The following is a 1135663-nucleotide window of genomic DNA, read 5'->3' as shown; positions in this document are numbered from 1 at the left end:
AATATGAGGGGGCACTTCTCTACTGTGAGGGTGACGGAGCACTGGGACAGGTTGCCCAGAGAGGTTGTGGAGTCTCCTTCTCTGGAAATATTCAAAACCCACCTGGCTGCCATCCTGCGCAATGTGCTCTAGGTGATCCTGCTCAGCCGGGGGGGTTGGACTGGGTGATCTTCAGAGGTCCCTTCCAACCTCAGCCATTCTGGGATTCTGTGGTTTTATCCTATTTCATTTTTCTTTTTTCTTTTCTTTTCTTTTCTTTTCTTTTCTTTTCTTTTCTTTTCTTTTCTTTTCTGTTCTGTTCTGTTCTGTTCTGTTCTGTTCTACTCTACTCTACTCTACTCTACTCTACTCTACTCTACTCTACTCTATTCTATTCTACTCTATTCTACTTTATTCCATTTAATTTTTTTTCCTGAAAGTTTCTGGCTTGTGATGCGGAGGGAAACTTGCACAGCTCAGCGGCAGGAGGCAGGTGAAGGTCACCAAGCTGACTCTTGAAGAAAGTCGCGTTATTTTAGCGAATCTCATTATTGAAGCTGATACCATGATTTCAAGAGATTCATTTTTTATTATTGCTGTTGTGGTGGTTTTTTTTAGACATCTGATGCTGGCAGAGCTCAAAAATGAGCTTGCAGGGTCTCTCTATTCGCCCGTGTTAAGCACATGAAGTAGATGAATGCAGTGATTACTCCTGGAGCTGAGATTTGTGACAAGGGAATATTTTTGCTCTATCCCTTAGCCAAGGTTTTTGCCCGTGCTTGCCAAGTGACACCCGGTGCACACATTCCCGGCCTCCACTTGGCTGCTAGCTGGCAGCTGCCTTTTCACAGCTGAAGATGGGTTTGTGTGCACGAAAGCCCGATTATTTTTATTACTTATTTTTTTGTAACTACATCAGTTGGTCTCACAAAACAAGTCTCCTCTTGGATGTCCCTAGACCATCATGGCCGCATTTCTCCAAATGCATTTTAGGACAAGAATAAAGCAATTAAGATGCAGGAGATGTTCAGGCTCCCAGGACAGATTTAACTTTTTCATTGAAATTGGCTCTTTTGTTTCCTCCCGACCTTGTTTCCCCACTACTACCTGCTGTCATCTCCAAGACCTCCCAGGGGCTTTGAAAGACAAACCCCACTAAATGAAAGACCTGAAAGAAACGACAAAGCCACAAATGCTGTGTTATCATTTGGTTGGGGGCCCTGTTGCTGCTCACCCCTCCATCCAAGGTCTCCCTTTAACCACTGGCCGCTGCTCAGAGAAGCTCTCGAGCAAGCGAGCCATGAAAGCAGCCACTTTTCTTGCGAAACATTTCAGCCACAGAGGTGAAAGTGGTGCCGGTGCTGCTTGGCCCCGGGGCTCGTGCTGTGTACACAGGGGCCCGGCGCCACTTGATCTCCACTCAGCCTCTCGTGGTCAACGCGCTTGAAGACCAAAGCACCGCAACTTCAAAGCTGAATGATACTGAATTCAAGCAAGGACAGAAAATTACCAAGCTTCCTCCTTCACTTTGTCTTGGGCTTGACTTTTCCCTGAGCTGAAGTGTTGGATGGAAAGTCAGAAACACCTCCCGTAACCCTCCGGCGTTTGCTCCCACGCTCGTTGTTTGGTGACAGAGGGTCTTCAGGGCTTATGGAGAGACTCTTCATGTCACCTTGATCTGCTCAGAAGAAAAATCCCACGGGGTGAGAGGTGTTTCCTACTGACATGCAAGTGCTCTTGACCTACGGAAATGTCGCAGTTGGGTTTTCACTGATTTTTCAGCACTTGCATGTATTCCCAAGCACCCTCTGGGCTCTGCCCAGATAAATACCGAGGTTTGTGTCGGGTCTGGCTGGAGGAGAGGGACCATGGAAGTCCCCTGCATCACATACTGCATTTATGCTTGGAGTTACAGCTCAAAATGGACACAACCATCTTCAACAGCTATTGACTAATCACCAATAATTAAGAACAGATGCAAAATACAGCCATAACCTGATGAAAACACAAACTATTACTTGTCCATGTAAAGCATTAATAAATCAGATGAAGACACCAACCAATGGCACTCAAACACACCCTACAATAGCTGGTTCCCGTAAGACCAGTAAAACCATTTACCTAGTGTTCACCATTGGCTTCACTTACATAGCTCAGTACCACACCTCAAATATTGTGTTCAGTTTTGGGCCCCTCACCCAAACTGATTTATGTCCCTCTACGACATAAATCGACACAAAACTCCCTTTCTATTGTTTCCTTCCTTACCCATCATCAGTGCCTCCAGCATGTGAAGCTCTAAGATTTTGGTAAGAAGGCGATCTCTTAGACTGATCAGGAGTAAGAAGACTGGACTTCATCTATAGATCTCTAGAACAATATTTTCTCTTATCAAATGCCAGTAGATAACATCCACTAGGTTGACCTCCACAATGCTGTAGTCTGTGGTCTGCAGAGATGGATCACAGTCCTGGTGAGCCAGTGCTATGGTGCCTACAGGAGCAGCACCAAAGTCACAGGGGCGGTTTGTGATAGCTGGTGCTCCTGTGAGCTGTCACATAACCCTGGGACAAGCCAAACACACCCTGAAGGGCAAAAAGTGCTCAGGTGTCCATGCTGCTGTCAGAAGAGGAGAGTTACTCAGCCCATGGTTTGCTGGAATATCTCATTTTTTTGAATGCTACATGTCTTCTTAACCAGTCTGCATCTCCCGCCTGGACCTTGGGTATCAAATGGAGGTGACACGTTCCGTTAGGAGGCAGCAACCCTCATCTGATGAGTGCAAATCGGACTGAGCCATTAATGCATCGGATCCAAGAGCACACAGCAGATTTAGCAGCTGACTCAGCCGAGCATCTGGTTTCATGGCACAAATGGCTCGATAGATTGTGTTTCTGTCTCTGGGTGACACTTGTTTGGCAAATGCTGCATCTTGTTGAGCTGGGTCCTCCTCAATAGGACACGTTTGGATCATTAGGTGACAAATGTCCCGTGGGAGCCGGTCTGCTTTTCCATGAGATCCTAGTCCGTGGCAGCAGTTATCTCAGCGAGACCTCTGGTTCGTGCACGTGGTCCTGTTCACGAGTTTCCTTCTCTCTGTCAGGGCACGATGCAGCTGAATTCCTCCGGAGGCTGGAGATGAATGACTCTTTGTAGCAAGAGTCCGCAGGGAAGGGAAAAACACAAGCTAAGATTCAAAAGTTTCTTTGAGAGATTGTTTATTGAGGGCTGTACAGGAATAACAGCAGTGAGAGCAGCGCGGGCGTATCAAGACTCATCATTCATTTAGGGACTAACAGGGATTTCTACCCCAAGCTGAGATTTGTCTGTCATAAGTGGAAAAGGAGGAAAAAGGTTTCTGTGTCAGTCATATGATATTCATGAGCTGACGTGGTATAACAGAGGCAGAGGCTGCTGAGATCCTAGGTGAGGAATTTCCACAGGAAAAAGGAGTGATTTATGCCACCGAATAAGCTACCAGTGAGTTTCCATCTGGAGTCTTGGCATCATTTTTGTCACTCAAACTCAGGACAGACTACTCCGTTCTGCAACAGGTCAGAGAGGAGCTCAGTGGTAGGATGCGTGATAAGGCAGGGTCTGTCCTACATGGAAGGAAGAAAAAGCTCAGCTTGGTTAGCCTGGCAAAAGAGAGGCCAGGAAGGGATACTGTGTTTTTTATTACACAGCGCAGGAAGGAATAAATGCTAGGGAATGAGATAAAATGTTTAAGCTAATGGTTTATGCTGGCACAGAAACAAATGGCTATGAGTGATGTACCTGTAGTATCACGTTCAGACTGGGAGATTTCAGTCAATCGAAGGAGGGAAGCTTAGGACAGCCTCTTAGGTGGAACTGCGGGAGCAGAAAACCAGATTGCTTTAAGGATGGAGTTTGATTTATGAGAAGTAATATGAGGTGTGAGAAGGGAATTGGCCTGGAAACCAGACGTCCTTTTCAACCTGAAGTCCTCTTTCTACAAGTGCAAGCTCAGCAAAAAGATCAATTTGGCAGCAAGCCCTATTCCACCCGCTGCACTTTAATGCATTTGGTGTGGTCCCACTCCTGCAGCCAGAGCTCCAGCAGCAAACCCTGCCGACATCACGAGGCTGATACACAACTCTTGAATCCAAGACCAGGATCAGGCTTTGGTACGGCTTTGGTTTTCTCTCACATATCCACCGAGCTCATATTTCAATGTTCAATGTCAAACTTATGAAATCTTCCTTGGAAAATAGGACCATGCCTCCAGTCCTGGCACGTGTGGTTGAAGACCTCTCTACCTTACCATTTATGTTAGCACTCAAAATACATGTCTCATCCTCAGTGCAAATGCCATAAATGTCCCTAATGGATATTCCATACCTTACATTGTGGGGCAGCAATGCAGCATGGGCGTGCAGGGTGGCTGCACAGTGTTTCCACTGATGCTCACAGATACAACAGGTCATACAACAGAGCTGTGGTTAAAGCTTTCCACCACATTTCAAAGCTTAGGAGATCCTCTGTGTCCTCTTTGCTACGTGACAGAAATGAACAACTGATAAAAAGATCTGCCCCATTTGCTTAGTGATTTTTTTGAAACTGAATCAGGCTCTGTTGTCTGAAAATAAAAAACAAGCTGCTACCATCAAGTTCAAAACAAGAACATTTACAGAATCCCAGAATGGTTTGGGTTGGAAGGGACCTGAAAGCCCACCCAGTGCCACCCCCTGCCATGGGCAGGGACACCTCCCACCAGCCCAGGCTGCCCAAAGCCCCATCCAGCCTGGCCTTGGGCACTGCCAGGGATGGGGCAGCCACAGCTCCTCTGGGCAGCCTCGGACAGGGCCTCACCACTCTAGGAGGGAAGAATTTCCTCTTTATAGCTAATCTAAACCTACCCTCTTTTAGTTTAAAGCCATCCCCCCTTGTCCTATCACCACACCCCCTGACACAGAGTCCCTCCCCAGCTTTCCTGCAGCCCCTTCGGGCCCTGGCAGGCCGCTGTGAGGTCTCCCCGGAGCCTTCTCTTCTCCAGGCTGAACACCCCCAGCTCCCTCAGCCTGGCTCCACAGCAGAGGGGCTCCAGCCTCTGATCATCCTCGTGGCCTCCTCTGGACTCGCTCTGATACATCCCTGTCCTTGTGCTGGGCCCAGAGCTGAACGCAGGCTCCAGGTGCGGTCTGAGGAGAGCAGAGCAGAGGGGGACAATCCCCTCCCTGCCCTGCTGCCCATGCTGCTTTCATAGAATCACAGAATCATTAGGGTTGGAAAAGCCCTCCAAGATCACCTGGTCCAACCATCCCCCTACCACCAATGTCACCCACTAAACCATGTCCCTAAGCACCACGTCCAACCTTTCCTTGAACACCCCCAGGGACGGTGACTCCACCACCTCCCTGGGCAACCCGTCCCAGCGCCTGACTGCTCTTTCTGAGAAGAAATGTCTCCTCTTTTCCAACCTAAACCTCCCCTGGTGCAACTTGAGGCCATTCCCTTGTCCTATCACTAGTTACCTGTGAGAAGAGGCCGACCCCCAGGACGCAGCCCAGGACACAGTTGGCTTTCTGGGCTGCAGGCACACATTGCCAGCTCATGTTGAGCTTCCCATTAACCAGCACCCCTAGGTCCTTCTCCTCAGGGCTGCTCTCCAACCATTCTCCACCCAGCCTGTGTTTGTGCTTGGGATTGCCCCAACCCAGGTGCAGGACCTTGCACTTGGCCTTGTTGAACCTCACGGGGCTCGCACAGGCCCACCTCTCAGGCCTGCACAGGTCCCTCTGGATGCCATCCCTTCCCTCCTGCATGTGGACTACACCACACAGCTCGTTGTTGTTGGCAAACTTGCTGAGGGTGCACCTGATCCCAGTGCCCACATCACTGACAGAGACATTAAACAGTGCTGGTCCCAATACTGACCCCTGAGGAACACCACTTGTCACTGTAGAGGGCCACCAAATTTGTCAGGCATGATTTAACTGCCACAGTTTTGATGCCCTGTTAGACTGAGTCGCTTCTTTCTACAATATCATTCTTCAGTGAAAAGCAGGTAAGCTTTTCTGGTCAGAAATAAAAGCCTAACTGTTATTTTGTTGTTGTTGTTGCTGCTGTTTTTAATGGCTAAAATAATATATAAAGAAGTCTCAGATGGTTTAATATGGCAATGGTTTGTTCTGATCAGGCTAGATACAGTTTCCCTTCCCTTGCTCATGTTTAGTATGCTTTACATTTATCACAACCGGCTGTGTTTAAGTGTCAGAGCTGTTCCAAGGCTATACACTAAGCTGAAGCTCTCCTTTCTCAAAAAATAGTCCTGGCATTGCTTCCAAGAAACAGATTTGGCACATAAATTGCAGAGAGCTTTGGAGTCTTTTCAGAACATCAGCTCCACCGATTCATAAAGAAAAACAAATTCTCTCCTCTAATATTTTATTTATTCTAAAGGCCATCATGTGGTTTTCCCTGTTCTCTGGGTGAAGATTTAATTTGGCACACGTATGAAAATTTCAACATATCCCAAAGCTAACTATATATCCTTGCCGTTGATGCTGCTGCCCCTGTAACTCCTCAGCTGGATGCCAGCCGGCTGCGCCGTCCTTAGCTCTGCAGGTCCTTCCAAGTGGTCTGGTGCCCTGGGTTTTGTGATGCGTCACTTTGTTCCGTAGCTCTTTGTTTGTGCTGGCTCTCTGCTGCGATTTATCTCAGTCCTGGCTCCAGCAGCAGCAGCCACTGCTCTGCCATCTCCTTCCCCGTAGCGATTTCAGCTTCTCAACATCACAGTTAGTGATTACAGGCTGGTAATTGGGTTTTGCACCATTAAATCAGCCCCCAGCACGATGGCCTTTGGGCTGTTCTATTTGACATGGTCTTTTTTTTTTGAATGGATGTGGTTTTCTTTGGAGCTTTCTAGCAAAGCTTCCACAAACCAAAATTCCTGGAGGACCCCAGAGCTATTTTTGCCTTTGATTTCAAGTCCAAAGGAAAACTGATTATCAAACCTGCTTTGTTAAAATGGACTTTAAACTCATCTTTGTCCTAACAAATAATCAAACAGCCACCCCAAGGAAATGCTGTGGAAAAAGAAAGAAGTGGACAAACCATCTTGACACTGGGATCTCCCAAAAGAGGTGTGTTCATCTCCATCCATGGAGAGTTTCACTCAACCCTGGCAGACCATCAGTGGGAAAAACAGCTGGAGGACTTGTGGCATTGCTGGTGTCACCTGCATAGAAAAGGACGTGAGTTGTTCCATCAAGTCCTGCAATTCTGGGGTTGTACATTTGCCTTTGCATGTGCCACAGGGATGTGCCCTGCTGAGAAGACATAGGATTTCTGAAGTTTGCTTGTAGGAAGAAAACAGGAACCAAACCCTTTATGTACTGCAGTTCCCACAGTCAAGTTTACTTAGTAGCTGCCTGTAAGGACCAAAGAATCTCTAAACTGACATCAAGCAGAGTTACAGACATCTTCAAATGGAAACAACAAACCCCAAATTCAGCAAAACTATTTCTGCATACTCTATCTGTAATCTAGAAATCTAGCTAAAGCTCCTTGCTCGCTTCTCTTGGCTTATAGCAAATTTATTTGAGTCTCTCCCTTACTGTTATTGGAGACTTTCCTTTAAGAAATTATGCATTATTTTAGGGTGAGTGGAAAAATCCACCGGCAGTCAGACCCAAAGGGGAATACAGCATCACCAAAATGGTACGCATCAGCACTCGGCGCTAGGGCTGATGTGAGGAGCCCAAGACAACCAGCTCCTCCCAGCACATGGACATTGTGGGCACTGGCTGGGACATGGAGAGGACATTAGCCCACCAGCAGGAGAAAAAAAATAAATAAAAATCACAGGTTTTATCATATGCAATAAAGGAAGGGTCTGGGGGAGCTGCAGGGCAGTCAGCAGAGGGAGATGTGGGCTCACACATGCAGCACGCAGCCCCAGCCCGTGGCATCCCTCAGAACTGGAGCAATGCAGCAGGTTTTAAGTGTTTCACCAGAAAGCAATTCATTTTACTTTTTGCACATCGATGTTTTAATCTTTGAGAGATTGAACAAATAAAAGAGTTGAGACATTCAGAGTCAGGGATGTGCTGCCTGAATTATTCATTATAATCAAATTTCTCCTTTATGTTTTCCAGCAGTTTGAGTTTCACCAGGACTGTGGATTCTCCCTCTCTCACATTATTTTATTGAATGTGTCACAGAAGCTTTCCAATCTACTCCTTCATGCTCAAAAATCTCAACTGAAAGAGGCACGGCATTTAATAGATTTAGAGAAATCTTTTTTTTTTTTTTTTGAGAAAAAGAAAAAAAACTTCAAACAGAGAAATGCTTCATATTATATATATATATAATATTTCTTTATATGAATATAAAGAAAATGTGAAGAAAATGCCTCCAACACAGATGGATCTTCCTGCTTTGCTCTGATACAGAAAAGCAGGAATTAAAAGAATTTGCTGGTGGGTTTTGTTGTTGTTGTTCTTTGTTTGTTTACTATCTGATAGGTGCAAATAATAAAATAGATTGATAAATGTAAATGGTAAAGATAAAAAGATAGATGCAAGTGGTAAAATTGTAAATAAAAGAGAAGCTCTTCCTAAACTAATGTTCTGAATGACATTTTAATATCTTATTATCTATAGCATAATTAAGCTTTTACATTTCATCTGCTTCAATTGCCTTGTGTTGTCAACAATCTGCTCGCAACACTCATTTTATCAGTCAATATCTGTTCTAAACACCTCTTCTGAACTCATCCTTCAGGTGTATAAATCTAGTTACTCTGTTGAAATAGCGCTCCGGCCTGACGAAATTTTAATCTGGTGACCTTTTATATAAATCTCTGTAGTTGCAAGCGTTATGATCTTTCACACTGAGCGTGCACAGCACCAGCCCGTCTCTCGATGCACATCCTAGCACCTATGTCCTGGTGCCTGCAGCCCACCAGGTGGCTCTCCCCACCTGTGTCCCAGCACTGGGGGGGTTCCCCCCGAATCCATATGTTTGGGACAAGCAGGCCCTCAGGGCAGCTGACTAGAGGGAATGGCCTCAAGTTGTGCCAGGGGAGGTTCAGGTTGGAGATGAGGAGACATTTCTTCTCAGAAAGAGCAGTCAGGCGCTGGGACGGGTTGCCCAGGGAGGTGGTGGAGTCACCGTCCCTGGGGGTGTTCAAGGAGAGGTTGGACGTGGTGCTTGGGGACATGCTTTAGTGGTGACATTGGCGGTAGGGGGATGGTTGGACCAGATGCTCTTGAAGGTCTTTTCCAACCTTAATGATGCTGTGATTCTATTCTGTGATTCTATGAGGTCTCGCAGGCACCCTGAGCAGCACTGAAGAGCCAGGCTCGCATCAAGCCCGCCTGCTTTTCACTCCGTCCCCCTGCCAAGCCCGGCAGCTGCCAGCAGCGCAGCGCCCAGGCAGGACACCTTCCTCTGGCTGAGGCGTTGGGGCGCTCCTGCCAAGGGCAAACATCTGCGGCGAGGAGCTGGGCCCACGTCCTGCTCCCCAGCCAGGGATTGCTGAGCGCCTGCCAGCGAGGGAGGAGGTTTCTGTGGTACAAAGTCTCTCCAAGGCACTGCCTGGTTGACTGCCCACACATGCTCACCCTTCCCTTGATATGTGCCCTGTTCCCCTCCCTCCCTTGCCCTCCTCCTTTTTTTTTGAGGCGTTTCTTTCCCCCCGTGTGAGGATGTGAGAAATGAGAGCACCTGGGGCAGTGAGCTGTTGGTGAAGGAGGATTCAGTGCCACAAAAACACCAAACAACAAGGGAAGTGCTAAATTAACCGCGCACAAACATCAACGAGCAGGTGATAGCAGTGAGGGTAATGAAGGCCAGGATTCCTCAGGCAGCACCTGGTGGGAAGTTAAAAGAACAAATCCAGCTGTGATGGTGGTCAGCCTTGGTTTGTGACTGTTAAGAAGGAGGAAATATGGTTAGTGTGAGTACTATGGGTTATTTGAGGGGGCTTGGGGCACTATTTTCTTAGAGTCACCCCAGCGTAAATATCATTCAGTCTTTTAATTTAAAAGCAAAAATGGATCTTTCTGTTACCTTCTTAAAAATAAGCGACAAGTTTATTTATTTTGTGAGGTTTTAACCCAGATAGCTATTTTGCAAGTCTTTTCTCAATTTGTTATCTTTTAGAAAAATTCAGAAAGCGTAGCTGCCTGCCAGGATTACTAACATCATTCCTACTCCTTGAAGGTCTCTTAAATTGATTTCTACAAGATGCAAAAACTTGGGAGTTGCAAGTTCCTTGAATGTTTTAGGGGTTTCATATAGTTCCTAACTCATCCTTGTACATTGAGGGAATGGTGACAAGAGGTATCCCAGGTAAATTAATGCACCTGGTTCCTATGCTGAAAAACAGGGAACTCAGAACTGCCTAAAGCTTGCTATGGGATGTTCAGGGGAATGACCAAAGACATGAAAAGGGCACAATCAGGATGGAGTATGAGAAGATGGCAAGGAGGAGGGTTAGAGGGACACTCACCTGTCCAAGCTTTGCACCTGACCCCCACAGTCTGGCCTGACTCCTTATTCAATCCCCTTTTTACCGTCTTTTCTGTGTCATCTCCCTGTTTGACGACACCTGCAGCAGCCTGGTTTTCTTTCCCTAGTGAATTCAGCCCCACGTGCCTGCAATTTGCTTGCAAACTTCAGCTGCACTGGTTGGTGAGTAGAAGACCTGCAGCTGGAAAGGATCAAGGTCTGGGACAGGTCAGGGAGCCTGGGTGCAGGCACTGGACAGAGCTAGAGGCCTTACTGATTTTCCAGGGATCTGTGAAGCCAGGAAGTGTGTGAGCGAGAGCACACACAGTGATGAGCCTCTCTAGAGCATGTGCTCAGCCTTGCTACGGGCTGGACTCCAGCAGAAAAGGGCAGCCCCATCCATCTGCTAGGGGTGGAGAGACTGCCTGGGTCCCTGGGGAGGTGCCCCCAATCTTCCATCTATAACGCATGGAAGAGTATTGAAGCTTTTAAGTATGGGAGAGAAAAAAAAAAGAAAAAGAAAAATGCACGAAAGCACCAAAGAGCAAAGATTTTGTGTCCCAGCACTGAGATATGTAAATGCACTGGCTGAACGGAGTACCCAAAAAAATGGTTATGCTTGTTCAAAGTTACACTGCACTTTTTTTGGTGCCAGCCTGGAACTCTCCTGCCAGCAGGCATTCCCCTGCTTCTTGGAAGTGCGCTGGACTCCAAGAAAATGCAAAGTCTCAACTTCAACAAGAAAGAAAACTTTTTATTGAGAGCAGTGTAAGTCATTACAAGGTGAGCACAGGCAGGCTGCTAAGAAGCAGCTCCCACACGTAAGTAACAGTCAGTGGAACGAGGGCAATATGAGAGAACATGCAAAGAAAATAAGGCAACGTGATTCAAGCTGCTTTCAGACAGGCTCCCCCTCTTTTCTGAAGTGTGAGGCCCAGCGACATCAACAGCTGTTGAGTTAAAGTCATCTTTACTGAGTCTGAAGCCAGTCAATCATTTTCAGCATCTTGAAACAAGGGAACTATGTCTAAACATTGAAAAGTTGAGGTTCCAGTGTCTTCAGGGCTGGAATTGTCTGCTCAGGCACCAAAGTGAGTATTAAAATGTTCATACTGTCATTCTGTGTGGTAATGAGCTGCCGTGACTGTAAAGCAATCATATAACTGTAGCATCACTTTCAGACAATACTGTTGCACAATGAATTCACGTAAAGGCTGAAAACATTGAAATTCACCCAAGAACACAAAAATACAGCCTTTATTCCCTCCTTGTAGCTGATGAATTCAGAGAGGCTGCAACCCTGCCATTTCCCTCTTAACTGTTGAATACAAAGCCTAAGAAGTAGGTCTTGGAAAAGCTTGTTTTACCACCTTCTAGGAGCTTCAACAAGCACAGAAAACATTCATCCTTGCCTTGCACAAAGCCGTGGAGTGAATTAGAATGAGACCACTTACTCCTGTGGGTAGCTGGTTAAATACTTGCTAAGAAGGAGCCCTGCCACCCGTTTGTTCATTGCAAGCACTGCAGTGTGCCCTGCGGTGAGTACAATGGAAGTACTTCCACAGAATTACTTTTGCTTTGGAGTCTAATTAACAAAATGGCGCATATTCTTATCTCCAGGCAATAAAATGGAGAAATGTGTTTTCCTTTCTCTTTTTAAAGTTACTAAAATTGAGTATGGAGTTTCTGTAACAGCATCCAGAAGCACAAGTTATTTATCTAGATAATCCACACGAACTGGAGCGTCACCCTGAAAATGAAGCAGAGCTTCCTCGATAGCCCCATTCCGATCCCTTTTTTTGCAACTTAAAGACCTTAAGCTAAGACACAAGTAAGCTGACAGCCTTCAATATGCTTGAAAGACCCGAGGTGACAGACATTTCAGTTAAAGATTTATGAAATAAGATAAATATTGACACTTTTTTTTTAATAGCTTTTTGACTAAAAGTGATACATCCAGCATGACAGTAACAGAAGACTTGTTAGTGCTTGCGTATCAACTTCACGCTCAGCAAGCAGAGCTGAATACCAACTCCATGCCAGGAAGAGTAACTCCAGCAAACATCGTTACGCTAGATTAATGTTATCTTGAGATCACAGACACATTTGGGCAAGAACCCCATAGTTGCTTCTTTTTAAACAGAAAATGAGCCCCTTTGACTTCACAGCCCCAGATAAAAATTAAGTAATTGAATAAATGAAAGGGGTTGTAAGGAACCTTAAATTTAGCATGAACTGCCTTGAAATATGAATACAAACTAGATGTCAAAGGACAATTATAACCAAAACTGTCACTGTCAACACAAGATCTTCTGGTTTATAATGAAGTGAGCGAACTCTCAAATACAGCATGAAGGCTGCCAAAGGGTAAACTGGTCTCCAGCACTAATTACAAGGCTTTTCTTTCCTTTTGACTGCTAATCTTTTAAATATGACAGGGAGATTCAACCTTTCAGCACACACACTGTGCTTAAAAGTTTTGGTAATAAAATCTAGGCAGCTCGCTCTCTCGATGCCAGAAGAATCTGCCAACTCCTACAAAAATCAGCATTTCCGAAGCAGGTGAGGCTGTTTATTTGTCTGACTTAAAATTGGCTGACTAGGGGCCTTGCAAACTTGGGATGAGGAGGAAAACAAAAAAAAAAACCAAGCACTTACAGACAAAGCCTGACCAATTGGTGTTAACAAAGACAACGACCAGAAACAAACCTGGTGGGTTTCACTCATTGATAAGGAAAGAAGTGGCATGTGGGAATGTTCATTCCAGCGGGGTTATCTGATTGAGGACTTCCAAATTACAAAACAAACACCAGAAACAAACCTGCTCAGTCCCAGTGATTGCTAAGTGTGAGAATGTTTATTCTAGCAGGGCTGGCTGATAAACGGCTTCTAAATTGGGATGCAAAAGGGAAAAAAAAAAAAAAAAAAAAAAAAAAATGGAAGCAATAAGCAAACACGCTGGGCTGGGGCATAGATCCGACAAAGCGATCACGAAGACATAGACAAGAAACAAACCCTGCCTGTCGCACTAAGAGCTGGGCCATCCACAAGTCAGAGCCACTATTCCTAGGAAAACCAACCAGGATGTTGCAGCTGCTAAGACTGGAAATCAGGAGGACGCAGGACAGGGGCGGTGGTGGGATCCACAGGGCAAAACTTACAGGGCAAGGCAGATCAAAGAGGGGCAGTAGGCAGAAAAGCGTGTGACAGGGAGGCGGTTTCGTGTAAAATGGCGCTGGTCATTATGCTTGTCTGGCTGAGCCCTGCACCTGACCACCACGGCCTGTCCTACCTTCTTACTGAATCTTTTCTTATGAAATCTTAACTCTCTCTCTGTGTCATCGCGCTCTCCCTCTCACGTGTGCTGCAGGGACTAAGTGCCAGCTACTTGTGAGTCCTGCGTGTGTGTGAGTGGAAACTGGTGCCAGGCAGTGGAACCAGTGGGGATCCCACCGGGACGGGGTCGGTGTGTGTTCCCAAAACCAGCTACTGGCGGAGAGCTGAGTGAACGAGGCGAGTGGCACACAGAGGGGCCGCGCTGGTACTCAGATCATTTGCAGAAGTGCGTGTGCTTGTGAACCTGGAGCGTGGCGCGTGTGCACCTGCACCACTAACTTGGCCCTGCCAGCTGGAGAGGAAGAAGGGAGTCTGCTGGCTGTGCTTATGTTTTATAGGAATCCTTCCAGGCGGTGCTGCTGAAGGCATCACGTTGTAGCAGTCTGTGTGACGGGCCATGTCAGCGTCCTGTATGTCTGTGCGTCTCTGCGATGCGCGCTCAGCTTTGCTGCTGGCTTGACCCTGCACAAGGAAAGCAGCAGCCACGTCCCGCAGGCTGAGCAGAGACCCCAGGCGCCAGGCTGCTGTGCTCCGGAGGCCTGGCTTTGGAGCAACTGGAGGAGGCGGCTGTGCTCTCACTTCGCTTAAATACTGCTTCTGAGGTAAATAAAAAAAAAGACTTTGGGTGTACCTTACCTATTGCTCAGAAAGACGTTTCTTGTTGTAACTGTTTCTATCACAATAACCAGTTGTTTAAATCTGCAGTTCAGCACTGGTCCTTGCGGCTTGGCTGTTCAGCGTCCTTTATGAAAGTTTTCTGCTTGTTATTCCTGCTGTTCTCAAGGGAACGTTTGTTTGCCTTTCGGCCTTACTTTGGCCCCCTGGAGCCTCGTAGTCCTTAGCTACACCAAGAGACCGTGGCTGACATTAGCCATTCTCAACAAGAGCATATTGTTCAGAATAAAGATTAATGACTACCTGTAATGGACTTCGCACACAGCCCAAATACATGATGTCCCTTTGCCATGTTTTTTTTTTTTAATTATTATTTTTTTATTGTTGATTTTTGATATCAAATCATTTGTAACTAGGAATAATAATACTTTTAATTATAACAGGAAAAAAAATGAAATTCCCCTGTCTATAATTCCAGGTCACTCTACATTTCCTACATTCCCCATTCTATCTACGAATGACATCTGTACTTAAGTCAGATTACACAATTCTCATTTACTTACAGATCCTAACCAACAGATTTATAGAACAACGCAAACATTAGAACAGTAACAAAATTAATAAATATAAACTTTCACTTTACGAACTTCTTTGTCTTCGCATTCTCTTTGCTTATTGTAGTAATAGAAGGTATTGTCCCTTCTCTGAAGCTTCTTAACAAATCCAGTTTCTGGCCAACACTCTACCTACAAATAGAATAAAAGGATATACTTTCACCAGAACAAGCCTGCATTGAATGATGTTTGTGCATTATATTGCAGAAAATATAGGGTACACTTCCATCGGAAAACCTCACTGCATCTGAGCACTACTTTGCTATTAATTTGCTTGACTTTTACAGAAGATTAAAAGCAGGATGCCAGAAACCAGTTTTCTGGTCTGGGCTAAAGATTTTTTTGATCAGAAAAGTCTAGAAATAAGGATCTAAGAATATTTGATAAAGTCATTTAGAAAGTGGGCCAGTCAAAGCTTTTAGAATATATCTAGGAATAAAACATTGATGCTATTCATTTATTCAGTAATCGGGGATGCTGTAAAATTCCACTTCTCTACGACTGACACAGACTTAAGTGGTTCTTCAGGATTCTTCTGACCATGAAAAATGTGTACATCACACATTTCATTAGTGATTTCATAAAGATAAAGTGAGCTACGTGTACTGTAAAAGCTGGTCTCAGAAACAGCAGGATCAATCCTGCAGGACACAAGCATCATCTTGGTGCTGTTCGGCATTCACAGTGTGAAGCTTTGAACATACAAGTGCTCAAGCCTTTAGTTTAACAGCTTTAGGGCTTGGGTAGGCAGCTATCTGCAGCTTGAACTGTGATTGTTTCTGATCAATTTGAACCTAAAAAAATCACGTAATGAGAATCTTATTTCTCTTCCAGGCAGAGTTGACAATAGGATGTCTACGCAGAGCATTCTCTAAGGGGAGAGTTCCAGAAATAGTAGTTTCCTTACCTTATTACTTAGACACACAGCTATCTGCATTCCCTGTCTAAAGCTAAAAGCCTTAATATTCACTACACCTACATTATAATTGCATCATTAATCATGACTGCATTATGGAAACCTAATACGGAGAAAATAAGACATTTCAAATGTGTAACTTGAAAGAGAACCACTACCAGATCCTGGCAAGTCTGAACAGAACGCACAATTATTTTAAATTGGAATAAGCGACGTTCTTCAACCTTTATGAGGTTTTAATTGTTTACACCCTGCCATAAATCTTGAGCATACTGATCCTACCGCACTAGTTACAGGATTTCCTGTCGCACAGGAATTTACACTACAGCCTTTACGGTGGTATCTGAGCCCACGACAAAATAAATAGCTGTGTTTTATTATGCACATTGACATTTTGCTATGTTTTAATGGGAATGAGGAGTGACTTTCTTAGGAACATTCCGCACTTAGGTGCGCAGGAGGTTAACGTATTTTAAACTGTATATTTCATGAGATTTACGGTGCTTTGGAAGAGCAATTACAGAGATCTAATAAAGATAACAGGTTATTTACTGAATTAAACTCTTTGTTGCTCTTTTGAATCTCAGGTAGCCACTGCGTATCTGGCTATTGACCTCATCTGATGTGCTAAGGAATATTACCAGTAACTGTAGCGACCAGAGGACCAAGTCCTTGATGTGCTCAGCTGACAAATGCCTCTGCCACAACTCCCTTTACCACAGTTGCCGTCAAACATTTCTACTTGGGACAGTTTCAGAAATAGACAGAAACCAAGTTTTGGGTGCGCATGGTCTGATTATCTATCCTACCATGTAATTCAGCTGTAAAAGTGAAGCTGGTAGCAATGACACAGGACTGAGTCCCCTGACAATGGATGTGTTTACTCTCTTAATAGACCTGTTAGGAATGGGGAAACTTTACAGAGAATTACCTTTGATATATTCCTTCCCTCAAAGCTGAATTAGTCTTTCAGATGGCAGCTACATCTATTCAAACAAATCTCTAACACCTCTAAATGCATAAGAGATGTGGAACAAAAACACAGGCTGGTGAGTGTTTCTATTTCACTTCTGCAAAATAAATTACTCTGCACAGTTAATAATAATGCAAGAATTCAAGCCAGATCTGGAAGAAAAAACCTACCAGAAGCTAGCCTGAAGACAGGAAGTAAGAGGCACCTTCATTTTTACTTAATAATTAACGTGAGACAAAAGTTTAATGCAATAACCCTTGCAGAGTTCTAAATCTTACCGTATCAACTTGTTTTACTTGTTTATATTCAAACTCATCTCTGTATCCAGCTTGCTGAAATCTGTATAAGTTCTCTACCTCATCTGACCAATTTTTGGCATGACGTATAGATTTTGGCTTGAGGTCAGCTTTAGCCATGACTGCAGAAGCTTCAGCCTTTTTCCTGAAATTAGATTTTTGAAAATGAAATAAGAGAAGGCCAAAGTAAGTGATTTTGTTAGGGCGGAATATGGATGAGTAGAACAACAACAACAACAAAAAAGTATACACAATACAATAATGTCTTCAACTCAAAGTCTGAGGTTAAAAAATTAAAAAAAAACATTATAAACAATCAGAATTAAATTAAATGCACTCGATCTCAAACAAACCCAAGTCACCTACACTTCTACATCTAGGAAACTGTTATCATGATATTTTTGCCACCCTGAGTTAACAGCGGTGCCTAAAATTTATTGGTGCCCACTGATGCATAAAAAATAAACAAAACCCTGTGATTGTTTCTAATTTCATGTTTTCACAGTCACTGCCCCCAGGGCCAGGCAGCTTTTCAGGTTTTTCTTTCTTCCTATTGAAGGAACACCAAACTGGCAACCACAAAATGAAGAAATGGGATGTTACTGAAGAACAGGAAGCAGTCAGGATGGAAGAGAAGGGAGAAATACACCACCAGTCATATGGCCACCTCCAGTCCTATGGAGAGTTGATTTTAAGAAATAAGTTGGGTGGGGTAAGGAAAAGGAAAGGCACACAACCTACCAAACTTCATGTTAGCCTGCGCTTGCCCAGCCCAAATCTGCACTGACTGTCACTGACGTTCTCCCCACACCAAACCCATTTGTTCAAATCTGCTGAGAAATAGCAAATAGGTCAATCAACTCTAAACCTGGGAGGTAAAACTCAAGGTGCAAAACTCAAAGAAACAAAAATTTTACCAATCAAAAAAAAAGTGAAAATTGAATAATGAAGGATCTGAACTGTATTTCAAAAAACATGAATTATTTGATTTCTACCTTAGATCTGAATTTCACTGCATTTGCTTTCTTAAGTATATCTTATTCTGCTATCAAAACCAGAACTTTATATTGCTTCTGCAAGCAGCTATACAGAACTCTACCATATGTACAAGATATAACCAGAAATGGGTCCTCTCCTAGTTTTGTAATGTCACCAGGTTTCAGCTTTGCAATTAGGATGACATTTTGAAGGAAGGAGAAAAAGCTTATGGATTTCGTAGTGAGGGGATGAACAGTCTCGCTCCCTTTGGGTAGTATGCTGCCTCCAAATCCTACACAAAGTAAAATTTCCTTAATTAGCAAGTTCCTGTATCAACTGAGGGCTGGAAAAGTCGAAAGCTGATGCCTTTTCAGATGCTTTTAGTCCGCTAAAAGAAGCGGGAAAGGAAAAAAAAAAAAAAGTCACGCTGCAGCATACACATCTTTGGGAAAATATCAAGAATTATCATTATCATAATGTAGAATCAGAAGTCTGCAATTCTGCCGTCTGACAGTATAAGAGCCATTAGCAAAAAAGGGCTTTTCATCTCTTACCATATATGCTTTATTAAAGATCAATAAAAAATACGCACAAGGACTCTTTTCTGGCAACACTAAATGTCTGGCAGTTCAGCACTGCAAGCATTAAGCAGTAAGAGCTCTGCAGCTCTTTACTGGCATTTTGTAATGGCAGACGGCCATTTACTACTGAAAAAAAAAAAAAAAAACAAAGTAAATTTTCCCACCCAGTTATGAATTATCATGTACAAATTATATGCTCAGCATATATCCTTATTATAAATCTTTAGTGTAGTCTTGGAAATATTTATCTCAAAATATATATATATATAAAATAAAATTAATCCCTCGCTGCAAAGTGTCCTTTTGCAGCCATTACAGAGCTGTTCCTATCACGTATATGCTCGACTGTGCTTGAGAACTGCTGTCAGTCTGGGACTCGACACAGTTAACGTTATTAGTGACGACATCAGAGCTACAATTTGTAATAGTTTAGTATTTCTTAAGTGTTTTCTGGTAACTTATACGTTACTAGGGTCAAGTACTTCATCACGGGATGTGCTGAGTTCATCTAATGCATGTGCTTCTCCAAGACATCGAGACATGCCTGGCACTTCCTGACTCACCATTGCTGGTGGCCTGTCCACAGGCGTTCCTGCTCAAAACCAGGCACAAAGGTCACACAGTTAAAGTGCCACCGTGGTGACTTCAGATAATAATAAAAAAATCTATCCTTTCTATGCTATTTAAGCCCTTTGAAAATCGTGCTCTTTGTCTATTGCAGTGCCCCCGAGCTGCAAGCACAGAGCTGGTTTCGCTGTACGGGAGCGTGAGATGAGCCATACTACGGACAGCCTACAGAACAGAACCGTCATTTCCATGATGGTCGCCCCTGAGCCTCCTCTTCTCCAGGCTAAACAACCCCAGCTCCCTCAGCTGCTCCTCACAGGACTTGTTCTCCAGGCCCTTCACCAGTTTCGTTGCCCTTCTTTGGACAAGCTCCAGCACCTCGATGTCCTTCTTGTACTGAGGGGCCCAAAGCTGAACACAGTGCAAGACAACAGTAAGAAAATATAATTCAGCATAACACTAATGCTTTTTATGTAAATGGTATTGTTCAACAGTGAACTTTGCTAAAACAATGTCTGCCTACTCTTACTGTAGGGGAAACAGTGACATTTCACATACCTCTGTTTTGTCCTTGGGAAAGTTTTTTTATGTTATTCACACCATAATTTCTAAGGAATCCCAACTAGCCTGGGCCTGCGTATATTTGTTTCCTTAATGCTGATACAAGGCAGCATTCACAGGACCTATCTGGGGTCCTAGAACCAGTCAGGTATTTCCAATGACTTCAACAGACTTTACATGAGACCTTTTTGTATTTGCCAAGGTACTGAGGCAGACATCCAGGCCCCTGGCCTGACGTTACACTGACTAAACAGAACCACAGAACGGCTGAGGTTGGAAGAGACCTCTGGAGATCCCCTGGTCCAACCCCTGTTCAAGCAGGAACACCTTGAGCAGGTTGTCCAGAACCGTGTCTAGATGGCTTCTGAATATCTCCAAGCAGGGAGACGCCACAACCTCTCTGGGCAACCTGTTCCATTGCTCAGTCACCTGTACAGTAAAGAAGTTTTTTCTTATGTTCAGAGAGAACCTCCCGTATTTCAGTGTCCAGTGCCTCTTGTCCAGAACATGAAAGAAACTACTGTATGTACGAGAATTTGCCAGATGTGAGAGATACCGGTGTAAAAAGCTAATGCTTGAAGGATTCACAAATGTGGATGTATTTATGATAAGGTAGTTGTGGTGGTGGTGGGGTCACACGTGAACCTCAGTCCTGATCAGCTGGAGAGGGAGGAGAACAGGACGAACAGTCTGTGTACTTCATGTTTATATGAGTTCTGTTTGTATGTATGTGGGTGCCAGTAAATGCAGTTTTCGGTCTGTGTGTCCGGCTGAACACATAGCGTGCAAGCGTGTGTGTGCAGGCACACCTATCAGGAATATCCTCATCCTGGCTACTTGCCAGAAAAGGGAATACAGCAACCTACTTCTGGGGGGCTGGAACAGGAGAACTCCCTGGTATTTGAAGTCCTGGGCATTTGGCTTCTCTTAGCTATATTAAGCACCACTAAAAGCTGAGAAGCAAAGAGCATCTCACTACTTACTTTCAAGTTCTCGAGACAGTGTAGTATTTGTGTCTTACTACAATGGTTGTTCCACAATGCTTCTTTTAATCTTCTTTCTCCAATTCTGTTTCCTCTGCTTCCTTAAAGTTCATAAAGAGAAATAAAATGTCTTCTAAAAGATAAGACTGCACTTAAACTGTCACCACAACCACCAAACTGCTCAGCATGCACCTTGTGTCCAGTCAGCTCCTTGCTATCGTTTAGAGACCAACAATGACAACAGACCAAGAAAGAGCAGGGCACCCACCACACAATCGTGACATCCAATCCCTGCTCTGAAACCTACAGGCAAGGGGCAGCCAAACCCCAACCAACGCAATTCCTGCTCTGCCTCTGTTAAAGAGGGGGTGTTTTAATGGTCAGTGACGAAATAAATTGCAATAATAATCTACAAAATTTCTGTTTTCCCCTTTCTACGTGCAGAGCTTTTAGACAGGAACATCCCTTCAAAAAACATGGGGTGTACAGAGGTAGTGATGAAGGGCAGACGCTGGGATTTCCTCTGTCCCAATGACCATAAGCCGGAGCTGCAGAAGGCATTTATCCCAGCGCATGACCATAAGACTACCCCACCACCACGACCTTAACCCCAAGCCCCGTGGCCATGACACCAGCCTCCAACCCACAGCTGTGACTGGACCCCAGTCTCTCCACCATGCCCACAAATGACTTGCAGACCCCAAACCCACCCAAGACCCCATCCCACGGCCCCAACCCCACATCACGACCCCCAACCCCACAACAAGACCCCATCCCCACCCCACAACCCCCTCCTTACCACCATGCCGGCGTCTCCAACCCCCAACCCGCCACCCCAAGCCCCCACTCAGCACCGTGCCTCACCCCACAGCCCCCCCACAGCCCCCCCAGCCGCCGTCCCCCCCCAGCCGTCTCCCACAGCCCCGACCCGGCCCTCAGAGACCTCGCGGCCCGCCCCGGGGCCTCCCCCCCGCCCCACACCGGCCCCTCCGCGCCCCGTTGCTAGGCAACCCCTCCCGCCGCCGCCATTTTGAGGCGCTCGTCACCCGGCCTGATTCTGATTGGTCAACAGGTAGGCGGGAGCAGCTTTCCCATTGGCCGAGCGCGCGGAGGGAGGCGGGAGCAGCTCTCCCATTGGCCGAACGCGCTGGGAGGGGGCGGGACTAACTGGAAGAAGGCGGAAGAGGAAGCGGCCGCCATGAGCCGGTTCGGGGGCCGGCTGCGCGAGTACCCGGCGCTGTCCATCGACCGCTTCGACCGCGACAACCTGCGGGCGCGCGCCTACTTCCTGTCGCACTGCCACAAGGGTGAGCGCCGCGCCCCCGCCGCGACCGTCGCCATGGCGACGGCGCTCCCCCCCCCCCCCCCGTCTCCATGGCGACCCCTTTTCCCGCCTCCCGCCCGTCTCCATGGCGACGCTCCCCCCCCTCCCTTCCCGCCCGTCTCCATGGCAACTCCCGCCTCCCGCCCGTCTCCGTGGAGGCCCCTTTCCCGCCTGCCGCCCGTCTCCATGGCGACTCCCGCCCGTCCCTGTGGCGGCCCCGTGTGACCGCCATGTTTCCTCGCAGATCACATGAAGGGGCTGAGGGCGTCCGCCATGAGGAGGAGGCTGGAGTGCAGGTACGGTGTGAGGGGAAGAGCCCCCTCAGGGCTCTTTGAGGGGCGGTGGCTGGAAAGAAGTGCAGCGAGAACTATTATTATTATTTCTGACAGGGAGGCTCAGCGCCAGCGAGAATAATAATAATAATAATAATAATTACTATTATTATTATTGACAGGAATGTTCAGGGCCTGCGAGAATTTTTCTATTTTTCGAGGGAAAAATAACGTTTGAGGCATGCAACAGTGTCTGGCTCTTGCTGTGTTGCTTTGCTGGAGGAGGCCTCCTAATTTTTTGGACCTTCTCTTCTTAAATCCTTAACTTCGCGTGTGTTTTGGCCAAAACATCGACGGTTTAACCAGAACGTGTGGAACATCAGTGGTTTAAGCACTAATGTCAATGCTTTACGCACTAGATGCTGTTGTCCTCAGGGTTACGCCACACAAAACTAGGCAGCTTAACGTCTGCAGCCCGTTTACCAGCAGGGGAAGGCTCCGAAGGGGCACAGCACTGGATCCCAGTTCTTCCTTGAACTTGAAGCACTGTTCTGAAAACATGCACCTTGCACAACTTCAGATTTTCCCATATTTCTTTCTCCGACTCCCAAAAGCTAAAGTATGAAGGATTTTGAGTCAGTTTCCAACCGAGGATCACCTGTGACTGGAGGTGGCTTGACTCCCACTGAGGTCTGTGCCCCAAAAACTCAATATTGCAAACTACAGAGAGCTCCATCACTTGGGAAGGGCAGCAGGTATCCGAGTGGTGCTGATGGTAACAGCACGGTCCTCTTGAGCTCTGACTGCTCCATTTGGACAAGGAACTGAGCAGTGCTTTAATAAGTGTCCTTGTATGGAGAAGGACTTAAATTCTTGGGTTTTGAAGCAGTTGCCTTCATGCAGACTGCCTGTTCTGTGGGATTATCTGGCTCTTGAAGCCATGAATTCCATGGACAAGTTAGTTGGCATGGACCAGCAGTGGGTTTGAAAGCAGTCTAACATCTGAACCTGCAGATAATTGAGTTTCAGTTCCTTGGCATGTTCCTAGACACTGTTACATTTATTAGAGTAGGTGTTGCATCTCCTCAAATGTGCGCAGGTAATCTCTTTGCTCATCAGGTCTATCTGTGCACTGTGCAAAAGCCAGAGCTTTGTAGGAAGCTGTTCTGCTGCATGCTAGCTGCCCCAAGTCTCAGGGAGACCATACTTGTCTGGAGCAGACCTTGGTGGGTATGGAAACGAGCAAAGATGTACGTACACGTGGCCACGTACCAAAAATGCGCATCCGTGGGCACACATGGGTAAGACTTTGGGTCTGCTGTGCTGAAGAAAAGCCCTGCAAGGTGGAGCAACTTGTCTTGGCCCCATGTCAGGCTGGGGCAGAACAGCTCCTGCGGGCTTGCTGTTCTGCAGGTTTTTTTTGGGTGAAAGAGGGAGCTGCCACTCGTGTTTTGGTGTACTTGGTGTGAGGTACTAATACATCATTATATTACTCCCTGTCTCTGCTTTAAAAAAGCACGCTCCTTTCTTGTCTCCTTTCAGCCTGAATGTTAAATTATATTGCTCACCGGTAACTAAGGAATTGCTGCTGACTAACTGGAAATACAAGTTCTGGGAGAATCACATTGTGAGTATTTTTTTATTCTTTATTTTTTAAATTAATAATTTCCAAGCAATGGCTCCAGGGAAGAGGAAGCTTCCCCTCCTCAAAGTTTCTAAATATTGGTTTTGATACAGTATTTCAGTTCTTAAGTTCCTACATCAGTAGGAACTTTCCTTGTTGCCTGCTGTGTCGGATCGGTTTATTGTTTACTGCTCAATTTTATTTTTCTCTCCACAAAATTGATCCTTTTCTCTCAACTTCAGCTTTAAATGTCTTTCATCTCTGCAGCTGTTCTGATGGTTTGTACTGCTCCCTCCTTTCCTTACCTCACTCATGTCTCTTTCCTCCTGTCCTTCATCTACATCTCTCTTGCTTCATTCAAAGTCTTGTATTATTTGGGGTATAATCTTTTAGTTACATTATCTTCCTTCTCCTTTTCGGAAGATGAATTATCTCTAGCAGGAAAATGTTGTAGTGACATAAAATCGCTGAGGAACCGAATTACCTGACTTCATTTGTTTGGAGCCAACCTTCAAGTGGTCAGTTGTCATTTGTAGATGTGGCTTACCTGTAGTTAGATGGATGTAGTTAGTTATTTCCTTCCCTTTGCAGATGCAGGCTTTGCAACTGGGCACGATTCCTTTCACATCTGACTGTGTGTACGTACATCGTCACACAGTGTAAGGATTTTGTGTCCCCCAAGCAAGGACAGGAGAGTCTTCTAGTCAAGTGACAGCTCAGGAACTTCAGGCAAGCTGAAACTTCTTTCCTTGGGGCAGTTACGGCTCAGAGTTGCCTTAAATAGTTTTTATAATTGTGGGTGTTAAGCTCCATATTCAGAGAAACTCTTACGAGTTTCTTACCTGGGAGCTGGGTCTGGGTAGGAGGAAAAAGAAGTAGGGGACTTCTGTACGTGTCCTGCTTTAATTGTGAGGCTGAGGAGAACGTGACTACCTTTATACAAAGTCTTGAGTGACTGAAAGATTTAATTATTCTGGGGGGGTGAACGTGATCCTGGGCTCTGCACGAAGGACTCTGAGCATCCCGTAGCCATTTGATTTGATGTTCAGACTGAAGAAGCAATCACGATGTCAGCTTCCAGACAAATGTTTTTGTGGTTTACAGTCTGACCCTTATTTGTACACGTGACATGAGAGGCTTTCCGAATCTGCTGCTGGCTCTAAAATTTAAACTACTGAAGATCAGGGGAGAGCTCTGCTGGGGACATTGTCACGTGTACTCATGGAGCAAACTGTGGCTGTCAGCGAAGAATTCATCAGGCAGTTTAGATCTGAAACTTGACAATTTTTTCACTGCAGTAGGAAATTTGAGCTTTACTGAGAAACATTGAGCATGCAGGGTTAAGAGCAACCTTGTGAGTTGATTCAGCTTCAGAAAGAAATTGCAGATGGTAAAATTAATACTGATATTTAAAAAGACAACTCTCGCTGATGGCTTGAATTCTTAGTGGAAATTGCATTTCGATGTGTATATGCAAGTTTTGGAGCAAGCCAGGAGTTTGGTAGTTGTCTGTTCGATTAGCACTGTGGTTTATCGTGGCGAAGCCAAACTTTATGAGCTCGGCGTGAGTACCAGCTGGGTGGATCTCTTGGAACTGCTCAGAAATCTGGAGTGGGGACGTGGTGTCTTGTGAGTCTGGATGCGCTGGGACTGGGAAGTCTCGAACGTTACAGTTACACAAAACCAAGGCAGATGGTCCAGCCAGAGAAAACTGTGCTGTTGCTGTTAAACAGGCCAACAGATTGTACTTTTTGTAAGCATACAGACACTGGGATATCTCCAGTTCATTTTTTGACATCATTTTTTTTTCCACTGGGAATGGAAACCCATGATTCACTAGAAGGAAGTGAGCGCAATTTTACAGGCTCAGAATTAGCCACAGTGCATGCTAGAGATGTCTGCGAAGTGGATTCTTAGCCCTAAACATGAACCAAGATGTTCGGTAAGTCATCTAATGCATTTACTTGTTTTGCTACAGGTTGCACTGGAAGTTGAAACTCCAACTCAGATTTCTTTAGTGGATGAAACTTCTGGTGAGGTAAGTTACAAAAACGATTCGTATGTTTTTAATGGCCAGTAACAATGTTTGTGCGAGCAGAGAAGCAGATCTTACCTGTGACATCAGAAGTGGACAAACTATGTTTGAGATCTGGTGTTCTTCTTCTCTCCAATGTGCGTAGCCACATGAATTCTTCTTCACTTTATTCTCACTATCAGAGTGTTTTCACTGTATTAGTGGTCTCCAGCTCACCTACTCCCCTTGTGATTTTTCACCTTGTGTGTAAGTGCAGGACTTACAGGTCTCGTAGAGCACCCCAAGGTTTTTTTCCAAGATGTTTTTTTTCACCAGGAAGCAGGGCTGTCTCCTGGCTGACTGGCTCTCACGAGCACCTTACCGTCCATCATCTCTTCTGGCATGACAGGATGGTCGTTGCTGCTCGGGGCTTGTTGCAATGTGAAGAGACGCTCTTTCTCTTTATTCAAAAGTAGTGCCAAGTGCTGCGTTGCCTGTGAAGAGCAATGTGGTGCTTTCACCGTGTCAGTGAAGGTACCAGCAGTACTCACTGCAGTGTGAAAATAATGCCGACCCCTCTCTTCCAGAAAGAAGATATAGAGGTGACGCTTCTACCAGCTGGTCACTGCCCAGGATCGGTCATGTACGTCCTTCCAGTACTCTAAATGTCTCTGCTGGCAAATTAGTCCTACGGAGTCTCAATAAATACTGTGGCTTTGTCTCTTTATTTATTTTTCTTCCTTTCCTAACTGGAAAGAGCTCCTGAATTTAAAATTCTTACTTGATTATAGCTCTGTAGTCGCAGGGTCCACCAGCTTCAGTCAGTGTTAGAACCCAGATCGTACAGGGCTTTTTTGTCCACGCAGAAGGTACTTGTTACCACAGGGTACTTTTTCCTGTGCCTTGAATAATAACTTTCTGGACTGCAACTGCACATAAAAACGGTGCACAAAACTGTGGTTAAAAATAAATCCCGTGCTTCCTAGATGTTAAAAACAAGTTGCCCAACTTCCTGGTACAGATGCCTAAAAACTCCTTTGGGTGCAGGAGACAGCTGGGCTTCCCTTAAAGAATCTGTAAGGCTTTTGTCCTTTGTGGGCTCTGACCAGCCCATGCACAGGGCATGTCCCAGACGTGTTGAGTCTGAATCACTGGGTTTATTTGAAATTAGTCTAGGACAAAATTGAGCCCAGTGTTTCTATTATGTCATGTTTTAGTCACACAGACTTCTCTAAGCAAAAGAAACTGACAGCTGGCAGTTAATGCTTTATATTGTTGAGTTTGACTGGAGTGTTTCTGTTTGCAGGTTTTTGTTTCAAGGTGAAAATGGCACCGTGCTGTACACGGGGGATTTCAGGCTTGCAAAAGGAGAAGCAGCCAGAATGGAGCTTTTGCATTCAGGGACCAGGTATGAGAAAAACAATCGGCATTTTTCATTCAGCTTCTGTAAAGTCTTTGGCTATCCGTGGGGTTTGGAAAGAACAAAAAAATCATACAGGCACGGACAATTTGTGAATGTCATCTTTTTTCCCCTCATTTTTTAAATTGTGTATTAAATATACTGCAGTAAGACAAGCTTGTATTGCCTCCTTTTGAAGAGAGGAGGCGATACATCTTAGTACTGTGGTGCATTGCTCACAATATCACATTCTTGTTTTAGAGTAAAGGACATTCAGAGCGTGTATTTGGACACCACTTTTTGTGATCCCAAATTTTATCATATACCAAGCAGGGTAAGTCTAAATAAGCCGTGAGAGGAGAGGTCCAAAAGCCACTAATTACTTAACCAGCCCTTCTTTAGGTAAATCCTGAAAATGCAAAATGGCATTTTAGGCATTTGCCTATCAAAGCACGGCACTTTGGGAGTATCTTCAAAGACGAATCGCGATATTTTCTGAATTTTTCAGGAGGAGTGTCTAAATGGGATCTTAGAGTTAGTGCGAAGCTGGACCTCGCTGAGTCGCTATCACATTGTGTGGCTGAATTGCAAAGCTGCTTATGGTTACGAATATTTATTCATTAACCTCAGTGAGGAACTTGGAATCAAGGTAATGCTTCCGTACCAGTAATTCTTTATAACCCTACCGGCGTTTTTTGAGAGCAGAACCACACCTGTATAGTTGCTCTAGCTGCAGTTTGGCAAATTCATTAAGCTAATCAAGAGTTAACTCTGACTTTTTTTAGGTGCACGTGAACAGGCTTGATATGTTCAGAAACATGCCAGAAATCCTCTACCATGTTACTACAGACCGGCACACTCAGATTCATGCCTGTCGACATCCTCGGGTGTGTATCATTTTGGAAAGCCACTGCTAACCTCTCTGTGAGCGACTGGTTGCAGTTGTTCTCGTGCTGTTGTTCTACAGCAGGCTGGGGCCGACTGGTTGCTTAATGCAGAGGAGAACGAAAACTCCAGCTGGTGGGTTAAGGTGTGTTTTTAGAAAAGCTATTATCTGATACCAGACACGGTTTAATTGTATTTGAAACTTAGAAATTGTTAAATGAGGTAAGATGAACAGCGGGTTAAATCAGTGAGGTGTTATCATCCCCTCAAATACATCAAAAGCAGCTCGTGTGATGCCTCCTGCAGCCACGCGCTGGGTGCTTGTAATTGCTGGCCTTCCCTTTGCAGGATGTCTGAAGCTGAAGGCTGGGCCTAAGAGGAGTGCAGGTAGAACTGGAAGTGGCACAGAGGGGCGCTGGTCTCTGATTTGCTTCCTCAGCTCTGGAAGCAAGAGGCAACAGCAAAGAGATAGTGTTCAAAGGAGCTGGAAGTGAGATGAGAATATGGTCTGGCTGGATACCGCGTTGCTTAATTTCTGGGGGGAAAAAGCCAGGATTGCACTTAATTTTTATGTTGCATTTGGCAGGATGATGACTTCTTTCGAGGAAACAGACTGCCCTGCGGAATGACTTGCCAAAACGGAACTCCCTTGCGCATAATTAGCATCAAACCCTCCACTATGTGGTTTGGAGAAAGGATCAAGAAAACCAGTGTAATTGTGAGGTGAGCGTTTGGGCCGTGCCAAAACCTGTTTCAGGTGTGTGTCTTGCCTGAGGTTTGTAAAACTGAATCTTAAAGTGGGCTGTTTAAGAGCAAGTTATGCTTGCCTGATGACTGAGGTTGAAAACCAGCTGCCTAATTTATATGCCTCCTGTTTTTTTTTTTTTTTTTTTCTTTTTAGGACTGGGGAGAGTACATACAGAGCTTGTTTCTCTTTCCACTCTTCATTCAGTGAGGTTTGTATGCTTGTAGTACTAAGTAGACACTGATCATTCTGGAGTGGATGATGTGACTTGTCAAAATTAACAAACAAAAAAACCACAAAACACTACATAAGGAGATACGAAGTTCTGGATGTTGGAGACAGAGATATCCCCAAACTAGTAATGTTTCAATATAACTGCAGAAGAACGTGTTAAGGTAGGGCAGGATTACAAGCCCGTTTTTGTTTTCTCTGCTTGAAGCACAGGTCACCACTACAACTGTTTTGATTATTCTGTAATTGTGGTGTGCTTAAAGCTCGGCATTTGGGGTTTTCAGTACGTCGGTTGTCTGCTGTGGCTCAGTTTTGGGCAGCTTTGACTTCTTTCCCCTGTCCACACATTCAAGCAGAAATTTTCTCCCATCGTAGCTGCCACTGTTACTCCTCTTTCTTTGCTAAAGGCTAAAACGAAATCGGTCCTGGCAGCATCCTCTCTAGAATCACACGCCTTCATTTAATATGACGATCCAGTTCGTCAGGTACTTCTCTCATAAGAAGCTGAACTGAAACTGGATTTGTGCCACCAATCAACCTGTCACAAAGCCTTGCGTGTGCAAAACGGAGATTATTCCGAGCTCTAGGAAGGACGTCCTGTTTTGAAGGTCCCAGTAATTGTTTGAATTTCCCCTGCCTTGTAGAAGAGGAACATCTTCCTAGAGTTCGGAATAACCTCTGGATAGAGGTGCTAAGTAGTACATAAAGCATGGCAGCTCTGCTGGCAGAATGTGCCGGGCAGTATGTTGTGAGTAACAGACTTGGACATGCAAAAATAGTTGGGTTGTACTGGTCTGCGTAGGTGGGAGTGCAATCTGCAATCACGTAGCTGTGGTCAGTGATCAGCACTGGTAGAACCTCAGCTGGAGTGAAATGCTCACACGTTTGGACGCCATTTTCAAGAAACTTTCAGACCCGGGGTTTTGCTACACTTAGCGTTTGGCTTATGACACAAACTGTTGTTGGTGTAAGTTAAACCGCTTCTCTCTTCTTCAATTTAGATTAAGGATTTCTTGCGTTACATCTCTCCGGTGAACGTGTACCCCAACGTGCTGCCGGTGGGTGGGACAGAAGACAAAGTTATGGAACTGTAAGTGGCAGCTGGTGAAAGGAGTTCACCTGGTCCCCGTTCTAAGGACAACTCTCCTGAATCCCAGCCTCTCGAGCAGGCCAATGTCTTCTACTTTACTCTTCCGATAATTCAGTTCCCTCCCTGCCACATTCAGTCCTGCAAACTTCTTCCCGAACACTAATAGGTGCTGCAGAGTCCAAGAGTTTGCATTCCACACACTGGTTAGAGCTATGTAGAGAGGCTTTTCTGATCGCTGGATTTGGGTGGCACCTGTGTGCATTCATCTCACGTCATCCTTCACCTGTTTCTACTCGTCAGCGCTGTTTCTGGGAAGTTTCTTATAAAGAGAATTAATTTCTTTGGGCACTTGAACTCCTAGTCTTTGTGCAGGCACAAATGTACAGTATCACGCAGACCTGTACTCCCGTGCTGCTAAAGATGCTGGCAGCTTAGCAAGTGCTTTTATGGAGTACAAGAGTCGTGGTGGCACTCAGTCTGAACAGAATGAGGACTTGTTTCTTTGCTCCTTTTTGTTTTCTTCCTTAATAGGAAAGGAGACACTTTACAATAACTGAATAAACCTGCAGTCAGATTTTGAACCCTGTCATCTTTCCTTCTCTAGGCAAGGGGCTAAAAGATAAGTTTCCAAATGGTGTACGTTTTAAGGTAAATACCTGGAAATGACAGATTTTCTCCCTTTAAGCTGCCTAAGCTCACCAAAGTATTAACATTGTCCCTAGCTATTGCTGCATTTGCTTTAACGCTTTTGCCGCAGCGCCTGTGAAAGGCATGAAGCAGTGTCAAAATATTTACTTTTGTGCCTGAAAATAGCTGCCAAGTTCTAAATGTTGATTTTTCTTCATTCACCTCAGATTGCAGCCGCTATGCAGATCGTACAGGAGAAATACGGAACCCAGGTACAAGCCCCTAGGAACACTAAAGAGAGTCCACAAAAGAGATTTATCTGATACAGGTAAAAAAAATGCTGCTGGTGCTTCCATCCTTAAAGGAAAGCCTAAGACAAAACAGAGGTGCCAAAAGCCATGGCATTCACTAGTTTGTGTAGAAAGCAAGAGAAATACAGTTCGGAAGGAGAAATGGAAATTAAGTGAACTTAGGTTTCAGGAGAGTGGTAGTTAAGTGTGCTTGCTTGTGATCTTAAAACGTTCTTAAAAGCCCTGTATGTTCTAGAAGGGTTCCATTCCACAGTCCTACGCCAGCCCTAACAAAGCCGTTTTCTGACTCTACCTCTATCACGTCCTGTGCTGTGGAGGAACAGTGAGGTATTTCAGAGGAATTGCTTCTCTCTGTTATCTTCAACACCTGGCTGCTTAGCACCTGCTATTTTTTTTAATTTATGACGGTTGCTTCAGCAACGGGTGCTCTGTATAGACTCTGGAAAGCCACTGAACCAGGGCAGAACTGCAGGCCTGCTGCGTTCTTTTCAGCTGTTTCTGAAATGCCAAGCGTGCAAGGCTGATGTAGTCGTGGCAAAACAGGACGGGGCTGAGTACACGAATCTAGACCAGCGTCCATGAGGGCTCCGTCAGATCCGCAGCATGCGTGTGGAGGCCAGGGGCAGGCACCTGCTGGCAGCTTCTAACTGCTTGATGTTTGAGTCAACCTTTATTCAAAGCATGGAAGCAGGGACACCAGCTTCTTCAGTAACTTCAATTGTTTGACACCCCTACAGCCCCCTTACTGCTGTCATTAAATGTCTCCTCGCTCTAACAAACACAGCGACAGTGCTGTTTGTAAGTGCTACTGAGCAGAAAGAATTTTGCGCATGTGCATCCCACTTTCTTCAACCGGTATCTGATTTATTTTTTGCCCCCTTTTTTTTTTTTTTAAAGTGTCCGACCTGGCAAATAATTACTGGCTCTGAGAGTCACTGTATAGGAGCCTCTTTACCAGTGTAGTGACAGTTCCAGTAGAACGCCTAGAAATTAAGGCCTCCGATGAACAAAGAAGGCCCTGACAGAATCCACTAACGTGCTGTTTGAGTAATGCCAAACCAAAACAGTAAAATTAACTGCAGTAGCTTGTAAGGCACCCTGCAAGGCAGGGCAAACACGTCACTGATGTCCTGCTAAGCCTCCAAGTGGGTTAAAGAACTTTTTCTTCTCTTTAATAAATGTTTTATTTTTGTTGAAACTTTGCTCGCTCTCAAAAAAAAAAAAAAAAGTCCAAATCTCTGCTAAAATCTTGTTAATTGTTCTCTTGACAGATGAAGATGATCTCTTTGATACAGACCTGAGCTCTGCAAGGCCTAAGATTTCCAAGCAGCAGAGAGAAGAGAGCAGGCCCTCCAAAACAACGCGGCCTGAAAATGCTGAAGGAAACACGAACGAGAGCACGGACAGCTACAAAGCGCCCCTAACTTATACCTCCCTCCAGGTGGACTTCATGGACTGCGAGGAGTCAAATGATGATGATGACGACGATGACGACGAAGAAGACGACACAGAAGATTCTGAAAAAAATACAGCTCACGTTCTTCCCCAGGAGTCAGATGCCACTTCTACAGCAAATTCCAGTGGCGTACCTGGCGACCAGCAGGAGCCTAAAGCTGACGTCCCGTGCTGGGATGCGTTTTTTAAGTGTGACAGGCTGGATGAAAGCTCTGAAAACGAGGACAACTTCCCGTCCTCAGCAGGTGCTGGTGGGTCCCAGTCACTCTTCAGCGATTCGGATGGGGTGAGCGACTCCACCCACATCTCCTCCCAGAACTCCTCTCAGTCGACACACATATCGGAGCAGGGCAGCCAGGGCTGGGACAGCCAGATGGACACGGTGCTCATCACCTCCCAGGAGAGGAACGCCGCTGACTTCAGCTGCTTCAGCAGAGCCGGGGGCAGGACGGTTCCTGCGCCACACGAGGCTGCCAAGGAGAGTCAAGCTGACAACAGCAGCTGGAAGGCACCGGGTCAGAACAGGCCTTGTGCCTCTGATGTCATCTGTGACTTGAAAAGCAGAGACTCGGAGAAGGAAGCAGAAGCTGGCACTGCTCGTGTTCAGGAGGTGCTGGTGGAAACGCGTGACACTTCTAGGGCTCCCGATCTGGAACTGAAGAGGGACTCCCAGAGCTCCTCGGACTTTGAAATTCCCTTGACCCCTGACGCCGAGTTACCTCAGCCAGACAAGCTGTACTGCCTGTATAAGAAGCTAGCAGCAGGTGAAAGCATAGTGAGAAAACTCCCCTGAAGACAGGTAGAACGGATTACATCGTGAGAACAGGGCCATTTTTCTTTGAGCCCCAAATTATTTTTCTCTTTAGTGCCAATTACTACTTGCACTTAAGGTAACTTACACAGTTTTTCAGTATTACTATCATAAATATTCTGCAGCCCCTGTAACTTCTGTTGTTCCTTCCATGAAGTATTTTAAGAAAGTACTTCCAGAGGGGACTGTAAAAGCCTTCTACCTCCTAAAGTTCAGTTCTCCAGGGCTGTAAGTAGGTAGATAGATAGAACAGACAAATTTAAGGATGGGACACTAAGTGAAATTTAGTGTTTACTTTTATCATGAGCTCTAAGAGTTTACCTTTTATGCACGTGATCTCAGGTTTTAATACAATACTACATTTTTAACTGGGGGGGGGGGGGGGGGGCAGAATGTGGCGTCTTCCAGGGATGGCCACGTAAATAATGTGAAGGGCTGCACTGCGGCTTTAGGAAATCCCGAGTTTGCACTGCAGCCATTTTAAAGGACTGCAGAACTGAGCAGAGAATGACTGAGCAAAGTTTTGGCTGCCTTTTATTTTTGTCTGGTCGTTTCTTTAAATCAAACCGCTCTGTCTTTAAAGCGAGCGGGTACTAAACACCACTGCCTATGGTTTAAATCTAACTCACTACAACCCACTTGTCATCAGTTCCTCTGCTGTGGTTCATTCTCAGTCTTTCAGAGCTACCTGAAAATAAAATGCCCTGCGTTTGGTTCCAAAGCCGGCGGCAGTAGCTTGCTTTGGAAGCTACGTCACAGCAGCAGAAGCCAACCTGTTACCTCTGCTACTCAAGGCTCTTGTATTACCAAATTTTACCTCCTCTCCACCATCTCATTGATGTTACTGAACTCGGTCATGTTCAGATCTCTTTTTTTTAAAGCAAGACAAATTCTCCATGCACGTTTGCCATCATAACTAACTTCTTGCCAAAATTCTTAGCTTTTACAACGGAAATGTGGCTTCAGGTTCTTAAATTTCAGTGTCTAGGAAGAAATGCCTAAACAACAGAAGTTATCTGAGTGTTCTATGAGCTCTTAGGCCCAAAGAATTAAGAAGACTTCTATTATGACAGCTCTCCCTTTTGCGTACATCAAATTTTCTGCTGTTTTTAGTGAACCATGAACGTTAAAGCAGCCAGCGTTCTGCTACTGGGAACGGGGCAGGAAAAAAAAAAAAGAAAATTTGCTATCGTCTGTGTATGACTTGAAGGTTATTCAAATCCGTGTGTTTTTCCACTGTTCCTGGGATTTATTAACGCATATTCCAAGCACAGATTTTTATTTTGCTTTTTAGCAAGGTTAAAGGGAACCAAACCGCTGTTGTACCTATCTACCTCTGTGAATAAAGTCATACAGAGCAGAATCTTGTCTGTTGGCTTGTTCCCTTAACAGTAGAATACGTTTCCAGTGTGTTTAAGTACACAGGAACCCCATCTGCTTTAGGCAAGTCAATATTGCAAATTTAGACCGGCTCCCCTAAGCCATAAACTGAAAAGGAAACACATGACTTCCTCCTGAGTGCTCAGCTACAGTCCTTTCACTGCTAAAAGCTGGGAATTAAGAGGGGGCAGCTTTAAAGCAAGCTGTTCTGTTCCAGCTAATTCTGAGAGGGAAACTTTTTTTTTTTCTTTCAAGAATGACAACAACAAGAGAAAAACTAAATTTAATTTATTTTTATCAAAAACTATAGGAAGAGAGCAATACTAGAGATCACACATTATGAAAAGAAAATGTTCCTGAGCTTACAAACTGCATATTCTAACGTACACAGTCCTAAAACATACATTAGAAATAACCAAAGGATTGACTTAACTTTGAGATTAAATAAATAGACAATAGCTTTCTTACAGATGATCTTGCAGCATTAGTTCTGCTACCTCAAAAACAAAACAAAACAAAAAAACAACAAAAGCTAGAGGATAGAGCACAGGTTACCGGACTCTTAAGTGCATGTACGCAACTGACCTAGTGGCCGTGACGGTGCTACCAGACCACAAAGCAAAACAAAGGCAGAGGCTAGGCTGGTTTAGGCTCCTTAAGAAATTGAAAATAAGTTTCTTCTCCTCCCATTTGGCAATTTTCCCCCTGAACTCGTAAGAACAGCAAGTTTTAAAAGTGACGCAGTGTAACATCAAGCTAATTCACCAACTGCAATCCCAAATGCACTGAATATGTAAATATAAACACTGTTTGAACTTCTAAACTAGGAACAGGATCCATGGACTAATAACTTCAAATAAATACAAACTACTGTTACCTCCCAGGATATAAGTTAAAGGTCCTTTATTTGTCGCACAAGAGGTAACATACACATCCTTAGAGAACAACAGTGTTATTTCAATGCTGGTGATAACACATCCTGCCTTGGGAAAAAGGCAGACACTGAACTCAAGTACAACCAGTAAGACTTTAGCTTTCAAGATGCATTTACTTGTGATTCTTTAAATCGAACTGGGCATAAACATAGCCAAAAAGGGTGTCGGACCGTCCTGTCACCTCGCACAGGAGAGGCCAGAGGAACTGATTTGGTAAGGAATCTACTTCTTGCCGCCGCCGCTCCTGCACCGACAGGAAAGGCTGCGGACGGCAGCAGGTTGAGCAGCTGGAGATGGCAGATTCCATCCACGTGGAACGCGCTGCTGACCTGGGCTACATGCAAGAGAAAGCACAACTCCAGATGAGCAAGGATCGTCTAGAGCTCGGTAACGTTAAAGCTCCGCATTCCACCGAAATAAAAAAAGCGTGAGAGAAATGGCATTTTAAAAATTGGCTAGATTCAGTGTTTATTCAGGTGTGTGAATACAGGTGAGCCTGGTAAATGTCAGGTACTCTGAAATCTAAGCAAACTTTCTCCATTAAACAATATAAAACATCGATTGCAACGCGGATCTCTGTATTGTAGACTACACAACTGAGCACTTTCGGTGGCCTACGCTCTTCACCCCAACCGTCAAACTGATTTTGCTGTCTCGTAGCATATAAAAATGTCACTTTCCGCCAAAGAGCCGGATGTTGAGTGCCAATGCAACTGTGCTTCTTCATCAACAACCAACCTGTATTATCCTTTGAAACACTCTTCTTGGAGTGCTAGGAATTAACGTGAAGTTTAAGGCATTTTCTAACTAATTAAGTAAACTGATATATGCTGGGTACTTGACTTCATTCACCTGAGCCAACAGCAGTGCACCTTATAAAGGTAACTAGCTGACCTATGATACATAGCTCGCATCCAGTTATGGAGCAACATAATTCTGCCTGACCCTACCGACATTTATGCCGTTTGTAAGCAACATGCAAGCTTTACAAGCGTTTTATCCGTGAGAATAAAGCCCTTCGATCATCCCCGGACCTTGGCTGGAACTTCACTCATAACCTAACTCAACTGCTCTCCAGTGTTTTGAAGCCAAGCAAAAGTTAGCATACATTACGAACAGATCAAGTCAACTTGAAGATAATCAAAAAAAAAAAAAAAAAAGATTCAAGCAGCTGAAGAACTGTGTGTTTCTCAGCCTTTACATTCAAGAACATCTTACAAACATCTACAGCAAATGGGTAGCTCATCCCTAGTCTAACTTCACTGAAGTTAACATTTTTGCAACAAGAAAAAATAGGCCTAGTCTCTTAAAAATCTGTCACTAGGTAAAAAAAGTCACAGTATGTAAAAACTTAATCAGAACCAACTGCTAATACGAATCAATTCCCAGGCTATTGCTGCACCTAACAGGTAACCATCTCCAGAATGCATCAGCTTTGCTAGACAATGGGCTGCTTTCCCTCTTCGTTATCTATTTCCAAACCGTAGCCAGTAATTTGTTTCAGCAATGACTGCCAGCTCTCTGCAGCGGGAACAGAACAGCGTACGTTACTGGTAACAGTGCGGTATTTACAAATTCTGTACAGAACTGCAGATCCCCTCTAGAATCTTAACTGAAAGTCAGAACCTAACAAGTGGCAAAGTTCTATCTGTAAAACTTCTAAGTAACGTGACATCAGCTAAAACTGTTCGAGACCTGACCTTACATCTGGACTCTGCTAATACCGATGACTTGTGCGGAGTTCAGCGGACGTTTTGCAGTCTGCATTCCTGTGAACGCTCATCTAGCCACACTCCGACGGCCCTCCTTCATCGTGGGGCCAGAAATGTTATTGCAAATCTCTCCGAGCCTTTCTTTTGTTCAACACCACCAATGGAAAAAAAGCAAAGAAACTGTCCGCTATGATTCAGGACTCGAATTGGATGTCTCCAGACTTTTTAAGGTACAGAAAATATGCAACACGACTTCATCCCACTGAAATCAGCTCCTAAAATGCCTACACTTTGTAAGCTCACACTCAATATCCAAATCAAGGTACGTTTTAAAGAGTTTTCTTACCACACACCTTTCTCCCTCCTACAGAACAGTGCTATAGAAATCAAACTTTAACCTCTGATATCAGTTTCAGCCTGAAACACTAGATCGCTTTCTTTGGCCAATGCCATTTCAGTTACAAACAGAACACCTTCTTTTCATTGTATTCGTTTACATTAGCTGTAAGAATAATATATGTGTGAAAGAAGAGTCTTCTTAAAACACTTTTAGAAGAGAACAAAGTATTTGTGACGTTGGATACCCAAACTCAGTTGAGATAACCTCTGCAACACACAGCTCCACATTTACACACTGTTCTGATCCTCTTTCTGGAGGGGCTGAGACCATCTGCAGAGTCTGAAGACAGATCTATCGAACCTGCGGCACAGACAAAGACAAATAAGCAAATTTTAAAAGAAAGACCGAAACCACGCTAGGTATGCAAGGCAGGCAAACGGCTTCCAGAAGTCTCCTACCACCCCAGGTCTTGAAAGAATCGTGTGTGAAGCTATGCTGCGTTCTCCTGACACCCCCATTACAACTACACAACAGAGCGTAGGTAGCAGCAGAATCCAAAGCTCAACAAACCCGAGCTATTCATCCCAGTCAGCTGAGACTGCGACGGGCCTTCAATGTCAGTGTCAGACACACCAAAAAAAAAAACCAAAAACGGGGACTGTCACACACACCACAAAAAATGGAGTTTTTAAAAGAGATTTAAGATAAATTTGTCAGTTCTGAAAGAGAGTTTCTGCAAGAACGAGGTGCAGCTCTGGAGCATAAATATACTCCTTTGGGATGTTAAGTAGCTGGGCTAACAACACTTCTGTTGTGGCTTAGTGGGTTGCAGGCAAACACAGCTTAACACACAGAACACGAATGCCAGACAGACTAAAAAGTTTTAGATTGTACTGGGGGGAAGAGAGCGCGGAAGAATTCCCAAATGGAAAAATCAACTATCAAAGAGCTAGTAATATTTTACCAAGAACTGTGTTTCCTGAAGTCAGTAACAATCCCTGCATCCAGCCCAGCAAACGACACTCAATTTTTGGACTTTCCTTCTTCCTAAACATCTGCAGCACAGGACCTACATCCACAGCTGATGTCTGCAGGCACCACAACACAGTGACGCACCTCAGACCACACTCAGCTGTTATAACTGGCTTCTTGGCTGCCACTAGCAGGTGCTTGCAAGGAGTTTCCTCAAAAAGTACCGGAAATGCCACTTGGAATAAAGATGATAAATTTTTAAAGGTATCCAAACACATTTTTTTTTTTTACCCTGACCACTATATTGAGCACCCCTGCAACAAATCTTTAAAATAAGCTGCCTTGTCAGAGGTTCCAGCCACAAGCCCCTGCTCTGAGCACCTAAAATGCCGATACCAGTCAGCCTGCAGCAAAGTTAGCCAGTGCCCCGTACCTCCCCCGAGAACAGGTTTGAAATCTGCAGACCTTTCATCTGGTAGTCGAAGGTGAGCTCTTCTCCAGCCTTGATGGTTCTCGTGGAAAACAGCGCTATTCGAGGAAGACGCAGGTCGAGGTTGTCGATGAACACGTTGAAGACTTGGAGATTTGGATCACACTGTAAAGAAAAAAAATGATGTAGTTTCTGGTAAAAAAAAAAACCGCAAGTTTCACTGAAAGGAAGTGGAGGGAATGGCTCTTCTCTCAGCGACAGAAGTCCTAAATGAAGTCATCTGAAATCAACAAATTCCAGTTTTGAAATAGCATTAAAGGAGAACATTCAGAGTAGAGCTCTTTCAAGAAGATAACCTTTGCACAGTGCAGGGACTACAGGAATATCTAACAGCCTACTTAAAAAAATGGTACCTTCAAAACATGGCAATGAAAAAAGATGGCAAACAAAACAATTTAACCTACATTCGGGGTTAAGATTTACTTACTAAACCCACAAAAATAATTAAAGCTGAGAAGAGAAGAACAACCTAGCATTTCAAGCCACATAAACCTAAACATAGAATAATGAGCGTGAATGTTGCTTCCAGGTCAGAAAAAAAAAACAGAAATAACATTCTCATACTATAGGTATTTTTTTTATTTCTAATCGCTAACCTGCTTGGCTTTTGAGCTATCTGCTACAGGTGAGGAGGAGTGTGTGTGTCAAATAAACCAGGCAGGAACTATGAACCACTTTTTCAGGTTTTCTAGATTAAGTTTAAGCAGTCTCTGAGACAGTTTGTTAAACTGCACGCACACTTTTCTGCTATTCAACAGTAAAATATATCTCACGTTACAAAAGCAGAACTCAAGTTAGACTTTTAACTCCGCGCTCAAGGGCAGGAATAATTTATTGCCATTTCCAAAAGCGAGCAATTGCAATTCTAAAACTCTTCTTCATCCTCCTCCCTAACAAGCCTGCATGACACACAAATGATGTCATCAGCTCACCGACCTGAAGACGAGTTTACTTTATTTGTACAACAGTGACTGCAGACCTCGTAAACACCACGTTGTTCAGAAATACATCATTCCTGAACTAAAAACATGTAATTCCTTTACAGATGCAGCTCAGCCTTTGTGTTGTAGGTACTTGAATTGGATAGGAAATAAAACACAACAAAAGTTTCCTATGGAAAATGTACTTTCAGGTTCTCTGGCAAATTTAGATTTGATACTAAGAAGGGGAGAAGGTATCTATCTACACAAGAGAAATGCCAAAGAAAACAGCATTTTTTTTTCATCATCTACTAAGGTTTGAAGGATATTTGACGCACCCTCTCCTACCCTGCCCTGCTACAAAACAATGCAGCAGCTCCGTCGTCTTTAACTCCTCACTGACTTGATGAAGCGTTTCTCATGTGTTATGCCTCTTCGTTACTTGAAAACCAAACAAACCCTATTTTGGTAGTGCACCGACTCCCCTAGAACTACCAGCTGTCCACCTGATGCAGCCTCACGTTCCCGGATTTGTGTAGGCAGTCTCACTCTGAGCAAGGCTCAGTATGCCACTCTGTTTATTATATTCTGCTACGTGACTGGACTGTGTTGGAATAAAACACGCTACTTCAGAAAAATGGTGAATACGACACTAAAATATTCGCAGTAGGAGAGCATTTCTGGCACAATTGGGGTGATTCTGTCAGCAGTTGGGATACAAAACAAGGCCTTACGCTGTGATTCACAAAGTGGGACACATTTCCATAGCGAGCCGCATCCACTGTAAATTCATCTGAGTCATAGTCCAAATCAAACAAGTACGTATTGCCCTGGTTGTCATAGAGCTGGCCCCGTCTCTCTGCTTCCTCACTTGTAATCACCTAAAGAGAGAGAAAAAAGAAACCTGCATCATATTATTAACTATTACAAAATTAAAACAAACATCACAATCAAGTCAGGAAAACTTTGCTTAGGAACAACACCACGTTTGCTGTCTGGTGTAACTTGTCTACGGCCGGTGCACTACTTTGTCTCAGGAAAAGAAAAAATCATCACCTGCATTACGTGTTTTGATGAAGCCAAATAAACCGTTCCTACCTGGAGTTTCTAGACATACTATTCTTTCATTAGACCCACAAAGCCTTTTGTTAACTTCACGTAAAATTTGGAACGGCAGTTACCAGTCTTTAAAACTCTTCCTATGACTTTTGGCTGTAATGAAAGATGCTGTCGCCTCTGTGGAATTCCTGGTTTCACGATAACTTAGGTCTCCACACCACTTTGCAAAGCTGAATTTATGAAGTTAAGCTTTAAAAACTTCACCTGCAGCCTGTTACTTTGAATGTATTCTGTTGTGCACCATCAGAAAAAGAAAAAAATATATATATATCACAATTTGGCAGCAGGACAGATAAAAGAAGTAACAGAATTGGACAAAATAACTCAAATTTTTCTGACAGACCAAAGTTGAGAACTTATTTGAGAACAAAACAAATTTTGAAAACAAATTTGAGAACAGTAGGGAATCACCAGGTTCACAGGAGAGGATAAACGTACTCTTCGCTTTCAGCAACAGAATTCTGCACTCACAACAGTCTCCTGTAAGTTTACAAGGTTTTCTTAATAGGCTATGAACCTGACAAGTTAGCAGATTTGGGGCAAGAATAAATACAATGAAGACCACAAACATTTGTAAGTGGGGACAGAATTAATTATTTTGAATCATCTTATTAGCAAGGCAGATACGTGGCAGAAGCACACCAGAGCGGATCAGAGAGGCTGCCAGGAGCTACTGGTGTAAAGATCCCTGAAGCAGGCAGAGGCTGAAGGAGATAACACAAGGCAACACAAAATCTTGAGAGTAACTAACTCGAGGTCTGCACTTCACAACATTAAAGTTCTGCTTTGGAACAGCATGAGACAGATTATCCAGACAAAACAGAAAAGGGACGGAGACTGGGTGGGGAGTTTGGTAACAACTGTGCCTGGGGAACAGCAAAAACTACAATAAAGATAAGGGAAGAATGAGGAATGTGACTGCCAGGAAAGAAAAGGACTCATCTTTTGAAATACTGCTAGAGCACAAATCTACAGGAATTCTGTAACGACACAAAGGATGAGTGTTCTCCTCACATTCAGCCTTTTACAATTGCTCTGGAATGGAGAACATATTGGTCAACGTAATTTCACTGCCAGCTTGAATGTCTAGTCAGTGTACTCCCCTGCCCAAAAGCAGACTTCTCTGTTACACAGCGAAAGCCAAGAAGTGTTAAAACCAAGAGAGGGCTCATCAAGATTTTCTCCTATTTCCTCCTTCACAGTAAATAATCAATCCGTATGAGATAAATACATACCTCTCCGACATACTCCATCACGAAACTGTTGGTTTTAATTTTCTGGAGGGTTTTTACTCCCCAGCCTCGTCCGTTGTTAGTTCGGAAGATGCAAAGAGAATACTGCGTGCCCTTCTGTACTATCCTATTAGGGCAGTTGGGACCGCACCTACAAAACGAGTTGCATTCATAGATGGGCAAGCCAGGCTGGATTTTCAGCTTCTTTTTTTTATTATAAGCCAAAATAAAGCCAGCCTCCTTTGGACAGCACTTCTCAGCAGGGCAGTCTGAGCATTCACAGCCAGTCGTTATTCCATTGATTACATTTATTCCCGGAGCAGGTTTATACTCGTTAATGTAGTAGAAGTCTAAAGGAGGACCTTCGAGATCCACAGTGTTTTCTACGAGAATCATTCCTCTATGATTCTTTTTCCTGTTGAGTTCTTCTTTCCATCTCCGCAGAGCTATTCTTTGCTTAGCCTTCCTTACAATGTAATCTGCGACCGCAGGTTTCAAGGCTTTAACATGGTTTCTCACTTTCAGTGCTTTGCCTTCTTTCACTCGAGATAAGTATTCGTTCTTGTCACTAAGAAAGTTTTGAAGAAGCAACGGACACTTCAGATTTTTCTGAGGCTCCCAAGTATTTGAAGACTCTGGCCATCCTTTCCATTTCACAAGATAGTATTCTGTGCCCTTGAAATACAGAAACAGATACAGATTTAGCCATGCGTCTGTTTACTGAAATCCAGAGTTCCGCAGTTAAGAAATGCCACACAGTACAGAAGGTCTTGATGTCCCCAAAACAATTAGAACTGGGGAGAAAGGGAAAAATCAAGTTTGCTGTTGGCAAGTTAGCTTAGAGCACAACTTCGGATACTCCACGTACCACCTCTAGGGGCAAAGAAATACACAGCTGTGAAGAACTCAGGTCACTAATCTTACACCAGGAAGAAGCTAGTTTCTTAAAGCAGTTAAGCAAATTAAACTATCTAGTTGTATGACTCGTACGCATGAGCAGAATATAGTCATATCACATAGAGAACAAAAAAATAAAATCCTAAACTTACCAAGCAAATGTCTAAAAAACACTATTTGCCCTGTATCAACCATGCTCCTAAAGAAGCAATCTGTTTAGAACACTTAATATTGTATTTACAATCGAGAAGCACACGCTTTGCATGTATTTTAGAAGGGCCAAATAACCATAGTAAATGTAACAAGGCCAAATCCTGATACTGAATTTCACTGGCAAGAACAAGCCGTAGGAATCCAGTGGCAGCACATGGCCCTAACTCTTCATCAGACAGACTACAACATTCAAGAGAAAAACAAAGTTAACCTGCAAATAAAGAAGCATCGTAATACGTACCAAGCTACAACCTAAAAGCATCAGGGTTTTGCTTCTAGATATGCAAAGGTGAAGCATTTTGTATTCCAAAATCTCCATAATTTCAGAAGAAAACTTCCTTCAACATACCGAAGGAGGTAACTACACCGCTTTCTGTTTACAGTTCAAAGTTTAAAAGATATTTCATGCGATGTCATCAACAGCTTTGTACTTGCAGCCTGTTTCTTTATATTATGAGCAAAACTACCTTTGTCTTGCTTCCAAATTTCAGCTGAAAGAGTGATCAAATCGGTCTGTGTTTCTCTTACCTCTTCTACCTTGTAGTCACACAAATATTCCACCTCATAACTCTTTAGACTCCTGTTGGTGATTCCAATGGATTTACATCTGAGATTTTCCTTCCTACATAATTCTTGGAGGGTCTCAAGTGAAGCTAGACATGGCACATACCAGGCTACAATAAGAAAATCGGTAAAGAATCCTATTTAATGTCTCGGCTGAGTTGAAACCGTTATGCACTCCACGTGCCTCAACCCAAAGTCCCCGCGGTACCACCTGTGCCAGCAGCCTCTCGCACACCTACGGCGTCTCTCCAACTTCACCCTAAGGCTCAAAGCAGAAGCACGGCAGCGATTCCCTCCCTGAACCTCGGCTCGGCGTGCCTGGCCGCATACTTACAAGGAACAACCAACGCTCCGGAGGGCAGGCACTGCGGCAACACCCTTCCAGGGGCGGAAAGCGCCTTAAGACCAAGGGAGAGCGTTTCCCTACGGTGAAAGCATCCCATAACAGAGGCACAGCTCCAAGAGAGCCTCCCTTCTTCAACGGGACCTCCGAGGGGACCGCCAAAGCCCTGCAGCTCGTGAGGGGCACGGAGGGGAGCCCAGCCCCCGTGACGGGACCATGGTGACCGATGGAGTCATGGCCCCGAGGCTCTTCCAGAAGGATCGCAGAGCTGGAGGGAGGCTGCTGGGGGCTGAAGGGGCAAGGGCGGGGGGGGAAGTTTGGGAAGTCGGTGAGGGGCTGGGGGAGGAAGAGGAGGACGAGGAGAAGGTGGAGGATGAAGAGGATGAGGAGGAAAAAGGGAGGGAAGGGGGGCGGCTGCCTTTCCCCCAGCCCCCCTACAGCAGCCCCAACCCCTCTCCCTCACATTTACCTCAGGCACCCCCCCCACAGCACCGTGCTCAGCCCTCCTCGGCCGCCGGCGAGGCCTCCAACCTCCAGCCTCCCTCCCACGACCCCAAAAAAACCTCCCCAACCCCAACCCCGACCCCACCACCCCCCCCCACCACACCGCCGAGCTCGGCTGCAACGCTCCTGCTACGGGAGGGGGGGGTGGGGGTGGGAGGGCTCGGCGGCGGTTCCCTCAGCCCCGAGCCTTCCTCCTCCTCCTCACCCCTCAGCGAGGCGGAGGGGAAGCGAGGGGTTTGGTGTCCGGCGGCCTCACCTCCTGGCCAGCCCTCCATCTTGGAGGGGGCCGCAGGCGCCAGGCGCGGGTCGGGGCCCGCCATGCTCCGCCCTCCCCCCCCCCCCTCCCTCCGTGCAGCACGGGGCGGGGCCATGGCGGGGCCTCAGAGGCGGCCCCTCAGAGGCGGCCCCGTTCTCCCCCCTCCCACCCCCCGTCACGGTTAGGGAGGGTTTTTTTTGGGGGTGTGAAGGGAGAAAGGAGAGGGTTAGGGGGCGCGGGTGAGGACAAAGGTTCAAGGTTCTCTAACTACGTTAAAAAATTAGGAATGAAGCGTTTTTCACCCTGCTTTAAGGTACACTTCCCCCCCCCCCCCCCCAAGACACTTCTCTCCCCCCCACGCTCCTCAGGACTCCTCCACAGAAACAAACCCACAAAAGCAGCAGCTATACGGAAAATTAACCCCCATCAAGAAGGTATAGCAAGACTTAAGCTCTCCCCTACTAATAATAAAACTCTCACATCAAGTTTTAAACCTAAACTGTGTGTTAAAGCAGCTTTTACAGATCTTACACGAGGTTTTAAACCTAGAGCATATGCTGAAGTGGCTTTTACAGACCCCATCTTTTTATCGTGTGCCAGATGAAGGAAGGCCCAGGCTCCTTCTCTTTGTTCACTCTCAGCATCCACACGTGGGGCAGGGGGAACGGGAGGCCCCAGGAAGGCTGCCCTGAGGCCCCTCACTAGTGCTCTGTCAGATACTGACCTCCACAGTCAAAAGGGAATATTTCAGGCACTTTGAACCAAAAATGTATTCTCCCACCACAATACACTTCCCAGAAATGAGGTCTGCTGTTCAAGTCAGCCCCAAACCCCAGCAATTTGTACTGCTGTGCACAAAATACACACCCCTCAGAGATGTCCAGCCACTAGCTAGCACTCCAGTCTCTCCACAAGGATTTCTTCCAAGCTGATGTTAAGGTGCAACAGTATGGGGCTAAGGGACTCCACTGCCCACACCAAGTAAGACTTCGGGTTTTCCAAGACTCCTTTTAAAAGCTTCCAGACAGGAACTGATGAACTATTTATTCACTTACCTTCAGGAGACCAAAGAGCCAGTAGTAGGTGAGGCAAAATTTTCCGAGTATTACAAGTTCAAATCAAATGCTTAGTCTGGTAAGCCAGTCTTATATTTGAAATGTAGTAAGATTTATATGTACATAGGATATATTGCTTTTGTAAGGTAAAAAGGATACTAAAATGGATGTAGGTAACTGAGGTAAATGCAACAGGTAACTGTGGAGCTCAAGACAAACTTGGGAAATCTGTCAGAAAGTAGTAATTGAATCCAAGTCTCTTAAAAATCCAGATTGGCATCCCTCTCTCTAGTTTTGGTTTATGCCTTTGAGGTACTACAGGGTCACTCTGAATATCTGACAAAATAACATCTGGCCCTACCTAAGGGCTGAACTGCTGCTTTCCTCAACTGTATGTAAGACCGAGACCCTCAAATCCTGGAACTATAGTTGCCTGTTCCACTTTCTATTACTTCCCCTCCTAAATTTAAAAAAAAAAACAAACACCACCACAAGATGTCAGATTATAGCCAAATATATACTGATATACAGATTAGAACAGTGCCACAGTATGGAAAATGCCAGCATCTGTATAAAATTTTTTATTAATAAACACATAAATAAGCACATATAACCCTTACACGTTTTTCAGGTAACATCACAAAACCATCTTACAGTAACTCCACAAAAAGAGAAATCCTGCTCAAGAGGCCAGCTCAAATGGGCACCTCCAGGGTTTCAGGCAATATTGAGACCACACAGGTTAACAATAATTTGTACAGATATTTGGGAGTGGATTTTCACATATCTAGCTCTTGCTGGTTCAGTGCTATGCTGGTTGAAGCCACAGGTATACTGTTTGAATTGGTACAGGACCTGATTAGTCTAAGGAGAAGTCTTCAGACTACAAAATATGCTTGTTGCTAAACCAAAAACCTGAGATATGCTCTTTGAAAAAAAATTTTGAAAGGTGCTGATAATTCAATGCTGTGTTTTCTTCCTATTTAGATTAACATTCTGCACCACATCTTCCACTCCAAACAGACTTGGTGGCAAATTAATGTTTTACTTCAGTTTATTACAATTCTCTATGAATCATTAAAGACACTTCAGTCACCACTCTGGTGGACAAGCCAAGGAGAGACAATATCAACTCAGGGTAATGTTGCCTTTCAAATGAGACTATGAAGCCACTTCAACAGTGATGACTTCACACTTTCCAGTATCTTGATCTGTGCAGGTAACATGCAAAGATCCATCCCTAGGAAAAAAAAAAAAAAAAAGTATGTTTAGGATCATCTCATTTAGTATGTTATTACATGTTCTACTGAAAACAAATAGTAGGCTTCATGCAGAACAAAGGAAGCCAGATTAGCATCAAAATGAGTAACAGAGTAACATACTTATGAAATTAGTTTACTGTGTTTGGTACTTAGATACATACTTCTTGTTCTCCATTAAAGCATGCATCTTCTCCAAGTATGATGGAACAGATTCAGGAACACGTTTATATTATTCCTGTAACTAAGTTATTTAATGCAGGTTTGGAAATACAATATGTAGTAATACTCAAAATAATTATATTAAGAACTCAGCCTAATGGCAACCAACAGATAAGTGCATCTTCTCAAATCACAAGAACTCTTAAAAAGCAGTAGTCTATAAATACCAAGGATCTTCTTAAAGAAAAAACCCTTCATTTAAAAAAAGCTAACACTGAATCCTACTTCACCTAAGCATATAAGTCACACTTGAGATTTAGATAGAAATAAAAGCATTCCAATGAACTTTCACTGATCTGTGCGATACTAAAACCCTTAAAATAATGCAAGCATTCTGTGCCTCACAGTTGCATGCAAATAGCCAAAAAGATTTTTCTCACCAATGCTAAGTGAAAATTTCTGCATGGCTAAGGAGGTATTTAAAGTTAAGTCTATTAATACAGAATTAATAAACCTGATAGTTAACTTAAGAAAATAAAAGTATTTTGTATTCAAATAGCATGTAGGGATTTAGTTTCTCAGCAACATCTAGACAACTTACTTATTAGCTAGAAAAGCAGTAAGAATTCCAGTACAGTCCTCAGAAGACAAACACGTTTTGAAATACTTGGAACTCCACCTTCTGTTACCTTTATAAACTACTTTGACTATTTCACGTAAGCCAAAGTACTCAACCATTAGGACCTAGGGAAGTCTGAGAAATCACTTCTATGTCAATTCCATTCCACCTCTCCTACCACAACCATATGACGCTTTGTATTTTCCTTCTGGTAGTTCTGTAAGAAGTAGATTTATAAAACCTGATTTCCCATGGCACTGCTTTTCATGCTTCACAACCCTGACTCTAAAATGAAAAGGCCACAGGTCTTTTTCATAAATGCAGCATTATAAGTCCTTCAGGGATTCATTAGCATTCATTAGCGACTAATAAAAGGATGATTTAACTTCAGTTAAGCATAAGTGTGCGCGTTCTGCAGAACTACCTGCTGCTCTCAAGCATGGTTAAACTGATCAGCAGCTCTGAAGTTGCTAAAAGTCATCTATACAACTGTGTTAGGTTTTATTTCCATAGCAATCAAAGAATGCAAGCACAGGAAGTGCTGCCTTAAAAAAAAACACCACCACCAACAACAGAAAAGCCCACATTCCTCACATTCCTACAGAATTTGCCCCAGCTAGGGCGGAGCAGAGTAAGCAAGGAAATGCTGAAATTTCTCAATACAAAACTAAACTTTCTGTAACAGGAAAAAAGAGGTTTTTCCGAGGTGTGAAGCAGCAAGTTAAACATCAGAACAAGAACTATTTTAGGTACCTTTTCATAGTGAGAACAGTTAATATATCATGTAGGCCATCCTCCTTTTTATCTAAATCCTGGAGTACAATCTGTTTAAAACAAAAAATAAAGTTATAGTTTTTCTAAATCCTTACACAGAAGGATAATGAAAAAAGTGATATGCGTAATAATTAGTACATACACTAGCAACATTGTTACCTTGAGCAGTTTTATTTCTAAAGTGTTGGTGATCTATATACTACTGGAACACCTGGTCATGGTCTCTTGTCCCAGATGAGCTGCACCACAGTAGTGCCAATACATCAAAGTCAGGTATTTAGAAACTCAGGAGGGAAATTTCTTTAAAGATACTTCAATAATTCATAACACATTTGTAGAATAACGTTTAAGGACAATTTCTAGACAGATGCATTCAATTCTGATTTTTTTTTTTTTAAACATAAGGTTCTGGTAGGAGCGTGGCTGGTTCTTTTTTTTTTCCTCCTCCAGATCCACTTCAATTCCAAGTAGTTCACATTAAGAACTTGTATGTGTAGACAGACACTCACCTGTGCAAATTTGTTTTCTTCATTCATAGGACTTTTCCCTAATGACTCGTATAGTTCAAGGCATACAGAAGACGTGTTTCCAGGAGCATGCAGGGTATGCTGCCTTCGAGCTGGTAATGGTGTCCCTGATGGAAATAGCACTGTGAATTTGTCAGCCCCTGACTCGTCTACTCCCTTTAAAAAGAAAGAACAAGTTCACGCCTTTCTAAGTACTTCAGTGAGCTAGAAGCTTTGTAACAGTGCTCCATGAGCAAAGACATCCAAGATTCACTCTTTCTGGTGTATTTACCATAGCAGCAATTCAATAAAAAACCCGAAGTTTCTATAAGTGAAAAAAATCCAGCAGTGACAAGGAAATAGCAATTAAGGAAATAACAAGGATGCAATCCATCTCTCCTTTGAGTCAAGAGGAATTTCTCCAACAATTTGGATAAACCTATATTGCCACTTACAGCTGATTAACTTATTAAAACAATACTATTTCTTTAATATCAAAGCGTAACTGGTTTTATGTATTCATTATAGCAGTAAAATTTTCGAAGGCTAAACAATTTTAGCCTTACCTTATAAAGAATATCTTTGGCAGAACACTCAATAAAGAATGCTTCTTCTTCTAATGATGGATTCTCTTTCCCTAGCAGAATTCCTGCCTCTATTGCTGCACCAATAGGAATAACTTCATCGGGAGGAATTGAACTCAGGAGTTCCACATTTGGGAAAATGTCTTTGATCAGCTGCTGTAGCTTTGGGATTCGAGCAGACCCACCACACAGAACTACCTGGAAACAAGACAATGCTTTCAAATCTCGCTTCAGAAGTTAAGAAAAAGCCACAACCTGCAATATGGAAGTGTAAACCCCTCTGGGATATTTTAGAACCTGTAGATGTAAGTCACCTCATCCAGCCTCCTGCTCAGAATACATCCAGTTACAACAGGCAGCTCTACAAATACAGATTCCAAAAACCTCTGCAAGTATTTGATTACCCTCACACTAAAAATTTTTCTCCTGGCTCCCCGTGTTGCAACTAGATTTTAAAACCAAGCTAATTCACTTTTCTTAGCGTGAAGCATGACTGAAGAGTTGTAGAATTAAGCTATTTTTAATACATTTTAAGCATAAAACAAAAAACAAAAACCACACCATTAAGGCCTGCGCAAATAGCACAATGAGCAACTTTAAAAATATTTCCACCAGAAAACAGAAGACACTCACTGAACAATGGCCTAGAACACCTCATTATCCTACAACTGTAATTCAGATGTGACACAGCTTTAGTGGCAACGCTAATTAGGAGTCTGAAATAGCATCCAGTCTCATTAGAAGTTAACCTTTGCTGCAGAATTTGTGCACCAATTCCACAAGTAATACGTGCAGCAATACTTACCACAGACGGGTGCACAGGAATTTAGAAGTCACTTTTGTACCAAATAGAAAGAGACATTTGAAGCAACCAGCAATACTTATAACTTTAATCACCATCTTTGGCATTAAAGCACCATCTTCGGCATTAAAGGTTTGGCATCTAATGTGTTCCCAAGTTTAAGCTAACAAGGAGGAATGAAGGGAGGAGGAACACAGACACCAAGCAGACAATGAGTATCTTGTTCAACTTGTAAGACCGAGCTGAAACTCAGGAATTCTTCAAACGTCAGCTAACCCAATCCAAAACTCAGCGACGGCAAAAGAACTTCTGAATATTAAAGAAAGTACTCCTCAGCTCCACCAAAAGTTACACTAACACACCTAATGGAGATGAATCCTCTACCATTTACTCAATATACGTCAGTAAATGCCATTATTGACTAATTTTACCTTAGTCCAAATAACCTCCAAAGACCTTGATTCTACATACACTGTTGCATTTGAGCAAAAAATGCTTGAACACATTCAGAAATAATCTCAGTCCAAGGAAAACACCCTCCCCAAGTCTGCGCAGTGCTCTATAGCTCTACAAGAACACAAGTGATTTCTATTATTACCTTATTAATATCATCTGCTGTAAATCCAACTTGCTGCAGGAGCTTTTTAATTGCTTCTACACACTTACTAAAAAGTGAGGAACAGATAAGTTCAAACCTGGCCCTAAAAGGGTAAAAAAAAAAAAAAAAAGCCATCCATTAGACAAACACCCAGAACTGCAAAAGAATCGTTTTTAGAACATACTTTGTTTCTCTAGCTATACCTCATATTGAGATCTTTTTTTTAAGCAGTCAAAAAAATTTTATTTCCCAACTATTAACCTCAAAGAAGTGATTTTTGTTGTGAAAATCTCTCTCCTATTGACTGCATCACTAACATGGAATGCGGATTTTTTTCTTAGTGCATTCTTGGGAAAAAAACAGTTTTCACATCTGAGTCAAAACAATAAAGAAGCAAAAAGTCCTTCATCTTTAAAATAGACACATCAAAATGCACCTCTTGAAGTTTTAGAGGCGAGTCAAGCTGCTTCCTGATTTGCACGGAGGAATAGTTACTTAGCCAAATTAAAAGAAAATGTGCTTGCTTCAGGCTCTTTCAAGCCTGAAGACAAAAGTTACTCTGCACAACTGCAGTAAGTCAAATTCCTTATCTCAGCTGAACCAAACAAGCTCCACAGTAGAGCTTCTCACGCTTGCTCACCGTGCCTTACTTCAACAGACCCAACTGCTGCAACAGCACAAAACGATTTCATTTTGCTAAATTCTACTGGTGACTGGAAGAACAACTGAAGTTTACCTAAATACTTCAAGAAGAGTTCATCCTAACAGAGAAAAGAGACTTAAGAGTAGGACACAGCAGTATAAACAAAGAGACAAAACATATTTTTCCACTCCACCTGTCAAAGACAGACACTAAGATATCCCTGACTTCTACCATTCTGGAGCTCATTTGGATGAAAGAGCCCCAAACCCTCTTCTGTAAGAAAAAATGCAGCAACAAAACCAATAATGGGAGGAACAAGAGAAAGCACCTCGATTAATTACAGGGTTTATTTCCCTTTCATTAACTAGACTCCAAAGATGGGGTCTCCGTGGACCTTTTCAGAGTGTATTTTCTAACCACTTACAAGAATATCTTTAGTGTTCCTCTCAACTACTACAGGTCATGCACTAACAAATAATGTGAAAGAAAGCTCAAAAAAGCAAGTTGGCCTTCCAGCATCACCAAAAATCAAAGCTTATTAATATCCTAAACACAAACTAGAAAAACTTAAAGCCTACTTCTATGTAACAGTAGTAGCTTCAAGATTTGTTTTACCTGGACACATTACAATCAAAATCCAATCCATCATACAGTGAATCTACAAAACAGTTTGCACTTCCCAAGGTTGATAACGAGTGCTTTGCAACGTCAGCGCTGTTCATTAGCTTCATCATAGCCCTGGGATTTCCTCTAATATCATGCTTACAAGACCTACATTAAAAGAAAAAAAAAGTCTATTTAGAAAGGCAGGCTTTTGAGCGGTAACACTTTCTGAAAGAAAAAAATGAGTTCCAGATATTAACATTTTTCCGTAGACATTTTCCCGTTACCTACAGTGACACTACAGAAAGTTCACAGAGAATAAGAGCATGTATTTCAATTTAAACTAAAGAATGCTGAGTAGAAGTACTGCTGTGAACTCAGTGTATTAATATTTATCATACAGATTTAAGGTATGTGTGTTTATCATACAAATTTAAGTCTTTCCAAACTGTTTCTCAGTTGAATGGATCCTGGAAGTGCCTGGAAGAAACAGCAAGAACAGGCCTACAAGTTAAACAATTTTAATCACATATTACTGTAAGAAATAGAACACTGAACATTAGACACGTTGAAACAGTATATTTCATCCAAAGTCTCCTTCTGTAATAGCATGCAGTTGGCCACCCCAGGAAAAAAAAAGCACTAGATCTAATGCTAGTACATTTATGAGTGCAGTTTTGTTTGTTACAGGACAGGACACACAGGCTCCGGCCTGATGAAGCTGACCCCTCCACGGTCCTCCATGTCAACAAGAGAAAACAAAACCCACAGAAGTGAATTCCTCTCCTCCCTCCAAACACACCCACCTTTGTGACGGTAACTATATAATCAAGCCTACATCACTTAAAATAGTTCATAGCCGAGCCCTTACAGCTCACCACTGACTTCAGGCAACGCTCACCCAAAGCGACTATTTCCCCATCTCCCCCAACAGCTGCCTGTTCCTTTAATATCTTTATCTGAGCCATTTCCCTCGGACAGCCCACTAGCTCTGCCAAGCTAGTATGAATTCTTTTTTAAAAGCCAGCATCACACAATGACATTCTTGTCCCAAAAGCATACTTGGGATTCAAAACCTACCTCTGGAATTCAGATGCTAAGTGTTGTGCTAGAGCTTCTGTGAAGCACACTCCGCCGATGCTGTCGTCTGTGTTTGTAGCAAGCACGCGGTATATTCCGCTGTTTACTTCTACGACCGTGATAGAAAGCGACGTGCCACCAAGTTTATAAACCAACACGTTGCTGCCACAGTGAAAAAAAAATGAAAGTAGCATTAACACAGCACCTAAAATTCTGTTTACTTTGACACACTAATACGACCACCACCAAGCAATATATTGCAGGGTTTTATCGGTTTGGTCCGGTGAATTTGATTTGAGCAGTTCGGATTTAGCATGTCTTGGTAGCACTGACTAGTGACAACGTTCCCTAAAGAACAGGTCACTGTCACACAGCGAGAGTTAGCCAACGTTTATCCCACAACATAACCTAAAACGTAACGCTGAGTTCTCAGTTGTGGGCCCCAATTATATGAGAAGGGTAAAAAAAAAAGATACCAACAAGAGAAAGACGAGACATCTGTTCTCACTAACAGCAGTCTTGGCTATTTTGAAAACCTTGTGACTTATCTGAATACTCTTGAGGGAAACTGAATGCACCTCCTAGGCAGGCCCTTTAGTTCTTCAAGCATATGCAAAATAACCCCATCTCCCACAAGTAAAAACTAGCTACGCCTAAGTCTGCTTAAGAAATTCACATTTCTCCTCAAGCCAATCAGCTCATTAAAAAGCAAGACACAAACTGGGGACAAATCTTTAAGACAATTTCTTACAAAATAGAATAAGGGAGTTAATTAAAAGTCACAGATTTATAACTTTTAAATTTCCACTGGCTCTGAGAGCAAGAGAAAAGCAGGCTTCAAATCATTAATTTTGTATTGGCTGTTAGGGCAACACATCATTCCCTCACCTAAGATTTCTTTGCACAGAATGTGGTGTGTTAAACTACAGCAGCTTAAATTTAAGGAGTAAGATCTTAGGATTTTACCTTTTCCCAGTGGGTGAATCTTGGCCAATTCCGTAGGCCAGGAGAGCTGCAGATGGTTCGTGAATTAATCTCAGAACATTAAATCCAGCAGCTGCAGCTGCTTCCCTGTGATAAGGCACAACAGCATTGCATTTTACTTTAGTGATTTCACTGTAGTTATGCACACTATTAAGACTTCATCAGAACTAGATATGACATCAATTCAGCACTTGGTTACAGCATGGCATTAACCAAGAGAAGTGACTGGGAAAAAAAAAACATAATGAAGTTCAATTGCAACTGCTTTCTTCAGGGAGTTGGATCTGCTGTGTGCTTATGTCAAGGAAAATAGTGATGCTTCAGACTTGCATACCCCATTAAAAACAGCAGAAAAAAACAAGATTAAAAAACCACCCTCAAGTAAGCTTGGGTAACGTGTCTTCATGTGTGGCATTAAATGTCCTCAGTACGTTATTTCACCAGATGTCAATTTGATTTGTTTGATTTTACCTCCAAATCAAGTTACCACAGCTCATTTTTAACTTTTCTTTGTGTGTTTTCTTGGGACTCGGTGGCCCTGAGACTGCCCTAATAGTTTCCTCCACTCTGGAGTCATTTTGAAACTTGTATGCCGAAGCGGCAGAAAGTTTCATTACACATACCGCAGATACCCAGTGCAAGTGGTTTATGACTAACTTTGAGTGTATTTTAAGATTTTCATGACAATTCACCATAAGGTCTTCTACACACCGAAAGTAGAAAGAAATGCTGCTATTTATGCACAGCTTTCACTTCTGTCGTGGCAAGAGTCTACTTATGTTCTCATAGAAACGAAGTTCTACAGCTGCACTTCCAAGCAGAACAGTGGTGTGTATTCACTCTGCTCTCTAATATCTGCTATATATCTGTATAATAATATCTGTAATATCTCTAATATCTGTATCTGCTCTCTAATAGAGTCCTCAATAAAATCATATAGCACCATTTAGTTTGGTGAGAAGTGGAGAAAAATTATGGAGGAGGGCTGAAAAAAAAAAAAAAAAATAAATCGCCATTTGCATTTTAAAGGGGGCACTGAAGAGGCAGCAGAAATACCACATCTGAAATGACACTACAGCCACGATGATATAGTCAAAGTCCAGCAGGAGAACTCCCGTTGCTCATCCGCCAGAAGGTCTGCTTTAGGCACGTTAAAGAACAGAAAAATCTTAATCCTCTTACCCAAGGGCATTTTTCTGATTCTCTCCAAAATCAAATGGTACGGTGATAACAACGTCATTTACATCTGAACCCAACGCAGACTGAGCAGTTTCTGTTATAAACATAGGCAGAACATGTTGATTAAAAGCAAAAAAACCAACAGACCACAACTTAAAAACATGAGGACAAGCTTAAAAACATTATTATTATTATTATTATATGCTTTTACTCGTTACGTACCTTTCATTTTACTGAAAATTAGCTTTGCCACATCTTCTGGATTAATAAGCTTATTATCTATCTCATATTGAAGTTTTCCATTCTTCTCAACTATCTGTAAGCAAAGACAACACACCCTTGTTAGAAGCATAATTTGAACACTAGTTTTTGTTAATAACTTTTGTTAATAACCAATTAAGTTTCTGTTCAAAGTAATGAAAAAAGGGGAAGAGCTTGTCGATACTTTCTACTGTATCTAGAATACTTTGTATTCTATGACAAGAAAATACTTCCAAAATGTTTGTCAAAGAGCACAAGGAAACCTCGTATTATCCAACAAACGTTGGAATGATATTCACAGAGACTCAGAAGCTCCTGACTTCCTTCGTCTATTAAAATGTTCTCTGTAGTACAACAGCTCAACAACTTGTCCGCTTCTACAATACTGTTCTGAAAATATTTTAAAAGAATTGTCTCTTTTATGAATGGCCAAGAGATACATGTATTTTTTTTTTTCTGCTGGACTACATTATGGCAGCAGGTCCCAGAACAAGAAGTTCTCTACTTTTTAAAGAGAGAAAGAAACACGTGCTAGAGGAACACATTCCATACAACAGCAAACAAACTTCATATTGGGAGAGATGATCGCTGCAGAACACAAAACAGCGTGGCACAAAATGCAAAGCAGCACGGTGTAAAATGAGAAGTTATTCTGAGAACAACAACAAAAAAAATCAGCTCATACTCACTGAACATTTGCTTTCTGTAATGTACTTCTGTGCTTGTGGGTCACCAGAGCTGTCAAGACAAAAGGAGAACAGCAAAATAAACCATATGCTCCAGAGTAACTGCAGGAATTCATCTTGGTGATGTTCTCTGGAGTGTTGACAGTATACAAAGAAGCTACACTCTAGCCAAGATTCCTCTTTTCACACTATGGATACATCTATCTGGAAAAAAAGATCACAACGTCATGGTTCCGTCTGCTGGTATCTGTCAAGCACCATTCCCCACACTAACAATAGCAGAAACACCTGCTAGTTAGTGGAAAGTGACAAAAAAAAAACTACCAACATGTTTTGTTTCAACCCACTATCCCCAACGTTCAGTTATAAAAGATTTTGGCGGCACTTTAATTGCCTTTACTGAAATAAGGTGACAGCAATAAGCTGCCTGCCCTCTATTTTTGACAAAAAACTACGTATCTGCAGAGAACTAAGACACGCAGGGCGGACATGTTCTCGTCCACTCACTTCAGCGAAAGAGCTGCAGCACGCAGCCACGTCATCACTAAAATGTTTTGTGGCAGCTCCGACGCCAGACCTAAACCTGAAAGTTCAGTGCTAACACCCCTGGAGCCGTCAGTGCAAACTGGCACAGAGGCCCTGAGCGAAGGGGCACGGGAGGCACAACCCCAGCGCGTTCCACTGCGCCAGCAAGAGGCGGCACAGAGTTTTGGTAACTGAAATCCTGGTGCATTTCAGCCACTGGGAGACGTCCAAGTCGCAGTCTCAGTTGAGAAACTTAAGTACATACCAAAAGTCACACACGCGCAATAAATTCTTGTCACAGCTTGATTTTGCAAATGAATTCAGGCCCAGAATTCTTTGCATCTCTTCACTTTAAAATGAAGCGGTGGGTAAGGAGTTTCGGTGATACAATCGATGTTTAAGACCAGGGGAACCGCGCTGTTAGCTCCAGATTCATTTTACTGCTACTGCTCGACAGGAGACGTTTTTCGTAGGTTGCCCTTGACATCAGTGCCTTTGCCGCTGAGCAGCTTTAATGGGGAAAACCGCGCTTCTCGGCTTCCCTCCCCCACCCGTGCGCCCAGGGGTCCGCTTACCTTCGCCCCAGAATCTGCTTTACTTTCACCACGGTGTTGGAAACATTCCTTATCCTGCTCTGCTTCGCCGCCAAGCCGACGACCTGAATAAAACAGGGAGGAAATCAGCGAGCCCCACGCGGAGCGGCTCTCCCAGGGGCCCCCGCGCAGCGCAGGCGGGCCTCACCTCCTCGCTCTCCGTGAAAGCCACGACAGCAGGGGTCACCCGGTCCCCGGCGTCGTTGGCCACCACGTCCGCGCGGCCGTCCTGCGGGGAGAGGCAGCGGTCAGCACGGCCCCTGCACCTCCTCCTCCTCTACTACCTCCTCCTCCACTACTACTGTCATCTCCTCCTTCCATCACTACTACATCCTCCTCCACCTCAATCTCCACTTCCTCCTCCTCCATCATCACCTCCTCCACCTTCTCTACTACTACTACCACCTCCTTCTTCTGCTACCACTCCCACCTCCTTCACCACCTCCTCTACTACTACCACCATCTCCTCCTTCTATCATTACCTCCTCCCACCTCCTCCTCCATCTCCACTTCCTCCTCCTCCCACCTCTACTACTACCTCCTCCTACTACCACTACTACCTCTTCCACCTCCTCCTACCACTACCACCTCTTCCTTCTACTACCATTACTACCTCCTCCTCCCACCACCTCCTCCCTCTACTACCACTATCTCTTCCTCCCACCATCTCCTGCTCCTCCACCTCCTCCTTCTACCACCACCACCTCCTCCTTCTACCACCACCACCTCCTCCTTCTACCACCACCACCTCCACCACCTTCTCTACTCCCACCACCTCCTCCTTCTACTACCACTACTTCCTCCTCCACCTCCTCTACTACTACTCCCACCACCTCCTCCTCCTACCACTACTACTTCCTCCTCCACCTCCTCCCACCACCTGCTCTACTACTACCTCCTCCTTCTACTATCACTTTTACCTCCTCCACCTCCTCTACTACTACCACCATCTCCTCCTCCACCACCTCCTCTACTTCCTCCTCCACCCTCTACTACCACCATCTCCTCCTTCTACTACTACTCCTACTACTACTACTACTACTTCCCCCCGGCCCCCCCGCACCTTGTACACGGCCGCGCACGCAGAGGACGCCCCCAGGTGCACGCCGATGGCCGCCATCAGCCCCTTCCTGCTCCCCACCCGCCCGCCGCCCCACAATGCCCCGCCGCCAGCCAATCCCGCCCCGCCTCTCTCCGCGAGCACCAATCAGCGCCCGCCTCTCATACACGGCTCACGGCTTCCCCGCCTCCTCTCCCCCGCGCCCTCGCGGCTTCGGAGTGACCAATGAGAAAAATCGGGGGGGGGGGTGTACGTCATCAGGCATAGCAACGCGGCAGACTTCGTCCCTGAGGGGCGGGCGGACGGCGGCTGAGGGGAGGTCGTCAGGGCTGGGCTTGAGTTTATTTAACCCCCAAAATAAAGATTAATGCAAAGAAAGGCGCAGGAAGCTATTTCCTGCGTGTACAGGGCGGGGGTGGGCGGTGGGTTTGTGTATTTTATGCCGTTGGCTTCTCTCAATGTTTAATTGCAGGCAATGAAGCACATGCAGGCAGTATAAATATATATATTTTTTAGCCAAATATCGTTAAGGAGGCGGTGGAGCTGAAGTGCTGCCTCTGCATGACCTAACCAGCCGTGACCAACATCTGAGCGTAAATCATGCCACGTGGGGATGTTGCACCACCGCTGGAGAAGCCCATCTGCGTTATCACTGAAGAAATAATATAAAATACAATAAAAGCCAACAAAATGATTTCTAGTCGGTGTGCTTTTTAACTCAGCTCACGGTCTGGGGGACTTGAACACCGGTCAGACAGAGCCCAACTCCTGCCACCGTGCTGAAGGCTGCTCAGGCTCTGGTGGTCTGGGAGGGATGTGCAGGGGAAGGGGCAGCAGGATGAACGAGGTGGGGTAGGGAGAAAAGGGTGTAAGGGGTTATAGGATCGCAGCCCCTGTGCCGGGTGCTGGGTGCCGGGTGCGGACCGAGTGCATCTTCCCCAACCTGGTGTGTGTGGGGCGTGTGTGGGCAGTTAGGGTGATTATCCAGTACTGTGTCCAGTTCTGGGCTCCCCGGCACAAAAAAAAGACAGGGATCTCCTGGAAAGAGTCCAGTGGAGGGCCATAAAGATGATACGGGGCCTGGAGCATCTTCCCTATGAGGAGAGGCTGAGAGACCTGGGTCTGTTCAGCCTGGAGAAGAGAAGACAGAGGAGATCTTATCAATGTTGACAAATACCTGAGGTGTGGGAGACAGAGGGATTTGGCCAACCTCTTTTCAGTGGTTTGTGGGGACAAGACAAGGGGCAATGGCCACAAAATGGAGCCCAGGAAGTTCCGCCCCAACATGCGAAAGAACTTCTTCACGGTGAGGGCGACGGAGCCCTGGGACAGGCTGCCCAGGGAGGTTGTGGAGTCTCCTTCTCTGGAGATATTCAAGGCCCGTCTGGACGCCTACCTGGGCAACCTGCTCTAGGGAACCTGCTTTGGCAGGGGGGTTGGACCCGATGATCTCTCGAGGTCCCTTCCAACCCCTACAATTCTGTGATTCGGAGATTTGGATTTTATTTCCCTCTAAATGCCACATGGTACCACCTCACTGTATTGCTCAGAAGTAAACATTGGCCTTATCCTTTGTTTATGTATGGTATGCTGACGGGTCAAGAGAATGAATATGATCACGTGGAGGTTAAAGGAGTTATCAAAACTTCCAAAGGGATTTTGTGTCCCCAGACTGATCCTGGGTTTCTTAAGTCACAGGACTATTCCCCTTGTGATAACCAAGCTTGGGGAAGTCTGACCAAGGGCTGGAAGTCCCTGGCTGGAGCTCAGCTTGCAGCAGTCCGTGCTCGTGAGATGATCCCAGTGTCGATAAAGGAAACTGGTACAGCTGAAAATGATACCTTTGCAGTGTGTCCACATTGCAGCTCCTTTCTGTTTCCTCTTGTAAACAGAGTAATGGAAAGAGAAGGGTAGAGGTGAGCTGGAGAGACCTGTGGGAACTGGAGAAAGGCATTACAGAAGAAAGCAATGAATGCAAAGGCATCTTTGGCACAGGTAATGGAGGAGGGAGTCGGAGAAGAGATACTAAAGTTAGGAGGGTAAAGGAGGACAGAAGCTTCTAGTACAGAAACCTGATTTTTCCTGGCTTTCCCTCGGATCCTAATGCCAGTTGCACCATTTATGCCAACAGACTGGTAATGGGTTTAGAGCCTAAAACGGTATGTACAATCTGTGTGTCCAAAACTGCACTACTAACATCTCCTACATGCCTCAGCACATCCATGGTTGCTTTCCAGATGTCATGCCGTGGACACATCAGGACAGATGCACACAAGTTCTGTTTATCTTAACTGAAGCAGTTAATGCTCCTTCCAGCTGTAAGTGAACCTGCGTGGAAGCAGGCTAGAAATGCCTTGGCAGAGGTTTATGGTGGCCAGTAGTAGATGTTGAGGAGTGAAAAGAGCTCCTCTGTCTGCTCTTTGTGTATCTGTTTTCTGGTGGCATCCTTAGTTAACGGGGAGCCGTGAGGTTGCACTGAGCTTGAGTGAGCTGAGAGGTGGGGTTAACAACCCGCTCCTAAAGAAAATGAAGGCTGCCCTGTTTGTTACAGCAGTTCTGTAAATAAGTGAGAGCCTTAGTATGCTCCCTGTCTCTTAAAAGCGGGATTGAGGAGGGGAGCACTGACACCAGCACGGCCTGGCCTTAGGGAGTGACTGGAATTTAGCTTCTAACCCCTCCAGGGAGATGTTTCTCCATGACAGGAACAGGAGAAATATCCAGCCCCAGTCTGCTGAGGGTACTGCACATCCCCAGGTGCACACATCAGACAAACCCACCACGTTCCCTTGCCACGACCCCCCGCTAAGATAGTGATTCTGCTGCAACCTGCAGGCAAGATTTCCAAACCAGTGGCCCAAACCTTCACAGCGTCAGGCCAGGGCAGGATCTCAGAGGTGCCCGTGCTCTCCCAGCCTGTGGCACATCTGTCAGCCTTCTGAAAACCAGACCTGGCACAGGGAGACCAGCTGTCAGAGCTGCGAGATGTGAACTTGCCCAAGTTACTCCCGTGCCGAGAGCTCCCAGGCAGCCCGAGAGGCTGGAGAGCAAAAATAGCTCTGTCCGCAGCAGGCTGACTGCAGGGAAATCACAGAGATTACAGCAAAAAGCAGCAACATCTGTGAAGTATTTAGAGTGGAACCGGGCATCTCTATTGAACAACAGGCTGTTTTGTGGCTGGTAAAAGTATATACTCTAAAATGTCCCTAGGGGTGAGGAAAGAAGGATGAGAGAACTCCTTTTAATTATCTTGTGCATGTTCTGACTTAATTATCAGGAAGTTAAGCTCCAAGGAGGCTGGAGATAGATGGCAGCTGCAGGACCTGTGATCCAGCCTGGGGATGCGGATGGGGTCAGTGGATGCCCAGGAAAGCTCTGGGGAGAGCTTGGCTGTGGAGAGACGTGGACAGCAGTCCACCAGGTGGCACCTCCCTCCTGGTTTTCAAAAACCTACTTTTCCCCAAGAAAACGTGAGACGGCACAGCCCCACTGGAGGTGTTGACGTCCTGCTGATGGCTAACTTCTGCCCCCTTCGCTTGCCTTCATGAAAGCATCCAGATTATATATATATATTTACATAAGAGAGGCTGCTCAAACTCCTTGCCTAAATCCCCAGAAGTAGTTACACCATCATGATTCCTTGCATTGCTTACCACCCCCAAACTGCTGGGTTTTGGGCTGGAGGATGCAGACGACTTCTGGGTTTGCTTTAACACTTGCCACCCATTACGAAGGGCACACAAAAAAGTTGATTCCGGTGTCCTCATTGCTTCATAATCACAGTAGCCAAGTGACAAAGCAAGTTTGGTTAGTGGATCAGATGAATTAAATACTTGTCTTAATATTTAATAAGCTGAACAAAATGTTTTTATGGGTCGAGGGTCTGACTGCTCCGGAGTCATTCACTGCAGTCCAAAAAAAAAAGAAAAAAAGTACGTATTTGGCACAAAAAGTACATTGAAAGCTTGGCAGGCAGACCTGTTGAAAGGCTGGTATTAATGCCTGTAGGTGGCATCAACGCAGCATGTAATTGCAATGCTACAAGTCATCTGCAACGCTGAGCCAGCTTGGCAGCTCAGCAGTTTTGGAGTAAAGTTGAAGCCAGATTTTTTTTTTCTTTCTTTTTACTTACAGCAGACTGCTTATTAGAGAGTATCCAGAGAAAATTTTTATATTTTAGGTGACATAAAGCATATTAAGCATCTATTTGTTTTTGCTTCTAAGTCAAGAAGGTCAGTTTTCTTTCCCTTCTTGAAAAAGCTTTGAGTGCCTGCAAAATGACCCGGCCTTTATTGCACTCCACGTCACAAGCTCGATCGCGAAGTGGGCAAAATGTGGTTGCCTTACGACCTGAACCAACCAAACCCTGGGCTGCTGAGCGGTGTTCAAGTGATGAGTGGACAACCCACACGCTGCAGTTTCCTGAGGGATTTGGTGAGTGACTCCAGCAGTTTGTCTGAAAGCAACCTTGTCCTCTACAAACCTCTTCCAAGTTACCCTGACAAAAGTAGAGTGTCTACTCATCGAGGAGATGCTCTTCCAAGTTCTCTGCCAACATTCATCCAATTGCAGATTATCCTTGAGAGGAATAACAAGGCAGTGATGGCTAATTAAACACGGCAAATACACATCATAGCTAGAGCTGAGAACTCACACAATCACCTTTGAAAAGGCTGTGTTGGTGATCATGAAAGTCAAACACGTATAATTTTCTTTAGAGCAAGAATAAGCCTGTGCTACAGATAATTGCATGTAGTCTATGCTAATAAAACAAGAAATGGGCAATATTCTCATTGCTGTGTTGAGAATTGCTATAGATTGTGTTAGGCACTGTCATCTCTGGGCACATTGATGATGGTCATGGTTGGCCAAAAGATTTTATCACTTATGTTGAGTCTGAGAACTTTTAAGCATACATTCAAATTATTATTATTATTATTTTTATTCCCCAAGGAAAATAATAGAAAAATCTCCAGATTTTTAACATTTAACATTTTTAACATCTCCCTTTTAACATTTTGGCCTTTTTCCTCTCCATGTCCCAGTTTTTCTAGCTCCTAAAGAATGCCAAAATCACTTTACAGGGATGTTGGAAAGCTTTAATAACAGATAAGAAGCGTGCTGAGGTCCTTGCTGGAGGGTGCCGTGTAAATATAACCGGTTATGGTTAATAATGCAGACCCAAGTGACAACACGAATTACAAAGGGTGCCGGGGTACAATCCCGGAGCTTTGCAGGCATGTTCTGAGGTATGAAATTCACATTTGTGCTCTGGTGGAAAACCTGGTGTTCTCTGAGCTCTGGGGTGAATTTTGTGCTCTGTAACATCACTTCCCTACAAAACAGATCAGCGTCTAATCCAGCTGCTTAAGAACTGACCACCAAAATGGATCACGCTCAGCATCAGGTCAGTATCAGGACAGATACCTTAATTTGGGGCATAAAAAATGATTTAGGGGTGGGGGGTCCCAGCTGGAAACAAGAAGTTAATTTTGCGTGCTGTCGGAGATTTACTGCATGACCTCGAGGAAGTCATTTAATTTTACTGTTTCCTGAGTTCTACGTCTGAAAAACAAGCCAAAAGTTGCATTTTCCCTTCCACCTAAGGATAACAACATTAATTAGTTGCCTGCTTAGAGGTGAGTGTTATAGGACGGGGTAGCTAGAACATCACTCTTGCTTATCTCTGCTGGCCAGTCCTGGTCAGTATCATGTCACCTAAATTGATTTTTGCAGACGGTGATTAAACACAATTAAATGTCCATGTTAAAACCGACTCTGAGATTAGCTTTATTGAGCTGAGATCAAAGTGTTGATAGATTCTGAGCTCCTTTTATTAAAAAAAAAGTGTTAGTGGGATCCATACAGAGCCGACAGAACAAATTCCTTTCCCACAAACCCACCATTATCTGTAAAAGATGAAATTAGAGTTCTTTTTTTAAGCTACAGAGCCGTCTTTTTTTTCATTTTGCTTTGTTTTGTTTTGAAGTGTTAACGATCCCTGTCTTTAGCTAACTTGCTAACATTCCTTTGGCAGCTTTTCCAGTTTCTGCTGTTCAACTTAAGGTTTTTATTTTCTTGGTGCAGTATGTAAATTTATTTTTTTTGGACAGATTTTTACATTTCACTTAAAAGAAATTCAGACTTCGCCGTGGACACCGTAGCTGGTCAGCAGCTGTGGGGCTACAAAAGGAGCAGAACAGCATCTGGACCCATCCTCTTTTATTTCGAGTTCTGAGAAAGTCCTCCCTGCGTGGCAGGATTGCTGGTAGAGAAAAATCTCCGTCCATCTGCACTCACGGGCATTCATTCAAATCCCGTAATGACAATAACAATGATAATTGCTAGTACCAGAGGACGGTCCTGCGGCCCGGTGTGAAACGAATTCGGAGGGTCTGCGTTTAATTTTCGGCGTACACGGCTCCGTGGTGTTGGACAGCCACTGAAATCAGTGGGACGCTTTCCAGCAGCTTCCCCGGTCGTTGGCTGGGACCCCAAACGGTCCATTACAGAGGGGGAAAGTTAGCATAGCTGCTGGCAGTGCAGCAGCTGATGGCTGAGCAGATACACCGAAATCCCCTTTTGCCTTTCCAGGCTGAAACTGGGGGAGGCAGGGGGTGCAGAGGAGGGGAGCACTTTAGGGCCCAAGTATTTCAAGCACCTGATTTTTTTTTTTTTTTTTTGCTGCGTGATGTTCTTGTATTACCCACCTGGGTCCAGAGGGCTGCACATAAAGAAATGGCTGTCATATCTGTGGGAAGCTACACGTGCTTTACGACTCCCATTTCGGGGCAGAGGTGAGGTCGATGCCATTGGGACACGCCGTATCGGCTGGTCCTACCGCAGGAGCTTTGTGCAGCCACGGGGTTTATGGTGTGAAGCCTCTCCGTGCTCTGATGTTAATCTGTCTTTCTGCAGGGACTCTTCCCGTCTTCGGACGTCTCTTCCAGCTCAGCGGACACCACCTGCAGCATCCCTCCCAAGGACCTACCCTTTCAAGAAATGCATACGCGAGATTCTCAGCTCTGGATTTTCCCAAGTTACCATTTGGGGATTTTCCCGGGTTGTTCTCCTGCCCAGATGTTATTCTTCAGAGTTCTGTTCTGCCACAGAGCAAAAACACAAGATCTCGAAGAACTTACAGCCATAACAAAGGCGAGAAGCAAAGACGTGAGCCAAACCAACAGAAATTCCCTGGGGAGCAGAGCAACGCTGAATCAGCCTGGCCAGGGGATGTGCAGAGCTCTCAGCGGCTCAGCCTCCAGCTCCTGCCCTGAAAAGTGCTCCTTCTCCACGGGTCCTAGTGGGACGGGTTAAACGGGCAGAGGCAGAAGGCTCTCAGCCTTCATTTAAAACCACGGGGGTCTCTGTGCCTTCCCCACGCTGTAAAAGCCAGCAGCAGTCCCCCACTGCTTCCAGCGTGATGCACTCCGTCGACCCTGAGAGAGGAGTGCTTCACTGGTGTGCTGCCTTGTTCATTAATTCATTTAATTGCACGTTCATTGTATAAATAGTCCTGTTCTCCCTCCCTCCCTGCTCTCACCTGCTTTCAGACTATGCTGGGAGAAGCTGAGTTTGGGGTTTGCATTCTCACCACTCTGTCCGGACCCAGACGTGCCGACGGGCACCTTCCCAGCTCTTCAGCAAAGCTGGAGCTGTGCTGAATCCTTGAGAGAGAGGCTGCTTGTTCCAGCTGAGCAGCTGCTAACAAAGACCGAGGGCTTTTAAATAACCTGAATAAACGCAATCCCTCCGTCCCCTTCATTTAATTAGGCCTTGCTTGCTTTGCGTGTCAAAAACCTGCTTGCTTTCCTCTTCCCCAGACAGTTCGGCGGGGCAGTAAGACCTGGGTGTGGGACAAAACCAGCCAGTGCAGGGAGTGAGTGAAACCCCATTTCCAGTGGCTTTGTGTCCTGTGGTTCTGCTGCTTTTGTCCTAGGGCTGGCGTGAGCCTTTCTCCCAGCTGGCGGCTGATAGGATTTGCTCTCCAGCCCTCCTCCTGGGGCCGGGAAGGCTGCGGGGAACCCGAACCGTGGGGAGTGAAGGCAGACAGAGGAGCTGGTGCCACCAGCTCCAGGGAGACCATGGGACGACGAAGCACTGGGTCTAGGCTTTGAATATTTGGAGCACAGGCGGCTTGAGGGATGAGGGCTTCAAGGAAAGGGGTGGCTTTTTCCTCTCTGGCAGCATGGAGGAGCTAAGGACAACGTGAAGAGTTACGTGCTCTCCAAAAAGCATCTCTCGCATTCTTTCCTCCTGCAGAAAGGAAACTGGACGTGAAATCCTTGGAGCTCTCCAGGCTGAGCGAGGCTGAGGTTACTGGCAGGCTGGGAAGGAGCGAGCAGAGCCTGTGAGGAGGAAGCAGGTCTCGTGAGCCTCGTTAGGGAGCCGGTCCCTACGTGTCCGTGCAGAAACCCCAGGTCAGACCTTCGGCTGGCACCTGTATCAAGCCCATATTGCTCCGGGATACTGTCTAAAGGAATCGTTCAGGGATTTATCCGGAATTGCCTTTGTGATACTCTAGCAGCGCGTGACATTTTTTTCAAACACTTTCCAAAAAGCCCACCAACAGACTTTCAGTCGTTAATGATTTACCTTGCCCTAGATGAGCAGAGGTCTGATATACCACAGCCTGTACACACACAGACGCACGCACACAAGCTGGTTTCCTCCCTTCATTTCTAATGCCACGCTGCGAATAAAGCCACAGAAGAAATCCATAATTAAATAAGACTTGAGGGCTCTGCCCTATTACTGCCAAAGTCAAGGGTCTCCCGCTGATGATACCGAGGGCAGATGTAGCCATGGGGTTTACCTGGAGCACACGGTGCTGTGGGATGGAGGTGGGGAAGGAGGGAAGGGAAGCAGAGGGAGGTGAAAGCTGCAAGCCCCATGGCACGAGGTCCAGACCTGAGCTCATCACACGTGGCAGGAGCGAGCACCTCGAGAGCTGCTGGCAGCCCAGCGGCGTTAGGAGTGCTGCTGAGTCCCTCGCAAGCAGACATCTCACCTCCAGACGCCTACTATAGCACGGACAGATCCCAGCCCATGTTCCCTGTTGTTTTTTTGGCATGATGGGCAAGTGAGCAGCAGAGAAGTGTGGCTATTAGCCAGAGAAGGCTACCCAAAACTGCCCCCCTAAAGCCTGTGCTTTAGGAGACATCTTCCCCGTGCTGTGCATCGCCACTGCTTGCATGTGCACACTCTCCTGATTTTTTTCTTCTTCTTTGCCTCGGACCCAGTAAGAAATCCCTGCCGGAAGCTGTCAGTGAACCTATTCCTCCCCAGGTCCCGTGGGCTGATGTAAACCCTGGGGCCAGGCCCGCAGGGACGTCTGACCTTTGGAGGAGCAGGCGGCGTGTCCCACCTCCTGCTTTGCCAGCCTTTTGGGGAGGTTTCTTCCTTTCAGCAATGCTTCTGTCCCTTAAATGTCTCAAGGAACCAACTCACCTGCTTGTGACAGCCCAACCCTATCCACGGGGAAACCTGGGCAAAAAATGAATCCTGCTGAGATGATTTTTCTTCGGACAAGCTACACCGGTGGAAGTACCTCTAACCTGGGTTTCTGTGTCAGTGCTAGGGAGCTCCACTGATTTACTGTATCTGAATTTAAGTCAATGGAGCTCGATCGATACCCAAGCGGAGCGGAGATTAGGTTCCCCATTGATTTTAAGCGTGGCTGACACGGGCAGAGTTTGTAATTTACAAGCACGAGATATATCGATGTGAGCAGGGTTTCAATCACTGCGGCCACGGGGCAGGAGCCGCATCCAAGCTCGGCTGTGGTCCGGGCTGGGAGATGGAGGGGTTTTAACAGGGAGGTATTCCCGGTCTGCTGATGGCTGTCGATACGTGTCTTCTCCTGACAAGGTGTGACACGCCACTGCTTCCTCGTGCACTTCTAGCAGAAAACAAAGTGTAGCAAAAATCACCTTGGAATCTGCACCTTCCATGGGCAGCATCTGGCCACAAATCCATCGTGGCTTTCCTGGAAGCCTCGTGCCTTTCGTCTTGGTGCTGAAGGAAGGAGGGAGGGACCCTGCAGGTGACCTTTTTTACTATATGTTACTAAATAAGGCTGAATCCTGAAAAAAAAAACAACAACAAAAAAAACAAAAAACCATCCTGACTGCATTTGTAAAGTCTGACCACAGAATTAAGGTGTTCCACTTTGCCCCTGGAATCTTATAACGGGCAGGAGGATCGATGTGGAATAAATACATGCAGTGCTCTAATTAAAACAAAGGTTTCCAATGCCAGGGTGACAACGTGATATATTCTGCAGCTGTGCAGCAGAAGCACAGACCAGTTTGAAGATGAGGACCCGTTTGATTTACTGGATTTCTCCTGCCAGTTCCTGCCTGATCCGTATCTGTGATTTACCTTGTGGGGATTATTCCATACTCCGCAGGTCTTTACTGTTGGGGAACAATTCTTGAACAAGCCTGCATTTTATTTTACGTGTTGTCTTTGCAGCAGCTTGCCACAAATACCCAGTCTAATGCACTTTAGAAGCCTTCATAAATTAAAACAGAAACTATTTAACCTCTTTTGATCCATCACAGAATTCTTTTGATCCATCTCTGTCCACCTTGGTGCATTAGATGTTGCCAAAATCCATAGATACCCAGGGATTTCGCGACCTCATTTTACTCTGCTAAACTGAAGTTTTCAGAGGATTTCAATACATTTTGAGCTCTCATCTCTTTTATTTCAGACCAAGATATATTTTAGCCCGTCACTTTTTTTGTTTGTTTGTTTGGCATTCTTCCAATCCCTTGCAATTTGGTATTTATACGATGGATGGCCACGCAACCAGAAAATCCCACTAGCCAAGGACATTTTGTTCATATAAAGGAATTATTTGGCTTGCATACAGGTAGGGCCTGCTGAGCTTAATATTAAGTAGAGAAAATGAAGGTGTGGGAGGATGAGCAGAAGGCCACGGTAAAAGTCCTAAAAAGACAGCAGAGTGCTTGCTCACCGTGCTTCTACCTCAACGTGCCCATCTCCTTGTGGGCGTGTTTTCTGTCTTGGTGCATCGGGGTTAATGAGCTCGTTGTGCTGCTGTAACTTTCATCGGGCAATGATGCAGTCTCTGGGCAGCCCCATGAGCAGGCTTCATGCCTGTGTTCTCCTTGGAGGCTGGGCCGAACATCAGGATTGTTTTTCTATTTTTTAATTTATTTATTTTTTCTTACGTGTACCCCAAAGCGAAGTCACTAAGATTTGGCAAAGACCGGGGAAAGAATAAGAAGAGAATCAGGGTGCATGTCTGTAGCATAACCAGTAGGGAAGAAAAGGGTCTTGGCTGTATTCCCAGGAGCAACGAGCAAACTTCTAATGTGTTATAAATTAAGAAACGCCTGCAACCTCACATCTGAACCTTGGCAGCTTTGGGTTGTCTGGAAGAGACGGAGAAATGGATAGAGATGGATAGAAAATTATACGTATATATTTGTAAGATATTTCGGTATATCTGCTCTAAACAAGGAGGTGCAGGACTGCATGGAAATTAATCTTTCAAACGTGTCTGAAGTACTCCAAGAAGCAGGTAAAGACGCTCAATAGACTTTACAATGCCCTATATTTTTATTACAGACCACTTGGCTCATCCTTACCTAACTGGAGGGCCAAACCCACTTGCCCACTGGCGCCGTTCTTGTACGAAGGAGAGAGGTGTTGTGTTCATAGGGACAACTCTCAGGTCTCACAGCTGGGAGAGGAAGGTCATGGATGTCAAGGGTTACATTATCGTAGGCCATCAGCAAATCCGTCCCCCTGAAATGATAATTTGTTGTTATAATTCTGTTGACTTCCGCATCAACACAGTTGACCATTGGTTTCATTGAATTCAATAAGAGCCCAACATTTGCAAATCTGCTTAAGATGGCTCACCCGGTTAGGGGTCCTCTGCTGTCCTCCTGTCTTTTCAGACTTCCCAAGCTAACCTAGAGAAGATCACAACTGCACTGAACTGAAAAAGAAGTTAAAAATGCAAATTCCTCCTCTCTGAGAAAGTGACTGAGGAAGCATCTTTAATGTAACATAGAACTTTCAATTCTGTGTAGGCTCAAGAAAAGCAAAGCAAGGTATTGAGAAGCACCAGGTTTCTTCTCTTTAGTCATTAATTATCAGTTATCAATTAGGCTGCCTTCCTGACGAGATCTGCCTGCACCTTCAGCAGGAGAACAGTCACACCATCTGGTCTGGGACACGGCTTGGGGGGATTGGTGGGTTCTGCTGCACGGTAAGCTCAATACCAAGAAACTGAGTAGGATTTACAGGCTGGTGTGTGAAATCTTAGGTTTTGGGGTGTCAGTCAGAGCCGAGGGCTCTGTTTCTCAGCAGGCCACGTGCTGGTGGCCAGGCCAGCTCTGAGGCGTTGTGCCAGAAGAGCTCTGCAAGCACTCCACTGCTGGCCACCTGCATCGAGGTGGCAGCACAACCCCACAATAATACTTCTATGAGTCATGTTTTGGAGGGGACAGGGTAGACATTCAGTATCGGCCAAACCGTGTAATTCAATCTTCATGCGGGTAAAGATAACTTTGGAGAGGAATTGCTCCTACCACATCAGTAACGAGCCAAGGCCCTGCTTTATTGGTGGTGTTACTTGTCTCTCAGACATGCTCTGTTGCAGAAGTTAAACCCCTGTTCCCCATCCTTCCAGCTTGTCAAGACTTTCTAGCACTTTGTAAATGAGCAGTTAATACTCTTCGACCTGGCTAAACACACCTTATTTGAAACTTTCCTGCCTACCTCCATTCTCCTCCCAGGTTCATCTTGGTAAGATATTCTGCATTTCCTATCTAAACCTACTATATCATTTTGCAGTGAGTTAAAGCTACGTACAAAGCACACAAATATGTATATCATTGCCAAAGCATTTCAATCAATGAATGAAACTGTTTGTTTAAAGTTTGCAAAGGACCAGTTTTCCTTGTGGCCAAGGCCATGTATTTATTCGGGGGTAAATATTTAGATCTCAGTTCAAGATGTCTTGTCTGCTCAGCCGTGACTTCATTTGCCTGAGGACTGATTGTGGAGCCAGGTGTGCACACGAGGATAAAATCACTGCTGCCACGAGTCAAATGAGCTCAGCAGAGCCCCCAAAATTTCCATTGTCCCGTGGCTTGGTGGGGGCTCCGGCGCAAAATGATTCAGAGGGAAAGGCACTCGTCACGTACATGCTTAAATAGCAGTTTTAAAATTAGGGGGGGAAAGCAAATGTTTGCTCTGGAAATGTTTTGTGTACCAGGTGGGACTCCCATGCCCAACTAAGTGATGCAGAAAGAGCTGCCATCAGCCTGCAGCGCCCTGGAGCAGCCTCGCTCTGTAAGCCGACATTTGCTGATGCCAGCAAACTCAGCGGCCCGAAAAGCTATTTTTTTCCCCTACTGCTGAGACCACCATTTCAGAGACTCTGGCAAAAGAGATGCCTTCTGTCTCCCGGCATCCCGTGGCGAGAGCAAGCCTTTTGTCCACCTGCAGCGGGGCTAGCAGCGGGGAGGGAAGTTGGGGAGCACTGGTTAACGTTGCTGGCAAGTGAGCCGTGAAGGAGGATTCTGCCAAAAGGACACAGGCTGGGATCTGCCCTCCCTGCTGTGCTCGTGGCTGTAGAAATTGGAGGTGGAGCAGCCTCCTGGTGGGAGCGATGGAGGCGTGCTGAGCCGAGCCAAGAGCTCCTCGGACATGAAACTGTTGTCAGTGCCCCTGCAGAGGTCTGGGTCCGGGTCAGAAACACTGGCCGTGTTTCCCCGCAGTCATTCCTCTGAGGGGTTTCTGCAATTTGGGCATTTACTGTGGATCTCAGCTATGAAACTGGTAGTTATCCTAAAATAACTAATATCCTGGGAGAGGTCGCTTGGAGCAGGGCGTGGATGGACTCAGCACTGGGCAGCTTTCAGGCCAGCTGAGTTTGGCATCTATTTTATTTCCTGGAATCCACCTTCTTAACATCTCCTGCCTGTGCCTGCCCTCTCTGTCTGCATGCCAGCAGCTCCAGAGGGTCAGAGCAGCAGTTTTAAGGGTGTTTGGGTGTAGGAGACATGGTGCATTAATTCCCTATGGAGCCCAGTAGCCTCAGCTGCTCCTCTCCCACCCAGTCACCCTTGCTCGATGCAGGCGGACACAGTGGGACACACCAGCGATGGGGTGACCTTCTGAATCCTCTCTGGGGGCACAAACCACAGGTTACTGTGCTCTTCGCAGCATGGGACAGCCTGATAGCACAGCAGCAGCAGGACGACAGCCCTACAACCGCTTGACTCAGCTCTTCCACACCTACATCACTCTGGGTTGTTCTCACATCACATCTTCAGAGGACACTTTGCTGCAATAAGGTTTTCAAAGTTGCTGCATTTTGGCTGTTATTTTCCTATTTGAGGCATGTAAAGAAATGGATTTTCCAAGATTTTCCAAGCCTGAAGCACCTGGAGTGTGCCGGTGACTTTTGTTCTTGCCAAATATTTGTTCCTGAAGGTAGAGCAAAACGCACCCGCGCTGTGGTTTATCACGACCTGATTATACCACCGTGAAGTTGAAAGTGAGGGGGAAAACAGCTATTTCAAACCATTTTCATAGAAATCGGAGCAGTCTGAGATGAAGACAGCTGTTAGATGCGTTTGGGGCACTGACACGGCAGTTCCTGCCCGTTCAGTCGGGCAGCCTGCCGCAGCCAACAAAACCCACCCCGGGAAGCCAAGCGGTGGAAAGCTGCACCTGCAAGCTGTGTGTGTAAGAAAATAGGATGTTTTAAGAGTGGAACTCAATCAAACAAATCAAACCTGGAGGGTGGAAGTGGTATGGAGGTGAAATGGCAATAGCTCTGTCTCGTGGTGAGGAGCCATCTGTGCTTAGGAAAATTTCCTAAAAATTTCTGTAAAAACGACAACCCTCTGTTAAAACTTGTGTAGAAGGGTTACCGTGCCCACTGCCTAAAGTTCTGGATGATTAGTTTTTTATGAATATTACAATGATGCCTTTGGATCGTTGCCCGTGAGGGTTAAAAAAGGAACTGAGTCAGCAAAACGCCTGCCGAGGCATGAGCAAAACCCACCGTCTGCATTTCGATCCAGCATGGTAAGCAAATGTTAAGCAAGTGCATTGCATAAAAATATGTCTTTAACATCATGGGTCCGATACTGCCTGCATTGCACACGCAGCCAGCACAGCCTCAAAGGGCAGCCCCAGCGATCAGGACCCCAGTTTTGCTCTGGGAGATGAGGCTGCCCATCCGACGGTTGATTGCGGTGGGTCCTGGCCTCGATGGATGAAGTTTCTTAAGTTGCCTGCTTCTACTTGAGGTGATTTTTGTGCAGTCATTGGATGTTGTTCCTTGATGAAACAGAGAATCCAGTGGCTCAGCTCTCCATTTTCCAAGCATCAAGCATGGATATTGCAAAGTGAACAAAGCCAAGCAATGTGCAGATACAGCCAAAATTAAATCAAAAGCACGATGGTTGTGGACCCTGTTTGGAGTCCTGGCTCTGGTCAAAGCCATTGCAAATGCAGCTTTAACTATTTTATTTATTTATTTATTTTTAATATAGGCTTCCAAATAACAAAGATCATTTACCAAAATAATCATTTTGTGATGTGATAATTGTTTTGGTAGATTCTCTCTCTCTTTTTTTTTTCCATAAAAATGTTTTTAGCAAGAAAGATGACTTCTTTATACAGCGGAAAAAGAGAAGGTGTTTTTCTTTATGTAAATGAAGAAAAGGTTGGATGGGGCTTTGGGCAGCCTGGGCTGCTGGGAGGTGTCCCTGCCCATTGCAGGAGGGTTGGAACTGGATGGGCTTTAAGGTCCCTTCCAACCCAAACCACTCTGGGATTCTATGATAAATGAAAGGTTAACAGTTTTGAAGTGTTTCTATAAGGCACCCAAAGGTTTACAGGAAAATACAAACCAAAAGACAATTATATGTTTTAAAAATATCTCATTATATTGCCCTTTTGATTTTATTTTTATTACTTACAAATTATTAATGTGCTGAGATGAAGGTCAGGATTTGTTCAGTAGGCGTACGGGATGCAAGGATCAACATATGGCTGATATCCTACACGAGGGTGTCTTTTCAAGCCTAAATGAGGGAAAAAGGGGAATACAAGCACTTCTCCCTAAATCAGGAATTTCAGAGGGCAATTTCATGCCTGTATGAGACACATCTGTGGTTCCTGGTGGCTCCCAGATGCATTGGTTAACTCCCAGACCTCTTAGCCATGGAGACTTGGTTGATGATGGGATCTCAGAGTGAAATTAATTGGGTGAATTTATATGGGGAGCTAATTGGCACAGCGTAATTAGCATAGTCAAGCAGCAAGAGGCATTGAAGGGTCAGAGATGGTGACAGTGCCTTGCAGCGGCACTAATGGTATTTTTCAGGTGGATATGGGTAGGGTTCAGAGAAGAGGTCAGTGGGGATGGCAAGATGCTGGAAACAACTGTTCCTGCCAGGGGAAATCCCCTGAGGGGATTGAGGAGTGAGAGGAAGGTGAAAAAAACTGGAAAGGACATCCAGCGAGGGCAGCTATTGCCTTGGCATCCTCCTCGGGCCCCTTTATCCAAGACAGACGCTCCTGGACATCCTTCCCTCCTTTTGCACACCCAATCTCTGCATCCTCCATGCCCGAATTCAGCTCACCAGAACTCGAGGACGGGACTGAGCCGCAGTCCCCCCCTGCCTGTATTTGCATGCTGTGAAGGCAGAATGCGTTACGCTGACGGATGTCAGCTGTGTAACGACGAGCCTGTTCCCAACACAGAAGGCCCCGAGCAGCTTTCCTCTCCCCATGCCCCTAATTAGCCATCTGTGGTGTGCGGCTGGAAGGGGTTTGGCTCAGCCAGCAGTGCAGGAAGGGGCAGCCAGAGGATGAAGCCCCAACCTCAGCTTGCGCTGTGTTGCTGCTGACACCGGAGCCTGCCCGTTGCTGCAGGGAGCAGGAGCGCGGCCACCGAGGGAAGGGTGAGACCCCCTTCCACGTCTCACTCGTGCAAAAGCTGGGAAAATCAGATCTTTTTGGGAAAATCCCTGCTGTGAAAGCAGCCATCAGTGTGTGCATTTCCAAAAGGGCTTCTGGCAACCTGCTGCAGCTGTATGCCAAGCTGTGCAAGCAGCACATCGCCCCACAGCCGGCCAAGGACTATTTGCTTCCACAGATCCCAATCCAGGAGTCACAGCCAGGTGCTTTGTGGACTGGTTGGGTGCTGGTTCAGCCATGAGGGCCCCTGAATTCCCCTGCTGCACCCCAGATCCATCTGCAGTCTGAGGAAGTGGCAACCAAGACAACCACCTTTCTTTTACTCCTTGAGGGTGGCCTGCCTTTTGGCTAAAAATTGGTAAAATATTAGTCACCAAGCAGGCCTGTGTTATTTTAAAAGGGCTGCACCGAGGCTGGCATGCTTGTTTGTAAATTCACAAGGAATCTCTCTCTAAAATAAAACAATTGAAGCTAAGGAAGTGTTTTGCCGTTGATCTTTTGTTTTACATAATGCTCTGATTTGCTGCATGGTCACACCACATTAATGTTAGTGGGCAATAGTAAAAAATGGAAAATTGCTAGAGACATATAAAGTTGTGAAGGCTGTCTGTGTCGCTGAGGAAAGCGCAGAACATAAACTAACCTGATCGTTTACGAAGCATCAGTTATATTAAAATGTTCTTCTGGCTCCGAAGCTTCAAGTGTCAACAGTGCCTGAAAGGCCACTTAAAAACAATAAGATTTTTAATCTTGAGTCCTTTAAACTACAAACAGAAGAGATTCTGCTCCTGTCTCAAGGACAACCTGTGCTCAGATGGAAGTTTTATTTCATTTGCTGTTAAACCAGCTGGATTTATACAGATAACTTTAAGAATGAGGCTTTAAGTCCACCTCAGAAACTACTAAATCTTGGTATAAAAGAACTCACATATTAAGCACCCTTCAGATTTTCTCAGCTCTCACTGATGGGAGCAAGCTGCCCAGCTGGAAGATGGCTAAGTAAACATTATCATCTCGCTCATACCCATTTCAACAGCAGAGCCAGGACCTGGGTCACAAGAGCTGCTGGCTCCCGGGCCCAGCACTTCCATCTGGATGGGTATGAATATTATTTGTGTGGCTGGAAACTGAAAATCTGAACAAGGACTCTCTATTGTTGTTAAGAGTACACGCATGCATCTGTTACCATTTTGCTATCATCCTGCTCTTTGTCCAGTAATGCAGGATGGCACAATTTGTTGAGAAGGATTTAAGTTTAGCCCTGCATTGCCAGCCTGCTGGAATCCTACCAGCTGCTTTTGGCAGCTCTTTTTTTTTTTTTTTTTTTTTTTTTCCCCCCAGCTACACTGTGTCCAGCATGAATCCTTAAAGAATGAGCATTTTCATAGCCCCTTAACATGATAGCCCATCCCAGGAAGACAGAGAGGAGGCATACTTGGTGTCTACCTCCAGCTGCTCATTTAGTCCTGAAGAGTTTTAAGTGCAGCAAGGAATGAGGTTTTCACAACTTCCCAGGAGCAAGATTTTGGGGCTCACTAAACAGACCTGCTCAAGACTTTCAGAATTCAATGGGACAGTATTTATTTTGGAGGAAAAAAATGTCAATTTTTTGTTGAATGGTTGAGCTGTAGAGAGAGTTGGGATTCTTTGAGCATTAGACACTGTTATGAAGTTTTAAAAATGTCAAAACATTTAGAAATTTCAGAAAATGATTATGAAAACTCAAAAAGCTTCCTGCAATTAAAAAAAAAAAAAAGTATTTAGAAATACTTTTAAAAGTATTTTTTTTTTTCCTAGTTGGCCTAAATTTTTCCTGTCTAGAAACACAGGAACTGCCATAACTGGATGAGATGAATGGTCCCTCTGACCCAGTCGCCTATCCCCAGTGATGCCTAATAGCAGGTGCAATAGAAGATGAAAGAAACTGAAGAACTTAGAGAGTGTTTTGGCTACTCTAGTCAGCTTCTTTTTTAACCTCAATCCTTACTTTTTTGAGATAAACGTAGTGCATCATATCTTATTGCTTTCTTGTTGCGTGTCCAGCTAAGCTCTTTAAACCTTCCCTTGGAGCCTGTTGCTCTGACATCCACATGGCTCTTCTCTGATCTCCCTTCCATTAAGCTCCATCTAAGTAGTGCCAGGTTGTTCCTAGTTGTATTTCATGGTTTAGATACACTCTTTTCACATCCTACTCATCTTTTTCTATAGAACATAAATGTTATGTATATATTGAAAATATATATTCAGTAGGGGAAGCCAGAACCTCGACTGACTTTCATCTAAAGCTTGGGCAGTCTACAAAAGTGCATCAGCAGGAGGCTGGATTCAATTCCTCTGAACACTGTTTCTGACCCCTGTACTTTGAACACAGTGGAGCTTTACTGGTCATGAATAGCTCAGATTTAACCTAAAACATGCTTTGGCACAATGAACATTTTGTTTCTGCAAGCAGCACGGTGGGAGAAGATGCAGGCTGGGGCTTAGAGCAGGATGAGGAAGAGGAGCAGCTGGGGAACACCAGGCTGTGGATAACCCCCAGCAGACAGACATGGCTTTGGGAGATGTCTGGAGAATCAGCACTACTGTAAGGGCACAATGGTGCGGAAAGAAGGACAGCATTTGAACATGCAAGCAGGATGACGTGCTGTAAAACAGGCTCCTCCAAAGTAACTGAACAAGCTCAATCCTTGCTGGAAGCATGGGATGCCTGAGCCAAATCTAGCCCAGTCTCCTGCTAAGAAAAGAGTATAATATTAACCACGTGAAGGAAAATTTTCTGTTGAAGGAATGATACTGAAGAGAGGTCAAGAGTTGGCTGAAATTCACCTTCTCCATTTACTCGAAATGTCCAGCTTGCTGAGGCGTTAAGCCAGTACATTTTAGCTCATCAGTAATTTATGAGCACACTCAAGAGAAATAAAGCAAGTCTTGTCACTTGCCCTAATAATATCTCCTCACACGTAAAACTGTGGTTAGCACACTGCTTGATTGGTACAGGGAGATCTGTTCAAATGAAATGAACCTTGAATCATGTCTTCAGTGTTAGCTAGAGTGATGAGCTCAAGCCAAAATCAAATAACCTCAAACTGGGAGAAGACTGGGGGCAGGTATGACTGCTGGGGCTCATGGCTGTCACCTATTTCCAGGTCTGGGGCCCCCAACACAAGAAGAATGGGGATCTGTAGGTCTAGAGAAGGACCCAAAGTTGATCAGAGGGCTGGAGCACCTCTCCTACAAAGAGAGAGCTGGGGTTGTTCAGCCTGGAGAAGAAAAAGCTCCAGGGAGATTCTGTTGCAGCTTTTCAATACTTAAATAGAGCTTATAAAAGAGATGGAGAGCAACTTTTTGCTCGGGCAGACAATGACAGGATGAAGAAGGATAATTCTAAACTAAAAGAGGGGAGATTTAGATTAGAGGTTAGGAGGAAATTCTTCACTCAGAGGGTGGTGAGGCCCTGGAACATGTTGCCCAGAGAGGTTGTGGATGCCCCATCCCTGAGGTGCTCAAGACCAGGTTGGATGAGGCCCTGAGCAACCTGATGTAGTGGGAGACATCCCTGCCCATGGCAGGGAAATTGGAAATAGGTGATCTTTAAGGTCCTTTCCAGCCCAAACCATTCTATGATTCTATGATATGATTCCATTAGATGCCATTACCAGTTCATTTTGGAAGCTCTCCACTTGTGGCGATTTCTTATAATGTCTTGAAACTCAGGGCACAACTCACAGGTTAATTACACGTAGCCTGACCACTTCTCCTGTATTCACTTATGACAAAGGAGTATTTTGTCCTTTTTAATGACTGAAAAAGCAATTGATATGCTCTCTCCTCAGAGATAATACAGGCAGACATTTTTAAAACAACCCCTCTTCACAAAGGCATACATATGCGTAGCATGGTGATCATGACTCATCTAGCCTTCACACAGCCTATTGTCCCTACAAACTCACAAGGATCTGAGAAAGGCGAAGAAAGGCGAAGAAAGTTGTTTGCAGGGCCAGTTAAAGGGTTGGAAAGAACTGAATGTAAGTTGTTGGCTGACTTGCTGAAATAATTATTTTAATTCTAGGGACACCTTACTGTGTTTTTAAAGATGTGCCTGAAGTCTTGGTTGAGTATCACCAAAATTACAGTTTATATCTAAACATCAAATGCTGTTCCCATAAAAGCAGCTGTTCTTTTGGTTGAAAATATCATACTTTGGTAGAAATACCATATCTAGCCCAATCAAGGAACAAACACTCATAAATGTAGAGCTAGGCTTAGAAGATAACACAGAAAAAAACTCCTAGAGGACTTTATTAATTTCTCTCAGACGTTTTTATGAAGCCTAAGAATTAGAAAGGGAAATGTCCTTATAGGGTACTTGCTTTACAAGAAACGAGACAGTCTTTAAACTTGTTTATGTTTAGACTCAAACTGAACTTCTTCTGAGGTTCTGAATATTTGAGCTGTTTCTTGAAAACATTTTGCCTGTGCCCTTTGTCCTGCAGGGGCCCAGGAATGAATGGAGGCACCAGAAATCCCATGAGAAAGTTTGTTCGTAGACATAGGGCCACTTTCACATGCTCAACAAGTCTGTAAAACTCAAATAAATACCCAGGCTTCTGAGTGCTTCCTCAGCTTCTGAAGATCCCTGATATGTGAGATTGATCCTGCCAGGCTTCCAGCTCTGCAATACTTGAACAACTCACAATTCTTAATGTCCTACTCCTCTGAGATAGATCAGTATTTATCTACCTTTGATAAATTAGAAACTGAGGGACAGAAGCATCCACAGCCAGATCTAATAAAGGGAAAAAGGTTAGGAGAAAAAACTGCTGAACTTTCATCTACCTGCAGCCCAAAGCAGAGCCCAAAACTTTGAGACAGGGACCCGTGGTGCCATGCAGAAGAACAGGGCATCCAGATGGGTGCCAAACAGATCCATCTGCAATAGTTCTGCTCCCAGATGGATCCGTGTCCTTCCTGGGGGTTACAAAACAAGGGGAAGTTGCTTCATATCAGCACAACCAGTATTCTATCTCCTGGCACTCACTGAAGGGGAGTACTGAGATTGCTGCTGCTGCTTTCTCTTGCTGATGAGTGAAGCTAGATGGGCCCAAGCCAAAGTCATTTTCTTCCATGTCAGTGTGAGACACTTCACTTAAAGAAATTCCAATTTTCCAGCAATATTTACAAATCAAGGCACGTGACACAGATCAGCAAGAGCCCCTGCAACTCAGATTGCACTTTGGGCCTTTCTAAAACCAAACGTTGGACACTTAGACAAGCTGATGTAAAGAGAATGGTCCCACCTAAGAGTTATGGGACCTGGGGGTTCTGTTTGACTTCAAGCTGAACACGAGCCAGCGGTGTGCCCTGGCAGCCAGGAGGGCCAACAGCACCCTGGGGTGCCTCAGGCATGGCATGGCCAGCTGGGTGAAGGGAGGGATTGTCCTGCTCTGCTCTGTCCTGGGGCGGCCTCACCTCGAGCTCTGTGTGTGGTTTTGGGTGCCACAGTATTAAAAGGACATAAAACTATCAGAGAGTGTCCAAAGGAGGGCTACAAAGATGGTGAAGGATCTGGAGGGGAGGACGTATGAGGAACGGCTGAGGGCCCTTGGTGTGTTCAGCCCAGAGCAGAGCAGGCCGAGGGGAGGCCTCATGGCAGCCTGCAGCTCCCTCATGAGGGGAGCGGAGGGGCAGGCGCTGAGCTCTGCTCTCTGGGGACAGCGACAGGACCCCAGGGAACGGCGTGGAGCTGGGACAGGGGAGGGTCAGGCTGAGGGTTAGGGAAAGGTTCTGCACCCAGAGGTGGTCAGGCACTGGGACATGTTTTTCAGGGCAGTGGGCACAGCACCGAGCCTGCTGGAGATCAAGAAGTGTTTGGACACCGGTCTCAGACACATGGGCTGATTTTTGGGCGGTGCTGTGTGGACCCAGGAGTTGGACTTGATGATCCTTGTAGGTCCCTTCCAACTCAGGATATTCTGTGATTCTGAGAGCAGTCCAAACACCATTATCAAGTGGAAACACGATGCCAAGACTCACATCTGCCTCTGTATCTCCTGATGGGTGTGTGCAGGTCTCCATTGCAGCAGGTTTTCAGGAGTTCTGTTAAACATCAGAGTGTCTGACAGATCTCTTTAGTGGCACTCATCTTTTTCATTAAGACAGCTGGAATTAATGTGTGTGATAGGGGAGTGAGGAAATCAGGACACACGGATGGGTGAAGACAACCTGCTGGATGAGGGACTTGAGATTGTTCTGTTGCTCTGGGAGCCTCAGGCACTAACAATTGACAAAATGGGAATTTAACCCTCAACCTTCTGTAGTGCAGTTCCTGATGATCTACCGGAAACATGAGTTTCTCTCCATATATTATATTTTTGCTCAATGTCAAGCCTTACAGTACAATCAAAGGCCCAGTTACATGGAGGCTCTGACAAAAAAACAAAACAAACAAACAAAAAAAAACAACTAACAACACATCAGGAGTAAGTGGAAGAGAACAGTTTTTTTGGGAAAGACCAAAATTCCAGATTTCACATTAGGTGCTATTAGCAGGTAGGTGCCACATTTGAATTTGGAGATCTTTTATACCAGCAGCTTGAAAACAAATAAGGGCAAGACGTTTCCCTCAAGAGTTTATAACCTTTTACAAAGAGACAGGAGCTGTATAGTGGGTGGAAAAAACCAAGTGATTACTCTCATCCTTTATAGAATGGGAGATAGAGATTGAATAACTTCATCACTATCACACAGGAAGCCTGTGGCAGCACAAAAAAGAAAAGACCTGGGATTTTCTGGAGGCAGATGCCCTAACTATGAACAATCCCTCCCTCCTTCCTTCCTTCCTATGTATTTTTGTTTTAGCAGCCAGCCTCAAGCCACTGCACGCTACGAAAGGAAACATCTCCTCTTACACCCACCTGACACTGAGTTTCAGTAGGATGCTGCCCTGGTTTTCCCCATGGAGTGGAGGGTCAGAAGAGCAGTGGGTGCTGTTGGAGAAGAGCTGGGAGCAGCGGTGCTGCGTGGTGGTGGAGGAGCTCCCACTGGCCATGCCAAAGGAGAGGGGCTGTGTGCTGGACGTGAGCATGAGATGCCCACACAGCATCGTCTTCTCCCCAGGTAGAGCCACCTCCCAGCTTCCCTTTTCAACAGCGAATGACCCCGCCAAGAGTCTGAAAAGTACGTTTTTGGTCTAAGTCAGTGATAGATGAACAATTTTAGTGTTTCTGGCTAAAAATATCTGAGTGGTGTAACTGGAGCCAGTTATACTATTGTTATGATGACACCGATACACATGATGATGCTTTTATGGCTGGAGAGCTCGGGCTACATTATCTTTTTGCCTCCTTCACCAGGTAACTTGAGGCTGCAGCACTATTGACTGAAGACTGCCTGATGCTGTAGCCTCCGCTTCTGTAACCGTAGCCCGCTGGGGTTATGGGGCTATTGTGAGGGCTTTGTGTAGCCGCTGACAGCTCAGAGGAAGAGCATGCAACTGTTGCAAACATTTTCACTGTGTCGGCACTTCTTTGGCTTGCAGACAATAGGAGCGGACGGCCGCGAGGAGGGGGATGTGCAGCACCCCACTTCTGGGTGCACCTGGCTGCTGAAAAGGGGGTTCTCGCTCTGGGAAGGCTGGAATGACATTTTGCCGGGGCTTAAATTTGGGGATCTCTTCCGGATGTGAGTGCAGCCTGTTGATTATGCTGATGTGGAAAGCAGGCTAAGCGGATCCGATAACCTGTCATCCAAGATGCATCCTTTCCCTTGCTCAGCCCTGCTCACCTGCTTCGGAAATGCGCACGAAAACACCCCGTTTGACCAGCCCAACACGAGCCCTCTAGCCATGGATGAGCAGAAGACCGAGGCGACCTCAGCTGTGTGCCTGCAGCCAGCTCCAAGAGCAGCCAGCAGCCTCAGGCAGGCAGGAGAGAAAGGCAGCGAGGAGATGTTCAAAGCTTTTAGACACTCTGAAAAACACAGCCGCACAAACAGCAATTCTAGCAATCATACTGCTGTTCAGTCGGTGTCTGCTGTCACAGAGTCATCAGTGTTTGCTGCTAACGAGCTGAGCCAAGATGCTATTGTACTCTGTACTCACATCCCCAGACCATCCATCATCCATGTGCCAAAGGTGAGTGCTCTAGAAGTCGCTGTGTAACAAGGTAAGAGAATTGGTTCACTTTAACAAGGTATAAAAAAAGGGAGAAAAAAAAATCCATAGGAGCATTTATCTTGTATTGAACGGAATGCAGTCAAGATGGGACTAATGGCTATTCTTACCAAAATAATACGACAGCTATTGCTTTCCTGCGCTCTTATCAGAAGCCTTGGGGGATGTTTGTAATAATACTGGGCACTTTTACTGTACTTCTCATTCCCAGGCTTCTTCCTATCTTTTGGTGATCCTTACTTGTTTTGGAGCTGATCTCAAATCCCTTGAAAGGAGCAGGCATTTTTTCCACTGACTTGAGTGAACGCTGCATTTTTGCCACTTCAGCCAGGTGTCTTGAAGCTACAGCAACAGTGGTTGCAGAATACTTTTTTCCATCTTATTTTAAGCTTGTGTGTGCACGGAGGCAACAGTAAGGGTTTTGAGTACACTTTTGGTGAATTCAGTTTGTTCTTGCCTGAATACGTAGATCACAAAGCTGGGTACTTTGCCTTTGGTACTATTGAAATAATGAATAGTGATAGGCAAATAGCGCTGTTCTCATTTTCTCTTGGTTAGGTAATTTGAGATCAGGTACTTTTTTTTCCCTCCTGATAACAGGAATAGATGCCACATGTGTGACTCAACTTCTTTATACCACAGCTTTTATTTTAATAGTCCATTCCTCTAGCAAGTTCCCTGCCAGATGACATGTACAGACTGCCTCTCCTTGTTTCCTCTTCACTGTCAAGTAATATCATGCTTGGCAAAGATACCTATCTTTCTTGTAGAAGCTTTAGGAATAGTTTTAATATGAAATAGAGCTGCTGGAATTAAGAAAATGAACAGAACCAGATGACCTACTGGGTTTTCAGGTAGTTTATGGTGTTTTTATGAGGACTGGGGGCTCTGTAGACCACTCTTTCAGTCCTGTTGCCATCAACTGCAGCCCCTACATAGAATATTAGGAACAACCAGAGCTGCCTGACAGAGCAGTAATTTGCTTCAGTGTAAAAGGAAGGGCTGGCCATGGAGGTGCTGGGACCCCTCCTTCACAGGAGATTTTGGGAAAGAGCTAGCTGACCGTTTTCTGGGGAGGGACTAAGTGCATTCAGTGCTGCTGTCAGCCAAACCAGAGGATGTCAAGGTCTCCTTCACCAGCACGTTTCTGCAGTTTCACTTGTCACGTCCTATGGTTGGGCTGCTTCAGTCTGGTGTGGAGAAGTGGAAGGTGACCTAGCAGCAGCCTGAAACTGACAGAAGGACATTTCTAAAGCAGATGGTTCCCAACTCTTCTCAGCAGCACCAAATGGTATAACTAGAGGCAGTGGTTATAAATTTGGCTTGGGGATTCATGCTGGGTGTTAGGCAAGACTTTCTCATCCAGAGGGTAGCACAGCGTAGGAATAAGTGACCTAGAAGTGACGGGTGTGCTGTGCTTGGAGGATTTCAAGGCTTGGCTGGCAGAGCCAGGGCTGACCTGATGTAGGCAGCAGTCCTGCTTTGAGCAGAAAGCTGGACAAGAGGTCTCAAGAGGCTCCTTCCAACCAACATTTCTGTGATTCTGATGTATGGATTTTGATGCTTGTGTGCTGCTTATACGCACAAGGAACCGGGATCAGACTGACACATCTCTTTACTGACACTTCTCTTTGCTATCACTGAGACAGCAACACAGCTGGTTCTGCGGATTTTACAACATTTTCGTGATAATTTCTCCCCTTCTGCCCCTGCTCCCTTCCAACCACTTCACGTTGCCTTTGCTCACCTGCTGCTCTTCTCTGTGCTACCAATGCCACCACCGATACTTGTCTCATCCCACACTTGTCCACTGTAGCAGAAGAGATTCCCTGTGTTGGGAGCAGACATCTCTAACCTCCACAGGTTGTTGGTGGTGGAGCAGGCCGTGCTGAAGGGCTGAGGCTGTACTGAAGCAAAGATATGTCCATCAGTTATTTTTTTGAAGGACAAGCTACAAAAACATCTCTCAGGATGACATGTGGTCCTGCCCTGAGGTCCTGCTGTCCTGCTGAACCTCTTCTCTATGTGCCTTGATGTTTTCCTGTCTTTAGGAGAAGAAAATCCTCACTACAGCTAGGAATTGGGTTTTCTGCTGCCCTTTAGAATTCAGATCTTCCTGCCAAGATCTGTGGGGTCATGTTGGTGGTCATTTTTCCCTCTGTGGCACACACAGCCTAAAAGTCACATCTGACCAGTCCCAGAATGCCAGGACACTCTGCTGCCACTCTGAGCTGAATGGATGTTGGTGGCGTGCAGGAGAGAAACGAGACCCACAAAGGTCTCAGTGTCTGAGTATCTGCTTCCAGCTTTTCTGCAGGGGTCTGGATGTTGGAGACTTGCTTAGCAGCAGCTCTCGGTGCCTCCTTTCTGCACAACAGTGTCCTATTTCTTATCTCCGCACATCAACACAACTAATATAAAATGTTAGTACCTTGAGTGATCGCCTTCCCAGGCAAAAAGACAAGACAGAAGCGAAGCAAAATAAGAAAACGGAAATATTCACGAAGGCTCTGTGGTGCGCTGGTTGGAAGCAGGAGCGCAGTGGGTGGAAGAAGGCATGCAGAGCGTGTACAGATTCTGATGGGCTGAGAATAAAAGTATGGAAAATGGAGGTACCGGGGGATTTGGACCCTGTCACAGAAGGAAAGGAAGAGTGGTAAATACGGGGAGGCAGAAGAGGGTGCCAGCAATGGCACTGCAGCACAGAAGGGGGACGAGCCCTGTAATGAAGAGACAGAGAGGTTATGGTCATGGTGCCTGGTGGGATGGAGGCCACCCACAGCTCCTGGCATGGGAAGGAGGAAGATGTAGAGAAAAGATGGTGGGAGGCACACAGGACATCTGGTATACATCTAACGGAAGGGACTGGAACGTGGGACTGAGGGGAAATATGGGCCAGGGGGTGGGAAAGACGAGCACAGGGTCCTCTGTGAGCAGGGCGTGGGTGGCCTTGGTGGGAGGACAGGGAGGAAGGGAAAAGAGAAAGCCCGGGGCAGCCTGAAAACAGGGGACGAAGGGTCCCTGAAGCAGAGTTCATGCCTGTCCTAAAACGTATTCCCTCAGCCCATCTCCTGCCCTCCCATCCCAGGAAACCCGAGCGAGCCCCTCGGTGGCTGGTGGGCTGTGGGGGCAGCCCCCGAGGTCCTGCTGCCTGAGGAGCATGCGTGTAGTTAAATACCACACCAAACATTTACCGACCGAAAATACCTACTGCTTCAGCACCGGTATTGCCACTGAACACATTTTTAATTTTCAGCGTGACTGATACATACATAAATAATCTCCAGACATTGCTAAAGGACCCAGTGAAGCCCAATGGAGAAGACATAAATTTCTGTCCTTCTTGGCATTGCCGACCTTCCCCTTGTATCGCAGTTTCTCCAGCTGTGAAAGGGACAAGATCTGTTCTCTGTCCTACACAGTCAGGCTGAAATCATTACGTGAAAATAACATTTAATTGCTAAGTGGCGAAAAGCAAAAATTACAGGAATCTCACAGTACTACTCAGGAGACTTTTAATTCATGATCTTGCATCAAATTCTTAAACAAAACTTGAAGTTATATCAGGAAAAATGCATATATTGTTCTATCTCATTTTCAAATTTACATCAGCAAGGCTGAGGACAAATATACTGAGAACTTCCAGCACCAAGAGACCTGCTGCCTACCTGTCAGCATATTCCCGTTCAGGCAGAGGATCAGTCCAGTTTTAACAGCAGAATAAAATTCTAATTTGAGCACATAATACACTAATTAACGAGTTCTTCCAGCTGACTCTCCCCACCGGGACATGTAGTCACACATTTTGGAGTACAATGGAGTCGCACACATGTAACCAAATCCAGAATTTGATCAATTATTCCTTTTACGAGGAGACTGCATCTGTTTTAGATGGAGCCAACTGTAAATCTGATATAAACATGATTCCAACAAAAATTAGATTTGAATATAATTACCAAAGAGATTGAGTTAGACCCTTTGATCACAAATTACTGTGGCAGCAATATGCTTGTAAATAACTGACCGTCATTTTAATATTTAGAGATTGCCTCGGTAATAAAGCCTGATTAAATGTCAATGAAGTTCTTCACATTGAGTGTCTTTGTCCCGATTCTGACATGTAAAGAATTAATTCTTTTGTGTTTTCTATGTTGCCTGGAGGGTCTTTATCAGCCTTTGCAAGGCCATAAATCAAAGCTGCCAGAACTACACACTGAAACATGCTTGCTTAGTCTTTCAACCCCTGCTACAACATCAAAAAATTTCCTATCTTTTATTTCCTAATCCAATTTTAGCCACTGATAAACTCGGGGGTGGAAACTTAGAAGAAAGGCTTATTGTTCTGAACCAACAACTGTGGTATGACTCCGATAAATGTTTCATGTCAACAAAAGTACATTAGTGATTGCTTTCTAACTAGTGATGGCATTCACCTGACTTGAACTTTGTTGACCTCTGGACTTCAGCTTGTTTTTTTCCAAAACAAAAGAAACCCAAATGTCTTCTAGTGCATCATGGAATCATTGCTGCTATTCCAAGCTGTTTGGGACTCCAGAAACTCAGCATTGGTGACCTTAAATAAGAGATCTTGGGAATGATATATCTGGTGAAGCAAGCTATGCTTCCCGTTGCACCTGGAGAGCCTCCCTGAGGTCAAATGCCCTCACCTGTGATTTCCTATAAAATGTCAGTCATACCTCTAGGGTAGGTAGATTTAATTAGAGGTGGTTATGGTTACTTTCAAGCCTTGACTGTGTAGCTATGTCTATTTTTCCCCTGTGCCTTTCTGTTGCCTAGGTAAGTTGTTTGCTAGAGAATCTAGAGAGTGGATCCAACCCAATGAGTCTCGTTTTCAAGTCTTTGGAAGTGAACAGGGAGGTTGTTGATGCGATATTGACTTACATTGAGCAAATTTTGGATCAGAACTGATCCGAGTGGCAAGATAATGATGACAGACTCCCAAATTCACAGATACAATTGCAGATGTCTAGGAAATTGAAAAGAAATCTTATTAATATACCTTCACGTTTAGAAGAAGATAAATTTCTGTTATCATCCCCATTTTGTTCTGTGGATCTTCCTCTGGCCAATTTGGAGCTTTGGTTTATGCCTAAGAGGATCAAGTAATGTAGTGCATTGAGGATTCAGGAGCCTGAGGGTCCAGCTGCTGAAGGGTGCATTTCAAGTGCACTCCCAAATTTTGTGAGTGGTTAAGTGCTTTGATGACTAGTTAACAGCTAAAGATTAGCAGGAAATGAGCAGCAGTAGTTGGTGATCAGTGACTAGTTGATGCTATTTCCTTTGCTTACCTTTGTGAAGGCTTCCTTCCACCCTCCAGCAGAGAAGCATTACAGTCATTTTATCATGGGAGTTGCATGTGGACAACCTTTTCTCCATTACAACAAGCAAAAACTCTACCTTTATTTTCTCCAAACTTACTCTGGTGCAAATTTGCCTCAATTTAAGCAAATTAAATGCCGAGGGTGAATCCCATCCCTTTAAAGTGCTCAGTCTGGGCTCTTGGATATGCACTCTGCTTGCCAGAGAAATGTTAACACCCTCGACTTCTCCAGTAGCTTAGCACCTCAAAAATGTTGCCATTTATTTAAATGATGTTTATATTTTAACACTTTGGCAAATTCAGCTGGGAGTTTATGATCTTGGTTAGTTGGGCAGAGCTTCCATGGAACCTGAAAGAGTCCTTGGATAGGATTCAGTTTTTGTGACTCCGCTTTTTTGTGCTTTACCACCAAAACTTCTCTTAGTAGCGCAGGCTACTGTAAAGTTTTCCCTGCATCTCTTCCTCTTAATCTTTATTCTTTAGCTGTGTGTGTGGGCTGGGAGGTCTTGACTCCGTATATAAACAACACCTAAATGAAACCAGACTTTCTCATTACAGTTCTGCTTTGCTTTCCACTCCCACATAAATACAGAGGTAATGGCACTGCACGGCGCAGAGCCTTTCATCCTGACCAACACACAACTCGATTACTTCCGTGGCCTGCACATAGACAAAACCCATCCTGCTAATAGAAGAAGCAAGTTCTGATCAAAGGGACCCTGGGCTGGTGTGCAGCAGTGCTGCTAGCACTTGGCTGGTACATCTCTGCACTGCCACCCCTCTCCTGCCTGCAGGATTCCCCATCCAGCCATCTCCCCTTTCATCTTTCGCATGAAATTGCTTTAGTTGATCCATAACTACTCCAGCTGTGACCCTGAGCAAAATGGTGCAGTTTCTTCTATTGGACAAGAAACTCTCTCCCCATCTCTCCCTCTCTCTCTCTCTTTTTTCCTTTCTCTACACCTAGCTCCTACCCCCTCGTTTCGCAGCTCCCATCAGCTGTGTTATTTTCGCAGAGGGGTCAGGCAGCTTTCAGCTGCTGTTCTGTGACAGCTCCTGCACACCCGAGTGATGAGGGACAGCCTGAGAGCTTCTTTCATGCCCCCTCTCACCCTGAAACCTGTTCCAGCAGCTCTGGGTAGTAATGAGCCTCCTGTGTGCCAACAATAATAATAGAAATAGTAAAGCTTTCAGGGAGTTCTTGGAAGTCATGAGAGCCTCATTTAAAGGGGATTAAGGAGGAGAATTTGTAAAGTTTCATGAAAACTACTTCTGAAAACAAGGTAATGCAACATGAGCTCTTTGAAACCTCCATGTGGAAACTGGAGACCGCGTGAAACTTGACAGGTTTTGGGTTTCATCACCGGCACAGAATAACCCAGGGTCACTGAAGGGTTCATACACCTTCTACTCTTCAGGTGACCACGAGGGTCTTGGGATTCTGCGATGGAAGTAAATACTGGCATCCCATCAGCATCGTTTTTGCTTTTGCAGAGTTTAGCACCTGCAAAATTGGTGTTGTTCAGCCTTCGTAGGCTTTCATGCCCCACTTTCGTGTGCTCCATAGCCTTGCTGTGCACACATCATGAATGTCATGTCAGCATTCTCTTTCTTCCCGCCTCTCGGTAAATGAAAGGGTATTAGCGGCTCTTGGAGGGGAGATAAGATGCAGTTTGAATCAACAGAGTAATTACAGAAGAATATGATACTAATGGAGCTGATTTGAATGCGTTTCTAAGGATGAATGCCATGGCTCCATGCCCAGGTGGCGCACCCTTTCCTCACGATGAGTTATTTATGACTTGACACATCATTGCTCGGCAGTTTTGTGGCTCAGGTCATGTCACTGATAAAGCAAACTCTGTCAATATTGTGCTTTTTTACTGATTCAGGCTTGGCTGCTGAGCAGCCTTCCCAACTGGTACAGCCACGGCCACCCCCTTCCTAGCAGCAAGAGACAAAGAGAAGGGCTGATGCTTTGGGGGGCACCTTTCCTTAATAAAGAAGAAGGGCTGAGCTCAGTATACCTAAAAGGACAGATGGCTTCCCAGGGACCTTCAGAGAGCTTGGGAATGTGCAAGTCTTGACTATTCTCCCAGCCAGAGACCTCAGGTAAGACAAACCCAGCCAGGGAAACTAGTGACATCCTTGACTTGCACAGGAGTCTGGGGGTCTAGCTCCAACTACAAGGCTCTTTTTTCCCTATCAGCAGTGGCTCCAGGTTCTTAGAGCGGCTGAGCACAAGAAGATGATCAAGATCCTGGCTCAGTTTTGATTGCCTCTTGGGACCGATGTTTTCACTAAGGCTCTTCTGTGCTGTGTTGTTTTGGGGTTAGTTTCAGGAGCCAAAGAGGAGTTCTGCCCCTAAAGAGCCTGATCCAGCACCAAACTGATCATCATCCCCTCAGGAAATCACTTTCCAGCCTGTAGGACCTTGGGAACTTTGCCTACAAACCAAGACTAAGCCTTCTATGAACACGGGTGTATGGTGCCTAGAGACACAGACCTCAACTAATTAATAGATTAATAGAGCATGTATTTATCTACTATGTGTATCATTAAAGATATGTCACTATATCCAGATGTAGTAGACTGTAATGTAGCCATTATGGACCCTTCAGAGACTATTCCCTGTGGCATCACATGCTTCTGGCATGAGTGCTTGCTTTCACTTCTGCTTTTCTTATTCATCCCATAGCCATAGGTTGAGGAGTATAGTACTGAGAGATATTCCAATACTTAATACACTGGGGCTAAGTGGTAACAAAAACAGCTATCTGAAAGGCAGTAGCTTGACAGCAGCCCAGCTGTACGGTGATGCAAGCATTCGGCCTCTTCCCAACCAGCATGCCTACACAGTGATGTTTAGAAAAGTCATGTCCTAAACCATAAGAAGAAAGTTCAGATTTCTTGATTGTTTTTAATGGAAGCATTGAAACCACAAAATAAGTGTGCCAACAGTGGCAAAAATAAAAATAAAAATCATCTGAGCCACTAGTTCCCCTAATGAAACAACTGGGCACAGCCAGACCTAAGTGTTTGATGTGGCGGGTCCTTCCCAAGAGGCATGATCATTGATTTCAGTGCCTGAGCAGCAGACACAAAATGCTGTTTTTTGAGCTTTGCAGGCCTCAGAAAGCCTCAGAATGTGCACGGGGAGCTTTATTTTGGGTAAGGATTGTACCCAGAGACCAAAACCCCTCCAGGAATAATGGTAGGTTCCTGTAATTTGGGACCAACCATACATTTTGAATGTAGTCCTCCTTTGTCACCTTCTTTTCCATATGCTGGTGGTCACGGCTCTCCAGCTGCTCTGTTTAAACCAGTGCTTTTTTGTAACTCTTTAATTAAGCACGAGAGTGTCACAGCAATAGCAGAAGGGACCCTTAGCTTTGCTGCCCTGACACAAAGCAGACGTACCCTGGCTAACAAGACAATGCCTTCTCCATGCACAAGATAGTCTTTTCACCTCTACACATTCATAGCTGCCTCTAGTCCTGCTGTTGTTCCAGCTCTGAGAAGAGAAGCTAAGCAAAGGTGTATAGCAGACCCTACAAATAATTCGGAGGATAAAAATTGTTGAATAATATTTAGACCCACATATCATAAAACACATGTTCCTTGCTCTTCAGTTTCAAATAATAATGGTGGGAATGGGTAAAAAGGATCTCTTTCTTCTGACTGACCTGTTTGATCATGGAATTTGTGTCTGTCCTTTGGCATATTATGAAGAAATGTAATTGGATGCCAAAATATTCGTTTTTAGATACCTAAACTGAAACTTGGACAGATTTTTATTGCTGTTAAGGAGTGTTAGACCTTCACTCAACATCTTTAGGAAGCAACCCCAGGTAATCAAAATTGGCCATCCAAAACTAGTCATAGTAAAGGACCTTGTTGGCTGTTAACTTAATTCTTCTAAATTCTAAAAAATAAAAATACAGAATTCAAGTTTACTTCTTCCTGTCTCTTCCATGGCTGAGAAGAGTGATCTAGATACTTCTAGGGAATAACCAAAAATAGTTAAATGCAGTGTGACTCTGCTGTCCAGGCTTCAGCTCAATGAGATTTCAAGCCGCTCCAATACAATTTCTTGCTGCCTGGTGTCTTCCCTGGGAAGAGCAATTGCTGAAGCACAGACTCAGACAGGCGTTGGCACCCACATGGGATGAGGCCCATCTCCCACCACAGAGGGGTATTTTTCGGGCCAGAATTTACTTGTGTAAGCACAAACTTGCCCTCTTCCCCATCAGCAGTGAGCACAGCCATGCGTGCACCTGCATAACCCAGGGCTGGCACTTGGAAGTATTCAGCTTTTCTGGCTGACTTTTTTTATTGCTTTCTTTTTCCTGTTCCAGTGACAAGCTCAACTTTTTCTCTGCTTCCGCAAACCTGTCTGCATTCTCTTCTGGCTGCTGCCAGCCTCCCCTGTGCACCTGCATCCCTTTATATGTCAAAACTTCTTGGTACCAGCTACCTCTTCTGCGGAGTTATGTGGCCTCAAAAAAGTTAAAATCAATCAAAAGTCCTGTACCGAAAAAAAAAAAAATCAATTCTGCTGCTCTCTACACAACTTCAAAACCTGAGTGAACTTCAGTCCCTCATGTTGCCTTTTCTTCCACTCTCTGGAGTACGTACGTAAGATTTTTTTCTTTTCCAATTTGTCTGCAATTATTCAATCAGATATGATCCACAGACATATGTCGTCTTTGACAGAAGCTTCTAATATTCATTATACTGTTACCACAGAGTTCCTCTTATATACAGCCTCCACCCTTTGCAGCTTCTCTTAATCGTGGCATTTGTAGATGAATAATTAAAAACACAATAAACCAACCAACCAACCAACCAACAACAAAACCAGCAACAACAACAAGACACACCAAACAAAATGAAGGGATTTTTCTTGTTTCAGGCAAATATGGTCATATGGAATGTCGCAATCTCACAATTTTCAGGACAAGACTGTTTCCATTGCACAAGAATTCTGCAGTATGTCATCTGGTTTGTTCAGCAGAAAGGCGTATGAAATCAGCTCCTAAATCTTGAAATCCTCTGGTCTAAAATCATGTAAATTTCAGAAAGGAAACAGTGGCAGTCCTGTCTCTCAGGAAGGTCGAACAATAAACTCAAGCTGTAAGTGAAAATTATTTATACTGAGCCGTCATCTACTGGTAGAAGATTAACGGTAGTTTCACATGTAGGATTTGGGTCTTTTTGCATGTAACTCAGAATAGTGAATGTTTAAAGTCCAAAAATGGTCACAAGGTGATACATGATGCATAGGTAAGGTAGGAGGGCAGGAGAAGAACATTTCTGTATCCACAAAATCTGCTCTTAAAGCCATGATAAGTGCTGACACGTCTTGACATGACTCTTCCTTGCTGGAGATGGGTATTTCTGGGCATCTTTCTTTACCTTAGAAATGGTGTCACAAAACTGAGCAGTTTCACCTTGGAAGTCTTCTCCTGCTCTTGGTTCTCACCCTGCCAAGCTTTTGCTGGCCCAAACTCAACAGCAGAAGTCATCCAGCATCACAACATGTTGGGACGTTTCTCAGACTCTTTTCAAATACAGCTGTGGCCTTTCTTGTCTCCCCACTCAAATCAGACTGTTCCAGCTCACAGGAGCATGTTTTGAGTCCTCACGGATGCTGAGAAAAGCAGGAGCACCCCAGAGACACAGAAAGCAAATAAAATTAACGTTGTTTTAGTATGAAAACAAATATTATTCTGAGCATGCCTGGCTTTTGATTTGAGCATCCCTGGAGTCGAGCACACGTGCACACATGCAGAGAGCGGCGTTTGGAGGCCTCCTGGGAAGAGAACCCAGGTTGCATTTTGCCATCCTCAGCCTCCCAAGAAAGGGAGAGAAAACCCCCAGAGAGTAAAGGTGCCTGCTGTCCTGTTCCTAATGCTTCTCCAGGGACAGCATGGGCCAGACTCAGCTTTCCAGGCTCTAGCTGAAACTCATGGCCTTCAGCAACTGCCCACCAAGAGCCTGCTCTTATACATTTATTTTTTAGTGGGCTTTCCAGTTTCCAGAGGGATTTGTCTTCTCCACAGGAGGATTTTCCCAGTGGGCTTTGCTTGTACGTGTAGGAAGAAAAATGACACAAGCAGATTTTAATTAAACCATGCTTGCAGCTCCCCGGGCTAGCGTAATTTAATGTTTTCTCAGAGATAATATTAACACTTGCGTCACTTTTCATCATCACTAGTTCTGCTTGTGGAGTTGCACTGGAGAGAACCCCCCTGGATGCAAGCACTGGTTGAATCCCATTGTTTCAGTTTGTTTTCAGCCATTATTCCCCAGCCTGAGAACAAATGTTACCAGCAACAGGGAGGAGCTTGATTTTCCGACAGAATCAGCAGAATCACACATACACAGCATGGGCATAATTTTTCAGTAAGATCTGCCTGGTTAGGTCTTAAACCCCGAGAGGGAGAAATGCACAAATTCAGATGTAAAGGAGCATCTGGAGCCCAGCTTGCTTTAACACTGATCCTAGGAGACTTACTCTGGGTGCTAGACAAAGCCATGTATTTCCTGCTGACATTATGAAGCCGTGCCTCGCTCTTCCCATAGGGGTGTGTAACCAAAGGGGCTGTGCTGGAGCTCCTCCGTGTTACAGAGGGAAATCTGGGGGGTTTGGGGGCGGCCCTGGGCTCACATTCCCCCTTCACACCCTTCCTGGAGAGGCCGGGGCAGCAGGAGCAGCTGGGATCCCTGTGTTTGGTTTCCATCTCCTCACCCTAAACTTATGCCCTAAATTTCCTGATCGTGCCCCAACCTGCACCTGCCCTTGCTCCGCTGCAGCTGGGAGGGAGGTATTTCAGACCAGGCAGTTTTAGCTCATCCTGAACACTCTCTGTAACCTGCAGGACCCGTGGAAATAATGCAGACTATTTAAAGAAATGAGGCAGTTTCCCTGGGCAGGCTGCTCAAGGTGGCCCTGCTTGAGCAGGGGGCTTGGAGCAGATGACCTCCAGCAGTCCCTTCCAACCTCAGTCATTCTGTGACTGTGGTTCTGGGATGCATCAGATTAAAAGAAAGAAGTCTATACAACCTAATATAATGAATTTCTTTTCTAATCTATAGTGTCACTAATTTAATCCTGCCTCTGCTCTGTTATCTCTTGCAGTAGGTGGATCTGGCCCCTTGGTGCTTTCCCACATGCCTTGCCTTCCCCTACTCTGAGCCTGCCTTTCATCATTTATTTCTTCATGTTTCTCCCTTAAGCACACTTGTTTCACAAGTCATAAACCCTAACCTGGCAAAGCTGTGTAATATCCAACAAGAAATGCGGAGCAGGGTGTCTGGAGGGCTGGGACTCCTGGCATGCTGGAAGCCTCCAGCTCTTCAGGGTGCAGCTCCTTGGGCTGCCACCAGCCCTGCTCATCCCCTCCAGAAGAGACCAAAAAAAAAAAGTAGGTTTGGGGCTGATGATCTCCAAGAGCTCTTTTTGCTCACAGCTTTAGAGCCAGTGGAGTTGGACCAAGCACAAGGGTGGAGGGTTTAGGTAGGAAGGGAAGGGCTGAGAGGTGAATGCAGGGAGGTGCGAGCCTCTTAAGTCAGTGGTTAGGCAGAGATGGGAGGGAAAGAGAAACTCCCTTAGTGCTGAAACCTGGAAATGAGGCAAGGTTTGGGAGGTTACCGAAACCGGTCCTGATCCTGCTTCCCCTCCTGTTCTTCCCAAAGACAACGTGGTTTGGGTGGGAGCAGCACGCAGACCTGAATATGGACTTTGCAGTTTCAGTTCTTTATTCATTTCCCCAAAGCACAAGCATACATCATGTCTGAAATGATTTCTGGTTTTAATAAAGGATTTCTTGTTTGCTTGTTCTTTTTGGCAAACAAAACCAAACAAAAAGCCAAGATGGAAAACTTCGATCAGCTCTGATAGGATTATTAATATTCACCATAGCAGGTACATCCAAATCCTCTAATTTCATAATACAGCTTCAAAAAGTATTGGTGTCTGAAACCAGCATGAATATTTCATCTCCCTTCTTACATTTCTTGGTTGTGTCATAAAATGCAATGTGGCACCTGCTAACCTCGAGAAATACCCAACTGCAATGATGCTGGTGATTTTCTGTAAATGATTGGTTCAAAAGCTTTTAATGTGTTTTGGATCTTAGTCATTATGGATTTCTGGAGATGGCAAAGCGTAATAAGATAATGGATATGTATTTTCTGCCACTGTGCTTTACTCGTAGTGCCAGCCTGCTCTGTGCAGGTGGAACTGGAGGGCACGTACCCAAAGCAGTTGTATTGCACATCGGGTTTGTAAGTGGTATAATGAGGAGAGGCTTAGCAGAGCTACTGAACTGATGCAGGAATTTGGCATCACAGAGGCTTTCTTACCTAAGCAGAGTGTGGTGGTGTACATGCTGATGTTCTGGATCTTTCTGGAGATATGGGTAATTTAATATGGCATTTACATTTTTTTTTTTTTTCAGGAATAAGTTAGAGATGAGCTACTCTGCTTTCCTTTTTTATTTGTCATTGTCCTTCAGCTGGCTTGCAAACAGGCAGGGGATGTTTGGGAAGGAATCTGTCGGGTAAGCAGGATGCTGGGATGTATGAGCCTCTACAACCTCATGCGCTTCCAGGGCTGGCTTAGGAGCACTGGAAGTTTAGCTGTGATTTCAAAGGGAGATGTTTAGCAAATAACTCTTTGCAGGCTGGCACAGGAACATGGAGGCAAGGCATCTCTCCATGGAGGGACTGACAGTTTTCTCACCCTGCTCCTGAGCCCTCGGGTACAGAGTGAGCACCAATTTCTCCCCCATCTTTGGCCTGCAGATGGACACATGGCTCAATCTTGCGCCTGTCTGCTCTGTCCTCTTGTCTGTTCTGCTCCCTATGCCCCAGATTTCCTGGCACAGCATGGGACCCAGAAGGTCTGGGGCAGGTTTTGGTGAGGCAGGGCATGTCTTACTGCAGTAATCCATAACCAGTTGTTGCTGGCGTTGCAACAGAGCTCTACCCCACCCTGTGCAAACACTGGGGTCACTGTGGTCATCGGTAGCTGCTATGAAATGCTACAGAAATAACAATATGCTATAGAAATAACAATTTGCTATAGAAATAACATTAAGAAGATGCCCTAAAGCAACGTAGGGGCAAGTGGCTTCCCTACCGAGTGGCATTATATTACTTGTGCAATAGGGATGAATCCCACCCACCCAGGAGGACTGGCCCATCCTTTTATTTCTGCCTTTCTGCCTTAATCCAGGATATGCAGGTCCCGCAGATGGTCTCCAGACTCAGATGATCCTGTTGGCCTCAGTCCACAGCTTGCATAAACTCTGCCAGGAAGTCTGTCAATAATAAATCGCCAAGTAATGAATCTGTAGCGAGTCCCTTTGATCTCTCATAAGATACCTGAAATCAGAGTGCAGTTGGCTGTTAAAGGTTTGTCCACTTCATGTTCTTGGGAGAAGAACTGCCTTCCTTTACATCTTGCATATCAGGAGCCCCTGATGTATGGCAATCCCGCGTCCTTGTGGGGTAAAATTGCTCATTTCTGCTGGTGTGGCCACATGAAATCCTTTACAGAATTAGAAATCACTGCCTCTCTTCAGAATCTTGATGTAATAAGTAGAGGCACTCTAAAAGAAATCCATATGACGAAGTGAATAGCCTTTAAGGGCAAAAGGAATCTTTACGCTCATCTGATCTAATCTCTCAAAGAGCAAAGCCATTGACAATTGCATAGTGATAACCCTACAAAGATCAACAAGAATATTCAGCACCATTTCATCTTGGTTTTGAAAGAGATGTCCATTTTATTCTATTGGTTTTGAAAGGGGCATTGCTTAAAGCTAAGGATTTGATTCTGGTCTGGAAAAAAAAAAAGGGGGGGGGGGAAGAAAGGAGAGGCAGTCTTCTTCTCGGTGCTGGTGACTTGAGTTTGCTTTTCTTCCTTATCCAAATTTTTCATTTTTTAGCCTCCTGTAGGCATTTTTGCTTGGTTAACTCCCAGGAATTGGTTCCTCGGTAATGACAGATATTTTTTTAGCAGCATATTAACCAACACATTCCTGATGGGACTTTGAACTCATGGGAAGGTAACACCTTCATTTTCTGGAAAGCAATTCTCTTGAACTGCAAGGAGTTGAAGGTTATTTGTGTTTGGAAAGTAGAATACATTTGACAGGAATGCAACTGCTTGTTCCCAGCCAAAAATTGCACCTGTAAGCCTTTGATTCAGGGAATCCTATTGTGATGAAAAAGGATTTGTAAAATAGAAGCGCGGTCTCCCCCTGTGAAATAAAAGATTAAATCTTGATCACCCTGCTGTTGACTCAACTGTTAGCAGCTGAAATATTATTTGCTCAACACACTTAACTGGGTTATGATCTGCAGAAAGATGCTGTGGTTAGAGAGCCTCCAAAACACAATGAAGCCTCACAGCTTCCCCATTAAAAGAGAATTATTCATCTTTACCAAAGGGCAAAATTAAAAGCAGGTTTTCACGAGTAGTTCAAGCCAATCCAAGTCTGCCTGGCTGCCAAAAGGGGCGGTCCTGCTCCCCCTGCCCCATCCCACCCCACCCCACCCCTGGCTGTGCATTCCTGTCACCACCCCGGCCATGACACCACCCGGTGAGGCAGGTCAGCCCATTAATCTGGCTGAAAAATGACCCACCGAGCTGATCCGACTTGCTGCGTAGCTGCACGGCACAAGGGAGCGTTGTGTTGACACAAGGGAGCGGCCAGGAAGAGGTGGCCAGGACAAGGAGTAGGCAGAAGCACACCTTTTGGTGACAACGTGGCCTTAGGTTGACTTAAACTGGCTGTGAACTGGTGTAGCTGAGGGGACGTACAGGTTTCGGTCCTGGTTCAGGACAGTGAGGTCCTGTCTTGCTCAGAGGGTTCATAAGCAGACACCAAAACATCTCTTGACCAAGGTCATGTGAAGGGGCGGTGTTGACTGCAACCATGGAGAACATGGGCTGAGCGTGATGGGACCCAAACCCAGCAGCCTGGCCAGCACCCAAGTGCAGGAGCACGTCACCAGCTCTGCACTGCCAAGGCTTGTCGTGGCCAGGAGCTGCTTGATAAAGCCCCGACCCCTTGCACTGACGTGGCCATAAAGTTGTAAATCCCCTTGAGAGAGGTGTTGGTGTCTCTCTCCCAGTGGTGTATGTGCAAGAAGGAACACAGGGAGTCCCCATCCCCTTTCTTCTCACGAACTGCCTGTATTTCTGCATGCAGACACCGAAGGTGGGTTTCCTAGGGAAATAAATGAGGTGGCAACCCCTCTCCCCATTACTACTACCCAGCATAACACGCATTTAATGAGTCGTGCAATGCTAATGACTCCGTTCCCGTTGCAGCTGTGTCCTCCCCCACCACGCACACTACAGGGGCTGTTCCTGGCTCCCAGGCTTTAACACACCCTCAGCGTGGGGATGCCTTTCTCCAGATATCATTTCTGTGGTCTGCATTTTTGCACGCTCCGTGCCGTAACGCGTGCTGTGCTCAGCCCCCAGCTCTGTGGCTGGCGTACTACAGCTCAGCACCCCACGTGCCACCTGCACAGGAGGGGGCTGGAGCAAAACGGGAACGAATTGCTGAGAACGAACGTGCCTGCAAACGGGGGACGTGACAAAGCCCGGCACTAAGATGCCGTGGGGCTGTGCATGTTGTTTGCATCTTTTTGGATGGTATTTCTACCAACACATCTGACGATTAAAGATGAAGGAGTTTTTCAAGGACGTTTCCCATGTGCACATGCCCTCAGGTTGTTCCCAAACCACCACTGGGGCTTTTCCACTGGGCAAATCCCAGCTGGAAGTATGGGAGCCCCCATTCTGGGCCATTCAGAGATGCAGGGACAGAGCCACAACGAAGCAAGGGAGCAGGCGGAGTGCTTGAGGCCGAGAAGCCATCCTTGAAGGCTCCCACCAGCATCAGATCAAGATTGAATTTACTGTTGTAAATGGCACCAGAAGGGGCAGTCCATGCCCTCTCCACCTCTGGCTCCCCCTCATATCCCAACATTGTCTTTGTGCTGGGATGAAGTCTGTTGCATTTACACAGCGACCAGGAACAGCGAACTCTTTTCTGGCACTGTCAGAGGATTGCAAGGCTGCAAACGAAAGCAACAAGAGAAATCTTTCACTCTAACCCGATTCGCTCCCCTGAAGCTCATCCTGTGGCTTTTAGTATGGGAGGAAAAGAGCGCATCCATCCACCCTGAGCCTTCCCAGGCCCTCCCTGTTCCCCCCCAGGCTGTGTGATCGCTGCCCTGTGGTTCCCGATCCCCGAATGTGGGTCACGCAGGACCCAGATGTTGCCCGTGCCTCCTGCTGCGCTGCCTGGCCAGCGCTGGCACTGCTCTTGGCACGCCGCAGCAGCCCTGCTGAGAGGCCCGACCACATTCACCACGCAGCTCTGGCTGCTCACGGGGATGAGCCGTAGTCTGAACACCAGGCACACCGCCGCAGCCGGTCTCAGTGCTTTTATGTCGAAGGCTGCTTTGAAGACTCCGCTCTTCCGCAGAGAAATTGCAGCAGCCCAAGTTCCTAGAAAGCAGGTTGACTCTTCTCCCACACCTCTTTTGGAACTGGTCTGAATCCAACCCCAAACTCCTCATCAGTTTTCCCCTATCCTATTCAGAAAGCTCGACTGTAAACTCCCCATAGGATTTTTCTGCTAGACAATGCATTTACTGTTAGAAGCCTTAAAGCTGCTCTGCTGATAAAGGTCTCACCCCTCCTCCCCGTGAAAGCTCTGCCAAGCTCCCACAGACACAAGAGCACCAAGACTGCTGCCATTTCGCTCCTGGCTGGCCCATCCCATGGTATATAGTTGCAGAGGGTGGTTGGGGTGATGCCTTCATGGCTCAGGAGGGTCCTTCCAGCTGGGCACCGCCATGTGCAGGGACTTGGTCCCTCTGCAGCCCACCTCTGATCAAGTGCACAAGATCACTGGCCTGCTCCTTCCAGCCTGGGGGAAGAAGTTCCTGCGGGGCTGACATCTCACTGCCCTTTCCATGACCGAGGCTGGGTCAGGCTCTGCAGAATCAGACCATCCTACCAAATGGAAAGAAAAGAAAACCTTGTTGCAGAAAGTACACCATAACATTAAAAACAAGTGCATCAAACCCTGGCTTCTCATCGCCATTTTCTTCTGGTAGCCTCCAGGAGCTCCTCCTGCCCAGGAGCCCTGGCCCATGTGTTTAGGCTCTGCTACCCACGGACCTCAGTTCATCTTCTGCACTTTGGCAGCAGCGGAGTGTGGGGACACTTACTGAAGAGTTTTTGGTTTGGTAGTGGCCCAACCTTCACAAGGAGAGAAGAGCAGATCAGAGAAGTTCCTATGCAGAAAACCATAGCAGATTTAAAGCAAGTCACCTGGGGGACGAAAGTACAAGGACCTCTACCTCAGTGACTAATTAAAAGCCAAGAAGTTGTTCTACTAATTAATTTATTAACAGCTAAGTACCACTCATGAAAGAAAAATATCTGCCTTTCACCGACACTTATCCAAATCTTTTAAAGTTGCATGACTAATTTGCACTTTCGAGCAGACCAAATTGGACATTAATCCCAGTGCAGTTTATGGCATGCAGCACTTTTTCCATGGTGCGGTTCAACCCCAGTTTTTCAGCACTGTTAGACATTTATGATTGCAGAAGTGAAGCTGAAAAATAACCAGAGACTGCAGAACGCTCTTTACCCTGAGAGTTTGGTGACTTGAGCAGGCCAGACAGATTTATGTATTTCCCCTAGTGGAGGTCACGTATTTTTAGCTTACAGATGATTTGTGAGATGGAAAGGACCTGAATCCCTCGACTCTGAGAGAAAAGTAACCTGAGACTTTTTAAGGTTGACTCTGGTGGCTACGGCTCTTGCTCTGTTTTCTTAATTATTCTCAGAATAACACATCACTGGATGCATACCTTGCCTCTAGACCTTGAACACAAAAACAACGCAGTGTGGGCAAGGGCAAGCATTTCAAGAACTTGGCAGTGTGGTGATGGGAAGGCACATGCAGGGATCCCTTGCAGCTCATCTTTGGACCTTGGGAAGGTCCAAATGCATCTGACCCAACACAAAGCACCCGGAGATGCCCCCTTTGCCCTGGTCCATGGGCTGAAGTCTCTGCCTGCCAGGCAAGGGGTGGTTGGGATTCGAGGTGTGTGCCACTTTTGGGGGTCTCCTCTCTTTCCAGGTCTTCTGGGGGATATGAAAATGACCCCATTCCAAGGAGCCATTAGGAAAAACTGAGTCTGCCTCTTTTTATCTCCAAAAATACCTCCACTTAATACGCTGCCATGCCTCTTTCTTCAAATATGCTGGGCTGTGCGTGGTGGAGGGCATTGAGGCAGTAAGAGCCAAAGGGGAGAACAGTGGGGCCAAGAGAGCTGGGGGGGGAAGTCTGCAGTGGGGAGGAGGAACACCTCGATGCCAGGGCATGTAGGTAGAGAAACCTGTTGAGGAACGCATAGAAGAGACCCAGCGTGTCTCCAGGGCCAAAGGGGAGGTGTCTGCTGGGTGAAGGTTTGTTCTGGAGAAGGAGCCATTGAAAAAAGATAAGAGGAGAGGGAGGCAAAGATGACTGTGTTTTGAGTTTTATGGCCAATAACCCAGATGCTAACGCAGCACAGGTGGTGTGTGACTGCCACATTCACATCCAAACGTGTAATTATGGCTGGTTTGGACGAGCCTTTGGGCTCCTCTGATTTCCCTGGGGGCTGCAGTGACTTCTTGCGAGTCATGGGCGATGCTGCCTGCACCTTCCCTCCGCGTGGACCCATGTCACTGGGGGACAGGACACGAGGGGACAGTGCACCCAGCGGGACATTAATCCCCGCTCCTGGCCCACCCTGGCATGGAGGCTTCCGAGGCAAAGGGGCAGGTGAGGCTGGGCTGGTGCAGAGACCCAAATGCCCCAAGCCTCTCTGCCCCGCTGTGGCTCAGCTCACGGGACACATGCACGTATTCTCCTCTGCCATCCCCGAGCAGAGTTTCCACCGCTGTCACCTGATGGAGATCGGCTGAGTGTTACAAAGGGAAAAATGCAAAGAAAATCTCTCAGCTGTTCTCCTGATGCACAGGAGCACAATAACAACTGCAAACGGGTTTAGCTCCGACCTTCTGGAAAAGGGCTTAATGGGAAATGGTAAACATCCCCCCACGTTTATAAAGCCATCAGGGGGCAGTTAGGGGGAAGGGCAGTGCTGCAGACTTCAAGTTTTGTTTTTATAAACTGATTACCTGTGGGGTTTTGCTAGGAAAGAGAGCCAAAGCGCAGGACCTACACGCCCTTGGCTAAGTCAGCCACCTCCACACCTTCATGTGGCCACTTGTCTTTGGGTGAGCTGTGGTCAGGAGGTCCTGTAAGATCTTAATTCCTGGATATGGGAAAGCAACTGATTTGATTTATCTACCAAAAAAAACATTTTTTGAAACAGTTCCCCTGCACTCACCTGTAAACCTCTGAAGCCTCCAAGTCTTCCACCAAAAGGAGAAGTGAAATGTTGCTCCCCCTCCACCCATTTCCTCCCCTTTTATAGCAACATGAAGGGCAGGAAGGAGAAGGGAGCCATCCGTTTGTTCTTAAAATAAGCTCTAATTAAGAAATAAGAGAGAGAACTGCAGCTTTCTCACCACCTCTTCCCCAGAAACCCCCCATGCTTCCTGCATTGATTAATAAGCATGGGAGCATCATGGTTGGACACAGAACCCATACCCCTCCACCTTTCATTTTCCTCTGCTTCTTCGGTGTGCCTAAAATGCTGGAATCTCTGTTTTGCAGCTAGTATGGGATCTGAGAACCTTGATTTTGCCTCTTGCAAAAGGGTATCAGCAAAAGGGGCTTTGTAGGGAAACCAGAGGTGGGACTGGGTCTGGGGTGGCCCCGGAGCTCTGCAGGGCAGGGGGAAGCTCCCCAAAGGAGTGTAGGTCTCTGCAAATTTGGAGAAGCTGTGCCAGGGTGTTAAAAGCCTGAAATTAGGCAGGTACAGCCCTGATGTTGGACCTTTTCTAGTCCTGGGTGTCGGGCAGTTGGGTTTAGCTACAGGAACCAGAAATTTCTACTTTCTCAATCTTTATTGCAAAGTCCTTTGCAGGATTGCACAACTTGGCCTCGCGGCTCAGTCATCTGGCAGCATTGCTGCATGAAGTGCAGATATATAAAAGAGGATTTGATAAGGGTTTCCTTTCTTTCCCTCCTCTTCTTCTTCCCCTTTTGCTTTCAACCCTGTCGCTCGCTTTAAGCCAACTCGCTTGCCTGCCTTTGGTAGCTGTGGGAAATAGCGGTGTCCTTTAACACTGATACAGCCACAACCTGCCCTCCTTTAGCATGATCTTCTGCTGTGATCGAGGCTGGATTTCATTTTGTGTTGGTGCCTAATTAAAGCACCAAATTAAAGCATTTCTGGAAGCTGCTTCTTGCCTGGAGCTCTCCCGACATGGTCAGTGTCCAAGTATCTGCAGCAAATTCAGATCCACGGGTGATATAAATCTTGGCACGAGCAGGACGCCAGTGCAGGAACAATTCCTTGTGCCTTGGCCCTTCCAGTGGAGATTACCTCAGCTACAAATATGTGAAGGATACAAACAGGGGGAGGCAGCCGAGGGTGGTCTCAGCTGGAGGGATGGCCGTGCTGGGCAGGGCTGCGTCCAGCAGCATCTTCCCTGAGCACTGAGGCTGCATTCATACACAGTGAGGGTGAGAAGATGCAGGAATATGTTTATTTGAGCAAATTATGTTTGAGGATGTGCACCTTAAATGCCAATTCTCTCAAATAAAGCCACGCATCGGTGGGATCACCAGAAGTGATGCGGGATGCAACAGAAGTTGAAAGAGACTATCCCCAAAAAACAAACATTGCAGGAAGATTTGGAGAGAAATTTGCTGAATCTTGATCCTGGGACACAAATAGAGAATAATGCAACACAAAGGTTGTATAGAGCAGATAGATGTACTTATAAAATGCAACAGAAAACAAATGAACAAAAAATTACCCTCAATATTTTAGATTTTGCATTCTGAGAGTCGAAGAAATGCTATCAGGGAGCCAGCCCGCAGCAATCATTCATCATTCTCCAGAGATTAAAGATCTTCACCCAGCACAGGCAGGGAGCACCTTGGCCTTCGGGAAGCAGAGAGCACGACCTTCCTCTGCTGTCTGCTTCGTAAAGCAGCACCAACACCCATGTGGCAAGCAGCTGGGCCAGCTTCGGTATCTCATGGCCAAACAATGGTTAAACCACACCGGCCTGTTATCACTGAACAGTTTATTGCTTCCAAGATTTCTTGCCAAGGAGCACTTCCCTCGGTCTACGTCCTGTGACACCTTTTCTTTGCTAATTTTGGCTCGTGCCTGAGGTAGGCTGTGGAGGCTTATCAAGTCCAACAAAGGTTCAGCAGAAGGAACATCCTGGGGTGCTCCTTTAGCACAGATGAGGACAAGATAATGTTTTCGAATTGGTCATTCATGTTCACATGCTTCCCAATGCCCCCTGCTGTGTTACCTAAAAAGATTAATTTATGTTTCTAGCTTGAAATGGTGTTACGCTTCTGAGCTTGGAAGTGGGAAGAAGATTTGTGAGCTTTCTCCCCTCTTTCTGATTTGGGGAGAATTTGTTGTGGTGCTGTAAATGGCTTAGAAAAGGGATGCAAAGGGATTTCTCTTTTGCACAAAAATTAAGCAAGATTTTCTGTTGTAGCCTCCTGTCCCCTTAACTTCCCACATCAACAATACACAGCTTTAATCTCTCCAATTCCTTCTACTCTCTTCACAGCTTTGGCCACTCAATCACTGTGAACAACTTGGCTCTTCCAGGCGGCTGTCAGTGAATTCTGTCCTTGGGGAACAGGATCGGCCCTCAGCCAGTTGTTTGTGTGTCTTTTTGCAAGCACTGAAGTAAATATTGCAGGAAAGGCAGAAACTATGAGAGTAAAAACCACAGAAATCAACGAGCTGAACCAGGGAATGTGCCATGTTGTAGCAGTGAGTTCATTGTAGGTGAGCTGTCTGAGAAACACAGCATTTCTAGTGGGTATTTTTTCCTCGAAAAACAAAAATACCCAAGAATTTGCTCCAAACTGGTCCAAAAGGAAGAGCTCTCAAAATTTTCCATGAATGTCTTGACAGAAGCCAGTAATATTCCAGGTTCACAGGAAAGTTTGGCTTTGGGGTAAGAAAAAAAAGTGCTTCTGGCATGAAATGGTGGATCCAGCCACCCCTCTGTGGTCGCCTTGGACCCCATTGAGGTGGTCGTGGATCCACTGCCCATGGGGCAGAGCTGCCAGCCAAGCCCCAGCAGGCTCCGTGTGGTGCCCAGGAGCTGAAGAGGGCTGGAGTAGAGGGCCAGGGCTGCTGTGGTTGTCCCCAGAGGTTTGGTGATCAGAAAAAGGGTTTGGAGGCTGCCCCAGGAGACGCTGGAAAACTCAGACTCCCCATTCCCATCCATGGCAGCTCCAGCTGGAGCGATGCCCTGTGAATCTGCCAAATCCTGCTCAAGGTACCCTGCTCTAACCCTTCAGCTTTAACAAATACCTCCTTACGAGCATTTCCCAGGAGGTTACATGACACATTTTTTAGGCACAAAAGTGGTGCAACTCTTAGGTACCAGCCCGAGGTCAACCTCAGAAGCTCATGGACTCGGGGTTCAGTTGCAGGAAACAAAAAGCCTGTGCCCAGCGTGCGTGTATTTGGTGGGGCACAGTGGGAAGGGGGGACAAGAAAGTGCCTGTGTCTCCCACTTGGGACACTTCTGACTTCTCCCTGAAAGCAGCTCAGCTGCGTGTCTCCATCCTCCCACCACTTCTCTGCTTGTATGAGGACTACCAAGTCCACTCCATAGAGGTGCTGGTCGGTTCTGCTTCCAGATATATATATATATTCCTCCATTCATTATAAAACCAGACATCTTTCCCCCTTCATTCAGTTTATATCTACAAACCCCTTCTCAATATAGAAATACCCCAAAACTGCAGACTCTGCCTACTCCCAAGGCCACCTTTGAGACCCGAAGGGTGGAAAACCAGGATTTACTCTTTGAATGTCTGCTCTGACGCAAAGGATGGAGACTGGAATATGATCCCAAGCTGAGACATTAGTGCTAAGTGTTTGAGAAGCCTTTTTTATCTTGAGGTGGAATTAAAATTTGTTGATGCATTCAGTGCATTTTAATACAATCAAGAGGCTGAGAGGCAGCCAAAGTGAGGCTTTTATTTCAACGGGAAAGTGGTTTCTGCCCAAAGAAATTGTGAGAAAATGTGTCTGTAAGGAGACAAAGAGGTTTTCCAGGCAGAAAGTACAAAAGCTGTTTATACGGGCTTGAGCATTTGATCACAAAGCCCAGGGCAAGGCTGGGGAGAGCTAGTGACAAAGCATTCTTGCTTGAGGAAAACCAGCAAGGGAGCAAACTGCAGGAAGAGATCAGGCAAATCCAGTCTGACCAGCCCTAACCCCCCTGAAAATGCCTTCCCTCTTTATCAAAAACCTTTCTATCATAAAGATGACACTTTACAATGCTGGCATTCCCGCTGACCTCGTAACTCTGCCAGCCAAAAAATAAATGAGGTGAGGAGTGAACCCTCTCAGAATCAAAAAGCTTCCTCCACGTATAATTTTGAGATACATTGGACGTTTATATACATGCATATGTATATTAAAAAGAAAGAGAAGCAACCAAGAGGCCAGGAAATTCCCCAGTGACTTGCAATCAATTTTATGCAGAAAGAGCTCAGATCCCCTAGCAATGGGCAGCGTATGTACAACCCGTAACACATCTGGAAGCTTCTTCTGGAGCTGAAAACCCCAAGCCAAGAACAACCTCTGGCTTCCACATGCTTTGGGCTGTGTGACTTGCATTGTTTAAAGAAAAATGTGTCTGCCTTAGACCCGCACCCTAAATTAAACACAAGGGGAATCTCTGCTTCTCAAGGACCTCTGACCTGGGAGAGAGATGGATGGCTGTGTGGCCCAGGAACTGGTTTCTGATCTTGAGGTGAGGATGGGACTTTGGAAAGGACAGCAGATGGGAGACAACACTGGTGGCAGACCACATCCATAACGCCTTCAGAACAGTTTGTCCCGCCACGGGACTGCAGGGCTGGCAGTGTACAAAGGCTGAGCGCAAGGATCCAGATGGCCACGTGGGTTCCAGATGAAGGGGAAGAGTGTCCCTTAAAACCAGAGGTGTAAGGAGGTGCCCACGCTGGCACCAACCGTTGCCGCAGCAAAGGTGAGGTCAGACAATGCTTTGGTTCTGCTGCCACTTCACAATGCATCTGAGACCTCCAAGAGGAGGAGGTGGGTGATGGTGTAGACCACTGCTCATTCTTGCTTAAATGGCTGCTGGCACTGGTGGTCCCTGATGGCTATCATGACAAATCAGAGTAAAGACCACTATTAATTATAGCAGGTTGCTTTTTGGATAGTTTTCAGCCTAGTCTCCCTTTTCTCCATAGGGATGCAAAACCCTGCAAAGGTGCCTAATGTATAAGTGTACAGATGCTGTTACCTTCTTACAAGCTAACAGGCAAAGTGACAGTCATGATGTCTCTCCTCTTAACTTTTGTCTCCCTCATTTCTACACGTCTCAGGTTTTTGTCAAACTCACTGGTCAAAGCTCATTAGTTTTCCTGATAAGAGGCCAAAGTGGAGAGCATTTCCTTAAAAAAAAAAAATAATCAAGACTTTTATATTAAGGGAAAGAGATGGGATTTTTTTCCCCAGTTTATATCAAGTTTTAAATATGTAGAAATAAACTCAGTTATAACTAGATCAGTAAATCCAACTGTATTGTTCATCAGGCTGTGGACAGAGGTTATTGTGCACTGATGCCCATAACATACAGATGAAAATTCAGCTCTGATATGAGCTGGGCATGTTGTGTGGGTATGATGATATGCAGAGTAAATGTGTTAATAACCTGTCCTCAAAATGAACTGGACGTCTGATTTAGCCAACCTCAAGCCTACAAAGGCCAGTGTCTGGTCAACCAAACACACAGCTCTGTCGGGCACAGTCTGACTGTTCCTACACCTTTTATTAATCTGCAGCATGCCAAGCAGCACATTCTGAAAGGTTTATGGGCATTTCTTATTAAATTAGTAGGTTAAGCCCTTTTTGGTGCTCGCCATAAAGAGCCTGAAGCCCAGCTATGGTGATACCAACTAGTAGTGAACTCCAGTGGGGCATTTTGGTGATCTGGTGGTTCCAGCAGTTCTGTTGCTGTCATGAAACCCAGCTCCAGACACACTGCTGAGCATTCACTATAGCATTCTCCAGACTCTGAGTGATGCAGAGAATCCAGAAAGAAGCTGGATCTGGTTAGGTTGTCTCCCTATCCATCTCTTCATCTTTGAATCTCTCATTCTTTGCGGAGAACTATTCAGCCGCTGTGGCTGGTGCTGTGCCCCACCTCCTGGGTCCTGGGTTAGGGAGCTCAGCTTGGCTTTAGACACCTCTTTCATGGTTCTTTTGGGGAAAATTCAAGTTTGCATAAGCAACTCACAGGCTATTCTGAATTATTTGGAGGTCAGCATGGTGAGGGTCCATTCTGTAAATAAGAATCCCCATTGCAGTGGCATCTTCCTGCCCCACCAAGGAGAGAAGCCATGAAGGGGACACACAGAACACATGTTGTCTTCAGGGGTTTTGGTCAGGATGAGCCAGAAAGTCCTTTCTCCCTAGCAGGAGTAATTATGGCATTTCTCGGAGGAGGATGTGGACGTTTTGAGGGCAGCTACTAATCTCCAGGCGTTTGTGTGAAAGGGCAGTGTGGTTCCTGGCTGGGATTTGCAAGAGCCTGGGAGCGGAAGCTGGGAAGTGTGGGTGGGTGTGATATCCCCTCGACGTCCCTTGTGGCCTGTCCAGGCTGAAGGAAACCAGCTGTCAGAGCAAGTGCTCCCTGCTGGCCTGGTGGGCAGTTGAAAGGAATGACAGCATGTATCTGAACAGCCATCCTCCAGCCTTTTTGTGCTTCCCAGTATCAACGAATTTTTCAGGATGCCGCAGGTTTCTGCAAACTTTACTTTTATCCCTGAAGACATGGTGGGTTTTGCATGTCAGCAACCAAAGAGTCTGTGTCAGAGAGAAAAGAAGGCAGATTTTACCAAGGGGATGCTGCTGTGGCCTGTCTCTGAGCGGTAGGAGCACCTCAGAAGGAGACGGGGAGAGAGGCTGGAAGTCTAGCCAGAGCCGCAGTCCTCATATCCTCATACCCTCTCTCTGCTTCCCCTTGACCTGGGCTTGGAGAAGTGAATTAGGAAGGGTTAGGGATCATTTGTTCGAGCTCTGTGGATGGTTACTGATCTGCCACTTGACACATCCTCATGCTCCCTTCTCGATGTGTGTGACTGAGGTGTCCCTTTCTGCGCTGGACCACATCTCAAGACCACATACAGAATGGAGTCCTATGTCCATGGGCCACAAAGCAAAGGTGTGTGAGGAGCCCCTCTTTCCCTGTATTCAGGACAAGAGTAAAACATGCTGCTTTTGGGTCTCCCAGAGCATGTAGCATCCCTGCCATCCATCTGCCCCAGCCTCCAGCTTGGCTCTGGGTGCTGCTCTCAGGTGACAAAAACCAGAGGTGTTTCCCCAGGGGGTTCCTGACCAGGAGCCACAGGCAAAGGAGAGGTGAAAGAACACCTGAAGCCACACTGGGAATGGTCTGGCGTTGTTAAGAGAAAACCTAGAAATGCTGAAAATTCTGGTCTGGACATATGGTTCTGGCAGAGACTTGGGGGGGGGTCTCTTGTATCCTACTGCATCCACATTGGGACTTCTCCATGAACAGCTGAAATGGAGAAGGGAAGAAAGAGAGACTGTGGGGGAAGGTGCTAATGAAGGAAAAGTCATTTGGGTTGGGGTTGTCTGCTTTGACCTCTAGGATAGGCCTAGGGCTTTAAAAAACAAACAAACAATTAAAATATCACTGCTCATTGTGCCTTAAAGGGTCTAGCACCTGTCCAGTGGGCCCTGCCAAGGACTAATTTCCTCCCAGGCAGGGCATGAGGTGTGATTGCAAGGCTGAATTTATCCAACCCCATCTTCCAGCCTCTGAATCTTATCAGGTCTTTGTCCTTGAAATTACACACCCCCAAACCTGAGCTGAGGAGAGGGGCGCAGCCCTCATCCAACTAGGGGAAGAGTGGACGCTGTGATCACATCCCACGGGGCCACGAAGCTGCCCAAGGGAGCAGGGAATGACTCTGGGAAGGGAGATAAACCCGTCTCATCCTCCCCAGCCACTAAACCCTGTTCCCATACATTTTCCTCTCTGCCCTGTCTCCTCTCCTCCTTTTTGTTGGGTTTTGTGGGGGTAATCTTATCCCAGTTTTGCACAGGCTCCAGCAGGTCTGAAATAGGAAAACTGAGGGAAGAATTATTTACCCTACAGCCTCGTACAGCTCTGTGTACACGCTGATACAATATACCCATCCTAATACACAGGGAAGAGGTCACCTAGCTCATGGCTGAGGCTCAAGTCTCAGATGAACTGCTGACAGCGAGGAAAAGGAAGCCCTGTGCCCATGTGTGATCCTGGGCATGGCACTGGAAAGTCTCCCTTGACTGTAGGTTTGGATTTAAGCCACGGTTATGAGAGGCAGCTGAAGATGCTTCCCCAGGCAGAGCACTTTTAGGCTCTGGCTCTCCGTTGGACCAGCTGGTGGGGGGCAGAGGGCTCTGCTCCCAGGGGCTCTTGCCTTGCTTCAAATCTCTGCCCAAATTCCCAATGAGTCGCAGCTGCGGGATGGAGACGACTGCCTTTTGGATAGATCCCCAAATAACTCTCCTATGAGAAAGGTGCCACTGATGCGAGCTGGATTTAAACCAGGTCTGGTGGTGGGAAACCAGAGGTGATTTACCAGGGGAGGTGGGTCAGGAGAGGGCCTGGATGGACAAGTCCTGCTGTGACAGACATGTGTCCTACTGCCGGAGCTGGGGTACAGCCCCATCCACGCAATGCACAAGGAGGACGATCTCTCAGGGGGGTGGTACAGCTCGGCAAGCAGCAGGACCAGAGGATCAGCTGTAATTGTTACAGCCTACATTACACAATGGAATAAGCTGATGGTGGAGCTTGTCTCTATGTCATAGTTGGCATGCGAACTGAATGCATGCATTTCTAAGGCTTATAGGCCAGAAATGTAGCTATTATAAATCCTCTTATCTATCCCAGAAGGCCTATAAGAAAACCTTTTCTTTTTATCTTCGAAGTGCTGAAATATGTATGAAACATTCCCTGCCCCGTGCACCCATAAATATGGCTCTTGCCTATCACCACACTTTCACTCAAGACATTATTTCATCCCCTTGGCATGTCATTAACTGTGTTGTCCCCTCCTTATCAGCCCTCTCCTGGCCGGGAGGAGCAGCCCCGTTGTCTTTGTCCGACTTCATTTTCTGGTCCGTTTGGGTAGGGGACACGTCCCCAGCTTCTCGCATTGGGGCAGAGGCAGGCGTGCATCCCACGGTCCTGCCATGCAGAGGGGCAGAGCCCAGTAACTCCTGACTGGCGAGGCTGGGAAATCCTAGCTCTGAGTCCCAGGGAGGCTTCACAATATCTGTCTGGTTTCAGATACCAAGATGTGCACCAGGAAGGATTCATTCTTCTAGATGTTAAAGCTACACCTCCAATGACCTTTATGTATGTATAAAGGAAAGCACAGAGAGGCATTTCTTGCCTCACTTGCAAGTAACTTTTCTGGAGGATGGGATGAGCTGGAGGAGGTTTCCGACTATTCAGAAACCCTTGGTTGACTTCTCTCCTGGGTACTTGTCTAGCTGCCCCATTTGAGGCCACCCATCCTTTACGTCCTTCCAACTGCCCCTCTCTGAACATTTTCCAGTCCTGTTATAAATATATAACACAGAAATGTTCTTCAGTTCCCTCACAAAAAGGAAACGTTCCTTCAGATGAAGTCTGATTAAACTTTGCCAGGAGAAGGTGGTAAGTCTATTTAGTGGTAAGCCACATTTTTCCAGATGCTTTGACATTGCACCTACCTCTGATACAAAATGTCACATCCTAGAACAACGAGAAATGCCTCCCTTACCAAAATGCTTGTATTTTGGTGTGCTACAGAGAAGATTCATGGAATATAGTTCCCTTATTTCTGATCCCACTGTGTCTTCCAGAATATCTGGAGTCTTTCTCCCAGGGTGCTTCTCAGCCTGAAATTTTCACAGGCACTTCCAGCAGAAGATAAATGGTTTTGGGGATGGCGTGTAGCTTAGAGAGGAGAACAGAGCATTTATAGCATAACCCCCTCATTTATAAGCTCAAACCCAAACTAAACACCCATGAGGCATACTGGCAACATTTCCAGATGAATACTGTTTATTTTTTTTTTAATTTTCACCAAACATTAAGGGTTTTCCATTGAAGATCTTTCCATGGGGAAAGTTCAAATTGCAGCGAGTTAATGGCATTGTTATTGGGGTGGCCAGGCAGCTATCAGGCAGGGTATGAAAGATGGGGTGGGTGACCCAGGGGGATGTGCACTGGGTGCAAGACCTTTCTTTGCCTGCAGATTGCATGACTCCCTGCTTGTCATTGCACTGGACACCATCAGCTTTAGGCTATTAATGTCACCGTGGCCAAGAAATGTTGCACCAGGTGAAATACCAGTATGCTCTACAGCAGATACAACAGTGGAAAGCCAGGGAGATACTGGAGAAAAGGTTTTCCCGGAGCTAAGCCTTCACCCAGCGTGTCCCAGCTGCGTCACCGACTCTTCCTCTCTGCCATCGCTTTGGCCTTCTCCTCCCATTCACCCCCACAATTTCCTCTCTCACGTCTCTCCCCTTCTTACTCTGCCTCACTAAACTGGGTTTCCCAAGAAAATGCGGGGCTTCATTCTCATTCACAGCCATATTTCCCCATCGTGAGATGATAACCAAACCTCCAAGCAGACATGAATGCTCCTTCCTGGCCCCATACACAGCTCCTTTGTGCAATTTCTGTCAAAACAGTGCTGAATAACAGCAAACTGTTCCCTGACTTGTCACTCGAGCGGTTGTCGTTGTCAACAGGTTCTCTGTAAGCACCTCATCCATCCTCCTGCTCCACTCGGTGGCTCGAGTGTGTGACGGGTTGACAATCCACGCTGCATTTTTCATAAGCCTCTCATGGATGTCAGAGGAGCCATTCTGAAAGCGAAGCTCAGCCCCTCTGACCCCTCTTCTCTCTTATATTTAGTCTGGAAATACTGCTCTGGAAGCTGAATATGATCTCCTGCTTGCTTTATGCTCTGGCAGCTCCTGCTTGGTGTCATTGCCGGGGCAGAGCCCTCATGGCTGGATCACTCACATTCGTGGCCAGCTCACCACCAAATATCCCACTGGAGGTGTAGACAGGGCTTACAGGCCGGTGTTATTTGCTTGTGGGTGGAAAACCGAGGCAGGGAGAGATGAAGTGGTTTGGCCTGGTGTCACGCAGGAAGCGTGTGAGGAAGAGGGGGGGAAACCCGGCCTGCAGGCTGACCGCTGGGCCATGCTGTGGTTTTGATGCTTGAGGTCAAGTTGTCTGCGCCACGGGCTATAATGAGGCAAAATAAAGCAAAAAATGTACTTATTTTAAATACAAGAATGTGATTTACACCAGGGAAGGGCTGCAGGCTGCGTTGCCAAAGCTGCTCCGAGTTCCCCAGTGCAACATTCATCGGCAGAGGGGCACTAGGGAACCTGAAGCCTCCATCCAGATCTCTCGAATGTACACCTTCTTTCCCCCTTTTAAATCACACGGACACTTCTGGCAGGGCAAAGAGACTTGAAAGACCCAAAGAGACTTGAAAGTGAGGAGAGAGAAATCTCGATTTCTGCTAGCCTTCACTTGCACTTCACTAAGGGAATTGCAGGCCGCATCGGCCTGCAGCCTTCAGGAGCTGCAAAGCTCCATCCACGCAGCACCTGCTCGGGGTTCGACACGGATTTATCTCATGGTGGAGAGCAGGGATCGCTGGCTGTGTCACCAAAGCCATCTGACAGCTTTGTCTGGCCGATGACAGTCTCTGCTGTTCATCTCAAACCACCTCCAGACTCACCCCACCCAGCGGAGGCCATCAGGTTACCCCATGGCTGACATTTACCTATTTATGGGAATTACGGGGTTCCTCCTCTCACCTAAGCTTTGGGACATGTCAGAAATTTAGCTGTGACCAGATTTTTCTTCTGAATGTGGCAGACAGTCACTCCCCAAGGGGCAAAGTCTCAGAAATAAAACGCAATTGTTGCTTTTGCTTTGTTCTGCATTTGGCATCAATGGGTTTTTCAGATGACCGGAGTTAGTATTTAATAAGAAAAAGTTGAATAACTCTAGTAAAATTTTATTTCTTTTTCCGAAACGGACAGAGAAGCTTCAGCTGGAGCATGAGACAGGCAATGTGGGGTTTTAATGTCAAGATTAAGTCTTGGATTTTCATCTCCAGCCAACATCCATTCAAATTCTGGGTGGGTTTTACAAAATTTCACATGATTTCTGGGATTCAGACCCTCCATCTGCATTAGTGGCGTCACGGAGAAGTGAAGTCTGACATGGCTTACTTTCATGTTAGTCACGAATTACAAAACTGTTTTGATGAAAGATGTTTTTGATGTAATTCATGTTTCTATTTGTTATTAGTACCATTCAAAGTTGTCTGCCTCTTTTTGACAAATGGTTTAATAACTTTTTTTTTCTTCTCTCCTTTTTTTCTGCTTTCTCTTGGGAAATGCAACCTAAAAGGAAGAAGAAGAGGAAGAGGAGGAGACACAGAAGGAGCTGGATATGCCAGTCTTGGAGAATGAGCCCTTACCAGGTACATGTGATTTGTGGAGCTCTCCTGTCTGTGGTGCAAATTTAAACCTGTCTTTTTGTAAATTGAACCGAGCCGAGTTGATAATGTGATGACATTCAGATCATGGCAAACAAAGTAGAAATATATCTGTGATAACAGCCCAGGGACTCGTTACATATCTATTATAGCCCGTCTAGGATGTTAGGATTTTTTTCAGCTTGTTAACACAGTAGATCTGTGCCTGGATAACAACAGGACAGGCACTTGCAGCTCTCCTTGACCTCATCCCTTGCAAAAAGACAGTGACTACAGGCAGGTGCAGTATTTGTTCTCTCCTGCAATCCTTGTACTGCAGAGGCATGTCCTTGCAGGGGGAATGGGGAGGAATTTGTCCATCTCTGCCTGTAAAAACTTCATTCTCTGTTTTCTAATGAGAAACGATGGGCCACGAAATTTCTCTATAAAGTTTTGCATGTGAGTCACAGCCAGGCTGAAGGTTGTTCGCTCTGGCTTGGCAGAGCTGGCTGCGAAAATCATTGGCAGCTCCCAAAACGCCTGTTAAAAAGGTATCCAGCAGTGTCAGTTCCCTGCCACACCTTGGTTGTTTTGGTGGGGAGCTCCTCCTTTTCCTACCCTGGCCTGACCAGGCTTGTTTCTGGGAGTTGTGTGCACCTCCTGCTCCAGACATGCACTGCGGGCAGTGGACAAGAGATATTCCCTAAAAAAGAGACCTCAGGCCTTATAAGAGAGCATCCATCATAAACGTCAGCATCACTCATCAGGTCTGGCTGCTGCTTTGTAGATTTGAAATGCAGAGAGGTGATTGCTCCTGTCCTGTGAGTGATATGTAAGGCTGCATGTAAGTTTGGGGTGGTTTGGTAAAACTGTATGAATTCTGTTAGTCAAGCTTGATGTAACAGCTCACCGAGTGAACAGAAGTCCTAATCAAATGTCCTCATCCTTGGAGACACAGACTCCATTTTTCAACAGCAAGAGGGATGAGATCCTACATAAAGGTGATCCCAGGTAAATATGGGTCTGAACGGATATTATTCTTGCGTGGACACATATAATTACAGCCTTCCATAATCTATACAAGTGCTGGACACACGTTGCTGGCAGGGGAGCTCTGTCTGTGAGGTTGGACCCCAGAGAAACCCTTACAGCTTTCTAGAGAAGGTAGAACAAGAGGCCAGCACGTTTCAGCTGTGCATGGTTCCCTTCTCCTTTCCCTCCATGGTTTGCTATGAGTTTAGCACCAAAATAAAAAGTCCTCAGCAGCACCGGCTGAGCTGCTGCAAGGCGTCTCAGGGCTGCCCATGGCTTGTCATTGCTGCGCAGCAGGGCAAAGCTGCAAAGGGAAGGCATTCGTGCTGATGCAGCAGTGGAAAAAGAGCAGGGGAAAAAGGCTATTTCTGTCTTCCCCACTCATGTCAGAGCTGAGTCTGCTCTGTTTGGACAGAAAGGGCTTCGTGTGCGGTGTCTGTACCATGTCCTGGAGGCAGCGTTGCAAGGCAGCGGTGATGAAATGAAATGTTTCTCCAATGTAATTTTTGCCTTTCATCGGTTAGAATCAGTCTCAAGGTCGCTTTAATTTTTTGTGGCAGACAAATGAAAGCAAACCTCCAGGGTCTTGCGTTTGCAATCTAACAGGCAAATTAATGAGCAGGGATGCTCTGAGAAGCACACGGCTCTGGGACTGGTGTGTGGAGGGTCAGCTGGAGATCAATACCGAGCTGAAGAGTTGCCCCCCGGACTGGGGTTTGTTGAGATTTCACTGGAAAGAGAACCTAGGCAAGACTTAGTTAATTTTCTGGGCAGAAAAGTAGCAAATCTTTGCCATCTGAAGTCTGAAAAGATCAGAAAATACATATATATATATATATTTTGATGTTGCTGACAGGGATGTGTTGTTTTTGTAAAATGAAAATCCGCATATTTTCCTGCCTTAAAATCAGGATGGTGCCAAAAGAAATGAAATGAAAGTGGCCATCCTCATCTGCCTGCAGGTGGGTGCAGGGCGGAACAGCCTTCCCCCACCCAGATGTTGATGTGAATCTGGGGGGAGATGTGCTGGGCGGCTGCGTACCTGTATATTGCTGCGGACCCTGCTGGTAATTCTTCTTCTTCTGTCCTCCCACCTTGCTGGAGGGCTGCTCCACCATCACCTGTGGGGTTAAAGCAGGCTGCCCACAGCTCCCCATCCTGCCGTCATTCACTCTGAGCCTCTGCTTAAAGGTCTGTGGCGTGGGGATCGGTGCCAACGGCTTAGGGATAAGCCAGTGTGATGCAAAGAGCAAGTTCCCGCAGCCTTCTCTGCCCTACTTTGCGATGGCATCTCCTTCACCAACCCCATTGCAACCCCTCCTGGCACCGAGAGCAGGAGCAACGCCAAGCAATGCTGTCGGTGCCATGGGAAAGATAAACTCCACGGACCAGCCTCAAACCACCCATCCCGCCTCTGCGAAGCCTGGGAGCAGAGCCGGAGTAGGAAACCGAGGGAGAGGGAGAAAAAACAACGTGCTGGCTTCTTGCTAAAGAAAACCCACAGGGTGGCTCCTCTCTTCTTGCCGCCGTGGTGTGGCTGTGCGCTGCACCACAAGTGAGCTGGCTGCCATCCAGGCAAAACAGAAAGCACGTTTCGGAGCCGAAATCAGAGTTCACAGGTAACTCACAGTGGACGTAGCTGCAGTGGTTTAAAATATTGCGTTGTCCAGCTGGCCTGTCTGCACTGGGGTTGGAGAATGAGGATGCTTAAGTTAAGTTTATCACTTTAGGTAGTGATAAAGAGGACAGGAGTGCCAGCACTGTATGGCGAACTGGCCAGTAGGACGTGGGCATGTGGTTGTTTCTGCTGCCTTTTGGGCCAGTCTGCTGCTGGCAGCACAGAAACAAACACACCACCATGCCTTATAAAATAAAACTGAATGCCTGCACCATGCATGTTCCTGAGCGTTTCACAATGATTTTCCTTTAAATGCCTTCCTGATGTGCAGGATCAGGCCACAGGTATTTTTAACAAGTAATTTATATCCACATTGCTGTTTTCCTGGTGGCCACGGTTCGGCATGTCTGTCTGTCTGTCTGTCCGTCCTCAGCTCACGGCTTGCAGGACTTCTCCATTAAGCCACAACTTCCTTCTTCAGCTACTGGGGAATGAAACATTTTGCCATCTGGGACTCCTTCCTTTTCTGAGGTAGCAGCTTACTGAAGGAGAGCCTGAACTGGCCAAGATGTTTATATGCTTGGCAAAGAAAGAGCTGCTGTAGCAGAAATGGAGCAGCAGGCTAACAAACGACACATGGAGCAGGGCCTAAGAGAGTATTTTGCCGAAGGAACCTGCTGGTGCCAAACAGAGTTCAACCAGAGATGGATTTGGGTTGTGCAAACCAGAAAGTACTGCATGGTTCAGATTTACCTCCCTTCTGCTTCCACCAAGCATGTGTGAGGTTTTCTTTGTGTGTGCGAGGGGACAGTGAGAGCAGTGCAGCACCCACACCTTGTGTGTTTCTGTCTGCAACGCCGTGTACAGATTGAAAGCTGAAAATCACAAGAAGTGCTGGAAATCAAGGCAGACACAGGGCGCAGGGTGCAGGGATGTTTTATTAAAAGGAACTCCCTCAACATGGCTTACCACCCAGTAACAAAATTTGAGTATTTTTTGCTCAAAGCACCACCATTGTCACAGATATACTTCCAAACTATGACCCATGTGTTTATGTTGAGATAAAAATAAGAACCTCAGAGACCCTTCTTCTGCAGTGTATGCAAGTACACATTGCCCACCTTGAATGCTATTTAAAACAAACCACCATGATCCAAAATAAAAATGCCATATAACATGCCAGGGCTCATAAAGCAGATCCTTCCATACGATTTGCAGGTGAGCTAACTCCTATCCTGGCCATCCCGAGAGCACGAGCCTTTCCAATTGCTCATCTATTAGAAGGTGAATGGGCAGAGGAAGGGGTTTCCATGGTCCTTTGGGACCACTCCACCAACACAAGTGCTGCTGATGAGCTGGGGACACCTCCTTTGTGGGGTTCCTTCTTCATCCGTAGGTGTCATGGGGAGGGTGCAGGGCACAAAGTCACTGTCCAGCGCAAGAGGGAACTGCATTGGGTATCGCTTTTCAAGCAGTTTCCCTTCGGTGTGGCTGACAAGCAAGCAGATGTTGGGGGATTTATCAGTATTTCTTGAAAGGAACAAGTGGAGCTGGGAATCTTGAGGGATTTCTGGTATTTCCTACTTCCAGTCAGGCTAAATATATTCCAGGATGACCTTTATCTCAATATCTTAACCCTACCTCTTCTAATCGTGGTGTGAAAAACAAAGCAAAGAGATTACTGGAAATGGAAGTTAAAAAAAGAAAAGAAAAAGGTGCTGGTCCATCTTTTTTCCATCTCTGGAAAGGGAACATGGTCATTAAGAGGTCTGGCAGTTCAGCCTGGTTATTATTTTATTCCATATAAATCCAGAGCTCTTTCATTGTGCTCAGCTAGGCTTTCTTCACCTCCTGCTTTTTTATAGAAAGTGGAGTAAATCACTTCTTTTAAAACTCCTCTTGGACCACCACAGATCCCTAGACATCAAAAACATCTTGCTGGAGGATCTGACACTCTCAGTTAAAACACCAGTATCCATGAAACCAAGTCAGCAAAACTTCTGACCATTTAAAAACTTTTGTTTTAATCTTAAAAGCCATTTTCCAAGGCAAATTCCAGGGGAACAATCTGTTGTCAACATGGCCTTTAGGTAGCCTTGAACCTTTGGCAGACCTACTAGGAATCCTCTTCTGGAAGCTCCTCCAAGGAGACTTCCTCCAGCCTTTTGTTCCGCACAGATCTGTCCTCTCCAGAACTAGGTCTTCCTCTGTGCCCAGTGGGGAAATTGAACATTTTGCCCCTAAGGACTTGGTTGATCCAGTCTTTTATTTCTTCCTCTAGCAATCTGCTTTCTTTTAACACAAGACCATGAAGTACTATATAGAGAGGAGCTGAGGTTCATACAACATTCAGAGATCTCGAATTCTTGAGTCTTTAGTCCCTATTTTTATTGGGAGATCAGGGCTTTTATGAAGCCATTTAGGGCAGAAGAGCCGTAAAAAGACCCAACTGAAGTATTTAAAGTTATCAGCACTTCTGGAAGAGAAATATAATCCTCATGGCTGAAGGCACATGCTTATCTGCTCGTGAAGTCACTTGTTTTGGCCTTATTGGAGACTGGATACTGAGCTAATTGGACTTCAGATCAGATCAGATCAGATCAGATCAGATCAAGTTCAGTGATTCTCATGTTCCTTTTCTTTCCATTTGCACACCACTGTCTCTATGGGTAAACTTCCTGATGAGTCAGGTTTGTACTTTCATCAGATCTTGCAGTGTCTCTAGTTTTAAAATTTTGGTCTTTAAACCATGTGTGTATGCAGCAGAATATATATCCAAATACTCTACGGAGGATGGGCTTTGCCACGTCCCTTTGGTGACCGAGGGTTCAAAGTCAAAGCCATTGCTCCTACAGCAAAGCCTCAGGCCCAGCTGGGGCTTCAGGGTGCTGCTGGAAAGCAAATTGCAATTACAAGGAGCTATGTGCAAGACATCCAAGGCTTTGGCAGCTGTTCTCACCCAAATCAGGAGAAAAGAACATCGTCGCCTTCCAAACTTCGAGTATTGCTTTTCCAGCTTAGTGGCGCTGTGTTTACCAGGCAGTGCTGGCGTTATTTGTGAAAGGGGAGCTGCAAACAAAGCTCCAGCCATCACCTTTGGGAGGGAGGAAGGCTGGATTTCCTGCAGGGAGGAAACGGGGCAGGTGGTGAAAACCTTGTGGAAAGATTTGTTTTGCCAGCTGTGGTGCAGTGGGATACATCCCAAACACCCCACACCTCCTGCGCCTGCTGCTTGTCATGCAGCAAGAACAAACGCCAAAGCCTCTGTGGGTCTGCTCGGACTGGAAAACAGTTTCTTAGTGCCAAAAAGATTAGCGGAGTATTTCCTGTGTCCACCCTGCAGAAAGTGTGGTGCTGCAGAGCGGCAGCACCCCTCTTCCCAGGGCCAAGAGGAGATGGAGAAAAACTGAGAAGTTGCAAAGGGGTCGGAGCAGGCAGGACCTCTGCGTGCAGGACTGCTGCCCTCAGGGGTTAGCTTGGCCAGGTTAAACAGAGATGTAAAAATGTTCATTTTTTTCCCCAACCTTCTGTCCAACTTCAGTGAGAGGATGGGAGTGATGCTGAGAGGTACCTGCACATCACCAAACGGCACTGATGGAAGAGTAAGTAAAGAAGTAGGTGAACTTAGGTGCTCAGGCAGTGAATTACTATTTTTTTTTTTTTCCCTTGACCGTCTACTGGAGAAAGGGCATTTCTTGCTGACATCTGGACCTGCAGGAAGCCTCCCAGCCCCAGGTCCTGCCTGGAGTGGGGTAAATGAGATGCTCTGCAACATGCGGTCAGGTTTCAGGATCGTATCAGCTAAATGTGCTTCTGAGGCAGCTGGGTCTTCTCCACGCTAGACTTTGCTGATGTGTTTAAAACAGCTCCTACATTTCAGCAAAAGCTGCTTCCTGCTGTCGCTGAGGCCTCTCCAAGCTGTCTGAGGAGGGAGAAGCCTTCTCCCTGGTGTGGCACGTGAAATAAATTCTGGCTCTGCACTGATTTCCTTGGGAATGCTGCTACATCTGGCAATAATGCCCTAGATCAGTGGAAGCGAAGAGCCACAGTTAGGAGCATGGTCAAGGGGTTAGAAGATCCCCAAATTCGGTTTTGGTGTGCCACGGACTCTCCGTATGAACCCAGAGGATCAAAAGGGCATGTGCAGAGGGACACCTGCTTTTGTGCCCAAAAGATGTCCAAGCTTGGTGTTTGCAAAGCACCAGGCCATACAGAGAAGGCAGATGGAGGTGAAGCCCAGCTTACCTGAGCCTCACCACCCCGTTCATGTCTCAGTGGCCCAGTGTTAAGATGAAAACACGCTGCTTCCAGTGCTTGCGAAGCAACGTCGCCTCTCGCTGACTTCTGCTCAGGAAGCTCATGCTGAAGAAAGGTGTGATGTGATCTTCGAGTACCTCACTGTGGCCTCGCTCTGCTACAGCTCTTAACTTGTACCTGGAGTACTGTGTCCAGTTCTGGGCTCCCCGGCACAAAAAAGACAGGGATCTCCTGGAAAGAGTCCAGCGGAGGGCCACAAAGATGGTACGGGGCCTGGAGCATCTTCCCTATGAGGAGAGGCTGAGAGACCCGGGTCTGTTCAGCCTGGAGAAGAGAAGACTGAGAGGGGACCTAATCAACATTTATAAATACCTGAGGTGTGGGAGACAGAGGGATTTGGCCAACCTCTTTTCAGTGGTCTGTGGGGACAGGACAAGGGGCAATGGCCACAAAATGGAGCCCAGGAAGTTCCGCCCCAACATGCGAAAGAACTTCTTCACGGTGAGGGCGACAGAGCCCTGGGACAGGCTGCCCAGGGAGGTTGTGGAGTCTCCTTCTCTGGAGATATTCAAGGCCCGTCTGGACGCCTACCTGGGCAACCTGCTCTAGGGAACCTGCTTTGGCAGGGGGGTTGGACCCGATGATCTCTCGAGGTCCCTTCCAACCCGTACAATTCTGTGATTCGGTGATCTCTTGCTCCTGCTTGCCTCATACCACAGCCACTTTTGGACATATCTGCCAGCACCACTGCCCAGAAGCAGGCATCTGCCCACGCTCTGTGTCTACAGAAGGACACAGCAGTGCCAAGAAGGCCTCAAAGGTCTCTCTGTATTCCTGAGCATCTTCAGGGCTGCCTTTGGCTCCTTTCTGGGTGCCGACCAACATCACTTTCTTATTTTCTGCTTCAGGAAGCAGAAGTCTTTCAAAATTACCACCTCTTTCCCCTTTTGTCTCCTACCTCTTGCTGATGAGGGCAGTCGGCCTTCAGGAGGGACCCCAAAAGTTGTGCTGGGAGGCTGAAGCCGAAGAGCTGACCTCCGAAGAGACACCCTGACCTCCCTGAGATCAGCACTCTACAAGGTGCTACATAACAGGCAAATTTTGTTTCGGGGCAGAGGAAACCTCGCTGGTCTTTTTGGCTCAACACAGGCTATTTTTAACCGAGTCTCAAGGGCTCAGCAGCGTGCAAGTTTCAAGTTTTGGAAAGTGAAAATGAGCTGAAAGAAATCAGGAAGACAACTTATCTGGGTTTAGAGTAAGAGGAGGGGACGGATGCCTAGAGGTCAGTGGGGAAGGAGGTTTTAAATGACAAGTGTTTGTCTTTCGTTGCTCATAAGTGTTCCTTGTGAGGAGGGGATGGGTGGGGAAGAACAACATGTTTTTATACCCTCTGAAGCCTTGAAAAGAGAGAGACACCTTGTTACAGCAAATAAACGTGCAAGACTTGACAGCCACGTGCAGTGAGGAAGAATGGAGCTTTTTTCTTCTTTTTTCTTTTTCCTTTTCCTTTTTTTTCTTCTTTTTTTCCTTTTCCTTTTTTCTTTTTTTTCTTTTTTTTCTTTTTTTCTTTTTTTTTTTTTATTTTTCCTTTTTTTTTCCTTCTTTTTTTCTTTTTTTCTTTCTTCCTTTCCTTTTTTCTTTCTTTTTCCCCTTTTTCCATACTACACCCCAAGCAAACACCCTCTCCACTCAGGCTCCTGCCCCGACGCAGCACGTTGGGCTGTTTCAATAGCAATCCGTGTTTTCAAAGCTGCAGAAGATGAAGTGCGAAGAACTTCCAGGCGTGCTCGCATGCTGGTGCCCCGAAGGTTCGCGGCTGCTGTGCAGAGTGATGCTCTTCCTGCTCCACAGCTGCGAACACGGGACGAAAGGAGGAAACAGATGTGGAAATCCCCCCCAGACCAATACTCAAAAGCAGCCAAAAGCAGGTTCAGGCTCTTTTTCGATGTGGTGGCAGTGGCTGCTTCGTTTTGAGAACGGAAAAGGGCTGCAGATCCCGATAGTGGGGTTATCATGTAGCCACGCAAGCAAACAACGGAGGAGGAAAACAAATTTTGCTTTGTTCTCCTGCTGCTTGTGGCTTTCCATCAGTCAGGTGAAACCTTCACAGGGCACCTGGGTGGGTTTGTGAGGTGCAGTCAGTGAAGCACTGCTCTCTGGTGCCACTGACAGTGGCTGGGATTTGCCTCCTGGCACCTTGTAATGCCAGAGCATGCGGTGGGGCTCAGCCAGCTGACGTGAGCAGGAGCTGGGTTTATCTCCGAGGGCAGTCAGCTTGCACTGTCAGCACCTCTGCTCACCAGAAAGGAACAAAGGCACCACTCCCGGGCACAGCCTGGGCACACCAATCCCAAAACATTCATTGAGGTTTCCTCTGAAAATGACGTTTGACAAGCTCCTTGCAAACGTTTTCTCTAAAGGAAGGGGTTGCATTCTGCACAGCTCTAAGCAGAGGTTTGCACATGCTGTTCCTCTCATCCTAACGTGTAACATTAGAGAAAAGCCAAGATGGAAATACCTGGAATTATTAGCTATACTCTCAGAGTTAGTCTTGGTTTGTATTGGAATGGGAAAAGAGGTCTGATAAGGTTTTGGGAAAGGGATTTACTTTCATCAAAGTATTTTATAGAGTATAAAGACATGAGGGGGTACATACAGATTTTTTGTTTGATATATTAGAAGGATGGTGGTGAAAACTACAGACACTCCTAAAGGGCTAGCCAGGATCCAAGCTCTGCTGTAGAGAAACCAACTGGGAGACGAGCCTGAAGATGCCACCATCTAGTGAAAGGGAAGATCGACCAGCCCATTTCCCAATGGCAAATCTGGCTACAGAGAGACACCCAGGAACTGAAGCATTTCTTCCTGCAATGCCTGTAAGATACAAGAGCACTCTATATCTAAGGGAACAGCTAAGGGAATAGGACCTGCAGCCTGGGCCAGCTGCTTTGCACAGCCACAAAGGTCCTTTTGAGGTAGCCAGGATCAATTTGGCCAAAAATTTCATTGGACAAAAGCCTTGACATGTAGAAAAGTCTTCTGTGAGTCTCTAGGTTAAATATCTCTGCGTGATCCCGAAGCACTTGTGTAGCTCCTGCTTTTGGTGAATTTCCCCAAAAATTCCCGTTAGCTGGTGTAAACCTGCCCAAACACCTGGAACCCCAGAGTGCTCCCAGCGCAGCCACCTTCAATCCGAAAAATAATTGCAAAACTAAGTAAGCTCTGCTGTAGCCATCAAAACCACTGGAAATTCTATCTCTAGTGTCGCAGGAAGCTGGATGGGCCCCTTAATCTTCCTTATGCGGGGAGGAGTCGGGCTGGGAAAATACAGCTTTCGTTAAGGAAGAAAAAAAATGCTGCAGATAATATGTAGGGCTTTTGTCAGGTCCTTAATTGTAGTTGCCAGGGAAATGTATCCTCCTGGGTCAGGGGAGTGTAACGACAAAATGCAAACAGCTTGATTCATGTTTATAGAGGGACAGCGCCAAATTCATCCCTGGTGCAGCTTGGCCAAAACGTAGAGCTGGATTTGGCTCATTATTTAGCTAGCAGTTCTGTACTAGTGTGCTCTCCCAGGCTATTTTACAAACAACACCTAATTTATTAAAAAGGAAAGTTTAGGAAATGTTATTTTCATGATTTATTGCTACTTGCCTGCCAGTTGTTCGAACAAGGACTCCGCCAGTCTGTTCTTTGCATTTTTATATGCTAAAACAAATGCTCTAGCTTTGGGATTTTGAATCTGCCTCAGAAAGCTTTTAAATCAACAGCAGTAATCCTTTCAGCCTTGATTATCACTTATTTCTACATATTTTTTACAAGACAACATTTCTAAAGTAATCAACAAGTTATTAAGCTCCCATTTGCCATATTGCACTGGCTGTCTCAAGATAAGTAAATACTTTTACTACAAATTTACTAAGTATAAATTATCACTGTAGACCATGGCTATGTTTTTAAAGCAAGGGAGTGTAATTAAAATACTTATAAAGCTTTGTTGTGTATTAAGTATTTTCTCAGCCCCCACTCTTTCAGGCCCTCATCCTACATAATGAAGATCCACGTGAGCTGTGCTATGCATGTAGGATCACATCCACCCATCATGAAATAAGCTCCAGGTCTCTGGGTCTGCACAGGATCCTCTTTGACCTCAGTGCAGCCCCAGGCATGATTCAATCCTTGTTTTGTAATTTCTCTCTGCACTTGATTCCTCTTCCTTTGCTACACGAAGAGGGAGAACAGGAGCACCCAGCTTGTAGGCACAAAGAATTTGGGGATGCTCAGCTATTTGGCTTTCAGCAGAATTGAAGAGAAAAGGTGGGCTTGTCCAAAACCAAAATGTGTTTTTAGGGGAAATAGATTTTCCAAGAAACCTCTGATGTAAACGTCATTAAAAAATGAAAATGCTTCTAGGTTTGCAACACAAAGCTGAAACAGGTCAGATTGTCAACAGAAATGTTTTGATTCTTTGGGTTTACAGGGAACCCCCAAAGATGCCTGTAGAGGAAACATTTAATGAACAGACTGGATTCTTGCAACCCATACTGAGTATTGATATGGAAAGTTCTGGGGAGACAAAACCTTTCTCTAAAATGCCAAAGATGAAGCAAGCTGAGAAAGAAGTCAGGGAGAGGTAGAAACAGATCATTCTTAATGAAGAGCTTTTAGCTGTGAAATGAGCTTGCAGTCCAGTTAGTGGGGAGCCTCCTGCTATCTTTAGAAACCAGGAAGCAGAGAAGATTAGTCTTAATGTTCCAAAATGCCTTGCTACCTCAGCAGAAAATGATAGAAACTACTGCAAACTTGACATTCTTCACTCTAATTGCCACCAAAAGTGCCCACAATGTTCTTCTGAAAGGTACAACTGGAAACAAAACTAAAAAAAAATATGGAAAATTAGTCGACGTATTATACAAAAAGAAACTAAAAACTGTGAGAAGTTTGGTGAGGACTTCTACATCTGCTTTATATTTCACATGGAAGATGCCCACGTAGCGCAGAATCTGATGGCAGGTGGAAATCACGAAAGACGGTGCAGGCACCACCAGCTCACCGAGGGCATCTGGGATGGCAGCACAGGTGCTGTTTTACACAGTTTAAGGACGTGGAACATCACCATAACCTTTCTTACAGACGAAGGGTATTTATAAGCAAGGTGGAGATTTGCTGCTGACCTGTCCTTTGTAGATCTGCCCTTCATTTATTCTGCAAATTGCCTGTATAACTCTGGCGGTGTGTTTGTGTAAGCTGTTGCTCAGTTATCTGCTACACAAGAACACCGGGCAAACGTAATTCCAAGCACTTTGCAGTTTTCAATAATTTGGATGCTCTGGAGAGATCTTATTTTAGTGGTTTTGTTTTCAGTTTCAAGATGACGTTACATTTTATAGACACATAATACCACATTTAAAAAAAAAGACTGAGGGTCATATTAGGCTGGCCATGGGCAAACCTAACCAAGTTTTTCTATTTTCTGTCAGACACACGGACTGTTCAATGCAGGAATTTGTGCTTTTCAGTCCATGTTTAATTTCATTTGCTGTCTGATTTCTATTTATAATGCACAGAGCAATATTATTTGCCAGTAATACTTTAAACAATGCCAGCAATACACTGCAACGTGAGTGGCACAGGAAAGAGGAGAAGGCATTCCTAAATAAGTTAACTAACTACATTTCTGTCTCGTTTGGATGCTCAGGGAACCGCTGGAGTGAATTAGAAGTATTCAAGGTTCACAGAGGAGCCTGATAGTTCTTCATTGACAAGGGGCTGGGGAATAAAGATTCTGTGCATTGCATGGTGGTGGGGGATGCCCCTTAAAAAGGGACCGTGTCTTCCTCAGTTTTTAATATTCCCATTGTCTGGGACTTTTATTAATTCTGTGCACAAATTTGAATTACAAACTGGGCTCAAACCAACCTCAGTCACGGTGTTTTTTATTTTTTTCTTCTTCTTCTTTTTCCAGCCTACTGGCATCGCTATCTATTACTACACCTCTGCACACGTGCCTTCTCCAGACCTTTTCAAGACCACTCATTTTCCCTCTCTCAGCGTTGGTTTCCTCTTCTCTTGCAGTACATCCCTCTACCTTCTTTCATGTTTCTCCTCATTGTTTGAGCATCCAAACCTTTGTTGAGTGCTTCAGGTAAAAGCAAAGTTCCTGGACCATTGAGCTTATGACTGAACATCCATGTCTTCAGCTGATTTCTTCTCAGGCAGACCCTTCGAACACATTGGTGCTTTCCCCAAGGGGAGTTCAGCTTCGGGTTTGATGGCCAGCAGTCAGAGCTAATCAAGAAATGGGACAGTTGGATCTCTGGGTCTGGTCTCAGGAATATAATTCTGTCAATTCAATTATGCTACAATTTGTGCTTAAAAGAAGAAAATCACCTAAATAATGTTTTAAGGTGTAGTAAGTGACAAACAGCACATACAAAACAAATGAAAGAAGAGAGCTCTTGACGCAAAGTTTGGTCAAGTAGTGGGATGTTTGTGCTGCCAGTGGTTTATGTGAGTTCATTAATGGACAGATTCATAAAAATCACTGAAATCACTAAAAGTTACTAAAATACAAAGACATTATGTGTGGCTCAGCATGTGCCATAACTTACTGAGGACTGGGGAAGCATTGCAGATTTGCTCTCCTCCTACAGTCTTCTGCATACCTTCACTGTTGGCTCTTGTTGGAGACATGCACTAGAAAACAACCATAATGAGACCAGTCTCATCTTTATGTGACACTTAAATGACAACTAAACACAAACTGCATAAAACAAAAAATGCTGCATGTTCCATACCCTCAGAAATGTGAGGTTAAACCAGCGGCGTCTTACGCAGGATGACCATCCCTCTTTGGCTTTGCCGTGCCTTTAGGTCTGCTGTTCAATAACGTTATGGTAATTCGGAGCAGAGACGCTCACAGGCCAAAGCAATTAGCTCTGAGTCAGGAAGTTCCCCCCGTGTCGTGAGCATAAATCTCCCAGCCCACGCAGAGCTTTGCATTCCTGGAGCACATGGGGCCCATTAATGCTCCCTGCAGCCCTTAGGAATGGCAGTGCCGGAGCAGCTCTGCTCCGGTGTCTTTCAGCTGCTGCTCCTGCCCTGTGTGCCCCTGCTCCCTTTGGGGCTACCTCTGATTTGGTTAGTGCACCAGATGCTGCCACGATGGCAGACTCCTCAGTAAAGCTCAGTAGATTTTCTGCGCTGACCCTGAGCCGCTGCCACATGCTGCAGGAGGGGCTGGCAGCTCTCCTGCTTTGCTGGCTTTGAGGATGGTCCTGGTGGTGAATTGCTGAGCAGTGCCAGCAAACCTCATTGATTTTGCCTCATTATGTTCTAATGAAGCAGGGCGTGATGGAGCTCCAATTCAGTGCTGTTCTTTTTCAGTAAGGCTGGTGGAGAAATGTCGTATTTTGCTAAGAGGTGGAGCTCAGAGGACGCAGCAGTGTCTGAGCTTAGATTCATCCTGATCACATTAGTTCTTTAGATGAAAACAGCTCTCACCATAAAGAAAGTCCCAGGATGGCTGAGGTGGGAAGGGACCTCTGGGTCCATCTGGTCCCACCCCTGCTCCAGCAGGGCCACCCAGAGCAGGGTGACCAGCACCACGTCCAGGCGGCTTTTGGAGTTCTCCAAGGAGGAGACCCCGCAGCATCTCTGGGCAGCCTGTGCCACTGCGCCGTCACCCCCACAGCACAGAAGTGCTGCCTGGTGGTCAGATGGATCCTCTTGTGTTCCTGTTTGTGCCCATTGCCTCTTGTCCTGGCACTGGGCACCACTGAAGAGAGCCTGGCTCCATCCCCTTTGCATCATTCCTTCAGGTATTTAGAGACATCGAGGCTCGATCCTCTGAGCCTCCGCTTCTCCTGGCTGAACAGTCCCAGCTCCCTCAGCCTCTCCTCATAGCAAGGTGCTCCAGTCCCTTGATCATTTTGTGGCTCTTCATTGGACTCTCTCCAGTATGTCCAGGTTCCCCTTGTACTGGGGAGCCCACTGGAACTGGATGCAGCACTCCAGGTGTGGCCTCACCAGTGCTGAGCAGAGACGAAGGATCACCTCTCTCAATCTCGAACCTAAGATAGAACCCTCACGGTCAAGAACCTGCATCAGCAAAACTGTATGGGAGCCATTGACCTACCTCACCCTCATCTTCACCCCTCAGCTGTGTTGCAGCACGGAAAGGGAACCCAGAACACCTGGGCAGGTGAAGGAGGGGCAGACACCTCTTAATATGGCTTTGCAGCCAGGCTTCCTTCAGCTCCAGCTGGCCAGGGCTGTCTGCTAAAGCCTCAAGCAGCTGGTTTCTTCTCATGTGGTTACGGTCTTCTCATGTGGTTACGGTCTTCTAGGAAGAGGGAACTGGGCTGTAGAATATATTCACTGTTTTCTGACATGAAGAAAAATACGTGCATATGTATCTTGCTACTGGAAAAAAGCAGGCGGGTATGGGCCACAGCACACTCATGTGTACCTAGACCCACCTGGACTAAGATTGCCTGAATTTCAAAGTTATATGTTATATATGATTGCCTGAATTTCAAAGTTATATGTGTTTACTGACAGGCGTCGAAGGAGCCAACACTAGCAAAGCTTTCTTTTGCTCTGCATCAAGAAGGTGGGATGCATGGGGCGATGCATAATGTGTTCAGTGCTTTCAAAGTTTTATACCATTCTCGTTTGAAGAATTTGCTCTGAAGTTGTGTGTCTGGGCTTTGCCTGAAGATAATATGTTTTTAGGCAAGTTCCCAAGCTGTAAAGCATATCGGGAGCTTCTTTGCTCAGTGTGAACCCCCCCTAAAGCCCTAAGCCAACTGTTGGAGGGAGGCAAGCACCTGGAAGCTCAACTCCATCATTTATGGCTTGTCAGAAAGGTTTGCACATGCACCATACAGGGTTTCACCCTGTCTAAATGAAGATCCAGAAGACCCTCAGTCTTATAGACTATATATTATAAGATTTTATTATAAGATTTATATTATAAGACCGTATTATAAGACTTAACAAGTCTTGTGAGTACTACAGTGGAGTCAGTCGGACTTGCTAGATTTGACCCATTATTTTAGATGAGACAATTCCAAAGGCATTGGGAAAGAACCACGTAGAGCTTTGAAGGCAGAGCATGCACTGGAGATGTGAGACCTCAGAGTCAACTACTTGTTCTGAATTAGGCAAAGCCAGATTTTGTGTAGGCACCCACATCTTCCACAAAGACTGCTTGCCCAGAGGGGTTGTGGATGTTCAAGGCCAGGCTGGATGGGGCTTTGGACAACCTGCTCTAGCGGGAGGTGTCCCTGCCCATGGCAAGGGAGTTGGAACTGGGTGATCTTCAAGGTCCTTTCCAACCCAAACCATTCTATTATTCTATGATCTTAAGCAAATGCTCTAAATTCTAAGTTCTTGATATTCTGAGCTTTGAAAAGCTGATCATTGTGCTGTGTTTTCCCCAGAAATGCTGAAATGGGTGTGGACATTCCCTCAAAAAAACTCAGCTCAGGTACATCAGTTTTGTTGCCTTCTTTTCCCAGCAAAATGCAATCTCACTGGAAAATTCCCAATCTTGTCTAAGCATTATCCTTATAGTTTTCACCCACATATACATAATTGCAGGTGTGTTTTGTTCTCCAGAACTGGGCACAAAAGAAGCAATGCCTGCAGTTTTGTTAAACCCTCCGAGAGGCACAAATTATACTCCTGTATAACTGATGACAGCAAATCACGCCCACAACCACTTGCAGGTGCAAAAAATAAAGATTAAAAAAAAAAGGAAGAAAGTCAATTTGAAACACCTTTGAAATTTAGGATCTCAGTGGTCTGACAAACTAATTCATCTCTGATTTGCACCCAGTCTGTTTTCCGTGAGGTGTCAATGTGCACAACAACTGGCCGCTTGGACCTGAGCTGTGGAGCATCAGCTCTGCTCAAACTGAAGCATGAAGTCCTCTTCCCCAGGCCTTTATCAGCCTCTCCTACAAGGCCAATGTTTGTTTTGGCACATCGTGCCACTGCTGCACGGCAGGGCCAGCCCCTTGTGTCTTCCCACCGTGCGTGCTCCCAGCTGAAGTTGCTGGGGCATGGACCCGTGTCTGCCCGGTGTTCGGAGTGTGAAAGGGCACGGGGGAGTGAAAGACGAAGATGTGGGTGGGAAAGACAAGTAGCATCGTCAGTACCATGAGGAATTTAATGGCATGACAGGAAAACAGAAAAACAGGAAAGCAAGCTGAGAAGATAAAACAGTGTGGGAGGCCGCATGCTGATTAATGAACTTCTTGTCCTTGACGTCTGCCACTGACCAAAAGACAGTCACAAGAACGTCCCGTAGCTGAGCATCTGTGCAAACAGCTGTTCAGTGTCTTTGTGAGTTTCTTTCACTCCTCTAAAATTTCCATCCCTTTTAATTCATAACATTTGTGACTTTGGGAAGCCCAGCTCCTGCTCGACTAGCAATGAATTCATGCCATAGTCCAGGTAGGTGAGCAAGGGTGTGGGGTCTGACCTGACCTCTTCAGACCAAAATCAAGGTGGGGAAACCCATGATGGTGTGATTCACACATTCTTCCACACCTGTGCAAGTTTAAACAACTAGGACTCATTTTCTTTTCAGGTTAGTTACCCTGCGTGCAGGGCACCTCACTCCAAATGGACTGAGGATGCTAGAAATGCCTGAATGCTCAGATTAATGGTTCACGTGCAGGTCTTCCTCCACCACCTTCTCCTGGTGGACTCGTGAATAACTTTGTCTTTGGACCTTACCCATGAACCTTGAGAGGTTGTAAACCCTAGTCATGTCCCTTCTCAGCTGCCTTTTATCCAACCTGAAGAGTCCTGCCCATTCCTGACTCCCCTGTAAGGCTGCTGCTCCATCCATCTGTACCTTCTCCAGCTCCTCTAGGTCCTTGGCTGGTTTTCATAGATCAGAGCTTTCAGTCCACCACTGAGATGAGCTGTGCTGCTTTAAGTCCCGCAGAGCCATCTGACTCACTTCACACAGTTACACGATGAGAATTATGACTGCCACACTATCCTGCTTAGTACAATTTGGATGCCGCGAATTATTTCTAATTCATAAAGTAAACCAATTATTCCAATAATGAATAAATGTTTTCTTGTTTGTTTGTTTGCTTTAATTTTGCAATCTGTTCATGAACAGTTTGTGGACTTAATTTGTAAAAAATCCATGGAAGAAAATATATCCTTGAAGTTGTTTTCTCAGCTTTATGTTGGTTGTGAGTTTCCTGCCCTTCTTTTGGCTAAGTTCTCATTGTAATTTCTTGAGTGTTTCTTGTTTTTAATTGCAGCCTTGTGAGAATCCCCTGGAAAGACCTTGCTTGCCCATTTCTAGCAAATAGATCAGCTTGCAGCTGGGTTTCAGTAGAGTTGATGAGAAAAGCATTTCATTGTTTCAGTCTAACTACCCCCTTCTCTTTGTTTCCTTCCACTGTGAAGCCTCTAGTTAGCAAAAGAGAGAGCCACGAGGCCTTTGGTAAGGCTCCAGCTGTGCTAGGGAAGCTGTTGTGCTGATGGACCCAAAGCTTCCAGCTCCACCTTTTTCCTCTGCTCTTTCTTCTAATCCCTTCAGCACATTCCCGTGATCCCCAGGACCCAAGTGGATTTGCAGACCTAAGTCCTGTATCCTGTAGCGGGACAGAGCCATGCCAAGGGACTTCTGTTTCCATCAATCTCTTTAGGTGCTGGTTTATTAAGGAAGTTGGAACTATTGCATCACATCTGAAATATGCCAGCCTCTGAACCCGTAGGAGCAATTTATTCGGGATGGCTGAGATGAAAGAAAATAAAGTGACAATACGGATATTCATGCTCTGGAGGTCTGAATGATCTAAAATGTCAGAAGCATTGAAATTTAGTCTGCTTCTGTAGATCTAATAGCTCAGGATTGTTTTAATTGGGTTATGTATTTAGTTTAAATGAGCATGAGATGGCTCTAAGCAGTCATTGAATAACAAGATTAACAAAGGAGATGGATGGAAACCAGAACCATTTATCTAACTCTTCCCAGTCAGGGAGCTTTAATTACGTCCCAGTCATTCCCACTTTGGATTTTGCAAAATAAAACTCATCTGGCATAGATTGTCGTATGCAAACAGTGCTTCAGATGCAGTGCTTGGGCTGGTAAAACCACGTTTGGAGGCAAGACTTGGCCTGGGAGAGCTGGTGAGGCATGGTAAGCTCCAGTGTGCCCTCCCTGATCCCTTAAGCTTGCAGTCTGTGAAATGAAATGTGCCATGAGAGAAACTTTTGCTAGCCATTTTCCATTCCTTTTATTACTAAAAAAAATGTGTGTCTCGACTCTGTATGCTGTAAGACCAGGACAATGAAATCAGTGGACAAAACCAAAGTGCCATGACTAAACACTTCCCTCCCCAAAATCTGCCCCACAAGACACACACGCACACAAAAACCCAAACATTGCTTTGCCATTCTCTCTCTTCTGGGAAGGTCATATGGAAAAACACTGCTCCTCACAGGGGATGAATGAAAGATCCCTCCACTGCCCATTAAATCCGGGGAGCACAAACAATGAGATGCACACAGGGGAGGGCTTGGTGTTAAAGGCAGGGGATATGCCACTTGTCTGGGGCTTAGTGCTCAGGGGGGCCCCATAAGCTGCCCGCAAGGAAAAAAGCAACGACAGTCTCCCACGTTATAGGGTCTGCCCAGGATCACTGCAATTCTAACATTAGCTTTTGGAGAAGAACTTGTATATCCAAAATATATCCATTGTTTTTTGTTTGTTTGGTTGTTTTGTTTGTTGTTGTTTTCCCATATATATATTTTTAAAGATTAAAGTGAAATATTTGTCAACAGTTTTAGGAAGGCATGTGTTTTTTTGTAATTGCATGAACAAACCTTGAAAAATGTTTGTTTTTAAACTGGATCAAAATTGTTTTCAAATATTCATTGAAACATTTTGCAAGAAAACACAAAATGTATGTCTAAACAGCTCCTTTCATCAGATCAGAGTCAGCTGGAGTATTGCATGTGCATCAATAAAGACATAAATTTGCAATTCAGTCCAACAGGGCAGAGGAGTTTATATAAACTACAGGCAAAAAGCGCCCTGTAACTATGAGTAAGGACTAAGGACCAAGTGCTTTCTGCAGGGTTGTGATGAGAACCGAATATACTGGGAGAACTCCATCCATTTCTAAAGGCAAGATGTTTGCTGTTTCTCTTCTGTGCCTGCATTTTTGTAAAGGTTCATTTCTGATGTTTTCTAACAACGCTTTATTATCACAGGACACTAAAGAAGAGAATTATTCCACTTCTGTGCTTCCAGGAAAAGCTAGCAGGAAGCTTTTTGTTTCCTTTTCTTCTCCTTTTGTGCTTATGGGGATTTATTTAATACAGCTGGGAGGCCAGGGCCCCCTGAGATCTATTTGTACGTAACATTACAACTGACTTGCATTATAAAAGAATGCAAATGCAACACATATTGACTATATGGGTCACGTTTAGTTTGGGGAAACATTTATATTACCTATAAATACATAAATAACAGAGTCCTCTTCACTGAAATCTGCTGTACTTACAGGGCACCTCTGCCTTAGTTGACAGCACAACAGCAAATAGCTGATCAAAACCAGAATACAAATGGTATAAATTTGAGGGAATTAGAAAGAGATCATCCAGATTTAAATCCTTTGATAAAAAGGGCCATAATTTAGCTAAACGTGCACTATAGCCATGCAAATGAGAACAGGGCTTTTCATTGGACCTGTTTGTTTCCATAATTGTTTCTAGCAGGGCAGCTCCGCTCACCGTTCATCAGCGTTAATCCTTTCATCTTTCCTTAAGAAACTCTTTGTAGCTTTTTTTGAAACAAAATCAACATTTTGATGCATTCTGCTAGAAAACAAAGCAGCATTACAAAGCTAGAGCTGCACTGAAGGACAGTGGCTGCTTAGGGAAGGTTGAATCTCACTTTGACTAAGACATAGTTTTGAAAGGCACTATAAGTATTTTGAATCTTCTTTTTTTTTTTTTTTTTTTGAATTGTGGACCTAACTAAAATGAAGAATCTCTTAATGATAATCTCTTAATGATATTGAAGGGGCCTGGGTTAGACCATATTGTTGAGATCCAGAAGCAGAGAAGACTGTGAAGGTTGCCTTCACTGATTGTAGGATCAGGCTTCCTATCAGATTTTACTAAGTGCTAGTGATTAACATTTACAAAACATATTTCGTACCGGTAGTAGCAGAGTATCCTCTTCCACGAGAAAAATAGCGAGCTTTTATACTGAGCTAAAAAGGTATTGCTAAAATTTTCCATGAATTTAAGGGGAGGCTGGGCAGTTTCACTGGGAGAAGACCTGTTGAGAGTTACCGGACTGATAGAGATCTGCACCCAGCTCAGGAAGCTGCAGGAGGCTGGAGGCTGTGGGATTTCTGGGCTTTCAGCTGTGCCCTGCTCTCGTTCCACTCCCTGGGCATCTGCGTTTGTTCTCTGCCAAAGATGGGTCTGGGCAGATGTGCAGTCTGAACAGTGCAGCTCCTCTTACAACCTTGTTACTTCTTTATACTAGGACCAACCAGAAGGAAATGCAAGAAAAGAGGTTTCTGAGAGGACAGACAGCTCTTCCTTGTGCTGGCAGCGGAGGCTATGGTTGAGAAAGGATGGTCTGTGTGTAGTTGCAACACATCCCCACAAGCACACTCCTCTGTCTTTCATCTGGCATCCCAGTCTGGCTTGCTCTCCTTAGCACAAATTAATGATCTAATAAACAGCACACACAGATGATAGCAGCGATCACACAACATGTTCATTTCCCACCAGAGATGGAAAAATCCACCCTGTATTTAGGGCTGGGTGAATAATAAACTTCCCTTAGGAAAAAAATATGCTGTGCAATAAACACAATTTGGGATTGTAATGCACAATTAGAGTAATTCATTAATGTTACATGGAGTCAAACTGCCTTCTAACCTTGGCTTGGCTTTACTGCTTCCATTAATTTAGTTGCTAGATGCAAATTTCCCCTCGAATGAAACAAATCCTTCTGTTTCTTTCTGTTTATCCAGATGCAAATATGAAGCTGTAAATAAAAGTCATTTACTGGTGTTGAAACGTAACTTGTTAGATTTAAGACAACGTGCTGCTTGCTGCTATCTCCAGTGAAAGGGTGCTCCCCAAAGGAAAGCTGGAGCTCAGTAGGGCCCTGCAAAGCTGTCCTTCTGTGTTATTACATGTGTGGAAGGCCACAGACAGTGGTGGTGGTGTTTTTAGTGTCTGGAACTTGCAGCAGGTACTGATCCAAGGGGAGCACTGACAGGCCCCTTAACTCAGCAAGGTAGGATGCAGTTGCAGCACGAGGTACCTTTTTTCGTGGAGCTGTACACTGATGTACACACCTCCATCAGCACGGATGTGTTGAACTCATCCCCCAGTCCAGGACATCATTCATCTGCCTAAAATACCAAGATAAGCTGTTGCCTTTTCCATTTGCTTATGGCATTCATCGATCTCACAAATGAAATGTCTTCCTGCATCTTGGCACGGAGATGAAGCCGTCTTCCAAGGCTTTGCATGGCAGATCGGAAAGTCTAAAGCAAGTGACTTATCCGGAACATTTACCAAGGTTATCACCTGAACTGTCACCTTGGGGACAGAAATACTTACAGAAATACTTCTACTGACAAGTGTAAGGACATCCTATTTTTAACTCTTTTTTTTTTTTTTTTTTGTGGTGAAATAGCAGCCGACATTAACAGGAACGGTGATGTGTTATTCAGTTGGAAACCATGTGGAAATCAGAAGGAAACTGGCCTGGAATGCTAGCTTCACTCCTGGGTATTCATGTTTACCCTACTTAGGAATGGTTTATCTCATTTCATGTTCACTGGGGAAGCCACTTCTTGAATTGTACTCTCCAATAATTGAAGAGACATGCAGGATTAGATCAGGTTTTATAATGAGGGGAGAGCAGCCCTGAGGCAGATGCTCTTAAGCAGAGCTATAATTTACTGGCAACCTTATCTAAGAAATGGTCAGTCAATAAGAAAGCCTCAGAGGACTTTGGGGTAGCCACAGCCTCAGTCAACCTGCTGATTTCTTTATAAGGAACACCAGCTGGTTGCTAAACCACAGGGGGTGGAAAAAACTAAGTAAGAATAATGAATTATTTCAAGTGGGAAAGCAGGAGAAACGTTGGCAACCTATTCTGTTAATTGCTCACGTTCCTGTCATTACTTTTTATTATTCTTTGTATTAGAATTTGTGACTGGAGATCAGCTAAGAACATAAGCTGATTAAGCTGAAATGGATCTATTGTGTTCACCGTTGGAGGCTTGATACAACATTTCCCACGTTTTCTTTCTTGACCGTACACAGTACACTCTCACCTGACTTTGAAGCCATGGTTGGAAGTGCAGGTTATGGCCAAGGCTCTGCTTTCCCTTGGGATGCTAACTCATTTACTTTGTCTCATCTAGTTTTTCCTGTGTGTCTAGAGAACAAGACAAGTCTTCCCGTGATTAGTGACTCACGAGAAAGAATCAGAGAGGCTTTGAACTCATTTTAGCACAACTTCCCCAGGAAGAATGACCCAGAAGGTCCTAGGAGCACGCGCGGTGCCAGAGATAATGCAGGCAGGAGGTCAGTGAGAGTGCCTATGATGTCCCTCAAACTCAATGGGTTGACTTGGGTGCCTCTGTCAACTCTACCTCATCTCTGCCATCCTGTGGCTCTTGTACTCAACACCTGGAGATGGAAGTCTTTGCTTTTAAATATCAAATGTCAGCAGGCATTATTTTTTTTTTCTCCACTGTTTTTATTTTATTTTCAGATCTGGCGACTTCAACTAGAGGTGGCAATTCTTTGGAAATGAACATCTTCAGTCTCCTCATTTCTAAAATAGACGTGCTTATATTTTGATTGATTTCTGCTTGATTTCTGAGAGTGATAAGGTTTAGCCAGCACTTTGAGATCCTGCGATGGAAGACAGTGTAGAAGCTCGATCCAAGTGCATGTTTCTCTGCAAGAGTGTACGTGGTTCATGGAAGATCTTTGGAGTGCAATCATTACTAAATGAAAGATAGGAAAAAAACTACTTGCATGGACTTTGTGGTTCAGAGTGCGGAGGATATCTGTCTGTCTTTCCTTTCATGGAGGAAAAAACCACTGTTATTTGCTTTTAGTGGGAAATGACATGAGATGGTCTCCTCCTATTGCTGTAAGGCCAACCTGAGTACAGGATGCTAGCAGCCTGTCATCTTCAGTAAATAAAACAGCCTGGAAAAAACCAAATTGCCCATCCTGTGCAAAAATCCAGATGTGTCCTAGCTGGAGATAGGGACAGACCTTCTCAGAGGCCGTGTCACGTTTTCCTGTCTCTCCAGCTATTACAGCTGTGTTTTTATAGACTTTTCTATGTCATCCCTGGGAAGACAGCTGGGTCTGTCATTATTGGCCCAATCCAAGCAAAATTCCTTGTGATCTTCATGGGAGCAGGAGCAGCTCCCAAGCCTTCATCACGCTTTGCTGCTTCATCTCATCTAGGAGGAAAGCAGAAAGGAGGGCTCAATCTAAACTCACCTGAGGGCAATTTTAGCAATGGCTTTAATTAGCTTCAGATAAGGTGTTTTGTGTTGGACCTGACTCTAGAGAAGTCAAACGGAGAGAAATTCTGGTATTATTAATCACCTCAAGGCTTTAACCCTATAGCAGATGTCGGGGACATGTTGTCTGAATCTGTTACATATTCTACATCCCAACTCTGAGCCCAGCTATTGCCATATGTTTGAGGATCTCATTTCCCCAGAAAAGTGCAGCGGAGTGCTACGAGCTGTGTATTTGTAATATATGGGATGCATATTATGTCCACAGAAAGACTGGGCCTTCAAGATCAAACTGACACACGGGCACGGAAATCTTGATGCCTGCTTCTCTGTATCAGGGCCAGTGATAAAATTTATGGCATTAGAGTATAGAATTAAAATTTATGGAATTAGAATATAGGTATATAGAGTGACCAAAAATTCTACAATGACGTGAGAAGGCAAACAGACTCTATGGACACAGAAGAACTGCAAGTTAAGTTCAGAAGGAGCTCAGAAACCGTCATCTGAGTGCACCTCTGATTTCCTGACCTAATCCTATGAAAGCTCTAGGTTCTAAAGGTCAGTATTTAATTTTGTCAAGAGGTGAACCTGTTGTTTAGTGTCTCCTACCTGCAAACTTCAAACTGTGTCAGCAAGGACTTATTTTTGTTGTTCTGCTAGATCAGAAACTGAGGGAAAATGACTTTTTTCAGGTTGCCCAGCCAGCCAGTAGCAGAGCCAGTACGAGAAGGTGCGTCTTAAGAGTCCTAGTTCAGGAAGAGCAGAAGAACTCTTCGGAGGCCAGCATATAGGCAGGGAGAAAATCAGTCTCCAAAAGAGCGATCAAACATAATTCTGCTGTTGGAAGGTAAATGAAATCCCCCTTTTTTCCTGCAGCCTGGGGAATGAGCATATTTTGGATCCAACTGTGCAACATTAATCACAATATGGAATATTTGAGCCAAAGGTCAGCCACAGGGGGCCAACTATTAACATATGGGATTTATCTGTCTCCTTCTTCCATAAAGATGCAGCATGCTGGATAATTAAACTTCTGAGTGCCAGCGTGGAGTGTACTCTTTTTTTCCACTGCTCTTTGTGATTCGATCCAGAACCATTTCCTTTCATTTCCTTTCCTTTTCAGAAGGGGAGGAAACAAAGGTGGCATCCTGATCTTCATTATTAACATACAGGAAAACTTGGAGGAAATCCCTTTTATGCCCCTGGCTTTGTGTGAAGAAAACCCTGCAAACTGAAAAGTCATGTTGTTCAGCTCCTATATATATTTATACATCTGTGTGCACAGCAGATGTTTCTTCAGATACTCAACTGACGTTTCTGCAGAATTATGGTATGGAAAAATCTTTATAGCAGCTTGCATTCCAGTTGATTTACTTTGATTAAATTAAAAAAAAAAATCTAGAAAAGGCATTTAAATGAATATAATTGAAGAAAGAAAACCACTTTCTCATACAGTGTAAATCAGTGCTTCTCCATGTTATCTGGAATAAAACTATTGGTATACAAGCAGCGCTCATCTCATGTTTATAAATGGAAGTAGGAAACGGGGAAGCATTTTGCCACTTTGGGTAAAGAAATTACACACAGTTAAAGAATTTATGAGGAAGGCGTCTAGGTGAAGCTTGTCAGGCTGCTGCCTTTTATAACTAGCAGAGGCAATTTGAGAAGCAATTAATCCAAATCTAATACAGACACCTAAGGAGCCACCCTCTGGTGGTACCTACCTCTCCCCCACTCTGCCTGACCTGCTTAGACTAGACCTCTGTTTTCAGATAGCTGAAATTAAGAAGGGGAATCCCACAGCAGCCAACTCTCTAATCCACTTTGTTTCTGCCACACACACAAAAAAAGCTACTGTTATTATTTCTGGTTATATTATAGTAACACTCAAAGGCCAGGTATGGTGCAGGCATGGAGTAAATCTCAATCTCTACCGCACAAAGAGATCAACTCAAGTAGTTAAAGGATGATTTTGCTTTTCATTCTGCACTTTGGCTGAAAAGAAATATAAACAGCAACAGGCAAATAAAATACATAATATAAAGATTTGATTCATAAGATGCCAAAAGGCCAAACCAGTCACATCCTATGACACTTATACAATAGAATGGCTATATACTTTTGGCTATAAAGTTAATGAAAAAGGGATTTATCTTAAGTATTTCCAGTGCATCATTCTGTCTGAGAGTTGTTCTAAAGTGCAGCGAATTCTTTCACGGTTTGGATTTCAATACATCACTTTTCATCTAAAATAAAATGGTAATGGCTTACATTTATATAGTGCTTTTCATCTAGAAAGATCCCTGAGGCTTTCTGAAGCACTTTTTGGAGTTTCAGTATCCACAGTGCTGGAGGAAGAAGGCTTGTCATGAGTAAAATGCAGTTGTGGCCAAATTTCCTTATCATATCTATCATGCACTGTGATTTCCATGTGGTCAAGAGCCATGAGGCACACACTATGTGCCTTAAAGAAGCAAGGGGAACTCCTGAACCTGAGTGGCTCATGGCTGGGAAACAATACTGACCCCATCCTCAGCTATGGTGGGCTGGAGCTGAGCTGGGCTGACTTGCTTTCTCCCCATCTAAGGCTTTGGGATACTGAGCAGCTCTTGTGTCAAAGCCAGGCAAAGAGGTGACACAGGCCGACCCCTTAACTTGCTTGTGAGATGTTTGACTCAGAGTTATCATTTGACCACAGTTGTGTTTTCGGTAGCCTCAGCAACATGTTAAATTCCATTTAAAGGCGTGGATATAAGGTATCTGCTGTGGAGATGGTACATATTGCAGCAAAATAGCTGTCTGAGCCCAGAAAGGGTTGGGAAACACTGATGTAAAGTGTCAGATTTCAGAGCAGGGACAACTGCCTGTGCAGTGTCTAAAGCAACGGCGATAAAACTTGATCAGGACTACAAAGCGCCTTTACAACATGAATGGTTAATGCTTACATGCAGAATGATACGGAGAGGTTGGAAAGGTCAAGAATGTAAAAGATAGGGAAATCCAGCATTCCAGCTGGCTTTGCAGTTCATTTTCTTCCTTTGCTGTTTGCATGTCTCCGGTCATACACCATTTCCTTTCTTGCTTGCTTCAAACAGAGTGTTGTTCACAGAACAGGGAACTATTCAATATTTATACTCCCTCACCTTTCTAGGCACATTATTTTACTGCATTTAATAAACAATAATCAATTTTTATGAGGTTTTTCTCTGTGTAGTATCCATGGGCTCTGCATACAGGAGCAAATGTATCTCACACCAATCTTCAGTCCTGTGAAGAAATATGCACCTGGGGCATGAGGCAAGTCATAATCAGGGCTGAAACTGTGGATGTGGACAGCACAAATGGGTGTCCCAACTTGTGGTGCTGCTAGTGACTTTTTGAGGAGCATGTTGGATTTCATAACATCTCATTTGTCCACAGCATAGCTCTGATTGCGTACGTTGGCACTTGGCAACAGACTTAGATTGAACCAGAACTGATAGTGGCCACCCACACTCTGGTTTTCATCCATTTGCTACGTTTCACACAGGCACTTTGCGGCTGCCTTTTTTTGCTAGTGAAAGAACAGCCACACACAAAGACCTTAGCAGACTTTTAATACATACCAGCACTCAGGATTCCAGCTTTTCCCCACAGAAAACAAATTTCTCCATACCCACTAACTCCCCAGGACAAGCTGGGGCAGTGGATTATTAGGACAGAGTCAGTGGAAATAGCACCACCTGCTGAGCACCCAATATCTTTCCTACAGAGACTTCTTGGGGCTGGGGGTTTTGGAGGACTCTCCAGAGCCCAAACTATGCTGAATGCTCAGCATTACTTGGCTCCTCAAGCTCCAGTCTGTTGGGCCCAGAAGCTTTCCATCCCTGGCACGATTCAAGATGCTTCTGTCACTTTGCCGTGATGCGAGTCATCTGCTCCAAAGAAACTCAAAATAATCCTAGTGATAAATATACAAAAGAAATTGATTTAATCCAAGTATGTACATCAATATATAAACACACATTTCATCCCCAAGGGTCATTTTTTGGTTCATACCCAAAGTCTCCACATGCTATGTTACGTTCCAGATTCTGTCATGCTTGTATCGTTTATTACTTGCTATGAAACAGATTTCGAGGCACGTCTCACCATTTCAGACTAACTGCTGTGATTGCTTGGCCTTTCTTCTGCCAGTGAATTGTGCTTGTATGGGTCCATACACGGAGTGGGGACCTTAATTCATATTTAGTGGGAATATCCATAGGGGACAAGGTTGAGTTTTAGGGGTTTGGGACAAGGACGAGGGAAAAGAAATGAAGACAGGGAACTTAGAAAAAAGCAGTTGGAGACTCCTAAGGGAAGAAGAGTCACTCTTGCAGGTGAAGGAGACCACTGAGGGACCTCACCACCTTGGCATGTGCCCTAAAACCACCACGGCTGCTGCCCATAGCGGGCCCGGCCTCTCTCCCCCCTCAGCGCGGGGGGCCAGGGGCAGCCTCATGCCGGGGCGGGGGGCCACCCCCTTTTATCCCCTCACTCTTTCAGGCTTTCCCCCTTGTCTCCCCCTCGCCCTGAGGGAGCCCGACAACAAAGGCGGCTCCGTGCTCGGGGCCGGAGGAGCCGCCTGGGCGCTGACTCAGCGCCGGGTCCGCCCCCGGCCCGCCCCCGGCCCCGCCGCTCCCCTCAGGCGAGGCCGGGCCGGCTCCGAGCGGGCAGCTGCCGCCTTCCCTCCGGCTCTGTGTCCCTCCTTCCCTCCGGGTGTCCCTCTCTCCTCCTGCCGGTGCCTCTCCCCGGCAGCTCCGGGAGAGCAGCCCCCGCCGAGGTAGGTTTTTTTGTGGCCGGGGATCTCCCGCACACAAAGGCGCTGCGATGGCGGGGCGGGACAGCCCGGGCGGCGGGGTGAAGGCGGGGATCGGGGGAGATCCCCCCCCTCAGGGTGCACCCCGGTTCCCCGCAGGGTGCACTCCGATTTCCCTCAGGGTGCACCCCATTTCTCCTCAGGGAGCACCCCGGATCCCTTCAGGGTGCACCCAGCTTCCCCTCGGGGTGCACCCCGGATCCCCTCAGGGCACACCTCGAAGCTCCCCGGGTGCCTGAGGGGGCTGAGGGGCCCCGGGGGGACATCTTCGTCTGCCCGATTTCTCTTATTTTAGGATGGGAGACTTGAGGGGGTGAAATTTGAGGGTGTCCCTCTCTCCGGGCTGCTCTGGAGCATGGCTTTTGCCCGTGTTGGATGGTTTTCCTCTCGCTTTTGGGGCTGGCGGAGGGGTTTTGCTCTGCGGAGTAACTTTTATTCTCTCCTGGGTTGGTTGTGGTGGCTGAGTGTCCGTGTGCGGTGCTGGATGTGAAGAGATGGAAAAACAAACACATTGCTTTGCGATGGCGGGATGACCTCTTTTATCTCCTGCCCCGATAAAGGTGAGCTCAGAGCAGCGGCCGCAGCTGAACTTCGGCTGTGCAGTGGTCGTCTCCCTACAAATACCCACTTTTTAGTAAAACTACAAGCCTCAGAGGCTGGTTAACTCCCTCTGTGCTTCCACCTCTCTTACTGTGGCTCTATCAAAAGTTTCCCTGAACTGCTTGGACGATCCCAATGTCTCCATTTCCCTACGTGTTGGATTGAAAGGCTTGACGACTGGTTAGCTTGACTGCACAGATAAGTGTTTTCGGAGAATTTGAGCATCCAGACGGGCAAGGCATGCAACATAGAAGGTCTGTGTGACTTACCTACGTGTTTCCTCCTTCTGTTTAATTTGTTTTAATAGTTTAAGGAGTGCTGGCGTATGGCAGTGCCTTGGTGTCGGAGCAGAGTCCGGTTCTGCAAGTTCAGGGCACGCTTGAGAAGGAGCCAGGAACACGTGAACTTTTGCTTTTCATTGAGAATCTGCACAGTCAGACAAAAATGCAACAAAACGAGGAAAAAAAACTCGTTTGAATGAGCATAATGTGGTTGCTGTATGTGGATTGCGGTGGGGGTATTGTCGAATAACTCCCTGGCAGCACTGTGGTACGTGGGTATGTGCGCTAAATCCTGCCGCTCCAACTGGGATGTTTAACTTTCGTTGACTTGGCAGTGAATTAGGAGCGTGGAAGAACATTGTTAAAATGGAAATAATTACTTGTGGATCTTGTGGGCAATTGGAGAAGCAGTTAGTCTTTAATCTCCTCGTGATTTGAACAGGACACTGAGAATCTTCTTCCTGTATTGACGGTTGTTTTCCTAAGCAATAAATGGACAGACAATGTGTACTGCAAATGTGATAGCTGCTTGCTTATTGTCAGTGATATTTGCTTAGTAACAATAAGCAATTGTTTGCTAGGCTTTATTAAAAACAACCACAGATACCCTATTTCTCCTAAAACAAAGCCGTTATTGTCTTAAAGCAACTGTGGGCCAATTTCATGGTCGGTGTAGTTCCACTGATGTCAGTGGAGTTTTGCCAGGGATGGTTTTGGCAGGTGAAGTGTCATTTGTGTTTTCAGGGTCTAAAATGCCTGAGAGTAATGTTGCTACTTTATATCCAGCACTGAAGTATTGTTAATTAAAATGTTACGCTGATGCTTCCTGAAGGTAAGGGGTAGAAGTGAGACAGTCTTCTAATCAGATCTTCTAAACACACTCCAACTTGCTTTCTCCTTTTTGCTCCATATCAGTTTGTGATCTTCCTTCTCTTTTCAGTCTTGAGATCTTTCAGGAATTCTCTTCAAAAGTCAGAAGTTTCTGTGGCTCAAGTTGAGCACTTAAAGGTTTTGGGATTAGCAGCGTTGAACTGTCCTATAATAACACCGCACAGCTAGGTCAGTGAAGAACTGCACGGCAGCTGCAGTTTGGAGACCTTTCGTTTCTCACACATGCACAGGCCTCTTCTTTGCAAGCTGATTTGTGCGTGGTTATGGTCAGTGCACTTGCTGAAGTGGCAGATTGTTTGAGAGAGTCGCGTTAGTGTAACAGCCAGGCTTGAGATGGACTGAGAGAGCAGATCAGGGGGTGTGGGGGGGAATTCACTGAGCTTTTTACATAGTGCCTTGCTTGTGGTGTTGAGAAACAGACCTGTTTTTGAGTAACATCAAAACACCAGTCGTGTAACAGCATTAAAGAAAGAAAGATCATCTAAAGCGGGAGCAGCAGAAAATTGGTAAAGTTATAAGCAAGCATTCTTGCTTATTAGCTGTGGGAAGAAGAGTGGAAATGTTTAACCAATAATTGGCCTTAACAGAACTTTGGCTTCATTACAGTTTTAAAAAAAGATTTTATTGAACCGAATTGTTACCTTCGTATGCAGTTGACAATATTAAATGCATTTGGCCAACGGTGAGGCTGTTCTGGCACTGTGGTAGCTTTAAAGAGAGCGAGTCAATACTCAGCTTTCCAGAATCTTTGATGGACCATTTTTATATCTGGCGTTTTTGCACGGTACAACTTTGGATCCGTCTGTTTGCATCTCCGAAGTACCCAAAAAGAGCATGTCAGACACAATTCCCAGCTGATACTGTTCTGATGTTTTTGGAAAAAGCAAGCACCAAAAGAACAAGTTCCACACACAGTCTTAACTTTGGAGGGAAAAAAACCCAAACACTATGCTTAATGCTTCTTCAGCTCAGTGACTAGTCAAAAGTTTATGCTGGTTTCGCCAGACCTGGCAAGTTCTGAAGTATAGTTTGAAGCTTAATATGTTGCGAAGAGCCTGAAACTCTTTTATTTTATTTATTTATTTATTTATTATTTTTATTTAAACTTACCCAAAGAGTGTATAAGTCGAGGTTTTGATGTTTAATTCTAACACAAGCCAACGTAAAGGCTAGGCTGTGGAAAGGTCACACAAGAGCCTGAACATAGAGGTGCAAATTTGCTAAGAAAGCGAGAAATGAAGTCCTGCCCAGGTAATTTATCTTCCTTTTTCCACATCTTTAATGCTCTTGTCAGACTTATCTCTGTGAGCGCATTCTCTGGTTGAATTAATCCTCTCAAAACCGTGCTGAAACGGAAAGGTGTCGTGTCTTTGCACGGCGGGGAAGACTCCTTCCCTTTGCAGATGGAGAATAAAAGCGCAAAAAAAGTAACTGGCTTTTCTGTGATTGCACAGGAAATGTGCGGTGGTGCAAGAGCTTGAACTTGGGTCTTTTGAACTGCTGGCTAGTGCTGAAACGAAAGAGCTTCCTTCCGCCTGCACAGAGCACGTGGAGTGAAGAGAAGAGGCACGGTCCAAAGTGGCTGAGCAGAGGGTTATGAAAAGCAGCCCGGTAACCTGGCTGAGGCGCAGTTAGTGGTCAGCTGCTTCTTCAAGCATCAGCGTGCCTGCTGGTCTTTGTTAGACGATGGAAAATGGGAGGTTTTTGTAGTTGTGAGTCCTTAAGCTAAGACATTCAGCACACACGGGGAGGGAGAAGGATAATAACATTTTTTCTTCCCCTTTCTACACCTGCCACCACCTAGTGGGTGCTGCTTTCACAGATATGTCTATGGCTGGACCTTTGGGGAGGCCCTTCAGCTGCCGGTGAGCGAGTGCTGGCAGAAGGGAAGCACAGGCTCTGCAGAGCCAGGAGGGTGCTGATGGGACCGTGGTGCCCCTCCTTAACCCCCTGGGGGGCAGATAATATGCGAGTGCAGGTCCCCAGCCTGAGAGAGGAGGCTCTGGGAGGATCTTCCTCAAGGGGTGGCCGCTCTTCCCTGCGTGCTGCTCTGCTCACCCTCCTGCTCTTCGCTTCAGGGTCTCAGTGTGAAGGGCCACGCATGGCAGCGGGGAGCAGCACGGTTCTCCTGTGGCAGAAGTGCTACAAACAAGGAGCGATCTGTGAGAAATGAAGGCTGTGGTCAAACGGAGCCATTTCCTCCTCCTCCTGCAGGACCAGAAAACACAGGAGGGTGCCTGCTGCCTCTGTGCATGTTGGCGCTGGGTGGGAGCGCTGAAGTTTGAACTGGCGCTTGGTTGCGGTGCTGTTTGGTGACTGTGCCAGCTGCAAAGTCCCTTGTGGCCTTCAGTTTAATTTCAAAACACGTTTTGGGTCTACGTTCCGTGTTTGGGCCAACACCGCAATGTTTTGTGCAGTGAAGGCTAGGAAAATCCCAGGTGAGAGAGCAGCCTTTCCAAGTCTCCCTAATATTGTTAAATCACATTTCAGCTCAGTAATTACTCTTTTAACCTGGGTCCAAAGCAGGGCTTGGTGCAGTTTGCATTCCGGTATAGATCTACTCCAGCTGAGCCAAAATTGAGCCTTTAGCAGGTCATCAGCCTGCTTGGATGGGACAGGGCTGCTAGTTTCATGGTGAGAGCTGGGAGTACAAATGCGATAGGGCTAAATAAAGCAAAGGTTATTTATCCTACAAACAAACCTCCTGGATTTGCTTGCGTTTTTAAAATTTCTCTGGCAGCACGGAACCAGAAGATTGCCTTTGGTGCAGATACACGCTCTTCAAAGAGCGATGCAGTAAGTTAGGAACAGTGGAACAAACTCCTTTCTTTCAGCCGAGATTGGTTTCTTTCTTTATTTTATATTAATACTGAAATTTCAGGCAGCCTGCCTGCAGGATAAACTGTTAAACCCTTGGTCTGTCCTCTAGCAAATCTCAGCCTGACACATTTACAGCTGCATTAAGCATCCTGTGGAGAACTGCCTATAGGATGATCAAGCGTGGAACGTGCCTGGACAACAACGATCTTATGTGGAGCCAGGAGTTGGACTCGGTGGTCCTCGTGGGTCTCTTCCAACTCAGGATATTCTGTGATGGGTCTCGGTTTTATCCTCCGCGCAGGAATTAAAGTCACCTGTAAGGTAGAGAGCTAAGACCTACAAAAGCTTCTGAAGGAGAAAATGCCCTCGTGTTTGCCGTGACGTGGTCCTCTGCTTTGCAGCACAGATAATTTTAGGGAGGGAAATCAAGTCCTGAAACTGTTTGTTATTGTGTGAAGGGAAGCTCATATTAAGTTACTTTTCGCACTTGAATACTGAGAGTTTTCTCCCATCCATATCAGAAGGACGCTCAGTTCACCGTGCTTGTGCCAGCTGGTGCCAGCTGACTCGGGAGCCCAGCGGCATCTGCTCGGACGGGGAGCCCAGCACTGCCAGTCAAAGGTATTCCTACAGGGATGGCGTTTAGTGGGTCTCTTGGTGGGCTGGCCAGAGGAGGAGGGTGATGGGAAACAACAGAATGATTCTTGTTCCTTGCATCTGCAGTGAATGGGCATTCAAAAGAGCTCGTGGCTAGGCACAGGCCTTTGTTCTAGAGCTAATGATGAAATGGAGTTCACAGCTCTGAGCGTTTCAGACGGTGTGACAAGAAGTGGGTCAAGACCGTTCGTGTGTGCATAAATGCTCTCCTAACGTGGGCCAGGGGCTGTGCTGGGTGCTGCTGAACAGGCTAAAAAGGTTTCAGAGAGGCTGGAGTTTGCGCTGTCAGGTGGGTGAAGTGCAGGGTGCTTAGGGATGGGGATCAGAATGGATGGCCTTGAGTCGCTTTGCGTGTTAATATGACACAGAAGACAAGCTTTGTTGTTTGGTACCTCTGGACAGCAAGGGGTTTAGCTGGAGCCAAAGGAAACTTTCTTTGCAGGGGCAGGACGAGTTGCTGAGCAGCCCGTTACATACGTGCAGCGCTCCGCTCTTTCAAATGAAAAGCATCTCCGCTACCTCAGTTTCCTTATAGGTTTCACCAGGGAAAAAGATGACCTGCTGGGCATCCCGGAGTGCTGCTGGCGCGTCCTTCCGATTTCCTGCGGTAGCTGAGCTCCTCGCTGCCTTTCATGGAAGAGTGGATGAGGCTTCCCCTTCCTGGGCTCCCCCGGAGATACACAGCTTGGTGCTTGGCTGTCGGCAGAGGAAGAAAGCCAGTTTTCACCTGAAGCTGCTGAGACACTGGGTGGTTATTTTTGGAGATGACATGGAGGAGTTTGATTGGGTTCTGATAGTCTCTGCATTATATTATGATTCTTTTTTTCATCCTAGAGCTTTCCCAGGTGACTTGTCCTTGAAGATTAGCTATGTCGTGTCATGAGGGCTGTAATACGTGGTGTAATGTGAGCTGTAGTACGTGGGGTTTTACTTGCACAATGTCTCGGACATCACCGCTGCTCCCGGAAAGTATTCTTGCAAAAAACCGTAGTGAAGTTTGGGTCTCTTCAACGAATGGAGGAAAGGGTGGGCAAATAGTCACGATGGTTTTGTTTTTTTGGGAGCCTGGGAGGCGGTGATTTTTGGCGTTTCTAAAAGTAAACCAACTTTTTCCCCCCCCTTTCCAAGCCTCAGAAGTACTTCTGCGCAGCGCAGAGAGCAAACCGGAGCGCCGTGCACTGTGCCTCCAGGTGTGCCTTTTGTCAAAGAAAGCTGCACGAGGACGCGCTGACCAGAAACGCCCAGGCACGGGGAGTTTTGTTTATTCTGGAGAGAAGCCCTGGCAGTGCCTGGGGCTGTCCTTACAGTTCTGTTACCGCAGCTGCGGAGCCCTCCAAAGACAGTCTAGGCATGCCCATGGCTCTTCGTTTACCCACGACACCTCTCAAGTTCAAGGAGACTGAACAAGTCATAAACTTCTTCCGTAAAATACAAACATATTCTTTTTTTTTCTTTTTTCTTTTTTTTTTTTTTTTTCTCCCAGGAAATAACTTAAAAAGCTAGCTTTAGGATTTAAGAAATGTTATGTCCCTGAAAAGCAGAAAGGATTCATCTCTTGGGCTGGTGCCATATTACACCGAAAAGATGCACAAAAACGGCCCCGAGGTTCCAGCAATGAGAAAGCCAGCCTTGAAGCTTGTTATGAGGACTGTAGTTGTGGATGTCCATGCTAGTCATTTCCTTTTAGTTTAAGGGGCTGAAACACGTTACAGATGTCCTTCTATCAAAGCATTCTCTTTTTTGAGAAAAATCAAATCCAAGTTCGGGAGCCTGTTGTGTTTCCTCTTTGGTTAGTGACCGAGTGAAAAGAGGGAGTTTTATGTGGCTGTTTTATGTGCTGCATTCTTTTCCTAATCATGCTGAAGTGCCATACCTTCAAAGTTCCCTTTAAATCCACGTATTTAGTGCATGTTCAGTGACTTTGATATATTTTTTTTTAATCTAGTAAGCAAAATAAATCTCCTTGCTCAAGGATGCGAGGAAAAATTACTACCTCAAGTTAGCAAATAAGTGTGTGCCGGCTCTTGTTTTGTTTCCCAGGGGCCCGAGGGCCTTTCCTGCCTAGCACTGTCCTGCCACTTCCAGAGACACTCTCTGCCCTGGGGAATTTACGATTTAAATAGGGAGGAGAGAGTGAGCGAATGGTGATCGGAAACGCAAAACGGTGATGTGTGGCATTTTTTGTGATGCTAGCGTTGTGTTTTTGCAAACCTGGAGTAAAAATACTTCTTGCTTTTGCGATCAGTTTTGCACTGAATGCAGCTGCTTTGCTGGACAGCCAGATTGTTACGGAAACTTCAAATTTTAGATGTATCTTTATGTATCTGTATAAAAGTGCTTTTTCACTCATGCTCCGTGCATTACAGGAATAACTTTCACTCTGTGAGCTGGCTTACAGGAATCCATATACTTTCCAGCCACTTAAGATCTTATTTTCTCTGTAGAAGTACCAAGAAGACATCTCCCCAACCTGCTGTCTGCATCCAGGGAACTCACAGGATTAACAGATCCAAGATCCAACATGCGCCTTTAGTTAAAGGTAATCCAGTTGCCAGCATCAGCCAAAAGCTGTTGCAAGGACATATAAGTGCCTATACACCTGTACAGGAGCACAGGTAGATAAAAGAAGCCCACTTTTCTAAGAAAATAGGACTTCAAGAACCCCAGAGCAGTACTTTTCACTGGAAAACTTCTGCAGTGGATGTCACTTTTCTTGTGAAATTTTCTAGCAGACCCCCCAAAGAAGAAGGGTCAGTTCTAGGGGCAGAGTCAGAGATTAGTGCGGTCAGTGAGGCTGGGATAGCTTTTAAAGGACCTAGGTGAAGAACTTTAGAAGAGAGGAAAGTGTTTAAATCCTGGGAGACTTCTTGGATGCTCTAACATTGGTATACGTAGCTAACTTTTCCTGTCCAAAGTGTAATTCAGGTGTCTGCCTGGTCTCTTCCTAATCCACTGCCACGGTTTCCTACAGCCAAGTAGTTCTTCGCTTCCTTTCTTCAAAACTATCGCGCTGCTGCTGGCATGGCACAGCATGATTGCGGGCAGCATCAGCCACAGAAACTTCTGTTTCTTCCCATTTCTGTGGTGCTGAGCCTGTGGGCAACTCTTTGGGATGTCCTCAGCTCTCCACCCAGAAGGATGCCCAAGTTTTAGAATACTGTGCTAATTAAGCTCTTAGCGTCTGCCACGTGAAATTCTTCATTACCAAAGCATCCCAGGACCAGCTTTCAATGAAACTGCTTTTACCCCCCCCTTGGAATTATGCAAGAAAAAAGACTCTAGCTGCTGAAGCTGTTTTACTTTTCTGTGTTTCTCTATATAAGAGTAAGACTTTGTTTATGTGCTTAATTCCTCTGACTTCCATCATCTGGTAGCGTGAGGGGGAGGGCTGCGTTTGTAAGGAGCTGTTCTGTGCGCTGAAAGGCAAGGGTTTAGTAATGAACTTTGGGGTAGAGGAGCACGTGCTTCTGAAGAGCCTATTACTGCCAGTATCGACTGAAAACCAATTAATGGCGAGTCCCATGGAATGGGACACAGACTGCTCTGATAAAACGGTGCTCTGTTAAATAACTGCTCTGAGGGGTCATTCCAACGCCTCCCTCCTGTTTGTAACAGTGGATCTTAATATCTTTATTACTAGTAACAGAAGGACTGGTAGAATTAAATATTAAAGTTTGAGTCAGTGGTGAGTTCATTTAATATATTTTTTTTAACCTTTAATGGTGCAGAAGCCTCGAGTGATTCCCTGCTCAGATCTGATAGTCCACCAGAAATAAGATTCATCTTTATTTTGTCTACAGAATCACACTTCATTCAAAGGTATTTTTTCTTTCTAATGGGAAGTTGATTAATTGACTGCTAAAACAACTACAGATGAAGTTAATTTACTACCCAAGATGTTTAGAGTGCCATGAAGTTGAGCTGGATTTAGAAAGCACCACGTTATACATACTGGTCAACAAAATACTGAATATCAGAGAGAGCTCAGTACTGTAAAAGCAATGAAAGAAGGAGCGCCTACTCCCATTCCTACTGGGCATTTTCCTTCAGGAAGGAGACTGGAAAAATGCTTTTTTTTTTTATACAGCCATTCGGATTATAAAGATTTATATAATTGATGTATCATTTCTCTTAAAAACTTCTCAGAGTTAAGATGCCTCAAACTCACCTTGGAGTACCATGGTTTGCAAAATGGGAGGCTTAGAGATGTGTTGTAAGACACGGTTTCCTTCCAAAAGAAGAGGAGGTGAAAGCTCAACAAGCCATTTACAGAAAATTATTCTCATTTTATGTAGTGTAGCAAAACTAGGTGATCTCTGCTTAGAATTTTACGGAGTCGTTATGTACTTGAAAAACAAACCGTGTCAGGGTAAACAAATTGTTCCAATATGTATTTGAATAGGTAAATATTTATTGTTGTCCTGTTTTTTTTTTAACTGATGAGGAAGCAAAGACTGAATCGTCTTGCCTCCAGCGATAACTAATTAGTGCAAGGCTAGAATTTTAACTCAGGACTTTGAAGCAAGAGAAAAACAAACAGGATGAGATGCTGCAAACAGAAACATAACGAACGGATAATATAAACACGTTAAACTTTGTATTTCAGGCAGAAACTCACTACCCCGAGATAGAAATCCTCTTCCCATCTTCCCATGGAGGCCTTCAGGCAAGTAGGCAGCCTAAAAAGCTGCTGCCTCGCGAAAACAGGATCTGGTTGGGCCGTGGTCATTTCCGTACGTGCCAGTTCTGTGCCTCTTACGTTACCCTGATTAAGCTTGTGGCTTCTGAGAAGATTCCTTAAGACAAATGGGAATTCAAATTAAATTTCCAAATAATTGAAGTTCAAATAAGGAGCACCAGGCAAATTGCGCTTCATTTTGAAAAGCTGCAGCAGAATCATGCCGGAGATTTTCTTTACTCATCTCCCAGGTAGATAATTTGTGTGAGTCAGTCGCCCGAAGCAGTTGTGCTAAATGTGGAAACGTAGCTGAGTCAAAGGCAAGTGATTGGCATTGTTTTATGGGATGCCACCAGCTACAGATGCATTAAATTGCAATTTTTCCTCTGTCCCGGCCAAATGTTAAATTTCATTAGGATTTGGACTGAGCATAGGATAAACGTTGTGGTTTTTTGGGGGGTTTTGATAAGTTCTTTGGATCACAAGGGCCATGACCTTAACGCGTTGTTTTTTATTTGTTTGTTTGCTTGTTTTTAATGCAAAAGAAGATTCATCTCAGCACAGTGCTCACTTGCTGGAGGGGTGGTAGCACTCCTGCAGTCACTGCGCGTGTCAGTATCTGTGTTGTGTCAGAGCAGTGTGGTCCCGTAACAGAGTTTGGGATTTTTTCTCCCTTTTCTAAAGAAGCATTTGGAAGGCCCGTGGTTCATGCCAGTACCTAGTGTTTGCGTCACTGATGGAAATGAAGAGATGGGGAGTTTTTCGTGGTGTTTCTGTGCAGTAATTTGGGACTTTCTTAATGAGCATTTCTTGTTTCTAAACATAGTCATTAAGAAGCAAAGCAAACTTTTTGTAGTTTTCTGGACAGTTAAATGTTTTCTATGCTGGATGCTGTCTGAACCAGCTCCCTTTGCCTTAACTGCCTTGTTTGCTCTGGTGCTTGTGGCTCATTTGAACGGGAACTCATCAGCACTTGGCTAATTTGAAAATCTAAGGTAAGTAAGTGATAGGGCGTGCTAGGGAATCAGGAGGTCCTGCAGTGAACCATGGTGCTGTTTGAAACAATTTAAAAATATTTCTGGAAACTAATTGTTGAATGAAGAACGAATGGCTGGAAGTTTAAAAGCTTGGAACAATTCAGGGCATTTAAAGCCTAGGCTGGGTTTAAGCCTGCCGAGTCTCTTTTAATGGGAGGCTTTAATTTAACTGTGCAATTCTCCCCTTTCACCTGTGTGATTTTTGTTCAGAATATAAAACTTTGAATCTAGAGCCAGCTGTTCAGCAGCTTAAATCCTAACTTCAGAGCTGGCGGCCCTTGGCTGACATCCAACGAAGGTGTGCACATTAACGGGCGCACTAAAAACCGGTATGGAAAAAATCTGCCTTGCAGCTGGTGCTGGTGGTGGCACCACGCTTTCTCTCCTCCCAGCCCTGCTCCGGACTCCCCGCGTTGCTTTTCACAGGCAGGGCGTAAAGCAGAGGGCAAAGCTGCGTGCTGGTGTGGCTTCCAGAGCCAGACGGCGTGATACTGGGCTGCAGCTGGATCCCTGCCTGCTTCTGCTCCGGGCATGAACAAAAGAAGCAAGGAAGTAAAGGCAAAGCAGACAGCAGCTGGAGGAAAGGCTTTCAGTGACAAGACTTGTCCTTCGCTGACTGGCTGCATTTATTCTTGCTGCAGGAGAACCTTTTGCATTATCCAGCATAAGACAATTTACTACGGGTTTTTTAAGTGAAAGATGCTTTGGAGTACAGGTGTCAGTTACGTAGCGGGCAGACACCAAAGTTTGTGAAAGGACCAAAAGTGCTTCTAGCAAGAACATGGATGAAGGTCACCGGGGCAGTGCTTAGTGAGAGCAGAGAGAGGGTGGCAGTACAGCTCAATCACACCCAGCAGGCTGTTGTGCTTTTTCTTGTAGAAGAGGTCTTTGCACTTAAAGCTCAAATCATTTGAGCATTTTGTGTGTTTCAAATCTGCCACAGAAGCCAGAGGTATCTTGCAAGACGCCTTCTTCCAGGTGGAGCGCAGGCAGGGTAAGAAGGCGAGTCAGATTATGGGACTAGCTTATTACGTGAGCCCAGAAAGAAAAGGAAGTGAGAGAATTTGAAAATAATAATAATTCTTTGAGGTGTATCTGTTTGTACCGTATGCATTTTCACTACAAGCTGAAGCTGTGAACTTTCAGGCTGATCTGTGGGAGATAAGCTTGCAGGAGTCCTTCACACCAGCATCACAAGCTTGAAGTCTCCTGCTCCGCACAACTAAATCCCTCCTGTCATCCCGTTCACCTGCAGATCCTCCAGTCTGGACTTTGTTTTGGTTCCCTGCTGCTTTGTTTCCTCTTGATCCGAATTCTTCGATCAGAATTGTGTTTTTTTTTAGTGTTAACCTGCTTCGAAAGGCTGCTGCGTGCGCGTCCCATCCCACAGTGCCGGAACCAGCCCTGGCAGGTTTCCCTCCTGGGTGGAGCCTTTCTTGACTCAGCCACCAGCTTACAGGAAATCTGGGGGAGCTTCCTATCTTGAAGGCTTCAAAACCTTGACAAATTAGGCTGTAACCAGCCAAAATTTCAGAGGAGAGGTCTAAGAAAGTCACTTAACTTAACTACCTGACCCGATCCTTTATTTGCTTCATGGTTATGAATCAGTTTCTCTTTCTGTTTATGTTTTTGCTGCTTACCTTTCCATTAGGATTCCCCGTGGTGGCTGTGGTAGCCTGCCTTTTGCAGGCTGGTTTTGCTGATTTAACTAAAACATTAACAGAGTAGCACTCTAGGTTCTTCCTGCGTTGTGTCTAGCTGCTGTACGACATGGTCGCTACCTTTTTAAAAGGCTGTCGCGCAAGAAAACCGCGCTGATTTCCTCCAGCACAATCTAAACTGTCATTTTGTGGGCAGCTGCGATGGGAAATACTGGCTACGCTTTAATTCTTGCTAACTTTCTGACCAATGAACCGTACGAAAACTTAGTGAGGCTGAACGGGGAGGGGGGGAAAACCCAGGCATTTCTGCCCCCTCGTCCCGTTACCGCTGTAAAGATTTAACGCTCCTTTTTCGGTGCCTTCTGGAAGCCTTTGTAGCAGAGCGAGCGGTTCCTGTGATTCGGCGACACGTGCGCTGCAAAGCCTTGAGAAGCAGAACGGGTAGGAAACTTGTTATTTCAAACTGTTACGTGTTTGTAAACCAACTCGAGGCCTTTTTGTTGAAAGACTAACAGGCGGGTTCGGCGTGCAGCTGGGTCGTATCACCGAAAAAACCAGAACTTGCTTTTGCATGAAATGGAAACTTAAACACACCAGTAGGAAACGCGGCGAGCCCACGGAAAATACATTGGCCGTGCGTTTTGCAGTCAGGGATGATATTGTGAAGCAATTTCTGTGGGTCGTTGGCCTGTCACATCACGCAGGATCAACCTTTGCTAACTGGGAAGTGCTCGTTACGGAGGGCGGCTGCAGACCCGAGCGGGTCTCGTAGCTGTGTGCTCTCTGCTGGCCACTAACCATCTGTTTTGTCTGGTATTCTTCCCAGGGCGTGAACAAGCCTGGTGAGTAACACATGACAAACAAATACAACGAGGATTGATACATTTGGCCAACGCCTGGAGTATGGGGATCTTGTTATTTTTTTCCTACTTATCCAAATTTTACCTTTTCTCCCTTAGCAACCTAGACAAGAAAGGTTCCTGCCCATTTTTCCTGCATTTTTTTTTTTTTAATTTTAGCAGCAGCTTTTTTATTTGGATCTTGCAAGGAGTTGCACAGGCTTTTATTTTTCTTAATTTTCTTTTTTATTAGTACATTAGAGGAAGGCTAAGGGCTATATTCTACTGGGGAAAAAAAAATGAAGGATGTCAGAAACATGCTACTTGCTACTTTCAATAAAACTTTAATTAACTAAATGTTCTGTCTGGCCTCCTGCCCATGTAATAAATAAGGACTAGAGACACTCGCCTAAGCCATTATTATCTGTTATCAAAAATACTGAGGTTTCCATTTCCGTCCCACTGTGGAGCTGAAAAAAATGGCCAGCAAGTGTCTATATGCCAAGAAATCTTGATGACTCAGGTTATGTGGTTCCCTACATGTGTGTGTTTGCACTGTTGTCCTAAAGGGTCGCTGTTATCAAGCTGTTCCGTGTTTAAAGCTGCCTCTGTACATACAACGTATGAAATCTGTGCTAGGACTCCTGTTGACTTCACTTGTAAGGTCTGCCCAGCGTTGTCCTGAGTCGCTGCAAGATGTGGCTGCCCTCTGCAGAATTTCGTGGAGGGGGAAATTCCTGTTCAAGCCTGGTAAGTCAGGATTTACACCACCGAGCTGGAGCTGGGCTGCCTGCAGCAGAAGCAGACAGCAGCTTGTGTTCCCCAGGAGGTACCAAGCCCCCCTGCTCCCACCTTGTGCGAGGTTTTCCTAGTTCTGCTCATGTTTATTTTGTTTTTCTGGGGACTGATGCTGGCCTGCCCCCTCTGTAGAAGCGGCTGAACTGGTGTAAGGACTGTCTGTCCGTCAGGTGGTTTCCTTTGAGTGCAGTTGCAGTGAGGAATTAATGAGGAAGGAAATAAGAGCTGCTGTTGCCTTTGTTTACCCTTTTTGTTCCTGAATCTCCTGCTTCTTATCTCTAATCTTCAGCCTCAGCAAACGGGGTTTAACTGCAGATCCTACCACCGGGCTCGTTAGGTGGAGACTGCAGACGAAATGTTAAGCTGTCAAAGGGGAGCCTGGCATTTAGGCCCTGGCTGCGTTGCCTGTGATGAAACATCATTTTGTTAGCTCCCCGTCAGGAAGCCACGCGTTGTGAGAGCAGCTTTGGTCCCAGAGCATCTCACCCTTCCAGAGCACTGCGTGCTGCAGCCGGAGCTACGAAGGCCAAGCATTTACATCGCGAGCTGTGTCACCTTCAGGGAGATTCCTGGACGTGACCCCGCAGCGCACAAGGGAAGGGCACGATGGCAGCATCCTCTCCCTGTTGAAACGTGAGTTGAGACCTGGCTTCTGAAGGCTAAATCCAGCCTTTGCCCGGCTTGATGGCACTCTAAACATCTGCTCAGCGTGAGCCAGTGCACGCTGCCTCTCCTGGAGCCATCCTTTGGTGGGACAATGATGTCCTGTGGTTGTGGTGGCCTTTTTCTAAGGGCCCCACGTCACCTGCTGCCCAGATGGGTGGCTTCGTGCTCAGGTTGTCTTCTGGCAGCGCGGATGCTGATGGCCACAGCTGAACTCCAGGCAGCTGAGCTGTTCTGGCTGGCTTGAGCCTACTCCTCTGTTCCAGTAAGTTGCAGATGCTGTCAGAGTTTCCCAGCCCTGCTTTTTTGTTGGCATCGCTGCAGCAAGAAAGCATTTTAGGCGCTTCTTTTCTCTGTCAAAATTATTACTTTGCTATGAATCAGACCTGACTACTAAAAAGTGCGGATGCAGGATGATTCCCTAAACCGGAGTGACTCTTCTTGCCTCTTAAATGAGCTGAAGTCTACTGCATTTGAGCTGTCCTGAGCTGCCCTACAGCTTTCTCTAGGCCCCAAAGAGGCATTCGTAGCAGCAGAGAGCAGCCCCTGGTGATGGGAGGGAAAGGAAACATCATCTTGAAATCCCACTCCCTGCAGACAGAGAGCCCTGGCGACCGTTACGTGGGATTCTCTCTTGAGGGCAGGAACGTCCCAGCGCTGCTCCTTGGGGCACAGGAAAATCCATTATTTTTTCCAGCCCACTTCTTCATTTCCTGGTTCACCATTCAAGTAAAATTTCCTTTCGAGTGCCGTTTACGTTCGCAGCTTTAAACAAGTGGGAAATGCTCTCCCGTGGCAGGCTGCAGTGTAGTGCTAGTCGGTACTTCGGAGCTGGCCTCTGGGTTGCCTCTTGCCCCCTCAGCTGTCATCAGCTCGCTCTTAGGTTTTTCTGAAATTTTTGCTTCGCTGCTGAAGTCCGCTGCTGATTGTGGCACGGCAAGAAGTGAGCTCATACAGGGCTCAAATTACTGTCGAACCAGTTCACATCGCTTTAATGGAAACCTTCCTTCTTTCAACCATTCTGCACTCATTTTACTTTAAGTCATAAAACTTCTTCTGTTTGAACTTTTATGAAAACAAACCCAAACCCTCGTCTGTGTTAGTTACAGGACGCTTTGGTTCCTTTCCCTGTTTTTGTTTCATGTTATTTACTTAACTGCTGCTGGAGTAGCTTCTTGGGCTAAAAAGACACAGCTTCTTAGCTAAATGATTTAAATTTTTCATAAAGGGAGATGCATAACCAAACTCTTTGTGAAATGACTTAAACATCCACTCCAGCTCAAGCTTTAAATAGGAAGCGTGGATCATTTCAAAAGCCAGGAAAGTTTGGACATAATCGAGTATGGATGTGATAATACTTTTTAGCAGCTGTGGAACTGAAGGAAAACGTCTGACTGTATCTGGCAAAAAACTTGCATGCGTTTGTAACTTGGGGTGCATACATAGGAGCTCATGAGGCAGAGCAGATTTTTGCAACCACATGCAACACCAGCCCATATTTACAAAATCCTGCAGAAAGTATCTTCTCTCTCTCTCATTTTCTTTCATTTTTTTTTTCTTTTTGTGAGGCTGAGATCTGCCAGGATCTGTTGTAAATTCCGTCTTCTCCCGTGTTCTTGTTTTGCTTTTTGGCTCTCCGTGCTGCTGGCTGATCTGTTGGTGATGCTTAAGTTTAAGGAGACCCCCGTTGCACAGTCATTCACGTGGAAAAAAAAAATTGTATATGCTTCTGAGCTTTTCTCTGAACTCCTTACGTTTCCTGAGTGTTTTGAAATGGCACGATATTGCCCAAGTTATTCCAGCAGGTTGTGAAAACCAGTTTGAAATAGTAAGCCTGGTGTTTTGGCAGAAAAAGCTTTGGTATCTTCTACCTTCACGTTTCCAGCAAACCTGTGGTCACCGCAGTCTGTGGGTTCCCTCCAGTTGTTGTGCTCGAATTTCTCAAGGTACCGTACTTTTTTTTAAAGGCATTTTAGCCCTCCAGGCCCAGTGCTCTGTCCACGTTCAGTAAATGACTCATATGGAGATCAATGGTTTCCTGTGTTTTATTAGCACTCCAGTTTCGGCTGGTCCTGTAATCTCATGTTTCTTTTTATAACTATTTTATAAGGAGAAGGACCCAATTAAACCAGTTCGGGTTTCTCTGTTCCACTGCTGTTATCCTGTCTCCTCGAACCAAACCTGCCTTGGCTGTCTGCAAGCCTCTGGCATGTTCCCCCTCACTTCTACGCGCGTGGTGAAAGCTGCTGCAGCCATTTACACAGCCCTATCTGGCCATCTCTGCCTCCTTTCGTCCTGATGTTTGCACAGAAAGCACACGATCTCGTGTTTGGTTTGTATGTTTTGCAAACAGAGGCCTAGATTTGCTGGACACAGACATTTTTAAAAAGAGATTTCTGCGATGAAGGCTCCAGCAGCAAACTCTCCGTGCATCTCATCCTGCTCCGGGTGCCCGGCACGTGGTCAAGCAGCCCTGCTGCGGGCTTCACCGCCCTGCTGTTGAACTGGAAACTAAACGAGGTGTGGAAGCAGCCACTGCTGGTGCCTTCACGTTGCTGTGCGAGCATCCTGCTGGTGTGGTGATGCAGGAGCGAGTCTTGTCCAGGATCAGGCCGGGAGAGCAGACTTAGATCCTCTGCTGGGGATGAGGCGTAAACACTAACTGTAAATTCAGGTCTGGCACAGAGTCGTCCTAGGATGAATGTGCGTGTGGGGGAAGCTCTCTGGAATTGCATGGATCGAAACATTAAAGTTCAGCTGGATTAGAAATACATAAATGTAATGAAGGGCAAAAAATATTGTTTACAAATATGTTTGCAGCTAAATTTCAGATTTATTTCAATGAAGTCTTCAAACTAAATTCCCTACCCCTGATCCGAGCAACATGGGGCTTCCCTCCCACCACAAATATCTGTAACCTGTTGGAATTTGCTGGTTAGAAGATTTGAACCAAATTTCGTGAGAACCAAGCAAAATTTGTTAGAAATCTTTCTGTTGAATTCAGGAAGAACATTGTCTTGATTTTCATTTCATTTAATGAATTCAGTAGCTAGTTCTTCCAATTCAACAGGTATTTCTAAACTCCTCACTTTCTCAGCTTAGAAAGCCAGGAACGTGGTTAAGACAGGGAAGGATAACTCTACGAATTTCCCAATCTGGAATAGTGACAACAATAATCAAGTTGTTAACTTTAGATAACTTCATTCATTTTATAAATTTGATCTGTAAACAAAACGTCTGTTACATTTCATGCCCAGTCTGCTTCAGGCGACTTTATTTAAGTAATTAAAACGTTTGGCGATAGAGACGTTGGGAACTTGCTCTGCCTTCGCTTACCTTAGTGCAACCTTGGTATGAGAAACAGCTGAAAACGTGTTTGCTTTTGCTTTGAACATTAGAACCGAATCGTTTTCTCTGCTGTGATAATGAGTTTGAGTAGGTATTATGTGTGACCAATTAGTATGTGTTTTACCTGCCTGCTAAGCAAATAAAAGGCTCATTTAACAGCAACCTTTCTGCAGAGTACAGCTGAAATGTAGAAAGAGTGAGGAATATTTGACAGTCAAGATTTCGGCTGAAATCATTTCGATTTTAGCATCCGTTCAGCGCTAGGACACAAATCAATGCCAGGGTTTCCTCCCCTGGTACGTCGTCTTGAATCCTTTTAAGTGAAGTGGAAAATGGGGTTGTTTTGAGCCCGTGTGCACCTTGCTCTCGATGTAAACCATTGAAACCAACAGGCTACAAGCTTCGAATATGCACAAGTCGCCCCAGCAATGCATGAATATATTTAGGTGTGCAGGTTGTGAAGAACCTTTGTGGTCTTTCAAGGGTCTACCTTGGGTAAAAGCAGGTTTGAAAACCGAAGCTTGCTGCGCGTTCTTTCCTAGATCTAATAGATGCCTGGATAAAGGGAATTAGTCATAAGAAGGAAGTCTTAAAACTGGTTTGAGTTAGCTTTCGAAGGTGAGGGTTACGCTGGTGATTTAAAACTTGGGATTTCTCACCGCCACCAGAGCCAATAAATGGTAATCTGACATGAGCTTCTGGCAAGATACCGGCCGGTCTGCAAAGGGTTTCAACGCGAGTTGAAACAGATGTGGTTTGGGGTCAGCTGAAGCCTACTTCGCAGCCTTCCACTGTGCGTCTGAGGCTGGTGATGGAGGAGGAGAAGCGAAGAGATGACTTGTGCTCATCAGCACGGGTTTGTAGGGTTGGCTGTAACGGACCTGTTATTCGTGTGTGCTTTGGCTAGTCCTTAGAGGCTGAGCTGGAGAAGGAGCCTCACTGGGGCAGCTGAAGGACAGGTTTCTGATAGACAGCTGCCGATCCCATCCCAGTGCCTCTCTCCAGTACCCTTTGAGCTTTCACAGTACCACTTGGAAGACTCCTGGACAAGCCCTTTCCTTGTTCTCTTCGGCTCTGAAGACTGCTACCACAGATGTCACCACTGAGAGGAGCAGAAAGGAAACTTCTTCGGGTCTGTGCCTTCCCGTCTCATTACCTGCATCCTGTGCTGCATACGAGACCAAGGAGCAGGAAGGGAGCGACTTCTGCACAGCTTTCTTTCCCAGTCCGTGTGACCCTCTCACGTGCCTCTTTGGCTCGCCGGAGGAGAGCACGTGCTTCCTCGCACGTTTGCTCAGTAAATAAAGGAAACGGGTATCGAGTGCCTTACATCCTTCCAGGGCTCTCACGTTTTTTTTTCCCCCCCTTAATATTCATCTGAACGCTAGATATTAACAAAACCGCAGTAGATTAAATAGCGTTTTCAGCCCCATCTGGATGTGATTGCTGTAATTGTTGCCAGGCAGCGTTTGAAGCCGTTTTTATCTCAAAAGAAAAGCCACCCAATGGCAGGGGGCGCGGGAGGCAGGCTGCTAATGGGATTACGGCGTGCGACATCCACAAATGAAATCCTCCGCCGGGGAGGCTGCCGAAGGAGGAGAGCAAATGATGCAAGAGGAATGCAAAGAGGCCTGGGTTTGCATCTTAATTAAGGCTTAAAATTTATAGTTTCAGCAATGGGCCTCAATCTGCTAGCTGGATCGCGGCTTTATGGCTAACGTATGGGAAACAGTCTGAGTTGGGAAGAAGTGTTCAAAATGCAAATGTTGAAAGCATTTAAGCCAGATGCAGAGGGAGGAAGGGGGAGAGGTAGGAGGCAACTCGGGGCTCTCTTCATAAGGCTCCGATCAGGGCTTGTGCATCTGACTGACTTTATTTGTTTATTTCCCTCAATCATTTGGATTATCGAACGTTGGTTCTCTTTTAATCATCGTTTTAATCAAGCAAAACACAGCATTTTATCTGAAGAGAAGCTTGTCCTATTTTTTAACTTCAGATTTTTAGATCCAAAGGGAGAAAGCTCACATTTTTAACGAACATTTTGTATAAGAGAGTAAAATAAAAAGCTCCGTCACTAAAACAATATTTCAACACTTGCTTTGGATTTGTTTTCAGCTTCGAATGACTCAAACAATTTCCTCAATACAGTTTGATTCTATATAGCAGTTCTTAAGTTAAAGCTGTGGTAGGCTTCCCTGCAACTTCAGGTGTCTGGACCAGGTGGGAGGAAGTGCTGGGAGCAGCACCTGCTGTTGGGTGAAGGTCCTCCAACAGCTTTGGACCAAGCTCTCCGTTGCCCTTGGAGGACACAGAATGCACTTCTCCTTTTCTTCTTCTTCTTTGAAGGGTAGTTAATAATAAATATGACTTCTCTGAGAAGCCAGGGATCGCTGATAGACCAATGAGCCAAGCTTATCAAACGAAAACATTTTAATTTGCTTTGCAATTTAAAACAGCAGAACGCTTCAGCCTCCGTAGCACCTAGCTCCTATTGAATTGCTTCAGCGTCAAAGGGCTCTCACTGGGGATAAGGTTTCTTTTTGTTTTACGTGGCCCACGTGTCGCTTCGGTTCTTGCATTCTGCATACGTCTGTGTCCTGTGATGACCTTTTTCTATGGGACTTGCAGATATTTCTGCTGTTTTTCACACGCGTCCTTCTGTGCAGGCTCCCGGGGGGGATTGAGGCCGTTTATGACTTGATAGAGGGTTGTTTTTTTTTCTGTGTACTTCAGAATTAATCAGTCATTATTTTAGAAAACATTTGCACAGCGATGGCACCTATTAAGCATAGTATGCTTCTAAGATATCCACTGGAAAGAATATCCATGAATAAAAAATGAAGCACTTGAATCGATATTATTTCTTTTCATTCCCTGCCTTCTCAGTCTTGCCTGTTGCTTTCATGTTTCGTTCTTTTTATTAGCTTTTCATGCTGGTGGAGTTTTCCCTTCAGAAGAGGCGACGTGGCCCTGTTTTTCTCCCTTGCTTTTTTCCATCCACAGTGCACTCAGCAAAGTGAGAGGGAAGTTGGGAGTTATAATTTCAGAACTGGGCATGCAAAGAGTTTCTTTAAAACATCCCTTTTTTCCTCTTCTTGTTTTGCTTGGTTTTCTCGGGGTCTTATTTTTTGCCACATTAGCTCTTTCCCATTACCTGCTTTTATTATTTTGTTTTATGGTCTGTTCTACACACCGTGCAAACACAGTGTAAATCAGAGGCTATTACAGCACACTTCTAATCACGTGAGGTCTCCTGGCCCTTGCTCATAAAAATCTTAAATAGCACAGAGTGCTTTAGATGTAAGTACAGTTTTAATAATGAGACTTAACCCTGTGCTAATGTCCTGGAGATCTCTGTCCTTGTAACAGCAGTCCTCATCAGGGCTGTTAACATGGGGTTATAACTTTCTGATGTTCACTAAGGCCAAGTTTTCTTTCCAGTGTTCTTCTACTGATTTAGGAAAATCACAGTTGTATCTTCACCACATCTGGGTTTGTCTCTTGTGTGCCTGGAGTAGTGCTGACTTACTGACTGTCTTAATTTCCGAATTTTATGTTCAATTCGTTGGCTCGTGTTCATTGAAGCTATCAGCCTTCTCCAGTCGAGGGTTCGTCTGGTAACGACGTAGAAATGAGGATGGGGATGTGATTCACTGGTTTGGAGAAGTGGGTATTAATTACAGGCAAAGAATAACTGAGCATACAATGGACAGGTGGTGAGAGTAACCTTCCTGCACTTCCTTCGACACACTCTGGTTTTGTTCCCTCATTCTTTTCAGGATCACAAAACTAGATTTTAACTTAGCATAGATGGTTTTTCTTCCCCTTCTACTTCTTTGTCAGCATGGAGGTGGACACAGCCCTGATAGTGATGAGCCCACGGGCTGTCCAAAGGCAGGTGAGACAGTAGTTTGTTGCCAGTGCGCTGGACCCTACTTAATTGATTTTTTTCTTATTTTTTTGAGGGTATGCAGCAGTACAGTGTGCCTTTCGTGATGCTGACAGAGCCTGTGAAGTTTTAAACGCACTTTCTTTCCAGAAGCGTGGCAGCGTTCTCCTGCAGCCTGGTGCTGCTCACGGTTACATCACCGTTTCCATTATATAAAGCCCTTGTTTCCAGTACCGGTGCTGTGGGCAGTGCTGTTAGACAGAGCTCTGTGCGAAAAGGTTTTGCTGAGAGTAAGAAAGGAAAATCTTTCTGCCTTTTCTAGTGTTGCTTTCACCAAAAACATTACAAGGGAAGAAAACTTCCACGTACATTGTTACGATGGGCTTAGATGTAGTTTCGGGTGCTTGGAATGAGAAGCACCTGCTTGTTGTGCTGTGGGAATGTAGGGAAGGTTCAGGGTACAGTGGGATGGCTCTTTGCAGGAACTGAGGACCGGTAAGTTCCTAGAATCAGAGAATCCCAGCATGGTTTGGGTTGGAAGGGACCTTAAAACGCACCCAGTGCCACCCCCTGCCATGGGCAGGGACACCTCCCAGCAGCCCAGGCTGCCCCGAGTGGGGTCTCCCCGGAGCCTTCTCTTCTCCAGGCTGAACACCCCCAGCTCCCTCAGCCTGGCTCCACAGCAGAGGGGCTCCAGCCTCTGATCATCCTCGTGGCCTCCTCTGGACTCGCTCTGATACATCCCTGTCCTTGTGCTGGGCCCAGAGCTGAACGCAGGCTCCAGGTGGGGTCTGACGAGAGCAGAGCAGAGGGGGACAATCCCCTCCCTGCCCTGCTGCCCACGCTGTGTTGGTGCAGCCCAGCACACGGTTGGCTTTCTGGGCTGCAGGCGCACATTGCCGGCTCGAGTTGAGCTTCTCCTTAACCCACTTCTCCTAAGAGCTGCTCTCTATCCATTCATCACCCAGCCTGGATTTGGGTTTGGGATTGCCCCAACCCAGGTGCAGGACCTTGCACTTGGCCTTGTTGAACCTCACGGGGCTCGCACAGGCCCACCTCTCAGGCCTGCCCAGGTCCCTCTGGATGCCATCCCTTCCCTCCTGCGTGTCGACCGCACCACACAGCTCGGTGTAAGCAGACTTGCTTGGGGGGGCACCTGATCCCACTGTCCATGTCACCAACAGAGATGTTAAACAGTGCCAGTCCCAGTACTGAGCCCTGAGGAACACCACTCGTCGCTGATCTCCACCTGGGCACTGAGCTGCTGACCACAACCCTTTGAGTGTGACCGTGCAGCCAGTTCCTTACCCACCGAGTGGTCAAATCCACGTCTCTCCGATTTAGAGACAAGGATGTTGTGTGGGACAGTGCCAAAGAAGCGCTGTCTTTGCTTGACTTCTAAATTGTCTGTATTCATTCCCAATTTCCTGGTTTTAGTGCAAATTAAATGAACAGTTGAGTTAGGGCTAATAAAGCAAATAGTAGGTCACATGTCAGAGTGAGAGAGGATCTTTTAGGATTAATGCTAAACAGGCTTAAGGCTTATTTAGCCTACAACTTTAGTCTGCCGTTCAGACTTGTATTTCCCACATATTTTGTTAATGGCTTGCACATTTGGGAAATTGCTTCTAAACAAGACTTACTGTAAAAAGAAATCAAATAGCGGTGATTTATTAAAAGCTGTTCCAATTATTAACACAGGCTATACACATATACAGATACAAATGAACATATAAATATGTTTATTTCTGTGTTTTAAAACAGCAGGCTGCAGGCTTTAACCGCACGTAGAATGCGCTCCCATTGTTTTTGCTTGGCCACAAACATCTTGGACTTAAAAGGAGAATAAATAGATGTACGCAAGAGGGACGCTTGGGATTGTAAAGTTTAGTCTTCCCTCCCTGAGTTAGGGTCATCCCTTTCCAATGATGGAAAATCCGATCTCTCTTCTGTGAGAAAGAGGTAAATAGGCAGGACTGAAAATTTAATAGGCAGGATTTAAATTGCTGCACATCCTGAGGTGTACCAGATGGTCAAATGCAGAAGGGCTAACCTTTGTGGAGCTCAGCTGAGACTCTCAGGATCTGCCTTTAGTTTCCTAAGTTCTGACAGCGTTTGCATTTCTTTCTTTGTGGTCCACATCTTCGTGTGCTCTGCGGGGTGCCACGAATCAAAGCCGGGAAACGTTCGGGGGACGAACGCAGGCTTCTGCTCTGCACTTCAGCCCTGGTCTAGCTTTATGGGCAGTCAGGTGGAGAGAAACATCTCGAGGAGGTGATTCTGTATTTAAATGAGCCAGTGCACGTGAGCTGCTTGGGAGCCGTGCTGCCTTCCAGCTTTCTTCACTTTATTTTTGTCTGATGGGGTGGCTGCTCTACGCTGGGTGCCCGGGTGTGCAGAGAGGGACCCGGGGTTGCACTCGGTGCAGCACCGCGTGTCCTTGCTCCTGCATTGCATTTCTAATCCCGACACCGTGTTTAAGGCTAAACCAGCTATATTTGGGTCTGTGAACCGTGGGACATGTTTGTCGCTCACTGCGTGTGGGGCACAAAGTGCTCAGCAGCACCGCAGCCTCTTCGAAGAGATTCGCTGCTGCACGGTGTTGCCGCTGCTGTTGGCAGCAGTAGTTGGCCCAAGGCACGACCTCGTGCTCTGTATTACACTGCAGCCTGCTGCACAGGCAGGGTCCAAATAGCAAATAGGGGCTCCTGCAAAAAAATCTTGATCTCGACCTTTCAAATGCGTTTTTTCTTTCTTTTAAAAGTGGCTCACGGGGCACGAGCTTCCTTCCAAGCAGCCAGGGAGGCAGTGAGCCAGGCTGGCCCCAGCGCTCGCTCCACGTGGGCTCCTCTACACTCCTCCTGTTGGCTCTGCTCCTGCACTTTGTTCCTGCAAGTCACAGAACCATTAAGGTTGGAAAAGCCCCCCAAAATCACCTGGTCCAACCATCCCCCTACCACCAGTGTCACCCACTAAACCATGTCCCTAAGCACCACGTCCAGCCTTTCCTTGAACACCCCAGTGGAAGATTGATGCACTCACATGAAGGGCATCTTTCGCAGCATTTTGTGAGCTGGAGGCTGATTTGGCACGTTCCTGTAGTGCTACCAGCTATAACAACAAACTAAATCCTTTTTTGAACCTGCGTTCTCGATGCGCGTGCACGTGTGGGTTTGTCAAGGGGAGCCGTCCCGCTGCTACCCGCACAAGTACGTGCTCCTGAGCGTGGAGTGTGAAGCAATTCAAAAAAGCTCTTAAAATTGGGGGGGGGGGGGGGGGGGGGAGGGGGAGAAGCTGGTGAGAAGTCTTACGCTGATTTAAGCGTGCATATGATTTGAATTTATTTAAATAACTGTGAGAACACGTACTAGCAGAGCCACTTTTCTCAAGACCTAATTGCTTTTAAGTCTCAAAAAACTCATCGTGTGCGTGCACGTCTGCGGCTCCAAACATCTCTAAGAGAAACGTGGATTAATGAAGCGTCTTGAGAGTGCTTGCCTATACACGCATTTAACCTAAACCCGTGATGAACTGAATGTCTGAATGCTTCATTACAGAGACAGAGGCGAGCCTAAAGTTTTTAATTTAAATGAAGGAAGCCGGGGCTGACTTTCATACGTGTCCAAATCGTGCTCTCATGTCTCCTCGCGAGGAGTCTGTCACGCATTGACAGGCTGATCTCATTCTTCTCCGGCGGGCGCAGATGGGGATTCTTGAACTGGGACCAAATTCCTCGAAAGTCGCTGCGCTGACATCTTGTGAAGGTGTGAGAGGAGTGGGAATTTGGATGGCAGAGGGTGCAGCAGCAGAGGATGCGACGAGGCAGAAGCAGCGACACTTCCCTTTGCTTTATTCAACACCACGGTGATGACTGTGAATATAAAGCATCTCACAGGGGTGGAATAAATGCTTCTCTCCCTTGCCATCTAGGTTCAATATCACACAGATCCTCGGCTTGATTTCCCGTGCCCTCATGTAATTAGCTCAGAGTTACAACTCTCAACGCCACTTTCTTTATGAACATCCCAAAATGCGAGTCTTTTTCCCTCCGGTTTGTATTTGCGTGGGAATCTTGGCTACCTTGCAGCTGTTTTGACAAGACCTATGAAAACCACGGGTCTGAGAGACACACGTAGGTATTTCCTCTACCTCCCCTGCACGTGCTGGCACCTCTCCCAGGGCTGCAGTGTTGCTGCTTCCTTTATTCCTGGGAATAAAGTGCTCAAAGCCACCCGCGGGTGCCATCAGCCGTGCACTGAAGTGTTAAAAAGTTTGAGCAAGAGGTGACTTTGCTCTGCCTGTTGGTATCAAACGGAACAAGCAGAGGTGTGCGTTTGGATTATTGTAAAAGAAAGGGGGAAAAGCAGGGGAAAACACAAACCACCGGGATGTTAGATTTAGTCGTAACAAATCAAAAAATTTTCCAGATGGCGATGTGCTCCTGCCCTTTCTGACAGACTCTTCTCACTTCCCCGTCAGGCTGGTAATCCCGTTTGTCCACAGCTTTTCTGATTGAGCTCCTCTGGCTCTGTCGGAGAGGCTCGAGGTCTTGTGAGCAGGCTTGCGAGTTGGTTATCCCTAATTTAAAACATGCGGCGTTCAAGAGCACAGCGTGTGCTGCCGAGGGAAGAGCTGCTCAACGCTGAATTCTCGCACTTCTCTCTGAACATGAAGGATTCACACCGGAGGGGGTCCGGTGGCTTTCCTTCAAAATGTGTGGCTGCAGCCACAATGCCAGCAAGATTTTGGGTTGAAGTTGCAGAATTGTGTCAGACTGCAGTTGTCTCTTGTATTTATTAGACACCTGCTTGCATGATGGGCTTTTCAGAGGAAAGTTAGGTGCTTTTTTTTCTAGGTAGGATTAGTTTAATATGTGCAAAAACTGTGTGTGTGCGTGTCAAGTCCTACTAAGCTGAGTCACTGCTTTGGCAACAGTTTTTACTTTTAGCCAATGTTCTTTTTTTTTCTTTTTTAAAGTCGCAGTTTATCAGCTATCTTGTTTCACTCTTCTAGCAACAACCAAATATCGCTGCCTTATTTTGCGAGTCTCGTGGATCTGATGAAGCTGCACAGCAGAAGATTGAAGCAGGGAAGGGAATTGCTGCTGGTGGGCGACTGGCTGTAGGTGGGTGTTCGGTATCCAGCAAGAAAACTGGCAGACGTGTAGGCTGCAGACGTATTTATATAACGCAGACTGTTTGAGTCCTTGTCTGTGATGCCCCGCTCTGACTGGCGTTGGCTAGTTGGGCACGCACACCCGCTTGCTCCCGTGAACGCACGGGTTTTTGTGTCTTCTTGGCGTTTCTTTACAGCGGAGGAGTGGGAATAGACTGGCCGGGAAACATCCCATTGCCTTGCCCATTGTAACCAGCACTGAAAACAGCTCGAGGACATCACCTTGTGTACTGAGCCTCATCCTGACAAGTTCTCAGCAGCTTCCAGAGGCTCTGGCATCACCACGGCGCCGTGGGCTCCGCTTCTGCATGCCATAGAAGCCACGTGCAGTTTTTGCCAGGCGCTAATTCAGCCTGAAGGCACTCCGGTCCTGTCTGAAACGCCCTGCGTTTGGCACTGCTGCGTCAGCAAAGCCGTTTGGCTACAAGGCACACCAAAGGAAAGGAGAGGAAGAAATAGTCGGCCTTTCAAGCCAAATGCTCGAGCAGCTGCTTCGGAGCAGCAAGCGTGGCGCTTCCCACAGGACTCGTTCCCTGCGTGCAGTAGATAACACAGTCCCTCGCTGTTCAGTCTCCTTCCTAGTAAAGAGCAGACCTCACTGGTAATTTCTGAGGCTTTTTACTGCTGTTTTCAGGCAGTGTTTGTGTTTGTAGCGTGGTTTTCTTTTAAACCGTACGATACAGTTCCTGTTATGGGTCTTAATTTAATTCTCGTCCGACAAAGCCCCTCCTGTCTGTTTTACACGAAGCGCATGCTGACATCTACTCCGTTCCTTTCAAGTTTTTGGCAACATAGCGATGTGGGACGAGTTGTTCAGACCACGCTGACTTGTACCTGCTGAAAGGTCTGCCTCCCAGTTTGTCTGTGTTGGTGGGTTTTGATTTACTCAGGAAGATACCTACAAATGTTTTTGGGGAAATGATGTTACCACCAGAACTCAGAGTCTGCACTGTGTCCTGTATTTCACTTCAAACTATCAGGGTTGTGTTTAGTTTGGTAACACGGAAATAAAGGCGATCTCCATCCATACTCGTGGACTGAGAAGGATAGGAAAACGTTTCATGTGCAAAAGGAAACTTCAGGAATTCTGGGTTTTGGTAACTGCGAGGTTAGTGGTGCACGACTGAACGCTTAAAATTGCTTTCTGTTTTGGAGGAACTGGGCCTCAAGGGAACCACCCAGATACAGGAGGGTCTTTGGGTCCTGCCTGCCCTGTTACTTTGTTCAGCAGCAAGTCAGGACCTAAGAAGAGATCCCCTGGTATTGTTTTGGCCTCTTGTTATCAGGGTTTTACTTAGCTGATGAGCTGTGAGGCTGTCCAGAGGCTGCCCTGGAAATCCCCCGTCTCTTGCAGCAATGAGAGTTTCTCCCATCAGTAACCTGTTCGGTGCTTGTCCGAGCTTTGCACATCTCCATGACCCCATTTCCCCGCCGTTAACATGGATGCAGGGGGTTTTATGGAACAGATGTAACATCTGATCGAGGCTGACAGCTGGGCTGAATGGCCGGGCTGTTGGTTTTCCCGGTGCATCTTTGCTCTAGTTGTGGTCTCTGCTTCGGAGTCAGCATCGGACGGGTCAGGATCTCGAGGGGGAGCCCTCCAGGTTGGTACGCCACCGAGGAGTAGCTGGGAAGAGCTCAGTGTCACTCCACCTTCTGGGTCTTTTTGTTTGGCTTTTGCTTTTCCCAGCTGTTTTATTTTCTAAGCGAGCGGCAGGCACACCGAGCGAGCAAACCCAGCGCGCGGGGATGCGCTCCCGGGGGAGACGCAAGGCGACACTTCTGTAGCCAAGACGGCTTCTGTAGCCAAGACGACTTCTGTAACGAAGATGATTTCTGTAGCCAGGACGGAGAAACGTCACCGTTTGCCACTTGCACGGGCTGGGGCAGCAGCTGCCATTCCTGGGGGCAGCGGAGCAGATGTCCTCGCTGCAGCTGCCGGGGTTCGAGCGGTGAGACCTCCGGGCCGGCGCGGCTGGGGCAGGCACCTCCTGCCTCGCTGGGACAGCCTCTGCTGCCTCTCGGAGACCGGGGCGGGCGTGCTGGAGGAGAGCAGGAAGGTGCCAGGAGCGGGCAGCTGGGAGAGTTTGCTCGTGGGGAATTCGAGCTCTGGGCTGGAAAGGGGCCAGCGTGACTCCCGCGCCCCAGTGATGAGTACAGCATCCCTGGGGGCACCGAGGGGTTCTCATACTTCTCCCCGGGGATGCCTCGCATGCCAGCTGTACAAAAGGAACGGAGCCACTAGAAATACTCCTCGCTTCGTACTTCAGAAGATTTTTAACCTGGGGAACCAAATTGCTCCGTTTTAGTTTTGATTTTGTGTGTTACTGCTTCTAAGAAAGCGCTTCGCAGGGCTCCGTCTCATTAGCGCCTCCATTCAGAGCGATGATCCAAGCAGGAGGACTAATAATAGAACTTAACACTGCTGCTTTTGATTTGAGAACTGCGTAAAGAGCGATGTCAAATTAAAATACTTGGTGTTTTGTGTGTTGCCTTTTGTAGTCGGAGCCCTTTTTGTGACAAGCGACATTAATTTTCTTACAATTCTGGAAGAAAGAAATCGGATATCTATTTCTAATTGCTAGTGCTTAGGAATATGATACATGCGTAAGGCAGGAGAGATTGATTAGACTCATTATGACATGAAAGGAAAATGTCAGCCTGCAAAAATAAGCAATAGAGTTGTTGCATTTTTTATTACACTTTCGCCTTGGGTTCTGTATAACTGGAAAAGGAACACGCACGAAACAAAAAACGCCACCAAAAAACCCTTGCCCTGAAAAATAGAGCAGCAGAGGAAGGGAAAAAATCTTAATTATTGGGGAAAAATTGAGTCCCGGGAGATTGAAGGGTATGACTTGCTTGAATAATTGCTTGCAAATAAATATATGGAGGGGGGAAAAAAAAAAGGAGAAATACGTATTCTGGCTTGGAATCGCCGAGAGGCTGGGTACATGCACGAGATTGTGCTCGGGTCTGGCGGAAGCAACAGAAACATTTCCAAACGGGCCCAAGTGGTGCCGTGCCAGGGAGATGTGGGCAAGTCAGGAGGGCTGGTGAGTTCTCCTCCTGTGCCATCACACGGGGACTTTGAGAGGAGCTTTTAAGGGCCAGGGGATGGAAGATGATAGGCTCGAACAGAGCGGGACCGTGGGGACAAAGTGGCCTCTGCTCTGTCCTTCGTGCATCCTCCCTTTGCCACCCGTCTCTGCAGAGGACGGCCTCCAAGGGAACGCTCATCGAGCGAGCGGGTTTGCTTGTGTCCTCTGTGCTCTTCTCCAGATGTGCCAAAAAAATTCTCCTGCAAGGAAAATCTGTTGAACAGATTTATATTTTTCTTACTTCTGGTACGTTTGACTCTTGCTTTAAAAAATAACGACTCCTCCCTGTTTATATCTGCTATCCCCAAGTTAGCAGAGGCGCAGCTCTGCAGGCTCCGCTGCTTAGGGGCTAGCCAGCTACTTGGATGCTTTGTATATTTATTAGTGTTAAAGGCCAAGCACCTGGAGCTTAAAACAAGCTTAAAAACCAGCTTTTTGGACCAAGATCAGGAATGAAACATTTTGGCTGAGGAACTCGTGAGGACGGAGATGTCAGGAGCAGTTAGGTGCTGCCACAGCTCGCCGTGGGGCAGGGAAGGGCCGGACGACCTCCTGAAGTTCCCTCCAGCTTAATTTTCTACGATTCTGCAAAAAAATGGGATTACAATGCTTGTTAGCTGGGCAAATTGCTGTAGAGAAGCTGCTTTCAGCAGCTCGCACGTGCTTTACGGCTGTTTTCCTGACTTTAGTCAACGCACTCGGGTGGGAGAAGCGGGCCGGGTGCGCACGTGCAGGTCTCCAGCATCGCGCTGCTGCACGTGAAGGTCATCCGAGGCCGCTGCCCTTCCTGGCAGCACTTCTGCAGATGTAAGTCCCCAGGGAACTGCGATATTAATAATTGTGCTCGGTCCATCGGCGAGGCAGATAAGCCGAGGAAGATTAATTGAGTTTGGGAGACTGGCTCCAGCTCGTGCCAGCTGAGGGTCTAACCTTACGTTATTTATAGTAGGTCTTCATCTAATTGTGTAATGTCGGTGTGAAAACGTGGAATTTCTGCAACGTGTGGCTCTCCTCCAAGCAGACCTGTGATTTCTGAGCTCCTCAGTCCTTGGTACCAAGCTAAGCTTCAGGTAAAGTGGCCTCCATTTAAGGGAGCAGATGCTTTGCTGTATTAAAAAACAAACACAAAACCATCCTGCCCAAACAAAAGCAAGAAAAAAAGGCCTCCTAAATAAACCCCACATTTAGACTTGAAGAATATCAACTCTGGAAACAGAGCCGTGTAAAACGCTGCCTTCAAATTTTCCACCTATTTAATCCTGGGAACTATCTGTTCCAATATATTTTTAAACAAGTGCTCTGGGAATGGCAGTGAAAACGTCTCAAGTATTTCCATGCAGCCCCGTTTTGGTCGCATTTATTCTGAAACTCATCTTAGTTGAAAAACATCTCGGGGCCAGATTTACCCCCGGAGTAATTTGCCTTGATTTTAATAGCGTTGCAGGAAGGGTGATTTTGGCTCGTGGTTTAATTTATGGCACAGGAAATATGTATAGCTACAGCCCGTCTTTGCCCAGGGTATGGTACACGAGGGGAAAACAAGCCTGATTCTATCAGTACTTTGTTAATTTAATTATAACAACAGATGCAGCATTTAATCCGTTTGTCTTTGTTGTCGAGTTACCAAATCCTACTCAAAGAATATTTTTATTTTCCCCAGCTCCAGCACTGAGTAATAAGCCTCGCAGCTTCTTGAAATGTTAAGCAGCTTTGCAACTTCCTCTCTCTCTCTCTCCCTGCATCAATAATCTAGTATTTTAGCTGATAGCACTTTGTTTTGAAACCAGGAGATGTAAATCTGTCTTCCTTTCCGCTCGTACCAACACCTATTTCCTCCTTTGTTCGCAGAAAGAAAAATGCCACAGAAGAAACTTTCTTCCTCTTTTCCTCTTTTCTCTCTCTCTTTTTTTTTTTTTTTTTCTCCTTTGAAGCTAGAAAACGCTGGAGTTAATTTAAAAACACAGCTCTCTGCGCCACAGTTTTGGCACATTTGTGCTCAGTGGCATTTGGTACGTGTTCAGGAAAGCACTTCTGTCCGAGGCGTTTCTCGAGTTGAAAACCAGCGCAGTAAACGAGTAAGTGCTCCTCGTGTTTAGCGGCCTGGAAATAACAGAAATATTTCCATCGGTATTTCCAGCCGTGCAGTTTCTGCCTCCTGCAAACAGACATCTCTGCCTGCTGGTTAATCGGGATGGGACGATGGGACACGTCCAGCTGCTGGTGGCAGGTGCCCACGGTTTCTTTTGGGGGAGCTGCCTTCAGGGGCTGGCAGAGGTACGAGGGTTCGGGGGGCTCCTTCTGCTCGCCGTGGGCACCCCTCAGCACCGGGCTGCTTTTGGCAATCAGTACAAACGCTCTCGAACCCACGCTTCTCCGATCCTGAGATAAGTGGGGTGAGTCACTTCCTGGAGGTGCTGTGGTTTTTCTTCTACAGAAGAAGCGTAGATTGGCGCAGAGCAGCCCGAAGCACCAGCTTAGCCCGTGTATTCTGCCTTTTAGTCGGTGGGGGATGAAGTGGGTCACGGCCGATGACTTTTCTGGGGTGTTTTTACCCCCATCTTCTGTGCCCTGCTCCTAGTATCTGACTGGCTCCCTCTGTGCGAGGAGCTGAGCATTTCATAGGATCACAGAATATCCCGAGCTGGAAGGGACCACAAGGATCATCGTGTCCAACTCCTGGCTCCACACAGTACCACCCAAAAATCAGGCCATGTGTCTGAGAGCGGTGTCCAAACACTTCTTGATCTCCAGCAGGCTCGGGGCTGTGCCCACTGCCCTGGGCAGCCTGTCCCAGTGCCCGACCACCCCTGGGTGCAGAACCTTTCCCTAACCCCAAGCCTGACCCTCCCCTGTCCCGGCTTCTGGCCAGGTGTGGGTCTGGGAAGAAGCAGCGGGTACATCCTGTTACTGGTGGTACTGGGGAGCCACCGGGCTCAGCACCATTGATGGTGTGGCACAACTCTTTGGGATTGTGCGTAAAGGACTGAAAAAAAATTGTTTTCACCGTTCTTACTGCCTGGTAATTTCACGTAGTGATTAATGAGGTGCTCGGGCTCCTTGCTGCATTTCAGACGAAGAGAAACTAGATGTGTTACACTTGGTGACCCTTCCTTCCCCTCGGTTGAACAGTTTGTTTTCAAGGCATGAAAGCCCTTTCCTCTCTCCTCTTTTCCCAATCACGGGGACTTTCCACGGTTGCATAAAGGTTTAATTACCTTCCTGCACGGGGACGAAGGGGATTTTGTCACCCGTGTGTAGCAGGTGGGAAGGGTTCTTCCTCGCTTCGGCTTCCTCCTTAATGCAGCAGATCGCAGGAGCACATCGCTCTGGGGCTTCAGATGACTCCTTCAGCCTGACAACTCGACTGCTAGCTGCAGTCATGTTGTTATCTGGGTAATTAATCCACGAGGTATTGCGGACAATGCGCTCAATAATACAGGAAATGATTAAACTGAATAATTTCCACGGTTTTCTGTTAGAGAGTGTGAGAAGCTGGAAATAGCTGGCACGCTGGAAATATGATAGGAAGCAGTGACAAGCTGGATTTGTTCGGTATTATTGTAATTTATGAAACTTGGGGTGGAATTTCTCACTATTTGGATATTTTTTGAAGGCACTTTTCCCACTACTGATACATACCAGGTTTGGGAGTCTGTCCAGGCTCCCTGGACTTCCCTAAACCCCCTGGAGGAAGGTGAGCGTCTGGGAGCTGGTTGACAGCGCTGATATTTGACATTAGCACTCAGCATAGCTGCTTTGGTTTGCCCTCTGGATAACCATGCTAATGCTCTAAGGAGCTTGCTTTCCTATTTTAGCTACAGCAGTTGAAGGCCTGAAGGTAGGTGACATGAATGCTTCTATAAATATGGATAGTTTTAATCAAGCCTTTGTTTATATTTGGGTAATATCATAATGGTGTAAGCAAGGGAGAGAGTGGGATGTATAAAAGGTGTTGGGCAAGACAGTGACAAGTGATGGATGTCTTCAATTTTTAGCTTAGGTCTTGAGTGAGATTAATGGAAGGTGTCTACGGCTGCACCACACCGAGCCATCTGAAGTATTTCTTGCACTGATGGAAAGAAGGGGAGAGTGAGACGTGAGAATTTGAAGGAAATTCCTGTTGCCTTGGTCTTGCACGTGTCTGCCTTATTCATTTAGCATGCTGTCTTCTCCTGTCTGTCAAAACATTTGTTGGAGTAACGCAGCTGTCCCACGGCAGATTTTGGGGAAGGGATTTTTTTTTTTCCTTTAAAATGGATGACACCACCCTCTGGCCACGGAAATAACCCTCAGCTGTGATTAAAGGATTCTGAAACGTTGCATAAATCTCTTTTCCCTGATAAGAGCCTGTGCTCCAGCCTCTACAAACTTCTCATTTTTGACCGTGTGGGAAACAGCTAGCAAACGTGCTCATCTCCCTGGCAGTGGGGCTGGGACTTCTGGTGGTGGACACACACTCTAGTAAACCCACTGCTGCTGACTTTCAAAATTCATCCATTTACTGTCATTTCTATCACTGTGTGAATTTAACTATAAACACAGTTTTCCTTTTTTTTTTCAGAGGTAGTGTTCGTGTTGAGTAGAAGCCGTAGGAAAGCACCGAGCACAGTAGGATGTGAAGGAAAATTAATTTGCAGACATACACTTCCCATCTCAAAATGTTGACCGCTGGAGAGCCACGGAGATTTATTGTTTGTTCTGCGGGCCCTGAGGTGCAGGTGGGGTTAGGTGTGCTTGTGAAGGGGGAAATGGCTCTTGAAAGAAGGTGCTGAGCCTGGAACGGTGGAGTTATCACCAAGTGATGCCGTGTTAGTGGGCTGTGCTGGCAGGGGAAGGTTTGGGGATGAAGGTGTTGACTGACATCTTTTTTTCACTGGGAAATCTGAACTAAGCAGTTAGCTAAAGCGGGAGTGGGATGGTGCCTTGGCGTGAAAGACAAGCTGAGGGTCGTGTGTCTCTGGAGGAAAGCAGGAGGGAGTGAAAGCAGTCAAAGGTAAAACTTTGAAATGCTCCAAAATCCACTGGGGATAACGGTACAGCCCTTTGGGCAGTCCGTAGGTTTATGGAGCATTGAGACTCTGTCAGCGTGCTCGTGGATGGTGAAGTTGTTCCCTCTTAGCTTCTGATCACTTGTAAAATCCATTTGTGGCATGAGCTCTAACAAAACTTAAACAATAATAGAACTATTGTCATTCCAATCAGCCTTCTGTAACCCCTTCCTCATCCCTGAATAAATCACGAGAGATGAAGGAGCTGGAATATTAAATTTCTTCCCCGATGACGTCGTTAGTAGAGAGATTTCATTTTTCCACCTACACTTCCTAGTCTGATCTCCGCTGTTACAGGAATTCTACCCTTTTCCTACAAACCGTACTGCTTTGTCTGCTGTGTTGAAATAGCACAATTCCCCGTGATAGCTGGCCGTGTTTGTGCTGGCACAGCTGTTCCCAGTCTGGAATAACTTTGATAGTGCTACAAGTAGACCCGTGTGCCGATTTTCGTTCCCGTGTTGCGCTGGTAGATGTTGCACAATCCCAGCTGACGGCGCCTCTTTGTTCTGGGGGTTTTGCTTCCTTGCAGGGCCTGGGTGCAGCACGAGCTGATCGCCGAGATAAGGTTTCTCAGATTTGGGACTGGAGCAAGCTGTCGTCTGCGGTAAAAGATCTTTTAAGACACGTCAGGTTGAGCTACACCCAGTTCACACCATGTCCACTGTGCTCAAGCATTTCCCAGTTTGGTTTAGTGCATTCAGTGCCTGTCATGTTGCCCTTGGTAGCCCAGGTGAGACAAGAAGAAGAAGAATTAAAGACAAACGCGTGCAGGGGAAGGCTCCTGGGTGACTTCTGGTAGCCTGTTTGCTTTCATAGCTAATGCATTGCAAAACCGCTGGTGGATCCTTTGCTGTCTGGCAGTAAACATGCTGGTTTTTTGTGTTTCTACACCTCTTTTCAGATACCTTTGTTTGGATAATATTAAAGCAGGTGGGACAGCATCCCCTGTGCAGACAGGCTGCCGGATTAAATGGAGTGGGTAGGAGATCTGTGTGTACAACATTGTATATATAGGAGATAAGGAATGAAAAATAAAATAAATTAAGGCTGACTTCATAGCATTCACTTTCCAGGATGGTTATTAACATGCCCGTGATGAAATGGGACTTAACTGTAGCAAATGTTAACAGGAATCTTAGACGCTACTGTAGAAAGCAAACTTGTATTGATGTAGTGTCTGAAGATGCAAAATTTGCACCCTGCTGAGCCCTGAGATTGCTGAAGAGTGCATGCTGTTTTGAAGAGGACAGATTTTGATAAATGAGTCTCTGTCTTATTACTGACGTGCTTGAGAAGAAAGTGCTGTGTTCACCAGTGGGGTAGGAAAGCCTTCGGGCTCCCAGCTCTGATTCCTGCCTTTCACTGTGGCCCTTCATCCTGGAGATGTTCCTGAGAACATATTTACTAGTGCAGCGTAGAAAAAAACATGTCTTTTATGTGACTGTGGCTGTTTAAATGGTAAATCGATAGACACATAACAACAACAACAACAAAGAAAATTAAGAAGAAAAAGCCAGAGACTGCTAATAACTCAGGAAGGAAGAAATTCATAAAAATAGATGCAGAGTGAAAATGTCAGCATTGGTCCTTCAGGCACAAGAGCCATAAATCCCTGGCATTTCTTTTGTAACACCAAGAAAACCTTCACAGCCTGTGCGTTATTAACTCTAATCTCTTTCTTTAACTTTTTAGCTTATTTTAAACATCATCAGTTTCATTTTCTAAACTCCATTCAGCGTGTTACCTCCTTGGATTATGCCTTTTGATTCTAAAACATGCATTTGTTCCAGCATAAAAAAAAAAAAGAAAAAGAAAAAAGAGTGCTTAACATGAAACGGCTCCAAAACTTTTGACAAAATGCTGCCTATAATAGAACAAAGCATAGCATTCGCCTAATTTATGATGTTTCTTACTGCTCCGCTCACCCAAAAAAAGCCTGTTTTGTGCTCTCAGCATTTGGTATCCGACATGTCTTGTGCTGACAACCACAGCCTGTTCCAGATTAATTTAGGCCCAAGTGGCTCGCTCGGCATCATGAGTCCAATTTTTGGTGGAGCTGAAAATAGAGTGTCTCTCTTCTGTCGTGACTCGGTCCCTCGCTGTAATTACGGGGCAGCCTTTCTTCTGAGCGACGGAGCTGCTGTTGTGACCAAGCCCTTTGTAATGAACAGGTCCCACTTGATTTTCCGATGAATTCCCCTTGCTCAGCGGTTCTTTTGCACTTTTAAAACACATTTCCTCAGTGAAACTTGGTAAAAAATGATCGTCTAATCTAAAAAAAAATCTAAAAAAAAAAGGAAATGTTAAATTTCCGCTTTAACAATATTTGTTAAGCAAGCAGGTTGAGAAAGTGATTATGTTGTAAGGAAATGGACAAGCTCTGGTAGGTGTAGGAACTTGAGCAACCTGGGTTGAAGTGTTTACCCCGATTTACGGGACTAGTAACAGGTGAAGAATTTACAGTAAAGTAAAAAAGCTTCCACCTCCCTTTATTGATAAAATAATGCTGTATTTGTAGACCGCCTTTCTTGTAGAGAAGCACAACTCAGCCTTGAGAAGAGAAGACTGAGAGGGGATCTCATCAATGTTTACAAATACCTGTAGTGTGGGAGACAGAGGGATTTGGCCAACCTCTTTTCAGTGGTTTGTGGTGACGGGGCAATGGCCATAAAATGGAGCCCAGGAAGTTCCGCCCCAACATGCGAAAGAACTTCTTTGCAGTGAGGGTGACGGAGCCCTGGGACAGGCTGCCCAGGGAGGTTGTGGAGTCTCCTTCTCTGGAGATATTCAAGGCCCGTCTGGACGCCTACCTGGGCAGCCTGCTCTAGGGAACCTGCTTTGGCAGGGGGGTTGGACCCGATGATCTTTCAAGGTCCCTTCCAACCCCTACAATTCTGTGATTCTGTGAACTCAAGAAATCAAGAACCTTCCAGATGCCTACCCCTGACGTGACCAAGCACGATGTGTTCACTGAAGTGCTCCGAGTATTTGCTGGTGACTGTTGTAGTCCCTTCTGCTTCCAAAATGGAGGCACGTGTTTAAAAAACATGGTCATACAGGCTCATTGGAATCTTAATTGCAGCTTTTTTGTATTTGTGTTTGAAAAAAACCCTTTTAGCTATTGAAGGAGAGCAGGAAGAGGACCACATAAACACTCCTTAACTCTTCTTCCTTTATTCTCCAAATATCTCAGACAGTAAGGTGACGTCCTGCTGGGGACACAGTCTGGTGACGTTTTTAAGGAATCCTACCATGCAGTTTATTGCCAGCATATAGTTTGCTGGCCTGAAAGTTTCTCTGTTGGTTGTGGGCCCAGCGTGTGCCGCGAGCCCAAGTCCTCCGTTCAGCAGGGGAACAAAGACTGGCTCCAGGCCTGGAGAGGTGCAGCTGGCAGTGGGCAGTTATCAATAGGTATTCATCCTATTAATTAATTCTTGTTAAAGAATTTTTTTTTGTTTCTGTTCTTGTTAAAACTGGAGTTAGGGGACAGCTTTTCAGTCAGCCTGAGTAAAAGAAGCCGAGTGACCTGCTAATCCGAGGGCTGTAGGGCCTGTGAGAAGGCCTCCTTCGAATCCTTTTCAGGCCGTCGGAGAGCTAGCGGTGCTCAGACACGGCTGCCTGGCTGTGTGCGGATGACAAATGGCATTCTGCTCTCTGAAACCTCTCTGCACTGCTTCCTCAGACCTTGACTAGCAAGAGCCAAGCCGTGACCTAATACTGGTTTTGTTCTCCAGCCACAGTCTGTTGAGGCAATGGGCCTCTAATGCCAGGGACTTTCAGCCCCTTTCTTGGCTCTCCGGGAGTCTTGTTGTGCAGACCTTTGCATTTTTAATCTTCATTTTTATTTTATTTTCTCACATGAGCAAGAAGAGGCAGGAACACGCCCATTTTATGTTCCTTTATCAGACATTTGTAAGCTAGCATGTGACTTTTAGGAACGCAGGTAGTTTGTTTTGACAGTATGCTGGAGATCCTTGCAGTGCCTCTTAGGACTACTGAGGTTTTTTGTTTGCATTTTGCTCTGTTTATATATTTGGGAGTTCTCCCAGTTCAGGTTTCAGCCCAGTTCCATTCCACTAGCACGTGGAGCGAGCGAGCCGTCCTCTTGAAGCCCCCAGGGAACGATGCAAGGGGCAGAGCTGAAGGGTCCTCCTGAGGCTGGTGGCACGGCTGGCCCCTTCCTCAGTGCTGCTGGGGGATGGCAGCCCGGGACTTTCCTCAGGTGGTCTGTCAAGCAGCAAGGTAACAACAATTGTAGGAAATTCCTTTCCTGCCACCAGCTCTCAAGCTCAACAAACAATCCCTTTGCGGAGAGACTCGGGTCATCCCTCTGGTTTCTTAGTTTTCTTCATTAACTCTTTGGAATTTGTTGAGCAGTTCCTTTTGGGAGAAATTAAGGAGTGGTGGTTTCTTTCTCCCTTCTGAACCTCCTCAGGCCTTTCTAAGGAACTGAAAAAGACATTAATGTTCTAGAAACCATCCTAGAAACAGTCCAGCGTCACCATACTACTGCCAGAGTATGAGCTGAAATCTCACCTGCATACTTGCTGACCTGGTGCGACTGCTTTGGGTTTAGATGTTGACATTCTGGGTTCTTCATTCGAGTGAGGCTAAAGGCCAAAACAGCTCAGTTCAGTGAGGAGCACGTCAATATGCTGCTCAGATGGGGGCATGCTGCTTTAGAAAACAACGCCCTGCTTCCCTCCTTTCCCTTGCTGCATCCCAACTGATGCTCAGCCCTGCCCCACTGTCAGAGCTTCCTGATTTATGGGCTTGCGTTGGAAGCTGCTGGTTGTAGCTGCTCATAAAGACCGTGTAAAAAGTCACCAGCTTTGACAGATGTGGACCAGTGTCAACATTTATTTTTATTTCTTTTACAGTTCTAGTTTTCTCCAAGTTCTTGTTTTCCAGGACTCTCACTCCTGCCATCAAACAGTGAAAAGGTGATGCTCCAATAAACGCACCGTGGCATGTCATGTTCTCTGCGGGTCTCCTGTTAATCACCACTGCAGTTTAATAACTTCACGTGTATCTAACTTGGCTGTCCTAAAGCTGTGTGATGTATGCCTTGGCTCTCGCATCAGACATTTTCCAAAGGCTTGTTCTGACTGACATACATTCTTCCACCCACTGTTTCCCTGTAAATCCATTAGGGAATTATGGTACCTTTGGTTAAGGTCACGAATAGGGTGTGAAGCAGCCTACTCTTTAATTTCTCGCTCTGCCTCCCTTTAGGAAGATCAGGTCATGAGTTTTACTGGTCTCATTTTGGCCTTTTCTTTCAGGTCTTTTCTTCCTTGCCTTTGTAGTGGTGCCCTTTCCATCTGAGTCGCAGTGAGGAGCCTCATACCCAAAATACATCTCTAAGAGCTGAGAGCAGACAAAAACAGGTCTGGGCAAGGAAGGGTGTCTCTTTGTGGACACGCTGCAGACTGGAATGTCGATGTAGTTGCCAGAGCCAAGACTAACTTGCAGAGGTGAAGGCTTTATTTCTTTCCTGTGAGTAAGCTGGGAGTGTATTAGCTTGGAGTAACGAGATGTGTAAGAAAAGTGTTCCTTTTTGTTTCCTTTTCTCTGTGTCTAAGAAAGGATATTCCTTGCGTTAAGCAATCGAAATAGAAGCTGGATACCATTTGGAGCTGCTTGCCAGCACAGAGAGAAGAACTTGGAAAAAGCAATTTTACTAGTGCACATTTTCTTTATTAATTTATTTCTTTTAGCTAGGGAAGGGGTTTCTTCCTAGAAAATGAAGGGAACTGGAGTGGTTGAGCTGGCAAGTAATCAATTCATATCTGCCTGATCTGAAGAAGTACTTAGGCTTTACATAAGTACCTATGAATACGCTTGGGGAACTGGCATGCTGCAGTGGACTGTGTGTTTTTCATTATGTCAGTTTTTTAAAAATTTGGTGAAAACAGCCGTCTTTTCTGGGTGGTAGAATTTCTTTTCAGTTGTCACTCGGAAGCGGCGTAAGGCCATTATTAACGAGGGGAGGCGTGACAGCTCAGCAGATCGTGCCGGGCAGGATGCTGGTGTGCCCCCAGGACCAGCACGTGGCACGAAGCAAGATCTGGAGGTGCACCAACGCCATGACGCTTCAACAGGCAAGACCTGGAGATTTACAGCTTTAACTGAAGCAGCATGTGAAATACTTAGCTCACTCGGTCTTGTTCTTGCTGCTGCTTCCACTTAATTCATAACTACCTGATTAATGCGGAGATTTTCATTTTCAGCTTCCATTTCAGATGCGTATTAATTGCATTCATAGATTTATAATTTGTAAGACTAGAAGAGATAATTATGATCTTGTAATTTGCTCTCTTCATGCAATTGAGCTGCTTCTGACTTCTTACCACAAGTCGTTCAGTAACTTTAGCATTTGATTTCCGTCCATGTGTGCCTTCTTTTAGGAATGAGTATTCTAGTCCCCGTCTCCTGTCATTGAAATTCATCAAACCATTGTTGAGCGTGTTGCTTGTAGGATAATCACAGCTGGTCTTAATCTTCCCATTTTTTAAACTGAGTGGACTGAGCTCTTTTGACTGTGTCAATACACAGCGTGTTCTCCAGTTCTTAGATGTTGCTGCTCTTCAGTTTTCTTTTTAACATCCTATTTGTTTTGTACATAGCAAAGCTGTGCTTGCTGTGCCGATCATGCTTACAGGGGTGCCAAGTAACCTACCTTCTCTTATATATATATATCTACATATATATCAAATATCATTTCACCTTTTAGCTGTCATACGCTTTGGTTTAGGTAAATATTTACCAGGTCTCTTGGTCATCCTCACTGTTGTCATCGTCGTAGCATCCAGAAGAGGATTTCCCCCTAGGCAGCACGACCCACGTTCCTGTGCTCCTGGCCCTTGCTTGGCCTCCCTGAGACGTGCGTTACTCCCTCACCTCGCTCACCAGGTCGTGGTGCACAAAACAGAACAAATGCAGCAACAACCACCGCCAGCATGTTGCTCTCCTGTGCGGAAGAATCTTGCTGAAATCTTGTGAACTAGATCTGAAGAGCGTTCAAGATTCACCAGTCTCCTTTTGGCACCCCATGTCAGATGTTTGAAGTGTTTCCGCCCTCCATATTAATAAGATGCTGCTGGCTGCTCTGTTTTATTTTTATTTTTTTTATTTTTTCTTCCAGACCAGAAATAACTCTCTTTAGTGTTAAACCTTTCTATAACAGAGGAATGACTGGCCTGTAAAGCTGCTGTGCTTGCAAACAGAATGTCCTAAAAGTAAGATAAAACCTTCTGCAAAAAGCTGTGAGATTTTTGTTTATTTGCCCAGAAGTCTAACAGCTTTGTACAAAAACATTAATTTTAGTCCCTCTCTCCCCCCTGCCTTCTCTGTGGCAATAGCTTCTGTTCCTGTCTGTAGGAAGTCCTTTACCACTGGGTGACACTGTTTGATAGTTCTTAACATTTGCAACAGCAAAGTCCTGAAGAAACTGTCCTCTGACTCTTTGAACTTCCGATTTTGAATTAATACTTTGTTTTCGTATGAAATCCCATGTTTTAATTTAGCTAAACTTCATTCGACCAAATCTGACCCGGTATTAAGTTTGGTGATCCAGACTGACTGGTCTGGAATGTCGATGATGTGCTGTAGCTTCAGGGTGTAAGAACTGATCTTACTTGCCTTTTGAAATTTGAATTTTCTTGAAAAAAAATGGTCATTTCAGAATTGCATCCGTATTACTCTTGACCTGCGTGTAAGTAAATTGCTGGTTACCTTTTGGGGTGAATCTAGCTGCGAACTATGCAGTGGAGTTTGTTTCCTAGGAGGCGTAATTTCAATGACCTACTTCTCCTGAGCGTCATGTTTAGTGCGGTGTGCGGTAATTACCTGTGCAGCGCGCTGGGGGAAGCCACATGTATGCGTTCAGTTGCATGCCTGTACTCGTCATGATTTATCCCTGCCAGATGAATGACAGAGTTGGAAGGGAGGGCGTGTGTGCGTGGCGTGCTGCTGTACTGCAGGAAGAAGGCGATACACCAAGGCGGGAGGTGGAGGGAGTGCAGCATCTTTTCCTTGCCATCAAAACAGCTTTCCACATCCCCACTGAATCCAGGGGTTTCAGTAAGCACAGGGACCTTGATTATAAACTGGTATGGAGAATATAAATCCTCAATAAACAGGCAGGGCTTTGGGGGACCAGAAATGATGCCAGGTGCACAGTGTGCTTTATTTGCTGTTAATTCATGGTGTGCCGGTGGGTTGGGCATGGACTGGCATTTAGGGAAGATGGGTGCCCTTCGCAGCCTGCTAGTCTTTATCCTGTGTCTTTCTGCTCCTCCTGCACTCTGTTAAAAATCAGATGCTAAGTAGTTTCACAGGGGAAGTCCCTATCTGAGTATTGCCTATCTGGCAAAAAGGGCACCGGAGGGGGCGAACAAGTCTACGTTTCCTTCTTCCCTCCCTGTGCTCTCCCAGCCACCTGTGTGTGGAGATCTGCAAGAGGCACTTCCTTCTTCAGCCTCTAATTACACAGCTTCCTTGGTACCTCTCCAGCCTTTTAACTGAGCAAGAGAAGAAATGCGACCGTGCAGAGCTGCTGGTACGTTCACTCAGCTGGTTTCAAAGCTGCTGACAGAGAGCTTCATAGCAGAGCTTGCAGCTGTAGGGAGAACTCTTGTGGATCACCGTAAATTCCTGTCCGTTGGTTCGTGTGGTTTCAGCAGGTGAAACTATTCTTAAAGTTGCTTGTCTCTCTTTCTGCATCTCTTTTCCAGGTAGACTGGAGACCAAGAGAGACGAGCAGTTCTGCATTACCAGCAGTGCTCTTTGTCCCTCAGCCTCAGTGGGGAAGTAGGCTGTCCCCTCAGCACCCAAACTTGGCTGAACTTCAAAGCACAGAAACAGAGATTGCTGGTGGTGTTCAAACCTAGTGAGAGCCACAGGCGGTGCTTTGCACTGAGAGAATTGTGACAGCACGGGGCACTGCCCCAAATCTTGCGTTGTCTTTCCTTTTCTGTCTCGGTGACAACGCAAACATCTTTAAAATGACCTTCTGGTTTGTCATCCAGTGGATGTTTTCTCTGTGAGTTGTTGACATTGCATTCTCAGTAGATCATAAGGGAAGAAAATGAATGTTAACTGGGTATCCTTGAGGTCTGGAGTGCCGCAGTTCATTTTCATATCCTCTAAAGCGACGATAGGAATAGTTTCAGTAGCCGGTGAGCCCTGCTTTTCTCCGTATTCTTGACATCACTGAGGTTGCTTTGGGCCGCCCTGGTCAAGTGAGCAGGAGCAGCAGCAGAAGTCTTTGTGGTCTTTCAGTCTCTTGGCAGCCGTGTAAGTAATGAAGCTGTTCACTGCTGATACCATCACCTTGCTCCCTAGGTTTGAGGCTGGAGCCCGGTTGACCCTGTTCACTGCCATTCTAATCAAGAAAATGTTCGGAGATAATGTGATTGTGTTTATGTGGGCCTAATCGCAATGTCATCTATCAGGCTCATGCTTTTTTTTTTTTTATTAGGAACGCTGCTGTAAGACCTGTCGTCAGACTGCAGTGAATTAAAGGAGGAGGGTAAAAAATACTTTTAAGAGATTAACCATTTCTCTCTGTGTTTAATAGCAGAGCTAAGATTGGGAGGTCTCTACCGGCGCATTCCAGTGAAGTCATCCCAGTGTTATTGCAAAGGAGAGAAGTTGGGTGTGTTCAGAGAGTCCATGAATTTCTCAGTGTAAGGAAGGTGCTCTTAGTTAAAGTATTCTGGCATTGTATGGACAAAAAAAAATTCAAGCTTTCTACTTCATTTTGTCTGCTGGAATCTGGAGATTTTAAAGTGCATGGTAAAGAGCAGCGAGATTGGTCTTGAAAGGAGCTCACGGTGGTTACTACAATTCTTTTTCTTGTAGAGGAGAGAGCTGGGGCGTGAGGGTGAAATAACTTGCCCAGGATCAGGGAGGCAAGGCCAGAACCAGAAACGAGAGCAGCCAAAGGATTAAAAAGTCTGCCAGTCTTCGTTTTGTCGGCAGAACGGTAATACAGCAAGTGATGGGCAGCAGGAGGGTATGGAATGAGTGGTCCCTATGGCACAGTAAGTGCACACAGCCCTTTACGTGTTCAGTTTTGCAGCAGGTTAATGCACTCTCCTGATCCGGAAGCAGATTTCTTGCTCTTGGAAGGCAGCAGCCTGTCTGAACGAAGCATGAAGGGCTGGGAGGAATCGAAACCTCCAGCCCACCCCTTCTGTCCTTCCCTCTCCCCCAGGGGCAGGCTGTGCCCGTGTTTTGTCACGACCCAAACCTCTCCAGCCCTTTTACCTGCCAGCGACTGGGTGGATGAAAACCAACCTGTTGGGACAGCGGCTGGCTTTAGCATCCTGGCAGGAAGGAGTGTTTTGCGTTCTGTTTTCAGCAGCTCTCACTTTGAATTAAAGGGTGAACCGTGGGAAGTTATTAATGATGTCTGTAATCATGGATTAATCAAGTAAATCTCTCCAGTCAAGTGCCTCTCGCTGCACCGAGAGCATATAGATGAAGATGATAGTGGTGGTGAGCTTTCACGTACAAACAGAGCTGAGAAGGTGACTGGGAAGTGCAACGTGGATCGAAGTGGCCCTTTTCGTTTCCACACAGGGCAGAGCTAGCTGTGTTTGAGCAGAGACACGCCGAAAACTTTTTATTCCGATTCCTCTCAAAATCAGAAGGGGGGAGAGTAAAACCCTCTTTCTTTCCAAAGAATGCCTTTGGGTTGCTTGTAACAAACCGCAAGTCTACGCAGTAGTTTAAAGATCTAAAAATGTAAGCCTTAAAAAATGGTGTTTGATGGCTTGCAGTACAGCATGGAACAGATGTTCAGGCTTCTTCAAGAATAAAATCTTTCTTCAGGAGGTATTCAGTGTGTGAGCTAATGCTTCTGTGGAAGATATTAATTCAAGAATTTATTAAGACAAAAAGGAAATGGCATGAATTTAGCTTTAATGTAATTTTTGGACCCGGACTAGTCTATTATTTTGATGTTCATCTGTATGCTTAGGCATTTATTTATCTGCTTTTTAAGGGGCCTCAAGCCTACCTCTGCCTTCACAGCTGGAAATAATTGTGGGAACCATTTGAAGGGTGAAAATGCCACATATAAGTATAATAATAGAAATACGTGGTGTCTCTCAGGAATTTTTATATTCAGATTCCATATGTGGAGGGCGATTTCTGGGATGAGGAATACCAGAGAGCAAATAAATGCGATTCCCTGGATGCCATATAAACACTGGGGTTTTCTTGGCATGAGCTTGCCTCTCGTTGTGAAGCCATACGAGCTCTGTTGTAGCAAAAGCTGTGGCGGCTGCAGGAACCTTAACCCGGTGTTGTTAAGAGCTACTCTGGATCTGCTAAAAATTCTGGGGTCTGTCTGCAGCTCTCTTTGCATGCGTCTTGCAGTGTTGCTATCACTTTGGGACTTTTGCTGAAAAAAAACAACTCTTTAGATAGAATAAAAAATGAAGAACATCAGAAGCAGACGTGCTTGTTGGAGATGTTCCCCCACGTGGAACTTGCATTCTTCTGGCACACCCCAGTTCATTGCATTCTTTCACTATTATCAATTTGAAGGGTCTCTGCTGCTCTCACAGAGCTTACTTGCAATTATTTCCTGTATTTTCCTTGGAAAGCAAGTATGTGATGGCTTGGTCCTGGCTTTCCATGGCTAAGGTGTCACTGTGGTTCTTCTTTGTTGCTCTGAAAGCATCTTGGCATCTGAAAACATTACATTTCTACCTGGGAGGATACTCGAGGTGATTTTTATATGGGGACATTTTCTTTGTCTGGTGGGATATTGAAGTTGTTTTGTGGTTCTGTTTGAGGATTCAAAATTCCAAAAACCAAAAAATTTCAAAATTCAAAATCCAGGATCCCTAGTTAATTATTTGTGGATTAAAAAATAAATAAACATCCTCATCTCCAAGAAGTCAGGGACAAAGTCTGAGCGAGTTACTCAGGCAGGACGAGACACTGCAGATGAATGCTTTTGTGCTGCTTGTGCAGCAACAGCTGATTCAGAACATGCACCGAGGAAGCGCCTGCCAAATTAGTGGGCGTATTAAACTGGAAACAAGCTCAGCTAAAACATACCCGAATCCACATCTCTTTCCTCGTGCTCTGGAGTAAGGTAGCAGTGAGTCACCGGAATGGGTTGCACCTTCTCAGTCGATGTGTAGATGAGTGAAAGGAGCCTCTCACGTGCTTTTAAAGCAGCATATTCCTGCTCTGTGATTCTTTGGGTTAAGGTATGGGGAAATATAAAATTCTTTGTCTAGATTTACGAGGCAGAATTGCTACAGAGCCACTCCAGTAATGCTGGTAGCAGGGGGCAGTGCTTCGTGTTGCACTGTGATGCTCTGAGAGCAGCTCTATGGGTGGTGGCTTTTGTAGGGATGAGCAGCAGAGACATATTATATACTTATACATATAAATTTCTACTGTCTGAACATTTATTAAACTTTGTTTTAGGACTTTAAGGCATTCTGTCACGGAGCTGGACTGCTCTGCTGATGTGAGGGCTGAACCTCAGAATGAAACGCGGAGGTGCCGCTTCCAGCCCAGCTTCTGTCTCCTGTTGTGCACTGAGTCCTTGGTGCCTCAGTTTCCCTTTCTGTGAAACTTAACGTGCTTTCGTAGACGTTTGCTGTGAAGGGGTGTGGGCTGAAATCACACTATTTCAATTGCATTGCGTGTGTACCACGTTGCAGAGTGACTACGGGACTGCGACGGTGGCCTCCAGCCAGGCTGAGGTTTGCAAAGGGTGTGAGGGGATTCACCGAGTGGGAGCCGGGTGCCCTATTTCGCTGGCTTCGTTTGGAAATCCTAGCTGAAATCATTTACAGCCTAATCACATGTGGAAAGCGTCTCCAGTCCTCCAGGGAGCTTTATTCATTCACATTTGCTGCTAGTAGAGTTCATGTTACGTTAGGAAACCGCGGTTCCTGACCTCAGAGCTGAATACATGTTTTTAAAAATAGGGATGGGACAGAAGAAAGGAGAATAAATAGGCTTCATTTTAAGTCATTGCCAAAAGCAAATCTACAGGCTGCAAAATATGACATCAGGCTTTCTGGGAAATGATTGAATCCAATTGTTCTTTTTGGGGGCTCGTGTTAGACCAGTACGTTGGCTATGACTGTTGTGGGTGATTCTGTTTTCCATCTTCACCTAAGCAAAGGGAAGGCTCGTCTGAAAAAAGCAGCAGGTCAGTTCCTGGTGTACTTTTATGGAGAATCGTGGATGATGATGAATGCCTTCTGGGAGAGTCACAGTTCCTTCAGTGCAAGAGAAGTGAGAGAGGAGCACAGGGAAACCCAAGTTTATATCCAAAACAAACCTGCGCTCTGAATACCTGAGCTCTTTTAGTTGGGAAAAGCCTGACATGAACACCAAGGAAATATGAACTGCTGCATCCTTATTTCAAAAAATGAAATAAATAAAGTTTATTTAGAGTCGTTGATGGATAGACTTGCACACGCTTGCTCATGGCATGGAGCTAAGTGATGTACATTGAAATGTAGGCTGTGTTTCGGGTGCTTTTTGTTTTTTTTTTTTTATATGACATGCAATTAAACAGCGTGGGATTTGAGACAGATCATTGGATGGCCACCAAGTCGGGCTGGGGGCCGGAGCAGCTGAGGGTGCTGGGCTTGTTCAGGGGGACAGCCTTGGGGACCTAACATTTAGACTTAAATTAGATTTAATAGAAGTCTTCCAAGTTTCTTCAGGCAAGAATTTTCCAACGATTCTGTATATTTGGCCTTTGTGCAGATAGGTGCTCGCTTGAGATAAGCAAGAAGGACTCCGAAGGGCATCCCATTGATTCGTCCCCGTAAAACCCACATGCTGTGAGATTTATTTATTTATTTTGTCCTATCGAAGGAGCGATGTTTGCTTCATCGAACTGCTAACTGCAGCGTGCTGGATTCTGCACGCTGGTGTCCGTGACAGCAAATGGAGAAGAAGTGCTCTGAATGTGTTTTGTTTCAGGTGCTGAATGTTTTGTGGCTGAGGCTCTTTAATGCAAGGGGGGACGAATGGTCATGTGTAAATTACTTGAAAGCTATAAATTACTTGAAAGCTATAGTTTACTTGTCATCTGTTGCTTAAAAGTGCTGCGACTTGGTGTTTATGTTTTCTATGCTAGGATAGGAAAATGCCAGATTGGGAAATGATATAAATCATGGGGGTTTTATTGTCTTCAGATCAGTGGACTTCTTTGGACTTTCATTGGGTGAAATATGGCCTTAAGAAACATCCAACTTTTTCTCCCCAACCTTTCTGCTCAAAAACTGCCAGCCCCCATCCCAGCAATGGCAGATTTGGCAATTTTCACCCGGAAACTTTTGCTTAGTTTGGTACTGCTCAGGGCTAACCAGCACGAGGTATTTTCCCATAGCTGGCATGAGACTGGTGGCAGAAAATGAGAATCTGTAAGGTTTTGAGATGCATTCATGGTATTTGATATAGTCACTATTTAAAACATCTTTTGGATCTTAGCATTGCTGATATAAAAATGTTTCATCTGGTGGACTTATTAAAATCAATCGGGCTCTTTGCATGCTTAACCTCAAGTATTTCTAGTTCTCAGGATGGAAGGAATCTGCGCATCCAATCAACGGATGAAGGTTTTCAAAGATAACTTATGAAATTGCCATCTATTTTAAAAGACGTTTGCTCTGAGCACCTTCTCTTACTACAGACAAAATCTGTGTAGAAAAGCATAAATGTTATCGGTGTGGAATGCTGCCTTGATGTGTTTTAAGACAGCTTTAAAAGGCCTTTCAATGTAGTTTTACCATAGTTCTTCCCTTCCCCCTGTTTTGCAGATACTGTGAGTAAGGACACCGAACCCAAAGATCCGTATCCCACTCCAAGAAAGATTATGGCTGAACCAGACTACATAGATGATGACAATCCTGAATTAATTAGACCTCAGAAATTAATTAATCCTGTGAAGTCATCCCGGAATCATCAAGATCTCCATAGAGAGCTGCTTATGAATCAGAAAAGGTAAAAGCCTAAAACTCACATGTACCATCCCTTGACCCCAGAAACACAGCTTGAGTTTTAGTTTCATCAAAATGGCATTTTACCCCAAACCAAGCAGATGCATTTTGTTGATTCAAATCTTGTAGAAGAAAAGACTCTGATTCTTAACCATGGTATTTGCTTGAATTTTATTAAATTGGTCTAGTCCTTCTTTCTGTGATAATTTTACCTTCTTGCCTTTATTTAATTGTTAATTTAAATTAACAATTTAAATGTTAACTTTATTTTCAAACAGCTTTGCTATCATTGTAATATTGGATAATTATTTTCAGTATAAAAGCTTTGCCCATGTTGCCTGCTGATTGTTTGTTTCCTGTTGCACAATCGGTGGTGCCTACACCAGCCTCAGGTGGGGTACTTGCAGACTAACAGCCAAACCTGCGTAGATCAAAAAAATCCAAAAAATGGTAGAATAATAGTTGTGTAAGAAAGCTGTAGGCCGCCCCACTGTTTTACCTAAGTGTTGATCCAACTGTAGGCCTTCCATGTTTGGCCCACCACCAGACTACGTAGAGGATATTGAACACAAGATCAGCTGTTGATAGGTGAAGCTCTGTAAAAGCTTCTTGTAAAAGACTTTTCACTTTGTTTTTGTGAATACTCACTAAGGGTTGGCTTCATGAGGAAGCAGTTCAGTTCTCCCCTGTCACATTTTGTATTTGGAGCACTGTAATTTGTCTTGAACTCTTATCAAATATCTGACAAAATTCAGTTGTTACCAACAAGATCATCAAATCTGCAAGTTTTCACCATTCCCAGTACACGCTGAGTTTATGGGGCCACTTTTTAGTCGAAGAAATCCTAAATTTTATTTCAGATGAAGTTGTTCTCTGGTTACTTGATCTTTCTTACAATGCAGTGTGGTAGTCTGGGGCCTGCTCTGCTGCCGCACAAGTGTTTCTTTGTATATTATGCAAATTGTGCTTCCTCCTTTCTGGGGTGGGATGCACAGCTGTTGCATTATATATTGCTTCTGAAGAAGTAAAGAGCTGGAACTTGATTTCATCAACTTCTGAGATGCAGGGATTTGGCCTCGAGGTAGCTGAGGGTTTGTTATTAAATCTCTTCAACAATGGAGGACTCATTTAAAAAAACATACTATGAAAACAAGCACCTGACTACACAAAGGAGAAAAAAGCCTCCAGGCCTGTGAGACTCCTCCATTTAAACAAACAGACACTAACATCTATGTAAATTAGTGATATGGCCAAGATACCAATTGTTATCTTGGTGTCAAAAGCATAATCCTGCATGGCCATCCTAGCAGGAATAAGGGAAGACTTGGTGTCTTCCTCCCTATTCTGGCAGATGAATTAGAATTTACAATTCAGGAATCTTATTTATTAATCCATTAATAACATACATAATTTGAGTCCTAATCTAGACCGTGGAACTCATGTTCCTTGGCCAGTTGCATCCAGTGTAAGAATAGATCATTTAATGCCCATTTTCACGTCTCTTCCGATAATTCAAATGGTCCAGGGGATTACGGCTGTTGCTTTGGCTACTCCACCACAGCTGGATTTGTGTGTTTGGCAGAGAAGTCTCATTCTGAAAATTTCTCTTTTTTTCCCTTTCGGCATGGTGGTATTTTGAGAAAAGTTTTTTTTTTCCTATGTGTAATAGCAAAATCCTCACAATTTCTAGGCGTAGCTACTTAATTCTAAATGAACAGCATTTCTTTAGTGTTGAAGAAGTAGAAATGTTTTACAGAATATCAACTGAATTGGAAAAAAGTGGCCTAAATAGGTGTTCGACCTATTTTTTTTTTGTTAATGGGATTAAACTTCAAAGTTAGATCCTAGCACCACGAAGTTTATAGACATGGAAAGAAAGAAAGGTAAAGTTCCCCAAATTACAATCTTGCTCTGAATGATGTGTAAGCTGCACTAAATTAAGTTTGTGGTGGTGTTTTTCTTTTCCTTTTATGAAAGTATAAAGCACTTGAAAACTGTGGAGCTTTTTTTTCTTCTAGAAGAATATCTTATTACACAGAACAGTTGTGCTGCCCTCAGTATCTGCTCTTCTTTTATTGTGATTTTGATGAGCTGCAGCTGTTAATTTTAGACGTGTATTTATTGGTGCAGAAATGAAATACTTTGAGGGTTTCACCAGCAGAAAAAAATGATATTTTTGAAAAGAGGGTTAGGCTTCTGTGCTTTATGCCATGTACCACCTCTGATAGGAGGCTTTTCAGTAACATAGCTGCGTGTTCTGCTTTGTTACGGCAAATTGCCATGCGCATGGAAGAATTTTAGTGCCCTGATAGAAGCCCGCTTCACCATATTTTATTGTGAAGACTCAGTGTAGGCACTGTGAGCTTTCATTTTTGACCAGACAGTTCTTAGCAGCATTTTTTAATGGTAGAAGGAATTTCCCCATGCCTACATGCCTTCCCCATACCTACTGTAAGCAGTGTCTGTTGGATCTTGAGCTGATGTAGCTGATGAATCCCATCAACTCTAACTTGTGGTATAGCACAGTATGCTTACCCTAGACTAAACTTTTAGGATTTTTTATTTAACCAGAAAAATCATAAAGAGGTGATTCAAGATTCCCAGTTAATCCAGTAGCAGCCTATTTGTTGCTTTTCCCTCCTAAATATGTTAGTGAAAACAAGTTCAGATATCTTTTACAGATCTGACTGCCGATCCCATTTGATCAGACTGAGGGGTCTTCTGCCGGTGTTTATCATAGCTAGAGCACACCTAAATCAGGAAAAAGTAATGTTAATTAGCAGCTTGCGTCTGCTTCGTGGCTATCTTTATTGCCAATCACCAGCCTGGAAGTTCCCATTGATCCAGCTCTCATTTACCCAGTAGTAATAATAATGGTAATAATAAAATTGCTCCAACTTTTCTCTGCCTGACTTATTTTAATTATAATTTAGCCCTTAAAAATTAGCATGAAACATAAAATATTAACACAATCCTGTAGCTTCTGTTGTGTTCAGGCAATGAGATATATTATGAGAAATATGGAGCAGCATTTGGTGTTGCTAAATATTTGATTTTGCTGCCAGGATCTGTACAGTGATAGAGTGTCACATAATATATGGAGTCATTCATAGATGGCACCATAAAATGGCATTTGAATATATTATTAAACATGCAGTCAGATACACAAGTTATGGAAGAATTAGGCACCCACATATTAAGTAGGGAAGGGCACAAATATGTTTTTTTGAAAGCTTATGCAGATTATTGAATTTCTTGAAGTTGAAGTTAAAATGGTTGATGTTAAACTTATTGCCAGGTGTATTCATATAATAGTCTTCATGGGGAAGATGACAAGAACAGGCACGGTTTGGGTCTTTTTGCTCCAACAAGTTCTGCTAATAGCTGAATAATGGGGATAGCTCGGAATCTTATAACAAATATTTCAAACTTCATAGCACAATAGAGACAAAAGTCACCAAAATAAGTAGGAGTGAGTGAGTGTGTGTGTACACACCCAAGCCTGTATAAAGAAAATTAAGCACCTTCCCAAAGAGGAAGGTTTCTCATTTCGAAGTAGTTGGCGTGGAAAATATTTTGTGCTGAACGGACTCGAAGCTGAAATCTCATGAGAGGAAGGATCCTCCGTCCTTTGTCTGGTCTCCAAGGTGACCGCAACTTTTTTTTATTTGGGGTTTTTGTTGTCTTAGCCTCTTTCTGTGTGATTTTCAGTGTAGCCTGGGAGCTCTCGCTGTTCTCAATGGAAATAACTTGGCAGCCAGGCATGGCTAAAGCTCTCGTATTTCCAAGGAAGGACAGAATTCATGATTTCCAGGAACAATGTGACAAAATCCAGAGCGACACCGTGTTTTAGCTCTGCCCGTGCAGTCTTCTCTGTACATAGTACCCTGTGTGGGACTGTCTGAACACAATCTCTCTGAATTATCAGCCAGCAAGGGAAGTGTTTTTTTTTTTTTTTTTCTTGCTGTTGTGTCTTTTTTTTTCCCCTCCAAAATCAGTTTTCGGCTTTGCTAGAGTCTTGATTTTTGATGGTTTTTTTAATCTGTTTTTCTGGAATGGAGAGAGCAGAAGGAAGACTGAATATGAAAGCCATAACAGCGAATTATCCTGGAGAAATACTAGCATGCATGTTGAAGGGAAATATTCTCAGTCATAATATAGCTTAAACTTCAGCTTAGGGTTTAGGTTAGAAACCAATAAAATTTCTGCCCATTTTTTTCCTTTTAATTAATTATTTGTATTTCAAAGTACCTAAATAGGCAGCCAGTTGACTCGAGAAAACTTACCTACAGTTTTGTGTGAATTTATGCATATTAAAAGTGATCTTTCTCCCTTGTTTCCCCTGCCCTTCTACTCCTCTTATTTAAGGGGTCTTGCACCTCAGAACAAACCAGAGTTACAAAAGGTGATGGAGAAAAGAAAACGAGATCAAGTTATTAAACAGCAAAAAGAAGAGGAGGCGCAGAAGAAGAAGTCCGACCTGGAAATAGAGCTACTGAAACGGCAGCAGAAGCTGGAGCAGGTAAGATGGGAAACAACACTAACTTTACACATCTCCTTCTGAGCTCATCACCCAATGCTCCCTTTGTAGACAGTAGAGAAGCAGCAGCAGATTTTTGGCACGGTTCCTCTGATTGAATGCAGGCACCTCTTTTACAGTGACTCAAATCACACTCTACAATTACCTCTTTGTTTTCACGTATTATATAGGAACTCTGTGTAGATCTCTGCCTTTGGTCAAATGAATCCTGTTTTGAACAACAGGAATGTGTGTGGAGCACTGGCCACATATAACCATTGAAGCTGTGGTGAATTAGTCAACTTCTGTAGCCTTTGTATTAAGAGTTGATCACTAAGAATGGATGTTAGACTCTAGTGCATCGAAACAGGATGCTTGATGAATAAAACATCGATTGTTTCTTTCTCTTGGGTTGTGTACAAAAACTAGGTGACTTTTTAAGGCTGCAAAAGCTCTTTTGAATGAATGAGTCTACTGGCTTTTCCAAATGAAGGAAAACATTCTTGGACCCCAAGTAGAGAGATTATTATGGAGTTGCAACCCTTTGCTGGGAAGCTTACTGCTAAGCACAGGGCCAGCCAAAGGTCTCTGTGCCTCTTAAGGCACTTTGCGTACTTGAGAGGCAAAATTTTTTCAGTGAAACACCTCATCAAACAAGTCAGCGTGCATAAAACATTGCATTTACCTTTAAATAAATGAACGCTTTAGAACAGTCTCTCCAATTTTTCTCGACAGAAATCAATTAAATCGAGTAACTCTATTGAGAATGAGGTGTAGTCAAATCAATGTTTAGGTTTAGTGTTTTTTATCATAGTTTTTAACTAGGCATAGAAATAATTTTGGAGGGAGAAAGCTATTGTAATTTGAAGTATATCGTCCTGTCACTTCTCCTTTCTGCTCTTAGAAAGATAAGGCCAGCTTCAAAAGATGCCTGATTTGGAATTGAGCCACTCAAGGACATATGTAGAATAGAGAATTCTCTTAGAAGAGGAAAAGCCTGTCCCCTGCAAACAATGTTGTGACTTTGTAAGCACTATGGGAATGTCATTAATTAACGTGACACATGGAGGAATGTTGTCATGAGCATGTCATGAGCATGTCATGTAACAGAGCATGTTCTTTGTCCGCGAACCAGAGACAAAGGAGAGATTATTTAAGAGAGTTAAATAGAACCAACAACATGGTCCCCGTTAATCAGGGAGACCTTGGTTTGTTCTAAGAAAAAGCTCCTTTCAGGAGCTTTTGTTAGTTTTCTGAAGGGTTATTTCTTCCGTTCTGGTGACCTGACCTGTCTGCCTTCACTGAGGATTGCTAAGCAATCCTTACTCTGTGCAGTGTGTAATGCTCTGTACTGGCACTACATAGCTTTGCCCTGTAGTGCAGAGAGTCTGACCTCACAGGGTAACTTTGAGAGTCTGCATAGATGAGAGCTTCATCTGGGTCAAAAATGTCAGTGAATGGACTTTAAAAAATGAAAACCTAAGGGCCAAGGAGGAGCCTTAATTTTTGTATTGATCTCTGTGATAGAGAAAGCAGATCTACCAAAAGATGGTCAAGTTAGATACAGAAATCCATACCTAGGCACTCAGAAATAAATTCTGCAAGTGTGCTCAGTAGTAGCTGTTCACACGTGTTCTTCCACAAGGCACATTTGGTTTCGTCCTGTTCTAAAAGCCAGAGAAGGGAATTATTGTTGTTTTTTTAATGAAGATGCCCAAGAACTTCTTCAAAAATGCTTCATTTTATGCTCTTACTGGACTAGCAGAGTTTTTGTCCATCTGGCAAAGGCATTTGCAGGCCTGCTGGAATGAGCTAGAGACAAGGATTTGAAAAGACTGATGTTTTACGAGAACAGATACTCCCAAAGAAATACAACTTTACCTTTTCCTTGAAAGAAAGAAAGGAAGCAGTTTAAATTGTTATGCATGGCCAGTTATTGAAGCCGTCTTTTGTCTTTTATGTCAATGATCTATTTTATACGCTTTTTAACATGAGAATCCCTTTTCAGCTGGAACTGGAGCAACAGAAGATACAGGAAGAGCAGGAAAATGCACCCGAATTTGTCAAAGTCAAGGGCAACTTGAGGAGGACGGTCCAGGAAGCAACAGAAGCACCAGACTCCTAGAGCCAGCACCTGCTAAGACTTCCAGCTTTCCTGCGGTGGCTCCAGAGAGGCTTTTGCAAGTTGTCTCAGATTTCCTTGTCAAGAGGGAGAAGAACAGCATCCAGCTGACACTTACTGAAGATGAGATTTTTAATTCCTGGGAAGTGTGGATTAAAAAGACTGTTAACAGAAACAGATCGACTTGCCAAATGCAGTCCTGAGATTGACGGATAAGGAGTCTGTTTGTCAGTTCAGTGTCATGGACCGGTCTGAAGTGCTCACTCAGAGATTTTAACCAGGGATACTAGGGAAGTTTCTTCAGCGTTGCACTGCTTTCTCTCTTGTGATCCTAGTTTAGTGGAGATACACAGATTATATTTTGCTTTAAAACAAAACAAAAGTCCTCCTGTGGTATCTTAATGAAACTTTACTGTGCAGGTAAATTTCCTCCATCTAGACCTACACCGTGTGTGCGTATCACAATAATTTGTGTTCGGTTGGAATTCTTAGCAAGTTTCCGAGGAGATGAGGTATGATGATCGCTGCTGCCCATCCCCAGTGGGATAGGCAGATGTAGGCCAGATGGGAATGCTTAAAATTCACCAGCAGTGAACTGTTGAGCAGCCTTAAAGCCCAGTTCTCCCTGTTGAACATGCAGAATTTGGGCTATGAAAGAGCAGAAATCTGTTGATCCTCTCACCAGAGAGAATCCAGAAGCTGATTTATCTTTAAACTTCTCCCTTGAAATGTTGTGTGAAGGTCTGTGCAGTGCTACCTGTGTATTTACCTCTCTTATCTGTCAATGCAAAACGACCTGTCTTCTACCTTTGTGTTTTGAAATCCTACCTACTTTGCTGTCGTGGCCTTTCTCCTCCAAGAACATGCTGGCCTGAATGCAGTGTTAGCACATTACTTGCCGAAACGTCTTCAGCTGAAATGAGGAGTCTGGTGTGCCCTCAGTTCCTGCTCAGTTGTTGCAGGAACTCGTTGCAATTGCTGCAACAGAGCTGTGCTGAAACCAGACCAAACTGATCGTTGCAATCTACCAAAATGGAACAAAAATCCCTAAAGTGAGGCATAAAGTGAACCTCATTTTATCCCGTCCATCCTCTAGCCTCAAGGAAGAGGGGAAATGTGTTACCACTGAGCCTTCGGGTCCAGTTCTGTCACCGTCTGCCTTTCTGCGAGTTGCCTCTGTGACTTGCCGTTAAATAAATGCTACTCAGCTTGCATAGGAATGGCAGAATCTGATCCTTCATGCTTATGACTACTAGTTACCCAGGGAAGCCTGGGGTGAGGAGGGGGGAACAGATGACTCACGTAGGATTATAGGACTGGATTCTCACCTGGTGTGACTGGGTGCAGATATTCTATCTTCAGAAGCTGGGGAAAAATCCTCCTCTTCTTTGACCGGCGTATTCCTAGCTCTCACTGAGGCTGTGCTCGTCCATATCAGCTGGGGATCTAATCATGGTCTTTGCCTTAGGATGCTAAACAAAATAATTTCTACTTTGTAATTACATTGGACATAACTGAGAACACTTTTTTCCTGATATCAACAGTGGCGTGTTTGTGTTGTAAAGGTGGTGGGGGAGGGTTTGTTGGTTTGTTTTTTACTTTCTTTTGCCCTTCCTGTAAGTATTGGATGTTTTAAATACAATTTCAGTGCAGCACTTGGGACAAAATGCTCATAATTAGCAATGTTCCCTAGTTACAGGCTTCGATTTGTCAAGATCCAGGCATTTATTATGAGGGCATAATCAGATCAAGAGTAAATTGAATTGCGATAAGTGTATTGCCATTGATTTAGATTTGCAGTGTGACTCACGTCTAGAAGATTAAACGTGAAGATGGTCTACCAGACCGTTCTGATTATGGGCATGCAGCAGACAAAGGCCAAATGTAAGACTTTTCCATGTATTTTCTCAACAGAGGAACACCCGGAGTGCTGCAGATGCTTCCCTCCCTCCCTCCCTTCCTTCCTCTGTTAGGAGAGGATCTTCCTCTCTGGGCAGCACATTATTCAAACACTTGCACTGACAGTTTGTTTCGTACTGCTGATTGTTGAGGCAGTGCTATCTGCTGGATTTCCATGCCACACTCACCTTTATCGTAACCATCCCCAGCCTACCAAACTTCACGTCTGTTGGCTTCCACTCTTCAGTTAACCTCCTGCTCAGCATGGAAGTGTCTCGAAATCGGTGAGGAAACCCTCCTCTGGCTCGAGAAGACCATTTCTTCTCAGCCATTTGGCCTCGGTGACCGCGGCAATCCTCCTGTGCAGGCACAGCAAAAGGGATGAAGGTGGGTGCAATCCACATGCCACCGGAGTCGGTGGGGACGCCGGCTGCTCCTTGACTTCGGTGAGTGCTGGGTTCGAGGCTGAAAGTCTGTGGCTTTCTCTCCGCATCACCTTGTGATTCAGGCGGAGTTTCTCTTTCTGAAACACAGGAGGCCAGAGAACTCCCTTGTACATACAGTGTGAAGCAGATTTCTTGTTGTTTGTTTTCACTTGGAGTTAATTCTGTGTACAACCACAACATCAACGTGTCTGTTACGGCATCTCTGAACCCTGCTGACCTTGTAGTGTAGGAATCAAGCCACCCGTGTCATTCTGATAAGCAAAAGCTTGTCTTTAAAGTCAGGATTGGGCTAGAAAGGGCAACCCTACGTGGGTGGCCAGCTAGTCACACCACGAGTGTCCTGTGCAGCTAGTCAAGAAACCCCTTGCCAGTAAGCGATTCCCAGCCTGCCCTTTAGCTCTATGGGATTTGTAGCAATCCTGCAAATACTTCAGTGATTTGAAAATGGCTCACTTTTACCACTTTTGCCTCTAATAAGGCAGAACTTTTTAAAAATTCTTGCTTTTGATAGTACAGTAGTAAATTTTTAGAATTTTTTTTTTTGTGGCTTTAACCTTCTGTTAATATCTGCACTTGTTTGAGTGTACATATATAAATATATATAAATATAAAAAGGGAGCCTTAATGGATTTGTTTTCATAATTTAATATTTTTTGTATTTGCTCTTGTATAATTGTTTTTAACTAAAAGTATTACAGAAACGAGGAACACTTAGAACCAAAGCTATGCTTAATAAAATCTACTACATGCTTGGAGAGTGCAGTGGTGTCTGTCACGTCCTGCTGAACCCAAAACCTCAGGGACCACCCTGAAATAACCAGCTTCGTTAAAATCACGAAATGCAGGCAGGAGTATCAAGATCGTGGTGGCTTCTGGGTCCTTACAACTGTGTTTGTACATGCAAAATTATTGCTAAAATCAGTTGGCAGAAGTTTGCTCTGTCTCCTAGGCATGAATATTGAATTTTAAAAGGACATAATTTTAAAGGACATGTGAAAGAAAGTGCACACCCAAATGATTTGCTGGTTTAAGGTCAGGTTGTTCAGTGCCTTTACAAAGAGCTAGATCTTACGGGAAGAGCAGCAGGAGAAAAGTAGCAGGGAATGGAAACAGGGCTGGAAAAGACAGGGGTGATCAGATCAGCCCAAGGAACCTCGGCTCGTCCCGGTGAGCCCCCATCAGCCGGGGCCAGGTGTTGGTGGCTGGGGAGGCAGGGAGGAGAGCAGGGTGAGCTGGGGCGGGAGGAGGAGCGCAGTGAATTGGGAGCAGATGTCAGGAAGGGCTTTTTTCCTTCAGAAACTGCTCTGCGTGTGGAAGGGGTCCTGGCAGGAGTACTGATGCAACCCTGCTGGACCCCCTCCAGGAGCTGTCAGACGTGGGGGAGGTACGAAAGGAGGCCGAGTTAGGAAGGACTGGGTTTATGGGGCCTGGTGGAGAGATTGTCTTCTGCTCTCCTACCTCGGGCACAGCCAAATGTGTTTTAAATTATCCTTTGATATTTCACTCCAGCTCCAGAGAGAAAACGGAGTGGAGGACGTTTGATCTGCTGTAGCCGCAAGTCCGGGGGAAAAGATGGTCTTCCTTCTGCACGCTTTTTCAGATCGTGTTGAGCCAAAACATCTTGTCATGGGGCTTTGTAAGCACAGGTCTGCTGCCCGGGGGCCTTGAGGGGCCCCTTGGTTGCTGTTGCAGGAGCCACAGGTGTCGTTTCATAGCTCAAAAGGCCAGGTGGCACTTGGGCGACCAGTGATAAAGAACTGAGCAAGGTGGCTGGGGATGGGACAGCTTTGGTGGTGCCTTTTCTGTAGGGTCAGAACTGACATCTTCAGGGTGTGTGTAGGGGAATTGAATGCTCAGCACCCAGCGATGGGAAGAACACCCACAGTTGATGAGATCTGGAGGAGTGGAGCTACAAGACATTTTTTTGCCCCACCCCACCTATTTAAGCTGTCTTTGATCTGGCAGAGTAAGGTTTGTGGTGCCCTTGTAGACGTCAGTGACGGCTCTCCATGGTGGAAGCCATGACCAGAGGAAGTATTTCGTGGTGGTAAGAGAGCACAGATATTCTGACTTCCACTCCTTGCTTGTCTTCCATGGTCCACCATCTGGCAATGCTGTAGACTCTGCTAAAGGCTGCCTTCCGTCCATCACAGTCGCTTGCTGCCTTCGTTGTCTCTCCAAGGCAATAACTTTTTCTATTAATCTTTAACTGGCTACTCAGGTTCATTTTGCTGAACATCAGGTGGGTACATCTGAGCTAACCGCCTGGATTTGATGTGTATCCCTGCAGAGAAACCGGCCCTTTTCCTTTGCTTTGAGTATAAGGGCACCTGCAGCACCCGACTTGGCGAGAACATCTTCACTGCAAGGACTCTGAAGCCGGGTGATCTGGATGCTGCCCCTGAACACCCGCTCGCTCATGGAATTTTGTTCCCTGGTAAAACATCAGGTGCTGTGGCCCCTGCGAAGGGCTGGGTACAAGGGACCTGCCCCAGGTCAAACACCAGGCAGCAAGAGGGGAGGTGGCATCTCCACAGCGGTGGCAAGGGAAGAGGAGGGGAGATAAAACACCTGAGAGGGGGCTCCCGTAGCCAGAATCCCTCACTACAGCTCCAGCACTTAATTACCTGAGTAATCATGTTCCGCATTAACTTCTATCACGTACCCAGGTCCACTCTCTCTGGTGGATGGCACGAGCAATTTAGCACAGATTGAGGTTGGCACCGGGAAGCTTCAGCCTGATCAGGTGGGAAGAAGAAATGTCCTTCTTGCCCCCTCTCCAGCTGCTGTGAAACCGCTTTCAAAGTGGAATTGAAATGCCAACTCTGCTTTGTCGTGCCTGAAAATTAAAGGGCAGCCAGCAAGCCTAAGCCCCTTACCGAGGGCTCATTGGCAGCGGGGACCACGGGTACGAAGGGGCAGAGGGTGCTCAGCTGAACCCCACTCGCTCTGGACTCGGAGCTCGGCAGCCCGGCGCACCCCAAACCATCTCTGCAAAAGGGGATTGCTTTGTCTGGGGGCGTGGGGGCCTTTTCGGTGTTCCATCCAGCAGGATGTCTGCCTTTGAACTACTCTTTGGCAAATGGAGCCTAAAGGATTCTCTGATGAAAAGCTGATCAGGAATTTGCTTTCATCAGTAGCAGCAGGGAAAGAGAGAGACTCTTTACACTTAGGCTGTCAAGCCTTCATCACGGAAGTTGCGGACCGTAATGAGTAATTTTCCCTGATGTAGAATTTCAGCACTTGCCTACAGTCAGCTTATTTCTGGGCTCGTGGTTCGGGTGAATCGTCTCCTCTGTGCATTTCAGGGTACCGCTCTGACAAAGCTGAGCTAAGGCTCTGCTTTTGGAAACGTGCTCATCCGAGCAGTACCTGTGCTTCAAGACTTCTGCTTCATTAGAGAAATTATCTGTGACCGTGATGAACTAACTCACTAAATACAAAGGAGTAAAGCCTCTTCAAAACACAGATTATTATTTTTTTTTTGGTAATTTTCTTGTTCCAAGGGAGTGCCTTCTGATTTCCACCGCAAACTCCCAGCATATGCCAGGCAATCATGCTCCTGCCCAGGCCAGAGGTGACGTGCAAGCTACCTACAGTGTCCCAAGGCCCCTGCTGACAGAGAAGAGCAGGGCTTGCTGCTTGGGGACAGGAAGGTGCTTGCTCTCTGGGGACAGGACTGTCCCCAGGCTGCTCAACAGGACTGGGCACTCGCAAGGTGATGAAGATTTTCACCCTGTACCCAAGGTTAGACACCAAGCCTGTCTCAAAAGCTGAGGGCAGAACACAGCCCCGTGTTCCTGTGTTCAAACCTAATGTACCATGTGGTTTTTCTGGTTTTTTTTTTCTTTCTTTTTCTTTTCTTCTCCTCCCCCTGCAGCCTCATTGTGCTTTTCATTCCTTCCCCGTTGTTCCCTTTCACCCAAGCTCTTGCTGCCCATTCAGGCCTCCCTGCCCTTGGATAATTTCCCAGGGTTTGTAATGAAGAGTGTTTAATTAGTGAGGAATTTTTGGGATGGATCCGGAGCTGATGGATCGGAGCGAGGGGAACCCAGCCCCAACCCTGGGCATGCGTGGGGACGGAAAATGGGACCTACTGGGTATGCAGGGGCAAAGAGCAGACAGGACTGAGAAAAAAAGAGGGAAAGACAGAGAAAATTCAGATTTGATGTCTGACAAAGCATAAGTGAGCAACCAGGACACTTGTAACTACATTTTGGGTCTCAGAGCCCCACTAAAACCCAAGCGCCGTGATGATAAAAACCTGTCAGAGGTGAGAAGGTGGCTGTAAGAAACACACCGCGTGATAAAAGCCTCAAATACACAGCACCAGTCTCGGGGCAAGGTCGAAACATCCCGTCGAAAGCACCAAAACACCTCCCTAAATAATGTATTTAGCAGCCAGGTGAGGGTTGTGCCCTTCACAGGGGCGGCAGAGCTCGCACACGCTGCTGCCATCTCCTGGGCACATGGAGGGGAGCCGGGAGGCTTTTCTTCCTTCCTCTAAAGTTTTCCTCCTAAAATACCCCCCTGCCGAGCTCTGGAGGCTTGCTGTATCATAAACTGGTGCTTTCTTGGGGAAAGGCAGGGTTATTTAGTGGTTTTGTCAGGCCAATGTCGTTGCAATCCCTTTGCACTAAGCACGCTAAAAAGCCTTGAATGCATTTCAAGATTTCAGTAATTCAGGGTCTGGCTTTACAAATATATATATATATATTTATGAATATATACGTATCTATTTACAAATATATATATTGCAGTTCTGGTAAATGCTCAGTCTGGGCCAGAGGGGCTGGTTGGCCATGGAGAGGGCTGTGATGGCCCTTGTGGGGTTTCCAGGGCTATTTTGCACTAGCAGACCACTGCAGAGACCTGAGATGTGACCAGGAGGGGCGATAAACCCACCTGGGCTGGGCCACCCATCTTCATCCCCCATCCCTCTCCCCCAGCAGCACCTTCCCCTCGGGGCAGCCAGCAGGTAGGGACCCTTCCAGCGCAAAGGGGCTCCGTGGGACCCCATAAAAACACAGGGCTCCTGCCCATCCCTCTGCAGTTTCCCCCCTGGTCTCCAGCCCTTCGGCTTCACCCGTTCCAGCTCCCTCCTTCGCTTTCTAAAAAATTTCCCCCTTCCCCATCCTCGCCGCTGCCAGCAGGCTCCTCCAGTTGCTATAACAACGAGCAGCAGCCCGGCCAAATCGGCCAGAGCCCACCACACGTCCCTGCCTGCATCAAAACCACCTCCCCATGTGCGAAAACACTCCCTTCCTCCTCCGGCCTCCGCCATCTGCCTACCAGGGGGAGACTGCTCCGTTCGGGGGGCTGCCGGCCCTCGGCACCCGCCGTGTTCCCCTTTTTGCCTCCTGTATGGCCGTGCCTGTCCCTACTGGTGTGGCTGCCTGCTGGTATGGCCAGCCCCACCACACCAGCGTCGGGGTCAGGACACGCAGGTGACAAGCACGGTGCAGGGCTGAGGTCTGGTGATGCTTGAGGGAAGCCCATAAAATCCACGACGAAAACAAATGGGAGAATTGCCTGAAATATGGTGGAAAAAAAAATGTATGGCCTGAGCTGTGTCCTGGTCTGAAAGCTGGCGTTTCAAAGAAGGTCGTGTCTAGCACATAAGTAAAAAAAAACAAAAAACAAACAGAATCCAAAACAGGAACAAAACCCAAAAAATCATCCTCCAAAGCAATGGCTTTTCAGAGCAAATCGAGGAGTTACACAAAACAAACTTTAAAGCAGGCATTTTCGTCCATGAGTCCCAGGGGCTGCTCTCCTCCTGCATCGTGTGCAAGGAGCAACGAGCCTGGGCAGAGCCAGAGACCCGCTGAGGTTTTGTTCCCCCAAAGTACTCCCGTGCGTGTTTTTAACTTCTCCAGCCCCTTGGCATTTGTGTCTGATGCTCACTGCCTAACTGACATGAAATCACTTTAAAACTAAATAATTAAAAAGCAACTTGGAATACTTATGGCAATTTCTGTCGCTTGTAGCAATGAACTGTTTTCGCAGTCTTGCCTGCAGCTGGAACTGAATATCAGCTACTGATACTTTTGGTGCTTTTGTGCCATTGACCTCAATATAACATTATTTTTTTATATATATGTAGCTTTGGATTAAAAAAAAAAAAAAAAAAGTTCTTTCAGTTCAGCTTTGATTGCTGGATTCAAAAGCTCCCTTACTCCAAAACTACTGATCTTTTTTTTTTTTTTTTTTTTTTTTTTTAAAAAAAAAAAAGCATCTTCTAGGTACAAAATGCTTTTGGCTGAGTGTACAGATGGGCTTTCCACACAGCCTGGTTTTGATAATTGGGAAAGGGCTCAAGACAAATTTGAGACGCTGCTACCACTCTTATATCGGGAGGCAGCGTATGTTCTTCGTGCAACACCGGGGTTGGTGCCCCTTTGTGCTGAGTTTGTCATCTGTAAAGGAACAAGTGAGGCTATCTTTAACGAAGCCAGTAGGCACTATGTGTTCTCTTGCCAGACAGAGATTTACTCCTGTAAGTAGTGAGCCTCGGCTGCTTTTTTTTGGTGCTGCTTCAGAGGTGTGCTCTGTGCCTCCCTGCAGGCACAGCTGTAGCCATGGCAGATGGGGGCTGCAGCCCCTTGACAGCAGCGAGCTGGCTGAGGTTCTCATCCTCACTTTGGTTGGAAGGGACCTCAAAGCCCCCCCAGTGCCACCCCCTGCCATGGGCAGGGACACCTCCCACCAGCCCAGGCTGCCCAAAGCCCCATCCAGCCTGGCCTTGGGCACTGCCAGGGATGGGGCAGCCACAGCTCCTCTGGGCAACCTGGGACAGGGCCTCACCGCTCTCAGAGGAAGAATTTCTTCCTTATATCTAATTGAAATCTCCAATTTTTTAAGTTTAAAGCCATCCCCCCCTGTCCTAGCACCACACCCTCTGACACAGTGTCCCTCCCCAGCTTTCCTGCAGCCCCTTCAGGCCCTGGCAGGCCGCTGTGAGGTCTCCCCAGAGCCTTCTCTTCTCCAGGCTGAACACCCCCAGCTCCCTCAGCCTGGCTCCAGAGCAGAGGGGCTCCAGCCTCTGGTCATCCTCGTGGCCTCCTCTGGACTCGCTCTGATACATCCCTGTCCTTGTGCTGGGCCCAGAGCTGAACGCAGGCTCCAGGTGGGGTCTGATGAGAGCAGAGCAGAGCGGGACAATCCCCTCCCTGCCCTGCTGCCCACGCTGTGTTGGTGCAGCCCAGCACACGGTTGGCTTGCTGGGCTGCAGGCACACATTGCCGGCTCATGTTGAGCTTCTCGTCAACCACCACCCCCAGGTCCTTCTCCTCAGGGCTGCTCTCCATCCATTCCCTGCCCAGCCTGGGCAGATTTGGGCTTGGGATTTCAGTCCCAACAGTGCCAATGAGAGATACAGTGTGCTGCAGAAAAGATAGCCTTCGACCCAAGTTCCCTTACCCAGTGAAATGGAAGAAATCCCTGCAGCAGGTCACCTTGGCACCAGTGATCCTGCGTCACCCGTTTTCTCTGGAGAAGGTATCATACTTTCTTTGGACCCATCCAAATAGGTTTGTATGATAGTTGCTGGCTTTCCACCTACCATTTCAAGGGCCTTTGCAGGAAAATAGCACTTTCTAAAAACATCCTTATTTCCCCGTAGCCGAGGCTCTTTGCTCCTGACTAGCTTTAGGAGTGCCTGTCTGATCCCAGAACAAAGTGTCTGAGTGTCACCTCTTCCTGTAGATGAAGTGTTTGTATTCCCATACACTGTCTCCTGTAAGGATTTAATCCCACATAGACCCCTGCTACACTTCTTGATTATAGGAATCTTGGGCTTCCTATTCTACCAACACACGACCTATTTTACTGTCTGTCCATGATTTATTCCTCTGTCAGTCCCTGATTTCTTCTAAAGCTTTCATTCCATCCCCAGTCAGATGAAGCTGAACATACGGGCAGTGGATGGTGCATTATTTCAGTCTGGACATTAGCACATTTGCCTCCACATTTGCCTCGCTTTTCAGGAAGAATCAGACAGAATCTGCCTCCAGCCAGAGACTACCCAAATGAGTTTCATGCTATTTAATACCCCAAATCACAAAACAAGGATGCTTCCAATAAAGCCAAGCAACATTAAGCTGTGGCATTGTGGGGCTGTGTATTTTTTCCATTTACAGCATTTTACTCGTCATGATGATTAGAGCCACTGCTAGGAAAATAAAAGGGTGGTAAGCCTCAATAGCTCGCATGCCTGTTTAGTCCTCTCACTGCAAGCTTTAAGGTCTGAGCAATGCTTCAGGAAAGCTGCTTTATAGGCTCTTATCAACTAAGATGTGTCAAAGAAGATCTCCCAAATCTGCTTGTTCTCACCTCAAGAGGAATCTGTGCAATTAAGTGTTCACAAAAAGAGAAGGTTATTTATCAAATTATTCTAATTCCTTAGGATCTTAACAATCTACTGCATTTTGTTCTGAATTCTGAGTTTGTAGTTGGGTTTTGTTACCACTGAGTGTACCAATGGTGGCATCCCTGTGTGTAGACTGATTTAAAACTGAAGATATTTGGAATGTCTAAGCTTCCAAATAAGAGGAAATCATCTAAGAAAATGCCTGCACAGTTAAGTGATGCTTTTCAGTGAAGACATTTTTAATGAAGCATTCCTTGAAAGCACCTGTCTTCATAAAGGCCAGGATTCAGCTAAGCAAGCTCCAAAAATCACTCATTCTCTTGCAAATGTCATGATTATCCCAAACATAGTAAGAATGGGACTAGAAGACATTCATGATTCTTCTTCCAGCCATGACTGGTCGTGGTGTTTCATCTCTTGTGAGGCAGTAGTTAGCTGATGGAGAGATCACTGCAGCCGGGTCAGAAATACCCCAGTTCAGGGCAGGCAGAGCAAACATGAGTGTTTTTCAGAAGGTGCCAGTGGCAGTGCTGGAGATGTTTGTGGCCAGTACTCCGAGCACATGCAGCTCCAGCACTCTCCATTGTATTTAAATGTGGCCTGAATCCACTGCAGTACAACCATGGCTCAGGCAGGGCAGGATTTTGTGTGTGTGCCAGGGGAAACGTGCCTTAAGAAAAACAAAAGTGGAGAGGGGTGTTTGGTTCTTTTTACATTTGTAGTTTCTTCTTTTCCTTTCTGTTAAAAAAATGCTTCAGTGAGTGGCTTTGTATCGTGAATGGCCACTTTAACAGTTTCTTCAGTACAAAATGCGATGTTCTTTTTCAAGTATTTAAAAAATACCTATTTTGGAAGGGGGGTTCAGTAGCATTGAAGGAAATTAAGCCTCATGCAAAGTTGTTTATGTTCCTGCGAATCCTACAAATACCACACTCTCAGAAATCTAATGTTTTGATCACATATTGCTGTACAAAATAATATTGTGACCTATGTATTTCTTTATTTTTAGATAATAACTTTCAACCTTGTTCTTTGTGCAGCTCCATTTTATTATTTTTTACAATTAACTGTGTTCAGATTTGGTTACCTCTGTCTCCTCAGATATTTTCTCTGCAGCTTACCTGCAGCATCATTCACTGTGAATGCAAAGATGCTCTGACCATCTCCAAATAACACACTAAGAGTTGGGGAGCAGCCTGCAACTATCATCTCTTGCTTTCCCTTTTACGTGAAATCAACGGAGAGAGAAAGCCTGGTTCTGTGGTCTGAATGGGGAAAAAGAGAGGAAAAGCTCCTGGGTTGTATTCTTGGCACTTTTTCTAGCTTGTTGTGTGGTCTTGGCCTCCTCCTTTCTGCTCCGATTCAGCCAGACATTGCAGCTCCTGACTCCTGTGTAGGCTCTCAACAGCCTGCTCATTTCAGTGGGACACCCGGAGTCCGAGTGCTTCTGTCTTTGTGCCTTCATCTTTGGGTGCCAGGAGTTCTGGTGTTAGTACAACAAATATATCATGTACCTGGACCAAAAAAAATATGAATAAGAATGAGAAATGAAGACGAATATACTTGTATCTGGGTTTCTTGTTGTTATTTGTGATAGTTCAGAATGCAAAAAATAAGGATTTGCAATTAAAACAAAAGCACAGCATGAGAACACAAGTCTAGAACATCAGTTAAGCTGACGTCTCGTCTGCAGCAATGAAAAAAAATAGATGTTGTTTTGGCTGACGTATTGTTTATTTATGTAGGGTCCTGCTGCACTACTTCACCCTAAGTTAAAAAGCCAAAGAAACTCTGGTATTTCATGGAGTGCGTACTTCAGGCCACGGGGGACAAATACAGGCCCAGAAGAGGACGTGGGACTGGGGACACAGGTTCTAGCCGTTTCTGGGATCTTTCCTACACACGTACAAAGAAAGCGGGTTCCTTAAGCAAGAGCTTCAGGATTGTTCCTGCACCCAGAGCTTTTTGTCCTCTGCCTGGACAGGAAAATGAGCTGCCTTCAGGTCACAGTTTTAAATTGGTCATGGTGATGTAGGGATGTAAATCCTGGTACTTTTTAACGTGGTTCGTCTGCCTCTAAGTGCCACTTTGAAGATGTATCCCCCAGTGATTAAATTGATTAGGTAGTCTAGAAGAGGGAAAATGGTATTTGATAGTCCCTACTTTCTGATTTTTGGAAGGTTACCTGGAAATATTTCTAAATTGCAGTAACCTTCTGTGAAAAATATGTAAAATTGGAAAGCGAAAGGAGAGTTCAAGTGACATTAATTATTTCTATGCCTAGCTAACGAAAAATCACATAAATACACTTGTTCTTCAGCTGTGGTTCCTCTCTGTAAAATCAAACCATAACATGCCACTGGGTGGGATGCATGTAATTCCCTCGCAAGGTGATGGTGGGGCCAGAACAGTCTCATAGTAGGCCTGTAGGCCTCGCCTCAACTTTTCCTAGCTGCGGATGCCTCAGGCAATCTTAACCACTTGCTTTTGTCTGCTCAGCTTCTCACATTTACATTTCGGTCGCTGGTCACTGCTCCTTGCTGCTGACAACCTCCTCTGCCCTTTCTGGAGTTTTGTTTTCAGTTCCTACCTGGCAATATGGACCCTGTGGCCTTTCTTTACCTCAGGAGAGGTTGCTCATGGCCTAATCCAGTTGAGTTTTGGATATCTCCAAGGTGGAGATTTCACAGCCTCTCGGGGCAGCCCGCTCCAGGGCCTCATCATGTTCTTTGTTCGGTACTTCGCTTGCTTTTCCGTATTCCCCTTTTGGGCTTTTTTAGGTAAAGAACTTGGGGATTTAAAATTGACTGAACATTGGTATTCAGTCCTGTTTCAGTGGGGAACCCACCTAACCTTCAGGAGGCCATTTTGGTCATCACTGGGGCTGGCAGATGTGACACAGGGCATGTGTGAAACCTGCACCATTTAAGGTTGACAGATGTTGTCTGGTGACTTACATGGGAGCACTGAAGTAGCACGAGGCAGCAACACAAAGACACCTGAACTCCATCTGCTGACTCCTGCCCAATTGCCTGCACCGTGACAGAGTGTCCCTGATAACGCCATGCTTGGCAAAGTCATCTGTGGTCATGACTTTGAGAAAAAGGTTCTGGAAATGGTTTTGGACAGGGGAGGCAGGTGAAGGGATGAGGCCCGGGGGCATGGTCTGAGGAGCAACAGCAGCAGGAGGCAGCACGGTCTTCAAAGGAAAAGGTAACTCAAAAGTGTCTCCTGCTGGTGGATACTGGTGTCGTGGCATCACAGAGATGTTTAAGGCACGCAATGGCAGAGCATGGCCACAAAATCTTGTGGCCAGCCGTGGAGTCAAAATGATATTGCATCCTCTCTGTCTACAGTCAGGTCAAAATGTCAGTGGCCTCACAGCTTTCCAGCCTCCCCATGCCCAGCAAGGATCGAGCATCCTTCCACTGGCTATGAGACAACTGACATTGTCTTTTTAACTAGTTAAAGACCTGGTTTGTTATGGCAGGAGTAGCACGTAATTCCTGGAGCTACAATCTGAGCAGGACATGACAAAATCTCTTTGCAAGGAGTTCTAGAGATTTAATATACACTGTAGATAAAAATTTCTTATGTCAGTAATAAAATAATATATATACATTTAATGTTTAATGTTAAATTTATGACATGACCAAGAGTTTATCCTCTGATAGATGACATCCTCAGCTGTATGGAGGACTGAGGGTATGCAGCATGATGAATAGTCAAATGAGCTGCAGGGTACAACCACAGGCAGGCAAGCCATAAATTTAAGCTCTTTATTCTCCGCTGAATCCAACCTGCAGTGATTATACACTTACACAGTGATGTAGGTGCATTCTCCACCTGAAAAGGAGGGGCTGACAACATGAAGATTTCCCTGCACAGAGCCTCTGTCCCTGCTGCAGGTGGATTGCCACAGATGCAAACATTATCATTTTCTGCTTCATAAGGCAATTGCAGGATGGGGAATTTTTCACCCAATAACATGAAAATAAAAATGTCTGGTGGAGGCACAATTTGATTGGTGTGTACCAATAATCAAAGGCACCAGCCTGCATCTGAGGCTTACGAATGACTGTAGCATGCTGAAGTTTTTCTAAACAGCCTCCTTGAAGTTTGAATTCGTAAGCTTTGAGATTTTTCAAGGCCCAGAGGCACTAAAGAAAGAAAGATGTAAAAACAGAATTTTAAATAAAGGTCTCTCCAGAGAGAAAACTGAAAAAAAATAAGGCTTTGCTCCTGTGAGGGAGAAAAAGAGCAGAACACACGGGTCCTTTGTTGCGTTAGACCCTTGAGCTCACCTACCAGATGTCACTTCCAGTGTCTTTGACCTGGGATGGCTAACACCAAGAAAAACAATGCACAACTTCATCAGCCAGCTTTAGCTGGAGGGAGGCTTCTAGAAGCTGAACTGTAACGGTTTTATTTTCGTGAAGAAACAAAACAAAGTCTGGAGGAAGGACTCCCCATGGAGTCAGTCAATGGAACAGCTCGTTCCATGCTAGCACAGCCTGCGCATTTGGCACAGGACAGGAGACCCAACGCAAAGAGTTGACAGGCTGCTCGAATTCAGAAACAATTAGAACATTGGAAATGTGTTGTACATTTCGACACCAACGCTCTTTCTTCATTATGTAAATCTCAGTCCTGGTGCGTGCAATTTGTTTGTGACCATGGCCTAGGCCTTAAATTCGTGTTGAAATCACCAAGACATGAGTATACATTTAACACCACCATCTAGAAGGACACCTAACCATGGATGAGACCACCATGGGTGAGATCACTTGCCTTCAGAGAGATCCAATTGAGTATATCTCCTCAGTTGGGTTTAATGCTTGGAAATCTTTGAAAACACTTTTCTCTTACAACTGATTATGAAAGAATTATGGATATTTTATGAAGAATTATGGATATTTTAAGGGGATTTTTCATGCGGAGTATCCAGTTTGAGGAGTCTGGTGCCTGCTCAGCATTTCTGGATGGAGAATTTAAGGATGTAATAAAGGTTGAGGAACTTCAGTGGAAATGTAGCACCCATTTCAGAATAATCCTGCACTGCAGAGTCTAGGTAGGATGGAGCTCATTGCAAGAGACTACATGCAAACTATGAGCGGGGAGAAATCCAAGGTTCCTACGAAGGAAAAGCTCATCCACAACAAGAAGTCACAGTCAATCAGCTGGAGCCTAGGTGAATTTCGCAGAAAAACTGACTTCTTTCAGCACAATAAGACATCAAACAACCAGTCAAAGATTTTTCCCATCTTCTGGCACAGTGAAGTTTTGACAAATGGGCAAAAAGAATATTAAGAAAAAAGAAAAGAAGGGCAGAGAATAAAAAGATGCTGTTGCCTCAAAGTGCTTTAGGTTTAAACAGCTCCTTATACATCTTCATGTAAGCATTTTGATCCCTGACAAATTAAGGATCACATGCCCTTGGAAAAAATGTATGGAATTATTTTATGGGAAAACTCTTTGGGATGATTTGCATGCTAGAGGGAGGAAGTAATCTCTGCTGTGCAATTCCTTTGGTATTTCAAAATGACTTGGGATGTACCTGTGCTCTAATGGCTCCCAGGATTATAAAGCAGAGTGAGGGGGATAAGGCGTGAGCCTGAGGCCATTCCTCTGGGAAATTCATTGTCCTGTGCTAAGCAAGAAGACTTTAACCTCAGCGAATGCAGATTGTGGCTGTGAAAAATATTCCCTGCACAGTAGTTCTTGTGTGGGAGCTAGCAATAAAATGGGACCATATTGCACCCCACATCATTATGAACAACTGCTGTAATTGTTGCTGAATGTAATTTCCTTCCTGCCTGGCATTAAAAATGACTAACATCTGATCCCCCAGCGTTGGTGGTGAGATGCCAGTGATTTTTTATACTTCTCTTTCTGCGTCTTTTGTCAAAGGGAGAAAGGCAGAGCTGGCCAGTGCCCTTCTGCTGTCCTTACCTGAGGTTTCTCTTGGCAGGTCATTGCACGTGCTCCTGGGGTAGAGCAGGCGCCAGAGACCATCTCTTCCTAATTCTCCTCCCAGAGACAACTGTGTCAAGGACCCAAAGTTATTGATCCCAAACACTCAAAGCAAACAAGAATTAGGAAACTTGTGAAACAAGTCTTAGATATAGAGCTTTAAAAACGCCCAGTGAGAATACGTTATTTTCCACTTACAGTTTATCTGCAGATCCGGGAGCCAAAAGGTTATGTTTTAAAGAGATACGTGTGCTCTCCATGCAGTCATGAAAGGTCATGAGACAGGTTTATTGATAAATATGCCAAATCTTTCTAAATACCAAAGTATTTAGATAAACCAAAGTATTTATTATACCTCTTATTTACCCACAGCCCTCTAATTTGTTGTTCTGTTGGTGAAAAGTAGGGAGAAGCAAATCTGGAAAGTCTTTCTCCACAGTGCTCATTTCCAAAGAGCTCCTGATATTGCATTCCTTTCTGCCTCACCTTGGTGGTATGTGAACAACTTCTCATTGAGCCTCAAGCACATGAGTAATATCTGTCAAAATTGATTACAGCTTCACTGCTGCTAAGACAATGTAATGTCAATTCTTTTTACATTTAGCTTCTGAATAGCTCCACTCTGAATTCAGATGTTTGGTGTAATTTAATAAAATACTCTAACAAATATATTTGTGTCAAGCAGAAGTGTCCTCAGTGGTAAGTAATAAAACACTTAATCCAGCTGCAGAAGCATGAAGCGTAATATTTCCTGTAATCATTTCTTTTTTCTGTGTAGCGAGATGACCTTAAAATCTCACACAACTCATCAAGCTCCAGTACCAGAACAGTTGTGATTCACCTTTCATCACCTAATGGGAATTTTTTTCTTCTCTGGTCTCGAGGCTGAAAGGAGAAGATATAAAAGAAAACCATTGTGTCTATTACAACGCTAAATGATCTCAGCTACATATGGCTTAGTTTAAGGAATTTAGTACCTTCTTTTTCCTTTAAATTTTTTTTTAAATGCTCCAAAATCTGTAAAGGCAGGTTAAAATTTACTCTCATTTGAAGATAATGTATTTTGCTTTGAATTTTAATTCTCTCAGTTAGGCATTAAATATAATCTTATGCAATAGGGCAAGAATCTCTTTCCTCCTACTGCTTTTACTTATTTTTTTCTTGCTTCTTTTTCTTTTATCCCAAATAATTGCAGAATTATCCATTAACTGCCACAAGTCCGGATTCTCAGGAACTTGCTGGGAGAGCTCTTTATGTTTTGCCCTACAGCTAGTGAGAAAGACTAGAAGGGGGTTAGGTGGCTTCCCTGAATTTTGGATCAGTAGCAAGTAGGAGAGTATTCCTTCTGTGAAGTTCCCTCCCTGTGGCCTTTGAACATGAGGAAGATTTCAATTAGGAGCTGCAATTAGTAAGTAGAGCAGGATATGGTTGGGTGCACCACAGAGGTGTGACCATCCAAAGAGTACCCCTCAAGCTCGTTATTATTAATGACTGCTCTGAGAGAAGCAGCCATGCAACATAATCTTAAGGTTTGATTCTTCCTTTTATTACTTTATTTACACAATCATTTAATATATAAGTATATATATATATATATATATATATTTTAAAGAGCATAAGACAAAAAAGAGGGACTCGCTAGCTAAATTTCAAAGCCATTCTTTCCTGCTGCACATTTATTAGTCCTGAAATGCCCACGTTTCATTTAACTTGCTGCCATGAGCACAGCATGACCTTCACATGCATATTCTGGGTGGAACCAAGAAGCTGCATCTCAAGGAAGCACAACGGGAGCCTGCATGCTGCTTGGCCCTTCCCAGCATGCAGACTTAGCCCACCACTGAGGTGACCCACCCGGGAAGCAGCAGTGACTTGGTAGGTCCATGCTGTGTGGAAGTGTTTGCACCAAGGAAGAGAAGTCCTTTCCCAGCTGGCCCCTTCTCTTGCCACCGAGATGTTGGAGCTGTCACAGGATCCCAGAATGGCCCAAGTTGGAAGGGAGGAGGCCACCTGGTCCGACCCCTGCTCCAGCAGGTGTCAAGACATAGTGAGGCTGACCACTGGACTTCAGGCAAGCAGGAAAGAAGATAAAAATGGAGGGATGGTGGGGATCAACCTCTACTGTTTTTATAGCTATCACATATCGAATCACATTCAGCAACAGTAGGTTGTAGGCCAGAATTTGAGTAGGGTCAGCACTTGGACGAGTGAGAATAAGGGAGCTGGCAAGAAGTAAAGGAGGTTTATGCTGGATATCCGTGGGGGCTCTCAGATAGGCATCACAGCCTTATAAAACACAGGAATCTGACTCTGAGGCAGATGTTTGTGGTCTCCAGAGTAGCAGTAACATCTCTAATGGGCGATGGGCCTACTTACGAAAGCTTACGAGTTCAATGCACCTTAAAACTCAGACAGAAAATCCTAAGACCGTGTTCCCAAACAAACATAACCCGTGTCATTGCACTTTGGGCACGTAACTGATGCACGGGATAAAGGACAGGGCCGGGTCTCCCCTGGCTTATCGCTTACAGCTAGTTCTACAGCACTGCTTGGGCACCTGATTGTAATTTCCAGTGATTTGATCCTGGCTTTAAATTTGGTGAGAGGAAGAGGTCCTGGCACTGCCAGACTTTCAAATCATGTAAATAAAGGGCTGATAGCCAGCCATAAGATCATTCTCTGGAGTGTGAAAGAGCCACGTGCTGCTCCCTCCTCTGCCTTTTTGGAAATTTGCAGTGACCTCGAGGCTCCTGCCTCTGCTAAGACCCACCTAGCTCTGGACCATGTAGAGATGTCACAAGCTGGATCTGCTCTTGCTGGCGTTTAGCCACTTTCTACGATAACTGAGATGATGGAAGAAAAGAGGAAATAAATGAGAAAGCTTGGGAGGGGCTACAAATGGAAGACATTATCAAATTTTCACATGTATTTTAAAAGGTGCAAATGATCTAAAGGCCCGATAATATAAACCCAGGTAATAATATGCCCTCAAGTATTCTCAGAGAAAATTCAGGGCTAGATTTTCCATTGATATAGTCTATTTTGTTGCCAAAATTTTTAAGGTAATTATGCAGATCATCACTTTGTGAAGAATCGGTTGGCAGAGTGACACCAGCTGAAGCTTTAAGGCTGAGCTTATTGTTCGAGCCACAGTTTTCTGATATCTGTAGAGGTTCAGGTTAAAACCCAATTTTGTGGCTCTTGCTTTGGGTTTCTGGTGGCTGGGTAGTGTGGTCAGCACGAGCAGCAGCTGGTTTACTGTGAGATAGCTTCAAAGGTTTTAGCTTAACTAGATTGCCGTGTATCAGCAGAAGATCTCAGCCATGATATTCAGTTTTTTTTCTCTAATTTTTTCCTGCTCCCATGAGATTTGGAGAGACATCAGTCCCCTGCATGTAAGGTACTTTTTCTTAAAATATTGGAATAATTCCTCAGGATTCAATTGAGTCCAGTGCAATTTCAATTGCAGCATCTAAGTAGAATTTGATCCGTCGATATGTTTAATTCTCTGCTAAGATTAAATAGACACATCAGCACATCTCTATTCCCAGCCACAGACTCCTCTGAGTTTATTCTTCAGAAATGTTAATTACTCCAGTGCTCCATCCTGGGAAGCCCCTTTCTCGTTTCCCATGAATTGCTCTTCCTCTCCTCGGTGCCCATTAAATCGAGCGGTGTGGTGGGACGCGGAATGAACTGCTGGGAAAGCTGCACGTTCCTGGAAACATCTGGGAAGGGAACGGTGCTCCTCTGCTGGTTTATCGCCCTTACTGCTTCGCATAAGGAGCAGACTGGGGGAAAAATCAAATAAACAGACAAGGAGACAGCCAACAATAAAGCCCTTCACTCCTTGGATAGGTCCCTGCAATATATCACTTGAAAATGAAGCACAGGTTTAATTGGCGCTGAGGCTTGGGAAATAATTTGTCTTTCCTGAATCTGACGACACGAAATGATGTATAACTACCTCCAGTCTTCTGATGCTGCTATCAATTCAGATAAACCTACTTAGTTGGATAAAGGTAAGTATTATATCAAACATCGCAATATTTGCTGATTTCAGCATTTTTTCAGGGGAAAAATGGGTGAAATATAAAGAGCATGGGCACTGCCTCCTTTCCAGATGTACACACAGACATGCAAAACCATTCTCGTGTGCTCCTTCTGGGGACAGCCCATTAGGAAATATCATGCAGATTTTTTTATATAACATACAAAGCTACCATTGGAGCCTGATTTGTGACCCCACAGTTTTTGGTGAAGTAGGAAAGTTCTAGCTACATTATCTACAACACAGCTCAATTCTCAGGATAATCGGTGTCCTCTCATTTGGATTGTTGTGTAGGGTTTGGATCCAGAGCTGCTGGTTCCACAGCGGTGAACACCAAGCATTGGATGCAGGGTCCCGAAGAGCAGCTGCCCCAAATCACAAAACACTGGACACTTACAGCAGACTTCTGACCTCCAGATCAAAATGCACAAAAAGTACCAGCAGAGACCAAGTGGAAGGAAGGGGTCTGGAATTTTTGGATACACTCGTTTTTAAGTAGCCCAATTTGAAACCTGTTTTACAGTTGCCAAGAAAAATGAAAAATAAGAAAAAACATTTTTTCACACTACCTTTCCAATAATAAAAAGAAACAAAAAGAAAAATGATGATGTTAAGCAATGTGAAATTTGAAGTACTATTCAAAGTCAATAGCTTTTGCCTCCTTTTCTCATATAGAACAAACATATCTTTGAATCCACCAAATGGAAAAAAATCTGAGTCCCTTCCAGTTGTAACAGCACGTGCAGACTGGGAACTGAGCTGGTGACCATAGCTGTGAGTGCAGCCAACACCGACTCACAGCCTTAAGCTGGGAGCTGGGGTCCCCAGCTCCAAATTCCTGTTTGAAAAGAGACGATGTTAGTGATGGGAGATGAAAGCAATGGGCTATTGCCCTGCTTCAACAAAACGATATGTTATTTGAATTATTTGGCAGGATTTAACACGTAGCCTTCACCTTTCTCACAAACTTCTGAGCTGTTGAGTTCGATGTTTTCCTGCGTTTATGTAAAGAAGACAGCGATTTTTAAAGGGGCTTGGGAAACATGAATAATATCATAAAATATGATTTCCACCTGGCTTTTTGTCCTGGCTACCAAGGGGATGGTGCATACTTCCAGGCTGGAGCGGGACAGCTTCTAGCTCCATTGCCCCAGGTGCAATGTCAAATCGAGGGGGGGTGAGAAGTGTAGATATGGCTCTCCCAAAAGAGCCTCTGCGTATCTTACATCCCTCTTTGACCACTGGAGCAGCAGAAAGGGGCTGTGCTGTAGCTAAGATTAGCCTATGGTTGGAATTAGGAAGAAACCTTGCATAGGGTTGGGAGCTTGTCTTTAATATAGTGGCACATAGCATCCAGGGTGTTCTGAAGGCAGGAAAATAAAGCCTAAAGATGTCATCTGCCTCTGGCAGGCAAAGTCCCCTCTCTCCTGTCAAGGTAATTGCAGGATTTTATAGCGGGCTCCCGTGATCCCATACAAGCCTACCTCCATGCGTTGCCCTGCTCTCTGTTCCCCCAGGCCCCCCCTTGTGATCAGCCATTCAGACGCGCACAGCCTGCTCTGCCAAAGGAGAAATGTCGGGGCAGGAGGAAGAGAAAAAAGCCCTAATTGACAGGAGTGGGAAAACCCAATTACAGAGATGAAAGAGGCAGGCCAGGCATATGTTTCTCAGCTTTGAATCATCGGACCTGCCAGTTCTCATTATTTTCTAGCAAGCCTCACTCTCTCCCAAGAAGGGGCTCTGGCAGTAGGTGGTTTTTGGAGAAACACCCTGCCTGCCCGGCTCACCTGATCCTGGGTCAGCAGAACTCCTGGTGGCAGAAGCACCAGTGAAGGTGCAATGCTGCTAGGCAGGAAAAAAACTGGATTAATGGTAGACCAGAGAAAGACGGAGGAAATAAGAAGGTAAGGGGAAAAAAAAAAAAAAAGCATGTCCCAGGAGAATGAGCTAATCAAAACCGTGGCATTAAATAAAACAAAGCATCTCCCATTAATAATTGAGGAAGCACGCCAGTGTGCCGTGTGCACCGTGGGCATCTCATTTGTCTGAAGAATGGAAGGAGCAAAAGCAGGTATGAAAGGCATCATTTCCCCGTGCCTCTAATGAGCAGTGCCGGTTCCTTCTTTCCCCACCACCTCCTCCCCCATTACGCTCCCTTTTTCCCTCCCCTATTTGTCATCTCCAAACATCTTACTCTTAAGAGGACAGCGGCATTGCATCGGGTCTGAAGGAGGCAGCCCAATCTGCGTTGTCCTTGGGAGCCAGGCAGACAGGTGTGCACGTAGATAGCGCCTGCATACAGCAAGTAAAATACACCTTTGAAATATTAGGTGGGAGAAATCAGGCATCTGCCTTTAGGATAGGGCAGAATTAGCATAATAACAAACCTGATCAGTGCGCTTGCAGATACAATGCTTTCTTTTGGGAGAGTTGGGCTGGGTTGCAGGGGTGCTCTGCTGCCGGCACCTCGCCCTACTTGCTTATGGTGATTGCAAAGGCAGTGAGTAATTGGGGTTTCATCCTGCACCAGTGATGCTGGATATTGCCTTGCAGAGCTGGCTCCTGCCCCTGCCTGTTTCCCGTGTGTCCCCAGGACAGCTCCCACGCTGGGGGTTTCTCTGTGGATGGTGGCACACACATCCCTCACTCCTAGGAATGTGCTCCCCGCTGCTCTATGGAGTCTTTCGTTTGGTGCATCTGTGTTTTATTAGTTATAGTAACCACCAGAGCTTGCGTGAGAGACAGATTAATCGTGTTAGAGCCCGGCCCTTTAGAGCTGGCCTTTCTGTTTGCACAATCCCAAATATCAGCACCAGGCAGAGGCAGCAGCAGGAGTGCCGTCCCGCTGGGCAAGAGCTTCTCTGACAGAGGGGCAGCCATGGGCTCTCCTCCCCTGTAGGGCAACAGGTATATCTCCTAGCCACAAACTGGTGTATCCTCGGGAAAATGGCAATTTAATTCCTTAATTCCTAATTTAATTCCTTTAATTTAATAAGTGCTACACAGAGCAATTCTTTATTTAGCCAAAGCAAGCTGCTCCTAAGAGACGTGGACAAAGCTGTCTTCTCCATCATTATAGCAACACATAGTCTGTGCTTCCGAACTGAGCCTGAATTTGAAGGACCTGATGGTGTCCCATTGCTTTCTGAGTGTCTCTGGGATGTTGTATGACCACTGCGATGACCTCCTGGAAATCTCCAGAGGTTGGTGGCATAAATCCTGCAGGCAGATGCGTTGTCCTCTGCCAGCCTCATGGCCCTGCTACTCAGGTGGGATGCACAGTACTGAGCTGTGTCCACTTAATGGAAGAGATCCCTGGTTATATGCGCTGGTAGCACCCCAGCTCAACCACTGTGGCCTGGGAGAGGGCCAGGGAGTATCCCTGTGGGTTTCTGCTGCATAGCCTTGCCTGAGAAATACCTTGTGAAGGGTCTTAGGCCATGCAACCAACGTGGCTTCTCTTCATACAATAATAAGGAATGAGCGACAAATGTATTTTGACTGGGCTTAGTTTGTTTTAGAGATTTCTGTGGTGGGCCTGACCCTATACCCACTGAGGTCAATGCAAAAGTTCTTCCTCCTTCTATGGAGCTTTGGGCTGGATGCAATAGTCCCAAACTATCCTTCCATTGGTGCAGGTCGGGAGTACCTCAAAGGAGATCGCCGAGTTTGTACGGATTCGGAGGAGCAAAATTTGGAGGAGCAAAATTTGTATGGATTTGGAGGAGCTGATTTGTCCTGTTGCAGTGCTCTGGAGGAGTTTATCCCTGTATTACTGTGTGTCTGCTCTGTTCTGACTGATCTAGAGGTCCTAACCAAGAAGGCAGTCCGTGCTGAACTCAGCACTACATATAGGCATCACCCTCTGATGAGACAAGAGAGAGCCAAAATAGCCCATCTGCGTTCAGGTTCCTATTTGGATTTCCAGAGTCTGACAGCTGATCAGTCGCTGCCTGGTAAAAGAAGAGAAATAGGAACCTCCTGACATCTCCCAGGCAGGGAGATTCAGCCGGCCCCGTGGTGCGAGCCGACCTCTCCTGTTTCAGGAAATTTTCATGCTCTTACTATTTCAGGTTACATAAATAGAAGCAAAACCAGGGCTGTACATTACTACTGAAGGGCAGCTTGGCATTTTGAAGACAGCAATTTATACCAAGGATCAGGGCCTTGCTTTGATAAGATACAGACTTCAAAAATCTTGTAGCTGCATCTATGATAGCCAACTGGTTCAGAGCCTTGGTGAGGCTTTGAAACAAATCCCCCAGCAGCCCCCATGCAGAATTTAGGTTGGGTTTGGTGTGCATCGATTAAATTCCTTCTGCAAGACACTCGGACTCTACTACTCCTCTCCATCCCCTCATGGGGACATATGGCTCCGGTAAGACAAATGATCACCCTTCAGACATCCTGCGTGGTGGGAACATTCAGTGCAAGGCAAAAAACTAAATCAAACTCCCCTGAAATGCCTATAGTATGGCTGCAGGGACTTCAGCTTACATCTCGGGACCTGTGTCCACCATGCTGAATTATTTGTCATTAAAGAGGAAGAGTTAAAAAAACCCATACTTTTCAGTTGGTCTCAGGTTCTTGATTTGCAGTCCCTCTGACGGATTTTTGGGTGGAAGCAAGCCAAGGGAGGTTTTCAATTTAAAGGAACTCAGAGAGTAAATTGCTAAAACTACCTGCACTGGTGTGTAACCTATTGCTGGAATCAATTGCACTAGCAGAGAACAAACAGTTCTGCATTAAAAAGGACTCTGGGGAGCCATGGAAATATTACCTGGGCTGAAAGAGTTATTTACTGTACCTGTGTAAGTATGTCAGTTTGCTAGAGTGCCTGATGAGTCTGTTTGACTTCCACACCGGGAAAATTTGCTGCAACTGTAATATAAAATAATCAGCAGACACATGAATAAATATATTGGGGAAATATACATGACTTTATGTAGAGAGAAATCGTGCATAGCAGGTGTGTTGGAGCCCTTCAAGGTTCGCAGAGAGGATGTGTAAAATAACTGAGCAGTCCTGGCTGGAAAAGAGGTGTCTGGGGAGCTGAGGGTGGAGCAAAGCTGCAGGAGAAGGTGCCTAAGGTCCAGCTCCTCTAGTTTTTGCTATCAAGAATTGCACCAAAAGAAACCCACAAGCACCAGGCTTTAAAGAAAAAAAAAATGCTAAAAACATATGAACAGCTGTACCGTGAGAGTGCACAGCAGTGAGAGTGATGCTTTTTCACACAACATAGACCCGAAATTATGGAAAATTATGGGACTCCTCACCACAGGATAGTCTTGAATATTTGCAAGGCTTCAAAGAGAAATTGGACAAGTTGATGGAAGAAAACCCATTAAAGATGATTAAATACAAAGACACTGAGTCTGAGTCAGGGAGCCTTTCAGCTGCAGATTTCAGGGGTGCACCACAACCCTCTCAGTGTCCTACCCTTGTTTTCTTTCATGAAAACTCTTCTTGGTCACTGTCAGAGAGCACCAGGCTGGGCCCTTTGTTCTTGACCCACGTATCCATCCTTACGCTTCTATTGCGCAGTGCTGAGGAGTCGTCTTCAAAATGACTTAGCAGTACATTTTAAATAAGCAATGGCAATAGGTTTTCTCATAACACCAGTGAAAATCTGGCTGTCCTTGTAACAAGTTATCAGAGTAAAAAAGGGTTTGAAGAGGGGCAGGAAAAATTCACAGCAAATGTATCCACCCTGGACTATTAAACCTGCCACCTGCATGTGACTTGGAAGTGATTAGAAACTCCGTGGAAGTGCCAAGGCTAAGGATCACCCTGTTTCTTATCTCCTCTCAAAAACTTATCTCCAAAACTAGGTCAGACAAACTTTGGTCCAGACTATTAGGGCTGTTCAAATATCCCATGTCCATTTCAACAGACCACATTACAGGATGTTATTTTAAACTGCACGAGTCCATCAAGATAGTTGCTGTGACGACCATCCTGTGAAACCCTCCTTTTAACAACCTCAAGCTTTTTTCTGTGCTGGGGAATTTTACTCCAGCCTAAATAAGCCGGAAGGTGAATGATGTTTTGACATAGGTGCAGCCATGTTAGTGATTACGGACTGTCTGAATGTGGTATGCCTGGTGTGAGAGCAGTCTGAGCCTCCAGTTTAAGCTAAAATGCTAAATTATCAGCTTTTTGGCAGACCCAGAGCCGGCCTCCTGCAGACAGCTTGTCTCTTCGAGTGCCCAGCCTTCTCTGGGAAGGAAGAACCAAAATTCCCACAAAGGGAATTTTGCTCAAACTGAGCCCGAAACACCGAGAACGATTTTATTTTCCCTTAGCAAACCATAGGCATTTCTGCAAGCTGCACAGAAATCTGTAATCGCTAGACACAAAAACAGTTCTTGTTACGAAGGAAGCCTGTTTTAAAAATGCCTTGTCTTTCTGAAGAAAGTACTGTGTTATAAACCCAAAATATTCAGCATTTCTCTAAAAACATTTTTCTATCAGGCAATCATTTTTCCACCCTTTCTCTCCAGCTTTTCTCCCTGCATCCCCAGCTTCCCTAATTTTTGAGGAGGTGTCTCTCTCTCTCTCTCTATATATATATATATATATTTCTGTAGGAAATCTTTAATTCACTGAATTTTAAGAAAAGGTGCTTTTATTTCAATGAAAAGCAGATGGTAAATATGCTTAAAAACCTTTATTTCCCTAGACAAAAGGATAGGGGATCTGCCCACAGGTGAGCTCTCTGGAAGACAGCAGTATGAAAATGGAAACAGAAGGTTTTATTGTTTTCATATTTGCAGCACTGCAAACCTCATTCCTATAGTGAAATAATGCAAATTTCTAATCAAATTGGGCCTTATAAAAACTACTGGAATTGGGAGGAAATTAAATGTGTGTTTAACTGTTCTTTTTAATATTTAAAAGGCTTGCAAGGAAACATGTGGGGTTCTCTTTTCTTACGACTGACATTTCTAAAAAGGATGCCGGGATTCCTGTGAGAGCAAGGTACCTTCAGTCTCTACAGCAAGTGTACATCTTGGTCCTGACATATTTTTGATTCCAAAACCACGTATTCATAATATGTCAGACATGCTAAGAAGTTGCCGAAAAATGTGTTGACAGAAGAAATATGAGTTGAACTCCTGTAGACCCCCTCCAGAATACCAATGAATAAACTGATCCATCAGAAATATCCGCAAAGACTTGATGTATTTAAAAAAAAGCAACCCTGTTGCTGCAAGTTGTATGATTAACATATCTGTCTGATTCATGTCTTTATCTCTCTCCCTTTCCAAAATCATAGTTTAAAACAGATTTTTTTTGCAGTCATCTTCCTCCAAAAGGCAATCCAATAATATTATACACTCTAGAAGTAGCTTCAGTTGGAAGAGCTCAAAGCACCTTACAAATAATCCCCAGGCACTGGATGAAATCAATAGACCTACTCCAAGGCGGATGAGAATGACTTAGGATTGCAGTCGAAAGACACACAGCAATTTCACAGCAAAGCTGCTGACTTCCAGGTTCCTGTCTCCTGCTTTCCCTCTTAACAGGGGAGCAATAAGAAAACATGAACACCAGCAAAGCAGACAAGACGTGATGCAGTTGTCTTCTGTGCCTCAGTGGTGGCATTCTGCAGTAGTGTAACTCACAGAGAAAGAAATTATCCAGGATTTTTTTCCCATCCTTTGCTTCCCTCTATGTGTGAAAAAAAGATCTGGAAATTCTTTTGTCTTCTTTGTCTTCAAAAAGATGCCTTTTTTTGGCATCTTGATACATTAAGAAAGTACTTGGGTTCTTTTATTTTGGAGATTGACCCAGCAAACTTTGATGTTTATTGTATGTTTTTTTCTAACCTTTATTAAAAAGGTAGGGACATAATAACATCCTAATAAAGGCTTTTTCTGAGCAATCTTTCCTCAGGTGTATGAACAGAAATTAAGGGAATCAAACAGAAAAGTTAAGGCAGAAATCCTGAGCCTGGTGGCAATATTTGTATTCCGTAGATTGGATTTTAGTAGTGTTCTAAAAAGCTAAAAATCATCTCCCCTCTTAGCCATTTCATTTGCGTTTTGTCTTTGATGTTAATTTTCCAGACTTTGAAAGACTGTTTAATAAAATGCAGCTTATAAGAGTCCATAATTTCTAGCTAAAAAGACAAGACTTTGTTCCAAACTCTTCAGCTGTGGTTGGAAAGAGCTCCATGCCCTCTTTTAAATAAATCTTCTGGGAATGTCTATGCACATCCCTTCTTTCAATGCTGATCAAGAACATTCAACGCACCATTGTGTCTGTGCAGCCTCCAAATCAGCATAGGTCATAACAAATCCCAGGTTTTAAAAAGTCCTTTTTAATTCCTAGACCAAGATGCTGACTTCCATGCTGTTAGATATATGCCCTTATGAAAACATCAGAGGCCCAAGAATCAAGAGGTTCATAAATAAGAATATGAGTTGTTGTGTTTTTGTTTGTTTGTTTGTTTTTTACATTTGTGCATTCTTAATTTGCATCTCTGAGCATTCCTCTTTGATCTGAAGAATGATGGAAACTCTCCTTTCTTTAAATCATCTGTAATATTCAAGGCCAACGGTCTCAACCCCCTCTGACAAAATAATGCAAATTTCTAAGACTTCAGCTTATTCACTCAAAGCAAGTGGCTAGAGCAAAAAGAAATGTTTCTTCTTAACATCACTCCTGATTAATATTATCTCACATGTTATATGTAGAGCAAACAAGCTCTTGTCCATGTAAAGGTATGATGCCAAGACAGACACCAGACATCATGAATTGTTCCTGGGGATCAGGCTTAGCGTTGACCCAACTTTAAGATGCGAGCAGAAATGCTTCTGTCAGCAGGAAATCTTTATTTGGTGGGATGACAAAGAAGAGCTTCACAAGGAACTGTACTTCAAGCTAAGGTCTGAATTCAGTTAATACATATCTTGGACACCAACAATGGGAAGACATCCCTGCAAGTTATGACAAGATGAATCTAAGAGAGAAACGAAGGATTAAGGCAGGTTGCAGCAGACAATAGGAAATGTTCTCATGCTGTATGTGTTTGACTGCTTCTGTCTTACCCGTAATAAAATCGTAAACTCTTCAGTATGGAGACAGTATGTGTTGGCAACCGAACAAATAGGTTACATTTTTTTTTACAATGAGGCTTTAAACTGCTACAACCTCTGGAGATATAGCCAATAATACTCAAAGAAAGATTAACGTGGGGGAATTTTAACAGTCATGGAAGTAAGACAAAGCCATGCAGAGTTTCAAAGGTGAGATCTGAAAGCCGAGAAGGAAATTAATCACTACTACTGTTGTTATTATTCATTTATATTGGGCCATAAGTGCAAGTGTCAAATCTGTAAAGCGGAAGTCAGAAGAATCAATATTTTCTTATTGCGTTTATGTATTTTTGTCAAAGCCTCATAAATTGCTGCCATTTTTGGAATCAGACTTTGAGCTTCATGCCAAATCCAGTTGTTGTGCATTGCTAATAGAAAGCATCACTGCCATTTATTGCTAGGCATAAAATTGAGAAACTAACCATAAAAGGATGCTCAGCACTGTAACTCTGACAAATCCATCTCAATGAAGGCTGTTATCTAGGGATATATAAATATTGAATGGGGAGATGTTTGTTTCCTTTCCTTTCCGTTCTTCTGGATAATCCATTTGGCATCACAATATCAAAAGCTTTATTTTATAGATTAAATAGATTCGTTTCTCTTGTCCCTACTCGCTCTGCCTGTGGTTTGCCTTCCCATTAAACTAGCTGTGTTTCAATCGCATGCACCACAGGTAGGAGAGAGAGTTATTAAAATCCACCACACCCTAAGCAGATCTCTGCCAGCCTGCCATTTGCTCATAAGAGCTGCCACTTTTTAAAAGAGCTTTTCTAATTACTGCTGGGCTCCTTGGGCTACACGAGAGGATAAGGCAGTTAGCCACCGAGGGGCTTGCAGGGTGTCCTGTGATTGCAGTGGGGGGACCTGTGCTGGGAGAATGAATTTCAGGAGATGTAGGGAAATCATTAACTCACTGAAACGCCAGCAGACAATATACATTTGAGCAGCCATCTGCATTTCGAGCCCTCCTCTGCATGGAGAAGCACGTATTTGGATTAAATATGTCAGACTTTCTCAGGGGATGAAGGGATTACATGAAGCTGGGATGGGGGGACTATGTGCTATAAATAGCAGACTTCTTGAATATGTCAAGAGATAACTAACTGGTTTGTTACGTAGATAGGCACATCACAGAATCACAGAATTGTAGGGATTGGAAGGGACCTCAAGAGATCATTGGGTCCAACCCCCCTGCCAAAGCATACGTGGGAAAGCCACACTTAGAGTCCCATTCTGCATACCCAGTGATCCTGCACAAGGCTCTGGCTTAGGTGGGCTTCTCTCCTCCACCCATTTAGTTACCAAAAAGAGAGCTGGTAAAGGAAGACTGAGAAAATTTTTGAATTTTTGAATGAGATTATATGACATGATTGTCCATTAGAACAATGCCTGTCTTCAGCTGATGAGTCAAGGGGTTCCTTCAGTCCTATGCTCCTGTAAGTAGGGCTGAAATTTGACAACTTCTGGTGCTAATACTTTCCTGCTGAATTCCCATATCCTCTTTGGCTTCACAGTCTGCTTTGCTGAGACGAAGTTTCATTTTGCAGGTCAGCAATCTTGCCTTTATCTGTATGTATAAAATTAATCCAAGTGTGATTTCCTCAACCACTTCCAAATGAGTGAAAATAGGGTAGCATTATGGTGTTCAGCATTGGGTTTGGCATGAATAGGGCGAGGAAGGAGTGCACAACGGGAACGTATACAATGGCGAGATAGGAAATAAAGGTTTTAATGGGTTAAGACTGTAATGGCCACTTCATACTTTATAATTATTGCAAAATCTGAAGGCTTCAGAAAACTTCTGTAAGTATCATTCAATGCGTGTCATAAAACCTTGAAAGTGGGCAACAAGAAAAGACATATAGAAGAGTGTTCTGTAAGTCTGAAGACTTGAGTCTTACTTCCTGCTTTTCAGGTGAAAATTTCTGTGAACAATATATGCAATTTCCATTTTCTGTGCCTCTCCTTCCCCTCCTGCAATTTCTGTAACATAGTTTGAAAATTCCTTGGGTTAACCTCTTTAAGACAAGCTTGTTTTGCCCTCCAGGAGAGTGCAACACCCATAAAGCATCACCTCTGGGTGTGTGGTGCTGCTGGATACTATTTTAAATTAGGAGTATTAGTAATAGGCCGCATATGCTATAAGTTTTAAGGAGATGTTATTTTGCAAATGTTTAAACAGATGTACCAGGAATATATTTATATTTTTACTGTCTGACCATCTGCAAAGCCAGGTGTCCAAATTACATGACTTAGGAAGGTTAAAACACAGAAGTATATAGCTAATGCATTTCGAAGCTGACAAACTCACTTAAACTGGCTTTCCTGCACACTACTGCATGGCAGATCTGAATGAAGCCTGGTGTCTTGGATACGTCTAGAAACCTTGTATTTCTATTCCAGGATAATGATTTATTAGTAAACTGGAGAGAGCCAAGGGCTACTACGGTATTTAGGGGGATGGATCACGATATAGAGGAGAAGCAAAGAGAACTGGGCTTCTTTAGTTTGGAAGAGATTAGCAAGGATGCAATATCAGCTTTCTGAGACCTAGAGTGGCTTGTACAGAAGATGAAGCCAGGTGAAGACAGAGATGTAATGGTCACATTCTAGATGGAAGAAAATTCTCAGAGACTTTCAAAACAACTGCTGTGGCCTGGAGCAAGATGATTTAATTAGGAAGCCAGCCTACCTTTGTACAGGGGACCTAGAGCCCTCTGAAAGACTCTTCAACCTAAATTGTCCACTAGGTCTGTGCTTTTGTGATATGAAGCGCCTCTGTGTTTTTCCAAAGGGGTGTATATGATGCTTATTTCTCATGCACAGCTGGTTCTGGCTGCCAGAATAACAAAATACCTCAAAATGTTTATTATGCCTCACAGCTCCTGATGGGATATGGCAGTGTTATTATTTCATTAGGAAAATTAGAAACTCATGTCAACCTTTTTTTCCAAAGGGGAATTAATTTCAGTCACCTTTAGCCTTTAGTTAGGAGTTTGATTGAATTGCAGCTTCGCTAGTGACTGCGAGCCAGCCTTCCTTACACAAAATCACCTCCTCATCCAGCACTGACAGTACAAGATCCTCTAGGGCTGGGAGAGGTTCCTAAGTTAACTTTGCATTCCTTTAATGTTGAACAAAAATTTCTGAGTGGGAAATAATGGTCTTATTCATTGGCTTGTCTTATTAACCACTGCTAACTTTCATAATGTGATTGGGGCTGCTACGTCTGTGGCCTTGGGGAGCGAATTCCACCTTATATTATTTATGAATTTATGAAAGGATCTTCCCAGTTCATGCCAAATTCTGCACATTTTCCCATTCTGTAAAGTTCTTGTGGTATTAAAACTTTGAAGTTAGTACCTGTTAGTGGAGCATTATCCATCCTCCAGAGTTCCTACATGCTGAACCTGGTGTCCCCAGCTATGAGTGCGGCTCCTACTGGTATTACTGAAGGTTTTGGTTAGTTGGCAGAAGCCTGGCAGAAGCATCAGAAGATTCCTCCAGGCACATCTTTTGAGAACTGGCTCTTTAAATTTGGCAGACTTTAATTACTTCAGCACTAGGTCTACTACAGTATAATTAACTCTAGCTTTACTGCATCTATCCCTCTTCATTCTGAGAACCAGCTGTTTCCCCTCTGCTACTGTCAGGGAAATTGTAATTGTGTCCTCACACAATGAGAAATGGCAAGATATATTGCTTGGGTGTGTTGGTAAAACATTTTAGCATGTGCCATTCCCTCACATTTTTTCTTTTTTTAGATGACATAAAGAAAATCCCCTGGCAAGCTCTTGCTTATGATGAGATATGGACAGTGTAGGAAAGGCACTGATATGGATAACACCTTATATGTGGCTCTAAGCAAGTCGAGATGACTTTCAAGGGTATTTTACATGTATTTATTCGAATCAGAACATTCTCAGGACGTTCCGAGATGACGAGGGGTTTAGTAAAGATCAACAATGGGTAGTGACTCAGGCAAGTGGAGACACCAAATTTATTCCTTTCACATGAAGAACACCATTACTTCTTGTCCCATCTGTCCAGTCAACACCCATATAAACTGCACAGGCTACAAAATTCTCTGCTGTTTGTGCTCTTTTTGAGGCCCATCACTGTGAGTGTGGTCCATAGCCAAGTATGAACCATCCATGAGTCACTGAGTTCTTTCATTCTTTCAGCCTGAACTTGCTAATAATAATGAGAAGAGTAATTCCAACACAGAAATTCACTGAGCCTAGATAGAGAAATACAACTAGATTAATAAGGAATTTTGTAAGAGTTCTGTTAGAACAAAACAACGCAGGAAGAAAAGGACTGAAGACAAATTAACTTTTAAATCTATGCTAGTACCATTAAAATCCTGGACAGCCTAATTTATGTTTCTTTTTGAACGACCCCAGTATACCGATATGTGTACTTCTGTGGTAAAAATATCTGTGAACTGGTACAGAGATCATAGGATCAAATTACTTTGGAACAAAAGAGCTGAGTTCTCTGAACTTTCATGGAAGTTTCACAGTGGGCAAGCCATCTATTTGGATAAAGCTGCTGTGTGCTCCTACAGCTCTGCTCAGAGGAAGCTAGTTCTTGTGCCCTCACAGAGCTTGGGTGTTGGGGGAATGGCCAACAGCAAAATCCATTTGCCCAGTAGACCAGTGGTGTTTATATCCAGCTGATGTTACTCTGAGTAACTGTCCTTCTCTTGTGCAAACTGGGGAAATTTAGCTTCTGTTGTCCAGCAAATCAGATTAGAGTGGACTTAATCTGTCATTTGGGGCTCTTCTCCCTTTCTGTTGTGTCCTTACCACTGTCCTTTAATCCATGTGGCAGGCTGAGAGAGGGATTCAGCCAGCCATGAAGAAAGGAAGGACAGCCAGCTAGTCAGAAATACAACCATCCTTGTACCTGATCAGGTGTAAGGTGAAACCCATCTGGAAGGGTTTGGTAGAGAAAGCAGTTTGGCTTTTGCTGGAATAACTTAATGGGTATTTAAGGAATGCAAATTATGGGAAAAGGGTCACTTTGGCCTCCACCAGCTTTTGAGAATTACAGATTTCCTGGTGGTTCAGATTGCTTGGAGGGGTGAGATTTGTATTACTCTTAGGCAAAATCCAGCTTTCAATTAACAGCTGTGCTATGGAATCGGAGAAGACATATAGGATAAATGCCTGGTGTAGGAATTTGGCCAAGTGACTTAATGACCTCATTTAAACTAGCTTGTTCTTTTTCCTGAACAGCAGAACTGTGTGGCAGCAAGTTATTTCAGTTGCAGAGCAAGCTTCACTGTCAGCAGAGAGCCCTTTAACTAGAGCAGCAATTTGTACATCACAACTAATTGTGTACACCATGTGGTGATGTTCTGACAGTACCCTTGGAAACAGCCTCCCTGCTTCCACTTCCAGCTGAAGGACACTATACTGTCACACACAGAAGCAAAAGGACAAGCAAAGAGTTAGTCTATGCTAAGGCTCACCCAAACCTTCCAAGCATACCTAAGATTAAAAACAAAATCAAAAACCACTTTTTGAAAGAGCCTGATCCAAAATCGGGCTTCTTTAGGTGCCTACAATTTTGGAGTAAAACTCAGCTTCCAAACTTTTGGTCCTTTCAGTATTGTGGTATGCAGCACAGCCTGAATTGACATCTACACGCCCATCTATCGATGCTCTTGGAACCTAGGAAGTGCGGTTCTGCTCTGCAGATATAGGGCATGACTCATTCGCTAATTAGAAAGGACACCGAGAGTGTGCGAAATTTTATTGCGCTGCATACTTCCATTTGTGGGTCAGGCATGATCAGCAGACCATGAGATTTAACAGCTTGGGAACATGTTACAATTAATAATGAAATACAGCTGCATTCATTTGTAATTTGTAATCTGTTATTATCTAGTAGGGGCATGGGTTTTGTAAATACATGACAGAAATTTGCTACAAAAGGCATTTTCAGCAACACCAACTTTAAACTTCTTGTATTATTTTGCTTACAAATGTTTATGGCTAAAGTCTTCAAGGGTGTAAGCATCAACATGGAGATGTGAATCCTGGACTTATCCTAGAGCTTTTCTTCTGTTTCTCATCTTCTCTGGTAGGTACCTCCAGTGAAATGATCATAAAATGTGTTATAAGAGTGGCAATGTTTCTCTGATTGTACGGTGACTGTACCAGTTGAAAAATGAGGGGAAGTCAAGGATGCTATGTTCCATTTGGGTGAAGGGCAGTGTTTAAACACAATCCAGTGTTTAAAGGCCACATTTGAAAGTTAGCATCTGAATATTAAAATTCCTTCCCATTCTCCTTCCCTTTTCTTTGTCCCTTCTCATTCCTCCTACCCTCTCTGCATTTGTTTAACCGAGACCCATTAATATTGATAGAAGTTGCACATAAACAAAGATAAAATAAACTGTATTTCCTATTAATATTCCTGGCCCTTACCAGGGCACACAGGCTTAACAATGAGCTCAGGAGTTAATGGAGTTAATACATGACAAAATGAGGATAACTGTGTTAATCTTAACTTTTCCCCTTTGCTGGGAAAAATGTGCTTTCAGTGTGCAGTGCAGTGGTTTTGCATTTCTTCAGATCTTTTTCACTCAGTGTATGAAACGCAGTGTACTTATGCCTCAACTGGCCATTTTAGGGCCAGTTCTCCTCAATGTTCATATAACTGACCTGGATGCAAGACTTGAATGCATACTAAGTTTGCAGATGATACTAAATTAGGAGGAGTGGTGGACTGCCTTGAGGGTAGAGAGGCCTTGCAGAGACATCTTGACAAATTAGAAGGCTGGGCAATCTCCAGCCATACGAAGTTTAATGACAGCAAGTGCTGGATTCTGCATGTGTGACAGGTTATTCCTTGCTATTTGTACGCGTTGGGGGCTGAGAGGCTGGAGAGCAGCCCTGCGGAAAGGCTGAGGTCCCTGGGTTTGTTCAGCCCAGAGCAGAGCAGGCCGAGGGGAGGCCTCATGACGGCCTGCAGCTCCCTCACGAGGGGAGCGGAGGGGCAGGTGCTGAGCTCTGCTCTCTGGGGACAGTGACAGGACCCGAGGGAATGGCATGGAGCTGGGACAGGGGAGGGTCAGGCTTGGGGTTGGGGACAGGTTCTGCACCCAGGGGTGGTCGGGCACTGGGACAGGCTGCCCACGGCAGCCTGACAGAATTCAAGAAGTGTTTGGACAACACTATCAGACACATGGCCTGATTTTTGGGTGGTCCTGTGTGGAGCCAGGAGTTGGATACAATAATCCTTGTGGGTCCTTTCCAGCTCAGATATACTATAATTCTAAGTCCGCTTGCACTGAAAATATGGATCTTTCTGTATAAGCTTTGTGAAGCTCCTCAATATGATACTTGAACATCTCACAAATATTACTTCTTTCATCCTAAAGCATTCCTCTGAGTTTGAGAAATATCATTCCCACTTTACTAGTAGGGAATTGAGGCACAGAAGGAATACAAAAGACATGCCAGAAGTCACACAATAAATGGGTAGGACAGACAGAGTTAAACATTCGTCCCCTCCTACGCCTTCCCCATGAATCTGACTTTGGTCATTAGACTTTGTAAAACCTGACATTAAGAGTTCAGACAATTCACCAAACAGCTTGACCCTTTTTGTCTAAGGCAGATCCTACATCTTAGGAATCCTAATAAAGAGACGGAACAGAGATTGAGGAGGCAAACAGGATTTTCCTTTGTATGCCTTCAGGTCTTGGCTTCCCTTCATCAACTGTATAGGGACACTTATGTTAACAGAACAGCTTCACTGGCACCAAAAATCCAGATGCAACTTAGATGCCTACAGTAGATAAAATGGCTTCCACCCTTTTCTGTCAAGACACAGGCTGAAAACTCCTGATTTGAGTTACCTTTTCTGCCCCACACTCTGTATTTGTCTTTGAGGAAGGTGGTTCAGGACCATCTTGCTTGACTAATGACATTTACATAAAGCCCTCAAGGTCTGTTCTCTCCAGACATTTCCAGGAGGAAATTAACCTTCTCTGAGATCCGGATTGCCCACTGGACATACGTCTTTTTCCAGTGATCTCAAAGCGAGCAAGTTACTGATTTGGGAACACAGTAGTGCCATCATCTCATCTGAGAAACTGTAAGAACGACCAGGATAGAAATAACATACACAGTGGCTACATGACATGTATTCAAACAGCTTACCATCTTCCTGCATTGCAGTCCCACTCTGGACAGAATTATTTTGCTCTACAAAATGATATGTCAGGCATATCCCTTATGAACTCCTTGTAACAGGAGTCTGTCCACTATCACACATGCATACAAGTCACCTCTTGTTACCCAGTGCATAATGCTACTCAATGCACAAAGAGTATCCAGGGATACCTGCGGCAGGTATCAAGTTTGATCACACCTTTCCTCCATGTGAAACTATGCCTCTTCTTGGATGTCACATCCAAGCCTGTGCTATGTACTTGGTGATGGCAGTTCATCACTTCATTGCTCATATTTTAACTGGTGTGACTTTGGTGCTGATGTAACAGCATGAAACTGGGACAAGGTGATGGAAAACGGAGGGTTGCAACTTCAAAGGGTGTCCAGGAGCCAATTAATTAGTCTTTTTAGAAAAGTTGTGATAGGAAAATAGGTCATTTGCTTCACTCATTTATACCATTGTAGGCTTTTGACTCCAATGGACCAGAATTGATTTTTCAACAGCAAAGTCTCAGGACTGTTGGCTGTATAAACTGCTGCTCCCATCATCAATGTGAAGTTTGCCTTTGCAATGGTTTACATCCCTTGTACTGATTTAAAAAATACTATGTGAAGTCAATAAAGAATAGACCCTTTTTCTCACTGAGCATTTCCCGTTTCAGGGCCAAAAGAAAAAAATTACTGTGCAGACAATAGCAACGTATATGGCCATTGAAAAGATGAAGCCTTGCCTTAAAGCCGGTATTATTGCTTCTTTCAGACCTCTCTGTGAGCAGTAATAAAAGCTGCAATATGTGAACCTAACTCCTTTTGTACCTGTAACAAAAAAAAAACATGTATGTCTTAAAAGGTTATGTGGGCATAAAAAAATCCAGTATAGCAGCCACATGAAAGTCAAGGTAACCTCATGAGAAATGTAACATAAAGTAGCAAACAGAGGGCAACGTTTCACAATAGAATATATACATCATGTGGAGCATATAATGAAACACATAGATTTTACAGTGAAATTGCTTTCTTTACTGATACATGTGTTATGTAGTGTATGGTGTTTTAAAGAAAATGGATGTGCTTTCCAGGCAATCATGCACAACACTTCATAATATGTACAGCTGAAAAACATGATGTCAGAGTGAACTAAGAGTATGGGGTCACAGAGCTGGGAGAAAAAAAAAATCAGATCATATGGCGTGTATGGGATAACTAAAGCTTCCCCAGCCTGTTCCACAGGGTAGAAACCTCTCATATTTTTGCTGCAAAAGATGTAGCTGGGAAAGCTGAGGTAAAATTACAGGTGGAAGCCTAGGGAATGATTTGACCTGGGATAATCAAAGGCATAGGCAGGACTTGGCAATTACGCCTCACGTTCTGGATTCACATTTCAACACCTGATCCCCGCTGTTGGGTTAACATATGTGCATTAGCATTGTTTAATGTTAATATGTTTTGCACTCTCCTAAGAGCCCCTAGTGAATTCAGGGCAGGATGTGGGTTTGCTGTAGGACTTCTCTTCCAGCAGAAGGTGTGAGGTCAGGACACTCTTTCTAGGGTAATTTAGTCATGTGATGCTGAAAAACTAGGTCAATTAGTCCATGCTGAGCAGTGTGCTGCCATTTCAGAGAGTGACTAACACCCTCAGCCTCTCCATTTACTGGTATTTCTAACAACCCCACCTTTTCCCTCTTTTTTTTTTTTTTTTTTTTGACTTGAAATGCAATATAGTTACAGATTTTGCATGTGGGATATGTCACATCCTCTAAATTAAGGATGTAATCAAGACATCCTTCAAAGAAGGGTTTGGAGATGACACTATGTTTAGTTGTGCCTACAACTATGGCCTCCAACTCCTATTATCATTGTGACTTGATTTAAAGGAGCATCAGCAGTGAGACGTACAATATAATTCTTTGTTTATATTTAAGTGTTGTTGTTTCATGTCTTGATATGAACTATCATGCATAGAAAAGGTTTGCACTGAGATATTGACATGGTTTCCCAAGCAAATGGAAGTTAATCCTCACTAGTACTATATGAAGTCCATAAGATCTAGTCTGCCCAAAGGAGCACAGGCATTTCCAAAGTGAGGACAGCTACAAGTTTGGAGTGGGGTTCGCTGAACCTGCCTGCTCAGGAGGTTAAGGACTGATGTGGAAAGAAGAGTCTGAAATGAAAACCTAGGAGACGCCAGGAAAATGACTGAATATAAAGATCTACAGTTAAATGGTTTCTCACTTGCAATTGCACCCTGATGTACTATATACATAAAGACTGGCAGACCTAACTATGAGTTAGATGTTCAGCTTCACAGATGGACAGAAAGAATAAATGAATTAATTTGCTCTTTGAATAAGAGATTGGTTTTCTTTGTTTATTCTGAGATTTAGATTTGTGATTAAGCTTCTTCTATCTTAAGTTTAGGTTGAAGTTAAGAGAATAAGCTAACATCAGGACGTTCCATAATTCTAAATATGTTAACACTGGCAGCACAGTTTCTGAACCACCTATGGAGTCATAGTCTTACTGAATAATATAGGTCGAAGAGGCCCCAGGGAGTTTGTAGTCCAACCTCCTGTGCACAGCAGGCCTAACTTTCAAATCAGGTCAGGTTGTTTGGGGCTTTATGTCCAGCTGAGTTCTGAAAATATCCAAGGATGGAGATTACACAGCTTCTTTGGGCATCCTGCTTGACTGCTTAATTATTCTCAAGGTGAATAATTGTTTTCTTATGACCAATTGGACTTTTCTTATTTCCAGTTTCTGCTCAGTACCTTTTGCCCATCTTTCATGGCGCATCCCTGAGAACAGTTTGTCCATTTATATCCTCACCACTAGAAAGAACACCAAACCCCAGCCTCCTAACACCTCCACCAAAGCATTTATGGAGGAAGGGGTTATGACCCCTTGTACAGGTAGTTTAAGAGCTTATACCAAAGAGGTTAGAGAAAAATGAGTGTCTGCACTGGCCCAGTCTTAGCCACGCAGCCCTGAGGCATCCTGTAGCAGATGTGCTCTCCTGGAGCCTTAATGCAGGTTTTGGCAGCTGGAGCCTGAAAATATTTCTGTTTCCTAATGCCAGAAAATGTTGGCATCTCTTCCAATAGAAGGTTCTTAGAGAATACAGAAAATAGCCACAGGCACAATAGTAGCTAGATGTGATGTCAGTAAAAGATTTCCAGCTATTTATGACCTGCAGGGAATAGGGAGCAGATTTTCAAGGGAGATCTCACAAGCCCAATCCACTCCCTCTTGAGCCTCTGCATATAGCATTCACTCAGTGTGCTTTGCAAATAGGGCTTTTTCTCCTTTGTGCCTCCTGGCACTGCATGTCTGCACCTAGCAGGATGCTGGGCATCCCATTGTGTGTGGTTTCCATATGCATCTGGAGCAGCACTGAAGAAAACAATAGATATACTGCATGGATCTCTCCATGGAAAGATTTCAAACCTCCTCCCACTCATCTCTGCTCAAAGCTGCAATGACCAAAGTTTTCAGTTTAGTTAAACTCTGAAAGGGTGTTGGGTTGTTCCTTCTGAAGTTCATTTTCTAATGTCCCACCTGTCGACAGAGGGACACCAGCAGGGGGAAGGTGAAGCAGGACCAGTCTTGCTGCAGGGCAGCAGTGAGAAGTGGAATTAGGTCTCTGTCCATAAGTCAAGCACTAAACCCCCATTAGTGAAATGATGACAACCTATTAGGGCCATTCAGATGTGTCCCTTTGGAGCCATAGAGAGCTGTTTAGAAAAGATTAAAGCTTGCTACAAGGGCTGTAAATGAGAATTATCATCACATGATGATTCCAGGCTTCCTGTCTGTAGCACTTCATGAAGCCATGGGCCCTGCTGTGAAGCAAGTTCCTGCTCCAAAAAAGAGTCGGATCCAAAGGGCTGAGGTTTCTTATCCCTGGCAAGTGTGTGATCACCCAAGGGCAGGTCCAGCTGTGGGACAAATGCATGTCTGTGGAGAGCCACTCTGGACCTGAGACTTGTCAGGGCTGAAAAAAACAAATAAAAGGGACCGGGGATCCTGCTTTGGGGCAGCAGCAGGACTGCAAGGAGCAGTAGCAGGGCCCCTTAATACTGCTGGCTTTGATGATGCCATCTCCAGTGCTGTAAATATCAGCAAGCAAAACTCCAGGCATACAAACACTGATGGAACAACTTGTTTTTGTCAGTTTGGTTCGGGTGTGTATATACTGACTCTCTGCACATTGTGTGATACCAACCAGAAATTGCAAGCTAGTAGGCTGAAAAATTGGAAGAATATATATATATATATATATTTGCATTTAAATTACCTACTGAAGAAGTCCAAATATCCATGCAGAGCTAAGACCTTTCTGTGAGGTTGTTTTCCAGAGTGTCTTCCCTCATTTGATGCAGTAAAATGGATAGTAACTCATGGAGAGTTGGAGCATAGCAGAGTAGCAACACCGCATGCTCAGCAAGGCACTTGATTGTTTTTACTGCTTTCATCCAACCATGCAGCTCCATTTCTCACTGTGTCTCAAATATCATTCTGTCGATCTACGAGGGATGGAAAATTCATAACGCACTGTGGTGCAGGGGAAATTTCTTCCTTCAAAAAACAAACCACTTCCACCCGATTAAGTTTTGTGGGTTTTTCCCTGCCATAGCTAGTGATGGATTACTGGAGGAATGTACCAAAGTGTGAGAACAGCAAGGAACTTTGTAGTAATGTCCATAACATCTTTTGAATAAAATCACAGGGAGCAAAGTAAGGGCTGTGACTTGCAAACTTTACGTCCCCAGCTGACATTGATATCTATAGGTCTGCTTAGGAATAGAAATAGTTGTCTGTATGAGACTTGGTAGGAGGAGGATAATGCCACAATTTGCTATTATGAAGTGCAAGTATGAATTAATGAACTTAGGGCATTTTGCATCTACTTAGCCCCCCAGTGCAGCTTGGTTTCAGGTACCCTTAAACTACTTGGAGATGCCTAGCTTGTGTGTTAGAAACAGCCCAGCTGCAACTGCACTTTCTTCCACACAGCACTGCAAAGACCCACATATTAAGCTTATAGAAACAAAGGTTGATCTTTCATATCTTTTCATGAAAACCATACATATCTTACCGTGTGATTGATATCAGTGGTAGCAGAGGGCGAATTTCCATCTATCCATCTAAAAGTCTTGACCACCTGCTGATTCACGAGCAGGTCAGAGGAGTCGGGCTGGGGCTTGGGAATGGAGACCTTGTTCCAGGAGAGCCCTCACTGAATGAGCTGTGCTACTCCCCCTGCATTTCTACACAATGCTTCTTGGCAATGCCAACCATGAGGCTGGTGCCTCCTGTGTGACAGTCTAGCCTCTGTGGTGGCAGGTGTCCCTACAGCCCCCCTGTAGATGGCTTGTTTAAGAGCGCCTCAGAGAGGCACATATAACAGGGACAATAACAGGGAGCGTTTTGCCCATATTTGTTGCCAAAGAACGGGTGAAGACCTGAAAAGGAGTGGATGAGACCCAAAAATCAGTTGGATGTGGTTCTCTCTGTTTAGATTTCAAAGCAGAGCTCATATGGGCAGATCACTGGTTGCTGCACATCTCACAGTGCTTATTCTAACTCTGATTAATATGCCACACTGACCAAAAAAGATTCTGTAAGTCACTTCCCAGATGCAGCCCTCAACTTCATGATTATAACTGAAGTTTCTCAAAGGTCACCACTGATTTTTATTATTTATCCAGATTTTGGATAGCTGCATCCCATCAAACTCAAGCAAGCACAAACAGCTTGAGGCTGTTAGGTGATGACATGCAGACATACCTATCATATTGCAAAAACAAGCCATGTCCACATTAATTTCCTTTTCCAGCATGATCAATAGCTATGAGGTTTATTGACTTTACACAGCACCAAGCTTGACAATAAAGTATATATCATTAACTGTACAGACCAGTCATCGCATCTATCCTTATCTTTGTAGTGAGACAGCCCCTGTCTGAAGCACTGTAGCAATAGGGATAGAAATTAAAGGACAGGGTCTCAAGGTAAGAAAAAAATAACACTTTTTTTTTTTTTTTTATAATTCCAGTTGCAAACAAGTTTTTATTTAACCCTTTTCTCTCAGTAAAAAGTGTGGTTCAAGGGACTCATTTCCTTTCACCTGCACCTGAACTCCTGCAATTTTGTGTTTGGACTAAATATAGGATTTCAAATTCCACATCACTTCAACCACATCATTGCTGAAGTCCACCTGCTGTGATCTGAACAAAAGTAGTTCAGTGTCTCTATTTATTTTGGCTCTGAAAAGGTAAAGTACCAAAATGTACCCACAGGAGTTAAGTTCTTAAGTAGTTAACACAGATCTAAAAAAGACAAGTTCTGGGCTGGCTCACAGCTCAACTCCTTTCATATATTTTGCATGAAACAAACCCCAGGAATAGTCCCTACTTGTCAGTCCCAGGATAATGCCCTGCTACTGGGTGTTACTTGGTTCTTCTTGGCCTTGGGTACTTCTCTCTGCCCTGGGACTGGTATCCTGTGCTGCACTGACCCTGCGTCTTCAGGAGGATAGAGCACACACTGCTCTGCACCTGTCCTTGGCGTTATTTTGTGAAAGACAGCTTTGTCCTGGTACGTACATTGACCGTAACTCTCCTACAGCACAGGCTGGCTGGGGAGTAAAAGACAAGAGGAAGGACTGTATCACCATCTGTATCTCAAAAAGATAAGATTGAGATGTGCTCAGTCCTTTTGAGAAGTGAAGACCTCCTTGGCTTGAGAAGTGATACTGATCTGGGCAAAAGATCTGCAAAAAAAAAAAAACCTGCTCAAAATTAATATTCTCTTAACAAATACATTAATTATGTCTCTATCTTTTAGGAATTTCTAGAGAATTCATCATCACAGCAGCAAAGAGGCTAGGTCCTTTCTGAACAGACATAACTAAGAAGTAGGCCTGCGTTAGGTCTCTAGAGGGCTGCAGCCAAGGCCAAGGAGGACCAGGCCGAAGGACAAACAGGCCTCGGGGAAGCTTCACTTAGAGCTCATTTCTGCAAAGTGTTGAGCCTCCTGGCCTCTGTCCAGCAAAGCACTTAAGAACATGTTTAATATTAAGCGTGCAAGTAATGCTAATCACTGCAATGGTCTTTTGGCAAAAACAGCCTCCTTTGATAGTGATTTTTATTGCCTCCCTTCAGGTGTTTCCTGACCTTACTTCCAGTGGTGTGGCAAACGCTGAGCAGTCTTTGCGATGGGCATGGACAAAGGTGACTTTTGAATACAACTTCTAAAAATCAGCAAATATCTTCAATGAGCTCAAGGGACTAAGTTTCTTCTACATGAGGTACTGCTCTTTCCCGTACTCACAGTCACAGTAATAAGCTTGTTTTCCAGCTGTTTCTGAGACTGAGGTATAAATGCAGTGAAAGTGAATTAAAACAGTCTGAAATCCACATCCCAGGTCCTTTTCCATTATATTTTCCATTCCACTCCATCAAATGCCTTCTAACTATACAGGGAAAACTAGTGAGGAAACTTAATTTTAGCAAGGGTAATGTTAGAATATCTTCTCTCTTCTCATTAGCAAACACTGGCAGGGAGATGCATCTTTTGGCTTAGGTTACGGTGGAGTTCAATTGGTTTCAGCTGAGCTACATCAACGTATCTCTAAGTAATGTATCTGGAGCACAGTAGCTACAGCCTCCGTTCAGTAAGTACATGCATATAGAGCTTATGGTTCTTGAGGGGCTCCTGTGCCCACTTGTTCATCCCCTTTTCATCATAAGAACAGAGATGTGTGATACGTGGACAGTAAAAAATTACCTTTGACTTCTAAATGTTTTATTGACATTGGCCATTTTACAGATGAACATTTTTTTATTGTGGTATTTCATAGATCGTCCTCATCCAGACATTTCTCCAGTACTGATAAGAAGCACTAGAAAATTATTTCAGGTATTTCCATCTGAAGGTTAAATTTGGCAGTGCAGCTAAGCAATTACACTTCATCATTATGTGCGGTTTACCTGATTAGGATTTTCCTCCCATGTTATATTCTGGAAATCTGCAACGCAATGTTAAAATGTAAGCCATGAAAAAAGGTTTTGTCTGATTATCTCTGTGAAAATTTGTATTCTCAGAAGCTGTGTTTCTGTGTGCACACACCTTGAACAAGCTACTCTACTCCTGAATTGCTAGGATGCACAGATCAAAAACTCCATGCTCAATTTTAGTTGATTTACGAAAAGCAACAAAACAGAATGGTTGTGAATGGGTAATTCCTCCCATGGATCTCTGCAAATAATTACTGATTCAAATTACCACAGAGAAGTGTATTTTCAGTTCCTCACCTCCTGCTTAGAAAAAAGGAAACCTAATCGTATTCAATTATTGTATAGTGTTGCTACATGTTACAAAGACTTAACTCTGTTTTAGAGGCAGGAATAATTACATTAGCAATATTGTTACCATGGTGTCACCACGGCTTTGGAAATTTATTATACTGAAGTAAATAAAATTCAGGCTCCACAATAGCTTCCACAGACAAGTTTAATAAAAATTCCACCTCATTATGAATATATGTATAAAACATCTGTAACTCCTGGCTTAGACAAAAGTGTCATGTGCTATTAGTATAGCAGCTGCAGAGATAGGTATGAGCAAAAAAGAAAGGAAAAAGCACTGATTTTACATGGTCCAAATCTTCAGCTGTCTGCTCGTCCTTTTGGGGCTGAAAGATTTTCCCTTCTTCCCCGTGCATTGCCCATCATCTACTGTGGAAACCTTGTCCAGCAGAACTGGGGGGATTTTTTTATGTATTACTTTTTCATCTTTTTCAGTCTCCATCCTCCTCTCACTCCTCAGCCCCCCCAGAAGCTACGGCTGTGCGAGACAAGGGATTTTAATGACAGGGCTGTGACTTTGTGGCTGAGGAGGGCTCCAGCTTCTTTTTGTGGAAAGATTTCTATGGGGTTTTCTTTGTGATGCAAAGTTGTACAACTATTAATTTATATATATATTTGCAGTTTATTTCCCATCGGAGTAGTTGTTTCATATCAGTAGAACAACACCTGTTATAAATTGCTTCATGCTTTTGAAACAATTTAGCTCTTTTTTTTTTTTTTTTTTCCCACCCTTCAGTAAACAAGGAAAATGTTACCATAGAAAGGTTTTCTATTGGACAAAAATGAGGGAATAAATTAATGCTCAGATGCAGTCACTGCAGGATTATTGCTGAAATGTGACCCTGCAGGCCATCTCGGTAATGATATTGAGTTAGCAACTATGAAGAGTGATGGTATTTAAAAAATAAAACCAGGCAATAAACTTTGTGAGAATGGTGATTTTGAACTGGGGTGTCTGCCTTTTACAACAGGTCTTTAATTCACACCCCTAAACACAACGCTGCTAATTGCCATGTGTTAGTGTTGTGAGTCGAACTCTGAAGGACTGAAAATAATTCTACATGTACAGATTACACAAACAGGGCTGGGTGGAGAATGGATGGAGAGCAGCCCTGAGGAGAAGGACCTGGAGGTTAACAAGAAACTCAACACAAGCCGGCAATGTGTGCCTGCAGCCCAGAAAGCCAACCGTGTGCTGGGCTGCACCAACACAGAGTGGGCAGCAGGGCAGGGAGGGGATTGTCCCCCTCTGCTCTGCTCTCGTCAGACCCCACCTGGAGCCTGCATTCAGCTCTGGGCCCAGCACAAGGACAGGGATGTATCAGAGCGAGTCCAGAGGAGGCCACGAGGATGATCAGAGGCTGGAGCCCCTCTGCTCTGGAGCCAGGCTGAGGGAGCTGGGGGTGTTCAGCCTGGAGAAGAGAAGGCTCTGGGGAGACCTCACAGCAGCCTGCCAGGGCCTGAAGGGGCTGCAGGAAAGCTGGGGAGGTACTCTGTGTCAGGGGGTGTGGTGGTAGGACAAGAGGAGTGGCTTTAAACTAAAAGAGGTGAGATTTCAATTAGCTATAAAGAGGAAATTCTTCCCTCTGAGGGTGGTGAGGCCCTGTCCCAGGCTGCCCAGAGGAGCTGTGGCTGCCCCATCCCTGGCAGTGCCCAAGGCCAGGCTGGATGGGGCTTTGGGCAGCCTGGGCTGGTGGGAGGTGTGGCAGGGGGTTTGGAACGAGTTTTAAAGTCCCTTCCAACACACAACATTCTATGAGTCTATGAAATTATTTTGGTAATGGAAGTGATTCATTTAGATTCAGGTTCAAAGGTTAATTAGCATTCTTGGTACAATGATTTCTCCAGAAACAGTCAAGAAGGTAAGAACTTCCCCCATTTATTTTTTTTTCTCATATATGCCTTAAAATGAGTTTTTAAAAATGCAGGTTGGAATTTTTGATTCCAACATGTCTGTTATGCACTCTGCATCTTTGTGAATGTATTTTCCAATAACTTCTTTATAATTACGTGTGCCCTTAATTGAAAAATATTTCAGAGAAAGTTAGGTCAGAATAAGCTGCTTCTCTTAATAAATAAGCAAACTTAAACAAAACAAGACCAAACTCCTCAATTCCCAAATGCTGAAGATATTTAATTAATGTGAGCATTGTTTGCGTGCTGATAACCGCTAATGAATATGAATGACTCTGAGCAATCCAGGAAAGGATTTCTGAGAATTTTGTTTGCACCTAAGGCATTGTTCGAGGCGGCAGTCATCTGAGCTGTGACACGCAGGACTGCCGAGAAAAGACTGATCTTGATTTCTCCCTTTCGGTCAGATAAGGTGATTCTCCCTCACATCCCCACGGGATGAAGCTGGTACAGCCTGGAGGAGCGAGGCTCTGGGGATGCTCTGCTGGAGCGAGCAGGAGCCAGCTTAGAAAATGCGGTTGTGATGTAGCTGGGAGGGTGGCAGTTGGGGTTCCCCCTGTGTTCCCAGAGGGAGAGGACTCAGTTTTCAGTGTGCTTTGGCAAAATGAGTGGGACCACTCACTTCTTTCTTCTAAATACCCGCTCCCCTGCATCTGGGGAGTGGGAGAGGATGAGAACAAGCCTCAGGTGCGGCTTTCTTTGACATTTTCCTGTGGATGCTTCACTTCTGTTGGTTTTCCTCTTTCCCATGTTCTGTAACTTTGTGTTTTTACAGTCTCAGGAGGAAGACTTCAAAACCCAAACCATGCAGCCAATTCACCAATTAAACCCCCAAATATTTTTAATTTCAGCCTTCACTGTCTGTGGGAATAAATGTCTTTATTTCTTCTAGAGATGGATATCTTCACACCTTTGGCATATCTGTCAGCATGTAGGGCCTGACTCCACAAGACCCATATATGTCTTTCACCTACTTGCGGTGGGGTTTTGATCAAAAGAAATGTTCCAATATCTTCTTACAACTGCAGTGTAATGTAATTAGGATTGCTTTCAGTAAGATAAATTATTTTATATTCCCCATAGAATTGAAAGGGTGTCCAACCAGTAAGAACTTTGTTTTACAAATCCCCACCATTTACTAGAGAACAGATTTTTGATAGAAAATTTTCCATATCCATATACCAGAGGACAGATTTGTGATAGAATTTTAAACGAGTTTGTATACGTTTAGCAAATTGACAACCTGCAAATTTGCTAAAAATATAGAGCGACTATTTTTCAAAGCACTTTCTGTATTATGGCTTTCTGTATTATGCAAGATACGAAGCTAGCAGCAACTACAAGAATAAAATGTTGACATTTATTTTATCCTCCTGGGACAGATGGGCACAGCGTGGATCCTATATCTGACTCGGGCTGCTCTTGGGCACAGACACACTCACACGCCTTCCTGCAGGGGCTTCTTTTCTGCCTGCAGTGCCTAAGCAATGCAGTACCTCTACATCCTGCCTTGGGAAGTATATAAATACCTGTGTCAGCTGTTACAGCTGCCAGCCTGGCTATGAAAGCTGGTCCTTGCATGCTCACAGCTCCAGCCCATGGCTCTCAGCTTTTGGCGAACTTCAGACTTCATTACATCTCCTTTTACCTCTTCCTCTCCAGCTCATACTAATGGCTCTGAGTATTTCACATGTTCTTCATCCAGAGTTTCCTTTTTGAGGTGTCTTCTCACTTAAAAGTGTAACTTACGTGGGGGGATTACTGTTTCCTAACTTCAGGCGTCTGCAGGATAGATGACTAAACCTGAGCCAGCTGGCCAGGCTGCCGGTAGTCTTTTCTATCACAATCCTCCCTTCCTACTGCTGTTTGACAACCTGGAAAAATATGGAGTGACTCAGTTTATTAAGACCTACTTACTGAGCAGGTAATTCATTTTATTCAAAAAGACCAGATGAGTTGTTCCTTACAAGTTCCTGTTACTCTCCATTGACTATAAAGGAGACCAACTCTCATAGCTGACTACATTTTTGGATTAAGGGGCACAAAACCCACCCCAGGTTCAAGAAGCATTTGGACAACGCTCTCATACATATGGTTTGATTTTTAGGTAGTCCTATGTGGAGCCAGGGGTTGGATCCTAGTGGGATCCTTCCAACTCTGGATATTCTGTGATTCTATTCTACAGTTCTACCTATCAATGGACTGGAAATGTGCTTCAGCACTGAACAGAGCTATGTAGCTATGTATGAAATTGTAGACATTAGTGCAAAACCGAACAGCTATGGGTTAAAAAGTGCTGCAAAGGAAAATGTGGAATGGAGGAAAACACATGGGTTGCCACGAGCCCATAGTAGACATACAGAGAAACCCCGGTAACAGTGGCAGGAGGAGGCAGCAAGGATATCAAACCCAGAGCTTGCAAAGAAATTTCCTTCTCTCTGAAAGGAATACACTCCACTTACAAGTAAAATCTGTCTTTATTAATGTTATTGCTTCTTCTATCAGTTTAAGTGTGTCTTATCAGCTCAGCCACTCGGTATTTTTCCTTGGTCGTCAGATAGCAGCAAAAGCGAAGGAGAGTTCTGCAAACAAGCCATGGGGCACAATCCAAAAACGACAGAGGAGCGCAGACCGCCTTGTCCAGAGTCTGCCCACCGTAAGGAGCCCTCAGCAGGTTTTCTAACTCAAACACTGTCGGAATGGAAAATAAACAGACGTGTTTGTCCATGCTGATAGCCAGCATTTGCCCACAGCAAATGCATCTATATGCAAAGGGCTTGCATGGTGGATGTGTGCTGTGCAAGTCTGGATAATGAGATGCATGTTGCTTCATTGGCAATTCTCCACCAGGCAGCAGTTTAAATCTTTGCCCCCTATTTGTGTGCTGTGTTTGGTCCATAATGTACTTATTTTCAAGTGTCATTTTTAATTTAATGCATGAGAGAACTCATTACCCCTGGCAGAGCTAAATAGTTAAACCAGGATCTGTCAGTTCCTCCCGAACTGTTGACAAGTGGAATAATATTGCACCGTGATTAGTTTATATTGAGACTTGTGGGCTAGTGGAAGCCTTGGAAATCAAGCAATGCTTTCTGCTCTGCATGCATCAGACAAAACTGTAGCCTCCTACAGCAGAAGGAAATAATATGAACTTTGAGACACGTTCAGACCCCCGAGCATCCCAAAGATTGAGGCTGTTTAATTGTGTAACTTTGCAATGTTTGGAAGATGGTCCCAAATGCAAAGCTTAACGCCAGTCTTAACCGCAGCCTTTAAGCATCCTTGATGATGGCAGGTATGGATCTAAGTATGAGCTGCAGATAAAGGTGTTGAAAGACACTTCCAAGGAGATTGTTACAACTTCAAAACTTGTCTTGGGTGTATCCCTCATGGTCCGGACAAGACTGCAGAACCGTTTTTGGGGACCTCTCTCCTGTTCTCTTTCCTTGACCACGTGCGTTGTGTGCTGCACATCGTTTTGCTGGAAGGTAGTTGGTGAGCTGGAGGCAGCTGCCAAGTTTGTTCAGTCTTGCCTGGTAGAGTTTCCTTGTTGGATTTTGGGGTACTCTTCCTACCGGGAAATAAAATGTCATTCTGTCTGAAATAGCCAGTGGCTCCTTATTGTATAAGGGAAAACATGGCACTTGCTGCTGATATGAAGAATCCTTATGCAGGAAATAAATGAGAAGGAAAACCACATCCTTCAAAGAGATCCTAGTACTTGAGGTCACTCTGAAGACAAGCTGTCATGAAATGCTTCCATAAAGAGCTAGACTCAATAAACAAGATCACATTTTCTTTATTGCTAAGGATAATTGAAAAGAGCTTCATGGTTTGAGTTTGGGTGAGGACTGATAATAATACCAATTCTCATATCTGATTTTTCACCAGTAGGGCTTACATCACATCAGTACCACTGGCCCCATTCCACAGGAGGAGGAACTGAGGCACAGAGCAGGCAAACAATGTGGTCCGGGCCACTGGTGTCTGTGCCAGAAACTGAGCCTAGGTCTTCTGATACCTAACTCGGCTCAGCCTAAGTCGGAGACTTCTGATCTCTCTATATACTCTCACTTAGTGTTTTCATTGATTTCTTTTTGTTTGAAGTGAGCAAATGTTTATTTTCCAAGAGCAGAGCTCTTTTGCTTCCCACATAACAATTGTGGTGGCGGATAATCCCACCTTGCTGCTGTCTGAGACCATAGCAGCCTCTCAGGGAGATTTGTTTCAGACTTCAGCTTTGCCTCATCCTTGGCACATTCCCTGGCTTTGCAGTCACGGTTAATGACAGTGCTTGTTCCTCGGATGGCGATGTGGAGAAGTAGGGAATTGTGAAGTCCTTCAGCACATCCTGAGAGAAACCAGAACTTCGGTCCTCCTTCACCTCAATGCTGATGGCGAAGGTCTCATTCTCCTGCCTGGGAAAGAGGCCTGGAGCAGAGGGCATCTACGTGGTGGATATCTCTACGCGGTGATGAGCTGGGACCCTGCAGGCCCAGCCACTCGGTCCTTCTTCTCTATGGGCATGCAGGATGTAGATGTAGCACTGTGAGCTCAGCAGGGTTGTGCCTGATGGAGAGCTTGTGCTCAGTCATCTCACGAAACCCCTCTGCCCTTGTGACGGGCAGCATCAGGACCTGGCATGGAAGAACCCAAGGAGCTGAGGAACAATGGTTCTCCATGAACACTAGCGGATTTGGGTATTTCTGCTGACAAAGACGTTGCTCCAGTGGCTTCACTGTGCTCAGCAGTGAATCCATAGCTATAAAGAACCAAAAGACATGGGTCATAGCATTGAATTTCTGAGAATAACTTTCCAACAGCCAGCCTGAGAACTTTGTGAGGAAGAAATCCCACAGCAGGTGAATCTCTTCTTGGGTTCCCAGCATTAAGGTGCAATATTTTTAGTAGGAGACTGGTTTGAAAAGAGGAATAGCTTTAAGTTTTTCTGGTTTAGTTCTTGCCATTCCAAATAAAGCAGATTTCAAAGGTCTCTGCAATAGGAGGTGCGATACAGAAGGAGTCACTGCATAGTGAAAGCAGTAATTGATGATGCTTGAAACTGTCAGATTTGCTAGGAGCACTGATCGTCTACTCAAGGGAAGCAAAATAAATTTCATTGAGACCGTCATGTTTCATTGGATGTGATCGGAGTGAGGGAGCTTGCAGTTCAGCAGCCACCACAGGCTGCAGTACAACACGGTGCAGCGATGGATGAAGCTTCTTGCACCCACACCTGGAGCCTTCCAGGCTGAGACTGTGGGGATGCGGCTGCAAGGAGCAGTATTTCAGCCTTGCTCCTCACATGGGCTTCCTAGGGATTGCTGACTGCTCGCAGCCCTAGAAGGAGGCTCGTAGTCAGTCACCATCGTCACCGCATAGAAATGTTGATACTGTGGTTGCTGTTGTACACGGAAATATCAAAGGTAAGGTTCAGCCTGTGGATGTGCTTCATACTGAGAGGATGGAGGGAAATCTTCCCCCACAGTGAGTCAAGGACTGTTAAGGATGTGACATCTGCCCTAGCCAAGCTGTGCTCGCCTCTCCAAGGAAGTGGAACAGCGCTTGTTGTTGTTAAAGTTACATTGAGGTTTTCTTCTAAGGACGTTAGAAAGAAATATCTTTCAAAAGGAAAGATTAAACCTGGCCAGACGTTCCTGAGGGCTCCAAAAAGGAAATTATCTATAAAATCTAGTGTCATCCACCGTGAAGAGGTTCTCGGAAGAATGCAGCCCAGACTGAGCCCCTGACAAAGGATGCATCAGGATGGTGTGTGCAGCAAGTCATTGGGATGCAGCGGGAGGAAGACAGAGAGAGACCAGGCAGAATTAACCTCCCCATAATCAGATTGTTCAATATTGTTCTTTTGTTGCTTCGAGCTATGTCTATTATAAATATTGATGGCTACAATGCATCTCGCATGTGTGTGAAGAAAGATCTGTACTTTCAGTTTACCTTAATGTAAGTTAAAGAATATTTCTGCTTGCATGGGAAGTGACAAGACATCCTTCATGCACGAACCTAGAGGGGTCAGGAAGAGGAAGAAGTGGCATCTGGTATGCAGGGACGTCTAGAAGGGTTGGAGTGGGCAAGAAGCCCAAGTGTCCTCAGGGTGTCTGTTATAAACTTTCCAGTGGGCAGGTCTGTATTTTTACAAAGAGATTAGCAGCTGTTCCTGCTGCTAAAATCTCTGCGGGACTTGTAGGGTGCTGTCATCCCAAGACAGAGCTTCTGAGGATGCTGTTGAAGGTGTATCCAGCTGAAGATGTGACCCCAGGTCCCTCCCTAGCTCAGACTGAAGAGGACCAGGACCAGACACTTGCTGCTCACACACACCTCAAGCCTTACGCTGCGAGTCACCCAAATCTGACTCTGTCACCTTTGCTGAACCCTCGATACTCAGAGAAATAAACAATCCCATGCATGTCCATTTTCCATATCTGTGGCAGTTTTGGGGTGCCAGGTGATTGTGCCTTTGCTGCCCATCTGTGGGAAAAGGGTGTTTTAAGCTCAGCAGGGGGGAGTAAAGGAAGTGTTTTTATGATGCACTGATTTGTTCTCCTTTTGTACCGCCCTTTGCTCATAACTGGCGCTGCTTGGTGTCCCTGTGGAGCAAATAAGAGATTCAGCCCATAAATACTACATATTTGATGTACAAGACTGATTTATAAGATCAGAAGTTAATTAGATTGCAGTGATAAGGGTGTAAGTACTGTGTCACTCTTAATAATTGGGTGATTAATGACAGTTAAAAATAAAGCTACCGTGATAAAATGCAGTGGAGCTGAAGACAGTCGCTTCTCGTTAGCTATCCAGGACAGAGAACCTGATTTTGCAGAAGAGGATGCTTAGTTGCATAGTAGAAAACTGGAGGGGATCCAGGGGAGCAGTTGAGGCTTGGACGACATGTGCTGGTCCCAGCTGAACATGCAGGGCCATGGCACGATTTGTACAGAGTGCAGGAGATGATCTTAAGTGGCAAAAGCTGTGCTCATTACCATCTCCTGTGCAGGAGGTTGGCACTAGACCTGTTTTCCCACAGAGGTCCTTGCATTGGCCTGAGCAGAGCACTTCTCATGATTAAGGAGTTGCAGGGTTGATGTATACAACCCCACATTTGTTAGCAGACTTTGGAACATCACTGAACGCCCACGCTGGCTCCATCTATCTGCTTTTCACCCTTTGTTTGTCCTAAAGAAGTAAAGCATGACTACTGGGGGTGCCTACAGCACACTACTGATGATGTGTGGCTTGTTTCTTGGCATGGGATGCTGCCACAGATCATTTCTGCCCCTTCTCTATTCCACGACCCTAAGGACATGTGGCGTATACGTAAGATCCCGTCTATACTTCATGCATTTCTATTTCTGTCTCCCAGATAAGGATCCCAGCCCTTATCCCCATTTGTTGGGGAACAAATGTAAACTCACATTTGGCCCTGTGCTGTTGCGTAAATGTCAGCCTGCTAGGAAGGAGCCAGGACAGCATCAGGGACACGTAAGAAGCAAAGGAAACTGGAGAAATGCGAACCTGGTGTTTTCAGAGCCTGGTGAGTAGGAGTCTGCTCCTCTGACTCTGTTATTGGTTAATAGAATTTGAATGCTTGACTCCCACACACAGCTTTGAAAATTTACTCCATCTGCTCCATTTCTTATTATCTTGCCCTTTTTTTTTTTTTTTTTCCTCCCAGCAGAAAAGACAGTGCCCTCTCTGTTCCTGAGATAAGCTTTGAGAACTGAAAAAATCTGAGTACAAATCAAAGCCACTTTTAATACCAATCAGGAATTTGGTTTCATCTTTAGGGGGACTATATCTATATTTAAAAATAGATCACCACAGCCAATGAATGCACAAGTTCACAGGCACGAGGCAGCAGTAATGGGCAGATTAAAACCCTGTTCTGCACTGATTTTATCACCTAACTCTGACAAATGGACAGGGATCACCCACAAGGTCAGAGGGCTACGTTTTATCGACCTCCTAGAGCTTGTTTTATTTTTCTTCACGTCCCTCTTATTAGATATCTGGCACACACAAACACATAAGTTACCAGAATGCCTTCAAAGCACCCTGACCAGCATCAGCTGAGGCCAGGTGACTTACTGGTGCTGATGATTTGAAATGCTTGTGGATGAAGCAACAGCCAAAATCTGTATTTTTCTGCTAAAATCTGTTTTCACATTTTGTTCTTTCAATGTCTTAATGTCTCTCTCTTTTTTTTTTTTTTTAATCTTTTGGAAAAGTGTTCTCGGAATTGATTTCTCTTTATCTCCCCCTCATTCCTCGTCCTCCCTCTCCCCCCACCTTTTTTTGGGCCTTCTTATTAGATGGCTCTAGCAATGTTCAAGATTGAGAACTTCAAAGTAAACCATCAAAATGCAGTAGCAATGACATGACTCCCCATTTCCCTTTCAGCATTTCACAACTCCTCATTGAAAACTTTATCCAAGTGATTGATTTCTACAGAATATCCTACAAATGCTGTAGAAATGTTTTCCCTCTCTTTACATCTCAATAAGTGAAATTCAGTCACTGTAGTGCTAAGGAAATACATGACATCTCGTGCTAAGTTAGAGACCTGAACTAAACTTTGTATTAATTAGCAAAGCAATAAAGACATTCTGGATCATTATTTTTTAAAAGGCATATGGCACTTATGCGTGCGCAGCAATCGCTCAACCATTGGTAATATCAAGGCTACAAATTGCTTTCTAGATGTATTCCCAGAATGTAAAACAAATACATCACATTTTTGTTTAACAAACATCACTACCTAATATGAGCTATACGGGCTTCTATTTATGCCATTTGCAGTAAACATAGCATTAAATATCTTGTCTGGATAAGAACTTGCCTAAGAACACTTGAGTCATAATGCAAGCTGGGAGGACTAAATTGATTTAAGTTAATCTGACATTTTAAAGGAAATTGTCATTATCTAATTCACAAAAAGCTATTTGGAATGGCTGCAAAGAAAACTGTTTTCATTTTGCTTAGATCCGGCGCTGTAAAAGGTCACACGCATCTAAGGAGACCTCCTCAAATTACAAAATATACTTGAAAAGATTTGCATCAGTAGAATTAGAGTATTTAACTGTGTTTTAATGAAAACAGTCAGTGTTCTTTGTCTCTGAAGAAAGGGAGGATGGAAGGATAAATCCAAGAGGCTGAAGTTCAATTACCTGTTTCTGTGTGTGTGTCACTCACAAGGCTTAGCATATAATTGACTTTTTTGATTTTTTTTATTTGTTTGATTGAATTCAGAAGTAGAAGGAACCTAAAACAGAAGTAATCTTTTGATATATTAAAAAGCTGAATTAATTAATTTCAAATCAAACAACCCCCCAAACCACAAGTATTTTTATCATTGGGGAACAATATTAGCTACAACTCTAAATATAACCTCACAATAAAGTGTAGAAATTGCTAAAATGAAATAGTTTGTTTCAACTCTGTTTCCTTCCCATTAATTTTCTCCAGGAGACCTCGTGCCAAATGTGACTATGACTTACGAATACCTTCAGTCATTCTGGATCAGTATTTTTTTTTGGTGTCTGGGTGATGTGGATGCATTCCTCATAGCCTTCAGTGGAAGCCATCTAAATACTTTTAAACTTTGCTCTTGTTTTAAGTTCATTAGCTACAGAGTGGGAAATTTCTTGCCTCAGACAAACATTCAGTGACCAAATGCATTCAGGAGTAGGTGCTGAGATGCTCTTACCATGGGAAGAATGAGGCACGTGTGACCTCCCTGGACTCGATGCCATCCTTACCGAGAGCTGAGCTGAGGCTCTGCAGGACACTGATTTCAGCAGTCCCCCAGCAGCCTCCAGACGTGACGATCCAGGTGATGTACAGTGGGAATTCACTGGCTCTCTGTTTGAGAACTCATCCCTTTTTGGTGGTCTTTCTTTGCTGGTGTGAAGCAGAGAAATTCCATACTTTCTTCCTTGACTTTACCTATCTGCTGGGGAAATGAGAGCTGTCGAGTTGTGATAATAGTGCAAAATTCATGGTCTGAATATCACATCATGACCTGGCCTTTGCACATCTGAGCACTTAGGTGTAGTAGCACTGGGACAGTGCAATATCAGGGAGATAACACTGTCCTCGGCACAAGCATGTGCTTCCCTGAGTGACAGCATTTCAGAAATTAACAGGCACTGGCTTATTCAAGGGAAGGCATGCCAAGTTAAATGTATGTCTCTGAGCTACCAGCTGTTTTTGTGTATAGAAAAGCTGAAATATATTTTCTTGGTGAGAAGTTGATTCTAAATCCTCCTTAATTTCGTCAGAAGACTGCTTTGAGCTCAGCAGACTCTAAAGTAGAGAGCAGCATAGTTAAAAATGCAGAATAAAATATTATTTTCCATTTATTTGCCTTGGAAGGCATAAATCATGCTTTTTTTCAGCCTCCTGCGTAAGCCAAGTGGCACACTTAAACTTCTGGTCCAAGCTGTATGGTACTTAGCAAATCAAACTGCTGTGTCTGAGTTGGGGGAGAACTTGGTGCGTTAACACTGTGTTCGAATCTGGAAAATCAAGGAATGAAATGCAACAGAACAGCACTACAAAGCAGCAGGGTTAGCTGTGTGTGTGTGTGTGTGGAACCACTGATACGCCCAGGCAGCGTGCCATTATTATGCCCAGTGCCATGTCCTGTCCCTCGTCGTGTAGGCTTTGCTGTTCTTCTCCTGGGAGAGTGAAGTGCAGCTCTGCCACCTCCACCTTGTTGTTAAATGCTCTCTAGAACGTTGGTGGTAAATAACTTAATACAGGAGCCTGAGCTCCCGTGGTGCTGCAGGCACCAGACCATCACTTCCTACACTGCCTGGGGATGTCCTCGCTCTTGGAAACTGACTGAAGCAACTGCCTCACCCATGTCCTCCTCTACTTGTTGAATTTCTGAACGAGCAGCCAGGGTGCTTGAGCCCAGGAAGGCTGCAAACTCCACATCAACCTGGTTGGATGCCAAAATCTCCAAGGACAGGCAGATGGAAGAACTTTTTATTTCCTCTGCTCAGAACTCAGGGCCTGCTGTCCCTCCATTAGGCAGTCCTGGGCTGTCGGAAGGAAGCTTAAAAGCACAGTGACATCCCTTGTGTTTATGTGATTTGAGATCTCCAGCCCTCTGTTGGCATCCCCGTGCCAAGTACTAGATGCTAGCATCTGGTAGCTGCAGCTGGTCTCTGGTCCTGGGGTAGGAGCCAGTAACTAGTGGCTGGGTGGTTACTCTGTAGGCCAAACTGTTAGTTGCAATGGTCTAGAAAAGCATTTAAGCCCTTCTTCTTCCCCCAAAATATGAAAGCTGCTGTGAGTACGTGCACTATGCTCACCCCTGATTTCTAGATATAGGTCACCCCAGCCATCCATCTCACCTCTCAGAGATACCAGATGTCCAGAAATCCCTGGCTAACGTGGTAACTTCTCAATATTCCACCAGCTGATGTTCCTCAGAAAGAAAAAGAGGGCACATCTAGACAAAACCTGGGCATACAATGTCCCTACATGGGCCTGGAGCCCAACTCCTGGCTGCCCAGAAGTGCTGTATGGAGGAGCCGATTAGACAAAATGAAGACCAGAAGTATCTTTCAAAAAATTAACTTATACGGACAACCATAAAAAAGTAATGACTGGACTTAGGATTCATAAAAACAATATTCATTATGAAGCTGCTTTACTGTGAAATCACTGTTGGCTCTTTAATGCGGTTAAACATAAAATACAGTAACTGTTTGCAAACTAATTGCCAAGAAAGCAGAGGCAGTCTATCTTCGCATTTGTTTATATGCAATGAGGTTTTTATAATCTAATTTGCAGATTACCAGCCATGATATTTAGGGCAATTAATGGACTGAACTGAATTGTTCACTCCCTTCTGAGAGGTTTTCATGGAACATATTTCTAGGCTGAGGAAAGGTACTTAGAATTCTGCTCTCCTATTTATTAATGGTCATACCCTTCCCCGACTGTGGTTGTTACCTAGTGAACACAGTTCTGCTTTTATTACTATTCCTATAAATTAGTTGCTTGTAACAGTAATTCTTAAGCAAATAAAATTAATTTTCCTTTTCATTTTAAAGCTGACTTCTGTTAAATATGGCACTGTTACTCTGACTACATTACGAAATAGCTACTGAATGCTTAAGTCCTAATGCTTTGAATAACTTACTCTGGCAACCATCAATATACAGATTCCTGTAAATATCCTGAATGCATTAAACCTTTACTTACTTCTGTGAGTGGAATCTTGCCCTCCCTCCCCCTTCGTAAACCACTGCTCTTGTTTCTTCCATCTCACTATGGATTTTCAACTCTTCAGGGCGAGTAATACATCTTACTTAGGTCATGCTACACTAATCACTTCTGAAATAGCCATGATAGTTTGAGAGGTTACAGTACTTTGCTGGAAGCCAGGCGAACAAATTTTGCAGATATTCATCAGTTAAAAAAGTTATTATTATTATTATTATTATTATTATTATTATTATTAAGCCCAGATTTTGTTCTGAAGCAGGTGAGTACACATGATTTGTTCTGACATGGGAGTGGTAACAAACGGTCGATAACATCCCTGGTCTAGTGCAGTATGGTATACATAAAATGCCCAGCACCACTGGATCATTTAAACCTCTGACGGACATCCAAGATGCAACTATGGCATAAATACATAATTTCAACAAGGGGATCATGAGTGGTTGTTCATGCTTTCACAGGTGAGCTGGTGTTATTTTTATTCCTCAATCCAACATAAGCAAGCTACCCCTTCAAGTACCCTGCCCTTGCCATAGCTGTTCTTACGTTTTTCTTGTTCCTCTAAGAGAAGCTTCCTAAGAATCACTTTTGTTTGTTTCTGGGCTTACCCCAAGCTGCAGTAGGTGGAAAAGATAAACTTCAGGGTGTGCAGACAGCCTCTGGAAGCTGAGATTGATGCTGGAAGCACCCTGAGGGATCAGTGACCTCCAGTACCTGGATTCACTCTGAGCCTGTGGTTTGCACACCCAGCACTGGAGCAGATTTGAGATGCTCACAACACACGCAACCAGCAATGCTGGTAGCTGAGAGTAAGTCCCAAGGCTGATGCTCTAGATAAGATTTGCTGACAATGTTAAAATAGTCATTTAAGATTCTGTAGTAGCCAATGAGGAGAGTTCAGGCGCTCCAAAGAGCACTCATCCCACTTGCAAATTAAAAGGATGTATAACCTACCTCTGGAGGCACACATATTAGACCACTGGGTGGTGAAGGAGCCTTGGTGGGCTGTCTTTGGCTAGACATCTTACTCACAAATTGTGTATTCTGGGTTAGGTGACGCCTGGTCCAAGGACAGAAGCTCAGAGTTGATTGTTCTAGGTAACACTTGCATTCAGGTTGGTGCTATTTGCTTTAACTTGGTTTTCTTTCTGTCCTAAGACATTTTGTGGCAGTAGCCACTTTACTTACCATCCAGCCAACCAAGTCTTTATGAGATCCACACTGTGCAGAGGCTGTTCTGAGGCCAAAAGGCAGAAGATCTGAGGAGAAGAAAGGCACTTCACAGGGGACATAGGTGGGACTGAAGAAATAGATGTCCCATTCCTGGTTGCATTACAGGCTCTCTTTGAGAATATGGGCAACTCATAGCACTGCCCTAAATGGACCGATGGAGCTCAAGTTCAAGGTGTAGAGCCTTCAAGTCTTCAGTTTCCAGACATTGAATGTTGGTCTACTTCACATGTTTTTGTTAGTAATTGTTGAATACACATTTCAGATCCAGGTTGTATTTTGGACAGCACACAGGGGCAAAGACTGTAAGTCCCACTCCCTTCATAAAGCCTAACCACTTGCTTGTAGTCTTGTACTCATACCTGTTCATTCTGTGATTTTAGGATTTGGGTGGGCCTAAAGATGGATGCAATACATTAACCTGAATGTGGTAAAACATGAATGAGGTGCACAGAAGAGAAAAAGATTCAAATGCTCCAGCCTGGCCCAGACAAAAAGGTATTTGTATAATATTCACAAATATGTGGCATAGTGTAGTGAAGATGTCAGGACTCATCCGAAATAAGGTAGATAGTGTTTATCAGTGCTGTTCAGGGAAGATAATTTCTAGTTGGTATGGGTTGTACAGGATTTATGATTTTTCTTTTCCACGGAAGACTGCGAGGAAACCCACACATGGCTAAACAAAGGCGCAGAAGAAATTTGGTTATCTCAAGTATAACTAGATATAAATTGCTAGGAGCTAGAGCTGCTTCAGTTGAAATATAGTGTCAGCACAAAGATTAATAACTGTTTATGAATACTTGTAGATTGAAAGTTAAAAATGCATGGCAAAACAAAAACTAATAAGCTTTTCATCATGGTTCAGTCTATGCAGAGGCTGTCTGTGGAAGAACTAGCCTAGCTGATGACAGATCACTCCCCCCCACAACATTCCCAGTTAAACTCTTTTAAATGGATACTTAGAAAAAAAATAGTTAGAAAATGGAACTGTTTGAAAAATGCTCTTTTAATTCACTAAAATGGCACTAGCAAAGGTACAAATCAAGTTGAGCATCACAAGTAGAGCCCAATAGCTCACATGATAGCACTGAGAGAAAGCATTTTCAGAAAACAAATTTAACTGCAGTAGTGATGCAGACTTGCAGGCTCCAACACCCTGTATTGGCCTAGTTCAGCCAGCCTCCTGATATCCCAGTCTGCTGAGGTCACCATCCTATAAATGTCAAATTAGTATTAAACAATCATAATATGAAACCCGAGGTTTTTTAATTGAGTTAGATGGTTATTGAATGTTAATTACTATGCCATTATTAAGTCATACTTTAAGTTATGATATGTTTATTTTCTAGTTATTAACCTTCAGTTTTTTTAATTTAGAGATGTCCCAGAGCACCGTTAGTCTTAAGTTCTTGTATGCTAATTTAAACAGAATATAGGCTGGAAGGACTTTAGAGGTCAGTTTTTTGAATAATTTCTTTTTATGTTAAATTTTTCTTTTTATCTACCTTCCCCTCCATCACCCAAAGAAAAAGAAAAAAAAGTTGAAATGCTACAGGCTGCTTCATGAAGTAGAGGCAGTTCAGAGTTTTGCTTGGATCTGCAGTCTTCTTCTGGCTTGCTTGGTCTTGGCTATGATAACTGGGTGGGGATGTACCGGGGAACTGGAGCTCAGACAAAAATCATAGATAGGTCTGAGATTTATGAATGCCAAGAATTTACAGAGGTCAGCCCAGCTGGGGATGAGGCAGTTGCTGCTTCTTACTGAGGGAGATGCTAGGTCTGGCTAAAGGAGCTGTAACCCCCACCCCATTCAGGACAATAAGAACTCATTGACCTGCATGCCAAGGCTGAGCAGTCCCTGCTGAGGTCAGAGTGGAAAGGTGGCACTGATGGTTGGGAGATGCAGGAGATGCTGTTGGATGTCAGTTCCCACTGACCAGAGCTCAGCTTTGCATCCCAAATACCCAGTGCAGACTACTCGGGTCCCTGAAGTCTTGCACAGCACAGGCTGAAGTGGGAAGTAGATGACAGATATACAGAGAGGCAGAAAAAAGGAGGCCAAACTCATCTTGTAGCGCCTGATGCAACTGGCCATGTGCAAGAGCAGTCAGTGTGTCTCCTCATACATCAGTGTCCATTCACCTCTTCCGATGGGAAGCCACCTGACTTTCACCAAATATTTCTCGTATGTCACTGCGGTGTACTTCTGTAGGCGAAGGGCTCTTCCAGCCCTTCCACTCATGACACTCTCTGGACATTCCAGTCATCTTGCTTTGCTGGGTCTCACCCTTGCACTTGTGGCAGAGGTGTGCAATGACCTTGTCTTGTAACTCTTTTGTTCTCCACCCATTGTCATTATCAGGAAGAAGTGTCTTCATAGGGTCCAAGCAGTTTTCTCTGCCTCTAGCTATGGCAATATAACAGGAAAGTTCTGTACTTAGGCCTTGTCCTTATAATAAAAATAATTTTCTAGAACTGTTATTATTCCAAAGCAGTACCTATCATAGCTAATTAGCGTTCAGACATAAGTCATCCCGGGAGTGGGACTGCTTAGCAATGAGCAGCCTGTGGATTGATTGCACAGCTGTAAGGACAAACGATCCAGAGAGGTTCAATCAGGGAAGCACTCAGATGGAGGCAGAGCCTCTGGTTTATACCAGTCATGACTGAAATATCTTCTTAATGATGAGTTGCCAAAAAAAAGTAAGGCAAGGCAAATGTGCCAATCAACACATAAAATGGAAATCAGAGATGAGTTTCAAATCAATTTTTCTTTTAGCCTGTGCCTTAAAAAGGCTGGCACTAAAGGACATGGTTTAGTGATAGGACTCTGTAGGTCGGGTCACGTTGATGGTTGGTATTGATGATCTTGAAGGCCTTTTTCCAACTTAAATGATTCCCAAAGATGATCCCTCTCCAGACAGCAGGCAGCATCAGGCAGCATCAGTTGACTGCTGGCTCCAGGAATGACATTTCTCTTCCTATATAGTTCCTACGTAGTACAGCTTTGGCAGCTTGGAGGATAATACTTATCACTGCAATTGTAGTTATCAATGCCTTCAGGAGAGTTTTCAAAAGAAACAGCTCCAGCCCTGGTGGCATCTGTTTGTGGGGCAGATGATTTTTAGTGCAACTGGACTGATGTAAGGAAATGCAGGAAGGTAAGGATAAGAGTTAATGCATTAAATTCTTTCCAGATCTTTATTAAAGCTGAGTGAATAATTCATAATGAATAATTTACTTGTTGGCATCAGCCTTTTATCTTCTTTGGAGATATGCTACAAGCGAAATATAGGTCCACATATTTGTCTGTTTGAATTATCTAAACATTTCCTTTTGTGTAATTCTCTATAGCTTGGTTTGGCATCTTAGACATCCCAGCTGTGTTGTTTTGTTGAAGTTTGCTTTATGAAGTGGTTCCTCCTTTGTGGATTAAAGCAGAAGCACTTCTGCCATGGCCATTCTTAATGCAAATTTGGTTTCTAACACTAGCATGTACTTGAAACCAATCCCTTAATTTCCAGCAAACAGTTGAGATGCACAAGAAATGTGAATGGCTGAAGGAAACTCAATAAACTCTGACAGCTTTCCATACTTTTACATCACCTATTCTTTTCACACCACTGAAAGCCTATTATCTTTCAAAATAAGTTAAAAAACTTAAAAGCACAGCATAAACTTTGATGTATGTCAAGTTCAAGAAATGCTTCTTGGTTTCTCCCCTGGTTACTCGGGTGGTGAGGTTCTTGTAAATGTGTGTGATTCTGGTCACAGTGGTGCTTGTGGTAGTACCATCAACCTTAACTGACTATTTTCTTGCCAAAACAATAACATGACTTGTTTTATTATGTTCTTTTAAATTGCATTTAAAAAGTTGACTCTTCTTGATCAAACAATATTCCTTGTACAAGCCTATTTAAGGACATGCTTGTCCTTAAATAAGTGACCTCCTGGCAGTTGTCATCTCACTGGACATTTCACTCACATTTGATGGAAGAAAGAAAATTAAAGTTCAAAACTTGATCCCTTCAGGGTTGAGTGGAGGAAGAGCTTTGATTTTTAGTGGTTAAAATATATATGGTAGCAATACACGAGAAGTTTACACTGACTCCATTGAAAACAAGAGCTCCTGTTTGCTCATTGAGGAAAAACACAGGAAATAATTTTAATAAGAAATATAAGCTCTGTACCAGCTGAAATAGTCTTGCAATTAATACAAGCTCCACATTGCCTGGGTCTATACCATTAATGATGCCTCCAACCCAATGTCTCCTACTGAGGACGATAGGTGCCTGTCAGGTTCTGTATGCCCATGAGAGGTCACTGTAATGTACTCTTAGCTGAGGGTTTTCTTACTGCATTGCAGCACCACAACCTCAAATTCCAGCCCCAGCAACCAACAGCTCTAATGATGGTGACCCACCATGCCATGGTATGGCATATCCATACTTGTCCATGTCAAAAGAATGCCTGTGATAACAGGATCCCTCTCCATATATTAGCCTCCAAGTGCTTTATGTCTACCTACTGGTATCAATTCTTCTATTAATCCAGTGTTTATCAGAACAGGTTTTATTTGAGCAATTCTAAGCAGTTACTTTTACTAGACAATAAACTCTTTTTTTTTTTTTTTCTTTTTATTCTCTTTCTCTCTTTATTTTTTCTTCAAATGCCGTTGAAACAAAACCACATAGCAGTTTTAACCATCTATCCAATAAGTTCAATTTTAAGATTTTTCTTATCTCTGGACAACCTGAAGTGAATAATGATCTAATTCTTTTTCTTCTTGTACTATGAAATTTATTCACCTAAATTATAGAAGTGGCAAACCCATAAGCAAGTTTGCAAATGTACCTTGAAGCCATAGATCATGTACTTGTGCACAGATGGTTTCCTATGTATGATCATTACCCTGAGACTTGCAGAGCTCAGGACAAACCTTGAATTTTTCAAGGACACCACAAATCATAACTAGATCCTATTGCTTGACATGGATTTTACCCTACACAACTGCGTAACAAACTCAGGAGTTACGGATGGAAGAGTCATCTGCACTTCAAGATTCTTCATTTTAGCCAAGTCCAAAAACTCAGGGATAGATCGGTCCCTTAAAATCACTAAGGAAAGGAGAAACCTTACTTGTTGGACATAAGAGTTACTGAACGCCTCTTTTCTGCAGCCACCTCCTCACAGTACTTCAGCCTGGGTTAATGTAAGAAAAAGAAAAAAAAAGTAATAGCCTGGGGATATTTGTCATGGTACTGTTGGAAAAGATTTAGTTACATATTTTATAAATTGATGCCTGGAGATGTTTTTTAAAACTTGCCTTCATCTTTTGCTATGCCTATTTTCCCCTTTCAAGAGACATTTAAGCAGCCCACTTCTCTCTTCCTTTGTAAGAGCCAGCAACCTGTTTATTGTCAGTGGGGAGACGAAGCCCTTTGGAGGGAAGGGAGCGGATTGTGTTGTGTGATAGCTGATAGCTTCAGATGAGTGCAAGGCAAAGAATAGCTCAGTGCAGACAGCCGAGATGGGCCCTGTGGGTCTGAAAGCACTGGGAAACTGCTCCAGCTCTCTGGTCTGATGGAAGCAAACTGCGGAAGCCCAGAGCCCTTTGGTGCTCAGGCACCTTAATGCATTTGAGAAGTGGGGACTCCATCCTGCATCAGTAGGGACGAGTTGCCTCCAGCTGTGGAGCTGCTGCTGTAAGTGTGTTTCACTCCTCTTGGTGGAGAACCTGGCAGGGGAACAAGCCCCTGTGGTCACCCTGTGTCACCCAGGCTTGGTGGCACAGCTTTGCAGGGTGGGAGTGGCTCACTCACCTCTGCATTTACATGGAAACAACCAAGCTCCTCTATGCAAGACAAGAAGGATGGCGCCCTGGCTCATGGGATAGCGTGCTAGGAGGCACAGGTCTGCAGCAGATGTCTTGGATGACCTTCCTAGGGCAATGTCTGCAATTCTCCCATATCTCCATGTCCGTAAAATATCGTGACTGGTGAGCAATGAGAGATTTGGGCAAACAAGTACTCCAGTACCCTAACTGACCTGCCAGATGTGGCTTGCAGAGCACGAGGGCTGGCTTACTGCTGCCTGCCTTCATGGAGACAGCAATTTGATTTTCTTTTGTACCAATTTCTATGGAACTTGCAGGAATGATGTGCGTCAGAGACAGTTTCTCTCCAGTTGAATTTGTATGAAACTTTGAGTTGGGTTCCAAAATGATGGTGGGGGTGGGGAGGAGCGTGCAGGTGGGAGCTGGAAGCTGCGCTGACATTAGCATTACATGAAGCCTAATATTTTAAGAAATAAAGCCCAAATCCTGCTTGTTTAGAGGCGTGACACAAGAGTTGGTGCACTGCAGTGCAGGATGCTTTTGAGCCCTACAAAACAGGACTCCTATAGATCTGGCAGGGCCCTCCAGATGCTCCAGCTCCGCTGAATCCCCAGATACTCACTCTGCCACATCGATGTGACAGTGGTGGCCTTCCCACGGGGGTGCTGCTTATTTTTCCTAAAAGCTTTAAGAAATCCATCTTCTATCTAATATTTAAACCAGGTGCTAATTTGTCTGGGCATCTTAACCGGCTACATTTCCCCAATTTGCTGTCCCTGGGCTCCGGAGCTTCAGCGTGCAGCCCTGCGAGGGGAGGGAAGGGGAGGAAGGGAGGAGGGTGCCTGGCTGCCGTCTCCATGCGGTGCCAGCAGCCTGATCAAAACGCTGACAGACCAGGCTGTGTAATTACATGTTTCTAGGAAGTGTGCTAGCTCCACGGGGAGCTGAGTCTGGAAAGGAGGAGGAGGAGGAAGAGACTTTTTTTTTTTTTTTTTTTTTGGGTGGTAAGGTGAAAGGGGTCAGTGAATAACGTGGCTCTTGCTGCAATATGCTAAAGGTGATCGTTGCTGTCAAGTGAACGCCAGGTGCTCCCCGGGTCGGGCTCCTCTTGCTCGTGTCTGTATTATGCAGGCATCTGCTTTCACAAACGGGCGAAGCAGGGCTTTGCAAGAAGAGAGAAGAGGTTTGCCCCTGTTGGAAGCGGTATGTTGCGATATTTGACATTGCTTTTGCGCTAGCATTGCCAGGGCAGAGAGGAAGATGCAGGGGCACGGCAGTTTTATTCGACTTAAGCGTTTATGTAGGTGGAGGAAGGAGAGTGGCAATTAAAAAAAAACAGTTAATTACGGTGTGCCGGGGCAGGGGAAGGATGGCATGGACCTAACCTGTCATGTAGGTGTTTGATGTGTCCTCTGCTGCTGCTGCTCGCTGTGGCAGGCGTGCATCCGAGCTTTAAATATCCTGCAGCTCCCGATATCTCGTTTCTCCAGCAGGCTCTGCATTTCATTTTCCTCCTCTCTCCAGTGTAAAATTTGGCCTAGCTTAAGCCTCTTTCCCTGGCTGAGAAGGTTATTCCCTTCCCTCCTCTCCTCCCCACCCCTTCATCCACCCTCCCCTCCTCTCGCGAACGCTCTCCGACCCCGATTTGGGGTTTCTCTCCCTGCAGCCTGCCGTGGGCTCTGTGGATGCCGTGCCGTGACGGAGGGCCGAGGGCTGAGCGCGTCGCGGGGAGGATTTGTACGTAGGAAGAGAGGCGATGGCCGTGCAGCGTGCTCCCGAGGCTGCTCTGAGCCTGCTGATGGTGAGTGCCTGCTGAAATCCGCTCGGGAAGGAGGGGGGGTGAGGGATGCTGCGCTGCACGGATTCAGGGCACAAAATCCACGGGAGGGTTTTGCCTGAGCCACCTCTTGGCTTTTACAGGTCCTGGGGAACTTTGCGAGGGACTTGGGCGGAAGCGCTCGTCCCTCGATGGGTTTTAATGCATCCTGACCAAAGCTGAGAGCTAGGCACTCGTGGCAGGTGTTTGAAGTCTCCTTTCTGACACAGCTGGTGCTCGCATTCGGGGTTTATCCCGAGCTGTAGATATTTCATTTTGCTCCTCATATCAGTGAATTCTCATGTCCTGCTGCTCTCCCCTCCTTCTGCCCTTGCTGACTGTGCGACCACTTACCCGCAGAGCAGGAGACCTTGATTTCTGTCTGACGGGCATGTTGCTCACTGCAGCCAGGTGCTTTTGGTGCTGTGTCACTTGGGGACCGGTCCTCTGATGCAGTGAATCGCCATTCGGCTCGCTGCAGACCGTGTCAGCCCTGCTGCTGACTGCAGACTGCGGTAATGACCAGCATTTACCTGAGGTATTTGCTACAACGTGTTGAGCTACTGACCTACTTCTCAAACTTTTGCATATTTATAATATTCCAAAGCAGATTATTTAGCATAACACGTGGCTGAGTCCAGAAACATGTCCCCGTCCTGCTGCAATTAAAATAAAACCTTTCGGTAGGGTATTAGAGAATTGTTTAGCTTTACTGATTTTTTTTTTTTTACTCTTGTTGCCATTTTCTATGCAGCAGCACCAAGGGACAGTTTTAGTGTAATATCTCTGCTGGATGCTTTTCTGCCTAAATGTCACTGTAATATTTCTGCTGGAGAGCTGTTACAAGCAAAGAGCATGTGTGTGTGCATGGATGCATACATATTTATTCTCTATATATAATTATTATCGCTGATCTCTTTTTTGATTGCAATGGGAAATGGTCCCTAGCACTCAGAGACATGATGAGTTTCGCAAGGGCATGCCGCAGGATAATAGCTTTATGGTGCCCAGGGCTGGTGACAAAGGTCAAGTTGAGAAAAGTAAATTTTATGTCCATTACTCAAAATGCTAAATATGCTATTAAACCTCTGCATGGCTTGTTTTATACTTGCCAGGGACTAACCTGCTGTACAAGCTCATTTTATTTCCTCCTGCTTACCTCTGGCCTTCCTGGCATTTTAAATAGCCCCTTTCTTTTTGTCTTTTAAAGATAAATTGATGGGTGCCAGCTACCCCTTGCCATTGTTTGGGCTGTATATGTTTTTATTTTAATTATGCTTTTAAGCTCAAGCTAAACCTCTCTTTCTCTCCATCCCCCATCTATGCATTCCTTGAGCTGACCCTGTCAAGCTCTGGTACAGTGCCAAGCTGACCACAAAAAAACTTATTTCGAAATGTGATTTTCTGTGGTTGCATGTCATTGGCCCAGTTAGCATTTTGTGGTGTTTTGGGTCTTTCTGCAGCTCTGACCCATAGCCTGGACCCCTTGGGTCTGCTCACCTTGGGCATGGACCTGGACAGGGTTATTGTGGCCTCCCAGCCCCCTGCAGATGGGTCAGATTAGAGGTCTTTGTTTCCTACCCCATGGATGGTTGGGGTGGAGGTGGTGGGGACATATTTCTGGGGTGGGAGAGGACTTGTGTAACTCCTTGGGCTCTGCTCCGGTATGGTCTGGTACTAGAAGCATGTTATGGTTGCAAAAAATGTGATTAGGTATATAAAATACTCCGCTTTGCCAAGCTCTCTTTTGCCTTAGAATTTTCTTGGGCCATGAATTAGTTTAGTTAACTGTGGAAACCTGGTTCTTTCCCCTCTGCTCTGCCTTGGCTTTGGTTGCATGCTTGAGCAGGCTCCCCTTGAATCAATAATAAATTCTTGCATAATTCATCCCATAGTGAGCGGCTATAATGGCATCTCTTCTAAAACTGCTGCTCTCCAGAGATTAAAGGATTAGATGTCTTCGGGAAGTCCACAGAAGTAGCTTTTAGTACTTTGATGAGGCTTTCTCCATTGAGAGAACTGTCTTTTAGCATTGAGGAATATTTCAGTACAGTATTTCCCCTGCAGTAGCATGCAGAAGGTGCATCCGACCCTCTGCTTTTTATGAGATGTAATTGGCAGCAGCATTTGGCAGTGCTGCATCATACTCGGTCCGAAAATATCCTCTTCTCAATGGGATACTGCAAAGCACTTTGCAGGTAAAGAGACTAAGTTACAGAGCCATTAATTGACTTTTTCCTGGAATTAGATGCGTTGAATTGAGTGACCTAAATTAGGAGTTTGCTCATCCAAAACTATATTTTGGTCAATTAAGAGAGATGGGCATCTCCAGGGCTTCCTTCCTATAGGACCACCTATAGGACACAGGTATCTAGCATCAGCATGTCCCAACAGAGAGAGCTGCACAAGGGAGGGCATTGCTTTTCCGAGTCCCAGCCATGCTGACGGTTCACAGCAGCTTGCCTGTGCCTGCTATGTGCTACCCAGCACACACCGCTGAGGAGGCCTAAAGCAGCTCCCAGACCAGCTGCTCCTGTGTGCAGCCAAAAGCACACTGCAGAATCTCATTAAACCCGTAGCCTTAAGCGGATGGCTCTGACTTTGGTTTAGTGACATAAATATTGAGGATCCAAAGGCCTTGATTAATCTGGATTGAATCTGTTTTTAATTTGGTTTTGTTTTCACCATTCAGATGATTCTTCTTCCTGAATTTTTATCTATCTATTTATTTATTTATTTATTCTCCTAGGCCAGGGAAAAGTCTCAATAAAGGAGAGTCTGATTCTTAAACATGTATTTTCCTAACATGTTGTTTTCATACAAAGACTGTAATTGGAAATTATAACCATATTTTGTCCTTTCTGGTGAATGACTTTTATTGCAAATAACTCTGGGTTGTGCCTGGCCTTGCAGGACTCCTGCCTCTACCTTGCAGAGATCACAGTAGACAAGGGCACAGTTTGGTTCATCATGGGGGAAATTGGGCTGAACTGTGCCCAAAATGGCTCTGCCTATAGCATTATCTAATGAATAAAATGGGGCTTCCTCAGCTTCTGTGAACCAAGAGGAGGGAGCATCTAAGCATGCAACAGCACCTACTATGTCTTGTTAGGAATGAAAACACCTGCTATGTTAAGATCATTAATGCTGATGGGAGCAAGTGCAATACTACTAGGATTTTATGTCTATCTTATTAGTCTGTTGTAAAATTTTAAAGCTGCAGACATACTGATTGTACAGATTTTAACAGCACAATAAGTTATGATACTGGTGTCTCTCAAGACAACATTATCGCGTGTCATAAAAACAGAACTTAAGGATCTGACCATCTAACAACTGTGGGTTGTAACGGTAACTCTAATTAAATGACAACAGAGGTTCAGACGAACAAGATATACAGCTTGGTGTATACCAATTAGTCCAAAATGTTCTTAAAATGGTAGGTAAGAGCAGCATGTCTTTCTGCTTTCAGAAAAGCTAGCTCTGGCTAGTTTTTCTCACCCTCCCCATAAAAATCAAAGCCCTCACATGTTTATAATCCAGCCTTGTCTTCTGGTCTGTATGTATAATTTTTTTCCTTCAAGAAATAACAGCATACAATTTAGAAAACAGGTGCACTTAGTAAACGCTAACTGTTTGTCTTTGGAGGAGCATATTTCATTCCAGAGCACTCTGTGATGCTTTCATACTCAAAACTGTATTATTTTGTGTCTGAGTTACATTCGAAGCTGAGGCTGGAATAAAGGTGTATCTGAGATATCCTATGCAACCTTAACCACATTGGACTTGGTTACCTCTGTAGTTACAGGAAAAAAAGAGGCTGCCAACAGAGAATTCAGAGCATTATCTCAGGCCATGGTGTTCACAATGCACAGGAAGAAGCACAAGAATCTGGTGGCCTGTGATGAGGGCTGCCTGCCTCAGTGTTCCCTTGTTCTCCTGGGCTGAAGTCTTTGCAGTGTCTGTCTGAGACAGAACCTGGAACAGGAGGCCATATGAAAACTACCCCATGTCTAAACTTTAACATAAATAATTGGTGTCTGAGTACTGCTGAAAATCCCAGTTTAGTGCTGTGCTTCCAGTTCCCCTTTTAAAAGGGGATTCGTCTGGGTTATCCTTCCTCAAGCAAAGCTAAACTGAAGTCCTCAAAACAACATCAATGTCTTTAACCTGATCATTCTTCTGAAACATTACAAAAACTCTGTAGGATCTCCCTTAAAAATACTCATACATATTATCTGTAATGCTACTAAGTGCTACCAAGGCCATGCCCTTCTCTGTTGACTTCAGAGGTGTTGGACTTGACAACATTCTGGATATTTCATAAAATATTTCACATTCGATAAATATTTTTATTATGCCAGCTGTCTGCCCTAGTGAAGCCAAAATGGGGAAACTAAGTAAACAGAGAACAGAAGCTCTGTATTTTCTTAAACCACAGGACTGGACACCCTGCCTCCTCCCCACCCCCCAACAAAACAAAACAAAAAAGCAACGACTATTTTCTCTATCTCAAACCTCTATACAGATCTGCAGCAGTGCAGCTGGGCTTGGAGGATCAGATGAAAGCCCTGGGGAGCAGCAAGGTTTCAGTGACAGGATGAAGTCATTTTTCTGCCTGCCCCACCTTGGCCTTAAATTATCTCCACCTTTATGCAAAAGCCCTCGACCTCCAAACCTCCTGGCTGCAACCTCACCTACAGGCCACGCAGCCCACAGGAGGCGAGCTGTGGCTAGCATGGTCCTTCCATAACACCAAATCCTGCTCTTTTGTCACCCCTGTGCGGGGAAAGGGACGACACAGCTCCTTTTTGATGGCTGAGGCTGTGCGGCCTGTCAGCTGGCAGCGGCATTGCTTGGCAACGAGTCACACCTTCCCCGAGGGATCGGCCGCACAGCTGATGTCGGGCCCTCTTCAGCTTCACGTCCAAAATGAGATCTTTGGGGAGGCTTGAGCAGTGAGGGAGGTGTTATGCAGCCCTCCCTGTGCTCCTTTTGTAGATATTTCTGCCATGCAGGTGTGTGGGCTTCGTCCTCAGCCTTCCACGAAAGGCCTGAGGCAGAGCTGATGATGTGTGGTGGCACTTGGAGGTCGCTCGGGGAGGAGTGGTGCCTTCAGAGGTCCCTGCCTCATCTCATTCCTCGTTTCATCGAGGCACTAATTTTCTAATAGGCTTCACGAGCAGCAAATAGCTGAGCTGTGCTGGTTGCTCTTTTGAAGGATGCAGTAATTGCTACTCGGTGGCTGCTTGCTACCACAGACCAGGAATTTTGGTATTTCTTATTGATAAGTTACTCTGAGTTGCATCTGAACTTGCAGCACTGAATTGTACCTGAACTACACTGCGTGCCTCCTTAAACTCACAGTAACACTTCAAAGAGTGATTTAATTCAGCTGAATGAGATTAAACACCTCCCAGGATTGCTCTTGGCTTTTTTGTTGTGGTTGTCACCTTTTACCCATCTGAGTTGCAGGACTACAAAATCATTATCCCTTTGATTCTGCTGTACTGCATGCCAGCATTTTGCTTTTTCCTTGTTCCTCTGCACATAAGTTTTTTTAAAATCTTGAAATGTTGTAGGAGAAGCAGACCAGAATGCTTGCACATCTGAATTCTCCCATTTATTACCACACTTTAAAACAAAGTAAGAGGGATTACAGGTTTATTATATTTTTTTTTTCTTCATTATGAATATTGCCATGCCTTTTATTCCAGCTGCTCATTCGGAATGTCTGAGAAAATTATCTTGTCAGAAATGCACAGCCATTGATTTTTTTTATTATTATTTTTGTATCATGGTATAGAGCATGGCTATTTGTGGAAATGAATTAGTGGGCATTTGAGTAAATGATCATTAAGTTTAATTAGAGCCTTTCTGTGGTTGGGGGAAAGTAATATATTAACAGATTGAATAGATCACTAAAGATGACAACTGCTTTTGTCCATATATGAAAGAATAACGTCACTACTTTTTTTTTTTTTTTTTTTTTTTTTAATGAAATGTAGTGGAAAAGTTGACTGATATCATCAAACCAAAATAAAATGTTAGAAATGCTGTAATTACCATAATTAATATGCAGGGCTATGAATAGCTACTCATACATAGGAAGGACTTGTAATATTGGGCAATTGCAATTATTCAGTTCTCTGCCTTCTGGTTATGAATGTCATACTTCCGTAATTACTGAACTCTTAACTTCTCAGCATGGCAAAGATCCAGCCCCCGCCAGGCTAATGTGGTTAGCACACCAGGGCTCAGAGACTTACACAAATCCCACATGGATCCTTCCCCAGTAAATCCCACAAAAATGCAAATTTTTTTGATTTGGCGCCTGTAGCTGTTGTGCTCAGGTGGCTGGTCACACATAGTCATCAACTCCACCAACAACTGCAACAGCCACTTCTTTTCATGTGTCTTCCTGAAAACAGAAGCCCCCAGATGGATGTTGGGTGGGCAGGGGGACGGGACCAAGTTTTAGTCTCTTTCCAGCCAGCGTGCTGTCCCCTGCTCTACATAACCCCTGTAATTGCTGCCAGAGAATGGGTGTTTCCACTCTTGCCATCAATGGCAAACTTCAGGTAAACATCTTCCCTTCAAGGAGATACATCAATTTTTCCCCCATATCCCTCAATTATCCCTTTTTAAAATATCAACAAGCAGAGAAACTTGCAGAAGGGGGTTGAAATCAGTCACTTCATAAAGAGATTTTAACGGTGGCGAGTAACAAACTAACCCAAACACATCATCACCTTCAAATGGTATAAATTCTTTTGTTTAAATGAATTCCTGGCTTGGCCTGAAGCTGAAATTCTCAAAGTTTGTAACAAAAAGCTCCTACTTTCCTTCTGAAGGGTCACATCTCATTTGCTAGCCTCACTGAGAGCACAGTTAGCACACACTTGTCCAGCAGCAATGCCTGGGACCAAGTGGCATTTCCAAAACCTTGCTGGAAGGCAGAGTGGTACCAGGTCTTCCTCAAGAAGATTCCCAGACATGAAGAAATCCACAGAAATCTGTTTGTCTGTATTTCATGGAAAGAAAAGCAGTAGTGAAAACTATAAACTTATTTAGAGGGACAAACCTATACACAAAATGTTAGCAGTTTATCACATCCTTCATGGGATTAAAGTTAGGAATCCCCAGATTAAAACCAGCACCTCCTAATGTTATCCCTAGTGTCTGGCTTTAGTCTTTTAAGACTCCAAAAAACTAGTGATAATGCTAAAATTCCAACAACTCAATAGGAACAATGAGATTTGAAACTAAGATGCTTTGTTTTCAGGACACGTTGCTGAAATAATCAAATGTAACGAATGGAAGGAAGCCAGGAGAGTATAAAGCTGGGTGCAAAACTAATCTACCCTGATATTCTTTGTAAATCTGTTTTGGGTACAGAGATATTTTAACACCTTGGTAAAAGCAGAATATCCCTTCCCCTTCCTGTACCTGCCCCCACTGCTCACTGCCCACCCCTTGCCAATGAAGGGTTGTTCTCTGCAGTGACTCCTCCTCTGGCATCCCTTCTCTCTGCCCATTTACAGCCACCAGAGAGCTGAAAATTATTTCTGGGGAGGTTTTGCTAGTACAGAAGCAGAATTCACCCAGAGCCCTGCTCCACAATATTTTTCCATCTGTGGGCTGGCTGTGATGATCCTTGTATTGCAAGACACTCTGGTTTGGCTCCCTGTAATTTGTAATTTGTGTGAAGCTAATGGAGGAGTGTTGTAGAACATATGTTTGGCTTAATATAGGTTCTAGCTATTATTTTTTTCTCACTAATATGTTAAAGTAAAATCTGGGACAGCTTCACAGTAAATAAGATTGAGATGTTTTTCATTTTTGAATAATATGAGGCTAATTGAGCTGTAGTGGTCAGAGCACATTGTATTTCCTGGTAATTAATTGCTGGCTGTGATAGCTGACTGCATAAAACTATGCTTTGGGCCATTAACCCCAGGTCATTAGTACTCAAGGAAATGTCTAGTGAAGGTCATTATTACTGCTGTTATATAAGCTATTGAAATAGAAAAAAAAAAAAAAAAGTTGGCATGAGCTCTTCAAAAACCCATTTTCCCTATTCTGTTCCCTTTTCAGTGATCAGGGAGCCAAGGCTGTTCTCAGTTGTTCTGCACTGACATTGATTTTTTTGGAGGATTAGAGTTTGCCCACATTCTGAAAAACAGAGACCAAATGGCTTAAGTGTTTGAGAGGATGATCATCTAGCTTTACAGGGCGAAAAATGCCAGCCTTTCCAGAGGATCAGCGCAGGTTGTGTTCTTGCTGGCAGTCCCAGGGGACAAGGACTGAGCAAAAACCTCTCCGCTCCCATTTTTTGGTTTCTTTAGCAGCAAGGCATGTACTCCAGGGAGCTTGTTGCTGTGTGTCGGATCAGTGGTGTTTGTGTCTTGATATCTCTGGCTTGGTTTGATTTTATTTCATTATTTACTTATTTATTTGCCTTCAAGTTTTTGTTGATGGACCAAAATCAGCCTCCTTATGAAAACCAGCAACAGCCTCCTAGTTATCCTACTGCCTGCAAAAGGGTTTCTAACTTCCAGCTCAGGCAGGAGCTATGGGGAAATTTGCTTTTTGCTGTCCCTCTTCCCGTGGCAGACTACTGTGGTTGAAAACTAATTATTTTCCAGTTAAAGACAAAGGAACTGCTAATGAAAGGAAAAGAATAATAAAAAATATATTTCAGTTCCTTCTTTTGAAAAGACAATAACACTATCACTAACTTACTACTTGCTTACTATTATAAATACAGGTTTATGCTGAATGCTGTTTTCTTTAATCATGTTTAAGGCAAGGGTGAGTATGTCACGCAAACCAACGTCCTTGAATCAGTATACGAAAGCTTTCATGAGATTGCAAGGAACCACTTCAGGTCTAATTAAACAAAATTAGAGACAGCAGAAGATACAGTGATGGCACAAGAAAAATGATGGAGATGTTTTGTAACTTGCTGAAGTTCCTAGCAGTGTTCTTTCCACCTCTTTGAAGTTTTGTTTTGGAGTTAGGAGTTAAACAATTCCTTAAAAAGAGACCTGTATTATCCTCTTCATTGCTGTAGAAACAATTTTTTTCATTATCTGTACTGCAGTATTTAAGCAAAAGCTTATTGGTTCAGAGTCCTCTACTTCTGATGTATTGCTCCTCTTGAATTCTCTTCCTCCTTTGTATCTATCAGATATAGCCTCTTTGCTGTCCAGTGCCCTGCAAGAGGAAAAAAATTAAATGTGCTTCTTGCATTGGTTCCAACAGAAATGATTTTGTATCATGGGGATATTCTGAGCCATTATTTCAACAGATTTACTTCTAGGCTTCTTTGGAGAGAGAATGCTTACGTCATTTTAGGGAGCTTCCCATTTTTTGAAGCATCATTTAAATTCGAGGAGTTAAAGAATCATCCATGAGAAATTTCTCTGGAAGCTTTGATTCACCAGTAGGAGTTAAACCTTTGCTGTGAAGTCCAGAGGGTGTCTGCTGTCTTGGACATGGATGCTATTTTGAATGTTTTGTTTTGGTTTGTTTATGTTTACAGGTTTCCCTGAGATACCGCTTCCAAATACAGGTTTCAGGCATTGCAATCCTACATTTCTCCCAACAAAATATATCTGTGCTCATGCTACAGATAAAAAGTGTCTGTTGCGGCTAGCCCCAAATATTTTTGGTGAGGAGAGGAGGAAATCTGGGGTATTCTCAGAATATGAGAATGTAAATGTACGTACAATGAAATGTAAACCAATGCCAGAGGCTTACTGGACATTTTTAAGATTGTAGGACTGTGCGAACTAATGACTGTGAATAGACGACAAAAACAAAACAAAACAAAATCGAAGCAACCAACCAAAAGCAAACAAACAAACAAACAGAAGCACAGGAGTTCTGTATATAATGGGAGTAAGAAACAAATTTGCTTCAAAATCTGTGTGTAATAAAGTAGGGGTGGATTTATTGTCAAAGTGTACACACACACAATAATAAATTGTCATCTCTGAGTAAAAGAACAGTCAATTTTAATTTTTAATAATCTTTAATTAAGTAGGCATTTGCAACACTTTGGGTATTTGTTCATTAATACAACTGCCTCTGGCTAGCCAGAGTCGTTCTTTCCATACGTAGTCTCATGTGAATTGATTTCTCCATGGTCAATAGTTGCAGTATTGAGTCTCTTTAAGTTCCATAAAACTTGAACCATTGCAGAAAACTATTCCTGTCTGAAGAAGGAGGATTTGATCTTTGTTCTCTTACAATCAAGTGGGGAAGGGAGTGTAAATCCATATTATTCTACTTATCTCTGTGACATTTCTTCCAAATTCTGCTCTTAGACAATTTCACACTCTGAGCTGAGTGATGTGACCCATGCAGTTGCCCTATTGCTTTTCATCAATACAAGTCCTTACCTACATCAAGATAGCAGGATTTGCTGCCTGAGAGTTACAAATCTTGCAGATGATTAGTGGTTTACTGGTGGAATATTTATTTTCAAAAAGAAATGAATTCTTAGTGATGAGTCATTGCGTTGCATAGCCTGCCTTGATATTTTAGGTGCTAAAACCACTATTTCAATGAGGCTGGGTTGGGGAAAATTGTCCATAATGTTTCTGATGTACAATTAAAGTGCCATCTGCCTCTGCGATGCAGCAGATGTATAATTGATATTCACTGCTGATTTGCCACTTGATTTTTTGCAGACACTGAATGCTGTAATTGTTTATACAGTATGATCCTAAATACCCATGTGAGAATTTTCCTCCTCACGTGTTCCCTACCAGAAGTATAACTACCTCCCTAATACTCGGAAGGTGGATTCATTAAAAGATAATTTACAATTAGCTAAACCAAAATCTTACAGGAGTCTAGTGAGTAAGTTAGGAGCAAGTTTTCAGAGGGGGGGGTCTTATTTCTGCAGAACCACAGTTTAATACAATACAGCTTGTTGGGAAAAATTAATATGCTGATCACAAATCTGTTTACCGTTGTACGCTGATATAAATGTAGGATGCTTCTAAGATTACTGAAAAGGGTTGGATTTATTTTTACATCTTTTGCAGGGCTGGGAACATTCCTCAGAGAAAAGAAAATTATGTAGAGTAAACGCAAAGGTCAACTCTAACATCAAAGGGACTCTTTTCTCCACAACAAAGGCTATTTAAATAAAAAATAGAGGTAAAAACCACAGTAGTGAATTCTGAACACACGGAAAAACAGAGATGTGTTACTTTATTTTTTTTGTACTGCTGTTAATTAAAGGAAATGCATTTGCTAAAATCTTGATTTTAATTTTAAGTATGGCTGGCTTCTAAGATTTTCCATCTGCAAGTACTCTAGGCCTGAATCTGTTCATGCTGAAAGAAAAGGAAATGTGACCAGTAACTTCAAGGGCAGAAGGTTAGCAGCTCTATTTTAAACGCTGCCTTTCTTTTTGACAGCAGTGGCTTTTACTCACATCAGTTAAACTCACTGTGGAGCAGCAATGATTGTCCAGGACTTTGCATTCAGCTTCAAAGGAAGGCAAAACTGGTGACATGGGTCTGAATCTGACTGCATTGCAAGTGACGTTGTGAGCAATCATTTCCTAAGCCAGGAAAAATCTGAAGTCAGTTCTCCAGGCACTCATGTTCATTTTCTTGCAACTTGTTCCCTTTTCACAAGCCATTGCCTGTACATGGCACCCAGTATAATGTAAGAGGATCCCCTGTGTCTTCCCAGGGCTGAGTACTTGCTCTCATATTTCAGTGAATTTATTGGTAGCAGCGTAATTGTACCTAAAGGACATTGTGGCTGATGGTTCTGGCTGGTGATGACCTTAACTCAGGTGGCAGCATAAGCAGAGGACCGAGTGAGGGCCTAAGGATGCTGCAGAAGGAAAGCAAGGGGGGTGTGGGGAAGGATTTGGGGAGGGGAGGTGGTATGAAATCAAAGGAAATGGGGCTGCAGGAAACTGCAGATCAAGCCTGTTCTGTTCAAGGAGAGGAACTGCTCTTCTCCATGAGACATTTAATCACAGCCATGGTGGGTGCTCCCTGGGACAAACAAGCAGAAATGCAGCTAAAGCACAACGTATGGTTAATTTTACCCATGTATCTTCTTGTTGAGGTTTACTTGGGCTCTTGAATGTGGAGTGATGACATCTGAAGGAGAGAAACTTCATATTGTTGTTTGTGTGATTGTTTTTGTTTAATTTAGTTTGGTTTTCTGACTTCCAGTATCTTTCTCTAATTCCTGTAACAAGCTTTTGGATATGCTTGTAGTATAAAGGCTCATCTTCAGGTGATAAGGTTCATACTTTCTGAGAAGGAAATGAGGAGACTGACTGATAGAGAGGGATAAGCAGAGGGGACACAGCTCTGATTAAAGGGAGCTGGAAGCTTGTACAGGTACGGAGACAGCATGGAGCTGGGATCCCAGACCTTGGGAGGAGCAGGTTGAGCATTTGCTGTGTGACATCCACCTGCTAGCTCAGCACTGCAGTTGTCTCACTGCTACCCCTTTGACTTAAACACCGAGTGTTCTCTTAGTCACCTGTACTACAGTTAAGGAAATCAGCCATAGAGAAAATGGTTTTGAATATGTCACTGACTGGCTGAAGTGTTCAGTTCCTATTTGTACAGAATGTCAACAAAATGCATTTTCCACCACTGTTTAATTTGCATGCTTAAAAGTCAAACTTCAACAATACTTTTAAATGTTTATTATAATTTAAAAGGGTCAAAATTCATTTTCATTGGATACTTAACTGTTTCACAACTCATAAAAAATGACTTGAATATGTGGGACTGCTTTCCTTCCTGTAACACAGAGGACTAAGAGAGCAGAGCAGTGGAGGTGAGAGGTTGCAGTACACATTATGGAGCGGGAATGTGGGGGGAGCAACTGTCCCAGCTCCAGCACTGCAAGTGTGTTTGCATAAAACAGGTTCTAGGAAAGGTGGAGAACTCATCCAGGGTGCAAGGAAGTGGACCACTGCCACCCAGATGAGAGCTTCCAGAACCAGGACACTTAGGGGCATGGTCAGCAGACAAGTTTGCCTTCTGGATCCTTCCTTTCCTTGTGGTACAGCTCTGGCAGGAGAAGGGAATGTGCTCTGGGACACCTAGGTATGGATTCTCCTGAGAGCCCATGTCTCTGGAGGTGTAGGAGGGCCAGTGATGGAGCTTTCCTTCTTTTGGGGCAGAAGTCCCACCATGGTAACAAAGCAATGTGTTTGCGGATGCTCAGCTGCGGAACCGTGCCTGATAGCCATTCAGAGGTGATGCTTTAGTCCTCTGAAGAGGTCCCATGCAGGTGACAATACATGGCCACCAGAGGGTTTTCAAATTGTTTTGGCCCTCCCTTATCTCTGCAGCACTGCTTGGTTTATTTTGTTAACAAGGCGTAGCTTGTGATTTCCACTGAATCTCCAAAAAGACATCATGTGAGCGATCTAAGGGACTAGTTGCCTCCTTTGTCCTCCAGACATCAGGCTGAAAGGACCTGGAAGAAACACATTTTCTCTCCTCCTCACTTGTTTCCCATCTCTCCTTCCACCACAGCTTTATTAGTTTCAATTCTGGTTCTGCCAGTCTAAATGCGAAAGCAGCTTCCCCTTGGAGCGGCATTCAAAGCTTCACATAAAGTGTCTTAATTTTCACCTTGTATTCCTATACAGAGCAGCTATGAGTTACAGCACTTACAAAGGCACCACAGTGCGAAAAGCCACATGGAGGGCTTCCAGGGCACAACATCTGGTGGCGGAGGCTGCTGTGATTAGAAAAAATGCTATTGCCAGAATCGAGTTATCTGAAGGTGTCCTGCTGGTAAGCAGCAAGTACGAGCTGTGCTGTGTCCTAAACTGGTGTGTGCAAGAGGGGTCGGATTAGATCTTTGACTCCCTCTTTGTGTTAAGTCGGGTTTGTCAGTATTCCCGTCTAAAACCCAATGCAAAATATCTCAAGATGCAGTCCTCTTATGAAACAAACTTTATTTTTGGTTCTACATATCAATATCACAGTTTGGAGGAAGGTTTCCTTTTGGAATCTTCCATTAGCAGTGTGACGGACTTTGCTGGGAAGCAGAAAAAGATGTCTCTCCTGTCCTGGGAGGTCTCTGCCTCCTTTCTTAAAAATAACCTCTTCTAGCAGTGACAAAAGTCTTCACGGGACAGATATGGAGGCAACTCTAGCTGAATATTAAGCTTGCAGGGAATGTGGAGTGGTAGCCCGTGGGATGATCTTTGCCATCCAAGGGATCAAGCCAGTGTGGGAGGTATTTTTTTCCCAGCTGAGGTGCCGTAGCTGGCCTTGTGGATACTCCCTGTCATGCCCTTCTGCTCTTCATGCTCTTCCATGACAGTTTGGGTGATTTTTTCCTTTGCTTTGCAGGAAATAAAATTTAACTTCTAGGTATCTGCTGAAGAACAGCAACCTCAGCTGCTTCAGCTCTGGCAGTTATGGTGGGCTTATCCCCTTCTGTACTCTTCATGCCATCATATAAAACAGCAGAAATGTCAAGGTTGGAAGGTATGCCAGCATTTTTACCACAGGATGGGACATCGGTGGCAGCGGTAGATAGATTTTCTTTCTTTCCCCTTAGGAAGATGAGTCAGCTTCCTGCTGGGAATTCACCACTCATTTCCCTCTCTACGTCCCAGCAATCAGCCAGGATCACCCGGAACTTATTCCCTTGCTCCCAGTTGTACCTCTACATGCCACCATGCTGTTAGTGTGTTTGCATTGGTACAGCACCCGGATTCTTATTGGAGGTACAAGCTTTATTTTATTTTAACAGAAACTCCACAAACATCGCAAAAAATAATATTTCCTTTTCATCCTTGAGTCCAAATCTTTTACAACATTGTAAATTGGACTTCTGTTTCCCTTGGTGGGTAAGGATGACTGCATCCTCTGCAGATTTTCCTCTAGGAAAATTTATAGTAAGATTTAAATATGATATGAATGGTCCTCTTTAAAGTTACATATGCTAAAGGAATGTGACTTATGAATCCTGTTAGCAGTAATGGCTACATGAGAATATCAAACAGTTAGTCAAAGCAAGATTTTGCTGTGATGCATCTTGTACTAAAAGGGTTGCCATAAATTTTGTACTGTGCCAAACGTTTTTATGTAACTCGAGTATGTGGGCTGTGTTTGATGCCTATAAAAGTTGAGTCTGTTTTGCTTTTGTTGCTGACTGCTGGAGGAACAAGTGTGTATGTTTGTGTAGCTGAACAGAATTAAAACTCATCTGGACTGCAGTGTCAACAGCAGAGAATGCTGCTGCCTGCAGTAAAAACAGGAGAGGAGAATATTAAACTACAGATAAATCATCCATCTTGCGTTGGGAAGACCAGCACTATTTCTGTAATTTCTGGTGGCCAGCACAGGTGGCAACTTCTGGGTAGAGCAGATTTAACTAAATTGCTACTCTCCACTGAAAATTGCCTGTATGAAATATTCATGTAAAATTTGCTTCATGCAGGGAATATTTGAACAATTACAGGTCTGTTCATAGCCCCGTTCTGGCCTGGGGCTAAGCCAGGGGGCTGTTTGAGGATGGTGGTGTTTGGAGCCTGCCAGCTGACTGGTACCAGTGGGATCATACTGGAACAGACGGAAAGACCAGCAAGCCTAGAGGATAAGGTAACAGCTGAGAAGCTCCCCCTGCACCCAGAGTGTAAAAACTGAGGAGTTTTTAGTGTTTTGATACACCTTACACACCAGACGGCATAAGTCCAAGCTCCACCAGGAGATCTCCCTCTCCTCAGCTGTCCCACTTCCAGGGACATTCATGGGGACCAAAGAGCTGGCAGTGCCTGAGCACTGGTTGGGAAAGGGGACTGTGTGTGCCTGAGTGGCCTGGAAAGTTGGACATGGGTCCAGATGTCACAGCAAATAGGTTTGGAACCTTTTGCATGAGGGTGGGTTGTCACAGCTTCCCAACTCCAGGAGAGCAATGATCCCAGCTCTTGTGGCCAGCACATCTTCAGAACACATTTGATGACATTTTCTTCGGTTTTTAAGCAACGTGGACTACTTTAAATGGGGAAAACAAACAAACAAACAAAAAAGAGTTTTTTGGGAAACGAACAAAGAGTTTTTTGGGTACCATTGGGGTCACTCTCTTCTTCTCCCCCAACACCCACTTTTCCTTCTTCAATTAAAATAAAGGAAAAAGACATACCATTTAAACTTTGCCTACTTGATAAAAATTCTACCTGTGCAAATTCCTGGAGCTCCTGCTTTTTTGTGGGTTTATTCTCTATGAAGACATATCTTTCTCTTAATGTCACATTGATTGCTTGGCCACAGCTGGGATTTTAGGGCTTCTGCAAGGTGTGGGAGCAACAGCATGATCTGAGGGGACCCAACCTGTCCCTCAGCACCTTTCTGAGCTGGGGCAAAAGTGTGTGCAGAAGTTGTCTGCTGGCAGATTACTTTTTTTTTTTTTTTTTTTTTGATATTGTCTTAAATTGCCTCTTTAAGGATGAGGCCATTTCACAGTTGAACCGCTGAGATAGACAATCCTGTGGCTAGATCTGAAAGATATTTTAAAACCGACTCTCAAACATGCCACTTAAAAATTACGCGGGGAATCAGGAGGTGGTGATTTCGCCTTTTAGTTTGTTTTTCTGACCAGGGCTATGGTTTCTTTGGTTTGCCCCTTGGAATCCCGCTGAATCAGGATGGAAAATGACTGCACGCATGAGAGACACGCTGTAATCATTCGGGGTCAGTGAACTACAGATTGCAATATTAGGCAGAGTTATTGCGCTGGCCCGCGAACCGCAGCCGTGTCCCCGCTCTCCTGCTTTCAGCCACGGGAGAGGAAGGGAAACCTGCTCAGCCTCTCACTCGCTTGGCCTTTCCCATCATGGTCCTTGAGTCATCAGCCCTCCCTACCTGCTGAAGCCGTCCATGCTGCATTGTTGATTATTTTAATCACAAGGGTCAGAGTTATTTTCTCTGGTTGTCGGTTTGGTTCATGTCACTCTGCTGATTATTGCAAGTCATCGAGGTGATGAGAATAACCACACGCATCACGAATTTTAGAGGTAGAAAATAGGGAAAATCTGACTAGCCAAGTCCACTAGTTTTTTTTTGATTTGGTGTTTGATATTTTTTTTTCATCATCTCTGGCTCTGTCTGTATGGCATGAAGTATTTTATTCTGCTTCCCAACAGCAATCTACAGATAATTCAGTGACAGCTGCCTGTTTTTACTCCTTGCTTCCTAGACCTCAGGGCACAAGAATTGAATTTTGAGGACGGGATTTTGTAAAAGTCCAGTAATCCAATAACAAAAACGAGGAGAAATAAAATGGGTGGCTGACCTATGCTCAGCGATGAATATATAGGGGAAAATGAGATCTTACTGGAGTGGTTTCAAACTCTGCCTCTTCCCTGAGGGATATTTCTGCAAGTGGAGGTTCATGCAGCAACGGGCAAGCCCCAGATGCTAGATGTGACTTCCAGCTCCCTAAAACCTAAATTAGTCATAACTGGGCATCTCATCATTGCTACCGTGATTCAAGCTGTAACAGCAATGGGAACTTCCACAGAAAACTTTCTGACCAAACTGTGCCAGGCCCCTTATTAATGGCATGCAAATTAGAGAAGTTCAAACATTTGCACTTGGTGCTCGTAGCTGTTTCTTTGATTGCTAATGGTGTTGATTCACGAAGAAAAACTTTCTAAAACAGGGACTATTTTCATGTACCACACCAAAGGCAAATGAAAGGATGCTGTATTAGCTTTATTTGTTTCTTTGTTTGTCATGATAAGCCCTTTTTAAATACCTCAGGACTCAAAAATTACGAGGGAGTAAAATGAGAAAATGAGATTTAGCAGCTAATGAGCTAGTCTTTTTTGTTTGTTTGTTTGTTTTTTACAGAATTAAAACCTAAAAGTAAACATGAAACTTGCCCATCTAGTCATGAACTTTTGTCCTGAATTTTGCTGTACAGTTGTCACAGATCTTTTCTTTGGATTCATTTGCAAGATCAGTGCAATGATTCCTATTTCAGTCAAGCCTGGAGCAAGTTGCCCTCCTATAAACTTATGATATGGACTGCCTTAGCCACCCATCCTCACAAACAGAGGTTGTTTGAGGGTAAAAGACAAGTGACCACGCCCCTACCATAGGAAAGATCCCTCATGACCTGTTGCAAGCAAAACCAAAGTGAATTTCTTTAAGTTGAATTGCATTTTTGGACAGGCTTTCATCATATCCTCCAGCAGCTGATTTCTGTTTGTGTGCCTGCTGGTGGAAGGTGCTGAGGAATGTTTAAACTAAATGCATAAATAAAAATGCCTTTTTATTCTAAGTTTAAGTGGGAGCCTGGAAAAATTTGATCTTCCATGCCCAAGCTGGTCTACAAGAAGTGAATGAATCTGCCTGTCTGGTTCAGAGTTTATTTAGGCTGTGAACATCACTTGACCATGGGTAGGGAAATTGTGCATAGTGTTGGATTCATCTGGGGCTGTCACCTGCTTTCCTGTGTGAGCCAACGAAGGAAGATGGATATATACTGCACTGGCCTGTTTTGGAGGAAGTAGATCTCTGAAGCTGGAAAGATTGTGGCTTTGGAATATCTATTTTTCTTTCGTTTACTATAAAGAGAATGTAAAGGTCTGGCTTAAAGCTAAGGGTTATTAATCCATATTTGGTGATTCCTGGATGCAGTCCCTGGCTTCTTTTGGACATAATTTTGTAGAGGTACTATCTTGTAAAACCACCAAGATGCATCACTTGCAGCACTGCCCCAGTTCTAACATTTATTCCTGGAGTATAAGGCTAACCAGTAGTTTGTTAGTGCAGTTTGACCTTCTGAACAATTTAGGCAACAGAGTTTTTAACCAGAAATTCCAGTATTTACTGCTCAGAAAGAAGTTATCAGTTCAAAATATGTCATCTCTAGTTACAAGGAACTTGACTAATTTGGTGTATGGGTATGTGCATACAAGAATGATGGCATCCTGAATAACTAGGAGGAGAAGAAACTCCATTGAGATAAAATATGTGAATTTTAGAAGGTAGGGAATAAATATCTAATCTTGAAGCCCATTAAGAAGACTGATCAGTAGATCTTGGTGATTCAGCTAAGTCCTGTTTGAAGTTTAAGTTATCAGACAGAGGAAAGCTTTATCCCCAGAGATTCTTCTTTAGAGTCTTTACAAACAATATGCTAAAGCTGAAATGAGATGATGACACTTGGGACTGCAAATACTAATGCTATTACTTGAGAAACGCAGCTACATCAGGGATTTTTTTATTTTATTTTTTTTGCTAGGTACAACATAGCATACTGCTTGGGAATTTAGAACCATTTTGCTCTTCATAATATTGCCTTTGTCTCTTAAGACACTTTTAATCTCTTTATAAGCCTGTATTTTGCTATGAAGAGGCTAAAAACTGGCAACAATAAATATTAATAAATGGAAACTGGACCAGGAACGTTGTTGTGGCAGACAGCCAAGTTATAAAAGATTGTCTGCTTTGAATCTGAGACAAGGCCACTGAGAAATGTACTGTGAAAACTATTTTGTGGCTAAAATTAAATAGTAATCTGGGTGGCTACTGGTAGAAAATACCACCAGGATTGACTTGATTCTTGTGGGCTTTTGTTTTAAATCTACCTTGACAAGTATGAAGCAGAGAAATGATACCAGAAATGTAATCAAAGATTGTAGAATAGCTTTTTTTTCCAGATGTTTAAAGCAGGATTCTTGAATATGAACTCCCAGAGGAGACCAGGTTCACAGGCACCTTCAGTATGCTAGTGACAGTGGTAAAGGAGTAAAAGGTTTAATACATTTTGGAGGGTGAGCCTTTGGACCTCGCTGTGCATGGTGACCCAATTAAAATTTGCATCTGAAATCCAAAGAAACTTGAAAAATCAATTGCCAGACATCATGTTGAGTTCCTTAGGCTGGAGTCCATGTCCCCTAGGGAGCAGCTCACAAATGCAGATACTCAGTTAAGATACCTACATGTACAGTACAAGTTTATGCTATTCCCATCTGTGAAGATCCAGACAGTAGAGTTGAGACATGGTCGCATCAGGAGGCACCTGCTTTAGGAAGAGCTGAATCCCACTGATGGTATTGACTAACGTTCAAAGGGTGAGATTCCGTGACCCAGTCATAGGTGTCCAGCTCCATTTGAGATGCCTTAAGATAACCAAGGCATACATACACATATTTCTGGTAGATGTGATCCAGAATGTGACCAGAAATACACCTTCAGACCTCTGGAGTAGCAGCTGGTGGCAGAGCAAAATCCCAAAGGACATCTCAAATGGGCCTACACACCTGTGTGCGTGCTTCTGAAGTCTGTTCAGGGGCTTATGTTACCTGCACACCATGTAGTAAAGGGAGAGTTGAGGAACCTCAGGCTTTGAAAACTTGCTCTTGACCATAAAACCATAAGCTCTGAGGACATTTTCAGAGTTGTGTTGAGTTTACTGGTGATTGATCTGCACGTACATTTCTGTGTCAGCCTTGCCTTTTGTTCTGGGCTGAGGCTTAAGTCTGTGTCCTGGGGTCCAGAGCAGGATACCAGAGCCATTCTGCCAGATCAGTGTTGATGTGCGTCTCTGCAATAATTCAGGGCAAGTTTGCAGCCTGGTTCTGTGCAATACATGGGCATGTCTGCCACAGGCTAGACCTAGGGAGTAAAGACTGTTTTGCTGGTATCTCTTCTCATTCTATCACACATATAAGTGGGTCAGGAATATTATAGACTGTGAAGATAAAAGTTGCAATTTGCACCTAAGGGAAAAAGCATTGGATATAGCAGTGTTTCTAAGGCTCAGTCCCCTGCTGGAGCAGGTCACCTGAATGCTAACCCTTCCCTGGGGAGGATGGGAGGAGATTGTACCTAATGACACAACTCAGCCCTTGTGAGCAAGTACAGGTGACCCTCATTGCCGTCTTCCCTGACATTATTAACATTTTTCTATCTGTGTGTGTTTATTAGCTTTGAACAGACTATTAGTAACACAAAAATCTGTGGCAGGAAAATGGTAGCAACAGACACATTCTTTAAAGATTGTGCAGAAATGTTTCAAATTCATTGTTCTTTTAAAATATTTTTCCTACCCTCTCTCTACAACAGTGCTACAGGCAGGACATAACTGCAACATTGCACCTCCAAGACCCAGAATTTGTATTATGTTGGTGTTAGCCACTAATAGGATTCCAGTACAAAGCATTTTAATCCACTGCTAAGCAAGTGACAGTGTAGTAATATGGTCTGAGGTAAGGACATGGCTAACACGCTGCTTCTGCTCTTCAAATGCTTGGTTTTATAATCCTCTGCAAAAGTCTTTGTTCAGGTTTCTGGAAGTATTTTGTAACTGCCCACACATGCCTTTAAATATTGTCTCAAGCCCTACCAATGTATTTGCTGCAAAATTCAGTCTATAATTAGTTATGCTTTCAGTCTGTGAATCACCATATAATGGTATGTTGTTAGAGCTGTAACTATTATCTTTAATATTTCAGCAGGCTAATTGTTAATGCAGGTTTAAGGACCGATAGAGTTGTCACCAACAGATCAGTAATTTTATCATCACCACTAGCTAAGTCCTCTGAGCTTGAATTTGACATCTGGTCAAGTATAGCATGTCAGCCTCATGTCTGAGTTAGGGATAAGGGATACTTCCAGTCTCATTTTAACCTCACAGGTTTCAGTGCTTGTGCAGGAATATATCAGTATGTTTTCTGATGATTGTGTTAGTGCTTCTGAGCTGGTGGATTTGGGGGGCTTTAAAGCAATATGTGTTTGTGTGGTTGAGGACTTAACTCTTTCCTCACCTTGATTTTATATTGGGTAATTCAAGCTGGATCAATTGAATCCTTTTCTGTATCCAGGAAATTAAACTTTAGTTGTTTGGGACACTTGCTTGGGATTCAGCTGAAAAACTGCAGTGTCTATCAGATATAAATACAAGTATGTCTAGGATCCCTTTATAATATGTTATATTCAAATACAGACTTGTCAGTGGAGCCTACTTTTGGCTACATGAGTTGCACCCTCAACTCCATTGACTCAACTTTGTATCCTGCAATGGAAGCCTCAGACATTTGTTCAGATGCTCAGCCCTACTGTGTGGATGCATAATCTTAGGTGACATAGATCCTACCATTGATAAGATTACTAGACTGGAAGCTCTTTCTCCTCTCATTAACTCATTAAAGCTGCACATCATTATGGCACTGCTCAATATACTATTCCTTGTGTTCTGTTGAAAGAGGCCTTGCACCTTTCTTTTCATGGTATCTGTATGACTGTCTGGATGCCAAAGTCCCATCCTGAGAAAGACTGAGTTCTGCCCAAGAGCATACTCAAACCTGAGGTCTTACACAGTTCTGCTGAACTGGATGATGCTCAGCATCCCTTCTTCAGCCTGGTGAGTCTTTTCTAAGTGTCTCAATCACATGGAATCAAAGCTGGGAAAAGATCTGGAGAAGCCACTTTGCTAAGTTACTCCTTTCATTTTCTGATCCATATGGACTGTTAAGCTGCAGGGGAGGTGCATATGGCAAGTAGGCAACAAATCTGTTATTGTTAAATCAACAATGCATGCACTGGGGCAAGCTGGAATTGCATCTGCTTTAATACTCTATCTCCAACACCATGGGAGATGGGGATATGCTGCGGTGAACAAAAGACAGCTTCATCTTGTCCCTTGTTCAGAGACTTTTACAGAGCTGTTGAGTGCATGATAATGAACGTGTCCTGTAATGCTCCACAGCCGTGTTTTTGCATGGCCAGGTCATGGACTGCCAATACTTGCTTCTTTCCTACAGGATGCCAAATGAACTATAAAGGTTGGTGTTTTCACAGATGATTCAGAAAACATATCCCTTTGGTGCTCAACAAAAATCAGGCTATTAAATTGCTATGTAGCTTGTGAAAACATTGTAGTCCCTTTAATATTACTGGATGGTGTTAAATAAATATCCTGGAGGTGTTAGCCTTACAGTCACTGGGTCTTTAGCTTCTAAATGCTATTGAGAGTCCAGTGAGACAGGCTTTGTAGGGAGAATAAATATCTTCTGAAGCAAATGATATCCAAGGAAAAGAGAATAGTCTTTGGGGCATATAAGCCATTCTTTAGGTCATCTGTATTGAGAATCTAGACCTTAGTTTCAACATGATGTATGAGCCCTTCAAAATGCCACTCAGTGAAAAGATTTACAACGTCTGACGGCTCCCTCCCTCTCCCCTTTTTAGCACTGGTGTAAATCAGAAGGGGTTCAGTGGAGCTAGACTGTGTCAGGCTGTCCAAAAGACACGGGCTGTGCAGTATATTACTGCTCCTTGCTTGGAGAGGGACGGTAACTCTTACCTTTTCAGCATGTCTTGAAAGCTGCTGGACATGTGCTCCAGGAAAACTCCCTGTCATTTGTTTTCCACTAGTAACCTCAAAATAAAGTAACGTCAATAACTCTAGCAGAAGGAAATGTGCGCTTTGGTTGGAAGATGGAAGTTAAAACACCTCTTTAAAAATACTGTTTGCTGTTAAATCCATCAAATAGTCCATGGCTATTTTTATGAATGACTGTGGTGTGGTTTTTTTGTTTGCTTGTTTGGTAGCTTAATTGTCTTTGTTCTGCTCATACAAATCACAACGATACTTGTTGGGAGGATGGATCTAAAATAAAGTCTAGTTGCCCTACTGAGAGCTGTGAAAGATGTAGATGAACCTTTTTATTTATTTATTTATTTTCTTTAAAACAATTATAGATGTGTTCTGTGGCCTGCCCTTATCTTTCTCCGGCTTGTCTGCATGCTGCAAGGCTTGTCACAGGCTGCGTGGGTCTCTCTGCCAGCCGTGCGTGTAAAGGCTGCGAGGCTAAATGGGAGCTCTGAAGCTGGGCCCCGTCTTGTTGCCAGGGAACAGTGATAAAGAAGTGCCTGAGCTAAACTCGAATTTAAGAACCTTCTCTGCAATAAGCTGCTTATGTGACTACGGCAAGAAATTTGTGCGGGGTGAGATTCCTCTCTTCCAACACCAGGCTCTCCAGCTTCTCTTTGATGGAGGACTCTGCCTATGGACAGGGGAGAGAAAACAGGGAGACTGGTCCCCTACTCTAGATGCTTGTCTAAAAATGGGACTAACTATCCACTGCGTTCTAGCCTCTCTCCAGCTATAGCATGAGCTCAGATGGCTACCTTGGGCTCATACCCAACATCTGGATTTCTGCAGGGCTGCCAAAGTGTTTGATCTCTGCATTAATCCCTATCTGACCCAGGTACAATCGCTGTTGTCACAAAGGTTCTGCTCTGTGTCTGGTGTTATGTGACATGTAGCTGCAACATCAGCAAGATGTTTGATGAACATTCAAGGGTCGCTGAAGGTTAGCTTTGAGGGGCTGAATAGTTCCTTCCTCTTCTGCACTGTATTTCTGAAGCCTGAATTATGCTACTGAAAATACTTCATGGTCATGATCAGTCCTTTTTTTCCAACGCTTGTTGACCTGACCCGTTCTCTGAAGGTACTTTTCTTACAAGGAAAGCAGCAGTACTGGGGTGTTAGTGGATGGCTCGTGGCACCCATCACCCAACTGTGTCAGGAGCCAAGTAAATCAAGATGAGAACAAGCACAAGGCCAGTCTATGGTGGAAAGTTTATTCTTGAACAAACACTGAAAATCTGCCTTGAGGAGTTTGAAAGGAGGGACTTGCAGTTAGAACAACCTCATTCCAAAATCATTTTATCCTGGCAGGATAATTCTACAGCTGTAAGTGCATGTTCTGCATGTAAGTGTGTGCCTCTTGGCCTAAAGGATTTCACACGTCCTCTTTCTTCAGCTTTGAAGGCAATTGGATACATTTCAGGTGAGAAAGTGAATGATCAGTTCATAACTTTTGATTTCAGATCAAGCAAGTTCTCCCCATTAGGAGGAGAATTAGGAGACTTCTTTCCTTATCGACACTTCATTTCAAATTTTCTTCTATTTGATTTAAACCTGCTTCATTCCACCAAAGGGGAACTGCTTTTCTGGTCTCTTATGAACTAAAGCAGAAAGATTTTTTCTGTCAATGTTTTGACAGTTCGCTGAAGTATCTACTTTAGCTTTGATCTCCTTCTCTGCTCTCCCTATTAGTTTTTAACACTTGTTAAGAGATTTATTCTATTTGTGAGTTGTGAGAAGGTGTCTTAATTTATAGACAGCTTGCATATGTCGTGCTGTAATTTCAAAGAGTAATTTTCTTCCTTTCAGAATTTACTCATGTCCTTAGCTACCATACACCAGCATGGCCACTTTGAATTTACTGAAACTATCCTGATTTGTAGATGACAAGGTTTCTGACCTCATTAGTCATAAAATTTAGACCTGATTCCTCATGAAGAACTTTACACCTGAAAGAGTTCTCCGTCACCTACAGAAACTCTATTGCTTTTCATTACAGGAGAAAGATAAAACAAACAAACAAAAACCATTTCTGTTTATCTGGGTTTCCAAGAAGTACCAAAGTTATCAATGTTCAAATACTGAAATATGTTTTCTTTTTTTATGAAGAAAATATATGAAAATCCAATTTTCCTTTTGGAAGACAACAACATCTTCAGCCAAACTCTCAAACCTATGCTTTTGAAACCTTCTGTAAGTGCTTTTCTCATCCACTTCCCTGTTTTTCAATACTTGCTCAGGATATGAGTAGTCAACACATGAAAATGAAATGAATCCACAGTACAGGCCTGATTGAGACCTATGTGAGAGATTATCAGTATTATCAGTATCATTCCTGATTTTGATTCTCCCTTCTCTCTCTCTCTCTTTCTCTCTCTTTATTTTACATAGTTTCCTGTCCTTATCCTTCAATAAAAATGAGAAATTCATTTTTTCATGCTTTTTGGGTGAAAAACTCAGCAAATCACAGGACAACATGTGGGCAGTTTTGACTGTATTAACTGTGATAAAGCCAATCTTGGCAAGATAGTGATAAGCCACACATGGGATAGAGCTTCAGGTTGTTGTCTGAGGGGTAGTACACTATAGTTTAATGTCAAACAAATCTGTTTTTGCTAGAGAAAATATTCTGTGATCCATATGATGAACGAGAGGTTGCTAAGGTCCACCAGCTCAGTGTAGGTCTGTGCTACTGCTGCTGTATCTTCTTGTGAAGCAGTGAGGATGAAACAAGGAGGCTGTACTCCCAAGGGACCATGCATCCCATGCATTGGGAGGGGGTTCAGAGCCCCTCTGAGAGGGTCTGAGATGGCTCTGTGCTGCCAGTATTCTCCTGCAGCCCATGGTCTCTCAAAGGTGAGCTTGACATTTATGAGTAACCTTTGACTTGAGATATGCTCCCTGGGCAGTGAGAGAAGGTTAAAACAGCAGGAGCAGACCCTGTCGTCCTGCCCTGTGCTACCTAATAAAGGGCAGATCACAGAAACAGTTTAAGGGGACTTTTCAACTGTAAAATTCACATCAAGATTTCTCCCTCTCTCTTTTTTATTTTTCCCTCTGTGATATTTGATTGAAAAGAGCTTTGACTGAAACAAAGCTTTCATTCACATCCTCACCCTGTTCTTTTTTAATCTCCAAACTCACAAGGCTGAATGCCCAAGCCCTGCTGTGGGGCCAAGTCACTTGCTGGATTTTGTTACTAGAGCACCACAAGCTCAGGGTTCACCTGCCTGGGGCTCTCCTTGCTTTGGTCCATCTCCAGAGACAGACCTGTCTGCAGCCATTAACCCTCTCCTTCCATCAATTCATTGTGTGATGAATTCATTGTGTGAATGAAAATGAAAAACTTCAAATACCCCAACATCTAAGCATAGTGAGCATCACTCAGTCACCCCAATGGCTGGTCCTGGTGGTATGGAGAAGCTTAAAGTGTTCATTTGGGTAGTACCTCAATTCTGTTGCTTGTTTGGGATGCTGGAACACAATTTTGGAGGCAGAAATCTTCTATCAGTAACTGGTCAAAAAAGGTGACATTGAGATCTAGTTGTGTTGTCCTCTGTCCTCATCTGGGTGGCAATTTAACTCCTCAGGAGCACGGCACAAGTGTGCACACTAATACCCAAGCAATAGACTTGTTGTTGCTGGATCTAGAGAATAAGACCTTCCTCATATTTTGTTGACTTCCTCTTCCTTCCTCTGGCATTTTTGGCCACTTACTTTGGATCCTCTTTGGTGGAACAAGATTTATTTTTGGTGAACCTCTTGGTTTGTCTTATTGAACCCTCAAGTACATTCAGCTCAGTTCTGACCTACAATGTACATTTAGTTATACTACTGTGTGGTTTATTCCATCTTCTGCCTAAAGCACCATGTTTTTCTTCTTCTCCTTTCTTCTTTTGTGAGTCCTTTCTAAATCTTCTGTCATCTCTGTTCTTTTGCTTTAGATGTGAATTTCTATTCTCCAGATTGCTTCAGAGGATGGAGGGGTGGAAAGGAGGTACACAATCACTTTTTCTAACATCCAGACCCTCCTAAACTTGCCAGTTGTTGACCTGGTCTCAGCACAACCATGGAAGTTAAGTTCTTGGCTAATTCCAGTTTAGAAGTACACAATATCTTGTCAATAGAAGTGAATAAAGACTGAATGGGATATATTTCCTAAAACTACAGCTTTCCTAGAAACAAAATCTTCATGTTTCCTAGAATGTACTTATTTTTTTGATGGATCCATATCCAAATTGTCACATTTAAGAGCATAAAACTTTTTTTTTTCTGTTCATCCCAAGAACACTATTTATTCCTTGTGAGCTATTTCAAATGAAACAAGAAAAAAAAATTACAGAAAGCTTTGAAATGCAAAATGTCCCTGTATCAATGGCCTAAGCTCTGTGCTAAGCAAGCAGGAGAATCCCAGGCTCGTATATCCTGAAAACTTCACACCACAACATTTCTCAATTTCAGCCTGGATGCAGACATGAGGTATATATTGATAATAGCAAGCTGAATCGGTTTACATCATTTTTCACAAAGAGCACCAGTAGGAAAGATCTTGTTTCTTATGACATTATTATTGACTGAGAATTTCATATCAGAGCAGTTTATAGTAAAGTTATAAAAATCAAAGCTCGTTTTTCTTCCTTGTTCAAGAAAGGGGCACCTTTGATTGCATTTATTTTGTTTAAATATATATTCAATTGCAAGACCACTGAAATATCCCATTTCAGTGTTTCCATAAGGGATGAAAAATTCTTCCACATATATGACACTCTTCTGGGGCCTATGCCATAGCACTTGCATATGCACAAACCTTGTCCATATTTCTTTCAAGTATTACATATTTTCATCCTCTTTTCTCCTCTAGTTCTGCTCCCTTAGATCTGAGCCTCGGAGTCACCATCAGGCTCAGCTGGAAATCTGTGTTTCCCCTACATTTTAGGACTGTGGGCTGTAGTCTTGTGTCACCACCTCAGCAAGTCTGAGTTCAGTTCAGCATCTTCACCTCTGTTTCTTTGAGGGGCAGCAGATGGTCTGTCAACCTTCATAAAGCCAAGTGCTATTCATTAACAAAAAAATCTCAGAGAAAATGATTTTAAATGATAGTGCCCTTATCTAAATTGCTCTCATAACAAGGTGTCACTTGCACTGCGCAAGAGCTGTTGTGTGTTCAGTGGTCCTTTGAGAAATCTCAGCCCTTCTATTCTGGCCAGACTTAGTTGTGTCCATAGCAAGTCTCCACCTGATCTAGATACTCTGGCCTCCCTTTACAGCAGGGCAGAGAAACAGGCAGCTTTGGAGCATGGCTGTCCCTTTCGACTTGAATTTAATACAATTCTATGGCTCAGACTGGCCATTTGATGTGCCTTTTTAGGATGAAACGAATTTGAGGTCATATTTCTAACTAAAATGGAAGCTAAGCAAGAGCCATTTAGATGTGGGAATGTGTAAGTGGCTTGATGGATACCACGCGAGTTATCTTTATCTCACTACCATCTAGGACATGTCCAATATAGCTCAATATGTAATTTTTCTTGAACTAAGCACTGCTAGTCAATGCTTTCTCAAGTCTTTTGGTACCTCCTGTCAATATGGACATTCAATGTTATTTATGTCTTGGAGCAATATTTCCTCTGGGAAAAAGTCTGTATCTGACTTAGTCTATGAAGAGTGCTCTCTTTAAACTAGGACAGAAGACGTGTCACCGTTTTAACACTGATAAATTGTTGAAGCATTCTCAACATCTTTAGCATCTGCCACATTTCACGTGTCCAATCTGAGTACTTTAGGATCAAGAAATTGCTGCCATGCCCTGTACAAATTAACATTTGCCAACTCTATAGATGCAACATACATCAAATAGTACCAAGAATGAGATGTATTTCTCTTGCCAGACAACTGTGCTTCCTAATTTGGCACTAGTCAGGTTACAAAGGGAGGATGCAATAAAAAAATGGGAGGAGTGGTTGATATGCCACATGAGTTGTGCTGCCATTCAGAGGGAGCTCAACACCTTGGCATAATGGGTTGGCAACCTTGTGACATTCAGCCAAGCAAAACACAGTCCTGGAAGAACCCCATGTGCCAGTAGAGGCTACAGCCAACCGGCTGGAAAGCAGCATTGCAGAAAAGAGCCCATCCAGAGGGTCCTGCTGGACCACAAGATGACCAAGGGCCAGCAATGTGCCCTTGTGGCAAAGCAGGCCCAGCAGTCTCCTGCATTGAACCAGGCAGAGCAGGTTGAGGGCAGTCCCCTTTTTCTGAGCACTGGTGAGACACCTCTGGGGTGCTGGGACAAAGTACGGGCTCCTAAGCACAAAGGAGATGTGGGCATATGGAGCCAGTCCAGAAAGGTCCAGAAAGATGGTTACCATAGTGGTGCAATTGTCATACAAGAAAGATGGGGTTGCTCAGCCTGGAGAAGAGAAGGGAGATGTTATCAGTTGTGTATAAATACCTGATAGGATAGAGTAAGGAAGAAGTAAGGAAGAGAGAACCAGGCTCTTCTCAGTGGTGCCCAGCTGCAGGAGAAGGAGCCACAGGCACCAGCTGAAATGCAGGAACTTCCAGTTAGGTACAAGGAAATTTTTATTTTTATATATTCTTTTTTTTTTTTTTTTTTTTACTATGGGGGTTGTTGAACACTAGAACTGGTTACCCAAAGAGTTCATGGAGTCTCCACCCTTGGAAATATTCAAAGCCCAATGGGATGTGTCCATCAGCAGCCTGCTGCAGGTGACCCAACTTTGAGCAGGGGTTGGATGAGATATCTCTAGAGATGCCTTCCCAGGTTAAGCATCCTGTGATTCAGTGGACAAAGCTTCAGCTGACATACTGAGGACAACCAAACTTGTGCTCCGGAGGCAGGGTGCAATTCCTGCTTTGGCAGCCTGCTGAGAGTGTCTGCTGATACTGTTGTTCCCTTCTGAGAGCATCTTCCTGGGGCTTGCACTGACATTCCGACACTCTGAGATGTAGGACATCATGATATGTGTGTTCAGGAGTAAGCTTTGCAAGCTGCAGATGCCTTTGTGGCATCAAAAGGCAGAATGCAATACACTTTTTGCTGGTCTAAAAATATTATTTTTTGAGAATCCCTTTGGAAATATATTTAACGCAACCACTGCCTAAGGAAAAAAAAAAGAATTTCATCATGTGACATAGGTTGATTTATACACTGCACAAAGCACTGTACTACCTGTAACTCGCTTCATTGTTTTAACTCCTCTGGAACGTGCCTTCAGACGGTCCTGCTCTATGCACACTGCATAGCAAATCAGTCTATACAAAGCTTCGCATTTCCATGGGGACAGAGGCTGTAGATATTCCAATACATAAAAGAACACAGACTTAAACCTTTCTTTCCACATTTTAGATACTCTCCATTTATTCACTAGAGCCCAGAGTGCAGCGGGGAGTGCAGGGAGAACTCCAGCAATTCTCATTGCCACATTATTTTATGAAGATTAATGAACGGAGAAGCGAACAGGAGAGCTCCGCAATCTATTAAATCAGGGTGTTCAGGCCTGTTTGCAATGAACAAACAGGTCCTGGGACAAAGTGATACAGATGAGAGGTGTTAAGATGCACTCACTGATTTCAGAGATCTGCAAACAAAAATCCTGCTGCGTGATCTGTCATTCGTTTGGATTATGGATTGCAGCCATCAGTCGGAGACATCTTTGCAGGGTACTGCAAGGAACCATTCTCTTTTACTGACAGAGTGAAATGCAGACTCGGTGGACTGAAATAAGTGGTTTCTTTTTAAATGTGGAGTGAGCAGACAAGAGAAATCTTTTGGAAGCTCCAAGGTTTTTTAATTTAATTGTATTTTATTTTTAATTTATTATTTGCAAGCAACTTTAATTTTGAAAGTCTTTGTAAGCACCCCCACTCCCCCTTCTTTTAAAGGCTTGCTTGCTTGAAATATCAGAATTATTTATTCATGCTGCAAAGCAAACTGCCCACTATAGCATTTGCAAGACCAATACCTGACATTTTTGGTGAGTTAGAAAGTTGCAATTAAAATAATGTGCTTAATGTCTCAGACAGTAAATTTCTTGCTTAGCTGTTTGCCAGATCTATGCTTAATAGTTAACAGAAACAAATTATAGCCATGAATGCTGGAATAATATCATGATAAAGAGTTACCTAATGCAAAGAAGTGTTCTTGGCAATAGCATATTAAGGCTACCTTGAGAGGGCCCAGCTTTCTGCTGCTCGCTGACATGCTCGTAGTGGTAGTCAAAACCCCGGAGGACTTTATATCTAAACAGATAGGTAAAATGGGAGGTGTGAGTATGTATGGCAGGAGGAAGCCTCTCCAACAAGGACTGCTTCATAGGACTGCTGTCTCCCTCCATCTCCATCTTTGTCACAGTCTGGGAAAAAATTGTGAAACTTGCCTTTTTAAGAGTAAAGTCCATGGGATTTTGCAGGTCCATGCTTACCAAGGGAATGCTGAGGCTGGGCAGGCAGCTCTTATCCCTCCACTCTATCTCACTAGCTTCCAGCCCTGATGGAGACCTGGAGTGACACTGTCCCTATAGAAAACCCCAGGTCACGCTGTGCAAAGTAGCATGGCTCAGTGATGCAGGAGCTCTCTTGCACCAGGGCAGTGCCTTTCCATTATCTCAATGCTCCCCATGTCCGATGGACCCCTCAGTGCATGCAGTGGAATCATAGCACAAGCTGGGCTTGTTGTGGTTCACAACATCAGTGTGGACAGCAAGAAGTCCCATTAGAGTCAACGCAAGGCTCGTGCAGTAAACGTCCATTTCCCAACCACCCCATAGAAATAGAAGGGTCTGCTTCTTCACCCCAGGGGTAGGCTAGGAGGAGGCAGTACAGCCACTGCTTTAAAGACAACTCTTCTGTGGCAGAAAGAATGAAACCCTCACCACATGCATGCACAAAGCGATTTGTTCCTTTCATCCGATCTTGATCTTATTTTGGTAGAATTGCTTTCTGAATTCCAAATGATTTAATCCGTTAGTTCAGAGAGGGAAGGCATATTAACCGCTGCTTGGCAATGTGAAGGCTTCTTGTCTGTTCACATCATCTTTAAAGCAATTTCAAAGGACACATAGCAGTGTCTGTATCTTCTCTCACTGACGAATAGATACCCCTTTCTCATGAATTTATCAGGCTGGTTTTGTTCTCCAGCTTTCAGATGAGGACATGGTATTACAGGTACTGGGGGTCAGTGTTAGCTCATGCGCTGCTTTTCAGTGATGTACAGATATAACTGACTGTTTTCTGCTTCCCTTTTTCTGCACAGTGGGCAGAGTTATTTTGACAGATATCTGATTATTTATATTTTTTACCATTCTGTGCTCATAATGTTCATGATAGAAATTGCAGACAAATTCAGACATAGATGGCTTATGACTGTTATGGATACTTATTTTCAAAAACCACCTCTTGAAATAAAATCATTTATATGGTGAAAGAAACATTAACTTCATGAGGTGGATGATTGAAATCTTGCTTTATGGAACTTCAGTTCAATGGTGCAAATGCATAGACTAATATATTTGTGTGTATAGATGCTTGTTTCAAAATGAAGAAGTTCTACTGCCAACTGTACCAAAGCAATAAGTTCAGGTTGTAAAATGTGGAATTATTCCCATGTAATTAATTTTTCATTGTCTGCGTGTGCATATATGTTCTTTATTACCTCTTCAGAAGACAGAATGAAAAAAAAATACAGTTTTACTTATGGGCAATTCAAGACAGTGATGAGATTTCTCAGTTATGAAGAGGATTCAGCGCTGCAATCCCTGCCTTGACCCGTCCCATGCAGTGCCCTACAGAAACCAGTTCCTGCCCTTTGGAAAATGATTCCTGTCCACCTAATGCCCTTCGGTGAAAATGAGGGTATTTGTTTGCATTTAGTTCTGTATTGCTGTGTGTGCTGAATGATGTGGCTTTGGCAGACAAAAAGCGAACACCGCTTTACACCTCCTTGAACCTGGACACCTCTAGATTCAAACATCTGTTTGTATATTATATATATCTTTTGAATTCCTTTGGGTCCATGTCTAATGATATATCTCCGCCCTCTTACCTGCAGCAAATAATGAAGGGAGGCAACTGCGAATATCTAAATTGCCTGCCAAAGATAAGCCTTGTTCCCACCATTTTTGTTAAAGACTTACCAAAATCAGACCACAACAGGCTCGAGCGACCTGTGAGGGTCCCTGTAGTTTAGCCTGTCTTTGCTGACTGCCCTGAACCCATGCTTAATTAATTTGAATGCCACCTTCAGATTTAACAGAGTCATCAGGAGACAATTTAACTTCTTCAATAATATTTTTGTGCTCGGAGCAACGCTCAGTTTCACAGAGGAGTCATCTTGCAGAGAGGGATGGCAAATGTTAACCTTTAAAAGCAAAATAATATATTCCCCTAATCCATTGCAGACTTCTGCTGGTTAGCATCAAGGGCCAATGGAGCTGTTATATTCATAAGTTAGTGCTGCTACTGGGTACACTAAGGTTTTAAGACGTATTCTTGGGAATTGGGCATGAAGCTCTGTTAGACAGAGGTATATTACAGAGCTGCCCAGGAATGGTCATCATGGCCATTCCTATCTTTCTCTGTTGTGTCTGGTATCGAGCACAGTGAAGACAGCAGGTTTGTGGTAGGATCGATGATTTATCTTACTGCACAAAGTGTTCCCATTTTCCTTTGTTATTCTTTTCTTCTGCCGAGGAAAAGGAAATAGTGCTGTAAATACTGTAAAATACATCAGCATGGTTTCCAGGAATGTCTTCTCAGAGAAATTATGTTCATTTCATGGTGTCTTTAACTGTTGCTTATAGAAAATCTTTGAAATGCATTTAATATTTCTCTAGTGCACCTCTCCCGCCGAGAAACCTCGTGCCTTGCTGCAGACCTCGGACGTGAGGTTGTGCATTCCCCAAGTGACCGGCCTGACTCCAAATCCTAACCGTGTTTGCATTTGCACTTGTAAGGGCTTGCAGTTCACCTATCAATCATCCCTTGCCACCTTGCCTCTCCTCAGAAGTCAAGCCTTTGATACCTCTTTCCGAGAAAGCCCGAGGGAACTCTGAAAACCTTTCTTTGGATACACCCAAAAGATTCTTGGGAATTTTTTATTGCGCTTCATACTTCAGATGGAAAAACACTCTAACAGCTGATCATATACATTAGGCAGCTTACCTGTCACTCACCATTCTCTTATGACCTTTTCAAGAAAAATCAGGATGTCAGGAACTCTAATGATTATAGTCAGGGGTCTTCTAGCAATTGGGCACGATGTAATAAGCTATTAGGTAAAGTACTTATTGCAATAACTTTTATCTGGTCAGTGACAATGATTTAAATGGTTTCTTCTCTCTTCATCTTATTCCTCCCATTTGGAAATCCTAAATCAAGAGAACAAGTTCATTAGAGAAAAAAAAAGAGGCAGAAATCCAGGCTCCTTCAACTATGAATAAAGTTTGTGTAGTAAATTGGAGCGGCAGGAGGAGAAGAATTCCAATTTGATTTGCAAATTGACTCTCTTCCGCTCCCATTTGCAGAAATCAGGCCCATATGCCCAGTAAGCAATTGCTGTTCAAGGTAAAGCTCAGCACCACAGAGGGTTTCTTGGCAGCAAATGAAAGGAGCATTGCCACTCTGTTATGTATGCCAGCTCTAATAAATCTGTGGATTAGTTTCCTGGCTGCGGCAGTCGAGCCAACTCAAAACCATATGGTTCTCCTTTCTTAAACATTGCCATTTGAAAGGAGCATGACCGCCTCCCTTCCAGGCTCATTTTTGTTCTGAGGGGAGCTCTGCAACAATAAGGAATCATAAATATAGAAGTCTGTGACTTTATTTATCCCTGTTGCCTAGTCCGGCTGATGGTATGAGATCAGGATTGCGTTCTATTGGCCTTCTTGTAATTTCCTTCTGTTTGCAGTCTGCCCTCTGGTTCTCTTTATGAATTGCAGTGTGGCACAGCATGCTCATCTGGCTTATTTATTTGCAAGGAAGAGTCCCTGGGACGTATTCTGAATCTCACTTATTATGCTCTTAGAGAGTCTTATGAAATAGTTTTAGTGGTTCTTGGGCTGAAAATAAGATTTTGGTTCAGAGATATATTATTTATTCTATTTTTCCCAAGTCTCAAAGATACAGTCTTAGCCATTAAGCACTAATCTCCTTCTGTAAGTGTGCTGGGGCCTGACCCAGATGTTGTTCTTTTAAGTACAGCTCTCAAATAGCCTCCATCAGCTAAGAGGACAATCCCTTGTGTGAGAATTATACAACAAAGCCAGAGGAAAAGGCAATGAGGGATGCTTAATCTGTTCATCTGCAAGACAATGTGTATTGTTCCTCTTGAAATCAGTCCTTAAAGTCTCTTATAAATGCTACACTAAAATGAAGGGTCTCATTCCCACCTGTAGGAGGTTATAACCTGGACGATTGGTGCAGCTACGTTGGCAGAGCCTTTTGTCAGGGGTTGTGAGCCTCCCAGCTGGACACCCTGATGGAGGATATATTTACTCTTGAGTTACTGTAGTTTAAAATCTAGTTAACACTAGCTGAAATGACATTTCAAGAAACAGAAAAACATCTGTATTTAGTCCTAGTCCTGGAGTGGTTTAACATTTTATGTAGTGCTTTAACTATTTTAGTTCAGATTTATTTTCCGTTTTTATTTTTTTATTTTTTTATTTATTATGCAAGAAAAGTTTAACCTAAACCAAAATAATCTCCACAGTGAACATATATATATATAGAAAAGTTGCTTACTCTTCTTTCTGATTTCCTCTATTTGAAATAAAACCTCTTTATAGCAACATAATTGTGTCCACATTGGAGAGCTTGTACACTTTGACCAAAATCAATACCATTAAAATAGTTCAATGCTTTTATGGAGACAAAGGTGTTTTTGCAGGGGCAGCAACAGAATTCATTAAACGTGCTGTGTTTTTGCCAGGCAATCGCCGTAAGAACCATTTTCTGATTTGCCTGGGTTGTGTCTCTCCCCTCACCTCTTGTTTTGTTGCTGTTGATTCCTCTGTTCAGGCCAATCAAGAAGCATTGCTCTAAAAAATGGGGCAGGATTTGTGTGAATTCCTTTTTCTGACACCAGACACTGGTATGGTCTTCACCAAATTAACATCAGCTATTTCCTTTTTCCTGGTATCCGTTAGCATTAATTAACCTCTTTCTGCTTATATTGTAAGCCTACTGGGGACACAGTTGCCCACTCCTCTGTGACTGCCTTGTACACACACATCTCAGCCATGGTTTCCACATCCTACAAAATGCAAATAACAGGTTCAGATTTGTCTTTACTATTTCCCCTAGTCACTTCAGAACTAAATATCCCAGCAAATCATTAAGCTGAAAGGACTGAAACTGAAGGCCACAACAGCCTGAAGCTTCAGTGTCTTGGGCGCCCTAAAAGGTGGGAAAAATAAAAATAAAAGAAAATAAGGGGAGTTTTGATAAACTGAAATAACAGATGAAGAAAGATGAGCATATGAAGGATGGAAGATGACACAGAGAAAGTAGGAAAGATTGGTCAAATTGCTCTGGAAAAAAACAAAACTGGAAGCAATTGGCAGCTCTGTGGGCCCACTGGGGAACACCAGGAGAAGTAGGTGTTTGAATCCCAGACTCTGTTTTACAGACTGCTCAATTTTAGTTGTCCTGAAGTCATCTACCAGGGTAGAAGGAATAGTAAGACAGGCAATGTGTGCAGCTCATGCCTATAGTTGAATGCACATTGCTTCTATAAAATGGAGCATTGTTTTGCAAACCTGCCTCCTCCAGAGTCCTCCCCTGCACGCTCGTGTGTCCTGATACGTGCTAAATTCAGACAGCAAGGTACTGACTCTCCCCTGTTATCCACATCAGAGCTGTGATCACGTCCTCAGGGACAGCCTATTGCTTTGGGGCAGATAAATTCTTTAAGGAAAACATATGGGACCATATCCATCCCTGGTGCAATTCTGTTGAAATCACCAGGGTTTCTCACCTGAGAGAGATATAAAGATTATTGTGTAAAGGAAGTTTTTTTTTTTTTTTTCTGTATTCCTTTCATTTACCTCTCTATGAATCTGTAATGAGCTCCTCTGCTCATGACTTATTTATGTTGAGCCATACATTTAAACTCTGTGGTTTCATTCATTTTTTAAACTCGATGTCCTTTTACACTATTGTTCCTAGAGGAGATGCTCAAATGATTAGCCAGCAAAGGAAAAATGTTGTGGGATGGCATCAGCTGACACCTCGCTTTCTCCCGCTGCAGCACAATAAAGGGACTGCACAGTTTGTGTCTCTCTTTATTCCTCAGCTCTCCAGGGAGGTAACTTTCATCATTGATGGGGAGGCTGTTTTACTTTTAAGAGGAAGCGCATCCTGCAAAGCTCCCCTCAAATCTCTCTAACATAGATGCATCCCAGCATCACTGAAATGCTCTCAGCTGATCTCAGAGCATATTTTTCTCACTGTGATTTTGCGAGTAAGGGAAGGGGTCGGGGAGACAAAGATAGAGGTTCAAAAGCAACCTTGAGGCCTCCTTTTATCTATGAACTTGCAAAGTGGGAGTCTTTCATCACCTTTTCCTTCTATCCAAGCTCTCCTTTCTCATTGCTCACATAGACGTTTGCTTCCAGAGGAACAGGTCTCCTCAACAGAAAGAGACAAACAAATTTCAAGGAGGACTAAAGATTGGGAAATATGTATAAATATAAAGAAGGGCTCCTCAGTACAATTGCATGGCTTTGCATGGATGTGATCTCCCTGATTTGCATGCAAAGTCCAATTTCAGCACACTTCCCTCCCACCAACATGCCCCTCTCAGAAGTCAGCTCATTTTGGAGAAATTTTTGGTGCTCCATTTTTAAAATTCGGGCAGAACCATTTCAGAAGATTAAAACAAATCCTAGCATTTAGCTGTGCTCCAGAGCCATAAAAAATGCCATCTCTATTCTTGTCTGGGAGTGTCACAGATGCTTGGATGTAAGGCCTTCTTCTGAAGAGGAATCTCCCAAAAGGCATCGGAGCAAAACTGCTCAAGCTAGGTGTCTGTACTACCTTCTGTAAGCTGGCCCACATTCATCAGTGTTACAGTAAGCATTGCTCACTTTGTTAACATATATTGCTTCTGTGTTGTAGGGATGTTGAAGGTCTTCCAGGCATCTCTTAAAAGGTGGAGTGTGCCCTAAGAAGTTCAGACTATTGGACCACAAGTTGTCTGCTGCTTGGCAGCTGTCAGGAAGAAGAAACAACAATAAAAATAAAAATAAATAAATAAATAAGGGTTTTCCTTAACAAGTCAATAAGTGTTGCTATTGAATACATAAAGGGAATAAGTTCTTGAGATAAGTAACAGGATGAAGGCCTGTCAAATATATTCAGGGGATAGGTTTTTAGCAGAAAGGTGGGATAAACCAGGAACTTGGATAATCAGGTTGAATGCGACTTGGGAAATAAGTCAAGGAGGACAGATTTCTATAGCACTTCAGTATTTTGACCAAGCTAGAAGCTTGGTACATTCTCTGTTAGATTTTTACTACCATCGCTTAGTGAGGCTAATTTTGATGCTGAGCAGTGAAGTCTTCCCAATGCAGTCCCTACAACATATATGCTTACATGTGAGCTATTTACCCCAACACCTTGTATTATCTGAGGAGAGAAACAGATGTTTTGAGGACCTGACTCATCCCAGTTTAGCTAAAATCAGATGAGCTGGTTCATGACTTAAACATGCCTCTTTCCATTAACAGAAGAGGGAGCCTGTGCAACCAGCCTGGCTCAGGTGTCCCAGCTGGGAACATCCCCTTCTAGATTTGCAGTACAAAACTATCTTTTTTTTGTATTCAATGGCAGTTAAGGAGAAAATCAGGTTATGAATATGCTGGCTTGTGCCAAAGGCCACAGTGGGTATTTTAGAAGTGTGCACTGTGTACTTTGAATAATGATGTTTGTATTTACCCACAACTATGGGAAAGAGCTTTATCTCATCCTATAAATGTCTCTCTCTGTAAGAAGCTGCATCTTTGCTGACAGAGAGAAGATTTAGTGGGTGTTTAGTGTAACTGATTATCTGCTGATTCAATCAATTATGTGAACCCGGAGCCAAAGAGAACATTATGTGGCTTTATGCTGGTATTGAAGCTTCTCTGCTGCTTGACCTCGTGACATGTTTGCTATCTGGTGTAAATATTTGCATCTGTCAGAGAAACCTGGCCTGTCTCCAACTGCCAAATTGGTCTGCAGCAGAGACCGAAATCTGTCTTATTACTTTGCATTAGGAAAAGCACAACCTGTTGGAACAACAGGTTGGAATAAATGGAGGGGAGGGAAAAAGACATTTTTGGAAAAATAAATGCTGGGTCAGCCTGCAATATAGCTGAAAAGGCTTCCAAGGTAGAGCCCACTCAAAGCCCAATCTTGCCTTTAGTGGCCTTTCAGTCCCACCTTTGCACATTTACCTTTCATACAAAAGTTGTTTTTTAAGTTGTCCTGGATGTGAAAGCAAAATAAATGAAGCTGACATTGATCCTGTGTGGAGCAAATCACAAAGGCAGATAGTGATAAAAAAGATGTACAATCCTGCATCGATAAGCCTTGGAAAGCCAGAATCCTTCCCTGCAGACAAGATTTCTCTCTTTGCAGCACGAACCGTGCAACCACACGTGATCCAGCCACTGCTTCAGCTGCAGTGACCTTCTGCAAGTGATAACTGACAAAAAGACTTTAGCACACACATTTTTAGGGTATTTCTATTCATCTGCATGGAGAACAGGGGAGAAATGTTAGTATATAACCTTCAATAGATGGCTTACACTCACCAACAGAGCAAAAGCATCAACACCTGAAAGCCGTGGTTTGGAAGCACCGTGGCTTTGCCTTGCAGCTTGACCTCTTTGTCCACCCTCATCCTCTCTACTGCCTGAAGAGCAAGGGAGATCTCAGGAGCTGGGTTTGCTGAGAAAGCAATACCCCTGGTTTTCCTAATCAGAAACAACAGCCTCAATGATTGCAAAAGCTCTGAATTTGCTGGCAGAATTCATTGTAGTTCATCAAACACGTTTGTTATGTCTGATAGGGATGCGGTGTACAGACTCTGAGGTTCTCCATCAGCATACCTTTGGGTCTCCCCTGGGAACACTGTCAAAGCTGGAGCTTGGGCTGTGGACTGATGCAGGGCAGCTGCAGTTTTTGGCAGGGCACAGACTTTAAAAATACATATCTTTCTAGTGTCTTAGCAGCATGCCAGCTTCTTCTAAATACTGCAATAACATAGATGAAGAATTGAAGTGTGGGGGTCACTCTGATATGAACATGAGCAAAAATCAACATCTTAGTCCCACATCTTACCTTGTCTTCATTTCTCAATTACTCTGACAAGACTGAAGGAGGGTGAAAGACAAAACCACAATACTACTGTTAAAATAAATGTGTTTTACTGAAAAGGCACAAGCTGTCATAGACTGGGAAGAAGGGGTCACTCTGTGTTTACAGTTGACATTTTTATGCTCACAAGCTGACAAACATAGGTAAATGTTGAAGAAAGTCATGTGGCAGCACAACCTGGAAACAGACTTTTTGAGGGGTATGTGAGAAAGCATGGAAAGAAGCACCTTTGGCTATAGTACTTTGAAAGCTCCCTCAAAATTCTCCTCTGTTTTCCTTTTCTTAAACGCCTCCTTTCAAAGAGACCATTTCTCAATAAATAAATAAATAAAAATAAAGGTTTCTTTGGTATTGAATTGTTCCAAGAGAGTTTGAACTGCTTGAGTGAAGAGAGACGAAAAGACGACATTCTTGAAGGCACTGTGGTGGGAGCCTGAGGCATCTGCCTGGAGCCCCATATCTTCCCATGTCATTAGGAGGACCTTGTGGAGGCTAATAATGAAGATTATTGATTCTGTCAGTTGAGGGAAGGGGTCTGAGGTCTCCCCTAAGAAGGGCATCCGGGGTCTTACAAGCATGATGTTGCTTCTGATTTTCCGGCAGCCGCTGCTGGACTGCAGAGGTGCTTCTGATCACACAGAAACTAACAGCAGGGTGATATGTGCTGGGGGCTAAAACCAGAGCACCTTCTGTGGAGATATGGTTGATGTGCATGCGCTTTCAGTGCTTAAATACAGATTCGATCTTTTTTTTTTTTTTTTTTTTTTTTTCCTGAGGAGCTCTTGACTGAGAAGGAACAGTGCCTTCCTATCTTTTTCTCTGGCTAATCAAGCATGCTCTTTCCTGGCCTTAAAATGCTTGGGCATAAGGACCCACAATGGTACAGACCTCTCAATTCTTCCACACATGAGGGCACTCTGGGTATAGCCTCATCTGAGATGCTGAGCCATTGCTCATGAGATAAACATGCTTTTAATTTAAAAATGTTCATTAAAATTCTCTGCTGTAGCCAGTCGTGGAATCCAGATGGTGTAGAAGTAACCTGACTGAAAATATAAGGGAAGGATTTTAGACATTTAGACCCTTTTAACCAATGAACCCGTGCTGATAATGTTGATTAGTTGAAATTGCTTTAAATACCTGAGCACACAAATAGATACACTCATAGACATGTGCGAGGTCAGATCTATCTGTAAGTTTTCCTACAAAGTTCTGGTGTAGGTACTTAGTTGTGGATGTTTTCTGAGGTCTTTTCACCTCCTTTTCACCTGTTGGTCTAACAGATACCCTGTCACATATCTGAGAGGGGCTTTACTGGGATGGCCAAAGGGGTCTCCGCTACATTAGCCATCCCTGTTCCTCTTGAGCATGTAGTCTCTGTGCAGATTTGGCTAGATGGGAGAAGTAAGAAAAGCCAAAACTGCCACTGCTGAGGAGCACATGCTTACCCTGGGAAGCCATCCTAACTAAACAGGTGGAAATTATGGGAAAGAGCCATGGTGAGCAATTAAAATCTACCTGCAGATGTTCAACACTCAATTTCGTAAGTAGTGCAATGCAGAAATAATGACAGAGGATCACTTAAGGAAACATAATCTCCCTAAACGATAAGATCTCTGCTGTTGTCCAGTTTTTCAGGGAAAACGTTGCCTTGACAACAATGCACTTGGCAGGGGTCTGCTGTTGTTTAATGGAAGCTGATCTGGAAGCACCTGAAAGGTTTCACGGCAGCATCAGCTGAACCAGATGCCCCTGTGAAAACCTTTCAGGGCTGGAGCCAGGCTGAGGGAGCTGGGGGTGTTCAGCCTGGAGAAGAAAAGGCTCTGGGGAGACCTCACAGCGGCCTGCCAGGGCCTGAAGGGTTGCAGCAGAGCTGGGGAGGGACTCTGTGTCAGGGGGGTGTGGTGGTAGGACAAGGGGAGTGGCTATAAACTAAAACTTAGATTAGATATAAGGAAGAAATTCTTCACTCTGAGGGTGGCGAGGCCCTGGCTCAGGCTGCCCAGAGGAGCTGTGGCTGCCCCATCCCTGGCAGTGCCCAAGGCCAGGCTGGATGGGGCTTTGGGCAGCCTGGGCTGGTGGGAGGTGTCCCTGCTCATGGCAGGGGGTGGCACTGGGTGGGCTTTGAGGTCACCTCCAGCACAAACCATTCTGGGATTCCATGAGAGATAAAAGGTGGGAAGAGAGCTTATAGGAAGGATTTCCAGGGCATGGGAATGACCACAGCATTTGGCCATAGGTTCTTATCGTTGCTCTCTCCCTGAAGAGGAAACCCCAAATCTGGGATGGGAATGGGAGGCAGCAAGGCCCTGGGAGGCCTCTTACAGAGGACAGGGACAGACCACAGCTCCAGGCTGGGGATACACAATGTAGACTTCAAGTCCCATGTCTCAAAATGCTGAAGAAGACAATCTCATGTTCCCCCACCACTGATGTGATGCAGACAGTGAGCCTTGTGCTGCCGTGTCTGGTTATTTTCTTTTGCTTTTAACTTAGCAGTATGAAGCATGCTGAGCATTGGCAAGATTGTCTGGCTTCTGATTCATTCTGTATGTTTCCTGTGCATCTTAAACTCTGATTACATCCCTTCACATGCGTTTCAAGCATCTTCACAGCATAAACTCTGATAATTAAATATTTTTATAGCTTCCATATCAGAGTAGTGCAGCCTTTCCAGAAACACCTATATTGTAGTGAGGAAATAAAGAATGAGTTACAAGCTGTCCAGGGAGGAGGGACTATGTGGTATTTATTTGCCTGTAATACACTATCTACCTAATTACCTCACATCCTAGGACATCCTTAATGTTTGACAACACAAGCACAAAGAAATGAAGGTACAAAGCATGCTCTTATAGCTTATGCCTTCTTGCTAATAAACACCTAATCTCCTCTTTGAGTTGATTTATGCAGCTGTGAATATTTTGTATGAACCATCTATTCAAGTTTCCCTTTAATTTAGGACATGATAAAAGCAGCTTTGTTTGCAAAATTAAGAGAATGGCATACAGAGTTCGGCAAATGGGGCTATAAAACTACAAAAAACATGGAGAAAATGCCATCTGCAGAGAAGAGAAAAGACTCTTAGATCATAGGAAATGACTCCAGTGTAGCCCATGCACATTAGCTCTTAGACACTGGACATTGAAATGCCCAATCCTTCAGAAAAATCTGATATTATTTATAGGGTATAGCTGATGATGAATCCTCTACATCTTTAGGTAAGTTGTTTCAATAATTAACAATTCTTGTTGTTAAAAATACACCTCTCTCTATCTCAATATTGCAAACCTCAGCTTTTTGGCCAGTGGATATTGTTACAGTCTTCCATGGTAAATCAAAAAGCTCCTGAATGGAATTATTTTTTGTTGAGTGAATTCTTCAAGATGATCAAAGAGATTTATTGTATTCTATTGGTGATTAAAAGTCTACAAAGAAAAGAAAATAACAAATAACGTGTTTGAATTTCAGTTTGCTTGAAGTTTTCTGAAAACTGAACTACTTACACAAGGCCATGTGCTCCATAAAGTTCCTGTTGTATGTATGTTCATAGCATTATGTGCTCTGAGCCTTGGCAACCTACTCCTCTATTTTATATTAAATAAATTAGATTAAATAAATTCATGATTAATTCCAGCCCTGCCCTTTGCAGCTCTGCTCATTCAGCAAATGTTATTGGTCACCTGAGGTTGCAAGAATGGCTTTTAGCTCTTTTGGTAAGGGACCCCAGTTGCCTTGCTAATTAACAAATGATCGTCACCAATGCCTGTCAATGGCTACAACAGTCTCAGTCTCGGGGAAAGGCTGCAGTTCCCTCCCTTCTTGTAACACAAATTGCCTGCATTACCTCCCAGTGATGGCAAATGCTGACCGTGCAAAAGCAGACATTGTTCCCATCACAAGCAATCAGATTCACAGTCAAAAGGTAGAAGATAAAACAATGTGGATGTAAAAATGTCATATATTGCAGCCCACTCTTTGGTTTATTTAACTTTTTTTTTTCTTTTTGTGAGGTTACCAGTCAGAATAAAATTGCTTTTTACAGCTGCAGTTAATCACGTTTATTACTGTAATAGCTGGAGACCAACCAGACCCCAGGAAGGGTGTTTCACTGTGGCTGACACTGTGCATATGGAGAAGACATTTATTAAAGGTCAGCTGTGCTTCATGGCAGAAGTTACGATCTGAAACAACGAGCCAGACACGGCTGGGAGTTGGGGGCCCCTCGACGGCAGGAACCACGTGTGGCAGCACCACCCCGGCACACATCCATGCTGGTGGCACGGAGGCTAAAACCTTAACTGGCAGAAAACATTTTCCATTTCTTTCCTTGGGTATGAAGACACCCAGTTTGGTGGCTGGAACCCAAATCAGTAGGCACCACCATTTTCAGCCTGCAGTTTTAGCTTTTCAAATTGATTTGCTTAAAATATTGTTGCTGAGGTTGTTGCCACTAAAGGACATCAATGTCTGCTTGCTCCCATATCTGTTTGCCTGTTGAGCTTTGGGTTTTGATTTGCTTGAGTGTATCTGCTTTTCTTTGCCCTAGGTCAGAAAAAAAATCAGTTCTATTTTCAATTTGTACTAAACCAGGTGTTGCTGGTCCGAGGTCATGGCCACCTGCTGGGAGAAGTGTGACTACAGAGGCAGTTTGCAGCTTGGCCAGCTTGATGCTATCCACTTCTGTCCTAATGAAATTGTGGGATCTCACAGGGGCCATAAATACCTCCTGGTAGAGATCCTGCAGATATTTATGCAACTGGCCTTGCTGATACTGTCTTTCATCTGTACTTATTTTAAAGTTTCCTCGAGTAATTCTGTGAGAGTAAGCGTACCCTATTTGGGATTCAGATCAGACTCTGGCACTTCTGCACTCCCGGAAAAACCTGTACCACTTAGTTAATGTTCTCAGAACTGAAATCCATACCCAGCAATGAATAATCTTTCTCTACTTCTCAAATCCTGCTTCAGGTGCTAGGATGGCCTCAATACATCACTCTGTCTGTGGTCATGCTTTGTGCCCAAAGCCAGAAGGGCTCCAGAAGGTGTCTGCACGCAGACTGCTCTCGCTCGTGCCTATATTGAGCCCTGGTGGGTGCTGAGCTGGCAGCAAACTTGCTATATTGCGTCTATAAACCCCATATCCTGGAACAGGCTGCCACAGTGAGCTCTGATGGACCCCAGTCCTTGTCATATTTTATCTTACAAACCGCTTATTCAACTGCCGTTCTAACAGGGGAAAAAACCTACCCTTTCTGTTTTGAGCATGTGATTACTGTGTTCAGTGTCAGCTTCGTCTTCACCGCAGTTCTTGTACCTGCTAAGGGGAATCGATTAGCCTGTCACCTCCTGCTTTGGCAGTACAAGAGCTCCACTGCTCAGCACCTCCAGGACAGGCACCACAGAGGATAAAGCCAACCAGCTTTGGGTTTGGTTGGTACCAGGATACATCCACATCCGCAACAGCCTGCTGTGAGTTTGCTGTCATTACCTGTGCTAGATGCCAAATATGCTGCATCTTCTGCACGATTCACAACGTGCGCTGATTCTTGCCCTGCTGCTGACCCATCATCGTACATCAGTAATCACAGAATTAAATACAGCTTCCTGCAACAAATCCTTGGAGATTCCTTTGAGAGATTTTGCTTTTGCCTCAAGAAACTCTTTTGTTCTTTGGCTTTAAATGCAGTAATTAGAAAAAAAGAAATGGGAAGAGCAGTATTATGCAGCACAGTCATGCATTTGAATGTTAGGAAATGCTTCAAGCTTCCTTGTGCAACTGGAGCAACTAACCCATGCAGTTGTCCTCTGCTATCCCCTGCCATGCTGGTGTGTGCTTCTTCTCCCACTCCTCCTCCGACCTCTCCATCCCTGATTTCAGCCATGTCCCACTGACCCACATTCCCTGCTCCCCCTTGCTCTCCATCATTATTTGTTTAATCACATCCCAGTTTTCTTCTCTCGTTGGGTCCTTGCTGATATTCTTTGACCAGATAGACAAAGTTCTGTCCTCCAGACCTTTTCCTCAGTGGCTCCAGGTTTTCGCCCAGATCCTCAACTCATAACAGCTCAGATATAAGCATTTTGAATGAGCAGCAATGTCTTTTCTACTTCCGGGCTTTTCATACCAACATTCATCTGGTCCCATCTGTGGAGGGAATCCATTTGTGCCAGCTATACTTCTTTTCCTAAATACAACCAAGCAACACCTCTGTGCATTGTTGCACTTTTTTTTCCGTCTTTCCAGCACTATGCTTAGCTCTGCACGAATTCCACTGTTTGTTTTCAGACTCTTTATCCTCTTCTGGGACATGAGTGCTACTTTCAGCACTGCCCTGCTGATTTAGGACTAGTTGATTTTTCCTCTTTCCATCCAGATTAGGCATTATAAGGGGTGATTTGTTTAGAGCATGTTTAAACTAAAAAAAAACCCACACCAATACTGCATTTACAATGAGCATAAAAAGAAGCTCTAGGATTCACACACAAACATGATGCCTTGAAAGATGTTCTGATTTGCAGATTGGAAGAGATGCTGTAATGTCTCTTGGACCAGAGCTGTGGCGTAAGTAGACGCAGCACCTTTGTATGGAAAAATAAGTACATAAATAAAAAACAAAACCCCAAACCAGCTTAAAATAATTAATCTGTAATTCTGCCAGGAAATTTTTTTCTTTCATGTTGATAATCCAACTGAACGTAGAAAGAATACTCACTTCTGGAACCAGCACTGAATAATCAGATCAGTCTTCATAATGCAGACACCAGCACAGACAGTAAAAATGAGTGCAAGATTGATATGTTTGGAAGCTGTGTGATACACTGCTGATAGTCTGGAAAGCTCAACTGTAATGTGAAGGAAGCAAGATCAAAGCACGGCTACTGAGCATTTTTCAGCGTTAGCAGACCATGTCTCTGTTAGAGTGCAGCGCACTCTCAGAAGTCTGTGGTTATTTCCCTGTGAACCTGCATTGATTTTCTTGCAGATCGCATTAGTTCCAGTCACAAACGAAATTGTATCTGTTTTACAGTTAATGCAAACCTACAGCTAGCAGTTTCCTGAAGGCTGCTTCTTCATGTCAAACACAAGAAGTCAGATACAACTGGGAGCATGCATGGGCTTATGGAAAGGTCTTCCACATTAAGTGTACCAAAGAGGTGGTACCAGTGAGCGGTAAGCATACCAGTAAGTATAGGTTGTACTGTATCACAGCTGTCTTCCCAAACTTACTTGTACCTAGAAACTTCAGTAAAAAACAAAAACAAACAAAAAAAAAACCACCCTTAAATTCAGTTTGTATGGGTGTTTAACTACCAGGATACTTAAAACACTGTGGATCCCTCCGGCATCTAGAGACAGGGTTCTGCAATGGGCACACTGGGTGAAGCAGCCTTCTCCACTCAAGGCAGGGCATCTCTTTCCAAGGCTGGTTAAATGGGCTCCTTGCCCATTCAGTCATTTCTATATCTGGCTCCCATTGTCTCATTGTACTGACAAGATATTTTTTCAACTATAGGTTTTCTTCCTTTGACTTTTTTCATTTTTCCCTCCTCTCCTTGCTCTTTTTATTCCTCTTTTCCATCTCATTCTTTCCCCAGAACTCAAATTGCTTTGCAACGAAGGCTGAACCAACCTGTGAGCATCCTGTAAGCAACCAGGTGGCTCTGATCTCTCAGAAATGAACACAGTGCCTTCCCCTGCTCCCTTCAGTTGCTCATAATATTCAGGGAAAAAAAGGGTTAATAGGCTGCTTCTGCTGTTCCCATCACCTCCACACGGACATTTTTGTGTCGGAAGTATCCTGCTGAAGCAAGATGTTGTTTTTCTCAGATAATCTCTCACCCTCATTCGCATGGGGGTGTCTGTGTTATTGTGAGTGGCTGGGCTCAGCCCCGGGCTCTGTCAGAGCATCATGCAAAAATCCGTCCCAGGGGAAGTTTGCTTGGGGCTGGGTGCTGTGCAAACATATCCAAAGCATGGTCCCCTCCCAAAAGAAATCCAGTTCTTAAAGGCAAGACAAACACTGAGAGAAGAGAAGGATTTCCCAAATGGCAAGGCCTGTGACTAACTGTAAATTGCTTGCATAAAGTCAAGGTACAGCAGAGTTATTTTATGATTTTTTTTTTAACACAGTCCTGCTCTTTCTCTCAGCTGTAAAGGCCTAAATTTTGACACATGAATGTCAAAAGGGACCATCATCTCCCTTTACATCCAGCTCACCCACAGGGTGGGTTGCTGGATCTCACTCCTTCCATCGACTCTGGGAAAGGGTTGAATGCCTGGCTCAGAGTTAGGCTATAACGTTTACATTATAGTGCTGTAAAACAAGAGAGTTGAGAAGATCCCTCACCTAAAAGCCTCTGAAACCTGTGAAGAGGAGCTGTTAAGCTCACTGATGAATCCTGAAAATCTGATCAGGACTACAAGGCTGAGAGGTACAGGGGGATATTTAACCAGCTGGGGTTGAGCAAGTGATGCTAATTCCAAGCTAAGCAGAACGAGTCCTTGTCCAGCAAATACAACATGAGCTTGAAATACCTGACTAGGTCTCATGGGAGGGAGCAACAAGACAATCATGTTTCAACTGTAGGATAAACACGGAAATTCAAATTTACATCTGACATAGGATCCATAAATCAACCAGCGATGCCAAAGTATTATGGCAAATAATATTTCATCTCCTATACTGATCTGACAGCTGTGCAACTGCTCATGAGGAAGAGAGTGTCACCCGCAACTTTGACACATCTTGCTCTTTTTGATTGGGATCTAAGTATTGCTCCAACGTGGGGCTTGGTTTAAACTTGCAGTATTTGCAATATTTGCAAGTTTAAAAGGGAGAGGGGAGAAATTATTCCTAGAAGACAAATAGAACACAGGGAAAATGACACACCCCCTAATGAAGTAATTTAAATGCAAATGAGCAAAAAGGTATGTGAAAAGTGCCAGAATTATTTTTTAAATAATAAAAGTTTGCCATTGATCAAAACGTGATTCCAGGGTAAGCCCTTCTGATGTCAAATTTCAGACCAGAGGTATATTTATTTTATTTTATTTTATTTTATTTTATTTTATTTTATTTTATTTTATTTTATTTATTTCATTTCATTTTATTTTAATTTTTTTTTTGTTTGTTTGTTTTTTTTAAGACTGAGATGTCAGCAGCCTCGGAATGGGGTTTTAGACTGAGGTGGCTGACAGCCTTAAGGGCAGCAGTGGGAATAGCAACTCAGTAATTGATTTGGGATGAAATATTCATATATTCCCTGGAGAAGAGGCAGCCCAGTACCCTTCTCAGCCCGTATCACAGATGTCATCATTAAAGCTGGCATTGCTCAATACACTCTTTGGTTTGATTGTCATAGAACCCCCATCTCTTTTTCAGGGGGATTTTACCAGATATTTTTTTCTCCTTTAATCCAGAAGCATTGCTTCGTCTGGAGAGTCCTGGATGAGAAGGACTGGCTGTGTTCTCACTCAGGAAAAAAAAAATAAAACAGCATCCTGTAAAAATGGATGCAACGTAGCAGTTCCTCTTGCGGGGAATGCTAAACAATTAGGAGATGGCACGAGGCTACAGCCGGAATAAAAAATTAAAGGAGCATTAAGATCATGGCCGTGCTTTACAGGCACACACATTGAGCCACGCTCCGGAATTGCCTCGGTGACACATCTCCTCAGGGGACCAGTAAAGGGGTTTCTTTGTCCCACACTACAGAGGTTCCCTAGCCCACTTCAAAGACAACATGGTGAATGTTAAGGAGGCTGGGGAGAAGGCAGGGCTGCTGGCCTCTTGCAAAACCAGCTGATAGCCCTCTCGTGTGATAGGAGACGGGATGCATCATGTCCACGTTGGGATCGTGCTAAATAGATAATTTTTAATAATTGCTGAGCCTTACGTGCCGTGCAGTGCCTCTCTCCTGGTAGCGTGGGCTTGTGGAAGGGGGAAGGGAGGCTCTGTGTTCTCTAGGGTATAGCTGGAGCCCCCACCATAAGCCCGTGGAAGCCTGGTTGCCGCTGAATTCGACGAAAGATGCTGGATGCTGGTGTTGCCACTAGCAACTGTTGCTAAGAGACTCCTGCCGGCGTACAGAAGGATTGGAATCGCTGCAGATTATGGCCCTATTTATCATAGTTGTACGAGTAGTCTTGTTAAGGGGATGCATGACATAAATTTAGCGCGTGCATGATGGAAACACAACGCGCACGTGGCGAGAGGAGACGGAGTTATAGCGGGGTATTTGTGGCTTTTAAGTGGTTGTCTCCGTCCGTATTTCCCTCTCGCCGCTTTCGTAGTTTCTCATTAAAACTTTTGGGAGAGTCTATGAATTATAAAGCAGTGAGTAACTGCTTAGCAAACGGGCTTTTTATAGGAGAGTCTAGCAGGGGATGAGGAGCACCGGCAACATCGGCGTAACGTTATGATTAGGTGGCAGCAAATGACGTATCCCGTTGGCCCAATTTTGCTGCCAATTGCTGCAATTTAGGAGATGAGCGAATCCCTTAGCATAAGCATCGAACCTGGAGGATCCAGCCTCCACGAGCCTAAACCTTAACTGGCCACAAAATGAATGGCTTCTTTTCATCATTAGATCACTTTATTAGTAAATTACTGTAGACCTCCTGATATAATTCACTTCCTGGGGTGAAAAGGGTTTATGCCAATACTTGTTTTGTGTTTAATGGATTCATTATGCTTTTCATCATAAAATTCATCAATGTTAATTGAATGGATTAGCTAAATGTAATTAGAAGAGGGCTATGTAAGGGGGAGGGAATGCATCTCCATGCCTCTACTTTCTCCTCCAGCTCTTTGCTTTAACTACTGCCTGAATGTTAATTTCCCTCTTCCTATTACCCTTTCCAGTTTGGCTAATCAATATAATCTCTGCATTCAAGTCAGGGATCATATGATGTGCTAGACTGCAGGTTAATTTGGGACTGATAGAATCATTATCAACTTTTTAGGGACAGGACTTTTGCTGGTGGAGGTGTGGTATCTTTAACCAAATGCTTAATTTTGTATCAGGTTAGAAAACAATGCCAACTTGACAGAAATGGCCATGCAACCCAATTATTCCCTTCTTGGTTGTGCAACGGTTGTTAGCACACCTGGTAATCACTGGCAGTGCTTCCTGGGGGGATGATCAGAGTGCCAAGTGCAGTTGCTGAGTGGCCTTTTTTTTTTTGGCTGGCTATAAGTAAATTAAGCAGTGATTAGGTTTCTGTAGCCACTTTTCCTGCAGATAAGATAATTGAAGCTGCAGTGGCTGCCTTGGGGAGAAATGTCATACCTGCCTCACCATTTTCTTCATGTCAAGGATACATTTGTGTCACATGTTTATAGGTCAATAAACAGCTACAAGGGAATTTCAGCTGTGAGATGTTAAAGTAATGGAACTTCCATCCTCAAAGAGCATTAATGCTTCTTAATAGGCTAAACCCAGTTGTTTCAAATCTCAATTACATTTACTCCAAGATAGGAAGGAAGATCACAGATCAATTCTTGCAAGGCAGAGAGCACAGTCTGAAGACCCTTGGGCTAGGTTCAGTAATGAAATTAAGTGCTTAAAACGTAATTGCTGCAGCCACCAAAGCGGTGAGACCTTTGCAATGGGAGTGTTAAGATGCCTTCAAACATCAAGTCTTTAAAGATTAACTGAGCAGGGGTTTCATGATCATACGTGGACTACGCTTTGAAGGAAGGCCTGTATTTGATCAGCATGTGGCACGGCAGCCAGGAGAGGCTGGCTCAGCATTTGTGTCCTCACAAGCCCCATATCATTGCACCAGGTGAGGCTGTTTGGGAATGCGAGACCATTTTAGGGAAGCATCAAATCCCTTTTGTCTGTTTGCTGGCTCAGAATCTGGCACGTGTCACAGGAGTGGGTTTACAAGCCAGTGACAGAGCTGTCAGCACTGTGCACAGCTGTGGAGCATGTCTACACCACAAGCCCCTGCATGCACCATTGTGTGACAGCAGGAGCCAGAGAGGCTGAATGGGACCAGCCTGGCTTCCTCTGACACACAAAACAACATTTGAATGTTCTGAGGCTGCAGCTCTTGCAGGAGAGGTATGAAATCCTGGATCTGGTGCCTTCAGCTTGGCAATGTATCCTTCTTCCACCATGGAGTACAGGGCAATAGTGGCTGGTGCATTCACTTGCCCATCTCTTTAAGACTTGTTTGCACAGGAAAGCAATAATTTCATGATGTACCCCGTGTGTGCTATGGCATCCTTCTTATCCATTCCTCTGCCCACGAGGAGGGATGTGCCTGGCTACCCCAGGCACTACCCCAAACTGCCTGCAGGAAAAGCTGTTTGCTGCTTAAACCACTTCCCTAGGGTAAAGAATCATTCAGGTTAGAAATAACCTCTAAAGTCATCCAGTCCAAACTTACATAGTAATAAAGTCCACTACTAAACCACGCCACTAAGTTCCACATCTACACATTTCTTGAAGACCTCTAGGGACGGTGACTGAACCACGTTCCTGGGCAGCCTGTTCCAATACCTCACAACCCTTTCAATAAAGAAATTTCTCCTAAAATCCAACCTAAACCTCACCTGGTGCAACTTGAGGCTATTTCCCCCCATCTTTTCACTTGGTGCTTAGGAGAAGAACCCGATCCCTCCCTCGCTATGGCTTCCTTTAAGGTAATTGTAAAGTACAATAAAGTCTCCTCTGAGCCTCCTCTTGTCCAGGCTAAACAACCCCAGCTCCCTCAGCCGCTCCTCATAAGACTTGTTTTCTAGACCCTTCACCAGCCCCACCAGTTCATTACAGGCAATTTCTTATTTTCTGCTGGCCTGCTTCCAGAGCTCAGGCATGAAGATCCTGTGTTAGCAGGCAATTTTTGGACATCATAGCAAAGGTACAGTCCAGTGTCCTCCCAGGTCCTCAGTGGTAGAGCACTGATCCCTCAAGGGAGTACAGCAGGGACCCCTGAAACGCAATGTGTTTAGAGTGTATAAAGCTTGCTTCCGCTTGGAGGTGGGTGAGACTAAAAATAAATAAATATACCATGCTTCATTTTTTCCCCAGGGTTTGGTACGCTAACTCCAAAGTGGGCTGTTGGGTACCAAAATGAAGCCCCACTCACTACCAGTTTGTCTTTTTATTTTCTCCCCCAAGAGGCTTATGGTATTATATCCAGACAATTAAGATACTCATTTTATTCCACTATTTCTCTGTCCAGGGCATAATAAAAGTCGTCATATCTGTTGTAACAGGAGGCTGCTGAGCTTGGTGGGGCAGCGGAGCTGGGCTAGAACAGGTTCTGCTCACCAGTGATTTATGTAGCACAGCCTCTGCCACCAAAACCTCCCTGTCCATACCCACAACTGTTGCCTTTCAATGAAACACTGCTTTAAACCACCTTCAGTAAACATGAAAGGGCAGCTAAGGAATACCAGCTGGAAATTGTCTGCAAGGAAATGTTAATATGCACCTTTATTTGATTTTTACCACCTATTTATAACTGCTTCCATTTTCCACCTTCACATTCTTTTCTGTAGACAGCATAAGAGTGATGTTTTGTGTAACACCTCCGCTGTGAGCAAGTGGGAGCTTTTTTATCATCAGAGCCAAGCAAGTGTCTCACAGAAAAAGAGATCTGGTGCCACAATCTTCCTTCTAACCACCAGCCAGTGCTGGTGAGGAGCTCTGTCCGCAGCTTCCCATGTTGCTTGGCGTGTGAAAACACTGCTTCCATCCTAAATGTGTTTGGGGAGACCCCATACTGTGTGTACAGCATGGTTTGTGTTTAGAAAGTGTGCCAGATTCACCAAGGGAGGATGCTTTTAACCAGCCTGAAGAAGAGCCCACAGAGGGAGCTGCAACACCAGCAGTTTCCCATGGGGTCTGTGAGCCAGGAGCACACCCATGTCCTCCCCGTCCTGCATCTGCAGCCCAGGGCTGCATTGTGTTCTGGGGGACTCTGTTGCTCGTCTACAAAATGAGTGACTAATTACAAAAAATTAGGAGGAAACAGATTTAAGCATGCAGGCTTCTGCCTGGTGTCTTACTGCCTCTGTCCGTAGGGTGTCTATAGGAGCAGCTCTTGCAGTGCCTCCTTACTCCGATGGACAATTTATAAGGTAAATGTAGGGATTTATAAATCTCCACATAAAGTGGATTATGGCCAACACACATGAATAGAGACATACAGCAGTGAGGGAGCAACTTTCTGACCAAGTTGAGGCAGGTGGCCTCACCCCCACGAGCTCGTTTCATCATCTTAAAATCCAAGGAAGGTTATTTCCCTTCTTCAAAAAGTGTGCTGTGATCCTCTGTTGAAAAGAGCTGTGGGAGAGCTAGTTATTTATCTTCTGAATCTGTTTATGGGAACTTTTAATTTAACATTTCATCACTGATGTTCCGTAATAGACTTTTCTCAGCCTGTCTTGCAAGATCTATTATCAGTGTTTACTGGACCAGATCGAAGAGTGAAATTGATGTCTTTTATCGCTTGATCTATACACGGTTTGGTACTTGGGAAGATAAAATATTCCATGCTTATTGCAAATATACATTATTGAGAATTGTATCAATGCTTGTTTTATGTTTATTGACGTTGCATTTAGACTGGCTATTTGACAGCTGTGTTGCATTTGACCAAGCTTAACTTTGTTTCTAGGTCACAGCAATTTCTTGCTCCGATAAAGGTAAAGGGAGGAATTCGTATTTTAAAAACAAAATAATTATATATATAATTTTTTTTTTGAGATACGCACATTGATGTATACAAGCCTTAATATCTGCTCAGTCCGCTGGGGAGTCATTTTGACTTTGAAGTGCAGAATTGTGTTCATATTTAATAATGAGATCTTTTTAAAGTGAGGCTTAATGGAGGTTTGTTGATAATTATTCTGCCTCATTGATAAAGATCCCAAACACACGAGAGTTTCAAATGATTTCACAGCTGATTTATATGCACAAAGCATAATTAGGATCATGTAATTTCCTTGCCAGCTTGGTTCTCATTTGAATATAGAAAAATGTCACTTACTTAGAAAAACTTTTATGCTGTGCTGTTTGACTGACACTGAAAAATAAAATAGGAGTTGTAACAAAGCAAAATAAAACAAAACAAATACCAACATGTGTAAAGTGCTGCACGCTGTTACTAAGCACTATTCACATACAGTTCTGAAGGCAGAACTATAAATTTCCTCACGGGTGTGTTTAATGTGCTCCCCATACTTTATCAGGGACCTTCACAAATGTCAGTTTTATAAACACCTCTGTGAGAAGCAAAGATGCTATTACCACCATTTTACAGATGAGGAGCTGCAATACAAGAGAGTTTAAGGTTAAAAGTGTCCACTCAATTTAGCTACATTATTGGAAACACCCAGAACTCATTTTTTTCAAAACATTGTTCAACACAATATAGCTGTGAAGCACTACTAAAATGGATTTTTGTGCTCAGTATTATGTCAAATCAAATTCCAGGCTTTCCTCTTGATTTCAGCCTGGAGAAAGGGAAAAACACAGAAGTGAAGTTCCCAGTGCCACATAAGTAGAGGTGGAGGTGGAGGTGGAGGTGGAGGTGGAGGTGGAGGTAGAGGTAGAGGTAGAGGTAGAGGTAGAGGTAGAGGTAGAGGTAGAGGTAGAGGTAGAGGTAGAGGTAGAGGTAGAGGTAGAGGTAGCATCCAAGTGTTCCCAGGGTGTTTAGCGGGAACACTTAACAGCACTGGGAAAATATGTCATGGTCAGGTAAAAAGGTGGTTGGCTAAAATGGAAGTTTTAATGGAAAAGGATTATGTGAACAGATTTTCATATTTGGAAAAAAAAAAAAAAAAGTAAATAAATGAAATATGTATATGTGAAATTTTCAGTTGAATAGTTTCTTCTACATTTTTCTTTTGCTTGGAATTTTTTTGTCATTTCTAGCAAAGTTGAAATCCAAGCTGGTGTAGCCATGGAAAGAAAGGCGTGCTTAAACTAGTGCTTTCAGGAAATTGAGTCATAGAATCATAGAATCATTTAGGTTGGAAAAGACCTCTAAAATCATCTAGTCCAACCTTTAACCTAGCACTGCCAAGTCCACCACAAAACCATGTCCCTAAGCACCACATCTACACGTCTTTTGAAGATCTCCAGGGACAGTGACTCAACCGCTTCCCTGGGCCTGTTCCAATACCTCACATCACTTTCAGTAAAGAATTTTCTCCTAATACCCAAACTTAACCTCCCCTGTCACAACTTGAGGACATTTTCCCTTGTCTTATCAATTGGTGCTTGGGAGAAGAAACTAATCCCCTCCTCACTATAGCATCCTTTAAGATAATTGTAAAGTACAATAAGGTCTCCCCTAAGCCTCCTTTTCTCTAAGCTAAACAGGAAAAAAATTCAAGTTTTGAACTTGTGTAAAATAGCGCTTGTTCAGCCCTATGTATAAGTAACTTCATTTGCATTAAGCCTAAACAATACTTTTCTTTTTCCATGTACATTTGTGGCACACTTTGCATACTCCTTAGGCTCAGTAGTCCTGCAGCATCACCCTTCCAGATTACTCAGCCTAGATTCATCCTCAGTGATTGACCATTCTGTGTCCTAAATGGTTTTTCTCTGGGGAGAAAAAAACACGTGAATGTGTAATGAAAGACTGTTTCATAATATATAAGTACCAGGTGTGGGACTGAGCCTGCCTAATTTAAGCTCCCAATTTGTATCTACAATTTAAGTGCCTAGCAACCCCATCCCAGAAGGGAGGGCTGAAAATCCCTATATGACTGGCAGAGAAGTAGGTGCTTTTCGATATCTCCAGAGGGAGATATGAACCACCTTTCCCTGCATTTAATGCTTGGTTTTCCTCCAAACTGCTTGCTGTTTGGGCTCCTTGGCTGGAACCCTGGCTGGGACATGGATACAATACTCCCAGAGTGCTGGACTGAGGTTGCCAGTGACGTGCTGCTTGAAAGTGCTCCAAAATCCCATCTGGGTTCAAGTGTCCCCATGAATGCACCAATCTCTCATATCCCAGTTCCTGGACTCAGGGAGTTAACCAGCCTGCTACAGCCACCCAGGCTGGGAGAATGCATCCAAGCAGTTTACATCAGTGCAAACCATAAGAAAGCAGGAATTTATGATAAGAAAACAGGCAGGATCCAAATTGGACAGGATATGCAAGAACATAAGTATTTTTTATGAAATATGTTTTTAGAGAAGATGCAGGAAAAGTCTTGATACACTCATATCTGTGACTCCTGTCCTAGACTGTAAAGGATAGTGTGCTGAGACACCTAGGTGGTGACCCCTTCTCTGTTATTCCTAACTCAGTGACATTTTCCTCTTTCTTAGAGGTGCATGGAATTAATTTTTCAATTTCTCTCCACCGTGGGCCCCTTCTGGCTATAGATGGCCTATTGAATTGTTGCAGGTTTTGTTACACAGCTTGTTTGACACCTGGGGTCAGATTTGGACCACAGACAGACTGAAATTGAATTTTTCCTCCGAACTTCCCCTTTCTTATTTTTCCGCAGATCTCAATTGCATTTAAGTCATGCTTCTACCGAGTGTCATACAGGGTCTAACAGTGAATGTACAATAACTATGCTCCCTTTTGCAGACAGATGAACTACCATATGAGAATGGGCTGATTTAAATTTTGCACTATAAAGGAGTACCAGCTCCGTAAACTCAAAATCATGAGTCATTTTCCTTCCGTAATTATACCAGCTTAAAAATTATATTACTAAAAGGGTTTTTCTTTCCTTTTTTTTTTTTTCTTATTTTTTTTCCTGCTGCTTTTTGGAAATTTACGTTTGATGCCTTATTCTTCAAGATCAAAGGTTGGGGACTTCAATGCTGTCTCCCAGAGCTTAGGTTTAAAAAAAAAAGAAAAAAAAAAAAGAGCCACAAAGCTGAGGGGCCCAGATGATGTGTCAAAAATAAGTGCAATTCCATACTGATTTCACCAAAGAAAATGCCTGATATGTACTGTATATAGCCCACATTCTGTTTATGCTACTCTGTTCCATAACAGACCATATGGAGCTATCACAGCTGTGTAGGGCACAGGAAAGCTCTCAGCTCCCCAGTGAACTTTCCTCTGTCCCGTATTTTAGCCCAAGTCATTCGCCAGCCCACAATTCTCCTAGTTTTTCAGTGTCTGAAACCAGCATTTTCTATCATGTTTACTAGTCTAGAGCACTTCAATCTGTTGACATCCAGACCTGATTGTCTAATCCAACCTCTGAAATGTTTGGAAAGTCCTTGACAATTTTAAACGCTATATAAAGCAACAAAAGGGAGCAATTGTGCATCACTTTTGCAATAACTGGGGGGAAGAATAACAGAGAAGATGCAGTAACAAATGATTTAACATTTGTCATTGTACGAATCTGGGGTCCCTGCCATGCTGGTCTCATGAGCATCTCTTGTGCGCCTCTTAGGCTGAGCCGGTATGGATGCATTGTCTTATTGCACCTGTGCTTTGACTTGGTATCCTCTTCTCTGCAAAAGGGTAAAATTGCCTTGTAATCAAACTATTTCAGAACATCACCCTATCATACAAATAATGAGATTTATGCTGGAATGAGAGTGCTTGAAGTCTTTTGCCAGGTTTCCGTAGCAAGTAGAATCCCAGAATTCCAGAATGGTTTGGGTCAGAAGGGACCTCAAAGCCCACCCAGTGCCACCCCCTGCCATGGGCAGGGACACCTCCCACCAGCCCAGGCTGCCCAAAGCCCCATCCAGCCTGGCCTTGGGCACTGCCAGGGATGGGGCAGCCACAGCTCCTCTGGGCAGCCTGGGACAGGGCCTCACCACTCTAGGAGGGAAGAATTTCCTCTTTATAGCTAATCTAAACCTACCCTCTTTTAGTTTAAAGCCATCCCCCCTTGCCCTATCACCACACCCCCTGACACAGAGTCCATCCCAGCTTTCCTGCAGCCCCTTCAGGCCCTGGCAGGCCGCTGTGAGGTCTCCCCAGAGCCTTCTCTTCTCCAGGCTGAACAACCCCAGCTCCCTCAGCCTGGCTCCACAGCAGAGGGGCTGCAGCCTCTGATCATCCTCGTGGCCTCCTCTGGACTCGCTCTGATACATCCCTGTCCTTGTGCTGGGCCCCAGAGCTGAACGCAGGCTCCAGGTGGGGTCTGACGAGAGCAGAGCAGAGGGGGACAATCCCCTCCCTGCCCTGCTGCCCACGCTGTGTTGGTGCAGCCCAGCACACGGTTGGCTTTCTGGGCTGCAGGCGCACTTTGCCGGCTCATGTTGAGCTTCTCGTCAACCACCACCCCCAGGTCCTTCTCCTCAGGGCTGCTCTCCATCCATTCTCCATCCAGCCTGGATTTGTACTTCAGTATTGTGGCCCAAGAACAGCAGGTGTGTGAAGTGAAGCAGTTGGTGCTGAGGAGCCCTCTACACACTGTTGTTTTAAGTCTTTTACTTCAGGCTGTCTTAGCCATGTCCTGTCACCCACCTGATCCATCAGTGCTAGGACACTGTGTTTGCACATTAAGTGTTTTTCTACAACATTTATGTACCACCTTTCAGTTGAGCCTCACCTGGAAGGAATCCCGCTCATGTGCTCCAAGACCACTCCGTGATGTGAACCCCATTGTAGTAAGGGGAAAGAACCAGAAAATTCACTCCAAAAAAGCACTCCCCCTGTGAAATATAACACATCTGTAGACACACTGCTTGTTGGAAAGGTGCTGTGGCTGGTATGGGCACAGGCCAGGCTCCATGCCTGTGCTCTGTGGCAGAGCTGCAACGGCTGTGCTCTGGCATTTGGCAATACCTGTGCTGCTGGCCCTCAGGCTGGGTAGAGATGCTGCTGTTCCTCTTAGGATTTCTCCCGGGTTGAGTGGTTCATCGGTTCAAATATGAGAGCTGCTAGAGCAGGTGTTGTTAATCACCAGGGATTGTCCTGTAAATCTCACAGAGAGTGATGTTACTAAGGTATTTATAAACAGCCCAGAACAGGCTAGAAATGGGCAGAGTCAAACCGAAAGTAGGAGAAATCACCTTGGTCAGTTGTCCTAATAGAGAGAAGCCCAGGAGCTCTGTCCTCTGCTCTGGCTGGCACAGTAGCTGTGTAGTCCACAGAGGGACATAAAATAGGGCAAAGATCATCCAGACTGACAAAGACCAGGTCACCAAGGACGAATTAACTTGTTGTCAATAATTTCAGGCTGCTGTGAGACTTCAGCTGACCTGGGCACGGGGGAACTTTCCTTCTTCATCTGTTCTAGACTGGCTCCTCTCCAGACGCTGAGATAGACCTTAGCACCTCCATACAGTTCTCAATAGCCATTATGGTCCTTCAAGAGTTATGATTTTGAGACCTTTATTAATTAGGTTTTCTGCTTTTCCAAGTCAGATTTACTGTCTGGAGGAAATTGGTTTATTGTAATCTCCTTGCAAATACGCTGCTTCCCCTGATCATACAATACAAATGAATGGAACTTTGTCAGTGTTTTATGGGAATATGTGTCTTAAATTTATGAATGTTAGAGATTGTTAAAGACAAATGGTTTGCAATGTAAACCCTACCAGGTGCAGCACTGGGACAAACTGATAGTCATATGAAAGGGGCATTCAGAGTCTGGCACTGAATTCCAGACCAGAGTAAGAAGAGGAGAAGACATACTGTTATGTCTGCTTTGCTAACTCAAATGTAGACACACTGTGAGGGATGTACTCAGAGCAGTTTAAAGATGTTTTTGCATTTGTTGGGCTCTACCCCCCAAACTCAGCTACCTTAACAGATCACACAAATGCCCCTAGACAATCTCAGTAACAAGCTCAGTCAGGTTGCGTAACCTTTTGCCCCATAGCAATCCTGAGTTACCCAAGACTTATTTTTAATCACACGTGGTGCCTCTCACTACAAGTGATCCATGCAGCCCCAAAGATCAGCACGCATCAGTCATCTGCAAACCACTCACATACCGTATGAAAAATGTAGCTCGTGACCTCCTGCTCCCTGAAGAACAGTCGATATTAAAAGCAATCCCACAATATTCAGTGGTACAGCAGAGGTCAGATCATGCTGGCCCTTGCTAATGCACTGTGTCAGTATTTCTTTAGTGACCTCATCAGTTCTCACAGAATTATCTTCCTTTAAAAGATGTCACGTCTGTCTCCTTGTGAAGAAACCCTTATGGATGAGATTTGATCTCATGTGTTACAACAGCTAGAGAGAAGCAGTGTCATGGAAGAGGCAGTCCGACCCCTCTAACTCAGGGGGATTTTAACTCTGAAGCTTGATGACACTTTAATTGCTACCTGTCCTTAAATAGAGAGAGCTACAGCCATTCTAGGACCACGGGCTCCCGAGTGGTCTGTAAGGGAAGCACCAGGAGATGTCAACATTCAAAAATGTTAAAAACAGGGCTGCAAGCATCCGAGCTGGGATTCCAGAACTGATGGTCTTCTACGAGAATGAGGGATCAGGGACTGCTTCACCCACCCCACGAGTTCAGTGTTACTAGTAGCAAGAGTAAGTGATTTACGCTGAGCTTATATTATTCATCAGAGGGGGTGCATGTGTGTGTTTTTAAATAAAACATGATTATGTTTCCTTGGGTTTGTTTCTGCATACTTTAAAGCTGACTTTAAAGCTTTCATCAACTGGTTCGGCTTTCAGACTTTGCATTTTTAACTGAATTAAATAAACACTCTCACATTTTCTTAAATATCAGTGCAGAAATGCTCAAAAAGTGTAATTTGCAATTAATCCTCTCTTTCCACAGAGTTCTAGGATAGCACTTGAATTCAGCAATCATGCATTTCAAGCTGCCAAACTCCACATATAAATCCCAAGGGAAGAGGATAGTGGGTTAAAAAGTTTCAGGAGGGTTTGGTTTATTTGCTTGCCACCTTCTGTTTGTTTTGTTTGTGTTTTGATTTGTGTTTTGTTGGTTTTTTGTTTGTTTGTTTTGGTGTTTGTTTTTTTTTTTTTTAGATTCATGCAATAATTTTCATTGTTTTTCTTGCAAGAATGAGACATTTATGTCTTGTATTTTCTGGGGCTTTCAGAAAAAAAAAAAGAAATTCTGTAAGATTTGCAGATGGAAGCTGACAGTTCTCTTTTTTTTTTTACTATTCCTTTGACACCTTTGCTCTACACTTGACAGATGCAATCAAACCACAGAGCTGAGCAGAGCTGGTAAATTAAGGTGCTTAAGACACAAGTTGGTTTCAGAAAACAGCCAGATTTTGTGAGGTTTTCAGACAAAACCTACCGAACAACTGGAAGTTCACACATCACGCTGCAGCCAGCATTGCCAGAACATTAGAGAAGAGCTGTGGCTGTGGGAGAGGAAGCAAATTGTTGTACTCATATTTCTGTCAGCTTATTATTTGAATTTTCCCCCAAGAAACAGTCTGGAGTTATTTAATTACTGCCAGTTGCTATTCACATGAGAGCTTCTTCAAGGAATCACACCTCTTCATACCCTCTCCCACAACACATACATTGTGAAGAAATAATTGCACAAAACGGCCGCTTCCTATTGCCTCCGGGCTGGCTGCACTTGGGAACAAGCGCACTCGAGGAGTCACAAAGTGTAGGCCCTGTGGATTTGAGCACAGTTCTGTCCGCACATCACCATGAAGAATTTTTGCAACCCCTCTTGTTCACATCAGCATCTGCTCTTGTAAATCGTTGTGGATGGCCTGTGAGATCCATGGACCTTGGATCTGCTCAGCAGAAACCACCAGAGTTGCTGGTTCTTCCAACCAACTTCAGCCCCTGAAGGGTGGCGTTGCTTTGGAAGGGGCCATCCTCCATCAGGGCTGATGTGCAGGAAAAACTCACAGAGAGGGATCTGTAAGAAAACCCCAGCTTTTGTCTCACCTAGTGACCCTGCCCATATTACCCAAGTCATGGTCCCTACTATAAGGAGGTGGGACGACAGCCTTGACCAACCTTTGAACTCCTCAGATATGAAAGATCCCCACATGGGGAATTTTAAGGGCAAGGCAGCTCAAGGCACCTGCAATGAGCTGCTGCTCCCATGTGCAGCATGGAAACTGATGTGTAAATAGAGCAGTTGGTACCAGGCAGCGTGAGCCATGGAGAGGCTTAATGCAGACCCAAAATGTCATCTATTTAGGCAGGCTTGTTCATGGAAAGTGGCTTGATGATTTGGGGGAATGTTTTGTGCTCTATGAATGTTAAATGACCCCTGATAAGTAAAGAAAGCCTATTAACAGGCAGTTCTGAAAGCAATCAGGCTTAATTATCTGAAAATACAAGGTTTTGCAAGACTATAAAAACCTGTTATTTATTTTTTTAAAGTTTTGAAAACATCTGTAAGCTAAGTATGTTTGAATATGTATTTGTATATTTATATGCACATATATGTGGTGATTATGCAACCAGCATGGACATTTGCTATTCATTTTGACTATATCTTCCTTTCTCTTTTTTGGCTCTAGTTGAATTTTCTGACTGCAACATTTAAATGCTTGATGTCAGCAAAATGCATATTCTCTCCCTGCGTTTTCTTTTTGGCTTTTGAAGGAAGATCTGTTCTCTCCGTCCCAAAACAAAATCCTCACCCACAACCTACTTGAGAAGTCCTTTGATGTCTGCTTACTCAGTATAAAGATACAGGGCTCTAGATCTCAACCCTTCCCTGTTTGCCAGCTTAAGCACTAATTCTCCCATTAAGTAAAACTTACTAAGGGGGCAGAGTCGAACGTCACATCTAATCATTTATCAGACCATAGTGAATTGCTTATATTATATTAACACATGTGCTTTATTTCACTGAGCACTTTTTTTTTTTTTCCTCTCTCTCTCTCTCTCTCTCTCTCTCTCTCTTAGAAAGGAGAATAAAATGTTTGTTGGTCTTACTGGGACTAAAGAGTGAAATTATTTCAATTAAAAGCAAAAAAAATTCCAAACACCACCTTTTCCCGCTGCAGTATTTGCATACACAAAATGAAAATGCTTATCTGATGGCTCATGCTGAGTGCGGCATTGCATGCAGTCATTAATGATCAAAATCTTTCTAATTCAGGTGTTAAATTTTAATTACGGCAGAGTGCTGATTAATACCAAATATCACCAGGCAGGAACGACTGCGCTTTGTGCACGAGGGACTGGCTGCCATGCAGATCCTGTGCTGTCAGAGCACCCTCATTAAGTGTAGCTCAGCTGTGCTGCCCTACGCTCCCAAATCCAGTGGTGCAATCCCCATTTCCAGCCTTATGGATACCAATTTGTCCTGTATTCAAAGCATTGTCCTCTGCCTTTCACAGGATTAGCTAACCAGGCTTTCAAGCCTCATCTATCTTTCTCTTTGTTACAGTTTTCTGAATGAGAAAGATATTTTTTTTTGTTCCTAAAGGTACACAAGTAAGGAAAAAGATAACTAACACAGCTTTTTCCAGCCCCTGGCCTTCTGATGGCAAATGCATTGCCTGTATTTACATATTGCTTTGGTGGCACTCACGTGCTTTTTTTAGCAATGTCAATCCTGGGAAGCAGGTCAAGACCAGTGCTGAAAGCTGCCACCTGGATCAGCTGCTATTCCAGGTCAGTAAAAGCCATCGGAGTCCTGGCTCTCCTTATTTACCCATCCGCTTGAGCTGCCATCCAACTGGATTAAGTGATCCAATCCATCACGTTCGTGATAATCTCACTGAAGCAATTGATTGAGAAAGAGTAGATGAATGTACTCCCATGAGCTCTGCTTAGCGTTAGCTCATGATGCAACCTCTCTCTCTGTGGCTGCTGCAAGCCCTTTGCCAACGGAGGATGTTAGGGTTGGTTTCTGCTCTCTTCTCACCTGCTGGAGAGCTTGCCAGGCAGACAGTGCTCTCTAGAATTTGTTGTTCTTCATACATACGACCTTGCTAGTCACCAAGGAGCTGACCATGATGTTGAAATGGCTCTTGTTGCTCTTTGGATGCATATATACTCATATTTATTTCTATATAAAACACAACATACTAAAATGTAAAGTTAGTCATGACCCTGACTTTCATTATACTGCCCCAAAGTAATGAAGTCCTTTGTGTTTACCCATTATCCCTGAAATGCCTTTAAAGCATTGCTTGTTAAGCTGCAAATAGACAACACCACTTGTTTACAAAACCCAAGGCAGACAACACAGACACAAAGCTGCAAAGAACACGTGAAAAGAAATAAAAGACCATATCATGACCCTGCACTCAAATTATCCCCAGTGGCTTCTCTTCTGCTACATTATCCACCCTCAGTACTCTATCATCTTCAGATTGCATTCATTAGAGCCCCAAACTAGTGCAACCCATTTGATTATTCAGTCTGTATCTGTCACCAAGGTCACTCAGGTTTGACTCTCCTTCACCCCAATCAGGGCAAAGAGCATCCCAACTCTTTCCTTCACCTGCTGCCACCACCCACTTGGGTTGTGCTTGTGTCCCTTGAGCACTGGCCCAAGCAGTTCAGCCCTGCCCATGAGGATATTTTTCTGCCCCAGTTTAGGACATCTGAAAAGTAGACATCTAATTCTGGGCTAATCAGCCTACTCTCTCCTTATAGTTGATGAAAAGTAGTAGGCACCTCTAACAGGTCATTCATCTTAACCCAAAATTGGCTTCTAAGATCAGACAAGTTGCCTGTGGTCACCTGTGGCTAGGAGGAAACTCAGTTAATGGTGACTAGCTTAAAATTAACCATCTGGCTTCAACAAGTCTGAGTTCAGATGAGAGAAATGCTTCCCTTAATGACTATTTTCACAGAGAGTAAGGCTAACTCACACCTTCAGGCTGGACTCAGGAAAGCTCTCTCTCGGACATCTGAGGTCTTCCAGAGCATATTATTTTTTTTTGCAGAGCTAAACAATGACTGTCCCTTTCTTTTTGGATAAGGTAAGGGAGAGAAAAATTTTTGGGAACTTTTTTATCAGAGTTTCTACCAAGAGCTGTGATTCGTGGCACTGTTTTGTGCTGCTCCGCAGAGGGACAGAGTAGGGGAGCAGCTCTTCCCACCACCAGCCACAGTGGCTCGTAGGGGAGAGGGTCTGCCAGCTTGATCTGCATCCCATGAAAAAGGCAGGACACTAAGATAAATTGTAAGGTCCCTCGGTGACACGAGGTGCTCCTTTCTGCCCCGCTGCATCTGTAGAGCCAGATGGTTGAACGCTACTCCATGTTGGCACCGTAGATCAACTTCACCATCACTGAAGGAACAGTTTGCTGTGAGCCCCTGGGCCATCATCAGAGGCTGCGAACTTCCTACCTGATAAGCAGCAATGACAACGGAGGTGAGGATGCAGCTGTACCTGGCTGCCGAGTCCAAGCACACGTGACTGCACAAGGATTAATCTCGGGCAGCAAATGCACATCATGCAGAGCTGATTATTCACGGCTTGTAGCAGAACAGGTGGTCTGCTGTCAAGCAGAAGGACAAGTGCTTTACCCCCACAGAGTCTGGCATCCAAAAAAATGACTTTTTTTTTTTTTTTTTTTTTTTTTTTTTTTTTTACTTTGGCTGCTCTGGCAGAACAATGGGTTTTCTGAGCTTCCCCTTGGGGGCTCAAAATTGGGGAGCATTGAGGTCCTGTGCACCCCTGATGCTTCATCCAGGGCAGAATAAAATCGCTGGTTGATGTCACAGGGGAGCAGTGGCAGCACTGCCATTCACACCAGCAGTGGCGGGGGGGGATGAGGATAGTGTTGCCTGCCCTCCCTTCTCTCCACTCTACATAGCAAGCTCTGCACAACATCCAAGCAAATACATTTTTGTCAAATGCAAGAGGTAATGTAGTTGAAAATATTACGGTTAAGGGCTGATAGGTTTACAGAGAAAAAGAAAAGGAGGAGAAAGAAAAAAAAAACAACCCACAAGCCTGCCAGGGTTTAAAATTGCAATGGCTTTTAATGTATTTCTTGTCCCAATATTTAACTTTCATGCATTGAAAGCAGCCAGGAGAAACTGTTAAAGGTGCAGTTAGAGGCAATTGTCAAATTGTAAATCAAGTGGGAAAAGCATAGTGGGTCAATAAAAATAAATAAGTGGGATGGTCCCTTGGGTGGGAAGGAAAAGCTAGTGCTTTTGCTAGCTTGAAAATCACCTATTTCTTCCCCATTAATCAAGAGTATTTTATTATATAGGAAAAAACAGGTGAAGTAGTAAGGAAGAGACTCAGTCTGAGATTGCTCCCTGTCCAGTGCACTACAGTAACATAAAAGTCCATACAGTCCAGTGCACTACAGTACATAAAACCCAGCTGCTATGAAACAAATAAACAAAAAAACAGCAAGAGGGACGCCCCCAGCTGTAGTTCTGGATGGATGCAGGTACCCACTCACTGAAACATGCCACATAGATAAGCACCTTTTCCTCACAGTTCTCTTCTATACCCTGTATGCCTTCTTCTGGAGATGCAGATTTCCTACTAGAAGCTTATTCTTGATCAAATACTCTCAGCCCCAAACTTCATACCCTTCCCAGGCTGTAGCTCTGCACATCTCCTGAGCAGAGATGCTGGTTCATCGCTTCCTATGTACCAGGCTGGGCTCCTCAAGTCATTTTCACTCCTCGGTGCAGACAAATTTGACCTCTGGCCTTTGGAGATCAAAGGCTATGCTCTGACACCATTGTACACTCTACCTTTCACTTCATTTGGTCTGTTTGTCTGGCCACTATTTTCCACACCATTGACAAGGCGCTGGGTGGGTGATTTGTCACAAGGTTGACAGTTATAGACTGTAATGTGTATAAATAGCCCCTGATTTTTGAGTTAATCAATGGAAAAATGAGGATCAAAGTCAGAAAGGTTACGTACGTGTGTATATATTCCTGCATTGTGCACACACATGGTATAGAGGTCTTCACTGGAAACTACTACACAATGCAGTTATTTTCACGAGCCACCCATGAGCCAAGTCCTCAGCTGCTGTAAGGGAGCAGCAAGTCTGCTGGTGACACAAAAGCTGTATTTTTATGCCACACTTCAGTTTTCCATCACAGAGAACTGTGCTTTGCAGTTGTGCTACCCCATAGGACTGGGTCTGTAGTGTGCAGGGGTGTAAGGCACCACACAACCATAGGACAAAAAGCCATCGAGATCGGTAATCTCTGTCCGCTAATGGGTGTAAAGAGAAGAAGAAGGATAGTTTATCATACTGCTTCCCAGCAATGAGTAAATTTTCTTCCTAAGCTAAAAGTCCTGCTCAGCCCCTTGTGTTTAATGGCCATTGAGAGGACTAAAACCACTCTAAAATTATCTGTTTCCTTCTGAATCATTTATACCTTGGACTCCTCAGTATCTGTGGGCAATATAGATTCCAGTTTAATGATGTGCTGTATGAAAAGTGCTCTCTTAGGTTCATTTTAAACCAATGTTTGATGATATCGCTGCACGCCTACTCATTCCTATATTACGAGAAACAGATCAGCATTCTTTTTCTATTCCTCTTCGTTACACTATTTATGATTTTAAAGACATTTATCTTTAGCTCCTTCTTTTTATAATTTTTCTGATCCTATAAGTTCTCTATTCACCTTTTTTTTTTTTTTTTTTTTTTTTTTTGTGAAAGCCCTTCTACACCTTTGATCAACTCTGCCTCTCGTCTCTCTCCTTCTTCTTTAGCTTTTTGAGTCATCAGAACAACACAGAATCTTTAAAATATGGGTGCACCGAGATTTCTATGGTGGTATAATGAAATCTGTATTTTATTCTCAATCCCTTTTCTTAGAATCCCTAATGTTCATTTAGCTTTTCACTGCTCAGATTGGGCTGATCTTTTCAGAGAACACACATAGGCAGGTTTAGTTTGTCACTTGGTGTCTCACCTTGCACTAATTGACACATAATTTCATCTGGCAATTTAATGCTAGGAAAACCTGTGCCCCAGTGTCCTCCTGTAGCCCCCCATGGTCAGCACTGGACTTGGCCCTCCTGAATGCTTCGTGCCATCTGCAAGCTGTGGCACTTCAGTGCCTCTCCTTCCCAGTCTCGGTTAGGAGCAGGGTGGATAGCAGAGGTGCCAGCACGGACCTTATTACCCTATTATTACCCTTCCTCAACTGCAAAAACCTTTGGTTTCTATTTCTACCAATTATTCTTCTGATTTCTACCAATTATGAATCCCCTTTCTATTTCTATCTATTCTATCCTTCCTATTTCTATCTATTCCCTTTCCATTTCTATTTCTACCAATTATTAATTGGCCAAATATCTTCACAAAATACAGATTTTTCCCCCATTCTTGTCCAGCCTTAGGCAGAGGGTGCCTGGTTTCTTTGGGGGTCTTGCTGAGCATGTGGAGGCAACAAAAGGGAAAGCAGCCTTCACGGCGTGTGGGCTGCGAGAGGAGCACTGTAGCTGTTACATATTGCATGCACACAACGGGATTTTTATGGCCTCATTAAAGTCAACGGGAGCCTGCCATCTGCTTCGGCAGGGGCAACATCAAGGTATAAAAACATTACGCACTGTTTAGGTGGTGCTTTTTCCTGAGCACTGGCTGATCCTTGCCTTGACCCCAGAACTAGGTATGAGTTATCGCTTCTTTTCTTTAGGAGGGGAAGCAGAAACTGGGAGTAACGCAGAGATTTCAAAGATTATGGCTGTCTCTCATCTGGCCTTATGTGTGTGAGCAGAGAGAATGAGAAGCAGGCGACGGAATTCTTGGCAGCCCATCTGATGTGACATCCCCCATCAGCAGGTCTCAATTTCCGTCTGACTTTATGATCTCTCTTTCTCAATCTTGCAACTCCAAGACTCCACAGTGAGCTCAGAGTCTGCCAGGAAGGCTGTGAGCTAACTAGGTGACAGAGATAGTGAGGCACAATTGCAGAAGCTGTAATAAGCAGTATTGATTTTGAATAAACACGTGAGTACTATTGACTTGGAGAAGCTGCCTCTTCGCAAGTGGAGGGACTGACTGGCTCCAAAGGGTGGAAAAGTGGACATCTTTTTCTGGAACTGGGTAAGATGAGTTTTAGTCACAGGAATGAAAGTACAACCTGCTTCCAGCATCCTTTTTCTCAGGTCTGTTGGCAGATAAAGGTATAAGAACCATAGGGCTTTGTAACAGGATGAAGAATAAAGGAAGTGGTTTAGGTGGATTGGTGGAAAAGAGCTGGTGAACAGAGCAGTGTAAGCAAGTGGTGGGTACGGCATGGTCCAGTGCTTGAGCTGAAGTTTATATCTGAATGATGCAGAAATGTTAAAGAGAAAGAGAAGAAAAATTTTGGTCAAGCATAGCTGTAAGAAGCTGGGAAAGACAAGCAGTGAAAACTTAGGACTGTCATTTTCCTCCAATGGTTGAAGAAAGAATCTCCCTATGTCTTATGGATGGATTCCCAGGAATCCTCAAGGGTTGTTTGGCATGAGCTGTGGCATGTTTGGCATGGTCTATGGATAGACCAGCCTTGATGCCCTCTCCCAGAATTCTTAAAGCAGCCCCCACCTCCTTGCCGTTTAAAGTACAGCAATCTTCTCTCTTTTATTCATAATGCCAGATACTATCACATCCCTGTTGCACAACATTCCCATGGTGACACCAGTCCTGGAAAAGGAACATGCAAGCAATGCTTGAAGATCTCTGCAAATAACATCCCTCCAAGATTAATGAAGAGCTACTGTGGACTCAGAGGACTTTGAACTTATCAGCCCTCAGAATTTAGCCCTGAGCTTGACCAGGTAGCACTGAAAGTAGTCAAATAAGATGATACATAGCTGAAAATGGTCATGTTGGCAGCTTATGCCTTGGACTGAGGCAGAAGTGCCTTAATACTTCCCAAGGTCAAGGATCCAGCTTTCACCTTTGCAAAGGCACTATGCAAAGTGCCTTAATACTTCCCAAGGTCAAAGATCCAGCTTTCACACCTGAGACTGCTCAGAGTACCTCACTGTACTGGAAAACAGGCCTAGAAATGTTTCCATCCTGGATGTTGCTGCAAACCAGCTTCAGATTGCTCACCCTACCCCTAGAGGTCATCAGTGGCCCCTGGATCTCCACATGGGATCCAGTCAGCCTGACTGGTTATGTGGATTATAATATTTGCAGTAATGCCATGGATACCTTGCACAGAAATGAAAGAGATTGAGCTCCTTTTCATAAAACCACACATAATGAAAAAGTAGGGCATCTGGGAGACAAAATCCTCTATTTCTTACTATTCCCTAGTTATTCTTTTTGTATGGAAGTAAGAATACTGCCGAATGCAACAGGGGTCTGCTGAAATGAGGGCATTCCTTTCACACATGCATATTCAAAGATTAAAGAGAAAGCTTTGAATTACTTTCAGAAAAGGGGTCAATTATGTAGATTTTACATGGCTTGTTATTAAGGCCAAAACTCACATCATTTTCACAAGGGCTGGAGGACAGCAAGGCAAAGATGTAAAGACCTGAGTCCAGATCCACCAGGAAGAAGGGAGGGAGAATCAAAACACTGTTAATTATATCCTCTCAAGAAAGGACTTGTGGTGCTAGGAATTCATCCCAGGAGGGTAATTTCAGGGCTACAAGTTGTAATGTATATTATTGCTGGTCTAAGCAGAAGAAGGGAGCAGCTCTGGCTGTGGCACCTTCAGTAGCTTTTTGTAGAGGACTCTACTGGAATTAAAGGCTTGTAACTTAAACAGCCTGCTCTGCAGAATATGATATCCTTTCCCCAACCTACTTGACATCTTTCAACGCCAATACGATAATAGGTTGAAAGAAAACTGGTCAACAATTGTTTCCTTGGACTTTGCAAGCTCTTTGATGAAGTTTCTCACAAAGGCTGTTAGGGAAACCAGAGGTATTTGGTGAAAGATTAAGTATTGTGCCATTGATTTAGAAACTGGCCAGGTCAACAAACAGAGCAGGAATGACTAGTTAGCTCTTACAATACCAAAAGCTTGATAAAAGGCTGTCATAGGGAACATATTAGCTATCTTTTCATGCATAAATAAAAGGCTTTGTTTAGGGGAATTAAAACTATTACATTTCCTTGAAATCCAGCTAAAACTCCAGAAGTGTTGTTAATATTTAATTAATTAATTAATATTTTACACTTTCTTAGATTATTAGAAGGTTACTGAAAATATGGTCTCTTCAATGTAAGGAAAAGACAGATTTTATAATGCCCTTCCTCGTGTTTGATGTTTTTCTGGAGTTTGGGAAGGAAGGTTGGGCCTTATTTTTGGAAAAGTGTATTTGGGTTCATAGTTTCCATAGTGCAAAAGAAAGGAATGGAGAATGGGTGGGAATGATCAGTATTTTGTACCTGGATCAAAAAATTCACAACATGAGTAAAATAATCTATTTGGATCCTAATTGGATGCCAATGAAAATTTAACATCCTAATAGAGCAGCTTGCTGTTCAACAGCTGATCAAAAATGATGCCATAAAATCACTTTTTGATGGAAATGTAGTTTTCAACGGAAGGTTTAAAGATCGTGGAAATTATCGCTTTCCAGAAGAAAATATCCAAACTTTTTTCACAAAAACCTAAAACATTTGGGCCCAAATGGGGCCTTTCTCAGATAAAATTGTAGCATCCTATGATGCCCACAATTTACATCAGAGGGAAAAACATTCTCTGATCAGCTTTGTAAATTGTGTTTCTCCTGACTTCTTAACATGAATTAAATAGGAGTACAGAAATGATGGATTTGTGGTATAACACTTTTCTTCGAGGGAAGTCAAAACATTTTACAAAGGCATTGATGTCTTGTTAGCATAGGAAAGCTGAGGATAAGGAGAACTGAAGGAGGTACCTACTGCCTGTGCAAGACCCTGGAAAGGAACCTGCACATCCCAAGTCCCTGTACAAGTGCACTCTCAAGTAAATCGCAGGGTACATTATTATCACATGAAAATTTCTGAGCTGATCTTTCAGATTTGGCAAAAAGAGACAATAAACAGTCATAATTAGGAAGCTAATTCTGTCTTTTTCTAAAGAGGAAAAATATAGGACTGCACGTTTATCTTCAAATTAAATCGAAGACTATACAACTCCATGTGAGCATTGTTATTTTCCTTTATCAGCAAGGCATTGTTTGTTGCATGAAATCTGTATGTTCAATAGATTTGATTTTCCAAGCACCTGGGTTATCTTGCACTGTGAAGGCTCTCTCTTAATCTCAATTGCTGTGCTTTTCTCAGTGCCGTTCCCAGCTGCTCAGAAATGAGCACAGTGCTTTCATCTTTCTTTTCGTGCTTTTATTAGGTGTGACAGTTTCAACAATACCCGTATGTAGAGAAATATGCAGGTTTTAATTTGGTTTTTAAAAATGCGATTATAAAAAATATAGGCAGAAAGATGTTGTTTTTAAATTATAAAAGTCCTGCCATGATCACACGCTAACGATGTTGGATTTTTTTTTCCAGATTGTTCTAACATGTAATTGCAGCCAAATCTTATTTATCCACAGGAGATGAGGGAACAGAAAAGAGATGAAATATGCAAAGTTGGGCTATAGGTGCTTTTCAAGTGATGGTGGCACACAATTAGGATTAATGTATGTATCTGATTGTTTGGTTTCTGGAAGAACCTTTTTGAGAGACAAGATTGTTGATTATCCACTTTTCTATGTCTTGTTAAACATTTATAATGCAAAGAAAGGTTCCCCTAGCATGATGGGGTCATGGTTTTAGAGAGGATCTATTGGTGTTGTTGGAGCACTAACATGAGAGGAGATAAAGGAAAGCAAAAATACATGGAAGGATGGGATCCTTCAATGGAAGACTCTTTGCTTTGAACCTAAACAAGTCAGAGCAAAAAACAAAAAACAAACAAACAAACAAAACCCTGTTTGTAATGCTCATTTTGTTCTGAAGGGGTGAAAATGAGGAATCTGAATTTGTACCCAGGAGGTGGGCAGATTACTTCTGCTGCCAGTGATGCAGTCAGTGCTCAAGCTGTACCTTAACTCAATGTACAGTGTACCAGCAACTGCTTCAAAAACTGAGCTGGGAGTGCCTGAAAATTCACATCAACCTCAGTGCTGTCCCGGAGGCTGAGCGTCTGTAGTGGGAGAGACAGATCTCTCTGCTGCAGACACCACACAATACCTTGTCATTTCTGTTTGGGTTTGCTCTCTCATTGCAAGGAAGCATTTCACAACCTGTCCCCCATTAATGCAGAACTGACAGTGTCCATGTGTGGAGAGGGCCACATGTGCTAAGTCATGAGGTGTGATAAAGTGGTGGCAGTGCACAAGTCTGGACATTTTTCATTCTTCCCCAGGGCTGCAAGCTGCAGCAAGGCTGCAGGCTGTTCACTTTGGGGTATTTTCCTGTTTTCCCACTGCAGCCACATTTACTAGCTAGATGCTAAGTGAGTCCTTACAGTGTGAATTCACACTGTGGACTTTGTCATCATCCAACCAACCAAGTATTTGATTTGGGTATTTTAGAAGATAAAGTGATGCTGAAATTCTAGGTACTTGAGGCTGGAATAAGGACTCTAAAACACATTTTTTCCACATCAAACTCAAGAAAGCAGTGGATCAGCACAATAGCCTGGTCTGCATTATTAAAGACTGTTGGTAAAGGTTTGATCTACAGCCCAACCCTCCTGGGTTGGGCAGCCCAGGGCAAAAAAAGGCTTTTGTCTGATGTAGTTTACTGAAGTTTTTCTAACAAAATAGATTACCAGCAAAAGCATTATTCTGCTAGTGCAAGAATGCCTAAGGACTTTGTCTCTATAAGAAAAACTGATTTAAAAAAATACAGCAAGCTACTTCTTACCAATGATCTGAAAAGCGACAATATTTCATGCAGAAACTGGAGCCCTGTGATAGATTTTCTGTAGCAGCAGATGAAAACCTTCTCCTCATGGCAGGTTGATCCTTTTGCTGCAGCTCACTGCTCTTCACGGGGCAAATAATATAAACCTCATTTTTTCACCTTTTTGTCCTTGCACATTTTTTTCTTTTACCTGAGACTATTTTTTTTCTGATCCAATACCACCTCTAAGATAAACAGGCACACCAGGCATGGGGGCTGGGGGATGGATTTGGGTTTGGGGAGTCTGTAGGAGGGCAGGGGTCCCTTAACTTGCTGTTGCTAGACACATCGTCACACAAAACTGCGTGTGCTGTGCATGCCTGATGCTCGTGCTTACAGGCTGCCTTGCTGCAGGATGAGCGTTCCTACGGTGAGATATTTTTACCTCCTGGGTGTTTATCACTTAGTGGGTGATAAATCTGCCGATGTTTCTAAGTGGCTTTTTAAAATGAGGACCACTTAATTATCTCTTGGGCACTGATTTAGAGAAAATCTATACAGCCTGTACAGTTCCTCAAAATCCCAGCTGTTAAAGATACCCCTGAGGGGTGTCCCCAAGCCCAAGCACAGCATGGTCATGGAGCTCAGCTCCAGAAGCACACCATAGAGGCGGCTTCAGAGGAGGGTGGCTGGAGGAAGAGGAACTCCAAGGGAACAAAGAGATTGTCATTAACAGCTTCGGGTGATGGTTTCCTGTAATTTATCTGCTCAGGTGACTTAGCCTAGGAGCATCATCTAACTTCTTAGCAAGACCCTGCCTATACCCTAAACTTACCCCGGGGCCCAGGGAGAGTAAGGAACTTACAGCAAGTCACAAATGCAGGGTCCCCTTTGGCTCAGTCCACCTCTGGAGCCCAGCAATGAGCTTTCTGCATCCTGATTTGTTTTTCTGCCTGCTTTATGTCCATGCAGACGAGGAGAACAGTTGTTGTTCCTTGCATCTGCAGTACTTTGCCAGGCAAAGGCTGTAGAGAAAGGGTCTCTACAGACCACTGGTGACCTCCTGCCAGGACAAGCTCCCTGGGTGAGGGTGCTGAGCCTAGATGGCTTCACTCCCATCTTTGCATAGTCAGCTACAGGTGCAGCAGATATTGGTGCAGGTGCCACATTAACAGGCTAAGCAGGGCTGTAAGGAGCATCTTGCTACTAATTCTCAGTTAGGGGGGAAAAAAGGATCTAAAAATGTACTTGTGCCTGGAAGGGTTGCTCTGCAGAATGAATCCTTTGCATTTCTTTTGCATCTTCCATCTGTGATTTCATGGTTAATTGATTTATCCATGCAATGTTCCTGTGAGATATAGATTATCTCCACTTTCAGAGTGATAAAACTGAGTGCGTAAGGGTTTGCGATTCAATTTGCCCTAAGCCCTCAAGGGACTACAAGGCAGAGTAGACCTGGGATGCCCTGGTCCCTGCTCCTCAAACCTAAGGTGGTCTCCCTCTCCTTGGGGAGATGCAGAAGAAATCACACCACCACGTGCTACACCCAGTGGACCAGAGAACTGCCAAAAATGTTCAGCAAGGACTTGCTGGGCCTGGCCAAGGCATGAGGCATGGAGCTGCCCTGGCCCCATGGATGAGTGCTGAAGGACAAGCCACTAGTGGGGAAATGCCATAACCACCTTCACGTGGTTTGCTTTTATTTTCAGTCATCCCAGTGTCAATGACTTCACCACAGCACCAGCTGCATCGATTGTGCTGAAGCTTTGAAGATCCATGTCTGTAACAATCCTGGCTACAGCTCTTCAAGGGGATCAAAGCTCAGTCCTCAGGTCATGCAGCTGAATTTTATCTTCCTGGAAGCTGTCAGAGACTTTTACCTGCTGCTGGTTAGACGAGACACATAATGCATATTTTGGGTTACATCTGCATAGATCCTATAAGGGCTAACATAATACAAACATCAGTCTCCTTCGAGTCAATAGGAAACAAACACACACAACAGATTTCTTTCTTTGACTAAATTTAAACCTTCCTTAAATTTTGAATTGTGTTTGCTGAAGGATGCTGAACTGCCTTTAAATTGTTTTCAATAAGCAAAGAAAGGTAAAGAGAGAAGGACTGTTAAGAAATGGTGAGGGCCTTGCAAATGTAATAGCAGATAAAAAACAGGTGAGGAAACACTTAGAAAAATTGGGTGCCCAGCAGACATTACATCCAGATGATGTTAAGACTTTGGTGTAAAATGAATTAGCTGATTAACTTATTGAACTGCTGTCCTATATCTTTGAAAATGTCATGTACAACAGGCAGGTTTCAGGCAACATGTATGCTTTTGACCCCATCTCCCCAGGCCAAAATTTTTGGCTTTTGTCCCAAGATGCACATATCATCTGCCTTTATTTAAAAATTTTGGATCCACCATCACAGTGCCTGCCCCCTTACTGCGTGCCAGATAACTCAGATGAGCAATCACAGGATTAAGATAGTGAGCAGGAACCATAATGAGATGTTTTCATCCTTATTTCTGCCAGGATTATGGCAGAGAAAACATAAAAAATGCATTTTTGTTAGGCAGCTTGGACACGCATCACCTTATTCTAACACAGGTCAAGGGAATAAAGCCTTAGAAGTGCCAGTTCACTCCACATACTATAAAGAAATGATAATGAACCAGCTGCGCTGGAGGCAGCCATAAGAGTAGACATTTGAAGTTGTCTGAGACAAATCCCACCTCTGAAGATTGACCCTGATCCATGTGTTTTGTCGTTGTTTCCAGCTGAAGAAAAACTGGGGTCCCTGAATTTTAACAGCATCTAATAGTGGCGTGAATTCCAGCTTCAGATATTAATTCAAATGAGGCTTTGATGTAAGTGGGGATCATTGCTTAAGCCGAAAACAGGCTGATGATATGTATTCATTATATGTAGAAGCTCTCCTGTGCCTTGCTGGGGATGTTGTGCCGGCATCATTATTTTGCATCTTTATTGACATTCTGGGAGACAGAATAAATGTCCCATTAGGCCAGTAAAGATGGAGAAATTAAACAGCAGGGAGACCTAGGATCAGCAGTATTAGGAGAAGAATATCTCTGTAGCCTGTTGCAGTGAAAAGAGTGCCCAAACGGGGCTAACACAAATGCAGATACTTAGATCCCCTGCCCCAAGGTGATGTGTCTAAGGGGTTAAAAGTTTTGAGAGGACCTAGGGTTTAAATGAGCTGAAAGGGCTCCAGAAAGCAGATGGGCAAGACAGCAGGAGGCTATCCCAGACCTCTGCGTGTCTTTACCACGTAGTCCTCACCTTCTTCCCAAAGCCAAGGAAATTTCCTCAGAAACTGTCACAGACGGGATATGAAGGGACTGATAGCTGATGAGCCACAGGGAGTCCCCAGGGAGGCTGGGAGCTCATGGGATGGTAAGATAAGGAGGGTCTTACAGACACCTAATGGAGCAGAAGGACACATGCAGCAAGAAATATCCATTACAGAATAAAGCAGCCACATGCTGCTGGCATCAGTGGGACAGGGATTTTATCTGGGGGGTCCACAGAAGCCCCACTTGAGTGGCAGGGGGAGGGCTCTCACCTCTTCCAGAAGATAAATCTACCAGAGTTGGTGATGAATCCAAGCTTACCAACAGTGCATGGACCACAAGATTTGAACAAACCAAGATAAAAATACGTAAATGAAAGAAAATGTAGGCACATCATGGGGGAAAACAGGCTCCCCTGTTTCCCAAGGTCCTGTTTTCAGGCACATGATCATGTCCTGTGAAGCAGCCTGTCTCCATTAAATAAGGGACATGCTGGATCTTCCTCAAACTCTGCCATCCTCTTGTCTACAGGGGTCATAGTTTTTCATGCAGTTGTATCTTCTAGAGTTGGACAGGCCAAAATTGTGCTGACATTTTGGAGAGGAGATGGCCCCCAGCTGCTCTCTTCATTTTGGGTTCTAATTTGCTTCAAAACTAACCCAAACTTCAAAGAAGATAAAAGCACCTTGTCATGACACAATATTTTACAGGACTGCTTTGGGACAAGACAAAATTATTGTTTTGTATTTTGCCAGCTCTGTCTATCCATCTTCTCTTTCGGCTTTATCCCAAGCCTTTGTGTTCACTCCCTCCCCATCTCCTTTTTTACAGGCCAAAATAACCAAAGTCCAGGATTTTCACAGTTGTAATGACATTATCCTTCAGAAAAATGGCTATTTCTCATTGAGTGCCTTGCCTGCCCCGCGAGAGCTAGACCTCCTCTCCCCATGCACACACAGACGTGTCTATAGAGCAGCAAGTGCATTTATGAGAATCTGCGAAGTATCTGGGAGTCACCTTGCATCAGAGGCTGTGTTTTTACAGACATAAAATGGCTATAATCAGGTTTCTAACTGAGAGCATAATAGCCGTGCTTTACCAGACTTGCAGCTTGGGGAAACGGCATTTAATTTGACTGCGATATTAACAGGGATGGCAGTGGAGTCCTTTACATTGGAAAAACAGCTTCTGTTATCTTGTTCTGTTGATTTGTTCTTGCAAACCAAACACACTCAGTGTTTGTTGCTTTCTACACTGGAGTGAACACCGTGCCCTGTCTGGATGGTTACTGAAGTGGATGAATAAATCATCTACCTGGCTGTTGGAAACGCATCTACAGACCAAATGCTCTAGTAAAATGCTCTGAATATGTCTTGACTTTTAACACCCAGAACAGCAAATACACCTAGCAGAGAAAGGAAAATACAGCTCCGGTTACTGTGTGGGGAAGAAAGCGCTATCGTATTTCCAGTACATGCTTTGTCAGAAAACTGAACATGAATTTCAGCCTCGTGGTTATGCATCCAGGGAGCCAGGACATCCAGAGGCCATCTTCTCTGCTGCAGCAAAATCTCTGGACAGCACCAATTATTTTAGTCTGTAAGCCTCATCTCTACAGCTCCTATTTTTCATCTATAGATCGTCAAAGCACAGATGTGTTGGGATAGAGAGAAGGAGAAACAGGGTGGTCAGAGCCTTGTCCAGGTCACCAAACGAGAGCCTGGTTCTGGAGACCCAACCAAGCTGGTGGCAAGGCATTGAGGTCCACATATCTGCTGGGGTGATCTTCTTGCATGTCGAGAGGCAGCTTTTCTTTCCTAAACTACCACATTGACTTAAGAGGAATAGTAATAATAATAATAATTAATAATAATAATGTTTAGGTTGTTGACGTGTCGTAAAGATAAATGCCCTCCTGTTGCTGGAGGAGGATGGACAGACCCTGATGGCAGAATGCTTAACTTGCTTTGCCATAAGTCAGCCTCTCTCTCAGCTTTGTACAGATATATTCAGATATGATTTTTTTAATGTCTGTCTTCCAAATCTGGAAGGCAACTAAAACAATCTTAGTAATGCCTTGAGACCTTAAAATTCATTGCATTGCTTTGCTTTCATGGAAAAGGCATAACTGTCCAGGAAAAAACCAGGTCATTAGTGCCTTAAAGATGAGCTCACAGAAGGTGTTTCTAGCCCTCACTACAACCAGAGCCATATGAGGGTAAGTTGGCAAACGATTTTGACACCACTTACTCATGCAAATGCTGCATCAGTGGAACAGCTTGCAAAGAGCACGGGGCTGCCCTGTGTTTACTTCCCCGGAGGCGGCTCTGCCTCCATCCGGAGCCCCGGGGCACATCTCAAAGGACTGCAGCCAGCAGCCTCAGAGGGGAAAATCTCCCTTCTCCGATTTGAAAATACGCCCTATAACCAACAACAAATAAACACGGCTCTGGTTTCTCAGGGCTGCCAAAACAAAACACCCAGTGCGGTGCTGTTCCTCCCCTTGCATCACCGACAGAGCTGCCAGCTGAGTTGCGCCCGTATCCTTGGTGCCTTGGAGCAGTCCCAAGCAGGAAGCACACAGATAAGCTTTCAGGAGCTGGGCAGCTTTTGTACTGCTGGTCGTCACAAAATAAATAAATAAAAGACCCCAGTACCTGGCCACTAGCTAGTAAAAAGATCACATTTTAACTCCAAAAATCACTGTTGAGAATACAGCCTTTCTGAGAACAAAGCTTTATATATGCCAAGAGATGGCTTCAGAAAGAGAACTGAAAGATGACTTTTTTGAACCCTCTTTATAATTTAATCTATAGCTGCAAAGGAGCCTGGAGGAGCAGTGCCATCCCCGGTAGGAAGCATCCAACCAACAACCTGTGCCCATGCTGCACCTCTCGTATACCAGGATACTCATGCAGGCAGCAGCTGTGAGCGCCTACAGCTCATTCCACTCCAGCCAGAGTGGGTTTTGCTGGCTCCCAGTGCTTCCCTTCGCACTTTTCAAAAAATCAGCTTCCTCACTGTCCAGAGGTCTCAGTCTGCTCCCCAGAAAGCAGGGTGCACAGCCCTGGCAGCAGCGAATGGTGCTCACCACCGTGCCCAGCACCTTTGCATTTTTTTGGCAGTGTGTCATATAAAAAAAGCTCAAGAAAACATTCAGAATTTGGGATTCCACATGGTTTCACCTTTTTTTTTTTTTTTTTTTTTTTTTTTTTTTTTTTTTTTTCCTTTAAGGAAAAAAGACAGCAGAAGAAAGGAATTTCAGGACATCTTCAAACATGTGTTTTGTCCGGATGAATGAAACGAAGTTAGGTGTGGTGATTTATTTTTTTTTCACAGCAGAGAGATTAATTGCTGAAAGCAGCTATATTTAACCACAAGTAATAACATAAATAAATAAATAAGTAAAATAAAATAATGTTATTCTATCTGTTGACTTGTAGTAAAAGCAACAACCTAAATACAAAGCTCTCAGTTCCCCAACCAAGCCCCAAGCTTCTGCAGGTGCTGATTCTGATTTGCAAATGGTACTTTTAGGAGACCTGTCTGCTGCTTTTGACTTTTATTCATAGAAATGAAAAGCAGGGTAAATCTGGAGAAGTGGTGAAGAGAGAAGCAACAATATCCCTAACATTTGGAGGCAAATGTTACACTTATGGAAAGTATGCAACAAAAATGAAGCGAGGGTGGAAGGCGCTCCAAACGTTAAATATTCATTAGTATTCCCTACGCTGCGTGTTCTAAATATAAGATGCGTTTCAGCACAGCCCATGTGTATGGCTGGGATGCCTCCCTCTCCCATATATGATGCCAGAGTGATTCGGATGGTGGGGAAGTCGCCATGGCAACACCCAGATGCTACATTTTGTTCGCCGGATGAAATGACCAGGCGTGAGGTCGGCATGCAGCGTGTACACGGGATGCTGCCCAGCCATGGCAGTGTCTTTTGTCCTGCCTGGGGGCATGGGCTTGGCAGGGGTGAAAACCATGCGGGGTCTTGCTGGTTCCCCTCCCTCATTTAGTTTGAGGGATGACTACTTGGCCAGCTTGGGGTCAGGGAGGCAACAGTGGATTTTGGCAGCCCCAAAGAGGGGATCAGTGCTCTGTAAGGGAGGTGGGACCATGGACTGGGAGATCTTGGCCACCAGCAGCTCTGGAGGATGGTAGGCAGGAGGAGGTGGCTGCTCTGAGGGCAGTGGAGATCAGGTCTGGATCCAGACTCCTTCTGCTCTTCAGGACATCAGGGCAGGCAGTGTAACTTCCCCTGTGTTGGGATCCCCACCCCAAAGATTAGGAAGAGTTTCAATTCACAGAAGTTTTATTCAGGCTTGGGTGCACACACAGCAGATGAACAGGAAGAATGCTGAGGGTTCAGATATACACCGTAGGGTCTGACTGCTTCCAGGCCCCTTGGCCAAGAGCTGAACGCCAAATATACCACTTTTTGGACCATTTTTCCCACTCCAGGGTCAGACAATGAAATTCAGACATTTATCTTTACTTCACTAAATGTCAGCTAGATCTCTCTGCTCTCAGGCCTGTGGAGGTGTCTCAGTGCAGTCAGCAGGGCCTGTAACGAGATTCGGCATCTACCTTGGTCATTCGAATTATGGCAGTATAAGGGGCTTTCAAGGTACCTATCTCACTCCCATGATTAGTTACAGAGCTCAGAGTAATTACATTCCCATCTCTAACACTTCTAGCATGGGTTGGTTGAACCCAGGAGCGGACGCACATTGGTGCAAACCAGACGAGCAGCTCCCCTCTTCGGTAGGTGGAGAACCCGAGATAGGCCGGGTGCTGCTGACCAGGCTCTCAGTCAAATGCTGCTCTCCTCCCCAGTTAAAAAAAGGATGGGAAAGCAAGCGTTCATATGCTCCTTTTGCCTCTGCAGTGCCTTTGATCTGAAAATGGCAGGAAGGGAGGCTGTAGAACAAGTCTGTGGTAACCTGAGCACCGCCGTGCGTCGTGGCCCAGGGGAGGAACGAAGTGTCGGGCCACAGCCCATGCTATCGCAGCACCACTCTGCTGGCTACCACAGCTGAAACCTTCATGTTAAAGCAAATACACACATCTCTGGCTCCCACAGGTGTAGAGGCGTTGGTCTGAATGCGACAGGGAGTTGCAAAGAGGTTTGGATATGTGCAGGGATGGTGGTGGTCCTACTGCTGGTCACTCAAAGGACAGGTCGGTGGCTGTGTGGGCTGAAGCCGAGCATTGGCCCAGACAGTGGCAGAGCTCAAGTCCTACCTGGTGCCTGGAGACTGAGAGGAAGATGAAATAGGACGCATGACCCCATCCATTTGCTGTCACTCCAGCTCTTACATCTGCTGGAAATGACCAGCCCTGGTGCTTTCTGAGATAACCACATCAAAATTCACCCAGGCAGAGCCAATTGGGTCCCCTGGCCCCACTGCTGGAGGTGGACGTGGACAGATCTCACTGTCACACACCACTGCAGCTGTGGCACACAGTGTCCCTGTGGGGCTCATAACCATCCTTGAGAAGTGCCGTGGAGAGACAAGGGTCCCCAGTGTGCAGGCTGAGCTGTGGATCTGCTCAGACAGCCCCGTCCTCTTCCTCGTTCCTGCCCGTCCTGCCAGGCTGGGCTCTGCTCTGACTCATGCAGTATCAGCAATTCCCTGGTCCGTTCACATCAGAATCTTTGAGTGCTGCTGAACCAAAAAGGCCCTGGCTTGCTTTTCTTGTCCCAGGCTGGATTACTCCACTGGCCTTCAGGAAAACCATCTTTTTTTTCCCTTGTAAACAAAGATAACACAGGAAGCTTCATGAGGCACTGTGGTTTAGCCTAGTTCAAAGCAGAATGAGCTTTAAAAAGAACTGAGCGTTCATGCTATCACAGATGCACCATATACATTACTATATTGCATTTGCCCACCTGGCCTGAGAGCTCCGAAATTCCCAAATAGTGTTCTCTATTAGATTCCTTTGGGCACTTTGGAGTGTCAAATTACTGTGATGGTTTGGAAGCGAGGCTGTTTCACAGATGCTCAGGCTTGTGAACCTCACACCAGCGTCTGACACTCCATAGTACACCAGAAAAAACACAACCGCTGTGTTTTCCTGGAGCCTGCAGTTCCTGCTGCCATTTATTCGCCCACTTTTTAAAGTCCTGTAAATACCAACAGCAAAATATATTTGTATACACCCAGCAAGAAATAGATGAACCTGACAGAGGTTGCACAGTGGCTTTTTAGCTCAGGAAAACTAATCGCTGCCTTCGACACAATATGATCAGGTTCCTTCACATTTAATAAGGAGCTGAGTTTTGCTGAGAACAGTTAATTACTTTGAAATTAATATTAGTGATTCATCAGGGGGCACCTCCCCTCCCTGGTTTTACCCCACAAGGAATAATAAAAAATATGTCCTCAAACTGCAAGATCTACAGGGTTGAAAGGATGGGAAGGGAGAGAGAGAGAGGAAAAGTATGTTTGGGGCCAAACACCCTCATCCATTTCCCTGCCTAGGTGCACTTCTGCTGGGACTTGCCAGGACAGGGGTCCTGTATTTCTCTGTGTTCATCCCAGGCTTTGCACCCCACATTCATGGACACCACCATGAACAGATTCCCTTGCACCCCCTCCATTTGGATGTAGCCTCCAAAAGCCTTTGTGGAGCATGAAGGATGTGTGTAGGCAGAGGTGGTTTCTGCTCCCAAAAAACATGAAGCCACAGCAAAAGGAGAGGTTTATGGAGGGGTGAGAAGCCACGGAGGACCTGAGGAGAAGATGTACTTGGAAATTTTCCGTTTGGAAATTTGGGTTGAAGCACCGTGGGAAGGAGCCTTTCTCTCTGGCGGCCTTGCAGGAGCCTTGGAGGCTGACTTAAAGTGGAGGCAGAGTGTTGGATGATGAAAGCTGAATGAGGTGAAACCCCATAGTCATTCAGGGAATATGCAGCATCATTAGAAGTTTAACCAGACCTACTGAATCCCAGACTGGTGCCTTCATCACATGGTGACTCTTCCTCAGAGTATCACTTTGGGGCCTTAAAGAGCTGGTGTCATAGGGCATTAGAAATTTCCACCTGTGATACACTCCAGTCAGCCTGGCAATCATTTTCTAGCACCTAGGTGGTGTAGCAAGGTTTTTGATAAGGTGGTGTAGCAAGGTTTTTTATTTCATTTTCAAAAAACAGTTGCTGTGTGGAAGGTTATTCCCAGGGTCAGGGAAGGGGAACCCAATTTCTGTCTGCATGAGGAAGCAGGGCATGCACTGGGAAGCGATGGTTAAGAGAGGTTTTGCTTCACACTGCTCTGGTTCATCCCCAGGGACTGAATGCCCATGTGTTTGGAGTGTGTGGGGTGCAGGGCTGAATCCCATTCCCAAAAGACATTAATTCCCTGCATTACCCTGTGCTGGAAGCCAAAATGCAGCAAGCAGGGGCAATTAGGGATTCTCCATAAAGGCGTGCTCCGATCTGAATTAAAATGCTAATAGAAAGGCATTCACCGAGTATCTTTGGCTGAGCAACTTTGCAGGACTGTATTCCTTTTGTTTCCCCCTCTTTTCTTTCTTCCCCTCATTTCCTAGCTGACGATTGAAAGGAACTGCCTTTTGGTGTGGGTTTGGTCACTCGCCCACAGCCAACGTGCCCAGCAGAAAGCACTCCAACCGCTGCCAACCCCGAGTCGGCACGGGGGATGAGGGATACACCCTTTTAAAAGTAAATCCCGGGGAATCCGCAGCCTTTCCACGAAGTTTCGGCGGTGATTTCCTAGCTAGCTGTCGTGCATCAGCCCCGCGCGCGGGGATGCTGCTGAATTAAGCCCAGCGTGAAAAGCCAGCGGGCACAATAGGCAGCGACTGGTCCCATCCCTCCCGCTTGACCCGATCCCAGCGGCAGGGCTGGGATGGCTTGTCCTGAATGCATTACGTAAGGCTGGGCTCGTTTGTCAGCCGCGATGGTACAAACATAGCTGCAGGCAGATTATGCAGAGAGGGAGAGAGAGAGGAGCGCGAGGGAGAGCAGGAGGAAGGTCTCTCCAGGAACCCCACTCCGCACCACCAAGGGCTGCAAGTTGGCGGGCGGGCGGCCGAGCGGCCGTCAGGGGGTGGCCAACGGCCCCTGACATGCTCTTGTTCGTGTGGGATGCTTGAGGACGGCACCAGAGGCTAAGCTGGGGGAAGAGGATTGGCATGAGGATCGGACCAACATGGAAGGGCTTCTGTCTCCGATGAGAACGAAGGTAGGGGAAGATGTTAACGGCTTTTGAGGCTGTTTTTACCCGGGGAAGGGAAGGGGAGGTGCGGGGCTAGCTTTGTGAATAGGGGGCTTGCCGAGCTTTTGTCTCTGTTTCTCCTCTTCCTTTATTTATTTTTTTTTCTTTTTCAAAACTCGTGAATGCAACTCGGCAGAGGAGCGACAGCAGTCGCCTCCGAGAGGGGAGTAACCCATCACTCTTCCTCGACAGAGCTGACCTTTGTAAATGAGTTTGCCTTTTTGGAGTAGACAGCCATATTTTTGTTTGAATTTCCAGTCGGAGGCTCTCATTGTGTCTGTGTGTCTGTGCGTGCTCCCTGGGGAGCGGCTCGTGGAAAGCGTACCTGCGGCGCGGGGAGGGATGCTGCTGCTGGGCTACCTGCGCAGGGCATTTTTGGCGACAAGGGGTGCACGGACATGAAAAGAGGGTGCTTTTATGCCCCACAGACCTGCCAGGGTGGGAGACCTCTTGGTGTGGACCCAGACAAAAAGCTGTAAAAGAGAAAGTGAGCATGCAGACCTCAGCGGCTGCTGCACTTGTCTGCTGGCTTCTCGTGCTTCAAACTCTCTTCAAAGGTTTGCCATTAATCCTCGTTATGAAAGAAACTTGGATTCCTGCAGGGAAAAGCCACAGGCAGAGAAATACAGTGGTGGTTTGGTTTGCAAAATGTCTTTCCGTACTGTTATTTCTGCATGGTCCTGGGGGATAGACTGAATCCTGGTTGTATTTTATTTGGTCACTGCCTCCATCCCATGTGGTATCTAGCTTGCGTAAATCTCTCTGATTTTGGTCAGTCATAACATGCAGCCCCATTGTGTTATATCTCAGGACTGGGAGAAGTGGAATTCAATGGCAGTTATTACTGGCAAAAGGGCATCTTCATATGTCTCAAATGCAAGCAATTGTGAAGGTATAGCTGGACCAGAGTTGTTTCGTATAAATGCAAGACAAGAAAAGATTCTGAGAAATCGTCTGGTCCAGCCCCTGTACAGAGGCAGATCGGCTGGTCTGGTCTCCTATATTACATCTCTGCCATCTACTATCTTAAATTAAAGGCTCTTCAATGATTGAAAGTATTTTCAATATTAAAAGCTAGGAAAGTGATTTAAATAATAATAATTTGCCAGCAAATTGCTGTACTGTAATTCTCCAGGGGAGTGTTTTTTCCCGCTTTAATTCAGTTCCTTTTTGTCTTGCCTCATAAGTTGGGCATTAAAAAAAGGACCTACCAACTTCATACAGCTCTTCATTATACAAGAATAATGCTAATGGGCAGTTGATAAGATGACAGATTTATTAGGGGCTGTAGAACCAGACATTCATACCCCTTGTCACTGAGGAATATGTACATTACTACTAGTCTTTCTAAGGCATTTCTGAGTACTACTTTGTTATTAAATCACAGAATATAAAACAAACAAACAAAAAGCCCAGCAGATCTCCTTTCAGCATTATAAAATGCAACTTCCAGCATTTTAGTTGATGTTTCCATTCTGCTTCTTTAACCAAGCTTGAAATGATTGCTGGAGGCAGTCTCTCCCGGCACTGGTGCGCTATCAGGTTAACGCGTGAGTTAAGTCAGATGTGTGTACTATCAGCACCTGCAGCATGCACATGGATATAAAAATGACAGAGTAAGGGAAGCGGACCGGGACTGGATATTATGTTTGTTCTTCTGACTTGCTTCGTAGCTGCGGCTGGAATGTAAATCTTAATAATGCCATTCATAAAGTGTAATCTCAATTACCATTATCAGGTTATTTATTGAACCTACAGAGGAATCTGCTCAGGAATATAGCCTTAATTCTTTGGATCACAATCTGCTTTCAGGCCAAAGCAATGAAATTTTAAAGCATCAATTACAGTGGTGTAAAACTGGTGTGAGTCTCATGAAGCTCCAGCCCCTGATGTTGATGTTACATTGTGTTAATCTGGGGTAACCCTGTGGCAGCTGCTGGAGATATTCAAACAAATTCTGCGTAATAAAGATCAGGATTGGGCCCTTGTGTCTTTACCTTTCAAAGAAATAACAATGAGAAGATCACTTGAATTGATCTGAAACTAATCTCATTTCCAAGATATTTCATAGTTGGCAGAGGCTCCCTGCTTACTTGCCAGAAAATCGGGTATAAAATCTATAACTCTCCAAATACAACCTTAATACGTGATGCCTTCAAAAAAACTTGCCAACGACGAGGCTGCGGATGTGCCGAGACCCCTTCCTGTCACACTCGCTAATATTGCCTCCTTTTTTCCCCTCTACTCCCCCGTCTGTCTTCTCCCATCTGTTGTCACTTACTTCACACTTAGGCTGCAAGTGTTTGAGGTGGGTTGGAAGTTTTTTTGTCCTTTCGTTTGTATGGTGACTTGAAGAATGGGGAGTTCCTGGTCACCTCCAGCAGCACTGCCTGAAGCAAGCCTGGAGCATCTGTGGGCTCCCAGACTTTATCCTGCATAAAAAAATCCCCATGTTATGGTAAAATGCAAATAAACGTTGAGCTTTATCTCTAGTGTCCCAGATAGCTGTGTTCAATCTGCTCAAATCTAGACAGAAAAATCAAAACACCCCCAAGTTTCCTTAGCTTCCATGAGCAGTTAGGGGTCAGGGCTGACTACTGTGGGCACAGCTCACGATGTCACCAAGGGGTGAGAACAACTGGCATCTGCCTGCCATAGCCAAAGATCTAAAAAGCCCAAAGTCCCTGAAGGTGGAGTTGGGAGAATCATGGTGGCAACCAAAAATATGATTGTCTTTGGTCCCTTTTTCTCGTAGAGGTTGTAACCTCCCTTCCCTTCTGCAGAGGGTCAATATATGGTGCAGGAGGGCTGGAGCTGAGGCATCAGCCACAGTATGGTAGGGCAGAGACATAGACAGATGCCCTTGTTTCCCCAGCCAGCTCCACATCAGGGCTTGCTAACACAAGGCTGGGAATATGCAGCCAGGAACATACTTCATAGGGGCCTCATTTCCCACTCCACAAAGTGATAACCCATTTGGTTACTGGGCCATGCTGGATGATCACAGAGTGGGGTGCTTAATAACTTAGAAACTCTTTAAAATATTTGTTGAGTTAAATTGGATCTCGAGCATTAAGTGCATTACACCATGTAATGGACTCCACTGCAGTAAGTCATGGGTGGTTAATACATTTCTACTTTTACATAACTGGGATGCACAAACGCAGGAATTTAAAGGAAAGTGGAGGAATATGTGGTAAAATGGGCTGGCGTATCAAAACTGAAGCAGATAGGTGGAATGCATTGAACAGTAAATTTATGCTACATTTTTTGCATTGATGGTTAGATTTCACATGATTAAAAGTAAAAATGGGATGCAGCTATTTGGTGGTTTAGTTATGATACTGATAAATATTACCAAAATCAGTTGGTTTATGTAGCTTAATATGTCTGAGCCCCTTTTAAGAGCAAATGAATGTACACAATAGCAATGTCCCCATGCCACCTTAAGAGATTGTGAAGTTGATTGAGTACCATGGAGTGAAAAGAACGAAGAAATGCATAAATATTGCACTCCTTTTGTTAGCCTCCATTTTAATTTGTTTTATAATCCTCAACACATGCACAATTTTCCTTAACCCTCAGTGCATTGCCTTCAGCAAATTACACTGGCATAAGAATTTCAGTAATTTCGGTTTCTCTGCCGCTGACACTTGCCAGTGCATGCTACTGAATTTGCAATGAGCACCTGGCTTGAACCATGCAGAGCTGGCTAGCTGTTCTATTTTCCTTTTAGAAGCCTGTGTTTGATGCTTTTTTTGTTTATCAAAGCTCTGCTTTTCTTTCAGACCCACTGAAAGAACTTTTTCAATGAACTTTTCGTCTGTTCACAAACACACTTAGAGGGTAAATGGAGATTAATTACCGTTGAATTTACTAGGCTTTGCACCCAAAGATAATGAATTTTGAGTTTTCCTCTGCACAGAGAATTCAGCTAGGGAACTGAGCAAATAATGTGTGTAATGTTTAGATAGTGCTCTTAATACATTAATGGTGCTCTTCTCTGTTATTGAATCTTATTAACTTTATCTGTTTATTATAGATTTTGGGGATTAGCAGACTCCCATGGTGTTACTATTTACTTGCTAAACTGTTTTGGCTCTATTTTCAAAGCAGTTTAGTTTTTGACCGTTAGATCTCTCAACAAGAGTGGTTAAGTTGTCCTTTGTGCCTGACTTGCAGTTCACAGTTCCTTGAAGCAGAGAAACTTTGGGAGCTACTACGAGAAACTTTGTGACCTACTACATCCACTGGGAGTGTTAAACAGCAGAGGGCTGGGACTTCTGGCCTTTGGGATTGTCAGAGGAGGAAACTAGAAGGGAAAATTGCCCCAGAGAAAGGCAAGCCTGGAGTTTGGATTACACCTACAGATGGAATTGCTGCAGTATTTCACTCCCTTGGATGATAGCTAAGATGAGCTTTACATAAGCAGCTGTTTTATCATATTGTGAGGCTGAATCCTGCAAAGCACTTGATCACTCTTAGCTCACAAGTTGTCCTGTGGAAGTAAAAGTTAAGATCCTGCACTACATGGAGAGCTACACATCTAAAGGAACAAAATGGCACTCTTACACAAGTCAAGAGGCAAAATAAGTCCTTTGCATATGACATGAAACTATTCCTGGTGCTTTTAATAATGGGGAAAAATGGCAAAAGAGGGTGTATGTTCCCTCAAAAGTATGCACATTTCTCTTCTGGAGTCTCAGATCCCCGTTTCAATACCACTGCATGTTGAACTCCCATTTTGAACGTCGCATTGACATAGACACACACGGGTGCTAATGACACTTAGAGGCTGGGATTTGCAAAGTCACCTGGGAGATTCAATCCTCTAGCCCGGAGTAATTCCCAAAAGTGCAAGCTCCCATGAGCTGTCCACATGAAGTCCATGACATGCACTGCGAAGCACTGGTGCCACCTCGGCAGCCCTTCAGTAGGGCACACACAGCCTGCCAAGGAGCGTAGCAGGGCTCCTCCTTCCCTGCCTGATTAGGAGTTTGACTTGCAGGTTAATGAGGCCATATGTAATTCTCTGAGCTTGTAGACGGTGAAAAAGGAAGGCAGTTCAAGAAATGATGAAGTCCTGTGTCTGTTACTGTTAATCATGATTTTATAAATACCTGGGAGAGGGATTGTAGGGGCATAACTCAGAGCAGAGTTTTGGGGTTGTAGGGGAAAACTCAGAGCAGAGTTTTGCTTCAGAAAAAACTCTTCCATAATGTCATGATTCTGGAGGAGCAGAGCCCTTTCTGTTCTTCCGTAACATTTCCTAAATCCATCCAGATTTAAGAACAATATATCACTGAACATAAAACGGAAAGGTTATTTTTTCTCTCCGGCTGTGCTTTGTATCAGCGCAGTGAGCCACCATGCCTGAACGGTCCCTGCCCTTGTGCATGGTTGCAGCAGGAGCGGGTTATTTACCAGACACAACACAAGCACCATTGCACCTAGGCAGGAGCTGGATGCTGTGCTGCTGGTGAGACTTGCATTGCAGTAGCACTGGGAGGTCACAGTCTGGTGTGGGGTCTCACATGCTTAGTGCTGGCCAAACGTGATGAGAAGAACCCATAAGCTCCCTAGAGAGGCTTGGGAGTAAAGGGTGGTATTTTGCTTCTGTGTTTTTTAAGATTCTGATATCTTGCCCGTAATTCAATGATTAGGTGATGCTGTCCTTTCTCAGCACCCTCAGTGGCACAGCTGCATACAGTCTAGGCCCTTTGCACCCTTGGGTGCATGCTGGGTTGAGCTGGTTCAGCTCTTGCTGGTTTCTCCCATGCTGACCATCAAACAGTCCTTAAGATGGGCCAGGATGGACTCAACGCTGGGGCTGCTTTGCCGTTCATAAACAGTACGGTCACCTGGTTGAGGTCCCTCCTCTCCCACTGCCAGTCTAACATCAGGACCCACGTTGCTAGGGGACACACTTTGGCTTGGCATCCTGTCCTGTTGGAGCCTGGGATGGTCACAACATGTCTTAATGACCAAAGTTCTCATATGCATGTATCCTATGTCACTGGGTTCTTTCAGGGAATAGAAATAGGAAGGTACCTTGCCCACCTCCCACTGTCCAGGTACAATGTCCCAAATAAAGCCATCCTGCACCCTGGCGTTAATTCTCCATGTCTTTCCACAATGCAAAACCCAGGCTGTAGCAGAGGTGCCCAGGAACATCTCAGGTCCCCCAAAATCTTCCTGCAGCTGAGCTTGCCTGAAAGTGCCCAAGAACCTTCTCTTGGCTTCCATGGGACCGCACAGAAAATCAGAGGCACTGGGAGGATATGCAGAGACCACAATGATACCAAATTAAAATGAATAATATTAATAACAATACTAACAACAACATCAATAATAATAATAATAATAAAGAAAATAACACCAGTATCATAATGATAATAAACTTTAAAATACAGAAGGACGAGGCATGGAGTGGAGGAGTAAAAGAACAGCAACAATGATGGCATTAAGAGCACAGATCTCACTAGATCACCACGTGGGTTACAAGCTTCAGATTTTTTTTTAATAAGATGTACTGGTGAACACCCATCTTTCTAGTCATTTCATTAAGCAGTTTTCTTAATGGGCAGCTGTTGGCAAGGCAATTTGCCATGCTTTTCAAAAGCAAGATCCAGACAGTGCCGCCCTCTGCTAGCTGTGAATCACAGGTTACGCAGGCATCCACAGGGGAAGGTTGTAAAGTCACAACTGCTGCACAAATGGGAAAGTTGCAAGGGTGACTATGAAACAAAAATGATGATCCTTCCAAAATACCAGCGTAGTGGTTGTCTTTGGAGGAAAAGGGCACTCCTGCATGGCTGCCTGATACACAAGATCAGTCTGAAGGCCGTTATTGGCAGGGGCTGTTTAATGTCTGGGACTACCTGAAATGCAGTAAAGCACTTGCACAATGTGTGTTTCACCTACAAGAAGTCTGGTCTCTGTTCACTGCATACCTGCATAGCTCGAAGCCCCTCAGCACACACTTCAATAGTGATCTGCTCTTCCTCTCCATATTGTACTGGGTTTAGATGAATGTCGGAGTATGTGCACTGCTCTGCATGTGGGCTTTCTTCCTGAGAATGCATAATTAATGTATTTGTACTTTTCTTCATTGTTCCTTCATCTATGTTACCTACATTGCAATATAAACACCACCAAGCCTACAAGTGTTTGGGATCCAACCAGCAAGGCAAAAATTCCAGGCCCTGTAGGTTGTTCCAGTTCAGAGGAGACCCAAGGGCAGATAGAGTCGTCTTTTTGATGCCTTCTATAAACATATGATAATATCAATAAACTTACAAAGTCCCGTTTCCCTGAGCACAGCAAGAATCAAACAAATGAAAACAAATGAGAGGGCATTTTTCTGCTCAAGGTGCCTTCCCACATGCAACGCCCATCCACACCCATGTTTTCCCCTTGATGCCTTGGTCCTTGGTTTGGGTGCACCACATGGGAGCTGGTTTTCCCTCCCTAATACGGTCACAGGTTATCACAGCACATGGCAGGCAAGCTAAGGGAGTCAAGCCCTTCTTTTGTTCTTTTTTTTTTTTTTTAATGGATTTTTTTTTGTCCCTTTTGAGAGGATATTGGCTTTTTTTTTAATTATTTTTTTTTCCAGCCTCTCTCCACCTCCAGAACACCAAAACTCTCAAAAATGCAGCCGCCCCCAGGCACAGCTATTGACTTGGGTCACCCATCACAGGCTAAACACTGCTATTAAAGGCTAGTTTAATAGTAAATACAGAATAAACAGCAGTAATAAAAACCCACTGCTCCTCTTTTAACAAAAGCTTGGTCTTGGGTCTCCCGTGCAACAAAAAATGGGGGAAAACGGTGGCTCTTGTGGCATGTCACAGTGTCCCCTGGCCACAGTGCTGATGATGCAGCAGCCAAACCCATTCTAGTCATGCAGATATCATCACTCTTCTGCTCACACGGGGCATGGTAGCACCAACACTTGCAAAGCTTGAATCTGCTGAAGCAACATGAAAGGTAGAAGCAATCTCCTGGGTAGACAACACTCAAACCACTTGGGGCTTTGTAGACAGGAGGTCAAAAACAATATATCAAGTCAGTTATCAGCCCGTCCTGGCTTCCCTTCCTCCCCTCCCTCTGGCTTAGAGCTGCTGGAGCTCAGGTCCTTTGATGTAAACCTGTCAGACACTTTGGTCTCATGCCTGCGCTGCCCTGCCCTACTCTTCCACATACGCATTTGTGTGAAATTTTAATTATAAGTATGATCATAGTGGTAAGAAAACCCTTCCTTAATTACACGCTCAATTAACTCTGGTAGCTCAGGAGCTGAACGAAGAAGTTAGGTGAAATTGTTACTGCTTCATCTAAAGCTGGATCTCTCCACAGACAGGTTTGGAATAATGCAATGGAAGTTATTTTTCCTTAGAAAAATGGATTTCATTTAGAGGAGATTAAATTATTTTGGATAGAATGAATTAGAGTATTATCTGGTGCCACTGAAACACTTTTGCAGCAAGACTGATTACTTACAGGACTAATCTTTTCAGTAAATATTCCGTGATCTGGCGCAAGAAATATATTGTATTTATAAGGCAATATTCATCCTCATAACAGATGGCACAACCCCTCCCCTAATGTGTTGTCATCGTTACAGAGAGACCAGGTGAGACGAGAGATTAGAAGTGTCTCCATATTGTGATGATACCACCCCATGGCACCAGTGCTTCCACATTTCCCCTCACCCCTTGTTGGCTGTTGGGTAGCACATATCTGGGTACCGATGGGACTGGGGTAGGGATGCTCAAAAACAACCAAACTGAAGCCAGCTCTTCTGAGATTTAAGCCAGGATCTGCCTCTCTCTCTATTAGATTAGGTGATATCTATCCTCCCCAGTGGCAGGGAGCCTGCTTTGGATCCCCAGGATCCCTGCTAACGCCCACAGCAGCATGGAAAATAAGGCAACAGGCTGGTGGAGGTGGAGTGGAGAAAAATCCAAGCTGGAACAAACAATCAAGGAGCCAGGGGAGGATGCAGACTGAGGAACAGGGTTGGAATAAGTTGTTTGAGAAGTGGTGACCAGAACTGGATAGATGCAGCTGGGAGAGGATGAGGGATGGAGGGGCAGGGGCGTGTGATGATGCACCCATGGTGTGGGAAACTTCTTCTGGTGGCAAAACATGCCTGTGCAGGGCTGCTATGTAACACGTCAGGACACAAAGTGGGGAAATACCAGAGCAAGGGACATCCCTGCAGCCCTGTCCTGTTTAATTATGCAGTCCCGCGCTGTTTTTCCACAGGTTCCTTCTCATCTCACACATAAGATGGTCAGTGCTCAGATAATGAGCAGCTATTCGTTATTTTGTATTCTCCTTCTTTGTCACTGGGTAACCCTGGGTCTTATTTACTGAGCACTGCCCTGAAAACAGAATTAGTCATTTTCTCTCTCTCTCTTTTTTTTTTTTTTTTTTCCTGCGGCACTAATTGCAACAGTATCAAAGTTCATCAAAACCTGCAATCAGATGCTGGGTTTATGTCTGTTTAACTGATGCAGAACTGAGCCATGAAAGAATTGTTAAAGGTTTCCTCCAGTTTTGGGCCATTTCTGACTTTTCCACATCCTTAGCTTTATACAAGACTTTCTGCATTCACTGTGCCCCTCGTCACTTGCCTCTAGCACAGCCCAGTTTTTTTTCAAGCCATGTGCTGGGGGTGTCTCTCACAAGCCCCAAAATAATTTGTAGATGTCAGGGATCATTAGTAAAAGTTTGGGATGTATAAATCGCCTATCACCAACTGACTTCACCCAAAGACTTTCATCTTCTTCAGTGCTCCTCAGCCTCTCTCTCTGCACACCTTGTGGCTTCCACAAATGCCAAAGAGCCCTTTGGAAAGCAGACGTCTTCGCTGAATCATCCCTACCACAGCTACACCCTGTACAAGGAAGAAGGAAATCGTCGGGGCAGAGGTTAGGGTGAAGGGAGCATATGATCACGCAATTAAAACTTTCGTCATGAAATATCCACTTACACCTGGCATTTTCTAGCTTTTCACCCTGGTATTCATCCAAAGCAGTTTTCATGTGCATAATACCAACGTGCACATGGCTGTTGTCATGTGGCTATTTTTAATTTAACCCCATGCTATCATTTCCCTCTAAGAACTCAAGATAAATTGACTGCTGCTAATCATTCCTCCTTGCACCTTTCCCGAATAACCCAGACTGACAAAAGAGACGATCGTGTGAGATGTCAGCAGAGCTGAGCTGCCTGTATGAAAAGGCTAGGCAGCTTGTGAAAGCACAAAATAAAAATGTGGCAAAGCCATACACCGAGGGTGGGGTGTGAATCTACGTTCTTCCCCTTGCATCTCTCCAAGGGCCATTTTGCCTGGAATAAATCTCTTTGCATATTACATATGAGGAGCTGTATCTGATTATTGCACTTGTTTGATAGGGTGGTGAAGAAAGCTTTATAAAATGGGTGTGACTTTTAGCATGTGTTGCAACTCATTTTGGAAATATGTGTCTGCATATGCGAGCAGCTACCCTGCCTTAAATCCCTCCTGCACATTTACTGATGGCACTTTCTTTCTCACTGAGGGTAGATTTTGTAATTAACAAGCACAATTTTGTTATGGAGGTAGATTGTCAGGTAGATTAAGCAGAAAATGTGATTTTTTGGCATTTCTTTAACCTACAATGAGCTCTCTTCAGGTTCTAAATATAATTTTTGCTTAGACCACAGTTTTTTCATGGAGAAATATGCCTGGGTTTGAAGTTTTTTTTTGAATATCCTCTTAAATTGATGATAGCAGTGTTCTGGTGCTTTAGCCAATGCAAGGGGAAATGTCAGCCAAATGTTTCAAACCCTGTTTACAGATATCAAACACCTCTTTCACGAAGTGAGCTGGTATTTCTCCCCAGTACAAAACAAAACAAACAACCAAAGCAAACCAAAACCAAAACCAAAACAAGGGAGATGTGGCAGAACAAAGGCATTAAAGAGATTACATTACATAGAATCAGATTCTCTGCTGGCATAACTCCCAAAACTTGGTGGAGATAAATTGTAATTTCTCATATGTGCAACCAAGTCCCAGGCTTGTTTGTGGGAATGACTCACATTAATATGGGAACATCACAGATGCACAGAAAGATGGTAAAGTTGTTTGGGAGGCCATCTAAGGCTGGAAAACAACAAATACCAAAGGGGAAAAAAAAAGAAAAAAAGAAAAAAAGAAAAAAAAAAAAGAATATTTTTCAATCTTGACAGAAAAAGATGTGGGCTTTTTTTTTTTTTTCCCTTTTGTTTGTTTGTTTGTTTCTGTGAACAGTAAGTACACCATTAAATCAGCTTTAGCCATTAATCTTCCCTTGGAGATATCACCCACCATAATAACAGGGAGATGAAATAAAGCTATGTTGCCTATTACATACGGTGTAGAAGAATTAGCGTCAGCGGAGAAAAGACCAAACCTAGAGGGAGTGAAGCACAGGCCAGAGGTTCAGCAATGCAAGCTCATGTTTTAACGCCTACCTTGAATGAACTCTAACAGTTGTTACTCAGGCAGGAAAGTGGCTACTCCTTTGTCTTTGAGATGCTCCAGACAGCACAGAATAAGGACCAAGAATTAGGAATTCTTTAAAACTTTTGCTTATCCTATGGAATAACTGGTCAATTCTTACCAGTGATGATTGCTCTGTAGACAAGCCAGGGAAACCTTTAGCAAAGAATCAGGAATATTTTCATTAGTAACAATAAACAAAATTAAAATCAAACTAAACCGAGACTCAGAACCAAGGAGAGATACAGGACAATTCATGAAAATGAGAAATCTTCAATATATTTCTAAAAACATAAGGAAATGGTTAAAGTTTCCCAGAAGAAAAAATTAATGCTAAGCATTTACATTCATTTGATGGAATTTATCTACTCTTCTGCTCCATAAAACCTAAGTGCAGTACTTAACCTGCAACCCCCAGCGATGTCTGGTGTGTGTTACTTCCCAGCTCCAGCGATGCTCAGAGACGTGCTCTGGAATGCAGAATGAAGTATATTGTGGGGTTTGTGGGCTGAAGGGAAATCATTACTACACAGTAATCAATACCATGCATCTTGCGTGGCTCTTCACCTTCTCTGGCATCCTACCATAGCTGTCAGAGGTTGGGATTGTTTTTTTTTCTGATTTGAATAAGGTCATAGTTTGTTGTGGGCTTTTGATTCGAATTGATTTTCTTCCTTTTATGATGATGACAACACTCCTAAATTAGCCAGTGGCACTGGAGCCTTGATGTACATCATTTTAGCACCTGGGGACAAACACATTGGTCGTGGAGGTGAATCTCATTCTCTTCAAACCAGAGCAGCTGAAAGTGCAATATTTTGAACAAATTTATTCCATATGTTCTGGGGTTTTTTGAGTATAGGAGAGAGACAGAAAGACAGGAGTGGGATCGAGTGCTTTCCTCCCTGTAATATGTTGACTAAGAGGATAGACACAGTCTAGCTAATGCCAGACTTGCGAGGGCATATTTTTGTCATTCCAAGGTGGTCCTAGAGAGGGCCGTCTGGACATAGCTTGGGATGGACCGTGATGCCAGGATCCCTCTGCCAGGTAGTAATGGGATTCACTGAGTGCCCAAGAGCCACATAGGGGGGAGATTTGGCATCAAATTTCCCTGTCCAACTGTTTTCAGAGTGCTTGCTTCCAAGATATTTTGGTCAAAACAGGTAAGGCTCAGAGTTTCTTCAAATCCATATCAAAGTTTCACCATCATCCCAGAATATACAGAGGATGGACCAGGATCAGAGGCTCTGTGATTGCCCAAGGAAATTCACCCACAGGTTCCCTGCACCAAGGCAGTTCTTCAGTGGAAAGGACATGATGAGGGCTTGGTCCTGGCAAAAGACAGGTGTGCAGGAGCACTGGTGTCTTTGTGGCAAGTGTGTCACGACTCCTTCCCAGGAGGAGTGAAGTCCTTGATACCCTTTATAGAGTTAGATCTCTTTTAATTTCCATATTCACTGCCATGGAGCTGACACTCGGAGCTTGGGAGCACTGAAACAGGCATTTAGAGGAAATCCAAACTGTAGACTTCACCCTGTGGCTCACTGAAAATATAACTTCATATCTGGGATAATGTGTACTGGTGAAGCTCTTGCTGGTTTAGGGTGACTCATGCTTTCCTCCAAGACAGATGTTCTGTTGTGCTTCCTCCAAAAAGATTTAGCCAAGTATATGAATTAGGCTGTGGCACCACTTCAGACGTACACAGTCCCAGGGACCTGGAAAGGACAGACCCACATCTGAGCAACTGCCGTCACTGTACTGGAGCCTGGGTGGCTGAATGGATGGAGATAAGGCAGAGGAAGTCATCCTTTTCATCTGCACTCCACTTCCATCACGGCTAAGATGCTCTTCAGCAGCACACAAAGATTGACCCAGTATGGTCACAGTATGGTTACAGTCCTGCAGTTCTCGTCGTATGGGTAGTAGCTGACTGGCTGTGATACATCGACCCTCCATGGTCCCGTGGGGTTTCTAAACTTTGAAGCTTGCAAAGATCCCAAGAGAGGCGATAATCCTTGTCCAGTGCAGGGTCTGGTGGCTTCACAGGGATGTAACTGATGGGCATTTTGCTGGGACTAGAAGGAAAATGAGAGGTTGCAAAGACTCTAAAGAAGGTGGGCACCCAGGTTCCAGAAAGAACAGACCACTGTAGAAACACCATCAGTGCCCCATGCTGCATCATCTTGCAGCAAGCAGGGACTGAGAGATTTCCTCTGTGGCCTCGGAGACGACTTTGTGCTGGCTCCCTGCCCAGCTCTGAAACATCCTCACAGATTCATAGAAATACTGTTGAAATAACACAGTCCCATGGATAACACCCTATAAACTTCTGCTGCCTTCTCCCACTGCACTTACTGTGAGACGAGAAATGTTAACGCCTGGAGGGCGTCCTCTTAATTGCATGGCGCCTGTCCAATGGAAGCATATGTACCAATTAGCCGCGATTGCCGGTGTGCGCAGTGCTGGTGCTGCTCGGGAAGGTCTCCACTGGTATTAACTCAAATACGAGAACTAATTCCATGGAGAAATCCACCAGGGTTTGGTATTAATCCATGGGCACAATGCATGAAGATTTTCTGGACTCTAATGCAAAAGAAACCGTGGTTATAATAGGCTCCCCCAGCCAGCTGATAATGAGAGATTAATTAATACCTAGAGCAACGTGAGTATATTTCATGCCTTATGTAGAAAGGCAGAAGAAAGTTGAAGGATGTTTTGGTGAATGAACACGTAAGTGTTGGTAAGGAATAGGCGAAAACTACGTCTGCTTTGTTCTTAATGTGATTGTTCCTAATCCTCCAAGGCCATGGATGTCTTAATTGGGAAACAAAAACAAAAACAAAAACAAAAACAATGAGGCAATAAAAAAACAATGGCTGCAGGTCTGAAGTGACACCTCTGATGGTCTTGCTAATTAAGTTAAATCCAAAGGATTTTTTATTCACCTTTGAAATTGTGAGTTAGCCAGGATTTGTCATCCAGGGCTCTTGCCGTGTGCTTCCAGCAAGAAAGCATCATCTTCTCCAGCTGTTGTCAGGTCATGGTCCGAGAGTCTCAGTACCAACAGTGACCCATAAAAGTGTTTTTTGCAGCTCACCTGAGCTTTGAAAGTTGGTTAGCATCTGCATTCACCTGCAGCAAGGCAGATACAGGACTAGGGTAAGCAATTATTAACGTGGTCGCTAGCAAAGAGCTCAGGAGAAAAAAAAAAAAAAACAACACGGAAGCCGCCAGGCAATTGCATGAGATAGAGCCAGATGAAAACCAAGCCCCAAGAGGCAGATCCTCTGAGGGGGAACGGGTGGGTGTGAGCTCCTGATAATTGCTGGATTCAGCAACATTAATAGGTAAACTTCACCTCACATGCAAGGTGCTTCCCTGGCCTTAGGGAAGTTAGTTAAATCTCTCTCTTTATCTCCCCCCAGCTTTCTAAATTGAAGTTGTGATACCTGCCCACCTACTCACCTTTCAAAAGAATATTTTGAAGCTCTGTTTGTTCGCAAACTACTCGGGAAACAGCATATGCCAAACACTCTTAGTATACAGTAAAATTATTAAAAATAGGGCTGGAAGGCGCTCAGGCTTGGAGACAACATAGCTGCATTTGCACTGTTTGCAGTAGGAATTTGTCCAAACTGTTCTCAAGACTTCCAGCACAGGAGATTTGACTCCCCAGGTAACCCAGCTCCTCTTCCAGTGCTTAATTAGTCTTACAGCAAAATGGGCTTTTCTAATGCCCACTCATTTCTTGCTGCAGAGCAAGCCAGATTGTTCCTCCTCTTACAATTAATCCTTGCCCCATCTACAACTGTTGTGACAAACTGCTTCACGACCCCTCAGGCTTCTCTCCTCTGGACCACAGAAACCTACATCATTTAACCTTTCTTTGCTGGTCACTTTTTCTAAACCATAATCATTCTTATTGCTCTCTTCCCGAAAATATCTAATAATTTCTTAGGAGCTGATGTCCAAATCTGAACACAATCTCAAGGTCATATAGATGTCTGTTACATCTTGAACACCTTCCTCTGATTAAATCTTCTGTATTTTATTTCTTCATTATTTTTTATTTTATTTATTTATTTTTTTTTGCAATACAACTTCATGCTTTTGAGTCATGTGCAGTTTGGGATTCAAAATGCTATAACCTAAATTATACTCTACATGTCATGGAAACTTACCCTCCCAGTAAGCTGCTGCTTTTTATTGTTGTGAAACCTTTCACATCTTTTCTAATTTGCCAGCCTCCAATATTTTTTTCTCTTTGCACCTAGCTACATGCCAATTTTCATTGACAAAGTGTTATAAAATTTAACAGAAAATGTTACTATTGCTAGAGGTTTATTTTCAGCATCCTATAAAAATTAATATAAAATAAAAGCCCTGCTGTAAAACACTTTAAAACACCATGAGCAGAATATTCACCTCTGTTACATTTTATAGGGCTTTAGGGAGATTCCAACAAAACCTTATGAATTTAGGGCTAAAACTTTAGCTTGTGTATCTTGCCATATCTGCTTTGACTTAATTTTAGCTTTATTAATTCAGAGCAAGCAAGGAGTCAGGCTTTAATGTCTAATGCAAGCCGTAGGGACTGTGCTTCTTGGGGCTACCCCATGTGCAGCTGAGATCAGATGTTGTCTTTCCCAAAGCATACTTTGACACTTTGGGCTAGATATTCTCACACCTCATGAGCCACGTGCATCAGAGGAGGGAGCAGCATAAGTGATGGGAGGAGAAGAAATGTTTGCAAATCTGCAGTGTGACCTTGATTTCTCTTTTCCACAACAAGTAACAAAAAGCTGGCACAATAATGCAGACAAATCTCCCTCTTTCAAGCATGAAATAACAAAGGTATCTTCCAAAACCTCAATGCTCTAAGTAGTTATATGAGGTGCTGATACTTTATTGATAAGTTCTAGATATATGTCTGGCTTGTGGCCAAAGCAATCCCAAATCCTGTACCAGGGTTGGTTGCAGACCTTCTCCTTATGCTTTCAGTGGCTCCTTCACACCTGATGACAGCAGGAGCCAACATTCAGTCTTTGAGCCAAGCCTGAACTTCTGCTTGGCTCGTGGTAAGTCATCATGTGCTGGGACGTATAGTCCTTGCTGAATAATTAAGGGAAAAGATGGCCACAATTTGGTAAATCACCCATAAATTAAGCCCAACACAATGGCTCTTGGCAGGTTGCAAGCGCAACATTTAATTGAGGAAAATTTGGTCCTTGCCATTGTTCTCTGTGAATTTACCAAGTACCTGACATATTGATTATTTACTAATCAGGAAATGTACTTTAGCATGTTTATTCCTGTATAAACTCCTCAGATATGCAGATGCCTTAAAGCAGGCTGCAATGCTACCAATTGTATTTTTAATTGCTGTGTTTAGAGAGTCTCATTGATCTAATCAGAGCTAAATAAGCCCCATGGTATTTCCCATAGTAAAGTTTGCTGAGGACGTGTTTCTTCAATTTGCTGTAATGAAACCTTCTGCTGCGCTATCACTGGTCAGATGTGTAATGCCAGTGAGCAGAGGGGGAGAGAGACCGTACCTTGCTTTAATAAATTTGTTGTTATTTCTGCAGCTCAGAAATCCCGTCACCCAGGCAGTAGGAAAGCAGCTGGGTGACATTATCAGTAATTGCTTAATATTGTCATTGCATTTGTTTACAAGGAAAAAAAGGCGCAGACTATCAATCAGCCAACAGAATATTCATAGTCTGTGATAATAGCAAGTGCTTTTTGAATGTCATGGCAACAGTCACACAAGCAACGTGATCTTGTACTTGATTACTTCCTGCTGCATTCCTGACAGTGTCCATATTGCTCCATTAATTTTGTGCCTTTTTTTTTTCTTTTTTTTTTTAATCTCGTTTGCATTTGGCAAGTATGCAAAATAACACAGCTCCTTTTCCTGGAGACTCCCAGTGAGCAGGACCTCTTGGGGAGCCTGCAGCTCTTCTAGATGCTTCCTACACAACCCCCCAGCATTCCTGAGTGTATTTTAGGAATTATGTTTGGATTACTACAGCAGGTAATCTCCGAAATCAGATTTGAAGTTGACTTTTGTGAAAAAAAAAGACTTAGAATAATCTCATTAAATAATTTGTTGGAGGGTCTTTTCAGACAAGGGGAAATAAACTGATTTGTCTTAGACACATCTGGGCTTGCCTCATTTCCAGTTTTTCCTGGTGGCCTGTGTTATTCAGTTTCTTTATCTCATTCAGACTGTGGGCTCACACCTTTTAAAAAACAGAACATGAGGAGCATCTAGTCTTCTGCATTAGAAACTTATGCAGTAATTTCTGCGCCAAGCCCTTAACTTTTCAATGGGCTGTGGCATGTACTTTTAGAAGGAGCTGCTGGGAGGACTGCAGCTGGTCAGTAAACTTTGGTATCTCCTACTAAGTTGTTCTAGCTATTAGTCACCATTCTTCTGAAACCAACAAAAACAAGCTAAAAAAAAAAGTAAAAAGTTGAGATCCTTATTTGCAGTCTGAAATTGCTCACCCTCAAGTGCCACCTCTTAGATCTCATTAGGACTTTTACTTTAGCTTGAAGAGCTGAGTGCCGTGTGAAGTCTTCTAATGCAAGTGCTAATAGGTCATAATCGAGTTATCTCTTAACCTTCCCAGGGATAATTTACTTCAGATAAACTGGCTTAACAAAAGTGAGCAGTCCTGCTGGGTGCAGGGATCTGAACTCCTGTTGGACAGCTTCTGACTCCAGTTTGGCCTCCGCTGTGTTTTACCTTAGGGCCTTTTCTAGTTCCACCAGGACCAGAACTGCAGGGTCCCAAAGGAGAAAACTCTGACAAGAAGGTGCAAAGTGGTGAGGGAACCAGCAGGAATGGGTTTAGAAGCCTTTCTTTACAGCACTTGAACCAACATCCCAGTTCATCCAACACCCACCACAAATGATCCCTGCTGATGAGAATGTTCTACTTCAGTCTGCCTACTAAATGCATTGAAAGTACTTTGAAAATACTTTGACAATTTTATTGTAATACCCTTTCTGTTTTCCTTTTTAAAATAAATAAATAAATAAATAAAAAGAAGAAGAAAAGGCTATGTTTGGCCACTTAAGCAAAGGGTGTAACTAGCTTAGTCTACTCTGGAGGAAGAAAAAAAATCCAGCTTCCAACTTTACCTTTCCTTTTAATTCGCATTACTATCAGTACCTTCTTATGTCATTTCTTCATTACATTGCTCGTGTGTTTGACTTTCACGATGACTGTAATAGAAATAATGCCAATTCTGTGGCATTCAGTCCAGCCCTATCAGCGTGGCCACCTTTGGGGCAAGTGACCACTCGTGTGATGCCCAAGGACTCTGCTGCTCCTCCACCAATGGATTATTTGGTTGTATTATTTATAAAGTGCTTTGATAGGCTCGTTTACCAGGAGCTAAGTAATGGCAAGGCCTTTGAGGCCTGGATGCTTGTCAGTTGCTACTACATTAAGTCTACAAGCAAAAATCAAACTGCCTGGCTTCAAAGACGTTTGGCTGGTGTAAATTAACCTGTATTTTAGAAGTTCTGGAGCAGATGTCATACTTTGCCCTGGAGATCTCATTACTGCTCAAATGTATGCACCGATTTTGCTACATTAACGAAGCAGCAGGCTCTCCCTCCCCCCCAAAGCAGGATTAGCTGCTCATGTCTGTAGTTATTTTTGTCAAAAAATCTTTTGAAAGCTCGTGTGAGGAGAGCAGGAGGGAAAGTTCAAAAAAAGCCAGGATCTGTCTTTATTAATTACAGTATGATTAATTATTTAATCTGCCCAGATATCTGTATGCACAACTCAGCCGATTCTCGTTTATCAGGCTTTCAGCACCATTAATCAGGGGAAGTTTTAAATGGGGAGGAAGACAGGTTGATTTAAGGTGTTGCGCCGCGGTGACCCCTCCCCGTGCTGGAGCCATCGATCACTGCAGGCACCAGCAGTGCATCCCAAATGCCTGGTTCTCGGGCCGTGCTGTGGTTTGCTTCAGCCTCCTCCAGAAATGAGCCCAAAGCCACTTCTCTGAATCATGTCACCAACGTTTGAAACCCAACATGGGTTTCAGCAGCAAGGAAGGGTGGGGAAATGGCATTGACTTAGGGCGGTTGAAGGATGGTTGACCCTCTTCATCCCTCTGCTTGCTTTGGGAGCCTGGGATGAGTGGCTGCACGCAACTCTTCTCTGCCACGGTTCATTAACTTGAGAGCAGGACAAGCTTGCAGCATGCACACAGTCAGCAGTGCTCGCGGGAGACGCTGGTGATTTGTCATGCTGCCACGAGGCTGATCGTATCTGCTCGGCTCCTGGATTACACATCCAAGCAGAAGTCACTTTGCTGCCTTCTTTTAACTCCTAGGCAATAGGTCCAGATTTGGGGTTCAGAAAGGCAAGGAACAAGCAAGCATGGACTATAACACGTCCTTCTTTGCTGGGGTGCAGGGGGGGTTGTGAGGGTGTGAGGAAGAGGTAGGTAGGTGTTAGCTTCAACCAAGGCACAGACTGGTTTTCCTTTTTTTCTCCCTGCCTTCTGCTAAGAATTTAGAAAAATGCCAGTTTATCTGACTGCAGTTGCCAACTCCCATAATTTTAGAATAATTTTAGAATGAACCTTATGCTGTTGGAATTGTTTTTAGATCCTTAGCTCCCAGAGTCAGGTTATACTGGAAGTCACTGCCGGATTTCTTTTTAAAGCACACTTTAGCTTTTGTGATTGCTAGAAGCTTAACAGTAAAACCCAAAGGATTATTAATGGCATGAAAGTCAGATGGCATATACAAACTTTTTTTTTTTTTTTAAAGTACTTCTTTTTTCCATTTAATAAAGAATTTCAATGGCTTGGGGTATGCAGAAATAGTCATGAGCAATTGAGTCAAGGTGTCTGGAGCACTTGTACACTCCTTTTTCATGGCAGAAGCTATCCATCTCCAGGGCTGTATATCCTCATATATGCTATATGATTGGGTTGCATACCACTCTGTGTCCATACCTGGCATTGGCTGGGCTAACCTTTGCTATTCATCCTTGTTCATGTGTTTTGAGAGCTGGATAGTAAAAAAAGAATCAGTATCCAAAATTGCCTGGGCTGCACTGAAGGTAAATATATGCCTTGTCTTTATGTTGAAATCTCTGCTTAAAAATACGTAGTCAAATAGTAAGAAAGTCCTACTGATCTATTCAGTTTTTATTATAAAATAAAGAAATTGTTGGGTGATTAGATTCCTATTATTGGAGAAAATTCAGCAGTCCCAGACTTTTTAGCCATAGCACCTTAAAGTTATCTGTAAGGATCATCTCCCAGCATGCTGCTAGTAGCAGAAGGATGTGTGTCCTGTCTGTCAGGCAGAGCAAGGGTTTTCCCTTTTAAGAAGAGTTAAAGATCACCTTTCATTAATGTACTGACAGCACGTGAAGTGTCCTCCTATCATAATGGTCAGAGAAGGGCAGCTTGTGTTGGCCAAGGACACTGTAGACCCCATGATCTCATTAAAAAAAAAAAAAAAGAATTCCTGTGGCTTTACCCAATTTCTTTTCAACTTTTCCTTTCTAAGGTGGACCTCCCTCTTTTCCATGCACACAGATGATTTTTAGGAATGACCGAGCATCAGTCTTTCTTGCAGTGTTACTTCATTGAAGTTACCCAAGTATCACATCAGACCCTAGTATATACAGAGCTCTTTAGATGCCGTGCAGACACTGGTATGGCTACTAGGGGTAAGGTAGGTGGACTGACGTGAGCTGGTCTCCAGGAAATACCTGAACGTGTGCTCTCACTCCCTCCCTATTCCCTTCAGTACACCACAGAAAGTGGCCATTCCCACAGACTAACCACAGTAGAAAGCACATAAAATGAAGACTTAAAAAGAGACACCAGTTAGGAGCTAAGTGATAGGTGTTCTGTTCCTATTTCTTCGACAATTTTTGGTGAATCACACAGATTCCCATCTCTGTCAAGGGGTGATAACACTTTTTCTCCTAATCCCTATTTTACTTAAGTGAGTTTTCATCTTCATTCTGCAGGGTCCACCTCTGATGTGCATGCTTAGTGCACTAATAGAACCTAATGTGAGCTGGGAACAGCCAGCCAATGGACAAGCATCAGAACATATCTGTGGAGTATTTTTTTGACCTCTGCTTCCTTTTTGTGTGTCAGTGATGGACTCGTGAGTCATAGGACTCACCAACACAGCCTCTTCCAATCTTAAAGCTCTAATTGCAAATTAACCTTTGTTGGATTCCTTGTAAAAACATTATTATCTCTGTAATTGAAAAAGAATTGAGCACAACAACAAGTGCCTGTTTATTGCTTGGCTTTCTCTGAAATGTTAAATGCTGTGTTATCAACTGCTGCCTAACTTGTGAACTAATTAAAAATAGTTCTTTGAATAGCACAAGTATGTAGAATTCTCAGGGATTCAATAAGTAATAATTGGACTGCCAACATACTTTGACATCTTGGAAATGCTGCTTTTGCATGGAGCTAGTACAGCATGTTTTGGATTTTTAACATGATTACATTAAGAGAAACGAGGAAGAAAATTTACCAGTGTGTATAGCTAAATTATCTGCTGCTATTAATCATTCCTTTACACTGGCATCAATTCACTTGTCCTAAAAGTATTTATGTACTGAGGACTGATTCTGCAATTTCTTTGCATGCAATGCTCTCAGTGAAATCATTTGAGATTTTATGTACCATCGGCTTGCAGGACATTAATAATCTGACTCAAAGCCTTGTGTAATAGTGGGAAGCCTCCTATTGATATCAACTACTTTTTCATCCAGCTGCAACTGAAAAGCAAAGACATTTTTTTCTGTTGAAGTTCTTTAAGTACTTTGATATGAAAGTTCCAACAGATGCCAATAAACTGAGCATGTCTGTTGTTGTGGAAAGATCTGAAGAAGCCTTTTAGTGGAGGATTATATCCAGTATTTTCCTTCCCCTTTTTGTAGACTTAAGCCAACATGTTTGATGATTAAAAATATCTGTTGGAGCAAGTTTTGAGTCTAATGAGGAGGAAAGAAATATTTCAGCTCTAAGTTCTCGCTGTAATAAACAACTCTTTTTCCGAATCTATAATGGACTAGATCAATAAAACAATTGATGGTAACCAAGGGAGAAGAAGAATAACAGCCCCGTTTAACATTTATAGACTGCTGCTCCTGAAAGACTTTCTAAATGTTTTAATTAAGCATCACAACAACCCTATGATGTACAGTATAGGAAGAATTATTATTCGTATTTTACAAGCAGAGAACAACACAGAAAGATACCCTATCCAAGGTCACAAAGTGAATCTTTGGCAAAGCCAAGAGTGGCAGACGTGTTATTTCATTCCTAGTTGTATATTCCAGCCATTGGAGGACATCATCATGCTGTTTATAGGCCAACCTTGAAAGATCTCTGAAGGTAGAAGCCCTGGTGAACCCACTAGGAGTGAAGTACACAAAGTTTTCACAGGACAACAGGAAACCACAACCAGCATTTCATTAAAAAAGGGGTGAACAAGTTTTGGATGCACAGGTAGTACCCAGCTACTGCCAGGATGGTGGGGAAGGTTAAGCCCCTATACATATTTCTGTCTCTCTTTTCTTTTTTCCTGATTCCTGTCTGAATGTAAAGGAAGTAACTGAAGGCACGGATTATAGAAAAGTCTCTGTTACATTTTCAAGAGAGCTGCTGGTCAGAATTGCCACAGATAAGCTCTCCAGTGAGCCAGTTTTCATACACTTCACCTTGACTTTTTAGACTTCGGTGTTCTGGATGACTCTCCAAGGCTTTATAGGGAGAATATGCACATTTTTAGAGTGGCATCTCAGTGCTCTAAATTTGTAGCAGCCACTGACAAATCTGTGTTGGAAAAGTCTGGAAAATCTATCCAAATTACATAGAATCTAATATCAACCAGAGGATGTTCCTTTCTTATGCAAAGATTGTAGCTTAACTAATGAAATTACCATCCAAAAATTACTACAGAAATCCATTATATTTTCTCTGTGTATTCCCAGAATAAAAGGTTTCATGGCTAAGACTCAGATCTGAGAAAGGACTTTGACGTCTTGAGCAGAAAGTGGTGCTGATTTGGGTACCAAGACACTCTCTCTATACAGTGTGAGGGGAGCTTTGGGCAACTCAGAATAGAAATTATGAGCAGGCTGAGCAGGGAATTGTCTGAAGTCCACACTTTCAGAGCTATATTCAGATATCACAAACCTCACCTACGTGTCCCTATTATTTTTCAGTGTTTGTCTCCAGCTTAGCAAAACACCTGGCTTATAACAATCAGTAGGGATCCTGGGTCCCCAGTGTGATCACCTGCAGCTAGCCTGGAGACAATGAAGAAGACAGGGAATTACACCTGTAAATTTGATATATAAGTAGTTATCTGCAGCTTTCCCTTTAAAAATAAAAGGGCTTGTTTAAAGAAAAGTATTATGGCAGTGAAAAGATCTGTCCTCTCATCTTACACAGTTACACTCCTAAGAAAGAAGGGAACAAGGTTCAGTTTTCATCTCTGCCTCTGTCAGGAGGTGTCAAACATTCACTGCTCATCTCCCAGGATAATGAGTTAGATAATGGACAGCTCAGAGGGATTGGTGTGTTATGAAAAGTCAATAAAAAAGAAGCACTAACAAATGCAGCATACAAGGTCTACCAAGGACTGAAGCCTACTTTCTGTGCTGTTTTTTTCCCAGGCTAACTTCACTTAAAACTTCAGGCTCGTGACCTTAGTTGGCAATGGAAACAGTGGAGGAAGTAGCTGTGAATGTACTTCTGTGTATGCAAATATTTTCTTTCCAGGCACAGAGCCTGGAACCCATTCTTCAGGTATACTGAGAGCTGTAAAACGTTTATTTATTCAAGGATGTTTGTGGCATCTTCCATTACAAGCACACATGTGCCCAGAGACCTGAACTCTGCCTGCTTTTCTGCATCTCTGGAACATCTACAATGTGTTTCTCCCGGAACCATGAAATAACTGCAGGCCAAAACCCACGGCTGTGAGAGGGTGTCCTCTACACAGTGGGAGACACAAGCGCATCTCCTGGAGCTGAATTTGGCTTCTAAGGCATAAGATATGAGAAGAAACACTGTACATTTACTATGGTTGAGCACGGATCCTTCTCAGTGCTTCAGAGCAGTCGTCTGTTCAGTTTGTTTTGGAAACCTTTACTGACTAAAGGCAAACTCTACTGCAATGCTACACTATGGGACCAGCCTCATTCTTGAGGCTGTTCATTGACTCTTGATTCATTTTAGGCTAAAGTTTTGTACTGAGTTAAGCAGACATCTTTTTTCTTCTGTCTTCCAACTAAAAACTGTTTGGACCCATCATGTGTTTAATCTCTTCCATTATACTCTCCCTCTCATAACAGTACACAAATCTTTAGACTATATCCATATCCCTCCATTATGGCACATAGTGACTGCCTGGGCTATGAGCCTCATAGTTCCGCATCCTTGTCAATACCATAAAGTTTATCATGTGAAGACTGTGACCAAACAGTTGAAGGTCTATGCTCACCATTAAATCAAAGACAATTTCTTTTGTATTGATCTTTTTTTTTTGTTTTTTTTTTTTTTTTTTTATTTTTTCAGCTAAAAAGCACAGCAGCCTGCATTTAGAGAAAGAAGAGAAGCTGACAGGGGAATTTCTATTTCCCATGTATTTTTAATGCAAGCAGTGTTTGGAGTAGATTACATTTACAAGTATCATAATTGTCTGGAGTGCTTTTACCAAAGTGTGCCTAATAAAAATGGCCTTTTGCTTTCCCTTCCACAGCATTTGCAAATATCTCAGTGCAAAGTGCATCTTTTATCTTCCAGAAAACCAACTAAGGGACAGAATTTTAAGCAGAGATTTTTTTATTTTTTTTTTTCTGATTGGTTTTCTGTTGCTGTTGTTGTTATTTGGTTGTTTTTTAATTCATAAGCTAGTCTTTGGGGTTGGAGAAATGTTTTGACAGAGAGGGAAGGATGATAATAGATAATGGACTCATCCATTTGTTGTGGCTGCTTTACCACTGAAATTTGTATACATTGGAGACCGCTAATAAAAACGGAGCCATTTACACATAATTTAGTTGATTGAGTTAGTTCTAACTCTTTCACAGCTGCCTCTGAAGTGCATAGTTACTTAAGGTTATCATTTTGAGAAGGTTTTTAATTTAGATGGATGCCAGAGATGCAGGCCGCTCTTATTAGGAGACATTCCATGCTGTCCTTGTACTATGCTTTATATAATTATTGCGTACTTAAACAGTATGGCTATTTAATAACCCCTCTGTGTGTTCCACATAATGATTATAATTACGCCAGTGACTGAATGCAGAACCGGAGCATCCAACAGGATGCCCTTGTGACACAGAATGGCATGAACTTTAATCAATTCCTCACCCAGATTTGGCCTAGAAATTCCAGGTATAGGTTACTGGGCTGAATGTGTGAGCCACACAACGTTCAACCACATGTGGAAACAAAAGTATATGTAAGACCTTGCCAAGGTCTCAGTCTGCTCCTTTTCAGTGTCAGCAGCTAGAAGCAACATAAGTGAAGAGACTGGAGATGAATGGGGATAGAGTCTCTTAAAACCCATAGAAAGGACTCAAGATGAAAAGTGTCTTCATTTTATACTCGAGGTCTAGAAATAATAACAGAGCTGATCCACAAGCCACTAAATTAATGGTAATACTCATCCTATCTTCATGAAGTTTTGGACTAGGTATGTGAACAATAGGAACTGTATGCAATGGCTGAGTCAGTGGTGGATAAAAGCTAATGCTTGCTCCCCAGAAAGAAAATTTATTTGAATGTTTTCCCTCTTATAGAATCACAGAATCATTAGGGTTGGAAAAGACTTCCAAGATCATCTAGTCCAACCATCAGTCTACCACCAATATCACCCACTAAACCATGTCCCTAAGTATCACATCCAACCTTTCCTTGAACACCCCCAGGCACAGTGATGCCACCACTTCCCTGGGCAACCAGTCCAAATGCCTGACTGCTCTTTCTGAGAAGAAATGTCTCCTCGTTTCCGAACTGAACCTCCCCTGGCACAACTTGAGGCCATTCCCTCTAGTCCTATCACTAGTTACCTGTGAGAAGAGGCTGACCCCCAGCTCCCCACACCTTCCTTTCAGGTAGTTGCAGAGCGCAGTAAGGTCTCCCCTGAGCCTCCTCTTCTCTAGATTAAACAACCCCGGTTCCCTCAGCCGCTCCTCACAGGACTTGTGCTCCAGGCCCTTCACCAGCTTCGTAGTCCTTCTCTGGACATGTTCCAGGGCCTCAATGTCCTTCTGGTAGTGAGGGGCCCAAAGCTGAACACAGCACTCGAGGTGCAGCCTCACCAGAGCTGAGTGCAGGGGAATGATCACCTCCCTGGTCCTGCTGGCTACACTATTCCTGATACATGCCAGGATGCCGTTGGCCTTCTTGGCCACCTGGGCACACTGCCAGCTCATGTGCAGGTGAGCATTGACCAACATCCGCAGATCCTTTTCCTCTGCACAATTTTCTGGCCACTCTGCCCCAAGCCTGTAGCATTGCATGGGGTTGTTGTGACCAAAGTGCAGGACCTGGCACTAAGCCATGTTGAACCTCATCCCATTGGCCTCTGCCCATCGACCCATTCTGTCCAGGTCCCTCTGTAGAGCCTTCCTACCCTCCGGCAGATCGACACTTCCTCCCAGCTTGGTGTCATCTGCAAACTTACTGAGGGTGCACTCAATTCCCTCATCCAAATCATCAGTAAAGATACTAAAGAGGATGGGCCCCAACACAGACCCCTCAGGAACACCACTCTTATTAACATCCACTTATAACCAACAAACTTTTAATAGTTCCTGGCAGAGAGAGCTCTGTAAAGGATTGCAGATAAGAGTAAAAACTTTGAGTGCATGGATCTCCATGTGCCCACAGGCATTAAAATTAGCTTGCAATCCCCCCAATTCATTATGGGCTTGTCTGCAAACTACATTTCACCAGATGTCTCAGTAGCATTCGAGCCAAAGAAGGAGAAGATAGAAGCATATTTAATAAAAACATTATTTCTTCTCAAGATTATTTTCCCATTAGGAAAATCCAGGAAATCAAGACCACAGCCTTTAAAAGTAATGCTCTGCAAGTCTGTGTGAAAATTATACTTCTTCCAAGCCCATAGGTTGTTCATAGTCTGATCTGCACATTTCTAATGCAAAGTCCTGAAATGTTGTCTTGGCAGGAATCATATCTTCATAGTAAAAAATGGTTCAGCAGCACCTCTCCTATGCCTCTCTGAGTTCTCTGCTTCCTGGTGCTGGTGGTAATACTTGTCAAAGTAAAAAGTCACATCAGGGTGTTAAGGAAGAAGTGATGTTGATGCCATCTTTGAATTCATTACTAAGGATGGGTGTTCGTATTGAAAAAAAAATACAGACATCTTCTTCACAGCTTTGCCCATGATCAGAGACAGCATCATTTCATCGCTGTGGTCATCTACTCAAGATTATTGCACAGAGCTACAGCAAAGAGGCTGCTAACCAAATCAAAGCGCCATCCGTCACCTCTATGTTGTTTATGGTGCCAAATCTTGCAGAGATGTCACTGCTCAGCATTGTGCCAGGTGGATGCTGGCCATGGTCAGGGCACCATGGTCTGGTTTTCCTTGCAGTAATGCATTACTTACACCCAAGTATTCAGCAGTTTATGCTAACACACTTCAGTTAATCAGTCATTTGTAAGGGGTCTCACTCCCACCACAGACCCCACTGCAGCCACAGGAGATGCAGCTATTTTAGACCAGTGGAGGATTTACCCTCAAACTCTGACATCCCTGACTAGCTGCAATGTTCTTTTTATTTTCTCCTTCTAAAAAGGAAATTAGCAAAAAGCAAGTAACAGGTGATGCTGAATTATTCATGGTAAACGTCCTTAAAGCTCTTAGATATTCAACACATTCATAAACACCTGTTAATTCTTGAAATACTTCTGCACAAAGAGTAATGTGATGCTGAGACCTTCAGCTCACCCTCCTGCAATCCAGCCTGCTTCAGAAAGGACTCCCTTTGACACCAAGATTCTCTCAGCTGAAAAGTCTTCTAAGTTCTTCATTGACAACCCTCTACTCATTACAGCTGGGGCTGTCTAGTTTCATTAACTTGCTGATAAGAAGAATTACATTGGCACAGTAATTTTCATTTCTTTGGAAGGACAAAATAGAGCTCTAGATAGATTTCTAGTACAGGTTGTTGAGCTGGAAGAAAACCATACCTGCAGGAAGAAGTACTGAGATAAATGTATTTTGGTGTAGTGTCCTTTGGCAAAATTATACCATTTTCTGCCTCCTGTGGATGTAGACCTGTTTGAGATCAACAAGATTTGCACTGCAATGGGCAGATGGCGACAGAATTTTTAGGCTTTGGGGGTCCTAACAATGCAGGTAGGATTTTTTCTATTCATTATTTACAGATGTGCAAAACAGAAAACTGGCAATGTAGTTAGACAGATATGCCATCAGTATTATGCAGTTTGTTAAAAGAGCAAGGGCAGCACTCACCCAGACACCCGTACATAAGCAGGTTTAAGCCCAGATCTGAATGAACTCAACTGAGCTACACCATAATGTGACTTCACAAGGTGACTGGAGTTTTAATGTCTTGCTACTACCAAAAAGGACCCCTCTTCCACTCCAGTGCTGGCTCTGAAGCCCCTCTGCCTCTTTATTGTTGCTCTGGTTCTCACCAGGCAACTGAACCTGTGCAGAGCTCTAAACCAGTAGAAAAAAAAAAATAAATAAAATCATTTTTTTTCCCCAGCTTGGTTTCTTGCTGGCTTGGATGCCTGAACAGCCTCTGTGAGAACCTGGGGAATGCCAGAGCTGTGCAGGGAAAGCAGCATGAACGTAGCATTGCATAAATATGAACGTGGGCATAGAAAAAGCAAAGAGGGGGACAGCTTCTTGGTGTGCAGCAAGTCATTAGCTATGAAACATTAATGTCCTAAGAGCACAGTACTTCCAAGGAGGGGGTAAATTTTTGTCCTCAGCAAACAAAGAGCACAAGACAGTTGTACTCTGGATTGATCGTAGATGTTAGTATATGAAATACCTAACTTAGAAGTGCAGCAGGCTCCTTGTATGGAGAGAGACAGGCACAGCACGGATGGGAGCAGAAGTTAGACTGAATGTCACAAGTGCTTCTTTTTTCAATATATGTCTGCCCAACTTCAGATTAAGATCTGGCATTAAATTCTGATGTAGATCTTTGGCATCTTTCAAACCTACAGTGCTATCACTACCTATCAACTGTGAGCACCTTGAATATCAGACCTCAAAACCCCACTCAGCTAAGATGGGTTTTGCTCTAGTAATGTCAATAAAGTTGAGGGAATAACAGAAAAAAGGCTTGCTAAATTGCACTGTGCTGGTGAACAGAACAAATGTGTTTCATAGGTTAGCATGTTGCCCATAAGCAGAACTGACAGCTTAATTTTCTAACATGGTACATGGGAAACTTGAAATGAGCTTTTCAGTTAAGTGCAGGGCACAGTGTGTCTCCACAGTGGGTTTAATGAAGGCTTTCAGCCATAGCTCTCCTTCCATCACTTCTCAGCTTCTCATTCTCTCTATTTCCTTCCATGAGATGCATTTCCAGAAATAACTGCCACAGACCGTGTGGCCAATAGCCAATGTCTATTAGCTTGGCAATGGCATGGTGTGGACAGCGGTACACTTAGATGCTTCTTTTACAAGAAAAATCTTCAGAACGTGTATTCTGGGCTTCAGTGTTGTAGCTATGAGTGCTTCTAGCTTGGAGAAATGATGCAAAAAGGCTTCAGCAAGCATACAAATCAGATACTCTAATGGAGCCATCTTAGCATTAAAAACTAAATCCACCAAATTTTCATATCCAGTTTGTACAAGGCACCGACATCCTTGTTCCTGTAAGGTGGGAGATAAATGGGACGCCTCCTCCTGGCTCTGGGAGAGCTCTGAGGATCACAAAGCTGAGTGCGAGGCACGTTTGCCTCAAGGTACAAGGCAGAGAGCCAACTGCTCCGCGTCGTTTCAGGACAGCAGAGTCCTGCACAGATCCCAGGGGAACAAAGCCCAGAGACCTGGACATGTTCAACAAAGCATTTAACTTAAAACGATTTGCAACAATCTTTTCCAGTCTAAATAATCCTATGAGCCTATGACATCAGCTGACATTTCAGCACTTACAATCTTACTTAATACAATAACGACATGAATTGTACATTCTGGCTGAGGATCCCAGGGAGTAAGCAGTGATGGCAGAGAAGTTGCAGTAAAATGCAGCTGGTGTGATCCAGAGCACTTGTGGAAAAAATAAAAATAAAAAGTGCATAAAAATATACAAAATACAAAAATATAAAAATAAACCAATCAATAAAAAAATAAAAATTAAAAAAGGAAACCCAAGCAGAAGTCTCCAAACTCAGCAGAAAAAGAATAGGCATTGGCACAAGGGTTTTCCAAAGTGTTTGAGAGATGTTAAATAAAGTCTTTTGCTTAAGCCTGTAGCTCAGAAAGGGAATTCTCAATGCAGGCTGTCACTTTTTTCCACCTGAATTATGTGTGTGCAAACATTTGCCAGTCAGATGGTTGTGGATGTATTTAAATGTCTAGCCTAAGGCAGCCATGGGTTACAAGCGTGGACCTTAACTTCTGTGTGTATAAGGGGGTGTCTGTATCAAAAGGAAAAGAACTACAGCTCACTGCCTTCTTGCCTTGGCACACTTCTGGTGACCAGGACACCTCCTCTCAGTGTTGTTGCCATGTGTGTGTGAGGCCAACCCAGGTATGACGATATGAACCAGTTTTTCAACCAGCCCTTCCCTTTGCTGCCATCTCTCTCACTATGGAGGCACAGATTTTTGAGGCTGGCAGCTCTGTTATGAAAATCAAGCTGCGTGGCCCCTTGCTTTGCCAGCAGCAAGGAGTAAACATTGCTGTGGCCCAGGTTAATGGGGAAAAAGAAGAATATATTTCCCCAACATGTTACTTGCTCAGTAAGGTCAGACATAGGCCAGTGAAGACTCTTGTGAGTCCCCACGTAGCTCAGGATACATCCTGAGATCACGTTCTTTTCTCTAGGAAAAAAACTACAGTGATCTCTGAGCAAAATATAAAAGTTAAGCCTCAAGTGATGGCAAAACCATGATGAGACCATGGGAGACTCCTTCCCACAGCCAGCAGCCTTTCTGGTCAGAAATGAGTGCCACGTTTCCAGTCTCTCTGCCTGCAATTTCCAGCTGTCAGATCCGTTATCATGGCACCCCACTACCCTGAACCTTTTTCCAGTGGAGGCAACATGGGGCCATGGCGGTACCATGATCCCCAATTCCTCTCGCTCTCTGCACAGCTTAGAATTTGCTGCTGTAAAGGCTACATGAGCAAAAGTGTTATCAATCTGTATTGGAGGTCTGAGAATATTGTAGTTGAGCTTCTGTTTTATTTTTGTAAAGAGGCTAGCTCTGCCTCGCTGCCCAGAGTGATTTAACTTTGCAGACTATGAAGGGAGAATGCTCCAGTGTTTTTGACTGGGACTTAATCCATAAATTCCTCCAAAGTACCCTCATGTATCAATCTTGGGCTGCAGCTTGCAGCTTGTAATAAATTGTCAATTTGGGCGTTACTTCAAATGTGAAGTGACAAGATGAGAAAAATAACCAAGCAGAAAATACAGGTTTTAATCTTCATTATCAGCTTCCTCATCTGCAGAATCTGGGGCGCACCCAAAAGGTGGTCGTAAAGGGAGCTGCCCTGGGGGAGGCTGATCTCTGCTCTCCTGGCTTTGGTGACCACTGTGGATAGGATTTGCAAGAGGTAGAGCACAGCCAACCTTCCTGGCATGTAGCACAGATGGAAATCTTAAGTCTCGTGTGGCTGAACTTCTCATTATCTCAATGAATTTTATCAGTCAGTGCTGAGTAGCCAGGAAACAAAGCTACGTTCAGCAGCTCTGATTCCATTTAGATCCTTTAGAAGGAAGGGGAAATCCTCCAGGGAAGTCTTTGTTGGCTCTGCCTTCCTAGCCAGAGTCTTCAGGGCTTGAAACATGCTAAAATTTAGTAAGAAAAAAGAGAGAAAAGGATAGAGCAGAAGCAAGAGGGCAGCCTGGCCCTACCACTCTGCATTTTGGTTGTTCCCAACCTCTCCAGGATCATGGCAAGTACACAACTCTAGAAGAACTTCAGGACATCTTTGCACCAAACTGAAGGAAACAAGAATAATCAGGGCTTAATTTTGAATGTCATTATCCAACTACAATCACTGGTTTCATTTCTGAAGGCTTTTGATCCCACTAGTCCAAGTGACACTGAGATGAAACCAGGCTGGGATGTATCCATGTGTAAATTACAGTTTGGGATTCGAGATGGCTCTTGTATACCTGGGAGAAACGGATGTGCTGCAGCAGATGTGGAGGTGCATGTGTGTTTATAGCACATAATCGTTGTTTTTTAAACAGATGCCTGTTGCTCTTTAAAAGTGTGATTCCAAATATCGTGGCTTTCACATGGCATGAACATTGCTAAGTTATTAAGAACATTGTTCTTGCAGATGCACCAATTAACATAAAAATGAATCATACAGCTAAAGAAACCCAAAGCTAAGCTTTGCTCACGGACGTGTTCTGCATGCGGCCCGTTGGTGATCAGTTAGAATTACCCCTTACACAGATCTCGCTTTTGACTGCTGCTTTTCCCCAAAGCAGCATGAAGATACAAAGCTTTTTATTTTCTTGCTGAGATCTATCCCAAGGGGATGCCATTTCTTCCAGGAATCCTTCCTGGCAGAGTTTAGCTCCTGCAAGCGCATCTCACCTTTACACCAGAGAGACAGTAAGCATCTTAGGTCTGTTTTGTGCTGTAACCATGGCTTTGGAGTCTGATCCAGCTGATTGCTGAGCACCTTCACCTTCCACGAACATCAGAGCACGTTAAGAGGCACAGTAGGAGCTCAGTACTGAGTAGGATCAGACTGTGGTGCATCAGTATTAAGGTCAGACTCACAATGCATTAATATCGCTCAACAGAAATATTAGCTGTCAAGAAGCTCAGAATTGTTCTTTTTATGGCTTGGGGAAGAGTATTATAGCAAAAATGATGTGAATATAAATTCAGAGGGTGTTTACAAGATGGGAAAACAAGAGTCAACATAAATGGGCTATTATCTGTATTCTGTATTGCCAGATTCTCAGTGAAATGAACATGAAGAATTTGTGCTGAGTAGGCTTTTTCAAGGTTAGCAGAGACGGGGAGCTGTTCCCAGTGGAGGGTGAAGAGCAGGCGGTGATGGAGATGAGCCGCAGCACAAGACATCAGGTTTTGCACCCCACAGCAGTGCTTCCAAAAGTAAATGATGGAAGATGACTACAGCACTGATGAAGCTGTTTGTTTCGTTGCGGTCTATGAAACAGTGTCTTTCTCCCCTACACGAAGTCCCCAGCAGATCTGCAGAGGTTAGCAGGGTCAGCACCTTCCGTTGAAAATGCTGTGGCTTGCCAAAAGGAGGTTGAGGCAATGCAGAGAAAAGAGATGACATTTCTTCAGACTTTTTTCAAAAAGCACGCTCCCAGAATAGCTCCAGATAACAAAAATATTGTCAGTTCATTAAGAATGTTGCTTTTAGAGCTGTAACACCAGCAGAAAAACATCTGTCAAGAAATACAGGGGTGACACTGCAAGAGGCAAAGATGTGAATGCTGTCACTATTTCTTAATAAATCTATTAATGACATATTATTTTGCTCTTAGGTATGTTAAGCCCACTGATGAATTATCCCTTAAAGGATGTTACATATGGGTCTGGTGAGGTCAAAGGAAACATACTGGACTGGCCTTAAAAGGGCAAGTTCTGAAAAACTTTTGGCACATTGGAAAATACAATGACCTTCAATTTAACTAAAGACGATGACCCCAAATATTATAGTAACTTCCAAGTAATGGAACATTTTGAAGTTATTAAAATATGACAGAGGCAGTAGTGAGCCCTAAAAGTATATATTGTGTATATTGCTAAAACATTTTAACGTATTTACCAGTTTTTCTGTCCTTCTGGAAATGAATCCGTTTGTTGAACTCCAAACAAAATTGCAGATAGACTTGGTTATTTCTCAGAAATCAATATGTGTCTTTATTTTACTTCCAAGATAGGGTTTTACAAAAAGGTCATAACTTGAGTGCTTCTGGAAAAGTTTCTGGACTTGAAAACTAGAAAACTTGGAAAGTTTCTAGAAAATATTTCCTAGAGGACACTTCAAAATGTTTCTGTGGGAACAGGAAATTTTTCTAATTATCTGTAGTTCTGCCTCTAAGTTAATTTAAAAATGGTAATAGTCTCTCAAAGCAAAAATGATGAGGTGAAATTCTATAGCCTGTTGTCTATAGGTCAGACTAAACAATGAAAATTGTCAAACTGGAGCTTTAGTAGTCTATAAAAAAATATCCTTACGGTATCCCAAGAATGCAGCCATTCCTCTTCTCTCAAAAGTAATTTTACCACATTGTTTTTTCCTCTCTCTTCCTCATGATGAAATACTCCAAATTCCCAGTACATCATGATATTGCTATTGTCTCCAATTTAATCCACCAGTAACCGCACTGTCCCTCCCCTCTGTATTGATCTGGATGAAGAACTGGCTGCAGCAGCTCCCTTTGGTGCTTTTAGGCCCCACCAAAGGACAATATCTTCATCCACTAGAATCAAGTCTGGTGTAATTAAGGACCTGAAGTACAAGTCAGCATGCTGGAGACTGCCTTATACGTACTTAATTGCAGGCTCGGTATGCACACAGGCTGAATAGTTAGTCTTTATGCAGAATGGGACTGTAGATGGTGGGGCTGCTTTTAAAAGAAAGCTCGGCATCCGAAGAATTAATATACTTTTCCCCAGACTCTCTGGTGGTGTTAGCACTGCCATAAATGCTTGATCCTGAGGGATCTGCAACATGCAAAGCATCCCCAATGAGAAAGGACTGTAATGGGACTGAGTTATGGGTCTCAACCCATGTTTACAGCACTTGGCTAGGGCTGGACCCTGCGTACATGTTAATATAGAATGAGTTGGCAAATTCCTTCTATCATCCGATGATGTCTCTGATAGCTGCTGGTTTTAGAGAAATTTTAGCAGTCCTACTTCATTGAAACTTAGCATAGAAACTCAGCAAAGCACATTTGTCTGATGCTGATCATGTTTATTTATGTATTCATGAACTGTGAACACTCATTTCTGAGTATCTTTGTCTTTGCCTAAAATAACAGAACAAAGAAAAATCATCTACAATGCTAGAAAGCTTCGGCCCAATTGGTAGGACATCCACAGCAGGTCTTTTCACCCCTCTACCTCAGCTGTCACTGCTTCATTTGACTTGACCGTGTGAAAAGATAAAGCTTGGCCTCAAAACCTTCAATATCAAGACCTCAAGATTTGAGGGTTTCTTCAAAGCTGAGAGCTAAGTATGGACAACTTCCCCTTCTTAACCCCTCTAATGGAGCTCTTAGCAGACTCCTAACCAGTCCTGGCATGATCTGGCCAAGTAAATATCTCCTGGAAGGTTCTCATCACCTTCAACTCCCTCTTGACTTTTCTGGGGACTACTGTCCCTGTTTGGCTTTTTCATCTCTACCTGAAGTTCACCTGTCCCACAGTTTTGGGATAATATGTGATGTAACTCTGCTGCTAACATCTGTTGCACAATGTACAAAACATAAGCACGACCAATATTTGTGGAAAAACATCACTGGTTGTATACTTTCCAAGCAAATGAACCCCTACTTGTTGCCTTGCTTGGAAGATCTGGGATGCTCCAATTCTCTTCAGGGAGCATGCAGGGGAAAGACAGTTGGCAGCTTGAATTTCAGGATGTATTAAATTCAGTGCAAATGCTAGTTACAAATGCTATGTTTCTTTAACAATTAGCTATTTCTTATTTAAGTCTGGTGAATAAATATCTTTTTATATAGAAGAAGCAAAACACATTGTCTATGATTTAATGTAGCTTGCCAAGCTCTTCTTTTATACCAAAAGCTTTCTGATTAGGAGCTTGGCATAGCAAACATCTCTTTCTGTGTTTGAGGCACTGAGGTTCTGGGTATCTTCTAGCCCTTGGCAGGATGGCATCACTGCTCTTCAGACAACACTTTTTTTTTTTTTTTTTTTTTTTTTTTCCAGCCTACCATTCCCCGCTTTGAGTCTGGTTTTCACAGCCCTTTATTTCAGCACACAACTGCTTGTGCTTTCATCTACCCACATCCCTTACTTGGATCTCTCCCCAGGTTTTGACCACACTGATGTCCATAATTGTATTATAGAGAATAAACACAAACGAAAGAGAGCCCAGCTCCATCTTCCTAACCTGTTTTATGAAAACAAACTTTTTTTTTTTTTTTTTTTTTTGTCAGCTCCCCTTCACTGTCACAACCCCCCCACCAAGCTCTCTACTTGTCTAAATTAAATGGCCCATGCCTTTACCCATACTGGTGAGATGCACAGGGATGATCGCACGAGCAAAAGTCATGCAGGACAGCTGCTTAAACCAGTTGTTGATCTGAAATCTTCTCTGCAGAGTTAGTAAAGCTTTCAGAAATTTGAAAGTTTCAGAAATGAAGTGCAAAGCATCTTCTTATCTATCTTGCTGCTGCACACTCAGTTGCCTGGAACAAGTTTGCCTAAAAGAAATACTCCTCATTTTAATGCGCTTTTTTTGGTTTTGTTTTGGTTCGTTTTGAGCGGAGGGGGGAGGGCGGAGTCGTCTTAATTGTCTTCCCAGCAAGCTGCACTAGATGGCAGTAAGTAGAGGGAAATGAGTTAGAAACAACGCCTTGTAAGGACTCTGTAAAACCTCAGCGATCAAGCTGCTTACCCCAGAATTACACCCCAAAATAAGAGGCAGCTCCCTGAAGGAGCAGCTTCCTAAAAGAGATCAGGGCTTGTTTACAGTGTCTCTTCAACCTGTGGGAAGACTGTGACTGTGAGGACAGTAAAACTCAGCTGGAAAACTCCTGCCTTTGCCAGCTCTCCTGCAGCAATACAAAAGCTAGCCTCCCAGCCTCGGTCTCTGCAGGTTGCTGTTGCCAGATCCTTACACTTTTTTTTTTTTTTTTTTTTTTAATTTCTTTGGAGGCCCATCTTTGTCCAAAGGGCCAAAAGAGCCTCAAAGGGTCTCTGCATGCCAGACATAACAGCATCTGCCCTTTGGTTGGGGTGGGGAGCCTTCAGCTCAGTGTCTGTAACCCTTTAATTTGAGGCTGGGCACCACGCTCACCCGTCCTCTCCCTCCTTGGTGGCACAATTGTGGTGGCAGTGCCCAGAAGTCAGACCAAGGCACCATGTGTGCCACCTGGGGGCCGCTTCGCTGTGTCAGACGACGTGGGGATATCTGAGGCGAACCCGTGTCGGACTAGAAGGTGCTAATTGCTGCCAGGAGACTTTTCCCTGCGGGTTCCCCGTAGACATTGTCAAAGCAGGCTGAGGAGAGCAGGCAGGAGTCACCGTGGGATGTGCTGTCAGAAAGGGCAGGTTGTCAAAGGCAAGATTTGTCAAAATATGTTTGTTTTAACAAAAGTCTCCACAGGAGGCTTCCCAGGCCAGCCGGCGGGGAGGAGTGTGGCAGGGGGATCAGACACGGTGCTCTGGCCCAGTCAGGCCTTGCTCTGCTGACCTGGGCACACCACTTCTCCAGGCTCCTGCAGGAAGGGACAGAGGTCTCTCAAGTTTCATCTCCTGCAGAAATCCAACAAAATCTAAAGTTAAAACCTCATCGTTTTACTTGAAAGGGATTTTTTTTTCTAGCCAGCTCTCATCGTAGGCCCCACAAAGGAGCAACCCAACCCCTCTGTGCCATGAAGACACAGGGTACCCAGGGAACACAGCAGGGTCTCCCAGGTGGAAGCATGAGGCTTAAATGCCATTTCACATTTTGGTACTGAGATGAAAAAGAGAAGGAAAAGCTTGCAATGATCTAAGGCTATGTCACCACATAGCTCACTGGAGCAGCAGACAAGGAGGTCTGCTGAGCTGCAGAGTACAATCTGCTGTCATTTATATCCAATTTAGTGATGATCTAATGTGGATTTAAAGGACCAAAGTCTGGAATGCAACACTGGTCTGTCCCCAGCATTTTCCAAATTAAAGGGAAGAGTCCCTCTTAACATCTCTCTTCCTTTAGCTGGGACTGTTTCTTCATGGACAAGTGAAGATCCATTATCCACGTGAGCATCCATACCCAGAAAGCCCAGGAGCCTAGTACTGGGACCATTCTTCACGGACACCAGCTGCAGTCTCCCATGTCACAACCAGTGTCCCTAATAGATGGCAAGTGGTTAAAATTGGAAGATGAGTTAATTTAGTTGGAGGGTGATACCTACAAAGGTCTCAGGAGAGATCTACCCCTCCCCACTGGGCTTTAGGGGAATAAGGACTTTTATTTTAGGAGTGTTAGGTGACCTACTCAGGGCTAATGACTTCACATTCAGGTGATATAATGCCTGACTGAGGTAAAATGGATCCAAAAGGCAAGGCTAGATGTCTCGTATCAATTTTTCTTACAAACAGAAATAGCCTTGCAAGGCCCAAGTCTTCCTGATTTCATTATAGCCCTTGAAAGTTATTTAGAATGGAAAGCCCCTTCTAAAGTGTGATTTCCAATGAAATATTTGCTGTTTGAATTGATTTACAAGTTAGGAAATGCTATGCACAGATTTTCTCACCTTTGTTATCCTTCCTTTCCTGAGGGACATTGAAGTGTCATACAGATGAACAACACAATGTCGTTTTCAGTAGCAAAAAATCAACCTTAGTTTAATGGAGGTAACAACTCCCAAATGCATCTTGGTTGTCCCTGGGGGTTGGCTGTGCAAGATCCGTGCAGCCTTGCAGCCATAGAGGAAGATGTTCCTGTGACTTTCCAGGGCAAGAATAGGGAATGGGAAATGACTCATTTTTGTTCCATATGTCCACTTAAAATGAAGTTGTGATAATTAAATAAATTTATTAATCCCAGCAATTCCTTACACATGCTTGTTGTGAAACTGTGAGAAGTTTTCCCAAGAGGCCTCAGCCGTCTTTCAACCACATTGCTATTCAGCCTCTTAAAATTAATACAAGCAAGTAACACCAGTGCTTGGATTTGTTTAAAGTGAGAGGCAAAACTGAACTTTCAGCAATAACACTGATGTTGATAATATCAGACTCTCCAGTCCTGGGCATTAACAGCCATCTTCTGCTCAACCCAGCAGGGACTTCAAATCTGTATCAGTTACTTCAAATGCAAGGCTTTTGAAAGCACCAGCTGGGTCGTGTTAATTTGCTACTACAGAGCTTAGCAAGACCAGAGCACTGGATTGCTTGCAACGCTCGTGTTATTGATGTGGCTGATCACGAGCTTTCAAGGTTGGTTTGAGGTGATGTAATCTACACCTCACTAAGAAGATTAAATAACTTGAAATAAGGTTACTGCAAGCAGACTGCTGCATCTTCTGCAAGACTCTGATGCTGATTATTGCAAAGCCACGGGTCTCTGCTGTAAGGATTGTTTCAGCCATTGATTGCACTGGTATAGGAAGCAAAGAGATGTGGTATGTTTTAATACCCCAGTTAAAAAGGAAAAGAAGCAGAGAATACCACCCAGAAATGGACAGGATCAGTATTTTTTGTCCGTTCATAGGTGCTCTTTACAAATAGCTCTTTTCTGAAAGCTTTTAGGTTGCTACATAGAAAGATGTGCTACTTGCTAATGAGATTACAGACCTTAGGGCTTTCTAGAGACCAAAAATTGCCATTGAGAAGAGTTCTTAGAAAATACGGGTAGTGTGATTAGAGGTGAGCTCTTACACAGAAATGTCACTGCAGTGCTTAACCCCTGATAGGGAAAACCCAGTCCACACACCGAGGAATGCCCACAGACTCCCTCCTTCCACTGTGGTCAGCTTCTAAGTTACTCATAAATGCTCTTGGGAATATATTAATCATCACTGTTTTCTTGGAATGACATAATTCAGCAGAGGAGGGGAGCATATGGCCCATGGCACCAAGCTGGATTTCATATAGAGCAAGACTAGATTTGGGGTAAATGAAAACCAGCAGAGGCTCTGGATTCCCTTGTGCATCCCATGTGCCACATGTGCTTTGGGCCATAACATCTTTAGGGCAGCATGTTCCTACATGTTTGTTAGCCTGGATCCAAGTCTTTTGATGGCACAGAATAAATAAAGACAAACTTCTCGCCCAATTAATGTTCATAAAGACATTCCTTAGTGAAAGAAACATTTTGACCCCGATTTGACAGTGGGATTCACTTCAACATGATGGTTCAGGATCTTATTTATCCCAGTTGTGATACTATGGGAAAGTGTGGGATCAACTCTCTGGCCATCAGCAGCCTGCTGTTAGTTTTTCTGACTTTCTGATCCATTCAACCTGTTTTCATCACACGCCTCCCCTCGGCCTTATTGAAAAGACAGGTCTGTTTGTCCTGGTGCTAGAGCTCTCAGTGTTTGCAAAGGAGTCATCATCATGGTCCATGTTGGTTTAATTGTATTTATTCCTCACATAGATGGTCAAGACAAATGTAATCAAGTGTAAGGTCATGATTTCTACAGTACCATGATCCTAAGATGTTTAAGCAGTTTTCTCAATGTGCTGTGACATCTACACATTTATGTGTATTTGGGAGGAAGTTACTGTTAGTATCTTTTATATTAAAAAACTCTGATAGCCTAAGAAAGAAGACAGAAGGGCCCGGTATTATTAAAAGAACAGCCTAAGGTGAATTGAATGGCTTATGGCAGCTGTAATGAATGAATTGGAAGGAGAAAGTTTATCACTCAGGTCAGATTTCCTGGGATGAGATCTGAAGACCCAGCTCTAAGGGATGGGAAACTGCAAATCCGATGCTGGGTTTCCACCTGGTTTGGACCTGAACCAGTGTAAGTCTGTGTTTTTTTGTTGTTGCTGTTGTTATGTTAGTCCCTATTTTACTGATGTAAATGAGAAATCGGTGATACTTATTGTTCCGTTATCATCAGAGAGTACTTCCAGCTCTGAGTTGTTGGGGTCTTGCTCTTGGTATCTCCTCTCCTCCAGTTCCCATAGCTCTCAGGAGAGGACATTTGCAGTTCAACTGGTGCAGACCAGATCTTGGCTGCAAGCGGATAGGGCTCAGCTCACTTTCTAATGTGCTGCATAAAACTTGCCCTGAGCATAACTGTGCTGCTCTTGATCAACCGTAACATTTTCCTCTTCCTCTAAGAATCACTTTATGTTGCCAAAGTCAATATTTCAGGTGTTGTTTGCTTTTAATTCGACATTTATTTCCTGCATTCAGATTTTATTAATGTGACCCCTTTTTATTGTTGTTTGTCAGCGTTAATCCAGGAATGTACATCATCCGTAGCTAGAGTAGTATGACTACTAAAAGGCTCCCTGACATAATTCGCTGCCCTGTTAACAGTAGCAATAATTTGAGCAATTAGCGAGGCCTCGACATGGACTTTAACTTCTCTGTCACATAGGAATACCTCCTTGGTGAAGCTGCCATGCTACTTATACTCCCCCATCAAGTCCCAGCCTGAAATAGTGCCCCAGGAGAGCAGCCTGTAATCAGTCCCTTTGCAATGACTGGATGAGCACTAAGTAACTCCTGGCCTTGATTATATTAACGAAGCTGCATGGGGAATGCCCATCCAGAAATCCCCAGATGCCACGCTGATAGAGCAGTCAGTGTGCTCACAGCATCCCTTCCCCTTTCCCCTGGCCTTCAGTCCCTTTGCCAGCAGCCACAGCTTTGATTACAGGAGGGTCACTTCATCTCCTGGGGACCAAACGTGATGGGAACGTCCATGAAGAGGTGCTGAAGCAACCTCTCAGCTGCTCAGACTAGACTCTCCTGGGTCATGGCAGCAGTGGCACTGTCCCTGAAGCTACCCTTATCTCTGTGCCCCCTTGCATAAAGTGCAAGGTGACAATGGGAAAGGGCATCTCCTGAGCCAGTTAGCACTGGACAAAGTCCTGCAGACTGGCAGGACGTGGCCGGTACAGCCAAGTGGCACATCAGAGGGCTCCAAGTGGCACAGTCATGTGCTTTATCACCTCTTACTCTGGATGGGGAATCAAGGCAGGGATGTCTCCTGCTCAGGAGCATGAAAATTCATGATGGAGCTGGAATTGCCTCACATCCTAAAGGTACCTCTGCACCCTGATACAATCCCTTTCCATATTAAGTTAAGGCCTGAATCAGAAGAACCAAGAAGAACAACCCAAGTCCTTGACTGGCCAGTCAAGAGAGATTGAACCCATGGGTGCACTTCAGTGCACCACAACACCAAAAGAGATGCTCCATCTCTAGGAAAGAACAGCCTCACTAAATGCCCTGGAAAATTTCACAGGGAAAAAAAAATCCCTATACAACGTCAGAGCTTAAAGCCACCGCTTTAAAGCTCTATTTTTGGAACTCATTAAAATAGATACAATCTGCACATAAAATAAATTGCTTGCCTTATAATTTTCGCTTCAGTTAGAGATTTACCGGTAACAGCAGTAATTAACAAACTTGTTTTGCTTTCTAGTATCAAGACCCTGATTCAACACAAGGATTTGATGGGGTTTGCTGGCTGATCTTCCCTCACATGCCAGAGCACAAGTCATGAGCATCCTCCCAGCCTGGCAGAGGGCTGCCCCCTGCCTCTGTGCTGCAGTCTTGGAGGGCTTCACACTAGGTGATGCTCCATGAGCTCAACCGCCCACCCTCCCTCCGCACATCAAGACCCACACATCAGGGTCCAAAGCCACCTTCTTGGCTCAGCAGTGGCCTGGGGTCAGTGGACACATGGTGACAACATTTGCAGGTCACCATCCCTGAAGGATGTGGTTGGATGGGAGATAGCTGAGGTCCGTGTTTGTTTGCAGTTTGGGAGGCAAGTTTGAGCTGGCTTGTATTTAATATACCACGTTGATTAACTACAGGTTTTGTGCTTAGGAGGAATCATTATGACATGGGCCTGCAGCCTCACTCCTGCATCACCAGCAGCAGTAAGAAATTATCTGCTCCCAAGAACGTGTCCTGCAGGAAGAGTGCTTGGAGCCAGGCTCGAGCTGCCTTCTAAACTTAATCTATTCTCGCAGTGATCTTCATCAGCAGGATTTCGGTATGAGCTTAAAACTAAGCCAGGTCAGACCCAGTGAACTCACGGCTCAAATAGCCTAAAGTCTTTGTTGCAGAGGAACAGACCTCAAGACTGACAGGCTGAAAGAGTGAGCAAAGCAAGGGTGGAGTAAACAAAAGAGAGCAGTCTGCTTTTGCTTTAGCAAGCAATTGGCATCTGAAACGAGGAGCAATTTCATTCTTTTTCTGTGAGTTGCTGCATGACATGATCAAACAGGAATAAGCATCTGAAATTGAAGGCCAAAAAAACAGTGCAATTGAATTGCTGATTTCTCTGTAAGGCTCCCTGAGATAAAAGGGTTGTCCCCAGGGAAATGAGAGACCAGGGGAAAGCATTAAAGGCACGGTTGATGTCTTTTCTGCTTTGCATATAATCCCCTGAAAATTGGAATGTCCGACTGCTTGCGACGACACGAGGAGGACTAATACTCCGGGATCACATGAGCAATTATCTGATTCACAGGTGAATATGGTAATAAAGGGGCTGAAAAGCCAACTGCCAGAGAGAGGGCAAGAAACAGCAGGCTTGCTTGGTTGTGGGTCATGCCATGAACACCTCTTGAGATCAAGCAGTAAAAATAATTAGGGTTGGGAAGGCGAGGAGAGAGGTTCCCAGATGGTGTGGGTGATAGATAAGGAGTCGGCTTTTTATCTGCTGCCAGGCCATCCTCTCATCCCGTTTGGTGACTGACTCAGATCTCCGACACGTGGGGCTCTGTGCCAGTGGAGCTGTCAGGGCACTGGTGCTTCCAGCCTGGATTAAAGGTTAGGCAAGCTGGGTCTTGCTTTGAGGTCTGATTATTCGCTTTTGTATTTATACAACGGAGGAGAGAGAAATTCTTGCCAGTGCGGAGATGGGTCGGCTCCCCTTTCCAGAGGACTAGCAGCTGGGAGCTCGGCTGTGTCACACACGACTCCCATGCCATGCTGTATAAAGCAGGGTGTAGCAGGGGTGACCTTTGCCAAACCTGGGGCCCTGCAGGGTCTTCGAGAGCCCTGCCCAAATACTTGCTCTGTCCTTGTTTGCTCCTTCTTCTAATGACATACACAGCAACCATCCCCTTATAACCATGATGATCTGCAAACCAATCTGCCCTTTCCTTCCCAGCTCTGCCAGCATCCACAAACCATTTACAATTTGCCCACAGAGAAAATCACAAGCTATCTTTTACAGTCCCCTGTGTATCTGATTTTGTGCAGAAGAGAGGTCTGGCTTTGGTCTAATGGTGCATCCAATCCAGATGTTGGCTGAGGAGCATCCTCTGTTGTTAGAGTTCCCTGAATAGCAAGAACATTTGCAATTACATTGACCGCAACAAAAAACTTTAGGGCATCTTCAGGCTCCAGGGAATAAAGTGATCAGCCCTGAGGTCAGGAAGAAGCGCTGTTCCTCAGGGCAGCAGTGCACAGCTAAGGCTGCTTTGCGAATCCAGTGCCTTTTGTTTAAAGCACACAATCCTAGGTCTCTAGCAAACAGCCTGGTGGGTTTTTCCAGCATGGAGATGTGTCTTGAGAAGGACAGATCCTTACGAGCGGAACAGTAAGAGGCCTGATCAAAAGCAGATGCATGTCTTAAGGTCTGTCTGGACAGCAGTAGTCAGCAGCTACCCTCTATGCTACCCAGATTTTCCCTGGCGATGTTGGTGATGGCAGAGCAGAGCAGATCCAGCCTGTCTTGCATGTTCACACCAGGGTGCTTGTGGTGGACCCTTTCTCTGGGGCCAGGCTCATAGTAGGAAAGCTCGTGGGCAATCCTGTCACTGCAAACCTGCATGACCACACCAGCAGTGTAGAAAGTTTTAGGGTGGTGGGCTTTAGTTGAAGGGTCACCAAGCTAAACCAGCTTGCTGGAGAAGCCATTTGCCATAGAATTTATTTTATGGGTAAATTAATTTTACATGTGACATGCCTAGTACCATGTTTAAGGTCAGGACTGGTAACACCAAAACGCACAGCCTGCAAAAATGAGGTGCAGAGAGGTCAGGGAGTGCCAGTGCCTTGCTTTTCCTTGTGCCTCCTGCTGTTGCTGATGTTCATAGACAGCTAAGTGCTCGCAGGAGGAAAGGAAAGTCTATCAAAATCCCCTACAGTGTGACTGTGAAGAAGTCTTTCCCAACCCATGCTGCTTTCAAATCCATTCAAGCTGTACAGAATCATGTAACATCCTCCTAGTCTGGACAAAGAAGCAAAAGGCAGGGAGGCGCAACCCCCTAGAGGAAGACTTTCAGTGGGGAGAAAAAAAAAAAAAAAAAAAAGGAAATTCTGGGTTTGCAGAAAGAAATTCTGTTTTCCTGGGAGCTCAGTCTGGGCAGCAGTAGTAGGGAGCCCACAAACCATCCAGCAGCGAGGCAGTGAAGAGCAGAGGGAACACTAGGGCGTGCTGTTCCCCCAAATTCTGGTGCTGGTGCACATTTCTTTTGCCCAGGGTCTGAGGGTTATTTTCTGCTGTGGGTAGGCAGAGAACTTTGATCACACTGTTTGGCTGTTCTTGCGAGGAAATTAATTGCATTTGCTGCGTGAAAGGCTTTTAGCACGAAGGTAAAAGCAGAGGGCAGGTATTTATAGGGAACCAGAGCTCAAATGCGAGATAGCGCTGCTTATATTACAGGGAAGGAATGATGAATAACAGCAGCAGTTCGGAGGGTTTAATTAACCTTCCTGCTATTCCCATCAAGAGGGGAAAATAAGGTGGGAATTATCTTGGGGTACAAACTCGGCCATGCGCTGACGCCAGGCACAAATGGTGCCAGCTGGGTGCGGAAGGAGGGTGCTTTGTCCCCCTCCGTTGTACTGCTTTAAGCATGCTGGATACTTGATTTCACTCTACGTTTAAGGCCGAGCATTTAGCAAACTGCTGCAAAGTAATCCCGTGTCTCAGTAGGGAAAGAGCTCAAATGAGTGGCGCGTTGGCTTTGTTTCCCTCGCACGGTAAAGAAAACTTGCAGCTCCCAAAGAAGAGGCTCTTTGTGTTCCTGCTGTTAAAGAAGGGCTCGTGCCCCCTAAGGCTTCTGAACGAACACATGAAATCGGTGTGGGGATTTTGAGCTCCGTAAAATTCATTGCTGTGTGCACATTCCAGCAGCACACGGGAGCTCAGGGTATTTTCCTTTAATTTAGCAGGAAGCTGTTGCAGCTGCTGTGGCACTTCAAAGACCATTCAGTGCATTGCTCCTGCACCTGACGAACACAAGGCCACGGTGTTGTTAAACTGCCAGCGTGGAGGGAAATGCCTTTGCAAGCAGCAGCCAGGCTGCCTGATGTGTTTATGCTTGGCTATGGCCACACCGAGTCCATGTGTGCTACCCCATCACTCCAGTTTGGCCCAGTTAACCCAGCTCCATACCAGCTGGGACCACCCTGAGCCTCTTGCCTAAACACAGACTACCTGTGTTGTCTTTTGGGGTGCTCATTGATTTTCTGCAGCTCTTCCTCCTGCAGTGCAGTTCGGATAATTTCAGTGGGTTTGAAAAACCCTATGGGTTTTCGTTCTGGAAAACCTGTGTCACCTGCTGCTGCCACAGCCAGGCAGTCAGATTAAGCAGCAGCCCTTTCACTGCCACAGCCAATCAAGTAATTTATATGCAAACCTAATATTTACAAATCTGTGCTCTTGCACCTGCCTTTTTAACTTCATTCCTGAGCTGATGGCTGGAAAATATCCCGGGGAGGCAGCAAACTAAGAAAATGAGAGGTTTCTCCACTACAGGCCATGACACTAAGTCCTATCTGAGTCAGCAGCAGCCAGCAGATGCAGATGAGAAGGCAGAGCTTGGTCACGTAGGGGCACGAGGCAGCTGTGAACCTGGTCCATCTGCCTCACTGGACAAAGCAAAAGCATTGAATGGGTAAAAGTGGCCAATGCGTTTTTCTCTGCTTGGTCAAATAAATATAAAACTAGTGGGTCAAATAAATATAAAATCAGTGAGTCAAATAAATATAAAATGAGTGGATTTAGCTTGCTGCCTGTGAAATGAAAGCTGCCGGCCCTGTGAGGGGAAGTGCAGGTCCAGGAGTTGATGTGTTAGGAGATCCACACTTTTTTTTCGGTGTTTTTGTTGTTGTTGGTTGGTTGGTTTGGGCTGTGTAATGAAAAGTTTGAAAAGGACGTAGTTCCTTGTGCTTCAGCCCATAAGTCTGCTCTTATTAACGGGGTTCAGGACCCGTGTTTTGTGTTTTTTTACTTCCTGCCAGGTTTGGGATGAGTTTTTGATACAGGCACTTAACAGAGACCTGAATGAGCAGGATGCTCAGTTGGTCTCAGCTGGCAATTTCTAAGCTGTGTTGTGACCACTTTTATCTCAAAGCTGAGACACAGGGTATATTTTGCTGAAAACAGGGTATTTTCTTTTAAGAAATGCGGTCATATCTGTCAAAGACTATAAGGCTGTATTCCTTCATATGACATAATAACTGCACAAACAGGCGCTGAGGCACCGAAATAGAATGGCCTAATTGGTTTGCTTTCCCTAGGAGATGCAGCACCAGACAATGAACCACAACATCTTAAATCTACACTGAACAATAGCTTTGTCTGTAAGTAGGATATTTTTAAGCAATGGGGAGAACAATTGGGGTAGAACTAGGCAACATTTTTCAGATGGATAGTTTAGTTGCTAATAAATGCAGTTTCAGGCTGACTGGAACTATCCATAGACTCAGGCTGAATTCAGCTAATGTTTTCTGCAACAACAAGGGAGACTTCTTTCTTGACAAACCAGAAAAGCTCCAAAAGCTCCATTTTACTGTTTCAACATTGAAATCACTCAAGAGAGTGCCATGTCTTAGAATTTAGCTTGGTTTTATTTCTTTATTTTGAAAAGCATACCCCCAATTAATTGAAATATGTTATTTTGGGTCCATCCCAGATAAACTCTTCAACTTTTATACCAGGGAAAGCAAAAAATTTGGAAAGGATTTATTTAGTCTATATCCATAGATCTGCTCTAGGACTTTGCTTGCTTTTTCCATTGACTTTGGACTGTGAATATAATGTGCAGCTGGTGAGCTTGTCTTTACAGCTGATAAAGCAAGTTACACCAGGGGCACGTGCAAATGAACCCTGGACACAGGTCAAGTACATTAAATAGAGTTCTCCTCCAGTGGCCTCACGTTACAGACCTGATTTATGTTTCTGGTGCATGTGGTTCACTCTGGAGCCTGGCATGGTTGCACCTAAGCTGTCCAGCCAAGCTTCAAAGTTCCTCTTTTCTCATCTTGCTTGTATGAGGCGGGGAAGGTAGGAGGCATAAAGATCAGCTCTGAAAGTCAGAGACTGATGGAGCTGACACCAGAGTGTCTGCGTTCACTGTCCGTGGTCTGTGAAAAGAAAACGTGCTGAAGTAGTCCATGCAAACAGACAAAATATGCCTTTTTCAGACAATCTAATGTTTGAGAAGCCTCATTAATTATGGTTTCAAAGTGCAGAGAAGCTATAGCTTCTATCTAACAAGGCATTTTGCAAGTACTATCTCTGTTTCAGAAGATAAAAGGCAAGGGATCATTCTAGGCCTGATTTTCATTGAGATTTCATGGAGAGATTGTAAAAAACATTAAGGAGATTAAGGGCATGCAAGGCCTCTTAAAAGCAGCGGGGTTTAGACACCTGATTTGTTATTGCATTTTGCAAATCATGGGTAGAAAAAGGGGTATTTGACCTAAGCAACTTCAGGTGTCTAATGAATTTAATGCTTAAGTAGACTGTGATGCCCTGGCACTGCTCTGCAGTCCGTGGAGGCTGTGGAAGAGAAGAAGCTGAATTACACTCCTGCTCCAAATCACATTCAGGAGGACCCTCTCTTTGATAACACAGCCCATGTTGTAATGTTACAGCTCTGCTAGGTGAAACCTGCCCCAACACCCAGCCACAAGCCATCCACCATAAGCACACAGGAGAAGGGAAAACCAAGGCAAGGCAGGAGAGCTGCTTCCTCAGAGCAGCCTCCCACTGCCCAAGAATCAACAGTTCAGCCACTTCCTGCTTCCTCTGGTGGTACTTTCCCGTATTTTTGTCATATGCTGTGGAAAAATAAATAAATAAATAAATAATAATAATAATAATAATAATAATAATAATGATAATAATAATAAAGCTGTTTCTTTCTCTAAATCTCCATCAGGCCAAATATATATGACAGAGTCAAAATAACTCAGGGCTGGCAACTGCATCTAAAGTTTGGATGCATTTATCCTTTTGCTTCTCTCTGCTCAGATGTTATTCTCAGAAGCTGTAAGTCTAAAACTGCCTGCAAAAGACTTTCTTGAGCAATCCGACCTGCTGCCTTTCCCCATCCCATTTTGTTTTTCCAAAGTTGCCTTTCACAGTAGAAGGATGCAAACAAGACTCTTCCAACATGGGGAGGCAACAGCTGAAAAAGGGAGAGAGAACAAGAAAAAGCAACAGGTTGTAATAGTGGGCGGTGAAATGTATCCTAGAGATGTAGGAGAAACACAGTCAAGATGTCTTCTCCTGTCCTCCATCCACTCAGCAGTCTGCCCACGTGGGTTCTAAGGCAAAGCTTTCTGCCTGCTGTTTTAGCCAGTGACAGCCAGTGACTGCTGCGGTGACATAAATAAAATTTACATGCCATTGGTGCTTGACTAGGAGCACACCAAAACATCCTTTTGAAACGGAGCAGACCATACATTTTGATGTCCCCAGACATCAGAAACATGGGAGGTGTTCAGAAGAACAAATGGGTGATTGTTTGTCCTGGGGGTTGGATTCTCCTTGTGTCTCCCACCATCAACATCCAGGGCCAATCCAGTGGAGATGCAAACATCAAGACCGTCACAGAAGTTGTCCTTGAGGGTCTCATGTGCCTTAAAGAAAGGCTGAGTAGTTTTACCATGGCCAAAAACATCCATGGCAGACGTTAAGTGTGGTTCTCACATGCTTCAGCTGGTGGCTCAGGTGGCACTGAAGTCTTCTGTGATGCAATCCCAAAGCAGCAGGGACCTCCTGGGATATGGTCCTGACCATCAGGCTGTTTCTTTGAATGTTTTCCTCTCAGTTCTTACTGCACGTACCACCTCTTTGCGGTACATTTTTTAGTCTTCAGAGGTTTCTGTCCTGTCTCTGTCCCCACACTCCTCTCATGCTCTTGCCTTGGGGGATGAAGCATGTCCCAGAGCAAAGCTGCTCTCAAAGGTTTGAAGCTGAGCTGGTGAGCAGCTGTGAGTGATGAGAGCCTGTGCTCCTCGGGACACCCTTTACAACTGTGTGACCTCCAGCCAGGCAGGCAAATGATGTAGGGAGACATAAACACCAAGGTTTGTTGCCAGGGCAGTGAAAAGAATGGGGATTTTTTTCATTTTGATTTGGTCATTTTTCTTAAAGCGATGAATAAAGCTCAATAGCCCATCTCATACCTCCACACCTGCCTCAGCAAAATGGCACTCCACACCTGCCTGTTTTCCTCAGCAAAATGACACTAGTCTGCATGTATTTTCTGTCCATATATTAAATCTGATTGCTGTAAGAAGAGGGACATACCAGCATGTAATGTATGAGTTTATTTCAATTCCAAAATTGTCCCAGTGCCCCATTGCTTTGGATGAGCCAGCGGGACATCTGGGGCTTGGTAGAAACTGTGCAAAGGTAGAGACAGCAAGAAAACCCTTCTACAGGTATGTGTGTGACACCTTACAGCTGTAGGGACTGATCTGCTGAGCCCGGTGGGGACCCTCATGTGGGTGGCTTCCTAGGTACAAAAAGAAGAAAAATTAAGATGTGAGCAAACACTGCTGAGAGAGGGGCCTCAGTAGAGGGCATAAGCACCTTCATCTTATTAATAGTCTCTGTTTTAACAAAGAATAGGGTCATCTTGACTCTGTCTGGTGTCTGGGCTTTGCTATAGGGCAGCTCTTTAATGAAGGGCACAGCACTCCTGGAAGTGTTACAGGGCTGAAGGAATGAAGGCTCCTGGCTTGAACCTACAGTTGAAACAAAAATTGCTGTAGGGCTTAGACCTGTTTTTAACAAGTGTACATAGCCTGCCAGATCTGGTGAAAGATTAGCAATTTAATTATACAGGCCTTGGCTTCCTGCTTTCCATTAAGTGCCTAAAATCCCTCTAAAGAGGCCCATTATGTTGCCTTTTTTTTTTTTTTTTTTGCTTTTACATTAACTAGGCATTTCAGAGCAGCATAAACACGGAAGCAAGACAGGGATTCCCTTGCAGAGGTCTCGGGGGTTTCTAGCTAAGTGCCTCCTGATGGATCTGTCAGGGCTACCTGGGAGACCAAAACCTGTCACCCTGGAGTGAGCATTAGCTTCATTTCCAGAGTCCCTGCAAGTGCTTTCCATTTGTTCCCCATTGAACTCAACGAGTAAGCCCACCCATGCACATAACCATTGCAGTCCTTGTGGTTTGCTGACTCTATATCGACAACTTTGGACATAGCCCTGCTGTACTCACCCCAGATCCTTACATCCCCACCAGGCACCCACTGATCCACATGGTTTGGGTCCTACCGTTGTACCTACCAGAGTCTGTTTCTGCAGTAGGATTTCTGCTGGGTATAAGGGGGCAGATACCATGTGTTTTTAATAGACATTTTCCTGATAAATGCCCCTGTGACTCAGAAAAGTGGTGATTTCTGAGTCCTCTAAGCATTTATACATCCCCAAGGCTGAGCTGGGAAAGGATCAAACGCCAGAGCACCAGGTTGCCGCCGCCAGAGATGTTGGCTGTCTGTTTTACCTGAAATCCTTTAAAAAGCAAAGCGAGAACATCTCCTCTGCAGGCAGCACGGGAAGTGTTGTGAGGATGTAATGGAGCGTAATCAGTGACAGATTTGTCATCTGTATTCCACCCCGTAGCACTGCAGCACAGGGAGGGTTTGCCACTGATTGTTTCAGCGAAGCACTGCCATAGAGGAGATTGCTATCTCGTCAAGCTATTTCTATGTCCTGTTAAGCCAGTTTTCAATTTGGGGACAGGCAGGGAGAAACGAGGTTCTCTCTGATCAGCCATTTGGGGTCACTCCACTATGAGGGTCTCGCTGGGGTAAGAGGAGGGCGTAAGGTGATGCAGAAGCACTGCTGGAGCTGTCAGCATCTCCCCAGCGCCTGCCTTGTGTGACCTGATCACACCTTCAGAGATAAAGCAAGCTCCAGATGTGGCACCAGAAAATAATTTCCCCAGATCATAGTGTCCTGTCATTTACAGTCTGCCCACTGGAATAATCTGGGAAATTCAACTAATGCGTCTTTTGATTGAGTAGGAGCACTTTGGTTGCTCCTGATAGAGTTTCCAGCCTCATCCATGACAGAGCATCGGAGGATTTTGTGATAGAGGAGACACAAAAAAAGATGTCCTCTTCCCGAACTAAATGTCTTTCCTAGGACAAGTGGCAGGAGAGTGGAGGGGCTGAGCCAAGCAAGGTGGTTCCTGGTGGTCTTCCTCTTGCTGCTGGCCCTTGCCAAGGCTTTGAGGAAGGGACTCATCCGCCTGAGCTGCCAAGGCTCCCTCCCGGAGTCAGGAGAGGGAAAGCCTGAAGGCCCACAACATGAGTGCCCTTATTTTGGAAGTCCTTGTCGGTCTCCGTTGACCATGAAGATCCAGACAAGGCCCCCATAAGCCAGTAAAACACCCCACAGGGTGCCCTGTGAATGTCCCTTTGCAGGGACCAGACATCAGGTCATGGAGAAGGGCACCCTACAGGAGTCTCACAGATCCTGAGCCCTTCCTAAAGCCCAAGGCCCTCCAACCAAGTTATTATCGGACTAGGAGGCAGAGAAAGGACCGAAAAAGTATTTTAATTTTTGAATTTCGTAGGTAGAGTCTTTTGGTTTTGTTGTTGTTGTTATTGTTGTTGTTTTGTTTTGTTTTGTTTTTAGCCAAAAAAATCATACTGAGGTATGATTCATGTTTTTTTAATGCCTTGGAAGTCTGAAGTGTCATTCTCGTGGTTTGGCATCCCAATTCAAAGTGAAATACATAAAGTCAAAAGAAGCATGTCAAGGAGTTTCTCAAGCTTTCATCATCCTTTTTTTTTTTTTTTTTTTTTTTTTTCTGTGAGTAGATGCTGTCGTTTTTCAGCTGAGTAGCAGCGTGTAAAAAGGAATTGAGGGAAGGGTCTGATAATAAAGCGTTAAAGAGATTTTTGTTTTTATTTTTGGCAGTGTAAGGATGGAGTCTGTATGTATATGATATCAGCTACACATTCAACAGCTGAAACTGCTTTTTGCCAGGCTTATAAAAACCCATTCGCAGCGTCCAGGTATTAGGACGGGTAGCTATTAGCGACTGGATGCCAGCAGTAAGAGGAGCTTTGCTTTTACACAGAACAAGGGTATGAAGAAATACGCGAGGGTGCGGCGCAAGCTCCCGCGGCTCTGCAGGCCCTCACGGGTGCCGGCTGAGCTCAGGGTCTGCGCCCCCCTGCCCAAGGTGAGCTGCTCGTGTCGGGATGGAGGAGGTGGGTGCCGTGCCCGTGGATTGGAGAGGGCAGGGGGGGATTCAGTCCTGGACTTGTGGTGGCTTCTCCCAAGGATGAAATGCTCTGAAGGCAAAGGAAGGAGGGGGATGGAAAGGGATGGGGAGGTGGGCACTTCTTCCTTGAGATGTGGAGACCTCTGGGGCATCCTCTGGCCGGGTTAAATGGGAGATTGCTTTGCTACCAATGCTTTGAGATTGCTTTGCAGCTGAGGGAATTGGGGCTGCTTAGTCTGGAGAAGAGGAGGCTGAGGGGGGACCTCATCACTCCCTACAGCTACCTGAAAGGAGGTTGTAATGAGGGTGTCGGTCTCTTTTCTCAGGTGACAAGTGATAGGACACAAGGAAATGGTCTCAAGTTGTCCCAGGGGAACTTTACATTGGATTTTAGGAAGAACTTCATGGAGGGGTGATCAAGCATTGCAATGGGATTCACAGGGAGGTGGTGGAGTCCCCATCCCTGGAGGTATTTAAGAGATGCCTGGACATGGCACTGAGGGGCATGGTTTAGTGATGGGACTCGGTAGGTCAGGTTGATGGTTGGACTTGATGATCTTGAAGGTCTTTTCCAAGCTAGATGATTCCATGATTTTATGATTTTATACCTGAAGTCACTTCAAACTCAAGTGGGAGACCTCAGGGGCTGCTGAGAGCAGTCAGAAAAATGTGCTCCCTCATCCCCATCTGTGGCCAGCAGAGGAGCAGGGCTCACCTCCAGTCTGCCTCTGGAGAAGCTCTCCCTCTCACTGGCTATTTACAGACCAGCTACATAAATAAAGGGGTGAAAATCACTGAAAATCTTCCTCATCCCCCCCACCCCCAGACACCTTTACAATGTTTTATAGTGTGCATGGTTTGAAAGTTCAGGACATTGCTTCTTCTGGAGTTGTCAAGCTTTGCAAGCTAAAAACCCTTGAATCACATAGCAAGAAATATTGCAAATGTTGCTAAAGGCCCTGTTTTACCAGAAGTGCCCAGGAAAAACCCTGTCAGTGCCTGGGGATGATTTCTGTGAGCTGTGTGTGAGGTGAGCTAGAGGAGGAAGCAGGCAAGGGGACAAGCACAGGACATAGTTTGGGCACTTTCAGGTGCATTGATTTCCTCTCTGCCTCTGTGTGCCTTGCTGTAAGTGATGGCACAAGCTGAGAGCACTGCAACCACTGTGCTGGGTGGATTCATTCACTTCTGCTTGTGAAATCCCTGGGAATTTCAGAGCAAGGTGGAGGGGGTGTCCTGTGGTCTCTGGGGGAAACCCAGGATCACAGAAGGCTGGTTGGGCAATAAAACCCCTCAGTAGACATGAGGAAGTCGTGCGTGGACTCCAGTGGTTCAGGGATGAGGATGGCTGTTAGCAGTGTTAAAAGAGGGTAGGTTTAGGTTAGCTATAAGGAGGAAATTCTTCACTCTGAGGGCGGTGAGGCCCTGGCCCAGGCTGCCCAGAGGAACTGTGGCTGCCCCATCCCTGGCAGTGCCCAAGGCCAGGCTGGATGGGGCTTTGGGCAGCCTGGGCTGGTGGGAGGTGTCCCTGCCCATGGCAGGGGGTGGCACTGGGTGGGCTTTGAGGTCCCTTCCAGCCCAAACCATCCTGTGATCCTATGATTGCATGATCACTGGGGCCCCAGCCCTCATGCAGTACCAGATTTTGTAGAAATCCTAATAGCAGAATTACGGGCATGCATCACAAGGGGATCGTAAATATCATTTTTAATTAACTGGCTGTTCTACAGAGGAGACTTTGTGCAGTGCTGTGAGACACGGGAACAAAGTTCAGCCTGTCCCTGTAGCAGAACTCCAAATTTCCCCTTCCCCAGCCCAACACCAGCAAACAGATGTGCTCTGTGCCTCCTATTTATGCGCTCCCAAGAAATTAACACCCTGTTAAGCTGCACAATGCAGCACATTTATTTTTATTTCACTGTACTGCAGCTTTTCAATGTTAACTCTGTACTATTTCTTACTGGAAGCAAATCCAATCTAGTACCAAGTGTTGCTTAAATTAGTGGCCTAGGAGGCGATGAATTACGTGCAGCAGAAATAGTACCTATAGCTTAAGATAAAGCAGCTTCCAAGCAGCAAAGCCCAGTGTTTGCTTCAGGTGCAAGAGGCAAAGGACAGAGGAAGAAGACTTAACTTCAGAATACCTGAAGCTGAGACTGTGATTTGTCTGCAGACCCATTTTAAGGCAATAAACAGCAATAAACAGCTTATTTATATCTCCTGAATGTGCCTATTATTTCAAGATCTCACCCAAATGAGTGCAAGTGACATGACAAAGCAGCACTGTAGGGAGCCAAATAATGTATAAAAAGCAATTGATCCATTATAGATGCAGTCTCGGGCAAGCTCAGTCTATTTTTAATCATTTTAATAATGCAGCTGATTTGCTGCATCAAGGAGGGAAGCTGAAGAGGGACCCCAGCAAGCTAAATAATCCAGTGGGACATCTAATGGTGAGGCTGAGGTAAACAGGATTAGAAAAAGGGATGTTGTATGGTGTTTCTACATTAATTGTGTTGCAGAAATTGCAGAGATTTGGGTGTACATTAGACAAACCAAGGTAGAGGTCTTGATTTCTCCATGTTCTCCATGTTCTCCATGAGCACAGCCCTCTTTGTCTCGCTAAAACAGCCAAGACCCATCTGAGCATCACCCACTCAGCTCGCTTGTGCAGCAGATGAAAGGACCACACTGCCCTCCATCCGCGAGGCCCTGGGGGAAGTCTGGAAGAGAGAAAAGTTGAGGTTTTTCCCTCCCTTTCCCAGAGTGGCTTTTAAAGGAGAGTGGATGCGAGAAGGACAAGAGACAGATGCCTACTAGCCAAAAGGATGGCTTTTGGGGCTCTCAGTTAAAACACGAAAATAAAACGATGTCTTAGCTCCAGACAGTGGTGTGGGGCCAACCAGGGAAAGAGGGACCACCCAGCGAGGAGAGAGCAATGCAATGGGGATGGTGAAAAAAGACAGAGAGCAGCAGCCATGCCGAGGGAGGAGACGAGATGCTGGCTGCATGCAGCAACGATAAAACAGAAATTATAGCTCAGATTTTGAAGCTTGAAAGCCGGGCACCGCACTGCACCTGGGATTCTTCAGGGGCAGGGTGATCCAGGACTCCATTTCACTGAAGCTCGCTTCATAAAACAAACAAAAATGTCCATGCTCGAGGCTGTAAAAAGGCTGGGGTGAGCCCTGATGCTAAACCTGCCAGGGTTAGCTCCACTCCACTCATCTTTTTCTTTCTTTCTAATACCTCAGGGCTGCTGGCACTCCCCATCTGAGGACTTTCTTATAAAAACGTTTATCTTGTTGTCGTGTGGAAGCGGCATTTTTCCTCCGTTATGGAGTTATGTCAATCCCACTGCGGGCGAGAGGTCACGAATGGGACACCCACGCTCATTCTTCATCTGGCAGCGCTGGCCAGCCCTGGCCTGGCAAAGCCCTCTGCTGCAAAAAATGAGGGGACGGACAGCCACGTGGGGTCCCAGGTGGCCCTCTGAGCAGTCCCCAAACCGCCCAGCACTGCCCTGTGTACATGCAGTCTTGGTCCATGCAGCTGAGGAAAGGCATCTTTGTAACAGGTTGCCATCACCTGTGCTCAGCCCCTTTATCCACAGATTTGCTTGGCAACTTTGCCAGCACCCAATACAGCCACGAGCCAAGGTAGCTTCCCCTCTGTGGAGTGGCATCACTTTGGGAGAAAGGGAAGACTTATAAATAAAGGGAAATAAACATACATAAATGGCTCTTAAATAAAATAAAATAAAATAAAATAAAATAAAATAAAATAAAATAATAAAATGAAATAATAAAATTATTTTTAAAGCATTCCTTCTGTGAGAGAGACAGCTTTTGTTCAGTAGATGACAATTGTAGGTTGCTTAGGCTATTGACCAGCAACCAGCGTACCACCACTTCCATGACCTGAGCAGGCATATACCTTCCATGTAAGCTCAGCGGTAATATCTAAATGTCTGTCATCTTCATGGAGTATTTGACATTTCTGTCTTTTGCGGGCCAAAGTTCTTCATGGAGATTTCTATTCTGTGGAAACTGGAATCGGCTAAGGCATTTAGGAAAATTCATAATAAATTTGGGACAGCATCTCACATGGAGCTGAAACTCAAGTGCAGTTGTACTGGTTCAGAGCAAAGATCCATGCAGTGTTCTGTCTCCAGCAGTGTCCGTGTGTGATGCAGAGAAAAGAGTGGAATAAAAATGAGATATTTTCCCTGAATATTCTCCCACCTTCCAAATGTTTTCCACTGAGGGACCTCCTGTGTTGGATGCAGCCTCTAGATATCCAACATTTATCATCCTTTAATTTGTCCAGTCTTTTTCTGAACCCAGATAAAATATTGCATCCTTGCTGTTCTTTGGCAAGGAATACCACAGATCAGCTATTAGTTGTCTTTGAATCACTTCCTTTAATTTGTTCTAAGCATGACTCCTGCCAGCTTCTTTTGATGCACCCTTATTCTTGTATTGGAAGAAATAGTGAACAGTCAATCCCTGTTCATCTTCTCCATGCCACTCACCATCACTGAGTTGTTCTCCTTCATTTCTTTTTCAGGCTTTTTTTTCCCAGACCAAAGCCCACATTGACTGCTTACTTAGTCATTTCTTTATAGGGACAATTTTTTAACTTTGAATCATCTTTACTGGCCTTCCTTGAATCGTCTCTATTGCCACTATATCATTTCTGGAGATAAAGGGGTCAGGAGACACTATTTAAGATGTGAGTGAACCCTGGTTTTATTCAGTGTATTCAGTGGCACGATAATGTTCTCTCTTTTGCCTGCCCCTTGATAATTGTTAGTATTTAATTTGCTGATTCCACCACTACTGAGCAATGAACTGACATTTCATAGAACTAGTATATCTCAATATCTTATTCCTGAGTGAGTCCAGAGCCCATAATTTTATATGTGAAGTTCAGAGCATTTTTCCTTCCATGAACATTACTTCAAGTTTGGCTACATTAAATTTAATTTGCTGTTTTATTGCTCATTCACTTAGACTCATCAGATCTTGCTTCAGGCCTTTGTCCTTGCTACCTTGAATATCATAGTGTCGTCTGAAAACTGTGCTCCCTCATTGCTTATACCCTTTCTCAGATAGAGCAGCACACGTTCCAGGCCAGATCCCTGCAGAAACCCAGCAGGACATCTCCTTGTTGCCTTAATTGCACAAAGTTAAGGTTCACAAGAATCCTCTTCTGGAGATATCTTCATAGCTAGATCCACTCTTGAGATCAATTTGTTGCACTTCATCCTGGAGCACAGTGTTGAGGTTGGACCACAGGCTGATGTTTGATGCCTCCATCTGAGCCTTTGATGCAGCAATGGGTTAATACATTCATTGGAAAACCAAGGCCTTCAGCTGACGTTGAAAGCTACTGCAGGATGAGGTTGACTTACAACTCCCTGAGCCATGATGAAGGCAGATGGCTGTGCCCTTGGCCAGCTGGAGCCTCCTACAATTCACCATTAGCTCCAGAATCAGAGAATTACTGCAATCCACCTGGAGGTGTCAGGTTGATGAGTCTCTATATCCAGGGTCTTGTGTGGGAGGAAAGCTAGAGCTGGAAGGAGGGTTTGGGAAGCTTGGTGTTTCCCTGTCATCCAAGTTTATCAAGAGGATGGGACCTCTGTCTTCACCTTCCCCAAATGGAACAGTTTCACGTTTTGTTGCAACAGACCCATTTACTCTGAACAGGAGAGCACAGAAAATCCTGTGTAGGAGACCAAACAGACTCATCTTCAAAACCTCACCTCGATTATTTAAAGTAGGGAAGTTCATACAAGTTCTCTGCTACTCAAGTAGAACCATGGCCTGTCTTGCTCCAGCTGTCTTGCCATACCATCCCACTCCCATGGGCTGGAAAAGTGTCTCATTTTCTTTATAGTGGCTGGTATAGTGCCATGTATAGTGCTATGACACAGCCAGGACAGGTGATCCCAACTGGCCAAAGGGATATTCCATACCATATGGTGTCATGATGAACAACAAATATGGGGAGAGGTGTTGTGCATGTTCACAATCCACATTTACTGAGGACTTGAACCTTTACTAAATCAGTGGAGGTGATCCAGGGTCCCTTCTCTAGAGGTCTCCATGACCAATGAGCCTCATACAAGGACAATTTGCCTGTTCTCCTCCCCAAACTCCTCAGCTCCATCTTTGAAAGCTGGACCATCCCAAACATGGTATCCGGCGACTAATTAGGCTCAGATCTGCTCTTTAACCCTTTCTTATCAGCTTGTGGCTTTACTCGCTAAACTTTGTGCTCTGGTGTTAGCACCACTGTCTTTGCAAGCCAACCCTTGAGCAATCAGTTGCAGAGTGACTTTTTCCTACCATCGCCAATCACCTCCACCCCTAAAACTGCCCTAAGAAAACAATTCTGGGACCCATTGTGTCCCCACATAACGTTTCAGCTTTGAAAAACAGCATATTTTGCTGAAATCTCATTTTGGCAATAATGTTCCGGTAGTCACCACTTTTCAGCTCTCTTCTGATATCTTATTCCCAAATGGTAGAAGAAATCTAGGAAGGAAATGAAGGGAAAATGTGGGTGTAGAAGAACATCCTGTTCTGCACAAATACCCTGGTGTATTGTCAGATGGATACTCTGCTTTAAATAGAAGAGGTCTCATGCTCGCAAAGGCCAAAATAATAAATTCTCAGGAATTAGCAAAGATGGAAATAGTGATTTTTTTTTAAAGAAACTGTTCAGATTTACTGCATTAAAGAATGGCCCAAGTTAGAGCTTCTCACTATCACACGCAGTCTCATTTATGTCTACTTATAATGCAATGCACATATGCACAGTAGGTTTAGGAATAATCCCCAGGGAACTCAGTTAAATTCTGTTTGTTTTTATTGTATATAAGTAGCTGTTTCCGTAATAGAGGTCACTTGGGGTAAACCGAGTTAAAATGAGAGTTTGTACAGTCAACAGGATAGATTCAGAGGTCCCTGAGAACTGATATGTTTGAAAAAGTTCTGTTTAGATCCATTTGATCCATTTTTGTGATTCTTATTTCTGCTATCCACTTTCTACAAGTTTTTGTTTTTTGTTTTGTTGTTGTTTTTTTGTTTTGTTTTTGTTTTGTTTTGTTTTTTAACCAAAGTACCATTTCAGTTGTTACTACAACAAGGAGGCAAACTCTTCTCATCTTCTGCACATTTTCTTGAATTTAGTCCATTCCCCCATTGTGCTTTGCTATGAACCTGAAACTTTTATTGGAATTTGAAGAAAAAACAGAAAGTGATATGCCCTTGGGTACAACATACCCTGCTGTATAGGATTTAGGAAAATTCCAGAGAACTTACTTCAACAAAGCAACTTTTTCCACCAACACCCTTTTCTCCAAATTTCTGACCATCACTGAAGACAATTAATATTGATCAGCAGGGGAACTGCTATGCTGAATATTGCAAATGCAAGAGTCCAAGAGCTGGTATATCTCAGAGAGAATCATCTCTCTGTTATTTACTGGTGTGATAATGGGAAAGCCAGGTCATGTAGAGCTCAGCGTGGGTGAGAACCCATGAACGCCTTCATCCTCCTTGCCAACACCAGCAGAGCACATGGTGCTTTTAGTGCCAGGTGTTTCTGGAGTGGGAATCAAGGAAGCCATTATGTGAGCCCTAAAGCCATTTTCCTTTGCCTGACACTGCGTTCTCCATTGGTTTTGAAATAATCTTGAAATTCATCTTTGTGAAGAGAAAAATGGGCCTGTGTTGGTGTCAAAGGATCTGTCACGTGGAGCCTGTGTTCTGCCCCTTGGAAGATGTCCCCTGCTGTTTATCTCCATGGCCAATACAATGCAGACAGAGGGACAGCCAAGGGGAATGAGTGACATGGTTGCCCTGTGCTATCACACAGAGAGATACTACAGAGAAAGATCTTTAACCTCATATTTCAGTATCTAACACACAGCCTTTGTGCAATAAATGAAGGGTGTGGGGAGGGAAGAAGTGATCACATGCTCAGTTCCAGTACGGTTCTTGTTGTGGTTAGACTGGTTGGACAGTAGTACCAGTTAGGGGCAGACAAATGCACGATTCAGTCCTGGTGGACCCCTGTTAACTCATATTGACCCAGTTTGAGCACTGCTTGTTGTGGAACAGAAATGGGGACATGCAGAAGGAAACCAGGAGTCCTTGCACTCAGCCTGCTTTCCGAGATGGCTCTTGTAGAAACTCTGGAAGCTTCCTGGGATCTCTGAATTTCCATGGATGTCAGGTGAGACAAAGGCTTACCATCAGCCTGGTCTTCTTCTGGCAATACTTTCTATAGAGCAGAGCACATGAAATCCTGTTTGCAGGGAAACACATGTTGCCCCTTGCATGCCAGCTCCCTCACCAGCATACTGCATTATGGTCCCCTGAGTTTCAACAACCTCCATCATAACACCCTCCCAACCCATTTCTTTGTGTTTTACCCGTGCTCATTACAACACCCCTTCACTCAGACTGGCGAAGATAGGCACTTTGTGAAATCTTTAATGAAAGGGCATCACGTGCGTGATGAACAGGCTCTCCCAGCAGCAGACAAGCATCCCGTGCTGGGTTTATTTCTGGAGCAGCTAACCTATTATCTGATGCAGGGCCTTGTGTGGATGAGAGCTGGTCCACCCGGAAAATGAATTACGTGCCCTTCTTTGCTATTGAAACTATCCATCATATTGCATCCCAAATGGTCTATCATGTCGTTGTCTAGTAAAACTCAGCCATCAAAGGCAGCTCCTGTTTGGATGCTGATGCTGGATGTCTGAAAAGGTGATTTCAGCTATAACTCTGAGAACATTTACCTGAAATTTATGACTTGAGGTCCCTCTAAGCTCCATCAACTCTATCCATCTCACACCTTTATAAATAATACTGATCTTCAGTTTCTGAAACCTGTAGGGCAGCCTTCTGTGTTTTTTTTTTTTTTTTTTTTTTTTTTTTTTCCCTGGTGTCTGGAATACATCACATGCAAGATTTCACTCTGAGATTTCAGACTGTGTGTACTTAGTAAACAAATATAAAAGGCTTTGGCAGAGGAATGTGGATACCATGGAGTGCAGTTTGGTGAATTTGGCCCTGTCTAGGACCCAGGATATTTCAGCACCACTCCTTGCCATACCAAGACTTTCGATATTTGTCCTTTTTGTGCCTCAGTTTCCTTTCTATTCGGTTTCCAGCCAGCATTAACCAAAATCCTTGAAGTGTTCCCATTGGGTTTAGCTTTGGTTGGACCAGGTCCATCAGCACCTTTCTGCTCCATGAGGTGCTGTGAGAGGTAGAGACGAGAAGTGCTAAGTAAGCAGCAACGTCACCTCTTCTCCATTGACTTAAGCAGGAGCAGATGTGTGGAGGAAGATCAAGCACTTAGGATCATGCCTTAAGCTTTCCACAAATACAGTAACAGGAACGGTCTGGACCCGAGAAATGCTCTGCATCCTGCACAGGGATGCGGTGAGGCTTGGAGGACATTTCGGAGGGGGTGCCAGGGAGTTCGCAGAACCCGACCCTGTGGGATTATATGAGGTTATTCGCCTTTGTACATAACCCCAGCCGTCACCACAGTGCTTACTGTAGTCTCATGCCTTGGGGAGCGGGTAAGGGAATCTATTAATACTCTTAGGAAAAAATTAGCATCCAAACAACTTTTGTTTCCTTGTTTTTTACACGTCTGTGCTCCCCTCTGTCGCTAGCTACAGCGCAGAGCCTGATAGGCGCTGACAAAGAGCTATTGATGGGGAGCTTGTGTGAATTGGCCCAGCGCTGGTCACAGCCAACTTCTGTGGGACCTGCTGCCCCCGTCCTACAATACACTCCAGTGTGTTGAGCCATTTGTGAAAGGTCAGAAATGAACAGAGAAATGGACTGGAGTCAAAAACAAGTAGTCCTATAAATATCAGTCATAGTCAAAGGCGGTTTATTCCATTCCTCCCCTCGCTCTCCCTCTGTGTGTGTCTCTCCCTCCCTCTGTTGTGGTTTCCCAGATATAACTCCATGTTTCTGACTGTGAAGCTCTGAAGGGGAAGCAGCACGCACACTGCAGCTTCTGCTCCCATTTTGCACACATGGAATAAGCCTCGGTCCCGCGAGCAGGACTGGCAGCCAGCACAGAGTCCAGCCATCAGCTGCACTCAGATGCTGTGTTTTGATTTCTCGGATTTTCTTTATCTGTGAGAAAACTCATTTGCTGCAGCTTGAGAGTTAGCTTTGGCCACAGGCAGCTTGGATTGGGACTCCTGAGGGCTCTTCTCCGGCCAGAGCGAACATTTGACTTCACAATGACTTTAGCAGCTAAATTAGAGGATATTGAAGTGACGCTGGAGCACCTACTAATGGATGTGTTCGTAAGTAAGCTACAATTTCCTATTTAAAGCGGGATGCTAGCAATCCAGAAGGCAGCATACAAATTTAATGGTGTATCCAAGTGTTGCTTTGGCTTCGTTCCTTCACGTTTCCTGATAAACCGTGTGTCCCACACCAGCAGTGTGTTGTGGTACAGCTAAAGGGTCTACCACAAGAGGTAATATGTAAAACTGGAGCAACGTGACTCCAGGGCAGGATACGTTTTGCATTGGTTTTGTGTATCATCATTCATGAAGCACATGAAAAGGAGGAGAGATTTGGTCAGAACAGTTTGAGGAAGGTCTCTGTAAAAGAAGTGCACTGACAAAACTTTTAAGCTATGGATTGCTTAGCATCAAGTATCTTTGGCTTAAGGTTTTTAATAGTTATTAGATTAAATTCTTTTACTAGTTATAGTTTTGGGTTAGTTTTGAAAGAGATGAAGGAACAAGCATAAGTCTTTTCATTAAAATCAAGTTTATTCCTCCTGGATATGCTACACACTTTAAACTGCTGTTAATCTGGAATTGCTTCCTAGAGATCATTAAAGCTCAGTGAAGCGATGTATGACTTTCTTCTGCACATCTGAGATAAGAGTCTGTCTCTATAATCTCTTTTTAAAAGTTTCTTAAAAAGAGAAGAAAGAGGAATGATCATTAAAACTAGATTTAATGATCTAGTTTAATGATCTCAGAAGAGATTCCTGATTTTTCAAACACAACTTGGTGTGTGTTTGCCATAGCCAGAGTCAGCTAAATTTTGGAAGTTTTTGGAGGGGTTGTGGGGAGGGAAACAATGATGAGGGATTGTCAGGTCCTTTATCTCCTTCAAAAAAGTTATGCCAAGGTAATCTGCACACTTTGTAAATTCAAGTTATTAAAAAAATAAGAAGGCAATGGCATTCTGAATTTTCAAAAGAGTTCATTTTGGCATCTTTAAAATGAAATGCCTCAAATTTCAAGGTCTACTGATAAGGAATCTCAGGCATCAACCACAAAAGCAAAAAACAGGAGAGCCTGCCAGCTTTACAGCCTGTGGTCCAGCTACTAAGGTGCCCGTCTGTGCTGGGGGAGAAGTGGATTCAAGCCCCTCTGTGCTGACATCTCCCCGCAGTCCTCTGGGGAGTGCCCTGTCCCCTTTCCCAGAGGTTGCTGAGATGGGGGTGGAGGAAAACACCACGGGGCTGCCCTGTCAAAGCCTCTCTGTAGGGTTTGAAACACTTTGGGCTCTAAGATATGAATCAACCTAAAGCCTATTTACCACTTTCCCCAGCTAGGGGTACCATGCATGTTAGAGAAAATTCCTAAGTGTAAATCCCCGTGGCAAGCAAAGATTTAATGTTCATATCTCATGACAGCAGCACGCTGTGAAAGATGCTCTGTGTGGAGGGGGGACGATGCTTTCTTTGGACTATTGCACTTGCTGTAGAATGAGCTTGGCACCACGATGCCTCTGATTCTATTTGTAGCTTGGCATCATTTTGTCAAGCTGAGTGCTTGAAGCTTGGGAGGCTGAGAGCCCTGTCCTCTATGGGGCAGGTGCCATTGAACAGTGGGTGCTTAAAGGCATTTTGTTGCTGGTTAGGATCTGAGAGACTGCCAAGATCTAGGAAACCAAGGATGGCTGAATTGATTGAGGCCAGTGAGAGCCAAAATTGCAATGCTACATGTATGTGGTTGTGTTTGAAGGGCAAGAAAAGCCTCCTGCTCTGCTGGGAACCACCCAACCCTTTAGGAGAGGTCATAGGGAGTTATTCCTTCATGTCCCATCATGCACAGAGTTTTGGAGCTGTGCCTAGGTTTTGGCCATTCTTATGTCCACATCTTACCTCCATCCAAATGTCTTCCTCATGTTTTTTTGGTGGTGGTGGTGGTGTTTTTTTTTTTTTTCTTCTTTTTTCTCTTTTTCTTTGCTTGCTTGTTTCTCTGTAATGAGGATACAAAAGACCAAAGTAAAGTGTGGGCTAAATTCTCCAGGTGGCTTCAGTCCATGAAACCAGTGGATCTCTTCTCAGGTTGTGTTTTGAACTAAATATGCAGTATTTAAATATGCAATTCCAGAAACCCAAAGACACATCCCCAGCTGGGACACTGCTGTCACGGCTGAAACAGTGATGAAGGGACATTGTGCCATGTGTTGTGCAGTGCCATGCTGCGCTGCGTCGGAGCCCCCAGCTGGCTCTGGAAGAGCTGGGGTGTGTGTCAGAGCAGCATTGTGCAGGGACACAGTGCAATAGTGTCAGCTCTGTGCTTCTTCACCCCACTTGTCCCCCTGCAGAGGCTGAGGCTTTACGACTTAGCAGTGGTAGCACATCCAGACTTCATGGCTCGCTTTGGCTATCAGGGCTGTGAACCTAATCTAGCCTGTAGGCAAATCAAGAAAATAAGATTTCCCTGAGGAGCAATCATGTTTTCCGTTGCCTGGGTTCTTCTAAAAATTACTCAGGAGCTAAAGCAGGAAGAATTTTGGATAACTGAGACCAAATATTCCAAACGGAGAATCATTCTGCCTGGCACAATCAGGCACGACTTCCAAGCTTTACTCATGCATTGCTTTGCCTTGTGGCTATGTCTGGTCTTAAGCACCCTGTCCACTGAGTGATGCTAAAAGCAATATCTACAAGTGGATACAGAACGGAAAATATGAAATTCAGTATGAAGGAAGGGCAGAACATAAAGCTGTGGCTGTGATAGCTCATTCCAGTCCCCCGGTTCATCAGAGGTCACTAATCCATTACCAAGCACCTTGCTATCACCAGCAAGGCTAATACCTGGGTTAGGAGCGTGGGGCCAGGCCAGCTGCAGGCAGGTGGACTGCCAGGTGACAGGACCCTCCTGGGCATGATCTCAAAGGCTGCTCCACACTGTGCATCTTCATCCATGTCAGCTTTATTGCTCACAGAGTGCAGCGATCTGTCACCGTAATGTTCCTCTTCCAATTCTCTGGTGCCCTCCGTTGCTCCAAATCAAGCAATTACTTGTGAAACTGGGAAACTGTGGTCTGTGAAGCCTTGTCTTGTCTTTTTTTTTATTTTTTTTCCTTTGAAGAAATCTAGTTTTAATGATCATTGCACCACAGGGCCAGTGGCCACCGACAAAGCCTGCTTTAACAGCCTGTACCAAGCCCATTTTATCACAGTGCAGAAAGAAAGGCTACAGAAGACAACAAAAGAGAAGCAACCACTGGTTTCTAAAGAAGCCGAGCCCTAGCTCAGCTCAGGCTAACCCACCTTGATGTAATTTGGCTTCTGCAAGAACACAAACTGAAGAAATGCTACAGGGTTTGGCCAGTTTTACTCTGGACAAGGTTTTTAGCTAAGTGCTCCTGCAAGAACTCACCTGGAGTGAATTCGGCAGAGATTCAGAGTAAGGATGGCAAGCCTTGGCAGCAGATATGTTTAACGTTTCCCCTGGGATTTGCATCCCGATGGCATGAACTGCTGCTTCCTTCCAGGACATGGTGTACTCGCCGTGCTGTCAGCCCGCTATCAAGAAAGCAGCTGTTGCTGCACTGACACTTCCTTTCCTCCATTAATAAAGGGTGTCGGAGAGCTTTGCTGGCCTCTACGAGATGAGATAAAAGGGAAGCCTCTGACATGACATTCCTTAATTAGCTGTCATCACCGGCGGGCTGCCACCGAGCTGCTTGGACTTGGCTGCCTGCACAAACCCAGCCAGGGAGCCGGGGCCAAAGCAGGGAGGTGGTGTGGGGACAAGCTCAGCAGGTCCCCTTGGTGTGCTAAGGAGAAAAGGGGTCTGGGTGAGAAATACGGGCTCTGAGTGCTTATTTCACAGCTTGCAAAAGTTGTCCCTGAGCCAAACCCTCCTCACCCCTGGACTGGCTAATTATTGCTGTGCAGTCTGTGAATGGCGACCTCAGATGAGGTTGTAGCGAAGTGGCAGTCAATCTCTTCTCCAAAGCAACAAGTGATGGGACAAGAGAAAATGGCCTCAAGATGCACCAGAGGAGGTTTAGTTTGGATATTAGGGAAAAAATCTTCACTGAAAGGGTTGTGAGGCATTGGAACAGGCTGCCCAGGGAAGTGGTTGAGTCACCATCCCTGGAGGTATTCAAAAGATGTGTAGATGTGCTTAGGGACATGGTTTAGTGGTAGGCTTGGCAATGGTAAGTTAACGATCTCAGAGGCCTTTTCCAACCTAAATGGTTCAAACATCAGTTGACATGAAAAAGGAGACTGATTTCTGAAAGCAGGCATGACGGAGATGTAGTAGGTGACCCAGGTGAGAGTCTTAGATAAAGTCTTTAAACCATGGGCACTGTATCCTTAGCCCACTCCAAATAAAATGTGGGAAACAACAGGCAATGTGTTTCCAATGATTTATGGGGTCTTAGATATCATCCAAACACAACAAAGCTTGCCAAATCCACCATACTCTCCATCCATATTCCAGTAGCTACCTATTCCCACAGCCAGCCACTCAGCTTTCCTCTCACCACAATCCACAGGTAAATATATACATATACATATATCTCTATATAGATATAGATACGTGCTTAAATATATAGAAGGCTACCTCATGAAAATAACATGCATGAGGCCTTTCTGGATTGTGTCAGGGCTGTGGTTGCCTTGCTCTGGGTGGATGTAGCCATCAGGACTGGAAGAAAACAACTGATTAGTGATGCTCCAGCCTCCTCCATCACCCTGGGAAACAGCTGTTCTTCTCCCTTCTAACAAAATAACAAAGATGTGAAGCTTAATCTCTGTTTCTAATCTCATAACTTAGTCAGAGGAAGTCAGAGGAAAATACCTGGAATGCTGCAAGTAGTTTGGCTCATTCTTCTGACAGATAGTTATGAACGGGAACTGAGCTCTGACTCAAACTCCTGTCTCCAGCCAGATCTTAAGTTGTTTGTTTGAAGGAGCAGGCGTCAAAACCAAACCCTGAAGAGTCCAAAGTGAGGGTCAGCTCCCTTGCCAAGAGGGTGTTAAGAGGAGGCAGGGCTCCATGACACACCTTGGCAATGGGGATGTCACCACAAGGCAGTCAAAGCCACCATGTACCAGTAAGGATTTGAATTGTCCACTACTTAGGCCCATGTATTGCAGCCCTGAACAGTCAAGGGAGGGACATTTAAGTGCCCTGGCATTTAGTAACAACACAGGAGTTACAACAAAAACAGCTGTGATAACATCCAACTCTTTTCCTCATTACTTTACAGACAGGGAACCAGACAGAAGGATACAAAGAAAGACGAGCAACACCTTTCTCCCCCGTCCCACATTATAAAAGGGGGTAGAAATCCGACTTTCATAATCCCATTGTGGTGATTTGTTCCCTTCCAACTATAACACTTCACCACAACTGCAGAATAATCCAAACTGGCAATGTCTGGGGTGTACATCTCCAGTGTCAAGGACAAAGTGTGTGCCTTTGCATCTAGTCCAAGCATCTCTGAGTATCTCATAGATAGGTGTTATTCTTTGTCCATTCTTGTGGTGGTTACACCATTAAACTTGTTATTTTCTCACACCATCAACACTGGTAAACAAGAGCCATTCTCTTAGTGGTGTGGGCAATCTGGGATGAAGAAGGGTGTAAAAAGGTGGTTGCTTCAACCACCAACTGCACCCTGCACACAGAATTCTTCATCCCTGTTGTAACCAAACAAACATTCCTGAATTTACTATTGTCTCTCAGTGTCTATGCTACATTCTTCTTAATAACCAATGCAATAATAAGACGTTATCAACTTGTAAAGTGATTCATTAACCTCCATCGCAGGAATAAATTGTGTGGTTTTGCTAGGCTGCTAGGACTTGCTAATCAAAGAGCAAGGAGCAAGTTTATACTTGAAGCAGGCACAAATCATGCATAAAGGAAATATGTGTGTGTCAACCTCACCTGCTGCAATATAATGGGTATATTTCTCTCTGGCAACTACAACATCCTCCAGTTTATCCTCAGCATCCAGTTTACAGGAGATATAAAGGCCTGAATTTTGCCAGTCTCTTGACATGTATTGAAAGTAGAGTTTGTTAGCAATATTGTGACATTAAAGAGCTCCCCTTAGGTAAATGCTCATGAGGATTTGTTTAGAGAGGTGCTTCTGAACATGAGAATCTTAAAATGATCATACCAGGTCTTTCCAATAAATTTAGTCCAGCATTGTGTCGTTGGCAGCAGCCAACATCAGGTGCCTACAGATGAATGTAAGAACAGGGCAAGTACATAGCCATAGGCTCCACAGTCATTGTCCAACCACCAGTTGTGTGCATTCAGGGGCTTCCTGACCCAGAAATGGTGTCTTTGGATTCAGCAACCCACTGTAGATGTTCGTTTATGAATCTGCAAAGTAATTTTTTGAACACGGTCCAGGGATGTGAGTTACTAGGCACAGCTGCCACGAAGAGCTCTGGAGCAGAAGAAAAGCCATAGTGTTGTGCTGCAGCCCTGTGAACAGTGCAGTCAACTGCAGAAAACTCCTAGCCTCACCCTCACATGAGTCAGGTCATGCTGTTGGCCCTCAGAAACCCTCTGAGGAACAGAAGAGCTTTGTGGGGCAGTCCAGGCTTGCTTGCCTGCACTGAACAACGCACAGAAAGAAGATGGTGAGAATGAAGGGCTGGGAGTCAAGGTCTGTGAATGCCAGCAAGGATAGGAAAGGCAAGAAAATTAAACACAGCAGAACTTCTGATAGCTGGGAGACATAGACTGAGAGTGTCCAGCTATCAAACTTATTTTATAATCAATGAGACTTTTACTTATCATCCATATCCCACTCATGTAGGCAGCTGAAGTAGGTCCGGTTCCCCAAACCTTGCTAGTGCCCATTTCTCCTCACTGATGGCAAGAGGAGTGCAGATGACAAGCTCAGATGAAGGCAGCCAAAGCTAGAGGAGGTAAATGCCACTCCAAATGTCCCTTACAGCTGAGGTAGAGTGTTGTTACAACTTGGAAGGCATAGAAAAGCTAAAACAAAAAATACAAACTGATAAGAGTTACAGGGAGAGACCCCAGGACCGGACCAGAGAGCCAGACAAACTTTTCACAATTCTTCATCTCTCCATATAAATCTACAAAGTACAGCATATGACCAATTCTTTTTATATTTTGCCAGTGTTATCAGTTCCTCCTTCAGTTTTGTGCAAACAAAGTGTTCTTCTCACTCAGAGAAAGACTGTCTTTACTCCATGCCTGCAAGATCTCAGCTACAAACAAAGTTTGCCTGAAAGGCTGCTTACCAGTTCCGATAAGGCTTAAAAATACTCCTAAAGTCACCCATGAATCTTCCACTTTCCTCCTTTCTTTAGGGATATCCACGTGCTGTCCACGTGCTTTTTTTTTGGGGCACCATAGCTCTCTTTACTTCACAAGCACTTCCCTGCAATATATTAAGATTAATCAAAGCGATGTAACAAGAACGAAGTTTGAAAAGAAAGAGAAAATTGCACAGCACAAAGAGGCATTTATCTTCCCTGTGTTTGACACAGTCCATATGCCACGGGTCCTGTTTAAGACTTACATCTAGCTCAAGGCTGAGTACCTCCCATGCTGTGCTGAGAAAGCCCTAATTTCTCCAGGAACTGAAGCAAATAAGCAGTGCTGAGCACTACGTTTAATAACTCACTAACATTTTAGGACTTGGTGCTGAGATGCACCAAGTATGTGCGTGTTCCCCTGTAGTCTCTGGGATGTACAAAGCCTTTAGAGCAGGTCCCTAACAGAAATATTTCAAAGTCCCAGCTGAGTGCACGACTGCTATCCTGTGCATTGCATCCAGCCTCTGCTGCACATCCACGATGTGGGAATGTCGGGTCGCTGCCAAATATCTCCTCTGTTGTTTACACAAGCCCTGGAAGTCAGCGGCGGCCCCTCCGATCCCTTGGTGATGTTTACAGGGGCGTGTCTCAGGGGCAATGGGGTCAGGCGAGCTCCCTCCCTAATTAATTACTGCCCCTCTGAGTTATGTGGGAAAAGAGCCGACCTGCCGGCACACCAAGACACAAGGGAAATGTCCTTCCATCCAGCAGAGGCCCCGCTTGCTGTCTGCTGCTCTTCTTCTGGCTGGGGTTTGCCTGCAGCCCATACATCTGGGGGCACAGAGGCTGGGACCACTTTCCCCTACAAGGTCTGTGCATTGGGCAGCGGGTGGGGGGGAGAAAAGGTACAGAGACTGCTCCCAGAGCAGCAGGGGAAGAGGAAGGGTGCAGATTGCAGCACCCCTTTCCTGAAGACATCTTCTGGAGTGTCTACATCTGCCCTAGGACTTTCACTAGAGGTCATACCCCGCTGAGCTTCTTCCAAGAGCAGAAGCAGGTTTGCACACAGTGCTCTGTTTGAAGATGACATTTTGCTTTCTGACACTTCAGTATTTCAGAAAGCCTCTGACCTGTCAACCAAAAACCATTTTCTCAAGGACACGGGATCAATGAGTTCCCCAAAGTTATTACTCCTGGGGTCCTGCGTTCATACCACACGTGGACATTTCTGCTGAAACACTGATGGATGTGGAAATTTAGAAACATCTAACGTTACATATTGGGTTAACCTACAACAACCTACATCAGATATGAACTTCTCTGAGTCCAGAGGTGATTGGAGGAAACCCCTGTGACTGGGGACCACAAACAGCCCCTCTGTCCCCAGCAGGCTGCTGGGTTATTCCCAGCTCTGGTGGAAAAGGCTAGTACGGGAAGGGAGCACCACCGGGTGTGTTTTCCCACATCACTCCCTAGGCTAGAGTGATCATAATATTTCTCTCTGAAACACTGTGTAAGACTGGAAAATTGCTTTTTTTTTTTTTAAACTTTAAGACAAGCTGGATTAGTAATGACAACCAGTGCTTATCTTTCTCTCCCAAAGTGGCAGTTCCCCTTACAGTCTGATTCTGGGTGCAATAAATCCTAAGTCACCGCAGGGACTGTAGCCCCAAAGCATCTCCCTTTCTCATTGCCTTCCTATTGCTCCACCGTGCCCAACAAATCAGCTCAGGAGGATTTCTTACAGCAGGAAGTAAGAAATTCCAACAAAATGAATAAGAGCTGCTACAGAGCTCAAATACGAGTGGTTTCCCTATCGGGACTCCAGGGAAGAATTTGGCCTTGCTATTGATAGAAACTATAGCTATCACCCAGGATGGAAAGCGCTGTCAGAAGCCGCAGCTACCATTGTTCTCTTGTTCTGTTGCTGTACTCGTGTCTTCATGGAGTACAGCACTGAAGGGGGTGTTACTATACCAAGTGACTTTTCAGATTCGCAAAGCAGTGTCTGATTGACAGATGTGATAGATCCAGCATGCTGCACCTCAATCTGTGCCGCTGCTGTCACTGATTTCCATTCACCGATCTCCCCCAGCAGACACTTACTGAAGTGAGTCTTCTTTCCTTTTCATTAAAGACAAAAAAAAAAAAAAAAGCTAGTCCAAATAGCAATCTATTGGAATGTGCTTTCCTCTGATGCATTGTTACCACAAACCACTGCTCCTGGCAGCCTGCAATTAGCACTGAAAAGCATCCCCTGCTTTAAAGAGTTTTGTCTTTCAGCAGTTAGTAAATATAGCGTGCCTCCATTGAGGGTCTGTGGTGGTGAGGCCAGGATGTTCCCTTGCAATGGTCTGGCTTTCGTTTCCTACTGTGCTGGTCGGTTGGAGATGGTCTCTGCAGAACATGCAGATGTATGAAGCCTCAGCGGTGTCTGGTCATCTTAACCTGCCTCTGCTCCCACACACCGCTCTGGCACTTGGATCTGAAAAGCTCAGAGAAAAATAATTACATCCTAACAGCAACAGGGACTGCAAGGAGCCCAGGGAGAGCCATTATGTTTTGTGGCTCTAAGGAGAACAAGATCAAGGCACAGACCTCAAGTAAGATTATTTTCCACCTACGCTGTATTCCCATGAAACACTGCCTTAAGAGACTGTTTGATGTTCCCTGTCCTCTAGGTAATCTCCCAAACTAATCCTAATGGACCTATACACCTGCCTACCAATGTACCTTGAACAACTCTAAAAATAACACCAAAATCCAGATGATTTCCAGAGTCCTAATTGATTCTGGTTTGGCTTCCTGCATCCAGGTTCATGTCAACTGGGAATTGAGGAATGAGACAGAAAGAAAAAAAAAAGTTTCTTAATGGGTCCAGGCCTCCAGTTTTATGTGGTTCTGTAAATAATACTTGTAGGGTTGTGTCTGGGGTGCAGCACAGCAAGTAAAGGGGGAGTCAGGCCCACAATAAGCAGAGATCCTGTTGGAACTGGCTCCTGTACCATACATATGGATAGATTTCTTCTACTTCTCACATGCACCAGAGGCTTCCTGTAAAGAATATTTTTATTACTGTTCAGCTGCCTTAAGCAATATGCAGATTTGCATTTCATTTACAAGACCTAAAAACCTGCACAAAGAACTTGTGGACTGTGCAAAAGACTGAACTAAAGCTCCTCTCTCCCTTAAGGAGGAAAAGTCCATGTGGTGCTTCATGCTGGTACCAAGAGATTGCCTGCTTCTGGTCCCCAAGACTGATTGATCATAGACCCTGCTGGAGATGCATGCTATGGATCCTTATCCCCCCTAGTGGATAAAGATCTACCTACAAGGCTGGTCTAAGAAGTGGACCTGCAGGAGACCCTGCTTGCAGGAATACGAGAGCTTCTGTATACGAGAGGTCTGGCGTGAGCAGGAGTTCCCCCAGCCAAGGACTTCGGACTGGGACAGCAGAGAGATCTCTGCTGCCCTGCTCCCACTGCAAAACCTCACCACTGAGGTCCTGCCTCAGGTTTGACTCAGTTTTTGTCCAGTCGGAGCTCCCAGTAAAGCAGATTGCCCTCTCTCTCCACCAGTAGGTCCCCAGTGGCTCTGCTGGTGCAAGCAAGGGTTCTCCACGGGCAGCTGGGAGATGCCAGGAACCTGGTTATTAAATAAACAGGTACCTGGGTCTTAAATAAACAGGCAGGCATCCTGTGAGATAGCAGGGGGGTTAACGACCATTAAAAATACTGCAAGAAACAAAGAGCATTACTCTGCACCTATTCCACATAAAGGTTCTGTATTAGTCAGTCATGCTTAAGATATTTCCATCTTTTCCTGTCCCTCTCACTCTCTTTGGCAAGAGCCATATGGAACTAATTATGAACAAAGGCCGATTGTTTTAATATTTAGAGTTTCCCACATCAAGCCTCTGGGTTTTTTCTTTGACTGGTTTTAATGCATGTACATATGCTGAGCAGATACAGAGCTTCTCTTCTCTATTCTAAACAGTTGCTTTAATGTCATGTCCCTAACACCTTCATCCTGCCTTTTGGACTTCGATCAAAACAAAGTATTTTTAGTTTTGCATTAAAATGAGAATAATATACGGAGGAAGGGATTGGCTCCGTAGCTCAGCAGAATTTGGTCTCCCAGCTAGACAGCTTGAAGGGAAGGAGAGTGGGCCAACATCTTTTCCGTTTTACTAAGCAAGCTCAGAGCAGCACTATGGAGCTGGTGGATGGAGAAGCTCCTGCAATGCCCACGGTCACTTTAAAAAGTGGTCACTAAAAGTCTGGATCAGTACCCGTACTGTGCATGAAAATGAACACAACATCCAAAACGTACTTTTTACCAAAATGTAAAATCATACCTGGCGCTTTGGGGTTGCTTTTGGGGTCCTGGTGTTGCAGAAAGTCTGTGGGAAGGGAAAGGAGTTGCCTGTGTACCAAACACCTGTGTACAACTTAAAGTGCAAAAATAGTCTTGAACTTCTCTTCCATAGAAAGAAAATGTCATCGTCTGCTATTCTGTAATGGGGTTTTTGAAGAGAAAAAAGAATTAGGTGGTGAGGCTGACTCTTACAGACAACCCTACTTTCTGTAAGTACACACAGGAGTTTTAGGCAGCACTGAGCAGGCTTTCATGGACATAGATGTGCACAGAGTGAAAATCAGTGCAACGTGTGCTCTTTGCACTTCTGCATGTGCTGTGCTGCACCATGCACAGCATGGAGCCTTAACCCATGAGTGCCTGTGTCTAACTGAGCAGCCCAGGGGCTCTGTTAGCTCTGTGCATGTGCTCTCCAGCGTCTAGGGGAGAGGAATATCTGAACATGGGATTTAACATTAATCTCTGCACCAGATGGTGATACACCAGATATTCTTTTTGAGGTGAACATGTGATCGACTGTACAGCAAACCAGAGGGGTCTGCAGTCACATGACAAAACGTATAATAAGTCTGATAGAGCTTTGATTAGACAACTGACCTGGTTACCATCTGGAGCAACGAGAAGCAAGCTTGACATTTTTGGAACATTCTCCCCAGAAGCTTAATTCTTCCACCTCTGTGGCACAGCGATCCTGCTGAGCAAACTACACCGAGAAACAGAAGGGAGCTAAAGATACGCTGCTTGAAACATGTTGTTAAGGTTACAAGGCTTGGGTTTTCCTTTTTTTTTTTTTTTTTCATTTTTCCCTCTCTTTCCCCCCCTCCTTCTTTCAAACAAGCCACATCTTGACTCATACGGTCTGATGTGAAAACCCACTCAGCTATTTGATAGTTGGGAAATCTCAATGAGACTGTAAGTTATTTCAAAGGAAGCCTGTGTGTGTGTGTGTGCTGTGAACTCCCTCTCTCTTACACACGCACAGACACACACACACGAGTTTAGCTCCGCACTATGGTAGTGCAGACAGCTGTGACTCCGGGTAGGACCCGAAGACTTTTATTCAAAATACCATATGGATCACTGAGGAGACGCAGTGTGGAGAGGGTAAGCCACGATTTCTTTGTACTGAATGCATGCCCAGAGAAGGAGGAGGGTGCCATTTGATAGCAATTGCCTGCCCTGTTAACAGTCGGAGCTAACAGGGGTTATGCCACGGTGCACAGAAATTGCTGCTGGTGGGACGTGTATGGGGTTGTACGGGAATTAGTACTGGTGCTGTGTGATAATTTAAGGCATTAATGGGTGCCAACAGGAATGATGTGATAGCATGCAGTCATTACAACTGGTCAGAGGCTCTGTGATGATGTTTGGAGGCAATCACTGCTACAGAAGGTGGTTTCTGAGAACCAGTACCTGTTGAGGCAGGGTGATGGTGCATGGCAGCCACCACCAGGAGTAGCGAGGAGCAAATAACAATGTCAGCTAACAAATACCACTGGAAAGCTCGGGGTGATGCAGAAGGGCTCTGTGTAACTGAATGTGGTTGCAGATGCCCACCAGGGTCTGTCCCAGCAGAGATGTATAACAAGGAAGGGTGACAGCAGAGTATGGGTTATACAGTGCACGGTGGGTTACCCTAATCAGTTCCAACCAGCATGACACCGTGGAACTGGCAGTCCCTGCTCAGCCAAGCAATGCTTTCACTTTCTTGCTGTTTTGGGGGCAGCAGTGGGTCCCAGGCGGTGCCTGGTGGCAGTGCTCCCCAGGGGATGTGTGGTGGGGGGACACCATTCCTCCGGCATGGCACAGCGGCATCCAAAAGCTCAGGAGCTGCAGAGGGTGGAGTTGGCTGTCACCCAGACTCAAGGAGGCATTCCCAATTAATAAACCGGGCTGAGCATCATAATTACGTCATTAATTTCCTGAAAGCATCTCCTCAGTGTGGGAGAGCCCAGGCTGGCACAACCCAGCTCTTGGGGCTGCCCTTGCATTGCACGCTGCCTCCAGGAGGGCTGGCAGGGGGACGGGCACCTCGTACACCCCCTTTGCTTGTCATCAGCGATATCCCCTCTTCTTAACACCAACAATATCACCAAAATGATGCTGGGCTGGAGGCAACGAGCACTGGGGCATGGGCTGGATGAGGGTTCAGGACCTTCTGGTCCCTGCCAGGGTGTGGTGGCACCTGCAGGAATTCTGCAAGGACAGAGCAGCTCCAAGCTGCTGCAGGCAAAGCTGAGGGAAACCCTCAATCGAAGCTGTCCTGTGTTGCTGAGAAGCAGTTTCGTGGCAGCCAAAGCCACCTATGAGTTTACTTTGAGTTTGTTGCATGTGTCATTCAGCAAAAGTATGGCCCGGGGCACTGCAAAACAAATTCTCTTTCACCTTTTCTTTCCAGCGGTGTAATTTCATTCAGATGAACGTCTTGATTCCTTTTAAAGGGATCAGAAAAAATATCTCAAAATTTCAGTGCAGGTCAAAAACCGTTTCAGTTAGATGTAATGCTGCTCTTTTATTCTTCCTTCTGCATTTGGCGGAAGGGGAAGCAGAATCACTTTGTGTCAACCTGGAACATATTTTCTTTGCCTTTCCAGTCCGTCAAGCAAACCAAAAATAATCAATTATTCACACAGCTTTGGTCTGCTATTGTCTGGTTGTTGTTTGTTGCTCTGGAGCACATTCAGAAATGTCCCTCCTGGCAAATGTGGGCTTTGTGGTTCAAAGATGCTGGTCCTGAGAGGAGCCAGGGCAGGCTGTCCTGCCTGCAGTCTTACCCTTCCTTGGGAGCAGGGGTTTTATTTGTGTCCCCCATGCCCAACAGTGCAAGGATTGCCACTCCACAGAGGTAATTTTGTTCACCCAGATCACTGGAGGTAACTTTGTGGTTGCTCTTGCAAGCAAGGGGAGCAGAAGCATCTGCTAGCTTCTTCAAAGGTGGCTTCCCACAAGGTGCAAGCTCTCCACTGCTGTGGGGCCAACAATCTCTAGCATGTTTTCTCCCTGGCTGGAAGGAAACCAGCACCATGGCCAAGCAGAGATGCTGGAGGCTGAGCACAATTTCATGTAGATCAGTCTCAGGTTGCACCAGGGTAGGCTCAGATTGGATATTAGGAAGGATTTCTTCATGGAGAGGGTGACATTGGAACGGGCTGCCCAGAGAAGTGGTGGAGTCCCCATCCCTGGAGGTATTTAAGAGATATGTGGACATGGCCCTAAGGGATATGACTTAGTGGTGGGACTTTGCAGGTCAAGCTGGTGGTTGGACCTGGTGATCCTGATGATCAGTTATACAGGAGGCAAGAACAGACTGCAGATGGTGGTGGTTTGCGTCACAGGCAGGCATACACATGTAAAGGGGGAAAAAAACACACACACACGTAGAGAGGGATGGGTGGATGCATCGATATATAGACGTGTGCATAGGAAATGAAAGATATTAATCACAAGTGACAAGAAATGGGGTGTGGGTATAGGAAGCGAGGGCGATTAATCACAAGTGCCAAAACATGGGCAAAAGTCGTAGCTCATGCACAGGACAGCTAAAGCTGACATGTAACACTCGTCTCTCATCCTCATTGTGCTTCACAGATGGCAAGGGGCAGTGTGCCATCGGTGCCAGCACAGTGCCTGGTGTCGTCCCCAGAGGTTTTGAGCTGGCTGGAAGCCCATCAACAAGGGCAGAAATAAAGTGGGTGGGTGGGCAGAGGCACGTGGCCACAGCCCAGGAACCTGCTGCTCTCAGAGGGCTTTGTGTTGTTTTATTTTCGCTTGCATCCACAGTTTATTTCTCTCCTTCCCACTCTCTGACCTAGGGTTGGGGTGGTTTAAGCTTCTGGTTAGGCAAACACTGGAGCCTTCCTGTGAGTTATGCTGGGGAATTTGGTATGATGATCTTTGCAACCAGCTCTTTTTTTTTAGGTCCTGAATCTCTTTTCTTGTCATTATTCTCTCTGCCTTGTCACAGGGCTGCTCCATCAGGAAAATGGCCCATGAGGTAGGAGGTGGTGGTCAACTTGGTCAAAACACAGCATAGTGCTCCCTTTCCCTACAAGGTAGGGCTGGCAGGCACCGATCCCCTACATTTGGGTCCTGAAGCCACACAGAAGCTGCGTTTCTAAGCTCAGCGTCCATGAGGTACCACCAAACATGTCAACCATGACAAAATTAAGCACAGCAGAAGCTGATGATTTAGGCTCACCTAAGTCAATGTGGATGTCTATGAGATGTCTCCACCCTGGCCAGCACCTCACTGCAGAGGCAAAGTGCTCTGCAGAGGATGCTGTGGTCTCCTGACCACCAATGTCTGGCTGAGTTAACAACTCCATAAGCCCAAGCCAGCTCTCCTTTGGTCAGCAAAAGACCAAGGACACAGTGGTCGGAAGGGGACACCCCACTCAGCTGGCGTGAATCCCACCCCTCACACACCATTCCTCAGCACAGAGCCCTCCCTACCAGGCCATCTCTCTCTGGCTCTCCTTCCCCCACCAGCAGACGTTAAGTATGTAGTCCCTTTGCATTATTAATGCGAGACGGTTTGTGCCTGCGAGCTATCTTTATTACATCCATGTGCTGCGGATGTGTGTGAGAGGAAGATGAATAGAGGCCTGCTAATGCCTAACAAATGCCGAGCTCCATTCAGAGATCGCTGTCCGCTCTTGCGAGGCACTGGCAAAGAGGAGCACATACTTGCTCCCTCTCTCAAGACCTCGCTGGCTATTTTCCAGCCACAGGAATGTTTCTCACCATAAGCACAAGGCATTGTTTTTCGAGTTAGAAAACCTAGAGAAAGCATGCAGCTTTCTTGGATTTAAAAAAAAAAAAAAAAAAAAAAAAAAGAATGAGTCTGCCCTCTCTTCTGCCTTCGAGGCCCAAAGGATGGTATTACAGACGCTGTGTAAAAAAAGGAGGCCATCTCCAGACTAAATGAAGTGCTGTAAGAAATAAACCAAGCTGGAAGTGATATGGCTGGAAAAGCCATTCTAAATTAGGTCTTGCAGTTTTCACCCCAGCTTTAAGTCCCAGTTCTCAGCTATAATAAATCAAAGGCCCTGTACCCAGCTATATCGATGGATGCTTGCAGCTCAGCAGGATTTCAGTCTCGATCACTTCTGTTTATTTCTTGTGCCCCTGAAGAAGGTAAGCCAAGATTAAAAACGCCTCCACAGCCACAAGCCAGAACTCCACTGCCCAATACACATGTGCAAATCTACATGGAACCAGGACTGGTATTTACCTTTGACACTTTTGCTCTGAATGGATATCCACAAACACTCATTCGTATCATGACTTTATAACACATCGGGCAGAGATAAATCTGTAAATGGATATTTACTGCCATAAAAAAAACAGATGGTGAAAGACAAAGCTCCCATGTTCTTACCCCAAGCTGCAAGCACGTTAAGAATGCAGCAGGAAACGTCATTCCTCCTATAAATAAATTTCTCTTGAGAAGAGAGAACCCAGGGCTGAAAAAAAAATAAAAAAGAAGAAAAAATCAGTCTCTCTGCTCTGCAGGCCAAGTCTGAGGCAGGTTTTCCCACGCTGTTCTGCAGCTTATGGCGACCTTTGCTTTTGGCAAGAAAGTAGGTTGCCTTCAAGCAAATCCAGCAAAAGAGTTGTGGTGTGTATTGCTACTGCACAAATTATTACTGAGTTATTGATTTTCTTTTCCTACTGTACAAAACATAATTCAGCCTTTGGCTTGTTATTAATCATTTTCCAGCATGCATTTAAGACCAGAGTGGTTGGAAACCTCTCACACAAAGGGCTGTAGTGAGGGTTGTACCAGGGTGGAACAAGGCAGATCTCACGGCATTCGCAGTGCTGTGGTCCTCATTTGTTAAACTCTCTCGTGCAAAGCTCTGAGTGATGCTGCCAGCACTCACTCTGACATCACGACTAAGCAAGTGCTCCAGGGGAAGTTGATCTTTCCAGTTCGTGCTATTTGATTGCAAACTCTTAACCCTGGCATGCAGGTTCTGCAGACTTTTGTTTCAGTGACATTTTTTGGACATGCCTCTTACCTTGACAGCATCACTACCATCTGATAGACTGCCAAGGTGACAGCAGAATTACTCAGGTACTGTGGATAGCAAAAGAGTAGTAGATAATTGAGTGTAAAAGTTGCTCAAGAGAGAAGGGAGACCTTGAAGCAAAGAACTCCTGTTGTTTTAGCTTTCTCATGAAGTTACTCAAGTCTCAAGTTGATGAATCTAATATACAAACTTAGGGCAGTGGAAATATAAGAGGCAACATTTTGCAACACAGTTTATTTGCAATGAATTATTCACCAGTCCTATAGACAAATAATTGTGTCAAAAAAAAATGAATAAGAGGGTAAGCTTAAGTAGCAAAACTGTCACCTGTATAATGCTCTGATATAATCACTTGTGACTGCCAGAACATCAATTTTATCTGCTTCATCTGAGCTTTATCTTTCCTGACCTGTTCACAAGTATTTGGGGGGAATTGGTTTAATTTGAACTCTACCTAGACAGACAAATGCTTGGCACACGCTCTCAGGTGTCTGGAAGTTGTAATGTTTTGTGACATTTCTAAAAGGTGTAACAAATCAAAACAGACTTTTCGTGGAACAGATCAGGAGCTGTGCCAGACTTTATCCCCCCCATATTTAAGCAGGTTAAGAGTGCAAGAGGTAAGAGTGCAGCAGAGGCTAATAGATAGTGACTGGTGAACTCTGCAGAGCTAGGAACCAGGATACTGCTCAAATTGGTTTTCAAACGGTTGGAGCTTAATTGAATTATCAGAAGTTCTCAAAGCCTGGAGTCCTCATGAGCAGAGGCACTTCCGTGAAATTTCCAGTGCTTTGGAATCTTGTTTTTATCAGAAAATGAAAAGATTTTTTTCATTAGAGTTGGCATTTGTTGCCTTCATGTTGGCCAGACCCTGGGAGAGCAAGGGCAGGGCAGGGGACAAGAAAGAGCAGGGCAGGCAGCAGAGGTCAGAGCCAAAAATGAGCTGATTCTTTTCCTTTTTTTTCTTTTTTCTTTTTTTTTTTTTTTGGATCTGGGTGAAGGGAGAGGGTGGTCACGCAAATTCAGTTATATGGGTTTGGAGCAGGAGGGCTGTGGAAAGTCTCCAGTAGTTCATGGAACCTTTTGGCCATCCAGCTAACCAGCCTGCAACTAGTACCATGCCTGGATTGTGCAGCCTACCAGCAGCCCAAAGCTCAGGAGATGTGATGGTTTAGCACCAAACCTGTTGCCTCAAGGTAGTGTTCTACAGTCCAAAAGGCAGGAACTACACCCCTAGAGGAAACCTCCTAAAAGGCTTTTCCATACAAAGACTGAGTTTCATGCAAGGTCAACAAGTAAAAGATAATGCAAAGTGGTAGCTTGTGTATTTGAAATTCCTTACTCATTTGTGAGCTTCCAGTCTGCTGCATCCTGAAGACTAGTCCTAACTCAGCATCCAGCCAGGGCTCATCCCTAGAAAGACTTAGACATGCCTTCTGCTAGACTTGAAGGTCCAGACAGAATGCCTCTAGACTTCATCAATCTGTGATCCGTAGAAGGAGTTGCTTAAATGTTGCTTGAACTATCTCCTGAACGAACAGCATTTTCAGGCATCAAGTGCAAAGTACGATGCATGCATTTTTCTAGTTTTTAATATCTTGATCAATTTTTTCATCTATTTAGTTCATGATATAGTAAATGATCTTACATGGAAAAAGAAAGGTGGAAGAGCACCAACTCAGCCTTCAGAGCTTAGCCTTCATAGAGCTTTCCCATTTTCTCTTGGCACATCTCTGTTGCAAGCCAGGCACCAATACAAGGCTGATTAAATAGCAGCAGCAGCTTCAGTGAAGCTCACAAGCACCCAGACCCCTCTAACCAGCCCAATAAAAGTCATAAAAGAGGCTGTTCAGACCAAAAAGAAATCTGTTCCGAAGGCAGTCACGCACTTTCTATTTTGCTGATTCAAGAATTTTGGAAAGTTGGGCTCAAATTTCAAATACGCTTCAAAACTTATGGTCAGACTGTCTGAGCTTAGCTTATTTTCTGGTGAAATATATATTATCTTCATTGTCTCAGTCATTTTTAGTGGCATCAAAGAAATGGTGACTTTTCATTCTACCAGCAGATGGATACGAGTGATTCTTACACTTTAATTTTTCTTGTTGGGACTGAAGTAGCAAACTCTCCAAATTGCACAGGCAAGGAGCGCAATTAGTCTCCACTTCCCAATGATACCACATGAAAAGCTTTTGAAAAGATAATGGGCCACAAATGATGCGATTTAGTCACCCTCACACACTCCACAATCCAGCTGTACTTCTGGAATATATTTAGAAGGTGTAATTAGGGTTGCGCAGGCTTTGAAATAAGTGAGCCAGCTTCTTAGCCGAGATTGAAATTCATCTTAGCTTCCAGTACTGCCTCTATAAAAGCCGCCAAGACTTGATGGTGTGGGAACGAGGATGTCTATTTTCTCTCCATGTTTTGCATCATCACAGAAAAAGTAAACTCTCTGTGAAAGTAGAGCTAAGGACTGATAACCTGCAATTAATGTTGTTGCACTAAGCATCCACCCTTTGGAGATCGACATGCAGAACAAATACTGTGATACTGCAAATACTTGCAGTTCAGAATAGAAATCGCTGCAAGAGTGAACCCAACCGACCTTAGCTCAAAAGTTTCTGCCACAGGGAGTTTCCACCCTGCTAACTCCCAACAGATGACTTCTAAGATGATATGTGCTTTGGAGAAACTCATCTAAAAGATATTTAAGGCAGAAGTTTATGTCCTGGTTGGCTGGTTTGTATTCCCCACATCAACTGTCTTCAACTTCATCCAGCCTTGTTTTACAAGTTTATCTCATGCAACAGTAAGAGGTTTTACTAGCCCTTTAGGCATCTTTAGTAGAAAAAGAAGAGAGTAATATGTTTCTTTTGATGACAACCCATCCTCATATCTTCAAAACCAATTTAAGACGGGATGAATTGTCCTCTGTGTTGACATCCGTCTCCCATTAGCTTGTAGAGGGAACAAAAACTTTTCCATTTAGAGGAGATGAACACTGGCTACCATTTCTGCTCTGCATGATCACTCCTGGAGACCAGATCCAGTTGGGGCATCCAGGCTAGCCCAGCTCAGATATCAGCATCTCCACAGACAGCAGAAGCAGTCATTCAGTTTTGGGAGTCTCTGTGTTTGCATCTGGCTTGGGAAGCTTGTGGTGCTTGCTGCTTCTTTTGGAGATACTTGTATTCGGAGACCCTGAGGAAATGCCTGAGCCTGCTCTGAAGGACAGCCCCATGGCCATCTTCAGGGTTAATCTTCCACATTTTTCTTCTTACAGGCTTGAGGTAAGTGCTACCTCACTTTGATGATCATTAAAATGCACAACTTTATTACTGAGGGCTTGGTAAAGTGCCAGATACCTCATCTGCGTACGGAGCAGCTGGGGAAATAGGAAAGGGATCGGATTCTGTATTTGCACTTCCTCCAGTTGCCTCTCTTTCATTACAGGATAGCTATAACCCAACATTCAGAGCAATATGTATGCCATATCAGTTTCTCTGCATAGGTGCCTATGTTTACTGCATCTGAAATAGATGCTGAGATTTTGTTGGGTAACAGCACTTTGAGATGCTCAGGGGAAGAGCACAGGATCAGTGTGCTCCCCTTGATCAGTATTACCTGTGGGACAAGACTGCTCTTCAGAGAGAAAGCTAACATCCTTTTCCTCCTCCACAGCACTCCAAAAAAACTCCCCAACATCTTCCTTCAGTTAATCCTTTTGATACACAGTCAGTAGCCATAGTAAACCCCTAACCACAAGGGTTGTCTTGCATGGGTTGTAGTATTATCCACAATGCTTTGGAGTATCTCGGTAAGCTGAATGAGGACAGCAACAAGTGACTTTCTGTCCTTCAGTCTTCCCTTAATCAATCTGAATGCTTCAGCAGACAGCAGGGAGGAGAAGGAGCAAAGTTAAAACCCCACAGATGGTAGGTAGTTTGTCCTCTTTAGAAGGTCCAGACTTTCACAGAAAAACAAGAAGAGCAAGTAGTGAATGTTTCACAGGGTCTCCTTTCCTCGGAGCTGAGCTCAGAGCTGTTACCCTTGCCCACCTAAGGGCAGAGCATGAAGTTCCTAGTTTTTGAAAATATCAGCCAAGAAAACCTGTCAAGGCTAATATGGACAGATAGGGTACTGCAAGAGGGAAGCTTGGCAACCCTAGGCCACACTTAAAAATGATTTCTTAAAATATGTAGGGCTTTACATCTTCTAAGGGCTCTACAGACATTAATCTTCACCAAACTCTACAAGACCCAGCCAGTACTGTCATTCCTGCTTGGCAGCCAGGATGCTTTCAGAGTAAGAGCCAAGGTGAATTGGTGACACTGTCCTAATCTGGGTGAGTTTCAAGCAGGATCAAGCTTTAGGGCTCCTGATGGCTGGAAATGCACATCCACACTCCCTTCCTCCTTCTCCAGCATCTCTCCACCCAGCCCGTGCTGCAAACCACACCAGGGACTGGGAGGAGGCCTTCCAATTTTCATAATTTCCACACTGAATTGTTGGAAAGCTTCCTTTTTTTCCATCCTTGACTTTGCTAAGGCAGCCATCTAGTATCCTCCTGTAAACTTTCAAATGCACCAATAGTGGCAGTTTCCTGCAGATGAAAAAAAGGATTTGCTTCAGTTACAGCACGTGGGAACCTGGCCAAGAAGAGTCATAAAAACAGAGGACGTTGATTTTTAAGAGCACAGTCAGCTCAGTTATGTTAGCGCATGCCAGCGCATCTAATCAGTCACCGGAGAGCGGTTAAAATGGCCTTGGGGCCAAATTCCAGCTTCTGGGGGCTGCTGCCAGGGAAAAGATAAGTAGGCTGATGCCAGATGACGATTTAGCCCCTTTTCCTTAAAAATCAGTCGCAGCAGGTCGCGCAGCGCTGGCCGAGCTCAGAGTCACGGCAGCGTTTGAAAATCTTTTGCACTTGAGCTTTGTTTTGTGCTAACCCATGGGGTCTGTTATCCACCCGCATTGGGAAGGGAAATTGCTGAAAGATTCAGGACAAGGGTGTGGGCAGCATGAATGTTTTCCTGCAAAGGCCAAGAGATGCTGTGAGGTCTCTGAACACTCCCTACAGAGCCCGGCGCTGATGAAGCCGACAACTTTCCTTTCCCCAGGAGTCCTCCATCCCTGTTTCAGAGGGAAGGAGCAAAACTTTCTGAAATTTGGCACCTTTTAAAGAAACTCCAGACAGAAGCCCACAACTCCAGAGTCCAAATCACATGAAGATGGACCAGGCATCTTCTGCATCCCCCCATATGTGTCACCATGCTCCTGCGTGCAGTCCCTCTCCCACGAGGTCAGCGCTTTGCAAGGAGAGACTGCAGGACTGGCCTCAAATTCCCCAGGGATCAAGCTCTAGGAAACCCTTCGTTGTTTGTGTTTCGTAATGCTCGCCCATCAGGGAGGCTGTGACCCTCTCTCCCCCCTGAGTTCCTAGCTTGCCAAGCCAAGAAATGCTCACACAAAAAGGTCCACGTTCCCTTATCCCGGAGTGAACTGATCACGTCCGGTCAGACAGGGACAGAGCCCAGAATACCATTGACGTGGGCTTTTCGTTCCCATCACAGCTCCCCAGTCAGAGCTTGAGAAAACATGAGGTCATTGGCAATTTAAAATCGCTGGGGTTTGTTTCTCCTGTGATCACGGTTTTATAGAAACAACGATATGTTTTCGTTGCTGTTATTCTGTGCTATCTTAACCACTTTTCTGACAAAACTAAAACACTGTTTTGAAATCAGTCTGAGAGGGTGCTCCCTCCCAAGGCAGTGCTCCTTGTCTGACTGCACCACTGCCCTAGTACTGTTGATTTTGGTGGGTTTCAAACGTAAATCCTCCCAAAGACCATTTCTCTCACTGTCCAGAATAACAACCCTGTTGTTAGAGCTACAATGCATTTGGAACATGTCTCCATTGTCCTTTAGACCTAGGCTGTGGTTTAATATGTTCATGTCTGAGCATCCTGCTTCATCTCCTTTCATGAAGGTGCAGAGTGATCCCAAGGACTGTACCTGGGCAAGGGAGGGTGGCAGGGATGTTGTTCTCCATTCCCTGTTTTGCCTGAGCAATGTCTTGGAGGAGTGCTGGTGTTGCTCTGGTTTATACCAAAGCCTAGGCAACTGCACCCTCAAAAAGCATCATGATGGGAATGTACAGTTATCTATTCTCCTTCTGAATCCTGTAATAACCCAAATGAGGTCAGATAGGACCAACTTCGTCTTGAAGTGCCCAGTTCACACAGATGGACACCTCAGCTCTGTGGTGGAAGCTTTTCCCTGTTTTGCAAGGCTGTGATATGACTTTGTTAGCTGATGCGTCTCTGGGATGAGGATGAACCCCAGATCCTAACCCTGCTCTTAGAGTTTCTTCAAACCCATGTGTGAATGGCTCATTAAGGGTGAAGGCCCATGCCCTGCTACTTGTCTGTGGGATGAAGGTAGTCATGTAGGTACCAAAAGCAGCTCACCATCCTAAACGGAGATGGAGTGGGAGCCAAAACGGGGTGACACCAAGAGCTACGAGTGCAGACCAAAGGACCTTCAGCCCCATGGGACCTTCCAGCATGGGAAGAGACTGTGGTGTGACCGAATTGTGTCTGGAGTGGCACAGGGTGTGTGTGCTGCATCTGACCTACCGGAGAGGCAGAGCATGGCATTTCAGGCCAACACGGAGGGCTCTGCCACATCTGGCCTGGTGGCAACCACCCAGGAGAAATTAGGGTGCTTTTACATGTGGTTCAAAGAGAACTGAAGGGGTGGAATATATGGCCCTGAGCAGTGACGAAGTGAGTTCGTTTCAACCGCAGAAAGCTATTCGACTTATGAACAACATTAACTGGGTTTTGATCACTCTTTCTTTCCAAGCTACTGTGGCGCTTGGGCAGAACTTCCAAGTTCATCATTCTCTTAAAAGTTCCTGCATTTGTTTTCCTTAGACTTGAGGCTTCTTAAAAAAAAAAAAAAAAAAAAAAAAAAAAAAAAAATTCTGCCATATCCTTCAGCTGCAAATGATTTAATCATTCTTGGCTTTGTGTGATCTGAATATTTTCTTGTTCTCTTGCTTTGCAGCTGTGACCTACTTAATTACATGCAGGAAACAAACCCCAGAACCATTAGACATTCTGCCTGGATTGAAGAAGGGGAAAAAAATAAAATCTCATGTTTTTAAATACTAGGATGTCCTTCTTAATAACAGGAAGTCAAGTTTCAGTTAGCAACGTGAACATTTGAATTCTTTGTGCATCGAGATAAGGACAGCAAAGAGTTTATGGGTTTTATTTTTTATGGCTTGGCTGTTTTGGGGGCAGGGGAAATGACAGCCGCTTCGAACAACGACCGAAATGGGAATGAGTCATAAATTTCCAAGTCAAGAGTGTAAATCCTCTTTGTTTTAACTTCTGAACAGCTTCGGTCTTCTGTCCATAGAGACAATGAGGTGACTGACTTGCTGCTTCGATCCGTCAGTTTTCGATCCATTTTCCAGACGTATTAGCAAACAAGCAAGGCAGTGAGTTTGAATTCCACACTGTAAATCATCAGGTTGAAGGCAGAGCATGGGGGAGTTTGATTAACTGCACTCCACCTCTGCAGACAGAGTCTGGGCTGCTATTTATACCTCCTGGAGCCCTGTCTGGGTGTGCTGGTGGGTACGTGGGTGTAACAGCAGCTACAGAAAATAGCTGGAGAAGGGGAAACCAGCGACTGCTGTCCCATGCAGGCACATCAGGCCTCTTGTCCCAGATTATCCACAGCTCTGGTGGCAGAACAAAGATGCAAATCTCCCAAGGCATCGTGAGGCAATAGAGACTGATGTTTGTACAGAGTTTTTAAGTTGAGCAGCAACGTAAGCGCAAGTTATCATCTTCTGTCAACTGTGTGTGCATTATCACTTCAGATGGCACGGATCCAGTGCTGTCCTGCAACGCAAATGGAGATTTTCCATTAGCATCAACCACAGGGGTCTGTGTTTCGGGAGTAAATGGGGTAGAGGTCAGCTTCATGCTCTGCTGAGAAGGTCTGACTGGTCCCAGGCTGGGGAGATGTTCTCTGTGTGAGGATCTGCTGCCATACTTTAATCCCCTTGTGCTGACTCCCAAGTTTCCCATCTGCAGATTAATTGTTCTGTGGCAACAGAGATAACCACACCAGTCCCATGTGTCAGCCCCATGGAGATGCCATGAATGAGTGCTCAGGCATCATGCTTTCTGGTGTTAACAGCCCAGGCCATGGTATCCCCTGGGACCTCTGTACTCCAGAGTCAGCAGAGCCATCACCTTCCCCCACGGCACCCTCCCCACGTGTCTTTAGCACACCTGGATGTATACAGTGCTGCTACCACAGGGGGTGTGTATGTACATAACCAGTCTTCGCCTTGGGGATCATTATTCACCCACAGCTGTGCCTATTTGATACTCAGTGTAGGATCTTTTCAACGCAGACAGTGTATTATGGATCAAAGATATCGTCAGTATTTCTGTTTTTTTGCTACATAACTCTTGCAGAATAGGACCTTTTGGCTTTCCAGAAGGCTGAACACATATTTATTTTTTAATGTAAAAGAACTCCCATGCTATTTCACAGCACCTGACAAATGCCAGTGAATTAATCTACTGAGGAAATGGAGGACCCATAAAGTTATGTGACTGTCTAATGTTACTCAGGAAACTGATGACTTTTCTGGAATAGGACCAGATTCCTTCTCATTGCTACTTGGAAGGTCAAATTTGACCTGCTTATATTATATCCTCCTCTCTGCCCAGTGACTATTACATCTAACCAGCAGGCATTTATTTGAAATGATCGTGTATAAGGAGCTTCAGAATAAATTAAACATATGTGCTTTAACTTAGACAGCAGCAGGCTTTCCAACCCATAAGCAACATCAAACGTGAGAAATCTGGTCCATTGATTTTCTAAAATATGTTCCCTTTGCCCTCCTTCTCTTTAATGAAATGCTCAGCTCTTGTCTGTGAACAGAACAGACTTTGTATAGTCGCTGAATGCTGCGAGTGTTACCACAGGGTCTGAATCAGACAGACTACTTAAATATATCTGCAGGAGTAGTTATAAGAAAATGTTCTACTGAAACAGGACATTTGTACATAGACAGCAAGGCCGCCCTTTATTAAATTATCCTTCTTGCCATAGGGCAAAACTGCAGACTGGCTTTTTATGAGCCACCAGATTTGTCTTCTCCCCCAGGCAAATAGCGCCGGTTGGGAGACACCTGCAATGTGCAGCAATGTGTCCTCCAAACCACGGCCAAGGCCATGGACTTTCAACAGCTGTCCAGCATCTTCTGATAAGGGTTAGAAGCACATGCTAAATGTATAATTAGAAATTATGTGAATACGTGGGTACTGGGAACCCCTAGTAAATGTAAATACTTGCTCCAATTACCAAAGGGATAAAGAAAAGTTAGAAACAAGACAAGTGTAATTGAACAGGTGTGACTCCTTCGGTGAGCAGCCAGGTGTGTTCAATCTCATCTGAAATTCAGCGTCCGCCTGACAGCACAAACACAGCCTTGCCTGAGGTTCACATTGCTTCCCCGTGAACCTTGCCAAAGGCTATTTAAACAGCGGTGAGTAACGTGGAAGGAAAGCAGCTCAGCTGCTGGATGAGCTTTCCGTTGCCCTCTGTCTATATGTGCTTCCTAAGCAGGCTGGGATTTTTATTTTTTTTTAATTTTTCTTTCCTTCTGGCCAAAAGTAATTCTCCTGAGCATTTCTGCAAACAGTACCGGAGAGCAGCACGATGATGAACCTTGCGGTGATGGGCATGTGCGAGTGTGCACGGCTTCGACTGGGCACCCCCAGTCACAGGACGTTGCCGTCCCCAGCGAGATCAGAGTTAATCATAAGCTTGGGTTTCCAAAGTGAATAATCGTATTTAAGATCTCGCCATTCACTTTCCATGGCTGTTCTGCACTATTTACTTAATACATTGCTCTGACCTACATCCCCTCCCGCAGACTCATTCACTGCAGCACTCACAGAGAAAGAGGATTTAATAACAAATCTCTGCACAATCTCTTTCACATCTCTGCGCCGTAGAAGTGAAATCACTTGAGCAGTTTGAACATTAGGGACAAGTACGAGCCCAGCTTCGTGGTACTCGCTTACTTTTAAACCTTGTTAAATCACTAACGTAGCTTCCTTTAGGAAATTAAATGTGTATGATTTGAGGATATGACATACTCTCCTGTGTCAGTCAATAAAAATCCCTCTAAAGTGAGGACACGTACAGCCTGCCGCAGAAGGAGCTGCTGTTCGCATAATGATAATACTTAGCACTGCCAGAGCACTTCACATTTTCAGAAAGCTTTAGAGATATTATGATCAAGGTGGATGACTGGAATAGTAAATTTTCATTCAGTTATTGCTGCAAAGCAGCAGTTCTTTTCATTATGGAACATTTTAGGCCATATGGGCTCGTGAGAACATCTTGAGGAAATTGGCCAGGGTTTCCAACTCATGATGTTCATCTTAAAATGCAACTGGCAGAGAAGCCTTCAGTTTCTGGCATTTTCTTTGCAAGAGAGTTGCCTGGCTGTCAGTGGCCAGGGGGTGTGGGGTGGAAGCTCTTTAAATCTGTGGCTGGGGTACATGTGGTGGGTGAGGTTAGAAGGTGCGATACAGACGTGTCTCTCACATTTACATAGGGCAGAAAATCTCCAGGAGAATAATCCCCAAAATGACTTCTTGATCTGCAGCTCCAGAGAAGAGAACTAGGAGGGTTTGTGCCCCCTATACAATGCTGCACAGGTGCAAGCAGGATTATTGCCCAGGTCTCATGGCCCAGCCAGATGATGTTCATTATATTACAGCAATCCAAAATGATTGCAGGGTCAGCAGAGTTACTCTTCATTTTCGTTGCTCTAATGGGCACAGGCATTTGATCAAAGCCTTTAGCAGGCCAGTCTAGATATCCACACTTGATTTAACTCTCTTTTTAAATTTAGGTAAGTTTCCTTTGCCTAGAACATATATATTGTCTGTTATAGCCCTTGAAGTCTGAGGATCTGCTTCTTCAAATCAAACACCATGCCAAGCTCCTTTTATAACCCTTTCCTCCAACGTTTGCTTATACAAACTTCAAAACCTGGCAAAGCTACAAGAAATAAAGCCCCTGGTATCCAGTCCTTGTACTCTGGGAAGCTCCAACTGGCCTGCACTGACCTGAACACAAAGAAACCCTCCACTGTCCCTCCTTGGGTGGCGGTGAGGCCACTTGCCAGGGGAAAGAGGGAGAAGCCCAAATGGGTGACCCAAGAGATGAGACCACCTTGGTTGGGGTGGGAACAGGGCAAACCCAGAGGCTCAGACTCTCAAAGGGATTTGGAGCCTAACGCCCATCTGGAAATCTCTGCGGAGTTTGTGGTCCAGAGCAGTTATGGGAGGGAGCTGACTTTTGTAAGCCCCACCAAGGGTCCTGGCTGTAGGCACACGTGAAGGAAGGTGGTAGCTCCTTTCCCATGTGTTTTTGCACTTGACAGGGGGTCATCCCTATCTGATTCTGTCTCATCAGCCAAGAAAATGATGTGTCATTAAGGTATGAGGAGGAAAATGCAGCTAGCAAAACATCTCAGAAAACACAAGATTTCCAAGAAAACGATTGTTGGAAAAAAAGAAAAAAGAACAAAAAAATCCAACACAAGAAAGCATGAAGCTTCCACATGAAAGGGAACTTTACACAGGAAGATCTAACAACATTATCCTCTTAACATTATAGAGAAATAAAGATCAAAAGGATAATGGATTTGAAATAAGACTTAAAAGAGCCCATTGGCCTGGAGCTGCAGGGACCGTTGGGGCCATATGCTGAGCAGAAACAGGATATTTCTGGTACATCCACAGCAAGCTCAAAGGAAGCCGCCCTCCACCCGGCTCATCTGTCTGTCAACACCCCCAGGCACATCCACACCCACTGGAAAGTTGTGGGTAGGGACTTACTCGAAAGAGCACTGGAGATTAATGCTGCACTTCTCCTTCTGAGGGCAGAACACAACATCTGTCTAAAGGAAAAATGTAGATTCATCTCCTGAGCTCCCAGGGCAGGCAGCATCAACCTACACCAACACTGGTGTGGCTGTCAAGGGACCATGGTGAGGAGGAGCTCAGTGATGGGGTTGGGCGGAGAAACCCAACCTCAGCCTTCAGTGACAGCCCTGTGAAACAAGGCAGAAGCCCATTGTGTTTTTCTTTTTTTTTCTTTTTTTCTTTTATTCTTTTTTTTTTTTTTTTTGTGGAAAATAAGGAGCTATTTTTGTACCCTAGTAACAGCCCTTGGACTGTCAGTAAAACGTGGGAGGTTTTGTAGTAAATGTTTTGCCTGACATTTTCTCAGAGACAGTGGGAAATAATCAGTGCATAATTAGAGAGGCTGTGTTGGAAGGACCTGCAAATATCTGTAGATCTATGTAGAGTGCAAAGAACCTTTTTTTTTCCTAACTGAACTCAGAAAAGGTGAAACTAACTGTGTTTTATAGAAACGTAAGATGCTTTTACAGAAGGGACATGGCATGTACTCCAGCAGAAGAGCCAAGTCATTGAGTCTCGTTCATTTATTACTGTTCTCACTTCTGCTGCTCCCTGTAGCAAGGACTCCTTCTGGCCTCTTTGGATACACATTTGCACCTTCTACTATGTACTTCCAGAAAAGAATTTCATCACAAACCTACCTTATTTTGCTGAATCCACAGTAAGACAGTTTGCACCCTCCTGGGGGAGGGTTCCCAGGACTGATTTCCCCCTCAGGGTCCGGAGCTGCTGGGGTCTGGAGGGGACAGGTCTGCCTTTGCCTGAGAAACATCCAGGGCTGCAGTTCCCTCGGAAGCTGCTAGCTGGGCCGGGGTAATCTGTATTCAGGCAGCTTTTACCCCCCTCAAAAATAGTATGTGTCTAATCAGCAGGAAAACCTCTGCAGGAAACCAAACAATCTGCTCTAATCATGGAGGTCAATCTACACATTCAGATGCTCGCCGGGCCTCCTATAGACTCAAGTGACTCCTAAGGAGCCTGCTCCAGTCTATCAGTTAAATAAATATGTAGGAAAAGTGTTTTCTGAAAGTCTGATTATGTCATCAGCGGAGTGAAAATGCTCCTTCAGAGCTGCCTTCATCTGTTGAGTAATTACCAAGCTGGGACAGGGGGCCAAAAGTCTCCTTTCAAACACACGGAAAGACCAAATGCACATGTGGAGCAGCTAATTTTAAACCTGTGGCATATCCTCCATTTCCCCTCCTCTCCCCCTTGCAGAATACCAAAGGGGTTAGATCACATCCCAGAGCAATCACTCGCGATGGTTTCTTCCCCCTTCTGTTTTCCTTTATCAAACACATTTCTTTCTTTTCCTCTCTTGTGGTCCCAGGCAGAGATCTTATACACTTGGCTGTAGCCTGGGGCAAGTATTGTCTTGTCAAGCTATATAAAAAATATCTTTCTTCCAAATGAGGCTTTATAGTTCCTGGTCCCTTGTCTACCTCGCTACAAACGGAGGCAGTGCGTTACCTAGTTTACAGGCAGGCAAAGAAATCATTGAGAGGATGAGCAAGGAGGGACTAGGAACAGAGGCTGGACACCAAGAAAGCAGACACATGGGGTCAGAGGGAGGAGGAAAGAAAATAACACTTTGCATGATAAATAGCATATAATAAGGTTGAAATAAATATTATTTTTTTTTATGATGCCACTCTAAAAATGGTGCACTGAAGAAGCAATTATGTTGAAAACGTGATTTGGCAGCTGTAATTTTCCTGGCCCTTCACCTCCTTGTCAATGGGCTGATGAGCATCCTCACGTTGTGGTCATGATGCACCACTTGCTTTGTGCCTTCCAGTCCTCAAAGATCAAACCATGGTTGGGGTCAGCTTGGGACAAGGCTATGGAAACCCGACAGTAATGAATGTCCCTGCTCCTTCCCCATCCAGGGAGTTAAATCAGAGAAAAACCATGGAGACTTTGGGAAAAATGGTAGCTTCTCAGCTCCGTTATATGAGAACCCAGCATCTGATGTTTTAGGGGCTCAGTGTTTGCAGGTCCCTCAAAATTTCAGCTCAAATTGGGGTTGTCCTGTCTAACCCTCTAAAAAATGCCTCCGTGTAGGCAATCCCCATCTGGCTCCTTGCAAGTCCTTTTCCTGAACAATCCTTTATAGAGAGGGTGAAATGAGTGAAAAAAGACAGACAGCATTTGCCAAGATTGCTGATTTGTTCTGTGGTTTGGTAAAAACAATTCCACCTCAGTTTCCCCACCTGGTTATTAAACCTTAGCAGAAGGAGCATAGGAGAAGGAGCAGAAGAATTTAGTCAAACACAAATAAATAAATAAATAAATAAATAAAACTCTTTCAATTTACCCAAGTGGATTTTATGGTGATTTAATTGGACTGCAAAGGCCTTGTGCTGATAAATTATTTTTGCCTTTACCCAACCAGTTCCCTCTGTGATTACAGGTGCTGGCAGCATGAAGTCCCCACCCAGACAAGCTGCTCTGGGTTCCTGCAGGGAAGCAGGCAGGGAGCTGGTCTCCTCCCAACACCTATTTTAGGAAGGGATGTCAGATGCAGTTCCTCACATCCATAGGCTGAAAAGGGCACTTTGGTGTCCAGCTCAGATGGGAGAACTGAAAGACATTCTCCTGTGCTTGCTCGGATGAGACCCACCCTTACTAATTCAAGCTTGGCAAGGGTTAAAAATATGTCCACAGCAGCTGAATCAGACTGATTTAAAATGGATATTTTTTAATCCATGCAACTTTCCAAGATATCATCCCTTGGGTAAATAGGGTGGTTTTCAGACAGTTACATAAGTCTCCCATGAAGACCGAGTATCCTTCTGGGTCCAAAACGCGTAAAAGCTCCAAAAGAGACATTTGGGTGGAAAAAAGACCGGATTGTAACTGTGCAATGGCTAGTCAACGTGCGAAACAAAAGGATGAAACGTTGCATGTGGCAAAGCTGTCTTCTCAGCTGTTGTTTGGGAGTGGTTGAAAGAGTTAAGCCCCATTCTGGAATGTCTTGGGAATGTTGGCAGAGGGAGAGCAAGCGGCTTTTTTCCTCCCTCTGGATGGAGTCCCAGCGCCGAGCTTTCAAAGTGATGACTTTGGATCCGAGTTTGCTTTTTGGTTCTGCAGCGGAGAGCTGGGAAGTGATGCAGTGCATCCAAGAAGCCCTCCGCGAGGGATGTGCAATTGCCTCCTGAAGTCGGGAGGGGTATTTTTACCTCTTCCCTGCTCACCCCTGGGTGCAGCAGAACTCGCCTTGAGAAGACACACACAGGGATAAACCACATCCTGAAGGGTGTGTGCGAAGGGAGAAAGGCACATCCCCAGTTTATTTGGCTGCTGCTTTTTTTGTGTCGGGTTTGGTTTGGTGGTTTTGTTTTTTTGGGGGGGGTTTGTTTTTTGTTTCTGTTTTTTTTTTTTTTTTTTTAATTTTTCTTTTGCTTCTCCTCCTTTGATGGAAATGGCAGTGACTTTTTAACCTTGCAGTCCATAAAGGCGCCTGGGGACTAGCCGATCGCCCCCGAGCAGGGAGACACAGGCGAAACGCACGGGGAGCTGGCATGGCTGCTGTGCTCTTTGGCTTTGAGGATCTGCTCTACAGCTGGGACAGCCTGGTGTGGAGCCTGACGTCCCGGGCTCTGAGGACTTGCCGCTTTGGAAATCTGAGGGTCCTGCAGCTCATGCTGAAGCCATGGTGCATTTCCAGAGCCGTTTATCAGGTAGGGTTATAAAACACCAGGCCAGAACTTCAAATCCTGGCGCTGCAGAAGGGAAATCTCTTGGAGAGCCACATCGGCTCCAGTCCTGCTCCTACCACCCACTGTGGGTCACACTGCAGGTGGTGGGGCAGAGACCTAAAGTGGGGGAGAAACGCAGGATTTGAGGATGGTGGTGGGGTTCTCAAGGCTGAACACTGATCCCAACTCTCCTTCCCATAGCATGGTGGGGAATAATGGGAATTAAGGGTCACTCTGATCTGTCCCCTCTCCTTATGAAGCTTTATACTTGTAAGTATGGCCAGCCTTAGCTGTGCTGTGTCCTCGAGCTGTCCCCATGGTGGCACAAAAGCAATTTATAACTTGCATGGAGGAAAGGACACCTCAAGACATGTAACCTGCTGGTAGAAAATGGGCAGACATGGTTGGTTTTAAGCTGCAGAGGCACTGGTTGTCCCTAAGTGACTTGTGCAATGCCTTCCGACTGCTCAGTCTGGCAAGCCTGAGGCATCTGATTGCCCAAACCTTTTGTTTTATCCAGTAAATGTGTTACATGGCATGGAGGCTGCCTTCCCCTCTGCTGCTCTGAGCAGCGGACACAGAGGTTTGGGGCTGGCTGCTCTGTAGAACTAACCTAACAGCTCTAATAAGTTGTGTTTGTTACTGAGACCAACTAAACTGGGTTAAATCCTCTGCGTTAACGTCAGGGCAAAGATGTTGGAACTGGATGCCAAGTTGAGGAGGAACTTTTATTCCAGTCCGTAGGTGAGCCTAGGTTGAATGTTGCTGTAAGCCAGCCGGTATCCAGCTCATCTGCTTTTTTATTCAGACAACCAAGGCTAGACGTTTATTCTGCTGCAGGGACAAACCCATTACAATATTTATCGGCTTCACTGGTTTGGCTGATGCTGGACGTTGGATTGACTGATGGGTGTTTGCATTTGGAAAAGGCATTTTCTGCTACTCCTATTTGCTTAGTGTTTTGCTTTTCCTGTGCTTTGGAAGTCTCCATGTGTGAAGCCAAGTTATACAGAAGAGGCCAGATTAAGAGCCTGTAGAAACTGTGTGTGTTGCATAGAGGGAAACCAAGAGAAGGCTTAGGGTAATTTCAGCAAGTTTTGAACCAGCTTCAAATCACGCTTTGGTTTCTGCCGACTTCAAGAATAGATTTTATGGCTGCCTTTGGAGTTCAACAGGCATGGGCAGTGCATTTATTCTAAGTATTCATTTATCCTAGGGGGTGCCTGCAGCCAATAACACAAACCCATTGCCCAGAAGGACCCCTCATCCCACGGATAGCCCTGGTGGCACTGGGTACAGCTTGAAACCACCTTGGGATGTATCAGGTGATGGTTCCATGTGAACCAAGCTGCCCACATGGCCACGGGAAGGGGAAGCAAGGCAGCTCAGTGCTGAATCTCCCTTTACCCTCTATCCATGTAAAACCATCCCTAAAAACTGAGTAGCCATGAGATGCATTGAGGCTCAGACTATGAATCACCTACCCAGCCTAAAGACCAAGGGGATGTTGCTGCCCGTGGAAGTGTGACAGCTCTCCTGGGATCGGTGGTCTGTTACCACATTTACCCTGATGTGCACTGAGCACATGCACAAGTGCACTGTTTGCATTACAACGTGCACATCTTTCGCTGCCCTCCATGGCATTATATCATGTTCATGGCATGTTATCCCCCGTCCCTAGACCCATCAGGAGAACGGGACTGGCAAGGATGCCTCCCCTCCCACCCCATGACCATCAATGCAGTCTGACACTCACAGGACAGGGTGGGACATAAACTGGCTTGAGTGGTTGCCCATTTCTCAGACAGAATGGGTGAACATCTGCAGAAGCTTATTAAAACCATGCCACCTTATTTGCTTGAGGTTATTTGTTTATAACGCATGAGCTTCCAGCTTGGAGAGGGACAGAAATGGTGGGCCAGGTACTGGGAGATTGCTGCTGGGTGGGGTTTTGCTTGGGAAAGGCATCTCATAGCTGCCCTCCACAGCCAGCCAGAAGCAATGGTATTAGCAGTGACCAGCATGAGCTGATAACAGGCTCTGAACTTATGCATGTTAATCCTAGCCACATTTCCTCCAGCAGCCAGCATCTCCTGCTTAAATGCTGACGGAGTACTCTAGTGGAGTATTGCCAGGACAGAGAGCCTGACAGCTTAATAACTTCCTACCCGGACACAGAGAGTTCTTACATTGTTTGGTGTTTAGATGAACAAATAATCTCTTGACTGTGCTAGTTTTGTTGCTGCAATATATTAATCCCTGCTGCTACTGCATCTTGAGAGTGGAGTGTAGATCAGCTGTAGGACCTCTGCCTGGCACCAGAACTGAAACAGCCCTAAAAAGAAACATTAGATAACCTTGTAAAATTGAACAAAACATTCTCATACATCAATATATACATATCCCTTTCCTTTATGCTTTCTTCTTTGATCTAATCTCCTCCCAGTGACTCTGTGCTTCTGGAGCCACTTGCAGGCTCAGCTCTGCTGAGGCTGACTTGAGGGTATCGGTACAGCATAAAACATTTTTCTCATTGTTTCTCCTTATTTCTTAGAGACCAGGTTGGAGCAGGTGACAGGGAAATGTGTTTGTGTGATCATGTGGATGTGAGCATTGAGACCAGGCATGGGTTTACCTGGTCCAAGGGGTCTGAGCAGGGCGAGGTGCCTGGCTCTGCCCCACAGCATCAGTCTGGTTCCTGGCAGCTTCCTCAGCGCCTTTCTGTCCTGATGGAGATCTGTAGGTGCCTCCATCACAGCCTGTCCATGCATAGCCAGTACCTTCTGCACCTTCATGACACCTGGATTTACTTCGTGGCCATGGAGAACATCCATGCAGGTTCCCACCAGAGCATGGGATTTTCCTCCTGAGTGACATCAGAACCAAGGTGCCCAAATTCAACGTAACAAAATTTCTACCTTCTCCAAACAGAGAAAACTCAGAGGTCTTGCAGTCACTGCCCATCTCTGGGCACTATTTCCCTTTATTCCGGACAAGTGAGACTTTGCTTTCTTGGCTGTAGGGAATTCAGTGGCAATGCACTAGCAGAGGTAGATGGGATAGCAGTTTGGGGTGATGCTGGGTGTGCTGATTAGGACCCCATCCTGTCCACTGCAGATTTCAGCCGTCAGATCCATACTGACATGGCAATCACAAGTCTGCAGTTGCTCAGGCCGTGAGCAGTAGTTATAAGAGAGACTGAAAAAAAACAAAAATTCTTCCTTCATTCTTCAAACTGGATTTGACTTTTGGAGATGCTGAGTAAAGCCATTTCTCTTTGTCTTTAAGTGATGCTGTGGTACTCAGGACACCTGAGAACCTTTGGTACCCCGAGGCAAAGTGCCATAGAATCACAGAATCATTAAGGTTGGAAAAGCCCTCCAAGATCATCTGGTCCAACCATCCCCCTACCACCAATGTCACCTACTAAACCATGCCCTAAGCACCACGTTCAACCTTTTCCTGAACATCCCCAGGGACAGTGATGCCATCAGCTGTCTCAGACCACAGTTCTCTCCCCAGCAAGCAAATCCTTCTGCAAGTCCCCTGCAATTCCCAGGGGTGCGTTGGTCTGCTCAGTCTGAACAAACACTTGGCCCCTCCAAAGTTCTCCCTGTTTCCATTGGGCTAGTATTCACTACTTGCTCTATGTCAGTTGTGCTGAATGCTTGCTGTATTTTAATTGTGTTCTGTGAACCACCATTTGGCTTTCCAACAGCGTGATTGTAACCCATCGAAGAAAGGAGATTAGCAAAGAATAAACTTCCAGCTGAAGCTTTCAGTTGTGCAAGATGCCACTGAGCTGCCGGGTGTATTTTTACCCGTGCCCAGAAGATGTCTGGCTGCTCTGACCTACAAAAAACGGCCCTGTGAAAGAACACAGTGCTGGCTGCTGCGGAAACACTGCCCTTTTAGGAGCTGCTGGGGGAGGGCTGCTTTATTGCAGGGTAGGCAGTGAGCTCTGTACTTTAACATCCTGAAGATATTTCACTATTTATTTAATCTTCAAATCCATCAACAAATGTTTTAGCTTCCCGGCTCTGCCTGTGCAGTGTCAAAGAACATTAAGCAGACCGGGACCTACATCTTCAGTAAAAATGTGTTTATGTGACTGTCTGCTCCAAATCCCACCAACTACTCCCACCAAGTCCCAGGCAGGTTGCGGAGCAGCCTCTGGAGGAGCTGCAGGACCAAACCTTGCAGCCGTTTAATTCCTGCACACAGTAGTGCACTGCTTTTTATTCACCAACCACTTTGCAAAGGCATTAAGCAGCATCATGTCTATTTTACTGCCCTAGAAACTGAGGCAGAGACGGCCCAAATGACTCGCTTGGGGCTATAGACACAAGAGCAGAATTGCCTTCAATACCTCATTGCTCCCCACATATCCACTTATAGATAATGGGATTAAGAGGGGAGCTGGGCTGTAGCATCCGGGGGTTGAATGTTAAACCTGAAATGAAGAGTGAGAGACTGCTTTTGCCATGCTGGCAGGAGGACAAAGGGCCAAGGAGTGATGGAGGAGGTTTTGTAGGAACAAATGGAGAAGCCAAGGTCCCTTGGGGTCATCTAGGGGCTCTGGGCACCCCAGTGCCAGGACGGAGGTTACTGCAAGGCAAAATTGGGTTGCAATTCCCAGCTCACTAGCTGGTTTCCAGATATATCAATCACCCATGACTCCCGTCCCCTTAGCACTGAAGGTGCTTTTGCAGTGCTTGAACACACCGTTACTCCTCTTGGACCAGAGATGGCAGGTATCAAAGCCCAGAAGATGGTTTTTGTGGTTTCTGCCTTCCTTGCTCCACTAGCAGAGGAGGACCAGGTTGTCTGCCACCTTCCTCCCCACCCTGATACACTCAGCCACGTCAGCCTCCAACCTTTTTTGGACCTTTCTTGAGCCTGATATTCAGATAATTCACTCTCTATTTACCAGCCCACACCCACAATTTTATTTTCCCTGCAGAGGACACATCAACAGACGTTGAAAGCTTGAGAGAGGCTCACTCAGAGGCCCTGGTTTGGAAAGGAGCATAATGAGGTGTAGGACAATGCCTCCCCATTCGTGGAGAGGTGTAGTAGATCTGAAGGGAGCAGGGAACAAACCTATTTGCTTTGGCATCTTGCTGAAGTCACAGCAGAATGGCAAGCACACTGGAGCCTTTTGGTGAGCAGCCAGCTGTTGGGAGATGTTGTGTTTCAGCCCCAAACCCTTCTGCCCTTTCTCTGGGAGCTGGCTATCAGGAATGGGGTCTTTCTTCTCATCAGGGAACAATCTGGGAAATTCATTCTTGCCTCACTGTCGTTTCTCGTCCTGCTTGCCTTGGAGACATCTTACTGTGTCTATGAATAGTTAGGGGCTCAGGAGTAAAAGCAGCTTTTTGCAAGCCTGCCGTGCCGCTGTAAATGGCTCTGCAAATCAATGCTGGGCAGAAGAGAGGAAGGAAAGGGCTGGAATGTTAAACACATCTTTTCAGATTGGTAAAACTTCCAGGTTTTGATTTATAGCTTCATTGCCAAGTAGATTAATGCGGAATTCAAACACAACCAGCTCTTTGCTTTCCTTTCAGGCCTGACATATTAGCATGTCCCATTAATCTAGTCAGCTCCCAGCACGATGAAGGCTGAGGAAATGGGGGATTAGGTGTGTGAGAGTGTTGGGTGGGCAGCAGAAAAGGCCAGAAAAATCCACAAATAAGTAGCTTAAACCTTATCCAGGTCTCAGCATGTAGCTGAGGCTATCGGGAGCAACTCCCTTCAAGCTAGCAAACCCAAATCCTTCCTCCTCGTTCCAAGCAGAGGGCTTTTCAATGGGTTAGTTGGGTTTTGAGCTCTTTGCTGGGGGATGCTCTGTCCTCGGGGCACCATGGTGCTCCAGGGAATCCTCCAGGAGGATTCAGGCTCCCTAAAGCCACCCCTTGAGGTATCATAACTGGGTCAGGCCCCTCCAAGCTTGCAGTCTCCTTAATTCCCACTTTAGTAGGAGGCAATCGTGATTTTTTTTTCTCTATTACTTTGCTGAGCTAGTCCATGGCCTCTGAGGCTGCCCTTGAGAAATCTCAAACTTTATTGCTACATATTTAAGCATTTATGTGACTTGAACTGCTTCCCTTAAAAGAAACCAACAATGGCAACCGACACTAATCACAAAAAAAATAAAAATAAAAAAAAAAAAAAGAGGAAAAAGCCCTCTGTCCAAAAGCCCCAGAGCTGCAGAAAGGGCTAATGAGCCTCACGTGTTTCCAAAAGCTGCTCAGGAGCTTTTGGCTCACAGAGTTTCTCACCCCATCTTTGTTACAGGCAGAAGCAAAGAGGGTCAGACAGGCAGGGGAGGGGAAAGAAAATGCAAAAGTTAAAAATTCATCTTAGCCAGAGAACATATCCAAACAGGCAGGAAAAAAAGAAATCAGCTTATAGAGGAAGCCTGAGCTGGGCATGCCTGTTAATCACCCCCTGGGCATGCCAAGTCAGCCTGTCAAGGGCTGGTATCCATCCCACACTCCATCGTGCAAGGGAGCAATATGAGCCCAGTCCAGGTGAAGCCTGGGGGATAGCTGGGATGTCCTGCCCAGGGCTGAGGTTTTGAGATAAAAAGTGTTTGTGGAGCTCAAAGGAGCTTTCACCTCTGGGAAGTCAGGGGCAATAGCCCATTTGCCCCTAAATACCTACTCTCAGCAGCTCGTGCTGTCTCATCTTTCCTTCTGCTCTCCGAGGCAGCTGTGGGTCAAGGCAAGAGTCACAGGGATCTCCTGGAGGGCAGGGATGGGACGCCAGGGGTTTACTGGGCAGTGCCTGAGTCTGAGTCATTAAATTGCCTTGGGGTGGCTGTGGGAGGAGAGCGAGTGGTCAAGCCTCGTGACCGATGTCTTTTTCTCAGAAAAAATAGCAGTCTCTTAAATCAGGAGGAGTATTGGGTGTCCTTTTGTTCCAGCATAGATTTTTCCAACCTGTGTCTCTGTCAGAAACATTCAATCTCCAGCACAAGTCTGTTCTTGGAAGAGGAGCCTGGCTGCCCAGGGTTATGAACACGGGCATAGTCTTTCAGGGTGCTAATTCTAGCCCACTAATAAATGGGTTAAGATTGCCAATTCAGCTTCCAGAGGCCACCAGCCAAGCAGCAGACACAAGTGATGTGAATTATTTCCAGCCAGGGATGGGTTTGAATCTGACCCAAAGCTGAGCTCTTTTGAAGTCCATCGCCAATGATATGGGGGTTCCTGCCCCTGTCTTTGCTTTTGGCTTTGAGGGGTGAAAACTCTGCTCTCCACAAGGAATACAAGCCTTCCCAAACAAGGAGGATCCCCACGGAGGATCCCCTGCTTTGAAAAAAAAATGCACCTACCAGCAAGGCAAGGGGAATGTTGCATTTGCAGTATTCCGAGGCGCAACTATTTTCTGCTCAATATTTTGAACCACAAGATGGGAAGCATCTCATGCTGCTTTAGTTATTAAAACTTAGGCATTTCAGAATGCCCCAAGAAACCTCTTTTGGTAAGAGCTTTGCCTTCCCCGGAGACACATTTCTGAACAATTCAGTCCTCTGAAGCAACTGAGACCAGTGGGGAGTTTTCCTGGAGAATTTCTGTTCAATTCAACCCCTTCGCTGTGTTTTTCCCCCAGAGAAAGAAATCCGTCCTGAATTTGGGAGCCAGGGTAACCCCAGGATGGGTCCACTCCCATCAGGTTTCCGCTTGTTTCTTCTCCTGTGCAAACAGTAATCATCACGGGGAAAGCTTGCCTTTTCCTTCTCATTGCAAAATGCCTTTGTTGCTCCAACAAAGGCTCTGTTCAGTGGATGAAATTTCTTTTGGACGTTCTCAGGGAGCAAAGATGGAGCCAATTTGTGCCATTAATGCGATCCTGTACAGCATCCAACTGTTTGGAGAAAACAGCTGCTCTTGGGCATGGCAGTTTGGGGGAAAAAAAAGAAAAATAAAAAAAAAAAGGAACAGAGCAAAGACTTTTAATGCCATTGCAATGGCAGTAGCAGAAGGCACCGAAGTCGGGGTATGTCCTGCCTCCCTTCCCATTCCTCCCTCCTCCCAGGTTGGACTGAGGAGGATATTAACCTTGCCTGCCTTTGACACAAGCAAGAGGCTACAGTGAGTCTTTTACCAACATCCATACATGAATTACTTCTGCAGTTTAAGTATGAAGAGCCATTTTTAGTGTCTGCTCGTTTTGATTAATCTCTAATGTTTTTTATTTAAACCTACTACGCACTGCTTGTGTTCACGTGGGCTCTCCTAGGAGAGTTGTCCTTTTCTTAAATTGGAAGCTTATGGAGCTGAGCTGGAGGGAAATAATCACGGGTTTTCAAACTCTGCCTTTTTTTGTTACTCCTCTTTCAGTTTGGGAGGTATTTTTTTAACAACGTGAGTCCACTGAGGACTCCAGAACAGCTGACAAAGCGTACTTGGGGGCTGCTCCTAACCCCAGTCCCAATGAAGAGCTCCGCAAGGCAGCCAGAGCAAAGTCTCAAATGCAAAAAGTTATCCAAGGTCAAATTACTCCGCATTGTGAACTTCCTTCTGGCACCCCAACGGGGACTCAGTGTCTGTCCGGCACCTGGCAGGAGTTGGATGATGTCTGCAGCATTGCACAACCTGCAAGCACTGCTGCGTGCGACCACTTGGGCCGCGTGGGAGCCTTCAGCCACCGGCACTCAGGGGTGCTGGCAGCTCTTGTAAAGCTCCAGGAGGGCAGGAATGTGGGTTTTACAACCCTTGCAAACCCACTTTGCTCCACTTCCACAGGGCCTGGTGTCAACCCCTGTGTGCTTAAGGGCTGCATGTGTTTGTATAGTCACCTCCATCCTGGTGAAACAACAGCTTGTATGATGGAGCGTGAGCTGCTTGCAGGCTGAGAATTTTATGTTACTGTAAGTGGCTGTACTTGGGCTGAACTCCACTTTTGCTTTCTTTTTTAACATTTTTCTAATAGTTTTTAGGGCCCCACAGGAGCCTAGAGAGTCAGGCAGGTCATCGTGCATGGAGTCACAGCTGGGACAGCAACCCTGAGAGTCAGCAGGAGCATTGGCTGGGCTCGGCTTTGCAAAACCTCAGGCGATCAGTTAAGGATTTTGCAAAACCAGCCTGCAAATGAGGAACGGATTGTGCCAGACAAATTATATTACAGCAGTCATTGGGATGAGGAGGTAGGGAAGAAGGAAGGGGAATACACAGCACGGGGGTTGGATAGTTTCTAATTAAGGGGAGAACAGAGTCACTGTTCATCTTGGAAAAAGAGAAGTTCTGGGAAGTGTGCTGCATTGCATATTCTCAGGCATTCATCATCTGAAATGTCTCTTAATTGCCACTATTATATCACATCACAAACATTCCTGTAATTTCTCAGTCACAGCCTCCTACAAAGGGATCCTTTCATTCAAGCCATTTTCGCAGAAATCTTTTCCCCTCGGACCCCGGTCCTGTAACACGCTTAGAGCAGGAATCTGGAAGTGGGATTTTTTTCCCCCCCTTTTTTTCCCTAAACACCAGATGTTGCTTTGCAGACAATACATTTCAAGCAAGAAGCGTGTCCCATTTTCAACCTCTTTCCTCTTTGTCCCAAGATAATCAGCTCTTAACAGCTCCTCTTCCTCTCATGGTAAAAGCTGCAATGTAAATAGTCAGGAGGTTTGTAGTGTCAGGAGTCAGCTGAGTCCCACTAACTCGGGCCCAGGCTCCCTGACACAGGGCTGCCTTCAGTATTTGGCTCAGCCAACAGACAGCATTTATCACGCAGCCTCCCCTGCTCGCTTCCTAGCTCCTGGCTCCACTTTCAGAAACTTTCACATTTCTGGGGGCTGCATTTTCCCACCATTTAGTAAAGAGTCGGATTTTTTCCTCCCAGAAAATACGCTTACGTGTCAAAGGCCAAGGACCTTAGAAAATATCAGTAGTTGAGCAGCCTAAATATAGCACCGAGCTGAAATCCTGAATTCCTGCGAAGGAGCCAGTGTCAACAGCACTCGTCTGTGGGACTGGGGGTCTTGCTGCTGCCCGGGGTTTTTCTGTGTGTTATCATCACAGCGCCTGGATGTCCGGGCAGGAGTGAGGAGACATTCCTGTAGGTGTCCTGGCTAAAGCCCTTCATATCTAGGGGCTTCATTATTCTCAAGTGTCTGCTCCAGCAAAGGGCACACAGCTTCAGAGCCACCCAAAACTGAAGACACTGCCCTCCAGTTGACTTGCACCTATGTGTAGCGAGGGGATTGTTGTGTGGCTGGGTGTGCAAAGCCCAGGGTTCAAGGGCTGTTGCTGACTTTGACAAGGAGTGATAATGACACAGACAAACCCCATCACGAGCACCAAACCAGGCAGGAGTGCTTAAGCCTTGACCCATCACTCGATAAACTTTGGCTCCAAGAAGTTGTCCACCTCTGTCCCCCGACTGAAGACTGTCATTCCCAGCCACACCACTTCATAACAGCAAAACTGCTCACGTATTTATCTGTGGGTACTTTAACAAGCACAAAATTGTTCAGTTGACTCATTTCATCTTATAGTTGGTATGAAAAATAGACCAGAAGTGGCCCATCTGTCCTGCACTGGTCTGGGATTGCCCAATCCCACTCTGCCTTCAGCCTGTGCCAGCATCTATCATTTACTAATGCAAACGGGTGAGGCCTTATCCATGAGCTGTGGGTGGCGAAGGAGCGATCGCCCTTAGAGCTTCCTCTCCTCCTTGCATCAGACTTGGGAGGGCTGGGAGCAAATGAAACCTGGCCAGGAAAATGCAGCAGGGAATACGGCACACACAGTGCTGAAATGGCTCACTGATGCTCAAGGGTGGACAGAGCTAATTTTTGTAAGAGCTGATAACTACTGGTTTACCTCACCCCTTTTCATTTCACAAATCCGACTCTCAGTGGATCTCATTATCCTGGACGCTGTTCAAGAGCCTCCCCACCCTCTAACAGGGCTCCAGACACCTTGCAGGTCTCCAGGGATTAATTGCTGTTAATATAGCCCAGACATAATATTTCTCAGTGGTACATTTGCTCCTGTGTCTTGAAAGTTTGCTGTGTTTTAGGAATGAGTGCATCGGGATGGCTTCCTAGGATTTTCTCCCAAGGTTTTTTTGAAGGAAAGGTCTTCTCCAAAGCTTTCTGTTCACAGACCCTCTTTCATTCTCAGACACTATTTGCTTTGGTGATGTAAAGAGAGCACCTGGTGCAAGCAGACTCCTGTTTCAGTAGCTGGTATGAGACCTGGACAGGGTGATAGACCCGAAGTATTGACTAGCCTGTGACCCTGAAGAGCTCCACTGCCCTAGAAATACCATGTACCTGCCTTCTTACAGTATCAGCCAACTTGCTTCCCTCCCATCTGCTGCTTCTTCTCTTCTTTTTGAGTATTTTTTGCTCTAGCTCTTCTTGCCCAGAATTGCACCCCTATACCCACCCTCCTGTTCGTAAGCAAATTAAAGTGCATTGCTTTGAAATTTTATTGCAATTTGCATTTGTAAAGATGACATTGCTCCCAGCTCCTCCGAGGCAAAAGCCAAACACCACTTAGGATGCCAAGCACTGCTTCACACGTCCGTGGTGCACCCTAGGAGAGGGTGCAGCTGATGGAGCATTGTATTCCGGCAGCTGCGGAGCACACGACCCTTTGATGAAGAGTCCCTTCTTAGTCATCACTGCCCTAAATTGGATCACCCATACTACACTTTCTTTTTACATCAAAATACCCAGAAGGTCTTCATGCAAATTGAAATGCCCTCAGAAAACAAAAATAATAATAATAATAACCTGAAAGCATTTTGCTGGGTTGTTTGACAGTTTGGGAAATCTGCAGAATCACAAATCATTTGACAGCTTTGTAGCCATGAAAACAAAGGGAATTTTAAATTGGTAGCGTCACAGCAGTGCGAAGTCTGGAGACAGGCTGGGACAAAGCTGGACCTGAGATCAGCACTTTTTCTGATGCTGTTTTGGACTGGACAAGTCTTTTGGGGGGTAGCTGAATGCTGGGAAGTGGTGGATAAGCTACTTCATTTTGGAGGGAGGAGGGAAAATGCAGAAATTAGCAATGCTTTTAAGTTGATGGGTGAGATGTGCCTCGGGTCCATTGTCCTGGCCCAAAATGAGGATATTGTAGGTTCTTCACCCAGCTTTAGTTTGGGGACTGTAGGGTATTGGGATCTTGTATGTTCTTTGCCTCCTGCACATTGGTGTTTCCTGCTCTTGTTGTTCAGATCGGGTTTGGGATGGTCCAAGTTTATAACACAGTAAACTTTTATATCTGCTGCAGTAAGCATAACAGATACCTTAATGTGAGACAGCACAGCTCACATGGGCAATGCAGACTGTGTCATGGGCTCAGGTATTACAGATGAGAGAGATTTCAGCACCGTGGGCTGGTAGAAGTGAAAGTTGCTGTATAGAGTTGAGACCATACATGTGGAAGCAGGATTAACAGCCTTGGAAACTGTTGTATTCCCATGCACAATATACATATATATATATGTATGTATATATCAGGAGCAGGATTTTGTATTGACCTTGGTCTTCAACCTCTTTCACCCTCTTGTCCCTACATTAGGCAAGGATAGAGGATACAAATATTTCTGGTGGTGCTGGCTGGTGGCATGTAACATCTTCTCCTTGAAGCCTTTGAGAGGAGGAGGAAAGCTGTGTTGGCTTGCTTGCTTCCAGGGCTGGGCACTGGGAGAGGCTCTGAACACCCGTGGTGGCAGCAGGGAGAGGTGTGGGACAAGACGTGACACTGCTACTGAGGCAGGGCAGCCCTCAGCAACCAGCCCTGGGCTGCTCAAGCTCACCAGCACAAGGCATCAAAATTGCCCTTTCCAGGTTCTTTTGAGCCCCTTTAATTTAATTTGGGTTGTTTCCAGAAAGTTGAAAAAGCACAAAGAAAATCCAACCAACCTCTCTCTTGCCTTTTGCTGGGTAGTGATAGGACCAATAAAGATCTCTCAAACGGCTAAAGGTTATGTTACAAAGAGATTCACACATCTTTTTTTTCTTTCTTTTTCTTTTTTTTTTTCTTTTTCTTTTTCTTTTTCTTTTTCTTTTTCTTTTTCTTTTTCTTTTTCTTTTTCTTTTTCTTTTTCTTTTTCTTTTTCTTTTTCTTTTTCTTTTTCTTTTTCTTTTTTTCTTTTTCTTTTCCTTTTTCTTTTTACTTTTTTACTGTCCTTCATTTTTTTGGATTTTCCTCTCCTTTCACAAGCCTGAGCATCTGGAGACAAAAGGTGTCACCAAAAAGCTCAGCAAGGCAACATTAAACGTGTGCCGTTTGACAGCACAAACTCAAATCAGACACCAGCGCTGCATGTTAGCTGAGTCAGAAGTGTTTTATTGCCTTCAGCCTTCCTGTGTGGGAAGCACCCGAGAGGACGTGGACAAGAGGCTCCCTCTCTCAAAGCACAGCATTTACCAGCAAAACCTCTAGCACGGAGGATGCACAAACACAGCAGCGAGGAATTAGAGGCAAGCACCAAGCCGCGATGCACAGTACCACCTAGTGACTGAGCACAGCTACGTAGGAACCCCGCTTTCAAAAAGCATCTGCAAAATGCGGGGTCCGTGTCCCCACCCCGTCTTTAACCTTATTTCCCTTCCAGTTTTATCACACTACTGCCTTCTGTGGGCAAAGGCACAGTGCTGTTTGGGCAACCCTGATTTTTTTCCTGCTTTTTTCTGGCTTCCTTCTTGGGAGGAGGACTCAGGTTGGGTGAGATGGGGCTCCCAGTCCAGCAGGCAGCCCCGTTTTTTTGCCCTTTGGAGTTTGCAGGTTGGGCTTAGTTTGAATCCCCCACTGAATTACGCAGGACGAATTTCTCAGTGCATTGTGCAGAGGGGATAGGAAAAAATGCAAGGTCCGGTGAGCAACGCAGCCTTTCAGGGCATCCAAAATGAAAAGAAATAAATGCCAAGGCCTTGTTCCACTCGCAGTAACAATGTGAAAGAGCAGTCTGACGGGCTCAGCTCAAGAGAGGGCTTGTAACCTTTCCCATTAATTTCTTTTCAAAGAATTGCTTATTGAAGGCTAAGCTGTTTTCTATAAGCCTTAGGGGCTGAGTGTGTGTCTTTGTCCTGTTTTATTATTATTACTGCTCCTCTTCCTTAGTCTCTTTTAAGAGAAAGCAGTTACTGTACATTGCTGGCATTTGTCTCTCTCCCCAGCTATCTGAGATGAGCCCAGCACTGAGGTGGGAATTCTGTCACCTTTTGGCAAGGCTGGGATTTCATAAAGCACAGTGAATAAATCCACATCCGTGGGATTTCCCCGTACTGATTTACTCACAATCCAAGCTACTGGGCTTAAAATGGGTTTGATTCCTGCTCCTCATTGGAGTCCCTTTACATATAATCTGGAGTGGGAGCTAAAAGGCTCCGCTTGGTCTGTGTGTGTGGGTGCAGAGGTGGCTGGGTGGCTGGAGACGGATCTGCAGCTCGGGGGAGGCAGCAAACCCTGTGAGCCCTCACGCCACCATCCCTTGAAGGGAAAGCAGCCCCAGTACACAGCTTTAATTGTTTCATGAATTACAGCTGGGATGGAAAGAGCTGGGGCTGTGCTCTGTGCCCCGCATGAACAGACAGGAGGGGACATACACATCAGGTTAGGGTTGGTTTAGGGTTACGGTTGGGGATAGCATTAGTGTTGGCCCTGGGTTGCAGTAGTGTTCCCTTCCTCTCACCCAGGGAAAGCTGTCCCAGGGAAAGGAAACTCAGACCTCTCCTGGACCTTGGCTAGAAGCTGCACCATTGATAAGCAGCCCCTTACTTGCGAGCAAGCATTCAATATTTGTATGCCAGGCAAGCTGAGGTGGTTCTCAGAGAGTTTAGATGGGTGTCACTTCCCTGAGTTCATCAGAGATCCTCTGCTAAACACTGGCTGAGATTGCTAACCCCAATACTGCGTGTCATTCAGTCACTAAAATCTACCAAATCACCAGAGTACAGAGAAATAGCGTATTTGGTGTGGTCTCTAGCATGTTTCTTCCCCAGATTTTGTGCTGAGACAAAATGCACGGCCACCGAGCGCACCGATCCCACCTGGAACACCTCCTCGCTCCCAGCCGAGGGATGAGGGATTTCACACACGTGGCTATCCCATGCTTAAATACAGCTTTTCCAGCAGGATTTCTTCCTTGGTTTTTATCCTCCTTGAACTTATTTCTCCTTGAACTTTTTGCTTTTCTCTTTCCCACAATCCCTGATGCTACATCTGGCCCCCGTGCGTGGCAGCCCCAAAGAGGCTCCAGCAGCTGGGTAAACACAGCTTAGTGAGCAGGGCCCTTCTCTATAAGTCACCAGGAAAGCCAAAGGCTGCAAAGGCCAACAGTTCAGCAGGGACACGATTGTGTCATCACAAGACCTGCTCCTCCCAAGCACCAGGAAAACACAGCCTGAATGCTGCCTAAGCGAGTTGCTCATCAAAGAACGGGTTTTCCACCCCATAGCTCTCCAGAAATGGCTTTTTCTTGTTTTATTTCTTTCTGCCACGCATGGTGGTTGATCATGCTGTGGGAGACAAGTATCCATGGAGATACATTAGGAATTTCATTCCCATCTAGGATGTTTCAGCCACAGCAGGCTGTACCCATCCCATTCCTCTTGCAGGGCTGAAGTAAGTCCAGGGAAAGGACAGTGGGATGGGAAATGGGAAAGGTTAAAAGGCTGAATTCTGTCTGTGGTTGCACTGGGGTAAATGTGAATTATGGCAGTGGGTTTGCAGTGGACTGAGGGAGAACTGGGTTAGGTCAGCTGCTTCCATGGGATGTGGGAACAGGCGCCAGGGTGAGGAGCAGAGCAGAGGAGCCAGCACTCCCCACACTTTCCCTTCCATGTTGCAATGGATGTTGTATTTCACAACATACTTTAGTCCCAAAATTTGTCTAGTGGTTCTGCCCACTGTGGTCTCTTCTGGCTCTTGAGTTTGTGGCTTGGACCCATGCAAGCTCCCTTTGACCTAGGGCACTCACTAATTCCCATCTCCCAGCACGGAGCAAATCCTGCCCAGGAAGGAGGTGAGTGGGGTCCTGAGCCCCCAGCCCCATGAGCACACTCCTGCCAATGACCCAGGGCAGTGACTTCTGACCTGGGGAAAAGCCGGCCCACCCCCAGCTGTTGCCTTGTTACTCTCTGACATGGAAACTTCAAACTTTTAGGCTTCCAAATCACCTGGAAATATGCTGCAGGTTATAATCCAGCAGGGGGTCCTCAGATCTGGAAGCACTTTTTTATTCTGCGCATTACCGTTTTGCAGAGGCTTTGTCTAGACTCAGTTCATACATCGCAGCTTTGCAAAAACTCTCCTAGTATTGCATTAAAAGGAAAGCAACATAGGACAATTGTTGCAATTATCTCCAAAAGCTTGGGGGATGCAATGAATCCTAAAATCTTTCCCAGCAATGCTGATTAAGACCTGGACGTGATAGGTTATCCCACTTTGAGGAAGTTTCTCATGTTTTAACCTTTTGGATTCTGTTCTGGTTCTGAATGAAACCTCCTAGTTGTGCAATTCATCATGGCAGGAAAATTGTGCCTGAAGACAACTAGTGAAGACAACTAGACTAGTGGAACAGTGACCAAATCAAGTCTTCTTCTTAAAGGTTTCTCATTAAAATAAAATAAAATAAAATAAAATAAAATAAAATAAATATAGAAAAGCAGAAATCCTGAAAACAGAAAACATCCTGGGATTTTTTTCCCCAGATCTACAAATCTCATATGTTTTCCTGAAATGCAATGATTAGCATGCAAAGCAACTCATATTAATCTCCATCCATTGCTGCAAGGCAAACTTTTCCCTGCTGTAAATTGCTAATTTCACCAGGATCTGACCTTGAGTGCAGGAGCCAGTATAATATATGCTGATATGGCCAAACTGGCTAGGAGTCTCAAGCGAGCACATACCATGACAAGTCCGGCAGTCAAGAATTCATCAGCATTATGCTAGCAGAGGATCTGACTTGCCGTGGTATTGGCACATGTGAAAATTAATCATATCCTGCAACAACGTTCACAGGATGCTTTTAATTTATTACTAATTCTGCACACTCTTACAGCTGCTGAGCCACTGCCAGAGGGTATCGTAATGATGCAGCTGGCACCCCTGTTGGGATGGCCATCCACATGGCCAACGTGACGCATTGCATCCGTTGTCCCCACTGATACCATTGCGTTTGCCACCTGAGCTGAAAAATTGAGCCCTGTAGCTGTGGTTTCAGGAAGCTCATTTCCCGTGTGGAGAATAAGAATAAATTATGTTTCCTCATAGAAGGATAAGAATAAGAATATACACATTTATGTGAAGATAATATATAATCTGCGTAGGCTGAAGGAGAACGTATAAAATCTAAAATATTTCAAAATATTCAAATCTGCAGAATAAAGTAGCTCTTGGCTCATGCTATGAGTTTCTACCACCCAGCTCCCCCATGCCAGGTGTTCAGAGATGGAGATTTGTGGAAAAGCTGGGCTTATTACAGGCACAGCAAAAGGAGGATAGATTCATGCCATTCAGATCATTCTCCATGGAAGAGTTTGCTTTGAGCAGACCAAGAGAATGTCATTTTCATAGCAGCTGTGATGTGTTTGATGGTTGGACCAGATGATGGTGGTTGGACCAGATGATCTTGGAGGTCTTTTCCAAACTTAACGATTCTATGGTTGTAAGATTTCCAAAGTTGAAGGTGAAATACAAGGTGAAAAGAGGGTACCACTGAGCTCAAGGCTGGATCAGAAGACTTTGCCCCACCAGGATGTATAGTCATGTGATGATCTGGCATTTCATTAATTCCATCAAACTAGGACATTCAGTGGTAGGACTGGTTTAAGTTCACTTTGCCTACAGTCTTGGACGTCAAGATGTGAGCCTTTGCCTGCGTTTTCTATGCTGAGACTGCCTTCTTGCACAACCTCCCCATCTCCTTCCCCCTTGGCCACCAAAGCTGAGGAAAGGTGGTGCACAGCAGAAGACCCATGCATCACCCGGGAACGCTTCTCTCTTAGTCCCCCAGCCTTGAGGGTAACTGAGAGGTGACAGGGAAGGAGAGCCCACTCCCTGACCCAGGCATCTCCCTGGCAGGACCTCAGTGATGACACTGTAGTACTGGGGGAACCAAATGAAGAAGGCCTCACACACAGTCCTATAAACCCTGGAAAGAGAGATGGGATCTCACACCCACTGCAGGGGAGACCAAAGTGATGGAGCTGGAGGAATCCCCCCCTGCTCTACTTCTCTGCTGTCTTCTGGGTGCTCACCAGGAAGGACTTTTCCCCCATCACTGCCCACTTGGCATTACTCTATTCTATTTAATGATGTCTAAGGCAGGCAAGGAGCAGTCCTACAACTTCAAATGACCAAAACACAATCAGTCACAGCTGGGCAACTCCAGCTGTCTCTGGTGCATAAAGGCTGATGAAACTGTGATGTACGTAAAGCACAGCAGCTTCAGGATTGCCTTCAGAATTGCCTTGACACAGCCAGCCATTGGTTTTTGCTCGGATACATGCATCATTAGAGAAAAAAAACACATCAAATTTACCCATTTACATATGCATATAGATGAGAAGGTGGTCCACAGAACAAGAAACAAACTGCCACTCTTCTTGCAGCAAACTGAATCGAGTATGCGTGTAAATCCAAGGAGGGGAAGGTGGGTTCTGAGTTAGGGCATTGCTTCTTGTGCCAAGAATGCAGATCCAAGTAGAAAAAAAAGCCAGTGTTCAAACTCTCATCTTTGTAACTGCCTGGCACACAACCCCAGAAGGATCTGCCTCCAGGTTGGTGCAACCATGAGACTGGATTAGAGCAGAACTGAGACCTTCCAAATGAAAACCTACCAAGTTCAGCCAGAGTCCCGCTTTCACCACCTCTTTCTTTTATAATTATCCGTGGATAATTATAAACCATAATTACATCATTATAATGATAAGCCAATTACAAGAGTGAGGCATCTTTTCAAAATCATGTAATAGGAAGTCAAGTGCACATGTTCCCCAAACTCATGCTCCTGCAAAGCGTTTCTGACAGCCTCTCCTGCACTGACAGTCCCTTGCAGCCGTGGCACCAAGCACAACCGCAGCCTCAGCATGGGTCATTACCTACATGATGGCTGCATTTTGATTTTACTACACTGCCTACCTCAGTCCAGTCGAGTGTAAAGGCACCAGATGTGGATCCCATGTGACGTGGCTGTGGGGCTGGGACTGCTCAAAGCATTTTGCAGGTGCAGGATGATGGAGGGCACAGAGGTCCTGGGCATTTCCAAGGCAGGCAAGCCTGCGCTGTGTGTGCTTTTGCCCAGAGCAGCAGGCATGGAGGCAAGCATGTGGTGGTCAATGCTCTCATTCCCATCACATTCTTGTCTCCTTTAGTGTGCATGCCTCAAGCACTTGGCTTTTTTTTCTTATTTTCACATGAGGTTGGGCAATCTTCATGGGGAGGTGGCACCTTGAAGCTGACTGTGTCCCTAACTTGTGTGCTGAGCAACCAATCGCTCCTCTTGGCTTTCCTGAAGCCTGTCCCAATGCAAAGCAGTCTCAAGCGGTTTTTTGGAGTGATTTGAGGCATAGCTGTCCTAGGAGGTATCATCCCTGCAGGATGCTGTGATGCCCCAAGGATGCTGCAAGGAGCAGTGCTAGAGAAACACCCGTGCTTGCACAAATGTCTGTCTGCAGAGCACTGCACGGTGGGGGCCGGATTTGTGATATTTGCATCTCTTTAGGCTCCTCTGGCTGCAGATGAAGAAGGGGTTTGGGGCAGTCTGGCTCCCCAAGCTGCTCTCTAATTAACCCCAAATGCCACTTTTCACTCTGAGGCAACCGGCAGCCGCTGCAGATTGCACCAGGAGTGAGCCACAACCTTCAGAAAACCATGAGATATGGAAAAAAAAAAAGGAGCTGTGTTTGGCCATCCTTTGTCAAAATGCTAAGCAGCGGCAATGCCAAAGTTGGTAAATATTCTGTCAAAGGCCTGGGAGGCCACAAAGAGCATGTTTTAACAGTCGCCAGTATGAAATTTGCATCTGGCAAAGGTCCTGCTCTGCATGGGGAGCCACGTGAGCTCTTGGGGTTACCATTGTGCCTTGAATGCATTTTTCACCCGACCTCCTGGTTTCTAGGGATGCCATTACCAACGGAGGGCCTGGTTTTATTATTAAGTAGCAAATCAATCCAGCTCCGCCGAGCACAGTCCAGTTATTGCTTGTAGTTACTGTAGGCTGAAGAAGTCATAAATAAATGAGCATGCTGGAGGTATTTAACATTTTGGTACCGCCATGAGCACCCAGCTCCTTTTGCATTGATCCTGCTGCAGACTGCACAGTTTTGGAATTTGGGGAATTTTTGGTGGTCAGGAGGCAGGTGGTGGTGCTCTGTGCAGCCCCAGCCTGTTGCAGGGTAATCAGTGGTAAAGGCAGGCTGCTTTTTTCTTTTGTTTCCCAAGTGAGCTGGGGGCTGAGATAGGGCAGGGGCCTCTTCCTCCTCCTCTCTGCAGGAGCTGAGCTAAGCCCAGCTCATGTGTCAGCCGAGCAAGGAGCCCGGCAAAACCCCGCCGTCTGCCCAGGGGACAGCCCTGAGCACTCTCCCTCCCTTACCACCATTCCCAAAGCACCCCAGCTGTTTGTTTTTGCTTTTCAAACATTTTAGGATTCAGGTTGTTCAGTGGAAATAAAGCGTCGCGTAACACACAGGCACCTAGTTACTCATTACCTCGTTAGCACGATGATGTATGAGCAGCCACGCCATTAAAATGATGCTCGACCGCAATACAGGCACCGCTAAATGGACTCGTTTAAAAAACTATTCCCTTACATCTGGCTTTCTTTTTTTTTTTTTTTTTTTTACCACCTTCTTTTTTCTCTTCCTTCCCTCCAGCTTTTCTCCTTCTGCTCATCGGGCTCAGTTTGAATGCCCACCTTCAGGTGCCAGGGTTTGGGAGATGTGGCCGAAGCAGCGTGCCCACACCGTGCTAACAGCAGCAGGCTGCTGGCTTTGGCACCCGAGCTCATTAGCGTTCAGCCGTAGGGTCAAATGAATCGCTCTTCCTAAGCGTTTTTTTATTATGATTATTATTCGCTGTTTCTGCCAGGGAGTGTATAAAAATGACATTTACAACCCTTCACCATAATTTATGTCATTTTGTCCCTGGTCATTTGGTAATGTAGAAATCAGTTGTCTTCACTAGTTTAGCAAAAAAAAAAAAAAAAAAAAAAAGTCAATTTTATGTCAAAGTGGGTGGCAGATTCTCATTTTTCTTTGTCATAAGCAGCAAGCCATCTTCAGCCCCCCACTGGTTTAAGGATCTTTTTTTTAGGGGGAGAAAAAAAATGAGAGGGAAATAGGGTATTTCCTATGGATTGCCTTGTTTATTTGCTTGGGCTTTCTTGTTGCTTCGCAAGGGGAAATCAGCAGGAAAAGGAACTTCTAGTGAAAACCATGAAAAGGAATGACTTCCAGATTTCCCTCCAGATATTTTGCACAGCCCTACATAAAATACTTGGAAACCTGTTATTGAAATCAGCTCCTCTAAAGGGTTGTGCTTTCCTGCCCTGAGATGAGTGGAATGGCCTTGACATTCGCCATCCTCCTTGCGGGGAAACTCAGCAGCCTTGTAGCCTTCTCCTCATCCTCGTGGTGCCATGGAAAGCCACCAGGACAGAGACCAGCTAAGTCCTGATGCGCAGAGCTTCTCCACTGTGGCTGAAGAGCAAAGCAGTGGCTGCTGCATGCTTCCCCAATTTTTCTCCATCTACAAAGCATGAACGTACAGAGCATGCTTTGCAAATATCCAATATATGGCCCTTAAATTAGAAAATTAAATATGAAATATCTTCATTTTTCTAGGTAGGATCTAACCACGAGGCCTAAATTCAGAGGCCATAGGATTTCTTGACTCCGCTGCCTAAGTGGGAGGAGAAAGCAGCAAGTTTCCATCAGGTGTTATCAACGCAATATTTGCACTTTAATGAAACCACAAAGATCTGTGTCGGCTCAAAATCTGAATTTGCATGCTCTTCCTACAGGATTTATTGATTTTGGCCACATGCATTTGAAAGGACCCAGCCCAGCACTGGTGGCTGTGTGTGACAGGGATAGTGATGCTGTATGGCTCTGGGTGTGAGTGTGCAGGGACACAAACTACGTCACCACCACTGGAAAAACACCTCTGTTCACCACCAATGATCACACTCAAGGTCTCGAGAGAGGCTACAATTATCCCCTGCCTAGAGCCTAGAGCAAATCAGCATTTTCCCAGTAATTGCAGTGTAGTAACTATTGTAGATGTTGACTTTTTAATAGCAAACACTGCTCATGTATTAGATTTACAGTCAGGTTAGTTAGCTTTAGTGACTTGGGAATCAATTACTGTGCCGTACAACATGACCAAAGATTATAGGGTAGCCTATGTAATAATTTATACTGCCATCTAGGAGTGAAACTGTAACTTCATCGTCTCACATGGAAAGACGCTCTGTTTGTACAGCAATAATTCCAGTAATGATAATAATAGCCGTGAAGAGGAAGGAGGAGGAAAACGGTGATTACAATTTAGGGGAAGACCTGTGTACAGATAGGGCACTGGGAGGCACAGGCAGCTTTTTCTCTTTAAATTAGTTGTCAGAGTGACAATACCGGCAGCATTTTATTAATGGATAAGTTTTCCAAATTTAATCCTCTTGGGTTGACAAGCTAGGCTGGGCTGTCCCCATCCTTTGGTCTCTGGTCTGGGCCCACAGCAGTGGTGGCAGCCCCTGGCTCCTTGGTCCTGCTTTGCCCAAGGCTTGTCTTGGGTTTCTGGCCAAAATTTGGGCTACATTTTGTATTAAATGTGAGTCATTCCTTGGGATGTCATGTCTCTGTGCTTACGCCCATCTGAGTGGCTGGCGCCTCAGTATGAGTAGCAGCCCCCAGCACGTTCATCATGTCCTTGGGCTGGTCCCATTAATTTACCAGCATTACAATTATATTGCTTGATGGTGTGGTGTGAGATGCAGAGCATGGAGGGTGCTGTGCAAGTATAATCTCAGTGCTGGAAAATTGTCTTTTATGCTGTGCTCGGTACATCGCCAGTCTTGTCCCCATGCTGAGCCGTCATCAGCAACACAAAACTCATTGACTGCTCACCCTTTTGATTGATGTCAATACTGTCAATTTCTAGGATCAGTTTTACAGGCAGCATTTTTCCTGTTTTCTGCCCACCTCCTGGCCTCCCAGCACTTGTTTCCGCACTTGACTCCTTTCTCCTATTTGGGACAGAAAAAACTTCTGCCTGTTCCTGCAGGAATTCCACAAAGCAAACAACTTTGTGTCCTTTGAAACAAGACCACCCAGGTCAGCTTTTCATTCTGTGTTTCCAGGCAAATTATGGAGAAAGAGCTTTAATTAAAAACTTTTTTTTTCCTCTTACACAGGAGTTGCTATCTTTTAACTATTGGCCTTGTCCATTTTCCTTTCATTTAGTTCCCATTTATTTCAGTCTTTGCCTCACGTGAAGCTGGCAGCTGAACTTTTTGAACCCACCAAGAACAATAGTCTTTCATGAACCAAGAATAAGTGAACCTATATGAAAAGTGATTGCTGGTATTATAAAATGGACTGCGAGAGGGTCTCCTATATGCAAGTGTGCGTCACCAGACAGTAAAAAAAAATGTAAGCCAATGTGTCAAATTAATTCTTTCATTCTAACCAGTAAAGCAAGCTCTGTTTTTAAGAGTGCTAATGCTCAAAAAGTATAAAGCCCTAAAATAACATAATTAACTGAAAAGCATAGAGTTGGTCTCTCTTCTCCTTCACCTACTGGAAGCAGTCCAGAAGAGCAGGTTTTCGGGAGAATGTTATCTATCACGAGATTTGGCACCCCTGTGTAAGGTCACTGCCACGGCAGAAAGGCAGCAGCCTCTGGAAGCAAGGTGAGGGGAAGACGTGACTGCGGGCGGGCTGGGAAAAGGGGAAATGAGCATTTCTCTAATCCAGGAGCCTGAGCTGCAGTGGAGAAATTGCATTGCTGCCCCTCTAAGATGGTACAAAGCCACTGGGGGAGTGTGAGCCTGCTCTGCCCATGTGCCTGGTAGATGTGGGTGCATCCAAGCCCTGGTCCTTGGCGAGCAGAAAGTCCTGCCCCTTTGCTGCCAGGACATCAGCGAGGATGTGCTCAGACACCAGTGAGTCTGTGCTCTCCATCCAAGGTGGTGGCTCCCAAGCAATTAGCAGACAAGGCATGGGGGAGCCTTTTATCAATATTTTCCTTAGCTACATCCTGAATGTGCTTAGGGTCATGCACAGATGCAGTCAACTCCTCACAGGTGTTTGTACCCATTATGGTTTTGTTATATGCTGCAGTTAAGCAGTGATATTGCAAACATCAGGGGCAGTGGTGCATTCGAGTTTTATTTCCTCTCTTTCTCCCATGCAGTCTCCCATGAGAACTGCCACAGAAAGACTTGTTGTACCCAAAAATATGTATCTAGCCAACCATAAGCCTGCTGAATCATTTTAATAACAACCCTCTCAACACACTTAATCTGAAAATGTTTTAAATGTACTCAAAATCTTATAAACAAAGATTGCAGTCAGCATCATAGCATTCCTGCAAAGCCAAAAGCCAAACATTATTTTGTTTGTTGTGTAGCTTAATTGCTGTGTATTCTATCTGACCAGTGACATACGCTGCTATAGCTAATCTGAAAATAATTTCCTCCTTTTTTTGAAATATAGCAAGCCCAAGGAGCAAGAAATATCAGCTTAGCAAGTGTTGACTTATGTGTTATGCTAAAGTCTATATTCACTTCTCAAGGTTTAATGAGCTATAATTCACAGCACTCCCAAGAGACGGGGAAGTGTGTTATGATCAAATGCGGGTTATAGACGAGGATAGGATAGCGAGAGACAAAATGTCACTGAGAAATGGGTGGGAGAGAACAGACCTCATCACAAACCCATCCTTCCCCATCCAAAAAACACACACACCTAGTTTGCTGTAGCCCAGAGACTGCAATGATGTTGTGGAGTTGCAGAAACTACATTTATAATGGTCACCAAACTGTGTTTTTGATGGTAATTGAGCAGCTGATAGGGTTGATCAGTCTTCAGAGACCAAATGTCTTCTGCTTTCTGCTTCTGGGAGAGAAAGCTGGTGAGGGGAAAAGGTGCTTTGGTGCACATCCAGCATCCTGCCTGCAAATCCTAGCTCTCAGGTAGTGTTGGCCGGGTCAGATCTATACCCAACGTGGGTATTAGATGTTTAACACTAACTTTTTAGGAATCAGCATACTGTCTGGAGACAGGCACCTCCATTTCTTCCTGTAAAAGAGAGTAGGAGAGCAACCCATTCCAATACCTGACCACTCTTTCTGAGAAGAAATGTCTCCTAATTTCCAACCTGAAGCTTCACAGAGATTTTTTTTTGGAGCAAACTGGGCAGACCACAGGGTGCTCAGAAACCAGGCCACTGCTTATGGAGGGGAAATGAGCAACCTTTATGGAGGGAATTAATCAAGTGCTTCAATCGCCTTAGCTGAGGGTTAATAGTCTTGTGGTGACCGCCCTGAACAGCGTATCAGGAGAGCTGGGTTTTATTCCTGGTATGCTTCAGTAATGAAAAGGAAATTGTGGTCAGATGAGGCATAGAAGCCCATACTCCCAGCGACGTCAGATATGCAGCAATTAGACACAAGTTAAACAATAAATCAAGTAACACTGAGCTTTTGGCTCTAGCAGAGCACAATTATGACTATTTCTTTGTTTATTTAGAAGATGCTCAGCCCATTTTAAATGTTTTCATATTAAATATACTTTGAGCGCTTCCTATTAAAGCAATTGACTGGGCCTACATGGCAACATTATTGGTCAGATAAATATTTTCTGGCAAATGAGATCCGTTCATTGCTCTTTTATGACATGAGGGCTTACTTGCTTGGAGATTTATTTTCTGTTTGCTTCCTCTCTTTGCAAGGATTGCCTCATAAAGATTTTTAAAAATAAAAAATAAAGAAGCCAAAGCAAACCAAAGTGTGAAATAGAAATTACCATTTAAACTGTAAGAAATGGAGCAGCCTTTGTTAATCCCTAATTCATTAGCTGGGGGAAAAAGAAGGGTCTTGATTTTGCACAAAGGCTTCAGTATCACAAGGTATCTGATTTATTTCCAGATTTCTCTCTGATTTGGTATGGGACCTTACCCAGGTAAATTGATCTCTCTATGCCTCCGTGTTCCCATCTGTTCAACCTAGGTAATGATCTTGCCTCAGAGACAGCGAAAACTTTCAATACGGAGAAAAGGTTACCTTAAAAATCACAACTGCATCTGAAATTAGGCTACCCCCTGCTAACACCTACATCGGCTTTGGCTACAGCAGCTATTTCCTGCGATAGTCAGGAGGCCTCTCTGGTGCTGTTTTGAGGGCAAGCGATGGATGAGAGAAAAACATTTTTAAGAAACAAAACAGTATGCCTGAAAAGTAATAGAAATTGGCAAGCAAGCTTGCAGCACATTTTTTGTTTCAATTGCTAAGATTGTCATTTGGCTGTGTCACTTTAATATTGATGCTTTTTTTTGAGTATGGTGGCTGGAAAAATAATTTCACATAAGAAAGTAGAGTAGCTGAGGTTCTTTTCATTTAAAGACATTTGAAGTACTCATGAGCCTTTTTTGATGCTGTCTAAAAAGCATTGTCTAACTGGCTTTTGATTTTTTTTTCATTTATTTATTTAGCAAAACCTGTCAATAATTAATTCAATGCCATTTTGGAATGTCCTCAGGATTTCTGCAAAATGTGGTACTTTTTGAAATACAGAGCTTTTCCAACATGTGTAAGTTTTGTGATCCTCAGTGGAAGGCAGTGTAAAACTACAAAAATATTCTTCTTATCTGATATCATGCTAAATACAAAGGGCACAATAGCCAAATAAAATAAGAATTAGCTTGTTTTCCTCTTCTGTACAAGAAACTGCTTTGTTATGCAGCCCCATCCAAGAGCTACATGGAGACTTTGCTTTCAGAAGGCGTGTTTCTGGGCTCAGAGCACTCCGCTGACTCATTTTATGTCCTTCACAATTACCTCTGCTGCCTTTTGTCATCCGAGAAGGCTCCTGGGAGGCTTTCACCAGCACTGGTTAGCTGTGACATCTGAGGAAAGGGTGGGGAGAAGAACTCATCTTTCTTCACCCTTATTCTCAGGTTCTTGCCATTTTCACCTTTGCCATTTACTCAGTGGTTCCCTCGCAGACATGGAGGTGACCCACTAGCCTTTGTAGGAATGAGATTTCCTCTTATTGGTGGCATTTTATTTCTTTCCGTACCACATCACTGGTCTAAGAACATCCCTCCGGGCCTCTACTGTCAACAATGTGACTGGTTTCTGGTTTTCCTCCTTGCCTTCATATCCATCTCCGACACCCCTGCTCTTCTCCTCCCCCGGGGCAAGGCCTCCCCATCTCCTACCAGCATGTAGCCCATTTTAAGGACAGATGAGGCCCACTCTTTCCTGTATGGCTATGCTTTCAGGCAATTTCTGGTTTTATTCCGAGAACAGCAAAAATATCCTGAGCCAGAGCTTCACTTAGCTTAGAAGAAGGGCAGCAGGTCTCCATGTGTCTCCTCCACCCCGTGGGGGGAGAAGGAATTCCTATTACACAGGGGAACCCCTCACCCCTCCTACTCCTTCTGCAAAGACAGGAATGGGTCCCATCCCTTTCCATCAGGAAGATTTCCTTCTGTCTTCTCCTAGCCCCCAGCCCTGGATTGGTGCAAAGAAGGGGGACTGCAAGAATACCCCTTCCTCTGGCATCACCCCAGCAAGGCATGGATCACCCAGGGAGGGCTGGCGATACCCGCAGGTCATCTTAATTCCCTTTTATTCACGTTTCAGCTGCTTGTTTTGTTTGGCCTCTTAGAGGCTGGGATTACCCGGAGCTAACTGGGGCACGGGTGACTTCCACGTGACTCATGTCCCTCTTGTGCCAGCCCCAGGCTGGAGCTGGAGGCAGCAGGCAGGATTTGTGACCCCATGGGTCGTAGCACCAACCAGCTGGAATTGTCCCCACCATCCATTCTGGCTGCCTCACGAAGGCAGAAGGTTATAGATGGGCCAGCTCAGCTTCATTTGCTGTCTAATAGCTCAGCATCCTGCCGGCATGCACTTTCTTTGCCTAATGAATGGGGATTTATTGCACTGGCTCTTTGGGAATGTCAAGGTCTGCTTTCTTCCCTCTTCAGCTCTCCAGATCCTTTAAGCCTGTGTGAAAGTTAATCAGATGCCCTAGAGGCTTATTTTGTCCAAAGCTAAAGTCCTGCTTCTCCCATTCCCCCCCTCCTCTTGTGCCCCAATTACTTAAGGGATTGTGCTGGAAATTAATGAAAGTATGGCATGGGAAATAACACCCACGGTTCATCTCCGAAGTGAAGCGCTTCAGTGAAAGGCTTAATTAGAAACATCTCAGGGTCCACACAGCAAGCTTGGAGATATTCCCAGTCTGAAGTGTGCTGTGCCGTGACAGTTGGCATTGCTCTTCCAGTTATACGAGTCAAGTCTTGCTCCTGAGTGATGGCATTTTACATTTCTGAATGACATCCACCGTGGTCTCCACCTGGTTTCCAAAACTCAGCATGAGCTATCTCAAGGACATAGTTCATCCCAGTCTGATATAGAAGGAAAAATGAAGAAATGGGGACAGGTGGCACACGCAGCCCTTCATCTCTCTCTCACTGGCCATGGTCCATAGAAATGGATGAGAGCAGCTTTGTGGCTTGGGTGGCCGGCTGGGTCGTATCAGTCCAGTTTCTTCTTCCCTGTGTCAAGGCACATTTGCTGCATGGAGGATATACATTTTCTCAGCTGGACAGAGGGGAGGACAGTAGCTTCTTCTCCGTCCAACCTATATCAGAGCTCATGGACAGACAAGAGCTTGCTATACCAAGAATTTCAGAGGAACTGCATGAATTAACTCTAAGGCTAACCTGATGCTTCATCTTCCAGGGCTGGATGACACTTCATAGAGAGAATAAACCAGCTGCATTGATTCACAGTAAGATTCATGTGCCTAAAGGTTTATATCAGCTCTGAAAATGGTTTTCAGGTCCTAAGTCACTTAGGGCCATGTTGCTTTTTAAATTTCAGAACTTTTCAGAACCTTTTACTGCCACTCAAAAATTGCAGGTTGGGCAATCAATGGAAGTGAGGCCCTTAAACACCTCCCACAGGAAGCCTGGCAGTTAGATACCTTCAGCACATCCTAAATGTTCTTTGAAAGCCTTCTCCTCACCTCCCAGGGGTCTCTGATGTGCCATACGAGGGAAAGGCATTGACTCCTGTAACGCGCTGCGCCACTTATGGATGCAAATCGTCGTGTAAGTGTGAACATTGCTTGGTGACAAGACGTCTCCTCCAACTCGTTAGTGCTAATTAATGCAGTTCCAGGATAGACAATATTCATTAAGCTTTTCCGAAAACATGAGAAATGTTCATGTAACAGCTCACACATTTTGATGGCACCCGCGGTCCTATCCCCACGTTCTCTGTAAAGTATTTTGGTACTTTAATCTTTGCTAAAGAGAGTGGAAGTGAATTGTCAACAGTGACTCTCCAGCACAAGGCCACGGTGTTTCTTCCTTGCTTATCAGGAACCAACAAAAAGAAATCAGCATGTTGTTGTTTCGGCTCACAGGCAGCTGCTTGCTGGAGGCTTCCCTCTGCGTATGTCAAAGTTAAATATTTGGGTTACTGTTGTCTTTCTGGGTCTTGCCATGATACAAGTAGCTTGGAAGAGAGGCAGCTATTGCCTGCTTCTAATCATCGCAGCGACAACAGCTCTGCTGCCTTCAGACTAAATGTTTGTTACTGGGTCGTATTGTTTGGGTATTGACAGCTCCAGAGACCTTGTGAAATTACTGAACCTCCTTGAAGAAAAGTACTCTTGCTACCACTGCTGAATTATAACTAGGTTTAGAGTGGTATGTGCATGAGGTGAATGGTGTTTGTTGTGTGTGGGGGTTTTTTTTGTGTTTTTTTTTTTTTTTTTTTTTTTTTTTTCCTGAAAAGATGCTCTTGAGGAAATCTGAATTGCAGCATGCGTGTCTGGGAGAGGAAGAAGAGGATAGCAAAGCCTGGGTGGCACAAGGTGCTGTCCCCGCACTGCAGTGCAGCTGTCCTGCAGGCTTTAATCAGGCTGGTGTGGGCTTCAACAGCTGTTTTGCTGAGCCAACAGTGAGCCTCACATTCTTTGCAATGTTCCTCTCTACTTACAGGCCCCAGGGTGTCTTTGGGAAGAAGGTGTGCAATGAACCAAAGACAAGATCCAAAGCAAGTTTCTTGTCCTGTTCCAGGAGAAAACAACCTTTTTCTGGTTAGGCTTTCATGATGAACACTTGGCAGAAACAATGCTCCACTATCCTTCCACTTTATAACAGTCCCCAATTCAAGGTTCTTTGTTAGCTCCATCGGGTACCCAGAGGATATTATCTTCACTCAAACTGGTAATTTATTTTTATTACAAATATTTCATCATGAATTAGAGAATTAAGGAAACATGAAGTTGGTCTGTGACCCAGGTCCTTCCATCTTTGGAATATCAATCAATGCCCCAAAGATGTTGGTGTATCCATTATAGCCTCACAGTGATGGGATGTTCTTCGGGCACCTCCAGTAGACAACCCCACGATAACACCAGCTCTTCTTATCCCATGAGAAGGGATGCTTTCTGGCTGCCTCCAGACTTGTCCAAAACTCATACCTGCTTATCCAGGCTTTGTGTCGAAAGGAGAGGCTGGGAGCCTACAATTCCAAGCCAAGTCTGATGAAACTCCCCACACCTGCACTGAAATGTGATAATTGCAGTCCGGGCAGAGCAAGCCTTGCTTTCCAGTTTTTACTACTATGCATGAAACAAATTACTTCCCAATTAGAGGCTTCCAATCTCTTGCAGCCTCTTTAATCCACCAGGTGAACTCTTTCCCCACCAGCTGCATGAGCTGCACCATGCCCTGGCCTTGCTCCAGCTTTGGGGGCAGATCCTGCCAGGGCAGGGTGTGTAGGGAAGGAGAACGTGTGCCATGCAGCGACAGGTGGGGGAATTGCCTTTGGGCCCTGCTGCTTGAAGGATCTGCCCACCCCTAGGGCAAAACCTAGGGCCTTGGCATATTCCTGCACTGCAGCAAGCACAAGCAGGCACCCGCATGGTGAGCGCTCCTTTGAAGCAGCTTTTCTTTCAGTTTTAGTGAGAGGCAGGTTGGGAATGTGGTTTTTCATCCCTGGTCCTAACCAGGGGTCATGGTCTGGGCTGAACCACAGCTGGGGGCCAGGCTCACACGTGCTTCTTTGCTACTCCTGCTAAAGATGGAAGCGGTTGGAGGTTTGCCATGACCTCAGCTGAAGGAAAAGAGCAAAACCGAATTTAGGAGGCAGCTCTAAGTTTTGCCCTGGCCTGAAATTATGGGATTAAAATTCCAGGATGTTTGGAAGCTTGTGTTTTGCCGGTTTGCCCCTCATGGGTACTTCATGGACTGATCAAGACCCAGATTGGATGCAGCCAGCAAACCCCACCAGGACATAGCTTTAACCTTGCAACAAAACCCTTCCCCCCTGCTTTTCTCGGGGCAGAGATGGGCACTTTTGCTGCCTCCTGCTATGGTGTCCTGACCTCAGATGTCCTCCAGGGCAGAGGCAGGCCACCTCAGCCACTTGCTCCTGACCCTCAGCAGCCAGAGACCAGAGCTACCTCTATATTTAGGCCCTTTACCAGAGCCAGCCCTCGGGTGGAGTGAGCTGGACAGGGGGGGACTGTCTGTGGCTGCAAATGCGTCTCCATTTTGTAGTGTCTGTGCCCTTAAAGAAAGGATGGGGAACTGTATTGGTGCTCAGGTTTTTGGTATTTCCACCCAAAAGTACTTTGCAGCCCACTGAGGCTGTTGCAGAGGAGGGGATGTCCAGGCTTATGACATCTCCATCATTTATGGGGTGAAATACAGCTGGCGACCGGTCACCAGTGGTGTTCCCCAGGGGTCTGCGTTGGGATAAATCCTCTTTAATATCCTCATTGATGACTTGGATGAAGGAATTGAGTGCACCCTCAGTAAGTTTGCAGATGACGCCAAGTTGGGGGGAATCGTTGGTGATTGTCCCCCTTTACTCTGCTCTGGTGAGGCTGCACCTCGAGCGCTGTGTTCAGCTTTGGGCCCCTCAGTACAAGAAGGACATCGAGGCCCTGGGGTGTGTCCAGAGAAGGACTACGAAGCTGGTGAAGGGCCTGGAGCACAAGTGCTGTGAGGAGCAGCTGAGGGAACTGGGGTTGTTTAGTCTGGAGAAGAGGAGGCTCAGGGGAGACCTTATTGCTCTCTGCAACTACCTGAAAGGAAGGTGTGGGGAGCTGGGGGTCAGCCTCTTCTCACAGGTAACTAGTGATAGGACTAGAGGGAATGGCCTCAAGTTGTGCCAGGGGAGGTTCAGTTCGGAAATGAGGAGACATTTCTTCTCAGGAAGAGCAGTCAGGCATTGGGACGGGTTGCCCAGGGAGGTGGTGGAGTCACCGTCCCTGGGGGTGTTCAGGAAAAGGTTGGACGTGGTGCTTAGGGACATGCTTTAGTGGTGACATTGGTGGTAGGGGGATGGTTGGACCAGGTGATCTTGGAGGGCTTTTCCAACCCTAATGATTCTGTGATCTCCTGTCATGGCCCTGGCTTTTGGTCTGACAGCAGATCAACCCCAGAAACACCCCAGCTAAAATCAGACACCCAGCCCACCCACCACCACCATGCTGGGAGAGCGGCTCTGTCACCTTCCTACAGGGCAAAGAGAAAAATTCCTATTTCTCACTGACTAAAAACAAATGAAGGAAAGGGCTCACCTCCTTACCTCCCCTCCCAAAACAGACCAATCTGGGGCTGTTCCTGTGCCAGAGCATGGCACGATGGCAACCTTGGGGTTTTACGTGATGGGAATAACCCCAGGCCCAGAAAGAAAATGCTGAGGGGGGGCAAAGCAGTGGTAGCAAGTCAGAGCCATAACCGCAGGCATTGTGGTGTGGGTGCTTCTTGCTGTGTTCCCCATAAACCCACAAACCAGCACTTTTTGCTTTTGACTGATTTCTTTATTTAATAGCAATATCCTTGCGCTGGGGCCACTGCCAGTGGGGTTGTAAAGATGCTTTACAGACGGGTAGCATCCTCCACTGGTCCGAGTGCTTTCACAGCATCACAAGCTGCACCTCCTCTCAGCTGGGGGCAGGGGGGAATTGCCAGGAGAGGGTGGAAGCCCCCAGCCCTGCGACCACCCTGGTCCCTCGCTGCCCTCCTCTTCTTCCCTGCCGGGGCTGTGTGGGTGCTCAGAGCATTCCCCTTCGTGCAAGGCGTCCACACGTAGGTTTTAGGGGATGTGAGGCGGGGTGTGAATACCCCAACCCCTGCACCCTTCCTCCTTCCATCCCTTCATCCCGCCATCCTCCTCCTCCCAGAAGCGAGGGGGAGCCCAGATGTCGGCAGGCCCGAGCTGGGTTCATCTGTTCCACATGACCCAGCGCCAACTGCTGCTCGCTGCCCTCCTCCCGCCTTCCTCCTCCTTCCTCCCCCTCCTCCTCCTCCTCCTCCTCCTTCTCTCTCTCCAGCTCCAACCTCACAGCGCGGCGGCGGCCGTGCGGGAGCCGGGAGCCGGGGGCCGGCGAGCGGGGAAAGGAAGGGGAAAGCGGGCTGCGGCATCGCGGAGAGGAGCATGGGGCGAATGGGTTCCCCATCGCCCCACTCCTAGGGAGGCCGAAGACCCCGTGGAGGGCAGCAGAAAGGAGTGGCAGGGCTGCCGAGCCGCCAAGGAGGTGCGGGAGATGGATGCGAGGCGGTAGCGCCGCGGCCTCCGACGCTGCCGCAGCGGGATGCTCTCGCCCCCGGAGCGGAGCTGAGGAGCTACCGAGGGACAGGGAGAAGGTAACGGGGTCTTTGTCTGCAGTGGGGTGGCCCCAGGGTCCCCTTCATCCCGCTGGGAAGCCCAGCCGCAGTGTGCGAGTGGCTCCACGCCCCCTCCCTCCATTTATCTGAAGCGGAGAGAAATGTGGGCAGCTCTGCTCTGCCGCTTCGTTTCCTTCTCCTTTTTCCTCCCCACTTCAAAAAAAAAAAAAAAAAATCAGCCTTGAATTTGGTGGGCGAGTAACAGAGGAGAGCTGTGTGACCGGGTTTTGGGTGTTGGTTTGTTGTGTATTTTTATTATTTATTTTCGCACCGGAGGGAAGGAGAGGGTGGGGGGGAGAAGGGCTGGTGTATGATTCCCCCCCCCCCCAATCTGGATGTTTGTCCCCGCTAAGATGGACTGCTCCTTCCCTTCCCAAATGGCTGCAGCAAGTTTAATGCCGAGCTGGGGGGGCTTCCCAAGGGGTTAAGCCCCCGGCTTGTTTTTTCCCTTTCCCCGTGCACCTTTTGCGAAATCAGGGCAGAAAAGTTGCTGCGGATCCAGGGTCAGAAAAGACAAATAAATAGCCGTGTTTGCGAGCGGTGCCCGTAGGGGTGTATCTGCACGCCCCGCAGACATGCTCCGCGGAAGGAGGCTTTCTCGGCCGCATTGTTAGCCCGCTCGCTGCTGGGGAGGGCATGAGAAAAGTTGTTTCAAGCCTCTATGTAAAATTTCCAGGGGAGACAATTGTTTCTAAGAATAGCCCTGGCAGCGGTTTAGCCACACGGCGCACGCAGACGCGGGAGCGAGCAGGCAAATCTCCTCCCCAGGCAAGCCAGGTCGCAGGGAAATCTGACCTCCTCCCGGCTTATCGGTTCGGTTCGGGGTTTTAAAACCTCACCCTGAACAAAACCCCGGCCCCGTTCGCCCTTTCTGCCGGGAAGGGGGTGTGGTGCCCGCGCAGCGCACGCGGTGGCTCTATGGAGACCGGCTGAAATCTCAGCCCTGCGCTGTGCTGCTGGACACCGGGGTGTCCCCATCCGCCCCCTCTGCCTCTGTCCCCAGGCTCTGAAGAGCATCTCCTGTCTGTGCATGGAGGGGGACATCACTGGTGTGGGTGTCCATGCCATTTTTCCTGCCTGCCAGGCACCAAATAGGTCTTGGTGGAGCTGAAACTATCACACCGAGCCCCTTTCTCCTTGAACCCCGATGCTGACCCTGGCCAGGCAGCGGTCCACCAGCCTGCCTGCCTGCTTGTGCTGACCTTTCTGGTACAACTTACTGTTAACTTCCAAAAATATGCACCAAGTAATATTTTAAGGAGGTTTTAAGTTGATCTGTACCAGCTGAGGCACTGGCCTTGATGCGTGGGATTTGTTTGGGGTTTGTCCCTTCCACATAAAGCAAACTCTGTTTCTGCGTGCGTGTGTGCTAACCTTAACCTTAACCCAAGGGAGACTTTGGGGTTTGGTTCTGCAGGAAAGCCTTCGGGGGATGTCCTCAGGCTGTGGGGGTGCTCTTGCCTTTGGTTCCCCTTATCCAGGGCCATGAGTGCTGGTGTCAGGCGGGGACATGCCTCATGCTGCAGCAGGGAGAGCCCTTACTTTCCTATTTCTCCTGGCAGACAGTGCCAGGTGGTCCTGTTGTTGTGTATCTGCAGGTCTTGTTGTATATTTGCACCGATTATAGCATTGGCAGTGCGAGGCAGTATTTGGTGATGCTTGTGGTCACAGCGCTGTGTCGCTCGGGGCCGTACAGCACTGCAGCATCGCTTGGTGCAAGGAGGATCTCCTGCAGGGACCATGTCGCATTCCAGCAAAGTCAAGGCTTCAGATAGCGGGCTGGGTGCTGTTACCATGGTCATAAGTCCAGGAAGGACATCCCAAGTCATGGAGTCTCATCCCACACAGTCACAGGTTACCACAGTCATACACATCCCCCTTGTTGCTGCTGTTGCTGAGGGTCTGAGTGACTGCAGAAGGTCTGAGTGTGGCTTAAAGGACAGCAAAAGTACAACTGCATGGTATGGATGAGGGGAAAAAAGTTGTGTTAGGGAGAACTTGAGAGGAGCAGCAGAGTGTCTGAAGTCTCGAGACCCAGCCTGGCAGGGGAGTGAAGGAGAAGGAAGGGTCATGCGATGGAGGTGTGAGTCCCACAGGGAAGCTGTAGGAGGTTTTTTGATCCCATCCCAACCAGGTTTAGGGCTTAGCAGTGTCCCCTGGAGATACAGTAAGGCTCTGTGTGACCCACTTCTCACCAGCTAAGCGGGAATGGGGTGAGCTTGTGCTCATCCCAGCTCTCCTGGCCTTCGGGGCTGCTCTGGGCGAGCCGTAAGGTGAAGGTGGCTCTCTGAGGTCCCCGTGCTTCTTCACCAGATGTGGTGTGCCTGGGTGCCCAGCTGGACCCTCAAGGTCACCGGGCACTGCCAACCTCCAGCCGTCCCTGCTGGCTCGCTCCTTGCAGCAGCTGGAGATGCAGCTTGCCCTGCAGCCCCAGGGCGGGCAGAGCCCAGCACTCAGCACACTCTGGCCAGGTTAAGCATCGGCTGAATTGCTTTCAAGCCTCCTCCAGCTCCAAAGCCCAGGCTGCCCCAGCCTCTCTCAGGCAATTCGGCTCCCTAAGTCAGCAGCAGATTGTATGGCCTTGGGGACAACGGCAGCTGATAATGCCCCTTGCTATTTCTCATTCTCCCAGGTTTTTAAAAACTTAATCCTCAGCACCACTATAAATCTCAGTATGTCCTGCTTCCTAGAAAACCACAAATGATTTTCCAAAGCTGCGGAGTGAGTTGGAGTCCCTGGCTTCTGCGCTGGGAGATGAATGCCATTAAGGGGCCAAAATGACTTTTACTGGTTTCCTCTCTGATCAAATACTGAGAGGAGGTCCCAGCCAGAATTTCAATCAGCTCCAACCTTCTGGAAGCACTTTTATGTTGACAAATAACAAAGAGGTGCCTCCTTCTGTTCCAAGACACCTTTGCAGCCCACCTACTCATGGGTCAATGGGAGCCTGGAGGTTTTTTCCCTGCCCATGCCTGGCTCCAACAGGCTGCCTGTCAAGACAGAGAGAAGAAGAGCCTGGTGTAGCTTTCTCTCCCAGTGCACCCTTGCTTTGTGGTCATATTTTACCTCTCTGCAGCCCTGCACATAGTGCCAGGTGCCCTGGTGCCTCTCCATGGGGTGGGAGTTCAGCCCCTGCCCAGACTTAACTTGGGAAGGAGACCGGAGGAACAGAGACAGTCCGACTCCCAGTGCAGTTAATGATGTTCTTGCTTAGGATTTCCTCCAGCTTCGTTTTCTAGCAGATGCACGACCCTTCTCCTCTTGTCCTGAGCTGCTGTGTCATGTTCTCTGGTGGTATTAAACAGCTTCTGTGTCCCAACGTCAAGGCGTGGGTAGCAAAATGCCTTTTTCACCCTCTATCTACACTGGTAGGATGTGTTGTGGCTTAGTGTATTAATCTATGGAAAAGTCCTTGCGGGCACAAAAAGGGAGGTGGGATGACCTTTTTTACTTAAATTCACTTTAAAAGGGTCAACTAAAAATCTCCTAGAAAGCTGAAAACCTTAAAAGAGGTCAATACTGTCATTTTGGCCAGCAGAAATCCTCTGTGTGTGTACACTTCCACGTGTAACACATAACACTTCAACAAAGGCTGTTGGGCTTGCCAACCTGCAAGGCTCAGGCTCTGTGGCTGGATTATTTTTTTTTCCTTCTTAGAAGTTCCCAGCTCTCCCAACCAAAATAAATCTGACTTTGTTTGGGTTTCCTGACTGCATGGGATCCAGCGTGGCTGCAGCCGCCCCACACACACCGCAGCACTGTTGGCATCCCGTCCATCTGAGATGAAATGTTTTGTACCAGGTGCCACCAGCAACTGCTTTGTGGATGGGAGAGCAGCAGGAGAATGACCCTGCTACTTTCACACCAAGAAATTTATGTAGGATGGAAAGCCACCGCCCCAACTGAGCAGCCCCGAGAGCCAGCACAAAACCTGCAGCTGAAACTTTGCACCCCTCCTAGGGAGGACATGGATCGAGCTCTTCCCATATTTAAAGCTCGGTTTTGTCCTTGTTCTGCACGGAAGGTCTCTCTCCTGGCCATCTCCAGGGTTTTTTGGAGGTGCCCATCATCACAGCACGTGGCTGCCACGTGTGTTTGTGTACCGTGGGAGAGCCCGGGCGCTCATGTTTCCCAGTGAAATGTGCTCTCAGGGGGACACGGATGATTTAGGGGATGCCTAATGAGACACAGGGCCTGCCTCACGCACACACACAACCAGCACAGTATTGAAACACACTGGAAAACAAACAGCTTGGCAAGGCAATTTCCACAGCCTCTCGCTACTCTGAACTGGAAAGACTTAAAAAGTTGGGTAGAAAAAAAATAAAAAATCAATGTCTGAAGTGGTTTGGGCTCCCTGGGATGCTTCATGGCCCTGGAGAGGTGGTGGTGCTGCCACCCAAGGTGTCACCTGGGCTTGTGCTGCACGAAGTGGTGGAGAGGGGAAGGAGGTTGGTGCTTCCCCAAGACCAGGGAGGCTGGAGGCGAGCACTGAGTCTTGCCTTACTTCTGCACTGCACCCCAGGAGACGCTTTCTGAAATTCTTTTGTGGCACTAACAGAGAATCTGGGGGGAATTTGTAAACGCAGAGGTACCAGGCTGTGTCTTCTCTTCCTTTGTGCCCCCTCGCAAGCACTGCCAACTGCCTACACAGCAGAAAGCTGCTCCAAAACGGGCATCGCATCCTCAGAGAGCTGGGCTCTGGGGTATTGGGTCCAGCCGCTGAGTTTGCAGACGTTGCATCAGGCTGTTCCCTCTTCATCTCAGCTCTTCTTCATCGATTCTGCACAGTATTAAAGAGCTGCTGTGTTTTCTTCCAGAACAGAGCATCCTTCCCCTGCTCTTAAAAGGCAGAGGCACCTGGGAGAAAAGCTCAGGTAGAGAGGTTTATTCCTGGTTCCTCCTTTGCATAGGTTACAGGATGACCATATTTATTATTCTGTGTGTGTCTTCATGCAGAAAGGACCCATTTCTAACTCTTGCACTCTGTCCCTAGAGTTTTTCTGCACTAACAGGCAAAGCATTCCCAGCACAGGCGATACAAACTCCTGGCATCACTCAGAAGATGAGTGGGAGTGTAAAAGTGCAGGCTGTGTGTCCTAGGGGCAGTTTTCCCTGCTTGAGCCCAAGGTGGTCCTCAGCACACTCAGCACTGGGAGCTATCAGGGCAGAGGATGGCAGGATGGACCCAGCACCCTCCCGGGCATGCAGGAGATGTTCGGGGAGATGTCCCGTCCATGCCCATGGGAGATGTCCTTTCCTGCAGCCCTGGCTTGGAGCATCCAACGTCTGCCAAGGCTGCTGAGTAGCCATGGCTGGAAACGACCTGGTGACATGGTCTTGCACTGGAAGCATATCAGTTCTCACAGTGTTACTCAAAGCAAAAAGAAAAAAAAAAAAAAAGGCAATTATGTGCACAGATTAGTTGTGTTTTTTTTTCATGTCTGGAATGACTTTTGCAAGTGTGTTTTCCATTATGTATTATATATAACACTGTTTAGTGCAGTCTATTGACCCGCTCTGCTACAGAACAGTTGAGTGATGCACAGCCCAGTGCCTTGGCTCGATTGATCCGGGCAATCACCACTCACACCTCGAAGTACTGGTTGATACAGTAAGTACAAGAGACTCAATAAGCACTAAAAGGACACTTTAAGCCTTAAATCTTAATTAGTCCTTTAAAAATATTTCATGCATACTACTGCTTTCAGTGCCTTGGGTCACTTCGGTCATCTTCCTATGAACCTACATTGATTTGTTTTTTTCTGCAGCAAATCTCACAAGTTTCAGTAACAAATAAATCTCCCTGTTCTCTTCTATAACTAAACTAAGCCTCCTACAAATGTTTTCCCAGGAGACTTGGATGCTCTCATGTAATTACCACCCTGTCTGCGTGCACAAATGAATGATATCTGGAACAGTTTGCTGAAAATATGCCACGTTTGAAGTGCGAAACTGTACCAAAAATGTATATATATATATATATATGTATAACGTATATTTACAAGGAATTAAAAGTCAGATGTAGGAGAGCTTAACAGACATCCTAACATCTTTGGGAAAAATAGTAATAATCGATTGCTATGTGCATTAGTACCGCACAGTCATTATTATGCTGATGACTCATGGTGCTTGCCGCAGTACGGAGCAGGGAGTGAACCAGAAGGTGACCAGGAGTCCCCGAAGAGAGGTTGGTGTGACTTATAAAAGGCTGAAGAGTCCATTACTGCTAAAGGAGAGCCCTGACAATGAATTTAGATCCTTTTCCCTTAGACCATACTATGTCCTTTGTGCATAACAAGCAGAGCAGGAGCTCTTCCAGTATATGCTGTGCATGCATAGGATGAAACAACAGTCAATACCTTAAAGTGCTTCTTGTCTAGAGAATAAGTTTACCCTAGGAAAAAGAAATACAAAATAAAACAGGTGAGATTTAAACTGGGTATTAGGAAGGATTTCTTCATGGAGAGAGTGGCCAAGTATTGAAACGGGTTGCCCAGGGATGTGGTGGAGTCCCCATCCCTGGAGGTATTTACGAGGTTGTGGCACTAAGGGACATGGTTTAGTGATGGCACTCGGTAGGTCAAGCTGATGGTTGGACTTGATGATCTTGAAGGTTTTTTTCCAACTTAGATGATCCTATGATTCTGCGAATAAAGATGTTCTTCATACAGCTTAGTTGAGCTGAGTAAGCCCAGGGGAAGATCTCATGCGGTGCAACTTACCTGGAACTTTAACTGGGAAGCTTGCACAGAGGAAGATAGTTTACCTGTCATGCCTTATTAACATAGGGATGAGGAGTTTTACTTTTGCTACGTTTTTTGGTGATACTGACACTTTGATCCCCTTTTGCAGCCTTTGGGCAATACTTTGGAGTGGGGATGAATAGCATGTCCCACAGTCAGCACGGGGGGATAAGGCCATGGGTTGCCTGAGCTGCATGCCCGTCACTTCCCAAAGGATGGGACTGTCTGGTTGCAATGGTTTCATGCGGACCAAGTGGTTTCACCTCACCTCATCTTTAGATGCTCTGTGATGCTGGGTGCAAACAGCTTGCCATGTGACTCATTTAAAAATTGTTTGTACAACAGAGCTGTCCCAAGAGCTTTAGGAGCTCTGGCATGTTCTTGACCTAAAAACATTGGCCCAAAGCAGGTGTCTGTATTGGGCCAGCTGAGACAAGCTTTATAAAGACAGGAGCAGAACAGTTTTTCTGAATGCAGGAGGGGTTATAAAATGTAAGGTTTAAGATATCTGTGGCCAGTGAATCCTCTAGACTAAAAGCTCTGGGTCACCTCTCCCTGGTCTATGGGAGCTCCAGAGCTGAACGATCTCTCAGAGCTACGCTCTGCTCCTGCCTTGTAGGCAGTGGGGGCAAGGCTCAGAAGCAGACATATTTTTAAGCTGCCAATTGTTATTTTCTAGTCAAGAAAGGGAACAGCAAGAGTTATGTGGGAGAAAGAGTCAAACGTGGTAAAACAGCATGCACTGGGAATGCCCTCCTCTGCATCAGCTTCAGAAGGCAGAGAGGGTGCGCGGTGTCCTGGTTTCCTTTCCATCTGAGAAGATTGAGATCTGTATTATTTTAAAGAAACAAAACAATACGTGACATAAAACAGCACAACACTCACTCCAGTGAGGAAGCCGGCCCGGCCAGGAAAGGGCTTTCTTATCTCAGGATATAGCTGAGAGCAGATCTCTGTGGCCAGCTGCTCTCGGAGCGGTGATTTAGGCTTCTGCTGGGTACTGCCCTGCTCACTTTAAGACGCAGCGTTGGAATTAGATTTAATTCTAACTACACGGCTCAAGCACCAAGTGTTTTGAGGTTAAGAAGTAGCGTTCCCGGCTTTAAAGTTCGCCTGAGAGTTATTGCTTGATGTTGTAAATGGACTTAAGGACCGTAGGAAACGGTTTTTCATTTCAGCTCTGATACTGTAAGCCACTTAAACACTTGCTTATGTCACGCTGAAATAAAAGGGATTTATGTGCGCCGCTGTGTGCCTTGCTGAATCAGAGCATTTTTGCTGATGGCTGTTTGCAGACGGTATGAGAAACAACCTGTGCGGATGTCCCGGGGGGGAGCTGGGAGCTGGAAAACACTGCCTGAAGCCCTCAGGAAGCTCAGAGCCCCTGGGCAGGCCAGGAACTCTTTTTTCAGCTCTCAGGACAAAACAGGGAAGTCGCCAGGTCACCCAGCCTGCAGCTCTCCTTAATGTTCATCCCATCACTCCCCGATGGCACTTGCACAGCGTCTGGGTCGCACCAAGCCCATCCTGACATACCCACCATCCCTCCTTCTCAAAGAGGACTCTTTCTGCCTAATTACTGATGTTATTTTCTTCCTCCTTTGCTGGGTGTTTGCAGAAATGATTGCAACTTTTGAGGTTGCCCTCCTCAAACACATCCCACACTCACTGGGTCCCACTGGGTAACATCAAGCTTCTCAAAAGGACAGCAGCACTTTCCTCCTGCAGGCATGGAGAGGTTTTAAGAGCTTTATAACCATAAAATAACCATATTTTCAGCAATTTCAACACTATCCACACCTACAACCGCTATCCACACCTACAAGATCTCTCCTGGGCCTGTGCTCTGGGGTCCAAAGCTCTACTTGCTACCGAGTTGCTCCCATCTTCTTGAAAATGTGACATCTTTGTTCTCCTACAGAAATTCTGCTAAAAGATTGCAAACCTCTGAAGGTATGGCTGGGTCTCCTTCATAGGGAAAAAACATCTGGCTTACAACGGACCTCTCCTGCTCCAGGGCACCAAGTAGCCTTTCCAATAAGAAACCATTACAGGAGCCAATCTGGATGGCAGCAGTGTTCTGTGTTGGGTTTCAGTGCATTGGAGTGAGAAGCATTTGTCCTTCTGCGTTGTCATGTTTTAGAATGCAGCCTATGCCAGAAGCCTTCTGCCAAATTAAAATCACTTTTCTCCCTCTTGAAAAGAAAAATTGCAGACCAGACTTCCCGCTATTGGCTCAGGAAAGACTCGTGGAAATGAGTAGTAGAAATGAGGACCACATCCAAACTGTGTGGCAGTCCCTCCGCTTCAAGTTTCTCCTGGCTGTCTCCCCATCCTCAGAACTTCCATCCACCGAGGTTCGGGTAGAAATAAGCCCGCAGCAATATGGCTCTTTGTGGTAGGGGGAAGAGCAGGGAAATGAGTGTGCGGGAGGGCTTTGGACCTGGAAAGCAAGCAGGTGTGGACAGAGCTGCAAAGATGCTCCTTTCCTCCATGTTAAAATGTGAGAGTAAGAAGGACAGAAGATGACAGAGGGATGTAGACCAGCAAAGAGACCATGCTGGTCAGTGTGACAGAGCCACGGGCAAGACCAGCCCCAAATCGACAAAGCAAAGTGCAGTTATGTGCACAAACCAACCCAGAACACACCGCTTTCTCCCTCTCCCTGCTCACCAGCCTAGGAGCTCCCAGAATGGAAGGCAGTGAGAAGTGGTCAAGTGGGAGCAGGGCGTTTAATCTAATAGTTTATTTTAATCAGTGGGCTGTCATCTCTCTCTATCTCCTTTCAGTGGGTCTGTCCAACCGACAGGCAAATTGACACCGGTTTTTGTGTGTTCAGCACAGTAATTGCCTCCTATACATGCGGCGAGCATTTAGGAAATATTCTGCCTCCAATTATAATTTCTGATTTGAGTCATGGAAGAATACACTGTACCCTCTTTATTCCTGCAGTCACCAGCTAATGAAACGTACCGCGGGTATTTATAGAACTGCCACTGTAAATAGCATTTGCATTTGGTGCCTTGGAGTTATTTAGTGTGACGGTGCTTTCACCAAGAGGATTTCTTTTTCATTTTGAAAGGGAAAGGTTCCCTTTGGAGCCGTTTCTTCCCATCGCCTCTGCTGTTTGTGGTGGCTGCAGCAGTTCTGCGGACAGTTGCTGATAATTTAGTGACAAGATGACACGAGCACAGGGATTAGCAGAGTGCCGTGTGGGTTTTAGGGCTGCGTTGCAGACGGTTTGTAGGATGCTCCGAGCCTGTGTTTGGAGTTACTGCAAAGATGAATAGAGAGGAGGGAAGTCGCCAGAGCGGTTCATGCAGCAGTGCAAAACAGCTGCCAGCCTGTCTTTCCTAGGAAACCCGTCATGTAAATATTTGGGTAGGAGCTTCCAAATGAGATTTAAAGTCTGCTGCTCGTGACAAAGGTAACTAAAACGTCCTTTTCTTGAGAAAAGCATCCAAGATCCAGAAGATCCCACAAGTAAAAAGGAGAAATACTTGCTTTTGGTAGCATATTCAGAGCGAACAAGTGCACATGTCAAACCTTGTTGTCAGTGACAGCTCTCCAAGTGTCTTACAAAGGAGGTCAGCAGTGTTTCTCCCATCCTCCAGGTGCAGAAGTCATGGTGCAGATAGAGCACACATGCCTTGTACATCAGCCCTCCTGAGCACTCCTCCAGCACCTCGTCCACACAAACACACTGCTCCAGATCTCCACGTGCCTTGCAAGCACCATCTGTGTCTGTGTGGTGGAGATGCATTATCCCTAGTCTTTACATAAATGACAGAGATTTTTAAAAGCGTTAGTGTGCAGTTCTTCGAGTGCTCGGGGGTCATGCTGCATATGCAGGCACTAAAAGCAGCAGCAGATTTTCAGAAGAAAGTGATGTACTGAGCAGTTTGGGGGAAAAAAAAAAAAAAAAAAGAAAATCTGTTATGTGTTTTGGCACATAATTCCCATACAAGTTCGTGATAAGTCTGGCCCATGAAATGCATGTGGCCCCTCTTCACACATGAAGGATGCTGCTCTCTGCCATATGGTTAGCACAGGGTTTGTAGCACAGTCCCACTCCTTCACACTTCTTGAGAAGCATCAGAAATTTGGAGGGTGGATGTGGATACTGCATCCTGGCTCCTGTGTTGGAGAGCTTTCCTGGGCTGAGTGCTAGAGCCCAGCATCAGGTATGGGAAAACCAGGTTTAGGATGCAGCAGGATCAGTCATCCTGCCCAGGGTGCATCTCTCTGGTTTGAGCATCAAGGGTATCAGGACTGTCAGGATGGGTTAGACACCTGACTTTTTACTTTATGCAGCTAGGTTAGAGGGCTCTTTGCCTCCAGATGGGAACTGGGAAGCTGTGTGGATACAGGAAAACTCAGTAATGAGCTCACAGTGAAAGCCAGGACATGATTAGGAGCAAACCCAGCCACTTTCCTTCACATCAAGTGTCCTTGCCTACTTTTAACAGCTCTGCCCATCCACTAAGTCTTCTCTCTTTCCTGAGATTTTACTTTGCCGTGTCGAAGGGAAAGCCATGCCTTTGTGCCTCTCAGCTTTCAGTTCCCCCCATCTTTCTCAGAGAAAGAGCATGGGAGTGGAGAACCTCAATTCACTACTTATAGCTTTCTTCCATCCAAATTCTGGTGCTGCTCAGCTCACCTTTAGTGACCTCCCGCTCCCATGGTCCCATCTAAAGGGCTCTGCTGTTGGTTTCCCTTCTCATTACACAGAGAAGCAGAAGGGGTTCCTGGCCTTGTCCCACAGGAGCCAGCCATGGCCTCATCGCAGTGCAGCAGATACCACAAAGCAGTGGATTTGCAAAGCATCAGAGGCACCATTTTTCATGCAGACAGACTGTGCTGAAACAGTTCCCTTTCTTGCTCTGACAAACTAGTCGAGTTTGTATTGTTCTGACGATGGCAAAAAGCACACCGCGTGGGCTTCAGACACCTGGTAGAATAATAAAGCAGAGTGGAGGGAGGGAAGGACCATCATATTTTAGTTTATATCAGGTAGGAAGTCTGTCTTCTGCCTTCTTCTTTTCTTTTCTCTTCTCTTCTTTTGGAAAGCATCATTTATTTCAACTGGGAAATGAAATAGCCCCATGGCTGTGCATCGTGTCGACAAAAGGATGTGCTATAGCAGATTTCCAACCATGTAAATCACAGGTTTTTTGAGCACCAAGACAAAACTTGGAGCCTCCATTTCCTAAACCACAGGCTCCTTCACTATCTGTGAGGCTGGGAGCAGGAGCTGGTGCTGGGTCTCCTTCTCCCCCCAAGGCTGTGTAGCAGGTGGTGCATCCTCCCCAGCTCCTGGAGCAGCTCTTCACCTTCTCTCGTGTAGGAAAACCTGGATGGAAATGGCCTGCAGGCCACCAGTTGGGGTCATTAGCTAGTAACATAAACCTTCAAACTGCTGAGAGGCACAGAAGCAAAGTGTCACTAAGGAATTATAATATGTGCTTTGCTGTGTGCTCACACACTTCAAGTCAAACTGTAAAAATTACCATGGTCTTTGAGAGCCACCAAGGACTTTGCTGATGGACAGAAGTGCTGGGGGCAAGCTGATGTGGAAGCAGCATGCTTTCCCTCCCTCCACTCCTCTTCCCTCCCCCATTTCTGCAAGGGATGCTTATGAAATGCTCTGTTTGCAATTTGTCAATCATCTGTGCTACATTTCAGAGCTTCACTTTATTTAGATACTTCATGTTACCAGCTGTTTGCATTTGGGATTTCTCTAAGCAGCCGAAGCAGTAAGAGATAAAACTCTGGGTTGGAAAAGTGTGGAGAGCATGAGAAGTTCCCTAGCAAGTATTTTCCTGACATACTAAAGCACAAAATCAAACATCTAAGAAAATTTTCCCTTTTGCTTTCTTTTTTTCCTCATTTCCACTTTGGTGTAACCACTCGAGTACAGCACATGAGCTCTGGACTGTGCTCCTGCCATCGTGTGTTACTGCCATGAGAAAGTCCCAGCTTTATTTCTTGCCTTGGGTAAACTCATGTTAAAACTGCAATATCGATGCACTCTCCCCATCTTAGGGATGCTGCAGATACCTGACAGCAAGGGGGTGAGACAGAGAGGGAGAGACAGAAGCAGAGTTTGGCTGCTCAGAGCTTTATCCATGGCTCTGCTTGGTGGAAGTCCAGCACAGACAGCCTGTGGTTCCCTGCACCTACATGACAGCGCTGAAAGCTGCTTAATTCAGAGTTCATAGAGAAAACCTCTCTCACCAAGTAATATACCTTATGAGAAGCAATATTTTGCATAACATTACTTACAAGACGAAACTCCCGTAAGACGACAATTTATTGCCACAGAGGTAACCGGCTCACATTTACGAGGAGCCTTGTTTTACAAAGATTTTCTTTGGCTGCAGTGCCAGGGCTCCAGTTTTGTTCATGGAAAATTAGAGGTAAAGTGAGGTTGTGCATGGTATGCCAGAGCCACTCTGGTGCATGTAATGACCTGGGTAAAGTCTGCTTGGGCTGCATTGGGCTGAGCATGCCAGGACTGTAAATTTGGGGTGAGTTGAAGGGAAAAGTTCATTTTCACAGAATCATGAGATGGCTGAGGTTGGAAGGGACCTCTGGAGGCCATATGCTCCAACCTCTCTGCTCAAGCAGGGCCACCTAGAGCAGGTTGTCCAGAACCATGTCCAGGTAGTTGCTGGAGATCTCCAAGGAGGAGACTCCACAACTTCTCTGGGCAAGGCTTGGTCTGTCCTGACCCCAGCAGAGAAGGAGATGGACATGGGACAGAGCTGATGAGGAGGACAGGAGCACACAGGAGAGCCAGCAGCCAGCAGGGTGAGGGGGTGGTACTGGAGATGGTGCTGGAGATGGCTGAGTTTGAAGACCCCATGCCATAGCTATGCAATGCTTGTGCTATGGGTGCTGGAGGACATTGCTTCAACTCACCCAGTCATCAGGATATGCATTGGCTGGAGTGCATTGGGTCCCCAGGAGCCTGAATAGCAGCACAGCAGGGCCAAGTTTGGTCCAGGCATGCGTGACTGCCCTGGGGCTGCCTGCGTGCTGCCCAAGTCATGCTGGGGAAGAGATTTCCAAGAGCAAAAGAGGCTTAGGCTGCCCATATCCCATTAGGGGGATTGTGTGTGCGGCTGGAGGGCTTTACGGGGCTGAGCCTAGATCCGTAGCTGTGCAAAGCAAAGTTGCTCCTCATGATGCGCCGTGTGACAGGGAGTTGGGAACAGCCTTGGCTGAATGCAGAGGACTTCCCTCAGGCCACAGCTTATTTGTTTCTTACCACTCCAATCTACAGGACCTTGGAAGAAATAGTGTTCTATACACACAAGTTTTATTGATATTATTGTGCCTGTTAAGAGTTCAAGTAAATTATACTGGTGTGGAAGAACCTATGGACCAATATAATAGTTAAGGACATAAAACTATTAGAGAGTGCCCAAAGGAGGGCTACAAAGGTGATGCAGGTTCTAGAGGGGAGGACATATGAGGGGCGGCTGAGGGCCCTCGGTTTGTTCAGCCCAGAGCAGAGCAGGCCGAGGGGAGGCCTCATGGCGGCCTGCAGCTCCCTCACGAGGGGAGCGGAGGGGCAGGCGCTGAGCTCTGCTCTCTGGGGACAGCGACAGGACCCGAGGGAACGGCATGGAACTGGGACAGGGGAGGGTCAGGCTGGGTGTTAGGGAAAGGTTCTGCACCCAGGGGTGGTCGGGCACTGGGACAGGCTCCCCAGGGCAGCGGTCACAGCACTGAGCCTGCCAGAGTTCAAGAAGTGTTTGGACACCGCTCTCTGACACATGGCCTGATTTTTGGGTGGTCCTGTGTGGAGTCGGGAGTTAATCTCAATGATCCTTATGGGTCCCTCCCAACCTGAGATATTCTATGATGTGATGACTATGACTGTATGAATAATATGATTGGCTCCACTGGTACTTCGTAGGTAGCACACCCCAAATAGGATATATGGGATTCAGGGCCTTCACTATCCCAGGCAAACTATTGTTTGCCTTTTCTTCCTTCCAGCCTTTTGTTTCCCTGGTGCCAAAGAAGGGGGATTTAATAAATAAATAAATAAAACTGAAAGCAAGGTGGTGAATGAAAGCCTTCAGCTTGCACCAGGGGAGCCGGCTGCTGGTGCCGCGTGCCAAATGGGGAAGCTGAGTGCCTTAAACACATGCCTCTTCTCTCTTGTAGATGACGGAGGGCCGCAGATGCCAAGTGCACCTCCTCGATGACAGAAAGCTGGAGCTCCTCGTCCAGGTAGGAGCTGCGCATTTCCCCATCCCAGGGTTTGCTCCAAATAATCTGGGGAGAGAAAGGGAGAGGAAAGGGTTTTCAGCCGGTTTTCTCAGCAGCTTCATGCTGTGATTGCGTGCATTCGTGCTGGGGGAGGATGTGCACAGAGGTGTCTGTGGGGGCTGGTTCATGATGGGTTTTGCTTTACTTTGTGCCAAACCAGTCTCTGTCCCCACTGGTGGGAGGGAAAACCAGCCTGGGTCTTTTTTGACATTGTTTCTATATCACTTGGCTATTTTTTGAGGCATTAATTAGCCTTTATTGAGAAACACATTGCATCTGCTTAAAATACCCCTAACCTGGGTTTCTGTCTCCATCACTTGCCATCTGAACTTGGTGTATGATGCTCAGGGTGCATCCCATGGCAGAAGAGGATGTGGTGCTGGTGTCATGGGCAGACATCACTGGAGACATTTCAGAGGCTATAAATCATGCATTAAACACAAACATGCAATAAAATACACCTGTGTTCCATCCACCTTTTTTATTATTGTTTTTAAAAAAGGTAAATTAAGGAAAATGAGAGTCTGATGCTGGCTGTGTAACTACGGGTTCATGGATGCTGCCGTATCCTGAGCCTTTCTGACAATTTTGGCTCCCGCCTCAGAGATCACCAAGGGGTTAACAGCAGGAATTAGAAGAATGCCTTTCCTTTTACAAAGGCTGCTGGGCAGCCCCAGAAGCAGGAAATGAAACTTCCCATGGCGGCTGAATCACGGGCAGCTGATACGCTGAGGGGGGGGAAGCATCCCACCCAGGGAAACCTGAATGGGGATTGCTGAAGGCACGGTGAATCATCGGAACTGCATTCAGCCCCGCTTTCTGAACAGTGGTTTAATAATACCACTAAAAATATGTTAATGGGTAATGCAATTTTGAGTCCTTAGTCACCAAGGAGGTGAAATCCGGAGACGCATGGTGTGCACCGGGTGTCTGTGCGATCAGAGAGCGTACAGATGCCATGAACAAGCCAGAGTTGGAAGGAGAATAGCTAAATAATGATGACTAATTAGTTTGAGCAAAATGCCATACCAATGATGCCGTATCTCTGCGTGGTGAGCATCCCTGCACACGGCTTTCTGAGGCTTAGCAGAAGGTTCAGGGGTTTCTGCCCATCTTTGCATTGCATCCATACGCGTGTCCGTAAGCACGCCCGTCACAAGGATGAGACTTTTGGCTTCCTATTTCACAGAGATGCCTTTGATTTTTTTATTTATTTTTTTTTAGTTTCATGAGGATGAATTGGCTGTTTGGAGAATGGTTCTGCTAAAGCGCTGCTTGTAATATCAATAATCACAGTTCAAAATACACTGCAGTAAATCTGTATGAACTGCACTGCCCGATTGCTTTCCTGGGGCTTTTCTCAATAGCATTGGGCTTACAATAAAGTACACGAATAACCACAGTGAAGACAAAAGTGAAGGAGGCTGGATTTGGAAGCTCTAGGTCCATTCCGGAACCCGTTCCATGAAAGAGCAGAAACAATATTCACGTGATATATTTTTAAGTGTTTGATCACACCTTCAGTGGGAATTTCTAGTGATCAATATAGGAAGCGAATTGCTCTGTAAATCACACTAACTAGTCTGCAAGTGACCCGTGGCTGAATTTCATTCACACAATAAATCATCTTGCTGTTTTCAAATAGCGTATGAATGGGCAGAGCCAGGAGGTGTGATTGTGAAAAATTCGTACCCAGGAAAAGCAGCAACCTCTGTTGCGCGGAGGTTGACCCAGCGCTCTGATCAGTACCGTGCCTGTCTGTGTGTACGGGATTACCCACTGAGGATGTTTTTTTCTGCTTAAACGATGCCCTTTGACGGCGTTAGGTACCATCTGCTCGGAGAGTTAGTAAGTAGATCACTGTGGGGTGGAGCAGACAGCAGAGGAAGAGGATGTTTGGATTCACATCTCCAATACTAATATGTTTTGCAAACTTGGGCAAAACATGTTGGTTTGTCTGCAAAGCCACCAGCTCTGGGGTGGTCGCAGGGCTGCTCTGCTCTGGGCAGGAATGTGCTGAAGCTCCAGACGGAGCAGTGCTCTGTCCTGGCATGTCCCCGACCACTGGGAGTGCCATGCTCTTTGCCAGGGGAAATCTCTCCCCATATCACTTGGAACTGGTGCTGAGATTGTAGCTGGAATTGCCTTTGTAAGTTCTGAGCACCCTTATTTTGGTTATCGCCTTATCTCATGGCTGAAGTGAATAAGAAGCTGTAAATATAATGTTCATCCAACCCACAGCTACTGGCTGTCACTTCAAAGTTGTATTTAGCCACGGATGTCTCACCACAGGTTGAAGCTGAGGGATGATTTGCTGGTTTATGCTGTGGAAGAAATTCTTCCATTGCTGTGTTGGGCTTTATCATCTCGAGCTGCATTGGCTTGAATCGCATGTGAGCAGGGCTCTCAAATTCTTGTGCAAGATTTGTCCCTTCCCACCAAGCTCAACATTTCCTGGGAGCTTCTCCATAGCAAATTTCACATTTCTATGGTAAGTTTAAGGGAGACCACTGGGAATCAGCAGAACTGATCTCTCTGCTGAGGTGAGATCAAAATACCATCCTTACCTGAATCCAGCTTTATGCAGCACTTATGTCTGTGACATCAAGTGCTCAGGTCAGAGGATAGTTACGGATCCTACTGCCTGAATAGGAAGCTTATCTTGGGATGGAAAAAAGAGCAGAAGGAGCCGGGTCTGATGGAATGAGGGAGATGGGTACAGCTCCCTTGAAGGGTTGCGGGAAGGCTTCTGGAGCATCTTGAAACTGCTTTGGCTGGTGACTCTGGGGAGCTGAAATGATTTCCTCTCCTGCTGCCTCGAGGGCTGCTGGGCAGAACCAGATGCATCTGGGAACGATCAGCGTGTTTACAAAGAGCAGTGTATTAAGCAAATGTACTCCCTCTTTGTCTGCGAATTAGCTGCGATCAGACTTGGGGGGTTACGAATACATTGCTTGAAACGTATCACTTCATGGTTAATGAGGACCATACCTCAGTCTGCAGGGGGATGGCAAGTGGTAAATGTGCTCCTGCGGTTGCTCGCAGGAGTCAGCCCTGACTCCGTGCGACAGCTCCTCCAGACCACATTGAAACGCTTCAACACCACAAATCCTCTTCTCAATCTACAAAGACCTTGCAGGCTGGCCACACAGATGTTTTCAGTGGGACCCCCTCGTGCACATATGTTTTATTTGCATTGCTGAGCCCCAAAAGTCAGGTTCTGGCTCAGAGGCAGCATTTATAAGCCTTTCTGTGAATGCTGGCTCGCTTGGGTGCTGGCACATAGCACGAGGGCTTGGCGATACCACCACCAGCAAAGCCATCCTGGCTTTACTCAATCAAGCAGTCTGGACTAAAGTTGTTTTCCCCCAAGTTGAGTGGCTCCAGCTAAGGAAAGGCAAAACCACAGGCTTGGTGGATAAAGGAAAGCCCTCCCCGGTGCGTTGTGTCAGATAAATGCTGAAATTCAGAAGGTCTAATCATAAACTCAGCAGAGGAGGATCATATGGAAATCTCTTTCTGAGGGTCTGAAACTCAAAGCCTGTTTGACTTGGAATTAAGAAGAGGAGTTGCATTTGGTATGTGTTTCATTTGATAAATGCCTGTTGATGATGTGTTGTGTGTGGCAAGTTTACATAAGATTTTTTCTGATGGCATTTTTATCGTGAGCAGGAGCAGAGAGTGGCTCCTCGGATCTTCCTACAGCCACTTTTTTTTCCTGTTTCTGTTTCTGTTTGATGCGTGTTTAGTTTTTAATACAAGAGTTTTTTTTTAGAAAGTGTTTGGCTTTATCCAGCTAATCCAGCTAATTCTTGCTTCCAGAAAATGGACTTGTTCACATTCCCCACTCTCAGCCTTCCTAGCCGTTATGCTATTTCCACGTGGCCGCAGATCATTTGTCTGTTGCACATGAAAGGTTTGCACTGCTCTATTTAAAGAGTTTTGCGTAGTTGGCAATTCATTCCTTTTCATCTTGCTTTTTGTAAACACAGCTTTTTCTGGGCTGGCTGAGTCCCACGCCCTTGCCACGTCTGTGCCGGCTGCCGATGCCTGTTATCCAGCTCCAGTGACCATCATCCAAAAGTGCTAAGCCCCCCTAATTCCTTCTCTCTGCAAGAGTTATTGCAGGGATGGAGCTCATCCGAGGCTTGGAGCAGAGCTGGCTGGGGGGTCTGAAATTTGATCGTAGGAAATACCAGGGTTTGGGCTTTCCCCGAGGAGCACATTTGGAAGTCAGGACGAGGGAGGTGGGGGTTAACACCACGCTTGTCCATGGGCGTTTGGGTGGTTAATCCACATGTTGTCACTTCTTAAGTAACTTTTAATCTCGGGGTAAGATAGATGCGCATGTGTATCTCCCAGCAAAGCTGGTGACTGTCACCAGCAAGAAGGTCCTGATGGAGATGCTCAGTGCTGGTGATCCTCACTCCTCCAGGCTCAGCCTCACCAGAGCCAGGCAGGGGCATGCTGGTTTGTCCTGGGGAGCACACAGCACCTTTGGAGAGCAATAATAATAGTAGTAAGAGGGAGGAATAAAATGTTCCCGTCTCCTCCCAAGATGCTGCTGGAGTTTTTCAATGTTTTCAGTGCTATTCACGGCCAGGAAACTGCAATTGGCTGGGGCTTGCCAGCATTTCTTGCTGCCTCACTTTTACATGTCAGTAAGCAGGGTTGTGACCTGGCCTGGAAAAACTGCAAAGGTTCCTCTTCAGGTGGTACTGAGGATAGCACTGCCGGGAAAATCTGCCTAATTTTTGGTAGACGATTTGTGTGGGGAGCACAGCAATGCACCCCAGCCTCACAGCAGGAAAAGCAGGCTCCAGGATGGGCTGAACCTCCTCTGGGATGCCACAGAGATTGCAGAAGAGGGGCTCCAGCACTGTTCCCCTGCCAAAACCGGGTCTGGACAGGGCCGTGAGAGCTGGCCTGCTTTTCAAAGCCCCAGCTCCCAGATGCAGAAATGCAGCCGCGCAGCCCTGACCGTAAATGGAGACGTTTGGGTGCCAGTAGCCGGGCGAGAGAGCCAGCACGGCTCCCTGCAGTGCCTGCAGGCTCTGCTCCAAAAGCTTTTTTAACCATCTCTACCGCAGGAGGCAGCAGCCAGCACTGGGAGTGGGTGTGAGGGTGAGTAATATACCCGTCGCACGGGGTACGTATTGCTGGGGTTGCTTATAGGGCATACCTATAGGACATGGGGAGCGGGGATGGGCTGGCTCTGACACCCTCGGAGGAGGGAGGCTCCTTGCATCCCTTCTTCCCACCCAGCCTCTCCATGCTGTAGCACAGCAGCTGGAAAATGGCCTGTCCTCTCAAAGGGTGGCTTCGTGACAGTCCCCAGATTGGTTTTGGAGGTTGTGTGTTGGTCTGTAGCTCCTCTTCCTAAAAAAAAAGGTATGTTTTCTGTAGAGCAGAGAAATGGAGAGCTGATTGAGCTCAACCAGGGTTTTATGCTGTGAATCTAGCAGAATCCAGTCCTTTGCACTGATAAAATGTGCAAATATTAGATCAAAATTTGATCCAAATCGCATAATTTTAGATTTGTCAGAGCTGAAGGGATGCTCAAATCTGTGTTTTGGAAAAGAGGCTTTATTTTCCCAAATGGCAACACTAGGACTCTGGTATAAGTCTGACTTTAGAAACAAATCGTGATTTACTACAGCAAGAGTAAAAGCATAGTTTTGGAAAATTGCAAAATAGATTTTTGAGCATCTTTGACACTAAAAATTATTGAGATCCAAAGCTTTGGTTTGACCTGGGAACCGTCAAAGGACCCTACCAAGCAGTGTGTGGGGTTGGACTCACATCACCAGAACAAACCAAGCAACAAACAAACCACAGCCTGTCGCTCCTGATAGATGAACCATGTAAAGTCATCTGTCTCCTGCAGGAAAAGCTCCTCCTGACTTTTTACTGGCTCTCAGGTCTCCCTCAGAGGGGTTTGACGGTCAAGTGTGACTGCAAATGGGGCAGGTGTCCTGCTGGGTTGGGTCACCATGGGATGGAGAGGGACGGAGGAGAGGGATTGCTCTGCACGTAGGGAGGTGGGAGCCCAGACCAGGGGTTCAGGCCTGTGTTCTCGCTGAGCAGCTAGGAGTTAAGAGGTTTTCAGCTGAAAAGTTGGCCTTTTACCAAAAAGTAGCATTAGGAAAATAAGTTTAGCATTGCTCTAAGGGCAACACGGTGCTGGGGATGCTTTCACAGTCTGCGCACCTCCTCCAGGCATAGTTTCAGCACAATATGCAGATGTTGCCTTAGACCAGGTAAATATTTAAACAAAAAAATGGACTAAAAGTCCTAGGTCTGCTCCCAGATCCAGTTTTTCAGCCTGTGACTGAGTTGAGCTTCTCTGTGAGCCCCAATAAATGCCCTCAACAAACGTCCACTGCCGCCATCCGAAGTCTACAGAGCATCTGGTGTCAGTCTGGAGGGCACAGCAGCTCCACTGCGGGGACCAAGGGGACGCTGATGTCTGATGGAGACATATGGGGCCCCCTCAGCACATGAAACGAAACCAAGAACTCCACAATTCCAGTGAGTTGAAGGCAGATAAGAAAATTTCCTTGGATTTTAATCCATTTTGGTTTGTAGCTTGGGGGTTCGATTTCTCAGCTTAGGCTCCAGTGAACACAGCAGCCCACAGAAGTCAAGCCTGGAGGGGAAGGGTTTGCTGGGAAATGGAAACAGAAGAGCATGAGGGCAGAAGAGAAAGGAATTTGGAGCGTAGATGTGGGGAGCGAACAACTCGGCTTAAAACCCATGAGGGATCTCAGGCAAGGTGAAGGTGACAAAGCAGATCTGCTCAAGGGAAAAGGCTTGATGAGGAGGGCAAAACTGAAGGGCTTGGGACAGGAGGTGAAATGACCACTAAAAAGAGAAATCCTGAGCAGGGCTCAGGACCTTGTGGGTGGAAGAGATTCTGTTGTCCACCCTACCAAGGGTGGTTGTGCTAGGTGGTGAGGCTCACCACGAGCAGGATTTGGAGAGGGACTGCAGGAGAAGAAAGATGCAAAGCATCAGGGCATGGATCAGCAGTGAGCCCAGATGGACGGAGAGCATGGAGAGCCTCCAAGAGGATCTGTACACACAGCAAAGGTCATTCTGGCTAAGCAGCTCTAGAGAAAGGAAAGCTGCATCTAGGAAAGGCAAGATTGGAAATTAATGAAACCCAGCAGGGATAGCTTCGTTCCTCCAAATGTGCTCCTCATCCGCCTGCAGGTAGGCATGGGATGGGAGGAGAATTAGCAGAAGATGGGACAAGTGGAGGCAGGGGGCAATAGCTGCTGGGAGCAAAGTGACACTGGAGGATGAGTCAGGTTCTGGCTGACCTTGCAGCAGGGGAAAGAGAAGGGCAGAGAGGCAATCTGGTCCTTCACAAGGTTAACTGCAGGGGATGGCGCTTCCCTAGCATGGTAATGCTCCCCCTTTCCCAAGCTGCATGCTGGTTTCTAAACGGGTTTTGTCCTTCCATGATGAAAGACCCCCATAAACGAGACCTGCACGTCTATCAGGTGCCACGTCAGGAGCCTCAGGGTCTCAGAAAAGTGCCTACAGCCTCGTAGGAAAACGAGCAGGGAATGGCAATCATACTCCTCCGTGCAGCGAAATGAAGGTGTGATTTCCAGGGGCCTGCATAATCAATATCCCTATTATCAGTCTTCCAGAATAAATTGCATTTAAACTAATACAGGCTAGGGAGCTATCCGTGAGCTGTCAGGAGACAGATAAGCTAAAGACATATGTTTATTCATACCACATACGCCGAGAGCTGGATATATTTTACAGCTGGCCAAATATGGGTGAAAATATTCAGCGATTTATTTATTTATTTTCAGCTGCTCTGCTAAAATTTGTCAGATAGCCTTAATTTTGAGCAGCCATGGAGCTTTTCATACTCACTGGGAGGGCAGGTGACTGTCCCAGGAAAGTACCCGATGAAGGGAGAAAGCTCTTCCCTTTCTGATGAGTTAGTTTTGTAGAGCATCAGCTGTATAACTCGTCCTGGTGACCTCCCACCACACAAACCAGGACAGAAATGGAACAACAAGCATCTAATGGCTGCGTTACAGAGAAATCCTCTCCCTCACAATTGCTTGGGATAAGCTCAAACATTCACTATTGTTTCTGCCCGGCTCAGCTGCTCCGTGACTTCAGTGGAGCTATTGTTCGGAACCTGCTCGTGTCCAACAGGGGCTGTGAAATACGTCATTGTTGCCCCAAAATGTTGCTGCAGCCATGGACATCCCAACATCCCCCAGCACCGCAACGTCACCCCCTTCCCTTGGGTGAGGGCAGGGCTCAGCCGTGGGGCACCACCATGCACAAAGATGGGGAAAAATTGGATTTAGCAGCAAGATGATGGGGATAAAACGTTGGGGATAAAACTGCTTCTGCTCTCCTTCATGGAGTAGCAGTCCTTGTGTCAGTGCCCTGCCTGCTGTGTCCTGTCCCTTGTCCCCAGCCCAATGGCACTCCTCTCATTTAACCTGAGACGTGGCCATTTATGTCTGAGCTACTTTTGAAGGAGGTGGAGGGAACAGGGCACGGCTGATCTCCTCCTGAAATGGATCCTCTGAGATGAATCCTGACCCTTTTCTCGCAAGAGGATCCTCTGCAATCCACTCCTGGGTGAGTGTGCATGCAGTAGGCGTTCACGGGTGGGCACATCAGTCCCTCCTGGGCTCTGAGTCCCCCTTTTGCATGCTGCTGGATAGACAAGGAGGTAGTAAATTTAGATAGGGAAATGCTAAATGTGGCACAGGACAAAAGCTGCCTCCTGGAAGGCAATGAGAATGGAAAAAGAAAATTATTCTTTTATAATATGGCCTGAGCGAGCAATCTCAAAAGATAATAATGTACGTAGCAGATGATTTCAGGAGAAATTGAGTAGTCTAGAAGAGTGTAATTCAGGAAAAAAAAAAAAAAAAAGAGAGACAAGCAAGGTAGCATAGTAGATTTGCTTTCAATACAAGGTCAAAAAAAATGTGCATTTCCAATCCAATCTGAGCTAGCATTTCGGGATGGAGCATTTTTCATCATTGCTGCCATCAGACTGCACCATACAAATACGAGGCTGACAGTGAATGAGGGATGCCAGACTTGATTGTCTACGCGATATTACTCGGTTTGCAGAAAATTGTTTTCTTTTCCTTTCCCCTTTCCTTTTCAGCCCCCAGTGAATGCAGCTTAGACAAAAGCTCTCAGCTCCCAACCAAAAGACTCTTCCTCCTGCACTGCCAGCAAGAGCCTTGGCCACGAGTGAGGCTGTTGGGCTCAGGGGTGTTGCACAGAATGAGTAAAAAAATGATTTAAAAGGGTCCAGAGCTGTTTCCAGAACACTGGGAAACGGTTTTCTTCCCCTTTGCCTTGGTGCAGGTGACTGTAGCAGGCAGCTGGCTGTGGCTGCATGGTGCCAGGTTCAACCAGTTTGCCTGAAGCAATGAATTTGGGCTGGTTTAGGGTAGCATGTGTGTGCTTGGGTCTGTGAAAGCAACTGGAAATGGCACTGAGCAAGGCAGAAAGGAGCCGAGTCCAGCATCACAGTGCTACCTGCCTCCGCGTGCATCGTGCGAGGGCAGGGGGATGTCTGCCTCCTCCCAGCCCCCTGCAAGGGCCTTTACCAAGGAGCTTGTCAAAGTCTTTCCTTTTTTAGGCCCAGTTTCTTTGGAAATGATGCAAAATACCATCCCAAAGCGATGGAGCAAGCCTCCATCCCCCAGCCTTCGCTGCGTTTCCATGCTCCACCAGCCCTTTCCATCCCGAGCTGGGGGAAGCACCTACTCATGCCACTCGACTAAGAGGGGGACTTTGGAAGATGTGATGTCAGAATGCATTTGTCTCTCTTTGGTGGATTATTTGCCCGAATTCCCCCTCCTCCCCCAGGGATGTGCCAGCTTGCTGGCTGCAGCAGCACGGGAGAAGGAGCGAGGCAGGCGCAGCACAAAACGGTGCCCGTGGCGTCCGCGTGCGTGTCAGCCACAGTCCAGGCTGTCAGCAGAGAAAACATCAGCTTTTCTAATTTTCAGGACAGAGGAGATGGCTCTTGGCTTATAACTGGCCATGTTTAAAAAAAATAAATAAATAAATGCATGACCTCATCGTGAGAAGCAAGACATGTGCTCATTCTCCTCTTGCATTCCTCTCCCGGAGAAGCAATCCTGTTGGATGAGAGGCTGTTAATACAGATAGGGTGCCTTTTCCCTTCCCATCTCTCTGCTCTCATAGCCGGTTCATCACCATTATGTTTGAACGATACCTCTTCTGTTATTACCTTTGCCATGAAAGTGCCCATATTAGGGCAGGAAAAAGCACAAATCTAAACCTGCCGGGGAGGCGGCTTCAGTCTCTGTCCCGATTGTGCTGACGCTGTCTTGGTAGCAGGTTGAACCAGATGCTGGGAGGTAGAATCATCAAATCCGACAGTTCTGGAAGGTGTTTTCCTTTGGGAAAATTAACAGCACATGTTTTGGTTTAGTGATGCATCCCTATTTTTGGAGAGGACTCTCCCCTCAGCTGTGCTGGCTCGGTGCTAGGGACATCAGCTTGCCAAGATGCAACCTACAGGGTCTGCAAGTTATGCTTGTCTCCTTGAACAAAAAAAAAAATAAAGAACCTCGCACCTGCCCTTTTTAAGAATAAAATAAAACAAACCAAGCAAGCCATTTACGCTTCATTCCCACCTCTTATTTTGAAGCCAGGAAGAGCATTTAATGCATGGAGTCATCCTGACACACAGCAGTGCAGAAACAAGTTGTGCATGATGCCCCAGCCCCTGGGATGCCCAGGGAAGGAGGCTGCACCATGAATCAGCCTCGTGTAGCAGCCAGGGTGTTGCACGGGATGGGCACCAGCTGCTGAGCAGCTCTAAGGCAAAAGCATGGAGGGATTTGACTGTGGCAATGGGCTTCTCTTGGTTGATGGGAAGAACCATTTTTGGATTAGTTTGGTTCCTTCTTTTGGTGACATTTCAGCAGTAGATGCCTAATACAAACATCTTTCTATTTAAACTTTGCCCTCTCTTCTTCCCCATCCCTCTTGGTAGCAGGCAGGGGATGGACAAGCCCATTTCTTGGGGCCCATTCCAGGCTTCTCTTCTTTACTTCTTTGATTTTTCTTACCTTTTGAGTGCCCAGAGTGTTTATACAGAGAGGTAATATGCACTAGCAAGCTTTAAAGGTGAGGCAGCACACTCTGCCTTCCTCACTTGGTCCATCTCATGGGGACAGGGCTCCCCACTCCACTGCTTCCCTCTGCTCTTCTCATGGGCAAAACCAAACTGGGACCATGGCTGGGATAACCTTCAAGCCCCATTGATCCTGATGCCCTTTCCCTCTTCATCCACACCCCATTTGCCAGCCTCATGCCTCTCCTTCGGAAGCCGTGGCTCAGTGGCTGCAAATATCTGTGTGCTGCTGGCAAGGCTTTGGGACCAGGCTTTGGGAGGGAAGGCGAGATGTGACAGGACTCCACATATCCCTGAAGATGGACATGTGTGAGCCAAACGTTTCTAGAGACCAGGGTAGCCACTAATATATTTTCAGGATTTTCTTGAATCATTCAGCAAACATCTCCGAGATACAGAGACTCACGGTCAGGCACTTTGGGTATGATTCAGAGCTTGTCACAAGCATTTTGCACAGCTCTAGCTCTTGGGCTTTAGAGAATGTTTTTAACGCTCTTTGCAATCCTTTCCCTGAAAAACACTATGGAGGCAGATAGCATGAATTATTATTTATTTTCACTGTGTGGACAGTTGATCAGTGGCAGATGTTTCTAATTGCATTAAGCAAGTGGAAATAATGAGAATTAGATAGCAGATTCTCCAGGAATTTACATTTAGATTGGGTTACATTTTGCTGTTAAAATAGCAAATTCAACGTCAGATGCACTGGTTCTTCGGCAGAAAGGGGGGCTGATTATTTTTAATTATTATTTGATTATTTAAAAAATGAGCTGTGTTACTGTACTTAAAAATATTTGACTCAAGGGAACGATTTAATAGGTGTGTCTCTCGAGAAAGATGTGGGACAATGAAGCTGTTCATCAGCCAGCATTTCCTCCACTCCCCGATTCTGCTCGGATTGAAGGGCAGATGAAAAACAGGGGATACCGGGCGGCCACAACCCCTATCCCAAAGTGTTGCTGAAAGATTTCACCGACGCTGGGATCGGGCTCAGCTGAGCCACCCGCATCCCTGACAAATTGAATTAAGGGGCGCTGATGGGAGACAAGCTGCATGTCCCCATCCAGGCACCACACTACGCTGAGCTTGGCAGGAATTTGGGGGTGATTTTCTCCCCTGGCCGATGGCAGCCGGTGGGAGAGCAGAGGAGCGGGGCTTGGTGCGGGGAGGAGCAGCATCTGCTGCCTCCAAATGACACGTGTATGACAGCCATCTCCCAATTCGTGCCAAGAGGAAATGAGCTGTGTTTCAAACCACTGGAGGTTTTCCTTTGGGGGCTCTCTTGCGGCATTTTTTTGTTTTGTTTTGTTTTCTCTCCTGGATTTCAAGTTCAGCTTCAGACACTGAAATGTGTGAGTCCCCTGTCAGCAGAGAGGGGATTTATGTGCGGTGCAGATTACTGTACGTGTCTGTTAAGTGCAGAATCCAGGCTATGATATTCTTTTAACTAACTAGCTGGCTCAGCTTTTTATTTTTCTTTTTTTCCTTTTGCTTAATGAGAGCCTTATCCCAAACTCCTTGAAGTCAGAGAGTCTGTCTATCAGGTTCAGTAGGCTTTGGATCAGATTTCAAATCACTGATTCATTATTAATTACACATCTGGGACTCCCTTTTCAAAGAGTTCATTGTTAAATAAATTCACTTTTAGACATTACAGACTTGGCATTCTTGTGCATTTAATAAAATTCTGGCAAACCAGCCAAGAGCCATAGGCCAGCTTCTCTTCTGGTATTGATGGATGAGTCTCTACTGAACAGCAGTGGCTTACACCACACGGATATAATATATCTTCTCACTCTCATTTAACCACTTTCCATCTAAGACCAAGTCTGCATTTGAAACTTCTGCCTGCCTAGTACCATGGCTTAACCCTGTGGTTTCTGCTCACTTTTCTTTAACGTTTCTCTACCAGTAAAAGTCCCTTTGTGGATTTAGGCACTACAGGGCAAAATGTTTTTGCCTGCTAGTTTCTTTTCTCTTTGAAGAGTTACTGGCATCTCCTTCCTAGGACAAACTGCAGCTGCATCTTTAGAGCCTCCTGACAGAGCAGGCGGGCAGGCAAATGTTTTCCAGATCCCTATGGCAAGAGGAATGGAAAATGTCTTTCTAAAAATATTGTGTCTTTCCTGTAGTCCTTAATAATCTAGTCCGAGTCCAGCCACTGAGACATTGAACTGACCAAGGAGCAGGTCTGGAAGTTCTGTTTACACAGAGGGACCTTGTTTGGGGGGGATATGTGGAAATATTTTCCTACTGAAGTCAGTTCAATAGGAGTCTAGGCCTGAGGTGAAAAACCAGGGCACGCTACCATGAGATTTAATGGCACGTGATACTCCTCTTCAGCTGAATGCACAGTACCCAGCTTCTAAAGCCTGCACTTAATCTCCAACTGCTTAAGTTATTTGGAAAAGAAAATCAATGGAAACGCGGTTCCCACCAATTAAAAAATGAAGTTCTGAATGTTTATTGAAGGCACAGGCATCCGCTCAGTCCATGCCTTGCTTTGAATGCAAGGGATAAAAATCACCTCATTGATCACATCATCATTGCAGAACGGAAAATGAAGCAGGAAGGACTGTTTCACTGGAACCCTTCAGTGCTCAAAGCTAATTCCCCACTGCGAGTCAGATCTCCATCCTGTTTTATCACAAAGAAAGACAAAACCCTCTCTCTGCCCCAATTCACCTTCCTCAGTTTTTCATAGATCACATTAAATACGATTATTCTGCACAAACTTGTGTATGAAGCGCAGCTCTTTCCAAAACTGCAGTTCTTCAGCATTAGCAATGATGAAGCCATTTATTTACTCCAGGTGTTGGGGTGCTCTGCAGAGGAAGGGCTCCAGCATCCCCCAAGGGCAGACAGCCCCTGTCTTACCCACGAGGGAAGTGTGGCCTCAACACCAGCCATGGTGAAGGACATCGTTCCCTGGATGTGCTCATGGAGGGACGTGCTGGGGCTGGAGGCACAGTCCTTGCACAAGGAAAGTGCTGGCTGCTGTGTAGGGTTTGGGTCAATGCCACACGAAGCCATCTTCCCGTTCCCTGCAGTGCTGAGGAAGCTTTTCGATATTTTAAGGGACCAAGAGCCATGCTGTCCTTGGGTTAAAGCTGACTGTTCATTTTGGCAGCATACTTCACATCCCACAACTCCAGCTGACTCAGCCCATGGCTAGCAGATCTCTCTGCCATGCCACCAGCCTGCTCTGCATTGTTCCTGAATACGAAATGCCCCAAATGTCCCTGTGGGGACACCAAGCCTCTGGACAGACACACGACATTGCACCTCAGAAACCAGACCACCCACTGTAAATCCCAGTCCCAAATCAGTGTGCGAGGACCACTAGGGCCAGTTACGGACCCTCTTCTCAACCTTCTTTCTGCAAAGACGACAGAAAATGGGGCAGCCAAGGATTCCCTCTACCTGAAACAGAGGCTCATGGGGTGTCAAGTGGGTATAACCATTTCTGGCCATTCCCCTTCCTCCAGGCCTGGACACACTCCTTCCCTCAAGCATGGGTAATGGTGGAGCTGGTATCAGCATCCCACCCTAGATCCTTTCCCTCTTCCGATACTATACACTCGTCCTCCCTTTCCCTCTTCCCATGGGACATTACCAGCGATGGGATTACTTCTTTTCAGAAATCAAATTGCCTTTGTTGCTTCCTACGCCTCCTACTTAGAAAACCCTTCCACAGTTCTCTATAAAGTCTCCAAGCTTCTCCTTCCACGGTTCATTACATTTATTGGCTAATTCCGCTGTTGCCCCAGTACATGGGTCATCATCCACATTTGTATGCTTTTACATTTTCCAATTATTTCCTCAGTCGCAGTTCATCACTAACAGTTTTTGCCCTGCCTGAGTTGTCTCCTAATCACTCCATCTTATTTCTTCTTTATTCTTTCTGTGTGAAAAACAGATTTTTTGTTTTTTGTTTTTAATAAAAGAAGCTGACTATTTCGTCTGGTCTAGAAGCGTCACTCATTTTACCCTCCTCCTTTTTAATGGGCCTGGTTTATCACCAGCACTTCTTTGCACAAATATCAGGGGAAATAATCCTTTCTCATCCCCCATTAATTCCTATGGTGAGCAAGTATTAGTTTGCTTGCTTCCCCTTCGAGCTGCGGCCAATTATCAGTACTCTCTGTTGTCTCCTCCTTTATTTATGGGGGTCGCTGTGTGAGAATGGTGAGCCTGCGGTCGGGAAATTAAGCCGAATGTCAGAAAATAATCTCATCCCCTTCTTGTCCACCACCAGATTGTGTCTTCAAGGGTGTAAGGAGCAGAGCTGCTTGGAGGGGGCAGTGGTTGGACCCACTGGAGATGTGCACCGGGATGGTCCCCGTGCTTTGGCTGTGCTGTTTTTAGTGTTCCCTGTGATAGTTCTTCAGGTATCACAGGAGAAATGACTGATAAGAATGGACTGAAGGAGGTCAATGGGCTAATCTGTGGTTTTGATTCGAGGGAGTATTCTCTTGCTCGGGGCACAGAAGGGATGCAGAAAGATTTCCAAGAGAAGCCTTGAGGTGGGCAGTAAGGCCTAGGCCCACAGCTTCTCACAGTGGAGGTGCTGATATCTGTGTCAAATAAAGGAGAAAAATTCCATGTTTTCTCAATTCCAGCAGACTCAATATGTTCTCCTGTCAAGTCTGCATGTGTGTAAATAATGGCTCTTCTCTACTAAATTCCTCAGAAGTGAAATTTGTTAAGTTCAGTAAGGCCCCACAGTAGACTAACAACAATCCCAGCACACACACGTGTACCATTGCACATTTAAAGTGGTGAAAAAGAGCATTAACTGCATCTTTCTTCAAGTATCAGGGGAATGCTTTAGTTTTAAAAACCCACGGTTTATAAAAAAAATTCAGACCACCCAGAAGTGGAAGCAGGACTTGCCTGTGTCCAGGGTTTCTCTATTGCAACTTGCTCTGCTCCACCAAGGGCCCCATCCCTCTTCTGCTGCCCAGGGGACCCAGCCAGCGTCCTCCCTGTGTCCCAGGACATGCTAGGCAAGGACACCTCTGCTTCTCACGGCACAGGTGGTTGGCTCCATGTATAGGGTCTTAATGTATGGATGCATTAGGGAAGACTGCAGGCTGTGTTTAACATGAGTAGCTGAAGGGATGGGGGTTTCTGTCCTTTTTTAGGTGACAAATTGTTGGCTTCCCCAGTTCCCCTTGAAATAACCATGGTTTTATCACTACGGTTTTGATCCTTGCTTATATCAGCACCTTCTGCTGGCTCAGGAAGTAAAGGCTGCCTTGGGGGCTTATGAGGAATCATAAGGACTTTCTGTCTTGCAGGACAGGTGTGTTAGACCACCCCTCATAATCCATCAGAGTCACAGGCAGCTCCTAGCCATCACATGGGTGAACCCAGGGGCCATGCTCATGCAAAGGAATTTAGAGGCCAGACTATCTGTGGGCATGTAAGCGGAGAAGCACTGAGTTACTGTGCTGTGGGAGCTGGACCTATGCAAAGCATCATTCCTTTATTCAGCTCCGAGGTTAGAGTAATTTATGTAGCGATCCCATTTCTTGCTTTCTCTGACCAGTCAGCTCCCTGGAGTGTCTGAGTTTTGCCACCAGGCATTAAGCAATGCAACCAACATCTGGCAAGTGAGGTTCAGCTTCTCTCTCCTGACCGTCCTAGGGGAAGAGCTGTCCACCTGATGTGCGGTATTTTCATGGCATGTTTTATGTTTAGGTTTTAAGCCAGAAGCTTCAGAAAACCATGGTATGTTCTTAATATGGCAACTGTTTATACCACAGGTGATTAAATTGATGAGAAGATCCAGGAAGACCAATACAGCTCAACTCTAAGCTGGTTAGAGAGGAGGTATCTCATATTGCTGTATATTTGCAGAATCTAACAATGCAGTCAGCTCTCATGACTACATCCCTAGGTACAAGAACAGATAAAGATAAATGCACAAAAAATATGCATCCATTATCCTTCTGAAGGCATCCCCCTTCCCCACTCCTAGAACATCAGGACTTAGCTCTCTTTAAGTTTAATTAGTCTCGGGAAGATCTAATTCTATGCATCAGACCTAGTGTTATCATTGATTTTATTTATTTTAATTGCCATTGGATTTGCTAAAATCTGCACTAGCTTGTCATGATTCATAAGATAGTCTTGTAGGTTTTCCTGCTGTTTTAATAAATGATTTTAATGTGTTTAGAAAATGTGCTACAAAAATAAGCATTCTCTTACCTTATCAAACACTTTTAGCAATGAAGAAGTGACTTTGAGTCATGATGGAAATAAACATCCTTATTCAGGAGAGACTTTTTAAAAACAAATAGAACGTAAGAATGCTGCTAAGCTTATATGTCTTGGGAAATTATTTTTTTCTTTTCCACATCAGCAATAAGAGACCGAGAACATTTCCAAGCACCAATTTCTGTAGCCTGGGTGAGGGACATGGACATTTCTACACTTGATTTGAAACTGGATGAACTAGAGCACTTCAGAGGTTTACAGTCGAAAAGATAAATGGATTGTGTGAGCTGTCCAATTTCATTATGTGCCCTAACCAAAATCTGTCTTTAATGTTTGATAGAATTATGATCAAATATTTCAAAATAAAAAATGCTGACCTCCGTAAAAATTGTTGTTGACCTTGTCAAGGTAGCTTTAATACTTTGAAGGAACACCAACAACCTCTCAGTGATATAAAACTTCAACAGATGCTCCCAAATCAGAATATATATAGAAGGCAGCTGGTTATTCACACTGACCGAGCTCTTATCAAACCCTGTTGTCAGCTGAGTGTGAAATGGATTCCTGCCACTGAAAGTTGGCTCTGAAACTCGCTTCATGCTCAAAGTTTGATTTGCCACGTGTGATACAGTTGGGAGGCTTAACACACAATTGATTTTCTTGCAGCCGTTGACTACCCTTTTGCAAAATTATACAGATCTCCAGGAACTGAAAGGCAAGCACACGCAAAGACCCAAAATTCTTTAAGCCAATCATTTATGATACAGATTATCTGCATAAATTTGTCATGTCAGAAGTGCTTTCTCAAACTAGGCCATATAACTTTCAACCCAGCATGCTGCAAAGAATGCCATATCCATGTCTTTTCTCCTCTGCATTTAGACAAGGGTTTGAACCAAAGCCCTGTACACAAACCCTCTTAATTCCACAGCATGTGCAATTTACATCTTGAGCTGCTTCAATTTGTATTAATTTAGCACCAATCTCCAGTTGGAGTGCTCCATCTAATCTGGGCTCTGTATCCATCACTGCTCTATGTCATGTGCAAAGGAAAGTGAAAAATCCTCTGCAGCCTCCACTTCTGTGATAAAAGCATGAGATATGCTTACTCTCACTTCATTCTTTGCTTGCTTAAATTGATTTCAGATAATGGCAATGAAATCCAAAATCCAGTCACTGTCTCTGCTAGCATGGCCCAGTGGCAGCCTCCACAGCTTAGGTGCCTTTGTGCTGCAGAACAGACGCAACCCGCACACGTCTCTGTTGCTTGGCCAACTTGGGGTGCCCTTCGCTGTGGGACCAAACCAAGGGAAGGGGACAAAGCCTCGTGCTCTGCCAGCTGGATTTAAGACAGCATTGTGCAGGGCTGGCTGGCTGTGGTTAGGTGACAGGCAGAAAGGATGGGATGCGCTGTGCATGTCTGTGCTGTGTCTTGTAATCTGTGGAAAACATTGCTACAGAGCCTGATACCACGTGAGCTTACTATTCTAGGAATATGTGCAGTCTGGGTTGGTTCAACTCATTGTGACAACTGATGGCCAAATTGAGCCCATCCTTTCTCTTACTTTGCTCAGAGGGGAGGAAAATCAATGATTTTTTCAGTTCTAGTGGATGAAGAAAGTCAGAACTTGCTCACTGGCTCATGGGCTCGGCTTGGATCCACCTAGCTATATTCTTTTGCCCTAGAATGAGGTGGATGGATCCATACTGACATCTAGATATGGTTCCTGGGCAAAGCTATCCCACAAATGGTGCTTGGGCATTGTCTAGGAGAACAGAACTGGCAAGTGATGGCTGTGCAAGTGATGCTTCAGACTGGAGATAAGCCAAGTCCAAGCCTTCCTCAGTTTCCTGGTCCTGACATAGCCAGGGCTGCTAAATCATGGTGATAGGCATGCCAAATAAACCCAGGCCCAGTTATCTGGCATATAGGTGAACTGGGAGATGCTTAAGCCACTGTGACCTTGAAAATAGTGTTTTGTTTTGAGTGAGAGATGTTTCTGTCTTCCACTTATCTGAAACTGATGGTCTCCAACTAGGGCAAAGTCTTCCTGTATGTGGGTATCTTCTTTCTGCTCCACGAATCTATTGTCCATATGCTTTTCATTTATAACTGGAAATCCCACAGATGTTTCATGCAGAAGGAAACGGGAAGCTATTCAATAGATCATTAATGAGTTCAAGACATTGACAATGATTTGTGAGAGCGAATCTAGCCATCGTAGCTGGGAATGTTTTTATCTGCTCTGTGGGAACTAAATTTGCTCGAAAGCTGATTGTTTGGGTTCACATAAGTGGGCACCTTTTTTTGTACCAGCCCTTCCAGGTTTGTACCTCATAAATTTGCTCCAAATCCCCTGAAAGTTCAAAGAAACTCCCAGTCAAAACTGTCAAAGTTGGGATGGATTTTCATCAAAGCCACACTAATCCACAGAACGCAGACCCTGACAATAACTATAAAATCTTCCATGGAGTCCAGAGTAGTCTCCTGAAAACACAGCGTTTGCTCGAGTAAACACATAGCACAGCAAGCAGCCAGCCAGGCTCATCCTCAGGATTGCCTTGTAAAGGACAAACCAGATTTGACATTGTGCTAGGTTTTGGGAGAAACCCAAAGACAGAGAGTAGGGGAAGGATCCGTTTCCTCCAACCCTCTGAAAACAAACCTAGAAAGTTTAAATAAAGGATAATAAAAGTTGCATGCACAAATTGACTCGGGGCAACTTTTAAACTCGCTCCAGTGATGTTTTCATGGCTGACTGGCCGAGCCAGCAGTGACCTTGGCAGTGCTACAAAAGGAATTTTGACATCAGTTAGCATAAGGAATTCCACGCTTTCCATCAACCCCCTCCTAAAGAGCCAACTGCTTGCCCATGCAGACTTGGTTTCCTTCTGCGTTTGGCCAGACCTTCTCACTCTGCTCCTGGCCAGTATTCAGCTGCAAAGGACTCGAGGGGAGCTGCAGTGCTGAGCCAAGGGCACAGACGAGGAGGAAGGGCTGTGAGGTGGGAAGGCAGCATGGAGGAGGAGAGGAGGACCGTAACAAGTGTGCTTCTGTGCGAGGTCACATCCCTGCAAGGGGATGAATTTGGGGTTGAAATGAGATGGTGCGAGTAGCAAAGCCACCACACAGAGTATATTCTCTGCTATCAGATAAAAGGGGATTTGTCTATGTATTGCCCAAACCGGTGGATGGATTAGATACAAGACAAGCACGTGATGGATATTACCTTGCACAACAAACCTCCTTTGCTGCCCAGAAAGTTTATCAAGGGGGAATTCCAGGATTTGGGCCACTTGCCTCTAGTTCTCAGGCCTGTGGAAATCTCGTGCAAAGTGCTGTGTGTGTGTGCACAGATCAGCTCTCTGGCATATGAGAGGCACACTGAGACATCAGACCTGGCTGAGATGCTCAGTGAGGATGATGTGTGCCCAGCCAGCACTCCCAAAATACACAGCACAGAGATCCAGGCTCTTGGGGGACCACAGGCAGAAATACCTGATGGTGTGATCTTCCTGCTGGCATGCTAGACCACAAAACTCAGCTCAGCCTTCTCCTATCCACAGCCCATTAGCCTTTCTGCTCTACATGGGAACGGGAGCTGCTTCCAGCAGGGCCAGGAGGAGGTGGAACAGGCAGAGGGCTGAGGGGGGCAGAGGGGAGCACCGAGGCTTTTGTCACGCATGAGAGACAGGCCTGAGCATGGGGCTGTGAAGACAGGCAGATTTCCCATCCCAGCACCAGCAGCAGCTGGCTGGTCTTTTCAGATGCAGTCACCTGAAAACGCTGTTGGAGTTGCAGGGCTATACAGTGGGCAACAGACAAGGAATGGGGTCACTGGGCACCCACGCGGATCCAGCTGAATGGGGCAAGCGTGCAGCTGCCTCTGCGTCGGGCGAGAAGGGGAGGAGGGATGCTACAGACCCCAAAGTGTCTTTTTCCTCCGACTAGCTGTTTCTCATTTGGGCTTTGACCTGAATTTGCCATGCAGATGTGGCAAACTCACGCTTTCTCTGACTACAGAAATATTTAAGCAGATTCACGTTGCTAATATGTAGGGGAATTAGAGGTTGTCAGCAATGGTTTTGAACTTAAGATATGGAGTGTCAGGTATTAGCTGAACTCAGAAATGCAGCTATCTGTGAATATTTCTAAGGCGTCTTGTCAGTAGGGTGTTTCTAATCCTTTTACCAAACAGGCTTTTTTAAAAAACTTGGGGATTTTTTTTTGTCTTTGTCTCTCTGACCCTAATAAATCTAAATTCCCACAACTTGCGGGTGTTGACTTTCCAAGAAAAACGTCAGTGGCGCTCTGTCAGCGCCCTCCACGCTCCCAAGGAGGTAGCTAGAGGCAAGTTGTCTCATTTTCCTGAATAAATGAAGGAAAGAGACTTGCCAGCCGCTGACTCTGGAACGAGGTGCCGCGTGTGCCAGCAGGAGCGGTGCTGCCATCGCCGGCCCCTGACGCTGACAGGGTTCAGCTGTTTCATGATAAAAAAATAAGGCATTCCCTCCCCGGGCATCTTGCATTTCAATGAATAATTTTTCCCGTAATTATGTCTCAGCCTGTTTTAATTATATGCACTCCATGTATTGACATGGAGTTAAGAAATGGATGGTCATTCCCATAAGGGGAATTTCAAAGCCAAAGCCCCCTAAGTCCCCAAGCCTTCAGCCTGAGCAATTTTGTACAATGTTATCATGCTGTATTTGGATGAGACAATAGCTGAAAGGACTGTTATTTAGTATTTACACATTAGTATGGAAAGACTTAGGATTTTTATTTCCTCCATAGTACATAGAATGCGTTAAACTAGAGGATGTTGGCAGAGCCGATTTGGCAAGAAGAGACTTGGGAGTGGGTGACAGTTCGGCGGCCCCTGGATGGGAGATTTCAGAGTTTCAGGCACATGAAGGCAGGGATGAGAGGGAGTTACGGTCCGTAACACACCACGGGGAGATGCTCTGCCTCTTGCACGGGGGTATACGTGTGCTACTGGCCGAAAGCAGATAAGGCTGCTGGCCACTGAATAACCAATGCCTCGAGAAACAGAGTGGGATCAGAAAGGGTCCACACGGGCATCTTCACTGCCCTTCTCCCTGTGGTGCTGCAGCTTTGCTCTGTGGCTGTTTTTAGCAGATGATCTAATTCAGTGGAGGTACCTGGACATTGCTTCATTAGCAAATTATAAGGGGTGGCGGAGGGGAAGAACTGTGTGTGAGTCACCATTTTGCACTTCTCTTTCCTTCTGACTGCACTGCCCAAGGGTCAAGACAGACGAGAGCTGCTGCTGGCTGGCGATGGAGCATGGCACCCTGAGGCATGTGAGCCCCAATGCTGCTTGGGGCATGGCCCGGGCAGGAATTACTCCGTGTTCGTGCAAATTGCTCCTTTTTCCACCTCACCCGTCCAGCTGATGGATGGGCTGCACCACAGCCCCCAGCCTACGTTTCAACTCGAGCCACCAAAGATGTTTTTCAAGTGCCCAACCTTTGTACGTTAGCGAAATCAGACTGAGTCAACACGACTCAAGAGGATGTTTTGGACCAGACACACTTCACAGCATGTCCTGCAGAAACCAACCTGTTGCCAGACAGCATATGCTATATCTGGGCTCATAAATAATATATGTTGGGGCTTACTGGTGGGGCTTGGAGCCCTGTGGCACAGCCAGGCTTGTGTTCCTGGGGGTCAGCTCCATCTCTTCCCAAAACCTGAGGACCTTCCTGGGTCTGGAGGGATTGGAGGGTGCTGGTGGGCCAGCCTGCACCAGTACATGCTCACAGCTTAATGCCACTGGTTAAGACAGTCCTAGAGTCTGCGCCTGACCACAGCAGTGTTTTTGGCACACAATTTCCCCTCCAGTTGAAGCGAAGATGACTGCAAATGCCAGGTTTGCACAGGCAGCTGTCTCCATGCTGCCAGAAACCAAGTCCGGGATTTTAGACCAACACTTTGGCGTATGCATGTCTTCAACTCCTTAGATTTTGGGGATGCCACTGTTAATGCCACGAGGAGCTGAGATGTTTATCCCAACACTGGAATAAAGGCTGAGCATGTGTTTTTTCGGTACAGCAAGCAGCCTTTAGCATTGCAGCACTTGGCGCAGCAGCGTCTCGGTCCCGTTACATGTCTCACTGCAAGTCCCCCCAGGAAGGAGACAGTGGAGGGCGGCGGATTTTTTAATCTAATGAAACGAAGTATTACTAAGCATGATCTAGTTACCTGCTTCCCACAGTTCAGCGTGTCTCTGAGCTGGATGGATGCAGGCGGCGTGCGTCTGCCCACATGTTGAAACCGTGCATTTCCCAGAACCCTCCTGCCACGGAGAATTAGGGAAAAGTGATGAAACGGGGGAGGGGAGAACAGACAGGCTTCTTTGGCTGTTAATAAAACAATGAAATATACTTTGTGTGTGCCCACATTTCTAGGGACGTACCAGCAGCTGCTAATACCATGTCATCTGTTTTTTATTCATGGCCCTGCTGGGCTGTGGGTAGATAATCTCGCTCCATAACTCACTCATTTCTAAACGTAATGGGAAGCTGTCAGGGAGAAACATGCTCCTCGGCCAGAAGTGGGCAGCTCATCTCTCCTCTGAGGAAACACACGGCTTTGGAGTTCCTCGGGCTGCTCAAATCCCAGTAACATGGCTTTTTAATCATATCAAATCTTTAATGCTGAAATGTTTGTGTTTATGCTGTGTTTTCCACAATGGCTGGCAGAATGACCTGCTGGAGGTGCGGAGCAATCCTTGCATTTCTCAGGTTTTGCTGACTGAGACGGGCAGGTGTTTGTTCTTCAGGGCCTGAACCAGTTGAAAATCCAGTGGCCCACTGAGGTGAACTCCAGCCGTAGCTGTGGTGGTGCTCGTGCCACCAGGCCTGCGGCCCCCAGGCCTCCTCAGATGGCAGCACTGCCCTCTCGGGGCAGGATTTGGCCTGGATCAGGTTAGGTATTTGAGAGGTTGATCTTCAGCTGAGTCCACCACCAAGTCCTTACAGACTTTGGGCCTGCTTTAGATGAGATGAGCTGTCCTCAGAAGCAGTCTGTGCAGAGCATGGGAGCACGGGTCCCTCAGGCCTTCCTCCTCTGGGGGCTCTTCTTCCCCCAGCTCCCTGGGACCACAAACCCTGTGGATTTTTCTATAAAAACTATCCGTCCCACATCATTCTTTAAGTGCATTTTTGCAGAGAGGCCCCTTCAGGAGGAGGGACCGGCAGGGGAATCCCTGGCCAAATAGGATTTCTCTGACAACTTACCCCTCCAGCAAAGCACGGTCAGCCCTTGGTCCCCCATCTGCAGGGTTTCTGCTGGTGTACCCTGTCCCAAGCTCAGGCCAGCCAACTACAGCTCAACACATGCCCCATTTTGCTTTTCCTGAAGCAATTTAGATGGGGGACACCAAGAAGGCATGGCCAGGAAGGAGACAAGGAGCAGCAGTGCCCTGGCAGGTCCCTTTACGATGGTCCAGCTCTGCAGCAGTGAGGACACAATTCAGTGGTTGAATGCCACCCATTATTCATGATTTATGCATGTGGGATTCACAAGCTGGCCTGCAGTTTCCTGATATATTAGCTGCAGAAGGTCCTGCACCCACTTCCTATTGATTTCCCTGCTCTCAGAGACCAGTCCCCATCTTCCTCAATGTGTCTGCGACAGGAGTTTTATTAATGCAAAATGAATATCCCTCTGGAAAATGAAGTCCAGAAATTAATAATGAATTAAAACAACTTGCCACAGGCATCGCTAATGAGCTCTTTGTCTGTGCAGCTGACATGAAAGGAGGTCATTGCTCAGCCGATCCCAGCAGCAAGCAGATTAACCACTAACTTGGAGCACGTGGCTCTCTCCGGAGACAGTAGGATGGGCTGCAGCTTGCTTGGTGCCTGTAGGGTTTTCCTGCCCTTATCCCTGCTCTGCAGGCTTGTTTTGAGGAGCCTTCGCTACCTGGAGAAGGCACCTTCCTCCACTCCCACTCCAAAGACTCAGACTGCCCATCTGTGTGTCACGGGACTCATCCTACAGGAAAGGACAGTAACCTTGCAGAGCTTAAGAGCAGAGTGGCAAGTAATCTTGGAGGGGGCTAGCAGGGCTTAACTTCACCGCTGTAAGTCTCTTTGGGGATGCTGGCCCCGTAACTAACCTGGCACCGCTCCAGGGCTGGGTCTGTAGCTATTGTTCCTCTCCTTTGTCTTGCCAGGCAAAGGGTTATCCTCCCTTATCTGGCACCGTAGCCCTGGGGCACATCCTCACAGCAAGGGCACTTGTGCCATGCCAACCATCTCTCCAGGGCTTTTCCAGCAGCCAGGTCTCACTCAGCAGAGAGAAGGAGGCAGATCGTTGCATTTGCCCATCTTGCCTGGGGAGGTGACTGAAGGCTGCTCCTCACTCAATGCCTGGGGAGGATGCCAGGGGAAAAATGCTCTTTTCTGCTTTCTTGCAAAATTTGAAAGCTCAGCCTATCCCCACCAACTGCTTATTCCAGGCTTGGGAAATGCTGCTGTGTTTGAGGCATGCTTTTCCACCACCCTTGCCCTCTCAGGACACCTAGCGAGGCTGGTGGGTGGCTCGCTGCCCTGCTTGGATTCTCCAAAGAGACCAGCATAGCTGGTATGCTCCTTTTTTGGTGTCATTGAAAGGATCCAAGGGGACAAGGGTCATGACCACAGCCCCATGCCTGGTCTGCTCAGCTCTGAGCACCATTTGGGAGCTAGCTCAAGGGTATGTGAAAGGTAATGCAGCAGGTAGTGTGCTCATAGCAAAACTCCAGGAGTCCTGCCAGAGAAGTCTGACTTGGGAATGCTAATGAAGCTTGTTGCATGCCACCTAATTAATTATCCACCAGGCTGTTCTTCCTTTACAACAACAGCAGGGTTCTCAGGTCCTCACCACTCCTTTTCTGCACAGCATCATCATCTCATCTGCCTTTAACAACAGGTTCATGTCTGGGGTAACTCTGACTCAGCTGCTTGGCTGACTTGTTGGGGCTGCCAAGCCTGTGGACAGATTTATTTCCACCGAGGCTGCAGCACAGAGATTTGTAGACCAAATCCTTATGAGAGGTCATCAGGGATCTCTGCGCCAGCTGTGCCAGTGCTGCTATTACCATTACAGCTCTGGGGTCTGGGGCTAGTACAGGTCTGTGGGATCACAGGAGCACCCACCTGGATCCTTTTTACCCCTGTTTGCTACCAGTGAGAGCTAGGACAAGAGCTCTGTTATGGCCAAGACTTCACTAGCCCAGAAGAAAACACAGGAGCTCAGCAGAGCGGGTGGAGATTCATACATAAAAGCCAAAGAAGGTTTTGCAGGAAAGGCAGAATTGCCTCGTGATAGTAACACACCTTTTTATATATGAGGTGAGCAGTTTCTTTGAGCTTGGCTTTTATGCTTTTACCAAGGGTATTTTGAAAATGTGTGTTACTTTCCTTTTTTTCCTTTCAGCCGCCTACACTTTAGGATGCATCTTTCTCTGTAAATGACAAGCAATGCTGAATGGGAAACTATTTTGTTCTGTCATTTACTCCTCATTTGGTCCTGTCACATCCTATCTTTTGGCACTACGTATTTTATTAGTCTTATGAGAACGTATCTGTGCTGTGCATGTGAGAGTGGGTGTTTGAAATGTGCTTGCAAAGGTCCTTGATAAAAAGCTTTAACAACTAAAATTATCAGGGAGGCATGAGTGAGCGGGTCATGGCAAATCTGGACACGGGCAGGAAGCAGGTCTTCTGTCTGCAGAGACTTTAAGCACTAAAGAGGTCAGAATCACCTGTTTTATATTATTTACCTTGAAGAGAAACTAGTGCTTGTTTCAAGGAGTTAATGTTGCTTGAAGATTTAGCTTGAACACCAGAGGGAACATAAAACCAACAGCAGTGGAGTACCTTCAAGGACGACATGTCCGTCCAGAAGCACGGTATCACTATCCCAAATTTCTCTTTGTTAATCACTTTCTTTCATTCTTGTTTTCCAGCCAAAGCTTTTGGCCAAGGAGTTGCTTGACTTGGTGGCATCTCATTTCAACCTGAAGGAGAAAGAATACTTTGGAATTGCATTCACAGATGAAACGTAAGTGCAAGGAATCAAAGACCTAAGAGGTACCTCTTAGATCATAGGAAATCCAGGGGAGTGTTGTCCAAAATGACCAGTGTAGAAGACTTCTGTACCCCAAGGTCCCAGACCACGGTCTACAGTGGCATGTCCCACATCTGAGTCTGACCTGTACAGCCTCTCCTTCAGAAGGCTGGAGGCCTCTCACAAAGGGTTCAGCATTTCTGGAAGCGTACAGGGACAGAAAAAAATCCCTTCCTTATCCCATGTTCAAAGAGTTTGTGTCACTGGGAAAATGTTAGCTTAAGCTCCCTTGAACTTAAGATCCACTCGCTAGTTCCAAGATGTCAGGTTGGCAAAACCTTTCAGTTAAAGTGTTAATCACTCAAGCAGGTTTAAGAGTAATGCTAATTTACTTCAAGTAAAAATAAATAAATAAATAAATAAGTAATTGATGTTTTAGATCCTAGATTAGAATTTCTTAAAAAATTGAAAGATGAAAGGATGAGAAAGGAAGGGATTGCCAAATTTAACATGAAGGAAAAATATTTATAAATATAAAATTTCCATTTAAAAAAAAAAAAATAAGAGGATTTGACCTTGCCAGAAATCACACAGGAGCCTTATGGCTGAGCTGAACCAAAGAGTGGGCTTCTGCCACTGCAGTCACCTCAGGCAATGCTGGCTGCTCACCTTCAACCCCAGCTCCCAGAGGCCTGTGTTCACCACAAAACTCAAGTTTTTCTCTCACGATAGGACATTCATATCCCTTGTTTAAAAGGCATGTATAAAATTAGCACTGGGTAAACATTAAATATTTGGCAAATGCTATGATTAGTCCTAGACTGTGACCTCCCAGTCCCTGCACAGTCCCTGTTTCTTTTTCCAGCTGCCTGTTTTCTCTCTGTAGATACGCTTTCCTCAGCACAACGTTTGTGTCCTGTAACTACATCCACTCTATCTCACCCTAGTTTGCAGTAGGTTTTTCTATAAGGTGAATCAGAAGGAAGCCCCACGCACTTATATTGTCTTAAAAAACAAGGGTGCCAAGCCAGTGATGGGTTCTGGGGACAGCTGAGTCAGCAGCACTGCTCTCATGAGCCAGCTCCACTCTCCTGCAGAAATGGCAGAGAAATGGAAATTATCTGCTGGAATAATGATTTGGGATGGGGTAATAAGGACTGCTGGATAATTGCGCAGACATACCCACACTGAGCTGAGCAGTGACCGCCCCTCTAGAGACAGTTCCTTTGGCAAGCACCTGCCTGAGGCCATTTCAGGTCACAGCTCACAGGGTGAAGGGATGCATGGTGTCAGACACGTGCAGAAGCAGGACCTGAATCACAGGGGAGCCCACAATCTGCCCCATTTCACTGTGAGGCTCAGCCTTGTAGGAGATCTCCAACCCAACACACATCAATGAGACTGGCCCTCAAAGGAGGAGCATCAGGAGACGCTGACAACTTATAAAGCAGGGGGAGAAAATGGTTTCACCAGCGTGTTATTTCTTATTGGAGACAGTGAGTTACTCAGTGGGCGCTGCCTGAGGGGTGCAGGGAAGCCAAAGCAGACTAAGAGATGAAAATTTTCTTGAAAAGCAAGAAACACAGGTCAGACTGCAAAACACGTAGCAGCTGAGCAAGTCCCAGCTCTCAGCTGAGAAGAGTGGGCACAGGGCTCCCCTGAGAGTGCAAGGCAAGCTAATGAGGAGGTGTCAGCAACAAGGCAGAGTCTGGCCTCTCCAGGGGCCTCCAGGTTTAACACGGAGCAGTGTGAGCAAGGATCTGGGTTAGCAATGGGAAGAAGCAGGAGAGGCTGACAGCGGCTGTCAAGGCCTAGCTCAAAGATGCACAGCAGATGCAGACAGACACACACTGACCAGACAGGATGCCAGAGCCTGAGGCATCCTCTCACTTGGTCACCTTCTCAACCCGTGGTCAGGATGGAGCAGGATGTATTTTAGCAGATGCTCAGCCAGCCCAAATGAAAGCTTTGGGAACACCCTCATTAAATCTAGCCAGCCCAATCCAGCGGCAGGTTGGCATATGCCAGCTAATATAAAACTTGGTCTGTAGCCTTTCTGCTGCCCCACTGTGAGTCTGAACCTTATACTGAGGCTTCCTCACTGCTGTGGTAGTAACCTTTACAAAAATAATATTTGTGTAATACGTCCTCCTCAATTGTAAAAAGCTTTGAGCAGAGTTGACACAAACAGGCGACTTTATTTGACTGAACACAGCAAAATAATGATATCTGGGGTGTTGGACTGGGTCTTGGAGACGGATGCCCCATGTCACCTTCAGAAAGTAAACTGGTCTGCTTGCACCTCAGATCCCAACCTGTAATGTGAAATGGAAGTAAAAAGAATCCTTTTCTTCAAAACCAGGCAAAAAACAGTTTCTTATCATGTGTTTGCAGAGCACCGAACGCAGCCTTATAACTGATACAGGCCAGAAATGCAAAGAGCAAGCCGTTAATTCTGTGACACAGGCCCTCAGGGGTTTCCTTCCCTCTGCTGATACCGTTCTGCTGAGCTTTCATGTGCCTTCCTTGAAAGGTGCCCATAAGCAGCTAAAACAGGACAGGCTGGGTTCATAAATGTGGTCTGGGGTTGGCTAAATTGCAAGTTTAGGAGGAAGAAAAGCCACTAAAGTATTAAATCAATTCTTCTATTTAAGAGTAAAAGCTCTATAAGAGTAATTTATTTAGAAATGATTTGGACTGGGGATTTCCATTCATTAGTTGCGCTCTATCATGACAACCTGAGAAGAAAATCAATAGGAACAACCTTTGCGTTGGCGACTTAATAGTTTCTTGTGATAATATAGGGTCATTACTGCGCTCAGTGTGACTAAAATTAGATTGTCAGGCTATTACGGAGGAAAAAATAACGCCTCCTTTTTTAGTGATCATAGGAACGCTTTACGGCGTGAGCCATTAACTGAGGGAGAGCACAGGTCAAAAGGGTGTCCTTGTATAGCACGTGGGGCCAAGCTTCATGGGAAGCCAGCAGATCTATACATTGGTTGATTAAGAGTGAAAAGGAATGGGGAATGGGTTCAGCTGAGTATGAATCTCCACTAGCTGCTCTCTCCCTTAACACCAGCCCTTACAGCGTTCAAGGAGAGAAAGTGGTCAGGATTCCCCTTCTGTCTGGGGCCACACACGAGTTTTCCATATCCTTTGCTTGTCCTTAGACAGGCGTCACCTGCTCCATGGATAACTACCAATTTTTGCATCCCACTGCTCCCTCTCTCCGTCCACCCAGACAAAAGCTGGTCCCAATCCTTTTGCTGATGCCTGTCCTGCCTTCATCAGAGCAGAACCCGCAGAGAAGCTTCTTTAGCTTCATAATATAAAAGATAAAAACTGCAAGGGACTGGGCCCTAATTGTTTGTGTTACAGTTGTGTTAGAGACTGCAGTAACATGCTAAGGGAATGACAGAGCCCTTACTCAGCCCAAGATCCTACGGCCCAGTGAACAGCAAGAGAAGAGTATAAGAGGGAGAGCAGGGCACCAGGCTTCTTGGGAATAATCTCATCTCCAGGAACTGAAGGAAAAACCTATTTGCACCCCCCAGCCATGCATCAGAGCCAGAACTAGGGACTCATATATCTCCCTGAGCTTTGCAACCCTTTCAAAAATATTTCTGTTGAAGGCTGAAGACCTTAAGTGAGAAAATCTGTGAGCTTATGGGTAGGGTTTTTTGTTCGTTTGTTTCTGCAGTGATTGACGAAAATGTAAAATAGCATTTATGGCTTCTGTTAGTTGATTTGGTCTGTCTCAGCGTCCATTCAGTTCAGTGAGTCTGACACTGAAGGGGCGTGAGTTGGTCTATTGGTCCAAGTATCTTCATAACACAAATCAATGTGGATCCACTTCTCAGAAAACTGGACATTAACCAGGAAAACTGTATAAACAGATCCACCTGGAGGCAAAGTACTCACTGATGCACCACTCTTTTCTGAAAGCCCTGATAAAAGAAAACAGAAACTGCTGCTTACAAATGACAATGCGGACACTGGGCACCAAAATCCATACTCAGTCTGTAACCTAAATGGACCGAGTTTCTCTTTCTAAAAGCAATGATGTTTTTGTTATTGACACACCAGTTTAACTGCCAAGATGAGCACAACCAACAGAGAAAAATGAGCTGGTTTCCAATATTCAGCCGCCCCATAGGTCACCCAAAACTGTTTGCACCATTATTATGAACACACTGATGTAAATACCTAAATGAACAAATCAATGGAGATAATGAAACAAAAGCTACTTTGTGTCTCTAAATTGAACTGTAAAGGAAATCCAGCTAGACATAAGCATGTATGAATGGGATCCCAGTGCAAGCTGCCTAAATTGGTCCACGAATACCGTCGGGATTACTACATGCCTAGGGTTGTATGCCCATACTCTTCTCTGTTCTACATGGGATTGTGCTCCATGAATAGTTCTGCTGAAGACAGCAAGACAGCTTCCAGAGCAAAGCGTTTTGTGGTGTGACAGCATTGGAGCTCAGCTCCGCGATAAACCACGTTCACAGGCGGATGCCAGGGACTGCTCACTGCTGCTGTTCTGTACGTGCCACACATGAATGCTAGAAAACAAAGAGTTAGGTGACAACCTGCAGCGTAGAAGCCCTCAGCGATGAAAGCTTGTAAGTGGAAACTGAGTACAGTGAGCGGTTAGCTCCTGGCAGCGACTTGTGACCTTCCTCCTCTGAAGGAGCTTTGGATTTAAGCTCCATGCAGATGAGAGTAATGAAACTCTTCAACCCAAAACTCAGTGGACACTTAACATGAGTGTTATCCGCACCCATGATGTGTGTAACATGCACGTGTAACCTGGTATGCACACATACATACAGATATTCTTTTTGTATTGATTGTATCAATCAGTTTCCCAAGGTAAAAGGCAGTGAGAATGAAAAGAGCAAGTCTTTAAAATTTGAAATACCTTGAAATTGTTTATTGTTTTGTGCACCGTAGCTTCTCAACACCTCATTGTACGTGTTTGGCAAACCCAGACCTTCCTGTTGAATAAACATAGATGCAGGCAGTAAGTCCTTTGTCAACAAATCGGTCTTGGAACTAGTGTGTAGCACCGGCAGCCACTGGTGGCTGCTGCTTTGGAGGCACAAATGAAGATGGACAGGTTCAGGATAAGATGCCAGGCTTAGAGTGGCTTTTCCTTGCTCTGACAGTGTTTCACACTCTGGCCTACATGGATAAATGTGGCTAGGAAAGGGGGAGTGTGTCTAGTTTCAAGCCCCGTGCATGCTATGGCCTTCACGGTTAATTTCAGCCTTTCTGATTCCCCTTAAAAGAAACATAATGGGAGTTCAGGCCAACAAAAAAAAAAAAAAAAAAAAAAAAAAAAAAGTAGTAAGTAGGAAAAAGTCTGGATTTCAAGAAGAGGGATGCAGCAGAAAATGCCGACTTTTTCAGTGCCCAGGCTGAGAATCTTCTGGTGGGGCTGCTTTTCTGACAGCCCAGAGCATCTGTCCTCTAAAACCCATGCCTTGCTAAGATACGTCTGTGCTGAACAACAGGACACAATGCGGGGATCCCACAGGAGCTCTGGGTGACCACATCCCATTAGAGAAGAGAGAGGGAGCCCCCGTCACACCTTCTAACCTACTACACAGCCAGATGAGAACAAGGGCAGCCAGCCCATACACCCAGCCCCATTAACAGGGCCATCCTCACCCCGATCCTGGGCAGCATCTTTGTGCGGCACTGTCCCAGGCTGGGCAGACTTGCTGTCAGCAGAGACGTATGCATTGATTAGCTGGGAGTGCAAATCTGCATCATGGCATTGGTACAGCTTTTCAGTAGCCAAGCTGCTAGCAGGTTTGTGTGCGCCTCATACACTGCTCAAGCTGCCTTTTACCTAGAGGGAAAAAAAATATATATATATATATAAAATATTTATAAGATTTATCTAGAGAAAAAACCTACTAAAAGTTAAAAATATCCCGGAGATAAACTTTATGAAACTATATTATTTATAAGTATATAAAGCAAGGGGACAAGAAAGGTTTTGATACTTTTGTGTACACTGAAAGAAGTCTAGGATAAGTTTGGATAGTCCCCAGTGCTACATATCTCACTCATAGCTACTTGAGACATGGGGAAGGAAAAATGGACCAAGCAAAGTAGATGCAAAAGTGTAGACAATGCCAGACTGCTACATGACAAAAATTGAGGTGAGATAGTCTCCTTATAAATCATAAAATCCCGGAATGTTTTGTGCTGGAAGGGACCTCAAAGCCCCCCCAGTGCCACCCCCTGCCATGGGCAGGGACACCTCCCACCAGCCCAGGCTGCCCAAAGCCCCATCCAGCCTGGCCTTGGGCACTGCCAGGGATGGGGCAGCCACAGCTCCTCTGGGCAGCCTGGGCCAGGGCCTCACCGCCCTTACAGTGAAGAATTTCCTCCTAATATCTAATCTAAACCTACCCTTTTTTACTTTAAAGCCGTTACCACTTGTCCTATCACTACTAAATGTCTGATCCTGAACTCGCTGGTGTGACGAGTGGAGTTCACCAGCCAATTTGAACATCTCAGACAGTGCAAAGCACGATGCTGAGCCAAGGCAGGCACAGGCGATGTCCCAGCTGGTCTCCAGGACAGCCCGGAGCTGCCTGGGCTGCTAGATCCCCGCTCTGCCCACCCTTGTCTGCATTGACGCAAGCCAGGGCAGCTGTCTGGAAATTCAGATTGAACCCAGGCGATTCAAAGCATCCTGAAATTGCTACTTTCCCCTTTATTTATTTTTCTAGAAAGGAGAGGGAGCTACAAATCTGGTTAAATTGCTAAAGAGCTGTTGTTGCTTAATTGCCAAGGGAGTTTCTCAGTTGCCCCAAGTACATGCGCTGCTAAGGAGTAATGGGCAGGCACTTGTGAAAGCCAAGTGTGTTTGCTGACAGAGTACATTGTTGAGGCTTGTGGCAACCCTAGAACTTAAATTAACACTTTTTTTTTTTTTCAAACCAAGCTTTTTTCTTCTTCTTCTTTTTTGGTGGCGTGAAGAATTAATCTTGAGGATTAGCTTGAGCTGGTGAATAGACACTGGAATAGAGCTCAGGACATCTGAAAACCATTTCCTGCTTTATTTGCTGCATGATTCCCCCCTCCCACCCCCCCCCCAAAAAAAAAAAAAATCGCTCCAATTCTCTCTCTCCTTGCTTGTCTAGACAGCAGAGTGCTGAAGGCACGGGCTGCCTCTCCCTCTGGGTGAAATCTGGTCTGCCTGAAATCAATAGCAAAATGATCACAGGATGCAGCCCTTGCATCACTTTGTGCAGCAGCAAAATTCCTGCTGACTTCAGGGGAAACCTGAATTTCACCCTATGTATTTCCACAGCCCCTAATTTAACGGGTCCTTTTTCTCAGCTGGGGAGTGAGATGTGCCCCCGTAAGACAAATAATGGTATTTATAAAATGCTGCTCACATGTGCACAGCCCTTTACGATGCGTGGAATGTGACAAAGAACAGAGCTGCTGCCCAAGAAAGCTTCCAGCTGCAAGGCACAAATGGGTAAATTGCAGGAGAAAATAACAACGACAGGTACCATCGAGATTCGAGAAGAGCAGCGTGTGGTAATTGGGGCTGGAACATTTCACAGAGCAGCTGTTTTTCAGGAGCTCTCTGAAGGAGGAAAAGCAAAGGCTGGGCAAACCTAGAGAGGCTACTGCAAGCATGTGGGTGGTAAATAAACTGTCTGAGGCTGTAAACAGTCAGGCTTAGCCTTGGGTGAAATATTGCAGGCCTTGTGGAAACTCTTAACAATAAGGATTTCTAATGAAAATCTTGACAGACTTTCAATGATACAATTGTTCCAGGGGGTTGCAATAAAAAAGGTGAAGCTCATAACATTTGGGGCTGCCAGCTTGCCCCCTGACACATTGAACTTTAGCTGCTCGATTCCCAGACTGAAATGTTGCCAGGCTGATATCGCCCCCGCTCCTCAAACATTTGCTGTGCGTTTCTCAAATAGTACGCAGTGGCCAAGGGCAAACAGCAGGCACTTCGCTTCATCTTTTGTACCACCTCTGACCTCGCTGCGGCGAGATGCAAGCGCCGGGCTCACAACTCTCTCTCTTCTCTTGCCAGGGGACACTTGAACTGGCTTCAGCTGGACCGCAGGGTGCTGGAACATGACTTCCCCAAAAAGTCAGGACCTGTTGTTTTGTACTTTTGTGTCAGGTAAGTGCGTGACAGCAAACCTTTCCCATGAATTACAGCTATTCCCTAGGAGCCAAGAAGCAGGGTTATCCATTGCTCACACTGTAGAAGCCCCTGTGGACAAGCAAACGTGTTTCTGGAGGTTGCTTGTGAGCTCCTCATCCCTGAAAACTCCTCTGACACAAGCATAAATTAGTAGTATCCGCACTGACACCACTATCTGCACAGAGGGAAACCTGGTATGAGGGGCAGATCGGATGTTATGGCTTTCACAGATCTACATTTTTATTTATGGGGTTTGGAGACTCCTGGAAAGCCCAAGCTGGGCAGGGCTGCAGAACAAAGACCTCTTTCTGCCAGGACAAGCAGCCTGAACCAGCCACCTGGATGGAGAGCACTCTCTTCCTTGCTGGCCATCCATCCATTTCTCCTGGATTGCGCCCGGACTGTGCATTGTGTCAGGGCCTAAATTAATCCCAGTATAACTTGTATTTACCTTCTGGGCTCAACCACGCCGTGGTGCAATGGATTATCTGCAAATATCAAATGGTGGCATTTTCTGGCAACCGGTTGGCTTCTGCATGTGCATATAACATATTCATAGACTGGACTGGACCAGAGTAGAAAGATTTTAATGAAGATTTTACCACTTTGGGAGAATTTTTCTTCACCTTAGGAATTTTGCAGCAACTGTTAGGAGATGTTAGAAAGCAGTCAGTGCTCTTGTGTACGCAGAATGTTTGCCTCCAAGGGAGATACTTTCTGAGAAGACAAATTTGCTCTTGCAGCTCTAAAACAACCAGAGAGAGGCTGGGGGTTGGGATGGCATATGTACGAAATTAAGTCAGGGGGGTTGACTTACTTTTAATGCACAGTTCATGTCTAGAGCTAGCCAGTGCAGTGTTACTGTGTCGTGTTCTGTTAGCCTTTCCACTCCAGTGTTATATTACATCTGACATCACTCTCATTCATTTCATAGTACCCATAAAAAATGAAGACTTACTTTTGAGTTTCTTCCCCTGAGTGCAGCTTTTTTCCCCGCACGGTGATTGTCATTCATTTAACTTCAATTACAAGGGAGGATTCTCAAGAGATGAGCCTCTTTGTTCTGTTACGTCCCCATCTTTAGTGGTGGATTTAACTTAGGACAGATCAAGGCTGCACAGAGCCCCAAGACTCCAGAACTGGTCTGCTGTCTGCCACGAGAAGAGGTTGCTCTATTACGTTTTGGGTACTTCAAACCACAAAGATAGATCCAGAGCTGAATATATCCAGTGCATGCAATCCAGACCCACCTGTGTTTAGAACCACACAAAACCGTTGGTGCTTTTCTGCCAAAATATGAGACTGTTTGGCAAATTCAAACAAATAAACAAAACAAAACAAACAAAACCCACAGGCACTCAATTATCAAGCATCTTACCTAGGGGCCAAATTGAGGAGTCCATGCTGGGGCAGGGATCCCGTGGAAAGCAGGGAAATCTCTGACTGAGCAAGAGCTAAGTGCAGATTTCAGGAGTGGAGCCAGTGAAAGAGCCATTCATTTCAAAGACCACTCAACGAGCATAAATATTGCCATCTGTATTGTTTTATGAGAGTTGGCAGCAGAGTGGAGACAAGTCATTCTAGCAGGATCTTAGCCAAGAGACATTTTAGAAGTATGGATCCATTCAACAGTTAGTAAATGAGTGAACTCTCCTGTTCCGGAATCATAATCCATAGGGGAAATCCATAGGGGAAAAGTCAGCATTTGGTGGCTGAGAAGAGAGTGTGTGAAAAGCACACCAAGTTTGGACGTATATTCTTATTTTTGATAGTAATGACCGGATTGTCACACTTTTTGGAATGGACTGGAAGGCCAGATGCCTCATGAGTTAGGAATGGGCATTAACTTACTGTGATTTTAGTTCCCATGTGGATGTCAGATGCTAAAAAGACACTGAAAAAGCTTCCCAGAATGTAACAAGTTCCCATGTCCATCCACAAATCTGAGCTGAGCTGCTAGCAATTGGAGGAGAAACTGACTCCAGCCAGCTGGCAGAAGTTGGCAAGACCCCACATATCTGTTACCCAGCGGTGTGAGTTCTGGCTTGGGAACTAATGCGAGGGCTGAAGGAAAGGTTGTGAAGAGACCTACCCATAGGCAGGGCTGTATTTTGGTAGTCCAAGGGTGCACAGGGGCTTCCAGAGCCACCCATATCCATAAACATAATCCTTCCTTTCCTCTGCCACCTTGAGTGGAAAGCAGAGATAACTAATGCTGTTCCTTAAATAGCTACAAATGTGCAAATTTTTGAGGAACTGGGTGCCCAGGGCACCCACTGTATAGTTGGTAAAGGGCTCCCTCTGTTTGCAGGTACATTTCTTGCAGTATGCCTCTCAAGAATTGCATCAGAAAAAGCTAGGCTGGTGCTGGGGGTCCCAACTGGCAGGGGTAGTAACACAAGTAACTGGCTGTGCCAGATGTTCATTACAGAGAAGTCTGTTTACTGTACCAGTATGTAGTGATCATGAGGATTTTTCCCTCTCCTCTGAGTAAACGTACAAATCAACCACACTGGGTAACAACTGAAGACGTGAAGCTTGAGGCGAGAACAGCAAATGGTAGTTTGTGAAGAGGGGAACCTATGGAGGAACCATTTTCACCTTTTATGTGACTATCAAAGTGTTTTTACCCTTAACTTGCCTGAGGCACTATTGATGGGCAACGTGCCCACCAGAGATGCTGCGGTTTTTAGATCGCTCTAAATGTACGTTTACACTTCGGGAAGCTTGCCTTTTTAAGCAAAGGTTTCTTGGAAGAACGATGCAGCAAATAGGAAGTTTCACAAGCTTTACAGCATGAAATTCTCCTCCCTTATTTAAATCTCTGCAGCACTGCTGAAGCTTTGTCTCTTGTCCTACATTTCCTCGGGGTTTGACGTTGTTGAGCACTGGTGTCCCATGTCGTTACTCTCTTCTGTAATCAGAGACCAAAAATCAAAGAAAGAGGATTTTATAAGGACGTCCTTAGCATTAGTATAGTGGGAATGGTTACCGTCCTTGGACACTTGCAGAACTAACTGAAGCCTCTGTCTTTAGGTTGTCTCTGGAGCTTTCCACTGAGAACAACATAGGTATCTAGGAAGAGATCAAAATTGCTTGGGCAGCTGTGAACAGCCCCGTGGCAATTCTTGTGCAATATTATTTTATGAGACTCTTTGCTAGACATCCACTTGTATAGCGTTAAAGCCATGCACGACAGTAAGAGGGAGCGTCCCATGTCTCGCAGGGGAGGTGGGACATCTGGCAACGGGATGGGAGCGATGTTAGTTCCCATCTTTGAAGTCGCTTCTTGGGTGGCTTCCTAAAGCACTGGTCACTTGGTTGTGGGTGAAACTCATTCCCTGCCTCCGAGGGTTTACAGCGCAGATAAACCGAGCCAGATGAGCGTCACGGCTGAAGTCCAGGAGAAGTGAAGGACAGAGGGGAAGGAAGGAAGGATTGCTTGGCTGTTTTTACAGAGGTGTTTTGAGACCAGAAGAGGACAGTGAAGCCGTACCTCACAACACGAGCTGCACAGCGAAAGGCAGGAACCTAACGAAAGTGTGGAGAGCAAGGCAGTGAGGAGGTCAGAGGAAAACAGAGCTGGCAGGGGCTCGGATAAATGCCGTTCTGCTTTCAGCAGGGAAGGGAGCATTCTGCTCTCATTCACATAGGCAGGAAAAAAAAAGGCAAAGTCACTCCCTTTGTGTAAATCCCTGAAGTGAGAGAGGACCAGAGCACAGACAGGCTGTTTGTTCATGGAAAGCAAAGCTGGCCCAGCTTTGCGGTGAATTCTCATCCTCAAACAATGGCCTTGTGGGATTAGCAATCCTTAGCTAGGGAACCACCAGCATGAGCCTGATCTCTTTATCTTCTGGGTGTTTGTCATGCTGTTAATTTATATGAACAAGCTCAGCAAATAACATTCACTTCACTGGTGGATCTTCTCCCAGGAATGAGCATACCCGTTCTCAGGGCAGCTCCACCAGTCAAACAGTGATGGCACGCTGCAGAAGTCGTCACGCTGAATCAGAGCATCTCTCACGTGGAAAGGCTTTTCTTATAGAAAGGCACTGAAAAAAAAAAAAAGAAATACATCCTCAATACTCAAATACGCTGTGGGGCAGGGTTTGTCTCTATGGCCCTGCGGCATTCCCCCAGAGGAATGTCTGTGTCCAGCAAGGTCTGGCACATGTCCATATGCACCGGCTAGGCTGAAGTCAGCAGGAGAGCTGTAGGGGCTCAGGGCTCAATATCGAGGCCAGACCCTCTGCCAGGTTACCACAGTGACTACAGAACAGAGCGGCCTTAAATAGGAGGCCAGCACTGAAACACAGGGTGCAAAGCTCACGCTTGTCACTGCTGTCACCGTGAAGGAACGTAGCTGGGTGTGCACCAGTTGTGGCCCTGGTCTCAGCCAGGTGGGACACACGTCTGAGATGGGACTCACCACACCAAACCTGAGATGTTTTCCACGTAGACTGCTCTGTGTCAGGACCAATTACCGCAGCCTCTCTGTGCAATCACTGGAAAGAAACAGGCACTTTTCAGGAACAATTCATCTGACCTGATTCTCGATGACTACTTTGGAATTCAGTAAGTTGCAGTCTGAAATAGCTACCTCCTTCCTCTCATCTCAGACCCCTGCTCAGATGTAGGACATACACTGTAGCTTCCTCTTTTCACCTGATCAATCCCCTCTGTGTGCATCAACTGCAGCCTATAAATTTGGATTATTTCAAAGCCAGTTGGCCCAGCCAGGGTTGAGAAGACATTCCCTGTAGATCAGTATAGATACAGAGCTTTGCCTGGCTACCTGAATGGAATTGGACCAGATTTCAGCTGCTAATGAGGCCTTAAGATATTTTAGTTTTTCACACTCCTTTATACCCATTTTTAAAACAGTGTTCCATTAGAAAAGAAAAATAAAAGGAGCTCTAGATCACTTGGAAACAACCAACCCTGGAAGGAAGAAAGATGGTAGCTGCTAGTATTGATTGTTCATAGGGCTAGACAGCCCTGATAACTTGCTGCAGAAATACATTGCTGCCTCCCCCACTGGCCAGAAGACACAATCAGGGTGTAGTTTCACAGCATGCCATTTAGTTTGCCCAAGCCACTCACACGATGATCCCGGTACGCCACGGTTGTGTGTGCCATTCACTTCCAGTCGGCTTCGCCTGTCTCCAAGAAATTAGATTAGGGGGTGGTGATGACAGCAGCCTGCTGGGGCAGGAAGAGACAAACAGAACCTCATTAAATTAACCAGAGCAATTTATTTGTCTCACATGTAACGGGCTGTGCTTCTCCACCCGGGGTCTTCCCCACCAGAGAGGGGTTTGTGGCACTCCACCACCTTGCTCCTCTGCAAGGAGGGCAGTGCTGGACCCCACTTTGCCATGGGACTTCATCATCCCAGGAGAGTTCAGAGAACTGCCCTGAGACGTTCAGCACCTTGTGGGGCTCCGTCCTCATCCCTGTGGCTTGCTCTCATCTCTTTGAGCTCCGTCCTCTGAGCAATCTCCCTCACCTGCTGTCTTTACCAGCACGGAGATGGTAACTCCAAGCTCCCAGGTAGTTTATGGTACATATGAGAGGAGACAAAGAGCCATCTCCCACTCACCTGCATTTCTCCAGCTCCATGCACTGCTGGGATACCGTAAAAACAACAGCAAAAATCAGAACATTAAATCTGCATAACGCCCCAGCCCAACCAGGCTGCTTTCAGGGCTTCCCATGAGCCGCTCTGTGTAAAAACCCTGGCGAAGCAGTGCCAGAACCCAGATCTCTTTGCGCAGCACTCATCAGGCTGGTCGGCGTGCACCAGCTGCGTGCAAGCAAAGGGGGGAGATCTCAAAAGCCGGCAACCCTGCGACCCTCCTCCTCCCACCCAGACGTAGCATATAAATACGGCCGCTCAGCCCTTGTTTGTGCTGGAAGACAAGGCTCCCTGCAGACAATTTATTGCAGCCGCCTCGGGGTGGCCCCTTGCTCTGTTCACCAGGAGGAAGGTGTAATAAATTGCCCGTGGGGGGGCTGAGCTCCTCGGAGTCTCTTTAGAGATATGAGAAACTTCTGTCCAGTCGGAAGATTTACTCGTGTGAAAAGTGACCTTTGCTTGAGGAAGGGAACTAATGGGGCTCTGCTACTTAGCGCACAGCTCTGAGCTAAGCCATCCATTACGCACACATCTTAATAGCAGTCTGGCTCTCGGGTCCCATAACATTATTCCCGTTTTCTGCTTAACTGGGAATATATTTGTAGAAGTGGGCTGTGTTTAGAAAAGGGGCAAAGTTGTTTTTCCTTTGCATTCAGCCACCTGAGGGGAAAGAAAATCAGTATTCTAAAAACGTGTTGGCTTGAGCCACGTTTTGGATGTGTTGACGCTGGCAGCATTGCCTTGTCTAATTTTGGGAAGCATTTAGACGGCGTGATGGGTACTATGCAAAAATGATGGATGCTGTCAGTGTAAGATTTGTACCTAATTTGGATCAAGGAGCAATAGCTACGGTAATGCCCACACACAGATTCTCCAACTGGGTCAAAGCCATGCAGGCATCGCTTCCATTTTCGTTGCAATTTGTGCGGCTGTTCTTTACACCAGTGGGTGTGATCTGCTGTCACCAGTGAAGCAAGCAGAGAGGTCTGCGACGAGGGGTCCCATCGCGGTGGCATTGAACAAAGCGCTGGAGGGGTGCAGTAAGGAAACTCCGTGCCAGCTTTCACAGCCAAATCATGCCTTCGTGGGCTGCTGACAAGCCAGTGGGATGGCTGGAGGGATTGCTAGTCCCAAAATGGTTCAAGAGCCTGAGATGAAAGAGCCCGAGAGGAAAGAAGCCCCACAAATAGTGATGGATGGTGTTATCACACCCAGCGAGGTACCTCGAAGAGCCAAGGTGTCACTCCTGGATCACGGAGCACTCACAGAGCTGGGCTTGAGCTCAGGAGTGGGGAAATTCCCTGGTTGTTGTGGGCGAGGAGGGGAAAAATGCAGCACGGGGTTTGGTCACTGCTCTCACCTCACACTTGGGACAAAGAACCGCATCACTCCAGGCCAAGAGGAGCTGCAACAGCCTTTTTGTGCAAATCTGCGCTTCCCTGGCAAGCTAAAGTCCACGGGACATTTCAGGGTGAAGCCATTTGCAAAATATATTGAGCTGGCTGCTTCTTTTATGGTCTTGTCAGGACTTTCCTTCTCTATGTTGATGCTGGAGCACATAGTGGTTTGCAGAGGTTCCCAGGATGTATAGCCTGGAAAACAGCTGGAGCCCAATGTATTCGAAAGCAGATCACTTAGGTTTTTGTACCTGGAGAAGGTGAAGCACAGGAATGAGCAAATATCTCATGGTCTTCCAGGAGTTCAGTGAGCTACCCTCTTAAAAATGCTGAGAAAAGTGGATGGGCAGAGGGAAAAGAAGCAAGCAGCTTCACAGTACAGAACAACCAGTGTGGAGGAGAGAGGGACGAGACCCAGGTTAAGCAGCATCCACAGCTTTGCTAGCTGGAATTCCCATCTTTCAGGAATCACGTTCACCTCCAGGGTTGTGGCTTCCGTGCAATGAGGCAGGAGTCGACACAGGTCTCTCCTGCTGCATCCCATCCTCTGCACTCCGATTGCTGGTGCTGGGCAAGGGGAGCCGCAGCGTGGCACAAGCACAGGGAACAGAGCACGGTACCAGAACCAAAATTAATGCAGAGGGCGTGTAAATGGGCCTTTTTGGTGTCTCCAATTTTCATTCCTGGCTGATGACTTAACAGGCCAACAGATTAACCACTGTCTGCTTTAAGTGTCAGCACATGAAGTATGCACCTATAGCTATTAGCAAAGAGGGCTAGAACATAAAAGGAGCTCTGCAGCCTGAGCTGCTCCGCATACTCATTTAGCATGAGACACTGGACATAATGACATCTGCATTTAAGTCCATTATACCAACGCATGTGATTTTTCTTCTCCTGGTTAGCAAATGGCCTCATATTTTTCAGATTATCCTCCGAGGTTTTAAATGACATAGTGAGGGATAATGAGCCAGACCCCGGGGTGGATGAGGCAGAAAAAGGGGTCTTCTCCTTTAGCCATCGCTTTGTAATCATGAAATAAGAGACAGCCCACTGAGAGCCACGGGGCTAACCAGAACGGGGTCGGCCAGCTGGGAAGGACCGTGGAATGCCCATTTCCATCGTTCCTCTTGGGTCCTACTGAATTTCCCACCTAGGGCAGGAGGAAGCCCTGGGGAAAGTGACGACACAACACCACCAAAATCCTTTTGCTTCATTTTGACATTTTCCTTGAAAACTGGATTTACCCTTTATTTTCCATTTTCATGGAAAAAAGAAATATATATTTTTAGCAGGGGAAGGAAGAGCTGCTTGGGATTCTTATTCTGTTTTATTTATTTTTTTCCTATTCATAACAGGGCCAAGAGAGGTATTTTGTCTCCCTGCACAGGTGCAGTATCACAGGGCTGGAAGGAAAGGAACCCCCCTTGCTAACGCTGTGTGCCCAGCTCCTGCCTCTTCACAAAGGCAGGAACTCACCCACAAATCACTCCCACACCGTTATCAGTCACGGTCACCTTGACCAGCAGCTTCAGTGCCATCCTCAGCCTCCCCATCGCTGCCTGGCACTGCTCACCTCCCTTTGGATGCACGGAGGCATGCCTCTCACCCAGCTGCCTCCTCTGCCTCTGGGGCCACCCTCAGCCTTCCTCTGAGGGTGAGGCTTGAGAGGACAGTAACAAGAGAGTGCTTTGCTCTGTCCTTGCCTGGTCTGGAGTGTCCAGGTGGCAGAGGGACCCTCTGTCCTAGGTCTAGGCTTCAGTTTCAATGTCATTTTTTTCTGGCAGGGGTACCCCCTTAAGAAGATGCTGCTCCTCGGTGAAACAGTGTTGAAACCTTCCTGAGCTCTTCCAAAGCCAATTCAATGTTTTCTCTGAATTTCCTTGTAAGAAAACACCGGAGCAGCAGAATGGGCATTTTAAGGTGTTTCTTTTTGGTGAAAAAAAAAAAAAGAAAAAAGAAAAAGAAAAAAAAAAAGGTTTTGTTGTTGGATAAAAGCCTTTTACACCAGCTGTCACCAGAGTCAAACTTCACAGGAACTAGGATGATTTCGCTGCCCCAGGGCAGATCTACGTGAGATAGATAAGACATCCATTTGCTGTGGTCATGCTTTGAAATATCATTGTGTTTAAGGCCACGGTGAAATACTGTTATCTTTTGGCATGTTCTACTCGGAAATAAATACACTGGCTCGTGATCTCAGATGTTACAACTGTACAGCGCAGTTGGGAATTACACTGCCCAGAGCCTGGTCCCTGCGAGGTGAGAGATGGCCAAGTTCTGGTTGATGGGATGTGTCCAGGGCTGTGTGTTAGGGGCAACGCTAAATAGTTTTTATTCGACTGTTTCTTTTGCTGTGTGGAAATAGGGAGCGCTGGTCAATTCAGCTCTGCTGCTAAAGCAAGAGAGCATCACACTTGTCTTGCTTCAATGGTGAGTCAAGGCTTGGGCATTTCCCTCTGCTACAAGTCGAAGGTGAGCATCTGTATAGTGCAAGGGGGAAATTACAGCAATACCAACTTCCCATCACCCCAGGATCAGGAGTTTCCACAGTTGCTTCTCACAGGCACCTCTGCATAAACGCCTGTTCTTGGCTGGCTGCGACGGGAATCTTCATTCATCGCGGCATGAGGGAGCTTGAGCTGTCTCAGAGCAAGCTGCCAGTTAAGCAACACTTAATGCAGAGCAATCTGATCAGCACACGGCATGTCCTCGCAGCTGAAAAACGTAGTTGTCTCTGATGCTGCAGCTTCTGAAGTCTTCCAAGATGCCTTCTGCAGTCCTCGTTATTATCTTCCTGCCGCTGAGAGGGAGCAGTCAAGATAGGCACTTTGCGTTCATTACCCAGCATAATATTCCCTGGTCCATTTAATTAATGGTTAGAAAATATATTTGATGAATTATAAGTGACTGGGGCCAAGGGAAGAGCGGGGGGGAAGATGAGGGGAAACTCAGAAATAGATTAACTTTGGCTGATCTCCCTTCTTTACGTTTGAAACCTTTTCAAAACTGATTTCTCTAGTTTTAACATGCACATAATCTTGTGGGGCTTTAACCCTTCTTGAAGGCACCTAATTTCTCATAGCAACAGTTGCTGGCTATCAGGGAACTTCTCGTCGGAGCTGTTTGAGGCAAAGCTGTTTGTTGGTTGTATTCTCAGAGCTGTAGGTAGCAGAGTTAAGGCGTCAGACACATGGTACTGTCTGCATCTCTGACCAGCCCGTCCATTATTTCCTGGATATATCAGCTTCAGAGCACATGGAGGAATGCTGCTCCCCAGGGAGTCCTCGACAGAAATCTAATAGTTGCCCCTACGTGCAATAGGAATGGGCTTATAATCTTAATAGGCAAAACAGACACGGGGGGTCAAAGGAGGGAGGAGTATTTTCCAAACATGGCACAACAGTCCCAAACAGCAACATGATTTGCAGAAGGTCATGAAGGAAACCTGTGTCAGAGTCAGGAATTTAACCCAGATCTCTTGCTTGGTTCATTGCCTTAGCAGCTGGATCTTTCTGCCTGCTTCCTTAGGCGCTGACATGGGTCATTTTAAACCGCGGTTTCCTTCGCCGTATTTGGAAAAGGTGGTAACAGGAGGAGGTCTGACAGACTCACAATCAGTGCGAAAAAAAACAGGTCTTTCAGGCTGTGAATTCAAGGCAGTCTGCTCCAGTTCGGGTTTTCTGAGCTTGCCACACAACAAATCCCATAAGAGTACTCTCCGTAAATCTGTTTTCCTTTAAGTAGCACCAATTTCCTGGTGCACATGCTTTGTATTTGCCTGGGTGCATGTGTGAGAGCCAGTAGCTCCCCTGCACACTCTCCACCCCGGAGATCACTTGAGAATTGTGTTTTCTTGTTGAAGATGAAGTATCATGTGCAGGCTCTGCGCTCAGAGAGACTCAATTTTGTACAGAAAATGATCTGGGCATGTGTCTATGTGGAAAGCCTTGGGAAAGATCCGTGCAGCATAAAGAAAATGCAATATTGCCCTCTAGTGATGATGAGGATGGTCTCATTTGATCCACTGATGAAACAAACAAAAAAGTATGTTTCTGCTAACCTTCACCGGGATTTGAAAATAGAGTAAATGTTCCCTCTTTTTTCTGACCCTGGAATTAAAGATCTGACCATCACAACTTGGAGAGAACTGGTAGTGCTGATAAGCAGAGGAGGTTCTTCATGAATCATAGTAGGTGTAAGATTCTCATTTTTCTCCATGAATTCAGCAGATGGAAAGCCAGATGCACTCAGGGAGCAGACCTAGCAAGAAGGTGCCTTTTTAATGCAGCAGCTTTGTTGCATTTCTGAAGCCAAGTATATTTTTATTTGCCAAGAAAAAAAAGAAAAAAAAAAAAGTTTCAAGGACAGGAGGTGAAACCCAGTGGAAACAAAAAAAATAAATAAAAATAAAATAAAGTTGAATTTTTGTGCTTGATGATCCCTCCGTTCCAACGTTTTCTTTCTTATTTTCCTTTTTAAAAAAATTCTCATTTGAACTGTTCTGGAGGGGGAGGAGGGTGGGCAATTGCAGGAGCACCTCAGCAGATGAACATAAAAGAGCTCAAAATATTTCATTCGAGTATGGAGTTGGTTGTACTTGTCAGGAAATAAACTGTTTTGAAGGGTCTTCAGAAGACACCTAGGAGCACTACGAAGCTTTGACCTTTAGCCCTGAGAAGGTTACATTTAAGGCCCTCAATTCTGCAAACAACTGAACACAGACAATCCCTTTAATGCCTGTGTGAAGCCCCAAGAGTTTCAGCAGGTCTCATAGCTTCACTCCCACACAGCGGGGTCACGGAGTAAGATTTCTCTGTAACTGGACTCCGCATCTCTACCCAGATTTCTAAGGTATCTCTTTGGGTTTTTTACGTTCCTAATACAGACAGCATTTCCCTGGCACCTTCCCTATTCTGATTGCCTCTGACAATGCACGATAGTACTGGAATTTATGTAAGGAACATTGCTGCCACTGTACTGAAACTTAAAGATCACTCTGAAACAGAGTGGGCAGATAGATGGGTGGGTTTTTTTTCCTCACTTGAAACACTAACTAAATGCAAAATTTACCTTAATCACTACCTGAATAGGCTTTCTCTGTTACTACAGGAATCCTAAAAGCATACATCATACTCATATGTAACGGCTTGTTTTTAAATTTGATGATATATCTTGCACTTATTTTTATCCTTGGATTTTTACCCCAAAAGATCACAAAGCAGAATTAAGGGCCGGAGTCTATTCAAGCTGATGGCAAAACTCAGAGTTCACTGCCAAAGGATCTTTCATACATTCAATGAACTTTCAGTGTATTTGCAAATATTTAGGGTGATCAGTCAATGCAATAGAGTGGGTTTTTTGGACATGTAGGGTTTGGATTGGGCAGCTTTTTACCGAGTTCTGAGAAGTCATCTCACTCCGCTAAAAGAATTGATTATTGTCATCCCCAGCATCGCTACACATGGTACTGTTAAATTGTGCGAGGTCCTTAACTACTGCTGGTTAATTACTCTGTAATTATAGATGTTGCATGCTACCCACAAAAAAAAATATAAAAGCCATTATAAAATGTGCTGTATGAAGAGCTGAAGTGGACAGAGAGGAAACACAGAAGTGGATTTCTGGCAATGAACATTTTATGCGTGGCAGATCGACAGCACAAAAATGGATAGGTTGAGTAAAGGGGCAAAGAAAAAGTGCCAAAGTGTGATGAAGAATGAAGGGGAGTTTGCAAACAAACAGAATAAAGGATTATTTAAAGTATAAACATAAAACAAAGAGCTACTTAGAAACAAAATAAACCACTTGATGATTCAGTTGCTTCAGTATGTCTTGGGTGGTGTTGAGTGCTCATGTCCTATAGCACGCACGAGCCTCTTTTGTCAACAAATGACGTCTCTGTCACAAAGAAACTTCATTTTCAGTATACACATCACGACTCCATCGACCACATATTTTCATGTGATTAGTACATTTTCATGTTCTGCCTTGGTTCGCCCATATGTCTCACCTCTAGCTTTTCTCCTTTCAGGTTCTACATTGAAAGCATCTCCTATCTGAAGGACAATGCCACCATCGAGCTGTTTTTCTTGAACGCCAAGTCCTGCATCTACAAGGTAAGGACTCTGGGCACTCAGGATGGCACTAGGGTGGTCTGAGACACTTGGGTCTGCATCCCCTGCCCCAATCTGCATTGACTGCAGAAGTAAATACAAATACCCCCATGTCTACAGAAAATAAGGAGAAGGTGAGTTGTCTGGCTGGTACCACCGCTCATTGCAAATGGCAGGAGAGGTTCAGAGAAAGGCTTTGGGAGCTGCAGCAGCAGGTGGTATAAACAAACTAGGGCTGAATTTTGGCTGGAAATAAGAAAAGTGAAGCTCTGAAAGAGCAGTTGGCGTTGTGATGCCCCCAAACCTCCGTCCCCAAGTTACAAATCCCCTTGAAAGCTGCATGCTTGAGTTTCATCTCTGGACTTTGAGGTTCTGAGGTAAAACCCCCCTCCAAATAGCTCTCGTGATTGACAGGAGGAAATCTGCAGCTCTTAAAATGAAAAAGCGGTTGGTATTTAGAAGGAAAAATCTTGATTTTGTGCTCAAAAAGCGTCGTTCGCGCTTCCCGCCCAAAGAGGGCGGCAGCGGCTGCGCGGGCTGCGGGCGGGCGCCATCTTCTGGGCTGGGGACGGGGGAATGGTAGTGAATGTGCCCGGGCGTGAATCTGAGGCAGTGTGTAAATAAACGTGTTTGTGAGACTGTACGTGTGTAAGGAAAGTGTGAGTTTGTGTGTGTGTGCGAGGGGGGGTTGAGCATCTGAGGGGTGCTTACCATGTGTGACGACGTGTGTGTGTGACAGTAACTTTGTGAGATTTTGTGTCTGCAGGAGGGTGAGTGTGGAAGTGTGAGGGATGTATATGATTCTCTGTGTGTGAGAGCGTGACTTGTGAGGGAGGTATATGAGTCTGTGTGTGTGAGTGTGACTGGGAGTTTGTTGGTTGGAAGAGTGAGCATGTGAGTGCGTTTGTGAGCGACCGAGGGGTGGTGCCTGTGTACGGAGGACCACGTTGTAGCAAGCCAGCACGGAGAAATGTTTTTTTTGTGCCAAAAATAGTCCTGGCGAAAACACCAGCCTGTTGTCACCAGGAGGATAACTCACAGCTACCCTTTGCGAGGCCGTGTGCTGGAGATAAGGGTTCCTGGCACAGCCTTCCTCCACCACCCCACAGCAGCAGAGCCTCTGTGCCACAAGCCAAACACGCAGGTCCAAAAGGAAGGGTCCAAAAAATAACCAGGTCCAAGAGTTGCTGCAGCAGATGCTTGGCTGCATATGGCTGTGCATATGGGAGAGATTTTACGGCAGCTAGGATTCCCTGGCAGGATCCCTCATGCCTCTCCCTGTGCTGGTAGGGGCCGTTCCTCATAACTCACATCTGTCTGTCAGGAGGAAGAAGCAGGAGGAGAAACCTGTAGTCACAGAGTGATTGTGCTACTGTCCCACAACCCTGAACAGGTTTGTGACCTGCTAAGTGAACTGCTTACACCAAATCTGAGGCCTCACTTCCTGATACCTGCATATCCTAAAATGCAGGGACTAAATATTCACATCCTAAAATGCAGGGTAAGATGCAGGAAGCCAGAAAATACCTTTTTTTTTTTTTCTTCTTCTTTTCCAGCACCAGGGAAGGGATGGAGTTGCTGAGCTGAGCTGAGCAGAGCTCTGCTCTCTGGCAAAGCTGCAATTACATGTGCTTAGTCAGCCCTCTCCAGCAACAAGCTCAGTGAGCATCACATTTTGGTTCCCGGGGAAAGTTCCTTTTTGGAGTGTTGCCAGGAAAAGCTTACGCTGTTGTTCTTTTTTTGGAGAAAGCTTAATAAGAAGACGGAAAATAGAAAAAAAAAAAAAAAAAAAGAAAAAAAAAAAGAAAAAAAAAAAAGAAAAGAGGAAAAAAGTGCCTACAGATCTAGGTTGGTCTATTTTAGTCTGACCTCTCCCAAAACCATTACTTTGCACATTCAAGCTGACTGTCGTCTCTATTCAAAAATAGTCCTGCTGGATTCCCAGTCTCCCACGCGAGTCCTTCCCCGTCTGACTTCCAGCCACACTAAGCTGTGCTGTGTTATTAAAAAAGGCGCTGAATTTGAAAGTTGGTTACAAGGTCTCTGCTCAGATGCAGAGCGAACATCCAGGCAGCATGAAGGGATCCAACAGGTATAGAAAGGGGGATTCAGTGCTTGCCATCCCTACAACTAGCAGGTCTTGCAAGTTCCTTCCTTGTAGCACAAAAAGTTTCCTCGACGGACTTCTCACACATGGCTTCATCCCTGGTTCCCCTGCTTCCAGGAAGGGCCATACTGTGTATGGGATGTGTAGTAACACTGTGTTTGTACATCAAGCCGTCCCCCATTGATTCTCCAGGCACACACCCTCAAATATAGGACTGCTCGTGTTGGGAGAAAAGAAAGCTGTGGCCTGTTTAGTGTGGGGCAGCTGGTCCCTTGGGCTGCCAGCTGGCTCTGTGTTGGGTACTGTGCTGCTCCTGTGGGTCATGCAATTGACCCACATACCCAAACCCTTGCATGGGGCCAGCACAGCCAATGTTGCCCAGAAAGGCCAAGCCACATTTGTACTACCAAACAGGCAGGGCTTGGCGTTGGACGCTGTCCCTCTACCAGTCATGGTGTTTAATTAAAAACACTCTCTGGTATGGGTGCCAACTAGCCCTGACCCGGGCATTGCTGGGGCATTGTCCAGGCACGAGCACCTGTTCCTGAGAGGCAATGTACTTAAGCTAACTCTGTTTGGGACTGGGGGAGGGAAGAAAAGTGTTTAGTCATGAGGTTTACTGTGCTGTGTACCCTTAGGGCCAGAGAATGGGCCCTGGCCCATTCTACCTACTAGTACAGACTTGCCACAACATCAACATGTGGTTGCAGGGGCTGGTTCATCCCCGCGATGCCCAGTGCATCAAGGAGAGTGGAAGATCAGGCACTCTGGTTCTCTGCATTGCCCCTTGCTGTGGGACATGCCCAAATGCCCCAGCCTGGCCTCGTCTGCAACTGTATCATGCACCGGCTGCTTCCCTTGGCACACGCACAGGGTAGTGCAGGTGCCTGTGTGAATCACGGTTTAGCCGAGCTGGGGAAGGTGTGTTAATCGCCTGTAGCAGAGCTGAGCTTCACTCCCCAGGGAGTGATCGTGCAGGAGGTGAGGGAAGTGCTTATTTTAAAAAGCTGGCACCGGTAGAAGCCAAGGACACCTGGATCTTATCCTCTGTTTTGTTCTCTTTGTTTTTGATTTTGCCAGAGACGAACCAACGCGATTGTGGCTTGTAAATGAGGTGCGGCCCTGACTTGGCTGGAGCACGGATCACAGCCGTGATCTATGTTTAGATAACTCACTTCTTGCCAGATGAAATAAAATATTAAAAACAGCAGTTTAAATAAATACAACAGAAAATCCACCACAGGAGGAAGCTGAGCAGGGACCCAGTGTATGTGGCCACATCGGAGACCTAGTTGTATAATTGATGTCTAAGCATTATCCAAGTAAAAGCTCACTGTCTTCCCAAAAGCCGACATTGGTTGGGACCAGAGACTTGGGAAGAGCACACTTGGCCATGGGATCAATGCTCCTGCCTCCCATCCCAAGCATTTTTGGTGTCTGCATCCCACACGTTTAGATGAAGCAGTACACAGACCACACAGCAGAAGAACCCTGAAGGGATCAGATAGGGCCATCGGTGTCCTTGTGACTCTGGTGTCCAAGCAAAATGCTCACAATTTCGCCTGACCCTCCAAGATTACTTTCGTCAGGGGCCAGATCCTATAGAGTGAAGATCTGCCAAAAGATTTGCTTTCATGGGTCATTCTCAAAGCAACTTCAGCCCCTGTGCTCATGGCATGAAGGGGCCAAAACCAGAGCTCCCATCCTGTTAGAGGCAATATGGCTTTTTTTTCTGTGAGCTTACAGTGGACAAGGGCCAGAGAAGTTCTGCAAGGGCTTTGACACAACACACAGGTGGTATTTGGGGGAGAACAAAATGTATTCCCCAGACTACCTTTCACTAAATGATACATGAAAATAAAAAAGACCCTGATCCTCCCCCTTCCACCTGCTTTCTCCTTCCTCCTCCCAAGGAATCCCTTCATGCCACATCCAGCTATGCTTCATTTTCCAGGCCATCACACTGAATATTTGTATTTCTCTGCATAAGAGTGAGCAGGTTCAGCTTCACTTTGGTCTCCAGGATCACTGCTTTGAAGCCTGGCCAGGGGAGAAAACTGGCACCACATGCTTCACCTTGCAGTAGGAGATGCACGTTCTTGTAGGAACTCAAACTCACTGAGCTCTCTTCTTCTTCTTTTTTGTTTTCTTCACCCTTCAAGGAACTCATCGAGGTTGACAGTGAAGTGGTGTTTGAACTAGCTGCCTACATCTTGCAGGTAAGCACCAGCCTTCTCTTGCTTGATGCTTCCTCATGTGCATTGAGTCTTTTGACTTGTAGAATCCAAAATGGCTGTACAGAAGCACGGGGACTCCCCAAAGTACAGGAGTCTCAGAGTCCCTGTGAACCAAAGGGGAGATTCCTCTGTGTGACTGAGGTTTGGATGCATGCAACCTTCAGCTCCTGACAGGTTTGCAGTGAGGACGACCTCAAGACTTAAAGACTTTTCAGCAGATGAGCTGTGAAAGTTGTCTTTACACAGCTTTTCCATCATTTATACCAACACAAAATAGGTACAGAAGGCTCTCAAACCAGAACACTCCACATGTGAAGCAGATGCCACTGCCCAGCATTTTGCTTACATAAATGCATATTATGCTGTGTTAACACAGACAGCCACCACCCTGGGATATGATGTAAAGCCTGAGAAAATCTAAGTGATGAATGAGATTCCTGGGTGAAATCTGTATCCAGTGGGTTCCTCTCCACTGACTTCAGCTGCATTTGTTTTCCCAGTGGAACTCCTCCCTCTGATGATCTCCATAACCTTATGTATATACAACTGTCTGTATTTTCCAGCGTGGGCAGAAGGGCTTAAAGATTTTCCAAAAACACTTCTCCAGAAACAAATATTATCTTTGCATTTCCCTCTTCAGGAAGAGGGGAAGGGTCAGAGGGCGAGTTACCAGCAGGGTTTGGTAAATATCTGCTTCACAAAGAGGAACCTTTTCAGAGTAGCGGAGGTGGGAGGGGTTAATGAAAGATCACATTTATGAGCATGGCTGTGGGAACAGATCAGACATAACTGTCAGATGATTCTTGTTCCCCTTTCTTAGTGTAGATTTTAAATTTTTTCCCATCAGCGTGAAGCTGTGCGGATCCATGTAAGCAGACAAGGCACCTCACCAGACTGCACTAATAAATAACGCTTTGCACTTCCATAGCACTTTCGTGTTATGGAAGCAATTAATGAGTAGGGATTTGAATCTTCATTAAGATCATTTTATGTGACAAAAATGGAGCGAGAGAGTCAGGACGGGGGACTCAATTAAAAGCACATTACAGAAATTGCATATTGGCTGTTGGGGGAATAGACATCAAACAACAAGCTTATTGTGAGAAGCAGCAATAGGGTTATGAATCTATTGTCTGCTCATCCTAATGAATAACTTGAGCGCTTAGTAATTGTACGCCCAGATCCAGATCTGCCGCTGTAACCCTTGCTGCTGCGATTGTTTCTCATCACAAACACAGGATGTTACATGTATTCCTGTAGTAGTTTGATGTGTAACTTCATGAAAACAGTCCAAACAAGCCACACCCCTGCTGGCTGTAACCAGAAATTACTACAGCCCGTGTTTGTGACGGGATCCCTGCAAAACAAGATGGATCATACAGCATTTTGTCTTACTCCTCACTGCAGCATTTAGGTCAAAGGGCTGAAGTATGGAGAATCTACCCTACAAAATTGTTTTTGAATTCAGTATGCTCATCCCTGTGCAGGCCAGGGCATATCCTTTGTTTTTTTTCTCTGTGCTGTACTATAATTATGATATGTTCAAGGATTCCTTCCTATGAACCACAGGAGAGCTTGTCTGCCCTTCAGTTCACTCAGAGGGAGATGGGAAGATACTAAAGGACTGTCAGAAATCAAGTGCAGCCTTATTTCAAATTGTTGTGGTACCAGAACAAATTAAAGTACCACCAAAGCCCTGAATTTTACCCCAGCCTGAGGACTGCAGCACCACTGAACATGGGCTGACAGGTTTTGCGGGTGGATATACAAAACCTGAATGCAAAACTCAGTCCTCTTGGCAGTGGAAACTCCCTCACTGCAGAAATTCCATTACTGACCAGTTACAAAGTACAGTATTGCACTACGCTTTGTGTGTAGCTGTCAGCAAGTAAGATGCTTAACATATTTCATATGAAATGTATATTGCCCATGGAAAATGCAAAACGTATATTAAAGAGGGAGCTCACAAGGTTTTGAGGGTTTGCCAGATACCCAGTAAGACTGAGATACTGATCTAACTATTGGAGTAAAACATGACCCAACCCTTACATCAGGCTGTAATCTAATAGAAATGTCTATATATTTAAGTAAGGGAGCTAAATACTCCCCCAAACACCCAGCAAGGAGTTAGGGAATCCTGAGTTTTGCATCCCCTTGAAAACTGAGAGCAAGCTTTCTGAAAATCTGCTTGATAGGAAATAGCCAGACTACTTGTAAAAAGAGTCGGGGTTTCCCAGGGGCTGCAAAACCACTGAGACTTCAGAGATCTTCTAGTAATATAGCATCCATGTTGACCAAAATAATTACTTATTTACTAGCATTATTTCCTGTAGCTTCTTGGGTATCCACCAGCAGGATGAGGAATCATTTGTCCACTGTATTAGGCAAACCCTTTGTTTGTTAATCTAACCAGCTCACCACATGTGGCATGGCACTTGACAGTAGAGACTGGTTCCAGAAAATACATAAGGAGTCAGTTACAACAGGAAATTGCTGCTAAATGAATTTTGCAAATGGAAAATCTTGAACAGTAGTTTTCTTTTTTCTTTTTTTTTTTTCTATTTTTGATGACTTACTTATTTTTATCCCTCATTTTGCAGGAAGCAAAGGGAGATTTTTCAAGGTAGGTGACCTTAAAAGTTTTCTGTCGTTGTGTGTTGTGGTTATGAATCTGGTGAAATCGCCATGTGAGTGATGTGACTGAGTTGTAGGTGTGTAGCAACAGGAATGCTTCGCCAGCATAGACGTTGTATTTCCTTAAATCATTTCTTCACAAAACACAGCCTTTGACCAGACCATGCCCTTGCAAACAGCATTGTTTGTGTCTTTTTTGTTGACAAATCTCTTTATATGCCTACGAAGTTCAGGAAATAGACTAGTCTTCAGAAGGAAATTACTGAGGAAATGACTCTACAATCACTGTTATATCGCGGATCTAGCCAGGGACAACATTAAAATTCCATCACTAATTGATATTTCAGCTTGAATTTGGACTGAGTTCTCAAAATCAGAATTTAAATGACTTCTAAATTTAAATTTAAATAACTTCTGCTATCCCTTCATCCAAATCTTTAGAAGTGCTGTAAGATATTCAAAGAGGTGACTGTGGTTGGTGTTTCAGGGGACTATTAATGAAATGCCCACGAATTTTCATTCAAGTTGACAACATTTGTCAGTTATGCATTAGTAGCACGCAAAGGTCAGATGGCTGTTTGATGCCACATGTGAGAAACATGAAAGTTCCTCATCCTGAAGCCTAGGACAACTGTCTGTGCTAAGCATTTCACATATATTATTATTCCATATATTATTTTTTGCTGACCTAAAACTGAGTGCAGCTGGAAGACCACAATATCCACTGAAGTTGGTTTCAGAGGAAAAAAAAACACCAGTGAATAGGCAGTGAGGCTGATTGCCAGATGATCCTGAAGAGGTATCTTTTTTTGTCAGCATTGAGATACGCTGGGAGGAGTGTAACGGTACTCTGCACACACACAGAAGATTGTGAATAACACACTGATCAGATAAAAATAAAGTCCCATCTTGTGGTGAACTGGGACTTATAGCCCACTGAAATGCAGACAAATCAGTGAAAAGGGATTGCAAATATTGCCTGTTCATCGTGGAATCTGAGATGACATAACATAACCCTTGCTAAAAAGGAAGTTTAAAATCCCGCCTTATCTTTTCCCAGAACCTTAATGAACTCGCAAAATCCTGACATGCGTCTGACCACAGAAGCGCAAGCCCAATCTTGCTTCATCTTTCAGTTCCATCCAGTTTTAAATAACTCAGTTATCAGCAGTGTTTAGATAGGGAACGCTGCAGTACACATGGCTCTTTTACTTTTCGGTGTGGTTTTCTACGCACTGCCACACGCTCAGCCCAGAAGAGCTGGGCCGAATCTGTTCTGCTCAAATCTGTGATAAACCACATCTTCCATTGGTTTTGCTAGGAGGAAAAATATTTTAAGTTTCTCAGAATAACTTGGACATGATAAAAACACACCCAAACTGTGTATGTTCAGGCTACGAACCTCAGTACAGAAAGGAATCAGATGGCTGAAATAATAGGACTGAGAGGACATTTTGTTTTCATTTATCTCTTTCCAGACCTGAAGTAGAAATAGCCAGTGGAAAGCATGCATCTTTGGTGCCCCTTGTAAAAGGAATGGTTTAGTTTATCAAAGTGCATTGCCTTGAGAGCACAGGAGATACCACAACAGATGGTATTAACTGCTTCCTCCACGCTGGTGTGCTGATCATCACCATCACCATTAAAACAGTTAGCTTTTACTCCTTTTCACCTGTGGATCTCAAAGGTTTTCAGTGAAAGGGGGAATTCTTATGGCCAAGGCAAGCAGAGAAATGCTGTCATAATAACAACTTGCTGACAATGCTAGGGATCTTATCTTATAAATGGGTTTTGGAGGCAAAGCAATCTGCCACATTAATGGAGTTTAAAGCCTCTTCTTGGAGGAGTGATGAACAATCCTACCCTGAGGTTCAGATTGCACATCAGGAGAAGTTTTCTCACTGAGAGGGCGTCAGGCACTGGAGCAGGTTCCCCAGGGCAGTGGTCATGGCACCGAGCCTGCTGGAGTTCAAGGAGCGTTTGGACACCGCTCTCAGACACATGGCCTGATTTTTGGGCGGTCCTGTGTGGAGCCAGGAGTTGGACTCAATGATCCTTGTGGATCCCTTCCAACTCAGGATGTTCTATAATTCTGTTTCATGACCGTCTATGTTGTAGGAGCAAACTTAGCATCTCCGGGGATGCCTGTCCAGTGTCTCCCCTGTAATGTGTACTGACAGAGGTTTATGTGCTGGGTGAGGTCCAGGTGCTACCGGAGTCAACATGAGGTCACTGTGGTCAAGACTTTGTCCATTGAGACGTGTGGTTGTTCGTATCAGCAGTGCAAAGTCTGAGAGGCGAACCGAGCCTGGGGCCAGCAAGAGGAACTGCAGCTGGAGACATATGGACTGGCTTCTCGTAGGACTGAAGTTGGCTTCAACGCCTGAAGTTAGTTGTTGTTGAAATGTTGTTTGTAATGGAACTGTCTGCTGCTTGAAACGGAGGAGCACTGCAATCGGGAATGCCTTGCTGCTGAGATTTAGAGATTGTTCATGGCAGCGTATGTTGCATGAAGGCTGAACTCCTGAACTCCTGCTTTGTTTTTGGAGAAAAAAAAAAGTTCATTCTACAGGGTTACATGCTTGGAATGCAGACTGCAGATTTCCACACCTGTGTTGTCTGCTGCCACCATCAGATTTATGGCCTGTGCGACTGCGAGTTTCTCTTTGGCCCGGATCTAGAAAAGTACTGTTGAAAAGTCTCAATGGCTGTTTGGGAAATCTGGAGAGCACACAGCCTGCATCACCCCTATCTATCTTGATACCGCAAGAGCCCAGACAGATCAGTTTGGCCTCTATAGCAAACAGTTTGACTAAATATTTTTCCATTTCTTACATGTGTTTCATTTCAAAACTAAATCCATCAGAAACCCTGAGATCCTGAACGTTTTTAGATGAACTCAGACAAGCATTTCCCAGTGCTGGGTGTAAGTGGCCTGGCCTAACTCAGTGTTTCACTAGCAGGTTTGTGCAAAGGGAGCATCTCTGAGTTGATAAAGATTTAGGCAGAACTTGAGCTGAGCAAGGTTTTAAAATAAAAAGTTATTCTCCTTGAGAAGTTTCTAGTCCTCTGCATTGACAGAGAAAGGTTTTCACATTATTTAAGACCCCCCCAAATGCCTCAGCTGCCAAGACTGCAACATTTTTACATTTAGTCGGGTACATATCACTGCATTGAGGACTATCAGGTAACCCCCTTCAGCTGATTCTCAGGTTAAACAAGACGCGTAAGACTTGATCTGTGCTTTTTGTTATTGGTTACAAAAACTTGGACTTCAAGGAAACGGGATTTACCTGTGTAAAGCTCCTGAGTTATTATCCTGCAAACAGATATAAAGGCTATTGCCCAAGCTGCTATTGTTTGTCAGTGGGAACCGAGTCACACTTGGTTGGCGGACAAAAGGCAGTTTCAAGTTTCATTTCTTTAGACAAATGTAAATCCTATAGGTGTGACCCTCTTTAGGCCTACAAAGAGGAAGGAAACTGGTGCTCTGGCTTATTTGGGAGTGGGGCATCGCATATTGCTGTTGAGATTTTCCCCCGTAATTAATCCTACCGGCTTTAGAAGCCAGTCTGATGTTGACTAAAATCTTTGGGAAACTCATGCCAACGTTGGTCTTAAAAGTTGAGATTCCAGCTTCTCAGCCTTAAACTGCCGCTGTGTCAAGGCAGCTGGAAATAACATATATCAATCATTTGTCCCTCAGATTGGGAAGGGGGAATCTAAATAAAAGAAAATCCTGAAATATTGCAGCTAGTTCTTCTAGGCCATCATTTCTGCATTTCCTCCAGTTAAACAATATTCAACATTTCGATTCAACTCCGAGTTATCTCCCAGCAAACTACAAAATAACAAGGGAGGAAAGCCAACAGCCAGCTTGCTGTTAAGTAGAATTTCGTAATAATTTCAGCATTTGGGCAGATGGTAACCTAATGTAGGTTCAAGCTCTTTTCTTTCTGTGCAGCCACGTGACACTTAACCAGTTAAAATTTATTAAGGGGTTACAAAACCCAGTCTGCACTCTTCCACGTGGAGGAAATCCTAACCACTGTCTCTCGAATGGTACCATTTATTCGGAGAATCTCTGACTCTGCATTTCCTCCTTCATTCAGCTGGATTAATTGCTGTGCCGAGAAGTGTTGAGAGCTTTCACCTGCAGTTTTGTTTTGTTACCGATCGTTGTTATTACACGCGCATGGATCTCCTGAGCCATAGCTACATATGCAATCTTGCTTAAAATTTTTGTGGAGAGTTTGAAAAAAAGAAAAACAAAAAAAAAAAAACAAAAAAAAAAAAAAAAGTTTTTCACAAAATGCTTATGGCTAGGTAAGCCTTTACCCTTGAGTGTAGACAGAAATACTGCGATGTGGAGACTGATTTACGTGGCCAAGACTCATTAAACAGGCAGTGCCAGAACTAAGACCAGAACTCAGGAGTTGCTGTTTTCGAGGTCCATTCTCCAGCCAGTCAAACCCTATTTCTGGATGGCTAACTAGCATCCAGGATCCCACGCAGATGGCTTTCCCAGTTCACATTTCACATTGTTATTCAGTCTTTTAAATAATTTCCACCATAGTGCAGGATTGAAGTGGTCTGGAGGACACGGAGAAAGTGTGTTTGGAGCTTTTTACCCTTTGTATTAATAAATCTGCCTTAAAAGCACCCTTCCATATATACCAACCCTGGAGGTAGACTAGACACTTTAGAAAATAAATGCAACACAAGTGACAGGATTAAACACTTTCTAAATACAGTAATAAAATAAACACACCGAGATATTTCACTGGAAAAGTGGGAAAGGCAGTAAGTAGGAAACCATTTGTAATCCTACTGGGAACATTTTAAAAATGAAGGACTTTGGTGTTTTAAAAGGAGCCAAAGGGAAGGTGACCTCCTGGCCACCGGTTAAATGCAATGTCATTAGTTTTTTCCTTCTGTTTGATTTGACATCCTTTTGGGAGCCTAAATTCTTTTGTCTCGAGACAACTCTTGCCAGAAGCTCAGTGAATATATGGACCAGGGCATGAAATACCTTTTTGTTCCTGGAAGTGATTACCTGAAATGCATTTGACCCTTTGAAGTTGAGGCACCACCTTTACGGTACTTTCTAGGTACCGAGCAGAAATACCGATCCCATCCAACAGCATCACTAAGAATGACTTTTCATCTGATTTTTTAAAGACTTATTTTTATCGCCGTGCAAGCTTTGTTCCTCCCTGGCAGAGAAGAAGGAGCTGACTGGTATTAGCCCTTTCTTTCATGGGAGCCGTTGCTGGTTCAGCCTTTTTCCCAGCCTCTCCGAGATAGTTAGTCACCGCTAATCTCGTCCTACTTGACAGTTGTCTGGGCTCAGAAAGCCCCTGTTTGGAAATTACTCCCTGTCTTCCCAGAAAAGTTTTGGAAGTTTCTCAACTTCCTTCTATGAGAAACCAACCTCAGAAAGTCTTCACTTGAGGGTGGGGACCGCTGCTTGTGCTCCAGTTGTTCTGGCTTTTTTTTTTTTTTTTTGCCGTGGGGTTTTTTTTTTCAGTTTCTTTCATAATGTCAAAAAAAAATCAATAGGAGCTGAGTATGTACATGCTGTGGAGATGTCTCTGAGCAGATCCTGCAAACTCGGTAAACAGCAGCAGCTTGCTTTCTGGGCTGTCAACCACGGAGCAGAGTGGCCAGATCAGCAGATAACGTGGAGCAGAGCAGCTTCTTGTTCAGACTTGTGCAGATGTTTACCTGCCGTGGAAGGAAACATCGGAGTAGTTTTTGAGCGTTTGCACTTACAAAGGAAGATCTGATGTTCAGCTGACCGTGAGATTTAGGCAGGAGTGGGTCTTCAAACACTGCAAAATTTGAGTCTGATTGATACTTGGGCATCTCTGTCGTAGATTTGTTTTGACTGGAAGATACGGTCCTGTTTTAAAACTACTGACTTGACTGTCAGGGAGGTCCCATGATAATAAATGCTTGTAGGCATCCCCAAAATATCTAGTCCAGGATTTATGTTAGTGGTCCACCCTATGGCTCAACCTAGCAATTAACCTGCAAACTCCAATTAAGGCAACCCCACTGAGGTCTCAGGCAGAGCCTGCTGCTGGGATGTGCCAATGGAGAAATGCTGCGGGAAGGTATTTACAACTGAGGCAGCACCGTATCTCTACGAGCCATCTCACAGACTGTCCCAGAGACCAGAACAAAGCTCAGGACGACGTCCCAGGACTCTTTGAGCCTCTAATGCTCAGGCAGTCCTGGCAGGAAGGCTGGTCTGCAGCTGGAGATGCCGAGACTACCTGTCTGCCTGTTTAATGGCCCTGCTGCCCTACAGGAGAAGCCGGTGGGCTGGGAAATCTGGAGCTCTGGAAGAGGTATCTGCCTCTGCAGCCCCAGGACAGCCACGCTTTTTTTGCAGAATAAAGGGCAGGGTGCAAGAAGGCAGGAAAAAAACTGCTATTGAGAAGTTAGCCAATAAATACTAGTTCTTTGGCAATCCTCAGTGGCCTGTCTGTCCCTCTTGGCTGTGTATTTCTAAGATTTTAAAAGTAACAACAGCACTGCTTTCCTTCCCAAAACTTTGAGGGACTTTTTTTCGTGTGTTCACAATACCATGTGTGTTTGTAAGTGGAAGGGAAGGCATTTTGGACCTCTAGGAGAAAACCCCACGGTTTAATTTCATCTGTGAGAATCTGCCTGCCATTTCACGAGCTTTCCCTGCTCACCGGTGTGCAGTTATGCTGCTCCAGCTGGCCGGAGCGGTCACTGGAGATTGCAGGGAGGAGAACGAAGGGTTTTGTGTAGCAGGACTTAAATTCAAGCTGGAGCCTTATCAGTGAAGACGTTGTGCAAAGGCCAGTTCCTTGGGGCAAGAGGCTAAGAGCAACCTGTGATGCTAAGAAAGCAAATCATTACTTTTTGCAGCAGGTTGTAGGCATTAAAGAAGGGTGTTTTTCTGTAGCTGAAAGCATCTCTTCTTTTTTCTCTTCCCCTTATTCTTTTCCCTATGTGAGCGTGTTGAACTCCACTCAACGCAATGTGACATGGTGACTAGTGTGTCCAGAGTCACTGGTAAGAAATGCTTCAACATAACCATCTGGGACAGCTTCTCTCCAGTTTTGATAATAGAGGGAAAAGTTAACTGGTCTGCCATAAAACAAATAAAGAGAGAAGAGAAAGGAAACCCCATTGCTTTTTGTTAAGGAGGAACAGATGTAGAGCTGTAGCAGCCTGCCAGCTAGGTCAGGTCATATCAAATATTGTGGTTGTTTTCTTGTAGCCTGATCCTCCTTTTGAACTCTCTTTCAGCAATGAAGTTGTAAGGAATGAATTAAAGAAGCTGCCAGCCCTTCCAACACCAGCGCTGAAGGAGCATCCTTCCCTTGCTTACTGGTAACGTATCACTCTGTTGAGCAGCTTTGCAGTGTCTCATCCAGGTCCTAGCTATGGCAATTAGTGACCTGAGGGTGAAGATGGGATGCAGGAATTCCCATCTCCTAGCTCTGGGTCTGACACCAACTCATCGTGTGATTCAGCCCATGTAAATCTACCACCCTGGGCCTCAGTTTCCTCATGTGCCAAATGTCTGCCGTAATGCCTGGCCAGAAAATTCACTGTAAGCATGCAAAATGAAATCAGGGGACCTAATGTGCCATTCCCTTTTCCTGCACTTTATGTCTGTCCAAAGAAAGTGTGACCACAGTTTGAAATGTCGCTGTTTTGCACTGTTCTGCATTGGTTTTGAGGGACTGAGGTTCACCTTGCAAGTCCTTTCTGTATGGCACAGCTGAACTAAAAGGAACGTATTCCTCCTCTTATGTGAACTAGGTGATGGTCAGAGGTAGAGCCTTGTAACTTTAGTTTTTATTGCACTGAAAATAGAATGCAGGGTAGGAGAAAGGCCATAATTAAGTTCTGTATGCCCCACAGACAGCTTCTGTACCACCCCGCCCAGCCCTTTTATCTGTGCAAATAGGAAAGAATTTGGGGAAACACTCTTCATTAACAGGGAGATGCTTTCACTTGATTTCTCTGTTTGTTCCCCTTTCATGTTTATCTTTAAAGCATTAGGCTATGAGCCTGAGGTGGGGAGTGACCTTCTTTATCTGCTCCTTTTTTAATTCCTGCATCTTGGTAATCTGAGGATGGCAGGGGAAAACAGTTCAGTTCTTACTTTGCCAGGAAGTCCATTCACTTTTCATAGCATGGCTACAATACCAGACTTAGCTGTACCTAGTGTCAAGCCACAGACAAACCAGTCTGTGAGGTCCTTACATCTTCTGAGCACATCAGGAGACAGTCAGAGTCCCAGGCTGAGATTAGGGACATTTATACAAAAGATGTGGATCACCACAGTCTGGAGGCAGAATGATCTCCCTCTTTCAAGCATCTCCTTCATTTTTTCACAATCTAATGCTTCGCTGAATCACAAACATATTAAAAACTACGCCATTTCCAGCCGGGTCTGTGGCCTGGTCTGACTGACAGGCAAATAGCTCAAAAGCTAAAGGCCACCACAAGAGGAGCAGTGGGAACAACAAGCCATGGACAGGGAAGAAGGCAAACCTGACCCTTCAGCAGCGACACGGAGTGAGGTCTTACTAAAGTGCCCATGCCCACGTAGTCTTTATTTCAGTTGCCTGTGATAGCATCTGTATACAGGAAAGGGATGACAACCCAGGCAGCTTGTGAGGCTCCATCTGCCCGTCAGGACGTGTCTGCCCCCACTGTCAGCAAGAGTTAGTCAGAACATTTATGTTAGAGACTTCTGCTGGGAAATCCCAGTGAGGTCTGGGACTGCCTCTGTCCCCTCCTTCGGTTTGGGCAACGTTGCGTCACCTGGAGCAAGAAGAGCCACGTGAAAACCTTATGCTCAGGATGCAAGTATTTACGGTTATACACAGGATACAGCACTTCTTGCAGCTGTACTTAATTCTGGGGGAGTTCCCTTGTGACTGAGAACAGGTCGCAGGTTGGGAAGCTGGCTGTTTCCAACGGGGTAATAAAACCAGTGGCTACAGTCCTGTGACTCCCTTGTGATTTCACTTCAGTGGCCAGGTCACAGAGAGCTTTTATATACTAGCAGCTCATTATTTTTTAATGGTGGCTTTTTCATAAACAACCCCTGAAATGCTGAACGCTCACAAGAAGAGGCTGCTGGTGAATCAGACAAAAAGCTCAAACTTCGGTGATCTAAGAGGGCAAAATTTTAAAAAATGTAGCTACCGTATCCCTTCTCATTTGCATCTCACACAGATTGAATACCGGATACAAATTTTATCCTGTCCCTTTCTATGTGCAATTAGTTTTATGCTCCAGTTCTTCAGTATTAGGACAAAGCAAGAGCAAGTGAATTTCCAGCTCCAGAAAGGAACATTTAAAATATCAGAGGTGGGACAAATAATTGTTCTAGTTTAAAACAAACCTACAAAAGAACCCTATACTGTATTTACAACTGCATCAAAAAATTGTCTGAAATGGACTAAGAGGTGATAATATGGATGTTCGGGTAGATACTATGATACCTTTAGTAAGTTAACTGTCCTAGATCTTCATGAAGTAATATACCATTTCTGTCACACCATGAAAAAGCATCACCTGTTGCTCCTATCAAGTGTAGTAAGACCAGCAGGATGAGTCCTGGACTCTTCGCTGCAGTGAGGTCTGAAGGGAGACAGTCTGTGGCCCCCAGCTCCTCCCCCATGGAGTCTCCAGGTTACCCACCCTTGCTGCAGGCCTTTCCACTGTAACCTCTCCTTGGAGATTTGCAGGCATCACAACAAAGATGAAGGCTGTAATTTGTGTAGCATGGAGTTGCTGTTTCCAGCTCTCTGTAGCTTAAGACGAATCAGTTACACATCTTGTTCTCAAGCGTCTCCATAGCATCGCTGATTGAAGCAAGAAGGGTGGCTTTTTTTGTTTTACTTGTAAATGAAAGCTGAGCTTCTGGTCCTCCCACACAGTCCAGGAACTGAGGCCCTGAGTTTTGATTTCTCTTGCCCATGCGTGGAAACAGCTCACAGTATTTATTATTTTAGATGCAAAACTAATCACGGTGAGACTGGAGAAAATCTTTAGTAAGTGTGTTAGTTCACAGTGCTCCTTTGCAGCTATTGTCATTGCATTTTACCTCAATCCAGATCCTCCCAAGCAAGCCAGCTCAGTACTAAATTGCCAGCAAGAACACAAGAGCAGAGACGATGACACAAAAGTGGATGCTAGAATTGGATTTTCAGCTAACCAGGGGGAAGCCAGACTTCTCCTGGCTTCCATCAGACTGCGTGCAAACTTGTTTTTAGCGACCTTAAGCATCAGCATTCCCAGAAAATCTAACACTGAAAATATCAACTGGAAATCACAAGTTTCTCTTATACAGTACAGACCACAGGCTCTGATCATCCTCTTGATCCCACTGGCCCAAGAGATGCTCTGCTGGATTCAGTGGGGCAGTATTTGGCTGCACAAATCATTGCAAATAGAGATATTGTAAGTTTGAGAATATCATCAAAATAGAAAAATCAGGTTGGAAACAGAATAACAGTAAGGTGCAGCGATGAGTTGATAGCTATTTAAAACAGCTCAATGTGCTGAGAAGAGAGGGGAGAAGCAAATACCTTTGAAAAACTGGATCTGGTGATAAGAAACTCTGGCCCTGCATTTGCTTGCAAATTGTCTGCTGTCCAGTTCTGTAGGCTGCTGGGACAGAAGGGATTTGTTGCTAGTTCTTAATATCTTTATCAGAGTTATCTGCCGCAAGATATCATCCAAGAATTAATTTTCGGAGCTCGGGGGGGAATGTTTTATGAGCTGACAAACAGGCAGTAGTGCTCCAGCCTCCCCCATGTCTCCCCATTAGCTATGAATGAGTTTCTGTGTCGCTGGCACAGCAACCAGCCAGAGCTGGGCAGGAGGAGACATCAGCTGGTGGTCCAGGCAGCGTCCCAGCTCTCTCCCAGCTGTCAATAGCAGCACGGCAGCTGCTCGGAGATGAACAGCTGAAATGATAGGGGAGAAGGTCTGTAAGCTCTGTTAATGCTCTGTTCTGACCCGTGAATGATTTTCCTTGTTTTCCCTGGCACATGCTGGGCTTGCCCCTCCACCGCAGAGCTGGAGGCAGAAAGTGACCTCTGGACTGCACGATCGTCCTTGCACAGGGCTGCGGGGATGAAAAAGGAGCCCAAAGAACTATTTGAGGAGCGACTGTCAGGCAGCTAGGGTGGGATTCATCTGAGCATGAACATTTCTCCAGTGTAGACCGTCTCCACCTCAACTAGGGACCCTCTGCTCCCTTTACTGTCAGTGGGGAGAAGCAACAACAACTTCTTCCCATCTATTGCACGGATGGTGCTCTGGAGCACCCGTTTTTTTCCCCACAATGGGACTAGCTCAGTGCTATAGAAAGGTGAGAGGCAGTATGTCCCCATATTCATGCCTTAATTGATAATTCAGCCTTTATTTTATTTATTTATTGTCCAAAAGAAAGTAGAAATGAGAATAATGCTCATCTAGCATTTAGCACCTGTAGACCTCAAAACATTACACAGCAGAAAGGAACATCAGCAGTATCCCAACAGGGCAGTGGAGGCATAGGGAGTGTTGCCTGTATTTCTTTAGGGAAACAGAAGAGTCTGGACTATCCCACATCTTTTAGGATGGTTTGAGAACATAATTTTATTCGTCCAGCTGTTCAGGAGGGCTCCCTGACATCCAATCTATTCTTTGAAGGAAATAAGCCATCAACTGTCTTTCCTACCAGAGGAGTATGGTTTAGGAACATACCCAGTACCTTATAATAATAATCATCTGTGAGAAAGCAGAGCCCATCCAGAATCACATGAGGTAACCAGCAGGCAGGTGCACCTATCCACTCCTTGAACGGCACCAATACGAGAGCTTGATCTGCACCATAAAATGCACAGAACAGAAACCAAAGCTAAGACTGTTTTCTGCTGGAGAAACTCCACTGGTTTCTGAGAAGTCACTCCTGGTTTGTTCCTGTCTGAGACAGAGAGGAATTGCATCCACATGTAATTGTGGGTTTAAGAGGTAATTTCAAAGGGCTGTAAGCCCTCTCTGTCCATCTTTTTTATTAAAAATGATGGGGTTTGGAGATCTTCCAGTACTGAACACTCATGTAATTCAGTTACTTCTCCAAAAGTAATCCTGTTTATGATAATCGTAGCAGGAGAGCTGGGCTCTGCCTTCTTGTGCACGCCCATAACATCTGTGGAACTTGCTCAGATCAGTGGGCTGGATATGGTTTCATAGCTGTTGAATTTCCTTACGGATATTTTCTAAGCATTAAAATTATTCTGAGGGTCTGCTCTGAATCATCCTGTGCTGTCTACACTGGAGTTTCTGTTCCTCTGCCTTCTCCCCTGCATTACCAGGGACAGACTCTCAGTCCTCAGCTCCCGTGCCATCTGTGCACAGAGCATCATGTCATGTCACAGCACAATGTCCTCCCTGTGCCATCACACAACTGAGCATCCTGTGAGTGAAGTCACAGCAGGCGCTGCGTGGCGTCTGCCTCTGACATCACTGAGGGCATTATGGCTGGTGTCTGGGCTCAGGGTAGCATCTTTCTAGCAGAGATTCTAACAGCAAAAACAGCTTCAGTTCTGCCTGGGGAAGGATTACCACGTCTTGGACAACCATGTGGTTGCCCTTAAGGGTCCATCTAGACCTAGAAAATGCAGGGAGGGAGCAATGCTCGTTCACGATGGCCCAAACCACAAGCAGCATGATGGCATTAGCTAGCCACCTGGTGCCACTGGAAGCTCGTGCAGTGCCAGGTGGGGAGGGCAGAAAGGTGACATACAGGCAGTTCAGGTTTCCTTCCTCTTGCCCTAGTAAGTTTTGTAATGTACCTCTGGGAGACTCAGCAGACTCCTTGTTCTTGGAGTTACAAGATGAGGAGCAAGAGATTGGGTTTAGAAATGAGGACTTGGGCATTCTGCCATGCCAATGAGCAGAGCTGGTCCTGTGGGCATTACATTGCTGGAAATAAAAAACAAAGTCAGAGCAGCCTGAAAGTACCAAGCCTGTAGGCTGTGATGAGTTGCATGGCTGTAGATCAAGCAGAATGCTATTAAAATCAAAAGAGAGAACCATGAACCTTTGCAAGGAGAACCTTGGCTTATGCTTTGCCATGCTGTGACCTTGCTGACACATGATTGAAAGCATCGAATCGCTCTGGTTCTGTGCTCATTCACCAGAGAACAGGAATGAGATTCCTTAAAGGTGAGCATAGAGATGCCTCTGTCATCTGGGTCATGCTGACCTACTCTTGGGTGTTGCATCTCTGCTGTGTAGAGGTGAATGTATGCATTTATCAAACACACGTAGAACTGTTCTCCACTGGCACAGAACACCCTCCTTCTGTACCATGAAACTCTCTTAGTCTCCAAAGCAGCACTGGGAATGGGCCCTGGCCCATGCTAACTGCCAGCACATGGCCAAGTGTTGCCTGAGGGAATGCAAGTTAATATAACCAAAAATATGCAACGGCACATCAATACTTAAACAGTAAAGGGACCCAACTTTGAGTGGCTTGGACACATTCCCTGCCACAGACGTTGCCTCCGTGTACGTTGGGAATTTAACTCCTTGCTGAGGGAGATGGCTCCAAGAGTACTTCCACTAGTGCACTAGTGCTCCTGTACATGGTTTTGTGCTGTTGCAGTGAGGATTAATCTGTGAAGCTTAGGGCTGTTAGTGGCCACCAATTTCAGAAAGCTTTGCTCACTAAGAGAACTTGGTGGGCTTGGAAAGAAGTGGCACCAGCTAGGGTAAAGCTAAGTTTGAGAAGCAAACATCTGTTTGTCATGCTCTGCAACATTGTAGGCACCATCAGTAGATAAGGAGAGTAAAGTGGAGAGGGTGTGGAGTGTGTACAAATAGATACAGAGGTTGTGAGTAAAAAAAGGTTCTTCCAGAAAACGAATGCTTAGCAATGCAGTTTTATTCTCAGTCTGTGAGTCCCCCTTGTTTTCCCTGAGTGACATCAGGATCCATCATCTAGCAGTTTTGCTTGGCATCTTTTGATTCCCTCAGTTGGTAGCTGTGTTAACAGAAATACCTCTTCACCTTTGGGCATGCTTCTTAGTCATGACACTGCCATCAAATATAATTTCTAATTTCTTCTTTTCCAGTGAGGACCGAGTCATTGAACATTACAAGAAACTAAACGGTCAGACAAGAGGTCAAGCAATTGTAAAGTAAGTGAAATAAAAGTGACTTGTGGTGGCCTTTGTTTTATCAGGAAATTACTGGCCTGTAAAACCAATATGTGACTATGCCTCCCATCTCATCTAATGCTTTATTTTTTAAGTAGTTATATACTTCTTATTTAAGCACTTCTTTTCAGATCATTCTCTCAGCTTCTCAGACACGTTATTCTCTTATGTGTTGTTTTGCAGTTACATGAGCATTGTAGAATCCCTCCCAACATATGGAGTGCATTATTACGCAGTAAAGGTACGTGCTACAAATGAGGTTTATTTATTGAATTAAACTGACTTCAGAGAGGAAGGGGGAGAGGTGCAAATAACCATCCTGCTTTCAGAGTACAATACGCTATTGCTAAAGTCTTGTTTCACTTCCTGTAGTAGGATAAACTTATTTCAACTGAGTAGCGAATGTTTGGTAAATATAGCTCCCAAGAGGAAAATCCTGTTCTTCAAGATAAAACTCTCACAGTCTTTCTGTTGTGCTAGAGATGTTCAGCTCACAGGCAGCAGCAAGCTCTGGTGATGCCAGTGAACCAGCACCAAAGGGACCAGCAGCCACTTTGCTGGCAGACTCAGTGTTTTACTACTTTTCGTAGTTCCACGAGGTCGGATTTTTCCTAACCTGCACATCCAAGAGCAACTAACTAGGGCCAGCAATAATCTGCAGACACCAGCTCCCTTCACTTGAGATATAGGTAGATGGATACAGTTATAGTACATCTTTTTAATGCCAAAGCACTAGACTGTATTCTAGGGATGACATGTTCCATGCCTCCACCCACAAAACCATTCTCTACTTCTAACTGTGTGAATTTCATGCAGGTATTCCTGAAATTCCTTATTTCATTTGTTTAGTGATTTATCACCAAATCTTGCAGTCTCATACTATTATCACTGGTTCCCTACCTGACCAACTGTGCAGGGTTATTATTTTTCTTAAGCAGAGAAATCAATAAGCATATAGAGAAAGCTAGATCCACACCCCCCACAGCATATTCCCCCATTTATCACCCCTGAAGTTTTGACGTGTTTCATCATTATCTCTCTGCACAGATCATATGGTTTTGCATACATCTCCCACACATGGGCTACCATAAAAACACAAATATCTGACAGTACCTGTCTCAGGGAGATGTGCTTTCCTGGTCTGTTCCTGCTAATGTGCAAGGAATTTTGCGAAACACATTGGCCTCATCTTTTACCAGAGGCTAGGATCACTCCAACAGCCTCTACATCTCTTGGACTACTCCAGACCAAGGAAGATCGGATGGATTGGGCTGCGTGTCTAAGCCTGCAAACTCTTGAGAGCTGTTCCAGTGAACTCTCCATGATCAGTAAATGCCAGTGAGCATCAGTGAGGCAACAAATATTGCACATAATAGGTTTGGCTTCTGATTGATGTGGGGGTTTTGGTTTAGCTGGGTTTTACCCTGCCTTTCTTTATCACATTAACAGAACAGATGTAATTTCATTGAGGACTCCAGTTCAGTAAATTGCTAAGGGGCTAGTATCAGATATCAGCCATTACTCCACAAGGCCATTTTATTGCACACTCAGACACAAAGCAGTTGGGTCCAAGCCTGTCAGACCTTATCACTTGGTAGCTCTCAGATCCCATTACTGCTTCATTTTCAAGATTAATGCTAAAATCCCTCCACATAATTCAAGTCAGCTGGCTGATTCTCTTTCCTTCCTCTCCGATCTCTGAGTGTTTGGACTGAATAATTTACAGGGCAGAGAAAGAGGATGTACCACTGCACAAGGGACTAATGCCAAACCTCCCCTGGCAGCATTTTGAGTAACTTGATCGCAGGTGATGCATTCTAAATGGTTTTAGATGTCGTAGCTACAAGTGAAAAAGATCTCTCTTTAATACCGAGGAGCTTTGCAACTTGAGGTAATTCAGCCAGGGCCATTTAATGGCACCCATGACATTCAAGGACATTACTTAGAAACAAATATTTACCTTGAAAAACAACCCAGGAAATCTCCAGCATTTCCTCTTCCCATTCAATTTAGCTCTATTTTTTTCTTTCAGGACAAGCAGGGAATTCCTTGGTGGTTAGGACTTAGCTACAAAGGAATTTTTCAATATGACTACCATGACAAAGTGAAACCAAGAAAGGTAAGTGTTTACTTTTCTGTTAAGGTCTGGGCTTGCCTCTCATGTTATAGCTTGAATTGAGGGTGTGATATATGGCAAGTGCTGGCATTGATTCTTGTGATTTTGAAGGATGTTAAGTTTCTCCCAAACTTTGAATATCTGCAGAGAATCAATGGACAAAAGGAGCTCTTCACTTATTAAATGCTGTGGTATGGGGGGACATTTAATCTTGTGCCTTATCCTTCTTTATAGCATGGTTCATAAGACATAAATGGGAACAGTAGGACTGATGCTCTCAGGTGGTGCTGCAGACCTTTCAACCTGGTAACTGTGGTGGGACAGAAGGTGCTTAGCTGACCTAAGCACCTTCTAACAGTCTGTTGTCAAGCCATAAATAGTCTGAGAGAGGGAGAGGGAAGACGAGACAGGAAAGCTTCTTCCATGTATTACAAAAAGAAAAGATCACATGGTTCTCCCCAGAGTAGCATTACATTTGACAAGCAACAATTTTACCAGCTGAAGAGTTAATGTCAAGCTAATAGGGCAAGAACACTTTCATCACATGCCTAAAGAAAGTGCATTAAAAGGTTTCTGTCCAGTATCTGATTTGTTTGGGAACTTTACTTTGAGACAGTTCACAAATCAAGGCGGAGCACATGAAGATCTGTTCATAAAACTAGTGCTTAGTCATTGATGACTGGCTGTTCCGGTGTCTTTGTTGCTATTTTTAGTGAGACTTTCAACGCATCTGAAAATCAGGGTTTGTCTCAGTCCTACCAAGCTGCTTTTGAGAAATCCAGCTACCAAGTTCATTTGGGAGGAGAATGGTTTTGATCTCCCGAGTTCACCCAACCAGGCAGACCCATGTGTTCTGATATTGCTACATGGGATGCAGTCTAGTACCAAAAAAGCTCATCTCTGAGCCCATACCCTGCAGGCTGGTATGCACAGTGTATTAGCAACAGTATTCGTTGTATTGAAAACCTGTGGAGATGTCAGGAGAAAAGGTCTGAGGCTTGCTTGCAGGCAACTGTTCAGAACTGGAAGATTCGGAGCAACGAGGCAGCTCTTCTGGAGATGAAAATGCTGAATTAACACATTGCATTTATCCTTGCGTCATCTCTGTGCCAAGGTGTCCCCTTCCCTTTCTTTTACCTCCTCTAATCACATACAAGTTATACATTGCGTGGTCCTCAAGGATAGCATCTTCTGTTAAAATAAACTAAAAGCAAGGGTTTGGTAGAAAAAATAACTGCTAAGGAGGCAGCAGGTGGTGGTAGGCTCTTTGATTAGCCTTTTATTCACTGAAGGATATTCACAGGGCTTTTTACTCACTGAAGGAGTGAATGAGGATGAGCGGAGGAAGGAGCATCTGTGCTCTAAAAGACATATCTGTTTGGGATCAATCATTACCTGCAGGGCAAGTCGTACTCACACATGATAAAACATGCCTAGACTAGATGTTCGCACCCACACATCTCCAACAGTGCCAACCCCCTAGGGAAGATATGTCCTTAAGACACGCCTTCAGAGGTCAGTCTTAGTGACAGAAACATTTCTTTGGAGGAAAACAGTGCCTTGCCATGGCAGGACCCAACCATTCAGAAGCTATAGCATTTTTTATCAGCCCTGATGGGATGAGGGGGTTAGGGGAGAGCATCGGAAGAAAGAAGAAAGGAGTCTAGGTACTCCAGCTTCATGAGATAAGACATCCATTTCCACCTGAAGAGTCAAATCTCCTTTCTTGGCTTCTCTACTTTTTTCTCGGCTTCACATGGCGAGCTGGTCTGTAGCACTGGATTTAGAGCTTGAAAGCACGTTGGCTGGCCTCTCTGTGTTCCCCCTAACCTATCTCTAGCTCTTGCATTGCCTCTGGAATCAGAAAGACTGTAGGCATCTCCCACCCTTTTTCTCCAAGCATAATCCTAAAAACTAGGGTTTTCTCTTTATTCAGATTTTTTTTTCTCAGCAAATTATGTTTGAAATCCAGGAAACTACAAACATTAACACCACCTTATGTATAAACCACTGAGAATTTCTGCAGCTTAGCAGAAGTGGTCACAAATGTGGGAGGGAAGGCTGGGTGGGAGGGGAGAGTAGGAATTTCCAGGCTCGAATTTGTTCATTGCCACAATCCAGAGACAACAGCAGTGAAAAGGCAGCCTAAATGAACCTGATGATGATGCTCTCAAACCCTGTATATTAGCAGGGATATTCCAAAATGCACAGCCTAAAGCAGGGACAGGACATGTACAGAGTGGCTGAGGCTTCAAAATTTCGCTCGTGTGCTTTTACCCTCGGTAGACCAAGTATAAAAGACTTCTTACCCCACGCAGGTGGTAAAACCCTCTGGCAAGAGCAACCCAACTGCCTCAGTGAAGCGCAGTGTTTAATTCTCTGGTAATTAAATTGTAAAATTGCACTTGATAACCCTGGTATCTGGGAGCCTACCATAGGATCTGGTTCATTTCACTGTACCAGAATGGGCTGGTTCAAGTCTCCGCTGTGCAAAGGGGAGGGGCAAGCTTTGATGAACTTTTCTGCAAGGTAAAATTAGAGGGGAGGAGGGAGTAGATTATGTCTTTTCTGATATTTATCATTTCATCCCCGCACATTGCCAACACCGGAAACAAACTGAAAAAATGCAACGGAAAAATAAGTCTCCCTGGAAGAAACACAAGCAGAAAATTGTAGGGAGAAACCAGCTGAAAGCAAGACATATATATTAAATGCATACAAAAACCTTGATTGTCTTATAAGGGAGATGGTAATGTTTTTCTATGATGTCATCCTAGATAGATTTCCATGCTTATTGTGTTTGCAAGTGAAACTGTAACCCACACTAAGCAGCTGAGCCTATCTCGGGCGATCCCATTAGCAGGCAGTCAAAACCATGTTTTTATTAAATTGCTGAAGTAAATCAGCCACGTGTCTCCAGAAAGCTAACTAGGTTTGTCAGCGAGTTGGATGAGTCCAGAGAGGAGAATTGGCGCTGACGTTGGGCCAGAACCTGATCTTGCTGGCAGTAGAGGCAGAAGTCCTCCAGCATTACTGGGGGCGCAGCTGAGATGGGTATCTGGCACCTAGTTTGAGGTGGTTCAGACAGGAATGCAGGGCTATTAAACTGGAATGCAGCTTGTGCTGGGCTGCAGAGCCTAATGTGACTCTGTGCTTCTATTTTTATGTTCCCTCTTGCCTTATTCTGTGGGAGCCCCAAAGCTAACCAAAGCCATCACTTTGAGGCATATCGTTCTCCCTTCTGGTTTTCTCCTGTATGTTCAGGGGCTAGCTCACAGGCTCAGTGAGTCCTGCCAAAGGCTGCCTCTGAAATGTTCCCTGCTCAAACACATATTTGGTCCATATCAGTTATGATCAGACAGCAGTTCATTCTTAGGTACTAAATAAATGCAAAAGTTTCAGTCTCATTTGAGTACACATTACAAAATTCATCACCATAGCTGAAAAAGAAGAGAATATCAAGTGGAAAGATGGCTTCTGTCCTGCTTGAGAATGTCCTGCTAGATGGTGTCCTGCATGTCCTCCAGGATGTCGAGGCATGCTGGAAGTTCACTAGTGGCTTGCAGAACTTGGGTCGTTTTTGTAGCAGTGGTGCACAGCCTCTGGGATGGATAGAATCCATCTCCCTCTATATTGGTGAAGACGTAGCTTCTACAAACTCTTCCTTGTGAAGGGAAAGGGCCCTTCAAGTCCTGGTGTGCCTTGAAAAAGCACATCACAAAGGAGTAACTGTCCTGCTGGGCTCAAGACCCACCATCTTGGGTCAGCACCTTCCAAAATTCATGATAAACCAAAGCAAATTCTTTGGAGCCAGGTCTTCAGAAAGAATAAGCCTCTCCGTGGCTATATTGTCCACGTATGGGGTTTGTTCATTTTAACCAGCAGGTAGGAACGTAACTCCACTCCATCCCGAGAGACCCATGCATGAAGCAGCAGCAGTGTAGCCTGTAGCTGTGAGATCTGCATGTTCAAGCAGTTGCAGTAGCACTAGGCACGTCTCTGTTTTTCTAGGGGGATATTAGCACTGCCGTAAGAGCCCAAAGGCATCTTTCAATGCACACAAGCTTAACAGTTAGCAAACAATTAACTCTAAGCTGAAGAATGAATGATTAACAAAGTCAGCCAAAGGACTTCCATATGGCCGACAAACAGACACATGAATTGTTTAACTTACCACCAAAAATAAAATGACCTTAAAGAGAGCCTGGTATGGTTTGGTTGCTCTGAAAGATACACCACTATTTGGTGTTATCTGATTTTCTTTCACGGAAAGCTAGTGGCTAAGAAACTTAGGGTGAGCCATTTTCTCAGGCTCATGAACATTATCAGTGTTCTCATTCTCTGGTTGACTGAAGAGAATCCAAAAAGAATAGTTTTGGAAACAAGATAAAATGTGGGGTATCCCAAAATTCAGATGTAGCTTGACAAAAATTTCCCCTGTGACAGCCAAACGTCCATTCCTGCCATTTCTTCCCCACGTTATCCTTTCTCTGAGATCAAATGAAACATGCTGTGAAAATACTTTATCCCTTGCTGTAATGTCACCACAAAACTATGGACTCTCTTTACAGAAGAATTTAATATGTAGTATTTGTTGTAAATCCAAAACGACAGTAACAGCTTGATTTACACATGTGAAAAGAAGAGCTGAGCTGGACCCATCCTGCCAAGCAATACAAAGCACAGGTAAAATCAGTGGCTCTACGTGTCTGATTAGAGACAAATCACCTGCTCGTCACCAGCAGGAACAAAATAATCAGCGCATTAATTTTGTCCAGAAAGTGAAAGATTGCTGTGTGATGTCACTTGGCCTTTTCCAAACAGCAAGAGATAGAGTGAACATTCCCAGTTCCAGAGGCAAAATGAGATATTTGCACAGGAGGAGCAACAGCGTAATTAAGAGCCTTTTTATTGCAGAACAAATAGCGATCCTCTCTGCTTTAGGGCATAATGAACCACTGTCAAGTCAGTAATTTCATTGATGGAGTGGTTAAACTTGTGCTTCCTGTGGTGAAGGAATGACAGACCAGTAACTTAAAAAAACATAGAGTAGGGCTTGATGTGAAATTTATAGAAACTAATGAATGCTGGGGACGAAGAAGCTGACAAATTGGTCCCTATCTTGGCTGATCGTAGAAGACCATCAGAACAGTCAAAAAGGCAAAAGAAACGTGAATTTCAAATAAGTTAAAGGGAGCCCAATTCATTTGCATAACTCCTTGCCACGTGATACATTAAAGATAAAGAGCATAGAAAGGTTAAAGGTAAGACTGAAAGTGGGTGTAGGAGACCCCTCAATCCAGAGTCAAAATGTTGAATTGGTAATATTCAGACAGGATTTTGAGAGGTGCTATAAACCCTCACGCTCATGGAGGGTGTTTGATTTGGCAGCAAGTTGGTTTCTGTTGTCAGAGGCATGGAGCTTGTGTAGCACTCCTCTCACTGGCATGCCACGGGGTGTATTCCGAAAAGGCTGGCCTTTCTCTAACACATCCACAGTCAGCTGGGGTCAGACACATCGTATTGTCCTCGTGGCTGATTGGGCTCTTCTTGGAACAGCATCATTTCCTAAGACATTTGCAAACATCTTTGCATAGCACACAGGGATGAAATATTTAAAATTTACAAGTGATGCAAGAGGAACAGAAAACATTTCCAGGAAATGCTGGTTTAAAAGCTAGTAGAGTCTCAGTGGCATTGCTGTAATAAATTATTCACCGTGATTAGCTGACTGTTAAGGACTACCTGCTGGCTCCTTCTGCTCAACATTTTTATTTCTCTTCCCTTTGCTGATCCTTCGTGCTTTTTGGATTATGGACTTGGCTGTAAACTGAACCAGTCTTCAGGTCACGGCAGGTTCAGCTCATTTTATAGTGCAGTAATTCAGTCTTGGTTTAGTGCTTGGAAATGTGGTGCACTGGAGGAGGGAGACATACATAAAGTGAGGTTTCTCACCCTGCTGTTCCTTCTCGTGGAGGAGGTTGCTCACCCCATTTCCTTATGAATCAAAATCTAAGACCCAGACCTGTGACCACCGAAGAGCAGCCACAGTTTAAGACCTTTTACTGCTGAAATGGCTTATCCCGTCGCTGTTATGCAGGAGACCATGGCCTCGGTAGCACCTTTTTTGAGGCTGCTTGCTTCAGGTTGGAGTGCCCGCCACCCAGCACCAGGCTTTTCTCCTTTTTGCTTTCTGCCTCCACCTGTCCTCAGCACCCACCTCAGCCTTGCCACTGCACCCCACTGTCCCAAAAAATTGCCAAGAGCACTGGGAGATGAATAAATCAGATCAGAGCACATTGGGCTGGAAAGTAGGATTTTGTCCCCAAGATGGAGAATTTCCATGGGGTTTGGCTGGGCATGGCACTAGGCTGTGATTTAGTGAACATTTCTTCTGACAGCAGTACCAGCTTAAGTGGCCTTCATCACTCTCCTATCCCATCCCAGTCCAGAGAAGGAAACTGCCCCAGCAAAGCGATCAGAGCTCAGTGTAACCCAGCCAAAAAAGAGCAGCCACTTTTAACCTTGATCAGTTCCCAATCCCGTTCACCATCTGGCCCACAGTCAGCATCAGCAGCACAGCTGTAGGAGCTGGGTATGGGTGCAGGCTGGATAAATCACAGTGGCCAGAGAAAGAAACTATCATTAACCCACACAACAACTTTGTGGAGTGAGACAAGGTCTTCACAGCTCAGAATAAGATAGAGTTGGCTCCATGGAATTTGTCTTGTTTGAATCAGGATGAATTAACTACAGGGTGCATATAGGTCATAAGCACCACTTCTTCTCATATAAGCTAGTAAAAGTTTGGCTCAGTGTCTCTTCCAAACAGGGCTGATCTCAGACAACTAAGGAGGCAGCAACTAAGGAGACTGACTAGGTAAAGCGACTTTTAAAAATGCGTTAGCTAGTCATACTACAGTCATGCTCAGTTTCCATTGTCGAGGTAGGTAAGTACCTTGATCACCTATAATGCTTGTAAGCACTAACACATAGTCTGGGGCACTGCTGTCTTATAAGCAAGCCAGCACTATTTTGGTGGTTCTGTGTATGTGTACCGTGGCGATACTGTCAGGCATAAAGTCCCGGGGTTTGCTGCAAGAATCCACATTCACAAAGGCTACAGCATCAGGTCCTATCCTCTGCTGCAGCCAAGTCAATCCCACGGCTGCCATTAAATACAGGAGTACCCATCAAAGTAAAATTCACTTGCTCTAAGTGTCATATTCAGATCTTAAAGGGTAATCCTCTATAAAAGCAGCCGCCATCCTAAATGATTCTGCAGCGCACAGCAGGAGCTTCAACAAGATGCAAAGACAAATCACTCTGACAGCACAAAGTGGAACAAATTGGAGCTCAGCACCCTGGAGTTATGGCAGAGATCTGGAGCGAGACCGAGGCTTCCTCAAGCACTTGTGCTCGGCTCTGAAGTGGCAGCAGGCTCCCCACGTACCCCACCCTTCCCAAATGCTGTCTCAGTTCACCAGGACTTGCTGCTCCGAAGGTCTGGACATCTCTATCACGAGGTGAAGGCAGGCAGGAGTTCAGTGGCTGCAAATACGAGGCATCTTGAAGTGAGTGGCTGGGCAGGAGGCTCAGAAGGTCATGCATGGCAGCCCATTGCCATGTGTATGGGATTGCTGCTGTTGTAGGACCCTATATACAGACACCCTGCGTCACAGGTGTATTTTCAGGCACACAATCCGATAGGCTTGTGCATCGTCATCCCATGACTGGGCATGGGGTGGGTGTTCCTGTGTTTTGGTTCCAAGGTGGATGTGCTTTACAGAATGTTAGGGATTGGAAGGGACCTTGAAAGATCGTCTAGTCCAATCCCTTAGTCCTCAATCATCTAGTCCAATCCCCTTTAGTCACACTGCTAGAGAAGGCAAGGGGATCTTCAGGCAAGATGAGTGGCATAAATCATTAGAGTGAGCCATAGCTGACTCATGGGCAATAGCTTGGGCATCCTTTATGCAATACGTAGAACATTGCGTCAGAAAGGAGAGATCTTCAGTGCAGAAAGTCACTTTGATGCGCACGTAGAGGAGAAAAATGAGAAAAATAATTTATAAAAATCAATAAGAAAAGTTCTCTGTAGACATATTGATCAAGATGCACTCAGCATGGTGACAGCAACGCAACAGCTAACAGCGTCTGCCAAATGTATGCGCATTGTAGGTGGATTTGGTCGGATATAAGATCAAAGTCTGATCTCCCGGTCTGTATACAGTTATAGACACAAATATCAAGTAAATGATGTAGGCAAATAATGCTTTGTCCAAATAACGGCTCTTCGCTCTGAGATCTGATGCTTTACTGTCACTCCGAGCCAATAAACCACTTTGAAATTTAATAGGGAATTGTCTCCATAATGGAAATGAAGGCGGAGTGGTGATTATATAGATCTAGATGCAATTTCTGCTTGGTCAGGCCAGAATTGTTTGTTGGGGTGGTGTGGTCCCATGAGAACAGCACGCAGCAAAAAGGATCTCAAGTTGGACCAGAAACGGTTTGCCTGTTTGGCCAAAAAAAAAAAAAAAAAAAAAAAAAGAAAGAGTCCCAAAGCCTGAGGGGAAGAAGTAATTAGATAGTGAGCTGGGACTGTTGACAGACCACCAAAAGTCCTGCTTAGCCAAACCGCTCTCTCATTCCTTGGGGGAAGGGAGGACAGCGAGCCTCTGGGAAGATCATTGGTGGGGTTGTTTCCCCACATCAAACCACACAGGAAACCTTTTATTTTTTTGTTCCAGAAAAGAGAAAAAAACGCCCCAAACTAATAGAAGTACAGGAATGAATGGAAGCATGGCAGGAGAGAGGGCTAAGTTACAGTGCAGCAGCGTCCTCATCTCCTGACCCAGGGGGCACCCTGAGCACTGGGTCATGCTAATTCACAGGTGACAGCCCGTGGAAATCTCTTGGTAAATCTGCCAGCGAAACAAGATCCTGTTTGTTTGAGCCGAGATGGTGCTCGGCCTGGATCAAACCCTTCCTCGTTCACTCTAGCTAGTTTGACAGAGGTATGATTGATGGGAGCAGGACTGGCTTGAGGCAAAACACAAATCCATGGCCGGAAACCATGGCCCCGCTGAAATCACTGGGACAAAACTGCCATTGACTTTGCTGGAGCCGTGACTGCCATAGAGCTTAAAGCCAGAAAGGGACCGCTCACAGCCTCCACCCTGACCTCCTGCATAACTCAGACCCTAGAATTTTGCTTGCTGGTTTGTTCGGAGGAGGGAATTACATTTCCAAGGAGGAATTTTTTTTGTTGTGTTTGCTTTGTCTTTAAACTGGATAGAAAAAAAAAAAAAAAGACTTGGGAGTTTGGAGCTTTACTCAAGCAAGCTGTGCGAAAAGACTCTCATTGTTTAGTTTCATTGTTTAGTACCAGTTTTAGTACCAGGATATCCTCCCGGGTTGGGTCTAGCCCATAGCATAGGAGAGTAAAAGGGTTGCATTTGAGCTGTCAGAAACGTGCCACGTTATTTCCCTGCCTTTCCTAGAAGGTTCTCAGAGCGCCCAGTCTAGGTGCTACGGTGGTGATCCGTGCATTTAGAGGGACGATTGCTCCTTCTGCATAGGGTGACTTAATGAGGCATTAATCATCTACGAAGCCGAAAGACTTGAAGGACTGGGAGATGCCGCGTAGGTCAGTGAGTCCAACAGGAGTCACAGCAGGTCATTCATTAGATGCTTACAAAGAGAAATCCAGGTCAAAGAGGCATTTGGAGGTCCCTGGCCCAGCCTCCTGCTCAAATTTGGGCCAGCTTCCCACATAAGTCAGGTTACTCACGGCCCTAGTGTTTGACCACCCCTCACTGCTGCTTCCCACTGTGTCCCCACAAGATCTACCAGTGCACGCTGCCCAGCTCAGCGCCAAATCCAGCTCTTCTGGGCACAGCATCAGGGACCCTGCCCCACCGCGGGGCAGAGAAGCCTGAGAATTGCTCCAAGTGGGAGTAGCTGGGCATATTTCTTTAGGAACCTGAATCCAGAGAGCACTGGGCACCAACCACCTTTGCTGCCTTTCAGAAATCCTCTCTCCTGTCCCTGCCACGAGCTACAGAGTGTCTAGCACTGATTAACTCTGCTCCCCACACCAGCGCATGAGCGACCAAGCCAGAAACGCTCCCCTCTGCTCATTCAAAAAACACCTTCCCTCCTTTATCAGGAGCCTCTGGCATTCTTCACATGCTCTCGTGCTGACCCTACCTCCTGCTGTGTGCAAACTCCACCGCGCCGGCCCCACAGTCAATAAAAGTGGTAAAAACCCACTTCAGGCTCACACGGCTGAAATGGATGCAGATCCCCGGGCCTCCTCTCCTCCAGGCTCAGCTTAATTAGGGAGCAGCTAGCAAACCACAAGCGCGCTCACAAAAGGAGCTTGCATCTGAAGGGCTTTGACTGCAGCTCTTTGTAACCAGTCGCAAACATCTGGTGCCTGGCGAGCCTGCCGGCCTCATGGAAGGGCTTTGCAACCAGAATATTCCTGTAGCTTGCACCTGAATTCCCCACAACACACCGTGGAGGGCTCGGGTCCCTCCCTGGCTCCTTTTCTAAGCTGCCAGCTTTGGAAAAATAAAAAAAAAAAAAAAAATTAAAACAATTCTGGTACTGCTTTCCCCACCGTAGCCCCCCCAGAGCATCTGAAACAGCACGCGTGGTCCGATCGGGAACAATTATTCCCCGGGCTGCCCCTCGGATGTTTGCAGGTTGATAAGCAGCCTTGCAAAATCAAGCGATAGCTCTGGTTCCAGTTGTACTGTCAGGATGAATCAGAGCCCTCCGTGCAATCTCTCTGACTCACAGGAAGAGGGAAAAAGGGCAATTCTCTTCTCTTTTAGGAGCCCCTTTCCCATTCTCTTGTGTGCAGCTGTGCTCAAAAGCCCGTCTCGGGGAGACTTCCTTAAGCATCTAGCGAGGACTGAATGAGCTCATGTGCAGCCTGTAATGATGGCAACTACCAAAAATTGTTCCCATCTGAAAGCTGCCCGCTGCTGCACGATCCAAAGCGGGCTGCTGACCTCAGAAGAGATCCCAGGGGGCAAACTACCACATCACAGAGGCTCGCCCCGCCGCAAGCCCCACTAATTGGCCCCTTGTCTGCGGGCTCCGAGTGAGAGCAGCTTCTAAAGGGCCGGGGAGCTGAGCTCTCAGGGACATGCTGTGTTACCGAGGGACTTTCTCCTTAAGCCTCATTTCCAGCGTGGTTGGGGCCATGCTGTCCCTGTCCCTGCTGCGAGGTGCCTTTGGTCTGAGGAAGCCCAGACCTGTGGTTTTCCATCTCAATATTCGGGTCCCCGCGCCCCTAACACAACCCCAGGAAAGCCAATAGAGATCTTCCCACCCACGAGGGCGAAATCTACCAAAATCTACCAAAGACAGCCAAATGTCACAAAACCAGAATCCTTCTGTGTGGGAAGAGGCAAATCTGCCATGAACTTGGATGCTTTGGCTCAAACTAAGCCCAAAACTGGCTCTCCAAAACCTGCACGCATCCGTTGTCGCCGCATTTCCACGAGACTGTGCTGAAATTACGACCAGCTCCCTGCTGCGGCTCTTATTCCCCAGTGAAGGTTGTGAGCACCGGCGTGGTAAAAGGATCTTGACGGGTAAAAATTACGCTTCCATTTAAGACCCACTAATGGCACCTCGTGCATCTGGCACCGAATTAACGGCATCAATCGGAAACCGTGCGTAAGCCGGGCAACCGGCGAAGGGAACAGCTTGCTTCCATGAGGAGAGATCAGGCATTGTTCCTCCTGCGGGGTTGTGATCCACTAACGGGAAGGCGGGTGCTTTCTTGTGGGTAGTCACGTTTGTGCAGATGGGATTCCTTCCGTGGAGGAAGGGTGAGATCCTCTCGGATCAACACGGGCAAAACGAGTGGGAGGCTGCGGAATAATATTTGGGCAGCAAAGGGAGAAGCACAGTTATGGCAGCGGTAAAATGAACGTATACACATCCGAGAGAGCGGTGCTGTGGCAAAAAGACCCAAACTCAAGCTGCGGGGTCACGTTCACCCCTTCCATCCTAAGAGCCCAGGCTTCCCTCCTTCTCTACCCTGCCAAGGAAAACAGAGAAACTAAATATGAAAGTGCAGTGACCTGGGGAGCTGCTCCGGTGCCCAAAATGTAGGTGTTAAATGCCGTTTTGGGCACTGCTGGGTATCCAAGACATCTGTGTGGGGCTGGCACACACGGCACCGGCCCTACAGGGGTGCTGCTCCCCCCTGGGACAGCGGCGGGGATCTTTTGGGGCACCCCAGGGCACGAGAAATGGCCCTGGGTGCCTGCGCTTGGCCACCTGACAGCTCCCCCGGAGCCGTGGGTGTTTGGACAGTTGGAGTTAATCATCGAAGGGAAACGGAGCTGCAGCTAAGGAGCCGAGCACCGGGAGGTTTGTTAGAGGACGAAACGGGACAGGGTTAGGGCACGGGGGCAGAGCCGCACGGAGGAGGGTGGCGATAGGAAATCCCCGCGTCTACCCGCACAGCGCATCCGAGGAGAGCGGCTGCCAGCAGCTCGGAAAAAGGTTTCCAATTCCCATTGCGCCACGCCAGAATGACAGCAGGGGACGCAGGGACAGGGGGAGATTTTCTGGAGGGTGTCAACCGCCGGGTTTTGAGCCGCTTATGGGTTCCACACGTCTGAGCGTCTCCCAGACACGTCCCCTCCGCATGCTGCGCAGCGCGGCCCCGTTCCCCCCCCCCGCGGTACGCACGGGCATCTGGACGCGCGGAGGGATGTTTCGGAGGCCCACGTGGCGGTCTCCTGCTTGACCCCTGTTGTTGTCAGCGGGAGTTTGGGCCCCAAACTGCCTTTTGGAGCCTTTGAAGCTCAGCTGAAGCGCGCTGAGGGCTGGTAGGGGAGACAGAATTCACATTCAGATCACAGTTCCCGGCTTAACCCTTTCACCCCAAGCCCGTCCTCTGTCGGCGGGGAAGATGATAGGTATTTCTGTGCTCCGTTCGGTCATCGTGGCTTTTACGCAGCGATTCATTTTTCCGTGGGAGGAATCAATCAGCCCTCTAAGGACGGCGTAAAACCCAGCCCTTCGAGCTCCCTGTCCCTCTTGGCTCCCCTCCTCCCTTGTCCTCCCACCATGGGAACGACCCCGGGGGCACCGAGCAACTGCGTGCCTTGGGGGGGGCACAGAAATTGTAGCACAGCGGGGCTCTCACAGCCCCCACCCTTCCGTCCAGTTGTAGAAAGAAAAGAAGAAAAAAAAGCAAAATACAGAAAGACGACAACTGGAAGCTCCTACAAACACAACTATTTTCAATGCTCGTGCCCCTGGTGAAGAGAAAACGTCCGGGTCCCCGCTGTGGCTTGCTTTATTTTCTAGATCTCACCTCCACTAGAAGCCTAATCAGTGCAAATCAAATCACGCCTCCTGTTTACTTATCTGCCGAGTGCTGACACTGGCAAGCAGCTTATCTTGGCGTGGCAGGAGCCAGCTCCTTCCTTGGGGGTCGGACAGGAACTCAACAGAAGCTGCCTGTAGTGGCAGAGGGAGTATAAATCAGGGAAAGCTCTGCTGGCTCTGCTCCTAGCGGAGGGAAGCAGCCCCGAGCCTCCCTCTTTGCTCGGGGCAGCACAGGGGAAGGCGATGTGCAAGAAACAACCTGGAAGGCAGCATTTAGGTTTGGGGTAACTCCTCGGTAAAGATGGGGAGAGGTCGGCGGACCTGCCCGCAGTGGTCATTTTATTTTGCGGTCGTTTTATTCCCGCTGCTTCTCCGCTGTCCTCCCTCCTGCCCCGGGGGTGGGATGCTCGGGAGCAGGGACCCCTGAGCAAGGTGCGGGTTTGGGGCACGGTGTGGGTTTGGGGTTTTGGCCTCTGTGGTGTCCCAGCACCCGGTGCACGCGCACGCAGAGGGCAGGCAGGGTCCCTGCGACCTACCCGCGCCTGCTCAGCGCTGCGGGCACTGGGCGAGCACCCGGGGGAGCTGAATTTTCCCCCTGCCCGAGCTCGGGTCCGTCACCCAGCCTGAGCCCCCGTTTCCCTATTAACCACACCGTTGGTTTTGTCTGCATCGTGCTTGGAGACGACGCCAGCTGGGGTCAAAGCCGGGCTGGGGACCCAGCACCCCGATAGCGACCCGCACCCCGACAGCGACCCGCACCCCGAACATCTGCCCTACAAAGGGAGGCTGCCTTGGTCCCCCCCCCCCCGGAGGTCTGCTGTGCCCACGCCCTGTGGCATCAGCCGCACGCAGCCCAGCTGCCCACCCTGGAAGCGAAAAAAAAAAAAAAAATCAAATATAAATTAAGTATTAAAAATAAAAGGCACCGAATCCCGGCTTTCCGTCCTTTTTTTTTTTTTTTTTTTTTTTTTTTTGCGGGTGGAAACCGTACGGGAAGAGAAAGCGTGCCGGGCAAGCTGGAGGTGGCTCCATCCCCACCTCCCTGCGGGGAACGGGGATGGGGAAGGGGAAAAGGGATCGGGGAAGGGGATCGGGAACAGGGGAAAGGGAACAGGGAGCGGGGAAGGGGAAGGGGAAGGGGGCCGGGCCGGGCGGAGCAGGGCGGAGCGGGGCAGCCCCCGGCGCGGCTCCGGGAGGGAGCGGAGGGCAGGGCGCGGGCAGGGCTTGCGAGGAGGAGCCTCACCCCCTGCTTCTCCCCCGCAGATCTTCCAATGGAGGCAGCTGGAGAACCTCTATTTCCGCGAGAAGAAGTTCTCGGTGGAGGTGCACGATCCGCGCAGGTGAGAGCCGAGCCGTGCCGAGCCGTGCGGGGCTCTCCTTGGAGCTGGGGGGCGGGGGGGGGGGGGGGCTCTCTTTGAGCCGGGGGCTGCTCCTTCTTTCTCGGGCTTTGGAGCCGGCCGGCTGCTTTTGCCGTTGTGCGCCTCTCTCCTTTCCCCTCCTAGCGGGATTTTTCCCTTCCCTCCGCTTTGGCACCCTCCGAGCGAGCCCCGGGGCTGCGTTTTGCCGCCGCCCCCCCCCCCCGTCCCGCTGGGAGCTGGGCATCCCGTTTCGCACTCACACGCTGCCTTGGACATAAATATTCAGCAGTTCAACGGACAGGAATGGCACCGGACCAGGGGCAGGCTGGATGAAAGCCCATCAGCCTGTTTAGCAAGGAGTTTTGTGGGTGGGTTTTTTTTTTCGTATTTTAGAGACTTAACGTGGGAGAGAGTGAGTTGAAGGCACCGTGCTGCATCTATTGCCTGCATCCGGCCCCCCTTGCTCATCTGCGTTGGTGGATGGTTACAGCAGGCACTGACCAGCCTGTACGTTGCTCCCTAAGCTCTTCCCACTAAAATCCATATCCCCATTGCAAAGTAAACGTGAATGCAGCTGATAGAAACCAGCTCCCTTCCCCGGACTGATTTGATGGGCTGCTGGCGGCAGCGTGTTTTGCTGATCAGTCAGCTGTGATCCTGTTTCACCTGTTTCCCGTGCCTATCTGTATACTAATCCCTGCGCTTTTATGGGGGAGATTTTGCATGCAGTTTCTCTGGGCGCGTTTGCCCTGCTAGGAGCAGGGTCACGCCGACACAGCGGTGCCTGTATCCCCAGGTACGTTTTATCAAAGCGAAAAGCGAGCAGAGCAGTTCGTACCAGGCTGCAGCTCTGGGTCAGCGGGGCCTCGGAGCATCTGCTTAATATTAAGCATGTAAATAGTCGCATGAAATCTAGCAGAGCCAATTCCCAACATTGAGAATATTCCGGGAGATCTTCCAGCAGCAGGAGCTGGGGCAGGGGGGGTGTTCATTTCCCCCACCAAACCTTCGGCGGCGGGCGAGGCATCGGAAATGTGGGCTGCGAGCAGCCAGCTGCAAGAAGCCCCCAAACGCCCAGGCTGGCAGCTTGCTGGAAGCAGAGATCGCAAGGAAGAGAAAGCAAATAGCTCTGGGACACTTGAGTCGTGGTGATATTTGCGACTCAGTGTCATGCGTGAAACGTGACCACCCGGAGGAACTTCTCTTTCCAGCCGTGTGTCGTTTGTGTTCAGAGGATAGGAATTCCTGACGCGGGAGAGCTGCTGCCTTTTATTCCACTGGTGCTGCTTCTCCGAATGAACACTGGGAAGACAAAGCCCTGTCCAGCGTGGGTTGTTGTCAGCCTGCTGCTTCCTCGCCGCAATTTTTGTAGCCTGACAGCACCACCGATGGGGTCCAACGGGTAGTCCGGCTGTAAAGCAGCCGGGCACGTCGCAGGCATGTGGTGGGAGCACAGCTCAGGTTGTAGCAGCCTCCTGGCCAAGGGGGATGGACCCTGCAAGGCGGAGGACTGGCCAGCGCACTGCTCCCTCCGCATTCCTCTCCCTGTCGCCAAACCAGAGCCTGAGTCAGCAAAGCCACGCTCGCAGGCACGGGAGAGCGAGCACGGCTCCATGGTTGTGGCCAGGGCTGGGCAGCACAACGCATGTTTCTGAGCCCTGCCCCTGCCCGTGGCTTCCTGTCCCGAGCAAACCCTTTAACCTCTCTTCATCTTGGTTACTTATCCCATAAAGGAGTATAGGATGGCACCAGAATTAAGGCTCGGGCCCGTGTTTGAGGGCCTTAATGCTTCAGAACCTCGTACGCCACTATGCTGCAGAGGTCTGTGTCCCGTAGATCAACACGGAGCGTTCAGAGCTGAATCCCATCTCCAGCTTTGGCTCCAGGAGCACCTCCCTGCACAGCCCTCGTTCCCCGTCCAGTGATGGGGATGAGGCAGCCCCGCGCTCATCCTCACCGGGACCACCAGCCTCCGTCCTGCTGCCTCCCTGGGGAGTTTCCTCACGATCCGCAGGGTGGCACGGGAAGGGCTCAGCCACAGACACGAGATCCCTGTTGTCTCAGATTTTGTTTGCATTGGTCTGCTTTCTCAGAGAAATTTCACTCCGATTTGTGGCTTCACAGTTTGATTCAGGAACACGTTTTGCAACGCTGAAAAGTCCCTGACACGAGAGCTGTCCCCCGTTTCCCAAGTGGATCCTGGCCAGCAGTTCCCATTTCTCTGTATAGTTTTGCTTTTCTTTCATTCTTGGCTCTGTCACCATTTCCTTTCCCCACGTGCCTTCCCTGCACTCCACCTTCACCTCTGGTTTCGAACAGCTCAGTAGCTCACGGGCATGCTGGAGGAGAGGTGGCAGAAGGGGAGCCAGTGTTTGAGCAGACTTGAGGACTTCAGAGCGCTGGGCAGAGAGTCAACCAACCCTTGCACTGCCCAGTAGAGCTCCTGCAGAGTCACCGCCACGTCTGCACTGCACAAAGTGCCTGCTGGCTGTGGAGCCCCTTCGTAGCATCCCCTGCTCTCCTTCCTTCTTCCCCTTCCCAATCTGTGTCCCTGAATCAAAGCCCATAACGAAAGCATCCCGTTTCTGACCTAGCCTGCGCTCTCATTCAGGGCTTTGCTGGTGGGGTTAGAGTTGAGGGATGGGGAGGGATAATCAGGCAGTTTTGTACAGCTGTGAGAGCGGGGGGAAACCTAACCTGTATTTTTTTGCTAATATTTGAGGACAATCGTGAGTCCCAAAGAGGAAACAGCTCTCATTTTTCCTGTTTTTATATTCAGTCGGCTAATCTCTGAGTAGCACTCTTCTCTCCAGGGCACTAGGCAGCCCTCTCCGAGCCTCACAACGTCCCAAACCACATGGCAGGTCCTGCTACATCCGTTTACCAGTGGGGAAGTCGAGGTACCTGAAGAGCTTCTCCCGCATCCTCTAAAGCAGCCATTGATCCTGGGGCTCTTTAGTTGTCACCAGGATCCTGATATTTGAGATCCACCATCTGGAGGCAGTGGAGGGTGTGAGGACTTGGCCGCAGGTGGCTCAGCATGGGATGAGACACTCAGGATTCACCCGAGCTTTGGCATCAGTGACTCCCGTGGCTGGCGTCAGCTCAGCTGAACCCAGGAGTCCAGTTCAAACTGGACAAACTGGATGATCTTTCCTGGTAGACCTCCGGTGCTTTCTAACTTGAGGAGTCATCTAGAGTAAAGGCTGTCTTGATCTGAGTAGCGATTTCCCTCTGCTCTCTAAGCATTTTTCTCTGCTTTTACTGTGAGGTCTGTGGTTGTTTTCTGTGGCAGAACGTATCTGAGGAAACCGTGGCGTAACCCCAGCTCATTCTTTCTTCCTCTCTAGGGCATCTGTGACCAGGAGGACCTTTGGGCATAGTGGCATCGCTGTGCATACATGGTACGCCTGTCCGGCACTGATAAAATCTATCTGGGCTATGGCCATTAGTCAACATCAGTTCTACCTGGACAGAAAGCAAAGCAAGGTAAGCATGTTGGTGAGGAAGTGCATGCGTTGTGTGAGTCGTTCTCACCACCCAGGCATCCAGCAAGGTCAAGTTGGCTCCTTCGCTGCTGTCCCTTTCCACGTGAGGTCAAAGAAGGGCAAAATAACTCAAAATGCCTGCTGACTTTGGCCAGGTTGAGGGAATTTGTGATGAATCCATGTCTATGGGAGTGAGGTTTGAAGGGAGAGTTGTACTGAACTGTGGTCAAAGTGGGGAAGCCAAAGTTTGCACGCAGATGGGGTCATGTCCATGTCTGGATGGTTTCCACACGTCTTCTGGTTCTTGAACTCTGTCATAACGTTAGGGCAGCTTCCAAGGAGTGAGTGCAAAGCAGCTTCAGGCTACGCACCTACCTCAGAATTCTTCTTGCTGTCCCTTGCCTTTTACTATCCTATTTTCCCTAAAAATGAGGGGAGGGGTATTATTTCTGTCTCTCCATCACAGCAGCTGGGGGGGCAGGCTGCTGACAGCCTGGTCTTACAAGGAACTGTCTTGAGGTGGTGCCCCACAGAGGGCCGCTCAACACACAAAAGAAACCACCTTGAAACCAGAGGAGCGTGTGTATTCCCTCTAATTCTTTTCATCAACAGTAATTTTAGGCATACCCAGAGCAGCAGGAGATTGCTTTGATCACTTTAAGATCACTTAGAGACAGAGGAGAGACTTCTCATGGAGACGTCCCTCTTCATATGAGCCTGCTGGTGTAAAACTTTACAGATCAGATGAAGGCTGTATTGAGTGGGTACCAGCTTATGAACACGGACAAAATTGCAAACTCACCCGATAGCAAGTAAGGGTTTCCAGTCCCCCACTTCTACCCAGCACCACCAGGGCAATGCACCACCCTCCCTGTTTTGCCCAGCTGTTGCTCTCAATAAAACGACCCCACAAATAAAAGTTTAGGTTTTTTTAACTGTTAGCCAGATGGATTCGCTGATCTAGCTGCAAGGTATTTAGGTCACTAGCAAGCAACAAACAAAATGAGATTCCTGCTCCTCCCATTTCTTTGGTAAGATACTGGGTCTTTTAAATGTCCAGGACTTCCCTTCAGTGACTTCTTGTGTTGCTGGCAGATTGTGTTTCAATCCGAGCTCCCCTCTCTCACACCCCTACAGATAGCACCACCCACCAGCCCTCGTTTGTCAATCTGTCACGTCTGCGACCATGTCAGAGCGCTTTGTCACAATAATCTCAGCGGTCACGCTGAGCCTTTGAAGTTAAGGTACACAAACATTTTTGTGCCTTTTCCTTAAGGGAGCTGGTATTTTAGTCTGTTGACGTGACACCGTCAGGATTGATAGATCCATCAATTTTAAATGATCCGTTCAATTCATCCCCTCTGGTCACTTCAGGACACAGTATCCGTGTGCACTTCGCTTTTGAAAACCAGTAAAGCATGCTCTAGAGGGGGCTGATGTGAAATGTCTTTGTTTCAGCTCTCAAGAGCTCAGGCAAACATTTGAGTTTCAAGTCACGTGGGTCCCCATCCCCTTAAATCAGAGCCCCCACTTCAGATGAATCCCCAGCTTCAAAGCGAAACTTAGCTACCCCCTGCTTTTATGTCCAAACTTGGCATTTCACGTGGTTTTGACAAAAGAAAGAAGAATAAAAATAAACTGAGAAGAAAAAGCCTGCTGGAACTCATTGCAGCTGAGCCTTCACCCCAGTGATTAGATGGCAGGAGATAAGACGGCGATGAAGCAAGCTCGAACTCCAAGCTCTTCACGTAACTGTGCACCAGTTGGATCTGGACCTGCTGCACAGCCCCGCTGGAAAAGCCTATTCACGTGATTTTAAAATGAAACAAAATCAGCTCGCATGCATTTTGCTCCTTTTGTAAGGAAGCAAGGTCCCAGCCTTCCCCGCGATCTCGCTCCACGTTGAACTCCTGCCAGCTCGCCGAGTTCCCAGCGTCTCGCTCCCACTGATTTCTGTCTGTGTCTCCATGCAAAGTGTAACACAGGCTCTCAAAAGATCCCCGGCCCTCTGAGCGAACGTGTCAGCGTGCAGAATTCCTCTCAGCTCTCCTTTCTGCGCGAGACAAATGCAGCAGGACTTTAAGCCGTGCCTTTGCTCTGCTGACTGCACCAAGTCAATCAAACGTTTGCCCTAGAAGCCCCGAAAAGTTTCCTTTTGTGGAAATTCCCAGCAGCACGTTTCTCCAAGCGCAGGGCTCTCTGGCTGAATGAACTGGCAGAAAATAGGCCTGGGCTTTCAAAAAATCCTGCTGAAACACCTGCAGCCAGACCCCATCACTGCAAGCAGGAGGGATAAATTCGTCCCTGATGTCCATCCACTCCTGCGTCTCACTGAGGGATTTTCCCTCACCCCGTGACCCTGTCAGAGCAGCACTGGGGATCAGTTTGGCCCCGTGCTTTGAAATGACTCATGAATGAGCTAGTCTCCTCTGCCTAAATGAGACTTGGCAGGTCTGCACTAAGTGCTTTACGTTGTGTTTTTGCCTAGAGGGACTGCAGGGCCCAGGGGAGCGCTAATGGGCTGTAATCTAGCTTTCCACCATTGTGCTGTCCTACGAAGTCTAGCCCAGGCCTTTCTCTAGCTGCTGCTCAGTGGCCTGTATGAAATGAGCTGTGGCTCTGATTCCTGCTGCTGCCGCGTGGCTGTCCAAGTACGAGACCACCGGACAGTGATCAGCACCGCTGGAGTCAGCAGACAGCAGGGATAGAGCAGCGTGGAAAGTTCACCCCCTTCCCATCAGGAGATGCCCCATCCCCTCTGGTTAGTACAGGGCACAGTACAAGGCCAACGGGATCCTGGTGTGCATTAAAAGGAGCGTGGCCAGCAGGTCAGGGGAGGTGATCCTCTCCTACTACTCTGCCCTGGTCAGGCCTCACCTGGAGTACTGTGTCCAGTTCTGGGCTCCCCGGCACAAAAAAGACAGGGATCTCCTGGAAAGAGTCCAGCGGAGGGCCACAAAGATGGTACGGGGCCTGGAGCATCTTCCCTATGAGGAGAGGCTGAGAGACCTGGGTCTGTTCAGCCTGGAGAAGAGAAGACTGAGAGGGGACCTAATCAACATTTATAAATACCTGAGGTGTGGGAGACAGAGGGATTTGGCCAACCTCTTTTCAGTGGTTTGTGGGGACAGGACAAGGGGCAATGGCCACAAAATGGAGCCCAGGAAGTTCCGCCCCAACATGCGAAAGAACTTCTTCACGGTGAGGGTGACGGAGCCCTGGGCCAGGCTGCCCAGGGAGGTTGTGGAGTCTCCTTCTCTGGAGACATTCAAGGCCCGTCTGGATGCCTACCTGGGCAGCCTGCTCTGGGGAACCTGCTTTGGCAGGGGGGTTGGACCCGATGATCTCTGGAGGTCCCTCCCAACCCCTACAATTCTGTGAGTCTGTTAGCACAACTGCAGTCGGATCCAACACCTTCCCCACCAGCAGGTTCGCGTTGCTCCCTCTGTGGAAGAAGCTCACTTCTGCCCTTCTGATCTCCCGTGTGCTCTCTTTTGGTTTGCTTTTCCCCTGTGCGGGCTGCAGGGATGCCAGGCTTTGGCCTTACCCTGCAATTTCATTTCCCCAATGCACTCTTACTGCCACTGCTGGCTTGGCGTGCTGGCCAGGACTGCAGCACCCAGCCGTGTTGCCTTCACTCAGCGTTTTCCTTGGTGCCTAGTCAAACAGGTAGGGCCAGAGCGTGCTCTAATTTGTAGTCTGGATGTGAGTGAAAATAACCTACATGGCTTCCCACCGTAACTACCCTACAAGTACAGGAAAACCACGGCCTCACAGAATGGGAGGACGGGGTCTGTCTTTACAGACGTGGGGTTTGTAGCCTTTCCTAGACATCCACTGCAAAGAGTCAGTCTCCTGAGTTAGGTTTGACCGGTATGGCTGTTCCTGGGATATTCAAGGTATACATAACCCTACGTAACTGCAGGGTTATGCAGCATATATACATCTGCGGGGAATAAATCACTGGGGTGGCAGCAGCCTGAAGACTTGTTGCCTCCAAAGATCTGTCATTGCAACAAACCAGCAGTTCACGCTCGGACTCCTTATCGAAACTCAGGCTGGAGGAAATCTTGTTAGATAAAAGCAGTGGCCTTCTTCACCTAAACGTAACCTTCCCGAGCTGCTTGAAGAACATTTTTCACAAACCTTGTTGCATCTTATTTCTGACCATAAACCTCAGATCCAGAAACAAAAAGAATGTTATCCTTCTCCCTGGGCTGAGTTTGGGGAGGAGTTGCTGGAAATGAGAGGTTTTTGTCTGGCTGTAGCATTAGTTTAGGATGCTCAGTACTGGCTGCCTGATCTGCTCCAAGATCTTGGCAGGTAGCTCTGCCTTTGCACTCAAATGAGTGACTGCACACCCCTTGTTCTTAGGGTTGTTGTGGAAATAAGCTTGTGAGGCATTCGGGTACCTCTGAACGGTAATGGCAGAGCCTATAAATACCCAGGAATATTAAATTATAATAGTACTTCTGTGGGTGCTTTCAGTATGAGGCTCTCCCAGTGCTGTCTTCATTTGCAGTCTTAAATTAATCTTAGAAATACAGTGTGCAACAGGGAGACATTTTCCTTCCCTTATTATCTCACTGATGTGCAAACAGAGGCAGAGGATGGCTGGAATCTTAACCTTAAGTGCCTTACCCAAAGCCCCACAGCAAGTCAGTAACAGAGCCACGGGTGAAGCTCGATGTGGTGAGCATTCAGCCTTCGGTTCACCCTTAGTTCTTGTTAGAATGATCTCTGCTTTCTGAGGACGTGAAAGAGTGCTGAAAATCCCATCACGGCCAGCTTTCCCTGTGCTCCCATCTCATGTTAGCTCCAGTGGGAATGGATCACGTCCTGATATGTAGGTGTCCATCAGCTCCTGATTTGTCGGTGCTGGAACACATCACATACGAGTAGAGCTGAGAGTCTCTTCTGGCTTTGCAGAGGTGAATGGTGATCTTACAGAGAGGCTCTGGTGATCTTACCCTGAGTCTTCACCACCCTCCCAAACAAAAATTTACGTGCAGCCTTAGCACGGCGTGCCCACAGCTTTCTGGGTCCTGGGAAATGGAGATCCCAGGTCCGTGGCCCTGGGAGGCAAAGCTAATTGAAGCTCAGCAGCTCAAGGCTTGCGAGATTTGGGCAGCGGGCTGAACTCCAAGCTCTCTCACAGGAGGCTCAGTGATTCAGAAGCCAATTTCCAGATGGGAGATGAAACGGCAGTCGTCTTTGTGTGCAACACACAACATGTTACAGACAGCAAGCTTCTTCCTGACTCATTTTCCTCCTTGTTATCGTGGTTTGTTAGCTGAAGTGAATTCACCAACCAACACATAAAACAGAGCTCAGAACATAAGCCGGTCGTTATTTCAGAAGAGGCAGGAGGGATTTTTTCATGTGGACAGATGATTCCACAATGGCTTAATGAAAATTTCCTTACATTTCTCTCTGAAGCGCTTGAAGATGACCTCAGTCGGAAATGGGACGCAGGACTAGAGAGCTCTGGGGGTTGTTCTAATATAGCAGCTGCCATTTTAAGGTGATCCAAAGGCTGTACTGGTTAGAAAAAGGGCTGGAAAATTCTTACGGCCACCCAAGTCTCCACCATATGCAGAGTTCATCCTCGCAGTACTTCTAGGGCTGTAACTGAAGGGCCATCCCCATCAGCTGTGATCAATGTGCTTGATCCTCTTGTCTATGTTCAGCACTCTCAAGATGCTGCCAGCGATACGAAGCGCAGATAGAGGGCAATCCACTAACAGTGGGGTTTGGGTGGCAGAGGCAAGGCAGCCGCTAGGACTGGGTGAGCCCAGCCCTGCACCCGGCCTCTGCGCTCAGTGCTCGGTGCCACCGGGATTAAGTCTTTTTTCTCCTGAGATAGGTTTACTTTCCCCTGGAGGTTCCTAGATTGTTGACACCTGGTGCTGTACAGTGGGTGACTCCTTGTCCCAGCATGGCCAGTTCCTGAGCTGGGGCTGGCTGTTTTCTTACTGGAGTAATGTTATTGCTCTGGAGAGGTCCCCCCAAGTAGGTGCGTTGCATGCTGCTCGTTAGTCTGGACCATAACCAGAACATGTTTTCCTGCCAATATTTTCTTCTAGCTGCTCATGACAGCCCATTTAAGCCGCGTCCTCACGTTGTGTTGGTCCAGAGCTCATAGCAGATTTGGAAAGACTCCTCCTGGCTTCATTCAGTTGCTAGAAGTGGTCTTTAGCCTTCAGGCTTTGCAGTTCATTATGTTAGCATTTCTGGAGGTTTCTTATTGTGTGTGCTAGCACAGTGAGTCCATACATAGTTTCTTTAAGAGGGAAAAATATCCATGGCAAAGCAGAGAAAGTAACAAACAACAGCAAGCGATGCCAGAATTGCACCCACTTAAGAATCTAAAAAGTGCAGCAGTGAATGCAGTGCCAGATTGCTTCTATTCTTGTAAAATAATCCGAGTTTGCTGTGGAGGCCTGTTTCCTGCCACAGTGAAATGACTTCTTGTTTCTGTGAGCTTTAAAGAAGTGCTAGGTAATTACTAACTCTTGTGTTCCTGTCCAGTCCAAGATTCATGCTGCAAGAAGCCTGAGTGAGATTGCGATTGACCTGACCGAAACTGGAACGCTCAAGACCTCAAAGCTGGCCAACATGGGGAGTAAAGGCAAAATCATCAGCGGCAGCAGCGGGAGCCTTCTGTCATCAGGTAGGTCCTTCATCCTGTAACGAGAGAATGTGGTGGGAAGGGCCATGGCCGTAACATCACGGGGAGCTGCCAGAAGCTGCACTGCAGAAATGAAAGTCACTTCCCTTCAGTCTTTCTGTCTGTCCAGGTGTCAGTCTGTCTCTCAGCATGTTGCCCCCCGACTAGCACAGGCCACAGCCTCCCCCCTCTCTCGTTACAGCTGCTCCTTTCCTCTTTGGCCCCAGGATGCCATCTCCAGCCTCTCGCTTCCTCGCTGTGACCTGGTCTCTCTTCACAGACCCTGCTGTGATCACCCCTTGGCACCCAGCTCATCCCAGGCTGTTTGCTGCCCTAGGCAGATGTGTCCGTGATGCAGTCCCCAAAGAGCAGTGGGGAAGCAGTCAGCCAGTGCAGCAGACAAGGGAAACTGAGGCTGGGAGTTGGTGATGTCCTTCCGCAGTATCAAAACAGGGTGGCTTCTTCACAGAGCACACACCTGCCTTGCCTCTTTGTTGCAGGAATTTTCCAGGTACCTCAAAAGAGCTGTGCCCTGGCACTCCCCACCAGGGACCTAGAGGTTTCTTTTAGTGGCTTAGAGCACCTTCCTGAATGAGGAGGACAAAACCTGTGAAAGAAACTCAAGAGAAGTTGAGAAGGGACAGAGCTAGAGCATCAGAAGAGAAGGAACAGGGAAGGGGAGTCAGGAGCTTGTCTATTTCTTTGAGACTTTGACTGAACAGGTGAAGCGGTGTGTAAGTGCTAAAACACTCCAGGAGCAAAAGTAAGGATTGGTAGATTGCAGAGAGCTTGGAGCTGCTCAGTGGCGAGCTCTTCAGGAGGGCAAAGTTGCAGGTATCAGGATAATTAGTAGTTCCAGTCAATTAATTGCCCTCTGTTAAGTGTTACATCAAGTTATCGGAATTGATTGTGATGAGATCTGTAACAGCAGAGAATAACCTTCTCGTGCTTGCCAAGGAAAAGGTCTGTGTAAGAATGCACGAGCTTTAAAACTGAACCCACTCTGCTGCAGTAGATCAGCTCTGCATCACCGTATCCTTCGTGGCTCTTAAAAACCACCCTCTCCTGCCTGGAAAATGCCCAGTAAGGGGTTAAAATGTGCAATGCTTCCTGAGCTCAGGAGCAGCCTGCTGTGCAATTCCTTGCCCTGCCTGCAAACAGAGATGCCTTTCTGCTCCTTAGGTCCCCCCCGATGCGGCACACAATCCGTGGCACACAATCCACCGTCTGTACCTCCCATCGCTCCGGGAGCGATGCAGTAGCCGAGCAGCTCCTGGCCCGGTGTCGGGTTGTTGGAGCTCTTTGTTTGGCATTTTTTCCAGCTCTCCTGCAGGAAAGTAAATAACGTTAAGTACCCCGAGGAAGTTCGAAAGGTCTTTCCAAGATCTCGGCCTCCTGGGCACCATTCCCAAGTTTGTGAAAGCTACTCGGCAGTAATCCTGTTTTCATGTTCATACACTAACTTTTAGCCTTCCTACAAAGCACGTGGGGGGCCTGCTTTCTGCTCGCACACTGGGCAAGAGCAGCAGCCAGGTGAAAGCCAGCAGCAAGTCAGGCCCAGAAAAGCTCTTGTAGGGCCAACACCTGATCCGTGCTGTGTGGACAGAAGTCCCAAACAGCCACCTGCCCGTGCTTTTATTTCTGTATTTTTTTTGCTCCCTGCTCAAACCCATTCTGGCTGGGAATGGGGTCTGTGGACTCAGCAGAATTGCAATAGTGACCAGACCCGTGCAGAGGTCACTGACCAGAGGAGTCATTTCTTCTGGCCTGCGTAGGTGGATGAGCCTACATCGATGCCTACTGAGGACTTTGTGAACCTCTCTTTTGGCTGAGGTGCTGCCAGTGGGCCAGGAGAGCATGGCTCCCTCTGGGTTCCTGCATTCAGAGCTGCCTTTTAGGTCTTACCAGCTTTGGGGACAGGACTCTTTCAAAAATGTTAGGGAGCACTGCAGGGTTTGCAGCTCCTCTGTGCCTTCTGGAGCTAGAAGCACGCTTCTGGAGGTAGGGAAATGTAGAGAGAAGACATCTGCCAGAGGAGAGCAGATACCAAGGAATAGGAGACCCTGGATGTCTTCTGTATAGTCACCCAGATCCCTCCGCTCCAGGAGCCCCTTCCCTTGAGCCCGGCTGGCAGAGGTGACCCAGCCCTGTCCCAGTGGGTGGGAAGGGGCATTCACTGCTTCTCCCGGTGGGCACCGTCACCAGCTCCATCCCAGCACTGGTGTTTCCTCCCATTGTGCCGACGTTATCGGCGCCCAGCCACAACAATGACGGGTTATCGCGGCACAGCCCGTGTGCTGGAGAGAATAAGTGCAAATGATTAAGTGGCCGCAGTGGATTTCCAGGCTATAAATACCCGGAGTGACTTGAAATCACAAGGGCAGAGCTGAATCCGTCGCTCCTACCCCACTTCCCTGCTGTTCCCTGTCCTTTTCTCCTGGAAATTACTCGGAGCCATTTCCTCCCTTCGTCTTGCTCCTCCTCAGTGGAGGGGCTGTCACTGCCACGAGGACCACACAAAAGCTGCTGTGTCTCCCCTGAGTTTGCAGCAAGATTGCAAGGAAATAATGCGTGTTGCTTACAGCTGTCACGTTTGCTGGCCAAAATCTTGCTGTGTGGTGCTTTGCAGTCACTGCCCCACGTCACTTACAGTCTCAGGACACAGTAGAGGGGAAGCGGAGCCTTCTGCTGGAACAGTGACTTCGTGTGGTCACAGCAATTCGGGACCAAAGCCCAAGCTCCTCTGTGTTTTCCAGGCCCTCGATCTCAGTCAGTGTCCACTGCAGTTGTAAGTCGGATCCCTGATGCCCCCAAGCTCCTTTCTTACAAGCTCACCTTTTAATTTCTGTCCTCATTTCAACTCTTAAGAGGCTGCCCAAAACAGAGGGCTGCCGGGATGTAGCTCAGGGATCTTCTGGGCCATTTCTGGATATACAGGGCAAGGTTTGCCTACAGATAAAAGCTCTGCTGGCATGAACCATGATCAAACCCAGCAGATGATTATCGGAGTGAAATCAAATGAGGTCTCAGGTGGATTTTTGTTTCTTCAGAGCAGTCTGTGCCATACGAGCTTTACAGTGATCCTAGCCAGCGAGGAGCCCCGTTACTGCTGGGCTATTGTTGTCCTGAACCCCAAACCATCTCACTGGGCAGAAGAGAGGCCACAGAGGAGCCACCTCTGCTTTAGCTCTGCAGATGAGGCCCCTCGAGCCCTGCTCCTCCAGCAGCAGCAGAGGTTTCCCGTGAGTGACCTGTTTACACTGGGAAATGCCACGAGTGTGCAGACAGGACCCGGCCAGCCAATTCCCCCCCTCCATCCGGCGGGGCTGGCTCCCAGCTGTGCGCCCTGCTGAGCGTCAGCAGCGGATGAAGAGCACCCGGCACGGCCCGCGAGCTCACGAGGACGAGCTGCCCGCAGGATGTCTGAGCGCATCCTGTGCGGAGCAGCGCCAGCTGGGCTCCCCGCGCGCCACGGAGGAGGATTTCCTATTTGTCTGGCAGAGCCGAGAGCGAGCGGCCGGCCGAGGTTGCTGGCTGCTACGTGCTGACATCCTGGTGCCGTGAGTCAGCCCGGGCTCTGGCACGGAGCGAAGCGGGGAGACTCCACTCCCTGCTCCAGGGACAGCCTTCCGCGGGGACCTGGATGCAATGCCAGCAAGCTGGAGCCGGCAGCAGGATGTAGCGCGAAAGGTTTGTCATATTTAGATGTGTTTTTACTGCAGCAGGAGACACAAAATAAGAAAGAGAAGAGCTGGATGCTCCTCCTTCGCTGCTGCTCAGCCACCTTGTTGCAGCTCCTCTCCTCTCACAGATACTAGCACCAAGCCTCAGCAATTTCTGCCCTTCGGCATCCCATCTATCCTCCCTGTTCATTTGCACCATTCTCACTTATCCCTCTTCCACTGTGCTGCAGGAGGTGGAGAAAATGGGGACCAACAGTGAGTCACTAGTAGGGCTCTGCTCTACAAACTTGTGGCTCGTGTTGCTGGCCTCCTTCCCTTCGACAAGCTTTACAGCAAAGCTTGTCTTGGAGCAGGCACTTCTTAACCAGGAACCCTTGTAGACCTGGACAGGCACAGGACATCGCCTTGGTGAGATTTGTTGAGTGTTTGACTCGCTTCATGTCCCCAGCGATGTCACCAAGACATCACCAGTATTGGTCAAGACTCTCCCAACATCGCCAGCGTCAGAAGGGTCTGAAACCAGCCCGTTGGCACTGGTGAAGAAGCTCAGCTGTGAGTTGTGAGTTGAGCAGGGAGGACCACGTTCTCCCCCTGTTCCACAGCTCATGTTCTCCTGAACGTTGGTGGAAGAAGTCACCCAGAGAGGCCAAGTGGGCATCAGAAGATGCATAGCTCATCCACAAACAAATAGGGAATTACGTGGGTGCTCGGGTCACCAAGACCTGTGTCCTGTCCTGTGTGCTGAGGCAGGAAGAGCATGTATAATTTCCTTGGCTTTGAAATGAAACCACCACCAGCAGCTATAAAAACGGGCCCCGATTCAGCAGGTTCCTGGTGCCTTTCAAAGAGAGGGACCGGTGCTTCCTACCCAGCGTGTTTTCTCAGCCCTTTCTCTTTTAGGGACATCAAATGGTTCTGCAGAAGCGTGTTGAAATGCAGGATTTGATAAATCTTTACACAGCGAGTGGAAATGAGGCTGAATAATAATATTCACAGGGAGGTTCAAAAGTCACCCAGGGAAATTACATATTTCAGCCACATTTCTCTGGATTACTCCATTAGGAGCTAGCCCTAATGGTGGCAGCTAAAATACCTGAGCAAGCCTCCCAGTCAACCATTTCTGTTGCAGTAGGAGTTCCTTACATTAGGACTCATCCTTCAGAACTGATTTTCCTCAGCTGATGTTCCCCTTTGGGAGGCGCAGGGCAGCTGGGACTCAGTGAGCATCGTATTTAATAGGGCTGATTTACAGTAGTAGCTGCTCGGTTGGATTGGTTTGTGCTGGTCTTTGATTATTTCTTCGGTTGTTTTTTTGTGGTCTTTTGATTTGTTCTGACATTTTTGGGTCAGTTACCACGGGATTTAGAAGTGGGTCTGTGGTCACAGCCTTGCTCGAGGCTGGATTAATACATTTTTATAAATAAAGAGCTTCTAATGGCAGCTGCAGGCACCCCAGCAGTACAGAGCACTGTTCTCTGCGATTTTAACAAGCCTCTCACTCTGGTGTGATTCTCTTGACTGATCAAGTTTGCTTTTCACCTGTCAGAGCAAGCAGAGAATCCGACCCATAAAAGTCTAATAATACACCCCAAAACAGTTCAGCTTTCTTGGACAGAAACCCCAACCCCAGCCTTCTCTTTAGGAATTTTGAAGAATTAAGTCCTGCAGTTTGCCCAAGACATCACCCAAGTCAGGATATGATCAAGCTCACAGTTTATCATCACAAGGCATGATCTTTGAGCGTGCCGTGCCCTGGTCTTTAAACCTTTACTGCTCTAGAAGACTTTGTGTTACGAAGACACGCCTGAAATAGGTTAATTTGAAGTGCTTCGTTAATGCCAAGAAGGAGAGGCTGACTGGTTTCAGCGGTAATCCCACTGCTTAACTCAGGACATAACAGCGCTCTTCCAGATCCTTTGCTTTCAGGGAGTGGAGGTAAAAATGGCAAAACGTTCACTTAGTGGGCATCGCCCCCGACTGCAGCAGGGGTGAGACCAGCACGGTTCTCGTGCAGGGTCAGCACAGCTGAGGCAAATGCCTTGAACTGCCTGTGCTCCATTTGGGGCCGTACCAGCTCAGCCAGAAGCTGCTGGTTTCCTTCTTGTCAGCACGCCCCAAATCAGCACAGGCGTCTGGGCAGGGTTTCGACTGTTCGCATGTTTTTAAACGTCTCAGCATCTTTGTAGCTGCTGTGGCAACCAGAAAAAATGAAGAGCTTTTAAAAATAAATCGGAGGCCGGCGTGGAGGTAGGGAGCAGGGAGAGGAAGGAAAAAGGAAGAGCAGTTGAAAGGAAAGAGTAGATCATTAAAGTTGTCCTGAAAGAAAAAAAATAAATTAAAAAGGTTGAAACATCTGCTGGAATCATGAGCAGCTTTTTGCCAGGGCTCAGCAGATTGTTGGCAATTAAGGAAAGAAATCGAGCAGTTCAGCTTTCACTAGTAACTGCTCACCAGGGTTACCATTAAGAAGCACTAAATGCTAGGGAGGGCTTTCCCTGCCAGTGTAAATACACGGCTCCTCCAGAAGACCCCGGGAAGTTCCTGCAGTGCAGATGTGTTCGCAGGGTTTAGTTTTATTGCTCTGTGAGTGCAAACAAACCCAAATGAAACGAGGGCGACTACAGCAGTGAACAGGCACGGTACTATGAGTTTGTCCTTCTTTGCTTGATGATGTTCAACCTGGCTGATGTTTGGAGACCCTTTTTCCACCTCCCCTGCTCCAGGACAGAACAATAAATGGTGTAACAAAGGCAGGCAGCACTTTGCAGAATAGGTGCCAGCTGTTTTCCTGCATGAAAACTGCAGAAAATGGTGGTGGAAGAGACCAGGGAGAGCCTTTGGTCCCCCTGGGCCAACGCAGAGCTGGTTCGTGGCACAGGCTGCCTTCATCCTCTGTCGGTTTAGCTTTAGCAGTTCGCCGGAGTAGTAGCAATGAAGGACGAAGCTGAAAGCACAAATTTCACCCTGGTCTGCTGCCAAAGCAAAGGATTGTTTCTAGTTTCCTGCCAGCGCTCTGAAATGGCAACAGCATTTTCAACCAGCTTGTGCTGAGCATCGTCACTGTATGCTAAGAGACCAAGGTGCAAGGACATCTAGAAGTCCCCCCTGACTCCCACCCTACAAGTACACTGAAACCTCGATGTAGCATCCTTTTGTGTCTGACTCCTGCAGAAAATAAAGGCCTGCTTTTTCTGCTCCATTGCTCTCGAAAGGCAGGGGACGGCCCCAAAGTCACCAGGTGCTGGCACTGAGGACCCGCTGAGGACCAAGAGAAAGCCTCTTGAAGCGTTATTGAGTCAAAGGCTTCTCTGCAGGCACAAATACCCCCCCAAGAAGTTCCTACAGAGCACTCAGATGGCCATCCAGCTGTCTAAACATAGGTGTCTGGTGCCATTGTGGGTGGGTTAGAGTGTCCCACCAGCAGTCCCAAAGAAGATGGGTCTGACGGGGTCTTGTGTCATGTCTGCCACCCCACAGAAGACATCCCCGATACCTTAGGTCACCTGGACACTTCTGCTGAGGCAACAACAACCTCTTAACCACAGCGGCTGTGTCAGTTCAGCCCAGCTGTAGCCGAACAAATGACAGTGGTATGAGTGAAAAGCCTGTGGAGATGGTATTTGCCCCTTCCTGAGGCTGCTTTTCCTCTCTCAGTGTGCCCATAATCTTCATATCCTTTCTCTGTGCCAAAAGGATGCGCTCAGCTCATTCGGGCAAATTCACGAGCTCACCATAAACTCATGCCCAAGCCCAGAGATGCATTAAAGAGGGTGAATGCTTAGGCACATCGTAAGGAGCAGCTGCTCAAGGTGGGGACTCAGAAGTATATGCAACCAAAATTTCCTCTTTGAGATGCAGGAACTTGGATAACAAGTGATGCATCACCACCACCCAAAAAAAAAAAAAAAGGAATCGGGAATCCCATTAATAAGTTCCCCTGAAGAACTGAGGTTACAAGTGCTGTCATGACATCTGAGCAACAGCCTGGCTTAATTCTGGATTCGTACCAGGCGGTTTGCACAGGCTTTCTTTGGTGGAAGTCGCTGGGTAATTGCCACTTGAAAAGTCAAGCCATCGGGACCCCCAGTCTAAATATCTTGACCTACCTCTTCACAAGAGGCAGCTGCTCTCCTGGAAGGACCGGCAGGTTGTTGTTGTTTTGGTTTTGTTTTACAGCTTAGCATGCATCTTACAGGAAACTTGCTATATAATTTCATCCCATTACTTTCTTTTTTTTCATAAAGCAGACACTTTAAGTGGATTGAATTCAGTGTTTGCTACTAAGATAATTGCAGTCCTTAAAGAAGCGGTCTGTATTGTCAAATGGCTTCTCCTAGGCTCACTTTCCCAATAACTCATCTCCAGGGCTTTGTAAAATGTACTGTTATTGGGAACTTCCATGGGAACGGTATGTCTCTTTTTTTTTTTTTAGGATCTCTGCATGAATAATTTTGTTGGTTTTCTTTTTCTGCGTGCTGATTACAAACGTCTTTGTGTGCCCCGCTGTCCGGTCTCTGTTAACTTAAGCATTAAGAATCTGCCGTAAACAAACATGACTCCGTAACACCTGCTTCATGTCACAGCCCGATTTCTTTTTGGAAGGGGCGCATCCAAGGCTTTGGTAAAATTACAGGCGCTCCAGATGTGTGTGCTGCTGTCAGCTGCCCTAGTGAAATCATTGTTTATTGACAGGTTCCCAAGAGTCAGACAGCTCTCAGTCTGCCAAGAAAGACATGCTGGCCGCCCTGAAATCCAGGCAGGAGGCTTTGGAAGAGACGCTGCGCCAGCGCTTGGAAGAGCTAAAGAAACTGTGTCTCCGAGAAGCGGTAGGCAATGCGTATTTTATAGCTGCCAACACTTCGTTGCTTGCATGCTTTTTGTTTGGAGGTGGTGTGGAGGCAGAAGAAGCAATTCCTCTTCCAAAACCCGTTGTCCAAAAGCTTCAGCAAGGTCCAGCTGTTTCAAGTCTGGATTGCAATACCACGGGGCATTGCCCTCCAGAGCCAACCCCATGGCTACCCGGTTGGTCTGGGGCTGTAGGGTGCTGAGCAGCCCCGTCTGCTGTTTGAAGATGTGTTTAAGATACATTCAGACTTGCTGGCTTTGGTGGCAATACGCTACCTAAACAGCATAAGAAGGCTGTTCTGTGCACTGCTAATCACTCCTCAAATACTTTTGACTACATTATAAAAAAAAAAAAAACCTTCCCTTGCACTTTCTTCATGGAGCAGGCCGGACTTTATGTGCTTTTCTTCTCCCAGCATATTCTGTTGTACAGCACGTGAGGTCTTTTCTGCTCCATGTAGATTCCCTTCTCCATGTAGATTCTTCAGGTAAGCCCTGGCACTGCTGGAGAGGAAAGGCAGACTCTGTAAAAAGGGACCACTGTGGTCATCCTGGAGTGCTGGGTGGGGAGAGGCTCCAGCACTCATCCCATAACCATCCCGCTCACCTGCCTCTTCGTTCTGGGAGTACACAGGAGGCCACTTTGCAGACTGGTTTTCTGTTTTGGGAAATCAAAAGCCTGCTGCAGTTGTGTGTAGAGACACAATTCAGCAGCAGCATACACTCGGGTCATTCAGCAACCCTCCCGTGTTCACCAGGCCTGCAAATCTGAATTTAACAACACATGGTGATGTCGAATGCTACGGGAAGCTGGCTGCAGACAGCAGCACCGAGATCTTTGAGCTGTTGATTAATATTTGATGTGTATCTTGCCTCTGACAAAAATGGGGGAAATAGGTCACTGATTCAGCTCTCGTTGTACTTCAGTCTGTAGTTTTAGTGCTACAAGAATAAGCTGGAGAATACCTTGTAACAAAGAAATTCAGCAGGAATCTTTGTAGCTCCCAATTCCTCTCCTTTATTCACCACCAGCAATCCTTTCAGCCAACTTATGCTGATGATACAGGTCAGGAGGAGGAGATCCAGTCTCATAAGCCCCTCGGGCGCAGAGCTAAGATCATCCTCAGGAAGCAGTGACATGTTCTGGGGGGCTGCTGGACAAGGTCTGGAGTCATTTACCACCCCAAGGTAAAGCTGCCTGGGGCTAATGCCATGCAGCAGCGTGCACAGAGGGGAAGATTTGGTTGTTCCACACAGTAATAGGAATTCACAGCCCCGTGCCTTTTAACCCCAGCCCCATCCACGGTGCAGCCTCAGATGCTGAGCAACACAACCACAGCGCAGGCCAAAGCTCCCTGCTGGGGCACGGGGCCAGCAGGAAGGAGCGATATCTCCTTAACGTGCTGTGGCAGGGCCGGCCAGAGCCCATCTGTCAGCACCTGAAGAGCTGTTAGAAAGTGTTGCTGCTTTCCGTGGACGCGCCGAGAGAGGCAGCTGATGGGCACTTGGGATCTCACCCCATCTTGCAACCCTACAGCTCGTCCATCAGCAGCCTGCAGCTGGGAGCGTTTCTTCCCGTGGTGCTTTGGCATGGAAATGGCCAAAACAGAGGGAGGAGGTGAACCAGGAGATAAAAAAGGGTTAAAAGTGGGGGCATAATCAAATAAGCATGGCCAGAGCCATTCCTAGCAGTGGCATCAGGTTACTTCAGGCCATCAGCACTCCAGTTACTTATTAATTTAGACGACATTTCAGGCCTGTGCCTGTGAATACTTTGCAGCTTATGGAGGCAGCCTGGTAGCCTGCATTCATTTTGTTCTGCTCCAGTCCTGAGCTTTTTACGGGAGATGTTAACTCTTTCCCTACTGCCCTGCTTGGTATTACCTCCGGGGTTATAAAGAAAATATCCTTGCTTCCCTCAGAAAGGGATACATGAAGCTGTGTCTTGATGCAGTGCCTAGAGCCCCGTCACACCAGAGGGAACACGATGCAGAAGAAAAGCTGAAATAACCCCACAGGGCTGGAAAGACAACCCAGAACGGGACGCATGAGGTGTTGCAACAGTGCCTCTCCCAAAAGGGGCTGTGCACATCGGCACGGAGCAGTGCTGCAAACCCGTTTTGCTCGGAACTGCTTTGAGGAAAGATCTGCAAAGGCCAGGTCCTTGTTTCCTAGTGACCCGAGAGCAGAAAGAAAAACCCCATTAAGGAGTGGGGGAGAGGCCAGGGCAGGCAGGGGCCTGAGCTCGGCGCTCACAGTAAGGTCAGCCGCTGCTCTTTGGGATTCAGATGATTTAGGTTACTCTGCCAGCTGGATCCTCTCAAGGCTGATGCTAAAGAACACAAAGGCCTTTTGTCCTTCATGGGGAGGGTTTGGAGTACAAGGAGTCGGGGCTGTTCTCCTCTCGAGGCTCCTGCCTTTTTTTTTGTAGGCATTTGAATGCCTTTAATTCCGATGTGTGTGGCTGTATTGTGCAGTCCAGGAAAAAAAAATTAATTAAAAAAAAAAAAGGCAGATTTAACATCGATATCGGTGCTCACTGCTTCCTGTGTTCCAGATATTCCTCAGTGGGGTTTGCTTCAGGTTTTGAGCAAACCTTTGCAAATGACCCCATCAGTCTGACAAAGCATCACCTAATATCCCTCCAAAGCTGCCCCTGACATCACCTGGGCCTGCTTCTGACACACGAGGTGTTATCAGGCAGGCAATGAGGCACCAGGCACCGCTTTCAGCGACTCTTTTCACTGCATTCCTCTCGAGCACATCACGAATCAGGTGGGAATGGTTTTCCTGTGCAGGTCATAACCTGCACAGCTGTTGCCAGTGGGGCTTTCTGATGCAGCAGGCGTGCATCCTGCTCTCAGGTGTGCTCGTGCCCTTTCCAGGAGCAGTCCAGCAGCGAGCAGCTCTTCTTTTCCTGCTAGCCCTGCAGCAGAGATGAAAGCGTGCGTGCTGCGATCTGCTCAGCCTCGGGCCCCGACGCCCTAGGGATGGGCACCACCTACAAACCTGCACTGGGCAGGCCACAAAATCCGTATTCATGCACAGGTTAAAGAAAAACACTTCCCCACCCTCAGCATTAGATCCTGGACCGCAGGGTTGGGTGCTCTCCTGTATGTTTATCAGCTGGCTGGGCTGGATCTGTCATTCTACAGCCACAGTTGAAGAGCTGTGGGGTGCTTTGCACAGACAGGACTCCGCTGCAGCATCTCCCAGGTCACTTACAGTGTTTTCTGCTTGCAGGAGCTCACGGGAAAGCTGCCACGAGAATACCCCCTGGATCCCGGGGAGGAGCCACCTATTGTAAGGAGAAGAATAGGAACTGCCTTTAAGCTGGACGAGCAGAAAATCCTGCCGAAGGGAGAGGTGAGGCTTCGTCCTTCCCTTCCAGCCCCGTTTCCCCACCCAGGGTCTCTGCGACACCCGCTGTGCATCACGGAGGAGCCATAATGTTCTTGTCGTAAATGACTGCAGTTGGTCACGGTGCCTTTTTTAGTTCCCATCAGAAAAAAATAAGCAGAGAGAGGGTGGCTTGTCTTAGGCCAGGCTCAGAATAAAGCTCAAACCCTCCAGGCTCAGCCCTGGCTGTACTAGGGGTAACAGGAGCAGCCAGGGTGATCAACTGGGAGCACATCAGGAGCCCCCTGAGCCATCTGAGCCCTGCTGCTGCCCTGTGTTGTTGTCACAAACAGCAACTTGCTTTCTGATCCCCTAACAGGGAGGAAAAGCATCGCAGTTACCCATCGTAGTCCCGCAGCAGCAGAATGAAAGCATTTTGCTCCCTGATCCTTAAACAAAAGAGCCTTCGTCCCTACCTATGGGGAGCTGGAATGATGTTTTGCTGAGTTTGCCAGGGAGTGTTTGTTCTTTTCCCTTGCTCCCACAATGTGCTGGGTCAGTGCCCTGAACCGTGGCTGTGAAAACAGGCCTGCAGCAGCTGGGAGGCGGGACCGGATTCACAGAAAAGCCATTGTCTGCAGAGACGCATTTGTCTCAAGACACTTGTGCGTATTCCAGTTTTGAGTTTCCTTTTTATTTTTGTAAGAGGAGAGGCTGAAGCTGGTGTGACCGCGTGGTGTAAGGCTCGGTTCAGCCAGGGAATTAACTGTTTGTCGTTTTGTTGGTGTTTTCCTTCGGCTGAAAAAATAAACAGCTGGAGCTCTTCAGTTTTGTTCTCAATGGAGCCTGGGAGAGGAATTCCTCCGAAGTCAAATATTCATGAACTAGCATGTTTAATTAAGCTTTTCAAAGGGAGGCACAGCGTAGCTGAGTTACTCCTAAAAGCCCTGCAGTCTGTTGGCTGCTCTGTTACAACCTGATCCCCAGCTTCCCCACATCTTTACTGTTACGAGGCAGCTTCTGGGGCCGCTGGGTGAGGGATCTCCTCACTCCTCTGCGAGGTTGGGTTGAGCAGTGGGAAGAGCACGAAGGTAAAGCAGCTCCTCCCCACTGCAGGCACTCTGCCTTTTGGCAACAGCAATCCAAACACGCTGACTCAGCTTCCCTCTATCCCCTTTTTCATCTGTCAGACTTTAGGACTGTGTTGAAAAGCATAAATTTCTGTTCTCGAAGAATAATGTTGGGCTGTGTTTATTTGGCTGCCGGTTTGAGAACGTTTAGAGAGGCCAGTGTTGATTTTCGTGTGCTTTTCAGCAAGTGCAAACACTGGAAACTCAATTTAAAACAAGGGTGAAATTCTTCCCCAGTTCCATAAATCCAGGACTGAAATTACCAACTGTGACAAGTATCTGAAGCAAGGCACTTCCATCTGAAGGTAGATGATAGCCCTCATCTCCTAAGGCTTTATTTATAGGGGCTTCGCTGGATGAAAAGAGACAATTATGGCTGGGAAGAAAATTAAGACATCATTTCTAAGATATTCTGAGTGATTTAGAACTGAATCTGTGAAGGGCTGAAATGACAGCTCACACCAAACTCTCAGTAACTTCAGTAAGAGCTTTGTCAGAGCATGAACTGCAGAGTAGACTTCTACTGCATTTCTTGGTAATCACCTCTACCAGGTCCATAATTCCTGGCCCCAGGAAGGATTTTGCCAGAAGGCAGCGAACCAGGCTCCAGGCCTTAAAACTCCCTTCCTCAAATTCACTTTTAATAAGCTCGGCGTTGGTAGAGCTTATAAAGTCTGCAGTGCAAAAAGGGATCTGTTAAAAAGATGGGGGTGGGTTCAGTCTTTCCGAAACGATAATTGTAGTTTCAAGGCAATGCTGACTCACCCCTGACAGCAAAGAGCTTTTTGCAAGCCAGAAGCCCTGAATAAAAACTTGAGAGAATGATTTCAATTTGATTAATTCCCACAGCATCCGTCCTTGCAGCGTACGCTACTGCTAAGAGAAAGGGTTTGAATTTGCGTATCGAGGATCTCCGTGAATACGTGTCTGATAGACAATCTGAACACCCACAGCTCACTAGAAGAAAAAGGATTTGGCTTTTTTTTGCCCTGTTTTGCGATGTACTGTGTTCCCCTTTCGAGCAGACCAACGCCAAAAGCTCCATGGAGCTGGGCAAAGCAGCCAAATTCACTACAGATAGCGAGTGCCTTTGAAGATCACAGCTTGGGGTCCCGGTGCAGGCCAAGCCAAACCACGTTCTGCCTTGGCATTTATTGACCTAGATCCTTGGGCTTTGGAGCGTGACTACAAAGCAGTAGGTAGCTTCCAGGGGACACCTGTTTGCATTTAAGACTGTATCGACCGGCGTTGGATACACAAGCCCTTTTTGGCACGCAGGCAGCCTGCTGTTAGGCGCGGATTCCTCTGAAATCCCCCTCCTGGCTTGTAAGTGGAGGAGACAATTTTCTGGGGCAATCAGTTACAGCAGCCCGTAATTACCTCAGCTCCCGCTCTCCCCAGATTTTAGCAGCCGTACACCAGGGAGGAATTAGCCCATCACTTTTTTTTTTTTTTTTTTTTTTAAAACCAGATGGGTCAGTGGGTGCCAAGCCTGTCGAGAAGGTTAAAATTGTAGCTTAGCAGCTATGCGTAGCTCTGCTATCACACGAGGTTTCAATATGGAGCTAGGAAATGGAGAAGGAGCGGGCAGGAGGCAGAAACTCCCATAAGGTGGATGTAAGAGGATGGATGAGTCGATGGTAGAGCACCTCTGAAGTGTGCCAAGCAGCGTGGCAGGGTCGGGGCTGAAGCACACGCACCCTCCTTGTGGGGTCACCCCACTCACGTGGGTACGCTTAGGGAAGCCCTGAGATGAGGGGAGCAGCACGATGGTGGACGCTTTCCTTGGCCATATTCAGGGGGAGCTTCCCAATAGCCAAGCCAGGAGGGTTTGGTGGCAGCCCAAAATCTGCTGACGTTTTCCCAGGAGGCAGAGCTGGAGCGCCTGGAGAGGGAGTTTGCCATTCAGTCCCAGATCACGGAGGCTGCCCGGCGCCTGGCGAGCGACCCGAACGTCAGCAAAAAGCTGAAGAAACAGAGGAAGACGTCCTACCTGAACGCGCTGAAGAAACTGCAGGAGATCGAGAACGCCATTAACGAGTATCGCATCAAATCCGGCAAGAAGCCGACCCAGAGAGCCTCCTTGATCATAGACGGTAAGTCAGGCTCAGCACCCGCAGCACCACCAAACGCTCTGCCTTGATCTCCTGTTTGAGGCACGAATTTCCCTTCCCTCCTCTTCCCCCCCCATGTCTGGAGGGCTCCAGGGGTGCTGGCAGTCGGGCTGTCCTTTCCCATAGCAGCGTGCTGTCAGATGGGTGCCCAGACTGTGTTCGGGATGTGCTGGTTCATGGCACAAGAGGCAGTGTCACACTGTGGATTGTAAGCGTGTCCCGAAAGCAGACCGTGACTCCTTTGTTCACCTATAAAATCGCTCTGTTAACGTCTCCTCCAGAGCGGTGCAGTACAAACGTAATTAATGGTAGCAGATTGGGGTGAGCTCTCTAGCTGAAAGGCATCTGTAAAATCAAAGTGGTAGCGCTGTCATTGCTGTGCTCAAATACTTTTTTCTTTTTCCTTTTTTACAATATAATTCTCAGGGCACTTTATGGTTTACTGGGTTGTTGATTGGTTTTTCATGAAATCCATTAACTTGCTGCTGTAGTTCTTTCTCCCTTGCTGATTTTGCCCTTTCCCTTTGACTTGCGGAGGTTTTTTTTTCCGTGCCTTTGTAGCAGAAACTGAGATTAGAGCTGCCGTATTTGTGACCTGGGTACCAAGCTGCACTGCAGTCAGGGATAACAGACAGGATGCGGATGGGGGAGGCAGCCCAAAGATGCATGCCAAGGACACGAGAGCTTCTCCATCTGCTGCTACAGAGGATGCTCAGGAAGCGTTTCCCCCAGATCACACAAAATTGGTGCCTAGTGTGGGCCTTCAGTTCGCAACAGGATGATCGTTTTAGAAAGGCAGAGATGGAACCCAGAGTCTTAAGGCCCGAGATCTTCAGCAGATATCAATCGGGCTAATGTCCCGTTGCCATTTTACATCCTCTGGGGAACCTCAGCTCTCTGTTGTGACTCAGTCTTAATCCCCGTTAATTGAAAAGAGTTAGCAGCTCCTCGAACGGCAGTCTGCTGCTGAGAGACCTGCCCTGCAGCTCTGCCCTCTGAGACGAGCGTGGGCTGAGCCAGTTATTTATAGGAACCTTCTTGCCTTATGGCTGCGAGAGGAGGAAGATGTGGGTGAGTGCTTAAGGCTAAGAGTCAGTGGGAGATGACGGTGCAATTCACCCTGTGATTCTCATGACCCTCTGACCATCTTTCTTTCCTTCTCCTCAGAAGGAAACATTGCCAGTGAGGACAGCTCCCTCTCGGATGCCCTTGTTCTCGAGGATGGTATGTTGGCTGCTCTGTGTTCTAAAGGGCAGGAGGGAAATGGGGAGGGATGTGTGAATTCCTGATGGATGCTCCAAATGGAGGAGCTGTTCCGTGTAATGATCCACCCAAACTTCCCAGTCCCAAAACCGCTCCAGCCTGAGAGCAAGGCGTCATGCTGCCCCGTAAAGTACTGCTGGAACTGAACGTGCCACACAGCCATCACCCCTTCCCCTTCTTCTCTCCACAGAGGATTCTCAGGTCACCAGCACAATCTCCCCTCTCCAGTCCCCGCACAAAGGACTCCCGCCCCGGCCACCCTTGCACAACAGGCCGCCTCCTCCGCAGTCACTGGAAGGCCTCCGCCAGATGCATTACCACCGCAACGACTACGACAAGTCCCCCATCAAGCCCAAGATGTGGAGCGAGTCATCCTTGGATGAACCCTACGAGAAGGTCAAGAAACGCTCCTCCCACGGTCATTCCAGGTGAGCCAGCTGCCTGCTGTCCCCGTCACACAGACATCTCCTTTGGGAGGAACAGCTGAGAGCCCTTACAAAACCAAAGGGAGACTTTTGGGCTTTTTGGCTAACACGTCATAAAAAGTAGGCTGCAGTCACATGAGTGCTGCCTGGTATCTCGCTGTTTTAAAGAAGTAATTAGGAAGGAAGGACAGTGGATTGTCTCAGGGCTGTGGGACGTGACTCAGGCCAGCATCTGACCCCACTCCCACTCACCCCAGGAGATGGCAGGCACATGCCTGAGACCCCAAATGGGGCAGGGAGCCCTTTCCCCGAATCAAAGCCCAGGAACTGAAGCCGGGTGCTTGCTTTGCAGCAGTCACAAGCGGTTCCCCAGCACCGGGAGCTGTGCTGAGGCAGGAGGGAGCAGCTCCCTGCAGAACAGCCCCATCCGGAGCCTTCCCCACTGGAACTCCCAGTCCAGCATGCCCTCGACACCGGACCTACGGGTACGCAGTCCGCACTACGTCCACTCCACGCGGTAAGTCCTCCCGGCACCACAACACTCTCACCTTGCTTGCCCTGAAATAACCATTCTTTGCTTTATCCTGCCCCCAGGGTATCCATTAATTCCCAGTTCAGGAAAGGACACAAACCAGTCCTTTTCACACCAGAGGCTCAAGTACTGTTACCAGCAGGAAATCTCTCCTGAGCTGAGGTCCTGAAATGCCTTCAGATAAACATGATCCTGCCCTCATCTCCCCCTCAGAGTAATGAAGCTTTTCTTCTGCTGGGATGTTTCATCCCAGTTGCTGCCCTACAAACCCCATATGGCTCAACTTCTAGAAGGGATGCGATGCTACTGCTAACTGCAGTAAATTCCTTCATGGATCCAGCTGGAGATAACACATTGCTTCCTTTCCCATACAAAACATCGGGTAGTGTTAATTCTCTCTCACGGTGGCATGTAAAATGTTTGCACGTGTGTATGATCTCACGGGGAAAGAGGCTGTACAAAGCAATCCCAAGGTCTGTACGCTCGAGGATCCAGGTGGCAGTGGCATAAGCCAAGGGTTGACAAAGGGAAGACTTAAAATCTCAGCGTTAGGGAGGTGATTTGATATGCATGGCCCAATTTGACCGATTTTTAGCAGAAACTGTTCAGCTTCGTTGTTGTCTGGCTCCCGCGGCAAACCCCACAAACAGAGAAGCAGAGCTGAGCCAAAGCTGTGTGCTGTTAGCTGTCCTGCCCTGAGGGGTGCTGCTAACATCGCTTAACCCGGCATAAATGAGGAGCAATGCCAGCACATCAGACCGGGCAGAAACGACACAAGGCATCGAGGCCCTGGGTTGCGTTCGTTACAAGGTTTTGGCTGAAAGTGCCTGTCAAGAGCACAATGTTTGTTAACGCCAGAGCTGAGCTGCATGAGAAACGAGCCTGGCACAGCGCTTGAGAAGTGGCCTTGACCGGGTGGGGGCTGTCTGGGTGCTCGGAACAACCCTCGCTCAGTCTGGGGCTCTTTCACGAGCTGCATGCCCCAGCCTTGGCCGTCTGTCGTTTGGGGGGGGGTGACTTGTCCGAGGGCGGTGTTCCTGCTCCTCGAGCGGGTGGCTGCAGCTCTCCGAGCAGCCGGGATGAATAGAGACCACCCGGACTTGGCCACGGATCAAGCCCTGTAAATTCATGATTCGGGGCGGATGCTTGAAGGGCTGTCACCCGCCAACAGTCTTGTGTGTGTTACCCACGGCTGGGCCCCAGCAAAACCCAGCTGTTTCACAAAGGTGACGTTTCCAAAGGCCACAATTGCTGCGTTTTGGGCTAAGTATGGACAGTCTGTCTGTCTGTCACTAATGGGAGAAACACTCGGTGGATTCACACACCAGGATGGTGCTGATTCAAACAGCTCTGCTGGTTCACACCAGCAAAGCCAGGGGCTTGAGGTCACCAGGGCCTCAGACAGGGTCTTCCCCAGCACGGGAAGCCACCGAGGAATTGGGTTTGGGAAGGGTTTGTGTCCCACATGGTGCTGCAGAGTGAATGCTACCACCAGGGAGACTGGGCAGGAGCAGGAGCTGGACCTAACTGCCCCAACCCCACAGCAGGGAAGCAGTTGTTCTGCAGCCAGCAGCCCCTGAAAAAGTCCAAGTTTTCAGTGTTGCCTTGCTAGTGAGGCCGGATTTGTGTGTAGAAGGGGAGAGGGAGTGTTTTGTCCTCGTGACTTACCATCCTGAATGTTCTCCTGGTCCCTGCAGGTCAGTAGACATCAGCCCGACCCGACTGCACAGCCTAGCTCAGCACTTTAGACACCGGAGCTCCAGTTTGGAGTCACAAGGCAAGCTCCTCGGCTCGGAAAACGAGACAGGGAGCCCCGATTTCTACACCCCAAGGACTCGTAGCAGTAACGGCTCCGACCCCATGGACGACTGCTCGTCCTGCACCAGCCACTCCAGCTCCGAGCACTACTACCCTGCTCAGATGAACCCCAACTACTCCACCCTGGCAGAGGACTCCCCGTCGAAGGCCAGAGAGCGCCAGAGGCAAAGGCACAAATCGGCGGGCAACCTGGTCTCTTCCAATTCGGGGAGCATGCCCAACCTGGCCGCGAGGAACGGCACGGGGCACCACCGGGTCTACCTGCACAGCCAGAGCCAACCCTCTTCCCAGTACAGGATCAAGGAGTACCCCCTGTACATCGAGGGCAGCTCCACCCCCGTGGTGGTGCGCAGCCTGGAGAACGACCAGGAGGGACACTACAGCGTGAAAGCACAATTCAAAACCTCCAACTCCTACACGGCGGGGGGGATGTTCAAGGAGAACTGGCACGGGGACGAAGCGGACTCCGTGCGGCTCACCCCGTCCCGCTCCCAGATCATAAGGACTCCGTCTCTGGGCAGGGAGGGCCACGAGAAGGGCTCGGGTAGGACTGCCGTGTCGGACGAGCTGCGGCTCTGGTACCAGCGCTCCACGGCCTCCCACAAGGAGCACAGCCGCCTCTCGCACACGAGCTCCACGTCCTCGGACAGCAGCTCCCAGTACAGCACGTCTTCGCAAAGCACCTTTGTGGCGCACAGCAGGGTCACGAGAATGCCTCAGATGTGTAAAGCAACGTCAGGTGAGAGCCCGTCGTGGGCAAGGCCGGGGGCTGGTGTGAGAAACAAGGCATGGGGAAGGTTAAAAGTTAGGTGGGGAGCGTCCCAGGCCCTCTGCCCGCCACAAAAACGTTTGCATGATGGCATCGCTGTGCTCTGCTGATGTTTGGCTTTCCCGTGAGACTCCAGCAGTTGTGCCGATAATGTCCTGAAATTCAGAGTGCTCCAGTTTGCGCAGTAATTTACCTCTCTGTCACACACAGAGCTCTGCACCTCTCTGCGCTGTTAATATTAAACAGCGAGACAGTCCGAGTCGTGGACCTGCAGACACCACTGGGTGTTATGAAACAGGCCAAGGTTAAATATTTGCTGGCCATCGGTCACCGGCGGACAGTCCCGTTTGGATAGACCAAGGACATGCCAAAAACTTGAGTCCTGCCCGGTGGGGATGGGAGAGCTGGTTGATCAGAGTCTGTGCCGTGCCTGTCCCTTCCTTGCCCCGTGCCTGACACCGCTGCTCAAGCCTCACCTGCCCCTTGGAGCAGACCAGGGCATCGGTCTCGTGTGCTGGCACTTGGCCTTCTGACTCCTGAGCTTTGCACCTGCTTCGTGGTGACCACCACACCGCCCCGATAGGTTTTTGTGCTCGCCCCAGACTCCAGAATGCTGGAGAAGGTTTAATGCCACGCTCCTCACACGCCACTAACAGCTGCTGGAACCACCAGCCTGTGTCTCAGCGTGAAAAGCTGTCTCCCCTCCCTTTGATTAATTGGCACTTCTGTTCCAGCCAGCAGCAGAAAATACTTGCACGCCGCAGAGCTTTGCTTGGCTTAGCTTTGGGAGCCGTACCGGTTCAGTCAGGCAGTCCAGAAAGGATCGTGGGAGGGTCCGGGGGGAAAAGACAAATAAAATTCCCCCACCCAGCTGGGTCTTCAAACCTAAACGTGGTGCCTGGGCAGCACAGGGGCAGGTGAGCTCAGGAACCGCGGCTTGCTGTGACCGGTCACCAGTGCAGGCTGGTTGTGCATCCCAAACTGGTTCCCTGCTAAAACTAGGGGAGGATGCTCACCTCGGGGGCTGCCGGCTGCGGGGAGCAGATGAAAATTTGTTTAAAAGCGCCCTTTGGCAGCAGCTAAGAAAATGAACAGCACAGGAGGGGGGTGCCAGGCGGAAACATCCATCGTTCGGCTGATCAGCCCCAGGTGGGAGGTCTGCTGGACTTCACGCTGTCCTTTCAAAGAGGATTATACTTACAGATTCGGAGGGTGAGCACTGCATGGACTTGAGAAGATTGGCCAGGTGGATTTCCTTGCTAGACCCTCGCTGAGCAAACTCCCTGAGAACAACCGTTAGGTTTCTAGTCCAGCCTGCTTCTAGCCTTATTAAAGTCAGATAAGCCTTCCTCTGGTCCCCTAGTGCTAGGGGCGGCAAAGCCACGCTTAACCTTATCACAAAGGCACCTTTAGGTTTGGGAATCTTCATAGCTGCCTTCCTCCTTCGCACATCCAGGCAGGTACTCGTCCAGGCTCCCACCAGTAGGGCAGGACTCGGGAGGGTGCAGCTTGCAGTCAGGCCAGGCGAAGCAGCATTCCTGCCGGGCTGCAGGTGGATCCAGCCCGTGACACACACACACACACACACACACACACACACACACACACCAGCAGCTCCCTGCCACGCTTTGCTGGCTGGCTTCTGACTCCCCGCCGCGTTTACTCCCAGCTGGACGTGTTCCTGCTGGTCTGAAGCGCTCTGACCCTCGCACCCTCACCTCACCGGTTCTTTTTCTCCACCCTGTGGTTGTTTTCCAGCTGCCTTACCTCACAGCCAGAGGAGTTCCACACCATCGAGCGAGCTAGCAGCCACGCCACCGGGCAGTCCCCACCACATCCTTGCATGGCAGACTGGGTGAGTGTCTGGGGGGTTGGCTTTGGGGACTCACCTCCTTCACTGCAGGAAGCCCAAAATCCTGTGAGCCTCAGGAAAAAACCTCCCCAAACGCAAGCAAAGGGAGAGCACGGACACAGTTTTTCCTACACCCAGTGGTCCGCCCATGCTCTCCTTCCGACCAAGACCTTTGCTCTGAAGGCACGGCGAGGTGCCTGCCCTATTTGCGCATGCAGCAACCACGTTTTTCTGCTAGGTTTTCCCCAGCAACGTGACTTAATGACGATTAAGTTCATCTTTTTTTTTTTTCAGCCACCACTAACGTAATGCGCGGCACCAAAGCATGAGTGAGTCACTGCATGCGGGTAGCCACTGCTCACGTAAATTTGGGAACTGGGTTCTTTGGCACCTCCGTGCGAGGCGAGGAGTTCGAGGAGCAAACAAAAGCCTTTTGCGAGCTCCCGTGGGTATCCTCTAGCAATCTCCTGCGATTCTGTCCTGTCACATGAAATACAGATCATTTCCAGATCCTGTCTATCTCAGTATGTCCCAGATTTTTTGCAACTCAGTTGAGTTTGGTGAGATCCAAGAGAAAGTTTCAGGCTAAAATCCTCAAAATACTACAGGCCCTGGCACAGGAAAACAGGTAGGATCCCCTGAGTTGTGGCTGGGAACCAATCGAGTTAACTCCGCAAACATTTCACTGTGCAGCCACTGAAAAAAAACTCACCTGTTCAATTTCTTTGGCCACCTGTGGCCAAGTTTGCCCTCTGGTCTTATTCCAGCACTGCCCGTGACTGCACTTTTAAAATGGAGATGAGGAGAGCTGTAACCACAAACCCTTCAGGCCTTCTTTGAATTTTAAATTCACACAGCTGACATCCAGCCTCACGTGGTCTCTGCGTTTGCTCCCAGCAGAGAATTTTCCAGGTCCCATTTCACAAAAAGTCAAGGGAGCGTAAGATCAGCGAAATGGCAGCTACCTTGACTGTACACCGAAATTTCCCCTGTTAAGGGTTTGAAGCTAGACTCAGTCTCTGTCTCCATCCCAATCCTAATTCTTCTGAGTATCTCCATGGCAAATACTCAGGAGTAAAACTGGCTAGCAGCCAGCTGAGAAATCTGTTTCGAAAATCCCAACTTTTCTCATTTTCCCCTTCAGGAGAACTCCTGCTCCCCATCTCTCCCAGCAAAACACCATCGAGCCAGTCTTAGCTGGTGAACGTGAAGTTACCAGGATTTATAGCTTAGGCTCTGCACCAACAACCAGTGCAGAAAGAATTGGAGACAAATCAGTGCTTGTTTCACGCCGGAGCATAACTCCCAAAGCATATGGATAAATATCGTAGGAGCAGATAAAGCTTGCCATGAGAAGCACAACACAACCTCCCCCCCCACAGGAACAGGTTGTTCCCTCCCAGCGTCAATTAAAAGATTTACAGTTCTCCCTGACATGTTTTTGTGTCGCTAACTCTTTTTCTGAAGATGATTCACCAGCTTGTTTCCCCGCTGGATTAATAAGCTCGTAACAATGTCTGTGTCACTTCTTTTCTTTAACATTTCCTCTCTCCTCTTTCCTCCTTTTTTCGCTCTCCTTTGTTCAGAGAAGCAACAGACAACTCACCCACTATGGATGAGTCTCAGTCTCCAACCCACCAAAGTACTGATGAATAGAGGTATAGTAAGGGAATGTTTTGTTCTTTCATCCCTCTGCCTTACAGCCCGTGTTCCATGAGTACAATGCAAATAACCAGCCCCCCGCCGGCCCCGAGAAGCGGCTTTTTTAATTGTGTGCCTGTTTGTTTGGCAACAAAGCTTCCTTCAGCTCTCGGAAGAACAACTTGAAAGCATCTCGGAGCCCTGCCTGTGCCTCTTCAGCAAGTTTGTGGCCGTTGTGCTTTCCCCAGTGAAAGAGGGCTTCTTCCTTTCCCCAGACGGGCTGCGGGCCAGCAGCGGAGGCTGAACAGGCACAGGCAGCGGGCAACGGGGATAAATTCACGGCCGGGGACGTTTCAGAGCAGCGTGGGGAGGCTCTGGGAGCAGCGTGGTGGGGAGACGAGCACGGGTGATCAGGACGGAGCTGCCAGCAGCGCTCCAGCCTGGCACCGGCTGCCCTTTTCTCCTCTGTCCCTGCCGCAGAGGAGAGCTGCGAGGGGAAAGGCTGTCAGCAGCAGCGAGGCTTCACGGAGCGAGGAGGAACCCTGGCCCGGTTCCTGTGGGAAGACAGAGGGGGAAGGGTGGAGGGAACAAAAACCCCTCAGAGTTATTCCGTTTTAATTAAACTGCAGTCACTGTCTGACACTCTCATTTGAATCTGCAGCCATTCACAGCTGGCATCTCTCGAGCGTTTCGAGGCCGGCTTTCTAGAGATAACCCATAGACCTCCGGCACAGAGCCGGGAAACAAAAGGCTCTTTAGCAGGCAGCACGGAGTGTCCTTGCTCAGGTTCCTCCCAGCCGTCAGTCCCAGGGAAACCAGGTGGAAAACAGGACAGAGAGGCAGGAACTGCCGGACTGCATCGCCGCGAGATCAGTCCTGCGAGGTGGGGAGAGAGCAGAGGAGCAAGGGAGAAGCCCACGGGAAGCAGAAAATGCATCTCCCACGTCTAGCCCCAAACCAATCTCTTAATTCGGAAGTTGGCTCAAAGCAAGCCATGAGGGAGAGAGAGACATCAATTCTGAGTATTATGCAATTACAGCACTCACTTTTCAGAATCTCAACAAGATTTTGACCTCTGGGTTTTCTCCTGGCAGGGAGCTCCGCAGCCTAAGCCGGGAGCTGAGCTTGATCCGAGTCTTAAGATAAAGAGCGCATTCCCCTGAAGTCTCTCACTGGCTCTGTGCGAGCAACCAAAAAGCCTCGCGGCAAACAGAACCGTAGCTTGTCGAGAGAGGTGCCGCAAGAAGAGGACGGGGCTACCTGTGGGCAAAACGTGGGCCTTCCCACAGCACGCCTCTCACTCGCCACCTGGTTTTGCTGTTCCTGCCCCGTAACTCCGGGGCTGCTGGGCGATGCGGAGCCTCCACCCCAAACACGGGCTCTGGGGGCCTGCAGAGCGCCGCGGGGCTCCTCCCCACCCGCAGCCCGATGCTTTCTGCCCACGGTCGAGCTTCCCGGGAGCCCTTGCTGTCCTAACCGAGTTTCCTTTCTCCCGCAGGAGCTACAACGACAGCTGTTTCCTGGATTCTCCCCTCTATCCAGAATTAGCAGACGTCCAGTGGTATGGACAGGAAAAAGCCAAGCCTGGGACTCTAGTGTGAACCCCTGACCTCAAGCGAATCACATCAATGCCGTTCTGAGATCACCTCACTGCCTCTCATTTGCCTTACCCAGCTGCACCGTCACCCAGCACCAGCTTCAACTCTTAAGCACTTTTCTCACGATGCAATTCGACATTTCGGTAACACTTGGCCCCGAGACATCCACCGCGACCGCGGCGGACGGCAGCGCGTCCCCTTGCCAGACTGCTGCACGTCCCTCCCGGAAGCCCGCAGGGCAGCGGATGCGTTGAGCAGGCATCTCAGCAGTCAGGCGGCGATTTAAAAGCTGTTTTTCCTTTGAAACGATGGGAGCCTGTCGAGGTTTCCGTCAAATCCTACTGTTCTGTGGCATGTACCAGTAGTAAGATGTCCATGACCTGCGATCCGAAGCCAACAGAGCATCGGTTTCAACGGGGTGGGGGGTGGGGGGGGGGGTTCAACACAAAACGGGACTGAGGCTGAGAAATACTCCTTGAAAATTCTTTTAATGAAAAAGTAAAGCTCCTTTTAATGAAAAAGTAATAGCCCGACACTTCAAAGCCGCATCAGAGGCTCGCAATCGGATCTGCACTGCCCAGGATCACCGAACCGACATCAGCAGGGTGAGTTTGTTCAGCAGGTTCTTGCTCCGGGAGCACCTCATTCAACTCGACGCCAGACACGACCACCTCCTGTAGAACAGCATTTCCTTCGTTGCTTTGAGCCCATCTCAACAGCAGTAACAGAACCCAATGTGCTGAAGACACGCTGGAGGTCTGGGCTGGTACCACAGCACCTACGAGCTACAATTAAAGCGGACAAACGAGGTTTACAGAGGCATTAATTAAAGCAGAGGCAAGTACTGCTACTCGGCGCAGCTCTGTGGCTGGCACAGATTGCTTACCAACACGTAGAGAGGTTGGGGCTGGGGGTTGATTTTATTTTTTTTTTTTTTTTTAATACTCTGATGAAGATCAAAATTGCCAAAAACCTTTCTCCAAGCAGACAGAGCCAATAAATCCTAGTCGATCTCCGCACAAAAGCGTTACTGGCAAATCAAAGGGAAAGCACATCGCGAGCTAATCGACGCGGCGGCGCCGTACCCGTTGCGATTCTCTTTCCTTCGTTAGCACCAGTGTAGCAAAGGGCTCAGCACCAGGCGGGCGAGCTGGTCCGTCGGGAAGCAGGGGAGCAGCAGCGGGGCTCAGCAAGCAGCGGACGAGGCCGATTTCCCCATGGAAAGAAGCGGCCCCGTGGAAGGGAAGGCAGGAAAGGAGGTGTTGGGCACCGGCGGGAGCTGCCTCCTGCTACCAGAAGGAAATCGGATGCGAGAATCACGGAAGAAGCTGCAAGTTTACACATACTTTTGAGCAATGCTTTATACACGTCAAGCCATGGAACTTTAAAAAGGCCTCAAAGACACTTTTGTAATGAACAAGTGCACAATCTCTGTCTCGGTGGATGTCGAAGCTGGCACGTCTAGCCTTCACTGCGGTGCTATGCTGTTTTTATTGCCACTAGATGGGGGGAGGTCCCTGCCCCCGTTGGTGCGTGCAAACGATGATTTCCTATGGGAAAGGCATTAAAGAAATGGCTGGAGGGGGGTTACTTTGCGAAAAGCAGAAACTGAAGTTAGCTTTAGTTTAAAAATTAAAAAAAAAAAAACAAACACAGAAGTGCGAGTGTGTGTGCGCATGTTCCAAGAGTAACAACAGCGTCTACCAGACACGAGGAGGGCGAGAAGTTTAAAACGAAACCCCGCGACTCGGGGGCTGCCACACCTTTTGGTATTGAGCTTGCTGGAAAACTGCATTCCAGGCTTTAAAAGCGAATGGGTTCTTCCTAATTAGATTTGGCAAGGTGATGGGGTTTCTAAAAAACTCACGCGAGCTGCTCGTGCTAATTCCTTTCTCCGATACATGTAAGAAATGTGGGCTTCGGTCCTCGGCCCTCGCCTGCCGGGCTGCTGTCTGGCACCGCTTGTAAGGCGCAGGAGGGGCCCTGCCGGGCTGGGCAGAAAAACCTGAGCTATTTGTCCAGGGAAGCCTGTGCCAGAGCCAGGAAGGAAGCTCTTTAATGTCCACACATGAAGCATAAGTGACTTATCCCTCCAAAAAAAAAAAAATAATTATTATAATAATTACTTTTTAACGCTGGCAAGAGGTTTTTTAAAGGTAGCCATGCAAGCCTCGTGTTCCCGGACCTGCACAAAGATCCAGCAGACGGCGGTGAGATCGCACCCCTCACCTGGATGCTTGAACAAAACGCTGTTTTATTTTAACATTTCTCTGTGCTTTGGGGTCTTTAGCACGGGAATTATTGCGAGCTCCTAATTGGATTTGGAGCTGGATGGGAGATCGTGCTGATTGCTGGCATGCGCTGATAAGATTCTGGAGCTAAAGCGAAAGGATTAAATGAGGACCAAATTAAGCAGCAGCAGGTAATTTAGCCCACAGATTTTGAGGGGCTCTGAGCAACTGTCTGTTTTCTTTTTAATATCCCTGGTAAGTGGTTTCGGGTTTTGTTTTTTTGTGTTTTGTTTTTTTTTTCTGTGTACCTTCTTTTAATTAAAAAGAATTCAACAACAGCGGCACTACGAGGCCTCTGGGCACTACAGGAAGAAACACTCATTCCTCCAAGCCCAGATCCGCAGTTTTGCAGCAAAGGTTAAAAGGTGGCAGCCCTGAAATTAGGGAAAAAAAAAAAAAATGGTTAGCCTGAATTGCAAACAGGCTGGAGTAGAGAAAAAGCTTTCTAGAAACGGACTGAGTTTAGCTTTGTGTTCTGCTTTTCTGTTTTGCAATCAAGGCACACGTGAGCAGCCAGTCTGGTAGTAAAGACAGATTAAGTAAAACAGGTTTTACTGTTTAGCTCAATTCAATTAAACACAAATGTACATAAAATGTTAATCATATGGGATTAACATATTTAAGTATAACACGGAGGGGTATATACATAGCTATTATATACAAGCACTTGACTACCAACTTAACCCCTCCTTTACCTTTTTTTTTTTTTATTTTTTCCAGGCTCCATCCGACATAAAGCCACAATTTCTTAGTCTACACGTCCGAAGCTCCCCCTGTTTAGCCAGCAGCCCGGAGCACGTCTGTGCGCCGGGCTCTGCTGCGAGGCAGGGTTTATTTTTAAACGCTATTATATGCAGTCGCGTGTTGGAAATGTTGAAGCAGTCCGATTTGTTTTCACTCTGTCTTAGTTTTAGTTTCAGGCATAGCCGACCCCCATTCAGGTGCTATCAGATGACCAGTTACTGCTTAGTTAACTAGGTGTAAAGTTTTACATATATATTAATGTCAATAGTTTTATTACGAGTTGTGTAAAATGGACTCTCTAGTTTAAAAAAAAGGAAAAAGAAAAAAAAAGAAAAAAATTAGGTCTCTCCTGAAACTGACTTTAGAGCATGTAAAATGATTTTACTGGATTCCGTTCAATTGTAATCAAGGACAAAATATGTATGTTGTAGAAAAAGTTGCAGAATTAAAGAAGATCTGCTTTTAATTTATTCTTTTTGTATTAAGAATTTGTATAGTTACCTTTACATTTTGCAAAACGGTGTTGTCAACACTTCCTTATTAAAGCATTTTCAAAATGATCCTTGGCGGTGATCCTTCCTTTTCCCCCCAAAAGCCGGCCCTGTAGAGACCCCCTGGGATTCGGGGCTCAGCAGACCCCTGCTGGCTGTACCCGAAGCGCTCCCTCGCGCGCTGGGCTCCGGGCATGGACGGGTAACTGGGAATAACCAAAATTAACGCTGGGAGAGGGGCGTGGAGCAGGGCGCCAGGCAGCGAGGGGCTGTGGTGGAAGCTCCCCGTTCACAGGAGATGCCGGGGGGCTATGGGACGGGCCCAAACGCCGGCACCTCACTTCCCGGCAGGGTTACCTTACCGAGGGAGGGGGAGTGGGGGGGAACGGCTCGCAAAACCCAAAAGGAAGTGGGTCAAGCAATGCAGGCCTCGCTTTGTAACCTTTCTCAGCAGCATCACAAGCTAAACAATTTCAATTTCAACCGAGCTCATTGTTCGGGCAAGCCTGGCCCTAATGGAGATGGCAACCAGCAGCACAGGAACCCCGTTTCTCCATCAGAATAAACTGACCCCGCATACACTATATTTGATCCCACAAACACCATCCTAAGAGCCCTTCTGGCATCACAAATAGCAAACAAGGCACTACAGGCACGTAACTACCACCAGGCAGGGGAACAGTGACACAAGGCAGAAACCCCATACGCTGGGAGCGCGCGGTATCACGCAGCCCCTTCCAGCTGTGGGAAGGGGTGGGGAGCCGTAACGCACAACCAGGGGCAGTAAAAAAGTCCTAAAAGCACTCCTGACATTTCTATGGTGAACGCATGACTTCATCCCCAGGCTACAAGTCATCGGATTCAGCAGAATTATTTCCGACTAACGCGAGAATTATCAGAAATAAACATCTGGAGAAGTCCAGAGGGACAAGTCCAAGTCTCTAAACTGAAACACGCCGTCCCCACAACTGTCTGACGGTTTGACAGCTGCACCGCACCCGCTCATCCTTAGGCTTTTGGGTTTGGGTTGGCTGGTTGGTTAAAAGGCACCATTAACTGTTAGAGCACGGTCTGGTCGCTGTAATTTGGGGCATTGCAGCCGCACAGAGCCTCAAACCAGCGATGAAAAGCAGTTGCCATAACAGTGCTCCCCTCCGCGATCCCCCGGGGATGGAAGCTGGCTCTCACGTGCCGGACAGCTGGAAGCTCTTACACAGCTACGCCGTGAGAAAGTGCTCTTGGGTTTCTCGGTTCCCCGCGCAGAGCCATTCCACGAATTGCGAGGGGATGAAGCTCTTCCGCCACGGGGTCTGTGCAAGCAAGGAGGCTCTACTTCAGGGACTGTCAGCGAGGAGACACGCTGCTCAAATCGCATTCTTTAAACCTGACCAGCCCAAAACGTTCCAAACCCCAAGTCCCGTCCCCACAGGAGGCGCATCCCCGTTCAAACCGGTGCTCGGGGTACCATTAAATAGCTCTTCAGCAATTAGCTCGAAAGTGGGAGGGGAAAAAAAAGTCCGTCTAATGCTCTTATAGATGCCCTAAGGAATCCAGTTCCCACTACAGCAAATGTTACGATGCTCCTTAAACCATCCCCTGGCTACTCCCTCGCTGCACTTTCTGAGGAAATTATGGTTCTTCTAAACGAGGGACAATATTGTCTCTCAATTATTTAAAGAGTTCAGGACTCGAGGTCAGGTTAAAGATTTAGAAACGCCTCAGGAAATCGTCTGGGCGGGGAGAGGGATAAAGTTGCGGTGTTGTAAATGTTTCCTGTTGTAATAATGCCTCTGAAAGACCTCTGTATGCTGCAAAAAAATCCCCAGACGCTGATGTTAATGAAACTCTTCCATGCTCTTGACATCTGCCCAGCTTCTCCCCACAAATCCCCGTCTGCTCCCCAAAGACCCCTCCCCAGGCTCCAGTTAGATCTTGTCAGCCTCATTTTTATTACTTCTAAACTGTTTAAGCTCTCGACATTTTCCTTGGGGTCAGACACGCCAGACTGAAACGTCTGAAACGGCCCTCGAGAACCCGGAGAGCCCCCAGAAGAACCTCAGAAGTTCCCCAAGACACTCCACCAGTCCCCAGCACCGTGTCTCGCCGTGCCAGGGGACGTGGTGAGTGCCAGACAGCTCAGAAGAGACATCACAAGCTACCGAATGCCAACCCCACCGTGGCAGTTATTAGCAGTTACTCAGCAATTTGTTTGGAGCTTCACTTTACGTCCTAAAAGGCCTCTTTATGAGAAGGAACACACACCTTCATACCGCTGCGGAGGTGCTGCTCTTCTTGTAATTATAAAAGACACGGGATTTCAGATTAGACTTTCCACATGCACCACTAGAAATTGTCAGTGTTTCACTGCTCATGCAGATTTAGACCTCAGAATCTGTAAGATTCCCGGCCATTCCCAGACAAGATGCACGACGGCAAAGACCTGCGGCTGCTCGTCAACTGTACCTGGTCATGGGAGGTCCTAATTGTTTTCTCTGCGATGCCCCGTGGACCGAAATTTTCTCCAGATGTATAAAAACGGGATTTGAAAGCCTCAGGAGCCGTGAGATTACTTCCCCCAAGCCCAGAAGGTTTATATTAAAAATGCCATTACAAAAAAAAAAAAAAAAAAAAAAGCCAAATCAGACGTATTCAAGATCAAAAACTCTTTCCACTGACAGTGGCTGTATTTTTCAGCTGAGAAATATATAAACTTTTTTTTTTTTTTTTGTCCTGATAGATACCACATGAAAGATTAGCCACTAAAGTCTTCGTATTTACAGAAACAACCGAGATTCAGCTTCGACTGCTTCCCTCTAATCATCTACCCACATCAGCCTCCAGTGGGAAAGCTGCCAAAAACCTCCACCATCCAGTCCTGGCGGGGCTGAGCCTCACCTAAAGCTCTACGATACAGCAGCGAGGTTCAGCTCAGTCTACGCAGTTCCCCGAACAACAAACGGAAATAAAAGCAAGGGTCACGGTCAACACCCCCTGGTCGTGGTCATCCCCCTTTCAAAAGCTCCTCTGCCGCGTACAGGATCTGTTCAGCATAAAGGACAGACTTAAAAAGGAATCTACAGAAGTGGGGCGTATTAAAAGGAAGCTGTAGAGAAATCTGCTGCTTTATGGCTTTTCGCAGAGCCCGCACGAAGTTTCTGTTGGTGTTCAAGCACAAACTGCTCCGTTTCTTCAGCGCTCTCTGGATCTTGGAGATCAAAATGTGAGTCACGCTCGGCCTCCAGAGAGCCTTATAAAGCATTGTACTCCACACACTTCGATGGGTCTGTTGGGAAGTGCTTCTGGCAAATGGTCATGAGCCTCTTCAGCCCCTGGGAATTAACAAAACAAGGACAATTCTGTAATAAAACTGCAGCTGTCAAACAGCCTACAGTTACTTCTCAGCTTAACGTGAAGAATTAAAAACAAATGGCTGCTATTCTGTTTTTTATTCACTTGGTATTCCATCATTTTCAGTTTTATTAACCTTTCTCCCTGCAAAGCACTAAATATTACAAATATCCTCAACGAGGCTAAATGCCAAGCGCTGCGCTTGGGGCACAGCACCCCCAGGCAGCGGTGCAGGCTGGGGGAAGAGAGGCTGGAAAGCTGCCCGGCAGGAAAGGACCTGGGGGTCAACAGCACCAGGGAAGCGATCGTCCCCTTGTACACACCTCAAATGTCGTGTTCAGGTTTGGGCCCCTCGCTACAAGAAGGATGTGGAGTTGCTGGAGCGTGTGCAGAGAAGCAACAAAGCTGGGGGAGGGACAAGAAAATGAGTTATGAGGAGTGAGGGAGGGAACTGGGGTTGTTTAGTCTGGAGAAGAGGAGGCTGAGGGGAGACCTCACCACTCCCTACAGCTACCTGAAAGGAGGCTGCAGCACGAGGTGTCGCTCTCTTTCCTCAGGAGACAAGCGACAGGACACAAGGAAGCAGTCTCAAGGTGCACCAGGATAGGTTCAGACTGGACACTGGGAAGAACTGCTTCACGGAGAGGGCAACTGAGCATTGGAACGGGCTGCCCAGGGAAGGGGTGGAGTCCCCACCCCTGGAAGTGTTTAACGGATGCGCGGACGTGGCACTGAGGGACATGACTTAGTGGCGGGACTTGGTAGGTCAGGCTGGTGGTTGGACCTGGTGCTGCTGAAGGTCTTTTCCTACGTAGCTGATTCTAGGATTTCCAACATTAGAGGATTCTGTGATTCCATGATTCTATAACCAAAGCAATAGGAAATGTCAACCCTCGTGATATATTTACGTAGTGAGGAATCACAGAAATGCTTTAATCCCTCTTCACCACCAAGGTGGAAAACAGCATTATCGCAATAAATGATACTTAAAAGAAACCTGATTATGAAAATAAACCTAATCCTAAAAGAGCAAAAAGCCACTTCTGACACCAAAACGCTGCATGACTAAGGAGAAGAACCAGGTTCCTTTAGAAGCCAAATTTCTTGCGAGCAGGGGTGTCACTCCTCCCCGTATTGTCACCCACCCTGCCTGCGCAGTGGAGGGAAACTTAAGAAGCGATCGAGAAGAAAGGCAGAATGGGGAACTTTCCCTCTAGTGCTTTTAAGGCATCGATTGCCAAAAAACCGGACAGAACTCCTGTGTTTTTCTTCTTTCAAGTCATACGTAGACGTCTAACAAAAAGAAGGAGAACTGCTGTGGTAGCAGTGTAATTTAGCAACGACGCTGTAACTCCACAACAGCAGTCACGTGCCTGTCGTTACATCCTCCATCTGTGAGACAGCTCCTCACTGTAACGAAAACGATTAAACAGAAGACGTTTTCCAGACCCCTGCCTGCACTGAAAAGGCAAAAGCATGTCCCAGCAGCGCACAGACTCATTTGGGATGCTGTGATTGCAGGTTCGTTGTGCGTCAAGCTAACCTGATCCTGATTTCACTGCTGGGAGCGCAGAGGATACTCCACGCGCTCAGTTTGAAGCAGACCAGCTGAGTAAGCCCTTGCATTTAAAACCAACAGGAACTACATACATGCTGAAAGCCAACTTCGGATCGGCTCTGTAAGTTGTGCACTTCAGGAGCATTGATAAAAACTCAAAGTGCGAAGATGAACGTGAAGATTTCTTTCAACAACAGGTGCACTTTCAGGAACAGAAGGGCCAAACTGGGGAATTCCCACAGGTTGTATCTTCCAGAGGGTATGCTACGAGACATCAACTGACACTACACAGAGCTGAGATCTGACTGCTAGAAGAGTGGTAAATGGACACAGAGAGTTAATTATTCACCAAAATTAGAGAAGAACCATTAGAACCGCGCTGAGGTCCGCAACAATCTTCTTTCATGGTCCAAATCTCTTTTTTTAACATAGACAAACAAAAAGCTATTTAGTCTATACAAGCTACTTCATCCATTAGATAACTCCCAGCAAGTATTAAACTAAGCAGAGCCTGTCTCTGAAGACGTGTAACCCACACGTCAGTTTTCACCTTACAAAAGAATATGAGTATGAATATGCACAGGAGGAATTAAACTTGAATTTTTGAGCCCATGCTGTTGAAGAGAGGTGTTTGTGAAATGAAAGCAATTATCTAGTTGCAGGAATAGTCAGAAGGGCTGTATTTCATGGTTAAAGGCAGCACAACAGGAGTATCCAACTCCAGTGACGCTAAAACCTTGAGTTAAGCACTGAGGGAACGGAGGAGAATAAAGCATGTGGTCACAGTTCCTTTGGTGTTAATGTAGGATTACAAGCATTAGACATGAAAGCATTAAGCGATAAGACATTCGTTCCTCAGTCAGCACCGAAGACGATGCAGGCCCAGGGTGAATTACCTACTAAATAGATGTTGCGCCGCCTGTTTTGGGACGTTTTAACCCCATCGCTTATAACTATGAACCTAACACTTCTCAAGGATCCCCTAACTCCAAAATCAAATTCGTTGGCTTTCCAAAGCTACCGTTACCTGAATATATTTCCTCTGAGTTTCATCGTTGAGAACGTGGGCTACGTGCTTGGAGAAAATCTTCTCACGACCCGTTCGAGCGTGGATGCCGACCATGGTTACCCCGATAGGCCAGGGAGCGTTTCCGATAGCCATCTGAAGGTAGGCATCGTTTGCCTGAAGAAACACAGCGTACACACACTTAGCAAAACCAGAAAGGGTATTAGAAGGTTTTCTGAGTGATTTTTTGAGCGTTTGTGCATTGCTATGAACAGCGCACATTCCAGTCTCTCCGAATCAGGTTTCATTGCACGATACTAACCAATTTTTACACGACACCTTCCTAACATGATTCACATCTATGTTGAACTCTGAGGTATGCAAGGACTACAGACTTTACCCAGTAGGTGATAAAAGAAGGCACTGAATGATAGTTACTAATATTAACTTACTAAAATCTAAAGTTTACTGGCATTATTTTCAACTCAGACTGTTCAGGTTCCCATTTCTGCTGCAATCACCTTTACCACCTCTTCTATTTTGGTTACAGACTAAACCAGCAGCTGTCAGGGAGAATGATTAGCTTCCAAAGAGGTTGAGAACCAGTTCTGTAAAAAACTGGGTCAAACGAGCACATCTGTAGCCACGTTTATGAACGGAGCAGCAGCAGTGAATGACTCTGCAGTCTCCCCACCAAGACAGCAGACCCCGTTTCTTAACATAAAGCTGAGGCAGGCACCGGCTCTGGGGAAGAAAGGGAATAAAGCGTAAGGGAAGACAAACAGAAAGAAAGGGAGAAAGGCACAAAAAGAAAGGGTGAAAGGCACAGAGCATGGGGCTTCTGAAAAGCAGGATGGCAACTCTTCGAAAAAGCAGGATGGCAACTGAGAACCAGGAAGCGAGGGGGACAGACACAAACACAGCTTCGGGAATCATTTGGAGCAGGACATTCCTCCACTATTAGCAGAGAGCTGTAAGGCTCACTGATAAGGAGTTCATTTATCATCTCCCAGAGACTACACGGTAAGAAGTTACAAGCATGACCAGCGGGTGCAGTTTCTTCGCGTTTGGCACCGTTCAGATCTGCACAACCTTAGTCGAATACCTACTTGCTGACTGCAGTACGGCTTTGTAATGAAACATCGTACGTGAGCGTGCAATTAAAGACTCTTCCAGGACTGTCACAACAAGGTTAATTAAGGTTGAGTGGGCACCTTGCATTCTGCCATTTGCCTGCCATCGCAGGTTGATTTCAAAAGTTAAATCTTCGCTGCATGTCACCTAACAAAACACCTAACAAAACAGTACAAAACTGGGGCTGACAGCATTTGCCAGGCTGCACAAAGCGAAAATAATACAAAATAAAATACACGACAACAGGAGGCAGAAAGAGACGAGAGACAAGTCTCTTAGGAAACAAAACAGAAAAGGATATGAGGATCTTTCGAAGCACAAGGCTCATTAGCCTCATTAGAGAAAAACACTTCCAAATATGTACTCAACCTCCCCCTAAATCAGTCTGTGAAGTTTACATACAGGCAAGCACCTGTGAGACAGAGGAGCACAGGTGATTAACTTAGGAGATATACTTCCTTCCTGCACACTCGCTGCTTCACTGGGGAGGCATCAGAAACGCAATTTCAGCATAATGATGACAGCCAACGGACAAAAAATGCCCCAAAACAAAACCCCACTATCACACATCCCACACTTCTAGTTCTACTTTTAAATGATTTGGATTAAACTTGCCTTAGGCCATCTTAATTTTTTTTCAGTAACAAAAGCAGGTTTGCTTGCTTACTAGACAAATTACCCCAAGTCCTCACAAGTCTAATACGAAATACTAGATAACCGAAGGCAGAACGAGGCTAAATTTCCTCTGGATGCTTAAGCAAACTCTATCAGTATTGAGTTCCTCTTCCCAAGGCAGCTACAAGCACAGCCCAATGCTACCTCTAAATCTGTGGGGCGAAGTACTTTTGCCTCCTCCCTAAAAGCAGACTTTGTCCGGAAAACTTTTCATTAACTTGCCTCAATCTTACCAGATCAGCTAATGTGAGTATGGCCAAAGAAAGGGACAGTGTCTCAGATTCAATATCTCAATTCACCTCAATTAATTGCTAATTAATTAATCAACATCCCATTACCGTGAATTCAATGCCTTCATTTAACCTTGCTGTATCAGATTTCCAGCTCAGTATTCCTCTGCAATTTAATATAACCTGAGAAGAACTGTGTTTGTGCCTGCAAGCTCTGCAGTTTCACCATCAAAAGACCTTCTGACAGACCGTGGATCAAACACTATCTAGAGCCTAACCTTTAAGAGCCATTTTTCATTTTATTTGAACACACGTTGTGTGTATTTCCAGCTATGTATCTTTAAGATGCAAAACGGGAGATGCTGAAGTACAAATCCAATCTATTAAAACCAGCCAGCCTAAACACGCAGGAGGAGTACAAACATACCTTCACGTATTCTCTCTGCAACATGAATTTAATAATATCTGTTATTGATTCTTTGATGTCTGCAGGAAGTGTCTACAGGAGAATGAAAAAAAAAAAAAAAAAAAACAGATTTACTTTCAAATATGCAACTCAGGAAAATCATCCTCCTCAGCATTTAGACGAAGTTTTAGCACCTACCCCAGCTTGAGGACTTTAATGAAGGAAAACATCGTCCTTATTTAGCTGACGGATCTGAAGCACGAGAGGTTAAGTGGTAACATCGAGTAGCTACTGGCAAATTGCAAAACACAACCCCAGTTCCTTGGGATTGAACAGGTGGTGCATAAAGCAACACCTGGAGAAGCAGTGGGTAGGCAGAAGAATTTGCCGGTCAAGATAAACAGGTCAGACCCGGGGGTCACGGGCTCCAGCCACAGCAACCCCGACCGACTCACTCATCCTCTCATCTTCAGCTGAAGGAACATTACCTTAGGAAAAGGCACTAAATACCGTGAGCTTTGAAAGCAGCAGTTAAATTCGGTCTTAGAGGACGGTGACATTGACAAGCGACTCACCCTTTTCCGAAGTTTCCTGAAGAGTGGCCTCAGGTAGGACTCTGTCTGCTTTTGGGTGGCACTGTTCAGCTTCCCCTGGACTCCCCGCTTCACGTAGTCCTCTCTGGCGTTCAGCTCCTTAGCCCAGACACCGAGAAGAAACTGCACAAGGAGCAAGCAAATTTGTGTCACGCTGCCATCTAGTGACTGCCTCACCAAAGCAGATGGGAACGGTGGTTTAAGCCAACACAGCGAAATGAGTATTTGGGGGAGAAAAATGAATTAAAGAGGCAAAAATCCTCTTTCAGTGGGATGGACACGGAGGGATGGGTTCTCAACTTGTGAGAAGGAGGCTAAGGAATGGTAAAGGACACAGTGAAAATTCAACACACCACAACATAAACATGCCAAATGTACCTTCTGTCCACCCAGAAAGCCATTTTTGAGCTTTCCTTGTCTGCCTGCCCAGCCCAACCTTTACTAAAATGCCAACTTGTCTGATTTACGCAAATGAAAGCTTCAACTCTTGCTGTGGCTGCTGATAATCACATTAGTTACACAGAGAGCAAATGACTCGGATGAGAGACAATACAGGCTTCTTGACAGGAAACAAGGAAACAGTTCCGTACTACCCACTTGAACCTGCTTCCTCAGCAACGGCAGCGGACTTGCCTCTAGGTTCTTTTATTTCACAGAGCAGCACCAGGTGACGTTTCATTTTAATTTGCACTGCTCCTGGGGAAGGCAGGTGGGGACTCCTTGCGAGTTTTTAACGTGGCACATAGAAGCAATTCCATACAACTGCCTCAATTATCATACGGAAATCAAACCCGTATTTATTTTGTCTGGGAAAGTAGAACCAGATTTTGCTCTCCCAGCAGCTCTTTCCCGGGTCTCACAGAAGTCACTGCTCTGACTAACCAAGGCAGTGGAAAGCCAACCATTAAAAACAGAAACCAAAAAACATTTTAAGCACAATGAAAATTTCTCTCTCCAAGCAGCTGGAACCTCACCAAACGAATGTATCTGCATAACAGCAAAAGGTATGCCGCAGCTACAGAGTAATTAATCTATTGCAGTGGGTTACCTTCAAGAATTTCGTTATGATGTCCATGTCGTAGTGATCATCACCCCGTCCTAAGGATTCTCCCAAAGCCTAGAACAGGAGACAAAAAGGCAATGATTTCCACACTGTCTAGATATTTTCCACCACCGTAACAGAGCGTGAATCACCGCAGTGTGAACTGTAAAATATTCCACCAGTAAACCCAAACACTAGCTAAGAAATGGAATGATACAGCTCTGTAACTTACTGGGACTCAGTAATCTAATAAAAATTTAAGTCAAGTAATATCTGATCTTCCTAATAGCTAATCTAAATCAACCCTCTTTTCACTTAAAACCATTACTCCTCATGCTATCGCTACGCTCCCTGAAAGAGTACCCCTGCAGCCCCCTTTAGGTACTGGAAGGCCCCATAAGGTCTCCCCACAACCTTCTTTTTTCTAGGTTAAATAACCCCAACTTTCTCAGCCTTTCTTCTTAGGTGAGGTGCTCCAGCCCTCTGACCATCGTCACGGCCTTTCCTCCAGCCCCACTCTAACAGGTCCATGCCCTTCCTATGCTGGGGCCCCAGAGCTGAACACAGTACTCCATCAATTAACTTAACTTTGCTGTTTTTTCCTTTTTTTTTTTTTCTTTAAGTTATTTCACTTCTCTGATGTACTGGCACTTTCTACCATTCTACCATTTCCTGTAATTGTAACCGTGAAATTGAGGGAATACGTCCAAAAAAACAAAACCAAAAAGCAACCCGCACTATCGTGTCCCATTACTCCACCTTCCTGCTAAAACCTTGGAAATGTTAATACTAGCATTAATTTCTAGAAATATTTTCCAGTAGGTATATCTGGATTTGTAATTTGTTTCCATCGCCCTCACGTTTCCAAAGTGAGTTTTATTTTTAAAATTTCCTAGATTTGGAACGACCTTCAGTGCAACCCTCTGTGCTCAAGGGAACGCAGTTAGAGCACCATGCTATTCAGACTGCGGTGTTTTCAAACTTTGTAAAAAAAATAAAATAAAATAAAGATCGCTTTCATGGCTCAAACCAAGACTGTACTGCCACCTCAAAAAGGGAATATTTTGAGAACTAAGAGATTGCTAAAAGCAGTCCCGTTACAACTGGTACCCCTTCTGGTACTAAGGTATTTTGCACCAGAATTCCTGGTAGGTACCCTAAGAAAAAGGTCGAAGCTATCTCCTAATAACAATGTATTCATTTCAGCTTTTGGTTATAAATCAGATTATTTCTAACCAGGTATTTGGAGGGATATCAAGAAGATTAACTTCTGCAAAGAGTTTGAAGATTAGGGGGTAAAAGTCTTTAGCTCAAGTTAATGTGCTTTTCCAAATGCTACCCGGAAATACCAGGTGCTGAGCGCGTTTCATGGCACTCGTTCTGCACTCACGTACACAAACACTTCGGTATTCTTTCAAAGCACAGCAGTCATTAGCACGGAAGTTTCTGGGGCACATCTTCACTGCACTCATATTTTCTTTAACTGCCTGCATCTAATTTTCACTTCTTTGTCCTGAATGCCTTTATATCAAACCCTCTTTTTGTGCATCTGTTTTTCAGAGTCCATCTTTCTTGTACAAGGAAAATTCATCTGCTCGAAGCTCATCACCCTCTCAAATACCCGTCGGAAAGGCTTCAGAATTTGTGACCAGGTAATACTTTTTTATTTAATTCTTTAATTCCAAAACTCTGTGGGGGAATCCTAACTGCACCACTTGCCCTGCAGAAAGCTTGCCCTGCAAAAAGCTCTGCCCCTTTTATGATGAGGTGTTGTAAACAACGATCCCTTGAGTTTTCACATGTCTACTGTGGGCCCTAGGGTGCAATTCAAGGCTTAGCAACCTCAATTTCCTAACAGAGCTTACTTAGGGACTTTTCGGAATGCCCAAATTCGATGTTGAAAACAAGGTAACTTTGAACAATCTTGATGCTTTCTCACAACGGTATAAAAATAAATACATCTAAAATCCCTAAATTAAGAATCTATCCATCACGTACCTCCAGCTCTTCAATAGTAGTATTCTCTTCGTGGACTTTCAAGTCATTCTGTGAGTCATCATCTCCTGCTTCTTGGCCGCCTACAATTTCATTCAGATACTGCTGGTCGATCTTATCCAAGGCAGCTTTCAGGTCATTTCTCAGACCCTGGAAAAGATAAGAAATAATTAGTTTATTAAAAAACAATAATAACAACACATCAAGTAAATTAAAAACTGTTCAGAACAGTCACAGTGAGCATACATGCAACTCCTGTAAAAATATACATACGGGTTTGACTTTGTTGTCTGAATATTAACTGAGTTCAACAAACGGTTTCTGGATTGCTTCAGTACCTAACAAAAAGCATGTGCATAAAACGTTCACACCTATTATCAAGACTGTTTAACCATATCTTCACCAGAAGAGCCCGAAGGACTGTATCAACTTCTGGGACTTCCTTCAAGACATTTTCTCCAAGCAAGGCACTGAACCACCCCAAAACAAACAGGACAAAAAGCATAACCACCCATCAGCTCTACAAGTCTTCACAGTCACCCTGAAAAAGCTGAAAATAATGCAAGTAGCACCACCTGAGTGCTGTCACATGAAACAGTCATGCAGCTTCCCCTTATTACCAATGATTTCAGCAGAATGTTTTATATAGATGGCTTAAAATCCCCTACTCCAACACAACCCTACTTACGACCTTGCTAGTTCCTAATACTCCTACTGCTGCCGTCAAGAATTTTATCATAGATAACAACGGCGGGAGGGAAGCTTTTGTCAGCAAAATTATGTTTTAGAACTTTCAGATCTGTTTATCCTTTTTTAAAGGACTTGAACAGGTAGAAGTTGTCCTTTTCTAGGCAGCCCCAGCAACAATTTTTTCAAACTATTCAGTTTATCCCAAATTATGGAAGAAAATCCATAGCTTCGCACTCTCAGCTGGGTTGCAAATCTGGTCAATAATAAATGCAACACAAACCCTAATTGCATCTCTTCACTTAACTGATCGATTCCTAAGCGAAAAGGAATAAATCAGTAAACTCTGATATATATTAGTCATTTCTGAAGTCAAAGGATACTTTAAATGGAAGGAGGAGAAGATGAAGCTTCCTTAACAAGTTATAGCTCTGGACTCGAGGGATTTGCAACTTTACTAACATACCAGAAACACAGGAGTGTTTTCTTTCTTACCTGAACAAACAGGCTAGTGTGAACAGTAAACGACTGTCTTTGCTGCTTCAAAAGCTCTCAGGTTTTACTGCCACCTGGAGGCCCCTTTGTCAGCTGAAAAGGTCTAGAAGGTTTCTAGGGTGGAACTGGCTAGCAGAAGTTTTACTTGTGCACAGAACTTTAACTCCCCGCTGGTTATCCCAGCATTAACAAGTAAATAATAGTTACCTTGTTCACTTCAGGTGCAAGAATTTCTATCTTCCTCAGACGCTGAAACGCATCATAATCTGTTTCTCCAAACAGCCTCACCGGCTCACCTCTCTCTCGTAACCTCCTGATAACCTGGAAAGAATCAAAGCATTCCCTTACGCAAACCCATAAAGGAAGCAAAATAAAATCCTGAAGGCTAGATTTATTTGCTTTGCTTAAAATAACAAGCTGTGCTGGACTGGAGAGGAAATGGCAATATTTTAAGCAGTATAAAAATGTTCTAGACACTTCACAATCTAAATTTAGAATTCCCACGGTATTTCAGCGAAAGGTCATTCCAAATATCACCAATCTAAATTTTGCATAAAATCCCAAGCTGTTTCCTATAGCCTAACTTCTTCCTGCTACGACGTGCTTAAACAAATACACAAAAATCATCGCTCTGGCAGAGCATAAATACCATTTTCAAGATCACAAAGGAAGCTGATGATCGTCTCCTTCACTCTCACTTGTCCGGGGTAATAAAATACGCTCCAACAAGGCTGCACGTTGTCCCAGCACATCTGAAAATTCTCTTCCTTAAGCATTTGGTGAATATTAAGTCCCATAATCTAATGTGATTTAATGGTAACTGAGGTGTAACAGCCTCCCTCGGCAGATTTGCAAAGTTATGGGCAAGGCCAAGAACTGAACTTTATTCTCCCAACTCCTTAACACATGCATTGCTTGATAAATCTATTTAGGCTTTACACACATTATTCATTTGGTGTATCAAGCAATAGGCTTAGTGATGCACCAAGAAATACCCTGGCGACCAAACTACACCACCAGACTGGCTGGACAATCGCAAACAAATGCATGGAGACATTCATTTACTCAGTTCTCCAAGTGTCTCGCCTACACTAGCAAATATTTAACTTGCAAAAATATCAGAACTAGGGGGTGGATACCTACACCTCAATCAAAGCAGGCCAAAATCTCAAACGAAACATGAAACCAATAGCCCCCACATAAAGTTCTTGTGAAATAAAGGGGAAAAACTGACATCTTGGATGATCTCAGGTGTGAATTCTGGTATTTCCCAGATAATTTATTCTGTATTTAATATTATTTCCAAACTTCCCGCTTCTCTTCTACTTTGGGGTATACATCTGTTTTATGAATTCACATTCCCATAGGTATTCTTATCCTTAGAAAGGAAAAAGGACACACCATTTGCTCCAGCTTCAGTATTTCTTCTAGAAATCAAGATAAATTCCCTACAATTTGATCTGAAACAAGATTTAGAAACTATGAGCTACAAAGAGAAGCTGGGAAAAAAAAATACTTTGAAAAAGTCAGCATGCCATCACCAGTCCCAAGCATCAGGACACCCTTTTAGAGATGATCTGAAAAACCTAGAACACGTTACAGCATATCTGTGCAAATCCACGACAGAAAGGATCCATCTGTACCTCCCACGTCCTTCAAGTGGACAGCAGATCCCCGATGACCACTAATTGCTGACTGTACAAGTGGAGTCTCATTATTTAATACAAACTGCCTTTAAAAAGTACGGCTCACTAGAAAAGACGGCCCCAACAAGAAATTTCAGGTGCATCTGCCGTAAACTGAAGTCGTTTGCTTTTGATTCTTGATTTTACCTCCTGTCTGGAAAGAGTCATTGGTAATTTTTCTTCTGCCAGTTCAAGTTCCAGCACTGGATTTGTTGAAGTCAGCGGCTTCTCCTCCTCTTCCTGTTGCTGCACCTACATTTAACAGACAGTTACTAATAAGCAGATGGAAATAAACCTACATACGGATAACAATGTAAAGGTACAGGAACTCCGCAACATAGATTGTAATACCACTACGAGCTTCTAGTTTCATAGTTTTTATTGACTATAACTGAATTTGACAGAACAATAAAAGCTTTTAAAAGTATCTGTACTTAACAAAGCCTTCTGCAGGTTGCAGGAAGCAACCTGCAGCCGGAAAGGACAACTGCTTAAGTCTGTCAATCACGTGTCAGCACGGGTGCCAAAAATAGCAAACCCACCCTCTGCCTGTTGGTTCCTGCCCCTGCCTTATCCTCCTTACCCACGCGAAGGCATTCGCACTGCTGTGCGACGCCCCAGATGGGAGGAACGATTCAAACAGAAAATAATCTGGCAAACAGAAAGGAAGGTACTCCTCGCAGCCCACTTAACCTCATCCAGCTCACCAGGCAGTAGCACGAACACAAGCCTGGGCACACAGGCAGAAATGAAAACCCAAGAGCAGAGAGAGAACGGGGCTGCTACGTCCAGTCAGCCTGAAATGTTTGGTACCTGTAACTTCGGTGGGCTGAGTACTGCTAGCAGTGATCCAGGGGTTCAGCTGGGTTTCGAGAGGTGCTTGTTTAAGGAAATCTTCCTACCAAGCTTGCCAAATGAGCACAGCTTCTTGCGGGTTTAAAAAAAAAAAAAAGATACCTACACCTCCTCATAAAGATAGCATCTCATTAACGACTTCTTTTAATCTAAAAGAAGGTCCCCGAACCAAACAGAGCTTTCCTTCTTCATTACTCAATATTTTAATAATGCAAAAAAAAAATCCCCCTTTGATCAAAGTAACTCTGAGACAGCAGTCACGTAACTACAGTCCCCTCTGTAAGCTCAAGTTTGACACTGCTGATGGCACGAGCAGATTGCTGTCAGTAATATTCCTATAATAGGAAACATTCCCCGTGCTCATTCACAACTTGTTTTCTCCGAGACTTATTAGAATTTATTTCCTTTCTGTCCTTGCTAAAAGGGAATAATCCTTCTTAATCCCACACCATTCTCCGTGCCCGGACAGCACGTTGTCATTTCCAGTGTGTGTACTCAGGCTGAGCAGTTTGATGACTGTACTAGACAGATTATTTTTAAAGTAGCTTTTATATTCTCCCAGTGCAGCTCCGTGGCCATACAGGGATTCACCCCGATGGCTCCAGATCCAACATTCAGCCCCAAATCTCCATTCAGTGCTATGCTACCCGCCACAGAAATCAATCCTACAATCACAGGTGTTCAGAGCGAGCAAGGGAAGGACAATCAAATCAATGCTTCACACAGAAAGGGAGGGGAAAAATAAACTTCCATCAGTGCAGGAGAGGGGGAGTGGACAGGGGACAGAAAATACGGAGCCGTGTAACTATATAAAGAAATACACTCCCATGGCAGAAGGATAGGTACAAACTTTAACTTACAAACATTCTTGAAATCATAAAGAGACAGCAGCATTGGGGAAAAAGATGTGGTCCGTTCTGTCAGATGGACTTCAAGTTACGAGTGATATTTTTACCACAGTTATTTTGGTTTCAGCGCTTTCTTTTTCAAGCAAATCGGATGATTTTAACTTACTAAATCTCAGCAAAGCAGAAAAGCACCTCGATTGGAAAAGAAATCAGTCTATATTCTACGTCTTATTAATGCAGTAAAGATCAAATGCAGAAATCTGGGAGGCTCAAAAGAGGTACTAAACAAAGCAACTTATTTTAAAACCATTTTGAGGGTTACATTTCAAGTCAAAACCCATCTCGTAGCAGCACAGAGATCCCATTTTAACTGTTGTGCACGGTTCTGAAGAATTCAGGCTAATGCTCAAAAAGCACCACGTCATCACTTCCACTCAGAAGAGCGGCTGCATTCACAGACCACTTCCCCATGACTATATGCTGCACGTTCCAAAAGTCGTTTTGGCGCGGGCATTCAAATAAGTCTACAAACGGATCAAGGTTTCAGAATAAGTCACCGACTGCGACACGTTCAATTGAAAACAAAGTTCCTGTCTGTGCCCAGGAACAGTAAACAAGACGGCGAGCCTCTGTCTTTCCAAGGAGAATGCAGACCCCCTCACATCCACATAGAATAATCAGGCAGGCAGGCAGACGCACACGCACAGAAAATAAAACTGCATTCTTTCCATCGCAGGAGAACTACTTCCCTGACACCGTTACAAGGCGGACAAAGCCTTCCAGATCACTCATTTGTTTCCAAGTGCACCCTACGTTACCAATTGTTTGCTCTTATTTTGCCAGCCAGAAAACAAATGCGGCGTCGCACTCTTTCAATGCTGGATGGCTGATGGCCAAAGGAACGAATCCGTACAGTGGGAAGGGTTGGCAGATCTTTTTAATATGCACCCACACTATACTGATTTCTTTTGGACGTTTTGACAAGATTTTGAAAGTTAGCTGAATGGACAGTGGATCCATTCTTTTCGACAAGGGGAGGTGGCTATATCAGATCCAGTGTTCATGCCTAAAAGCACAGTTTGAAAAGAAAGGAGACAAGCTTTGATCCCAAGCCACTTCATGCTTTCCACAAAAAATAAAGAAAGAAAAGGAAAAGCCAAACCATAACACAAACTTAAGTAGCTGTACGTCATGCATATCTTTTCCTGCATTGAAAATGGTTTCGGAAACTCATACCTCTCCAGGTGGCTTCTCATTTACAGGCTAATGTATAACATTAACAGATTGAACAAAGAACAACAATTATCATTAACAACATTTATACTGTTGATAATAAAATGTAGACTTCAAAGCAAAACACACAAATTCCTGAAAGAATAATTACAATACCTTGTAGCCGCATCTCTGGAAATAGGCTTCCTCTTCTTTTTTAGCTAACTCACTGCGTTTGAAATATTTCTTATTTCCCTAAAAGAGAGGAAAGCTGTTAACATTTTACAGTTTCACAAACCTGTGCAAAACCAGCCCGAACTTCCTTACTTGATGTGGTGAATTCAGCTACCTCCTTTCACAGAGATGGCTACAGTGCCAATAAAAAGAACAAGTTGGGAGCACCTCTGAAAATCGGCAATACAGGGTGACTTCACAGCACAGTTATAAACAGGCCTGAAAGTCCGATGAGGTCACCAGCGCTTTAAAAAAAAACCTTTGTCACACAAGACCACGGTCCCAGTTAGCGCAAAGCTCCACTTCAGACATGCACAACAAGGCTCAGACTGTACAGTACAGGAAAGATGTTTAAAAAACACATTAAAAACGTGACTTCACACTACATAAACTGAATGGGAGTACTCATCTTTGTACAACGCATTCTGTAAACTAGTTTGGTGCACCTGTGAAGAAACGTGTCTGATAAGACCATCCAGACACTGTGGCTGGCAACTGCAGTTTCAGGGACATGGTTTAGTGGGTGATAGTGGTGGTAGGGGCGCGGTTGGACCAGGTGAGCTTGGAGGTCTTTCCCAACCTTAATGACAGTATGAGCTGCAACCATCAGTGCCTTTTCTAACACCTTTGTAGTGTCCAACCCCCGGAGCCATGCTGTGATAAGAAGCCAAGCCTCCAACCGCTTCTGTCAAACTGACAAACGTGAACTGAGGCCAGCAGAAGGCCTCCCAATGTCACAGAATCCCAGAACAGTTGGGGTCTGAAGGGACCTCAAAGCCCCCCCAGTGCCACCCCCTGCCATGGGCAGGGGCACCTCCCACCAGCCCAGGCTGCCCAAAGCCCCATCCAGCCTGGCCTTGGGCACTGCCAGGGATGGGGCAGCCACAGCTCCTCTGGGCAGGGCCTCACCGCCCTCAGAGGGAAGAATTCTCTCCTAATGTGTGTTTAACGACTACACTTCTGCTGCAGACGGAAGGATGGCTCGAATCCCAAAACATCACACTAAATTATTTCTCTGGCTCTAACATAAACTACTTCTTCTTTCTCTGTACTTTGCCTGACCCACAATAGCCCCCAACCACGGCTCTTTACTTCATCCCCTAACACCCAAATCCCCACTCAGACGTTCCCAAAGGCACCCTGCTTCCCTCGACACACACACACCCCTCTACAGCCCCATCTGGGAAGGCAGTCAGTCACACACCCTTAGCTGAAGCCAGCACAGTCACAGAACACCCTGAGCTGGAAGGGACCCACAAGGATCACCGTGTCCAACTCCTGGCTCCACAGATGACCACCCAAAAATCAGGCCATGTGTCTGTAAGCGTTGTCCAAGCACTCCTTGAACTCCAGCAGGCTCAGGGCCGTGCCCGACCACCTCTGGGTGAAGAAACTTCTCCTAACCCCCATCCCACGCCATCCCCCAGCCCCAAAACAACCCAGGCAGAGGAACACGGCGGGGCCCTGACTCCAGGCCCGCTGTCCCCAAGGCCCGCCACCCCGATGTCCCCAAGGCCCCCCAGCCTCACCCCCACTAGCTCCTTGTCCTCCAGCTGCTGCCGCTTGCGGCTGATCTCCCGCTTCAGGATGTCCATGGCGGCCTTCCTCCTCCTCCTCCTCCTCCTCCTCCGCCGGAGGTGCCGAAGGAAAACAACGCCGTCACTTCTGGGGCCGGCCGCGGGGCGCCGAGCTCCTCACAGCGACCCCTGGCGCCTTGGGGGTGTGGGGGGAACCTAAAAGAGGGGTCCCGGGGAGGGTTCAAGGGAGTTCCCGCGGGTCCCTGGCAGCCGTGGGGTGCTGTGAGGGAGCGTCCCGGCTGGCTGGCAGCCGAAGGAGGGCGGCCAACAGCGCCGGGTTTAAGTGCGGGGAGCCCGTAGGTTCCCCCCGGGTGCTCAAAGGTTGAGAGAGGTCCGGGCTGAGTCACGGAATAAAAGCATAAATGTTGGAGAAAAACTCCAAAATCACCTTTTCCAACCATCCCCCTACAACCAATATCACCCACTAAACCGTGTCCCTAAGCACCACGTCCAACTCTCCGTAAGCACCCCCAGTGATGGTGACTCCACCACCTCCCTGGTTCCAACGCCTGACCACCCTTTCTGAGAAGAAATTTCTCCCGATTTCCAACCTGGGAAGTGAAACCTACTGGAAATGAATCTATGAAAGTGAAACCCGCAGCCGCTGTTAGCCTGAGTGCTCGTTACAGGGCGTGCAGCTTCTGTGACACACACACAGATAGCGTGGAGAGAGCTGGACTCTGAAGTTCGTCCCCTGTTTCCCTTCCTGACCTGCTTTTACCCAGTGGTAGCCATCGTGTGGCTAGCGAGGTCTGAAAGGTCCAGAACAGGCCTCAGAAAATGGATAAGAAAAGCCAATTGTGGAATTAAATTCATCATATAAGGGGCTGCACCTTTACTGGAAATCATAAAATCATACAATGGCTCAGGTTGGAAGGGACCTTAAAGATCATCTAACTCCCACCCTTCTGCCATGGGCAGGGATGTCTCCCACTACATCAGGCTGCCCAGGACCTTATCCAACCTGGCCTTGTACACCTCAGGGATGGGGCATCCACAACCTCTCTGGGCAACATGTTCCAGGTCCTCACCACCCTCTGAGTGAAGAATTTCCTCCTAATCTCTAATCTAAATCTCCCCTCTTTTAGTTTAAAACCGTTCCCCCTCGTCCTGTCCGTGTGTGATTGAGCAAAAAGCTGCTCTCCATCTTTTTTATAAGCCCCCTTTAAGTACTGAAAAGCCACAATGAGGTGACCCCGGAGCCTTCTCTTCTTTCGGCTGAACAGCCCCAGCTCTCTCACCCTGTCATCATAGCAGAAAATGTTTTGAAGACCACCAGATAGTGCAGGGTGAAAGTCACTGTAATGTCCCCTCCGCTCCTTTGCCTAGAAGCAGCCTGGCTGGTGGCTGCACCTCCATCTCCTCCAACCCTGTGCTGTGGCACAGGGCAGCTCCTGCTCTGCCAGGTTTTTCCACCTTTCAGTCCTCCCAGATTCTTTCACTTTCTCTGTCGTGAACTCCTTTGCCCTGGTAGCTGTTTTGGAGGGCTGCCACTGTGACCGGCTTTCCACCTGGTTTAGATAATCTGAGCACTAAGGCTCCTTCTTACAGAAAATTAAGACTGCAATATGGCCCATCAATTTAAGGGTGTTTTTAAACCCAGGCTGGAGGGATATGGATTAGAAATCATGCCCTGTTTTACCTCAGGCTTGAATGCAATCACTGTGCAATGAGGAAGCAGGAACAGTCCCCCTACACTTTTTCATAGTTCTCTTAAAGGAAATTATTTCACAACCGACGGTGGAAGGATCTGAGCAGGTTTCAGGAGAGAGGCCCGTGGGGATGTGCCCACACTGGGTCAGGGCAGAAACGGGGAAGCTGTAGAAATGCTCTGTGGTGGGCTTTATGGCAAACTGCTCCGGACACTGATGTCTGAGTGCCAGCTGCCCCCTTCAATTAGCTGCAGTGCGGATATAACCTTAGACCTTGCTTCATTTCCTGCCTCATTCTCTTGCTCCAGTTTGACATCATATCTCAATTAGAGACGGTACAAAATGAAAGAGGAAAGCCAAGTTACACACAGTATTCCCAATAATGCAATTGCACTGAGCTGATACCTATTCCAGAGACTTCCCTGGTTTATAAAAATCAAAACAAACCAGCAAGGTAGCAGGAGGGGTTATAACAGAAAAAGGAAAGCAGCTGAACAGTTTATGTTGGGAAACAGCTCTGGCTAGGTTTGAAATTAACACTGTACCACTAAAAGATGTCTAAAAGTTCACTAAAGATGACACAAGCTTCCAGTCTTGATTTGGTGGCCTTCTTCCAGTACTCCTGGTTCTGTGCTCACTTGCCTCCAAATCCAAGGGCCATTTAATGCAAATGCTCTCTGTGATCAAGATGGTTGTCTTGTCCTAGGGAACATAAGTGGCTGTCTACAAAAGAAAATATCTCCCAAGTGTTGCCTTGTATATGTAAATATGTACGCATGTTGGCTCTGTTTCTGTGAGGGCATTCACTAGTATCTCTCTGAAGAATGAAAGGAAAAATATGTATTTTCTGTCATCCATATCCTCAAGTTTTCTTTTCCTGAAGAGATTACAAACTCGTCTGTTGTATACAAGTAATATTCCATTCTTTTTCTTTCACTAGCAACTCATGAGGAAATCCAATCCAGCTTGCTTTCTGATTTCTGGAAGGGCAAATCTGTTAGTCTCCTCTTTGCCTTGGGCTCAGGGCAACATTTTCTGCAGGACATAAATCACTGAGACAGTTGGGTCAGGTCTTGGCTGGAGCCTGCTCAAAGCTTCTCTGTTCTTCCTAATGCATTCCCAAGGGTATATCTGTGCTCACAATCCATTATGGTCCCTGCCTGCTTCATTACCAACCTCTGGTCCTTTGACTGCCTCCATTCAGACATGGTACTTTGGTGTAGGATGGATACCTGGAGCCTCCATTGCCAGACAAACTCATGGCATGCATGACACTTCACTCTGTGAGCTCTGCTCCTTGAACAACATGGCATGGACATGCTGTTCTTCCACACAATGGGAGGGTTTCTCCAAGTCTCCAGACGCACCGTTACTCCGAGGAGCCCTGACCTGTGATTTTGGAAACTGTTAGCAGTGTGTTATGAAAGCACACAATTCCTCCACTGTGCCGGTCCCTCATTCATGCAGCAATCCTTTTGGTGACATCAGCGTGCAAGATATTTTTAGCGTGTAAAATGGGTGCGTTTCCAAGCTGTATTGCAAACTGTATCTTTCTCATTCATCATATATGGCATTACTCTACTCATTAAAATCAATTAGATCACTGCTATAAATCCTTAGCTTGACTATTTATTTTCTACTGCTCGTGTTTTGCTTTTCAGGGCAAATGCTGCTGGTTTAGTACCATGATGCCTGTGTATTTCTATCTCACATGTGATTAATAAATGTTGTATTTGCTGTCAGGCTGTAGCCAGGCCGTTAAGCTCTCCCAAAACCACTTGCAGTCTTGAGAGCTCACTGCAGCTGAGCTTGGGTCTGGAAGCAATAGTATTACCAGTGTTTTTCCTATATCCAGGTTTCCGCAGACCTCTGGAACAACCCCACAGAGTTAACCACAAGCCTACTTTGAAGTAATTCACTTCACAACATTCCATATTAAATCAAGACTGACAAGGGAAATCTCGAAGCTGCTCAAAATCTTGGAACATTCATAAGAGCCTTGTAAGTAATAGAAGTACAAGCTTAAAACATACAGAAGGTGTTTCATTCCAATTTCTTGATGATTAACTGATTGCTCAGCTTTATTTGCTGCAAGCCAACTGTCAGCTTGCAGAGGGATTATTGAAGGCAGCTCAGAAATACAGCATTTCACTCAAACAACCCAGATGTCATCTGTTTGCCAAAGTGGTGAAGCTGATCAGAATGACTTTGGTTGTACTCAGTTTATATTCAGTATATATTCAGTTTATATTCAGCTGTTTTCAGGTTGTATTCAGTTATTTACGGCTATCCAGTTTCACTTTTCTATCTGACATTAATACAGGGGAAAACCACAGCTCAGCCATTGTATGCTTTCATTTGTTCACAGGAGGCAAAACCGATACCTTATAGCTGACTGAGACTGCAAAAGAATTTATTTCAAGTAACAGAGGACACAGATCACTCTTGGAAAACTTTTTCAAATAGGGGTATGGTTCCTTTTATTCATCTTCAAAATACAATAGCAAAAATGATATTTGGTAAAACTGTTTCTATGCCATGACTAAATATGTCCGCATCTGGCAAAGGGAGCTCTATGTCCAGGCTCACTCTTTTCTTCATTTATTAAGGCAGTCATTAACTTTTAGGAGGGGATTAACCCATTGAGTTCCCCATGTTCACCTAGTTTAGAGGCATCTCCAGCTTGTCACATCCACAGGTCACCTCTGCATATGCGACAGTTTGTTCTATACACCCTTGGGAGCACCTTTGCTATGGTTTGCAAATTGCATATCCCTAAAATTCTTGCACCAGGGATGTGCCCCTGCCCTCATAGAGCAAATTTAAGCCACCCATGCTAGGCTTGCTTTTTGTACTTTCCTTTCAGAAACCCATAGCCAGTAGGACACAACCTCCAGGTGGTCACAGATGGAGAAACACTCAGCCAGAGGCAATAGGAAAGAAGACAAGGTGGGTAGCACTCCCCCATGGGTGTCCAAATGCCACCTGCGAACACAAGAAAAGCTCCTGGGTGAGGCAATGGCAGAAAATAGTCCCCAACATTTCTAGCAAACGGAACTCTTCAAAACGTCCATGCACCCTTAGGAGTAAAAGAAGCAGGTGGCTTGTTAATTTGTTTTGTTTTGCTTTTCTAAACCATCTCTTGATTAGCTCTTGTGGCAATTCAGCCCCCATAGTTCCTGTCTTCCTGGACAAACCTGTGTCATGCCCCACTAAAATACTTAGGAAAGTGGTGACTCCATATGGGCGTTACTGGTTAGTAAGGCTAGTGTGGCTTTTAGAAACATGCTTGAAATAACTGTTTGAATGACGATTAACCTCTGGTCTTGATAAGAGAATAGTTAGGTGAATTGTTCATGTTGTCTAAAGGACACATGAGTCAATTCTCATCCCAGCTGTTTTAGTTTCTGTGAAACTGAGTTGTTCTAGAAAGTAATTATTGCTTCTAAAAAGCCTTGCGTTTAAGAACAGCTAATTATTGCCAAATTGGCTGGCAGGGGAGATATCCGAGGATAATTTTGTTGTTCAGGAAACAGTAATCATAACTTAGTTTATGGCGTCATGTCATCAGAGCCCGTAAGGGATCCATGGCCCAGGATGTCAGTAGGAAGACTGTGCTCTTTTGACAGCAGTGCAAACACAGACACTGGCTGCTTGTGACAGCTAAACAATTCAAAACACCTTGCAGGAAAATGATCACGCAATTTATTGTTGATATTTCTGTAGATGGTTCTTATTTCTATCACTTTGTCAGTACAGGGCAAACCGCATTAAATACAGACCGTTTACTCTCAGCATCAGTCTGCACAACCGATACCCAAACTCTTTCTAGGAAAGATGCAGTGACAGCAGTAATACCTGCCACTGCAGACTGGTCTGTCAAATTCCATGCCCTGAGCTTCAGATCCACGCAATTGTCTCTCTCCTGAAGCTTCCCTGAAGGAAGGTCTGTACATCACAATCCTCACTTTTGAGACATCTTAGCTGTATTCAAATTATAGATGAATAAACACAATGGAGACCTTCAAATGCCAAACAGCTCTTGCTGGATGGTAGAAAAGCTCATAAAAACATCTATTTTTCTTCTATTTTTACGTGTATGGAAGATAAATGGTTGAGCGTATTGTATTTCTAAGTTTGAATTCATTAGTTTCTATCCAACCCAGGCAAGAAATCTCTGAAAGTTGTTACTAAATGATCAGACTTCTGTGTTGTCAGTTTGATCCCTGCAGGATTTGTCCATCTCAGACAAAATACCCATTCAGGTCTACTGGCTGCCTCAGCAGAGAGGTCAAGGACTGAAAGGGTGATGAAGTCTTCAATATCTACACATCTCTAAAGATAAATCCAGGGGGAGCCACATTAATGAAAATGCTGCTGCATATATCTTACTGCTGAATAAAAGCACTATTTTCAGATGTTGTCAGTCTCCAGTCTGACACAGATATTAAATTCACATAATCTGTCTTTAAAAAGTGCATGGCGAGTAGATTTTGAACCACGTTGTATCTTGCAATAAAATTTGATATTTTTTTTTGGAACTGAAAGGCAGGCAGGTAGTTATGAACGTGTCTTCACCTATTTCCCCCACCTGAAATGTAAGTGCTGTTTGAAAACATTTAGGGAAACCGAACATCTTAGTAGGAGCTGCAGCAACTTTTTGTGAATTTATTTTAGCTTACATCAGTGTTCTCGGCTACAAGGATTATAATTTAGTGGAGAGACTCTCACTGGGAGCGGGGATTGAACGTGTTGAGGCAGCAGCCCTGTGAGTTGACAGGGATGCTAATAGAGCCGCGGCGGAAGTTTAGAGAGCAGATCAGAGCAGCTGGGTGGGCTGATAGAAGGGATCAGGGCAGCCCAGAGGAGCAGTAAGAGGATCCAAGTAAGTGGATTAGTAGCATACCAAAGCACACATTACTTTTAGTTTTCAAAGTCCCATTGATTTTAGCGCAAGTGCTTTTACTAATGTGTGGCAGGAGAAACGGAGGGGGAGCAAGGCAGAATCAAGACGCGGAGAGCAGCTCCCTGTGGCAAGCTGGAAACGGCAAGAAGGCTGGGCTGGGGGGGCACAGCATCATGTCCCCACGTCAGGACTCAAAGGAGGATGGTCGTTGTCTGGGCTCCTTCATCCCGCAGCCTCAAGGAGCTGTCTAATGTCGCTAAATGCTATTGTTCCTGCAGCTGATTCTGCATTCATTTTGTGTCTGTAGCTCCAGTGATTGACTCTCCATGGCTGCACTCTTGCATCTGCCTTCAGCTGCTGTGACTGAAGCAAACAGCCACAGAAACGTAGGTGTGATTAGCGGCACAGCCCTCTTTGAACCCTTCCTAGCAGGGGACTCGCCGGGCTGACGGACTCTGAGCTGAGCTTGCCACAATTTGTGCCTGGAGCATTCATCAGCGATGGGACCACTCAGCCTAGCCGTGCTTGGCTTCCCGTGATTAACGTTGATCCCTGAACTACCCCAAGCTTAAACGTGCCATTTCCTCTAGTGCCAGCCTGGGTTTACGCTTCATCTCCTAGACAGAGGTGGTAGCGATGCAGAGACACATACAGACTTTGCTAAGATTTCTAAAGACTATTACTCTTTATAGAGCACAAAAAATTCTGAGTTTCAGGCAAAATAATGAGTCCTGCTCGCATTGCCCTCAGTTACCTCGAAGTATCTTGGGTTTTAAGTCAGAAGCAGAGCAAGATTTGTGCAGCTTTTGATTTTTCCGTGTTGTGGAGAAGCACAAAATAGCCATATATATGGGCAGATTTCTCCATTCTTCCACTTTAGCTTTCATAAAAAGGTTGTTGAGAGCTTTTCCTCTTTATCCTCCAACGAAATCTGTTGCTTGGACACCTCGGTCTTCCCACTCCTCCCAGAATTCAAGTTTGAAAAGTGGCTTATCCTAGGGAAGAGTTGGTATCTTAATATCCATTTATCCCACGAGAATTCAATCAGAATGGATAACCATCAAAATTTGACTCTTATACTGCCCTGCCTTGCAATTTCCATCCAAGGTACACATAAAATGACAGAAGGAAGGAAAAGTCCAGCTTTACAGCCAAAATGGATTTTGCAGTCTGAAACAGAAGTGTACAGAGGGCTTGTAACACGCACACAAAGAACACTTTGTACATAGATGCAGTTATATTCTTTATTGTTGAACCAGTTCTGGAATGTTTTAGTTTCCCTGAGCTGGCAAACAGATAAAAACATCGTTGCGTCCTGTAGCTTTTTCTTTAAAATTTATGTGAGGAAGATTAACAAACAGCAGAAGAGACAAGAAGTTATTTCAAAATAGCATCCCAAAGGAAAAAAAAATGAAAAAAGAGTAAGGATTGAGACATACTAAGATGTCAAGTACTGCGACTGAAATGTTACAGGGAGAACTTACAGGGGATCAGAAAACACGTTAAACTGCACTTCCACGCTTCAGACTTGGGCATCCAGAACCCTACCTCTGTGATGACCCAGTCCTCAGATACAACAACGTGAAAGCCCCCCAGAAGAGAAGGTTTATAGTAAGACAGAGAGACATCAGTGACTTACTGTCAAACTGGAAGATGAGAAAAAGTACTGCCTACGTATTTTATACGACCACAAAAACATCACTGGAAACCTGCAAGGGAAAAATGCTACCAGAGTTTATAAAATCTTCAATGACATTCATTAAACGTAACTAACTGAAATAGCTAACCTATTAACCCGTCACCTATGCAACTCCTGATCTCTAATTTACCTCTTCACCCTTCTCCTGCTTTCTAATATCACACTGAACTTCCTCAGGCTCCAAAAGGAGTAATCATGGCAATATTAAGACAACAGCAGCCTCTTCCTACCTCTCTTGGCCCTACGTGTGTTCCTTGATGTTAGACTTAAAGCCTCAAATCAGTCCATCGAGTTTTTACACCGTTTTTCAGTATGATTTTTCCACCTGAAAAGCTGAAGGATCTCTTAGTAGACCTGTGAAATTCTCCTAAGCTCTAGGCTTCTTCAGTCATTTTGGTCCTATTCAATCCTACTTTGTGAATAATAATCAAAACCTTGTGATTAACTGGACACACCTGTTCTGGGGATGAGGCTGGAAACAAAGGAACGGTCTGCAGCATCCTGATGTGAAGAGCATTGCTGCTATCCATACTGAAATATTACGAGGGTAATTATATTTAATTGATTAGCTAGTGTCCTACACATAAAATAAAATCATCATTTTACAAACCAGAAAATTGTCAGAAAAACTATTATCAGTTAGAATGGGAAGGGGATATTTTGAAAGTTACTTACAGCAGAATAAAATGGTAACTAGGAAATAGCCAGGGATAATCATACTGACTTGGAATATGTTGCAAGATAAAGCCTTTATTTAGTTAGCTAATTTCATGGCATTTTGAAAAACACATTACTCAATTACTGATTTGATTGAGGAAATACTTTGTGACCATTCAGGAATATATTAAACAATGCTCTGAATTTTCCATGTTTTCACCAGAAAAAAAAAAGAAAGAACTACAGTTTCTTAATATGTAATGATAATAATCCAATACTGGGACATTAACTGAAATAAAAGATGAAATTAAAAGCTGACTGCCTGTTGGAGCCAGTGCACTTTATCATAAGTTACTTGGCTACCACAGAGATGCAGCCAACTATTGGAGTGACACAAAGCAGCAAGGAATAAGGACGACTTTCATCCCTGTGTTTCTCCAGCTAGAATATTTTGATGGTGGCCCATGAGAAATGAGCAGATGGTCTGAGTCCAGCTGCAGGATACCAGCCCCAAAACACCCCCCAAAAGAATCTTGCGACTTATTGCATACGTGGACTACAGGAGCCTTTGAGTTAAAGTATTTTTTTCTACATCATGGCTGAGAAACATGAGCAGTACAGGATGGAAAGATTGTTTTGCAGTTATTGGATCCTCCTACACATTCTGTGGATAACTAGAAGACTTTGACCTAAAGTCACCTTGTCCTAGTTTCTAATTCACTTTTATGCACATGAGATTGCAGGATCGGGGCCTAGGTATCCAAACTGGCTAACACTTTCATAAATGAAAAGCACAAGATTTACTTATCTGAGTAACCATAATTAGGTTTGTTTGCAGAATAAGCTCATTCCACACATAGAAAAGGGTGAATCTCTTTTGTCAAATGCACAGGAAGCAAAATGAGTAATACTTATGAAAAAATGGATGTGCTAACCTGTAAAATGTTACCTGAAACTTGTATGCAGTGTTCAGACTAAAATGACATTTTGAATTGTAAGCGTTCCTTTAAGCAAAAAAATCTAACACAGAAGAAGAACTAAAAGGAGGAAAAAACAGTCGATAAAACATGTTTCCATAAATTATATACCAGATGTTAAACAAAATTGAATAACCAAGGAAAAGAGAAAAGACCTTTTTATTTTTGTATCACATTCCTTTGGCAAAAGCAGGATAAAGCTTATCATGTGAGTTGACCAGTAAATGAAGGCCTTATGTTTCATAAAATTCTCCTATTGTCCCAGTAAGGATGAGAGTCATACAACAGTTTCAGCAATGCTTTAAGTCTGGTAAATAAAGTTAGCAGACAGGAATCAGCAGACTGTTTGGGAAAAAAAAATATACTCTTTTTTGTACACAAAACTTAGGAACACTGCTTCTGCATCTCAAACCTGACTTCACTGCACTGTACCAGAGATTAATTGGACCCATATAATTTAGCAAACAGCATATGACATCCATCTACCTTTGCTGTTTCAGCATTCACCCAAAAATATATAATACAGGATTTTAAATAGTATGTTAGCCCAGTTTCCTTTCACAAAGTCTTACAGAGAAGTTTAGGAAAATTCCAAAAGTAGCATATTGATTGCCTCTGGGATTTTCCACTTAGCAATTTAATAGAAAATTACACCCTTACCCAATCTGTGAGGTTTCCGTAACCTCCCTCATGAATTTAATTTTCCAGACTCTAATAAATTTTACCATTAGGCATATTTTCTGATATTGCTTCACCATTAAACCTATTTTCTGATTTTGCTTTTCGGGAACTGGGTAAACTCTCTGCATGGCGTTTGGACAGCACCTTCCACTAGAGAATTCAGATCTGTGTCTACTCATGCCACTATGATACAAATCATTATTATTAATATTCACTTTGTTTTCCTCTTACTAATTTTATTTCATTACTCAAAGTGATAGGGTCAGTCAATATTACTGGAGCCAATGGAATTCTCCTGGGTACTCTGATTAGACCACGTGAAGATCTGCTTCTGTTCGAGTATGCGTATGCAACTATCACATACTCTTCTCCTTGTCATAACACAGCCTGACTACATTTAAAACACAAGATGATGATCGGGAGCTGTGTTTTGGTTATCCGTAGTCATAACTGTAAAAAGTCTGAGTCCTCCTCTATAGGCAATAAGCAAAGGCAGTCTTGACAGTGAAAACTAAAAGCTACACCAGAAACTAATTTAGTGCAACATAAGTGAACCACAAGTATGGCTGGAGGCGTCAACTGGCAGATAAATCAAAGCATTAAGTTCAGCTGCATTTGGATCATCCATATGGCTATGGTGACCTCCTTGGTAATCATCGGAGGGTTGCCAGACGCTGTGAATCTTATTCCTTCCAAGGAATGAGACTGTTTTACTATGGGACTCCATGTTTGCCCATCGAGAGTGAAACTTGGCATCCTTTGGCAGGACAGCGGTTCAACGCGCTCTTCACGGTCTTGGTCTGTTCCTTGATGTGCTCTGTGATAGATGCTGGCACATCACTGCCAGAATTGCTGTAAAACACAACAACGAACAGTTAGTTACTCAGCCCAGCCCTATTTCTGCCTTTTACCCACCCCGCACACCCCACTCGCACAGTGGCAGCTCCACCACCGCCAAGTCCAACGTTGCTGTGACACTCCCCACCGTCACTGTCCCCAGCTTGGGGTCACCTCCAGCCTCCAAAAATCACCCAGAGCCCCTCAGGGAGCCTCCCCCGGGGCTGGCAGGAGGGCTCCCTGACAGGAGGCCGCCGCTCCCTCACGGCCGGCCACCCCACCGAGGGGAACCGGGACCACGCCGAGAGCCCTGTCAGCACCCCAGGCTGCTCTGAGGGAGCCATCGGAGCTCCGAGGGCCGTGTAGCAGCGCCGGGGCACGGCAGAGGGAGCCAGCAAGTGGCTGTAGGGAGGAGGGAGGGGAAGGCGGGAGGGGGGCCACAAAATGGCGCTGCCCTCTCAGCCCCTCTCCCTCCAGCCCCCCTCCGGCGCCCAGCCCGGCTCGCCGCGGGGCCCGAAGCTCCGGGGCCGCGTCCCCGGGGTGGCGTGGGGCTGCTGGCCGGCCTCGGGGGCAGGCTCCGCCGCCGCCACCACCACCGCCGCCGCCACCACGGCGGGGCTCGCCGCCTTCCCCCCAGCAGGTGGCAGCGGGGTCCCGGTGCCATCGAGCCATTGCGGGCCGCCCTTCGCAGCCGGCGGGGGAGGCGGCGGCGGCGCTGCCCGGCATCGCCCCGGGCTCGTCCGTCCTCCCCCCCCCCCCTTCTTCTCGCCGCACCCCGCTTTCCCCTCAAAGTTTGGGGCGGCCTGGGAGGGCGGGCGGCGCCTTAGGGGGCCGGAGCCAACTTGTCCCGGCTGCCTTTATTTGCAGTTGGAGCCGAAATCTGCCAGGCTGCGTTTATTTTGCTGATTAAAGAGACGGACCTTGGTCTCGGCTGCTGCTCCCCGCTGCGCGGCCGCCCTGCTCGCTCCTCTCATCCCCTTTCTCCTTCCCTTTCTTCCTCCTGGCCGCACCATGGAGTTTACCGAGAGGAAGAGAAGCAGGAAATCCCAAAGCTTTAAACTGATAAATCAAGGTAAAAGTGGGGGGGGGGGCGGCTTTGTGCTGTTTGTTTGTTTGCGCCTCGGAGAAGACTTTTACATAAACGGGGCTGGCTGCCACGGGAGGCGAGCAGGATGTTATGAAATGTGTGTGCTCCCTTTCCTCCACCTCTGTAATGTCTCTCCCTCCTCGTATTTATTATTTAACTCCGGAATCGTATGCTTCAACTCCCCGAAGCACTGCAGGTCTCTATTTTGCTATTATTTTGTTGCCCCCCTTCTTTACCTCTCTCACTTCTTACACACGCAAATATACATTATTTACGTGCACGTCTTATATGTTGCTTTAAAAAAAAAGACACCTCCAAAGGTGGACGTGTTGTTGTTTTTTTTTTTTTTTTTTCCAGGCAGATCTCCTACAAAATAAAGTTGGATCGCGTTTCATTGTAAATCCCCCTGGGGTGAGGGGGGGGGAGAAAAAGGTGAAATGGAGAATTTAGCAGAATAATGACACTTGAGCAGCGACGGACCTTTTTAGTATTCAACTCCTGTGGATTTGTTGTGTGTGTGTGTTTTTTTTGTTTTTTTCTTCCTCCTCTCGACTGCGTCCATACACGTATTTCAAAGAAAAGCCTCATAGAGGTTGCTTTATTAAAATCCACGCAGGTAATTAATTGTACATGGGCGAGGAGGAATTGCTGGCATGCAACTTGTTCGCTCGGCGTGTGTTTGCTTTTCGGAAAGAGGGTATTTTAAAAGGGATCGCTGGGAAAATATTTGGATTCATGTCAGGGAAGGAACACAGCCCTCTGGTTCAATCCTGTGTGTTTTTGTTTTTTTTAAAAGATACAGCCGGTGGTAGTCATTTTAACAGGTGGACTTCCCAGCCTTAGGGTTTCCTTTGGGCTGGGTATTTATTGCTTCTTCAGCTGATTAGATCTCTTGCCCTGATTGATTTGACGTGGGATTTTTTTATTATTATTATTTTTATATTTTTTTTCCCCCTTTTGTGTCTCGAAGCCTTGGGCTGAAATATCTCTCTGAAATGCTGTGTGTCCTGCATGCCAAGTTCAGGGCAGGTGACTACTTCGGTGTAATGTCACACTTAGGGACAGGGGGGAGGGCAACTTTCAGTACTTGCTGGATGAAGGCTGATGTCTTCGTAGGCGTGCTGCAAAATCAGATTAGGAGCAGAGAAATGTAAAGATGGAAATGAATTTGCCTGGTAGGAAGAGTAAATAATTACTGCTTAAACAGCACAGGAGGGTCTGGAGCAGTGCACATAGCACCTTCTCCAAACTAGGGGGACAGCGACTGGTCAGACTTGTTGAAATTTATTGGAGGTTTTTTAAACGCCATCATCAGCAAACCCATGGAGGGCTTTCATTTCTATAAAGGACGGGTTTGGTTTGTGGGGTTTCTTAGCATCTGATGTTCGGAGTCGCCTCTCAAGCAGTTCATGCAGGGCTGGAGCGTAGGGCTTGAAAGTGAAACGTGTGGACAAGCAAAACTGAAATCGAAGCCTCGGTTTTATTTTTCTCCTAATAGAGCCGTAAAAAATGTGCGCGCTGTCAAAAATGTGTCAATATTCTGCAAATTGTCAGTTGTCACTCATAACTGGATTAAATATTTCTCAATGTATAAGGCAATCTATTTAACCTCGTTGGATAAATTCATTTATGATGGTTAATTATTGGCATTTCTTATTTTATCTGCTGTCTCCTTTTGGATGTAGGAATTCAAATAGAAAGCTACACTAAAAGCACATCCTGGGAGAAAATATGTCTTTGCGCTTTGAGAGCAGAGAAGATAAAAATCACATTCTGTATGTGAGTCTGCTCTCACGTACCCTCTTTCTATCACAGTTGATTATGAAGATAATTATGTATAAATAGTTGTCTCTTGTAATTGGCCTTTGCCTCTTGCTGGAGTCATTCAGTAATGTCACAGTTTAGTGTTTACTGTTGTGAAATTGATATGGATTTCACAGCGCCTGGACTGTGACATCTGAGGCAGAAGAAGGAAACCAAAGAGAAAATGGTACGCTGGGTCGATTTGTTTGTAATGCACAGCCTGTCAATAACATGTATGATGCTTATTCTGCCCCAAAAAACTTCAGAGCACCTTACCAGCACCATCAGTTCCTTTCAGATCGAAAGGAAGTCCCTTCCTGCACTAAAACGCAGCCACCTCTGAGGTGCAATGTGGTGACTTCCAGGCAGCAGCTGTAGATCAGGAGAGCGTTGTGCCCGGCTGGATGAGCACAGGGAAGTGCTAGAGAAGAAACCACATGTAATCTATATACCTAAGGACTGCAAATCTGTAAGTTATTTAGATCCTAGTTTCCACGTGCTCGCTCCTAGCAGATCTCCGGAGGATGAAAATGTGGAGAAAAGCTAATGGGCACGGAGTGCAGCTCGCATAAATTCTGTATTTTTAGCCTCGCAGAAGGGACCTTTTACTTCCTCGATGTTGTGGCTCAAACTTCACCTTTACCCAGTACACGTCAGGCAGCCCATATGTTTCACTCCCTCGGTGTGACACGCAAAGCCCCAATGCTGCCTCTTTGGTTAGCACTTCACTCCTGACCTTGCTACCTTCCTTCTTTTTTTTTTTTTTTTTCTTTCTCTTCCCTACCATACTGACATTTCTTTCCAGGCCCTTTTCTTTCTTTTGTAGTGCTGTATTATGCTTGATTCTGGTTTACTTACTGGGTAGTTCCTCCTCTTGTGCCGTTAAGACAGTCATGCTGTACAAATAAACAATCGTAACAAAGACGCTTGACTTATAGGAGACCTTTATAATTCTGTAGCTGATTGTTTTGTCAGAAAGGCAGGTGTGTTCCTCTTAAGAGGAGGAGTTGCTTATGGTGCCATTCGGTTCTCTTGTGCCTTTTAATTGAATCCCTCCGAGTGCTCTTCCAGGAGTTAATCTCCACCTGACTTCTTGCGAGGCAGGTAAATATAAGAACCAGTTTTCAGAGGGAGTAACTGAGCTAGTTGGGAGGGCTTCAGCATTACAGGAGTTAGGTGATGAGGCAGCTATTTCAAGACACTGAATATATTGTTCAGTCTTGAGTGACTTGCCTAAGGACAAAGTGTGTGCCAGTAGCAGAGTCAGAAATAGAATCCAGGAGAGCTGCCCTTAGATAGTTGTTTTTTGTTGTTGTTGTTTTTTTTCCTCTTGTAATTACTATTCCCTCTGTACACACATGTAAACAGAACCGTTTTTCTGCTGAACGCGTGCCTGTGATTACAGCAGAGACCTTCACAGAAAATATCCTTTTATTTGAAACAGAAATTCAATTTTCTGTGCGTGTCCTGTCATATCTCTGAATAAAAGATGCCAGTGTTTATTTTTAGGGTCATCTCGCGTGGACGTTAGTTTCTATAAGTGAATATCCTAAGGTGTCCCTGAGCCTCCTTTCCTCAGAACTCAGAGGCCAGTGACCTCAAGATAAGTCAGCAGAGCTGAAAGATGCAGCCCTGACTTACGTTGCTGGTTTTCTTATCAAGGCAAAGTTTGAAAGTTTCTCTCGGTCGCTGGGAAGGTAGAGTTTTCATTATAAATCTGCTTTCCATCTGTAAAGCAAGAAGCCAGATAATTGGCATCTGGTGGGATAATTTGCTGTGAAAATGAACACAGTAATTTAGGGCAGGCATGGCTATTCCCTAAAATCTGTGAAATATTTTAGCTAAGCCTCTCCAGTGTGAGCAAAGTTGGTTTTGGTTTTTTTTTTTCCTTTTTTTTTTTTTTAGGAGGTGCTGATACAGAGCACATTTTCTGTGGTTAATCTGATGTACATGAAATAAACTGCAGATATATTGATAAATTATGTAGTAAAACTGTAGCAATGTGTTCAGTGTTCATTTTTTCCAGATCACTTGAGTTCTAATTTTTTTTATCGTTTTTCATTCCAGATTACCATCATGAGATATATAAGATCTCTGACTACAGCAATGATGTTAATGGGGAGACCAAAGAAACACAACCCGTTTTTTTAGGTATGTGCTTGTGTTGATTAATTTCAGAGCAACATAGCGTGGCCATTTGCAATTAGGGAGGAAAAAAATCTCTGTGCAAGCATGGGAAACGTCTGCCATTGTTTAATATGACGTTCTTTTCAAGACCCTTTTATTCTACGAATTGCCAATATATCCTTTATTAACACTGCTAAAAGTTGTAATTTCAGACATAAATGTTTATTAGTGTCTACACACAGTGCTAATTATCACTCACTCAGAGAGCCAGATGCTGACTCTGCAGTTTTGCAGCTCTGTGCTCACCCCATTTACATTGCATATTCTCTGGCATGCTTCACTGGCAATAGTTTGTGTAATTGGGGTATTACATCTTTGACATCTGGATAACAGAAATTCAATTTCCAGGAAGCTGCTATTTGTTTGGTTTTGCTTCTGCCTTGGGTGGGATAGAGGATTAATGTGCTGTCTTAATGTAATGTCCTTTCACCTCTATAGCCTGCCTGCTAATCCTGCCATGGGAAAAATTAAATTAAATTAAATCAACAGTTAAAAATGTGTAAAGAAAACAGAGAAGTAATACATAGTCTGCAGCGTGATATATACCACAGCATGATAGGACTAGTTATCGGTGAACCTTTATCTTTCTTGCCTGTATGCTTGTTGTCCTCTATAACTCTTCTGTAGAATGCTTCTCCTCCTGCTTCCAGCCCCCTTCTGTCTCATCCAGGACCTCTTCTGGGTGCTGAACCCCTTTGCAAAAGGACAGTGGGCCAAATCCAGAAGAATAAAGGCGAGGTTTTGAGCTACATTAATGACTCTTAGCTTATAAAGCAAGCTCTTGGTCACCTTGCTCAGGCTTTGGAGAAAGCAGGTGCCTTCACAGCAGGAAATCTGGAGGCGTCTGCCTTTCCTTAGCTGTACCGGGAGCCTAAATGTTTGTGTGGAGGTGATCTAAGGTTTCTGGAGTCTGTGTGTGTTGCCCCCTAGAGCCAGTGAGAAGCACTCGTCCCGAGCATGTGAAGCAGCACCTGAAATCAAGCTGCAGGTAAAATCCTTTTGTCTCCTTAGTTCATTGTGCCATATCCTTTCCTAGAGGTCAGCGGCAAGTGGAAGAGAAAAGGGGGCGTCTTGGACGGTGTGGAGTCTTCCGATTAGAATATTTACAAGGGGGGAGAGCTGTGTGAAATTCCCTTCTTAGCTTCTCGCCATTAGGGTTGTGAGCAAACACTTCTTCCCTGCACCTATTTCCAGGGGGAGTGAAGGAGGCTGCTAAGCTTTGCGTTTGGATTCTGTGTTGTGTAAGCACTTTTGGGTTGACCTGCACTAGAGATTTACCACGAACGTTTTCTCTTCAACCCCAAATCAGAATAAGGCTTTGTCGGGGGTTAGGCATCTAGCTGCTTAAGCCAGGGTGCTTCTAAGGCTGTGCAGGAGTTTGTGCTTTGCCATTTGTGCCGTGGCTCAGACCAATTGATGATTTTGGTCTGGCTGCGTTGTCTTTTGAGGGCTGCTTTGTCTTCTGGGGGCAGGTTTGTTACCTGCTTTTTATTTGGTTTTGTTGCTTTTTGTTTGCTTGGTTGATTTCTTTATATGTCCAGCTTCTGGTTGTGACTGAATGTGCTCTGGCATCAAGTTCACCTACATCAGGAGCCCGTCAGAATTTAGTCCTTAATGAGTCCCACCAAAGGACTTTCTTGTCAGGTGTTGAAGCCCAGAATTGCAGTCCTGGGAGCCCACCTTCAGCTGCTGTGAAAAGAAGGAGGACCCTATTTTCTAGAGACAGCCTGAGTTTCCAACTTCCAAATTTCCTCAAAACCTGTTAATTTTGACAAAACTAATGATTTACGACTGTGCAGGATCTGCAGACGAGGAATTTTTCTTCCTGTGGGAGCTGGGTTCGGTAGGTTGCCCAGAGCTCACATAACCCTCTCTGCTTTGTCCTCAGTAGCTTACGCCGCTGTCCAGATTGCTTAATGACAAAGGAGGTGATCGGAGATGTAGGAAAAGCAGTGGTGGGAACTGAACTTGGCTGAAAGCACTTGAAAATTGAGTTCCCACCTTCCAGTGGAGACATGGGATGAGCAGCGCTTGGCATTCCAGCTTCCCTTTTGAAAATTTCACGTTGCACGCCGTAATTTTTCATTGTGCTTCAGGGAGGATGGGAGAACGATGCTTTCCCCAGCTCGTTGTCCTGTCCCCTAATAAGGCTGTAATCCCTGCTTCACTTAATTTCAGTGTTCTATGCCAAAATTAAACCTGGAAGGATAATCACTCCATCGAGTGCTCGGGTCCTTGGTTTAGAGTCAAGTTTATTCTTTGATTTAGGTCTTTTGACTGATCCGTGGGATGACTACAGCTGTTAAAACCTCAACGTGCTGCAGCCTTTAGTATGTAAATGGATGTTAAGATATGTCAGCGAAATTATTTCATGCAGAAAAGGGGAAATGTTAATGTCATCCTACAAGTGAAGCAGTGAAGCTTGGGAATAAGATGTGCAGATGTTTTGGTCAAGGGATGCACGGATGAGAAGAAGGGAGATTCTGGGGGTAAATGATTAAGCATTTAATGCATTGTTGGCATACGTTGGGATCAAATGTCAGAAAAGACCTGTTGGACCTGGATTTTTATTTATTTTCAATTTTTGCAACAGCACAAAAGGGGCAAAACCTGGCTTTGTGTCAACGTGGGCTGCGAATCGGAGGAAGCTTCAGCACAAGAGAAATGTGGTGGTGGAAGCGACTTCTGTTGGGTGTGAGGGCACACAGCACCACTGCTTTTTAAACGGAGCTTCATTGGCTTAGGAAGTTTGCACGTGTGTTGCAGTGGCTGAGTGCGTGGGAGATTACCCCGTCGTCTTTTCTAATCCTTTCCTCTGATAAGATGATAAATGGGAATTTGCATCGTCCTAGACAAAGGATTCAGTAAGCGCAGCCTTTGCAAAATTCCGGGTGAATCTATTGCTGCTGCCTTTTGCAGGTGAGGACTGGCATCTTTTTTTTTTGTTGTTTTGAAGGGAAGGGCTCGGATATCTAATATCAGGAGAGTGCTCCCTCTGAAAAGCAGGACACAGCCCGGAGTGAAGTGCTTAAACCTTGAATGTGATCAAGATTTAAGACAGCCCTGTCTTCAGCTTTTAGCAGTTATCAGCATTAATGTGCTGTCAAGGCTGCTAGCCCAGACTTGGAAACGCAAGCCCGTGCAGGGACCGTACAACCAGGGTTTGTGGACAACACCGGCTAAAGCCAGCTTGTCTGGTAAAAATATCTTTTGTATATACCACTTTTTTTTTTTTTTCCCCCAGTCATAATATTTTATTATCAACACACAAAAAAAGCGGAAAAAAAAAAATATACCTCCAGACTGAGTGTTTTTACAATGCTTTCAACTTGAAATTCAGGCTCTATGTTTGAAAGGTTAATGTAGAAAACTAATTATATTATCCTGGTAACCAAATGTGTGATGAGACATTTGTCTGTGTAATTAACAGTGAAGAACTTTTATAGTTTCATAAAATCGAATGCTGCGCGCAGGGTGCTTGGAGCATTTGTTTTGAAGAGATGTCCAAAACAGAGATGTTTATGACTGATATAAAGTGGAGCTGAAATGTACTGTAATGCAGGTGTCTGTGCATTTTACAGCATTTCACGTTGTTGAAATGGAAGGCAGCAGATTAATAACGTTAGCGTGTCATGATAAAATAAATAATGTGTTCTTGGAGCAGGGGAATGATGCATAAGTTACTCACTAATTCCAAGAATTTATTCTGTCCCAGAAATAATACCCTTTGCAATTTATTCATAGAGGAAAAAGTTGACTTACCGCAAGTCTGTGAAGTTACTTGGTACTTTTAATAGAATTACATCCCAAGTATGGTTGTTGCAGTAATAGCTTCTATTATTAAGACCGCAAAAAAGATCATCTGAGAACACAGATATATAAAATAACTTTGTCGAGCATTTCCCTTTTGGGGCTGAAGCACGATCTTGACATGGGGTATTTCCAAGAAGACATTGTTGCACTTTTTTTTTTTTTTTTTTTTTTAATTCTATGACTCTGTTAGTATGTAAATGTAGAAACAGTTGCTCGCTTGCAGTTTCCTGAGTGATTTAGTTGATGCAGTGTGGCCTGAAGTCTGTAACTTCGGTGTCTGATCCTACTGCGTGTCTTTGAAACTGTTTTACCAGGCTCTTCGGGAGAGTTACTTTGTCGTTGTGGCTGCCGCTGGGCCACCTCATCTCATTCATCTTCCAAGGAAACAGCCCTCCGGATTCGCAGTGGTCCCGGGGTCTGACCCCGGCTTTGATTCTGCAGGTTGCTTTGCTCATATGTCGGTGATGTCTGTTAGCTTCCCAGGTCTCGCAGCAGGCAGGGGGATCGATCAACCCATGGGCTTCCGTGCTTAGTTTCGGAGCGGGGCTGAGGCCAGCTAATCCGAGGCTGCTGATTCAGAAGGCGCTTTGTGTGGTGATGTGAAGAATGGCAAGCGCTTTCAAACATCGTTTTAGAGCACTGGTAAGATGCCTCGCCTAAGACGGCTTCGATATCCCTATATATTTGCTAGGGGTAGTAAAAGTCCCAGGCTCATAACTCATGGTGCTCGTGTGACCCTCTGACATTGTTCGTGACCGCCGCTCTCCCTGTTGACTTGGGTTTGAAGCTTTTCATTTGCAAAGCGTGTTGTTGCCTGCGTTACTTGTTCAGTGTAGGTTCTTACATGCCAGCGAAGGCTGGGGATCACTTGTTTGAGAAATGTGTGCTTATCCAATCAGCTTAGCTACACAGTTGCTCAATTCAAATTATCCACGGAGCAGTCACAACAACTTTCCGTTCGGTTTAGGAAACCTTTGATCTGATAAGGAAACAGGCACACGGCTCCTCTATTTTCCCCACGCTGGACTTCACAATTTTCAATTTCAGGAGCCCTGAACGGTACGAGTTAAGCAGCAAAAATAGCTGAGTTTTTGAAAGCTAGGGCATGACGTAGGTATGGTTTTTGCTGAGAAGGGTTGCCTAACTCCCTTCTAGGATAACTGTTGTTCTTTTCTTGAGCACCACGTAATGTTCACAGCGGTGTTTTGGCCAGTGTGCTGACTTGGGCTGTGCACCGAAGGTGCGTGCCGTGCATGCGTGCACCTCCCCGGTTCCCTGCAGTACTCCGAATTAGCCCTTACAAGTTCTTCAAACACGGGCAGCTGACTTTCGCTGGCCCCGTTCCAGGAAGAGCACCGTTCAAGTGGTGTCTAATAAACTGGCATTTAGTAAGTTTGATTATATAACCTGCGTGCTCTGTCGCAATTTCTTCTGAGCCCTCGAAACTTGCAAGCCATGCGTCGGCTTCTACTTTTTCCTCGCCTCTGCAGCCTTGTTTCCTTACAAACCGAAGCGATGTTGTCACCTCGTGTGTGTTTGTCTGGGTGTCTATTGCTGTAGTTCCTACACTCTTAATAATTTCTGAACTCACTCACCAATTCCAGCTTAGTTTGACACAGAGGCAGAAATCTGAGATACCAAGGTCTTGCAGTAGGCAGCCTGACAGAGGTAAAAGTCTTGTTTATATAGCCAAGAAGGGAAGATTTCCCTAGGAGTTTTATCTGCCAAAACACAACAGAACACAGAACGAGACACTAATTCATAGAAAAATTGACTTTATTAGAAGTCAGCTACGAATACTTCCCAAAATATTTCCCATAAATGCTAAAAATAATGAAGTTAATTGCAAAATATCAGGCCAAGAGAACATTACAGTTACTCGTTTACATAAGTCAAAAGGGGGAAAAAAAACATTATGCAGTCCATTATCCAACCTTAACTCATTCATATATACACTTCGAAAGATATGCATTAATTACGTTGCAGTATAAAAGAAGTGGCAACCAAATATGTAATTAATGTTTTAACGAATGGGTATGGCTGCATGTCGCTTTATCGCTCTTTGTAGCGCTGTGATAGTATTTGACAAATTATTTGGAGAAGTCTAATGACCTGTTTGTAGGCAGCGAGCCATATTTATATGAAGTTCAATAAGCATAACGGTGAAAAAATGCTCAAGCGTCCAGAGGCAGAGAATTAATGAATTATCAATGATATTTTATTAGCTAAAATTGTTAACAGTTGTGTTACTTCAGCCAGTGGCACGCTTAGCACGTGGATGCCACCTCCTAGCAGGACATTTATGTTTTATATCTGTGCATTTTAAATTTTTGACGTTCCTACATCTTTCAAAGCAGTACGTTTTAACACTGTGCGCATACGTGCAGTAAGGAAAGAGATTGAAAGTAATTTGGGGGAAATCACTTTTTATGAATATTTGATGTAGAATTTATGAGAGGGTTTTGTTTTGTCCTTTGTTGTTCTCTAAGATTACAGTCAAGCCATGTGGAAAAAAAATAAATTATATATAAGGGGCCATCATAGAAATTACTATAATAGTTATTAAAAACATTGCTAATACATTTCTGCTATGACTCTTATTTTCACACGCAAGCTCCTAAACAGGGCTGTAATTTGCCATGCCTGTCTGTTTTGAACAGTAATTTGCAAGTGAATTCAGTGGTTTCAGAGAAACCCAAAGGGATTACACGGGCAATCTGAGAGGCAAAACCTGGGGCTGCAGGCTGCTGGCGGAGGCACTCCCACCTCCTCGGGTGCGTACCCACAGGGCTTCCAGGGAAGGGCTGCACCGCAGCAGTGGTGCTTCGGAAGCCCAGAAGAGGGGAAGAGATGCTGGATTCTGGCAGATGGGCTGGGACGCGTGTTGCAAACGCTGCTCCTCCCAGTCCTCAGCAGCTAAGGAGCCTCTCAGGAGGCTTGTCACAGACAGGTAACGCAGCAGCAAACTTCTTTTTTCTTTATTATCCCGTCCAGCATTTGGAAAGGAAGGCTGGCTCTTCCATAGGATGTAGTAGCTTGAGCTGTTTGGTTTTCCCTTTTTTTTTTCTTTTTTTAAATTACATAATTATTATCTATGAAGATCATCGGCAGTGGAATAGCTGACAGCAGGACGCTATCGTTGGGCTCTAGAGCTAATAGCCAGATGAGATAACCAGGGAGCAAGAAGTTAAATCTGTTCCTGCAGCGGCCCTCACATTCAGGCAGGCAGTGTAACATCCCCTCGGGTTGGGAAGACTGTAGCTGGGCAGTCACAAATTAAAAGCCATAAAAAGATGGAAACGTCATAACTGGGTTGGGTGGGTGGATGAGTTGTTGTAAACTTGCACGCTGTAGGCTTGACCTAATCTTCAGGGTGTGTTTTCAAGGACCTTCCTTCGAAAGAGAACGTATTTTGTGGGGGGAGAAAAAAGTTCGTAAATGGGAAATCTCCCCGATTTAAGTAGGGATCTAGGTAAATGCAAAGATATACTTAGGTAGGAGTTGCTGAAATTTCGGGATGTGTTGTGATATAAACGTAGGGATTTTTCTCTTTGGACGTAAGCGTGCTCACATCATTATATAGGAAGACCTCTATAAAAAGGAACATGCAACCAGAATCAGGGCTGAATAAGCTCAATTAACATTAATATTTGATGTAATTGTGTAAGGGAAATTTAATCTTTCAAGCAGTGTGTCACCTGACCAGCAGCGGAGCATGCAGTCAAGTAAGCCCGATAGGAGGAGGTGGGTGGGAAGCTTTTTTGATGTTTAGGTACGTTTTGCTATTAAACACCGACACGAGTGGGTAACGTAAAGCTCCGAGAGCGCTACGTGCTGCTAAGCGGTACGATGGGAAGGGATCCTCTGATGCTGTCGTGCCGCGGAAGCGTTGGGAGCTGGGATGTGGGCAAGAAAGGCAGCCTTCAGCGCCCAGGTCTGAGCGCCTCGATCACCGCAGTCCCGCGGTACTCGGGGGCCTCTCCGTTCCCACCGAGGCTGGGAACTGCAAACGGTCAGCCCCTGGCTGGCTTGGCTCCAAGGAGCGTAATTTGTTAATTAAATCACTCGCGCGCGCATCAATCTGTAGACGACACAGCAAAATGAAACGTAACGTTGAACTTCCTTGCAGATGGCTTTCCTCGACGCTCCGGCTGGAGCGGAGGCGCCGTTACGGTCCTTCGCACGGGGCCGGCGAGTGGTTTCGGCGTTGGGACTGGAAGCTTTCTTGCAAAGCACCCGCCTTCCTGGTTGGAGTGGGCTGGAGGTGCTCTGGGGTTCAGCCCAGGCTCGGTCCGATCACTCAGCTCATCTCTGCTCTGCTCCCTGGCCACGTCCTGAGTGTCCCTGGGTGCGCTGGGCTTGCCGGTGTCCCCGGTCTCCTCTCCTGGGGAGGGAGATGCCACTTTTTTATCTCCCTGGTTTAGCTGAGCACCTACCTAAGAATGGTGCTGTTGAATTGATAAAACATTTCACGTGGCTGGCGTCAGCACACTTTCAAATACCTCGTTGAACCAGAGCCGGTGCACGCTAGGTTTGGGTTTTGGAGAGGTTTTTTTTATTTTTTTTTTTCTGAAATTTCTTCTCTATTCCTGCTTTTCCAAAAATAAGTTTGCTTTGGGAAGCAGGAATGTAAATTGAATTCAGCATCCCAATTATTACTGTATTAAGTATACTATAAAGGGTCAATTCATCAGTTTCTTGATCTTTGTTATTCCATTTGCTTAGGGTGTTTGATTTTTCTATTACCAGTAAAATAAAAAAAATAGAAGCTTCTTATTTCAGAAGTGGTTATGAACACATCCTTATTACCAGTGAAATGTAATGTACGCTTTAACGAGCAAAATAGCTACTATCTGCCCAATACATATATATTCAGTGTGCAATCAGCAGTTTCGTACATAAAATTAATACTTAAACGGTGCCAGGAGTATTAAAGTATGTAATTGTTATTATTTAAATGTCCTGGATTTATTTGAAACAGTCACATTTGTCTTGTGTGTATTTTCATTTTGTTTTCCTAATCTACACTTTAAGACACCCAGCAGTTAGGCTATGTACGGTTGGACACGTATTAGCTGCTTTTTAATTTATTCCTGGATAATCCAGCATTATTAAATTCTGTGGAGTGAGGAACTGATCCTGTTTATTAAAATCAATAGGTGCAGTGGTACTCTATGTTAGGGTGTGGTGTGGTGTTTTTTTTGTGTTGATTTTTTTTATTTCCTTTGTAAAATCTGTCCTTAAGCGTACAGCAAACTGCTCTACAAAGGTCTGCTTCCTTAGGCTATACTCGGAAAATATCCGCTGATGTCAATGCCTGAATAGGATCAGTCTCTTAAAAGGATAGATTATTTGAAACTGCTCTAGCTATTATTATTTCCTTCTGGAGAGGAATAATCTTGCTCATCAAAGCCTTAGAAAGGGCATCAGGAAAGCCAAGTTCAGCAGGTCTTTTAACCATGTGAGACCTCAGCTTCAACTGTGTTAAAGCATAACCTAGTGTGTACCAACTACTGCTCATCCGTGTCTTTTCTTTCTCTCTTTTATTTATTTATTTGTGTCCTCCAACAGCTAGGAACTCTTATTGGCATCTAAAATCACTAATCTCAACCCATTACCGTTTTTGCTAATTTACAGTGATAACTGTGGCTCTGTTTTCATTAGGAGATGAAAGCCGGGAAATTAAAAAACAAATTACAGGGATGAGAAGATTACTGAATGACAGCACTGGAAGAATCTATCAGCGAGTTGGCAAAGAAGGAGAAAAACTGAAGGAGGAGCCCCAGGATTTAGACTTAGCCTGGGCCCAGCGCCTGAATCCCCCTGCAGAGTCCCAAGCGAGCCTTCATCCTTCCCAGAGCGGTGCGTGGAATGAATTGTCACCCCAAGCCAGCCATTTTTCAGGGCAATACGGAACTCGATCCAAAACGTTCCAAAATCAAACGCGAGCCGTGACATCCAATGGTATGATCTGCATTAGATACTGAAAATAGTCTGTTTTTTTCTTTTTTTCCTTGTACTGTACTGAATATCTGCCTTTGTTCTGATGATTTATTGTACCGCTGCACTGAAATCAGTTATAGTTCAGAGTCTACAAAATGAGCACATAGTTATCACTTTGAAAAGGTGCGAAAGTGGGCACAGTGCATTCTGCTACCATCTGTCTTAGCTTTTAAAATGGATTCCTGGTGATAGGACGAGAATTACTCAATTCTGTTATATAGGCTTAATTCCTTTCCAGTACTTATTAAAACAGCTTTTGCCATTGTTATTAAATTCATAGCTAATTAAATGTCAACTGGTACCACCCCTCTTTGCAGTGAGTAATGTAGTACAGTTGTGACACCACTTGCGGAGCAGGATTCTACTGGCTTTCATAAGGTGATGGAATCAGGCTTATAACTGGCCACTAAACTTCAGGTACAAAATCCCACTGGAGCCCTAGGGTTTTATCCTGATTAGGACCAATGGAGAAGAGATAGGATGGAGTCTACCTATGAACAGCATGTACTGTGGTCTATTTTGATCTGACAGAGAAAAGGAGATGGGTTGTGCCTTTTAAATGCATTTCTCTTAGTTTTCACTCCCAGAAAAAGAAGGTTTTACTACCAAATTCTTGAAGGACTTCCTTAAGAAAAGGAAAGGAAATTAAGGTTTTGCTCCTGATATAAGCCCTACGCTTAGAAAAGTTTTCATATTGAGGTTCGAACATCTAGAAAATAAAAAAAATTGTCAGATTGAATCTGAAAACACTATCAATTTTCAATTTCCAGTTGGTTCTGAAGGTATTCATGCTTCCCATAGAGGGGCATCTGTTGTGAGTCCTTATCTAAAGGCACACGTTCTCATTGCTTCTAACATACAAAAAAAAAAAAAAGGTATTATTCTCAGTACTATCCTTTAGGAAGTAATATCCCCACACTAAAAGGCACGTGGTCTTAGAATTCACAGGATTGACTGGGTCTCTCTATAGATAATGATTCACATAGATGTGCTGGGTGACGTGGAGAAAGATGTTGCAGTAAGTCCTGCTAGGTTGGTTTGCTTTATAATGCTTATTAAACAGTGGTGGTGTTTTTAAAGATGCATAGTAACTTAGCAGATCTAAGGGAGAGGGGAAAGCAGACACTTGTTTGGATTTTGCATTCAAGTCTAAAACTGCACTCTCAAAATCCCACCGTAGCAGCCCTCTAAGAGTGGCAGGACCTGAATTTCATTACACATCTCCCTCTTTGGCCTGAGAGTCCCTGGGCACCTGCAGGGACAGTTCTCAGCATGCATAGGAGTGCCCGAGCCTGCACAGCTTAGGTGCCTAGTTCCTGGATCCAGCAAGTAGGTGGAGCAGCACCTATATCCCCTTAGGGGTCTGATTCAGCAGGTGAGCTAAACCGTGTCGACAGGATTTGGCCCCATCTGCAAGAAAATGTCAGCTTTTCAGCTTTTCACAGGAGGAAAGTTTTGTTTTTTTTTTTCTCTGATTTATGGCGTCGTACAGGTTAGCACGGTCTCTGAGACAGTCAGCTTGGGCTGAGATGAGCTCCCCAGCTCGGTAGGATGGATGCCCAAATCTCCCGTCTCTCGGGGAAGTGCACCGAGGGAGCCTGGGTGGAGGCGCCTTCCACCCCTCCCTTTGCAGCTGCTCTGCTGCAGAAAGGAATGCAATCTCTAGGCTATTACATAAAGCTGGGTGTGGGCCCTCTCCTCTGGTCACCTTTGCAAAGCAACCTGCCCAGTTCTTTGAGGGCAAGGTGATGGGTGTCTGCCCGCAGCAGGGTGTTCGGGATCCTGCTGGGCAGTCCCCCTGCTGGGGCTCTGGTGCCCCATCTCTGCAAAAGGAGAGCTGCTGAGGCACTTCTGGGCTGCAGGCAAGCTCTGAAGCTTCTACTCAGCTAGCACGCAGCTCTTTTGGGCAGCTATGCTGAAGTCCCTAATTCCCCCCATCCCTTGCACTGGGAACCCAAGTATCTAGTTCGGTGTTTTACATGTTATTTAAAGGATGGACAAAGTCCTTTAAAGCTGGTTCTAGTAATGCTGAGCAGTACATCGAGGGAGATGCTACTTCTTGGGATTTACTTACCACAGTGTATAAATTCATGAACAAAACTGCTCAGATAGGAAATAAGACAATTATTTAGGGCTCTTAGGCTTAGGTCATGACTGGGGAGATGTCCAGGCACGTATAGCTGGTGGTTTGAGTCCAGAAACTGCTTCTGTCCACTGGATAGATTAAACCATACAATCATTTAGGTTGGAAAAGACCTCTAATATCATCAGGTTCAACCATTAGATACTGTATGGGAAGCCAGGGTCTGGCAGATATACATTGTAGGCTGCTTGGATTACTCAGATTTGAAAGTAATGGACATCTGAATCCATCTAACTAGTATGGTTATCGACTTGCAAGCTAAAGGTTGTTCAAAGGAAGGCTGGAATGGATGTTTAATAGATGCTGGTATGTAGAAGGCAGGTGTGGGGGAAAAAATGTATTGCCAAAGATAGACAAAGAGAGATAAGGAGTAACAAGGAGAGACTAGAAATTGCTGCAGCAGAGGGAAGAAGAAGAACATACTTGAAAAGCAAAGTGATTTCTTCCAAGCTGGACTTAAGGAGGCAGTTCTACAAGTCAGGGTGTCAGGTAGACATCTGTGACCCACTGATTTTAGTGAGTTTTTGATTTTAGTGGCCCCCTCTTGGGGCCATAAGCAGCGATAAGCATGCCTATCCAGCTAGAATCAACAAACTCAGCGTCTGGCTAAACTATTTGAGTTTCATTTCTGGAGTTCTGTAGGAAACCCAGTAGCGATGCAGCAGCTGGATTTCTTTTTTTTGTTTGTTTACACCAAGATTGTTTGCAATGGATTTCACTTGCATGTTCTTTCAAATATAAACTCGTGCAGTAATTTTGTCCCGATTGAATTTACTCTCAGCAGATCCAGCTGCAAGGACCGCTGTCCAGGGCTACTCGCGGCTCTCACAGGGAAAGCAGTGTGTTTGTGTAATGTATTTGTGTCTTCTCTCAATCATACAAGCTAGTATCAAATTCACATGCTGGCTAGCTTCCAAAAAGAGAGGGGAGATGGCTCTTTAAAGACTCCTTCATAAAAATAAAAAGTCTGTTCTCTTTTTAAAATTAAAAATTGATTTATAACAAGTTGAAAAGGGTTGCTTTTGTCCTCTAAAAATGATAAAGATAGTGCTTGGAACAATGACTGAGAACACTCTCTAAGATGTTTCTTACAAAACAGTAACTGATCAGAAGAGTGAGGATAGAAATAAAATAAAAAACCCTCATGAATATGTATGAAGTCAGTAGAACCCTGCTTTGATTTGAAATATTGGTGGTCTCTTTTTCCCATTTCCAGTGCCTATGGTAGATTTACATGGGTAATTTCTATCAATGCTAATGGGGATTATAATGTAAATCCCCCATGCCTCAATGGGAAAATAGACCCTTTGGTGTTCCATCAGGAGACTGAGTGCCTGCACGCTTTCATTAGGGGTGTATTATATTGCAACAGGGAAGACGGACAGGTATTTACTGATCGAATTTGCTTTGTCCAATTTTTACTTGTAATTCAGCACGATGTAGAGTCTTTGTTAAGAAGACAACAAAAGCCACCAGCCTTGTCTCCCACTGTAGTCTTTTCAGATATTATTTCCAGAGGCCTGCTAAAGTACGGGATTTTGATGAGGAGGGAGGATGGGCCTTATCCCAAGGAACTTACGTACCTTAAGGAACTTCTTAGTCTCAGCAGAGAAGAGAGAGAGCACCGGAGAAGCCTGCAGGAAGGGATGACGAGGATTTCCTTACTATGTATTTCTCTTATTAATAAAAATCTCCTGATTTTCTGGGACTCCATGTTTCTGGGAAAGAGATACAGGCAGGTACTGCAGAAAGGGCGTCTTACTGAAAAGTACAGAGTTATGCTGGTGCTGTTAAATTTGAAAGTAGTTGTGAACCTCACATCTGCTTTAAAAGTCTACATTAACAAATAGGTGAAAGGATGTTGGTGGAGCCAAGTTCAGGGATTCTGAGTAATCTGCAAAGCCAAAGATAACATTTTTTTTTTCCCTATGTACTTGTTACAATGGGCTAAACATGTTATGGACCATTGAAAACATAAAATCCTATCCATGCCTCAAGGAGCTTTCAGTGTGAATAGACAGGGTACAAAGGAAGGATGATTTCAAACTAGGCAGGGTTGTGCTGAGTCAGTAATCTGGTTTTGTTTTAATATGAGGCTCTCAGCCTGTTTTCCAGATTGCTTTTTACTCTTAGAAGTTGTTATAGTTACAGCTGTAACCTTGAAGAAGAAGAGCCAGTGGAACTATTACATTCACGTTTATTAGATTCTCAGAGATTCTTAAAATGCTCCATTTATCCTAATGCAGTGTGAACAGTTGTTGTCCATGGATTTGTTGTCCGTGGATTACTGAATTTTCAGTAGTGCGGACAATCAAAATATGTGAGGAAAAGAGGAGAGTGGTACCCAGAAGACACGAGCAACCTTTAAGTGACACATCAGTTTAGCTTTGGAAGTAACTCAGCTCTGGGAGAAAAAAGCACCAGCTTTCTTAAGTCTGATAAACGACACACAGGGTCTGACAGAGTGAATGGGACAAGAAATAAGTACCTGGGAAGGGAGTTCTGAGGAATGAGGGGCGCGCTGGAAGAACTAAGAAAGGGTGGGATCAGTCTAGCAGTGGCCAGATTTTCAGCCGTTGAAAACGAGGATTGAAGTCAGAGGATGTGTGTGGGTCTGACATCAGTGGAGCCCTGATGAAAAGAATGCAAACCAAACCTAGAGAGGTATTAATAAACCAGTTTGGCTTCAGAGGAAAGCAAAAGTAATAATGAAAAATGGAAGGATTTATGAGTGAAGATTAAATGAGTTGCTTATGTTCGCTTTAGCGAAGTAATGATAAAAGGGCACCTGATAACTGTCAGGATATGGAAGAAAAAGGGAAACACGCTCTCTGAAGTCCACCATATGTGACACCAAGTGAGATGATTTTTGTTAGATCCATTTGTATATATCTTCATAAAATGATCATCCCTCCTCTTGCATGCTTTGATGAGCAGTAAAACAGCCATCAATTTAAATGACGCTGAGCACATTCTGAGACGAAGGGAGGTGCGTTCCATCTGGCCTCAGTTGCAGGCAGACACTGCTAGGTGTTTTGTTGAATTTTGAATTTTTTATTGGCAATATTAAAGCCAGGGATGCAGTTATTTTAAACTAAAGCACAGGATGTAACTGTTCAGGTAAAGCTGAAAAACTCTGAACTGTTACAGCCTAATTCAAGACCTACGGTGCAAAACTCTTGGAAGGCAAGGCAGTAATAACAGCATTTGAAAAGTGTGTGAATTCAGTTAAACAGTAGTAAGAATTACTAGAAAAGGGTAATCTGTTGAACTACTATATTCATCTTCAAGGAGAAACTATGGAAAACCCATCTCATAGGTCAGAGTGCTGGAAAACATGCCATAGGAAACAATTCCACGCTAGCAAACAGAGGAGCAAATCTGAAAGCTTTTCTTGCTGGTGATTTTTTTCTATTCTTTTTTCCATTTTGTTTGGGTTTGGGTTTTTGTGTGTGTGTGTGTCTCATTCTCTGAATAGAGGATTTTATTTTCATTCTCAGTTCTTCGTGTGGTAAAGAATCACATGTAACATTCAAGCAGTTTAAAAATTCTTAGGCCCTCATTTAATGTGCAGTATAAACCTTTATTACGCAGCCTGTCTTCATTCTTTCTAAGACTGCTCTGGGAGATGGGCTTTTTTGTGTGTGATAAAGTGAGTATGTTTATAATGAAGTTTGGTGCTATTGTTATTCAAGATGAACTAGCCTAACAATAGAGAGCCCTGCTGTGAGGAGTGCATTGTATTCATGCTCTGAGCAGTCTTCTCCAGCCCATGTAACATTGCATCCTTTACTGTATATAATTGCGCATCCTAGTAATTGGATAAAACTTAGTATCCTCTTCCTCTTAAAAGGGACCACGTTGAAAATTATTTGCTCTCTTGCTTTGGATCTAATTTCACGATCAGGTGTAGTGATAATAGTTTCAGATTCCTGCTGGTATTTTTTGTTTGTGTGGGTTTGTAGGGGTTATATCGCCTCTCACATATTTCGTTCCTCTCTCTTTCAGGAGAAATCCCAATGGTGAACTCATCAATTGGACCAAACTGCTGTACGTGCAATTGCCAGTCAACTCTACAGGCTATTCTTCAAGAGCTCAAGACCATGAGGAAATTGATGCAGATTCAAGCAGGTACAAAGACTGGTCCCATACATCTGCGTCCATGTCTAGCATCTTCTTGTTAGGAAAAATAGTCTCTTAAGACAGAGATCTATCTGGACATTCAGCAAAACCTGGGCAACCCAGACCGTTTATTTCTGGTTGGTTGGTTGGTTTTGACACATTGTTCAAAGTCAAATTTTCACAGGCTCTGTGGAAATGTAATTTTTACTTTTTCTGTAACATGGGATGTGAACTTGTAAGAATCTTTTGAAGCTGAACTACAAAAATAATAGTGTGGTTAGATACTCTACTAGTGGGAGATGAGTAGGTGGGTTAATACGCCACAACTAACCCTGGTTTGTGTGTATTTGTTCAGAGGTGCCAAATGCTACTTTGCCTGTTATTACCTAGTCCACTAATCTTAGGGAAAAATAAACAAAACAAAAACAAATTTGGAAGGCAGCCTGAAGTTACTGGATAGCACTTCATTCAAAGATCTTTCAAGTTGCAGCTCTGCGATAGCCTAAACTGAGCTAGATGCTGCATGTTGTGGCCTCCACCCTTCTTCAGACTGGTCTACCATTTCCTGTACTAAGCTATTTCTACTAGCTGAACTAGCAGAAATCTGTTCACTGGGGAGGACTCTGGGGGCTAGGTTTCTGCTAGGTTAGGAGCTGAAATAGAACAGCGCAGAGCTAGAAGAGCACTAGAGCCAGCAAGATAACGAGACTGGCAGCTGGGAGTTAGGTAGCTGATCGTAGGCTGCCATGAAGCTTACAGCCTCTGTGCTTCGTAAAGGGTGGTGTTAATACTAATGAGGAGTTGGAGACATTGGAGATTTTTCAGCCGAGTTCCCCATCCATTGTGAGCGATAGGGAGTGGATCCATGGAGGTTTTTCTTACAGTAGCTGGATAACAACTCTGTAAGAAAAGAGAGTGTTGAGTAATTACCTGAAAAATGGGTGGAGCGAAGGGCTGACTAAACTCCTTGTACCCACAGCATATAGTGCTTTAGTGAGCTAAGGGGAGGATCAGACAGGTTTTGTAATATCACTTGATGCAAATAAAAACGATTTTTAAAAAGTCATCAATTTACGAAGAAGTACATGAAGGCCCAGTTTTACAATATTTTCTGGGATGGGGATTTCTTTACTCAGGTGTGCTGATTTTATTGAAATTATGTGCATGATTAAAATTTTTTTGTGGTGTTTATGCCAGAAGAGCTGGCTCCTCAATAGCAGGAGTATTTCGTATTTATTATGTATTTACAATATAAAAACTTTGTTAATTAGTGAATCTCTTGATGAAAAGACCAGGGAATAGTCCATAGTTTCTGGTATGCATGGAAAAAATGTTTTTTCAGAGAAAAAAAAGTTTGGTATTTTTGTTGCTAAAAGAAAAAATGTAAAATGTGAATATATAAGTGAAAGTGTAATAACTTCTTTTGGTATTCAGACACCCTTCTGTCTAAATGATAAACTATAAATTACAGCACTGTAAGTCCTTACCAGAAATTAAATACCAGAACACAGAAATAATTTAATAAACAGTATCACAAGGTTTATTTTTTCCCCAAGTTTTGTAGGCGAGAACCCTTAGTAGTTCACTTGTAGCTTGAATGAGTTTGATTTGCATGTGGTGAAACATAGATATCTAGCACTTTAGTAGGTTTTTTTTGGTTTTCCCCTTGATCTTAATAAATATTAATACAAGTCATTGTATCTGCATAGTGTTCTGCTGGAGGACTGGCTCACGTTGATACGGGTTCAGGATTGGTGACTTAATTTGTACAAGTGACAGTGGATACTAGAAAATGCAAAACATCGATAATTATAAAATACGGTCTCTTGGGTTTCAAAAGTAACACATGAACTGTCAGTTTCTGTATGAGCAAAAAAAACTGATACAACTTGGGGTTAGTTTTTTTTCCTAGAAATTAAACTATTGAATAGTGTTTTCACTCATTCTTGACATAATGGTACTTGAAATGTTCTTGCTGAGCTAATTAACTTGGTGACTACATTCAGAAAAATAACTGTAATTGCATTAGCACTTGTGTTATTTTATCAAGAAAAGATGCTCAAAGACAATGAGATTCTCAGTCATTCAAGAGTACACAAATTAATCATTGCTTAAGCCCTTTATGTCACTAACCATCCAGTGGACACTAGGAGGAAAAGCCACATATTCCTGATTTTCCTAAAACTATTCATCAATATGTCTTGAAATACCTCATAGTGGAGCTCAGTGTCATTATCCTCATTGTACAGATTGGAAAATTATGCAAAGGTGATAAAATGTAACTGTTCCACATGCACAAACAGCACTGAAAACTGTACCATTTATCCAGAAGATGAGTTCAGTATGCCTGTAGTTTAATGGTGTGTCTGTGTGGTTATGCATGTTTCTTTGTCTATAAATTTAATTCATTACTTTTTTTTTCATTCAGTTGGAACTCAAAACAGACAGCAGCCTCCTGTTCCTCTGATTTGTGCGCAAAAGTCGACAATATCAAGAAAGAGAAATAAAAAGAAAAAACTACCCCTCAAAACTGTTGAACCAATTACCATGAATAAGAAAACCAGCACTGCAGAGAATGAAAAGAAGCTGTCAGCAAACTCTGAAAGATCAAATCTGCAAGCAGTCGAACCCCCCCTAAGTTCAGAAACCCCTGTTTCAGGATTTGGAATTATCCTTGAATCAACTTCATCAGATGTAAGTTATATTTCAATACATTGAATCACATGTGTTTAAAGCACTAATTTGGGAGAATCTGTACTCATGTCAGCTTGAAATGTATTTCCTCTTCTTGCAAGAATAAACAAGAAAAACTTGGGTAGATTTGATGGAGACAGTAGAGTTCGACATGGAAAGTGCTGGTTAAAAAAATTGGGTGTTTTTTTTGTTTTGTTTTTATTTTCCATCTTTCATGAGCATGAAGTTTGGTCTTGAATTCAAGGCTTCCTGTTGTCTGAGCTTGCAGTGGAAAATTGTTTTTCTTTACCTGTCCTGTTGCCAAGAGCCACCATGAGATCAGGAGCTGTGGAAAGTGCTCTGTGTATAAAGATTCACAACCCTGTTATTTGTTGATTAATTCAAGTAGTCCACACATAAGCCCTTATCCTGCCTAGATGTGCTTCACTGAATGCCTGGCTGGTCCTACTGACCTCAGAGGACTCCTCACCTCCATAAAGTTCATACCTGTCTTTGCTAAATTGGGTTCTTTAGTCTTCATTGCTGTGGCTGCTGTGGCCTTGGCACTGTTGATGATGTCCCTGTGATTAAAGGGGCCCAAATTTGCCGCTTCTAAAACATGTACTTGTCACATATAAAATTGCAGTAAGCATATTTTCTTGATTCACATAACATGTATGCATTGATAGAAATTTCATGTATCTGGTGGCTGATTGGCTTTGTTTAATGACCAAACAGATGTAGTCTGAACAGTTCACTGATGAGTAAACTGATCATTAATTTCTCTAATACATTTTTAATTTTGAGAAGGCAGTTTCCAATTTCCTAAGTACTGTGAGATAGAAAAACATAATTAAATTCAGTATCAATAAGCGTAAATGAAAACAATGCTGCAGATAATGTTCTACCTTTCTGGAAGTGGGAACTAATAATAAAAGAGAGTAGTCATGATAATTCAGTTATATAGATGCAAGCCACACCACTAATTAGATTGCGGTCTCTTGCCATAGAGTCTGTGTAGTGGTATAAAGTAACTAGTTTGATGCTTTTTCAAAGGTTTTGTTGTATGATGCTTAATAATGTCTGAAGGAATGTGTTTGGGGAGGGACTTGTAATTTAGCTCCAATACGTGATTTCTGCTTGTAATTTTTCTTTGCTTGTGGCACTCCTTTCAGTTTGAAACACAGTTTTGAAAACAGTTTTGTACTTGCAATGGAATTTAATTTGGCTTCATGAATGTGTTTCATTGCTGGACACAATCCTTTGTAGGTGCCAATTTGAACTTAAAAAAGAACAGAAAGCATGTGGTTCATAAATCAGATCTTCATCTGCCCTCCCGTGCTTTGGCCCCTGTTTGCCACAGCAGTTGTTTGAATATATTTACAGAGCCAGAACCCCAAGACAAACAAATTGATTTTGTTTTGCCTTTGGAAAGAAAACAGTTGAGTTCTGAAAACACATATATTTAACAGTGAAAATAAAATGTGACCTTAAACATTTTGAAAAGGCTAAATAAAGTCATTTCTTTCAGACTGAATGGTGGTATTATGTTTTTCTATTTAGTCGTAAGCATCTCTAGTGTGCTCACAACCAGCATGTCTGAGTGCTTAAAGAAACTGAAAGACATTTTACACGGCACCATAAATTAGCGTTCTCCTTACAATATTGCATGCGTTGTGGGTCATACACAAATACTGCTGCCACTGTTATTTTTCCAACGTTTATTGAACTTTAAGAAGATCACAGAATCATAGAACATCCTGAGTTGGAAGGGACCCCCAGAGATCATCGACTCCAACTCCTGACTCCATGCAGGACCACCCAAAAATCAGGCCATGTATCAGAGAGCGGTGTCCAAACACTTCTTGAACTCCAGCAGGCTCAGGGCCATGCCCGCTGCCCTGGGCAGCCTGTCCCAGTGCCCGACCACCCCTGGGTGCAGAACCTTTCTCTAACCCCCAGCGTGACCCTCCCCTGTCCCAGCTCCATGCCATTCCCTCGGGTCCTGTCGCTGTCCCCAGAGAGCAGAGCTCAGCGCCTGCCCCTCCGCTCCCCTCGTGAGGGAGCTGCAGGCCGCCATGAGGCCTCCCCTCGGCCTGCTCTGCTCTGGGCTGAACAAACTAAGGGCCCTCAGCCGCTCCTCATACGTCCTCCCCTCTAGACCCTGCACCATCTTTGTAGCCCTCCTTTGGGCACCCTTTAATAGTTTTATGTCCTTTTTATACTGTGGCACCCAAAACCACACACAGTGCTCGAGGTGAGGCCGCCCCAGAGCAGACCAGGACAATCCCTCCCCTTGTCCAGCTGGCCGTGCCGTGCCTGAGGCACCCCAGGGTGCTGTTCGCCCTCCTGGCTGCCAGGGCACACCGCTGGCTCGTGTTCAGCTTGCTGTTGACATCTCAAATGAAGATCGCAGCTTCATTTATATAAAATTGGGGCTACATAACCCAAACCAGTGCAGTTAGTTCAGATTTGCTAAGATGAAATACTGCTGCTTATGGAGATGGAAAAAGTCTGCGTTTGGCTCACTGAGGTCAACCCTTAATCTGGCCCACAAATCAGATAACCCATTTTTTAAACGTAATGATCTGTTACTCATAGATAAATTTTCTTGTGTTTGTTTTACTGTTATAAGATTTCATTTATAATCTAATCATTTCTAATCTAAGTAGTACAACCTACTGAAATGTCTAGGATTAACTCTAATTCACTACCTGTTAATTCTAGCACTGGTATTCAGGTCTTATTTTTTTCATTGTACAGGAGTAGTTTACACACCAGTTTCTTATGCCAGGATCACTATCTGTTAACAAATGCTTTTCCTTTTGAGAAATCACATTCAAAATGATCATAAAGTTCAATTAGATACTGATTGTCTTGGATTGAAAAACAATTAGCTGCTAAAGGAAACCAAGAATAAATCAGTATTTTTCCTTCAAATTCTTTCACTTATATAGAAATTAATATATTTAATATAAAGAAGTCAAAACTAAAGTAATATTGACTCCTTTATGGTGATGCAGAGGTGAGGTTTCAACTATATTTTACAGCTGTATTAGTGAGAATGACTTGTCTGTTCTAGCCTGCTTGTATCGTCGAGGTCATCTTAAATTGTCTGTTGTAAGACCCAAGACCAAAGTAGCAAAAATAGAGTAGGATACCTTCATCACCATGACAACTACATTCTGGTTTTTGATTAACATGAAGTAGAATTTTTCCCAAGTAGTAAACTTGGCCCACATTTATTTACACTTGAAAATCTTCATCACCAGAAACTGTAGAAGTGAAATATAAAACCCACCTACATCAGAAGAGCGTCAAATAGAGTAACACTGACAAAAAACTTTTTGTCCAGAACAAGCTGAAAATATTATGTGTTTTTCAGACTTTTTCATTACTATCTGCATATTTTAAGAATGTTCATCCTGGCTTCCAAAAGCATTGTGTGTGACCTTCAGTTTCATGTGTGTATCACACAATGTACATTGTGTATAGTGTATGCTTTGGAAATACTGCTTGCTGTAACTCTCTTGATATTGATTTTAAAAATCCATGGGAAAAGAGTTATGCAGCCAAATCCTTCTGCGATTGGCAGCCATTTCTTCTATCTAGACTCAAGAAGTTTGCAGGTGATTTGATGCAGGCTGGCATTTGCTCTTGTTCTGTAAACACTTTTGAAAATGCACCCTCGCTGGTGAATGTATTTTCATGCAAGGAAAAAAAAAAGAGCAAGTCATTAGGAACAAGGCTGTAATGTTACGTTATTTTCTCACATCATGACCACAGATTTTAATTTCATTTTTTTTTACCCCTTTCCAAGTTCCAGATAATATCTTAAAATATATAGTCTTTTCACGATGCATCTTCATTCTAGATATACAGTTTTTTCCATACAGGCACCTTGTGTAAGCATTGTGTGGTAGTCATCAAAGAAAATGCTATAAATGTTGTTCATGTAATTTCTGATTTGTACAGACAGGGGCAGCAAAAAAACTCTCAGAAAGGGGACTTCCTCAAAGGCCTTTGTCTGCTTTGGCCCAAAGTGTGCTTGAGATGAGTCGTGTGAAATACAACATGATTTTTCCTCCTTCATCCCCTCCATCTCCCTTTCTGGAAGTAGCATAAATCTCTGTGATTTATCACAGAGGGTTGTTGGGTTTTTTTTGTTTGCTTTTGTTTTGTTTTGTGTTGAAATTATCTATGTATATGACATCATCCTGTTCTGAGGCTGCATTTGGGGGATATGAAACTGAGGGAGAAGTAGCTAATCAGCAGACACTGGCTACAGAGACAACCTCTAAGTCATCCTCTACTTTGCACGGGCTGTATTTGCACTAGAAGCCCTCTTGGGAAGCTGCATGGAATGGACTGTTGGCCCTGCCGCTGTCCTTCCTGGAAGCGCCTGGCTGCCTCACAGCATGCTAATCTGCATCATTTGGCAGCGAAACAGGTCCATAAAACGGGTAGATAAATGTCCAAAAAGCTTTGTACAGGAATATTGCTCCGGGATGATCCTCTGGTTTGTAATTATTATCCAATATTGAAAGGTATCTCTTTTCTTTTTGTTAGCTATACGCCTTGAAATAATGTCAGTGATTGTTAACTCTTACGGTGGCTAGACATAAGTGTGATTATTTGATTTGCCTTTTAAGGTTCTTATTCACTGATGGGGTTTGATTTCAATGAAGTAGGTACTGAATGGGATACTGAATAGCTAGAAGAAGATTCATGGTTTGATTATTTAAGTGATTGTAAAGTCTTGCCAGATGCATGATTGAAGTAAAATAATGTGTTTGAATGCTATTTTAATTAAAACATTCATATTCTTTTGGTAGCCAGAAGTGCAACTTGCAGAAGGCTTTGATGTCTTCATGCCGAAATCTCAGCTGGACTCTATATTATCAAACTATACTCGCTCAGGAAGTCTGCTCTTTAGGAAGCTGGTCTGTGCATTTTTTGATGACAAGACTTTGGCTAACTCTTTACCAAATGGCAAAAGGAAAAGAGGGCTCAATGACAACCGAAAAGGACTAGACCAAAATATTGTGGGTGCAATAAAAGGTATGTTTTGCTTACTTTCATATGTGTAATTAGAACACATTTGCAGCTAAGGAGAATCTAAAGGGATTAGAATTTCTGACGTGCACTAGGTCTATTAAAATATGCAGTCTTATTTTTATTCCCTTTCATTCACTTGTTAAAAATAGATTCTACAGGGACAGCTTGTGTTAAGTTTAAGCCAATGATCCCAGTTTCTGAAGTCAGGCTCTAAGGCTGGAATCTCAATGTTCTGTTTAAGAATTCTTTTTTCCTGGATATCAGTGACACAAGGAAATCTTGAAAACATAACGACGGCATAACTGTTCATCTTCAGTCAAAATTCTGAACCTTCTCTACATCTGACTGCATCTGCTCTGTAAATAGTTTAATAGTTGGTGGCTGGATTGGGGAGAGATAGGGGAAGATTTTACCGGGACCAAGAGATGAGCTTGATGCTCATAAGAGCTGTGGTGGTTGAACTGGGAGCAAGTTTCTTAGTTGGTGTTACCTTATGCTTGGTATTTTTGTTAGCGATCACTGCTTTCCGGGTTCCAGAAGGAAATATCTACTCTCAAACACTGTAATCACAACATATGAAGAGCTAATATTACATCAGAGACTCTGAATTGGGTTCTACTGTTTTGAAGATACTGTTTTGCCCAGAGAAGCTGTGGCTGCCCCGTCCCTGGAGGTGGTCAAGACCAGGTTGGATGGGGCTTTGGGCAACCTGATCTAGTGGGTAGCAACCCTGCCCATGGAAGTGGGGATGGAAATAGATGATCTTTAAGGTTCCTTCCAACCCAAGACGTTCTATGACTCTATGAAATTACGTATAGCAAGAAAAATACCCAAGTTACGAAAAGGCGGTGTTGCAAAACAGGGCTTATTTTAGGGTCCTTGACTTGTCCTGAGGTACAGACTGCTAACCTAGGAGATAAAAGGCAATGCGAAGAACTTCTGTAATCACATTGGCAGCAAAAGGAGGCAGAGGAACCTTTTGCAGCCACTTCTGTGTGTAGTTTCAGGCCCCCTCCCCATGCAAGAAAGACATTGACATACTAGAGTGAGGCCAGTGGCTGGCCACCAAGACTTATTGTAGGACTGAAACAGGTAAGTGGTGAAGTATGTATGCAAAGTGGCAAACGAGAAGAGACTGAGAGAGCTGGGTTCAGTCAGCCTGGAGAAGAGAAAGTTCAGGAGAAACCACATCGCTGTCCACAACTACCTAGTGGGATGGTGTAGAGAAGATGGAGTCTGACTCTTCTCAGAGGCACAAGAGGCATTGGACACAGGGAACATTTCAACAATATACAAGAAGCTTTTTCAACGTGAGGGTGGTGAAACAGTGGAACAGGAGCTCAGAGAGGCTGTGGGATCTCCGTCCCTGAAGGTATACCGAATTTGACTGGACATGGTCCAGAGCATCATGATCTAGTTGGGTGTGCTTCAAGCATCAGGATGGACATGGAGATGTCCAGAAGTCCCTTTCAACCTGTGCAATGCTTTAATAAAGTGGTTATGTCATAGTCCTAATGCACCTTGCAGAGTTTCTGGCAGACTTCCTTACAGTTCTGCCTATAATTACGGTTCAATTATAAACACTACCTATTTTTCTAGAAATCAATAATCTGTGAAAATTTGCAGTTGAATTCGCTCCATCTGTATTTCATTCTTCCCTAAAAGCTTTAATAAATAAGTTAAGTGGAAGAGAAAGGAGTTTGAAATTACTTAAAAAAAAATAAAATACTTGGAGCAGCACTGTTGTAAAAAAAAATGTTTCTGAGTTGATGCAGTGGCACTATTAAAATAGCAGTCGTCACCCACTGCAGAGATCAGTGTTTCTCAGGAGCTGAGCTCATGTTACCAGCACAAATCCTGAAGCTTGGTTTAACCTCTTCCCTTGGTCCCAGCAGGGAGGAAGAAGGAGTTTCAACAGATAAATTTTGTCTGCATTGGTACTACTAGGTACCGCTGTAAGAACAGTGACCTTTATTGGCATTTACAGGGTTGCCCAAATGCTGGTGCGTGATCCCTGGTAGGGGAGCCCCGTCCTAAAAGCTGTGATGGAATGAGATGCTGAGGGCATCTGAGGATCTTTACTCAGCCTGGCTCCAATGGCACCGTTTTTCCCCTCAAAGATCTGGGCTATCAAGCACTGTGGTTTCATTTATTCCAAGAAATGACTGAGTCAGTATGCAATCTCCATGAGAACAACATCATGTTGTTTGCATTATTTCATTAGGACATTCCTCTACCAGATATCCTTTAGTGGCACTTTTAGTCCTTCTCTGTGGCAGAGACACGAAAGTGGGGAAAAAAAAAGGCTACATTCATGACAGAAATGAGCAGACAACTTAAAGGAGAGACTGTTTGCTTGAAAATTGCTCTCCTTGTCTGAAAACATTTTAACTGCCATCCTTACGGGTAATTTAACACCTCTGTAACAGGATGATTAGCCAGGAATAAATTCTCCCTTTTGACTTTGGATATTCAGTGGCACTTGTTGAATCAGTTGCAGTGCTTCTCCTGGGCAATCAATTTCCCTTGTGAGCTGCATCAATCTTTCCCTTAGCGCTCAGAGGAGGGGGGAAGAGAGATCAGAAGTGGTTGGTTTTTTTCCTTTACGTTCCTGACAAGAAGTCCAGCCCTGCACGAAGGTCCGTTCCTGCAGAAGTAATGAGCTGTGATCAGATCTGCTGGGGAGACTTATGGCACGGGGTGAGGTACAGCTCAGATGGACCAGAGAGGTGAGGTCCCACTTCTGCCTCCTTCCTATTCCATTCCCACTCTTGCTCTCCGAGGCTGCTGTACCCTCTTTACACATGCAGCCAGCAGCAAGCAATAGCCAAAATTTCACCTTGGGCACGTGTGGAGGGTGGCCTGGTGTCCCAGGTTGTCCCCAGGCCCCAGTCACAAACACAAAGTGCTGTCCCACGTTCGAAGTAGGAGTCTTAAGGCATCAGTCAGGCTCCCATTGTATTAGGGACCATATGAATTGAGAAGAGAAAGATCATTTCTACCTTCAAGGAGCCTGTGAAGCGTTGCAAATCGGACACCGGCAATATGTGGGGCTGTACTGACTTCTCTGGGAAACCTCCTGAGTCGGTCCAGACTGCAGAGAAAAATATTGTTAATGCCTTTCATGCAATGGTTTTGTGAAGTTGTTAACATGAAAAGAATTTGGAGGGTGTGATTACTTTGGGTCCCTTTGTACTTAGCAGCTAGCACTGCTTCAAAAGTCTGTGTATAAGAATTCTAAAATTGACAGTTTTTGTTGCATGCTTCTCCACCCTATTTGTGTGACATTTATTCCCAAGGATTACAAATTCCTTCGGCTGGGACCAGTTTTCTTTCTTTGTTTGCTGGTCGTTAGTGGACAGTTGGCTCTGGGGCCTAAGCCCAAGACTACAATAGCAATACTAACAGCCATAATATTTTTTCTATTTTTGCTCTCGTTGACTTTGCACACACCTCTCAGTTGTGTGATGAAAATCAATTGCATCAGTTTCACTGCATTTATAATTTCCTAATTTTGATATATCAGTGTTTGGTTTGCTGTAAATATGGCACAGAATTTCCTTTTGTGTATGGGTTTAAAGACAGTGTTGTTCATACATGAGCTATTTTTACAGAAATATAAAATTGGATCTATATGATATTTATTTTTCTCAAGCAAATCTGCTTTTTTAGTAGCTTTATAAAGGTTCTGTTCCACCCAGCTTGGCAGTATGAGAACTGTAGAGATTTCTGCAGTGGTAGGACTTGTGTCTTTCAACAGTTTGCTTGCTGACTTAGAAACGAGACTGAGAGGCCGCCAAATGACCAGATGTTCACTCCTCTACTCCTACCATACGGAAGGCAGCATTTAGAAGTGCCTACCACATCTGGAGACTCGGTTCAAAGTACTTATTTTGTGAAACATTGAGTTTGACCCTGTTCTTGCAATCCTAGACTTCGCCATTGAAATGCTCTTTGTTAAGCTGACAGTTTGATGTAGTTTGTTTGCAATCTTCTTCAGCCTCCTTTTCTCGGTTGTGGTGGCACGTTTGAAAAAGATATCTTTTTATTTCAGTCTTCACAGAAAAATACTGCACTGCTAACCATGTGGATAAACTTCCTGGTCCTAGGGACTGGGTCCAGATCCTTCAGGATCAAATTAAACTGGCAAGAAGACGATTAAAAAGAGGCTCAGGTATGTATAAAAAAAAATAAGGAAAAGCCATGTGAGTGTAAGATTAAAATCTGAGAGCCTTTTCTTGTTGACTGTAAGTGTTGTACACGGTCACTCTGTGAAAATTTGACCTCCCAGATTTTAGCAGGTTTCTATGTAAAAGTACGGGGTGGCACGTTCAGGAGCGGTCTTTGCAGCTTTTTTAAAGTCTTTTTCAATGTTGTCTCCAACCTCTTTCCATTAGCAACCAAAACTTTCTTAGAATCATCTCCTGAAGTGGAAGGGACCCATGGGGATCATTGAGTCCAACTCCTGATCCCACACAGGACAACCTAAGAGTTAACCCGTCTATCTATGAGCGTTCTTCCCAGCATTTTATGGGATTTGAGTCATAAACCAGCTGATCCAGCCAGGGTTGTGGGTAGAAGTTTTTAAATTCCCTGTTACTTGGCCTGCCAAGCCACTTACCGTGCTGTTAGGACATAACCTAAATCACCTTTCCTTCCAAACTCTGCGTCTCTGGAAGGACAGAGGAGTTTTCTCACACTCCTTGCGAAAGAATCGGCATCACTGTAGCAAAAAAAAGACCCTCCCACGCTGGTTGTGCCTGTGAGGACCTACCAAAGCATACGAGTGTGCTTGCCAGCAGTGAGTAACAGGTAATTTGGGTAGGGATTTGCAGCAAAGCCGCTCAGCTTTGCAGAGTAACATGCAGGGCAGCCTGGGACCAGCCTGACAGAGCTCGCCGGGCAGCGAAGGCACAGTTTGAAGCACCCACCCTGAGAGCATCCGGCTGCATCGCTTTGCCCATGAGCTCTCAGTTGCAGTGATGAACAGCAACGCGCAGTCCCAAAATCCCCCGTGGAGTTCACAGGAATCTGAAAGCAATATCGCTGATTAAGAGATGTTTAATTACTTTACAAACCTGAACTAGTCTCCTTCCCGTCTTCATGCCTCATGTCCTACAAGGGGCTTTCTTCATGCTTCCTACTTTTCCCTTCTGGTGTCTCTTAAGGCTCTCTTGTGGTCATATTTCCTGCCCGTCTCTCCCTTGGAGCATCTGACTTCACTGTCTGAGGTGCATCACTTGTGCCAACGTCCTTAAATGTGCTCCTTCACCGTTACCATGTGTAGCTGACTGCCTCTTCCCCTCTTCCCTTCTGCCCCTCACCACAATTAAGTGCCAATTAGCATCCATGGGTTGAGGAATGGGAAACTCGATGGCTCAGCAGGGGATGCAGTGGTCCTGCTGGCTATGGAGAGGTGAGCTAGGCTGCAGGAAAAGGCAAAAACATTTCTCTCCGGCTCCATGTGCCAGAGAGCCAGTGTTTTCTGTCCAAACACACACTGGCATCTGAATTCTTTATCCACACCTCTGTTAATGCCAGGAGGAAAAAGTGTAAAACTAAGGAGAACGAGGAGCACCCAGAGGTGGGGGAAATGCAGGTTATTCAGTAGCATGAGCTTCCCACCACTAGAAACCACCACTAGCCTTAAAAAGGGCTTCTTGTGCATGTTGGGGAGGGAGGAGAGAGGGACACAAGGTAATCTCGTTAAAGACAGTGTCAGCTCACTGAGGTTGTACAACAGGACTGCTTTCTGCCCCTTCCAAAGGCTGGCTGGGCAGAAGGGTGGAAATGCAGTTTCAGGCTCTGATAAGGTGAAGAGCACAGCGTGGGATGTGGGCAAAAGAGGGTCTTTGGGTTGTCTGCAGAAGATCCCTCAGGGAAGAGGATTGACCTAATTTTGTTTGGATTTTTGTTTTCTTTCATCCTTTTTTAACTGCTTTTCTTGGTGCCTCTGCAGGGTATTAATTAAAATGACAATGCCGTTCTGCTTTTGCCTTTTAAACAGGGCCACTTCCATCTCTGGTCCTTTCTTGGGATGGCAGAATCGAAGCAGAGGATATTCTTTGTACGTGAGCAAGACTATGAAGAAAAATAAGCGAGGCTGAGTATAGTGAGGGTGAATAAGATAGGCTCCCGTCTCTGTCTCTGCCTGCAGAGGGAAGCTAACTCATCAGCCGGCGTGGGCATGAGTAGTAAACAGAAACACACCTAACAGCCCCCCAGTTTTATTTACTAAAAGAAGTACGTCGTAACTGCATTGCTAGAAAGGCTCTTTTTTTTTTTTTTCCTGTTGTTTAGTTTGCTCACTGATCCCTAAGTGCATCGTTTTCTTCCTGCCACTTGGCCACAGGCAGACACGTTCTTTTAGATGCAGCAGGAGTGATTGAAAATGCCACTGTTGTGGACAGTATCCACTGCTTGGAGTTCCCCCTTCTACGGCAGAGCAGGAGCAAACAGGTTGCAGTCTTCATCTTGTTGAAACAAGGTTATTTGGTACTTGAGTGTTACAGCCATGAGTTTCTGATACGAGGAGCACAGAGCTGATCAGATGACATCTCCATCCAGTCCCATATTTTGCTTCCTACGATGCCCATTAGTAGATGCCCAAGGAGGTCCCCAGGGCCAAGGGAAAGATGGGATGTTTGCTAGCACAGTCTCACAGTCCTCAGAAGTCTTAGCCTGATTTAAACCTGGCTGCGTGGGAACAATGCAAATGTGAACTATTCATTGTGAAACCTTTCTAAAATTGTCAGCGCTGTGGGTAACTCGCCGAGACCAAAATGGGAGAGGAGGGCAGTTCCGGAGGGAGGTTTGATCTGCTTAGGGGAAAAGATGTTCCCAGCCTTCGTCTTGCAAAATGCTGTCTTTAAGAACCCGAAAACCCCCAAGCAGGTGTCCTCGCTTCCCTACTCCCCAGTCACCCTCTCTTAGCTTTGTCTACGTTTGCTCCCTGCAAAACTCCAGCTAGGCTTGTGGGCATGGGCTGAGGTGCCCGAAGAACAAATTGGAGCCAGCATTAAGCTAGATTGACCTGAGACTTTCTAAGCCGTCGTGTCTCCCTGCTGGCTGATCATGCTGCTTTATCTAAATCAGTTTCGAGTTTGTTTCGATGCACAGGCTTTATCTGGGAAAAGCTTAAGGTAGTCTATTTATTTCACAGAAACCACAAAACAACTTTTTAGTCACCACTGAGTTGTGCTAAATTTGAACAGCAGAAGTATTTAAGAGACAAGGGGCAGGCTTTCCATTCTGTTTGCCTTCCCCTGAGCCATTTAGTCTATCCTCAGATTAGTTTCTCACTTCAAACCAGGCAATAAGACACTGCATTCATGAGCAGCCCTGTCTGCTCTATCCTGTAGAACATTATTTCAGTCTGATAACGTAAATCCTGCTTTAGCTTCCAGTGATATTAATGATTTCAAAGAATTCTAGCAAATGAGTGAGATAGGTCTGCTTTTTGTACCTCTCTCTGTAGGGTGTATTCTCTTGAGGATTCCCAAATTAATTGAAATCATGATCACTGGATGATTGGTGCTGTCCAGCTTCAACCTTATTTATCATGTTTGACTCATCTCCTAGAATTGGGGATGGAAAAGCTCCCTACTTGGAAAGCTAATCAAAAAAAAAAAAACACTTAAAAATTCTGCTTTCTAGAAAATAGTTCCCCTGTGTGGATTTTGAAAGGTTGTTATCCTAAACCAAATAAAAATTCATTTAAGTTCAGAATCAGTGACAATATTTTTCATAGCTAGAAATATTCTTTTTTTAATTTATTTATTTTTGCTTTGGCTTTTTCTTAGCTCTTTGAGATTATTGCCTGAGATCTGAGACTTGGGTAGGGTTTTTTTTTATTTGTTAGATCTGAGAATAAAGCTGTCACTACCATTAAATTTTTATTGGCCTTGTTCAGTCTTCTCAAAATTTCACAAGTCGGCTGTCACAAAGGGGAGAAGAGACTGCGAGGTTAATGTTACAAACAGATGTTATAATTAAAATTAAATAGTATGATAATTTTCCTCAGCCTTGACTATCGGTCCCGTTTCATGCCAGCAGCACAGCGTCCTGGGGCACAGCTTCGGAGTGCCAGATCTGCCTTCTCCCAGCAGAGAAGCTTCTTGGCTTCTGGCACGGGATGCAAAGTGGCCCTGGAAGGGAAGGAAGTCAAAGGAAAAAAAAAAAAAAAAAAAAAAAAAAGATGCGTGGGTTTCCTCTTTTAAAGCAGTGTGAATTGCTGTGCAAATCATCTCGTAATTTACTCGGCGCGTTCCCCACCGCGTGGTCTTTCCACCCTACAGAGAGAACATGGGTCGGGGGCTGGTGGCCTTGCCAGTGGCATTACAGAGCCAGGCGAGCATTAGCAAAAAGATCTAAGAAGGGCAAAATCAGAAGGAACTGACTCGCTGCTCATGTCACCTCTGTGCTAGACATAGTATGGAAGCCTTTTGATTACTAAACTCTTCATCCCTTAATAAGCAGCGGGTCAGGGGCCACACATCTCTTGCAGTAAGTTCTTCCTCCCTTTTTATGTTTTGAAGAGAGTACATACTCCATTAATCTGTAACGTCTGCCCGTTGCGTAGCCAGGGAAGTTGATGCTGTATGACTAACTCTCCTGGAGTACTGAGGGTAAGAGCTGTTCATGCAAAGTGATTGCAATGTGCATAACCTGGAAGCTTTTGATTGCCGTACTCAATAAAGGAGAACGTAGCGATGTTGGAAAACATGCCGAAACTTTTCAGGCAGGATTAATTTAAATTACAATTCCATGACGTTTCATCCTTGAATTGTCATTTAAAATTAATATTGCTTTGTTGCAATGTGAAACAGTGGGAAAGAAGGAAAAATACTTGCACGCTTTTTGGAAATTTGCCTTTTCTCCCACATCCTTGTTCAAACCCCTGCTTCCATTGCCTCGCGTAACGTTTTGGGAGGGGGGTAGAGGGGCTTGGTTGATTTTTGGTTTTTGCTTTCAATTTCTCTTCATCCTTCTGATTTCCCTGTTTTGTGCTTCTGATCCAATGCCTATGTATTGTGAGAGATTGTGTTGATTTTTTTTTTTTTTTTTTGCTTAGCAATAAACACAGGACCAGGAAGGATGTCGGATGTAAGCCCAAGATGTGACACACTGCTTTTGTGGCTAGTATCTTAGATAAAGATAGCGATATTAAAATGAGCTACTCTTGCAATAATCTTGCCAGCCCTGAGCGTACAAGTACTGCTGTCCAAGGAGCAAAACAGCAGGTGTACACTTAACAAACGTGGACACCAGAAGCTAAACAGTTTTTTGGGGAAAAAAATAGACCTCTAAGGAAATGGCTAGTAGGATTGTTTTGCGGTAGCTGTTGAGCTCTACCTAAGCAAAGGACAGAAAAGAGTGTTAGAATTCCCACAGCAGAATCTATTCCTGCTTGCCTTGTCTTGCAGGCTGGCTCAGGACATGTGAAGTTTGGCTGGCAGTCCCTGGGTGCGGTTGTTGAAGGCAAACCTTCTTTCCTGCTTGGAATGCAATGGGAGAAGGTGCTGCTTTACATCCATGTTAGGAGGTCCAAGTGTTTATCACGCACTTGTGAGCTGGAGCTTTGCTGGTCGTACTGCACCTCAAGCTGTGGCTACACATCCAGTGTCATAAAACAAACTGGGACAGGCACTGAGAAGTGCATGTCTTGTTCCCACTCCCTTCCTGGCATTGGCAAAAGCATTCATGTGGCCACATTGTCAGTTTTTAACTGGACCTGACCTCTGTGGCCATATGAACGTTTGTGCTGGCATGAGCAACGGGGCTGGAACAATCGGTGGTGAGCTGGACCTCATCTATCAGCACCGTATCGGTCTTGTGCCAGATTAAAATGGCCAGGTAACTACTCTGTTATCAACAAAGTTGGTTCTGCAAATTTGGAAACTCAAGCCCTTATCTGCGGAAAGCCAAGTACTTCCTAGCCTCCGTTTGTTTCTGTGTGACTCCTTCCTCTGAGTTCAAGTTTAGCCAGGCGTGAGGAGGGCAGTAAGGCAGAAAGAGAACCACGTTTCTAGAGCTGCTTCAGGAGTCGCTGCTGAGATGTCCAGAAAACCTCTCACTGGAGTGGACAGTGTAGCTGGTGGCATGGGCCTTGATACTGATAGAGGGAAGACTTCCAGACTATTGCCAGCATTCGTGTCATGTCTTGCTTCCCCCATTTTCATAACCTGGGTCCCTTCAGCTCATGGGGCCGTTTACGGTTACATCTCTTGCATGCCATGCTGCAGAACCACTTGGTGCAGGTAGTTCTTCGTAACATAGCTACAAGTTGGCCTCAGCCTGTGACCCCAGTAGTATATATCCTATCGGTTCTTTCCTAGCCACTCATTTCACCACACTGTCTCCTCCATCCAGTCCTTCCATCGCTGTTAGTCCAGTCCGGATGCAAACCAACATAGAGGCAGAGAATCATGTAACCTCTTCCCATTTATTGAGCTCCACGCTCCTTCCAAAATTAAAGATTTTTTGCAATAAGCTGTAGCAAGCACTTAATTTCTTTCTGCTCAGTGTGCCCCCCTCTCACAGGAAGGAGAAAAAGTTATCAGTTCAAGGCACAATCAGAGTAATTTGCAGGTCTGTGTCTTGTACTTGTTAGGGCTCTCAATTTAAACCTTCCATGGGAGGAAAGCTGTTTAATATTAGTTGTTTTTTTGTTTGCTTCTGTTTTCTTTATTACCTGCTTGAGGGTAGGAAGGCTTTGCAGAGGGATCTGGATAGGCTGAGTCCAACCACAGGACATTCAGTGAAGCCAAGTGCTGGGTGCTGCGCTTGGGGCACAGCACCCCCAGGCAGCGGTGCGGGCTCGGGGAAGAGAGGCTGGAAAGCTGCCCGGCAGGAAAGGACCTGGGGGCACTGGTCAACAGGACCAGGGAAGCGATTGTCCCCTTGTACACACCTCAAATATCGTGTTCAGGTTTGGGCCCCTCGCTACAAGAAGGATGTGGAGTTGCTGGAGCATTGCTCAAGCAGAGAAGAGCAACAAAGCTGGTGGAGGGACAAGAAAACGAGAGTTATGAGGAGCGAGTGGGGGAATTGGGGCTGTTTGGTCCAGAGAAGAGGAGGCTGAGGGGAGACCTCATCGCTCCCTACAGCTAACTGAAAGGAGGCTGCAGTGAGGAGGGTGTCGGTCTCTTTTCTCAGGTGACAAGTGATAGGACACAAGGAAATGGTCTCAAGTTGTCCCAGGGGAACTTTACATTGGATTTTAGGAAGAACTTCTTCATGGAGGGGGGTGATCAAGCATTGCAATGGGATTCACAGGGAGGTGGTGGAGTCCCCATCCCTGGAGGTATTTAAGAGGCGTGTGGACGTGGTGCTTAGGGATATGGTTTAGTGATGGAACTCGGTAGGTCAGGTTGATGGTTGGACTTGATGATGCGGAAGGTCTTTTCCTACCTAGCTGATTCTGTGATTCTTTACTTCAACTAATTTTGCAGAAGTGAGTGGAAAGCGTAGAGCCAAAACTCTGAACTGACTTCCATACATGTAGGAAAGAGAGCAACCTCCGGGGATGGATAGCCAGGGGTAGCTGGAGGAAGGGAATTTTAACATACCTCAGCAGCTGGATTAGTTCATCTTATGATGTCCTCATAAAGGCAACAAGTCAACATCTTTGTGTACAGCTATAAAAAAGATGACCAGGACAGTTAGCTTAGTGTCAAGCGAGAGCTGAACTGAGTTGCTCAAGGTATCTATGGCCTTGGTTAAATTTGGTGCCTGTGGAAAATGTGCATGGAACGGAGGTGGTACGATGCACATCCACCACACTGCACGTGTACAATGTAAGGGACTTCACCTTTATGACCACATCTAGTGTGCTTAAGTGCTCTTGAAGGTCTCATTGTGTTTTAAAGGCCTTAAATATCGTGCTGAATTGTCAAAAGACAAAGGTAATGGGATTTTGAATGGGGATTGTGTGGGTTAGGCACCTAATTCCTGCTAAATGCCTGTAATTTACTCGGGGTTCAGACGCACACTCCAGGGTACTACAGCCTGACAAGTCACTGCACATCCGCGGAGCCACATGAACCATCTCTATGCATACCCTTGGCCCGTGGCAAATAGGAGAGGAACAAATTAGGCTTTTAGCCTTCCTTTACCGTGGGCTAGATTAAGGCAAATGATCTCGCACATGCCGTGAGTTAAAAGCGTGTGTGTGTGTATATATACACTGTAATTGCCTGTGTACCCGCACGGTTACCTGCTGTTGTAATTCTGCTAGGTGCCCACCTGCACCTTTGAAGACTTCCTGCCCCAGCAAATCTCTCTCCCCCCAAAACGAGCTTGCCTGTGGTCACGGAAAGTTTGGATGCAGAAATGGGACTATTCATACTTTCCCCTCAGGTGTCTGATGATGGCAACTACAGGAGGATGGAGTAGAAGCCGTAGATGGCTTAACAAACAGGACTTCTCTTATGTGATTTTATAAAATGATTGCAGCTCCCCTTATCAACCTCTTATGTCCTGAAACCTTAAAAGGAGCAAGCGTTACTGCAGCCCATTGCTGGCACAACTGCTTATTAATACCAAAGCCTCTCCTAAGTTTGCATTTTTATTATATGACCTTTTCCTCCAAGCAGTGAGTTTTTAACCGAGCGATAGCAAATTGCAGCTGAGGAAAGTAGATAGAAAATGCAAAATCACTCTACAGTATGTAGCTTTTTAATCGCATTCCTGTATTCAGTAAAAGTAATGAGATTTCTTGTTTATATTTGTAATCAGCAGAGGCAACTGACTGTGATGAGAAGCCGGACATTTCTTTACTACAAACAGGTAAAATGCATTAAAATTTTTATCAGCTTCCAATGTTTGTGTTTGTTTATTGCGCATAAGCAGTTTTCAGTAATCCTGCCGTGCCATATACATTGCATATACATAATTGCACACGGGACCCAGCTATCTACGTTTTGAACGCCCCGTATTAAAAAAACAAATGCACCGGAATCTTAAAATTTCCTCCTCTATTTCATATTCATAAAACCTCAGGGTTCATGGCAGCAGCTAAGCTAATAAGGCCGGTAAGTCACCCTTCTTATTCCAAACAGGATCTTGTGCTCATCCCTTGTGTTTCTGGGAGTTTTCGGGGTTCTTAACAGTGTTATGGGTGAGGACAGACTCAATGATTTCTACTGTAGCATCTGTTCAGTTGGGCAAGGTAGTAGCAAGAATATCTTGGGTTTACAGAAGGACTGCATGTTATATGCGTATGTTATGATAGTTAAGTGTTGTTTTACTGTCTCTTGGAGTGCAGGCACCCTGCCTCAAAGCCTGGTAATTGTTAAATAGCAATGTAGCTACGCAGGGCGGGGGCTAGGAAATACAGTTTTTTGTGTGCTGTTTTACATCGTGTTAAAATCGAGATAGGCTGAGAGTGAATTCTGAAACACCCTCTCGTTAACAGGCAGTTCATTAATAAGTGCCCTGGTGGTAGGAACAGAGTTCCCATCCTCCCAAAACTGCGTGGAGCCAGAGTGTGGGGAGGTGGCCATTCCCCTGTAATTTCACAAGGATGCAGCCTAACACCGCCGAAGCCAAAGGAAAAGGAGGGATGCTACAATAGATGCTACGGATGCTACAAGAGCTTTAGCAGATGAGCAGGGTCACAGCCTGCAGTCCATTTTTATCAGATTCCTGAGGCGTAACAACAAAGCGCGGCTGGAGATCAGCCGTGCAATTGCTGCGAAGATGAAGGACGTGGCTGGCATCGGGTTGCTGAGCACAGCCCGCAGTACCTGGAGGCTCGGGGTGGTCGGGAGAGCGACACCGCAGCATCTGCCTCGGCAGGATCACTTCCTAATCCCTCTTACGTAAGGGCTGGAGAAGGGGCTTTCAGCCGCCACCGCTGCGTGCTGGGGGCCAGAGCAGCAGCTGCCAGCCGCCGAGCACGGCCGGTTGAAATCCTGCTGTCAGAGCACGTGCAGTTACCAAGGAATAGGAGCAGCGAAGCAGCGGCGAGGACAAGCAGCTATAGTCTTGTTCTGGCAGGGACCCAGTGGGGGCTGGGAGCACACGCTCGCTGGGAGCTGCCGTGCTGCTTTCTTGGCCAGCCAGTGAATATTTCAGGGTACCGTTGTGATAATAGGCGCAGGAAGCTCTGCTTTGAAAGGTCTCTTCCAAGTGACATCCTGTTTGTTTCCTTTATCAGGGAGGGAAGCAATTCCATTGAAAGAGGGCCCTAATAAAGCTTGCTAACGCTACGTAGCGTTATCTTTACGTTGCTGGAGTAATCGTATTAAGGCGCAGAGTTACCGGATTGCTGCGCTTTTCTGTAGCTGCTTCTTGCACCTCGTGCTAGCGGTGGAAACGAGCGTGCTGAGATGGTCGTGGCAGAGAAGCCAACTCCCCGTCCACCCTACAAGCAAATCACCACCAGTGCGCTCTGACCGCTCGTACAACTCGGAGCATCACACCGCACACACAGTTCTCGAGCCGAAATGTTTCTTTTGCGTGTGTGTGTCTCCATACTACCCGGGGAAGGATGCCTAAATAAACCACGGTGCGATTTGCATCGGTGGGGGAGGCGGTGCTCGCGGGCCGCGCGCCAAGCATTTGACTCACACCCATTATTATATGTGTGTGCAAGTGCCTCTTTATACTACGTATCAATGTAATATCACACTGTTCTTGGAAGCAAATGATTTAAAGTGATATACAGACAGTCTAATGACAGTAATTACGATGGAGAGCCAAAATACAGATGCTTTCTATCGAGGAGTGTCACAAAAGAGGTGGAATGGAACTTTTATAGAGGTCTTTCCCTGCCTTAGCACAGCTGCTTTTATAGGGGGAGTTACTGACAGGGCGTTAAAAGAGAGCTTTAGCGTGATGTATTCAGCTGTCTTCTCTGTTTAGCTTGAAAATTCTCCTTGCTGACGGTGTTTGTACAGCGCCTGGTGCGGTGGGCCTCCCTCGCAGGTGACATCTCTTGGGAGACAAATCGGGAACGATCAGTGGTTGGCGTGGTGTGGCAGTGGGATAAAAGTGGGCTGGATCAGATCGCTTGAGGGGAGTCGTGCCCGAGGCTGGGCTGGGAGGAAAGGTGGGGTGCTGGAGCCGTTTGTGACGAACGTCGGGTGGTTGCTCTCTCGGTCTTCACGAACTGAACAAACTTGGGAAGCGAAAGCGCCCAGACTGAATTAAATCAGTGGTAAGTGTTGGTGCACAAAAGGGAGAACTCGGATTTCTCTAATCTGCCTTTTCTGCTCAGTCAAGGCTACCTGTGACCCCGGTGACATTATACACACGATCCGGGGATATGTGGGCTGTCAGTGCTGCAGTTCTTCAACCTACGCGTTTTCAGATCACAGCCTATGGATGGCTGGCATTTCATCTGAGACACCTCGGTTGGAAGTGTGCTTGCTCCCGGCTCTCTTCACAGATGACAGGAGAAGGAATAAGTTCAGATCAGCTACATTCACAATCGGAAGAGCCTGTTCTTTGGTGCCAGGAGGACTGCTCTGAATGTGGCTCATTTACGTAGGCGCCTCCAGCCAGGTTTGAATCTGCTCCTTCTGGGCCCACAAGTGGCAAAGTCCTGGTCTCCGGGGAGAAAAGAGGTGTTTTCTTTCCAAAACCCTCTTTTGGAACTCAAAAGCCTTGTAAAAAATGTAGCTGGTACATTCTCCTAAAACTAAGGAAGATGTTTTTGCCCAATTATATTTTAGCACTTCAGAGCAAGAATCATGCTCCCGTTTTAAAATCACCCTAGATGCTGAGAGTGCCTTTGCTTTGAAGGCTGATGATTGAAGGGTGTTTAAAGAAAATTGGAAGAACTGTAGCAGTTAAACTTGCTGGGAACTTTGGCAGAATAACAGATAAATCTCAAGAAAATGCTAGAAGAGTTGTGTTTAACAAACCTTAGGAAAGCTCAGGTCTCCGAGAGTTCCAGCTTCTGCGCGTACTAAAGCGGGCTGTTGCTAAAGCTGAAGTCTGTGTCCAGAGCTGAGCTGAGACAGATCAGGCAGCTCCCAGGCTAATTACTGTGGAGTGGCTGCAAAGACCGATTAGTTTCTCGTTGATGTGGGAACCTGAAAGGTGTGGGATATATCTTTATCAGAATGAAGACGTGGCAGCTTTTGGAGTCTTCCTGTATGAGTTGGCGTTGCAAAAAAAGCTCATTTTAGTTTGGTCTACGGTTTATATAAAGCATCTGGATTTTTTTTTCTTTTTTTTAAGTATAACCCAGAAGTTCTGCATATGGAAACAAATTTAAGACAGCTGCAACACCCTTTTCATGAATCCTCATCATGTAAATCACATTTGGAAGATACGCGCAGCCCAGGCCCTCCTTATACCTGTGTTTTGGACCACCGCTGGGCTGAAGGTTTCATACAGTTTCTCCACATTGGGGTTAATTTTGAGATGAGAAAGTATTTTGATATCCCTAAAAGAAGCAGAATCAGTAACACCCCAGTCCTCAGGTCCGGGGGTGATACGGCTTTGTCGAGAGATGAGAGCAATCTCTTCGGGAAGAAACCAGTGATAAGAAAATAGCAACGATCCGATTCTGTATAGGTTGTCTCCTTTTCTCTCGAAATACAATATCAAGAAAACGAAACTTCAAAAAAAAAAAAGAACCTTTTCGAAACCTTAAATATAAATCCTTTATTGTAATATAAATCTTTATCCTTTCAGTGCCTGATTGTGAGTCTTCCCTTTTCATTGGGTTGTGTTTGCCTTTTACACTGATTGATGTCTGTCTCCTATTTGCCCTGTGTTCTTAGCGCTGTAGTGGTAATTCTTCTGTCCATCTTTCATTGTGCTGTTTAGAAAAAACACATTCTTAAAGTGGTTTAAAAAGACAGGATATAATCATACAGCATACCTCTGTTTTTTTGTTGTTCTTTTTTTTTTATTTTATTTTTATTCTGCCATATGCATTTAGACTGCTGTGGAGTGGTTTTTTTCCCCCTTTTTTTTTTTTGTTTTTTTTTTGTTTTTTCTAAAGAACATCCAAAAGTATGTACTCTAGGTTTAAAATTCATGGGGTGCTTTTTTCACTTCTTCAGAAACGCAACTTCAAAGTGGGAAGCAGCGCAGTGCAGTTTGTGCCGCAGTCTAATGCGGCGCTTTACATCTGAGGTGGGGCGTACTTTATTTTCTGTGAAAAACTTTGGTCACTTTTTTCAGTATGAAAAAAATATAAATCCATTTAATTTGCTTTCTTTAGCCGGTTGGGCTCTACTCTAGATGGAATTCAGCAGCTGCTGTCTGCATGTGCACCAACAGTTCGGCCCCATCACGAATTAGAATTAGAATCCAAATATATAATTTCCAGCTTTTTGTTTTGTTTTGTTTTTTTAAATGGGTGACTGAACTGATTCCTTAAAAACGTTTTTCTTTTAAACTAATTCAGTTTCTTAAAAACGTTTTCCTTTTAAACTAATGTCCTCCAACTCTTCTTCCTCCAGGTAACCTTTTCGACACCACAACGGATAATCTGATCGATGCACACCCAGATTTTTCTGTTTAACCTTCACGCCGGTGATGGTAGCGGTTATAAAACATCCTCTCCTTTGAGTAATGTTCCTGCAAGATCGGTGCGAGAACTTCAGCCTCCTGCGGGACGTGGACGTCCGTACAGCTTTCCCTTCGAGTTTGTGTTGTTCCACGCGTTTTCCATGTACCCTCAAGTAACGAAACCACCAGGTTGTTTCACCGGTTCTCATCTTAATTAGAGATGATTTCTCTCCATATCTAATAAGGTATTTAATTAGGATGGTAGCCACTCTACCTGAAGACGTTCTCTTGCCTTTGTTTTTTCCTTGGCCATTGTACTTTCCCACATGATTGTGTGCTTGTGTTTCATCTTAAGCTATGCAGAGGTGGGTGAACACAGCTGGATGACTCTTCCCCTCCGTGGGGACCGTGGTGGCATCTCTCCTTCCCGAACCCAGGGGGCTCGATGAGCGTTTGACTGGTAGAAGTGTCCTGCTCTTGTGCTTCTGCAGACCCACTTTTCCTTTCCTGGCTGCTGTTTCTCTGTTTAGAGACCTGTAGTGCAAATGGCCAGGCATACACAGCCGTAATTAAAAAGTCCTGGCTGGATCTAGCAGGAAAAAGAGCAGGATACGTAGCCCATTTCTGCATGCGTAGCAGGGAGAAGCTGTTCCTCGAGCAAGCTGGAGTTGCCCTCCGTGGTCCCAGCGTGATGGCTCTCGAGCGGTTTTGTAGTGCTGATTGCTGGATGGAGGCATGCTCTCCTTGCTTTCCCTACCACCTCAATCTCAAAACGGATTAGTTTGCTGATTTCCAGGATGAGGGTCTGCACACTGTGATTTCGCAACCACTGCCCTTGGGGACAATATTTTATTTTTTTTTTAAAAAAGTCACCTTTTGACCGGCACTCTATTGATGTCTCAGCAGTTAAGATGAGTGAATTGATCAAGAAATTCACCCTCTTAGACACAGAAAGCGTCGGTCCTTTCAGGTCAGGGCTAAGGGAAAATCTTACGCGGCCCTCCTCCGTGCAAACTGCCACTTCTGCACCTTTCAACAGCACTAAATTCACTTTAAGAAACGTAGGGGAAAAGTCTAGAAGGTCTTACCTGCAACATCTATCGATCAGCAGAGAGTTTGAGTGGGCTTCCTGCGATTCGAGGGAGAGATTGCTATAGCCTTCACCATTGTGTTTCATTTTCCTTTGTGTATTTTAGGTGCATCTTTTTTTTTTTTTTTCCCCTCCTTTGAAACTATTTGGCCTTTGAGTGTTTCAACTGAAGTGCTATTACCGAGTGGGATGTTTCTTTTTTCAAACTATTTAAAGATTTCTTTCATTTTTAAAACCCCTGAAGCCTGTTTCTCGGAAGCTGTCAAAACCCCACAGATGTGGTGTGTTTTCCCAGCACCTGAGAAATCAGGCTGCCAGCCTTCCCCACCCACAAACGATGTACTTTTAGGAATGACCGTGTCTTCTCGAAAACTGTGGAATATATTGAATGTGCACTGCGAACCTTAAAAAAAAAAAGTCTTTCCTTCCTTCATGGCTTGGAGTTGTCTGCATAGGGCGGGGGCAGCGATGCCCCCACGCCGTGTGTCCGTATCGTAACACTTCAGCAATGAAATCAGCGTTTTGTAAATTTTGAAGATTGCGTTGGTGTTTACTTACTGTGACTACTGTTCAGACTTTCTTCAGAAATCTTTTTATAGGGTTTATTAGAAAAAAAAAAAGAAAAAAAGAAAATCATTCCATATTTAGGTAAAAATGTCTCAATCTTCTGTATATATGTTTTATTAATATGTAAATATTTAGATATTTTTAAATTCCTATGTTCTTAATAAAGCGACAAGGGACTAGTTGTGATATGGTGTATAACATTGTGTCGTGTTATCGATCTCTGGGAAACCCTCTTTGTCAGTCCAGAAAAGAAAACCTACAATAAATAACTTTAATTGAACGTGCCTTCCTGTGTTTTGTACTGGATTGCCATATTTCAGAGAAATTACCTAGGAATTTATGGACCAGGTAGGGAAACGTATGGAAAACCCTAAAAGTTGCTACCACGATGCCGTTTTTCTGACTGGCTCTGATGGAAACGCTTCTGCCCGTCCATCGGAACAATGGCTATATCCAATCGCGTAATAACTCTCGAGTATTAAGTGCTGATATGCTTGAAGTCTAATTTTAATTGAATTAGGTGCCTTTATAATCTTCACTTAAAAGGTTAAGCTCTGCTTCTATGGAAACAACACATAGGGAGGGCAAACCAACATTCATAATTTGGAGTGGCCGCGAAGAAATACGCCCGGTAATTTATTATCACACCCTCATCAAGCGTTGGTTAGCCTTAGAAAACATTCCCTGCAAAAACACGCTCCTGGTAATCTCCAGTCGATGAGAAGAGGGCAGAGCACTCGCCGCACCTTGCCTGCTTTCTGCGAGGAGCACCAGGCAGCAGTTGATGGTGAAAAGGCCTGCGACGGTTTCGTTTCCACTTCGGTGGGTGCAGGGAGGATCCACGGGCATTGTGCAAGTCATCTGGGTTCCTGTCCATCTCCACGAGCTGAGAGAGCTCCACCTGAGTCCGAATTGGCTTCAGATCCGAGTGCAAGTCGTCGTTCCCACAAATAATGATCATTGAACTTGGTGGAACAAATCCATCCTTCGCTGAGCGATTATTTTCACCGTCCCACTCTGCGTTGCGAGTCGTCCTCGTGCGGGTTTGCTCTGCTTGATTTTTTTAATCCCAGGGCAGGTTAACGCGCTGTTATTTGTAGCTTTGCGATACGATCAGGGACAAGAAATGTCACCGTGTGCCAGGAAATGCGACGGCTCAGAGGCCGTGGCAAGGATGCTGCAAGGATGCTCCAGGATGGAGCCGGCACCAGAGCTCCACGCCGTGCGTCCCGCCGTCCTATTTACGGGACGCTAGCGATGAATTCTTTGGGTGAAAAAAAATCCTTCTGAAGCTTAACAGGAAAAGGATATCCTCGCAGTGACATGAAAGGAAACGGGAGCCCGGGCTTTATAAAAAATGCATTAACTGCGAGGCAAGAAGAAAGTCATCTGAAGCCTGTGTGACATGCGGGTTTGGAAACGGCTGGCAGAGGGAGCGCGCCGTCACATCGCCCGGGTTTTGGGGGACTGGCGGCCCCGACAGATCCCACCCTAGAGCTGTCAGTGGGAAGACAAAGCTGCATCCCCGACGGGCGACGCAGCTCTACATCATCGTGGGAAAGGGGAGGCACGGCCCCAGGAAAACCCCAGAGATGACAACGGGCAGCTGGGGTGTCCTACCCCACTGCCACGTCCCCCCTAAAGGGACAGACACAGGCGGCATTTCACGAGACTGAGCAAAACCAACCCGCTCGTGCACGTTCTCCCCAAAATCTCAGATAAGTTGAGCGCCTTCACCCCTTCCCCGCCACCGGCTGCGTGACGGAGAGGCAGGCAAGGGGTTCCTACAAGTAGGTCAGGTATGATTTCTCATCCGACGAAAGCTAATAAAAGGCACTGATGTGAAACCTATAACATTATGCGTATAAATAATTTAGCTCGGTTGTGTAAACATTGATTCTGGGTTTAAAAAAAAAAAAAAAAAACAAAGAATGAATTCCGTCAGCTCTTCCCCCTCCCTTGCGTGCGTACGTCGTTATGTATGACATAACGGGGGCAGAAAATAATTAGCACTTGGGGAATTTGGAAGCCGGGGAGATGCCCCACATGTTTCTGCGTTGGCTCCTTCCTTCACCCAGGCCCTCACAGAGGGATCAGATGAGCAGGGGAGCTAATTACAAACAAAGACATCATTTTTGTTGTGTAATTGCAGGTTTCCATTGACCAGAAGGCTGGTGGTGAGAGGAGGCTGTGTTTTGTACCCCATGTTCTTCCCTCTGCTCTTCTCCCCTCCCTTTGCAGACACATCCACCTGGGAGACATCCCAAAAACGCCTCGTACACAGCGACGCTCCTGCCCCGCAGCATCTCTGGAGGCACTGGGCTAAGAAAATGCGGGCAGGAGGGGGACGAGGGGGGCTTTGTGTGTCCGGACACCACGAGCCCGTGCAAAGTCCCCAGCAAGATGCAGAGAAGTCAGCACGGGGGGATCTGGGCTGGCACCAGCGTGAGGCTCTTGCTGTTACCGCAGCTTAGAGAAAGCAAAGATTAAAGTAATCATTTCACCCCAAGAGGTTTCAGGATTCGCTGACTGTACCTCATGGCTCCATTCATCGCGGCACACGGGGCACGTGTGACCCGCTCTGTTCCCATCCGGGCACACCTCCGCTCTCCACTCATTTCCCTTTTCCAACCCATTAGGCGTGCAGTTAGAGCCCAACTCAACCCCACGGGCTTTTTGGCTGGTGAGGATAATGCTCACGGATGTCCAACAAGACCCATCGTGCCACCCCAGATCCAGACTTTCTGCCCCGTTTGCAGACACCAGGATGGAGGCAGCGATGACCCCCGCTGAGACTTCAAAATGTGAGTGGGATCAGAGCGAGGATGCTGAGCCCAATTGGTTTATCTCTAAACCAAGTCACTCGCAAGACACGGACCACAAAATGTGTTCAGAGTGTCCTGGGGCTCCTAAAACCACCAGAGCCACCACCAGGCTGGCACGAGCTGAGCCAACACCTCCCTGGCAGGTGGCTCTCAAAGACCTCTGAAGGTGGAGACCCTGCATCCAGGCCATATGAACTGCTCCCGACCGGGTAAGCATCATCCCACCGCCCAGCCCAACGGGGTGCACCTTCCCCTGGTGCCAAAACCCGGGCAGCAGCCTCTGGGCAGAATTTGGGGAAAAAATCAGTGCTGCTGCTGCGAGGACTCCTCCGTGTCCTGGCTCCTCTGCCCGTAAGGGCATCACCTGCGGAGCACAAAGCGTGCCAAGGCCCGGTGCGTCGCCAGAGATTTTGCATTTAACATTGATTACAGTAACGAGCTCCAGCGCAGCAAATTCGCTGCCCTTTGCTGAGCGGCCGTCTCTCACTGAATGTCCCTTGGGGAACCGGAGGCTGGAGCAGGAGAGGTTGGTCCCAAAACTGGGAGCTGCTGGGGCAGGGGAGGAGCAGGCAGGGTCGAGGGACACCTTCTGCCACCCCTCCGGAGCTGCGCAGGATTGGTGCTGAGCTGCTGAACCACCAACCTCTTCCCAGGCTGTAGGGTTTTCCCGCAAGCCAGCACCCACCCTAAAAAGCACAGTGGATGCTTCCTCCAGCAGAAAATCTCCTCCAGCTGGCGATTGCTTTCCGGGAGCTCCCGGTGATTCCTGCTTGCTGATACACGGGTGGAAAGTCCGGGTTTATGGCCGGGGGGTTTGCCCTTCCTGCTCTGCGTCAAAGCACCGCGTTTCTTTCCGGGGTTGTCAGAAAATCAAAGAGGGCAGCCAGGGGAGACGTGAGCAGTTGCTCTTGTGGTGTTGCAGAAATATCCTGGGCTGGAGAGACCCAGGGTGGAGGTGCTCGGGAGGACGGCAGCGAGACCCGGAGGACATCACCACGCTGAGGCTCCTGGTCCAGGGCGGGAGGCACCGACCTCTTGCTCTGAGCTGTGCCATTTGCAAATGTTCACCCGGTTGGCATGCAGCGGGTGCTCAGACCTAGGGAAAAAAAAAAAATAAAAGAAAATAAAAAATCCTGGAAAGAAAGAATCAAACAGCAAAAAATCCTGCCCAAGATGGGAGGCTGTGGGCACCCCGCACCAAGAAGGCGCTGGGTGACCTTGGGCCACCTGGCTTCTCCTCCGTCCTTCTCCATCCGTGGGAGGAAGGATGAAGCCAGAGGCAGAAGGAAACCACTTTGCTCCCCTCCAAGGCTCCCAGGTGCAAAGGTTAATGCGCGCCCGGCGCCGTGCCCTTTGCAGGGCGGCGAGGGTTTTGCTGGGGAATCCAGCTCCCTTCCTCCAGCAATAAATTGCTCTTCGGCTATTGCCATCTTGTGGCGCCCGTGACCTGCTGCTTGTTCCTCTCCTCTGCTAATGGTGCCGGGGAGAAGCGGCAGTGTACACGGGCAATTTTAAAATGAAATGGAAATGAATCAGAAATGCCTCCGGACGAGCCATTAGCATAAATCCAATCAAAGGGCTTTGTTTAACTTGTTAAAAATGACTAAATATTTAGTGAGTGTGGGTGGGCGAGGTGATTCCTGCTCACACTCGGCGAGTTTTAGAAGCAGAACTCTCTCCGCTATCTTAAATGACTGAGCGCAGAGGCAATTTTCCGTCCTGAACTCTGCCTCCTTGCTGGGTAACACACAGAAATATCACCGCGTATGCAAGGAGGCTGACTCCAAAATGGGATCTTTGCTTCTAAAAGCAGCCCAAAGGCTTCGGGGCCGTGTCCTGCCCACTGCAGGGGCCCCTCGCAGCAAATCCCATCTCGGTCGCTCAGGCAGGGGATGCGGTGCAGCACGCTCCTGTCCTGCCCCACCACGACTTGTGCCCATCGCCTTTGCCACGGGCAAGAGCTGCTCCGATGACAACAATTTTGGCCCAAATCGGGAAGGTTTCTTCATCTTGGTTGTAGCTGTGGAGGCTCAGAAGGTGCGCGCAGGGCTGATGGCTGTGCTGGATCGAGCGGTGTGAGCAGAACCTGCGCTCCGCTGCCCTGGTCCACCCCGTGGACCACTGGTGTCCACTCCTCGCCCCCCGAAGTGCCACCAGCTTTGGCACAGCCACCAACGGCAGGAATCAAAGTGTTTGCAGGAGCACAGGTCTGTTCCCTGACCTGTTACACTGCAAACGTGTGATATAGTAATAATAATAATAAGTAATAAACTAAGAAGACAAAAAAGACAGAGACAAAGACAACAAAAAAAGATGAAGACAAAGAAGACAAAGACGAAGACAACGAAGAAGACGATGAAGAAGATGACGAGGAAGAAGATGAAGACAAAAACAAAGGCGATGAAGAAGAAGATGATGAAGACGACAAAGAAGTCAATGAAGACAACAGAGATGATGAAGATGATGAAGACAAAGAAGAAGAAGAAGAAGAAGAAGATGGAGGAGGAGGAGGAGGAGGAGCAGGAGAAGGAAGAGGAGGAGGAGGAGGAGGAGGAGAAGGAGAAGGAGAAGGAGAAGGAGAAGGAGAAGGAGAAGGAGAAGGAGAAGGAGAAGGAGAAGGAGAAGGAGAAGGAGAAGGAGAAGGAGGAGGAGGAGGAGGAGGAGAAGGAGAAGGAGAAGGAGAAGGAGACAAAAAGGATGGGAAGAAGAAGAGGAGGACTGGTGATTGCAAGTCTTAGCTCTGCAGGTTGGGTTAATTCAAACAACTGCATTAAAACCAGCAGTGGCTCCGTGCGTCTGCAGGCACAGCTCCAGCAAGAGGGCACTGCCTTCCTTTTGGAGCTCTTCCCTGCAGGTTCGCTCTCCCGCACAGAGATCTCACTCGATGATTTTTTTGTTAGCGAGGGTGTTAATTGCATTGCTGGAAATCAAAGCATCTGGCCCTACCATCGCAGCCATTGGTAGTTTTTCGCTTTTGCTGCCCCATGGGGTCCTGCAAAGGCGGCGGAGAGGTTATTTAGTGCCAAACCTGGGCACGGGCAGGAGAAAATGCACCCAGACGGTGCTGCAGTGGGAGAGAAGGGGCAAGCGGCTGCGGGGCAAAGAGATGGAGAAATGGGAGGATTTAATGGCATGGTCTTCACCTTCCCTGGGTGTTTGGGTGTTTGTTAATGCTGGAGAAAAACAAATCAGTAAATCCTGCTGGCTCCTGACCCAGCACCTTGCAAACAGCAGCACCCGAAGCAACCGGGGTCGAACCCAAGCCACCCGGCACATCGGTGGCGTAGAGGAGAGCATCCCACCCTCCGATCTGCAGGATCCGTGCTTTAGGAAGCGAGCCCCGCTGCGAGGTCTAAGAAGAGTGAAAGCAGGGCTTCCGCCTCCTGATGGGGGCTTGGACGGTGTTTCCCCCGTTGGTCCCACCGATCCCACCCAGCCCCGCAGCTTCTGGACGGGGCTGGCAGCGGTGGGAGACCAGACCCGTGGATGGAGATTAAGCAAGAAGCCTACTTGCCAGAAAATTATCCGAAGCGGGTGGTTCCGGCTCGCAGCAGCTCAATTTACATTCTCCGATGGCTCGCTGCAAGCTGCGCGCAGCTCCATAAACAAGCACGAGATGGGCAAGGCAGGTGTTCCTGCCGGAGGACGATCGCTGGCGCGGTCGGGCTGCACCCGGGGCTCGTGGTGGTGACTCAGGGCTGTCCCCCAGGGGAGCACGAGGGGCAGCAGGTGACGGGCGTGCAGCCCTGATGGCTCTGGAGGCGGCCCACGGGAGCGCACGGGGTTGGAGCAGCTTTGGGATGCCCGTGCCGGAGCATCCCTGCTCCAAACCTCTCTTGGTGGGGATGCCAAGTTTCTGGGGCATCTGAGGAAGAAAAAGAGAGGTTCCTAGCGTGGCCAAGATGCTCTATGACAGCTGTGAGCACTGCAGAGGGTGCAGGCAGATCGGGGCAGGATTTATTGTGGCGGGACGCGTCTTGGGAGAATCGAGTCCTACAAAGGGTGAAGGGCACGAGGGGGAAGGAGGGGTGAGTGTGGTACAACGCGAGACTTGAGGCTGCAGTAGGGAAGCGGGGAAGATAGGGGATGGCTGAGGTGGGGAGGGACCTCTGGGTCCGTCTGGTCCCATCCTGCTACAGCGACGGCTGTTGGCTCACCAGCCCCACGCACACGTTTTATTCTCCGTGTGGAGACCACACGGGCAGTAACAAGGAGCAGCTCTGCAGGATCTGCCTGGTAGAAGCTGGGGACAAGTCTGGAAGGCCGGCCCTGGCTGTGTGTTTTTGCAGGGGGAGTGAGCAGTGGGCAAAGGGCCGCCCAGCTCAACCTCTTCGGCTGCGGGGTGGAGATGAGACGATGCTCAGGGCGGGGTGGGAGCACGGATGGCAATCCCATCGTTGTCTGGGTCCTTCCCCAGGTGGGGATGCCATGCAGGTGGGAGACTAAAGGCAGAACATTTTAGGAGAGATTTTGGTAGGGCCAGGAGGGATGCAGCAGGAAGCCACCCTTAACTTTGTGGGCATCTCCTGCGAGAGCATGCGGACACGTCTCGTGTAGGAGCATCCTGGGGAGAGCCCTTGCTGCCTGGCTGTTTGTACAAGCCCCGGGACACCCCGGGCAAATAAACAGGCAGAAAACAGGAGGCGAACGCTCCCCTGGTGCTTTCAGGGCGAACACGTGCAGCAGCAAGGCATGAAACGCCGCAGAAGAAGCGAGGAAGAGACGGGAGCTGCAAGGGCACATCCTCACAGCAAGGGTTGGAGCGGCTTTAAAGCGCGAGGCTGATTTCCCCTCTGATGCAGATGTTATCTGCGCGGATGGGCCCCATCTCGTACCAGCAGGCTCTGGAAACAGGAGCCCAGACACCGCTGGGACCCCCTGGGCTGCTCGGGGGCAGCATCACCCCCTGCTTCAGCCCCCAGCTCCAGCCCAAGCCCCTGCCCATGGGCGCATCCCCGTGGGCACGCCCTGCTCGGCTCAGAAGAGGACCTGGATCGGGTGCTGAAGCTGTATTTCTTGCCTTTGACTCAAGCATCTGCCAAAACGTGCCAATCCGGCTGCTGGGAAGCCGATTCGGGCAAAGGCAGCTCCAAACGCTGCCTGCAGAAACGCGGGGACACGAAGGAAGCGGCACTTCCTCGCGCTGTCCTAAAACACAGTGGAAAAAAATGCATAAAAGCTGCTGGGCGGGCACCGTCCTGTTTGGATTTTGCACAGACTTTTGATAAAATCTCCCATCAGAGCCCATTAAAGCGCCTTATCGGAGGTTAATGGGGCAAAGTCCCCGTTTGGCGACAGAAAACAAAGACGTAACGAACATCTGCTCCTCGGGGCAAGGAGGGGGAAGCACTGAGGCACAGAAGAGGCCACTGCTGGCATCATTAGTAATTAATGCCGCCCGCGTATTAATGAGAGGCAGGAAGAAGACAGCGAGGCAAGGGAGGCTGAGAACAGCACAAACTTAGGTCGCTTCATCAAAGCAGGGACCTCGGCAGGACGCTGCGTTGTGAAATGGGTTCTGCAAGGCGAGAAATGAAGTTATAGCAACAAGGTCAAAGCTCCTGCACCAAGAAAACACAGCATTCCCCTCTCAGACCAGGAGAATGCTTAGCATACGAGGCCGTAACTCTGTCGATTTTAAGTAAATGCATGCGTTTAAGCATAGGACCAGCCCTACATGTCAGTGGAAGGAGTTGTCTCCACGCATTGAGCTCAATATTCAGCACGATCGCTGCTGAATCAGCTGGTCGGATTTTACCAGCAACGGGTATCCTGAAATGGAAACGAATTTTCCCAGCAGTGGGAATTCTGAAATGGAAATAAATAAATAAAGTCACTTTTAGTTGCCGTTCCTTACCCTGGCTTTAATCAGCTCTGTTTTATCATGCTCTCGTGACGCTGCAGCTTCTCACTTAGAAACCTTGCCATGGGAAGGTTGTAGGTATTAAAAACAAAAAACAAAACCACTTCTGCTGACGTTTAAGAAACAGAAAGGGGAGATTACAAGCGCTGAATCCGGCAAGCTCTAAAGTAGCAGAACCAAACCTGCCGCCTGCATCGCCAGGCCCATCGCTCGGATTTACCTTCGGCCACAGAAATTTGAGCTGCTCCAGCCCCGGCCGCACCTGTAAAGGTGAAGGCCGCCCGCTGCGTGCTCCTGGTGCAGGAGCAGCCGGCTTTGGTGTGACAGCGCCCGTCAGGCAGCACCCCGGGGCATGCACAGAGGGCTCTTTATCTCTTTTTGGTTTTTTTTTTCCTGTTTTTTTCCACTTCCAAAGGTGTGTGGAGCAGACCGTTTTCATGGCGCTGGACCAAACCGCTCCAGATCGGGGGATTTCTGCAGAACTGCACGCCAGACAGCAAAAAAGCCTTTAAAAGAGGAAAAAAGACATTCAGTCATTTTTGTTTATTTATTTGTTAAGTCCTAGAACACCATTATTTAACCGTAGGAAAATGCTACATGGATAATTTCACCATGCAATCTCACTGATGCGTGCAACGTCAGGCAGGAGGCTGCCATTCGCATCCCTGCCGTGCACCATCCCCCATTTCAGCACCTTGCCCCCTTTGCGCCATGCCCCATTTTCCCTCTCCTCACCCCAAAACCCAGCCATTCGCAAACAGAACGTGGGGCGTGGGGTGGTGTCACCGGACCTCTCCACCTTGGTGTGAATTTTGGTGTATTCAGGTTTTCTTTTGCTCATGCTGCCACCTGGAATCTCAGTATTATTATTATTTTTTCCCTGCTCTATTAAAGAAATATCTGTCCAACCCTTGTGAGAAAAAGGCGAATGTGATTCACTTCCTCCATCCCCTACAAAGAAATCAGAGGAGAAAAAATTCTGTAAGTCAGGGCTTAAAAAATCTGCAGCGTTCCTTGTTTTATCTTGGTTTTCTGTATGTTTCGTGTCTTATTTATTTATTTATTATTTTTTTTTCATTTAAATGAGATGGAGTGATAGAGGCAATGGGGAAAAGCTCAGGGAACTTTAGGTTGGAGCACCCGATTACGGCCCCTCAAGGCACTGAGGGGTGACTTTTCAGACCGAAATCATCCACCGCGGGGCACACAAACAACACGTGGAAGCAGTGCCCAGCACTTCAGCTCGGATGGATGGCTGTCGGAAAAGATCCTGAGATCCTCTGGTGGCCTCCACCCCGCTCTGTGGCCTCTGAGGAGGAAAGCAGGGAGGAAGAGGAGGCCAGCCTCCAGCTCAGGACCCGGGGCATCGCCAGCTGCCCAACGCCTGGATCTGGAGAACTTCTGTGTGTGGAGCTTGGAATCACCAAATTAAGGTTGGAGAAGACCTCCGAGATCGTCTGGAAGGAGAAATCGGTGAAATTACACAAATATTGGTGGCCTCCAAAAGGTGCTCGGTGCCTCCACTCTTCTGGTCCTCAGCTCTGCAGTCCAGGGGCGCTGCGTTTGCTTGGAGATAAAAAAAAGAGTAATTAAAAGCCAGGCGAGAAAAGCAGCGTTTTAATTTCCTCCTCTGTTTAATTTGAAGCCGGACTTTTTCAAAGAGAGTTGCACAAAAGGCCGCCTGCGAATTAAACCATCTTTGAATTAACGGACAATTACTTAATTAGATGCTTACCTGCAAACTGCAAGAAACAAGCTATTTTTTTTCAAAAAAAATTATTCTGCAGTGTAACTGCGGGCCCTACGCTATCTGTATCTCCCTTACCTCAGCAGAAAGCTCACCTGGCATGTGAAGCAAGACAAATTTTGGGGGGAAATCATGCAAGAAATCCAAATTTTGCGGGAAAATCATGCCAGAGCGGCAAGTTTTGAGGGAAAATCATGCAAGAGAGCCCAATTTTGAGGGAAAATTGTGCAAAAGAGGCAAATTTTGAGGGAAAATCATGAAAAAGAGGCAATTTTTGAGGGAAAATCATGAAAAAGAGCCAAATTTTGAGGGAAAATCATGAAAAAGAGCCAAATTTTGAGGGAGAATCATGCTAGAGAGCGAAATTTTGAGGGAAAATCATGAAAAAGAGCCAAATTTTGAGGGAGAATCGTGCTAGAGAGCCAAATTTTGAGGGAAAATCATGCCAGAGAGCCCAATTTGGGGGGGAAATCATGCAAGAGAGCTTAATTTTCAGGGAAAATCATGCAAGAGGGCCCAATTTTGAGGGAAAATCATGCAAAAGAGGCAATTTCTGAGGAAAAATCATGCAAGAGAGCCCAATTTTGAAGGAAAATTATTTCAGGGAGCCAAATTTTGAGGGAAAACCGTGAAAAAAGAGACAAATTTTGAGGGAAAATCATGCAAGAGAGGCAAATTTTGATGGAAAATCATGCCAGGGAGGCAATTTTTGAGGGAAAATCATGCAGGAGAACCCAATTTTGAGGGAAAGTCAGGCGAGAGAGCTCAATTTTGAGGGAAAATCATTCAAAAGAGCCAAATTTTGAGGGAAAATCATGCAAGAGAGCCCAATTTTGAGGGAAAATCACTGAAATTTCGCATTTCACTGATTGAGAAAAGGGGTCTTTGGGGGCGAGGGGACCCCTTCGAGGCGCAGCAGCGCTGCACACGGGTGCGCGCAGGCCGTGCACGCCGCGTCGCGGTGCTCTGCTTGCAAACGGCCGCGGGCCGCATTGCCGCACGGCCGCCGTTGCAACCCGGCCCCGGGGCGCGGTTGCACCGCGGGTCGCGCGCGCGGGAACGCGGGAACGGGGTGCGCGCGCGGTGCGGGGAGGGGAGGGAGTGCGGAGGGGGGGGGAGGGGGGGGGGGGAGCGCGCGGCGCGCGCGCCGCGTGGGCGGGGCGACGGGGCGGGGAGGGGAGGGGAGGGGGGGGAGTGAGGTGGGGGGGGAATTTAACCCCTTCGCTGCCGGCGGGCGGCGGAGCGCGGCGGCGGTTTCTTTTCTGTTCAGGCGGCGCCGAGGGAGCCCCGCCGCGCCCGGTGCATTGTGGGACTGGGCCGGGAGCCCCGTTCGCGGGAGGAGGCGGAGGGCGAGGAGGCGAAGCCGGTGAGAGGGAGACCTGAGGAGGGAAGGGGGAAGGGGGGGGGGGGGTGTTTAAAGGGGAATTCGCCTCACGCTGAAATCGAGGCGGGGGGGGGGGTGTGGGGGGGGACGCGCGGGGCGCTGCGCTCCGGCTTCGGGCCCCGGCGGCCTCCGTCCCCCCCCCCCCACCACAGGCAAGGCCTCGGGGAGGAAGGGCAGGGAGAAGGGCGGTTGTGGGGAGGAGGAGGTTGGGGGGGGGGGGGGGGGGGTAGTGAGGAGGGCGAGCGCCGCGCCGCTTTAAAAATAAATAAATAAAATAAAAAGGAAAACCCGCCCCGCGCCGCCGGCGGCCGCCGCCGCGCCGGCAGCGAAAGGGTTAAACCATCGGTTTCTCCCCCCCCCCCCCGCCGACATTTTGTTTCCTTGGGGGGGGGGGGGGGCGGCGCGCGCCCGATGGCGGCGGCCGTGAGGGAGGCGGGAGCGCGCCTGAGGCGCTGAGGGGAAATGGGGGGGGAGGGGGGGGTGGCTTACCTGCACCGCGCCTCCGCTTCTTCCTCCCCTTCCTCCTCCTCACCTTCATCGTCATCTTTCTCATCGTCCTCCTCCTCCCTCACACGCGGCTCCGTGCCCGCTCGGTGGTGGCGGAGGGGGGCGCCCCCCCTGCCGGGCGGCTGCTGCTCCTCCTCATCTTCCTCCTCCTCATCTTCCTCAGCCTCCTCCTCCTCCTCTTCCTCCCCTCAGAGGCCGAAAGCACCAGCCGGCCGCCGAAGGTGTCCCAGAGCCGCCGTTTGTATCCCACCCCCCCTCCCCCCCAGCTCTTTAGCGAGGCAAGGGTGAAACTTAGTTATTATTATTTATTGTTTTATTATTTTTTTTACTATTTATCATGTCTTAAAGCAAGGAGCTTTACAGGAGGGTCAGGAGGTGCTCCCTGCTGCCAGGACTCGCTGCCACGGCAGGCTGTGGGGCGCTGCTGCACGCTCTGCTCAAACCTTCATTAAATTAAATGTAAAAAAAAAAAAAAAAAAAAGCGACTGTCTTCTCTCTGTGGGTGTTTTCCATTAAATAAAGTCGTCCTGGTTCCTTTCGGTGTTCCTTTCCTAAGCGGGGAGCTTGGCTGGCTGTGTCTTGTAGGAAGTTGCTGTGGCCTCGAGCCCTTCCCTTCCCTGTGTAGGTAGGCAGGGGGTGCTAGGAATAGTGCAATTACCGCTTAGACGAAGGAAAAAGTTCCCCTTTTGGGGCGAGCTGCTGCTCGTACGCTTCTGGAATTAATTTGGACCAAGTGCTAAAACAAAAAAACACCCTCCTCGAAAAGCTTTTGTCTCCCCTTCCCATTGACAGGTTCCTTCCCAGCCAGTATCTTTTCTCCCTTTCTTTTCTTGTTTTTTTTGGATGGCGAGTGCTTTAGTGGCTCACGTTGGAAGGCGACAGCTCCGGACCGGGTTCATTGCTCATCCAAGACACGTTCGTGTAGCTAGAGGTTGGATCACTGCCCGCGCCTGGGCTTTGGGAGATTTGTTTTAAATAAGCGACACGCCTCCCCGAGAAGGAGAGAAAGCGCCGGACAGGGGAGCCGGGCTCCCTATCACAACTTCCCAGGGAGCTTACAGCTCCAATTATAACAAAATATATCCAGCAAATTAGCAGACTGAAAGGTTCGTGCAACTGACATAACTGCTAACAAGCGGCGGACAGGGCGGATCGGTTGCACAGCCTATGGATTTACTTCTTCCTTATGTTTTGTGCTGCTCAACTTAGTCGACACCAGTCGTTTACTGTCTTTTTCTTTTTTTCTAACTTTCCAGCTTAACCTCCTGTCAGGTTTTGTCATGCTGCGCTCTGTTTGTCATTTTCTCGTGAGGCAGGACCCTTGCTTTCTAAGAAACCGCCGCGTATGGGTCATTTTTAGTAACTCCTGAAAGCTTTTTTCTCCGAGGAAGATAAACTGCATTGTATCCCGGCCGTTCCTGTTTAGAAGGCAGTGTTTGAGTTAGGCCCCTTATTAGTTTTGGAGTGTGCTGTATGTGAGTCAGAGTGGAAAAACGTTCTAAAATTAGACGTGCATTGTTAAGAATTTTATTAAATGAGTTACATCAGTGTCTTTTTACATTGCCACTCTAACGGACGATTCTCTGGGTACTCTCAGTCTAGTTGCTTGACTAAAAAAGGGGCTCGAGAGGCACGAAACTTTTAGGCATTTTTAGGCCCGTGAACACACGGAAAGGTAAACCGGCGTGTTTGTGGGTAAACTGCTCTGATTAAATGCAGCCTCTTTGTTCTTCTGTTACCTGTGCGAACACAACACCGGCGTTGTGTTTTCCCCCAAGGACAGCAGGTGTATTCTGCAGTTTCAGCTTCTTACATCAGACCCGAAGCTGAGCCATTATACGAAAAAGTGTCCCGCTCGTGAGATTCACGTGTTAATGGATCAAAGCGCGATCCTGCGCCGCGCTGAGTACAACCAGATGTCTCTGCTGAGCGCCTCGCAGGATCAGGGCCCGGGCTTCCTTTTGGAAATTGACCTCGGCGCTCTGGGAACTATTACATTTCTTTCATTACTTCTGGGTTAAATGAGGTTGGTAAGCGTGTTAGATTCTTTATTTTTAATGAGAAACGCAGCATAACCGGAGGAGAGATTTATTCTCTGATGCTTCTGAACGGCGGAAGGTAGGAAGAGGAGTGGGGACAGGTGGGCTACACGGGGCGCTTTTCTCTTTTTAACTTTGTGCAGAGCCTGGCGTCTCGTAGCTGCTAGGATTTTCTAATCTTCCCCATTTTTCCAGTCAGACTGCTCGGCAGAGAAACCCTGATACCGTTGCTCTGGGGTGGGAAAGGCCAGCGGCGCGTGCGAGGGAACCATGTCTGTTCGGGAGTCGTTTAACCCAGAGAGTTACGAGCTGGACAAGAGCTTCCGACTGACCCGCTTCACCGAACTGAAAGGTACAGGCTGCAAAGTGCCTCAGGATGTGTTACAGAAACTGCTCGAGTCTCTCCAAGAAAACCATTTTCAGGAAGACGAACAGTTCCTGGGGGCAGTTATGCCCAGGCTGGGTAAGTAGTTGCTCCCCTAGGCACGCGTGGTCCTTCTGCTCTGTCCGTGTGGCGACCCCAGCTCATCTGCTGTTTGTTTAACCCCTTTGAAGATGTTGTGTGGTGCGTAATGCACGCGTATCACCCAGAAGTTGGAAGAAGTAATCTGGCTGGCATCTGGGATGCGAGAATAATTATTTAAGGTCCTGCAGTGCGCTCAGCTGTGAAGATAAAATGGTCAGGAATGGCCTTAATTAGCAATAGCCACGTGCGTAGGAATTGCAGTCTCCCCCTTCACCCTCTTCCCCGTAGATGCTTTGCAAACTGAAGTAGTAGCAAGTAATTTCTGGAATGTTAAATTAACACTCTGGCTTTTAAAATCTATGCAATGAATAGTCCTTAGCGGACTTAGAGGTGAAGTTCCCCTCTCCCTCCCTTTCCCCTCATTCCTGGGGCAAAGAAAAGCGAGTGAGGGAAAACTTTCTCACTGCAGCAGAGGCTGGGAGTGGATTGTTTCGCAGCCGTCATTTTTTTTTTTTCCCTTTCGGTCCTTTCGTTGTACCCCACTCCAACCTTTTTGCTCACCTGTAGAAGCTGCCTGGGAAAGGCTCTTTCCACGACCTCTGTGTTTCTTGCCAGCTTCACTTTCTCTTTGGTGTTTGCACAATGATGCAAGCAATAAGGGAAAACAACCTGCGCAAGCCACCTTCATGGGGAACAGGGCAAACGTAGGTATTTTGATACCAGCTCCTGTACCTGACATTGATATAGGTATATGAATGTAGATATGTATTTAACGACACTTGTAATTCTGTTTGCCTATTTACTCAGCCCTGCGTATTCAAGCTCTGCTTTGCGGTGCAGTATGGATTTTTTCCTCAGCTTAGGAATATCAATGTAGCATTTATTCTGAAACTATTTAATTATCAATTTGGCGTCCGATAGTCTTATTAAAAAATTATTTTAACGTGGCTAATTATCTGTTAGCAGACTAACAGGTTGCAACCCATTATTCCAGTGGAGATTGAATTCAGTGAGAGATTAGTAAGGAGCCCGTGTTCTGGCTTAGACAATAGCAATCTTATTGCGTGTGGAGCTGGGGTGGCACGATAATTTCATATTCCCTAACGAGGGACACTTTGAGCTTCTTTTGTACCCAAACTGCTATTTATGTGCCGTTGTTTTTTTCTTAATTAAATGCGTTATTCACAGCAACGTGTCAATTTGGCAAATTTCTAAAATCAGTAACAGTTTGGTTTAGGTTTAATTTTCTAGCTATTTTTTTCCTCTTATAAACTTAGAGGCTCTAAACTGTAATGGGAACTGCTGCTAGATTTTTCTTCTCCAGCTGTATGATGAGGTACAAAGCGGACTAATGCCGTCAGTACGTAGGTGCGTCGTGGTGTAGCAGGAAACGTGTTAGTGGTAGGAGGTGGAGAAAGCAGATCTCTTTATAGAGATGCTTTTACGGTGAGTATCCCTTTAACGAATTTGTCTTCAGGTAAATTAGGTATTAATTACCTCTGGTGCCTTGTGCTTAGAAGGGCTAGCCTGGAAGCTTTACAGGCTGTGCGTATGCACAGTGCTTCTGAGACGCAGCCAGAAGGGAAATTCCCACGAACAGGCTCAGCTTCGCTCAGTGTGAGTTTTACAAGTGGTGGCACCCAGAGCAATGTCGGAAACTGCAAGCTTGGTACTAATTCTCTGAGCTGTTACACGTTTTCGGATTCTGATTGGGTTTCTCTTATTTAATCAGCCTCCTTTGTTTGTGTTTTTGTTTGCGTGGAAGATGAACGTAGCCTCAGAAAGGTCCTGGTGCCCGTCTGTGTAGCAGCCCTTTCGCTGCAATGTCAAAAACCTCCCAAGCGGAGTCAGTCCTGCAACATCATGACACGGGGGGGTGAGCTGAGGGCAAAATAGCTGCCGTATCTCCTCTGTAACTGCTCGCATGCCCCTCTCCGGAGATGTTACGTGTCGGACATAGCGGCTTGGTAGCTTCTGCAGAGGATGAGCAACCCTAAATTACTGCTTCTCAGTATCCCTTCCCTTCTGAGGCAAGATCTTCTGCCTCTGCAGCCGCCTGCGTGGCTGCTGCCTGGCAGGCCTTCAGCTCCGTGCCCTCAGCGGGGGCTCGGATGGCAGCAGCTCGCTCGGTTCCTGCACAGGACGCTGCCAAACGCTGCCTTGTAGCTCTTGGTAGGTAGCACGTTTCATTAACGCCCGGGGAAAGTTACTGCCCGCCTTCTGCTCCCTGCAGGCTGGTTGTTCGAAGGGTCTCTCCTTGCGAGGTGCGCAAAGAAAAGGCAGGCAGCTCGCTGTCAGCCCAGGGAGGAGGTAAGCTACCTGCCGCTGCCACCAGGCAGGAGCTTATCGACGGGGGGGACACACAGGGCAGCTGCCGTGGTTCGATTTGCCACCCGCTGCTTTTTTGTGCAGGCTCTCGCATCCCGGCGAGCGCCTGGAGGGTTCTACCATTGCTTATTCTGTTTGAAATCTCCCCCGTCAGGGAAGGCTTCGCTTGGTGTGGTATTGTGGTTTTCTCAAAGGAGTTTCCCTGCCTGGCAGATCGCCTTGCCGCCTTTCGGTCTCTCAGAAGTAAGACGAGGTGAACGCAGAAGCTCGCAGAAGCTCCAAGTGGCTGAATCATCCTTCGCCAAGGGCCGAGGCTGTGACTTAGGGTGGTTTTTTTCTCCCTCCAGAAGTGAGGAAATGCCCTTTATGAGAAGCTGTGCCCTTTGAAAACTGTCATTATGCTTCTGTCGAGGTGGGAGTAACAGGAAAACCTATTAGCTTTTGACAACGTCAGTTTACGTAGTTCCTTTTAACTTTAAATGCACATAAATACAAGCACAGATGTTAAAAGCAGCGTGCTTTTACTGTACTGCAACAAACCGTAGCGAGTTTCCTTCTCGCTTTCAGCCATTTACATTTCTGCCCTGTTCCAGTCAGGAGTTTTCATTCTTTTCTCGGTTTCCCTCTTCTTTTTACTACATGCTTTCTCCAGGGAAGGGATTTGCCACCTCTGTTCAGGCAGCATCGAGAGCTGTATTTCACAGGCGCGTTTTGTAAGGTCTCTTGTTCGGAGCAACAGACAGCTGAGGACAAAGTTGCCTCACTGATGGATCTCTCTCTTTGCAGGAATTGGGATGGACACTTGCGTTATTCCGTTAAGGCACGGAGGTTTGTCGTTGGTTCAGACAACGGATTATATTTATCCTATTGTGGATGACCCTTATATGATGGTAAGTTGGCTGAACGGAATTGGTAGATATATATGTTACCGATCTGATTCGTGCTTCTTGCTTGTCTGACGGCAGTTTGGACCATTTCTTCTAGACGTGCAGCGTTAATTGTTTGCTGAACTGCGCTCAGAGCCTTTCCTACATGGCAGCGAGAAGGGAAAGGCCTTGTTTCATCCCGCAGTCCTTTCCGTGTCAGCCAGGAATGCTGCAGCGCTGTGGCTGGAGGTGAAAGCTGGCCGATCTGCCACCTTGAATTCAAATTTCCCTCCACCTGTTCCGTGAGATTTGGCTTGAAAAGCGTTAAAAGGGGGAAAAAAGAGCTGTCTGTGAAGCAGCAGACAGAAACCTCTGCTTACGAGGAGCACTGCATTGTAGTTGGCCTTTTGTTTTTTTTTCCCTTGAGGTTCTGAAATGACCAGGTAACTTGTTCCTGCTGGAAAAGCCTAAATGTCAGGAGGCGGTAATAGCGTCTGGCAACGTCAGGGTGCTTTGTGAACGTCGGGTTTCCCGCCCTGCTATCCAGTCACAGAAGGACAAGTTGAAATGGCTTGTCAGAAGTCGCGTGCTCTTTGTCTTTGGTTCTTTCTGCGTTCATCTTTCATTCAGTTCATTGCAACAGCCCCCTCCGTGGTGTTGTGTGATGGCGGTCAGTATTGGCTTGAACAGAAGGCGGTGGGGAAACAGATGTGTGTTATAAAAAAGGTCTCAGTGAAGCTGTAAGGACCTCCACAGCAAGCTTTCTGTAAACGACAGTTAAGAAATGCCAGACTTCGAGTTTCCTGTGATTTCGGTGTGGCTCCTTTGCGTTAAAGCGGGCTTTTACTGCTGTTTATGTGATCGCTGCTTGTTTTGGTATTTGTTCTGTGAGACCTGTTGGGTAGGTTTGGGACGCGCGGTTTGCGATTGGGACGGTTTTTTTCAGCACGCTTGACCAGGTGTTGCCTGTGCATATAAGCAAGCAGAGCTCCTTTGATTTCCGCTCCAGCAGAGCGCTGCTCCTGCTGACTGAGCAGCCAAGATCTCTGGCTGGTTCCTAGAGTTTAAAGTTGCTGAGCTCTCCTGAGAAATTTGGTTCAAATTTCAAGCTGGGAACTGCCAGGGACCAGAGGGAAAAAAAAAAAAAATCTGTCTTGTTGGAGAGTAGTTTTCAACGTCACCAGCCGAGAAACTTTCTCTTCTCGCCTTGTACCCAAAACTTGTAAGGGATGGCATAAGAAGGCTGCGGTGGTGGGGGGGGATTGTTTTGTTTGGGGATCCAAAGGGACTGAGATGCCGCGGCGGCGAGAGACGAGTCTGCGTGCAGATGAGGTTTAGGCCTGTGTGGTGGGAGAGGAATGTAAATTTGGCCTTCGCCCGCCTTCTGTGGTTGCGTCTCAGTGAAAGCCTCTGCTGCGATCCCCAGCACCAGCAGCTGTAACTTTGGCATTTCCGAGCTATCAGGTTCCTCGCTTCCATTCTTATCGACGTCCGTGTCAGCGTGATGGCTTGCCGCTTCCGATCCGTTCGCAGGTGGGTGCTTCTTGTGAAAAGCTGGCTGAGAACAGGGGTTGTGTGATAAGCCTTCTTGCTGCCTGACCCTCTGCTCGGACCTCTCTCACCTGGGGACTGGAGTACCTGGGGGAAACGGGGATCGCCATTTCCTTTTGCGGACCAACGTCAGCTGCAGGAGAGGCAAATACAACCTGCTAGGGCTTTTTTTTTTTTTTTTTTTTTAGGACAGCGAGGAGCTGAGGAACGGTGAGACTCGGGAATTCCGAGCTGGTGTCCAGGCTGCGTAAAGGACTGTGCCCTGGATACCTCTGTCCTTTTCAAGCCGGGCTGTTTCCGCCCTGTTTCTCTCGCTGCTTCTTTCCCTGTTTTTAACCTAGCCTCCCCGACCCATGCCTGCTGTTATCCCTCTCTGCTCTCATTATCGCTCGCATGCACTTGCTGCTTCTGCTCCGTTTCCTTACTTAGTCAGTTCTAGCCTGGTTTTGGGTGGGTGCTCTGTGACTCAGAGTCTCTTCCTCTCTCTGTTCACGCTACCTACCTGCAGCTCCTTATCTCATCTCTCTTCCTAGCTGGGGGCAGGGAAAGGAAGGAGGGAGAGCCGAAGGTGCAAATGGGCTCCAAGCTGGGAGCAGCGACCGAAGGGATTAGAAGGCTGAGGGAGGTAAAAATGCGCTTGGACCCAGCCGAATTTCTGAGTTTTGCTTTGGAAAACGGACAGTGACAAAGTTTTTAAACTTTGTAACCGAAATACTTTGTTTTAAAACGAGCAGAAAAACGAACAAACAAAAAATCCCTCCTCCTTCTCCCCGTGCCCCTTCTTTTCAGCTCTGTTCTTGAAAACACCTGATCCATGTTGGCTGAAGCATCCCAGGATGTGTGCCTGTAAAGGTTACGTCCAGCATAGGACTGGACCTTTAGATGGTTTGGGGTTGGAAAGGTTACAAGTAGTTGAAAATGGGTTTCCAGTCAAGTACCAAGCCACCAGTGGTAGGACTGGTACTGGCCACCCCTCTGGGATGGTGTGGAGATGCCTTTTTGAGTGCAGGAGCAGGAAATTGGCTGCTTAAAAGGGTGGGCTCCGTTCCCCTCTCTCTTACAAGGACCTGTTCTGAAAGAGTTCTGCTTTTGCCCTCATAAATGCCTCTTAGTATTGCGAGTAGATTGCCGTGTTCCAGTGATCCGTGTGGTTAGGAGACGTGTGGGACAGAGCTCAGGTGACCTGCCCGTGAATCCTGTCCTGTCTATCAGTGTTTGCAAGCCACGTATCGTTCCCTCTGCTACTTCAGGCTTGAGGCTTGCCCTCCCCGGGTTTGTTTCCAGAAGGGTTTTGCCAACTGGCAAAAGCGGTGTTAGGCTGACCTCTGACTGGTAGAATACAGAGCTGTTGTCAGTGTGGTTTTAAAAACTTATCTCTCATGCTTAAGAGGGCATAAACCAGCAGTTTGCTTGGTAAATACTGAAGATAGTGGAGAACAGTTTGATAGTCCCCTTCCAGAAAAGGAAGATGACAGGCTTTAGTGTTCTTAAGCATCCGGGAGTTTAACAGTGAGTATCTATCAAACCACGCAGTCCGCAGCTCATTCTCCTCTTAGTAATGTAATTTAAAACATATTCTGCTTTCCAAATGCACAAGGGATTCCCCTGATGCCACTGGAAGCTCTTTAATTTATGAAAAACTGGATCATGCTTAATTGTGGTTTGGAGGTTTTATTTCAGGTCATCAGAAAGTGAAGCAACTGCCCGAAAATACTCGTTCTTGAATAACAAACCCAAAACCCTGGATGTGTGACTAAACTGTAAGGTTTTGGGGATGGCAGAAATGTAGACATGTGTTTAAATGTTCTCTCCCCCACCTGTCTTCCAGCTAAAGCGTGTTTCTGTGTTCCAAATTGTGTTGAATAGGCATGTTTTTACTGCAGTGGCATTGCCTCTGAATTTGATGAAAAACATAGATTTAAGATCATCATACCAGATGCTGATTGCAGTTTTGCAGCTGCAAACCTAAATCTTTTAATAATATGTGTGGAGTCTTCCAGATTAACACCCCAGAATGTTATTTTAGAAAGTATTCTAAAATTATTTTGCCCTCCCTTGGGACACGCCCCGTGTCAGAAGGTTCTGCGTCTTCATCAGGAAGCTTGATGTCTTGTCTCTACCGGGTTCATAACCCAAACCCACCCGACTTGCTGGCTAATTGAGATCCATTCATTTAGCAAAATTAGAGCAGATAAGCTCACGAGACCCCGGTGAACCCTTCTCGGTCCTTTCAGCTTCAAGACTCCTTAGTCTTCTGTCAAAGACCCCTCCGCGTCTCTTGGAGAGGGTTTTATCGGTGGTGTTTGTACGCACAAAAGTTTATAAAAGTGTACGTGCTGTAGGAAAACTCCTGTTGCTTGAACAGTGGCAGAGCAGGCACGTCTCCCACGCCACACAGGCGGTGTGGATCAGGCAGACACCTTGCCCCAGCAGCCGTGCGTGCTTCCAAGCCGTGACAAGGCCAGCATCTGGGAGACCTGAGCTCTTCAATCCCCAGCATGTGCTCTCTTCTGCAGGCGGCTCCTTACTGAAATCCTAGCACAAGAGCCACCTGAGCGTGCCTGTGTGCTGCTAGCACAGCTGTGTCCCCTGCAAAGAAGAGTACTGTCCCGAAAACTTGAGAGTAACATGGCCTCTGGGGTGGTGCAGAGGAGCTTTCTCATCCAGGTCCCTGTCTCCTATATACTCCGGTTCAGAAGAGACTACAGCCTTAGATTTTGGGATCACCTTCCTAGCAGGTGTAAATTGACACACCGTAGTCTTCATCATCAGCGTACAGAATTCTGTGCTGGACTAGAGGTAATAGGAGCTTATCAGTTTAAGTGAGCTGAGCTCGTTATCAAAGCTGGATTTTCTCAAGTGTAATGTCAGCCTCTAAAATAAGAGCCTAAACTCATGAGATCCCTGTGTAGCTACTGAGAGCGAGGCAGCTGGGATGAATTCTCTCCTTACCTGTCAAAGGGGCAGGTATCTGCATTTCTAGATGGGCACGTTGTATGGAATGGATCACACCACGTTTTGGGCTGGGTTTCTGAGTGCAGGAGCCTGTGGAACAATCACAGAATAAGCAGCTCTGAGCCCAAACTCACGCTAGATGTCTCGTTTATGGCAGGTGTTTGTCTGAACGTACACAAACAGCCCAGCAGATTTTTTTTTTTTCTTTCTTTTTCAGGGACGGATAGCGTGTGCCAATGTCTTAAGTGACCTTTATGCCATGGGGGTCACGGAATGCGACAACATGTTGATGCTCCTTGGAATCAGCAATAAAATGACAGATAGGGTAAGATTCGGGGTAACTGCTTTTGAAGTAAGGACCCAAACAGCTCTACGTACTTAGAGTGTATTTTTTTGTTGTTGTATTTTCTCCTCAAAGTTTGAAAGCTTTTAAACAAGAGGTGGTTTTAGTGAGAGCCTCAGTTCATAGTGCGGGTCTTGCCTCATAAACTTTCTGAGGTTACTTGATAAAAACTGATTTTTCTGTGGCATTGTAATCTGCTGCTGCTTTGTGATACCCACAGAAATGGATACGGCTGGTTTGCTTATGCACGTAGCATCGTGTTGAAGAAGAAGAAACTGAAATAGATTGCTTTTATTTTTATTTCTTTGTGGTGGAAGTGACCAGCATGTATGTACGTTTGCTCTAGCCAGGAAAAAAAAAAAATGACTGTTTATTCTTAGAAGGAAGTAAGTCGGAATTTTACAAGTTAGGGGAGGCGAAGTGCATCTCGATTTAACGTTGCCTGATTGCACTGTGCTGCTGGCTGCACCTCATTTACAACAGCAGGACAGTTGTTCTGAGTCTTTCAGAGCTCTCTGAATTCTCCGGTTTTATATGACCTTTTGGAGAATGCTTCTTCAGCATCCTTCGAGGAGCTGCTTTATGGCATAACATGCAATTTTCAGGAAGCTGCCTTCTTCCTGAGGCTGTTTTATCTTCATGAACTATTTGCTGTGAGGGGATTTGACCTGAGTGATTAAAGCCCCGGACTGGTCTTGAAATGGCTCGGACTGCTGTGTACGGAACTCTGACTTCTGTTTTGATCTCTAGGAAAGAGACAAAGTGATGCCTCTAATTATCCAGGGTTTCAAAGATGCAGCAGAAGAGGCAGGAACATCTGTTACTGGTGGCCAAACAGTGTTAAATCCCTGGATTGTTTTAGGAGGAGTGGCCACGACAGTCTGTCAGCCTAATGAATTTATAATGTAAGTTAAATCACTGAACAATCAAAGGCATTGGTCTGAAGGGATACAGTAAAAATCCTTTAAATACTGTGTTGTGATCTGTCTCCTGATGAATAAAGCAGTGCCTTCTCTTGCTTGCATTTGTCCGTAGCACTCAACAGATGCCACATCTTTTGTACTTTATTTGCTTTTTTAAACAGGAAGTCCTTTTACTTTTCCCCCAGTATCTTTTGATCTTGTTCTCTCTTCTGAGAGTTAAGCTTCTAACCTTTAAAGGTACTGAAGACTGCTTTGGGACATAAATTTCTGTCCCAGTTTAAGATGCATGTATAAATATCTCCCAATTAACCTATTAATTGCTGTAGAGAACGGGAGAATTGCTGTGTTTACATCAGTCTGGCTGTTTAACAGTAGCCAGTCTTGAATATCCTACTGTGGCATGCTGCAGTATACAAAGGAATTTGGGATCCTAGTGATGCCAGGCTTATGTCCTCAGTGACCTAGCCCACTTTTTCCCCTCTACTATCTTATGTCTCTGGTAAACTGAAAGAAGAGATGTAAATTAGTGTGTCTGATTGCAAGCATTGTTCTACTCCAAGAAAGGAGGATTAGCACTTTTAAATAAGTTTGCTGCTTTTTTGCTCAATAATGCCCCTTGGCAACGAATCCCAAAGGGTAATTCTGCAATTAGTCTTTTTTTTATCTGCACAATAAGATACACGGGTCTGTGAAAATATAATTATCAGCACTTATTCCTAATAATGTGTGAATCGCACTCTGTAATTAATATATGAATTCTTTGTTTTCAGGCCAGACAATGCAGTGCCAGGAGATGTGCTTGTATTAACTAAACCCTTGGGAACACAAGTGGCCGTAGCTGTCCACCAGTGGCTAGATATTGTGAGTACACCGCAGAAAAAGGAGTAGGGAAGAGGGACGTGGGGTAAAGGTGACCTTCCCTATTCGCTCAACATCTCAACAGGAAAAAACTTCAGTAGTGTGAGAAGTATATTGAGTCCTCAGCTGGGACTGATCCTCCTCTCTCCCCTCCTTCCTCCTTGGTGTGTCAGCCTTATCTGCTTACATGCAAAGCTCTTTGGAATCGAGGCAGTTTACTAGTTTGCGTTTAGTGAACCTATCTTAATTGGGTCTAATTCTTAGCTCTCAGGCATTGCTGTAACAAACAAAATTGTTGACTAACAGACGAGCACCCTGGGTAAAATTATGCCCTATTCCAGGTGCCAAAGTAGTTGGCAGAAGCTTATTGATGTCAGTTACGCCAAGATTGCTGTCTGTGTTCATGGGCTTGCTGCTCGTGTACACGGCATTAGCTCTACGTTTCACCCTGTGCGTTCAGTAAGAATATTTCCAGCAGCATTATGTAGGTAGACATATTTCCATCTGTTACTTCGGGCAAAAATGGAACTACTGAACTGAAAAGTGACTACAAAATAGGCATCTGCTTATGTTGTCTGGCTCCCAGTCCGTGTCTTCAGAACTAGACCTGCTCAGTTTACATTTTAAAAAGATGCATCTTTTTCTACTTTTGGGACTACCGAGCCAATAGGCAGGCAGAGGAGCGAGCTGAAATCTACTTAGTCTTGACTGTCGCCCACCGCGGTGTCAGATGAATCCTAATTCCAAAGCAAAAGTGGGAGAGAAGCAGCTTAAAACCTTCATTGGGGTCTCAAGTGTGAGCAATTAGGGAAATGTTTCTCCTCCTTTGTAAAGTATGGCCTAGCCATTTTGAATCCTCTGTTTTCCAATCGGATAAAAGGATCAAGGCCTCAGATGATCCTGATATGAAAATCAAATGAAAGAAGACATACATTTTATAGCATGTTTTCTGGCCATAATCTCACTCCTTAACATATCTGTTACTATACTGACAAATAGACTCGCAAATTAAGGATATTCTGCATTTCCACATATTTCAAGTACTTCTAATTTCGCTGACTGTCAACCAGAAACACTTTCTGGTCTGAAAAATGGGGACAGCGAGGAAATCAATTCTCGTATTGCATGTAAACAGCATATATCTTTGTGGTAGGAAAAATTCTGAGTAGCTGCGCTGCCTTGTCTTCAGCTTTGTCTTGTGAAAGAGGAGGGAAAATAAAGCTGGAATTACCCATCACAAGTCCACCTGTAAATCAAACTTCAGAAAGGAATTTGACTTTGTATTGAAAAGTATGTGGAAGAAGGTACGTAGTACAGCAAGTTTATACCCAGGCGAGAAGGGAAAAACAGAGTGTAGAGGTAGGTGGCTACAAAACAAACAAGCTTTAAAAATAAACAAGCAAACCAAAACAAAAAAAAATCAAAACAAACAGAGGTATTTAAACACAGAGCAGTAGTGAATAGTTAAAGGAACTAACTAAAGGGCAACCCATGGCAATAACCACATGAGAGCTGCCTTTACGGAAGGAGAATCCAAATGGAGGCCCAAATTTTCCTCCTTGCTTGGTTCCTGGCAGCATTGTTGCAGCTAAGCCCCAGCTATGTTGCTGGCAGCAGCTTCTTTAGGGTGTAAAGGGAAGAGGCTGTAGGGAGAGGGGCTCCGTGGGGGCTCCAGGAGACCGGGTCAGGGATGGAAGGGGTTGCTCCGATGTACATCTCCAGGAAGGGTTTTCTAGTCCCTGCTGTGAGAGACCTCTGAATGGGAAAGGTCTATCTAAGCTCGCTTTAAAAGTTCTTGGGGGATTTTTGTGAACTTTTCTGCCTTCTGTTTCCTGCCCGCTAATCCCACTGTACCTGTATCTGATTGTTATAGTGGGAGGAATTTGTGTCTAATTTACAGCCTATCTGTGTTTGAGCCTCAGCCTTTAGTTCTTCTTTCACCTCGTTTCCATTCTTAGCATCTGACCTGTTCCCATCTCATGGTCAGCCTCAAAAAGGTATTTTCAAAACTATCACAAAATGACTGATCAGGTTTTTCAGTCATACCCAAAGCCAGATTAATCTCTATTCTGTCCTAGGTGTTAATAATCTCATTTATTTTTCCCCTGCTCTCTCACTTATCTAAATAAAAATGCTTGTCTTGCTTGCTTGGACAGACCAAGTTCAACCTCAGTTCAGAAGGTCTGATCTTACTCCTGTACTTCTTTAGTCTTTAAAAAAGGATTTTTTTTAGTTGACCAGCCTCTTTCCCTTTCTTACACCCTTTCTGGATTCTTTCTTACACCCCCGGAAGTCGGTGCTCACTTCTTAAGGATAAGAGCCTCTTTGACAAGACCCTTCCCCAGTGCAGCATCATACAGCAATTCTTAGCAGTTTTTGCAACTTTGGTTAAGTAAGAAATTTTTTAATGTGTTTATGCTGTGGAATAGCAGTGTAGGCTTTGTGGCTCCAAAACAATCTTATTTTTATTTACTTCAGTTCGCTGTAGTTTTACTTTATTTGCAAAAAGAACAAACGCGTTTGTAGCGTTGATCTAAACAGTTAAATGGTTGCTTTGTTTCCTTCTGGATCTGGAATTACTTCAGTTTCGGACACAATAATTGCTCTTTATAAGGTACCGTTTCCTAAATTGTTCTGACAGCCTTTGGGGATGAAAAGCATTGCTTAGCGTGTGATGGAGGCATGAATCCACACAAGAGACTGGGGAATGGGTGGAAGGATGTGCTGATGTTGAACTGTAAAGGAAGCTTATGAAAAACTGTCTTAATCCTACTTCACTAGAGTGAAGTGTACCTTCTTGAGAGCTGGACTTCTGGGTAGCAGTGGCCTTTCTTGATCAGAGCGTCCAGGTGTGAAATGAAGAACTTTCTCTTTAAAAACAAAGAAGCCAGAGATTAAAAATCTCAACATCCAGCAGCAGAGTTCCTGTCATTTGGTTGCAGAGTTCAAGCCAGAAAGTTGCCTTGAAGGACTAATTTGCCTAGGGTAGGTCGTTCCACTCCACTACACTGCAGGTGAAAGCGATATTAGAGGTGCTTAGGTGCTCAATAGACCTTTAAATGAACTTCACGTGGGTGCAAGCAGGGTAAAGCACATACAGCAGGCTTCAGAACCTCTGAGTGAAACACTCAGGCTGTTGTTCCTCTTAAACTCAGTTTAAAAAAATAATAATAAAAAAAAATCACAAGTGCCTTTTGAATGAAGGATTTTAAGTGATAGGGATGTGCCTTAAAATATGTAGATGAAAACCTAAGAAAATCCTCTTTCTTTCATCCATTAGCCAGAAAAGTGGAATAAAATCAAACTAGTGGTAACGCAGGAAGATGTAGAGCTAGCATACCAGGAAGCAATGATGAATATGGCCCGGCTGAACCGAACAGGTAAAGGAAATGCATGTGTTGGGGGAGGTGGGGAAGACTGGGGGGTTTTTGGTCATTCCTCCCCAATTCTGTACTTAATTTCATTTCGCTGCTGTGGGGAAGTGTGACATAGCTGTTTTATCCCTTCCTTCTTTCCCATATTTCTGCTGTTCAGTGTTTGTGAAGCAAGCAAATTAAAATCAAACGCCCTCTTTTAATTATACAGCAAAAACACAAATGCTGCTGGAGATGATTATGACTCATATGAGTGCTGCAAGTAACATCTGAGTGAGTTAGAGGATGTTTTAAAGGGAAATCTGTGGGATTTGTTCCTTTTTATTTTTCGTGCCTAGAGAACTCAGGAGGGCCTGACTGCAATAAGGCTTTAAAAAAAAAAAGGGAAATGGAATAAAAAAGGAAAATCTCTTATTTTTTTTGTGCTTCAATTTAATTTTTTAATTTTATGCTGTCATATTATGTGTTTCCCAAAGTGTGGAATATGTAGCACGTGCATTCTTTCCTTTTTTTTTTTCTTTAAATTTTGGTGGTGGGGTTGTTTTGCTTTTACCATAGAAATTTTAAGTCAGGATTTCCCTTTGCTCGAAGTATCTTTAGAGGAGCTGAGAATTGAATTAGACGTTTCCTTCTCAGTTGAAGGAACAGGAATAGTTAAATAGCTCTTCTCCCATTTATTCGGATTTCATTTGGTATTTGTTACATCATCCCGCTGCTTTTTCATTCTTTCACAAAATCTTCCAGGAAAAATAAATGACCAGGATTGTCTTATGGAAAAGAACTCAGTCCTGCTCACGTACTGGGAAGCCCCAGAGAAGGGCAAAACGTTCTTGGCTTTGTTTTTCTGCCCTCACTTTTGTCAGGCACTTCTAACAACACTTAAATATTCCTACCTGGAGCTATTGTGCTGCATGCAGAGGTGCCTTTCTGATACCCAGGGCTCTGTAAGTTGCAAATGCCCAAGAATTTCATGAATGCATAGGTGGGGAGGCTGGGGCTTCGGGCTGGCTGCGCCTGTCCATCCACCAGCTTCACTCCCTTCCCCCACGACCTGCAGGCTTTGCTCTTAAGCTCTTAAATTAAGTGTCCAGCTTAAACTAAGTGCCCAGAACTTAAGTTCCAGTGTGATCTTTTCTCAAACACTTTTTTTTTTTTAATTTAAACAGTAAGCAGAACTGATTTGAATTAAAGGTATGCAACTTCATTCAAACTGCGCACAGTATCGTTGAAACGTTACTTTCCCAGATACTTCTTTTCCTGATTTGTTTGTTTTTTCTCCCCTTTTGAAGCTGCTGGACTCATGCACACTTTCAACGCACACGCAGCTACGGACATCACGGGGTTTGGAATCCTGGGACACGCACAGAACCTTGCCAAGCAGCAGCGAAACGAGGTGTCCTTCGTTATTCATAACCTTCCTGTTCTTGCTAAGATGGCTGCTGTCAGTAAGGCTTGCGGAAACATGTTTGGCCTTATGCATGGGACTTGTCCAGAGACTTCAGGTAAGCAACAGTTGTATCGCTTTTCCTTCCCTGTGTCTCTACATCGGAGTTAAGTAACATTTCAAATGTATAAACGCTGTGCTTTGCGCTCAGAATCACCGTTGGTTTGGGTTATGTCCACGTTAAGGAGCGTTAGCCGTACAACTCTTCGCAATTAAGTTGTTCAGCCTAATTTCCAAACCACCATCCTGCTCTGAACGTCTCCTTATGAAACACTATCATAGAAACCGTCGCCGTGCCTGGTATCTGGAACCTTTTACAGTTAAGAGTCGGTGATGGTTCTGAGTTCTTTTGAAATGCATTTTTCTCATAGCTATTAGCTCCAGAACAAGGAATCCCAGCACAGCTGGCACAGCACTCTCAGAAAGGTAGAACCACCTGCAGTAGGTTGCCAATTAAATGAGCGGAGTTTGGCTTCTCATTCTGAAGGAGCGTGAAGTTGGGTTCTGAATGGGCCAGGCTGAGGGAAGCCTTCTCTGTCCACAGCACATAGACATCGAGAATACAGGTTTTCTGTCCTAAGTTTATAAAACCTGACTTCAGGGGCTATGAGCAGCAGCAAGAAAAGAATTTGGTCTCTGACCCCTTCAGTTCTTGAGTTCCCTAGTTAATACAGCTGCCCCTTGCAGTGACAATTAATACAGAAAACTGAAAATCAGGCTATAAGCATCAAGTTAATTTCAGATGAACATTTAAACGCTCATCAGGTGATTTTAAAACTTCTGATGCTGTATTTGAATGCTGTCTTATTCAGTGTAGGCTGCTTTGCCTCCCAGAATAATCACCGTCGTCTGCTGGCAGTCTCTGTACTTCATTTTCCCTTTGAACCGTCTGTCCTGTTCCATTTTGTTTTTCTTCTTCAGTCTTGCTGTTCTTTCTCTTTGGGAAATGGAGAAGATATAGCAACGAATCTGTCTTTTCTCTTATCTCTTTTCCCCACCCTCTTCCTGCTCTCCAAAAGTATTATCCAAGTTCTCTGCAGCTCACAACAGAGGGGGCCCCTTGAAGCAAAACAGTCTAAGGCTCTGGAAAGAAGCATCACAGTGAGAGCCATAAACTTTTCCCCCAGCGAATACACAACTTGCCACGATCTGCGGAATTGTTCCTCAGCCATCTGTGTTTATAACAGATGCTCTGTCCTACAGAGAGCGTGTGGCTCAGATGCTGTGTAACAGGATATGGGACATGAACCCTTGCAGGAGTTCAAATCCAGCTTCAGTCGGCCGAGGCCAGAAATATCTGGTGGCTGTTTGGTGAGCTGTAAATAAGGTTGGTAGCACCAGGCAGGTTCTTTCTAGCTAGGAGTCCGCGTAACCGGAGTGCAAGCGGCACTGGTGCTTGTGCTGCTTGCACAGGGCGTTTGTTACCGGTTGCAGAGAGGCTGAAAAATAGCTTGGACACAGATCTGGAGCTGCAAGATGGCTCTTTCAGGTGAGTGGCTGTGACACAGGCTTCGTGCAGCTGGCATGGGAATGGTCTAGCTGTAAACTGGGTGCTGGAGTCTTCAGAGCTGCCCCTTCTGCACCCTGCGGACAGTGCTGTCCTTTCACTGAAGGAACGTAAAAACAGGTAGAGAATATGGGAGGGGAGAGCAGTCAACTTCTGAATCCCTTTTGGGAATGAGAGTAAGAGGCGTTTGAAACTCAGAGTTGCCTTACCTTTCAGCAGAAACAGGTGATGATTGGAAAAACCAGCAAGAATATCTGGTTAGTTGTGAACTTCGGGTGCCTCAAAACACCTATATTTGATTTCATCGTAGCATTAAAACGGGGTTTTGTTACAGGGTCGTGTCTGCCAGATATTAGAGAGATCCTTAGCCGGGTGGATGTAATAGCTACAAGGGTCTGAAAGCTAAAGGGTCTGAAAGCTGGGAAGCTGCACGGGTGGGCTTTATGCTTAGCGCTTGCTAGTCTGGCACGTTGCAGCAGTGTGTGTCAGCTTGGTGAGCTGCCGTGGCTGTTCGGCATTCAGACCCACGCTGTTTGTCCACTTCACGTCCCAGGGTTGATTTATTTGGAGGCAAGCGTGTGCCCTGCGGCACCCGTATGTCCAGCTGTGAGGATGCTCTTTTAGGGCTGCTCAGGGCTGTTCGTACTGTAATCTGTGTATACGCTCTTTCTCTGATATCTTAAGTTTCCAGAAATGCTCTGTCTGTGGCTTCTTCATTTGTGAACAGATGTTTTTCGGCGGAGTGGGCAGGCAACGTGAAATTTACTGGAAAACAACGTGAATGGATTTTAAGAATGTTGGTTTTTTTTTTTTTTTCCCAGCGCACATTTGCTGGGCACCTGTTGACAAAAGTCAGTGTTGGAAAGATCTCGTGTGTCATGTGTTCCATCCTCCAGGCACTGCTGCTTGTGGTGTTTTCTGAAAATTCCAGTTTTATGTGAGTTTGGGCTCTCTTCTAGGCAACTCCTTGGTAGTGGTTAAAGTTGCAGTTTCAGAAAACTTAATTCTGCTTATTAGACTGGCTGCTGGTAGAAATAAGTTACAGAATTATTCTGTGGGGGATACTCCAGGATACTTGAGCGTGTGTATATTTTTGCCAGTCCTCTTCTAATAACTTTTGAAGCTGTTGACTGGTGTCAGACTACTTTGTTAGTATAGTAGAAGTGTCTCAGCGATACAGTGTTTCTGTGCATTTTGTAAAAATAGGCGGATAGAAAAGAAGGGCTGTTGCCTCACTGAGAGGTAAGGCTTATGATTTCAGCCTATTGTTAGTCGGGAGAGAAAGCCGTTAACAGGAGCCAGGAGATTTGTTCGGGAGCTTTCAGTGGCCAGTACAACAGTTAAAAGCAGCAATGTTCAAAATCTCTTACCAAAAAAAAAAAAAAAAAAAAACAAAACCCTTACGCTTTTAGAAAGGTAAGCCGGAACGGACAGCGAGCGTCTGCATTCTTTTCCACCCCCCAAGAAGCACACAACAAACTCTCAAACTGCCAGGGCCATTTGGCCATTCGGTCTGCAGCCTGTTTGCTTTGTCTTCAGTGGTGGTGGCTGCAGACCTCGGAAACCTGGTGCTCCTTGAGATGCTGCTTGTGTGCACTTCTGCTTCGTTTTCCCTAGGCGCGTTGCAGCAGCTTAAGCTCCTGGTGGCTGTGACGTTGTACAGGTGAGGATTTCCTGCAGTTGTCTACGGGACAAAAACCACTCTGAGCAGCTGGGGATACCGGTAATAGAGTGGAAAAACCTTTGGGCAAATCCCAGGGTAAAAGACACTGATCAATCTACCACAGAAATATATTTAGGATTCCCACAGACAGGAATCCTACCGCTGACCAGCAGTGCCCCGTAGCCTTTATTAAAGGTTATTGATCAAACTGGGGGATGCAGCCAGCAGGTGGAAGTATGTTTTAGCTGGGATTTGGTACGTTTTTCAGATCTTGCCAAAGAGTTTTAACCAGGTGAGCATACAAGTGATAACAAAATTGCAGGAAGAGTGTATGGGGAAGAGATAATGAATGAAGATTATTCTCATGTTCTTTCTCGGTTCTCTTTCTCCCTGTACTTCCACTTCTCCCTGCTGGCTGGTCAGCACTCTCTGTGCACTGCTACTTATAATTCTCTTCCCTGACTCGCCTGCGCTGTGACGTGGGTTGCTCTTCAGTTTGATTTAGGGCCTTCCACAGGAACGGCACGTCGTTCCTTTGCAGTTGATTTGTCTGCTACGTATGGAGCAGCTTAAACGTTTTCACGTTTCTGGTTTTTGTTGGTTTGTGCTTGTGGTGGAGGTACCTGGATGTTATGTTCTGAAATCTCTGTGAGAGAGGTAGGCATTTTTCTGGATGGCGCACTCATTTGCTCCGTATAGAACCCCCAAAATAACTTTCATGCTTCCACATATCCTTATAAATTATTATAAAATACGTATAATTATAAATTACCCTTACAAGAGGCTGGCTATTGGAACGTAGCACTGTATAGGCATGAGCTTTGCAAGTTGTGTGGGGCACACGACACTTGGAGGTTTAACTAGGCATCTGTAGATGAATTTGCAGCTCCGCGTTGTAGAGCTTCACAGATTTGCAGTACAGCATAAATTAAAAAGAAAGTAAGCAATTCAGGAAACCTGTAACTTTTAGTAATAGAGGGCAGCACCAAAATATTTAGTGACTTCATCTGTGCCCCTGGAAATTTGTGCCCTGGCTGACGACAAAACTCACGCTAGTATTTGCAAAATCCCCTTTTCAGTGCTTTGGGATTCTTCAAATGCAGGAGTTCTTACTAACCAAATGGCAACCTTGCTAGCTACTTAGGGTGCTGCCTCTGAAAAGCATTCATTAGTAAGTATTTTTCTGTTGTCTCTGTAAGAAAAGATCTTACTGGAAAGGCTAAACGAGGTCAGAAAACTTCCCGTCTAACAAAGGGGGTCAAAGGGACTGACTGTCTCGGAGCACTGGTCAAGCCTGGGTTTAATTTTCTGCCTTTTGTGTTCTGTTGTAACCGTCCCTGTTCTGATGAAGGATTTCATCACAGGCAGTGGGGTTACTTGCAGAATCAGCTGCTCCCAGTCCGTGGTTATAGGTATCTGAATATGACCTTTATCCAAAATGTTCCTGTGTACGCTTCTTGCGGAGGCACTTTGCAGTCCTCTGTTGGAAGTTTACAATGCTGGCGTTGTTTTCCTATGTCATTTGTTGGCATCAGCACGATGTCCTTTTGCCAGCATCTTTTTTGTGTGTTTGGCTTCATTTACATACGCACCGAACACTGAACTTTTTCTGTAAAACAAGAGCTCGCAGACTTCCACCGTGTCTTCACTTGGAGTCCTGCAGTTTGACAGAACCCACCGAAGTCACCGAGTGTGTGTCTAAACAGGAATTTGGCACGTTTAGGTTGAAACGCTTTGCAATCAGACACTTAACGCTCTGCTTTTTTTCTTCCTTTTTCAGGAGGCCTCCTCATCTGTTTACCACGGGAACAAGCAGCACGGTTCTGTGCTGAGATCAAGTCTCCAAAATACGGCGAGGGCCACCAAGCATGGATTATTGGCATTGTAGAGAAGGGCAACCGCACGGCCAGAATTATAGACAAACCACGAATCATTGAAGTTGCACCACAGGTGGCCACTCAGAACGTGAACCCAACGCCGGGTGCCACCTCTTAATATAGATGAAATAGCTGTTTGTTTTTAAATAGATCTATTCCTTTATCATCCTACAATTTAAAAAGAACTGTAAAAAAAAAAAAAAGAAAAGAAAACTTGTGTCTGCACATCTGGTGGCCTTAGGTCAGTTTATGAGTGGATACAATTAATGAAATAAAATCCATTGCCTTTTTTTCCTGTTACATTAACTGAAGATGCACCTAATCTTGAGGCAGCTTCTGAGTTGAGAATTATATTGTTATCCAATACTGTTGATTCATTTTGAATCTTTAGACACTTATCTCTTGCCGCATAGGCTCTTTTTAAAGGTGCTTTCACGTAGCACAGACATTACCAGTAGTAGTGTCAAATAGCAGTTTGTGTCCTTTCATTATATGTATATTTATCATAAGTCTAATTTTGATGCCTTGAGTGATATTCCAGAGAGGCAATAAATTTGATAAGCGACACAGTGCGTATGCCCAGTAGTAAGATGGTTGCATGATTACATTCAATCTTTGATTTTTATTTTTATTTTTTTATTTTTTTTGTAAGGTTTAGTCTTACCAAGAGCATCTACGACCCTGGACATTGCTTGGTAGTGCACTCTGTTTAAACGAGCAAGTGCTGACTTTGCATGGAAAGCACTTCAGAGTCGAAGGAGTCATTTTTAATTTCATTATTTGTAGCCCTGACAATATTTACTGTATTATCAATGATTTTCTTTATTGATAGTAAGGAAAAATAATCTTTTTTTTTTTTTGCAATGTGATTGGATGTGCTATAGTGCAACAAAGGTTTTGCAGACCAAAAGGAGGTTACTGTATAATATTCATTTACAATTCACTATATAAATAACTACACAAATAATTTTTAAATATAATCAAACTAAAATAAACCTCTGTTCTGTGGATGGTAGTGTTTAATACATTTTATATTTTGTATAGTGATTACAGGCCTTTTTTGTTTCTTTAAAATCAGCAGCTGTTTAGTATAATTCTTAGTATTATTTTGTTCTTTGCTCAAATACATTTTTGTGCACGCTTTTGTGATCTGTGTTTAAAATCTACATTGCCAACATTGCAGCTTGAACTTAAGCTTGTTATTCAAAATAAATATTTAATTTTTTTTTTATTGCTCTTGTATAAACGCATGAACTTTTTTGATTCCTACCTGAATTACAGACTGGAAAGAGGAGAGATCCTCCTTTATCTTTTGTTTTAATGCAAGTGTAATTATATGGATTGTTGCTGTTACTCCTTTGGTCAGCTCTGCGAGCTGTGATGTCCCATGGTAATCTAGAATATCTCCTCCTGTGTGCCAGAATTTAGGGGCAAGCAGGTTATCTCCGAGCATATTGTCCACTTCATTGCGTTTATTTTACTTGTCAGCGCAAAGTATGCGATGGATGTGAATCGTTTCCTCTGTATCCTCTGCAAGTCTCCTGGCTGTGCCTGCTCTAACCCAGACGAGGGTTCGTGAGCAGCCCTGTGCGTGGAACGAAAGCCGAAACCCATCTTTTTCCTCCGAGGGTGTGTAAAGCTCCACGTTCGCTGCTAACTCTGCTCTGCCAGCCCCCAGGAGCCAAGCCACACCGTGCGATTCTTCTGCGGAACGGAACCGAGCACGTTTCTCTGAACCAGCTCTTTTTAAAAGCTTCCCACATTGTGGAATTTAGCTCCTTGATACTCAGACCAGGACGAAAAAATCTTTGGTAATCAATACCACTACCAGCAGGAATAACAAGGGCTTCTGTCTGTGAAAAATGACTCGCTAGAGACAAACCTGTCGTGTGCAACATGCAAGGCTTAAATTTCCAGTCTTGCTCCTAGTGAAATCTGGGGCAAAACTTGGCTCATCTTTTTCCACTCAGTAGCGTTCTCAACAGACACCTATGAAAAGCTAGAGTTTTCTTCATTTTTTTTCTTTTGTAACAAACCAACTAGGACATGGCCATCCTGTTCCTGGAAACTAGGTCCGAGTTGTGTGTTCACAACACAACCTCAAAGCAGTAACTGAATTTTTGACTTTGTTGGGGGTGGGGGGAACGGGACAAAACGTTTTAGGGTTTTCACAGCCGTTCTGAACACCAAAATAAAGCATCGAAAACTAGCTGTCTATGCAAAAAGTCCTGAATTAAGTTTTTTTTCCCTTACCATTTTGTGAAATGCATTCTGTGTTCTGATACAAAACCATGTGGCTGGGCTTCTGTTCTTTATGGTCAAGGAAAAGACTGTCACTGCGTAAATAACTTCATTAGATTAAAAAAAAAAAAAAAACTAGATGAAATGTGTATGAAGTGGTCGGTATGTGAAAGCACTTGTTGGAAAGATGCCTTGTGTTTTCAGCTGGTGCTAGATGCGTGCGAGGGGCTCGTACCGCGCAGGAAAATGTTCTGGTTTGTAGCTGCTGCTGTTCGCTGTTCTGTCGATAAGTTCATCAGCCAGGTGTGAAACCAACCCTTCTCTTTTACCGAGCATGCTTTGAAGGTTTCTCCTCGCGGGTGAGGGTGCCTGGAGGAAGGCTGCTTCATCAGCAAGGTGAGTGAAAATTCACAACCATCGGTCATCGTGTTCCTAAAAGCTTTCAGGGCCAAACCCTTTTTTTTTTTTCTTTTTTTTGTCCAGCTGTTCAGAGAAAGCTTCCCTTTGGAGCTGCTGAATCCAGCCACCAGCAGCAGCACCAGGGGAAATGCCTTGTTGGTTTCTGATGGCAGCAATTTGCATCCCAAAGGGCTTCCTGGCGCTGGCAGCCCGGAGGTGGTGTTTGCCCTGGTCAGAGCTGATGTGGGCAGTGATTTCCAGCTGTGCCACTGGATTCAGAGGGGGCGATAGCGCTGAGCTGTAATCCCCCCTTATCATCACCGGGTGAATGCGGTGATTTGTGCAGAAGCTTTATTTGCTAAATACCAGGTTTTAGATCAAGCCTAAGCTATAGGAGGGTATATGAAGAGGACTTAGCAGGTCCGAAGTCATACAGCTTTGAACAATCAGATATTAGTGCTAGATATTTCTAGCACTCAAAGATAGCCTTTTAAATTAATTTTTTTTTAACGCGTAGTGTTTTGCTGGCATCAAAAAGCCATGAGAAAGCAACAACTAGTGTTTTTTATTAGCTTTGTCCAGTCTCCTATACAAATGTAATGTGCTTTCATTTGCATACACAGGTATCTGCATGCACCGGCTTCCACAAGTCAGTCTCAAAGAAAAAGCTACTTGTAAAACTCCGTTGAAGTTACGGCAGGCGTGGAGAGTAAGAAGAAGGAATTTAATAACTGGAAAGCTCCCTAGCCTGAACGATACAATTGATAAGTAGCGTGGATTGTTAGCTAGTTAATATCTATTACAATCGCTCTTTAATATGAGGTTTCTTCTGTCTTTTTGCTTTTCCCCTGCAGCAGGGGTAAAATAACGCTCTTGAAATTAGCCGTAATGGTATATAACGTCAGAATGGTTTTTATTTTTATTTTTATTTAAAGGTATTATTTTGAACTTATGTTTTGCTAGTAATTGAGGACTGGCCAGCTGTTTTCTACTTGGGAGACATGAGAGTTAGTGTGAGTGCTGCAGGAACAAGGCAGAACTCAGAAAAAAGAGTGACCGGAGGGTGAGCAGATGGGCACAGTAACCAATATTTGCTGGTTTATTGACTTTTTTCCACTAAATGTTTGGCAAGCGGTTGGGAGGAGTCATCATCTGGAGGTGTGTCTGGATTCTGACCACGAGATAGGACTGCAACCTCTGGCCAGTGCTCAAAGTGGGGGAAGGTAATACGTATCCCTGTATAATTCTGGGGGCATTTGTCCCAGGTTAGGTGGTCAGTGGGGAGAGGGAGGAGACCTCAGCTGGATCAACACCTCCGTGAAGGGCGATTCTGCACATCAGCTCACAAACTGCAGGGATCAGGTGGTGGTGAAAGAGCTTGCTATGCAGGAAGAGGCTGGTTTTTTTCTGTGTGTGGTTTTGTTTTTTCCTTTTTTTTAATTATTTTTAAATTCTTCTGTTGCCTCTTTTTAAGGTATGAAGAAGCTGTTACTTCACATCTCCAGCCATCAAAGAGGGAGATATGGTAACCACAGGAAAATGGTCCTGGTGTTTCTAAGGTAAATGTATATTTGTGTTCACATACGATACACATTCCTTATTACAACAGGTCACTCAGAGGATGCGCCTGCTATAGTAAATGAGCTCTTAAAATAATTTAGTCTGGAACAGATGTCTTACAGGCTCCTGGTCCAAAGCAAGGACAATCACACTAGGTTTCTGAGGCCTGTGTGAGTCAAGTTTTGAATATCTTCGTGGTGGACATTGCTCAGTCCTTCCATACCCCCTATTCCAGTCTTTGGCCACCCCTGAAATTGAAGTTTTGGCCTAATTGAGAAATTTGGCCTGATTTTTTCCATATATCTAACAGGAATTTTCCTTGCTGCAGTTGTTGCAGAATTTTCCTTGCTGCAGACCTGTTGTCTCTTAATTTTGTTGTGAACCCTCAGGAAGAGTTTGGCTGTCTTCTCTAGTACCTATTAGGCACTTGCAGACAGCTGTAGGATCTCCGTGGAGCCTTCTCTTCCTCCAGCTGCAGTATTTTCTCAGCCTTTCCTTGTGCATCGTATGCTTCAGCCTCCTAATTTGGTGGCTCTCCACTGGACCAGCTCCAGTGTGCCAATGTCTTTTTCTCTCTCCTGTTGGGGAGCCCAAAACTACACACAATGTCCAGACGTAATCTTCCAAGTGCCTGCTGGAAGGGAACAATCACTTCCCTTGACGCTTTGGGGGTATCTTGCTAATGCAGCCCAGCATGCAGTTAGCCCTTCCCGCTGAGCAACCTGAAATATGTCCGTGCCCGTGGCAGCGGCGTTGGACTAGGTGACCTTTAAAGGTCTTTCCCAACCTAAACCTTTCCGATCGCAGGCGTACGCTTCCTGCTCATCTTCATCTCATCCGTTGAGACTTTTCCTGCAAGACTGCTTTGCAGCCAGCTGCACTTTGTACTGCTGGTCACGGCCTTTTGAGCGCAGCAGTTCAGCCAATGTTCCACCCATTTTTATAGTCTGCCTGTCCCAACAGGGCAAAAACCTTTGTAATGTCAAAGTAAACGCCTGTCCATTGCCCTGCCCTAGTCCGCAGAGCTGTTCCACTGCAGAAGGTGAGGAGATTGGCCAGGCCCAATTTGCCTTTGGTAAATCTATGCAGGTTGTTCCCAGTTGTCTTGTCCTTGGTGTACCTGGACATGGCAAACCCAGGAAGACTTAATCCATAATCTTTTTGGAGACCGGGGCATAGCTTGTAACTCCCCGGATCCCTTGTCTTGCCCTTTGTGAAGACAGGTATGACATTTGCCTTTTTGTAGACATCTTGAACCTCTCCTGGCAACAGTAGAGGGAGCAGCTTTGCAGTTGTATCAGCTCATGCTGATACATCCCATGTAGCGAGTCCCACAGATTTGAGAATGCCCACTTTGCTCAAGTGGTCTCTGACTCAGTCTGCTGCAACACAAGTGATGTTTTTTGCCCTGGGATCTTGCTGCTTGACTCAGGAACCTGACCTCAGGAACCTCAGAGACCATGCCAGCAGTTCCCATGCAGTTCCCTTGACCTTTTCTGTGTCCTTCATCACTAGCCCCCTCTATTTGTTCCCCACACGGTCCATATTTTGTCTCCCTTTTGCTCCTAATATATCTGCAGAAGCCCTTCTTGAATCCTCTGGTGTTGAAAAGTGAACCTGTGTGTTGGTGGTAGATTTTATTGTTCTTGTTAGCGGCTCCTACATCCGTTTTCCCTGACATCTAAGTTTAAAAAAGCTAATTTTGCTGAGTTGCAGCAGCTGCCACTTCCCACTGCAGTAAATTAGGCTTTCAGAAGACCTCATCTTTGGAATTACAGTTCTGATCATAATGTGGATTTTAATAGTCAATTGAGATGCTTATTAAATTACAACGCTGTGCATTAGAACCATCTCAGTGCTGCTTGTAGAAATCCTGATCGTTTAGTTTTTATTAGTTTTGTGATTTAATGAACAGAAAACGTTAAAACTAAAAGCCAAATGCAAAACAGCTGTATAAAAATGTTCAATAAAACTTGGTAAACTGACAGACATAGCTGTAAAAGTAATTTGCAAAGACACGGCCACTGTCAAATGCCATTAATTTTAATAAAAAGATGAATGTCGCCATCAGTTATCTTAACAAAGAAAGTCTCTTCCTTCTTTCTTTTCCTAGGTTGGTGATATTCAGTCTGTACTTTAGCAAAGCTTATGAATGTATTTGAAAATGATTCACTCTGTAGTGTTTTTTCATTTATTGAATAAGATACAAAGGACATTTTTTTCATTTGAACAGACCACCATATTATATATGAGAGAATACCATGTGTGTTACAGAACAGCGAACGCTTTCCCAGTTTTTAGAGAGTGAATACAGCAGTCGTGCCATTTATGTCACGGTGTGGTTCTCGCTTCTGCAGCACAGAGCGGTGGCAGCGATGCCTGAAGTCGACCTTTTGTTATATTAAAGTACACGTGTACAGCGCTTTGGGCATGGGCTGTATGTGATGGTACAAATAAAGGGCAGTCGCACCTCAACCATCCATTCTTCTGTGTCAAGGTGGATGATGTATCCTGAATTATTTGGGGATTTGATATAACAGGGTGGGCCAGGAACATGGGAGTTGCTGTGCAAGCCAGTGTTACTGGATATTAACCAGTATTACCAGTGCTAACACGGGTAGTGTTAGCAACATCACCAGAGAAGCAATAAGTAAAAAGGAATGATTGTAAACAATGCACGGGGAGATGAGCTCTCTGAGGTTTGATTTATTCTTGTTTAAAAATGCATATATGTACATACACACAGGTATGTATGTGTATTATGTATGTATAAAAGCATGTTAGTTCTCAAGCTTCTAAGTCAGTACAGCAGAATTACTCACTGCACGTTCTTTTTGTTTTTTTCAGACGCGAAAGACACCTTTGCAGAAGATGCTGTTAAACGTATACAGGGGAAGAAATAGCTACATCACAAGGGGTCTGTGTCAGAACTGGCATGTGTAGTATTGTTTGTCTTTTATCTTTTTGATGTCTCGTACCTGAATTTTGTCACAGGTGAAGATTTATTGGGGTTTCTGTCTCTTTGGATTGTGAAGGTAATTACAGCATATATCTGAATTATAAATAGAGCTTTCGGTGCAGTTGTAATTACACCTTCTGTAACAAAACTGTTACTCTTGTTGCTTTTTTTCCTTTCCCTTGAATTTGCTTTTAGAGAGACTCTTATTAACTTTTTGTTTACCTATGACTAAGGGTTTTCCTATAGATCGGGAGTCAAAGGTCTGCTGTTACTGGCAATAAAGGGCTGCGTGCTGTCACTGCTGCCGCTTGTTTTCCCTTCGTCATGCCTGTGTGCTTCCCTCTGACTACACAGAACAGTTTTGTCATATGAGAAGTGTTTTTCTGGGTTCCTGATCCTGCTTTTTCCCACTTGTGTGAACACCCTCCCTTCTGTCACGGTCCCTGAAGGGAGTGACCAACCTCACTTGAGCATGCATGGGACTGCTGGCCACATGAGCAAGAAACAGGATCGCGCTCCAGTCCGGGCAGCTGCCACAAATGACTACGTACCCTGCTGTGCTACATCTTTACTTAAGTCCTTGATAGTTTTGCCACTGAGTTTTGAAGGCATTCAGGTTTGGTTTTAGGATGCGGGTTAAGTTCAGAAGCACTTCCTGTCCATGCCTTCGTTTCTGTTTATCTGTAGAGCTAACATACTGAAGCTCAGGATGTTGACAGCCGAGGTCTTGTTTCATCAAGACGCCACCTTGGATTCGAGCACAACCTGTTGCACAATGGACTTGAGCTTCCTAAAGTGGCTGTGGTGCACACCCCATCCTCATGAGATGGCTCGGAGCAACAGGGGACGTGCTCTCCTGGAAAACTGTACAGCAGCGGTGATGGTGCGTCTTCAGGAGCAGGGCCTGGCTGCGTCGCTCATGCAGAAGAGGATTATGAAGAAATTGAGCAGGTGCTGGCATACAGTGGGTTGGCACAATAACGTCAATTCTTAGCGTAATTTCCCTCCAGTCCTGATGCTGCTACTTGGTTTATATTGCTGCAAAGTATTTGTTAACGGGTTTTCCTTGCAGTGCTTTGCTCTGTCCTGGTCGGACAAACACCCCTAGCCCAGGGAATGGAGAAGGAAGCAGGATGGCTAATTCCATCATCAGAAACCTCACCTTTCAGCTGCGCCCGCCTCACAGCATAGCACTTTCAGGGAAAGTGAGGATGAACTGATTGCCACACCGATGGCACAAGCTAGTCTAAACGGTGACACAGGGGACCTGAAGCCCACTTTGGAGGAGTGGTAAGGCTCTAAAAGGAGCACTGGCAACAGCAGGTGTGCAAAAATAACAAAAATCACCTTTTGAGCCGTGCTGGAGGTGTTTTAAGTCCCTTAATATTCTCAGACTTCTCAGGTGACATGCTCACGGTGTTAGTTAAGGCAGAGGAGAGGATGCTAGGAGCAACCTATACCCATACAGCACTTCTGAGCACATGGACGTTTTAATGCTAAGTGCTCTTATCCTCCTACACCAGGATTTCCCTTCCAGGCTTTCTTCCTCACCCCGAACTCCCCAGGTGCAGCACTGTGACCCGCTTTGCTCCTTGGCCTCTTTGCTGACTTAAAAGCACCGGAGCTGCCGCAGGAGCTGGGCAGAAAGGCCACCGAGCACAGCGTCCTGCATCCAGTGCAGATGTGATGGAGGCTGCAAGCATTCCAGGTCTGTATCAATGCAAGTAAGGCACTTAGGAAACAAACCCTGACACGGTATTGAGGTGACTGTGGGGCCATGAAGATCTTTGCAAACTGATTCGTGGAGAAACGAGGCAAGCTCTGAAAGTCTCCTGAGAGACGGGAGCTAAAAAAAAAAAAAAAAAAAAAAAAAAAAAAAGAGAGAGAGAATATTCCTGCCAGCCTCATCCACGGTCTGTGACCGAGCACGCCAAGCGCCGCTCTCTGCACAGGGCTGATTAAATCCTCGCAGCTCAGTAACTGCTGGCACAGAAAGGGAAAAACACGGGAAGGGGGGAGCGAGCAAAAGCACGCTCAGAGCTTCCCCACGTACTTCCCAGCCTCCAGCGGGCCCTCCCACTCACAAACCCTGCCAGGCCTTGGCTCCCTTTCTGCAGCTTTTCTGAGCATGCACGGCTGCTGGCGCATGTGCAGCCCAGGCAGCGGCTGCAGAGGGTGACGGGGCCCAGCTCCTCCCCGGGTGTTTGTAGGGTCAGGCTGCGGGACGAGCGCGATGGAGCAGCTGGGGAAGCGGTCGGGGCCGGCGGCTCGGCTGGACACCATCCTCCGGCACCTCTCGCCCCGGCTGGGGACAGCCCCTGCTCTTGTATCCTTTATGTCCGCGGGGAGGGAGGCGGTGAGATGTTGGCCCTCTTGGGGTGGAGGCCTTTTGGATGCCCCCACCCCTCTGTGTGCTTTTGCACACCTAGGAGGGCTTCGGTGGTGCTCTACGAGGATGCGCAGGCACCCCGGCTGTGGGGTGGTAGCGTGCGGCAGGCAGGTAGGCAGCAGGGCAGCGTGTGTCCTGGTGGTTTGGTTTCGGGGAGTCCCGCCCCAAAAGCCTCTCGCTGCCTGGAGTTTCTTCCCCGTGCCCTACAACCCGGGCACGGGGCTGTGCATCTGGTGGGCCGGCCACCTTTTGGCATCGCTCCATGGCACGTGATGTTCTGATCAGCTCTGCTTGCTCATTTCTCGGGGTCTGCTCATAAAACACGCTGAAAACACAACACGCGTGTGCATCCTGCAGCTGCCTGTGTGTCGGGAGCAGTGAGCAGGGGGATTTACCCTAAAGATTGACGTTTTGGGGGGAAATAAACCCTGCAGGGCTCAGCAATCACACAGCAAGTCTCAGACCTTGTCGGCAGCTGCAGACCTGACCATTAGACCAGCACCAGGAAAAGCTCCGAGGTTTTGTCTGTGCTGTACTGGTGAGTGGGAAAGGATGTAGAGATTTTGGAGGCTGCCTGCCTTACCATAGACCAAAGAAACAAGACTGGCAGAAAGTTTTCACCCTGGTCTGTTCCACATTTCCAAAAATTAAGTGAAGACTGCCTGCTGATGCTATTTTTAAAGTTGCTGCCTTAGATTTTGCCCTTTTTTTTTTTTTTTTAATAAAAAATAAATGCTGCAGACTCTCAGTAAGAGCTGAATGCTGGCAAGTTTTCTGAGTTATAATAAAATAGTGAAGAGGATGTGATCAAGCAGGACATAAAAGTCTCCAAATGTATAAAAAGTATAAAGATGTATGGATAGCAGTTAACTAAGGCTGGTAAGAGACACAGGTGCAAGCAGGGGCACAAAATCAGACGTAAATGCAAGGAAAAGCACCCTGGTTGTAAGGGGAGTTAAGTTCCTGATGGGATCCTAAAGTGTTTCCCCATTATTGTTAGGTTTACTTGTGTTTTTTCAGGCAAACCCAGGGGACCCCCCAGGTCTGTATCCAGTTTCAGGCACTGCTGTTATTAAATCTAGACGTAAAGGCTGTGACATGAAGAGCCTTGGACAAAATTACGATTAAACTGGGCGGGAACAAGGAAGGTGTGTGGGTAAGGTAAATAACAGAAACTGGTAAGAACGGGTTTATTTGACGTATGTTCCCTCGGTGTACCAGTTTTGTTTTAATCCCTGGCTTTGAGGAATCTGCTATGACAGTCACCTTTCCACCCCAAAAACATCTCCTTTTACAGAGGAAGAAATACCTTGGCAGTGATACTGGTCACACCGGAGTCACAAAATAGAAAGCGACCCCAAACCACGGGAGCTCTGAGCTGCTCTGCTGGGGTGCGGATGTGTGCAGCCACTTCTCCCTGCTTAGTAAATCCTCCGGCAGGAGTTAGCTGCCTTCTGCCAGCTCACCCCAAGGCCCAACCTGCCCAGCCTGGAGAAGAGTGTCCTGGTCTCTCTGTTTATTTAAAATGAAACCTGCACAATAGGGAGTTTAATATCATCTTGTATGTACCTAATTACCTAATTGTATGTACCTAATTACCTAATGTACCTAATGCCTCCTGTAGCTGCTCTTAGGGATGGGTATGTTAGAGATTGGTGGCTATTGGTAATACTGGTGTATTGAAACCACAAGTGGGAGAATTAGATTAGATGTAAGGAAGAAAATCTTCCCTCTGAGGGCGGTGAGGCCCTGTCCCAGGCTGCCCAGAGGAGCTGTGGCTGCCCCATCCCTGGCAGTGCCCAAGGCCAGGCTGGATGGGGCTTTGGGCAGCCTGGGCTGGTGGGAGGTGTCCCTGCCCATGGCAGGGGGTGGCACTGGGGGGGCTTTGAGGTCCCTTCCAGCCCAAGACATTCTACGATTCTGTGATATTTTTAAGATGACCCATGTGGTAGGATTCAGGACATGGAGATGTTCATTAACTCTATGTGTCTGAGTTCCTTAAAATTCCTTAATTTGCATCCCAGACAAGCGTTCCTACTTCAGCACACGTTACTGCTGCTCCTCAGCCAGGGAGGTTTCGGTAAGTTGTATCATCTTTTGTAGAGAGCAGAAAAAACAAACACTTCTGAGCTCAATTTTTGTTTCCACCCTGCACAACTTAGCTCCTGCGCTGATCATCAGTCTTTGCGTAGTCCTCCATTTTGCAGGGATGTATTCTCCTAATTTAACTGTAGTTTAATAATAAAGCTTAACCCCAAATCTTGAAAACGTCCAAGCGGATAATCTGACTGTGGAGGACATTCCCATCTGCTCCTATCTCCCTGCTGAGAGCGAAGCTGCTGAGCCTTTCCCACTCAGAAGGCCACGAAGCACAGCAGCAGCTGCTTCCAGTTCTGCATGTGGCAGAGGTGCTCCACACACCGTGTTGGCTCTGCTGGGCTGAGCCATCCCTCGGGCATGGTAAATAACCGTGTGTCTGGAGAGCTGAGGTGACATTCAAGTGCCCTGGTGCCTGCTGTGAGAGGGTTTTTCAATAATTTTCCCCCGGGGTTGGTTGGGGCCATCTGCCTCTAGCACCAGGCGCCGATGCCCTGCGCTTTGCCCTAACGCGCCAACGCCTTTCTCCTGCGTGTCTCAGCTATACCCTGGACAACAACATCCTCACCCCAGAGCAAAGGCAGTTCTATGAAGATAACGGTTATCTGCTCATTAAGAAGCTCGTATCTGATGAAGACATTGAGCGCTTCAGGTATGGGACGCTTGGCCGAGGTGCTGATGGGTCGTGGGCACAGGGGCAAACCTGGGGGAGTTGGACTCTCCCAAAACTAAGTGACAGGACGAGGGGGGATGGCTTTAAACTACAAGTGGGAGATTTCGATTAGCTATAAAGAGGAAATTCTTCCCTCAGAGGGCGGTGAGGCCCTGTCCCAGGCTGCCCAGAGGAGCTGTGGCTGCCCCATCCCTGGCAGTGCCCAAGGCCAGGCTGGATGGGGCTTTGGGCAGCCTGGGCTGGTGGGAGGTGTCCCTGCCCATGGCAGGGGGTGGCACTGGGGGGGCTTTGAGGTCCCTTCCAGCCCAAACCGTTCTGGGATTCTATGAAAACAGATGTGTGTGGTGGTGCTGGATGCAGCCTCTTTGAGGAGAGCAATTTGCCCAAATATAGCTACAATGCACTCTGTCTTCTCTCTCTCCTGCTTTGCAGGAAGGAGTTCATAAGGATCTGTAAGAAGGAGGTGAGCCTCCCGGGAGCTATGATTATGAAAAACGAGGCCCTGAAATCCGAGTATGGCCAGTCTGAAAGTGTAGTTAATAAAGTGCAGGACTTCCAGGAAGATGAGGAGCTCTTCAGATACTGCACCCTGCCCCAGGTAAAAATAAGTAAAATAAATAAATGAATAAAATAAAATGTGCAGCCCTTCAGCAATCTTTTCTCTTGTCTTTCATGTTCCTTATATTTTTTTCTGTTTTCTCCCTTGTAGGTCCTCAAATACGTTGAGTGCTTCACAGGGCCAAACATAATGGCAATGCACACCATGCTGATAAACAAACTTCCAGATTCTGGTAAGGAGAACTAGGAGAAGAGAGAAATGCAGAAATCGTTTGTGTATGCTGTCTATTGAATAATGTGAGACAAATTAAAACAAAATAATTTTGTAAATTTATGAGACCACTTTGGTAACAGTTTGGGGTTTTTTAACTTTAGCTTACTTAGATAACATTTTTTGTATTTCAGTTTTCAGTGGATTTTGTTTGTTTGTTTTCTTGGCTGCACCAAAGTGTTCAAAGTGGGCAAGTGAGCTCCCTGTTCAGCCAGCTGTGCTTGCGTAAGGGCCCACTGTTGGAAACGTGACATGCCTTTAAGCCTGACTTTTCAAATGTGGTGATAACAAGTGCTTCCTTGGACCTCGGTAAAAGGCAATAAATACAGAGATCATCTTTTGCTCAGAGTTTCTGTACTCCTGACCTCACTGACAGTGGCTGCATGCTCAGCGGTTTGATGTGATGATACTTGAGCAGGTGCCAAAGGAAAGAGTTTGAAGCCTGGCTTTGGCTGCTCCTGCTAGAAATTGAAATCATAATTTATACAAGGATGATGAGCAGGGAGCGTAAAGAGAACCTGACCAACCATGTTACAGTTTTCCAAAGTAGCTCTGACCCCATGTAAGCTGTTTCATCTTAGGGAAGTTGAGACCTGAGCAGTTTCTTATGCTCGGGTGTGCAGACACACAGTATGTGGAGTTATTAAAATACTGAGCTGGTGAAAGTCATCTCCACTTGCCATCTTGGAAACATCGCAGAAAAGTGTGTTGTTTTTGTTTGGGAATTCAACAGGAGACCATGCATTTTTAATGCAGAAGGAAAACAATCGTGGTCAAGAAATGGGAAGCTGCTCTGTAATTATAAGACCTCCACTCGGTGTTTCTGAGAGTACTTGAGGAGAGGTGCGGGTCTCAGGAGAGTTTTCTAGGCTGCCCAAAGTCTAAATAATATGACAAATGAAGCAAGTAGAAACAGCCTTACTACATCTGTCCTGGGAGCAAACTCAATGGTGAAATAAATCATCAAATATGTAAAAGGTTTTGGTGCGAAAGAGGATGCTATGTTTCCATTTCCATAGTAAGAAGAGAAGTAACAAGCAAACCTACAGTAATATTCTTGTTTGTTTTGACTTCAGACGGGAAAAAAGCCTATAGGAAGAAGGCTAGTAGGGTGCTGGGTAGACTGTCTGAGGGGATTGAAAAAAAAAATAAAAGAGAATAAACAGCCAAATGAACATCTGTGGAGTGCAGCATGGGCAGGGCTGATTCTACTTGCAGCACAACGACAGATCAAGAGACTTCTTGACAGCCTTCCCGGCGCTGCTGTCTGGAGTTATTTGAAAATCTTTGTGCTGGGAAAGGTTTATGCAACACTGTGCCGGTTAAAGTTCACAAACGAGAGCAGCCAAGTGAAAGGCGAAAGCTTGGCAGGCGGGTGGTGGTGGTGGTGAAGGCCACCAAAGGAGTCTTCTGAGGAGGCCGTGTCCCGTTCGATGAGGCTGAAGGTTTTGTCCCTGTGTTGCAGATAAGCAGACTTTTCTCCACCCCATGCATCAGGACCTGCACTATTTCCCGTTCCGGCCGGCGGACCGCATCGTGTGCTCCTGGACCGCCATGGAGAGGGCTGACGAGACCAACGGGTGCCTGGTCGTGCAGCCAGGCACGCACAAGGAGCCCCTGAAGCCTCACGCCTACACGCAGTGTGAGGTAGAGCTGCACGGGGGGGCTCACCACAGTGGTGTGGGGCACAGGGCAAGGCTGAGGTTCTCAGCAAGGGTTTTTCTGTCTTTGCAAACGCTGTCTTGTTGTTTTGTGGGAGAGTGCCTTTGTTTGCCTCACTGGGCAGATTTGCTCCTGTTCCCAGCTTCACCCAAAGCCTTTTGGAGTGAGGTTGCTCTGGTTCTTCATCAGAGGAAAGTAACACCTGGTAGATCACGGCATAATATTGGTGTACTTTCAAGAATACCCCCCTAGGTCTATACCTAGATGCTGGAGGGGATCCTTTTCTGGAGCTGAACCTGCACCATAGTTTGGGGCCAGGGGCTGGGGCCCCTGAATTGTCCGTCACGTTGTGGCATAGCTGCCTAAACACGTGCAACCATTTTCCAGTGCCCTTGCCAAGTCTGAGGATTCTCTCTCCTCCTGAGAATTTGTTCCTGCTTGCAGAGCTCATGTGCTTTCCTGTAGGAGCAAAACGGGATAGTAAACAACAGGCTGGGATTAAATACCTAATGTTATCTTCTGTTATCTTCCTGTTAAGAACGGGTATTTCCTAGCCTGGCCCAGCACTGATGGTGGCTAAATGGGGAGCAGAAGGCTGGACCCCAGAGGTGGCATCCCTTGTGGGATTCCCTGGTGCTCTTCTCTGTTCTCTCCAGTGGAGAAACCTTCTTAATTGTCATCCGGCGTCAGAAAACAGAAAAAAATATGATTTTGCTGTACCTCAGGCTTGTAGTAGCAAGACTTGTAGGCATGCAGGCGGGCTCTCAGCTGGCCATACCAAATAACCTTCCCGGAGGAACGCAGGTCAGGAGCTGTCTCCACCATTCCCTGCACTGAGAATCTCCACTTGCTCTAATTTTAACTGAGTGATTTCAACTCAGCTTTTTTTTTTTTTTTCCCCCTAGGGTAAGACAAACAAGCTTTTCCATGGGATTATTGATTACGACGAGAAGGGTCCCAAGGTTCACCTTGTCATGGAGAAGGGAGACACGGTGTTCTTCCATCCGCTGCTCATTCACGGCTCTGGGATAAACAGGACGTCAGGTTTCCGAAAGGTAGGAAACCATGCCTTGCTGTACCTGCTGATATTTTTGTTTGTTTGCTTGCTTGCAACTGATCAAAATAATACCCGACACCCCAAGCTCATGAATATCTGATGAGCTTTTAAAGGTGGTTTTTAACTTCCTGGTATACTTTTGCTGTCTCTCTCTGATTTTCTTCCTCTTTAACATCTCTGTTTTGGGAGAAGAGCATGCTGTGGGGCTGTTTGAGAAAAAACAGAGCAGGAGCAGAAATTAGTTGCTGAATCTCTGTTTGAAGTGTTTAGAAATCTGTGAGATGGTGAGCTTAGTGCTGCTCTCTCATTTCCAGGGTGGCTGGAAACATCCTGCCTAACGCTGGTGTGGGGAGGCAGAGGGATGGAAGCGGAGCTCTTCCTGGGGCTGGGGGAATGCTTTGTGAGCAGGGGAGAAAGACGAGCATGTGTGTGAGCAGGAATATTTCTCCAGGGAAACCCTTGCAGGAGTTCTCTGAATGGAGGAAGGAACTTGCAGAGTTGGTCTGTAAGGAAAGAGTGGGGTGCCTACAATCAGGGACACAGGAGTATTTTTTCCATTTGTTATTTGTAGCCAGTGCAGCAGTGTGATGCCCAATTTCCTCCCACAGAGTATAAGCTGCCACTTTGCCAGCTCGGAGGGCTACTACATCGATGTCAAGAACACGATCCAAGAAGACCTGGAGAAAGAACTGCAAGAAATGGTACAAAAGAAATACAGCTTGCCTTCAGTGAAACTCAGGGTAAGACTTTGGTGTGTTCCTTGTTACAATCCTCTTCAGTTCCCTTTTCTACGTACCTCTTGTATGGCAGTTTTGTGCTTTTGCTACTCCCAGGTTCACAGGTGAAGCTATGCCAAGCAGAGGTGCTTGGCAAAATAAAAGATCTGATATTCTGAGGCTGGTTGCAGGCTTTTTTTTTTTTTTTGGCCTTTGTGCTCTTACGGCTGCTTCTCGCTGTCTAGCTACCTGCGCTGGAGAAATGGCCTTGCTCCCTAGGCAGCTCTTTCGTGTTGGTTGAGCTCTAGCAGTTCCTCCTCCAGCTCTGCTTACCAGAGTGGATTTTGTGAACGTGCCTTGGTCCCTCTCAGCAAGGTGGGAAGGTGCAGACCACGTCAGCGCTTCTTCAGGTGGCTGCAAAAGGAGTCGTGTAAGTGAGGAGGGAGGAGCTCTGGGCTCTGCTGTAGCGATGGCTCAGCTCTTCTCGCACCATCCAAGGGGGTCTGGGCTTTCTGACAAGACGTCTGGCTTTGCCCCACTGGGTAGCAGTAGGGAGGGCTAACGTGGCAAGGCAGGAACGGGGGCACTTTATGCAAGCTTTACCCTTTGCTGCATCTCCTGGTTCCAGGTTTGCTGAACCAGAGCCCTTGACTGTTTGGACCGCAGGATGTAAACAGGAAGACGTAGCGATCTCTTGTCCCACATTCACAATAATTAGGAGGTGCAATAATGAATTCTGTGCTTGTCTCCATCTGGCATGTCCCCAGTTCTTATGGTTTCAACTCCTAATGGCAGGTGGATTTTCCTCTTACAACAAGTAGCTGCATCTGACTGCAAAAGTTGATGGATTGTTTTTTGGTTAAGTATAATCCCACATCAATTGTTCAGACTTGAGGCAAAAGCAGGGATGTAGGCAGCACTATATATCTGCCACAAAAAGAAAAAAACAAACAAAAAAAAAAAACGAGATGAATGTAACAGATTCTTGCAATAAATAATTGAAACCGTTGTGTAAAATATAAAACAAATCTAAATTCTCCAGGGATTAAGCGCCTGAAAGAAGAACAAACCTTATTACAGGGGCTGAATATTTCCAAGTGTTCTGAATTTCTTTATCCACAGCAGTTCCCAAACAGATACACATCCAGTATCAAGGCCAGGTGTAATAGGCAGTGAGCTCCTTTTGAAGTTACTCAATATCTAGGGCATTATGGAGCAGAGGGCTTTCTTTTTCACCTTTGGTTGTGTTGTTTTTTTCTCCACGGTGTGCCGAGGTATGGCTGGGTATCGGGCTTTATTTTGTAACCCTGGACTTGCAGCTTGTCTGTAGAGTTACAGCTGCTTGACTTTTGATTCCTGGAGTTACGTAGGTAGGCAGTGAAATCCAAAGTTCCTTCTTGGGAGTGGAAATTAGTGTGTGCCCACGTGTGCCTTAGATGAGTCTATGTGTTTTCTTGTAGCGTTGTATTTTCTTTAACCAGAGTTGGAGCTTTTTCCCGAGGAGGAGTGCTCGGGTCTTATATTTTACCTTCCTGAGACCAATGATGAGAACTAAGCAATCCTCAGACAGGGAAACCAAGATAGCAACTTGCCCAAGGTGTACCTCCTTGAAGTGGTCTTTTTGTCTGCTTTACAGTCCGCAGCGATGTCTGCTTGCCACCCCGTTTCTGGCAAAGGGATCGTATTCATGTCATCTCCGTTATTTCCTGCTGGGCTCTGCTGCACAGAGGTAGTTGCTTGCTCACGTGTAGCAGCATGCGATACGCAGTCAGTCCCTGAGCTTTTCCAGTCACCCGGTGGTGCACAAGGGAGGCATTGTGTGTACCAGCACGTTAGGACGACTTCTGCAAGGATAATATTCGTTGCGCTGCTTGTTTCCTTCCAGAACTGAACTGCGGGCAGCTCGCAGGCTGTGCCAGACCTGCCAGTGGAGTGGAGGCTGTGCCTTTTTCCCAGTTCTGGCTGTTTTGCTTCTTGATATTTAGGATTTGAAAGGATATTCAGTAAGGTTCATGGTGTGTTTTTTTTTCCTTTGTCTCATTTTTTGTTTTGAAGGATATCTGGAACTTCCGAGCACGGCTTGTGCAAGGGGAAAGGATTAATCTGTAGAAGAACATCTGAGGACCAGGATGGAAAACATCTGTCCGAGTCTGAGCGCCTCTGATGGGAGAGAGCAGCAGAGTTGTGTGTGCCTTGGTGACCCGCGTATTGGTAACTCAGCCAAATGCTGCACCGCAAAACCTTTTTATGCTAACACTAAATAATCGCACTGAGGTTGAACAGCTGATGTACGTCAAAGAAAATCTAACCTAGGAAAACAGAGATTTGCTGTGGTTATTTTAGCCAATCAAAGAATGATGGTCTTTAAAGAGCACCTTGATTTTTTGATGTTTTCTCTCTTCGGTTTTTAAAAGTTTCTCCTGCGACGTACCTCTGAGCTGACGCTATATTAATAATAAGATTTTTATGCAAGGGTACGTTGTTTTAAAGTGCCTGACTTCTTTTTTCTATGCAAAGTAAGCACACGGAATCAGTTTCATACAGGCCCTCAGTATGTGCTTACGTGGGAAGTCATTAGAACAGCTGATGAAGGTGGAGATGGTGACACCAGCAGAAGGGAGCTGTGCAAGGAACTGGGCAAAGGGAAAGCAGCAGCCACTTGCATAGGGAAACGGAATTCACGGGCTGGAACGTGATCACTGGTGGAGTTCTCCCGACGTGGCCTGGTGTGGTCTGATAGCTAGCTGAGCAGCACTGGCACAAGATAAATGTGTGGTTAATAGGGTTGGGAACGGCTGGGCTGGCCAAACAGCCTCCTGGCGGCCTTGCACAATGATTTGGGGCTGTGTGAAATGAGGGAGTCCTCCTCCGAGTCTGGCAGGTCTGGAAAAGGTGCCTGTTGGTGTTGGCTGGTCGGGAGGTGGTTGGGCAATCCTCAAGATGCACTGGGTGGACTGACGTGCACTGACACGACCCTCTCACCTTTCACTCTGTTTTTCCTTGACTTCTGAAAGACTCTTTTGCTTTCAGACTCTATTGTTTTGGAAATACTTATTAAATTAGAGCACAACTATATTCGGAGGCTATGTGGTATTACTTCTGCCGTTCGCAAATCCTGGTGTTGCGTGTAGTTGTACATCCCAGTATAAAATTGGTGTCCTCAGCTCTTTTCCACTCGGCCCTTCCATCTGAAGAAACAGCACCGAAGTGTCCCTCTGCCTTTCTCCCCTGGGAGGCTGCAGGGTTGTCCTCTCAGGTCCAAGGGCCAGGCCGCACGGATGTCCTCTCGTGCCTCCTTCTGCTCTGCTGCCCCGTGGTCAGAAGGATGCTCAGGCAAGGCAGATCAGGTGCATCCCGTCCTCGACCCGCAACACTCAAACCCTTCTCACCCTGGACGCTGCCCACGCAAGAGCCCAGGGCTTGAAGCTGTTGCAGCTTGCTGACTGCGAACTGTCAGAGCCAGGGAGCAAAGGGCCAGGCGGAGCAGAGCCGTGCTGCGCAGCCAGCGATGGTGGCAGGGCTGGCTCCTCCTGGCTCTGCTCCAAACGCCGCTCACGTCTTTGCTCACAGGCAGTCATCAAACAGCTGAGGTCTGGCTGCAGTGCAGAGAAGGGTTTGGGATTTCTTCCTCTTCCTACGGCGTCCGTGGGTTTGCTGTTTGTGTGCGTGGTTTTTGAACGCGTGCTCTGTGTAACCCCGGCACCGATCCCTCTCCGAGGGCGCTGTGCCACGATGCCTCTCCGGACCCGGACCTTCTCGACCTGGCCTTTGCATGCTGCATGGGCCTGAGCGAAAGATTTCCAGTGGGTTGGAGGCTCTGCTCAGCCCAGCTGCTGCTCTCTGGGGGATTTCTGTCCTGTTCCTGACACAGGATCAAGGGAGACCTCGCTGCCTGGTGCTGCTCATGCAGCTGAGCTGGCTGCAGAGGGAGCTGCGACCACAGAGAAGATCTACAGGTGTCCTACAGATTCACAAAGCTTTTGAGGTTTCCCTTTCTACAACTGGGAGAGAGAAGGGAAGGAAGAGCTTTGGCTTTGTTTTTAAAAATGTGTGCATCTCTGCCTATGGGCTTAAATCTCTTTCAGAGGAACAAACCTGTCAAAGCCCTCACAGACTGCATGAACGCAGCAGTCGATGAGAGACTCGTGTGCTCACACCCTCCTGCAACCAGCCAAGCACACTCCAGAGCCTGGGGAGGACAAACCTGAGGCGGGCTCGCCTCTGTGCGCAAACCCTCACGATGCAAAGCAGTCGGATCCCTTCCCCCTGAAATGACTCAGTCTCTTTTTTTAAGCTTTTTTTTTAGGGAGTACAAAAACAAAATCCACAGCCCTGTCTCTTTTAGGGTCTGGCTTCCTTGCAGTGCAGCACCTCTGGCAGCAGCTTGCTCTGGCACTTTCATACATGATTTAGAAACTTTCTCTAAATGAAGAGCGAGCTCTGAGAGTGATTTTAATTAGGCCGGTTTCAGTCAAGTCTCATTGATTTGCTGCAGTTTACTCTTAGGAAGCTATTCCTAACCTTCTTCTTTCCAGCCAAGCCTCACTTGAAAAGCTGGGGAATATCTGGCGGCAGATCCCAGCCCCTGTGCCCGGGACGGGGACACAGACCTCTGCAGTTTAGGGTGGAGAGGGCACGGAGCAGCACAAGGCATCACTGCCTGCGCCTGCTGCAGTCCCCACAGAAAGCATCGGCTCCTGCAGGATTTCACAGAAAAGAAGCTGAATTTGTGGGCAGAGCTGAGCGGGACATGCAAGGGAGGTGACTGCAGAGGAGCTGTGGCCACAGAAGAGTTGTACGGTTTTATTAGCCTTGGTCCCAAGCTAACACTTCTCCTTTGAATTAAACACTTCTCCTTTGAATTACCACCAAGGAGAGGAAAAGCAATAATTACCCAAGCCACCCGCTCCCCCCCCCCCGACACTGATTTTTTTTGAGGAAGGCTCAACAGCAGTGAGGCCACCAGCACTTACTTAACAAAGCTCTCAGCAAACATTTGGCTCGCCGTGCACATCCTTAGGATTGCATCCTCTGGATGCTTTTTTGAGGAGCTGATCGTTTAGGGGTGGTAGAAAGGAAGCCAAGTGCTGGGCACCAACAAATTTTCACTTATCCAGCTGTCTGCACTTGCCAGACGCCCCACTGTTTAAGACACTTTGTGTGCCCCAAACACTTGAAATCACTTTTCTGGGGAGCTTAGTAAATGAAAATAAATGAAGAGAAGGTTCTTTGCTTAGCGTTTGAGTGTGATTTTTCCAGACCGAGAGGTCAGACACGTCAAATTTAGCCTGTAACTCCTGCCCTCCCTGACAGTTGTTGCGTGCTCAGTGCTTTGATATGAAGACACTTGTCCAAGTGCCAAAGGAGGGATGTTGAAGCCTGGTTTTGGCTCCTACTGCTGCAGATCAAAGTCTTACTTCAGGGAAAAAAGGGAAGCTTAATTAACTATATTACAGGTTTTCAAAGCAGATTTGACTATTCAAAAGCGTTTGTAGTTTAGCAAAGTTGAGCCCCACACTGTTTCCCAGGCGGAGGTGCCCAGACTCTGCGCAGGCCTGCTGAGCGTTATTAAAACACAGGTTGTTGGTGTCATTCCCAGCAACTCCACAGAGCAGCTGTGGCCAGTACAGAGCCAAGCCTGGCCTTTTACTGGGCCACAGAGCGAGATTCAAACTCGTTTGGCCTCAGAGCTGTGTCAGCAAAGAGCACGCTTAGAGGCAGGGCTTCCCCTACAGCTTTGGAGCAGCTTCTGAGGCCATGGTGCCATGATGAGTGATTTACTGTGGAAACTCCGTGTCCCATGTGAGGTGGAGGAAGAGCCTCTCCAGTGCAGCTGCCCATGTTTCAGGTAGGCTGAGTTCAACGGGTGCCTGGTGCACAAGGAGCCCCTGAAGCCTCACGCCCACCCACAGTGGCATTTTTCTCTATTATTTTTCACTATTTTTGCCAAGTCTGAACGTTTTCTCCTCTAAATTCATTCCTGCCTTGCAAGTACATGTATTGCTCGTAGAACAACTGGATGATAAAGAATTGACCAGACTTTAATTTCAAGCTCTGCCTTTGTCCCTTAGGATGCTTCCTGACCTGGCCCAGTGTTGGAGGTGGTCTCACTTGGAACAGGAGGCGGGACCGACCACCCCAGGGGTGCTGTAACACCCTCTGCGCTCCTCTCCATTTGCTCCAACGGAGAAAAGGTGTGAAATGTTTGAATTCAGCTTCAGAAAGCAGGCAAAGAGCTAGTTAGCAGTGAGATGAGAATTTCTCCTGGTAGTTTCAGGTCAAAAAGAAAGGGGTAGGAAACCACCTCTGCCCGCAGCTTCAGTATCAGTTCAGTCGATAAAACTAAGGGCATTAAACTGCTTACCCAGGACCTGGTTACGAGACCAGTAGCCTGACGGGGCTGCCTGGGCGCAGCGGGTAGGAATCCTTACTGAACACCCGCGTCTCCTCCAAGGGCTGGTTTAATCGCTGATAATCTGAGCTCAGGCGGGTAGATATTGCTCCAGGTCACGCGCACCCAGTGGTCTCTGTAACCGGTGATGCCTGGTTTCTTCACACTGTCACTCTGTCAGCTGGGAGGGCTGCTACGCTGCTGCCAAGAACACGAGCCAAGAGGACCCGGAGAGAGGAAGAGCTCAAATATAAATAAAATAAATATAGCTATATTAATAAAATATATAAATATTAATATAAAGTGACAAATAGATTGCGCAGTAACCTTAAATCGTGACCTTACGTTGTAACTGGCTAACCTTTTCGGCCTTTGTCGTAAGACTGCTTCTTGCTGCCTGTGCCCGAGGGGTGCCCCTGCTGTCCCCGCGGCCCCTTCTCGGCTCTGGAACGGAGCTGGGGGGCTCGGCAGGTTCCTCCTCCAGCTCTGCTCACCAGCGGAGCTGCCAAGAAGGATTTTGTCAGCACCCAGTGGTGCCTTTCAGTGCGAATCAGACCCAGATCATGCAAACTTTTTCCAGCAGCTGCTTCAGTGACTGTAAACCGAAGTTGTGAGAGCAGGAGGGCAGCGTTTACCCAGGACTCAGAATTAATCTTTTGCCTCTGAAGATGAGGATGGAAAGCACGTGCCCGAGCACCAGCTCCTGAGCAGGGAGAGCCACTGCTCTCTAGCCAGATTTCTGTGCTTTTTGCCCTCAGCGTAACTAACTTACCCAAATACTGCGTTGCAAAAGCGTAATTTATGCTAACACAAAGTGGTTGCACCGAGGCTGAACAGCTGATGTACTTCAAAGGAAACCTCATCTGCAAATCAAAGAGAAAGGATGACAGGAGATGTGCTTCGTTTCGTGATTTTTTTTTTCCCCTAATATCTCTTTTGATACACTTTTGGGTGGATATTAATGTAAGGTTATTAATAATCTGAACATAATTATAATTAGATGAAATTAATATTATTAATATAAGGTTCTATGCAAGTTTATGGTTTTTGAGGTCTCCAGCATCTTTCTCCATGCGAAGGAAGCACAATGAATCCATTTCTTGCAAGCCCTTAGTGGGAGCTCATGTCATTAGTACAGCTGCTGAAGATGGGGATTTTATTCTTTTTTGAAATAAGGAGGAAATTAGAGGGAAACCACGTCTGGGGTTGTTATATTTCAAGACTTCAGAAATAGCTTCCCAGGTTGCAGACCCAGAGGGCCCCACCATTTTCTTGTCTAATAGCCACTTTTGAAGATTCCTTTTTTAAACTACTCACTTATTTCCCAGCTTTAAATGCCACTTCCAGAAAAGCTTTTCCTCCCCCAAAACCAGGGAGCAAGGCTGCTTTACCCCGGGCTAACCCACGGCACCCTGACATTGCAACAGCCCCGATAAAGCTGCAGCAGCTTCTGCAGCCCCAGGGCACGGAGCAGCGCCCACCTCGCGCCTTTTGCACTGCCCTGCTCCCAGTTTCATCGCTCCCTGACCCTTGAGGATGAGGAGGAAGCCACGGACAAAGGTTGTTTTACCTTTTTGATCCCTGGTGCGTCAGCCAGTGGTGGAAGACTCCAGCTGCACCTCGAGGTTTTTCCCCACGCGGGCATCGCAGGGCAGAATGAAGCAGGATCCACAACGTGGCTTTGCAAGGGAAATGGGAACAACAGTGCAGGAGAAGAGCGTTTTGCCCATGCTTCCAGCCCGCCAACGCTTAATTTTGGGAGAGGGAAGCCAGGCAGTGAGTTAGGAGAATAAAACGAGGTGCAAGGGCTGGGTGAGCCCAGCTCGCTGTGCGCTGCACGGGCTCTGCCATGAGAAACTGACAGGCATAGAGGACGGTCCTCTTGTAGCGTGCTTGTTCAGAAGGGTATTAACTTCTCATTAATCTGGTTTTATCTGCGAGTCGGTAGGACTCAACTGATTAGTGCTGAGGGATAAAATGCTAAAGGTTTAATTTTTGCCAGCGTTCGTAAAATCCAAGGGAAGATAATTTGTGGCAGCAGGGCAAGGTGTTTTAAATTAACATTTCGGCAGGAGCTGAGGGCTGGGGAGATGTTTAACAGATCTGAAACCCAGCCTGATTCTGTGGGAGGCTTTTATGAGACCAGCTGGCTATCGGGTCCAGCTGGGCTTGTCGTGGCACCTCCGTCCTGCTCCTGCTCCCAAGGATCGGTGGAAATGCACGAGCTTGGTACCAAGCAGAGCCCGCAGGCTGCCCTGGCACGGTGCGGGGTGTGTGCGCTCACGAGGCAGCGTGCCCCGGCAGGCAGCTCCCCTCCTGTCTCCTCCTGCTGTGCTGGAGCCATCTCTGGCACAAGGAAAATCTCCCCAGGAACAGACCGAGGCACACAGACTCCATGACACGAGTCCCAGCACTCCCTCATTTACTGCTGGGGTTTAAGCAAAGCAGTTTGGTTCAGTACCGTCACCCTATTTTTGCACACAAGAATTGAGAATATTGCTTTTGTTCCTCGTCTCTCAAGGAGAAACGTACCTGGCCTACACACCACAGTCCTGCGTGCACTGGTGAAGATAAAGGATTACCTTTGGCAATTTGATTTCTGCAGGAATTTCCTTTCCCTTGCCCCAAGAGATAGGAATCGGAAAACACGTGAGGCTTTCAACTCGCCAGTTGAAGGCTGATACTGATGTGGAGTTGTGCTCTGGTTTTGTGGACTCCAAATGAGAAACTCCTGCTGGTCTGAATGAGAAAAACCGTGTGGGAACCAGAATTACAGACCAATTCCCCTTGGTGATTCAGCAGTGAGCTAGCAAAGATGCTGAGCAAGCAACTCACACCTCCTCTTCCTCAGAGAAATACCATCCAGAGGCAGGGAGTGCTCGATTACGCAGCGTTTATTCTGGATGAGGCAACAAGGGGCATTTCCAAGCAATGTCACAGCTCCGTATTTAGAGTCACCAACCAGTGGCACCTCCTGCCCCAAAAGTACCAAAACGAGACTGAAATGAAGGTAACGTGCCAAGCAAAGCTGCCCAGCAGAAGCACCACCTGGAGAAGAGGGCTACAGTACGCAGGTGAACCTGCCCAGATGCTTCAAATGAAGGAACATTTTCCTTCCAGCCCCTGTGCAAGCAAACAAGAGCCATCGATGAGGCCACTGCGACATAAAAGTGTGGCAGTTTCACCAAAACACAGAGATGCCGGTGGTTTTAGGTACTTAAAACCCCCCTGTGATCCTACTGGGATCACTCCTGCTTGGTCTGAGACATCTCCTGTCCCCCAGGCAGCTGTGCCAGCATCCAAGGTCCACAAGACAATGAACGGGAAGGTTTTCAGGAAGATTTAAAACGCCAGAAAAAGGGGAAAAGCTGTGCAACAGAATCACTCAGCTCTTTAAGACCACTCACAAGAGTGCCAGACTCATTAAAATGCCTTTTCCAAGGTGGGAGCAGCAGGTTCGCAGCTGTAGAAGCGTTGTAGTGCTTGTGGTGCTGGGAATCCAGCACGGGCTGTGGGAAAAGGGAAAGGCTTTTGTTAAGAGCTCTGGTTAGCCTGCGCTGCAGACACCTGGGGGGCACAGAAGTTTTCTGAAGTCATAAGCCAAGGAGACGACTCAGGAACCACTTGAAATCTGTTCTTAAGGGTTCCAAGCGAATAATTTTGGAGCCAATGAAGATTGCTGTGTGGTTACAACCCTCTCAGACCCCTTTTCAGCCAACAACTGAAAAGGCACGAGGCTGACATTAAGCACCACAATATTAACTTCACAAGTGCATACAGAATCACAACAGTTCTCTCAGTTCATGATGATTTGTCCCTTAAAATTCTGGTGGGGTCATCCTACACTGGTCATTTAACATAAATTGTGGGGTCCCTAGGGATTTCTTGGTACAAACTCCACAGTACCTGTCTCTTTTCTAGGCTAAATCTTGTAAACCACCCGTTACTAAGAAAGTACAGACATGAACGGGTATTTCATACGCAGCCTTTGTCAGGCAGTTTTAAAAAGATCAACGTGAATGCCCATGCAGCGGTCAAGAGGAGACTTTGTGGATGTCCTTCTCACGAGGAATTGATTTCCTTGTAGATTCATCAAGCCAGACTCCTCCTGGCATTCCAGTAATGTGTGGGTTAGACATAGAAATTCATCCTTATGTTATGAAAACACCAACTCCAGGTCACTTAAGACTATTGAGGAATTTTGGTTGCTCTTCCCCTCTCGGTAAAAGTGTTTCTCCACCAATCTTCGGACCTTTTTTCTCCTAGAAATACGAATCATGGAGAAAGGAAGTTAAAATGTGCTAAGAGGTTTTCCAGTTTAATGACAGAAGTTGTGGTGGGACTAAGTTAGCTGATTAAATATTGGCAGACCCTGTAGGAATATTGGCAGACCCTGTAGGAATATTGACATTCTGAATTCTCAGAGATCTGGGAAAAAGCAATTTCCCCATCCCCATGGTTAATTAAAATACAGCTTCAAGAACAGAAAGCAAAAGGAGAAACTCCACTAAAACACAGCCTGCAGGTTCCTGTACGGGTCTGACAAGGTGCAGAGCTGCTGGGCTTTGTGGGCAGGTCCTAAGGGCGCTGAAGCAAAGCCTGGGACAGAAGCCAGAGTGCTGAGGTGCTCAGAAATCGGTGTCTTACACTTACCTTTAACATCCCGTCTCGCTCCCACTTGAAGAGGCCGCAGGTGCTGAAAGATGAAGATGACAGGTGAGGACCACCGTGGTGTGTCTGCTGCACAGCATGAGGGGGTCCAAAACGAGCCCCACGCTTTTCCCACACCACTCAGCAGGAAGGACTGACATTCCAGTTTTAGGGCATGATTCTGTGACTCCCAGCACGCTACTTGCGAATGGACAGTATGAAAACCCCGAGTTGCTGTTTCACAAGGCTCATTTCTTACCTGCAGGGTTTTTTGGGGAGCCTGTCAAGGGAAATGGCTCGGTTGCCACAAGGACATTTGAAAAATCGCTTGATGCCATCATGCCAGTGGTAGTCGTGGCTATCCTGCACGCACGTCTCCAGAGGCTTGAAATAGGTGTAATTACACTGTCGGGGAGGAGAAAGAGCTGTGACTGCTTCACCGGCACACAAAACCTGTTCTGTGGGCTGGGGACAGCTGAATATCCAAACCAAAGCCCCTCTGCCTTCTCCCATCTAGAGGTGCCCACCAGTCTGAGAGATCTGAGAGAGATGTTTTTCAAGGCATGCGGCTTCATTTATCACGTAATATGGGGAACTGAGGGTCCTGGTCCCAAGCACTTCAGGGATAAAGCTGGTAAACGGATGCCAGAGCACCAACATCCAGGGAACTCACTGCCATAAACACCAAATTGATGCTGAGCACAGCACTAAAGCCTGCCTTGCCTGTGTCCTCATGTCTCAAAGTCTCTCAGGGCATGTGCTGCTCTCAAAAACAGTTGCAAGGAATAAAACCATCTCCATTTGATCCCTGCACTGGACTATGGCCAAGTGAGTGACTGACGGGAGGCTGCAGGATGGTCCAGCACCGTTTTGTACAATCTGCGCCCCGGTCCCCTGCTGTCACCCTGGCTCCACCTCACTTACTGTTTTGCATGTCACAACCCGACATTTCACTTCTTTAATGTTCCTCATCTTCTCTTCCATTTCTTCCTTTTTCACCAGGGGCTGAAAGTATTGTTCCTGCAGCTCAGCCTCAGCCTGTGGGGGCACAGGAAAAGGGTTATGGGGAGAAAGATGGGAGAAGCCACTCCACATGTGGCCTCTGGGCAAATTACGGGGACTGTCTGGAGAACACTGCAATCTAGGAGCCAGCGAAATAACAAACATTTCTTGCTTCGAATAATCTACATAGTGCACATGCTGTGCTCCACCACAACATATCCAAGACAAGAGCCCTGTGTCTCTGGGGAGTCAGTATCCTCTGGGGATATGCTCAGCAAGGACCCTGATGGGAGAAACCCAAGCTCTTAGCAGTTCAGTGCAACCTTTCTGTGGCCAAGATGATAAGAAATGAGGTATGAAATAGGCACGTGGCTAATTTGTTTTTACAGGTAGAAGGATTTCTTTGTTCATCCACTAACTGGGAAGCTTCACTGATTCTTGCAAACAGCAAAACAAGAGAGGATGGCACCTTGACCTTATGATGGCTACGGTAATAATGTTGGTTTGCAGACAATGTGCTCTGTGTGCTCAGAGACCCCTGATGCTACTCGTCAGGATGATGTGGTGCCTACGGCATGTTTGGGTACCTGCTTCTTGCTGAAATCATTATGCGAAGTCCAATCAACTCCCTAGGTCTAAGCCCTCAGTCATGGCTGGATTGAGGGAGGCCATACCTCTTTCAAGACACCCGTGTGCTTTGACTTGGCATTCAGGATTTTCTGGAACTCTTCTGACTGCAGATAGGCCAGCTGCTCACGTCGCTTCTTCTGGGCAGGCTCCAGTTCATCCACATCTAGAAAAATAAAAGGGTTCAGTCCTCTAGAGACCGAGTTCAAAACAAGGTTGTGATTTCTAAGCATGGTCACTGGAGGAGATTTTGGAAGTCTGAGATGTCTCAAGCAAATGTTCAGGTCAAGCAACAGACTTTAATAGTTCGGGAGAATGTGAAGCCAAGGCCAAAGATGGCTTCAGAGAAATAACAGCATTTTATACATAACATTGCACCTTCTCTCAAAGCTGAGTCCTTGACCCAGTAATAGTGCTCTGTTCAGCAGAACATAAGCATGCTTTTTTCCATTCTAAAAAGCATACTTTTTTCCATTCTAGAACTTAACATGACTTACCATTCTTTGTGTCTGTGTTCTGTGACTGAGCAACGTTTTTCTCAACTCGTTCAACAATTTCTAGGACATCATCAAGATCAGCTCTCTTCCGCTTGACACTGTTTGGATCAGTTTTAGCAAGAACCTGGCCTTTTGCTTGTAGTCGGTGTATTGCAGCCAGCTAGAAAACAGGGAAGAGCAGTGAATGGGTTGGTGACCAGCCTGGCTCCCATGTTCCTACTTCCAGGAGTAGCAGAGGAAGTCTGTCAAACGGAGGAAGCAAGATCCACACAGAACAGGGCAAAGAGAAAACCAACAAAATCCCCAGCTCTGCTGTACGTCTAATTCAACACACCACCCAACCTCATTTCACAATCCATAAAGTGACTCTTCCAAACCACGAAGTGACTCCTCCAGGGGCGTTACCAAGGCTTGATATCTCTGCACAAGTGCTTTAACTGTTTCACAGAATAGAAAGTCTTCCAGAACAAACTAATAGGAAATTGTATACAACTATTCCTTTCCATACTCGCAAAAATTCAGATTTCTTCCTAGAAGACTTGCTGGAAGAGAGAAGTTTCTTCCACAAACATGTGAACAGATCTGTGCCAAGCAAAGAGCACTGAGCTAGCCTATACATGAAGACTGATGACTCCTGTATTACCCCAGATCAAACTTCCCTTAACCTCCCCTTCTTCACACTCAAAACCCACCCATTCAAAGAGCTGTTACCTTTTTGGCTTCTGCCAAGCTGCCTAGTTTTGGTGTTGGAGGTGGAGGCCCATCAAAGAAGAGGATATCTTCTCCTTCTGAGAAGCCTGTGCCGAGCCTCGGCCTTTGAGGAGTTGACATTTTCGCAGCTTTGGGAAACTCTGCCCCAGGTGTTGGGGAAAGGTGTGAGGACTGCCCGGAGGAGGATGGGAGAGCAGGGCTGTCAGCTTTACTTGTGTTCTGGAGAAACCTTGTGAGGCAAAAGACAGTGACACAAGTCAAAGGGACAGAAGGGTTCTTTCCAAAACAAACAAACAAACAGAGAGAAACCTTAAATGAAGCTGGCAGGTAGGGGCTGAAAGCACATGAAGAAATGGACTTTTCTGTAGAATTGGTAGTTAAGCAGTGGTAGTTAAGCACATAAATACTTAAGTTTACGTAAGTCATGGCAGAGGTTGGACAGGTTCATGGGAAAAACAATCCCTTCAGGGATACTGTAACAGACACCACCTTTAGCTTGTGAAGTCCCTGAAATACACGCTGTTGGAGGCTGGAGGAATATTTTGGGGAGAAATCATCACGATCAGCACCTAGTTTTATTCTTCTTCGAGTTCTGTTTTGGAACCTTTAGGTTTTGTTTTGGCTCCAGTTGAGCCTTTTGAGGCTACTAGGCTACGTCAGTTTCACCCAGGATGGCCCTTACGGCATTTTTCCTAAGTTTGTTAACAGAGATGCACTTGGCAAATTGTTAGGTTCAGAAGACCCTTGCAGACCAGCAATGAAATGAACCAGGAGTCCTGACCCCAGCTTCCTACTCTAATCAACCTCTTCCCATCATGCCTTCCACTTACTGGGCACCACACTGGAATATTTAGTTCTCTATTAAAACAGACAGACAAAAACCCCAGTGCAGTATTTCTATTTAAACGAAGTTTTTATGAAAAAAGCAAAACATCTCTGCATAATAATGGGCCATAATAATGGACCCCTTCTTGTGAAAGTCAGTATGGGTTACCTCCTCTGAATCTCCTCAGATCGCTTTTTTCTGGCCTCCAGCAATTTCTGTTTCTGTTGCTTGAGCAGTGCTGATGCAGAGAGAGACTGGAAATTGCCCCCTTGCTTATTTTCAGCATCTGGAAGAAATACAGCAAAAACCACCAACGTGTGCTCAGAAGGAGCTGAGTGCTCTCAGGAGTGGGTTTTCCTTCAGGCACAAGGACGTACCTGCTTTGGTCCAGTGCTTGCAGAGGTTTCGTGCTCCAAAGGTTGGCTGTGCCAGCAGTTCTTTGAACTCCTCAGAGCATGGCACGGGCCTCTTTGCTGCACCTGGCGTGGAAGAGGCATAAATACAAGAGATTTGGAGCCAGAAAGGGAAGCAGGCCTAGCTTTAGAGATGTCAAGTAGTTTAGGTTGGAAGTAACCCCTGCAGGTCACCTGCTCAAGCACCCCCCCAAAGCAGGACTAACTTCTACATTACATCTGGTTGCTCGAGCACAGCACGTCACACAAACATTTCTACCTCTTCAGCAATTTCATCAGTCAGCCCCCCACCAGCCTTGGCGGTCTGTGGTGTTCCTACCATCCCCCTTTTTAAACAGTTCTTGCTTGAAAGCCCCACAGCCATCAAACGTTATTCTTGGAGAATTAAGAGCAGCTAAAGGCTAGAGAAATTACACACACTATGTTGCCTGAAATGGTGGCAGCTGAAGGAACTAAAAGATGGATCAGACATCTAAGCAATGTCTGGAGCACGTGGTTTGAATAATCTGTCATCTGCTCTCCACTGAGTGTAAAGAAGGTGTAATATTAAGTACTTTTCAGAAAAGAAACAGAGGCAGAGAAGATCAGTGAATTTCCAAAGACTATGGAAGGAACGTGCTTTGAAGATGACAAAAGAAAAGCACAAGAAACAGGCTAGACACCCAGCAGGTCCCCTGCATTGCAGACCTGTCTCTGATTTATACTTAGTATTCCTTGGAAGCTTCCCAGACTAACAGAAGCCATCTATTTTAATCAATTAAAATAAATTCTCTGGTTCAAAGTTCTTAGAATTTCCAATTCCCATTAATCTGGCAAAGATCTTCTGTCATTGTCCAAAGACAGAACGGGAGACTTAATTCAGGGGCACTGCTGAAAAAAGATGCACAAAGCCACACGGTTGCTTGGTTACATTTGCCTGGCAGCTGTGATCTCAAGAAGAAAGAGGAGTTTAGATCAATTGAGAAAGCAGCCTGCAAACGTCTATCTCTGCAGCAAACAAATCACCAGATTCATTCAGGGTCCTGGGACACAGCTACACATCAAGTCAAAAAAATATCTGGAGGGTGAAGAGACTACACAGGTAGTTAGGTACCAATTTTCTGCTTGGTTTCCTGGACAATTGCATCAACTCCTCTCACGACCAGATTGGAGAGAGTGGTTTGAACCTTCCTTTTCGGCGCTGCAGCTGCTGCACTAGAAAGAGGAAACAAAACCAGAACGTCAGGTGTTTTTTTTTTGGAGTTGTTTCATCACTGTGGAGTCATAACAGTTATCAGATGGCAGTGGTAAGGGAATCAAAGCAGTGCGCAAACGCAGGGCTTGATCCAGCTGTGACTCAAGTCTTTCCACAGTTGTCTTCAGTGGGATTTGGATAAAGGGCCTGAGCCCTCCACTTTAGTCTGTGATACATAGTGATCTACCAACTTTGGTAACTTAATAATACACAGGGCGTACAGTTGCCTCTTCATGGACACAGTGATACTGGGTCATTTCAGTCAAGGAAGGGAAGAGGAGGAAGAAGAAATACAGAATGCACTGACACTGAAACTGGGATTAAAATTTAATGAGTCACGATAAATTAGGGTAAGGGAATGGCACTGAAAAATACTCAGCTCGAATGCTTGGGACCTCATTGTAAAGGTCATTTACCTACTGACACACAATACCATCTGGCTTCACAACGCAGTATTAATTCAGAGGTGAAAACACACCCGCCCACATCTTAGCACTGCCTGATGAAGTTTTCCTATCAAACAGCAGCTCTGTTACCTTGTGAGGCCAGAAGTATTACACCAAACATGGGACATTTATTCCTGTTTGATGAATGCAGGTAAGTGAAAGGGAACTCTAAATATCTACCCTTAAGAGAGAGCTTCATGCTCACTCGTATATGGGAAAGAAATTCTGTTCAAAATCTGAGACCTGTGCTTTAGCCCAAAGGAAACGTGCGGTTTGTCTTACACTGAGGCTGCGTATGCTGTTGAAGAGACTCCTCCATAGTAAAATCCATCCTGGCACAGCCTCTCCTTCAAACCGGGATTTTTCCGAGCAACTTTTTTGGGAATGCGGCCCCCAGAGAAGGTAGACTGCAGATCTGCCCGCTTCGAGCTGAGCTTCTTGTACTGGGATTGTACGTGGTACTGACAATACTCACAGTCATTCTGAAAAGAAATGGAAGAAGATTGTTGCAAAACACTATTAGATACAATTTACTTCATGCCCCTCACCCACAGGTGTGGCTAAACTGAAGTTGTACCTCCACTGTAGCACTCCAGCAATCACCCAAATCAGCAAACACACGCTCACACTCAGCAATAAAAAAATAAAATTGCCTGTGCTAATCACTGGAGAAAAAAAAAAAGCTTGTGCATCAAAGACTTTTTCCATCCCAGGAATTTTAAGGCCACTCCTTGGCTCAAAACAACTGACGTTCCAGGTCCTCTTGCCCAGATTCTGTACTCCCGACTCTGAGCTGTATGCCATTTTCTTACTGGTATGAACACAAAGATAAACTAGAGCACAATGTTTCATGCACTGGTTCCAAATTAATTCATCAGGTTTCAGCGTCAATCCACGGCAGTTTGGAACTCAAGATAGTAAACTTGCCTGTCAGAGAAAGCAGTGTCATAAAAGCACTCTCTCAGGGGATTCTTTTTACCAACGAGAAGAAATTACTGTTCTCTTGTTGATATCCATCTGCCCCATATTTGTATAACTACAATTATCCCATAATCAAACATCTTTTGTCACTAAGTAAACAGGCAGCCAATTCCTTCAGGAGGTCCTTCCGCCAGAGCCTCCATCTGTGGTCTGTTCCAAGCGGCCGTGGAATATTTCACTGACCCTGAGAGCCCTGTGCACAGGCACTTCCTGGAGTGGATCTGTAGTCTCAGCCTTGTTTTGCTACAAGTACCTTTTTCTATTCGTCCTCTTCCCCACTCTACACTTTTAGTTCCTCTCCAGTTTTTCATTCCTTCCTTTTCTCTCCCGCTTCTAAGTACTTCCCTACTAACTTCCCTAATACCCTGCTGACTTGGACAAGGTTCCTTTCAGATATCTTAACGTCACCATAGCCGTGAAGCGAGTGACAGTCCACAAGTCCTTTAAACTTAGACAAGTCAATACTGTCTCCAGAAAGTGAATCCCACCACCTTTTCCCTCTCCTCTCTAATGGTTGTGCAGGTACAAATATTCCGGCAGCCAGTGGGCACGCTGGACCAGGGAACTCACCTGGTTAAGATCATCTCCAAAAACCAGAACCATTCCCAAGAAAAACCTTCTATTGTTTTACTTCGGGTTAGCTCCCTGGTGCACTGCATGGAAGCTTGCACTGGCACAAAGGGTAGTGAAAGGATGTGGAGATGGTGACAGACATGAGTCGATACCATTATTTTTCCACTGCAGCACTAGCTTTGCTTTTAGGGAACTGCAGCGCTCCTGCTACAGGGCTGTCAGAGAAACAGCTCTTCAGAGTTTCATTCCTCAGCTTTTCCACCCACTTTAATTACTTACAAGATCCAGAAAGAAATAAAAGAGTTGGAGCATGAGTACAAAAGCAGCAGCTAAAATTTACCAACGGATTCAGGATGTCCTAACTACTGAGGGTACAAACCAGGTTCACTATCTGTGTGCAGGAACCACCATTCTTCTTCCTGGCTTTGCAGGTACCCAGGTCCAGAGCTTCACCCATGAGCAGGATCTTCTGGGGATGGTCAACAGACAGACACACCTAGAAAGAAACCAGAACATGCCTTGAGGAGGGGCTTTTCTCTAGATGTCACTGGTTTGCTTCTGGTTTAGTTTGGCACCTCTGGTATTAGCAGCGCAGTTTTAAAAAATGCAGGCCTAGTTTAAAAAAGCCGCACATCCTGCTCAGACTGAGAAATGGCTCAGTTAAAAACAAAAAAGCGAATTTGTTTCCCACAAGGAGATGAAGGATGTTTTGTTTCTATGCTCAGAGCCTCAGGAAAGCAAGCTGACAGCATCATGGCAACCACATTTGGCAGCGGAGGGGAAGTGGAGATGGACTGGAACTCTTTGTCCCTCTCCATATGTCCAGGTCCAGACAAAACTGTCTCCTGTGGGACATCAAAAACATCATCTTCACGCCACCCAGAGATACTGGGGCTTGTAGACAAGAAATATTCTGCGAAGTCAGTTTTAATGTAGCTCTAGACATGTACGTTTTTACCTAAGAAGAAACATTCAATATAGGCCTTGCATTAAACCCGGTGTGCCTTTCTACTCACCAGCAGGACTTTCTACAGCTTATTAGTGGTAATTTCAGCAATTATATAGTTTAATAGACAATTAATGAGATTCTTAATTTTTCCATTTGGAGAATTTAAAATGCAAAATACTACATCACCAGCTACTAGATTGAAATTACCCTTGACACAAGTCAGTAAAAACAGTTTCCATTCCAGTGCAATTAAAAAGACATTAAAAAAACATTTAACTTATTAGCAAAATGAAGCTACCTTACATGTTTTGATACATAAAGAAAAAGTAATTCATCATGTTCCACATTTATAAGTAACTGATTAAACAAATGAAGTGCTAAATATCAACTTACTATACATAATATATGATTTGTTTTATAAATCAAACACTGTTTTTTCTTAGCCATGATTTTGGAACCAGGAAACATTTTCAATCACATCTCATGCTTAAATTAGGGGAGAAAAATGAGTTTCCCCCTTTTTTCAGCTTGTTGAGACATTTCAGCTGAACCAGGCGCTGCACTGAAGTAGCTGAATGAACTGACAAGAAGATACAATTCCTACAACTCCAGAGGAGCTGACTGCTACCGAGAACAGGTTAAACACTAGAATAAACTTTGATTGTAGATGCCTAATAGGATTTCTTGAAGTTAGTTTTCCAGAAAATCAGGAGCAAAAACACATCATGCAAATATCTAGATCGGGCTACTGTGACTTCAACCTTAACGTGTTATAAAGCTAAATCTCAGGCAGATATGAAAGAGCTCGGCTATGTTTTTCTGTTTGTTTTTTCCACAGCTGATGAGTAAGTTAAAAATTCTCCCACCTCGTCCGAGCCTTCTTTAGGTTTCATAGGATTAGCGTTGAGCAGCCCAATGACTGTGCCTTGGTCTGTCTTCCAGTGCTCCTTATGGACGTCACCAAACAAGAAGAGTGAGACGGATTGATTGAGATCCCGCAGGTCGTTCAGCCGCCAGATACTGAAGGTTCTGCCCTGGAACAGACATTCGCTTTCCTTTCAGCTCTCAGCAAGAGGACGCTGATTGCATCCCCTCTTGCTGTTGCATTGAAGAAGTTACTCTGATTATTTTCCCCTGGGGTTTCCTAATTTAGGCAAGCACAAACTGTAACCTCGATTAAGGTTAGATACAATACATCCAGCCAAGCCACACAGCCAGTTCTAGGATTCTCAGAGGCCAAACTAGTGCTATAATGCTGCTCTCACTAATCTTCCTGATATTAAAGCTGGTCAGCACTCTGGCTCACTGAATGAAGAGGTTTTGACCCCACTGAACAATCAAAACCAAGGCATATTCAGTTCTCTGTTTCATCAGTGAAAGTCCACAGGTCATGCACCATATAGGATAGAATGATCTCGAGGGAAACGATGGAGGCATAATATGTTGGCATGTTTAAAACGAGAGACCTGTCTAGAAAGACTGAGAGTCACAGTCATTTTTTTGCACTGGTGTTTCGCACGTAACAGTGGGCAAACAGATTTTGACAGATTTATGCCATGGCTACACTTACACTAGCGCCCAGGACAGTTGCTCCAGATAAGCTAAGGGCTTACCCTGAGGACTAAAAGCAGCATTACTGCACGAAGAAAGACAAGCCAAGCTCTTTAATACAGGAGCTTTTCAGTAACTACACAGAGGAAGCTGATTAAGTTGAAGACCTAATTGGTTTCTCAGGATAGAAGACCAGCATTTCACCGGGATACAACGAAGTTACTTACATTATTTGCGCTCTGAGGAGTGACCTTCTTTATTATAACTCCAAATGTCACCCAGTCTGTTTCCTCCAAGTTTTCTGTAGCAAGTTTGCTTTTCAGCTGGGACAGTCGGATCAGCTTCCGGTTAGCCATTTTTCTGTCCATTTCAGCTGATGAAACCCGGGGTTTTCTACATCAAATGAAAGCGTGTAAAAAAAAGAACACATTCCTTTACATAAAGGGACAGACACAAACAAAAACATTCTGCATTCTCCTGTGGAAGACTGTCTCAAAGCAAAATGTCTTTGTGCCTCATTTCACCCTGAGTTCACGTGAAACAAAACCCCTTAGCTCCAGATGCTGCGCAAATCCTGGAAAGCTACCAACCACACACTTTGTTCCTTGTCCAAACAGTCGCACTGCAATTTAGCCCTGAGCTTTCACTAACTCTTCTCGTTTCAGGAAGGACCAGGTATCATAACTACCTGGAAACATGCCAGAAATCCAGCACGGTTTCTGGTGAGGAAGACACGGCAAGTATTCAGAGACCTCTTGTGGCTGCAGCGAGTATGGGAATGCCGAGTGGCCCTTGAGGCTTCTCGGTGTGAAATGAAATCTGCTCTGCTGGGGCAGAAGCAGGCCTGTGTACATGTCCACTGCTGAGGACATCCCAGGGAAGTCAGTGCCAATAAAATTACAGATTTTTGTTAGAAAGGAGTGAAGATAAAAATAGGAACGTGGTAATAAGCCACGTAAAAAGTTAACTTTCATGCCAACCAGACAATGCTGTGGCTTTGTGTTACAGCCTGTACTGATGCCTGACTAGTCTGCCATGGTTAAGCAATGTATAAACAGCAAATCAGAAATCCAGTCCTCCGCTCTCTACCTGTGTGATTAGCATCACGGGACATTGGACTGATTGCGTTCACTCTCCCATCACTTGAGGGTGATATCCCCAGAGAGGTGGGGATCCTGCTGGGCTGCTGACCTTAATCTCAGTCCCGAGAAGGTTTCCACAGACACCGGCTGAGATGTTGTACTGGAGCACGTAGGCGTCTGAGGAGTCTTCTCTCTGGTCACCTTATTGGGTGTGTTCCCCGGGGCAGACTTGAGAGGCTGGAATGCCAGACTGAGGACTTGTCGCGGAGGAGGAGTCTTGGTCTCTTTAAGCAGGAAAAAATGCAAAAAAGAATACCTCTTGATAATGAAAGAAAACTTCTAAATGAAAATAACGTTAACTTACAGCTGAGCAAGCAGGAGTCTAATTTAACACAGGGGAGCAAAGGCATAAACCTGTCTTATTGGTACAGGACTCGTCTTCCAGTCAGCTGGGAACTGACAGCTCCAGATCAGTTGCACGTACTCAAGCAGCGAGTTCTGCCTCAACACGAGCTTCCCAGGGCAGGTAAGCATTTACCAGGAAAGCTTAAAAGTACACGCTGCCAGTGTCCAAATTAACCATAGCAGCAGAGAGCATAGCACCCATTGCAAAGGACAGAATAATTAACTCTGTAATGAGCTCTGTTCAGCTGTGGCCAGACTGCTCCCGGTGCACTGGCTAGTACAAAAACTACCCTGGATGTGTCTGCACTGCTGCCGTGACCTACACAGGTTTTCGACAAAAGCCCAGTGTGTTTCAGTGAGAATGGTACCTGCTGAGGAGGCTTTTGATTTCTGGATTCCTTGCTTGGCTGTCAGTAAGGGATTGCCCAGCTGAGCTGAGAAACACGGTGACTCTTGCAGCTTCTGAACTTTCCTTTCCTTCAAGGGTGGACAGGGAGATTTACCTGGGCAGGAAAACCAACAAGTATTTATGAGATCTCAGGATCTAGACTCAAATATTAAGGATTATTCCAAACTAAGTAATGCTCTGAATAAAAAAGGCCAAGTCAGTGTCCCACATGGAAATCCTTCAGCTAAACTTCCAGCATCTGAAATGCAACATCAAGAAAAGCCCCAGTGACTCCTTCCCCTGATGACCCAAAACTCTGTATGTTACTGAAACCACAAAGCTGCGGAAAGCAGGAACATCCCCTTGCTTTTCAATTTCCCCCATGCAGTGCATTACTACACGCAATGTGCTACAGCAATAAACACAGCTGTATTTTCTGGGCGCACCGAGGTCTGCCAGCAAGAAGGAACACCTCCAGCAGAAGACCCCGGAGCACCTCAGTCACCGATTGCCCCACAAAGAATCAACATATGATGCAGGTGCCAAAACTGCAGCTCACTGATTTAGTCTGTAGCTGCAGGAAACAAGCTGTGTGGGAACACACCAGACCACCATTCCCCCTTGCTGCTCAGTGCTCACTTTAGATTATCTGGAGTCTTGCCTATAATTTGCATGTTGGTAGGCCAACAAATCAGGAACTCATTTAATTAGTCTCATTACCAGGGGTTTTCTTCTCACGGCCTGAACTGGATTGCTGCCCAATAGCTGTCTTCTGCAACTGCTCCTGTAACATCTTCATCTGTTCTTGCAATTTTCTCAGCTCAGCTAGGAAAGAAATAATAAGAAAAAAAGATAATAACGAAGACAGCAGGAAGCCATTGCAAGCAGGGATTTATGAAGTCTGGCTGTTTTACTACATCACAGAAACTCAGAAAACAAAGCCTAGAGCCACAGAACAGATTTTGCTCTTATTCTACATAGCTCAGGGCGAAGGAACACGATTCTATGCAGCCTGGAGCTGACTTATATAACTATTTGACTTGTTTGGTATATGTTCCTTGACATGTTGCATATATCTTTCCTAACGAAGACAATTTAAATGGCTGATGATTGCACTCCATAGCATAAAGAAGTGCTTCCAGTGTAACCAAGTATGTGGAAGGCTCAGGGACCAGCTCTGCTATGGCAGAACCTCCCACCAGTAAGCCCTGGGGAAGCAGGGGGAGTTATGCTGGTGAAAGATGCCAGGATGACAGCCCTAGAGACTGAAGCAATGTTGTTCTTCATCAGACAAGGCACAAGTGCACAGGAAACCTTCCCTATCCTGCTCACCAGAGCTAGTTGAGTGTCCCTGGTTTACTCAGTCCTGTGTCCGTCTTTTGGGAAAATAGGTTGGTGAGTCTGGTTAATGAGCACTGAAATCTGGATTTAGAATGCCCTAAACATTCACAAGACCTTTCTGTATTCCCTGTCCGGTTGCTGTCCTAAACTGAGAAGCAGCAAGCTTCTGCCCATTAGCTTTCTTGAGACAAGAGCTACAGATATGACAAATCAGATAAAAGATGCTGTTACAGAAACCTTGCAATTCTTCATTGGTCTTCTCTTTTTCCTGACTGGGAGCTGAAGTGGAAACAGTTTCTTCTGCCTCCTCTTCTTCCAGCAGGTCATCCACGTCTCCAAACAGTGCAGCCAGGTTCTCCTTCTGCTCACCAATGATGCTATCCTCAGCGCTGACCTCCTCAGTGTAGGATGCATCATCTTCTGCATCAAAGAGCTCATCGTATTCGTCTGGTTCTCCCCCCTCATCCTTTGGGTCACCTTCCTCCTCAGGAGAATTCCCCTCCTCAGCTTCCTCGCTTTCTTCCAGGAGGGAGGCCAGCAGGTCCAAGTCATTGTCAACTGAGGCAAAAATTAAACTCAATGTTACTTCTGTCCACTTAGCGGAAAGCTGCCACGGAAGAAAACACTTGAGATAGTCTAATTACAGGCTAATGACAACCAGGACTAAATCAGAGCAATGAGCAGTATTTTTAAAAACTTGCTTTAACTTTGGCTGAAGGAAGATAAAGCAGCTTCCTGCCACCTGGTCAGATGGAAATGTGTTTGCAGACACTCTCCGCTTGTGATCCAGGCTGGCTGGTCAGCAGAAAGCTTGCTGGCCACTCAGCACTGGCTTTTCCTCCTATGCAGCTGCTTGTACAACAGCTTCTGTTACAAAGAAGTCTTGGGACACGTAAAGGATAGCTGACAGCTCTACAAGGACACTCACATGGCTTTTGGCAACAGAAGTTAAGGAGGAAGATGCAAGGCAGGCAACAAAGCATATCCTCAGATATGCTGTGCTCAAGGGACAATGTAGCAAAGGAGCATGGAGCAAAAGGATAAATAACAGGAAAAAAAAAGAACAAAAAGAGGAATGGGACAGAGAAAGCAGAAATGAAATACAGAACAAAACAAGAAATGTATTCAGCCTTTGCTGCTGAAGAAAACAGAAATCCAGGAAGAGGCAGAGCAGCCTCACACAAAGGTGACAGTGACAAAGGCAAGGGACAACACCAAAGGCCTCTGGGAGAGGAATCAGTGCAATGTAACTTCCTTTGTTAAGAAGTTTACCAAGTTTTCTGGACAAAATTAACCAACTTACTGGTTAGAAGAAAACTTCCCAACTGAAAGTAAAAGAGCACTTTTATCCCTTACCTTCCATGATTTCACCAGGATCTCTTCAAGAGCCCCTTGAGGTAAAACGTCCTCTGTCACAGGAGAACAACATCGACACTGTCAGAAAGGATATAATCAGCTATATAGAGCTGCTCTGGCTCTTTATCTGATGTGCAAACCAGCAGCTTGCTTTTGTTCACAGCTCCCGATGAGGAATCCACCGAATTTAAAATCCCCAAGCGCATTTTCCACAGCTACAGCCTGAGCTCTGAGGCACTCAGGGCAGCATAAGGGCATTATTTCTAGAAAAAAGCCTGGTCACGGACAGACTTAACGAAATGCTTACCGCCTTCTCCCACTTCATCAGCCAGAGGGGGTAATTAGCTTTAATTAAACCCAACCTTTTCCTCCCCCCCCCCCCCCTCACAGCCCCCTCTCACCGCCGGCCGCGCGCTCGCCGCCGCCCGCCAAAACTCCAAACGGGCCCCGCCCCCGTCCCGCGCATGCGCGCCGGCATCGCCGGGCGCTGCGCCCGCGCCATGCTTAGTCCTGGCAGCCATGGGGGGGGGGGGGGCGCAGCCGGGCGCCATTTTGGTTGTGGGCGGGTGGAGGGGTGGGGGTGGCTCAGGGGTGTTTTTTTGCTGTTGTTGTTGTTGTTGGTGGTTTTTGGGTGAGCATCCAAGATTCTGTGAAAAATGAGATACCTGAATATGTACGAATATTCGTGTTTTTGTCTCTGCTTGCCATACACGGAAATCACCCCCAAATTAGTGCTTTAGTCTCTTTCTTATTACTGTACACGGAAATCACCCCCGAATTGCTCCAAAAATGGGAGGAGGTGGGCTCAGACCACAAGGGTACCGTGTTAAATCAACCCTGCCAGACAATATACCAAAAAAAAAAAAAAGAGATGGTATTTGAAGGCCAGTGGTACCAGTCCCTGGTTAGAAAAGGTAAATTAAGGACAGAAATTCTGTGGGAGCTGAAGGAATCATAAAAAGGTTCCAGCAGATGAGTAGAAAAAATATGAAGATGCACTCATATATCCAAAGCAAAGAGAGAAATGTTCAGTTGGGTGATTGATCTGTTGAGTGGTTGGAAGTCTCTGTTAGGGGCTTGAAAGGCTCCACTGAGTGGTTAAAAGACTCAGTTGGGTGGTTGAAAGGGTCACTTGGGTGACTGAAGTGATCTGTTGGGTGGTTGAAAGGCTCCACTGGGGGATGGAAAGGCTTGGTTGAGTTGTTGAGAGGCTCCATTGGGTGGTTGAGAGGCTTGGCTGGATGGATGCAAGCCCCACTGAGTGGTTGAAGTGGTCTGTTGGGTGGTTGAAAGGCTCGGTTGGGTGGTTGTCCCAGTGAAGAGTACAGCCATAGGACCTGATTGCAGGCCGAGGCTTCCCTGACCCACTGGCCCCCATCAGAGCTGCAGCAATTGCCCATAATTCAGGCATAATTCCATCACCTTGTGCCCATCTTGTTGGGTGGGAAGATGGGTGCCCATCTTGGTGGGTGGCAACCATTGGGCAGTCAACGTTTGGAGATACCTGGCTCTCCTACCCAGGCATTTCTCAAACTGCCTGAAGCCTGAAAGCAGGTTGGTGGTGACATGAGTTAGACTTAGGGTTTTTTGTTTGTTTGTGTTTTTTGTTGTTGTTGTTGTTTGTTTTTTCAGTTTTAGTGCACTGGCTTACCACTTGCCCAATACTGTTTTTAATATTTATCAATTCCAGAGTCAAAGTACTTTTATTTTTTTATTTTTTTTTTTTTTTTTTTTTATTTTCCCTCTCTTTGGCTGCTAATGGCCTGTGTGATTCACAGAGCATCACCAAGTCCCTCTGCTCTCCATCTCACTAGAGTAATGCTGGCTTGCCCAGCCCTGCGATTTGAGATCTGCAAATCCAGAGGTACTTTCCTGCTCACAAAGCCCAAACTACAGGACTGTTCCTGTCCTCTCCCCAGCCTGGATTTTAAACCTGGACTTCTGTTTCATGTTCCACACTGAGACAGGGTGCTGACCATGGGACACACTGCAACAGCATCCATCTTGTTAAAAAACAGGGATATGTGACAGGTAGTAAGTACTTCATTGGCACGTAGAGTCTAGTCACTTTAAGGGACAAATACATTTTATCTTATTTGTCGTCTAAGGGAAAGCAAATTACTCTTAAACTTGTGCTAATGAGTATCTGCTGACCATGGTAACCTGTCATGATAGGTAATTTGTCCTCTGCGTTAAATGGACTGCAGTTAATGATGACATCTTCAGAAAAAAATGATCCTTCCTATTGCATTAGCAGGTTTCAGTGTATTGTGGCTTTATTCCTTGCAGTTCCTTGTCCCTCCTGATTTGTGATATTAGACCCAGTACCTTATCTTTCTATGAAGATCTGCTTCAGCTAGTGCCCATGTTGTCCTGTTGGTATTCCTGTGCTAAGATCCCTTCTCTTACCGAAGCTTCTTAAAATGGTTAATTTTGGCTTGACAGATGCATAAGTAATACCTCCTTTGGCCTTTCACATTGATTTTTTGTGTTTTCATCAGGGTTAATGTTCCTCAGATGAAATCAGCTCTATTATCATTCTCTTAGTTTGATTTTGGCCTAGTAGCACTTCCAACAGCTTTTGATCATTGCAGAATCCATAACTATCGCAAAGCTCCTGTAATAAAATTGGACTCAAGGAAAAAAGCCCATAAATCCTACTGTCGCAAGGAACTAATTAAAAGTCAATAAGAGATTGCATCTGCTGGGGGTGCTTGTAATTGATGAATAAGGTTGCAACCAAGCCGATGAATCTCTCTTCACAACGGATTTCAGTCAGCTCTTACATTACCTGAAATTATGGATGAATCCATGTGAGAGCATGAGCTATAGCTAACAGAAAGCAAGAATCCAGAAACTACAATAGAGGAGTAGAACAATAGTGACAACCACAAAAATAAAAACAAATCACACACAGAATTGTAGGGGTTGGAAGGGACCTCAAGAGATCATCGGGTCCAACCCCCGAATTCTCTTAAAAAAAAAAAAAAAAAAAAAACTTTAATTACAAGGGCAAAAAAAAGGACTATTTTTCCTGGTGTTGGTAGCTGAGAGTTCAATGACAGCATGACATGAGAAATGCTTGTCTTTGCACACTAAAATACAATGAAGGAGTATTTTTTCCCCCAAGAAACACTACAGATATTTTTCTTGTGTATGCTTTAAGGATATTAATCTGTTTGGACTGAAACGTAAATCTTACACTATTGAGGTCTTTGTTTTGAATTAATCAACTCTAGAATATTTTCGATTTCAGGTTTGAAGCAAGATATTGAGTCACCAAACTTTTATTTCTAATTCTGCTATTGATCTGTTCAATGCGTTTTCTTCTCTGTGATTGGATCTTCATCCATAGGACAATTTGGATAAGTGCTTATTTCTTGAAGTGGATTGACAGGAGAATTTGTCATGTACCAGTACAAAATATCTGCCATAACACTGCACATTCAGTTGTTGTATCCAGCATCCCTATGGTTTTCTCCTACAGAGTTGTTCCATTCTCCTTAGCTAAACATTGGAGGAAGATAGAAACTATATATATTAATTTTACTGCACACGCATCTCTCTCACAGGTTGTACCATTCTTTTAATATTGGTCTGAATGTCAGAGTACAGAATGTGACCTAATCATTACCTTAATCTGGAAGAAAAGCATTTCTCCCCCAATACCTGAAAAGCTGCGTTGCCTTCTGCTAGCTATCACTGATGAGTAGCAGTGGACTTCATATCATGGCTTGACTTCTTTTCCTTGAGAGTGGTCTGCATTATCTTGCCTTGCAGCTGTCCAAAGCTGGGGCCTGGTGGGTTTTCCATGTTCCCAATTATGCTAGAACAGCCATCGCCAAACCAGATACGTGAATATGCCCTTTCTCTTCACCAGTCAAGGCACAGAGCTGGGAACTTCTCATAGACCCCGTGAACACACTGGAGAGAGGACAAGCACTGACAAAAAATTAATGTTTCCTTTAGCTAATATCTCTTAAAATTGGAATTCAATGTGTCTGAAAGTGAAACTCCTCCCTGAAATGTCAGCAGTAAAGGCCACATACCTGTCACTGTTGATGACAGAGCATAATCTCATATTTCTTATTGACAGGTGACATAACTCATAAGCCATGTCATGGAGGGTGAGTGTATGACTCCTTCCTATACACAACACTCAAGTTAGGGTGCCAGATTTGCAAAAATGTGTTTGAACACTGAGTCTTTCATGGCTTAGTGCTTGCAGGGAAGGGACAGTCCTTTCGTAGCTCAATAGTGGCAGTTACTTCCATCATTTCTGGTGTACGTGGAATCTGAGATACCCCAGCTTTCAGGGCTAAAACCATTGCTAATTGTAGTCATATCATAATTTGTCCTTACATTTAAGACCTTCCAAGATATGCTCTGTCTGAATTGTATTACATGATTATCTACATAACAGATATGGAAAAAGCTGTTCTTCTCAAATGAAAAAAAAAAAGATGGCATTGATGGAGATCTGTGAAATCCTGAACTCATTCTGTCCCATCTCTTTTGTCCCTCACCTGATTTACTAAATCTAAAGCTATTCCCTGTAACTCCTGCAATGGAGCACAGTGATCATTCGTATCACATCATCAGAGATAGCAGTTCCTGTCTAATTTCCCCCTTTGGACTACTTGAGGCTTTCTTGGTGAATAATTAATACTACAATGGTCTTTTACCACGATTTGCTATGTTCTGTTATTAAATACACTTTCTACCATTTTATTAGACTGATGCTGAAAAGCCAGCATTTTCATGACTCTGCAATATGAGTAATTTATGACAACTATGGCACTCTCCTACATAAACCTATTCTGGTAAAAGTGCTGTAGTTATAAATGCAGTCTTTCCTGCATTTGGTCTTCCAGAGGCCCAAGTATGTCTGTAGTTCACACCGCCTATAAAGGAGGAAGATTCAGGCTTCCTAACTCTGGCAATCCAACACCTCTGAGACCAGCGCACTGTAATGTCAAACTGGGAAGCATTTGGGCTCATCATAATGTGGACTTTGAAGTGGAAGGGTGAGCCAAGAAGTAACACATTGGTATTAAGAATAAAATGTGGAACTTTCGTTTTCAGTTTGTGTAATCATCCTACTCTGCTCCTTCTGAATACCCAGCCCACAATTCTGGAAACTGGGAAGAAATGGACCAGGCACAAATCAACCCTGTTGGTGCCCTCTGCAAAACAAACAGACCTACCCCAAAACAAGATGGGAGAGATTTAATTACGGGGTTGTAATGCAGTTAAAGGGTGTTGCCTTAGTATATTTGCTTCTAGAGATGCTGTTTTAAACACTGGAGGAAATAAATAAAAATCTTTTATCCCAAGGCTGGCAGATTAGTCCAAAGCCATTTGGAAGCTTCCTTCCAACTGGGAAATGCCCAAGTGACCAACACTTTCCTTGAGCAAGATGATGCCATAAGAAGATGCCATTTTGGTTGCTCAAAGGCTTTCATGCACGTTTGGCTTCCATTCACTGCCGGTTTCCAGGAGTGCAGATTTTAGCTATTTGCAAAAGGAACTAAATTCTTTATTCATATGGATCCCATGTTGTTTCCTGCTGTTCGTGCTCATTTATATTTTGTTAGGAGTTGTATATTTTCCTCCCTTATATATGTTAGGAACATGTTAGGAACTGTTTTTTGTTGAGATAAAACAGAAGTGAGGTCAAGAACAGAACTAATATACCGCAGTTCTTTCTACGCGATTAGCAATCCTCTTTTAGCCTCCAAAGTATTCTCAGGCACAGATAATTTTATACTTGCCATAGGTTTATTTTGAGATGTGAAAATCCATTATACTCCTCTCTTTAAATTAGGTTACATCCATTTCAGATTTTCTAGCACAATACTGTACAGATTCAAATAAATTTATTACAATAAAGAATAATCAAGACAACACCTTAAAAATAAAGTTCTATAAAACCCAGTGACTTGGGTACACCAGGAGCTACATATATCAGACCTTAATGATCTGTCTTAAACCTTATCCACATCCGGCTAAAGCAAGGAGTTACATAAGCCATCAAAAATATAACATCAGATTAGTATGGTCACGAGGGCAGCAATAAAACTGCCATCTGGAGAAAGAGCAGGGTTCATTTTAAATGCTTGATGAATATGACACTACTTCATTTCACTGGAAGCTTCTCAAACAGCTTTTTAATATATTAGTTTCCTGATTAATAGTATATGAGAGATGAAGTATTTACAGGCTTACAGTAGTTTAACTGATCAGCATATATCCCATCTCCCTTCTGACTTCAGTAATTCAGCCCAGTTCTGTGGACTAGCCATAAAAGCAGAGCACATCAGGGGAATGTTCCTTAAAGATTTAATTGCAGCAGACACTCTGTGAGTTTCTTAATGCATCCATGTTGTTAACCTATAATTTTTTTTTCCTAAAGCAGATTACAACACGATCAGGGAGTGCAGAGTAGGGCAGGAGTCTTCCTGTTTTCTCACAGGATGAGAAAAACCCTGAAAACCTCCTTCACTGGATGTAGAGATGAGCATTATTTCAGCAGAAAGAAAAAAATAAAAGTGTGTTTGGCAGGTGAAATTCCAGTAGATGAGGAATTGGAGGGCATTATTCAATTAATGCAGTCCATAACGTGAATCTGCAGTGTGTCCAAGTCAGGTAGAATTTCTTCACATTTTGGACATGAATACATTGAGATATTCCGCTGCTCTGGCCATTCTTGACTACCAGTTCCTGCAAGCAGGGAAGATAAATGATTACCTGTTACATTACTTGATTTTTCCACTCTTTCTGTGCAACAGTTCAAGGAGGACTTGCTTGCTCCCAATAGCCAGAGAATCACACTCTCTGCAGCTACCCAGTTGCCAGAACAGCCATAAGGGAGTTGGGGAGCTGCCTGCAGCCAAGCAAAGCTGTTTTAAACTGAACACAGCAGGGCCCAGCGCCGTGAGCTGGGGAGGGTGCTTACGGTACCTCTTTGGACAAGGCGAGGTGACTGTTCCCGTTCTGGTGCCCTGGCTCCGTGGCGATTCTGCATCTCTGCCAAAGAGTTTCTGAGGAGAAAAAATAAGTCAATTAAAAGGACTTTGAAAAAGAAGGCTGAACAGAAGGCATCTTCCCTTTGCCTCCAGAAAAGCTAAGAGGATTCAAAATAATTCAGGAGATTTGCAAGTAACTCATGTTAACAAGTCATGCATTTAGTTCACAACTGCTGCTTTGTGACACAGGACCTAGAAACACTGCTGCTTTGTGAGACAGTGCCTGTTGAAATCAGGGTCAAACAACTGACACCAGCAGGATTTAGGCAGCTGCACACTCAGGAATCCAGGGGACACTACTCTGGAAAACTCCAAGGGCTCTGAGCCACTCAAGGCAAACTGCAAATCGGATTAAAAGTAGAAAAGCAAGTTATACACGATAATGGGTTCAGAGGGCCGTTAACCTGATATGTAATTTGATTCTTCAAATTCTGGTCACTCTTCCTGTATCCAGGGTTTCCACAAGATGAGTGGAGAACACATGGTTAATAGTTCTTTCTTGTATTTTACAGCTAAGAGTGCTAAAACAGTACAACTACAGGGCATTACAGTACTTGAAGCTGCATATGCTCACTTATTACTACTACTTGGAGAAGCAAGGCATACCCCTGGCACACATGCAGCAAGCTTAGCTGCAGATTCACCACTAAAACTGAGGCCAGAATCCAAAGAAATTCAACTGAATCAGCAAGGAGAAGGTACCAAGTATGAGTCATCCAAAGTGAAATCTTGCTGAGGTACCCAAGTCAGAGCTGATGTGCCTTACGCTACTGTGCTTCTGAGATTCTATCACAAAACTAAATTAGAGAAGTCAGCCAACTCATTTTTTTCCCTTTTAAAATTCAAATTAACCAAGAAATACATGTCTACAAACTCGTTTGCCTTTCTACTGAGATGCTAACAATATAACACTGGTCATCTCCAGCATGTGGGATAACGAGACAATCCAAAGACGGCTCAGCCAAAGTCTGTTCTCACCGGCCAAGATCTTCAAGATTTTGCTGGTCTTTTAGCAGGTATGCCAGCTGGACGGCCAACTGCTCCTTCTCCTCATGGATCTTCTCTCTTGCTGCCCTCTCGGCATGGAAATCGGAACAATAAACCTCCATCTGACCAGAGAAATCGAAGCGTGCTGAGAATTTGTAACTTAGACTGAACCAAGTCATATATTACATGCCAAAATAGTAAACCCGTATCATACCCCGCATCTACTTAAAACACTCCTGAAGCACCTATGTACTGCAAAGTATTCAGCTGCACTGCATACAAGGTGAAGAAGACTTAGTAGCTTCTCCATTTAGACTTCAAGGGTCTTATCTGGGACTGTGCAACTGATGTAGAAGCTGAAACAAGGTGCAGAACAGCAGTGAAGAGGTGACTTGACCTATGACACTGACAAATTGGTGGCACAGATAGTGGAACCAGACCAAGATGCCTTTTTTTTTGCCCTTTGCCTTAAATGTGAGGCAAACCCTTTTTAGACACTGTTTACACACAGTGTTAGGTTTGAATAAATAAACCCTAAAACATATGCAGTGATTCTTAAAACAGTAGTTTTAAATATGAAAACACATCTATTCCCAGACTTTATTTGTTGTGCCATACTCCAGTGTACTCTCCAGAACTGCAGGATATGGTGGTACAGGCTCTGCAGGGATCTGTAGGCTGAGTAAGGGATTTGTGCTTTGGAACTGAGGAAACACACACACAATATTCCAGACTGAGCCATTAAATAGCTCCTTCTGGTTTCTGAATAGTGTATGGAGGAACTAGCCAATTTCAAAGGAGAACTCATACCTGAGCACGCAGCACAGCCATGGTTTCAAGGTCCTCCTCTTGCTTCGTAATTATCTGCTTCATTTCATCCATCTGGAGCTGCTTTGCTGCAAGGGCTTGTTCTGCCAGCAACACCTTTGCATTCAGTTCTTCCACCACAGCTTTATCCACTCTGTCCAGCTGCAAGGAGGAACTATGATTATGAGATGAACTCAGAATATGACATTGCTTGAAGTGGAAGTTTGCTACCTACTCCTCCTGCCCTTGGAAAAGCTTTCAACTCCACGGCCATCAAAGCAACTTGCACTAAGACAGAAGCAGTGACTGATCTTTCAATTTATAAACTCTTTTTGAGCTTTCAAACTACATTGTATCAAGTCAAAACAGAACTCCCTAATGGACACTCCAAAGGAAACTTTCCAAAATCTGGCACTTAACATGGAGCCTCAGTTATGAAGAGGACCTATTATGGTAGACATTCTATATAAGAATACAAAAATGTTTAGAGCTCTACCCTCCTACATTACAAACTATGCTGTGGGAACACACATATGCCTTTGCATATCACTTATCTCCAAGGACTGGACTTCATACTGCACTGCAGATTAAACCATATCTAGAAAACACCATGTAAGTACTGATGTGTAGTAAGTTTTCCGTAACTGACAGCACAGAATCTATTTTTCTCAGAGCAACGCTGCTATGTTGCATGCTATATTATATGAGGGGATCACAACTGTTTCCTGCCTGAATTTGTTCCCAGATACATTCTCACATCCCTTCCCACTCCCCCCAATTCATTATGATTTCTTCTGGTGATGAGTTTACCTCTTTGATTTTCATTTCACTGATTGTTTTCATTGCTTCAGTGAGTTCAGGAAGGATTTTGTTGTATGCATCCTGCAAGTTACTGTATCTTGTCCTGTTTTTGAAAAGGAAAGAGGCAAAAGCTTGAAACACTTAGAAGTTCTTTGAAAGATCTGGTGCTCTTTTTACCATCTTTCATTTTGCAGAACTATCCTGCTTGTCCCAGTTGAAGACTTTTTTCCTTCCTTGTAAAATTTCAATTTCCTAGGGTTTTAAGAGTTAGAAATGTATACACAAATCTAAATCTATCAGTCTTTAGAAAAAAATAACTCATCTCTTTGCAGATTAATCTGTATTTCTGATGAGAAAAAATTGTGCTCCATTCTCTCAACATCTCTCTTCCAGGGAGTTGTGTGCTGCTCATCCCTGGACCAAGTCCAAACAGATGTCCTTACTGATTGTCTGCATTTCAGATTGAAGAATCCATCGCCCAATATCTTTATATGAAGCTCACCAATTCCGTTCCAAATTAACACCTCTCTTAGGAAAACATTGATGTCTTGATTTAGAGACTTCAAGTGATGGAGAATTCCTCAGGAGAAGAACCAGACATAGACCAGGTAATGAGCAGCTTCTCCAGCAGCCGACGACAGTACCTGCAGACAGTTCAGCCTACACACTTACGTACAGCTTACGCTGACATTTCACACTCCTTCATGTTGCACACGAAAGGGAGTGGCAATATCTCCCCAAGATACAAAACCAAGTCATACTCACTTTTCTTCCTGTGTCTTGGCTTGTTCTAGCTTGACCTCTGCCTGCACACTCTCCACCTGCAGCTCCAGCTTCTTGATGGTGTATATTAGCTGCTGCTTCTCCTCCAATTCTGATGCAGCAGCTGAGTTCATTCTTTCCAGTACTTGGCACCTGACAGAACAACGGAGAAAAGAAAAAGCTTGATCCACCCTGCTCTCCTTTTCCTGATGGATTTGGTACAAGTGGGCGTTGTAGAAAAAAAAATCATTTGAAAGGCTTATTTTGATGAAGAAAAAAGAAACACAAAATAAATCTGTACACAACCATCAGAAAATAAAACTACTAAACCTAATGCTTTTTTTCTTACTAGTACGAATTTCAAAGAACTGGAATTTGACAGAAAACTAAGCAAATACAGTGAGGTTCCTGTAACCACTTTTTATGACCTACAGGATCAATCTTCAAAAGCACTGACAGTTCATGTGAAAAGGCTTGTAACTAGGTCCCTCAGCTTCTTCCCCTAAGACTACCACACGGATTGGTTATGTGAAGCTGAAAACAAGAAAGACTTGTCTTTATGACAGGAAGGATTAAAACCCAAATGATCAAATTCCAGGCAGTAGGGTTCTATTTGTAGAACTCGGTTGGCAGCTGGGATTTGCTGACAATTTCTGTATTTCTGTACTTTCATCTCCACTTACAAAGAAGGAGCAATCTTTTACAGCATTTCTATGAGACAGATATTTAAGTTGGTATTTGTAGAGCTAGTGAGTTTCCCTAGGTGGGAGTTGTCACACAAATATTTACTGGGTGTCACAGCAAAACTTTTGTTCTTCTGAACCTTACTTTTCTTGAAGCTTCTTCTGAATCAATTCTGCTTCTTTTAACTTCGCGTGGGCCTCCTGAAGCTCTTTAAACAGAGCGCAAACTTGAGTATTCAGGGTTTCTACTTCACTGCCAACCTTTTAGAGAAAAAATAAGGACAATTATACATGGGGAATTAAAGATAGAAAAATTGCAAGCTAACTAAGACATCTAACCAGGAAATACTGGTTAGAAGTTTTCTTTTTCTAGAGAAAACAGCATGAATCAGTCTGCATCATTACACTTTATGTTCAATAGTAAGGCTGCTTCTGCAAGGCCTCACAGTTAGCAATTATTCCTAAATGTGGCAGAACCCCATTTTGACTTAACACTGTCATAAAGTATGTGTGACTCTAAGACATCTCTATTGCTTTTGTCTAGAATACAGGTGTGTAACAGAGTTCATCGTTTAAAACCTGTGGGCAAAGCAGACAGAGTCAGTGATTACTGCCACTCCTCTAAACAGCAGTTAGTCTGTCAAAGAAATGTAAACACATGGGTATCCTTAGGTAGGTTAGTTTCCTACCATCAGTAAGGTCTTTAGAAAGAGGTGTGACAGCAGGTGTAGAATGGAAGAAGCAGTTTGGAAGCAGAGAATTAGAGGAGGCGGATTAAACACACCAGCCTCTGCCACACTGCACATGACCGTCACAGAACTGGAAGTCTACGGCTCTAACTTTTTGTGGCAGAAAAAAAATAAAAACAAATGATGACTCCATTACCATTCCTTCAGGAATCAACTTTGCAAATCAAGAAGAAAATGATTTCTAGTACAACTATTAATCAGACTTGATGATCTCGAAGGTCTTTTCCAACCTAGGCGGTTCTGAGATTACCAGTTTTGTTGTGAGTCTCTGGCCCTCTTGTTTGGGCTTCAGACCAAGAGCACGGAAAGACCCAAAAGACAGGCAAAAAGTAGTAGGAGGAAAGAAACAGGAGCAGTTCGCTCCTCCTGAAACACTTCAGGGTTTCAGTTGCTAAAATATACTCCCACACTCTAGGAGAGATGAAACCTTTGCCTCCTGCTGCTTTGTGGTTTCTCAAGGCACATCCTCGAGCTTTCCTAAAGAAACATCAAGATCTTATCATCACACTAGCATCAGTGTAATTGTCCCTCATACTCGAATTTTCTTTGAAAATGTTTTATCTTCTCAAATGCATGGGAAGTCTCCAGTCCAGCCTGGGAGCGAGCTAGGTGGCTGTGGCTGAAAAAGATACCAGGTGTATCAAGAGTTTGCTGCTGTCGTACATCCTTGAAGAAAATTTTCACTTTTCTAACAGAGAACGTCCACCACTTCACCAGGCAACTGAAGCAACAGAAGTTGTTCATCCACGACGACCTGTGAGCACTTCCAGCTTTTATCTCCCAGCAGAAGTGTGGAGCAGAGCCAGTGAGACTGACAGGTGGGCAGAACACAGCTGTCTACTGACGGGTGCTGAAGAGGTCACCCTCCATAAGCTGCCAAAGCCAACGCCATTCGCCAGTCATACCAATCAAAAGGGACTGAAGATGATGGTGTAAACACAAACGACATTGCAATATGCTTTTTCTAACTTCGAAGCAAAAAGAGATCTTTCGTCTACCAGCATAGCTTCAAAGCAAGCCACAAAAATTTTTTATTGAGCAATCCAGCTAATCCAATCACACTCATGGAGGAAAGCGCTCATTTCTGTAAGGTGATGGCATTTCAATTTGCAGAAAACTAGACATCAGCAGCAATTTCTTTAACAGAAAGCATGCCAGCAAATGAAACCATGTATCACTGGCAAGAGTCTGACTTCTAATAAAGCTGCACTGTGAATTTTTGCTCCCTCACGAAAGCCATCGAAATTCAAGATATCTCACTTAATTGGGACACTATCGTTGCATACTTCTGGGAAGCAATCTTGCTGAAAGAAAAGACTAAGCTGACTCAAAAAATCCCATCGCACAGTACAGACTGTCTCTCTCCAACAACCATTTCCTAGCTCAGGAAAGAGGAACACCAAAATCACAGCTTTCTAGGTCTGTTTCTGGGAAGTTTGCAAGCAGCCTCCAGGGGTGGCAGAGCAATAACTGCAGTGCTGCTTTAAGATGCTTCATTCGTCTCAGGAGACCTGGCTTGAGTTAGTGTCCATGTGAGTGTTTGGCAGATGTTCTCTAGCCTCTTCTAGCCTAGCCACTCCTCGCTCTCCAAACAGAGTAGAGCAGGTTTGAGAAACACTTCCCTCTCTCCCCAGGATGTCTTCCAACTGCGGAGCCCTCAAGAGTCCATACCACAACCATACACTGTTTCATTAAATATCTACATTTTACAACAGAGGGAGAAAACATGAACTAAGCTGACGAGAACCCTCTGAAGGGGCATATACAACAGCATATTCAACAGCATACACATGGAAAGAATGAGTGCTGCCACAAGGATGCCACTATGCTGACGTCGATATCAGCCCTTAGATAAGGAGCACGGGGCTCAAACTGTAATTAAGGCAAAGTTGAGATAAAAATACTGTAAAGAATTAACTGAGACATCATCTGCCTTCCACAGAAAGGACATCTTCTGGCCTGACCACAAACTGGTACAAGAAGAACTGGGTAACTAAGCCAGCCCTGCCCTAGAATACATGTCCCGGCCTTCAGAAGGACACAGGTCTCCAGCAGATCCTGTATCATATTTGTATCATAACCCACGCTGCCTCACACACAGGCATTCTTAGTTGTCTGTATTTTGCAGTTGCACTCACCCTGAATGGATCTCTACCGTTAGGGGAGCTTTCCAGGCTCTGTTCAGTGGTGTCCAGTGCCAGGACAAGAGGCAGTGGGCACAAACTGGAACACAAGAGGATCCATCTGACCACCAGGCAGCACTTCTGTGCTGTGGGGGTGACGGAGCAGTGGCACAGGCTGCCCAGAGAGGCTGTGGGGTCTCCTCCTTGGAGATCTCCAAAAGCCACTTGGATGTGGTGCTGGGCACCCTGCTCGGGGTGGCCCTGGTGGGACCAGACGGACCCAGAGGTCCCTTCCCACCTCAGCCATCCTGGGACTCTGTGATTTTTACACACTTACCTCACACGGAGAGGTCTACGACTGTCGGCACATAAATTTAGATGTCTGAATCCGGAGCTGAATCCCAACCCCAAAATCCATTCAAAGCCTTAACTGAAAACATCAGGACTAAATTTGCCTGGATCTGTGTCACAACCCAAGATAGTTACACACCCCCATTGCACTGCATCTCACCAGAACCATGAAAAAATCATGCCAGGCACCACATAAGCTACACATTTAAAGTCTGTTTTACAGTTGGCTGTCAGTGGATTCTTATCTAAAAGCTGACCTAGTCTGCAGTTGGACAATTCATCCGGTTTAGAAGATTTTGTGGGGACAGAAATGACTGCATCCTTCTCTGTCTAATGGGCATGGCCAGGACAATGAGGTGCACCTGAAGTTATGCCACACTTCCCTAATTCTTGGCCATCAATCTTACCCCTTCTGCGTGGCTGGTGTAATTTGGAATCACCTATAAGATATGGATTGGAGAGTTCAAAATTCACTTCCATGGCTCGTGCAGGACATTTGCCCCCTGCTCTCTGACAGAAAGTGCAAATGTAGACCCTGAAGTTGTTGGTCTCAACACGTAAGTTGTATGTTGTTAAAACTCAGCTCAGGAGGACAGATACTTACAGCCTCTGAACTCTCTTCTTCCTGGTCAGTTTGTGTCCCTTTCTCCAGGCAGTTGCTTGTTTCATTCTCCAGCTTTGAAATTCTGGAAAACAGAAGAATCCCGTTCAATATGTACATTGTGACTGTTCGAGGTTTTCATGCAAGTGATGTACTGCCTTTCTAACATCACAGCCATGAATGGGGGCAGAGCTGAAAGTCCAGACATGCAGGAAAGCCGGCACAGTCGTGGGGCCTCCTGATGAACGCAGGACCCCCAGCATGTATATTTAATTACAGTGGATGTACAAGTCTGCGTGTGTGGTGAAGGACAGTGACATTCAGTCGCTGGTCAATTTAGTCACTGATCAATTTTTGGTACAGCCCAAAACTGCTAGTTCTCTGAAAACCCGTCAGTCTGTTCACTGAATCCAATGATTAACACTGCCTCTATTTTCCTCCGATATTTTCAGAGGCTGAGATTTCTAAGAATCGTTTGGCTCTGGCTCATTACCTCTTCTGGGAAGACCATGTCGAAACAATTACTGAGCCACTAACCTTTCATAGTAAGTAATGTCCAGGAAGTGTTACTCTGCCTCTGCAAACTGGGGATTTGGAACAGCTACTGCTTGGGCAATTGTCCACGCCTGAACGGTCGTGCTGATACGTATATAACTGAGCTGTGATGGACCCTCATGCAGGTCTCACTGCAAAAATGCTCTCTTAGGTAAGTTTGGAATTAAAATCATTGTAGACATTTCCAAGGAGCTTTGCCAAGCTCACACCGCTAAACGTAGCCTGCCAATAGCACAAAGAGAACTGTAATCTCTGTTTTATACCGGGTGATTTGGTTAAGCCCCGCACGTAGATACAAAAATTGCTTTCATATAAAAGCAAATAATGACAGAGGAGCGAGCAGAAAGAACATCCTCAGCTCATTCTCATATTGTTCTGACATCACCTGCGGAAAGCTGAAACCCAAGAGGCAACAGGTAATTTGTCTTGATCTGTGGTGCTACAGGAGGTAATAAGACAGAGAAACTCTTTTGCTCACAGAACGGAACTTGTGGTTTATCCCTATCAGAGCTATGACAAAAAGACATTATCACTAGTGAGCGCTCAGGAAATTCCCCATCCAGGTCATACCGATATTTCAGCTTGTCTCCCATCAGCCACAGACTTGGTAACTGCAGCAGCCCTGAAAGAAAACAGCTTAAAACATTACAGTGCACCATTTCATACCTCTCTTTGTGATCCTGCAGCTCCTTCTCAAGTTTTTCCCTTTTCTGAGTTTCATTTCTAAGGCAGCAGAGCAGCTGGCTTACAGTTAGCTCCTCCGATTCCAAATTCTTGGACTCATCTGCATATTTGCCCCTGCTGCAAACCAGACGAGAGGTAAGAAACAACAGCTATGATTTTATTAGGGCACTTCCTCACCCCCTGGTTCTGGGACCTGATATGAAAGGCCACAGTTTCACACAGTGCTGAAAAGCAACGTTCTGAGCAAAGAGCTCATTCCCGAGAACCACGACCTGCCCACAAACCAGTAGCCACAATCCCTGAGCGTGCAAACGCAGTCCTTGCTTTGTGCAGTGCTCAGACAGTCCCTTCATCAGGCTGGGGGAACAATTTGGTATTTAAGCAAAGGAAACAAAAACAGTCAAGACAATACAAAACCCAGTGCCTTTATTCTGACCTACTTTGCATCCCCTTCTGCTAAGTGCTGCTGTATGTTCCCAAAATAACTTTTTTTCCACTGAAATATGCAACATTTCTTTCTCATTCCTTTCCAGGAGAAGAAGGCATGCTCCACCAACAATGGACATTGGGAATTACATTCTTTTTCAGAATAAAAATCCTTCAGTATTTTGCCTCCATCATATTCTACAGCTCTTTGGAAAATTGCATACGCTACCACGGAAACGAACCAAAGCAAATACAAAACACTCTGAAAAAATAAACTAAGTTAATTTTCTGAGATAAAATACTGCATTCTATTACCTCCACTTTCACGTCCATCCAGACAGAACGTCAAAATTCACAAACTATATGGTAACAGATATAGGTTACACATTTCAGAAGCTCAGCTGGAAAACAGCACGTGTTTACAACTTCGGTTTTGTAATTCAGAAAAGAAAGTAAAGCATAGTGCTGTATGTGCTCCTGAGAGCCTGGTATCTTTGGTGAGCAAAATTCAATATCCCAAAGACAGCGTTCAGCCAGGATATATTAAGTAAATAACTTTTATCAGGGGATTTTTAGTGCATCGGCCTACTCTTACAGAAATAAACCTGTCCTGAGTGGATCACATTTCTCTGAAGCTGTTAAGAGCACCAGTCTAAGGTTTCAGTACTGGACAAAGACACGTGGTGCCACAGGAAATTTTGAGAGAGGTATATATCTGTTCTTGTAGACATGGCTCTGACGCTCATAAGAAGGGAAGCAGGTCCCACAGAGATTACTGTCTCACAATCAAAGCGTTCTCACAAGCCATTGCTAATGACAACCTGAATGCTTGCAGCCTGGTCTGCGGTCAGCATCTCTTTGTTTCATAACTTGACCATAACTGTTTTTTTGCCTTCAGCTTCTTAACCGCATGCTGAGGGTCAAGTTTTCTATGTTATTACATTAAAATGCTGATCTCCTTTGCAGTGAAGCAGGCAGTGACAGAGTTCAAAGGAAAACATGCATGCAGAGTACAGCTTTCCAGCCTGCTATGCCCCGAACATTTTCTATATCCTTCCCTTCCAAAAGCAAGGCCACAAAGTAAATGAGACAGTTCAGCCACAAGCACCTAGCTGCTACATTGGGCAGTATCCCAGATGGAAAGTTTTATAGTATCAGCTGTCTGTGTCCATGAGGAGTAAAGGTTCAGCTAGGGGCAAGAAAGTCCCTTGTGCCCTGGAGCTGACGTAAAGATCAAATTTTGAGAAGTAACTTAAACAGAACGCTGATATCTTAAGCCTAGTACCCTGAAAAACGAGGACTATGCCATTGCACTGTCTGCCTGCCCCACTGTGATCAAATTTATACAAACAACACGCAAGCGGAATGGGCAGGGATCGGGTCTGAAAGGCTACAAGACCTCTGATTCTTACCAATATCATTATAATCGGGTAGATGACTCTATTAGAGGCCAGAGTGACTAGATGGGAGGGCGTCCCCGCAGCCTGTATCTTTTCTTTTTGGCCTCCCTTAAAAACCTGAAAAGTAGCAGGCAGTTGGCAAGTCTGCACGTACATAAATGCCCGGCCAACTGGCCAGGATACGCACTCCCTCGTCAGTTAGTGAAAACAGAAGGGAAAAATGCCAGAGAGCTGGGGGTCTTTCCAACGTGGTCGGAAGGTAGACCTACTGCAGTGGAAGGATGCAAGGCGACAGAAAAACAGGATTTACTACACGTTCCTCTAGAAAAAAAACTTCCCTTACATTGAAAGCAAAACACATTGCGGAAGTTTGAATCACACGAGAATCTACATACATGTAGACAGCGACGTTACTGGGCACTTCACCACTATTATCTTGATTTTCTTTTGCAGCTCTGTTTATTTCTCCTTCCTAAGAAAGAAAAAAAAAAAAAAAAAAAAACTATTAGCTTGGTATTTGGACTAACCGGGACATAGTTTTATTTAAGGAAGGAAGAAAACCAGGAAAAAATACTGCGGTGGCAATAAAAAATAAATAAAACACAAAACTCCTACATACCAGTTTCACAGTAACTTAAATACTTCACATGCCTTTCCCTGTCTCTCTTCAGGACTGATCAGAGAAGAGAAACAACAATGAGATTTGGCCTTCTCCTTTCATCAACAATTTCCATGGCCATTCTCTCTTATAAAGATGACACAGCAACAGCACTGCCAATAGATTTTGAATAGAAGCCTAAAAACCACTCAGTCTCCTGCCTGCCAAGAGAACCACTCTTCTTTCCCACTGCAAAACTCATCCATGACCTTTGTAGTCCAAAGGAAACTCTTTGTAGCAAAAAAGGAGAAGGCATCCTTGAAACTTTCCTGCAGTCTGAAGTTTTCTCTGACAACTCCGAAGAATTTTTAATTAAATTCTCTTAATTTCTTGTTGCAGTTTTTTCCAGAGAGGGATGTGCTATTATGGGGGTAGCAGAGACCCACATTTTCACATTTCACTTTTTGCCTGTAAAGATTTCTCAGATACAAGAAGAGTAGAAAAAAACAGATTTCTGTGCTTCTAGGGAACACAGAAGAAAAAATCACTTTGCAAAAAAATGAGAACCAAGCTTGAAACAAAGCTTCTGGCTGCAGCTTACCGTGTCCTTCTTATTCCCCTCACTTACATTCATCCCAATCTCCACGAAAGAGTCCTCTGCTGAGATGTTCAGCTTGACCTGCAGTTCTGAAATGATGGCTAGTAGATCTGCCTTCTCAGCCTGGAGCCGCTGCACCTGGGACTTGAGCTGCTTCGCTTCCTTCTCAGGAGCCACGCAGCCCTCCTGGGATAAACAAAAACCTGCATTAGCCAACGAACAGGAAACAGCAGACAAGGAGTACAGAGCCGGAACGTAACAGTGGTGTCCCTTTGCCCTACTTCTTTGATTAGGTTTGCCTGGAAAAATCCAGTATAGAGATCCCTAAGCTATGCTTTGGTTCACTAGACAGCAAGAAGCGTAAACTGTGCAACCAGGTTCATCAAGCGATGAGTATCATGATTCTGGAAAACATGGACCTGGTCTGCTGAATGCACGGATAATTAGGATGTAAATCTTTGCCTGAATATATGCCTCTCACTGCCACGTAGGGTCTCAGTCGTCCTATACTTTTTTCTTTTTCTTTTTTTTTTTTTTTCCCATATCCTTATTTCTTTTTCCAAAACTACCTAAGATTCTAGGGAGAAAAGACCAGTTGGCAAAGAGACTTTCTGTATACACCACTTTCAGCCTTCTACCTTCTTAAAACTCCCTCTCTGTACTCCACATCCATGTATAAATTTCTGCCTATATACCTGACCTTCACACCACGTTCTACATCCCTCCCATTCCACAATCTCTATCCCTCTGAGCTTCCCAAACTTAATCTCTCCTTCCAGTTGTGACTGTCTCCTTCACCTTCTGCCTCTTCTCTTTTCTCAGGATCCTCAAAACCCTCTCTTAAGCCCCCACATAACCAGGAAGCCTCTTTTTCTTCTCCCTTTCCTTTAGATGCCTCTCCCCCTTACGAAACTCTCCCTGGAGTTCGTTTCTTCCCTGTTTTGTAATCCAATTCTTCCATCTCTTGGTAATGCTTTATTATAATGACATGCCATCAGTATAAATTCTGAACAATTCCTGGAGTCGGAATTACATTCTAACCTATCACTCATGCCAAATCTCCAAACTCTTGCCATGATGACAGTGTCTCATCTTGCAATACTTCCTGACACACGACTCACTGTGATTTTGTGCTCGGGCTGTAAAAGGCTGCAACAGGAGTCAGCACCAGTGAAGAAGAGAGTTTCATTGCCGCCAGTGCTCTCAGGGGTATAGTTTTGAGAGAAACTCTCCTATGAATGCTGCTTTATCACTAAGGAAAGCAACAGTATATATCTGTGATTTGCTTTGTGTGAAACGGACACATCACTTAGCAGTAGCAAGGGACAATAATCCATCTCAGTAAAGAGTGAAAAACAGAGGTGAGGAGAGAAATTAGACTTTTTCTTCTCCTTAGGAGAAAATTAGAAGATTAGGAGAATTTTTTTTCATGCTTTAAAAAAAAAAAGAAAAAGAAAAGATAATTCAATTAAAGTATAGCCAAAGTCTTCAAGAGAGAAAACCATTTTGGCTTAGATGACACTTTCAGCCTGAAAATCATGATCAGAAATGAAATGTTTCTATCTAAATGAAATTATCGCTGGCTGATAGAACTGCAAAAATCACTAAAGAATCAAGAATTGCTTTATGGAGCTCTTACAGATGAGATAATTAAGAGATTTATTTTTACTTAGTCAGATTGCCCAAGCAGGTTGGATCACTCTGTCAGTAACACACTTTAAGTATCTGAAGTACAAGAAGTTCTGAAACAGGTATGGGCAGAATAAATCCCCTACCTCCCCTTAAAATTTCAGATTTATGAAATTCTGAGTTTCCCTGACAATCCTGAAACACAACTTTTAGCCCGGTTTCCTAACACAGTCATACTTGCACAATCACATGTTTATACATGACTTCCCTTATTCCCTTCACAACTTTTGAACTCATCGGCCAATTTCAATTTACACGTTGGGAGATTTCTAACAGAGTTCCATAAAACAGGCAGTCATGAAGAGGAAAGGAAAGCCTACCAGTGATTCTGTGGAGAGAAAGGCTGATGCACTCATCCTCCAGCAGGCAACACAGAATCCACATTTGTTCTGTACCATATGCTAGTATTGATTGATTTGGCTCTGCACGAAACTTCTCGTTAATCATCTCTTCACATAACAATGCGGGACACAAAGCAGGTTTTGTTCTAACAGGCTTTGTCCACAGATGTACTCAGTACTACCTGCGAACTGATGTTACCTTACTGCTAAGCAATCACCTGCAACATTAGAAACTACTTGCTACAGAGCCAAAAGTAACACAGAGGGAGAAAGCTCAGTCAGACTGAAATAGTGCAGCTGAAGAACAAATCTAATCTGAACCTTAGTAAAAAGGCTTTCATGAGTGGAGAAAGATATACGGGGCTTGGAGCATCTTCCCTATGAGGAAAGGCTGGGAGACCTGGGTCTGTTCAGCCTGGAGAAAAGAAGACTGAGAGGGGATCTTATCAACGTTTACAAATACCTGAAGCATGGGAGACAGAGGGATTTGGCCAACCTCTTTTCAGTGGTTTGTGGGGACGGGACAAGGGGCAACGGCCACAAAATGGAGCCCAGGAAGTTCCGCCCCAACATGCGAAAGAACTTCTTCACGGTGAGGGTGACGGAGCCCTGGGCCAGGCTGCCCAGGGAGGTTGTGGAGTCTCCTTCTCTGGAGACATTCAAGGCCCGTCTGGACGCCTACCTGGGCAGCCTGCTCTGGCAGGGGGGGTTGGACCTGCTGATCTCTGGAGGTCCCTTCCAACCCCTTCAATTCTGTGATATAAAAATATATGGCAGGTTGTTGTTGTTTTTTTTTTTTTTCTTTTTGCTTACATGCCAACTTCCCACCGGAAACACAAAAACAAAGCAATCAAACTTTCCTGAGAAAGAATCTAAGGAGGAAAGGGAGGGATGAAGCCAACCGAACAGTAAAGATAAAGAATGACAAGTTGGCAAGAAATGCTTATTTCTTATTTGTAATGTTGATAATGTTAACTGTTATTATTAATTATTATTAAAATGATAATTATCTCAGGTGTGGCGCTATGTTCTGTTACTACACTCTGAGAAGATTCACTTCATAAAATAAGTCAGGCCAAGACTACCTGTTACAGCATAAGGATAAAAATGGAGAACGTTAACAAAACTCCAAACCTCACAGTATGAAGGGGCATAAAAGCTCCTTTCATTAATTTCAAAGTGTGTCAATCCAAGCATTTCCTTATTTACCATTTCAGCTCCTTCTTCTCTTTCCTTTAAGCTCTGAAGCTGTTGCTGTAGCTGTTCATTTTCAATGCACTTGGCTAGCAAGCACTGCTTTGCTTCTTTAAACTTTGTCTCGTAAAATTCTCGTTCTTCTTTCTGCTTCTCTCGCCAGATGGAAAGTTCCTCATATCGCTCCTTCATAGCTTGGTTATGCAACTTCATGGCTTCTAAAGGATAGCCAGAGACAAGTCATTGATTCACAGTAACACGTCAATGAAACAGCAGATTTCCTCTACATGGGCTCAGCATTCTTCAGTATCAAAGGGCTAAGCAGTAATTAGGTTTGAAATGCAAACCTCCTTCTCATGTGTCTTAGATAGTGAACTGTAACAAAACTTACTACAGCTCCTTAACACTTTAATAAATACTGTTAAAACCATTGCTGAAATAACATGCCCACACTCTCTCACTCCTTGAATTATTCCGAAGCTAAGAAGTGCAAGCAAGAAGTATTGCTCACAAGAAGTTCTCGTTATCTTGCTGCATGTGTTATGTGCATGATGAACCCAAATGAAACTACTGAACAGAGATTATGAAACTAATGACAGTCAGTAGGGAAAGTGGATTTTCTAGACTGGTAAAATAGTGCATGAAAGCAGATGCTATCAAATTGAAAGTCTCAAATATGTCCAACCATACTCTGCTTGAACGTTTGGTTAAGATTTGATTAAAAATGTTGAAAAAAAATGTAACTGATAACTTATAGCAAGGTCAGCTCACCCTGACTGGGAAGGCATGTTTTATGTAACAAAGTCTGTGAGTCAGTATGTAACAGCACCAGTCTCATTATAGCAAAATGCTTACGGTATTTTTATGAGGTCAACAAAAGGATTTCAAACTTGCTTTTTAAAGCAACATTCTCGAAGCCAGTTGCTTGAAAATCTTTTGTACATTGTATATTCCTGTAACTGCCATTATGTCTTGATGCCATTTTGCAAGGTATGAGTTACAACCGCTGCAATTATGGTCCTAAAACATTATCTTATATGGCATAGGACCTTTTAGCAGAATACCAGAGGTGCTCCTTGAAGCGACTTTCCTGGCAGATACTCATGGGACTCCAAGGCAGAGAACTTGCCCCAGGTCCAAAAATGATTCAGATGGAACTTGAACACTGACTTTAAATCACAGCACACAGGACACATGACTTTATGCTCTGTTACTATATAAATAGTTAGGTACCTCTGTCTTTTATGCAGAAAATCCCCAAATCCCTTGGGTTTTGCTCTAACCATTTAAAAAAAAAATGCATCTAACACCTAAGCTTTTGGGAGTGAGAAACAAAGCTTTCTCACCTAAAAGGCTTAAATCGTTAGGCATTTTCAGAGAAACCTAATGGTCTCTCCCAGATAGACCAAGCTATGACTGTTACTTCATTTTGAAGCACAGAAGGTGCTACCACAACTAAACTTTCGAAGCGGTTACTACACACAGTGTAGAACAGTCTGCTTCAATTCCCCTCGCTACCTGAGAGGATTCAGCACCTTTCAGAGAATATCTAAACTAAAACTATTCTGGGTGTGGTGGACTATCCACTTTGTTGATGCAGATACAACAAAATGTTAGTCTATCTGTAATGGAGATGCCCAACCATTCTAAAATACAAAACAAAAAAATTTTAAAGGCTGATGAGCAAAATCTCCTAAAATACACAATGCTATACTGACTGTGTGTGTAGTTCTGAAGCAAATAAGTCACCCATAAATTGGGCTGCTTTCTCCCTAATCTCCCATACTGATTCAACTTGATGTGTCCTATCAGTTGGCCTTGCCACTTACAGAGTTGCTTGTACAGTGAATGCTACCCAGATACAAAATGTCATCCAGCAAGGGGAAATGAGCACAGAATTCATACTCAAAGGCAAAGAAAAAAAAACTGCAGAAGAGACTCCTTTTGCATTTCAAGACAGATCTGCATTCACATTCACCTTTTAACTCGTTGTTCTCAGTGATCAGTTCTTTCATCTGCTGTACCATCTCTTCTGGTGTGTATGTGCTGAGGGTGGGGGCAGCCGCACCGTCCGTCCCATTTTCCATTTTGCTCCTGGGATGCTCTCCATTTTCAGCAGGACGGCTCTGCACCTTGCTGGACATCTCTGAAGCGACCACTACAAGGTCAGTAATGAGAAAAACATGATTTCTTGCCAAATAGCTACTTAGAAAGAAAATATGATACTTTCATTTCACCTGGACGAGCTGTGCATCCAGTCATAGCATGCAGGGACCACCCGATCCCTCTGACCCCACTACTCCAGAACACCCACGAGTCTCTATATCCCATTAACCCCCTCAGAGAGAGGACTGGATGAATAAAGCTGAGACATCCACAAGTCTCTATATCCCATTAACCCCCCCCCCCCCCCCCCCCCCCCCCAGAAAGAGAGGGCTGGATGAATAAGGCATTTGATTCCTGAGACATCTTGGATGAATAACACTGAGACGTCTCTCAGCCTAAAACCGTTCCTTGGGAGCCCCTTCCTCTGGGAATGAAACATAAAAAGAAGCTTTAATCCCCTTCCCCGCACACTAGGAAGCCTTTAAGGGCAGCAAAGCCGTGTTTCACCCACTCTCCCCGTCCCTCAGGCGCACCCAGCAGCCTCCCCGGGGCTGAGGGACCCTCCCCGCGACTGGGGTCCCCCTGCCCACCCACACACCCCTACCAGGAGGCCTCGAAAAGCTCTCGGTCCCCTTTACCGCCGGGTTTACATTTCCGCCGCCTCCCTGCCAGCTTTCGTTTTCTCTTTCCGTCGCAGTTTGCTTCACCGGGGGGAGGCGCTGAGGCGGCCGCCTCCGTGCCCAGTCACGGCTCTCCCCTTGCCTTTCCTTCCCCGTAGGCCCACCCCGGAGCCGCTGAGTCACCGGCCACGGCCGCCTGCGGCCGGCGGCAGGGACAAGCGACCTCCCCGGTCCCCTCCCGGCCCCGTCGCCTCAGCGCCCCGCGGGGGCCGTGCCCGCCGCCGCCCCGCTCACCCCGCTCACGCCGTGCCCATGGCGGCGGCCGCCCGCATCGGCTGAGTGCCGAGAGCCGCCGTCTCCGCCTTCCCCCGCGGGGATTTCCCCAGCTCGGAGCGGCCTCTGGGCGGCACTGCCCGGCCGGGCGGGTCTTGACAGCCGGCCCCCTTTAGGCACTGGCAGACCGCTGTGAGGTCTCTCCGGAGCCTTCTCTTCTCCAGGCTGAACACCCCCAGCTCCCTCAGCCTGGCTCCACAGCAGAGGGGCTGCAGCCTCTGATCGTCCTCGTGGCCTCCTCTGGACTCGCTCTGATACATCCCTGTCCTTGTGCTGGGCCCAGAGCTGAACGCAGGCTCCAGGTGGGGTCTGGTGAGAGCAGAGCAGAGGGGGATAATCCCCCCCCCCCCCGCCCTGCTGCTCACACTGCTTTTGTTTGGACACTGTTGGCTTTTTGGGCTGCAAATGCACATTGCTGGCTTGTGTTGAGCTCCTTGTTAACCCCTAGGTCCTTCTCCTCAGGGCTGCTCTCCATCCATGCTCCTCCCAGCCTGGATTTGGGCTTGGGATTGCCCTGTCCCAGGTGCAGGACCTTGCACTTGGCCTTGTTGAACCTCATAAGGTTCATACAGGCCCACCTCTCAGACTTGTCCAGGTTCCTTCCCTCCAGCGTGTCGACCGCACCACACAGCTCAGTGTTGCTGGCAAACTTGCCAAGGGTGCACTCGGTCCCACCGTCCATGTCACCGACAAAGATGCTAAACAGCACCGGTTCCAGATACCCTGCAGAGGGGAGAGTACCAGGGGCAGAGCATCCTGCTGAGCCTGGCCCTGGGGCTACTGAGGAAGACAGGCTCCTCTGAGGACAGGTCCCCATCTGCCTGGGCCTCCCTTGGGTGCTGCTTCACGGGGCTCTACGTTTTTCCTGTCAGGGTAGAGGCCTCGCAGGTGGCAGAGCAGCCAAGTCCTACACAACCAAAGGCTGCAAGACAGATAAGCACACCCCACCACAACAGCCCCCCACTGACTTGCTATGAACCATGTGTGTAGGGTAGGTATAGAGAAGGGAGCTCTATGTCCTTCACAGCTCCATGGCCTTGGCCCACATCTGGGGCACACAGCAACTCTCTTCCCGTACAAGTTTCTACACAGAGGAGGCAGCAGGTGGGATCCAGTGGGGACCCAAAGCAAAATCCAGCAGGGAAGATGAGGGCTGCAGTCAGTCCTTTAGCAGGTAGCTGCCCTACCAGGCAGGCTCTCTTATATTGGATTACAGGGGCTTCATCACACTCTCTGTCACCATCTTCCAACTCAGATAGCTGTGTACCCTGGGAACAATTGGCCTTACTAATAAAGATGGAGGCAAAAAAGGCATTAAGTACCTCAGCCTTATCCTTATCTTTCATCACTATGTTTCCCCTCACAACCAGTAAGGGATGGAGATTCTCCTTAGTCCTTCTTTTGCTGTTGATGTGTTTATTAAAGCATTTTTTATTCTCCTTTACTGCACTAGCCAAACTGAGTTCCGGTTGGGCTTTGGCCCTTCTAATTTTCTCGCTGAACAACTTGACAACAGCTCTATAGTCCTACTGCATTGCCTGCCCCTTCTTCCAGAGTTCATAAACTCCTTTTTTTTTTTTTTTCCTGACTTTCTGAAGAAGCTTTCTGTTTAGCAAGGCTGGTCTTCTTCCCTGCCAGCCTGAGTTTCAGCACATTGGCATGGCCTGCCCCTGTGCCTTCAAGATTTATTTCTTGAAGAAAGTCCAGCCTTCCTACACTCCTTTACCTTCCAGAATCACCTCCCAAGGGACTCTGGCAACGAGGTCTCTAAATGGGCCAAAATCTGCCTTCTGGAAATCCAAGGTAGCAGTTCTGCTAACTGCCTTCCTTGCTTCACCAAAGATCAAAAACTCTATCATTTTGTGATCGCTATGCCCAAGACAGCCTCCAACCATCACATCACCCCCAAGTCCTTCCCTGTTTGCAAGCAGCAGGTCAAGTGGGACACCCTCCCTAGCGTGCTTCTTCACCACCTCTGTCAGGAAGTTATCCTCCACACACTCCAGGAATCTCCTACACCATTTTCTCTCTGTCGTACTGTATTTCCAGCAGACATCTGGGAATTTGAAATCCCCCATGAGAAAAAGGACCAGAGATCGCAGGACTTCTAGTTGCTTACAGAATATTTCATCTACCTCTTCATCCACCTTGGGCTGTCTATATGAGACTACCACCATAATATCTGCCTCATTAGCTTTTCTTCTGTCTCTTAGCCAAAGAAACTCAACTTTTTTATCACCATAACCAAGCTCCATGTAGTTTAGGCATTCCCTAACATAATCCTTTCCTTCTCCACCTCTTTCTCCTGCAGAGCCTGTAACCATCTGTCCAAGCACTCTGGGCACGTAAGTAGTCCCACCATCTCTCACTGAGGCCAATGATATCATAGCCCTGAGACTTAGCTAAAACTTCCAGTTCCCCTTGTTTATTGAAGAAACAATAGAGGAGGATATCAAGAGGATTGGTTAGGAAAGGTTTCTCATTACACTAGAACTAAAAAGTGCCCCGAGAAATGATCAGACAACAGCTGTAAATTGAACAAAATGAGGTGCTTTTCATACAAGACCATGATTACATTTTAGTAAATATTGCCACAGGATACTGTAGAGATGACTAGATTAGGAAGGGATTAACCACACTCAAGGGACACAGCCTATTAATGTCTGTTAAACATTGTGGTTGGATGCAGTTTCTGACTTTCTATGGAGTAAGCCAGAAACTTACTAGTACAAGGAAGAGAAGGGTGGTGGACAGTGGACACTGGCAGGGACCCATCCTTTTACTAGGTTACCAGCTGAGAAATTTCAGCATTCAAACCCTGGCTGCAGGTTACCAGTCTCCCTAGAAATCAAACCAGAAAACATTTGGGACCATTTACAGGTTTCATAGTAAACTTATGTATGCTGAGTCCATAACGCATGTGCTTTCTGCTTATACTGCTAAGAAAGGGAATCCATCTCCTTGGAGATACACAGAGATCTCCTATGCTTGTGGGAGTGAGATCTCTGAGTTACTGTTGCCACCCATCACGGCATCCATGGTTGATGTATTAGATGAGCATTTAAGACATAGAGGGGCAGTAAAGATAGCCTCTGTGAGGACAAGGAGCAGTAATACTAGCACCTCATTGTGACTTTTTTATTTGAGCTCTGGACTAAGTTCTGGCAAACTGGAGGACTTTACTGTGTGTGCAGCAAAGACAAAAGAAGAGCAACAAAGATGAACTGAGTTTTACTTGACAGCACAATTTTAGGAAGCATTTTCTATTTGATTATGCTTCTGATAGCTGTTTGTTCCCACAGCGATCCTAGATCTGATTTTATTACCAAAAGTCCGTCTTTGGGAACAGATGTTATTTAAACAGCAAAATATCCAAGTTTTGAGGGAACAATTTATTATTTAGATATGTGCTTTACGGCCAGTAAATGTGTGTATCTTGCAATTCTTTGAAGAGTTCCAAATGCAGGAACAGTCCTTGCTTACATTTGTAAAATGAAGGAGGGGTTCTTGGGAATCAGAAGTGATATATCTGATTTTAATTGCAGTGAGACATTTTTTTTAAAGGCAAAGAGAAACTGAAATCTTTGTAGATCGGGGTGGGGGGAAGATAAATAACCAATGAGGCCTTGTGGAAAAAAAAAGAAAAAAAAAGTTTGATTTTTTTAAATGATAAGGAAATATTGCTCTATATCTAAGGAATGTTACAGTGTTTGCATGAAACACTGTTTTACACATCAGCATAGTGGGAATACAACTGAGAAAGCTATTGTTTGGACCCATGTATTTTATTCTGATTTTTTTTTTTTTTCACCACAGTCTCTGGTCACAATTTTTTTTTGTCCATTCTGTAGGTCATGAGTAACATGCAGGAGTGTACTGTGTGTGACCTGTGAATAAAGGAAACTTTATTCTAACTCTTTCCATGATGGCCTGAACTGCTGGAGTGAGTTACAAGTAGCTCATCTATCTCTGCCTGTACTGCACTGAGGGTAAATATTTGCAGGCACGGCTTACAGATGTATAAAAGTGTCTAGCTTTCCCCAAGTCACACCATAGTATTTATTGCGAAAATAGGCATTGGTCAGCTCCAGGTCTGAGGGCTCAGATTCAGTAAAGTTACTTAAGAAATTCCCTTGTGGCAGCTGAGCCATGGAAACAGTCTTTGTATACATCTTACTCCCTAGCGAATGTGAGATAACACAGCTTAGCTTTGTCTGAAAAGACAGAGGGTTGTGTTGAATTATCTTCGCATCACCCCAGGCTAACAGCTCAGAGGCTGTTTTTGCAGTTGTCCAGGAGCTGAACCCTGAGAATCTAACATAACTGGAACAAAGGCTTGAACTTCGGAAAGCTTAGGTAGGAAGAACCTCTCTCTATGTATATCTCTATGTATATACACATAGGGCTTAAGTTTTATGTGTCTGTCCGTCTGTCTTATATAATGTGGAGCTCGTGCTGCCTTTGACTGTCTTATGTTGGCTCTGCTCTTCCTGTCTTTCTAGTCTGTGTTGCCTTCTTGCTCCTGACTGATGCTGTGTTAGCTGCTGGAAACTCCTGATTTTGGCCAGGTTCCCATAGATACTCTACAGACATAACCCAAAGACTGACTTCTTTCTCAGGACACCACTAATATACACTACACCAGTCTGGATTGCTTCCTCTGAAGAGCTCAGGTTCTTAAAGAGCGTTGTTTTATTCTGTCTACAGAAGTGTCCACGGGTCTGTGGAAGGACCACTACCCTTGATTAATACCTGGGCTTCTTGCCAAAGCAAATACTAGAATGTTTGCTGTGCCTTCAGATTTGCTGATTAAGGTTAATTTCCAATTGACAGGTAATTTGCAAGCACCACAAAGATACATTCTTTGCAGGCTTTGAGCAGATTAAGTGGAGGAGAGGGGATGCTGTGAAGTGCATCCAACTTCTGCAGTCAGCAGTATTGCGTGATAAATGTCACCATAACCTAGAGAAAAGTAAGATAATGAAATGCATTCATTTCTTACAACAATTAAGGGTTACCATGGCCTGGAAATGGCTCAGAGCCAGCTGGTAAAATTTACATTAAAAGATGTCAGACCTTACATTATCTTCTACAGTAAAACAACTACAAAAAACATGAAATTCAGATGTATGAACCGAATGCCATAAACAGATGGTGTGATGGGATTCATGGATTTTTGATTACCAGTCCGGTATTGAACTGATTTCTATTGATGCTGTTACTACCTTGAAAGGGAGAATTATCAAATACTTGAGTCCAGGGAGTCAAGACAAAGCAGAAATAAAATTGTTAAAAAAAGAAAAAAAACAAAAACAAACCAAGATCATGTTTTTAGTCTGATAAATGTGTTGTGGGCAGGGATCCCTGTAGGATATGTAAAGCAAATGGTAGTGACTAAGAATGGATCTAATTGATTGCTTTTGGCCTGTTCTGCACAGTTTAATACTCAGTGTGTCATGTACCACTTTCCCTCCTGCGCATGGCCAAATGGATAATTTCTTTTACAACTGCAATTATATAACATCCCTGCGCAATGACACAGAAGAGTAAAAATAGTGCCTCTAGTGCAGCTTTTAGATGATCTAATTCAGAGCTAGCTGGTATGTAGAGAAATTGTAATTTAACAGTTTTCCTTTTCAGCTTTCCTTCCCTGAAATGAGTTGCAATTTGATTGTGCTGAGTTGCTGGACTTCTCACCATCAGCTCTGATTTCAGATATATTCTGCCATCAGTCACAAAAAAAAAGAAAAAAAAAAGTTTTTTTTTTTTTTCTAATAAATTTAGTGATTGAGGTCAAATTGGCAAAAAAGTCACCATTTATTCTCAGTCTAGTAAGAACAGCGTCTATGAAAAGTACCCTGTGTGATGTCACTTCAAGTACAAGGTTCTGCATTAAGAAGCATGACAAAGAAATAATTTTCTGCCTGTTAGTTGCATGCCTTAGATTTATTTATTTATTTTATTTTTGAGAAGAAGAGCAAAATGATATTCATAAGTCATAACCACATAATAACCACAAGATAACCAGGGTATGGTGGGCAGCCAAAAGGGCCAGCCATACCCTGGGGTGCATCAGGCTAGCTGGTTGAGGGAAGGGATTCTCTCTCCCTGATCTGATGTGGCCTCGCTTTGAGTTCTGTGTGTGGTTTTGGGCACCACAGTATAAAAAGGACATAAAACTGTTAGAGGGTGTCCAAAGGAGGGCTACAAAGATGGTGCAGGGTCTAGAGGGGAGGACGTATGAGGAGCGGCTGAGGGCCCTTAGTTTGTTCAGCCCAGAGCAGAGCAGGCCGAGGGGAGGCCTCATGGCGGCCTGCAGCTCCCTTACGAGGGGAGCGGAGGGGCAGGCGCTGAGCTCTGCTCTCTGGGACAGCGACAGGACCCGAGGGAACGGCGTGGAGCTGGGACAGGGGAGGGTCAGGCTGGGGGTTAGGGAAAGGTTCTGCACCCAGAGGTGGTCGGGCACTGGGACAGGCTGCCCAGGGCAGCGGGCATGGCCCTGAGCCTGCTGGAGTTCAAGAAGTGTTTGGACACCGCTCTCTGACACATGGCCTGATTTTTGGGTGGTACTCTGTGGACTTCATGAAGTTGAACTTCATGATCCTTGTGGGTCCCTTCCAACTCAGGTTATTCTACAATTTTATGATTCTATAAGTCTGGTGGTTTTGTGATCTGTCCCTGGCAGTTCAGAGGAAAGGTACTGACTGGAAAAATTGCCATTGACAGTACTACAGGATCCTTGTTTGGGCTATCTTCTCCTTCCTTGACCACTCAACAGGTACCGGTGTCCACTCAGGAAGCAGTATATTTCACTCAACACCCACCATACCAGCAGGTGATGCTGGTTTTTTCCTTGCACTCTTGATGGTAAAGGGAAAGAAGAAAAAAAATGGATAAACGTGCAAAAAAGTTAACAGTGGAATTGATAACTGTCCTTGTGTTTATTTTCCGATAGATGGCACTAATTCTCTTTCAGATCATCGTCAGCTGAACTGACAGGAGCTCTGGATTACCAGAAGTGTTTAAAAACACAAGCATCTTTGCCCTTTTCTTTTGCTGTCTCTGAGTGTGAAATTTGGACCAAGAAGGCTGCAGACTGAGAAAATGTTTGAAGCCCTCGGAATGTGGTACTGCTGCCAAGTACAGTCATGCCAGGAAAACACAGGCAGATCAACCAGCAAATGTGACAGAGGGCTAGAAGCGAGGGAGAGAGCTTTACTTTTGACTAAGGATGGTCAAAAGTAAAAGTGGGACTATTTTAGGGAGTTACCGAGCAGGAATTGGAGAACCATGGAGAAAGGAAACTGAAGCATGGGGACTGCAGGCTAGATGAAGTCATGCACGGACAAGGAGCGATGGCAGTGCACCTTGTTAGGGAGAGCAGTGCTCTGTCCGGTGCAGCATCTCACCATGTATGTGGGGATTTGTAGTGCTTCTTTAAAGCTGTAAGGGGAAATCAAGCCAGAATGGTGACGAGGAAGCCTCTATTCTGAAAGTACTGTGGCAAAGTGGAAAAAGAAGAAAATCTCTTGCAAACAATACTGTTCTCTTTATCCTGAAGTGCACCCTTGTTCATCACTAAAAGAGAACTGTGTTTGCAGCTCCATACCACCATACAGGCCACAGGGAGAGATGATCCATGCTCCCATCACACTTTTTAACATAAAGGGCACATTGCTTCCTGGCTTTGAAGAGACAGTCAAAACAGTAATACTTGAGTGGAAACATAGCATTATTTTAAAAGGCATAACTCTCAACTAAGGCCTGGAGGCAAGTGGATTTTGACACCCAGGTCTTCATGAATATTACCACTTAAATCCTTTTGAAAATTCCCTTCTAGTATTTGTAGTTGCAAGTGCACCTTATTTTGTTTTAACCTCAAATGTCTTGCAATGATATTCATTTGAAGGGCTCCCTGTGACTCCACAAGCTGTTTTCCTGCTAGGTATGAAAATACCACTTTTGGTGGGTTGTGTAAGTGCAGTCATCACTAGTTCCTTTTTTTTTTGCAAAATCTGGAGGAAGGAAGCATTGATATCATAGAGAATTGTGCTGCACTGATCTTTTTAATAGGATGCAGCAAAGGCCACTACAGGTGTTACAAACCCCTAAGAGAACAATGACAGTGATGTTATGAAGGTTGTGACAGTACAGAGTTTCCCCAAAAGACCCAGATGACACCCGTGATAGGAGCTGGCTCTCTCTCTCTTTTTTTTTTTTTTTTCTTTTTTCCTCTCTGGAATATGTTTTGGTTCTAGATGCCATGAACCCTCATCAGTACTTCAGAGAGCTGTGTACTGGAGGAGTGGGACCATATCTATCCTTGTCTTCCTCTTGAGATATTGTGGCTACTACTGAATGGAAGTGAAGCTTGCAAGCACATCTCACGAATTGTGATGTTTCTCTGATCACTTAGGGAACCTTCTTGTGCTGCAGCCTTGACTTCTCTCTGTGATGACTGGAGGGACACCCCAGTGAACCTGGGAATGCACCTGCTGCAAAGAGGCCTGGAATGCTGAACATGAAAAGCCATCTTCACCTTTTCTTTCCTGCCAAGTCATTCGATTTTCAGTTATAAACTCACCCTTGCAAATCTCCATATATATATATATTTTTTTTTCTCTCAGTTTTATCGTGTTTTCTGGCATTGCCTAGACAATCCATGATGCAGTAATCTCCTTGGGCCTTGGCACAGAAGAAGAGTACTTGAACTGTTGAACTACAAAACCTATGGGGCAAAAAGTGTCTTGAAGCTCCTGTCTTCAAATGGGGCTTGTAGTGTCAATACACATAGTAAGTAATGCATATAATACACATAATGTCTTAAATGAGACAAATCACTGAGAAATCTTCCCAAGCCAGCTAGAGTTCTGACTATGATTGAAATATCAAAAGCATTTGAGGCCATAATTTTATTTAGTGTTTTAAGCCTGTGCAAGAGCTGCCATTGAAAAGAGTTCAGGTGGAAACATACAGACCTCCAGAACAGAGTGAACCAGATCAGAGATTTTGACCTGGATCGGTTTCCCCTGAGCTGGCTCACCACCTGCTCACCTAACTTTGGTGGAAGACCGTGAAGTGGTTATGGATAAAGGGGGAAAAGGGCTGATTCCTTCAACAGCCATGCTGGTGTATGCCAGCATAAACTCTGCCTGAAACTACAGTGTGAATCCCAAAGGGATTCCCAAGTGGGACCAGGAAAAGATGTTATCATCACTGGGACCTAGAGCAAGAGGACTTCGATGTGTATCTGCCCTGCAGACTGCAGTGGGGTACCCCAACTCTCAGTGATGCCCTGGATCCCGGAGGGATGCCAGTCCTAGTGCTCAGCGCTTCTGCTGTGCCTCCTGGGCACAGCAGGGCATCTGCCTTGCAAACAAGACAAGCACTTGCCCTCTGCAAAACAGGCTAAAAATCACAGTCTGTCATTATATGGCCATGGGAATAGTAGTGAACATCAGGAAGAATTTGGTTTGCTAGAAAAAGAAGAGAAGGAGAAATTTTCTGGGATTATTCAAGGCACAGACTTGAAATTGTGGCAGAAAACAAACTGCTTTTCAGACAGCTGAGGGCGCTCAGCACATTTTTAGTAAAGTTGGTGCTTTGCAGGTTTGAGCCTTAAGTCACAACTCTTAAATACGGTGGTACTTGAACCAGAGATGGTGCTACTAGTGAACAAAGCCTGAGCAGGGGCTTAGGCTTTAGCATTACTACTAGCTGAAAAACAAAAATAAAATATAAAAAAGCTGAAAATAAAATAAAAGCTGAAAAATGCCCAGAGCTGGTTAAATATCCTTGCCTTTGTGATATGTTTCTTGGGATGAGGCACCTTGTGTGAAATCAACATCTATATCTGCCACAAATTTCCAAGCAAAAGGACTTCTGTTGTGGTGGGTTCTGTGCTGTGGCACATCTGTCCGGTTCTGGAAGGAGACACACCAAGTTAATTTAATCCAGACCACATTACATTATTGTTTTTAGGGATTTTAAATATATACCAGATTTATCTGGTTTCTCATTTATCTTCAACTGATTGCTGTAACTTACTCAGGCTTCCTAAAATCCCTCTGACTTTTGTTCATTCACCATTCTTTATTATCCTTAATTCCTTAGCACTTGTAAAGCTCCTTAGAACATGAAACGATGCTTCTGAGTTGTTAACCGTTATTATTACCAGTAGTGGTACAAATAAAAAGCAGTGTATTTTGCTGAAATACACTTAATACATGCACTTATTTTATTTAAATCAAATACTTACTGCTACTAAAGTCTTCCTTAGTTGGATACCTCACGTCATCAAGAAGAAAGATTAATCTAGTCATCATAGCAATAGTTTCTATGCTTGTTTCAGCTCTAAAGGGACATCTTGTCTTGGAAAGTTACGGATTTTTATGTCAGTCTATTGCCATATCTTCCATCCATGGAGACTTTGATTTTGGTTTTCAAGTACTGGTAACTGCAGAGAAATGGCAAAGCCCTTCATGTCTCCACTCTTGGTGCTGAGTAAATGTCATTTCTTGGTACTCAGGCTGGAACTTCCAACACATTTCAGCTTTTCAGCAGATTAAAAACTGGCTTCAGCAACATGTAAGTTCCTCACATCACAACCAGGCAGCGCGGTGACTATCTGCTTCTCCACAGAAGAATGGACCTGGTTATTAAAGGAAGAGCCATTGTTGCATGCAGAAATCAGGTCCAGTTTCCTAATGAGGCAGCAAATCCAGATGCCAAACCCTTTGCTGAGTACCGTTTATGCCTCTTAGGTCTGCTGGGGGTGATTCAGTCTGGATTTCTCAAGGTATAGCCTGTGGATGTCCCCAGGAGCAAGTGATCCCCCTCAGATACCTCCTGCTTAACATATCGTCTATCTTTAGCCTCCAGGTGCTTTTGTCAGCATCATAACCATCTGATGCAGAGGGCTATCTGAAGGACATTCATTTCTGTGCAGTTCAGTATCTCACAAGTGTGATCCGTGAGGACTGGGGGATGCCTGAATACAAGGCAGAGGCATTTCTTCCCCTCCTCCAGCCCTCTCTGCAACTTTGATGCTCTCTTTTCAACTAGGACCAGGTCCAGGTGGGGTTAATGGCTGGAGGCTCTGTAACCAGACATCCTCAGCCACTCCACGGGAGCCAGGCTGGGCTTCCCGGACCAGGCAGCATTAATGGCAAGCCCTGGAGGGGATGGATGCTGCAGACAGCCCCGACGGTAAATCCTTGTTGCTCTCAAAAGCAAGAGCCAGTTAAGGAACAAAAGCAGATGAGGGAGCAGACTTTATAATCAGCTTTACAAGTTGATCAATTATTATCATAGTTGCAATAAACCAGTCACAGACATGAGAACAAGCTGATGTTACAGAAAGCCTCCTTTAAAAAATGTGTTTCTAGACATGCTGAGTTCTGTGAGGACAAAGAAACAACCTATTAAAAATCTTGTTAACCCACAGGCTGTAACCTCAAAGCGGATGCTTGCTTTATACATGTTTTATTTGTCACACTTCTTCACTTGCTTGTTCTGCTGCCTTCTTATCTAAAGAAGAAAATAGATAAATATTTTGGGTAGCTTTTTGGAGAATACGTTGTCCAGGGAGTAAACACAAGTGGTCATTTCTATTTATTAAGCTCCCATGAGGTGGACGGAGTTGCCCAGGACGTGATAGAAATCTAAACAGGACCATAGGCAGCTTCTTTGCAGTTATTTCTATTTCACTGTTTCACTTGCAGCCAGCTCTTTTGATCTCTTTTCTTCCTCTCTTGCTGCCTGATTCTTCTGCTGGCCGCGAGGTTAATGGGTACAAAGGAGAAGGGGTACCTGGACTCACCTCTGTCTGCTGCAAAGAAAGAAAAGTCCGGCTTGTTTCTGATTGCATTACACCATAGCTTCTGTCTATTGAAAGGGAGTTGTTTATGCCAGAGACACTGAAAATGAAGGAAATTTAATGATTTTTAGGAGCCCTTCTGAAGGCTTTGAGATAAAATTAGTATAATATATATATTTTATCTTATGCATTTATTAGTATTAAGATGTCAGAGTAGGGCCCAAATGACCTAGCTCCTGTCCGTATCTCATTGTTTTGGCTTAGCCTATTCCTCCCAAGGAAAGAGAGCTGTGACAAAATCTGAACCAACCCTAGGATCAAATATCACTAATATTGTGCACCATTCCCAACAGGGATTCAGATTTAGGGATTGCTTTTACTTGCAGTTGTTCCTGTAATGCATCACTATAGGATCTGGACACCCCTGAGATCATAATAAAACCCTATTGCTCTCTATACATGGCTAGTTCTGACTTCTGCAAAGATTTTTCTTGATCTGATAACTTCCCCTCTGAAACCACCTGCTCTGTTTGTAGGCTGTGCTTTGGGTAGGGATTTAGTGCAAGATCTCTTTAAAAATCCCAGCAGTTTCTCCTCGAGGCTAAAGGTGGTTGCTGACACAGCTGCTGCTGGAGTCCCAGCTGGACACCGCAGGTTTTGGCAGCAGAGGTGTGTCCCAGAGCAGAGACACCCTGTTAAAATCTGTTCTGGGGTTCTGGAGGATTTTTGTGTAGGATGTGTAAGCGATGGGGAAGCTTAGAGCTGAAGCATGGGGAGCTCATGAAAGTAAACTTCTTCAGAGGCATTTTCTCTGCTTTATTCTTTGAAAGCAAGGGGTCATCTAAGGTTTTGGACTGCCTGAGACTGCAGCCAGTAAAGTATGCTTTGGGACTGAGTGGGGAAGATTGCTTTTGCAAGTGAGAGCTGCACTAATACATCACTTTAATTTTGTAACTCATTTTGGCTTGTAAGAGCTTCAGTGGATATCTATGTACCAAACCTCAAAGAGCTTCCTAGATTACAGCCAGCTCTCATAAAAGGATCATTTGCCCGGAGCCATTACCCCAAAACACCTCATCCTTGAACCCAGGAAATGGAGAAGAATATGTTGAGCGAAAGTAACTAGAGGAATCCGAGAAGGAGAAAATAACTTCCCTGAGAATGATTTTTCACAGATTAACGTAATTCATGGGGCACTTGGATAACAGATAACCTAATTGCTTTGGAAGCAGATGCTTTTTTCTCCTTGTTCTTTCACTTGCCACTTCCATTTTTCAGTCCTTGTTTGTCACAAAGCTCAGGGAGGCAAAATCAATAGTGGTCCGACATTAATAATTGAGCAAAGCGGGGAGCCAGCTGAATAACCCCTATCTCACTTGAAATCAGAGCAGTTACTTCCTAGCTTGGGCTCACCTATCTGAGAATTAGGTGCAGGCAGAGGTGGAAAAGGGAATAAAACCACCAAAACCTACAAAGCCAAACCGGCAGCTCCTCCCTGTGCTGTCACGGTTCTCACCGTAGGAGCGACAGAGGTGTAAAGGATTGCTCTCTCAAATCATTCGGTATCGGGATGCAATCAGGCAGAATGGTCTGAAAGCATCTTTAGTCTGTAGGAATGAACTCACCAGGGGTCTAAGCGTTATTTCCAGATTTCATCCTAAAGCTTAAACGATGCACTTATGGAGAGCTGATAATATACATGAAGTACAGAGGAAGAAAAGAGCCTGACAAATAATAGCTTTTAACTCAGGGAGTGAAAAAAAAAAAGGCAATAAACACCTCTGGCAAATGATAGGTACACTGCAGGAGGTGTTTCTGAAAGGCTTTTGGATACTCTCCCAACACAGGGTGAGAACCTAACTGAAATACAGTGCTTCACAGCATCCCCTGACTGAAATGCTGACATCCCTGGAGAAGACTGCAATAAACTTCTACCACCCCTGCTAAAATGATGCAGTGGTTAAGGGAAAGGGTCTCTCAGTACCAGTAAACTGCAGGGAAGGTGTGCAGTAGGAGGATTTTGCAGTTTACAAATGGAAGGTACGTGTGTGGTGTGCTCTTTGAAATTAAGGGATCTGGGAATCCAAATGAAACCCACTTATAAATACTGAGAACAGGGGCCCTCTGTAGGGTTTGTCTTCTTTTGATGGGGCAGACTGTCTATCAAAAAACTCCTTGCTAAAGGCTTAAGTCATATCTGAGACATCAGTATATAGGAGGCAAAGAAAACCAATGCCAAGATGTCAGCAATCTGTGAGATACACGATAGCATCACTGCAGAGCCAATAGACAGAAAATAGAAGGTAAAGATTTCCTTTCTTTCATCGGATCTCCAGGGATCCTTTGGCAGAGCATCCAGGAAAAGTGCTTTGAATCCTAAGTAGAGTGAGAAGGTAGACAGCCTGATTTTAAGGGTGTTTCAAATATTGCTGAGTGATGGGAGCATCTGTCAGGACAGTGCCCTGGGAAGATGCTGGACACTCATCGTGTCAGGGCTTTTGGGTACTATGGTAAGGGCAAGCCAAGTGATGCAAAGAAGCAGTTATTCCATGGGGAATTGTATGTCATTTCTATAAGGAATAAGGATCACGTGCTATTTCTGTAAGGAATAAGAATCAAGAAAGCTTTCCATTCTGGAGTGCGTGGGAATCCCACTGTTGTGTACCAAAGCTTCCTTTTTAACGGGACAGCGCACGCTGCAGCTGTGGGCCCCGTGTGTATGTTAGATGAAGGCTGTAATGCGGGGTGGAGTTTGCAGTCATTCTCCCAAACAGCAGAGCAAGATCAAAGCCTTTCATTTGCATTGCTTGCAATGTCTGTTTTTATTATTATTATTTCTTTTCAATGGCCTGCAGCGCAACAGAAACTGCAGCACAAAGAAATCATGATTTCCAGAAGCAAACAAAAACAAAGCTTTATTAGACAGGGCCCATCCATATTCTCCTCTTCCAGCTCCAGTTTTCCCCACTGGCAGTGTGTGTGAACCCAGGAAAAACCTTGCAGAGCCAGGGGAAACCCAGGAGGCAATTAATTGGTCTTGAAACAGCACAGCCTTAAACAGCCGCTGGTGACCTGGAGGTCCTGCACAGCCAGTTTAGGTAATTGTGCTGCCAACTTGCCATCAAGGCTGTGTTTTTATGAATATTTTTTTTTTTTGCAGTGAGTAGCAGTTTGTTGAACATGCCTTTAAATATGTTCATGAAGGGGCAATTGAGTAGCTTATGAGGATGGGAAGAAAGAAAGGAAGAGGCTTGTCTGTCCCTGACCATCCGCTCATCCACTGGTGTACGGCTGGACAGAGAAACGAAGCCATATAACATGACCCAGCTGATCCCAAATGAAGGATGGGGAAGAGGAATTCCTACCTGAGCAGAGTGAATCTTCTCAGGGAATTTCCCCTGGCCTTCTTTTCAAAGCTCTTGCTGCTCTGTCATGACCTGTGAGGCATTTGTTTGGTTTGGCTTTGCTTTGTTTTTTCTTTTTCTTCCTTATCGTCTTCCTTTTTTTTTTTTTTTTTTCTTTTTTTTTTCCCCCTTTTGGTTCTTGTCTGTTTTGTTTTTGAAGGAATGACATCCCGGCCCCTAACTTTTCTGGAGGCAATACACACATTCCTTACAGCGCTGTGTTACCAAGACAAAAAATGTTTCTCGTAATTATGCATGATTTGATCATTCCAGCATTTCCACCTCTTCCCAGAAGTTTTATGATCATAATTAATTTCTCAGGCACCTACTCACCGCTCTAGGCATTTTCCCAAACCTTTAAACACTGTTAGTAATCCTGAACCTTTCACTGCTGGATTTCTTTTCCTCAACTTGTTATAAATTCTTTGTTAGTAGTCCTTCTTACAACAAACCAGATGAGCTTTATTCCTGTAGTCCCTGTTACCAGTAATCTATTACTATTCATGTCGTCCCCCCCATTGTGATACTCCAGGATCTCGGCTTTAACACACCACTGTGATCAAAGGAAATGGTGTCATCTCAAGTTTGCAAATGGGAATCTGGGATACGATGAGATGAAGTCATATAGTCAAGTATTTGGCCTTTGGTGACCTGGCCAAAGTAACACAGGAAGCCAGTGGCAGAAAAAGGAATTACACCCAGGTGTCCCAAGTCAACTCCCTACCTGCTGGGTCAGCTTTATTTTACTGGTTTCATTTTTTTTTATTATTTTTTAAAATTTTTATTTTTATTTTTGCATTTCTATGCAATTTTGCATTTCTATGCATTATTTCTTTCATAAAATGCTTTGCAATTTCTAGTCCATGTAGGACTCATCCCTTTGTCAAATGCCTGTAAGGAAAGATGAACCAAGAGGGAAGCAGTTTTAAGAACCAAGGGCTCCTCATGGGGAGTTCTCTTCTACCATTTCTGGATAATGAGTAGAAAAAGATCTTTTTCATAAGAGAGAGATAACTCTGATCTGAACTGTGCAGTATTAGTCATGCCACATATTCATCATACCCATACATGATAGCACTTGTCAGTAGTAAGTTTCTTGAATCTCAGAGGGAGAAAGTAAGAGAGGAGATCTCAAACACTGTTGGGTTTTAGCAGACAATCCATCTGACATCATAACCATCAGTTTCAGCCTCCCGTTGATTTCAGTGAGGGTTGGTAGGTTATTAACATGAGAAATCTCCAAGCACAATCCAGCACAGCTCTTGGTATGATTTGGTGTGATCTATCAGTCTCCACACAGTGGGCGGTAGCTTGAGCCTCTGCATGTCACAGAGTCCCAGGATGGCTGAGGTGGGAAGGGACCTCTGGGTCCGTCTGGTCCCACCCCTGCTCCAGCAGGGCCACCCCGAGCAGGGTGCCCAGCACCACGTCCAGGTGGGTCCACGATCTCCAAGGAGGAGATCCCACAGCCTCTCTGGGCAGCCTGTGCCACTGCTCCGTCACCCCCACAGCACAGAAGTGCTGCCTGGTGGTCAGATGGATCCTCTTGTGTTCCCAGTATTGACCCCAGCCTGTAGTTCCTCCGGTCCTCCCTCTCTCATCAGCTTTCCTCCAGGCATTTCTCCCAGCTGCACAGCCACGTACTCAGGCACGGCCGTGTGCCGCAGTGACAGGATTTATGCTAGCCCTGTTGTTACAAATCAATTGCATAGGCTGCAAAAGCTTCACAAATTCCAGCTTCACCTCTTTAAACCCAACCCCATGTCACCCTCCCATCACAGCTCACAAGACCCACCGCTATCCTCAAGCTGGAGAAAAGCCACCCACAGCTTGTTTGCTGGAACAGGAAGCAATGCTGCTGAAAAGGAACGTCGAAAGCTCGCTCTTTGTCAGACAGAAACCCAGCCAAAAAGTCAGGTTTCAACTTATGCAGAACTCGGCCAAACCTTCTTATTAATTTGGCTTTCAACACAACCGGAGCAGCGCTGAAATGCAAAGCTACCTAGGTGGGTAAACCATTTTCCGTGCGCTCTCAGGTTATGGCTGAGTAGGGTTATAGCTGTCCAGTAGGATTATCTGCTGAGTAGGATTATCTGCTGGACCGGAACAGCAAATTCTGAGGTGAGAAAGTGGTGATGAGCCTGGTGGGCTCTGCAGTCCCACCAGGTTGTGCTCCCCCAGGAGAGAAGCAGTCACCATCACGCCTTGAGGATCATTTGCCAGGCTTAGACACTGTGACTAGCAGTACCCGATACAGCCCTAAATATTTCACTTTATTTACTGCAAATATGGCTTCACCTATGGACTAAGCAAGGACTTTAAAAAAAAAAAAAAAGAAAGCAAAAGTGTTAAAAGTGCTGCCCTTGTATTTTTTAGGCTACAGGTCCCTGTCTGTCAGCATACACGTGTTCAGCAAACGTTATCACTGCAGCATGAGGTCTGATAAAGGTCCAATTGCACAAGGCAAGTGCAGCCCTTGGGACTGCGGTTGCAAAAGCAATTTCCTCCTTTACAATGGGGCCTTAACACAGCAGCAAACACCCTCCTGCTTCATGAGAACATGAAAGATTTGGGGACAAAGGTAGAGCGTGGGGGGTGAGAGGAGCCCACCGGGAGCCTGGGATGAGCTCAGCCCACACGGCCGCCTCCACCGGCCCCAGCCAGCTCCGGCCACTTGTTGCCAAAGCATTTTGGGATGAAAGTGCCTGGACGGAGGAGAGGAGAAGCCTGTGTAATAACAGTGTTTCTTTGTTTCAAGTAAAGGAGCCAAATTTACCACGGGATGCAAAGCTGACCCTGGGGTGAAAGACATAACTGAGTCTCCTCGGAGGCTGCCCTCCCACTGCAAGCCAAACCCAGCAAATCTTGGATGTATTTGCATTTAAAAGTAAGAGAGAGCAAAAATTCCCTCACAAATTGTTCTGGAGGGAGAAAAAAGCAGCAGAAGGACAGAGTGGTTGATGGGGATCCCGCAGTGTATACTGGTACAGGACAGTTTGCTCCTTACAGTTTTATTTCTGGTTTACAAATAACACTTTTGTCAACACAGGGCTAGTCCTAGAAGAGCTGAAGAAGCTTAAAGCTGAGTGAAAGAAATCATGTTCTGGAGGCTGTTCACAGCAGCTTTTATTTTTTTTTAACCAAATAAGAAAAGAGTTCACACCTGTGCCTGCTTCACAATGCTATTTTTCAAGTTTGCAGTTGCTCTCCGGGGAATCCAAGTGACAGATTTATGCAAAGCTGCAGTTCGGATCTTTGCTTGCCCTGGAGCAAGGCTTTTATCCAAGGCTCTTCTTCCCTCCTACATGATGGGATGGTGAAGAGGAGGAATGCATCACACTTGAAAAAGGCAAAGGAAAAAAAAAAATCTTTCACAGCTGTTCCTAGCAGCTGGGATATATTTAATCAGAGTTGGAGATTAACAGAGATGTCTATGAAAAAGAGATTTTTTCCTTCCCGCTTTGGTTATGTTATCACCTGTGCAGGAGACAAGGCTCAGGGCTGAACCTCAGCACCAAACTCGGGGCGAGAGGATGGGTGGGCTGCAGGTGGCTTTGTGGTGGCCCTCCAAGAAATGGGGACAATTTATTCAGGCTGTCTGTAACCTCCTAAGTGTTTCAGACTCCTTCGGGACCTCAGGCTATGGCTATGTTCAGCTCCAGCAAGCTTCTGCACAGCTGGGTTTTTAGTAGGGTGCCTGCAGAAAGCAGCTCTTTGACTTACACTGAGCTACTCTCTCCTGGACAAATGGGTTTTAAAGCTCTTGGTTCTTTGTGCTCTTTTACTTGGAGGTGAGAACCACTGAGAAGGTTTTTCCTGGTGTCTCAACAAGTTCTGTGCATACATGGACACAAACTGACTCCTACTTATATCTATAGGTAATGGTAAATCTTTGGTAGCACAAGAGCTTCTGAGGTCTCATAAGCATCCTGCCTTAGTTCAGGGTGGTGAGCCTTGAGCAGCTCTTTGGGCTGTGCTCTCCTAGAGAGCAGGTATGATTTATCTTCACGTACAGTGTGCAAACATCCTGAAATCTTCTGTCCTTGAGTCATGAAGGATTTAAGAGGAAGAACTTCAGAAACAGAGTTATTAATACCTAGATGGGCTTACCTATAATGCTTGTCTCCATGTTATCTGAGTGCCATAAACACAAACCAAAGAGGTAAGGGTGTTTCCTCCTTGGCAAAGCTGACAGCATGTAGGAGCATCTCATTGCCAAGGAAACTGGGAGCAGGACTAGACCACCAGCGCTTACCCATCAGCAGCATTGCTCTCATTGTTGGCAGCCAAGTGAATCCCTCGGTGGTGGTGGCATTGCTAGCCCAGGTCCTGGGGAATCACAGAACTGTAGGGTTGGAAGGGACCTCCAGAGATCATCAGGTCCAACCCCCCTGCCAGAGCAGGCTGCCCAGGTAGGCGTCCAGACGGGCCTTGAATATCTCCAGAGAAGGAGACTCCACAACCTCCCTGGGCAGCCTGGCCCAGGGCTCCGTCACCCTCACCGTGAAGAAGTTCTTTCGCATGTTGGGGCGGAACTTCCTGGGCTCCATTTTGTGGCCATTGCCCCTTGTCCCGTCCCCACAAACCACTGAAAAGAGGTTGGCCAAATCTCTCTGTCTCCCACGCTTCAGGTATTTGTAAACGTTGATTAGATCCCCTCTCAGTCTTCTCTTCTCCAGGCTGAACAGACCCAGGTCTCTCAGCCTTTCCTCACAGGGGAGATGCTCCAAGCCCTGTATCATCTTTGTGGCCCTCCGCTGGACTCTTCCCAGGAGATCCCTGTCTTTTTTTTTGTACTGGGAAATGAAGGTGCCCTGAGTCAAGAGGTGTTCTGGTGAGCAATGAGCCAGCTGATTGCCAGGAGAGGAGGGTGCAATCTCCATTGGGACAGCTGGATCAGAGCCCATTTCACCATAGCCACACATTTGGGTCAACTCCTGGGGTTAAGCACAGCTTTTTTTATCCTTTGTTGAGAGCAATTTCTAAAATCCAAATAAACCTCCAGCACAATGGCAGGGGTGATGGGCTTTTGTGTCAACTGCTCTGCAAACACAGTGTCTGTGTCAAAGACCCAGAAAGCCCTATTTAAAAGCATTCCAGAAGAGAACAAGACCAGAAGACACAGAAAAATAAAGAGCCCACATACCACTGGGCTCAGCAGGGCCCTGAGCCATTTGGGGAGGGCTGTCTAGATGGTTTCATGCCCTCTCAGTAGCAAGTAAAGAGAGAAACTTGCTGGTTTCCATTTCTTTTCCATATTTCCATGGTTGGGGAGCGAGTGGGTTGTGAGGATCAGGTGTATTTCATGGGAGTGTTGATGGAAGTTGTTTTGCTCCGTTGATGTGGTGGGAAGGCTACAAGCTCTCTGGGGACATAGGTTATAAAGGCTTCTTGTCACCATTTCCATAGCTTCACTATACAGTGTTCAATAAATTAAGTTGTAAACTTCTTAATTCCCTCATTCACTCTTTCTTTACCTTAATTTTTCCTTAACCAGCTACTTTCTTTGCTGCCCCTTTTCTCCTACCCCAAGCCTTTATCTGCATTTCCTCCAACATCCTCTGCTTTTTCCCCACTGTCTCTGGTTTACTCTTGGGCTCTGCATCGCTGTGACTGCCTTATCCCTCCTGGTACTTCCTATTCTCTTCACCTCCAGGACTTTATGGGGTACAGAGGTGTTTCTCACCCCATTAATAACCAACAGCAATCTACGACTCAGTGATCTGTGCTGCCTTGCCCTTCTTCCCACAGGTCTGCCCCTCCAGATGTACCTACACATCTGTACCGAAGTACACTTAACCACGGAGGTGGAAGGCTGGAGCCCAACCCAATTCAGGAACCGCCAGCTTCAGTGGGATTTGCTCCCCAAATCCAGACCTCTTTGGGTGCTGGGTGAGGTGTGGATGGCAGGCAGTTATGTTCCTTATCGCACCCCTTGAAAAAAAAGTCAGATACTCCACTGATCTGTGCAGTTTGAGAGGAGAAACATGCTGAAAATTAAGCATGTGCTGTCTTCCAATGGAAAATATTTAAGTAAAAATGCTGTAAATTGCATAAAGGTGTTTTGTAAGAGGACTGTCGTATGCCATGAGACAACTTTACTGGAAAGAACAGCTGTAATAAGAAACAAATTGCACTGACCTTTGCTCCAGGGCTTGAAAGCAAGTTTCTTTGGGGCTGTGGAGACTCATTTGCCCTCCAGCAAAGGATGAATTAAGATGTTATGTTTAACATAAACAAGAGAGGTTTAATCCCAAATCCTCATGCGAGTGCACTTTGTGTTCTCTTAAAAGTTCAGTAATTCCATAAGCAAGATGGACAGTTGGGTTATTTTAGACTCAGTGAAAGCAGGGGAGGAACATAAGAGATGTCAAAGGGAATTAACTCATCAGAATAAGAACCCGGTTGTGAAAACTGAGCACAGTGTGAGTTCAATTGCATTAACTATACATTGTGCCAAGATCACTCACTAGAGTTGCCTCTCTCCCCTTTATGTTTTATCCAGGCAAAGTACAAGAAGAAAGGTTGGTCTGCGTGGGCCCAGAACTGGACATGAGTGTTCCTGCTTGGTCAGTAATAGTTTGAGACTCCTAATTCTCATTACATACAGCATGGGCTCTACATGAAACCCTCTGTGGTCAGATGTTGGTTTCTGAGTGATGAAGAAAAGGTAAGGCAATTCCTGCAGACTGGAAGGCTGCAGTGTGAGAGACATCTCTGGAGACCTGCCTCTGCTGGATCTACCTGCACATCAGGTAAATTCACTTTGGGAAATGACGGTGACAAACACGCTGCCTCCAGTTGTGATTCAAAAATGAAAACAGGTTCAATTCTTTAAAAACAGAGGAGGGACATGATATAAATCCAAAAAACAAACAAACAAAAAAACTAAAAAAAAAAAAAAGAAGAAAACTGAGCTATTAAAAAAAAAGCAAACCACTACACATCTCCATCTTTTTATTTCCAGAGAAGAAGTCAAAATCCTGTAATATCACTGCTGCAGTAGGACTGGGACACGACCAGCATCACTTTCTTCATGGTTCCCCTGGGATCCTGCAGCTGAAGAGACCCACTGTGAGTGTCCAGGTGCTGGAGGGACAATTGCTCTGGCCAAAAATTGGGACAGAATTGCCTCCACTTGACTGAGGTATGTCTGAAGTGTAAATTGTACTTTGCCTATACAGTTTTTCTGCAGGAGTGACCATGGCAAATTGCTCCACACTTGTATAAGACTTGCTAGCAGAATAAATACCGTGCTTGGGTGAAGGAGCAAAAAAACATATAGGAGTGGTGGTGCCAGCCCCTCCCTGGCTCTTTGGAGACCAGTCTCTACAATACAGCCTTCATCTTTGGTCTATGCAGAAGAAAAGGATGACAAAAATCAAGGGTGAGCAAGCTACAATAATGACTGGTAGTCTGGTCACCCTGCCACCTAGTGAAAGAAGCTATTTGTATTCAATTTACTCAAAGAAATAATTGATTTTTGAATTATACATGCTGAAACCGTGTAAAGGTTTTTAATGTATGTGGATTTTTTTTATCTTTTTTTTTTTTTTTTTTTCATGTAGCAGACAACAGCACGATCTGATCCCATGGCTGGGAGATGAAGCCAGACAAATCCAGTATGGGAGAAAACAAAAGATTTTAGCATCGTAAGAACTCATGAAGGGATGAGCTTCTCCACCTTCTGAGATTTTAAATTGAGGGTTGGGTGTCTTTATTTCAGCTTTCTTCATTCAAATTCTATTATGGTCCTGGGGACATTTTTTAGCCGGTGTGGTCAGATTAGACTTTTCTAATCGTCCTCTGCCTTTAAAACCTCCAACTCCTAAAAACTGCATTTACCTGGATCAGGGTTCACCCTAGGGACAGGGGAGCTAGCCATCTTTATTCATTCCTCCACAGCTGTGGGAATGATATGTTTAGATATTTTTCCCACTGCCAGTTGTGTCAGTGGTATGTGTTATGCAGATGTGTGTCTACTGGGAGCCCCGCTCAGACAGCGCATTTCACGTTGATTTATGAACAGACTTCTGAGCACAGCAACTTCTGGCCTCCGCTGCCTTGGGCTGGAATTAGCTTGCACGATGTTGTTATTCTTATTCCTGGACCTGCAGGCACAACTCGTGAACCAGACGCTGGAGAAACGCAGAGCTGAGGAGGTCCTTGCATCGGAGCTCTTCTGAAAGAGCCTGGCACGAAGCAAGGGGTGGGTGTTGGACAAGGGAGCCCAGGGAAAGAGATGGGTGGTGAACAGGATCAGTCGTGGTGGGAAATCAGTGTGTATAGCAGCAAGCTGGGTGGGCAGCCGTGGGTCAAGAGTGGGTCTGCCCAGGAAAAGTTTCTGCAGGACTAAAGACGTCAGAGGAAAGAGCCTGCAGAGCATCTTCATTGTGTGAGTGGTTGGAAAGGTCACGTCTCGGAGATACCAGGGGGAAATGTCTATGTGACCCCGAGAATAGAAAGACAAGAGTCAGCTAAGGGTGACACCCAGGCTGTCAGCCCAAGTGGGAAGAAGAAAAAGTGGCTGAGAAAGGGAGAAAAGGCCTGTTGGAATGAGAGGAACAGTTCCCCTTTAGCAGTGATGGGTCTGAGGCCGGGGCAGGTGTCTCTGGACATCAGAGGGCCAGGCTGAGGTTGGAGTTCAGGTACAGGGACACAGCTGAGGAGGAAAGAGTTTCCTATCTGAAGGAAGCTGCATTTAAATTGGTGAGATTCATCAGAGATCGGGGCCAGAGGGAGAGGAGAGAGAGATCACGTGGATACGTGAGTGTAGGATGGGAAGCAGGGAAGAGAAAAGGCCAAAGAGTCCAAGAAAGGAAAGAATGATAAAAATGAGGTGTAGGAAAAAGTCTCATTCCATACCAACTCTTTAATTCTTCTACTTACTTTTCCATTCAAATTCTCAATAATTAAAACAAACAAAAAAACAAAAACAAACAAACAAACAAAAAACTCTTTTCAATGATATGCATAAACTACCTTCTTGCAAACTCCTTGAGATAGCCGTGAATTCCTAGCTGATCCCCAGAGAGAGACCCTATTTCTTCATGGTCATGATTATTGTTCAAAAGAAAGAAAGAAAGAAGCAAAAAGAACTACTGGGAAATGTTGACCAGGGAATATGATTATTATTATTATTTTTTTAATAGGAATCACCTACCCAACCAGTGGTATAAAAATAATTAAATATGATGGAACAAATGTCAAACTAGAAGACAAAAACAACTCAACTTAGAGAAGCACAGAGAGAAGAAGATAGCAAAAACATCTTTCCCTGTTGGGACACTGACGTAGCCAAATATTCCTCTTTGTAGGTTGCCCAGTTTAAAGAGGGGTGGGCACAGGGGAAGAAATCTGGGTTTGATATTTTGTACCCTGGACTACAAAGGAAGCATCATGGATATTGAAATAGAAGACAGCTGGGCTGAGGTTTCAGATCACCTACACCCATCAGAGGGGCAGCCAGACTCTCGTGTGTTCTCGTTTGATACCTGGAGTAACACAACTCTGTCAATATTTTAAAGGCAAAGAGAGACAGAGCCGAGCCATGTTTTATTAAAAGCCTTAGATCACCTGCTTTGCCATAGGAACAGCAAAGAAAAATGACCCAGCCTGGAGCGAGAAACCTTTGGTTGAAGTATCTGTAAAGATGCATGAAAGGGAAGGAAGAGCTCCTGCCTGGGAAAACCACAAGTCTGTCCCAAAGTCTAGGGGACTATCTAAGCAGAGGAAGTAAATGAGTAACTTTGACACATGCATGAGTGGCTAAAAAGATGGTCTGAATGCTAACTGGCTCTATTGACGCTGCTCTGATTAGCTAGCTTTGGCTCCAGCACTTGCCAGACCCATGCTGAGTTCACAGCAGGAAAATATTCACGCTGCCCTGCAGAACATCTCAGCTCAGCCGGTGGATCCCTGCAGAGCAACAGCAGACTCAGATCTGAGGGATGCGGTCTCCGGGGACGGTTTCTAAACCCTTACTTTGTGTCACTGACTCCGTGTTATCCAGAGCTAGAAACAAAAGGACTCCTGGAAAGGATTCAGGTGCTCGTACTGCTTTTTGCTACCTCAGAAACTAAGGAAGAGAGGAGAAAATTGATGGTGCTTCTGTAGAGAAAATCTTAAGAGCAAAATTGCATTAATCATTGTGATCTGAATGCAAATGGTTGCACTTATTTACTAAAATACTGATCTGGAAGTGGTCTATGAGCTCAAGAAAGACAGCAAATAGCCCCAGGGACCAGCCTGCTTGGATGGAAGGAAAAGTTACACACCGATCAATCTCCGATGAGCTCCCGACAGGGAAAGGTTTCAGTTGGGGGTATCTCGCAGAGGGCATGGGAGAAGACGAGCCACCCCAAGCCCTTCCACCGACACTAGGTGCAACAACAGCAAACATAAATGGGAGGGAATGAGGAAACCAGGCACTTCCAAGCGAGAGGTATTTTTGTTTTTATGTGCAGACCTGTACGCGCACTGCGTCTGTTCAGGAGTCACGGCCAAGACCTCCGTGGAGCTCATTCAGCTCTCAAGTCAGCTCCATAGACTCCCCATGTATCCTCCCAATGCTGGCGCTACCACCTCTGCAGGATCATAGAGGAATTCCAAAGAGCGTTAATTAATGAATTAAAGGCTTCCACGCTCCGGTAATCACCACCGAAAAGAGAACTGGAGAGCATCAGTCAGAGCCAGCGTGTGCCAGCAAATGCTATTGTGCTTTCTGCGACGGCTCACCGATTCAAAACCTCTGGTCACATGTAAGCACTTTAATTCAGACAATTAACAGTGGCAGTAATTAAAGACACTTCCACACTTTGGGTCCGGGCTGCCTGTGTCCCTCCCTCTCTCTCCCTGGGCTCCTTCCCAGCTGTTACGCGATGGCTAACTGAACTGTGAGCAACAGCAGAACAAACCTCAGCTGAGATTAGATATTTCCAGAGTGGTCTGAGGACAGTTGGCCATTACTCACTTGCAACACACAGTAAACAGTGTCGGAGCCTAAATCCGACTCTCTTCTTCCCAGAAAATATCAATCTCTTTATGTACACAGAGAAGAAAAAGCACTTGCCTTTCACATGACCATAAGAATTTGGTTCCTGGGACAAAATAACCTATGGTTATGAACATCTCATCAGCTTCTTGGGGCTCTGAAGAGGCTGGGAGTAATAACACACCTGCGTGTTGATGCCCACACCAAATGTGGGGTCCACGTTGGAGCCATCACGCATGGAGAGACCACCTCAGAGGGGCTGAACATCTCTTGTCACTTCCCTCCTTCTGTATATGACCCCACAGCTTCACCCATGTCTCAAAGCACACTATCTCAAAAGAAAACTATCTATGACGGTAGTACTGAGGCTTCCTTGTACACTGCCTTGCACAAAATGTCTTGGCAATGGCCCCAGCCTTGCTTCAAGTCAACAACAGCCTCGATTCTGTTTTCCTCCTTAGTTCTTATTTACATGCCTAAAATCTACTGAACGAAGCCACGAAACCTCCTTCTCTGACACAGTTTAGTCCCTTCAGCTTCAAAGCAAAAACAGTTTTTCCTGGTGGTTAACACTAAAATAAAGTTTACCAAATAGTTACCTGTTTGATCTATTGGGATTTCCTGAGGATATTTTCTTCAGAAAAAAAAAAATAAAAATCAAAATTTCCTTTAAGCTTTTTTGGAAAGCTCCGAAACAATTTGCTGATTTCCAAGAAATGGATTATGGAAATGTTACAGAAGCTCTATCTGTTATGAAGGAGTTTTTGTTAGAAAGAAGTCTGCTTCTGTTTTAGCAAGAACCAACTTTGCTGCTCTTGCTTAAAGCTATGATGCAACAAATTGTAGGACCACACCACCACGAAACATGAATATTACTTTCATTAAACTCCTCATTCTATTTTCTGCAAACAGCTGAATTGGATGAAACTATTCCCGAGGGAGACACTTGTCACAAGTCTTGTCTCTCTGTCCTGGACTTGGCTCAGCACTCTAACTTACGGGTGACCATTTTGCACAACATTTCCAACACCCATCCTGCACCAGGACCCCCCCACGCCAGGCACAGTATGGACATGGAACAAAAAGGCACCTCCTGCTCCTGGGGGCTCCTGGACCTAATACGGGACAGGAGAGGCAGATGGATGCAGACAGATGGACAGATGGAGGAGGAGATTAAAGGAACCAGCCAAGACTCACTGTCAAACTTTTAATAATTTTTACCATTAGGGACAGATGTAACCAGGACCATGTCTGCACGATCATCATATTCTAATGGAAGTTTTTGAAGCATCCCAAGCCCCTTCTTGGCCCTATTATTGCCAGTGAAATCTAATGTGGGAAAAGGACAAAACCGAGCTAGAAAGAAGCTATTTCAGGCTGCGAGTGGTGCGGGACCCCTGGGGATGCTCGGGAGCAGCTCCGCAGCAGCGATTGTGCCAGGAGAGGGGTCAGCCTCCGAGCCGCCTGCCAAAAAGCTGGAGAAGCCCCAAGCTGCCTGAGCCAGCCCTAGGAAGAAACAGTGGGAAGCCCAAACCCACGGAGACCCGGCTTTTTATTTTTACCCTTCCCACCAGATGCGTTTTGAAAAACGATCCGCTGGCGAGTTTCTCCTCCAGCCTCAGCTGAAGGGGGAGCAGAGGGTTGGGCTGCGGGCTCTTCTCCCCTCTCCCCTCCAGCTTCCCAGGCTCTTTTCCCCCAGCCAGGAGCTGTGCACAGCCCCCTGCCCCCCCCCAGCACCTCTCACCTCCCTCCTGGCCCCCTGCCCTCCCTGGGAGACCCCCCTTCACCTCCCCAAACCCCGGGTACCGCCAGCGCCCACTTTAGGGCCAGGGGGTGCCCTGCAGGAGGTTTCCCTCTCCGGGGGTGGCTTTTGGGGTCGCCCTTTTGGCATCTCTGCCTCCGTGCAGTCCGTCCTCGTCCACCTCGTCCCTCCGCATCCCTCCTCTTCGCCTCTGCATCCCTCCCCTTCGCATCCCTCCCTCTCCACCTCCCCCTCTGCACCTCTCTCATTTACATCCCTCCCCTTCGCATCCCTGCCCCTCCGCATCTCCGCCCGTCCCCATCCCTCCCCTTCGCATCTCCGCTCCTCTCACCTCGGCCCCTTCGCACCCTAGACCCTCTTCCCCCCTCTCCCCTTCGCATCTTTACCCGTTCGCTGCCCCCCCCCCCCCCCCCCCCCGCCTCTCCCCACCACTTTGGGTCTTTTTGGGTGCCACCTTCCCCACCTTCCTCTCCCCTCCCTGCTGCTTTCCCCCCTCCTCAGACCTTCTCCACCTTCCCCCCCATTCCCTTAGGGTCTTTTTGGGTGCCACCTTTCCCACTTCTCTTTCCCCCTCGCTTCCTTTCCCCCCCCCCCCCAGCCCTTCTCCACATTTCCCCCGTTCCCTTAGGGTCTTTTTTGGGTGCCACCTTTCCCACTCCTCTTCCCCCCCTCGCTTCCTTCTCCCCCCCAGCCTTTCTCCACCTTTCCCCCCCAGGGTTTTTTTGGGTGCCACCTTTCCCACGTCTCCCCCCCCCATCTCCATTTCCTTCCCCCCCAGCCCTTCTCCCTCCCAAGTTTAGGATCCTTTCGGGTTCCACCTTCCCCCCCCCCCCCAGATAACACCCCCAGACCCCCCCCTTTCCCCACTTCTCCCCCCCACCTCCTCACCCCCCCTTTGCCCCTCATATCCCCCCATACCCCCCCCCAGCCGGCACGGCCCCCCCCCAGCGATGCCACCCCCGCTGCCTCCGCTGCTGCTGCTGGGGCTGGCGCTGGGGCTGGGGGGGCGAGCTGGGGCCGGGGGGGGCTGCCAGCTGCCGGCCGAGTGGCGACCCCTGAGCGAGGGCTGCCGAGCCGAGCTGGCGGCGATCATCGTCTACGCTCGGGTGCTGGCTCTCCATCCCGATCCCTACGGGGCTTACAACTACCTGCCCTGGCAAAGGGACCCCCCCGCCTCACCCGGTTCCCAGCAGGGCCCGGGGGGGCTTTTTTATTCGGCCGAAATCGAGCTGCTGTGCGACCAGGCGTGGGGCAGCATGCTGGAGGTGCCCGCTGGCTCCCGGCTCAACCTCACCGGCCTCGGATACTTCTCCTGCCACTCGCACACCGTCCTGCAGGGCTACTCCTACTTCTTCTTCCTCCGGTGAGTGCCGGGGTTGGGGGGCCGGGGGGGTCCCGCTGCTGGAGGGGATGCTCCAGGACCAGGGAGGCGGAGGGGGTGGGGGGGGTCGCAGCATCCCATCCTTCAACCCCAAAACCGACCCAGAGCAGAAGAACCCAGCAATGCGCTCCCGATGCAGGCTGAGCCGCTGCCCTCGGGTTTTTATTATTTTTATTTTTATTTTTATTTATTTATTTATTTATTTTAAGGGCAGGGCTGCTCTCCGGCGCTGGAGCGGGGCCAGCCGCCTGTTCTGCGAAGTTTGGCTCCGGGGTTTGGGAGCGATCCCCAAATAACGCACCCGGAGGCTTTCTCCCGCCTCTCCCCAACCCCGGCCAAATCCCGACCCCGGGCTGATCGAAAGAATAAGAAAAATAAACCGCGATGTGGGAACAAGGCTTCGCCGTGACCTTTCAATCCAGAAGCATTTGCGAAATATTACTCAGTGGCTTGTTTCGAAATCCTTGGTATATTCTTACACTGGGTGTGTAGCAAAACACATTCTGATGCTGTCCAGTGCTCGCTCGGAGGCAGTGTCTTTAAGCACGTTTTACACAAGTTATTTATTGACTGCTTGAAGGAGTCCTTAAACCCGGGGATCAAGGGCAAGGCAATGCATGTTCAGTAGGAACCCAAGGCCAAAACACAGACGTGCCGTGTAGATTCGGGGGTTCGTTTTTATCACAGAGCAGCAGATATCAGTGCTAGGTCCGTACTGCTGCTGTCTGGCCAAATATCCCGGGGTGGAAGTTGGCAGCCAAGTGCCAGGAGAGCCACACTCCGCCTGTCCGTGCAACTTTTGGTGGCACTTGTTTCAGCCAGGAGGGTGACTTCTGCAGGAGAGAAACCAAAATCCAGCCTCACAGCGGGCCGCCCGCGTGGTTTGTGTTTCAGCATGGATGAGAATTACATCCTCCTGCCGCACGGCGTGAACTTCCAGGAGGCGATTTTCCCGGACACGCAGGAGAACCGGAGGATGTTTGCCAGCCTTTTCCAGTTCTCCAACTGCTCGCAGGCGCAGCATGCCCTGAGCTTCTCCAGTGACTGGGAGATTCAAGAGGACAACCGGGTAAGGGATTTACTTGTTCTCCAGTTTTCTAAGTGGGCACAGGCATTTGCATATCATTTGTAAACGTATGTATGTATCTATACTTGCTTTGGCCAACCTGGATTTTGGGCAGCCTGGTCTGGTGAGAAGTGTCCCTGCCCATGGCAGGGGGTTGGGGCTGGGTGATCTTTAAGGTCCCTTCCAACCCAAGCCATTCTGTGACCCAGTGATTCTTATTCTGTTCCGTTGGAGGCGTCACTGGCCAAATTACACACTGCTGGGGAGATGTTCTGTTTTCTGTGTTGGCTCTTAAATTTCCTGTGGACCTGAGCTAAGCTTGGTATCAACCTGTCCATGAGCAGCAGGTTGGGAACCAGCCCTGTCTGTTCTCCTGTCCTGCTCTGACCAGGTTTTGCTGTTTGCAGACCCCATACCTTGACTTCAGGTGGAAACGTTTGGGAATAGAGCTTTGCTTTTTTGCTCCTGTGCTCATCTCAGGTAGTGAGAGCTGTGCCCTTGTCTTGACCATGGCAGATTTGGGGCATTGTTCTTTCCCAGCTCCACACAGCAACAAAAACATCTGCTAAACTAATTGCCCAAAGCTCCCTTCGTAGCTGCTGGGGTAACACAAAAGACTCTTGAGGGCATGGTTTAACTGAGCCATGCCAGCACCTGCCTCAGAGCAGGCTGAATGAAGTTCTTCTTTCTCCTCCCAGGGGAGACCACCACAAGTAATTCACCCTCTAGGCGATCCTCCCTTAAGTACATTTTTAGCATGGGAAGTCCACTGGTGCCCATTGCCAGTGGTTTCTGAGCTTTATGGGGCTGCAGTGTTTGTAATAAAGGCAGGCTTTTACTAAACACTTCCTTGGCAGTGGGGAGCAGCCTGCAGTTATGTGTGTGCCTGTTCTGGATGTGCATCCACGCTTCCGAAAGTGGAACTCGGAGACTTCTTTCTGTTAGTGCCAGACCTTGCTTTATGCAGCTGGGGGTTTCCACTAGTAGCTGAGAACCTTTTAAGCACCCCTTTAGGTCAGGGTGGACGGGGCATGCGTCATCGCTCGCGTCTCCTGTGGATCCCTGCAAGGCACAATATTTACGTGCGGCAGCAGCAGCTCTGGTGGCTTGCTTGGGAAGGAGCTGAGCAGCAAACCCAGCCTTTCCCCCCACGAGCTGCCCGACCACCCATGTGCAAAGTTCGAGCTGCTGTTTTGCCACCTGGCCAGCAGCACAACGGGCATGACCCCAGTCCGTGGGATGCCCTGAGAGCACCAGTTTTCCCATCATTGATATTTCAGGGAGAAAAGGGGGAATGGTGATGCTCAAGTGTACATTTTCAGCTAAATGTAAGGGAACCTATGGGTTGGTGCTTATTTATGCCGGCAGTACATTTCACCTGTTAACTGGAAGGGAAACCACGAGGCAGAATCCTCCAGGGCAGGCTGGAGCAACCTAGAGAGCATGAACCAAAAGTGCCTTTCAGCTGCTGCGCTACATGACCCTGCGCAGCTGTGAGCAGATTAGGAGGCGAATTACAGCTGGGGCTGGGGGGCTTTAAATACTTCGGCACACACCCATCAAGGGAGTAAATTCGGCCCTACTGACGGCTGCTTTGTCTCCCCACTGCTTCCTTTAGCAATGAAAAGTAAACGCTTCCTCTGCACCGGTTAAAAATAGTTCAGGCTGACTGTGCTCCCATTCAGCCCAAGCATCTGTGCTCCCATTTTGGGAGATGGATAGGAATTGCGTTAGGAATTTGCTTCTCCTTCTTGCAAGTGCTCCCCGCCTCTTCCCAACGCGGGAGCCTGCATCCAGGGTGCAGCTCTGGTTAGGGCTTTGCTCCTTGTTTTGCCATGTCACATCTTGTGGTGACTTTCCTGCATCTGCTTGCTTCAGCTGTTTGCATCCCACCATGGTGCAAACAATTTCCACTTCCAAATGCACTCTGTGAACATGATTTGGAGAATTATTTATTGGAGCTTTTTGAATAATGGGCTTTTAGGGGGCCTGGGGACACCAAAGGGGTTCTGTGATGGTGTCAAGTGGTGGAGATCTTACACAGATGGTGAAGCCCATGCAGTAGTGAGGTGGCAGGGATCTTGCTAGCTATCTTTTGACATAAATGCCTGGTAAAAATCATTCATGAATGTTTTGTGAAGACAGAGGGAAGAGATGGATATGCTGAGATCCTCAGACCAGAAGGTGAAGGTCTGGTTTAGGAGCTAGTAGCTAAGGTCTTGCCTTTGGGTCCTGGAACATCTTCAAAAGCACTCTGTCAAAAAGCAGCCTGGCCCTAGCAGGTTTGGAAGTGATGAAATCTTCTTTCAGCTGGATCCTGTACTCCAAAAGACTTTTTTTTTTTTTTTTTTTCCTGTGCTCCTTGCATGCAGCCAGCCTCACTGGGGCTGTCCCACAGGGTGAAACCAGGGGAACACCGACAGCTCCTTCTCCTCCTTCTGGCTGCTGTGCCTGACACTTGGGGAAGAGGATGGAAAAGAGAGCGAGTAGATGTGTGGGAAACCCTCAGTGCACTGACACAGTAAAGAGATGCAGAACACAGGAAAACCTTTTAATTTTCGGAAAGCCCCTGGGCACGTGGGAAAAGGAGGCCAGACCCCAGACGCGTCTTGTTGGGGATAACACATTCCTCCTCTCGGGCTGCTACTGCTGCTGGAAGCTGATTCCAGCTGCGTTTTTAAGCCCCTTGCAATCTGGGCTGAGGGCCAGACGCTGCTTTCCACGGTTTTCCAATAACCCCACAGTCTCATAAATTCACTCAGGTGCCTGTTCTGGCCACTCTGGAGAGCAACAGTAGCTCAAGCTGTCCTTTCTTTAGGCACTTGCGTGTTGGCTTCCAGGCTTGTAATTAACAGGGCCCCGTTCTGACTTTTCTCACAGCCTCTTAGCGATGTTTGCAGACCTCCTGCTTCGCTTAGGTTTGCTGCTAGGTTGCTGCCAAAGCCCCAAGTTCCCATCACAGCTCTGGGCTTGGGGCTGTAACAAGTCACTGCCACTTCTCTCTCTTCTGTTTAAAGCTTAAGAGCTGATGTTGGTGGAGATAATGGCATAGGAACTCCCCTTCTTCCCCTTGGAGTTATGGTTTCGGTCAGTTCTTCCCACCCTCCCTCCCCTTTGAGAGCTGCAGCATTTGCCTATAAAAGGAATCTTGCAGTCACAGCAGTTTCCTTTAATAAGGTGCTTTTATTAAAGAAAGGACCAATTAAGGAGTAATAAAAACCTGATTAAAATTCTTAAGAGCTCCCTGTTTGTACCCAAGCCTCACGTCGGTGCCCTGAGGGAGGACCTGCAGACGCATCAAAGAGTTTGCAAGGTTTGGCAGCCTCCTCACCAGCCATGCCAGGCTGCTGTGCTGGCCAAGGCACAACCTCCGGCTCCCTTTGGGCTCTAAAAGTGCCCCAGGGGCCTTTTTCCTTTACCCCCTCCTTCCCCCAGTGCCTCCGGCATTGCTCACAAAGCTTTGTCTGCCACCCAATTTTCTCTGTAGGTCGGTGCAGCCAGCAGCACTGGTGTTGCATTGCTGAAAGCTTTGGATGCTTTTAGGGAGCAGCCTTGTGACCTCCTTTCTTTTTTTTTTTTTGCAAAGTGGATTGGGACTGAAATCCTGGCCCCGTGTAAACTTCTACATTTCGATGCAAACAAAGGTGGTGGCTCACATTTCCCCTGACTTGGCCTGCTGCAGGGTTGTACAGTCTCTTGAATGAGACCTTGCTGCTTTGTCTGCACAGGAGGGATTATACCACAGTGACTTGAGGTCTGGTTTGTGGAGGTGTCAAACGCCCTTGTGTATGTGTCAAACTACTTGTTATTCAAAAGAATTTCAGCTCCTAGTTTTGTCAACAAGCTGATAGGGAGGCTCAGTCTGTTGGCCTCCATTTAAGCTTGTTGGGAGCTCTCTGGGCAAAGCTGCAGAGATGCTCGCAGCCTGAGGCCATGCAGCGCTTGCTTTGCAGGGCACCAGGTGAGCTGCGAGATGACCCCATGTGCATCACAACAAGGGAGTTAACAGCAGCATGTCAAACTGACCATGAGCTACTGAGAGCACTGGCACTGGTGATAAAGCCCACGGAAGCTAAGGAGCCCAATAACTTCCATTAAACTTGTCGAGGTTGCAGGGGAAGATTTTATCTTTCATCTAGTCTCCCTCCATGTGTTGCCTCTCCCCCTCCCAAGCATCAGATCCAAGGTCATGCTGCTACTTCAGTTGAATTACACTGTTCTCACATTCTGGGAGACCTTCAGAGATTTATTTGGGTAATAATAAAGCTTTTAGGAGGATAGTCAGTGTCAATAATAAGAAAGGTAATTAGCTTTTTAGCAGGCAGTCTACAAATAACTGCATAGCATCCTTGGGTCTTCCTCTCCGGTGGCATTTTGGCTGCTGTAACAGGCACCCGATGACCTGATTACAACACCGGCAAGGCTTTGGAGCAGCTAAAAAGGGAACCGGATAAGAAAAGTGATATAATTGCATAATTGGCCTTCCCATCATTATGCAAAGCGAAAATTAAATTAAATGGCATTCTTCCTCTGCAGAAGCAGAGGAAATAGTTTCAGAGCTATTTGTATTTTAGCAAAGACCATGTGCACGCACCGGGAGCCACTGGGTCGGATCACTCCCTGACCCCATCCCTGGGCAGCAGTGCATTTGCAGCCTGTTTCTTGCCCCGATGATCTCAGCTGGGCGGATGGTCATGGCTCACATTCAGACACACTTCATAAGACCATGAGGGCATGGAAAAACAGCAGCTTCTACAAATGCTCTTTGGGCTACCAGAGAAGGTTTTGCATAATATTTGCCATCAGGACCTGTTTTGATCCCTTTCCCCAGGTGACTGGCATGGGGCTGCTGCTACCCCCAGAGAGAGGAAAAGAAGAGGAAAAGCTGGGGAAGTCTCCATAATTTTTCTGACCTCTCTGATTTTGAGTCGGAACAGTAATTAAATAGTATCATGGCTAGAAAGTGTGGATGGGTACCTGCTGGAGAGATGCTCTCTGCCGGAGTTGGGTGCAGGGACCAGGACTCTTCCTGCTGTGGCTGAGATGAACACAGGGAGTGCTAAAGGTGACCCCTCTACAGATATCATGCAAAGCATGGGCACTAGAAAAACTAGCTGATAACAGTTTTCACCTTCAGTTACCCTGAAGCATCCAGGGTACTCAGTGACAAAAAAATAGAAAAAAAAAGCAGCTTGCTTTTTTTTTTTTTTTTCTCTTTTATAAGGTAAGAGCTTCTGCTCTTCCAGTTTCCTCTCTGCTCTGGGTGCTGGGAAAGGAATTGGAGGACTGGAAAGGGCAGGTCATGGGCAGACTCTTGGCATGCCCTTGAGCATGGTGTGCTGGACACTGAACCTGGTCAGCCACTGAAGTCTGGCTTGCTTGAGACAGTTTTCTTTAACTCCCACTTACTGGCCTTCTGAGTTTGCTTGTGGCATGAGCTGCACAAGGGATCCTCCCTTCCCTGGCCCTAAGGACTGGGAAATAGAAAATATTCTCACTTTAAAGCACTCCAACGTGGCAAAGGCAGGGCAAAATGACCTCAAAGTCACTAAAAATAAGGTCCAATAAATAGAGGTTTGATTTTTTTTTTTTTTTTACATTAGGTTTCTTGCCCTGCCATTTGTTGGAAGAGTTGTTGTTCCATCAGCCTAATAGCATGATAGAAAGTGCACATCACTTCTGGGTTATTTTATTAATGATTTACAGTGCCTTCGTTTTCCTCCCAGTAACCCACCCCGAGTGTACCCCGTTCCTACAATCTGTGTTTGATTTGAATACTCATGAGCAGTATTAGATGAGATGGAGAACTGCTGAAAAGTGTATGGGATGAGGGGAGACGACGAGACAGTTGATATATTTGCGTAACATCCCTGAGAGCCTTTCAGCATGGAAATGGCATTGACTCATTTCCAAAACTTCCCACCCATCCTGTGGTAGTGGATTTTTAAGGGTGTGATTGGCAGCTCGCTATCAGTTTTCTGTCTTCTCACAACCACACAGGCTGAGAAAATAGAGAATAAAAGATCATGGAAAAGTACAAAATAGTCTTATCCACGGGATGTTTCCATTGCATATGGTCTTATATTTATAGCACCTAGAAAGTGTTCTGAATGTTTCCAAGGATGGAAAGAGGGAAATGTCTCCCTTATTAGGGTGCCTTATAGAGGCACCTTATTTCTTTATCAGGAGGCAGCTTGGCCTCTTGCTGTCATACAGCACAGGAGGGTTGACCTGTGGTAGTGTGTGAGAGCCTCAGTTATGATCGGTCTCAGTTTGGGGCTGAAAAGAGAGCTTTTCCCTAGCCCTGAACTCTTTCTGTGACCAAAAGGGAGCTGCTGAGGGGAGGCCCCCACTTTGCACCAACATGGGTTCAGGACAAGGCGAGGAGAGTCCCACATCATTGTCCCAGCTCCTGGCAGAGGAGTATGGACCAACTTGCTCCTATCAGCACGTGCATGTTACTCCAGAGCACAGCTGTCTCTGACCTACGCACCTCAAGGTGTGTGATATCCAGACAAATATCCTGTTTCCAGTCTTCAGGGCAAGGAGACACCTGGGCAGCCATGGGTATGTGCGTGCATGTGCCTCCGAAGGCAATCCTTCCAGGAACTGGTGATGAGCGGACACCCACATGGCTCCAGGCTGCTTTTGATTATCCAGAGCCACGCTTTCAAGAAATTCTGTCTACCAAAGGCACGAAATCGCCCTGGATTTCATGGCATGAGGCTATGTGCTGCTGTACACGAGCAGGCCTTGGGCCCTGAGCGCAGCACGACATTTCAGCTCTCGGCCTGGTCCTTCTCCTTCAGGGTGGGAGGCTGCTGCTAGCCGTGGAGGTGGCTGTAGGTGGTGGGGCTGAGCTCTGCACGTCAAGGGACACAAACACAAGGTCTGAGGGACCCCGGTGTCCTTCCTGCCTTCTGCAGCCAAGGTTGTGGGGAGCCTTACCCCCGCAGTGCTGTACTCCTGGGGCTCCCAGCCCAGAGGTGATTGAAGGCCCTGTGGTGGTGCCATTGAGCACGAATCCTGCCACAGTGTTTGCTCAGCTGGACAAGGACATTATTATTTTTTTTTTATTATTATTTTGAGCCCCTATCAAGTGGTCTCTTAGCCAAGGGCAGAACCAATGTGTTTCCTGTGGTGTAAGAAGGATGCAGCAACCTGGATGAGGCCAGCTCCATCGTGCGTGGCATAGGCAGAATGTCACTGCCGTGGTCTCAGGGCAGCTAGGAGAGGCAGGAATTTGTTGAGCTGGTCACGTTCCCTCTGTGCTAGCAAAAGGTTCGGGAGAGGCCGGGCTGAGAGATACCTCCTGCTGGGGAGGGCAGTGGGAAGTTTGAAGCTACCCCATAAGCACCCACATGTAATGGTGGGGAAGAAGCAGTTTGCTCAGGAGGCCTTCAGCACTGCTTGGCATTTGCAGGCGAGGCAGAAAGTTTGTGCAAAGGTACCATTTGCTTTATTGTAGCCACACCTTGCTGAATATGCTATTAAAATTTGCATAATGAAACAAATCTGCTGCAAATGCTTTGCTCACCTGGAAGAAGAGAGGAGAGGAGGGGAGGGGAGGGGAAAAAAGGGGAGGTGAGATATTAGCAGAAGCACCATTATTTTTGTATGAATCCCAGCTGTGTTTGGAGCCACTTTTACAATGACATAAGAAGCAATCCCCACGCAAATTGCTGCCCTGTCTGGAGGGGATCCTTTTTACTTCCCACCTCCCATGCAACAGCAGCACTATAGTGAGACATGGAAATCTCCCTCCATACCCTCTGGAGATGACACTGGCATGACACAAGCAGTGACAAGAAGATATGAGGAGACCAAGGCTGACTTTGGTCCCTTGTCTCCTTCACCATGTGTGAACATTTCAGTGATTCCTCTGCTTTTCAGTCCTCCGACTCACAGCCTCTCCAGTATGGGAAGGGGAAGGTCTGTGCCCTACTGCAGATGGACTGGGAAGGCTGAAAGCACCTGGTGGGTGAGGGGAGGCACCTGGTGGGGCCTTGAGCAGTTACTGGAGCTGGGACCTGAAGAGATGTGGGGCAACACGTATTTCAAAGCACTTGTGTCCACATCCAAATCACCTTCCTCAACACAGGTTTCTGTAGGCAAGGTGCTCCCTGGGATATCCCTGACTGCCAAGGAGGAGGGTTAAGGCCTGTGTTCCTGTAGGGTGGGTGTTTTATCCTATGAACCCAAAGAAAACAGAATCTGTGGCCCAGAGAAGCAGATAATTTTTTTTTCTTTCTTATTTGTTTTTGTCCTTTTTGAGCCAGTTGTACTTATTATTCATACTTGTCCCATGATTTTTCAACCGTACACAGTGACAGTACCAAGTTAGCCTGAGAATAGAGTCAGCCCAATTATGGGAGCCACCAAGACCTTCTGTACATCTGTGAGTCTGTAGACATGTTAAGTATTCTTGCGTGTGCAAATCCATGTTTTGTGTAGTTCAGCAGTCAAGAAGGATGATTTATGGGGTCCAGGGCCAGCAGTCCTGGGCCAGGGTCTGTTTGTGGTCCATACACTGGTCTGGCTGTGGTCAGGGCCAGACTTTGGTTTAGCTGCTGGCCACAGTCAAACTTGAATGCAGGCAGAAGTCTTTTCTTTCCACTTTCGTCTCTCCTGATGCACCTGTGAGATGGAGAAAATGTTTACTGAAATCAACAACCGCGAAAATCCAGCTGGCAGCTGGCAGACGGGACACCTGTACTACTGCCTGTAACCGGATCAGCCATTGTGCCTTGAAGGGAGATAAAGTCTTTCAAATGGGGACATATTTTCTCCCAGCTCATGCATTTTGATGTTTATTTTCATGAAGGGCAAGCCAAGTTGGCTCCGAGGCAACGGTAGCTCGAGTCCCTAATGGAAGATGCAGACGGAGCTTTCTAAAGCCCATCCTGCCTCGACCAGCCAAGCGCTTTTCCAAATTCCCCAGGAGAAGCATCCTTGCCCCGTGGCACTTGGGCAGGAGCAGCCACGTGGTTGCAGGTTTGGCTTTGCTGCCAGCCTGGAAGCACACAGCTAATGCGAAGTGACAAAACAGAACGTCTGTTTTGGGGGGGACTGGGAGGGTTTTGGTGTGGCTGATTGCAGCTAGTTGCTGCCCAAATCACTGCAGGTGCCTCTGGCAGCTGGCGCAGGGGCTGCCTCCTTTCACTGCCCCAATTAAAGTGTTTTTTTTTGGAAGGATACTATTACAACTTCAGTCCAGTTATCTGTAAAATGAATGCCAGTAGGAAAAAAACACACAGAAGGAGAAGCAAGTTTCCATGACATTGTGTAATGTGAAAGGGAAATAATACAGCTAGAAAGCCAGGTCTGAATTTCTGCCCAAGAAACTTAAAAGCAAGAAGTCAAAAAAATATATTTCCTGAGATCTGAAGGCCTTTAATGGACTTGTTCTGCAGTATTTCTGTGTTTCCTGCAGAAATCAATGGGGAACCAGCAGAAATTCTAGCTACTGCAAGAGGAAATGTCACTGCAGTGTTTCGAGATGAGAAAAGATGTGAGACAAAAACATAAGCTAGTATGTAGATACTTTCATCCTCAAAGCAACTCATCTCTATTCGCTGTGCAAGTGTGGAGGGAGAACTATTCCTGTTCTGTGGATTGTAAAAATGAGGCAGGTAAAATTGGTTGTGTATCCTAGTCCAGTGGAGTCAATTCTCTTTGACCCAGGATTTATCCTCAGTAAGATTAGAAACAGAAGTCTGAATACTTTTCTATCTTTTAACTTTTAACTTATTTGTCTAATTCTTACTCAAACCAAAGTATGTGGCTGGAATGAAACCTGACTTACTTCTTCAGGTGGATGGTGACACATCCTTTTTATTGCCTCAAAATGCAATGAGTTTGTCACCTCCATTAATCTTCAATGTAAATCTTTTTTGGAGCATGTTCACTTGTTTGGCTTGCTTTTGGTCTTTCCAGAGCCTTTACACAGGGTCTGAACACAATTATGTTCTCCTGGATGTTTTTGATTATATTTTTTTTTATTGTGGAAAAAATTCAGCTAGTTGCACAACTGGATGGTAGTTGGGGAGAGAAAGGAAGAAAAGTCAGACTGGAGGAACAGCTTGTACTGATGCTGGCCGAGGATGCGAATAGAAATTCAAATGATATAAGTCCCCATTTCCATTGCATGAGGAAAACATCCTGTTTCGGTCTCTGAAGCATGAACATAACAGCCACATCCACTGAAAATCTGTTTTGCTGTGCAGCAGGAAAGCTCTTTTCTACCTAAAAGCATCATTTTGGGGTGTGGAGGTGGAGGCATAATGAGGAGGGGACTTAGTGATAGCACCTGTGGATGCCAGCCCATGCTCTGAGGTCTCAGAAGGGTGGATGAGAGGTGCTGAGAATTTATTCCTGGTCTACAAAAGATGTCTTAATGTGGGAATCTCCTTGTACATGGTTTATCTGTGGGAAGGAAGCAGGCAGCTTATTTTTGTTGTGCGTTTACCTCTGTTGGAGAGGTAGCTCTAAGCAGAGACAAAAAAATGAACAGGTGTAAATAAGAGAAAATATTAAAAAAATAAATAAATAAAAAGGAAATGGGGACATAATCCACTGAAATCTATAACCAACTGATATGGTGAAACCTCCATCATTTACAAGGTTTGGTTCAAGCTGGGAGTGGGGCTGTTGCTTGGAAGAAGACTCTCTCCTTTTGCTGCCTGCCTCTGCAGGAAGATCCATTGCATGGCTCTGGGGGGGACTATATAAGGTTTCAGTGTGCTCTGTCCCTATCCACTTCTCATTCCCACTGGTGTTACAGCAGTGTCTTGTCCCCTTGGAAGAACATTTAGATCCCCCTGAGCAGCCCCAGGAGGTAGCCTCATCCACAGCCCCTCCATCTGCAGATTCTCAAAGATAACCTGGAGGCAAATTTTTTTAGCAGTCACTTGCAAATTCCCTGAGCCCTGCAGACAGCTAGAGTGATGCTGGACATGACAGCAGATGTTCAGAAAAGTCTGTGGATTGGGGAAACAGTTTTAAGAATACCCATGGAAGGGTTGTTGCTGCCATCAGTGATTGTGGTTCTGCCTTATATGTGCTTTAGGCTCAGGCACTGGCTGGCAGCACGTTTTGTCTGAGTTCAGGGAACACTTCATGATTTGTCCCTTAAAATCTTAATTGAGCCTGTGTTTTCTTAAGTCTCAGTTTCAAAGGACAGGGAACAAATGTGATTTTTGGTTCTTTTCCCAAAAGAATGCAGAACTCAGATTAAACGTATCCAGGAAATAGTAATTTACGCTCAAATCTTTCCTGCTGCCATAAAAATGGCTCAAAAGCACATCTAGTGACAAAACCCTCTTATATTTGACCCATGTCTAGAAGCAGCTAAAATACTGCTGTGAAATGTCCTGGTGCTTCCAAGTTAGTGGTACTCAGGAGCTGCTGGAGTGCATCCTGCTTCGTATGGATGGTTGCCGCTTTACAGACGTTAAAGATGTGCTGTGGCTCCTTCCATTACAGCAGCATCACCTGGGGCTAAACACACATCAGGGCTAAAAACAAAATCCCAAACCCTGAGGGATTTGTCTCCTTGTTCTGTGTCCGGACTTCAGGATCAGCCTCGGGTTTGGTTTCTGCTCATTGTCAGAAACATCTGAAATGGGAGAAGCCTCCCCCTGGTCACCGCTAACGAAGTGGTGTTCATCGTGCTCTGATAATTACATTTGCTGTGGTATTTACAGCATTTCCTATGTTTTCAAATGCAGAGATCTCAAGCTTGCCCAGGGCTAATTGTGTACTCTGACCTGCTCCTAAACCCAAGTGTAACTTTAAATATTAACATACCATTGGTGGTGTCCAGGTTTGGTCCGAACCCCATGCTGGGGATGCGGATATGGCAGCATCGATCTTAGTTCTCAGTATTAATCAGGGACAGTATCTTGTCCCTTCCCCTACAGATCCCGGGGAATTTTCTTTCTTTCCTTTTTCTTTTCTTTTCTTTTTTTTTTTTTTTTTTTTTTTCCCATCCTGGAAAGAGGCAGGCAGTCCTCGAAGGCAGCAGCACAAGCACCCAGAGTGGGGAAGGAAAGGAGACAAGCTCCCTATCTAGCTAAAAGAGGATTCAGAGCAATTTGGAACCCCAAGAACAGAACAAAGGTCATTGCAAGCTTGTCCTATGCTTTCATGGAGAGGTTCATCTCTGCCTACCCTAGTAGGTCACCAGCACCAAGCAGATGTTCAGATGTGGTATTCTGCTATTTAGCATCTTAAAAACATGGTTCCAATTAGTGTAACATGCCTTTTTCTTAAGTAAGGGAAACCACTAAAAGAACAAAAGCATTTTTTTTCTTTTTTTTCTTTTTTTCCACCCTCAAGCCCGGAAGGTTGAGATGAGGCCAGCTGGATGTCTCTGGCATTTCCACCCCTGGGTGGGAATCAGTGGCAAGACTGAGACGCTCACCTTTATGGGAGCAATTATATTGCATGAAGCAGGTGCCTGTGGTCACTTGAGGTGCCCTAGGAGATCTCAGGGAGCAAGCACTAGACCAGGAACAGTAGGAAAGCTTCTGCTCACCTGAACATCACCTTCTGCACTGGCAGCTTGGAGACCACATGGACATTTCGGGTCGAACTAGGTGGGCAGGAACTAGGTGTCACAAGGTGGGCAGCTGAATCCCGCTACTGAGCAGTGCATACAGAAGAGTACAGAGAGAAATAGAGGTGTCTGCTTTAGGACAAGCTGAGCAGTCGTTTGTGGTCCTCTGACGGTATCTTTGGCTCACTAAGTTGTCCAAGAAGGAGCTAGACACCTTGTTTGGGCTCCAGATCTCCACTACTGTGAAAACTCTGATCTTCTCTGGAAACAGCTACCTGTTGATATCTAAACTGGAGTGTCTTAGTTTCTGAGCTGAAACCTCTCCTGTGATTTATTAAGCCTTTTAAATAAAAACCGATATTAAAGTGACAATTAATTAATGTGGCATTTTGTGTCAAGAAAGACACGTCAGGGACTCGTATGAGTCCTAAGTGAAAAGGCTCCACTGAAAACCATTACAGGAAGTGCTTGGTGGCTCCCTCCTAGAGATAAAAGCTATTTCTGATGATGAGCTCCAGATCTGCAGTGCCAGAACCACCAGACCCTCCTGTGTAGTTGTACCTTCTGTCATATCTGAGTGTGGTGAAAAGGTAGAGGTTTGAGTGCTTCCAAAGCCAAGGTCTTGAATACTTATCAAGGTCTAATGGTTTCTGCAGGACAAGGGGACTGGTCCAAACATCAGGACTGGTCCTTCCCCTGCCCCAAGTTGTGCTTGCAGTCTCAGCTGCACTTGGTGTTCCTGTCTTCTTGTCTAGAGCAATGCAGTGATTTGGAAATCCATGCCCAGCATAATATGTGAGTTGGAAGGGACTGATGTGGTCCTGCAGCGTTTATGCCACACAACAGGCATGACTATGACTCTACCTCACCATGTGCTTTTCCAGCATAAAATGGTCCTGGGCTTAGTTTCAGTGTGTTCTGGTAAAGACCAGAGCTTGAAGCAAGCACCACAGCCTGCCCAGAGTCCTCCTGTGTGTGATGCTGCGTGGAACAGGTGGCTTGAATTTGCCTAGAGCTTATGATGCATTTTGGAGCCTTTATCTTCTAGCTTATAAAGCCTTTTGGATAAGAATTGCTGAATGCTTGTAAGACGTTGAGTTTTATTTTGCGGATTTAAATCCAATATTCTAAATTGCTTTAAAGCAATTCCGTGGGTTTTGAAATTCCAAAACCCCTGCCCCTGCTTTTTTTAAATGCCTGTGGTCAATTGCAGACTGATTTAGGAAATGGTGCAAAATGTGTAAATAGCTTTATTTACAAAAAGAAAAAAAATCAAAATGGTGTTAGGAGAAGAAAAAAAAAAAAAAAAGGATGCATATATTAGCAATACTTTACCAAAAAGGAACAGTATGTTTGACCACAGAAAGCCTTAGACTCCAAAGCTTGCAGTAACACTCAGAATAAGCTTTCTAATCCAGGTAACACTGTTGGAACCATCATGTAAGACGACCTTTTACTTGGGGCTCTTTGAATTACTTCAACAGAGATTTTAGGGCTCTTTCTATTTGATCTCCAAGCATATATTGTAGAAGGGGCTTTGATCATACATTTTGCATGTATTTTATGTTTCCGTTTGCCCTCAACCGGGCATCTTTCTTGAGTGCTTTTCTGGAGGAGTTTCTCTCCCTGCTAACAACAATGGGATCGGGAGGAGACCAGCCTTGTCCACCGAAGGTCAGCTTTTATCAGTTCCCCTCCCTGGCACACTATTGGCCCTCAGAAATTCCCAGGAGTTCAGGTAAATATTTAACCACCATTACCATGGGCAGATTGTCATGGCTAGGTGAAGCATCTTCCCCCAGGGGATGTCAGGGAAACTCAATGAATAGTTTAAAGGCTGAGATAATCAGGGCTGGGAAATCGATGGAGCTTCATCAACTGAAAAGCTGGCACCCCACCGCTGGTACTGGAGTTTTCGCCCCTCTTTTGTTGCAAATGAAATCGTCTGCTTGTGTAGTTATACTCTCATTTGACATGGGAATGGTGATATATTTCACTGATTTTTTAAAAAAAAATATTGCCAGTTGTGGCCTTAAGAAAAAAAAAGTATTAATAAGAGCAGGGCAGTTGGGAGCTGTAGATGAACCGAAGAGGTTTTGGTAACAATTTCATCATGTCCACTTCTCCTTCATATGATTCATTGCTGAGGGACCCAACTGGGGCCTTCTGGAGATGGAAGGCTGTGTCTGGGACCTTGTTTATCACTGTTTGGATGTGCTGGGATAACCTGTTCAGGCACAGTTGCAAACAGCAAACTGCAAAAATCAAAGTCACTCATGTTTCTGAGAACCAGACACGCAAACGTTTACGGGTGGAAATACAACAGAAAATAAGAGTAGGAAACTATCTTTTGTAAATTGCTCTCAAAAGTTTGTGTGAAGGGGACAAGTGTTGAGTTACCATCCGTGAGCTAAGCAAAGCCAGCTTCCAGGCAGTCCTTGAGATGAGTTTGTTGGGAAGCCGGAGGGATGGGTTTTGCTCCGGTGCTAGCAAGGGGTGACTTTAGTGAGCTGCAAGGGATTTTCACAAGTGCTGCTGGGTTGTGCAAGCAGTCACCCCCACTGCATCTCCCAGATGGTGGCAACTTCCTTCTGGCACCTGCTGCAGGGAGTCTTGCTACCCAGAAGAAAGGTGTCATTCCTCTTTTTGACCCCCCCAACAGCTGATGGCTAACATACCATCAGCTAACATACCATCAGGGTGTCTTCTTGGTCTACTTCTATTAGCCAAAGGAAAAAGTTTAAAGAAAACCTTTGTGTTAGCAGCCAGGGAACTAGCTGAAACAAAGGAGAGAGCTGCCCAGGCAGGAGAAGCTGAAGGAGAAGCTCAAGACATGCTTTGTGGGTGTATGTAGGGTGTGGGGTCTTGGTTTTGGATCAGAAAGCACAGGCATTACTGCGGTGCTTGAGAAGAGCAGAATCCACTTGGTGCTGCTTTGGCCGCGTGGGACAAATCTCCCAGTGCAGCCTTCCTCGGCCATGCTGTTCCCATCATGGTGAGAGGTGACATTCAAGGGTTGATTTTTCAAAATGGGGAATAAAAATTCTTAGAATCTTCCTCAAATGCTCCTGTCAAGAGGAAATTTGTAGGAAGTTAAAAATTAACAGCCAACAGTTAGCATTCAGACCTCTCCAGGGACACCACCAAGATTTCACCTTCTGTCTTTTAACATTGTTTGCACTGGCAGAGTCTTGTTCCCCTGCATGATTCCACCCATTTTAAAAAGGGACGCTAGTGCTGTTACTGTTATCCCATCTAACTAGTAAGAAAATGGGAATGGTTGTATTGGATCAGAACAAAGGGTTCTGTGCCAGTTGCCTGTCTCCACCATGGCCAAAGCATCCGTGCCCAGAGACTGTTCCCAGCTCTGCCTTCTGAAATTGACAAAAAAACTACTTCCAATTGATGGCAAAGAAGATGGAAGTAAAAAGGAAGGACACAAATTCTGTGGATCAAGAGCAAGCATGACGTGAAAAACAGGTTTCCCATGTCGTTGGGCACCTGGGGGGTGCAGCATCAGTACCTAATGTCTTATTATCGGGCAGAGGTGAGCTTCAGTGCTGAAACATCCCTTGCCACCTGCTTGGCTGTGAAAGAGCTGAAATTAACCAATTGTGACAGTTTACTTTTTTTCCATATGCAATGAAAGACTGTCCGCCTTCACCTGCCCCCTTGAAGAAACCAAACAGACATCTAACGCAGGTATTTAGAGAAAAGAGTGTGAAGGGGGTAATGATATATTCCTCCTGATGATCTCCCAGCCTCCCGTGTTATCAGTTCAAGGACTCCCTGGTATGAAGTAGTTTCTATATATTTAATTCTTTCTATATATTTAGTTCTTTCTATATATTTAGTGACTTTGAGTGGATTTATCTTTCGTGAAGCTGTTCAGTCTCCTCTTGAAAATCACCCCTGTCTGCTTTGAACCTGCTTCCTACTATATCATCTGACACAGCCAGTTCTGCTGCTGGAAAGTGCTGTCAGTCTCTGTTTACTTTCCATGGCACTCATGATTCTGTAGCTCTCTATCCTGTATCCTCTTGTAGCACAGGATCCAAGGTTGCAGACTGTTCTTGATGGTTGAGCCTCAAAGGATGTTGTTTCCGTCCTATCCTGGATGGGAATCAGCTACCACAAATGCTCTGAGATGCAAGGCCACGAGGAATGAGGGAGTGAAGCCCCTTTCCTGCCTGTCTGGGACCTCCCACTGCTATTGCCACAGGGAAATTTCAAAGTTTTGCCTAGACTGCTGAAAGTGCCAACAGGGAAAGCAAATATTTGTGTGTAAGACTTAACCCCAAAAAAGATTAAGTGCAGATGGATGTCAGTGGTGCCAGCAACCTGCGAGAGAAAGTGAAAACTGAGAAGGATGTAAAAACAGAATATGGTGTGGAAAGAAGGAAAGGAAATAAAAAAAAGAATAAAATGCAAAACAGATTAGAAGCAAATCAGGAAGAAGGAAAATTTGAACAGGGCTTTTTTGCTTTTGCAAAGAAGGATAGCACCGAGACCAGCAAGAGAAGTAATGCAGCAGACACCCAAGCTGTGTTCATCAGTGTTTGCAGCTTGGGAGGCTCCAAGGGTGAGCACAAAGTAAGTAGGGGGAAGGAATATCAGCACCAGGGATGCAGCTTGGTGGGACACTGCATGGACATTAGATACCTCTGGTAATTGGGAAGAGTCCTGGAGGTGATGAATACCTTACACAGCCTTCAGTTTCCACCTCTTCAGCTCTGGAAGCCAACTGCTAGCCAGGGAAACGGTGAGCTGGGGGAAGAGGTTTGGTTTTGTGAAGTTTGGCCCACTTTCAGTGGGAGGGGAGACATGCAGTTTGGAAAGCATCCGCCTTGGGAAAATCGTAAGTGGTAGGGCTGTCTAGACTAGTCATGAAGGTGCGAACAAATAACCAGGCAAGGAGAAGAAAAAAAAAGCACGGTTCCTCACCTAGATGTAAATTAAGATGTCAGGGGAAAAAAATAAATCAAAGCATCAAAGGATGCAGAGAGAAGACAATCTTAACTGACTTTACTCTAGTGCTGCGAACTCTGTTAACAAGCAGGGGAAATCAGACATGCCCGTTGTTGGACTTGCATGCCACTGCTGGAAGTGGGTGGGAAGGTTTGTGATAGGAATGTTACAATTAATTATTGTAAATCTCTTCTTAACGACCATGCGGGCAGTGTGCAGGTGTGTGCGAGGACCTTGGCAGCCTGACAAAAATGTAATTATTGGTTATGGAGCCAGCAGTGATAGAGAAGCAAGTGTTCTTCGGTGCTTCGTGGATCAGCAAGGTGTTAATTAGCGATTGCTGGAGGCTACCACATTTCCCTGGAGAGGAAAGCAGCACCTCCTTAAACACCTGGATGGAGTGTGGGTGGGAGAGCAGGACTTACCTGGGAGACTGCAATTACAGAGAGGATTTCCTGACTTGGAAATCAAACCAGGAGTTGTGTTACTTTAGATCTTTTTTTAAAAATTATTTTTTAATCTGTAACTGGAAATTGGTAGCAATGCATCCGTATGTAACCCAACCATGAAAGCATTTTTTAGACCCAGGTAGATCATTAATCTTTCCTTTAGTTTGCCAGGGGTCATGACAGATTCCCCATCAGTGAGAAGAGCATTGGATCTTTTTTCTAGGAAAGACGTGCACTTGCTTAAGTTGTTCAGTGAGCTCAAGGGATGTCTTTGGACAATTTTGTACAGGAAATCTGATCAGATCAGTTTTATAAACTAATCTGTTTTAAACAGGACTGATTTTTGTTTCTCTCATTGGGCCATACTGGACCTGAGCTTTCAGCATGTTATTTCTCAGGTATTTTCTAGTCTGGCTAACAAAAATGTGGTTTTCAGGGCCATGCATCACATGATAGAGAATGCAATATTCTTGCCCTGAAGCCCATCCTTAGTGATTTGCCTCCCTGTTGGCCACAGAAAACCTTGTACAGCCATGATCTCTCACAAGGAAATCCAACCACAGGAATCAAGAAGCAGCCCTGAAAGCAAGGTCAGAAGTTGTCCAAGGCACCATTTTACCACGCTTGACTATAGCTGAAGAGCCAGGGTGAGAAAAAGCATTGCTGTATGGAGGCTGTCTTCTGAAATCACTTCAGAACAGGAGCCTTTTAAAGTTCTCCATCAAATGCAATCAAACACTCTGTAGAGCAGCTTTAAAAACAGGGCAGAACCAAAGGCCGATACATCTCCATCACAGCTGTGACAGCCAAGTAGCGCTTGTCAAGCCTGGGTTCCTTTAAAAACGCATGCTGAGCCTTTCCGTGCTATTAGTGCTGTTTGTTAAGTAGTAAGGAAGTGGGAAAGCACCCAGAAAACTGCTTCAACTCAGCTGATGCTGTGAAGTTAAAAAGAGGAGCAGGAAGAAGCCTGAGGTCTGACCCACCATGGGCTGGGGACGCGGCGGTGCATCATGCTCCGAGGTGTCCTGCAGCTGTTGAAAGGGATGTTGGAAGAACATCTGTGCACAGCTGTTACAGGGTTTTGTTTTTAGGCTTCTGATGGAAATTGGGAGAGGGATTTTTGAGGTAGTCTTTGGGAAGCTTTTGACTCTGATGAGTACAAGGAGCAAAAGTGCCCCTTAGCACCACATTGCCCTGAGAAACATGGAAAATCCGTAACAGTGTGCTGATTGTAATTTGTCAGAGCAGAGAAGAGGTTTTCTTCCATCTGTGTCCTTTTCCCCTGAACTTGTGCAGGCCTTGCAGATGCTGTGTGTGAATTATTTGTGTGCTGCAGTGCCTATCGTGGTTTAATGCGTAACATACAGGCAGGAAAAAGACTGAGGAGTGCCCAGCTGCGGGTTCTACAGACATGCTTTGTCGTGGCCATTACTGTAACTTCATTGTTCCTTATCTTGGATTTTTAAAGTCCAGGCAAACTGCATTTGCATTCAGTGTGTCACCATCCATGATTTAAAACTCAGCTCAGAACTGCTGATTTGTCGTTTAGTTACAACTGTGCATAACCCCTTCTTGCAATTTAACATCAAGGTGAGATGATGCTGGAAGATACTTACCTATCTTTTCATTTATTAAGGGACCTTTCCCTTTTCCTCTTCCCCTATGTGTGGCTTTGTGTAGACCTTGTGCGCTATGACTCATGCATATAAAAGTAAAATAATAAATGAGTTTGAAACATGAAGCCACTTTCAGATTTTTATTTTTTCACAAAAGTGGCTTTGTTAGCTTAGAATATCGGTCTACTTTGATGAGACAAAGCAGTAATGGTGAAGCATTGCTGTACAAGCTCTTTCACCACTGTCTGGAGTAGATGTGGGTATGGGTTTGGCCAAACAAAGGGGCAAAGGGCTGTCTGCAAACCCAAGGGTGAACCAGAACATGAGTAATTGAATCAACTCGTGTTCATGTTGGATTGCCCCTATAAATTTCTTGTTTCTTGATTATTGTTACAGACACTTCAGTTTTATTCTAACTGCCTGAAAAGGCCTTTGAATATCCAAGCTTTGAAATGCCTGGGAAACATTCCTTCAGCGATCAAAGAGTTACGCAGGGACATGGCCTGCATTTTCGATGGTCTTCACTCAATTTCAGAATTAGTGACCTAAGACATGAGCTTTCACCTAGCAGGCAATGATACAATTGACTTCAAAAGGCACATGGAAGCTGACGTGGCTGCTGGACTAACAGCTATTTATTTAGATGCTATTGCATTACTTTTGGTCTCCTTTCTGTCACCTTGTCCAAATTTCCACCTGGTCATGTTGGCAAGCCTTGGACTCATTACCTTGAGCCTATAGCAGAGCATCACCTCTGATCTGCCGCTTTCCATGACTTCACACGAAGCAGAAGGTTGGGGCAACCTCAATTTCTTGGCATTTCTTGAGCAGATCAGCATCTGTGGCTTTTATTGAATGCAGCTCAGCTCTAGCCTGGTGGTATACCTAAAGATCATGGCTTAGCTGTGTGTAAGGGACTCGCTTCAGAAATGGAGCATCAAAAAAAATTTAAGCAGGCTTTTAGGCATGGACAGTCATTAGCAGCAATGGGAGGGAGTATGGGAATCCTCGTATCTACTCAATTCTCGCTCCTAGTCTTCAGCCTTCCATCACACGTAACTCTGAAACCAATACCCTTGTCTCTTTGCCTGTGTTTCATGTGTGGTATTTGGGGGAGAGCTCATTAAAGCCAAGCTCAAATATAGCCAGAGCTTAGTTACAAGTGCAAATGTATCGCGAATGTCTGTGTTGCATTAGGATCTTTCCAGAAGGCATTAAAACACAGCCAAGGTGGCTTCACGGGCTTTGCTTTCTCCCAGCACTTGGTTCAACTGTTCTTAAAAAATGTGAGAGGTTGGGAGAGCATGAATGTCGGCACCACAAGGATTTGCAGGGTGTGGAGTGGAGGGAAATTACGGTGGGCTATTTTGGAGCCCAGACAGCCATCCACTTCACTCAAGCTCTCAAGTGAAACTTCATGGAGAGAAACATAGCAAGCTGCTGTAGTAGTTGGCTCGCTGGGGAGCTGCCAGCTGCTATTTCTGTGTTACAATCGGATTACACAATCCCAGATCTGCGTGGGTTGGAGCAGTTGCACATTCATCACCATCTCCTGTCTGCAGCCCAGCTCAGAGACTTTGAGAGGCTGGACCCGGCCCATCGGGTAGGACAGGAGGCAAGCAAGCAACTGGCTGCATTGCAGGCTGTGCAATGACTGTGAGGGCTACTGTTTTCTGAAGTTTTCCCAAGCCACGCAGATGCAAGAAACACCTGGGGGAACAGCAGCCATCCTAGATTTGTCAAGAAGAAGTCATGTTAAATCAAAACAATCTCAGCTTCGGCATGCAGATACTTTCCTATTGCTTCAACTTGCTAACGTGGATGTAGCCACCAGCCCTAGCCTTTGCTCAGAGTCTCAATCAAGATGTGGTTACTCATTTCTGCTGCTTCTTTGCTCTTCCTTCTGAGCCAGTCCATGGGTGACTGGTCACCCATGGTTCTGGTCACTTCAGTGTCCCAACATCGTCTGGTCATGGCAAATGTGACAGAAGGGAAGGAGGAGTACAATAGTGCCAAGGCTCAGTGGGGGGTTTCTGTGTCCTTTTGCTGGAAGACACGATCAAAACACCTTCCAGTTGACCACAGTTGAGCTGTATAGTCCCAGCAGATCAGGAGCATCTTTATGATATTTGCTTTTGTTTCCAACAATCCTGATGCTTCAAACAAAGCCCAGCTTCATTTTATCCACCTTCAAGTGCAAGCTACCTGTGCTACCTCTGCCTTGTTCTCAGTTTCCATCCAAATTATTTAAAATGTGCAGATTTGTCAATGTGTTCACCAGTTTTTAGTAACCTGGGGTTGAGCTGCTGCTTTCTGATGACCAGCTCTGCCTAGGCTGACACGTTTCTAACCTTTCCTTCTGTGCAGGGATAGGTCTCTTCATTTCCATTGAAAGCCTCCATGGCACAAACTCTTCTTTTATTTCGGCACATATCGGGAATTACTTCATAAAAGCCACTGAGGAGGAGAGTTGGAATTATCTTCAGATTTTATAACTTGGCTAAAAATGTCTGGCTGCAAGCTAAAACTTGACATATAAATCTCAGCCAGGAAATAATTTACTTTCTCTCCTTCCTTCCATCAAAACAGCAAACAACTCCTCCCCCTCCCAAATACTTCCAAATTTCTCAATGGAAAAAGGTTATTTTAGGAAGGGATTAAATAAAGAAATGTTAGTAAGTAGCAGGACCTCTGGGGTGGGGAGTGGATAGAAGGAAAAACTCTTGAAATCATCTTGAAATTTTTTTGTGTGTGTTTCTGCACTTGAAATGGCACACAGATCTACCGAGGGAGCAGTGTACATCCCCAGTTTGATTGTCTTTCAGTAACACTGGTTGCAATGAGAAGTGTAGGTGCTGAATATCAGTACAGTAATTTACTTATTAACAGGATTAAACAGACCAAGGCAGAGCTGGGAGATCTGTCTGGATTGGAATCAGATTAAACAAATTTGTCATTCAGCTGAGTTTGTGCTGCAGTTTACTTGTATTAACCCTAAATCACATTTGGTTGATGGAAAGAGGCCTCAACAACCTTCAGGAAAGGATCTTTACTTGTCCGTCTCAGGGCATAGTGTTGTGTTCTTGCTCTGCTCTTCCACAGTAGCTCAAATTTCCATTAATTTCTGTCCTAGCCGATGAATGAGAATAAATATTTCCTGTCCTTCCTGTAAAAAAACCTTCTGTTTCTTCAGCTGGCTTTTCTGCTAGTTTGCTGGCCTTTAAGTACAGAAGAGGTGTGACCATTGGCACGTTGTTGCCCAGGTGCTCTCACCTCTTCTGTCCCTGTTGATGAATAGTGACTAAAGAATAGGTGCTCTCTTCATCTGTGTCCTGATGAGTGCAATTGATGGAAGTTGTCCCTTTGGTTGTGCTTGAAAACTTTGGTCTTGGGGCTACAACACCTACCCATTGGCATCCTCTACTGGGTACACCTGGAGCCAAGGAGAAGCATGAACACGTCCACGCCCTCCCCAGTGCCAACATGCGAATGTGCTAGGTCATTCACCTAGCAGAGGGCACAGTTGTCCCATCTTGATGACAGATGGTGATCGGAATGTGTTCAACCAACTGATTAATGGCCCAGGTTTGAGCTTTGAGCTTCCCCAAAAAGGTGTTTTTTGCCGGTAATGAAATGACAGTCCAGTGTGTCTTAGTCCTTTCTAATCTACAAGGCACTTGTACAACACAACTCCGCCTTAATTAACTTGAACAGGTATGTCGTTGTCCTGCAGACAGGCAGCTTTTACAGCTAAGAAGAAATAATATAGACTAAAAATAATTATTTAATGCCACAGAGGTCCCTTTTCTTCTGGTGTTATAAACTTCTGTGATTGAAGCCCTGTGTGTATCATCTACAGTTCATCCTCCTTCTTCAGCATCTGAAGGAATAAGGTTTCAGGATTGCAGCACATTTAACCACCTTATCCTTGTCTTCAAAGAAGACTTAGAGCAAACTCTTGGTAAATCATTTAGACACGTGGTGAGATTTCCAAAAGTGCCCAATGATCAGGATGTGTGATCTTCCCATCTCTGAGAGTTCTTCCTGTCTGTCATGAATGTGACACAGCACGCATCCAGATCCCATGGATGTTGCTAACCTGTCCAACCCAAACATTCACACTAGAAATTTTCCCTTCTTGGATAATGTGGATTTACATGCCTTGATGTGTGACACTCAGAGATGCAGATTTTGTATTCCTAACTTTTATTGACTAAACCCCTAATTACTGAAATCTCAGCCAGTTGTGTGCTCCAGTGCCAGGTGATTTCTCCAGGATCCTTACTGGAAAACGGGTTTCCAGGTCGCTGGAGACGGGATGCTGTGGCATGCAATGTGTTGTAGTACTGTTCATGGAAAACTGTGATTTCTGGGTTCAACCTCTGAACTTGCACAGGGAAGCACCAAGACCATTCTGCTTGAAAGTGAAGTATCTGACCACAGATCCCAGCTCCCCTATTGCTCCCATCCTTGCACCATCCAAACTCTGAATATGACAGATTTCCTGTTATCCCCATTTTGGAGAGGGAAAATTGAAGTGCAGAGAAACTAGCTCTCATTGGGACTGCTTTTCTCCTATCTGATTATTGCTTTTTCTGTAAGGGAGACATCCAATTCCTTTCCTCTGAATAGAACACTCATTTTATCTGCCCGCTTTGATTAGGTGTGAAGTGTGCGTGTTGCCTAATGAGAACAAGCTGTTCAGATAACGCAGCTCACAAGAACTGCGATTTTGTTCTTCCAAAATTACAATTGCCAAAAGACAACAAAAGCATGCTAGTTAAGAGAGTGGACTGGAGGTCTGGGTAGATCTGGGTTCCTCACAATGTTTTATTGTTGTTGTTGTTGATTATTTTTGTTGTATTTTGTTTTTGTTGTTGATTATGGCCCTGAGGTTACAAAAAACGGGGTTGTGTGGATGGTGCCTGGTGTTTCTGAGGTTGCTGCTGCTGGATGGGTTGGGTGACTGTATCTCAGAGGTGTCACCATGTGCTCGCTGTGCAGTGCTGCGGCACTTGCTATGTAATTATCTCACCCCAACACAATTATTAACTCAGGATTAAACAGTCAAGAGCCACCATCGTTACATTAACCAGCAGTTGAGTGTGTGCTCCATAATTTAGGTGCTTGCATGGAAGAGTTCACCGCAGGGCATCCATCAGCTTGGGGACACATTGTCCGGTGCTGACTGTCACTTGGGCAGCTGCCATCCTCCTCCTCACCTCCTGAAATCAGGCTGAGAAGAGGGCTGCACGCTTGTGTGCACTGCGAGACCTGACTCACCCTCACCTGGAGACCTTATTTTCCACAGACTTTGAATCCAGCCCTGTGTGAAAAGCTTTTCCCTGTAGAAGGCAGTAGGTTGCTCAGGAGCTGATAGGGGCTTATCAAGTTTCTGTCTGTGTATGAAGTGCAGTAAAGCTGTAGGGGAAGACCTGAGACATTAAATATGTTAGATTTCAAGTATGCCCCAATATTTCCATGACCCAAAATTTCTAGGGAGAATTCACATACTGATTCAGGAGCAGGACCCTATCCGAGGGATTGTCCTGGAGTGAAGCAGCAGTTTTGACTCCTACGGAAAGTGGCATTTAATGCTCCAAATGCTTAGAATCGTTCAAAACCAGGCAAGCAAGAGGGTGACCCCCTAAATACCACATCTCTGCACCTTCCAGACTGGTCATTTACCAAACTCTGCCATGCTCAGAGCAGCCTGTTGCCCATTTATCACATCCAGGGTGGTCTGGGGCCGCTCAGGATTTACAGCCCACGCAGCAGACAGAGCTGTGGACAGGCTGCTCCGAGCTGCCCGGTGGGACGGGAATATCTGTGAGCAGTGGTGAGGTCCCATTAGCCAGATGTTAGTGCTCCAAGTTTGTTATTCGGAGCTGCTGATTACTGTCCAAGGCATTTTGCCTCCTCAGCTTCTCTCTCAGCAGGCTGACGTTAGCCAGAGTGTGCCTGCAGATTTCAGATATTTGTTTTTTCCGTGCCTTTTTCTTTGTTTCCCCCAACCTCACCTCTCTGGGAGCCTGTGGCTTTTCTGCACTGGGATTGCTGAGCCTGGTCCTCTGCTGTGTGTATGTGTGTCATCACCACTTGTGTCATCACCCACAGCTCCTTGCTGAGGTCTCCTGGTTGCTCTGGGCTGGTGGAGCAGCTCAGGAGCCAGCACCCAGCTGTGTCCCCAGTGTGCCATGGGGAGGAGAGAAAAACCCTTCAGAAAGCCCCATAGGCTCCTGGGGAAGGGACTTCACTGCTGAAGGGGCAGGACAGCTTGCTCCACTCTCTGCAGATGCAGATGTCCTTTGTCAAGCCCCTGTGCTTTGTTTGTCTAGACTGATTTCAGTCATTGCTGCTATTTCCCTCGAGGTTTCACAGATCTCTTATTGCTTACAGGAAAGGGCTTTGGTAGAGCCTCTGCTGCTCCTGCCTTCTCCAGCTGTGTGCAGCAGCAGGAATTGAGTTGTATCCATACTGTTTCCAGTGCCTGCTTCCCTGCTCTAAATTAGATTCTCTGACTCATCCCCCTGAGGATTTTCTCTCTCTCCAGCAACTGTCAAATGAGCCCATAACACCAGTATTTCCAACTCGGGATCTAGGTTAGATTAAGCAGGGTGGTGCAAAGACTCTCCTAAGGGACGCACCAAGCACAGCTGAATGCAGGTTTAAGTATGCCCTCTTCAATCCCCCTGCTTTCCTACACCCAAGTGGATCTGATAAATGATGTAAAAAGGCTCTGTCAATTCCTCTGGATGCTCAGGAGAGATGAGGACACTTCTGCTTTCCAGCAGCACGAGAGGATGGCAGGTTGCACCGGGGCACCTGCCTTTGTTCTTCAAAACCCAGAAGTTTTCCTGCAGCAGCAGGGTTCCCAGCCAAGCCTACAGCCAAGGAAATCCTATCTGTTTGTAAAGGCAGCTGAGCAGCAGCAGCTTATGTGAAGTATGAAGCCAAAATGTCCAGAGCAGAGGGATTTATAGGGGAACATGACTTTTATAGACGTTGCGTTAACTTCAAACATTTGCCTTTCTCAGCACGGGTTTTCCTCCTGTGCATAAAACTTCCCCAAGGTCTGATATATGTGATGGGGAGGAGACCTGGACTCCACTTTCAGCAAATGTCCCTGTTTCTGTGCTTTCGTGCGAGATGACATTTAATGCAATGAGCTCACACATTGACCCCTGCTGGGATTTGCTCTGCTTCTCTCTTTCTCCAGCTGGACCCAGAAGTGACAGAGGAACAAAGGTTTATATATGTACTGCCTGGGGGCAGCCAGCCCCAGGGATGGGGGGAGCAGAGGAGTTGAGGCTGGGAGGTCCCTTAATGATGCTTTAAATTCTCAGCACAGAGGATGCAGGCACCCAGCTTCTGTGCTCTGAACCTGCTGCAGGGTACCTGTTGCTCTGGCATCACCTTACCCACAGGAGGTTTTGAAGTATTTGAACCCTCAATCGATGTTTTTTCAATGTTTCCTGGCCCCATCTCTTCCCCCCTCCTGTGAAATACCTGACTCTTTTGGGGGGCTGCGCTGTGGATATTTTCCTCTGCTTATCCTTCCTGTGCTGTATGAGTGTAAAAAATGATACAATGACCTTCATTCCCATGCAAAATAAATGACCATTTAAACACCTTATTCAGACTGTGGATGGGGAATTAGGTATTTGAATAGGTCAGGGGCCAGTGTGGCCACTGACCACCTCTCTCCTGGGTGCGTGTGGCATCGCTGGGCCCTTGTAAGCATTTGCCACAGCTACCAAATGCTACCTGCAGTTCATGCACAGCTGATAGGTCTTGGTTCACCCACCCTGATGCTGCCACGACTGATGTCTCCAACCTATTTTGTACCCCTAAGAGCCATGGTTAATCTAAGCCTGAGTTTACAGCCATCCAGACAGCACCTACCACACCAGGGCATCGGTCACCTCTGCAAGGGCCTCCAGGGAACTCCTGCAGGCTGTAATATATTACAATGACGTACACCATGCTTAAACATCCCAAATCAGGTATAACCCTAGTCTAAACAAATATTATTCTTAGTCAAATGAATATTGGTAAAGATACGTATGTTTCCTCACCAGCTGATGTTGGTACTCAGCTCCATCTACATCTGGGGATGGTATATTTGAATATATTGTACTTCCTTCACTGTTACCCTGTCAAATAAGGGTGCGTATTTAACAGGCCCATTAAATGAACTTTCTAGGAACTGTTTTAACATGAGGCAGAGGTCAGCTCATTCAGAAATCAATACTGACATCTCAATAAATAGGAGCAATGCATAAGATGCTGTGCTGCTCTGATCAGTCATGTCTCCTGTCCCTGGGTTCCCATCAGTGAGAGGGAAGGACACAACACATTTTGTGCCTGGGTCTTGCTTGTTGTATCCCTTCATTGATGTTTAATTAATTCATTGTGTGTGGAGGGGGAATAGTGACCTAATCCTATTGAAATACAAGCCAAGGAAAACAAGGTTAGCTGGAGACAGTCATGCAGCAACTTTCAATTTGAGAACAATATGCTTGGGGAAAGGTATGTTGGCAAAGTAGTTTTAGGCATATCAGATGTAATTAGTCTTATTGTGATACTAATAATACTGCATGGGGAAAAGCTGTATTGGAAATTAAAGCGGGTTGTGAGTTTTGGAAAGTTTGGTAGCTGTGGAAACGGAAAGTTTCTGTATGAGTTATAGAAAAAAAGTCTCGTAGCGATTTTTGAAGCCCAGCTGAAACTGCAGCCCTAGCTTTGAGACAAAAAAAAAAAAAAAAAAGCAGCAAACAAACAAAAAACCCAACCAGCAAAAGCAGCAACTCAGTTGCTTTCAGAATTTAGGCAGAGCGAAATGCAGAAATCCACAAAGCAGCAAGGCTTGTGAGACAGACTTAAAAACCCCTTCATTCTCAACAGCTAAATTGCGTCCAGCAACAGAGAAAATACATTGTTTTCCTTACTCAAAGTATGCTTTAATCTTCACTTTAAATAATTTTCCTTAAGCTCAGCAAGGTTGAACTGGGTAGTGCACTTTAAATTTTGGTGTCATTTACCTGTAAGCAACCAGCTTAATCAATACCTGCAGCATGTGCCCCAGGAACTGGGCAGGTGTATTGGGAATATCTACCACGTGTGGCAGCACTCAGAAGGAACCAGAACAGATGCTGCTTTGCTTGGATTGCAGGATATAAATTGCAAATGCAATCCCTTGTAAGTGAAGGAATTCATAGAGGGAGGATGCAGGTCCCAGCAGAGTCTGGCGAGGTGGCACCACCTCTCCCCTGGGGCTAAACCCCTGGGATGGCTGCGAGACCCTCTGCATCCCCCCAGCCCTGCCTCATCTCGGACACCCAGCCATCACCCAGCCTTGAGCCAGGAGCGATATCAAAAGCTGTGAAGCTCCTGAAAATGCAGAAAGCACAAGGTATGGGGCCGGTGGGGCTGAACATCAAGCGCTGAGCCCAATGTTCAGCCTTTGCTTCTGCAGCTCCAGCGGAGCGAGGAGGAGGACGACGGCTGCTCCTGTTAAACCGCTTAGACACAAGACTTTGCTGCTTCCCTCCCTCACTGCTGCATTCCTGTGGCATCTTGGGCGAATCGCTGGGAGGAATGCTTTCAAAGGAAACAAGGCGAGCACAGAGCCCCTCCGCCTTGGAGCAACTGGAAAAAGCAGCCGGCTGGCTGCTGGTGTGCATCCCTCGCCCACGCTGCACTGCCTGCATGGTCAGTGAGGAGAGGGAAGGGGCTTGGAGACGCCCCAGGGTGAGGTCCTGCCCTCTTGGTTTATTTTTCTCTTTCTGGAGACCTTCTGTCTCCCAGTTCCTGTACAGGGAATTCAGGGATTTACTGTCGGGACTGACTTATCTGCTCACTTGGCACAAGCTAAATGCCTGTGGTAGGCAGCCTGGCTCATACCCTGCACCTTTTTTTTTTTTTTTTTTTTTTTCTTTTCTCCTTTCCTGACTTCTTGATTAGGGTGGTTTCTCTCCTCTTTAAATGATTGCCTTTTTTCCTTTGCAAAAATAGGGAATGAGGTGGTTGGTCCCTTCCTGGGTGCTGGCAGTGATCAGAGCAAATATCATGGAGTAGCATTTCCACCACCATCCCCAACCACAGCAGACGGGACAGGGTCAGACTGTCACGTGGTACCCTCACTTCTTCCCCTTAGCAGCATCTCAGGCTTCAGGGCTCAAAGTCTCCAGGGAAAGAAGAGCCCAGGCCACGGTCCATGTGTGGTTTTGGGGCCAGAGACCTTTATCCATGTACTTCCAGCACTGAGAATCTTTTCACCAGCCCTCAAGTGCCTCCTAATCCCCCTGTGTCCTCCAAAACCACCCCTAATCTGGGATGCAAGGGCTCCGAGTCTGAAGGCTAAGGGCAGGGTTTTAAAGTGAATGCTTGCCATACCCACTTCAGATGAGAGCCACCAGAAATTCAGACACCTTGCCAGAGAGGAAGGTCTGTTTTTTCAAATACTTCATCATGGTGAAGTATCTTCTTTAAACAAATCTGTTGTTCAGCTTAAAAAAAAAAAAAAAAAAAAGAGATCAGAAGAAAAAGGTTAAACTGTGGGTGTTTTTCCTTTTGAAAAGCACTCTTCCCTGGAAGTGAACCATCCTCTGTGCTGAACCAGTGCCTTGGTGGAGCTGCTGGCACTCAGGCCTTACGTCACAGCTTGTAAACACCACTCCTGTTTTCCAGGGAGATGGGCCACTGTCATCCGCTCAGGCGAACGTCAGGGCCAAGCACCAGCCAAAAGACCTGCCAAGGCGTAGGCCAAGAGCTGCCCTCTCAGGCCCTTGAACGATTCTTCAGGTGATTTTCCACCAAGCAGCAGTCTGATGCAGATCAGAACTAACAGGGTTGTTTTTAAAACCTCCTGATTGACTGTGGACAGGGCAAGGTTCTCCAAACTCCAAGAAAACTAGGCTTATGCTGCCACTGCAGCCTCACTGAGGTAGCTAGTGGTGCCAGCTGCCATTTTGTGGGCCTCTGGGTGGGATCCATCTCAGCCCGAGCAAGTTATTAGGCACTTAGAGTTTTAAAGTGAAAATCTGCCTTTACTGGGCGGTGGAATGGGGAAGAAAGACACCGTTTGCAGTGCCGAGGCCCCTCATGGTGGATGTAGCCTGGCAGAGGCTTCCTACCCCAGTGAAGTCCTTACCTCTAAGAGTTTCGATTTACTGGTGGCTCGTGCCACAAGTCTTACACCTCCCACAGCAAATGCTGACCTTATTATGCTTGCAAGAACAACCATCACCATTTCTTTCTCTGTCCAGATCATATATATCTTGGTGGTTCATATGGAGTCCTAGAGGGAAACCTCGACTCATCCCCAGTAATGCCAGTGATGCTGGATTTGGCCCCAGGACCCTAATTCAGTGTCTCTCAAAGGTGCAGTCTTGCAGCAAGCAGAGGTGGTTTAACCGAGCTCCATCCAACACGATGGTTTAACAGTGCTGACAGGGGCTTTTCCACACTTCAGCAGGAGTGTTAGTCTTGGCTGAAAAGCCCCGGTAACTGGAGGTTAAGTGACTCCATCCCAAACCCCATACCCTCCGCTGCCAGATCCCTCCTCCTATCCCTCACCGCACCGTCCGTCTGTCCGTCCAGCATGCTCACTCCCACTTAGCCTGCCCAAAGGAGCTGAACAAAAGGAGAAAGTGATGCTCGGAGTCTGAAATCTCTCAATGGCGAGGCAGGGCTCAAAGGGGACTGCTCCAGCCAGGAGAGGCAAGGTTTGTCTGCCTGAGCTGTGTTGCATCCATATCAGCTTCCCGAGGACACAGAGCCCTTCTTGCTGAGCACACAGAAGGCTTTGGGGAATTAAATCCTGGTGGAGTTAAAGAAAAATAAAGAGCTGTGTTTGGCTCCCAAGCCCCTCTTGAGAGAGTGCATGAATTATTGCTGTGCTGAGACAAAGAAAGATGGAGGAACATGCTTTGTGCTGCATGAGGTTCCAGTTTAAGATGTTTTATATAACTTTAACAGTGGTAAAGTGCAGAGCAGTGAGACAACGTGCAGCAAATTCAGACAGCTTTTACCTTTTCTGTGGGGCAGATTTACAGCAGGGAAGGGGGAGAGGAGAGCGGTGTGGGGATGTGATGAGCGGGCTGGGGTGCAGCGTGGAGAGGGCTCAGCAGCAGAGCAGGAGCTGTGCTTGCCAACCCACTGCACTTGGGCTGCGTTTCCAGAGGCACTTGTCTCTTGTTTCTTCCATCAGACACTCCCAACAGGTTCTGTTGAGGCCGTGCTGGGTCTGCGATGCTGAAGGAGAATCCCGTGGTAGCACAAGCACTGCTAGACACTGCTCCGGTCAACAGTGTGGGTCTGGAAGAAGATTTGAGGACAAGGAACCAACATGGCCTATGCCCAGTTCTTCAAAAAATATCGTGTCCATGCAGAGGAAATCAGGTCCTCCTGTCATGCTTTTAAAGACATTCCCACAATCATCTTGGCTGATGACACCCCGTGTCCGAAAATTCTGGCTGACGTGAAAGATATTTTAGGAGACCTGAACTTAAAGACTTTTCGTTAATGAGGTGCCAGGGCTCTTTGGCAGTGCTGCCCACAGGCAGCGTGCATTAGAAGCTAGCAAGAACCCGACTTCTCTCCCTTTGGTAACTGAAGGAAAAGATTTGGTGGTCACTGCCCAGATTTGAGTGACTTGGGCTCTGCAACACTGACTTCAACCAGATGGACGTTTGTGGTGGATGAACACCCCCATCACACTCCTGTCCACGGAGGGTTTCCTGTCACTGTCCCATTCTCATGAAGCTTATAGAAGGCAGATGTGTGTGTTTGACAGAAATTTATACATATGGCAATTCAGGGCTTTTGGTAAGGGGCTTACATGCCTGTAACGTGACACTCAGAAAAGCAGTTTGATGTAACGCAGTGCTGATGTGTTTGGCAGATGGACAGAATGTGTAAATCATCTAGATGTGGTGAGACGTAAGACTGGGTGTATTTGTGACAGGATGTTTCAGACAAATACTGAAATATATGTAATTTGTGGTGTCACAGCTGTAGGCTGTCTGGGCGAAATCCTAAGGACATGTATGGTTCTTTTTGTACTACCTTTCTTGTTACACCTTCTACCACTGTTCTGGATTTGTTTAAACACTGTTGAGGATGGCTTGGTAACACAACTCTGGAACAAGCAGACACGCAAACAGAAATGTTCAGGATAAACAAATCTTGCATAGGTCACTAGATAATGTAACTTGAGAAAGAAACCTCAAAAAATAATTCATAGATTTGTCTGAAGAGTCATATCCTGGTCCTTCACTCCGTTTCCCAGGTCTGTGGACATGTATGCCATGCTAAGTGCAGCATTTCAGACCTGTTGCTTAACTGTCTGCTACTGGTTCCTTGTGAGAGTAGGAATTGTCAGCTGTCCATTAATTGCCAGACCCCTTCTTTCCTTCAGGGACACCAGGTGGAACTGGTTCCTCTCAGCATCTTCTCGCTGTATCACCTGGCTGTCTGCACTCCTGCCCAGCTCGGGCAGGTCGGGGGATGCTTGGTGTCATCTCTCTTTGCCTGGAAGGAAGAAATTGTGTGCCAGCTTGAATATCTATGTCAAAGAACATCTGCTAAAGGCAAGGGGAGTCACAGCTGCAGACTGTAAAAAAAAAAAAAACAAAAAAACAAAACAAAGAAAACCACTTCTCTGTAGTTTTTTGCAATGCTTTTGGACTAAAGCTTTATCTTGATGGTCATTGGTGCAAACTATGCACATTTATGGTTTCAAGAGACCAGAGAAAATAGGGTGTGAAATTCCTGCCTGTAGATATGCTCCATGGGAAGGACTGCGCAACACGGGGATATCTCATCTGGCTGCAGGCAAGAAGTATCTGAGGAGCAGCACGGACCAAGGGCTGGTTAACTCCTCAACTATTTATTCCTAGTTAGCTATACAGGCTGTACTGAGCTCCACGCCGTCAAACTTGCACAGCTCTCAGCACCAGATCTTATAGCTTAAAAATAACTTGGGTACATCAATCTGAGCCACGGCTCCAGCAGTAACGGCAGGGGTAGGACGGTACTCACGTTTATACATGATCCTTACTGCTGAGCTCTGTGAAAAATGCCGTTTGTAACCAGCCGGCGAGAACATGAGGACCTCATCTTGTTGTTTTTCTACACTCAGAAGGAGCAAAGGAGTTTATTTTTCATCTAGTAGTCCCAAGATTGCAGGGCTGGGCTCTTTCTATCGTTCTTCCCATTGGTAAGCAAAATACTGTGTGTCTGACAGTATCTTAGGTTGTATATTTGTGTTGTTCCAGTGATCTCTTTGGATATCTCCAGGTGATTTAAGTACTAAACTATTGGCTTCAGGCTGGAAAGTCAAGATCTGGAAGAAGAATGGCATAAGGAAATGAGCTGACTAGATTTCTGATGATACCCAAGAAGTTTCTGAGTGGCTCTGTACACCTGTATTACCTCTGCTGACAGAGGACCAACCTCAAAGGTTTGGGAGCACCTCTGGGTGAGGCTAGTGCCATCCCTGATGTCAGCCATCACAAGTTGCCATTCCCTCCCCAGCCAGCCCAGGTAGATGAGATACGGTTGGGTTCATATCACGGCACACTTCAGGTGCATGAATTCTCTGTTACTCTGTGTTGGACTCTGTAATACACCATACCTATCAGTGCAGCAATGAAAAACACAAAAAGTCCCTCAGGAAGTGGAGCTTCCACCTCCTGTCTTCCCAACAAACATCTTTTCCTAACAGTGCTGTCCCATGCAGGGACTTAAATTCAAGAAGTGGTCTGCTTGAAGCTTTGCAAGGGCTTGGCAAACACAGAAGCCAAGGGGTGCTGGCTGCTTTCAAATAGCTCTTGGAATGAGCTGTGATCAAAATCAAATTCTCTCCTCTGTCATGCAATTTCTGGCCTTCATCTCTCAGTCTCAACTCCTCGTTTTCCTAGCAGGCATTTATAAAAGATCCCTGGTGAGAGGGCAACCAGGGTAAGCATTTCCCTCTTAGCAAAGCCTTGTGGTGCTGTTGCACAAGATACAAGAGCTTATGGCTACTGGAAGCAGTTGCTGTGTTGACCAGCCATGGCTTTTGGCTGCTGGGGGTTTCCAAAGCAAACGAAGCATTACTCACCAAAGCAGGCTCCCTCCCCAACTTTTAGTTGAAAGTACTACAAAGGAAGATGGAAAGAAACGTGTAATCCTTCATCATCACAGTGAGGATTTGCTTGTTTGTTTAGATTTCCTGACTGTTCCAAATGTTCTGCCAGAGAAAGCCCATCTAGGCTCCAGGAGTGCTTGAAACACACACTAAAAATCTAGATGTATATAGGAGACAAATTCAGCAGGAGACACTGCCTTTCACCATAGCACACCGGTGTGACAATCAGATGGAAATCCCACATACACAATGAAATATCTCAGGATGTTTTTTGTAGGAAAAAAACTAAGGGGGCACGTCAGTCTGAGCAGAAATAACTTTCTTGATCGCTGCTCTAGATCAGAGACGTTTTGTTGGGGCTGTCCTTGATCTCAGGCACCTCCTCTTCGTCTGTTAAAGTTAAGGGGTCTTGAATGCTCCTGGGAAATGCTGGGATTTTATGCTTTAGGGCTTCATCTGAAAGAAGCCCAACTAATGAGCTATTTAAGGCAAATCTGTGCTTGAAAAGGTAAAAATAACTTCTGTGTTTTGCAGGTTTTGACTTTTCACATGTTGAGATAAAGAACACCCATGTCAAAATCTGGAGTTTCTGAAGAGCTTCTGGGCTGAATCTAGTCTTGAGTTTTCTGATAGTGACAACACCTTGGATTGAACTCTGGTTTCAGATCATGAATAGGACAGCCTTTCTTCTTAAATTCAAATTAACCTCAATGGGCTCAACAGGTCTCTCAAAGCAGCTCACACAAGTCATTGTGAACTACATTGTGAGCTACAGCTTGGGGTATTATTTGAATACAGAAGAGAAAGTGAGGCTTTTAGTAGAAAGATGTAAAAAAATATGTAGAATTTCAAAAAAGTTGTTCTACTTTTGAAGAGCTGTGAGGTCTTTCAATGAACTACTGAGTTAACTTCTACTTTAATAAGCTTCTTGTTTCTATTTCATTTCTGCTGTCCCCAGCTCATGTGCTCCTCAGTGCAGAAAGCCCTGTTTGAGGAGGAGGACAGAGTGAAGAAGCTGCAGCAGAAAGTGGCAACGCTGGAGAAGCGCAACAAACAGCTACGAGATCGGGTGAAAAAAGTCAAGAGGTCTCTCCGGCAAGCTAGGAAAAACACCAGGCACATGGAGCAGATGAACCGAAAGCTCAGTGAGAAACTTTCCTCTGCAGGTGGTCAAATCCCCTATATTAACTCTTTAAAGCAGGAGAACTCGCATGCTACCTACCTTAAAGTATAATGCAAGGGTAAGTGCTCAGGCCAATGATAATGACAAATTTTGCCTGCATTAGATCAGGATCTGGCCCTCACACCTTGTCTACACTGTGCTTCAAACCTTGCATGGAAAATGAATCTGAACTTTCTCTAGACATGGTGCTAGGAATTAATCAGAAATGCAAATTGGATTAATCTAGGTGTTGGAGGAACTGCCCAAACCCAAGTCCATGGTGTCCTGGGTGGACGTAGGGCCAGACTGTAATCTAAAGCACACGGTGCTTCTTGGTCCTCATCCCCCTGCCTCTGTCACCAGTTTTAGGTTGCCTGTGGTGGGATGGGTGTGATGAAAGTGCCTGTTCTGCCCCATGGGCCATTGCAGGCACAGGAGCTCTGTTAGGAAGGATCTGATGTCCTCTTACCTGCTTCACATGGTCTAGGCCAGGAAGGCCGAGTGCATGTATGGAGATGGATGCTGTAGGAAGGATGCAGGCATAAATGCTCTTTGCTCCATCACGGACCCCAAGCTTTCATCTTCCCTTAAGCTTGACTAAAGTCTATATTTCCTTGTCTGAGCAAAGGCTATGTCCAGGAGGCATATTCAGTTTGGGCCCCTATTCAAAATGAAATGCAGATGTGCTCAAATTTGTGTTAAGAGTTTCTAAATATCCCTAAATATTCTAAACTAAATACCTAATATTTTTCATTTTACCAGGAAGTGCCTTAAGAGTCACAGTAACTCCCTCAGGTGCCTTCTATGTTGCCCACCCAACAGGGTTGGAACCCACCTCATTTTGGGTCTGTGCCTAAGGCCTAATCCAGCTCCTGCAGTCAGGAGTGGACTTAGCCTGACTATTACAGGCCCAGCAGACAATTTCAGATCCTGTTTTCAAGCAGGTTTCATTTACAGTGTGGACAAGGCTTCAAGTTTTGTAATCACTGTTTGAGGTATAATGGAGGTTGCTGGGCAGCCTCATTTAGTTAGGTTTAGGTACTGTAGAGATCACATCAAAATCAACAGGGCATTGAAAATTAAGGTAGTTTATATATGTATATATTTTAAAATCCTATAGAAAATATTTTTATTACACATTCGATATAGTCTAATTTCTTAAAATATGAAGTAAATCTGATTTCTTTGATATCTCATAAAAAAAATCATCGTGGTCTTTATTAGACATTTACAAACTGACTTCTGCTCAAGCAGCATAGGTTAAGGCATCAGTATCCATGGCTGACACATTTTTCAGCTGTGTTAATGTACCAGAGCATGTCTTTGGTCTTGGTAGTCAAAAAATCTTTGTTCATAACAGGGCACTGTCAGGAGAGGAAGGTGGAAGAATAGTTTTTGTGTTTCTTCCCTTCACAAAATAGTTTCCCTTACCCCAAGCATAAGCCCCAAGTGTAGATATGCCTTATGCTTTTCAATGGGGACAGACAGCCCTTGCTCAGCACCAGGGAACATTGACAATTTGCCAGGGCTAAACCTGGTTTATACAAGCTGGACCGATCCAGATGACAGAGGTGAAGTCCTCAGAAATAACACCGTGCAAACCACCGCTCTGCTCCAAATTCTCTGTGCTTTACCAGATCGTTGCATGGTCTCCATGCTGTGTCTCAGCATTCAAAAATAGAATATATCCAGGCTGCAGCCCTGCTGGACCACGCTTTAACTATCCGTGTGCTAGGAAAAGCCCGTATCAGCTTTCAACCATGAGCTTCAGTCCAAGCTGAGCTCAGAAGTTAAGCCTTGTGTTGGCTTCTAGGATGCTGCGGAGTTTAATTGCCTTCCAATTTTGCTCCTTTTGGAAATAGAGCTTTCCCCCTCCCCTTTGAAATAATATTTGCATTTCTTAAGATTCTGACTCCTCCAAAAGCTCCACTGGTTTCAAAGGCTTCACCTACCAAATCAGCACAATTTGAGTTGTTTTGTGCTGTAGTCAGCAATGTTATTTCCTGAGAACTACCACAGACCTAAGGCTTCCCTAGAAGCCATCAAGAGATTTTAACTCTGAAATGTAAATCCACAGGAAAATAACTATGTTTGTTTGTTTGTTTGTTTTTTTCTGGTTTCTACACTGCTGTTTGAATAAATTGACTGTTTTTCCTGGTATAGGTATTAAAAACTTGTGTCAAATTTTCTTTTTTTTGTTGTTGTTTTTTGTTTAGCTAATAAAAGCATTCCCTCTGTTATTCATTTATGTTTTATAAATGTTTTTATAAAGCTGAGAAAGTATACTTAATATACTTTTTATTTTTTATTTTACTTTACACCTTTGCTATTCTTACAAATTTTCCAAACACAATGTTGAAAAACGTTCTGTTTTTGGGTGATATTTTTGTCTCTAGACAAAAAGATTGGAATTTTCATCCTATTTTTGCTCTTTCTCTAGCTTAAAAAAAAAAAAAAAAGTAAACCATTTTTTTTCTCCTTGTCAGTCTCATGAGAGTTTTGTCACTTTATAAAGAAAGCAAAAACAAAACCCCCAAATACAAAATCCAAACACTACCCAAAATGTCTCCCCAGGATACAAAACCAAGTCAGGGTGTGTCCCTGTGGGTTTTTCTCTTTCATTCCTCCTTGATTTTGAACCATTTCCAGAGATAAGGACTAGCAGTCAGATCAGATCACAAGGTAACTCTTTCAACACGTAATAGGGGATGCCAAGCCCAAACAAAAATGCTATTAGAGTGTCACCATTAACTGTCTTATGGGCAGGAAGCATGAGTGTGAAGGGGAGTTTGTGCATCTTAACCCAGTCTGGGACTCATCACATAGGGCCTGACACAGACAGACATTTTCAGACCCACTCTGCAGCTATTTAAATGACCAGCTAATCTAGAAATGAAAAAAAAAAAACAAAAACAAAACAAAAAAAAAAAAAAACAAACATAAATTCTTGCTATTTCCCAAATTAGTGCAAAGGGCATGACTGGGTATGTTCCTGTTTAAAAGCTACCCAGGAGAGACTGACTGGTGAAAGTACAGAAGTGCAGAGGGAGTTGACAAGGGGTGGTATAGAAACCCAAAGAGCACGCTGGAAAAAAAGGAGGATGGGAGGTGGGGAGGCAAGAGAGAGCAGAAGTTGCCCTCCAATGAGGAAACAATTAGTCAAAAACACCATCGAATGAGGCACCCCACACAAGGAGTTCAAAGATCCTTTATAAATTATTACCATTTGCTTTTGCAAACACATCAGGGGCTTGAAGTATGCCAGAGTATCTGCAGGGCTGGTGCTAAAGTTTCCCAGAGCAGATGAAGCCAGAAGTGGGGGCAGAGAGGGGCTTTTTGGCCTCTGTGTTCACTGTGAAGGAATGTAGGGATGCTCTCATGGCTGAATATTTTTTATTTATTTTTTATTCTTTTTCTTTCCTGAGGGACCCAGCAGGTGACAAAAAGAAATTAAGGAGAAAAATGAATATTAACAAATTGTAAAGCCAAGGAGCAAATGAGTAGGAACAGTAATGAAGTGGAGAATTAGCTGAGTGGTGCTGGGTGACTGATAACAAAAATAAATGAAATGCAATGTAAGTAATGTGAAAGGATATCCATGGGGAAAAAAAATAATATTTTTTCACATGAATTGAGATGCTCTGAGCTGGCATCGGCCACCTAGTATCATTGGATAAAGTCAGTGATCAATTACCCCATCAACTGGATCAGTCTATATCATGAAGAGGTCACTCCATACCATTCAGTGAAAACACTGGCTCAATGCTCAATCAAAAAAGCAGGTGAAGTGGTAGAAATCATTAGGAAAGGGACAGAGATCGTCATTACACTGCTAAATATGAGGTACATGCACATCTGGGATGCAGTGGGCAATTATACCTCACCTCAAAAAAAAAGCATCTAATAGGAAATACTTAGTGAGAGGCAACAAGAAAAATCCAAATTCTAGAGTAGCTTCATATGATAAGCCTCAACAGAGCTGAAAGGGATACTTTTATTGATGCTCTGGGCCCAAAAAGCACCTTATGTCCTTATATATTACAATAGGAACAATAGGAAGAACTCTTCTGCATTTTTTTTAATGTTTGTAGAACAAAGTGCACCAAAGAAGCTGTGTTATTTCCTCATAAAATCACAAGCATTATCCTGATTCAACAGCCCTACGCGTGTAGCTCAAGGAGAACCATGTAGTGGTATAGGAGGATTTATGGAGACCAGACAACACCAGCAGCCTTCTCTGCTTCTCAACACCAAAACCATTGAGAAGAGAATGAATTCCATATGTTATTGTGTTTGGGTTTTAGCAGGAAAGGCTTGTGGAGCAGAAGAGCACACCAGCGATTCAGAGTAGGATCAGTAAGGTCCACTTCCTATACACAAAATTTCTCACCAAGCTAGGTAATCTCTCATTAATGAGGCAAAGGAGCCTAAGTTAATTTCTCAAAGGAGAGAAAAAATATACAGGGAAAACTGTGTAGAGCAGGTAAAACTGACAAGATATGTCATTTGTTCTTGCAATAAATCTAAGTAATTGCAATTAAATTTCATTTTCCTCCCCATTTAACCCCAATTATTTTCATTTAATCACAGAAACTTTGCTAGTTCCCTCCAAACCAGGCTGCTTTGTGTGTGAAATGTCATTTCCAACATGCGCTTGGTTTTAGGCATGTTCCTAATCCCCTAAAACAAACAGAGCAAGCAGGACAGCCTGTTCCAGCATAAGTGGTGCTGCTCTGGGAGGGTTTGTTGGCTCCGGTTGCCTCAGCTCTCGGGGGAACATGGCAAGTGACCCCAGCAGGGATTTCCCTGGAGCTCACACTTCAGGAGGTAGGCAAAATATAGATGTAGCGGGGCAGGACCAATGCCTTCTTTCCAAGGAATTGCCTTTTAGTGGGCCAAGATTTGGTTGGTTTTCCATTCAATGGGCTTGGTGGCATCACGACACTGTTGGGGGTCTCTTCTTTGCAATTGCTTGCTGCAAAAGTCTTCTTTTTTACTGAGATTTTCGACAAACAAGGAGCCATTTCTCAGAACAAGGTGGTGGTGGGTGTAATTGTTTTGCAATGTTAAAATATAGACAGTGAAGTGGCATTATCTTTGGCAGACTCCCACACTTTGGAGTCATGATGAAATTTGGCATAAATCCCTATGACCCTCACCCTCATCCCCCAAACAAAAATCAGCAGGAGGCCTTTGAAATATTTCATTTTTTGCAATGCTTGCATGCCCAGTAAACCTTTGCAGTGCTTCATGGCTAAAACTGCAATGAATGCCCTTACGGAGACTTCTTGAGCCTCTCTTGGGTCTTCATCCCAGCCAGACAACTGAGATGCCAAAGCAGGCAACACAGGCAGAATCACAGAATCACAGAATATCCTAAAGGGCCCACAAGGATCATCAAGTCCAACTCCTGGCTCCGCACAGGAGCACTCAAAAATCAAACCATATATCTGAGAGCTTTGTCCAACCACTTCTTGAACTCCAGAAGGCTCGGTGCTTTGACCACTTTCCTGGGGGGTCTGTTCCAGCATATCAAAACAGATACGGCATTTCAAAACAGTGGCATTTCACTGGGTCAAGAGAAGGAACTGGTTTGTATAAAACCCAAATCCACTGTTTGGCGTGGGTTTCTCAGCATACCCCTGCAGGCTAGACGCACTCTTTGGAGAGTGGAGAGGATTTTGACACTTCTTTTTTTTTTCCTATTCTGCTCTTGTTTACTCTAGCAGATAGGCCACAGTCCAAACCCTAAATTTACAGAACTCCATCAAATCCTCTCTCTGATGTTTATAAGTATCAGCCCTGTCATTTGCTCTGCTCCCCTACCCCATCCACGCGTTGCTCAGGCTCCAAAGGAAATGTTTGCTTTCGCCAGGGTTTTGCTCAGCTGAGTCAGTGTGCTGGAGCCCGCGTGCTCAGGATTGTCCTCTCTGCCCACAGCCTCCCTGGCAGCAGCTGCAAGCAGGTCTTTAAAGAGCTGGCTGCTCAAATTGCTCAAATTGCTCATATTAAAAATCTGCTCCATGGGTATGAGAAAAGCACAGAAAGGGCAGGAAAATTGCATTAGAGGTGTTTTGTTAGCTTGCTGCAGAACAGCAAGAGATCTGGTGGGTTGTGTTGTGACTTCGCAGAGGAAGAGGGAAGCAGCAGTCCTATCAAAAAGTATTTCAGGTCATTTAACCTTCATGGCCCATTCCTTCATCTCTTTCTCACCCAGGAGGAAATCGGTTTGATGGGCAGCGGTGCCCACCTGGGGCCTGGGGCTCCAGTGGCTTGGGAAGAGGACAGAGGGGAGCATCACACTGAGCTGCACCAGGGGAGGCAGAAAGCACAGAGCAGGAGGTTAACATTTCTGTTTCACTTCCCCTGCCCAGAGAAAAGCCTCCAGGGCAAAAGGGACTTCATCTGCAATGCCAGTAACACCCCAGCAGACTACAGAGGGGATGAGATGCCTGATCTCTGCTTGTTCTCCAAGGACAACCACATGCCTGCATCGCAAAGGAGTGCTCGCTTGATCTGTTCCCATGCATTTCCATGGGAATGGGGCAGCTGTTTTGGTCTCTTCTTTTTCATATTACTTCTAAGATTATTTCTGAAATACCCTGCTAGCCGGAGACTTGGCCTCAAGAGATAAGGAAGAGGAAATGTCACAGACTGTTGTCAATAAATTATTTTTCCTATTTCTTGATGCCAGGAAAAGCAGCTCTTGCTGGAGAAAAACAGATCATAAGCTACACTATCTTAAAATTATTTGCTTTAGATATGTTAGAAATTGCAATAAGTACCAATAGCTACAGAGTGTTAGTTGGAAGCTGGCAGCAAGGAAAACATTTTCTGTAGTAAAAGAAAATATCTTCTAATTCAATCTCTCTTTTCTTGTGTATATGATGGTGACTCAGGCTAGTTTTAGCTTTACAATCTATTTTTCTTCACATGCACAACATGAGGGCTCCACTTTGCTCCCCGTGAGCAGATGATGAAGACCTAATTCCTGCCTCAAGAAATGGATCATATAATTGGAGCTGGAACCTGTGCTGCTTGCTAAGAGGGTGAGACAGCTCTGATTTTATAACATTTTCAGTAGCTGTATTTACGCTTTTCAAGTTGAAAGTTTCCATACTGGTGCCTGTCTCTGCCTCAACGCATGGAAAAAATTGTTTCCAAACTGTCAACCATCTCCGAGGCTGTCTGCAACTGAAAAACATTTTATTTTTCCTAAATATTTCTCCTGATTTTTTCACCATCACCATCTCCAGAGCTGGAGTCTGATGAGGATATTTTTATATCACGTTTGTTATTTCTATGGAAAATCCACCTGAATTGTAATGAATGGTTATCAGTCCTTCAGCTGCATAGACTCAGACAAGACTCCTTAACCAGCTTTGCTGGCCTGGTCTTGTGGACCACGCTGGTGCTGGCCGCTGGTGGCATTGCTGGCATTGTACCACAGCTGGGTGCAATCTGATGGGTCAAGTGGTGCCACTTGCTAAAAGTCTCTGCCAGGAAGCATTGTGTGTTTGCTTCATCATGCCACCAGGGAAGTCCATCCTGTGGCCACACGCGTGCTACCTCACCCTGTGGGGAAGGAAACCCATCATCCACCTGGAAATCAAGAAGAGCAAATCGTCCTTAAAGCCCCTGTGACAGATGTTTTCAGTTAAGTGCTTAGATCAGATCCGTTAGCAGAGCAGAGAGAAAACAGGACTGTCTCGCGGACAAGGTCCTGAGCATCTTCCAGAGTATCTCATGAGGCTACCTTATCCATCCAGACCCCAGAATTACATATAGCCCTTCTCACTTCCACAAGGCAACAACGATACCCCCTCTCTGTGCCCGTTACAATAGCATTTGCCCCGTTGTTCACTAGGAATGGCACGTGCTGAGCACACTGAGGGATGCATAATCTATAATAACATCATCTGACAATTCCAGTGTTCCTTCAGTCCTCTTATATCTAACAAATATCACCCAAGCTCTGACATGCAGGCACATCTGGAAGAGGAGAGCTGTTTGACAACCCCTGAATCAGCATTAAGGTCATTTCAGGGGAGAAAAGAGAAAGGATTTTGCATTGATAGGACACTGGGGTCTGGCTGTGGGAGAAGATGTAGGTGCCCTGGTAGAGAGTACTCAGGGAGTGTCAGGGACCAGCTAAAGTTAGATGGGCGATGTGGGCAGACTCTCCTAAATCAGTACAATAAATAACCAGAATAATAAAAAGTAAAACAAATAACAATACAATAAAATTTAGATAAGTATTAATGTAATAATTAATAACAAAATTCATAGTAATAGATATCTTTGAAAATAACCAAAAACATGGAGCCAGCCAATACTGCCATCTTAGTGACAATGTCTGGTTTTAATATATATGGCTTTATGCATATATTTATATATTTAATATATGGCTTTATATATTTAATATATGGCTCATTGCACATAGGACTATACACACATAGGCCTTGGGAAGTGAGGAAATACAGTTCAACACCCTCCTCAGCACCCACCCTTGTCACCAAGGTGTCAGCAGTGGCTGAAACCCCCCAAAGCCCTGCACCCAGGCATGGACCAGAGCACATCCAGGAGCACAGAGCTCCCAGCGTCAGCTGCATTTGAAGCTTGGTGGCACCAATGCCAAAGTGAAGGGAAGTCTTCATGGCAAAGCATGATTCAGGGGTTTATTTTGCGTTTTTATCCAATTTAATGGAAAAGGAATGAGCAGGGCCCAGGCCTTGCAGCTTCCAGGTGAGTGCAGATATTCAGATGGAAATCCTGAAGGTGCCAGACCTGGAGGTTAACATAAGCCAATGTGCCACAACATGCCTGAAAGGCTTGGGCAAGCACAGACAGCAAATACCCAACTTGCTGAGATACAGCCCCAGGCAGAAGACATCAACACCACTAATGAGGTGTTTCACATGTGCCAGGAGCCTTCACAGCCCCTGCACAATTATGCAGGTGAGTGTAAGGAAGGATAATACATCCATCCTGAGCCACACGGACCTATTGAGCTTGAAATGCTGGGGGCAGGGGCTGCTCTCCTTGCAGCCCTGTGGGTTACCCAGGGCCAGGGGATGTGGGAAGAGGATTAATTTCCACACATTTCCTTGTTCTGAATCTGCCTGCTTCATTCCTGCAGGCCAGCCTGTTTTCTCAGCTATTGCAGCCATGAAGCAAAAGCAGGTCCACCCTCCTAATGCTTGCAGAGCTTCCAAACCACATTCAGTAAGGCCCAAAATCCATCAAAGACAACAAATATGAAGCCATCCTGCAGTGGGCACAGACCCTGTCATCTTCCTCTTCCAAGCCAAACTGAAACACTGAACATTGGTCTTGGCTTTGCAATTATAACATATCTCCAAATTTGCTGGGTTTGACCTGGCAACAAGCTTTTTTGTACCAGCTGCGGCTGTCCTAAAATGCATATGATGAATTCAGATGCAGCCAGCTTAGAAGAGCTGACGTCTACTGCAGCATCTCAGGCAGCCCCAGTGTGGCGGGACAGTGCTGCTCTTAGAGAGCCATGGGCAGTTCAAGGACAGGGTATCAGGGTGCTGGATCTGGCCCCAGTTTAACAGAGCAAAATTAGTGCTGCACTCAGACCACCTGTACCTAATTGTACACGCTCACTCAGGGTCTACATAGGATGGAGAAAGGAAAATGTAATCACACTGTTTTAATTAAAGACAGTGGAAGTTTTCCAGCCATGTCTCTGTAGCCCGTGCAGAGACAAAAATCCCTCTTCTGCTAAATGGATAAAATAAAATGCATCGTCACGCTGGGGATCAAGCTGATCCGAACTTTATATCCTCATTTGCTCTGTGTTTAATTCTCACCATTTTTAATTAACTGCAGATTTTCTTTGGTTTCACAACTTTATCTTTGGAGCTGATTCTTTGTAGTCTTTATAGAAGCAGGCTTCAGGATGTATGAACAGGGCTGGTGAGGGGAAGTAATGTAAAGCAGGGTTGTAGATGGGAAGTAATATTTTCTCTAGCAGGAACCACCGTCAAACGAGACGCAACGTATGGTCTTCACCGATGGAACGGGAGGAAGCAGCATATTTCCAGCTATAATACAACAGGCTTTAAGCTGTAAGAAGTTACAGGCAGCCTTGGCAACACAGAGCTCATTAGCAATGGGTAGAGAATGCACTGCGGATGCAGCAGTCTTGCTGGAAATCCAGCAGGGAAGAGGTTGTGAAGACCTGTGCAGGCAACGGGCAGTACCTAGCCGTCACGTAGGGCAGCCACGATGGCCAAAGCTGCTTCTCGTGGATGTCAGGACATACTGTAGGGAGCTCCTTGGAGATGGTGGTCCTTCTCACAGGTGCTGCTGGGTCCTCTGCCTAAATGCTCATCTGGGCACCGAGATGCCAGAGTGATGAGAAAAAACTTTTTGGGACATGGCAAAAGACCTCAAAATAATAATAATAAACAAATAAATAAAAATAAAAATAAATTAAAAACAAAACAAAACAAAACAAAAACAAACAAGCAACCAAGCAAGCAAGCAACCAATCAAAAACCACAGAGATTTGGTCTCCCAAGACAGGAACAATTCTCAGTGTATGTTCTAGCCATGGGCTGCATTCATTTTTGGGATCTTAAGTAGTTTTTTTTTTAGGTCTTCTCCTAAATAACTTGCATGCAAAGTCAAAGGAAGTCCAGAAAGCAGGAACTGGAACCTAGGCTTTAGACTCACTTTTTACCATTTTCTTCCACCCACCCCTTTGCTGTGGGGATGCTTGCTGAAGTGCTAATTTTCTCACTCTGAGGACATGTATTTGGATGAAGAGACAAGGCCACTGCAGACTCATTTTCTGAGCTTCAGACTCCATGATACAAGTGGAAATTCAGTAGGATAAGCTTGTTCCTTTTAACTTTTTATGGATTTTATTAAGAGACATGAACAGACAAAAATCCCTCTAAGCAAGCATATTACCAGCCTAATTTACTAGACTTTCACTAAAGCAATTAAAGACAAATGATGCAATAACCCAATTCAGGACCTAATTAAGACTGAATCGGTAAATCAAAAGGTTTAAATCACCACCGAAAGACCACAGATAATCAAAACAAGTTATGAGGGATGCTGAACTGAATTACTGTATTAACATTGCCTTGGGAGAATTAAAAAAATTAAATACTTTCCAGTTCAGGTCCCCAGCTCATCTTATTACAACCAACCCAGTGGTGATGGGCACAGCCTGGTACAGGTCCATCAGTCAGCTGGGGAGCGTTGCCGTACAGCTCTCCTTGGCCATGCAGTGGCCATGTAGCCCTGGGCACGGTGAGTTTCAGGCACAGGTGTGTGGACCCTGTACATCTGTCTGCAACCTGCCCATCTGCTCAGCCACATTTGGAGCTACATCACCTCATCAGTCAGTCGCCACCTCCTTTGCTCAGCTAAGTCCCCTGGTGTCCTGCTAACAAATCCTTCTTTAGTGCAACTGTTGGCTCTTTCTTGAAGGTCTTTGTCTTTCTTCCAGCTGAGCTGCTGAAAAGTCGTTTCTGTCCAGATTTAACATGAACTGTTGGTACAATCAAGGACATGGCACTTGCTGCATAATGTGACTTTTCAACGAGGAATGATCCTCTGACCAGCATCATGGCAAGTTGTCCTTCAGAAAAGCATTTCAAGTTCTTACTTATTAACACATATTTGCACAGACACTCATCTTCTCTGTGAATAAAAGGAAAACACAGGGTGAAGGTTGAAAATCTTTTCCTTTTTTTTCCTTGGGGTCTTTAACTAACTTGTACATTATCTGTACTTGATAGCGAAGATTCAGTCAACACTGCAGTCTGTTGCTCTGGACTGGTGAAGCCCCTGACCAGAGGGGTTGTGGATTCTCCTTGGAGATGAATAAAAGTCACCTGGATGCTGGATGTTGTCCCGGGCAGACTGTTGTAGGTGACCCTGCTTGAGCAGGAGTGTTGGACCAGATGACCTCCAGAGGTCCCTTCCAACCTCTCAGCAATTTTGTTACTTGTAATGTCTCAAAATCCCTGAAAAGTGCCTTAGGAATCATATAAGTACTTAGGAAGGAAGAGGAATTGGAAATCCCCCAACACATGCTTCCACTGTGATCACCATTTGACTCAACAGTGGACTCTGATGTTGGCACATTTAATGGCTGTGAATTTAAACATTGTCCTAAGAATTCAGGCAATGAGTGCAGGAAAAAAACGCTGGGATCTTGGCTCTGAGAGAGCTGAGATAAAAATGGCAAGATCTGATACAAGATCTTCCAGTAATGGAGAGGAGATACTGAGGTGCCAAAGGACTGCTCAGGTTGGTGAAAAGCTTCTGCTAATGATCATCAGGTTCCAATCCCCCTGCCATGGACAGGGACAGCTCCCACCAGCCCGGGCTGCCCAAAGCCCCATCCAGCCTGGCCTTGGGCACTGCCAGGGATGGGGCAGCCACAGCTCCTCTGGGCAGCCTGGGACAGGGCCTCGCCACCCTCAGAGTGAAGAATTTCTTCCTAATGTCTAATCTAAATCTACCCTCTTTTAATTTAGAGTCATTACACCTTGTCCTTTCATTACACTCCCTTACAAAGAGTCCCTCCCTACCTTTTATGTAGGCCCTCTATGTACTGAAAGGCTGCAATAAGGTCTCACTGGAGGCTTCTCTTCTCTAGGCCAAAGAACCACAATGATAAGATATGATATAAATTATTATAGTGGTATTACATATATACATACTTCAGTGTGTGTCCATCACATACCTGTGCTATTCTATCTATAGAGATGGGAGTTTATCCATCAACTCCCTTTAGGGTCAGTATGGGCTCATGGTAAATACAATTGGTGGCACATTTTTTCCCTGCATTTGATCAAGGATCTGATCTACTCTGGTGCTGCTTTGAGCTGCAGTGAATCAGGGAAGTTACATTCCAGGTGCTACTTTGAGCACATGCAAACCTGAAGCAGCTCAGGTATAAACCTGATATGTACCTTTTGAGTATTGAGGCTACCTGCCCAGCTGGCCTCCAGCAAAAGGAAACATTTGTTTGATTTTTGAAGCATTTCTGGTCACTGCTAGACTGTAAGCTGAGGTAAGGATGTGAACACAGCTCCTGCTTATGCCCCAAATAAAGAAATGAAAAACATACAAGAGCCTATATGGTGCCAAAGAATGCACAGAGCTCGTGAGTTAGATGTGAACAACAAATTACCTCTCGGCTCCATTATATATTATTAATGTCCTTAAACAAAACACTTTGTGAAGAAGGTAAACAGCTCATTAATTGACTGTAACTGTATCACAATGTTGCAGTTATAAAGAAAAAAAAAAAGAAAATGTGGTATTCAGGCTAAATAAACAGAGCTTGGAAGTCAGGATTTTATCCCAGTGTAATCCAGAAAGCCCAAATGGCAAGCAATCTGGAAATACTCAGCTGAATACTTGCAGTGCTGGTCCAGATGGTCCTTCCTTCCACTTCCGTATTTATCAACAATGGTTATTATCACAGTAATTTGGCTTTGTTGAAGGGCTCCACCATGCTAAGGACATGGATGTGCTGGGCAGGACACATACCCACAGCAATGGATATGTCCAGAGCTGGGAGAAAGTATAATATGATGGGAACAACATGTCCCTATGGCATCTAATGTGTGAATACCAACACACAGAAAGCCTTCAAAATAAGGACGGTCCCCTTCCCTCCGGCACGAACATGGCTGTTGCAAATCTACCCCACCCCCTGTGATGATTTTTTGCATAGATGTAGTTTTCCAAAGACGTACCTTCCTATGGATGTGTTCTTCTGAAGCACAATGGCAGATTGTGGAGCCCATCATCTAATCCTAGTTCTGTGGCCACAGTCACATACCACAGCTTTGAAGCAGTAATCAGGTTGGTTCTGGTTTTTGTTTCTTTCCTGGCAATATAAAAGTATTTATGTAATTTGTCTTTTTCTTTATATTGCTATGGGTTGGCCATTATCACTGCTGTTCATTTCAGCTCTGTTATGGAACCAGATATCTAAATCCACGGGACTTTAACCCCAAGCATGGCCCCACCTCCCTGATGGGCACCCAACAAGAATTGTCTGGACAAAATGATTTTGCCAGCTATTTGTAAAGGAGGTATGAAAGGGAAGGAATTCTTGTGCGCCAACGAGAGAAAGCCAGAAATGCAAAAATAAAATGGGGAAAATGAATATGAGTTAAAATATTTATATAAATAAAAATAAAAGAAAAACAAACAAAAAACCAAGTCAGCACACACCAGCAACATGGTCTGGAGGAAAAGGAAGCCAACAATGAAATGCACTCAACAAATTTTGGAGCCCACAACTGACTGCAGAGTGACTCAAACATTACCAAAGATCCCGTCTCCTTTCATGATTCTCACCACAGGCCGTGTAAACCACCAGGAACAGCTCAAAGGTGCACCAGCACTCTAACAACTAACCATCACTTTAACAACTCCATCTTCTTATCCTAACTCCACACAGACACTCTCAGGAGAGTACCAGGATACCCCCAAGAGATAGCCATGTCTCCACGTGTTGCCATACAGCATCACTTCCAATAGCAATTTTAGGAAACAATTAATTGACTAATCATTCATTTCTTTCTAATTCATTTCCTTATGGAGTGAATTAGGGAGGAAAAAAAAAAAATCTTGTTTGGAAATTATTTCATAAAACAGCAAAGCCACCATAGAAATTATTTACTTCTTTTTTGCACACAGGTGGAGACTCATGCACTCAAAACCAACACACTTCACATCAGGATGATTTAATTGGATTTATTGGAGGAAAACAATTAGTCATCCCTTTAAATTCTCATTATGATAGAAATCTCGATATGTATACATGATTGTCAAGGCAGAGAACCACTTGCGACGTAGCCCCATTAACAATTTGCAGTATTGCAAACTCATTATGCAGATAAAACTTTTGCGATGCCTTAATACATGCATGGAGTAAATACACATTCTCCCTTCTTTTTGGACATGGATGCTGTTATGAACTTGTATCAATCACAAGACCTGCAATATTAGGCACACTGACATTCCTTGATTAAGATTTAAGCCTTTGTAGAAAACATGCTTGCATTTTCGTTAAAAGTTGACCAAGAGATGCTTTGCAGTTGAGGTCATTGGGGAGTCACTGCTCTGGGCAGACTGGGCTTTTTTTGGTTGTTTGCTGACCCAAATCAAATATCTCTATTAAAAAAAAAAAAAAAAAAAAAAGGCCCAAACTGACCAAAATGCTGTTTCTTAACTAGAGGCTGATAAGCTGACATTGTGTTGACCAGAAATGTGAGTCATGCCACATCTCCCACTGAGCTATGTATGACCTTCCATGCTCTTCACTTTGGGGGTGATGCTACAGCTTGGCCTGGTAAGACACAGCATGCACAGCACCAGGCTGGACTTGCAGGATGCAGATGGAAGATGGAAAAGCTTAGGGCTGCCCTGAGCACCTCCTAGGCTCTCCCACCCACTGGGAACCACAGGACATGTCCACCTCCTCATGGAGCCTTGTGCCATGTGCTTCCTCAGCAACCTGAACTTGGGCTGATTTACAACTATCATTAACGATGATTTTTGCACTGCCAGGCAGTGTCTTGGTGATATGGCATCCTGACTGAGCACCAGCCTTGAAGGTGGGCTCAGGACTTGGTGCTTTCAGCCACCACAGAACAAACCCTGATATAATTTCCAAGGACTGATACCTGCTTCCTGTGCTACCAACATAGCACTTTCTCTCCAGCCCTTCTATTTGGCATGCCATTACCGAGAGCCCAATACCATTTCCCAACCCTTTCAGATGCCTTTGTTTTGAGATTTGAGAAGATGAACATCTTCCACACCAATACAGTGACCATGGAGGAGCTGGGACCATCGCCCAGTCAACGCTCACAAAAGGATTGGGCCAGATGTGCTAAAACCAACATGTGGCCATCCTGTACCCTGTCCTGCCGTAGAAAGACCAGCACAAATGAAAATGGATCGATGATTAAGGGAAGACGAGGCAAGGCCATGTTTCCCATGTGGAAGAAGTACCAAGCCAAACTCTTCTGCGGATAAATGGTGGCACAGCTACATGGAGGCTGAAGGACTGATTGCAAGTATTTAGGTGGTGATGTTGGGGAAGGTGCTTCCGTATTTGATGTTTCAGAAACGATTGGATAATTAGCTCAGCTCATTGCCCTGTTTCATGCAGGCAAATAATCACAGCATCTTGGTCCACAAAATGCAGTTCATTCTGCAACGGGTGAGAAAGAAATACCTCCTAAGAGAAAAATACTAAGAACTGAGCAAACCAGCCAAAGTTTTCACTAAGGATAAAGAACCAAAAAAGAAAACAACCCTAAAGAGACATACTGATGTGCTTTTTGGCAGCCCTGAGCATCAGCAACCCAGGGAAGGTATTTTAGATGCAGGCCAAACTTTTTACATCATGTTCAAAGGGGGACCCTCCCCGACTCCCTGTTTCTAGATGTGTGTACGTGACTGCTGCATAGTTTTCAGCTGCTCTGGATGGTGACTCTTCCTGCACATGCTGCAGAGCATTCCACAGAAAGACAAAATACATTATCAGGTTTTGCAGTATCTTGTTCACAAAACATCAGCTTTTGCATTTACTCAAACTTAACGATGGATTTCAAGTTACAGATACATTAAGTCATTTAAAAGCAAAATCTAGAAGAAACCCCTTGAAGAAAAGGCTGGATCGAATGTGCATAAAGAAAAGACTTGGGAAATACAGAAACAGTGAACAGCAGTTTAATACATGCAGTGCAGTAACATGCATTTATTGGACATTTTGATGTTATCATTAGTTCAGCGTTTGCGAGTGTACAAGCCATGATTCCACTCTGGGGCATGGAAAAATGTAAGAGCTGCTCTTCTGACCTTACTGTTTATGAAAAGGAGGAATAAAATAACCAACTGGACAAAGCAGTGGCACGCTTCGAGGTGGGGAAGGGGTCTTGAAAACCAGAGTCTGGGATAAAAAGCCTTTATCCTCGGCTATAAACACTATGTACACAGCTTTGACCCAACAGCACAAAGTTGGACCAAAAAACCTGAACCAGCTCCTGATTTCCCAGCAGTGGGGCCTGCGATCCCTGGGGCCAGAGCACACACGCACGCACGCAGGGGCGGGCAGGCAGGACCCAGCTGCAGGGAAGGTGGGGAAATGAAAGGGATGGAGTAAAACTGTTGCTGGGCAAGAAATCAGGGATGAGTAATGTACCAGGGGAAACCCTGTTTGCACAGTGCTTGTGGGCAGGTTCCTGCACTCAGCCATTGCCAGCGTGTCCTCCGTGCTCCATTTTGATGCTGTTTGCCTTGGATGCTGCAGTCTCCGGGTGTGTTTCTGGTCTTTGCTTGAATGAGTGTGGTTCTTAGCATCGAGTTTCTGGTGCAAAGAAGCACGATAATGAAGGCAAAACTCCCTTCGCATGAATAATTTCAGGGATGCGTCCAGGCTCCAGTTCAACCAGATAAACATGCATAGGAGCATGAATGCAAGTAATCCCATTAAATGGCAATTTCCATGTGCTGAAAGGAAGATACTTCTGTACCTCAGGGCTCAGGCTAGAAGCTGCTATTCTGCAGGCGTATGAGTCCCTCAGCTCTTTAGAAAAACCAAAAACAACAGTCTACTGTCTGCCTGAACTCACTGGCAGAGTCAGACTGGTGTTTTTATACAGAGTTCACCTAGCTAGCACTGCTCAGACCTGGAGCTGTTACCCTAGGGGGAAATGTTAGCAGAGCTTTCCTTATAGCTTATCTAGTTGACTCCAAATTCACACTGAAGGACAAAACTCTCCCTGCTCACCAATGGCTAAAAGCTCTCTGGCTTTCCTTGGGGGCTTGTTTCGCTAAAACCAGGCCCATATTTAAGGAAGGGCAGCCTCAGGGCTGCTGACACTGCTCTTCTTGGGCATCCCTCTGGCTGTGTTGGGTCCTAGGGCTGGGAAATAGTTTTGGGCAAGCTCTGAAGCTCCTTGGAGCTGAGCAGAAAGAAGGAGAACTGCTTACAGAAAAAATACTGTCGGTAGCCATGGAGGTATGCAGGGAACACGCACAGAGCAAAACCCAATCCAATGCCTATTGCAGACTACATGAAGATGACGACCAGAGGGCAGACACCCCTTTCTGTGGTTCGATTCATTTCAGGAATGAACCTTTATCATTTCTTGGTTTTATTTCAGTGCCACAACCAAAACAGACACACGAGGAGTAGGTAAAATCCAATTATTATTATTTTTTTTTCTGACCCCACTACTCTAATGGCACCTGTACAAGAGCAACCAGGACAGAAAAGACATCACCAGCAAGGTAACACAGTCTCAGGAAAGCATCACTGCCAGGTTTCCCCGTACTCCTGCTTCCCCCCATGCGGCATGTCCACTCCGTGCTGCAGAAGGGGTGATCCAGCAGGCAGTGAGGATGCACTGGGAATGAAGTCACATGCAAAATCAGCAGCATAAGCCCCTGCCACTGCAACACTGACTTTCAGCTCGCAGAGTTCACGGGCAGCCTGTCCTCACCCTTCTTCTGCGGGCTAAGGGGCCAGCTGGAGGTTTTCTGGATTTTTAGTTTTGTTTTCCCAGCAAGAGCTCTCTGCTGTTGGCATCAAAGATGGCCTCTGTGACTCTGGAGGTAAAAATCAACAATCAAAGCTGCAAGCAAAGAAAAAGAAGGGGAAGGAGCTGAGGAAAACAAGTTACAAACGGAAAACACATTGGTGCCAGTCAAGTAAAGCAGAAAAGGGAAACAGACAGGTGAGCCCAGGCTGAAGTCCTCGTGCGACGAGTAAATCACAGCTTGTTTAGTAGGACGGCCCATTGGGAAAGAGCCCAGAAGAATTTTTCTACCTGCTCCAGCATGGAAAAGTCTGCTTTGTTTTGAACCGTCTACTTTTGGGCTATCAGCCCCTTCCCCACCTGCACACGTCATTTACTGGTGCAGGGGAAGGACTTGTGGTGGCACTGGCAGCATCCCAGGCGTGCTGCTGGGGTTTGCTGTGCCAGGCTGTGGTGCTCAGGGGCAAACAATTCCAGCCCCCAGACACCTGGCCTGGGTGCTGCTAAGCCATCCCACTTAACAGATTTGGTCAGATTTAAGTTTTATCCAAGAGATACTTTGGGACTCGCTGATGAGAGATCTCTACCCTATGCGCATGGAGAACCTGGTCAGGTCCCCAGCTGTGTCTCACTGAACCAAAAGAAGAGCTTCCCACCACACAAAACTGTAGCAGAAAAAAAAACAATTTTGCTTCTAAGTGCTTCTGTTTCTCGTCTTAACATCCCAGTGGTTGATAACAAACCTAAAATAATGATGATAAATTACACAGCTATGGCAGAATGTTAGGTACCGAAAAGACAAAAAAAACTTTGCATGTTTGGAAGGAAGAAATATCCCTCCAAGAAAAAACACAGAAAACATTGAGCATGTAGGGCAGCCGGTGCACAAGAACTCCCTGAATATGGGGCAACACATCCGCTTTTACTCCCATCACTGCTCTTTGGTTTGCAGATGGAAATCCATGTTGCTTTCTTTTTCTTTTTCTACTTTTTTTTCCGCAAGATACATTTGAATGTTATGTTTTGCATAGTAGCTTCAGCAACTACATTGAGTTCAAATCAAACCTCAGGTTTCAGGAAAGAGGGAACGTGAAGAGGGAATGTTTGAGCCCAACCTTAGAAGCAATTGTCCAAAGACCAAAATATTCCCTAAACAAATCCTGCTTCTGGTGGCATGAGTGTAAATGTGGGAATTCGACTGATTCCAAGCTGGGGAACTGCCCATGTGCATGCATGTATCCAGAGCAGAACTGAGCTGAATGAAATCACATGGGTGCAGAAACTCAAATTTCTTGTGATAGGAGTGTCTCCAGACTAAAGCTTCTTCCTCAGGCTGGTGAAAAAAGTAGCCTTGGCATGAGTGTAAATTGTATGATAGCAATTTTCAGCGACCTTTGTCAAGGTGACAGTGGTCTCATGGTGACAATGGTCTGAGCATGGGACAGGAGCATGGCTTGCAGCAAGGACAGCCCCTGCCCTTTGGTCTGCCCAAATCTCGATGGTTTTGCTAAACCCTGCAGGCATGGGTGGCTGTCCCCAGCAGAGGGGGCTCATTCAGATGTGCTGCAGCCCTCTGAAAATGGGGAGCAGCTTAATAGCAAGGAAACTGGACTTCTATCGAGTGCCACCAAAGGAGTGGCCTGTCTGAACAGTCGGTGCTCATTGCCACCTGCTTTTCCTGCATTTAGCACTCCAAATGTGATGGATGAAATCCCATCTGTGCTGGTCAAGCCAACCGAGTGAAGCTGAAGCAGGAGTTTGAGGTCTCGATGACAAATAATTATGGCTTTTCACAGCACAGTCACTATTGCCTGATCCATTCAGCTGCACCTGTACTGCCTTTCGCAATGTTTTGTGCAGGATAAAGGACGATGATACATGGTGATTGAGCACAAGGCTTGTGCCTCTGCGTGGTGGGGATGAGCCCGTTTGGGGTACAAGAGAAGTAACCTGAAGCTGTTGGGCAAATGAGGGCAGATTTGCTCTCCTCCCTATTTCAAGGTGCATGGACACAACACAGTGGCTGTTCCCAAATAATGCACCAGCACGTGTAGCCTGGGAAATGCATGTAGTAAGTAATTAAATAAAAAAGAAAAGAAAAAAAAGAAAAGAAAAGAAAAGAAAAGAAAAGAAAAGAAAAGAAAAGAAAAGAAAAGAAAAGAAAAGAAAAAAAAAAGTTGAGTTAGCTTTTGTATATGAGCTCTACAGAGGGGTGCAAGCATCAGTCCTCTCCCAGGGGCAGAAATCGTCCCAGGCACGCAGAAATCATTTCACTCTGCCCATCACATGCAGTGGCTGGAAGGGATTGCCAAGAAGGGAACTGCTGCAGGATGAGGCTCTGTTGTTTCGCTTGCCCAGCTCTGGTCTGCTCCTCAAAGGCACCACGTGCCGGCCTCTCCTCTCCAACAAGGGTGCTGCAGGCTCCCAGCACTGCAGCAATGGGGCTGGTGGTGGCTGAATTCTCCCCGTGGCTTTCAAGGAGGAGGAGGAGGGGGAAAGCAATGGTTTCTTACTCGGAGCAGCAGCTCTGCTAAACCCAGCCAGGCTTGCAGTCCAGTCTGAGGAGTGAGAAATGGCATGCCATTGAAATCCTCCTGTGTTGCCAAGTTGACGTCAACTCCTACCTACAGAAACAGCCTATCCCCCAGCAGACCGGGAGGGGGACTTTACTGGAAGTACTTCTTAAAAGAAAAAAATATATCTATAATGCTCAGAAAAGTATCTCTATTTAAATAATCCAGTTGAGATGTTTGTAGTTAATGGAAAAAAAAAATACAACATATACTGTTACCTACACTGAGAAAAGAGTAAATCACTGGGGAAAAGAATGAGTGTTCATTAGTTAGAACATTGCTAGACTCACATAATATATATATATATTATATATATGTATATATATGTACAGCACCAGAGACTTAGATCCGTTCCCCCTGGAGTCAGTGCAGTTTGTGATAAATGAAACATTTCAGAATTGCAGTATAAAATATGGCCATAAAAAAATCTTCTTTCTTCTAGTCCTTCAGCCCCGGCCGCCCGGGCTCTCACTTGCTCCCTGTGTGCACTGTGGTCACTGTGGTGGGTCTGGGTCTCCGGTCCCCTCCTACTGCCGAAACGCCTGAAGAAGCAGATGAAACAAAACTACAGAGAGTGGATGGAGACATACCTAAAACAAAAGCCAGAAACAGAGTTAGAAGTGTTATTTTTGAAGGGGGGAATGTGGGTGTTGCTCCCACAGCCTGCTCCAGAGCGGAGGGGACCGCTGCTGGAGATGGTACTCCTGGCTTTGGTACGTGTCCAGCCAGACCGAAGCCACATTTCTGGGGTTGAAGACAAAGAGTTGTGGGATTCAAAAATCCCTCCAGCATTGTGCTTGCTCAAGGTAATTTTCCTCGTGGGCACCTCGAAGGTGATTAAACTTCTCATCATGGCCATCTAGCTAAAGGAACAGACCACGCACGTGGGCTAAACACATTTCCCCAGGCATCCTGCAAAGCTGCTGATAAAAAAAGTGCAGTGGGTCAAACTCGTTGGTGAGTTCCTGTAAATCTAGAGAGAAGGTAAATTTGTGTGACTTGGGCATCATGCTAGCGACACCTTATGTCACTTCAGGCTTTGCTGGTATGTCTCCAGGACTTCCAGCTAAGAGATGTAGACTGACATAGGTTAGGTGTCTGGACCCAATTTTTACCCAGGCAGCTGCTTTTGAACTAATCACAGACTTTTCACGGACTTTTTTAGTGAAAAAATGGGGATTTAGCTAAATAGAAATTTATAGAACGTGTCCACTTCCAGTGAACCCTCCAGCACAGCTCTAAAAAACACAGCCCTCCAAAGAATAACCCCTGAAAATCCCAAAGTGGGCTGGGTTCGGAATGACAGATTCCAGATTTGGCTATTCGAGCACAACCTCAGCAGTTCCCTTAGAAAATATTCGTGTTGAGCACCCAAATCTATCCTTGCCATAGCTTTCCACAGATGACCTGCCCTTGTGCTGCTGAGCGGGATCCCAGCGTGGTGACCTTGCTCTGAGAAAGTGCAGGCTTGGTGTGATGAGAAATAAAGTTCATTTTTCCAGGCTGGTGAGTAGAGGATGGCTGAAAGCTATACTAATATATCTCAATGTAGAGTCTGGTACAGTCCCTTGAATACTCAGGATTTTTGCTGCTTGCTGTGACTTTTGCCTACTTTCCCAAGCTTGAAGGTGATGTTTCAGTCTCAGGGATGATTATCCTGTACCCGCACCCAGCCATATCCCATTTCCCAGCAGCATTCAGAGTTGACACCTTGGCTTCATGCTGCAATTTATGCATTACCTTAAAAACACAGAGATCTAAGTTCTGTAATCAATCTAGGGAGTCCAACCACATTTAAACAGAATAAGCCAGGCACAGAAGACTGAAAATCAGGGCAAGCCACTTGAGAAATGCCAATGGATTCACTTAGACTGTCCCGACAGGAAGCATAACCCAGCCTAATGAATCTTCTCTGGCCTAACACAGGAACAGAATTAGGATGCAGCCTGATAAGCTCCTCTTGGGCTAGGGCTGTATTTAATTGCCCTCAGGGATGTGAAACTACTGCATTTGAAACTGTTTGGAGAGCTCATTAAATGCACTATTAATAGCATTAGGCAGGACTGCATTTTGTAATGGTGGCACAGCTGTGTCATGTAACTGGCTGCATGAATGGGATCTTTCCCACACAAGAAATCTGTCTCCAGAGGTGATGGAGAAAGAAAGAGGTAGGACAGAGACCTCTGAGGTTTCCTTTTTCCCAACAAGAGGCATTCAGTGGGCTGTGCCTGACATGTCAGCTGCCTCTTAATGTCACACCTTGCATGTGTTCCTGGCTCTCCTCACTGGTTCTCTGGGGCTCCAGCATCTCCTAACTCTTCTCTTTGATTAATTTCTTTGCGAAAAGGAAGCTCTTCGGTATTTGTTGGCAAGCTCTTCTGTTGGACTTAACCTGGGATGCTTAGAGATGGATACTTTTCTGCCTCGTATTTCTGACATGAAAAAAAAATCACCTCTCAACACCTGGTTTTAACCTTCATATCCTAGTTGACTTCTCCATCACTGCAAAAACAGGGCCGGGTCCTGCACAGGGACTTGCTGGATTCTGAACTTGCTGTAGCCATTAAATAGACTTTAATCTCTTCCCACCTTTGTTGCGCATGGATGTTTTTTCCATTACCATTCAGACTACTCAGTGCAATTAATATCACCTTCTGATATTGATCATCCATTAACTGGATGGATGGAGATTAATCACCCACCAATTGTGCTTAGCAGCAAAACATGTCACCAGATGCTCTAGTCCTAACATGGGTCCAGCTCAGGCAGGAACCAAGATGAAGGTGCATTTCTTCCTTGTAATGGGTTTTCAACCTCGTTGCATTGCCAGCTCATGGTTAAAGTGCTTTGCTGCTGGTCAGTGCTGCATTGCTCCTTTGCAGATGGTAGATGCATGCCAGGAGCACAGGGAAACTTTTTGGCAGCACCTATAGGATTTGGCACTGGGCATTGCAAACCATCTGGGCACTGACAGGAACTGCTTTTGTCAAAATTTCTTGCATGAATCACCATCAGACCTGGGATGCAAAGGGAAGGGGCTCTGCTCTGGCTCAGCCACAGCACAGGCTACTAGCTTTGTGGTGCTGCTGCTTGAAATAATCTCTTCTGTAAAGTTGTAAAGTCTGTCCCCCTCCATTTCGTGATATAAAAATCTCTATAGATGGATAGAAGGGAATAAAATAAATGCTCAGAAGCCAGAGATTAACTTGGCTTCACTCACCGCAAGCATCTGGATCCATGGGGCAGCTTGAAAATCTCAGTTGCAGCAGGGAACAAACAAATCAGGGGGCCAGACCCTGTGGTGGTGTGCAGAGCCTCAGCCCTGCTCAGACAAGCGAGCCTCCTATACAGGAGCTTCTTTGGCCCAGGCTGGGTTGGACTGGCAGGAGCAGTATCCCCCACAGAAAATGTAAAGCAAGCCAATTTTTATGGGGAAAAAAAAAAAATGTTTTATCACAAAACTGGAAACTTAAACATAAACATTTTGATTAAACTCTGCCAGATTTCAGCCAAATACATGACTTTTTCCTGGGGGTGTCTGGGTCTTTTTCCCAATCAAAAGCCCCTATGCTCAACAAGAGGAGGATTTCCCAAGAAATGCACTGAGCTGAAAATACAGTTTTTCAGTGCATAAATATTTCCAACTGAATCATTACTTTTTTTTTTTTTTTTAGCCAGCTAAACACAAAAGCCTCAGTCCCTTTTCGGTCCTCATTTCAAACACCTGCTGGCAGCAAGGACTGCAGCCTGGGGGCAGAGAGAAAAAGCATTTCCCACAGATTTTCTCCCACTACTCACAATCTTTCCGGGTGGTTGCATCAGATAGCGGTGCGGTGAGACCGAGGGTACCGGAGACGCTGGCGCTCGTGCTGTCCAGGCTGCTGCCGAGGTGTAACCGCCGCATGTGTCTCACAACCGCCGTGGCATTAAACGCTTGCTGGGGGAAAAAAAGAAAGAAAAATAAAAATCTGGAGGTGGAAGGGAAACTTGTGCCATTCCCCTGGTTACTGTGCGTTGGCAGAAGAAGAGTCCATCGTCATCCCAACTTTTTCCAATCCCGTCAGATGGGATGTGGTAGCCCAAAATCCCTTCTCATGTTGGACATATCCTTCCCTGCACCAATGCATGGGTGTCCGAATTGCTTTGTATCCCCTGCTCAGGGCTGCCCTCCAACATATAACCAACCACTGGTGCTTTAGTCCTGGCCCCATCTCTCGTACTCACTGTATTATGCATTGATGTAGCACACTCTATAAGCAGCAAAGCCATGTGATCTAAGATGGGACCAACTATTATGTCCAAAATTTTGGGCCACAAAAGCAATTTTCTATTTAAGGCATTGACATGCTGTGAGGGCTGTGCAGATGCTGTGGTAGCAGAGTTATGTGTCCAAGCGTCACCTCTGAGGATGGTCACTTACTCTCCATTTGCTTTTTGCAAAGTTCTTCCGGATCTGAGCACTGACAGACTCGTGGATGTTCTTGTTGAGTGCTGTATCTCCAGCAATCCTGAAACAGGCAGACAAGGCAGGTTTTAAGACATCTTTTGCTCTCCTCGAATACCCATTCTTCTTCTCCTCAACGGATAAGTCTGGTCCAAGGTGCAATTGCTCCTAGTGAGATGCTGATTTCATTCACATGAGGCCTCCGACTTCCCACCACTGTCTCTGCTGGCAGCAGTGGTGGAAAGTCTGGGGCAATAAAAGCAAAGCATAGATAAGGCTTGTAGATCTGGCAGCTACAAAGAGGTGCGACCTTTTGTTGGTGCATGGCTGCTTTCTGTCACCATTACAGCCCTTGATGAAAACATTGCACCTTTTTTTCCCCTTTACATCTAAAGATTTAACATCAACAGGCTGAGACTACTTTTAGCCTCAACCATGCAGCAGCCTCCAGAGCCACTCCAACCTGTCTGATTTCTGTTTGCACTGGAGATTTTCCTGCCACCCTACAACGTACATAGCCATTCGTCTTGATTAATGTAGATTAACAGTAAAACAGATACATGGACTCTCACTAAATTAGCACAGCTGCACAATAGCTTAAGCTGAACAGCACTTGACTGAGAAACTTCATTGATATTGTGCAGTTTCTTGAACAGATAGACACATTCAATTCTCTGGAAAACATAATTATTTCAAGAGGATTTCCTTAATTTACTCAACTCATCAAGGCATGAGATCTTTTGGAAGTGTAGGCACATCTGTGAACTGATATTAGGCTATGTGCTGTGGTTAATAATGCTACCCGACATAGGTGAAGCCAGGAAGCAAAGATTGCCTCCTATATTGTATGTGATGTTTTCAGAAATCACATTTTTTTTTTTAGCACCAGTCTAGAAGCCTGATGTTTATTAGCAACAGAAAATGTTAAGAAATTGAAGAAATGAGACATCTGTCAGGGACAGAGCCTCCTGGTCTGGGGACCTCGAATAGCAGAATTGGAGGGTCTGGGGGACACAATGATCATCTATTCCTCCCCCCACCCCACTTTTGTCAAAATAATTTTGACAGGTATTTGCCTAAACAGTCCTTAAAGATCTCCAAAAGATGGAGACTTCTCAGACAACCTTTTCCAGTGCCCCGCTATCTCCCAGAAGACATGGAAACTAGCTTGTTCTCTTTGTCTTTGAAGCATCCTTTCACATATTTGAGGACTGTTATCATGCCTTCCCTCCGTCCTCTCTGCTCTAGACTAAAACAAACTGATTCTTTCACTGTTTCTTCATACATCACATTTTCTAATCCTCTGATCTAGTGAGCTTCTCTGGACTTTCTCCAACTAGCCCACATCTTCCTCAGAGGGCGTTACCCAAGCCTCACTCTTTTCCACTAAGGCAGCAGAATGGCAGCACTGCTTTGTGTTTCTTAAAAGATGAAACTCTGCTTACATACCCCAGCCTGCTGTTTTCAGTTTATGCATCCCATGAATTGGAGACGTTCCTTTCATTTTGCCCAGATCGTTTCAAACTGTAACCTTGTTCTTCAAAGGACTTGCAGCAATTTCTGCTTTCGTGTCAGTGGCACATCTAATTAGTGCTGTCTGGGAGCAGTCTCTCTTCCAAACTGCTCCCCTCGTACCTGATGGTAGCTCTCCTACCCAAGAAGTGAGAGATATGAGAACATACTTACTCTTGGAGGGAGAAATGAGGGACTAAACCTTCACTTCATGAGACAGGAGAGCCACCAATTCCAGCCTGTTGGAGCTGACCTACTGCTATATTGAGTTTATTCAATAGTACGGTAGCCAGGAGAAGCGGGGGCAGGAAGGGGCAGGGTCCCACTCACGGGTATCGCCCCCTCCACTGGGAAGGGCACTTTGCTGACCACCACCACCACATAACTGTCACCTAAACAGATAAAAGAACAGGGTACCATGAACAGAACAGGGCTCCCAAGTGCACCTGACACCATCTTGGGCCCCTGTCCTGTTGATGGAGAAGGTGAGGTGTGATGAGAGGAGAACTGGAAGACCTTCAGATCTTCCTTGGAAGCAAACTCCTGATCGCCTCTCACTGATAGCAAGGCAAGTTGGCCTAGATTTCCCACTGGGTCCAGGCAGCTCTAAGTTGTTGAGGGCAGCATCTAGTTTAAGCATCATGGTCACTATTTACACAGGGATACAGTCAGGCCCATCTCAGCCTCTGATGGATCCCATACACCATATAATCCTAGATGGATCCAGAGCCCAGCTGCCCTTGCACACTTCATACAGTGCATTTTCTGTATTTCTCAGGCATGGACCATCATGTGAGGTGGGTTTCTACAGCTTTACCAAAGGCCTACATGACCCAACCTGACATAACAGAGTATCCATGACTGCCTCCAGGTCACTTCTATGAGCCAGCAGCCTGAGAAGACTCTAGCAGCATTGCCTGCCCTGTACCGCTTACTATCTTAGGTGCACAAGTGCATGAAGATCTGTGTGCACTCCTTGCACACTGCTCAGCCTTTTGGTGCACATGGGCCCTAGCAGAGTTTCCTGGTGGGAATGCAAACTGCTAGTCACAGTCGCTTCAAAATGTCACGAGCACTCTGCTTCCGTTCCCAGGACACCTCCTCGGTGTAGGCACGTGCCCTCAACACGTACCAGCTGGGAGCACTGGCTGTCATAGTACAGATCTGTGGAAGAAAACTAAATTTTTTAGCCAGGCACTTCATATGTGGATGACTACAATCCAAATGATCTGTTCAGTAACTGATCAAAATGACAGAACAGCAGAGAGAAGATTACTTACATTTGGAAGGAACATTTTTTCCTACCAAGTTAATGAAGCATTTTGCTTTATGAACAAGCTTGTTAGCAAGCTGTATAAGCACAGATCACATTTCCCACTTGTCAAATTTTATTCTGGAAACATGGGCAGAACAAGGTCCTGGGGTGTGATACCCTTGCCAGCTCTCCCAGAAGATCTTTCCCGTCAGCCTCCAGAAGGACTCACAAATGCTTTTTTTGCTATATGAAACTTTTCATCAGGCATGCAGCTCAATGCAGACTATATATATGTTATATATATTGAGTTTAGGGATCATTTTCTGAATCACGGTGGTTTCAGTAAGAAACGGCTGGTTCCAATAGTTCACAAACTGTCTCCTACCACCACTAACTCTGTGTTGATGACATAGTTCTGGTAATCCTGAAAAAATAGCCTTGGTATTGGATGTTTCCCAAATAAGAATAGTACTGATGCCCTGTGAAGACCTGAAGTGCTACACTGGTGGGGACCAACCTACATCTCAGGTCTCTTCAGCAGCATTAGCACCTTGCAGATGCAAGTTTTTAATCAGAACAAAATAAGAACACTGCTGGGGCTAGTTGGCTCAGCAGGAGATGTTCAAACACGTGTTGGAATGCTGAATGGTGTGGCCCAAAAATAGCCCCAGCTGCCAAAGCTGGCTGTGGGATTGCTCTCCAAGCTGCCTCTAAAGAATTATCCTGTTAACAGTGCAATGCTGTAACATGAGGACTGTGCATTTATACTGTACTTTGCACTTGGAGGATCTCAATCTTATAAATCTATAAAATACTCATAGTGTTATAGTGCTTAGAGTATAGTTTTACTTCTAGGAAACCAAAAGAAAAGTTAGTACTCATTCTCTGGAGTGTTTTGCTGGAGATGTGGTGGTTTAAGCAGAGAGGCGAGAGAGATGGAGGTTAGCAGGTAGAAGTCATATCTTTTACACAGTCAGCTGGTAGAGTTTGAAAATTCAGATGAGTTTTTGGGCACACGAATTCACCCTGAGGTGGGAGTCATGAGCGTCATCACATCTGTACTAAATCTGTTTAATCATGAACCTTAGTTCCCATGCTGAGAAGTTGACGCATGAGATCTAATAGAGATATTGGTTTTAGGGCATGTTATAATCTCCCTTTGACTTTTCTCTAACTCTCCATATCCAGAGTATATAAGCCGTCTTGCTTTTTCTTTATGACAGAAACAGCTTAGCATCTTTTCTTCTTCCTCCCTCCCCTGCATTCACACAACATATCCTTCTGCTACAGGAATCTGCTCCACTTGCCTTGAGAAACAGCTATCTTCTCTTTCAGAGATAATCAAAGTGATGCATATCTACTGAAACCCTGAGCAATAGTTCTTAACTTTGGAGTTCGCTTTGATGTTAACTGCGTCAGCACTGAAGTTTCATTGTTTCTACCAACTATACACGTTGGCCCAGTAAAAGATTTTACTTCTACCTACCACACCATATACAAAAATAAAATTAAATAAATCTGAACAATCAGAAACAATCTATTATCATGCTGACCATCACCCAGGACTGAGCAAGGACTTACTACCCTAACTGGGACCTAACTTTTCTCTTGGGGTCTCTGTTCTGTAGCTACATCCTGACTGTTCTTTGGGGAACTTTGTGCTGAAGCTGTCTTACATCCCTTTGCAAATATATGAGTGTCTCAACACAAAGAATCAGATACCAAGGGCCACGATCTGAATATTCTCCATCACAAATACTTCCACTGAAACTAACAAGGACTCTGCTCATGAATAACCATAGCAAATATGGCCCTGCACATGAGAAGAATCTAATCTAATGATCAGATATTATTTCAAATTTGTTAGCTCTTTTTTTTTTTTTTGTTCAAAGCTATCACAGCAATTTATCTAGATATAGCACTTCTAAGCTTTGAAAGGAATGTCCAACAAAGACGAAAACAGTAAGTTTCCTTTTAGACCGTTCTTTGTTAGCATACTGCAAGCATATGTCTCTTGCATGCCGCGTCCTCCCTGCCCATGATGGCAGGCAGAGTCTTTCATCTAGCATTATTTTCTGACCCTTCATACTCACTGAAGGCAGCCAACTCAAACGCCGTGCTGGCCAAGCAGTGCTTGGAAATACTCTTGAGTATGATGACAGGAAACGTGGAGTTAGCTGGAATGGATAAGGCTGAAGGATCACAACTCTTCTATACATGCACGCACACACATATATATGCAGATACACACATGCATGTGTATAAATATACACACACGCATACGGTATCAGTGGTGCTCCAAAATAAATAGAGTGCGGGGATGAACTCGACAAGAGTTTGATTTAATGTTGTAAACATCGGCAGTTCCCTTCAGAGAGCCCTTTTCGCACTTCAAACAACATTGTCTGAGAACTGAGCTCTTTGTAAACCATGTCCTTTCCCTGGGTGGAAATTATTATCTGGCTCGTGCTCTCTGGCACATAATAAACACACAGGGTCATGGTCACAATTTGCAGGGGTTCAATCCTTGCCAAAGCTTTGCAATTCCTGACCTAGGTGGGGATGGATGTCGGCACGTCCCAAGTATCCGCTCTCCCTCCCCATGAGCAGTGGGGAAGGTGAAGGCCATGCTTGTATCCGCTAACACAGGTGTCACAACAATTTAGGTGCCACAACCTCCTTCTCTCCTATGCAGTTAACATAAGGAGGTGATACATATAACACCCTTCAATTTCCATGTCCCCGGTTGTCTACAATGCTGTAACCAGCAGCAGCACACTGCTCTAAATCCCATTTAAGGTCACTTGGGAAATGCGTGACAAAGCAAATAAGTTCACAGAACATCTTCCAGCTCCCACTTCAGCTTCTTAACTGTTGGGCCTTCTCCTCTCCCTATGAGGACTCTTTTCTTTTCCCCTGTGCCAAAGTTGAATTTGGGGCCAGCCCCAGGGCTATAGGACCCAGCTCGACCTGATGGGGAGCACAGTGTTGTCCTACAGCTGGAAAAAACAGATCCTTGGATTTCTGCTGCTCGCCCTTAATCACTGCAGCCTGAGCTGCTGCCTTAAACAGGATGTGGGTTTTGACATGGCAATATATTTAATAAACTTAATTGCTGTCATTAATACGAGCTTGGGAAACATTAAAACGTATCAAGCTGCAGCAAATTACCCCACTCTTTTGGTACCTTCATTTTCCACGTCCTTTTCGAAAAGTCACAATGGAACAATGAAACAGAACATTGCACCTTTGCAACACATCATAAACAGTGCAAACTTCGGTGAAAGATATGCTATAAAACAAATCACTTTTCCAATGGAAAGCATAAGTCATCTGTATATTAAACTGGAGAAATCTGTATAAATGCACAGATTGTGCAGGCTGCGGTGTAATCGTTATACCAACAAGCCTTACATATTGTACTGTTTCTGCTACCATACTTCACTGCAATTATTAGCCTCCTTTTCTGCCAACTCCAAGTTTAACATACTGTCCTCCTGCCAAGGCCATTTGATTATAAATAGCAAAACATCACGTAAATGCAGGCATGTGGGGAGCAGATACAGCACAGAAAAGTGGGCCATTAGGAAGAAGTATTTACTTTTTTAGGGTCTGATCCTGTACAAACATTTAGTCATGTGAATAGCTGGCTATTCTTGAGCATTTTCCTGAAATTCCAGGAGATTATTAACCTTAAAGGCACAAATGCAATATCTTGCAAGATCTAGTTCTTGGAAACCTTATCAATTTATTTGGTTGGGTAATTAAAATCAGTGGAATATTTTGGAATTAGTTTTTCACAAATATTATACATTGAAACAACAAAGTCTCATGACCAGGTTGCCAACTTATGCATAGGTATCTATTTTTATTGCATTCAGATTATAATCTACGTGTTTAGAAGTATTTATGATTTGACATATTTCTTCCCAATTTTTGGGTGATCCTAAAGATCTGTCACTGCAGAAAAAGATTTCACAGGGGGAAGTAAAAGGGGAAAGCTAGAAATTGTCACTACATGGAGCTACCTTCTCATTTATGCTTCTCTACCTGATCATCTCCTCCAGCCAAGCCAGGAGACTTATCCACTTACACTAATTTTGATCCCATGCAGAAAATAACACAATGCAGACACTATGGAACGTGAGGTTGTAACAGGGATGTATGCTGAAAAATACATGCTCATGCAAAAAAGGTGGGATGGGGATGTCCCCATTATAATAGTCACTGTAGTCTCTCTCTGTTGGCTAAACACTTGCACCCTTGTCTCCAACTGCTGTGACACTAAATACAGCCACAACACAGAGGAACTCAAGCCTGGGCTTGCTGGAAGCTTATATCCAGGCTGAGGGAAGGACACAATTGACCACTGAGAAGAAACATCGAGCTCTCCACCTCCTCCTCCGCATTCGAAGGGGAGGGGAGGATGCCATTGCAACAGATATAATGGCTAAACTGAGAAAAGGAACAGTAAAAACCTCATTATTTCCTGGCATAAGCAATCTGGTGGAAAATGCTTCTTGAGCAATGGTTTGGCAAAATGAGGTCTTACCACTAACTCTGAAATAACAGATGATATCTGGGAGAGCAGCCTTGACAAGCCAAAAAGGCAATCGAGTAGTGTTTATCACTACAGGATCCAGAGCCTCCAAGAATCACAGCACCTCTTTCCAGAGAGGTCCAAAACTGTGACATTTATGTTACAGGAAGATTTTCAGGAGCAAGGGGGAAGGAGGCATTGAGACATCTGCTCAGGAGCACACTGGGGAGGACAGTGACAGGTCTGAAGCCATCCCTCTGGATACATTTATGCATTGCTTTTACTGCACAACCCTCCTTCTGCTCTTTAATCCACTGACACGTACTGCCTTTGCCACCTGCTGTGCTCTGCAGATCATGTGGGAGAGAGGTGGATTTGGGAATTTTGCAGGCAGCCCTTCAAAGGAACCACTGCCTTGCAAAGTCAGACCGGCAAAAAAAGACCCCGGCCACAGAAACGGGGGAAATCCCTTTTTGAGGGGGGGTTCTTCAACGGAAGATTGGATTCTGTAGAAAATACCAAACATTATGGAGCAGCCTGTAAGTTTCCATTGGCTGTGGGCCATGAAAAAAAAAAAATAGAATGAAAACTCTTTTTATCATTTTGTTCCTTTAGGAGGGCCCAGAAGCTGTGTGTGTTACAAGTGCCACGTTTCTTTGTTGCACTCCAGCAACCAACACAGATGTAGCGGGGCCAAGAGCTGGATGCTTACACTTTGTGTATCTTGGATGCAGGGCTTTGGAAAATCTGCCTCTCAGTTATACAATTGGTCACCTCATTCCCTGCTGGGATTTGTGTTCCCATTATTTATTCTGTATTTCTAATACTGACTTTTGTAACTTGTTTAATTTCCTGAGGCTCAGGTCAGTATCATTTAGAAATGTTTTTTTTTTTTTTTTTTTCATCTCACCAAAGTCAGATTTCATTTCCCAGATTTCTTTTTTTGTCACACAGAAAGCACTTATTGATGGGAAACACAGTTATTGATGGGGCACTGGAAAAAGGGCAGACCCAGGTCTTGACTTTCCCTCATCTCTCATTCGCATTGATGCCAGCCAATAACCCAGGTGACCTAGCTAATAACCATCTGTAAGATGTTTCTCATTGTCACTACACGGAAAATGAAAAGCAAGAACTTTGATTTTCTCGATGATTTACATTTCTTTCTGCATCCCAAACCTTCTTACAACTGTTTTAATTGTAAAGGGTGGCCCTCAATCTATCTTCAGCCTAATTTATAATACAGCAACTGGCAGTCAGACGTTGGTACATCACTCCCACCATGAATAAATCAGTGCCATTACAGCTTTTGTAGTTGTAACTTACCGCCTCCTTCATGAGTTCAAAACTATCAGTTAATGATCAGAGTAATTCATCACCCTGAATATTGGTAAATATCATCAGTAAGTGAGCCAAAATGGTATTTTTTCCTCTGCAAAAACCTTTCAAAGGATTTAACATCCATGTTGTCCCAGGACTAAGAGCAGCAGTGGGATGAGACAAACCAGTTGGGGGTCAGAGAGAGGAGCATAAACACCTCAAAGCCAAAACTACCCAGAAAAACACCAATAACTTCTCTGCCTGTGCTTTTCCTAGCAGGCATTTTACACTCAGCTGCACTACGTGAGGTTAATCACCGGGCTGAGATTGCATCACCAGGACGTTTTTAAGGTCCATCAAGCTGTTTAGCTAGTTATGACACTGGCTCAATGGCTTTCCTGAGGTGCTGGGGACAGTCAGGAAAACTTCTGTTCCCTGAGAAATGCACAGCCTAATGCTCTTATCCAGCTAACACTCCAGAAATTGCAAAAGGAAATGGTATTTGTGGTAATTGTGATGGCATAAAAGCACAGTCTAATGCATACCTGGGGTGAAAACACCGTCATTGACTCCTTTCTTTTGCAGCTACTGTAACAACCAAAGATAGTCTTGCCTCATATATAATGATCCCTGACAAAAGACTTGTATCTAAAGCCCATTTTTGGGTGCAGCTGGCAGTGTGGGTGATGCTAAGCGAGTTGGTCAAAAGGCCTTGAGCCATTCCTTTTTCAACTACTTGATCTGTGGGTAATGTTGGTCAAGTCATCTATGTGCAAAGGCATCATCTCATGTAAAGCACTTAATGGAGGTCTAAACTGTGAATACAGCCAGACCAGGCACTTTTCTGTAGTCACTGCAGAGAAGCAGCATTGTTAGACTAATTCAGTCTCAGCTTATCCCTCTCTTAGTGTTTCCTGCCTCATTCAACAAGGCAGGGTAAACAGCATGCCAAACCAGGTCTGTGCTGCAAGCATGAGGTGAAGAGGTAGGCTACCATCTGTTAAGCACAGAGGAGAATTTTCTACCTCCTAACGTGCTCTTAGGTGTTTTGATGTTACCTTGACAAAGACCTTATAAGCAGGTTGATACCCAGATTTCTGCATACCTGCACAATTTGACCATTTGCCCCAAACCCCAAATATGCTTTCTGGGTTCAGCCATTTCAGTGTATCCCACTGCTGCACTGCAGTCAACATAATGCAGCCTTTCACTGAATCATTGCAGATACCCAACAGGTTGATGCACAAGATTAAAGTCCATCACATTTTTCCAGGAAAATCTGGAGGACAATGGCATGAGTGTTAAATGATGCTCTCTGTCCTGAGGGTTTCACAGCAGTGACTGTTGCTTACCAAGGGTGTCGTGCTGCCTGCTCACAGGTGTATCTTTTATTAGGGTCCTTCTCCATCAAATTCCGAATGAAGTCTTTAGCTATTAAAAAAAAAAAAAAAAAAAGATCATTTAAAGCAATAAATTTAATACTGAGTTCTGCAATATGGTCAGACCAACACTTAGGTTTCCTATTTACATCCAACAGCAACCAAATTATTGAGAGAACTCCCCATAGGTATGGAACATGTTGCTTGGATAATGCGAAGATTGATGTCTGATCTAGTAAACAAATGGTGCCTGAACTAGTAAAAGAAAAGTTTCAGGGAATGCTCACAGCTGATGGAAAGCCACCACCTAGCTTCTTGAGCTGTCCCTTTTAAAACTGCCTTCAGGACCACCTAGCTCCTTCCCAAGCATCTTTCGGGAAGAAGCATGGCCCATTTCCTGTAGGCAGGATGCTACCTTGTTCTGAAGGCAAAAGGAGGTTTAACAGAGGGCCACCAGGTGCCACCAGTGCCAGGAAATGGCCCTGGCTCATTTGTCATTTATTAATATAGACATAACCAAAGCGACTCAGTACCAAATCCAACGAATTTAATATGGCAGATAGAAGCCTAAGACCTCTACTCCTGCAGGTATGCTTAGGAGTAGGGTGAATAATTTGGAGTCAGAAGAATTTGATCCTGCTAGCTCCTAGCTCCCTGGTTAGCCAAGTGCTTCTGAGCACCTTAGTGGTCTGAATATGGCCACACCTGCTGGAGATGCTGGGAAGTTGAGAGGGAAAGGCAAGGAGAAGGCCAGAAGCTGCAGCAAGAGGAGCCTTTCACGGCTCATTCCAAGCAACCGCACACGTGGGCAGTGAAGAGGACATGTTGTGTATTTAAAAAACAGTTACCAAGGAAAAGGGACTCTCTTAGGCACGAGGTAGTGTGTTTTTAATCGATGTTAGAATGGAGGGAAGGGAGATCACAGCATGGCATGTATCCAGTAGTTTCATGCGAGAACAGCTGAAGGAGCAACAGCAAAGACATATATAGCAGGAAAATCTTACTGCTGCTTTAGGTGATGTACTTTCTCCCCCAAAATGCAAAGAAGTCTGCCAGCAGACCTTCATATTTGCTCAGAAAACTCTTACAGGCTTAAAAAAACCTCTCATCACATATATTTTAAAGCAATCTCTCCCAATGATATCTGGACTGCAGATGTAAGCAGCATGAAATATTATTCTATGAAGAGATAGCAGGATATCTCATAGGATCAGAGAATATCCCAAGTTGGAAGGGACCCACAAGGATCATCTTTAAAATAAAACACTCCTTTTAATGTCTCACCTAAGTAACTGGTATTACTAAGGAATAAAAAAAAAGTATTTCCAGGGATATATTTATATGGTATTTTTTTCCTATAATTCATTTCTCCTCTTGTGTGAAATGTCAGATGTTTCCCCAGGTTGGACAGAGGAAGGACACTGAGCTTGTGTGACCTCTTGGAGGCCACAGCTCATCAGTGGTACCCACAGGATGCAATGCTAAGCAAGCCTCTGTAGGTACGGGCAGGTGCTATGGGTTAAATGGTTTCTACACTGGATGGGGAACCGGGGAAGCACATGGGCAGCTACCTGGATCCAGACACTTGGACAGTACTCCCAGTTTCCAAATCTGCTTACCGTCCTTGTTTAGAAGCCATGAATTTCTTGCATTTGTCTTTGTTGCACACGCTGCAGACTCACTTCGGACCTGCAGCTCAGTTTTAGTGACAAAGCTGAACTACTTTCTCTATTCTTAGTGACATGTAAAACATCTGCATTTTATTTGGATGTGATGGCGTTATTATACTGCTTCTTCTTCTTGGGACATTCTGCTATCTTCTTCTTCTGTCCCAGCTCCATTTTAATGCTTTGTATGTGACTGGATGAAATGGTACTTAGTTTGATCTCCTGCAAAAATAACTTCCTGTGACTATTTAGCTAAAAGAAATGTCCATTCCCAATGATTTTCAGTTAAAAGGAGCTCCACACACAATGGAGGGCACATTCTCACACCTGATGAAGGATACCTACAACAGGCATAGCTCCATGCATGCCTGGTTGTGGAAAATACATGAGTTTCTTACCAGACTCAGAGATGTCATCCCAATACGGAGAGTCGAACTCATACTCCGCCTTGAGGATCTGCTCGAAGAGTTTGGAGTCATTTTCATCATAGAAAGGGGGATAGCCACAGAGCCTAATGGGGAACAAGAGAAGAGACAAGTGACACTTGGACTGATCTCTGCCAAGAAGGTGAGAAAGGGGGAGGGAGGAGAAACTCTTGTTTAGGACTTGTCCCATTAAGTTTTCAATCGGGCAAGTGCTATCATGAGACAAGTTTGTTCAGGAACACATAAAAACACTCCTGAAGATCGGCACTGTCCATGACAAAGAGGAATTCTGCACAGCAACCTGGTGCAGCTGATCCTACAGTGACCCACAGATACCCTGACTTCCCTCTGCATGCTTTTGGGTGTGTAGAGGAGGAATCATTTTACAATATGGCCATGATCCCTTCCATCCTCTCCCCTACAAGTGGTAAGAGGATCTTTCATGGGGTACAAAACCAGCAGAGCCTGCATGGGCTGGGCATGGACTTGCCATTGCACTGGGAGAATCTCTCCCTTTCTCTCCCACTTCTGCAAGTGATTTTGCTGCCCCCTTCAAACTGCCTAAGGCTAACAACATCCTTGTCCAGGTCTTCAGTGTTTATAACCAGAAAGCCAAGCCCCAGGACAAGCAGGACATTGAATGTTATGTGCACAGTTTGAACTAAAGCAGTGAGGAAGCACCCTCGCAGTGCTGCAGACAGCAGGACATCCACTCTGCTGAGGCACAGCTCCTCCAGCCCTGCAGATGCTGTGCACAGGAGCACTACCTCCAGCGCTGCACGGAGCCAACGCAGCTCTAAAGCCTGTGTGTCAGAGACCCCTCTCGTCCAGTAGATGCTGCTTTCAATAGCCTGTCCCTCTCTGCACAGACATATCAGCAAAGATATCCCTTCTTCAGGTTTTAATGTTGCAACGTGCCAGATTGACTTCTGAGGCTGGTTTTAGCAAAGCCATCCTTCTCACAGTTACCCAGACTTTTTTTGTGTCTGTATAGAGATGTCTTAATTTCTTCTTAATTCCTGCTCTTATCTCTAGCCTGTGGTATAAATAATTTTTTCACATGCTTCCCTGATAATTAAATGATCTTTTTCCTACATGTTCTTAAACCCTAGGCCAATCAATCTCAATAAAGTATTTAACTGGGCAGAGCCTGTTTTTATAAACAGACTGAAGATCTAGCTGAAACACCACACTGCAGCAACAACAGAGCAAGGGGGGAAAAACTGTAAGAAATGAAATACTCAAGTTATTTATAACCCAAAGCCAGTCGGCTGCCCTGGAGGTTATTTGAACCAACTCAACACTTGAGGGTGAAAGGAGCAGTGTTTTGTTAGCTCTGAAGAGTCAGTGTGCATGATAAATAATTTAAATGCAGAGTGAGACGTTGATCTGCATCAGATCCATATTGACCTGGAAGAACTCTGCTGAAATTTGCAGCATTGTAATGAAACCACTGCGCTTCAGCCGAATAAGACATCTCTTTATCTCTCAAAGCAGATGAGTCAGTCCTCATTTGTGTCCCACTGGATGACTGCCATTATCAAAAGCAAGTAAGATAACCTCGTGCCAGACAAGCATTTACATTTGAAGCAAGGCTGCATATCTACTTGACAGGCACATGCCTGTGTATGGGGCTTGATGCAGCAATTCCTGTATGAGACCCATGGTGGAAATGGCACATGAGAAGGGCCATTAGGAATGGTGCATTTAAACAAAAGCCCCAAAAGCCACTCTCCACCTCGAAAATGCACACACACACAAAAAAAAATATCTGGTAACTGAATGCAGAAACTGGATCCAGCTCTACAGATATCTTTGAAGAACATTTATATATCATGTTTTAATCTAACAAATCTCAGTGCTTAGCTCCCACAGTCTTGGGGACACTAACTGAATTTCACCTTCCTCTTCTTTTACACAATCTGCAAGATTTTGGGAGCATTACTGATGGGTTGGAGAGGCTGGAGCTGACTGCTGCAACCACTGCGACAGCCACTGGTGCAGAGGTGCCCAGGTTGAAGGAAAACTGCTCCTGCAAAGGCACTCAGAGCTATCCCCCTGCCCCTCTTCCCTGGGGTACTCTGGGCTCCGTACAAGAAGTCTGACAGCCCTCCATTAATTTCTTGCCTTCCTCAGCACTTTCCTTAAAGAAAACCAAACTGCTCTGATAAAGCATTTTAAGGCGAGCAGACAGTGCTGTGCCTGCTGAGGCGCTGTCAGGCTTCTCCGGAGAGAGAAATAACTCTCTTAAAATGTTCACCATACTAATTACCTTGGCAGAGGTACAAGAGCACAAGTTAGGACGGCGATGATTTATATATGCTTGTGGCAGCAAAACATAGGAGCAAACTGCTGAGCAGCACAGAGCTGGAGGGCCGTAACCCTGCAAGGGGGGGAGAGCTGAGACAAACGTGCCCCGGCAAGAGTCCCAGCCCTCCCAGGGCCTTTCATCCCTTTCCTACAAATCCCAAGAGCTTCCCAAGCTCCTCGGTGTGCCTTGGGTATCTACACATCTGGGTATCTGAGCCCCTTAGCAGTGGCAGGATGAGCCCTGTGATCACCCCTTGAGTTTTACCCCCAGGCTCCCATCTCTGCAGCTTCAGCGATGAATGGGGAGAGCCTGAGAAGCGTTGGCCACTATCCCTGGTCATGGACAGGGACATCCCTCCAAGCCAACCTTCTGCCCAAAAGCAGGCTGAGCACAGGGCAAGGGCTGGTCCTGGCTCAGCTGGGGTCAACAGGGGGGCCAAATGACCCACAAAGGGGGTCCCAAGGATGTTCCTCTACGAGGCAAACCACCGAGAACCTACAGTAGAAAGCATTTGAGAAGAGAGCAAGCTCCCTAGGACAGAGGAGGTGGCATGTGAGAGGGAAACGTTCAGGCATCCTCGCACATGGAGGTGGTGGGAGCCAAAATGTTGCTGTCCTTTACCTTAAAATCAGAGTTTGAGAAGACACAGAGGTTTACTGTAACTTATAGCCAGCACTGGCTTTGCAGCAAAGGATGGGAAAGCCCCAGTAAATTAGCCCAACAAACAATTTATGGCTGGAGGAAATTTTACTGGACTTCCAAAGACTGGGCCACCTTCCAAAGTCCATAATAAGTTTTTATTTAATTTGTATAGAATCAAAATCCCACCGACTTCATTTCCATCTGCTGGGATGTTTCTGTGTGAAAAAAATGACCTCACTATCAGAGGTTCTGCTGCTTTTATTTAGATATGCAGAAATACAAAAATATCCTCTCTGTCTTCAATGTGAAAAAATCCTGCCTAGTCCTGGGGGAGCTTCAGGCAGCTATTAGTTGTCATCATTTTCTAGCAGTTTCATCAAATAAAAGCTTTTTAGAATTATTTAACAACCTTACAGTATCAGCAACAGATCTTCCCTCAACCTCCTATTCCCAGTCTTGCCTTAAAAGAGAATGGGATGCTGATTAAAAAAAAATTAACACAGGTGGATGCACAGATGAAAGATACTGCCAGAAGTCATTTCTAGAAGCCATCAGGAAAGCGCAGTAAGAATACCAGGAATGTCGTCTTTCTTGCAGAGAAAGCAAACTTGTGCAAGCTCCCATTACACACTGGGGTGATGTTAAAAGCTAAATAACCCATTCTCATGGGCAGTGTCCAGCTTGCAACACAGGAGGCACAGGGGTTAGTTTTACAAACAATTTTTTTTAGTGAGACTAGAGCAAAGAATCCAGTAAGTGCTCGAAAACCTGAAGATGTATGGTGTGGGAACTCATCCAAGTTCTATTTATATGGTCAAACCCATGTATTTCTTATTTTGGGAATGGCCCTCCATACTGGCTGATGCTAGTGCCCTCCTGAAATTGTGGAGAAGGACATATTAGCATGGGGAATAAAAAATAAATTAAGAAGCAAACAATGATGAGGAATAATCTGGGGTTGTTTTGCCAGTCAAACTGTGACATCCTGAGCAACCCAATGTGCCTATGTGGGTTTTGCCTCTGCTCCTTGCAGTACCAAACAAGTAAGGTTATCACTCACTGTCCTGCTGAGGCTCGTGTGCGGTACTGAGAGGGTGAAATGTTTCCAGGACAAAGGTAGAAACTTTTTCTGGAATACTTTGTACAGTCCATGGCTAATCCTCTTATACAAACTTTTCATAAATGATTTCATGCACTTCTATTTGAAAATCAGCAGCAAAAAAAAAAAAAGTCTAGGAAAGAATATGACCCAAGAATCACCTCCACATACCCATTGCTTATAAACAGAATAGAAAAAAAACAACCAACCAAACAAACAAACAAAAAACAGTAATTCACTTGTCCTATCAATGAACAGAATCAGAAGTTCAAGGCAAAATGCATTCAGCCTCACGCAGAAGAGATAGGATGCATTGAGTGTGAATGGCCAGGGGCTGAGGCAGAGCATCCTGTGGCCCCAGGCTCTTTTCCAGCTATGGAACATGTTTTTATTTATTTATTTATTTAAATCAATTAACTTAATCTTCTTTATATCAGGTATGCATGGTATCAGTATTTTAGCTCTGCAGGCTTTTGCAACTTCTCATGTGACCCAGGCAGCTCCAAAACCGAGCTGATGGGAATCCAGTGAGGTCTCTTGCTCTTATGTTTTATGTTTTGAAGCTGAACACATATCAAAACTACCTTGTGATAGGCAGAAAACTGAGTTCAACAATGAGGCTGTTTCAGACTGAGAAATATTGCAACTGGAATAACAGGAAATTTCAAGCTGCTATAATTAGTTCTTGTGAATAATGACTTCTCATGCAAAACAGGTTTTGATAAAAGCTCTGCTGGTGCAGCCTCTGCAATCTGGATGTCGTTAACGAGAGGCATTAGAGACTGGCACTGAAACAAAGGTATTCTTTCCTAAGACATACTTCACCTTGCCTATTACAGAAACAAATATTTGTCAAGAGCTTCGCTGCCCAAGAAACAGTTTGTTCTTCCAGTGTCATAAACTGAAGGCTCTCATGTGAGACCGAGCATGTGTCTGGAGGCACTCAAGCCACTTACAGTAATAATAGATCAAAACATCTTTAATATATGCCTGGCTGCTGTGTCAGATTCCCCTGAGTTTCCATCTTCTTAAATGATAACAGTCTGTTCAGAGTGGCTGTGAGGAGTCGTGGGAGAGGCGGGGAGGTGATGCACGTTGATGTGCTCTGATTTCCCTATGCATAAATAGGTCTCCATCTGGTTTGCTGGTGTGGCACTTGCAAGACAACTAACCCAGCTGCTAAACCTGTGCCCACCATTGTGGTATCAGACACCCAGGAAGGGCAGCTTCCTTCCAGAGTGGGAAGAACCCCTCTTCTTCTCTATCTTTACTGCTCCTCTCGCATACAATTTCCTACAAGGACATGTCTATCACTTCTGGCTGTTCCTGGAAGGAAGGGGGAGATCCAGTTCAAGATTAGGACACGTAATTGTGGGTTGGGTTTCTAAGACCCCAGTACAGTCACCAGAGATGGAGTCAGCCAAGACTGGAGAGTGACGCAAATGAATGTTAAAGCAAATGAAATCGTACTGTGAAGGCAGGGGGCTGGGAATGGAGCAGGGAGTGATTCAGTCACCTAAACACAGGCATCTGGTGCTGTTCGACATGGTCCTGGGTATCCTGCTATCCTCCATCTGCTGCTCCAGAAGAAAGGTCTCTGCAGTGCATTACATTTGCCAAATCCATGTGGCTGTCCTGGACACCCCAGCGTGGCTCTAAATGCGTATTTTAGGCAACTGAAAGGCACATCCCAGTGAAGGGACTGCCTGCATCCACACAGGCTGCATTGAGGTGCCCATGTGTAGAGCCCAGTGGCACAGGAGAAGCTGTGGGACACCCGTTTCCCTGGAGCACAGGGGACACCCAACCTGACAAGGTAGGTCACAGGTCTGTGGGGGGCTGGATTATCCTACGGTGACAGCTCAAGACCAGGTGGGACTCTGTGGCTGAAAACAGCACGAAGCACCTACGTGAAGGGAGCTGACGTGGGTCCTGCAGTGCTGCTGGCTGTACCAGGAGCTGAAAGATGTAGCTAGTGAGCAGAAATAGTCCAGGAGGTGGTTTGATCTCAGACCCAATCCCACCCAAGCAGACCGAATTACAGTCTGGTGAACACATTACCACACTTCTGTGGAAACATATTATTGCCATTCATTTTTGCTGCACATAATACAAATCAGGTCTTTATTACATGAAGTGCAGAAACCCCCAAAAGGTATCTTTGTCCTGCAGAAAGAAATTCATAGGGACTCATTCTCACTAAACTGATTTAAGCCTTCAGGGCTGGGAATTCCCCATAAAGCAAATAGTGAATTAATATTTGAGAAGTGCATACACCTTGCCTGACAAGCCCAGCACATGCTGATTTGGAAAACAGCAAGAAACCACTGAGGTGAACCTCACAGAAAGAGCAGCCTTGCCAGGTTTATGGATGAGATCAAAACCTTTCCCCCGTTGAAGGTGTGTTCATGAACCAGGAGGTGGTGGGGATATTGCTTAGCACTGTCTCACTTATTTTCCTCACACATAAAAGCAGCAAATGAAATCATATCAGGTCTTCCAGCAGAAAAGACCTTTGGTGCATGAACTGTAGTTGAATGGGACTGAAAACCTGACAAAAAGCAGAACCAAGTTTATCTCCAGGAACCAGGACGCAACAGTTCATTCCTCCTGCAGGCTGCCAGGTGGAGACGTATTTTCATGGTGAAAATTTGACATTAAACTGAACCTGGGGAGTGGTCAAGCCTGGAAGCAAGGCAACATGCTGCTCTCTTCCACCTGCATCCTCCTCCCTCTTGATCCCTGAAGCTGGTACTCAGCAAAGTACTCTGAAAGCAAAAGGAACGACCCTACCTGGCTGTCCTGCCATGGCTAGCAAGAGCCAAAACCAACAAGAAAATATCTAGGGCTCCCATGCTCGTGTTTGCTTGTGCAAGATGGCAATCTTGCATCAGCACACCCCATCCTCGTCTAAAAGTGCCTTAGGGAGTATTGTGTGAATCAGCCTCCAAGGTATTTTGGCATGTCTGCTCTCTTCCTCGTTGCTGTGGCATATCCCACTGGGTTTCGACAAAAAGTCAGTGAACTGTGGATTTTTGCTTTCTTCTGCAAAAGTCTTTTTGAATCCAGCTGTTGATGGTTTCTCTGAAGTAAATCCATCCCCCTGCAAAGTTTTGTACCCAAGAACTTTTCAAATATTCATGCAGAATGGCAAAGGCAGTCATGAGGCTGATGTCTGTAGGCAGGGCTTTGCTTTAAATAAATAAACATACATGCAAATAAACAAAGCCTGGCCTATTTTAATATATAAAAGCTATTTTGGGTCATATATAGTTTATGTTCAAGGTTAAATGAAAATATAAAGAATGAACTTTGCACAGAGTGGATAATGCAGCAATGAGGTGTGTCCTGGCAAAAATAGTTCTACTACACCATCGAAAAGTTATTCATGTCGACGAGCCATGAAATGTTTGCATAAGGAGAAAGGGAACAAAGCAGGAATGCTTTAATGCTGTGCCTCATTGGAGCTGCCTTTTTCCTGCAGTCTTGTATAACTCTGACAGTTGTGTAAAAAGGAAAAATAAAAAAAAAAAATAGAAAGGAAAGCACTGCTAGTTCTGGCATGAAAAGGCATTTGTTTCTGCAGCAGTCAACAGCTAGATGTGCTCTCCTGAACACAAGGAACAGGATCCTTGTGCTGTGTGGTTCCCTGAGTCAGCCCATGGTGACAGCCTGACCTCGTCTTGAAGACTTGCACAAGGTAGGGATCGCTCCTGCTTCAAAATCAGCTACACTGTGAAGATGCAACTACACAACTGCTGTTTGAACGGTGTACATGAGCTTGGGGTCCTGAGCCCTGAGCACAGAACAGCCCATCAGGATGGGACCTAGAGAAGGTCTTCCTACAGGTTCATGGACAAGAAGTTCTGCATTTCCCTCTCAACCCACGGTGATTTCATATGTTCACACATACAGAGATGGATTCAGATGATGGTTTCCTGAAATATTAGGGGTGCTCTTCTCTGGGTAGTGCTAATGACCCCTGGCACCAGTATATCCCCACAACAACAGTAGCCAAGACACCTCTGCAGTTCTTGCAGGCATTGTCACTGGAAGAGGAGGGGGCTTGCCCACTCCTATGGCTCACATGCTGAAGGTGCACCCACATCCACAGTACCGGCTGTCCAATTTCATGGAGACAAACCTGGATATAAGCAAAACCTCTTCCCCATGAGGACAGTCTAAGCATGGAACAGGTTGCCTTTGTATAGTCCCTGAGGAGGATTTCAAGAACCAACTGGATAAAACCTTGGGCAACCTGGTGTGACCTGAAAGACAGGACTAGAGATTTCCCAGGATCCCTTCTAATCTAAATATCCTATGGTCTTATTAAATCTTTGTAAAGAACAGTGGCAGATACTGAATGAAGACAGGCACTAAATCTCCTTAATCATATGGGTTCTGAGACCTATCCACCACTTTGGGAAATGCACAAAAGTCCTGGTCCTGTAGCTTTCTCAAGTAACTAGACCCTACACTCTTGACTAGCAATTAGTCCTGCCAGAAGAGCAAACTCAGCTACAAAGGCAGAGGCTCAACTGCTTCATGGAAAAGCAACGGAATTGACAGGGCAGGAATCAGCTCATCCTCTCCTATGGGACTTGAAGGTTGAAGGTGTTGGATGCGTTAAAGAAAATGACCCTCCATTTTCAGTAAAAATCCCAATATTTTGTATTATCCTTTGGTGGAAATAGTTCACCGTGGTATGTAAAAAGCTCTTGTCTTCTTATCTGCCTGTGGCCCTCCCCAAGGAAGGAGGTGACACCTCAAGAGAGGTGACACTTCAGGATACATCCATGGGCATGGTGCTGCGCCCTGTGGACATGGTCAAACCTGATTCTGATCAAAGCTAACCTGAGCAGGGGAGGGAACAGCTTCATTGACATCACAACTTGAAGAAGTCCATACTATTGTACAACGTGTAATTTAGGCAGGAGTAGGGATTTTTGCCTTTTTGAAGGTTTCTCATTCATTTCCTACAGCTTCTACCCAAATTCAGCCTTTACATAACTGGGACATGTCCAAGGTTCATGTTATCCTGGCTCACAACTGTCAGAGACGAACTTTTTTGGAGCAAAATAAGCAGGAAAATATGTGATGGGAGAGCATGTCGCAAGTCCCAAAGCTGCCTGTGAAAACCCAATGGATACTCACAGGATGTATGCGATGACCCCAATGGACCAGCAGTCCACAGCTTTGCTGTAGGGTTTCTGGGCCAACACTTCAGGAGCTGAAAACAAAAAGCCAAACAAGCACGTTACAAGACCAAACATTTGAAAGTTGCCAAGAAGTAGGATTTGATAGTGCTCCCTGAATCCTGAAGCTTCCAAAGGCTTTTTGTTGCCTTCCACATTCAGCCCTCATATTTGCAAAAATCATGGTGTTTTCAAACCTCAATGAGAAGGAGTATTCCTGAAAGGGAGAAAATTCCCTATTTTCTTACTCCAGAGGAAGAAATGAAAAGCAGGCACATAAAAATATATAGCAGTCTGAGGGGAGCAGGGCCATCAGCTCCCTGCCAGAGGAACTTTAGGAGAGTTGGAGAAAAATGGAGCTGAGAAAAATGGAGCAGTGTTGAGATGCACATTCACCCTGCCAGCCTCACAGCTCCACCACTTTGTACTGCCAAAAGAAGGACTTCAAGAGGCGACTTAGAAAGCATACTGTGTCAGAGAGGTGATGTGCTAGGTCTGCAGGAGAGGAAGGAGAGCTGTTGCCATGCTACTACCAGCTGACCAACGAAGCCTCCTGGATGCCAATGTCAGAGGGATTCATTTGTCCTCCTGCCTCTGGGAGTAAGAAATGAAAAGCAGCAGGAACTGGACACATGCATAAAGAACTGAGCCTTCTCTGCCTCTGCTTAGCTTTCCACCAACATAGCTTGAAATTTGTTAGAAGTGAGAGTATGGCCATTTATTGAAACTCTTTTTGAGTCTGCTTTCCTTTCTTCAACCAGTGAGAGTTGAAAAGGTGATTTATATTTTTATTTGGGAGCCTGGAGTATTATGTTTTCCCTGTTGGAAACTTTCAGTTGCAAATGCTTAAACCTAAAATTTAAAAACCCATGACTCTAATCTTTTTCATGTAAAGAAGCTTTTGCATTTTCAAAGCAAAATATCGACAATAATGCAACAAATCACTGCTTGTGGCATTCCTAAAGCAGACTCACCACACAGGCTCTTCAAAACACAGTATTTCTTCTGAGTACTCTGGAGTTCAAATGCTCCACAAAAAAATCGTGGAGGGTAAGTTCCATCAAAAATATTTCTGTAGTGTTATGCCTTACTGTGCTAGTATTCTTACCAACCACAGATCAGTTACTTGAAGAACGGTGAAAAAATTTGTGAAGCACATATATGTATTACAACTCGAGCATCACATTTATTTGCTATATATGCCTTGGGGTACTGGTAAGGACTCTTCAAAGAGTTATCTCCCTAAGCTAGACAATCCAACAAAACTAAGGTCAAAAGTGCCAGCAAGGAATGGAACAGAAAGCAGTAATGAGAAACTGAAAAAGCTTTCTGGTGCTTGGGCATGAGAGTTTAAAGAAGGGACTGAAGGGAGGACAGTGCACAGGGCAGATGAGGGAGGGCATCCGGGTTGTATTTCCACAAGGAGCAGAATGATGGAAAGGGTCAAGTCACAATGGGGAGACATTATATAAAAAAGAAGAAAATTCAAGGAAATGTGGGTAAAGATATAGCTGGCAGACAGATTGAGAAGGCTTTGGAAGTGCGGCGATTGCCCCAGTCTGCAGCACAGGGTAAATGTAACCCCAGTCTTCAAGTCATCCAGCAAACTGGGATCGTTGCATGCATAAGAAATTTAAATGATATTTCAGTTCATATATTGTTAATCTTATTACACTATTGCAAAGTGTGAATACCCCAACACCTATCCACTGCATGACAAAGGAGGTTTCTCTCCACTGCACCTAGCACAAAGGGCTCCTGACCTGGCATTGGGTGCTTGGCAAAAGCCTGCACCCCAGTTCCTAAGAAATCCCTGACTCCCTCCAGGACTTTGGAACATTGCTGTAGTTTATCAAGACAAAGGTAAAAATGCTCTTACTACAATAGTGGATGGAGCTGTGTGAATATAAAAGACATTTGTTTCCACCCAGATGTAATTCTATTCCCATTGGCTGGGTCAGGGTTTATCTGTCAGGTTGGTGCTAGTCAATCCAGTGGGAGTGAACTTGAAGAACTTGGGAAAAAAGAATGAAGCACTGGACAGTCATCCTATTTGGCTTGTTATTGCCTCCCAGATGACTTGGCAAGCTGTTAGCATGGCAAATTTATATTTCTCTTGTTGCTCGTTTAACAGTTGTTCCTCAAAGTCGATCAGGACAACCTTCCCAGACAATCTTTGCATCCCTTAACGTCATTTTCTTTCCTGATTCATCAAAATTCAAGTTTTCTAAAAAGAATATATATTTTTTTTCCAAAATGTGCATCAAATAGGGCTTATAAGACTCAGCTCCCTTTTCTGTCCCATCCCTTGTGACTGAATTTTGTGACAAAACATGCTGAAGAAGTAAGTTCATTTTCCCCTGTGCTTAGGTGGTTATATGTCTTCCAACTCTGCCATTCTTCCAAATTTCCAAAATTTTATTCACATATCTCTTCTACCTTTGACTGTCTGTTCCTGTTTGCACCATTTTCAAGATTGGTGAACATTATACATTCCATATCCCCCAAAGGAAACATTATGCAAATGGCTCTTGAACACCACAGATCCAAGTGAGCTCCTGCCATTATACAGATATGCCACATTAACATAACAGAAAACAAATCTGAGATGAGAGGATGTGAACTATATAAAGATTCTCTCTCTCTTAAACATCAAAGCTGTGTTGAAGCATTTCTATCTGTTTTACAGAAGTGAAGTACGCCAATAACAGGCAATTGTTGCTGTGGATGGTGGCAGGTAAGGACACCACAGGATGAAGCCCAAGGCAAATGTAAGGCTATTACCTCACCTTTGGTAAACTTTAATGAAAAAAGTCAGAAGCTTTAAATAACTATTTTGAGGCCAAATTGCTGCTTTTGTTTTTTACTCCAAAGACCAAATATGCAACGGAAGCAGAACATAGCCAAGCATCATCTGTGTCTGATATGCAGAAAAGATGGAAATATTTAATGAGCTGAAAAACAAGTCAGAAAAGCCCTTAGAAATGACAGTAGATCGGTGCCCGCAAAAGCAGGAAATGCAATGAAAAAAATCCAAGAGCTGACGGTGTTAGAGGATCAACACAGATGACTGAGGAAGCAAAACAGCAGTAAGGAGAATGGAAAAGTCAAAACTCCCATTTCTGGTGCCAGGAAAACACCAGCTGAGCAGAAAGAAGACCTTCATTCTTTCTGAGCAGCCAAAGCAATCGGAAGGACAGGAAAACCAATCCTGAGTGAGTTATACCTTTCTTTGGATAATGAGGGCACTCCACTTCCAGGCCAGATGATCTGCTGATTTACAGTTAGGGGTGGGTTTTGTGCTTTTTTTCCTTTTTTTTTTTTCTTTTTTAATAAGAGAAAAATTTAAAGGCTTATTTAAAATGGAGGTTTTAAGAAAGTGTTCAGAATAAATAAGTTTGGAAGCCTTTCAGAGCACTGTGCCACTACCCCCCAGTGGGCACAGCTATGCTGATAAGCTCCCTAAAAATGCAGCTGCTGGATGCCAAAACCAGCAATCCGTGCTCTTGCAAAGAGCTCAACTGATGGGGATTGCTCTGATACTTTAAGCCTGTTGAACTAATTGTACAAGTAAGTCATGAGGGTGCCTGCTCTTCATACCAGCCTCATGCTTAAAAGCAGTTCTCCTTCACTCCCATGATGGTGCTACTCCCCGCAGATTTTGCTGTCTCACAAGAACTCAATCTAATGCTATTGTTCTGTGGTTTATATGGCTTCCCACAAGCTGCATGCCAGAAGGAATGATGCATTTCAACAAAGGGTGCTGGTTTTGAAGATTCCCCATAGGACTGACAAATCAGAATGCTGCCATAAATGTGGGAGGAATAAAAAATAAAAATATTTAAATAAAGTTAAAATAATCAGGGACTTGATTACATTGGGCAGGGACACAGCTCAATTTGCCCTACAAACTGGCCTTGTACAAGCCAAGGCTGGGATTTCAGCTGGTAATTATTTAGCGCCAGTTTCCATCACTTAGGCAGGTCTCACATGGAAAGCAGGGTACAAGATGGCCATGAAATCCAAGAAAGAGGATGATTAACAGTCAGGGTTTGTAAGGCACACCATGCAGAGCCGGTGTAAGCCCTGTAGTATAAGATTCTTGAGGGTACCACCTTGAGAGGTTGGACAGAGAGGAACCCCACACCACTGAGCAGACAGCTGGTTGCACTGAGGCCTACTCTCTTGCTTCAAGCCAAAGGTGGTGCAAGAGCAGCATAAACTCCACTGCCTCCATACACAATGTCTTCTTCACAGTGCAACAGGCTAAAAGGCATACAAAGCAGCTTTACCACAAGACCAGAGCCCCTATTCCACTGCCTGATGAGATGAAAAGCACTTCTTTCCCTCTCTCACGCAGTCCTCCAGAGTTCAGCTTGTCCTGGTTGGCCAAGACTTTGCAGTTTGGTGCTGTGTCATAATGACAGTGAGGTTTTGGTGTAGCCCTGCTGGTTTCTTTTGGTACAGTTGTCCCTTTTTCGTGTTACTGAGTCAGACTGAAGGAGCCATCATGGGAAATAATACAGCTACAGCCACACACCAGCACAGTCCATTTCAGGGAGCTGAGCAGCTACACTGTCACCAGCCTGTGCCTTGATGACAGCAGTTCCCATGCTTTATTTTTACTTTCTTACTCATGTTACTACCTAAACAATTCCTGGGGTTGCTTTTTGCTAATAAGGATTTTCCAAAGGCTTATTGAATATTTTCAAACCTTTTACTCAAAGGATACCAAGTAAGTCAAAAGTAAACATGGAAATCTATTGTTTACTTAAGTGCTTCAGTTGTGCACAGGGCTAAGAGAAATGGCTTTGATAAGATCTGGAACTTCTACTGGATTTCTTTCAGAGCTAAAAGGTATGAGATGACCTTTCCTAAAGGCATGACACAGAATAAAAACAGCAAGTGAGGTGGGGTGTACAGAGATCAATCACAAATTCAGGGTCCATCCCAATCCTTACAACAGGGAAATATAAATAAATTTTACTTAAAGTTGTTTTGGACCCCAGAGCAAAAATTTTAAATCTCAGTAAGATTAAGATATTAGCCAGCCACAAACACAGTTAATAATTTAGTGTCTCTGCAAATGGAGATGAGAATGCTGAGACGGGTTTTCTAGCATATTTTCCAAACTTTCCAGTGTTCCTAAGTACCTTGTGAGTCTAAGTTCCATCTGCAAAAGTAACTAAAGCTTTTCAGAGACCAACTCTCACAGAAAGCAAGTCAGTGAGACCTACTTCCCAAATAACCAAAATCCCTTTAGAGAAATTTGCTGAGTGACTGGAGAGTCACTCAGTGAGTGCCCAGCTTGACATACTTCAAGGACAACTCATTTTCACACAGGTTTTAAAAACCTCCTCCATCAAAGTCAATCTCTTATAAATGGTCTCAAGCCAAGCAGCCTAAATCTGTGATGTTTAAAATGGCAGATAACTAATGGCTTATACAGATCTTGCCCATAATCACACAGATCACTCAGGGGCTTTGGAAAACACCACTTCTACTCCATTCTAGAAGGGGTGAGAACCATGCAAGCCAATCCACACATAATTTGCAATAAGATGTATCACAGAAGCTACCTTATTTTACCCAGTTTAAGTTGTTATCTAAAAGTTGGGTGTCCAGTCCCAGCTCACCACCTGGACTCCCCCCATAAGAGATGGAAGGACATAAGAGTGTTAAGCAGGTAAGAAAGTGGAAGACCTTCTTATTAGAAAAGGTTGTATTATCAGACCAAAAGTAAACATTTTGATCTATATCTTAAAAAACATGTCCCAACTATGTCTAATTGAGTTGAATTATTGTATTTTCAGCATAGGACCATAATCTTCAACAAGACTCCTGAAAGAATAAAGTCTCTGAACTCTTGACAGTAATTTAATCTGTAAGGCAGAGCCTTAAAAGCCAAGCCAATGTGCTCATGCATTACTGGTTATGCACATTTCAGACATCCTCCAATTCAATAAGATACAATTTGATTTTCAGGAAGAAAACTGATATTTCTTAAGAAGCTTAATTATAATCATACCCTTCCTTATTTGATGAATTTCTGAACCACATAGACAGGAATTTAGTGTCTCAGATACCACCATTCTTTAGAGCTAAAACTAAGAAAAGCTGAGTTAAAAATTGAAATGCGGAGAGTTGAAAGTATATCTTATTCAGGAAAATTAAACAGAAATGGCAGAGGGTCTTGCGTGCTTGCAAACGTGAAGAGCAGCAGACCTGAGTTAGGATCAAGTCTGGTACAAAGTCAGAAGCTTGTGCAGCATTTTGCCCAGCAGGATCTGATTGGATCCATTTCAGAATAAATGAATATATTTAAATATAAAGAGTAGTAGATGTTAATGACTTCTTAACTGAGTCCTGGTGCCTTTGGCATATGATATATGCCTATTTTTTTCCCCTGGGAATTTAAAAGCAAATTAAACTGACAAAAATAAGTAATTTCTTACTAAATCTTAGAAAATGGGATGCTCTACATATCTTTAAAGAAAAATGTTAGGATTTATGTTGTAAGCTGTGGATTCTTGAGTGTTACTTCAAATCTAGGTGAAATAGCTGGGGAAAAAAAATGCCTTCAACAAAAAGGGTTGGTAGAAAGGTGTGGGGTTTGACCGTATTTTTGTTGTGTCATTAGGAGGAAGGTCTGTTGCATTTATCTGAGGGCATTAAGCAAGTGCAGCAAATTGGAGTGAGGCTGGAAGGCATGAATGCTTTCAGATGCAGACAAATTGCAGACTGTGTATGCAGAAGATGTGTAATCAGGTGTAACAGTAACAGAGGCCCATTTGTGGGCATCATAGTGGTGACTGACAAAAATTTTCAGTGCTTGGAAAATGTTGTCTGGGCAACTAATTACTTTTTTTTTAAAAAAAAAAAAAAGCGATAAGAGGAGCTGTCTCCTGTGGAAAAAGGAAAAGGAATAGAACAAATATTTTAAGAGGTTTTCTTTGTGAGAGAGGAGAAAAACTCCTGTCAGCACTTCTGAAATAAGTGGCCATGACCTCTTGCACTGTGATGAGTGAATTCTGTGCTCAGTAAGGTAATGAGGGACCTGGAGGCACTTGTGTACCTATCAGCATCCAGATCATGAGTAATGAGAGCTCTCAAACACCTCTCCAAGTGCTACAATTCATGTCACGTGCTCTGAGAGTTTCCTCTCCAAAGCAGCAAGTTTTCTTATATAAATGGATATGCTGAGAAGCCATATGAGATCACACAGTGCCAGAGCAGTCACACTCCCTCATTTTCATCAGTGCTTCAACAAATATCATCTTATCTTCCATGCGTCTCACAGACTTATTTTAGTCAGTGCCCATTTCAGAGCAAAATAAAACTTGTTAATTAAAGAAAGAAGAGCTGACAGTAAAAATTATGAAAATTGCTGTCTAAGCTCTGTTCCTGCTAGGGCTTTGGAAGAAGATTTCCAGTCCGGTGTCATTACACGAGACAGTTATTCAGGGTGTACAGAGTACATCCTGACTCATATCTTAAAATAAAAAACTATGGGCTGATGGCTTCACAATGGGAAACCTTTTTTCTGTTGTTATCAGGACAAAGCATGCCTGTACAGCATAAAGATAATGGCTGGAAAAAAGGTATTCCTGGGAAAAGTCTGGATCACCATATAATAACCACATCATCTGTTTGGGTTCTCATACCAGGATATCATTGGAGGTATGAAAATGGAGGTGAGGTGGCAGCTGCAAAGCAAAAGGAGTCTCTCTCTGATGGGTAGAAAATGTCAGGTCTTTCCTACTCGAAAGCAAAAAAAAAATCCTTGGGGAAAGAACTGTCGTTTTAGTTTCATGTATTTAACCATGGATAAATACCAGAGATTAATGTCCCTGTCCCTGCCCATGGCAGGGGGGTTGGAGTTAGATGATCTTTAAGTCCCTTCCAACCCAAACCATCCTGTGATTCTAAGATTAATTTTACCATCTCACTGGCTAGCTAGGTATTGTAAGAAGCACTGACTTGCTGGATGTTCCATGCATGCAGTGAGCCTTTCAGATATTGTTTCCTCAAACAGACCCTGTCATCACCTGCCATATATTTCTCAAATTCAGTTGCTTTATTTATTAGGACACTGATAAATGTGCTCCTAATCAGTAGCCTGGTACAATCACTTCTGAATGGACAAAATATGGAACAATATATATGACAGGAAATAATTTGATACCACCAAGAAAGGTTCATGGGTCTGAAAATCTTTTACTTATTATATCAAAGAGACCGTAACTTAGTGGGGCTGAACGTCTGAATAAATGTAGCTCTTTCATTTTACTGTCTTCTGTCAGGGGAATCTGGGAAACACTATTCTTTGTGATTAAAATTATATGCTACATTATGTGAAGCGTCTTGGTTTTATAGGTGTTTGCAGATTCGAGGTATTTGACTACATTCTTCACATGTTTTTAATTTAGGTACAGGCAGAGGCTTTAAGAAAAATCCTTTTGTAAAGAAATGAAAGCTAATCCCACAAACCCTGGGCTGGACTGCAAAATTGGGACCCAAGAGAGAAGAGTACACAGGACACAACACCAGCAGCTTCTGAAATCTCTAGATCTAGCAAACACCTGTAAAATCTCCTGTGCACTATGTATTGGCACTAGAAAACAAGTTTGTTTGTTTGTTTGTAACTACCTTGATTTTCACTATGCTTCTGTATTGCAGCTGAGAGGAGTGGATGGACGGTATAACCAAACTTCTTACCAACATAGCCAGGAGTCCCGCAGGCTGTGGACATCACATCTCCTTTGCCCTCCATCTTTGACAATCCGAAGTCACTGATCATGATTTTTGACTCTTCATCCTGGCTGTAGTAAAGCAGGTTCTCGGGCTAGAAAGAAGAATAAGCAAAGTGGGGTTTGAATATGTAAGTCCAGTAACATTTGTTGGCTAATGCTTCATATTTAATACAATCCCTAGTTATACCATACACTAACTTCATTTAGTCCTCCTGAGTCCTACAGATTTGCTCATACAATCCATATGGAGAACCTCTCCAGACTCCTGTGTGGTGACTTATGGGAGAAGCTGACACCTTGAGCTTTGAGTAACTTGACTGTCATCATGAACTTCTCCTTTGGCACCCCAAATATGAACAAATCCTTATCTCTTACTCAGGAGGTGTGTCCAACATGCCAAAAGAAAAGAAAAAAGAGGGAAAAGAAAAGAAAAAAAGAAAGAAAAGGAAAGAAAAAAGAGAAAAGGAAAGAAAAATGAAAGAAAGAAAAAAGAAAGAAAAGAAAAAGGAAAACAGTAGGTGTGAAGGCAATTTTTACACTTTTTCCACTGGAAATCAATGGTTATGGAAGAGGTAATGCCTTTAGAGTTAACATAGTTGTGCAAGAATGTTTTAGCTAGAGCTGATTAGGAAAAAATACTGCAGAACTGAGCACAGTGACTTGTTTATGCTGAGAGAAAACAACACTCGCTCCACAAAGACCCGGTGGTTTACATCAGTATCAGCAAGTTGGAACGCCCAACCAACCTCCATGTGCCAATGTGCTAGTTCTCCATCCAAAAATTTGTGAATATCCTACAGCAAATCTCTCACTAGGTGCTGCGAGAGCACCCTTTCGGGGGTTTTCCCCTGCTTAACAACTGGACTTGCAAAAAGGTTCAGCCTCTGCTGGCACCCTGACAGCCTGGCGGTAACAGCAAGGCATCACACTGTGTGGACCATGGAGTCTTTATCGATAAAAATGATGGATACCCAATGCTTCAGCATAACCCTGGTGTGGACTACTTGCCAAGAAGCTGGTACAAACACCTACGCACATTCATTTTGTCTATCAGCCCGTTGTGTACTTCAGCTGTGAATTTCCAGAAAATGGCAAGAAGCAGCTGGGATCATGTAACATCATTAAATTCCTTGGGACACATCCAAGCTTGGATGTATGAGGAGGAGCAATCACGTTGCAGCAGCCCTGGCATCTGCCTTTCCTTCTCCTTCACCATAACCTCCTTCTCCGGAAAAAAAAGGTATGAAATGAAGGGGGCAGACATGTCCTCCAACCTACTCTGAGGTTCCTGTTCAACCTCAAGCAGAGGTTAAAGCACTTTCTGTCTGCCTGGTCGCAGCTTAAAGCCACATAGTGATGGCTTCATCCATGTGACATGATGACAACAGAGGATATACAAGCTAAGGGAAAGCTGCAGCTGCAGCTGTGAACCAGCTGGGAGTGAGGCAAAAAGAGAAATAGCTGCTCGTAGAAATGAAAATAATTATAGAGTGGTAGCATTAATGTTTTTTTCTTGTACCTCATAAGTCCAGTGCATTAGCTAGCCTTTATATGCCTTCCTGACCAACCAGCAGCCCTTTTCCAAACTCATGACATCCCTTGAGCCCTCCACTATATGGTTTTCTCTTCGTGCTCTCCCTGCTGCCTCCAGCCAGTCAAAATCTTACCAGTTTCAAAATGCAGGAAGCAATTCCAGACTGTAGAACTAAACAGAAAATCAATGTTTCTGGTATTGATCAGCTGAAGGGCTGGTAGAGTTGGTATTAAGGGAAAGACAACTATTTCCTAATTATTTCCACTGACTCATCTCAGGTTCCCCATTTACTCATGTTTACTAAAGCCCAGAAACCCACCTATTTGAAACTTAAACCTCTTTTAATACCTGTTTAAATCAATTCCACTTTTTATAAAATGAGCTGGTTAATTCCAAAACTATTAATAAGATGGCTTTGCACCAAGCAGAACTGCTCCAGCTTTTCACTCCTTTTGCCAATGCTGGACTTCACTGGACTTCATCTGCTGCCATCTCTTGTTAGCTTCTGCTACCTTATTGAGATTAGAGACTTGGAGCACAGATCTGCTTCTCCTAACTACAGCAAGTACTATTTTGGTATATGAATAACACATAATTGCAATAAATAATTGTTACAAATATTTCAATGATTGTATTTTTACAGAGTGGATTCTTTCCCAGAGTTTCATTTGGGGAGATCACAGTTTGAAACCTGCACTTATCTTGAAATTTTGAAACCACGAAAAGCCTTATTACATTCCCATTTTTGCCATCGTGGAATGTTTGCGTTAACAGAAATTTCACAGCAGGTGTTCCTCATATAGCATATTTCATGAGTCATTTTAACAACAGATATGCTACTGACAAACACTTGCAAACAAAAAGAAAGAAAAAGAAAAGAGCTAGCCTTTGCCCCAAAATACTGCTGGAGAATGAGATTCATTTGATCTAATTTCATCATGTCCTTAAATAAACTCTTGAAGCAGTTTGTAGATTAATCCACTTTCCATTTCCAAATATTTCATGTTTTATTATGGGAACCCTTAATAAGATTAATCTGTTTTAAAATAAGAGATACCATTCTCTGACTCTATGACTCTGCGATTCCAAGAGCTACAGCATCCCCTTAAAAGACAGATAGGAAGAGTAGAGTTCATACAGAGGAGCATCTGAATTAAGACTAGACCTTCCACCAAAGTCTCCCATGGCAGAAAGAGGTCCGAAGTTACTTCTTGCAAATTGAATCTGGGAGAAAGTTGGACATTAAATAAACAACACTTCAATACTGAAGCACTATGGAACTCTAGTAATAAGAGAATGTTTTAATGCCCTTCAGAGTGAAAGCTGGAAATGAATGGGAAATATGGGCAGCACTTGATGGCTGTAGGAGACAGAAGAGTAACTGGTGTCTCCTCAAAACAACCAACCAACCAACCAAGAAAAAAATATATATAAAAAGAAAAAAACTGAACATTATTTGGGACTTTTAGGACTAAACTGCACAATGCCAAAGCAGAAACACTGATTTGGTGGACATTATTTTCCTCCAGCAGATTCAATATTTTTCTTTAAAATGCATGGCCCATGATTCACATCAGCAGAGGGAAAAACATGCATTGAATTTTTCCCAAATTAAGGCCAGGGCTGCCTGGCTTGGGCTCTGCTCCACCTTAGAGAGCTGTGCTGCTGATGGCCACAGTGGTAACGGGTTCTGCTTTGGCCCTGCTGCATCACGGTTTGGAACAAGCCCAGGATTTGTTATTTTACCCCAAGCAGCATTTCTTATCAGCACTAGTTCTGGAGGAGATAAAAAAGCATATAAATAATATCTCTCATCACTACGATTTTTCATCTATCTTAAGGCAAAATGATGAGGTCACATTCCAGGCACTACAGATTTCACTAAGAGGATGTGCCAAAACTGCCAACTTGCAGTTTAATACCGGACTGCAATAGAAAATAAAATAATAACTTTAAAATAAATTTAATTAAAATTGTATTTAAATATTTTTAAAAAGAAAGACTTTGTGGCTCGTGACAACTTTAATATTAATTCAGCCTTTATATAATTCGACCTGTTTTGCTAAATTCCACTACCATTATGTGAGGACAATTCAAGACCACAGCATCAACATTCAAGGCAACTCCTGTTTCTAGCATCCTCCAAAACAAAAGCAATGGTGTTGTTTTATTCACAGAATTTTTAGTTTAATTTTTAGCTTTCTTTTGACATATGCATCTTTTACAAATGCCTACTGTTAATTTATTATTTAAGATGGCTAAAACCAGGAAGGTTTAGCTGTGTATTATGAAATCCAGGCCTTTCTGTTCATCTTAATGACATTTTGAGATATAAAGAGAAGACAAAACAGAAATAATGTTTGTTTGTTTGTTTGTTGCTGGTGATGGTTTTTACCAGCAAAGCTGAGGGTTTCTGATGTGATAACATGGTATAGCTGAAAGGACGATTATCTTAAAATCACACCGTCACCAAATGCTACTTAGAAGAATCCTTGCTGTGAAAAGTGTCTCCAGAAACATTGGACTAAATAGTACGATAGGAAAGTGTTCAACTTTCCCACACAATTCCTAGCTATCCATTATTTTTAAGTAAAATAAACATAGCACAGCAAATCTACAAGATAGTGTGCAGCAGTAAACGCTTCCCAGCTGACTGTCTTGTCTTAATGTAATGTTTTGGGTTTTAATGAATGCCTTTTTCTTCACATCATACATGCAAAACGCCCATCAACTGTAACAGCATTGATTGCAAGAGTCCTCATTAAAACCAATTACAATGGAAGGATACGTAGCCCTTAGAGCATCCCTCTTATGGCAAATCTTTACTGAAACAGCCAGTCCTAGGGGAGGCTGGACTTAGATGCATTAAATTTGCATAATTATGCAAAATTCATTAAGACTGCCTGGTCAAGCTGTGGTCATACCTTGAGGTCCCTGTGGACGATGCCCATTCGGTGCAGGTAGTAGACAGCATCCAGGACCTGCCGGATCAGGGTGCTCGCGTCCTTCTCAGTGTAGAACCCCTTCTCAACGATGCGGTCAAAAAGCTCTCCCCCAGATACTCTGGAAAACATAACGGGATACAGAGGCATGAGGACATGCTTTTTAAGATGCTTTATACCTCTCTAAACAATGGCCAAGGCCAAGCAGTAACTTGTCAGGAGAAGCACACATCCACTTAGAGCTCCAGGAACTCTCCAAATTTCCCAGCAAGTATTTGGTTGTGGTTTTCTCAAGGTCTGAGGACTGGACCAGAAGAGTGGCAAGGAATAAATAAAAGACATAACAGAACTAAACCAGAGACAACCATGCTACAAAGGAAAATAAAACCACCCTCCACCAAAGAGTGGTCAAAGACTTCCTAAGACTTGCAGATGGAAGTCATAACTACCTCAGTAAGAGCCAGGGGGAGCAGACACTGTTTTCCACCCTAGTTAACTCACCTAGTATAGGTGAATAGGTAGCAGAGGTGAATTCAATCTGCCCTTGCCCACTGATACCTGGCCCAGTGGAGACTGTGACATTCCCCACTAGTATGAGCTCTTGGAGGTCAGGTTTTGATATGCTGACCAAGGCTTGGGTTGGAGGCATGTTCCCACTCCGCTTTCCCCATAGGCGAGTGAAATGCATACAGTACTCATTGTCTATAGCGTATTAGTAAAATAGTAAATTAGCATTTACCCATAAATGTATGTTCATTTATCAGCAGCCACAAACCCTTTAGTCAAATGCGTTTTACTTGAGCACAGCCTCTCTCTGCCTGGCATTGATAGCAGATGGTTATTGATGAAGGAGCACGGATTATGAGCGCAATTAATCACCAGATGACACAGATGGGGAAAGGATTCCACTACTCAAGGAGGAAAGAAAATAAAACCTTGACATCTCACTATTTAATGTCTGCTATATTATGCTTTTCCTCCGCCCTGCTAGAAATAACACGTTCTGAACCCAATCTTAAATAAAGAATGGACACATTAAAACTCCCTGGAGGAATACTGGGGGAAACAAAAGAGGAAAGAAATGTCTGAGTAATTGAAATAATAAAACTGTCAGCAAAAAACTGCCCTATTAGGGTAAATAAAAGATTTCCATTTTAACAAGCAAAGCCTATTAAAAAATAAAATGAATGTGATATGTTTTTTCAGCAAGTTGCACCACTTAGCATATCATAAATAGCACTGTAAAACTTTCTTTAAAAACAAACCTAATAAAGGGAAAATAATAAATGATTACAGTCATTAAATACATATGGACTGCAAGTTTGCCATTATATGAACACTAGGTAATTCAGCAGCAGCCACTCCAGGCAATAATCTGCCTGAATAATGCCATGAAGTCACTTCCTAGGGAAGTTTGGAGCCTGAATGCATGAGAAAACTACCACTAAAAATGAGCACATTCAACTTCAAAATTGAAAAGCAGTCTGGGAAGGAAAAAAAAAATAAAAATAAAAATAATCCCCCCTATTAAGTGCTAGGCAAACAGACCAAATGGTCTGCTAAAATATTGGCATTACACTGAAGTTCTGCAGTAAACATGAAGTTCATCCAGGAGCCCCATGGCTGTGTCAGTGGGGCTTGATGCCTGCTGCTAGCAGAGAGGGGCTGGTATAGCCGTGCCGAGATGACAGTGGGGCAGGGAAAGCCCCTGGTACCCTACTGAATCCATGAGCCCATGATTCGTAGCAGGGCAGGGAAAGAGACTCTGCAGGTAGAGGATGCCTTAGCAGAAAAGCCATCACACAATGAGAGCACACCTTGAACACTCTGCAGAAGACCTTGAATTACAATCCTTTCTTAATTAGTTTCCCACAACAGGAGCAGTGCCTTGTGTATATAAATATGTATATATTTTTATATATATGCACAGGACGTTGCTCCAAGGCCCTCTCAGCCCTACACCCTTTGCATGCCCCACCACAACCTCACGTGCCTTGCCAAGGGAGAACGAACACAACCTCTACCTCACCATTCAGAGAAGGCAGATAGTTTTACTGAATCTGGCTCTTATTAGCTGGCTGTCTTTTTATATTTCCCCTGCAGCACTTTTGTTTCCCATGGATTGATTGCACTGAAAATTGAGCCCACGCAGTAATTAATACGCCTGAACACAGCACATATCCCCAAGAATATGCCATGCATGCTGCTGCGCAATTTGACACAGTTGCTTTGGTAATATTCAAGCGATGGACTGCTTTAGTAGACACTGATTTACATCAGGTGCTTTCCTGCACAAGGACTCTCTCCTTGCCTGCTCACAGAGAGTACCTCTGTATGCATTTTTGCATTAAAATGACAACATTGTCCTCCATCCCAGCTCCCTCTCCTTATGCCTCATTCTTTAACCAAAAGCTTTTCTTGGTCAAATTGAGTTCAGTTGATCTACTGTACCCAGGCTCAATCTGTTTATAATTTCCTTTCAACACACGGAAAATATTTTCAACCTCTTAAATGATGCACTGCAAACTGGAGCTTAATCCAAGGACTCAAGAGGACCCATCGGTGAGTTTACAGCCACTTGCTTACTCAGTGTCAATGGCACCCCTGGGTACAAGCTATGAGCTGAAGTATGCATGCTCCTATATGTTTCTTTGGATACTCCATGTTATGGGATTTGGGATTTGCATTACATGTTTGCACACACCAATAAAGTCTCCCTGCTGGGGAAAAGCATCATGACTGGGTCCCACCTCCCAGTGATGCTCTGCAACACAGCACTGGAAACCACGGGTGCTACTTCCATATGGAGCTTGTGGCCAAATGGCTCCTCTCTTCCAAAATAGGGTTAACTCAAATGTAATGTCATTAGGAATGCTCTTCCACGTATGGTGCCCAGGGACTGATGTGTCAGGAGCAAACCAGCAAGGGCAGCTGTGGGAGAGCATCTGAGCTCTTAACTCACGGTGGGGATGTGTCCCACTTGTCTATAGCTAGTCTTGATGCCAATCCCTTCTGCTCTGCTGAGCCAGGACTTGGCGTCCTGCTCTGAACAGACCTGGGCACTCACAAAGCACTGCCACAATTTGTTTGTTCCAGCCTTTATTATTCTGGGATACATTTCTTGTTCTTTAATGGCAGCACCAGCTTTGCAATTTTGAGCAGTGCACAGGAGGCACAGTTGAAACTGCAGGCAGCAAGAGCAGAATTAGGTCTTTGTCCGAAAGAAATTTAAGACAATTTTCTGAGCAGAAAGAGAGGGCAGGAGGACTTTCTTATTAGCGGAGGATAACTGATCCTGTCTTGAGGCTGGCACTGGCTCATGTGGCTGGACACACTGTCCCAAGCATCAGCACAAGGAACTTCTTTCCCCTGCTGATTTTGATCTTGGTTCCCTGCAAAGAATAACTCAAAGGAGGAGTAGCCAAGTGCAGTTACCTGAAAAGCATTTAACCCTGGGAACAGCTCAAGTGTCATGCTGCAAACCAGAGCACCATTAGCGTCACCCTGGGACTTGGACCTGGGCAAAAGTTAGCAAAGCAGCCACTCTTGCATCTTCTACATGGACATCTGCTGGGACCATGAGCCAGGTGTGCGCTGCTCCATCCCTTTGTCCCTGCTCGGCCACCAAGCACTGATTCTGGTTCTCCAAGGGGCATGGGAAAAGCCCAGTGCCTGGAGAAGGAGCTAAGCTGGGTGCTCACATCACACACGGGCACCCTGAGCACATGCCCTGCTTGGGTCTGGGGGTACAGGAAACGGTTTCAAAAGATCCATTTAATTTAAAAAGAAAACAAACGAACAAAAAAGTATAAATATCAATACTTTTCACTTCTGCTACAACTTTTACCTGAGGCTATTTTCTACAATGAGAAGATGGAAATAATGTTCCTTTAGCACACATCACTGACTATCAGCATGAAGAAGGCCAGAAGAAACATTATTTCCATTTTCTTGCTGCAGGAAATAAAGACAAACTCTCAGATTAGTCCCAATGAAACAAGCAGGCCTTACAGCAGTCCTGTACTACAAGCCCTACCCTACTGAGGAAGATGCATTACCACCAAAACCCAACATGTTGAAGAGGGGCAGCAGAACACAGTTTGATCACATAAAACAAGAGACATTATTTTCAGTTCCCGTGGGGTCACACAGACTGCACTCTGCTTCCAGGGTTTCCTGAGATAAAAGCTTTTGGATGTAGTTTTTCATTAAGGAGACGTCAGGTATAGACCGTGCAGATGATACAAATCTGTCAGACAACCTAGCCTGGTGCTGGAGTCTACAACAAAATCCTAAGGTCCTCTGGTCTGGGATTAGCTACAGAAAGTCTGCATAACTCTAATGGAGATGAATGAAGGAACAGAGACAGATATTCAAAACAAACTCAGCATTCATTGTTACACTTCCTTTTTAAAAAAAAAAAAATCTGGATGGATTTGGGAATTTTGTCTCTTGTTTCTTCCCAGTTTGGCATTTAAGCATCCCAAATCTCCAGTAAAGTCATACTGAGCATCCCAAGTTAGGGCTGGATTCAAACAATTTTGCTAATGCAAATGGTTTTGTGCACACAGAAGAGCTACCTGGTTAGTTGGGCTGCATGTGTGCATGGTTGGCTAAGTGCACTGCACAGACCTCAAAGGACCCCACAATTTTCATAAAAGGGGAAGGAGAGGCCACTCTAACAATGTCCTGATAATTATTGAGGCTCCCTTCAAGGGCTGGTGTCAATCCTTGTCACTAGGGGGAGTTAAGGAGGCATTTCAGCATTAGTAGCACACCTTGATTTTACGTTAATCCATTTCACCATCAGATTAATCAGGAAAGAACCAAACTGACAAACAAAAAGAAAACAATCGCTGCTGCAGGTAAGGAGGAATGATGGGATCAACCTTTTTCTGAAGGAGCTGATTCTTCTGCAGTATTATCAGGAAAGCTGAACATGCAAAGTTTCGAAGAAACTCTTTGATTAAAGATAAGCACCAAGCAAAACCTCAGAATTAAAGGTTTCTAAACTCATAAACAACAAACCAAGAGCCAATCTGTCCGGATTTCTGATGTTGCAGCCAGCAGAGCGACACCTGCACCCATGCATCGCAGCTGACTTTGCCAGGTACCCACCAGACCCCCACAGCGCCGGGGCTGCAGCTGTTAGCCTTCAGGTAAACAAATAAATTAATGAAAGACCAAACAAATGGTGGATTTACAAAGATGTTAGTCATATATTGCTAGTAATGTATTCATGTTACCCTTTCTGTCTTGCTGGTACCATCTGTGTGTACAGATAAATCCTCTCATTTATTCACCCCTGCATCCCCCACTGTTAATCAGTGTAGGAACCTTTTTGCTTGTTTTAGGAGCTTGAAAAACAACACCCTTTGAAATATGGCTTTCACTTCTTTGCCATTTGGCAAAACATCAATGTTTTTCTTTTCTGTCTCGGAGTGCAGGCTGGAGTAGCTCTGGATTGTTTACTGCTTGACAGTTTAATTGCTTTTTATCAAAAGTCTTATTGATGAACTCATCAGCAGTGGATTTAAGCAAAAAATGACATCAAAGCTCTTCAGAGCTAGCAGGCGGTTCCCTCCAGTAGTGCATGAAGTTCACCTGATGCTTCACTGCAGTTCAAGCCATGATGCAGCCTCTGGTGGACAAGTCAGCAAAGTACCATCAGGCTGGGCTAGAAACCTCCACATCAGGGATGCGAGGGGTAAGAGGGCTGATCTCAGAAATTAGGAGCTGAAGGGATCCGAGGTCAACATGAAAAGTAGGTAAAATATGAGCATTATCCAACAGCAGTGATGAGCTTACTGGTCTCAAGTTAGACGTTCATAGTTTCTTACAATATAAATCAGGAAAAGCAGCCCCTGGGGCATGAAGCTGGAAGTGTGAGATGAGATAAGAAAGACTGAAAGGGCTGTTTCTAGGAAGTTCTGGCTTTGACTATTAGTTTTCTCTAATGAAAGAATTCTTATTAATACAAATATTTCCCTTTTTAAAATTTATTTTGCTTTTAATGGAGGGATTTTCTGTTTGACTTTATACTTCCTCTGCATTGTGAAAATGCATGAGAACCAGAGAGTAAACCTGCCTACTTCAGCATTTGAAAGGAAAGAAAAATTGGCTGCCCTTGTCTCATTGTTCAAATGATGCAACACATAAAAAGAAAATGAGTAAACAGATTAAAAGATTTTAGATCCAGAAAGGAACATTATGATTATTCAACCTGATCTCTTGCAAAAATAACTATGTGATTACAATTCTTCTTGTGCCAATATTCTAAGGTGTTAACCAGGCAGGGGCATATATTGCTACAGAAATACTTTATGTCCTGCAGAGACCTGCCTTATTCATGATACATCTCAGAAAACTGCACCAGCTTTTGCATTTGCAGCACATCATAAAATATTCAGTTTGAATGAGGCAAGGACTTTTCTTCTTATTGTAGCTTTAAATCACCCACCTTAAAATCTAATGGTGACATAAATATATGCCCCAAAGCCACCAAAGCAAGGATGTAGGACTAGTTTTGGCTTATTTTTCTAGAATACCCTTGTGTGCGTACGGAAGAAAGGGATGGATGGTTGTTAGCATGCTCTCCTTTGACAGTACTGTTAAAAGCAACATTGCTGTGGGATTTATTCTGGATTTCAGCCCTTCATCACCACTACGATGGTGGCTGTACCAGGGACAGTGAGTGTACCAACAGTTACCAATACATTTTCCCTGCACTGTTCATGGTATGACCCAGCACCTTGTTGCGTCCAACTGTGCCAACCAGCAATCAGTTGGGAACACTGGGGGGAAAATTTGGGGCAGAAATGATTTTGTCAGCTTTCAGAACCAAACTGTGCAAAATAAAATACTTTTTCCCCTTGTATTAAAAGTGTTGCATGACAATTGCTGAGCAGCTGTAGTTAGGCTGTGCTTTGGAGAGCACTTCTGTTTCCACTGGGGCAAGACCGTAAGTCTCTGGAAAGCTCAGCTCACACTTGCTCAGGGATGCAACGTTGTCTGGCAAACAAAATCTTTGGAGACAAAATTTTCCCTCATAGAATCCCTACTCAGAGCTCTTTCAGGGTCCATGACTTTTTGAGGTCAATGCTATCTTGTGTTAGCCAAAATTTTACTCTGCATTCAAATATTCAGCATTGAATTCAAAAGTTCCCCAGTTCCACCAGTGGTAAAAAGTGGGACAGCACTAAGAGAAAATGAATAACAAAAGACCTCAGGTTTTTAAGACTCTTGTGACTAAACCTTACTGACCAACAGCTTATGACAGCCCTTCAAACATCAGCAGCCCAAGGGCTCCCATCTATGCTCGTCCCCACTAGCAGTGGTGCACACAGGAGGCCTTGGACCTGCCAGCTGCAGCAAACTCCCCAGTTCTGCTATTGCTATTTATGAGGCACATATCTATAGCAAAGCAACCTGCACTGATAAACCTCCCATATAATCAAATCCTAAGTAATAGTGTAGCAAACTTTCATATTTCTACCATTCCCCTGATGTCTGCAACCACTATGAAAGGTATGGGGACATAACCTTCATAGGGACATGGGGAGGAGGGTGGGCACATCTTTTTTCTACTCATCTGAGCTCTCATAGTTTGCTTGGCATCTCCACGGAACAAGGAAACATTGGTAGCTTGATAACACTGAAGTGTGCTCCTTGCCACTTGAAAAAAGTCCTATGGATATATCTGCTGATTATAGAGACTGCTTTACTTCGTAGCTTTGCATTAAATAAAAAAGCAAACGGTGATGGTGACTTCCATCTGTGCCCTATGTGTCATCCAATAGTTTGATGTCACACGTGAATCTATACACACAACAGATTCACCACGGGTTTCACTGTGAAAAAAGCAGCATTTTTAAAAAATTCATTAGAATGTACACAATATGCATTAAATCACTCAAAAATTTAGTGTTAAAGGAGCAATTACTCCCTCTTTAATTTGTTTCTGTATGTTGGATGCCAGTAAGTTAGCCCAAGTACAATTGTTCTGCTCTTTGTATATATATATTTACATGCATGTGATTTTGTTGCCTCGGTATTTCTCACTTTGCCTCAAGAAAACAGAAGAGCAGAGCTCTGTAGACAAACCACACAAAATATGTTTTCCAGTGTCTGGAACAATGTACTTCCTAACTGCCGTCATATTCCTCAAGTTCTCCATAAAATAAACGGATGGTTAAAATCTGGAGGAGATTCCTCACCTGACAGCAATTTAAAAGTAGGTCAGGTTTCAGCACTAATAGGTTGGGTTTGTTTTCCTTTTGACTTGTTTTCCAGTGGAAACCAACCTCAATGTCCTGCCAGCATGAACTAGGAAGAACAGACCTAAAAATTATGAGAACCAAAGTAACTGAAAATGGATGCCATAAATTATGCAATGTACAGTAAACAGTTATGAAATGTAAGATGAATGCAGTAGGAAGAATTGTCCTAAATATAAAAATAGGACCACAGAAAATATACTAAAATCACTTTCAGCCAGCGCTTAAACAGCTCATCTTTTCCGTGAATAATACTTAATAGAAATTTGTTTTTGCATGTGTATTTCTTCTTCTGTGTCTGATTTCCACGATTTCTCACAAGTAAATTTTCAGAGACATCATTGTGGAAACAGCCAATGTTAAAATAACATTGAGTGATACCTGTCTCAGCACAGAAAGAGCTTTAGAGCCCCTTCTGTCACCTCTATCTCATGTAAATTCTATGTTTGTTTTGTTTTCCTATAGGATGCACTATATGTATAGACTTTCAGTTGTTCCTCTGTTCTAGATGAACACAACAGAGCAAAATTTAATTTGAAACAAAGAAAGAAATGCAGTCAACTGGGCAAGATATGTTGTTGCAGAAATCAGCTTTTCCAAACAGTGGGTAGAAACAATACACGTGGAGCTACATATTAAACCAAGCTGACCAACATAACTCTAAATTACATAAGTATCATTTTATCAAGTAACAACTATATTTATATACATTAAAAAGTCATTTATGTGTTCTTTGGCTTTAGAGAAAAATGTGAAGAACCTTGCATGGAGAATTGATAATGAAAACCACAAAATTCTAGTTGCTTATAATGAAGTATTTCTTAAGAAATTTCCGAGAAACTAAAGTTAATACAAGGAAAACCCCATTCCATTGTGCATATATGACTTTAGGATGTACAGCCTCTATAAAATCAGGAACAAAATGCTGGTGTTATCATTGACAGTTCCCTGAAATGGTCTGTGGCCATGAGAGAGCACGCAGAAGGTTTGGGAGGAAACTGAGTGCAAAGGAGAAAATATTTTCTCCTTGTAAACACCCAAGGTACCACCACACCTTTAACATTTTGACAAATTTCATCTCACCCAATGTAGCAAGTCTACAGAATAAGCTCCTGTATGTGAGCTATTGCCCTCAGCTCCTTCAGCCAATGCAAAGAAGGAGGCACTTCTAGGGTGTGATGCTGCTGGGTTCACACTTCAGGATAAGTCAAACAGAAGTGCCCATTTCTGTGTTCATTCAGATAAATCCCACTTTGATGACACTTTCTATAAAAAAGCCCAGAAGAAGCTTTGGTTACCACATCATGGAAAAGTATAGTCAAAAGTACAAAGAAGAAATCAAATGGCCAGTATCTCCATGAAAAGAGAGGTCAAATTAACAAAGAAAAGAGATGACAGACGAGATACAATAGAGCTCTACCAAATTATGAAAAGAATAGAAGATTAAAAAGGGAAATAGAAGAAATTATTTCACACCATGCACGAGAAATGTGGACCTAGTAGAAGTAGCAGGTGGTGGATTTAAGGCAGAAGCCTTTGCCATCTGAGGAGCAATCCTAGAAGAGATGAATCCTTGGTATGACCCAATAAAACAATGCTCATGTTCTTATCTTTGTGCTCATCGAATTAATTATTGAATTATTCACTCAACTTTGGCCTGAATGTGCATACCTACATTAAGGCAGTCTTTTGATTCACTCATTTAAAATCAAATATGACAGATTCATAGATTTTAAAGCCATTATGATAATTCAATCTGACCTCAGACAAAACAAAGACAGTACAATTTTTGCCTCAGATTCATAGCTCCTGGCCAGACAAAAGACTATCGTTTAGCAGAGTGTCCAGACTTGACTTAGATGATACTGCTAATCCCTTGTCTGCTTTGTCCAGTGGTTAATTACACGCACTGGCTAATTACATTGAGCTTCTTTCCAATGATAATTTTTGATAACCTGTCATTGAATCCCTTTAAACATTGACTCCAGCCTCCTTAGATATTTGCTCTTTAGAGCAACCTTCCTCTTTTTAGGTTTTGGTAACTTCATTCTTCCTTATTCTGATGTTTCTCCCGAAAAAATGATATTCAGCAGCTACTTTTACAGCCTCTGTTAAGTGATGCCTAGGAACCTAGTGCACATACAGTGATGCTGATTTCTGGTCCTCCATTTGGAAAAGAGAGTTACCATGTTGAATATTTTTGCTTATATCTGCATGAATAATGATCTGGCCATTCTTGGACAGGATACAGACCAGTACTAAATATCCATATTTCAATACTGAATAAACTAAATAAAATATAGAGTCTCCAATTACCACCCTCTTCTGAATATCATATGTTCAGTCCTACACCTTACTACATCTCATGATGTTTATCTCACTACTGTTCAATTAAAACATTCCCATTTTCTACAGTGGAGAGTGAATTTTTCCCATTTTGAGGGAGAGACCAAACTGAATTATTACAGCTTGGATGCAGCCTCAGTTAAATAAAACTTATGTGACTGTTTAGAGCAGTATTATATCCTTAGTCAGTAAATTCAGTTTCCACTGGAGCTGCAAGGCCATTTGTAATATTGTAAGAACCAGGAGTAACAGGAATTGAATTTTGAAACCTCTAGATCATACGCAAGTGGATTACTCTCTTAAACAGTCTTCTCTAAAGAGGGGACAGTGGACACGGGGCACGGTAAGCAGGGATGATCTGCACACACAATCAGCTCAAAGCTGTTAAAAACAGTTTATGGCAAAATACTGCTCTAAATCCCACTGCTCCAACCCCGCTGCAATCCACAATGCTGTGCACACCCTACCCTGTCCCATATGAGACTTTCCTCTCACCTATCCTATTCATTACAATTTTTTGCATTACCCATTCTTTCCCAGCTCCGTGCAGGAAGCCTGGCAGAGGATGTGATTGCTGATGGGCCAGGCACAGTGCTCGTGACTAAAGCTCTGCATCTAATTGCAGCTCTCCAGTTGTCTTCTCCCACTGACAACAGTGAATTTCCAAGCTGTGCCCCTTGCACAGATAAGGCATGTTGAGGGCCAGGAGGACCTGCTGATTTAACGTGGGTTGGTTGGAGGGTGGGCAGCACAAATATTCTCTCACAGCTCCAAGAGAAGATTTATGACGCAGAAAAGAGACATTTTCTTACAAAAATAAAATAATAATAATAATAAATAAAAACTCACATCTGGCCTTAATTCCTCATATTAAAAAAAAAAAAAAAAAAAAAGAAAAAAAAAAGGAAAAAGTGAACCCAAAACCCTCAGTTGAGCATGTGAGTCACCAAGGAGCTATTTCTGCTCTTCAGTTATTCCTCATGAACTCCACAAGGAGACCCTGACCATGGTGTCCCCACAGGACATTGGAGGAATGAGGTGCCACCATCAGCCGACAAAGCCCCAGGCAAAACTGGCCAGCAGAAAGGACAGCCTCCAAAAATGCTGGGAATCCACTGAGCGAAACCAGCTGGGCATGAGAGAAAAGGACGATGCTGCCAACCCCTTGTGCTTGCTCAGTCCAGGCTGGCTGCTCAGCACTGCAGACCCAAACCAGGTGCCACAGCCACAAATTTTCTGGTTTTACTCCATGCAATAACTGACTTTTGTCTTCTGAAAGGATAAGCCCTGTCTACTCCTGCAGGAAAAGCATTTGTTGAAAGATAAAGTAGGAGCACAAAACACCAAAGAGAGAGTTTTCAGAATATCCTACAGAAAAGAAATGTGCCCTGGGCTTATTTTAATAATTCTTCAATTATTGCCTTACTGGTGGCTGATTTAGTCCAGGCCATTGAGATGTTTCTAATGGAAATCAACAATTTATCATGGAGATGAATTCCAAGAATCTAATCATGCAGATGAAAACAGACACATGTTCAAGCTAACAATGAAGACTCCAGGAAAAGAGGGAAGATTTTATGTAACTGTTATTTTTAAAGGTAGCTATTTGCTCCTGCCTCTTAACAGCACAGGCTGGCCAACTGCCAGGCCTTCTGGTTTTTACTGGGTCTGTCCCATGGCCTTGGGAGAGACTGTAAATATCTGCTTCTACATTATTGCTCCAAGGCTGCTGTCTACTCCAGCACTTTACACAGTTGCCTTGACAGAGAAAACAAAAGTCTCTGGCTAATTCTTCGTTAATCAGCACAAGTTGCCCCATGGTAATTTTATTTTCAGGAGAGCAAATCAATGCCAATAAGCAAATCCTTACAGTTCATGCTCAATTGTTTAGGAGTTTGCATTACCATCCCCTTGTCTATTTCCCTAAAATGTTTCAGTAGGTGAATTAAGGACAAACTGGGAAATCTGATGGTTGAAAAAACAAATCCATAACTGATACAAAAAATAATCTTTGCTGGAAAAAATGAGAAAAGCTGCACCAGCTGCTCTCAGATGCAGGATCTGCAGGAACCACATCCAGAAGCCCAATACAGCACCATTCAAAGCCTCTTCTCTACCTTACAGCAAGTACCTTGTCAAGGTCTGACCAGCAGCTTGAGGATACTGCTGGTGCTGGGTGACACTCGTGCCCATCCCACATGAGAGCACCATAAAAACCCCCCTCTCAGGAACAGCATCCCAAAGGCAGCTCCTTGGAAGCATCATCCCAAAGCAGAGTGGGTGAAGAGTGAGGACACAGTCCCTATTTCCCACGGCCCCCAAAGCATCCAACAAGACTATCCCAAAGCCCCCCCAAAATCTTGCTGCCTCCTACTCTTTGCCGTGCCCCATGCACAGTTTTCCCTAGAGCTTTACCTCCTGGGGACCATACAGGATATAATTCCCCCATGTTTCACATTTCATACTTAAACTGCCCCATAAAATCCCATTCATTAGCAACCCTGAAGCAACTGCAAAAACACAAGCTGTGAAACTGCATCACCTTCAGATTACAGCCATGGAACTGCCCTCCCAGCTCAGCCTTGCTGCTCTCAGGAGAGGCTCACGACAGAAGACCCAAGAGCATCATTTCTGCCAGCCACGGACGAGGTGCAAGCCAGCACACCCAGTCTGAGACCTTATCCCACCTCTGGGGGACACAAACTTTTGTGCTGATGGGCATGATGCTAACCTGCTCTGAGGCGCCACCACAACAGCTCACGACATTTCATAGGGACTCCATTAACATTTACTGATTAACATTTACTGGCTGTCTACTTCATTTGGCCAGTGTAGGATCTGATAACATCCTGAGCATTCCTGCTGGTAAAATAGCACGGCTTCATCATTTCATGGATTCAGCTGTGATTTAAAAAAAAAAAAAAAAAAGGTTTTAGTCTTCCTTTTTCATTCTATAGTCATACTCCTAAGTGCCAGTCCTAGCTCCTTAGCATCTTTTGCATGTTATAAACACAGCTATGCGAAAATTAAAACCAAAAGCTTCTCCTCCATCCCAAATCAAAACTAAAGCAGTGATTAGATCAAGCCCAATGTGAAAATTAAAATCAGAAGTTCCTCCTCCATCCCAAGCCGAAACTAAACTAATGATTAGATCAAACCCAAACAATAATCTAGCAAATATAGCTCTCACTGTGCTCCTGGGCTGCGTGATTTATACACAGACTAAGAATGTCTGGGAGTTGAGAAAACAGCTGGATACGGAGGGTTTTTGCTAATATGGTAGTCAGAGCGCATTGCAGAAGCTCAGAGACAAAAATGAAGCAGACGCGGGGCTCACAAGCCCTGCACAGTGATCCTGAGTGTCCTGCATGCATCCAGCTTCAGCATCCGACACGCAGAGGGGAAATATTGAGCGAGGCAGCCCTGGTTGTGCCCATGGGGCTGCACTGGTTACAGCGGTGGAGGATTTCACTCAGAGTTAACCTGGGACTTGACAAGGAAGCAAGTTTATGGCCAGTGCGGCCAGCAGCGACCCTGAGGTTGTGAAGGAGGACGTGGCACAGCAGTGATACAATTTGTGGAGCAGAGCAATTAGTTCGGAGCACAAAGACGTGTTCTAGCTCAGAGCATATCTATAGGAAGCATGTGCATGGTAGCTACTCCAGTCACTGTCTTGTACAGATAAGATGTGAGCATCACAGGACTAGAAGCTCAGTGCACGTAGCTGCAGGATGATGCTGTTTTAGCTTCTAAAATGTCTGTGCCTTGCATGAGTTATAATGCAAGGGGGAGCCTTCACCCCAGGTGCCACCCAGAATCTTGCAGCCCGCATGCTGATGCACAAGTATTAGTGCAAAAGTGTCTGGGCAACTCATAATCTGCATGAGGGCAATTCTGAGGCTGAAAACAAAAGAAATGGTAATAAAAAGGAGGGTGTTCAGTCCAAGACTCTGCCAGGAAGGCACTGAGTCTCCCTAAGTCTATGCAGTCAAATCAGCAAACTGCTGTTATGGTGGTCCTAAGGAAAAGACCAAAGTGCTTTGGTTATCTTCCAGCAGCCTGTTAAAGCATCACAGAGTCCCAGGACGGCTGGGGTGGGAAGGGACCTCTGGGTCCACCTGGTCCCACCCCTGCTCCATACCAAACGTGGCCTCACTAACACCAGAGCTGGCAAGGAAACAAATACTACTGCACTACTACTGCATCTAATACTCACAAAAGCCCCCACACAACCCCATAATTCTTCCTCCCAAGCCCCTAATGCCAACAGGAAGGGCAGTGTGGGACCTACAGGACCATCGTGATACCCTGGGACACAAGAGCATGGCCATGGCAAGAGCCCCAACCAGCAGACCGGTGTTTAGTCTTTGCTCTGCCACTGATTTCCTGTGCGATGCTGGGCAAGTCACCAAAAGGTGAGCCTGAAAGGGGACTCAGGTGTCTCAAAGGGGAATTGAGCATCTAGTATCACTCATGTGGTTCAGATAACCCGTTGCCAGCAGGTCAAGACCTGCCATGCAGCTAACTGAGAGCACCAAAGCTCCTGGGACATGGGGCACAAACTCCATTCCCTGCTCCAGCTGGAAGGGAGGGCAGGGGCTTCAAGCCAATGTCTCCAACTCCTGGAAAGTGCCTCAAACCACGGGGTGTTTTCCATACCTCCTTTTGAAAATGTTCCGCTTCTCAGAAACTAATTCAAGACTCCCCCGGTGCCGTAACACTTACTCAGCACTGTCACTGCATTATTGATGCTAATGTCACGGAGTGGTAACGAGGTCCATTAAAATGAACGTCAGCCGTTCCCTTCACCTTTGCGTGGAGCCATATTCATCCCTCTGAGAAACATGTTTGTCCTGTCACGCTGGTAAAATGGTAATCTTATCCCTTGTCTTCCATAACCAACTGAGAAATCGCCAAGCCAAGTTTGGTCTTGCAGAGGGAGTGTGTCCATCCCTCAGGCAGGCAAACCAGGTATATTTATGCAGTGGAAGGAGCCATTCATATTAGCCATTTGCTATAGACAGGCATGGAAAACAGATTTCATGCTGGTGATTTATAAAGTGCTTTTAGACAGCCTTTAAATAATGAGTTATAACTAGGTATGAACATTCAAAGCCACTGCTGCAAACTCTCTCCTGCTCTCCCGGTGTTATTTATGCTGCTCTGGCTGCAAAAATGCAGCTCCCTGGTCCGGCTCCGCACCCTGCACCAGCACTGACCCATCTCAGCACCACAGACGTCTGTTTTCTATTTGGCTGTGGTATTCCCTGCGCAATATTAAAATGTCATCAATTCAGCTTAACAGGCCAAGTAAAGGCCTTAGTCAACCATTTAACAGCTAAGTAAAACATATGGCAAACGCATATCAGTCCAGGGACTGCATTAAAAGTTTAAGGGTTCAATTAAGAGGAATCTTTCTGGTGTGTTCTCGGGAGGTTAGGAAAACAGAATTGCCAAATGTTTCCCCCCCGCCTCGTAGCTGCTGAGCACCGGGCTGAACCCCCTTGTTAAAGTACTTTTTGTTAAAGTGCTGTGCCAGTACGTAAAAGCACCTCTGTATAATACTCAGTTAAAATATTTATTGGGAAAACAGAGCCGACGTTTTTATGATTTGGGTTTTTTTTCATGGTTGTTGTTGTTGTGCTGCTCCCACGCTCAGGGTCAGCACCTGAGGCAAGGACACGTCTTGTGTCCTGGCGCCCCCAGCGCTGAAAGCTCAGCCACGAAACCAGCTGGACTTGGCTTTCAGCACTGACCAAAGCCCTGTTTGGAGATACAAAACCAAACTATGTTATTATGATTTTTTTTCCCCCATTGCTCAGCTCCTGTAGGCTAGCCAGCAGAAATAACACGGAAATCAAGTGGTGCATCCTGCTCACAGCAGTGTCTCCAGATTCAAGCAGGTATCAACAGTACAATAGACTGACAACGTTACTGTAGAAGAATAAACCTATCCTAAAACACCTCTGCTTGCAAGGACAGACCTCCCAGCTCCCTAGGGTCTAATACAGGAGACTCCAGGTGTTGGGTCACCTGCTGCATGACAGGCTGATATGTGCACTTCCCTTGTAGATGAAGCAGACACCACCACAAACATGGCCAGGCAATGTGGAAGGGGCAATGGCATTGCAGCTGCAATTGATCATCCCTGCAGTGCAGGACTCCCCCCCCGGGGACACAGCAGCACAAGGCAAGAGACCAGGCTACAAGGTAATACATAGACAGCGTGCAAAAAAGCACGTGGCTGCAGAGTGGTGGCTCCTTGGTGGTGGGTTTAGATCACAAGACTGGACTCACTCCAGAGGCAGACGGCACAACAATAGTCACAAATTTTTGCTGCAAACAGGCTTTGAATTTGGACCTCAAGTGGCAGGTGGGACATGGGAGAAAACTGTGGTCCCACAGCTACTCTGCAAGGTCCAAGAGGAGGGCAGCCACCTCTAAAACACACCCCAGAGCTGGTTCAGACCCCAAACTTCCACAGCTCTCAGAAGCAGCACGACACCGGAACTGAGGGTTGGGAAGAATTAATTTCTTTTGTGCTATTTTCCTTTGTTTGGTACAGCCAATTCCAAGCATTAAACATATTTTTAAACAAAAGCCAAGCTGAGAACAGATCACAGGGCACAATGCAAAAGTAACCAGCGTTTCAGCCATTAATGCTTTTTATTAAACAAATAAAACACTCCAATGTATGCTTCACAGTCTACAAATTATTCTCACAACTATGCAAAACTACTTTATGTTTCAGCTTTGGGGTTTTGTTTAAAATTAACTCTAGCACTGTTTTCAAGAAAAATCAATTTATTTCGCCCAAGTGGTGATTTAAGACATCAGGGAGCCATCTGGTGGTTTGATTGCCTTCTAATTAAAATTCATCTCTTGGGCTCTTGACTTCCTCTGATTCTGAGCTAAATTGGCCAGCCCAGAGCATAAAAGCAGAAAAATTGAGCATCACAAGATGTGTGAAAATAAAATGTAAGTATTCAAAATTTCAGAGAAGATTTGGCCACTGCTCTGTAAATGTGAGCTGTCTACAAAGCACCCATGATGCATTTACTCTCTGACTTTTTTGAACTGCTGTATCTTTTTTAAACCTTTAGCAGTGGAATAAAGTTTCACAAAAATCACCCCTATGAGAGTAAAAGAAAAGGAATGCATTAAGTGAGTTGATTTTGCATTTCTATGGAATCAGTAGGTTTTGTCTCTAAGAAAGCTTCAATATTTTTCCCCACAAGTTTATAGATTTTGAAAAAGAAAAATAGCTGGGGCTCTGGAAATATAGGAAACAAAAATACCAGAAAGAAAACAGCAAAAACTGCAGCTAGCCATTCTTGTTGAAATTCCCCAGGCATTTTTTTCAGAGGGGATCAGAGCACCTGGATGGGTACTCACCTGGATGCTGCCATGGCAAAGCGTGGAGGCAGCAGCCTGGCACCACCTCCTGGGGCAGGGGTTTTCCAAAAGCACCCTCAGAGGCAGGGATGCTGCGTGAAAGTCCTCACCGTGACAGCTTTGGATGTCGATGCTTACATTCCAGGTAGGCATTAATTTGAATGCCCAAGTTCTTCTTTGCATTTGGCCCCTCTCTCTCCATCCCTGCAGAGATGTTTGTTTGTTTGAGGGTTGTTTTTTATTTATTTGTTTGCTTGTTTTCTTCTTCGGGTTTTATTCCCAGATTTGAACAAACAGAAGATCAGACGGGGCCAGACTGGATGTTCTTGCTCAATCCCACCTCCAGCACATAATGTTACTGTCGCTTCTTGGTCCCCAGCAGGGCTGGCACTGGCTGTGGGGGTGTATAGGGCAAAACAGCCTCCAAGAGATTTTGTAGGGCTACAGAAGACATTTAATTGCATTTTCATGAGAAAACCCAATGTGGAACAGGGTCATCACTGTCAGAACTGGGTTTACCTCATAGATAAAACTGTGTATTTGTTTTTTTTGGTCATACTGAGCCATCTCCCTTTCAGTCATCATTCCCTGTGGAGAAAACAGCTCCTTCCACTTCACAGTTTTGCCTTTAAAGATGCAACCTATTTCTTTCTCCCCCCTCCCCTTACACTCATTCATCTCCACCCAGTACAGGGCAGGTGCAGCAGCCACACTCAATAAGGAACTCTTTGGAGGAGAAAAGCTAATTTTGCAGAGCTACATTTTGCAGGTCTCAACGGTACCTGTGCAAACCTCCCCTTGGACTATGGAGAAGTGATAACTAGGAGCAGGGAAACCTGGTGACACGACAGCACGTCCTCTGTTGTAGGGTGTTGTTCCCAGGAAAGGGGACAGGAGTCACACTGCTGCCTCAGCAGGGAGATGCTGCACAGATTTTGGAGGACAGTGAAGGCTGAACCCCGGGATATCAGGACTCTCCTAGAGCTCAAACAGCATCATTAACCTGCCTGGGTTTCCCTAAATATAAACCCCACACATCCCCGATTTCAGCTGGAATAGGTGCCACTACTTCTAGCAATTAATGCAGAGGAGAAACTCAGAAACAAAAGAGAACTTCTGAAGTTCTGTAGCAAGGGGAGGAGAGATACTGGTTTAGTTTTATATTTTTGGCACTGTATGATTCACTGCTAAGACTTTCATTCTTCGCCAGTCAGTATCCCTCCTCCAGCTCCTCAGCCACTCTTTCCTACTTGTTTCCAGTATTTTCATCATTTGTATTTCTCCGCGATCCCCACAGGAGGAGCCTCAGCACCACTCTAGCAGGCAGAACATGAGAGCTCCAAGGAGCATTTGCAGTTTCACCCTATATGCACAGCTGTCTCTTCAGTTATTAGGCAGGAAATGTTATCATTATTTTTTTTAAATGACTCTGAAAGAACATATTGATCAATCTGGAAAAAGTTTCTAAGGATATTTGCCATGGGCTGAGATCCACATAGTCAGAGGCACTTGGCACATCAGGAGCTATAATCTGAGAACCTGATTCTCAAATCCCTGCAGAGGGGATTATTTATGTGGGTAAAGTTACGTCAAAAGGCGTTTGCGGGATCATGAGATGAAATACACCTTAAAGAGTTTCTCTGCCCACAACTCACAGGAGGTTTTGGAAGTGCTAGAGAGTAGCTGGTAAGACAGATTCATCCTGGAAACAGGCAAAAACAGGTTTTGAAAACGGCACATTTTTCTTCTGACACCACCACAGGCTCCTTCTGTGCCCTAAACCACTTTTATTCCTCCTCCAAATGCTTTCATTTCGCCTTCTGCTGTTTGTCTCATCTATGAAGCTCCAGGGCTTGTGAGTTCTCCAACGTTAGGGCAATGCATCCGTGCAGTTTCTAACCTCCCTGTGCACAGCATTCCCAAGAACACAGCAGGGAGCATGGACAAATCCTTCCTCATCCATGCACTCAGGTTTTCCAACCAGCACAGAATGGGATGCATCACCCCACAAGCCAGGATGAACCTAGAGCCCGTACCTAGGCCCAGGACACCCAGAGATGCTCCCAGGCTCCCTCCTTAGACACAGCCTTTGTGCTAAGCACAATCTCCATTGGCCTCTGGTCTCTGTTCTGGCAGAGAAAAATAATTAAACTTTATTTCTGCAACTAAAATTTGCTGGTGGTAGCAACAGTTGCTGGAGGAACGGCTTCTCCATGCTCTGAGGCTGGTTAATTAGAAATCTATAGGTTGATGTTACTTGAGAAATAACAGATCTTTTATTTTTCAGGTGTTTAATTATTAATAAATTAATGAGATGGAAACTGAAGTGCAAGGAAAAATGGTTCTCAGTCTGAAGGAAGTTAATATAAAATCTAAAATGCATTCTCTTCCAGCTTATTAAGTTTGAGATTGATGTAATAACCTCAAGAGGTTTTTTTTTCTAGTTTGTCTCCTCTCTTAAATTTATATTCACATTTGCACATAAGTAGTTTCTTTATTCAAACTACCTCTCAAAAGAATTTTCTTTTACATCATGAATTTTCCTATCTGGAAAAAAAAAACAGAACTGCATGTAGTAAAACCTGAAGATCAACATTACCCAGAAATTCTCACTCTTCAGAGAAGAATCAATCTGAGCCCTGCTTTCCATCACTAAAATACAAAATGTACTCTGCAAAATTTCAGGAGGAAATTCATTATATGCCCTTTAAAGATCAGGCGTGACCATACCCGAGGCACCTGCAATACCTGCCGGTTTCTGTTCTCATTTTCTCGGCATTAGAAGCAATTTCAAATTGCAGAAACCAGAAGTGGGGAAAAAAAGCTCACGCATCATTTTGTCCATCAATTTTTTGATCATTTCCTCTGAATTTGCAGAATTGCTCCCAACTTCTCTGTGCTGTTCAGCTTTGAGTCACAGATCTGTTCACGCTTCATTCAGAGGATAAGTTCAACCATTAGGAAAGTGTGTCGTGGTACACATCATAAAAATGTCTTTCATTCTTTCCTTGCTTTCACTCCACTACTACCCTCCCTGAAGCAGATGTCTCAAAATGAGCAACATCGTGGAAACCTCAGCTTCAATGTCCTTTGGGCAGGTGGCTGTTTCCTACGGTCTTGCACCGAGAGGGATCCTTCTAAAATTCTCCCATTCTTCCTCTGTGAGCCATGCTGGAATCACCACTGCTGCTATAACACAAACCACATCAGGATCTCCTTCTCCTCCTTCTGAGGGTGTGTGGAAACCCCACCACTGGTACCAACACCACAAACGCCTCTCTTCTCTACCACTGGGAAACGTGGAACTGTTTACGGAGCACATGCTACTTGCTTTTAAAATTCAAAGGAATATGTTAAAATTACCATAACTTAATGTCACAGAAGCGATGAGATCCAAAGCTTTCTTTGGAATTTCTTGCTGAACAGAAGCTTCTGCAGACGGTATTTGCTTTTTCCTAAAATGTGGATATATCCTTGTCCTCACCTCTGCAAGAGCCTGAATCACAGCTCACTGAGCATATGGAAAAACTCACAGTGACTTCAATGGTTTTGAGCAGTGTCTCCTCCACAGACATAAGCTAGTAACACAAATGTCCTTTCAGGCCATAGCTAGTCCTAACCTGGGTGCTTGCTGATGTCCTCCTCCAGAGAAAGGGAGGTTTAAAGAGCTGTACTTGCTGGAGCAGGTTAACATGCACATTCATGAAGTTCAACAAGGCCAAGTGCAAGGCCCTGCAGCTGGGCTGGGGCAATCCCAAGCACAAATCCAGGCTGGGTGGAGAACGGATGGAGAGCAGCCCTGAGAAGAAGGACCTGGAGGTGGTGGTGGATGAGAAGCCCAACATGAGCCAGTAATGTGCGCCTGCAGTCCAGAAATCCAACCGTGTCCTGGGCTGCACCAACACAGCGTGGGCAGCAGGGCAGGGAGGGGATTGTCCCCCCTCTGCTCTGCTCTCGTCAGACCCCACCTGGAGCCTGCGTTCAGCTCTGGGGCCCAGCACAAGGACAGGGATGTATCAGAGCGAGTCCAGAGGAGGCCACGAGGATGATCAGAGGCTGCAGCCCCTCTGCTGTGGAGCCAGGCTGAGGGAGCTGGGGTTGTTCAGCCTGGAGAAGAGAAGGCTCCGGGGAGACCTCACAGTGGCCTGCCAGGGCCTGAAAGGGCTGCAGGAAAGCTGGGATGATCTCTGTGTCAGGGGGTGTGGTGGTAGGACAAGAGGAGTGGCTTTAAACTAAAAGAGGGTAGGCTTAGGTTAGATATTAGGAAGAAATTTTTACTTTGAGGGCGGTGAGGCCCTGGCCCAGGCTGCCCAGAGGAGCTGTGGCTGCCCCATCCCTGGCAGTGCCCAAGGCCAGGCTGGATGGGACTTTGGGCAGCCTGGGCTGGTGGGAGGTGTCCCTGCCCATGGCAGGGGGTGGCACTGGGTGGGCTTTGAGGTCTCTTCAGATCCAAGACATTCTATGATTCTGTAACAGATCTGTAGAATCATATCTTCTGTCTTCTTTAACACCTGCAGTCAGAGTGAGCAATCAGAAAAGGCCTGTCACACAAGCCCAACCGCAGCCAATTTGTCTCTCCTAGCAGTCTGCATCCACCAGTACTGTGCATAACATATCCCTTATTAATCATCGCTTGGTCAGACTAACCTTTCAAGCTCTTTTAAACTCTTCCCTGGTGTTTCTGCCAGCCTCTTATATCATTTCTCTACTTCTTGTCACAGATAGTCTCAATATCCTAATGCTTTTTCAATCATCGTGGGTGATGCAAGAAACTCCACATTCCCCTGTCAAGCCCTCAAAATAACCACTCTATACTTAGAAAAGGAAACACCTCTCTGCTTCAGCCACTGGGGAATGCTGAGCTGTTTATGGGGCACGTGCTACCACTTTCAAAACTCACAAGAATATGCATTTCCTTCTGCTGGAAGCACTTATAGGTGCTCTATTTATTGGGGGCATATCTTCACAAAACTCATTGGGATCTATTTGTACCCAAGAACTCTACTCCTTCATCAAATTCAGCTCAAATTGGCCAATGTTTCAAAAATTATTAGGAAGGATGTGGGGAAGGAACATCAAGACCCATGTTTTACTCCTGGAAATCAACTTGAAATGGATGCTGTAAGTAACATATGCAAATATACCTTTTTGTGTGTGACAATTTAGTTTAGTCCTTAATTGCTTAACTGAATCACTTTCGAATTGCACAGTAAAATAAATGCCTGCTGAAGCCTAAATGTACAATTATAAATACCTTTTTAAACATCTTGAATTTTCAGACGGTAAATCAAAGAGAAACAGAAGGATGCAGACTTATTTTTACTCACTTTCCTACTGCTCAAATTGTAAGAAACAATGCAATACATCATAAGAGACATCTTGAGATATTTTGGCATGCTGTTAAACTGAAATTCAATGGCTTGACATGTTATCTTGGCTAATTTAACTTTGAAGTCTTTGCTAATTTGTCTCTGGATTATTTCTGAACATAAGCTTGATTTCAAAGCTCACCATGCTTGGCTTTGCACATCTCCACCAAGAACAAACATTTTTAAGTAAGTCCTGGAGAAGTTTTAAAAAGTGCTATTTATGAGAACAGTGTTTGTGTGTGCAGGAATGGCAACACGAGTGCTGGTAAATTCATGACACAAGGGGTGAAGGAAAGTGAGGGAAGGAAACTCACTGGATACTGTGGTGGAGATCTCACCATCTTGCTCGTTTGCTCTCAGCAGCTTGAATGCAGTGGCTTGGTCCATGTTAAAGGCTGAGCCTCACAGCTTTGTTCAACAGTGTTGACAAATTCCCAGTTCTCGAGGGTATGAGAACCAGCAACACGTGTCCACCAAGGCCCATGTGACGGTGAGTGCCACTCACCAGTGGCAAACAGCCCAAAGAGCACACACAGAGCCTGCCCACCCAAAAAAAGCAGACTTCATTACCCATGACCAACTACCTCCTGCTCCCCAGGGGTCTCACAGCATGGGAACCACTGTTCTCTACTACCCACCAGAGCAGGATGGGACCATTGGTGCGAAAGGCACGGCCACCACAGAGGGAAGGCCATTTAACATGCAACCAGCCTCTGTAGTTACCCAGGCAGTATAGACTGCAAAGAAAGGCTCTGGATAGTCTTCCTCACCCTCACCACACTGTAACATCAGGCACAGCCCTTCAGCTTTTTGGCCCTTAGACTTCAGAGGGGGTCCTGCTGGTTTTCTCCTCCTCGTAAACATTTTTTTGATGTGAGCATGGACTTTCCCCAGAGGCCACCCACACGTCTCGCCTTCCCCGCCAGCTCTGACTCAGCCAGCGTAGGACTGTGAGCAGCACCGAGAGGCAGATCCGTGACAGCTTCCTCCCAGCATACTCCCTCCTCCCCTCCTTCAGCACCGAGCAGCTCTTCACGCCGCCGGGGAAGCACAGGATGCTGCCTTAGCACTGACTCCTACCCACCAGCTGGTACGCTTCACTTGGGATCAGCAGCAGCCTCTCCACTCTGGTGGGGTAACAACCAGCCCAGCCTCCGGGACCAGAGGCAACAAGACCAGCACTAAGACCCTAATCCTGACACTGGGTGGGATGGCAAACACACTGAAGAAGAGCTGGTGATCTCGAAGAAGTTGTGGATTTGCTTGAGGATCTGACCATATAGATCAGATTTCAGGACTCGAGGTTCTCCTGTTGGGAGGGAGATATGGGACACTTGTACAACACCAGCTAAATGAAGGCCAGAAAATGACCTTAAGCATTCACTTAAGCACCAAATGCCTGAGGTTATGGATACTCTCTTAGCTCACAACATGACTGTTCCGGATCACTGCAACAAGATCTCTCTCCAACACCTCCAGCTTCCCGTGCTGGTCCCCAGGTCATGTAACTCCCACACACTATCACGGAGGACTTCACCACAGTCCTTTACGCCCATTGAGACAGTCTGAACTGAGAAGAAAACAACAACATAGTGATCAAGTGTGAGGGCCACCATGGCACCTTCTGAAACCTAGAGGAAAACAAGGGCCCAAAGCTCTGTGGCATCCATGTAGCTGGGATGCAGAGCAGGATGTGCATAGGCTGAGCAGGTGCAGGCCTGTCCTAACCACTTGTCCTGAGGGCCACAAATGAGCCCCTTCCACTCTTTATTTAGCAAACCAATCCAGCCAGAAGAACTATGCAGGATTCTTTACTGTGAGTATCAGGCTTGGTCTATTCCCACCTGTGCAGGCTTTACCTAGATATTTTATATGGGAAATTTGTTTGCTTTTTTTTTCTAATTCCCTAGCATATCACAAGCACTTCACTGTCCCATGAAATGCTGAAAGTGTTTCAATTATTACAGTTCCATCCAGAGGCAAAACCTAATCTGGGAGGGATCCTGTCAAAGTTAGGAGAAGAATTCTGGCTGCTGTCAGCACTAGCATGTTGTGCCCCTAGATGTGAGCACAGGCATGCTCAGCTGCACGCCACAAGGCATAGAAATAGGGTTGAGGAAAGTCCATTGAGTGTCAGAGCCAATAGCTGCTCCTCAGCTGGGCACCAAAAGCAGATCTGTGCTACTCACCCACAACCTCATCCCACTATTCCTGTTCCTCTTCTGTCTTGCTTTCAGTCCCTGCACACAGTCCTTGAAGATCTCTTTGAGGCATCTGGTTCTTACAGTAAAAGGAGGACATTCCTTACTGAATGTGCAAAGAGATTATCTAATGCTCCCAGATCTGATGGTTGTTAATTTTCATCAGTCCATCGCTTAATGCACTTTGGATAGGAGACGCAAGCCTTTGCTCAATGCAGTTGAAATCAGGAGCCAGAACAGGCTGGAAATCACCAAGTCTACAGGGTTTCAAGACATAACTGTGGCCCCTCCCTAAACTGGTAGTAAGCACTGGATCATTACAGCCACATAATAGCCACATAGAACAACCATTCACTAGTTTTTGAGGGCAAAATCTGCCATTATGCAGGTGCATACATGGTGCTCCCTCTGTATTAAGTAGTGTGTGGCCACTTGTGCTGGTTACCCAAAAGATGACCTTCCCTACTGCAGCCTATAAACCTTTAGTGATTAGCATCAGACTGAAGTTATGCACAAAGATACACCTGATCCTTCACCTGATCTTTCTGACCGTGTCTAAGTCATTCAACACGTTGTTTCCAACTCTGTTGAGAAGAAGATTTCAGGGGAAACAAAGCAAATGCAGCTCAAAATAGTCCCCAAAATATCCAAAGCTGGAATTCACAGTCCTCCAGATAAGTTCTAGGAATAATAGCTAGGTCTGGTGGGTATGTATTTTCTGACCTGTAACCTACAACTACACCAATATGTTTAAATTGCAGTTGTACCACCACTTCTCAACATCATCTTCATTTATTTCTGCCCTGTGACATGGCTATATAAAAAAAAAAAAAATCCTCACAAAAAGCATAGCCAAGCTATTAGGAATCTTGCTAATCTATGATTAATGAGATTGTGGGAGTAGGTCTTTTTTCCTGTACATATATTTTTACATATGGTGCTCTGACTTAAACATGTGCACCGTAGAAACAAGGCTATTCACTATGGCTTAGACTTGTAAAGGACTCATTGAAATGATAAGTGAAATGTTTAGAAAACTGCTGAAAAAAACAAAGCCATCAAAATCCCAGTTAATTAGCATTAGCTAAGTAACTGCAGGAATAACTGAATTAGCCTATTTTCTTGCTGTAGGTAAAGATTAAGAATTCAATTTATGGCAGTTTTCAAGTTGCTAAGGATTATGAGAACAATACACACTATTTTCAGCTCACCAAGGAGAATGAAACAAATGCAAGAGCCCAGCCTTTCAGAAAGAGCCCTTCAGATGATTCATCTGCAGAAGGCTGGCTGGAACGCCCTGCGTGGCCTGACACCATCGCATTGCCTCTCTGCAGGAGCCAAGGCAAAGCCCCTCCAGACACCCGGACAAGTAATTAAAAGATGGGGCTAATAAAGGGAAATCTTGTACGTCATATACATCAGAGGAACTCCAAGAACAGGCAGATCCTGTGGCACAGCCAGGATGCAAAGGCATCACTCCAGCAAACAAAATACCTGATGAAAGAACCTTGGACAAGTCTCATTACGTCTCATTTAGCTGTTGGTGCAGGTTAAACTTTGCTTCTTTGTGTCTAATTACAGGACTTCTTTCTTAAAATTTTGATTATCCATTATCTGTCAGAACATAATGTTTCTGAATTTTCAAAAGTAATTGTAAATACATCACCAGAAGTAAAATCTTAGAAGCAATTGTGCCTGCTTTTCATCTATCTGACCCAGTGAGTTTCACAAGGTGAAGGTTTGGGGATTTTTTTCCTCACAGGTTAATTGTATGAGACAGAACTGCACTGAAATCTGATGCGATCTACCAAGTGAGGATTCAAGATTAAGGAAAGTAGGACAGCTTTTATTTTAGGAGCTTCTCTGAGAAACATAAATAATGTTGAATTCTCTAAGATGTGTTGTTACATGAGAAATAACTACCTAGAAATAAAGTATGTTTTCCGTAAGCAATGTTAATATTCACATTCTAAAGGGCACCTGCATGCTCAGACTGAAAAGAGAATATTTTATGCATTCAGAGTCTAAATAGAAGAAAAACAGTATGTGTTTCCTTTGCTGTGCAAATAACTATTCAACAGGACCAGAACCCGGAGGCCATGAATGTAATTTACTACCAAGAGGATGTCAATAGCAAACAGCAAGTAAATTTTGCACTAACAGCCACATGATGTGGTGCATGCATGATTGATGGTACATGGAAGGTGTCATGCATACAGAAGGCCAATTTTCAGGTTCCCTCTCCCTTTTCCTGCTCCCCTTGTCCTGCAGTTGGGACAGACTTCACCACCATGCAGGTATTTGTGGCTACATAAGGGCTGACATCCCCAGGTGGGAGCTGGGTCGCAAAATGGACCTCTGTAAGCTACTTCTAAAACCATGTCCATGCCAGTGATGAGACGGTGGACAGACTGAAGTTTGAATTGTTTCAGAGCCAGAAAGCTCTTAAATACTTAAAGCTCTCTGATATTTAAAGAGGGGCTACGAGAATGATGGGGGCAGACATTTTAACAGGGCGTGTTGTGATGGGGCAAAGGGTAAAGACTCTAAATTGAAAGACAGTAAATTTAGATTTGACATTAGGAAGAAATTCTTCACTCAGAGGGCGGTGAGGCCCTGTTCCAGGCTGCCCAGAGGGGCTGTGGCTGCCCCATCCCTGGCAGTGCCCAAGGCCAGGCTGGATGGGGCTGGGGGCAGCCTGGGCTGGTGGGAGGTGTCCCTACCCATGGCAGGGGGCTGGAATTAGATGATCTTTAAGGTCCCTTCCAACCCAAACTATTCTGTGATTCCATGATTATAAATAACTGTGTCCTGAAGAAGCTTTTGCAGCAGTGATTTGTGCTGCAGGGCGACGGACAGTCGTACCAGTGCCAGACCAACAATGCTCAACAGATGAATTGATGTGTGCTTCTCAAATCTAAAAAGCCAAACCAGGAGTAATCTTCCAACTGCTTTGATTTTCCTCTTTTAATGTCTTTTTCGTGACACTATGTATTTATTTTTTTCAGGGAGGAAGCAGGATTCAGAACAGTTATTCTCAGAAACCCTTTGAAATCAAACTAAAGTCTCCTTCAAGCAGTTTCACTGTGCCAAAAGTTGTGCTTTCAACAACTTGGCTTTTGCACACAGGATTTGTCTGAGGCACTTGCATGCCTAGACTGATATTATTATCTCAAGGCATTGCAGAGTTTAATGTATTTATCCTTACAGCCCTCGTAAATGGCAGAGAGGGCTGTTATTCTCACTTCCCAAATGGGAGCAGAGGCACAGAGGTGTTGCTCCCCATGCCCAGCTGTACTCCTATCAGTGCCTGGATGCAGCTCAGTGAATTACACCAATACAGACCTTTTAATTTTACTAGGATAGATGTAGCCAAAAAGGTCATTCCTTGCATATGTACCCCTGCATTCATATCCACTTCCCAGAGTGAGAAGAAGATGCCCAAGCACAGCCTGGACCTAGGCAAGCTTCCCAGCAGGGTCTGAGGGTCTGAAGGTTTATATATCAAGTCTAAGGCTCTCATGCCCCCAAGGATCCTTCTATGAAGGCCTCTTTTGGTGTTTATTGTCTATTGAGGCCAATAACTATTTCAGACATAGGACCAATGACTAGTTATCTTCTCATTGTAATGCATCCTGGGGCATCCATCACTTTGAGCCAGCCTGCTGTACCATGTCCTAGAACACAGTGTGCCTTCATCCCCTTATTTGCAATAACCATTTCCACCTACCTGCGACTTAAAGAAAAGGATATTCAAATTCTGGATACTGCTGTTCGGTCTTTATTCTGCCTGGGTTTAAATTGCTTTTTTATATTTCTCCCTGAATAAAGTTTTTATTGATGCCTCTCATTGCCACCTTCCATCACTGGCTTGATGCATTTGGCTGCAGCCACATCTGCACACAGTAGGTGACATCCTGGCTTTGTTTAAGTGGATTTTTTAACTTTGGATGTCATACTGCTGCTGTTTTACATTTCCACATAGCAACACCATAAGGATAAATAAATCTGTGAGATGATGATGTCCATCACTGGTCATGCTGTTATACACTGCGCCACTGTGGGCAGCCTGGGATATGATCTGTATAGGTTTCTGCCTAGAAAGACAGGATAGAGGTAAAAAGCTACTGAAAGGGTACCTACAGAAAAAAATAGTATGGATCAAGGCATCGCTGAATATGTTTTTCAGAATAGTCACAGGTCCCAGCAAGCAAACCCATTGGCTTTTACTCACCCCCAGTCGTACTGCAGTGCTCCTCAGTGGACAAAGCCAGAGGCCAGACTGCAGCACTCTTATTTCTTGTAACAACTTACTGCACAAAGAGTAGCACTGACTTGAGGAAAAAAAAATAATCTTACCCAGAATTAATTAGGAAAGTATTCCCCTTCTGTGGGCAGGGAAATTAGAAGACAAAATGACCAGAGACCACAACATAAATCAATGACAGAGTAAGACAAGAGCTCCAGATTTTCAGACCTGTGTGCTCTAACCACAAAAACATCTTCTCAAGACTCTGGAGACCAGCAGCCCCTGGTTCTTGTTACACGTTTCTGGAAAACAGCTAGAATATTTTTCCATAGATAAAGAGACCTGTCCCTTACCCACTCTGCACTGCTAGGTTTTTTAGCTTATACAAGAACACTGCAATCCCTCTAGCAGAATACACTCAGTCTTCCCAGCACATCAGAAGCAGTCTAATGAGCACCTACCACTGAGATACTGTGTCTGCTTCTACTTTTTGTACCATATGGTTCAGCTTCTGCTTTTTCCTCCTCCTCTTTCAAGCCGTGAGCTGCCTCCTCTGCCTCTGCCCCTGCCCCTGAGCGCTGGAATTCAGAGCCAACTGGTCCTTTAGGACTTCAGAGCCTCACCATTGTGTCATTTGCCTTGCCGGAGGCTGTCACACAACAGGAAAAGCAAACGAGCAATAAAATACTCCTGCACCTGTCTCCCACCAGCATCCGATGGGTTGTAAGGTACAGAGCAGCTTTAGGGGACCTGCGGCAGAACAGGAAATGAGTATCACGAGCAGTCCCCCTTGGGATGTCCCTGTCCTGAGGTGCTGTAGCAGTTCTGGAGAGCAGAAAGTGTGGCAAGCTGTAGTGGTGCAGGAAGAACATTTCGGATGAAGATGAGCACAAACAGAGCAGGCTGGGAGCACATGTGTGGGCAGGTAAAGAAGCTCAGGCACAGGGCTAACATACTGAATGACTATCTTGATCACATTTAGCAGTGTGCTCCAGGAAAAAGTATATTCAGGGCACTGTCCACAGACAGTGACTACATTAGTTATTTTAATCTTCTCTTCTTTCTCTTTTTGACCATACTGTTGTGCAAATTGCCTTTTTCGCATTAAACTTCTGAACATACACACAAATGAGTTGAGCTCCAGGATGAAAAGGGTGTGAGATAAAATGTCTTTCCCCAGACAGAATTTTTTAAAATATATTTCATTTCATTTGGCACGGTCTGAAGAATTACCCGATCTCAGAAATCTTACCTACATTTCCCTCGCCACCCATCAAACTAGGCAAGACAGCTCCAAGATGAAGAAAACCCATTATATGGCAAATCCAGCTGAGAAACTGTCTGAAAAGAGCAGATTTAAAAGCTTCTGGCAGAGGGTTTCCAGCCCTGAGACGCAAAATGTCAGCAGTGCTTTCTGCGGATGGTGCTGCCCCATGCTCACAGGAAACCCAGCATGAGTCAATGGAAGAGACCCTAGGCTGCAAGGAGATAAATATTCCTGCAGATAACACTGGTGTGCAGTCAGAATAAGGTCATTTTCCTCTCCTCTGTGCTCTCAGTATCATTTCATTTTGTTACAATTCTCCTGGCTGGTGGCATCTGGCAATGGGGTGACCATGACCCTTAGGACCAAGCGCAGATCCCACCACCACCACAAGGAGCTTCCCCATGGTGCCAAGACAGGTGCTTGGCTCTTTTTCTCCCTTTTTCAGGAGCTGTAAGAGACTCACGTCAGAGTTTTATTGGCAGAAAATCTAAGGCAGGGGTGAATAGTGAAAATTTCATTTTGCTAACTGACTTTAATGTAGGAATTTAAACCACAGTTCTTAGTGTTTCTTATTTATTTATTTATTTTATCTCTTTGTATGCTTAAGTAGGTCTTAATATCTCCACTTTCTTTCAGTGGGTTTAAGAATGTTTCTGAGTTTTTTTTCATTACAATACATTTTTGGAAGAAATATCTTCTTTTCATGGACATTTAAAGACCTCCCTACCTCCAACCCAAGAGCTCCTTGGAGTGTTATCAATTGGGGATTAAGAAAGCAGAATTATGAAATGGTTAAATGCTACTAAGAGAATAATCAGACAGAATAAACATCAAACTCCTCCAAAACGTTTTCAGCACTCCAGTCTAGAAATTCGTTGACAACTACACCAGGATCACACAGGCACAAATGGGAATTTTGTCTAAGAGAAGAAGAAAAATGGAGACACAAGGATTTGGGTCTCTTAACTCTCTTTTCCTCCAGTTTAAGGGAAAAACAGCCTTTACAGGTTAAGATATAAACATGCAGCATGATCAGAATAAAAAGAGCACATGTTCTATAAATGCATCAAAGAAAAGCTTCACCAGTGACAGTATTTTCTTTTTCTATAAAATGCTTAAAAAAGTAAAAGTTTGGCTACAACAGACCTAACCACTGTTTCAGGTGGAAAAAATATAAAAATCAACCCCAGATTTTTTTTCCATTGAAAACTTTTCCAAGGGAGAATGTTTAAAGCAGAGAACTATGGCAAGAACTTCTTTAGCTCTATGAAAATTGTTTCTTTCAAAAGAGGTAACCACAGCACTACCAAAGAAAGTCAAAACAGGATTTTAGACAGGAACTTGTTATTTCCATTAAAAAATCTACATTTTACATAATCCCGTTTAGAGTCCTGACCCCAGCCCCACAAAGCTGTATGAATCTCCCTGGCTTTGAAAATATGTGCTGTGTAGAGTCTTTGGGGGAAGGTTCCAGAAAAAAAAAAAAAAAAAAAAAGTAAAACAAAAGATCTTCTCTTTCAGTGTGAATACAAAAGGCTTTTGTATGGGGTAATAATGCTTCATCATCACCTTGCTTGATGGGGTCTTCCAAAAGTTTTACACAGAGCCTCTTGATAAGACAATAAAAATACAACTGCAAGTTAGTGCAACACTGGCTCTCTTATAAGCTCTGGAGCAGAATAACCTGACTATATTACCTTAAAGAGAGGTTGAAGCTGAGATATGCTTGGGAAATTAAGCATTTTTTTGGCCACAAATCCATTAGATATCTTCTGGTACACACTGACATGAAACTGTTGTGAGCCTCCTACTGTCTCCAGCCTGTACAGCCTTCCTCCAGAAGACAACTCAGAGGGAAAAACAACTTTTAATAACAGTGCCACCACGCTAAAGAACAAACCTGTGAGCAGTGATTTTAATTTTGCATTTTGCTTCAGTGCCATGTTATTTCAATTCAAAGCTTTCCAGGTTGTTATGAAAGTCCTTTTCTGTTTAAGGGCGTGTAACTATTTAATCAGAATGCCTCCGCATAGTGCCCAAGAGGCATCCTACCATCTCATAATGAATTCTCATGCTGGGGCATATATAGATTTAACGTTTATTATCTGCCTTGCTGCAAAGCCCCTTCCTCCTGAAGCCAACACCAGCTATTTAATTGATTTTAGTGCAGGCAGTAAGTGCACCACAGTGTAAATTACCAGGTACCAAGAGATGCAGAACTAAATGTGCGAGAGCAATTCAGTTACTACACAAACATCGGCGGTGATGAAACTTGTGGGCAAGGCATGAAAGAAATGAGATGGTTATCCAAAGCCAACAGAATGGAGTGTAAATTGCTAGGGCTCTAAATAGCCACCTGCCTGCTGTTCGGAGAGAAAGGCCCCACTCCTGCTCTCAGAGAAGCAGTGATATTATAAAGGGTTGCTGGCGGATATATATTGCTGCCCTGCAAATTGCCTACGCCAGCCCAAGCTATACAATAGGGGCACGTATGCCCCTGTGCCCAGCTGCAGTGGGGAGTTAGCAAAGGAGCTGCTGATGGAAGAGACTCAAGTCGATACTGCCAAAATTTTGCTACCGCTGTAAAAAAAAAAAAAAAAGCAACAATCAACTCACATACTTTTGCCTTAAGGATTTGGTGCCAGTCCTTGCTGGAGACTGGACATTACGCCAAGCAAGTTTTTCATTTTGGGCTCATTCCCTTCCCTCATTCCCTTCTTTGGGGAGTGTGGTAGGGTTTGCAGTAAGGAGGAGGAATGGCCCTGAATGAGTACCCTCAAAAAGGACTCTTTACTGTATTCACCCGAAGATAATTGTATGCCCGTCTGATTTATGAGCCCTCCAAGTCTTTCTGCAACTTTTAAGAATAATACTTTAGAACAAGGTTTATTGGGAGGTTTGGACAAACCTCTTGTTATCTTTATTGACAAGAGCAGTTTCACAACAATAAATCTCTTAAAGAAAAGATCCATTTTCATCTGAATCGTTCACATTTCTGCAAAAGGAAACATTACAACGGTGTCTGTTCAAGGAAAATGTGGAAAAATTTCTCTGTTCTCTCTTCATTCCCAAGGCTACAGAAGAAAAAGGATCACTCCTCATGAGGTGTAGCACAGCGCTTTGATTGAAAATAAAAAAATTCAGTGTTGCCTTGCTAATGTGTCAGAGTCCATATGAGACTCTTCATACTAAGCTATTGATAAAGAGTGCAATTTTAGGAGCAAGGACACTGGCATTTGTCTACACCTCTTGAAGGTGACTGCCTACAAAAGGTTTTGGAAATCATCATGAGAAAGTCCTTCACAGTCCCCAAGAAGAAGATTCTCATTTCTCTCTCTCTGAGGGAAGGCTACACTGATGTACGAGGACTGTAAAATGTCCTGCTCCTAACCAGGGCTGAAATCCTTAGACATAAAACAGTTGCAAGGAAGCAACAGGGCTGCTGTTCAGTGCCATTCCCAGGAGAAGGTGCTTTGTTTGGAGAGGACAGGGGAGCAGGAGCTACTAAAAGTCCTGCCAGAGCCACAAGCAAACAGAAGCCCAAGTCCTCAGGGCAGCTAGGACCAGCTGATGAGCACGTATTGCACTTTTAGGACCATATCCAATCCTGGCAATTGCAGGTGTCTAGAATTTATCTTGGAGATCACTCTGTGGTCTATCAATGTTACCAACAAATCTGTTCATGCCCTGATCTCTGCCTTGACATTGATCTTTCCTGGTCTGCTTATAACCCCCCAACCACTGGAAAAGGAGGTGCACTCCTTCCTATTGAGCACTTACCAGCGTAACTCAACTGATGTAATAATCTCATCTCCCAAAATTAAAAAATGTGAACTTGATGCTGGATTAATAACTACCACCCATTTCCCAGGGGCATGATGCCAGGGGTCAGTTTATGAATTGCTCAGCACTTGCAAAGCTCTTGTGGGAAAGTACTGAAGTACAGTGAGATTAATTCCCTTAACCTTGCAACGGGGTGACCTGTGTTATTCAGTCAATAAGTCTTTGAAGACCTTGATAAGGCATGCTTTTTTTTTTTAAACATACCTTTTTTGAGCTATACTGATAGCCCATGCTCTGACTGCATTAAGCACTAGAAACGGTCTGAAAACAAAACCTGTGTTGTACATGCCCAAGCAGTGAGGGAGATTTCAGAGTCTAACATCCCAGCTCTGCAGTCTGGGTGCACACCTGCAATATGTCCATATCGAAGGCTGTGATGAGCCTAGGCTTCATTTTTCTGAGCACTTCTCCCACAGTCATGCCTGGTTCTCCAAGTCAAGCCACACATACTCAACCTTGTTGCTGCTGTCCCACTTCATTTTCTGTGTTCACCAGCTGGATCCATCCTTGGAGAGCTGTTCCTTGTGCAGCATCCTATCCCCTGTTCAAAAAACTCTGGTCCATAGAAACACCAAAAGGCTTTTTCTCAACCATAGGACATAGCTAGTGCCATTTCTTGTTCCACTGCCAACTCCCAAAGGCTTTTTTGCCCACATCACTGATGCTTCACCCCACAAGCTGTGTCAAAACGAAGTCTTTCTAACTAGAGCCCCTAAAGCTCTGCTCAACCTTGTCAAAATCCAAGCAAAGCTCGCTTGGCAACTTGCAGTCTCCTTCCTGGTGTGCCTAGATGTGCACCAGCCTTCCTCATGCTGTAGTTCATAGGCAACATTTGCTCAAAAATAAATAAATAAATAATAAAAAAAAGGTAAAATTCATGAATATTTGTTTGACCAGGAACTGAGAGCAGGTCTTTCCCTGGCCCCTCCATAAAGTGTGCTAGTCAATAAACCCTCTGAGAGCCAACTGCCACATAAATTTATCATCTTATTCCCATGCAGCATGATGAGGTGCCAGAAGCATGGATGCAATCCTTTCAACATAGACCCAGTGCATTTTCAGTGGGTACCAGGCATTAATTTGAAATGCCTCATATGAGCCAAGAGTATTGGAAATAACCCATCCTATCACACAAAACCAAGTGAATCCCCCAGTCAATCAGCTCCAGAGTTGTTCACTTCTGGAGTTGTTTCTCCTGTTCCCATTATTAAAATTATTAATAATGATAATATATACACCATCCGCAGAAAGCAGTGTTGTGAGGGGCTTCTCTCAGCTGCTTGGACATAAGTATTTTCTGCTGCTAAAGAACTAAGCTGGCTTTTCTTGTTCATATAAGTCTCATTGTGAATGAAGGGATATTTCCTTCTGTCTTTTACATAACGCTTTATGGGCACAAAAACCAAGTACGGAATAAATCCCATCTAAGGAATGCGGTGCAGCAGATCTATGTTTTGCTTTAATTAGCATCCTGATGCGATAGCGGCTTGGCGTAAGTATCACTGTTTTGTAACACAGCGCGTCCTTGCTAGGCTCCTTAAGGAACCTGGCAAACAAGGCACTTCCCTCAATTGTCTGTTGTTTTTCTTGGAGGCTGAATATTTTCATTGAAATGTCACTTGCAAAGCCTGTCCATGCTCTGCTGCTCTTGGAGTGTGCTCAGGCATTTGGCTTTCAAAAAAAAAACAAAGGGAATTCAGCACTTAATCACAGCTTAGCACTCCACTTGCCTTGCAAGCTTATTTGCAAAGCATACAGGTGGAAAGCAAAATCACAAGCGCTGTAGGTTCCAGTAATAATAAAAACTTCTGTAGATTGTACTGCAGGTAGGTGCATGTCTGTCTAAGATACCTCTCTTGCAGGGTTACAACAAGCTCACGTGTGGCAGGGGAAAGCTGATAAACAGCAGAAATGGAGCACTGAAACCCTGGGCCTGCAAAAGACTGGGCTCTCTGTGTATGAGCTCTGGGGGAGCCCCCATCACCTTGGCTTTTCTGTGCTGGAAATCTGAATAACTCAGCAGAATTAAGATGTCAAGCTGGAAAACCCCTGAGGTCAGGATATTAAGCTCAGTTTGGGCTGTTTTTTGCAGAGGTGGGGAGAAGCATTTCCGGGTCAGCTGCAGCAGGCTGCTCTCCATAAAAACTTGTCCTGAGCAGTGACAACATGGCCTCAGACAACCTCATTTGGGGGAAATCCTCCAGCTTCCTTGGGAATCAGGAACACAGACTGACAGGATCTGGGTAAAACAGCCCTTCTACAGAGAAGGTCACTCTTGGGTTGAAGGAGCCCACTGATGGAGCTTTCGCTTCTCAGGATCCCGAAGATCTCAAACCAGACCCTGAACCATGTACCTGCCTCCCTTTCTTCTCAGCTCTGAGACATTAGTGCTGCTAGAAACCCCCATGTCCTTCTGAAACATCTCAAAACTTAGCTCTGATGTTGCAGAGCTTCACCGGAGCATGCCCTGAGCCCCTGGTATTAGAAACTTCTCTGAATTTGGCACTATGTTTGGTGTGAAAAAAGTGCAGAGAAACTCCAAGGTAGGTGTTGAGATTCAATCAGTACTTTACCTAGCCACGTGCAGGGCCTGCTAGAGTAACCTTTAGCCATTTGAACAGCCTTGTTACCTTCAGAAGGAATTAGAGAAATAAGACTTCCAGCACAAGTTTAAATCGCAGCCTGGAAGATGTAGTAATTAGGGAATGCTCCATACCCATCAGCACTAAGCAACGGTGTCGATTCCCTGGGGACAGTGTGACTGGAGATTTTTAAGGACAGGCCAGGTGAATGCCATAAGCTTTGGAGGTGCCTGTTAGACCTTTTTTTTAGCCAGTTTTCCAAGGGAAGTGAGGCACATGTTGTTGATGTCTGTCCCTCTCATTTTGTCAACCCTCCTGACTTCTGACCCATCGGGCAAATTTCAACTTCATCAGAAGATTGGAGATACCAAAAACATTACGTTCTCACACATTTTAAACAAACGGCTGAATAAAGGAGAGCAAGGAGAGCATCTCCATTGATTTTTAACGTGGCCCATATCCTTTTGGAGAGGCAACATCTCCAGCACCTTGGCCGTGGCAGTGAGCAACGCATCTCCATGGAGGCGTGGAGGGGACTCGTGCATGGCCCATGCCCAATGGAGGGCACACACAGACCTTCAGGAGACCAAACTTTGCTGCTTCACGCCCTGATGCAGTCAAACAATACGGATGAAGTCAGAGCCGAGCTTTGGGGATCTGCTCTGACCTGCACGGGCAGCACCTTCTGAAACAGCGCATCCAGACGGTCCCATAGCACTTAGATGGAAAATGCGTGTTTATGTAAATCCGTTTTTACGCATGGCTTTCCAGCATGCAGAGGATGAATCATCAATATCCAAAGAGACCGTTTATGCCAACGAAATGTTAGCATGTAACAATACTAACCACAACAGGAAATTTCCTTATACTGGCAAGATGAAGCGAGGCAGAGAGTTTAGAATACAGGTGGGGTAATTCTTACCAGGTGGATCCAGTAGCAACCTGCAATTGCTCACTAACAAAGTTTACTGTTGTCAAGACATAGTTCAATAGAGCTTTTATTTCTGAAATTACTTTATTTTCCCGTCTTCCCTGATATCCTCTGGGGAAATCTCACCCAGCATCCAGAACGAATGAAAACTTCAGAGTATTTTGGTGTTTGTCTTTGTTCTTGGATTGAGGTATCCTGTATTTGAGGTAAATAAAAGAAGGAATAATGGCCCAGCCATTTCTAAGAAACAGGTAAATGCCTCGAGACAGCACGTGAAAATCTGTGCTGTCAGATCTGGAGATCCCTGAGCTGGTCTCTGGTCTACCTTGCAGTAACAGGGCTGGGACAAAAAACAGTTTTATGATGGCTTGTATAAAAAGTATGTAAAAGTAAGGGCTTGAAACCGAAGCTGGAGATGAGATTTCCACAAGAACATGCCAGGAAACACACAGGACATTCAACAACAGCTACCTAACCCTGGGAACAGCTCCCAGAGGGACTTGCAGGAATAGATCAAGCGTCAAGTAGATGCAGACAGCCGCCTCTTCGCCTCCTTTCCTACGAGCTCCAGCACAGACACTGCCACCTGTGCCTGCCCATATCTTTGACAGAGTAAACGAGGTGCAATATTTATCCTTTAGGATGGCTGGCTAACAAGCATGGCTTTCAAGTAATAGCAGATGTACTAGAGGGTAAACATATACAGGGGTATGGAGTGCTTCCAACAGCCTTCTCCCACGGTGAGCTATGAGATGCTCAGGGGCTGTAAACGTGGATTTCCCCCAAAACTGCAAGGAGTGCTCTGAAGGCTGGTGATGAAAATGCTGCCTGTGCAACAGAAAATCTCCTTTGGCAATTGTGAGTAAGTGCCCACTTAGAAAGCAGTGAGTCGCGGAGAAGGGCATGTGGATTTGAGATCTGCTCTGCGCATGATACAGATCTTTGGTCCTAATTTTACCCCCTATTATTTTTATCTTAATGGGGCTTCCAGGAACCTGCTTGATCACAACCACTTCTACTTCACACCAAACCCCAGTTTTAAAAGCTCATAACCGTTGCCTCGATTAGGAGAATTATACAAAAAAAAATCAGAAGCTAAAAAACCCACAAGGAATCTAATAATAAATAGGGCAGAGATGTAAACAAATAGATACCTCATGCCATGCAATGCTTCGGAGCTATTGTATCAACAAGTTGGTGTTACCTTGGAAACAAGAGATTATTCATGCATGCCTTCTCCCTGATGGAAACTGGGAAAGGAGGCATGCAGAATTGATTCTGAGTCTTCTGAACTTTGCAGAGATGCAGCCCCAAATCCCAGCTATTGATGGAAACTCAGAACAGAAGGGGGGGTGCAGAGGTTGCACCATCCTTGATGTGACGCCCACGGTGACGAGGATGACCATGCTCTCATCCTCTCCACCTTGGCACTGCACAACCCTTTTCAAAAAGAGCGCAGAAGATTATTCGTAGGATATAGCCTGTGCAGAACACAGGTCAACGCAGCCTTGTCTTGATTTGCAGCAGTGAGTAGGGATAAAAACAACCTGACACAGTATTAACTGTCTTTAATAAAAGAATCTTAAGCTAATATGTTTTACCCCATAGCTGAGGCTGAATAAGTGCACAACACATACGAGTTTCATCACACAAGCTCTGCATGAGTGGGAGTTTACATTGCTGTCACTTGGTCACACTCAGATATGTGCCCAAATTCAAACAAAATGTTCCCAAAATTTTGATTCTTCATTCCAGCTGAAGAAGGAGCCACAGCCCTGAGCTCTCCAGGGTTCCCAGCTGCTGACTTCAGCCAGACGTCCCACCACCATGCTCTTTGGTGAAACCATGTCTCTTTACAACAGCTAAATGCTTGGTCCTTGGGAAATAATAATTTGTCTGGGTTTACAAACACAGCTATGACTGGAGGAATAGTTTCCTAGCTAAATGTTGAATTGGGAGCAAGTAGTTTGTCCCTGGTCACCAGCAATGCACATGGGAACACATGGGAATGACACAAATCTGCACTGGGGCAGTTTCAGCCTGGACATTAGGAAAAAATTCTTTAATGTGAGGGCAGTCACACACTGGCACAGGCTTCCTGACGAGGTGGCTGATGCCCTGTGCCTGTCAGTGGTCAAGAGGCATCTGGACAATGCCCTACATGATACTCTTTAATTTTTGGTTAGCCCTGAGTTGGTCAGGCAGTTGGACGAGGTGATCTCTGAAGGTCCCTTCCAGCTGAACTATTCTATTCCTTTCTGTTTATACTAACATATTCAGTGTTACCTACAATTACAGCCCTACATCTTAGATAAGCCAATGATATGGACATAAGAAATTTGGAAAAGTGAGGGTTACTCTACATTAAGCAAGTTAATAATAACTAGGAGTAATTACCGAAACACAAATAAGGATTTGTAATCAGCTGGTCATGAAACTGGTACTTCCCACAATCCAGCTGGCATGCTGGAATTTGCATAACACTGACGTGCCTGTGCAAATTGTTTTGCAGCATTTTGGGCAGAAACGTAGGACTACAAACACAAACTAAAAATGTGTAGGGCACTATTTCTCCCACACTGCCAGCAGGATAGCTACTAATGACATCTGGTCCCCAACAGCTTCCTGCAGGGTATTTAACTCCAGAGCTGCCTCTGTCAGATGCTCCAAGCTCCCCTATAGCACACCTGACTCTTCACAGATGCACTTTTTCCCTCTGCCCTATATCTGCTCTGCTCTTGTTTCAGGTGACCTCGTCATTGAGGAAGAGAGAGGCAAGATGTTAAGATGAAATTTAACTTCCTGTCATATTTTGTAATTGATTTCAGAAAGAAAAGAAAAAAAAAAAAGCAGCATGAGCATCACTTCCTTCCTCCCCACCAAGTGGATATGACAGGAGTGCTAGGTCAGCCACAACACATCACGTACCTGATGGGGTCCTGTTCTTCTTAGAACGTGGGGGGAAAATGGGGAACAAGAGGGACTCTGGTGAGAGACACATGTCAAGGAACATGCTATGAGATGGTCCTGCTGCTGAGACAAGCTTTCTTGCAAATCTACCACCCATGCACATAGTGGCATCTTGGGTTAGTTCTTGCTCAGGACAGACCATGTATCTGTTGAGACAACAGAGGACTAAACCATGCGTGGCAATTCCATGTACGTAGGGCCAGTTCTGATCCCTTAGGGATCCCCTGTTTACTCTGATTTAATTTCTGCAAGACCATTCACAAGACACCTCAGCTCCCAGTTTTGCGACAATACAGCCCATCACACCTGAAGGTTTATTTTAACCACCAGCCAGAGATTTTGCAGACCGCAACACACAAGACAGATACTTCCCACTTATCTTTTGAGATAAAGAACAAAATGAGAACAAGAAGAGTTGGCAATTTTGCCACAGAAACTTGATTAAGTTAAGTACTTACAATTGCATGACCAGGTATAAATGGTTTGGGCTCTCATAGATGTCTTCCAGGGCAACTATATTTTCATGCTTGATCCTGAAAAACACATAAGATGAGTAAGTAAAAGATGAAATAGAGATTTTTTAAAAGGGGCTGCAAAACAGAAGGCTACTTTTAGTTAGACACTACTGCCAGTGCTCCAATCAGCACCATAAAATAGGATCTTGACTGAAATAAACAGTCACAAGTGCTTTACAGCCCAGAATTCTGTTATTACTCACAGAAAATTCCCTCAATCTGTTGCGAGGTCAAAATGTTCAATGGTAAGGTATTTGGGACATTAGAGGTCTAAAGACCCTGTGTCAGATGAATGGAGATGGTTGCTTAGAGGTTGAAGTTTCCAAACAGTGGCAAAGCTGGGTACAAGAGGATGGAGGCAGGGTGCGGGCTGGAGGGATTTGCCCCCATGCAGAAGCTGGAGCATGTGTACAGAGGCCATACAACAGCCCCATGCCCCTTCCCACTGAATTTGGCCCACTCTGATGTCACACACAGTCTGCATGCCCAAATTTCGCTGCAGTGTTACTAAGCACCGCGTGCTTTCTGTCCAAAGGCAGGTTTTCTACACCCTCATGACATGGAACAAGAAATCCTTCAAATCATCATCCCCAAGAATTGCTTCAGTCTCCACAGAGCTGCTTTCTTCTCCCTCTGAACACAGTTACATAAACACAGAATTTCTGAAAAGTGACTGAATTTGGTGGTCTGCCACGTGGATTTTCTGATGTCTCCTAAGGGCTGAGCCTCCGCTGACACTTCTCACCAGGGACATGCACAGGCAGATCATGCAATGACATAAACCTCACTTCTAACAGAAACCAGGTTTGAAATAGAGCCCAGCAGGTGGGCGAAGGGCATGGATCATTCCCACCAAGCCTCAAGGACCTCTGGTTTGTCAAAATGCTAGCTTTAAAGAGAAAAATCACCTCTCTAAACATACATATAATTAACTACTCAGAGCAAAGCCTCTCTGGGTTTGCTCCTTAAATACTTAACAAACAATTTCCAAAGGATGCATTTAACTTGTGCAAGCCCTAAAGAGACAACCAGTACAACTCCAGGAGCAGAATTTTAATTACACCAATTACAGACAATTGTTTTAAGAGCAAGAGAAAGCTGGGAAATGCCATGCACAGTCTGCTTATTAAACATACGGACATGCTCAGAAAGAAGGTAAAAGTGCGTTATCAGCAAATGCAGAACTCTCTACATGTCTCAAGTTTCAAGAAGATTAATTAAAAAGCTTAATTATGTGTCAAGACCTCATCCTCAGCACTCCCAAGCATCCCAAAGTCTGTGTGATGATGCTGAGAGCAGAAGGTCCCCTGCGCCTGGCAGGGTCTTTCCCGTAAGAACAGAGACTAATCCAATTTCCTCTGAATTCACCAGAAAGATCACGGCTGACCTGAATTTATGCCCACAATCAGTCATCAAAAGCTGCATTCATATAAGGACCTCCATGTACAGGAAATTTAACTTAAACAACAAGTGAGCCTAAATACAATACGCTACAGGATGTCAGAGCAATAAATACATGAGTAGGCTCTTCACTTCGCTTAAGTATTGGGAAAATCCCTTGATATTTTAGCAAAATTTCCTGGTAGACCGCATCACAAATCAAGTTCTTCTTATTGACAGCAGGAAGCCAATAGACCACCTGCTTGGCTTTGTACAGTCCCTTAAGGGTTGCAATTAGGGCAAGGACAGTTTTGCTTTGTTTCAGTGAGCTGAAGGCACTCTTAGTTCCTAAAAGGCATTTCCAGCAAATATTCACTTTTAATTGAAACTCTTATGTAAGTTTATTCATTTTCCTTTATGCACACACACAGGCATGTGATCGTCTGTGTACCTGATACCATCACGACAGAGAAGGTAGTTTTAATATCAGTAGTGATAGCTGTTTAAAGCCTCCAACGTAGTCTGCAGCACATTTTTACCGCACACATATATTAATGCTTTTCTATATATGTGTGGCAAATCAAACGCTTTGCATTTCTATTTTTATTTTCTATTTCGAGAGCCTCCTTTTTATTTTGGGAACCTCGGAGGTTCTCCAAACTCAACCCAAGCCCTGTGAGGCAGCTGCCAGCAACACCTAGAGGTCGCATGCCCATGGGTAACGGAGGGGAGCACCCACAAAGACGAGCAGTTGGGGTGGCAGAGGGCAGAGAGGAGCCCATCAGACACACAGCGCTGCAGGCTGAGGGCTGCCACAAGACCTTCTCCCTTTCCTCATTTGCAAAGCAAATGGGCCCCGTGCTGCTGCTGCACTGTCTGAAGGCGGATGCACTTGCTCAGCTTTAAAGTGATTCCTCAGTGAAAGACTCAGGGAGAGAAAAGAAAGCAGAATGAAGGAGAGGGACAGGGGATAGAAAACCCAAGAAGAAAGGGAAAGAAGGCAGCAGAAGCTGAATCACCCCCAAAGAATAAAAGGAGTCACCCTGTAGCGATGAGGATATTTGGAAGAAGATATCCTTGGGGGTCACAGCCATGCACAACAGCCACCCCATCGACCATTGGCACTGGAGGGGCTCTCTGTGACGGTCAGAGGCATTTATTTCTGCTTTGCCTCAGCCTCCCCATGATCAGCCGGGCCTTCACCTCGGCGTTACGCAGCGCTTAATATTCCTGCCAAAGCGCACATCGCTTGGCTCGCACAACATTTCCATACTCAGAGGGAATCCCGAACGATATGCTATTTAAGGGAAAATGGAATTCAAAATTAGAAAATAGCAATAATCAATGGAGCTAGCTCGGGCAGAAGCCTACGGGTAAGATCCAGCTGCAGGTTGGGCCACTGAAGCCGAGCAGCTGTGTGCTTCCCAGCAGAGGTCACTGCAGCCAGCAGCAGCCGCTGCTGCTCTTTGCTCAACCTGCACAAGTTCGTGCACCCCTTTCCTTACTCTAAAACATGGGAGAGCAATCGCCCAGAGCCCTGCTACAAAATAATGAAGCCTCCCTGGCTCAACACCGTTTTTTACGACACCACCTCGGGATTGTTGACCGGGTGTGTTACTGATGCCGCATTTTGTCCACCCTGCAAAACGCGGAGGGGAGCAGAGAAGGTGTGAGGCACTCCTCAGCAGCACCAGACCCACGGGGAATGGGGACGGATGCTCCTGGCTTGCACAGATGCTTGGGCAAATCAAGAACCAAGGAAAGCACCATGCAGCGGCAGCTACTTGATGGTCACAGATCAGGAGGGATTTGGGGATGGCTTACTAACTCTGCTTTTATCCCCTTTTAGAAGCATCAAGTGAATCTCAGAGGTTCGGGGATTCATGCTGCTAACCCCCAGAATGCCTCCGTGCAGCCCCATGGTGATCTCTCTTAGCAGAAGTACTCGCCCAGCTACCCAAGCTCCTCAGCACCTGCTGGGGTTTATTCTTTCAAAGGTGCTGTTCTCACTTTGCAGAGGAAAGGCAGTGTGCAGAAAAGCTAAAAGGGTTTTCTGCAATCTGATGGGAGGACGAAGCAGATCACCCAAAGCCTTATTATTCCAATTCCCTCTCCTGGAGGAGCACTGTGGTGACAATGCCCCAAAAGCAAACATCAAAACCTGGGCTTGGATAAAACATTTTAGATCAGTTTATATAAATTGTTACAAACAAGGAAACATCCAGCTGAGGAAATCTCCCTTATCACTCTTTCAACCTCCACTTTCTCACACTTGATGTTTTTCTGGCTTGCTCTCCCTCCTTCCTGGCAAATCCCAGACACTGCTTCCATCTCCTACACCCTACTGTGACCCCCAAAATCCCCCTGTGTTTGACACAAAGGGAAGGTGCCACCTCCCATGAGATTCAGCTACAAGACCCAGGACCTGCTGGAGTCCAGGGGACAAAGAAGGGGAAAAAAATAACTGGAAGTGAGAATCAGGGAAATTTAAGTATAGAAAAAAATATGAGTGATCAATCCTAGTAAAAACCTAGAAAAAGAAATTATGGATTCATCAGATTCAGAGCAGCACTGGTTTGAAAGTTGTGCAGGCAGACACGAGCCACAAGGCACGATGCAGATGCAACTGAATAAAATTATAGGATTTTCCCTCTGGCCTTTCCAGTCTGTGATTCTGCTCATGTGCTTCTATGGAGGTGTCAGCAACAGGAGCAAACAGGGGCAGTGCTGTACCTGAGCAATATAACATGCATGAACTATAAACTGTAGATTAGCTAGAATATAAAAATCTAATAAAAATATAAATCTAATGCATAGATAATAATTGAATCTAATAATCTAATAATCTAATATACGTATTTATAAATTGAATATAAGAAACTATAGCATATATGAACCAATGATTTAATTGCTAGCTAGGACTTAGAGGAATGAACTGAACAGAGCAACCAAGGACTTCAGGTGGCTTTTCCGAGCATGGCAGCTGTGCAAACAAGGGCTGACGGGAGAGCGTTTGATCTGCTGCAGAGCACCAAGCACCGACCGGTCCCCTTTGCTTGCTGTGGAGTCGTTGCGCAAGAGTGTTTGGGGTCATGTCATTTTTCCCTGACTGCTACAGCACCCAGTGCTGCTGAAATGCAGAAACGTCTTCCTCTGAAATCTGCCCATAAAACAAGACCTGACCTGACCAGGAGTGGCATTTGGATGAGCTGGGTGTGCTGTGGCATCGTAATGATGAGCACATGGCGTGAAGCCCCAGTGATGCCAAAATCCACCCTCAGTACTGGACAGCACAGAGCTACCACGTCCCACTCACTGCTACCAGAAGGGCAGAAGTGCCACAGGACCAGAATGAGCCCCAACAGGTAAAGCTCACTTCAACATTCACCAAAAAAAATAATTAAAAAAAAAAAAAAAGATCAATATATACTCTGCAGGCTTTAGCTGGAGGTTGCTATTAAGCAAAGGATTGATATATGGAAGTTGATGTACAATAAAGGAAGCTAAATCCTTTAATGACTGAGCTTCCCGTGCACCTCTGCTGGCTCCCAACCATCCCAGAGACCAAGCAGATGAAAGAAAAGCGGTTGCATATTGCTGTGGATCATTAATTAGAGGGGCAGCACAGATGAAAGCCAAGGACCCAGATTTTGCTGTTCCTTTGGCTGCCAAGCTGGCAGGAGAGCACGTTAAATCTCCTAGCTGCAAAGGCATGCTACAAACTGTGATTGAATCACTTATATTAACATCTATCATATTTAACATTGAAAACGAGGATCAGTTAGAAGAAAACTGTACATAAACCTTGGGCAAACACGAGAGCTGTTTAAGTAGGGCAGGTTTCCCATGTAACAACTCTTTTTGAGTCAGAGTGTTACATTCTCAAGACATGACATTTAATGCTGCACCTCCACGAACAGCACGTGTCAGGAATGAAATGCCACAAGAAAGCACAAATAATTTTGCAAAAGCCCAAACTAACAAAGCCCGAGTCTGTAAGGATTTGTATCTTTGGGTAACCAAATGTCTTTGCAAATGAATAATCAGTTATTTCCACCTATGCCCTGCAAGGGGTTTTGCCAGCAGCATGGGGCTACAGGTTTGAAGAATTCACCCCTTGGCCAAGGGAAGTGTTTAAATCACAATTTCTGCTCTGAGAGAGAGCGGTGGGATTTGTGGTGCCTCCTCTCCACGCGAGGTCTCTTATAACTTGGATCTTTGAAAATCAAATGGACATGAATGATGGAAGGAGCCACACCACCAACTCTATCCCCTTCCTTTCTTATCCCACGGTCCCCAAGCATCCTCCAGGGTGGGTATTTTGCAGATGGATATTCCCCATATAGCTTCACTGTTATTTGCATGAGCAGAGCTCGGCTTGACACTTCTCCCATCGTCCAGGTTTCCCTCCCACGTGGATTTTCTGGTGTGAAAAGAAGAAATGAAAGCTCCAGTCCAGGCTTCTTCACACAGCTGATATTTATCAGGTCTCTTTCCTCCACGGATTTCCTGGCATCTTATAAAAGGTGACTTTATAGCAGCTCTTTCACCCTCAAACAGCCAACGTGCACGTGGCACTGCAGCGGTGATGGGTTCTGTGGCTACTGAAGGGGCTGTGGTCTCCAGCATCTCAGTTCAGTGGTCTACCTCTATCTCACTGACAAACACACATGCAAATAATGGGAAACTTAGAGAACCCTCCACTAGACACAGAGCAGAGGTGTGAACAAAACCAGGCAGATGTCTGTTGTTCTTAGCAAAAGTGGCTCTACAGAGTTTACAAAACCAAAACACCTGCTTTTCTCCCCTACTGCACTTAGATAGCTGGGGTTTTTTTGTTTTGTTTTTGTTTTGTTTTGTTTTTTCAAGTTATATCCTTAATTTTCTTATCACAAAGATCTGGAGGAGCATTACTGGATTCAGTATTGAATTCAGTATTGAATTCAGTGTTGAATACTCCCTTGCATTTAGAATAAAAGGGAACTCTATCTATGAGCAGAAAGATAGAAATATTGCTAACCATGTCTCATGTCCAGATGGCATTTTTGACCTCCTCTGATCTCCTTCCACTGCAAAACCTTTTGTTCCCACCCATACTGCCCACCTTGCCTTGCTGGATCTATCGACTGGGCAAGGGAGAGCTAATTCCAGCTCAAAGCCAGATGGTTCAGTCCCCATATGGCAGAATAGCTAACCCTCTGTGGTCGGAAGGCCAAAGAGTTGAACTTTGAGGTCACATGTGGTCTGCAAACCACAGACTGTTCATAACATGGAACGGAAGTTAATATTTTCTCTAGCATCTTTAGGATCTCTGTGTTTCTGTGATGTTAACTGGAGTGGATAGGAAATATTGTCATACTGTCTGCTTTGGAAAACTTGCAATGACAGAAAGACCCTGGATGCCTTGGAAGATGGGACTCAAAGGCCAACGTGGTGGGATGAATCAGTTCATTTATCTTCCCTCAGCCCCAGTACTGGTAGCCAGTGGCAAGCAGCCCATAGCAGGCATTCAAAGAAAGCAGGGGCAGCCAAAATTCAGAAGACAGATGCCCACCAAAAGGCCCTCTCCTATTAACCTTAGAAGATGGCAATGATTTTCCATTTATTTATTTTTTTTTCTGGTTTAGTTGTTTCATGATTTAGCACTTCAATTTGAGAAGTAATTTGCTGTATGTAAATAAATGAGCTGGGATGGGATTTGTCTCAAGCAGGTGTGTCCCAGCATGGTGCTGAGTGTTTCTGCTATCCATGGAGCTGCCTTCTCCAGGGCTTGCCCAGGGGTATCACAAACTGCCCAGAAGGGGAAAAGGTGGGGATGTGGCAGAAGACTCTGTCACGTGCTTATATAAGTTCTTCTCTCTCCGTTTCATCTTTCAGATCCTACCCATCACCTCTGTGATCTCCCGTTCCTCCTCAAGGGTGAAGATCCAGAAATCTTTCCAACCATTTCAATGGCCTTCCTTCCCCGGCACTGCACTTCTTCTAGCACCAATGCCAGCCTTATGTACCATATTCACAATATATTCTTTGAGATTTCACTGTGATGTCAACTTGGAGACGTTTCACAGCTGGAAACTTAAGTTTTGTAGTTCAGCAGCTGTAGCACTAACTGGCTGTGACAAAACCTACCCACGTACACCTCACCATTTCTGTTCTGTGCCCTACCTCATCTTGTACTCCTGAACCATGTAATCCTTCTTTTCATTTCTAATTTCTCCAGATCTTGTGAGCAGAAACTGGTCTGGCTTCTTCACTGCCAGGGGCACTTGCTGATGAGCAGCCTGCATGGTGGCATTCTTCCTTTACTACTCTGCTCTGCTGTGCAGCTTGAAAAAAGGGGGAATTTTGCTCATCTTAAAAAATAGCTTGTTTCCCTCCTAGGGAGGGGAGAGAGCTGTATGAACCTCCGCAGCCACACAGCATGTGTATTTTCATTCTGGTGGCACTTTCCAGCCACCAGGCACGATGCCAAAGGGATGCTGAAGGCAGTATCCTGACAGTTTCTGAAGAAGTAGCTGGCTCCAGCTGTTGTGCTGCTGTGTGCATTAAGCATGCAAGGAGTGAGCCCACAGGCTTTGCTGCCTCCCTGGGACACAGGCTGAGGTTATGCCCTGTTCTGCCTCATCTCCAGATCATAACAAAGCTCAGACAAAGGCTGAACATCCCCGGCACAGACACATGGGTTTTCACTAGGCACTGATGTTGATTGTAATCCGATACAAACATCAAATGAGTGTAGGCACTTTGAGACTAAAAGTGAGGGTTTCTTGGACTGCACACCCAGACTTAGGTACCAAACTTGTGTCCAACTGCTTATTTTAGATACGAAAATAAGTGCTCGTCTTGAGTATTTTCATGTGAAGGCTGCTCAGTAGCCTTTAAAGAAAGCAAAATTCAAGTTCTGGGTCTTGTATTGCAGTAACTCACAGCTCTAGAAGGAAGACTAGGACCAAATAACCTTCTAACATGCTTGGACTCCTACAATAGGACCTGCACATGCTTATAAGCCAGCAGGGATATCCCTACGTAAGTGCCATCCCTGATTGCAGGAATATCCCCAATTTCCATGAGAAGCAGACCAAGCCATCGGAATGAGGGTTTCCAAGCACTGGTTCACAATTGGCAGCACTCAGAAAGGCTTGCAAAGCTTGAGCAAAAAACCTCCAGACTGTTTAATTCGAAACACATCAAAACAAATATTAATGATGAATTAATCATTAAAGGTGAAAAAGATAAAAGTAGTGGCTGCAGGGATTTATCTCAGCCAAAAGCAGCCAACCATCTTTTAGCTCTTGGCAGCGGCACTGTTTTTCCAGTGTGGAGGAGTGTGGGTTTACATGTGCAGCCAGTAATTATAGCGGGTTCCCACTCCCTTGCCCAGGAGATGTGGGAGCTACATGCCATTAAAAGTGGTGAGCAGCTCCTGGGCTGAGGCGGTTCACTCTGATGAGGTTTCATGCAAATGAAAAATTAACAAAAAAAAAAAAAAAAAAAAAAAAAAAAAAAAAAAAAAAAAGAGGCTTGGTTTGCAAAACCCATGAAAAACACTGCCCTAAAGGCTGACACTCCTGGGGAGGAGGTTGGTTATCCCAGTACCTTGCCTCACCAAATTTGAAGCTCTTATTTACTTCACAGCAAATGAAGGGGTGAATAGTGAGTATAATGCTCTTTTCATAGCCTCCTGGTTCTCGGATGAGTGCAGTATGTACGCATACATTCGGTGGTATCTGCAACCTGACAGCAGATACTACACTTCTGAAGAGAAAGTTCTGCCATCCGTGAAATATCCATTTGACACAGACACGGGAATGTTGTTGCCTACTATTATCTCCTTCATTGGTTTGAATACATACTAATGAAGGGTGAATGTTATACCACCCACACACAGAAGTTACACAGAAACATGGAAAACTGCCTGTTTGGAGGAGCATGGGACTGAGAGGTGGAACAAAACTGAGTATTTCATTCCACCATATGGGAAATAAATGTAACTTTCACCCAGGTAACACAGCTGGGACTCAAAGCAGTGGCTTGCACAGGATCTTTAGTTATTGGTTTGTCCTAAAAGCCAGTACATACAGCTGAGGCGGACCCATACTGCTGACGGCAAGGACAAGAAATGGCACAAAAATGAGGATCATTTATGTACTCAGAGGACAATCACATTTTTTTCCACAAGCAAAGCTGAAAAGCAAACAGGTAACCAAGCACACATGGCATTCTGAGCATAAATTTTTTGCCTCCCAGTGAGCTTGATGAGTCCCTTGCATGCTCAGCGCTGCAGATGGGGCTATCTCAAATTGTTGCTGGGCAGCCTGGTAAATCACAAGCCTCTATTGAATCCCGTCAGTGTGAGTGTGTGTGTGATAATTAAAGCCCATTACAGTTCCTCGCTGCCATGCTAGGGTCCAACGCCATCAGATTTGCCCAGCTGCAGTTGTATCCCACAGTGAGAAACATGAATGCTCTCCAAAAGTGGTGGGAGTGTCTGTGGGCGCAGGGGGGATAGTAATTGCTCTGCTTCTCCCAGCATGTGTGCTTTCAAGTCCCAATCTTGCATATTTCTGTCCTGCAGACCACGATGGACAGCCCAGCTCTCTCAATTCTCCTGTGCAATCCCTAGCTGGCATCTCAGTACTGGTCTGACTCAAACACTTGGTCTGCAATGAAGAGCCACATGACAAACCCATCAGAAGAAACCTGCCAGAAACCCCCCTCCTCTCCACTGAGCTACTGGGAAGCCAATTTATTTTATTTATTTAGAAAGACAGAAGGATAAGTAAGAGGCTAGGCAGGTTTCCACGTTTCATCATCGCTGTATTAGGACACTCCTACACAGAAGGCTGCTCCCCCAGTTGCCTGTGGGAAGTGCAAATAGCCCTCGGGTGAGTCATATACACCCTATACCATAAGAGAGTAAGTAGGAAAGCTCTGCACAGCAGGGGATTGATCTCAGAGGACGATCACAGCGCTTTGTGTTCATTATGAGCTACTGTCCTCAATCATGGTGTAGAGAAAGCCAAATTCCAGGGCAGATTTGTGTCTCCTGCCACTGGTGTGAAAGCTGTGGGACTCCTGACTATCCTAGAGCCACCGCTCTGCACAGCACGTAATGACAGAGGAAAGCACAGTCCTCTGTAACTGTGCCTGCCATTTTAAAACTAAGTGAAGGATACTGATGTTCAAGCTTGATTTATTTTGAATCTTCTCAGATAGCGGAGGCAAAAATAAGTCTACTTCGACTGCTATTGGGCTTGCTGTGCACGCCATCTTCAGGAAAGAAGCAGAGGGATGGAAAAGAACGAAAATTCCCAGAGCGTTTTCCAAAACCCAACGGGGAGAATTAATCATGGCATAATTCAGCCAGGCCAAATCTTGAAACATTTAATCAGGCAAGACCGCTGGAAATCTCACTTGGCTGGATTCAGATCTTGGCAACATCACTGCAGAGTCCGAAGTAGACCTGAACTTGATGCACCAAGTGGCTGAAAAGTCACTTAACCATAACAAAGTAATTAGCACAAATTCTTGCTAATAAGGATGCATTTGGCTTGTGTATGACAGCTAATTGGTTTTTAACCAAGTGAGAATAGGGCTGCAAAAGTTAATCTCCCCAGTTTTACAAAGGATATGATAAAAGGGGTCTAATTAAAAATTAAATAGTGTTGAAGTTCATTTATTCTTGCTACTTGTCTTGCTGTGACGTACGGGGACCCCATGTGTAGGTTTCTATTTTTAGTGGAGAGAAACCTGGGTTCACATGTCCCCAGTGTGCCACTGGGGAGGTAGCAGAGGAGGTTAAACCAGAAGCCAGGTCTATACTTGCAGCCACCTGCCCAATAAAGAGTACTTGAATTTGCAGTTCCTTCTTTTGCCCATAGCATGGAAGTAAATTTCCAAGAACACCCACTTAGTAGTCAAGGACCAGACTTTTAGAGATTATCAGTCACCTTATGATGCAAGTAACTTCTTACAGTAACTATGCATCAAAGCACTTTCAAACTTATTCCCAAGAATCTTCAGACAGCTAAATATTTTTAAAATATATCTGCAAATGATTGCTAGGGTAATATAGGCACTAAAGGGCTGGAAGCCAGGCCTCTTTCCATGGATTTAAAACCTAATAATCACTGCAGATGATTTTTTTTTTTTAATATGTCACTGCAGCACTATCCTGCTCAAGAACATGGATGTTAACAATGCCAGTGCTTCAGACAGCAACAAGCAGAATATTAATGTCATAAACTACTGTTTATGACATTACTAATGTTTATTAATGTTAAAAGACTATAAATACCTCCTGTAAAATACAGGCAAGTCAAACTGTAAGAACAGCAGGGCTAAAGAACAATATTGCAATGACATGTGGATTATTCTTCCATTATTCTAGGTTTTATCACTGCCCATTGATTCTTTGCGTGCCATGATGAAGCAGAAATGGGAATGAAAATAACTGGAAAATAAGAGCTCATAAACATATTTCAAAGGATAATGACAGCAGATTTATCTTTGTCAATTCCTGTTTTTATTCACTCAACTAAGAAGAAATCAGTATGAAAAAGTGGGTTGTTTCATGGCATTTAAGAGAATGTTTTCTAACCAACTGACTTCTAAACTACAGTGCTATAGATTTCTAATATTTTATGCAGCCAAGTCACACATACAAGTCACACATAGTGACTCATTTTTTCCTAAGCAATACATCTAATTAATTCAAGGTATTTAGAATGAAAGGTAGCTATTAGATGAAGTCTAAAATAAATGGTACTAAATGCAGCCTTGTAGCTGATGGACGTAGGGCATTCCAGTAACATCACCCTCTCCTCTGTGTTGTATACTAAAAATAACACTGAGTTAATACGTTTAAATTGTGTTCTTTGTAAATCGTGTCTGTTAATAGCGCTTGTCAGGATGATATTAGAGGACCCCCAAAACAACAAATCTTGCTTCACCAAGGGTGCATCAGGTGGGTGCTAGGTGGAGCATGTGTTTGGGAAGAAGGCGTTTTCCAACTCAGCCTTCACTTGCTTCTCCCACAAGAAAAAAGGAGCTGCAAAGCAAAGGGTGTGATTTTCTAGCACTCACTCCTGCCTATTGTGTGCTCGATTGAAACAATGCATTAAGTTTACATCACTTCATGAAATCGACATCAAAACTGCCTCTTTTTTACCTCAGCTTTACATAGATTCAGTACCTTCAGTGCCTTGTTACAAATTGCAAGTATATTAGTTCATAGATACTGAGCACAGGAAGTAAAACACAGCAAGGAAAATAGTCAATGATGTGATCAGCATCACAAACTTTAGAGGTTAGAAGTTCATTTCTAGACCAATGTACATATTCTCACAGGTCTCATCATCTGCAGTATGGTGATCTCTTGCGAGCTTGATTTGGAATAAAATGTATAGAACCTCTCACTTCCAGATGCAACACAAATACAAGCACAGATGCTCCTATACAATTGCAATTTATGCCTAAGCTTAAAACTTAGAATTGCACAGGTCCATGTCCATTATATGCCTTCTCACGTTTCACACTCTCATGTGAAATACCACTTCCAGTTTAACTTTGAATTACTTAGATATCAGAATTTATTGTAAATCCTGATACATTTGTTTCTATTTAGGCATTCTATCCCAGTCTTTTTGCCTTGTTTTATTGCTATATCCACCTACTTACACTTCAACTTGTGCATTACTGCATTACTGTGTTATTCTGTGCTCTGATGGGGTTTTAAAATAACAACATATTTGATGCAAATAATTGTTTCCTCCAGACAGGAGGACATTTGTGTGTTCTCAATAGGACTGTAAGAAGGAGGAAGCTACCTGCTGAGTTAATGCTTGCAGCTCTGAGTTTCCATTAACCTCCTAACTTCGACCATTTTTCATTATGAAATCATGACCTTCAAACCAAGCATATGGAAAAAAGTACATTTCTCCCCACTCACATAGCTCTGAAGTGTGACTGAAAACACTGTTCTCACACTTTTAAAAAATCCACCTTTGAGCTAGGACCAAAAATAAAAACTTGTAAAACCAATGGAATCTGTTGAAGAAGTTAAGAGCATTTCAAAGGGAGCCGGAATTAGCATGGAAACATGCTCAGGCTTCACACTGGCACAAGCTACAGGTAAACATTTTAAACAAATGCTCTGGAAATATTTAGGAAAAAAGAATCATAAATCCACATTTACAAAATATGTTCTTTTTTTTTTTCTTTTTTCTTTTTCTCCCCATGACAGCCATAACACAAAAGACAAGGGAGAAAGAGGCTCCCCAAGGGGTAAAATGGATTTCAGTGACCCAAAACCATGTCTATAGTACTGGTAATGCCACATAGTCATAATCCCATGTACAAAATCTGCTGAGCAATTAACATTACATCAGTCGTGCATGTGCTTAATTCACACACAACTCATTGCTATCACTGGGATTAATACAGACTGTTGAATTATGTTTTCCAAATTCCATACCAGATACAGGTGGGGAAGGTGAGGATCTGTTTCTAAGTTGTCATTTTGCTTTTGACAGGCATAAATATACTTCTGAGTAGATAATCAGAGTCGTCAAATCTCAGAGCATTTAATCACTCAGCAGGAATAGTTAAAACACTTATAATTAATCTTGCATTAGCTTAATTGTTACTCTGTGCTTCCCATTGTGTTTGGATTTTTGGGTTTGTTTTCACCTCTTATTTTCTCCTCTGGTTTCAGCTGCCTCCTCCCCATCAATTTGCTCTTTGTCAGAAGTTTGCCTGAAGGTGGAAAGCTCTTCCCTGCTCTGTGTCAGGCTCTCTGGCGTGCAGAGATTGGCTCTGCAGCTGGAATTTGTGCTACCCATGCTGTGTAACAGCACAGGGTCACGTATGGCTTCCAAAGGCTTGTGCTTCTATTTGTGCTGTGAGACCCCACTCAGAGGGACAATCAGGGACATGTGCTAAGAGGAAGGGGAGGGGAGAGCCCCAGATGTACATATTATGGTTACTGCAGTCTCCTCTCTGGTCTTTTCCATGCACTCATACAGCAGCAAAGCACATTTCCTAGTCTGTGTTATTCATTGCAGACTACCTGGCGACTCTACATACTCCTTGAAACATAAAACATTTATTTCCTAGTCTGTGTTATTCATTGCACAGTACCTGTTGGCTCTACCACTATCTATTCCCTGAAACATAACACATTCATCACCATCTTCAAGAACCTTCTTAGCCTGTTCCCCATCTTACCTATATCACTGAATACTCATTCCTTACTTCCAGTGAGGTGGCGGTGCCCAACAGGAAAAGAACAAGAGTTTCAAACAAGTACCTTTATGCTGCATGTTATACTTGCTGGATGTCCGCATGTTTTGGACCTATCCTTTTACTTAGAGTGACCATCACTGAAGGCTCCTAAAAACCTTTGCTAAAGGGGAGAGTGGCCAATAGATCTTTCTGATTCCTTGTGCTCTCATCTGCCTGTGCCAATCTCCCCTACCACGTTTCCCTGCAGCACAAACAATTTTTGCTCCACATTTAACAGATTCTACCTATCAGCAACCTTTCTGCTCCTGATCCAATGCCTGTGAAGAAAGTGGATGTAGTCCCTGGAGTGGAGCAGAAAAGAGATCTCCCTGCTCCCAGCCCCAACTAAGTCATCACCCTATGGGTTGGTCCCCTTCCGACCCCTGAATCCTGTGCTCCCAATGCCTGGTGCCAATTTCAATAGAAATGGGTGAAAACACCCAAACCCAGGAGGTTCTCTAGTCTGGTGGCTGGCTGCAAACCCCCCCAAGGAGATGGAACTGGTGAGCTGCCAGGTGTCTCGCTGTATGGCCATGCGTCCCCACCAGGAAGAGACCACACAACCCTCCTTTGTTACGTCTCCAAAGCAGTGCATCCCTCCCAACTGGGTGCCTATCTCCAGAAAGAGCTGTAGGGTCTGGTTCCAGAATGAACAGAGGCAGCTAACATACAGCTCAGAGGAAGGTCACAAAGCTCCATAGAGCCTTGCTTAATTCTGGGCAAATCTCCATCCAGCATTTTGACTTTCTGGAAGGCTCCTCCAAGGTTTCCAGCTCTTTCTGTGGATCATTTCCACAAGCCTTGGACCACACTAAGTAAATCTGCATCCTACTCTGGCTCTCAGTGTTTCCTTTTCCTTCCAAATAACAATGCTACAGTTTGAAGGTGGGACTTGGCCAAAGATTGCTGCAGATAAACAACCTCCATCTCTTTTTCTCCAGAATAGCAATCCACTTGGGAGGAAGAACACAGATGTCTAATGGTCCAAAGGAACTCAACTTCCAGTTGATTAAAGTAGAAATGGCCCTTGAAAGTGGAAAAATTCACCAAGGGAGGGAACTACAGACCTGGAAATGAGCTGAGATTTCTCTCTCTTAGCACCCATTGAGATAGATACGCCAGCTGGGAACGCAGCATAAGCAGAGCAGGCTGAGGATATGCTGACTTGGCAGACTGTGAGCATAGCTCCTACCGAAAACTTCCTCTCCCTTGCAGAAACCCCAAGGAAGGAGTTTGCCTTCTGAAAATAACTCTGCCAGCTGCCTCCTGGGATGAAACCACCCGCTGCGTAAGATGCTGCCTCATTCTAGAGTGTGCCTGCATATGTGCCTGTTGGGGACATTAGCTGTGAAAAGCATTTCTAAAGGTGGTTAGAAAAAAACAGAACACAACCCTCTGGCAAATGTTGCTAACTCCTTCCCAGACTAAAACATCTCGCTGCCTTCTTATTGCACCCCCAAATTATATTAAAAAGAAGCTTCAAACATAGAAATGTAAAATTAGCTATGAAACATTAAGCAGGTATGTGTATGGACTGCATTTTATAACAGCAAAAGCAAAGTGATTAACACCCCATTAAGTTTAGAAAAGAACTAGCAATTCCTAATCTACCTGGTGCATTATTAAGACGTCATTGTGATGGTTTGCAGCAGAGAACAAGAGAACAGACAGATGTGTGTGCACCCTCTCTGCTCACTCCAGGCCCTTGACGATGTTAATCCTCCATTTCAAACAGGATTTACTTTTCATCATTTTATAAACAGGCTGATGGGTTTGTTCGTGGGTGAAGTGTCCATCCACGGCAGGGAATGAGACCAACAGCTGAAATCAAGAAGCCAAGTTCTTTACTGAACTTCATACCATGGTCCAGAGTTGATGCAAAGCTCCTACCTCCCCACCCCTTGGCATGACCATCTGCTCCCATCTATCCTGAGAAACCTCACCTACAGATTAGTCAAATATTCATGGATTTCTAATGCAGAGACCCCTGATTTCCAGCTGAATGCCCCTGAAATGGGGAGTGTTAAGTATTTTTGAAAATCAGTCCATTTAAGACAATGACCTATTTTAAACTTAAGTAACTTCTAAGCATTCAGTATGACTAAATGTACTCTGTGAGAAAGAGGATTCCTCCCATGCGTAGTGCCAACCCCAACATCATCTCTTATCCAATGAGAAAACCAAGCAATATCCATCCCTTTAGGGATGTAGGGCTCATGTGAACCTGATAGGATGGAACAAGAGCTACTTTCTGGCATTTGAACTGAGAACAGGCCATTGCTTCTCACAACTGTGAGTTTCCCGGTGCTCTGGATGATCCACACAAAAAACCCTTCAGCATCCCACTGGCACTGTTTGCAAGCTGCTCGTGCTAATAGCTAATTACAACCAGTTAGATTTTAATTCAGAAACAACCTTGTCGAAGTCAAAGAAATTAAACAGATATAAAACTAACGTAACTAGGAAGAGATTTAGAGCCCAGTTCTCCAAACAAACAAGTTTTGCTATTAGATAATTTAAAAGGAAGATTAGCCAGCATTTCCTTGTGGTAGCATTTATTTTTTGTTTAACTAAAGGTCAGGCATAATAATAAAAATCTGTTGTCTCATTTGCTTCAAAGGCAGATTTCAGGGCTGGGAATTCGCTCAGTTTTAGAAGAAATTAATTCACATCAACAGCCAGCACACTTTGCCAAGCATTTTTTTTCTCCTCTCCCACCTCTCACTAGGTTGAACGCCACTGGCCAAACCCTCTCGCCACTCATTTCCAATGGGCAGACTCCTTGTTTTCCAGATACAAATTGTCCATCTACGTCTGGCACCTCTCAGCCTCTTTTCTCTTTAAGCCAACACACTATTTCACAGAACGTCTGTGGCAAGCAAGAAAAAAGGATGAAGCTTGGATCTATCCCACCTTGCAGTCCTTCCTCCCACTCTCTGATGGAGATTTCTTGACAGCACTGTTCCCCCACCAATCTGTCCCTCCTCTTCCCAAAGCCAGGATCTTAGATCTGTAGCAGTCCCACTGGTTCTCATTTTAATTTTGAAGAGCCTCAGCCTTACTAATATATTTGGAGCTAAGGAAACCTGTATTTCTCCACTAAGAGCTCCCTCCACTCCCTATTTATTCAAGGACATTTTCTCCCATAGTGCCTTATCTTTGCCATTGTTTCGTGGCCTAATTACTTCCCTTCTGAGAACTTAATTTCATTTATCTCCTTGGAGTCAGACAGGATCGTATCAAATATGTAAACTCAGTTGTGCATGATACTCACACAAACAACAGCTACGTCCCTCAGTCTGCATGCAATTCTTGATGTATCACGAGCAATCACACTTTGGAAAGGGAACATGCATTTTCTAAAGTTCCTGTTTATTGCCAAGGCAGGATGCAATGTTTTTCTGTGTAAATTCAAGTTATTGCTAGCTGGAGCATGCTACAGTTCCCTCTGATGAAACTAAAATATTTTTGGATGAAGAATAAATAACCATCTTGGAAGAGTCTGAATGAAGAAGCCTCTGACTGAATTCTCCTGGAAAGAAATTGTTTAAACAAGTGCTTGTTTTCTGAAATTTAAACAGGTGTTTGGTGGTGAACTGCACTGATCCATCCAGTGCAGTGCAGCTAAAAATGCCCTTTTTCCCTTTCTCTATTCTTTATATCTCCGTGCTCTTTGGCAGTTATCTCTCTGGGTATTATCTTAAGTGTTGCTACATGAGCCCCACTGCTGACCACATTGCTACAACATGTGTCTGCAGTCAGTGCTGATATCAGACGCGTTTTGTTGAAATGTGGAACGATCAGATGACAGGGACTTCTGACCAAATCTTTAAATAACTATGGACTACAATGTTCCTGTGTGCTGGGATGTTTTTTTAATGTTTTTTTTTTTTTTTTTCAGGCACATTGCTTTCCTCTCTGTCTGCAAGGAAGAGTGTTTTATAATATGCAAATGTGTAACAAATGACAGAAAGGCTTCATGCAAATACCAGAGAAACTATCTCAAGCTAAATAAACAGGAGACAAGGCAATCTCATGTAATAGTTTACCTGATACGTTTAAATAATTTAATATATTTTTTTTTAAAGTGATAGCATAAAGAACATTTGGGGAATTCTTAGGAAAACTCAATAAATAATATAAATTATATAGCTCTCATCTCCAACACAGTGCATGGGAGATCTTCTAACTTTGCTAGTCAACACATGAACTAAAAAATTAAGCTCAAATTGAAGCCACTGTCATTACCATCCTGCATAAAGGAGAGCAGAGAATGATGTTGTCCAAGGCCCATAACTCACCCAGCATCACTGCTGATGGTACCATAAAGGTAAGGAGTAGAAACTTCAGAAGATCAAGCTGGAGTGTTCGACAAATGCCAACTTGTCTAGTGGTCTGTCACTAAAAATGAATTGGATTAATTTCCTTTTCACAATGCAGAAATCAAAGCAACCTATTTCAAAATAAATATGTCATCTTCAAGGCCAATTAAGTTTTGCAAGCTGTGACCAGGGGGGAGAAGAGAGGATCAAAAGTTGGGCTTTATAATGAAAGTTGACTGCAATCTTAATTATTAAGAGGCTTTGGCTTGCCATGCTTGCATATTCCTCAAGGTGTAACTCTTTGATGACTGTCTGATCGGATCACCCTCTTCATCTATTTGTGGTTGTTAAGAGCTTATTACAACCCTTCCTGCAGAGATGGACTCTCCAAACAACCTACAGCATCTTGTGTCTTTACAACAGGAGAGCCCCATTTAGTTCCCAGTTGACCTTACAAGTGCTCACCTGTTAAAATATGCATGGAAAAGGCAAATAATTTAAGCAAAAACCATAAAGCAGAGACAAAGTGATTAAAAAAAAAAAAAAAGAAAGAAAAAAAAAGACCTTTTTTGCAGTTGGGACAGACACTGATTCCTAAGATAACAAAATTTCCTGAGAAATATCACCCAAGTTCTTGCTAAATTCGGGTCAAGCAAAGCAGCATGCCAAGTATAAAGACAAGTTGTTACAACTTCAAGATGTTCTCTTTCACTCCAGTGCCAGATTGACATGTGTCCCACCCTATACAATTATTTGCTATTGCTTCTTGCTATGTGAGATCAGCTTTAAAACAGTAATTAGAGGATGTGTTTGTTTAGAGGAGCGTAAATGACTGCTTTGCTCCGGGCCTGCTTAACATGTCATGTTAGCCTGGAACCACACCTGGCTACCAGAATAAAATCATCAGTGAAAAATAAACAGTCTGTGTGCAGAATGTATCACTTCCCTCCAATGGGGCTCATGCATCATTTAGTGCTTAACACATTCCCCAGAAGAGGGAAATAACTCATGCAAACATCAGCACTTAACCATTTGAGGACAGGCAATGTCTTGAGCAAGGTAGGAGCATTTCCAGTTCCCAGGATGGAAACAAAAGGACTTGATCACTACCCTGACTCCTGGTGAGAATATTTGCCTTTCCCATATCTGATCAAAGAGTTAACAAAGAAACAGGGCTGGCTGCCTAGTTTCATTCTCCCCATGGGGTGATCAAACGTCCATGCACTGCATCACACCACAGCATTTCAGCCTGTGCCAGTGCCCTGCTGTGTAGGGGATCAAGAACAGTTTTTGGTACTAATCTAAAAAACTCTCATAGTAAATTAAGCTTACACTAACCAAGAGAGTATCCTCCTTTCTACCAGACTTATTTCAGTAGTAGCTGTCAGACACGATTGGTTTAACAGGTCCAAGGAAAAAGGAGGAAATATATCTCAGAAGCTGATCCAAAGCTCTAGGTGAGCTTCTTGAAGAAGAGCAGGAAAGACACAGTAAGCGACTTGGTGAAATTATGTTTTGTTTTGTTTTTCTATGGGAATCACTATTACAAGACCTTAGTCCAGGATTTCAGCCCTGAAGCACCACCACAAACCAAATGATAATTTTTACTTATGTCCCATCAAATCAGCTGAAAGATCTGTTTGTTTGAGTAAGTTTTTCCCACAGAAAACATTGCCACCTCCCCTAAAGCAGAGAAAAAATAATATATATATATATGTATATATATATTATGTACTTCATTGTTTGCAGTGTTGCAAACACAATGCCAAGATACTGTGGTGAGGGACCACTATGAGCCACGATGCTTAGAGATTGTTCCTCTGGGAATAGGAAGTGTTGAGACATTTGCACTCTCTTGACAAATAAATGGGTTTATACTATGGTCCATACCACAGTGCACATCACAACAATGGCTTGCACTTTTCTGCTCATAGTAGACAGTTAACTTGTGTGAGTAACCCCATTAACTCCAACCAGAGGAAACAGCAAAAATAGTGGAGTTCCTTATAGGAGAACTACACTTTACACCTCTACCCCTACTGAAATAACCTGGCTTACAACAGCAGTACCAGCCAGGGCCTGGGCAGGAAGGTGTTAAGGTGTCTGGTGGGAAGCGACAGCAATGAAATGGCTTAGCCTTTCCTAAATCAGAAATACCACACACGAATTACAGAAATCACACAGTGTTGTCTACTCGGTGGAATATGTCTCCTCAGGGCATTCTTTTCAAGCAGACCGCACCACGGTAAAGGTCAGCATCGTTTACAGACAAATCTATTTTGTATTACACGGCGCACACTGTGCTCTGTAAGAGGCAACGTACACACAAAACTAGCTTTCTCAGGTTGACACAAACCCTCGTGGGCGTCTGGCTGCAGAATGGAGAGGACTGGGAAGCACTAGCTCAAGCCGTGCCCACACAGCGCACATTGGGTTAGCCCATGATATGAGCACCTGAACCCCCACTGACTCAGGCAATGAACACTGGCGGAAGTTCAAGCCCTTGTCCATGTGGGGTGTTTTCAGTTCATTTTCCAGCCGTGACTATGGCTGGAATCTGTTCCTGTGTCTCAACTGTAGAGATGCACCTTTGGTGACACTTGGAAAACGCTTCCTCGAGTGCAGGTATGATCTGGCACACCATTTCCCTTGGCTTCTTATAGGTTCCAGAGTGCAAATGTAAAATTCCACTGTCTATAAAATACTAAAGGCAAATTTGAACAAACTAAGACTTTGCAAGGGGATTCACAGCTCCAGTTCGTATTCCTTGCACTTGACAACACTTCTTGACAACAGGAATTAACTGTTTGGGAACCTCTTTCAGAATGCAAGTTGGTGAAAATCTTTTCTTGAATCTTGACTTTTTGTTCCCATACTTCCATCATTCCTCTTTTCTCTTGAATTATTCAGTCATAAAACATCTATGTGACCATGTGTCATGTATAAATATATTTTCTATTTAGAGTAATGTCTGCATGTGCTATGCCTCCCTGGGAAGGGTGGAATACTGCAAGCATACACTACAAGCAAGGAGCACTTTTGTTACAGTATAGGACAAGTAAGGTTTCCTGGCAGAGCTACAGAAAACCTTCTGGTCCCACCATAGCAGACTCTAGGCAACTTCTTTGATCAGCAGCATAATTCCTCAATATTATCAAAATTAAAGAGGAGAAAGCATGAGGAATACTGCTTACAAAACAGCTTGACCAACTACTCATGATGTTCCACTTCAGTCTTAGTACAAGGAGATGCACAGCACTGCAAAGCAGTTTTTAATTAACTGTTTTATTCCAGCAATACTTTTGGCTCTAGATAACAGTGCCAAGTGCTGATATCCATGTAACTCAGCAGTGCTTATGATTTTGTTTCAAACATTATTTCAGTGGGGCTCTGCAACAACCCAACGAGCCCTGTGGTATGCATGGCTGCAGGAGGAGGCTCAGGGAGGAGATGCTCTTTTAGGACCCTCCAAATTAAAAGTTTAGCCCGGAATAGGAGGAGAAAAGTCCTGTTTTCTCATGCAGTCTTCATGCTGGGGAAGAATGTCTTATCTGCCTTTTTTTTTTTTTTTTTTAAGCTTACCTTCACTGTGATTCTTAGGAAAACCACAGTGCAGCAACAGGCAAGGGCTGGCTGTGGTTCCTGCAAGGCTGATGAATAATGCTGTGGGCTCAGGTACTTACCAGGAAAAATACATGTATAGGGATTTCCTGAAAACTGTGTCTGATATTAACTCCTCAGCAACCGTACTGCTACTGGAAGCACCCAACGTTGTTCTGCTGTACTGGTTTTAACTTGCCATGGCTAGCTTCTGCTTTCTCTAGAGGGTGCTTTTTTAACGTTTCTTTTCATCCCCCCATGCCTCAGAGAGGTGGTTTCCACCCTGGGGTGTGCAAACCTCTGAGTAAAAAATGAAAAGGACACACCTATTCAAATGGTTGAAAACCACTATTATAAAGCCATTTCTAGAATAAGCTCTTGGGCTTTCACTCTTTCATTTTCCTAAAAACAAGAAGCAAATTGGCCACAGCAAAGGAGCTGATTCCCCCACTGAAACCCCTCTTTTTGCTCAATTTCCACATACTTCATGTCCTTGGCCGTGGGGCCCTGCCATGTCTTACCCCCACAGCCTCACTGTGCTCCCCAAGTCAGCTCTCCCTACTTTATAAATGAAGGTAAAACACAGCTTAGTTTTATCACCAAATCAAGTGTTCTTTTCAGGATTACAGTGCTCTCAAATGCATTTTTCCTCCTGTTCCTGTTCCTCCTGTTTTCCTCCCTATAAATCACAATGTGCCGTGAGAACACTTCTTGCTGCAGATTACACATGGGGAAGGACCAAAACATTCCCCAAGTACCAGCCAGTGTCTATAAAGAACTCTACAAAATTCTGCTTATTGAAATTAGACTGATTACAGAAAACAAGAACCCATATGGGGAGAAAATTAAACTAATACCAGATTTTTTAATACATCAAGAAACACACACAGAAAAGAACTCTGTAAAGAAGTTAAATCCAAACAAACGGGAATTAGTAGGGTGTGGTGTTTTTTTTTTAAATAGGAGTACAAAGTATGCCTTCAGAGTTCCAGTGAACAACAGGAGACTTCCCATCGGGCAGAACCAAGCCTGGCTACCTTCCTAACTACTAGTCAAATCCAACTATTATCATCTACGTAAACAGATGAAATCCCATAGCCCACATGGTGCAGAAAGTCAGGCTAGATGAGTGAATTTCTCTTTCCAGAATTAAGTACTTGTTTTTAAAGGGATTGGCTTGATTTTACATGGCTTTCCTAAGCCTAAACTCCAGTTCAAAATGAGCCCAAGATTTTGGGCAGTTCAGGTCCTGTTTTTTTTTTTTCGGTTTGGTTTGGTTTGGTTTTCTCCTTGAAAAAGGTGTGCTGATCTTTTACGAAAGTCTTAAAGAGGTTTCCAAAATGGTGAAAGACCTGTTCTGACAAGTGATTTGGGTTAAAAATACAATCTATACTAAAGAGTCTGCAAGCCCCGTGCTTTGAGATGCTCCAGGGTGTGCCTGGTTTCTGAGCTGCTGCCTTCAGGCAAGCAGAAGGCCAGGAACTGTGCCGGGAGGGGTTGAAATGTTAACTAAGGGACTCCAAGCAACCGGGTCATGAGAGCTAGGGCTGATTTCTTCTTGGTTTATGGTCCAAAACAGCAAAGGACTGGAAGCCCCAAGACAGAAAACAGTTGTAACCTACATAGATAGAAGGCATAATTGTGATATAGGAAATTTTGTAGCTGACTAGCAAAACTAAGAGTTCTCCTAACATCCCCTGTCTAGGGGTTTTCAGTGGGATCCAGATCCCTCTCCTGTGCAGATGATTTTAAAAATGTAACTCACATCTACCCAAGACATGGATGTGAGAATTGGTACATGACTCAGGTCTTTAAAGCCTTCCTTGCATGTAAACTGATGCAAAGCATAACTTTCTATACTCATTGATGTATCCATTCTACAAAATCCTCCACCAATTGCGCTGCTAATGCATTTGCCTGTGTCAGCTACACTAGGAGCATATACAGCATTGAAATGAAGCAAATCAAATCATGTTCAAGTAAAGTGGTAAAGGTGCTCCCAGCTTGAACAGTTATTTTACACTCAACTACAGGGATTTAAAAAAAAAAAAAAAAAAAAAAGGAAAGAAAGAAAAAGAAAAACAGTGAAAAACTGCCAGAAATACTGACATCAATCTTCCATTTCAAGAGCAATTCAGAGTGATTCCAAATATAGTTGGTCCTATTAAGAAAACAGCTCAAACAGCTCTTGGGTAAGAGTGCAAACTGTGTCATCATAAGAAAGAAAATCAGAAACATATGCTTCCAATGAAAGAAGGAATTTTAAACAAAGTCAGCAATTCAGGGCCCCCATAGTAAATCAGAACCCAGAGGAGAAAACATTTATGTGCCATCCCCATCTTTTTGGGGTGAAGTTTGGTGGTGAACTTTGTGCCTGGTCTTTTCTGTTTCTAGAAGGAAAACCAACTGAATGCCAGCAGCAAGATCTAGGAGGAGAAAACCCCATTTTGTAAGATGGAGACCACATTCCTTTACACAAAAAGTTTTTTGGATTCCCTTGCTCCAGCTCCAAAGCTACACGGAGAGAGAAGAGTAGATATGGCCAGTCCCTGGCAGGTTCACCTTCTGCAGGGTGAAGTCCGGACTCAGCCACAGTAGCCACCAGTAACACCATAAACCCCACTGTTCCCAGCCCTGGCCCCACTGCTCCCAGCTATCACCCAGAGGTGGTGGAGAGCTATCCCAATGGCAAAGCTGGGCTCCCATGTTGGCTTGGCTGTGCTGGACTTACATGGGATTGGAGATGGAGTAACTACCTTTAGAAGAGGAAATCCACATATGTGGGCTCTTGCCCTTTTTTTTTTTCTGATATAGAAGTTTAGGAAAATGGGAATGGATGCTGTACAGCACATCTGCTCTGCACACAGCCCTGCGTGCTCACTGCATGACCGCACAAGGTAAAACCCCGCAACCCTCAGCTTTGGGCTTCTTTCCACTTTTACTTTGGGCTGAGATTCTCAAGGGAGCCTTGAAGAGTCATGTAACCAAGTTCAACGGCTTTGAATTTTCCTATTGACCAGAATAGCATTAGATCATATTACCCATGTCTATTTGTTAACGACGAGCACTCGTTTACCCATGCTGATGCCACATGGCCTGGATGTGGCTTTGTACACCATAAAAGGGAAGGACAATGCCTTCGAGACCTAAACACTGTGGGGCACGCCACCACCCTACCCAAAGGAAACGCTCTCACGTGCCCAAGGAACACAGAAGGAAAAGTTTCAAAGTTCACCAATGTTTTTGGCTTCCCTTCCAGCACCCACGTGTAGCAAAGCTAAAAGCAGGCAGCCATCACCATCACAGCAACGTTTTATCTTTAGAAAGGGAAGAACTGCCGTTTCTATATAAATGCCAATAAAAACTACGTCTTTGTGGTTCATGCCACATTCACATATTTGTAGTGACTCACAAACAGAGCATTTAAAAACTAACAGAAAAAGCCTTTTCCTCTTTGTATGCAGTCAGAAACCCCGTATTCTCCCTTTTAAGAGAAAAGTTGTGAACAGCCTCTGTTTTCTGTTCTAATTACCGAGTTTACAGCAGACATGGGAGTAACCAGATTGCATCGCTCCGGAGAGCCGCATCTTGGCAAAGTGTACGATGCCAAATACGGCTGCTGCATGTGGACTCCTCTGCTTTCGCTGGATGGAGAAAAAAAAGAAAGAAAGAAAAAAAAGGTCTGAAACAGCTGAAAAACAAACCCATGGTGGTGTATTTTTCAAACAAGGATGTCAGCAGGAGTCTACTCTTGTGCTCAGTGCCTGGTCCACCATGGTCTGAATCTGTTCCAGTTGCCTGCTGAGAGGGGCTGCTTAGCTGGGGCTGTACAGACACATATGTACCAGTCCAAAAGTGTCCCAATTTAATCCCTGGTGCATCAGTTGAGACAGCAGACATCACAAAGGTATGAAGATACTTGAAGCAGGCTGTTAATCCATTTGGTGGGACCCCAATGGATTATACATAGAAATTTTGGACTAATCTCAGGAGTCAGTGCTGGCGTGTATAAACATATCTGGCACACTTCACTGTTATGCATTTGTCAGTTGTTTCCGAGTCAGTGTGGAGCTATAAAATACATTAGACTATTATCTGATGTTTCTTGCTAATAATATTCCTTCTCAAAGATTTTGAAAAAACTCTAAAGAAAAAGAAATGAATTCTGTTAAGGTATTTGAAAATGCCTTCAAAAAAAGATTATTTTTTCTCTAAGAAAGGTTGAATTCACCTATGTCTACTTTCCGGGGGAAAAAATAATAATGAGGAAGTAAAGGAGGCAACAACATCCCTGTTTAATGTAATGCTCCATAATTTTAATTTGATAAAATATCTGGCAAAGCAAGAGCTAGCTGCCACATTTCCTTAGGGAAATGATTTCATAGGCCACTTACAAATTGTCAGTATTAAAACTAACCCACAGATTTGTGCACTTAGAGAGATTTAAGAACTGGGCAATATATCTGAAAACCAGAGACACAGAAACATGGGTATAATGAGAGAAAATATTAGGCTTTACTTTGAAAACTGATTTGATTAATAGGTTTAAAGTCCTCTAGTTGCAGAAGCACAGCCTTCTACCATGACCACTCTCACTTCAGAATAAAAACAATCTATTCTGCTTAAGTCAATGCCTTATGAATGTAAGGCATGATAAGAAATTGAATTTCTGATTTTTGTAAAAAATGAATTTTTATTTCAGAACAAAACTGTGATAGCTCTTTCCCTGGTCAAAGACAAAGTCCATACCTGCATATCTTTTGTGTTTTGTTTTTTTTTTTTTTTCCCCAGGAAAACTCCTCCTGAACACAAAGTGTTGTATGAGTAAGCATTGTAAGACTGAATCAATATGTAGTACAGATGACAACTGTAGGCTTGGTTGGCCAAATACCAGTTAATTTATGCAGTTGTCAATCCAGGATGTGTTCAAAACACAGAGGCTGCTGTTAGGTTTAACCTGGTGCAACTGGAAGTGGGATGGAGTACAAATATTTACCCATCTTCTTATGGTCAGAGCCAGTCCCCCCATGCCAAAGTCTGGTATCATGGAATCATGAATCTGGAATCATGACCTTACTGAGGGACAAAATGTAAGTGTGATTCATCTTCTCTAAATGAAAATAGAAGGCAGAAGTTGCCAACAGATTTCTTAAATTCACACCAAGCTCATATGCCACAAAAACTGGCCCACCAGTAACACTACTGGTCTAATTCCATATAACGGAGGCCTAAAATGCAGTAACTTGTATTCACAGAGCATTTTAGCATGCTGCTAAGAGCAAACAACTGCTTTGGACAAGGAGTGCTCATGAAAACTGTCATTTCTGATGAGATTTCTGTTTTTCTACCTTCTTGAACTGACATTTTTTGAATACTTGTGTTGTGTTTTTTTTTCCCCTGTACATTCTGATCCACTTAGAAATGCATATTTGATGATTTCCACAAGTGAGATGTGAGCTCAGATGCAGCTGTGTACCTTGAGGATGCTTCCAGCTGGCCGGATGAATCCTACCTTGCATTTACTTGGTTTACTTTATGCAGTGCTTTGAAAATTATACCCTAATTTGCTACTCTCCAGCACTATGTAAATTAATGCCACAGATTTTAATAACATGGAAGTGAGATTGAAGAATATCATAGAGGTGTTTGGACTGTGTATGTAAGTAACTTGCCCTTCATTAAAATATGGTCATCTTATGGTTAAGCTAACTGGCTCCCAACGGGGCATTGAAATAGCTTAATATGTAACAGGACATCACAATAGCTTAATATTTAACATTTAATTCCGCCAGTTAATAATTCAAGATTAAATTAGAAAAGACAGGCAAAATGCAATTTGTTGATAGCATGTTGACAAGGACATCTTCACTTTGTAAATACCATGAGACCTTTAAATAGCCTTTTAAACTTTTTCCAAACGAAGAAATTACTTTCATGGGGACAAAAATCAACAACTTAGTTTTGGGTAGAATATTCCAGATGACCTATGAAAAACTCTGTGAAAACCAACAAAAACAAAAAACAAGAGGAGGTATTTTACCCAATGAAGCCACCTAGGACCACATCTTTATCAGATTCTAGGCACTGACAGATCCTGAAAGATCTATCTGGGCTGCTAACACTTGTGAAAACACTTTCCCTGTTATTACCCCAAACCCTGCATACTCTAAACTTTACCCCATGTCTACCACCTCTTGGGTTAGTCTCATAGACGTGTGTCCTCCCATACACAGACAGGTCCACCTTAGCTCCTGTGAGCTTCATAGGCCCCAGCTGAAGGTGCTTGCAAATAAGGTGACTCTTAGCTTTGAACATGTGGGAGTGACAAAGGCAGACCTGATGCATCCAGATATAAAGCTGAGTCATTTATCAAACTGTTAGATCTTATTAAAGAGGCTTTATGCCTCTTAACAATTTGTTCCTTTTAGGTAACAGACAACAGTGCATATAATCAGGTACTTGTATCACCGAAATACAATGGTAACCATCAGATCTTATTAAAGAGGCTTTATGCCTCTTAACAATTTGTTCCTTTTAGGTGACAGACAACAGCGCATATAATCAGGTACTTGTATCACCGAAATCCAATGGTAACCATCATCCTGAGTAATAAATACATGAAAATAGGGTATATGTTCTCATTCTTTAGCTAGGAGCTGTGAAAGGACCCCGGCTTTGTGACTGCAGCTCTGCACAGGATGGGGTCCACATAAAACAGATATTTGGCACAGAAGCAGGCTCCAGCTAAGGCTGAAAAACCCATTCTTCTAATCTGAAATCATCTTGGTGCAACCGTTTCAGAAAGCAGCTGTTTCTTCCAAAATGCACCAAATTATTTCTCAGGCTGGAGCTCTGAGCTCCGATGCCCTTTCATCCCCCTGACCTGCCCCCATCTCTTGGGGCCCATCTTTTGAGTTGGGTCAGGGTATGGGCTGACCATGAAGAACAGTTATGCAAGGGAGATTTGGTAAGCCAGTGCTCCCCAGAAGGGAGAACAGCCACGTTGTCACCCAGCAATTAGGCTGCTATGACTTCTCACGCCGTAACCTCCTTCAAGGAGCACACTGGTCTGCATGCACACTGGAGAAGATCAGGCAGGAACACAGGATCACCATAGCTATTTAGGAGCACGCTGCATGCAAATAAAACCATAAGACTAGAGAAGACATCGGGGATTTTGTTTGTGTTTACTCTTTCAGAAGGGATTTCTTTCTTTCTCATCTAGTGTATTTTAGGATTTTTAAGATGCCTTGATCTGCTTCTGTACATCTGCTTCCATCTAATCTAGCATGAAACACGATCTGGGCAGTCCCGGCTGCAAAGTCTTCTCCTGCAAAGTTTTCAGCATCTTAGTGATCAAAAACAGTGTCAGCTTTCAGTTTTTTTTTTTCTCTGCCAGCATGAATTCTTCACAGGAAAATAAGCAGCTTAGCAAGAAGTCACCTCACAGTGCCAAGGCAGAGCTGTCCTGTGCCATACCTATATATATAGGGTCAGATTCACTTTTGCCTGACACCTGAGAAGGGCAATTCATGCTGTTTGCACTTCCTTGATTCAGAAGATGATCTCATGGCTTAAAGCTGATGTCAGCCTCGAGGCATGCCCAAATGGCCCCTACCCTGCCGTGCTGTAGATCCTGGCTCCTTTCCATGCCTAACCTGCCTCTCTTGGGGTCATGCCTACAGTAGTAACAGTGGCTCCAAAGGATGAAGCCCACCCACGTGTGACATCAACAGATATATTCTCTTGGAGCCCTACTCTTCTACCATTGACATCGACATCATTAACGACACCACCCAGGATCACCCCCTTGCCCAGCAACCTCACACCTGGGCACCCCAATCCATCCGCAGGGTAGTGCTGGGGATGCATTTTTTGGGATGCCCTGGATTTGCAATTAGCAGAGCTCAGAGCGTGGCCTCACGGGGAGGGCAGAGCCAGCCTCCTGTCACCCCGGCGCGACAGCAACGGCATGAGCAAGCCAGGTTTTAGCAAGTCAATCTACATAAAAGCTTTCTCTGAAAGTGATTACTTAATATAACAACCAGCTGTCTCTGCAGCTCTTGCTGAGGCAGCCTAACTTCTCACCGTTATTCACAGGGTGGGGGAAAATAGGAGGGGAAAAAAAAGCAGCAAGCCTGCTATATATAGCCTGCTATATATTTTGTCTATAGGGTAAGTAAAGCTTCAGAGAAATATACCTGATAGACAGAGGTGCCAAGTGTTTTGGCTTTTGTTGGTGGTGTTTTTGTTTTCTTTACTTAACCATCCCATTCATTTCTTTAAAGGAAAAGAGCTCTCACTGCTGGGGCATCAAGTCCTAATTAGTCATTAACCTCTTAAACCTCAATCCCACAGTTGTTCTGTTACACACCAGCTGCACAATCTAATTACCATTGGTTTTACACTAAAAACATTGTTTTTACACTAAAAACAAAATCTATCAACACAGGATCTGAGTGTCTCTTCAGTTTACCTGGCCCTGTACTCTGGCTGGGTGACCTCTCACAGAAAAATAATTCCTATAGGAGAGCACTGGTGGGCACCAGCAGACACTGTGGACTGGGAAAGTAGAGCACAGTACCATCCAGGCCTGCAAGGGCTTTATTTTTTGACTCAGAAACATTCACCACTTGAATAGGAGGATCCGTCCCACAAAGTCACTCAGGAACATTCAGCCGAATTAATTAAATGCCCAAATTTGTGTTAAGGTACATTAAACTTCTGCCTGATCAATTTTACTCGGAATTAATGTAGCCTTTTATTCTGAGTTAAATTGCACAGAAGAGTTTAATAAGGGGTGACTAATGGGTTTCAAAACTGAACGTGGGTTTGGCTTCCCAGAGGCTATGGGGTTAGCCTGGGAGGGATAAGTCCTTGCAGAGGTAAGAGCTGGGGACAGAGAGGTTTTAGGGGGGAGCTTGTCAATGGGCTACCAAAACGGAGCAAACCAGTGTGACTTCTGAAATTCTCCTTTTAGCCTTCAGATTCTCCTTCACCGCCTTGAGACAGGGTGATTTTTCTATATTCCTTATCAAAGACGTCCCCTTTAATGTCAGGAATGGTGCTACCAAGCACGCCCGTGCTTTCACCTGCTTGATGAAAACTTTTAATCTCTGTTTTTTGGGGGGTTTGGAGATGGGTTTTGCAGACTTTGCAGGAGGCTGCCTCTCTCCCTCCTTATAATAGCAGCAGCTCCTGGCCATAGGTGCAGGCATATAAGGAGAGAAGCAGCCGTCAGAGCATGAATCACTGCCCGAACACCCAGCACCTCTTCCAAAGAAACGGGAATGGAAAGCACAGGCAGAAATACAGCTGACCTGCTAGAAATGGTTTGATCATGCTGTTTAACAGGAAAAACGGCTTCACTGCAATTAGGCTTGGATTTGTAATGAGGAATATTATGGTGCCTCTCCCGGAGGATCTAGGAGACTAAAGAGCAGGTGATGAGAGTGGGAGATACCTAAATAGTTTATAAAAGATTCTGAAAATCCCCATTCAGCAGAAACTAGCTAAAGCAGTGTCTGATTTGCTAGCTAAACAGCATTTGTTTAACAAGACTCTAATTTGTGCACATGGCCGCTACTATCAATACACCTGCATTGATTCCTCCCCTTGCCTTCTTCTGACTCAGCACCGAACCCGTCTGATTGTGCAGGTATTACCCCAACAACATACCATCAGCTGGAAAGTTTCTTTGTGATTTAAAAAAAAAAAAAAGGAAAGAAAATAAAAAAGAAAAAAAAAACATATATCATGTATATTTTTCTCTTACAAGGTTGTTTTTCTCTACTTCACTAGAGCCTCAAACTGATGCTCACTGCAGTCCAGCTCTTCACACCACCTACTGCCTTCAGGAGCCCGTCTAACAGCCAATTCATCTTTCAGCATGTTCACACCTGCACAATTACCATACGGGGAAGAAATTTCCACTATTCTACAGCAAACAATGGAAGGAATTGCATTTACCTTTCTGCTTAAAAACAGAAATGGGTTGCTTTCTGAGCAGGTTATGAAACTGCCCACATCTCAGGTCAGAAAAAGTTTGTGTAACACAGTGTGCTCGGTTGCAGGCAGGCAGCTCAAAGAGATGTGATAGTCCTATCCTAGAGATCCAGTTTCCTTCCTCAAACAGACTCTAAAAAATAGTACATTTTCCACTGCAAAAGAAATAAACCTTGAGCAGCTGATGCAGCCCAGCTTCTCACTTGGTTTTGTGTTGAGATGCAACCTTTTGCACCGTGTCCAGCTACATGCAGCCAGAACACGGCTATGAGACACAGCAGTCCTTGTGCACCAGCCCGTCACCTGGGCACGGACTGGGGACACTAAGAAAACTCCCCTCCTGATGCAGACTTGAACAGAGGTGCCCAGTGGGATTTTCCCCCTTCCTTTAGCCCTGAGATCAGCAAGGTGAGCTCAAACTGAAAGGAATGAACTGATTTCAGAGGGATGAGTTGATTTCAGAGGGATGAATTATCACCTAGAATTGGGCACATGCTTAAATTCTTTGCTGAAATGGGGCCGAAAGAATTCACAAGGCTAGGGCTCCCGGATTAGCTGCAGACTTCGTCTCTGCCAGCACTGCGTCCAACAGCGAGCTCCTTCCCACTGCATCCCCACCCATCTGAGTCTTCGGGGAATGTTGCCATGGATTTCCATGGGAAACACGAGAGTCCATATTGGAAGAACCCTGTTAAGGTTGCTAGGCGTAAATATTGACTTAACGGCTCTTCCGTCTTTTTTCTTTTTTAAGAACAGATTTGTTGGCCATGGCTGGAAAAATAAAATGTTGGAGGGAGCATGATTCACTCTGGCACTCACACAAACATGCAGATCAGTTGGCTGGCAGCTCCTCTGTTAGCAGAACATCGCTTTTAAAATGTGTCATTTTGTTTTGGCAGCAACAGCGGCCAAGCCCACAGACAGAGAGCATCCAAAAGATAAAATCTCCTACCTTCCATGAACTACATGTGGGGACCACCGGCCTTCCCCAGCAAGGAATATTTGGTTTAACACTTCCAATTTTTTTTTGTCTGTTTTGTTTTTTAACTGAGCCAGAGAAGGACTGACAGGACGCTGCAATGGTTTTGCATTAAAAGTCCAGACCAGAAACTTCCCCTCTTGGACCCACTCTTCTCCATCTGCTGACATGAGGAAGGGAAAGCAAAGGTTCTGCAGGTAAAACTTTTTATTTAAAGGCTTTTGGCTGTATCACAGACAACAGCTATTTCAGACAGAAGGCACTTCAGGTCATGCTGGAAGCCAGCAGCAGAAATGAGAGGTGATGCAAGGGTTTTGGTCATTAGGTTCATGCTTTTACCACCACGTTCTGCTTCCTACAGTACTCCACACATAGACTTTCAGTCCTGAATTTAAAATATATTATTTAAATGCAGCTTCAACAGACTGCATCATCCAAACCCTTCTGCATCTTGATTCTGCCAGATGTGGGTGGTCTGGCAGGACCAAGAGGAGGACAAACCTCCTCCAGCACATGGGTCCAGCTTTTTGGCACAAAAGGTGCAAAGTACACAGTCAGCACCATATCTGACTGTCCCCAAAAACCTGCTCACCACACACACAGGAGCACAAGCAGCTCAGAGAGCTGGCAGAGGCTGTAGGGAGTGTATTTGTGGCCCCCTGGTAGGCACCTGTTTGACAGGCAACCTCAAGGAGCACACAAGCAGTTTGCTTGCATTTCAGCTTTGCAGGCTGTCATTTAGGACTTTAACCCCATCGGAGTTCAAGCATCCCCCAAAATCATGATGCAAAAACAGAAAGATAATGGGGTCAGCACACGTGCTGATTTATATCTGCTTTGCATCCATCCTCTGTGTCTCTGTGCACTCCTTGCAGGGAAGAGGGACAAATCCCTCCCTCCAGGCATCCTCTGCGCACATCCTCCCCAGAAGTGGCCGGTTCAGTGCATGGCACATTACAGCTGTGGCTCCTCGCAGCCATCCAGGGCAGCCTGGGGCCCTGGCATCCTACCCACTAATTAGACAACGCACACACTAGCCATCCCTACACAGTATGAAGCTATCAGAAACAAAAGCAAGGCACTTAGATACCTTTGGAGCTTAGCAACAGCTGCTCAGGACCCACTCCACCCCTCTCAAATATATTTCTACTGACAGGTTTTGAAGCAGATAATTTATTGAACAGAGAAATAGGTTGATATCTCCTCTCCTCAATCCCAGGCAGAACCAGTTTGTTATTTTCTAAGCATTTTCTTGGTGGTGCATACAAATTCAATACTGCATCTGCTAGCAAAGATGCCTATTTTCAGAATAAATACAATAACATGCAAAGTTTGTATTAGCAACAGCTAAGTAAATGACATCAGGAGATAAAAAAGGAAAAATCTCATGGCCCTAGCGTGCACAGGACAAGAGACCAAGCAGATCTAATTGCATGGAATTAAGGAATTTTCTGCCTACTCCCTCTCCTACCATCACAGCACAAATAGCCCAGCCTGGGTGCTGCCTCTTCTGCTCATATAGCAATGTATGAGTATCAGGGGACAGACCCACAGAGACAAAGACTGGTTCAAGCTGCCTGGTATTGGCCCTTATTACCTGGTCATGGAGATGCAATGGTTTTAGCTTTATGACAGGTTCTCAGTACCTCCATGCAGCAAGCCAACTTGCTGCAGTTATAACTAGGTGTTTAACTCATATGGGTCCAGCAATGGCAAAGCAACTGCAACAAATCCTTGTAGCTGTCTGGAGCTCCACTTGCTCCCCTCTGCTGCTAAGGATCCCCTCTGCCTCCTGAGACAGCTGAGTTTGCCCTGGAACCTGCTCCTTTGGCTTAGGTTGCTTGAGCATTTAGTGTATCTAAGTATCTAGTTAAACATTCAGGATCAGTTTTTGCTTTTCAGTGCTCAGACGATGAGCCACCAACTTCTACATGACCCAGAGCTGAGGCAAGAAGTCCCACTAGGTACAGCAGAGCAGCAGGAATTTGGTTGCCCCAGTCCAATGTAGACTTCTATATAACTGTGCTACTTTGAATTAAATGAGAAGAAAAGCTGCTTTTAGAAATCTGAAACAGGTCATATGGACCTATCTTAAAGTTACTGATCTCGTTCCACTAACTAGAAAGGAAGTCAAGGGTGAAAAGTTCAGATCCAAGTGTCTCAAGCCACGTGAGACGAATCCTGCCTTCGGGGCACAAGGTAAGGAAGAGGTATGGATCAAGCCTCTAATGACTGCTCTGAACTCAACGCAGTCCTGAGCTGTTTGTTTATGCCTGATTTATGTCAGGAAAAACTTGCACTCTGTGGTCAACTCTGATAGAGCAGAGGTGACACAGCTACTACAGGCTACCACTGTCACCTTGAGCAGTCTGTAGCATGCCTAATTAGTTTTACAACAATCAGTGTATCAAGTGCTTTAAGCACCTGGAAATAACAACCTCACTCTTACTCCCCTTAGAGGTGATGACCCAACTGCGGACATTATTAGCGGGTAAGGGTTTTTGCAGGGCATCACTGCTTTTACTCCAGCCTATATCCTCTTCTTTGCCATTTCACAGTCATCCGGCTGGATTAATACAAAAGAAAACCAAAGCATTTCTCAAAACATTTTCAGCATCATTTAAACTCAGCTGATCTTGTCTGCCGGTGATGGGCTGAACAACCAGTCAGTCACACTTGTCAGTCACTGCTCCTGTGCCTGAAACGCAGGAGCCTAATCGAAGCAAAGAAGCAGAAACAAAGGTCTGATACTTACTTTCTCAAGACTGCAATTTCATTCTCTATGCTGCTTTCCTTCCCCTTCAGTGCCTTCTTGGGAATGCACTTGACTGCAAATAGTTTCCCACTAGCTCTCTCTTCAGCCAAAACAACTTCGGAAAATGCGCCCCTGAAGGAAGAAAAGAAAAGCAGAGATTTTAAGTGGTGTCATTTCTTTGCAAGCTGTTATCTGAAATACAGCAATTGAATCTATTCTTCTGGTGGATTTTGATAGCTGCTCTCATTAATCACAGCCATGGCATTATGAGAATCTTTCACTGTTTTTACAGATATATAAAGGCATTCAGGCAAAATATTAAAGGCTCACCAAACCCAACAATACTAATAAAGAACTACAGTCCAGCAGAAGTTTGAGCAAAGGTCGAAAATCAGAAAGTGCCATTTCCATACACAGGGGCAGGGATTGCAGCCAAGCTGCTGATTTGACATATGATGAATGATGTACTTTTCCCTTTTCTGAAGTTTTTTGGAGGTTTAATTCACACAGCACCACAAAGTCCCTGGGAGCAAATGACCCACGGGTGCCATACGTGCTCTCAGTTCCTCGGTGACCACAAGAGGTCAGAGCCTCCGCTCTGGTCCTCCCTGAGCATCTCTTCACCCTTTGCTCAACCCTGACTCAGATGGAGAAGCATCGTCAGAGTTCCTCTCTGTACACAGAGATATTCCACAAAACAAACTGCCATGTGTAATCGCTAAAGCCAAACAATCGGATTAAGTCACAAAGCCCAAATGTCTGCCTTAATAGCAGCTTCCCTGCAGTTACCCCAGAGAGGATTACACAAATAAAGGATGCAGAAACATCATCACAGCAGCCAGTTGCTAATTGCCAAGAGTGGGCAGCGTCTCTCCTTCATTGGGTTATTCCGTAACAGTATTATTTCTTGCACTGTCACATCTTCCTGCAAAGCATCCTGGCTGAGGAGAGGCCAGGCAGATGTGACGGGCAGGGCCCTTATGTGCTTTTGCTGTTCTCATGCTGCTTTCTGAGAATTTGGGCATCCTTCAGAGCCTTTTGGCATCTGGAGGGACCTTTGCTCTGGCACACTGGGGCTGCTCTGATATTCCTGGTTTGTCAGGTTTAGCAGCGAGGTAGTGGGCATGGCAGAGCACCACCAGCCTGCTGAGGAACAGCAAATCCCTGCTCCTGTTCACCAAAACCTCCTCCCAAATTACCTGCCTTTACCAAGAGACGCCAGAGCCAAGCACCACCCAAAATGTAGTGCTCCCCAAATCCCAATTCAAAGTCCATCAGCGAAGGATCATATTTTACTTATACAACACTAAAAGAGGTAGGACACTGGGTTATCCATCACTCGGTTATTCTGTTCTTCTACATAGCTCTCTCCGAAAAGAGGCTGAGCAAGCCCAACCACACTCCAACCCGCTCCTAATATTTGATCACAACCTCATTTGGCTACCACGAACTTTCCCTGACTTTCGTTGCCCATGGTCACTGCTTATTTAGATATTTGCGGACCTACAGAGACGTTTCCTCTCCTGGCTCTTCCTTTCTAAGTCATGCACAACGACACGACCAAGCGCTCCCGGCCTCACCGCCAGTTCCTGAGTTGTGAAAGGACCGAGTGAATCACTGAGCCAAGGGGTAAGCGAAACAGGCAGGCAGAAGAGGATGCTGGATAGAAAGTGCCTGTTTACACAGAAACATTTTGGTCATTAGCAGCAACGGGGAAATGAGACGGGAAGTTTAGGGATGGATTAAAAGAGACTTTTGCAAACTGGTAGTTTGTGTCCATGTGGCAGTGACCCTCTGAACAAAGAACGCTTTGCCTCATTTTTGGCAAAAAGGACCAAAAAAATGTCCAGACTCATTTATGCTGCACTAAGTACAGGAACAGCTTTGTTTTCTGCATTGTGTATAAACTGCCACGGCATGTCGGAGCATCACAGACTCCAGTTCAGAGTCCATACAATCAATCCCAATGGCTGGAGCAATAAAAAAGAAAATCGAGCAATCCAACGTATTTTTGCAGACGTACTCTTTGCTTTCCTGTCATCAACAGTCCTAATTATTTGGTTTGCCAAATGGTGCTTTCCTTTTAACCCTCATGCTCAGGACAGCCAGAGTGGAATTGCAATAAAATCCCTTTACTGGGAAATCCTGAGACCACTCAGTGCTTATCGGCTTTGGCTGAAGACTCGGATGCTCAGAAACTCACGGGGCAGTTCCCAGCTATAATTCATGGACGCCTTAAAGTCCTATCTGCTTAAGCTTTCACCACTTCACTCTAGCTGTGTCTTGAATAATCTTTTTGGCTGCAGTTAAATGCCGTTACAAACAGTATATCCATACTGGTCATTTACTGCTCACACAGCTCTCCAAGTGTTTACAATACTGCAAAGCACAGAGCTCCCATTCTGATCTGGATTTCATTGCTCTTCTAAGATGACAAAATCAATGAAATCCCTTTATATCCCTCTTTATAATAAACCGAGCTTCGAGAAATGCCTATATTTCAGCTGGATTCACCATTTTACTGGATTTTTCTCCACATACTAGGACAGCCATGGGGTTGGAGCAGCCTCTGTATATTTAAATGCATTTTTAGGGGGAAGTCTGATATACACCGGTAAAAAACAATTCCATATCTTCTTAGCAGCCTTTCTCGTTAAAGCAAGAAATGAGCTGAACCTCAGTTAAAGCATTCACATAAATGCCAGCCCTTGGCAATGATGGTCTGCACGATCCTGCTGCACTGCACGTGCTCCTGCTGCACAGCTCCTGTGGTCACAGCGCAAGGAAAAAAGAAGCAAAGAGGCAACAGACAAAATAAAGAGAAGTGCTGGAAAGAAAGAGAAGGGAGGGAAGAAATGCAGACAGGGATCAGAGAGTTAAACAGAGCTGGGCAGAAAAGAAAGGTATAAGACAAAAAAAAAAAATAATAGAAAAAATCAGCAAGCAAAAGGCAGCAAAGACACCCCTGGAGTGTGTCAAGGGAGAGTCAGAAATAATAGTGTATAGATGGACAGGTAAATATCTTAATTTCAAATACACAGATGAATTCACCCACACTTAATGATCCAATCCAGCCCCCACTAAATCTTTCTTGACTTATACATGACTAGGTAAATAACAGAGAGAAAGTCAGAAATACAAAGCTGCTCGTTTTCTTGCCAACAGTAAAATATCCTACAGCAAATTCCCCATCTCCTCAAAAAAAAATCCACAGAACACCAGCCTGGCAGGCTTACTAAAGGAGATATTTTTTCCCCCCAAAGAATTAATGTGCCCTTTAAAATCAAGACATAAATGAAGGCAACAGTTTATCTCCAAGAATTTATTGCATTTTTTTATTGAGGGTTAAAAGTTAATTGTGTACAAAGTTCTCTCAATGTGTTTCGGTTTAGAAAATGGTGCATCGTTCACCACTGAAATGACAAGACTTCTTGTAAAAAGGATGTGGCTTCTATTAAGCATCATCAAGTAATTTTAAATCAGCACTGAGCCAGAAAGAGATTCGGAAGCCACTTGGTGAATCTTGTATTTTGAATTATGAGTTTTTATCTGAAATTTCATGCATGGAAAAACACAATTTCTGGGAAGAATACCAGCATATAATATATATATATATATATATATATATATATATATATGTATATATATGTATATATATATATATTTGAATTCTCTGAAATTCTGAGGAAGGTGTTTACTCTGAAAATTACTAAGATATTACTCAGAAAATATCTGGGGGACTTTTATTCTCACAGCCCTCCACAACACACACTCTCCCTCTCCCCCCAAAAAATTGGTCCAAAAATTATTTTCACACTCCAACACAGATTTTTTTAAAAGCAGGGAGAAGAGGTTAATCAATTAAAAGTCACTATTTCAAAGTTATCTGCAATGGTTGGGATGTCCCACTCCCCACAGCTGGGAAATAGCTAACGGCAACCTTTCCACTGTGCCTGGGGACCCAGCCTTTGCTTCTCTGAATTGGGGGCTACAAACCCCCCTGGCAGCTTTGCAGGTCCTTCCTGGAGGTTAGAGCAAATGAATAGGAAAAGCATCACATTTTTGAGGAACTAGGACAGCGGTGGAAATGGGTGAGCAAGAAACTTCTGCAAAATTAAACCACCTAGCTAGCTGCTGAAATAAGCGTGGCAACTGAACCTACTTCTGAAAGGTATGACCACGTTATCATTTACCCTAGAGGATCAGCTCTCGTTAAACTTCTAATTAAAATGTGGAATAATTTTGTGATCTAGATCATTTTCATATGAATTAGGAACAGTGCAAAAGAAAAAAGGTTAAATGACTGGACAAGTGACATTGAGATGATGGCAAACTCTGGAAGGTGGCTGAGACCTGCTGACTCCTCACCCCTTTGCATATGTCAGCATCCTATGAGATGTCAATATTTTATAGTTTTAATTTCCTTAAATTATTTCTTATTTGGTTATTTTCTTTAATTCAGATTTACAGATTAGGATTTCAAGATTATCATTGGAATATGGACAGCACTCATATCCAGGCTGCATTTTCTATTAGAAAACAAGGTTGCAAGGCTAGGTTATCCTGCAGATCAAAGTAAAATAAAGGCCAATTAACTTTTCTTCATCTGCTTGAACTATAATTTAAGGTGAATACTTAATTTCAGAAATAAAATATATATACAACATATACTGTGACAACAAATCTGTTCTTATTCTTCAAAAAAAAATGTTGTTACAAAAGCACTGACAAAATGAAGACGAAGAGTTGATGGAGGGAGAAAACTTAATTTTTCCATTTGCAGAGACCTCCACGTTGAGAGTTTTCCACTGCATTAGCAGGTGCTCTGTCACACTAAATCAACAGACATAGTCAGGAAACAGATTTCACATCTTCAGGCTGTGTGTAGCTAATGATCTTAATTATGGTACAGTTGGCCTTCTGTGTGTACTTTGCCCCAGCCAAACCATGGAAAAAATTAGTGAACACTCATGGTTTGAGAAATATACCACGTCCACCGTGAAGATCAACCCGAGATGGAAGACCAACCGACTGGGTGAGACCGACCAAACCCAAGAAGCCATTTCTGTAGCGTGGCTTTGGTAACCACACACAAATTCTGCTCCTTGACTGCCCAAACAAAGGCAGCTTTGAGCTGCACTACATACAGAAGCAGGCGTGTAAGAAAAAAAATCTTCTCTGGCACTTTTACAGCTTTTCTTACAGTCCTTGAGGAGTTAACTGTGGGATGAGCTCAGGCTCTGTATAACCAGCACATACCAAGGAGATTCTGGTCCTCTAGAATATTTTTCTCCCAAGCCATTTTTCTGCAGAAGTCGCCTTATTTTTTTCATTAAATTTTCTACTCTGTCTTTTCTGTACACATGCCCTCACTCTTCCAAATCCCAGACATTTCCCAACATAAACCCGAACTAAGGCTGGATTGTTTTTCACTCCAAAGCCGTGTGAGTGTCCTTAGATCTGCGTGAAAACAAATTTACAATGAAATTTTCAACAGCTCAGTGAAGTCTGAATGCAAAGGTAACAAAACTGAAGTGAGGAGGGTGTTTTTACTCAGAGGAGCAGAGAGGAGCCTCTCGGGACTGTGCTACGCACAGTACAGAAATCAAATATCCCTACACGTTCCCAAGAAGCTTAATATAAATTTCTGAGAAAAGAAACACACATACTGGTCTATTTGACTCCATCTATTCTTTGGAGGACAAATGCTTTTTCTAGCTATTTTCATTCATCAAACACACTGTTCCAACCCTGCAGCCCCTTCTATGGCAATGCTTCCTCTGCCTCTGCAAGCACAGGACGACCAGGATTAACACTGTGTTAACGTTGGTATTTTTAGCCTCCCTATTCATTTAACTTCCACCAAACCACCCAGACAAAAACTAAAAATGCTCTTTTCTACCTCGGCGCCAGGTGAATCTCTGCTGTAACCCAACTGGCCATCCTGGGCCATGCCTGACCCTGGTTCCCCTCCCCAGGGCTGATCCTGACCTGCACCCACAGCGATGACCTCCCTCCCCATGAGGTGCCTGGTACCTGGGGATGGAGCTGGTGTTACACGCTCCAGATGATGAACAGCACTTCAAATTGTGCCAAAAATGCTGTTGATCTTGCCTGGTGGACACACAAATAACAACGGCAAGGGGCTAAAATACCGTTTGCTGCATGTTCCTGCAGCAAGGAGCAGATTTTCACCACTGACATGTCTCTCTGCTCCCCTGTGTCAATACCCTCAGCATTTTGCCCAAGCTAGAAGGCACTTTAAGACCATTGGGGTTACACATTTTTCTCCAGATAGGTCCCCACTTACCCACAAGATGAGAGGAGCCAGGGAATTGCTGTGCATGAGGATGAGCAACGCATCCCTAAGCTCATGGCTTCACCTCTCCCACCACCTTGATGCTCCCCATCAAGCACAGCTTCTGGGAGAGGAACCTCAGCAACCCACACATCTCTGCTGGGACTCATAGCCACGACCACAACAGACACATGACGGCTTCATGTTCCAGGTAGAGCTGCTTCTTCCCCCTCCTTATACACCAGTTTGATTTTCTTCCCCCCTTTACACAGCAGCTCACTACGATGGAACAAGCAGCACAAAGCTTTAATCTCGCGTAGTCACCAAAAGTGTCTGGATTTGTTTGGATTCAACTGCTACTTTCTTGGGTACTATTATCTACAATTACAACAGCTTAGTGTTTTGACAGTTTTTGTCACCAGTCAGATGCAGGAATTTTAATGGCAATTTGAAGCTTATCATTTCTTCTTGGTTTAACTCCTCAGTACTTTATACTCTCAGAGAAAAAAAGAAATTAACTAGAATTAAGATTGAAAAACCATGGCAGCTACTTAAAGGAAAGCTTCGTAGAGGAGAAAGAATTCTGTGAAGTTAAAGTTGCACATGATAAAACATGAAATTATGACAATGTAGTCAAGGAAGGTTCCTTCACAGCCCTGCCTCTTCCCCCAGACCACTTTCACCAGAACACAACCACCTCCTTAATGGTCAACAATTTTCACCCAGGGAAAAATTGCTGGGAACCATTTAAACAATGCTGTAGTGAGAAATTAAATTTTGACTCCAGGATGAATTTCAAGTTCACAGTGGGGCATGGCACACATCGACAGTGCCCCCTGCCACTGCCAGGTCCCCTTCCCTTCCTCCAGATATGGCATTTTGGGCATCAGCAAAGCTGCTGGCACAGCTTGCAGCCACATGGATGAGGAATCCACCAGGGCCTGGGGCACTCCAGGTCACACACCAGCAGGGTGAAGGCACCAAAGCACGTGGCTGATGAGACTCCTGGGCAAATAAAGCCCTTACGTGCAGAGCAGAGTAAGGCATGCAGGCTTTGGTGCCATCAAACTTAGGAGCAGAAGAGAGTAAACCATGTAATGCTCAAAAATTAAGCCAAAAAGAAAAGTTTCTGTGGAAACTCTTCCCTTTCTGAGATGAACTAATTTGTTTTAGCTGCCTGGTGTATGCTAATTCAATAGGATGCTATGCAGTCTGGTCTGAGACAGTGATGCATGGATGCTAAAAAGGGAAACTGGCCCAGCACAGATACCCAGTCTTGTTTGTTATTACAGTGCTTTACTTTCCTGAACTGTTTGCTCCTTTCTGATTAATCCTGACCCCTATTAGAAAGGGAAGTATTGTCTTTAAAGGCCTATTATGCTTACTTTACATCCTCTGTGGCAATCACAGTAAAGCTATCCAGAATCAAAAGCAAAACATACAGCTTTTTGTATTGAGCTCTTCCTTCCATTATGCATTTCACAAATGGGCTGTTAAGCAGTTTATTTTCTCCACTGATGATCACATTCTTTCCAAAGTGAATATTTAAGTACCTTTTTTCCACTTTCATCTTATAAGACGAAAGGAGCTCATTGTCTCCCAGGATTTATCTGATGGCAGCATTCTCACAGGGAAATAACCTTTTTTTTTTTTTTTTTCTTTTTTTTTCCTTTTTTTCCCTTATAATGACCGCAAACATTTCTTGAGGGATAAGTGAGCTCCATAATGTTTTTCAAAGCATTTCCCTGTTCTGACACTGATATATGCAGGGTCTATTACAACACATTTCAGGAGATCTTATCTGGCCTTATAAAGCAGATTACACCAATTTGAAAAAGCACGTTTCTTCCTCTTCCTCCACACAGAAATGTAAGAAATGATCTGGCACTCTCCGAAGAGGCTGGATCAATTTAGGAACTGGATGACACTGCATCTTTTAGAGCAAAGCAAAGACAGTGTAAACACTAGCTTTGCTTTCAGCATTTTCTATGTTCCTTCTAAAGTGAATGCCAGTTCATCTTTAGTAAAGATGAAACTAGCAACTGCCTAAAGAGCAAGTAACTTTGCAGTTGGGTTTAAACCATGGGAAAATCCAATTAACCCAAGAGTTTTTCCTAAAGCTGTCTGGACCTTGAAATCCAAGTTGCAAAAGGTGCCACTCCATGCCTTCAAGTGGCATCTTTAGGAAACAGAGCCTAAGTATCAGCTCTGGTGCTCTTCCTCGGTAATCAAAAACAAATGACTGCATTACTTGACATGTGATTTTCAAATGCTGACCCCATCTTTCAGGATCTGTATGACCCATTCTACAGATGAGCTACGTGAGGAACAGGAACATGGACCCATCCTTAAGTAACAATTCTTTAAAAGCAAAGAACATCACATAATCTAAATGTGCGCACTCCTTTTATACTCAGAGAAGAATCTCCAACAGGCAGTTACATCCCATCCTAAAATATATTGAGGGAAGCACAGCATGGCGCTGCACAAATCCTTAAGCCCCTTCCACCAAAAATCCCACGCTCCAATTGCCGCCTAGCTCTGGTCAAACAGATCATCTGAGATGCCCAAATCTAGCCCCAAAATGCCTGCCAGGCAGCTGCAATGAACTGAGATAACTTTCAGCCTTGGTGTCTGGTCTGGCTTCAAGAGAAAGCAGAGCTTGGCCACCCAGAAGGAAACTCCTGAGCACATCTACATGGATGTTATCGATGTCTGAGCGACTTCCCCATGCATTACAGACAAGAGATGGCCAATACAGCAGTGCCGTCAGCTTGTCCGGGAGTAACTAATAGTGGTCAGATAAAACACACCCTAAACACATCTCTTGATCTTTGTTGAGAGAAAGGGAGCCCCAGGGGAGAGACTGACTGAAAACATCTGCAGTGTGGACACTCTGAAGGCTAAGCAGGCAAATCTTCTCCCTAAATCACAGGACCTGAGTGTGCACAATAAGCACACATTCAAATCAAAACAAGCATTGAGACTCATAAAGCTTCTGTGCCCCTGATCACAGCACAGTCCCTGCCTGTTTCAAGGACAAATTTAGGTTAGTTAATCAGATCACACAACCAGGGCACAAATAGGATTAGCCTCTTCCAGATCAATCATGCAGACCCAGTGGACGGCCCCCGGTCAGGATGCGCTCCCCATGAGTGTGATGAGCCTCTGAAAGAAGAGGCCACAGGGTTCAGAGCTGTCACAAGCACAGCTGAACAATTCCCCTTGTGTAAGAGCCCTTCTGTGCCTCTAGAAAACTTTAATGGGTTTGTTCTCATCCTGTTGTTACCCATCCAGCCAGTCTCGCATATCTATTTTAAATATTTGGACTAAAAATGATGTGTATTTTGTATCCTTGCCCACTCCAAGTAGTAGTTTAGAGTTAAAATAATAATAAAATGTGGGGGGAGGGACAATTCAGTAAAATGCAATACAATTTGTTCTGTAGCTCAGAATTGAGCTCTGGTAGGAAAAGCCACTGCAATATACCCAGAGCTCCATCTGAAGCCTTCCTTTCAATGGCCACCTTTTAAAACACCATAGGAGTGCTTGCTTTTCTTCCCCCCCCCCGCTCCTCTTGACTCATGGGTCCACATGTTGTTTCATGTCTGAGCTGAGGTATGCTAAGAAATCTCAGCAAACGGGTTTGCCTGGTAACCAGCAGGCTTGCAAACAAACATTTTGGCAAAGATTATTTCAGTGTAGCTGTATACAGCAGTTACCAAGCACTTCAGAAACTCACAGATCCTTCTGATAAAAGAATTGCCACACAGCTTCTATGCGTGCAAGTCTCAGTCCTGTTCTCATTCAAACCTCGGTGCAAAAAGGGTTCTCCCATCAGCTTCTGCTGGCAAGGGATTTCCCCGCAGCTCCACCTTCAAGGTGCTGTGTTGAGATTCCTGAAGTTACTCACAAAACAGATGCAGCACCAGAACAACCTTCCCCTCCTAAACCTATTATCACATGCCTCTGCACTGCTCTGAATGAACATTTTTGATGTCAAGGGACACTGATGTCACTGGGACTGACCAAGAGGAAATTCCCCAGGTGATATAAGCATAAGAAGCTTGCACCAGCTTCTGTCCAAACCATGCCCAGCCTAGGCACTGTGTCCAGATGAAGCAGGGAGCATATGGGACCCAGCAAAAGCAGCCCTCTAGGTTCATCCTATGCTGTTATGAGCCAAGGAGGCCAGTGGCACATGCAGAAATCTTTCTGAGGACAGGAGCCATTTTTGCCTTCCCCATATGATGGTAGAAGACAGCGTCAGGAGGGAAGCAGTCCCTCCTGCGTGCACACCTGCACCAAAGCAGCTGAGCCTCTTAGAGAATCACAGCAGAAAAAAAGGTACTGGTGTTTCCTGCATTTCATCTGAAAGAAGGACAGATCTCCCCACCCAGAGAGGTGAGCCTGGTCGATGGAAGCCACCAGGCACTGAGATCTCAGTCACATCACCCATAAAAGCTTTAGACCCCAACCACCCATGGTTTCTGCATGCAGCAAAACTCAGGGCTACACCTGCTTCTGTTTTCACCTTCCAGTCTCCAGTGAGCAACGGCCCAAGAGAAACCAGCTCAGTGCCCCAACCAGTCCACAAACACCGAGAGTATACTGTTACATACGGATGACCTTCTGTGTTGGAAAACTCCAGCAGAAGCAACCTGACAGCAACTCTGCTTCCCCTTATCTGAACTGTAATCATAGCACATTATAGCCTCATAACACAACAAGGGGTTTCCTAGGAGATGAGTGCCACGCTCCCTACCTATTTTTACAAATGGAATTTCTAAGAACTCATTTCCATCACAGGTTGACATGTTACACACACACCAACCAGAACAACCACCGTGCTCCTCAGCCTTTACACAGGTCCAGATAACCCAGCTCAGCTCTTGTACGGCAGGTTCAAGCAGTACTGACACACACAATGAGCTGGATGAGGGTGGGGAAAGGGGAACTCAGCTCTGCAAACCTGACACTGATAATTTCTTTTTCTTCGGAAGCTGTTTCATAATTTTAAACATTAATAAAAAGGAAGTGGCATAGTATCCTCCCAGGTGACATGCACCCCAGAAGATGAAAATCCCCTAAAAGGATAGCACAAGAGCACTCGCAAAATGAGGAGGAGCAGTGGAATTGCAGGAATCTCTCTCCCTGCGTGCTGTAAAGACTACCTGGGAGCCAATTCCCCAAAATGTTGCAAGCAGCACGCCACTGGAAGTGAGCTGGGGAGCTATGGTGAAGCTGGTAAAAGCACGTCAAGTCACATATGCTGTGGATGTGCTGTAGCTGGTACATCAGCCCACAGATGGGATGGGTTACTGAGTACTCAAAACAAGTTAAAAGTTGATTTAAAATAAAAAAGCTAGAAAAAAAAATAAAATCCAGCAATTTGCCCTCCAGGGGGGATTCAGTTTGCTGTCAATGATGAAAGAGCTTGGATGGGAAGGAGGGCTGGACACCTAATGCTTCTAGCAAGCGCACAAGTTGATCCCTGGAGTCTTTTTAGGAATAGATTAAAGTGGGACAGTGTATGTCCCCACCACGATCAGATGGGAGGTTAACTATGAATTCTGAGTCCATTAAAACATGACAGGTCGAAAGGAGCTCCATGAAACCGTTAGAATAGCAGAAAAAGCATGATACGTCCTTTGGGAAAAGAGTTTTGCTTTCTGCTATGAATAAGAACCTAATTTGATTAGAAACTTTATGACCCCTTTGAAACACAACCCTTTCCCCATTAAAATGTTTCCATTTCCAAGTAAATGAGAAGTCATTCCAAGCAAATAGAGAGCTGAGGAGCCTGAACTGTAATTCCGTGTGACTTGTTCATGAAAAGGATCCTTTTACCAAGTTATAGGAAGAAATTAAGAAGGCAAAAAACTCTCAACAGGTTTAAGCAACCAGATCTGCCCAGTCCAGGCTCCTTTCTTTAGTAATAGGTATAACAGATAAGTGAAGAGAGAGTGTACGAAGTGGAGTTCATGCAGCACAAGACTTCCCCCAGTTTATCTCCCTAGCTTCCAGCAGTCAGTGATCCAGAAAAGCGATCTCTGTTCAAGTGACAGTTGCATTGACCCATCACATATTACCTACCTATGCTCTACTACTCTGAATAATTCAATTTCTTCAGCCCATCTACTTTGAATTTCACAGCCTCCTGTAGAATTGAGCTCCACCGTTTGGGCACAAATTATAGGAGGAAGCAGTTCTGGTTTGCTCATTTTAACATTTGCTGCCAAATACTTTCTTTCCATAACTCCCTATTAAAGCACATTTTAAAGATGTTAACAGGCAAACTGCTCTCCCATGTCATGTAATGTGTTTGTTTGTTTGTTTGTTTTAAATCATGAAAATACTGAACAACTAGAGAGATGTGCTAGAAATGATCAGCAAAGGGGGTTGCAGAACTGGACTCCCCTTCACTCTCCAAGGCAATAAACTCTCAACCTACAGTAGGATATACATGAGACAAACCTAAAATTGTTAGGAAACAAGTGTTACATCTCTCTGCTCAATCTTCAGTGTCATATTTAATTTTGAAAGGAGAACTATAAAAATGAAGAAACTTATTAGCAAGAAGTGAGAAGATCCTTGGAGGCAGAAACAAGAGATTTAAAACTTGCAGGAAGCATAAGGACTGTTTAAAAACATCAATGCTTGAAAAACTTGAGAAATAGAGAAGTCTGGAAGGCCAAAGAGCTGGAAAAGGGAACTTATGAGAAGTAAGACAGCATCCTCAAAATCAGAAAATGTGTGTCCAAATGAGGAAACAGGAATGGATTTTTAAGTTCTAGTGGGTAAAACCTAAAAACATTGAAAGTCAGGAAAAAGCATTTGAAGAACAAGTTGCAAGTGGCAGATAATTCAATAAAGACGTTTTTGCACATATCAGAAGCAAGCAGTGTACAAGATCACTGGTGGGTGAGGAAGAAATTAAGTATAGAAACAGCATGAAATAACCCACACAGCAGTAGCAAAATAATAATTATCATAATAATAATAAAGAAAAAGACTTTGGGGGGATCTGTGCTCACTGCAGAGAGGTTTGGGGAGGTTCTTACACTGGAAACCTTTACAAGGTTGGCAGAAGGGGTTATAGGCTGGACTGACCCAACCGTTGTAGGGGAACTTACAGGTGACACTACTGAAAATAACCATGGGATGAAGTTTCTCACTTAAAGCTTTATGGGTACCCAAAAATAAGGAGGCGGCTTATGTGACACAATTTTAAAAAATGGGTTCAAAGCAATAACTCAGGAATTACAGGAAACTCCACATTAGTAAGTTTGAGGTCAGCAAGTCAGTAAAAACTGTAATAACCATCCCTCTAGTAAAGGAGAGAACTATTGAACACCTGGAAAAACATGATATATGGAGGAAAAACTAAAAAGATTTTTGAAAAAGGAATGTACTGGAGCATTGTGAAGGCACCAGCATGTATGCAGATGAGGACATGATGTGTTGATGTAGCTTAATTTCAAGGGGCTGCCTCAGCACAGGCTCTCTGAGCAGCTTAACAAATAGCAGAATCTTCTTGCATGGGTAAAGAACTAGTGAAAAGACAGAAAACAGCAAGGAATAAATGGTAAATCCATTAAATAACCAGTGTTAAGGACTGCTAAGGAAGCAGTTCACCACCCCTGAATGCTGCGTGCTGTTGTGATCCTCCTCATTGCCTGCAGGACATGGAAGAATCAGGGCAGAAGACAGACTGAAGGTATGAAACAGCTCCACTATGAGAAATTACTGAATAAACTGGGTCTTTTCAGCCTCTTCAGGAATGGATAACTGAGAGGGACAGAATTAAGCTCTGAGAAGAGGAGGGCAAGTGCTGCTGTTCCTTCCAGTGCAACGATGAGGTGATGGCAAATAAAGGTAGCAGGGACCCACCAACCAAGCAAACTTCATGCAACTTTCTGTGTGACACAGTGGATGTTAACAGGGACTGAAAAAAAAAGGACTGGAAAAATACGAGCAATAAAATCCATTCCAGACTACTAAGTGCACAATTTGTGTCTCCAAAAATGCCTGCGCACATCTCTCTGAATGCTAGAGGAGTGCTCACAGTATGATAATAATTACATTATTGTCAAACGCTGACCTATGCTTTCCATCCCAGACATCTGGCATTGGCTGCAGGGATGGGGCACGGGACGAGCTGCATTTTTGGTCTGACCCAGGACAGCTGTTCTTACAGTCTATTAATGTGGTTGAGCCAGCTCAAGTAACAAATGGGCATGTGAAATACTGGGGAGTCAAGCCCATCGCTGACACAAAGAGGGACGTCTTTAGGGTTAACCCATGGCAAGAGCAAGGATGTGTACCATGGCATGTAAAGTACTGTCCAATTCCAGTGAGACCATTTTCACGCAAGTAGCCCAGCCAGGATATCTAGAAGTAAATACAGCCTATGACTTGAGAGGAATTAGAAGAGCAGAGAATTATGAGGTGTCCAGGGAAAATACAGCTTTGAAAGTTTATCACACACCTGTGGAGGAAACAGCCTTTGTTATCTTATTGAACTGATTTCTCTCAAATAAATGTAACCTCTGGCTGCCTCTCATCTGGCTAACTGTGTGATGCACCTTTTACTGCCACTGCAGATAGCAGTGGTCTCTTCTTTGCAGGATTAGAGGGAAGATGCCACTAATTAAAATAAAGGGCACATCCCAAGACTTAGTTATAACACCTTAAATGGAATGCAGCAATTCTCCTTTGCATTCTTTCAGTTACAAGAGACCCAAACTTCAAAATTTCTCATGCATTTATCCTTACAGCATCCCTGCAGGATTAGGCAGTGCTGTCACTCAAATGAAATATGTGGGAACTTGGGCAGAGGGGGCATAAAGCAGACAAACCCCAGGTCCCCCCAGTCCAACGCCCACTATTTAACTAGAAGAGCATCTTCACATGTTGCTGGATCACAGAGGACCCAGACACAGCCTTTTTTCACCCTAGGTCTTTTGCTTTAGCTCTCCTTTCCTCTCATATCACAGGCAGCTGTCCCAAAACACACACCATCCACGGAAAGGGCTGAAGCTTAGCTCTTCCCTGAAAAGCAATCCATTAAAAAAGCCGGCAGCGTCTGCCATCTCACCATGAAAATTTAGAATTTCAGAAGTGCTTCTCGCTTTCTACACCACACATTACTAAATCCACAGTAACCAACAACATTGTCAAGCCACCGAGTAGGACAGTTAAATAAAGTCATTTATTGGGGCCCCATGCCTGACAGCAAATCCAGTTTCCTAACTTTAGTGTAGACACTTTGGGTGAGCTGCTATCAGAGTCTTTATAAGGAAGCAAATCTTTTCACTTTGTTGACAAAAGCTTCAGAGTAGCATTTATTATACACGAACAGTAGCAGGTGTTCATATTTAACTTGTTTTTGTGGTTTTTTTAAGCTTGAGATGCATATAGTGATTGAGAATTACTGTTTATTCATTTCTGTGTAATAGGAGAAGTAGCATTTCATCTGTCTCATCCATATTTAATAGCTCCAGGCACAACAACCATGGAAGGTCTATTTTTCTCCCACTAGGGAAAATATTATTATTATTACTACTACCATGACTACATTTATATTCTGAAATTATTCAACCCTGGCTTTCTGTATTATTTCTAAGTTATCTGTGGGCCAGGTCCTTTGCTGGTACTTACCCGTGTTACTGTGCTGATGGAGCTATACTGATTTGTGGTACGCTGAATCACGTTGGGTAAGAACAGAGTCAATTTCAAGCTCCTTGCCAATGTAAGCCAGATGATTGAATTTTGCTGCCCCCAGGAGGAGCAGGGACCCTCGGAAAAATACATATTTGCTGCTCCTGCTGTTACCAGGAAGGTGGTTTAGGGAGGTATCTGCTGCCTTTGGAGGTCCACTCCTGTGCCCCAGGACAAGCTCCATCAGGAGCATTGCCACACTTGCCACTCTTGGTGCACACAGAGTAAATGGTGGGGCCAGGAACAGTCTCTGGCTGCTGCTCCGTATTTCACCTGTGCCTACGGCAGACCCTTGCTCCCAAGACGGCACATACAAACAAAGGACAGTACCTAATTTCTCCCCAATATAGCTTAAGGTCTGCTCTACCAGCCCCAGTAAAACCCAGGCTGTGCACAGTCCCACTGATCCCAATTCCAAAATCAGATGCAATCCCAATGAACTGGAGGCATCCATCCACACATCATCCAGAGAATCACAACAGCCTGGGCTAACCAACGGGCCTGAGTGTGATTTATCTAGTTAAGCACAAAATGAAGGAGATAAAATTGTGCTAGTGGGTTTTTGCCTTCCCAGCAATGTGAGGACCTCAGCAAGCTCCAAGGAAACCTCTCCTTCCTCGCCCCCAGTGCGCCTAACAAACGTGCAACAACTCTGACCAGAGGAGCAGTTAAGGCAATGTGGGTTTTTCCGGGTATTTGTTCCTGGGAAAAAAGTCCCCTGTTAGCGTGCCATTAACATGTTAATCACTAAACTGTCAAGGCCCCTTTCCCCAGGAGGTTATGTGTTCAAGCTCAGCCAGGGTCAGCAGCCCCCAGCATATGACCGTTGATAATGTTTACTCAGTGAGAAACAAATTTGATGGATTTGACCCAGCCATGTGCTCACGCTGCAAAACCCAGGAGCATTGGCTGGCACCAGCTGTACACGGGCAATGCTGGTGGGGAGCTGCAAACACCCAGGTGGCTTCACACGGGAGGTTTGTCCTTCCTCGGGCAGGGCTGGTGAGCGCTGATGGCACAAAAGACGGACCTGGAGAGGTCACCAGCAGGAAGCTTTATGCCTCCAGAGTTGTCTGGTTCATCTTAACTCCAGTTCAGGAAGGGAAAAATCAACCCCCAAATTCCCAGCACATTTTTGTTCATATGCCTAAAGGAACAAAACAATCCTATGTTCGGCACGTTCAGGGGCTGAAGGTCACGACGAAGAGGATATATGTAAAGAAAGACATGTTTTTTTCCTATTACTTGCAATTTGGAGATAGAACAATGTTGGGAGAGGGAACACACGTTATCCCCTTTCCTCTGCATGTGCAGTTCTCATTAAGGCCAATCAGGAAGTTAATCTTGTAGGAGGCTACAAGCCAACATGTGCGATAAAAGCCCAAGGAAACATAACTCCGGTCAGCTTACATTTGGCTTAACTTAATCAGAAAGCTCAGCCCTCTGCAGCATTACCCCATAGACCGAGGTGGGAAGGGACCTCTGGGTCCATCTGGTCCCACCCCTGCTCCAGCAGAACCACCCCGAGCAGGGTGCCCAGCACCACATCCAGGTGGCTTTTGGAGATCTCCAAGGAGGAGACCCCACAGCCTCTCTGGGCAGCCTGTGCCACTGCTCCATCACCCACACAGTAAAGACGTGCTCCTGATGTTATCTGGGAGAGCATCCAGCCTGGGAGAGGATGCAGCAGCAGCGTGGCTCTTTAGGGACCCACAGACCAGTCCTCTCCCAGGACTGCCCAAGCAATAGGTCTCAGCGTGCAGGGGGACACTAATTAATTGCTCACTCCGGTGTTTCCTCTGTGCTTAGCATAAGGCATCTAAGGTTTCTACAAAAAGAATCAATATGTTGCTCCGGTAAAGTCCAAGGGAAAATCTCAGCTGAGTTCAACGAAAGCAGAGCCATCAGCTCTCTAATGCCTTTTCCATCCTCCCTCCCCAGAGCAAACCGGCAAGCACAATTCTTCTGGGATCATCTGGGTGAGCTTTCTGCCACCCCAATGTACTGCACATCAGTGTTACCTATGTTGTCCTCGTTTGTAGCATCTGCGATGCCTTCCTCGTCCCAGCTGCCTCCCAGGTGGCTCCCTGCAATTACATTCCTAATTGTACCACAATGGGGCTCTCCCTGGGACAGCACACTGCTGTTTAATTCATAAATGTCAATTTGAAGGCACAATGCAATGAGAAATCACCCACATCAGAGGCAGAGCAGTTCCCACTTATGAATAGGTGGGGAGACAACAAAAATAATTAAGCACTTAACAAAGAGAGAGGATGAGGGAATGCAGGCAGCCCTTTAATGCACCTCTTCCAAATTTTACACATGCTTGATTTTCTTCTGCTTAAATGGAAGGGGACAGAGGTAGCTGAGTGGCAGTTTTAATATCAGACATGACACTGCACAGCCTCTGCTTGTTTGGGAACTTATTTAGTATTTAAATCTCAATTAACCAGTAAAACTGACTTGACATTTAAAAATCTAAACAAAATGTTTCAAGTGTAGCTCTTTAATAAGTGTCTGTAAAAGCATCTTCTTATTCCACGAACCTACTCATTCTTTGCATCCTCAAGAACACTTCCAAGCAAGATATAAAAATACAAATTAGGATTTTTTGATTTTTACCCCCATTTCTTTTGCATGGTCAGTCCAACTAAACAAGAGTTAAATTCTGTCCCTCTTGTATATCAGCAGCAGATCAGCCGCAGAGATACCTGAGCTAGGTATGAACTACAAAATATTTGTTTTGCAAGAGAAGAAGATCAGCTCATACCAAGATCTGCATTGCTAAAGCTACTGCTTTCAAGCTATCTTGTGCTTTCATACAGCTGATCCCAAGTGACATAGAACACGAGAAGAGGGCAGATGCCCAGAGCACCAGCTGGGGAAAAGGGGAAGGAGAAGCTGCAGGGTGCATCCGCTGTTCTGGCAGCAGAGCCCCGTGAGCTATCACTGCTTGTCAGCTATGGAAATCCCAGCCTGCATTTCTAACAATTTTACAGCACAAATACAATCATCGAGAAAAAAAAATTCTCTTCAGGTTTCAAGCCTCTGTTTTGCCAAGTTTCTCTCTAAATGCTACACGGGGTGAGTAATTCTGCCAGGGGCTTGCCCTCTCACCCATACACTGCAAAGCGCTAATGGAGAACACCCCCAGCGTGCTCCTGCCCTGCAAGGGGAACACTTACTGCTCACCCACACTCAAAAAAAGAAGTTAAGTCCAGCAGAGCAAGAGGAACAAAGCAGGTCATAGCATCTTCCCTTCTGTCCATCTACTGTAGAAAACATGGGCACACTCAACACTGCCTGTGGGTAAGAAGACAGGAGCCACCATGCTGGGCCAAACCAAAGAACAGTCTACCTAAATACCCCCTAGCTTGTAACTAATGGTAGCATTAAATAAATAAATAAATAAAGATAGAGACTCCTGATTCCCTCCCCTACCTTCCCCCAACCAGCCAAGCAACCTGCTGTGGCTCCCCAGAGAAAAGCCGTGCAAAAGCACAGCCTCAGCTGGTGCCAGCTGCATGTCATTGATGTTAATGGCTTTGTTTGGCTTTATATCAGCTGATGGTCTTCCTCTTCTCCCTCTTGGTCCTCACAGATTTTCTGATCCCTGATATACAGGGATATATCATTTCTGCTCTACCTTCTTGATCCATAAAGAAGGTGGATTTTGTTGAGGTAGTGCTGGGCCACTGTTTTGTGTCCACACCAAAGAAAGGTGTGAGCATCACCACGGGGCTGTGACAAAGTACCCCAGCACTGGAAAAGCTTCTTTCTAACCCTCATTACATAGATGTTGTCTTATTCCTTCAAGATGGGCCTTTCTATGCTTTGAAATCCCTTCGGTTGTTCTGATCCCTGCTAGCGTAAGGTGCCAGAGGACATAGCATGGGACACACTAGAGGCCTTCAGCACCATGAGCACACTGCACACACAGCTCTGAACAATGTGCTTCTTCATCCTGCTTTGGAGAAAGCACCTGGGTTTATTCCCAGAAAAAGCCAAGTCCATTTTACATCTCTGTTTGTGCCACTGTGTCTATTCCAGCTGCCCTCGCAACAAAACACTGACACCAGTGTGAGCTGAAGGAAGAAACTGAACCCATTTGGAGGCACTACTCCAAATTTCAACTTCCTTGGGATTATTCCTGTAGGCAGCTTTTACCCCTGTGTGTGTCCTGCCTGTATTGTCACGTCCAGGAATTATTTTGGGTGTGAAACACACAAGGGCCTTCCTCAGACCCACATGCTGGTGGCATCCCCGGCTGGCAGGCAGCTTGCAGCCATGCCACCGCTTGCACCACGAACGATTGCCTTGGCTGACTCCGTCTCTTCGAGTTCTTCCAGGTTTTGTTTGTGTGCAAGCTGTGCCAGCGTGCTCGCTGGAGAGCGTGTGCCCTGCTGCACGCCACGCCAGAGCAAACACGCTTGCTGTCACATAAAAGCATTGATGTCACCTTATGATCAGTGAAGCCAATTTCAGGCCCAAGCTCTGGTTTCTAGCGTCAGCGGGAGGCTTATTAAATATTTAGGACGGGAAGCTCCAGCATTAGGCAAAAATACTTCCATGTAGGCAGGACTGGGGAGATCAGCCAACATCTCAACAGCCCCCTAAACCTGCCCCAGAGCGGGACACAAAAGCAAACCGAATGATTTTTCCCTGCATCAAAGGTTCAGGGCAAAGTTCTCACTTTTGCCAGCTGCCGGGGAGTGGAGTTCAAGTTCCCACACTGATCCTTGCTGGGCAAGAGCAGAGAAGCCGCTTCTTATTTTTTTTTCATCCCCTTCCTGTGTGCAATTAGAGATGGGCCCAGGAGACACGGATCTGCTGGTGAGAACTTCCCCTTTCATCAGCTGAGCAAATTGTGAGAGTCTGTGGTTAAAGCCCTGCAATCCAGCACTTCTCCAGTAGAGAGAATCCTAAAATGCGTGGTTTGAATGATGTGAGCTTTTCCAGTGGCTGGAAGGAGAAATAGAGAAGTCTCTTGTTTTAGTACCACTGCTTGCCCTGCAATATTTCATACCAGCAACTGAGGTCATGTTCTGCTTTTCTTTCCCTGATTTTCAGAAGAAAGCAGAAAGGATAATTAAAAAAAAAATATCAACCTCCAGTAAAGCATAGGTCAAATGAAATTTGGTGCCTATGTTTCCCATGGGAAAATCCACCAAAGGAAAAATTAAAGTAAATCCAAGAAGCAAATGTAATGATCTCTACATGATGATTTTTTTTCTGGCTACTTACAAGGCATAATTTCCTCATGAAGAATGAGAAAGAGAGGTCGTATGTCTCTGTGCTCCATAGGTCTGTCTCTAAGGAATGTTTCACCAACTTTATTCATTTACAGGCTCCTTTTCCTGCTCTTTCTTTCTCCTTTTTATTCTATGGTTAGACTGCAGTGCATCTCACTCATTGCCGAGCTGCAGAGTTGACTCACTACGGCTCCCTTTTCTGCTCACCAATCTCATTGAATTATTTAAAAGGGCACTGTCAAGTTGGAAAGAGTATATCTTCAAAAATAAAATATTTTTTTCTTTCCTAAGTTCCAAATGACATCTTAAACTATATATTTCAGGGGGAAAAAATGAACAAATTTGTAAGGGACTCATTTTCTTGTCATTAATAATGCCCTTGGTTTCCTTTTGCACGTTTCAGGCCGGACAACCTAAGTTCATCATTAGTTTCTAGACAACTTCACCCACTGTTTTTCATTCACCTGCAGTAATGATATTGCCAAGGCTCATAAGTTTGTCCTGTCTTTGGGTACTTGTGGGCTTTTTTAGTAAAGCCTGAGCTTGTAAAGACATGAGTAATGCTGTGGCTCAGCTTTCATTTTTATTTTGTTTTATTTTGGTGTCTGTTAGCCTTCATGGTTACAGGGAACAGTTTGACCACATGGCTCAAGTACACCCTCAAGGCTCAAAACAAGGAATCCAACTGTAATTTTTTACATAATCTTGCTATTTTTAGGGAGATTTATGCGTTTCCAAGAACACTAGATGATGGATTTTTTAACTCAGACTTGACTTGTCTGTAGGGTTAGATTTAGCACCTGATTTTCTTTCATGATGAAACTCCTGATAATCAAAAATTGCAAAATGTCCGGAGCTCAAGGTCTGTTTCTTTTTCCTTCCCTTTTCACCCTGGGTGCCCAAGAGCTCCCTGGTTTAGGAGAGACCATTTGTCAAAGCATCTCAGGCAACGCTGATGAGATCCCCCTATTCCTCTCTCCCTACTGACCACAGCCTTAGGTCGTGTGTGCCCATTACAAGAGCATTTAGATGCTATCAGGTTTGGAAAAATAAATAAATAAATAAATAAAATCTAATGTATGCATGTACAGCAGCAATTTCTCAGCAATTCTATAGTATAAAATGAGCAAAACCACCATGCTGGTATTCAATCCATTATTAATATTTGAAGAACCCACCAAAATTCAGGGTCTACAGTAGAAGGTGGGAGTCTGCCACCATGACCCAATCCATTGGGGACAACTGTGAGAAAGATGCTTAATATCTCAGCACCACACATTGGCAAAGAGAGAGATTTCTAAAAGCTAACGTGAATTGGTCAGGACATTTATATAAAACTCTTGTAAGAAAGTGTGTGGTTAAGAGTACTTGAGCTGAATTGAAACAAACCAATAAAAATAACTATGTTAGAACTTCTGTTGGAACTTTGTTATAAAATCCAGCAGGGCATCACCTCTCCAACAAAGAATTTTCTCACAAGACACAGGGATTAAAAAAAAAAATTTATACAGTTCAATCAACCTACCTCCAGGGTATCTTTACACAAAGGTTTTTATTTGCCTTTCAACTTGACGTATTGTTTTCAATACCTAACTGAAAGGTAGGGGTATTAAATATACATTGCAGTGCAGTTAATTCCAGAATTGCTCCACAGTGCATGTTGGGCAGTGCCCATGAAGACATCCAGTTACTGCTTGTGCCAGACTTGACCCTGGCTGTGTAAGCAAGGCTGAAGTATCAAGCGCACAGGACAGGAATTAATTTCTTCATTTCTACTGCAAAACCGATGCAGTAGAGAACATTCAACACAAACTAACAAACAAAATCTTAATTCAGATTTGAGAAACTTTGGGCCAGACTGCCTCTATAAGCCCCTGTGTGAATTGGAAAGATGTGGCATGTAGGCAGGGGACAGCAGACATAAAATAAATAAAATCTGCACTTTTTCCAGCAGGTGCAGATGGAGGGCTGTGCTCACCCAGGCAACAGCATGAGCTGCATGCTTTGGGGAGCATTTACAAATGGAAAAAACTTTCAAGATTTTGTTTTACCTGTGAAAAATGGGGGCTCTCGGGAGGGGTATGTGGACTTATTTTCTTGGAAATTTGAATTTAAAATTTACTTGAAAAGTGAACTGAAAACTCACTGAAAACTTTAGCGGAAAACTGATGTGAGCGCTACCCCATTTGCCCTTGCAAGAAGCAAATACAGCTCCACCAAGGTGCTCCCACTTGACATGACAACACACCTCCAATGCGGATTAACCAAACGGAGCTCAATGAGATCAAGGCTCAACCAAAACCAGAGCTCAGCCATTTCGACCTCATACCAACACACAGTCCCTTCATGAGATGATTAAAATCTCAACAGTATGGCAAAAAGGATGAAGATACACAAAGATGTTATTTCTCCCAAGAGGTGGTTCACAGAGCAAACAGCAGATGTGATCATTACTGAATTAAGGCAATTATTCCCTGGGATGAATGTGATGCAATCGTTGGGCTTTGGAGATGCTGGACTCTCTAAAACAGGAGGTAGAAGCCTTCAGGAAGAGTCCCAGAAAATGCCTCTATCCTCCCAGCCACGTGGACTAGGACAGCATCGACAAAACAATTTTCTTTAAAAAGAGCGAATTAAGACTGCACTGAAGTTAGGGGCAAAATATCTATTGATGTGGAAGGACCAAGATTTTCACCCAGTTCGTATGCCTTGTACTTAATACACGCAAATACGCAGTTGGCTCAGTTGAACCCATCATCGGTCACAATTAGACCCTCCTCATCCAATGTTGTCATAATACAAGCTGTACTATTTGTAAAAAAAAAAAAAATGTCCTCAAGAATGAGTATCTGTCTCTTCTTGTTCTGTCTTTCTACATACCCCTCCACAGTCTGTTGCCAGCTGTCTGGTCCTCTCATTTTAATTGCAAGCACTGCACGACAAGGACCTTCAATTTGATTTTCCTGCCGAGCAGAACGTGTACTAAAGTTGCTCACAAATGACAGAGGAAAACATGCAAATATTAAGCATTTGAAAAATGGGTAGGCATCCAAAATAAAATGATACTTTAGAGAATGACTGGCTACTGACTGGATAAATCTTGTCATTCGAGTTAATAAAACAAATCTCCTGACAGGTGTTAAGATAATTTTTAGCAACGTTACAAAGGCGTCACTACAGCTAGTGTTATTAAAAGCTTTGATTAGTTATGAGAACAGGCTTATAGGTCTAAATCAAAGCTGCTCACTGAAGCTGGTGGGATAATTGATGTTAGCAACTAGAAAAAAAAAAAAAAGAAAGAATATAAAAAGCCTTTAATTCCAATAAAACTCTATAAAAGGAAGAGGCCACACAGGCTAGAAGCTGAGATAATATATGTGACTTTTTACAAGCTTTCTGGTCCATCTTAAGCTGTGACCCCTTCTGAGAAAAGAGGACCCCCTGGCGTATGCTCAGGCTGCAGAGAGGTGGGACTGGTGCTGCTCATCCCCCACCAGCCAGATGACAACAGCTGGCTGTCAGCCTGCTCCTGCCTCATTGCACTTGTGGGGTAAATTTGCTTTAATGCATTTATTCTGCAGGCTCTGGGTAGAGCACTCTTAGACACTGGAAGAGTAAGAGCCAGGTTTTCCAGGTGCTACGGCAGCAGAAATACAATAGCACAAAATACAGACAACAATAACAAGAAAGAAAGAAATATGAAATATGCATTGCCTGCACCACAGGCAGCACAGAGGTCTTCCGTGCAGGATTTAAATTAAATTGCTTTAAATTAAGTGAGCCTTAATTCCTTCTTTTCAGACATCTGGATTTCTCCCCTTGAAGAAACCCCCTTGAAATGAAGCTTTACTTCCCGTGGTTCTTAGGAACAGCCACTGCTATGAACAAGCCCAGGGAAGCCACGCTGGCTGCAAGCTGAAACCAGACCCTGGGCCCGTCCTGGTCCAAGGCTGGTGCTAAAGGGGCTGTGGCCAGGTTTGTGCACTGTTTAGATCTCTTTGCCCCACTCTGGATGGATGGGCAGAGCTGTGACATTTGTTTTGGAAAAAATTATAAACCAGTGAGACATTTCAGAGGTCTCTTTTACTATGCAGGACTCCATCTGAAACTCATCCATCAGTACCAGCAGCTACACACTCGTCTCGCCTGATGGATCAACCAGCCATACATCCACATGGATGAGGGCAGGATTTGGCCCGATTTAATTTTAGAAGCTATTTTCAGACCAAATCTAAAGCAAGGAACATTCAATAGAAGGCAAATTCATGTCAATGTACTTGCCCATCCTTAATTACATAATTCCCTTCCTTCTGTAAAGATGCATTACTCTACAATACAAATGGATAAACGTGTTGATGTAACATTAATTTGTACTGAGTGACATAATTAGTTACTCCTCAGTAAATGTGAAAAGATTAGGAGAATCACATCAGTTTGTTCAGTTGGCAATGGGAAACCACTGCTTCCTTTTACATCTCAAAAAAATTACAGCAGCTAGCACAGCTTCCTTCCTAAACCCATTTGCTTTGATTCAAATAGACAAATTAAACAATTAACCAGAATTAGAAATAACATAAAATCTGAACAGAATAAGAAACTACAGGTGTTCTTTGCAGGTCGTGTCTGCTCTGATTTCAGGATGCCCATAACATCCAAAATCCACACGAGAGTCCCTATGGTGTACCTTGATATATGTTCTTGTATATGGGAGCAAAGCTGGTGAGAAAGAGAGTGACCGTTAGTGACAGGTAAAAGAAGAGGCAAACACTCCACGTCTGTGAGGCTCCCACAACATGGTGTTGCACATGGGAACAGGATTTCAAAAACAGAATTGCTGTGTCCTCAGGCTGACAGAAAGGAACTGCAGAAAGCAACCACGAAATAAAAAAGCAGTATGCATGCAAAGCCCAAAATGAGCAGACAAGGAATGGAAATTATCAAACCTGATGTTTTGTGTATATCCCATTTCATAAACAGTTATTTAAGGAAGAGATAGCTGTATTTGGGTTGTACCCACCCACTGAAAAATCATAGGGATCATTTCTCCAGAATATTGAAAGCCCACCTTTCTTATGAAAGATATCATAAGGATATCTTACAGAATTACAGGATATCTTACAGAATTTATTTGTATAGACAGGACTAGGAAGGAAGAAATATGAGCATGAGTGCAATTACAAGAGACAGAAAAATGGAAAAAAAAAAAAAAAAGGAGTTGCAGGTGAGGAACCACAGATGGGACAAACATGCCTCGAAAGAGGGACTCATTATAGGGAACACCATCTAGGTAAATGAAAAAACTAAAAATCAGAGAGTCAGAAAGACAAATCACAAAATGCTTCATATTCCAACATGCAGGATCATCTCCATATGGCTACAAGTGATGCATTCATTAATGAATATAAATATACAAGTCATGAAGATCAGGTGGTCTGATCTCCTATACAACAAGCCATCAAACCTCTTCCTTGAATTAATCCTGCATTTAAAACAACAGGTTTCTCAGGGCATGCCTGATCAGGGCATTACTTATTTATTTTGTGTCCAATGATGAATGACTACAATAAAATCTGTGTTTTGCTTCTGGTCTAGATTTGCTGAGCTTCAGCATCCCAAGAAGCTGCCTGGGAAATGTGTCTGCTAGGCTGAAGAATTGTCTTCTATTCTTTGCACACCTCTGAAAAACTCTCATCTCCAAACCTAGTCCTCGATTAATCATAAAAAGAGCTCTATTACCTTTTAAAGCATATTTTTGAATTCTTTATTGAAATCCTATTCGGTCTACCCAGACAGATCGTATATGCCAGACCCTCTGAACAGGGCACAAAGACATAGGCAATATCATCTTCCCCTCCTCAGTCTTACTTCTTGCCTTTGGACCAGCAAGGTCTCAGCACATGACCAAGCACTCAGACAAGGTCTATGAGCCCAGCACGGCCCTGGTGAGAGGCAGCAACAGCCTCCTGCTGCCCCAGCATTGAGTCTCAAACCTCTTTTGGCAGCTGTAACAGTTTTCCTTGCCTGCTTAATCCTCAGTCCCTGTGCTGAGACCTCCTACTGAGACAGGGACTTGTCCTCTTGGAGATCATAGCTTTGCCCCAAAGACATTCCTGTCCTCAGCAACAAATGTGTTTAACAAACACGACAAGGTGAGGACTCTTCTAGTCACACACTACTAAATGTAAATTGACATCCTACAACAACACAGACAAGGAGACCAGCAATTTAAAAGATTTCAAAGCCATAGATAAAGGGAAGACTAAGTGAAAATAGTGTATTGAAGTACTTGGCCAAGCTCAAGACCAATTTATACACTCTATCTTTACCTGCAGTCTTACACAATACCAAAATTTAAAAAGCTACTAGAAGCAGCCAGATTTGGATTAAAATTGATTCTGTTGTTCTCCCATCCTGATTACAGAACGAGTACAATCAAACTATCTACTCAAAATCCAGAAAAATCCTAAAGCCATCACTATAATGAGATGATTTCAGGAGATCACTCAAAGAATGGCTCATCAAATCAGAAGAACAGAGAAATGCATTCAATATTTGCACCGGACATTTACTTTCAAAAAAAAAAAAAAAAGTTTTAAAGGGCAGTGAGAGAAATAGTCCCAGCAAAAGATTTCTTGTGTCAAAATTCATGGAGGTCTGACTTCAAAAGCCAGTCTTCTTTTACTGTAACTTTAAATGTCAAAAATTGAGGCTGTTGCTTGGCCAAAAGAACAGAAAGGGATTTTGCAAAGTTTGGAGGTGGTTAATGTGAGTGTGTGTATACATATATATTGATATGTGCATATATAACAGAGGGGTTAGTGCTTGCAAAATTCATTCATATTCACATCTCCTTCATTTGGTTTCACTGAAAAATTTAATGCATCCTATTTCACAGATGAGTTGTGACTGTCTAGATTTGTCAAAATTATGTTTGCTTTAATAAGTGAGACACAATCACATCTGATTCATAAAAGTATAAACTTAAAGGCTGTCATTAAATAGAATTGCTCCCCACCCATTTGACAATATATTTGATACCAGCAGTCGGTGAGGGAAGGTAGCATGATTGGCACCTCCTCTCTTCTGAACCCTTGAAAAGAGCCCACGTCATGCTTTTCTTTCCACGAAGATGATCCAGCCCCTCTGCTGTGGAGCCAGGCTGAGGGAGCTGGGGGTGTTCAGCCTGGAGAAGAGAAGACTCCGGGGAGACCTCACAGCGGCCTGCCAGGGCCTGAAGGGGGCTGCAGGAAAGCTGGGGAGGGACTCTGTGTCAGAGGGTGTGGTGGTAGGACAAGAGGAGCGGCTTTAAACTAAAAGAGGTGAGATTTCAATTAGCTAAAAGGAGGAAATTCTTCACTCAGAGGGCGGTCAGGCCCTGACCCAGGCTGCCCAGAGGAGCTGTGACTGTCCCATCCCTGGTGGTGCCCAAGGCCAGGCTGGATGGGGCTGGGGGCAGCCTGGGTTGGTGGGAGGTGTCCCTGCCTATGGCAGGGGAGTTGGAACTGGATGACCCTTGAAGTCCCTTCCAACCCAAACCATTCCGTGATTCTATGATTCACCCTATGCAGACAACAGACCAGGTACACAGGAAAACACTGGGCCTTTCACTCTTGCCTCAGCTCTTCCATCCGGAAAGCGAAACACCCATTGAAGACTGTCTCAGTTGGAATCAAGTAGAAATAGAGACTGTTATTATTATTGCTCTTCACTCATTTAAACACTTTCTCATCGTTCATCTTTATCATTTATATGGTTTTGGACCTAGTGCCTTCATTAAAGGGTTGATTACAGGCTAATTTGAAACAAGTATATTAATATCACATTATGTCTAATTGCATTAGCTTCAGATGTGTCCCCTAAGTATGATTTACATTTTGAAAAATGTATAAGACTCTCATCTACCATCTCCTTTAATAAGATCTGATCTGAGAGACCTTTTTCCTTTTTTTTTTTTAGAGCACGCTTAGTGCACTGTGTGAATTTTCTTCCTCTTGGAGATACTGAATTCCTAGGAACTCTCCATGGGAATCTTTTAAGCTAACAGTAAGATAGCATTAAATCAATAAAACACTAAATAAAACAACCATAATTTTGATTTTCTCTCTTTTTGTTTTTTTTTTTCTTTTTCTCCTTATATCTCAACACGCTTTACGAAAGAAGGCAAATATTATTCCATTTAATTTATGGAAGGATAGAAGCACAGACAGACCAAACATCCTGTGTTAGTACCACAGCCTACACCATATCCTAAATATTACATGTATAGTGAGTCCTGTTTCCTCTGCAGAGGAAAAGTAGGCAGCCTGCCTAGTACTAGTGCTTGAACTACTGTAGCTACCACTGTGTTAAAAGAGTAACAAAGCAACTGAAAATTGATGGTCCAAAGGTATGCTCCATGGAGAAATGCTCCAACCCTGCCTAAATTAGATGCCCCTCCCTCTCTCACCCTTTCCCAGGCATTAAAATAGACCTCAAGCTTTTACGCGTGCACAATTAAAATCTTATTTTTTTATTCCTCTTGTACAATACCAAGAGCAGTTGGGACACAGGAGGGAAGACAGGTTCATGCCTGAGGCAATGGGGCTGCACAATAAAAATAATAATAGATAACAAGTTCAACTTTTTAGCCTCTATCTTCCTGAGAACATTATTTTTTAAGCTATTCAATAACCATTAATAGGTGACAGACTCTTCAAACCATTAAAATTATGTAATTTTCAAATCTGTCAGATTGAAGTACTGTTCTTCCCACCACCCTTTTACTTTTAGTAACTAATTCCAAACCAACTGCCTATGTGGGCACAGTCAGGGACCCAGTTCAGTTAAACAGTTCTTCTAATACACTCCTTCTGAAAGACTAACTCATCAAGACTTATCAGATAAACATTTTTTGATGGTGAATTTATGAGATCCTGGCTGGACTTATGCTGAGGAGACTGCAGACCTTTGAGATCTTCTCACACTCCTCCCTCAGAGAAATTTGTAGATAATATTCAGAACAGATCTCAACTGTTTCCAACAAAAGGACAAATGCAGAAAACATTCCCAGTCTGGCACAGCAACACCAGATCTCAATGTCATCAGGTAGATCCAGATTTCACTACACCCTGTGCAGTTGGTATGGATTACAAAGTGGCTTTAATAACCTGAGATGCCATCAGCATCCACAAAAAGCAATACAACCATTGAACAAGCATGAGGGAGACGCTGACAGCTCCAAGAGGAACAGCTCTATTTCACAACCCTTATCTCACGGTAATTAATTTTGAAGCAAGCTATTGTTCCCTCTAACACTCCTGCACAACTCCCAGCTCAGATAATGCAACCTCGGGAGCCTACCAAGGAAAGATGTAAAATAAACTCTCCTGGGTCAAATTCCTCATAACATGCGATTTGATTACATGGGAAAGATGCCCTGGTCTGTGGAAAAAAAAAAAAAAAAATCCTGTCTAGAGTTGTTCTAGCTGTTCCAATTTTGGTTTGTGGGTAGATGCTGCCAAATCCACATAAAGCCAACTTTGATGGCTTTACTCAACATTAGTAAACAGACTAATAGCAAAGCAAAGCAAACTGACAGCTCCATCCAATCCTGTCATAACACCGATTTCCACATAGGATTCCACATCAGTCTGCTTCTGAAATGAATTTGAGTTAGCTTGTATAATTCTGTGTGCTTAAAAATCTGGAAGGAAACTGAAGTCCCACTGTAGGTCTTAGACTGTGTTCACCATGTTGCTAACTCTATTTTTCCAATTTACCATAACTTTCTGATGAGTTGAGCAGGTGTGTCAGACTCTTCAGGGATATGATTCCTATGAATTCAACTGCTGAAGAAGAAAACGAAAGTATACCTATTATGTTATTAATTCCACTTCCTTCATCTCTCCCATCAGGTGTGTTGTGACCTGCAGCAGTGATCAGCCTCTTTCAGGAGTTCCAAAATGGCTTAGGGATGGTAAAAGGTCACTTTTTAATTTAATTGCTGTTGTTTTTCATTTTTGAGATGGTGTAAGAACAACTATTTCCAACCATTCAATAATGAAATTTGGTGGAAGGAAGATAAAATCAGGAAGAAAGATAACAGCACAACTTTGAACGCTCACTTGCTACATGGTTATTGTCCCCCTGTACTCAGCACTGGGAAGGCCACACCTCGAGTGCTGTGTTCAGCTTTGGGCCCCTCAGCACAGGAAGGACATCGAGGCCCTGGAGTGTGTCCAGAGAAGGGCTATGAAGCTGCTGAGGGGCCTGGAGCACAAGTCCTGTGAGGAACGGCTGAGGGAACCGGGGTTGTTTGGTCTGGAGAAGAGGAGGCTCAGGGGAGACTTTACTGCTCTCTACAGGTACCAGGAAGGTGTGGGGAGCTGGGATCCAGCCTCTTCTCACAGATAACTAATGATAGGACTTGAGGGAATGGCCTCAAGTTGTGCCAGGGGAGGTTCAGGTTGGAAATGAGGAGACATTTCTTCTCAGAAAGAGCAGTCAGCCATTGGAATGGGTTGCCCAGGGAGGTGGTGGAGTCACCGTCCCTGGGGGTGTTCAAGGAAAGGTTGGACGTAGTGCTTAGGGACATGGTTTAGTGGTGACATTGGTGGTAGCGGGATGGTTGGACCAGATGATATTGAAGGTCTCTTCCAACCTTAATGATTCTGTGATTCTATGATTGTATATAGGCCTTGTCCCACCACAGCCCTGACAACATGTCTGTCCAGGCAAGGCCCTGTTAGAGAGCTGGCTACCCAAAACCAGAAGCACCCATTCCATGGGAAAATTAGGTGGTTAATTTAACCCTGGTCTTCCTTTCACAAACACAGAAAAAGAGAAACACATATCAGGAGAAACCCCCCAGTCAATGAGTATTCTTGGCTGAAGAAGAAGATAACAGTGTTTCTCTATTACCAATGATTCAAACATGATGAAAACATGAAGAAAGGCTGCAGGAGCTAGGCCAAAGGTGTATCCTTTTCCTTCCTTTCCTACCAAGCTGTAGCTTGTGTGGGACTGTTCAGGGTTTTACAAGGAGATAAACAGTTATCTAGAGCCTGAAAAAATTAAGACATCCTGTTTTTAAAACAGCATCTACAGTTACATGGTTTGTGTGCCACTAAGCATGTCTTGGCCATGCAGAAATTAAAAAAAAAAAAAAAAGTTAACCTGGCTCTGATGACCCTTTTTATTTTCTACAGTCCTACATATCAAACGAGTACAAGCATGAACATCCAGCTTCCTTAAGCTGTTATCTTAAACAGATTGTGCTCCATCAGAATTAGCAAAGCACTCAGGCTTGAATGCAGCCAAGTCCCCAGAAATACCACACAAACCAGATACAAGGGACATATGGGGCAATGCCTTCTCTTTACAGATAAATGAATACAGAAGAAAAAAAAATGTTTTACACCCTCTCTCTCTCATCTCTTTTAAATAACCATGAACCAGAGAACAGAATCCAGATTTATATACATCCTCTTGTAAATAAATAAGAAGCCAATGTATTCTTATGCAATATCCGTAGTATGAAATTGCTTTCTTGGCCAATTTTCAAGCCTTATCAGTTTGGCAGAACCCTCTGTTATAGTTGGGACATGTGTTCCAACTGAAGTATGCCATGGGATGCTGATAGTTCAGTCAGTCCCAGTGCGTAAAGTATTCTCCATGCCTCTGACACTCTCCAATGCCATCCTCTTGATGACAGGTATCTGTCCAGTTGCCTCGGTTAAAAAAAGTCCCATCTTCTAACACATCTCTTCGATAAATTCACTGGGAAAACTGAATGACCAAAATCTATAGTGTTCACTCAGGGAAAAAAAAAAAATCCTACCAAAAATAGCCATGCAAACTTCTGTTAGATAATAATAATTTTAGAAAATGGCATGGCAGAGAGTAAGAAACTGGCCTGGAGATTTGAGATGAACAACCTAGTTCTGATTCACTCTGTTTTTTTGAGTGATGCTGGACCTGCTGGGTGTTTCCCCGCCTGCAGAACATGCATAAATGAACAGCTTCCTTCACAAACCCTTTGGAGATTAGGGAATGAAAAGAATTGGATAAGAGCTGTGGTATTATTTTTTTGCACTGAACTTTCCTGTTTTCCTTGGTCAGAAATATCTTTCATTCACAAGTCATTATGTGATATGACTTGGAGGGGAGCACTGTCTGAGCCTGTCTGCAGGATATAGCCCAAAGGCACAATATCAGATATCAGCTTGTAAAAGAAAAAGTGGCTTCTAAGGGGGATATAAGTACAACAGAAAGATGTACTTTGTTCACAAAAAACACGGTAATATACCACCGACTTGCAGCTGAGAAAGCCTGCTGGAAATGATCAGAGTACAACCAGGAAGGTTATATCCAGCATGGACCTTTTTCCCTCTGCTTTTAAAAAATGAAACACCATGCAGTGCCTCTTCTCCTTGGGATGCTCAGCACTTAGGAAGAACTTGGCCTTAAGTTTTAAATCACCATGCTGAGAAGTGGAGGATGGTCTTCTGGTTGAAAGACTTAACTCAAGAGATCTGACCCCACATTCCATCAGGTTCCAGGTTGCCAGCGAAACCCCAGCAGTTTACTTTTGGTCTGACTCTGAAAGCTCTCTGGGATGCTGATTCTCCACTCACAGCTGTTTACAGCACTGGACCTTCATTTCATGCGTCCTTCCTTGCACTACTTTAATTTGGGTTTAATTTGCAAGCAATGCATGTGGGCCTATATGAGCACTAATACTTTTAAATAAAAATATCTCCTATCTGCTACGTTTCCATCAACCACATCAAAATACACAATTTTCTCTATTTCCATTGTCTCTGAAAAGATGAAGAATAATGGTAAGATATTGAAAAATATGATTCATATTCCTGTTATTAAAAATAATTAAATATCAGGCTAGCCAAAAAGGGAAATGAGTGCAACTAAGAAATCAATCAGCAAAGCTTCTGAAGTAAATGGATAGGTTATTGCACAACAGCACGAAAACAGGCTTAGCAGTACCTTCCACAAACATTTGTACAAAAAAAATAGCTACTTCTAAATATTTTTTTTAATTTTTAAACATTTCAACTGTATCTAGAGAAGAAAAACATACCAGACTTTTAAGAAACATCTCTGAGGGAAAAAAAAATACGACCAAAAACTGAAGTTTAGAAAATACTCATCATTCTTACTACCAAACAGTTAGAAATGTTTTGCATCCTAAAGGGCTTATGCTACTGAGACAAAGTTATCCTTAATATAAACCCAATAAAATCACTATATTCATGGATAAATTTGTCTTCAACTTCCTACAGTACTTCTGCTTGCCAAAGAAGCCTGGTTTCCCTGAAGCCTGCTGAATACCTTCTCCTCCTTGCTCGCCCTATTTTTACTCAGTACAGCCCCAAACACCATTTCTCCCCCTCTGCATGACATTTCTTCCCCTCCCATGGCCCAGCACACTGGCTGGCATCACTCGTCCCCAGTGACCTCCCTGTGCCATTTCCCACCCAGCACACCACGATGATGCCAATGAGAAGCCAAAATCTGCAGAAACGCGTAGTGCTACATTCTTCTCCCTGCACAAGCCCAAGTAAGTATATTTCCCCTTGGGAACCACACTGGGACATGGGCACCTTCTCATCCCCAGGGTGGTGGCTGCCATGAGAGCAACACGTGCAAGCCCCACCAGCACCTCCTGGCATGCAAAACAAGGTGCCAGTGCCTCTTTTATCGTAGGTGGCCGTGCAGGTTTGATATGGCTGTGGTTATTAGACGTCAGCTTGCAGCCTCTTGCTCTTCACAGAAAATGTCACTCCGGTGACACCCACCTCTGCGGAAGTGTCACTTGGAGGGGGACCGAGAGCCCAACGCAGAGAAATGCCAGAGCATAGGGCTCCCGAGTGCAGAGCTGCTCTTTATCATCACACGGATGAACTGTAGCAATCCCAGCCATCCCGGGGCTTGCCTCATCCATGCAAAGGAGACAAGATCTGCTATTAAAAGTACAATTCTCCGGGACCGCAAGCAGCTATTTATGACCAAAACCTGTGGCTAGGACAGACCGGGGCTCTGCTTCCTTCTTGAAAGCCACATCCCAGGGCTGATGACCCCCATGTATGGGGCTCACAACTGCCTGCTGTGCCAAAACGCTCCTTGTGGCTTTAGTGGTGTGTTTGGGTCCCGTCAGTCTTCCCCTTTAATGGCATCATTTCCCATCACTGCGATATCTCAGTCCCAAAACAGAATTACAATAACCCTGATATAAAGGCCCATGCGTGGGCTGATTTCTTCGATCCTTCCCCTGAGGAAGGAAGTGCAGCTGGAGCCAAAAGCACAGTCCCAAACAAAACTCTTACACAACTCTTGCACTGGAAACACACAGGCTAACTCAAGAGCTGCATCCAGCGAAGGATGGGATGGTGGAAAAAGAAACCTTTCCATGGACTCCACACAAGACAGCTGTTCAGATGCAATGCTGGCATTGCCATAAGCCAAAGAGGAACTGAGACTGACTTTGAAGCTATTACTGCAAAATGAGACGTATACAACACCATAGCTGTGTAGATACAGGCTGTGCAAAGGGCAAGGTTACTGGAGGGCTTGGAAGCCCAGTGGTCAGACCTCATCTTCCTCACCTACAGCATGAATGGGACCAAGCTAGTCACTATAAAGGCAGCTCAGGAGCATCCAAACCAGCCCTGATCCCACCACTGTGACTGAAGGGTCCCCTGCATGCAGGTACAAGGCTCCCCCAAGGAGAGCTTGCAACATCTCTGGTGATGGGGGTCTGAGAACTGGGAACTTCAGATCCAGCCCCGCTCCTGACTGCTCCTCCCAGAAAGCACAAGTCTGTCCATAAAGAGGCTGAAAGCACTCAGGCTCAAAATGTATTGTTAGCAAAAGAAACTCCCTGAACACCATGAGACAAATGCAGGCTCGGTAGGTACAATTGGAATGCAGAAAAGTTCAGGTCTGAAGCCAAACCTTTTTCAAGTCTTAACTACTGGGGGCATATCCAGCACATCCCCTTCCTCTAATCACACGTGGAAATATGGGACCTTCACAGAATGGCCCCAATCAGGAACCAGTGCACAGGGCATCCTTAGGTCCTGTTCAGATCTCAGCATGGACAGGAACTGCCACGCTCCCAAAGCCCAAGCACTCCACATTGCAAGGCCAGTGAAATAAAATCATAATGGGCAAGAAAGGGAAGATATTCTGGTGTGACAGTACACACTAAAGCTAACATTGTCCTATATTTTCCAATATAAGCTTATATATATACAGACTATAAACACACATAGACACACAGACATCTATAATAAAAAGCCGTACTTCAAAATATTAATCAGCAAAGCAATGATATAACATGCAGAATATTTAAACAGATTATTTATAACATGGAAGATTATTTAAATAATTTAAAAAGAAAACAAAAGAGAGAAAACTACTGTAAATACATTTAGATCTTGAACGTTTCAGCCTTTGTGGATCACCCCAATCAGTGGTAGGTCCTTGAACTTGCAGCCCAAGCAGAACATCATATCTCTTTTGCTTTCTCTCTCTGAAAAAGGTAAAGCTGGGACTGTTGCCGATTACTCTACATCCAGCCAAGATTTGGCACAGCAATAAATCTCTCCATGTAGCTTTCTCTGGGCAGGAAGATCAAAATACCACCATGGGAGTGAGTCAATCTCAAGAATAAAACCCTTAGGCTCTCACATCATTCCTAAATGATAGGAGAGAGACAGAAGGAACAGATAGATGCATGTGCAGTTTACAACTGCTAATGCCCAGCAGTAGGTTTTGTCCTCTTCAGCAGCTGGAAATGAGACCATGAAGGATGCCTCATTGTTATGAAATAGCAGGACTGGGGCTTAGGTTGAGGCTCAGGAGTTATGGATTTGCTCCACAATATCCTCCTGCACTGTTGCTTAAGGAAGAAAGGAAAGCAGAAACTCTCAATTACTCATTTGAATGTGGAAAAAGCTTTGAAATCCTGAACCTCAAAAGCTCAGAAGCCTACCAGTGAACAAAAAGAACCCAAACAGTTTTTCTTTGACCACACTCATTATTTTAATTTTCTTGATTAGTTCTTTGTTAAACAAAATTCATTATTTCTTCCCTTTTTCCCAAAGGGTGGAGTGAGAACTCTGAATTTTGCACTCCTTGACACTTCACAGTGACACAACACACAGAATATGCACCAGAAGAGACATTTAGAGGTGATTCTTATCAAGAATTGAAATCCCTTCTTAAAATAACCCAGAGAGCCTCTTTTCTGGAGCGCTTTCCCTGGACAATGCCCAATTCTTCCAGCACTCTGAAGCTGTGTACTTAAAAATCACCATTCACCCCAAAACACTTCCCAAACTGTAGCACTTATTGCTTAAAGTGCAACACAAACAGAATAGGGATGACTAAGTAACAGAGTGATTCAGAAATACAGTCTGACCTCTTATACCACCTCAAATGCCATCTGAACCTACACTTCCTGGCAAAAATTTTGTCACCTTGGCTGTTCCAAAACTACTGAGTCTTCTGGCCTCTGTGTAAGGCTGTGTGGGATTCTCAAAACAGATGGTCTCGAGATAAGTCTTACAAGGGGCTGCAGACCATTGGAGATACTCAGATGATTTACAGGTTCAGACTGAGTAGGCTGGGCAGTCTTCAGCCTTTAAGACTCATCTGGAGCAAGTCTTGAGCAGCCCATTCTGATCTCAGAACTGACCCTGCTGCAAGCAGGAGGCTGGATAAGAGACGAGGTCCCTTCCTACTTGTGCTACTGATGATACAAATATGGAGGTTGGAATTTGGTTCTCTCAAGTGGAGATGTCTAAAGTTGAGAACCTAGTCTATGCTATGGAGAAAGAGATACTCCAAGAGGCAATCCATCCTATTTTAAGGAAGGACAGAAGTATCAGCCCTGGGGATTTCACGTTTCCCCCCATTGACCACATAAACACAAAACCATCTTATGCTCAGACAGCTAACCAAGATGTCTACAGAAGGTGAACAAATGCCACCAGAGCACTCTCAACACCAGTGGACGAATATCTAGTTCCCCCAGCTCAAGGGATTCTCCCCCCAGCCTCTCTGAGAAGCTTCCTAAGCACCATGAAAGTTGTGCTTTGGCAGCCACACACTTCAACCCTCTTTCCAAAGCTAAGATAGTTGAGTGATGGAGAGGAAGCCTGCCTGCCAGAGGAAGGAAGGAAGGAAGGAAGGAAGGAAGGAAGGAAGGAAGGAAGGAAGGAAGGAAGGAAGGAAGGAAGGAAGGAAGGAAAATTAGGTAGGATGCCAGGATATGAAATAAAAACAAACAACATCCCCAACCAAGCTCTGCTCAGCTGCTGACAACCGACAGCATCACAAGATGAGTTGGCAAGATAAGACACCACACGTTTTACTCTTTAAAGCCCACATTTCTGTGTTGACAATACTTTCTAAACAGCTGACACTACTGATTCCCTACTGAAACGTTAACAACTGCAGGCCAAAAATGATCTGCCTGTGCAAATACTATGGATCTTCCCCCCTTCAAATATTTGTTCATCAGACTTCAGCACAGAAAGCTGGAAGTGTGCCATGCTGCCCTTCTAATGTTTTATAGAGTACTGCATTTATTTGCAATTATATTCTCCCAGTAAAAAACAGGCTGCTTCAATAAATCTTCCTCCCGTGAAATATTCCGTATTCTGGCTAGCTGTTTACTGCAGAACTTTTGTAATAAATTATTCTCACTTGCAGCCTGAACTTTGTAGTTTCGTAATGTATTAAAAATAAATATTCCTTCTGCAGAAGTACCTTTGCAATCTGCTCACCTTTCATTTTCTCTGTACTTTGCTGCAAACAGATGTCAGTGAAGACAGCTGCTAGACCGGCTGCCCAGCTCACTGACTTAGCAGCTTGAATGATGAATCTGAGCCCCATGTCTGAGGACAATCCATTATCCTTCTCCATAGAAAACACATTTCTTTTGGACAGAACACTGAAAACTTAGCTACACTGCAATCTTGGCCCAACCATGTTTCCTGGTCTACTGTTGGTCCACGTTAATGTTTTGGGCTCACAGTAATGTGAACTTGCAGGATGTTTAAGATCATTTTTATAGCCCATCAGTTGTTGAAGATCTGCATAGCATCCCATGTGCCAGGCTGGGAGAAGCAAAGCAATCTGTTCCCTATCATTTCCAGGTAGAAATGGGCAGAGAAGTGGAGAGGAGAGGGACACGGAGAGCTGAAAGCTCTAGCAATAAAGATTTTTTCATTTGGGATGTTGAAAGTCAAATATACTAATAATACGTGTGCATGCTCCTAGATTTGCACTCCAAGAGTCCAGTTTTGAAAAGATTCATCTAGGCATTAACTAATAGTGCACTTGCATGAACAAAAGCCAGAAGTGGACAAATGAAAGGTAACATGAAGGCTTGTTTGCCTTATCCTCAGTAATTCAGCTGAGTCTTTTGGCAAATCAGAGGAGCAGACACAATTTCAAAATTAACCTCTGAAGCGAAGTTTCCAATATTGCATATGTAATAATTTATTTGCACCCCCATACCCCCCCCCCCCCCCCCCAAATAATAATAATAAAAAAAAAGCATTTTCTTTTAGCTAGCTGGCAAGAGTTGAGAAACAAAACATGCCTGCTGACCACTGGGCTTTCAGTCAGACTCACTGAAGTTACAGAGCACATCAAGACACTTTTGCTGCCTGGGTGTGTCCCCATGAAAAATGCCTTTTCTTCGTCGCAAAATTCAAGAGCATTGAAAGGGGTTGTACTAAAAACCATGCAAAGTAGTGACTGCAACATTTTCATATCCTCTTTCTAGTTTCCTTCCTTCAAAGTTTCCCTCATTTCTGGCTCGATCTTAAACAAGACAAAAATTTTAAAAAGCCTTTCTAGTAGTATTTATTTTCTCCACTTTCAGTGTCCAATTCTTCTACATTTCTTTTCTACATGGGAATCATCTTTCCTCTGCCCCCAGAGAAATTTTTTGCAAATTGACTCTCTTTGTCCCTAAAGCCTTGCCTTGGCAGTAAGAAAAGCCAGACCCCTACGTGCTATGACAACCGACCAGGATAAAACATATTGCTTAGCAGGACGGACCGTATAGGGAATACATTCCCTGTCTGAGAAGAGATGAAAGGCTGAAGCATGGCTCAAATCATGCTACAGACACAAATGTTGTACTCATTTTGGCTCTTCAAGAACATTTTCCTATGGCCCACAAAGCATTTTACCAAAAAAAAAAAAAAATATATATATATATATATATATATATAGTTTTAGATGTAATACACAGTAACCAGAGGCTTAAAAAAATTGAAATCACTTAACACAGGACATCTAAGATCAATTCAACCTCTACTAATTCTGCCTTCCAAAAAGCACAGCGACCTCCTCGCAAACAAAATAATAAGCTTAATCATTAGGTTCCTCCAAGTTCTTTTTTTCTCTGATAAAAGAAAGGCTGTTTCTCAGGAAAATCTTAGGGTTAATTTGTTACATAGATTTTCTCTGTCATGTTTTCTTTGGCAAACGATCAGTGAGCTCATTAATTTCTATATCTAACTAAGTTTCCGTTTCAGAGTACTATAAAGCAGAAACAACCAGATGCTCATGCCAAAAAGTAAACATTAAAGAGAATGATAACATAAATGGTCCCCTTTTAAATTGATTCAGATGCAACAGATCACAAAAGACCATCTTAAAACCAAATGCTCTTGAAATAAAAGATGAAGACCTCCTTACCCTCAGCTTCAAGTAAGTATTTAAGCTAATGAGAGCTAAGAAATCAATGAGTAGATATTAAATTGCTATCTAGCCAGGCTTCAGACAGATTCTGGTAAACAAACACAAGCCTAAAAATAAATTTGTGGGGGGAAATCTTTCAGGAAATTACACATTTATGAATGGTGTGTGTGTATGTGTATGTGTGTGAAAATGTACTGTAAAGGTAATTCAGGTGAAAAAGACTGCACTTAAGATTTTTTCAGCTACTGGAAAATCAGCTATGTTTAGATCAGTATCCGATTTAATAACTGCAAAACATAATTGTCCAGGTTAAAGCTATGGGCTACACGCCATGCCCTCGGCTCATGTCTGCACACTCAGCTGCAGATGAGGACGGTGTGGAGGGGAACTCAGTTCTCAAGAGAAGCCCAAGTGAATGCACCTAAGTGTAGGAGAGAGGTTGTAAACATTGCAAATGCTTCTTGTTCCAAGGCGTGCTCAAAGTTTCCTTTTGCTTTATTGTATATAATTGGAGGTTCCACACGAGGGGCTTTGGTGTTTTAGAGATAAACCTGTGAAATCTATATTTTGGAGAGAAAATAAATGCTATTACAGGAGAAAATCTAGATTTTGTATAAAACACTATTGCTAGGCTCAGTTTTGCAGCATTTTTCCTTAGCCATCCCAAAGTTGTGCCACACATTCACGACATCACTAATGCCATAATATAAAGAGCTGTTCTCTTGAATTTGTGTCCATGTATCTTCAACAAAGCAAAACACTCACTGTTGGTGAGTGTCACTCATTCATGCACATTCAGTACATACAAAGACACAGAATAGAATTTGTCTCGTGAAAAGAGTTAAGCCAAAGCATGAAGATTTTCATGTCATTTGGAAAGAGATGAGATCCGATAACTTGCAGCAACAAATTCCATGATTTTAATTCTCATCCTGGGAAAATCTTATATGCAATGGTCAAAATCTCCAGGAAAGATTTTTTTGCAGCAGACATAGGATGCAAACCGGTTGATGCATTCAACTGAGAGCCAGGACAGAGGGCAGAAACAGAGACAAAACATTCACAGACTCACATTGCTACGTAGGAAACCTGAAGGTCAACATTGCCACTGCACACATAATTAGGTCCTTTTTCAGCAAGCATCGTGCAAAGAGGTGTCCTAAGGCTGCTACATGACTTTTCATTGTGTATTTTGACAGAGGCTCCCAAACTGCTGCCAAGTTTTGTGCCAAGATTTGCACCTCTGACACTACTGAGTGCATGTGACTCTCAGCTCACCACGTGCACAACCAAGCAGGGACCCATGAAATCCACACATCCACCTCAGCACTGCCACCAGGGAAGGGGGCAGAAACATCAGATGATTTTTCATCAGCAACGGAAGGGGAGCTGCCCTAGGAGTAGCCCCAATTCTAGCAGCAGCCATTCAGAGGGCACTGGTCAGGGAAACACGGCCTCTTCCGTGTCCTTCACCTTCTCCTCCAAACAGAAGTAATTTGGTTTCTGTCCCTTATTTGATGGCAGAGATCAGCATCAGTCTCCAAACTCCTAGTCTGCTGTCAGACCTGCTGCTCTGGTCTTTAATAAACTACTATTTTGCAGGCAATTTCAGAGAATCAGATAGAGAACAAAGAGGCTACCAAAGCAACAATAAAAATGCAGATGGAGGAAACAATATAATGAATAATATTAGATTGGCCCTAAATTCAGAATTGGTGTCTCCACTGCCTATAAAAAATCCATTAATGTGAGCTACTTTCTGAGCTGTGAGGCTTACAGTGTAACCCTTTCCATGACAAAATAAACATCTTCTTTAACACCAAGCTTTTCTACAGAATAGATTTCCTTGAGAGCTGAAAACAAGTATTCCTATGCTTGTAAGAGAAGTATATCTTATTACAGACAAGTTGCATAGGCTTTTAAATACTAGCAGCAGATAAAGTTTCCTTTCAAATAAAAAAGGTAATGCTATGTAAGCAGACATTTATTTTGGTCAAGTGTCAGAAGGGCAGATCATTACATGATGCCCAAATGCAGAGTAATGTAACTTAGAAAAGGGAATTAGGTGGCTTTACAAGGAGATGGAAGTGTACTAATTTAGAAGTTCCTCAACTGCCCTGGTAACCATGCAGACAGATAGCAGAAATGCAATAAGCTGGTGCTGTCCTTGCAAGGTTTTACTTCCAACTTTGCCTTTTCACAGAACTATATGTAATTTAATTGCATCAGCCCAAATATGCCATTCATTACACCATTTCCAAAATATGTATATATATATATATATATATATATATATATATATATATATCAGAGACATTTGTGTGGTGGAAAAGCCACCACCAAATACAAAACCACCGCACACCTGAGCTGACAGTGCCATGGGGTTCCCACCCCCCAGCCATGCCTACAGCTGCAGCATGTACCAGGGCAGGGCATGGCGCAGCTCACACAGCCACTGTCAGAAACTCTGACCTTGTGCCAAAATGGCTGCAGCCTCCCAAATGGGAAGGATAAAATCTTGGCCAGGCACAGTATTTATTTAAAAAGAAAAAAAAATAATCAAGAAAGCTAAATGGAAGGGATTAAAAAGAAAGAAAAAAAAAAAAAGGTGACAGGATAAATTGTTTGCAGGACACAAGCCCAGTTTTATTGCCTGATTTTTGTTTTGGCAGCTGCATGTCCCAGGGATGCCTATTTTGAGGCAGATTTTACTTAAAGCTTCTGTGTTGTGGAGTACAGAAGAAACAGGAACAAAAACATGTCTCATGGACACATACTTAGAAACCCAGAGGAAGTGAGCTACTTGTGCAGCTCCCAAGCTTGTGTTGTTTGATTTTGATTTCTTTTTAAGACTGGATTCATCATTTGATCCTTTTAACTAAAGAAACATAATAAACACAGCTTTGCTTTCCTTTTTTCAAACAAGCAGTAAAAACAAATGTCAAAGCTATAAAACATTGAAAATGTAAACAGAGAGATTTTAGGCCAGGAGGAGTTAACTATAGGTTTGCAATTTGGTGGATGAAAGCCACATCATCTGGGCTATATCCCAGCCTTATGCTTGTGTCCACAAGCCAGACAAGCTCTGCCAGGGCAGTATTTTCATCTGGGTGTGCAGAAGCCACCCTTATTCATTGGTACCTTCCAGCTCCCATTCTGGGGACACATCCATCGTTGGGCCAGTCTCAGTACCTCGTATCCTCATCTTCCTCACTGCGATGAGCAGGGTCGGTGTCAGCCATAGGTGGGTGACACTATGTAGTGAGACCATACAGCAAACATCTGAGATATGCTCTGAAGTTTCCATCTCTTCTAAATGGACGTGTCACCCACATTAAGGTCTATAGTTACTGGTGTCAAGGATAGACGAGGATGAGCACGCTCCTCTCCATCCAGTCCCATGCAAAGGTCCACCAACCAGCAAGGCCATGCTCTCACATTGCAGCTACACTCCTGCTCTTCCCCTCCACACTGCCTATTTCTATTTCTGTTCCCACACAAGACTGACCCTAAAGTCCTCCTCTCTTTGGAGACACCAACTCAAACAGCTACGGGGCTGTGGTGAGTCTCCAAACCATTCAACACCTCTACAAAAGCTCGAAAACACCGTAACCGGTGACATAAGCCTAGATCCTTCAACTAGTCATGAACCTGAGCAGCCTTATCACACTCGGAGGAAGTAATTCTGGGTAGAAAATGACTCCTTCAGGCACAACGCACCCAGACGCAGGACATGGACTTTGCACACCCAGTGACTGTTTTGAAGATCAAAGCAGCAGCGAGGCAGAGGAAGCCTGAGCCATACATTGTTTGCTCCGTATATGCTTACGTAGAATTACGTAATGTCATTAAGTGGTGTAATTACAGAGTCCATCCATGCATTTTTTGCCATAGAAGTGAAAGTATGCTTAATGGCGTAATTATTTCTAAAAAAGAGATCCCACGACTAATTACGTCCATGGAACAGCAAGCAGCAAAAAGCTTCATAGAGTGATATTAAGAGTGAATTATGTGTCTGGTAGTTTTCCTCCTCATTCAAAACACAGCAGTGTAAAACACAACTGGCAGACTCCACATCTCCCTGTGCCTTCCACAGTGCCAGGATTGTCACCACCAACAAGCCCATAAACAGCAAAACCTTCTGATTAACAAAGGTCAACTCACCTTGGTTTTGTGAAGAAATGAGCCCATTTCACCCCAAAACAAGTAAGGATACAGCCTTACTGGGGAAGCTGGTGAACCAGACCTACAGTCACACCACAGACCATGTTACCTAAATACAACTTCTAAGTACTCAGACTTCCCTACCATCACTTCCAAACCAACATCAGGAGAAATTGGCTCTGCTCCACCTCTCCCTGCCAACTTTTCCCATCCCACGCTGCTCATTAACTCATGGCAGACAGGGATTTGGCCTTAGCCTACCCAGAAGCCATCTCCTCCAGCCCCATCGGTGAAACACTATCAAATACAGAACTACCCAAAACTCTGGTCTGTAGCCAAGGAAGTGTTAAACATTCCTCCAATCCGTTTGTCTTACCGCCTGACATGGAGTTTATTTCAAGAGCACTGCAGCACCCTGTGATTTAAGGGCAATGGTCTCACTCCATCCCAGGCAGAGGGAGAATGTTTTCACTGCCACGTTATTCCCTGATCCCATTCCTCTGCTTTTGGCTCCACTTTTTCCTTCATCCTCCTATTATAGCAATAGTGAAGTGCAACCAACATTTGTCTTTTTTTTTTTTTCTTCCCCAGACAGCCTTTAAGAGAGCAAAAAGCCTCCATAAGATGAACACTTGCTGTCCCTGGCTCCAGCCCCAGGCACTGACACTCCCCTCTGTGGGCAGAGATCTGCGGCAGCCGTTAAACTGAAGTCTGCTGAGCTGTACCGGGAAATGCTTTGCATATCACTACCATGACTCCAGCAAAGTTCATAAAATTGGGAGTCTTTAATGCCTAACAGGAAGGCTGAGTGATTTTCTACTAGACCTTTGCTAGCCAGCCTCACCTCTCCCGCTCCATTGCTTTCACGTCCCTTGGTGCTCCAGGGAATTAGTTGGGAAATGGACAAAAACTCCCCCAGGAATAGAAAGAAATTTGCCTGAGATAGGACACTCTGCTCCTTGTTGTGCTAGAGCTTTGTTATGGGATGCCAGGCCACACAGCCATCACAAGCACAAGACAGCCCAGACAGGAGGGCAGGACACACGGGCTTTGGGGTACAAAACAAGACCGCACTTGTGAACCAAAAGCAAGAGGCATAAAAATGGAAGAGACATTTCAGAACAATTTTTACATCTCTTTGCGACCCCAAATAAATGTTTTGAGGTTTAACTGTTTGGTGCCCACATTGTGTTTTGAGATTTTTTTTTAAGTAAAGAGATTTCAAACCTCTGGAAAGAGGCCATGATGAAGCATCATGATGAATCTTATTTCTTTTTGTAAACACTAGCCACATATTGCTCACGTTGGTTACGAAGCAACAAGAGGAGATAAAGCAGGTGGACAAGAATACACATGACAAATATTTTGGAGCACTCAGCTGAGGATGACTGGAGGATTAAGCACTCAGATGGACTGGTCACATTTCCAAAAACTGAAAATTCAGTTTGTGGATACTGATGTCCTGGCAAGCCTGGTTCACTCCACTCTCTAGTGCTTAACTGCTTTGAAACGTTTTTAAGAGCCCACCCAGAAAACAGCTGCTTACTTTAGAGCCATTTTAACCACAAGAGATTTTTTTCTTCAGTTTGAGAGCAAATAGCAATGCACTGACTCCAGAAGGGTGTTCTGAGCTTCACTGAGATCCTCCCCCATTTTGTTCCAGTATTGCTTCCTCGGGCACATTTTAGCAAGCATGAAGCAGGATGTAGAGAGGGCATTTTCAGCAAGCAGGAAATTTACATTTCAGCTCTGTGAAGTTTTCAAGGAAGCAAGGAATACCAGGTCTGGGCTTGTTGAATAGCTGGTAAAAACCCTTCACCTGTGGTCCCACAGGAGTCAATGCCCCCTCTCATCTCACAGTAGGGCTCCTCCACATCCAACTCATAAAACCTGCCCCACACCAGGTACAGTGCCACATCGAGAGGTGTTCACTTCCAACCCCATTTGCAGCCTTCATCTTCCTCTGAGACATCCACAACCCACCCTAACCCAGCCAGCACTGTCCACACCATGAGCCCAGCCCCACAACACAACAGGGTGAACCAGCAGCAAAAAAGATTTTGCTCTGTGATTTTGTGATTCACATCTTGGGTTTTTTAGTGCTCATGGAATAATTTTGCTTGGGAGGAAACCCCAGAAACCTCTAGTCTACCCCACCACACAACGCACATCCAGCTAGATCCCATGGCTCAGGATCATGTCCAGCCAGATTCTGCACATTGCCAAGACGGAGGTGCCCAGCCACTCAGAGCAACCTCCACCAATGCTGACCACTCTCACAGTGGAAAATGTTTTCCTGCATCCAATTAGAATTTCCCATGCCACAACTTATGCCCATTGCTTCTTGCCCTGTTGCCCCACACTGCTGAGCAGGGTTGAGCTCCATCTTCTCTATGTTTTCCCAGTAGGTGGTTACAGACAGCAAAAAGGACTTCCCTGAGCTATTTCATCTCTAGGCTGAACAAATCCAACCTCTTCTGGTGCACCATGCGCTCCAGCCCTATACCACTTTGGTGGCCCTCCACATCTTCGAGTTAATTGATGTTTCAGGGTGACAGAGACTTATTTTATGGCAATCCTAGGGCAGAGATGTACAGCCAGAAGTGAAGGACTTACACGTGCCTTACAGTCATGTGCAGTCACTCCTCCTCCTGCAATGAGAGCAGCCAGATAAATCCTGACCCACCACAGCAGTGGGTCACTGAATGGTGGTAATGCAGCCACTTCTGATCACAAGCACTGCTTCTTTTATCCTAAACCAAACACATCATCAGACCTCTTAAGGACAAATCTGGACAAAACTTCCCCAAAAAGCCTTTTTTTTTTAATCATTCCTTGGAATCTTCTGTCTATCAGCTATTGAAGTGAATGATGTTCTGCCCCTATATATATATATATCCAATATATATAGGATATATGCTGTGGTAAGTTGGGTGGTGAACATTGAAAATTAACAGTAAGAAACGGTGACTGTGCGCAAGACAACTGTAAAAACACAGTGGTAAAAGATCCCCACTGCTCAGAAAGAAAGGCTTTGGGGAGAGCAACCTGTGGCTACAAAGCCTTCTGCGCTCACCGAAATTCAGAACAGCTGCAGCATCTCTTTGAAGCCTGTTTAGGATTTCATTGAAAATACACAGTACGTTAGGTGATGTCTGGATTCACTATGTCAGAAAGACGAGATGAAAGTTGATGTTGCTCCTCTCCAAAAACTAATGCATCTTAATTTGCTGCACCAATGATAAAGGGATGCCATTATTGGGAATGAATATTTTTCAGAATATGATTAGTGCCAAGTAATTATTTGGAGATATCAGTTGTTTTATTACAGCAGGCGTGACGGAGTGGTTGTTGTTCATGTAAGGAGAGGGAAGGGTAAGACAACAGCACTGTGCAACATGTAATTACAGCAGCAGGGCTAGGCGTTCTCTGTTGATGAAAAGCTCCCCAGCAATTCCAAAATATGCTCAGCCAGCATATATTTATTACTTGCACCGGTGCAGTATTTCTTAACCATTAGAAAAAAGAAATGAGAATAATGAGAATAATTCACAACATCCACTTAATCATTTATGGCCATTAATTTGGTCTGATCATTAACTCCTTTTGTTCTTCTCTCCATTTCTGATATATAAGTCTATCTAAACTTGCTGAATGGAGGCACTGAGAATGCTAGCAGAGCACTTGGCTCAGAAGTTATACCAGGGCACTGGAGTCCTTTTCTTAATCTTGGAAATGTTTAGAAAACAAAAGATAATGTTCATTCTAAGAATAAACTTCGTCTTGCCATGCTCAGACATATGACTCAGGTCCTTACATATGACTCAGGTCCTTGACTTTGAGACCCTATACAAGGATCGATGCAGGACTGAACCGAGGACTTCTTGCAGCACGAATAGGTACTTTATTTTCCATTTTGTTATTATTTTCTTTGGCCAGCTGTTTGCTTCACTGGGTTTGTTATTAACATTCAGTTTCTTTGCTAAAGGCATTCCACTCTGCCCAGATCTCCTCCAAAGCTACTATAAATGGATTTAATTCAAACCACAATCTTGAGCCCTGTGTAACGAGCCAAAGATTTTAGTGGACACAAGTTTGAGTTCAATGGGACATTGGCTTCCAGAGCAAGTCTGGCTTAAAAATTTGCTCTCCTCAAGCACTTGTTCCCATCCCCTTGCTCTCTCTTCCACACTGGCCCAGAGATTTTGTCAGCCACTATTGCTCTCTCCTACAGAGATTCAGGTGGTTTAGTGTGTTGTGTTTTTTTGTTTGTTTGTTTGTTTTCCAGAAGGTAGTGTTTACAGTGTTAGTTCTGCCTTGTGTCTGCCCAAAAAGTGGTCAGCAAGTACATGTATGCTGATTTCTCTGTGCATTCTGTGTAATCTACATAACCTTTTTTTTTATTATTTGCCTGGGGTTCTTCTGCTCTTTTTTTTTTTTTTTTCCTTCCATCATTTCCTAAGAAAGAACAACTACATGCTGCCCATTTCCTGCTGCACTTAGTCTGTTGCAAGTGATTGGTACAGGGCTGATCCATTGCTAAAGTCCCATTTAAAACCTAAGGATGGTCTCAGTTTTTATAACCCTCTAAGCAGGAGTAAATTTTACTTTCCTAAACCCCTGCTGGGTTGTAAAAGCCCCCTCTTTGTTTTTTCTCATGTAAAGCTACAGTTTCACTGTATGCTTTTTTTTTTTTAACAAAATATGTCATCATCAAGTCCTATATATTTAATAAACCCTGATCCTGAGTTAAAAAATAATACCAACACACAGAATTATAGGTGGCTGGGTGTACACTCCACTGTTTCTGCCTTTGGCAATTGGTTTCCTTCTGCAAGCTGTGATCTCTGCGATACCATCATGGTCCATAAATACAAGAGGCGAGACTCCTTGTTGACCCACACGTTGTGGCATGCCACTAGTGCTTTGTGCCATTGCTGTTCCCCATTACTTTGATGTATATTTCTCATTATTTCATAAGTAACACAAAAATTATACTGAATCGGAGGCAGCAGAGAAATCAATCTGCTCCAGAGAATTATCCCGGTTAAGAAATTCAATAAGTCCTTAATCCATTCAGACACTGTATTAAAAAAAAATTGTAGCAAAAATACACTTAAAGAGAAGGCAGAAAAAATATATTCCAAATGGCCAACATCTATGCTGCAATAATTTTCTTCTTAATACATTCCGACAAGTGTTTTTAGGAAGACAGATGATGTCTAAATGTTCTTTCTTGATAATTTCTTGTGTGCTTTCAATTTTCTGGAGATAATTAGTCATTGTAACAGGAGCATTTAGACATTTAAACACACATTTTTTCAATAAAAAATAATTCAGTCGGGCTGGTAATGTGATAACCCTTCTGTGATTAATTAAATTTTCAGTGTGAGGTATTCTATAAAAGTACATCCAAAGACAGAATGTAACACCAAGCAGTCCTGTAGCTAATGACGGGTCGTTGCAGATTTCAGTTCAGTTCTTAAGGCTGCCACACACTGTGATTCCTGAGCTAAAATTTTCAGTTTTGTATAATGAGAAACCCACATTCAGGCTTAAATACCCCCATAAAACGCAGTTATTGACATGCCTAGCTCCACAAATACAAGTTTGACCATTCCAATCCATTTTAAAGACCCAGGAGTGAAACACAGACTCAATGATAGGCATGATATCTGGCCATATTCCACTGCCTAATTCAAAAATTAATTCAGGATACCCTGAGGATTTAGCTGAGGTGAAGGTGAGGGCTTTCAGCAACTCACTAGATGATAGCAGAGCTTCACACCCATGATAGACCTGCTGCTTCCAACCTTCCTCAAAGGGAACCCAAGGTGAGCAGTTCCCATGGATGTTATCTACCCATGCTTGGGCAGAGGATCCTGCAGGTTCTCAGGCCACCACAGTAGGACCATAGCTAACACAAAACTCTTCAGTTAGGGAGTGTAACACCCTTTTTGCAGTTTCACACCTCTCAGAGCAGGAATCAGAGTTATTTGTATGAGCACGTTGCATTTACACTGCAGTTCCCTTCTCTTCCTAGTGGGTTTAGGGGAATGCAATGGGCTTAGGGGAAGAGCAGTATCTTGAAACAGGCTTTTTGCCTTGGGTCACTGAACACACTCAGTCATGTAACCTGCCCAGTGTCAAAGCATTCCCAAGGGATATAGGGATGTGGTTTTATTGCTGTTTTTCATAGGGAGCTGAGGCTGACAGGCAATGCCTGTGTCAGTCAGACCAAGAAGCATGAAGTGACTGTGGAGCAGGCTGGGCACCATCCCCAAAGTACAATCTGGATGACCATTTTTCCCTCTTTTGCAGCATTTACATCTTTCATGGAAACTGCAGTTGTGGAGAGACCTTTATCTCTCCTGGCAAAGCTAGCACATTTTTAAGTGCCCGCCTAGTGCAATATGTGGGTATTTTCTCTCTTTTCACCTTGACAGCTGCAAACTATCACCTTCATTCCTGTCCCACTTATCCCACTGGGAACTCTGAGATTAAGTAACTCTTAGATAAGAGTGGGAAATTAGTCATCATAAACACATGGCCCTGTGAAGAACTCCAGCTTTCGAACAGGAAAATAGCTTTTGCTGCAGTGCTAACTCTGTGATGGACTTCACAGCCACAACTCCTGATGAGACTGCTGTTTTTTTCTGGAGTAAAAAAGCTCCTAATCAGCAAATAAGAGGTTCTCCCAGGAGGAAAAAAAAAAAAAAAAAAAAAAAAAAAAGCCTAAATAATTATTTCTATCTTTGAAGATGTCTAGGAGGTACATTAAAAAATCAAACACTCACAGAACCTGTGACTACCAGGACCTTGGATCAGAGTTGCATTATTATGTTCATAGACCTATTGGTTTCAGTATGCACATGGCAGAGTTTGGTACTGGTTAAAGTGGTAAAATGTCAAGGACCTGGATTCAAGGATTATCAGGTGCTGCATCAAGGCCCACAATATTTGGAAGCTAAATTGGCTTCACACCTTTCTAACCTCAGCATTCATCACACAAAACTCTTTTCTAGCTGGAATTGTGAGCTCTTATGAAGACTTTCTACCTTCCATCAGAGTGCTTCAGACATATTAATTCATTCAAGCTTATAATACTCCTGTGAGGTAAGTGATGTTGTGATCCCCATTTTATTGGCAAGGAAATAGAGGCAATGAGCAGTCATACTTATGGAAGAAGGAAATGCAGGGAATCATCACAAGAAACAGCAATAAAACTAACATCTTCTGACACCCAATCTGTGCCATCGACATTAATAAAGGCTACCCTCTTTAAATGATGCAGCCAAAAGAAAGAAGATTGTTTTCATTGTGATAACCCTCCTGCATCTTTCACGTGCTGGAGCCACAGGACCACGTCTTGGTTTTGTATCCACACAATATGCAAACCTCCTGATTGCTTAGCTCTCTGCACTTATGTGCCAACGCTGAAGAGCATCTCCTGCCAACTGCAACTAGCATGTTATTGTTATTAATCATCCAGATATGCCACGGGAGCTAGATGGAGCGTTCTGTTTATATAAAGTATCATACTGCAAATGCCCTCTTTTCTCTGGCTGATCATCTCCTCTGACTATATATACACTCTTTTTTTTTTCCCCTGTTAAACAATCAGATTATACCTTTCATTCGCCTGTTCATTAAAAGTATCAGCAGAGAGACAACAGTCCTGGCTGCTGCAAACAAATGTTTCTATTAGAAAATCTACACACACACAAAAAAAAGACTAGGTTGTGAAACAGCAAGGAAGGATTGCACCACAAAGTGATCCCCTGCTGAGATCCTGTCTTATGACCCCTATCAGTGCTCAGACAGCAGGATATGAGAATGCTGTATGGCGAACTTTGCAATTTAGCTCAAGTGGTAAGGAACTGCACAGTTTTACCATTGAATTGCTACTACAAATTCCTGGGGTCACACAGCCCTCACCCTAACAGTTTGGCCACATGGCTGCTGTGAAAATAAAACAGCCTGCATGGATAGTATGGGGTCCAGCCACACAGCACACAAGAATACCTCAAATGAGGTTGCTCCAGGTGCAGTTTAGCTGCATCACCTTGGGTGGGTGCCCAGCCTTGCAAGCCCTGCTGGGGGCTGGAAGCAAACCAGTCTGGGCTGCTGGCAAGACCAGTGGTTCTGCGATACTTGGGTTCATGGCATGGACAAACCTTTAAAGCCTATGAATTATCAGGGTTCACAGGGATGGTCTGGTAGTCAAGACGCTGTTCTCTTGATGTCCCCCAAATGCTGAAGTTATTTCTATGGTGCCCTCATTGTTCCTGTAAGTGTGAAACCCTCAATGAGGGGAAATCTCTGCGCAGACAAGAAATGTTCTTGGTCAGCTTCCAAAGCAAACCCAGCATTTGCAGCTCAGCCTTGCAATGCCAGGGTTTGGTCCTGTTTCAGTATGGATAAGTTATGCCGAAAGGGACACTTGCTGGCAGAAAGCAGCCCATGGAAAATCAGAAAGGGAATTAAAGGAGGAATTTGGGGAGGGGTATGATTTTCTTCTACTAACCGGAGAAGAGCAAACAAGCTGGGGTGGCATTACATTTGCACAACTTGACTTTAATATCTAAGAGCATCCTGATGTTCTCCTACAGAAAGTCAGTGCCCCTAGGTGAATCCATACCCTGCAATGAACAAAACCACTACCCGGTGATACATACCCCAAGGATAGGAGGGATGGAGCCTCTTCCCAGAGAACAACTCCACTGAACTGGGAGGGAAGAGGCAATGGGGTGAGGCTGAAGCTCTTCTCCCACATCCCCCTGCCTCACAGCCAGTCTGTGCTCCACCACAAGGATAATGTGGGAGATGGGCTATGGTCCTCACAATGCACCCAAGAAAAACAGGAGGGAAAAAAAAAGAAAAAAGGAAAAAAAAAAAACACATTATAAAGTATTTTTTTCTGATATGGTAATGGGAGTTCATAAATTTGTATTAGCTACTTGGTCACCCTGGCTTCAAGTACACATGGTGTATCTTATTGAGACAAGTGATCAGTATGTGTGACATAGGTTAAGCTCCACGACAAACATACACAGAAGCAGAAGTGGTCCGTGCTTGCATGCCCCCCAGTGAAGAGATGTGCATAATGACCAGGCTGCTGTCCTTGGACCTGGCACTTAGGGGCATGGTTTAGTGGGTGACATTGGTCATAGGGTGATGGTTGGGCCAGATGATCTTGAAGGTCTTTTCCAACCTTAATGATTCTGTGATTCTCAGGCTTTGGTGGGTTTGTGGTTGACTCCTTCCTGCGTTATACACAAAAGGATGTAAATAATGGAGAGCAACAAGAGTTCAGCTGACCTTGTCCAAGCTATAAGCACACCAGTCTACACCGTGGTATAGCACCTCCAATGACAGAGCAAAATATGGTCTGAGTCTCCAGTGCTGCCAATAATTTCCAACAATGTGTCTGCGAGGCAGTTATATCAGACTCTCTCATTTACTGCAAATGGGTAATTACAAAAGCAGAGAGTGGCTTCATAGCTGAGGCTGCACCGAGACTTCCACTTAAAGCAGATTCGGCCTCTTGGTTGTTTAGTAATTTTATAATAAAACTCAAGAGATTTTGTGGTTCCACTGTTAGTTTGAAATGAATGCAAGGCAGGAAATGTGGAAGGGCTTTGTACCAACAGTCAATTTCTCTGAATTTTGCATGAGTGAAGCAAGAATAATTGGCCCAGAATTTATAATACCGGAGCAAAAGATTGTCTGAGCTAGGGAAAGATGCAAGTTTTTAGCAGAACGGACACATAGCTGCTATGAGCACAGTTGTGACCTCCAGCTTGTCACACAAAGGCCATCGACTTGGGGTGGCTGCTGTCCCCTGCTGACCTGGGGCATGTTACAATGATTTGGGAGACAAAATGTTCGATACTGCAATCCCAGCCTCTCTTCGACCCTCCCCACTGTCCCATGAATGCATCAATAAAACAAATGAACTGAGCTTCAGTGAATCGGCACAAATGCGCTAAGCAAAGCAGCAGCGTGAAGCTCGAAGAGCAAAATGTGCAGCTAAGGACACTAATGACTCAGCCTGGTTACTCTGAAAGCACTTTTTGTGGGTGGCAAGAAATGGGTGCAGGCACCGTATAAGGTGGTGATGACAAAAAAATGACCCAATGCACAGCAAGTGCTTGTGCTTGATACTGGGAAGAACTGAATGTTTGCCTGTTTATCTTTCCTTGCTACATGATTCAGTTATTGTAGAGCCAGAGTCTGATGAGAACTGAGATTTATATTCTTTTGTTGCAGGAATTAATCTAATTTTTAAAAGTTGGGTCACATCAAACGGGGAGCAATTTGTAAAAGCAGCCTGTAGGGCTGGTCTTGCCATTTTTTCTGTGTGCTGAAAAAAAAAAAAATCACACAGTGAAATCCTGCTGGACATTCACTGTATGCTTTATACACACAGCCCCTGGCCTGAGGAATTTGCAGAGCAAATAAATGCAAGCAGAGCAAAATAAATGAGACAAGAGAGGGTCAGATGAATATGGGATGATTAATGGGAGTGAGATGGGAGGAATATTGCTAGTAGGAGGCAGACTTATGGGAGGAAGGTAGAGCTACATCCTGAGCACTGGGGGTAGGACAAGCAGATTTCAGTAAAAATGCTGGAACCACAGGAACAGCAAGAGGTGATTTTCTGAAAAACACTTTTTGCCCTACTCCTCTTACTCTCAGCAAGTGTTCAGAATGAACAGGACTTCTCTGCAGACACGAGGACCTTTTCCTTCCTCCACATATTTCTGCATCAGCATCCCACAATGGCTGAAATGGGCAGCACCAGCCCTACACAAAGCTCAGGGATCTCAGTTTAACTAGGATCTGCTGTCAAGCAAAGAGAAATCCTTGGTCTGCATGTGAGCTACAACACTGAACAACCTGGTACATCCCTTGTGTGCAGCCTGGAGCTGCTCATCTTGTTTGGGTGCCACAGAGCATCCCTTTGGCCACTGTAGCCCATCAAAGGTGGCAACTGGTCCCTACAGAAAGCTTGCCCAAGGAAGGTCACGGAACAAGGCCTCATTTTGCGATCCTCTGCTGCAAATTGACATTCTCCAAAGATGTTCAAATCCCACTGAAAACACAAAGGAAAGACGTCTGAAAATTGCCAGCTGCTGAGTGATTGCGGTCTGGAGACTCCTCCATGACTAAAGGAGGGAAAATGTTGTTCAGTGCAAGCTTGTGGATCTCACCAACCCTACAGTGAGCTTTGGGGTCAGGCAATTTCATGTTTCAGATGAGTGCTCAGAAGCCCAAGAAAATAACCCCTGTGCAAAAAAAAAGAAAACACAAACCTCTATTCAGTCCTTGCCAGGAGGACTGCACCGGCTCATTGCACTGATGTGTTTAACTGCTACAGTGAAGCAAAAGCTGGCTCCTGCTAAGTCCTGGCAAAAACCTTTCCCTGGCATCCACTTGTACTGCCAAAGCCCAGCGCAGAGGTTTCCATCCCCATTCCCAGGGGACACGAGGGCGAGAACAGGCACACAGCTGGGACGGAGCAGGGAGCAGGTGCCCACAGCCCCCGCCCTGCAGATGGAGACTGTTTTCTTTTCCAATATATCTGTAAAATCTGTTAACTGGGGGACTTTTTTTGCGCTTTTGCAATTGCATTCTGTATTAAAAATAGACTTCTTGACGATGTGATGGTGCTCATTAACAGAAGTTGTTAATAGCTTGCAGCATCTCAGGCGTGACAAGGCTTGGTGCCCACAGCAACCCTGCCCAGGAGCTCAAGCACGTGGGCACGTTGAGATGGTCTAAACCAGCTCTCATCCAACAGATAGCTGCTACACAGTTAGAATCATAAAATCACCTGGGTTGGAAAAGACCTTCAAGATCATCAACCTATATATCACTGATTCCCACTGCTAAACCACGTCCCTTAGTGCCACATCCACACATCTCTTAAATCCCTGCAGGGATGGGGACTCCACCGCTTCCCTGGGCAGCTTATTCCCATGCTTGACCACACTCTCTGTGAACAAATTCTTCTCAATGTTCAGTTAAACCTCTCCTGGTGCAACTTGAGACACTTACTGCAGCCCTCTCCCATTCAGTGTAAATTTTGCCTTTTTCTATGATATTAAAAAAATCTGGGCTACCAGATTGGATCTTCAAATCCCCATGAAGCCATGAATGAGATATTTCAATGGAATAAAAAATATCCTTTGGGAAGTTTGTGCCTCAAGGGGAAGGAGGAGATGCAGCCCTGCGGAGCAAAGCTTACTGTTCTGCACCACCCTTGTGACAGCTGTATAGCTTGGATCCCCCACAGCTATTTGAGGTTTGATGACAAACTCATCCCATTACAGAGGGCTGAGCAGCCTGCCTTCAGTTCTTGATGCTGGAAGTCCCTGTGCCATTCAGGGTACAACCAGCAGTAAGAAGAGGAGCAGTTTCAGGGATTTGAACTTGGACTGGCAGGTTTAAACTGAGTAAAATTGACTTTGGACTGTAGACTGGGGATAAATGAGTCTTTACTGGTATGTTGTAAAAAGTAACGCTTCCCCCCCAGGGGAAAGCATTAGGATCCCCCTCACTTGAGCAAATTTTGCCTGCTTTGGACAAAGCAATGGAGAATATTTTGCAGGGAACAATCTTGTGGGTGGGAGGGATGATCTCATAGGTCTTTTCCATCAGTGATTTCCAGGATTTCTGTGCCTCTGACATAAATCTCCAAAATAGCGACATTAGTCTAGGTCAAGATAACACCAAAACCGTGTGTTTGTTTTACATCTGGCCAGGAGCAGATGTGTTACACTGGTTGCATGAGTCATTCCCAGATGCTGTATGCCGCCCTGGGATAAGGGCCACACACCACAGGGACCATATATACAAGTAACAGCACTGACACTGAGCAACAGCAGGAATGTTCCTTGTCAAAGCAAGACCTTCCTGCTGCCATCCTCTCCCTTGGTGACTGCTCCTAGCATTTCTGACAGCCATGGGAATGCATGTGCAGGTACTATAGGGCCCACACCTCCCAGACCCAAGCATGCCACCAGCCCGGTTCCCACACCCAACCCTGGAGGCTTTTCGGTGAGGTGCTAAATAACCTCATAAGCAAAGCCCTGGGAAAAGTGAGCACACTTGATGTATTCATCGAGCTTAGCCTCACGTATCTCAGCTCCATCACCTCTCTCCTCGGCTAAACTCATTTCCCAGCAATTACCCCCAGTTAAGAGGACACCCACGGCCCCTGCAAGAGCACAGAGGAGAAGATGCGGCTTGTTAAACCACAGCACCCTGACCATACATACAAAGCTTGGCTTGCTATAAATTGCTTCACTTTGCAGCACCTCACGTTATTTACCCACAAAATGGGGAACATCTCAGCTTTCCCATCTCGAAACGAGGGCAGGGATATTTGTCTCCACCATGCGCTGCCGCTTAATGAAGGCACGGCTCCGGAGCACTCAGAAATCACCGCGGCACATCGCATAATGGCAGTCACTGGAGAGCCGTGCCCTGCTGGATTGCGCATCGCAGGCCATTAACTAATCCCCGCTGTATGTACAAATAACTCTTATTATTGTAAAAGGAGTTACAGACACATCAAGGGAAAACCAGACCCCTCAGGGACCAGTAACTGCTGTCTCACTGCAGTCTTGCGGCTAATACAGATGACAAACATTAGAGGGGGTTGAGGCAGATCAAACAAACTTCGCCTTCGAGTGCAGCCACCAGGAAAGCCAGAGAAAGCTCAGAGTTTTCTCAGATGCCAGGTAGATGCTTCCCCTAACATACACAAATGAGAAAAAAATGTTTATTGAAATCATTAATCCACGTAAAACATGACAAAAATGCACTTCACCATCTGCCTTCAGTGTGGTTAGTATCGGGGTGAACTGCGCATCCTGCAATTCTTGGTCCTCTCTGAACATCCTGGCTCCCAGAGCCAGCAGCTACCCAAGGAGTTTTGAAGTGGGGTAGAAGAGAAAGAAACTGGGGTGCTGCTTTCTTTTCTTTTTTTTTTTTCAAATACACTTCTGACCTGCACAAAAGCAAAACAACAACAACAACAACAACAACAAAAAGTAAAGCAAGGAAATCTAAGCTTCACCACCTAGAAAGTTAATTTGAACATTAAAAATTTAGTGTTTTTTTTTTTAATCTTGCAATTTGAAGGGATGACTCTGAATATTGAGGATAGCCATAAAGAATGCACTAATTGCTGTATAAAACTATTTTTATTTTTATTTTTTAATTAGAGAGGAGCAAAATCTTTCTCTGTGCTCCAAAGTGTTTTGCACTAGGCTTTTAGTCTGGATCCTAAGCTCAAGAGGGCTCAGAGCTGAGCTTTGCTGGCAGCACATCTTTTGTCATTACACCTAACCGTGGCCTTACCTCACACGGGCAGTGGGGGAGTCACCACAGCAGAGATAGGGGGCTCATTTTCCTATCACCTGTTTTGCATTTCAACAGCCCGCATGCACAATATTGCATTTCCAGGTGGCACTGACCTGCTGGTAGCTCCTAGATGCAGGAGATGCCGGCACCCCCAGTGTCATGGCCCACGGCAGGCGAGGATGACACCCAGCCAGCCCCAAATGTCGATCCGACAGCTTTGCCCCGGGCTGACAATCAGTGACAGCCAGCAGATGCTACGTGCCACTGCAGATCCTGCATTTGAGTCATTCCTGTGCTTTACATACAACACAGGGGCTGATGCAAATTTATGTAACCGCACAGCACCCGGGTTTAGTCACCCTCTCGTCACGCACACACTGGCATACCCACACACACACACATCACAAACCCTGCTGCCTGCTTCTGAAAACCAACGTGGCTCAAAAAGCCAGAACAGGATCAGGTTATAGGCACAACCATCCCACAAGCTGCAACAGCATCTTTATGCCTCTTGGTCCCCATGGGCTGGGGAAGAGCTTGCCCCATCCTGGGCACGTGGACACAACATGAATTATTTCTCCTGGGGATGAGAGAGTTAAATTCAGCAGAAACAAACTGGCTCCAAACACATTCCCCAGATTGCTTTGAGGACTGGGAGAAAAACAAGTATTCCTCAGAGAAGGGCTGCCAATTCGTCTCACTGCTTGCTAAATGACCTCTGCAAGAGATCTTAATCTGGCTTTTAATAGGTTCGGCAAAGCACTCTTATCTTTGGGGCCAAAGCCATGCTGGAGAGGGAATTCGAACCCACCTCGTACGGATAGGAAGGGGGGTCCCTGGAGATCCTCCCACCTTTGGAGATACCGCTGTCTTTTCATTTCTGAAATAAATCCATCCTTGGAGACTGAAGCTTATCAACCACCGTTCAGGTGAAGGTCTGCCAGACCTGCGGCCACAGTTCAGCAAGGGAAGCACTCAGCAAAGCAAAAAACTCAAAAATAATGAGCAACAGCAACTCTGGGACTTTTCTGCATGCCAGTATCCCACCACCAGCTCCAGGACTCAGGAGACACCAGCGCATCCCAGTCCAAGCTCTTCTGAGTGTGTGGCATCATTTGTGTTGCAGAAAACAGCATAGTAGTGTTCCTTTTTTTAAAAAGGACAGAAAATATTTTTTCTTCCAAAATCCTACGTAACACTTCCTCTACTGGATGCACATTTCAAGCTCCTTGTTTAGTGTAAATCTTTACATCTCCATGGGGAACGGGAGCATTGTGTTGGCTGGCACCGGTCTCTTCTATCTCGGCAAAACCAAGTTCGGGTAATAATAATTTGCTTAATTAAAACCTCCTTGTTCTTCCATTGGATGATGAAGTTTTTCATCTCTTGCCACAACCCAGAGATGAGCAGGGCAGTATGAAGCATATACCTCTGCTGCAGTGGGCTGGATCTCCGTGCCAGAAAAAGCGAGTTCTGTACATATTCTGGGAAGGGTGTAGACATCGAATTCAAATTTAGATCCTATGATCGTGTTTCCAACTCTGTGTCGCTACATTCCCTCGTAGCCTTAAAGGTCTACAAATTATTTGAAATCATACAATCATCTAGGTTGGAAAATCATGAAACCATGTCCCTTACTGCCACATCCACATATCTCTTAAATACCTCCGGGGATGGAGGCTCCACCATGTCCCTGGCCAGCCCACTTCCAATGCTTGACCACCCTCTCCATGAAGAAATTCTTTCTAATGTCCAATCTAAACCTATCTTAGTGCAACTTGAGGCCATTTCCTTGTGTCCTATCACTTGTCACTTGAGAAAAGAGACTGACACCCTCCTTGTTACAACCTCTTTTAAGCAGTTGTAGACTACGATGAGGTCTCCCCTCAGCCTCCTCTTCTCCAGCCTAAACAACTCCAAATCCCTCACTCACTCCTCATAACTTTTGTTTTCTTGTCCCTTCACCAGCTTTTTCGCTCTTCTTGCACACACTCCAGTAACTCCATATCCTTGTACTGAGGGGCCCAAAACTGAACACAGTACTCAAGGAGTGGTCTCACCAGTGCCACATAAAAGGGGACAATCGCTTCCCTGGTCCTGCTGGCTGCGCTATTTCTGATGCAGGCCCAGATGCCGTTGGCCTCTCTGCCCACCTGGTTCGTATTCAGGCTGCTGTCAACCAGCACCCCCCATTTTTTTTTCTGCTGGGCAGCTTTCCAGCCAGTTAAATTATTCTCCCAATACATCCCTGCCCATCACACCTGGGCAGAAGGTACTATTCCATTTTACAGCCTTGACACCAAGGCGTAAAGCGACTGAGATTTGCTGTGACCACCACAGGGTTTCAAAGTATAAATCCTGTGGGTTCACATTAGTGCTCCTTGCTCAGGTGAAATCTTCAGTCCCGCAGAGCCTTTACTCAGAGTGTCAAACTAAATTCATGGTGGAGTAATTACCAATTTCTTAGTTAACCAGAACCCAGGCCTGAAATTTGATGACAGAACCAACTCCAGAAGTGAAATCAGATGAATAGGGAGCATCCATGGTGGAAGACTCTATATAAATAGACCCTGTCATATATTTGTTTCTGGATGGTGACAATCCTTCTCTGTGGTTAGGACATGGGTAGGAGGTGGGGGGCTTCAGGGGACCAGTCTCTGCAGACTCAGGGGGCTTTGAATGGGAGTAGCTCCCAGGGGCAGCAGAGGATGCCATCACCCCCTTGTAAAAGCAAACCAGCCTCCCCCTGCCTGCCAGAGCCAAACACAAGTCCTGGATTTGATGCTCGCTGAAAACTCTCATTCGTAGGGCTCTTTCCCAAAATAGAGCAGCTGTGACACATTCCTGAGAGTGGGGCCTCGGTGTTATTTCCATCACGGGACAAGGGGTGCCTGCCACAGGATTCATCCACCTGCCACACACCAATTGACCCACAGAGGCTACGTGGGGCAAGCCACAAAGGAGCATCACTGCCCTGCAGCGTGCGGAGGGGCTGGGTCCAAGCATGGCCATGTTTGAGCCCCCAGCAGATTGACAGGGAACCCTCGCTGCTCCCATGGGAGCTGTATTTCTGTGTGCTGTTCATGGGGCAGCTCAAAAATGTACAACAAAATGACACCCCCCTGGGAGAGAAGAAGGGATGCCAAAGCAAACCAGAGCCTCATGGGTCGAGGTTGTGGAGCCTGCTTCTGTGCCAAACCAATCCCAAGGTAAAGCAGAAGGAAACGCTGCATTTGCGTGACTCACTAGTTTATTATAAGCAAGCTGACTCTTACGGGAGGGCTTCCACTGAAAACCAGACAGCTGATGAAGGCCTAGAGGCAGCCAGATACCGCAGAGCTGGCACTCAGGGTCAGCCCCATCAGGCAGGTTACAGGGAGTTGTGAGGCCTCCCAGCCCCTCACTGGAGCTGGCAGGATGGATCCCAGACCCTTTTGGCCCCTCAGGACATTTGCCAGGCTCAGCACCTCAGCCCTCGCAGGGAGTGAGGGCTGCCAGTGCAAATGGCTGCAAAGTGAGGGGAGGAAAGTAACAAAAACAGCAGGGGAAGCCAAGGGAAAATGCTGAGTTTCCTGGAGGCTTTCCATCTCTGTCTGCTTGGCCCCACGGGCTCCAAGTCCTCTGATTGAACCCAGAGACAGACAATTGGGAAGTGAGACACCTCTCACTGGGAAAGACATCTCAGAACAACATAATGCTGATGAAAATGCACCCACACCCACTCCTACACATTAACTCATGCAGCTGTTGACCAAGGACCTCCACACCGACCTTAGCATCACACCAGTAATGGCTGTGGCAATGGGGTGCTGCCATTATCCTGCTCTATGTGACAAGCAACCCCTGAGGCTATCTGCTGCCTCTACAGCACAGAGCAAAAGGGTCTCAAGGGGTCTCTTCTACAGCTCAGTCATGGTCTTCCTGAAATGCCATTCCTGCCCTAACTACTGGGGACAATCCTTCATAACATTGGCCTCCTTCCCCTTCCCAGCCTGTTTGCTAAGCTGCACCCGAGCCCACAGGCCTCTCCTTGCGATTAGTGCACTCTATTAAGAGCTTCTTCATCAGGAAAATGTCTTTCTGTCTGTATTAGAATTAGTTTGGGGTGGGTAGATTTATAACAGCCATGGCACTAGGCAGGATTCATGTTTGCTTTTCAGATTTGACTGAGCATCAAAATACTTTGGTTTAGGAGTCTCTAGACCAACCAATCAGCATTGCACCAAGATCCTAATTTACGAAGGAACCAGCTAATTTACCCCTTTACTACTTAACCACATATATGGTATGTATGTGCCATGGTCTGGTGTGGGGTTGAATAGATCTAGATGCACATCAAACTGGCTTCTACAGAGGTACTAAAATCACCCTCATAATACATATCTCTTGCTTTCCTCAACTCAGCCCCATACTAGGGCTCTCTGAACCCCTCCCCATGAACTTCTTTCTTGGACTTTCTTCTTTCCACACACTCCGTCCACTATACCTGGGGCATTGCATTTACCTCCACACTACCCTAAATGCTCTGTCCTTCTCCTATCCACACCCCCAAGCCTTTCTCCCACCACCTCCATCCTCACTTCCTTCTTGTCCTTTAGGGAAATAAGGGCGACAATATTTTAATTTGCGTAGGAGCGTTGTGTAATGTAAAGCTGGCGAGAAGGCAAATCATGCTGACAGGTATCAACAGCTGCCATCGTCTCGTAGTTTGATATTTAGATAAAGCCAGCTACTGGCCAGTCACATATCATAGAGGCTCCATGCATCTGCCCATTTACTTCTTTTGATTGCTTTCCTTTACAGTCAACAAATTTCTGCACAATTAAAAGAAGCCCTTGGCTTGGAACAAAGCATAGAATCACAGAGTCATTAAGGTTGGAAAAGGTTTTTTGCTTTTTTGGACATCACTGCACACAGAGCAGGCGATTGCAGGTAACTGCCAACAGTGGCTCCAAGATCTCTCTCCCAAGCTGTACTTCCAGTTCTTGAGTTCAGCATCATGAAGGCATGGTTTACTTTTCCCCTCAATGGATTACCTTACATTTATCTACACTGAAGCTTGTGTGCCACCTTTCTGACACACAGTCATTTTTATGAGGTTTTTCTGGACTTCATCAGCCTCATGGCATTTGACTACCTAAAGTGGCTTCTGCAAACCCAATTCTCTGTTTACATTTACTTGCCATATTTTCCAGGCTTTCCCATTCCCTTCATTTGAACAAGCTTTCCATTTCTCAGGTGCCAACCTTCTCCCCACGATATGCTGCATAACTTTCCTACTGAGTCTGCAGGGGATTTGGGTGTCAACTTTGTTTTCTATTCTAGTTGTGGCACACATTTTATCTTCGCTTCTCACACATTACTGTTAACAGCCTCCAGCTGCATGTAGGTTCCTTGCTTTTTTGAACTGCTCCTTTTAAAGTCTGCCTCGTATTTACCTTGTGCCTCTCTTGAAATCAAATATCTACATGCCAGATTTATGCGGCCTGCCTTTTTCTCCCGTGATGTTAAATCTAATTGTATTGCACTCCCTACAAGTGAGCTCGTCTGCTAATGCCTCTTGGACCAGGTCCTGTGCACCACTCCAGGCCAAATCCAGAATAGCATCTTTTCTTACAGGATCTAGGATTACTTGTTCTAGGAAGCAACTATTTACTCTGTCCAAAACTTTCTCGCCACATTTCATCCCGATGAGGCACTAACCGAATCTATGTATGGGTAGTCGAAATCTCCTGCTATTAATACCTGTCCCAAATTGGCATCTTCTTTAATCTCACTTAATATTTCCTGATTGGTGAGGTGGGGGGCAGCAGTACAATCTAAGCACTGTACTTATTATTAGAGTCAGGATTTCCACCCACAAGGATACTATAGGGGTTCTCTTTTCCCATAACATTTCTATGCTGCTGCACTTTGTATTATCCTTCACTTGCACTGTCAATCCCCCACCTATACATCCCACTCCAGCACTCTTATGAAACTGGTAGCTTGGCAACACTGCATCCCACTAATTATCTGGTCCCTGAGGTACCTGCTATGTCACGGTTGTCACTTGACACCAAGCACTCTGGCTCCCCTAACATTTTTTCAGGCTTCTAGCACTGGGGTATGAGCACCTGCACTTTTGTCTTCACTCCAGCACCTGATGCTGCTGCAATGTCACTCAGCCGCTGTCGCAGGGAGTCTGATTCACCTTTTCCATTTACTTCAGTTTTGCTCTGTGTGGTCCACCCAAACTTTCCAAATGTGCACTGAGTACCAACCACATCCAGTTCACTGGTTGCACCAGTCCAAGCCAAGCACTTCTCTGCACCTTCTTACAGCTTTCCCCAGCTCCCAGTTTGAATGCTCCTCTATGATCCTTTTATTGTTCAGTACCAGTAGCATGACTCTGAATCTCAATCTGTTTTGACAAAAATAGATTCTCTACAGGGTCTTCCTGTCCCCTCAAGGATCTCCAGTTTCTGAGGACCCAAAGACTACCCCTCTGGTTCTCTACACCATCTCTTCCAAGCACTGAGACCACAGATCTTTCTCTCCAGCCTCACCTGTCACTCTGGCAGTATCTCAGAGTGCTACCATGGAAATCTTGGACTCCAGTTCCCCCTTAGCAGCATGAGCTTATCCTGCAGAACACCCCCCGTACTCTCCCATGTCCCCAGGACCATCACGGACTATCTGCTCCCCCCCTGCAAACAGCAGGGACTCACCTACACACCATGATATCAACCCTTGTGCCCCACAGATGTGTCCCCAAGGCGATGTTCTCAGGATTCAACAACCCACCTCCCTTTATGTCTAATAATGACCTCTGCCACTGCCTGCTTCTTTCACCCCCAGGAGATCCTCCCTGCTATTGGACCATTGCTGGTACAAGAAGATGCTCACAGGGAGGGGAGGTGACACCTCAAGTGAGGTTCCTCCACACCAGCAGAGAATTCTGCTTCCCTGAAGGCTCCTGCAGTGATGCAAAATGCCATACCAACATCCACTTTTCACCTCTTTGGCCCTGTAATTTCAATACTCTGGGTATCTAATGCATTTGTTTCTTATATTACTGTATTCATTCATCTCTTTAGAAACCATTATGGTTAGATATAGAACTAAAGTCCCAAAGCTGAGATGCGGATTCACATCTAGACCCAACAGAAGAGTATACTACCTAATTCAAAGCTACATTTAGATTCATATTCAAATTTTCACAAAGCTCAGGCACATGTGAAATTATTATTGTTACTTAACATATTTATTGAAGAAGGGAGACACTTTAGAGTGAGTATACTATTCTACATTGTCTGGATACAGCTGTCAGATACGGTATAAGGCAATGGCTCTGTACTTCATTGTTACCAATTCTGTGTACCAGATTTACTTTTTTTTTTCTACTGTCTTTCTGAGAGGAGATGAAAAAAAAACAAACAAACAACAACAAAAAAAAAAAAACTTGGAAGACAGAAATTAGCTATGTGATTTGCACTCCTAGGAGGTATTCAGCTACAGCTTGATCAGACTAAGTAGAATACACAGAAGAGCTGAGCCTTAAGTGGAGCCATTTGATCTGGGTATGAGAGCCAGGGGCAGAGACCTGGCTTTGCTATACGTTTGTGTAGTTGTAATATGCAACATAATTATAGAACCCAGACTGAGCGTCTGCTTGCTGAGTCAGACGGTAGAGGTGAAGGTCTCATTGATGCTCTCCCAGTTTCAACCCATAAGCACAGCTGGAAGTCTCTCCTTGACAGACTGGACTTTGCAATCAAATTAAGTTGACAGCAAGACCATAAGTTACTGTGGCAGTGGAGACTGAAAAACAAGGCTCTAGGTAGTAATCTGCTCACGCACGACAACTTTATGCAACATCTGCCAGGTGCCTGAGTTCCTCCTAAGATGAGGGAAACCTCTCTGACAGGGAACTGTTACTTTTTCATTAAAATAAAAAATAAAACTAAACCCATCATTATCCATTCAGAAAATCCAGTACATTCAAGGGCATGTGAGTTACAGCATCCCCCAGCTCCTCCTGAGATGCTCTCCCAAACCACGTGCTGCAATAGCTCAATGTAAAAGGAAAACCTGACTGAAGAGAAATCATCCAAAAGTCCAGACATTGTTGACAGACCCTTTAAGAGAAATGCAGCAACACAGGAGCTACAAGACTTACATCATCCAAACTGTCAGCACCTCCCATCCTCGCAGTATTTTTGTCACCCACCATTAATCCATACAGACTTAAGCCCTCACAATACAAGACATGCTTGGTTCTCTCCTAAGAGTCCTTTGATAAGAGGAGCAAGTTTTGTTTTGTTTTTAAATTTTGCTTAACAAGCAGCTCCATAAGGCACCTGTGAGGAGGTAAAGAAACACCCCAGCAAACAATGCAGAGTACTTTGTGTTTGATGAAGTGCATCTGTGGCTAAAATCTCTCTAGTAATCCCAGCAAGACAAGAGAGAGAGGCTCAGATAAAGGATCGTGAAGCGCTCCAGGGGGAAAAACAACAACCTGACTGCACAAGTCGCCAGCAAGTGACAGACCTCAACAAACAAGTCATTAACGTCCCCAGTGACTGTCTCTGCCTATTAGTATAAGCTGCATTAGGGGGGAGAGAGCTGTAGGGAAGTCACAGAGATTAACTAAAAATAGTCAAAGAGCCACGGAGGAACAGTCTTGTTCTAAACTCTTTATGCAACTTAAGATAAAACCAACCCAGATGACCAGGCAAGCCATGTGTGAAGTAATTCAGCAGCTCCCCATCACGAGGGAGGATGAACTCCATGGCTGGTAAACCCGCAATAGCTCATGTACCACCGGGGTCCAGCCAGGGTCTGGAGGGGGCCAGCTGGGAAAGAGACTCTCCTCTCATTCCAGCCTGACATATACAAGAGAAAATCTGTTTATTTAGAGAATCATTCATTGGTTTCAGTGGGGAGGGAGGTTAAAGCTTTATTTGTGATTCTCTAAAACCACTTGCTTTTAATTCACTGCCTAATCCTCAGGAGGCATGTAAACCAGACATTTTTTTACATAGAAATAAAAGAGGCCATTCAATTACATTCAGGCTGTGTTGAAAACAAATTGGAACATTACTAAAGAGCAGACACTGCCAAATGAAGGAAATCTCTTCCAAGTGCAAGGCTACCAGTTAAACACAATCCAGAGAGCAGCCAAGGCCCACTCGTACAGGTGCCTTCTCTCGTTCTCCACGTGCTGTGCACCCAAAAAGCACATCCCTTTGTACATGTTGTGTATGCGTGGATTACAATATGTTCAATGAGTATAAACACATTTCTATTCACAGCAAGGGAGGGAGACCACATACACATGGAAAACACTGATCAGCTAAGAGCATCTGCTGGATTAAAACTCATCAGATCAAATATAAAGCATGAGCTAATTAATTATACGTCCAACTTGATAGTACTGTATGATACTACTGGGCATTTATACGGATAATGAGACTAAACAGAGTTACAGCTAATGAGTAAACATTTTTTGACTGCATACTGAAGGTCACATTCAGGGCTTAAACCAGTCTTTGAAGCATGAGAAATCAAAAAGGGTATGTAATAAGGAATGGGGGATGGGGGAAGGATAACCCACATATCTGCTTTCTGTGTCTCCCTCCACAGCATTATGTGGAGGCCACCAAGCAAGGGAAGAGGAGAGACAATGCTACTGACACTGCATTGGCAATGAAATTAGTGCATGAAGAGCAACAGAAGTTATTAGGAAATTATGTGCATGGTTGAGCCCTCACCTTCCCCTCCTCTCTCACTTGCTCACGTATACATATACAATTTCCTATTACACCTACACGTACAGCTTCATACTTCACATCTTTAAACCTCTTTAATCTGTATCTAAAAGAGTGAATTTAGGAGGGTGGCACTAGGTTTAAAGTCTTTCTTAGCAAAGACCACAGCTACTGCTCCTCTGAAAGCCCCAGCTGCTGCTTCTACCACTCAAGTCAATGTGTCATCCCAAGCCAGTGGTTACACGTTAGCTTTCTGCACAGAAATGACAGGTTTGCCCATTCTTTCTGATTTGTTCTTTGTCATCTTGGGGAGCAAAAGCATGTGACTCATCAAGAAGCACTTGGGAAGGCAGCACATCTTAACAACTCAAAACACGTGGCTCAGGATGGTGAAATAATTGGTATGAAAAGAATGAGAATTGGGAATAAGACCCCAAACTCTTTATTTCCACACATGCTCAATCTTTACTGGGGAGAGATGGCTCACTTCCAGCGATCCTGGAAAACAAGAAACCTGGGCCCGTCACAGTGGGTTTGGGTATTTCAAAACCTGAAGCCACCCTGTCTTGGGTTTGCTTCTGCCCTCTCTGTTTCATCAGTTCTATTTGCCAGCATTGTAGTGGCTACTGGCCAAACTCTGCTCTCACTTACACCATTGTAAAAATTATAATAATAAACTCCATTAAAGTCAATAAGCCACAGTGAGATTAGGTGCTCATGCTTTGGAAAGCAGCCAAACAGAGAGCAGATTTTGGCCATGGTGCAGCAGAAAGCCTGGTGGCACACAGCTCCCCGATCCACAGAGGTGTTCTCCAGCCAGCCCCCAGCACAACACCCCCTTATGCCCTCCTCAGCCTTCCCACCCATCCCAAAATGCAGCCCTGCTCCCACCATGCACCCAAGGCAGTGTACACAGGCTTCCAGGTTCATCAAATCCCTGCTGTATCAAACAGGAGATTAAAATTCCCTGGGATCCACACAAATCTAGTACTTAAAAAGTAACAGAGTGAACCCTGCTAGATGGTGTTTTTGCATTGCTGGTAAAGGACATTCCACCAAGATTTGCAAACAGATAGTTACATTAATTTGAACGATTTCCTTGACACAAAGCTCTCCCGCTGATGTCTGCATCCCACAGAAATGGGAAAACATTACATGGATAAGTTACATTCATATTAAGTAGCTTCCAAAACATGATAAATCCCTAAAACTGAGCTCATATAAACATAGCCACATGCTTTAAGCAACACCAGGAAAGAAAATACAATGATGTCATGGTCCCGGCTCGTCTCATCTCTTCCTCCATCTCTGCCCTGGATTAGCCTACCCCCCGGTTATTGCTTTAGGAAACCACGGGCAGCAGACATCCTTAGTCATCCAAGAAGTCCTTTTTCCACTGGGAACTTTCACACTTTTATCTTTAGCTCTCACAAGCCTCAGGGTTACTCCCAGACACTTTTCCTTCCTTGTGGGGGTCTGCATGGGGGTAAACTGGGGTACGCAAACACTGCTGATCTCTGGCAGGGGAGAATTATCCCTCATGCTGGGGTCTTGGTGCTCTTGGAGTGCTAGGTTGGGAATGCTTGTGCAAAGCCTGGGAACAGGAAATAATTTGGAGCACCCCAAGGTCCTTCAGATGTCTTTGCTCCATCACCTGCCAAAAAGCCAGCCAAGCCCTGTCTTCAAAAGAGAACTGTGACCACAGCTTTGCCTGACAGCTCCCCCATGCCTCCTCATAGCTGTCCTCCCATCTCTCAGGCTGTAATGGAGAAGCCACACAGGGAGCAAACCCAGCTCGATGGACACTGACGTGGGGCACCAGCACTGCCACCAGACGAGATGATCAGCAATAAGCTTCAGTCTGGACTTCGAATCTACCCAGGGTGTAGCTCTAGTTCACAAGAGAGTAAATTTGCCCCTTTATGTCTGGCCACGTGTATCCCTGCCTATATGGAAGCACCTGGTAGAGCCACGCTCACATGTGCTACAGGAGATCACACGCCACCTAAAAAGCTTAAGTGGGAGGGCACAGCACGAAGAAGCAAATCTCTGAATAGCTCAGGATGAAAGACCAGGGCAGAGGATTAGCTGAAGACGTGGGCAAAGGCCAAACTCTGATTCCCACAATTAAATGGTTGAGAGGAAGCGGGAGAGTTGGCCAACGCGTCCGGTCAAGGTATTAGCGATGGGAACACATGCACCTATAAGAGGGATTGTGGATGGTTATAGCCAGGCTGCTGCTGGCACCATGCTGATATAACTCACATTTGGATGTTTTATTTATTATTACAAGAGGTCTTCTAATTACCTATCAGCCCTTTGCAAGTTACCTGCAAATGGAAACTTAACGCAAATTTGCGTTACCCCAAAGAGTAAGTCTTTGCAAACCCAAAGATTATGGCAAGGCAGAGGCAGCTATTCTGCACAATCCCTCCCTGCAGTCAATAGCAGTAGACAGCACTTGCCTGGGATTTTTAAAGTGGATTTCAAAGCAGTTTTGAAAAGAGGAATATCCTGTTCTTTATCCTCAATTATCAGATGGAAAAACTGACACACAAAACAGTTGCGGTGTAAAAAATACCATAATGACTATTACATTCATTAGACCATATGGTTTGGAGTACATCAGAACTAGCTACAAACTAGTTTCAGTTTGGAAAGGAAAAATCATCTTTTTTATCATTATTTCTCTCACTTTTCAAGGCAACATTCGCATTTTGCAACACTCGAAAATGTTTAAAAAAGATTTAACAAGCCAAGTGAAATATTTCACTTCAAAAAAAAACAAAACAACTTTTATCCAGACCAAAATTAAACAAAAATCCCATTTAGGGGGGTCTGGGCTACCTACCCTGCCCAAATCCATTGTTCACCACTCTAATTTTAGGTTATTGTCTCTCTGAGTTTCCCCACAGAGATCCTCATTTCTGTCTGGAAATTTTGTGTAAGTGCAAAAAAAAAGAGAGACTTGGCAGTGAACACAAGACTTTCAGGACATCCAAAAATCTCGTAAGTCCTGGTCAGCAGGAGCTCCACACGCATTGCTCACGTGCATGCATAAAAATCAATGTACACTTTCATCCAACGTGTACAGCCCCGGCTCCAGACACAAGTAGTAAATCCATCCCATCCCAGGTGCGGAGGATATTCTAAGCACACATGGCAGAGTGCATGCACACCCGCCCCAGATAGAAATAGCAGTGCTTTAATATGTTGTACGGGGTCTCTGTAGGGTCTGCCAGGGAGAGAAGGGAGCTGGTTGGAGCTGGAGGCGTCTCTCTTCATTTACTGGGTTGTAAAGCAAATATTTATTTCCATTATTGACTCTCCTTTTGCAAGACGTGTCACATTAAAAATGAGGGGATCACCTGTACAACAGCCTCTCGTTTCATACCCTATAGCCTGAGTCCTTTTGAATAAAGATTTAAAAGTCAAAACCATCTGAACCCATGCAATTTCTCTCTTTTTTTTTTTTTTTTTTTTTTCCCAGCTGGCTACTGAAAAACAATGGAAAGGGAATTTTTTTTTTATCTTTTTATTTTTTTTGCAAAGCAATCAATATAATATGCTCTGAAGAGAAGATTAATTAAACTGAGCCTACAATCAGATGCAGATGAACCAGATCTGACTCCTTAGCACGGACACCGGAGCCGAATTGTCCCAGGGTCACGCAAGCACAGCTGCTCCCAGCACCTTCTCCCTGGGAATATAATTCAATCTCTGCAGTTGCTGGTTGGGTTAAAAATCAAATCCTCAAAGAAACAGCATATTTCTGGCTCTCACACAGCCAAGCGAGGCAAATGTCTTCCTGAGATTTGCTTCCTGGTCAAGGAGAAGCGATGGGGAAGAAGCTGAAACGACCACATGCTGCTGCAGCTGAAAAAATATCACTACAGAAGTGCTGGCCCCTGACCCTGAGAACTCAAAATGTCCATTCAGGAAAGAAATATAAAATATAGTGAGAGGCTGGCACTGACAGATGGCAGAAATTACTTGATTAGTATTTTTTAAAGGTTGCCGTGCAGAAGATACCCGTAGATCCCATCCTGGTCCCATGTTTCTCACTGACTTAAGCAGCATTTGCATCTCAGCAAGTTTCACTTCACCAACAACTTCTCCTTTTGGATATAATCATCACAAATTCCCCAGGACACAGGGTCTGACGCTTACGCTATACAGGGTGCAACTTCCCTAGACTTAAAAACAATTTTCCCACTTGGAGAGGGGAGGAGAAAATAAGGAAAGTGCTCAGCAGCCACCAGGAAATTTGAAAAAGACCAAATTTATCCTTAAAGGATGCGTGTGTCTGAGCTGCCCCCACTCCTGACCCCCATGTTGTGCCAAGAAGTGTGTGCTAGACTGGCACATACATCTAGAGGTGTATGGGAGATGTTTCAGCCCATGTTCCCACCAGCTGGGTAGTAGCCAGCTCTGAACTGGAAACCATCTAATGGTGTGGTTAGAGTCCAGAAGAGGATGCTGATGAGTGCTTCTCACTGTTCTGTGATCCAAGAATGATCCAACTTCTTTTTTCTTTTTTTTTTTTCCTGTGATTTTTCCTTTAAAACCATCCAAGAAGCAGCTTAAACTTGGCACATCCATTTATGATGCATATTTCCCCATCCCTCTTGCCCCCTTGTATTTTATTTGGTAGCTCACCTGCATGGATAGGGTTGAGGGGTCTGGTTTGTTCCTCCAGATCTTGTAGGGCTCACCCTCTGGCCCCAGCAATCCACAACCACTGGCTGTGTAACACCCAGCCATCACTGCTTGGTGCAGGAGAGGCATATTTATGTGCGTGATCTCTCACAGCAGCATTAATGCAACCAGCGAAGCCAGGACAAGAGGCAGTGGGCACAAACTGGCACACAAAGGGATCCATCTGACCACCAGGCAGCACTTCTGTGCTGTATGGGTGACGGGGCAGTGGCACAGGCTGCCCAGAGAGGCTGTGGGGTCTCCTCCTTGGAGATCTCCAAAAGCCACCTGGACGTGGTGCCGGGCACCCTGCTCTGGGTGGCCCTGCTGGAGCAGGGATGGGACCAGACGGATCCAAAGGTCACTTCTGACCTCGGCCATCCTGGGACTCTGTGGTTCTTTGAAAGCCAACCGGGCACCAGGCTGCCAAAACCAACCAAACCATCACTTTTGGGCCTGAATGTCCCCTTGCCACAGGAGGAAGAAGACGTTGCCAGCTGGAGGATGGTTCAGAGAAAAGGGAGCTGAAGAAAGCCCTGGTGTGTAGCTGGAGTTTCCATTCCCCACCCACCCATACCTTTGCCAACCTTCCTCTGCCCAAACCCACATTTCCCTGAAGAAATGCTCGATCAAAGCCATCCCCAGTTGTCTGAGCCTCCACTCTTGCTGACTTTACCATGAGAAGGCAGAAAGCAGCCCCTTCTTCCAACCACTGAACCTGGAGCAAAGAAATCCTGCCTTTCTGCATAATGACCCAGAAGTAATTTTAAGCAGATTGGCCACGTTGACATGAAACCACAAGATCCGAATCACCTTTCAGTGCAAATACAAACCAAGATAAAAATCAGGCATGTGCATTAAAAGCCTATAAGCCGTATGCACAAAAAATAAATAAATAAAATAAAAAAATCTCACAACTGCAAAGAGTAATGATGCCAGCTATTTTCAAGCAAATGTACAATTAATGTTTAATGACTGCAGATGCTGCTTTTATAAAGACAAAGATCACAGAGGATTCCTAATGGGTTACAAACCCAGAATGAAATTCTCACACCAGAGGTTTTTCAGGAAAACAACCCGAGTGCTTTGAGTGGGGATATGTGTGGTTTTACTTTTTCTTTGCAAGAGGTTATTTGAAAATGACCAACATCAAAGGAATGCCTGCTTTGTGCCAGATCCAGGGAGAGAAAACACTGCTACTGCCAGCCTCAGAGGACCAAAAAAGATTGTCTTAAGTTTCCAGAGATAATTGGACATCTGGAAAATGAAACGAAAAAGTGAAGAGCATGAAGTGAGATCCAACCAAAAAAAAATTGACTTTCGCCAGTATTGTTTAATGGAAGATTTTACATGCTGAATTTTTAATTATTGCTCCTTGGGTCCTTTTTTCTACCTGACTGTACATCACTGACTGCCACACTAGGGCAGTCTTCCAGGTATGTTGTAGTTTCATAACACCAAGAAAATTGTGCAAGCAAAGTAAAAGTCCTGGATCTGGCCAAGAAAGGAGAAGACGCTGTACCCATCACATCCTCAGGACAGCTGGGTGTAGCTCACAGAAAGGACCCAATCCTGCAAAGCCACATTGGCATAAATTTACTTGGCCAGCAATAGTACCAGCAGCATGCTGCAAGTTCAGAAACATGACAGTCAACCAGTTTTCTCAAAGGTGAATACAGACAAATCACATAACCTATATTTCAAAGCTGGCTGTTGACTGTGGTGACTCGGATTGAGGTACCTTTGGCCTAATTTCAGATGAGTTCATTACCTGCAGCAGAGCACCAAGACTATTAAATGTTTGCTCTTACCTGTAAGACCATGAGGAGGCAAAGAAGAAAGCTTAGGGCAGCGTTTGTATTACCAACAGCGTTCACCCAGCTCATTCCTCCTGACAGCAGCACACCAGCTCCCCCACCCTGATGTGATGAAGGTCATGCAGGGCTCTACTGCATTGATCTCAGGACCCAAATATCAGGGTTGCTACTGAACAACCCATAAGTGTGTCCTACTCCTATGCCATTCAATGCCATTTAAGACCCTCTCTGCTACTCCATCCAATTTTCAGCTCTCACAAGGTGCCCGTCTCCAGCACATCCAGTCTTTGTGTGGCTGTTTCAGATACCCTAGGACATCCCAAATGACACTGAATGCCTAAATTTAGTTAACTACCTCCAATCCTTATTGGTGCAGTGAATCCCCCCAGCCTCTTTGATGTTTTTAAAAATTCCTGGGTAACAGCAGATTAGTCTGAAAAAGAGCAGTGCTTTCTAAATTTCTGCAGATCCTGTGATGCACAGGGCAAACAAATAATGTATTCTTTCCCATATTTCTTTAGTATTTTGAAGGACAAACAAGTTTTAGACATTTCACCTGAAGCACAGGCTCATCTGAGAACAAACCCAAATTAAATGCAAGAAAATGTTTTTGTTCAAGGCCCAGTTCATTGCCTTGGGTTATTCTTTCTGCTATAGTCCTCTTCCCAGAAAAGCTAAAGCTATCCAAAGATAAGAAACAATGCATTTTCTCTGCCTGTGATGGAGGAAAGTTATTTTTTTGAGCTCTCAGAGTTTATTTGTAAAAGGTTGCTTGATTAAATAGGAACCTGTTAATATACTGAGTTTTCTTTTTAAAGGGCATTTCATAAAGGCTGGTGTTCCCTTATTGCAGTTTCTATGCCACCAAGAAAAGTATTCATGGTGTATCAACAGCGTGCTATGCTAGATACATTTTTCCCTCTCTCACCCTGCCAAGATATTTCTGCAGGGCAGTTTTACAAAATGACTTAAAAGAGCTCTGATTCACATTGGTTGCAGCTCAGTGCCAGGCAGATAAAGGCCACCGAGGACAAGACGTCCCTTCTGCAACCCCACCAGCTCTGGCTGCTTCTGCAACACCATCCTCATGGCTCAGGCTGCCCCGATCAGGCAAAGCTGCTGCAGGGCGAGGTCTGGTTCACTGTTCCCATCCTACTCAGCTTTTTCAGCTGTTGTGATGAGCTCTCAGTGGGATTACAAACCTGATCGCTTATATTATTAAGAAATGTACAGAACAACCACTCATGAGGCTCTCGGTCACTTTTCAGTCATCACCTATCAGAAAAGCAATTAAGTGCTTAATATTTTGGCTACTGCTGAAGTTCCTTTGACTTCACGTCTCTAATAGGATTCAGCAGGTGCTTGGGGGTAAGTGTACCTGGCAGTATTCATAAGCAAATTAATCATGCACTAAACAAGGCGAAGTCTTAATAAATGTTTTAGTGAACTGTAACCTTACATCACGAAGAAAAATTCACTTCAAGAACATCTCTACGCTGATGTGAAAGGGCACTACACTTTGCCTGTGGAGCAGTAGAAGTATTTCATAAGAATAAAAAGCAATACTAATAAAATCCGAATGGAAAGATGCAAATATTGGGACCTTAATCCAGGAAGGCATCAGTGGTTTGCTAACACAGTCCTTGTTTGACACATGGTTTGAGAACACCCACATGGCTCCTTGAGCAAGGCTATTCTACCCATGGCCCAGCTAAGCATCCTTTCCCCCCAGGCCCCTTGCTTATAGCAGCCATAGGTTGAAGGGTGAGACCTACAGCTATTCACCTCCCCTGCAACCTTATGAGAAATTCGACAGGACATCCATCAACTGGCACTGGTCTTCAAAATGGAAAAAGACACAGCGGTTTACCTTCCAAGTATATAGCTTTGCATAATAAAACTATTTAGACTTGGAGATTTTTCTGATGAATGCCAAATGCCCTACAGCAGCAAACTTCACTAGCAGTTCTAAATCACACAGCTTAAATGAAAGCCTGCTTTCCAGTTTATGTACTAATTTTACCTTTTTCCAGAATCAGAGAAAAAACAGAATGTATTCTGCCTACAAAAAAGGTTTGTGTTTTGTTTTGTGTGTTTGTTTTTTTTTAAAAAATACAGTAGTGCTGCAGTGACTGGAAATATGATTATATTCCTGCTGCATCTCACAGGTACCACTGTTTTCCCCACAAAGACATGGAAATTAAGATATTACTCCAATTGTGTTAATTGTTCTCTGAAGGTGCTTCAGAAAGCTTGTAACTTCAGGGTCACCATGGATACTCACCACATTGACTTCAGCAATTGAAGTGATTTTTCAAGAGGGACAAAAACGGTTAGACGTTGAAAAACATAATTAACTGATAACTAACAGATCAGTAATGATACCAACTTATTTTCAAGACAAGACCACGTTGTCTTATCACTGAAGAGCTCTTCAGGGCAATACAAATCTGCATCCACTGCTTTGCAAATCCCACTCTGTTGACAGCATGATGAGAAAACCACTCTCATTTTCTTTTTCTCCCACTTATAACCTGGCTTTCACAGGAGGGGAAAATTGCCTCACAGCTCTACAGCTGCTTCCAATCATCTCCCTGATGTCCATCTGCCAGCAAACCTCTGCTGCAAAACCCATCAGCAGGAGGGATTTGGGAGCTAAGAGACATTTCTGGAACGTCTTTGTGCCCTGCTAGAATTCCAATGCACTGAAAAATTACAACAGTCTCAGAAAATGAAATGTGTTTCAGTTGGTTTCTCTCTGTTGTCCCATTTCTAGTGTTTTTGAAACTGGTGGGGGTGTCCACCTCCTTTTGGAGTCAGTGGTGTTGTTAGGAAAGGGAGCAGGTTCTTGCAGAAGCATGTCCCACAAAAAAAAATCATCTACAAAACACCAGCATTACAGCCAAGTTCCCAACACACTCAAATATAACGTAAGACCATGGTGGAGATCGCTGCCACATTGCCATAACAAAAACAACACCTTGCACAGCACACATTGAACATTTTGCATAGCAAGCTTTAATCGGTTACATCTCAAAGTGAGTTCCAAAGTAGGTTGGTGACTGTTTGACAGACAGGAAAACCAGGCCAGAGAGATGCTGCAACTTTTCCAAGGTCATAAAAAAGCCCAGTGGCACAGTCAGAAATGAAATCCAAGTCTTCTAAATCATTATCTAGTGTCCTTCCACTCGATGCCACCAATGCCTCTACCACTAATCCACATCACCTCCACAGCTCATGACTTTACAAAGCCAAACTCCTGAGCTCCAGGAGTTTCCAACGAAACACTAAGCACACCTAACTCCCTGTCTTTGATGATGTTTGAAGGGCTCTCATTTCCCTGCATGACCCCACTTCCCCTCCATCACTGCCACACGTGAGTGGTGCAGAGAGGAGGAAGGGCTTCTCAAGGGCCTCAAAATTGGTTTAACGCTGTCTCAGTGACATCAAAAGCCAGCTCTCATTATTTTTATTGGGAGCAGAGTTAGACCACTACAGATAAATCCCAGCCCGGATACTTTTTGACGCTTGCCTGCACTTGTCATGACCAGAGACAGAACGCGCCAAGAAATGAAATTTCTATTGCATTTCAGAGTTCAGACACGGACATGGCAGCTGTAATAAAATCTACCATAAGTGCTGATGCCACCTAATAAAAAGGACTGATCTGAGGATGGAGAGCTAAACACAGCACGACAGTTGGCTACACAAGAAGGACTTTGGTCTGGAATCTCAGGAGACAGCACGCATTTTCCTAGTTGCATCCTCAGCAGACATCTCATCCAGTGCCTGTCCAGTATTGCTTTTGCCTCCAAAAGCTTCATATCAGAACACACTCAGCTATGTTAAAAGCTGACAAGTCCATCAGCCTTGCAGATATGGTAAGTGATGTTTAAAGATGACTTATCTTGACTGTTTATTAGACAGAGTTTCGTGTCAAGGCTTCAGGCAGATCTAAAAGTTTATTCCACACCACTCTATGATGAAAAGCAGCCAAATACAAACTCAAAGGCTGCTTTTCTCTCTGTCTGGGAGCTCAGATACATTTGCAGATATGCCAACAATTAATTAAGAGAGACCAACATGGTCACAGGGCCCAATTCTTGCCTGAAACACCTTTTGGAACAGACTGGTTGCTCAGGAAGGTGGTGGAACCACCATCCCTGGGGGTTCAAGGAAAGGTTGGATGTGGTGCTTAGGGACATTGTTTAGTGGGTAACATTGGTGGTAGAGGGACGGTTGAGACCAGATGATCTTGGAGGTCTTTTCCAACCTTAATGGTTCTATGATTCTTTAAGGTCTTCCAATGTCCAAGCTCTGCTTTCATTTATTTCAGGGAAAAAAAAAAATAGAAAAACTGACATAATGCTGTGCTGAAACTCTATAATTTGTCCTTACAGACCGTGATACACACAAGTATTTAGCAAGAGCCACAGCAGAAACAGATGCCAGCAGATGGTATTATCCTGAACAAAATCAATTAAGGACATTTACAATATGTCAAAAGTGCAGCTACAAAAACAAAGAGTAGACCTGTACATCTGTTTGTTGATGAAGCCATGAGTATCTGTCGGTTAGCCAACAAGCCACAAAAGACTGAGGAGCTGCAGCAACGCTAATAGTACATAAGGAAATACCATGCATATTCAGATACTTCAGTAGTCATCAGAAAATACAAGATGTTGAGCAGAAACTGAGTAACCAGATACTGGAAGTCCATATGTCATGCATAAATGTAGCAAAAATACAAGCATACGAGTTTTCGGTATCACAGATTTTGTAAGAACTGAGATTTGCTCAGAAATTGTAGCAACAGCAGTCATATGGTAATGATAACTTAAAAAATATTCTTCTCCTCCATAACACAATCCTCTGGTATATTTCAAAGGCTGCTGGGAACACTGTCACCTTGCCTGAAATAAAAAGTGCTTACAGTTCCCTAAAAGTTGTTTACAACATCGAACCCAGTGACAATCAAAGTTAGAGGCATAATGAGGTATGCAGCCAGGTATATCAATGGCATTTTGTAAACTATGCAAAAGACAAATGGACTTAGGGAATCCCAGAGTTATTTGTATGGGGAACAGAAATCTTCTATCCTTGAGTTTCCCATGGAGAGGATGAGAGGTGCATACATTTTACATGAGGAAAAAATAATGTTTTCTGTGCCAGCTTCATTACACCACGCTGCACTAGTGCATTTGAAGGATGGAGACTTGTTTATGGAAGAAAAATGTAAGACCAAAAAATATGTACAGACTGGAGACTCGGATGAGCTGAAAGAAGCCAGTTGCTGTTGCACACCCATTTAGCAGCAAAACAAAGAGTCACAGGGTGGCTGAGGTGGGAAGGGACCTCTGGGTCCGTCTGGTCCCACCACTGCTCCAGCAGGGCCACCCCAAGCAGGGTGCCCAGGACCATGCCCAGGTGGGTCCACGATCTCGAAGGAGGAGACCCCACAGCCTCTCTGGGCAGCCTGTGCCACTGCCCTGTCACCCCCACAGTGCAGAAATGTTTCCAGGTGTTCAGAGGGATCCTCCTGCGTTCCAGTTTGTGCCCACTGCCTCTTGTCCTGGCACTGGGCAGAACAAGTTCAGATTTCACAGGGCTTCTCCCTCCTTCCTAATCTTTTCAATTCTTCCTAATTCTTTTCAATTCCTGCTGACAGTCCTACAAACCACAATTCTTCATTTTTTAATGCTCTCTCAGCCTGGCTTCCCCAGCACTGCCCTGTTACAGCACCTAAACATAGCCAGCACTCACCAGCAGCCACCTCATCCTCAAGGATGGCATTTATTGTCATGGTCCCTGTAACCTCTTCTTATTTGTGGTTTTCTGCAGATACCCATCTCTGTGAACAGGGATGGGACTGTCCCAGTCCCTGTCTGCTGCAATGTGATGAAAGGTCTGGTATTAAAATAGATGACTGTATCACTTCAATGTACACTGCTTGTTATTTAGTTCCTAGGGAACTCGTACAAAGTTTCTCCTACATTTGCTGCCAAACACTTAAAATATTCAGAAAGATTTACATTAAGTGTTAAAAAGGGCTGAGGACCAGGCTTCCTTAAGGACCCTGGAAAAATACAGCTTTAGCACTGAGTGAAAAGCATACTTACACTGTATATTGCGGCAATGCATCATTCATTTCTACCATGGCCCAGACGACAGCATCATTAGGCTGGAGATGGATAAGTGAAAAATGATCTGGTGAATGTCACTGTGGGCCATGCAGGACTTCATCCAAGCAGTCCTGAAAGCAGATGACTGGGTAGGGAGCGTTAAGATAAAAAACTTAAGGCTTTGAGAATGACATTCCTGGAAAAAAGTGTTGCATATTTATATTTAATCTGCTTTGTAAATTGATTTTGTCATGTTACCTTGTCAAACCATTGAACAAACTGCATAATTGCTTAAGCAGCATTGACGGAGATGTGACAGATTATTCAAGCATTGTGATTCTTTGTTCTCATATATCTCATTAAGAAATGATGATTGGTTCCATTTACAGCTCTTAAGTTGAATTCAGCAACTGCTGACACACGAATTCGACCTGGCATCCACCAATTTTTTATAGTTCTCACTCAGATATTGTTCCTGGTGAAGTGGTTCTTGCAAACCATTTCAGTGCAGTGGCTGATGATTTTTAACGATGCCAGACAAAGAAAAAAAAGAACAACACATGTCACTTCTTTGCTGATTTATAGCTTCTATGGAATGGAAAGAAGTAAAACTTCTTATACTTTGTACTTGTCCCCTTGCCCCCGCTCCCTTTTTGGAAGGCTATTTTTAACCTCTATCACTTCGGTAAACACATTCACGGCACATCCCTGCAAACAACTGGGCTGGCAGAAGATGCAAACCACCCCGCTGGACAGGCACAGCCCCTTCCTATTCCGGCCTGGAATTGCAACCTGTTTCTCCACAGTCTTGTAATTTTATATTGCCATTTGAAACCCGAACGTAAGGAGCATAAAATGCTGCTGTTCCAGCTTGCTGCTGAATAATATAGGCCCTTCTGGACTCCCAGAGGAAAACCTCCAAGCTGTGCACATCAAAGGTAGGATTTTACAGTCACTTTGCACCACTACAAATGATTTAAGAGGAAATCAGAAGGAAAACAGACCTGGTGTGCTTTTGTGTGCTACCCTCTGACTTCAGGAAGATCTATTCGGAGCACTAAGCCAACACACACAGAAACCTCTAGGAAGACATTTTACAGGCACCTTTCAAAAGCAAAACTGTGTTTTTAAATAATATATTTACTATCAGTCTCCCTCTCTTCCATTTTTCACCTTTAGCTGAAGTACCAGAATACCCAAGACACTGTTACGTCCCTAGTGGTATTGCTTAAACAATAGCAGAAAAGGGAACTGGTTACAGAAATTAATGCACCTGCCTCTCTAATGACATTATAACAGTGGGTTTCTAATCGACACGAGCTTGCAAGCCCTGACCATGATGCAAGAGAGGCCAACAGGCAGCTGCCTTCAGCTGGCGGGCAGTGGTGCAAGCAGGAGTTAATGCGGTCGGTGAAGATGCATCAACCACCCCACCCACAGAAGTGGCCCACCTCCCAGGAGACAGACCTGCTAGCACCAAGCACCGTGTTTGTTCATTCACCTTCCACACGCTTGAGGTCAAGTTTGCACCCAGCGAGCTCAAACAGACTCCATCTGCTGCGTGCCGCTTTCACTTCCCCACGTGAAGGGTGTGCTACCCAAACAAATCTAGCCCTCGGCCGACCCACGGGAAGAAGCTGTGCTGGCTTCCAGCTGTGCTTCCTGGCTCTGCACACCTGCAGGATGCAGCCGTGGCACCAGGGAAGGACCTTGCACACTTCTGTCCCGGCTGTGTTCGGTCCCATTAGATAAATGAACAAGGGAGCACCACTCAGTTCCTGTTTAAATGTGGGGCAAAGCGAGCATTTTAATTCCAACATTTAAGAGACACCTATCAGAGGAGTCCCAGAAACAAAGTCAGAGGGCCACAGGGGACCTTGGGCATCAAAGAGCCAAGACCTCCCACCCCTGAGAGCTTTTCATCGTCTCTGGTCACAAACTGAGCAAGGTCAAACACTGCATATTTGAGCAGCTGTGGCAGCACTACCAAGTCCTGACGAAGAGAACAGCATGGGAAGAAGCTGTTTTCCCCCTTTCATCCCTGAAAGCAACCCTCTAGTGAACAACAACAGAAACACAGAGCCATTGGTGGAACTTAAGTCTCATCTCAGTAGATGGAAGAACAAAATAAGGCATCACAAAAACATCTGTCAAGAAGTCATGCCATAAGCAAAGGCATTTAGAAACCAGCTAAAGTCTGTTTGCAGCCAAGGACAAAAATCACCTCATCTCTGCAAACATTCTCATACTGAATTGTGGGTGAGACACTACCAGGAATAATGAAGCTTAGGTGATACAAGCAGTCATGAATCTCCTGCCTTCACCTAAATGTAACCCCAGCAAGAAGTGAAATTCAGACTACAGAATATATTAACTGTGCTCCATGGTGCTCTTAAACAGTTTTCACAAAATGGCACAGGTCGTTCTCTGTGAATTTATTAATGAAGCCAAACAACATGCTGTGCAGTAAGAAATTAGCACTATATATCAGTATATAGCACTATATATCACTATATATCACCATATAAATAATGTTTTAATGTATATATATACCACTACATATAGCTATATATATATGAAGGACTCCTACACCTTCTTCATAGCTATGTGGCAATGCTATGTAAAGATGTTACAGCTTCACAGCAGAGCAAACACAGGCACTGAGGCTGCTGGTAATTCCAGTGGCCCTTAACTGAAAATGACAGAGAGTTGCCTGGTGCCAGATATGAGCAATCCTGCCCAAAGAACCTGTGTCTACGAATTTTTGCAGTTGGTTGTCTCATGAACAAGCATAGGGGGGTTAGCTGTCTGTGGAAGTCAATTAGGCTAAACCCCACCCCATTTTAGACATCTCTTTCTTGGCTTTGATCCATAGCTGAACTCTCATTGTTATTCTTTGCCCCAAACCTCTCCCTTTTGATGTTCCCCCCAGTGTAGCTCCACTCACCTGCAGAATGAGCAAGTGCTCAGCTTTGATATTCTTTATATTCTCCTTCAGTAGTGTCAGAAGGGCACCAGGTTGCTCTCTAGGTACAAACCATCTCAGCTGTCACTCAGGAATCCTAGAATCAATTGATTTTCTTTCCATTAAAAATACAAGATTCATCACAATAGAAACCGTATTCAATGGACTTGCCCATAAAGCTCTGAGAGATTTTTTTCAGGGTCTCTCTCTTAAGAGCATAGGATTTATGTCTGTAACATAAATTACACTTACACAGCTTCTGCCAGGAAAATTAGGCAGTTTAAAATTACTTCAGAAACACCCGAACATACCCAAGAGCAGAAGCCTCCCTTCAGCCTGCAGTACCTCTATGTCCTGTGTGTGCATGCTTTTGAAAACCCTGCTGGTTTTTTTTTTTAAATCTCATTTCTTGGTGCATCCTATCCCTTCTAAATATACACCATCCAGCTTCCCAAAAAAAACCATAATTTATATAAATCAAGCCTTGGACACGATACATTTCCCTTGTTCTAATTTATCCCTCTTATGCCCCAGTACCTGGGTAATATGGCCAACAGGAGCCAGACCATTTTTCTGCCCCATATGTGTTTTTACATCCGTGTTTTTGCATCTTCCCATGGTGCATTGAGCAACTCAGCTAAGGTGTCACATGTTATTTACTTCCCTGTTCTCTCCCTACAGAAGGACGTGCATATGCAGCAGCCCTCTAGTAGATGGGTTTGTGCATTTGTTTTGTTGGGTGTTAAAGCTTGGGAGGATTTTGTGTTGGGAAGGAGAGCTTGTTTGCTTTGCAATATTCAGGTTGCTATGTAATTACGCTAGAGAAGGTATATCAAAACACTGTGGCTTGGACTCAGAGGGAGTGGTGTTTTTGTGGCAATCATCAGCCCAAGGAGAAACTCAATGGTGTCAGATTTTCCCCTCAAAAATACTCTGTCTCTTGAACAAATTAACTACACCCCTACGGCAGGAAATCCCATTAAGGCAGAGGTGTGAGGCTCATGATGATCCCAGAGCTTTAGATAGTCTTTTAGATATCTCATGCCCCACCTTCAAAATGTCCTCAAGTAAAAGATGAAGCCTTTGAATTTGTTCAAGTACTCTGTAAAAAAATAAGGAGGGAGCACAAAACAAGTTTAACATGTTCCCAGTATCTTCTGCCATTGACAGCACACACCAAGCACTCTGCGGTGCCTGAAATTTCCAAAACACTGCAGGCTTCGTAGATAGGTATATTGTAGTAATTTGCTTAAGCTGAGAGGCAGCAGAAGATGAGAGTGAACAGTGGAAGGAAATCTCCAAGCCAGCTCCAAGGAATAGTGAAGGATCATTCAGGGATGCTCCGACAGGCTCTCTCAACCATGGATGAATTTGATTACGAGCTCTGCCTTCCCTGAGGAGATTCCCACGTGGCTGCATGTTCTCCAAGGACTCTTCCCTCCCCACCCAGCCTCCCTCTAGGTCATTTTGGGGGATTACTATTTTGTTTAGCTTTTTCAGCAGCTTTTCATCAAAAAGTTTCCCTCTTTTGAGCCCTTGCCCAGAATGGAGGGAATGGTAGGAACATAGATAGTGAGTCTGGTTTTGGTGCTTGGCTCTGCATTGCGTTATGCTGCATAGAAGTGGCAAAAAAATGCTGGAAAAAGGTCAATGATGCAAAGAAACCCTTGGGAAATGCCACCACCAGAGACCACCATGGACATTGAAGCAATCCCACATTGCCCCAATCCCCCATTGCCTTGCCTTCTCCAACGCTTTATAGCTCTGGGAAACCTCAGTCCCTCTGAGCATCTGTGACACAACACGGCAATAACACGCCCTTGCTGTTACCTACAGCATAGGCACAGCACTCTGCATCTTCAAAGCCTTCTACAAACCTTAACTAGTAAAAACTAATTATTTGTGATGCCCCTGGGTGACTCACAAAGAAATAAATACATTCTGAAGAAGCTGCTGCTGACAGAAGCTGAAAGAAGCAAGACGGCCCGTTGCATAAAGCTGGAGTTAAGATGCAGGCGCAGCTCTGCCTTTTACAACTGACACGCTGCCTCTTCTTCAACAAAGACGTGTTAGCTTTTTGTCTTATTTATTTAGATTTCAAGTTCTTCTGGGTAGGAGCTGTCTTTCATTCTGCTGCTTGTAGTATTCCTAGCACAAGGGAGCCTGGTCTCCATTGAGGCCAACAAAAGTCATAGAAATAAATTTTAAAAAAAACATACCAAAATTATTTTACACCCTTCATATTTCACTTGCGAGTGTCCAAACCTAAAAAACACACTGGCTTTTCACATTTCGCAAATCTTTCAAACCAAGCGTGAGTGGCTACGTGAGTTCATGTTGCACTACCCACAAAAACCCAGGCATTTCTGCAACCTTGATGTAGCTGATGGGAGATGGGCAACCACATTCCTCAAATGCCCATGCCTCAGGTCTGCGGGGAGGTTTTAAACACGCTGCTCAGCTAAAATACGTCAACGTCACAGAACCACTCTGCAGCACTGAATGATACTGGATCATCATCTTAAGGATGGTCATGCCTAAGAAACAGAATCACAGAATCATCTAGGTTGGAAGAGACCTCCAAGATCACCTAGTCCAACCTCTGACCTAACACTAACAAGTCCTCCACTAAACCATATCACTAAGCTTTACATCTAAACGTCTTTTAAAGACCTCCAGGGATGGTGACTCAACCACTTCCCTGGGCAGCCTATTCCAATGCCTAACAACCCTTTCAGAAAACAAGTTCTTCCTAATATCCAGCCCTTGTTTTGAAGCTCCTGGGAGGATCTGCAAACCTTCACACCCCACTGCTGATGATCGGGGGTTGTAATTCTTCTTACATGTGAAGTCTGAACTGACACATTGACCCTCACCAACAGAAACACAGAGGTTAAAGGCTCTCAGACATCAGACTTTCCATAGCTGACCTTGCTCCACTCCCAACAGCTACAGATGAAGCTTCTAGGTCTTGTACTCTGAAACGTGAGCATCTGATCTAAGCCCCAAATTTCTGTCACTTAGGCTTGAAAGACCCACCTTCAAATAGTCAGCCTAAATCAGGGAGAGCATTAGGAGCAGAATGCATGGCTAGCAGAAGGTGTGCACATGCAAAGGGTCTGGGGGAGACATGCCTTGCCCTGCTGCTGCCAGTGGTAAATGGTCGCCTTTATTTGCATTGTTAAAAGAACCTCCCTTTGGTCCTTCCTGGAAACCAGAACAAGACTGAAACTGTTTAATTTAGCTCAGTTTTGTAAGGTATGAACATCCAAACAAAAATCAAAATAAATCCTCAATACAGCTGAGCCAGCATGTTTTCTCTCACTCGCCTCTTCCCCTTTCGACCCTTGAAAAAGGTATTTTAGGAACTATCTTTGTGGTTATGTAGTCCTCTTGTCCAAAGCATTTGGTGTTTTTAAATCTAGCATATGAAATTGCCCAGGAAAAGAGCAAGCAAAATCAGTGAACTATTGTTACAGAGGATCTCCAGCCCTGTGCTCAGCTGTTCTGCACACAGAGCACAGAGCAAATCCAAGAGAGATTCCCATTAGCTTTCTCTTAGCACAGCCAGTGTTAAATTAATTAATTAATTAATTAGGAAAAAAATCAGCATTTTAATTCAGCCAAAAAAATCTGCTAAAAAATATTATTTTAATTTAACCTCATACAATCTGTTTGGTGAGTAATTCTGGCACAAGACTCAATACACAGCTTTCAACATAAAAACAGCAGTGAAGGGCCTTGAAAAGTTTATTAACAATCTGTTATTTGTGGTTTTCTTTTTAAAAGTGATTGACACAACATTCAGAGGAAAATTACAGGAACCGCCAAGTCAGAGAACACAAAAGCATATCAGTGCTAAGATTTGACAGAAAGGTTTAAGGAACAGTATGATTTCTATAAAAGAGAAATATTCTGATTGCTGAGCTATTTGTCATTCCAGAACAGACCAATCACACACACACAAGTTTGCAAATTATTGTTATTGTTGTTAATTATTATTTACAGAAAACCACTGCAATACAAGGTGGCTTGAATTCCAACGAAAAATGACAGATTGATGCCCCAAGGAACTTTTTCTCCCTCCTTTCACTCATTACCTGTTTACTAACAGCACCTTTTCAGTTCCAACTTGTTTTCATGCTATCTAAAATGGCTAGAAAATTAGGTCCTATTAAGTAATCATGAACATAAACTGTGACTCACCAGTTAAGTGAATACCATTACTGGCAATAAATTCAGAATCCTATTATAAATGCTTGTCATTGTCAGGCAAGCCAAAACAATACAACTTTATTCAATATAAATTGCACCTTTGGATGCGTGAAAGGATTAAATAACTCCAACCAATATTCTGCACATAGTACACAGAATCATGTGCAAGGGGCAGCAGAAATAATTGAGGTCAGTCACAGAGGAGGAGAGAAAAAGAAGGAAAAAGGAAGGAAAAAATGGATAAGGAGATATTTCAGCTCCTATGTGAAAGCAGATGGAGGGTGAAGGAAGCAGACAGGCTTCTCCAGATGGCAGGAGCTGTGGAGAAGAAGGCTCTCACACCCACCGTGTTGTGACTGTGATGGGAAGAATAGACTTTTGGTTCAAGGATTACTAGGGGACTCCGAAGAGCTGGGTTCAGCTCCACACACTCCACCAGGCCTCCAATCCCTCTCAAGCACTCCATCCCAGCCCAAATAGCAATGCAGCAAACTGGGTGCTCTCAAAATGACGTATTTTCCTGAAAGCCTCTGGCTGTTGAGAATTTTGGAATCTTATTTTTAGTTAGCGAAAGAAAATTGACCTTTATGTTACCTCGTTGCTCCAAATAAGCAGTGTCTAAAACGCACCCGCGAAGCACACTTGGAGAGCTGTGAAAATCACCAGGGGCTGCAGACTTTTTCCCAGTCCTCTCGCTCAGCCTTTAAATCAGTTGGCCATCTTGCTTTCCTTTTTTTTCCCATTTCAATTCCAGCTGAACGCTCAAACCTGCTATTTTCTGTAACGCTTCAAGGGAGACCAACAATCTACATCATAAGATACTACAATTCACACTGCAAATACTGGGACAAGTAATTTTTAAGCCTGCAGGAACACTGGATAGTAAAACTACATCACATGATAGCAGTGAGGATTCCTTAGTTTAAAACAAATATGTCACCCTAAAGGAGTCATCTCAGTATTTTTCTGGTTTCTCTACATTCTTTACAAACCAAAATATCTTAGTTGTTTCACAGCATTCAGTTAAACATTCTTATCTATATCTGGATCTCAGCTTTTTCTCCTCCTCCCAGAGATGCTGGAGAGGTGCTGGGGGTACCACACACCTCTAATTATCCCTAACCCCCATGGTTTTGATGGTAAGCTTCCGAGAGTCACAGATTTTAAGGTCAAAAAGACCATGAAATGTCCTCCCCTGTACCCACAGGCAAGAGGCTCTTGTCTGGTGATTCCTGCATAAAGCCTGAGAGCTTTCAGATGGCAAAAGGACTTCTACCATCAACTCCTGGAGCAGACAAGAACCACTTGCCTTCATAATTTGTCCCAGTGGTTGATCAGCCTTCCTACTGGAAACACAAGCCTTAACCTCAGCCCTTTGGAACCTTGTATTTTCTCTTTTTAAGGTATTTTTCACTGTGAAATGTTTCCTTAATTTAATTAAAAAACAGACAAATATTGAACAGAGAAGTGGATGAAACAGTCTGACAGAGTCACTGCTGCCTCACCAGGGTGCCATAAGAGAGATGCAGAAATTACTCGTAATTTGAGCACAAACATGGAAAGCAGACACTCTTCAGTCTTCACAGATGGAAAAAGCCCAAATATCAAGATTTTCAAGAATATCAGTAAAGATATTTCCTTAAGTCTTGAGAATCTCCAAAATCAGAAGGGAAAAACAACTGGGTAACTCACACGATGCCTGAAGTTAATGAGCTAGCCAGTATGGTTTGTTGTATTGAATATGACAAGTGGTTGATTACAATAACTGGTGGTTTGGGCACCTAACTGATGAGAAGGGAAGGTCTTTGAACAGAGGCAACCAGATGTTGAACCTAATGGAACCTCCCAGCACCTCCTCTCTTCACAGCATCTCAAACACCTGGAGAACCTCTACTGGGACCCATCCTTACCACAAGCACATTCTTGCACTCTTCTTCTGGCACTCCCCAGTGGCAGACAAGGCTGAATGCTTGGCCTGTTAATGACAGTTAGTGACAACCTCACCTCCATCAGCCTTGTCCCCCGTGAGGGTCTGAGCAGCCAAGAGCAGAAGGGAACATGGGACAGAGTTGCTCAGGACAAGACTGGGTGTCAGCGTGAGACTTGGGGGGACATGACGAAGGACATGAGAGGATAAAAATACAAAAGGCGGAGCACAAGAGTTTGTGACAATGCCTGTGCATGTGTGTGAGAAGGAAAACAAAGGAAAACAGATGTGAGGGCAAGGCTGCGGGTGACTGCATCTCACATTGAGAACTAGCACCCTACAGGTGCATAAAAGAGTCGTGCAGAGCACCAGGAGCCCAGCGGGTGATGTAAGACTATGGAATAGACCCAGGACATTGAGGAACCAAAAATTATGACAGAACCTCTAAGAAAAACAGAACCACCTATAGTTTCCTCTGTACTATATTTTAGAAAAGAACTGGAGACATCGTTGCAGTGCACTTGTCTTCCCACCCGGCTACTATTATATTGTGGCTACAGCCTTGCAACTACCTACGTTATCATTACTAAGCTGTAAGGAATCTACTGTGGCAGTTTTACAGACAACACAAATATTTCCACAGCTACTAAGCCTGAGCCTTCCTAAATAAGATAACTTCATCATAACTCGAATGTCAATAAGGCCTAATGACAGATATCTTAGAAATGCCAGCCTGATCCGATTAGATGGACTGAATGATCAGAGGCTTTCCTCTGTTCAGCTGGCGGATAGCATTGCATAACATTACTTCTCAAAACATAAAAATCTTAGTTTTAAAATGCTTTAGATATAATATCAGTTAAACGTGGAGAGAAAATGGTATTTCAGTGACCACTCATCAGATTTTCCTGCTATTGTGAAACTTCACATCTCCCAGGGGCAGAAATCCCCCTCTCCAGGCAGGCTTGTGAATTGAGCAGAGCTAGAATAGGCAAATTTGTGGAAATTTAAGAAGATAAGCAGCTAATCAGATCCTCTTCTTTCCTCAAGCTTACCTGTTTCAACTTGGAAGAGACTCAAATTTGCAACCGCTGAGCACCTGGCCCGCCGCTATGATTTTATTTTATCCTTGATTTGCTTTGTGTATTCCTTCCTAGCTACTTTTTCAGGATCTGTAACCTCAGTTTCAATTCTCAGGAGTGACTGGGTCCAGTTTCCTGCACCGAAGCTGCTAATGCAGAGCACGAATCACTGCTGTGCTGCCGTAGTTATACGTGGATGAATCAGGACCACAGCTCCCATGGCCACAAAACTCAAACACAAAACAGAAAGCCCAAGTTCGGAGGCTAAGAGGAATTGTATGTAAGGACCACGGAACTGAACCACATTTTATCAGCGTATTGCCCATGTTTCTTTTGTTACATTTTCGTGAGTAATATGACCAAAATAGTTTGTTGACACCCTGATACCCAAGAGATTGCAATCACAAACCTAAGATTGCACATGCTTAGGGACTGTGCAAATACAGAACAAAAAGAGTCTCACATCTTTGGTTTCTCAACTTTCCCACCCCACCCCCCTTCATTTTTCTGCATCCTTCCCCTTTTTCCTTCCACCTCTGCTTGCATGGCCCTTCCCCGATGTCTGCCTTAAATCCTTTCCTCCATCCCTCTTCCCACTTCCACAGTCACCAGGGAAGCTGAGATGTAAAAGCAAAATTCTCTTTGTGATGGAAAATAAAGCAAAAATTGTGCCTGTGGGAGGCTGCAGCCATTCCTGGGGTTCAGTACCACCTGAACCAGATGCATCGCTGAGAAATCCTTTAGGAAACCCTACTGCCACCAGCACCGAGCAGAGCAAACAGCAGGGACCTCAGCCACCGAAGGAAGCATTTCTTCGGGTGTAAAAAGCCACTTTCCTACTTCTGGAGGTGATGTCCAATTCAGGATGCTTATTTCATTATCAATATGGCTGGACATGACTTACAGGGACATGTAAATAATTAATTCCCGCTGTAATGCTGCTCTGGAAGAGAGCTGGGTACTCATCAGAGGTTCCTTGAAGCACAAATGGTATCATGATTAACTGAGTTACGATCTTTTTAATAATTCCAGCAATTTCATCTCTCCACATGCTAGAGATCTGGTAAAACCCTTTTATTCAAATGAAAGATTCCTTTCAGAGAGCAAATCATTAATAGAGTACACACACAGATTAAACATTCACAAATCCATGCACTTGACGTAACATGTTTTTAAAGTTTCTCTTTGACTTTTTTTTTCCCTGACTTAGGAGTTTGGGGCTTATTTTACTGTAGCTGATCACAGTGAGTTAAGACAGCTGCAGAGACTAGAGGAAAAAGGGCTGCTTTTCTGCTAAAGGTGCTGAGAGGGAAGGTGGCAGGGCAATGCAAAACACAGCCACAACCCTAATCCAGCACACCTCAGCCAAGACTCCAGGTTTTTCACTCCAAGCCCCAGCCATGCTAGAGAAAAATCTATTAACTGATGAGATCGACTGATGCATGTCCAACACAGTTCAGCATTACACTGCAGGAGGGATCAAAGCAGATTTTATCCCTGCTCCTAAATAAAGCTAGAAGAAAGCTTTTTGGTCCAGATGCTCTAAAGGTATTCAGACTTTTGCTTAATTCCTCTTTTTTTTTTTTTTTTCCTATCAGTAGCTCTGAATGTGTCCTAGGGTTCGAGCTCCCCTGTATCTGCTGCTGGGGTCAGTGAACAGACCTTTGTTGGCCTCAGTGGGAGCTGAAGAAATCCTTTAATGATTTACACAGTAATGGCCTCGATTTCTGACAAGTTTCACAGCAGATCCAAAACTCACATCCATGTCTCCTTATCTGCCTGGTCTGCCCTCGGTGACCCAGGAACACACAGCCAGAAGGCGACTGAGGTGTAGGCTGGTAAATGCACCTACACCCAGAAATAATGTCCCTGTGAATGGGAAAAGGGACAGATCTGCTTCCTTTAGACAGGTACAGGGTTGTGATGCAGTTATTTTAATTTTCTGAAAGTTTCTATGCTGACTGTTAGGTCAAGTTTTAAAGCCTTACAGCTTGCCCTCTCATCACGAAGGCCTTGCTACGATGATGATTAAGAGTGCGAGGCACTAAATGGTCATGGTGAGTGGATTTCATTTGCAGCAGCCATCCCAATGTGCGCAGCGATGAACTCTGCCCAACTCTACCTACCTTGGGACCTACACCTGATCCTGTCAACTCCAGTGGGATACCCACCAAGTCCACAGCATTAATTCTCTCTGGACCTCTCTAATGGTGCAAGTTAACCCTCACAGATGCTTCATACACCACAAGTGGGAAGATAACATGGGGCTGTGTGATGGGAACCACAGCAAGGTGTCCTGCTGCTCCCACGAATCTCCTGGCATTAGGACTTGCCTCCCCTACACCCTTTAGCTCAGGAAGGTGCTGAAGGTGAAAGGCAGGGACATGTCTCTCACCCTGCATCTTCAGAGCCCTGGGCAGACACAAATGTCACCAGCTGGGCGGTGTTTCCACACCGTGCTCATCCACACACGGGTGCGTGACCCCCCCCCTCCACATCAAGCACCCAGCCCACTTCTCACTCGCACTTGGTGTGTAGGAAATCAGCAGAAGCAGAAATACTCTGTTTGTAGAGAGCCCTCCCTTGGAAGCAGAAAGAAACTGAAATATTACGGCCGAAACTTGTTCAGCCGTGTTTTGGAAGTGGCACGCGGAGCGCAAAACGCGCTGCTTGGGCTCGGCAATGCTTTACTTAGAGATGTGCTAGAAGTTGAATTTACACCAGGGGGGACATGGCGACAAAGCACCCATCCCATACAACCCAGCATTCACGTCCTCGCCCACCCACACGGCAGCCCGCACCCTGCCCTTCCCCAGCAACCGCGGCTCTCTGCCTCTACAACATCCGACGAGCGAAAATTTCTCTCAACAGAAATAAAACTCCCCGCTCAGCCAAAAAAGCATCAGCCTGCACCCTGCTCCCTTCCACCATCTGCGCATGTTTATTCTGAGCCTTCCGAAAAAAAAAAAAAGAAAAAAAAAAACTCTAACGTTTTACTAATCTTTATGCCCCGCCACTATAAATAACAGAAATAAAGCCCAACAACAGTTAAGCATCGTAGCTAAAGCACATCCAATCCACTCCGATTATTTCTGCTCGTCTGTCCACGAATGGATGCAGCCATCAGCTTTAGGGGACAGCATGCAAGTCAGACCGCATTTATTTACAGTGGCACGGTCAAGAAAAAGCCTTTCCCCACCTCCCTATCCTATTAACATTTTAAACCGGGGGGGGGTGTCTTTTTTTTCTTTATTTTTTTCTTTATTTTTTCTTTTTTTCCTTTCTTTTTTCTTTTTCCTTTTTCTTTTTATCTTTTTCCCTTTTCTTTTTTTTCTTATTTTTCTTTTTTCTTTCTTTTTCATTTTTCCTTTTTCTTTTTTCTTCTTCTTTTCCCTTTTTCATTTCTCTTATTCTTTTCTTTTTCTCTTTTTTTTCTTTCTTTTCTCTTTTTGTTGTTCTTTTTTTTTTATTATTATTTAATTTTTTTGGGGGGGTAGCCCAGCCTCCTGCCCCGCAGCCATCCTCATCCCTCACCTCCTACCAACCCCCCCGGTGCCGTTTGTCCCGGGATTCCCAAACCTCCCCGGCTCGGTGCCGGGCGGGATGCTCGGAGCGACCCCCGCGGCAGCCCCCGCGCAAATCTCCCCCGCGCAAATCCCGCGCAGCGCAGGGACGGCGCCTCCCGCCCCGCTCCGCTCCCCGCCACCTACGTCCCCAGCGTCTCCTTGAACTCGAAGATCTTCTTGATGTCCTCCGCCTGCTTCTTCCAGGAGCCGCCGCCGTCCCCGTTCTCCCGGGCCATGGCCGCTCCGCGCAGCCCCGCGCAGCCCCGCGGATGCCGGGCGGCACCGAGCCGCCTGCGGCTTTTGCTTTCTCTTCTGAGAAAGCAGCGGCTGCTGCTGCTGCCTCTGCCGGCTCTTCCTCCTCCTCCTCCTCCTCCTCCTTCTTCTCCTCCTCCTTCTCCCCTTCCTCCTCCTCCTCCTCCTCCTCACACTTCCTGCCCGCCGCCGCTTTTATTTCCTCCGCGCTCCGGCGGGCTCCACGCGTGCCACTTTTCCTGGGCTATTTCCTCCCAACTTTCTCTGCCCCCCCCCCCCCCCCCTTTCCCCTCGTCCTCCCCCCCACCCCTCGCCCCTCCCCGTGCCACCCCCGGGGCTGCCCCGTGTCCCCCCCACCTCCTTCAGCACCCTCAGGGACACTTTGGTCCCCCCACTCCGGGAGGAAAAGTCCCCTTTTTTTTTTTTTTTTTTTCTTTTTTTTTTCTTTTTTGGAGGGAGGTCACTGATTTTTTCCCCCCCTCCCTACCCCCCCCCGCTGTCCCCAAGCAGGGCGTGCGGGGGCCCCGTTGGATGCTCCGAGCCTCCCGGGCGCGGTGCGGCTGTGCGCGGTTGTTATGGAAATGGGAGGAGGAGGAGGAGGAAGAAGAAGAGGGGGAGGAAGAAGAGGAGGAGGAGGAGGAGGCAGCCCCGCCGCTGCTCTGCTGCCTGGCGCTGCCCCTCCTGACTGAATGACTGGAGATAATTCGCATTGCACCAAAACCGCGCACGTCAAACGGGAGGGGAGGGAAAGCAAAGAGATAAAAAAAAAAAAAAAAAAAGGGGAAAGCAGGGAAAAAAAATAAAAATTAAAAGCCACACCTCAGGCGGCCGGGCGGGGTGGTCCGGAGCTGCGCGGGGGATGCGCGGGGATTGCGCGGGGGTTGCGCGGGGATTGCGCGGGGGATGCGCGGGTTTTGCGCGGGGTTTGCGGTGCCCACCGTGAGCGCAGCCGCCCCGTGGGGGCCAAAAGTGACCCCCAGCCCCTTGCCCACCCCGCAGCGGGGGCGAGGGGCAGGATGCGCCCCCGGTGACAAGGCAGAAATATGCGCTAAACCCGCGGGTAGGTTTCTGGCTAATGTCTTGCAAATAGGTAAAGCGCAAAAAAAAAAAAAAAAAAAGAAAAAAAAGTGGATTTCTCCTCCAAGTTGGGAAGCAAAGAGGCAGGTGCGGACCCACGGGTGTTTTGGGGGGCGGCTCAAACCCTTGGTCACCAAATGAGGCGGCTGAAAATGAGGCGTGGCACGACTAAATATTGCATCGACTCGTAAACAGATGTGAATGTGCGCCTAACTGCTTAAAATGTGCCGTGCCCTTTCACAGAGTCCTTAAAATCCCACTTTGGAAAGGGATTTTCCAGACCGCTCATCATTTATGAGCACGGGAGGTTTCCCCTGGGGCTCCCACTTCCACGCGGGTTTGGAGCCTGGGGGAGCTCAGCCGGGTGGGGAGGTGTAAATTTGGGGAAAACACCGAGACAGGCCGGGGTGTTTGGGCAATGCTACCCTCTGCTGGGCACAGTCACACGGCTGAGCGTGTGCCAGCTCCTGTATTAATTAGTGCCCTCTCTAGTGCAATGCTTTGGTGGCCATCCCGCCCCATGGGTGACCCAAATCGCTTGGGATTCCCTGCGATGGGTGCTTGTGTGTCGTCCCAGTGTGTACTTGGAGCAGCTGAAACTTTCCTTCTGCTCCTGACATACCCATATCCTCCTGCTCCCCATGGGGATTCCCTTCGTCTCTTCACCCTTCGTTCTCCGTGTCTGTGTCCCCAGGGATCCCCAAGCTGGTGGCCCCTGCCTGAGAAGTGATGGAGGTGGGACAGACCCAAAAAGATGCAGCCGACACCGAATAATTTTCCCTTCAACCCATACCAATGTGGTATTTTCTCCCTTTTTCAGGAGATAATAAATCACTTGGGGCCAGAAATGCCATGTTGAGATTTTGGGGGTTGCTGAATGGGGCTGCCAAAAGTAACCTGCTGTCCTTGGGAGAAAATTGAGACAATTTTAGGCCAAAAGGGGCAAAAGCGATCATCTGCCCTGACCTCCAGACTGACAGAGGCCGAAGGGTTTCATCAGTCCGGGAGGCTGGTGCCTCATCCTGGAGCCATGGCATAGCCAAACCACTCACTGCCATTATTTCTGAAGTCGTGTTTGTCCGTACAGCATCACGCTATAATCTCACTGCCCAAGCAGCATCGCCCGCTTTGCCATTCCAACTTTCAGCAGACAAAAATTTTACCTAAAATTACCCAAGTCCTTGCCCATGCTGCAATTTCTAAGCATAATGCCAGCCTGTAAATCTGAGTTTTCTTTCCCCAGTTTAGCCCGCACTTTTAACATCCCATGAATGTGCTTTTTTGTGTGTGTGTGTGTGTGATAACTTGTATTTGAAATAACCGGTAATGTATAAAATCTCAGGAGCCATTGCACTTTTAATGAGAAGTGGAGGAGACACTCCTATTAGGCAGGGCCCCCTGGCACAATAGATGGTAACGGCCCCTTTAGAGTCATTACTGTCTGTCATGTCGGGCTGTAATTTTGCTTGATTGACAGTCTTCTGCAGAGCCATTGTGGAGCACTGAGTTATTTGAAGAACAGGTATTTTAAAAAAAAAAAAAAAAGAAAAAAAAGTCTTTTAAGAAAACTTTTCTCTGTAGCAGGGCGTGCGGCAGTGAAGCGGCTCCGGATGGCTGTATCCAGTATTTGATTACTTACAACCAGATTACAAAACATTAATAGAGTGGCAACATGAAGCACACAAATGCAAAAATCATGATTGCCGAGGAGACATCAGTCCTGTCCCCTTTTGTGGCTGCTTGGTGGCAACCTCTCATTGCCTGGGCATACTCCTTAACTCTTCAGTCCTTCCAAATACTTTTGAAATGTATTTCAAATAAATGCTCCAAACCCGACAGTATTAGGGTTGCATACAGGCGGGATGGCTGCATAGGGCCACGTTTGCTGTTGGCCCCTAATATGGCACTGTGCAAGCTACATTATAACGAGTGTAAATTGAGCCACATCCACTTTCCAAGCTCTTCCACTTACAACCTGGTTTTCTTCTAAGTACTACACTATTAGATCTCTTCCCCAACATTGTTTCTGAGTCATTCTGTATAATTCTCCATTTCAATTACAAATCAGCACTTTTCTGCAGGAATAACAGGAATGTGCCTCTTCCTCAGCTGCCCTGGTCTGAGCCCAATATCTGAGCACCTGCAGGTCCATGTCCATGGCACGGGTTAATATCCAGCACGTAGCAACCTCTGACAGCGGCTTTTCTGCTCATGGCAAATCAATTTTTTCACCATCTCTGTTGGGAAGGTGCATTATTGGTTTCAGCCACATATAAACACCCCAAAATATATACGTACAAACTATAGGGGCAAAGTTATTTGGTGCTGATTGGGCTTTGCTCACGTGGATGCTGATAGCAATGCTGCCACACGTGGGTGCAGACGTCTGCAAGAAATTCAAAGTAACATCCCCAATGCTTCCCAGTCTCTAGGATGAGCCTAAGATACACTAAAATCCTGGAGCAAAGCATCTTCATATTTGGCAGTATGTGTTACTGTCTTAATTATAGCAGGTGCCAGGTCTGACTAGCATGATAAGCATTCCCTCCAAACTCACTATTTTTATATACATTTATGGCATTTCTTGGCTTATGCAAGGAGGGGAACACTTTGGATGCAGTCTCTGACCCAAGGTGACCTGGGAGGAAACTGGGAGGAAATCCTCTTGGGATTTACACTGAGTCATGAGAAAATTAACCTATGAGAAGGATTGCTTATTTAAAAGAGAGAGGAAATTGCTTATTTAAAATGGGAAATTTAAATGTTTATTTATATAAGAAAATATTATATATATATATATATAAAACAACAACAACAACAACAGCAACAAAAACATTATTTCTTCCCTCAGGACAGTAATTAAAGAGAACCACAGTTTGAAAGGTGCCTTTGGTAGGGGACCAGGTTTTGTGGGTTCTTTTTGGTTTTCACCACTGGTGAAACTAGTGCTTGTGGTTGGGTTTTAATGCTTACCAGACTTATTTTGCCACCACAAATCCAGGATACAAAGCTAGAAGCTCAGCTCTAAGCATGGCCACAGCAGCCTGTTTTTCCCAGGCTGAACCTGCTGCAGCCCATGCCAACAGTAAAGCTCCTTCGAGCTCATCAAAGACCTTTGGTGACTTCAGGGGACTTTGACTTGAGCTGTACGAGAAGCATTTAAGGAAAAAAAAATCCACCCTAAACAAGAGGCGGCCGCAGGTCTTTGATACATGGTGTTTTGTGTTCTTTTTGCCGGTTAATTATAATCGATGTCCTTAAACCACCTCTAAGCACTTTATAGCTTTAGATCAGTTTAAGCTCTTTAAGACAACCTAAGGCCCTTACTCATCTTAGGCAGTTAAAACACTGTCCAAAACCACACAAATGCAAGGAAGAGGAGACGGTAGATGTTTGCTGTCTGTGCTGCTTTTCTCCTGGGGAGGAGGGAGCTTAAATTGCTGTAGGGTTTTTAACCATCTCTGTAAGGTGGAATAAGCAAGTGCTGATCCTGGTGAATCCTCAGCCTGCAGCCAGTTGCCTGTAGACCATCCAGTGCTTTATTAAGCCCCCAGGTGCTTACATTACTCGTGAGGTTCATAGATGCCAGCCAACCTCTTAACTGTAGAGCTGCAACTTTTCTTGCCTGGTTTTCTCCTCATCTTGATAAACTTAGAAAGCTAGTGGACAAGAGTCTTGAAAACGCGATGCGGAAGCTGCTTGTTAGAGTATGGAAGAATTGGGATTTAAGAGAATAATAACCAAGCTGAACACCTCCCTTTAAGTCTGCCATGCCATGTGTCCATTGCAATAAATCTTTAAACTCAGGATCATAAATCACAGTCATATAAAATTATGGTGAGGAATAAAAAGCAATCGTTGACAAAGCAGGAGCGAGAGGAGCAACATGTTGGTAAAAATGGATGTGAGCCATGGAGAGCAGGCAGTGGCTGGACAGGAGACCAGGGAATAGCTGAGGGATGGGTAGGACAGAGGGATGAGGGGCAGGAGGTGCTCCCAGGGGGCAAAAGGCACAGAAATCAAAACCTCCCGTCCCACTCCCTTCCTGGCGTTGAGCTCTGGAGTCCCAAATCTCAAAGTTTCCATGCTGTGTGAAAAATGCAAAATTGCCAAAATGCCAAAATGCATCTCATAACAAGAGCTGCAGGGCTAGCACAAACCCTGCTCGCATGTCTCCCTCTTGGTCCCCGAGGTGCCGAGGGGGAGGTCTGGGCTTTGGGTCCAACGAGACGAGCCCTGCCGATGAGCCAAGTTTGGGTCAAAATGAGAACTGCATCTGTGGCTTGGCTGGTGATTTTTAAGGTCCCTTCCAATCCAAACCACTCTATCCTTCTATGATTTGGTTTTGCATTCCTTTTCTTTGGAGGGAGAAATAAATTAGTATGTTACATCTACAAAGTCTATATTGAAAGAAAATTAGGTGACAGGGAAAGACTCGAAAGTTACAAAAAATAAAAATAAAAATAAAGATGGCCTAATAGTTTCAATTTAGCATCATGCTACAGGTTTTCTTGGGGTGGTTATTTTCAGAATTTCTCCTTTCCTGTGAATTCACTTGTACAGCAAAGGGGCTGCTCATAAGGCTCTGCCCATCTTCCTGATGCCCTGTAGGACACCCAGGCTGGATTTGCACTTGGAGACAGGAACAAGCCAACAAGAGCCGTGCTTCAAACGCTCCGAGTGCTATAAAATGCCAAGGGCCTTGGAAGATCATGTCCCTGGTGTTGCAAATTGAGCACCCAAAATTAGCAAGTGCCTTTGATCATTTTGGCCTTAATCTCCCCGTGCCTCAGTTCACCAGCTGGTGATATCGCAAGAGCGCTGTGCAGATAAACGCATTAATATTGATCAGATGCTGAAGCATTACAGAGAAGCTCACAAGGAAATTAATGTTGAATTCAGTGTGTGGTTTGAACAGCGTGTGTTAATGTGGCCTAGAGCAATTCGCTGGATTAAAATAACTCAAAATCATAGGTGATCGGATAATTAAAGGATGCATCGCGCTCAATATGCACAAAGGCCCAAATTATGGGTATGCGGGCTGTTTAATTCTGGCGTTTCCTCCTGAGAGCTTGACTTTGCAACCTCACTGTTGCCCACACGTGGGTTTATAGCCTGTGTCCAGAGGAAGGGAGGTTTATCTCACCAAAGCCTCTCCCTGCACTATCTCAGTGCCTGTCAGCCTACCCCACCCCTGGTAACTTTTGAATCTGATAACCAAATCCAACCAAAAATAATGCCACTGTAGGGACCACAAAAAAGAGAATATTTCAATGAGCAAGGAGGCAGAGCAGAGAGAAAAGGTCTGGCTATTCCCCCTGAAGAGACAGGTCACCTTTCTGCACACCAGGAAACCCACAGGAGATGCAAACAAGACTGGAGACATGAGTCCGTAGGACATGGGCACCTCTGGTGTAGCTTCCCCCGTGCTGCTCTTTTGCCTGATGGATATAGGATACGATCCATATGATAGGATATGATCCATCAGGAAACCAGGCTTGTCAACATCGAAATGTCACGTAGAGGCCAGATCCTACCTGCTAGGCCCTGCCAGGGCCACAAAGATGATCAGAGGCTGGAGCACCTCTATTATGAAGAAAGGCTGGGAGAGCTGGGGCTGTTCATCCTGGAGAAGAGAAGGCTCTGGGGAGACCTCACAGCAGCCTTTCAGTACTTAAATAGGGCTTATAAAAAGTATGGAGAGGGACTCTTTACTTGGGTGGATAATGATAGAACAAGGGGGAATGGCCTTAAGCTAAAAGAGGGGAGATTTATATTAGACATTAGGAGGAAATTCTTCATTCAAAGGGTGGTGAGGCCCTGTCCCAGGCTGCCCAGAGGAGCTGTGGCTGCCCCATCCCTGGCAGTGCCCAAGGCCAGGCTGGATGGGGCTTTGGGCAGCCTGGGCTGGTGGGAGGTGTCCCTGACCATGGCAGGGGGTGGGACTGGATGATCCTTGAAGTCCCTTCCAACCCAAGCCATTCTATGATTTCTTGAAGCACCTTCATTGACACCACAGAAGAGCCTTTTTTCCCTCTCAGCCCATGCTTGCACTGGGTCTGGGTTCACCCTGAGGACAGATCACAACCTCCCAGCTTCACGCAGTATTACTGCTCAAGCCATACACGAGTTGTCACCGTGAGCTTGACATGCACGGCCAAACCACATGAATGTCACATAGACATAGACTCTCTTGCAGGGGTGACAGCCCAGAGTCCTCCTAGCCAAAGGAAGGGACTTATTCTGGATGTCTCCTTTGCTTGCACCCAGGAGAAACATTGACAGCCTCCAGCAACATCTCACCACATCGATGGAGTCAAATAATAAGTGAAAAGTGGAGGAAAACAGAAATTAAATGACACAGGCAGAAGAAGAAGATATGGAAAGCCATTCACTTGCCTTGGAAGTAATCACTTTTTTCATTTAAGAAGAACACTCAGCTATCTTTTATATTGTTATTGGTAAAAGTCCTCTTAGAAGCTGGAAATTAATTTTTTTTTCTGTCTCCTCATTTTCTTTCTTTCCCATTTGGTGAACTTTTCTGTTTTCCTGTGTTTCTCACAGAACTGAAATTAACTTGGCTCATTTTGTTCTTTCCTTTCACAGCCATTAACATTGCTGAATAATGAAGAGAGAAGCAGCTTTGTTAATTAACCGCAGCCACTGCATTAAGTCCAGGCTGACATTGCGCTCGCACGCAAGAAAAGGCACCGTGCCATCGGTGGATGAGCACGTGAGACAACAGCCGGAGCTGAGCCTTGATGTCCAAACTGATCCCAGAAGAGAGATGAAGTGTTGTAGTCTTTATTAATGGGCAGATTCCCCAACCAAATGCATTATTCAGGTCTGCTTTCCATGGTTTCCTACTATATGTTTCTAATCATGATGGGATTCCAGGTTAAAATGATATTTGTTTTCAGTCATGGTATGACACAGAAATACACACTTGGGGCAGTCTCTCCATCCTGGTTTTCTACAGAAATTTTCTGCCTTTATGAAATGAGGGCTGAGAGAGTCCCCTGAGCCTTTCGCTCCAGGTGTTGGCTGCCAGGAAAAAAAAGTAAATGCCCTGGAGCAGGCAGTGAAAAAAGTAAACTGGCAGCACTTTTATCTCCCACAAAGAGATCTCCAAAGATAGCGGGCTGCCTGATTGCCAACAGGGAGGTCTTCTGGGGAATATGTTCCTCACCTTCCCCTGCAAAAGCCCCTGGTGAGGACCAGCATCCCTGGCTAACTGGACAACAAGCTAGGAAGAAGCTTACACAGCCTGATCTTGTATTTATTCACCCCATTTCCCTCTCCATCACATTATTTGTGCCCTGAAGGGCTGCATGAGGCAAGCTCAAGCCATTAGCACCAGCTCCTTGGCAACAGGGCTGTGTTGCAGGGATGGTGATGGAAAGGAGAAAAAGAAATGTAGCCGGGCATACCCCTGCCTCTTCCCAGCCTGCAATAGCTAGGCAGACCTTAGCAGCCCATGGGAAGCTGCAGACCTCCAAATCCATGGGAAAATCCATCAAAAGCTCATGCTTGGGTTGGAAGAAAAGTTAATGAGTCAACAGAGCCTACAGGAGAAATGGGACCCACCTGCGTGGAAGGGGAATGCAGACTATAAGATAAACATGAGCTTGCTCAAGTCCTAATTCTTCTTCTTTACATAAAATATGCTCTTGCCTTGGGTTTAGGCCATGCCCTAGTGCTCCCTGGCAGGCAAACCCCAAACTCAGTAGGTGCTTTAGGCAAAGCACAAGAGATTTATTCCTCCAGAATGGGGCCAGCAGGACAGCCCCATGCTTCACACGGTGCTCAGCCCTTCCTGCGTAGAGGGTCAACATCCTAACATGATGCTTGGGTTGACAGAGTGCAACTAATGCAAGCAGTAATCCTGTTCATGAAGCCAGAGTAGCCACAAGCAAAGATTTGGTGCAGGGCACTGGATCTAAGCCTAAACACTGCCTCATCCTGCACATCCCCAGCAGCAATCGAGTGATGGAGCTGAGCTAAAGTTGCCCCCTGGCTAGATCAATGCCCTCTGCTCTTTGCAAGCCACACTCCATTTACACAACAAAATGAATTACCAACTGAGTTGCCAAGCGAAGAAAAGGTTCAATTTTGCAATTTTAGCTCTGCCAAAAGTCTCATTCCCTGCCAGAGTTGAAAGCAGAAGGTGCCAGTGTTTAGCAGAAGCAGACGTGTTTTGGAAAGTTTTAATGGAATTCCCAACTTCCAGGCCACCAGCGCCAGCCAGTGTAATTCTTCCAGCTGTCCAAATCTGTGGCTACTGAGATGTGAGCAGCATGTGAAAAGATCTCCAGAAGGTGAGTTATGCAGTGCGGTGGACAGGGAAAGGATTCTAGTAGAATAGCGAATCTCATTTTTTTTCCAGAGATCTATAACTCATCTGGAAAAAATGTGCTTTTATCTAATTGATATGAAAGCTACAGCCCCATAAAGGTTGTTATATAGTGTTTAATTAAACAGGTGTTTCTAATCCTTGCAGCACAATGCAGGTGGCTTTCTCCAATGGAATTGAGCTTTACTTTGTGCTCTTTATAAACTCTGGTGCATTTTAGGCACCCTCCCTTAAATAGATTTGCATAGGCGTAGAAAGCAAGGAAAGCCAGCCTGCTTTATTGAACCCGACTCCTTTCATTCAGCAATACCCATTTTCCCCAGCACACTGCATTCTTTCCAGTGTGGAGCAGCCAGGCCATCTCCCAAGGTCCGTTCAGCAACTCTGCTCTTCGCCTTCACTCATCTATTGCACCTGCTTTGAGCAGGGACCGTTGCAGGCAATTTGCTCTACAACTACATCAGCCCCCCAGAGCTGCCAAAAATGGGTTCCTTACCTTGACTCTGCAGCAATTCCTGCTTGGATATGGTAAGCTCTGTCCTATTTGTCATCAAAGCTCTTGTCTTGATTTATGCTTGCTGCACGCTGTTCAGTAAGCATCCTCATCCCCATTGTAGAGGTGCAGAAAAGCCATCGGCCTGATCAACAATGTCACTGGCATGTTTTAATCATGTTGAGTCTCACTGAAACTCTTTCACCTTATCACAGCCCTTCACAGACGGTTAAACAAGCCTTCAGCCCCCAAAAAACAGGTCCATGTCTCCAATGAAAACAAAAGCCTGGTATGTGAAGCAGCTGAGGAGCCTGGCTGTTCATATCTCCCCAGCTGCTCCTCCAGTGTCACTCAATGTTGGCTAGTTGCTTGGACAAGGAGATTAGCCACATAGTAATGCCTCAGCTCTGCCATTTCTGCAATGTGCCTTTGGGGCTCCGTGGGGAGCATGCACTGTTTGCCTTCACCCATAGACTTTGGCTGCACCCACTGAGCATCGGCCATTGCCCTCTTACCCATGTGGTTCTCTGGGGCGGTCACACTGTGGATGGGGCCTGGAAAAAACACAACACACCTGCAGTTCTGCCTAGAAGCCCATGATGAAGACCTGGACTCATCTCACCTACCTTCAGCCTTCAAATGCACACACCAAGCCTGGTCCCTTGCTCAGACACCTGGAGATGGGATGGATGGAGGTGCCCATTGCTCGGCGTCCATTGCAAAGTGAAGGCAGGCTGCTGGCTTGGGACCTCGCTGCTCAACAGTGTTGGAGATGACCCATCCAAACATCTTAGTTTCCATCTGAGTGGAAACCACAGTGATTTCTGCTAGCACTGCACACCTAAAAGGGAGACTGGATGCTCGTCCTCTTGCCCACTGGGATCAGGGCAGGTTAGGCAGGAGGAGAGCTTCAGTAGGGCCACTGCCTAGGTGGTTTCAGACTGTTAAAGCAAAGCAGATCTGCTGAAGGCAATGAACTGAAAATTCAGTCTGAAAGAGAGCTCATGTAAGCCAGACCCTGTACTAAGACCCAAGCCGTACCTCCTTTTCCCTAAAGCCTCGGTTATTCACATAAGGACGTGGATGGGAAGAGTCTGTTTGACCCAGCCTGCCTGATCCTTAATTTATGCACCAAGTAGGAAAATGAAGCTTTCAGTGGTTTTATTTCCAAAAAGACCTGCTTTAATTAGTGAAAAGCACTGTTCTAGAGCCACCTACCAGTCTCCTGGAAGGGGCAGTACTGTTCCTGCTGCCACGTGTTTCATTGGGGTGCCTTGACACAGGTCTCCTTGTTCCCTGGGCTCTGTGTTTGCCGGGGGCTGGAGCACGCAGGACACTGTTCAGACAAACAGCTCTCTTCCAGGAACCAGCCACATCCGTGATGTTTTTCATCCAGCACAGGCTCATTTATTTTCCGCTTTATCTCCCAGAGCAACAACACCTCCATCCCCCAGCTCCATGCCGCTTGTCCCTCTGAGAAAGGCCTCTTTATGGGATATCCTATGTGGTAAAAAAAGGCCGTTTCCTCTTCTTTACTCTCTTTTTTTTTTCACTGCTCTTATTATTCCTCCCCCATTTGCCTTCATGTCTCCCAAAACAGCAACAAAAACCCTCTCCTTTCTAGGGGGTCTGGACTCACTTGGAAAAGCCAGGCCATGCAGGTATATAAGCAGTGGGACCATTTTCATTTTGGGAAGCAATTTTTATCCAAAGTTCCATGGGGCAGTCATGGTCGGGGAGAAAAGGGTGCAAAGTGCTGCTGATATGGGGGTGAGTCTCATAAGGATCACCATCGGACCGTTTCTCCTTATAATGTGAAACACATTCCTGTGGGGTTATTGAGTAGGAAAATTGGGGTTATTAGGTAGGAAAAGAAAATGAAAAAACAAGAAGGTTCATTAGATCCTGACAGCTTGTTTTTCTGCTGTACTGCCAACTTCTCTTTATGTTGATTCATAGGATCTATTAGTTTGGACTTAATGATCTTGAAGGTCTTTTCCAACCTAAACGATTCTGATTCTGTGATGCACGGCAGGGACAGGGAGTGCCCAGGCAAAGCAGCAAGTGGAAATAGATGGTTTAATACTTTGGTGCTCAACGTACCAAGCAATGACCGAAAAACACGAAGGTGGCACCTCTGTGGATGTCACTTGCTGTCCTTCCTGAAGATCAGTTTGAAGTGGGTGGTCCTGGTAACACTGCAGGGGAAAATTCAATGCTCAGTGAAAATAGCTTGGGGTTCTCCTAGAAGAGCAAGGACCCAAAGAGTGGGAAACGACAGGGATATCCAGAAGGTAAACTGGCGCTGCTTTTTGGCTATAGGCATAGCACTGGAACAAAGGATGGCCTGTGAAACATAAGGAAAAATTACTAAGATGTTATTTTTAGGCCAGAAGCCAGCATTTCTTCCATCCTGGGACACCCAGCCATGGTGAGGCATGGCTGTGTGGGTACCAAAGGGCTTTCCCTTTTGCAGCCCTGTCACTCTGTGCTCCATGAAAGAAAGACACAGCATGGAAGAGAACAGAATTTTTATTTATTTATATATATATATCTGTAGGCACCATCTTTCCCACTTAAACCTTATCATGCTCTGAAAATCTGCAAAGGCCCAGCTCAGTGAAGTTTTTTCTCAGGCTGGTGCCTATCTTGATGTGATCCTCAAGCAGCTGCTGACAAATTCCTGCCATTTTCTGCAGGCTTTTCCCTCTTCACTTGCAAGTCTCTTTGGTTGGGCTGTTTCCAACCTTGGCAAAATGAATGCGGAGCTGTGTTGTGAAACAAGCACTTTCCTCCCACCCTGCCCTGCCTGCAGCAGAGATGCTCCCAAAAAATATTGCCCAACCCAACATGGTAGCCACCATCAAGTCTGGCCTCTTTTGCTGCAACAGCTTCGAGAAACATCATCATTTCACCGCTGCTCTGCTGTGACGATGTGGTCCTCTCTGGCCAGAATCACTTCGCTCATCCTCCCTTGGCAGCCTGGAAACACTTTGGGTGAAAAACATCCCCTTTTTGACCAGCTCTGATAAGAACGAGGAGAGTCAGGGCCAAAGGGATTTTTCTATAATGCAGGTGGCATTGCACATAAAAGACAACAAGATTTTTATTATTATTATTTTACATAGATAAATTGAAAGTGGGAGAAAACAGCTGCAGTCCCAGCATCCCAACCATGCCTCAGCACAGGAACACCAGCAGCAACTCCACACCAGGCACCAGCACAGGCATTCAGGGCAGCCGGGGATGGGCAGGATGAATCCCAAATGCAGCACACGTTTCCCTCTGCACTGCTTCAGATTGCTGAGTAGATCGGCAGGGCCGCAGGCAGCCCCAAGGTACATCTTTTTGTGCAAAAGCCCCAGTGTGCACCAAGCGTTGCCCAAGGTGGCGAGGAGATAACCGTGGGTTTATCCTCGCTGGCGTGCAGCAAATGCTAATGGAGCAGCAGCGCTGCTTGTCGAGTCGCTGGCGCAGCAATGGTCAGCTCCTCAGGTAGTGTAATTTTGGGGCTGTGCTGATTTATATCAGCAGAGAAGCCGGCTCTTTTCTTGTTCTGAACAAAGAAGGCATGTACTAAGAAGCTCCCGCTTTTGTATCTGACATGAAAGGACGGCTCATCTTGTTGCGGGAGAAAGTCTGAAGGCCTGCTAGCAGCTCTCCCCCAGCACGTCAAATAACAGTTTGTTCTTCTAACTGTACGAAAACGTTGTTTCTTCTCTCTTCCTTGGCACAACTGAAAATCTGAATTAGTGGTTTGTTTCCTACGTTCCCAACTGGAAAGATGAAAAGCTATTTTCCCCCTTTATCTGTATGCCAGGTGCCCAACTCTTGCATGGCATTTCCCCCAGTGACAGCAGGGCAGCTGGCTTTGTCCGTACATTCATTAAAAAGTGCTGCAGAAAAGCATTTCTGCCCATGCAGTTTGCACAGATAATGTTTCTGCAGCCCCAGGAAAGAGTGGTATTTTTGGCCCAAAAAGCAACAATATTTCTTGTCATCTCCCATCAAGTTTTCCAGATTTTTAGAGGCTGTCCGAGGAACTATGATGCATTAATGCTGTCTCATGAAGCTTTAGTACCTCAAGGACTGTAACTGAGGCAGACTTCCCCAGGACTGACACAGGAATACCCATCATATCAGATGCTACTTAACCCAGAGCCTTTATAAAGGAAGTTATTGGATTCCAAACATCCAAAACCTGTTGCTGTTTTAGTGATTTAGCCCTCATTCACAGAGAAAAGCAGCCCAGCTGCTGTAACAGGACAGCACCATTACAGATATGTTAATTTACATCACACGGGCAGAAAGTCGCAGCCATCAGCAAACTTTTGCCCTGCTGTTGAAGCTGCATCCCTGTGTCAGCTGGTGCAGGGCCTGGGGAGGCTGGCAGGAGCTGCTCCTCAGGCACCTGGGCCTGAGCAAACACGTTTCCTCAGCTTTTGGTACCATCATTTAAGTTGCTGGAAAAAACTCAGTAAGCACCCATGAGCCATCGCATCCAAAGCTGAGCCCTGGCCCCAGGTCCTGGGGAATTTGTTCTGCCCCCAGCCTTGTTTTCTGTGGATTTGCTTTCCAGACTTTCAGGTTCAGGTGGGCCTCGGTGCTGCAGACCACCACAACACGTTGGAGCAGGTCTGTGGGTGCCTTTCTTCTTCAGCTTTAATGGCTTTTCACAAGGAATATTAGCTTTTGTGCTCCCCTAGATGAATTGGCAAGCCCTAATGAGCTGTGAATACAATTTAATAAAGCTCACATTTGGAGGACGGAAATGTTTCCGTGGAAGGAAATGAATGCAGCCAGGAGGAGGAAGGGCACAGAGTTGTGCGGCCTCACAGCGTGGAACAGCCAGGGCTGAAGTCGTGAGGAGCTGCAGGGCCTTCAGATGTACCTCAGAAATGCCCAGAAAGTAGCATAAGCTTCCCCCCAGTTGATTTTGGGAACCACACGCCTGTGCTAAGCTCTCGGTTCCCAAATATGCTCCAAGAGCTGGGACAGGAATGGTATAGATGAAAAGCCAGTCCAGTACACCCAAGACCTCCTCAAACATAGAATCACAGAATCATTAAGGTTTGAAAAGCCCCTCCAAGATCACCTGGTCCAACCACCCCCTACCACCAATGTCACCACTAAACCATGTCCCCAAGCACCACGTCCAACCTTTCCTTGAACACCCCCAGGGACGGTGACTCCACCACCTCCCTGGGCAACCCGTCCCAATGCCTGACTGCTCTTTCTGAGAAGAAATGTCTCCTCATTTCCAAACTGAACCTCCCCTGGCACAACTTGAGGCCATTCCCTCTAGTCCTATCACTGGTTATCTGTGAGAAGAGGCCGACCCCCAGCTCCCCACAGCTTCCTTTCAGGCAGTTGCAGAGAGCAATAAGATCTGCCCTGAGCCTCCTCTTCTCCAGACCAAACAATCCCAGTTCCCTCAGCCGCTCCTCACAGGACTTGTGCTCCAGGCCTTTCACCAGCTTCGTAGCCCTGCTCTGGGCACATTCCATGGCCTCGATGTCCTTCTTGTAGTGAGGGGCCCAAAGCTGAACACAGCGCTCGAGGTGCAGCCTCACCAGAGCAGAGTACAGGGGGACGATCACCTCCCTGGTCCTGCTTGATGCTGAAGAGAAAGCCAAGGGGAAGGGGGCTGTGCTGAGCTGGACTCCTCTTTGGAATTACTTGGTCCCTTGCTCGGATGTGAGCAGCCCCTCTGGGATGCCCCAGACCATGGGGCTCAGCCTATTCTGGGCTTTGCTTTGAGCGTGGCACTGGGCACTACCTCTGTAGCATGCTTTCCTTCGTCTCAAGGACAGGTCGGTTCCTAGAGCCTCTAGCCAGGCTGATGCCATCTTGTGGGGAGCCCCTCCAGCTATTGTAAGAAAATCAGATTATGGCAACTTCCATCAAGGCCAGGGAACACAGTGCTGTGTAAATCTGCTCCTCCTCCCCACGGGACTGACTCTCAGAGGAGGCGTGAGGTTGATGCAGAGGTTTTGGGAGCGCCAGAGAAGGATCTGCAGTCTCCCTCTTCCCCAGGACTCCTTTATTTAAGAAATATGCTCTTGCATAACTGTGCACAAAGCTAAACATACACATTCACTAAGCATCTCCACCCACATACCCAAAGCACAGCTAAAAAACTCAAGCTGGAACAAAAAGTCACCTTACACTACCTCAGAGACACACGCAAGGATATAGGCAGTAGAGCAGGTTTTCTTCTTCCTTTTTCTTTATTTATTTTTATATCAAAGCCTCAGATGTTGAAAGATATACATTTCCACTTAGGTCTGTGTTTGACTTGCAAGGTGCCTCACTGTTGGAAAGGCTCAGCTCAAAACCTACAAACCCATCAATGGAAAGGACACAGTGTTGTTGTATCAAACAGGTTACGGTTTCATGGAAATCCTGACCACATTTAACCTATGTGCAAACACTGGCTGGATCACAATAACCATCTCCCTCCTGTTCTGCCCTCCCTTTTTACCTAATACTCTATGCTAATTATTTTCTGCCCCGTATTTCTCGTGTGCTCTCCCTTCCAGACTAATAAATAACATCTGAAATTCAAACAAATAAAAGTTTACTGAAGTCAGAGCTTGGACAAAATTCAGCATTAGGTCACCAGGAATCCAAAATCACCATCGTAATTTTCCCTGAAAGAATTATATTTATTTTTGCCAAAAGACGCTATTAGGTTAATGTTTACCAACAAAATGAAAATTGTTTTTTAATAGGCCTGAATGATACAAGAGAAAATCATCAAACAGCTACAAAATAAATTATAGGCTGGGAGCCAAATTTTACAAATTGTACTTTAGAGTGAGAAAACAGCTTTCTCTCTGAAGTTATCATGTGTTAGCATCTGATGTTAACAGTCTTTTGTGTTTCTTATTAGTTTAACATAAAGATGCCCTTCACTTTATTGATGACAAAATTGCTATCCGAATCGGGAGTGTTGTCACTAATGAGGAGAAACACGTGCTGGATCTATGAATGGAAACGTTTGTAGGAAGTATGCAGCCAGGATCATCTGGTTTAACAAGCTGTTGGAGGCTCACGGAAAACTTAGTGGAATATTAGGGGCTGAGCCCAGCCTCCACGCACCCAGGTCTGAAGTCAGCACGATGCACATGATTCCAGAGGAAGCTGGGGTAGAAAATTCACATCCAGATTTTGGGATGCAAAACGCAACACAGTTTTTTGCCTTATTTCGTTAAGGTGTGAGGTTTGTGTCACTGCTCTGTTTCCATCTGTCCCCACAATTTTTTTTTGTTTGTACCAATTTTGACAGCTAAAAATCAAAGACATGAAGAAGCTGCATGTTCTGGGAAGAACACTGGTGGGGCAGAGGAAAAGAAGAGTCTGAAATTAGTGTTTTCCCTAATAAACTTCAACACAAGGGTAACATTAATGTGTTATTTGTCCTGGCTGAGCAGATAGCCCATGAGTAACTGAGCCAACGGACAACTCAAATTTAGCCCCAGGAGGCTGTGCCTTGCCTTGCCCATGGCTGAGGACCAGAAAAGGCTGAGGAAGAAGAACAGGGCACATGGGAGGGACACGAGGTTAAGACATAGGAGCCTGTGTAGACACCAGGGGTGTAAGGCCTTTGGAAACCAGACCTTGTTAGCCCCACTATACACAGAAAAAATGATTGTATGCATCCTCGGGGTCAGCTCCTTCTGGTCCTTTCCTCACAGTGGATGCTTGATCCTGCAGCTTCTCCCTACCAAGACCCTCTCCATGCACAGCTGGGGGTGCCATGGGTGCAGGGCTTGTTCTGAAGTCCTACTCCCCAAAACGGGCTATTGCAGAGAGAAGAGTGAGTAAGGTGGAACACCCCACATGGGAAGACCTCCTGTCCTCAACCATAGCCGTGGCTTTCAGCCCATCACTGAGATGTCCCCGGAGGTCACGAATACACAGAGGTTCTGTGCTTCTGCTGGAGAAGCTTCTGCAAGCTGAACGCAGCAGAAAACCAGTGGGTTTTGTTTCACAGCAGCCTCTTGAAGCCTGCAGACCAGAATCTCAGCATAACACCCATCCAGCCATCATGCCTCCTCCCCTTCCAGCCTCAAGATGGATCGAAGATCCTGGTGCTGGATGATGCGGTGAGCACAGAGCACAAGGGAGAGCCTCCTGCCTGGGGGAGGACCTTTTAAAGTCAGAGTCCTTGCTGAAGAGTCCTCAGAAGAAAACTCATCACCTGTGCACAACACCATTCGTAGGCTTCAGCTGGTTAATGCTGTTCCACCCAGAAACCTGTTTCTCTTGCTATAAATGTCAACCACAAGACTGATGGTTACACATGGCAGTTGCAGGTGTCTGGAATGACTCCAGTTAATTTATTTCAGGGTTGGGTACTATTTTTCTCCTCCTCTAATTTTAAAGAGGGTTCTGCAACCATGAAGTCACCACAGCCCCTCATCTCCTGATGTATGAAAGCTGTAGGCTGACTAACTTATTAGCACCCTAGATAATGAAAAACACGTCAAAATTTAGGACTAATGCAGATTCCCTTCCTGAAAATGCGTATATAATGTGTAAACAGCATCTGAGCCGTGTGCTTAAGGTAATAATTAAGGAGAATTATCTTTAGGATATGTATTAAAACAACATAATTGAAGTTTAGAAATTATACGTCCATATTAAAGAGAAGCAGATAATCTTTTGCTTAGGAAAATAACATCAAACAGAGCAACATGCCCAGAAGAAGCTCAGGCTGGATTACCTCCACATGGACTTGCATTTATGTTCCAAGAAAAACGTAACCCAGACATCCCAATGTTACGTTCAAAAACATGTTTACATTAACATTTCAGTCACCATCCCTGGAGGTCTTTAAAAGACGTTTCCATGTAGAGCTTAGTGATATGGTTTAGTGGAGGACTTGTTAGTGTTAGGTCAGAGGTTGGACTGGGTGATCTTGGAGGTCTCTTCCAACCTGGACGATTCTGTGATCAAAATGTTAGGGAGCAACCTGGGCAAACTGCTAGGCAGGATTTGGGGAGGGAGAGGGAAGAGGTGGCTCATTTGTAGATTGCCGAGGTATTTGAGATGTCAGATAGTCAGAAATCCACAGCTCTTCCCCGATGGCTAATTCAGTAAATAAACCTCACATGCTCTGAGACTGAAGGAGGAGTCATCAATTACTTCTTAGAGCCAGGTGGGCCTGACCGGTTAAAAAACAGCAATTAGCACTCATTATCCCTTGGTTTCAGGTCTTCTTTAGGCAAAAAGGCCATCAGAAGCACATCAAAATTATCCAAATTAACCACAGTTTTTTGAGAGTCAAGTATCTCTGACAAACCTCAAGGTCATTGAAAGGGGTTCAAGAAACACAACAAACACAGAGCATCATCATGCAGGATTTTCTGTAATTAAAAATTACCAGCAAATTATACTAATGTCTTTTTCTTTTGTTCTGTTCTGTGGATATTTATGCTCCAAAGAATACCAAATGCTGCAAGGCAATTAGCAAACCCTTTGAGACAGAGGCCTTCCAACGTGGCACCGTCTTCCTTTTTCCTCACCTGCTCCCGATCTGCATCTCCCCTCCAAATGAGCCGCTCTCCCTTTCCCAGGTGTATGCGAGAACAAAAGACAGCAGATGAGTTTTCTTCCCCTTGCTGTGAGGTTAGAGAGAAAACCTATCTGCAGGCAATCCCGATCCATCAGCAAGCCCACCAGGTCGTTTCGCAGCTCACTGATGCCAATCAAATGGTTTCTACGAGAGAATAACTGCTGTTCCCTAACACTGCTGCACCGCTTGGTGTTGATCGTTGCCTCCCTGCAAGGCAGAAAACCCAAATCAAACCCCAGTGCTGGAGCTGAACTCACCCTCCTCTTCACCCCCATGCTCTGAGCAGGGCTGGACCACTGTGTCCCCAAAGGAGATGGTGGTGGCCACGTGCAGATGGGAGAACACCAAGGGCATCCAGATGAAATCGATGAAATAAAGCACAGGTACAACTGGGAAAGGACTCACGGCACCCACAGAGGGGATGTGAAGTCCCAGGGAGGGTTGTCTCGCTGGGCAAGGCTGAAATTTGCAGCGAGTCCTGAAGAAGCAGGGCAAGGAGGGGTCTCAAGTAAAATGAAGCATAAAGCAATAGATTCCTGCAGGGTTCCCCAGACTCCCCATGCAGCTTACTTTAGGGCTGGGAGTAGAATAATTTTTCTGAGGTCTCTCCCTGCTCGCCTTTGCCACACACAGCCAGTTTCTTTTAGAAACAACATGGAGCTCAGCACCACTTTCCTTATTGAAGGATCCAGATTTTGTCTTTCCTGACAAGCCGCATTTTCTTGTGATAATGATCTTCCCTCCCTCTGGCCACTCTCCAATGATCGATATATTTCTCGAAATATCATGCCTAAAATTGGACGCTGCAGCACACCATTGCCAAACCAAGCAACATAATCGCGTTTCTTACATGTCCTTCCCCTGCTAGCCCACAATGACACCTGCCTTTTTCCTCCCCCAACAGCTTATTATCGCCTTGTGTTTAATGGTCCCTCCTGTACCTCACCCGCTCCCACTGTCCTGCTGCTCTGCCAGCAATTTCCCCATTTTGTAACTGAACGCCTGCTATCTCCTTCGAAGAACAGCACTTTGCACTCACCTTTATCAAATTTCTTCCTGGTGATTTCAGGCCATTTTTTTCCCGGGTATTACGGCCATTTCCAAGTCTGATATAGCCATCTGAAGTGCCTGCATGTATTCTCAAGTTGGTGACAACCACAAATTTTTATATGGGCTACTTATTTCACCACTCAAGTCACTAATGAAGATACAGAAAGATGCAGACCTTACTAGAAGAAACACCCTCTCTGACTACATACCAATAACTATTCCAGGTGTAGTTTTTTTCCTACCACAGTGATAATTTAGTCCGTTTCCTTCTTTTGCTTGCAAAAACAAAGTGAGGCAAAGAAAACATTACTTGCATCAGTTTTCTCTGAATCGTTCATCATTTTTTCCTCTGTTCCCTCATCTTTTCGCACTTAATCATGTGCC

At 45.1% G+C, this 1135663-nt stretch overlaps 14 protein-coding genes and 5 long non-coding RNA genes across 67 annotated transcripts; 10 read left to right on the top strand and 9 right to left on the bottom strand.

Moving 5' to 3' along the window:
• Positions 1-9549: 9549 nt before the first annotated feature.
• Positions 9550-13367, top strand: LOC121065266. Its single transcript, XR_005816964.1, has 2 exons — positions 9550-9898; positions 10587-13367. It is a non-coding gene; the product is annotated as an uncharacterized LOC121065266 (long non-coding RNA).
• Positions 11192-21878, bottom strand: MEIG1 (meiosis/spermiogenesis associated 1). Of its 6 annotated transcripts, none has more exons than XM_040547951.1 (5): positions 21860-21878; positions 20879-20979; positions 19230-19359; positions 17191-17353; positions 11192-15155 (listed from the first exon to the last, which is right to left on the bottom strand). In XM_040547951.1, the coding sequence occupies exons 3-5, from the start codon at positions 19331-19333 to the stop codon at positions 15027-15029; spliced, it is 396 nt and encodes a 131-aa protein (XP_040403885.1). In that variant the 5' UTR covers positions 19334-19359; positions 20879-20979; positions 21860-21878; the 3' UTR covers positions 11192-15026. The 6 variants fall into 6 exon arrangements, with proteins under 6 accessions (XP_040403885.1, XP_040403867.1, XP_040403892.1 ...); XM_040547933.1 differs by having other exon boundaries at positions 21822-21872; XM_040547958.1 differs by lacking the exon at positions 21860-21878 and adding an exon at positions 21807-21825.
• A 42-nt stretch (positions 21879-21920) lies between these two features.
• On the top strand, positions 21921-34356 carry DCLRE1C (DNA cross-link repair 1C). 4 transcript variants are annotated; one of them, XM_040547863.1, is made up of 14 exons: positions 21921-22185; positions 22447-22498; positions 24017-24101; positions 26077-26136; positions 26700-26755; positions 27419-27520; positions 27773-27845; positions 28020-28160; positions 28297-28398; positions 28983-29119; positions 29298-29352; positions 30374-30462; positions 31317-31417; positions 32672-34356. In XM_040547863.1, exons 1-14 carry the CDS (start codon positions 22077-22079, stop codon positions 33646-33648), a joined length of 2139 nt encoding a protein of 712 aa, XP_040403797.1. In that variant the 5' UTR covers positions 21921-22076; the 3' UTR covers positions 33649-34356. The 4 variants fall into 4 exon arrangements, with proteins under 4 accessions (XP_040403797.1, XP_040403807.1, XP_040403828.1 ...); XM_040547873.1 differs by lacking the exon at positions 21921-22185 and adding an exon at positions 24690-24827 and having other exon boundaries at positions 22477-22498; XM_040547894.1 differs by lacking the exons at positions 21921-22185; positions 22447-22498; positions 24017-24101 and adding exons at positions 24519-24616; positions 24690-24827.
• A 963-nt stretch (positions 34357-35319) lies between these two features.
• SUV39H2 (suppressor of variegation 3-9 homolog 2) lies at positions 35320-45639 on the bottom strand. 3 transcript variants are annotated; one of them, XM_040547925.1, is made up of 6 exons: positions 45544-45639; positions 44405-44550; positions 42770-43441; positions 41150-41296; positions 39471-39600; positions 35320-38393 (listed from the first exon to the last, which is right to left on the bottom strand). In XM_040547925.1, the coding sequence occupies exons 1-6, from the start codon at positions 45605-45607 to the stop codon at positions 38284-38286; spliced, it is 1269 nt and encodes a 422-aa protein (XP_040403859.1). In that variant the 5' UTR covers positions 45608-45639; the 3' UTR covers positions 35320-38283. The 3 variants fall into 3 exon arrangements, with proteins under 3 accessions (XP_040403859.1, XP_040403842.1, XP_040403851.1); XM_040547908.1 differs by having other exon boundaries at positions 45493-45632; XM_040547917.1 differs by lacking the exon at positions 45544-45639 and adding an exon at positions 44775-45119.
• A 1527-nt stretch (positions 45640-47166) lies between these two features.
• HSPA14 (heat shock protein family A (Hsp70) member 14) lies at positions 47167-59710 on the bottom strand. Of its 2 annotated transcripts, XM_040547840.1 has the most exons (14): positions 59520-59710; positions 58605-58685; positions 58439-58521; positions 57342-57390; positions 56614-56707; positions 56395-56485; positions 55195-55299; positions 54229-54390; positions 53161-53316; positions 51903-52005; positions 50485-50700; positions 49922-50095; positions 49392-49462; positions 47167-47838 (listed from the first exon to the last, which is right to left on the bottom strand). In XM_040547840.1, the coding sequence occupies exons 1-14, from the start codon at positions 59574-59576 to the stop codon at positions 47760-47762; spliced, it is 1521 nt and encodes a 506-aa protein (XP_040403774.1). In that variant the 5' UTR covers positions 59577-59710; the 3' UTR covers positions 47167-47759. The 2 variants fall into 2 exon arrangements, with proteins under 2 accessions (XP_040403774.1, XP_040403783.1); XM_040547849.1 differs by lacking the exons at positions 47167-47838; positions 49392-49462 and having other exon boundaries at positions 49922-50046.
• Positions 59711-146910: 87200 nt separating this feature from the next.
• FAM107B (family with sequence similarity 107 member B) lies at positions 146911-205453 on the top strand. 6 transcript variants are annotated; one of them, XM_040547795.1, is made up of 5 exons: positions 146959-147076; positions 154806-154900; positions 197421-197604; positions 201969-202122; positions 204128-205453. In XM_040547795.1, the coding sequence occupies exons 3-5, from the start codon at positions 197477-197479 to the stop codon at positions 204242-204244; spliced, it is 399 nt and encodes a 132-aa protein (XP_040403729.1). In that variant the 5' UTR covers positions 146959-147076; positions 154806-154900; positions 197421-197476; the 3' UTR covers positions 204245-205453. The 6 variants fall into 6 exon arrangements, with proteins under 6 accessions (XP_040403719.1, XP_040403729.1, XP_040403715.1 ...); XM_040547785.1 differs by lacking the exon at positions 154806-154900 and having other exon boundaries at positions 146911-147076; XM_040547781.1 differs by lacking the exons at positions 146959-147076; positions 154806-154900 and adding an exon at positions 147545-147672.
• A 68124-nt stretch (positions 205454-273577) lies between these two features.
• Positions 273578-633147, top strand: FRMD4A (FERM domain containing 4A). 9 transcript variants are annotated; one of them, XM_040547716.1, is made up of 23 exons: positions 273578-273688; positions 507394-507459; positions 534883-534977; positions 543076-543168; positions 556262-556346; positions 560613-560669; positions 563288-563310; positions 570612-570695; positions 577457-577522; positions 577724-577781; positions 579573-579659; positions 594291-594367; positions 597736-597874; positions 604405-604546; positions 612919-613052; positions 616315-616437; positions 619408-619636; positions 620822-620878; positions 621108-621345; positions 621695-621859; positions 623572-624431; positions 626220-626316; positions 627458-627864. In XM_040547716.1, exons 1-23 carry the CDS (start codon positions 273644-273646, stop codon positions 627633-627635), a joined length of 3198 nt encoding a protein of 1065 aa, XP_040403650.1. In that variant the 5' UTR covers positions 273578-273643; the 3' UTR covers positions 627636-627864. The 9 variants fall into 9 exon arrangements, with proteins under 9 accessions (XP_040403650.1, XP_040403661.1, XP_040403640.1 ...); XM_040547727.1 differs by lacking the exon at positions 273578-273688 and adding an exon at positions 360449-360648; XM_040547706.1 differs by lacking the exon at positions 273578-273688 and adding an exon at positions 424794-425182.
• On the top strand, positions 285025-290111 carry LOC121065165. The gene is made up of 3 exons (XR_005816927.1): positions 285025-285100; positions 288284-288452; positions 289169-290111. It is a non-coding gene; the product is annotated as an uncharacterized LOC121065165 (long non-coding RNA).
• Positions 461844-484303, top strand: LOC121065171. The gene is made up of 3 exons (XR_005816928.1): positions 461844-462060; positions 482630-482634; positions 483860-484303. It is a non-coding gene; the product is annotated as an uncharacterized LOC121065171 (long non-coding RNA).
• A 2579-nt stretch (positions 633148-635726) lies between the features above and the next one.
• Positions 635727-652763, bottom strand: PRPF18 (pre-mRNA processing factor 18). Of its 2 annotated transcripts, XM_040547758.1 has the most exons (11): positions 652611-652749; positions 651025-651102; positions 650872-650898; positions 648080-648184; positions 646455-646568; positions 645069-645215; positions 643077-643145; positions 642011-642151; positions 641457-641528; positions 639012-639167; positions 635727-636407 (listed from the first exon to the last, which is right to left on the bottom strand). In XM_040547758.1, exons 1-11 carry the CDS (start codon positions 652674-652676, stop codon positions 636327-636329), a joined length of 1056 nt encoding a protein of 351 aa, XP_040403692.1. In that variant the 5' UTR covers positions 652677-652749; the 3' UTR covers positions 635727-636326. The 2 variants fall into 2 exon arrangements, with proteins under 2 accessions (XP_040403692.1, XP_040403698.1); XM_040547764.1 differs by lacking the exon at positions 650872-650898 and having other exon boundaries at positions 652611-652763.
• Positions 652764-662689: 9926 nt separating this feature from the next.
• On the bottom strand, positions 662690-664888 carry LOC121065123. The gene is made up of 2 exons (XR_005816915.1): positions 664842-664888; positions 662690-664082 (listed from the first exon to the last, which is right to left on the bottom strand). It is a non-coding gene; the product is annotated as an uncharacterized LOC121065123 (long non-coding RNA).
• Positions 663964-712366, top strand: BEND7 (BEN domain containing 7). Of its 8 annotated transcripts, XM_040547610.1 has the most exons (11): positions 663964-664082; positions 664988-665139; positions 669025-669108; positions 678622-678921; positions 685112-685234; positions 687654-687919; positions 692734-692959; positions 697011-697130; positions 705695-705745; positions 710142-710188; positions 710383-712366. In XM_040547610.1, the coding sequence occupies exons 1-10, from the start codon at positions 664057-664059 to the stop codon at positions 710159-710161; spliced, it is 1368 nt and encodes a 455-aa protein (XP_040403544.1). In that variant the 5' UTR covers positions 663964-664056; the 3' UTR covers positions 710162-710188; positions 710383-712366. The 8 variants fall into 8 exon arrangements, 7 of the variants coding, with proteins under 7 accessions (XP_040403544.1, XP_040403535.1, XP_040403568.1 ...); XM_040547601.1 differs by lacking the exon at positions 710142-710188; XR_005816903.1 differs by lacking the exons at positions 663964-664082; positions 710142-710188 and adding an exon at positions 706374-709486 and having other exon boundaries at positions 664842-665139.
• An 8390-nt stretch (positions 712367-720756) lies between these two features.
• LOC121065095 lies at positions 720757-726634 on the bottom strand. 3 transcript variants are annotated; one of them, XR_005816877.1, is made up of 3 exons: positions 724397-726634; positions 721512-722342; positions 720757-721282 (listed from the first exon to the last, which is right to left on the bottom strand). It is a non-coding gene; the product is annotated as an uncharacterized LOC121065095 (long non-coding RNA). The 3 variants fall into 3 exon arrangements; XR_005816876.1 differs by having other exon boundaries at positions 720757-722342; XR_005816883.1 differs by lacking the exon at positions 724397-726634 and adding an exon at positions 723741-723836 and having other exon boundaries at positions 720757-722342.
• Positions 723684-748806, top strand: SEPHS1 (selenophosphate synthetase 1). 2 transcript variants are annotated; one of them, XM_040547549.1, is made up of 9 exons: positions 723684-723889; positions 726653-726916; positions 730034-730137; positions 734837-734944; positions 735713-735867; positions 736656-736746; positions 740024-740123; positions 741407-741619; positions 746512-748806. In XM_040547549.1, exons 2-9 carry the CDS (start codon positions 726724-726726, stop codon positions 746724-746726), a joined length of 1179 nt encoding a protein of 392 aa, XP_040403483.1. In that variant the 5' UTR covers positions 723684-723889; positions 726653-726723; the 3' UTR covers positions 746727-748806. The 2 variants fall into 2 exon arrangements, with proteins under 2 accessions (XP_040403483.1, XP_040403472.1); XM_040547538.1 differs by having other exon boundaries at positions 723695-723889; positions 726649-726916.
• A 1650-nt stretch (positions 748807-750456) lies between these two features.
• PHYH (phytanoyl-CoA 2-hydroxylase) lies at positions 750457-766263 on the top strand. 2 transcript variants are annotated; one of them, XM_040547574.1, is made up of 12 exons: positions 750728-750807; positions 753656-753843; positions 754455-754718; positions 754840-756093; positions 758181-758236; positions 758795-758905; positions 759359-759524; positions 759636-759717; positions 761221-761402; positions 762323-762472; positions 763083-763214; positions 765246-766263. In XM_040547574.1, the coding sequence occupies exons 4-12, from the start codon at positions 756001-756003 to the stop codon at positions 765297-765299; spliced, it is 1026 nt and encodes a 341-aa protein (XP_040403508.1). In that variant the 5' UTR covers positions 750728-750807; positions 753656-753843; positions 754455-754718; positions 754840-756000; the 3' UTR covers positions 765300-766263. The 2 variants fall into 2 exon arrangements, with proteins under 2 accessions (XP_040403499.1, XP_040403508.1); XM_040547565.1 differs by having other exon boundaries at positions 750457-750807; positions 753656-756093.
• A 6194-nt stretch (positions 766264-772457) lies between these two features.
• Positions 772458-789067, bottom strand: MCM10 (minichromosome maintenance 10 replication initiation factor). Of its 5 annotated transcripts, none has more exons than XM_040547492.1 (20): positions 789015-789067; positions 788614-788691; positions 787495-787815; positions 786637-786741; positions 785897-786031; positions 785233-785407; positions 784269-784434; positions 783357-783524; positions 781921-782037; positions 780270-780469; positions 779401-779501; positions 778272-778373; positions 778063-778180; positions 777069-777297; positions 776358-776517; positions 775908-776026; positions 775156-775269; positions 774491-774636; positions 774235-774277; positions 772458-773843 (listed from the first exon to the last, which is right to left on the bottom strand). In XM_040547492.1, exons 2-20 carry the CDS (start codon positions 788618-788620, stop codon positions 773760-773762), a joined length of 2610 nt encoding a protein of 869 aa, XP_040403426.1. In that variant the 5' UTR covers positions 788621-788691; positions 789015-789067; the 3' UTR covers positions 772458-773759. The 5 variants fall into 5 exon arrangements, with proteins under 5 accessions (XP_040403426.1, XP_040403441.1, XP_040403433.1 ...); XM_040547507.1 differs by having other exon boundaries at positions 788614-788666; positions 789015-789060; XM_040547499.1 differs by lacking the exon at positions 789015-789067 and adding an exon at positions 788921-789008.
• Positions 789068-794380: 5313 nt separating this feature from the next.
• On the bottom strand, positions 794381-814208 carry OPTN (optineurin). 4 transcript variants are annotated; one of them, XM_040547456.1, is made up of 14 exons: positions 814011-814208; positions 812969-813148; positions 811006-811208; positions 807797-807952; positions 806966-807042; positions 804727-804861; positions 803509-803590; positions 799827-799942; positions 799002-799151; positions 798246-798339; positions 797439-797597; positions 796620-796750; positions 795577-795656; positions 794381-795336 (listed from the first exon to the last, which is right to left on the bottom strand). In XM_040547456.1, the coding sequence occupies exons 2-14, from the start codon at positions 813132-813134 to the stop codon at positions 795215-795217; spliced, it is 1671 nt and encodes a 556-aa protein (XP_040403390.1). In that variant the 5' UTR covers positions 813135-813148; positions 814011-814208; the 3' UTR covers positions 794381-795214. The 4 variants fall into 4 exon arrangements, with proteins under 4 accessions (XP_040403390.1, XP_040403399.1, XP_040403408.1 ...); XM_040547465.1 differs by lacking the exon at positions 814011-814208 and adding an exon at positions 813747-813973; XM_040547474.1 differs by lacking the exon at positions 814011-814208 and adding an exon at positions 813735-813882.
• A 28724-nt stretch (positions 814209-842932) lies between these two features.
• Positions 842933-882843, top strand: CCDC3 (coiled-coil domain containing 3). Its single transcript, XM_040547436.1, has 3 exons — positions 842933-843389; positions 844302-844476; positions 880160-882843. The coding sequence occupies exons 1-3, from the start codon at positions 842977-842979 to the stop codon at positions 880433-880435; spliced, it is 864 nt and encodes a 287-aa protein (XP_040403370.1). The 5' UTR covers positions 842933-842976; the 3' UTR covers positions 880436-882843.
• Positions 882844-895443: 12600 nt separating this feature from the next.
• On the bottom strand, positions 895444-1114976 carry CAMK1D (calcium/calmodulin dependent protein kinase ID). 6 transcript variants are annotated; one of them, XM_040547397.1, is made up of 11 exons: positions 1114616-1114976; positions 1018787-1018918; positions 982405-982479; positions 940500-940638; positions 936007-936133; positions 927248-927323; positions 918015-918127; positions 915923-916001; positions 905920-906007; positions 905298-905436; positions 895444-899022 (listed from the first exon to the last, which is right to left on the bottom strand). In XM_040547397.1, exons 1-11 carry the CDS (start codon positions 1114705-1114707, stop codon positions 898976-898978), a joined length of 1107 nt encoding a protein of 368 aa, XP_040403331.1. In that variant the 5' UTR covers positions 1114708-1114976; the 3' UTR covers positions 895444-898975. The 6 variants fall into 6 exon arrangements, with proteins under 6 accessions (XP_040403331.1, XP_040403340.1, XP_040403349.1 ...); XM_040547406.1 differs by having other exon boundaries at positions 895444-898996; positions 1114616-1114975; XM_040547415.1 differs by having other exon boundaries at positions 895444-896594; positions 1114616-1114975.
• Between the last annotated feature and the right edge of the window lie 20687 nt (positions 1114977-1135663).

The sequence above is a fragment of the Cygnus olor genome, chromosome 1, assembly GCF_009769625.2.
Source record: "Cygnus olor isolate bCygOlo1 chromosome 1, bCygOlo1.pri.v2, whole genome shotgun sequence".
Classification (NCBI taxonomy): Eukaryota; Metazoa; Chordata; class Aves; order Anseriformes; family Anatidae; genus Cygnus; species Cygnus olor.
This window is presented reverse-complemented; position numbering and strand designations above follow the sequence as displayed.

What these genes read in the sequence shown, in the direction of transcription:
- MEIG1 (XM_040547951.1), bottom strand. Translation starts at nt 19,333, where the DNA reads ATGGTGAGTCAGGAAGTGCCAGGCATGTCTCGATGTCTTGGAGAAGCA. An exon ending in GTACTTGACCCTAGTAACGT is followed by an intron (nt 17,354 to 19,229) that starts ATAAGTTACCAG and finishes ATCTAATTTCAG; the next exon opens with GAAAAAGGCTGAAGCTTCTG. An exon ending in AAGTAAAACAAGTTGATACG is followed by an intron (nt 15,156 to 17,190) that starts GTAAGATTTAGA and finishes TTCTATTTGTAG; the next exon opens with GTAGAGTGTTGGCCAGAAAC.
- DCLRE1C (XM_040547863.1), top strand. Translation starts at nt 22,077, where the DNA reads ATGAGCCGGTTCGGGGGCCGGCTGCGCGAGTACCCGGCGCTGTCCATC. An exon ending in CTTTTGCATTCAGGGACCAG is followed by an intron (nt 27,521 to 27,772) that starts GTATGAGAAAAA and finishes TTCTTGTTTTAG; the next exon opens with AGTAAAGGACATTCAGAGCG. An exon ending in TCCACTCTTCATTCAGTGAG is followed by an intron (nt 29,353 to 30,373) that starts GTTTGTATGCTT and finishes TCTTCAATTTAG; the next exon opens with ATTAAGGATTTCTTGCGTTA.
- SUV39H2 (XM_040547908.1), bottom strand. Translation starts at nt 45,607, where the DNA reads ATGGCGGGCCCCGACCCGCGCCTGGCGCCTGCGGCCCCCTCCAAGATG. An exon ending in CCCCTCCGCCTCGCTGAGGG is followed by an intron (nt 44,551 to 45,492) that starts GTGAGGAGGAGG and finishes TTCTTATTGTAG; the next exon opens with CCTGGTATGTGCCATGTCTA. An exon ending in CTTCGACTACCAGATGAAAG is followed by an intron (nt 38,394 to 39,470) that starts GTCTGCAGATTT and finishes TCTGTGCCGCAG; the next exon opens with GTTCGATAGATCTGTCTTCA.
- HSPA14 (XM_040547840.1), bottom strand. Translation starts at nt 59,576, where the DNA reads ATGGCGGCCATCGGCGTGCACCTGGGGGCGTCCTCTGCGTGCGCGGCC. An exon ending in CGTGCGCGGCCGTGTACAAG is followed by an intron (nt 58,686 to 59,519) that starts GTGCGGGGGGGC and finishes CTCTCCCCGCAG; the next exon opens with GACGGCCGCGCGGACGTGGT. An exon ending in TTTGATTGTAATGTGTCCAG is followed by an intron (nt 52,006 to 53,160) that starts GTAAAACAAATC and finishes TTACCCTTTTAG; the next exon opens with GGCCAGGTTTGAACTTATCT.
- FAM107B (XM_040547781.1), top strand. Translation starts at nt 147,642, where the DNA reads ATGACCTCTTTTATCTCCTGCCCCGATAAAG. An exon ending in TATCTCCTGCCCCGATAAAG is followed by an intron (nt 147,673 to 197,420) that starts GTGAGCTCAGAG and finishes CCTGTTTTGCAG; the next exon opens with ATACTGTGAGTAAGGACACC. An exon ending in CTGCTTATGAATCAGAAAAG is followed by an intron (nt 197,605 to 201,968) that starts GTAAAAGCCTAA and finishes CTCTTATTTAAG; the next exon opens with GGGTCTTGCACCTCAGAACA.
- FRMD4A (XM_040547673.1), top strand. Translation starts at nt 458,388, where the DNA reads ATGGCTGCTGTGCTCTTTGGCTTTGAGGATCTGCTCTACAGCTGGGAC. An exon ending in TGCATTATTACGCAGTAAAG is followed by an intron (nt 577,782 to 579,572) that starts GTACGTGCTACA and finishes TTTTTCTTTCAG; the next exon opens with GACAAGCAGGGAATTCCTTG. An exon ending in ACAAAGTGAAACCAAGAAAG is followed by an intron (nt 579,660 to 594,290) that starts GTAAGTGTTTAC and finishes TCTCCCCCGCAG; the next exon opens with ATCTTCCAATGGAGGCAGCT.
- PRPF18 (XM_040547758.1), bottom strand. Translation starts at nt 652,676, where the DNA reads ATGGACATCCTGAAGCGGGAGATCAGCCGCAAGCGGCAGCAGCTGGAG. An exon ending in ATGAGAAGCCACCTGGAGAG is followed by an intron (nt 648,185 to 650,871) that starts GTATGAGTTTCC and finishes TGTTAAATGTAG; the next exon opens with GTGCAGCAACAGGAAGAGGA. An exon ending in TGCAGAGAGAATACGTGAAG is followed by an intron (nt 639,168 to 641,456) that starts GTATGTTTGTAC and finishes GTGTTTCTTCAG; the next exon opens with GCAAACGATGCCTACCTTCA.
- BEND7 (XM_040547601.1), top strand. Translation starts at nt 664,057, where the DNA reads ATGCTGGCACATCACTGCCAGAATTG. An exon ending in CTTTAAACTGATAAATCAAG is followed by an intron (nt 665,140 to 669,024) that starts GTAAAAGTGGGG and finishes TTTTCATTCCAG; the next exon opens with ATTACCATCATGAGATATAT. An exon ending in TTGAATCAACTTCATCAGAT is followed by an intron (nt 687,920 to 692,733) that starts GTAAGTTATATT and finishes TTCTTTTGGTAG; the next exon opens with CCAGAAGTGCAACTTGCAGA.
- SEPHS1 (XM_040547549.1), top strand. Translation starts at nt 726,724, where the DNA reads ATGTCTGTTCGGGAGTCGTTTAACCCAGAGAGTTACGAGCTGGACAAG. An exon ending in TGGATGACCCTTATATGATG is followed by an intron (nt 730,138 to 734,836) that starts GTAAGTTGGCTG and finishes TTTCTTTTTCAG; the next exon opens with GGACGGATAGCGTGTGCCAA. An exon ending in GCAATAAAATGACAGATAGG is followed by an intron (nt 734,945 to 735,712) that starts GTAAGATTCGGG and finishes TTTGATCTCTAG; the next exon opens with GAAAGAGACAAAGTGATGCC.
- PHYH (XM_040547565.1), top strand. Translation starts at nt 756,001, where the DNA reads ATGGAGCAGCTGGGGAAGCGGTCGGGGCCGGCGGCTCGGCTGGACACC. An exon ending in TGGGGACAGCCCCTGCTCTT is followed by an intron (nt 756,094 to 758,180) that starts GTATCCTTTATG and finishes TTTGCATCCCAG; the next exon opens with ACAAGCGTTCCTACTTCAGC. An exon ending in ACGCCTACACGCAGTGTGAG is followed by an intron (nt 761,403 to 762,322) that starts GTAGAGCTGCAC and finishes TTTTCCCCCTAG; the next exon opens with GGTAAGACAAACAAGCTTTT.
- MCM10 (XM_040547492.1), bottom strand. An exon ending in GGAAACCAAGCAGAAAATTG is followed by an intron (nt 778,374 to 779,400) that starts GTACCTAACTAC and finishes CTTCCACGCCAG; the next exon opens with GTGCAGCAAAGAGGCCCGTG. An exon ending in ACACGGGTGTCTTGAAAGAG is followed by an intron (nt 775,270 to 775,907) that starts GTATGGCCTCCC and finishes GTGCCCCCACAG; the next exon opens with GCTGAGGCTGAGCTGCAGGA.
- OPTN (XM_040547456.1), bottom strand. Translation starts at nt 813,134, where the DNA reads ATGTCCAGCAAGGTGCAGAGCCGTCCTGCTGAAAATGGAGAGCATCCC. An exon ending in GCCAAGACACAGGAAGAAAA is followed by an intron (nt 798,340 to 799,001) that starts GTGAGTATGACT and finishes TTTCAAAAACAG; the next exon opens with GACAAGATACAGTAACTTGC. An exon ending in GTGAAATGAAAATCAAAGAG is followed by an intron (nt 797,598 to 798,245) that starts GTAAACTCATCA and finishes TCCTCCTTGCAG; the next exon opens with CTGGACAGAGTGGATAAAGC.
- CCDC3 (XM_040547436.1), top strand. Translation starts at nt 842,977, where the DNA reads ATGCCACCCCCGCTGCCTCCGCTGCTGCTGCTGGGGCTGGCGCTGGGG. An exon ending in TCCTACTTCTTCTTCCTCCG is followed by an intron (nt 843,390 to 844,301) that starts GTGAGTGCCGGG and finishes TTTGTGTTTCAG; the next exon opens with CATGGATGAGAATTACATCC. An exon ending in AGATTCAAGAGGACAACCGG is followed by an intron (nt 844,477 to 880,159) that starts GTAAGGGATTTA and finishes TGCTGTCCCCAG; the next exon opens with CTCATGTGCTCCTCAGTGCA.
- CAMK1D (XM_040547388.1), bottom strand. Translation starts at nt 1,114,707, where the DNA reads ATGGCCCGGGAGAACGGGGACGGCGGCGGCTCCTGGAAGAAGCAGGCG. An exon ending in CAGGCAGCACGACACCCTTG is followed by an intron (nt 906,008 to 915,922) that starts GTAAGCAACAGT and finishes TGCCTGTTTCAG; the next exon opens with GATTGCTGGAGATACAGCAC. An exon ending in TGCAACCACCCGGAAAGATT is followed by an intron (nt 902,090 to 905,297) that starts GTGAGTAGTGGG and finishes CTTTTGTTTTAG; the next exon opens with GTATGTCTCCATCCACTCTC.